Genomic DNA, 1,006,217 nt, shown 5'->3' on the forward strand with positions numbered 1-1,006,217 from the left:
AATTGTGTCTTGTTGAATTTAGAAGGTTTTTTTTTTTTTTGGAATAACTGCTAGGCACCTATGCACCACTGTTGTAATTTGATAGGCAAAGCTGACCTTCCATTGCCAATCAATAAAATATTTATTTTCTCAGCACAATGCTAGGCTCTCCCACAATTCCCTCACTTTCTTGGATAGTAGACTCCATTTATTTTTTTCATTTTAATTCCACTCTAGTTAACATAGTTTTTTTTATTAGTTTCAGATGTACAATATAGCAATTCAACAATTCCATATATTACTCAGTGCTCATCAAGATAACTACTTTTTATCTCTTTCACTTATTTCACCCATTTCCCACTCACCTCCCCTCAGGTAACCTCTGCTTTTTGTCTATAGTTAAGACTCTGTTTTTTCGTTTGTCTCTTTCTCCCCCTTTGTTTGTTTTGTTTCTTAAATTCCACATGAGTGAAATCATATGGTATTTGTCTTCCTCTGACTGACTTATTTCACTTAGCATTATATTATCTAGATCCATCCATGTTGTTGCAAATGGCAAGATTTCATTCTTTTTTGCTGAATAATATTTCTTTGCAAATATATACCAAATTTCCTTATCCTTTCATCTATTTTTAAAAGATATTTATTTATTTATTTATTTATTTATTTATTTATTTATTTATGTAGGATCCATGCCCAATGTAGGGCTTGAACTTACAATCTTGAGGTCAAGAGTCACATGCTCTACCATGAGCCAGCCAGGCACCCCACCCACTCATCTATTGATGGACATTTGGGTTGCTTCCATAATTTGGCTATTGTATATAATGCTACAATAAACATAGGATGCATACATCCCTTCAGATTGGGATTTTTGTATTCCTTGGGTAAATACCCAGTAGTGTGATTACTGGATTATAGGATAGTTTTATTTTTCACTTTTTGAGGAAACTTTATACTGTCTTCCACAGTACTGCACCAGCTTGCATTCCCAACAGTGCTTGAGGATTCCTTTTTCTCCACATCTTCACCAATACCTATTGTTTCTTGAGTTTTTTATTTTAGCCATTTTGAAAGGTGTGAGGTGATATCTCGTCATGGTTCTGATATGCATTTCCCTAATGATGAGTGACACCATGCATCTTTCCATGTGTCTATTGGCCATCTATGTTTTATTTGGAGAAATATCTGTTGATGTCTTCTGCCCATTTTTAAATTGGATTAATTATTTTTTGGATGTTGAGTTGTGGAAGTTTTTTATATATTTTTGATATTAACTCTTTATTGGATATGTCATTTGCAAATATCTTCTCCTATTCAGTTGGTTGCCTTCTACTTTTTTTGGGAGAGAGAGAGAGAGCACACATGGGAGCAGAGGAAGGGGGTGGCACAGAGGGAGAGGGAGAAAGAATCTTAAGCAGGCTCTGCACCCAGCATGGAGCCCCATGTGGGGCTCAATCTCATGACCCTGAGATAATGAACTGATCTGAAATCAAAAGTTGGACACTTAACCAACTGAGCCATCCAAGCACCCAATTGCCTTCTAGTTTTGTTCATTGTTTCCTTTGCTGTGGAGAAACTTTTTATTTTGATGTAACTCCAGTAGTTTTTTTTTACTTTTGTCTCCTTTACCTCACGAGACAAATTTAGAAAAATGTTATTGTCAATATCAGAGACATCACAGCCTGTGTTCTCTTCTAGGATTTTTGTGGTTTCAGATTTCATATTAAGGTCCTTAATCCATTTTGAGTTTATTTTTGTGTATGGTGTAAGAAAGTGGTCCAGTTTCTTTCTTTTGCATATAGCTGTCCAGTTTTCCCAACATCACTTGTCAAAGAGACTGTCTTTTTCCCACTGGATATTCTTTCCTGCTTTGTCAAAAATTAGTTGACCATATAATTGTGGATTTATTTCTGGGCCTTCTACTTTTTCTAGATGGGGAGAGAAAGAGAGAGGGAGGAGCAGAGAGAAAGGGAGAGAGAGAATTTGAAGTGGGTTCCATGCCTAGTGTGGAGCCTGACAGAGGTCGCAATCTCATGACACTAAGATCACGACCTGAGCTGAAATCAAGAGTTGAATATTTAAATGACTGAGCCACTCAGATGCCCCTGGACTTATTATTTTGTTCCTTTGATCTATATGTCCATTTTTAAAGATGGTACCATACTGTTTGGATTACTACAGCTTTATTATATAACTTGAAGTCCAGAATTGTGATGCCTCCAGCTTTGCTTTTCTTTTTCAAGATTGCTTTGGTTGTTCAAAGTCTTTTGTAGCTCCATACAAACTTCAGGTTTGTTTGTTCTAGTTCTATGAAAAATGCTGGCATTTTGATAGGGAATGTATTAAGTGTGTAGATTGCTTTGTGTAGTGTAGACATTTTAACAATATTTGTTCTCCCAATCCATGATCATCTTTCCATTTCTTTGTGTCCTCCGCAGTTTCTTTCATCAGTTCTTTTTTTTTAGTTTTTACTTTCTTGAGTCATTTATTCTTTTTTTTTAATTTTATTTATTTATTCATGAAAGACACGGAGAGAGAGGCAGAAACACAGGCAGAGGGAGAAGTAGGCTCCATGCAGGGAGCCCAGTGTGGGACTTGATCTGGGGTCTCCAGGATCAGGCCCTGGGCCAAAGGCAGGCACCAAACCCCTGAGCCACCCAGGGATCCCTCATCAGTTTTCTATAGTTTTCATAATACAGGTCTTTTGCCCCTTTCCTTATGTTTATTCCTAGCTATTTTATTATTTTTGGTGCAGTTGTAAATGGGATTGTTTTCTTAATTTCTATTTCTGCTGTTTCATTAGTAGTATATGGAAATGCAACAAATTTCTGTACATTGATTTTGTATCCTGTTACCTTATTCAATTAATTTCTCACTTCTAGTCGTTTTTTTGGTGGAGTCTTTAGGGTTTTCTATATATAGTATCATGTCTTCTGCAAGTAGTGAAAGTTTTACTCCTTCCTTGCCAATTTGGATGCCTTTTATTTCTTTTTGTTTGATTGCTGTGGCTAAGACTTCTAGTGCTATTTTGAATAAAAGTGGTGAGAGTGGGCATTGTTGTCTTGTTCTTAATCTTCGGGGAAATGCTCTCGGTTTTCCTCATTGATTATAATTTTCATGGTGGGTTTCATATGGGGTCTTTATTATATTGAAGTATGTTCCCTCTAAACCTATTTTGTTGAGGATATTTAATCATGAATGGATGTTATAGTTTTTCAAATGCTTATTCTGCATCTATTGAAATGTTCATATGATTTTTATCTTTTCTCTTATTGATGTGATGTATCATGCTGGATTTGTGACTATTGAACCATCCTTGTAACCCAGGAATAAATCCAACTTGATCATGGAGAATGATTTTTTTAATGTATAGTTTGTCCTGGTTTGCTAATATTTTGTTGAGGATTTTCGCATCTATGTTCACCAGAGATATTGACCTGCAGTTCTCTGTCTTTTTTAAAGATTTTATTTATTTATTCATGAGAGGCACAGAGAGGCCGAGACATAGGCAGAGAGAGAAGCAGGCTCCCTGCAGGGGGAGGGGCACCCAATGCGGAACTCGATTTCTGGACCCTGGGATTATGACCTGAGCCGAAGGCAGATGGTCAACCACTGAGCCACCCAGGTGCCCCAGTTCTCTTCTTTATTTGTGGTGTCTTTACTTGGTTTTCGAATCAGGGTAATACTGGGTTCATAGAAGGAATTTGGAAGTTTTTCTTCCTTTTCTGTTTTTTAATAGTTTGAGAAAAACAGGTATTAAAATTTCTTTAAATATTTGGTAGAATTCACTTGTGAAGCCATCTAGTCCTGGGCTTTTGTTTGTTGGGAATTTTTTTTTATTACAATTCAGTTTCATTGCTGATAATTGGTCTGTTCAAGTGGGCTCCATTTCTGCTCACTGGAGGGTGTTATCCTCCTATTACCAAAGTTTTCCTAACTTCAGTTATTCACATATAACTTCTCAATATTTGTCATGGTAGAATAATACCCATACTTAATTTATCAAACATATCTCTTATTATCAACTCATTTTTAAAAAGTCTTTCCTAAGGTATTATATATGTATATTTACTTATTTTAAAATTATGTATATATGTATATGTACACACAAGCAATTTGACTTGTGTAATTGTGTACCACTTAAAACCATCTCCCATAATACCAGCAATATATGGGGTATATATGTATCAAAATTTAGGAAACATTGCTTTAAGGAATAGCTGAAAGGATTTAATGAAATAAAATGGAGCAGTGCTTCTCTTAAGTCATCTTGAGATTTAGGAGAGCTGTGTTAAAGACTGCTCATTTGTCACTAAAATCCATTCTTCCCTTCAATAATGTACAGTTGTAAGTTGAAAGCAGTTGCTTATCCAGGACTTCTTGCATCTGAATGTGTGTGGATTTATGAATATTCATTGCCAATGAATGTGGGCAAAAATATGGCCACTTCCAAACCAAAGCTTGTAAGAAGTAGTTGTAACCTCTTTTATGTTCTCTTTCCTTTCCTCCAGCTGTATGCAGAGATAACGAGGAAGTCCTGGGGCATAGATTCTCTATACTGGCTATAGATTGGAATTACCAGAGGGACTTTTATAAATATATCAAGTTCCATCCGAAACTACAATAACCATCCCAAACCATCCTAAACTACCATAATCTCTAGAGGTAGATCCCACGTGACATACTAGGGCTGGATTCAATGTCTCAATATTGTTAAAATGTCAGTTATCCACAGATGGATCTTTACAGTCAATATGATATAAATTAAAATTCCAATAAGCTTTTCTTATAGAAACTGACAAGCTAATTCTAAAATATACATAGAAACGCAAGCAACACAGAATAGTCAAAACACTGTGGAAAAGAAGAATAAAATTGGGGAACTTCACCATATACCCCCTGATTTCAAAAGTTACGATATGCTACTTAATCAAGACAGTATGGCAGGCAGCCTGAGTGGCTCAGCGGTTTAGCGCTTGCCTTCTGCCCAGGTCATGATCCTGGAGACCCGGAATCGAGTCCCATGTCAAGCTCCCTGCATGGAGCCTGCTTCTCCCTCTGCCTGTCTCTTTGACTCTCTTTCTTGCTCTCTCTCTCTCTCTCTCTGTCTCTCATGAATAAATAAAATCTTTTTTTAAAAAAAGGACAGTATCGAGCTGACACGAAGATTGACAAGTTGATCACCCAAACAGAATAGAAAATATAGAAATAGCCCCGTACATTTATGGTAAATTGATGTTCTTCAAAAGGGAGAAGGGATTTCAATGGAGAAAGAAAATTGTTTTCAATAAATAGTGCTTGAAAAAAGTGGATATCCATATGGAAAGAATGAACCTTGACCCTTAGCTCACACTGCATACAAAAATTAACTCAAAGTGGAACATAGACCAAGCTAGATAAAACTATAAAATTATTAAAAGAAAATATGAGAGTATCTTTATAACCTGGGCACAGACATAGGCATGGACGGCAATAACCATAAACAAAATTATTTATTAGTTAGATTTTGTTAAAATTTAAAATGTCTGTTCATCCAAAGACACTATTAAGAAAAAGAAATTGATGACTATGCTAGTCACAGTATAGGTGAAAAAGTTCACAAGACATATCTCACAAAGGGCTTATATCCAGAATATATGAAGAACATTTAAGACTCAATGATAAGATAAACAACTTATTTTCAAGGGTAAATATTTGAACATTTTGTAAAGAATATATACAAATGGCATATATATATATACAAATAAATTATCAATAAACACATGAAAATATTCTTAGCATCATAAATCATTAGGGAAGTGGAAATTAAGAGCACAATGAAATTCCACTACACAGCCATTAAAATGCCTAAGATTATAAAGCTTGATAGTTCTAAGTGTTGGTGAGAATGCAGGGCAAGCAGAACTCTCCTACGTTGCTGCTGGGAATGTAAAATGGCACAAACACTTCAGGAAAAATCTGACAGTTTCTTTTAAATTAAACATATATCTTCTATATGACTAGCAAGTCCACTTCTAGATAATTACTCAAGAAGAAAGAAAACATATTTACTGGAACTGCTGTACATGAATATTCATAGAAGCTTTATTCACAATCACACAAAATGGGAAAGAAACCCCAAATGCCCATGGTTAGGTGAATAGATAAATTATAGTATAGTTCTTTAACAGACTACCTAATGATGAAAACAGAAAAATTAATCATACAATGACATGGACAAATCTGAAAAATATTATGCTAAGTGAATAAAGCCAGGAATGTATGATTTAATTAATGTAAAGTTCTGGAAAATTCAAAATAATCTATAATGATGGAAAGCACATCAGCTGTTACCTAGATATGGGCATGAACAACATTGACTGTAAAGGGGCACATGGACACTTTCTTTGGTGGTGAACATAATCTATATCTTGATTATGAAACTACATGGGTAAATATATTTTTCAAAATTCATAGAAATGTACACTTTAAATGGGTGCAGTTTATTTTTTACAAATTATCAGCAAACTTTGATATTTAAAAAGTTCACCAGTGGGCGCCTGGGTGGTGCAGTTGGTTAAGCAACCAACACTTGGTTTGGGTTTAGGTAGTGATCTTAGGTTAGTGAGATCTAGCCACCCACCAGGCTCCCTACTAATAGTGGTGTCTGCTTAAGGCTCTCTTTCTCCCTATCCCTTTGCCCCTCCCCCCCTGCTCTCTTTCTTTCTTTCTCTCAAATAAATAAATTTTTTTAAAGTTCACTAGGGCATTGTAATGTGCAGTCAGGTTTGACAACCATTGCTCTATGGCCTTGCTTCTCAAAGTACATTCCTTAGATCAGTAACATTTGATTCTTTGGGAGCTCATTAGAAATGCAGAATCTCAGCCCTCCTCCTCCCACCTAGAAATGCAGAATGACAATCTGTATTTTAACAGGATCGACAAGTAATTTGAATGCACATGAAAATTTGGAAAACATTAGCATAGGGGATAATAAAATCTTGAGCCAGAGGGAGGCAGCCTGGGCCCTGAATCTCTACATGGAGGAAAGCCACCTGCTGACCAGGAACACTTGCTTTATACTCTAATATGAATAAGGAATAAACATATCTTGTAGATGAGCCATTTTAATTTTGGGTCTGTTTGCTATGGCAGGTTAGCTTATAACAAGACTGATCATGATTCCTAGAGGGTCTAAGTGCACAGCATAAAGTGATCTCAGTGGACAATAACTTTGAAGTCTCATGTTCATGCTTCATCTTTATTTTTTTTTCATTTTATTTTCATACAATTATTTATTATCTTTATTTTATTTTATTTTTTATTGGTGTTCAATTTGCCAACATATAGAATAACACCCAGTGCTCATCCCGTCAAGTGCCCACCTCAGTGCCCGTCATCCAGTCACCCCTACCGCCTGCCCACCTCCCCTTCCACCACCCCTAGTTCGTTTCCCAGAGTTAGGAGTCTTTATGTTCTGTCTCCCTTTCTGATATTTCCCACTCATTTTTTCTCCTTTCCCCTTTATTCCCTTTCACTATTATTTATATTCCCCAAATGAATGAGACCATATAATGTTTGTCCTTCTCCGACTGACTTATTTCACTCAGCATAATACCCTCCAGGTCCATCCATGTCGAAGCAAATAGTGGGTATTTGTTGTTTATAAAGGCTGAGTAATATTCCATTGTATACATAAACCACATCTTCTTTATCCATTCTTCTTTCGATGGACACCGAGGCTCCTTCCACAGTTTGGCTATTGTGGACATTGCTGCTAGAAACATCGGGATGCAGGTGTCCCAGCGTTTCATTGCATCTGTATCTTTGGGGTAAATCCCCAGCAGTTCATGCTTAATCTTTAAAATTCATTCAAATTCCTTTCTATTTCATGATGTATTTGTGGTTGTTTGAATGTAATAATAATGTTTCCAATTATGTTTTGGTTAAATAACTTCACTGCTTTCCTCTAAAACTGGAAGTAAACTAAAACTCCAAGAAGATATATCATATCTATCCTGTTGCTTTCCTTTCTTCCAAGGGAGAAGTGTTCACTGTTTAAGAAGCATGAGGTTGGATAGAAAGTGTATGGCACAAAGAAGAAATTAAATGTTTTTCTTGTCACATGTAGAATGGTCAGATTTGAAAGATAGTTATCTGTAAACAGTACTTTAAACAATAGGAATGACTTTGCTCATCTGACTCTCTAGTCTCTAGTATGCAATTTCAGAGACTTTAACAGGCTCAGCATGGAGAGGAAATCATGCATATTCTATACAAATTAAGGACCATAAATGATTCTTTATATTTGTAAAAGTTGGTGTGAGAAAGTCCAGGGCCAGATGGCTTCCCTGGGGAATTCTATCAAAGTTTAAAGAAGAAACCATACGTATTCTACTAAAGCTGTTTGGAAAGATAGAAAGAGATGGAGTACTTCCAAACTCGTTCTATGAGACCAGCATCACCTTAATTCCCAAACCAGACAAACACCCCACCAAAAAGGAGAATTGTAGACCAATACCCCTGATGAACATGGATGCAAAAATTCTCAACAAGATACTAGCCAGGAGGATCCAACAATACATTAAGAAGATTATCCACCATGACCAAGTAGGATTTACCCCCAGGATGCAAGGCTGGTTCAATACTAGTAAAGCAATCAATGCGATCCATCATATCAGCAAGAGAAAGAACAAGAACCATATGATCCTTTCAATAGATGCAGAGAAAGCATTGGACAAAATACAGCATCCATTCCTGATCAAAACTCTTCAGAGTGTAGGGATAGAGGGAACATTCCTCGACATCTTAAAAGCCATCTACGAAAAGCCCACAGCAAATATCATTCTCAATGGAGAAGCACTGGGAGCCTTTCCCCTAAGATCAGGAACAAGACAGGGATGTCCACTCTCACCACTGCTATTCAACATAGTACTGGAAGTCCTAGCCTCAGCAATCAGACAACAAAAAGATATTAAAGGCCTTCAAATAGGCAAAGAAGAAGTCAAACTCTCCCTCTTCGCCGATGACATGATACTCTACATAGAAAACCCAAAAGCCTCCACCCCAAGATTGTTAGAACTCATACAGCAATTTGGCAGTATCGCAGGATACAAAATCAATGCCCAGAAGTCAGTGGCATTTCTATACACTAACAATGAGGCTGAAGAAAGAGAAATTAAGGAGTCAATCCCATTTACAATTGCACCCAAAAGCATAAGATACCTAGGAATAAACCTAACCAAAGAGGTCAAGGATCTATACCCTAAAAACTATAGAACACTTCTGAAAGAAATTGAGGAAGACACAAGGAGATGGAAAAATATTCCATGCTCATAGTGTTCAAATTGCCAACATACAGAATAACACCCAGTGCTCATCCCATCAAGTGCCCCCCTCAGTGCCCGTCACCCATTCACCCCCAGCCCCCGCCCTCCTCCCCTTCCACCACCCCTAGTTCGTTTCCCAGAGTTAGGAGTCTTTATGTTCTGTCTCCCTTTCTGATATTTCCCATACATTTCTTCTCCCTTCCCATATATTTCCTTTCACTATTACTTATATTCCCCAAATGAATGAGAAAATACAATATTTGTCCTTCTCCGATTGACTTACTTCACTCAGCATAATGCCCCCCAGGTCCATCCACTTCCAAGCAAATGGTGGATATTTGTCGTTTCTAATGGCTGAGGAATATTCCATGTATACATAGACCACAGCTTCTCTATCCATTCATCTTACAATGGACACCGAGGCTCCTTCCACACATTGGCTCTTGTGTACATTGCTGCTATAAACATCGGGGTGCAGGTGTCCCGGCGTTTCATTGCATCTGAATCTTTGGGGTAAATCCCCAGCAGTGCAATTGCTGGGTCGTAGGGCAGGTCTATTTTTAACTCTTTGAGGAACCTCCACACAGTTTTCCAGAGTGGCTGCACCAGTTGACATCCCCACCAACAGTGTAAGAGGGTTCCCTTTTCTCCCCATCCTCTCCAACATTTGTGGTTTCCTGCCTTGTTAATCTTCCCCATTCTCACTGGTGTGAGGTGGTATCTCATTGTGCTTTTGATTTGTATTTCCCTGATGGCAAGTGATGCAGAGCATTTTCTCATGTGCATGATGGCCATGTCTATGTCTTCCTCTGTGAGATTTCTCTTCAGCTCTTTTTGCCCATTTCATGATTGGATTGTTTGTTTCTTTGCTGTTGAGTTTAATAAGTTCTTTATAGATCTTGGAAACTAGCTCTTTATCTGATACGTCATTTGCAAATATCTTCTCCCATTCTGTAGGTTGTCTTTTAGTTTTGTTGACTGTATCCCTTGCTGTGCAAAAGCTTCTTATCTTGATGAAGTCCCAATAGTTCATTTTTGCTTTTGTTTCTTTTGCCTTCGTGGATGTATCTTGCAAGAAGTTACTGTGGCTGAGTTCAAAAAGGGTGTTGCCTGTGTTCTTCTCTAGGATTTTGATGGACTCCTGTCTCACATTTAGATCTTTCATCCATTTTGAGTTTATCTTTGTGTATGGTGAAAGAGAGTGGTCTAGTTTCATTCTTCTGCATGTGGATGTCCAATTTTCCCAGCACCATCTATTGAAGAGACTGTCTTTTTGCCAGTGGGTAGTCTTTCCTGCTTTGTCAAATATTAGTTGACCATAAAGTTCAGGGTCCACTTCTGGGTTCTCTATTCTGTTCCATTGATCTATATGTCTGTTTTTGTGCCAGTACCACACTGTCTTGATGACCACAGCTTTGTAGTACAACCTGAAATCTGGCAATGTGATGCCCCGAGCTATGGTTTTCTCTTTTAAAATTCCCCTGGCTATTCGGGGTCTTTTCTGATTCCACACAAATCTTAAAATAATTTGTTCTAACTCTCTGAAGAAAGTCCATTGTATTATGATAGGGATTGCATTAAACGTGTAAATTGCCCTGGGTAACATTGACATTTTCACAACATTAATTCTGCCAATCCATGAGCATGGAATATTTTTCCATCTCTTTGTGTCTTCCTTAATTTCTTTCAGAAGTGTTCTGTATTTTTTAGGGTATAGATCCTTGACCTCTTTGGTTAGGTTTATTCCTAGGTATCTTATGCTTTTGGGTGCAATTGTAAATGGGATTGACTCCTTAATTTCTCTTTCTTCAGCCTCATTGCTAGTGTATAGAAATGCCATTGATTTTGTATCCTGCCATGCTACCGAATTGCTGTATGAGTTCTAACAATCTTGGGGTGGAGGCTTTTGGGTTTTCTATGTAGAGTATCATGTCATCGGCGAAGAGGGAGAGTTTGACTTCTTCTTTGCCTATTTGAAGGCCTTTAATATCTTTTTGTTGTCTGATTGCTGAGGCTAGGACTTCCAGTACTATGTTGAATAGCAGTGGTGAGAGTGGACATCCCTGTCTTGTTCCTGATCTTAGGGGAAAGGCTCCCAGTGCTTCTCCATTGAGAATGATATTTGCTGTGGGCTTTTCGTAGATGGCTTTTAAGATGTCGAGGAATGTTCCCTCTATCCCTACACTCTGAAGAGTTTTGATCAGGAATGGATGCTGTATTTTGTCCAATGCTTTCTCTGCATCTAATGAGAGGATCATATGGTTCTTGGTTTTTCTCTTGCTGATATGATGAATCACATTGATTGTTTTACGAATGTTGAACCAGCCTTGTGTCCCGGGGATAAATCCTACTTGGTCATGGTGAATAATTTTCTTAATGTAGTGCTGGATCCTATTGGCTAGTATCTTGTTGAGATTTTTTGCATCCATGTTCATCAGGGATATTGGTCTTAATTCTCCTTTTTCGTGGGGTCTTTGGTTAGATAAGGTGATGCTGGCCTCATAGAACGAATTTGGAAGTACTCCATCTCTTTCTATCTTTCCAAACAGCTTTAGTAGAATAGGTATGATTTTTTCTTTAAACGTTTGATAGAATTCCCCTGGGAAGCCATCTGACCCTGGACTTTTGTGTCTTGGGAGGTTTCTGATGACTGCTTCAATTTCCTCCCTGGTTATTGGCCTGTTCAGTTTTTCTATTTCTTCCTGTTCCAGTTTTGGTAGTTAGTGGCTTTCCAGGAATGCGTCCATTTCTTCTAGATTGCCTAATTTATTGGCGTATAGCAGTTCATAATAAGTTTTTTAAATCTTTTGTATTTCCTTGGTGTGGGTAGTGATCTCTCCTTTCTCATTCATGATTTTATTAATTTGAGTCTTCTCTCTCTTCTTTTTAATAAGGCTGGCTAATGGTTTATCTATCTTATTAATTCTTTCAAAGAAGCAACTCCTGGTTTTGTCGGTCTGTTCCACAGTTCTTCTGGTCTCGATTTCGTTGAGTTCTGCTCGAATCTTTATTAACTCTCTTCTTCTCCTGGGTGTAGGATCTATCTGCTGTTTTTTCTCTAGCTCCTTTAGGTGTAAGGTTAGCTTTTGTATTTGAGTTCTTTCCAGTTTTTGAATGGATGCTTGTATTGCGATGTATTTCCCCCTTAGGACTGCTTTTGCTGCATCCCAAAGATTTTGAACGGTTGTATCTTCATTCTCATTAGTTTCCATGAATCTTTTTAATTCTTCCTTAATTTCCTGGTTGACCCTTTCATCTTTTAGCAGGAATGTTCTTGTTGTGATTTAGTTCTAATTTCAAGGCATTATGGTCTGAGAATATGCAGGGGACAATCCCAATCTTTTGGTATCGGTTCAGACCCAATTTGTGACCCAGTATGTGGTCTATTCTGGAGAAAGGTCCATGTGCACTTGAGAAGAATGTGTTTTCAGTTGAGTTTGGATGTAAAGTTCTATAGATATCTGTGAAATCCATCTGGTCCAGTGTATCATTTTTTTTTTAAACCTTTCCTTTTTTTTAACTTTTTTTAAATTTTTATTTATTTGTGATAGTCACAGAGATAGAGAGAGAATGAGGTAGAGACACAGGCAGAGGGAGAAGCAGGCTCCATGCACCGGGAGCCCGACGTGGGATTCGATCCCGGGTCTCCAGGATCGCGCCCTGGGCCAAAGGCAGGCGCCAAACCGCTGCGCCACCCAGGGATCCCTGGTCCAATGTATCATTTGAAGCTCTTGTTTCTTTGAAGATGTTGTGCTTAGAAGACCTATCGAGGGTAGAAAGAGCTAGATTGAAGTCACCAAGTATAAGTGTATTATTATCTAAGTATTTCTTCACTTTGGTTATTAATTGATTTAAATATTCGTGAGCTCCTACATTATGGGTATATATATTGAGGATTGTTAAGTCCTCTTGTTGGATAGATCCTTTATGATATAGTGTCCTTCTTCATCTCTTACTACAGTCTTCGGGTAAATTTTAGTTTATCTGATATATGGATGGCTACCCCTCCTTTCATTGGAGGACCATTTGAATGGTAAATGGTTCTCCAACCTTTTATTTTCAGGCTTTAGGTGTCCTTGTCTCTAAAATGAGTCTCTTGTAGACAGCAAATAGATGGGTCCTGCTTTTTTATCCAGTCTGAAACCCTGCGCCTTTTGATGGGGTCATTAAGCCCGTTCACATTCAGAGTTACTATTGACAGATATGAGTTTAGTGTCATCATGATATCTATTCAGCCCTTGTTTTTGTGGATTGTTCCACTGAACTTCTTCTTAAAGGGGAATTTTAAGAGTCCCCCTTAAAATTTCTTGCAGAGCTGGTTTGGAGGTCACATATTCTTTCAGTTGCTGCCTGTCTTGGAAGCTCTTTATCTCTCCTTCCATTTTGAATGAGAGCCTTGCTGGATAAAGTATTCTTGGTTGCATGTTCTTCTGATTTAAGACCCTGAATATATCCTGCCAGCCCTTTCTGGCCTGCCAGGTCTCTGTGGAGAGGTCTGCTGTTACCCCAATATTCCTCCCCATAAATTTGAGGGATTTCTTGTCTCTTGCTGCTTTAAGGATCTTCTGTTTATCTTTGGAATTTGCAAGCTTAACTATTGGATGTCGAGTTGTTGAATGGTTTGTATTGATTTTACGGGTGGATCTCTGTATTTCCTGGATCTGAATGCCTGTTTCCTTTCCCAGATTAGGAAAGTTTTCAGCTATGATTTGTTCAAATACATATTCTGGCCCTCTGGCCCTTTTGGCGCCCTCAGGAACCCCAATTAAACGTAGGTTTTTCTTCCTCAGGCTGTCATTTATTTCCCGTAATCTGTCTTCATGGTCTTTTAATTGTGTCTCTGTTTTCCTCAGTTTCCCTCTTTGCTATCAACTTGTCTTCTATGTCACTCACTCGTTCTTCCACCTCGTTAACCCTCGTCATTAGGACTTCTAGTTTGGATTGCATCTCATTCAATTGATTTTTAATTTCTGCCTGATTGGATCTAAATTCTGCAGTCATGAAGTCTCTTGAGTCCTTTATGCTTTTTTCTAGAGCCACCAGTAGCTGTATACTAGTGCTTCTGAATTGGCTTTCTGACATTGAATTGTAATCCAGATTTTGTAACTCTGTGGGAGAGAGGACTGTTTCTGATTCTTTCTTTGGAGGTGAGGTTTTCCTTCTAGTCATTTTGCTCAGTGCAGAGTGGCCAAAAACAAATTGTATTGGGAAAAGGAGAAAAAGAGAGAGAGATAAGGAAAGAAAAGAGAAAAAGAAAAAAGAAAAAAGGAAGAAAAAAGGAAAAGAGAAGAAAAAGAGAAAGAAAAAGGAAGAAAGGGGGATAAAAGGGTGGGGGAAGCAATCAGAAATCAAAAAAGAAATAAAGAAACACGGGGGAGTATCTTCTGATTCTGTATACTTTAAGTCCCTTGACTTCCCCTGGAACTTGTCCGTCCAGCTGGTTTTCTGGGGGAGGGGCCTGTTGTGCTGATTTTCAGGTGTTAGCACTTGGGGGAGCTGCTCTGCCCCTGCCTGGTTCAGGGCTCAGTGGGGGTTGTTTACCCTGTGAGGCCTCAGGAGGAACAACCACAGTGGCGGTGGCCAGCTCTGGAGCTCTGGATTCAGCTCCCGCAGTAGCTTCAGAGCTCTCAGTCTGCAGGGCCTGGATGCTCTGGGGCCATGGCTGTTGATCTGCTCAGCTCGGGGCAGGAACGTCCTTGCTGTCCTGGGCCCTCCCGGCCTCTGCAGGTCCCTGGGGGAGGTCGGATCCTGGGTTGTGTCCCGGCGCCCTGTGCTCCGGGGCCTGCGCTGTTGGATTCACGCTCCCGGCCGCACAGCCCCCTCCGCGGAGCCTCCGCCCGAGCCCCTCCAAGCTGCTCCCGGGTCCAGCTGTGGGTGCTGCAGCCCTTTAGGTAGCTCGGCGCACTCTCCCGGGGCGCAGGTGTCTGTTAGTGTCCCAGGGAGCCCGAGGACATCCCCGCCCTCCTGGGGTCCTGCTCTAACTCCCTGTGAGCCCCTTTCCGCCCGGGAAGGTCGGTGCAGCTCCTGCTTCTCCGGGACGGGGCTCTCCTGTCCTGGGGACACTCGCCCCGGCCTCAGCCCGGCTCCTCGCGGGGCCCCTCCCCCTTGGAGGCCTTTTGTTTCTTTATTTCTTTTTTTCTCCATCTTCCTACCTTGATAGAAACACGAACTCTTCTCACTGTAGCGTTTCAGCTGTTCTCTCTTTAAATCTCAGGCCGAATTCGTAGATTTTCAGGATGATTTGAAGGTTATCTAGGTAATTTGGTGGGGACAGGTGACTTGGGGACCCTACTCTTCCGCCATCTTGACCCTCCCTCTAGATCTACTTCCTTATATCGCAGGGTGTGTGGAATGAGTTGTTTGTTCTGCTAATTCTCCAAAAGGAGTACTGGTGAACAACAACAAACATATTCATTTCTCCGGTTGCCTTCTATGCAAGAGTTACTATCAATAAAAACAAACAAAAAACACCAACCCTGTTTGGTTCTTATTCTTTGTGGATGAGGATGAGGAAGTGTAGGGAAAGAACTGATTAGAGACAAACAGAGCCAAATCTCAAATGGTCTTAGTTTGGAATCTATTAATTCTGAATTAGTCAAAATTGAGGAAACAGCCTACTTCATTTTTATACTTTAAGAAGCCAATTTGCTAAGCTAATTGTAATAGTAAACAAGATTTTTCTGCAAAGATTTATAAAATTCCTTAAAACACCAATTTTCCATGCATTGTCTAATACTCTGAAAGTACCCTCTTGGTTTATGTGTAATTATTAAGCTAATTAGTTGAACTTTCTACCTATTTCTGGAAGCAGTTCCTTAGAGGAAGTCCTACAAGGAAGCCCTTCTTCAGCCTATTTTATTTTACGAAGTATGAAAGCAAACAACCATACTTATTTTCTTTTCAAAGCAAACAACCATACTGATTTTATTTTCAAACAGCTTGTAATTAAAGTTTCCTGGCAATTCGAACTAGCCTTTCTCCACCCTTCCTTTTTCATGGCTCAACAATATTTTTCCCCCCTGGGCAATAAGCAAGAATGGAAAGAGAAGGGGCCAAGTTCTTACCAAAGTCTCTCTGAACCATTAGGAGGCCAGGACCCATGAATTCCTATACATCCTTATCTTCTTTCTCTGGCAGGGTGGAGAAAATGTGGGTAACTGACAAAAACAAAACAAAACAAAATAAAACATTCCACCATAGTTTACCTTGCAGTCTTAGAAGGCTTCTCTGCTACTAAGAATGGAGATATGCCTTGGTATAGAAAGAAAATATGACATTTGTGGAGATTTTCTTCAGCTACTAGGAGAGTTGATTGATGTGAAACTACTACTTTTCTTAAAACCATAAACCAAGGACTACTACTTCCAATTGTAGGATTTTTCAGCTATAACAGAAGGATTCATGGAAGGGTTCCTTGAAGTTGTTCAGCAAGCCAAAGCTAGGGAGATAAGGGAGCAGCTTTTATTTACAAACCATTAGAAGTAAATTTGAAGGGATTAATTTTGTTTGAAAACCACAAAAATTGCTGACAAAGGTCATGAGGTTACTTCAAACTAGTGTGAATTTTGTGCTTTAGAGTTCATACAAACACACTGCTTGGAAAGGAGCAACAGGGATTATTCACTAGCAGAGTATACTGAATGAGATGAAGTTACTGGATTCAAAAATAGTGACCCATACCTGGCAACTTTCAAGGCAAGTTCAGAAGGAAAACCATTGCCTGGAAATTTCAAAGGGAAGTATTAAAAGTGAGAATATGATGGGTTCTGCTTGTAACTTTAAGAAGATAAGAAGGTAAGGGCCCTCCTCTATTTTCCCAAGCATGAAATTAACAGGATGTTTTAATGGTGGCATAATCAAATTTAATGTAATACAGACCTAAAACAATATTTTTCAGAAAAGTATTTGCTTTTATGTTTTATGGTTTAAGTGAAAACTGGGCTGCATTCTAAATGTGTTTTGGTCATAATAGAGTTCTGATTTTTTCTGTAGCACTTTTAACACTAGAACACAATCAAAGGGAAAATAGAATTTTGTTTACAAATTTCTGCGTATAGGTCTGCATGAATAGCTGTAACATGATTGAGGGTTAATTGAAAAAGTTTAAAAGTGTATCAAAAGTAGTCAAATAAGCAAATCAAAGAATTATCAACTAATAAAAATCATTTGGCATCCTTTTCAGCACATGTTTTCTTACATGAGATACCTAATATTTGGAGATAGTCCCATCCCTTTGGGCTTTATGGTTAGAATCACAGACATTCTGAGTAGAAAGGAAATTTATTTTTTTTTCTATTTTTAATTTTTTTTATTTATTTATGATAGTCACAGAGAGAGAGAGAGAGAGAGACAGAGAGAGAGAGACAGAGAGGCAGAGAGAGAAGCAGGCTCCATGCACCAGGAGCCCGACGTGGGATTTGATCCTGGGTCTCCAGGATCGCGCCCTGGGCCAAAGGCAAGCGCTAAACTGCTGCGCCACCCAGAGATCCCCAGAAAGGAAATTTAGATGTTATCTGGTGCAGTAAGTTTTTTCAAATTTCTTTTCTTTGAATTTCTTCAATCAAAATCTTATTTGAAAACTCAACATAGGAACCTGGTAAAAGAGGCAAGTCTCTAATTAAAGTAGAAGTCAAGAGTCCTGAAACCTAGTCTATTTCCATAGCACTCCTTCCCTCACATTTTCAGACTGAAAATCTGAGGTCTACAGAGAGTAAGTGACTTGGTCAATTTCACTTAACACATGTTAAGTGATCTCCTAATTTTCTTCCGTTTCACTTTCTACCCCCTTGCACCTCTAATAAAAGAAACACATTTGTGCATATGCACACAAATGTCCCATCCCAGGTGGCCAGTAGGAGCTCATATTGGCTGTCACAACTACTAAAATATCATTGTGATTATCTTCATTAAATTCTATCCCAGGTATATTTGCATTTCTGCAGAGAAAATTGGGAAGAAAGTAACGGCAAAGCTAGTGAAGTGTATGACTTAAGATGGCATGACAGCACTGTGGCAAATTTTCCTGTGTGTTGGCTTCCTCGAATCACACTTTATAGGCATTCTCATATTTACCCAATATTTAAGGCTAACCATACTGGTTTTAACCATTAGATTAAAAAAACCATACATATTTAAAAAGAGTAACTTCAGACAAAAGTTTACCAGGAATTTGCGTTTAGTCCATTTTGTTCTTGAGATTTGAACAAGCAGGATGATAGTAAAAGGCACTCCCATTCTTATTTAGTGGTTTCATTTTACTGGGCTTCTTTCTGAATAGGGGCAATATTCCAGAATACTTTGCTTCGTTTTCTCTATGGCTAGCAGATTGGCCTGTATATATGTATGTGAGTAAATGAATACATGTGGTATGAGGGAGAGATAGAGATACTCATGGAAAGAGGCACATACAAAGAAACCAATACATAGAGACACAGAGAGTGATACTTACACACAGAGATACAGGGAGAGAGAGAGACAGAGAGAGAGAGAGAGAAAAGAGAGAAAGAAATATAGTGAGTGACAGTGACAGAGAAATACTGCAAGACAGAGAGAAACAGTGACACATATTACAGAGTGAAACAGAGAGGGCAATATTGAGACTGACAAATCGAGAGAGGTACATACAAAGAAATAGAGTAACATCTATACAAGGTGAGACACACACACACAGAGAGACTAAAGAAAACAGCTGAGAGGGAGTGACAGAGAAAGTGATGGAGAAACACTGAGGAAAATAATGGTGATAGGGGAAGAGAAATCGCTCTCATTTGTTTTCTTCCCCATTTGAAGCTTTCAAAGTGTGTGTGTGTGTGTGTGTTCCATTTAAGTTGGACATCAAATTTCAGTATCTTCTTTTCAGAGACTACTCTGGGCAGTATCTGCTGCTCAGAGGCAAATACTTTAATCTGACTATAGAAAATATATTCCCTTTTCCCATTATGTTTACTAAATTTAATTGTTTGGGAATCATAATTATAGGAGCATGGAAGCCAAACCTGAATGAACCTGGGGCTGACAAGGAATCAACATGATGAATTGACCAGTGGTTTTCTAGGTCCCCTGACATTCATGTTCCCTTGACAATCCTGCTGTGCTATGTGCTTTCTGGGCTTAGTCTCCATGTAAGGCAGATGCAGGGGCTGGATGTACCCTATTTCTAATGTCTGTATGCCTGGCACTCATCACAGTCTTATGATCTTCCCTATGCTCTCAGCGAGGCGAGGAGGTGCTCACTTCAGCAGGAAATTCTCCATCTTACCTATTCTGGCAGGAGACTTCCCACTGTTGTCTAACACTATACACTGTAATAGTTCCCATGTAAAAATGACCAAAAAAAAAAAAAAAAGAGGCTCAGTCTCACAAGTCCACACACTGTAAGTGGTTCTGATGACCAATCAGATCTAATAGTCTGCAGCCACTATTCACATACACACCCACACTTACACACATGTCCACTCATGTATGCATACACACACAGAGAAGAAATGAATGTTTATATTTACCACAAAATGTGTGCAAGAATGTTCAGAGCAGCTTTATTCATAATAGCTCCAAACTGGAAACCATCCAAATATACATAGTAGAGCAAGTAAATAAATTATGGATAACTAATTACATATTCTTACAGAAGAATACAGTGCAACAATAGTAAATGAATTACTGATACAGAACATGGATGAATCCCATGGACAGGAACTATGAATAAAGAAGGCACACAAAAGAGTATGTATTGTATGCTTTCATTTATATGAAGTTCAAGAACAGGCAAATATAATGAATGGTAATGCAGGTCAGAATGATGGTTACCTCTGCAGAGAGGGTATTAACTAGGAAGAAGCTTGAGGGAGACTTCTTTGGTGCTGAAATGCTTTGTATCTTGATCTAAGACAGGGGTCAGCAAATTATAGCCTCAGGGCCAAATTGGACCACCAACCTATTTTTTGTACATCTGGGGAGCTAAGGATAATTTTGTATTTTAAATGTTGGGAAAGGATAAAAAATAGAATATTTTATGACGTGTGAAAATCATGAAGTTCATATTTCAGTGTTCCTAAATATTTATTGGCATATAGCCACACCCTTTGTTTACATATTGTCTAAGACTGCTTTTGTGTTACAAAGTTGAATAGTTGTGACAGAGACCATATGGCCTGCAAAGCCTAAAATATTTACTCTCTAGCCTTTACAAAAAAAGTTTCCTGATCCTTGATGTAGGTCATAGTAACAAGGATATAGACATATGGAAAAGCTCATTGAGCTGTGCATTTAAGATTAATGCATTTTATGCACTTTATTGCAAAGAATTTTTTCAATATCTAGAGAAAGATTAATAAAAGGCATTGCTCAGATGCTTGATGTACATTAGATTAAAAAAATAAATGCTGAATTCAGTTCCTTCTTTACTTTCTTTGTTATAGATGAGAATTGCTCCTTTATACACCTTGTTTATGACTAAAGTATTATGTGAAACAACAGGAGAAGCAACTTTATTTATTTATTTATTTATTTATTTATTTTATTTATTTATGATAATCACACACAGAGAGAGAGAAAGAGGGGCAGAGACACAGGCAGAGGGAGAAGCAGGCTCCATGCACCGGGAGCCCAACATGGGACTCGATCCTGGGTCTCCAGGATCGCGCCCTGGGCCAAAGGCAGGCGCTAAACCACTGCGCCACCCAGGGATCCCGAGAAGCAACTTTAATATAAATTAACCAATCAGGAAAGTTCCTTCAAATCATAAAACTCTGAGCAATGTCTTGCAAGTAGAAAAAATATAATTAATATGTCATTTCTTCTTATTTTTTAAAGATCAAAACACTAAAATGGAAAATTGTTTTGGCAATAACAGAACATCTGACTCTCATTGGTGGTCAACCTCTGAGTCATTTATTAAATCATTGTTAAAGGCCATCATGACTTGTCTGAACAGGCATTTGTGTTTTTTTTTTTTATTTTTTGGCATTTGTGTTATTAACTTAAAAACTACTTTAAAAAAAAACCCATGCTACTCTTTCACAGAAAAATATTGATTACTACGAAGAGCCCACTGTAATTCAAATGATAGTGACAAATGCACTATTATCATTTCTTGTTGGAAACTTGAAATGATGCAATTTACTTACATTGTCAAATTTGCTCCTAACTTTACTTTCATATTTTGGCTGTTTGCAATATTTATAAATTATACTGTATGTCAAAGTGTGAAAAAGAAAAGGAGAGCTGGAAAATATATTTACAATATGGCTTCAGGGTGGGAAATGCAATTGTTTCTAAAAGGCAGACTATAAGTTTAAAATCACAGGCTGGCAGTCCCATGAGCCAGTGACAGACTTTTCATTAAATCTTGGCTAAATTGTATAGTTGTGCTGTTGCAGTAGTTGATGATATTGTTACAATCAAAGTTGTCAACTAAACAATCTGAAACTGATCCAAATAGAGAGGCAAGACAAAGCTAGTTGATTTTGTGAGTCAGTTGATGTTTCTTTTCCTCCTATTAGTGGCATTTTATATTCCTCTTTATTTTTTAAAATTTTTTTTATTTATTTATGACAGCACACACACACAGAGAGAGAGAGAGAGGCAGAGAGATAGGCAGAGGGAGAAGCAGGCTCCATGCACCAGGAGCCTGATGTGGGATTCGATCCCGGGTCTCAAGGATCACGCCCTGGGCCAAAGGCAGGCACCGCTGCGCCACCCAGGGATCCCTACATTCCTCTTTAAATAGCATGCAGCCTCCAATATTCTGACCAAGCATGTATCACCTGTGTTGAAATACCTGAAAGCTTTTAAATTTGGATTGCAGGACTGCTCCAGTCTATCTCTGATTTCTTTCTTGTGAACCTTGTTCCCATTTCTTGAAGTGATGGATGGTTTTAGCTCCAATTTGAAGCCTGTCTAGCTTCAGACATTCATTTTTTCATGGGAAATAGCCCACTATGGGGTTGTTGGAAGATTAAACAAAATAATGCGTATGAAGTTACAAGAGCACAGTAACATTCTATAATTGATCTAATATCAACTTTGTAAGAAACCCATTTGGTCTTTATACCTAATTGGTGGTAATTGGATCTAAGCAGAGAAGGAAGCAACAGCAGTAATGTGCAACAGAACTTTCTGTGATGATGGAAATGTCCTGTATCTATGCTGTCCAATTCAGTAGCCAATAGTCATAAGTGGCTATTAAGCACTTGAAATGTGTTAGAATGACTAAGTGAATTTTTAATTTAATTTTATTTAAACTCAAATGTAAATAGCTGCATGTGATTAATGGCTACCATACTGAACCATATAGCTTTAGTGACTAAATTTTACTTGTTAAAGTAGCTTTGGATTAGGTGTTTTTTCTTCCTTCCTTCTTTCCTTCCTTCCTTCCTTCCTTCCTTCCTTCCTTCCTTCCTTCCTTCCTTCCTTCCTTCCTTTCTTTCTTTCTTTCTTTCTTTCTTTCTTTCTTTCTTTCTCTTTCTTTCTTTCTTCCTCTTTCTTCTTTCTTTCTTTCTTTCTTTCTTTCTTTCTTTCTTTCTTTCTTTCTTTTCTTTCTTCTTTCTCTTTCCTTCTTTTTTTTAAGTGCCAGGGCCCCTTGGGAAGTCTGGTGAAAGTACTGGGCAATTTCTTGCCTGGTAACCATCAGTTTGTTCTCTACCGTTAAGAGTCTGTTTCTTGGTTTGCATTTTTCTCTCTTTTTTGTTCCCCCACTATGCTCATTTGTTTTGTTTCTTAAATTCCACATATGAGTGAAGTCATATGGTATTTGTCTTTCTCTGACTCATTTGGCTTAAATAATACTCTCTAGCTCTATCCGTGTCATTACAAATGGCAAGATTTCATATTTTATTATTGTTGAGTAATATTCCATTGTGTGTATGTGTGTGAGTATACCCCTGTATGTATGTGTGTGAGTATACCCCATCTTCTTTATCCATTCATCAGTTGATGGACACTTGAGCTGTTTTCATAATTTGGCTATTGTAGATAATGCTGCTATAAACATTGGGAAGCACTGATTTGCATTTCTTTGCTTTTAAAGGTGAAGCCAGTAATGCACATTGGGGTCAACGTGTCCGCTGCTTTAGAAAACTGCTTCATGGGGCAGCTGGGTGGCACAGACAGTTAATTGGTGGACTCTTGGTTTCTGCTCAGGTCATGATCTCAATTTGGTGAAATGGACCCCTGTGTAGAGCGCCTTACTCAGCGGGGAATCTGCTTGAGATTCTCTCTCTCCCTCTCCTCTGCCCCTCTTCATGTTCTCTCTCTCTCTCTCTCTCTCGTAAATAAATAAATCTTTTTTTGAAAAAAGAAAACTGCTTCAAGAGCCCTCCACTTTTTTCTTGATTGCAAATGGGGACCTCATAAGTTCAGCTTCTTCCCTCCTCATCCCTAGAAAAGCCTTGAATAGGTGGAATCATGTACTTACAGATGGTTACAGAAAAAATAAATCTGAGGGGCGGAGCAGTCCACAGACTACTTTAGAGGGAAAACTGGTTGAGAATGGGGAGAGTTGGAGAATAAGCAGTTTTATGTGGACATTGGCAGAGATACGTTTAAGAAATTGCCTTACAGTGAATTACTTTTTGACAAGTCAAAAATGAGAGGGAGGGTCTTATGGTCAGAAATCTTCTCTATCTCCTATTGTAGGATCCAGAAAGTCTAAAGGGAGTGGAAATGATCATCAGTCCAAGTCAACATTGAATCCAGCGACAATGCATCCCCTCAGCCCCCAAAGAGGAAAAGGAAAAAAGAAGTGAATTTGGAAAAACCAAAAAAAAAAAAAAAAAAAAGGTAAAATTGAAGAATAAAATTGAAGAATTCACCAAAAATAATTCCAAACAGTGAACCACTTGTTTCTCTGGACCCAAAGAAGATACTCCATATTGTCATATAATGAGAGTTTTCAAAGACTTTTTGTATACAAAAGATTCTTCTGGGGATCCCTGGGTGGCGCAGCGGTTTGGCGCCTGCCTTTGGCCCAGGGCGCGATCCTGGAGACCCGGGATCGAATCCCACATCAGGCTCCCGGTGCATGGAGCCTGCTTCTCCCTCTGCCTATGTCTCTGTGCCCCTCTCTCTCTCTCTCTGTGACTATCATAAATAAATAAAAATTTAAAAAAAAAAAAAAAAAACAAAAGATTCTTCTGTTTTTCCTGCTAAATTTCTATTTGTAATTAGAGGTTGTACACAAGGACATGTGTTTTGAGGTAAAATATTTCTTGTGGTGGTCTTATAAACAAAAGGTAAATTTTGTCATCCTTTCCTTCTACTGAAAGGGCTTAACATTTTTACCAACATTTACTGATGTTGGCCTCTCTTCCTTATGTGTCTACAACTCTTGTCCACATTTATCACGTGTTACTAAGAGTCACAGATCTCTTCCCTCCAAATGAAATTTTACTAATTTTACTGATATCCAAGAGAATACTACACACAGAACTTCACTAATAACCAAAATGTACCCCCCCAAAAAAAAACCACCAAAAAACCCCCAAACACCCCACCAACTACTGGACAACTTCTTTAAAATCTTTTTTCCTTTCTTTTTAAAAAATGGCTTTCTTGAGGTTTAATCTACATACTATACAATTCACTCTTTTAAAAGTGCATAATTCTGTGGTTTTTAGTATATTTACAGATACATGCAACCATTGCCACTGTCAATTTTAGAACATTTGCAACACCTCAAGAACCCACATATCATTTAGCTGTTATCTCCTGTCCCCTCACCCATGTCCCTAGCCCTAAGCAATGAATAATCTATTTTCTTTTTTAAATATTTTATCTATCTATCTATCATCTATCATCTATCTATCTATCTATCTATCTATCTATCTATCTATCATCTATCTTATCTATCTATCTGTGACACAGAAATAAAGGTAGAGACATAGGCCAAGGGAGAAGCAGGCTCACTGCAGAGAACCCAATGTAGGACTCGATGTAGGACTTGATCCCAAGATTTGGGATCATGCCTTGTGCCAGAGGCAGACGCTCAACCACCAAGCCATACAGGTTCTTTACTTCCTACCTTTATAAATTTCCTATTCTGGATTTTCACACTGTTAAGTGTTGAATTGTGACTCCAAAAGAAAAAAGACCTAGCACCCAGTACCTAAAAATGTGACCTTATTCTGAAATCATTGCAGATATAATTAGTTAAAAAGAGGTCATCTGGAGTAGAGTGGGCTCTGATCTAATGTGGCTGGTGTTTTTATAAGAGGGAAATTTGGACACAGACACATGCAGAGGGAAAATGATGTGTAGAAACAGGGAAAAAAGAGCCATGTGAATAGAGGCAGAGGTTGAAATAGTGAAAGCCAAGGAATACCAAGGACTGCTTGCAAACACTGGAATCTATAGGAGGCAAGTAAAAAATTCAACCCTGCAGGTTTCAGAGGAAATATAACTCTGATAATTTTAGACTTCTAGCTTCCAGAACTGTGAGACAATAAATTTCTGTTGCTTTAAGCCACCCAGTTTGTGATACTTTGTTATGGTAAGCCTGGGAAATTAATATACATAGGAATGGAATCAAATAGCATGTGATCTTTTGTGACTGGTTTCTCTCACTTACCGTAATACTTTCGAAGTGCATACATAAGCATGTATCAATATTTCATTCCTTTTTATAGCCAAATAATATTCCATTGTATGGCTGTATCACCTTTATTTATTTATTTTTCACTTTTTGGCTACTATGAATAATGCTGCTGTAAGCATTTGTGTACAATTTTATGTGTGGACATATGCTTTAATTTCTCTCGGGTATATACCTAAGGGTGGAAATGCTGGGTCATATGGTATCTTTATGTTTAATCATTTGTGGAACTGACAGACTTTTTTCCAAGGTGGCTGGACCATTGTTACCATTAGAATATGAAGATTCTGTTTCTCCATATCACTGTCAACACTTGTTACCTGACTTTTGATTCTAGCCATCCTACAGGATGTGAAGTGGTATCTTATTGTGGTTTAATTTCCATTTCTTTAATGACTAACAATGTTGAGCATCTTTTCATGTGCTTCTTAGCCACTTGTATATATTCTTGGAAGAAATGTCTATTCAAGTCCTTTGCTCATTTTTAATGGGTATTTGTATTTTTATTATTGATTTAGTAGTTCTTTACATTTTCTAGATAAAAGCCCCTTAACAGCTATATGATTTGCAAATTTCTTTCCTGTTCTGTGGATTTTTTTTTTACTTACTTGATGGTATGCTTTGACATAAAAGTTTTTAATTTTGGTGAAATACACCAATTTTTTTCTTTTTGCACCCATGCTTTGGGTGTTATGTGTGAAAATCCTTTGCCAAATCCAAGGTCATGAAGATTTACCCTTATGTTTCCTTCTAAGTGATTTATAGTTTTTGCTCTTATATTTAGGTCTTTGATGCTTTTGAGTTAATTTCTGTATATGGTCTGAGGCTAGACATCTAAATTCATTGTTTTACATGTTGCTACCTACTTATATCAGCAATTTGCTGTAAAGACCATTTGTTGAATTTTTTGAATTTGAATTGAATGGTCTTGGCACCCTTGCTGAAAATCAGTTGACCATAGATGTATGGGTTTATTTTTGCACCTTCAATTTGTTTCCATTGACTTATATTTCTATCCTTTTGCCAGGATCACACTGTCTTGGTTACTGATTCTCTGGAGTCAGATTTGAAATTGGGAATTGTAAGTCTTTCTACTTTTTTCTTTTTCAAGATAGTTTTGGCTATTCTGGATCCCTTGCCAGCTTTTAGAATCAGTGTCAGTTTCTACAAAGAATTCAGCTAGGATTCTGACAGAGACTGCACTGAATCTGTATATCACTTTAGGAAGTGTTGCTGAATTAAAAATGGTAAATCTTACAATTCATGAGCATGGCATATTTTCCCATTTAGAGCTATAATTTCTTTCAATTACACTTTGTAGTTACCTAAGTTTTGCACTGCTTTATTTAAATTTGTTCTTAAGTATTTTTTTCTTTTTATGCTACTGTTAATGGAATTGTTTTTTAAATTTTCATTTCAGATTGTTCATTGCAAGTGGATAGAAATGCAATTGATTTTTCTATATTCATCTGTATCCTACAACCTTGCTCAACTCATTTATTAGTTTTAATAGTTTATTTATTTATTTATTTATTTATTTAAAAATTTTATTTACTTATTCATGAGAGACAGAAAGAAAAAGAGAGATGCAGAGACACAGGCAGAGGGAGAAGCAGGCTCCATGTAGGGATCCTGACATGGGACTTGATTCTGGGTCTCCAGGATCAGGTCCTGGGTTGAAGGCAGCACCAAACTGCTAAGCCACCAGGGCTGCCCAATTTTAATAGTATTTTTTAAAGTGGCTTCCTTAGGATTGTCTATATACAAAACCATGTAATCTGTGAATAAATAGTTTTACGTCTTCCTGTCCAATATTAATGCTTGTATTTATTTTTCTTGCCTAATTGCTCTGGATAGAACCTCCAGTATATAAATAATGGTGAAAGGGAATATAAGGGAATGGAGAAGAAATTTGTGGGAAATATCAGAAACAAACATATAAGCTGTATTCTAAAATGTCTGGTAAAACATTAATATAATATGCAGTTATCTATGGGGTGCCTGGGTGGCTCAGTCGGTTAAGCACCTGCCTTTGGCTCATGTTGTGATCCCATGGTCCTGGGATCAAGCCCTGTGTTGTGCTCCCTGCTCAATGGGGAGTCTTCTTCTCCCTCTCCCTTTGGCCCTCTCCCTGCTCATGCTCTCTCTCTCTCTTGCTCACTCTGTCTCTCAGATAAAGAAACAAATCTTTAAAAATATTCAAATATCTGTGATTATTATTACTGTAGAAAAATTACAGGGATGGTTAAAACTACTATAATTTTTTTGCTGGCATTCATAATAAAGAAACTGCTACATTTTAATTAGATATTAATGAAAACAAAGGTGTAAATTTTTTCTCTACAAACCAATGGGCTTCCTGAATTATGTTTATGGACTCTTTGTGGGGTCTGTTGGTCCCAGATTCAGAACTCCTGCTAAGTGCTCCCTGAGATAGGAAGAAAGTGATGAATTCTGAGAAAACTCATCCTGTTCTATAATCATTAAAGAACTTCTAAGGTGCCACTGAGATTTAGGCTATGGCAAAATCTAAGTGTCTTTTCTCAGTTTCTTTAATCTCCATTCCTTCTTCATCTAGACAGCTGAAACAATGATCTATATTTTTATCATTTCTTTCTCTGTTGTGTTTTCTCTCCTTCATATCCAACCCATCTTCACTCTCTGAAATGGTTCAAGGTGTTTTTGTTAAAATTCTCCTCTGTTCTTGTTACCATGGTCACCTTACACAAACCCTCTTCAAACCTCTTCACTGACTCCCAAATTGCTTGCTATCAAGAATGGAACCTTATTATCTTTATCTGAAAAGCTCACTGTCGAATCACTCTGCTTCCCTCTCTCATTTCTTCTCCCACAAGGGTTGGATCAGGATGTGACATGTGCTGTGGCTGTAGGCACTCATGATTTTGTAATAGTTTCAGTGGAAAGTCCTAGCACTAGGATCCAAGGGGAAGCTAGTTGTGTCATGTCTCAAAGAGATGTCACTCTGTACAAATTCACAGTGCCATTTTTGTTTGTTATTTTGGGATGTCATTGTTATTTGGAGGACTATTCTCCCAGTCCTCAGCCAAACCTTTGTTCATCTAACCTGCTTCTTTCCTCCTTTTTAAATCTTGGCTTAAGATGACTCTGATTTTGAAAGTATTTCCTCCATTTTCTTTCACTTCTGGAGAAAATCAGTGATTAATTTATAAATTTAGCTGTCAACACTAATCTCCAGAACATTTTTCTCTGCAACATTTCAACTTTTAAAAGCATATCCTAGTTTCTTTCATAAAATTGCAAACCAAACAGAAGTCTGCATATGTGGTCTGCTTATTAAGGCCATTTGATTACACATCAGTCTCTTAACCATACACTTTTACTCTTCAGCTAAGTTCTGTAGCAATAGTACTTGGAAAGGGCTGTCACTAAATAGAAAAGATAATATGCATAAGCAAGTGATAGGAGAAAAAACAGAACAATAAACAATTCTTTTTGGTTCTCAACAGGTAAGGTTATTCTTTTTTTTCCCATGAAACTTCTATAATGCAAAATATGGCTGTATGGCTGTTGGAAACAGTACAACAGAACCATTTCTGTGCCTGGGTAGATGACCCATTTTAATATCGTTTTGTTTGTCAACTGGTTATACAAATTCTCTACAATGATAATTTTGTATGAAAAGATTCCCCCCACCTGTATATGTGATAGCTTTTTTCCATAATAAAAATACCTGATCTGGGGATCCCTGGGTGGTGCAGCGGTTTGGTGCCTGCCTTTGGCCCAGGGCGCGATCCTGGAGACCCGGGATCGAATCCCACGTCAGGCTCCCGGTGCATGGAGCCTGCTTCTCCCTCTGCCTATGTCTCTGCCTCTCTCTCTCTGTGTGTGACTATCATAAATAAATAAAAATTTAAAAAAATTAAAAAAAATACCTGATCTTATGCTTTTTGCACTATGTTGAGAAGAGAGAGTTGAACTGAATTGTAGATGGGTTCTTCAATGCTCATTTGTTTTGTTATCAAGTAGAAATTTCTGCTCAACTACTCTTCTTGTTGCATTCTTAAAATCTTTCTGACTCATCCACTCCCCCAAGACCTAGCCTCCAAAATCACTGAAATAAGACAAAACAAATCCTGAGATGGATTTTGTTTGCATAACACTTCCCATATTTTTCTTCTGGTATTTGCAGACTAGAGTAGAAATAGAAGTCTTAGCAAAAGCACCAATAAAGCAAAATTCTTCTCTAATAAACTAGTTGGTGATCCACTGAACTGTATATAACAATGTAAAGTCAACAGGTGGAAAGGAGGAAGAGCCAGAACGGCAGGTTGCCAGTTTCTTTTTGCATATATTAAGTTTTAGAGTCTGGCAAAATATTGTGGAGATGTCCAGCAGGATGTTAGAAAGTCAATTATATTTTTATTTCCCAAGTTTTATGTTTTGCACCAAAACACCCAACTCACACTCTTAGATATTTAAGTATTGAATGGATTTGAAAGCTTTATCTAGACAACTGCTCTGGGGTAATAGAAACAGTATGTGAAAAAAATGAATTAATGAATTTACTATTATTTTCTTGGTTCAGTCTTTGGTCCTTAAAACATGTAAGTCTTGGAAATAATTGGCTCTACATAATATACTTTTAGTCCTCACACTGTATTACATAACAAAATGTTGACTTACATCCATATTATTATGACATCATGAGCACCCCATTTTGCATTTTATTTTCCAGAAGCAACAATTATTATCTCTGTTATTTTCTTCATCTAAACATTTCTTCTGAACTCTAGAGTTCAGCTACCTTTCCAGGAAGTTGAAATCTGAAGGCTGGCCTCTTATAGATAAAAGAGAAGGATGTTTAATTATCTTTGAGAATTAAGCACATTATATTTCTAATGACACTAATAAAGTCAATAAAACTGGATAATCTAATTGTCTCTCATACGAAAGAAATGTCCCTAGTAGCCTATTTATATATCTACCATTACCTAGGTAATTTACCCAAAAAGCTTCTGCTTTTATATGAATTACTTTAGATTGTTATATGGTTGTTTTCAGCCTGAATTGTCCAAAGAGATATAGTATACGTCCATGAAAGAAAAGCAGGCTGCCTTCAAATAGATGTGGGAGTGGGATTTATGCATTAGGTGCATGTTATTCATCACTGCTACCTTTGATGTTTGCAAAGAATACCTTTTGTGGAGTACACAGAAGACATGGTACATAGAAGCACTTAGAGATCTTTACACTCAAATATAAATGATAATAATGGAATACAGATTATTGTATAGGATTTGATGAAGATGTACACAGGCCAGACAAAGTATTTGAGTCGTGTTAGCTTTACTTCTATGCTGGTTACTTTTTGGAATCATATTGGATATCTTTGCAACAGATATTTTGCAAAATGTCAGTCAGGAATGGAAATTGAAAGCAAATCTGTTTTAATAAGTTGATTTACGATAAGATGATCAGATGACCCATACCTATCCAGTCTATACCATCTTAGTATGGGGGACCATTAAGTGAATTGTCAAGTAACTGTAAAAGTCCCACACTCAGGTCCAGTCAAGAGTCAAATTACCCTGAAACTAGTTAAAGACTTTGGAAGGTTTTGTAAATTATAATACTTAAGTTAGATCAATAAGAATACTATTATGAACAACATGTAAACAAAAAATTCACAGGTGTTCTTATGGGTTCTGAGCCCCTGATCCTGAACTTGTGAGGAAAATTGAGAGACTTAGACCAAGATTGGTGTTCCTTCTTTAGACGGGTTAGTGGGAAAGTATGAGCAGAATCTTCCTGGGTTGCCTTGTCCTGGCTGCAGCAATGCCCCTCTGACTCTGTAACATTTGCCAGACTCAGCCTGGAAACCATACAAAACATTAAGGAATTATCCTGTCCTGTAAATTTGGCCCATGATGATTGGTCTACAACATGATAGCTTAATTTCAGGAGCATTTGTATTTTCTGTGTGCTTCCAGATTACTAACAATTCCATACTTGACTCAGCATAATACCCTCCAGTTCCATCCACGTTGAAGCAAATGGTGGGTATTATGCTGAGTGAAATAAGTCAATCGGAGAAGGACAAACATTATATGGTCTCATTCATTTGGGGAATATAAATAATAGTGAAAGGGAATAGAAGGGAAGGGAGAAGAAATGGGTAGGAAATATCAGAAAGGGAGACAGAACATGAAGACTCCTAACTCTGGGAAACGAACTAAGGGTGGTGGAAGGGGAGGAGGGCAGGGGGTGGGGGTGAATGGGTGACAGGCATTGAGGGGGGCACTTGACGGGATGAGCACTGGGTGTTATTCTATATGTTGGCAAATTGAACACCAATAAAAAATAAATTTATTATTAAAAAACAATTCCATACTTGATAAACCAAAGCTTATGAAATATAATTCTCAAATGCGCACACAACTCCCAATAATATTATGCTAGAGAATGTTAGTTGTAGTCAACCAATAAAAAGGAATGAGCTCAGCAATATAGAGTGAGTTGACACCAGAAACCATGATCAATATTGAAAGCAGTAGTCAAATCTAGCCCCGGAGAAGGACTCCAATAAGTAGTTATTTGAAGAAGACTTTTCATGACATAAAGAATGGCATTTTTCTACATAAATAAGGTATATTACATATATATGTAATATAATATAAATAATATAGTAATATAATATATATTATCCTTAAACACTATGTTGAATATTTGTTGAAACAATTCTCTTTTTAAATATTTGATGGATTAATCATCTCAGCATTCCTTACTGCATATGGGATAAAATACATATACAAAGAATGGCATTTTCAAACCAAGGTAGAAGCTGAATTGAGTTGGAAATGTAAAAACATTCCATCTATCCAGATGCTCCTAGAGATGATAAGCAGTAGTTATAGCAATAAATAGGGACACAGCAACTGTGATTTTTAATTTTAAATTCAATTAATTAACATATAATGTATTATGGATTTCAGAGGTAGAGTTCAGTGATTCATCAGTCTTATATAAAACAGTGCTCATTACATCACTTGTCCTCCTTAATGTCCATCACCCAGTTGCCCCATTCTCCTACTCTCTCCTCTACAGCAACTGTCCATTTGTTTCCTATGATTGAGTCATTTAGGGCTTGTCTCCCTCTCCAATTATATCTCGTTTTATGTTTCTCTTCCTTACTCTATGCTCCTCTGTTTCTTAAATTCCACATGAGTGAAGTCATATGATAATTGTCTTTCTCTGACTTATTTCACTTAGCAAAATACCCTCTAGTTCCATCCATGTCATTGCAAATGTCAAGATTTCGTTTTTTTCATGGCCAAGTAATATTCCATTGTATAGGGATGCCTGGGTGGCTCAGCGGTTGAGCATCTGCCTTCAGCTCAGTGCGTAATCCCAGAGTCCTGGGATCGAGTTCCACGTTGAGCTCCCTGCTTCTCCCTCTGCCTATGTCTCTGCCCCTCTCTCTGTGTGTCTCTTATGAAAAATAAATTATATATATATATATATATATATATATATATATCATATATCACATCTTCTTTATCCATTCATCTGTCCATGGACATCTGAGCTCTTTCCATAGTTTGGCTATTGTGGACATTGCTACTATAAATATTGGGGTGGAGGTACCCTTTTGGATCTTTGGAGTAAATATCTAGTAGTGCAATTGCTGGATCATAGGGTAGCTCTATTTTCAACTTTTGGAGGAACCTCCATACTGTTTTCCAGAGTGGCTGCACCAGCTTTCATTTCCACCAATAGTGTAAGAGGGTTCTCCTTTCTTCACATCCTTGCCAGCATCTGTCATTTCCTGACTTGATAATTTTAACCATTCTGACTGGTATGAGGTGGCATCTCATTTTTTAAAATATTTTATTTATTTATTCATGAGAGACAGAGAGAGTGAGAAAGAGAGAGAGAGAGAGAGAGAGAGGCAGAGACACAGGCAGAGGGAGAAGCAGGCTCCATGCAGGGAGCCTGACGTGGGACTCGATCCCGGACCTCCAGGATCACGCCCTGGGCAGTAGGCGGCACTAAACCACTGAGCCACCAAGGCTGCCCTGGTATCTCATTGTGGTTTTTAGTTTTATTTCTCTGTTGCTGAGTGATGTTGAGCATTTTTCATGTGTCTGTTGGCCATTTGTATGTCTTCTTTTTTTTTTTTTTTTTTCATTTGTATGTCTTCTTTGGAGAAAAGTCTGTTTATATCTTCTGCTCATTTCTTGATTGGATTATTTGTTCTTTGGGTGTTGAGTTTGGTAAGTTCTTTGTAGATTTTGGATACTAGACCTTTAACTGGTAATACATTTGCAAATGTATTCTCCCATTTTGTCAGTGGGAGACAATCACTTTGTAACACCTTTTGTACAGAGTGAACAAATCGATGGTGCTTGGAGTATCTATCACTTTTCCTACAACTGATCTTCTTAGCCCTGTTAATCAGGAACAAGGGAATCCTAGATTCTGCTATAAGAATTGTGGGAGAACTTGAATACCAGTTGTGTTTGCCCATAGAAATAAGTTTCTAGGAGCACCTGGGGGGCTTAGTCGCTTAGGCATTTGCCTTTGGCTCAGGTCATGATCCCAGGGTCTTGGGATGGAGTCCCACATTGACTCCCTGTTCAACAGGAAGTCTGATTCTCTCTCTGCCTCACTCGTGCTCTCTCTCCCCCTCCTCTCTCTCTCAAATAAATAAATAAAATCTTTTAAAAAAATAGGCTCTAAATTTCAAGGAGGTGTGGTTAAAAGAGCATTATTACTTTCTTCAGCTCTACTATAGGTTTAAATAGGCTTTTATAATCTAGTCTGGAAATTGAACTACCTCTGTTTCTTTTTTTTTTAATTTTTATTTATTTACGATAGTCAGAGAGAGAGAGAGAGAGAGAGAGGCAGAGACACAGGCAGAGGGAGAAGCAGGCTCCATGCACTGGGAGCCCGACGTGGGATTTGATCCCTGATCTCCAGGATTGTGCCCTGGGCCAAAGGCAGGCGCTAAACCACTGAGCCACCCAGGGATCCCACTACCTCTGTTTCTATGGGGAAACTCTCTTTCTCTCTCTGGCTTCTCTAAAAGTCATAGTATGCATATTGGGACCTGCCTATTGATAGCTGGATGTCCACTTATTCCATTGACACTAACATTGGAAAAAGAACTTGGGAACTCATAGAGAAAATGCTTTCAAATTCATTTTCCAAACTACCCAGGAATACCAGCTTTATTGATTTGTGGGCACACCTTAATTTAACCCAAAAGTGCCATTACTCAGCTTGCTTTGCTTTTCTTATTTACCATCCTTAGCTTCAAACGTCTCTTAACTGTTCCCTGAAATTAATGTCACTCTCTCAGTGGAAATGTTTTTGACCCCTAAGGAAATTTCAAATAATGAATCACAGACTTTGAAGGTAATATCAAAGATGATTTTCAAAGATCATTTTTTAGGTTGTTAAAGTTTTTTAAACAATTTTTAAGTAAGTTAAGTTAAGTTCTAATTTCTTACATTTAAGTTGTGAGAAATCATTTTCTTAAGTTTTAAAGTTTTAAGTTTTTTAGGTTTTTAAAATTCATTTGTTTGAATTTTTTAAAAAGCATAGACTATATTTTGGAGGGTTTATTAGTTGTATTTTTCAGGGAGTCATTCCTTTTCTGCTCTGCTAGATCATAATTGTTATGAGCCAGGGGCTATAGTCTGTGGTAGCACTGTCTGTAGTTTTATTTCATGCATTGCAAAGAATTGATGTTTAATGAATGTTTTAGATTGATAATCAATATGATTCATATTTTCTTAAGCCTGGTATTTCTGTTATAGGCATGTAAATAGTAGTAAATCTCATCTTAAAAAAAAATCTCATCTTGCCTGTTTTGAATGGAACATAGTACATGTAATAGAAAAAACTTGCAAAAAATTGGAAGAACATATAGAATGGATCATGACACAGTTCCAAAATTAGCTTTTAATAAAAACCAAATGGAAGAGAATAGAGAAGACCCTAGAAGATGGAAATATAAATCTCATTTTTTGAGGACAAGAACAGAAATACATATTGAAGCTTAGAACACAATCTGACAGCTTGGGTGTAACTCTCATTCTACAAACTACTCTTCCTTTCTCCCTCAATTCTTGAGCCTTCCCAGGCCCCGTCCCCAAATCTTATCCTGTTGACTAGCTCACCTCTGAAATTTAATTCGTTAGCTCTTATTTCATTTCTTTGTTGGAAATGGCTCCACATATTTTTTTAAAAACCCTATTTTAAAAAAGATTTTATTTTTAAGTTATCTCTACACCAAATATGGGGCTTAAACCCACAACCCTGAGAATAAGATTTGCATGCTTCACTGACTGAGCCAGGCAGGCACCCTTCAAAAACAAACAAACTTATCTTATTGTCAATTTCTGCAGTTTGTTTCTAAATTGTCTTGAATATATCCTAAAGAGTGACGTTTTCCTCAATTTATAAATGCATACCAAAATGCAGTTTAACAAATCTAGCACCCTAATGAAAAAAATTCCACAAATTGATATTTTAATACCTATATTACATCCTTTAAAACATGCAAATGAAATCTGAATTGTTATTGAAGAGATGAAAAATGAAAAATGATGATGTTGGCAAGAACAAGAGTACGAATATTCATGAAGAAGGACAAGCATTTATTTCCGTAAAATGTAGTGCTCTTCTTCCCAGGAGAGGCCATCTGGCCTCTTTGATTGCTAGTTAAAACCAATTAGCACAAAATGGGACACTACCTTATTGGGTTTCACCACAAGCCTTCTGGTTTCATCCTTAATCTTATGGTTTCCTCTTCAATGTTTTCTGTTAATGGTACAAATTGAAAACAACAACAGCTACAACTTATGTTTAAGCTGAGTACAGTCTACCAGGGCTCAAGCAAACATTCCTCATTAATATCTATAATGATTGCCTTATCCCAGAGAGGCAGAGATGATCATAGTTCAAACCTGCTCACACACACAAACTGTTCTCTCGGCCATTGGAACCGCCAGGCAGCCAGCTTACTCTTTGCCTATGCTGCTGGCACCTGAGGTCCTGGGAGCCGCTCAAGTAGAGTGGCAGTAGTGTCAGAAACATTGATGACCCTGATTTCACACATATTTCCTCAAAGTGAGTCATGATAGAATTAGAGTGAAAGAAGCTGACATTGCTTTACACTGAAAACAAGAATAATAGTGGCCTGAGTTAGCTACACGTTATAATCACTGGTACATAACTCCAAGTCTTTCAATAGTGCCTATTTTCTCAGTGTTTTGTTCCAAGCTTCATCCCATTAACTATTTACTAGTGAATTCTGTTCTCTCAGTCTAAATTTTCTTCTTAATAAAACATTTTCCCCCTGGTTATTTTCTACCATCACTTTTCACTTTTTCTTGTATCTGGCCACTTCTTCAGATAGTCTTCATTACTTTCTAAATTAATTTATTCTTCTGGAGAAGGTAAAAAGAGATAGCACCTAGCCACCCAAGTTTTAATCAGATATATCCACTACCAAATTTTCATGCAATTGTGATAAATTAACTACGTAAATAGTATAGAGTAGATCAGTGTTTCCAAAGAATGACATGCATACTATTTGTGATATGTGAGATGATTTTAAGTAGTACGTTGACGAATATTTTTATTATAATACTTATATATTTATTTTATTTTATCAATATACATTAACACACATACATATATATGTCTAGCACTAGAAAACTGTGATTATTTAGATTCTCTTGCCTAGGATAAGAGTAAGGTTTCTGAAGAGGAGGTAAGCTAATTTTTTAAAACAAGTAAATGATATGTTAACAGATATGGCAAAATCACGAAAATGGTACCTCAAAGACAAAGTTTGGGAAACATCTATGTCATGATTAAGAACTCTCCCACTCTCTTATATTTGTTTGTTTGTTTTAAGAAGTCTCCCATGTTTTAATGCCCTGCTCTACAGCACTTGCCAGCTGTGTGACTTTGGGCAAGTCTTCCAAATTGAGTCTCAATTTTCTCATTCATGAAATTCATTGGTAAGAGCACATCTCACAGGGGTGAAAAACAAAAAAACACAACCTTCCTTCCTGAAATAAATAAATATATCCAAATTAGGGATTCAGCCTTAAAAATGGTCAATGAAGATAGTGTGAACTGAAGGAAAACTATAGTTAACAGATAAAACATACCAACATCTGATAGCATAGGCACGGGGGAATGATTTGAGGAAGGATATTTCAGGCTTTGGTTAAACAATCATTTGAGACATCAGAAGCTATTTTTTGGTAGATATTGGAAGAATAGGTTAGGTTGAATAACAGACTCCCATCTGGAATAAGAAACTGCTCTTCAAACAACCTTTGCATACCTCTACACTTACCATATTGGTTTAGAAGTTACATGTTTCTTTTTTCTTCCAATGTTTAATTTAAATCCTTATTAGTTAACATTTAGTGTAGTATTGGTTTTAGGAGTAGAATTTAATGATTCATGACTTACATATATGTTGCCATGCCTATTTCCCCCATCAGCTTATGAGCATCTTTAGGACAGCAACTATATCTATTTATGTTTGTATCTCAACATCTAGCAGTGTTTAGCTCAATAAAATGACTCAATAAATGGCTTTTGAACTGAAAATAGTAAGGCTGATTTTGTTTTTAAATTTAGAACCCTTAAAATCCTGGTAGCTTTATGACATAATATGCTATGTGTTGCTCATATATCAGTGCAAAGAGATTCACCTCTTAGCTTTTAAATGCCCCCCAGAATATGAGAGGAATGTCTGTGTTTGTGATTGAGCCCAGATATAATGAAAATTGAAGGACTCCTGGGTGAATATAAAGACTGAGATGGTAAATATAACGAAAAGGAAAACCACATTATTCCCCAAAGAAAATAGGCACTTTGAGAAATGCCAGTAATCCTTGAGGAGAGAAAAGAAAACTCTGCTACCCACAGATAATATACTCCATATCCCATTACCACAATTTAATTTATTGATAAGAATAAATTTCTATAATTTCCTTAATGAAATCTGGTAATTGAAGCATGATGCCCAAAAACATTGAGTCTCCCCACATAAACTGCTCTACTTTCCCTTATGATTTAAGTTAGTAAGTAAGAAGGGGAAGATAATCTTTATCATTGCTAACTAATAGGGAAATATATCTAAAGAATGAAGTACTATTTTCTTCTGTTTGGAGTTAGATAACAAATCAATTGCTCCATTTTTCCCCAAGAATTTTGGCACAATTTCAATAGGTTTTCTATCTGCTTATAAGTAGACAATTTGGAGGGATAAAAATAGCACCTAAGACCAAGATTCCTTTCAATATCAGGTTTCATAGAACCTTAGCCTACTAATTATTGAGAGCTTGCTAGTGTGAACATAAATTTATTAAAATTATATTGAGACATGGTGACTAACTTATTTCATATGAAAATTAACAACAAAAGATCTGTGATATGGTAAATAGGAAGACAAATATATTAGATACTATTTATTGAATTGTGGCCATATTAAGGATATAGAGATAAAAGGCTAGGCACTCTACCATCTATTTTATATTTTCTTTAATATGTGAGCATCAATATATTTATCTAGGAGAGATGTAATACATAAACAGATTTGGGAGGCACACCTGAGAAAGAGTTATAATAAGACTTTCTGGTCATCCCAGGTATAAAATGTCACAAATGCCTTGGATTTGGTTCTGAATTTTATGCTACAGTAGGTGCCAGACAGTCTAAAAACAAATAGGCAAACAAACAAAAGCCCAAACTTGAGGCATTCCAATGACAACCCTCTTCTTAACTAGCTGTAGTTGGAGGAACATCTTTTTTATCTAAGTTATCACCTCTGACATTTCAAAAAGCAATAAAAGGAACAGAGTGGGAGGCAGTAGCCCTGGATTCTAATCCTTAGCTGTATCTTTAACTTATTTCACCCTGTCTTTTGACCTTTTGAAAACTTGTTTTTCCATCAGTATACCAAAAACAACATCTGCTTCACAAGATGGGCTTGAAAATTAATGAGATGATGTCTGAGAAGTACTTGAATATCAGGTGTTCTGTGAATTCTAGGTACTGTTATTCGATATTAAAATTCATTGCCCTTCTCAGAACCACCTAACTAACCTGCTGTATCTGTGATCTGATCTCAGCACATAGGTGTAAACAAGAAAACGTCAAAACTGGATGCCATGTTCTCAGTTTAATCAATTATGGTCAAGTTTCATCAGTAATTAAAAGATTTTATTTCCTTGCATTTTTTTATTTAGAATGTTGAACAAGTAGAGTTCATTAATGTTGCATGGCCACCATAGATAAGTATTTTGCAAACTGGTTGTTCTCCAATGTGAGTTCTCAGCAATACTAAGGATGAAAGATTTACACATGTTGTTTTGGGAAAGTCTACCCTTGACCAATTTTTTTCTCTCTGCAGAGGAAATGTGTATTTCCAATATCCAAGAATAACCTCTTGCAGTAATTAAAATATCACGAAGGAATAAATATTACGGGTTTGAAGTTGTAATTAATAAAATAAAGACTACAATTTTATAATTAGATAATTTTCCTGGTAGTCATGACCTGTACTTGACAGTTCCCTGGAGAAATGTAATTTTTTGTTTTAATAAACTAAAAACTTGCACCCTGAAATAACAACAATAATGATAAATGATTTTAAGCAGGTACTTTATAATATATAATTTCATTTTCATTTGATACATGTCAAAAATACTTCTATGAGACAAATATTACTAGCCTGGTTTTCAAATGTGGAAACTGAGGTGCGGGAAGCTTTGTTACCGTCAGTGAGTGACAGATCTAATATTAAATCCAAAATACCTGAATAAAAACTTGATGTATTTTCCATTATACTGTGATAACTGAATATGTAGATCTTCCAAGCTCCCCCTCCAATCTCTTACAGTGTATCTGTAGCTCTTGTAATGAACCAGAATTCTATTCAAATGACTTTTCACTGAGGATTTATATAGGGTTACCTAGTTGGTCACTCAATCTGCTTTTTCTTTGTAAATCTGTCTGTGTTGACCTTCTTTAGAACTAGGATTGTAGAAATTTAAGGAATAGAGCTTTCAAGAATGTTTCCTGTTGCTATGCATAAATAGCCTTCCATCAACTCAATCACATTGCTTTCTTTGTGCTTCTTGCTCTTCTCTCTATATTTTTTTTTCTCCCTCTGTATTCACAAATTCTTTTGATTGTTTTTCCTCTAGGGCCCTGTCCCTAGCAAAGTTTCCACTTGAAGTGTAGCTATTTCCTATGAGAAATTCCAGGATATGAACAGTCACACCACCAAGTACCATATGCTGTGGCTCCAGCAAAAGGATCTCACAAAAAAACTGTTCTTTAACAATGGCCCTTCTGCTTCAGGAGCCTAACTCCTCCAATATTGCTTTTTTTCAACTTTAGTTTATATTTCCCTTGTCAATAGACTCTTGTTTCCTCTTTTTTTGGGGGGAAGAGTGTGAAGCAAGAACTTCTGATATAAAAAAAGGCAAAAAGTTAGCCAAGTCATTGAACTGGGGGAAAGTTGAAGGGGAAAGACTTTAAGAAAACATTCTTAGTATGGATGGTTAAGTAGCAACAGGGGATAAATGTAGGACACAGGTGGTCAGCATGTGTTTTGAGTAAAGGAAACATTATCCAACAGACAGCAGAATTCCTTTAGAATATTGCCATTTGCTATATAGGCTCAGAGAGTTAGAGGAGAGGTTTTCCTCAAGGCAATTGTTCCTATTGTGTCAGGTTGCATTACACCAAGCCAAGCCTGACTAAAAATCCTGTCTGATCTGTAACAAGTCTGTATTTTAATTCCACTGCCACACCAACCAATCCCTATAAGCCAGCAATCATAACTTATTCCAGGGAACAAAAGTACAGCCTGGCACAGGGCCTCCTGGCATACATCACCCACATTCTCCTTTATCTAAAATATCATCTTAAAGCTGACAAGGGAGATCTGTTATGGATATCAGCTTCTATATTATTCTAGAAAGTGTAGAAATTTCAGGTGACTCCATTTTATCCATCTCAGGAGCTAGAAAAGAATTTTGTTGTACTGATGTGTCCTTTAGGTATAGCTAAAAAATTAACAGATGACTCTAGAAAAGATGAGCCCAGTGGTTTGGCTGTTAACTAATATCCCCAGGAAGATCTTTAAAACTGATCATTATGTGGGGTGCCTGGGTTTCTCAGTCGGTTAAGCATCCAGTTCTTGATTTCAGCTAAGGTCATGACCTCAAGGTTGTGAGATCAAGCCCCACATCAGACTCCATGTTGGGCATGGAGGCTGCTTAAGATTCTCTCTCTCCCTGTGCCCCTCTTTCCCCCTCTAAAAAAGCATATTGATCATTATAGTAATGCCACACCTGCCCATGTGACTCTAGACTCCTATGACCCAGGGTCTGTTACTTAAATTAGCAGAAACACACCTTGGTTTGGCTCCTAACTTACTAGCAGAGACAAAGTCTTATGGTACAAATGAGTGCTGTGTAACCACATAGTCATTCATTTATTCATCATCTAACAATTATTTTTTAAATGCATACCATCTGTTAGTACATTGTTCTAGGTGCCAACAGAGTGGCATATGGAATTTGAACTTTTAAGTCCTCATCTAAGTTTGAATAGACACAGGGCAAGGCTGGAGATGTCAAAGCATTAGTAAATCAACAAGCTTGACTCATTTCATTGAACAAGAAATGACAAAAGAACCAATTAAAGACCTAGAGAGTATTGGCCAGTCTCCCTGAATAATCCACTTCAGTGCATTCTTAGTTGTCTTCGTGATTCTTTGATCATGACAATTTGCTTGAGGGTGTTGAGGTGTAATGGTAACAGTTTGGAAAATGCTTCTGACCACAAATTTCTGCAGAAGGTGTTCTGGCAAAAGACAGTGGACTGAGCACATGTATTTACTTCTCTTCCTTTCCATAGTCTCATTGAAATGATCGAAAACATATTTTCAAAATAATTAAACCAAAACAGGGCTAGAAAACAAGAAAGGCATGCAGCAAGAGCCGAGAAAGTTTTGAGGAAATCCCTTAAAGATAGAAAGCAGATGGGATCCAATTAATGGAGGAAATAGAAGAAGGAAAACTGCAACCCAAAACTAGGGTTGTAAGAGTACTACTTTCTTCCAAGAGAGATCCAAGAAGTGCCAAACTCAGACTCAAGAAATACAAGAGTATAAGTGAGCCATGGAAGCAATTTTCAGTGCAATTAAAGAACTGCATTCAGGACAGCTGGGCTAATACAGCCCTTCTTCCTTCACATGGCCCTCTCTCCCATTCAGGGCAAACTGACTGGAAACTTAGACTAGCCTCCAGGATTAAACAAAAAAAAACTGCAACTGCATTATAAAAAGTGTAAACTACCTGCTTTGAGTGGAGAGGGTCCAAGGGTGTTGGGGCTTGAAGAGAATTTGAGGTAATTTAAGATCTCCACAACAGATATTTATGAACCAATGATTCTTAGCCCTGCTTTCATATTAGAATCATTTAGGAAGCAGTCAAGTTGAAATAAATTGCTCTAAAGCAATCTTCCTAAACTTTAATGTGCATATGAACCACTGGGGAACTTGCTAAAATACAGATTTTCATTCTCCAAATCCGAGGTAGGGCTTGAGATTATGTATTTCTACCAAGCTCCCAGGCTCCCTAATTCTAAGGATGTTGGTGGAAGGACTACACTTTGAGTAGCAAGGACCTAAAAGAATCACAAAAGTCTTATAGTTTCAAAACAGAATGTAAATACTGATTAAATACTTGATCATATGATTAGATACTTGATCATATGAAAGTAAAGATATGAACACAAATTGGGAAGTGGGAATAGGAAGGCGGGTAGAGTGAAGTAAAAGGATCCTAATTTCATTATCTTTCATATCTCACCTTTAATGGTCAAGAGACACTATCTAAAGTTAAAAAAAAGAAATATAGATTTATTTTTTTATTGAAATCCATTTTTAAAACCCTAAAAATTATATCACAACTATGAGGGAATAAAATGGAAAAAAGAGGCCATGAAAGTGAGATAAAATTTTTCTCTCAGGATAATAAAAATAATAACATTTACTGAACTCTTAAAAAGTAGTAAGCACTATTCTAAACATCTTGCTTATATCAACTCACATAATCTTCACAATGATACTGTGAGATGGGTACTATTATTACCTCCATTTTTATAGATGAGAAAATGGAGGCCCAGAGAGAGTAAGGGATTTGCTCACCATCACAAAGCCAGGATGTAACGGCCAAGATTCAAACCCAGGCAGTCTTGGTTTCAGAATCTATGCTCCTGAAATGAAATGAATCCCCAGATGCTATTTAAAAGACCAAGAAATAGAAGCGTGAACGTATTATTTAATGCTAAATTTGAAACCATCTGAAGAATTACATACCTAAGGAGTATCTCTATCTGAGGGACTCAAAGGCACTGGGGGAATGGAGATGAAGATATGAGTTTTACTTTTTATTTTATTTTTAAAAAGATTTTATTTATTTATGAGAGAGAGAGAGAGAGAGAGGGAGGGAGGGAGAGGCAGAGACACAGGCAAAGGGAGAAGCAGGCTCCATGCAGGGAGCCCGACACAGGAACCGATCCCGGGACTCCAAGATCATGCCCTGGGCCAAAGGGCAGGCACTTAAACGCTGAGCCACCCAGGCTGCCCTACTTTTTATTTTAGACATTTCTGAGTTGTTTGGAAGTTTTTTGCTATGTGCAAAGTTATTTAATCTTTAAAAACTAGTTTAATGCTTTTTAATGCTTTGAGGAATAGGGAAGAAACACACCAAGATATTAATGGTAATTACTTTCTAAGGGTGGGTTAGGGCAGGGAATTTTTTTTCATTTTTTTCAGACTTTCTGTGTTTTTCAAAATTTCCAGTTACTTTTATCTTCTAAATAGTGGGGCAAATTTAAAATCTCCATGTGGAGGCCATATTGTCAGAGACAGTAGTACATATTAATCCATATATTAAAAACAATTGGCACAAAAGGAGTTGGAGGTGGTACCGGGACCCCTTTGGGACATTTTAAGAGGGAGCCCAGCTCAATGAAGAAATTATTATCTTAGAATGGATCTCCAAAATCAATATGCATTCTTATCTAAGTCATCTTGATCCCACTGCTTCTCTATCCTTCCCCCAACTAATGGGAAAGTAGGTATCTTTAATAGGTAATGCCAAGTAGCTTGTCACAGGCTACACTCTTTTCCAGTCTTTTAAATATCAGAATCAATTCCAGGACATCAGAAATAGCTTCTATCTAGGGCTTTCATGTAAACATATCCCGGATATGCTACATTTAGCATGGCCAAGATAACAAAAAAGCTGCCTTCTTGAAAAACGCTACAATTCCCCCATACAAGGCATTCTTTATAGACAGATAACTCATCTTGACAGGCTTGAAGGTCTTAAATTCCTTGGGTGGTTCCCTTATGGATACCCCCTTCTGGTTTAGTTCAAGACCCTGGCTAATCTGAGATCCCTTGCAGTTAATTGTGCAATTTGATCAGCCTAAAGAGCTGAATCTGGGAGATCTTTCAAAATCAAAATTTTCAGTGGAGGGAACTCAATATAACCTAGAATTCTCAGGGACAGACAGCTCAGGATATCAGAATTCAACCAGCATAACTAGAAATTAAGCTAGGCACTCCAAACTTGTCATCCAGTGACTTGATACAAAGCATATCTCCCCCTGGGTGGCGCAGCGGTTTGGCGCCTGCCTTTGGCCCAGGGCGCGATCCTGGAGACCCGGGATCGAATCCCACGTCGGGCTCCCGGTGCATGGAGCCTGCTTCTCCCTCTGCCTGTGTCTCTGCCTCTCTCTCTCTCTGTGACTATCATAAGTAAATAAATAAAAATTTAAAAAAAAAATAAAAAATAAAAAAACAAAGCATATCTCCTCCTGATTTGAAAAGCAATCCCCAGAGAGAGTTGAGATTAGTACAGATAGTAAAGAAATAGTCATGGAGCTACTTATGGTTCTTCTTAATTTCTGTTATAACAAGGTTGCTTAGTCAAATTGTGCAGAATTCTTATGTATAGATAATATCACTCTTAAGTTGCAACCAAGTGAAAATGTTGGTATAATCTGACTTTGGGGGCTAAGCAGAAGTAGGAGGATATGGGTGATGTCGACCCACCATTCTAGCCCACACATAGAAGCCAATAATTTCTTTTTTTTAAGAAGCCAATAATTTCTTGACTTAATTTGAAAAGTGTCCATATTCTGATAAACGAAACCACATACACTTTATTCTTCATTTTTAAGAGATTTTATTTATTTATTTATTTATTTATTTATTTATTTATTTAAGAGAGAGTGAGAGCATGTGAGAGATAGCATGAGGAGGTGGCACAGAGGGAGAAGGTGGAAGCAGATTTCCCACAGAGCAGGGAGCCTGACATGGGGCTCATTCCCAGGACCCCTGGATCATGACTTGACCCAAAGGTAGATACTTGGCCAACTGAGCCACCCTCGTGCCCCTCCACATACTTTCTTCTTGGTAGAAAATAAAGTGACTCAGAAATTCTTGACTTTTGTAAAAGAAAAACAGAGTAAGGACTGAGTTACCCCCAGGGAGGATTATAGATCTTGCTATTTTAAAAGGGAGGATTCCCTTGCATCTCCTTTTGCTACACATGGGTGGGATGGGATAGGGCTGATACCAATTGGCTAAGAAAATAACACTGAAACAATGGAAGCTTACTTTCTTGGTTCTTGTGTTTGATTGAATTAATCACATCTTGAAATAATACCCTCAGATATCATTGAAATACATTTTTACACCTGGAATCATGAGATGCAGTCTTTATGAAACACTGAAAAATTCCAAAGAAGATGGAAATTCAACTCATGACAGGTACTTGATTCAGGAGACTCTTTAATGAGAATGGTTTTATAGGTATCCTCAGTAGTATGATCTCTTGATGCTTGATTCACTTAGAAAAGGTCATTTTGCTGAGACTTTTCCAGTTTCAAGAATATCAAGGAGTTGCCTGACTCCTAGAGTTGGCTGTAGGGATGGGGTAAGTGCCTTGTTAACAGTGTACTAGTAGTCTCTGTACAGTCTTCAGGGCAAGCATTTGTAACTATTGCAAGGACTTGATGAAATATTCAATTTCTTTTGTAACAATTAGAGTAAAATTCATGGTGAATTGGTGTAATAGCTGAGTTACATTGAGTAACACTGGATACATCTTGAAAATTCCCAGGTCTTTGGAGAATATCTTGAGAAATCTGTTTCACTGCTTACTCTAGCTAAAATGTCCTATTTTTATAAATGTCTTTGACATTGATTTGTGTGGGTATGAACTAATTCCTTCTCAAGAGGACTCTGCATCATTCAGATGTTTCCCTAACAAAATAGATGAAACAACAGTTTTCAAGCATTTGATAGTGGATATGCAGGTCTGCTCTACTCAAGAGAAGAGGAATATTTAAGTTGAGGTCTACATACTCCATGGCTTTCTGCCTGTAGACAATTTCCAAACTGTAGTGAAAAAAAGTGGAGCCTGAACCAAAAGTAAATGCCCCTTAAGTGAGAAAAGAGATTAGAGTTGCTACACCAACTGAAATTTATGTGACAGTTACTTGACATGAGGAGGTTACAGGAATATTTGTAGTAGTACTCCCTCATTCCTTGGCCAAATCCTCAGCTGAACAAAGATTTCAGAACTCACACAGCACAGAGGATTTATTATTAGAGTTCTGACCCAGCCAAAGTGAAGAGACCTTGGTTAAGATACCAAGCATTCCCTTGAAACCTGAGGAAGACCACACTTTAGGAGTAAGAACCACATACTAGAAATAAAGACTATACCTTAGGACTAGAGGCAAAATAGAAATAACCCCCCTCACCTAAACAGGCCTCAAACCAGGCCTTGACAGAATCAAGATGATGCTCCAGTAATTTAAGTCCCTTTCAAAACAAAACCCAATAATCTTTGAGAGAAGATAACATAATCCAGTCTCTCTAACATATCATTTATAATATCCAGTATACCATAAAAAAATAATACACATATGAAGAACCAGGAAAATGTGAATAATAATACTAAAAACAAAATTCATTAGAAACCTAGAAATCATCTAGCTACTGGAATTAACAGGGAAAAAGAAGAATGAAATAGTTATTATGTTTTTAAAAGTACAGAAAATATGGGAAGTGTATAAACAGATGTGAGAATTCAGAAGAGAAAAGGTATCTCCAAAAAAAATCAGATAGAAAGCATAGAACTAGGGACATCTAGGGGGCTCAGTCAGTTAAGCCTCTGCCTTCGGCTTAGGATCCAGCCCCGCAATGGGCTCCATGCTCAGTGGGGAACTTGTTTCTTCCTTTCCCTCTGCCTGCCACTCCACCTCCTCGTGCTCTCAGTCTCTCTCAAATAAATAAATAAAATCTTAAGAAAAGAAATTCTAGAACTAAAGAATACAATATCTAAGATAGAGAATTAATTGAAATGAAAGAAGACCAAACATTACAAAGAGAGACTGGTGAACTCAAAGCAGATCAGAAATTACCTAAATCAAAGCAGAGACAACAAAAATTAAAAAAAAGAAAGGAGAAATAAACCAGAACAGAACATCTGAGACCTGTAAGGCAATATCGAATGATCTAGCATATATATAAAATTGGAGTCCCGGGAGGAAAGGCTTGAGAGAACGAAGCATAAAAATATTTCAAAAGATAATGAGTAAATATTTTTTGAAAACTGGTAAAAAATACCAACCCATAAATCTAAGAAGCTCAACAAACCTCAATCAGGATAAATATGCAGAACACACTTAGAAAAATCATAGTCAAATTCTGAAGACAAAAGGTAAATAGAAAATCTTGAAAGCGTCTAGAGAAAGAAGTAACATTTCATATAGGAGAACAATGATAAGAATGATAGCCACTTTCTTATAAAAATAATAAAGCCCAGAATATTGTAAAAATATCTTTGAAAAATGAAGGTGAAATAAAGATATTTTTGTACAAAGCTAAAAGATTTCATCTCCTAAAGACCTGCACTAAGACATACTTAAAGAAGTCAAATAAGCTGAAGGGAAATGTAATCAGATAGAAACCTAGTTGTGCAGGAAGAATTAAAAACCATCAGAAAGAGTAAATTGTTCAATAATATACATAGCCTTTATACATTTACTCTTATTTTAATAAATATATATTATTAAATCTATTTAAAGACTATCACATATTTAATGGGAACATAACAATGAAAGAATGCAGTTTACAGCATATGTGAAAACAAAATTATGACCAGAACACAAAGGGAGGGAAAATACTTGTCGGAAATATATTGTCACAAAATTATTAAATAGTTCATCAAATAATATTTTTGCATGTATGATGTATTAAGTTAAAGATCTATTCATAATTTCCACCATAATCATTAAAACAACACAAAGAAGAATAACTAAATAACAATGGGAAATACCCTGAAATACTTAACAAATTTGATTAATACAAGTAAGTTTAGGAAAGCAGAAACAAAAAAATAGAGAACAGGTAAGATAAATAGAAATGAAGCACCAAGATGGTAGAAATAGACTAAACACTCCAATTAAAAGACAAGATTGTTAGATTGGTAAAGACAAAAGAACAAAAGACAAAATGAACAGAAGAAAAAAGATATTTCATGAAAACCCTAAGCATAAAAATACATATGTAATACTTCATAAAATGAAATATTACTCAACCACAGAAAAGAGTGAGATCTTGCCATTTGCAATAATATGGACAGGCCTAGGGAGTATTATACTAAGTTAAATAAGTTAGAGAAAGACAAACACCATGTAGATTCCACTACATGTGGAATCTAAGAAACAAAACAAATGAACAAAGAAACAAAGCAACAAACAAACAAAAAGACTCTTAAATACAAAGAACAAACTGGTGGTTGCGAAAGAGGAGGTTGGATGGGAGGGATAGGTGCAAGAGATAAAGGGGAATAAGAAGTACAAACTTCCAGTTATAAAATAAATAAGTCACAGAGATGAAAAGCACAGCATAGGGGATATAGTTAATAGTATTGCAATAATGTTGTTTGGTGACAGATGATGACTACACTTACTGTAGTGAGCACTGAGTAATGTACAGAATTGTTAAATCATTATGTCATACACCTAAAACTAAGTTAAAACTGTATGTTAATTATACTTCAATAAAAAAGATGTTATGGATATATTAATATCAGGGAAAAAAGAATTCATAATGAAGAAAAATACTAGAAATAAAGTGGGACAGTTCATAATGATAAAATGATTGATTAGTCAAGAAGAGATACATTCCTAAATTTGTTGTACCTAATTAAAATCCTTAAATATATGAAGCAAAAATTGTTGGAAAATAAAGTATAGACAAATCTACAAATGTGAAGACTTTAAGACCATGTTCTCAGTAATTGATAGAACATGTAGGGAAGCAGTTAGAAGGAGTATGGAAGACTTAAACAATATCATCAACCATTTGACCTAATTGACATTTATGGAACATCACACCCATTAATAGCAAAGTACAAATTTGGCAAATAACATTCACCAGTGTAGACCACATATTGGACCACAAAACAAGTCCCAGTAAATTTCTAAGTATTGACATCATACAGAGTATATTCTCCAACCACCCAAGTATTGAAACAGAAATCAATAACAAGATCCATAGAGATTCTCCAGACATTTTGTATTTCTTGTAATAAAATCTGAATGATTATTTTTAAAAGATAATAAATCGGAGGATAAATCTAACAGGTTTGACAATAGACAACAAGAGTTCTGGAAACAATAGAGAAGTGGAGAGAAGGAAATTATTTAAGGAACCATGCAAGAAAACTTCCTGGAACTACAGGACACTAATTACTAGATTGAAAAAGCCCATCAAGTTTCCAGATTAAGAAAAAGAGAGTTAATAAAGATTCAAGCAGAACTCAATGAAATAGGGACCAGAAGAACTGTGGAACAGATCAACAAAACCAGGAGTTGGTTCTTTGAAATAATTAATAAGATAGATAAACCATTAGCCAGCCTTATTAAAAACAAACAAGGAAAGACTCAAATTAATAAAATCATGAATGAAAAAGGAGAGATCACCACCAATACCAAGGAAATACAAACGATTTTAAAAATATATTATGAGCTGCTATATGCAAAACTAGGCAATCTAGAAGAAATGGACGCATTTCTGGAAAACCACAAACTACCAAAACTGAAACAGAAAGAAATAGGAATCCTGAATAGGCCAATAACCGGAGAGGAAATTGAAGCAGTCATCAAAAACCTCCCAAGACACAAAAGTCCAGGGTCAGATGGCTTCCCAGGGGAATTCTATCAAACGTTTAAAGAAGAAACCATACCTATTCTACTAAAGCTGTTTGGAAAAATAGAAAGAGATGGAGTACTTCCAAACTCGTTCTATGAGACCAGCATCACCTGATTTCCAAAACCAGACAAAGACCCCACCAAAAAGGAGAATTGTAGACCAGTATCCCTGATGAACATGGATGCAAAAATTCTCAACAAGATACTAGCCAATAGGATCCAACAATACATTAAGAAGACCAAGTGGGATTTATCCCCGGGATGCAAGGCTGGTTCAACACTAGTAAAGCAATCAATGTGATAGATCATATCAACAAGAGAAAAATCAAGAACCATATGATCCTCTCAATAGATGGAGGGAAAGTATTTGACAAAATGCAGCATCCATTCCTGATCAAAACTCTTCAGAGTGTAGGGATAGAGGGAACATTCCTCGACATCTTAAAAGCCAACTACGAAAAGCCCACAGCAAATATCATTCTCAATGGGGAAACACTGGGAGCCTTTCCCTAAGATCAGGAACAAGACAGGGATGTCCACTCTCACCACTGCTATTCAACATAGTACTGGAAGTCCTAGCCTCAGAAATCAGGCAGCAAAAAGAAATAAAAGGCATTAAAATTGGCAAAGAAGAAGGTAAACTTTCCCTCTTCGCAGATGACACGATACCGTACATAGAAAACCAAAAAGACACACACACAAAAAAAGACTCCACCCCAAAATTGCTAGAACTCATACAGCAATTCGGCAGTGTGGCAGGATACAAAATCAATGCCCAGAAATCAGTGGCATTTCTATACACTAACAATGAGACTGAAGAAAGAGAAATTAAGGAGTCAATCCCATTTTACAATTGCACCCAAAAGCTAAGATACCTAGGAATAAACTTAACCAAAGACGTAAAGTATCTATATCCTAAAATCTACAGAACACTTCTGAAAGACACTGAGGAAGACACAAAGAGATGGAAAAATATTCCATGCTCATGGATTCGAAGAATTAATATTGTGAAAATCTCAATGTTATCCAGGGCAATGTACACATTGAATGCAATCCCTATCAAAATACCATGGACTTTCTTCAGAGAATTGGAACAAATCATTTTAAGATTTGTGTGGAATCAGAAAAGACCCCGAATAGCCAGGGGAATATTGAAAAAGAAAACCAAAGCTGGGGGCATCACAATGCCAGATTTCAGATTGTACTACAAAGCTGTGGTCATCAAGACAGTGTGGTACTGGCACAAAAACAGACACATAGAGGGATCCCTGGGTGGCGCAGCGGTTTGGCGCCTGCCTTTGGCCCAGGGCGCGATCCTGGAGACCCAGGATCGGGTCCCGCGTCGGGCTCCCGGTGCATGGAGCCTGCTTCTCCCTCTGCCTGTGTCTCTGCCTCTCTCTCTCACTGTGTGCCTATCATAAATAAATAATAAAAAAAAAAATAAAAAAAAAATAAATAAATAAATAAATAATAAAAAAATTAAAAAAAAAAAATTAAAAAAAAAAAAAAACAGACACATAGATCAATGGAACAGAATCCAGAATCCAGAAGTGGACCCTCAACTTTATGGTCAACTAATATTCGACAAAGCAGGAAAGACTACCCACTGGCAAAAAGACAGTCTCTTCAATAGTTGGTGCTGGGGAAATTGGACAGCCACATGCAGAAGGATGAAACTAGACCATTCTCTTTCACCATACACAAAGATAAACCCCAAATGGATGAAAGATCTAAATGTGAGACAGAATCCATCAAAATCCTAGAGGATAACACAAGCAACACCCTTTTTGAACTTGGCCACAGCAACTTCTTGCAAGATACATCTATGAAGGCAAGGGAAACAAAAGCAAAAATGAACTATGGAGACTTCATCAAGATAAAAAGCTTCTGCACAGCAAAGGAAACAGTCAAGAAAACTAAAAGACAGCCTACAGAATGGGAGAAGATATTTGCAAATGATCTGTCAGATAAAGGGCTAGTATCCAAGATCTCTAAAGAACTTATTAGGGACGCCTGGGGGGCTCAGTGGTTGAGCTTCTGCCTTTAGCCCAGAGCGTGATCCTGGAGACCCACATCAGGCTCCCTGCATGGAGCCTGCTTCTTCTCCCTCTGCCTATGTCTCTGTCTCTCTCTCTGTCTCTCACGAATAAAGTAAAAAAAAAAACTTATTAAACTCAACAGCAAAGAAACAAACAGTCCAATCATGAAATTGCAGAAATTTCTCCAAAGAAGACATACACATGGCCAACAAGCACATGAGAAAAAGCTCTGCATCACTTGCCATCAGGGAAGTACAAACCAAAACCACAATGAGATACCACCTCACTCCAGCGAGATTGGTGAAAACAAGACAGGAAACCACAAATGTTGGAGAGGATGTGGAGAAAGGGGAACCCTCTTGCACTGTTGGTGGGAATATGAGCTGGAATAGCCACTCTGGAATACTGTGTGGAGGCTCCTCAAAGAGTTAAAAATAGATCTGCCCTATGACCCAGCAATTGCACTGCTGGGGATTTACCCCAAAGATGCAGATGCAGTGAAACGCCGGAAGACCTGCACCCCAATGTTTATAGCAGTAATGTCCACAATAGCCAAACTGTGGAAGGAGCCTCAGTGTCCATCGAAAGATGAATGGATACAGAAGATGTGGTCTATGTATACAATGGAATATTACTCAGTCATTAGAAACGACAAATACCCACCATTTGCTTTGACGTGGATGGAATTGGAAGGTATTATGCTAAGTGAAATAAGTCAACTGGAGAAGGACAAACTTTATTTGGTCTCATTCATTTGGGGAATATAAAAATTAGTGAAAGGGAATAAAGGGAAAGGAGAGAAAATGAGTGAGAATCAGTGGGTGTGACAAAACATGAGAGACTCCTAATTCTGGGAAACGAACAAGGCGTAGTGGAAGGGGAGGTGAGCGGGGGGTTGGGGTGACTGGGTGATGGACACTGAGGGGAGCACTTGGTGGGATGAGCACTGGGTGTTATGCTGTATGTTGGCAAATTGAACTCTAATGGAAAAAATATTTTAAGTTTCCAGATTAGTAAATGAAAAAGAAACACACACACACACACACAAGCATACTAAATCTTATAATTGCAAAATTTTGGAATATCAGAAACAGAGAAGTTCCTAAAAATTTCAAATTAAAAAGAACAGTTTTTTAAAAAGATTTTATTTATTTATTTATCTTAGAGAGAGAGAGAGAGAGAGTACATTTGCAAGCTGAGGGGAAGGGAGGAGGAAGAGGAAGAGGGAAAGATTCTCAAGCAGAACCAGCACTCAGTGCAGAGCCCAACATGGGGCTCGATCCCACAACCCTGAGACCATGATCTGAGCTGAAACCAAGAGGCAGATGCTCAACTGACTGATTCACCAACTGCCCCACAAAAATGAACAGTTTAAAAATAAATGAATAATGCTAACCAAATAAGTCAGTCAGAGAAAGACAAATACCATATGATTTCACTCCTATCTGGAATTTAAGAAACAAACAAAAATAAGCAAAGGGGAAAAGAGAGAGAGAGAGAGAGAGAGAGAGAGAGAGAGAGAAAGAGAGAGAGACAGAGACAGAGAGAGAGAGAAGAGAGAAAAAAACAAGAAACAGACTCTTAGCTATTAGAGAACAACTTGATGGTCACCAGAGGGGAAGTGTGTGAGGGGGATAGGTGAAATAGGTGAAGGAGATTAAAGAGTGCACTTATCATGATGAGCACTGAGTAATATATAGAATTGTTGAATCATTATATTGTACAACTAAAACTAATATAATACTGTATGTTAGGTATGTTAGAATTTAAGATAAAATAAAAATGAGCAAAAATACTCAAATGAGAATAAGGAATGCTTTCATTTTCTCTAGAGTTCTGAATACTTCTAAGCTGATGGTGCATGATGGTATAATACTTTCAAAATTTGCAGGGAACATTATTTTCAAACACAATTTCTATATCCAGCCAAACTATTAATAAAATGAGATTTACCCTATTCCCCTTTTCTTTTTTAATTAATTAATAACTTTTGGCTTTCTTTTTTTCCAAATTTTTATTTAAATTCCAGTTTTCTATCATACAGTGTAGTATTAGTTTTAGGAATAGAATTTAGTGGTTCATCACTTATAAACAACACTCAATGCTCATCACAACAAGTGCTCTCCTTAATACCCATCACTCATTTAACCCCAACCCCCACCTCCCCTCCAGCAATGTTCAGTTCTCTATAGCTAAGAGGTTTTTTTTTTATGATTTGCCTCTCTCTTTTATTTTCCCCTATGTTCATCTGTTTTCCATGCACCTTTTCTTAGGAAGTTAGCTGAGAATAAGCATTAGCAAAAGAATAACAAAAAAAAATGAACAAAGAAACAATAGGTATGAGATTCAGGAAATAGTATATCCAATCTAAAGGAACAGTCAAGGGTGACAGCTATGGAGAGAGTAATTACACAGTTGAACGCAATTGGACAGAGGGTTTAGAAGGATTTTTCCTGGAAAGATGGAGGTCAGGGTAGAAGACCTGTTACGATGAACCTTTGGGGGATAAAACAGAAAGAAATTTTAAAGACATTGCAAAGTGAAAAAGGAGAAAAATTAGGAACTCTAGGAAAATAGCTACTCAGCACCTACTACATTGCCCAACTTGCCTCTGACGTGACAAATATTTGAGTAATCCAGAAGAATGTAAACATTGTGTCTTGATTAAACTAAAAAGAATGCTATAACTATAGTAGGATATCGGGGACCTGAAGTAGCAGTAGAGGAACAGAATGAAATCCTCATGTATCATATCTGGAAATAAATAGGTACTGTCTAAGACTGAAATATTAAAAATAGTGGTTTAAGCATATTATTTGAAGCTATGGAGTAAACAGCTAAAAATCAAAAGTGGGGCCTCCTGGGTGACTCAGTCGGTTGAGAGTCTGCCTTCGGCGTGAGTCATGAACCTGAAGTCCTGAGATCAAGCCCCACAGTGGGCTCCTTGCTCAGTGGGAAGCCCGCTTTTCCCTCTGCTCCTCACATCACTCATGCTCTCTCTCTTGAATAAATAAAACCTTAAATAATCAAAGTGGGTGAACATGGGGGAAAGGGAGAAGAAATAAATTGGGCAGAGAATGGTTGCTTTTCATTATAAGACTATAGTATTTGATTTTTAAAAGTCACATGTATATATGTACAGAAAAGAAAGAATTCTATCAAATAATCTCCATTTATATTCTGAAAAATATGAAATAAAGATATAGTAAAAAAGAATGTGACATAAAGAATCTTTTCCTTTAATTTCTGTAACACATATTGGAATGTAATAGACAACTGGAGTCTTTCCTTGGCCCTTTGTAAAACTCTATTATATGTAAGCAAATCAACACCTTTGGGTTCCTTGTTCAAGAAAGCTGATTAACTATACATATTTATCCCCCATTCCTTCCAATAACAATAACAACAACGATATTAGAAATAGTGAACACTTAAATAGCTCTATCTACCAACCACTGCTCTAAGTTCTTTATATACCTTAATTATGGTAATTCTCACAACTCCATCAGTTAGGTGTCATTATTATCTCTGTTTTACAGATGAGAAATTTGAGGCAGAAAGGCAAACTATCTTGCTTAAGGTCTCAAGGGTGGTTAGTGGCAGAGCCAGTAATCTGGTTCCAAAGTCCATTCTCTTAACAACTACATTATACTGCCTTTTATATTAAAATGCCACTAAAATGGGAGCACCTGGGTGGCTCAGTCAGTTAAGCATCTGCTTTCCACTCAGGTCATGATCCCAGGGCCCTGGGATGGAGCCCCACATGGGGCTTCCTGCTCAGCAGGGAGTTTGCTTCTCCTTCTCCCTCTGCCTACTGCTCCCCTGCTTGTGGTTCCTCTCTCTCTGTGTCAAATAAACAAAATCTTTCAAAAAAAGAAAAATAAAGTGCCACTAAAATGATCATTAAAGAATTTAAAAATCATATAAAACAAAGGACCAGGGACGCCTGAGTGGCTCAGTGGTTGAGCGTCTGCCTTTGGCTCAGGGCATGACCCTAGATTCCCAAGATTGGGTCCCACATCAGGGTCCCTGCATGGAACCTGCGTCTCCCTCTGCCTGTGTCTCTGCCTCTCTCTCTCTCTCTCTCTCTCTCTCTCTTTCTCTCTCTCTCTCTCTCTCTCTCTGTGTCTCATGAATAAATTAATAAAATCTTAAAAAAAAAAAGGACCAGGTTGTGTCATTTTCTGGGCAAAATCCCCTTCCAATGATCTTTCTTTACATTTACAATAAAATACAAACTTCTTACCATGCTTTTAAGACCACCTACTTTCATCTCCAACACCATTTCCTACTGTTCTTTTATTTCTTTTCTTTAAGATTTTTATTTATTTTTTTTAAATTTTTATTTATTTATGATAGTCACAGAGAGAGAGGCAGAGACACAGGCAGAGGGAGAAGCAGGCTCCATGCACCGGGAGCCTGATGTGGGATTCGATCCTGGGTCTCCAGGATCGCGCCCTGGGCCAAAGGCAGGCGCCAAACCGCTGCGCCACCCAGGGATCCCTCTTTTCTTTAAGATTTTTTTTTAAAGTAATGTCTACACCTAACTTGGGCCTCAAACTTACAACTCAGAGGTCAAGAGTCACATGCTCTATCAACAGCCAGCCAGGCCCATTGCCCCACCCCCCTTTTTAAAGTTTTATTGATTTATTTGAGAAAGAAAGAAAGGGACACACACACTCACACACACACACAGAATGGGGGGAGGTGAGGCAGAGAAAGAGAGAGAGAGTCTTAAGCAGACTCCATGCTGAGCACAGAGCCCTATGTGGGGCTCAGTCTCATGACCCTGAGATCACAGCCCCAGATGAAATCTAGAGTCAGATGCTTAACCAATTATATCATTCAGGCATCCCCCCAGCTTTTAAAAAAAAGATCTTTAAAAATCATATTTCTTCATTGATCTACAGCCATTTGAACTTTTTTTGGCCTGTTCGGGGCTTTCTTACCTGAAGGTGTTTCTACTTTAAGGCTGTTCCCTTTGCCCCAAGTGCCCTTCCCTAGGCCAATCCAGGTTGGCTCCTTCTCATCAATCTATTTGCTCAAATCAAAATGATCTTCCCTGATTTAGGATCCCATGATTTTGGGGTCAGATCAGACACCTTCCTTGACTAGTTTCTCTAAAGTATCTCACCAGATCTCTATATCATACTACTCTATTTTCTTTGAAGAACTTAATACTCTGAGATTGCCTTATTTATTTGTTGCCTTGTTTATTATTACTAGGCTGACTGTCCTTTTGCTTAATACCTGTCTCTTCCACTTATTCTTTTGTCTATCACATCCTTAGTGCCTAGAACAGCACCTGGTGCAGAACCCTCTGAGTGCTCAAAAACTCCTGGCCTGGGGAAAGGGAATGCAAAGAGAATGGAATGGATTGCAGTAGATAAGAGACTTCAACAGATTTCTGGAAGCAGAAAAAAGCAGACGAAAGAATGGTAATTAGTAACTGGTAGAAAAGAAAAAGGCATAGCTTAGCAAATATTTTGAGGGGAACTATAGTTGGGCAATTTTCTCCTGAAAACCTTAGAATGGGAGTGAGAAGTGAGCTGAAAATGGGAGAATTGATCCAGGTCTCTATATGGAAATGTTGATCTCTGACTCACACATTTTCCATTCCCCCACATAGAATGCTATGAAGCTGAGCATTTACCCTCAGGCAAAAACTGCCTGACAAGAACCTAAAGAGCTAGTGTGGGAGTTGGTGTCTTAGAATAACCCCTCCTCCATTTTGAGTTTATCTTTGTGTATGGTGAAAGAGAGTGGTCTAGTTTCATTCTTCTGCATGTGGATGTCCAAAGATACAAATGCAATGAAACGCCGGGACACCTGCACCCCGATGTTTATAGCAGCAATGGCCACGATAGCCAAACTGTGGAAGGAGCCTCGGTGTCCAACGAAAGATGAAGGGATAAAGAAGATGTGGTTTATGTATACAATGGAATATTACTCAGCTATTAGAAATGACAAATACCCACCATTTGCTTCAACGTGGATGGAACTGGAGGGTATTATGCTGAGTGAAGTAAGTCAGTCGGAGAAGGACAAACATTATATGTTCTCATTCATTTGGGGAATATAAATAATAGTGAAAGGGAATATAAGGGAAGGGAGAAGAAATGTGTGGGAAATATCAGAAAGGGAGACAGAACGTAAAGACTCCTAACTCTGGGAAACGAACTAGGGGTGGTAGAAGGGGAGAAGGGCGGGGGGTGGGAGTGAATGGGTGACGGGCACTGGGGGTTATTCTGTATGTTAGTAAATTGAACACCAATAAAAAATAAATTAAAAAAAAAACCTCCTCATTCTGGCTTCTAGGGTCCCCCAGCATACCAGCTAATTCACTGCCTGTTCACCCAAAGCAAAGCCTGACAGACCATAAGCCCTGCTCACATATACTGAGCTCTCAGTCAGCCTATTTTCTCATTCATGAATATTGATGGATAATCACTGATCACAGGACAACTAAGGACAACCTCTAACCTAAAAGGAAAAGGTCAAATTAATTTAAAAATCTGATCTTTGAGGAAATAGAATATGTAGACCTGAAGATAACCCCAAAATAATAACCACCATCATAAAATTCCAAAACGCCAGGAATAAAAAGAAGTTTCTAAGAATTTCTAGTGAAAAAAATTATCCCCAAATAAACAAGAATCAGAGGGTGATAGAACAAAACCTACAAAATTCTGAGGGATAATTATACTGAGCCTATAATTTTTTAAAAAAAGATTTTATTTATTTATTCATGAAAGACACACAGAGAGAGGTAGAGACATAGGCAGAGGGAGAAGCAGGCTACTTGCAGGGAGCCTGATGGGGGGCTCAATCCCAGGACCCCGGGATCATGTCCTGAGCCAAAGGCAGACGCTCAACCACTGACCCACCCAGGTGCTCAAGCCTAGAATGTTTAACCAAGCATATGTATCAACTAAGTAAGATGGAAGAATAAAAGCCATTTTCTGATGTGAAAAGACTGAGAAAGTTGGTCTCTCCAGCATTCACTCTAATCTGCTCTATAACCATAGTCGTTAAAAGGAAGTTCACCATTTCACTGGTGAGGGTTTTTTACTCAGAATATTTAAAACTCTGAACTTTTTTTTTTAGTATAGCACTTTTACTTCATATTTAAACCTCTCAGGCATAATTCATCATCCTGCTATTACAGAATTAGAATTGTTGCTGACTGTACCTCCCTTATGTATTTCTCTTCATCTTCCTTCTTTTTGATCTTTATTTTCAACTGCCTCATTTGTTTGCTTGTTACTCCTTCTCCTTTTCTTCTACCCACGTCTTAGGCCTACCACTGGCACCCAGTGGCACCCCATGGCATTGCTGATTGCACTCAACAATTCTAAGTGATTGCTGACCACTATTGTTCTTTCTTTAATAAGAAAAAGTCTTTTGCTCTTTATAGTCGCATATTAATTTTTTTCTTTAATTTTCAGATTTAATGTATCCTCTACTATAACATATGACTTTGTCCTGTAACACATGCCTTCATTTCTAGATGTCACCGCTCTCTTGTCTCTTTTACTAACACATTTCCCAGTACATAATTACCACCTGCCTTCATTCAAAATTTCTTTTTTTTTCAAGTGCCATACTTTTTTTTTATTGGTGTTCAACTTACCAACATACAGAATAACCCCCAGTGCCCGTCACCCAGTCACTCCCACCCCCCGCCCCTTCTACCACCCCTAGTTCATTTCCCAGAATTAGCAGTCTTTACGTTATGTCTCCCTTTCTGATATTTCCCACACATTTCTTCTCCCTTCCCTTATATTCCCTTTCACTATTATTTATATTCCCCACATGAATGAGAACATATAATGTTTGTCCTTAAGATGGTTAAAAACATCAGTCCAGGGACGCCTGGGTGGCTCAGTGGTTTAGTGCCTGCCTTTGGTCCAGGGCATGATCCTGGGGTCCCAGGATCAAGTCCCACATCAGGCTCCCTGCGTGGAGCCTGCTCCTCCCTCTGCCTATGTCTCTGCCTCTCTCTCTGTCTCTCTCTGTGTGTCTCTCATTAATAAATAAATAAAATCTTTAAAAACAAAACAAAACAAAACAAAAAACCCATCAGTCCCCTTACCCTTTCCCTTGAATCAGAGTCACAAATATCTTTGCCCTTTGAAATACTTATCATCACAAATTTATTTCTTAGGCATGAGATGTGAGAAATAATGCAGTAGTTTAAGGAAATAAACTTGAAAGTTTAGCCATGCTTTGGCAAACAAACTCTAAATGAGATGCTTATTAGAAAAGCCCAGTCCTTCAAAAGTGAGTTGTGAATGAGGCGAGAAAATGGGTCTGGGAGCTAAAGGAGCCCACTAATGGAAATCAGCACTAGTTTCTAGTTTCTGTTTGTAGAGGCAGGTCAGCAGGAAACCTTGAGAACTCCCATTCTGGTATCTATTTAGTGCACTTCTGAAAGGATACTGGGCATTTTTCAGCTACTTTTCCAAAAAGATAACTTGTAGACAACCCAACTACATCAGATTTCTGTGTGTAAAGTTACCCATGTCTACTTTCATATTATATCTGACAGAAAAATTGCCTATATGGATGTCACTCTAAGTGCATACTACCATTTATTTTATTTTCCAAAAACTCAATCACCGAAGACAATTTAAAAATAAGATTGGTCTTTCTACTACTCTATTAGTACTTATCTCCTATTATACTGAATGTTTTCCTCAGAGAAATGTTTTCCTGGCTGATAAATACAGAAAGGTAACATAATGCCCTCTCATGATAGACACCTCTGTCAGAAAAGAACATTGTATGGTGTAGTCAATTCTTAATTAACCAGGGTCATTGACAACAGCCAAAGTATGGATTAAGTGTAATTCTACAGGTAAGTCTTACAGTCCATTTTTATCCATTAATTTTAACCTCTTTCCTAGTCACAAGTTTTATCAGAGCTCTTGACAATTAAGTAAATGTAGAGATTTGTGTTTCACTTCCTTTTTTATCCCTGTCTAATGAGCAGGGGAATAGAGAGTAGGGAACAAAGGTAAGAGGTATTATCTACTAATATGATAATCAGTCACTGAATCTGAAAGAGTAGTCTGTTGGAAAAAAAAAAGAGTAGTCTGTTGGTTCATTATATAGCTTTAGTTTCTTCCTGATGTTTCTGGGGTTTTTTTTCACTAAGACTGGACCACAAATCAGGAATCAAAAGAACAAAGCAGAGGTCAATTTTATTTGAAAAATCCAGAATTGTATAAATGTGTGTTATATAGGCTCTAGATATAGATGGCATCTAGAACTACCCATGTGGGTAGTTTCAGTCCTAGTCCTACTGCTACTTTTGTCTTCCTACATGATCTTTTTATTCCCAGGCTCTGATTTCCCATCTATGAAACAGAGATTCCTCCAGACTACTCTAGGATTATTTGGAGAAAACTTGATCATTATTAAAAATCATATTTGGTTAAAAAAAAAGAAAAGAAATGCATAATCAATGTGATTGTCAGCGAGCTGAGTTCTGGAGAGACTGATTCCAGCATGCTACCTTGGGAGATTTTGGCTAGTTGAGGATCCATAGTCTCTAAGTCTTATCTATGTGAATATAAATGTGAGCACAGGTCACTGCAATCTTCTGTGGGGGGTGTGAGTGATCCCAGATCTGTGTGTTGATCACCCCTTCCTGGCACATACAAGCAATCAAAGCAATTGTATATGTGAACTGGGTGCTAATAAGATAGCTCAAAAGTGGGAGTACTGCATCCATTTCTACACACACACACACACACACACACACACACACACCTTTACTTAGTCCTGAATTTCCCTTTCTCTTGACCTAATTCACTCCCTATCTGTAAAATGAGGAGGTTGGACCAGATGATCTCTAAGGTGCTATCTAGTTCTATGAGTCCGTGCTGCTGCTTGTAAAAACTTGTAACTGCCCTTTTTCTTCTTTACTTTGAGCCTTGCCCTCAGCAGAAAATAAAAAACTTAGAAGTCAGTTCGAGCTGTACTGCTGCATAGAAAAAGAAGTATAGATTTTTCTCTCTTCTTTGGGTGCTTTCATTATACTTTGAAAACCAAAATAAGTATTGAAAGTAATGGTGTAAACTATAATTTCTATGCTCTAATTCAGTTTCTTTCTTTTTTTAAAGGATTTTATTTATTTATTCTTTTTTTTAAAGATTTTATTCATTTATTCATGAGAAACACACACACGGGGGGGGGGGCAGAGACACAGGCAGAGCTAGAAGCAGGCTCCATGTAGGGAGCCCAACGTGGGACTTGATCCTGAGTCTCCAGGATCACTCCCTGGGCTGAGGGCGGCACTAAACGGATGAGCCACCCAGGCTGCCCTATTTATTTATTCAGGAGAGACAGAGAGAGAGAGAGAGAGAGAGAGAGAGAGAGAGAGAGAGGCAGAGACATAGGCAGAGGGAGAAGCAGGCTCCCAGTTGGGAACTCAATGCAGGACTAGATCCCAGGACCCCAGGATTATGCCCTGAGCCGATGGCAGATGCTCAACCACTGAGCCACCCAGGTGCCCCTCTAGTTCAGTTTCTATGCTTGGCAGTTTAACAAATTTTACCAAGGTGAGCCCATATATTAAATGAAACTGAAAAGAATAAAATACTACTTTACAGTGATGACTCAGTCTAGTTTGGTAATAAATGAATAAAACTTTTTTTTTTTCAGTTAAAAAAAAGAAGATGTTATTCTGGTTTCAGAGGTTACATGCTTAGAAAGAATGGATCACTGTTATCTAGTATTCCAGAATAACATAGGCATATACATATAATGGACACCAATCAGGCATGATTTTCTTAAGCTAGTTTACTAGCAACAAAAAGACATGTAAATAAGTAAGTGCACAATATATATCTATATATGGCATAGAAGGTATCATGAAAGAGTAGGTCATCAATTTGAACTAGAGGCAGAGGAGGTAGCTAGGATAGAGGGGAAGATGGGAAAGTAAGGCTCAAAAACCAGATCATAAAAGACGGTATAAATATCAGTAAAATTTTTTTGCTTGATCTTTAGACCAGTGTGCCCCAAAGAGTGTTGTATATATGAGGAATGATATATGGATAAACATTATTTTTAATCATTTGCTATTTATTTTAAAGTATATTAGGAAAAAAATTAGACCTTCAAACCCAAGGTTTGATCAGGGCAAAGCTAAAACTTTTTTTCAGTGAATATACTTAGAGGAAAATGTTACCTAAAATAGTACAAATAGTACACAGATACAGCAAAAAATTATAAGGATGATCTACAAAATGACAGATAATTGGGAATTTCTATGTGAGGGTTCATGAAGGGTTTTAGGCAATGGAATAAAATTATTAGATTTATTGTTAAGGAGGATCAATCTGTGTGCAGCATGGAAGATAGATAAAACAGGAGCTAGTTAGGTGAGTACTGCAGTAAAACCTGATTGAGGGCAGTAGCACGGAGACTGGAAAGTACAGATAGATATGAAAGATGTTAAGGAGACAACATCTATAATGCTTGGTGAATGGGTGCTTTAATCCATGGTCCAAACAGGAAGATAGAGATCCTTTAAGTAACACAAAAGGAATTCTGCACAATAATAGGTTACATTAATAATAGAAGAGCTGGAACCCCTGCGTGGCTCAGCGGTTGAGTGTCTGCCTTTGGCCCAGGGCGTGATCAAGTCCTACGTCAGGCTCCCGGCATAGAGCCTGCTTCTCCCTCTGCCTGTGTCTCTGCCTCTCTCTCTGTGTCTCTCATGAATAAATAAATGAATAATCCTTAAAAAATAATATAAGAACTGAGATGATACATGGGGTATGTTGAGGATATATAGAGATTAGCAAGAGCAGGAAGCCCCTACCACTCCCAAGACTGAAAGGACAACAAGAAGGAACTTTTTCACCAGACACCAAGAGCAGAGGTCACCCCATGGAAACTGAGATCATAGGAAGCTTGTCTAGTGTTAGCTGAAGACATGGAGGAGATGCAGCTACTGCTAAGAAACACTGGATTCTCCTTTTCTCCCATTGTGCAATTTCCTAGTAGTGTTTCCTACTGGTTGAATCCAATCAAAGCTTCCTAACATGGAAACTTAGGGAATGCAGCCTGCAGGATCAATCCCTCTGCAAAAATAACAGAAGAATAGATACAAGAAAGGTGAAGAATGGATCCAAGGAAAAACAAGCTTATGATTGGTACAATGTGGATGGAAAGTGAGAAGAAACATCTAAGACAAAACTAGATTTGTGGTTTGGGTAGTGTTGTCATTCTCTGAGGTAAGAAATATAAGAGTAGAAATAGGCCTAAGGGTAAGATGAGTTCATTTCTTAACCTTTGAGTTACTTTTGAGGTATCTGTGGACCATCCAACTGCAGAAGAAAAAGAGGGGGTTGAAGCACAGTGGGAGAGCTGGCTGGTGATGGAGATTTAACCATTTTATGGGTGGTTACAAACATGAGGATAAGTTGCTCAGGTATATTGTATAGATTAAAAAGATAAGAAGGCAAGGGGGATACTTTTGAAGAAACTACCACTAAGGGCAGCCCAGGTGGCTCAAGCAGTTTAGCACTGCCTTTGGCTCAGGGCCTGATCCTGGAGACCCAGGATCGAGTCCCACGTCGGGCTCCTTGCATGGCGCCTGCTTCTTCCTCTGCCTGTGTCTCTGCTTCTCTCTCTCCTCTCTGTGTATTCTCAGAAATAAATAAATAAAATCTTTAAAAAAAAAAAAGAAACTACCACTAAGACAACAGACCAAAGAAGAGAAGCCAGCAAAGGAGCCTGAGAGGTGGGATTACAATTAGTTTCTCAGGAGTCAAAGAGGACAGAGTTCCAAGAAGGGAATCTTAAAATAGTGCCAAATTCACCCAGAGTGATCAAGTAATATGAGAATCAGAAAAGAGTCTATTGGCTCTGGCTATTAGGAGATCCCTAGCATCTTTTACAAGGGCAGTTTCAATGGAGATTTACGGGGTAAATAGCAGTTTATAATGGTCTGAAGAGAGAAATGGGAAATTAGGAAGGAATTGGAAAGAGTGGTGTGGATCACTTTCTAAGAAGCTTTTGAAAGAAGAACAGGGGAGATAGAGGGTAGAAACTGAGGGGGATTCAGAGTCCAGAGAGGGTTACTGAATTTTCAGCATTACAGCAATTTGGATTTGTTTCTATGTTAATGGGAAGGGATAAGATATATTAAAGATACAGAGAAGAGAGAGAATAGCTGATACAGTTAAGTTCTTGAAGAAATATTAAGAGATAGACAACAAGGCCAGGTGGAAATATTAAACTTGAATGGGAGAAGGAGAACTTCCTTTTGATACCAGAGGGAAGGAAATGAGAGTGGACACAGATAAAGATAATTTTTAGGTGTGGGAAATTTAAAGAGTGCATCCATAATAAGCTCGATTTTCTCTATGAAATAGAGAATAAGCTTCTAAAGAGACAGTGGGGAAGGAAGTTTTGGAATTGTCACTATGAGGTTTGAACAAGGGTAGTGAACAGAAGTCAAACTGGAGAACGCAAATTTGCTGCCACACCAATTTGCACAGCTGTATGGCTTCCTGTAGCAGACTCAGTATTATTGGTTGTAGACGTTGAGAAGCAGGTATTTGGAATGATCCAAAACTCGAGATTAGCAAAGTAGTTATGTCAGAAAAGCAAGAAGTGGAGAACATGGAAATTGTTGATCAAGACAGAGGTTTCAGTGAAGTCTAGGCTCAAGACGAAAGGGATTACTGCAATAAAAGAGGTCGGAGATCCTACTATTGGACAAATTATTCCCCTAAAATTTATAAATATCACACTGGTACACTGTTGGATTCTTCTTGGTTTATTCCATTTTAGTTTTGTGGCCTAAGAAGAGGAATAAAAAAAATGAATTAGAGAGTTAGCTGTGTGGCATGTCCTAGCTACATTAAATACATTATTTTAGTAACCTTTACAACTATTTTATGGAATAAATTGTGCAGAGGACACAAATGAAGCTCACAGAGGTTGAGAAAACTAGTTGAATTTAAGCACAGCTAGTTATTAGCACAGAAAGGGTTCAAGTTCAAATCTGTCTGATTGAACATTCAGTACTCTTTCCACACTATTTCCTGTTGTTTCTCTACCAAAAAACAAAGAGAAGAAGATTATAAGTGAATTTACTGTATGATCAAATGAGCATAAAGTACTCTTGGAAAGCAACACTTCCAAAAATGGAGTACCCAAATGGGCCTGCCTATGGTCTTCAAAGGTTATCCTGAGCAGGTCCATCGACTGATCTCTTGTAGTGTTGACATTTGCAGTATGATAAAGGTCTATACTTTGGTTTCTGGCATGAATACCTAATTCGCTTATGATATTTAATCTAGACATCTCATGGGTATCTCATTTAAAGTAATGCCAGGCTTCCCATTAGTTTTTTTTTTTTTCCCATTAGTTTTAAGGAGCTTCGGTTTTGCTTCTTGGGGCTTTGTTTTTTGTTTTTTGCCTGTGGCAAGGGAGAGTTGGAGGTGCAGGTGATCCACATAGTTTTTACCACTGGAAGAGGTCCACAGACTGAAAAAGATGGAAATCCACTACATGAGTGTCCGGGAAGCCGTGGCCTGCCCTCAGGGCTTACTTAAAGAGGTGACTGTGTATTTGAGTGAGGTAATGCTTGACACTCAGAATCTTGACTAAAGTCAGTAAAGGCCTAGAGTCAAAAGCATATTAAATTAGCATAGCATTCAAAGCTGGAGAACCAGAATCCAGCATCCTTTCCTCAGAAATACTCCTGGTCTGGAGTGAACATAAAACAGCCAATTCCTCTAGGCTCCAGTGATCAGTAGGGAAAGAAGGAAAGAGTATCATTTTATCTTCAGACTTAGAGACATCCTCACCCTGGAAAGAAAACACTTAAAATCAGAATATGATGAATTAGGCAGTGGACACTATGGAATGTGTCAGCAATTCCCCTCTTCCACTGAAATAAAAAGAAGCAAATATTTATCAAACACCTAATGCATGCCAGGCACTCATTTTATCCCACCATAAAACCCTTTGAAGTGAGCAAGCATTATTACCCTTATTTTACGGTTGAAAAAATGAGACACAGAGACACAGAGACACAAATTAAGTTTCTTTAGGTCATGTAACCAATAAACAATAGAAGCGGGACTTAGACTTACATCCACATGATTCCAAAACTCCTTATAACACAAAGCATTAAATAACAAGGAAAAGGTAGACATTTCTGATAATGATCTAAGCAAGAGACTGTACCTTGTCTATCCTGGAAGCTATTTATAAACAGGGATGCTACATATTTACCTGAAATCTCTTGCAAGAGTTCCTAACATTTTTTGTGTGAATGTGTCATGGACCCCTTTAGTATATGGTAAAGCCTATAAAAGCCCCTTTTATTTAAAAAAATTTTTTATAGGAGTTCAATTTGCCAACATTTAGCATAACACCCAGTGCTCATCCCACCAAGTGCCCCCCTCAGTGCCCATCACCCAGTCACCCTAACCCCACGCCCACCTCCCTTTCCACTACCCCTTGTTCATTTCCCAGAGTTAGGTGTCTCTCATATTTTGTCATCCTCACTGATATTTTCACTCATTTTCTCTTCTTTCCCTTTATTCTCTTTCACTAATTTTTATATTCCCCAAAAGAATGAGACCATATAATGTTTGTCCTTTTCCTTTTTTTTATTTTTATAAATTTATTTTTTATTGGTGTTCAATTTGCCAACATATAGAATAACACCCAGTGCTCGTCCCATCAAGTGCCCCTCTCAGTGCCCGTCACCCAGTCACCCCCACCCCCCGCCCACCTCCCCTTCCACCACCCCTAGTTCGTTTCCCAGAGTTAGGAGTCTTTCATGTTCTGTCTCCCTTTCTGATATTTCCCACTCATTTTTTCTCCTTTCCCCTTTATTCCCTTTCACTATTTTTTATATTCCCCAAATGAATGAGACCATATAATGTTTGTCCTTCTCCGATTGACTTATTTCACTCAGCATAATACCCTGCAGTTCCATCCACGTCAAAGCAAATGGTGGGTATTTGTTGTTTCTAATGGTTGAGTAATATTCCATTGTATACATAAACCACATCTTCTTTATCCATTCATCTTTCGATGGACACTGAGGCTCCTTCCACAGTTTGGCTATTGTGGACATTGCTGCTATAAAAATTGGGGTGCAGGTGTCCTGTAAAAGCCCTTTTAAAATACATGAAATAAAATACATAGGATTACAAATAAAGCCTGTTAAGTAATTTTAGTTATTAAATTTTTAAAAATACTCATATGACAATGTATGTGCTTCATATGAAGGTTTTAGTTTTTTAAAGATTTTATTTATTTATTTGAGAGAGGGAGAGTGTGCAAGAGCAAGAGAGAGAACACAAGCATTGGGAGGGGTGGAGGAAGAGGGAGAAGGGAGCCAGACCTCAGGACCCCAGGATCACGACCTGAGCTGAAAGCAAACGCTTAACCAACTGAGTCACCCAGGTGCCCCTATACGAAGTTTTTAAATACAAGATCTACCAGTGGGCCTAGCTATAGTTTCAAAGTACATTCACGATTAAAGGAAATGCAGAATTTCATGTAGAGCTTAATAAAAATAAAGATGTAATTTTCCTTAATAAAAGTTTTTTTTTTAAGCGTAAACTCTAACCATAGACTCCTTATGCACTCCACAAGAATGGCATAATGGCATGTTGGAACTAACATGAAGTGGCTTGCAAGAGATGATTGTTGAATTTTCAGTCAGTTTGGCTGTTTGCTAAATGCAACTATCGTTAATCAGTAAGTTATATAAATTTACAATTCAATATATCATATTAAAAAAAGTAAATACATACTCAAAACATCACTTCCTAATTATTTCACTGTATTCTATTATTGTCCATGTTCTTGAGGTTATTTATCTAAAACTATTTTATCTGTATGGCAAATTACTATATTATGGCATATTACCATTCCATCTCTTTCCAACTCTATATTGGGTGACATCAGACTAGAAACTAGAAATTAGACATGGAAACCAGCAAATGCTATAAACCAGAGCTTTTAACAAGCAGAGCCAACTGTTAGATATTTAATAGCACACTACTGTGTCTATGGGCTCCAGGTAAGAACATGTAGTAGAACAAGTAACACCCCTGAAGATCTCTAGGGAACTCTTTTAATCAAGGGTCCTAGGATAAGCATAACAAAGAATTTTTAGATACAACACCAAAAGCATAATCCACAGGGAAAAGAGAATACTGGTGTTCATCTGAATTAAGAACTTCTGCTCTTCAAAAATACTCTTAGAAGAATGGAAGGACAAGCTAAGGACCTAGAGAAAATATTTGCAAATCTCATATCTGATAAAGGACTTATATACAAAATATATAAAGAACTCCCAAAACTCAGTAAGAAAACAAACAACCAAATAAAAGAAATGGACAGAAGATTTAAACAGACACTTCACCAAAGGAGATATATGGATGACAAGTAAGCCCATGAAAGATGCCCAGTATCATTAGTCATCAGGGAGATAGAAATTAAAACAACAATTAAATGCCACTGCATCTACTAAACTGGCTAAAATTTAAAACACTGACTATACCAAGTGTTGGTAACCACATGAAGAACCAAAATTTTCATACATTGATGGTGGAAATGTAAAATGGGAAAATCACTTTGAAAATAGCTTCTTGGGATCCCTGGGTGACGCAGCGGTTTGGTGCCTGCCTTTGGCCCAGGGCGCGATCCTGGAGACCCGGGATCGAATCCCACATCGGGCTCCCTGCATGGAGCCTGCTTCTCCCTCTGCCTATGTCTCTCTCTCTCTCTCTCTCTCTGACTATCATAAATAAACAAAAATAGGGGATCCCTAGGTGGCGCAGCGGTTTGGCGCCTGTCTTTGGCCCAGGGCGCGATCCTGGAGACCCGGGATCGAATCCCACATCGGGCTCCCGGTGCATGGAGCCTGCTCCTCCCTCTGCCTGTATCTCTGCCTCTCTCTCTCTCTCTCTCTCTCTCTCTGTGACTATCATAAATAAATAAAAAGTTTTAAAAAAAAATAAATAAACAAAAATAAAAAAGTGTCCCTTTAAAAAAAAGAAAATAGCTTCTTATAAGGATAAATATAAATCTGCCATATGACCCAGCAAGTCTAGTCCTAGGTATCTACACAATAGAAATAAAATCATATGTCTATGTAAAACCTTGTACATGAATGTTTAGAGCAGCATTATTACTAATAGCTCCAAAGTGACACAACCCAAATGATAAGCAAATGATGGTATAATTATATATGACTGAATACTACTCAGTAATGAAAAGGAATATACTACTGACATACATACGTAACTGTCAGGTTTAATCCGATTGGTAGTGAAATGAAATAGAGAGGCCAGGCAAAATTTGGTCGAAACAGGCTTTTAATGGGACATGCTCTAGGGTGAGGTTGTGCGGCCCAGCAAGGGAGTGAAGCCGGGGAAGTCTCAGGGCCAGGGAAGTCGCGCGCAGGGGAGTATAAGTGGGCTTTTTTAAGGGGGAGGGGTAAGGCATTGTGTGTCTGTATGGGGTGATAGGTATTAGGGCCTGTTACTGGTGCAATCAGTATGGGGCGATAACTGCTTATGCCCTTACATGGGTTCTGGGTAAGGTATGGTTCAGGTTTCCTGCATAGGTCCCCTCTCCCCTGATGACGTGTCCTTGGGCGGTCTGCTGGTGGTGGGGAAGTTCTGAGGTGGGGGTAACAAGATGGAGGATCCGCTGCCAGTTTGTTGGTGCCTCCCTTGATCCTGCCGGCCCAATAATAACAACTTGGATGAATCTTAAAAAGAAATTATGGAGATCCCTGGGTGGCGCAGCGGTTTGGCACCTGCCTTTGGCCCAGGGCGCGATCCTGGAGACCCTGGATCGAATCCCACGTCGGGCTCCCGGTGCATGGAGCCTGCTTCTCCCTCTCCCTGTGTCTCTGCCTCTCTCTCTCTCTCTCTCTCTCTCTCTCTGTGACTATCATATTTAAAATAAAAAAAAAAGAAATTATGACAGGGGAAAGAGGCCAGCCCAAAAAAAAAAAAAAAAAAGTACGTACTCTATGATTTCATTTACAGAAAATTCTAGAAAATGCAAACTAATATGTCATGGCATACAGCAGGTCAGTGGTTGCCTGGGGTTAGAGAAAAATGGGGAAGGGCAGGAGGGAAGGATTACAAAGGGGCACAAGGAAACACATTCATCATCTTGATTGTTGACTGTTTCGTGGGTGTATACATATGTCAAAACTTATCAAATCAAACACTTAAAAGCTATGCAGTGTATTTCGTGTCAATTATCCTCCAAATTAAAGCTTATTTTTAAGAGTAGTATTGATTTTATTAGCAATGTATTTAAACAGACACTTCAACAGAGAAGATATATGGATGGCAAATAAATCTATTAAGCAGAGTTTTTTTTTCCTAATTAATGTTTTTGAGGCACCTTCATTATGTCAAGCCACTGGAGGCCAATTATTTGAGGAGATAATCATTTCAGATTTGCTGGATGGTATCCTTATAAAAGTCTAAGATATTCTGTCTAAAGTAAGTTACAGACTTTCACCCATATTCCCTACTTATTAAGTGAATGTATGTGGAAGGAGCAGAGTGTTTTTCTTTATAGGTGGAGAAGCTGAGACAGAGATACTAACCAACGTATCTTAGGTCCCTCCATAGGTCAATGGCAGAAACGAGACTGAAACCCAGATCTCCATCTTCTCAGTCAAATAATTAAGGGAAAGACCCTGTTGGAAGAAAGGTTTCTGTGTGGCTCCACAGGGTGATCCGAATTCATGACAGGTTACTGAAAGGTAAGCCCGCCTGTTGGAGGAATCCGTGTTCTGTTCAATTTTAACACACTCTTGGGAGAGATCGCAGTATAATCAAACTTTGGCACTCTGAAATGTTTAAAGCATGCTTTATGTTGGGTAGCAGTTTTGCTCCTTAATCAAAAGGTTTCTTATCAATATGCTATGGCTTGATATCACTAACCTGTCCATTTAGTACATTGAAGACTCACATTCATCCACAGATCCAAGAACAGTATCTGAGCCAACATTTCATTAACTTGTATATCTTTCCCAAACCAATGATTGGTTGTGTCCCCCCGCCACTCCCCGCACCATCCCCCTTTCCCCTTAGATGTTGCTGTGGAGATTTTGGCACAGCATAGGAAAGGGAGGAGGGAAATGAGTAGGAAAGGGGGGGAGGGGGTAGTTCAAGTGCGATTTACCAGGGGCCACTACTCTCAAAAAAGACAAAAAGGAAGAAACACAAGAGAGGGAAAAACCATTCTCTCAGAGTCAGGGCCTCCTTATATGGGAAGGCTGCCAGAAAATTTAAGGTAGCACTGAGAAGGAAGGCAACAAGGGATTAAGGATGTTCTTACACTCCTGTTTAAGGACCATTTACAGAGTACAGGCAGCCTATTACACCCCAACCCCTATTCACCAATGGAAGACACACACAGTCACTCACCCATGCATACACAAAGGTAAACAGAGACCTTAGCAACTATAAAGACGCGTGCATGCTCTTGGGCTGAAACAAAGGGACAAAGGGACCACATCCAGAAAAGCACACATTTTATAAGCCCTCAAAAAATCAGTTAGGTGCAGAGGATGGTTAGGGGAGAAAGAGTAGGGAAAGCCATAAGTGGTAGGTGAGGCAGGGCAGGGGTGGAGGTGAGAGACTGGATAAACAGTTAAGTGTGAAAGAGAGTATAAATGAGTTAGTCTGAGTCCATAGAATCTCCACCTAAGGGTGGGTTAGAACAGAATGAGACACAAATCTCCTCAAATACTAGTGTTTCAAAGCTAGAATTTTCTCTCAAGCCTTTGCAGTCCCCACACTAAAATAAATTCTAATCACTTTTTCCAGTGATTTTTCCAGTGATAACTACTTTCTCTAGTACATTCACTTCTCAGCACAATTATGTGAGTGCAAAATGATCATATTAGCTGATATATTTGTAGATTTATTTTACTTAAATAATCTACGCCTTTAAGAAATGTAGTTCTTTTTTTACAGGCAGAGGGAGAAACAGGCTCCATGCAGGAAGCCTGACGTGGGACAAATCCCATGTCTCTAGGATCACACCCTGGGCCTAAGGTGTCACTAAACCGCTGAGCCACCCGGGCTGCCCAAGAAATGTATTTCTAAGGAAATGAGCACACGCCTCAGGTGATAGGAGGCAAAAAAGGCAATGTTAAAATTAGACAAAGATAATAAAAAAACCTACCTTTTTTCTTTTTGAATTGTTTTCAATGTTGGCACACATTTGAAGGTGCACATACAGACTTCTAAATCAATGCCCAATATAATCTCAGTATTGTGAGTCACTGGAGGCAGGGCTAAGTTGAAGTAGTGGAAAATCTGAAATACACAATATTTTTAAAGACATACATTTTTATTACTTTCAAGTGCAAACAGTTACTCCAACTATGTTAGGATAATTTGGCCAGTATGAGATCCGCTTTCAACAAAGAGTTCAGAATGTATTGTTTAGTCCCATTGCAGTTGCCCTGAACCGAGCCAGGAGAGTTTTTCAATGGAGCGATTCTACCTTAACACTTCATCTTTTGGAGAAATTACAATAACTAATGTCTATTGAGCACTTCCTACGTAGTAGAAAAGCACTGATCTTAGCAGTTTACTTGGATGGTCACATTTATTTCTCACAATTACTTTATAAAGTAGTTTCAATGGCTATCCCCATTTTACTGATGAGGACACTGAGACATAGGGAGATTAAGTACCTTTCTTGAAATCATACAGTGAGTAGAGAGTTAGAGCCCAGATCTGAACCCAAATAAGCTGACTCCAGAGCCTGGGCTATTAACGAGAGTACTGTGCTACCTCAGATAAACAACTTTTTGCCTCAGGTAAAAAATTTGATATCAAGGATTTGTTTTCAACAGGAAAGAAACTTCCAGAGTATGTTTTAGCATCAGCACACACTGAACACTCTCTTCTACTTCCTCGGGTCTCTGCAGCTACATACAGGGTTCCAAACAAAGATCACTGACTTTCGGAAGGGTGAACCTCGGGGTCTGTAGGATCCTTTGGCATCAAAGAAAGAGCCAGTTATCTTCAGGAGACTGTATTGCTAAAGCAGGCAAGTAAACTAGCACCTTTCAGAGGAAATTTGTAGCACGGGTTGAAACACAAAGGTTTCCTGCTTAACTTTCGGTGTACCAGGAATATAAATCAATTACAACCTCCCATCCCTGAGCAGTCCAAGTAATCAAGACCTTGCTGCAAAGAGCTTGATGATCCTTTACAGGGACATGAATACAATTTAAGATTTGCACCTCAACTGTATCTGCATAACAAACTTTTCTCCTGTGGCTAGTACAGAGATGCGATTTGGTCCAGTCTTGCCTTATGACGATGCTCAAAGATTGTTAATTAGTGGAGTCAGGATTATGAAAATTCGCGTATTTACTTTTGATGAAAAATACTTAGTAACAATCTAATATAACTATTCAACACTTTTATTGTGTGGGGAGAAAAATAACACCAGGTAAATCAGGAATTATAACAACTACAGACCAAAAAAGGGGTGGAAGAAAATTGAAAGAAAACTAAAGAAATCATCTTTAGATAGGTTGAAAAGTTAAAAAGCTGCTGGGCAAGTTGCCATGGAGACCATGTCCTGAATGTAATACTGGGCTTCTCCTCACAGTTAAATACTAAAGGCCTGACTCTCCAGCTGCACACATCCTTTTTGTGCAGACAGTGGCAACTACTTGAAATGGAAATTCTCTGTTTTGATGAATGAGAATGCAATAGGAAATTTCCTGTGCAAGAATCCTAATCTGCTGAAAAGGTATTTGAATGAGATTAATTTCAAAAGCATTTTTATCCCATTTCTATGTCACCCAAGTCTTCTAAAGCACACTCACGGCATAATGACCTTTATAAATCTACAGTAAAGAATCAGAAATCAGAAATTGGTCATAACCACAATAGACCTACATGGCCCTTTTTCTTTTTTTTTTTTTTTTTTTAATTTTTTTTATTTATTTATGATAGTCACAGAGAGAGAGAGAGAGAGAGGCAGAGACACAGGCAGAGGGAGAAGCAGGCTCCATGCACTGGGAGCCCGATGTGGGATTCGATCCCGGGTCTCCAGGAAAGCGACCTAGGCCGAAGGCAGGCGCCAAACCGCTGCGCCACCTAGGGATCCCCATGGCCCTTTTTCATCACTGTCACTTGCCATCCAATGTCACGCATTCTTACTGCCCACTTATTGGAGCTGTGTGGAGCCTGAACAGAACAAATAATGTGGCAAATTGGGAATCCCCTCCATAGATCAGAGAGATACCATCCCAGAAACCTATACTCAAATAAGTTACTGTGTCAAGAGTTCACTGCTTTCTTCATAGTCTTTGGAATTTACAAAATGATTCAGACATTTCTGTCAAATTACAGAGTAAAAATTGAGCACATAAGAGGGATCATAGAAAAAAAGCAAAGAAGGAGCAGAAGCAGCCCTGTGGATAACACATAGCCTATAGGATAAAGCAGTCTAAGAGGTTTAAATCCCAGATCTGTCACTTTACTAGCTGATGACCTTGGGTAAATTACTTAATTTCCTTAAGACTCCATTTTACTAATTTATTTTCTTTTTTTTTTTTTAAGCAAGCTCTACACCCAACTTGGGGCTTGAACCCACAGCCCCAAGATCAAGAGCTGAATGCTCCACTAAGCCAGCCAGGCACCCCTCATTTTACTAATTTATAACATATGGACAATAATAGTACTTACACTATAAAGTTGCTATGAGGACAAAATGAGTCATATATGTAAAACCTTAGAACTGTGTTAATTCTTCCAAAAAAGTTACCAAAGGGTAACTTTTAATATTATTCTCCCACACCTCCAAAACATTGATTTCATTCTGGCTATAGAAAAAAAGCACAAGTTTATGGTGGTGCTAACTTCCACTTTTCATGTTCTGGGAGAGCACTGGCAAAATCCTCATTGCTTACCTCCTTTTGCATGCACCTTTTAAGTTCTCTCTCTCTCCAACACCCTGCCCTCCATCAACTTATCCATTAATTTACAAATCTTCAGGCTTTCTGCCTTCCTATCACCCAGTCCCTACTTCTCCTGGCAAGGCCTTTTATGTAGGTCATGTTCTTCACTGTCCCTTCATGTTCCCTGAGAAACCTGCCCCCTCTGTGTGGCCCTGTGACTTCTCTGCCATTAAGTTACATGAATCAGTGACTTTTCACAGTTTTTGAGAATTTGCCTTGTTTTCAAACTCTTGACTCACTGTTCCCTTATTTTTATTTTGCAAGCCCCCTGAGTAATCCTAAATGATCCCTTCTATCTCTGGTGGATATCCCGGTTTTTGCTTACCCATTCTATCCTTCCTCTCTATGAGCCTTGTGAGTTGCTTCTTTCAGAATCTTCATATACTGTAAGCAAGTCTTCTGTACACTTGAGAACACAGACGCATAAATCTTAAATGAAATGAATTAAATTTTAAGAAGTATGATCAAGAAAAACAAAAGAGAAGACACAAATAATGTAATTCACAAATCAAAAGAGAAAAACTACAAATAAAGATTATAAAATTATAAAATAATACTATATATTACTTTATATAAGTAAATCTGAAAGCCTAGATAAATTGGAAATATAAATAAGATGACCCAAATTGGCCCAAAAAGATAAAGAAAATGTGAATTGACCAATACTTACAGTAGAAATTTAAACAGTAGTCAAACATATACTCCCTAAAAAGCACATGAGGCCCAGGTGGTATTACGGGCAAACATTCAAGAAAGAGATAATTTCTATCTTATACAAACTGTTCCAGAGCACTGAAAAAGATGGACACTATCCAACTTATTTTTCACATTTTACCTTCCTAGAGAAAAAGCACAAGGAAAGAAACTATAAGGCTAATATTACTTATGAATTTAAATGGAAAAATCCCAAATAAAATATTAGCAAATAGGCACCAAAATTAAAAAGAATAGTATCTTCCCTACCCCCACCCCATTGCAAAATTGTAACTATATGGGATGATGGATGTGTTAACTAACCTTATTATGTAAATAAGGTAGTCATTTTACAATATATACATATATCAAATTATTCTGTTGTACATCTTTAAGTTACAAAATATTATGTCAAATATACCTTAATAAATTTGGGGAAAAAGGGTAGTATGTCATGATAAAAGGTAGATAAATTCTAGAAAAATCTAACAATGAAATTTACACATTAAAAATGGAAAATGCCATAAAATCATTAATAAATTGGAGGGGGAGCAATAAATAAAATTCAACATATATACATCATTTAAAAAATCGTAGAATATTAATTACATCTTCCTTAACTTCACAAAGGATATTTACTAGAAACCTACATCCAGCATCATACTTAACTGTGAATCATTAAAACTCTCCTCATTTTTTTGAAATCCAAACATTTATGTATATATTTATTTATTTGTTTATTTATTTATAAAAGGTTTTATTTATTTATTCGTGAGAGACACAGAGAGAGGCAGAGACCCAGCAGAGGGAGAAGCAGGCTCCCTTGAGGAGCCTGATGTGGGACTCGATCCCAGGACCCCGGGATCAGGCCCTTAGCCAAAGGCAGACGCTCATCCACTGAGCCACCCATGCATCCCAAAAATTCTCCCCATTAAAATAAAAATACAGACAAGGATGTGGGCCATTAGTACTATTATTCAACATATTACTAGAGTCTTAGCTAAGAAATGAGAATGAAATGAAATGGAATGAAATGAAATGTACTGTTTGGCAAGGAAGAGGAAAATGATTATGAAACACTCTTAGAGGGAAAATGTCATTATTTGCAGAACTATTGTCTACATAAAAGTCCTCAGAGATAAAAATTAACAAATGAATTCAGCTAAACAGACAGTGGAGAAAATAAGTCGCTATAATATTGACATATAGAAATCAATCTTTCATGCCAGCAATAATCTATGTAAAAGTGATGTAGACAGACTAATGGAATAGAATAAAAGTTCAGAAATAGACAAAATCATATGGAAATTTGTATGTGATAAAAGTGGCATTTCAAATCTCAGGGACAAAGATGAGCCTTTTATTACTGTTGGAAGAAATAGATAACCATTTCGAAAGGAAAAAAATTGGATCCATACCTCACACCATAGACAAGAATAAAATCCAGCAGATGAGAAATTCTATGTAAAAAAGTGAAATTATACAAATTGAGTATGGGAAACGACTTTCTACCATGATTCAAAATCCAGACTCAATAAATGAAAAGATTAATGAATTTAACCATAATTTTTTAATGCACAACATAAAACAACATAAGAATTATTAAAAGACAAATTACAAACTGAAAGAAAATATTTTCAGCATATAAAATTGTGTCTCTACTAACAAAGAACTCATAAATTAGAAGGAAAAAAATACCAAAATTCAATTAAAAAAAAACAGGCAAAAGATAGGAACACCATTTTAAGTGATAGGAATGGCCTTTGAAGATATGAAAAGATGTTTAATTTTACTCATGATAAAAGAAATGCAAATTAAATTAATCCAGAATATCATTTCCAATCTATCAGATTGGCAAAGGTCAAAGGCTTTGAAGAGGCTGTTCATAAATGTCATTCCCATACATTTCTGGGTTGAATAAAAGAATGGTACAACTTCCATGGTGTGGTTAGGGATTTCACATTATTTAACAAAATTACATTTGGTTTTTACTCAGCAATTCCACTTCCAGAAACTTAATCTGATGCAAAACAAAAATAGAAACAAACAGACAAAAAGCAAAAAGAAACAAACAAAAAAACCAACACAGTTCTTTATTGGGGCATTAATTATAAATGCAAAATAAATTGTTTTCTAGGATAAGTTAAGTTTAAAGAAAATTTTAAAGCAAAGTGGAAGCAAATGTGTATATTATCGTGTCTTTTGTGTGAGATATAAGAGGAAATAAGAATACATACACATTCGGGTTTTGCAAAAAGAAAAACATAAACAATGAAAATAGATACTATTGAAACTTGGCTACCTACAGAAATTGGGTGGGAACTGGGTAGAATGGATAGAGAAGAAAGTGACACTTCTCTGTAGATGACTTTTTGTATAGTTTTGACTTTTCAAATTGAGTTGTTTTACATATTCCAGAAATTAAATAAATCAGCAAGGACGACAAATAAACAAAAAGAAAATATAAGCAGAAATAACTTAACTGTTTATTAAATTGATACCAAATTCACACAAAAGAAAAACTGAACAGCTAATTCAGAAAACTTTTGAGCATAATATTTTGAGTATATATCTTCAGCCTAAAGACAAAAAAACTGCTATGAAATTTTGAGCTTCACTTGATGTGTTTATTTTGTCCACAATTCTGAAACCTTTGTGTGCATGCATATGCACTGTAGGGTTGAGTAAATAAGTAATTATACTAATATATTCATGAAATTTGCAACAAATCTTCTCAATGTGAGAGAGGGAGATATAAATATGTACATATATAAAAATGGGAAAGACAAGGACAGATCTTATGTTGTTAGGCTGAGGCTAGAGGTATTAGTTGAACTCAGATTATAAATATAACATTTTGGTACAGATCTGAGCCAGTGTGACACTGTAATATGGAAAAAAAAATAGAATGTTTAATGATTGTAAAGGAAGAAAGAAAGCATCATTATTTTCTCATGATATGATTCTGTACATAGAAAATTCAGGAGCTCCCTGGGTGGTTCAGTGGTTTGGCGCCTGCCTTTGGCCCAGGGCACGATTCTGGAGTCCCGGGATCCAGTTCCGCATCGGGCTCCTGGCATGGAGCCTGCTTCTCCCTCTGCCTGTGTCTCTGCTTCTCTCTCTCTCTCTCTCTCTCTCTATCATGAATAAATAAATAAAACCTTAAAAAAAGAAAATTCAAAGAACCTTCAAACTATTAAATTTAACAAATAAATTAAGCAATGTTGCTGGAATCAAGGTTAATATACAAAAATCTATTTCTATATACTTCCAAAAAAACTGGCAAAATTTTTTTAAAAAAATAACATTACAAAAAAAATAACATCATAATAGCGTCAACAATATAAAAGAGCTACTATGTTAAGTGTAACAAAAATGTGCAAGTTCTTTACACTAAAGCAAAACATTGCTGAGAGATAAGGAAGAAATATCAAAGATATAAGTGGCAAAGCGAGATACAACCCAAGTATTCTTCAATGAATGAATGGATAAACAAACTGCAGTAAATCCATACAATAAAATATTAGTTACCAATAAAAGGAATAAACTATTGACACACAGAATAATACGGGTAAATTTCACTGCTAAATGAGAGAAGTCAATCTTCTATTTATATGACAGTCTTGAAAAGGAAAAAAAATAGGGACAGAGAACAGACTAATAGCTGCCAGAGGTTAGATGGAGAGACTGAGTGAAAAGATGAAACATGAAAGAACTTTTTAGGGTGCTGTAAAGGTTCTATATTCTATTTGTGGTTGTGGTTATAAAATCAGTGAGGGTGACAGAACATGAGAGACACCTAACTCTGGGAAACGAACAAAGGGTGGTTGAAGGGAGGTGGGCGGGGTGTTGGGGTGACTGGGTGATGGGCACTGAGGGGGGCACTTGACGGGATGAGCACTGGGTGATATGCTATATGTTGGCAAATCAAACTCCAATAAAAATATACAAGAAGAAGAAAGAAGAAAGAAAAGAAAGAAAGAAAGAAAGAAAGAAAGAAAGAAAGAAAGAAGAAAGAAAGAAAGAAAGAAAGAAAGAAAGAAAGAAAGAAAAAGGAAGAAAGAAAGAAAGAAGAAAGAAAGAAAGAAAGAAAGAAAGAAAGAAAGAAAGAAAGAAAAAGGAAGAAAGAAAGAAAGAAGAAAGAAAGAAAGAAAGAAAGAAAGAAGAAAGAAAGAAGAAAGAAGAAAGAAAGAAAGAAAGAAAGAAAGAAAGAAAGAAAGAAAGAAAGAAAAAAGAAAGAAAGAAAAAAGAAAGAAAGAAAGAAAATAACAAAGAAAACCCAGGACTAGATGGCTTCATGAGTGAATTCTAGAAAACATTTAAAGAACAATTAATTAATGCAAATCTTTCTCAAAATCTTCCTTCCAAAAAATTAAAGAGGAGGGAACATTTCTTACCTCATTTTCTGAGGCCAGAATTACCCTTATGCCAAAGCCAGACAAAGACACCACAAGAAAACTACAAGCCAATATCCCTGATTAAGATAGATACATAAATCCTCAACAAAATACTAGCAAACAAAATTTAATAGTACATTAAAGGGGTCATACACCATGACCAAGTGGGATTTATCCCTGATATATAAAGATGTGTCACCATATGAAAATCAATTAATGTGATACATCACATAAACAAAATGAAGGGTAGAAATCATATATCAGTAGAAGCAGAAAAAGCATTTAACAAAATTTAACACCTTTTCATGATATTGACTCTCAACAAACTAGGAAGAGAAAGAAATTGCCTCAACGTAATAAAGGCCATATATGACAAACCCATAGCTAACATCAAACCCAATGGTAAAAAATTGAATGTGTTCCTCTAAGATCAGGAATAACACAAGAATGCCCATTCTCACCATTTCTATTTAACACAGTACTGGAAATCCTAGCCAGAGCCATCAGATTAGAAAAATAAACAAAAGGCATCTAAATCAGAAAGGAAGAAGTAAAATTATTCTTTGTTGTAGGTGACATGATGTCATATATAGAAGACCCTTTAAAAACTCCATTGATGAATAAAGTTGCAGAATTCAAAATCAACATACAAAAATCCATTACATTTCTATGTGCTAACAATGAGCTATATGAAAAGGAACTTAGGAAATCAATCCCATGTTCAACAGCAGTGAAAAAAGTGAAATACCTAGAAACAAACTTAACTAAGGAGATGAAAGACTTCTATACTGAAAAATATAAAATATTGATGAAAGAAATTAAAGAAGATACAAACAAATGGAAAGATATTTCATGTTCATGAATTGGAAGATTAATATTGTTAAAATGTCCACACAGTTTTTAACTTTTTGAGGAACTTCCATACCATTTTCAAGAGTGGCTGCACCAGTATGCATTCCCACCAACAATGTAAGAGGGTTCCCCTTTCTCCATATCCTCCATAGGGAAAGGGAAGAAAAAATAAAATAAGGTGAAAATTGAGAGAGAGGCAAACCATAAGATACACTGAACTCTGGGAAACAAAGTGAGGGTTGCTGGAGGGGAGGTGGGTTGGGGGAAGGGATAATTGAGTGATGAGCATTAGGAAGGGCACTTGATGTAATGACCACTGAGTATTATATCCAACTGATGAATCACTAAATTCTACCTCTGAAGCTAAAAAAAAATTACACTGCCTGAAGTCATATATAGATTCAATGCAATCTCTATCAAAATTCTAATGGTGTTTTTCACAGAAATAGAGAAAACAATCCAAAAATTCATATGGAACCAAAAAGACCACAGATAGCCACATCAATCTTGAGAAAGAAAAACAAAGCTGGAAATATCACAATTTTTATTTCAAATTCTATTACAAAGTTACAGTATTCAAGAGTATGGTATTGGCATAAAGACAGACACATAAACCAAAAGAATAGAATAGAAATTCTAAAATAAAGCCATGCATATATAGGCAACTGATCTTCAAAGGGCTACCAAGAATACATAGTGAGAAAAGAATAGTTTCTTGAACAAATGAAGCTGGGAAAACTGGATGTCCAGATGCAAAAGAATTAAATTCAACCCTTTCTTACACTATACACAAAAATCAACTCAAAATGGAAAAAGCCTTAAAATTAAGACCTAAAATTGTAAAACTCCTTGGGGAAAACTTTGTGACAACGGTCTTAGCAAGTTTGCTTATTGTCTTGTTGTTTCTTGGCTTTTTGGGGTCATATCCATGAAATCACTGCCATCATCCAGGCTACTATAACAAGATAATGGGTAGCTTATAAAAAATAGAACTGTATTTCTTTTTTAAAAAATATTTTATTTATTTATTTATTCATGAAAGACACACAGAAAGAGGCAGAGCCCTAGGCAGAGGGAGAAGCAGGCTCCCTGCAGGGAGCCCTATGCAGGACTCCATCCCAGATCCCAGGATTACACCCTGAGCTGAAGGCAGATGCTTAACCACTGAGCCACCCAGGCATCCCTAGAACTTTATTTCTCATAGTTCTGGGAACTAGGAAATCCAAGATAATGGCATGGGCAATTTTGGTGTCTGGTGAGAGATTCCTGGTAGAGAGACAGATTTTTTTTTTCTTTGTCCTCATTTAGTGGAAAGAGCAAGGGATGCTTCTGGAGCCTCTTTTATAAGAACACTAATCCCACTCATAGTGCTCTTCCCTAATGATCTATTCACCTCCCAAAGTCCCACCTCCTAATCCCATTTCCTTGGGGTTTAGGATTTTAATATATGAATGGGGGGGGGCTTAAACAGTCAGACCGTAGTAGGGACTACATCAAACTAAAAAGCTTCTGAACAGCTAAGGAAACAATCAATAGAGTGAAAAGGCAACCTATAGAATAGGAGATAATATTTGCAAACCATGTATCTGAAGCAGGTCAATCTCCAAAACTATGGACGTCCTATAACTCAATAGTAAAAAGCGCCTAGTAGCCTGATTTTAAAATGGGCTAAGGACTTAGAGATTTCTCCAAAGAAGATGAGATGAGTGAGCATTGGGTGTTACACTATGTGTTGGCAAATGGAATTTAAATTTTAAAAATCTGTAAATGATAAAAATAAAAAAAAAAGAATAAGGGGAATATGAAAAAACACACAAATGTTTAACAGGTATATAAAAAATGATCAACATCATTAATATTCAGGGAAATGCAAGTCAAAACCACAATGTGATATAGCTTTGCACCTATCAGGATGGCTATTATTAAAAAAAAAAGAACAATTGTTGAAGATATGGAGAAATTGGAACACTTTGTACACTGCTAGTGGGAATGTAAAAAGATGCAGCTGATATGGAAAACAATATGAATGTTCCTCAAAAATTTATAAAAATGCTGCAGAAACCAAACTATGGAAAGAGCCCAAATGTCCATTGACTGATGATTGGATAAAGAAGATGTGATGTATTTAGGTAATGGAATATTACTCAGCCATCAAAAAGAATGAAATTTTGCCATTTGCAACAACATCGCTGGAGCTACAGTGTATTATGCTAAGCAAAAAGTTAGAGAAAGACAAATACCATATGATCTCATTCTTATGTGGAATTTAAGAAAAAAAACAGGAATATATGGAGAGGCGGGAAAGAGAGAGGGAAACATAACAGACTCTTAACTATAGAGAACAAACTGAGGGTTGATGGAGGGAAGTGGGTGGGGGGATGGCCTAAATGAGTGATGGAAATTAAGGAGGGCACTTGTTGTGATGAGCACTGGGTGTTATATGTATGTGATAAATCCAAATTCTACTCCTGAAAGCAATATTGCACTATATGTTAACTAAATAGAATTTAAATAAAAATTTGAAAAGAGGGGGATCCCTGGGTGGCTCAGCGGTTTAGCGCCTGCCTTTGGCCCGGGCGCGATCCTGGAGTCCCAGGATCCAGTTCCGCGTCGGGCTCCCGGCATGGAGCCTGCTTCTCCCTCCTCCTGTGTCTCTGCCTCTTTCTCTCTCTCTCTCTCTCTCTCTCTGTCTATGATAAATAAATAAATAAATCTAAAAAAAATTGAAAAGAAAAAAGTTAAAAATAGAACTACCATATGAACCAGCAATTCCACTTCTGGGTATTTATCTAAAAGAATTTTAAAAGATCTTTATTTTTAAAAATATTTTATTTATTTATTCATGAGAGACATACAGAGAAGGAGGCAGAGACACAGGCAGAGGGAGAAGCAGGCTCCCTGTAGGGAGCTCAATGTGGGACTTGATCCTGGACACCAGGATCATGCCCTGAGTGAAAGGCAGATGCCCAACTGCTAAGCCACCCAGGCGTCTTATAAATAAAATCTCTCTTAAAAAAAAAAACTAAAAAAAAGATCTTGAAGAGATATTAGCATTTCGAAGTTCATAGCAGCATTATTTACAATAGCCAAAGTGTGGAAACAACCTTAAATGCTCATTGACAGATAAGTAGATAAAGAAAATGGGTATATACATAAAATGGAATACTACTCAGCCTTAAAAAAACAAGGAAATTCTGAAATATGTGACAACATAGATGGACCTGGAAGACATTATGCTAAGTAAAATAAGCCAGTCACAGAAAGATAAATACTGCATTATCCTACTTACATGAAGTATCTAAATTAGTCAAATTCATAGAATCAAAGAGTGGAATGGTGGTTGCCAGGGGTTGTAGAGAGGGTCAAATGAGAAATTACTAATAAATGGGCATAAAGTTTCAGTCATTCAAGATAAATAAGCTCTAGAAATCTGCTGTATGACATTGTATATGTATTCAAAAATAATATATTGTATACTTGAAATTTTGTTCAGAGGGTAGGTCTTGTGTGCTCTTTCCACAGTAAGATGAATTTTCTCTAAATATAGGGAACACCCTCTATCCCATAAATAAGCGGCTAGTTAAGAGATTGAGAGATTTGAAACTAATAACAGAAAATATTCTGATTCACTATGCTACAGAGTATAACTTTTCCAAATCTGCCTCTGATACAGTTTATTGAATGTATTAACAGGAAGTTGACTTTCTTACATCATTAACTTGTCTAGGTAATGCTAGTTTGATGTTTCTTGCTTTAAGATTCCTGAAATATCCACTAGTTTTAACTACAGCTAGGCATCTGTGCATACAAGGTCATAGCCAATAAGAATTTGAGTTGTCCTCTTGTGAGGAGTATGATGTCTCCAAGGAAACAACACAGGACAATTGTACCAGCTGCTGTTTGGGTTCTTGAAAAGCTCTTGGAAGCAAACTCTTTTAAAATTGAGACTATTGAACTTTACTGTACATTTTTTCTCCAAGGACATCAGCAGGAGCAGCACTTTATAAGCAAGATCATTATTATCTGAGAGTGGGTCAAAAGCACTGTACATTTATTTGGTTCAATTTAACTGTCCCCTCCACCCATCCATCTTCTTATTCTTTTTAAGAGTAGTTGTGGTGTTCTTGTTTATGTACAGCAGGGCATATTTACTAAATTTTAAGTTAAGAGTGATAACTTTGTACCGCTCTAGAACTTTTTGTGAAATGGATCAAAGTATTTTTTAGGGAAAACTTCCTGATGTTGCCATATTCAAAAGAAATTATACAGGTTGTTTTTCTTTTGCACACTTTGCATAGCTAGTGTAATCAATAAGTAATGCTAATGCAAAAATGGAAAATAATGAGAATAGTTGGAAAGGACTCTAGGCTACATGCCTAATTCCAATGGGGAAAGAAGGAACCATGAGATAAGAGATTGCTTCTTAAAACACTTCAGTAAATAATAATACCTTGTTTCAGAAAAGCTCCTTTTACTAGTTGCCTTTACAACAATTCATTAATTAATTGAACATCATAAATACCTACCAGGTAGAGTAGGTATTAACCCATTTTCAGATGGTTAAGCTAGAAACAAAGAGGTTAAATTATTTGGCTGCTAGTGCACATGCAAAAAATGCCAGAACCAACCAGGGGTCTCAGAGCCCTTATAAGACATATCAGTGATTCTTTTAAATATTTTATTAAAGTATGACATACATGCACAAACGTGACTAAAAACCTGTTTTTAGCTCAATGAATTTTCACAAATTGAATGCTCTCATATAACCAGCATCCAGATCGAAAAACAGAACAAAACTAGCATCCCAGAAACCTCTCTCAATTCTTCCAATCACTCCCACATACAGGGTAACTACTATCCTGACTCATAACATCATAAATTAGTTTTGCCTATGTAGGTACTTTACATAAAGGAATCTTGATATATATATGTATGTGTGTATATATACACATCACCCAATGTTTACCTGTTACAAATAGTGCTATATGCATCTGATAAATTATTGAATACTACATCTGAAACTAATGATGTACTATATGTTGCCTAATTGAATTTAAATAAAAGAGACAAATAGCGCTACTCTGAGCATTCTTGTATATGTCTGTGTTAATCAAATAAGAGCATTTATGTTGGTTTAGTACCTAGGAATGAACTTGCTGAGATTATATATATGTATATATATATTCAGCTTTAGAAGATAATTTGAGAATTTTCCAAGGATAGTTGTCTCAATCTATGCTCCCACTAAAGCGTATGAGTTCCAGCTGCTTTTGACATCTGCTGTCTTTCTCATTTTGGCCATTCTGACTTTTGCAGTAGTATGTCATTGCGGTCTTAATTTGCATTTCCCTGATTACTAATGAGATTGAACATCTTTGGATATTTATTGATTATTTACATATCCTCTTTGGAGAAGTACCTATTCAAATCTGTTATCCACTTTTCTATTGGGTATACTGTCTTTTAAAATTGATTTGTGGGTGTTCTTTATATATTCTGGATGTGTCCTCTGTCAATTAAATGAATTGCAAATAACTTTCTTTTTTTTTTTTTTGGAGGTAACTTTCTTACTCTGTGGTTTACATTTACAATGATAGCTAATTGTCAAGCATCAATAATGCCTATTTAAAAAGGCACTCCAGGGCAGCCCCGGTGGCCCAGCCGCCTTCAGCCCAGGGCATGATACTGGAGACTGGGGATTGAGTTCCATGTTGGGCTCCCTGCAAGGAGCCTGCTTCTCCCTTTGCCTGTGTCTCTGTCTCTCTCTCTCATTCTCTCTCTCTCTCTCTCTCTCTCTGCCTCTCATGAATAAATAAATAAAATCTTTTAAAAATAAAAAAATAAAATAAAAAGGCACTCCAAATATCTAATTTATCTTCAGCCAGCCCCTTCAGATAGGCAGGGGAAGTATATTCTGTCCATTTTCCAGATAGCGACACTAATGGCAAAGTTAAGACATTAAAGCTGAAACTGGAATCTTATTACCCTGATTCTGTTGGTGTTTCATTAATACCAGATTTTATTTTTAAATCCCTCTGTTTTTAGCAGCTCCTTCATCCCCTCCAATGACCACATGTCTACATACAATTTAACTGCACATTTAATTTCCTCTTGGAGAAAGGTTAATCTTGATGTCAACTGTAACCAAAATCAGTTTCTGGCTCTCTACTCCATTGTATGTTTACAGAAAGATTACATAATCATTAAACCCATCACCAACTAAACAAATGTATAATAATGCTAAACTGAAATACTGGGAGAAAAGTGCCTCACACATTAAAAGTACAGTAACTTTTATTTAATAACAGAACATTCATACTGGAATTTTAAGGTTAGCTGAGGCAAGAGACCAGGATACTCAGGGGAAAAAATGTGCTTTCAAATGCTTGCTCAATATTCATCAAATATTATAAACCCTGTAGGTGTTCAGTAGGACACATTTACCCTCACCATAATAAAGAATAATCATTTAGGGATCCCTGGGTGGCGCAGCGGTTTGGCGCCTGCCTTTGGCCCAGGACGCGATCCAGGAGACCCTGGATCGAGTCCCACGTCGGGCTCCCGGTGCATGGGGCCTGTTTCTCCCTCTGCCTGTGTCTCTGCCTCTCTCTGTCTCTGTGTCTCTCATGAATAAATAAATAAAAAACCTTTAAAAAAAAAAGAATAATCATTTAAACTTCGACTGGGCTTTTTGTCAGAGTGGGAGAAAACGTATGTATACCATCACAAGGAAGTGAACCCAATATCCCGATGTCCATGCCCTTCACCCAATGCAAGGCTGGTGAAAGTCATTTATTGCCTTCTAATCCAATGAGTAATTTCAAAGATCTAAGGAACATCCATTCCACCTCACCCAGGCATTTGGGCATCATTTGGTTGAAAATCCAACCAAAATTTTAATTTTCTACTTTAAGGTTTTATTGTTATTAAAATTAAATTTGGGTTTGTGGGGGATCCCTGGGTGGCGCAGCGGTTTGGAGCCTGCCTTTGGCCCAGGGCGCGATCCTGGAGACCCGGGATCGAATCCCACGTCAGGCTCCCGGTGCATGGAGCCTGCTTCTCCCTCTGCCTGTGTCTCTGCCTCTCTCTCTCTCTCTCTCTCTCTCTCTGTGACTATCATTAATAAAAAAAATCTTTAAAAAAAAAAAAAATTTGGGTTTGTGTGGCCATGGTATAAGGAACATTTTTTGAAATTCTTTCAATACTTTCACTCGAATGGATTTGGATGAGGAAAAAAATGTGAAAGGAAAAGTAACATATTTTTTGGAGGCCTCTAAGATACTGGGGCTTACATTGAAGATAGAGATTTCAGTAAATCTTTTGGTTTAAATGTAACTTGTTCTGTGTCTAGGCCCCTTCTAGTTGAGCTGTGGTCCAAGTTCGATTCTATACTGTTTTCCCAGTTTCAGTTCCTCCCACAGTAAGTGTCATTACCCTCAAGTACATATTGTAATTCAATGTAAGCCAACAAAATCTGTATCTGGAGAAGTCCTTAAGGAAATCTGCTTTAATGAAAATAGACAAGAATGATTGTTAATTAGGATATCAATTATTTTATATAAAACCCTTTAACATTTTTCTAGGGTCCTTGAATACAGTTACTATTATTTTGCAAAAATGAAGAGAGGAATTTCTAACCAAGGTAATCTTGAGGCTGGTTCATCTGGATTGTCTAAAATTCTGAATTAGTATAATTAGAATTCATGAGGTTTCAAATGTCTAGATTATGTAAGCACCTCATGTCTGATTAGTTCATAATCCATCCTGTACCATATCCAGTGCAATGGGCACTTAATAAAAATGATTTACATTGAGGAGGACATGTTTATTAATATATTCATGATTATTATTTGTGACTTAATGTATTCATGATTTATTTATTTATTTATTTATTTATTTATTTATTTATTTTTAAAGATTTTTGCCATTTACTTGCCAGAGAGAGAGCACAAACAGGGGGAGCAGCAAGCAGATGGAGATGGAGAAGCAAGCTCCTCTCTGAGCAAGGAGCCCAATGCGGGGCTCAATCCCAGAACACTAGGACCATGACCCCAGCTGAAGGCAAGTGCTCAACCAGCTGAGCCACCCAGGCGCCCTGTATTCATGTTTTAAATAACAAATTAAATACCGATGCCAGGCACTGTTCTAGGAGCTGAGGTTATAAAATACATCATTCTTGCATATGAAAGCTGACAGTCTACTGCGGGGGACATACAGGTAAATAAATCATTGGAATAAAAATTGAGAAATGCTATAGTTTTAGCAAAACATTATAAGATCCACTATTTTGTGTCCAGAATCAGAAAAGTCTTCTCAAGGAAAGCAACATATGGGGGTGGTTCTTAAAGGAAGAGTAGAAGTTGGTCAAACTGATGGGAGTGAGGACTACTTGTGTAAGCACAGAGACTAGTATTGTTAAAGGCAGTGACAAGTCTAGAAATTTTATATAGGGGAACTTGGGACCATAATCTAAATGGTAGAAAGGTCTAGGGAACTTATCTTAAAGTAATAGTCATTTTTTTCTGAGAAGACACATCACTTTGAAGGATTGCTGGAGGTTATGGAAGATCCAAAGCTCTCCAAAGCTCTTCATTAAAGCATATATTACATTAAAGCATATATTTAGGAAATAACAGAATTTTTTTAGTTTGGCAGAAACATTTAGGTGTGTTGGGGGCTAGGAAAGGCAATCTACCCTTCCCAGTAGAAAGGACAGGAGATGAAAATTTCAATGCAGCAAACCAAAGCTGAAGGACAAGGAACATATTAATAAATAAGCAACAGTTTCCCTTTTTACAACTAAGACCATTCTTTTTTGTTTGATTTTAGAAAGAGAATCTACCTTCATTTAACTCATTAAATCCTATGGTTAAACAACCGCATGTTTAAAATTTTTATCAATATTTGAAGTTCATGTGCTTATATTTCATAGAATACATAGCAGATTCCATCAATAATTTATATATTCATCATTATAATCAAGACATAACTACTAAATTTAGTTAACAAATGGTTATTTTCACATTACAAGTATAATCTTAACTTCAAATCATAGATTTACTCATTGTTCCTCCCTGTGGAGGACACGAACTCCTGTCCATGACTATCATCGGGTTATCTATAAATCAACATGCCTTAGTCTAGGCTGACCTACCAAACTCATGTAAGTACAAATTTTTCAACTGCAGTATTTTCTTCATTTTTCTATATGCTACATGGCATAACCAAAATTGAGAGTAGCAATTAGAGTCTTTGTTATTAGTTATCATTTTCTTCCATTAAAGCAGAACATGTTAACCACTTCAATTTTATTTTCTTCTCTTGAATGGGCCAGATTTATAGTGGGAGAGAATACAAAAAAATGCAAGAAGAGACCAGGGAAGGAACAGAAATAGCATAAGGTGTGATTAATATGCTTATCAAGATATACTATGGGGCAGATAGTTAGCTTACTTGCCCAATTGGGAGCAATGGATCAGTGGTAGATAGGCAAGTATCTAAATGGAAAGTAGGCAAGTATCCTAAACAGAAAATTTAGGAATAAAAACTTAAGAAGAGGTTTGGTTAATAGACAAAAAGACACATAAGCAGGGACACATTAGCATGCTAGGCAAGGTGGAGATACATTACAGATAGGAAAGCTAGTTCAAGAGGTAAGGGCATACTAGTTAGCTAGAGATTGTTACAGAAAACCAAACCCTGGAGATAAGAATTAGTGAGTTAGACATGAAGTTGGGTTATCAAAAACTCAAGAGCTATAAAAGATACAGGAGTGAGTGATGATGTTCAGGCTGGAAAGGGAGCCCAACAAGGCATAAAGAAAATCAATGATCTAAGTGAAGTGAATAGAGTCAGAACAACCGAGTATCAGTGAAATCAGAGAACTTGTTAAGAAGACTGTGGTTTGAAATAGAGCTAAGCTGAATGACGTATTATTGTTGGTGAATGGCAAATGCCTCATGAAGGCAAACATTAAAGTTTAGAAGAGCAATGACTCATCTTATCTGTGGCATCTGATAGGTCACCAACAATAAATATTGATTGCTAGACTGTTCAGCATAGATGTTGCTGACAAAATGGCAAAAGAAGAAATAGCAGGAAAAGGGATCTTCTAGGTGCTAGTTATCCACAAAAGAAAAGGTGATAAAGAGGTGACAGGAGTCCAGGCTACCATACTTGTGATTAGTATATGAATGAACCTTGACATATACACAGATTAAGTAAAAACCTCTGGCCCTCACATTTTTTCTCTGACAAATGTGGTGTGGGGGAGGTTGGACTAATAATCAGTAGGGTCCCCATTTAGCTTTAATACCTCATGGTATGTGTTCTATGATGAAGTTCTGAGTGTGCCACTGCACACTTCTGCAATCCCAGTGAGTTGAAAGGATCTTCATTGAGTTGAAAACGACCTCCTTGGTGAGTTAATAAAGAAATCTGTGTTTGCAGGAGAGAGTCAGAGTTCCACTCTGGTGAGATGTACTGGAGAAGTAAGAGGAAATGGGTTCAAAGATTTGGTAGAGATTTGGGGTTGTCCTACATAACCGATTGAAATAAAGAGAGAGATGATAAAGAACAAGCGGTGGTTTCAGGGATCCAGTATAAGAATGCTATGAAATTATTAGGAAGAGGGGACCTTTAATAAGATGTTTGAAATAGAAATGATAACATACAGAAGAGGGATGATGGAGGGATTTTATTGACTAATATATAGTAAAAATCAGAGGTAAGGAAGGCAGAAATTGTAAACTCAGGAACACAGGAGGGATATTAGTTTGAAATGAAACAAGAGATCTTTCATCTTCAGCTTTCTCTTCTGGTTCCTTTTCTTCCATCTATAAGCACAAACACTTGACTTCTTCATTTCTCTGAGGCAACATGCCACAGTGCAAACACAGGAGCTTTAGAACCAAACAAATCTGGTTTGAATACAGCTATGCACTAGCTAGGTGATCTTCAGTAAATGACTTCAGTGCTCTGTACTTCATTTTTCCTCAGCTGCAAAATGACCACAGCTCATACATCACAAAATTGTTGTTAAGCCTAAATAAGTTAATATTCACTAAGTTTAAGGCTTCTGTTCTGTCCTCCAACCTACAACCAACCAACTCCACACAACTGCTGCTTGATGTTACTCTTGTGCCCAAAGTAGGGACCTAAAAGATAAAAGGCCAGTGGATCTCAAAATCCTGTTAAATGTCATGTGGTCAGCCTCTTGTAGTGGAACGCAAACTACATTTGGAATAAGACAGAACTAGGTTTAACTCCAAGGTCTATCACTCATAAGCTGTTTTAAGTTTGCATTAGTGACTTAATTTCTCTGAGCCTTAGTTTCCACACCTTCATTGTGAGGGAGAAAGAAGATAACAAATATAAAGTGGCAAGCATATAGTAAGCATCAATAAACTTTAAACCTACACTTTTAATCACCAAATTTCTGGAGTGAGTTGTTAATACTGTGTATTAAAAGTCGCTAGATTTCCCTACCCTCGACTTGGCTTGTTAAGGTCACTGAAAACCTCAATGCCACATCAAAAGATAGTTTTCCTTTATCATATCTACTTCTTTGCTGCTGTGGATACCATGAATAACTACATAATCCTAAACACATTCCCCAATCTGAGCCCCAGGAATATTAGTCTTCATCTGGTTTGCATCTCACATCTTTGGCTTCTTCTATAGTATCTGTTTCCATACTTCCACATCAAAGCATTTCCAATTGGCCTTAAGACTTCCATTTGGGCTTTTTATTACTATACAAATGAGGCCCTGTCTGTTCTTGGAGGAACTATTCGAGGTCCCCAAATCACTTCACTATGGGAAGAGGAGAAAAATTATTCTAAAAGATGTCAACAAGAGAGATGAAGGTGCCTTTTCCTTGATTGAATTAATAAATCGGTCAAGCTAAAAGTACTATCAAGAGGGATTAGCAGCTACGTGCTGATTGCCCATAGCATTGGCTTCTGCTGAAATTATGAAACCAAGTTGTGCAGTTCTGAACATGGTGGGTTTACTGTACCAGGGTCAATACCATCTGTCTCCTGGATTCAATTATCGTCTCTGTGGATGACACACAAATCTACTTGTCTGCGCTGAGTTTAATCCCTGGGTTCAGTCCTGTATAACTAAGGCAACCATATTTTCTGCACCAAAAATCAGGAGACACTTGCATGGCCTGACAAAGGATTGTTTTTTTTTTTTTCCTGATCTGTGAATTATTCATATGAAGACTTTCAAAGATACAAAAATTCAATCACATTTAGTTGTGCTTTTAATGAATTTACTTTACCAAAAAGATATCTAGCAGATGTCTATCGGTGTCACAATCAGCATGAGCATACATTTATTCTTTGTGGCTTCCTCCAGGCTAAACTTCTGTATCATAAGTAGGAAATTTGATCATTTTTTTATATTCTGAGAAAGGTAACTTAGGGTAATGTTTAACTCCTCTAACCCCTTGCTGCACACACTTAATCGGTTTTCAAATGATCACTTTTTGGGGGAAGAAATGCTTTTTTCTCACTACCTTATTCTCCCTAATTTTCATACAGGCTGCTGGTTCCTCAGCTTATGTGTGCACCAGACCCTACTGGGAAGCTTATTAAAATGACAGAGTCCTTGGCTCCACCTCCACAGAGATTGATTTGATAATGCTGGGGTAGGGCCCAGAGATTTGAAGTTTTAAACAAGCTTCCAGTTGTTTCTGGTGCGGGTGGTCCAAGCACCACACTTTGTGTAACACTCTTCTGTGTGAACTATCTACTGTGTTATTAATGTTTGAATTCAACAGTTTTAGCAAAGGCTTATATTTTTTACCATAAAAGGATACTGAGGGGAAACTAATGTCTGTAATCCAACTTGATAACAAAACATATGCCTTACAGATATAATCATAAATGATATCTGTCACACCTTTAGAAATCCCCCTGTCTTGGGGCACTGGGATAGCTCAGTCAGTTAAGCGTCCAGCTCTTGATTTTGGCTCAGGTCATGATCTCAGGGTCCTGAGAGCGAGTCTCAAGTTGGGCTCTGTACTCAGCAGGGAGTCCACTTGAAAATCTCTCTTTCCCTTTCCCTCTGTGCCCTCCTCCCCAAACAAACGAATACATCATAAAAATTCCTCTGTCTTTGTGATTAGGAGAGAACCATCTTTTTTTTTGTCAGTGATACTGTAAAAACATGGAATGGCTTATATTTTGCACTTATCTTGATGGTATAGTATTCTTTAGTGATATAATCATTTGAATTTTTGAAGCAAAGATTAATTTGTCATGAGCTTGTCAAACAGGGCCATAATTTGAAGTGGAAAAAGTTATCCTTAGTTCATCGTCACGATTTCTGAATTCATGAAATTTCCCTGCTTTTATATTTATACTGTGTTCCCTAAATCTTAATAAAAGCTTTATTGTGCCCTTACACTATGAAAAATATTTATGTACTATTATAATCTAAAATTTCTGCCAGGGGCAGCTCCAGTGGCTCAGCGGTTAAGCACCTCCTTTAGCCCAGGGCCAGATCCTGAAGACCCGGGATCGAGTCCCATGTCAGGTTCCCTGCATGGAGCCTGCTTCTCCCTCTACCTGTGTCTCTGCCTCTCTCTCTCTCTGTGTCTCTCATGAATAAATAAATAAAATCTTAAAAAAAATTTCTGCCAATCTTTGCTACAAATAAAGAGTTATTCTCTATAGATAGGTAACCCAATAGTTTTTTGACATTTGTGGCTAGCTGTAATATTAAACAGAAATTAAATATACTGCACTTACTTAAATGCTATTTTAAACATAAAAGAAGTAAATTTAAAAAGGACAATTTAATGTTGTGAATAATCCAATATCAAAGTTAAGATTTCTAAACCTGAAACAGACACTATTATATAATTTATACAATGGGAGAGATGAAATAAACTTTATAGTTTTTCTTTTTCTTTTAAGATTTCATTCATTTATTCATGAGAGACACACAGAGAGAGGCAGAAACATAGGCAGAGGGAGAAGCAGGCTCCCCATGGGGAGCCTGATACAGGACTCCATCCCAGGACCCCAGGATCACGACTTGAGCCAAAGGCAGACGCTCAACCACTGAGCCACCTAGGTGCCCCAATATTTTTTTCTGTTGGCCTCTTTGTATGTACAGTGTGAACTAACTGAGGCTTTTAATATTCCTGAAAGCCAAAAGTCTAATATTCAATAATTATCGAATTTTCAAAATATTAAGAATTGGGGGGGGAGTTTTACTCATATTGATATTATCATTATCATCTTTAATGTGTAATAAAAATATCATTTTATTTATTTATTTATTTTTAATAATAAATTTATTTTTTATTGGTGTTCAATTTGCCAACATACAGAATAACACCCAGTTCTCATCCCATCAAGTGCCCCCGTCAGTGCCCGTCACCCATTCACCCCCACCCCCCCGCCTTCCTCCCCTTCCACCACCCCTAGTTCGTTTCCCAGAGTTAGGAGTCTTTATGTTCTGTCTCCCTTTCTGATATTTCCTACCCATTTCTTCTCCCTTTCCTTCTATTCCCTTTCACTATTATTTATATTCCCCAAATGAATGAGAACATATAATGTTTGTCCTTCTCCAATTGACTCATTTCACTCAGCAGTTCCATCCACGGAATTGGATCCAGTTCCATGGAGTTCACCCTCCAGTTCCATCCATGTTGAACCAAATGGTGGGTATTTGTCATTTCTAATGGCTGAGTAATATTCCATTGTATACATAAACCACATCTTCTTTATCCATTCCTCTTAAAAATATCATTTTAAGTAGACCTTAAACTGAAGTTCTAATTCTTTTGCCTTTATGATAAACCTTTCTTTTTCAGATCTTTTTGAATATGCATGTGTTTTCTTTTTAGTAGTGGGCCTAATTCTAACAAATTTCTGATCTCAGTTATGGCATTGAAACTTGAAGATAGAGTAGTTACAAAGAGTTTTGTCCTCTATGCAACCAAAGCCTAATCTATTGCCATTGGTACCTATAGCTACATATCTCAACTACTACCTTGATTGTTGTACTTCCCAGCTTAAACATCTTCATTGTTTCCTCAGTACTCAAAAGATAAGTTAAATTCCTTACATACATAAAAGACCCTTCAAAGTTAGTTCTTAGCAGCTCTTCAGCCTCCTTTCTTAACACTTCCTCTCTGTGTCTCTCTCATTCTGCCACGTTTTGTACACACCTTGCAGTTCCCGCATCTATTCCTTCTGCCTGGAATCTCTGTTCCCTTCATTGACACAAAGATAACTCATTAATTTTCCAAGGCTCAGTTCAAACCTTACTTTCTCTGTGAAGCTATACCTTACATCCCCAGGCTCCTTCTTTTTAGTCATGGTATACCAGATTGCAGTAACAAATAGATTCCCAAATTTTATCACATCAGCACTATATAAATATTTTCTTTCTCTTTTAACAGTTGTGAACAAATTTCAGGTTGGTGGGATAGCTCTCCTCTATGTCATCATTCAAGACTTAACTGAGAAAGCACACCAGTCTTCAGCACATGGCTTCCATGTTGCCCTGAATGTTGGCACCATTTTAGTATCATACACTTAAAATATAATTGTCTCTCATCAAGAGTATAAGAGGGTTCCCCCTTCTCTGCATCCTTGCAACATTTGTTGTTTCCTGATTCATTAATTTTAGCCATTCTGACTGGTGTAGGGTGGTATCTCATTGCGGTTTTGATTTGTATTTCCCTAATGCCAAGTGATGTTGAGCATTTTTTCATGTGTCTGTTGCCCATTCATATGTCTTTTTTGGAGAAATGGCTGTTCATGACTTCTGCCCATTTCTTGACTGGGTAATTTGGTTTTTGGGTGTTGAGTTTGATAAATTCTTTATAGATCTTGGATAATAGCCCTTGAGGATGGAGGTTCCTCAAGAAGTTAATTGCACTAGTAGATGTTTACCCAAAAGAATACAAACATTGTGATTCAAAGGGGCAACTGCACCCCAATGTTTATAGCAGCAAAGTCCACAATAGCCAAACTATGGAAGGGGCCCAGATGTCCATCAACAGATGTGTGGATAAGGAAGATGTGACATATATATATATTACTCAGCCATCAAAAAGGATGAAATCTTACCATTTACAATGATGTGAGTGGAACTGAAGGGTGTTAGGCTAAGCAAAATAAGTCAATCAGAGTAAGACAATTATCATAAGGTTTCACTCATATGGAATTTAAGAAACAAAACAGGATCATTGAGGGAGGGAAAAATAAAATAAGATGAAATCAGAGAGGGAGACAAACCATAAGGGACTCTTAAATCTAGGAAACAAACTGAGGATTACTGGAGGGGAAGTGGGTTGGGAGGATGGGGTGACTGGGTGATGGGCCTTAAGGAGGGTACATGATGAGATGAGCACTGGGTGTTATATGCAACCGATGAATAACTGAACTCTACATCTGAAAGTAATGATACATTATATGTTAACTAATTGAATTTAAATACGTTAAATAAGTTAATTAATTTAATTGTCTCGAGTATTTCCTCTTTGTACATTCTGGGCTATTTTGTTCATTGATCTATGTGTGTGTGTTTATGTCAGTACCATGCTGTTTTAATTACTATAGCTTTGTAATATAGTTTAAAATCAAGATATATGATGCTTCCAGCTTTGTTTTTTCTTAAGATTGTTTTGGCTATTCAGACTCTTTTGTGGTTCCATATGATTTTTAGGATGACTTTTTCTATTTCTGTGGAAAATGCCACTGGAATTTTGATAGTGATCATGTTAAATTTATAGATGGCTTTTGGTGGCATGGACATTTTAACAATATTAGCCCATCAAATCTATGAACACAGATGTCCTTCCACTTAATTTTGTCTTCTTCAATTTCTGTCTTCTCAAAATCACATTCTTTTAATTAGATAAATAGAAATCTCATTATATGAAGTGGTCATTTGTTTTATGCAAATATTAATTCTGTATTTCATCTTAATGAAGTGTTTTATGAATTTATTTGTAGATATCTAAAAATCTCCAAAATTACAGCATTGCCTAATTTCTACTTTGTGAGGAAATTTGTATTTTTCTGGCCAAGTCTTTTTTATTTATTTATTTTTTATTGGTGTTCAATTTGCCAACATATAGAATAACACCCAGTGCTCATCCCATCAAATACCCCCCTCAGTGCCCATCACCCGGTCACCCCCACCCCCCGCCCTCCTCTCTTTCTACCACCCCTTGTTCGTTTCCCAGAGGTAGCAGTCTCTCATGTTCTGTCTCCCTTTCTGATATTTCCCACTCATTTTTTCTCCTTTCCCCTTTATTCCTTTTCACTATTTTTTTATATTCCCCAAATGAATGAGACCATATAATGTTTGTCCTTCTCCGATTGACTTATTTCACTCAGCATAATACCCTCCAGTTCCATCCACGTTGAAGCAAATGGGAGGTATTTGTCGTTTCTAATGGCTGAGTAATATTCCATTGTATACATATACCACATCTTCTTTATCCATTCAACTTTTGTTGGACACCGAGGCTCCTTCCACAGTTTGGCTATTGTGGACATTGCTGCTATAAACATCGGGGTGCACGGCCAAGTCTTTTGTAAAATGGATGTGGGCTACTAACTTTATTAACACATTTTACATTTTTTTTTACCTTTTACATTTTTTTAAATGATATCTTTGCACTCACAAAAATTTTAGTGCTCTTTCCTTTTTCAAATATTCTGTTTATACTATGTATGTTGGCTCTTACACACATAGCAGCATTACTTACCTATGAGCCCAAGCTGGGCATTTCTGTAGTCTATGTGTAACTTGGCATTATAAATGATCAGTTTGCTTCTTCTACCAAATTGCTGAAAGGCAAGTTAAATATCCTCACATGCTGGCCCACATTCCAATTTAGCCATTTTCTTTATAAAGCTTCTAAAAAATGTGTAAAAATACATATATACATATATTATATTATGTTCTTGCTTATTTTAAACCACTTCCTATATATGTCAATTGCACTTTTAAGAGAGTAGCATCCTAAGTTTCCTACAGTTTTCTTTATACCACTGTCATAGCCCTGAACCATTTTCACATGTTTGTTTAATTTCTTTTATTCTAGTGAGGTCTACACTGGTCCAAATATGATGCTTTTCTTATAGTTTATATCGTGGTTTTTGCTTCTTAATACAAGATTCCTGATGATTTTTTTTAAGAAGAGCCTAGCCCTCCTGTGTAGCCTACAACAAGAGTTGTTCTGGGTTTTGGAGAAGTTCTAGTGTTCAGCTTTTTTAAAAAAAATCCAAAACTCTGCATGGAACTGATGCTTTTTAGAAAGCACCAACATAGAGATTTTGGCCTTGAATTTCTTGTCTAGGGCACTAAATTTGTCCTCCAAGACTGTATTTTCTTGTCTTCATATTTAAATGTGCAGTGATTACTGGCATTTAAATTAATGAATGCATTAAAGATGTTATATAATTTTTACTACATAATTATAGTATATTTTATATATACTATATAAAATATATATTAATATATATAGGTATTTACTAATATGTTAATGCTTTCCATAACATAGTGTATAGTGTATAATATACTATATAACACGAGTATCCTAATCTAGTCCTCTTTGCTTTTTTTGTTTCCTTCAGTCAGTCACCAGGCACTACAGATTCTGTCTTGAAAAAGTGTCTGAATAATACCTAGTATTTATTGACAATTACTATGTGCTGCACATTCTTCTCAGTATTTTACATGTATTTGCACATTTAGTCATGATAACTGCAAGATGTGGGTGTTATTTTTATCCCCATTTTGCAGATGAGAAATTTGAGGAGCATAAAGGACTAAGTAATTTACCCAAAGATATGTAATCTTCCTAAGATAGCCAAACTGTGGAAGGAGCCTCGGTGTCCAACGAAAGATGAATGGATAAAGAAGATGTGGTTTATGTATACAATGGAATATTACTCAGCTATTAGAAATGACAAATACCCACTATTTGCTTCAACGTGGATGGAACTGGAGGGTATTATGCTGAGTGAAGTAAGCCAGTCGGAGAAGGACAAACATTATATGTTCTCATTCATTTGGGGAATATAAATAATAGTGAAAGGGAATATAAGGGAAGGGGGAAGAAATATGTGGGAAATATCAGAAAGGGAGACAGAACGTAAAGACTGCTAACTCTGGGAAACGAACTAGGGGTGTTGGAAGGGGAGGAGGGCGGGGGGTGGGAGTGAATGGGTGACGGGCACTGGGGGTTATTCTGTATGTTAGTAAATTGAACACCAATAAAAAAAAAAAGAAAAAAAGAAGAAAAAAAATAAAGTCTAGAAGGAAGAGAAAAAAAAATAAAGTTTCAAACATAAAGAAATGCTGTTGAATAGAAATGTATGATTACTATCCAAAATAAGGTAATGTAGGTTTTACGTAGCAATAGCAGATTCCCAGTTTGAACTTAGGCAGTCTGTCTCTAGAATTCCTATTATTAACCAATATACGTTATTGCCTTTCCTCTATACTTTTCTCTATATTTCCATCATCACCACCATAGACCAGGTCCTCAATTCCTCCTAAAGGATTTCCCTGACTTCTTGTTCTTTTTCCTACAATCCATTCTTCCCACCTTGGTCTGATGAATATTCTTTGGTCACCATTTCACTCACATCATTATCTTTTTTAGGAACAAGTTATGATTCCTAATTGCCCATCAAGTCAAGTCCCAAATTCTTTCCCTGTTAACTCGTTTCTTTATAATATGGGCTCTATTCATGGTCCAATATGATTGTCTGCTATTCATCAATGTGAATCCTTTGCTCTAGTCAGGTGAATGGTTGGACAAAACCTGATCTCATTCAAATAAAGGGAATTTACTAGCTCATATAACTGAAAAAATCCAGAGATAATTCTGGCTTCAGGCAAGGATTAATCTAGCATTTTAGCAATGTTACCAAGGATCCAGATTTACTCTGAATCTCTTATACTCTGCTTTCAATGGTGTTCATACTAACCCTCAAGGTCCGGATAGTAGATTTTCGGTAACTCTGGCATCTGCCCACTACACACGTTATTTGGTTTTAAATGGCTAGAAACTTTGTATATCCAAGGTACACTAACCAATAGAAGGGAAAATTTGTGTTTAACATTCACAAAATATACACAGAACTTTAGTCTGACATAATCTTTTCAGTATCTACTTTAAATTAATTACTGGGCCCAGAGGAATAAGATGCAATAATTCATTTAGGCTTGGGTTACATGCCTGTACCAAGGCAATTATGATGTACACCTGGAGCTAGAGTCAACTCTGCCTAAAGCACATGGCTGAGAGTTGCAAATGGAATGGTTTCCCAAACAAGAATCCAGTGCTGTTGCCAGGAGAAAGGAGATAAAGATTTTTTTGAGACACTCAGCAAAAGTGTGCTACAGTTTCCCTCTCTTTCTCTTCCACAATTCAAATTTTATATTTTCTTTGATGTTTAACTTAATTTTGTTCACTCTGTCTCATACAATCGCTGAAGCCATATAGCATGCACCATATTGTGTACTGTAGTTGGGCTATACTGTTGTGGTACTTATATATATTTAGACCTTGTTACTCCAACAAGATTATAATTTCATTTAGGACATAGTCTATATCTTCTTGTTTTTCTTCAGACTATGTCTTCTAACTATAGCTCCCACAGCATCTAGAACATTTCTGGGCATACAGCCAATGTATACAAGTACTTGTTTATTTGACTTATTCACTTGTTGAGTTAGGTACAACCATTTTATTCATTCTGGTCATCCTCAAGATTGATGCTGATTTCTCTGGTTCACTCAATCATTTGGATCTCCACATCAGTCATGAGGATAACCAAAATAAATGGATTGTCTAGGCTTCAGTTCATTCATTGTGCACTTACAGATGGATACAGCCTTGCTGATAAATAGTACTTATCTGTACGTACCCAAATCATGTTTCATAGTTTTGTGTATGTTTTTGAAGATGTATCATTTTTATTTAGCTATAGCTACTATTAAAACCATTTCTATGGAAAACATTCTCTAATAATTGGTTACATCTGAGTTACTGGTAAGTGTTTTCCATTTTGCAGTGTTTACTTACATTAACTACTGTGCCCTATTTGGTGTACATCTGCTTTAATGTTTTTCTATTTCATTTTATTATATTTTTCATGTCTCATAATCAAACTTCTGGAAAACATCATTAGCCATATTGAGTGCAGTTCATCTTGTACAAACAATTTACTATTAGTCGGATTTCCCCTAAGTGGAACACTGAACTTTTTCCAAGTCCATGGGACTTTTATTTTCCTATTGAAAAATTAAGTGGATCTCAAAGAGTTGTCTTGTCCTATCTTTTTAAGATTAAATTTCCAAAAGCTAATGAAAAGATGATGTGGTTAATTAAATACTAGTGATATGATTAGTACTCAAAGTAGGGTAATAGAAGGTATAAGATTTTGAGTCAGAAGACCTGAACTACAGTCCCAATTGTGCCCTTCTACTACATGATCTTAGTGAGTTCACTTATCATTTTGTAAACTTAGGTTTCCTCCTAAGTAAAATGGAGAAAATGATCTCTACCAAATAGAATGTGGAAAGAAGATGTGTGTGGATAAGCCTTGAAGACTTTCAAGTACTCCCACAGGACTGCCTATAACTACAGCAAAGGAAGTTTTGGAAAGTGGCTTTTTAAAAAGATATGATTGATTATGTCATCCCTTCCAATGGCTCCTGATTGAGCTTAAGAGTATTATTATGCCAAAAATACCCTGTATGACCTGGCTGCAGTCTCTCCATCTGTATTTTCCTCCTCATTCCCTCCCTACACCCTAGCTATATTCTTCCTCACTCACTATTAGATCTGAAGTTTTCAAGCTTTTCTTACATCTAAAAAATTTGCAGAAGCTCTCCATTCTTCTTAAAGTAGTGTTTCCCTCCACTCTCCATCTATTATGATTCCTGCTCATTCTTCTAGTTGCAACTGAAATTTCACTTATTCATGAAAGCAAAGATTAAGTCTGTTTTGTTCACTGCTGTATTAGGTGTTTGGTAAATATTATTGACTGCCAGACTGAATGAATGACATATTATTTATGCCTCTACTAAACTTTAATTTGCAGTGAATTGATATAAGTATCATTTTTAAATCAATTCAATTGCTAATTTAGAAACTGCAAGGGTCATAAATATTTGTCTGTCAAAGAATTTTAAGATTTTGGAGATATTGATTTTAAACCAAGGTAAATGGAAGTGTAGTCAACAACAAAGATCTACACTAAAACTTTGCATCCTAAAAATTTTAGACTAAAGGAAATAAAACCCTAAGACTTAATTTGAAAGATTTATGTAGGTTAATAAAGAGCTTTTATTTATTTTTTAAAATATTTTATTTATTTATTCACCACACACACACACACACATACATACATACACACACAGAGGCAGAGACACAGGCAGAGGGAGAAACAGGCTCCATGCAGGGAGCCCGACGTGGGATTCGATTTCGGGTCTCCAGGATCACGCCCTGGGCTGAAGGCGGCGCTAAACCGCTGGGCCACCGGGGCTGCCCAATAAAGAACTTTGAACTACAGAGTAGAGAACCTACTTCTAAAAGCTAGTACAGAGGAATCTCTATTTGGGAAATGTAAGTTAACTAAGAATTATATTTGGTATTTATTTCTCACAAACATCTATAGATTTCTGCTAATTCTGTACTTTGACCCATCAGATATTTCTTATCAGTTTTGATTTTGAAAAAAATTGATATAAACATTACATATTCTGAGAAGAAGACTTGAATAGATGTTTTTCCAAAGAAGACATCCAGATGGCTATCAGACACATGAAAAGATGCTCAACATCGCTCATCATCAGGGAAATGCAAATCAAAACTACCATGATGTCCAACGAAAGATGAATGGATAAAGAAGATGTGGTTTATGTATACAATGGAATATTACTCAGCTATTAGAAATGACAAATACCCACCATTTGCTTCAACGTGGATGGAACTGGAGGGTATCATGCTGAGTGAAGTAAGCCAGTCGGAGAAGGACAAACATTATATGTTCTCATTCATTTGGGGAATATAAATAATAGTGAAAGGGAATATAAGGGAAGGGGGAAGAAATGTGTGGGAAATATCAGAAAGGGAGACAGAACGTAAGGACTGCTAACTCTGGGAAACGAACTAGGGGTGTTGGAAGGGGAGGAGGGCGGGGGGTGGGAGTGAATGGGTGACGGGCACTGGGGGTTATTCTGTATGTTAGTAAATTGAACACCAATAAAAAAAAAAAAAAAAAAAAAACTACCATGAGATACCACCTCACAGCTGCCAGAATAAAACAAGAAACACCAGGGGTTGGCGAGGATGTGGAGAAAGGGGAACCCTCTTAACACTGTGTGGGAATGAAAGTGGTACAGCTACTGTAGAAAACAGTATGGAAGTTCCTCAAAAAGTTAAAAATAAAACTACCCTATGATCCAGCAATTGCACTACTAGGTATTTACCCAAATAAAACAAAAATACTATTTTGAAGGGATAGATTCACCCCAATGTTTATAGCAGCATTATCTACAATAGCCAAATTATGGAAACAGCCCAAGTGTCCATCTACTGATGAATGGCTAAAGGAGAGGTAGTATATACACAGGGGAATATTACTCAACTATCAAAAATAATGAGATCTTGCCATTTGCAATGACATGGATAGAACTAGACAGTATTATGCTAAGCAAGATAAGTCAGTAGAGAAAGACAAGTATTATATGATTTCACTCATGTGGGATTTAAGAAACAAAACAAAGGGGAAAAAGAGAAGTTATGAAGCAGATTCTTAACTATAGAGATAAACTGATGGTTACCAGCGAGGAGGGGGTGGGGAGATGGGTTAAATACGTGATGGGGATTAAGGAGTACACTTGCTGTGATGAGCATCAGGGTGGTATGGAAATGTTGAAATCACTATATTGTGCACCTGAAACTAGCATTACACTGTATGTTAACTAACTAGAATTTATTTATTTTTTAAAGATTTTATTTATTTATTCATGAGAGGTAGAGAGAGAGAGAGAGAGAGAGAGGCAGAGACACAGGCAGAGGGAGAAGCAGGCTCCATGCAGGGAGCCGATGCGGGACTCAATCACGGGACTCCAGGATCACGCCCTGGGCTGAAGGCAGGCGCTAAACTGCTGAGCCACCCGGGCTGCCCTACTAACTAGAATTTAAATAAAAACTTTATTTTTTTTAAATAAAAACTTTAAAGAACTAGTTATTAAGCAAAACAAACAAAAAATAAAATCCACAAATATTGCACATTCGTGAAAGAAAAAAATTGGAGAAATGTAGATAGAAAAATAAAATAGGGGATCCCTGGGTGGTTCAGCGGTTGGGCGCTTGATATATAAACTTTCACAAACTTTCCCATATTAGCCATTTTTAAATATATAATCCAGTTGCATCAGGTACATTCACAGTGTTAGGCAAACATCACAGCTACTCATTTCCAGTACTTTGTCATCATCCCCAACAGAAACTCCATACCTGTTAAGCACTAGATCCTCAATCCGCGCTCTAAAGGAAATAAAAATGATGGCCTGTAAACATATGGAAATATATCAAACTCACTTTTTAAAAAAAATATTTTATTTATTTATTCATGAGAGACACAGAAGGAGAGAGAGGCAGAGACAGGCATAGGGAGAAGCAGGCTCTATGCAGGGAGCCCAACGTGGGACTCAATCCCGGGTCTCCAGGATCACGCCGGGGCTCAAGGCGGCGCTAAACCGCTGAGCCACCGGGGCTGCCCCAAACTCACTTATTATAAATGAAATGCAAACTAAACAACTGTGAGATACCATTTTTCCCCTATCAGATTGGTAAAGACCAGAAAGTTTGTAAATACTCTGTATCAGAAACTGTCAGAGGAATCAGGCAGTCTCATTCATTGCTGGTGTGAGTTTAAATGGTACTCCTTCAGTGAAATGAGTCAAACAGTGAAAGATAAATACTGTATGATTTCACTTATATGCGGAATCTAAAAAGAAAGAAAGAAAAAAGCAAGAAAGAAAATGAACTCATAGAAACAGAACAGTTTGGTGGTTGCCAGAAGTGGAAATTGAGATATGGGGGATATAGGTGACAGTGGTCAAAACGTACAAACTTCTAGTTATAAGAGAAACAAGTCAGGGATGTGATGTATGGCATGGTGACTGTAGTTAATAATACTGTAGTGTATATTTAAAAGTGGCCAAGATAGTAGATCCTAAAAGTTCTCATCAAAAGAAAAGCATGTAATATGTCAGATTATGGATGTTAATTAGAGTTATTGTGGTAACCATTTCGCAGTATATACATACATCAAATCATGTTATACACTTTAAACTTCTACAAGATTATATGTCAACAATATCCTAATAAAACTGGAAAAAACACTTTGGAATATCCTCAGTGGAGGGAATTTTGAAAATAACATATCAAAAATGAAAAGGAACAAACCATTTGACTTGGAAATTCCACTCCTAAGTATTTATCCTACAAATATAGTCACATTTGAGTAGAATAATTATTGCAGCCTTGTTTGTACTTGTAAAATTTTGGAAACAACCATCACAGAGAACTAATTAAATTATGGTACATCTATATAATGGAACACTATGCAGTTACTAAAAAGAATATGGCAGCTCAATATGTAGTTATACGGAAAGATATTTTTAAGTGAAAAAAGCAAGATGCAGAGCAGTGTGCTATGCTACCATTCGTGTGGTGAGAAAGGAATCAAGATACATGAGAAACTAGTATTACTCTAGGGAAGTTGCAGTGCACAGGAGAAAGGAAGACTTAGCAAGTTATCTCCACATTATTTATTGAACAATCTACCTTTCACTACTGGCCTTGGTTCATGCAAGATACTACCTTTGTCGTATATTGCATGTTTATATATCCTTGGCTCTGGTTATTCTATTCTATGGATTTACCATCCCAGTACCTCACCAACACAACATTGTTTCAATTATTCATTATTAAATTTTTAACGCTAAAAAAAAATACCTGCTATGGCAAATTTTCCTTCTTTCTCTTTTTTCCTAAAAATTTTCTTCTATATTCTATTATGCTTCTTCCCCCCCAAAAAAAGACTGAATAATCTCTTTGGCAAGAACCCCTCTCCCCAATACTACTGAGATTTCATTGAAATGATTTAAGGGACTCCTGGGTGGCTCAGTGGTTGAGTGCCTTCCTTCAGCCCAGGGCATGATCCTGGAGTCCCAGGATTGAGTCCCACATCGGGCTCCCTGCATGGAGGCTGCTTCTCTCTCTGCCTGTGTCTCTCTGTGTGTGTGTCTCTCATGAATAAATAAAAATCTTAAAAAAAGAAATGATTTAAAATTTATACATTATTTTCCTGTTATTCATTCTATAAATATTTGAGAACTTACTCTGTGCCAGACACTGTCATACATGCTAGGAATAAGTGAGAAAGTCAATGAATAAGTCAAAAACAAGATCATTGCTCTTGAGGTGCTTACATTTTAGTTAGTAGTGTTGGGAATATAGGTAATAAACAAGTAAATAAACAAATAGGATAAGTTCAGATAGGAATGAATGCCATGAAAACATTTTAATAACCAATATGAATTGTTGTTTCAGCAGATGGAGAAGGGAGGGGTCTTTAGATCAGGAGGCCTAGCGAGTTGACACTTATGTTGCTACCTGAATGATGAGAAGGAGCCTTATGAAGATCTGGAGGATAAATATCCCAAGCTGAAGTTAGAAATCAAGAGGCTAACTGCCCCATCTCTGAAATCAGCCATTTCTCCCTGGTTCCTTTTAGTATGATTTTCTTTTCAAAGGCTGGACTTATTCAACTCTATGAATATAGCATAATTTGTTTAAGCTTTTCCCTGTGATTGGACAGTCTACGTTGCCTCCAAGTGTCTCATTATTATAAAAGCAGCTGGGTGCTCTATTTGTACCTAAATTGGATTATATTTTGTAGAACCAATCCATGCTACAAAACCAGTGTTTTTAGATCCAAATACCTTTAAGGGGAGCTATTTGCATGACCTAATATACATGGGGGCTTGAAGTTTTCTTTTGTTGCCTGATGAAGGTTTTTTGTTGTTGTTGCTGACTAGGTTAGAGGGAGGCAGAAAATAAAGATAATGGACAGGTAAATACATTTGGAAAATGCTGGACATCATTGTAGGGCCAATTTGAAATTTCGTGACCCCACATTTTGACAATGTCAAAAAAGAAAAAGAGAAGAAATTATAAATCAAACATAGATTTTAGATTTGATTAGGGAAGGCCACTTCATATAGAGTGAGCAGGAAGGTGGAAGGATCATAAGGAGACTTTTGTTTGTAGTTTCCAAATGCAGGCATATTATCATCACATTTAAATTATGGCAAAATAACTCATAATTTGAAAGCCATGGAACCTGTTTATTGTGAAGTTGCATGCTTTGTTTTGAAATCACCTGATCCTTTGAGATTTGGAATCTTTATTGAGTTTAGTGACCTATTTTTCTCCTTGATCCCTTCTCCAATAAATGCTAGCACTATGAGCAGGAGCTGGAAGAGCTGATAACTTTAAAACCAGTTAACAAGGGGGAAGTACTCCATAAGCACGTGGATGGATGAAAATGAGTGAATGTGAACTTGATCACATGATTTATGAAGTTGTTGGCAATTTATGGTTATGTAGAGTGAATCGCATGTTTGTGAACAGGGCTGAGAGAAAACAAATTATCTCTTTTGTATATAATTTATGTAAGGAATTGTGGAAGGCCATGGAAATAGATGGGCTGTTGTGTGGACCATCTGATAATCCTCCTGATGGCCTTTAATGACTACCAATAAGGATTCCTGGAAATAAGGAGTGGTCTTCCCCAGTACCTGGAAGCCTTCAAGCAAAATGTCCTTCTGGTCCAGATGTTTGAAAAACTAATACAATTTCCTTTCCCCAGATCCTCACATGCAAGTATATCTTTTCTTATCCATTCAGAATTAATTATTCATGTACTGGGATCTTGTTGATAAAATGATCCAATCTTTCCCTTTTTTCATACAGAGTGCATGTTGAAGGAAAAAATGGTTCAATTAAATGTAAAGTCAATATTTCTTACCTCTATGCCTTCAAATTCTTCTTTTCTATGAACCATAGCCTTGGAAGGAACTGAAACAATCCCCTACATCATACTGTAGGATAAGCAATTTATATTCAGGGCTCACTCCCTCCATGTACAATAAAAGACATATTTTAGTCTCTATAACTTGGTTATTTGATTAGTTTCCCCAAATCTGAAGTGAGAAAATGGACTTTGGAGAAAACCTACCTGGATTTGAGTCTCACCTCTGCCATTCACTAGCTGTATGATCTTAGCCTTTCTGTGATATTGTCTCCTCATCTGTGAAATAAGAATGAGGAATTACAGTGTGGAAAAGATGGCATAGACTTGTCTTTCCCAGATCCTCCCCCACTAAGTACCATTTTAAATATAGGAAATAATGTAAAAAGATAATTCTAAATAAAGGTGACAGGAAGAGGATTTGGCTTGGGACCTAAGGACTAGAGAGACAGCACAGGGGCAGTGTGTAAAACCACCCAACAGAATAAGGTGACCCAAGTGCAGAATTTCCTGACTGCCACCCTAGCAACAAGAGGCAGTCCAGGTAGGCTTATTCCAGGTAGGCTTATTTGTTCTCTGATTAAACAGAAGTCCCACCAACAAGACCAGGCAAGCGAAGAAGCCAAAGCAATGAGGGTTAATTGACTGACAGTCCTGCTGACAATCGGCAGCCAGGTGAAATGTTCTCCTTCCTGAGATTGGGCCTGAGATTTTTCTCTACTACTAAGAAATACTGGAGTGGCAAGCACCTGCAAAGGGGCCCCACCACTGAACGTGGCCTGGCCTGGGAAGCCTTTTTGTCCTTACAGAGCAGACTTCCTTTTACTGCCCAGAGGCACCTGGGTGGATGGATGGCACCAGAAAGAAGAACCTTACTACAAAATGTGTTCAGGTTTGTACCCCTTTAATTTCCTGGGACTGAGACAACCCTCTCCCTCAGGGGGAGAAAACATACTGGATGCGCTCATTGGCAGAGTGGAAATGACAGAAAACAGAATTAGTGAACTTGCAGAGAGACCAAAAGAAATCACCTAACCTGAACAACAGAGAGAAAATAGAATGAAAACAACAACAAAATCAACAGAGCCCCAGGAAGGCTCTGTGGGGCAATAACAACATATCCAATACTCTTGTCATCAGAGTCCCAGAAGGAGAAGAGAAGAAAGTGAGGCTAAGAGTGCAGTTGAAAAACTAATGGCAAAAAACTTCCCCAGCTTGGCCAAAGACCCAGAACTACAGGCTCAAGAAGCTAAATGAACCCCAACCAGGATAAACTGAAATAAATCCATGTCAAAATACATGATAAGTAAACTTCTGAAAACTAAAAGAGAGATAATAAACATGGGGTCATTATGAAGATGAATTAGTGTAATTCATGGAAATTGCCTAAGGCATAGAAAGGGGTCAAATTATGTGAGCTATAATTTTTGTGTGCGTGAACTATCATTATAAGCCCTTTTCTTTTTTTTTTTTCTCTACTAATGTTGAGATAGGTTCCTTAATCTTTTAGAAGGGTATCCATATAAATAGGTCCAAAAGCAGAGGTTTCTTTCTACATCTTCTAGGTTTCATAACTTTCAGAATCTGGATGTCTAATTTCTGGTTTTTGGGGAGGAAGGGCAGGGCAGGAAGAAAGTAGGGTAAATGACCTGAAGACTTAGTGCCCTAGTAGGCAAAAGATGTGTGACTAAATGTGCCCGAGTAGGCAAAAGATGTGTGACTAAATGGCATAATTGGGGAAAGTTTACTAAAGGTACTGTTAGCAGAGGTGTGGGCAGGGGTGGGGAAATCCAACAAAGGATGGCACAAGATCCTAAAATTAGGAACAGTGGGGAGCCTATAGGCCCAGAGGGGCAAGAGGACTGCATTGTGACCAGAGTCCACAAAAAGCTGTGTGAAAAGGCTGCGGGACAGAAAGTATGGACTTTGTTTGATAGACAACTCTTGGTGATCTGGAAGAGAGGGAACATGGGAAATAAATATCCCAATCTCAGAATGCCTGGATTGCTCAGTGGTGAGTGTCTGCCTTTGGCTCAGGGCGTGATCCTGGGGTCCTGTTATCGAGTCCCACGTCTGGCTCCCATGGGGAGTCCAATTCTCCCTCTGCCTATGTCTCTGCCTCTCTGTGTCTCTCATGAAGAAATAAATAAAATCTTAGAAATAAATAAATAAAAATCCCAATTTCACTATGATTCCCTTCAAAAATCTGCTGGTATCTCCCATTGGCCAAACCGATTGGGAAGCCAGAGGACAAGATGACCTATTTATGCAGCCCAGAGATCCCAGTTTCCCAGGCCACAGAGCAGGACAGAGAAGGGTGGGAATGGATCTGGGGGAACAATAGAAAATAGCTAGCCTAGGACTTTTGAGTCTATCAATCATTCCTGCCCTAATTAACATTGATTATGTTATTCAATAACCAGAAGTATTTCCTTTTTGGCTAGTCGACTGAGAGAACAAGATTTTGAGGAGGGGAAAGAGTGAGAGGGAGATTATTTTTTAGTATAAATCACTCTCGAGGAGGACATCCTGGGTTGCTTTTAACTTAGAGACAATGGGATGACACAATGGCTGTGGAAAGTGGTGAAGAGAGGCTACCTGGAAGTGTGAGTGGGGATCAGAATAGATGAGAAGGGTCAAAACCAATTTGGCATAATCTGCAATTTTGCCATTAGCCCTAGTGGTCATCCAAACCTTCCTGCCTCATTTCCTCTGACACGTTCACTGATATGCCATACAAAATGAATAAGGATAGATGCCTGAATCTTGGCTTAAAGATTTCAAAGCTTAACAGTATCACAGGAATGCCTAATGTTGGAGCCTTTCAAATTTTGAAAAGATAGGTTTACCTCTGCCAAAGCAACTAAGGAGAATAGATTTACAGTCAGTGGTTTTAAAGCAGGAATTTCCTCTATTCACATATTATCAGAGCTCAGATTTCATTTAATATACCTAAATGCACTAGCTCAAACTCTTGATAGTTATCTTAAAACCAAGTGATTAGAACCTTATTGTGGCTATTCAAAAGACAATTTCTCTTATGGATGCAAATCATCATTACATGATTCTGAAGCTACATTTGTAAGCACCATTAACAAAAATGCACATTTTTTACTGCAATGTGTCCTATAGTGGTCTTGCAATCTAATATTTTAATAAAGAAACTGGAGGTCTCGAAGCATGTGAAAGAGGTACCTGCAATTCAAGGCAGATTATGAGGTTTTTGAGTATCTCTCTTATAAGAGCAAATAAAAAGGCACAAATTTCTAGCTACTGATTAAAAAAAAAAGTACATTCTCAAAATTTGGATTTTCCAGGTCTCCTGTTCCTGGGAATAATCCCTTTTGGCTCTATGTGGTTGTAAGAGCAATGAAAACTATAATTCCACTGTCTAAACATCGATTCTAACTGGCTTATTAATGTTTTACTGAAAATTATGGATTAGGCCACATCGTTAGGTTTATAATTTTAAATAACAAGTAACTCTCCTGTGTTCACTGTGTTTGGGAGGTGAAAGGGAATGTTTCCCCCCAGGTTTTTGTTTTATATTTTATGGTGGATGCCAGACAAAAAGGAGACATCAAATGTTTTATGGATAATCAAATGAAAACAACATATCTATAATGAACAACAGCTGAAAAACAGAATGATATATGGAAACTTTAACTCCATTTCTCAGAATAAATTTCAAGATGAGAAGCAAAAGGCATATATATGTCCCAATGTTTATCTTTTACTGTTTACAAATATAGCTTTCCAATAGGAGAAAGACTTTTTATTACTGAAATCTTAAAATCTTTATCAATGGCATACATGATGAAAAAGTCACTGTTATAGCCACTTTAGAGAGCAGTTTGAATATTTTTAGTAGGTATTTACCTAAGGGAGAGGTAAGCATGTTTATACTAAAACCTGTATACAACTATTTATAGCAGCTCTATTCATAACTGCCCCAAATGAAAGCAACCCAAATATCCATCAACTAGTGAACAGAGAAACAAACTCTGATTGATCCATGCATACAATGGAATACACATTCAATAATAATAGGAACAAACTATTGACATATGCAACAACAAGGATGAATCTCAAATTTGTGTTACTAAGTGAATGAAACCAGACTCAAAAGGCTATATACACAATAGCCAAACTGTGGAAGGGGCCTCAGTGTCCATCGAAAGATGAATAGATAAAGAAGATGTGGTTTATGTATACAATGGAATATTACTCAGCCATTAGAAACGACAAATACCCACCATTTGCTTCAACGTGGATGGAACTGGAGGGTATTATGCTGAGTGAAGTAAGTCAATCGGAGAAGGACAAACAGTGTATGTTCTCATTCATTTGGGGAATATAAATAATAGTGAAAGGGAATATAGGGGAAGGGAGAAGAAATGTGTGGGAAATATCAGAAAGGGAGACAGAACATAAAGACTCCTAACTCTGGGAAACGAACTAGGGGTGGTTGAAGGGGAGGAGGGCAGGGGGTGGGGGTGAATGGGTGACGGGCACTGAGGGGGACACTTGATGGGATGAGCACTGGGTGTTATTCTGTATGTTGGTAAATTGAACACCAATAAAAAATAAATTTATTAAAAAAAAGAAAAAAATAAAGTATGGATTTCAGTTAACAATGTAATAGTAAAAAAAAGGCTATATACTGTCTAATTCCATTGATATGACATTTTGGAAAAAAGAAAAACTGTAAGAACATAAGTTGAGGCAGTGGCTGAGGGAGGGAGGGAGGGTTGATGACAAATGGAACATTTTCTATGATTGTAGTTCCATGGTTGTATACATTTGTTAACATTCACAGAATAGTTCACCAAAAGGGTAAATTTCCCCTTATCTCAATAAATCTCCCTTTAATAAAACACACTTTAAGATATTAAATTAACCATTACAGTGAAGATGATTAACCACTTGGTGAAATTTTTAGGCCCTTTGCTTCTCTTCTTGTCCACATTTTGTGTTGGTTCCTGGTGAATTCACACTTCTACCGAAGAGTGATGGAGGCTAAAATGAGAATGGCATAAACCTTAGATCCGTTGATAGGTATTAATTATGGAAAGTATAGAAGTAAATATAGGAAAACCAAAGTCTAAAATTAGATTCTGGAGGCATGATATGGATTTCAATGATCTATATCCCCAGGGGTTCTGGGACAGGAGACCTCAAAGAGCTTTTGTTCATGTTAATTATATCCATTAATATCTACTGTATTGGAAATTAAAACTGAGAAATGTTAAAATCTTTATTTAATTCATTTAAAATCAACAATAATAAGCCCCATTATATGTTAACATGATAACATATGTTTGTAGGGGTGCCTGGGCACCTCAGCCCAGTAAAAATCTGACTCTTGAGTTTGGCTCAGGTTATGGACTCACATATCTGCTTCTGCATTCAAACTGTTGTGATAACCCACTACATGGTAAACTTCTTAGAGGATGAGTGTAAAGAAGACAAAAAAAATTTAGTATTAATGCGAAAATAGTTTTGATCTCATGAGCCCCCTGAAAAAGTATTGGAGACACACAAGAATCCCCAGACCACATTAAGAACAGTAGTTCTATATCATTGGAGGGAAAAAGATACAGAATTTGTGAAATATCTACGACCCAGGCACTGTGCTTTATATTTTGCATACATTATTTCTTATTATCCTCATTTCATAGGTGAGAAGATGGGGTTCAGGGCCATTGAGAGGTTCAGATCACATGGGAGGGTTAGGATCGAAACCCAGGCCTTTCTGCCTCCAAAGCAGGGGCTTTCATCATTGTATCCCAAACCCATTTTTTACTGATAATCTAAGTGTGGCCATAGAACCTGCTTCCATCCAGTGGTTGAAAGACATGGGATTTTGTATTACTGGGGCAACTGGAGATTTTATATAATTACAGTTTTATTTCATATGTTTAGATTTTATTCCTGATAAAGTTGAACGGGATCAATGACTCCAAGGAAAAGCCTGCATTAATGTTAATGGGAATTGCATTCCAAACTCTCCTTTCAAAATTCTCCCTTTCCCTGTCTTTTCAAATCCAGAACACTAGTACTCTCCAACTACCTTTTCATCCCCCAGTGTCTCTTGCAGGAAGGGATCGATAAAATTAATTCTCACTTAGGTGGTAAGGACTTAAAGATACTCCTCTGAGGAGTATTTTTACTACCTGAGGGTGGAGAATGGCTCTTATTCATCTTTGTAACCCCAGCAACCTGTACACTGTCTGGAACAGTCAGCATTCAATAAATATTTGTTGCCTTTATAGATTAATGGAAAATAAAAAGCCAAAAAGGGAGTTCTTACAACCAAGGAAGAGTGGAATTTTAGTCATCCGTGGAGAAAATACATTTATTGTACCCAATAAATCACAGCACTCAGAAAACTATATATCTAACTACATGGAAAACCATTTGCTTTCACATAAATGCCCTTTGTATTCAGTTTTGATTTGATTGTTCTAGAGACTCTGGAAGGTAATTAATGTTTTAAAATGTTAACATCAGGGATGCCTGGGTGGCTCAGCGGTTAAGCATCTGCCTTTGGCACAGGGAGTGATCCTGGGATCCGGGATCTAGTCCCACATCAGCCTCCCTGCGGGAGGCCTGCTTCTCCCTCTGCCTATGCCTCTGCCTCTCTCTCATGAATACATAAATAAAATATTTTTAAAAATAAATAAGTAAAATGTTAACATCAGCTGTTAATTACCAACATTAAAGCTAACCTTTTGTTGTTGTTACGTTATTATTATTTCCTCACAGAGTGTCGGAGTTTTGGAGGGAGAGTATAATTCCATTTCAACTAATAGTGATGTTGTTAATTGCTTCTCTCATCAATGGTTTGTCTTTATTAGAGTTTCTGTAGTAATCAAAAGAAAGCTCCTAGACTTTTCCATTTGTTCCGTTTGGGAGTTTGATCTAATCTAAGAAGGAAGAGCCTTAGTCATTGTGGAGAAGATCAGACTCAGGGCAAGGCACATAATATGTGTGTTCTACTATAAACTAGCCTTTGCTTGATATCAATATCAGTTTTATCTCTAGCTGAATTATGTTTACATTGCATACAGCATTTTAAACCTGCAGAGGAATAATGCAAATGATAATTGTGTGCAGTAATTGAGGAAATATGTTTTTAATTTAAAATTTGAAAATAACCATGTTAAAAGTAATAGCTTCCAGCCAGAACTCATCCTAAAAATGTTGATGGAGTTTGACTGACAATTCATGCACTATTATTAAACCTTTATTGTGTTGTTTGCAGTTCATTCCAACATCTTCTTTCACAATTCTTTTTTTTTAAACCATTTTTTTTAATTTGTGATAGTCACACAAAGAGAGAGAGAGGCAGAGACACAGGCAGAGGGAGAAGCAGGCTCCATGCACCGGGAGTCCGACGTGGGATTCGATCCCGGGTCTCCAAGATTGCGCCCTGGGCCAAAGGCAGGCGCTAAACCGCTGCGCCACCCAGGGATCCCTTCTTTCACAATTCTAAGCCCAAAACTGAGTTGTCCATCTATGAAAAGTGATTGATAGAGAAGATTATTGTTTTGTCTCGTTGATGAGGCTGCTCTCTTAGAGTAATGAAAAATATTTATTTCCTATCCACCTCTAGGATAGATGACTGTTGTTATAAAATTCAAAAGACAACTTGGCCCACCCATGTGCTTGTCAATAAAGGATCAGTCTCAGAGGAATTCAGCTATTAATTATACAAGTTTCTTAGATACTTGGAATCCATTATCACTGGCAGCCTCTTTCTATGCATACTGATGTCTTATTTCCACTCTGGGCCTTGGATCCCTTATTAAGATGGGCAAAAGTAGGGGGATCCCTGGGTGGCGCAGCGGTTTGGCGCCTGCCTTTGGCCCAGGGCGCGATCCTGGAGACCCGGGATCGAATCCCACGTCGGGCTCCCTGTGCATGGAGCCTGCTTCTCCCTCTGCCTGTGTCTCTGCCTCTCTCTCTCTCTCTCTCTCTCTCTCTCTGTATGACTATCATAAATAAATAAAAAAAATTAAAAAAAAAGATGGGCAAAAGTAGTCATCATGTATGTGCTAAAATTACCCTGGGCAAGGTAGATTCTACATCTTAAGGATTATTTAAATATGATCAGGCCTTTATTTTCCATCACTGTAGTATATAATTCTGAATTACTGAGCTAAGTGGATTCAGATAAGTAATTGTAGGTTGAAGTAACAGAACGTTGTGGATCTTGCTAAGAGTGTTTCTCAAACAGCACAAATAGCTAGTATTTTATGGTCACTTCTAATCACTAATTTTCTCCCTAAAAGCTCACCCTGGACTTAAGGGGTATGTGAAATGTTTGTTCTTTACTCCTTATGTTTCCTATCATGTAGAGAAATGGCCGTCACTGTGATGCACTTGGCCTCTCTCCGTCTTTTTTTTCCAAAAAAAAAAAAAAAAAAAAAAAAAATCACATTTATTTCAATAGTTCAAAGTGCAAATACAGCAAGTCAGTTCACAATGTTTCAAGATACAGTTTTTTTTTTTAATTTTATTTATTTGTGATAGTCACACACAGAGAGAGAGAGGCAGAGACATAGGCAGAGGGAGAAGCAGGCTCCATGCACCAGGAGCCTGATGTGGGATTCGATCCCGGGTCTCCAGGATCACGCCCTGGGCCAAAGGCAGGCACTAAACCGCTGCGCCACCCAGGGTTCCCTCAAGATACAGTTTTAAGTATAATGAAAACTTGATATACAAAAATGAAAGGGTAAATAGCAGAAATAAAGCTCATTTTTTAAAAAAAAAAATTCAAGTAACCTGAAATCCTTTAGACTAAAATATCCCATTTATGACAATTCGAAAACGCCTTAATTTATAGATACCAGTAGCACATTGCCATCCAAAAGGGCTTCTCAAAGAAGGAGAATCACCCCCAAACCAGTCAGCTCAGGACCAGAGTGGAAGTTCTTGGGGCGGGCTATTCCGGATTTGGCCGCCTCACTCTCACTGTCGATCAATACGGTTCGACCCATGATACTTGGATGTTTAGGCAAATTCTAGAAAATGTATAAAGTTCAATATGAGGCCAACACCCTGCTAAGAGATACTGAAATGGCCACTATATATTTACAAGATTTTAAAGACAATCTTAGCTTCAGGCCTTTGGTGTTACGGGGGAAAGACAGACTGATACTTTTTCCATTACTTAGAACCTTTCTGTAAGGTTAGCAACACGGCCTTTACAACCTCCTCATGAAAATCATACTTCGTTATAGATTTACTTATTTCTACACATACAGAACTTTTATGTAAAGTAGAAAAAGTTCCCGCTAGGAAGATAATTAAAGGTTGGTAATGTTCTTTGTATCACTTAGCAGCCAAGACACATGTTTATTTCTGCTCTGCAGAAGCAATGTTAACTATTCACTTCAATTCAGGAAGGTGTGTGCTTTCAGGATGATGGAGATGAGATATTTATTGCATCTTTTTCTCAATCCTCTTCATCTTTTCATTATAGGCAGTAAATTGAGAGTCTGTTCCAAAAATTCTATCCCACCATGTAAATGTGGAAGCATAGTTTCCGATGAAGTTCATGTGGTGGAAATCATGATGCCAAGAACCAGCATAGAAAGAGATCAGATTTAAAGTGTTCAGGGGAATGTCATAGCCACTATAGACATCAATAGTTTCTATCAAACAAATGGTCACCCATGCCCAAAGGAGAATGACATGATCACATAAAAGCATGATTCCAATGAAAAATCCAGTTCCAAGAATCAGAGTTTCCAAAGGATGTGCATATTCAGCTTCCATTCCAAATGCAGCCTGAAACTCATGATGAACTTTATGAATATATTTATATATTCTTTTGTGATGCAAGAGCCTATGCAGGAAATAGTGCCAGGTATCCTCAATCACTGCACAGCCAAAACATCTTGCTAAAAGCATATACCATCTTGGCATTCTTTCCCAATCATAAGGTATATTAAAATACTCTGTAAAATAATAAGTTCCACAGATCAAAGGAAGCTGGATACAAAAGTGATTAAAGAGAAGTACTTTAAAACTTTTCCATTGGTTTTCCCATGTTTCTGGTTTATCCTTTTGAATTTTGTACTTTTTCATGAAAGGTATAAATTGAAACAAAAATCCAGGTAAACAGAACAAGAAATAAAGAACTTCATGAACTATCAAGGATCCCCATGTTGCAATCTGGAACTTTGTATAATTATTCAACATATAGTTCCAATCATTTTTTAAAAGATTTTATCTATTTATTCATGAGAGACACAGAGAGAGAGGCAGAGACACAGGCAGAGGGAGAAGCAGGCTCCATGCAAGGAGCCTGACGTGGGACTCGATCCCGGGTCTCCAGGATCAGGCCCTGGGCTGAAGGCAGGTGCTAAACTGCTGAGCCACCTGGGCTGCCCAGTTCCAAGCATTTTAAAATGGTTCTTGTAGAGGGTTCTCAGTAAAAGTGAATCTACATACTCCACAGCCAAGGATGCTGAACTAAAGATGCTGATACTTTCATTTGTTGCCATTTTTCAAATCTCTGCAGAAAGCCTTAGAATTCTGGATGAGCGGCGGGAACGCCCTCTCTCCGTCTTTTACTACTCCTTTTCATGAGAGGTGGAGTGACACAGTTAATGGGTTTGCAAACAACTGGAGTTGATTAGACTCCTCTCTTCTTTTTTTTTTCTTTTTTTTAATGATAGTCACAGAGAGAGAGAGAGAGAGAGAGAGAGAGAGAGAGAGAGAGGCAGAGACATAGGCAGAGGGAGAAACAGGCTCCATGCACGGGGAGCCTGACGTGGGATTCGATCCCTGGTCTCCAGGATCGCGCCCTGGGCTAAAGGCAGGCGCTAAACCGCTGCGCCACCCAGAGATCCCAGACTCCTCTCTTCTTCCTGAAAATGAGCTACATCCTATTTTGTTCTTCTTTTGCTCCTATAAAAGGACTCTCCACACACCCTATGGGGAGCGGCCTGATCATATACAGCACTGCCTGCCTCTGGGAGGAGAGATCTCTGTTATTTCTGGAATTCAAAATCGGAAAATGCTCTTGACCAGTATCATTAGCCACATCTTCCAGCCTATCTCTTCTCAGTAACAAAAGCTCATTGTTTTGTCTTATTTGACAGTAGATACAGAATTCAGGCTGGGAAAGGGTGACCTTTCTAAGATGCCAACACTAATCTATCAGCATCATCTACCTAGTGAGCCATTCTCTCCAGTGCTAACTATTCTTCCATTTACTGGCCATTCATCTGTTTCATCCCTGTTCTACCTACCTTTCCACCAAACCATATTCTATCTGAAAAAACTCAAGTTATCACTATGTTTACTGGTAAGTGGTGTAACCTAGGAGCTTAGCTGGAAAGAACTCAATGTCCTAGCAACTGAATAAAAAATCAATAATGAATTTCAGACAGAGTTTTCTCTGTGGCATTGTGAATTTAAAATAGTCCGGGTCTCTTTGCACAAGGGAAAATAGATAGTGAGGGAGAAGTAATTAGCTTCATAAGCACTAAAACTATTGAGATTTTAAAACAAAAAAATAATCTCATAGCATCTACAGTTATCTCTAGTGTGAAATAATTGGACTACGCCTCCTTAATCCAACATATTTTTTTAATTTTATTTCCTAAATGGAATGTTATCTCCAATGTACATGGGAATCTTATTTTACTCTAAGTAGGTTTACAAATATGAAGAGAGGTTGAGTGGAAGCACATGATATGATTTCCTTCATGACTTCTTCCTCTGTATGATGCTGGGTTCATGCCACCCTAAAGAATGCCATGATAGAGGGGTAAGTTGCCCAGGCCAATGAATATGACCTGGCCAGAGAGTCATTACCATGCCATCATGAATTTCAGGGAAGGCAGAAAGTAGGTATTCTGGTACATTTTTAGATCTGAAAATTCAGATACAACCATCATCCATTCTATTCCTACTATGTGTGTGAGTATACTAAGGACAATGGGGAATATGAAGATGTAGCCTACCTAGGAATAGTGTATTTGCAGAGTCCTGAAATTCTTTTAACACTATCCCAGAGTTCAGAATGTGTACCAGGGATGCTGAGAATACCAGACATTTGAAACATATGCAGAGGTTCCCCAGAGCCTAAGATTTCAGCTCTGGTTCATATAACATGAGGTATACACCCTTTGAGGATTGGTTTTTGAACATTAAACCTTAGAGTTGGAAGAACCTTAGAGATTAGCTAGACTAGCTTCCAACTCCATGTGGAAATCTCAACTACAATGCCCCTTACAGATAGTCATGTAGTCTCAACTTCAAGATCCCCACTATCCTCAATAATTCCTAGCTCAACAAGACAACTTGCTATGTGCTTCTAAAACTTTTGTATAAAATTACATGTCACTTGTATATTTATGTAGGTAATTTAAATATTTGTTGTAAAAAACTTTTTTTTTTCTACAAAATACTGAACAGAAGCTCTTATTACTAGGGCAACAAAAAAATGTGGTACATTATGGTTGTTGAATAAGATGGCTCCCAATGGTGTCCCTAAAAGAAGAGGATCCATGTAGAGTCTCAGCCCGAAATGAAAGGAGATAATCCTTTGGATTTCTCTAGCAACTTGTAGGGAGTGTACTTCTCTCTAAAGTTAAGCACTGGCTGTACTACCAAAAGCCATCTAGCTGCCATGTTTGTGGAGTAGGCAAAAAGTCTACAGACCACCCCCCTGGAGTTCATATTATCAGGGAGGGTGAAAAGCATCCACAACAATTGAGGTAGTATTAATAAGAGAAAACAAAGGAGTTTTAGATTCTAGCAACATAGAACTCAAAGCTTAGGCAAGATTGCCAGCCTTTCTAATTTTAACAACTATCAATTTGTATCCACAGCCCCTAAAACCAATGGCCTGCTCATATTTGAATTTGAGTTGAATGTGTTACATATGGGGAAAAGAAGAAGAAATAACACCACCACCCCTGACCCATTGAAGTGTATAACATGTCTAATAGGTGTGAAGCCTTTTACCCAGAGCATGAGACTTGATTTTTTTAAATAAGCAGCAGCATCTGAGGATCCATAGGGCAGATGCCATGGCTAAAGATATCAAAGACAGGAATATAGGGGGCTCCAGGGGGGCAGTTCAGAGAAAAGGAAGAGGAGAGGAATCATCATTGTACCACTGTAAATAGATACAGACATAAATATGTATGAAACATAATAACACACATGTGACTCTAATTACAACGGAGTGAAGCAGACCCTCTTGAAAAGGATAAATTATAAGAAGAATTCCTGAGTACCATTAGAAGTAAGGGTATGTGCTACAAACTCCTTGGGTCTTAGTCATTAGGATTTTTCACTGAAGGCACAGAGGAAGTTGGAAATAACTCAAATATGACCAGCCTTAATCTAGGCTATGCCATAGAGCCTGCAGAGACTTATCAAAGCTGTTGATTATTACCCATTCCTATTGATACTTTGACACCATCAGAAAATCAGGGAGATATCTTTAATGATTGTGGAATTCAAGGTAGTGAATTGAAGGGCCTGGGAACCTAGGAACACAGGTTCATTTTTGTTTTTCTATTTCTTCTTTTCAAAGGTTGGGCCTTTGGAAGAAGTGTAAACGGATTCTGAAAGGCAGCTGCCTGGTGATGCAGATTATGTCAAATAACAGAAAAATGCCCAGATATGCTTCTGAGTCTAGTTATAATGAAGGATAACAAGACAAGAAAGGGAAAACAAAGTTTAGGAGCTATCTAGTAATTAAGACAAGAAAGCTAATGCCCAGACACGGTATGTGTAATAAACTGAAATTTTTATTAAAACGAATGACACTAAACAGAAGCTCATTAGTATCATTGAGATTTGAGGGAATAGAACTTCTGGCTAGAAATTGGAGGGGAGGGTAACAGGAAGGCCTCCTCCTTGGACCAGAGTTACATCAATACCATAACACACCTCTCTGAACATTTGCGAATCATGCTGTCAAAAGGGAGAGCTTGCTGGCACTCTCTGGTCAGTTCCACCAATTATTTTTCCCACTCATTCTGGGTTTTTTTTAAGTTTTTATTTTAATTCCAGTTAGTTAACATTCCACCAGTCTTTCTTAAAATACTTGTGTTTGAGGAGAGCCATCGAGATGAAGAGACTGTTGAATAGCAGTGGTGAGAGTGGACATCCCTGTCTTGTTCCTGATCTTAGGGGAAAGGTTCCCAGTGTTTCCCCATGGAGAATGATATTTGCTGTGGGTTTTTCGTAGATGGCTTTTAAGATTCTGAGGAATGTTCCCTCTATCCCTACACTTTGAAGAGTTTTGATCAGGAATGGATGCTGTATTTTGTCAAATGCTTTCTCTGCATCTGTTGAGAGGATCATACGGTTCTTGGTTTTTCTCTTGTTGATATGCTCTATCAAGTTGATTGCTTTATGAGCATTGAACCAGCCTTGCATCCTGAGGATAAATCCCACTTGGTCATGGTGAATAATCTTCTTAATGTACTATTGGATCCTATTGGCTAGTATCCTGTTGAGAAGTTTTGCATCTGCGTTCATCAGGGATATTGGTCTGTAATTCTCCTTTTTGGAGGGGTCCTTGTCTGGTTTTAGAATTAAGGTGATGCTGGCCTCATAGAATGAGTTTGGAAGTATTCCATCCCTTTCTATCTTTCTGAACAGCTTTAGGAGAATACGTATGGTTTCTTCTTTAAATGTTTGATAGAATTCCCCAGGGAAGCCATCTGGCCCTGGACTTTTGTGTCTTGGGAGGTTTTTGATGACTGCTTCAATTTCCTCCCGGGTTATGGCCTGTTCAGGTTTTCTATTTCTTCCTGTTCCAGTTTTGGTAGTTTGTGGTTTTCCAGAAATGCATCCATTTGTTCCAGATTGCCTAATTTATTGGCATATAGCTGCTCATAATATGTTTTTAAAACCATTTATATTTCTTTGGTGTTGGTAGTGATCTCTCCTTTTTCATTCATGATTTTATTAATTTGAGTCTTCTCTCTCTTCTTTTTAATAAGGCTGGCTAATGGTTTATCTATCTTATTAATTCTTTCAAAGAACCAACTCCTGGTTTTGTTGATCTGTTCCACAGTTTTTCTGGTCTCTATTTCTTTGAGTTCTGCTCAAATCTTTATTAACTCTCTTCTTCTGCTGCTATTCTTCTTATAGTACTATAAGTCCTAGCCTCAGCAATCAGGCAACAAAAAGAAATAAAAGGCATTCAAATTGGCAAAGAAGAATTCAAACTCTCCCTCTTTGCAGATGACATGATACTGTACTTAGAAAACCCAAAAGACTCCACCCCAAGATTGTTAGAACTCATACAGCAATTCGGCAGTATGGCAGGATACAAAATCAATGCCCAGAAATCAGTGGCATTTCAATACACTAACAATGAAAATGAAGAAAGAGAAATTAAGGAGTCAATCCCATTTACAATTGCACCCAAAAGCATAAGATACCTAGGAATAAACCTAACCAAAGAGGTCAAGGATCTATACCCTAAAAAATACAGAACACTTCTGAAAGAAATCGAGGAAGACACAAAGAGATGGAAAAATATTCCATGCTCAGGGATTGGAAGAATTAATATTGTGAAAATGTCAATGTTACCCAGGGCAATGTACACATTTAATGCAATCTCTGTCAAAATACCATGGAATTTCTTCAGAGAGTTGAAACAAATCATCTTAAGATTTGTGTGGAATCAGAAAAGACCCCTCAAAGCCAGGGGAGTATTAAAAAAGAAAACCATATCTGGGGGCATCACAATGCCAGATTTCAGGTTGTACTACAAAGTTGTTATCATCAAGACAGTGTGGCACTGGCACAAAAACAGACACATAGATCAATGGAACAGAATAGAGAACCCAGAAATGGGCCCTCAACTTTATGGTCAACTAATATTCGACAAAGCAGGAAAGACTATCCCCTGGACAAAAGACAGTCTCTTCAATAAATGGTGCTGGGAAAATTGGACATCCGCATGCAGAAGAATGAAACTAGACCATTCCCTTACACCATACACAACAATAAACTTAAAATGGATGAAAGATCTAAATGTGAGACAAGAATCCATCAAAATCCTAGAGAAGAACACAGGCAACACCCTTTTTGAACTTGGCCATAGCAACTGCTTGCAAGATACATCTATGAAGGCAAGGGAAATGAAAGCAAAAATGAATTATTGGGAATCTATCAAGATAAAAAGCTTCTGCACAGCAAAAGCAACAGTCAACAAAACTAAAAGACGACCTACAGAATGGGAGAAGATATTTGCAAATGACCTATCAGATAAAGGGTTAGTATCCAAGATCTATAAAGAACTTATTAAACTCAACAGCAAAGAAACAAACAATCCAGTCATGAAATGGGCAAAAGACATGAACAGAATTTCACCAAAGACATACACATGGCCAACAAGCACATGAGAAAATGCTCCGCATCACTTGCCATTCGGGAAATAAAAATCAAAACCACAATGAGATACCACCTCACACCAGTGAGAATGGGGAAATTTAACAAGACAGAAACAACAAATGTTGGAGAGGATGTGGAGAAAAGGGAACCCTCTTGCATTGTTGGTGGGAATGTGAACTGGTACAGCCACTCTGGAAAACTGTGTGGAGATTTCTCAAAAAGTTTAAAATAGAACTGCCCTACAACCCAGCAATTGCACTGCTGGAGATTTACCCCAAAGATACAGATGCAGTGAAAAACGGAGACACCTATACTCCAATATACATCAACTGTATACACGCTACACTCCATTATAGCAGCAATGTCCACCCTAGCCAAACTGTGGAAGGAGCTTCAGTGTCCATCGAAAGATGAATGGAGGGAGGGAGGAGCAAGATGGCGGAAGAGTAGGGTCTCCAAATCACCTGTCTCCACCAAACTACTTAGAAAACCTTCAAATTATCCTGAAAATCTATGAATTCGGCCTGAGATTTAAAGAGAGACCAGCTGGAATGCTACAGTGAGAAGAGTTCGCGCTTCTATCAAGGTAGGAAGACGGGGGAAAAAGAAGTAAAGAAACAAAGGCCTCCAAGGGGGAGGGGCCCCGCGAGGAGCCGGGCTGAGGCCGGGGCGAGTGTCCCCAGGACAGGAGAGCCCCGTCCCGGAGACACAGGAGCTGCACCGACCTTCCCGGGGGAAAGGGGTTCGCGGGGAGTTGGAGCAGGACCGCAGGACGGCGAGGATGCCCTCGGGCTCCCCGGGACAGTAACAGAGCAACTGCGCGCCCAGGAGAGTGCGCCGAGCTCCCTAAGGGCTGCAGCGCGCACGGCGGGACCCGGCGGGACCCAGAGCAGCTGAAGGGGCTCGGGTGGCGGCTCCGCGGAGGGGGCTGCTCGGCCCCGGGAGCAGCTCGGAGGGGCTCGGGCAGAGGAAGAGGCTCCGTGCGGAGGGGGCTGCGCGGTTCCAGGAGCAGCTCGGGGGGGCGCGGGCGGCAGCTCCGCGGAGGGGGTTGCGCGGCCCGGGAGCGCGAATCCAACAGCGCAGGCTCCGGAGCACAGGGCGCCGGGACACAGCCCAGGATCCCGCCTCCCCCGGGACAGGCAGAGGCCGGGAGAGCCCAGGACAGCAAGGACGCTCCTGCCCCGAGCTGAGCAGATCAGCGGCCCCGCCCGGAGCCGCCAGGCCCTGCAGACGGAGTTCCTGCCGGAGCTGAATCCAGGTTTCCAGAGCTGCCCCGCCACTGGGGCTGTTCCTCCTGCCGCCTCACGGGGTAAACAACCCCCACTGAGCCCTGCACCAGGCAGGGGCACAGCAGCTCCCCCAACTGCTAACACCTGAAAATCAGCACAACAGGCCCCTCCCCCAGAAGATCAGCTAGACTGACAACTTCCAGGAGAAGCCAAGGGACTTAACAAACACAGAATCAGAAGATACTCCCCTGTGGTTCTTTTTTTTTGTTTTGTTTTTGTTTTTGTTTTGTTTTGCTTTTTGATTTGTTTCCTTCCCCCACCCCCTTTTTTTCTCCTTTCTTTTTCTTTCTCTTTTTCTTCCTTTTTTTTTCGTTTTTTTTTCTTTTTCTTCCCTTTTTTTTCTCTTTCTCTTTTCTTTCCTTCTTTCTCTCCTCTCTTTTTCTCTTTTTCCCAATACAATTTGCTTTTGGCCACTCTGCACTGAGCAAAATAACTAGAAGGAAAACCTCACCTCAAAAGAAAGAATCAGAAACAGTCCTCTCTCCCACAGAGTTACAAAATCTGGATTACAATTCAATGTCAGAAAGCCAATTCAGAAGCACTAGTATACAGCTACTGGTGGCTCTAGAAAAAAGTATAAAGGACTCAAGAGACTTCATGACTGCAGAATTTAGAGCTAATCAGGCAGAAATTAAAAATCAATTGAATGAGATGCAATCCAAACTAGAAGTCCTAACGACGAGGGTTAACGAGGTGGAAGAACGAGTGAGTGACATAGAAGACAAGTTGATAGCAAAGAGGGAAACTGAGGAAAAAAGAGACAAACAATTAAAAGACCATGAGGATAGATTAAGGGAAATAAACGACAGCCTGAGAAAGAAAAACCTACGTTTAATTGGGGTTCCCGAGGGCGCCGAAAGGGACAGAGGGCCAGAATATGTATTTGAACAAATTCTAGCTGAAAACTTTCCTAACCTGGGAAGGGAAACAGGCATTCAGATCCAGGAAATAGAGAGATCCCCCCCTAAAATCAACAAAAACCGTTCAACACCTCGACATTTAATAGTGAAGCTTGCAAATTCCAAAGATAAGGAGAAGATCCTTAAAGCAGCAAGAGAAAATAAATCCCTGACTTTTATGGGGAGGAGTATTAGGGTAACAGCAGACCTCTCCACAGAGACCTGGCAGGCCAGAAAGGGCTGGCAGGATATATTCAGGGTCCTAAATGAGAAGAACATGCAACCAAGAATACTTTATCCAGCAAGGCTCTCATTCAAAATGGAAGGAGAGATAAAGAGCTTCCAAGACAGGCAGCAACTAAAAGAATATGTGACCTCCAAACCAGCTCTGCAAGAAATTTTAAGGGGGACTCTTAAAATTCCCCTTTAAGAAGAAGTTCAGTGGAACAGTCCACAAAAACAAAGACTGAATAGATATCATGATGACACTAAACTCATATCTCTCAATAGTAACTCTGAATGTGAACGGGCTTAATGACCCCATCAAAAGGCGCAGGGTTTCAGACTGGATAAAAAAGCAGGACCCATCTATTTGCTGTCTACAAGAGACTCATTTTAGACAGAAGGACACCTACAGCCTGAAAATAAAAGGTTGGAGAACCATTTACCATTCGAATGGTCCTCAAAAGAAAGCAGGGGTAGCCATCCTTATATCAGATAAACTAAAATTTACCCCAAAGACTGTAGTGAGAGATGAAGAGGGACACTATATCATACTTAAAGGATCTATTCAACAAGAGGACTTAACAATCCTCAATATATATGCTCCGAATGTGGGAGCTGCCAAATATATAAATCAATTATTAACCAAAGTGAAGAAATACTTAGATAATAATACACTTATACTTGGTGACTTCAATCTAGCTCTTTCTATACTCGATAGGTCTTCTAAGCAAAACATCTCCAAAGAAACGAGAGCTTTAAATGATACACTGGACCAGATGGATTTCACAGATATCTACAGAACTTTACATCCAAACTCAACTGAATACACATTCTTCTCAAGCGCACATGGAACTTTCTCCAGAATAGACCACATATTGGGTCACAAATCGGGTCTGAACCGATACCAAAAGATTGGGATTGTCCCCTGCATATTCTCGGACCATAATGCCTTGAAATTAGAACTAAATCACAACAAGAAGTTTGGAAGGACCTCAAACACATGGAGGTTAAGGACCATCCTGCTAAAAGATAAAAGGGTCAACCAGGAAATTAAGGAAGAATTAAAAAGATTCATGGAAACTAATGAGAATGAAGATACAACCATTCAAAATCTTTGGGATGCAGCAAAAGCAGTCCTAAGGGGGAAATACATCGCAATACAAGCATCCATTCAAAAACTGGAAAGAACTCAAATACAAAAGCTAACCTTACACATAAAGGAGCTAGAGGAAAAACAGCCAATATGGGATCCCTGGGTGGCGCAGCGGTTTGGCGCCTGCCTTTGGCCCAGGGCGTGATCCTGGAGACCCGGGATCGAATCCCACGTCGGACTCCCGGTGCATGGAGCCTGCTTCTCGCTCTGCTTCTCTCTCTGTCTCTCTCTCTCTCTGTGACTATCATGAATAAATAAATAAAAAAAAAATCTTTAAAAAAAAAAAAAACAGCAAATAGATCCTACACCCAAGAGAAGAAGGGAGTTAATAAAGATTCGAGCAGAACTCAACGAAATTGAGACCAGAAGAACTGTGGAACAGATCAACAGAACCAGGAGTTGGTTCTTTGAAAGAATTAATAAGATAGATAAACCATTAGCCAGCCTTATTAAAAAGAAGAGAGAGAAGACTCAAATTAATAAAATCATGAATGAGAAAGGAGAGATCACTACCAACACCAAGGAAATACAAACGATTTTAAAAACATATTATAAACAGCTATACGCCAATAAATTAGGCAATCTAGAAGAAATGGACGCATTCCTGGAAAGCCACAAACTACCAAAACTGGAACAGGAAGAAATTGAAAACCTGAACAGGCCAATAACCAGGGAGGAAATTGAAGCAGTCATCAAAAACCTCCCAAGACACAAGAGTCCAGGGCCAGATGGCTTCCCAGGGGAATTTTATCAAACGTTTAAAGAAGAAACCATACCTATTCTCCTAAAGCTGTTTGGAAAGATAGAAAGAGATGGAGTACTTCCAAATTCGTTCTATGAAGCCAGCATCACCTTAATTCCAAAGCCAGACAAGGACCCCGCCAAAAAGGAGAATTACAGACCAATATCCCTGATGAACATGGATGCAAAAATTCTCAACAAGATACTGGCCTATAGGATCCAAGAGTACATTAAGAAAATTATTCACCATGACCAAGTAGGATTTATCCCCAGGACACAAGGCTGGTTCAACACCCGTAAAACAATCAATGTGATTCATCATATCAGCAAGAGAAAAACCAAGAACCATATGATCCTCTCATTGGATGCAGAGAAAGCATTTGACAAAATACAGCATCCATTCCTGATCAAAACTCTTCAGAGTGTAGGGATAGAGGGAACATTCCTCGACATCTTAAAAGCCATCTATGAAAAGCCCACAGCAAATATCATTCTCAATGGGGAAGCACTAGGAGCCTTTCCCCTAAGATCAGGAACAAGACAGGGATGTCCACTCTCACCACTGCTGTTCAACATAGTACTGGAAGTCCTAGCCTCACCAATCAGACAACAAAAAGACATTAAAGGCATTCAAATTGGCAAAGAAGAAATCAAACTCTCCCTCTTCGCCGATGACATGATACTCTACTTAGAAAACCCAAAAGTCTCCACCCCAAGATTGCTAGAACTCATACAGCAATTCGGTAGCGTGGCAGGCTACAAAATCAATGCCCAGAAGTCAGTGGCATTTCTATCCACTAACAATGAAACTGAAGAAAGAGAAATTAAGGAGTCAATCCCATTTACAATTGCACCCAAAAGCATAAGATACCTAGAAATAAACCTCACCAAAGATGTAAAGGATCTATACCCTCAAAACTATAGAACACTTCTGAAAGAAATTGAGGAAGACACAAAGAGATGGAAAAATATTCCATGCTCATGGATTGGCAGAATTAATATTGTGAAAATGTCAATGTTACCCAGGGCAATATACACGTTTAATGCAATCCCTATCAAAATACCATGGACTTTCTTCAGAGAGTTAGAACAAATTGTTTTAAGATTTGTGTGGAATCAGAAAAGACCCCGAATAGCCAGGGGAATTTTAAAAAAGAAAACCATAGCTGGGGGCATCACAATGCCAGATTTCAGGTTGTACTACAAAGCTGTGGTCATCAAGACAGTGTGGTACTGGCACAAAAACAGACACATAGATCAGTGGAACAGAATAGAGAATCCAGAAGTGGACCCTGAACTTTATGGGCAACTAATATTCGATAAAGCAGGAAAGACTATCCCCTGGACAAAAGACAGTCTCTTCAATAAATGGTGCTGGGAAAATTGGACATCCACATGCAGAAGAATGAAACTAGACCACTCTCTTTCACCATACACAAAGATAAACTCAAAATGGATGAAAGATCTAAATGTGAGACAAGATTCCATCAAAATCCTAGAGAAGAACACAGGCAACACCCTTTTTGAACTCGGCCATAGTAACTTCTTGCAAGATACATCCACGAAGGCAAAAGAAACAAAAGCAAAAATGAACTATTGGGACTTCATCAAGATAAGAAGCTTTTGCACAGCAAAGGATACAGTCAACAAAACTCAAAGACAACCTACAGAATGGGAGAAGATATTTGCAAATGACATATCAGATAAAGGGCTAGTTTCCAAGATCTATAAAGAACTTATTAAACTCAACAGCAAAGAAACAAACAATCCAATCATGAAATGGGCAAAAGACATGAACAGAAATCTCACAGAGGAAGACATAGACATGGCCAACATGCACATGAGAAAATGCTCTGCATCACTTGCCATCAGGGAAATACAAATCAAAACTACAATGAGATACCACCTCACACCAGTGAAAATGGGGAAAATTAACAAGGCAGGAAACAACAAATGTTGGAGAGGATGCGGAGAAAAGGGAACCCTCTTACACTGTTGGTGGGAATGTGAACTGGTGCAGCCACTCTGGAAAACTGTGTGGAGGTTCCTCAAACAGTTAAAAATATACCTGCCCTACGACCCAGCAATTGCACTGTTGGGGATTTACCCCAAAGATACAAATGCAATGAAACGCCGGGACACCTGCACCCCGATGTTTCTAGCAGCAATGGCCACGATAGCCAAACTGTGGAAGGAGCCTCGGTGTCCAACGAAAGATGAATGGATAAAGAAGATGTGGTTTATGTATACAATGGAATATTACTCAGCTATTAGAAATGACAAATACCCACCATTTGCTTCAAAGTGGATGGAACTGGAGGGTATTATGCTGAGTGAAGTAAGTCAGTCGGAGAAGGACAAACATTATATGTTCTCATTCATTTGGGGAATATAAATAATAGTGAAAGGGAAAATAAGGGAAGGGGGAAGAAATGTGTGGGAAATATCAGAAAGGGAGACAGAACGTAAAGACTGCTAACTCTGGGAAACGAACTAGGGGTGGTAGAAGGGGAGGAGGGCGGGGGGTGGGAGTGAATGGGTGACGGGTACTGGGTGTTATTCTGTATGTTAGTAAATTGAACACCAATAAAAAAATAAATTAAAAAAATATAGTGTAAAGCCAAACCTGGAAAGCAGTAAACATTTTGCTATGTAAATGGCATATAATAGCACTTTATGTATATGTGGTTAATATGTAAGATAAAGGAATGATGAGTAAAATAAAATTTCTAGAAACTAATTCAAATCTTATCCTAAAAAAATATGTTAAGATTATGCCTATAGTTAGGTTTCTGTTTGGAAGTTAATATAATTATCTCACACCCATTGCTATTACGGCAAAACCAGATCTATTGCTGGCTTGACTAATGACAAACAATGATTGTCAGTTAAGGTACTGAACTAGATTCCCTTCCTGAGATATTTGTGTTTCATATAACATACTAAGTCATGAGGATACATCATGTTATTAATACTATATATCAGCTGAAGTTTGTATTATATCTGTAAGCCTGGTAATAGAGGTTTATTAAGATAATTTATTACAAAGAAAACCGACATTTTTGAAGTAGGAAAATGACTTCATAGTGGTTTCAAATTATCTACAAGATAGCCTTTGACTAATAAAGTTAAATAAATTAAAGAAGCAACAACTGACATATCAGTAATACTCCTTGTTCTCTGAGTTTCCACTACATATCCACACATGTATACTTTAAAAAAATCAGTTTGAGAGAATACTAGTACAGAAAGTTTAAGTGGTTTACCTGACTCACAAAGTGCATGTAATTTGTATTAGCACTTTCTGGCTTTAATACGACCTACTTCCATATACTCGACAGCTTCCTGAGTAATCTTAGCAGGTGGTTAAAAGGAAATGTGTAAATGCTTGCATCATCCACCCTCTTCTGTATTGCTATATTAACTGAATTTCAACAATTTTACTACTACAGAGACCATCTCTAAACCAGAGCCAGAAAACCTCTATCAGGTTTTTTTGGATGTGTTTTTTTTAATTAAACATTCTAAAATTATAAGTGAGGAATCAAATGCTAAAGCATTAAAACTTTTTGTCAATTGTTTTGAATACGCTTTCAGAAATCAAGTAGAACTTCCCAACCTTGACATGAATGTTTCATCCCAACTCTGATACAGGAGGTCTTTCTACCTGTATCAGCATTCCATTTTAATCCTTTCCATGTGTATAATGGAAGCATGACATATGTCAAATTGTAGAGCTATTCTAACAGTATCTGCTTGAATATGTTCTTTTGCTTCTATTTGGTGAATTTGTCTTTTGCTGGTCATTCCTCACATCATATGATGAGTTTTTCCACTTACCATACTAAAAGAGTGAAAAATACAAGGTTATATGTTTTCATCTCCAGGTTATGCATGAAATGCTACATTTTTTAAAAAAAAATGAAATCTGTAGCTTCTTTTAAATGTTATAATATCTGTTCACTTTTTCTTTTATAATAATAATGCTTAAAAAGAAAAAAAAAAGAAAAAAAAAGAAAGATGAATGGATAAAGAAGATGTGGTTTATGTATACAATGGAATATTACTCAGCCATTAGAAATGACAAATACCCACCATTTGCTTCAACATGGATGGAATTGGAAGGTATTATGCTGAGTAAAATAAGTCAGTCGGAGAAGGACAAATATTATATGGTTTCATTCTTTTGGGGAAAATAAAAAATAGTGAAAGGGAATAAAGGGGAAAGGAGAGAAAATGAGTGAAAATATCAGTGAGGGTGACAGAACATGAGAGACTCCTAACTCTGGGAAATGAACATGGGGTAATGGAAAGGGAGGTGAGTGGGGGTTTGGGGTGACTGGGTGATAGGCACTGAGAGGGGTACTTGATGGGATGAACACTGGGTGATATGCTATATGTTGGCAAATTGAACTCCAATAAAAAAAAGATGAATAGACTCAAGTTAATGTCTTATGAAGATCAGAGGAAGGAACTAGAAATGTGGGAATAACAAGAGGACAGCAGGCTTTGGACTTGGAAGTTGAATCCCAGCTCTACCATTACTGGCTCCGTGTCTTGGGCACTGGGCCTCACTCATTCAAATCAATAAATCCTTATTAAACTCCTGCCATGTGTCAAGCAGTGGGTTAAGCGTTAAGTCTGTGACAGTGACATTTTTCCCCCACAGGCGGAAAATGGGGGTTCCCATCTGCACCGATCTACACCGGGGATGCGGGGGCGCACATGCACCGCCAGACAGCAGCCCCGCAGCCGCCCCTCCCCAGGAGGCCGCGAGGATGGTGGGTTGGGGCAGCGGCCCCGTGACAGTGACATTAACAAGCCTAGCCCTGCCATATGGAGTTCTCGTTTCTTTACTGGTAAAATGGGTTAACAATAGCACCTACCTGATAAAATCACTTTGGGGATGAAATGGGATGGTGCATAGTGCACTTGGGGAGTGTGGCTCAGCATACAGCAGTGGGGTTTTGTAGGCATGCAACAAATGGCAACTCTGTGTACACATAAAGATGCTGGACTGTTTTACTTCTCTTTGAGTGTTCGGCTGAGTGTCCTGTAGAAGATGGAATGAGCTTTTCTGTATGTTAGAAGTAGGAGGTAATGGGTAGAAGCCTTGCAAAGGGGTGATTCACTGCTTGGCATTGGAAGATGTTTCTAATACAACTGACCAAAGATGGAATGATTTGCCACAGCAGCTTCAGAGCTCTCCAGGGTGGGAAGGAATAAAGCAGAGTAAATAACATCCCGACAAAATGTTCCCTGTCTTAATTCTTCAATTTGTGGTCCGAATGTTTTGTTCAAGTTCCTTTGCTTGTGCAAACTGTGTAGGGCAATCAGATGCAGACCAGGCAGTGGATTTCTTTGCTGGTTTTTCCACTCCAGATATCGAATTCTGAAATTGGCTTTTTAGCTGGAATACAGGGCCAGGGATAGGATGAGACAAGGGAGGCAGTCAGGGTGCAAAATTTAAGGAGGTGCTCATTCTCAGGGTCATGGGAGTGCATGGGTGGCAGTTGCATGACCCCAAGATTAAGCACCGTCTTAAATTTTGGCATTCCTTTTGTCTTGCCCTACTCCTGGCCCTGTCGAGATACTAACACAGTTAAGAGTGGGTTTGGGTTTGCTCTGAGAGATCTTTCAAACAGCAGTGACACCAACCTTCTCAAGTCTAGGCACCTTGCCTTTCCAGTTCCAGTCCTCCCAGAAGCTGCTTTTACCAGCGGATTGATGAGCTAGGGGCACCCCCTCATTCCTGGGTGATTCTGGCTTGCTCATCCACTGCTCAGGTGCCAGTGCTGACAGGACATGGAGTATTCTGCACCTGGTGAAAACTGCCGGTACTTTGAAAGTCTCTAGGGGAACACTCCCTGAAATAAATAACTTTTAAAAAGACATGTTTATGGCTTTTCTCTCACCCCATAAGTATGTGCCCATTTGTCTCTGTCACCAGAGATGCTGCTAATCTCGGATTTCACAGATTTCATGTCCTCATCCATCTGTAAGAATTTCTCCTTCCCCACCCCTTTCACTGAACCTGCAGCTGGAGATGCTCTATTGAATGAAGTCTTTGGCTCCCTTGCCTAGCTGTCGGGGATCTGGGATAAGGGCTCTCAGGCTCTGAAAGAGCCCAACCTAGGACACCTTTACTGGCATTCAAGGAAACTAGAGAGGAAGGTTTAGGGAACTCCCTAGGAAGATGGAGTCCTGAGGACAGAGGTATTGGGGCAAAGCAGCTGGAAACCTCTATTGCATGTAGTTTGGCAGACCCCTCTATCTCTGGTGCACAAAGGCCAGGGAAAGTTGTCACCCACGGAGTCCAGAGTGGTTGGCATGGGGCAGCCTGCTTCATCTTGGGAACCAAGTCTGGGAGTGATTCAGTTACCTGATTTATGCTACTCTGTACTTCCTTATTTTCCCTGCACCTGTTTGGAAGATTGCAGAGATTCCAGAAATGAATATAGTGAGGGCCTGTGTTGGCATGTGGGGAGGGAGGGAGGTACTCATCTCATACCCCTATCCCTACTTCCTTCCTGACCAACTGTTTGTTAGTGAGCCTAGTTGTATCAGGACTACTGGACCTTTTTTTTAAAAAGATTTTATTTATTTATTCATGAGAGACACAGAGAGAGGGAGAGGCAGAGACATAGGCAGAAGGAGAAGCAGACTCCTCGCAAGGAGCTTGATGTGGGACCCGATCCCAGGACCCCAGGATCACACCCTGAGCCAAAGGTAGATAGATGTTCAACCACTGAGCCGCCCAGGCGCCCCAACTACCAGACCTTTTTGGGGCAAATGGTGAAGAGGATTTGGGGCCCAGCAGTCAGGCTGTAAGACAATGAAATTAGTACAGTAGGTCAAAGAGAGAACAAAAAGATGTGCCTACCCTCCACCTTCTGGGGAAGGGTATCATGGTGTTGAGTGAGAAAATATTTTACCTGGAGGTGGACGAGTATTGAGAGCTCTGGAGTATATACTGGCTCACATTTTCATTTTCAGGAGGAGCACTTAGTAAATACAAGGCAGTCCGCCCCAGCTCTTGACAGCTTGTCCCAAGGCCTTAGGCAGAGGAGACTGTGAGCTTACAGAGCCAGATCTCCCTTTAGGAGCCTCCGGAAAAGAGGGAAATATTAGCGGGGTGAATAGGTGCCCCACTTCGGGCCAGGAAAGAGAAATTTCAGCTTGCTACCTTGTTCAGTCACCTCTACATGGACCCCAGGATATGGCACATTTTCTAGCAGCTCCATAGCTGGGCCCTGACACACCCACAAGCTGCCTATACAGCAGCTGCTTCTGTTGTGGGGCCGGGGCAGAGGATGGAGTGTCATCTGCCTACTTCAGAGGATCCAGTGCTTGGAAAGAATTTGGAGGGAAGGTTGCAGGGGGGTAGGGTTGTGTGAGAAAAGTGAAGAGAAAACAAATCAATTAGCGAGGTCGTGCCTTGGCAGTTGCGGTAATTTTGGGAGATGAAAGTGGAGTATATATGGTCACAGGCAACTATGCCACGGTTTGAAGTTGGCTCAAAGTAGTGTAGTGATCACAGACTGTCTCCAGCCCAAGAAGAGGTGGGACAGTGTTTGTATGCTGTATTTATGTGCACAGTTGATCTAGGACCAAATGGTGAGGGAGGCACAATTTCTCTTTCATCTACCTACATTTTAACCAAACCGAACCATTTGAGTAAAATTGTGTGTGTGTGTGTGTGTGTGTGTGTGTGTGTGTGTGTGTGTGTGAAATCCCTAGAGGCATGTAGGATCTAGCCAGCAGACGGGCTTTGAATGCTTTCATTCCTGCCTTCCCAAACCTCTCTTTTTTTTTTGTTTTTGCTTTTTTTTTTTTTAATTTATTTTTTATTGGTGTTCAATTTACTAACATACAGAATAACCCCCAGTGCCCGTCACCCATTCACTCCCACCCCCCGCCCTCCTCCCCTTCTACCACCCCTAGTTCGTTTCCCAGAGTTAGCAGTCTTTACGTTCTGTCTCCCTTTCTGATATTTCCCACACATTTCTTCTCCCTTCCCTTATATTCCCTTTCACTATTATTTATATTCCCCAAATGAATGAGAACATATAATGTTTGTCCTTTTTAAAATTTATTTATTCTTGAGAGACACAGAAAGCGAGGCAGAGACATAGGCAGAGGGAGAAACAGGCTCCCTGTGGGGATCCTGATGCAGGCCTGGATCCCAGGACCCTGGGATCATAACCTGAGCGGAAGGCAGATGCTAAACCTCTGAGTCACCCAGATGCCCCCAAACCTCTCCTTCTGCCACCCTTTTCCTCACCTCTCCTATAGGATTTTCCTGCTTTCCTCTCCCCTGCTCCCTTTTTGGTTGCCTGCTCCCCTGCTTCGCTCTGCTTTAGGTCCTCAACACTTTTCCAGCTCTCAGCTTGTTTCTCCCTGCAGCTCTCCATTCTAGTGTCCTGTTCTCCACCCTCCCCTTCTCTGTACCCCTCTCTCCCACTTGCCTCCCTTCTGTCTTAATTCCCCTCCTGTTTTTCTTCCTTCTGATCCATTTGCTTGGATCTCCCAGATTTCTCCCCTCCAGGACCTCAGGGTTGATGTTCTGCTCTCCTCCTGACTTCTTTCTAGGACAAGGCAGAAAAGGCTAAAAACCTTAAGTCTGTACATACACCGAGACTGCCCTAATTTCCTCCGATTGTCAAGAGGAGGTGAGGGGTGGGAGAAAGGGTGGAGCTAAGGGCAGTCTGAATTAATGAAAAATTGAAGTAATAGAACATTTTGAAAGAATAATTGTATTACTTTCGAGTACATCCAGTAATACTGCTAACTGGAACAGAATCTAAGAGAGTAATATAAGTGCTTTAACAAAGAGATAAGAATCATGTATAATTAGCATTATTATGCAGCTGTTAAGGTCCTCATTCTTAAATAGGCTAGTTCCCTTATTTGTACGCTAAATGTATTTGGAGACCTCTTTCCGTGGCTACAGGTAAAATCCTATTACAAAAGTTCTTTATAGCTCTGATTTCCATGTCACTGCAGATGGTCCATTATAACAGTGATTTGTGGGTCTGGTTACCCAAAATTGCTAACAATAATGTACAATAAATGCTTTCTCTGGTCCCTATCTACTTAATAGGCATTCCTTTACAAAGATTGTGAGCTCTTTCCATTGCAGATGCTAAACAGGAGAGGGAAGTGGAGATGAATTAATTTTGGAGCAGGGCCATGTAGATGTGTGTATTTGTGTGTTTGTGCACACATCCATGGCTGTCTATTATTGAGCACTTATACAAGGGAGAAGGACTTAAAAGGACTGTATGTATAGTAGCATGCATAAAGGAGTCTGGCTATGTGTCTGTGTGGATAAAGGCATGATAATGCCTGGATGTGTGTTTAGGTCAATAGGCATCACTCTTCCTTCTCTTTCCTTCCTCCTCCTCCTCCTCCTCCTCCTCCTCCTTTATTTTCTAATTTTATTTTATTTTTAAAAAGATTTTATTTTTTTATTCATAAGACGCACACACACACACACAGAGGCAGAGACATAGGCATTAAGAGAAGCAGGCTCCCCACAGGAAGCCCGATCCAGGACTTGATCCCAGGACCCTGGAATCTTGCCCTGAGTTGAAAGCAGACCCTCAACCACTGAGCCACCCACATGTCACTTTCTCTCTGATTTTAAAGCAAAATCTCTTCAATCTTCAGCCAGTTATTTCCATCTTAATCCTGTCTTTTCTTCTCCATCCATAGCCTTCTTTGTTTTCCCCCAGGGATGTCTACCCATGATTAAATCAAAACACCTTTTAGAGATGTGCCCAGCGCCCTATTAGGTGTCAAGGAAGAGTTGGAGAGAGAAACCAAGGAAAAAGCCTTGTAAGGGTGACAGTAAGGAAGATACTAGTCTTCTTTGGTGAGTTCGGCCATTTTAGGACATAAAATTCCACAGGTAATTCTCAGACTATTTCCCTGGTGCCCCTGTAAACACCCTGACACCACAGTGACCCTGGCTTCTTTACTCCCAGTGATCTTCCTCACTGCTCACTCAACCTCCTCACAAAAGGCCAAACCTTTAGGATTTCTTACCCCTCATAGCTCTTCGACTTCCATGATTTCCCCCAACTCTGAATTTTGGTCTCTCTCACTAACCTCAAAATCATTCAGTTATTCATTCATTCACACAACAAATATTTGGTGATGGATATTCACGTGTCAGATACTGTTTGTTCTTGGCATGAGGGATATATCAGTGAACTAAAGTCTAAAAAGTACTGCCCAGGAGCTCTTATTCTAATGGGGGGGGGGGACACACAGATAACCAGCAGGAAACAATGAATGCGTAAATGATATTTTATATTCTATCAAGGCGATGAAGTAAAACAAAGTAATAGAGATTGGGAGTGAATGTGGTCCAGTGTTGGGGTGGGTGTCAAAAATGACAATTTTAGGCAAGGTAGTCTGATTTGCCCTTTCTTTTCTTTTTTAAATATTTTATTTATTTCTTCATGAGAGACAGAGAGAGAGAGAGAGGCAGAGACATAGGCAGAGGAACAAGCAGGCTCCCCGCGGGAACCTGATGCGGGATTCCATTCCAGGACCCCAGGATCATGACCTGAGCCAAAGGCAAACGCTCAAACACTGAGCCACCTAGGTGCACTGATTTGCCCTTTCAAAGAAGGTGACATTTGAGCCCAACTTGAAGGATATGAGGGAGTAAATAATGCAGATTTCAGGGGGCAAGGGGAAGAGCTTTGTAGTGCACACAATAGATAGTGCCAAGGTCTTGTGGTGGGAACATGCCTGGCATTTTTTAAGGCCCCAGGGAAGATGCACGGGGGCCAGAACACAGTGAACCATTAACAGGAAATGTGATCCAGAAAGGGAATGGTGAGAGATGGAGAGATTTATCCATACACTTCTTGTCCTCTACTGCCTGCTGTTCACCTTCATTGTGATTACCTCCTATATAAAATGCTTAATAAATAAGGTTCTATGGATTTAAAGAGAAAGCATGTAGAAGGAGCTTGGAACATTATAGGCCCTTCTGGTATGCGTCCTCTGTTCCTTCCAACTTCCTTAAGTCCTGGCTGGACTTCTCACCAAGAGTGTAGAGAGATTCCGTGAGACTCCCATAGTTTCAATTTCAAAATCTTTTTTTTTTTTAAAGATTTGATGGATTTATTCATAAGAGACACAGAGTGAGAGGCAGAGACATAGGCAGAAAGAGAAGCAGGCTCCCTTCAGGGAACCTGTGGTGGGACTTGATTCCAGGACCCTGAGATCACAACCTGAGCCAAAGGCAGACACAACCACTGAGTCATTCAGGTGCCTCTCTGTTTCAAAACCTTTGACTTCCTCCTCTCTTTTGCTATATTCTATCCTTAAGAAAAACTTATTTCTCTCTTTTTGCTAAGGCTGAACTCTCTCTACCTGTGCTTTTTATTCCCATCTCTTCCCCTCCTGATCCCCTTTCTCACATGCATTTTAAAACCCTTCCTTTCATCTGGCTCTTGCTCTCCTGGAGACGAGTATGCACAGGCATCCCTTACCGTAAAATAGCTTCCTTTAACCCTACTACATACTCAAGCAATAGCTTCATCCCTCTCCCCTCTCAAATTTCATAAAAGAGTCCTGTTGCTTTTTCTGTTTTAACCCACATGCAATTTGGCTTCCAATTTTATTTCTGTGTTTAACTGAACTCAGGATGGTTACTAACATCCTCTTTCTCACCAAATACAGGAGCATATTTTTAGTCCTCCTCGTTCTTGGCTCTTTTGCGATGGGCTTTCTTGAGAGGGCAGAGATTTTGAATCAAAGCCAATGTGGATTTGGACCCTGACCCAGCCACTATGTAACTTTTTTTGAGTGGTGGAGCCACAGTTGTTGTTATTGTTGTTGTTGTTTTAATCTCTAAAAAGGGGTTGATAATATCTACTTTGCTAGGAGCTGGTACAACTTAGAGACAAAGGATATAAAGTATATAGTAGAGACTATTTGGGTCATTTCCCTCCACCTTTTGTGATTGATTTTGTTTTGTTTTGCTTTTTTGTTTTGAGAGAGAGAGAGAGAGAGTGTGTGTGTGTGTGTGTGTACACAAGCAGGTGGAGGAGGGGCAGAGAGAGAGAGAAAGAGAGAGAGAATCTTAAGCATACTCCATGCCCAGCGTGGAGCCCAATGCTGGGCTCAGTCTCATGACCCCTGAGATCATGACCTGAGCTGAAATCAAGAGTCAAATGCTTAACTGAGCCACCGAGGTGCCCCTGTGATTGAGTTTTAAAATCACTTTTGCTGGGTCTTCCTCCTCTTGCTTTCTTAAAAAGTTTTGCATGTCCAAGGTTTCACCTTTGGATCTCTTCTCTTATCATACTGTACTTCCTTAGTGTCTTATCTACTACGACCTATTCAACAAATAGAGATATTTGGATACCTTTGACACTAGTTCTAGGTCCCTAGAAACCTCTCTTAAATGCCGTACATCCATGATACCGTCCAGTATGTACTTTTGGCGATTCTCCTTTGGGGATAAATGAGAGCAGAGTTTGGAGGGACATGGACAGAGAGAGAGTTGAGGTAAGGTACTGAATTCTTAGCTGAGGAGTTTAATTTGATAAGGTCAGCAGACTAAAGGGATTCTGAGAAGAGGAGTAACATGATTTGAATTTAGCATCTTAGAGGAATACACTAGAACAGAGAGAAGCTGGAGCAGAGAACCCATATAAGAAGATAATTAAGATAATTTAGATATTATTTGATGTGATTCAGGAAAGAAAAATGAAGCTAAAATCCAAGGAATCTTACAGAGAAAGGATTAAGAATCCTTGCCATCATATTGGATAGAGTATAAAGGTTTGAGAGGAATCAAAAACATTCCACAGTTTCAAGAATGAGACACTGGAAAACAAGAGGTGCCATTGGTGGCAATGGTGAGGCTAGGAGGAATTCTTGTTTTGAAAAGGATCAGAAGAGTGAGGAGGGAGAGTAATTAAAATTTTGATATATTAAGTTTCAGAGGACAGAAGGAAACCCAAGGAAAAACTATCTTTTGGGTAACTGAAACTAGAATAGAAGAAAGAAAATAGGAAACTAGAGTTATTCAGTACTGGTGCTGGACATATTACATTCATTTGTGTACAAAGAGTAGCCAAAATTGGGAGAATAAATGAACTCCCCTAAAGGAGTGACTACAAAGGGGAATGGGTGGGGGGCAGTAATTGAATTTTGGGAGACAGCCAGAGGGAATAAGTGGGAGGAAAAAGGAAAGCTGGAGGAGCCAGAGACAGAGAATTCAAAAACATAAAAAGAGAAGCAGTGTGAGAGAAGCCTACTGACTTTTCACTAGTTCATAGATCCCTAACTGACTTTTTCGTTATGTACCCACTCTCTTTGACTCCCCCACCTGGTCCCAAGCTTTTCTTTCCATCCATTGTTTATCTGGGTCTCCTGGGCCTGAGTCTAATTATTATTCCCACTGTCTAAATCACTCTCAATTCATGCTTCCCTGCATCCATCAGCCATTAACCCTTCCTTCCTAGGTAGTTAATACAGTCAAGCACACTCATTTACAAAAAGCATACCTTTCTTTGCTAATTGGGTAAGTGATGTTGAAGAACTAGAATACAATAGTAGAGAATTTTAGAAACAATGAATGAAATATTACACCAGTACATTCTCATTAAGTCCCTATTGTGTGTCCAGCTGCCCCAAATCAGAAAATACTGTGAATAAATTACTATGTAATATGCAAAATAAGGAGAGTAATATCTTCTAGACTTATGTACATTCTCTTTCTACTTTTTTTTTTAAAGATTTTATTTATTTATTCATGATAGTTACACAGAGAGAGACAGAGAGGCAGAGACACAGGCAGAGGGAGAAGCAGGCTCCATGCAGGGAGCCCGACGTGGGATTCGATCCCGGGTCTCCAGGATCGCGCCCCAGGCCAAAGGCAGGCGCCAAACCGCTGCGCCACCCAGGGATCCCTCTCTTTCTACTTTTAAAGGCATTCTTTCCTCAACGTACATCTTGCCTCCATTTCCCCCTATTTTCTTTCGTTACATCAATCATATCTCTTTCCTTTCACACACTCACATTGTACATGCATCCATAAGTACTCTCAAATGCCCAAGAATTTTCTATGTTACACCAACTTTCATGCAAAAAATTTCATTCATATGTTTTTATACTTTTCTCCAACTATTTAGCCAATTTAATGGAGCAATGTTATCAACAATCTAACATAAGAATTAAATTATTTATATTTTCCATCTTTGTATCTCTAATAACATTTTGCTAATAGAGGGTGTAACATAGAGATCTAATATTACCTTTGATTTAGAAGTAAATACTTTCTCTGTGATTTACATTTTACTTTATTATGGTTTTAAAAAATGAATAATGCCCTTATTCTTTCTTCTGATTATTGAAACCATACATATTCATAATAAATTATTAAAAATTTAGAAAACTATAAATAATAACCAGATATCCTCTGCCATCATGACAGAGTAACTGGCAATGGACTTACCTCCTGTGGTGAACAGCAATAAAACTAGAAAAAATATTTGTGGACACTATTTTCAGGAATTAGACAACAAGCAGTATAGAAATATGATTTCTGAGAGAAAGGAGATAAATGAGGTAAGCCACACATTTTCCCATCTCTCTACCTAGAAACAATTTTCTAACAATGACATAGATCAGAGTTTGTGAAAGAGTTTCCTTCAGACATTTGACTGAGGTCTAAACTGCACAAGTGCAGAATAAGTTGCCATGAGATCTAGCAGAATGTGGCTGTTAGGAGTTGTGAGTAGAATGGAGATACTAGAGGTCACACAATTTGGGGAGATGTTAGAATTATGTTTCAGCCAGAGTTGAGAGACCTTGTAAAAACCAAGGCGTGCAGAACAGGCATCAGAAAAGGCATTCCTCAAGAATAAAGACCATCTCTTAGAGGTAGGGCTACTCTAGACATATCCTAACAAAACTTAACCTCTATAGATTAAAGGAGAACCACTACTAAACAAACTGCATATCAGAGCAAAAGCCATCACTCTAACAGAAGAAAACACATCCAGACTCCTTAAAAGGTATCATTCACTGTAACTGGTGGATGATAAAAAAGATCACTAGATATATGAAGAAGCAGGAAATATAATCAAAATCAAGAAAATATATGCTGTCAGTAGAAAAAAATAACCTCTGTAATGGTCCAGATATTGTAATGATCAGTTAAAGACTTTAATTCAATAATTTTAAATATGTTCAAAGACACAAAGAAAAATATGATCTTAATGGACATAAAGATGAGGAATCATAGCAGAATGGAAATTTTAGGAATGAAAAATATAAAAATAGAATATAAAAAAAGAAGCTAGATAAACCTAACAGCAGATAGAAAATGACAAAAGGAAGAGACAATGTACTTGAAGACAAAAACCATAGAAATGACCAAATCTGAAGATCAGAGAGAAAGAAAATTGAGAAAAAAAAATAAACAGAGTTGCAGTGACCGATTGGAACCCCAGATGGAGAGGAGAGAGAATGAAGTAGAAAAAATACTTGAATAAATAATGGTTGAAAATTCCTCAAAGGTGGTAACATTAAGCAACTTACAGATCCATAAAGCTAAGTGATTTCAAAGAAGAAAAAATACAAAGAAGTCCACACCTAGTTTCATCACAGTCAACCTGCCCAAAATAAAAATAAGGAAAAGCAGTAAAAGAGAAGTTACATACAAAGGAAAAACAATATAAATAGGGGCTGATGTATCACTAGAAACAATGAGAACCCAAAGTATATGAATGATATGAGAGAAATAAACAAGAAGGCAGTCAATCCAGAATTTGGCATCCATCAGAAAAGACTCTTCAGACACAATTTATTTTTATTTACTAATTTATATATTTTAAATATTTTGTTTATTTGACTCAGAGGGAGAGAACACAAGCAAACAGAATGGCAGGCAGAGGGAGAAGGAGAAGCAGGCTCCCTGATGAGCTGGGAGCTGAATGTGGGGATCGATTCCAGGGTCCTGGGAGCATGACCTAAGCAGAAGGCCAATGCTTAACCAACTGAGCCACCAAGGCACCCCTCAGATATGACAATTTTTAAAAAGATAAATTTTTAGTGAATAAAATCAGAGATAATTTATCTCCAATGGATCTTCTCTATGGGAATTATTAAAAAACTCTTCAGGCAGAAAGAAAATTATAATGTGATATTTAATTGAACATTTGTATTTCTTCTTACAAATTGTTCATGTCCTTGCTCATTTTTCTATTAAGGTGCTAATATTCTTATCTATCTTATTTATATAACAAATGTCATATGATCATCTGAATAGATGCAGAAAAAGCATTTGACAAAATTCAACATCCTTACATGATAAAAACTCTCAACAAATTAGGAATAGAAGGAAATTACCCCAATTTAATAAAAGCCATATATAACAAACACTCAGCTAACAGCATACTCAACAGTGAAAGGTTGAAATCTTTTCTTCTAAGATCAAGATCAAGACAAGGATGTCCACTCTCACCACTCCTATTCAACATAGTACTGGAAGTCCTAGCTAAAGCAGTCAGGCAAGGAAAGAAATAAAAGATATTCAAATCAGAAAAGAATTACAATTATCTCTATCTACTGATGACATAATCATATATAGGGAAAATCCTAAAGTTTCCATCAAAAACCTGTTAAAACTAACTAAAATTAAGTAACATTGTAGGACATAGATTAGGCACAAATTCAACATGCAAAACTTAATTGAGTTTTGATATACTAAAAATGAACTATCTGAAAAAGAAAGAAAGAAAGAATCCTATTTACAGTATCAAAAAATTAATAAAATACTTAAGAATAAATTTAATGAAGGAAGTGAAAGATCTGTATACCAATACATATAATACATATCTACTGTACATACTGTACAAATACATATACACTATTTTAAACCAAAAATCATAAGACATTGATGAAAGAAATTAAGGAAGAAAAAAATAAATGGGAAGTTATTCCATGATTATGTTATTGGAAGAATCACTGTTATTAATTCATATTGCTCAAAGCCATGTATAGATTCAGTGCAATCCTTATCAAAATTCCAATGGCATTTTTCACAGAAATAGAAAAAAATAACCCACAAATTTATATGGAACCACAAAAGACTATGAATAGCCAAATAAATATTGAAAAAAAGCAACATTGGAGTAATCATATGTCCTGATTTAAAACTCTATGAAAACGGCAGCCTAGGTGGCCCAGCAGTTTAGCGCTGCCTTCAGCCCAGGGCGTGATCCCGGAGATCCGGGATCAGTTCCACGTCAAGCTCCCTGCATGGAGCCTGCCTCTCCCTCTGCCTGTGTCTCTGCCTCTCTCTCTCTCTCTGTGCCTCTCATGAATAAATAAATAAAATCTTTAAAAAATAAACTCTATGAAAAGCTATAGTAATTAAAACAGTAGTACTGGCACAAAAACAAACACATAGACCAATGGAATGGAATTAAATAGCCAGAAATAAACCCATGAATATATGGCCAACTAATATTTGACAAGGGAGCCAAGAATTCTCAGTAGAAAGACTCTTAAATAAATAGTTCTGGGAAAACTGAGTATCCAAATGCAAAAGAATGAAATTAGATGCTTGTCTTATATCACTTAAAAAAATTAACTTGAAATGGATTAAAGACTTCAAGACCTGAAATCATAAAATTCATAGAAGAAAATATAAGGGAAAAGCTCCTTGACATCGATCTTGCATATGACACCAAAAGCACAAATTAACAAATGGAACTATAGCAAACTTAAAAAGATGAGCATGGAGTAATGTATGGAACTGTTGGATTACTGTACTGTACAATTGAAACTAATATAGCACAGCATGTTAACTATGCTGGAATTAAAATTCAGAAAAAGCAAAAGAAACAATTAACAAAATGAAAATGCCACCTACAGAATTGGATAAAATGTTTGCAAACCATATATTTGGTAAGGTGTTAATATCCAAAATATATAAGAAACTTATATGACCCAATAGCCAAACAAACATACAAGCAAGCAAGCAAAAAACTACTGCAATCTGATTTCAAAATGGACAAAGGACCTGAATAAACATTTCTTCCAAAGAAAACATAAAAATGGCCAATAGTACATGAAAAGGTGTTCAATATCACTAATCATTAAGCAAATGCAAATGCAAATCATGATGATGTAGTGCCTCATATGTGTTAGAATGGCTAGTATCAAAAAGACAAGATAATGACAAGTGTTAGCGAAGATGTGGAGAAAAGGGGACTTTGTGCACTATTGGTGGGAATGCAAATTGGCACAGTCCTTATGGAAAACACTAAAAAGGTTCCTCAAAAATTAAAAAATAGACCACCATATGATCCAGCAATCCCAATCCTGGGTATATAATTCAAAAGAAATAAAATCACTATCTCAAAGAGATATCTCCACTCCTGTGTTCATTGCAGCACTATTTATAATAGCCAAATCATAGAAACAACCTAAGTGTCCATTAATAAAGGAATGAACAAAATTGTGATATATACATTCCACACCTCTTTCTCTCTCCACTCTTCTTAAAAACTGAACTCCTAGAAACAGAACAGATTGGTGGCTACCAAAGGTGTGGGAAGTGTGGCTAGTAAAAGTGGTCAAAATTAAAAACAATAATAAAAAAGAGAGATCCATGGAGTCTGTATAGAAAATCATAAAATAATGCTGAAAAACTAAAGATATAATGTAAAGAGAGATTTAATGCATCCATATTTCTTATGTATAACACAAAAATCATAACTTAAAAATGGAAAAATTTTAATATCTCAAAGTTGAAAACTTCTGCTTTTCAAAAGATATTGTTAGAATCCAAATACAACACTGGTTTTATATGATATGTTGGAAAATTGAATTTAAATAAAAAAGAAAAAATAAAAACAAGCAAAAAGAAACAAACACATAAATAAGAGAGAAAACGAATACAGATACAAGCCACATACAGGGAGAAAATATTTTCAAAACATGTAGCTGATAAAGGACTTGTATGTAGAGTATATAAAGAACTTCAAAACTCAATAAGAAAACAAACAACCAGTTATATAAAATGGGCAAATAAAATTTTTAATGGCTTAGAACATTTTATTTTTTCCCAGCTTTATTGAACTATAATTGACATGTAACATTGTGTTAGTACAATGCATTGATTTGATACACAGATAAATTGCAAAATGATACCACCAGAATATTAGTTATCAACTCCATTCTGTCACATAATAAGCATTTCTTTTTGTGATGTGAATGTTTAAGATGTACACTCTTAGGAACATTCAAGTATATACTATTTTTAGCTATAATCAGCATGCTGTACATTATTCCTAGATTTCTTAATCTTATAACTAGGAATTTATATCTTTATCTCCCCATTTCCTCTGCCCCCAAACTCCTAGTAACCACCACTATGCTCTCTATCTCTGAGTTTGTCCTTTTTATATTTCCAAATCTAAGTGATATCATACAATATTTGTCTTTTTCTGTCGGACTTATATCCCTTAGCAAAATGCCCTCAAACTCTATCCTAGGTGGCACAAGTGGCAAGATTTCCTTTTTCCTCATGGTTGAAAAATATTCTTGTGTGTGTGCAATCAATCCATTTATCCATAGGTGGGCACTTAGTTTGTTTCCATATCTAGGCAATTGTGAATGATGCTGCAATAAACATGGGAATGGACATATCTCCTTAATATCCTGTTTTCACTTCCTGTGGATATATACACAGAATTGGGATTGCTGAATGATATGATAGTTCTATATTTAATCTTTTAGGGAACCTCCCTTCTGTTTTCCATAGTGGCTGTGCCAATTTACATACCCATCAATAGTGCACAAGGGTTCCCTTTCTCCCCTTGGCAACACTTGTTATCTTTTGTCCTTTGATGCTATCCATTCAGACAGATGTGAGGTGATATCTCACCATGGTTTTGATTTGTGTTTCCCTGATGATTAGTGATGTCAAGCATCTTTTCATGTACTTGTTGGCCATATGTATGTCTTCTTTAGAAAGCTGTTCAGTTCCTCAAAATGGGCAAAACATTTAAACAGACACTTCACCAAAAGAGATATATGGATGGTAAGTAAGCCAGTGAAAAATGCCCAATATAATGTGTCACTAGGAAGATAAGAATTAAAACCAGGGACACCTGGGTGGCTCAGCGGTTGAGCATCTACCTTTGGCCCAGGGCATGATCTCAGAGTCCCAGGATCCAGTCCCACTTCGCACTCCCTGCATGAACCTGCTTCTCCCTCTGCCTGTGTCTCTGCCGCTCTCTCTCTCTGTGTGTCTCTCATGAATAAATAAATAAAATCTAAAAAAATTTAAAACCACAATGAGATATTGCTACATATGCTGTAGAATGGCTAAATTAAACTGAATATATCAAATGTTAGTGAAGATAGAGGAAACTGGAACTCTCAGACATTGCTAGTGATATTATAAAACAGTACACCCACTTGAAAAACAGTTTGACAATTTCTTAAAAAGGTAAATATTTCACCTACCATATGGCCTCAGCTTTTCCTCTCCTAGAAGTTTATCCAAGAAAAAGGAAAGCATATGTCCTTATAAAGTCTTATACATAAATATTTATGGCAGCATTATTTATGATAGGTAAAAATTGGAAAAAGCCAAAATGTCCATCAACAGAGAAATGGATAAGCAAATGATAGTTTGTCTATAGAAGGAAATACAAGTCAGAAAAAAAAAGGGTGATGATAACGCAATAGCATAGATGAATCTCAAATAATTATTTTCAGGAAAGGAAAGTAGACAACAGTGCATTTCATTTATTTACAATTTTAGAAATTCTAATCCATAGTTACATAAAGCCAGGTCATAGTTGCTGGGATGGGGGTGGGATGATGGGAAAGGGTGGATGTGTTGATTACAGAGGCACGAGGAAACTTTTTGGGATAAGGAATGTGTTCATTATCTCATTTGTGGTGATAGTTTCGCGGGAGTATGTCAAAACTTATCAAGTTACATAATTTTAAAATATGCAGTTTATTGTATATTCAGTATACTCCAATAAAGTGGTTTTAAAAAGGAATTTAAGACCTTGAACTTTTTACTTAATACCCATATATTTTATCTTCAGAAAATTGTACTTTAAATCAAGTTGATTTAAAATGGAAAAAAGGATGGTAACCACAATTGGCATTTAGATGTATATCTTCTATGGTGTTTTCTATGCACATGGATAGAGATGGACATGTATTTTACAGACATATAATACATACTATTTAAAATTTGATTTTCACCTTATTCATTGAGAATATCTATTTCAATACATATAAATTGACAAAATATTTTAATGACTATATAATATTCTATTCTAATATACTATATAGTATTTAGTGGATCCCCATTTTAACCTTTGTTTATAATATTTCAGTATTACATACAAAACTGAGGTGAATATTCTTGAATATATAACCCTGCAAATTTTTATATTATTTTCTTACAATAAAATATTATAATTGATTTTTTTTGGTGCATATTGTCAAATAGTCATCCATAAAGGGTTATAACAACTTATGCTCCTGCCAGAAATATATGAGATTGCCTATTTCTCCATACTCAGTCATCACTGAATATATCCTTTTTTTCTTGGTGAACCTGATATGTGAGAAGTGATTTTCTCATAGCTATTTTAAATTACATCTCTTTGAATATTATTGGGAATGTATACACTATTAGTATTTTCTTAAGCATTTGTATTTCTTTTTTCGCAAATTAATCCATGTCATTGTCCATTTATCCATTAAGGTGTTTTCTTATTCATTTAAAATAACTATTTTTTAGTAAGGATATTAACCCTTTGACTGTCATGCATGTTTCAAATATTTCTCATTGGTTGTTTGCTTTGTCCTTTGTCTTTGCCATTTAGAATCTTTTATTTTTTTATTTTTATTTTTTTAGAATCTTTTAATTTTATATTCTATTTACAATTTATATTGTAGATGCTAAATTTTGTCTGGAAAAACAGGAGTTATCTTTAATCATCTCATGTATTTCACCATACCTTGAATTGTACTTATTTGACATTCATAAAATATAAGAATGCCTGACACTATATATGTAGAGCAGTAGGAACGATGCATAGCATATAGTAAATGCTCAATAAATTTTAATCACTACTATTATTGTTATAAATATTAAGTTAATAAGTGAGTCTGATGATCTGAGAAATGAGATAGTTATAACACATACAAAAATAAGGCTCCATTGTGTGGCTTCCATCCAGAAAGAGATACAAAGTTAACTTCATCCAAATATCAAACTATGACTTTCCTTTTGCTCACTTTACATGAAGATTGAATGGCTTGATCTTTGGAGCTGATTTAAATCACCCAGAAAATCTCTTTGTCCTTTCTCCATGCTTATAAATCTACCCTGAAGCTTCCTCTGCATGTAATTATTTCAATGGAATATTATAATAAAGCAAAGATTTCTTAAGAGGGAGTGTGAAGAGAAAACTTTTGAGCATCCTACCTTTCCAGCTCCTTTAGCTGCAGGCATCATTCAGAATGAGAGTAAACAAAGATGGTAATGATGCCTTGAACAAAGATCTGCAGCAGTTGCCAAGCAGCTGAAGAAATTTGAGACCAGAGTGATGCTGGTAGGAAGGAAGTTGTCTGATATAAGGAATTACCATGCAATTGGGGTAGATGAGAGATAGTTATAGTTGGCCATCTCTCTCCAGCAGGGCAAATGGTGGGTGGAAACAGGTCCTTATCATGGTTATATGTGTGTATTAACCAAATTATATACGGATGCTCAAAGCATCTAGAGTACATGAATTTGGAGAGTGGTATAATGAATATGACATATTCATAGTCAATTCATTCATTTTATGAATGAAATTTGGGTCAAAATAACGTTGAAGATGGAAGCCTGGACCTAATGTAGCACTGCGGCATTTAATTGTAATCAGAAACTATGATTCACCTGGACCAATAAGAAAAAAAATTAAAGCAAAGCATGAAAGACTAATGAAGTTTGCATGAAAATTGAGACATGTGCTTAATTGCACACAATCATGATGCTTTTTAGTGTATTGTACCACAGAAAAAAGAATCACATTTGAATCTCTCCTAAAGATATCATCTAGTGATCAGATACACCCTCTGGTTTATCACAAAATCCAACCTGGCTTACACTGAGTTACGATGTTCCCATGCCCTCATGCCTGAAATGCTAATGTCATGCCTTCTGGCTTTTGCCCCTCTTGATAGATATGGGGGACCTCTCAGCTTTCAGCACCAACTGTCCCTGCTGTTTTTGTTGTGAAGCATAATAGTGTATCATCATGACAAGCTTGGAGAAAGTTGGACTTAGACTAAATGAAAATGTCCTGCAAATGATCTTGAATTCATTTTTTATTTTCTCTGGATTTCTTTGCCTTCTGTAAAGACAAAACTGATGAAGTTTGAAGAGAACATATGATGCTTTAGGGGCCTTTTGGACTCCATTATCCTTGACTTCTAGTTGCCTGTAACCCTTCCTGTAGATCACCCTTCTCCTTTTTGAAATGTTGTTCTTTTGGTTTCTATGACACCGTATGCTCCTCTCTCACCAACACTCTCTTTTTCAATCTTCTTTACTGATCTTCATAATCTTGTTTCCCAAATATGTGTTTCAGTTGGTCTTTGGCTGCCTGCTTTCCTCTGAATATATACTGTCCCAGCCTGTCTCAAATGCCATCAAAATATTCATAACTCCCAAAACTTTATCCAGGCCCTGATATTTCTCCAAGCTCTTTTCATCTTCAAATCCCTGCTGTGTATTTCCTCTTGCTTCTTTCACCTAAACTCAATACACCTTGAAATAAGTTCACTACCTTTGTTATGGATGGGTTGCATCTGGATTCTTGACCCTGTTCCACTGATCTATGTGTCTATCTAAATCCAGTCAGTCTTGATTACTTCAGCTATGTAAGTCATCTAACTTTATTCTTCTTTTTCAAAATTGCTTTAGTTTCCTAGTCCTCTTGCTTTTCCATACAAGTTTTAGAATAATGTTGGCTATATCTTTTAAAAATTTACTTTAAAAATTTTTTGATGGGAATTTGATAGGAATTTATCCTGTTTATTAATTTGGAAAAGAAATACACATCTTTACTATGCTGGGTCTTTCAAACCATTAACATAGTATTCATCTCCATTTGTTTAAATCTTTAAAAAAAATTCTTTCGAGGGGGAGGGCAAGATGGCAGAGGAGTAGGGGTCCTCAACCCGCCTGGTCCCACCAACTTACCTAGATAACTTTCAAATCATCCTGAAAACCTACGAATTCGACCTGAGATTTAAAGAGAGAACAGGTGGAATGCTACAGAGAGAAGGGTTTTCACTTCTATCAAGGTAGGATGGCAGAAAAAAATAAAAAAGAATCAAGTGGGGTGGAGGGGCCCTGCGAGGAGCCAGGCTAAGGCTGGTGGCGAGTGCCTCCAGCCCAGCCACAGAGAAGCAGGGACTTTAAAAAATCGACACCGGATTCTTCCGGGACAGAAAGACACTCAGCAGGGAACTCGGGCTGAATCACAGGAGGGGCAGTGGAGCCTCCAGTTTCCCGGAGTCACTAACAGAGGAAGTGCACCTGGGAGGAGAGTGCACCACACACCATGGGCCGATCTCGGTAAAGGGCTGGAGCGCGCGCCCAGCAGGGCCTCGGGGACAATCCAATCATGAAATGGCAAAAGACATGAACAGAAATTTCACCAAAGAAGACATACACATGGCCAACAAGCACATGAGAAAATGCTCCGCATCACTTGCCATTCGGGAAATAAAAATCAAAACCACAATGAGATACCACCTCACACCAGTGAGAATGGGGAAAATTAACAAGACAGAAAACCACAAATGTTGGAGAGGATGTGGAGAAAAGGGAACTCTCTTACACTGTTGGTGGGAATGTGAACTGGTGCAGCCACTCTGGAAAACTGTGTGGAGGTTCCTCAAAGAGTTAAAAATAGACCTGCCCTACGACCCAGCAATTGCACTGTTGGGGATTTACCCCAAAGATACAGATGCAGTGAAACGCTGGAACACCTGCACCCCAATGTTTATAGCAGCAATGTCCACAATAGCCAAACTGTGGAAGGAGCCTCAATGTCTATCGAAAGATGAATGGATAAAGAAGATGTGGTTTATGTATACAATGGAATATTACTCAGCCATTAGAAATGACAAATACCCACCATTTGCTTCAACGTGGATGGAACTGGAGGGTATTATGCTGAGTAAAGTAAGTCAATCAGAGAAGGACATACATTACATGATCTCATTCATTCGGGGAATATACAAAATAGTGAATGAGAATAAAGGGGAATGGAGAAAAATGAGTGGGAAATATCAAAGAGGGTGACAGAATATGAGAGACTCCTAACTCTGGGAAATGAACAAGGGATTGTGGAAGGGTAGGTGGGAGGGGGGATAGGGTGACTGGGTGATGGGCACTGAGAGTGGCACTTGACGGGATAAGCACTGGGTGTTATACTATATATTGTCAAATTGAACTCCAATAAAAAATATACAAAAAAACTAAAATAAATAAAAAATAAAAAATTCTTCCATCCATGTTTTATAGTTTTTAGCACACAATTTTGTAAATTTTTTTATGTTTTTACACAAATAATTTCTTTTTGAGTAATTTAAATACTTTTTTGGTTTTTAAAAATGTAGATATAATTGATAAATAACTATGTTAGTTTTAGATATACAACATGATTTAATATTTCTATAGAGTAGGAAAAGATCACAATAAGTCCAATTACTATTCGTCACAATGGTACTCTATTTAAAATTTCAGTAGCCATGTATGTGTCCATTGTTAATACATAGAAATATTACTGATTTTTGTATGTTTATCTCGTACACTTTGACCTTGCTGATCCCACGTTTTAGATATAGAGTTTTTTAGTAGATTTCTTGGTTATTTCTACAACCAACATCATGTTATCTGCAAATAAGGACAGTTTTATTTTTTTTTCTATTCTGTATTCATTTCCTTTTCTAGTCTTATTATAAACTGGCTAGAATGCAAAGTGCTATGTTGAATAAGAGTGATGAGAGTGGGCATCCTATCTTTTTTCTTAGGAGGAAAGCATTTCACCATTAAATAAAATTTTAGAGGGGATCCCTGGGTGGCTCAGTGGTTTAGTGCCTACCTTTGGCCCAAGGTGTGATCCTGGAGTCCCGGGATCGAGTCCCGCGTCAGGCTCCCGACATGGAGCCTGCTTCTCCCTCTCCCTGTGTCTCTGCCTCTCTCTCTCTGTGTCTATCATGAATGAATAAATAAAAATCTTTTAAAAAATAAATAAATAAAATTTTAGCTCAGTTTTTATATAAATCTCTATTAAGTGGCACACATTGTCTTCTTTTTTTTCTGAGAGTGTTTATTTTAATCATAAATATATATATATATTGAATTTGGTCAAATTATTTTTCTGCATTGATTGATATAATCATGTAATTTTTCTTTTTTATCCTAGTAATAAGGCAGATTATACGATTGATTTTCAAATATTGAACCAGACTTGTATCTCTGGAATGAACTCCATATGGTCATGGTGGATAATCCTTTTATGTATTGCTGAATGTTATTGCTAATATTTTGTTGATATTTTGTGTTTACATTCATAAGGACTACTGGTTTGACATTTTCTTTTTTGTAGTGGCATTTTATTTTGATATCATGGTAATACTAGCTTCATATAATTATTCTCATCTTTCCTCCTATTCTAATTTGTGGAAAGTTGTATAGAATTGGCAAAAATTGTTCTTTAAGAGTTTGGTAGAATTCTCCAGTGAAACCATGTGGGCCTGGAAATTTTGAGAGGGTGATTTTAAAATCAGAATTTAATATTCTTAATAGATATCAGGCTGATTATCTATTTCATTTTGGATGAGTTGTGGTAGTTTTTATTTTTTGGTGAATTCATCCAATTTATGTAAGTAATCAAATTAATTTGTGTGGAGTGGTTTTTAGGATCCTTTTGATGTCTTCTTTCTTTCTTTTTTTCCTTTGTCAGTCGTGCTAGAAGTTTATCTATTTATGTTATTTTATTTTATTTTATTATTTTATTTTAAGATTTTATTTATTCATGAGAGAGAGAGACAGAGACAGAGACAGAGACAGAGACAGAGGCAGAGGCAGAGGCAGAGGGAGAAGCAGGCTCCATGAAGGGAGCCTGATGTGGAACTCGATTCCAGGACCCCAGAATCACACCCTGAGCCAAAGGCAGACGCTTAACCATTGAGCCACCCAGGCGTCCCTAAGTTTGTCAATTTTATCCATTTTTTTTAAAAATCATTTTTTTCATTGAATTTTTAGTCTCAATTTCATTGATTTATGCTCATATGTTTATTATGTTCCTTCTTCGGCTTGTTTTGCATTTGTTTTACACTTTTAGTTTCTTGAGGTGGGAGTTTAGATTATTGACTTGAGACTTTGCCTATTTTCAAATGTAAGCATTTAGTGCTATAAATATTCCTCTCATCATTGCTAAAGCTGTAGCTTACAAAACCTGATATGTCATTTTTATTCTTCAATGTATTTTTCTATTTCACTTGAGACTTATTCTTTGACCTGTGGATTATTTAGAAGTGTGTTGTTTAATTTCCAAGTGTCTGAAGATTTTCTTGTTATCATTCTGTTACTGATTTGTAATGTGGTCCCATTGTGTCAGAGAAAACACTTTGCATGACTTTAATTCTTTTAAATTTGTTGAAGTTTGTTTTATGATCCAGGTTATGGTCTATTTTGATACATGCTTTGTAGGCACTTGAAAAGTGTATGTATTCTACTATTGTCAGATAAAGTGTTCTACAGATGTCTCTAAGATCCTTTCAGCTTTGATGATATTGTTGAGTTCTTCTATATACTTATTTTCTGTCTAGTTGTTATATCAATTGCTGAAAGAATGATATTTAGGTTTCTTACTGTAATTATTAATTTTTATTAATAAATTTTATTTATTTCCCCTTGCAGTTCTATCAGTATCTGCCTCACATATTTTGCAGCTGTGTTATTTGGTGGCAATGCATTATGGATTGCTACATCTTCTTGGTGTATTGACCCATTAATTATATGATATCCTTCTACCTCTGGTAATATTCTGTGCTCTGAAGTCCACTTTATTTATCTACTCCTGCTTTAGTTTTATTAATATTCATATGATACATCATTTCTTGCTATTTTACTTTCTACCTGCTTATGTATTTATATTTGACATGATTTTATTTTATTTTTTTTTTGACATGATTTTATTTTAAACAGCAAATGATTTGGTCAGGTTTGAAAATCTAAATGGCCAATCCAAATAAATAAATAAATAATAAATAAATGGCCAATCCATATCTTTTAATTGGTGTCATTAGACCAATTTTACTTTTGATGCAAATATTATTATGGCTATCATTTGAATTATTTGTCCCATAGAGGCAAATTGTCATTTTTCTCTCGCTGTTATCCAATTTAATTTTGTCATTAACTTTCAGAAGTCTTACCATGAGGTTTTGGTGTAGATTCTGTGGGATTATCCTGTTTGAGACTTGAAACTCTTCTTGAATCTGCAGGTATGTCTTTTGCTAAATGTACAAGTTTTCAGCCACTATTAGTTGAAATATTTTTTCAGCACTGCTCTCTTTCTTGCTTCCTGGATTCCAGAGATATGAATCATAGAATTTTTCTTATTGTGTCCCCAGGACTCTGTTCAATTTCAAAATCTATTCTATTGTTCAAATTATGTAATTTTTTATTGTTCTAACTTCAATTTCACTATTTTTGTCACCCCGTTCTGTTCTTTAGCCTATCCATTGTGTATTTTATGTTGTCTATTGTAATTATTTTTAGCTCAAAAACTTTAATTTGGTTCTATCTCTGTCTATCTCTATCTATCTCTTTAATTATGATAAAATACACACAACAGAAATTTTACCATTAGTTATTTAGTTCATTAGCTATGTGCAACCATCACTGTCATGTAGTCCCAGAATATTTTCATGACCCCATGGAGGAATCCCTTACTCATTGAGCAGTCACTTAAAATTTTTCTCTCCACCAAGTCCCAGAAAACTACTAATACTCTTTCTATCTCTATGGATTTGCCTAAATAAATGGAATAATACAATATGCGATCTTTCGTGTCTGGCTTCTTTCACCTAGCATGTTTTTGAGGTTCATGTATGTTGTAGCATGAATCAGTACTTTGTTTTATTTTAATAGCTGAATAGTATTTCATTGTACGGATAGGTCAAATTTGGTTTATCCATTTTGATTATCCAAATTGATAATTTATAGACATGTGTGTTGTTTCTACGTTTTGGCTATTGTGAATAATACCGCTGTAAACATTTGTGTATATATATTTTTGAACAGCCATTTGTAATTCTTTTGGGAATATACTCAGGAGTGGAATGGCTAGATCATATAATAATTCCATGCTTAGTTTTTTTGAGGAATCACCAGTTTTCCACAGGAGCTTTACCTTTTTACATTGCTACCAGCAATGAATGAAGTTTTCAATATTCTCACATTGTCACAAACATTTATGTTCCTCTTTTTAAAATTGAAGTATAGTTGATGCACAATGTTACATTGGTTTCAAGTGTACAACAGAGGGATTCCACAACACTATATATTATGCTATGCTCACAACAAGCATATCTACCATTAGTCACCATACAACACTATTACAATATCATTGACTGTATTCCATTCCCTCTATAGTACCTTTCATCTCTGAATTATTCATTTCATAACTGTAATCCTATGCCTCCCACTGTCTTTGACACATTTTGCTCATTCCCCTTTCCTCCCACCCTGCCTTCTAGCAACCACGTTTGTTCTCTGTATTTATGGGTCTATTTCTGATTTGTTTGCTTGGTTGCTTTGTTTTTTTCAGATTCTACATATAAGTAAAATCATACAATATTTGCCGTTATCTGACTTATTTCACTTAGCATAATACCTTCTAGGTCCATCCATGTTGTTGCAAATGACAAGATCTAATTCTGTTTTAGAGTGAGTAATATTCCATTGTGTGGGTGTGTGTACATTTATCTGTTGATAGATCCCTTTGTTGCTCCCATATGTTGTCTATTGTAAATAATGCTGCAATTAATATAGGGCTGCATGTGTCTTTTTGAATGAGTGTTTTCATTTTCTTTGGGTAAATTCCAGTAGTGGAATTACTGGATTGTATGAAATTTTCATTTTAAATTTTTCAGGAAATTCTGGATGGCTTTCCACAGTAGCTGCACCAATTTGCACTCCCACCAACAGAGCACAAGAGTTCTTGCTCTCCACATCTTCAAAAACACTTCTTAGTACTTGATTACTTACATTTTGATACCAGCCATTCTGACAGATTTAAGTTGATATTTCATTGTGGTTTTGATTTTTTTATTTGTATTTCCTTGATGATTAGTGATGTGAGCATTTTTTCATGTGTCTGTTGGCCATGTGTATATCTTTTTGGGGAAAATATGTATTCTGGGCTTCTCATTTTTTAATAAGATTTTTTTTGGTGTTGAGTTATATAAATTCTTTATAAATTTTGGATATTAAACCTGTATCAGATATATCATTTGAAAATATCTTCTCCCATTCAGTAGGCTGATTTTCTCTTTTGTTGATGGTTTCTTTAACTGTACAAAAGCTTTTTATTTTGGTGTAGCCACAATACTTTATTTTTTGCTGTTGATTCCCTTGCCTGAGGAGACATATCTAGCAAAATGCTGCTAAAGCCAATGTCAACCAAGTTACTGCCTATATTTTCTTCTAGGAGTCTTATGATATCAAGTTTCATATTTAGGTCTTTAATACATTTCAAGTTTATCTTTGTGCATGGTGTAAGTGGTCTAGTTTTATTCTTTTGCATATAGATGTCCAGTTTTCTTAGAACCATTTATTGAAGAGATTGTCCATTCCTCATTGTATATTCTTGCCTCCTTTGTTGTATATTTTTTATTAAAATTTATTTATTTACAAGAGACAGAGAGAGAGAGACAGGCAGAGACATAGGCAGAAGGAGAAGCAGGCTCCTTGCAGGGAGTCCAATGTGGGACTCTATCCCGGATCCCAGGATCACACCCTGAGCCAAAGGCAGATGCTCAATCACTGAGCCACCTTAATTGAACATGTAAGAGTGGGTTAATTTCTGGGATCTCTATCCTGTTTCATTGATCTAAGTATCCATTTTTATGCTAGTACCATACACTTTTGATTATTATAGGTTTGTAGTAGATCTTGAAATCTGAGATTGGGATACCTCCAGCTTTGTTTTTCTTTCTCAAGAGGGCTTTGGCTATTTGTGGTCTTTTTTGGTTGCATATCAATTTTAGAATTATTTGATCTAGTTCTGTGAAAAATACCACTGGTGTTTTGTTTTGTTTTGTTTTACCACTGGTGTTTTGATAGAGATTGCATTGAATCTGTAGATTGTTTTGGGTACTATGTTCTTTTTAACAATGTTAATTCTTCAAATCCATGAGCATGGAATATCTTTCATTTGTGTCATCTTGAGTTTCTTTCATCAGTGCTTTATGGTTTTCAGAGTACAGGTCTTTAATCTCCTTGGTTAAGTTTATTCCTAGGTATTTTATTCTTTCAGGCATGATTGTAAATGGAACTGTTTTTTTTTTTCATTTCTCTTTCTGCTATGTCATTATTAGCATATAGAAATGCAACAGATTTCTGTATATTAATTTGTGTATCCTACAACTTTACTGAATTCATTTATTACTTAATAGTTTTTTGGTTGAGTCTTTAGAGTTTGCTATGTATAATATCATGCCATGTGCAAGTAGTGACAATTTTACTTCTTCCTTGACAATTCAGATACCTTTATTTCTTTTTCTTGTCTGATTGCTGTAGCTAGGTCTTCCAGTCCTATGTTGAATAAAACTAGTGAGAGTGGAAATCCTTGCCTTGTTCCTGATTTTAGACGGAAATCTCTGGTTTTTACTGTTGAGTATAATGTTAACTGTGGGTTTGTCATACCATAACAGTTAATATGGCCTTTATTATGTTGAGGTATATTCCCTTTAAATCCACTTTGTTGAGAGTTTTTATTATGAATGAATATTGAAGTTTGTCAAATACCTTTTCTTCATTATTGATATGATCATGTGATTTTTAAAATTTATTTATTCATGAGAGATACACACAGAGAGAGAAGCAGAGACACAGACAGGGAGAAGCAGGCTCCATGCAGGGATCCTGATGTGCGACTCAATCCTGAGACTCCGGAATTAATGCCCTGAGCCAAAGCCAGAGGCTCAATAGCTGAGCAACCCAAGCCTCCCTGACCATACGATTTTTATCTTTCATTTTGTTAATGTGGTTTATCATGTTGCTTTGTGAATATTGAACCATAGTTGTATCCTTGGAATAAATCCCACTTGGTTGTAGTGAATGATCCTTTTAATGCATTGTTGAATGTGGTTTGCTAATGTTCTGTTGAGAATTTTTGCATCTATTTTCGTCAAGGATATTGGCTTGTAGTTCTCTTTTTTGGTAGTGTCTTTGTTTGGTTTTGATATCAGGGTAGTGCTGGCCTTGTAAAATGTATATGAACACCTGTCTTCTACTTTTTGGAATATTTTGAGGAAAATGGGTATTGATGCTTTAAATATTTAATAAAATTCACCTGTGAATCCATTTGGTCCTGGAATTTTTTTTAATACTAATTTAATTATGTTACTAGTAATTGCCCTGTATAGATTTTCTGTTTCTTCCTGATTCAGTTTTTGAAGGTTATATGTTTCTAAGAATTTATCCATTTTTTCCAGGTTGTCCAATTTGTTGGCATATAATTCTTTTAGTAGTCTCAAAATCTTTTGTATTTCTGTGTTGCTAGTTGTCACTTCTACTCTTTTCTTCTATTTATTTGGGTCTTTTATACTTTTGTTGAGTCTGGTGAAAATATTAATTTTATCTTTTCAAAGAATCAGCTCTTGATTTCATTGATCCATGGATCTTTTCTTTTTTAAAAAAAATTATTTGTTTTAGAGAGAGAGAGTGAAGGTGGAGGGGCAGAAGGAGAGGGAGAGAGAGAGTCTTTTTTTTAAATTTTTATTTATTTATGATAGTCACACACACAGAGAGAGAGAGAGAGAGGCAGAGACATAGGCAGAGGGAGAAGCAGGCTCCATGCACCGAGAGCCCGACGTGGGACTCGATCCAGGGTCTCCAGAATGGCACCCTGGGCCAAAGGCGGGCGCTAAACCGCTGCGCCACCCAAGGATCCCCATACTTACCTGGCAGGGGAGATACCATGATCACGAGAGTCTTAAGAAGACTGTGTGCTGAGCATGAAGCCCAATGTGGGGCTTGATCTCATGACCCTGAGATCAATGACCTGAGGTGAAACCAAGAGTTGAGTACTTAACCGCCTGTGCCACCCAGGTCCCTCTCTTTGTTCTTTTCTATTGTTGTAAAATCTCTATTTCATTTATTTCCACTCTGATTGTTGTTCTTTCCTTCCTTCTCCTAACTTCAGGCTTTGTTCTTCTTTTCCTAGTTTTTTTAGGAGTAAGTTTGATTTTTTTTTTTTTTTTTTTAGATTTTTCTTGTTCCTAGAGTTAGGCCTATATTACTATAATTACTATAATCTTTTCCCTCCTAGAATTGCTTTCACTGTGTTTCAAAGATTTTGTAATGTTGTGTTTTCATTTTCTTTTGTCTCCATGTTTTTAATTTTTTCACTGACTTCTTTGTTGACCCATTGGTTGTTTAATAGTGTGTTATTTAACCTTCACATGTTTGCATTTTTTTTCAGTTTTTTTATTGTGATTGATTTCTAGTTTTAAACCATTCCAGTCAGAAAAGATGCCTTCTATGATTTCAGTCCTAAATTTATTGAGACTTGTTTTCTAGACTAACATGTCATCTATCCTGGAGAATGTTCCTTGTGTACTTGAAAAGAATGTGTATTCAGTTGTATTTGGATGGAATGTTGTGTATATATCTATTAAGTCCATCTGTTCTAATGTGTCATTCAAAGACATTATTTCCTAGATTTTCTGCCAATATGATATATTACATTGATCTAAGTGGGATGTTAATATCCCCTCTCTGACTATATTGCTATCAATTTCTCCCTATATGTATGCTAATATTTGATTTATATATTTAGGTGCTTCAATGTTGTATACATGGATATTTACAATTGTTATGTTATTTTCATTGGAATTATCCCTTTATCACATTATGTAGTGCCCCTCTTTGTCTCTTATATATATTCTTTGTTTTAAAGTCTATTTTGTCTAATATGGGTATTGCTATCTTGGATTTTCATTTTCACTTTATTTTTTAATAATAAATTTATTTTTTATTGGTGTTCAATTTGCCAACATACAGAATAACACCCAGTGCTCATCCTGTCAAGTGACCCTTCAGTGCCCGTCACCCATTCACCCCCACATCCCGCCCTCCTCCCCTTCCGCCACCCCTAGTTCGTTTCCCAGAGTTAGGAGTCTTTATGTTCGGCCTCCCTTTCTGATATTTCTCACACATTTCTTCTCCCTTCCCTTATATTCCCTTTCATTATTATTTATATTCCCCAAATGAATGAGAACATATAATGTTTGTCCTTCTCCGATTGACTTACTTCACTCAGCATAATACCCTCCAGTTCCATCCACGTTGAAGCAAATGGTGGGTATTTGTCGTTTCTAATGGCAGTAATATTCCATTGTATACATAAACCACATCTTCTTTATCCATTCATCTTTTGATGGACACCGAGGCTCTTTCCACAGTTTGGCTATTGTGGACATTGCTGCTATAAACATCGGGGTGCAGGTATCCTGGCATTTCATTGCATCTGAATCTTTGGGGTAAATCCCCAACAGTGCAATTGCTGGGTCGTAGGGCAGGTCTATTTTTAACTCTTTGAGGAACCTCCACACAGTTTTCCAGAGTGGCTGCACCAGTTCACATTCCCACCAACAGTGTAAGAGGGTTCCCTTTTCTCCGCATCCTCTCCAACATTTGTGGTTTCCTGCCTTGTTAATTTTCCCCATTCTCACTGGTGTGAGGTGGTATCTCATTGTGGTTTTGATTTGTATTTCTCTGATGGCAAGTGATGTAGAGCATTTTCTCATGTGCATGTTGGCCATGTCTATGTCTTCCTCTGTGAAGAGGCTTTAGAACAGATATCTGTAGACTCTTTCTTAAGAAATTTTCATTTTATTCTCACCATATACTCATAATTAGAGATAAGGAAAAGGAGACACGAAGTGTTAGACACTTGCCCATACCAAGTAGTGATTTATAATCAAATACAAGGAGTGAGCACAATTTTTCTAACCAATAACTTACAGTATTTCTATTAGATCACAACTGATAATCCAACCAAACTCTAGTCTTTTATGTACAGATAAATTATTTCATTGTAATAACAATGTCTGCATGCTATAACATACTATGGCAACATTGAGAATTCTTGAAGACCTAGAGAAACTTCAGCCATGGGCAACCTCAACCCATGTGTTATGATCAGATGGGATATAGCTTGGGTTCAGTAACATCTATTTCAGGGATGCATGTTACTAACATCAGGTAAATGACTTAAGGTAAATTTTCTGGTAAGAATTCCTAGTTAGTATATATTTTCCAAATATGATTCCTGGGGGCAAGTACATATCTTCAACCACAGGTAAATTTATAAATGTAAAGGTGAAAGTGGTCCCAGCTTTTTAAATGAATCCTGCTGCTTCTTAGAGCTAGAAAGCTGAAAGTTTTCCATCTGTGCTGGATGGAGAGAGCAAAATGAAACAGTAGCAATTAGATGTAGACAGATTGCATCTTGTTATATGACTTCTCAAACTGCCAAAGCTATCCATTATGATATGGGCTGTTTCTTTGGGTAGTGAGTCTTTATTACTGGATAACTTCAAGCCAAGGTATACTGTAGAATTAATTCTTGCACTCAGTGGGCACTTGGTCTAGATGAGTTTAGAAATCTTGACTTACTTTAAGTTTTTATCATGACTTCTTGGGTAAAATCAACTCGGCAATATCCTTTCTCTCCATGTTAGTCTGTTCAGATCGCCATCATAAAACACCATCAACTGGGTGACATAAACAACAGAAATTTATTTTCTCACAATTCTAGCAGTCTAAAATCAGGGTGCCAGCATGGTCAGATTCTGATGAGGGCTCTCTTCCTGGTTTGTAGACGGTCACCTTCTCACTGTCTGTGCATGGCCTTTTCTCCATGCATGTGCCAGGAGAGACAGGATTTCTTTTACTTACTCTTTTTTAAAAAAATATTTTATTTATTTGTTCATGAGAAACACACAGGGACAGAGAGAGGCAGAGACTTAGGCAAAGGGAGAAGCAGGCCCCATGCAGGGAGCCCGATGTGGGACTCTATCCCGGGACTCTGGGATCACGCCCTGAGCCAAAGGCAGACTCTCAACCGCTGAGCCACCCAGGTGTCCCATACTTCTTCTTTTTATAAGGACCACCCTTGTGACCTCTTCTAATCTCCTAAAAGCTCTATTTCCAAATATAGTCATGTTAGGGATTAGGACTTCAACATATGAATTTTGGGGCACATAACTGAGTCCATAGGTCTCTATCTGATTCCTGCTCAAATTGTGCATGTGTGTGTGTGTGTGTGGGGTGTCTGTGTGTCTGTGTGTATTCAAAACAATTCACTAGGATACAAGGTTACGGAGCTTATTACTTGACTGTCTGATTCATCTATGTAGTTCTCAAAGTAACTTGGTATAGTGCTTTTCACATAGTAGGTTCTCAATATATGTTGAATAAATGAATGAAGCACTTACACAGGTGGAATGAGATATTTTAGCCCTAACAGACAAACACTGTTTCCTTCAAAGGTTTAGTACTCACTAAAATGTCCTAACTCCAGAACATGGGTTCTAAAGTTCTTTATAGGGGATCCCTGAGTGGCTCAGTGGCTTAGCGCCTGCCTTCAGCTCAGGGAGTAATATTGGAGTCCCAGGATCGAGTCCCACATGGGGCTCCCTGCATGGGGCCTGTTTCTCCCTCTACCTGTCTCTGTCTGTCTCTCTCTCTCTGTGTGTTTCTCATAAATACATAAATAAAATCTTTAAAAAGTTCTTTATAATCTAGTTCCTCCCCACATTTTCTGCTTCATCTCCCACTTTCGATTCCTATCACCCAGAATCCAGCCACACCAAATTTCTTGCACTTCTCTGAACACATTAATTTCTTTCTTTCATACCTCCAAACTTCTGCCTGTTCACAAACCCCTTTTCTCAAAATTGTCTTTCTTATCTTTTCACCAGGCAACCCCTTCAGGACTCAATTCAAATGTCACAATCTTCATGAAGATTTTTCTGATTCCTCAAGAAAAAAATAACTTCATTATTTGGCGATTCCACAGAATTGTATTCATGCCTCTATAATAGCCCTTTTCACATAGCCTTGTTGTTACTTATATCTGTTGCCCCCAGCAGACAGCAAACTACTCAAGGACAGAAACCGTCATCTCTTTGTATGCCTAGCATGTACTAAATAGTACATAGTGGGTGTTCAGTAAATGTTGGAAACATATGTGCTTTTGAGCTGCACAATCTGATATTACCTTGGATACTCTTTTTATTTAGAAATGAAGTTTAGTTTTATTTAAGTTATCAATCGTATGAAAAGAAGATAAATGGCAGAATGAGGCATGTGATATTGCATTTATTTTAGATAGATAGATGATAGATAGATAGATAGATAGATAGATAGATAGATAGATGATAGATTATTTATAGGAAATTTTATGACATATGGAGATGGCTATGCCTGAAAAGCTAGTAAATTTGATGTGTCAAAAGTTGAATAGCCCGAAGAAATGCGTGTACATGCATACATAAATACTCATAGTTGTAATTTTCTTTTTCTGATTCAACATGATTTTGATTTTGGCATGTAGCCTTGTAAACTAATCAAATTAATACACACTACATCTAGAGAAAGGTAGTTAATTCAACTTTCCAGTTGAAATATTAAATCTGTGCATTTTTTCTAGACAGTCTCTATGTGGGCATATGTGAATAAGATCTGTTCCTACATTTCAGATGTGGTCATTTGGTAAAATTAGTTACTGAAGATGTTTTTCATCAAATTTTAAATTTCTAATATCAGTCCTGTAATCAAGATTGAGAGATATGGAACATTAAGGGAGCAGAGATTAAAGAGGATTTGGCATGGTTTTATACGCAGAAAAAAAGGAGATCCCCCCCAAAAAGATGAAAGAAATAGTTATCACTACATCTCTATCTACAGGAATTTGTCCGTGTGGGCTAAATGAAAATTGGAACAATATTTTGGCCGATATAGGCTGGAATAGGAGAATTATCTTTCTAGTCTCTATGCTCTAGATAAATGTTTCTCAGTATGGTCCCTGTACCAGCAGCATTGATATCACCTGATAGCTTAATAGACACTCAAATTCTTGGGTCCCACCAAAGATATGCTGAATCAGAAATTCTTGGGGTAGGGCTTAGCAGTCTGTGTTTCGAACAAACCCTGCAGGTGATTCTGATTGAATTCAAGTTTGAGAATGAAGTACTGCTGTACATTTCTGGACTTCGTAAATTTCCTGGATAATCACCTATCTTTCTTCCTCATTTTTTCCTTTATGGGGTTAATGATATATTGTTTTTTGGAGTTAACTATTATTTTTATATTATAAAGACTGTCCCAGCCCCCTTTGTCTATGTGCTTTATAATGCTTGTATTCCTCAGGTTGTCCAGAAGCCTCAGGTCATATTTCCATCCTTTGATCATTAACTTGGCTCTTCATTCTTAGAATATAAACTTTATCTTCCCAGCTTTAAAAACCTGGAAAATATACACTCAGATAATAGAAATCACATACACTGTTTTCAGGGAGTGTGGAATGGGTGTGAGAATTAAGTCTTCCTAACTAAAAGTCCTGTTATCCCACTTCTGGGACTCTGTATTAGATATAATAAAACAAAGGTGGCAGTAAATATCTACAGTTTTTCATTATAACCCTGGTTGTCATACTGAAAAATCGGATAGTTCTAATGTTTGTTTACAGGGATACAATCATATAAATTATATTAAATTCATTTTAGTGAATATATATCTGCTAAAAAATTTCTTAGCTCAGTACGTACTCATATGGAAAGATGTGTTGTAAAGTGATAAAAGTAAAATCAAGGTGCAAAACAGTATTGTGTATACATTCTCATCACTTGGGAGAAAAAGACCATTTGAGTTTACAGCATGAACATATTTTATATTTAAAATATAAAAGAAAACACAATCTGTATTTATTGACAACAAATGATAATCACAATATGGTTTTAACTACAAAAAGAGTACATTACAAAAGAACATGCAGCAAGAACTTTTGAAATAATGTGCCTGTCTCAATGGGGCATGCCTGTTGCATGGGTGTATGCATTTGTTAAAACTTATTAAGTGGTACCACTAAAATTTGTGTATTTCAGTGGATGTAAATTTTATCTGTGAATGAAACTGGACCTCTCAGTTCACCATATACAAAAACCAACTTGAGATAGCCTTGAATGTAATGCCTGAAACCATAAAACTCCTACAAGAAAACAGGGGATAAACTCCTCAACATTGGTTTTAGGAATGACTTTTTGGATTTGATACCAAAACCAAAGGAAATAAAAGCAAAACTGAACAAGTGGACTTACATCAAATTAAAAAGCTTCTGCTCATCAAAGGAAATCATGAATAAAATGAAAGGATAGCACAGAATGGATTAAAATATTTGCACACCATATGACTGATAAGGATTTAATATCTAAATTATATAAGAAACCTATACAACTCAATATAAAAAATGACCTAATTAAAATTGGTAAAAAGACATGGAAACAACCTAAATGTCCATTGATGGATGAGTGAAGTCGTGATATATACATATACATATACATATACATATACATATACATATACATATATATAGTATATATAGTATATGCATATATAATACATATGTATTACATATTAACTATGTTATATATAATATATGTAAATATTATACACATATATATTGTATATATATTTCAGCCCTAAAAAAATGAGGAAATTCTACCATTTAATGCAACAACATAGATGGGCCTCGAGAGTATTATGTAAGTGAAATAAGTCAGACAGAGAAAGACAAATATTGTATCATCTCACTTATATGTAAAATATAAAAACAAAAGAAACCCCACCAAACTCAGAGCAAAACAGATCAGATTTGTGATTACCAAAGGTGGAGGTATGGAATTGGAAAAAAATGGTCAAAAGGTACAAAATTCTAGTTATCAGACAAGTACTAGGAGTGAAATGTAGATTATGGTAGCTACAGTTAACACTACTTTATGATATATTAGGAAAGTTTTAAGAGAGTAGATCCTAGAGTTCACATCCCAAAGAGAAATTGTTACTCTTTTCTTTTTATTGTATCTATATGAGATGTTAGGTGTTAACTAAATCTATTGTGGTAACCATTTCACATTTCACCATCATATGTAAAATAAAACCATCATACTGCACACCTTAAACTCATACAGTGATATATGACAGTTATTTTTCAATTAAACTGGAAATAATCGGGATACCTGGGTGGCTCAGCGGTTTGGCACCTGCCTTAGGCCCAGGGTGTGATCCCGGGATCTGGGATCAAGTCCCACATCAGGCTCCCTGCATAGAGCTTGCTTCTCCCTCTGCCTGTGTCTGCCTCTCTCTCTGTGTCTCTCATGAATAAATAAATAAAATCTTTAAAAAAATAAAAAATAAAAATAAGTAAACTAGAAAAAAATGTCCTTTAAATAGACATTAAAAAAAAACTTACAAATGTTCAACAGGTACATGAAAAGATGCCCAACATCACTCATCATTAGGGAAATGCAAATCAAAACCATAATGAGCTCTCATCTCATGCCTGTTAGGATGGCTATTATCAAAAAGACAAGAGATAATAAATACTGGTGAGGCTATAGAGATAAAGGAACACTTGTGCACTGTTGATGGGAATGTAAATTAGTGCAGCAACTATGGAAAACAGTATGGAGGTTCCTCCAGAAATTAAAAATAGAATTACTATATGACCCAGCTGTTCCACTTCTGGGTATATATCCAAATTAAACCAAATCATTATCTTGAAAAGGTATCTGTACTCTGATCTTCACAGCAGCCTTATTCACAATAGCCAAGGCATGGAAACAACTTAGGTGTCTGCCCATCAGTAGATAAAAGGACAGATAGATAAATAAATAGATAATGATAATAAGCATAAAGATAATGTGATATATATGCATATATATATGCATCACAGAATATTATTCAACCTTAATGAAGTGTGAAACCCTGTCATTTCTAACAACATGGATGAACTTGGAGTGAATTAGGTTAAGTGAAATTAGCCAAAGACAAATACTACATGGTATCAGTTATATGTGGAATCTAAAAAAATAAAAGTTGAACTCACAGAAACAGAGAGAAGACAAGTGGTTGCCAAGGGCTGAGGGGTGGGGGAAATAGGGAGAAGTTGGTATCAGGGCACAAACTTTCAGTTATAAAATGTTTAAGGTCTTAGGATCTAATGTATAACATGGTGACTGTAGTTGGTGACACTGTGTTGTATAACTGTATAACTGAAATTTGCTAAATGGAACAGACAATGAGCAAGTCTCTTCCTACTTCAGCCTTGCAGTCTCCTTCTAACACTTGCTACTGGCAGAGCCTGATGTGAATCCAGTTGTCAAATGTAGAAATGTAGTTTTCTGACTCCCAGCCTCAGCATCACAAAGCATAGTATAGAAGAGTTGGTCCGAGTTAAGACACCATAACTCAATGACTGGCACATGTCATAAGTGCTTCTCCTGAATCACCTCTTACCTTGTCCAATAGGAGCTCTTCCCTGCACCAGAGTGATCTTTTCTGTACAATTTTAATGTTTTACAAGATTCATGTATATTCAGCAAAAATAGATAACTCCATTTAAAAATTTAATTAATTGATTTTAATGATGACAGATGGTATAATTTAGTGGGGGGATGAGAGCTTTCCAACTTTTGCTTGAATACCTCTGGGGTTCAGGTGCTACCTACTTTAAGAAACATCTGTTCACTCAGCATAATACCCTCCAGTTCCATCCACACAAACATTATATGTTCTCATTAATTTGGGGAATATAAATAATAGTGAAAGGGAATAGAAGGGAAGGGAGAAGAAGTGGGTAGGAAATATCAGAAAGGGAGACAGAACATAAAGACTCCTAACTCTGGGAAACGAACTAGGGGTGGTGGAAGGGGAGGAGCGTGGGGGGTGGGGGTGAATGGGTGGCAGGCACTGAGGGGGGCAGTTGATGGGATGAGCACTGGGTGTTATTCTGTATGTTGGCAAATTGAACACCAATAAAAAATAAATTTATTATTTAAAAAATAAATAGACACCATCCATTTACCTATAAAAAATAAAAGAAACAGTCTGTTCTATTGCTGGAAAGGCTCTGATTGTAAGAATGATTTTGCTTATAACAAACTGAAATCTGCCCATCTCAATTTTTATGTTACTGGGAAAACACTGAACAAGATGGCATTCTACTACATAGTGATCCCATAGTATAAAGGAAACTTAGGCAGCTAACTGTAGCACAAAGTGTTGATGATGACATAGACAGGGAGCACTGGTGATGGCTATAACAAGAGTTTTTGAAAAGAAGGCACAAAAACTTCGAAGGTATTTGACCCAGGCACTACCTGGAGTGAGAAATGACAAAGCCACAGAAACTCATCTGAGACCTTTCTGGGGTCCCCAGTTGTTCTCAGCTGGCCTGTGTGCATTATCTTGCAAGGGGCACTGTATTTCTGGTGATTCTGCATAGCAGGAACACCACTTGATGGTGCACACTAGGCCTGAAATAAACAGCCATGCCACTAGAAATGCTCAGCAATCAGAAAACAATGAAATTCTAATCAAACTATCAAGACGTTGATAGTTTAGGTATATAATTTTATTATGCCTGAGATATATATTTAAGGAAAAATTCCCAAGTTTGCAGATGATGCTAAATGATACAGGAGCTGCTAGTTCTTCTCAATAACAGAATTCAATTAAAAATGATTGTGACTAATTTGGGGGAAATGCCCCTTACAGAAACAGGATAAAACTTAAAACGGAAAAATACAAGTTGTTACTTCTGGGACGGACTGACAACTAGGTACCTGCGTAAAAAGGAAAATAGTGAGTAGAATGAAAAGGATCAGAATTTACCAGAATCTTTTTTTTTTAATTTATTTTTTATTGGTGTTCAATTTACTAACATACAGAATAACCCCCAGTGCCCGTCACCCATTCACTCCCACCCCCCGCCCTCCTCCCCTTCTACCACCCCTAGTTCGTTTCCCAGAGTTAGCAGTCTTTACGTTCTGTCTCCCTTTCTGATATTTCCCACACATTTCTTCCCCCTTCCCTTATATTCCTTTTCACTATTATTTATATTCCCCAAATGAATGAGAACATATAATGTTTGTCCTTCTCCGACTGGCTTACTTCACTCAGCATAATACCCTCCAGTTCCATCCACGTTGAAGCAAATGGTGGGTATTTGTCATTTCTAATAGCTGAGTAATATTCCATTGTATACATAAACCACATCTTCTTTATCCACTCATCTTTCGTTGGACACCGAGGCTCCTTCCACAGTTTGGCTATCGTGGCCATTGCTGCTAGAAACATCGGGGTGCAGGTGTCCCGGCGTTTCATTGCATTTGTATCTTTGGGGTAGATCCCCAACAGTGCAATTGCTGGGTCGTAGGGCAGGTATATTTTTAACTCTTTGAGGAACCTCCACACAGTTTTCCAGAGTGGCTGCACCAGTTCACATTCCCACCAACAGTGTAAGAGGGTTCCCTTTTCTCCGCATCCTCTCCAACATTTGTTGTTTCCTGCCTTGTTAATTTTCCCCATTCTCACTGGTGTGAGGTGGTATCTCATTGTGGTTTTGATTTGTATTTCCCTGATGGCAAGTGATGCAGAGCATTTTCTCATGTGCATGTTGGCCATGTCTATGTCTTCCTCTGTGAGATTTCTCTTCATGTCTTTTGCCCATTTCATGATTGGATTGTTTGTTTCTTTGGTGTTGAGTTTGATAAGTTCTTTATAGATCTTGGAAACTAGCCCTTTATCTGATATGTCATTTGCAAATATCTTCTCCCATTCTGTAGGTTGTCTTTGAGTTTTGTTGACTGTATCCTTTGCTGTGCAAAAGCTTCTTATCTTGATGAAGTCCCAATAGTTCATTTTTGCTTTTGTTTCTTTTGCCTTCGTGGATGTATCTTGCAAGAAGTTACTGTGGCCGAGTTCAAAAAGGGTGTTGCCTGTGTTCTTCTCTACGTTTAATTGGGGTTCCCGAGGGCGCCGAAAGGGACAGAGGGCCAGAATATGTATTTGAACAAATTCTAGCTGAAAACTTTCCTAATCTGGGAAGGGAAACAGGCATTCAGATCCAGGAAATAGAGAGATCCCCCCCTAAAATCAATAAAAACCGTTCAACACCTCGACATTTAATAGTGAAGCTTGCAAATTCCAAAGATAAGGAGAAGATCCTTAAAGCAGCAAGAGACAAGAAATCCCTGACTTTTATGGGGAGGAGTATTAGGGTAACAGCAGACCTCTCCACAGAGACCTGGCAGGCCAGAAAGGGCTGGCAGGATATATTCAGGGTCCTAAATGAAAAGAACATGCAACCAAGAATACTTTATCCAGCAAGGCTCTCATTCAAAATGGAAGGAGAGATAAAGAGCTTCCAAGACAGGCAGCAACTAAAAGAATATGTGACCTCCAAACCAGCTCTGCAAGAAATTTTAAGGGGGACTCTTAAAATTCCCCTTTAAGAAGAAGTTCAGTGGAACAGTCCACAAAAACAAGGACTGAATAGATATCATGATGACACTAAACTCATATCTCTCAATAGTAACTCTGAATGTGAACGGGCTTAATGACCCCATCAAAAGGCGCAGGGTTTCAGACTGGATAAAAAAGCAGGACCCATCTATTTGCTGTCTACAAGAGACTCATTTTAGACAGAAGGACACCTACAGCCTGAAAATAAAAGGTTGGAGAACCATTTACCATTCGAATGGTCCTCAAAAGAAAGCAGGGGTAGCCATCCTTATATCAGATAAACTAAAATTTACCCCAAAGACTGTAGTGAGAGATGAACAGGGACACTATATCATACTTAAAGGATCTATTCAACAAGAGGACTTAACAATCCTCAATATATATGCCCCGAATGTAGGAGCTGCCAAATATATCAATCAATTATTAACCAAAGTGAAGAAATACTTAGATAATAATACACTTATACTTGGTGACTTCAATCTAGCGCTTTCTATACTCGATAGGTCTTCTAAGCAAAACATCTCCAAAGAAACGAGAGCTTTAAATGATACACTGGACCAGATGGATTTCACAGATATCTACAGAACTTTACATCCAAACTCAACTGAATACACATTCTTCTCAAGCGCACATGGAACTTTCTCCAGAGTAGACCACATATTGGGTCACAAAGCGGGTCTGAACCGATACCAAAAGATTGGGATTGTCCCCTACATATTCTCGTACCATAATGCCTTGAAATTAGAACTAAATCACAACAAGAAGTTTGGAAGGACCTCAAACACGTGGAGGTTAAGGACCATCCTGCTAAAAGATAAAAGGGTCAACCAGGAAATTAAGGAAGAATTAAAAAGATTCATGGAAACTAATGAGAATGAAGATACAACTGTTCAAAATCTTTGGGATGCAGCAAAAGCACTCCTAAGGGGGAAATACATCGCAATACAAGCATCCATTCAAAAACTGGAAAGAACTCAAATACAAAAGCTAACCTTACACCTAAAGGAGCTAGAGAAAAAACAGCAAATAGATCCTACACCCAAGAGAAGAAGGGAGTTAATAAAGATTCGAGCAGAACTCAACGAAATCGAGACCAGAAGAACTGTGGAACAGATCAACAAAACCAGGAGTTGGTTCTTTGAAAGAATTAATAAGATAGATAAACCATTAGCCAGCCTTATTAAAAAGAAGAGAGAGAAGACTCAAATTAATAAAATCATGAATGAGAAAGGAGAGATCACTACCAACACCAAGGAAATACAAACGATTTTAAAAACATATTATGAACAGCTATACGCCAATAAATTAGGCAATCTAGAAGAAATGGACGCATTCCTGGAAAGCCACAAACTACCAAAACTGGAACAGGAAGAAATAGAAAACCTGAACAGGCCAATAACCAGGGAGGAAATTGAAGCAGTCATCAAAAACCTCCCAAGGCACAAGAGTCCCGGGCCAGATGGCTTCCCAGGGGAATTTTATCAAACGTTTAAAGAAGAAACCATACCTATTCTCCTAAAGCTGTTTGGAAAGATAGAAAGAGATGGAGTACTTCCAAATTCGTTCTATGAGGCCAGCATCACCTTAATTCCAAAACCAGACAAAGACCCCACCAAAAAGGAGAATTACAGACCAATATCCCTGATGAACATGGATGCAAAAATTCTCAACAAGATACTGGCCAATAGGATCCAACAATACATTAAGAAAATTATTCACCATGACCAAGTAGGATTTATCCCTGGGACACAAGGCTGGTTCAACACCCGTAAAACAATCAATGTGATTCATCATATCAGCAAGAGAAAAACCAAGAACCATATGATCCTCTCATTGGATGCAGAGAAAGCATTTGACAAAATACAGCATCCATTCCTGATCAAAACTCTTCAGAGTGTAGGGATAGAGGGAACATTCCTCGACATCTTAAAAGCCATCTATGAAAAGCCCACAGCAAATATCATTCTCAATGGGGAAGCACTGGGAGCCTTTCCCCTAAGATCAGGAACAAGACAGGGATGTCCACTCTCACCACTGCTGTTCAACATAGTACTGGAAGTCCTAGCCTCAGCAATCAGACAACAAAAAGACATTAAAGGCATTCAAATTGGCAAAGAAGGGATCCCTGGGTGGCGCAGCGGTTTAGCGCCTGCCTTTGGCCCAGGGCATGATCCTGGAGACCCGGGATCGAATCCCACGTCGGGCTCCCGGTGCATGGAGCCTGCTTCTCCCTCTGCCTGTGTCTCTGCCTCTCTCTCTCTCTCTCTGTGTGACTATCATAAATAAATAAAAATTAAAAAAAAAACAAAAAACAAATTGGCAAAGAAGAAGTCAAACTCTCCCTCTTCGCCGATGACATGATACTCTACATAGAAAACCCAAAAGTCTCCACCCCAAGATTGCTAGAACTCATACAGCAATTCGGTAGCGTGGCAGGATACAAAATCAATGCCCAGAAGTCAGTGGCATTTCTATACACTAACAATGAGAATGAAGAAAGAGAAATTAAGGAGTCAATCCCATTTACAATTGCACCCAAAAGCATAAGATACCTAGGAATAAACCTAACCAAAGATGTAAAGGATCTATACCCTCAAAACTATAGAACACTTCTGAAAGAAATTGAGGAAGACACAAAGAGATGGAAAAATATTCCATGCTCATGGATTGGCAGAATTAATATTGTGAAAATGTCAATGTTACCCAGTGCAATATACACGTTTAATGCAATCCCTATCAAAATACCATGGATTTTCTTCAGAGAGTTAGAACAAATTATTTTAAGATTTGTGTGGAATCAGAAAAGACCCTGAATAGCCAGGGGAATTTTAAAAAAGAAAACCATATCTGGGCGCATCACAATGCCAGATTTCAGGTTGTACTACAAAGCTGTGGTCATCAAGACAGTGTGGTACTGGCACAAAAACAGACACATAGATCAGTGGAACAGAATAGAGAATCCAGAAGTGGACCCTGAACTTTATGGGCAACTAATATTCGATAAAGGAGGAAAGACTATCCATTGGAAGAAAGACAGTCTCTTCAATAAATGGTGCTGGGAAAATTGGACATCCACATGCAGAAGAATGAAACTAGACCACTCTCTTTCACCATACACAAAGATAAACTCAAAATGGATGAAAGATCTAAATGTGAGACAAGATTCCATCAAAATCCTAGAGAAGAACACAGGCAACACCCTTTTTGAACTCGGCCACAGAATCTTTAAAAAAAAGAATTTACCAGAATCTATACCATAAAGTTCTTGTGGGGAAAGTATCCAACCAAAGCAGGCTAAAATTAAGATAAAATAGTTCTGGGAGATGAACTTTTACATTATAAATTTTCCAGAGCTCTCTCATTCACTTTCTCTCTCTGCCCTTTACCCATTTACTTATACCTCTCATTTTCCCAGAAAAATAGACATCTAATGACACATAAAATAAAATATAAGGTGAATTTAAAAATAGCAAAGGAGAGAGAAACAAGTATTGGGATATAAAAAGGCTGGAATGGGGCTCAAAATGCAAGTTGTAAAGAAATATGTTCTTCCTATTGGTGGAAAACAAATTTAGTTTTAAGCTTACTGGCTGCTAATTAAGAAGAGAAGAAAGAAAAAAAGCAGGCCAGCTACACAGATTAGAAGTGTATGGTGTGTCTAGTAGGCCACTATAGTACCAACATGTGTACAAAGTAGAAATGTGATTAAAGAAATTGAAATATCAGTCTTATGAGGAAGGGTTAAAGGAATTCAGACTATTTAGCTCAAAGAAGAGAAAGATAGTGAGTGACTTGGCTATTTTCAAATGTTTCAGTGGACTTTATGTGAGAGATTCAAAGCATTGGTTTCTGTGTCCATGGAGAATAATAAAAGGAAGTGGACTTTAAATAACAATCTGATAAAAAGTTTACAACACACATAACAATAAGGATCCATATCCATAATGTATAAAGCACTTCTACAAATTGGTTAGAATACTTAATAACAACTTAATAGAAAAATGGCCAATGACATGAACATGTAGGTTACAGAAGAAGAAGTACAAAAGACTGATACAAATGAAAAGATACTCAACCACACTAGCAATCAGAAAAAATACAAATTATATTAGCATCATTTTTTTTCCTTCATCAGACTGGAAAACTTAAAAAAAATGCTATTAACAATTGTTGAGAAAAATATGGGGAGATCACAGTCTGATAGTGGTATACTTTGGAGTATAATTTGGGAGTGTATATTAAAATGGGAAATGTGTATGTTCTGCAGCTCAGTTTTCTTGATTATTAGAGTAATTAGTGTTATTTGCTGTTAGTTTGCTTCACTTTCTGGACATACAGTAAGATTGCACTCAGTGGCTCTCTTATGGTTGCTTAGGACAGTATGTCTAATTTTGGCCAATGAGTTGTTCCTTCTGTGACACGTGGGAAAACCTGAAGAGCTTGCTTTCCTTATGCTATGAAAACTGTCTATGTTCAAAATAGTGACTGCTCCAGCAGCTTGGGTCCCTAAGTCCAATGAGCAGAGCTCTCTAACCCTCAATGGACATGCATCTTGAGCAAGAAATAATATCTTTTTTCAGTCATCAATCAATGTAGAGTGAAGTAAAAAAATTACTAGGTTAAAAACCATGCAAAATGATATACATAATATGATAACATTTATGTTAAAAGTTCAAACCACAAAGTAATGTATGTATCCTCTATAGTTACACTTAATGTATATTATTGCCAATGCACAGGAAAGAGTAAAAAAGAATACACATCGTAACATGCACACTCAAGATGGTGATTGCTTTGAGGACAGCACTGATTAGACCAGATTTGGGAATAGTGGGAAAAGAGGATTCAGCCTACTCTAATTTTTTTTAATTTTAAAAGAAGACTATATTAATTTTGAAAATAATTCAAAATGTTAAAATAATGTAGTGTAAGGAAGAGTTCTTTTGTGTGCAAGGGAAGAACTTGTTACCATTAGTTTTAAAATATCAATGGAGGGGGCACCTGAGTAGCTCAGTCGGTTAAGCATCTGCCTTTGGTTCAGGTCATGATCCCGGGGTCATGGGATCAAGCTTCGTATTAGGCACCCTGCTCAATAGGGAGCCTACTTTTCCCTTTCCTTCTGCCACTCCCCCTGATTGTTCTCTCTCTGTGTCAAATAAATAAATAAAATCATTAAAAATTTTAAAATTCAATAGAATGTAAACTCAGTGGAGAGTAAACTGGCCATATGTATCTATATAAAAATGCACACATCCTGTGATTCAGTATTCTAGAGGCACATGTGCATATAATGTATATACTAGGATGTTTGTTGCTGCACTGTTCGTAATAGGAAAAGACTGAAAAAAAAAAAACCCTTAACATCCTTCAGTAGGGGATTGGCTAAATTAGTTGTTTTACATTTATACAGTGGAGTACCTGGCAGTAGTTTAAAAGAAAGAAGCAGTTCTATATTATTGATATGGAAATATGTTCAAGATTGTTAAGTGAAATAAGCAATGTAGAGAATATTGTATATAGTATATAATCATTTATAGAAAGAAAAATTTAAAGATAACCTAGATGTAGCTCTTCTCTCCAAACCAACAAATACAGGAGCAGAATGATAACCTCACTGGACAAATTGTTCATCTTGTACAGAATAAGGAGGTGACAAAGGGCCTCAACATGCCTGTGAATTGGAAAGCATAGCCTATCCCAGCTAAAAAACATCAAAACAGTTTTTACTTTATCCTGAAACATTTAAAAGTATAATAATAGTAAAGAATGACTTTTGCAAGGATGCCTATACAGGACTAAACAAACCATGTCTGAGTAAGCAATGGCTACAGGGAGAAACAAAGTAAAAATGTAAGCATCAGAATCAACCAGGTAGTAGTAAAAAAAGGACCTGCATACAACTGGGAGATGCTGCAGGATCCCTGAGGGTGAGGAGGAAGATTTCAAGAGTATAGGTTCTACACTAGAGGAGACAATACAGGAGAATCTGGAACAGTGTTTTTAGAAGCCTTGTCCTGTGAAGGGGCAATTCATATGTAGGCAGCATCTAGGTAGTCTATAGAAAGTCTAGGAAGATATCTTGATGTGGAACAATAGGCTACTTCATGTTCCTCTATACCTGAGGCTCACAAACATCCAGTCATTCTCTGGCCTTAGACACCCCCACCATCGCAGGTGAGGAAATGAATGCACAGACTGTGTGCTGTATAGAGTCAGATTGTGGCCTCTAGGTACAATTGTACACTAGGGTGCTCATTCGCAGGGACCCAGAGTCGCTATTAGCTGAATGTAGGCAGTGTATTAAAAATATTAAAAAGGTCTCAAATAAGATTGAAATAAAAATGAAGACAAGCTGCCACCAGGCTCTCATGTCCATTTTTAAAGTTTTGCTTGTACTATTACCATTATTATGCAGTGATTCTTGATATACAGTCTTTGCCTTCAAGAGATTATTTTGTCTCCATCAGGGACTTTGCCCACAGTCTTATTCAATAATCACAGTACACCTTCACATTTTGAAAGACTGGGTCCTTGGGATGCCTCGGTGGCTCAGTGGTTGAGTATCTGCCTTTGGCTCAGGTCGTGACTCTGGGGTCCTGGGATGAGTCTCACCATCAGGCTCCCTGCAAGGATCCTGCTTCTCCCTCTGCCTCTGCCTCTCTCTCGGTGCCTCTCATGAATAAGTAAATAAAATCTTTTTTTAAAAAAAAGAAAGACTAGGTCCTTATGTAATCCAAAAAAAATGCCAAGATATTGTAATATGGCTTTCACTCAGATTTATCACAGCTATGAAGAAAGATAACACTAAAGATTTTGATAACCTATCTTCAAGCACAGTGGTAAGAGAAGATGCAATTTAAGGCTTTCTCTTAAAAAATGAAGCAATGAATAATGCCTAAAGATTTCAGTTATCGTTTGTAATCTGTTTTTCATACAGAAATGCAGTTGATAGTAATGATTATAAGATAATTTATCTGCTTTTAATTATTGATATGTTGTTTCTAGTCCTTCAAGATCAACTGCATTATCAATCATGACTACCCTAAAATAAAAATGTTTTTAGACAAAAAATAATAGAATTTATTTTGTTGTATACAAAACATGGGAAAACATAAAACTACTATCTTTTTATGTTTTCTCCAAAAGGTTCCATTTTCAGCAATATAAGAAACTGTGTGCCCAGAATGATCTTCCATCTGAAAAAAACAAAAATAATAGTCAAATACTTTTAGTGACTTTTGGGGTCTGAAAAAAAGGTGAAGAATAGTTTGGCTAAGTATTTAAAAATATGCCTTCCATATAGAATTGCTGAATAGCTGTACTGTACACCTGAAATTAATATAACACTGTATATTAACTATACTGGAATTAAAATTTTAAAACTTTAAAAAAATGGCTTCCCAGAAAGCTAAATAGAACACTGAAGCTTTCATCTTGATAATATTCACTAAATTGGGTAGAATTAAACATTACTTTTTACATATTTAAAGGATGCAGGGAACAGAATACAAAGCCCAGGGACTCGTCAGGTGTGGAATCCACCAAGAGGTCCTTATACAAATTTTGAACCTCCAATTTCTGAGGTCATTTAAGAGTAATCTAGAAAGAAATCTGCCTTTTCAATAACCAAAAGGAATATATTGCCTATCTTGAGCCTTGGAGCTGAACAATCATGGAAAAATAAAAGAGAATATAGAGAGGGAAACCACCTTACATAAAAAGAAGCAAGAATAAGAATTACATTGACTTCTTTACAGAAACTATATAGGAAGAAGAACGTGGATTAAAATATTAAAGTGTTAAAAAAAAAAACAAATCATTAACCCAGAATTCTGTGAACCCAGTGAAATGATTCTTCAAAAGTGAGAGTAATACTTTCTCAGACAAAACAAAATTGAGGGAATTTGTTACTACTAAATCTGTCTAGCAAGAAATGTTTCTAAAAGTTCTTCAGAAAGAAGAAAGATTATATGAATCAAAAATTCAGATTTATGCTATGAAAGGAAAAACATTAGAGGAGCATTAGGAATATATGAAGGTAAAATAAAATCTTTTATTTGTCTTATATTCAATCAAACAGGTAACATTTTGTTCAAAATAGTTGCAACAATGCATTCAGTAATATAACTCATGGATAGTGAAATGAATGACAACAATGCTATGAGGGATAAGAGGGAGGAAATAGGAATACTTTGTTATAAGCTACTTGTACTATCCATGTAGTAATGGACTATTATTTGAAAGTAGACTTGGATTAATTATAAATGTATATTGTAAATGAGTGGACAACCACTTAAAACAGAAATGCAATTGATATGCTAAGAAAGTAGAAAAAAATGAAATCCCGTAAAATACTCAAATCCAAAGAAGACAGAAAAAGAGTGGAAGACCAGAAAAAAATAATAAATAAAAAAGGCAATTAATAGAAAATAATAGGGACGCCTGGGTGGCTCAGTGGTTGGGTGTCTGCCTTTGGCTCGGGGCGTGATTCCAGGATCCAGGATTGAGTCCCACATCGGGCTCCCTGCATGGAGCCTGCTTCTCCCTCTGCCTATGTCTCTGCTTCTCTCTCTTCTCTCTCTGTGTCTCTCATGAATAAATAAATAAAATCTTTAAAAAAAATAGAAAATAACAAATGGTGGTTGATGTTACTACAACTATATCAACAATCACTTTAAATGTCAACAGATTAAATATACCAGTTAAAGACAGAGACTGTCAAAATGGATAAAAAAAAAACCAAGACCAACTGTATGTTGTCTACAAAAAAACAAAGACACTTTAAATGTAAAGACATATATAGATTAAAGGTAAAGGGACAGAGAAAGATATAACATGCCAACAGTAATCAAGAGAAAGCTAGAGTGGCTTTGTTAATATCAGACAAAGTAGACTTCGAACAAGGAAAATTATTAGGGATAGAGAAGGGCATTACATAATGATAAAAGTTCAATTCTCCAGGAAGACATAGCAATCCTTAATGTGTATGCATTAATGTGTCTGCATAATGCATATAGCAGTGTCTAAATATGTGAGGCAAAAACTGATAGAACTTCAAGGAGAAATAGATGAATCCACTATTATAGCTGGAGACTTCAACACTCCTCTACCAATAATTCATGATCCAGGGGCACCTGGCTGGCTGAGTCAGTAGAGCATGACTCTTGATCTTGGAGTTTTAAGTTTGAGCTCCACACTAGGGGTGGAGACTACTTAAAAATAAAAATAAAAATAAAATGAACAGACGCAACATGCTGAAAATTAATGACATTGTTGAATTGAACTGTACCAACAGTTAACTGGATCTAACTGATATCTATAGAATACATTATCTAACAACAGCAGAATGCACACTCTTCTCAAATTCATACAAAACATTCACCAATATGGACCATAGTCTTGGCCATAAAACACAGCTTAACAAAGTTAAAAGAAGAAAAGCCATACAGTATATGCTCTTAAACTACAATGGAATTAAACCAGAAATAAATAAGAAAGAGATAATTGAAAAAAAAATACAACATGCTTCTAAATAACATGTGGTTCAAAGAAGTCTCATGAGAAATTAAAACATATTTTGACTGATGAATGGATAAAGAAGTTGTGGTATATATATCTACAATGCAATATTGCCCAGCGATAAAAAGAATGAAATCTTACCATTTGCAATGACATAGAGTTAGAGTACATTATGCTAAGTGAAATAACTCAAAGAAAAACAAATACCATATGATTTCACTCATGTGGAATTGAAGAAACAGAACAGAAGGACATAGGGGGAAAAAGAGAGAGAGCGAGGCAAACCATAAAACAGACTCTTAACAATAGAGAACAAACTGAAGGTTGCTGAAGGGGAAGTGGGCAGGGAGATGAGCTAAGTGGATGATGGGTATTGGGAAGGGCACTTGTGATGAGCACTGGGTATTTTTTTTTAATTTTTATTTATTTATTTATGATAGTCACACAGAGAGAGAGAGAGGCAGAGACATAGGCAGAGGGAGAAGCAGGCTCCATGCACCGGGAGCCTGACGTGGGATTCGATCCCGGGTCTCCAGGATCACGCCCTGGGCCAAAGGCAGGCGCCAAACCACTGCGCCACCCAGGGATCCCGAGCACTGGGTATTATATGTAAGTGATGAATTACTGAATTCTACTTCTGAAACTAATATTACACTATTGGTTAACTAACTGGGTTTTAAGTAAAAACTAGATCCTACAAAAATATTTTAAACCAATTTAAAAATAAAATGATAAAAAAATAAAAAATAAAAAAAAATAAAAATAAAATGATAAAATATGTGGTATGCAGAAAAAGCAGTAATTAGAGGGAAATTTATTGCATTGGATATTAGAGAATAAAGACTTCAAATCGATAATTTAAGCTTCCACTTTAGGAAATGAGAAAAGGAGAACAAATGTTAAAATAAAAGAACAAGTTAAATACAAAATTAGCAGAAGAAATAATAAAAAGTAGAGCAGAAATCAATAAAATTGAAAACAAAAAATCAGTAGAGAAAAATCAACAAATCCAAAAGTTCGTTCTTTGAAGAGGTCAATAAAACAGATGAATTTGTAGTTAGGTTAAGTAAGTGAAAAAAGAGAACAGACACAAATTTGCTAAAACTAGAAATGAAATAAGGACCATCACTACTGATCCCATAGACATTAAAAGGATAATAAAAGAATAATAAGAACAACTCTCTGTTCCCAAATTAGATAACTTAGTTGAAATGGAACAATTCCTTGAAAGACTTAATTTACCAAAACTCACAAAAGAAGAAATAGACAATCTTAATAAGTCTGCATCTATTTAAAAAATTAAATCGATAATTAATGACATGACAAAACAGAAAGCAATAGGCTGAGATGGTGAATTCTACCAATGTAAAATCTACCAAACATTTAAGGAAATTATACTAAATCCATATAAGCTTATCTAGAAAATAGAAGTTGAGGTGATACTTCCTAACTCATTCTGAGGCTGGCATTACCCTAATACCAGAACCAAATATATTACAAGAGAGAGAAACTACAGACCAGTGTCTCTCATGAACATAGATGAAAAAATCCTTGAGAAAATATGAGCAAATTGAATACAAAAATGTATAAAGAGAATTATACATCATGACATTATGGGATTTATTCCAGATATGCAGGGCTGGTGTGACATCTGAAAGTCAATTAATGTAGTCCATCACAACAAGCTAAACAATACAAATCTTATGGTCATATGAAAAGATACAGAAAAAGCATTTGGCAGGCTTTCTGCTCTTCCCATTTAACAGATAGATGCATGTTCTTGTGCAATGCCAACCACATCCCTGAAACATGATAATGAAGGTCGAGTAAATGGATTTGCCTATATTGTGTGCTTGGCAAAGTGGATAATGCCTCTATCAATGACTCCATTGATTTCAATTACATGAGCTACATGTTCTAGTATGATTCCATCTATGGCAAATTCAGTGGTACAGGCAAGGCTGAGAATAGGAAACTTGTCATCAATGAAAAACCTATCTCCATCTCCTGAGAGTGAGCTCCTGCCGGCATCAGCACCCAAGTGATGTGGATGCTGAATGCATTGTGGAGCCCACTGGAGTCTTCACTACTATGGAGATGGCTGGGGAGTCACTTGAAGGTAGGGCCAAGAGGGTCATCATCTCTGTCCCTTCTGCTAATATCTGCATGTTTGTGATGAGCATGGACCATGAAAAGTATGACAACTCCCTAAGATTGTCAGCAATGACCCCTGCACAACCAATTGCTTGGCCTCTCTGGCCACAATCATCCATAACAACATTTGCATCATGGAGGGACTCATGACGACAGTCCATGCCATCACTTCCATGCAAAAGGTTATGGATGGCCCCTCTGAAAAGCTGTGGTGTGATGGCCAAGGGGCTGCCCTCAACATTATTCCTGCTTCTTTCTACTGGTGCTGCCAAGGCTGTGAGCGAGGTTATTCCTGAGCTGAATGGGAAGCTCACTGGCATGGCCTTACATGTACCCATCCCCAGTGTAAGAGTCATAGATATGACCTGCTGTGTGGAGAAAGCTTCCAAATACAATGCCATCAAGAATGTGGGCCACCTCAAGAACATCTTGGACTACACCGAGACTTTAACAGTGATGCTGGGGCTGCCATTGGTCTCAATAATCATTTCATCTATAGCTCATTTCTTAGTATGACAATGAATTTGGCTACAGGAACCAGGTGTTGGACTTTTTACGGTCCACATGGCCTCCAAGGAGTAAGAGACCCCTGGACTACCAGACCCAATGAAAGCACAAGAGGAAGAGAATTCTTCAGTTACTGGAGACTCCTAGCCCCAACCCATCCCTCAACACATTGAGACTCTCACAACCTCAATACAGTTTCAATCCCAGATCCCCTGTAGAAAAGGAGAAGCTTACAGAGCCCTACCTTGTCATGTATGATCAATAAAGTACACTGTACCCAGCCAGAAAAAAGGAAAAAGCATTTGATAAAATTCAACACCATTCATGATAGAAACTCATAGCAAAGTAGGAGTCAAGAGGAACTTCCTTAATTTGATAAAGAACCTCTACAAACAACCTATGTCTAACATATTCCATAATAGTAAGAAACTAGATGCTTTTTCCCTAGAATAAGAAACAAAGTCAGAATGTTCATCTCACCATTCAACATCATTATCTATTCAGCACCATACTGAAATCCTAGATAATGCAATATGGAAGAAAAGGTATACAGATTGGGAAGGAAGAAAATAAACTGTCTTTGTGCATAAATGATATGACTGTTTCTGCTGAAAAACCCAGAGAATCAGCCAAAAAACTCCTAAGAAGCAGCTATAGCACAGCACATTTACAGGATACTAGAATAATACACAAAAGTCAGTTGAAAAATTGGAATCTGGAAATGAAAACAATAATGAGGTGCCTGACTAGTCAGAAGAGCATGCAACTCCCGATCTCAGGGTCATGAGTTCAAGCCCCATGTTGCACATAGAACTTAATTAGAAGAAAACAGTATCATTACTGTACGTGGTATTATGCACTTTAAAATATGTTAAGATGATATATCCCATGTCAAATGTTCTGACCAAAAACAAAGCAAAACAGAAAAGAACACAATGAAAATTGGGGTGGGGGGTAATGGATATGTTTAATATCTTGGTTGTGATGCTAGTTATCACAAGTCTATTTATATGTCCAAATTCATCAAGATACACATATTTGATGTGTGTAATTTTTTGTATCAATAAACAAACTATAATGAGTGCTTAAAAAAGTATTATATTTTTTAAAGATTTTATTTATTTATTCATGATAGACACAGAAAGAGAGAGGCAGAGACACAAGCAGAGGGAGAAGCAGGCTCCATGCAGGGAGCCCAATATGGGATTCGATCCCCAGACCCCAGGATCACGCCCTGAGCCAAAAGCAGATGCCCAACTGCTGAGCCACCCAGCCATCCCTAAAAAAGTATTTTAACCACAATAACACTTATATTAGCACCAAGGAAATGAAATACTTCAGTATAAATCTGACAAAAGGGCAACCCTGGTGGCTCAGCGGTTTAGCGCCACCTTCAGCCCAGGGCCTGATCCTGGAGACCCAGGATCGAATCCCAGGTCAGGCTCCCTGCATGGAGCCTGCTTCTCCCTCTACCTGTGTCTCGGCCTCTCTGTGTGTGTGTGTGTGCGTGTCTCTCATCAATAAATAAATAAAATCTTTAAAAAAATAAATCTGACAAAATATGTACAAGATCTATATGAGGAAAGCTCTAAAACTCTGATGGAAAAAAAATCAAAGAATATTTAAATAAATGGGAAGATATTCCCTGTACACAGATAGGAAGAAACAATATTATCAAGATATTGGTTCTCTCCAACTTGATCTATATATTCAATGTAATCTCAATGAAAATCCCATCAGTTATTTCATGCATTTTGAAAAATTAACCCTAAAATTTATATGAAAATGTAAAAGTCACAGAATAGCCAAGACAGTATTGAAGGAGAACGAAGTCAGAGGACTGACACTACCTGGCTTCAAGACTTACTATAAAGCTGCTTTAATCAAGAAAGTGTTGTATTGGTGAAAGAAGAGACAAATAGATCAATGGAACATAATAGACCAGAAATTGACCTACACAAATATAATCAACTGGTCTTTGATAAAGGAGTGAAGGTAATTTTATGTAAAAATGATAATCTTGCCAACAAAGAGTACTGGAACAACTGGGATAGTCCAATGCAAAAACATTAATCTAGAAGCAAACTTTAAGCCTTTTTCAAAAATTAACCCCAAATGGATTATAAACCTAAATATAAAATGCAAAACTATAAAATTCCTAGAAGATAACAAGAGAAAACCTATATGGCTTTAGGTTTGGCAAATAACCTCTTAGACACAATACCAAAAGCACAATTCATAAAATAAAAAATTAATAAGTTAGACTTCATTAAAGTTAAAAACTTCTGCTCTACAATAGTCGCTGTTAAGATACAAGCCACAGACTGGGAGAAAATCTTTGTAAAACACATGTCAGATGAAGAACTGGTATCTAACATATATAAAGAACTCTTAAAATTCAACAACATGAAAACAACACAATTTTAATCAACTGACAAAATACGTACAAGAGATCTGAAGAGACAGATGGACAAAAGATCTGAAGAGACACCTCACCAAAGAAGATATACAGACAGCAATGAGTATAGGAAAAGATGCTCAACATCATACATCATTAGGAAAATGGAAATCAGAATGCTGAGATACCACTACACACCCATTAAAATGGCCAAAATTCACAACACTGACAACAGTAAATGCTACAGAAGATGTGGAGCATTAGGAATTCTCTTTCATTGCCAGTGGGAATGCAAAATGTTACAGCTATTTGGAAGACAGTTTCTTTCTTACAAAACTGAATATAATTTTACCATATTTTCCAGCAGTTGTACTCCTTTTTATTTTATCCAAATGTGTCGAAAACTTATATTTACACAAAAACCTGCACACAGGGGTCCCTAGCTGGCTCAGTTGGTAAAGCATGTGACTCTTGATCTCAGGGTTATAAGTTTGAGATCCACAATGGATGTAGAGATTATATTAAAAAAATTTAAAAACCTGCACACAAATGTTTATAGATTTATTAATAATTGTCAAAGTTGGAAACAACCAAGATATCCTTCAATAGATGAATGAGGGTAGCCCGGGTGGCTCAGCAGTTTAGCGCCACCTTCAGCCCCGGGCGTGATCCTGGAGACCCAGGATCGAGTCCCATGTCAGGCTCCCTGCATGCAGCCTGCTTCTCCCTCTGCCTGTGTCTCTGCCTCTCTCTTTCTCTCTCTGTGTCTTTCATGAATTAATAAATAAAATCTTAAAAAAATAGATGAATGAATAAACAAACTATAATGCATCCATACAATGGAATGTTATTCAGTAATAAAAAGAAATGAAATATCATGACATGAAAAGATCTGAAGGAACCTTAAATGCATATTGCTTATTGAGAGAAATCAACCTGAAAAGGCTGTATACTGTGTGATTCCACCATATGACATTCTGGAAAAGACAAAACTATTAAGGGAGCAAAAAGATCAGTGGTTGCCAGGAATTTGGAAGGGATGGGTGGATGAATAGTTTGAGCACAGGAGATTTTTAGGGCAGTGAATTTTCTGTATGACACTATAGTAATAGATACACATTAATATACATTTATCAGGGATCCCTGGGTGGCGCAGTGGTTTGGCGCCTGCCTTTGGCCCAGGGCGTGATCCTGGAGACCCGGGATCGAGTCCCACATCAGGCTCCCGGTGCATGGAGCCTGCTTCTCCCTCTGCCTGTGTCTCTGCCTCTCTCTCTCTCTCTGTGACTATCATAAATAAATAAAATTAAAAATATATATATATATACATTTATCAAAGCCTGCAGAATGTACAACAGAAAAAGGGAACCTTAATGTAAACTTTGGGCTTTGATAATAATGTATCAATATTGGCTCATCATTTGTAATAAATACATCACATGAATGCAAGATGTTAAAAATAAAGGAAATTGCCGGTAAGTGAGGAGCATATGGGAACTCTCTATACCTTTAGCTAGATTTTTTTTCTGTAAACCTATAACTTCTCAAAAAAGAGGTCTATTAATTATAATTTTTAAAAAAGTAATGAAGATCTCTGAACATTAGTTCTAGGATATACTGTTAAGTGGATAGAAGAAGTGAAATGTAAAAGTGTATTGTAAGTTTTTTTTTCGTGTAAGACAGAAGGATATATAAAAAAGATATATAAATTTTCATTTGTGCAAAAAGAAATATATGAAGTAAAAAGCAAAAATAATGAAATTTGTACCTATGGCAGGGTGAGGGTGCAGGGTAGAGAGGATGGTGTCGGGAAACGGGAATAGAGGATGAACGTAATTATACTTTTCTGAATATACTTTTGTCTATGGTTCTGACTTTGGAACCACGTCAATGTTTCACATACAAAAAAATTAAAATAAAAAGTATGGGTAAAAACACACAACAAAATGGAAACAGAGAGATCCCTGGGTGGCTCAGCAGTTTAGCGCTTGCCTTCGGCCCAGGGCGTGATCCTGGAGACCCGGGATCCAGTCCCATGTCAGGCTCCCTGCATGGAGCCTGCTTCTCCCTCTGCCTGTGTCTCTGCCTCTCTCTGTGTGTCTCTCATGAATAAGTAAATAAAATCTTTAAAATTTTTTCAAAATGGAACCAGAAACAAGTGAATCTAGCTCATAACAAAGCTGAAGGAGGGGATAGAATAAACCCAGATAATGTTTGAACATCGTGTTTTGACTGTATGTCCTCAGACCAAAGACAAAAAAAAAAAAGTAAGAAAATATCAAACTTGAGTTATAGGTTTGTGTTTCACAGTGAAATGGATTAGCAATCATAAAACTGCCTTGTGCATTCTGTGCATAGGATTGAGCAAATCAGTAAATATATTTTGGATATTGGAAGCCAGATTTCTCACTGTTGGAAAATGGGAAGGCTAGAGTCAACTCTGTGGTGTTAGACTAGAATTAGAAGTATCAGTGTGAATGCTCAGATTTTTACACATACATACTATTTCATACATAATAATATAATATGTAATTTAATACATATTTATTGTATGTATTAAATATGTATTTAATGTTATAAAATATAAAATAAAATAACAAATTTGCATTTTAGATCTTTCAATAACCATGGAAATACATAAATATAGCTTGGCCTATACACATACAGAGGGTCTAGAAGCAATGACACTGCAGTAGCAATGAACACATATATGACCCAGGACTCCTTGAAGAAATGGCTCATTCTAGAGCTGGAGTGAGGAAATTAAAAGATGAGTCTGGGGTATCTTTTAAAGTCAGAAAGTAAAAAAAAATAAATAAAAATAAATCAATAAATAAAAAAGTCAGAAAGTAAGGAAGTGCTCTAATAACAATAAGCACATGCCAAAAGGATATAAGTGTCTTAACAAAGGGCTTTAATTGGCCAACTCTTAGACTATTTGAGTATCAAAATAAATAATGATGGTAATAAATTATAACATCAAAATAGGAATACATGAATGCATACTACTACAAGTAAATAAATACATACATAAAAAATATCTTTTTATGTTGGAATTTAGACTAACAAATGTAGGATGAATTATGGAGTTAAAAAATCAAAGTCTGGGAACCAAACTATCATAATACTAATTGACTCAGGAAAGAATTTCCAGTGGATACTAAAAGAGACAGATAAAAGTTTGAGGAGTGGGATATTATATGTGCTGCCGAAGCGAATATCTCACAGGAGGAGTGAGATATTCACATAATTTCAAAGTTTCTCTCCTTAAGATACTTGTTACTTACAAATTGAAAAATTGGAAACTTACAGTAAAGAAACTTGGTAAATTCTACCTTAACCAGTAAATCAAAATTAATATCAACAGAAAGGGACAAATCAACATTGTTGACTCCTCATATAGTGTTCTGAGAAGGACACAATATTAATTCTGTGGTACTCCTACCAAAACGAGTAGTCTGAATCTAGTTATGGAAAAAACAAATAAACACAATTTGAGACTATTGTACAAAAATAACTGGGCTAAACTCTTTAAACGTATCGAGGTCATTAAAGACAAAGAAAGCATTAAGGAACTATTCTAGATTAAAGGAGACTAAAGAGACAACACAAGTAAATGTGATATGTGATCCTGATTTGGAATCTGGATCAGAAAACAAAGATCTTTTTCTATAAATGAGACTATTAACACAAATGGCAAAATTTGAATGGAGTTTGAAGATTAGATAATAGTAATGAGCCAATGTTAATTTCCTGATTTTTATAATTGCTCTGTGGTTATGTAAAAAAAAAAGTATTTAAGGATAATGAGTCATTATGTCTCCAATGTACTTCCAAACTGCTCCAACTATATATATCTTAAGAAGTTAGTAAAAGAACAGCAAAATAAACTCAGATAGGTTACACATAAGTGATAATGAGTAAAAGTATAGGTTAATGAAATAGACAAAAGCAAACAATAGAGAATGAATGAAGACAAAAGATAATTCTTTGAAAAGACCAATAAAACTAATGAAATTACTGTCAAGATTAAACAAAGAAAAATAAGATAGAAGACAGAAATAAACAATATTATGAATGAACTGGGGTACCTAATTATAGATACAGCAGACAACAAAACAAATATAAAGCCTATAATAAAATTATGCCAACAAATTGTATCAATCTGTATAAACCAAGGACAGATCAAAATTGAAGTGGAAAGAAATAGAAAAACTGAATAGTTTCATAACCTTTAAGTAAAAGAATGATTATTCAAAAATATGTCTACAGGGGCACCTGGGTGGCTCAGTCAATTAAGCGACTGACTCTTGGTTTCAGCTCAGGTTGTGACCTCAGGGTCATGAGATAGAGCCCTGTATCTGTCTCTGTGCTCAGCAGAGTCTGCTTGGGACTCTCTCTCCCTCTGCCCCTCCCCGCTGTGCTTTCTCTCTCTCAAATAAATAAATAAATCTTTTTAAAAAATATTTCTACAAAAAATTCTAGTTCCCACAAGATTTACCAGTGAATGATAACTCATATTCAGAGAATTCCAATCTCACATAAACTATGTTAAGCCAACCTCATTCATGAACCGAGACAAAAATAATTTTTAAAAATTAGCAAATCAAACATGGAAATATAGAAAAGATAGCAAATCATGCAAAAAAAGGTATTTATTCAAGGAGTAAAAATTTTGCCATTTTTATGTCTAATAATACTGTCTTATCTGCAATTTCACTTTCTGTACTTTCAGTTACCCATAGTCAACTACTGTCCAGAAGCAAATGCTCCTCCCTCTGATGTATCACAAGAAGGTCAATAGTAACCTAATGCCACATCACAATGCCTACACCATTCACCTCACTTCATCTCATCACACAGGTATTTTATCATCTCACATCATCACAAGAAGAAAGGTGAGTACAGTACAAGAAGATGTTGTAAGAAAGACATATTCACATAACTTTTATTACAGTATATTGTTAAAATTGTTCTATTTTATTATTAGTTATTATTGTTAATCTCTTACTGTGCCTGTTTTATACATTGAACTTTATCATAAGTGTATTAGTAGAGGAAAAACCTAGTATTTGCTACTAAATCTAGCATTTGGTGCTATCCACAATTTCAGGCATTAAGTGCTGGTCTTGGAATGTAACCCCCAAGGATAAGGGGGAACAGTTGTAACATAATTCACCACATCAAAGGTTTAAAAAGAAACACCAAATGATCATCTCAATAGATGTGGAAAGGATTTGATAAAATTCAACATCCACTTATAAGAAAAATTATTAGAAAACGAAAAGTAGAAGGAAGCCTCTTAACCTGATAAAGGGTATCTACAAAAATTCTTTGGAAATGAGTAGACCAATTCATAAAAAAATGAAGACATTCCCTATAAAATCATAAACAAGACAAAAACTACCCATTGTTACCAAATCTATCTGCCATTGTACTGAAAAACTTAGTCCAAATAAATAGACAAAAAATTTAAATAAAATAAAATGCATAAGGATTGAAAAGGAAGAGGCAAAGCTGTCATTATTCACAGATAATATAGTATATACCAAGAATATGCAAAAGAAACTATAAATAAATCCTTAGGATAAAGTAAATGGTTTAACAAGGTAGCTGAACATGAAATCTATAAAAATTAATTGTATTTATATAACTGGAAACAAACAATTGAATAATGTTTATTTTATTCTTATTTTGTAAGTAATCTGTACACCCAGTGTGGGGCTCAGACTCACAATCCCAAGATCAAGAGTCACGTGCTCTTCTAACTCAGTCAGCCAGGCACCCCTGTGTCCATCAACTGATGAAAAATGTTTTTAAATGCTGTTTCTAATGTATATAACAAAAGTTTCAAAAACTGGGATCATATTTTATAAAAGATGTGTAAAAGTTCTATGGTGAAAACTATAAAACATTGCTAATAGGCATAAATGAATTGAGTTGCATGATGTTCATGAACTGGAATTCTCAATGTTGTTAAGATATCAATTCTTCTCAAATTGAAATATGAATATATTTTAATCCAAATCAAATATCCAGGAAGACTTTTTGTGGAAATTGATAAGCTAATTTTAAAATTTATATAAAGATGCAAAGGATCTATATAACCAAGACAAACTTGAACAAAATCGGAAGATTTATAGTACTAGTTTTCAAGATTTACAATAAAGCTACAGTAATTAAGAGTGTTATTGGTAAGAAGACAAAGATCAATGGATGAGAATAGAATCCAAAAACAGACTACCTTGAAAACTATCTCACACCATAGAAAAATTAATTCAAAATGGATCATATTTCTAAATGTAAAATGAAACAAAAAAGCTCTAGAAGAACATACAAAATAATAAACTTCATGACAGTTAGAAAAATTCTTAAATAGGACACAAAACATACAAATAATTTAAAAATTACAAATTTGACTTTATTGACATCAAAAACCCCTATTCTGTTTGCCAAAGTATCATTATTAAAATCACCAAAAAATAAAAACCTTTGTGCATAAAAGAACACCATGAAGAAAGTGAAAAGACAATCCACGGAGTCAGAGAAATTAGTCACATATCACCTACCTGATGAGACACTTGTATTGAGAAGTCTAACTACTTACAACTCCATCAAAAAAAGAGAACCCAATTAAATATGGGCAAAGGATTTGAATACATATTTCTCCAAAGAATATATCCAAATGGTCAATAAGCATATGAAAAGATGCTCAACATCACTATTTGTATATCAGAGATATACAAATCAAATCCACAATAAGATGTCACTTCACACCCACTAGAATGGCTATAATAAAAAAAATACTGGACGATAACAAGTGTTAATGAAGATATAGAGAAACTGGAACACACATATATTGTTAGTGGAGATGTAAAAATGGTGCAGCCATTTTAGAAAATGCTCTGGCAGTTCCTTAGTAAAACACAGAGTTAAAATATGATCCAGCAACTTCACTCCTAGATATGTTCCCAAGAAAAATGAAAACATATGTCCATGCAAAATCATGTACTAGGAGTGTTCATAACAGTATTATTCATAATAGCCAAAGAATGGACACACCATAAATGTCCATCAGCAGATGAATGTATTACAAAAAGTGGTATATTCAAACAAGGGGTATTATTCAGCCATAATAAGGAATGAAGTACTGATACATACCATTTGGATCGACCTTCAAAACATTATCCTAAATGAAAGGAGCCAGTCACAAAAAACTACATGTTATATGATTGCATTTATATTAAAGTTCCAGAATAGGAAAACCTATAGAGACAGAAGCAGATTAGCATTTGCCAGAGGCTGAAGTTATTGAGGAACAGTGAGAAGTGTCTGCTAATGGGTAAGAGGTTTCTTTTCGGGGTAATAAAAATATTCTAAAATGTATTGTGTTAATGGTTGCACAACTCCAAAAGCTATTAAATTATACACTTTAAATGAGCAAACTGTGTGATCTGTGAATTATGTTTCAGTAAGGCTTTTAAAAATGCAACTTTAATAAAATGAAAAAGCAAGCTAGAAGATACCAAAAGGTTTTTGCAATGCGTAAATCTGACAAATGATTCACATCAAGTATGTATTTTTAAAAACCCTACAAATTAATAAGAGGAAACAATAAAAACATGGCAACAAACTTGAGACATTTTACAAAAAATGATATGCAAATGACAATTAGCATGTGAACAGGTGTTCATCAGTCCTCAGTGCAATACAAATTAATGCCACAGTGAAATACAACCCACCAGACTGGCTCTAATTAAAAATATTGATAATTCTAACTGTTGGAAAAGATGTGGAAGAACTGGAACTCTCATACACTCCTCCTGGAAATGCACAACTGTATAGCCACTATAGAAAACCAAGAGCATTTACCAGAGCTAACTATATGCCTACTCTGATCCATGATCTAGCCATTTCACTTGTGACCATATATCCCAAAATAATGTATGCATATATCCACAAAAAGACATGTACAAGATTTCTCCTAATAGCTTTATTTATAACAGCCTAAACTGAAATCAACCCAAATACTTATCATCGAAAAAATTGCCAAAAAATTGGCATATTCATGCAATGCAGTACTGTGGAAAAACAACAGAAAGACATACTAATGATATCAAAACAACATGAATGACTCTCAAAGATACAATTTTATGTTTTTAAGATTTTATTTATTTATTCATGAGAGACACAGAGAGAGGCAGAGACATAGGCAGAGGGAGAAGCAAGCTCCTTACAGGAAGTCCTATGCGGGACTCTATCCCAGGACCTTGGGATCACGCTCTGAGCTGAAGGCAGATGCTCAACTGCTGAGCAACCCAGGCGTCCTTCAAATATATAATTTTAAACAAAAGAAGCCAGACTCCAAGAGATTACATACTGTATGATGACTGCATTCATATGAACTTGAAAACACAGTCCAAACTAATCATTAATGGTAGAAATCAGTATAGTAGTTTCCTCTAAGGGAATTATAGACAGGGAAGGCTTTCCTGGAACGCATACAGAGTGCTGAAAAATACTTATTTTTAGCAGGATGATGGCTATCTGGGTGTATACATAAATTTCAAAAATCAGTGAGATGTGCAATAAATATGAGTGTACTTTATTTACTTTGTAGTATGTTATCTCTCAATATAAAACAATATCTTCAATGACATACAATAATTCAAGTGAAAGAAGACACAAAATACACACTTTTGAGTTCAGGTGTATGAAGTTCAAAAACAGGCAAAACTAAGCAATGTATTTTTAAGAATACATATTTTAAGTGCTAAAAACTTTAAAGAAAAGAAGGAGTTATTATCACAAAATTCAAATATTCATCTCTTGGGAAATGGGAGTGAAATATGTTAACAGAGGGTCGTGTATTGTGCTTTTGGGGTGTAGTAGTATCCTATTTCTTTTTTTTAGGATTTTTTATTTATTCATGAGAGACACAGAGAGAGGCAGTGACATAAGCAGAGGAAAAAACAGGGTCCCCGCAGGGAGCCCAATGGGGGACTCAATTCTGGACCCCAGGATCATGTCCTGAGCCGAAGGCAGACTCTCAACCACTGAGCCACCCAGGCGTCCCAGTAATATTCTATTTCTTAGACTTATTGGTACACACATGGATGTTGATTTTTACTTTTTCCATCAACTGTACACTTTTCCATACATTGTCTTGCATGAAAGCTAATTTTCAAAATTGAGAGAAATATTAAAAAGTAAAACTATTACCCAACAAAGGAAAATATATTAAAGTCTATCACATAAATTTGGTTTTCTGAGAATTTCACTCTTGTTCTAAGACTGGATAAAAACATTTTCTAAAAAGAAATACTCAGAATGTTATGTTTATAAAATATCTATCCAGGTATATCAAATATTTCCATAATTTAATAAAGAGTAATCAAATAAATTGTGTGTAGCACTGGAAAAGGAGTTTGAACTGATAATACACCAGAAAAGTGAACTATCTCAGTATTCTTTCAACATATTTCTTCTTTTTAAGTATTCATTGAAGTGTTGTTTATAATAGCAAAAACTGCAAGCAACTTATAACTACCAGTTAGGTATTGGCTAAATAAGTTACAGTGCATCCATTTGATTAAGTGTTCTATGAACTATTAAAATGAATGTGTAGGTATTATATACCTGTGTTGTCCAATATAGTAGCCACTAGGCATATGCAGCTGTGTAAATTTAAATTAAAGTTAAATAAAATTTAAGTCCAGTTCCTTAGTAAAACTACCACATGTGGTACATGACATAGCTACTGTACTGGGTAGAGCATAATAAAGCATTACCATCATTCCAAAAAAGTTCTACTGCATAGTGGTTTATTAGGCAAGGTGTATATGTTCTACAGTTAGGAAATAAGGGGCACCTGGGTGTTTCAGTGGTTGAGTGTCTGTCTTTGGCTCAGGTTGTGATCCTGCGGTCCTGGAATAGAGTCCCACATCAGGCTTCCCACAGGGAGCCTGCTTCTCCCTCTGCCTGTGTCTCTGCCTCTCTCTGTGTGTCTCTCATGAATAAATAAATAAAATCTTTTTAAAAAATAAGTTCTGGAGATCTAATGCACAGCATTGTGATTATAGCTAACAATACTGTATTATATACTTCAAAGTTACTGAGAGACTATACCTTAAATGTTCTCAACACACAAAAAAGGAAAGTGATAATTATATGACATGATGGAGGTGTTAGTATATTGCAAATATATAAATATATCAAATATATCAAATCAACACATTATCTTAAACTTGCATAATGTATGTCAATTACATCTCAACTTTTTAATAAAGAAGGGTAAGTATTAAGGATAGGTTCATTTTTAAATCTCTATTTGTATTTGGGGATCCCTGGGTGGCTCAGCGGTTTAACGCCTGCCTTTGGTCCAGGGCACGATCCTGGAGTCCCGGGATCGAGTCCCGCGTCCGGCTCCCAGCATGGAACCTACTTCTCCCTCCTCCTGTGTCTCTGACTCTCTCTCTCTCTCTCTCTCTCTCTCTCTGTCTATCATGAACAAATAAATAAATAAATCTTTTTAAAAATCTGTATTTGTATTTGTGAACATTTGTGGAAGGATATACCAAGATGTTAGCCTAGTGGTTATCTCTAGGACTAGGTTGTGGGATTGTGGGTGATTTTTACTTGCTTTCTCCTACTTTTTCACTACTTTCTGAAAATTTCTACAAGCATGTATTGCTTCTATAACCAGGAAAAACAATAGATTATTCCATTTTCTGGAAGAGAAATATACAAACTGTGCTCTTTGATATGTTTCTTGAAATGTATTCTAGGAGAATGATCACAGAGCTATCCGCTGCAACATTACTCATAATAAGGGAAAATTGGGGTGGGAATAACAGTATAAATCAAATAATAGTAACATAGTTACATAAATTTCTGGTTTGCTTCTATGATGAAATGTTATGTAGCTGTTAAAAATAAAATGATCTGATATTTTATCTTATTTTTTCCAGCTTTATTTAGGTATAATTGGGAAATAAAATTGTATATATTTAAAGTATACAATGTAATGATTTAATATATATTAATATTCACTTACATATACATTTAATAGGCAAATACATTATAAATATGTATAAATATATCATTGAAATATTACCACAACCAAGTTAATTAACACATCCATCACCTCACATAATTACATTTTTTGTGTCTCTGGTGAGAACACTTAGGATCTACTCAGAAAATTTTAAGCATACAATACAGTATTAGTAACTATAATCACTACGCTGTGCATTAGTTTACTCATTGTATAACTGAAAGTCTGTACCTTTTTTTTAAATATCTTAATTGAGAGAGAGGGAGAGATCACAAGCAGTGAGGAGGGGTAGAGGGAGATGCAGACTGCCCGCTGAGCAGGGAACCCAATGCGGGGCTGGATCCCAGGACCCTGAGATCATGACCTGAGCGGAAGGCAGACACTTAACCAATTGAGCCACCCAGGTTCCCGAAAGTTTGTACCCTTTGAGCAACATCTCTTCATTTCACACACCTCCCTACTGCTGCTCACCACCATTCTACTCTGGCTCTGAGTCTGATTTTTTTTTAAGATTTTATCTATTTATTCATGAGAGACACACAGAGAGAGAGAGAGGCAGAGACACAGGCAGAGGGAGAAGCAGGCTTCATGCAGGGAGCTCAAAGCAGGACTCGATCGCAGAACTCCAAGATCATGCCCTGAGCCAAAGGCAGACGCCCAACCACTGAGCCACCCAGGCATCCCATCTTGTCTTTCTTTTTAAAGATTTTATTTACTTACGAGAGAGAGAGAGAGAGAGAGAGAGAGAAAATGAGCAGGGGGAAGGTGCAGAGAGAGAGGGAGAAGCAGACTCCCCACTGAGCAGAGAGCCCAATGTGGGGCTCAAGCCCAAGACCCTAAGATCATGACCTGAGCCAAAGGCAGACACCCAGCTGACTGAGCCACACAGGTGCCCCTATTTCTTACCTTTTTAATAATAGTCATCCTAACATGCATGAGGTGACATCTCATTGTGGTTTTCCTGATGGATTTGCATTTCCCTGATGGTTAGTGTGGTTAAGCATATTTTCATATATCTGCTGGCCATTTGTATGTCTTATTTGGAAAAATGTCTATTCAGATTCTCTGCCCATTTTTAATCAGATTATTCGGGCTTTTTGCTATCAAGTTGTATGGGGTCCTTACATATTTTGGATATTGATCCCTTATCAGTGTATAGTCCGCAAATATTCTCTCATTTTTTAGGTTGACTTTTTGTTTTGTTTCCTTTGCTGTACAGAATGTGTCTTAGTCTGTTCAGGTTGCTGTAACAAAATACCGCAGACTGGGTAGCTTATACACAACAGAAATTTATTTCTCTCGGTTTTGGAGATCAAGATGTTAATATGGCAAGATCCTGGAGAAGGCTGGGCTGCATACAACTGACTTCTTGATGGGACTTCATATGCAGAAAGGGACCCAGTGGGTCTCTGGGTAGACAGGGATTCTCCTGGACTTCAGCTAAGTGAGGCTGGAGCCTGTTCATGGGTTGTTGCAAAATATGCATTCAGACTGAGATTGGTGGGCCTGCGTGTGGGAGCACTGAGAAGTATGTCTCCTGGTAGGTCCCTGAACAGGAAGAACCATGGCTAGGGAGGGAGGGCTGGAACTTGCCTACAGTAATGCTTCAAGTTCTGCAATTGGACTAGGAACTGTGGACCTACCTCTGGGAACACAGATAGGCATGTCTTCCAGTGGATCCCTGGAGTCAGGTCACTGGCCTCTTCAGGGTTTCAGCAGGACCAATGTTGGTATGCTTGTTACCTGAGATCTGGGCATGTATGACTCCTGCAAGGTCCCTTGGAAGATGGTAGCACATAGTGATAGGGCCAAGCTAAATGGGGGCTGTATCAGGGTCCATAGGGACACAGAGCTGTTGCCCGGTCTATAACCAGGGCCACGGTGGATAAGTCTGCTGTCTGGGCATGGGCCAGACTTCTCAGAATGGTCCTACTCAGTCTAGTCTCCACTAGGGTTTCACAGCCTACTACCTGGATTCCATATCTCCCACAAAGGAACTTTTGTCTGTGGATAGCTGCCTAATTATTGTTTCTAAGGGTGTACAAGAGTGGGTAACCTCCTATTGTGCCATTTTGGTAATGTCACTTTCTTAGAGTTAAAATAACGTGAGAAAATACTATATTTATACAAAGTTAAACAAAAAACAGAATTGTGGTTACAACATGTTCTTAAGAAAAATAGGAACATTTTTGAATTTATTATTTGTTGTTTACAATGGGGATGTATTACCCATATAATATGTTTAAGTTATGAACATAGACGATAAGTATTTCCCTATGAAGTCTTCCAGGATGCAAAATAAACTCCTAATGATAGAGGGCTTCCAAGCAAAGGTGAAAAATTAAATGCATACATTCATTTTTCTCCCTCCTGAAACCCCACTAAAGCAAGTAAGGGGAATTATGTGAAGCTATCAACTCAGAGAGGTCAAAAAAATAATGAAAGGGAAGATAAAATCAACAACATTTAGGTTAAGCAGGTGGACAAGTAGTAACTGCCAACTGTAAGGAAAGCCTTCTCTCCCAACTCAGTCATCAGGACATGGAAGCCAGGCCTAGGCCTCCTAGACAAGAAATTTAAAGATTCATTCAGATGAAGGAAACTTGCCACCTGCTCCAGAATACCCTTCAGAATCCCTTCCAATCTCTATCTGCTCCTTTATCACTTAGAAGTCAATACTACATTGATGTTTATGGTAAGTGTTGCCTTGACTTTCTTTCTAGTTTATTTTTTTAAGATTCTATTTATTTATTCATAAGAGACACAGAGAGAGAAGCAGAGACACAGGCAGAGGGAGAAGCAGGCTCCATGCAGGGAGCCTGACGTGGGACTCGATCCCAGGTCTCCAGGATCACGCCCTGGGCTGAAGGCGGCGCTAAACCGCTGAGCCACCCAGGCTACCCTCTTTCTAGTTTTACTACCTCAGTATGCATCCCTAAACATTACTGTTCAGTTTTGCCTGATTTTTTATATTTTATTTAAATAAAACCACATAGTATATGTTATATATAGCTTCTTACACTCAAAATTATATTTGTGAGATTCATCCAGGTTGTTGCATTTATTTTTGTTATCGTAGAACAGCAGTTCCCAAAAGTGAGAGTATATTGGAATCATCCAGTGGGCTTGTTAAAACACAGGTTTATAGGCCCATACACCTAGAGTTTCTGACTTGGTAGGTCTAAGATGAGGTTTAAGAATTTGAATTTTTCCCCAAAGATAGGTAGACAGATAGATTGGTTGATTGATTGATTGACTTGATAGAGAGCATGTGTAAAAGAACACAAACAGGGGAGTGGCAGAGGCAGAGGGAGAGGCAGAAGGAGGCTCCCCAAACTAAGCAGGCAGCCTGACTTAGGGCTTGATCCCAGGCCCCCAGGATCATGAATTGAGCTGAGGCAGACAGACACTTAACAGACTGGGCCACCCAGGCGCCCAAGAATTTGAATTTCTAACTGCATTTTCGATGATGCTGAGGCTGTGGCTCCAGAAACCACAATTTTAGACTCATTACTGTATAATATTCCATTGTATGAATCTGATTTCATTATCCATTCTACTATCAATAGACATTTGGGTTGTTTCCAATTTGGAACTATTTAGATTACACTGCTCTAAATACTCTTGTACATGCTTCTTCGTGCACATATGCACACATATCTACTAGGAATGTACTTTTGCTAGGTTGTAGGGTAAGGATATTTTTAAATTAGTGGATAGTGCCAAATAGTTTTTGCAAAGTGGTTGTACCACTATATACTTCCCTAAGCACTGTCGAGAGTTTTGGTTAACCTACATCCCTGCCAACACTTGGTATGAGCCATTTTACTGGATCGGTTATCTTATCACATGGTGGTTTTCATTTACTTTTTCCTTGAGACTAAGGAGGTTGAGCAAATTTTCATATGTTTATTGACCATTTGGATGTCCTCTTCTTGGAGGCTCATGGTTATGCTCATTTTTCTATAGATTTGTAGGTATTCTGGTTACAGGTTCTTTGTCAAACAGATATTTTGCAAATATGTTCCATAGCTTCACTTTCTCCTTTCTGAATACTTTGCTGAATAGATGTTCTGAATTTTATGTTATCAAATCTTTTCCTTTTAGTATTTTCTTAATCATATTTAAGAAATGATTCCTGGGAATCCTGGTTGGCTCAGTAGTTGGGCATCTGCCTTCTGTTAAGGTCTTGATCCCTGGGTCAAGTTCCGCATCGGGCTCCCTGCAGGGACCCTGCTTCTCCCTCTGCTTCTGCCTCTGCCATTCTCTGTGTGTCTCTCATGAATCAATAAATAAATCCTTTTTTAAAAAAGAAATGATTTCTTACTCTAAGATCACAAAAGTATTTTCTTATGTTACTTTCAAGAAGCTGTATTATTTTGCCTTTCACATGTAGACCTACACCCCTGGTGAAACCACTTTTTTTAATGTATGGTATAAAATAAGAATAAAATTTCATTTTTTCTTTCTAAATTGCTAATTGTCTCTGAACTATCTATTGAAATAAAAGCCCTTATCACTACAAATATTACCTCTGTCTCCTTCTCTCTCGTATTCTGAAATTGTAGTTACATAATATGTTAGACCTTCTCCATGCATTCTCTATGGTTCCATTCTCAGTGATTTTTACCTTTTGTTCATACTTCATTCTGGCTATTTTATTCTGACCTTTTAGCTCACCAAATTACTCTTCAGCTATGTTTAGCCTGATGTTAAAACACATCCACCAAATTCTTTTTTTAAAAAGATATTTATTTATTTATTTATTTATTTATTTATTTATTTATTTATGAGAGAGTGCCAAGTGGTGGCAGGGGCAGAGGGAGATAGAGAATCTTAAGCAGGCTCCCCACTGACAGTGAAGCCTGATGTGGGGCTCAATCCCAGGATTCTGAGATCATGAACTGAGCCAAAATCTAAAGTCAGACAATTAAATGCTGAAGCCACCCAGGCACCCCTCACCCATCAAATTCTTAATCTCAGTTATCATGGTTCTTCAATTCTAAAATGTTCATGTTATGATTTTTCAAATCTCTTATGTCTTTTTTAAAAAAGTTTTTAGTCTTCTACCAAAATACTCAGTCTTGTCTTATAGCCCCTTGACATGGTAAACATAGTTATTTTAAAATTCATGTGTGCATGCACCCCAACACTTATAGCGGCAATGTCCACAAGAGCCAAAATGTGGAAAGAGCCCAGATGTCCACTGACAGATGAATGGATATATATATATAGGAACATTACTCAGCCATCAAAAATAATGAAATCTTGCCTTTCACAATGATGTGGATAGAACTAGAGGTTATTATGCTAAGCGAAATAAGTCAGTCAGAGAAAGGCAAACACCATATGATTTCACTCATATGTGGAATTTAAGAAATTAAACAGATGAACATAGGATAAGGAAAAATAGACAAAAACAGAGAGGGAGATAAATCATAAGGAACTCAACTCTAGGAAACAAACTGAAGGATACTGAAGGGGTGGGGGATGGGGGATGGAGTAACTGGGTGATGGGCATTAAGGAGGGCACTTGATTGAATGAGCACTGGGTGTTATATGCAACTGATGAGTCACTAAATCCTACCCCTGAAACTAATAATACACCATATATTAATTAAATGAATTTAAATAAGAATTTGAAATATTAATTAATGTATGATTCTTCATATTTCTGAATCCCTTGTTGAAAGGTTGCTATTGCCTATTTTTTCCAGTAGTTCTTGTTTGTGTTAGATTTTTTATGATTTCAATTTTTTTTCTAATTTTTATTGTTGGGATGCCTGGGTGGCTCTGCCTTTGGCTCAGGGCATGATCCTGGGATCTGAGATCGAGTCCCACATCAGGCTCCTTGTGGGAAACCTGTTTCTCCCTCTGTCTATGTCTCTGCCTCTCTCTGTGTGTCTCTCATGAATAAATAAATAAAATATTTTTAAAAATAAATAAAATTTTTATTGTTGAAGTATAGTTATCATGCCATATTATATCAGTTTCAAGCACACAACATAATGATTTTACAATTCTATACATTATGCAGTATTCACCATAAAAATGTAGTCACTATAGAATATTATTACAATATTATTGACTGTATTCCTTATGCTGTACTTTCATCTCCATGACTTACTTATTTTATAACTGGAAGTTTGTACCTCTTAATTCCCTTTACCTATTTCACCATTTCTCCTCCCCTCTCCTCTATGGTAACCACCAATTTGTTCTATTTGAGTCTGTTTCTGTTTTTTCATTTGTTTATTCATTGGTTTTGGTTTTCAGATTCCACATATAAGTGAAATTATATGGTATTTATCCTTCTCTGTCTGACTGATTTCACTCAGCATAATACCCTCTTGGCCTGTCCATATTGTCGCAAATGGCAAGATCTCATTCTTTTTTATGGCTAAGATTCCATTGTATATATACCATACCTTCTTTATCCATTCATCTACTGATGGACACTTAAGCTGCTTGGATATCTTGGCTATTGTAAATAATGCTGCAATATTCACATTGTTTTGTCTTCTGCTGTGATTTTAGTGTATATTAAACATTTTAATTATAAGTGTTTATAAAAATAATTTGGAATTTAGAATGATATTATCTTCAGAGAAAACTTACACTAACTTTTGCCAAGCACCTATGGAAAACAACAATATGGAACCACTAGACTGTAATTTCAGGGACAGATATGATTGGAAGATGGGCTCTCATTTCTGCCAAAGTTAATCTAGTTTAAGGATATCCTTACTTCTATAGTGGAGCCTTAATCAAAAACATATGGGATTATTCATGCCTTCTGCCTCTTAGCATGTTTTGAATTCTTTTGCCCCTCTAGACGTATCTTTGCCATGTCTTGTGGAATTGACAACATCCAAGGGGAACAGCAACCCCAAAAGGGCAGTTCATGTTTCTTGATTTCTATCTTCCTCAATTCAATGCCAGAATTTCTTCACTATCTTTTTTATTCTCTAGTCCACTGATGATTTTAGGAAATACATCTTTTCTTGTGGTTGTCCTCAGTGGGAAGGTTAGTCCAATTTACCAAATCTGTAATTGCCAGAAGTAGAAGTCCTCAATCAACATTTTAGTTCCACAACCTTTAAAATGAGCCAACAACCAATAATAACCTGATAAGTTTCTTTTATGAAGTTAGCAACCAAAAGATATAGAAGAGATCAACTTAGAATAAACAGACTATGCAGTCTATTAAATAGCCTATAGATTCAACTTCATGTAAATAACATGTTACCTTCCTCTCCCTACCCCACCCTCAAAGCAACAAAACAGTGGAATAGATACAAGATAAAATACAATAGAAACTTCCATTCAAGCGAAGTAAGAATGAGAACATGAGGTAAACACTGCCCAGTAGCATTTGTCAAATCCTGCTAAGCATGATTGAGGTGATTCCTTCCCTACTTTAGAAGTGAAGGACTATACTTTGAAGGCTGTAGTTCAGATCTATGGTGACAATTCTCCTATCTATTTACTTCATATTCCCCTGGTTTATACGTTGATGGTTCTTTCTTGCCTATTTTCTTCAGTGGGTATATAGGAGGGTCTTAGATGAATAGTATGCTCTTCTTTGGGGGCTGGAGAATTTTATTTCCTGTGGGTGAAAATGTGGGTGTGCAGGAGAAAGATTAAAGAGTTAAATACAGGATATTTTTAGCTCCATTTCCTCCCTACTTTTTCTCTGCAGAATAGTTTAAAAAGAGTAATATTTACTCAGGTTTTTTTGAACACTTATAAATGGTTTTTAAAATGCATATAGCTGTGGAACCACCACCATAATCTAGCCTTTATGGTGCTCCTTTGTACTCAGCCCCTGAAAATTACTGATTTGTTATCTGACCCTAATGTTATCCTTTCCAGGATTCATATCAGTGAAATAATACAATACGTAGACTTCGAGTCTGGCTTTGTTCATTTAGCATAGTGAATTCATGCTTTCATTTACATCAATAGTTCATTCTCTCTTACTGCTGAGATGTATTCCATTGTATAGATAGGTGAAGGGTTTTTTTTTTCTTTACTCACCAATTTAAGGACATTTGGATTGTTTCCAGTAATCCTGAAAAACAAACTGCTATGAACATTCACATGCAAGTTTTTGAGTGAACGTAAGTTTCCATTCCCATGGTGAAATACCTATGAGTGGACAGCAATCTATGTATTTCTGTAAAACAATAATGAAGCAGCAGAAAGAGAAATCAAGTAATCAATGTCATTTACAATTGAACCAAAAACCATAAGACACCTTGGAATAAATCTAACCAAAGAGGTAAAAGAACTGTACTCTGAAAACTATAAAACACCGATTAAAGACATTAAAGATGACATAAGGAAATGGAAAAAATCCATGTTCATGGATTAGAACAAATATTGTTAAAATGTCTACATTACCCAAAGCAATCTACACATTTAATACAAATCCTACCAAAATACAACCAGCATTTTTCACAGAGCTAGAACAAACAACCCTAAAATATGTATGGAGCCTGAAAAGACCCCAAATAACCACAGCAATCTTGAAAAAGTAAAGCAAAGCTGAAGGCATCACAATATATATATATGATGATATATATATATATATTATATATATATATAATATATATATATATATAATGGAATATTACCCAGCCACAAAAAGTACAAAATCTTGCCATTTGCAATGACATGAGTGGGGCTAAAGAGTATTATGCTAAGTGAAATAAGCCAGCCAGAGAAAAGACAAATACTTTATGATTTCATTCATATATGGAAATTAAGAAACAAAACAAATGAAAAAGGGACAAAAAAAACCAGTGAGGCAACCATGAAACAGACTCTTAACTGTAAAGAACAACCTGATGGTCACCAGAGGGGAAGAGGGTGGGATCAGGGGGGAAATAGGTGATAGGGATGAAGGAGTGCACTTGCTATGATGAGCACTGGGTGATGTATGGAAGTTCTGAATCACTCTATTGTACATCTGAAACTAATATTACCCTGTATGTTAATTGGAATTTAATAATGCCATTTTGCATTTTCCCAGCAATGTATGAGTTTTCCAGTTTCTCTTCATCTTCTCCAGCACCTTGTGTGCCAATATTTTATTTTGGCCAATATTAAAAGCATGTAGTGGTATCTCATTGTGGTTTAAAATTGCATTTCACTAATGACTAAGATGCGAGCAGTTTTTTTTAAATATTTATTTATTTATTTATTCATGAGAGACACAGAGTGAGGCTCATGTGTTTCTTTGTCATTTGTTTATTTCCTTTGGTGAAGTATCCATCCAATGTTTTTATCCCTTTTATATTTGTATTTTTAAATTGAGTTTTAAGAATTCTTTGGATATTCTGGACACAGGTGCTTATTCAAGCATAAGCTCTGCAAATATTAACTCCCATTCTGTGTCTTGTCTTTTTATTAATGAAGTCAGATTTATCAGCATTTTCCTTTACCAATTGTGTACATGGCATCATATCTAAGAAAGTTTTGCCTAACTGAAGGTTAACAGAGATTTTCTTCTAGAAATATTACAGTTTTACATTTAGATCTATAGTCTATTTTGAATTAATTTTATATAGAATGTAAGGCATGGGTCAAGGGTCAAAACGGCTTTTTTTTCTTTTTTTATATTATTTTTAATTCAAATTCAATTTGCCAAGATATAGCATAACACCCAGTGCTCATTCCATCAAGTGACCTCCTCAGTGCCCATCACCCAGTTACCCCTCTTCCTACCTACTTCCCCTTCCGCAACTCTTTGTTTCCCAAAGTTAGGAGTCTCTCATGGTTTATCTCCCTAATTTTTCCCACTCAGTTCTCCTCCTTTCCCTTAAAATCCCTTTCACTATTTCTTATATTTTACATATGAGTGAAACCATATGATGATTGTCCTCCGATTGACTTATTTCACTCAGCATAATACCCCTTTTCTTCTCTTTTTGTGCATATAGATGTCCAGTATTTCCAGTACCATTTGTTGAAAAGGTTACCCTTTCTCCTTGCACTTTGTTTCTGGATCCCTTCTTTGGTCCCATTAATCCATAATCTGCCTTTCAGAAAAACCACACTGCCTTGATTTCTCTACCTTTAAAGAAAATTCTGAATTCAGGATGTGTGAGTACTCCTACTTTACTTTTTCCAACTTTTTTGGCTATTCTAATTATTTTGTTTACCATATAAATTCCAGATTTGGATTATTGATACTGACAAAAAAATCCGTTTGGATTTTGGCTGAGATTGCACTGAATCTAAGGATCAGTTTAGGGAGTATTGACATATTAAGAATATTGAGTCTTCCAATCCATGAATACAGATATTTCTTCATTTCTTTAGGTCTTTATCAATCTTTTATAGTTTTTAACATACAGATTCTGCACATATTTTGACTTTTAGCCAGTATTTCATGGATCTTCTTTGTATCACATGCTTTTGAAGCCTTGGTTTGTAGGGTTTTTTGGCAATTTGCTACTGTAAAAAATTTACAGGCTTTTACAGAAATAAACTTCCACATATACAGTTAACTGTGATTTTTAAGGGAGCCAAGAATACACAATGGGGAAAGGGTAGTCTCTTCAATAAATAGTGCTGGAAAAATTGGATAAACAAATGCAGGAAAATGAAATTGGATTCCTATCTTATACGATTCACAAAAATTAACTAGAAATTTCAGATTAAAGATTTAAACATAAGACCTGAAATCATAAAACTTTTAGAGAAAACAAAGGGAAAAATACTCTGTGACATAGGTATTGGGTGTGACACCAAAAGTACAAGCAACAAAAGCAAAAAAAAAAAAATCAGTAAATGAGACTACATCACACTAAAAGATTCTGAACAGAAAAAAAAAATCAACAAAACGAAAAGACAACTTCCAAAATCAGAGAAAATATGGGGTTTTGCAAACCACATATTTGCTAAAAGGTTAATGTACTATAATCATAAGAAACTCACAGAACTTAATCACAGAAAACCAAACAGTCTGATTTTTAAAATGGGCAGAAGTATTAAGGAGACTTTTTTTCCAAGAAAATATACAAATGGATACTAGTTACTTGAAAAATGCTTGACATCACTAATAATCAGGTTATTTTAAGGCCACAAGGACAAGATTGCACCCCTCTGAGGAGCAATATCAGAGGCTTAATACTGCACAGAGGAAAATAAAATAGACTTCACTAATATATTTCAACTAATAACTAAGCAAACAATCAAGCAAGAAACAAAAATAGGTCCAGAAAGGGTGGGGGACAAGGGGCAGGATAGTACTTAGAGCTGATTGTTATCTATGATGTCTAGTTTCTAGCAAAATGCTACAAGAAAAGTAAAACCAGACAGATGTGATCCACTCATGCTGGAAAAAAAAGAACAAAAACAGGCAAAATAAACTGGGAATAAAAGTAACCAGTATCATATTTGACAAAGATTTCAATGCAGATATTATAGCTACTTTTTAAAAATAGAAGAAATTATGATTAAATAAGCAAAGGGAAGATGACAATGTCACATCAAATAGAGAATATCAATACAAATATAGAACTTATTTTAAAAAGAACCAATAGGGGCAGCCCAGGTGGCTCAGCAGTTTAGCGCCGCCTTCAGCCCAGGGCGTGATCTTGGAGACCTGGGGTCGAGTCCCACATCAGGCTCCCTGAGTGGAGCCTGCTTCTTCCTCTGCCTGTGTCTCTGCCTCTCTCTCTCTCTCTCTCTCTCTCTCTCTCTCTGTTTCTCATGAATAAATAAATAAAATCTTTTTTAAAAAAAGAAAAGTTGTAGAGGATACTGAAAGTATATTACACTAGCCAGCTCACCTGTTAATTGCATTTACATGGTGAAAGCACTGTAAACACAGTATATTTATAATGGGAAAATGAAGGAGTGGAAAGAGTACATGTGTGGTATGGGTATGAGTGTGTGTGTGTGTGTATAAAAATTAAATACTGTATGATCTCACTTATACAAGAAATATACAACAACCAAACTCACAGAAACAGAGTAGAATGATGGTAACCAGGGACTGGGGGAGGGGGTGTTAGTCAAAGGGTACAAACTTCCAGTTAGAAAATGAAGTAAGTTCCAGGGTTTAATATACAGCATGGTGAATACAGTTTATAATACTGTATACTTAAAAGTTGGTAAGAGAGTAGATTTTAAGTGTTCTCACCTGAAAAAGAAATGCAATTATGAGACTGTAAAGGTGGCGTGATCTAATACCACCACAGTAATCCTATTGCAATACGTAAGTGTATCAAATCAACACATTTCACACCTTATAGGTACACAGTGTTATATGTCAACTATATCTCAATAAAGCTGGAAAACAAATAAACATCTACCAAAAAAAAAAAAAAACCTTCTAGGCTTCTTGTCTCATTACTTCTGATCAATCCCACAAGGGAATAAGCACATACAAAGATCTTTCCTAGACTTAGTTTTTAATCCTATTCTTGGTATTTTATTTATTGGCCTCTGTTTCCTGGCTTGACCCTTTCTATCTCAAGCTGATGGTGGATACCTGGAGGTTATTTAAAAATTGGTTTGAGTGGGAAGGAAATTCCCTTACTTTAATTTTTGTTGGATCCCACTGGCAGGAAGAAAAGTCTTAAACAGAGCCTCCTGAAAAATACTTGGAGGCAAAATTTTATCTCCTGCTAATGCCGTCTTATTGAGTACCACTACTTTCTCTTGGAATATTAATAGTTGTTGGTTTTCTTCAACACCGAAAGTTCTGTAAATTATAGGCATCTTAGAAAAATTAGATCATAAACCACAAGCACAGCATGCCTCCCTTTGGCTATCTCTGAACTGCACTCTCTCCCTTGTAAGGCAACTCAGTAGCTAAAAGCAGCACAAAGTGAAGGACATACCAACATTCTAAACTTTTTTTTTGTATTTTTTACTGGAGTTCAATTTGCCAACATATAGTTTAACACCCAGTGCTCATCCCGTCAAGTGCCATTCTGAACTTTTAAAACCATTTTCTGTAACATTGCAAGTTCAGTCAGCAATATGTTGCTTGCCTTCCAAGGTATCTTAAGTGACCGTTTCACCTTTAACAAAAGTCCGCCAGCTTTTCTGGTCTGAAAAATCTTCCCTTGTCACCTGCTGCCTAACCATTTCCACCTTTTGAAGATACTAGGAGGCAATGAATTTTCTCTGCCACATGCAGAGAGAATAATTATAACTATAATCAATATCCCCAGTAATATTAAAAAAGACATCACAACTATGAAATAATAGTATGTTATTTTAAATTTTTTTTAAATTTTATTTTTAATTGAGTATAGTTGACATATACTATATATAAATATTAGTATATTATATTATATTATATTATTATATTATATTATATATATTAGTGTCAACTATATGACTGCCTCTGGTGAGGAGCGAATGGGTGAAGAGGACTGCTGTGTTTATGACAAGCTTTGGAGGGAGATTTAATTTTTTTAGTTTCAGGTGTAGAACATCGTGTTTCAACAATTAAATTCATTATGAAATGCTGATCAGGATGGTATTTTAAGAAGAACATTTATTTATTTATTTATTTTAAAGATTTTATTTATTTATGAGAGAGAGAGAGAGAGAGAGAGAGAGAGAAGCAGGCTCCATACAGGGATACCAACGTGGGACTCGATCCTGGGTCTCCAGGATCAGGCCCTGGGCTGAAGGTGGCTCTAAACCGCTGAGCCACCCAGGCTACGCAAGAAGAACATTTAAAGAATGAAAAAAAAGAGCTCCTAGAAAAAATTGTAAATGAAAGGAGAATCAGAAAACTCAATAATAACAAAAAGTAAAAAATATGGAAAATGGAACAGCAAAGAAAATGCAAGGATTTCCTATATTGGAAAAAAATCAAAAGCATATTTAAAATCTAGTTGGGAAATATATGAGTGAGCTTTTTTTTTAGTTCGTTGAATTTATTCATAAACTCATCACTGGCACTATATTACATCCAGGAGATATTAGCACATTCACCAGAAATCAAATTTTTAAAAAAGGCAAGAGGAGAGAAGATTGGTCATAGAGAATTCAACAACAAGAAGAATAATTACTTAATTCCAAGGAAAATACAAAGTTGTAGAAGATAATGAAAGTATATTACACTAGCCAGCTCCCCTGTTAATTGCATTTACATAGTGAAAGCACTGTAAATACAGTATACTTATAACTGGAAAATGAAGAAGTGGAAAGAGTACATATGTGGTATGGGTACTAGTGTGTATGTGAAGAAAGCAAAATCTTCATATGCCATCGTGAGAAGAAGTCAACAGATGTCTAAAACTGAAAAAAAAAGACATAGCGAAAGACACACCTAGCTCAGAAACAAAGAGATAAGTATCAAAAGATAAAGATATAGGGGCACCTGGGTGGCTCAGTTGGTTTAGCATCTGACTCTTCATTTCGGCTCAAGTCATGATCTCAGGGTCATGAGATTGAGCCCCACCTCAGGCTCTGGGCTGAGCATGGAGCCTGCTTAAGATTCTCTCTCTCTCCTTCTGCCCCTCTTACCACCTCTACTTGCATGCATGCCGTCTCTCTCTCTCTCTCTCTCAAAAAAAAAAAAAAAGCTAAAGATACCAACGTTAAATATAACTGCCTCTGGTGAGGAGCGAATGGGTGAAGAGGACTGCTGTGTTTATAACAAGCTTTGTAGGGAGATTTAATTTTTTTAAAAGCATATTCCCAAATGCAATGATAGCAATAACATACATATAACCCTGCCAGGCTTCTACAACCTAAGAATAGTTCCAGATTACACAGAAGCGCTAGAATCTGGCACTCCATCTTTTTCCTGGCTATCAAACACAGACTGTTATGGAGACCCCAATAGCCTTTCAGACTTTTTCGTTAGTGTCTTCTCTATGAGTCTCATTTAACTTGAAATGGCAAGATAGAATCTTGGCAAAGTAAACAAGAAGGATGGATGAAAGCAGGCATACTGATCTTCAGAGAGGAAATAACAAACAAGGAGAACAGAAGCATTGCCAGGGCATTCTGAATTTAAAAGTAAAAAATAAACCTACGCAAAGAATGTAGCATTCTATGCTCAGCTGAGAAATCAAAGCAGCAGAAGGCACATCAGTTTGTTTTACGGGGCTATCAGAGATTGAATGACTGGTTCCAGGATAACACCGCTATAATCTGAAAAAAAATGATTATCATAAAGCTGTCAGCCATCTTCATATGTGTACTTGTTTTGTGTAACAGAGCCTTATAGTTCTAGACAAACATGAAGATGGCTACAGTTAATTCATATCAGGTATGACAGCATTAGTCATAAAGTGGCTTAATACTACATTTAAAACTAAATTGGCCAAAACTTTCTCAATGTTTTTGGGTGCTCAATGTCCCTAACCTCTTTCAACCTTGCCTCCAGAGTTGCACATTATTAAAAATAAAACATTTTAGAATGAAATGATGTGGCTGGTTACCTAGTAGGTAAACGTGCTTAATAACTATTTGTTAAAGGTGAAAAATAGGGGCAAGTAATGTAGTATTGGCCCCCAAATTAAAGTGGCGATGTTTCTAAAGAATACATTTTGAGATTTGAGTGATAATAGGAATAATAACAGGGGAATGAATATGAACAATACAGTCTTGCTGGAAATGACAAGGATTGCAGATTATGTTGATATACAGATTTATTTGTTTGAAATAATGTGAACTTAAAAATAACATCAAACAGGGGCGCCTGAGGGGCTCAGTGGGTTGAATGTCTGACCATTGACTTGGGCTTGGGTCATGATATCAGGGTCATGGGCTCAAGCCCCATGTCGAGCTCTGCATTGGGCTTGGAGTCTACTTACGATTCTCCCTCCCCCTCTGCCCCTTCTCCCTTCCCTCCCTCTCTAAAAAAAATAACATTGAAGAGTTCAAACATTCTGCTTCACTGATTATACTTATACAAAATCATATAAGCCTATACTAAAGGATGAGAAAAGAAACGAAGTCACATAGAGCTTCATGTTAAGTGGGTTCTATTTTCTGTAACAATGTTCGAATGTTTTTTAATTTTTATTTATTTATGATAGTCACACACAGAGAGAGAGAGAGAGGCGCAGAGATATAGGCAGAGGGAGAAGCAGGCTCCATGCACCAGGAGCCCGATTATGGGATTCGATCCCGGGTCTCCAGGATCGCGCCCTGGGCCAAAGGCAGGCGCCAAACCTCTGCGCCACCCAGGGATCCCACAATGTTCGAATTTATAATAACTCCACCTAGCCTCTTCATGCCAACCACTCAGGAGTTATCTTTGATTCAGTCCTGTTGCTCATGCCCTAAATTCAACCCTTCTGAAGCTTCAGTAGACTTTACCTCCATACCATAGCCCAACTTTGTCTTCGTATCTTTAATTCCACTACTATTACTGTTGTCTAAGCCACCTTTACCTGGAGCACTTCAAATATTCTCCTAGCTGGTCTCTCAGCTTCTACTTGTGGTCACCATCAATCCAACTGACCGCTGGAGTATCTGCTTTAAAATGCAAATCAGGGCAGCCCCGGTGGCTTATCGGTTTAGCGCCACCTTCAGCCCAGGGCGTGATCCTGGAGTCCCGGGATGTAGTCCCAGGTCGGGCTCCCTGCATGGAGCCTGCTTCTCCCTCTGCCTGTGTCTCTCATGAATAAATAAATAAAATCTTTTGGGATCCCTGAGTGGCTCAGTGGTTTAGCGCCTGCGTTCAGCCCAGGGCGTGATCCTGGAGTCCTCCGATCGAATCCCACATCAGGCTCCCTGCATAGAGCCTGCTTCTCTCTCTGCCTGTGTCTCTGCCTCTGTGTGTGTGTGTGTGTGTGTGTGTGTGTGTGTGTGTGTGTGTGTCTCTCATGAATAAATAAATAAAATATTAAAAAAATAAAATATTTAAAATAAATAAATAAGTAAATAAAAATAAAACATAGATCAAGGAGCAGTCCAGGTGGCTCAGCGATTTAGTGCCGCCTTCAGCTCAGGGCGTGATCCTGGAGTCCTGGGATGGAGTCCCAGGTCAGGCTCCCATATGGAGCCTGCTTCTCCCTCTGCCTGTGTCTCTGCCTCTATCTCTCTCTGTGTGTCTCTCATGAATAAATAAATAAATAAAACCTTTACAAAAATAAAATGTAAATCAAATCACATCACTCTCCAGCTTAAACCTCTCCGATGCTGCCCACTGCATCTAGAATAAACTCCACACTCCTTACCTTGACCTAAAAATCCCTCCCTGATGTGGCCCCTGACTCTCTGACCCCACTCTACTCCCATACATTGCCTTCTTGCTGTTCCTCCAATACTTCCAGCTCACGCCTGCTTATATGCCTTGTACTTTCCATTCCTCTACATGGCATTCCTTCCTTTGAGCTCCTCATGGCTACTACCTTCTTGGCATTGGCATCTCAGCACAAATGTCCTCTCCTTTGAGAGAGACCTTCTCAGACACTCAACACACTTACAGTCTCACTGGTTTCCATTTTTAAAATCGGACTTTCCACTCCCTGATATTTTCTTATGCCTTTATTTATTTGACTACCCCCTACTAGAATGTAAATGCCAAGAAAGTAAAAACACCATGTGTCTTATTCACTGTCGTATCTACAGTACCCAGATCATTATCTGGAAAAAAAACTGATTTGCAATAAACATTTTTTAAATATATGAATAAAAATAGGGATAAAGGTGCACCTGGCTGGCTCAGTCAGAAAAGCGTGGAACTCTTGATCTCAGGTTTGTGAGTTTGAGCCCCATGGTGAGGAGAGAGGTTACATATGTGCATGCATACTTTTTAAAAAAAAGGAGTTGAAAACAAATTTGTGTTTAATAATTTAAAAAGATGTTCACCTGCTAAGACATTTGTTCTTTTTTTTCTTAAGATTTTATTTATTTGACAGAAAGAGAGAGAGCACAAGCAGGGGGAGTGGCAGGCAGCAGGAGAAAGAGAAGCAGATTCCCTGCTGAGCAAGAGGCCAGATGGATGCAGAGCTATGTCTCAGGACCCCAGGATCATAACCTGAGTCACAAGTAGACACTTAACCCACTGAGCCACCCAGGAGCCCCAAGATGTTCGTTCTGAAGGCACAAGAGAGCTTTCCCTCTGTGTAAATATAAGGAGCAATCTGAATATACAAAAACTAGAAGGTATATGTTTGTCCTCTTTCTCCCTGTTTCAAAAACATTAGAAAACACTTATCTGTAACCTCTCATTTTTTAAAAGGATAAACAAAGATAAATAAGGGTAAATCATCAAACAGCTGGTATGTGGCAGAAATGGAACTAGAACCCACTGCTCTGGAGCTCCAGTACAGTATTCTTTCCACACTTCTCCTATGACTGAAAATCAATATTTTGTTCATTATCAAATACTGGTTCTATTCTATTATGGCATTACAAAAATTAAAAGGCAAAAATATTATTGAGAAGTGACAAATTAAAGTTTTATTTATGAATATGTGGTTTGCTATGGGTATTTGAAAGTGCAAAACAAAGATAAATCAAACAGGTACAATCCTTATGAACTCCTAACACCTAGCCAAAGCTGAATGATGACATCTAGAAGGTAAAGATGTATTGCAATACAGTTATTAAAGGTAATTTGTAGCATTGCAAAATGTCACAGATGATGATTAAATTTTAACATACTAGACTTTCAATTCACAGAAAGAATGTGTATAGTAAATCAGTTTCAATTTCAAGTATTAGAAATTTAAAGAAACATTTCTCAAATATTGGAGCATGTTTATGTTTCAGGCATAAACCTGTAGTTCTAGTAAATTGATAGAGCCTTTAAAAAATAACTTAGGGTTACAATGCCAAAAAATCAACTTAACCTGCTGTCAGAAAACTTTCAAAATTGATTTGTAGAATTAATAATACATTAAAAGATTTACACATCACACCATGCTTTCACATGTATATTTCCATCATTTTAATTGTGCAAACACCTTAAAACTCACAACTGATGGTTATAATCACCATTAGGCTGCCTCCAGATCATATGCATTATAATCGAGGAGACTGTGAGCCTTACATTCTCCAGCACTTTCTTTTGGGTATAAAACAGATGAGACAAAGGAGTCACAAGCTATCAGAATGTGACATGTATGCATTTGCAAATCAAGCGAAAGTATTAGGTGACTAACATAGAGTGAGGCCATGCAGGAAACACGAAAAACAATAGATTATCCCTGGCCTCAAGAAATTTACAATCCGGTTGATGAGAAACAAATTTACATTAAAAACCCCAACTATGTTGTACACACTGAAGGTGAAATAGTAGAAAACAGCCTTTTTAAGAAAAAAGTTAAGTCTTCCCTTTAAATCAGTTTGTACTATTAGGTGCTGTGAACAGCGTTCTCAGCTTACATGGCTCACTTTTTAGAGTGCTCTTAGTTTTGATTCTCTAACACCTCAAAGATTCCACAGAAGTACTGAACCATGTGCCAAAAGTCTTCAGGTGAACCTGGAAGCAATCTTTAAAGAATCTCTTTAGGTAGGCAAAAACGTTTTATTTTGCTTGAATTTTGTTTTTTTAATTCTGAAAGCAATTTTATTTTCCAAGGGACACCTCTTTTCAGATGCAAATGTAACTATTCCTTAAATGCTCTATTCAAATGTTAACATTATTCCTTTCTGAATGCTAATTAACAAAAGGAAGGGCTGATTTATATTTACTAGGGTCTGGATTTTGCATCAATGGGAAATATTGATATGTTTCCCTCTCGGACAATATGTTTCTTTAAGGTGGCTTTTATTTGATTAGAAAATATATCATATGTATAGACAAGTGTATAAAATACTTGTGTGCAGTTTAATAGTTACGTACTGAATGCCCATGTAACCATCACTCCGGTTAAGAAATAAGATCCCAGGTGTTTTCAATGCATTATCGCAGAAAGCAGGGAGCAGTTTCCTACCAGCCAGAGTCTAAATTTGCCTGTGGTTCCTTGATCAGAAATGAAAGTTTTCCCTCCTTATTTCTCATTTGACTTCTTAGCACCAAATTTGGAAAAGATCCTGAAGTAAAGAAGCACAAACAGCTTCCTTCCTAACCCCTAGACCCCAATTATTAACATAATAGTTCACAATACTCCCTCATGATGTATTTAAGGGGAAAATGGAATGTGTAATTAATGAAAATAAAGTATTTTAACCCTCTGCTGCTTCTTTGATAACTGTGATGTGCTCTCCCAGATTGTTGCTATTTTTAATAAAGCCCCATGTGAAAAAGTTTGGCAGGAAGGAGTAATAACGAAGCCTAAACAAAATGTGGTCTCTAACAAGACCCTCAAGTGCAGTGGCTCTAAATACGGAAGAGTGCAGTGACGGATGTCTCATCTTTTGCAAAATGTCATACATTATCTCTGGGGCTTATCACCTGATGTAGTATTTTGCATTTAGGTAAAATCCTTCTTTCAACAAGTAGTTCCTGAGTACAATGCGGTACTAGGCACCATGAAGGGATGAACAAAAGTGGAAAAAACATAATCCCTGCCTTGAGGGGGGCTTACAAAACACTGGGGAAGATAAAGCAGCCACTAATGAGACAACTGAAAAGTACTTACAATCCGTAAACAATTGTCTGACAGTAAAGCACAGACTGAATGCAGAAACTCACGAATCTAAAAATGGCTGTATTTCAAAAGCAGCTTGAGAGGCGGTTGTTTTGAACTTTGAACACATTTTACCCACAGAAATGCTGTTCGATAAGTGTTGACTGGATTTATAAGTTTGCCCAAAGAAACCCATTTAATTCACAATATATAGACAATCTGTATATTTGCTATGGAAATATCATAGAAAGCAAAAGTGCTGTCATACTAACCGTTAGATAAAAATTAGAAAACAAAAACAATTATGAAATGGGTTTATACAATATATCAGGACATATTTTGAATGCTGATGCTTAACAGCATTTTTTTATTTTTTTGAAGATTTTATTTATTTGGGAGAATGAGCAAGAGAGAGAGAGAGTACAAGCCAGGAGATGAGGCAGAGGGAGAGGGAGAAGCAGACACCCTGCTGAGCAGGGAGCCCATGCAGGAGTTCCACTAGATACTTAACCCACTGAGCCACCCAGTCACCACAGGAAAGAGCATGTTTAATTAAAGTAGGTAGATGAAGACAGAGATTCCGAAAAGGATCAAAATCAAGAGCACTCATGGACTATGGGGTATCTCTATTTTAACTTCAAAACACATATTTTTCATTTGCCTTCACTCGTTCTGGTTTTTATTGAGAATCTTTACTGTGTCAGGCACTGTCCTAGGCACAAGAAATACATGGAGCTGACATTCTAGTGTTTGTGGGGTGGGGGTGGAGAAACACAATGGAGTCAAGAAGTGGAAAGTGTGATCCTGGGATCACAGCCCAGTTCCACATCGGCCCCAGGGAGCCTGCTTCTCCCTCTCTTCCTCCTCTTTACTCTTTCTCTCCCTCCCTCTCTCTCTCAAGAATAAATAAATAAAATATCTTATAAAAAAAAGAAGTGGAAAAAAAAGAAGTGGAAAGTGCTTTTCTGCGATAGAGGTTTCGCAATCACCATGACTCTATGTTTAGGACCAGCATTAATTGTATATCCATCACCCTACATGATCAGAGTTGGAATTTCCCTTTGTTCCCAAATGGAACTAAAAAAATAGAGGGGCAAAAATAGGGTACAGACATTTTCTGAGGTTTCTGATAACAACAGTAAGATGGGAAAGATTACGTGTAGGGAAAAAGTTAGCTCAGCTATGATGAATGAGAGGACAAAATGGGCATGATTGCTTTGAGAAGGAAGACATGTTACATCAGGCAGAAGTCACCAAGCCTAGCTGGCACTCACTGAGAGCTTGGGCACTATTAAAAACAAAAACAGGGCAGCCCAGGGCAGCCCTGGTGGGTCAGTGGTTTAGCGCTGCCATCAGCCCAGGGCCTGATCCTGGGGACCTGGGATGGAGTCCCACGTCAGCCTCCCTGCATGGAGCCTGCTTCTCCCTCTGCCTATGTCTCTGCCTCTCTTTCTCTCTCTCTCTCTCTCTGCCTCTCACGAATAAATAAATAAAATATTAAAAAAAAAAACAAGAAATAACAAGCAGTGGCAAGGACAAGAACAACTGGTAACCCCCATGCACTGTGTGTGGGAAGGTAAACTGGTGCAGCCACCATGGAAGCAGTATGAAGGTTTCTCAAAAAATTAAAAATGGAGATACATGATCCAATAATTTACCCAAAGAAAGCTAAAACATCAATTTGAAAAGACATTTGCGGGATACCTGGGTGGCTCAGCGGTTGAGCCCCTGCCTTTGGCTCAGGGCGTGATCCTAGAGTCCTAGGATCAAGTCCTGGGATTGAGTCCCACGTCAGACTCCCTGCATGGAGCCTGCTTCTCCCTCTGCCTGTGTCTCTGCCTCTCTCTCTCTGTGTTTCTCATGAATAAATAAAATTTTTTTAAAAAGACATTTGCATCCTTATATTTATTGCAGCATTATTTACAATAGCCAAGATATGAAAGCAGCCCAAGGGTCCATTAACAGATGAATGGATTAATAAGATGCAATCCATGTAATAGAATATTATGCAGCCATAAGAAGGGATGAGAGCCCGCCATTTGTGAAAACACAGATGGACCTAAAGGATAGTACCCTAAAGGAAATAAGTCAGACAGAGAAAGACAAATGCCATGTAACTTCACTTTATGTGGAATCCAAAAAACCAATGAATAGACAAATAAGCTGAATCAGACTTATAAGTACAGAGAACAAACTGATGGTTGCTAGAGGGGAGGGGGTGTCGGATGGGCCAAATGGGGGAAAGGCAATGGGAGGTACAGGCTTCTAGTTGTGAAATGAAGTCATGGGAATCAAAGGTACAACACAGAGAATATAGTCAATGGCATTGTAATAGCATTGTGTGGTGATGGATGTTGGCCGCACTTGTGAGCACAGCATAATGTACAGAGCTTTGGAATCACTATGTTGTAGCCTGAAACGAATGTAACATTGTGTCAAATTTAAAAATTTTGAGGAGGAGGAAGCAGTCTGCACTGGCCATTTAAAGCTATATTAGACATTTCTCCTTTCCCCCCTTCCTCCTTTCCCCCTACCCCTCTTCTCTTCCTTTTCCTACCTTTATTCTTTCCGTGAGGCAAACAGGTATTGGCGATTTCCAGGCACCACACTAAGCATTAGGGATACAAAGCCATGGCCCGGTCCCTGTCCTAGCCTTGAAGGAGTTTATAGTCTCCAACAGTGTTCTAGCTCTGGGATTAGTGGTATCAGGGGTAGTCCTTTTAACTGCTTAAGAGCCTGAGTGTCACAAGCCTACCAATCAGAATGCACGTCAGTCAATGCTCTAGAATAGGGTCTTGGACATCTACTGCTGGGCCAGTAGCTAAGTTTGTAGTGGCTAGATATTGGAAATGTGGGAGGTCCTGAAAGAAGAGCTGAAGTAGCCAGGACAAATGGGTGAGTAAGAGCACTTGGGGAGGGGAGGTAGTTCTGGGGCAGAGGTGTGGTGAGGGGTAGCTACGTACCAAGCAGCAGAAAAGTATTAGTCATTGTAAGGGTGACTGTCACTTACCAATGATACGACTGTCTCAATACCAACTAAATCCTTAGCTCACCTCCATATCCAATGCTTAGGAAAATTAGGCACCAATTGTAGTGAGATAATGTGAGTGAGGGGAAGCTTTCCTGAATGACCCTTGAGCTTAGTCTTGAGGAAGGTGATGATTGGCATTCACAGGTAATTAGGAAGGGCAGGACATTTAGCCATGAGAGGTATCCTAACAGTGGAAATGGATAAATCATATACATAATGCCATAAAGAGAGCAACCTACCCGGTGGGGAGGGCAGTGAGAATGTACTATAACAGAATGGGGAGTAACTTAGGAAGAATGGGTTCTGTGCAGCCTGGGGATGAGAAAGAGGGTTGACTGTGATGTCAATCAGGAAGAGGAAATCTTTTAAGTTAGGAGTTCAGCTCCGATGGGCAGAGCAGAAAAGGGGAATGCTCTGTACATCCTTAAGCAAGGAACAGTGTGATGAAAGTGACATACAACAGAAAACACTCTGTTGACCATCTGGAGACTGAAAAAAAGGAGAAAGCCAGTTTAAGAGGCTGCTTCAGCAATGCTGGTAGAGTTGATTAGGGCCTGGACCAGGATGCTGACTATGGAAACAAAAGGAAGAGCTCCATCTGGCAGAGACTGCAGTCCCATGTGAGGAATGGAGAAAGAGGAATAAATGATGAGCATAATACAAATGACATCTTAAATAAGATAGAAGCAGGTGCACAAACATCCAAAAGAAAATGCATGGTCTCGAACACTAACCCTTTCCAAATGTCAGATTTCGCCATGTAACGGTGCTCTTTAATTTACAAAATCAAGAGTCCAACTTCGGAAACAAGGCAGTATGAGCCCATAATCTCATTGACACTCGTTACTGTAGGATGCCCATGAGGAATAGCATTAAGCAAAATGTTTTATTGTTCATTTATAGTTATGATTTTTAAAAGTACGGAGGGTAAAATCTTTGAAAGGGATGTGAAATCTACTAGATTTCATTGTTCTGATGTGTAGTTTACTTACTAAAAGTCATTTCCAAATGAGTTTTATCTTTCAAAGGCGGAGAGTAATGCTTGATTTTTAACTGAGTTAATTTTCAGTTGACTCCTAAGATAACAGGGAGGCTTTAGGAGCCTAATTAAACCATGCATTTGCTCTAATTACTTTAGCTGCCGAGTGCGAGGAAACAAAAGCAGCAAACAGACCTGTTCTGTGTGCAGCAGTCAGGCATTTGATGGTTGTTTGCTCCAGCAGAGTTTCTGAGTAGCACAGAAGTAACGAAGCTGAGGACTAAAGCCATCATCTGCAAGTGGTGGCCGCAGCCACAAATCAGGGGGCAGCCCTTACCCCTGCATAGTATAGAAAGGATCATTCATTGTGCATGGTTTCATTTATGTCCAAACACAGAGAAAACAATCATCCCTAGCACCCGTTTTTAATAGCAAGGGCAGCCCTATATTTTTATCAACATAATTGGACATTAGCTCACAAAGACTATGGAGTTAATACTTAGAGAAAAATTTATATATTAGGCAAGAATAACAGTGCTTTTCTACTGGTTACTTTTTCCTCTTAGGCTTTCTCCACTTGAACAATGCCCATATTTGATGCAACAGTTTAATTTTTAAGCTAAGTAAACCCACATTTCTATTATCCATTTTGATTTTAGCATAAGTGGAGTTTAGAATACTGATGATCATGTATGTGAGGGAAAAGGCTGATGAGTTTTTATTGTAGTGACTACTCAATTCACTCAAACAACTGCTTTCTGAAAACAGGATTCACAGGAAATTTCTTCTTAAGGCAAACCCCATTAAAGGCATATTTCTTCATTAGATAGAAAGTGTTTTAAAGGTACCTTGTCTGTGTTTCCCCATTTACCTTAGTATCTAGGTGTAAAATGCCAGCCAAAATGCTTGCATTTCTCCCTCCCTCAGCTAAACTGGAAAACAAGAAATATTAGCTGCTTTATTACATCTTACTCTGTTGTTTTAAAAATCTGTGTTTAAGAGTCTTGGTTCAGAATCCAGTCTTTACAGAAATTATACCTGGATATGAAAAACAATTTCTTTCTGGGGTAACATGTCATGAATATAAAAACAAAAACAACAGCAACAACAACAAAAAAGAGACAGGAATCTATAACCAAAAGGAGAGTAGAGCATTAAAGCAACCATCTGGTGAGTTCAAGCCAAATACAAAGTCTCTATTTTTTTCCTGAACCATCTAGATGTCTGTACCACCCCTCTGCTTTATTTTGCCTATGGAAACCTGACCTAAACTAAACAACTATCCTATATCATTAAGTTGTCCAGGAAGATGAAAGTTTAAATATATGTCAGACAAGCAGCAGCATCTGGTGCAATTCAGTAATGATGGTCTCTCCCAGAGAGCTTCAGTGTTGCAACAACTTTTAGAACTGAGGAGATCTGGTCGAGCTATGTAAAGAAAATAATGTTCTTCTAGCCACACATTCTCCCTGTTTACAAGTACTAATATTTGCTCCAAACTTCTCCCATTGTAGAAAACAAAGTAAAAATTCCTCCCCACACATCTCATTATATCTGTAACTCCATTTTGATGCAGCCAAGTAATATACTTTGGATACAAATCATCAGCATCGGTAACCTTTCACTGTTAATTGTTAAAGTTTTTTTTTTTTGTTCCATACTTCTTTTTTAGCGTGTTTATTATTAGTCCTAGGGATTTCCCCCAGAGTAGAGAAAATGCTTGGCAAAGTATTGTTTACAAGGACCACATAAAATTTAACAAGTTTAGACACTCTCTTATAGTCTATTGATAAGAGAACAAACTTAGTTGTCTCTTTAAAAGACCATATAAGCTTAGATATATGAGATCGTTCAGAAGAAGAAATGATCATGGTGATATTTGTGTGTCAATCGCTCTCTCCCGTGCTGCACTACAAACTTCACTGTACCAAATTTACACACCTCTCAAAACAGGATAGACTCAAGTTAAAGGCAATGTTTTTCATTAATAGACTGGGGGAAAAACTTGCAACAAATATGACAAAATTTTAATATCTTTATTATGTACACAAGTGGCACAAGATAAGGGAAAAAATGCTAAGAATCCAAGAGATAAAGCCAAGGGCACAAAAGACACTTTACAGAAAATAATCTATTGTCAGCAAATATATATAAAAGGTTTTTTTTATCTCGCCAGTAAACAAAAATGCAAATTAAAAGACCAGTCAAATACCAGTTCACCCATCTTATCTGTGATTTTTAAAAAAATAAGAATGTCCAATTCTTCCAATCAGTATGGTGACATGGTAAACTGATATAATATTTTTGAAAAATAAAGCATCGCACATTCATACCTTTCACCCAGTAATTCTACTCCTTGGTTTCCACCCCAAGGGACTAATTTTAACCATTAAAAAAAAGCTATAGGAATAAGATGTTTGTTGTAGCATTATATATAATATTACAAAATAAAGCAACTTAAATGGCTCGTAGCAAAAGGATTATTAAGTACATTAATATACAGCTGCCTAGAATACATTGCAGCATTTATACATGATGTTTAGGCAGATCCATAATAATACAGGAAAATGTTACTTTGCAACATCAAGTGAAAAGAACAAGATACGAAATGATATACATTGTAAGCCTACTACTCTATGATAAAACTCTGTAAGAACATGAGGATCAAAAAAAAAAAAAAAAAAAAAAAAAAAAAAAAAAAAAAAAAAAGAACATGAGGATCTAAAAATCGGTCATTTTCTGTATTTTTCAAATTTTACTCAGGATGCCATTTAATGTTTTTCAATACATTGTAAAATGTCATGTTTTTACTCACAGCACTTTCAAATGCATTGCCTTGTTTCCACATTTCTATCTAAAGTAAAACCCTATGCTTGCAAAGTCTTATGAAACATCATCATAATACTCATCATAAATTATACTAAAATTATTAGTATAAATATTCAAATTATTTAATTCATTATCATTTTGATTTTAAGTGTAGGAAATCTACATATGTGACCAGGCAGCTGAAACATGCAGGGAGCAGCTCCAGTTAGGGTTCTTTGAGCGTCCACACTCTCTGTCTCTGAGAGCCCCTTTCAGAAACCACCGCTGTTCCAAGCACCTGTGAATATGCTGTGCTTATAAGCCAGTGGCAGCAGAGGGGAATGTTCACGTTTCTAATATTTTGGAGACAACCAAAACCAATTTTTTTTCTCCCAAAGTGGGACCATCAAAACGGAGCCCTTCATCCACATATATTTACTCAGCTTGTAAGAGAGAACAAATTATTAAAAGGGCAGGGATAGGGTTTATTATTATGATGTATGCATTGTCTCCTTTACTATTAGGTTTTATAAATAATGCCTTTTGCAGCATCCACCGTCGGGGAAAGGTGAGCCAACATTCCATTCTTTAAGAGAGAAATATCATATGTCTCCCCCTATATTTGTCCCCAAATCCGTCTTCCCAATTGTGGTCACTCCTTTGACATTTTAATGTAATACCGACACATTTCCACAGTTAGCAAGCTGAAATCCTACTAAAAGACAGATAGACAAAGTCTGAGACGGAGGGGGGGTGGGGGAAGGGAAGGGGAGAGAGAGAGAAGGAAGAGACTTAAAGAGGTTGCACTTACACTCCAGCAGTTTTTCCAGAAACAAGGGAGGCAGTAGTTCTTATTTTTGTGATGTCAAACTGTAGACTGAAATTCAGCAAAAATCTTCTCTTGCCGCGAGGGATGTGAACTATATTCTAGGCTATGTATTCGGTGTGATCCTTTGTTCTAGGTACAAGCTTTTCTCTCTCTAAAGTTTTGCAGTCTCGCTCAAGGAAAGGGAAACAATATTATTTTGAAATTCCCTTAAAGGCGCCTTTCGGAGCATCCCTCACGGGAAGATACCACGACAGCCCATCTCTGGCGTAATTCAGTAAGAACCGAGTCCGAGTTTTCTCAACATGGCTGTGTACTTTTCAAGCCCCCAAATTCGTGCTTTTCGTAGACATCACTCAGCAAAGAGCCAGAAAATGCATCTCTAGCCACTCTGCGTTTGGTGGGGGACTTAGAAATGGGCTCTGATTAAAGGTCGTGTTCATTTTAAAGGCATGGCTGTCGTGCGGGTGCCTGAGAGTCGCGGGCTTTTGTCAGGGCTGAAGCGGGCTCGGGAGTGCATGCAGCATGGTGGGAGGCAGGTCTGAGGGCCCCGGTCGTTAACACGATTCCAGGGGGAGGGGGTGCCCACACTTTCTACCGAGACGTTCAGCTCCCGGCGCGCGGCGGGAGCTAGGGGACCCGCCTGTGACAGGAATAGAGAATTTCTGTGCGGGACAGGGAGGGAGGATATTAAAAAAAAAAAAAAAAAAAAGAGGGCGCCGGGCGCCGTCCCCAGGTCACCGCGGCTCAGGGACCCGCACGAGTTTAGCACTACCATTAACAGCTCCTTGCAGAGGGTGGTTTACCGCCCGTGAGCGCGACAACCACACAGCGGAGCCCACTCCGGGACCCAAGCCCCGCCCCCTCGCCCCTCTGTACCCCTCCTGCCCCCCGCACTAATTAATTCACGGCTGACTCCGTTGCCGGACACTCCCATTGGCTCCCATCCCGCCCAATGAGAACCTCGCAACAGTTTCACCTGGCTCCCACTTCCTAAATAAACAAACTGTCCCACGGCTGGGCCAGCTCTCCACCCTGGCGCCTACCAGGACGGGCCGCGCTCCGCCCTCGCCACCACCCCTCGACCCCTCCAGCCAATAGAGCCCCAGCCGTGGCGCCCCCGTCCGGCCCCGATCGCAGGCAGCTCTCTCCTCCGCCCCTCCCCGCCTCCTCCCTCCCCCTCGTGCCTTCGTGGACTCGCGGTTAGGACCAGCGTGGCCAGAGCGCCCCGCCTCCTCGTGTCGGTCCTCCCGAGGCCCACAGGCCCGGAGGTTCACCGAGCGCCTAGGCCAGGGCCAGGGGCAGCGGCCGGGCGGGGGATCGCGGCGGCGAGGAGGCGGGCCCGCCGCCCCTTCCCCTGCACACCTTTAGCTGGCGGCCGCTCGCGCCCCTCCACAGCTCCGGTAGCTGGAGCCACAGTGGCCGCCGCGTGAGGCAGCGGTCACGTGTTGTTTTGCCCGCAGCCGCGCGCTTTGAGTGGAGTGGGCGGGGGCGGGGCCGAGGCGGGAGGGGCTGGGGCGGGCGGACAGGGGTAGACGGCCTCTTCCCCCAACCCTCCCTTCCCCGAGGCCCCCCCCCCCCACCGCTCGCTCACCTTAAAACCATCGTGCATCACCATGGCGAGTTGCTCCTGCGCTCGCGACCAAGCGACCAGGAGGCTGAGCGCTGCAGCGGCGGCAACAGCGGCAGCTCTAGCTGTGGTGGCGACCACCCCACTTCTCCCCTTGGGCACCTCGACCGCACTCATTGGGACCGGGTCGTCTTGTCCGGGAGCCATGTGGCTCTCCACGGCCACTGGCTCCCGGTCAGACTCGGAGTCCGACGAGGAGGACCTCCCCGTCGGGGACGAAGTCTGCAAACGCGGCTACCTGCGGAAGCAGAAGCATGGGCACAGGCGCTACTTCGTGCTCAAACTCGAGACCGCCGACGCCCCGGCTCGGCTGGAATACTACGAAAATGCCAGGAAGTTCCGGCACAGTGTCCGCGCCGCGGCGGCTGCGGCTGCGGCGGCCGCCTCTGGCGCCGCGGTCCCCGCGCTCATCCCGCCGCGACGCGTGATCACCCTGTACCAGTGCTTCTCCGTGAGCCAGCGAGCCGATGCCAGGTACCGCCACCTCATCGCCCTCTTCACCCAGGACGAGTACTTCGCCATGGTGGCCGAGAACGAGTCGGAGCAGGAGAGCTGGTACTTGCTGCTCAGCCGCCTCATCCTCGAGAGCAAGCGCCGCCGCTGCGGCACGCCCGGCGCGCAGCCGGATGGAGAGCCGACCGCGCTGGCGGCTGCAGCGGCGGCGGAGCCACCCTTCTACAAAGATGTGTGGCAGGTAATAGTCAAGCCCAGGGGGCTGGGGCACCGAAAAGAGCTGAGCGGCGTGTTCCGGCTTTGTCTTACCGACGAGGAGGTGCTGTTCGTGAGGCTGAATACCGAGGTGGCCAGCGTGGTCGTCCAGCTCCTGAGCATCCGTCGCTGCGGGCACTCAGAGCAGTACTTCTTCTTGGAGGTCGGTAGGTCCACCGTCATTGGTCCCGGGGAGCTCTGGATGCAGGTCGATGACTGTGTAGTGGCCCAAAACATGCACGAGTTGTTTTTGGAGAAGATGAGAGCCCTGTGCGCAGACGAATACAGAGCCCGCTGCCGCAGCTACAGCATCAGCATCGGCGCCCACCTGTTAACCCTGCTGTCCACTAGGAGGCACCTGGACACGCTGCCGCGTGAGCCCGGTGGCTGGCTGAGAAGGTCCCGCTTTGAGCAGTTTTGCCACCTCAGGGCCATCGGGGACGGGGAAGACGAGATGCTCCTCGCCAGGCGCTACATGACACCCAGCGAACCTGTGCTCCCCTCCAGGCGAGGAAGACTGCACCTGCCCAGAGCGCGCCGCTCCAGGAGAGCGATTTCGGTTCCAGCCAGCCTTTGCCGCCGCCTCCCGCCCAGCCCGGTGCGTGTCCCGCATCCCGCCGAAGTCCCGAACGACAGAGCTTGCCTGTCTCCTGAAGCTTCTGGCTCTGGCAACTCTGGGGATGAAGGGAGTCCTCAGGGCCAAGAGGGACAGGAAGGAAACGGAGGTGACTACATGCCCATGAACAACTGGGGCTCGGGAAATGGCCGGGGCTCCGGAGGTGGCCAGGGCGCAAGTGGCCAAGGCTCCAGTAGCCAGAGTTCAGGGGGAAACCAGTGCTCAGGTGGGGGGCAGGGCTCTGGAGGTGGCCAGGACTCTAGCGGTGGCCAGGGCTCAGGGGGCCAGGGTATGGGAGGAAACCAACGTTCAGGAGCTGGCCAAGGCACTGCAGGTGGACACGGCTCTGGCGGCGGCCAGGGAGCCGGAGGTGGACACGGCTCAGGCGATGGGCAGGGACCGGGCGATGGCCATGGCTCCCGCCGTGGCAAGAACTCTGGAGGGGGCAAAGGCTCAGGAGGTGGGAAGACTTCCGATGGCAGTGGTGACCGTGGAAAATCTCTGAAGAAAAGATCCTACTTTGGCAAACTAACTCAAAGCAAGCAGCAGCAGATGCCACCACCTCCACCTACTCCACCCCCACCCCCACCAGCGGGAGCAACTGGTGGTAAAGGGAAGTCTGGGGGAAGGTTCCGACTTTATTTTTGTGCCGACAGAGGAGCCCAGAAAGATCGCAAGGAGGCCAAAGAGGTCAAGGACAAGGCAGACAGCCCAGAAGGTGCAGCTCGGGGCCCCCTCAGAGCCAGGGCTTTTGATGAAGATGAGGATGACCCCTATGTGCCAATGAGGCCAGGGGTGGCTGCCCCTCTTGCAAGCTCTAGCGATTATATGCCAATGGCTCCCCAAAACTTCTCTGCTTCAAAACACCACTCTCGATCACCTTTCGAAGATTCAAGGGGGTACATGATGATGTTTCCTAGGATGAGCCCACCACCAGCCCCAAGTGCCCAGAAAGAGCCAGATCCCGAGAAGGAGGATGAGTCAAAGGACAATGACAGTGAGAGTGACTATATGTTTATGGCTCCTGGAGCCGGTGCAATTCCAAAAAACCCCAGAAATCCTCAGGGCGGCTCTTCCTCTAAAAGCTGGAGCTCCTACTTCTCTCTGCCAAATCCTTTTCGGGGCTCCCCATTGGGACGGAGTGACCACAGTGAGTATGTACCAATGTTACCTGGAAAATTCTTGGGAAATAGCCTGGACAAGGCACCCACGTCTAACTGGGGCCCCAAACATGCAGTTTCAAAGCCTCCAGTCGAGGGGTCATTCTCAAAGCCTAGGGATGGGGGGACATGCTGGAAGCCTTCAGATAATGGGCCCCCCAAGAACAAGGCCAAAAGACCCAACCGTCTCTCTTTTATTACAAAAGGAAATAAAATCAAGCCCAAATCACAGAAGCCCACACGTGCGCAGAGAGAAGCTGACAGCTCTAGTGTCTACGTCAACATTGACTTCACTAAAAGCGGGAGCAATATGCCAGCCCCCTTTATTCAAGGACTGCCCGGTTCATGGGGGATCATGGCTGGCCCCAGACCGTCAGCCTTTTCTCACTATGTGAACGTTGAGTTCGAAGTGCTATTTCCACACCCGGCACAAAACTTCTCGCATCTTTTCAGAGCTATTCCAGGTGCCAACCCCCTTTTCCTGGAAGGTGCTAGGTGGCCACTCGTGCCTCTTCCTCCCAGCGCCACAGGTGGCAGTGCCAGTGAGGAAGAGGGTGACTACATCGAAGTGATTTTCAACCCAGCAATGACACCGGCCGTGCCTTTCGGTGACAGCGCCATCCGCTATGACGCGGAAACAGGTCGAATCTATGTGGTTGACCCCTTTTCCGAGTGCTGTATGGACATTTCTCTCTCCCCCAGCCGCTGCTCCGAACCGCCACCTGTAGCCAGGCTGCTGCAGGAAGAACAACAGCTGGAGCGGAGGCGCCCGCAAGACCGTTCGCAGAGTTTCTTTCCGTCCGCCCGGGCGGCGGTCTCGGCTTTCCCCACCGACAGTCTCGAGAGAGACCTCCCCGCCTCCCTTGCCTCGGCCGCCGCCGCCGCCGCCGCCGCCTCCGCCGCCGCGCCGGCCTTAGCTTTGGGCCGGGCGTTAGCCGCCGCCTCCGCCCTCGCCGCGGCCCCGGGCATCGGTGCAGCCGCCAGGGGCTTGGAGGCCGCTGCTGGGTTTGACTCCGCCTCCGTCCGCTGGTTCCAACCTGTTGCAGGCTCGGCAGCCGCCGCCGCCGCCGCGGTGCGGGGGACCCAAGCCGTGGCCGCTGGCTCGAACCCGAGAGCCCGGCACCCATCTGCAGACTTGGCTGGAGGTGAGAACTGGGCCACAGCGGCCGTCTCCCCGCCGCCGCCGCCACCGCCGCCTCGCCGCCCGGTGCCGAGTCCCCCTGAGCAACAGGTTTCTGACAACGACGACGACGACGACGACGATACCTACGTGAGAATGGACTTTGCCAGACCTGACAACAAGAAGTCTGACTCTCCCCGCAGAGGTGGGTGGTCTGAGAATTCACTTCCCCGCGTTAATGGTCATTGCTTAACGAGTCGAAGGCTAGGGCATTAGGAAGAAGTGGGTTAACATTTCATTAACCGGTGCCTGTTTAGCATGAAAAGCACATTTTCAATTTTCACGTTATACCTTGTGATCTTTGCAGGAATTTAAGTTTTGATCCAATCATCAGTTTTTCTGGGGGCAGGGCGGGGGGGGGTGGGAAGCCATGACTATCATTTAAACAACGGTGAGGCTTTTTAGGATATATATATATATAGAGAGAGAGAGAGAGAGCATGGGATGCTTTCAGACCTTCTCTAACACTTAATGACTTATGCAAACAAGACACCCTAGATTGGATCCCATCAACTCCTTTTCGAATCAACAGGTAAAAGCCACTTTGCTAGCAATGCCCATATTTTATTACAAGAATTTTGGTAAGAGCTCAGAATATTAAGCAGTGATAATCGACTGTAGCTTCTGGGGGAGGTAGACTTTCCTCTCAGCAAGTTACTTTTTAAAAAAGCAGTCATTGTTACTTTTTAAAAACTAGTCATGGTGATGCTAGTTTGCCCTGATTTCCCCCAGAAGATTCAATCTCTGTTGTTAGCCTGAAAGTCTGGAAGGGCACAGAACGTCAATAATCTGAAACAACAGGTGATTAAAAGAGACAGTGTTTGGCTCTGGAATGTGTTGTCCTGTTGATTTGTTTTGTTTTTACACAGGATACATTGCCAGAAACCTTGAGTGTCCGTTCCCTGTCACTAGTAGTGACAGGCAAGTCACCTTCACTGTGCCTCATTTTCTTCATGTATCTCGCCCCCCCCCAAAAAAAAAGGGAATGGTGACAACTTGATAATGGGCATGACTATTGCTTGAAAGGTTTAAAAAGCAATGAAAACTTCTAATTGGTGTGTCTTCTGGGAAATCCAGTAAAGCAAGATAATAAGGCTAGAGGACGACCTGACCCCAGGGGCAGCCTACCCTGGAACAGGGGAAGGTTCTTTTTTAAAGGGTTACTTGTCCAAAGGAAGCACTAAGGAAGAGTAGGAGCTGTCACACTTGAAAGGACAACTTTTGAGTAAATCTAACTGTGTACATTATGCAATGTTGATATCAACGCATCTGCACACATTCTCAAGAAATGATTTCTGAAGCTGATGTCTCCATAGTCTGTGCCTTCCCTTGTCAGTAGAATGAGCTGCTTTCCCACTGAAGGAAAGGGATGGACCCCAGCAGTTTTCATTCCAGTAGGTCAGTTTAGTGGAGATTTTTGCTTTGCTTGCTTTGTGGAATGCCTTTGTGATTGGATCTCTGCCCACTGTGCTTGATCAGGCAGAACAAGTCGGGGACTGATCACAACAGTCACCTAACAAGCTCCCTGTTTAGTGCAGGTGTAGCCACCCTCCCCCACTCCCCCTGCTTTAGAAAACTTGCCATACAAAAACACACATTTGCAGCAAGGACGCATTAGAGAGGGATCATTAAGAAGACACAGGGCTACTTTGGCTTGCCAGAGGATTCAGTTCAGATCTCCTTTAAATTTTGACCTCCCTAACACACACACACACGCACACACACACACACACACACACACACACACACAAATGAGATCACCACTACTGCCAGAGCCATGCACTCAAAATGTGTCATTCTGGTTTCAAGAATTTAATTCACAATCACCTTTTCAGGAACAGATCTGTTTTATTCTGTAAAAGGCATCTGAAAATTGGTCCCAAGCTATTGCTTGAACCCAATGGCTGAAGCTACAGCTTGTGATACTGATGGAAGTGTGCCAGAGCTGCCTATTTCCCTGTGGTTCTCTGGAAAGGACAAGTTTTCAGAGACATCTGCCTATACTTCTCCATACCCTTTGTTTAAACAGAGATTGCAATTAGCGAAATCTTGTTCCTGCAGCCAACCCTGACTTCCCAAGGATTATCTAGATCCAAGTATTATTTTAGCCTAGGTCACTGACTTAGAGATAACTTCAAATGCCTTTGTAGCTATGTTAGAGATTTCGTGTTTTCTAAATCTATTGCTCATTGAGGAAATTCCTGACTTTGTTGAGTAACTAGAGCAAGGAGGCTGTGTCTTACAGGAAGGTGCTTGGGTTAAAATAAGAGAATGGGCATGGAAGCATTGGGACCTGAGGGCACTTTACAAATATATTTTTATTTTGTGATTAGATTAACACTGGATCAAAGTTTCCACAGTTTAAACTGGTGATTTAGGTTCCTGCAAAAGTGATTGGTCCTGATGGTGACTCAGGCACATCATTTGTGGAGATCAGTATAAAAGGAAAGATATACAGAAAGAACATATTGCAGGAAATGACTTTGGTTTCCATTTTAATGGAAACTCATGTGGTAGAGTGTTGTCTGTGAAGTTCTGAGAATGGGTCAGATAATTCTGATAGGTTTGGGATTTTTGTTTCTTGTTGTTATTTTACTCTAAAGGTATAGAATAATTTTAACCCATTTCTGATCTCTCTTCATATTCATACCCATATTAAATATGAATGTATATATTTATCTCATATATATACATATATATGTCATGTTAGAGGAGAAAAAACTTTTCACAAAGGAACAAAGACATAGTCTTTATTGGGAGCTATGTATCTCAAAGGGTAGTTTTACTTGATGGCAAGCGCTTAGAACAGTGCCTGGCACCTAGTAAGTGTGGTACATGAATTATTAGATAAACATCATCGTTGTCACTGTTACTGTTTTTATTACTTGTAGAGGCACAAAATTCTATGTCTTTAAATCCCGCTTTTCCTGTTAGTGTTTACTTTCATTTAAAATGGTTTACGTGGTTGTTCAGGGTTGAGGTCTCTACAGTTGGGATCTGTTCATCACAAGTCACAGGAAGTGGGACAAGATAGCTTTATTCATGTAACACAAAATTAAGACACATTTTCATTTGCCTACAATTATATTGCACATGAGTAAGTACTTTGAAGCCATTTGTTCAAGACCATTAGAAATACCCAGAAATGTAACCTAGCCTTGACTTCTTAAATAAATTACATAATGTTCAAAGGGCAGAGTCCTCACATTTTAACAGCATGGGCTGTAAGCAGTTGCCTTTAGGAGGAGAATCTCCTTTTTTTTTTAACTTTTATTTTTTTAATTTATTTATTTATGAGACACACACACAGAGAGAGAGAGAGAGAAGCAGAGATACAGGCAGAGGGAGAAGCAGGCTCCATGTAGGGAGCCTGACGTGGGACTCGATCCCAGGACTCCAGGATCTGGCCCAGGGCTGAAAGTGGCGCTAAACCGCTGAGCCACCTGGGCTGCCCGAGAATCTCCTTTCTTATTTGGTTCTGACTCTTGACTCATGTTGCCTCTTTTACTGCTGCACCTGAGACAGAATTTGTAGTTTGAAGAATTCAGATTTTTCCACTCCAGAGATAGAAGGGTAAGAGCAACTCTAGAAGGGGTGAGAGAATCGATCAGGCAAATTAGTCATGTTAAGATAGCATTTGGTATTAGAAAGCAAAAATAAATTAATTAAATAAGTAAATAAATCCCTAGTAACTACCTTTGAAATGTTTGACACTGTTATTAACATGAAGGAGGTATAAGCATCTTTTCTTTTCAGTGTGCTACTGCCTAATCATCTTGCTATAAATTATAGGTGCTGAGAAGTAATTGCTTTTGTGGCATTGGACTTATTTACTATAAATTACTAGAATAAAATCTCCATACAGCAGAGATTTTTCAGTCACCATTGATGGGTCACTTATTTTAGGCAACATTTACCCCCACCCCCTGGAAAAAAAAATGGGACAGTCATTTGGAGTAGAGGTATGTGACCTATAACAATTAAAGGGGACTTTGCTCAATTAAAGTTAACTGAAGTCGTTGGCAGGGACTATGAGTTTACATTCATTCTAAGAGTGATGCTTCCAGGGTGAAAATTTCAGGCACTAGCAAACATCTTTAGACAAAGACTAGGACTTTAACACAGCAGAATATCACACGTGCATAAAGACATAAACAAGATCTCTTGCTTTCCTTTCCTCTCCCAGATTGCCAAAAATGAACCAGAATCCTCTACAGTCATCGGAAGGCAGCTGTTTGGGGGAACAAACTCAGGCTTCTTTAGAATGACACAAAAATCTTCATGTTAGGATAGATGAGAGTGACCAGTACATGGAGAAAACAATATTGTGTGTGATGTAAAAAAGAACGACTGTTGTTAACCTGTCAGCTTGTTGACTAAGGGAATGTTTAACAGTTGTATGCTGCCTTGTAATTTGCAAAACACATTCACATGGTGGGGAGGAGGATAGTAGGTACTGGAATTGAAGCTGCTGTTGAGAATTTTCCCATGGCCAAAGAGGTAAGTGACAGAGCTGAAAATCAAACCTTGTACATCTGATTTCGAGCCCAGTACTCCACCCAGCACATTACACTGTCCTTTCATCAGATGGTCAGTCTGTTTTTTCCTATTGATGAAAGATTATTATGTAGGCAAAGGTTGAAAAAATTACAAGTTTTCTTGAATTTAATAGTAGCATTTTTGGTGGTGGGGTGGTGGTGGGATGGTGGTGGGAGGTAGTAATTCATTCAGAGTGTTATAGCTGTGAACCATCTGCCAGAGCATGGGTAATTTTCATTGCATTGAACTGTTTGCCATAGCTCCTTGAATAAAAAAGAATTTGACCTGTACTGGAATTGAATGTTTTAAATCTGCTTTGGGGAGGAGTGTGCTAATCTTTACCTCCTCAACAGAAATAGCCTGTGTAGCTATTTGGATCCCACGGAAACCCTGAAAGGAAAGGAAAGAGAGGGGGGTGCATTCACTAAACTCCCACTAATAGTCATGTCCTTAACTGAAGTCAGATATCTTTGGTTTTCCTAACAATCCATTGGCATTTGCCAGTTACCACCAGAAATCTCTTAATTTCATTTTTCCATTTGTACCAAATCTGATTTTCTAATCTAAACCGTCACAGTGGGCAAAGGAGGATAAGGCGAGGCAGGTGGAAGCAAAAGGATGGTAGAAATAGGTACTCTTCATTTGTTTAAAAAGCAAATTTGCTTTTGGCAGTCAGGCAGATAGATTTTAGAAGCCCTGAAAATCAAATCCTCGGGACTTAAAAATCCCTGTTTAAAATTAAATTCATTTTCTTAGCACCTTTTTAAAAAAATGCTTTAAGACATGTAAAAATAGCCCAGACATTTTATTGGCAGTATTGGAAAATAGCTTTTGTAAAATGCTTAATTAAAGCCTGCAGTATGTTTTGTCTAAGAGGTGCTGCCAGGCTCTTAGATAGTTAGGATCATTCACTGAAAAACATTGCTTGGTCCTGAGTGAGAAATGAGAAATTAAAAAGGATATCTTTTATAATAGCGAAATGAATACATTGCAATACATTCAGCTTTTAACACGACTATCAGCTTGCTAATTTTAAAGCTATTGATAACATTACCAAGATACTGTGCTTGCCATATGAACTTAAAACATATTCTCCAGCAATTCTGCCTTGGTTATTGGTCATGTAGCTACAGGTCTATTTCCATCTTCTTCTGGAAATGGAGGCTGAACTCTGGAGAAATAGGAATTTTTAAAGAGTTTTTCAAAGGTAGACATCTATCCTATTGAAGGTAACATTCTTTTTGAGGATACCTTGTAATTTCTTTTTTTAAAGATTTTGAGAGAGAGAGAGAACAGGAGCAGGGGAGGGGCAGAGGGAGAGGGAGAAGCAGGGAGCCCTATGTGGGGGCTTGAGATCAAGACCAGAGCGAAATGCAGAAGCTTAACCAACTGAGCCTTATCCCCCATCCCACCCCACCCCACCCCACCCCCGGCCCAGGCACCCCAAGAGGGTACCTTACAATTTCTGGTTAAGAACTTAATTCCTTTTAGAATTACTGGAAAACATGTACTTAAATACTTAGTGAAATGAGAAAGTTACTATTTTTTCACTTGCTTCATGACACCCCTTTCTCATGGGCTACGGGTGCATCGGTTGTACTGTGTGGGTCTTGCCCTCACGTGCCTTTTGTGCCTTTTGCCATATCTGTATCCCTAATTTTAGGAGACCGTATCATTTCCTGATCTCTCTCTGGCTGAAAAGGTGAGGACCCCTCTGGGATTCTTGCAGGGCCCACAGAGGACTCACTCCTCCCCTGGATGTTGCTTGTTCGGGCTTACTTACAGGAACAGCCTTCCTTGAAGGGCTCCTTGTTTTGCAGGTCCAAGGCTGTGCTGCCCACTCTGCTCTCACTTGTTGGCACAGAGGCAGCTGGGCCAGCGTTTAAAGCTATTTTCATGGTTGGATTGACCACAATATGTCTGATGCTGGCCAGACCTTCTGGATTTACTGAATATCCAATTCCCCCTAAATTGTAGTCACTTTAGCTAGTTTTCACACTTTCTATAATTTGCCTTTCTGTCATTACTAATTTTCTACTTGTAGACCTGAACCTTAGAGAGAATATCAATGAGGTCTATCTCTAAACCCATCTGGAAAATTATTCACACATGCACCCCCGGGGCATTGGAAGTCTAACCAGTAAATATGATTTTTAACTCCTGATTTTTCAAAATTGCACCTCCAGCCTCAAAGGCATACCAGCACTGCCCTTACCTTCAGAGCCCACCTGCTTCCCAGTTATCCCAGCCACTTGGGCTTAGGGGGACACCCTTCCTATTGCCATGGTTTAGAAAGAGATTTTCCCCAGGGTCTTAAATGGAAGCTCCAAATATATCTGCCCATAGAAAAGAGGTTGTAAGTGATGGCTGGGTATAGGCAAAGCAGTTCTTCTGTTCCTTGAAGAACTGCATAGGTTAATATAGACATGTGCAGATGAACCTACAAACCTATCCACCATTTATTTATAATATGGCTTCTGTGGGATAATTTATTTTGAGTCTCAAACAATGAGCCTTGGAATATGTATGTCTCTTTTGTGAATTGGAGACCGCCTATATTAGAATTCTAGTAACTTGCATTCTTCAAGTCTGCAGTAACTAGGCAGCAAAGCGTGTGTTGGGAGGTAATAGAGAAGCTGACCTGAGATAAAAATCCCCAAATAGTTTGTATCCAGATAATCAAAACTAGAATGAACATGGATGCATGGTCCAGGGCCTGGAAGTGACTGGCAGGTGTGCAACGATCAAACTGTCCTTTGAGGAGATGAGAGGGTTACAAGTCTCATCACTTTCCCTTAGAGATTCTTTTGACTATTCTGTAACAAAACCATTGCCCCCATGGGGAGAAGCATTTGCTCTCCTAGTTTAGTAAGGAGACAATAGCCTGGTACGATTGGTGTTGCAAAGACTAGCAGCAGTTATTGCCAGTTTTTCACCCTTGAGGGATAACACTTAGCTTTTTTTTTTTTTAAATCAACTCCTAGAGAATCACCTTCCTGTATGCTCACAGCGCACAGAAAGGTGTGATGATCTGTTCTTATTGGGGAGGGAAAAAAAACTATATATAAGCCAGAGGCAACATTCAGCAAAAAAATATCATTGTATTATTGTACATTCATTTGGGGGGTATACGCCTCCATTTCTCTTAATTTCCTTTCATCTGTTTGCCTTGGACACTTTGCTTGGTGGCTCCTGTTTATGCAATCACCAGTTGATTGCAGGGATGGCATGTTGACTAATAAAGCAGAATGAGGAATTTCCTAAGAAGGTGGCAAATGGTTTTTTGAGTTCTAGGAAAAATTGGGGTTGAAAAGATAAGTGAAGCAATGAGATCGGGGAGAGTGGAAAGAGAAAGAGAGAATAACTGGATATATTGTTATAGTTTTGGCTTTCTCTGGACAGAGGAACCATTGGTGCTTTGGACTTCAAACCTTAATAGAGGCATGTTTATGATTCGTATAAAGAGGTCTGGAATGCCCTGGAGGAACTGCTTTCTTGGCTTGCCTGACAAATTTCCAGGGATATTGAAGTCATGTGTGCTTTATTAGTATATTAAAGATTAATGTTCAGGTTTATAGCATTATACAAATTGAAACAGAAAAGTTTACTTCATTTGTTTTCAAGAAGAAAAAATAACACTTGCCAGGTTTGGGAGGGGCAGGAGTTGGAAAATGTTTTGACCCATTGGAGTCCAATGAGCTTTTCTCCCTTTCAGAGAAAAAAAAATACTTGAAGGCCATACCTCCCATTAAAAGGGTGGAACTAACTCATCATCAAAAAAGATCGTTGATTAATGAGAAAGTAAGACGATCCAATAAGGTAATCATTTGTAACCTGTCAGTATCGAGTGGCAATAACATATCGAAAACATGCCACATTATTAAAAACTTCACCGGTTCCCTTTCTGGTGGTAAAATGACATCAAAATGAACAAGAGACCAAAGGGGAAAAAATGAACTAGAGACGGAATGAAGATTTTCAGCCCTTTGATACTCATTTCGCAGTGCTTCTGGTGGCGTTTTAATCCTGAATTGCTTTCCTTTGCCACCCAGCAAGATTCAGAGTTCCTTCCTTCTGCTGTTCTTTGGAATGTGCTCAGGGAATGTAAACTCATTTTAATATTGGCCTAAGTAAAACAGGATTATAAAGGTAAATCTGTGGCTCAAGTTCCCATAATGCATTTCAAAAGCAAATTTAAATTATTTTGGGATTATCTTGTTTTGGATAGCATTATTCATTTCTACTAGCATAGTTAATCAGGAGTTGACAAATACATTTATGATGTAAACTTGAAGTCCCACCATTATTTTCTAGGTTTTAGTATGTTATCAAGCATTCATTCAGTGCTGGTGTAGGTGTTACCAGAGCATATGAAATACGATTCAATTTTTTAGTCGAGTCTCGTTTAAACAAGAGCAAAGAAGAACATAGAACAACTTAAATAGTAACAAATGCCCCTAATTTCGGGCTTAGTATAATTGTTGATGTGGTAGTCATATGAGGCTTAATGTGGATGTTTCTAGAAAAGATATGAAATGTGGCGCATTATAATGGTTAGTAAGAAATCCCCTTTAAGTAATGCAGTGTGGAATATAGGAACATGTTTTTATATTAAAACAAAGTTGCAGACTAAATTAGGTGAGATCCTTTCGAGCCTTAAATTTCTGTTCAGAGTATCTAGCTGATATTTATGCAAAATGCACTGATGCCCATTTTGCAGCAGATAATTGCATGCTTATGTGCACTCTCATGGGTAACTTACATAGATGCCTTTCGTCTTGTGTAAACTTGATAGATCCATGGAGCCTAAAATTTCCTAAACTCAGTGCTGACTGGAAAACTTAATATCTTAGGGTATTTTTAAAACACCTTTCAATGTGGGTAAACAGCCCTATATAATGAGTTATGAGAAATAGCTACAAGTAGGTGGAAGGGGTGATGGAGACATTTGATGCTTCATCCACCTGCAAGTTTGTTACATTTTTAAAACCTCTGCTGGAAGAATAAATAGTTATATTGTATACTGCTGCTTTAATACCAGACCTTGTACTCCCAAGCCTACCCTGGGGGATGCTTTCCTCCAGATTCTTTGAGATTGGTTGTAATAAAACAATGTATAATCCTTTGATGTGGCCTGATCTTAAAGGAACACTAACATCCCGTCATCAGTTTCCTAATCATTTATCCCCATCCATCCCCTCTCCAGTCTAGTGCCTTCTTCAATGTACCAGACCCCCTTGCTCTTGCCTCAGTCCCATTAGGCACCCTCTCAATAAGCAGAAGGCCAAGAGAGTAATACCAGACCTGCTTTTTATTAGCCAGATGAGGATTTCCACCAGATCTCCTTTACAGATATGACTTTGCTCTTTTCGAAGAAATTCAGAGACCAAGCTTGGAGATTCTCACCAAGGCTACTCTTAAGTCCTTTGACTTGTGCCCCATAATCTGGTGAGGGCACAGTCAAGCATGCAGGCGAAGAAAAAAATTATCTTTGTCCGCCCAGTGCCCTTGGCTCACTTGCTGACCCCACGGGGAGGCAATAGAATAGGGCAGGCGCAAACAAAGTTGCCATCCACCAGAAATGTCATAGTGACAGCCTGAGGGCAAAAGGAGGACCGGTCCTTGCACTTTTGCGGGGGCTCGGAGCTAGTGTGCGTCAAAGGTGGCTGGCACAGTTGGGCATGTCCGCGCCAAGCCAGTCTCCTCCATGCAGCTCTCCAAAACCACCAGTTTGATTTTGTTTCATTTTAGAACGGGGCGGGGTGGGGGTGGGGGTGGGGGTGGGGGAAGCACTTTGCACTTTAATTCCGAAAGTAACTTTTTGTTTTGTCATCTTTTTTCCCCTCAGAGTGATTACATTGCCACAAAAAAACACATTTTAGAAGAAAAATGATGAGTTTCATCTTTGTCTACTCCAGATCTGCCGAAAAGAAAGAAAATTCACAGGCTTCTGAATAGAAAACAGCCTGAATTTCTAAAAGCCGACAAATGGATGCTGGCAGGTGAATGATCCTAACACTGATCATTCGTACTGCTGCCTTATGGATCAAGTAATTTTGAACCAAGAAATTCACACTATACTTTGTTTTTATTTTCTGCTTTCCTCTCCCCCAACCCGGCAAGTCTCTTTGAAAGGAAACAAACACTATAAAAGGAAGCCTCTCATAACTCTTTCCTTTCCCTTTTTTTAAAAAAAGTTACTTACATATGTGTAAATGTGGCCAACACCAGTTTTACCAACATATGATACTTAGATTTAGTTTCGAAGCTGAAAACCCTTTAAACAGGAGCAGAAAAAGAAAGAAGTTATGTTCATGAGAACATAGGTATGATCTGGAATCTTTCTTCTGAGTAGTACATACATAAAACATTTCTTGATCAAGGAGTTAAATGTTAACTGGACTGATACCTTGATGGGACATATTCAATATCTTAAAAAGACAGGACCAAAGGGCAGATTGTCTCAGTTTTTGCTCATTAACAAAACTATAACATTCTGTCCGCATTAAATGTCAACTGAACTTATATCTTGAATGAACATTTTCAACTCTTTAAAAAAGGCAGAACCAGGGAACAGATTATCTGCTCACACATAATACTGCAATGTTCTGCCTGCAAATCAATTGAGCATTTCCAAAACCATTTTTTTTTACTTTTGAAACCTACATTTTTCACCTTAAAGAAGCAAAGTTATTCCAAGCTTCCTCACAAAGCCTGTCTCTGCCTCTCTGGGCCTCCCCCTCCCCCTCTGCCCCGCCCCGAGTGACCTCCCCTCCCCCCCATTCTTCCCCTATCGCTGGCTCTCTGCTGGACCCATATTTTCCCTCCTATGCCCAGGGCTCCTATAAAGAAATCAGTTTCCCATATTCAAGAAATTAGTGTATATGCATCAATCAATATTCGGAGTAAAACAAGCCAAAAAGAACCTCTTATAAGGTCTTGTTTTCCTTTGGATAATGAGCCTCTATAAGATGTGTCAAAAATTTTTTTAAAAAATCAGAGCAAGCTTCCTCCTCCTGTTTTTGCTTGCCTCTGATGGAAACTGAATTAAGATTTTAGGAACCTGGACCTTTGAGAACATGACAATAACAGGTGGTGATCACAGAAGATAGGTACAAAGGTCTTGAAGCTTGCTTAGAGCTTTGTTACGTGGTGGCACACAACTCACCACTTGTGCCGTCACTGGCAAACCTCACCATATCACAGATGGGTGTGAGTGTCCATATAGTTGTGCAAGTGCTAGTGTGTGCGCGTGCACACATGCGTGTGGATGCACACCTTCGTGTACCTGTGTACATGTGATTGTAGGTGTACCTGTTGTCTGTAACTCTGTTAACAAAAAAAACAAATCGCTTCGCATTTAATGTGCCACTTTGCAGTAGTGTAATATTGACCTGAAGTTCTTTGCTACTCGATTTTGACATCTTTGAGTGTGTACTCCTATCTTCAAGCCGGCTTCTAGTACATGTGGCTACATTAACTTTTTTGCAGAACCGAGTTGACTTTTGTTGTTTTTCCTTGCCTACCAACCAGAGGGATGGAGGGGGCTCTTTTTTTCCCTTGAGAATGGCGCTGAGGAGAGGATGGAGCTGCAGTCCCCAGTCGATGAAGGAGTGCCTGGGGACTGCAAGAGCAGTGAGTTTCGTCAGTTCCTTTCAGACTCTTCTCTTTTCCCCACCTAACTGAATAATTCAGTGTGGCTTTTGTCCATTATGGTAACAGTGCACTCTCTACATAGGCAGCCTTTCTGCAAGCCTTCTGTCACCATTTTTATTTTCAAGTAAGTTTTAAGTCACAATCGTTCAGAATTGTGGGAAGAAAAGATGATTTGGGGGAAAATGCTATATTGCTTTTATTTGTATATTAGGTTCAGGGGCTGCCAGCAGACAGGGTACAGCACAGATGTTAACACTTGCTGAATAAATAAATGGGAAACCTCATACACAACAGTACACACAAGCAGTCACAGGTACAAATAGTCACAGGTACAGCATAACAAATATGCAGTTTCTTTGACACTACTTCTTAGTTTACAGACACAACTAATTTATTCAGTATTGTGCTGGAAGAATCCTTTTGGAATATGTGTACCAACATATCACGTACCTTCCAGCTGCCAGATTATGCTGCTGTTCAGGAAAAACAGTGATGGAACGATTTGTGTGTGTGTGTGTGAGAGAGAGAGAGAGTGACCTCTACATTTAATTTAGTATCAGACAAAGTCACTTGGTCAGTAAAAACTAAAACTTGACAGTTGCAGTGGCTCATTACATTTGCTGTTTCTGCTTTAAGATCTGCTTTTGAGTTGCTCTGGCTTTGTCTTCCGTTGTAAATACTCTTAGACTCTCATTTCCTTGTAAACATCTCATTTGCAGTTTTGGGAGACAAACTTGCAACTTTGTATAGTGTTTATATATATATATATACAGATATATCTGACTTGCCCTTCCATAGAGCTACTCGCAATAAATGTGTCCATGAAAGTTATGTGTGGAGACTCATTTTTCTTAATAGCGTCATCCCTACTCCATTTTAAGTGTATTTTTTTGTTCTGTGGCAGCACTGGCTGCATTTTTCAGGAAAAGTCATTGGAATAACTTTGGGTTTGGGCAAAAGTTATTAAGCTTAGAAAGTTTAGAAACAAAATGAGGCTTTCCAATGGTGTTAATACATTAACTCTTGATTCTCCAAATCTGGTGGTGGAATTAGTGTACAACTTATCAGAGTTTTCATGCTGACCATGATGTATGAATTATATACTGAATCGACTACTCAGTGAGGTGAGGTAATGATTTACAGTTTTCTTTTGTCCCCTTCCTTTGCCACTTACTCTTGCCCTTTCATCGACTCTTTTTATTTACAGTTGACCCTTGAACAACACAGGGCCCCAACACTCTGCACCGTCTAAAATCCACATATGACTTCTGACTTCCAGAAAGCTAACAGCTAATAGCCTACTGTTGACCGGAAGCCTCCCTGATGACATAAACAGTCCATTAACACATATTTTGTATGTTATATGTATTATATACTGTATCCTTAGAAAAGAAAATATTATTAAGAAACTCATAAAGAAGAGAAAACACATTTATGGTACTGTGGTGTACTTATTTTTAAAAAGAATCTGTGTAAAAAAAAAAGAATCTGTATAACTGGACCTGCCCAGTTCAGGCCTATTTTTCAAGGGTCAAATATACCTATTTTTAACCACGAGGAAGGCAAATGTGAGTATAAAGAAAATACACCAATGAACAGAAAACATTTTTGCACAAATGGAATAGACAAGTATGGGTGGATCGAATATCAAGAACATATTAGTAAATTGTTGGCCTTATCAGAAACCAAAGATTTAAAGGAACACTAGAAAAAAATAATTGCCTTCCTTGATTGTTTCCTTTACCAAATTGCCCTTGCCACACAGAAGGGTGGTGAAAGTTAGTAAGACTTTGGGACCAACACTTGACCAAGGATCAATGGGCATTGGAGGAGGGATCTGTGGAGTCAGATGGGGAACTGAGTAGGGAGTCAGTTCCCACATTATGTGCATAATCCACAAGCTATATTGTACATTTGCAGACAATTGAGTTCATTGTGCAACTTGACCGTACCGATATTCCAGAGTTGTGTTTAAGAATACCACAACAGGAGGGTGTAATTAGACTGCCTTTATCATAAGAAAGTGTCCACAACAGAGACCATCTTTTTTTATATAAAGATTTTTATTTATTTATTTATTTATTCATGAGAGACACACAGAGAGAGGCAGAGACATAGAGAGAGAAGCAGGCTCCATGCAGGGAGCCCCACATGGGACTCAATCCTGGGACTCCAGGACCACGCCCTGGGCCGAAGGCAGGCACTAAACCACTGAGCCATCCAGGGATCCCCAAGACCATCTTTAAAAACAATTTATAGGGGCGCCTGGGTGGCTCAGTGGGTTAACCACCTGCCTTTGGCTCAGGACGTGATCCCGGGCTCTCTGCTCAGTGGGGAGTCAGCTTCTCCCTCTCTCTCTGCACCTCCTGCTCCCCTCCCCTCCACTTATGCTTTCTCTCTCTCAAATAAATATATAAAATCTTTTAAAAATACATAAAAAACAATTTATATATTGGGGCATCTGGGTGGCTTAGTTTGTTGACCATCAGACTCTTGGTTTCAGCTCAGGTCATGATCTCATGCATGTGAGCTCAAGCCCCACCCCCATGACAATCATCAGGCTACTGCTCAATAGGGAGTCTGCTCTAAGATTCTCTCCCTCTGCCCCTCCCCCACTCACACATGTGCATGTGTGCACATTCTTTCTCTCAAATAAAGGATAAATCTAAAAACACCAATTTTATATATATTCATTTCCACATTTTAATGTCACAGATTATATATGAACTCTAACACTAGTTCTCACTTTAGGAGAGGCAATCTTTATTTGTCAGGACACAGCCAGAATGTATTTTATTAATCCCAAACAGTCCCTCAAAGACATGGACACATCTGTGCTTACCAAGAGTACATGATCTTTGTATACTTGTTTGGTGATTCACATCTTAATGAGACTTGAATTCCTCGAACAGTAGGCATAGTTAGTGTGGCTGCTTTAACAATAAGCAGAACTCATTATCTGGAAAGATCTACATTGTAAAGTGTCTGAACAGAACTTCAGCTGCTCCACTTCCCTGGTCTCATACATAGTACCCCCATGCTCACTATAGAATGTGAAGTGGTATGTTTCTTTAAAGCATAAAATCTATCCAGAAGACTTATCAGGTAAAACATGCCTAAGTATACACTAGTTAAGCACCTCCAGTGACTGCTTAGAAAAATATTACTAGGTGCTAATTGGAACCAAAAGGCATCTTGAAAACACACCTAAATGCTTTTTTTTAATGTTTTGAAAACAAAACTGCCCAAAGGCAGAACCTGGAAAATATGAGTACGAGAATTTGGTAAACCAGAGCAGAACCCCTAATTTATAAAATGTGCAAAATAGAAATTATGCCAAATCAGTGCACAAAATGAGGTTGAACTGTATTCTGTTTGAGAAAAACCAATTCATTTTTCTTCCAAGACATGCATGTTAATGGGCGCTGGTTTTCAGGCAGCTACCTTAAGTCCCATTTTGCTGCTTAAGTGTACTTCCGAGATAAGAAATGCAACTGAGCTGTACAAAATGAGACAACTTTCCTCCTGTCTCTTGTGCATGATAAATGCTAAAGCAATTAGGAACCACTGTTGCATGTTACATTGGAATTTGTCAGTAACATCAGTGGTGTGCTATATAAATGGAGGAAACTTATTTATAATAAAGTCCCAAGAACCTACAGAGGAGAACACTGGTTTAACTTACTATTAAAACATTTGGGTCCATAGAACTGAACTAGAAGCAATCCCCTCCTTGATTTTTCAATCTCAGAATATCCATTACAGTGTCTTCTATTTGGCAATAATCTGAATTAGCATTTTGATAACAAAAGGAGCAATGAAATATTGCAATGGAAAGCAGGTTCTTAAATGTCTACAGAAAAATGTGAGACTTACAGTTCATTCTGTAACTCCAAGAAGCTTTTCAACATCTTTGCACTTTTCTGCATCATTTTCAGGGAATTAAATACATGTAGGCCTATATTAGTGCTCATATTTTTGTTACTATTTCTTTTAACTTTCTCCAAAGCAGTTTAGGAATCATCTACCTGACCTTGCTTTTTTTATTCATTTTTTTCTTCTTTCTGTGAGTTAGGATTATGCTCATTCTAGGAAGATGGGCAATATTAGTGGTGGTGCTTAGATGGCGCTGGGAATTATAGTTAAATATATCACATGAGTTACACAGTAGTAATAACAACCCATGCAAGATGTAGATACTGCAAAAAACCTCTTTTGCAAGACTACCATGTCTTTTTATGAGGCTGTAAGAGTGCTACTTGGTGAATATTGGAGTTGTCAGGGTTTCTCATCTGGTTCCATAGCACCTTAGAAAACTATAGTTGACTCTTGGTTGGTATAGAGTTGACATTCTGGAATTGGGCTTAGAACTACAAGGGATCTTAGACATGGTGTAGATCAAGCCCTACCACGCTTCAAACTATTCATCTATTCACCCACTGCTCCTCTTGGAGAAATTATTTTAATCACCCTTCCTTGCTATTAAAGTGCTGATAAGGAGTCTGGTAGGAAGATAGGATAAAATGATTGGAAATATTTCTTCCTAGTCTAGAGTTTATGACCCATGATACTCCATGGAAAAATGAGAGTTTGCCACATGGGATTTGAAAAGAGGATCTTCTCTTCTCCCTCCATGTCCCACTCCACCAAGAAATTCTTATTAGGGGATCCCTGGGTGGCTCAGCAGTTTAGCACCTGCCTTCAGCCCAGAGCATGATCCTGGGGTCCCGATATCAAGTCCCACATAGGGCTCCCTGCATGGAGCCTACTTCTCCCTCTGCCTGTGTCTCTGTGTCTCTCTTTCATGAATCAATAAATAAAATATTTTTTTTAAAAAGAAATTCTCATTACACCAATGGTGCTCATGATATTTTGCTTTGTGGATCTAGAAATTTAAACCAATTTTCTACTTTCCCCACTTATGATAAAGTAATACTTTATCTTGCCAGAATTAATGAGAAAAAAATCTTATCCGAAAGTCCAATTTCTAAATCACAACTGAGACGAAAGACCAACTTATCCCAACACAAATGGCCATATTACAAAAGACATATCAGAAGACCCCACATTGAAAGCCTTATGTACCACATAGTAAACAAAATCCTCTAGAATGATTTTGATGTACTATTATAGTGAATATATACCTGGAGCTGGCACCAAATCATTATTACAAATGAGATATAAGACTTCCACTTTTGGCCAAGATAGACCAGATTTATTCTCCCATCTGAAAAAAAAAACCCCACAAAATAACGACCCTTCAAAATATGAAACAAGGGTTTTCAAGACACCAAACATTTACTACCCTGAGTACAATTTCAGGCCACGGTGCAGGCTGGGAAATCTAAGCCAATCCCCTGAATGAAAGAAATGGACCTCTAGGTACAAGGAGGCCGAGATAGCTAGAATTAATGAGCTGTAATCCCATAGAGGAAGGATCTTCACAGAGAACTCTAGAGATGTAGAGAGGGTCCTCCCTGAGCATTCAGCAGAATACTGATCACACCAAACCTAGGAGGGAATTATCAGAGGCCATTGAAAAAACCACCTGAAAGGATTAGAGGTAACAGTGCTTGGTACTTACAGGTGCAAAAGTAGGACATGTTCCTATCATCCAGAATGAAAAACCTCAAGATTTATGGGATACTGGATAGAATACTCAGAAGGATCTTGCCTCAGTATTGGGGAAAATAAGTCCTAAACTGAGCAATACTCAGACTTACCTAAGGAATCTTACAAACAAGATTTGAAAGGAACAGCTTTTGAATAATTCAACTGTGTTCTAGGATAAAAAAAACTAAAGAATGTTTATAAGATTACAAAATATCCAACATTCAACAAGCTATAATCACAATATCTGGAACCAAATAAAAAATTAGTAGGCATGCAAAAAAAAAAAAAAACAGAAATATGACCCATAATGAAGAGTAAAATTAATGGGAATCTATCCAGAAGTAACTCAGATGATACAATTAGTAGACATGGCCATTAAATAGTTTTTATAACTTATATTAAAAAGTTAATTAGAGAAAGGGAATATATATAAATGACACAAATGGAACTGCTAAACATTAAAATAATAATTTTGGAGATGAAAAAGCACACTGGATAGGATGAATGGCAAATAAGATATTGTAGAAGAAAAGATTGTTCAACTTGAAGTCATAGCAATAAAGCCAATTCAAAATAAGACAAGGAAGAGAAGTAACAAAAAAATTAACAGGGTATTAGTGAACTGTGGGACAATTTCAAATGTGTTACTATACGTGAGTTAAGTCCATGCAGGGATGGTGGTGGAAGGCGAAGATCAGAAAAATACTTTAAATAATAAGGGACAGGGCAGCCCGGATGGCTCAGTGGTTTAGCACTGCCTTTGGCCCAGGGTGCGATCCTGGAGCCCCGGGATCGAGTCCCACGTCGGGCTCCCTGCATGGAGCCTGCTTCTCCCTCTGCCTGTGTCTCTACCTCTCTCTCTGTTTCTCATGAATAAGTAAATAAAATATTTGAAAACAAAAAAAAGTAAATAATAAGGGACAAATTTTTTTTCAAATTTGGTGAAAACTATAAATCCACAGGTCCAAGAGCCTTAATAAATATAAAACCCAAGAAACACAAAGAAACTACACCAAAACACATCGTGATCACATTATATGTCAAGGAACAAAGATGACAGCAGCTTTCTCATTAGAAATCATGCAAGTGAGAAACATTTGAGCAACATCTTTACAGTTCTGATAGTATTTTTAAAAAGTCTATGCAGAATTCTAATCCCAGTGAAAACAGCTGTCAAAATCCATGGTGAGGGATTTCTGGGTGGCTCAGTGTTTGAGAGTCTGCCTTTGGCTCAGGTCATGATCCTGGGGTCCCAGGATCGAGTTCTGCATCAGGCTCCCTGCATGAAGCCTGCTTCTCCCTCTGTCTATGACTCTGCCTCTCATTCTGTGTCTCTCATGAATAAATACATAAAATCTTGTTTTTAAAAATCCCATGGTGAAATAAGACTTTTTCAGATATATAACAACTGAAGGAATTCGGTGCCAGTCGACTGCTCTTTAAAGAAAGGAAGTTTCTAAAAAAAATAAAATAAAATAAAGAAAGGAAGTTTCTAGTGCTTGGAAAATTAAAGATTGAAATAGAGATCTACACAGAAGAATGAAGGAATTAAAAAGGAAACTATATGAGTAAATGTATAAACTATTTTTCTTATTATTTATATGTCTTTAAAGGACACTTGAGGACATCAGTGGGAACATCAGGACCTCTGAAAATTCTTTCCCCTAAAAAAACCGAAGACAAGACTAACAAAAATGGTCAGAATCAACTTTTTAGAACTCTGGAAGTTAACCAAAGACTTGCAGCAATCTAGGAACTATTGACTCAAGAACAAAACAAAACAAAACCAACAAAAACCAATTGAATCTTGGTAAGAAAACTGACCTTTGTGGTGTTTTAGCTTGCCCTATTCCTACCTTTCCATGCCCAGTTCTGCGGTAGCCTGGAATACTAACAGCCCTCAATCACTGAAAACCAACCACTTGGTAGCCACTGGAGTGGGCAGAAAAGGGTAGGAGCTCCTTTAAAGCTTCCTTCGCAAATGACTGCTCTTATTGATCTGTTTGGTGGTTCCTGGGATTAACACGTTTTCAAAGCTTGTCTATATTTGACCTAACACAGAGGTGTACCAGTGCCAACAAACTTTTCCCTGGGGGCATTTGTTAAAACCAATCCGTATCAGTTGTTTAATATTGCAACTGCCTCAAGCTGTAGATAACAGTTGAGATAAACAATAAGCTTACTAAAAATCTTAAAATGAAAATCTGGAAGATGTGATGTCCATAGGCTTTAAAAAGCCCTTGGAATGTTTTTGTGGACCTAGAAGGAAACGAACAGGTATAGTGATGTGAGCATGCTCAAGGCTGTGCACATGCTCATGAAAGACCTAGAAGACTCAAAGTTCTCACTGCTGCCTGATTGGGAGGATTCTAGACAAGAAGCAAAAGAAGGCTAAGAGGTGGTTGTGAACTGCCTGGCTAAGAGTTGAAGCTGTACCCCAGTGAGCTCATAGAGCCACTCGGCGATGACTGGGAGATTACTGGCATTCAAGAAAATCTCTGTAAAGTAATTATCTGGACACTAAGTGAGGAGAGACTTTAGGGGCCACACATGATAAAAAATACAAATTTTTATAAATTTAGTACTGTAACATCATTAAACAAACAAATAAACAACAACAAAACCTTTAAAGGAGCATTTGATATGCAAAGCCCTCACATTATTAAATTTCCAATTTTCAAGAAAAAAATTATGAGACATACAAAGAAGCAAAAAAGTATGGCCTATATAAAGGAAAAGAAGTAGTCAACAGTAACAGTTCCTTGAGGAAGACTTGACTTTGGACTTAGGTAGACAGGTACTTTAAATCAGCAATTTCTGTTTTCTTAAAGGTAAAGGAAACCATGAGAATTATGCCTCATTAAAGAGTGAATGTTAATACAGAGATATAAAATATTTTAAAAAGAACCAATATGTGTGCTCCCTTTGGCAGTGCGTATACTAAAATTAGAATGATACAGAGAAGATTAGCATGGCCCCTGTGCAAGGATGACAAGCAAATTCATGAGGCATTCCATGTTTTTAACTGGAATTTAAATAAAAACTGGGTGTCATGCTATATGTTGGCAAATTGAACTCCAATAAAAAAAAAATTAGGAGGATCCCTGGGTGGCTCAGCAGTTTGGCGCCTGCCTTTGGCCCAGGGCGCGATCCTGGAGTCCTGGGATCGAGTCCTGCATCGGGCTCCAGGCATGGAGCCTGCTTCTCCCTCTGCCTGTGTCTCTGCCTCTCTCTCTCTCTCTCTCTCTATCTCTCTCTGTGTGTCTCTATGAATAAATAAAGTCTTTAAAAAAGAACTAGGAGAAAAAGAAGAAAAAGTACAGAAATACTTTCAAAAAAGGAAGAAGAGGGATCCCTGGGTGGCGCAGCGGTTTGGCGCCTGCCTTTGGCCCAGGGCGCGATCCTGGAGACCCGGGCGGGATCGAATCCCACATCAGGCTCCCGGTGCATGGAGCCTGCTTCTCCCTCTGCCTATGTCTCTGCCTCTCTCTCTTTCTCTCTCTGTGACTATCATAAATAAATAAAAAAAATTAAAAAAAAATAAATAAATAAAAATAAAAATTAAAAAAAAGAAGTCATTTTCAAAAAAGGAAGAAGAGCCAATAAGAATTACTGCAGTTAAAAAAGTAGAAAAACTGAAATGAAAAATTCACTAGTGGGGCTCAACAATTCATCTGAACTGGCAGAAGAAAGAAACAGCACACTCGAAGATTAGTCAAATCAGATTATCCAGTCTGCGGAATAGAAAGAAAAAAGAATGAAGAAAAATGAACAGAGCCATCTGAGAACTATGGAACATGGTCAAGTGAACCAATATACATAGTAACAGGAGTCTCACTGGGAAAAGTGAGAGACAAAAGGGCAGAAAGAATATTCAAAGAAATGGTAACAAAAGGTATCAAAATGTGATGAAATACATTTCTCTGCACATCTAACGAGTTCAATGAACTCCAAATAGAAATAGCTCAAAGAGAATCTCACCAAGATACATGAGAATCAAACTGTCCAAAGTCAAAGACAAAGAGTCTTCAAAGCAGCAAGGCAGAAGAAATTCATCCGGTACAAGGGATCCTTTATAATATTACTAGCCAATTTCCCATCAGAAAACAATGAAGCTAGAATTACTGGAACAATATATTCAAAGTGCTAAAAGAAAAAAAAAACTATCAACAAAGTATCCTATTCTCGTAGAGCTATCCTTCAAAAATGAATGAGAAAATATGACATCACCAGACCAACTGAGGTGATTCATCATATAGAAATATAAGAAATATATATATAATATAAGAAATATTAAAAGGAGTACTTTCAGCTGAAATGAAAGGACACTGGACAGTAACTTAAATCCACATGAAAAAATAAAGAATATTAGTATAGGTAACTGTATAGGTAAATACAAAAAAGAATACATAGGTATATTTTATTTCTAACTCTTTTTCCTCCTAATTTAAAGTTAGTTATAGTTACATAACGCAATAATTATAAATCCATGTTGATGGGCATGCAATACATAAAGATGTAATTTATATTGCAATAAAAGCACAAAGATGGACAGACAATGGAGCTATGTGGGAGCAAACTTTTTGTATACTATTGAAATTGAGTGGCCATTTATCTGAACTGGATTGTCATAAATTAAGATGTTTAATTGTAAACCACACAGCAAACAAGAAGAAAATAACTCCAAATAAATATAATTTTTAAAATGACGAGGGAATGGGGATCCCTGGGTGGCGCAGCGGTTTGGCGCCTGCCTTTGGCCCAGGGCGCGATCCTGGAGACCCGGGATCGAATCCCACAATGGACTCCTGGTGCATGGAGCCTGCTTCTCCCTCTGCCTGTGTCTCTGCCTCTCTCTCTCTCTCTCTCTCTCTGTGACTATCATAAATAAAAAAAACTAAAAAAAAAAACTTAAAAAAAATGACGAGGGAATGAAAATGCTATTTAACACAGGAGGGAAGTAATGGAGAAATGTAGGGAAAAAAAGACATAGGATATAAAAAACAAGGAGCAACTTAGCCGTCATAAGTCCTACATTATCAGTAGTTACATTAAATGTGAATGGATTCGGGGGTGCCTGGATGGCTCAAATGGTTAAACATCCAACTCTTGATTTCACCTCAGATCATGATCTCATGGTTGTGAAATTGAGCCCTGCATCGGACTCTGCACTGGGCCTGGAGCCTGCTCAGGATTCTGTTTCTCTCTCTGCCCTTCACTCCACTCTCTCCCTCTCAAAAAAAAAAAAAAAAAGTGTGAGTGGATTAAGCAATACCACCAAAAAAGAAGAGATTGGCAGAATGGATATAAAAATCATGGACTACCTATGTGCTGTACATAAGAGATACACTTTAGATTCAAAGACACAAATAGATTGAAAGTAAAGGGATAGAAAAAAAAAGGGATAGAAAAAATACACCATGCAATGAGTTACAGAAAGATTGACTGGCTATAGTGATATCAAACAAAATAAAATATATTTTTAAAAGATTTTATGTATTTATTCATGAGAGACACAGAGAGAGATAGAGGCAGAGACACAGGCAGAGGGAGAAGCAAGCTCCATGCAGAGAGCCCAATGTGGGACTCAGTTCCAGAACAGTGGGATCATGCCCTGAGCCAAAGGCACATGCTCAACTGCTGAGCCACCCAGGGGTCCCCAAACAAAATTAACTTAAGACAAAAGTTGCTAGTAGAGGGCAGCCTGGGTGGCTCAGCAGTTTAGCACTGCCTTTAGCCCAGGGCCTGATCCTGGGGACCCAGGATTGAGTCCCACGTCAGGCTCCCTGCATGGAGCCTGGTTTTCCCTCTGCCTGTGTCTCTGCCTCTCTCTCTGTGTGTGTGTTTCTCATGAATGAATGAATGAATAAATAAATAAATAAAATCTTTTAAAAATTTGCCAGTAGATATAAAGACATTTTATAAGAGCATATGAAAATATGTATGTATATATATATATATATATGTGTGTGTGTATATCACATCAGAGTCCCAAAATACATGAAGCAAAATCTGACAGAACTGATGAATAGACAATCCAACAATAATATTTAGATACTTAAATATGCGAATTTCAATAATGAATAGAACAACCAGGTATAAAATCAACAAGAAAATAGAAGACTTGAACAACACTATATAAATCAACTATATCTAATAAACTTCTATAGAATACTTCACCCAACACAGAATAGAGGTTGTTCTAAAGAGCACTTGAAACATTATTCAGGACAGACCATATGTTAACCCATAAAAAAGTCTTTATAAATTTTAAAGGACTGAAGTCCTACGAAGTCTGTTCTCTGACAACATCAGAATGAAATTAACAGCAGGAAATTTGGGAAATTCACAAATACGTGGAATTTGATAACACATCCTTAAATACCTAGTGGTTAACTGAAGACATAACAAAGTAAATTAGAACATACTTGAAAATAAATGAAAACCAAAACACTGCAAAACCCATGGGTTATGACTAAAGCAGTGTTTAGAGAAAAGTATATTGCTATAAAAGCTTATATTTTTAAAAAGCCTAAAAGATCCAAATAAATACCTAACCTAATACTTTAAAAAGATTACACAAAGGGGTGCCTGGCTTGGTCAATGGGCAGAGCATGTGACTCTTGGACTCCAGGTCATGAGCTCAACCCCACATTGGGTGCAGAGATTACTTTTAAAAAGTCTTCACGGGGTGAGGCAAGATGGCAGGGGAGTGGGTCTCCAAGTCACCTGTCCCCACCAACACACCTAGATAACTTTCAAATCATCCTGAAAGCCTACAAATTCAACCTGAGCTTTAAAGAGAGGACAGGTGGAACGCTACAGAGAAGAGTTTGCGCTTCTAACAAGTACAACCCATTTTTAGCCACTCTGCATTGACTAGAAAGGAGAACTCACCACAAAAGAAACAGAAACAGTACTTGCTGCCACAGAGTTACAGAATTTGGACTACAATTTGATATCAGAAAGCCAATTCAGAAGCACAATTATAAAGCTACTGGTGGCTCTGGAAAAAAGCATAAAGGATTAAAGAGACTTCATGACTGCAGAATTTAGATCTAATCAGGCCGAAATTAAAAATCAATTAAATGAGGGATCCCTGGGTGGCGCAGCGGTTTGGCGCCTGCCTTTGGCCCAGGGCGCGATCCTGGAGACCCGGGATCGAGTCCCACGTCGGGCTCCCGGTGCATAGAGCCTGCTTCTCGCTCTGCCTCTCTCTCTCTCTCTCTCTGTGACTATCATGAATAAATAAATAAAATCTTAAAAAAAATCAATTAAATGAGATGCAATCCAAACCGGAGGTCCTAACAATGAGGGTTAATGAGGTAGAAGAACGAGTGAGTGACATAGAAGACAAATTGAAGTCAAGGAAGGAAGCTGAGGGAAAAAGAGAAAAACAATTAAAACACCATGAGAAAAGGTTAAAGGAAATAAATAACAGCCTCAGAATGAAAAATCTATGTTTAATTGGGGTTCCAGAGGGTGCCAAGAGGAGAGAGGACCAGAAAGCATATTTGAACAAATAATGGCTGAGAACTTCCTTAATTTGGGGAGAGAAACAGGCATTCAGATCCAGGAGATACAGAGGTCCCCCCCTTAAATCAATAAAAACTGTTCAACACCTCAACGTTTAATAGTGAAACTTGCAAATTTGAAAGATAAAGAGGAAATCCTTAAAGCAGCAAGAGACAAGAGATCCCTAACATATCGGAGGAAATATTAGATTAACAGTAGAACTCTCCACAGAGACCTGGCAGGCCAGAAAGGGCTGGCAGGATATATTCAGGGTCCTAAATGAGAAGACAGATCATGCAGCCAAGAATACTCTAAACAGCAAGGCTCTCATTCAAAATAGGAGAGATAAAGAGCTTCCAAGATAGGCAGAAACTGAAAGAATATGTGACCACCAAACCAGCTCTGCAAGAAATATTAATGGGGACTCTGTAAAAGAAAGAGGATGCCCAAAGAAATAATCCACAAAAACAGGAACTGAATAGGTATTATGATGACACTAAATTCGTATCTTTCAATAGTAACTCTGAATGTGAATGGGCTTAATGACCCTATCAAAAGGCGCAGGGTTTCAGACAAGATAAAAAAGCAAGACCCATCTATTTGCTGTCTATAAGAGACTCATTTTAGACGTAAAGACACCTCCAGCCTGGAAATGAAAGGTTGGAGGACCATTTACCATTCAAATGGTCCTCAAAAAAAGCAGGGATAGCAATCTTCATATCAGATAAATTAAAGTTTATCCCAAAGACTGTAGTCAGAGATGAAGAGGGACACTATCATACTTAAAGGATCTATCCAACAAGAGGACCTAACAATAATGAATATTTAAGCCCCTAATGTGGGAGCTGCCAAGTATTTCAATCAATTAATAACCAAAGTAAAGACATAGATAATAATACACTAATACTGGGAGACTTCAACACATCACTTTCTGCAAATAACAGATATCCTGAGCACAACATCTCCAAAGAAACAAGAGCTTTAAATGATACACTGGACAAGATGGATTTCACAGATATTTACAGAATTTATATCCAAACGCAACTGAATACATTCTTTTCAAGTGCACCTGGAACTTTCTCTAGAATAGACTACATACTGGGTCACAAATCAGGTCTCAACCGATACCAAAAGATTGGGATTGTACCCTGCATATTTTCAGACCATAATGCTTTGAAACTTGAACTCAATCACAAGAAGAAATTGGGAAGAAACTCAAACATGTGGGTGTTAAAGACCATCCTGCTAAAAGATGAGTGGATTAACCAGGAAATTAGAGAAGAATTAAAAAGATTCATGGAAACTAATGAAAATGAAGATACAACCTTTCAAAATCTTTGGGATACAGCAAAAGCAGTCTTAAGAGGGAAATACATAGCAATAAATGCATCCCTCAAAAAATTTGGAAAAAACTCAAATGCATTAGCTAACCTTGCACCTAAAGGAACTGGAGAAAGAACAGCGAATAAAGCCTACATACAGCAGAAGAAGAGAGTTAATCAAGATTGGAGCAGAACTCAATGAAATAGAGACCAGAAGAATTGTAGAAGATCAACAAAACCAGGAGTTAGTTCTTTGAAAGAATTAATAAGATAGATAAACCATTAGCCAGCCTTATTAAAAACAAACGAGCAAAGACTCAAATTAATAAAATCATGAGTGAAAAAGGAGACATCACCACCAATACCAAGGAAATATAAACAATTTTAAAAACATATCATGAGCAGCTATATACCAATAAATTAGGCAATCTAGAAGAAATGGACGCATTTCTGGAAAATCACAAACTACCAAACCTATAACAGGAAGAAATAGAAAACCTGAACAGGCCATAACCAGGGAGGAAATTGGAGCAGTCATCAAAAAACTCCCAAGACAAAAAAGTCCAGGGCCAGATGGCTTCCCAGAATAATTCTATCAAACATTTAAAGAAGAAACCATACCTATTCTACTAAAGCCGTTCGGAAAGATAGAAAGGGATGGAATACTGCCAAACTCGTTCCATGAGGTCAGCATCACCTTAATTCCAAAACCAGACAAAGACCCCACCAAAAAGGAGAATTATAGACCAATATCCCTGATGAACACAGATGCAAAAATTCTCAACAAAATACTAGCCAATAGCATCTAACAGTACATTAAGAAGATTATTCACCATGAACAAGTGGAACTTATCCCTGGGATGCAAGGCTGGTTCAACACTCATAAAGCAATCAACGTGATAGATCATATCAACAAGAGAAAAACCAAGAACCATATGATCCTCTCAATAGATGCAGAGAAATCATTTCACAAAATACAGCATTCATTCCTGATCAAAACTCTTCAGAGGGGTTCCCTGGGTGGCACAGCTGTTTGGTGCCTGCCTTTTGCCTAGGGCGCGATCCTGGAGACTCGGGATCGAATCCCACATCGGGCTCCCGGTGCATGGAGCCTGCTTCTCCCTCTGCCTATGTCTCTGCCTCTCTCTCTCTCTCGTGACTATCATAAATAAATAAAAGTTAAAAAAAAACCTTCAGAGTGTAGGGATAGAGGGAACATTCCTCAGCATCTTAAAAGCCATCTACGAAAAGCTCACAGCAAATATCATTCTCAATGGGGAAACACTGGGAGCCTTTCCCCTAAGATCAGGAACACGACAGGGATGTCCACTCTCACCACTGCTATTCACCATAGTACTGGAAGTCCTAGCCTCACCAATCAGGCAAAAAAAAGAAATAAAAGGCATTCAAATTGGCAAAAAAGAAGGTAAACTCTCGCTTTTTGCAGATGAGACGATACTGTACTTAGAAAATCCAAAGACTCCACCCCAAGATTGTTAGAACTCATACAGCAATTAGGTAGCGTGGCAGGATACAAAAATCAATGCCCAGAAATCAGTGGCATTTCTATACACTCACAATGAAACTGAAGAAAGAGAAATTAAGGAGTCAATCCCATTTACAATTTCATCCCAAAGCATAAGATACCTAGGAATAAACCTAACCAAAGAGGTAAAGGATCTATACCCTAAGAGCTACAGAACACTTCTGAAAGAAATTGAGGAAGACACAAAGAGATGGAAAAATATTCCATGCTCAAGGTTTGGAAGAATTAATATTGTGAAAATGTCTATGCTACCCAGAGCAATTTACACATTTAATGCAATGCCTATCAAAATGCAATGGACTTTCTTCACAGAGTTGGAACAAATCATCTTAAGATTTGTGTGGCATCAGAAAAGACCCCAAATATCCAGGGGAATATTGAAAAAGAAAACCAATGGCGGAGGCATCACAATATCGGATTTCAAGTTGTACTACAAAGCTGTGGTCATCAAGACAGTGTGGTACTGGCACAAAAAGAGACACATAGATCGATGGAACAGAATAGAGAACCCAGAAATGGGCCCTCAACTCTATGGTCAACTCATTTTCAACAAAGCAGGAAAGAATATCCACTGGAAAAAAGGACAATCTCTTCAATAAATGGTGTTGGGAAAATTGGACAGCCACGTGCAGAAGATTGAAACTAGACCATTCTCTTACACCATACACGATGTCAAACTCAAAATGGGTGGAAGATCTAAATGTGAGACAAGAATCCATCAAAATCCTAGAGGAGAACACAGGCAATACCGTTTTTGAACTTGGCCACAGCAACTTCTTGCAAGATACATCTATGAAGGCAAGGAAAACAAAAGCAAAAATGAACTATTGGGACTTAATCAGGACAAAACACTTCTGCACAGCAAAAGAAACAGCCAACAAAACTAAAAGACAACCTACAGAATGGGAGAGGATATTTGCAAATGACATATGAGATACAGGGCTAGTATCCAAGATCTACAAAGAACTCAACATCCAAGAAACAAACAATCCAATCATGAAATGGGCAAAAGACATGAAGAGAAATTTCACAGAGGAAGACATAGACATGGCCAACAAGCACATGAAAAAATGCTCTTGTAGTGTCTTTATCTGCCTTTTGTATCTGCATATCACTGGTCTCATAGAATGACTTGGGAAATATTCCTTCCTCTTTAATTGTTTGGACATTTGAGCAGGATTGGTGTTCATTTTCCTTTAAATGTTTGGTCTAATTCACCAGTGAAGATATCTGGTCCTGTGCTTTTTATATGTTGCTTAATTAGATTTGCTAGTGGTTTCTTGTTGTTTTTTAAAAATCTTGCATCTATATTAATTGGAAATATTGATCTGTGGTTTTCTTTTCTTGTGATGCCTTTTTTATCTTTAAGATTTCATTTATTGATTCATAAGAGACACAGAGAGTGGCAGAGAAACAGGCAGAGGGAGGAGAAGCAGGCTCCCTGCAGAGCCTGATGCAGGACTCAATGCCAGGACCCTGGGATCAGGACCTGAGCCAAAGGTGCACCCTCAACCACTGAGCCACCCAGGTTCCCTCTCTTTTGATGCCTTTATCTGGTTTTGGTAACAAGATTTTGATATCCATGAAACATTGGCCTATTTGAATGAGTTGAGAAGTTTTGCCTCTTCCCATTTTTTGGAAAATTTTGTGCATGATTGATGTTCTTTAAACACTTGCTAGAATTCAACAGTTACCTGGTCCCAGGCTTTTATTTGTGGGGAAATTTTAATTATGTAATTTCTTTATTTGTTATATCTATTCAGTTTTTCCATTTCTTCTTGTCACTTTTGGTAGTTTGTGTCCTTCTGGAGATCTGTTCCATCTAGTGTGTCTAATTTGTCTATATACAGTTATTCATAGTATTCTTTTACAGCTATTTTTATTTCTGTAAAGTCAGTAGTAATGTTCCTCCTTTATACCTGATGTTAATAATTTAAGACTTCTCTCTCTCTCTTTTTGTCTTGGTCTGTCTAGCTAAAACTCTGTCAACTTTGTTAATTTTTTTCAAAGAAGCAACTTTTGATTTTGTTGATTTTTTAAAGATTTTATTTATTCGTGAGAGACAGAGAAAGAGATGCAGAGACACAGGCAGAGGGAGAACCAGGCTCCATGCAGGAAGCCCAACGCAGGGCTCAATTCCAGGATTCTAAGATCAGGACCTAAATGGAAAGTAGCACTCAACGCTGAGCCACCCAGGCTGCCCTGATTTTGTTGATTTTTTATATTGTTTTTCTACTCTCAACTTCATTGATTTCCACTCTAATCTTTAATAATAAAGATTATTATTTTATAATTTATCATTATAAATAATTGAATTTATATTTTAGAATTTATTTATAAAAAAGATCTTTCCTTCTGCTTGCGTTTGATTTAGTTTATTGTTTTTGAAGACTTTTTTATTTATTTTTTAAATTTATTTTTTAATGGAGTTCGATTTGCCAACATATAGCATAACACCCAGTGCTCATCCCATCAACTGCCCCCTCAGTGCCCATCACCCAGTCACTTCAACCCCACACCCACCTCCCTTTCCACCACCCCTTGTTCCTTTCCCAGAGTTAGGGATCTCTCGTGTTCTGTCACCCTCACTGATATTTCCCAATCATTTTCTCTCCTTTCCCCTATATTCCCTTTCACTATTTTTTTATATTCCCCAAATGAATGAAACCATATGATGTTTGTCCTTCTCCGATTGACTTACTTCACTCAGTATAATACCCTCCAGTTCCAACCACGTTGAAGCAAAGGGTGGGTATTTGTCGTTTCTAATGGCTGAGTAATATTCCATTGTATACATAGACCACATCTTCTTTATAAATTCATCTTTCGATGGACACTGAGGCTCCTTCCATAGTTTGGCTATTATGGACATTGCGGCTATAAACATTGGGGTGCAGATGTCCTACCATTTCACTGCATCTGTATCTTTGGGGTAAATCCCCAGCAGTGCAAGAGGGTTTTCCAGTTCACATTCCCACCAACAGTGCAAGAGGGTTCCCCTTTCTTTTTATTTATTTATTTATTTTTTAATTTTTATTTATTTACGATAGTCACAGAGAGAGAGAGGCAGAGACATAGGCAGAGGGAGAAGCAGGCTCCATGGAGAGCCCGACGTGGGATTCGATCCCGGGTCTCCAGGATCGCGCCCTGGGCCAAAGGCAGGCGCTAAACCGCTGCGCCACCCAGGGATCCCGAGGGTTCCCCTTTCTCCACATCCTCTCCAACATTTGTTGTTTCCTGTCTTGTTAAATTTCACCATTCTCACTGGTGTGAGGTGTTATCTCATTGTGGTTTTGATTTGTATTTCCCTGATGCAAGTGATGCAGAGCATTTTTTCATGTGCTTGTTGGCCATGTCTATGTCTTCCTCTGTGAAATTTCTCTTCATGTCTTTTGCCCATTTCATGATTGGATTGTTTGTTTCTTGGATGTTGAGTTCTTTGTAGATCTTGGATACTAGCCCTGTATCTCATATGTCATTTGCAAATATCCTCTCCCATTCTGTAGGTTGTCTTTTAGTTTTGTTGGCTGTTTCTTTTGCTGTGCAGAAGTGTTTTGTCCTGATTAAGTCCCAATAGTTCATTTTTGCTTTTGTTTTCCTTGCCTTCATAGATGTATCTTGCAAGAAGTTGCTGTGGCCAAGTTCAAAAACGGTATTGCCTGTGTTCTCCTCTAGGATTTTGATGGATTCTTGTCTCACATTTAGATCTTCCACCCATTTTGAGTTTGACATCATGTATGGTGTAAGAGAATGGTCTAGTTTCAATCTTCTGCACGTGGCTGTCCAATTTTCCCAACACCATTTATTGAAGAGATTGTCCTTTTTTCCAGTGGATATTCTTTCCTGCTTTGTTGAAAATGAGTTGACCATAGAGTTGAGGGCCCATTTCTGGGTTCTCTATTCTGTTCCATCGATCTATGTGTCTCTTTTTGTGCCAGTACCACACTGTCTTGATGACCACAGCTTTGTAGTACAACTTGAAATCCGATATTGTGATGCCTCCGCCATTGGTTTTCTTTTTCAATATTCCCCTGGATATTTGGGGTCTTTTCTGATGCCACACAAATCTTAAGATGATTTGTTCCAACTCTGTGAAGAAAGTCCATTGTATTTTGATAGGGATTGCATTAAATGTGTAAATTGCTCTGGGTAGCATAGACATTTTCACAATACTAATTCTTCCAAACCTTGAGCATGGAATATTTTTCCATCTCTTTGTGTCTTCCTCAATTTCTTTCAGAAGTGTTCTGTAGCTCTTAGGGTATAGATCCTTTACCTCTTTGGTTAGGTTTATTCCTAGGTATCTTATGCTTTGGGATGAAATTGTAAATGGGATTGACTCCTTAATTTCTCTTTCTTCATGGCCAGCAAGCACATGAGAAAATACTCTGCATCACTTGCCATAAGGGAAATGCAAATCAAAACCACATGTGATAATTCCTCACACCAGTGAGAATGGCAACATTTAACAAGACAGGTAACAACAAATGTTGGAGAGGATGCAGAGAAAGGGGAATACTCTTGCACTCTTTTTGGAAATGAAAACTGGTACAGACACTCTGGAAAATAGTGTGGAGGTTCCTCAAGAAGTTAAAAATAGAGCTACCCTACAACCCAGCAATTGCACTACTGGGTATTTACCCCAAATATACAGATGTAGTGAAATGCTGGGACACCTCCACCCCGATGTTCATAGCAGCAATGTCCACAATAGTCAAACTGTGGAAGGAGCCACGATGTCCTTCGACAGATGAATGGATAAAGAATATGTAATATATATATATATATATATATATATATATATATATATATATATAATATTACTCAGCAATCAGAAAAGACGAATACCCCCCATTTGCTTCAAGGTAGATGGAACTGGAGGGTATTATGTTGAGTGAAATAAGTCATTTGGAGAAGGACAATCATCATATGGTTTCACTCATAGGGAGAATATAAGAAATAGCGAAAGGGATTATAAGGGAAAGGAGGGGAACTGAGTGGGAAAAATTAGAGAAGGAGACAAACCATGAGAGACTCCTAACTCTGGGAAACAAAGAGTTGTGAAAGGGGAGGGCGGTGGGTGGATGGGGTAATTGGGTGATGGGCACTGAGGAGGGCACTTGCTGGGATGAGCACTGGGTGTTATACTATATGTTGGCAAATTGAATTTAAATTAAAAAATGTGAATAAAAAAAGACACTACAAGAAAACTCTGGATTCTTATCTTTTATAGTATTGATGGAAAAAATCCTCAACAAAATACTAGTGAAAGAAATTCAAAAAGTACATTAAAAAGATTATACACCTCAATTGAGATTTATACCAGAATATGACGTTCATTTAACATATTAAAAACAATCAATGTAATATACTTAATCAATAGAATGAAGAAAAAATACCCATGTGCTTATCTTTATGCATAAAAAGAATCTGACAATATCCAACAACCCTTCATGATTAAAACATTCAATGACTAGGAATAGAAGAACTAATACTGAACTTATGAGGTGAAAGCCTGAAACCTTCCCCCTTGTATTAGAAACAATTAAAAAATGTTTGCTCTCATCTTTTCTATTAAATATTGAGCTAGAGTTTCTGTCCTGATCAATTAGGCAAATAAAACGAAAGGCATGAAGATTGGAAAGAAAAAAGTATAACTATTTCTATTTGCAGATAACATGACTTTACATACAGAAAATCCCAATAAATCCACTAAAAATTATTAGAGCTAACAAATGCCTTCAGTATAGCTTTAAGCTATAAGATCAACATACAAAAAATATATTTGTACACAATAGCCATAAACAATATAAGAAAAGAATTAAGGTAAAAATTCCATTTATAGTAGCACTAGAAAGAATAGAATACCTAGGAATAAATGTTACGAAAGAAGTACAAGACTTGTAGACAGAAAACTATAATACATCATTGAAAAAAATTAAAGAAGACCTATATAACTGGAAAGACAACCAGTGTTTATGGCTTGGAAGGCTTTAATATTACTAAAATACAATATCCCCCAGTGATGCCAAGATTCAATGCAATCTATCAAAGTCCCAGCTGATTTTTTTTCTTGATGTGAGGAGCTGATCCTAAAATTCATATGGAATCACAAGGGACCCTGAATAGCCAATCATGAAAAAGAACAAAGCTGAAAGACTCACTCTTGACAATCTCAAAACTTACTGAAAAATTACAGTAATCAAGACTGTGTGGTACTGTCATAGAGACAGACAAATAGATCAGTGGAATAGAATTGAGAGTCCAGAAATAAGACCATATATCTATGGTCAATTGATTTTTCAAAGGATGCCAAAACAATTCAATGGGAGAAAAGAATAGTCTTTTCAACAAATGGTTCTGGAACAACTGGATAGTTACATGCAAAACAATAAAGTTGGATCCTCCCCTCAAACCATGTACAAACATTAATTTGAGTGAGTTAAAGAATTAAATGTAAGAGCTACAACTATAAAGATCCTAGAAGAAAACAGGGGCAAATCTTCATGACCTTGGTTTAGGCAATGGTTTCTTAGATATGACAACAACAGGAAGAACAATGAAAGGAAAAATAGATAAATGGAATTCCACCAAAATTACAATGTTTTAAAGGACAACATCAAGAAATTAATATGACAAGCCTCAGAATGGGAGAACATATTTGGAAATCATACATCTGATAAGGGACTAATATTCAGAATATATAAAGCACACTTACATTTCAATAATTAAGTGAAAAATAACAATTTAAAATTGGCAAAGTATCTGAATAGACATTTCTCTAAAGAAGATATACAAGTGGCCAGCAAGCACACAAAAAAATATTCAGTATCATTAATCATTAGGGAAATTAAAATCAAAACCACAATGAGACCACTTCACATACACTGGGTAGTTATAATTTAAAAATGGAAAAATAAGTTTCGGAAGGGATATGGAAAAATTAGAACATCTGTACTTCACTGGTGGGAATGTAAATGGTGAGTCTGCTGTTGGAATACAGTCTGACAAATTCTTCGATAAATTAAACATAGACTTACTATATGACCAAGCAAATGTACTCCTAGGTATATACTCAAAAGAACTGAAAACAGGAATTCAAATACTCATGCATGAATGTTCATAACAGCATGATTCACAATCACCAAAAGATGGAAATGGCCCAAATGTCAATAGATCAATAGGTAAACAAAACATGGTATATCCATGCAATAAATTATTATTAAACATAAAAAGGACTGAAGTACTCATATGTGGTATAATGTAGTTGAATCTTGAAAACACAATGCCAAATGAAAGTAGCCAGACTAATGATGTACTATATGTTGGCTAATTGAATTTAAATTAAAAAAGAACCCAGACCAAAAAAAAAAAAAAAAAGGCCAATACATATTGTATGATTCCATTTATATGAACATCCAGAATAAGTAAATCCATCAAGACAGAAAGTAGATTAGTGGCTGCCAGGGACTTTGGGGAGTGGGAAGTGATCGCTCAATGCATATGAAAATGTTTTGGAACTGGGATGCCTGGGTGGCTCAGCAGTTGAGTGCCTGCCTTTGGCTCAGGGCTGATCACAGGTCTGGGGATTGAGTCCTACATCCGGCTCCCTGCAGGGAGCCTGCTTCTCCCTCTGCCTAAGTCTCTGTGTCTCTCATGAATGAATAAATAAAATCTTTTTTAAAAAGAGAGAAAATGTTTTGGAACCAGATAGAGGTGGTGGCTGCACACATTGTGAATGTATTAAATGCCACTTAATTTGTTTGCTTTAAAATTGTTAGCTTTATGGTATGTGAATTTTGCCTCAACTTAAAAAAAATTAAGGAATGAAGTATTGACACATGCCACAGCATGAATGAGCCTTGAAAACATTATGGTAAGTGAAAAAATAGGCACAAAGGGCCATATACTATATGATTCCATTTCTATGAATTGTCCAGAGAAGGTAAATATTTATTTTATTTTATTTTCATTGAAGTATAGTTGACATGTAACTTTATATTAGTTTCAGGTGTACAACATAGTGGTTCAACAACTCTAAGTTATGCTGTGCTCACCACAAGTGTGGCTACCATTTGTCACCACATAATGCTGTTATAATACCATTGACTATATTCCCTATGCTGTACCTTTTATTCCCACGACTTATTCCATAACTGGAAGCCTGTACCTCCTACTCCCTTTCACCCATTTTCCCCATCCCCCCTAACTCTCCCACCCCTCTGGCAACCATCAATTTATTCAGAGTTTGCAAATCTTTAGGGACAGAAAGTAGATTACTGGTTTCCTGGGGCTGGAGAAGGAGGGAGAAGTAGAGGATGTGGGCGGGGAGGATAGGGAGTCACTGCTAAAGGGTATGGGTTTTTTTCTTGGGGGGATGATGATGTCCTGGAATGAGTGATGATTGCGCAGCTTTGTGGATATACTAAAAACCATTTAGTTCTATACTTTAAGAGAGTGAAGTTCATGGTATGTAAGTTATTCCAAATAAAAAAGAGAATGAACTGTTTAAACAAAAATAATAAGGAGGTAGTATGGGGTTTATAACATTAAAACTACAGTTATGAAAATAATAGCATAAAGCTCAGGAGAGGAGAATTGAAAGTGTACTATTGTAACATTCTTGAAGCATATGTGAGATGGTATATAACTTCAATGTAGATTGTGTTAAATTAAACTCTAAAGCAGTCCCTAAATTTATCAAAAAGAATATTAGTTAATATATCACAAAGAAGATATAATGAAATCAGAAAAAAGCACTCCATTAATACAAAACAAGGCATTGAAAAGTGAACAAAACACAAATGATACAAATAGAAAACAAATGAAAAAATTATAGATTTAAACTTAATCATTTCAATAACCACATTAAGTGTGGTCCACTAAAGGGCAAAGATTGTTAGATGTATAAAAAAAGCAAGATACAGCTATGTATTTGCTGCCTAAAAGAAATGTACTTCAAATAGAAAGAGAGAAAAAGATGAAAAATTAGGTGATTGGAAAAAATATACCACACTAACACTAACACAAAGAAAGCTGGGTGGCTATATTTCTACCAATGTAGATTTCAGAGCAGAGTATTAACATTTTCTCTACCATATTACTATTATCATAATGATAAAGGGATTATTTCATCAAAAGGACAGAACAATCGTAAATATCTATGCAGCTAATAACAAATCTTCAAAATCGATGAAGCAAACCCAATAGTTGCAAGGAAAAAAGCCGTAGCATATTGTCTACATTGTCTGCCTGTGGCTGTTACTGCTAGCTTGGAAAGGCTAGAAAAAACACATTGGTTCCTCAGACCAGGGGAAGGATGTTTTTTTTTGAGAATGGCTCTAGGCTGCTGTCTCTTTCCATTCCGTGGAGGGGGGAGTCTTCTGTGCTGCTGCTGGCCTTAAGGTGGGCAGCAGTTGCACATCTGAAAGTACCCTAACGTCAGTCCTGTCCTTCACTCTTGTATCCTGCTGGCGGCTTCCAACTGGTTGAACTCAACCAGAAGCCAGAGAGTACAAGAACCCTCGGGGGCAGAAAGTAGGGCAAAAATGCCATGCGAATCTGGAAGAGGAAAACAAAAGATAAAATGGTATAATGTCAGCAATTAGATCATGTATTGGGCATGCTATCCACTCATAGAGAGAAATAGAGTGTCAAGGTTACATATGTGCGATCTTAGCTTGTCTACATATTAGGGAATGGCTTGATGAGCCAGCTTCCTTTGGACAGGTACTGCTGGCAAAAAGCCTCATGATCTATTCTAGTCTTAACCTAGAATCAGCAAGATTTTGTAGCCAAGTTGGAAAAGCATACCTCTTCTTAGGAGTATAATATAGTGGCTACATTATCTTTCAGGTTGAAATGATTTTGGACTGTTGTTTGTCATCGGGTGCTACAGCTAATAAATATCTAATGAATGTTGTTGTGCAACTTGGAAGAACAGAGCTTTCCAGGTTTATTCCTTCAGTGTCCTAACTTATGAGTACTTCCACCATAGAAACCTTCCAAACATCCTGAATATATTCTAGAAACCACTGCTTTAAAAAAAAAAAAAAGAAACCACTGCTTTAAAATAAACGATGTATGATTTATAAATATTATTCAATTTATTTTGGAGCTGCCTAGGGATGAAGATATTTGTATAGTCCAACGTGAGAACAGAACTTCTCTGCTACAGAAGCCAACTGAAGTTTTGGCCAAACAAAAGTGATTGCTCTTTGCTTCTGTGTGGAGAGGCATGGGAAGTACGACCAGAGCCAATTCCTAATCAGGCTCTTAAGAAAATCTTTGATAGCAAAGCTGTCCCTCATTTTGGATGCAGGCTTTGGGAAACTGGGCCACCTCTTAAAATACTTGCTTTTGATCTTTATGAGGAAGAAAGAATACATGAACTTTATTGTTTTTGTTTTTTTTAATAAATTAAATTTTTATTGGTGTTCAATTTACCAACATACAGAATAATACCCAGTGCTCATCCTGTCAAGTGCCCCCCTCAGTGCCCGTCACCCATTCACCCCCACCCCCTGCCCTCCTCCCCTAGTTCATTTCCCCGAGTTTGGAGTACATGAAGCTTTAAAGAAGGAATCTGGAGGCAGAGCTTCAGACAACTTCACCATCAACGATCAACAATGAGTTCAACAAATCATGACACATGCTTATTTATTTTTATAGGCAATAGTGCCCTCTTGTGATTAACACATGAATAAACTTTATGATAGCTTGGTATAACCAGTGAGTTTTCAATTAACCATGCCAAATGAGGCAAAGAACTTCACGGACACCAGAAGAAATAGAAAGCATTCTTTAAATTTGGCCAAATAAGAAAATACACTGTAAAATAACAGAGTGTCCAGTAAAACCTCTTTGAAAGCTCAGAGTGTGACACCAAAAATATATGTATCACTTGGTTTGTTGATGCAGTAACTACTTGTGTCTGATTTAGTAAGAACAGCTCATTCATTGCCTGCTTCTGTGGGAAAACCATTAAGCATGTATGACTACAAAACTCTCTACAGGTAACTACGAGAGCAGTTACATCTAGTTACATCTAGAATAATCTTTGACCATTCAGTGGCAAGGGAGGGTCAACAACATTAAGGCCCTGGAATGGATTGAATTCGTGTACTTTAAACAACAAATCAGGACTGGTGATGGCTGGGAGTGGGGGGGCTGGCTAAGAAACACATGGACTAGCTGCATATGCAACTATTAAAATGTTAGGTTCTTTCTGAGGCAAGGTTTTCAACCAGATAAAAATGAGAAGGAAAGCTACAAACAGCAAAATCTCTGAAATTAGTGCTTGTGACTGTAACTCAAGGAACAACCTTCAAGTGTACACCATGTAGAAAAACCTATGTGATGTCATATAGTGATTTCATTTATGATTACCCATTAGTGTTTTCACTCATGTGGCTATATGGAAAAATAAAGCTAGAATTTGCACTTGGCTAGCTTTGAAATCAACAGTATTATTAAGAAATTATCATTGTTTAGAATCTAACTTCTACAACTAAAGACTCTAAGCTTTAGCTTTTGCATGGGTTCATATTATAGTCTAAAATGCTCAAAATTATTTTGGTTGTTTCATAGTTTAATTGAAATACAAATTTTATTATAGAGGCTTTTAATGCCTCTTATTTTTAGCAAGTTCTCAACTAGAGAGCTACATGTATTCAGTCTTAATCATTAGGAATATTAACTCACTAATCTGCTTTAAACATTATTAATGAATTTTTCCCTAAACAGAAAGTAGTTCTGCTTCCTTTCTCAGCCATCAACACAATAGTGTTAATAAATTTATTATCTCAAAAGTACTTTCCAATAGGTTGTTTTGTTTATTAGAAAAAGTTTACATTACTCTATATCTTCTATCAGCTATGAGAGTGATCAAAGTCTGCAGAAATCTCTTTGGAACTGCTCTAAATGATTCTCTGAGAAAGGACTACTTGTTGATGTGCAGATATATAGTCTACCTGTAAATGAGCAGATTTTTACACATAGTCGTAAGAGATACACAACAATCCATACTTACAACATAGGATATCTTTAATTAAATTGATATTGGTGAGTTAAACATTAAGTGAAAAGAGGACAACTAGGGAAATAAGGTATTCTATGACTATTTGTAATAAAATATTTAAAATAAAAAAAAAGGAAGAAACATCGATTGGCTTTGTAACTGAGGAGAGAAGACTAACCAAGAATTGTCTTCCCAGTCCTTGTACAAGCAGAGATCAAAGGAGAATAATTCTTACAGAAGAAGCACAGGGGATAAATCATCATTTTTTGCATATTTTTGTTTCTCAAAATTATTTGGGAGGACTTTGCCTAGGGATGAGCAAAAACAAGATGTAATAAACATTAAAAAGGGAGGGCATCTGGTATTAAGAATCTTGAAGAATACAGCAAAAGAGAAATTGTTCTATTAGATATTATAATTTGGTATGTTAACATGAACATTAAAATTCTCATTAAAGTGACTAAAATGACCTATTTTTTAAAAGTCAAATAAGAACTTAGGGGATGGAATGCAAAATAAATTTACTTTCAGTAGTAACTTGATGTAAGAATAGAAGTTCTTTCACTTTGATAAACATGGATACAAAATCTTGTCTGTATTCTAGGTTTGCCTACGTTGTCTGTAAAGGGTGATTCACGTCAGATCACATCTAAATGACAACATTTTGAGCTAAAAGTCTGTTTACACAATATACACATTCTTTACTTACAAAGAAAAATAAGCTTAACACTTTTATATTAAAATCCTGGGATACAGTGGGATTAGTAGCACCATGAAAAATAATTCTTCCCCCAAACTGCAGTCTTTTATTTTACTCAGTATGATTCTTCTCTTAATTGAATTTTTAATGTGCTGTTTTAGTCACTGGGCAAAATATGTCATCTTCATCTTATAATCCTTGGGGAAAGTCATTCTGGACCCAAAAAGTAAATTCGTTTTCTTATTTCACTCATAAAAAAATAATAGAGACCTTGCTCTGGCACATTGTTGAGGTACATCCGAATCTTCATGGTTACTAGTCAGCATGTTCTCTTGGTCATATATAGTAGCACCATTGGTGGCAGCAGTGGTAAAAGTTGGAAAGAGTGAGACGTTGCATCCTGGGAAATATATATATATATATATATATATATATATATATATATATCACATTTAAAAACACGCAAGGTTCTTCAAAATGTTATGTCCTCTTCATGCACACTTGACATCGGCTAATACGTGTCCTCAAGTCTCCTGCTTTCAGTGTTTCTGACTGAGGTTTGCTGGGAAATAAGAAACAAGATGATCAAATTAGCCTTTTCTGGTATTTCAATTCTATTATGGTTCAAATTCACAACCAAACATTCTTTTTGTGCTTAAGTAGCTCTCCTGTGACTTAATGATTAACTTTTGATCAATGTGATCTAGTGCAGTAACTGGTATGGCCAAAGAGCCATTACTGGTCATATTTATTTTTCTGACTCTTCCCTCTACCACTATTACCTTTATCTGCCTCTCCCTCTTTATTTCTTACACATTTTTATAACAGTCCTAGAATGAGGGACATCTGGGCAACTGATAATGAATAAATTATAAAACATATGCATACAAAGTGCAAACAAATAATTGTTAAGAAAAATATCGAGTAAGGGTAACTCAAAAGAAGCAATATATAAAAATTAATTTAAACCAGAAAAAATCCAATAGATTGAATTATCCTGAAGTACATATACTGTATGTGATCTTACTCACTCAAACACTTGGATGAAAGCATTGAAAACATCTTGGGAAAGGGATGCCTTGGTGGCTCAGTTGGTTAAGCATTCAACTCTTGATTTTGGCTCAAGTCATGATCTCAGGATCCTGAGACTGAGCCTCACAATGGGCTACATGCTGGGCATGGAACATACCTAAGATTCTCTCTCTCCCTCTCTTGCCTCTCCTGCTCCTCCTCTCCCCTCCCTGCTCACGCTGTCTCTCTCAAAAAAAGAAAGAAAGAAAGAAAGAAAGAAAGAAAGAAGAAAAGGAAAAATAAAAAAAAGGAAAGGAAAGGAAAAGAAAAGAAAAGAAAGAAGAAAGAAAAGAAAAGAAAGAAAAGAAAAGAAAAAAAAGAAAAGAAAAGAAAAGAAAAGAAAAGAAAAGAAAAGAAGAAAGCAAAGAAAAGAAAAGAAAAGAAAAGAAAAGGTCCTGGGAGAAGAGATCACTGGACTTGGTCAGGGATCACAGATCACAGCTTTGATCTTTACTTCCTGGCGTGGCCTCAGTCTAGTTGAACAGCTCACTTATTGTTGAGCAGATCACATAACCTTTTCTTGCTTTGTCTGTTTAGCTACTGAAGGATTACTACAACCAAACCATCTAAAAGCACACATACCTAACATTAGCCGGGTGTTTTTCTGTCTTGAGTCAGGTATATGAAAAGAACAAGCAAAAACAAAAAAACAAAAAACAAAACACAGTCAACTAAGTCTTTAACATTTGTTGGGTATAAATCATCCATGAATTGCTTCTCTCTTCCCTAGCACCTCTGAAGGAAGCTTAGGATCTAAACTGAACTAAAGCCATTAGTACCAAAAAAAAAAAAAGCCATAAGTACCTTACCTGAACATATCTGACACATCTACAGTTGCTAGCCAAAAGCTGTAGGAGTTGGCATAGTAGTTGCAGGTACCCCGCCCATGACATTCAATGAAAGGAGCTGAACGAAACTCTTCCAAGCAGGAACCAGGGGAGGCCAGGGCTTGACCTGAGCCCTCTGCTCCTGCGCTCGTGTGCTAGAAAAGATAAGAGAAAATGTGCCACTAGAACCTTCGTGAATACCCAACGATATGTCCTAAATTTGCCCAAAAATTCAAATCCAGTGAAGGAACTAGGGCAAGAGGTAAGAGAAAAGTCTCCACATCAAGGGTACTCAACAGAAGTAACAGACAGATTATGTAAATATATTCCAGAAAATATGTGAAGGGGAACTCAATATCTGGACAGAAGCTAATTGATGTTCAAGCTTCGTACTGGGCAAATGACAGGGATTCCTTGTCTTGGGTAAGATATACAATATGATGGACAGTCAGCTATGGTGACAAAGATAAGGAAGAGTATTTCATACCATCATGAAGGAATAGCCAATCCAGAGAGAATCCCATCCGTGAGGACAATGGGGAATCTGGATGGTCTGACTGTGAACTGCAATCACCACAGCTGGAGCTTCGCATACTGCACATCTGGTAAGGGAAAGGGAGGGGAACACAATCTACACAGTGAGTATGTGGGAACTAGCAGTTTCTCTTCTGTCAAAGCCTTCCTGGTATAGAAGCCCATTAAGGTGTCATCTATGCTCACAAAAGCAGAAGAAAAATGCACTTCAAGAATTGCTTTTTTATAAGCCCTGTCTCCCAATCTACTTAATAAAGTTATAAACAAAAACTGTAGGCTTTTTTCAAGAAACTATACTATAGTATATAGTATATCACTGCTATACCATTTTCATTTTCCATTCTTCCTTAAATTTGTATTCATACTTGCTATAGTCAATGCCATAATTGCTGTAAGAGTTTGGCTTCATGTATTGCACATACTACTTGCTGTCAAAGTGCCCAACTGTATGGTAGACATTTAGTAATGCTGAAAACTGTGGTAAGAACAGTGTCTGGTGAACTGGAAAAGATAAGAAACAGTATTTTCTCAATTCCCACCCATTATTTTTGGTCCAAAGGATATTTATTAACCATTTGGCCATATCTAGAGAAATACAGCATTTCCAGAATGCTGGGCAGCTACCCAGGCACGTAGAGATGTGGCTTAAATCTATAAAATCAAGTAAACCTTCAATAAAATAAACATAGCCAAGTCTACCATATCTTTAATAAATATTATGAAGGGACCTTCTGACTTATGACTGAATAAATTTGGTGAAGTTTATCTACAAAACAGGAAATAGGACCCTTTACTCCCAAGTGTTGGGACTGACAAAAATCACAAAAAATAAATTCCTCCCAAATCTGGGCAAATGTATTAAAAAAGGGCACCATGAATTTGTTACTGAGAGAAGTTGAACTAGGCTTAACCATTATATTCAATGTCAAAGAAACTAGACTAATGATTCATCCTTTGTGGTTAGTGGACTCTTAAATCAATTGGTCCATGATCAGAATGAAAATGGCAGTATCTAATAAGCCTAGGAGACTGAATTAAGCTAGGGTTCTAATGTGGCAAAACTCTAGGAAGTCTCTATTAATGGTACCACCCTCCTGCTAGTTACTCATGCTTTGAACGTCAGCTATCACTTCTTCCATCCCATAACTGATCCACTGCCAAATCCTATTCTATTAAAATGATACATGTTCCCCACTGACAGTTCCAATCCATTCCTACCAGGACTACAGCAAAACCTTCAGTTTAACTGGTCTCTCTATGTTAGGACTATCTCCTCTGTAATCCATGTTACATATGGATGGCTCTGTAATTTTTCCCTAAATGTAGCTCAAACACTCTTCATGGCTCCCCATTAATACCAGATTAATTCCAAAATAAAACCTGATGCTGAAAGCCTTCTACCATCTGAGTCCAAGTTAATTTTTTACTCTCTTCTTCCTATGGAACCTTTACAAACTACATTCTAGACACAGCAATCTTCTACCCATTCCCACGCCCTCCCCCCTTATAACTACCTGTGTCTCAAGTTCTTCCCATCCTTTAAGTACTAACCAGGTCAAAATACATTTCTTCCATATAGTCATCCCAGATTTATCCAGTTAAAATTAAACATTGTTTTCCTTATGCTTTCATAACGTTTTATTAGATCTATTGTAACACTTGGCCAAGCGTGCTAGATATTAGATTAATGTACATATATTTGCTTAATGATTAGTCTGATTTCTTTGTATACTATACTATACTATGTCTATCATAGGGTCTGGTCAAAAGCAAATCTCCAATTAATATGGCTTAAACTAAATACCTAATTGAATAGTATAAAGGCACCTCTGTTCGACCTAATGTGGGAAGAATATGATCGAATTATTAGCTTTAGACTCATTTCTGACTAGCTAAATTAATTGGGAATTGGTCAAAGTCAAAGCTACACCAATGTCTCACCGACTAATGAATGGCTGGATGCTCTGGCCCTTCAGGGGCTCCATGCTCATTGGCATGGGCTCTGGGGTAGACAGCCAGTAAGAATAATCATTTCTTGAAGCAAAGTTGCAAACATTGTTGATGTTGCAGAACATGAAAGGCATGGTACTGAAGCGACGAAGGCAACTGCCAGCCGTCCCTAGGAAGAATTGGGGAGAAAAAGATGAAGGACTGTACTATGATGATACTTTAATTTCTTTTGAAACCCTAACAACCTTTCAAGGAGAAACTTGTCTACATTTCTTAGACAATAAATATAATTCAGTTCTTTAACTATAAGATGCATGTTTACTTACATCTTTAACATTTCTAAAATCAGGATATAGCATATAATTTATGTAGACATTTATTGTTGTAGTTCATTATATATTTTTCTACAGTTTTTACACTGGTGATGCACTTATAAACAATGGTGTCTTATGGAGAATGTTTTGAGCAATTTATTGTGAACAAGTGAAGAACACACACAGAGTTCCTATAATATTTTTTAAAGGTCTTTTTTAATTTTTTAATTTTTATTTATTCATAGAGACACAGAGAGAGAGAGAGAGAGAGAGAGAGAGAGGCAGAGACACAGGCAGAGGGAGAAGCAGGCCCCATGCAGAGAGCCCAACGCAGGATTCGATTTAGGGTCCCCAGGATCACGTCCTAGGCTGCAGGCGGTGCTAAACCGCTGCACCATCAGGGCTGCCCCAGAGTTCCTATAATATCTTATTAGTACTTCTTCTCCAGGCAACTCTCTCTTCTTTGAAGACATCTCCAGTATGTATCTTATTTATTTTTGCAATCTCTTTAAGCCTAGGGACAACTGTAGTGCTGACCAATATGAACAGCAACCATGAACAGGTTTGGAGATGAATAATAAAAGTAAAAAGAGGGATCCCTGGGTGGCGCAGCGGTTCGGCGCCTGCCTTTGGCCCAGGGCGCGATCCTGGAGACCCGGGATCGAATCCCACGTCGGGCTCCCGGTGCATGGAGCCTGCTTCTCCCTCTGCCTATGTCTCTGCCTCTCTCTCTCTGTGTGTGACTATCATAAATAAATAAAAAATTTTTTAAAAATCTTAAAAAAAAGTAAAAAGAATAAGAGAGAAAGGAAAGATGCAAGGAGAATGAATTTCAGAACTGATAAGGGCAATAGGGGTTATCATTACCAGTGATCAGACCTTTTATTCTCATTTACTCACCAAAGAATAATGAAAAACGGTGCACCCTCTCACACTTTTTTCAGTTTAGATATATTTTTTAATCAGAATTTCAAATTGATACTATGCCAGTTATTAAGATATTTGTTATTGTCTCTTGGGTCCAAAGCTACCTTTCTATATATAATCCACCTTGTGATACTGGAGCTTGGGACTTTGCAAATCATGTTTCAAATGTTACCAGCTATCATGTCTAGTGTTTTGTGAATATTTATATTTAAAAACAAACTTTTTCTCTGTCTTTTAAATATATCTAACATAATGATTTGAAACCTAACAATAAACATTTTTAAAAGTACATAAATTCAGTCATTCAATGCTTCTTTTGCATCTGGAAATTATATGTCCATTCTACTTCTTTCACGCAGTTTGATCTTTTTTAAAAATTTTATTTATTTATTCATGAGAGACACACACACAGAGAGGCACAGACACAGGCAGAGGGAGAAGCAGGCTCCATTCCATGCAGGGAGCCTGACGTGGAACTCGATCCCGGGTCTCCAGGACCACACCCGGGACTGAAGGTGGCACTAAGCCACTGAGCCACCTGGGCTGCCCACACAGTTTGATCTTAATCGTGTTTTTATTTTTTGGTTTTTATTGATTGTCCTATCATATTTCTCTTAAACAAAAATGTAAAATAACTTTAAAAAACTATAAATAATAGTGAAAGGGAATATAAGGGAAGGGAGAAGAAATGAGTGGGAAATATCAGAAAGGGAGACAGAACGTAAAGACTGCTAACTCTGGGAAACGAACTAGGGGTGGTAGAAGGGGAGGAGGGCGGGGGGTGGGAGTGAATGGGTGACGGGCACTGGGGGTTATTCTGTATGTTAGTAAATTGAACACCAATAAAAAATAAATTAAAAAAAAACTTTCTATGATTATAAGACTTTATGTATTAAAGATTTTTGTGCATTGCCATCATTACATTGAGAATTTATAAAAATACAGATATGATAATTTTTGATAATTACTAAACAAAAAAGTAAACTTTTGTTGGAAATGCATTTTCTAATGAGATGGATCCAAAGTGAATTATAGAGCCTCAGTTAATGGAGGCTTTAACGAGACCATTATTTTGAGTTGTCCCTTTGATTTTGTCCTCCAGAGGTTTTCACACTTCAAGACAATATGTGATAGGATGATTCTTTCATAAAGTGGGAGATGGGTGATAGTGAAAGGGATGTGGGAAATGGGATTATTCAAAGCATATACACAGGCAGTTCAACTCCAGGAGAAAGTATATATGAAAGTTGAGTATTTGAAAATTGATTCCTTTGAAATTATGCCTGTGTAGTTCTTGGAAATTCCTCATGTATCCAAAGGGATACAGTTATCTCAGACTGAAGATGACTGAAAAAAGATCAACAATTCTTAAACCTAGTGGATCATCCTAATCATTGGAAATTTTTATAAAATAGGTTTGGGATGGGTCTAGGAATCTTTTCAGAAGATCCCCAGGTTGAAAATCACTGATTTAGCCTAATTAATTTTTTTCGGAGGAAAAAAATTGGATCAGAGAGAGGTTACTAACTCAAGGTCATGTGAGCATGAATGACAAATTGGCATAATTGAAAACAGATGGGTTTAGCATTGGTAGGTGTTGAATTCAGTTATCTCCATCATTGAGTGTGTGGGTTTGAATTAGTCATTTAAGCTCTTAGCCAGTTTTTTTTTTGTGTATGAAATATAAGAAAACAATACTTGTCCTATATTTTTCTTGATCGTAGTTGTGAAAATCAAATTAGAATGGAAATCAACGTGCTTTTTATTTATAAAGTAATTTAAAAATAAAACTCACATCAATGCTAATTGAGGACAAGGCTGGAAATAGCCCTGGTTTTGGAAAGAAAAGAAAAGGAAGACGTACATAAAAGGAAGGCCCACAATGATGAGGACAGAGGAGTTTGGTTGCATCTGTGCTTTAGGCTACCCACAATGATGCAGAATTCTGAATTTTCAGAGAAAATTTTGAAGAAAAATCTCATGAATTCTCAACGCTTCCTATATTCTAAAATTATAAGGCTTTAATAGACTAATGATTCTTAGTATTTTTTTTTGCTCCTATACAGAACGGTTTTAGTATTGCATCTGTGACCTCCACCTTCTTTTTTACACACCATAATCCTTTCACTAATCCAACACAGACTGTATTTATTGGATCATGTGATTGTTTCCTTAATAACATTAAAGCTATAGCTGTCTCCATTTTTTGCTTAGCCATCAAGCTCTCTTCAACTTGACCCCTGTGGGAGCCATAGAAGCGATTGCAATCTGGGATTACCCTTGGGATCTTAGGCCCTATATATATCATGGCTTTCCTATGTCTGAGGCTTATACTGTACCTTAGTCAGGGCCAGTTTGTAGCCTTCAAGTCTGAATACATAGTATGACAGCCCTTGTTTGATCAAAGACACGCATTTTGAAAGCTACGGTAATGTATTGGATAGCAGATTCCACTATCTCTTTTAATTGCATTTTTAAATTTCACGGTGCTCAAAAATTTCCAATGGTTCCCTGACTTCATAGGTCAGGGATTTAAAGTTTACAAGCTTGATTATAGGTATAAGTTAAGACTCTGATAGTGAAAAGAGAATGGCCTAAAAGGAGAACAATTTTATGGGAAGAAGACTAGAGAGATTTATGTAAAAGATAAGAATATTTTCACAGTGAAGATTTGTCAATTATAAAATTAGAAAAAGAAGATGTTACATAAAGAAAGTAAACAAAGTAAGGAAAAATAGTAGAGGAAAGATGAAAAGGAGACAAAGAAAAGTAGAAGTGGGAGAAGAAAGTTACTGGGCAAACTCCTACTTTATTTGGCTTCATAAAATGACCTGACCTGTGAGAAACTGGAAGCCCAGACTATCTTCTTAAATGTCTCTATAGAGACAAAGGGGATAATGATCCCCCAAATTGGCAGCCACAGATCAAATAAAAGGGTTTGAAATCCAAAGTCAAAATTCCACAAAAAGAAATGTTGAGGATTGAAAGAGGTCTTGAGAGTCATCCAGTCCAGCCTCATCCCATCAACCAATCTATCCACCACAGTACAGAAAAAATGAAAAAATGCCTGGGAACACAATTACATGAAGTGTATTTTATTTATTTATTTATTTATTTATTTATTTATTTATTTATTTATTTATTTATGATTTTATTTATTTATTCATGAGAGACACAGAGAGGCAGAGACACAACACAGCCAGAGGGAGAAGCATGCTCCACCAGGAAGCTGGATGTGGGACTTGATCCTGGGTCCCCAGGACCATGCCATGGGCCAAAGGTGGCGCTAAATCGCTGAGCCACCCACGCTGCCCTTGAAGTGTATTTTATATAGAAGTATGGTGTTTTTGTATGGCTTTAATCTACTCTGATAATACTTTACAAAGGTAAAACACTTAATTTAGGAACTATAAACTAGCATAATTAAGAAATGACTTTACTTTCATTAGTTTAGAAAAGCAAGATTGTCTTCAGAACTTTTAACTTGATGAAGACTAGTATCAGAGAAGAAAAAACTATGTCCAATGAATAAACACTGCCTATTTAAGCCACTGTTATACTGTAGAGGGACTCTATTTCCTTAATAATTAAGCTAAAAAAGTACATGTGGCCCTTCCCAAAATGTGCTGCTTTAGGCCAAGAATTGTACCTCATACTAGATAACTAAGGCATTTAAAGAAAAGTTATAATTTATGTAAAACTTACAGTGAATACATTTAGCTGCCCTTGACATGGTCTTCAATTTTCAAGCCCCAAAAGAATTAGAGAGATACACTTTGTCCAAGGCTACTCCAGAATCCAACAGGATTTTCAAAACAAAACAAAATGCACAGTAAAAAAAAATGCCAATTATCTCACCCAAGTCTTGACCGTGAGCTCTTTTATTTCCTTGGACATATAAGAGAGAAAAGCCTTCATAAATCTGGACAGTTCCATGTGGGCATTGTGGTGCATCTGTTGTCTGGCTGTGACGTGTGATGAGGAATCCATGGGCAATAGAGGAAGTTCCTGGAGGACCTGGAGGACCTTGCATTCCATCTGGTCCAGGGGGACCATCCAAACCACGGGTACCTATTTCCATGGAATCGTCAGTATATGAAATTTAAGTAAACTCTGATCCACTATTATGGCTACAGATAATACAGTATGACCTCATTTGATTCGTTAATATAGTCAATATTTATAGAGTGCCTATTAAGGTACTGTCAGATATGGATGTGGAGATAAATTAAATATGGTCCCTGCCCTCAAAGAGATTTAAATACATATTTTTCCTAATGGAATTGGTTGACAATATTAGGTACTAAATGAGTACTGGGCGATGGAACATTAGATGGGAAGAAGTGATTCTTATTTGGGAAGTCTGTGTGTTATCTAGTCTCTTGCTCTACTAAAGGAGTCCAAACCCCATGACAAAATTTCAGTCTGTTTTGTTCATCAGCAAAAAAGGAAGGGTGTGGTTGCCATCAGTCTGCCAGTTTCAGTGCTGAAAAACATTTCCTTTGAATCTGTCTGAGGAATTATTCTCAGGCATACCTTTTTGTTTAGAGAATAGGCAGGGCACTACTAAAGCAGCCTTTTCAAAATGTCTATTTTCAATTTACCACTTGTTCCCTTTCTCTGTTTAACTTACTGATTTGAACTTATTTTAAAATTCTCTTTATGTATGGGCCTTTTACCACTGTGTATATGCATTTTCATTTTGGGGAAACTCCACAGCAATGCCCATATGTGATGAAGATGACACTAACTTGTTTCTTCCCTGATATACAGTTAATAAAATGGCAATATTGGTTCCAGGAAGGCCATAGGTATTATCACTTTGCCTTACTGCCACTGATATTTTTTGCCAATAGATATTCTTTATGTTTATATTATTTAGTTATATTTATATTGTCTAGAGTTGCTAATACGTATTAAAAATCTACTAAGGTAATGATTTTTTGTTTTAGCAATCTTCAGTGTTTTTTTTATTTTAATTTTTTTATTGAAGTATAGTTAACAAAGTATTATATTTGTTTTAGGTATACAATATAGTGATTCAACAATCCTATACATTGCTTAGTACTCATTATGATAATGAGCACTGTTAATCCCCTTTTTCTATTTCACTCACCCACGGCCCACCTCCCCCCTCTGGCACCCACCAGTTTGTTCTCTGTATTTAAGAGGCTGGTTTTTTTGTTTGTCTCTTTTTTCCTTTGTTTGTTCATTTGTTTCTTAAATTTCACATATGAGTGAACTCATATGGTATTTATCTTTCTCTCTCTGACATTTCACTTAGTATTATACCCTTTAGGTCCCTCCATGTTGTTGTAAATGACAAGATCTCATTTATTTTTTATGGCTGAGTAATATTCCTGTGTGTGTGCATATGTGTGTGTATCTTCCATATCTTGGCTATTGTAAATGATGCTACAATAAACAAAGTGGTGGGTACATCTTTTTGAATTAGTGTTTTGTTTTCTTTGGGTAAATATCCACTAATGGAATTACTGGATCATACGGTAATTCTATTTTTAATGTTTTGAGGAATCTCTATACTGTTTTCCACAGTGGTTTGCATTATCATCAACAGTGCATAAGGGCTCCTTTTTCTCCACGTCCTTGCCAATACTTACTATTTCTTGTCTTTTTGATTCTAGTCATTCTGATGGGCATAAGGTGATATCTTGTTGTTTTGATTGCATTTCCCTGACAATTAGTGATTTTGAACATCTTTTCATGTGTCTGTTGCCATCTGTATGTCTTCTTTGGAAAAATGTCTATTAAGCTTCTCTGCCTGTATTTTTTATTGCAAGGTGATTCAGATTCTTTTTGTAAGTAGTTTGAGAACATATTGGAAATCTACTGGATATCAGATTCAATATTATCAGGAACACCTATTAATGAATGAACTAAAAACCTGAATATCAATTTGTCATCTCAGCATAAGATGCCACTCTGACTCTCAAGGTTCTAACGGGGAGCACTTTAAAAAGTGCTCTCTCAGACTTGAGACTACTATCAACAGCAGTGTTTCACTTGTCTTACCTGGCTGGCCTGGCAGACCTGGGTCTCCTTTGCGCCCTCCAGCGCCATCAAAGCCAGGGAGTCCGTTGCGTCCTGGATCTCCTGGAGGGCCAATTGGACCTACAGGAAAAAAAAAAGGGACTTCAAATATGGGTATGATAATTCCATATCTAGACAAATCTAGGAAATTTAAGGTCCTTGACTGTCACTAAATTCATAGTCTGGTCTTGTCTTTAATCCAGGCACACAAAGGAACAGCCTAAGCCTGGGACAAAAATTTACTTTTAGTTTTAGACAATCAGTTTGTCTCTGTGGAGATTCCCCTAATATAACAGTTGTGTTCTCTTTGCCTCAGAATTAAACAGGAGAGCAAAACCCAACTTTTGTTATCTTTCTCCCCATAGGTAAGGTTGTTACTGCCTGGTACACTTAGTTTATGGAAAGACTAACAACCAATCACTTAGTAAGCAAGAAAGACTGAAGTTAGTTTCTATCTTTCTTGTATCATCAAAATTGGCTACAAGCATAGAGTCAAATGGCCCACTAGACAAGAGTTAGTTTAAAAATCATGGGGTACTTGATGGGATGAGCACTGGGTGATATGCTATATGTTGGCAAATTGAACTCCAATTTAAAAAAAACCAATACTATATGATTCCACTTACATGAGATGCCTAGAGTAGTCAAACTCAGAGACATAGAATAGAATGGTGGCTAGCAGGAGCTGGGAGAACAGGAAGAGGGAAGTTACTGTTTGATGGGTACAGAGTGTCGGTTCACAAGATGATTTACATAAGTGGGTGGTGATGACGGTTGCATAACAATGTGGATGCAGCTAATGCCACTGAACTGTACATTTAAACATGTGTAAAATTAGAGTGGGGAAAATTAGAGAGGGTGACAAAACATGAGAGACTCCTAACTCTGGGAAATGAACAAAGGGTAGTGGAAGGGGAGGCGGGCGGGGGGATGGGGTGATTGGGTGATGGGCACTGAGGGGGGCATTTGACGGGATGAGCACTGGGTGTTATACTATATGTTGGCGAGTTGAACTTCAATAAATAAAATGGTTAAGATGGTAAAAAAAAAAATCATGGGGCATCATAGTGAGGAGTTGATGGCCCACCAAATTAGCTTTCTATCCTTCTGGTGGTTGGGATAGAGAAAGTACAAGATCTGAAATGCATGTTAATTTCATTATAAAGTTTTTAATAACATTAACCTAACCATTCAAATTAGAACAGCCAGAGGAACTAGCTAGAAGAAATTTGACTGGGCATAAAGGAAATTAGAGCATGAGAAAATTAACATTTTCAAGAAAAAAGGAAATGGGATCTGTGGTGGTCTGGTATTCTACTAGTTGTTGAGACTCCTCTTCTCAGAGAAAAACTATGACAAGTAAAAGGAGAACTAGGGAAATGTTCTCAGATAAGGCTTGGAAAGATGATCTGCAAATGTACCTGGTAAGCCCTGAGGTCCTGGTAGTCCTGGTAGACCTTTTAATCCAGGCTGGCCTGGGATCCCTGGTGGACCAACATCTCCTTTGATTATAATACTCTGTCCTGAAGGACCAGGTAGTCCAGGGGGACCTAAGATGCAAAACATACAAATTGGAAGGAAAGAAAGACAAAGGCCAGAAGGAATGGATGCCAAAGTGTCCTAAGGTCGAAATAAAAATTGGTGCAAAAGAAACAAATTACATGCATTGAAATGTTGGGAAATCTGTTAGGGAAAGCCATCATCTCACCCAGAAGACTAAAAGAAATAAAGAATTTCTTTACTGTCAATGGAAAAATTAGGCCTATTGTCCCTATTTTCTTTTTTTTTAATTTTTATTTATTTATGATAGGCACACAGTGAGAGAGAGAGAGAGAGAGAGAGAGAGAGAGAGAGAGAGGCAGAGACACAGGCAGAGGGAGAAGCAGGCCCAATGCAGGGAACCTGATGTGGGACTCGATCCAGGGACCCCAGAATCACACCCTGACCAAAAGCAGGCGCTAAACTGCTGAGCCACCCAGGGATCTCCTCCATTCTGATTCTAAAATCATTCTTAGTTACTGTTTGTTGTGCTTGTCAAGTGTCCCACTGAAGTGGTAAGGGAATTTAGTAGATGTCCTATTTCAGTTTATAGGACACTTCTATAAGTGTCCAGCAAAAAGAACTATTTTCATATTAAAAATATTTTCAATTAAAAACGACTTGCTCTTGTAATCTGTTCAACTGAATATGGGAAAGTTAGTATAAAAGCTAATAAAAATCTTAATGAAGCATTCTTGTTGGTCCTGCATCTATATTAAACTTAAAAGATCTGGACTCAAAATTTTCTTAACAAAAGCGAGAGGTTAAGACTTAAGTAAATAGAGGAAGAGTTTTGCCTACTTCCTTTCAGTTATTGGGGATTGAGACTCTAAAAGTTGAGTTCAGGCCTAATGCAAACTTTCAAGTTCTTCAATGTGCTTAAGTATCAGTTATAACTAACTCCTAGAATAAGTCTTACCTGGTGGGCCAACAAGTCCTGGATCCCCCTCAGGGCCAGCTGAACCTGGTACTCCACTGGGTCCCTTCATACCTGCAAAGAAGATGCATACAATGGCACAGCAAAGCAACAAAGTCATAGCATTTACCCAGTCAAATCAGAAAATGGGTATCTTATCCCAAAGGAGTTTAATATAAAAGGGGAACTTCAAAACATTCCTTCAAATACCTGGAAATCCTGGAACACCAGGGAGACCAGGATCTCCTTTCATTCCATTGAGACCTGGCCGGCCAGGATTACCCTGAGAAAACAAAATCATTAATTTTAGAAAAAAAAAATTGGAGGAGGGAGTGAGGTTATAAGTATTTATATTCATCTGTAGCACTTGCTCTAGGGTCATACTTCTAGGATTCAAATCCCAATTTTGCCCCTTACTAGCTTGTGTGACCTTGAGTTGATCATTTAACCTCTTTCATAGTTTTCTCACCTCTAACATAGAGAGATTAATAGTATCTACTTCATGGCTTTTTTGGTGAGGATTAAGTGAGATGGCTGCTATTAAGTACTTAGAAAACTGATTGGCTATATAGTATATACTTAATAAATGGCATCCATTACTTTACTATCATGAACAAAGACACTATTTTTAGTGTAGCACTGAGGTGATAAATGCTTCAGTTAAAATCACATGTGCAGAAATGATAAAGTCTGTAAGACTTAGCAAAAAATATAGCAGGGCCTATTACTTGGGTTTGAGGGCCAGGAAAACTATGGGAAGAAGAACAGTTGAGATTAAGTCTAGAATGTACCTAGAGGAAGAATAAGTATGGGACAATGAAACTTTATTAGTAGGAGTGTAAAAGGGGCAAACCCGGAACATATTATTACAACATGTAAGAAATGGCTAAAAAAATCAGGGCATGTTAGGATCCAGCTTGAAGAAGTTTCCAAATCCAGGATAATCTGAGCAGTGGAATAAACAATGATAGTTTACAAAATTATAAAAAAGAGAATTTATGAGTCCATACTAATAATAAACAGACAATACATGGAATAGAAGGGAGGCTTCGCCTATCAAAGGGCTGACTGGTAAATGTGGAATTAGGGTTAGAGGTAGAAAACTCATCATTTGCCACTATTCACTATATTCAACCACTACATTGTTTGGTTGAGGAAAATAAATAGATATTAAATATACAGGGAAATTTTGATGAGGAGCAGTATATTTGCATGATCTTAATGTATCTTTCCATAGTTTTGCTTATTAGTTACAAGGGGAAAGTAGTAACCACGCAGTGGAGAAACCAGATAACTTGCTGGAATGATCAAAATTAAGATCACCAATGAGGAAGAGATGAACATTGTGGGCCTAAATGTCTGATGGAGGACACAACATCACTCATGTAGTATTCCAGCTGGGGATGCATAACTAGAATGAAGAAATAGCAGACAAAAGAAGGAATATTCTGTTTTAAAAACTGGGGGGGGGGCCCTGTGAGACTCAGTCTTTTAAGCGCCCAACTCTTAATTTCGGGGTCAGTTCATAATGTCAGGGTTGTGAGATCGAGCCCTGCATCAGGCTTCATGCTCAGCACAGTCGGCTTGGGATTTTCGCTTTCCTTCTGCCCCTCCCCATTCAAATAAATAAATAAATGAATAAATAAATAAATAAATAAATAAATAAATAAATAAATCTATCTTTAAAAAACTAAAATAAAATAAAAAAATAGGAAGGGGATACAGTCCTTCAACAATGTAAAGATCATGAAATTTAGAAAAATAGTTTAGCAACTGTTTCAGATTGAGAGAGCATAGAGTGATATGACCGTTAGATGCAATGTATAATTTGGCCTATTTTAGAGGAAAACAATGCAATAAGGGACAATTACTAGGTCAACTGATATAATTATAGTATATAAAGTATAAATAAAAGTTTATATTGATGTTCAATTTCCTGAAGTTGATAACTGTGCTTTTATTGTATAAAAGAATATCTTTAATTTTAGGAAAATTTTTAAAAAGATTTTATTTATTTATTTATGAGAGACACACAGAGAGAGGCAGAGACACAGGCAGAAGGAGAAGCAGGCTCCCTGCAGGGAGCCTAATGCAGGACTTGATCTCAGGACCCTGGGATCATGACCTGAGCCAAAGGCAGACCCTCAACCACTGAGCCACCCAGGCATCCCTACTCTTAGGAAATCTCATGCACAGAAGTATTTAGTGCTAAAAAAGCATGATAGTTGCAACTTATTCTCAAATGTTTCTCTCTCCCTCCCCATATACAAATATATATATATATATATATATATATATATAAATTATATATGCATACATAACATATAGGGCAAAACATTAAAAACTAGTCCATCTGGGTAAATGATACATGAAAGTTTTTTTGTTTTTTTTTTACCATTCTTGAAATTTTTCTGTTTAGTATCATTTCCATTAAAAAATTAGAAAAGGTGCAAATATTAAGAACTTACACAAAATAAAATGAATAGAACTTTATAATATTAGATTTATAAAATTTTGGTATCAAGCATAGAGGCATATGAACTGGAAGCACCTGGGAAATGAATAAGGAGGGAGTAAATAGAGAATGAATAAAGAGAGGTCTCAAATTTTAAGAGTATGTGTCTAGAAGAATAGTAATGACATGAGGAAAAAAGGTTTGTTGTTGGAAAGTTTTAAGGACTACTATTTTAGATGTTTTTTTCTTTTTTTCTGCTATAAAGCAGTCATCAGAATTAAAAGATGAAGCCCAGGTTGTGCTGGTTGTGATATCTAACAACACTCCTCCTAAATGAATGCAAGCAGTGTTAATGATCCATAAAGAAGCATGTAACTTTCTGGGTCACTTAAGCCAATATGGAAAGTATATGAATGCAAATGTGGAGATATTATATTTCCTTTTTACAGGTGAAGACAGAAACCTAAAGTATCTATCTGCCTTCCTCATAGACACAAAGCAGAAGTGTTCAGTGGAGATGAAATTTGGCCCTAACTCTAATTTCAAAGTCTAAAATATCCCCACTCAGCTATAATTACTTCTGTATTAATGGTTTTATCCACATGCAATGCTCTAATATATTTGTCTTCTTTTATGAATTTGCTTTCACTGAAATGGAGGTTTCTCAAACTTAAGTAACATACATATCAATGACATCAAGTCAAATATCTTCTGAGGAACCCTTTAACTATAAAGTAGCAAAGTTCCTTTAGTTGGAAGAAGACAGAAAATCTGCCTTTTTCTTCCTTTGTAATTCACCGGTGAGGCATGCCTTAACCAGTAAATACTAATAAAAATAATGTAGCTTAGAATTCTCATTTTGTATGCAAATATCCACATCCCTTTCTCATCAAATTTTTACTCCCATTTTCTACCTGGATTCCTGGTGGTCCTTGATCTCCTTTCAAGCCAGGCAAACCAGGTTGCCCAGGTTGGCCTGGGTTTCCTCTCTCTCCTTTAATACCTCCATTTCCAGGGAGACCCCGGGGACCTTCTGGACCTGGTAGACCTTGACAATGCACAACAAATGGCCATATTTCAGTATAGCATAAGAGTAGTACAAAAGCCTGGCTTTTAAAATATCAGTAATCTAATCCTATTAGTTTGCAGAATAAGATACAGACTACATCAAAACATACAGACACGTGCTAACTCTCTAATATAAATTAGACTGTGTTCTTTTTGTTATTAACATTGGTTTGCAGTTCCTTTTAGCTTGCATTTTATTATATGTTAAATCTTTTTTTTATTATATGTTAAATCTAATAAGCTCATAATTAAAGATAGGACTACTCAGGACATTATAATAAAGACTGCTTCTGTAATGCTTAAGTGTTTCACTTAAATGAAAAGAAACAAATACCAGGGCAGCCCGGGTGGCTCAGTGGTCACTGTTCTCAAATTGGAGCATACATCAGAATCCCCAGGAGAGTTTGATAAAACAGATTCCTGGGCTCACCCCCAGAGTTTTGGATTCAGAAAGACTGGAACGGGGCCCGTGAATGAATATGCATTCTAACAAGTGCCCTGTAACTAAAGCTGCTGATTCCAGACCACACTTTAAGTAGTGTTTCTTAAAGGGATTCAATACATTTGTCTCATTGGGATTATCAGCAGATTGCTTTACTTATAAATAGTTATTTTATAAGTGGTATTTGTAAGTAGTTTTATTCAGCTTTTATTACTACACAAGTAAGATAATTACTTAGGCAAAGTAATTTTAATTTCATTTTAGTGACATGCTTATTAATATATGGTAATATTCTAGCATCAGAGATTTATTAATTCAACATAGTACCTTTGAATTTATTTTAAACATGTTTTCATATTATTTGCATTTCAAATATTTCTGAAGAAAAATTCTGCATATGTCTTGTGAATAAATACAATTATTTAAAATAGGATTTTGCTAAGCTATGTTTTTAACTTTTCATTCTAAAGATATCAGGTCCATTAAACAACCAAGATTTTATCAGTGGCCACATCTTTTGTCACTAGGTGGGAAGTAGCTGTTACTTGCTTGTTAAGCAGTGTCTGAAGCTAAAACCAACTAGTTCTGCCTTAAGAAACTAATTATGCATTAAATAATGAACAGGCAACAGACTTACACATTTTCTCCTTTGGTAATCTTAGTTTTTCATTGATTTCAACAAAAAACAAAGGTGTGTAGATTACTTTTGAAGGAAATATCGTAGGCAAATGAATTTAGAATACTTGAGTTCATGCTTACCAATGGACAAAGGGTCATCGTTTTGATCTGAGATAAAATTCAGACTTTAGTTCCCTTCCAATACTCTTAAAACCCAGAATCAGTGACTACATGCTAAAAAGGCAGCATGGCATATGGATTAAGAATGCTGGACTGGAGCTGGAAGGCTAGGTAATCCCAGCTCCAATAATCATTAGCTGTTAGACCTTAGGAAGTTTATTAATCTCTTTGGGCACAATTTCTTCCTCTTTAAAATGGAAATAAGAATAGTACCTACTTCATCAGGTTGATCCAGGGATTAAATATGTATAAATTACTTAACATAGTACCTGGTACATAGTAAGAATTATGTAAGAGGTTTTTAAAAAATTATTACTACTATTACCTTCATTATTAGTAAAACTGAAAGTAAGAACATACCTTTAAAATATGAGCCCATTTAAAAATTTTTAGCTATTTCTGTGTGATTATTCTATATGGCCATGAGAAAGAGGAAACAGGTCTACAACAGTACAATAATTGTTTTATCTTTAAATAGTTTAAATTATATAGTCTCCCAAGGCCAGCAACCAGGCAAGACACACTTAGAAATTCCTTTCCCAATCATAAAGAAAGGGTTGGAGTAGGTTGCACTAAAATTAACAAACAAAAGCAACTGCTGAGTTCACACCCCTGGATAGGGTTTTCTAAGCAAAATTATTAGTTTCATCCATAATGTATAATATGGACTAGAAAACAGGTAGCAAATCATCTTACTGGGGAAAAAATAAACTGTTAATCAGCCTAACAATGACAAAGTAAGAGTAAGATGGGGGAGAAAAGGGAATCTTTCATGATCCTCTTCCCAGTCTTAAAAGTTATCAGAATATTTGAAAAAAAAACTAGGCATATTATAGGAATTGTTCTTTCTGCTGTTAAAAGAAAATATTGGGAAATTTACATGTTATTAATTCAGACCTGCTGTTCTGGAGTCCCTCAAATTTAAATTAATGATTTGCTAATGATATAAGGGACATATACGTATTATTTTTAATAGTACTCAATAGTAACCCTCTTCCACTTTTGAAAATAGCCACATAAAGATATCAGAGCAATGTCAAGCAACAAAAATCAATATGCCAGATGCCTGTCTAAAAATCTTATTGCAGTCTTAAAGATAACAGTAAGTGTATATCCATTTAAAATTCAACATGTCTTCACATATGTATTACCTATTATAAATAACTGAAGCTACAAAGACCTAATGTCATTTCAAACTTGATTATAAACAAGTCACTTTACCTTCACCAATATGCTAAATACCAGAGCAGGTAGTATTTGAGGATAATAGCCCTCTTCAATGACTTCTGAGTTACAGCAAAAAAGTGCATTTCTCTTATCATACATACAAAACATAAAAAAAAAAAGAATTGACCAGTCTAACCTTGAAAACCTGGGAAGATCAGAGTTCACCAAAGCCCAAAGATCGATGTTAGCAGTATCAGACATCACACAGTACAAAATAAGATTATGAGTTAGAAGTGGTTCACATTATAGCACAAGTTAAACAATAAACCTCTTTGCCAGCATTTCTCATACCTACAGCATAATCAGTATGCAAACAGAACCATACAGAAGTATAGAGAGCCAAACATTTTCAAATAGAGCTTATTATAGGAAATAAGCTGCTAGTTTTCATTAATCCAAAAAATGGAAAACTCTACTAAAGATATCATGTTAACACTGCTACTATGGCTTTCCAAAAGTTAGCATCTCAAATATTAAAGTTGATAAGACAGTACCATTTCACTGGTTGCCTTCCATTCCTTTCACAAAGGGATAATATTGGATAAATGCTTACGTTTATCTTGGCCTCCACTTTCCTTTGGTAAAAACTCAAAAGTGCAAATTTCTGGATATGTTCAGACTACCTCAAAGAGGTACAGTTAAGTTTAAAGGCCTCATTAGACAAAAATACAAAGATCATAGGTAACTAAATGGAAAAATTAAAATACAAGTACACAATGGCCATTACCAACTATACTGCTATTTGCCTTCTTTGAAAATCATTATATAAAGCCACATTCTGATTTTTTTCATAACTCATCAAGAAGCTTTTTTCTGTGAATTATTACTTATAACAAGTTATTCAAAGAGAAAGAAACAATATGTATTTGTTCACCATTGAGTGTTAAAGAGCTCAATTTTCCAAAAATGTGAAGACCATCAGTGAAAGGGTACATTAAAATATTTTGACATGCGATATCCTACCCCAAACCACAGAAAATATCACATTTTCTTTATTATTATTCAATGCACATATTAAATCAGAGTATTAACTATTAAAAGAAGGATCATTAAAAAAGATAAAAAGACTATAAATAGGACAACTCTTGGTTAATGTTAATTAACTATAAACACAATTTCCTTTCCTTAGAAGTCTTGCTATGATTTATAAACTCTGAGGTTAGCAGAGAGAATAAATTGTGCTAGAGCCATGAATCCTAGGAATTAGAAGACCCGGGGTCCATTTTCAGTTCTACTGTTTACATCTATGGGACTATAGAGAATTCAATTTTCCTGAGCTTGTTTTCTCACCCACATAATGGCAACAATGTTATCTGCCCTAACCTCCCTCACAGAGTTGTATTAAAGATCAAATTTCATTTAAAAAATATAGACCTTGGGCAGCCCGTGTGGCTCAGTGGTTTAGCGCTGCCTTCGGTCAAGGGCATCCTGGATACCTGGGATCAAGTCCCACGTCGGGCTCCCTGCATGGACCCTGCTTCTCCCTCTGCCTATGTCTCTGCCTCTCTCTCTCTCTCTCTCTCTCTCTCTCTCTCATGAATAAATAAAATCTTTAAAAAACATATAGACCTCATATCTGCCATGTACAGGGTGCTACAGGGAACACAAAGATTAGCTAGACCCAAATTCTGCCTTCAAGGAGCTTTTAATAAAAGTACATTATATGATGTAAATGGTGGCATGTCACATAAATATAAAACATAACTGTTACAGCTAGGTAATAAAACTTTTAAAGAATTTGATAATTTGAAATTCAGAAGGCTAAAAATCAGCTTCTGTCTGTGTACATGGTTTCTAAACCACATAGAACAAACTGACTCAAGACAACAGTTTGAAAGAGTCTGGCCACGCAATTAGTTAAATAAAATAGAATTCCTACCTAAGGTAATTCCAAGTTTGAGTAAAGACATTTTATATATGTATTTGCTATAAAAGGATCAATAACTAGAATGCTTATAAAAGTATTAAAATATGTATTTTCATCTGAGAAAGTAACAAGGAAAAAACTTCAGATCATATCATAGCAAAACTTCTAAGATCATAACTTCTAAGAGTTAAAATTTTAATAAGTTATATGCCAAATCAATTTTGTACAGGAAGTTCTCAATCCATTATTTCTCAAATGTCCTAACAAAGTTTAACTGAAAAAATAAAATAAAAACCCTAAAGTATTGTACATAAGTGGTAATAACTAAAGGTAAGCTGATGAATTTATTGGCAAATTTTAAATACAGTTTCCACTGTATTTATTGGCAAATTTTAAATACAGTTTCCACTGTAGTTGTAGTTTCCAACAGTTTTCCAACTGTTGCGAAGAAAAGAACACCATAGACACCAGGTTCCAATAACTATGTAATTTAGAGTATATCTGGTAAATAAGATGTCAAATTGGTTTTAAAGTGGTATGAATACTAAAATCTGGAAGTGATCAAGGCCACAGACTTGTATGCAAGTCAGACAGGGGAGTACTCAAAATTACTTCAAAGAATGCCTGAAGTTTTCTCTTTATCATGGTGATAGTTAAATAGTATGCACTTGTCTTAATCTTTTTTATGACATCGATTTAGGAAAAACACAGGAAGCAGTTAATAGGGATTGATGGAACTTATAAGGTAACAGAAAACAAGAGAGTAGAGGTAAGGTCCAGTCTGCTATAACTAAGAGTCTCCTAAAATGGCAGAATAACTTTGCTTCATCACTTATTATAACTAGAATCAGAAGCCAGATCATAATCATTGATCCATACAACTGCCATTATCAAAGGATGATATATGTTACTAGTAAAACAGACACTTAACAGAGGACTGGAAAGCCCTAAGTCAGATTCCCAGCTAAAGAGTATGACCTTGAGTACGCTTCTTAACATCTTTGGGCCTTAGTTTTCTCATATGTGACAAAGATTCTCTCCTTGGATACACTTTAGACAGGCTCCTCTGAGCCTTCTCAACTAGGCCTCATTCTTGGGCCCTGTTTTTGGTAGGCTGAAGTCTAGTTCTAGCAAGAATTGTTTAGCAAGTCACTTTAGGGAGAGTCTTCCCACTGCTGATATCTGATCAAGTCCCTCATCCCCCAACCTAGATGTCTAAGTCTTTGGCCTGACTTTAGCAAGAATTCCATTGGGCCAGTTTAGCAAGAATATACCTGCCCTTGATGTTTCCTGCTAGTAATTTTTCATCCACTAACTCCCTCACTCCGCTGGTTGACTATAAATCCTCATTTACCCTTGAATTCAGAGTTGAGCTCAGTCTCTTTCCCCCATCACAACATCACAACTGTTTCTCCCCTACTGCAACAGTCTCAAATAAAACCTGTCTTGCCATCTTTAACAAGTGACTGGTGAGTAATATCTCTTTGAAAAGTGTAAAACTTAGGTCTCGGGATCCCTGGATGGCGCAGCAGTTTGGCGCCTGCCTTTGGCCCAGGGCGCGATCCTGGAGACCCAGGATCGAATCCCACATCGGGCTCCCGGTGCATGGAGCCTGCTTCTCCCTCTGCCTGTGTCTCTGCCTCTCTCTCTCTCTCTCTCTCTCTCTCTCTGTGACTATCATAAATAAATAAAAATAAGAATAAAATTTAAAAAAAAAATAAATAAATAAAACTTAGGTCTCTTCTAGATCAGATACTCTATGGCTCTATGAAATTATGGGTTTGTGGAAGGACTGAAGTAGGAGTAAGTAACTAGGGAATCCATTCAGATAGAAATAGATGGCTTCCAAGAAAGACTTTTGAGAAATTATGAATTTTAACTCATAAGAGAAAATTTCCTGCCATTCCCAATAGCCAGAACTCAGGAATATACTTTTAAATGAGATTAAGAGGCTTCTGATCTGTGTTGGTTGTATAGATTTTTTTATTCTGTACCTATTCATCCATTTTCATAGCAGGAGAATTTAGAACTTTGTGACAACCCAAAATAAGAAGATGGAATGGTTTAAAAATTATAAGAGTTGTGGCAAGTCAAGAATTGAATATTTGCAGGATCTGATAATACATATTATAGTTTTAAAAAGAGTATCTTTTCAAGGATGTGGGGAAAAGGGAACCCTCCTGCACTACTGGTGGGAATGCAAACTGATGCAGCCACTGTGGAAAACAGTATGGGGGTTCCTCAAAAAGTTAAAACTAGAACTACCCTATGATCCAACAGTTTCACCCTATTTACCCAAAGGATACAAAAATACTAATTTAAAGGGATACATGCACCCTGATGTTTAATAGCAGCATTATCTACAATAGCCAGATTATGGAAACAGCCCAAATGTTCATTGACTGATGAGTAAAGAAAATGTAGTATATACATGCAATGGAATATTACTGAGCCATAAAAAGAAAGAAATCTTGCTATTTGCAACAATGTGGATAGAGCTAGAGAGTATTATGGTAAGTGAAATATGTCAGAGAAAGACAAATACCATATGACTTCACTCATATGTGGAATTTAAGAAACAGAACAAATGAGCATAGGGGAAAAAAGACAGAGGCAAACCAAGAAACAGATTCTTAATTATAGAGAACTGATGGTTACTAGATGGGAGGTGGGAGGGGAGATGGATGAAACAGGTATCAGGGATTAAGGAGTACACTTTTTGTGATGAGCATCGGGTATTGTTTGCAAGTGTTGAATCACTAAATTGTAATTGAAACTAATATTAAACTGTATGTTAACTAACTGGAATTTAAATAAAAAGTTAAAAAAACAATGCCTTTTTGAAGGATAGTTTGATTTCATTTACATTAAGAGATATAAGACAAAAATAACTTTCAACACTGAAAGTAAAGGTAAAATATTATTCAAATACATTTTTGGGTACTATAAATTTTTTACTACAAATGACAAAGATACATGAATTTTAAAATGTTAAACTAGTTTTCCTAACTAGGTAATTTTGGGTTATTCTAATAGACAGAAACATTGGACTCTACAGTTCTTTCAACTTTCAGAGATAGACCAACATGTAAGAATTGAATTGGCATATATGCTCTTAAAATATATTCAAGCACTTGAAAATATTAGGTACAGGTATATATATGTATATATATGGAGAGATAGAATTATATATAAGATGATATATATACACATATATACATATATGTATGCATATATATGTATAACTATATATACACACAAACATATATATATATATATATAAATATAAGGAAAGTTTCAAGGTTCATGCAGTTACTACTTTGGAGTTAAGGAGCTAACCTGTAGGACCTGGATAGGGATCAAAGTTCACCAAGGCCCAATGTCATCATTAACAAAAAGGAAAAATATCAAAATTGTTAGCAATACCAAGAAACTAAAGCATTACACTAACTTCTTTCAAGTTAAACTTTAATTCAATAAAAGAATACTCTGGAAGTTCATATTCATGCACCTTTAGATAAACCAAATTATTACCACTTAGCATCAGCACTAAAATAAAGACAGCACATGTAATATTTTAAAAAGCAAAAAAACACATTTTTATAAAAATCATTACCACAAACTCAAAAACAACCAATTCTAAGACAATTGGGTTTCAAACTCCATTTTAATTTGTAGTTTATGAACAAACTGAGAAGTCACAAACTACTCTTCAGGGAGGTGTTCTTCCTACTGTTTAGAAACAGAAATTTTTTAAAGCATTTTTGTGACTAATGTCTTTACATTAACACATTAACACATTTCACAAAGATGTTCCACAGTGAGCTCCATTACTAGTAAAGAACAAATAACCAGAGTGCTGATTAAAATATAAAAAATGATAATAGTTTGGTTTATTTTATAACTATTGCATGCACAACCAAGCAAGACATTGGTGTCATTTCTTTACATGCAAGAGTTAATATGGCTGAGGAGGTTTTCACTGGTTTTTCAATAGTAAAAAGAGGTAAAATTCTAAATACCCTCTATAAACAGTCAAGTCAGATTAGATAAAATCTGGTTTTGAAAATGATCCTCTGAACAAAGTATGTGATCCCATTTGATTCATGTTTTCAGAGCATATCTTATTAAAATTAACTCAATTACTTCAGAGTCTATGGTAATTTAAATGGAACCTTTCATTTTTAAATACATTCAAAAAACAAGTCAGAGACTTTCAAAGGTTGAAAGGACAATTTTGTTTCTTTAACCTTAGATTTCTCTTATTATTTTAAATCAGTGAAGGCCAAATTTTAAGTTACTCAAAATATAAAAATTGAATATGAAGTCCCAAAAATCTCTTAATAATCTATCACCAGTGATTGTGCTCAGCAACATTAATCCTGGATGAAAACAAGCATTTCCAAACTTAGCAAAATGAAGTGACATAGCACATACACAAAATGAAAAGTGAACATTGGATGCAAAATTGAGACTACAAGAGCAGTTAACACGAGACAAATGAGGTATAGACATGAAGCTGGTATGAAGAAATCGCTATTCAATTTAATCATGCTGTGATGCTGAAGATAAATTTGATTGCCTAGTTCCTAGAGAAGATAAAATGTTTTTATTGTGCTTGGTGACATTTGCTGATCATGTCATGCTATGACAGAACCATAGCAACACTTTTGGTATGGACCACAAGCATCTATGGGGTGATCACTAAAATGATTTCTGTGATGACATGCTGAGAAGCTCACATTAAAAATGCAGATGGCATTTTGCTGCCAGGTTATCAGTATAGTTTTATGTTTAATAAAAAGACCAATAAATCCACTATTTCCTTTTTTCCTCCAAGTTGGTTTTAGTTCAATTTTAAGTGATGAAAGTCATTATTGAAAAGAATTATTAGGTGCCACAGAAATGGATGGAGCTAGGTATAAACCAAGCTATTTTACTTGTAAGAGCTTCTTAGATTATAGAGTCTAAAGTCCTAAAAACTGAATAACCTGCCAGCAAAATGAAATAAATTAATGAATAAATAGACCATTCCCCTACTGCTCATGTACATACCTGGTCTCCCAGGAGGACCCTGAGGCCCAGGGTTGCCTTTAGGGCCTTCCAGAGCTGGACCTGGAGAGCCAGGAGGGCCTGGGGGACCCTGGACACCAGGGAAACCCTGAAAGCCTGGTTCTCCTTTTGGACCAGGAAGGCCAGGGTTTCCTGGAATGCCAGGTAATCCTCCATCACCCTTTTGACCTATAAAATATAAAAGCAAAGTGACATTAGGGAACACATTAAATGATACTGCCTGTATTAGGCTTGCCTGTAAGGCTAAATCTATTCATTCTTGTTAGAACAAGTGATGGGATTCAATAGGATCATTTCTATCTCCCACCAAATCCCTAACCCATCCAAAAAAAATTCTTATTAAATATATTCATCTAAAAAAAATAAAAAATAAATAAATAAATATATTCATCTATTATCAGAAATATTTATTAGAGTACATATAGAAATAGAAAAAGAATAATAGCTTGGATCATGAAAGATACCCTTTGTATTAGGACACAGAGCAATGATCACATGATCAGTGGCTGCAAGAAAATAAAAAATAGAAAAATAGAAAAATTTAAAGTATTGGCATGAACAGGTTAGAGATGGCTGGAGGAAATTCCTTGAATATTTTGAGACGAATGAAGATAGGCATCTTCAGTGTTTGCTGGATATCCCTGAAGACCATTCTGTTCAAGATTTAGAACTCAATCCAGAGAAACTATTCTCAACATTTTTTCTATACCACCAATATGGCTGAAAGTGATATAACAGTGGCACATTAAAGTAATAATTTTCACATTAGGATCATTGGAAGGTTATCAATATGCCTGTGGTTTGAAAAAAGCTTCCATAGAATAGCTAACGGTCATTTCAGAACATAAACAGGCATATCTGTACACACATTCAGTCATTCAATTAACTATTTGGTGCTTACAATGAAAGTAAGAACAAGTGAGGGCAAGTTTATGTGTATGAGCACATATCCCCTCAAAATAATGCAAGCTGTATCTTTATACGGAGTTTTCCATTTTTATTATCAGTACATATTTCTGCAGTTTCCTCATATTACCTTGGTTTTGTTTCCATGTGGAGAAAAGAGTATTTTTCTGGCTGAAAGACTTTTTAAAAATTTAGTGAAATCTACCCATTTCTACATATTAGCTTTCTTTCCTCAGCAGTTATTTATGAAATTAGTGAAGAGATAGTTTTATGTAAATTTCTTTAAGAATGCATTTTTATATAGCACGACACTTTTTACTGAATTGTTAATTAAGAACTGCTTTAAGGGGTGCCTGGGTGGCTCAGTCGGTTAAGCATCCGACTCTTGATTTCGGCTCAGGTCATGATCTCAGGATCTTGTAATCAAGCCCAATGTCAGGCTCCATGCTCAGTGGGGAATCTGCTTCTCTTCCTCTCTTTCCCTCTGCCCCAACCCTCGCTCCCACTCTCTCTCTCTCTAAAATAAATAAATATATCTTTTTTAAAAAAGAACTGCTTTAAAAAAAAAAAAAGAACTGCTTTTAGATATAACTTTAGATTTGAGTTTTCTGGGGTTGCATGTGCATTTTATAACAGTAAATGGTAAATGGAAAAATAAATGTACTGGAGCACGTTCCTTTTATATTGACTGATCTGCATGTTTTATTACCAGAAAGTCCTGGGAGTCCAGGGGGTCCTGGGATTCCAAAGCCTGGTTGACCTGTCAGAGCATAAACCAAAACTCTCAAATAGATAAAATAAATATATCTTTATACACATATAGATATATAAGTGGAATGTAGATTACATGTAGAATGTGAAATAAGGTCATCTAGAGAAGATGAAAACAGCTGGGTAACTTCTTTACATGAAAAACTGGGAAAGAAAGAATATGGAGTTCTTTTATAAGAAGGAGGCAACCTAATTGATCAATATGAAGTAATATTCTCAGTACAAAGTGCAAGAAGGTACTTAGGAAGGGAAAAGTGTATAGTAGCTTAAAGGTTAAGAAAGAATACATAATTTAATTGTGGTAAAAAAGGGCAAAAGTTAAAAAAGACAAGGAATGAATTAGAAAATTAGGAACAATTAAAAAATATAGCACCTGGTTCACCCTTCTGTCCAGCTGGTCCAGGAATACCATCTTGACCTGGGTTTCCTTTTTCACCTGGAGGCCCTGGTGGCCCAGGATGCCCTCCACCACCTAAAGCACAGGGCACAGCAGGTTATACCTATCTTCCCAATTTCCTTTCCTTCCAAATTACCCATTCTTTCCATACTAGCTTCAAATAGTTCTATCCAAATGACACAAAGTACTTCTGAGACACCCCTTTAAATCACAAAATCTTGTAAAAAAGCATAAAAGGAACAAAGGCTAATGAGATTAAGGAAGAACCTTATCTTCCTCCACTCAGTATCCAAAATCTTTCAGTTTCTCATTTTAATCTAGCTTTAGAATATCAAGTAGAGTAAGGAATGTGGGTGGAATGGGGTGCATTATAGGCCTCATATATGGGGCCAAGAGCTTTCTAAAAAATACCAGAGCTTCCACTAATTGTAGGATACTTGAAATAACTGTCCTTGGAAAGAGCCCCCAAAATAAGGTTCCAAAGTAGTAATTTTAAGTAATTTTTATTAAGAGTTGTTCACTTTGAAAAAACGAGTTGGTCACTTGTACCTAACAAGTAGTACTAAGTGAATGATCACCATGTTTTCTCATCTTAAAAATGTTCACAGCTCCCAGAAATGATTTGACTTTCCCAAAATGAATATGAGCTGTAGTTTTACAGAACAACAAACCCTTAGGTTTCATGCTTACCTACGGGACCAGGTTCTCCTGGAAGGCCAGGGTTCCCAGGAGGACCATTAATACCTTTTGGTCCAGGAAGTCCTGGGGTTCCTAGAATTCGAAGAGCTCAATTTAATAATAAAAGAAAAACTGTATTGCTTTAAGAGTTACAACTCAAGCTTATAATTTATAGTGCTGACACAGAAACAGTGAAGAATAGAGAAAAAATCCAAGAAAGATGCTAATATTTGCTGAATATTTTAAAGAATAATTTTAAGTCTTTAAAGTTATTTACCCAAAGGCTGGCATTATTATAGATTCATAATAAAAATAATCACCACAATATTACACTGGAAGAATTGGTAGGATTCCATTGTATGTATATACCAATTTTTTAATACATTCATCTATTGTTGGACATTTGGGTCACTGTTGGGTTTTCAGTGCTATGAATATCTATTTTATTCATGGAAACCTGTTCTACTCCCAGTTTTTAGCTATTATGAATAATGTTGCTAAGGAATATTTCTGCACCAGTATTTTTGTGGACATATGTCTTACTTTATCTTGGATAAATACCTAGATAGGAATGGAACTGATGAGTCAGAAGAGGTGTATGGTGTATATTATTAAAAAAAAAAAAACCCTGCCAAACCATTTGACACTCACAACGTTTCAGAATTCCAGTTGCTCCATATTCTTGTACAACATATGGTGATTATCAGTTGTTTTAGTAATAACATTCTGGTAGGAATGTAATGCTACTTCACTGTGGTATTAATTTGCATTTCTCTGATGGCTAATAATATTGATCACCTTTTCATGTGCTTATCCATAAATCATCTTGGCCATCCATATATCATCTTTTGTGAAACATCTGTTCAAAGTTTTCCCCATTTAAAAAAGTGGATTGTATATCTTGTTATTATTGAATTGTAGAAGTTGCTTATATATCCCAGATATCAGTCATTTGTCAGATACTTGTTTTGCAAGTATTTTCTCCTAGTCTGCAGCTTCCCTATTCATTTCCTTAATGATGTCTTTTGATGAGAAGAACAGAAGATCTCAGGTTCTTTAAAAAAAAAAAAAAAGCGTGGAGCAACTGAATATCTGTATGAAAAAAAACGAACCTTGGCCCCTACTTCAAACCATAAAAATATTTTTATTCAAGACAAATCATAAACCTAAATATAAAAGCTTAACATTAAACATTGTAGGAAAATAGAAGAATATTTCCATAAACTTGAGTAGGCAAAGATTTTGTGAATGGGACACAAAAAGCACTAACTATGAAAGAAAATGAACTAGACTTTATCAAAATTAACTTTTGAAAAAAAACAACTTTTGTTCACACAATAGCATTAAGAAATGTCATCACACAACAGCATTAGGAATAAAAGGCGAATTTGAGACAGAAAGAACATATTTATAGTACATGTATCTGACAGACTCATATCCAGAATATATAAAGAAATGTTTTGAATTAATAAGAAAAAAAAGGGCAAACAACTCAATAAATGTGAGCAATAAAACATGGAGCAGGCATTTCAAAAAGATGCTATCCAAATGACCAGTAAGTATATGAGGGATGCCTGGGTGGCTCAGCGGTTGAGCGTCTGCCTTCGGCTCAGGGCGTGATCCTGGGGTCCTGAAATCAAGTCCTGCATTGGGCTCCCTGTGTGGAGCCTGCTTCTCCCTCTGCCTATGTCTCTGCCTCTCTCTCTCTCTCTCTGTGTGTGTCTCTCATGAATAAATAAAATCTTTTTTAAAAAGTATATGGAAAGGTGTTTAATATTGTCATTCATTTAAAAAAAGTAAATTCATTTAAAAAAAGTAAATTAAAATGTTAATGATACACTTCAATGTACCCACCAGAACACCTAAAATTAAAGATTGACAACACCAAATGAGGTAAGGACATAGGCAACTGGTCATTTCACAATACAAAGTACTGACCACAGTATAATTACGAGCTACCAGGAGCCACTTAAGAACATTTCATACATTGCATGTGAGATTGTAATTTATAAAGCCACTTTCAAAAATTGGCACCATGCACTAAAGTTAGATGTATATCTCTGCTATGATTCAATAATTCTATTACCAAGTTATTGTCTAAGAGAAAGGAGTATGTATGTCCACCAAAGGCATGTCAAAGAATGTTAATACCATCTTTTTTAATAGTCTTAAACTGGAAACAACCCACAAGTCCATCAAAAGGTGAATGGTAATTGATTATTATGTATTTCTTCAATGGAATATTACAATGCAATTATTAAAAAAACCAAACTATTGACACATGCAATAAGATAAATGAAGCTTACAGACATGAGTGAAAGAAGCCAGACAGGAGGATATAAAATGTATGATTCCATTTATATGAATTTCAAAAACAGGTGAAATTACTTGATGGTGATAGAAATCATAGTAGTGATTACTTTGGGGGGCAGATTCACTGTGAAGGGGCATGGTTAAAACTTTATGGGGCAAGGGAACTATTTTATATCTTGATATATGTGGTAAGTACACAGATATATACATGGGTGAAAACTCATCTCCTAGTCTTGTACATTTTACTCTACATCATACTTCAATAAAATGTTAAGGAAAAGATAATCAAAGGCCCACTCTATCCTTGCCACTGTGCAATTCAAAAGACATATGAACAAATTAAATACATGCATAACAGAGGAGGTAGTATAATAATCTAGTTCAGGCTACCTACTTGACTATAGTGCTAAGTCTCTTTGCTTGCATGACTCAGTCCTTGTCATATAAATGAACTGAACAACTGTCCTACCAACAGTCACCGAAATGTGTACCTGAGCACAACTTTCTAAAAGAATCAGCAGCAGGCTAAGGTTTGGTAGTGTATACTATCACCTACAAAAATAGTAAGGCCTCTTTTTTAAAAAAAGATTTTATTTATTTATTCATAGAGACACAGAGAAAGAGAGGCAGAGACACAGGGAGAGGGAGAAGCAGGCTCCATGCAGGGAGCCCGACGTGGGACTCGATCCCAGGTCTCCAGGATCACACCCTGGGCTGCAGGTGGCGCTAAACAGCTGCGCCACTGGGGCTGCCCTTTTTTTTTTTTTTTTTTTCATTAAACTTTTGTTTTAATGGGTCTCAAAATTCTGTGACAGATTTTTGGTCAAGTTGTTTCCATTAAAAAGTACTGATTTTAAAAACTAATAACTTAAAACTGCCACACACCCACAAAAAAAAAAGGTCCACAAAACATTCTCCTTTTCTTCTGAAGGTTTTACGATGCATTGTTATCATTAACCAGTCTTTTACTATTAAATGGCCAATTGACACAAACAGTTCTGAGACTGTTCTTCCACCACTGATTAAGACTGGGGTGGCAGGTATTGGGGATAATATTCATTTAGCCTTCTGAGCTTTCTGGGCAGACTTGGTGACTTTGCCAGCTCCAGCTGCCTTCTTGTCCACTGCTTTGATGACACCCACAGCAACCGTCTATCTCATGTCACGAACAGCAAAACGGCCCAGAGGAGGATAGTCAGAGAAGCTCTCAACACACATAGGTTTGCCAGGAACCATATCAACAATGGCAGCATCCCCAGATTTCAAGAACTTGGGACCATCTGCCAGCTTCTTTCCAGAACGACGATCTATCTTTTCCTTCAGCTCAGCAAACTTGTAAGCAATGTGAGCTGTGTGACAATCCAGCACAGGTGCATATCCAGCACTGATTTGGCCTGGATGGTTCAGGATAATCACCTGAGCTGTGAAGCCAGCTGCTTCCATTGGTGGGTCATTTTTGCTGTCACCAGCCACGTTGCCACGACGAACATCTTTGACAGAAACGTTCTTTTTTTTTAATTTTTTTAAAGATTTTATTTATTTGTTCATGAGAGACAGATAGAGAGAGAGAGAGGCAGAGACACAGGCAGAGGGAGAAACAGGCTCCATGCAGGGAGCCTGATATGGGACTTGATCCTGGGACTCCAGGATCACGCCCTGGGCCAAAGGCAGGCACCAGACCGCTGAGCCACACAGGCATCCCCGACAGATACGTTCTTGACATTGAAGCCCACATTGTCCCCAGGAAGAGCCTCACTCAAAGCTTCATGGTGCATTTCAACAGACTTTACTTCAGTTGTAACATTGACTGGAGCAAAGGTGACCACCATACCAGGCTTAAGAACACCAGTCTCCACTCGACCCACTGGTACAGTACAGTACAATAAGGCCTCTTAATTGACTTGTGGCTAGCAGTTAAAGATTGAAAAATGCTCTACCAAGCAGGTTTTGTGTTTTTTTTTCCCCCACAGGTTATTGTTCTGCTGAGCTGGTAATACTGATTCTCATTTTATACAGAAAGAAATTTGGGCAAATAAAAGCTAAAGAGCTGGATCAAGATTATGTTGCTAGTCAGTATCTGACTGGGAAGTAGAAGTCTACCAAATAAGAAGTTGCTCTATGGTATGGGTTAGAGTAGACAGGAAGGAAAGAAGGAAGCATTAAATAAAAAGAATTTTACCGGGGAATCCAGGAAGGCCTGGTTGTCCTTTTGCTCCAGGGGTCCCTGGTAATCCAGGCAAACCAGTATCTCCCATAGAACCTTTGATTCCAGGGTTTCCTGGGTATCCAGGAAGACCAGCTTCACCCTAAAATCATGAATAGAAAGATAAAACTAAGTCTCTATATGACTTTAGATTGTATAACAACATAGCATTATCTTCAGAGCATTTATTTTAGGTCAGGAATTCTGCTAAGTGCTTTACATAATATGCTTTGTTTAATCACTTGTAGAAATTTAACTTGAAAATGCTTTGTTTAATCATCACAACAGCTCTTTGAGTTAGGCTTTATCATCTCTATTTATAAATGAGAAAACTGAATCTTGAAGAATTCAAGTGCCTAATGGCTCTAGTAACTGGCAGAATCAGAATTTGAACCAAGGTCTGTCATACTCCAGAGTTCATGCTACTTCAACAATATGTAGGTGTATTATCTCATTAATCCTTAACAACTCGATAAGAAATGAGTATTGTTATCCCACTTTACAGTGTTGCAACTAATAAGTTGTAGAGTCTGCATTTGGATCCAGATAGTCTGAATTAAACTTGTGATTGTTATTCCTGGTGTGCAACAATGAAATTCACTGCTTATAATAATTATGTCAAACAATAGTTATAGTAGGTTCTACTGCAAAAAGTATATTTAATTTTAACATGAATAAGCTTATCAATTCTTCAGTGAACATCTCAAATCCCATATACTGCATGAAGCATTCCAGGACCAAGAAAGCTTATGCTAAGATGTAGGGTAGGTTCTTATTCTGTCAAGTCAATAATGGTTTCATATATGCATGTCTTGACTCTTTAACAACTTTGAACACTCCTTTGGGGTCAGAGACAATACATAAATAACATTTTTACTCAGAGAAATTTTGCATTATGTTTCCTTCTAATAGAGCCTTAGAATGCATACCCACTTGAACAATTAAAACAAGTTTTCCTCAATAACAATGAAAACACGCTCTAACTCTGAATCTACTGGTGTCCAACTGCTTTGCTCATGAGGATCATGACTTCTCCAACAGTGTCAGTATTCAACATCATCTAATGAATACCTCCTTTTCTATTTAGTGCTTATGCTTGTCTAGGTGAACAAGATCATCTATTTGTGACTCAAATGATTCTGCATTATGGTAAAAGTTTTTTCAGCTAAATCCTTTTCTCCCTCTATCCCATTGGGCTGGGAATATATATATTTTGGTCCAAAACCTTACAAATCAAAGATTTAGCACATTCTTACACACATAATAGGTATAGGATTATATTTTGGATTGAACTGGTTCCATCTTATATATTTACACAAAAAGCTTTGGATAGACTATCATAATTCTTGTTATTTATGAACCAATGCCATTTATATATCAAAATGAAAAACAAGAACAAAATGCCAATAGTCTGGCAAACCTGAAAGGCAATAAGCAAGCTTCTGATGATTTATGATAAAGTATGTTAAGTTCTATAAACTACACCAATCTGAATTTCAACCAGAACTTGGTTCCCCACTACACTTCTTACTACTCTATGGCCCTACTCTAAATTGTAAAAAGAAAGTATTTCACCAGGGCTTCAGAAAAGGACTAATGCTTGCTAGTTTAAATTTCATCTGAGATACAGATGTAGTGAAACACCGGGACACCTGCACCTCAATGTTTATAGCAGCAATGTCCACAATAGCCAAACGGTGGAAGGAGCCACGATGTCCTCTGACAGATGAATGGATAAAGAAGATGTGGTATATATATATATATACAATGGAATATTACTCAGTCATCAGAAAGGACGAATACCCACCAATTGCATTGACGTGGATGGAACTGGAGGGTATTATGCTGAGTATAAGTCAATCGGAGAAGGACAATCATCATATGGTTTCACTCATGCATGGAATATAAGAAATAGTGAAAGGGATTATAAGGGAAAGGAGGGGAACTGAGTGGGAAAAATTAGAGAGGGAGACAAACCATGAGAGACTCCTAACTCTGGGAAACAAACAAAGGGTTGTGGAAGGGGAGGTGGGCAGGGGGTTGGGGTAACTGGGTGATGGGCACAGAGGAAGGCACTTGATAGGATGAGCACTGGGTGTTATACTATATGTTGGCAAATTGAACTTCAATAAAAACAAAAATTCTAAGTTTTTATTATTTATACACTTGCAGAGAGAACAATGAGCTTCTGAAAAGGTAAATAAGAAGAAATAAAAAAAGAAGAGAGTACTCAGTACTTCAACACACTGGCCAGAAATCTTGTAAACCACTCTGAGAAAGGAAAATTCTATTTACAAAGGAAAAGCTTGACATGACTTCAATAGACTTAAGCCACAAATATCTACATTTGTTCAAATGTCAATCTTTGATATAATTCTTTTTTTAGTTATGTAAAATTGACATATACAATTAGTTTCAGGTGTACAATACAATTTTATATTTGTATATATTGTGAAATGATCACTACAATAAATCTAGTTAACATCGATCACCACACATAGTTACAGAATTTTTAATTTTGTGATAAAAACTTTTAAAATTTACTCTTTTAGCAACCTTCAATATATGACACAGTATTAACTAAAATCACCACACTGTACATTACATCCTGATGACCTATTTAACTGATGGCTGCACGTCTGTATTTTTAATCTTCTTCACTGATTTCACCCACCCTTCAATGTGTTCCACCCCCATCTCTGGCAACCACAACTTTGTTCTCTGTATCTATTAGCTCATTCTTTAAATTGTTTTGTCTATTTATTTATTTTTAGATTCCATATATAAGTTAGAACAAATGATATTTGTCTTTCCCTAACTTATTTCACTTAGCATAATGCCGTCAAGGTCCATCCATGTTGTCAGAATGGTAAGATTTTATTCTTTTGTATGGCTCAATAATATATATATATATATATATATATATATATATACACACACACACACACATATATATACACACACACATATATATATACACACACACATATATATATATAAATCTCACATTTTAAAAAATTTTATTTATTTATTCATTAGTGACACAGAGAGAAGGCAGAGACATAGGCAGAGGGAGAAGCAGGCTCCATGCAGAGAGCCCAATGTGGGACTTGATCCCGGAACTCATATCCATTCATATACCATGAACACATGGGTTACTCCCACATCTTAGCTATTGTGAAAATACTAAAATGTATATGGGAACATGTATATCTTTTCAAGTTAGTTTTTTCATTTTCTTTAGATAAATATTCAGGAGTAGAATTGATGGATCATACGATATTTCTATTTTAATTTTTTAAGGACTCTCCATGCTATTTTTCATAATAGCTGTATTAATTTACATTCTCACCAACAGTGCACAAGGGTTCCCATTTCTCACCATCTTTGCCAACACTTGCTAAAACTTGTCTTTTTGATAATAGCCATTTTAAGAGGTATGAAGTGATATCTCATTGTGGTTTGATTTGCATTTCCCCGATGATTAGTGATGTAAAGTACCTTTTCATGTATCTGTTGGCCATTAATATGCATTCTTTGAAAAATGTCTATTTATTTTCGCTGCCCATTTTTAATTGGATTCTTTGTTTCACTTTTTAAAAAGATTTTATTTATTTATTCATGAGAGACACACAGAGAGAGGCAGAGACACAGGCAGAGGGAGAAGCAGGCTCCACACAGGGAACCCGATGCAGGACTCAATCCCGGGTCTCCAGGATCACGCCCTGAGCCAAAGACAGACACTCAACCGCTGAGCCACCCAGGTGTCCCTTTTGCTTCACTTTTAATATTGATTGTATAAGTTCTTTGCGTATTTTGGATATTAACTCCTTATTGGTATATAATTTGCAAATATTTTCTCCCATTCAGTAGGTTGTCTTTTCACTTGATAACTTCTTTGGTTGTACAGATTAGTTTGATGTAGTTCCACTTGTTTATTATGCTTTTGTTGCCTTTGTTTCTGGAGACACATCCAGAAAAACATCGCCAAGATCAATGTCAAGGAGCTTACTACTTGTTTTCTTCTGGGATTTTTATGGTTTCAGGTCTTACATTTAAATCTTCTATCCAAAACAAAACAAAACAAAACAAAACAAAACAAAAAATAAATCTTCTATCCAATTTGAGTTAATTTTTGTGCATAAAATAGTAGTCTAGTTTCATTCTTTTGCCTGTGTCTGTAACTTTTCCCAACAGCATTTATTAAAGTGACTATCTTTCCCCATTGTATAGTCTTGCTTCCTTTGTCATAAATTGACTATATTTGTGTGAGTTTATTTCTGGGCTATCTATTCTATTACATTGATCTCTGTTTGTTTTAATGCCAATATTATATTATGTTGATTACTATAGTTGGCTGTGTAATATAGTTTGAAATTAGGGAGTAGGATACCTCCAGCCTTGTTCCTCTTTCTCAAGATTGCTTTTGGCTATTCAGAATCTTTTGTGGTTCCATAAAAATCTTAAGATTGTTTGTTATGTTTCTTTGAAAAATACCATTGGGATTTTGATGAGGATTGCAATGAATCAGTATATTGCTCTGGGTAATATTGACATTTTAACAATATTAATTCTTCCAATCCATGAGCATTGAGTATCTTCACTTTTTTTGTGTCTTCTTCAATCTCTTTCATCAATGTCATAGTTTTCATAGTATAAGTCTTTCATCTCCTCAGTTAAATTTATTCCTAAGTATTTTATTTATTTTGATGTAATTGTAAATGTGAGTGTTTCCTCAATTTCTCTTTCCGATAGTTCGTTGTTAGTATATAGAAGTGCAACAGATTTCTAAATGTTGATTATGTACCCAACGACTTTCCTGAATTTTTTTTATTCACTCTAACAGTTTTTGGTGGAGTATTTAGGGCTTTTTACAAATATAAGTATAAAGTATAAATATAGATACATATATACACATATATTTGTCTGAAAAGAGTGAGTTTTTACTCTTTCTTTTGCAGTTTGAATGCCTTTCATTTCTTTTTCTTGCCTAATTGCTCTGGCTAGCATTTCCAATGCTATGTTGAATAAAAGTGGAAAAAGTGGCCATCCTTGTTTTGTTTCTAATCTCAGAGGGAAAATCTTTCAGCTTTTCACCATTGCGTATGATATTAGCTGTGGGCTTCTCATATATGTCCTTTATGTTGTGATACATTCCTTCTATACCCACTTTGTTGAGATTTTTATCATAAATGGATGAATTATGTCAAATAAATTTTTTGCATCTATTGAAATTATCATATGATTTTCATCCTTTATATTGGTAATGGACAATATATCATATTGATTGATTTATAGATGTAAACCCTCTGTGCATCTCTGGAATAAATTTCACTTGATTGTGATATATAATCCTTTTAATTGTTATATTGTTTAATTTGGCTTGCTAATATTTTGTTGAGTATTTTTCATGTATTTTCATCAGGGAAACTGGCCTGTAATTTTCTTTTTTGTGTGGCATCTTGACTGTTTAGGTATCACTGCAATGCTGGGTCAATAAGGTGAGTTCAATGTGTACTCTCTTCTTCAATTTTCTGGAAAAGTTTGAGAAGCACACATATTCAGTCTTTAAATGTTTGGTAGAATTCACCAGTGAAGTTGTCTAGTTCTGGACTTTCGTTTATTGTGAGGTTTTTTTTGATTACTGATTCAATCTGTTTACTAGTAACTGGTCTTTTCAGATGTTCTATTCCTTCATAATCCAATCTTGGAAGAGTGTATGTTTCTAGGAATTTATTCATTGCTTCTAGGCTCTCCAATTTGTTGGCATATAATTATTTATAATAGCCTTTCATTATTGTTGTATTTCTGTGGTGTCAGTTTTAAATCCTTCTCTTTCATTTCTGATTTAATTTAATTTTTAATTTGAGCCCTCTCTTGATAAGTCTACCTAAAAGTCCGTCAATTTTACTTATCTTTTCAAAGAACCAGCTCTTAGTTTCACTGATATTTTCTATGCTTTTTTAGTCTCTATTTTATTTATTTCTATGTTGCCATTTTTTTATTTCCTTCCTTCTACTAACTTTGGGGTTCATTTGTTTTTCTTCTTCCTGTTCCTTTAGTTGTAAATTTAGTTTGAGACTTTACTTGTTCTTTGAGGAAGGCCTATATCATTACAAAGTTCCCTTTTAGAACAGCTTTTGCTTCATACCATAGATTTTGGCAAATTGTATTTCAATTTTCATTCTTCTCAAGCTAATTTTTATTTTCTCCTTTGATTTCTTCATTGGCCCACTGATTGTTCAGTAGCATGTTATTTAATCTCCCGTATTTGTGTTTTGTTTTGTTTTGTTTTTAGTTTCTCCTTGTAGTTGATTTTTAGTTTCATGCCACTGTGGTCAGAAAAAGATGCTTGATATGATTTTAATCTTCTTAAACTTACTGAGACTTGGTTTGTGGCCCAACATGTGAACTATCCTGGAGAATGTTCTATGTGGATTTAAGAAGACTGTATTCCACTGCTTTTGGATGGAAAGTTCTGTATACATTAAGTTCATCTAGTCTAATGTGTCATTTAAGGTAGATGTTTCTTTATTGATTTTCTGTCTGGATGACCTATCCATTGATGTAAGTGGGATATTAAAATCCCCTACCATTATTGTATTGCTGTCAATTTCTCCCTTTAGGTTTGTTAATATTTGCTTTATTTATTTAGGCGATTCTATGTTGGGTGCATTAATATTTACAAATGTTATCCTCTTGTTAGATCGATCCCTTTATCACTATGTAACACCCCTGTCTTTTATTTTTTTTATTTTTTATTTTTTTAAAGATTTTATTTATTTATTCATAGACACAGAGAGAGAGGCAGAGACACAGGGAGAGGGAGAAGCAGGTTCCATGCAGGGAGCCCGATGTGGGACTTGATCCCGGGTCTCCAGGATCACACCCCAGGCTGCAGGCGGCACCAAACCGCTGCGCCACCGGGGCTGCCCACACCCCTGTCTTTTAATACTGTCTTTATCTTGGGCAGCCCAGGTGGCTCGGTGGTTTAGCACCACCTTCAGCCCAGGGTGTGATCCTGGTGACCCTCCCTGCATGGAGCCTGCTTCTCCCTCTGCCTCTGTCTGTGCCTCTCTCTCTCTCTCTCTCTCTGTGTCTCTCATGAATAATTTTTTTTAAAAAAATACTGTATCTTAGAACGTAAAGACTGCTAACTCTGGGAAACGAACTAGGGGTGGTAGAAGGGGAGGAGGGCGGGGGGTGGGAGTGAATGGGTGACGGGCACTGGGGGTTATTCTGTATGTTAGTAAATTGAACACCAATAAAAAAAATACTGTATCTTAAAGACTATTTTGAGTGACACAAGTATTGCTACCCCAGCTTTCTTTTGGTTTTCATTTGTGTGGAATATCTTTTCCCAGCCCTTTACTTTCAGTCTGTGTGTGTCCTTATACCTGAAATGAGTTTCTTTTAGGTAGCTCACAGCCTATAACAAGCCTATAACTTGTCTTTCTAAAAATCTAGTCAGTCATGCAATGTCTTTTGACTGAAGAATTTAGTCCATTTACACTTAAAAAGTAATTATTGATAGGTATGTACCTATTGTCCTTTTGTTAATTGTTTTCTGGCTGTCTTGTGGTTCCTGTCTGTTCTTTCTTCTTTTCTTGCTCTCTTATGTTGTGGTTTAATAACTTTCTTTAGTGTTACTATATTCTTTTTTACTATCTTTTGTATCTATACTATAGGTTTTTGCTTTGTGGCTACCAAGAGGCTCGCAGATAACAGTCTAGATATATTAAAATGTATTTTAAGTTGATAGCAACTGACCTTTGAACACATTAGAAAATTCTACATTTTTTGCTCCCCTCTCATTTTATATTTTTGATGTCACATTTTACATCTCATTTTGTCCATCCCTTACCTGATAATTGTAGTTTGAGTTACTTTTAGTTCTATTGTCTTTTAACTTTCACACTAGATTTATAAATGATTAATCCACTACCTTTACTATATATTTACTTTTACCTTTAAGATTTAAACACTCATGTTTCTTTGTCACTAACTAATGCACTTTCTTTTCAGCTTAAAGAAGTCCCTTTATAATGTTTCCTGTTAGGCCAGTTTGGTGGTAATGAGCTCTTTTAGCTTTTGATTGTCTGTAAAAGTCTTTCTCCATCAACCCTGAATGATAACCTTGCTGGGGAGGGTATTCTTGCTTAGAAGTTTCTTTCTTTCAGAATTTTGAATATATTGCCCCACTGTGTCTGGCCTACAAAATTTCTGCTGAAAAATCTGCTTACAGTTTCATTAGAGTTCCCTTGTACAAAACAATGGGTTTTTCTCTTGCTGCTTTTAAGAGTCTATCTTTGGACAGTTTACTTATATCTTAGTGTTGATCTTTTTGGGTTCATCTTACTTGGGCTCTTATGGCCTTTCTTGATCTGAATGCTTCCTTCTTAGATTAGGGAGGTTTTCAGCCATTATTTCTTTAAATATGTTTCCTTCTCCTTTATCTCTCTCTTCTCCTTCTGGGACCCACTATAATTAAAGTATTATTGAGATTTATGTTATCTCATAGGTCCCTTAAGCTATCTTTATTTTTAAATTTTTCCTTTTTGATTTTCTGTTTGGGTGAGTTCCACTCTTGTCTTCTATATCACTTTCTTCTGCTTCATGTAGCCTCCTTTTCAACCTTTCCTGTTTATTTTTCCACTCAGTTATTGTATTCTTCAGCAAAACAGCTACTTCCCCCAGTCTTGAAGGAGTAGCCTTGTGTAAAAGATATAACTTATCCATCAACCTAAGACCTAGTTCCTTGTCTCTCAAACCTTTGTAATTATTTAAGCAGCCTAATTTATTATTATGTCCCAGCTGTTGAAGGTGTGCCAAGACCTGTCAGTGTTCTAAAGAGAGGAATCTCAGTCAGCACCTACTTTCAGGTTGATTGGAAGACACATCCTTAGGCAGCAGTTTAAAAGTATGCAAATTAATATAAACTCCTGTGGTACCACAATAGTAAACCCTACTGGCCTGTAGACTAAGTGGATCTGGGGGTGTTGCAAAAATTGGGGGTTCAAAAAATGTATCAGGTCCTTTTTGGGAGGTACCAGCAGGCTGTATCAAGGCTGAGGAGGAATACAAAGATGGCATCCTCCAGCCTGCATTCCCTGAGAGTACCCATGTAGCCTCTACATGTATGCCAGACTTTAAGTCTACCCCTCAGACTGAAGCTCCAAGACAAAAAACAGGCCTTTTTCGCAGACTGGGGATTTGTTTCAGTCCATTGTCTGCATAGTGCTCTGGAGGTTGGTAGCATGCCAAGAACTGTGTCTCTGATTGTTACAATCTTGTGGTATTTAGGAATATGAGTCCCCTGGCCACCAGAGCCAGATGGTTACAGAGTGACCCCAGTAAGGACTACGTGCATCTGCTGGCTTTTGCAGGGACCACTGGAGAGCACAGAACTGGTATATTCCACTTCTACATGGCTGCAGGAGAATCTAGGGCTGGTGCTTGCCTGCCATCTTTAGTGGGGCAATGGGAGAGTGCAGGGCTGGTCACACTTGCCAACACTATCAAGGGAGAGGGAGAGTACAAAAGTCATGCCTGTCAGCACTTCCAAACTTAAAGAGAATTCTAAAATACTCCTGCCCCTCTGGTAGATGCTTTAATATTAGCAAATGAATCTCTTTCACATATAATGCTGGCACTTTTTAAATTGCTGCTTTTGCACTGTTTTCTGAGGTGGATGAGTCTGCATGGAAACCCTTCAAGAAATGTATCTCAGTTCTTCAGTCCCTTGGATGTAAGCCCCTTTAGTTTTCAAAGCTAGATGTTTTGGAGGATTGTCTTTCTGTTGCAAGTCTCAGAGGTTAGGGTGCTTGAAATGGGGCATGAACCTCTAACTCCTCAGTGAGAAGGTCCAGATTCATAAGATCCCTTCTGATTGTAAGTCACTATAGCAGGGGTAGGATTTTGAATGAGACTATCTCTGCCTCTGCTACCTGTTGATGTGGCCCTTTTACTACCTGCTGTGAAGGAAGCTGTTCAGTTAGTTTTCCGGTGTTTTTCAGAGGGAAATAATTGCTCCCTATGTAGCTACAGATTTGCTGTGTCTACAGAAAGAGGTATGTTCAGGATCTTCCTATGCTATAATCTTGGACTGCCCCACCACTATTCTTAACAACTCACTAATTATAGAATTTTTTCTTATGCTTGACATCCCCCAATCATAGTATTATGTCTCCTGAATCTTTAATTCTACTCTCTTTTTAATATAGGAAGTCTCACTTTGCATAATCATACGGAACTATAATAATTAAGATGCAAACTAAACCACCTAAAAGGGATCTTTATTAATGAGAAAAGTACGATTGTTCCATGACGTTTAAGAGTTTTTCCCACAACTTTATCTCTCTTCATGTAGGTTATATATGTATAGAGAAAAGTCATATATTGCTAAATCTGCTTTCACTAACTTCCTTGTCTGCATCTCTCAAGTCTCTCAATGGTAGCAATATCAACATTCCTATGGCTCGCTATTTTCTCTGTAATCCTATTTGTATTAGATTTTAATGTCATTTCCGGTGTTATCACTTCCCATTTTTGCTGCACTTTTATCTCTATTGGTTAATTTTCTCTTTTAAGTACCCATATTTTTAAAATTTCATAGTGGTTTATCAGTGAGAGACAGATGCAATACAACCACATGCTTTGCTATTAGGGCATTAAGGGAATAATAAATTCACAGTGACTAATCACTGACAGAATTTGAAAGAAGTGAAATAACCATTCACTGATCATGACATTCAACTGTTATTTATATATTGATTTATGAATTGAAGTGCTAATATGCCATGGTAACTTTAGTTTGAACTATGTTGTTGTGGACTAATGTTATATAACTAAGTTGTGGTAACAAATTTGTGCATATCAGAACTGTGCAAAGTAAGGACTGCCTGTGCCTAGTAGAACTGAACTATAAAATCTTCTTTTTTCAATGTGTCACCATTATATGACAAAACAATACCATCTGAAAGAAACAACAGACTACTTCAAATACATGACTTCTTTGTTTTATTAGCTTTGGAAATATCTAAGTTTAGTGTAGAATTTGTTTACTGAAATATACTTGAAGGCTGCACAGAGAAAGAAACTAAGTCAGCTTCTTGCTTGAAGAGTTGAATATACTGTGAATATTTGCTAATCAAAACATGTTTTTTTCTGTAGACCTTCATTATAAATTCAGATACGACCTATGGTAATTTAGTTCCATTATATAAATGTTAACATTTGTTCAGTCCAGAAAAAATATATATGAAAAAATTTAGAAAAAAATTTTAAATGGAATTTCAAATCAATGAGTAAAGGATGGAATCTATAACAAATGGGGTTGGGTTACCTGGATATTTATTTTAAAAACATTAAGATATTCCCTCACCTCACATAATATAGAGAAAAAGCCAATGGATTAAATATGTAAATATACGGAACAAAATCATGAAAGTACTGGAAGAAAATATGCGTCTATTTTTATAATATTAGGATATAGAAATTTTTATAACAATCAGAAAATTATGCTCCTGATCTTTCCCACCAAATCTGCTTCCCCAAATCTCTCTTATCTCAGTATGTAGCAACTCTATTTTCCTACTTGCTCAGAATAAAAACTTGAGAGTCATCCATGATATCTTTCCTTTCATAGTCCATGATATCTCTCCTCTAATATTCCATAAGCAAATTTTTCTGGCTTGACCTGGAAAATATATTCAGATTCTGAATGTTTCTTATCACTTCCACTGCTACCACCCTGAACCACGCCAAAAAGATCTCTGGTCTGTATTATTTAAATAGTATCATAAGTGGTCTCACTCTTTTCATCCTTATTCCTTTATGATCTACTTCCAAAATAGGAGCTATGATATATATATTTTTATTTTTGATTATTAAAATTTTTTAAAGATATTATTTATTTATTCATGAGAGACACAGAGAGAGGTAGAGACATAGGCAGAGGGAGAAGCAGGCTCCATGCAGGAAGCTGGATATGGGACTTGATCTGGGGACTCCAGGATCATGCCCTAAGCCAAAGGCAGACACTCAACAGCTGAGTGACCCAGGCATCCTGAGCTATGATATATTTTTAAATTTCAGTACAATCATGTTACTCCATCCAGTCACTCCCCATTTCACTCAGGTATAAAATCCTTAACTATGATCTACAAGGCTCTAGATAATTTATCTTCCGTTACCAATCTGATCTCATCTTATTCTTAGTTTCACCTCACTCACTCTGTTTAATCCACACTAGCCACCTTCATGTTCTTCAGACATGTCTTTATGCTCTTATCTCAGAGTGTTTGAATGACTCATTCCCTCAATGCATGTGAGATCAACTGTTATCAGAACAGCTTTCACTTATTACTTTATTTCAAAATATAGCAATTCTCAGCAATTCCTATCCCCAAGCCTCACTTAACTTTTGCCATACCTTCTAACACACCATAAATGTATTTATTTTGTTTATTGACTAGATGCAAGATCCACACAAGCAATGAGTTTGTTTCATTCATTTTCTATCTCTAGCACTTAAAACAGTACCTGGCATCACACACGCTCATTAGGTATGTTTTAAATGAATGAATAAATAACATTTGCCTGTGTAAAAATTTTATACTTTACATGATAAATGCACAGTAAACAGGGTTCTACGACAAACAAATGACTGGGAGAAAATATTTGCAAGATATATAAATAGGCAATGGATGCATCTTTGTGAAGTACTTCCATAAATCAACAGGAAATACACAACCAAATCCCCTCCTGAAAATGAGGCAAGGGTGTGAATAGATAATTTGTAGAGGAGATATAAGTATAAGAAATCTCATTCATAATTAGGAAAATTCAAAATTAAACAATGATACTCTACTTTTCACCCACTAGACTGACAAAATTAAAATGACTAATAACACCCAACATTTGTAAAAAGAAAAAACTAGAAAATTTCTTACACTGATCAATATAGTATAAAATAGTAGAGATATTTAAGAGAAAAATTTGTGATCATCAATATTAAAAAGGCATATAATATGATGGGTTCCAGCAACTCTACTCAGAATTGATTCTATGGCAATATTTACCAAGTAATCTTAAGATATATATGTAAGATATGGGTAAGAATCTTCAGAGCAACATATATTTGTAATCATGAAAATATAGAAACAACTCAGTGTTCATAATTGGTTAAACTATTTATAGTTAACCCATATACAAAATACTATATAATTATGAAAATGAGTGAGGCATTTATTTATGGGCTGATAAAGAAAATTTGCTAAGACTTACTAAGTTATGATAGCTAGGTCCAGACCAGATATATAGTATGATTTTATGTATGTAAATAAAAACAAAAGATACCTATATTTGGAAGATGCAGCATCATTTCATGAATCAGGAACTGAGGAAAAATGCTTCCAATTATAGTTGTAAGATGCACCTCAATATGAGAGATTTTGAATGTAAAAAATTAAGTCTTAAAATTGATGAAATATCTATCATATATTCATGTTTATATACACATAAAATGTCTTTTGTGGATGACTACTAAAAATGGTTATCTTGGGGAAGAAATATGAATTTAAGGTATGTAAATATGTGGAAAGAAGAATTCTCATTTTACATTGTTTCATAATGGTTGTTTTTTAAAATCAAGTTTCTTGGTTACTATTAATATAAAAACTTTGAAAGACAAGAATCTAAATGTATTTATCTTTTGACCTGGATATTTAACGTTTAAGAATCTATACAATATAAATAATTAAACATGTGTCTAGATATGTGTCTAAGAATATTCATTATGAAATTATTTGCAGCAACACAATGTCATGCAACTATTAAAAATAATGTACAGTGACAAAGAAAATTGTCTAAGATATATTTAAAAAGAAAGATTTAAAGATATGTGATAAAGCAAATACAGAATAGTGTGTATTCTATGATTCTACACATATGTAGAAAACCCCAAATTTTGTATATGTACATAAAAATATGTAAGGCAAAGGATTCAAATTTACACACCATTATCAGTGGATCTCTATAGAGAAGGGAATGGAATAAAGAAGATATGTTATGAAGGAGATTTTCACTTTTACCCTTGATATGTCTATATTATCATTTTTTTAATGTAGCCATGTTATTACTGGTAAGATTTCAACAGAACAGAAAATATTCAACATCATGTCAATAGACTTTACACTGTTAATTTGAAGTTAATAAAGCAGAAATTTCTCTTGATTATCTCTTACAATAAGTTGATTGACTACACAAACAAAAGTTTTTTGTATATTATTAAAAAGAAATTACCTTTAAAACATTATTCAAATTTCACATGAGTGAAATCGTTGAACAAGAAAAAAGAGACAAAGCAAGAACGGACTCAATGATAGTGAACATCCTGATGATTACTAGAGGGAAGGTGGGTGGAGAGATGGGTTAAATAGATTATGGGGATTAAGGGGTGCAGTTGCTGTGAATACTGAGTATGGTATAAAAGTGTTGAATCACTATATTGTACACCTGAAACTAATATAACCTTGTATGTTAATTATACTAGAATTAAAATTAAAATAAAAATTTTTCAAAAGTTAAAAAGGGCAGCTTAAAAGGAAAAAAACACATTATTCAGTACATTCTTATCTCAGTGTGAATTTTCTTTTTTTAAAAAAGATTTATTTATTTATTTATGATAGACATAGAGAGAGAGAGAGGCAGAGACACAGGAGGAGGGAGATGCGGGCTCCATGCCGGGAGCCTGACGTGGGACTCGATCCCGGGACTCCAGGATTGCGCCCTGGGCCAAAGGCAGGCGCTAAACCGCTGAGCCACCCAGGGATCCCTCAGTGTGAATTTTCATTAATTCCATGGAAAGTTAGTAACACTATACTTTTTCTAATACTTCCTAGTTTTGTGGTCTGACTGAATGATTAAAAACAATATTATAAGACAAATGATTGACTAAGAGAAAATATTTGCAACATATATAATAGGCAATGGATGCATCTCTGCTAGTTAAAAATTACTTCCACAAATCAGTAGGACTTGTTACCTTTTTTTTTTAATTTTTATTTATTTATGATAGTCACACAGAGAGAGCGAGAGAGGCAGAGACACAGGCAGAGGGAGAAACAGGCTCCATGCACCGGGAGCCCGATGTGGGATTCGACCCCGGGTCTCCAGGATCGCGCCCTGGGCCAAAGGCAGGCGCTAAACCGCTGCGCCACCCAGGGATCCCGACTTGTTACCTTTTTACATGGAATTAAGCAGCTATCAAATATTTGTTGAGTTTAATGATTCTAAGATACAGTCTAAATTTAAAAATATTTTATTTATTCATGTATTTGAGAGAGAGAGAAAGAGAGAGAGAGCATAAGCAGAGGCAGTGGCAGAACGAGAGGGAGAAACATACAGGGAGTCTGCAGGGCTCTATCCAAGACCCCAGGATCATGACCTGAGCTGAAGGCAGACACTTAACCTACTGAGCCATCACTTAGGTACCCCAGATACGTTCTAAATCTGATTGATTGAGAAACACTACCAGAATTCTCACACTGACTAGGGGCATAGAGGGAGATGTAAAACTGTTTTAAGAGAATACCTCAGATATACAGTTAGGAATACTACTGAACTTTCATTAATTGCATGTTACTTTGTTTAGGAAATAGATCAACAATTCCACCACTAAGAAGGGAAAAGAAAACCAGAACCACACAGAAATATACCTCTGGTTTACTGAAATATACTCAAGAGATTAAGATAAAGGGAAAGCTAAGAAATCAGAATATTTCCCCCCTCATACCTTTTTGGATTGGCTACAAACCCTAAGACATATCTCCTTACAATATAAGAGAAAACGGGAGGAATGAATTTCCAGAATATATCATATCATTGTATAGTTCGTTTAATGAAGAATTAAGAATGAACACAGTATTTGAAAAAAAAAATCACACTTGCTAAGGTACATGCCTGGAGTAGAATTACCTTTGGGCCAGGAAGACCTGGAAGACCAATGCCTGAAACACCAGGATCACCTTTTTCACCTTTTTGTCCAGGTAATCCTGGGGAGCCAGGTTGTCCAGGAACTCCAGGAGGTCCAGGAGACCCTTTCACACCCTGAGGACCTGTTGAAAACATGTAACATGCATTTTTTCAAAATATTCTTTATTCATGGCATATCTATGATGCTTATGACTAAGGGAAAAGTTTTTTTAAAAAAAGAACTCAGCAAATTCTGAATTATATAATAATCTTTTACAATTAGGATTATTTAAAAGTCTATTTTTCAAGAAAGTTTAAGTGAAAGGGTACAGCTAGAGAAAAGATTTATGTTTGTGGATTCTTACTCTTAAGTTTTCTAAAACTCTGTCCCTTAATTCCCACTTTAAATATTTGTGAGATGAGAGAGCTCTATTCACTGTATACCTTAGTTATTGTCTCAGTTTGATTCTATCAACACCAGTCTCTATTTTGTTAACAAAGATAGTGAACCATCTGCCATTAATTGTATTAAATATTTGGGAGATGTTCATCACTTACCTGGAAAACCCATATCACCTATGCTTCCTTTAAGCCCAGGAGGTCCTGTAAGCCCTGGTTTCCCAGGGAGGCCGGGGTTACCTTTGGGACCTATAAAAGTTAAACTGGTTAAATTAAGACAAGTCCACAATATTGAAGTTGCCTGATTTCTTGGCGTAGGTTATAATTACAATGTAAAGCATGGGATTAGACGGATCAAATCTTAATATATGATTAAATTCCACAGATCTAACTCAGCATAAAACAGGCAAGAGGTACCTAAGAAATCTTAGGGACATATGACATTATAAACATATATGTAACAGAGGTACAGAGATAACAGAGGTAACAGAGGTCTCCTAATACAAATTAGTTTTTAAAATGCAAAAATTTTGCCAGGACACCTTGTTTCTTGCCCTAAAACAATTCCAATAACCTGAAGTCCTATTTGCTGTATGTGTATAACTACCCTTACTGTATTTGTCACAGATAAATGATACAATGAATCCGCTTTTAAAAATGGAGGAGTGGTTTTCCCATGTAAATCTGATTATATAAAAACAGTAAATGGAAAGTGGTATCCTGTTATGATATAGTCCCAGTAGATTAGGCCAGGGATAGATAAAGTTTGAAGGAGAAATACTGTACTGTCACCCCCAACTGTCACGGCTGCTGTGTTTATACATTCTTCCTAGAGCTGTGTGATATTACCTAGGGATTTCCTAAAGACCTCCATGTTGCCTTAAACATTTTTCTTTCACAATGACTTCCATCTTGGAGAAGAGAATGCAGAAGATGTGAAGGATAGGATGGAGCTATATCAATGCAATGTAGTACAGAGTCTAGAGCAGAATAACTGACCTGAAGGACTCCTATGAGGATGGAGACCAGCTCTTTATTCCTTTGGGGCCTAACTAAAAGAAAATGGCTTAAGAAGCAGCAAGAGTTTTATTAGAAATTAGAAAAAAAACCATGTTGACTCTAAGGGTGATTAATGCTGAAATAGACTACCAAGGTAGGTTGTGAAATTTTAGTCCTTAGAAACTTTAAAAAATAGAATCAGCAGCCATTTTTTACATGGTTTAATGACTGACTTGTCTGAAGGCAATAACTAAAAAAAGGTAAATTTTTCAGCATCTACCAGATAATTGTCTCATTTATATATGTTGAAATGTATGAAAATAACACACACCATCTTATTTGGATATACTTCTCATTCTGTATATATCCTCACTCCCACAAAAAAGAAGAAACTGAGCAAAGCAAAATATACTACAAATCTTGTCAGTTGACAGCTGGGCCAAATGGCAACATTTCTGCCAAAAAAAAGAGCTCCATATCTCAGTAGCTACCCAAGCATACTGGCATCATATGTCATGACCAGATCCAAAACATCATCACACATGGTAAGTACATAATTACTTTTTTAGGATTTAGGATCAGCCATTTAATTGCTACAGGTAGTCTGTATACCTACCTGATGGTCCTGGTAATCCAGGTTGTCCACTCAGTCCAGGTTGCCCTGGGTCTCCAGGCAAACCCTGGTAACCTTTTGGCCCTGAAACTCCAGGAATACCTTCCAAGGATGAGTATAAGGAAGACAAGTTAGGTTGATATCATTAATCCTTTAAAAATAAATTGGGAAAGCTAGCAACCCAAATTCTGAACTGTGAATGAAATATAGGAACCATGATATTCTCATGTAGTATGAACTAATAGCAGTGGACACATGTTAAACCCCTCCACTTTTTATTTAGCTACCATTAGGAAATTCAAAGCACTCAATAACTAAGTCATTTTCCTCTTTGGGCCTCAGTTTCTTACATTGTAAAACAAAGGAATTGGGGTAGATTATCTTTAATCTATCTCTTAGATTCTACAACTACCTTTAATAGTCCCATTATAATAGAGATTACTGCCTCTATTTTACAGAAGGCATAATTGAAAGAGAAGACTTGTAAGGAGTAATTCAAGAAAGATATGTCATTTTGACAATAATAAAAACATAGGTGGCCCTGCCTCTTTTATGATGATATATAAAACTACAATAATGTCTTTTTTGAAGAAAAATCCTACCAAGTCCTGATCATAGAGAAACATAATATCTGTACACACATATGCCCACACACACTCACATGCACACATAGACTGAAAATATTAATGGTTACGACACCAAAAAATCCACAAACTTCACTATAAGCTGCAAATAAATATAGTTGGTTTTAAAGTTCCATGTTGTTTTAGAGGCTATTCTATATAGATTGGATTATAAGCACTTTATTAATTTGTGCTTATCTGCATTTTCTGATGTCTTATTAGATGTTATACTTTTATAAAAAGAAAAATGAACTTTTTATTTAAAAAGTCAGTGTGATACTTCATATCTTATTTGTTTCTAATAAAGTAACTAGAGTAACACAGTTGTACACTAAACCTACTTTCAGCAACTTCTAGGGCTGAGCTCGGCTGTTCACAGTCCAATACTTGTTTATTCTGCTAAAGCGAAATAACAATGAACTGCATTTTTTTAAGAAAATCTTTTTTTTAAACTTTTATTTATTTATTTATGATAGTCACACACAGAGAGAGAAGAGAGAGAGGCAGAGACACAGGCAGAGGGAGAAGCAGGCAGAGGGAGAAGCATGCTCCATGCACCGGGAGCCCGACGTGGGATTCGATCCTGGGTCTCCAGGATCACGCCCTGGGCCAAAGGCAGGCGCCAAACCGCTGCGCCACCCAGGGATCCCTTAGTGAACTGCATTTAATAGCCAAGCATGATGTGTATATCCTAACACTGCAGGGCAACAATGTACTAGTTATCTCATTGGGTTTCAAGGGAAAAAAATTTAAAGGACCAGCAAATTTCCCAAACACTGAAATCTGTTTTCCAAGTGATTCTGGCTATATATCCATTTTTCTCAACCACATCCTATATTGCTTTCTAGAAAGCCTGAAGATGACTACCTTAAGTCTATTTTTTAAGAGTTCATAGTTCGTGACTGATTAAACTACAAAGAAAATAAATAAAAGTAGATCACTTGGGGCAGCCCAGGTGGCTCAGCAGTTTAGCGCTGCCTTCAGCCCAGGGCCTGATCCTGGAGACCCGGGATGGAGTCCCACGTCAGGCTCCCTGCATGGAGCCTGCTTCTCCCTCTGCCCGTGCCTCTGCCTCTCTCTCTCTCTCTCTCTCTCTCTCTCTCTCTGTCTCTCATGAATAAATAAATAAAATCTTTAAAAAAGAAGCTGATCACGCAAACAATACAAATCAGGTTAAAAATATTCATTACCAAAAATGTGATATATCTAAGTGCCTTTTGTTGGTGACTACTACACTACAAGTCACTTTTCATGCTATTAAAAATTAAACTTCAGATATACCAGTTAACACATTCACAAATAAATGCATTACTCACCTGGTAAGCCAGGGTCCCCCTTCTCTCCTTTTGAGCCCAACAGATCTGGATCCACTGGTCCAGGAGGGCCTGGAAGGCCAGGCTCTCCTTTACCACCTTTTTCTCCTTCAGGGCCAGGAGGTCCTGGCTGACCCTGCAAACCATTATCACCTAACACCAACATGAGTGTGGGGAGAACACAACAGATCAGACTCATCCTTCCAGGATTAATGCATGTAAAGATTATTCACATGTTCCATAATTTAGTAGGCCACTGACCATACAAAATGCTTATGCACTATGGTTATTGTTTATGAGTAACTTGAACTCACACAGATTTTTACACTCAACACTCCCTCTATTTTCTGGGGTTCTTTGACAATTATAGAAACTAAAAAAATCAAAATTTAATCCCTGTATTTTGTTATTTTGAGCTGAGCATTTAGCACATTTCATGGTATCCAAACTATGCATGCCACCAAATTGAAAATAGAACGTACTTAAATGCCATGTCATATAAGAGATGAATCACTGAATTCTACTCCTGAAAGCAATGTTACACTATATGCTAAATAACTAGAATTTAAATAAAAACTTGAAAAATGCCATGTCACATAGAAACAAAATATAAGTAAGCATTGCTCGTTTTAAAGCACTAAAAATATTCTGTATTAACATAAAACAATGTTAATTTTCTCCCTTACATGTATCTTCCAGCCAACTTTGAATATTACCTTTTAGACCAGGAATACCACTCCTGCCAGGAATTCCCAAAGGTCCTGGAGGGCCGGGAGGTCCCATCATACCCATTTCACCTTTGGCACCTTTGAAGAATACCAATAATTAACTTTTACCTTTCCTTGACCTTCGAAAGATAAAAGATAACTTTTAAGATGTCAACTGGAAGACTATTGAGTGTTGGGAAGAAGGCACTAAGTTTTATCCGTTTTCAACTTTTGCAACCTTAGTGAACACTTCTGCTGATTCTATGAAAAAAAGACTCTGGGGTGCCTGGGGTGCTCAATCAGTTAAGCATCTGACTCTTGATTTTGGCTCAGGTCAGGATCTCAGGGTCATGGGATCAAGCCATCCTGGAAGTATATCATTCATCCCAACCACTCCAGTTGGTGCCACGTGGATCAAAGATAAATGACCCAATCAAATCGTGCCTTAATTTCTGACCCACAAAATCCTGAACAAAATAAAAAGGTTGATTTAAACCATTAAATTGTGGGATCTTTTTTTATACAGCAATACCTGACCAGAAATCTCAGAGAAAAAGCGTAACGAAAATAGCAAAGTGAGTTTCCTGCAAAGACATTTAATACTTTTCCTTAAGGGATAGTGTCAATCCAGAAAAATACAACAAGAAAATAATATATCAGAATCATGTTAGTTTTAATTTCCTGAATCCAAAAGCAGAGAAAACTTTAAATAAATTACCTGGAAATCCAGAGGCTCCTGCTTTTCCTGGAAGCCCTGGTGTTCCTGGGGGTCCCATAGGACCAGGTGCTCCAGGAATCCCTGGACTGCCTCTCTCACCAGGGGGTCCTAGAACGTCAAACCCAGGAGGCCCTGGATCTCCCTTCTCTCCTGGTATTCCGTGTAGGCCTAGTTAATACAACATCAATATTAACAAGTTTTGAAGTAGTTTTAAGATATGTATCTGATTATTTTTCTAGCAAAAAAATGATAGATTCCTGTGTATAACAAATCTAACCGTGAGTCAGAGATACTTTTGGTATTATGGATATAAAATGACCTAACAATCAAACTTTAGATTTTCAAGCATATTCCTCTATGAAAGTGCTTCTAAAATTATTTCCAGTGAAAGACTAATGTTTTCTTAATTCCTGGTCCATCGTGGACTAATGTTTTCATAAAACAATAAAAATTACTAAAAAAACTAAAATAAACTAAAGATGTACAAAATACATGACTACATTTTGGTTATTATATTCAACAAATGCAATTACACTGTCAAATTACTATATAAGTTTCTAAATGTTTATTCTCAATTTCTTCTAATTCCAATGCAGACTGGTAATAAGCAGTTTGTGACTTGACATTGGTCCATTGACTGCATTTGGATTTGCACTGCTCTAAGGTACTATGGATTATTGGGATATTATTTCTATAATCTATAAAAATGATTAATTACTGAATAAGTCAATTATGTGGACCTTTTTTACTTTGTTTTACATGTTATTTTAATAATATATTACCATCAGTTTTTGTTGTTAAATTTTGTTTCTCAGTATTCCAACCAGGATTTTACAGAAAAAATATGACACTGCAGAAATATTTAACCTTAGTAAATTTTGTAAGACTGAACTATTCCAAAAGACAAAATGGTTAAGAAAGAATATATTTTGGGGAAAGAATTACTCTACAAACAAAGCAAGTTCCCACTCTAATCCCTAACAGGTATGTGACTTAGTGAGTTACTTAATATTGTTGATCTACAGCTGTTAAGTGGGGATACAACTGAATGGAAGCTGGAGGCTGAGCCGGGTGACTGTTCTCAGTGTCCCTTCAACAATAAGACCCAATTGTATTGTTGAAGATTCACAAGTAATTATTTTTATAATAGCAAGACGCCGGGATTTTAAGATCTGTTTGATGTCATATACCAACATGTCCTTAGACCAATAAAATTCACTTTGAAAATTAGAGAATTCCATTTAGTTGGCACAGTGGTAATGGTTCCAATGCTGTCATTTCACAGAAAATATTATAAAGAGGGGAAAGATATTTTACATTATTATATTTGTGACATATGATGAGATACCTAATGATGAGCACTATTACAGCTCCCTGTACAGATTACTGCCTACTGTTACAGTATAGTTCAACTAGTTTTTGATAGCTAAGTTTTTAAGATAACCAATTTGTCCTTTGAAAGACGCTCTACAAAATAACAAAAAAAAAACCCTCAAAGTATTATTAAACCTGGACAAATCTTGTTTGTTTTTCATGTTTAAAGCTTTAAGATTCAGCTTTTGAGAAAGAACTACAGTACTTGGCAGACCTGAAGTTCAAAAGGCAGGAGTTACAGTTCAGCAGCAAGATGAACCACCCAAGCAGAAGCAAAGTTGCAAAAAGATTAATTAGGTTAGGAAACAAAGCTAAGCATGTAAAGATGAGAACAAAAAAGTCAACAAATAGAAGTTATTAGATACAGATTCACAACTATCATATATTAGTAATGAGTAAAGAAACTTATCTTAGGCATTCATTCAGATGTTCATATAGTATATTGTATAAGTGAAATGTATTTGCCAATAGAGATACAATAAAATATTTACATTCACAAAAATAATGCTCTTTGATAAAGATCAGCTTCATATTCTTATCTCTGATCCTTAGATTGCTTTGAATAATCCTCTTGGAACTTAAGTTCCTAAAGATAAGTTAGAATTTAAAACTAAATTTGATTTATACTGTAATAGCTTAGGTACAGAGAACTCAATAATCATTAGCAGATGAGTATGACTAAACAACCTGCATGTACTAGCAAAGATTCTTTTCATTGTTATTTGTTATAGTAACAGATATTATGCTGTACTTTTCACAGTATAGATCTTTTCCATGAATACTGTCAAAAATAGGCATCCTGGTAAGGTCAAGAATGAAGGCAGTCAACATAAATTCAAAAGCTCTGCCGAATTTCCTCATATAATAACAGGAATTATATGGCTATATCTATAGAGGATAAGTACATTAAGGGTATAGAGATGCTTTAAATTTATTGGCAGCCAAATGGAACCAGTGAAAAAAAAAAGGAAAATTTCAAAAACACATATTATCTGTGAGAACTTTACACAAACACACACACACACTCCAATGATTTGATAGCTGAAAAAAAAAGTTAGAAAACTTCATAAATAAAGTGGGCTATGAAACTTCATCTATGAAATGGCAGGACTAATTCCTTGTTTCTTTGTTTCACGTAAGTAGAGATGAGGTTGAACTGATTCAGCTACACACTTTTTCCTGAGACTCAGCAAGGATTACAATACATTTGGCTCAGGTTAGGGTATGATTTATGGACATGGAATTGAGTATATTTAACTGACCTCTTAAAAATTCACTAAAGCAGCAATCTTCTAGCTAATAGCCAGATCAAATAATAAGAATCAACATTTCCATTTCTGCCTGGATTAGTAGGGCATGGAATGAAAAGCATTTTGCTTCTTATCCTTTGGCATTTTTTTTCTTTTATTTCCCTGCCGTCAAATGAGGACTTGATATTCAACAGTTCCTTAATTTATAAACATGCATTAAACTGTGTATCCTGTCTTGGAAAAGAGAATGACAAATAGTAAAGCTTAATTAAATTACAGCAGAAAACTGGAGTCTAAAAAGCTTAAAAAGCATAATGCAAACATTTTATGCTGGGGAAATGACAATATAGAATACTTTGCATTAAGTTTTCTATTGCAAAATGAAACATAGCAAGTATATTAAATAAGCTTATTTAAAAAAATTGGTAGTTAGAATTTCAGCCATGCAGTGCAAGTCAGATGTATCAAGATATTAGAAACCGTCTTGCTAATCACCCTTTCATTGAGATGTATGAACAGAAATTATAATGTTTTGAAATGGGCTAATATAATATTCTGCTTTGGTGATATAAATAAATTTATATAAAAAGTGAGTACATGTAGCTAGTATTAAATATAAAGTGTGGTCTATCTCGTAGTAAAAAAATTGTAATTTGATAATGTATCTTTATTAATAAGCATGCATTCGATACATTTTCATGCCAACTGCTATTAACTTCATTTGTTGAACCATATTAGTTGAGATCTTGAATTTTATGGCAAAGTATATATTTATGGAAGAATGAGATGAGATTAAATTCAGCACAATTATTTTTCCGTCTATCCTAACTAGACTTTATAAATTAATATACCTATATATCTATCAGTTAAAAAGAAGGTTAGATGAATGTAACATTGAGAGTACTAGCTAAATTTGAAAAACCAGAAAGCACAAATAAATGTATTGGTGTTGTTTTTGTTCAGATTGGTATTAACAGTAGTCTTTTCATTCTTGCTTAGCTATGACTTAAGAATTTAAAATCCTTTCAAAATCTCATGCAATTTTGGGAAATAAAAGAAATGACAAAACATAACAGAAATGATAAATTCATTTTAGCCATTTTGTGAAACAGTAGGCCAAGATTATAATGACCAAACCGAAAAACTGTTTTTTCTCAAGAACCCTGTGCTATGCTAGTTGAACAGAATGGTTTCTTCATGAGTGTTGATGCAGCTACTTTTTAACAACCCAGTTCAAAGCAACACAGCAAGTTTTCTCAGTTTTAAATCAGTAGTGACATGTTAGGGGCCATTTAAAAAAGGAACAATGGGCCATAAACATAAAATGTTTAAAAAGAACATAAGCAAAAATTACCTTTACTTTCTAGGCTTTTTTATTATTAACTGGTGTTTCCAGATTTTTGGCATAATAACTAACAAAACATTTATTGCCATTTAAGGTCAGAAAATATATTTCTACTGTTTCAAAGTACATCTGTGTATTTAAGCCCTCTGACATATTCATGTAAATTAAGGAATGATTAAGTTTTCCATATTTTTTGAACTTTATGAATTATTACACTGCTTTGCAATGACATGCCAGCCCAAGGGTGGCCCTTAATGTGCCTTACCAGATGGCTCAGAATCCACAAAACTCAAATAAGTTCTCACACAAATATAGAGAAACTATATGATTCTCTATTAGGTTACAAGCAGACAAAACTTGTTTTGCATATCTTGCTTGTTTTCATTTTGCATGTATGTATAAAAAAGTTTGCGGTGCTTATAAGTTGCAAAATGATTGCTGACTTAGGGGTGAGAGAGGAAATTCACCTCACTTGTTTTATTAAAAAAAGAAATGAGAATGCCTAAAATATATTTTTGACATGTTTTTAAGTCTAGTTCTTGTTTGCTAAGAAATGTTAATAGATTCCTCGATGGTCTATTAATTCTATACAGCTACTCAGGTCTGAAATAATCAGCACTAGAAGTTTTTAGCTCTGTGATTCCAAGTCTGTGACTGGTTCAATGATTATATGCTGAGGCAACATACTGCAATTGTGAAACTGCATTATTGTTAATAGATCGATTTTAAATGAACAGGGAGGGAAAGTATCACAGATTAAAGTAGCTCTTATGCTGTGACCTGTACTTTTTCAGTTTTACAAAATTATACAAGTAGACATGTAACCTCTCAAATCTGTATTCTGGAAAACTATTACATAGTTTGCAGTTTACTGATGAACTAGCCAAGCTCTATATAATGAGTGCTACAAAATGCACATTTATTTACTCCAATCTTACCAGGTTCACCTACTGGTCCAGGAATCCCTGGTGGCCCTGGTGGTCCCTGAACACCTATTCCTGGAAGCCCAGGAGGTCCCATTGTCCCAGGTTGTCCTTTTGGCCCAACATCACCTTTAAGAAATAAATATAGTTTAGATATTAAAAACAATAGCTGAGTCACTAGTCGTTAAGAACCACAATACCCATGTGAAAAGACACATCAAGTTGGGATCTTGAAAAGCTATCCAATCACTGAGCAAGAAAAGTATACACAAGTACCCAGAGCAGATGACAGGAAATGCATTAAAAGTTACAGACAGGGCAGCCCGGGTGGCTCAGCGGTTTAGCGCCACCTTCGGCCCAGGTCCTGGTCCTGGAGACCTAGGATAGAGTCCCACATCAGGCACCCTGCATGGAGCCTGCTTCTCCCTCTGCCTGTGTCTCTACCTCTGTGTGTGTGTGTGTGTCTCTCATGAATAAATAAATGAAATTTTTTAAAAATGCTTTAAAAAAAGTTACAGACATATAACTTATGCTGAACACTCAACTTTACTACTTAGATCAAACTCACAAAATAGTACATAATATTATGAACCACACATTTCCTTTACTTGTAACTCATCTTGGGCAAATATCTCTATGTTTAAAATATATTTTCAAAAAAATAGATAACCTTTAACATCTTCCTATTTACTAGCTTCCTATAAAAATGCTAAAGCCTCTCCTATCATCAGTAAAATGCCTTTTTGACCATAGGCACTTCACTCTCCATCTTCTCTCTTTTACTTAAAAAAACATTACATACACTAAAATTCTTTTTCTAGTGTACTTTGATGAGTTTTGACAAATTTATAGTCATATAATCACCACCAAAATCAAGATAAGTGAGATACATATATAGTCCAACAAACCAAAAGGCTTCCTGTACCTAGTTGTAGTCAACCCCTCTCCACACTCTAATGCTCGGGCAACTACTTGATCTGTTTTGCCTTAGAGTTTTTCCTTTTCTAGAATGGCATGTAAATACATTTATATAATATGTAGCCTTTTGAGTATATACTATATAAAAGACATATACTATATATGTCTCCTTTCTTCTAACATAATGCATTCAGATTAATCCACATTGATGTACCTATTAGCAGTTGACTTTTTATTGCTGAATAGTATTCCATTATGCAAACATGCCATAATTTGTTCATCTATTCACCAGCTGAATATATATATATATAATATATATATATATATATTTTATTGAGGTTTGATTTGCCAACATATAGTATAGTACCCAGTGCTCACCCTGTCAAGTGCCCTCCTCAGTGCCTGTCACCCAGTCACCCCATCCCCCCACCTGCCTCCCCTCCCCTCTGGTATTCATTTACCAGAGTTAGGAGTCTTTCATGTTTTGTCACCCTAATTTTCCCTCCCTTCCCCTATATAATCCCTTTCACTATTTCTTATATTCCCCGTATGAGTGAAACCATATAATGATTGTCCTCCGACTGACTTACTTCGCTCAGCATAATACCCTCCAGTTCCATCCATGTTGAGGCAAATGGTGGGTATTCATCCCTTCTAATGGCTGAGTAGTATTCCATTGTATATGTATACCACATATTCTTTATCCATTGACAGATGAATGGATAATGGCTATTTCTAATTCTTGGTGATTATGAACAAAGCTGCTTTAAACATTGATCTACAGGTTTTTGGTAAAGTTTCTCATTTTTCTTGGATAAATAAGAGTGGGATTGCTGGGTCATGTGGTAAAGGTATGGTTATATGAAGCTTTCCATTTTTCTTTTTTTTAAGGTTTTATTTTTTTTTAAATTTTTATTTATTTATGATAGTCACACAGAGAGAGAGAGAGAGAGAGAGAGAGAGAGAGAGAGGCAGAGGGAGAAGCAGGCTCCATGCACCAGGAGCCTGACGTGGGATTCGATCCCGGGTCTCCAGGATCGCGCCCTGGGCCAAAGGCAGGCGCCAAACCGCTGCGCCACCCAGGGTTCCCTTTTTTAAGGTTTTAATTTAAATTCCAGTTGGTTAACATACAGTGTGATATTAGTTTCAGGTGAGAATATAGTGATTCAACACTTCCATACAATACCTGGCACTCATCACAACAAGGGTACTCCTTTAATCCCCATCAGCTGATTCACCTATCCCCTCAACCACCTCCTCTTGTAATCCTCTTGTAATCGTTAGTTCTCTATAGGTAAGAGTTTGTTTCTTGGTTTGCCTCTCTTTTTAATCCCCACTATGTTCCTTTATTTTGTTTCTTAAATTCCACATATGAATGAAATCATATGGTATTTTTCTCTACTGACTTATTTTGCTTAACATAATACTCTCTAGTTCTATCCATGTCATTGCAAATGGCAAGATTTCATTCTTTTTATGGCTAATATTCCATTGTGTGTGTGTATATATATATATATACATATATGTATATTTGTGAAATTATAAATTATGGAAACACCCCAAGTGTCCATTGACTGATGAATAAAGAATATTCATGTTCAGAATTATGGGTGTTTCCATAATTTCACAATTATAGATGATGCTGCTATAAACACTGGGGTGCATGTATCCCTTGAATTAGTATTTTTGTATTCTTTGAGTAAATACCTAGTAGTGCAATTGCTGGATCATGGGGTAGTCCTATTTTTAACTTTCTGAGGAACCTCCATACTGTTTTCCACAGCAGCTGCACCAGTTTGCATTCCCACCAATAGTGCAAGAGGGTTCCCCCTTCTCCACATCCTCACCAACCCGTTTTGTCTTGTGTTGTTAATTTTAACCATTCTGACAGGTGTAAGGTGATAGGTCATTGTAATTTTGATTTGTATTTCCCTAACGATCAGTGAGGTTGAGCATCTTTTTATGTGTCTGTTGGCCATTTATATGTCTTCTTTGGAAAAATGTCTATTCATGTCTTCTGCCCATTTCTTAATTAGAAAATTTATTTTGAGGTGTTGAATTGTATAAGTTCTTTATATATTCTGGATAATAATCCCTTATCAGATATATCACTTGCAAGTATTTTCTCCCAAATTGTTTTCCAAGTGGGTCTACCATTTTGAATTCTAACTAGTAATGTATGAGAGTTCTTAGTTATGATGCATCTTTGGCATCACTTGGTATTGTCAATTTTCCTTCTTTTTTGAAGCCTATTCTGACAGGATATGTTATCTCATTGTAGTTTTGATTTGCATTTCCTAGATGACTGATTGTATTGAGAATCTTTATATGTGCGTACTAGCTAATCAGATATCTTCTTTGGTAAAGTATCTGTTCAAATGTTTTGCCCATGTTTCCAAATTTAAATTTGGTTGTTTCCTTGTTATTGATTTTTGAGAATTCTGTATGTATTCTGGCTAGAAGTCCTTTTGTCAGATAAATGATATGAAAGTACATGTCATCTTATGAAGTCCAATTTATCCATTTTTATATTTTTAAGATTTTATTTATTTATTCATGAGAGACACAAACAGAGAGAGACAGAGACAGAGACATAGGCAGAGGGAGAAGCAGGCCCCCTACAGGGAGCCTGATGTGGGACTCGATCCTAGGATCACACCCTGAGCCAAAGGCAGACATTCAACTGCTGAACCACCCAGGCGTCCCTCAATTTATCCATTTTTAAATATATTTTTGTTTTGGTGTTTTATCTAACAACTTTGCCGAACCTACAATCACAAAGATTTTCTTCTGTGCTTTCATCTAAAACAAGGGATAATGAAAGTACTGTCTATGGGCTAAATTTGGCTTACAGGCTAAATTTTTGAACTGCCTGTGAGCTAAGAATAATTTCTACATTATTGAAGGCCGTTAAAAAAGAAAAAATATTATATGAAAGAAACCATAAGTGGCCCATAAAATAAAATAAAAAAAATATTGGGATGCCTAGATGGCTCAGTTTATTAAGTGTCTGCCTTTGGCTCAGGTCATAACGGGATCAAGCCCCAGGTCAGGTTCCCTGCTCAGTGTAGAGCCTGCTTATCCCTCTCCCCCTGCTCATGCTCTCTCTTGCTATCTTTCTCTCTCAAATAAATAAATAAAATCTTAAAAAAAAAGAAAATATTTACTATTGGGCCCTTCATAGAAAATGTTTGCCTGCCTCTGTTCCAATTTTTTTTATCATTTTATGTTATACATTTAGATCTATGATCCATTCTGAGTTAATTTCTGTACAATGTGTGAAGCATGGTTTGGGGTTCATCTTTTGTTTTGTTTTACACACAGATGATGAATTGATTTACCACTATTTATTGAAAAGACTGATTCTTCTATTGAAATTGCCTTTGCAACTTTGTCAAAAATCAAATTGTATATTTCTATTCTTGGGTCTCTATTACATTCCATTGTTCTATATGTGTCTATCTTCTCACATATACTACACTATCTTAATCACTGTGGCTTTATATTAAGTTTAGAAGTTAAGTACTATGAATCCTCCAACTCTGTACTCTTTCTCAAATTATTTTGGCTTTTCTAGGTCCTTTCCTTTTCCAAATAAATTTTTTGAATAAAAAACTACTGCAGGGATGCCTGGGTGGCTCAGCGGTTGAGCATCTGCCTTTGACCCAGGCCGTGATCCTGGAGTCCTGGGATCGAGTCCCACATCAGGCTTTCTGCATGGAGCCTGCTTCTCCCTCTGCCTTTGTCTCTCCCTCTCTATCTGTGTCACTCATGAATAAATAAATAAATAAATAATCTTAAAAAAAAAAGAAACTACTGCAGAGTTTTGCTAGGGAACATGTTCAATCTATGAATAAAGCTGGAAAAAACTGTTTATGTTAACAATATTGAGCCCTCCAACTCATGAAGACAAAATATCTTCCCATTTGACTGGATGTGTGATTTCTGTCGTAAGTGGTTTTACGGTTTTCCACATACAGATCTTGCACATATTTTGTTAGAACTATACCTAAGTATTTCATGTTATTTGATGTCATTTCAATTAATACTGTTTTTGTTTTAATTTTTATTTCTAGTTGTTTGTTACTAACATATAGAAACACAATTTATTTTTGTATATTTGCCTTGTATTCTATGACCCTACTAAATTTAAATTCAATTCTTCATTTTAGGAGTATTTTGTAGATTTTCAATTTTCTATGTAGAAAAATCAGGTCACCTAAATGACAGCTTTATTTCTGCCTTTCCAATGTGTGTGCCTTTTACTTCTATTTGGGGAGAGGGGTGTTATTTTGTCAGGAGTTTTTTTTTTATTTGAACATAGTTGACACATAATGTTACGTTAGTTTCAGGTGTACAACATAGTGATTCAACTTCTCTATATGTTACGCTATGTTCACCACAAGTGTAGTTGCCATCTGTCATCATATTATTTCTATTTCTTGCTTTATAGCATTTCATTGCTTTACAGGACTCACAGTATAATAATGAAAAGGAGTGGTAAGAAAGCATATATTTGCACTGTTCCATATATTTAGGAAAAAGCAGTCAGTTTTTCACCACTAAATATAATGGATCAAGTTTTTTGGTAAATATTCTTTATCATGCAAAAGAGTTCCCTTTTATCCCTAATTTTGTGAGAGTAGTTTTTCAGAATAAATGTTAAATTATGACAAATAATTTTCATCATCTATTAAGATGTTAATATAGTTGAATTTTTCTTCAGACTGTTGATAAGGCAAATCACCCTGATCTTCAAATCAGCCTTGTAGGGGACGGAGTGGCCAACAGCCTGCAGAGCAATATGCTTAAGTTTTATTGTGACTACTGTGACACATACCTCACCCATGACTCTCCATCTGTGAGAAAGACACACTGCAGTGGTAGGAAACACAAAGAGAATATGAAAGACTACTATCAGAAATGGATGGAAGAGCAGGCTCAGAGACTGATCGACAAAACAACTGCTGCATTTCAACAAGGAAAGATACCTCCTACTCCATTCTCTGCTCCTCCTCCTGCAGAGGCAATGATCCCACCTCCCCCCAGTCTCCCGGGTCCTCCTCGCCCTGGTATGATGCCAGCCCCCCATAAGGGGGGCCCTCCAATGATGCCAATGATGGGCCCTCCTCCTCCTGGGATGATGCCAGTGGGACCTGCTCCTGGAATGAGGCCACCTATGGGAGGCCACATGCCAATGATGCCTGGGCCCCCAATGATGAGACCTCCTGCTCGTCCCATGATGGTGCCCACTCGGCCAGGAATGACTCAACCAGACAGATAAGGAGAGATAGGAACCTCTTTATATTCAGTTTATATTACTTGTTCTTACTTCACCAGGAGATCATGGTGCTGTGACTTTGGGTGTTTTCTAAAAGCACGACAAGGAAGACTTGCTTCCCCTTCCTATCAAAGAGAGAATAGTTTTTGCAGGGGAGTAGTGGGACAAAGGCAATTTTCACTTGTATTGTGAAACGTGAAAATAAAATTGTCAACTGTTTTAGTTAAAAAAAAAAAACAAAGAAAACAAATCAGCCTTGTATTCGGAGGACAAGCCTTGCTTGGTTGTAGCATATAACCTTATATTGTTGGATTTGATTTGCTAATTTTTTCTTTTAATGGTTTTTATTTATTTGAGAGAGAGAACTATCGAGAGAGAGAGAGAGCACAAGTCAGGGGAGAGGCAGAGGGAGAATCAGACTCCCCACTAAGTGGAGTTTATTTATTGATTTTATTTATTTATTTATTCATGAGAGACAGAGAGAGAGAGAGAGAGGCAGAGACGTAGACAGAGGGAGAAGCAGACTCCACACAGGGAGCCCGATGTGGGACTCGATCCTGGGACCCCAGGATCACACCCTGGGCCGAAGGCAGGCTCCAAACCACTGAGCCACCCAGGGATCCCCAATAAAATCTTTTATTAAAAAAAGCTTTCATACATGAATTTTCTTTTAATCACTTCTTTATCTGCATCCTACAAATTTGATATGTTTTATTTTCATTTTTATTAAATTCAAAGCACTTTCTAGTTTTCCTGGCGATTTCCCTTTTGATTCATAGGTTATTTAAAGGGTTTTGGTTATTTTCTGAATATGTCAGGATTTTCCCAGATAGCTTTCTATTACTGATTTCTTCTTAAATCTAGTATGGTGAAATAATCTACTGTATGATTTCAATATTTTTAATTTGCCAAAGTTTGTTTTAGGGCCTAGAATAATGGTCTATTATGATAAATGTTCCATGTGCCCTTTACAAGAATGTGTTTTCTTCTTTTATAAGGTGGAATATTCTGTAGATGTCAATATTGAGGAGTTATATTGATGAGAAACTCCTAACACTACCCTACTAGAATACTGTACATCCTATCTTTGTAACCTTCTACATGAAACCAATGCAAAGTATGGCCCATGGTAGTTGAAGAAGTATGATAAGTCTAGCTGGTCTGAAGACAACCTGACGTTGGGCCTTACAGTATCCCAATTTTCTATTTGTAATTTTGTATTCTCTTTATTAAAGAGTCTTGCCAAAATTGTATATTAAGATGATACAAAAATCTTTCTGTCTTCCACATTTCTTATATTTTAAAAATTTTACTTTTATATTTATGATTTTAATTCATTTTTAACATAACATGCATCAGAAATTTATTTATTTGAGACCATTTACTCAATACCAACTTTTAAGAATCTATTTTCTCCCTACTAATTGATGACATTTCTGTGAAATATCAAGTTACTACAGAGACATGAGTGTGTGTGCATGTGTGTGTATTTGTATTCCATATATACGTTTCTTTTTTTTTAACTTTTTTTATGATAGTCACACACAGAGAGAGAGAGAGGCAGAGACATAGGCAGAGGGAGAAGCAGGCTCCATGCACCAGGAACCCGACGTGGGACTCGATCCCGGTCTCCAGGATCGCGCCCTGGGCCAAAGGCAGGCGCTAAACCACTGCGCCACCCAGGGATCCCTTTATATACATGTTTCTTAACTCTGTTATATTGGTCCCCTTGTCTATTCCAGCACTGGTTCACAATACTGTAATTACAAGGATTTTGAAATACATTTTAGTATATGTTTGATAAATGTTAAGTTTCAGAATTAGTTATGACAAGTGCTTACAAAAAACACCAACTTGAATTCTCATTGAAAATGCATTATATTTGGGAGCCTGATATGGGACTCATATCACAGAGCCTGCTTCTCCCTTTGCCCGTGTCTCTGCCCCTCTCTGTCTCTCATGAATAAATAAATAAAATATTTAAAAATAGATTTTTTTTGCAATTTATATTTTATTTCTTTCAATATTTCCATTTCTGTGCCATTCTATTTGTCACAATACTTTTGCATGTTATTCCTGCTACCCAGAACATCCTTCCATCAGGATACAGATCAAGTGTCACCTCCTATATGAAGCCTACCAAGGCACCTTAGATGAGGCCTTGAACCAAAGTAATATGAGGCAAACTGAATGTTTCCAAAGTCATCTTCTTTTTATCTTTTTTGTTTAATGTGATTCTAATGTTGAGTCTTCATCCTCATATCATTCTTTCCTGATAGATGATAGATGTTACCCTAACTAATTTATTATTGGTCACTATTTTGCTTTGAAAGTGCTGTATCAATCTCTCCTATTAGGAGAGATCACCAAGTTCTAATGCCCAGCCACTGGTATATGTGTGTCTGGTAGGTGAACTTTTATTGTGATCTGCTTACTGAATTCTGACTGTGGTTTAGTGACCCAAAACATTAGTGATACATTTTCATAAAAGTTCCAGATGAAATAACCATTATCATAGTGATACTACCTAGATTTTCTTACAGTAGTTAGAGAACAGACTCTATGCCTTTGTGTTCCTAGTGACTCAAGCAGTACCTGGCACAGAAGAAGAACATAATGTTTGAAGAATGAAGGAATTACATGGTAGAATATCCAAAATTCTTTTTCTTCTACCACCTTAGGAACTGTACTGGGGCTTTTATATTTCAGAATGAGTCTTATTAGGATATTAGAATTCCTATACTTCCTTTCAAAGATTAGGAAAATAAATGCCTGTTAAGACACTAATGTTTAAAATAGGCTTCAACTCATTTCTTCCTAACCCTTCTCAAAGACATTTTAATAAACAAAGTATCATGAGTGAGTAATTTCCATATGGAGACTGCTTGCCACATAGCTTATCATTTGGAATGTGTCTATCTCCAATTTTGGGGGTCACATGTCTAAGCTGCGGTAGATAATTGGTGGGAAACACAATGTGTAACTTTGAGTGTTAGTGTTTACAGCTGGCCAGAACTGTTTAGTTGAAGACAAATAGGTATTTTTAAAAGGGCTTATCTAAGAAGAATTTGTATTGGGCTAGTTTGGGGGCTTTTGCTCACAGAATCTATGCTGGCTAAATTAGTCTATGCTGTCATATTGCTTTAATGAGAATCAATCCAACATGTTTAGAAGTACAAAGCTGTTTAGATTATTCTCTGGGGGCCAAAATATTGACCAGGAGAGTCCTGTTCCTTGAAAACCAGTAAGGAAAACACAATTGCCAAATCTATTCCTATTTATAATAAGGGGAATCAGAATCAAGAGGGTAGAAGAAACCAATGGTGAAATAAGCAAAGGCCATAAGCAGTTCACAGGAAAAATATGTCCTTTAAGCATATGAAAAGATGTTCAATTTTATTCATAATAATGGAAATACAAATTTAAAGACCCTGAGAATAAAGGCAAAGGATACTGTATATCCAAAGAATTTTTAAAAAAAGAATAAAGTTGATAAAGTTGGAGGACTTACATTACCTGATATCAAGTCTTATTATAAAGCTACAGTAATATAAACAGTTGGTATTGACTTAAGGCTAGTAAAATAGATAAGTAGGAATGATAGCACAAAATAGACCTACACATTATATTGCCATCTAATTTTTGACACAGATGCCAAAGTAATCCAATGGGGAGAGATCATTTTGAACAAATGGTGTTTAATAAAATTATTTGAGATGGATGATAATCTTAAACATAAATGCTAAAATTATAAAATTTATAAAATAAAAGTTATATTTGCAACCTTGGGAAAGGTTTCTTAGATATAACACAGACAATAATTACATAAAAAATAGATAAATGAAACATCAATAAAACCAAAACTTTTATCATTAAAATACGCTGATTAAAAACAGGCAAACCAGATGGGGATAAAATACTCATAGATCTCTATTTCACAAAAGACCAGTATGTAGAATATATAAACATCACTTCCCACTTAACAATAAAAACATAAATTTTAAAATGCGAAAAATATCTGAATGTGAAAAATAATCCACCAGGACACAAAAGAGTTCAACATCATTAGTCATCATCAGGGAAATGAAAACTCAGACCAAAATATGTCACCAACGCACCTACTAAAACTCAAAAATGAAAAGACTGATGACACCAAATGTTGGAGAGAATGTGGAACAATTGAAACTTTCATACCATATTGGTTTGAGTTTAAAATGGTAAAACAATTTTGGAAAAAGGTCTAGTAGCTTCTCATACAACTAACATATACCTACTATTTGACCCAACAATTCTACTTGTAGGTATTTAACCAAGCAAAATGAAAGCACATATCCACAAAAAGATTTGTAAAAGAATGTTCTTACCAGCTTCACTCATAATAGCCAAAAACTTAACACAGTACAGGTGTCCATCAACAGAGAATGGACTAAAAAACTTTGGTATATTTATACAATGAAATACTCAATAATAAAAAATAAAACTCTTGATAAATACACATGAATGGATCTCAAAAATAGTATTCTGAGTGAAAGAAGCCTTACAAAGAATGTACCCACTGTGTGACTCCATACGGAGTTCTAGAACAGGTAGAATTAATTTACAAGGAAAAATCATAACTATACAGATGCCACTGTGGATGTTGGTGTACGGACTGAGAAGGGGGAAAAGGGAAATTTCCGGAATTATATCTTGATAGGGGATTAGTTACACAGGTATATGTATTTGTCGAAATCCAGCAAATGTCTCTGTGTATGTCATTTAATGTGAATTTTGTCAAAAGAAAAAAAAAACAACCACAGAATTGTAGTTATAATATACATGCTAAAGTACTTAGTGAGAAGTGTACTGTTGTTATAGTTTACTTCGAAATGCATCAAAAAATAAGTCAATGGATAAAGAAAGGGATGAACTGATATGTGACAAATCATGTAGAGTAAAATGTTGATAATAGAATATCAATAATGGGTATATAGTAGTCACTGAAAAATTCTACTTTGCTGATTATATGAAATTTTAAAAAAGAAAATGTTGGCAGAGATAAAATGTTAATTGTAGAATCTTGATGGTAGATATAGAAGTTTTCACTGTACCATTCTCTTAATTTTGTGTTTGAAAATTTTCACAATAAAATGTTTATAAAACTCTACCAATACCTACTTCTATCAGATTGGTGAAAATTAAAGAATTTGTCAACATACTCAATTACCAAAGCTATGGAGAAACAAGTACACTCATTCATTGCTGATAGGAATGTGTGTATGGTAAAAGAGAGAGGAAACTGACAATATCTAGAGATGCATTTAGCCTTTAATTTAGAAAATGTATTTTTATTACTCTATTCTACTGTTACAACTATACATATATGAAATAGCATAAATGCAAGACAATTCACTGTGACATTATTTCTAATTAAGAACAGATTGTCAAAAACCCAACCTAGGGCAGCCCGGGTGGCTCAGCGGTTTAGTGCCGTCTTCAGCCCAGGGCGTGATCCTTGGGATCGAGTCCCATGTCAGGCTCCCTGCATGGAGCCTGTTTCTCCCTCTGCCTGTGTCTCTGCCTCTCTCCCTCCCCTCTGTCTCTCAAGAATAAATAAATAAAATAAATAAAATCTTAAAAAAACAACCCAATCTAGAAACTAGCAACTGGCAGAACAAGCTACAATAAACTCAAGCAGTTTATTACTAGGTAGCTATTTTTTAAAAAATCAGGATTTTGAAGTACTGACATAAGGTGATCTCTAGGATATAAAATTAAGCAAAATAATTAACAGCAAAAAGTCAAAAGGTAGTATTCTAGCTTTTAAGAAAGTTAGGAAATACAAATATATATGTTATTGGCTTGAATTTGTATGAAGAAATATTGGAACAATAAATTACTCAAAAATTGGCTACATATGGGATGGGGAAAACAGAGTGGATGGAGATGGGGTAAAAGGAAGACTTCTCAGTTCGACTTTCATACGTATATGATTGTATCATCTATTCAATAAAATAAAATGTAAAAAACATCAATGAAAGATGAAAAAAAGCAGTGACAGAGTGGGAGCATAGACTTTCATTTAATTGGACTTATAACCCATAAACTTTCCTAACAGTTTCAATTTCTATAAAAGTTAAAAGCAAACTGAAAAATAGCTATAACTTCTTTACCTTTTGGTCCAGGGAGCCCATCCAAGCCAGTACGTCCGGGAAGACCTGGAGGTCCTGGGAAACCACGATCTCCTTTTGGACCAAGTGTTCCTTTGAAACCTGGGAGTCCTGGGGGTCCAGGTGGCCCAGGCAGCCCAAGTCCTGGTTCTCCCTTAGGCATACACATGAGAAAACATACAAAAACTCCAATGATTTTCTTGGTGTTTATTGTTTACCATGAAGAATGTAAAGCAGAAAATACAAAGTAGTAATTTTTTTTCCCTATGGGAGAAGGAATAGGATAACTAAATGAAAAATAATTGGCAAATTGGAGAGAACATCTGGAAGGATGAGAAACAAATTAAAGAATTTGGGGGCAGCCCTGGTGGCTCAGCAGTTTAGCACTGCCTTTGGCCCAGGGTGCGATCCTGGAGACCTGGGATCGAGTCCCACGTCAGGCTCCCGGGATGGAGCCTGCTTCTCCCTCTGCCTGTGTCTCTGCCTTTCTCTCTCTGTGTCTCTCTTGAATAAATAAATAAAATCTTTAAAAATTTTGGTTATAAGATAAGAAAGAGATAACTGAGAGCATGAGATTAAAGGACCCAACTGAGGAACTGTGATTACAGACTTTGTATTAGATAATTATTTTAAATTTGATTAAGTATGATAATGACATTGTGGTTTTTGTATGAAAAGCCCACTTACTTAGAGATGAATATTGAAGTATTTATAGGTAAAATAATACGATTTTGAGATTTGTGTTAAAATACTTTAGCAAAGAAAAAGGGAATAGATGAAATAAATGTGATGAAATCTTGATCATTTGGAATCTGAGTAATGGATATATGAAACTTCATTGTATTACTCTTTTTACTTTTGTGTTCATTTTAAAGGTTCATAATAAAATAAGAACAATTAGACAATAGAGAAGTGGTTTCTCATGAGACCTGTGGTCATGGTCAATTGTTCTTCCCATGGAAGAAATAGCAATGATGAAAACACAAAAGTTTAAATTAATTAAATACAGTGAAAATTCAAGAACATTCAGGAAAATTATAAACTACAGCAGTTTGCTGAAGGTTGACTAAGGGCAATTGTAAATTAGCTAAGATATAATAAAAAGAATAGAAAGAAACTCAAACACAGTACTTTATTATTATTATTATTATATTACTATTATTATTAAGCTAATAATAGTGGCTTGCATTGTGTAAGTGGGATGGAATTGGGACTGGGAAACAATATGGGAAGTTCTAAACATGATATTCAACCAGTCATCACATAGTCATGGACAGAGATTAAATGGTATGTTGATACTATAGAGAAGTATAAGGGGAGCTGATTGTATTCTCTCACCTAATCTCATCTCATCAGGTAACCTTTCACTCCAAAACAATTTCAGAAACTTTGTTGCTTCAAATATGACCTCTTGAACAATGAAAGACTGTTTTGGGTTAAACATGGGGCTCAAACTCACGACCTATGATCAAGACCTGAGCTGAGGGGATTCCTGAGTGGCTCAGCAGTTTAGCACCTCCCTCGGCTCAGGTTGTGATCCTGGCGTCCTGGGATCGAGTCCACGTCGGGCTCCTTTTTTTTTTTTATGATAGTCATACAGAGAGAGAGCGAGAGAGGCAGAGACATAGGCAGAGGGAGAAGCAGGCTCCATCCACCGGGAGCCCGACGTGGGATTCTATCCGGGTCTCCAAGATCGCACCCTGGGCCAAAGGCAGGCGCCAAACCGCTGCGCCACCCAGGGATCCCTCACGTCGGGCTCCTGCATGGAGTCTGCTTCTCCCTCTGCCTGTGTCTCTGTGTTTCTCATGAATAAAAAAATAAAATCTTAAAAAAAAAGACATGAGCTGAGATCAAGAGTTGGATGCCTAACCGACTCAGCCACCCAGGTGCTCCAGGTAAAATATTTTTAAGTGAAAATATAATCAGATAACTGTATTTATATAGTGAAGATTTGGGATAAGACTTTGTCTACATCAAAATAGAAACCTAGGGCTAATAAGAGAAATAGGAAAAGGGGAAAGAATAAAGTAAAATGTCTCAGACCTTTGGTCCTGGAAAGCCTGGTGGCCCAGAAGGGCCTTCTAGACCAATTCTTCCAGGTGTCCCAGGTGCTCCTGGAGGTCCTTGAATTCCAGGAAAACCTGTGGGACATGATCAGTTATTTTTTAATCTCCAAAGAGAAGATACCTTAAAAAAGATACCCAAACTCCCAAACCCATATTTTTACCCTGTCCAATCATGCTTAATTAGTGACTAGAGTGAGATGTTAAAAGTACACTGATGTTCTAGATGACTTCTCAGGATCAAGCCTTATAAATACCTGATATTCCCTCTCAATCACCTTATGGTCCTGTCATTTTCATATAGGGCTAATATGTGTGGAAGATATACTCTTCTAAAGGAAAATAAGAGTTATTGCTAATGAGATAGAACGAAACATAAGGAATGACTCCCACACAAACATGCAGAAAAGCTTTGTTCTGCTTATATCTGAATATAGTATGATAAAAGGCCTACTATATATTTCTGGAAATAAGCTAAAAAGAATTATAAATATTATACACAAATATAAATATATAGTCAAATCTGACTCTTTAGAAGTCATTTAGTATAAATGAGCAAGGCCATGTTTAAGCACTGTTCTCAGACCAATGCATGCTTGACATTCATGAGAATAAATTCTAAGAGGAAAAAAACAGAACTGAAGCAATAGCCTTACAAAATTTCAGTAAATCAAGAGAATATGATTTAGGATAAAATGTTACTTGGATACATGTGTGAAATAAGTATGTTTTCTACTTAACACAATCCATTCATTCAACAAGTATCTATTGAGTGCTTACTATGTGCCAGGAACTTTTCTAAACCCTAGAAATACAATGGTGAACATAAAAGACAATAATTCTGTAATTTTAAAAGCTTATATATCATTTTTGCATATCTATGATTTAGTTATTTTTTTTGCCTGGACTGTTTTAGATAAAAACAATAAAATAATATTGCATATACACTGTGACTTTTTACTTACATTATTTATGGTACCTAGAAAAGAGGCACAATTAATATATTTTATTTGTTGAGGGAATTATATCAAAGAATAATGTCATATTAACTAGTTAACTAGCCTGCATGCTGCCCAGTCCCACATACCTTTGGGACCAGGTGGTCCAGGAAGCCCAATTCCAGGGATACCTGGTTCTCCTTTATTACCGGGTATTCCTGGCAAGCCCGGCGGGCCGGGAAGTCCAGGGTCACCTATGGAGAAACAGTTTTTTTTTAAAGGGATACTTTAAAAGAAAGAAGCTAATAAGTAATAAAGACATGGCCAAATAAATTCCTCACATACCCGGAAGCCCTACTTCACCATGTCTGCCTGGATTACCAGGCAGGCCAGGCTTCCCTGGCTGGGTTATGGTCTGACCTGGATCACCTTTAGGACCTACGAATAAGAGGGAATCAAAAGTGGGTGAGAAGTGTTCAGTTGACTAAAGATCTCTTTAATTAAAAACAGAACAAGAAAGTATCGATAATCTTTTGAAAATGCACACTAACAAGAACCCACAAGAAACATAACCCCGTATTATATATTCAAGGAATATACCAAACAGAAGGATAAACTTTCAAAAAGAAAAAGTAGATGACAGTTTTAAGAGCTTCCAGGATTGAAGACAGCATCTACAAAAATACTTTAAAATATAGGTCAAAGGAGCCTAACAAAACTCAAACTGCAGTAAAAAAGAAATATTCTTTTTGGTTAACTAATGGTAACTTAAGGTGGTATTGTGCAAAGTCCAAGTGCACCTACTTGCCATTAACTAAAATAAGAACTGGAAGTATGCTCAGGATAAAGATGGATCTCTAAAATCTGACATAAAAAGCACTAACCATGAGAGAAAAGATTGATACATTTGACTACATTCAAATTAGGTTTTGTTGATTAAAGACACCATATAGAGAGTGAAAATAGCAAGCTGTAAAGAGTGAAAATTTTGCAGAACAGATAACAACTAATACACAGAATATATATATATATATATATTTAAAAAAAAACTAAATCAGTAAGAAAAATAAACAATCCAGTAGAAAAATGGTAAAAAAAAAAAACACTTGAATGGGAATTTCACAAATGGAAATTGAAACAGTCAAACATATGAAAAGGTGCTAAATTTTAATGTTATCAGGGGAATGCAAAATAAAACTGTTATGAGATAAATCACACTCAGCAAACTGACAAAAATGTAAAATGTCTGACAATACAAAATACACATACAATAAGATACTATACAGCAATGAAAATGAATGTATTATAGCTATACACAAAGTTAATATAAAGAATACTTACCCTATGATTCCATTATTATGAAGTTCAAAAAGAAGTATAATTAAGGTACTTTATTTAGAGATCCATATCTAGGTGATAAAACTAAGGGGTAAATGGAAGGAAATTAGGCAAAAGTCAGGACAGTGGTTACCTCTAGAGAATGGAAGGGGATTATGATCACAAAAGGACAGAGAGGAAGATGGGGGTTTCTAGGATGATGGCAGTGTTCTGTTTTTTGACATATGTGGTAGGTACATGTGTGTTCCTATTATAATTACTTGTTAAACCTTATGTACAATGTACTTAAAGACAAAAAACAGTAACAAAGAAGACAGAAGAAATTTAAAGAAGGAACCTCCCCCTTTAGAGGAAACACAGACACTGTGCTCCCTTGGTATGAAGCTCTTAAAAGCCCAAATATAAACAGCAAGGGAAACACATCTCTTATGCAAGGAAGCCAAGAATAGCCAAAAGATACTATATTTCTGCTTTTAAGTGCCAAATTAAAACCAAAACAACTGTAGTAAACTCACCTGGTATTCCCGGCTGGCCTGGATTTCCTGCCACACCTTGTATGCCTTTTTCACCTACTGGGCCTGGAGGGCCAAAACCCACAGGGCCCATAGGCCCCCTATTCCCTGGGAGACCTGGCAAGCCTGGATTCCCAGGGGGACCTCTTTCACCCTTAAAAGCAATTCCACCCTAAAAAGGGAAACATTTAATATAGAAACATACAGATATAGGTTGGTATGTTGGTATTACTGAATACAACTAAAGAAATGATACAGCCATAAAAAGTTCTTCTTAGAACTGTATAAGTGTGTGTTATTATGGGATATGATGTGTGATCATTCCCCTTATTCATTAATTCCTTCAACAAATGTTTTTTAGTTCCTAATATGTATCAGGAGCTGGTGATACAGCAAAGAGCAAAAATAGACAAAAATCTCTGCCTTCACAAAGCTTACATTCTAGCAATAAGTCAAGAAGTTTGTAGTCCAGCTAACACATGGCCATCTACTCACACTAATCTCTAAGCTTACTATATATAAAATCAAGTTAGACTTTTGTTCTCAGATCAAAAAAAAAAATGAGACAACGATACGTAGTACAAGAGAAGGGGAGCCTCGTACTAATCCATAAGCATCTTAACCTCCTGCTCATCTGTTCACAGCCAGTATTACTCAATATATTAATAGGTTAAGAAGAAGGAATTTATAAAACTGAGAGAAAAGAGTGGTAAAGAAACCCCATATAGTCAATAACAATATACCATTACTACAGTCACATTCTTTTAAGCACTAATTGGGTATTCATCTTAGCACAAAGCCCATCCTAGGAAACATCCCTAAGTAACAATTTGATATCACAGAACCAAGAATATCAAACCAACTCACAGGTTCTCCTTTGGGGCCAGGAAGCCCTGGCAGTCCATCCTGTCCAGGGGTTCCAGGTAAACCAGGAAGCCCAGGGGCTCCAGGGTAACCCAACTCTCCTTTGTCACCCTTCATTCCTGGAAAAGTGAGGACGTCACCAGGTTCACCTTTAGATCCAGGAAAGCCTGGAGGACCTGGAGCTCCCGGTATGCCCTTAGGGAAGGAAAAGAAAGAAAGGGAAAAAGAAGAAGAGAAAAAGTCAGATTCTTTCTTTCCAACACATTTCTTTTTCCAGTTTGTCCTATCAACCCACCCAATAAGATTTAGTGTACAAAGCTATGAACAAAGTGAGGCATGTGAGCCAGGGAGAGTCAAGGTATAAAAAACAACACAAATTAATAAAAAACTAAATTTCTTTTATTATGTATATCCACAAGAGAAAACCAAAGTGTAAATGGATTTCTTCCAGGTTTTTTTTTTTTTTTTTTTTTGTTCTATAATATACTCAAAACTTACTGTTAATCCTTTGGGACCTGTTAGACCAGCATGTCCTTTTTCTCCCTTCTGTCCAGGGAAACCAAGAGATCCTAATACATGCACATACACACACACAAAATAATGTGAACTTTGACCCTGAGTCCCTAACAAAGCTCATATAAAAAGCATCAAGTCAGGAAGTCAAGTTTTAAAATAAGAACCCCATTCAATCGCATTTAACAAATCATATTTTAATGTTCCTGTCTTATGCTCTCAAAATGAGCAAATCATCCTTTCTCTTAGATTAATCTTTCATATTACATACAATATTGTATCCTTAGGTGCTTCCAACTACAAAGCCTGTCAGAGCTCACAGCTACCAATTGCTAGGCACAGAGGTGCTAAGGTCCCTACAACCATCCTCTTGCCAAAGGGAGAAAGAGATAAGGATACAGTCTGATATCTTTCTTTGCAACAGTTTTCACAGATCCTTATCAGTCCTTTCTTTGGTTTATCACTTTGTAAAATTTGGTTTATGAGGAACATTTGGTACTCAAAGACTAGAGGAAATATTACTAAAGAAGTAGTTCCCAAAATTGGTCACTCAATAAACTGTATAACATCACCTTGGTACTGGTTAGATATCCTAATTCGTGGGCCCTCACCCCATATCTACTGAATCAGAAACTTTTGGGGTAGAACCCAGCAATATGGGTTTTTAACAAGTCCTCCAGATAACTCTGACCTACTCCCAAATTTGAAAACCAACAGACTGGAGGTTCAAAGCTAAATTATTAATTTCCAGTGGCAGCTATAAGACCTGCTAAAAATCTATTTCCAAGCGCTAAATGAATTAGTTTCTTTGGAAGACATACCAGACAGAAAGGTAAGAGATCTGTCTGCTCTCAGTCCTGACACAAACAAAGTGTCATTTTAAGAGTCTATAATACTGGAATATCCCAAGAGGCAGTTGGGAGACAGTTGTCGGTCTGATGGATATCAAATATAATTTTGATTGGAAACAGGGAAGGAGGAGTTATATTAGAAAGAGGAATATGGGTAGTTGGTTGCCAAACTACAGTGGAAGCTCTGTCCCTTAATGACAACATGTGATACATCTTCAAAGACTCAAAGCTCTGCCACTGGAAACTATACTCAAGGGCCAGGCATTATGAACTTTTTCCCCAGCTTTTTGGAAGGAAGAAGTTTGACTCTGTAAGAGTTATTTTCTCCACCATATGGAAAACAGGGAAGATATATTTCCTAGAATAATATTGTCAAAATGCTTTAATAGAAAATATTGGTAGCTTTCAGGTATTAGAAACAAGAGCATAATTTATTTCATAGCAGATACAGGCATTTCATATTTAATTATTTATGGATATGAGAGACTTGCTATAAAGTGAGAAGCTGGCATCACTATAAAACTATGAGCTCACTAAAATATAGCCAAGAAATACTTTACAAAGATTGCCTGGAGGCAGAATGTTTTACCTGGAGGACCTGGAAGACCTGGGAGACCAGGTTGACCTCGAGGCCCTGAAACGCCAGTTCCAATACAGTTGAAGCAGGTATCACCTTTGTCACCTAGAGAAAACCATAATGAGAAATAAATTTTACTTAAAGGGGTATGTCTATCTCCTTTAGATAGGTTCTAAAGAAGTTAGGACCAAGGGGCAACATTCCTACCCAACAGTATAGTTTAGAAAAGCCTATATTAGTATCAATTCATTTGATAAATATTTGCTATTATTTGCCAAGTAATTTTCCAGGTGTCTATGATATACTGGTACACAAACAGACAAAACAAAACAGGCAAAACAAAACAGGCAAAAATCTATGCCTTCATGGTGTTTACATTCTGTCAGTGGAAAGGGATAATAAACACTGAAGGTAGCACATTATTAACATATATATGTCACATATATATATATATAAATATATAAAAGTGTTATATTTATATATGTCAGATATATATAAAGGTGTTATAATATTTCCAGGGGGCAAGATGGTGGAGGAGTAGGGGTCCTCAACTCACCTGGTCCCACCAACTTACCTAGATAACTTTCAAATCATCCTGAACACCTACGAATTCAACCTGAGATTTAAAGAGAGAACAGCCGGAACACTACAGAGAGAAGGGTTTTCGCATCTAGCAAGGTAGGAAGGCGGAAAAAAATAAAAGAATCAAGTGGGGAAGGGGCACCATGAGGAGCTGGGCTAATGCCGGGCAGAAGCCTCCAGGATAGGAAAGCCCAGCCTCTGAGAAACAGGAATTTTAAAAATACGCACCGGATTCTTCCCAGATGGAAAAGTTCTTAGGGAAATTGGGCAGAAACGCAGGAGGGGCAGCGAAGGCTCCAGTTTCCCGGAGTCACTAATAGAGGAAGTGCGCCCGAAGGAGAGCACGCCACAAACTGTGGACGGATCTCGGTAAAGGGCTGAAGCATGAACCAGGCGGGCCTCGGGGAGAAGCCAGTCAGTTAGACGGGTGACTCGGGACAGAGGGGTCTGCACCCTGCTGCCTTCGGGAGCTGCGCCCCGCCCCCCGACAGTGAGATTCCAGAGCGGACACAGCCCATGATCCTGCACTGCCCCCAGGGACAGGCAGAAGTGGGGAGGACACAGGACGGCAAGGACTCTCCTACCGCTGGGCGCCCACAAGCGGCGCAGATCAGCGCAACAGCGCTGCCAGGGAGCATCTAGGTCAGTGCGGACTGGAAGACCGTGGTAGTTATTGTGGGGAGCTGACTCCAGGGATGGAGACCTAGCTGCCACCAGTGTGGTTGTTCCTCCTTATTTCACCCTGTGCCTGGGAGGGGTGGGGACTCCAGGGAACTGAGGCCTCATGGGGTAAACAGCTCCCACTGAGCTCGGTACCCGCAGGGGGCGGGGCAGCTCCCTCAGGTGCACACACCTGAGAATCAGCACAGTAGGCCCGCCACCAGAAGATCAGCTGGAAGAACCAGGGAAGATAAAGTTCTTCACCAAGCAGCACTGGAAAGCTCCAGGGGAATTCAAGGACTTTATAGTATATAGACCTAGAGGGTACCCCCCTTTTCTCCCCCTTTTCCAGTACAACTATTTTTATATCAGACTAAAAATTTCTTTTTTTTAAAATTTTATTTATTTATTCATAGAGATGCAGAGAGAGAGAGAGAGAGAGAGAGAGAGAGAGAGGCAGAGACACAGGCAGAGGGAGAAGCAGGCTCCATGCAGGGATCCTGACGTGGGACTCGATCCAGGGTCTCCAGGATCTCGCCCTGGGCTGCAGGCGGCGCCAAACCGCTGCGCCACCGGGGCTGCCCCAGACTAAAAATTTCTAATATTTTTCTCATTTCCCGCCTCAACACAATGTTTTACCACCTCTACATTTTTAAGTTTCTCCTTTTTTGACTTTCATATTACTACAATTACATGTCTTAGGCATATTTTCCACTTCTAGATTCCCTTCAACATACTCAATTTAATTTTGGGAGATACACGAGATATGTTTTTTTTTATTTGTGTTTTTTGTTTTCTCTGCCTCATTTTGCTCTACAATGGTGGAAGTTAATACCTTCTAAAACATGACCAGCATGAACCCAAAACCAAGTGGAATACTGTGCTGGTTAATTCTGTGAGATTATATTCTCTCTTCATTCCCATTCTGCCTCCCTCTTTTATCCCGTTTGTGTTTTGGTGGTCAATGGTGGGGCTTTCTACAAGTATTGCTGCTTTATATAGATTTGGGACTGAGCATCTTCTAACATACAGAACTTAATACACTCAGAACCAAGAAGATAACCCTCTACATTCTCTCTCCAACTTCTTCACCATCATCTTCTTCTTCACCATCATTATGTCCTAGTCCCACCCCTTGTCTTCTCTTTTCTTTTTCTTTTTCCTCCTCTTTACTTTTGCTTTTTTCACTTCTTTTTCTTTTTTTTTCTTCTCTTTTGGGATTCTTGGCCTTTTATTTTTTACTACTCTTTTTTAAATTTATTTTTCACTTTGGTAGTCCTTTTATTTTGTTCTGATCTTTATTTTCATTTTCTGGTCTCTGGCATCCTCAGAATCATCTAGGGTGAAGTTTACTTAGGTTGTGGTTGATATTCTTAACTCATCCCTCTCATACAGCCACTCTGCACTGAGCAAAAATGACCAGAAGGAAGAAATCACCACAAAAGAAAGAATCAGAAACAGTACACTCTGCCACAGAGTTACAGAACATGGATTACAATTCGATATCAGAAAGCCAATACAGAGGCACAATTATAAAGCTACTGGTGGCTCTGGAAAAAAGCATACAGGATTCAAGAGATTTCATGACTGCAGAATTTAGATCTAATCAGGACAAAATTAAAAATCAATTAAATGAGATGCAATCCAAACTGGAGGTCCTAATGATGAGGGATAAAGAGGTGGAAGAAAGAGTGAGTAACATAGAAGACAAGTTGATGGCAAGGAAGAAAGCTGAGGAAAAAAGAGAAAACCACTTAAAAGACCATGAAGAAATGTTAAGGGAAATAAATGATAGCCTCAGAAGGAAAAATCTATATATAATTGGGGTTCCAGAAAACGCTGAGAGGGACAGAGGGCCAGAATGCATATTTGAATATTATAGCTGAATACTTCCCTAATTTGGGGATGGAAAGAGGCATTCAGATCCAGGAGGTAGAGAGGTACCTCCCCAAAAATCAATAGAAACCATTCAACACCTCAGAATTTAATAGTTAAACTTGCAAATTCCAAAGATAAAATCCTTAAAGCAGCAAGAGACAAGAGAGTCTTAACTTCTATGGGGAGAAATACTAGATTAACAGAAGACCTCTCCATAGAGACCTGGCAGGCCAGAAAGGGCTGACAGGATATACTCAGGGTATTAAATGATAAAAACATTCAGCCAAGAATACTTTATCCAGCAAGGCTCTCATTCAGAATAGAAGGAGAGATAGAAAGCTTCCAAGATAGGCAGAAACTGAAAGAATATGTGACCACCAAACCAGCTCTGCAAGAAATATTAAGAGGGACCTGTAAAAGAAAGAGGAAGCCTGGGCAGCCTGGGTGACTCAGCGGTTTAGTGGCACCTTCCGCCCAGGGCATGATCCTGGAGTCCCGGGATCGAGTCCCATGTCGGGCTCCCTGCATGGAGCCTGTTTCTCCCTCTGCCTGTGTCTCTGCCTCTCTGTCTCTGTGTGTCTCTCATGAATAAATAAATAAAATCTTTAAAAAGGGAAAGAAAGAGGAAGCCCAAAGAAATAATCTAAATAACAATCAGGGACTGAATAGGTATTAAGATGACACTAAATTCATATCTTTCAATAGTAACTCTGAATGTGTTGGGCTAAATGATCCCATCAAAAGACACACGGTTTCAGACTGGATAAAAAAGCAAGACCCATCTATTTACTGTCTAAAAGAGACTCATTTTAGATCAAAGACACCTCCAACCTGGAAATGAAAGGATCGAGAGCCATTTACCATTCAAATGGTCCTCAAGAGAAGCCTGGGGTAGCAATCCTGGTATCAGATAAATTAAAGTTTATCCCAAGGACTATAGTAAGAGATGAAGAAGGACACTATATCATACTTAAAGGGTCTATCTAACAAGAAGACCTAACAATCATGACTATTCATGCCCCTAACGTGGGAGCTACAAAGTATATCAATCAATTAATAACCAAAGTAAAGACATACTTAGATAATAATACACTAATAGTAGGAGACTTCAACCTGGCACGTGCTGCAAATGACAGATATTCCAAGCATAAAATCACCAAAGAAACAAGGGCTTTAAATGATACACTGGACCAGATGGATTTCATAGATATTTACAGAACTTTACATCCAAAGGCAACTGAATACACATTCAAGTGCACAAGGAACTTTCTCCAGAATAGTCCACATACTGGATCACAAATCAGGTCTCAACCAATAGCAAAAGATTGGGATTGTCCCCTGCATATTTTCAGACCACAATGCTTTGAAACTGGAACTCAATCACAAGAAGAAATTTGGAAGAAACTCAAACACGGGAGGTAAAAGAGCATCCTACTAAAAGATGAATGGGTCAACCATGAAATTAGAGAAGAATTAAAAAGATCCATGGAAACTAATGAGAATGAAGATACAACGGTTCAAAATCTTTGGGATGCAGCAAAAGCAGTCCTAAGAGGGAAATATACTGCAATAAAACATCCCTCAAAATACTAGAAAAAAACTCAAATACACACGATAACCTCGCACCTAAAGGAAATGGACAAAAAAACAGCAAATAAAACCAACACCAAGCAGAAGAGGGAAAAAAATAAAGATTCGAGCAGAACTCAATGAAATAGAGACCAGAAGAACTATAGAACAGATCAACAAAACCAGGATTTGGTTCTTTGAAAGAATTTATAAGATAGATAAACCATTACCAGCCTTATTGAAAAAAGACTCAAATTAATAAAGTTATGATTGAAAGAGGAGAGATTATAACCGATACCAAGGAAATACAAACAATTTTAAAAACGTATTACAGCAGCTATATGCCAATAAATTAGGCAATCTAGAAGAAATGGATGCATTTCTGGAAAACCACAAACTACCACAACTGGAACAGGAAGAAATAGAAAACCTGAACAGGCCTATAACCAGGGAGGAAATTGAGGCAGTCATCAAAAACCTCCCAATACACAATAGTCCAGGGCCAGATGTCTTCCCAGGGGAATTCTATCAAATGTTTGAGGAAGAAATAATACCTATTCTACTAAAGCTGTTCCAAAGAATAGAAAGGGACAGAATACTTCCAAACTCTTTTTATGAGGCGGCCAGCATCACCTTAATTCCAAAACCAAAGACTCCACCAAAAAGGAGAATTATAGACCAATATCCTTGATGAATATGGATGCAAAAATTCTCAGCAAGATACTAGCCAATAGGATTCAATAGTACATTAAGATTATTGACCATGCCCAAGTGGGATTTAACCCCAGGATGCAAGAGTGGTTCAACATTCATAAAACAATTAACGTGATAGATCACATCAACAAGAGAAAAAAACAAGAACCATATGATCCTCTCAATAGATGCAGAGAAAGCATTTGACAAAATACGTCATCCATTCCTGATCAAAACTCTCCAGAGTGTAGGGGTAGAGGCAACATTCCTCAGCATCTTAAAGGTCATCTATTGGAAGCCCACAGCAAATATCATTCTCAATGGGGAAAAACTGAGAGCCTTTCCCCTAAGATCAGGAACACAACAGGGATGTCCACTCTCACCAGTGCTATTCAACATAGTATTAGAAGTCCTAGCCTCAGCAATCAGACAACAAAAAGAAATAAAAGGCATTCAAATAGGTAAACAAGAAGTCAAACTCCTCCCTCTTCACAGATGACATGATACTGTACATAGAAAACCAAAAAGACTCCACTCCAAGATTACTAGAACTCATACAACAATTCGGCAGTGTGGCAGAATACAAAATCAATGCCCAGAAATCAGTGGCATTTTTCTACACTAACAATGACACTGAAAAAAGAGAAATTAAGGAGTCAATCCCATTTACAATTATACCCCAAACCATAAGATACCTAGGAATAAACCTAACCAAAGAGGTAATGGATCTACACCCTAAAAACTACAGAACACTTCTGAAAGAAACTGAGGAAGACACAAAGAGATCAAAAATATTCCATGCTCATGGATTGGAAGGATTAATATTGTGAAAATGTCTCTGCTACCTAGGGAAATTTACACATTCAATGCAATCCCTATCAAAATACCATGGACTTGGGACGCCCGGGTGGCTCAGTGGTTAAGTGTCTGCCTTCGGCCTAGGGCATGACCCTGGAGTCCCGGGATCGAGTCCCACATCTGGCTCCCTGCCTGGAGCCCGCTTCTCCCTCTGCCTGTGTCTCTGCCTCTCTGTGTGTCTTTCATGAATAAATAAATAAAATATTTTAAAAAAATACCATGGACTTTCTTCAGAGAGTTGAAACAAATAATCTTAAAATTTGTGTGGAATCAGAAAGACCCTGAATAGCCAGGGGAATATTGAAAAAGAAAACCAGAGCCAGGGGCATCATAATGTCAGATTTCAAGTTGTACTACAAAGCTGTGATCATTAAGACATTGTGGTACTAACACAAAAACAGACACATATCAATGGAGCAGAATAGAGAACCCAGAAATGGGCCCTCAACTCTTTGGTCAACTAACATTTGACAAAGCTTGAAAGACTATCCACTGGAAAAAGTCTCTTCAATAAATGGTGTTGGGAAAACTGGACAGCCACATGCAGAAGAATTAAGCTAGACCATTCTCTTACACCATACACAAAGATAAATTCAAAATGGATGAAAAACCTAAATGTGTGTCAAGAATCCATCAAAATCCTAGAGGAGAACACAGGGAACACCATTTTTTACCTTGGCCACATCAACTTCTTGCAAGATACATCTATGAAGGCAAGGGAAAAAAGCAAAAATGAACTATTGGGACTTCACCGAGATAAAAAGCTTCTGCACAGCAAAAGAAACAGTCAACAAAACTAAAAGACAATCTACAGAATGGGAGAAGATATTTACAAATGACATATCTGATAAAGGGCTAGTGTCCAAGATCTATAAAGAACTTACCAAACTCAACACCCAAGAAACCAACAATCCAATAATGAAATGGGCAGAAGACACGAACAAAAATCTCACCAAAGAAGACATAGACATGGCCAACAAGCATAGGAGAAAATGCTTTGCATCACTTGCCATAAGGAAAATACAAACCAAAGCCTCAATGTGATACCACTTCACACCAGTGAGAATGGTGAAAATTAACAAGACAGGAAATAACAAATGTTGGAGAAGATGTGGAGAAAGGGGAACCCTCTTGCACTGTTAATGGGAATGTGAACAGGTGAAGCCACTCTGGAAAACTGTGTGGAGGTTCCTCAAAGAGTTAAAAATAGAGCTACCCTATGACCCAGCAATTGTGCTACTGGGGATCTACCCCAAAGATACAGATGCAGTGAAAAGCTGAGACACTTGCACTCCAATGTTTATAGCAGCCATGTCCAAAATAGCCAAAATGTGGAAGGAGCCTTGCTGTCCATTTTTAGATGACTGAATAAAGAAGAAGTGGTCTATATATACGATGGAATATTACTCAGCCATTAGAAATGATCAATACCCACCATTTGTTTCAACTTGGATGGAACTGGAGGGTATTATGCTGAGTGAAGTAAGTCAATCGGAGAGGGACAATCATATGGTTTCACTCATATGGGGAATATAAAAAATAGTGAAAAGGATCATAGGGGAAAGCAGAAAAAATGAGTGGGAAAAATCAGAGAGCGTAACAAAACATGAGAGATTCCTAACTCTTGGAAGCGAACAAGGGGTTAGTGGAAGGGGAGGTGGGTGAGGGGATGGGGTCACTGGGTGATAGGCACTGAGAGGGGCACTTGACGGGATGAGCACTGGGTGACATACTATATGTTGGAAATTTTGAACTCCAAAAATGTATACAAAAAAAAATAAAGAGACAGTGTGGTTCTGTCACAAAAACAGACACATAGATCAGTGGAACAGAATAGAGAATCCAGAAGTGGACCCTCAACTTTATGGTCAACTAATATTTGACAAAGGAGGAAAGACTATCCACTGGAAAAGACAGTCTCTTCAATAAATGGTGTTGGGAAAATTGGACATCCACATGCAGAAGAATTAAGCTAGACCATTCTCTTACGCCATACACAGAGATAAACTCAAAATGGATGAAAGATCTAAAAGTTAGACAAGATTCCATCAAAATCCTAGAGGAAAACACAGGCAACACCCTTTTTGAACTTGGCACAGCAGTTCCTTGCAAGATACATCCATGAAGGCAAGAGAAACAAAAGCAAAAATGAATTATTGGGACTTCATCAAGATAAAAAGCTTCTGCACAGCAAAAGAAACAGTCAACAAAACTAAAAGACAACCTACAGAATGGGAGAAGATATTTGCAAATGACCTATCAGATAAAGGGCTAGTATCAAGATCTATAAAGAACTTATTAAACTCAGCAAATAAACAAACAATCCAATCATGATATGGACAAAAGACATAAACAGAAATTTCACAGAGGATGACATAGACATGGCCAACAAGCACATGAGAAAATGCTCCGCATCACTGGCCATCAGGTAAAACCACAATGAGATACCACCTCACACCAGTGAAAATGGTGAACATTAACAAGACAGGAAACAACAAATGTTGGAGAGGATGTGGAGAAAGGGGAACCCTCTTGCACTGTTGGTGGGAATGTGAACTGGTATAGCCACTCTGGAAAACTGTGTGGAGGTTCCTCAAAGAGTTAATAGATCTGCCCTATGACCCAGCAATTGCACTGCTGGGGATTTACCCCAAAGGTACAGACACAGTGAAACGCCGGGACACCTGCACCCCGATGTTTATAGCAGCAATGTCCACAATAGCCAAACTGTGGAAGGAGCCTTGGTGTCCATCAAAAGATGAATGGATAAAGAAGCTGTGGTCTATGTATACAATGGAATATTACTCAGCCATTAGAAATGACAAATACCCACCATTTGCTTCGATGTGGATGGACCTGGAGGGTATTATGCTGAGTGAAATAAGTCAATTGGAAAAGGACAAACATTATATGGTCTCATTCATTTGGGGAATATAAAAATTAGTGAAAGGGAATAAAGGGAAAGGAGAGAAAATAAGTGAAAATAACAGTGAGGGTGACAGAACATGAAAGACAGCTAACTCTGGGAAATGAACAAGAGGTAGTGGAAGGGGAGGAGGGTGGGGGGTTGGTGTGACTGGGTGATGGGCACTGAGGGGGGCACTTGGCGGGGTGAGCACTGGGTGTTATGCTATATGTTGGTAAATTGAACTCCAATAAAATAATTTTAAAAAAAGAAAAAAATAAAGATTGTTATATTTATAGAAAACTACACCTGGTTAAATGCAAATGGACATACTAAGGATGGGTAGCAGTTTGCGATTTTAACAGTGTGGTCAAATGAGATGATGATATATGATTAAAAAAAAAAAAACTTAACGCAAGGGCATGTACCTAATGAGTATAGAGTATCCTAAGAAGAAAGAATGGTCATGTGTGGCATATTTAAGAAACATCAAGGATACCACATTGTTTAAGTAGAGAGAGGAAGGGGAAGCAGGTCAGAGAGTTCACAGGTTAGTGATTGGAAGTATAATAAAATGTCACATAGGCCACCATAAATCCTGGTTTTTACTATGAGTGAAATGAGAATCCAATAGAATAGGTAAACAGAAAAGCAAGATGATATGACTTAAGTTTAAAAGGATGTCTCTGGCTGCTATATTGAGAATAGAATGGAAATGCAATGATTGAAATAGGGTAACCATTTAAGTGGCTATTGCTGTAGTAATCTTGGAAAGATGATGGCTAATCCCAGAGTGATGGAAATGAAGAAGACGGGAACTGGTTAGATTCTGGATATATCTGAAAATAGAGCTAATGGGATTTTCTCATGGATCATACATGGAATGCAAAAGAAGAGAATCAAAGATGACTCCAATGTATTTTTAGCCCAAGCAACCAAAAGGCTAGGGAGGCCTGCATTTAAAAAAGGGAAGACATAAGTGGTAAAATTATGGGGGAGAGGTAGCAGAGATCAGGACTTTAGCTTGATCAAGATGTCAAGTTTAAAATGTTAGGTAGATAGTTGGATATACTAATATAGAGGAAAAGAGTTATATTTTGACAGGAGACATAAATTTGAAAGTCATTGGCAAATAGGTGGTATTTAAAGTCATGTGACTGAGTGAGTTCGAATACAGAGGAGGAACAAGGACTAAAATGCTCAGGGCTTCCAAAATTAAAAGTTGGATAGATAAATTTAAAATACATATGGAAATGGAAAGTAAGCCAAGACTTAGTATAAAGCTACAAAATTCATATAGTCTAGCACTGGTGCAAGGAGAAACAAATAGAACAATGAACAAAATAGGTCAGAAATAGACACATATATAGTCTCGTAAGATTTATAACAGTGCTAATGTAATTCATTGGAGAAATGATGGTCTTTTGTACTACAATACTGAGTCAATTGGATATATGGGAATATGGATCAAATAGATATACGGTACTGGGTCATATGGATATATGGGGAAAAAACTGATGCCTGCTTCAAACTATACACGAAAATTACTTGACACTTCGAAGATCAAACTGTAAAAGTCAAAATGATAAAGCTTCTAGAAGAAAATACACAGAAATATCATCAGGTTCTTGGGATAAGCAAAGATTTCTAAAACAGAATATAAACAACACTAGCCATGAAAGAAGACATTAATGACTGGATTTCTTTTAATTAATAACTTATGCAAAAAAAAGAGTAAAAAACCAGGTCACAGAATGGGAGAAGATAGCTGTGATACATATATCCAACAACGCAATTAAAAATAGGAAAAAAGCATTTTACAAAGAAAATATATGAACTATAAGAAAAGATGTTCAATATCAGTAAGTCATAAGGTAACAGGAAACTAAAACCACTTTGGAAAATGGTTGGTGATATCTATGGAAACAAAACCTGCACCTACCCCTAGAACCCAGCAATTCCATTCCCAGGTATATACACAACAGAAATGAATGCTTATATCCTACAAAAAATATATATAAGAACGTTCAGGTTTACTTATAATAGCCTTAGACCAAATATCCATTGACATTAGAATGAATATTTAGACATATAAATACAATAAATACCAAAGAGCATTGAAAAAGATTGCTACAAACAAAAATATAGGTATATCCTACAGACATAATATTCAGTAAAAGAACCAGACACAAAAGAGCCTATACGGTATGATTCCATTTATACAAAGTTCAAGATTAGGCAAATTACTGTATGACAGAGGATAAAATGATGGTTACCTTTATGAGTGCTGACTAGGGAACATAAGAGTCTTCTAAAGTCTTGGAAAAGTTATATATTTTGTTTTAGATGGCAATTGCATGGGAGATTATATAGATAAATTGATATACATATAAAGAGAATGAAATATATAGAGAGACAAATATATAACGGGCTATCGATATCTATATATCCGTATCTATATCAATCTAGATAGATAGATGATTAGATAGATAGATAGATAGATAGATAGATAGATAGATAGATAGATGATAGATAATGTAGACATGTCAATCTCTATCACTACCTCTATATCTAATAGATGTAATATTCCAAGGAGGTATAAAAAAAATCAGAACAAGTGAAGAAGGTGTCAAAAAATGGAAAAATATAGTAAAAAACTGGATACTCTGGATTAGCAGAGTATAGGCTGCTGGTCACTTGGAAAAAATAGCATCTATGGAGTGGTGGATTAGGGCAGTAAAGTCTTGATTGAAGTGAATAGTATCCAGAGACAAAGAGTAGAAAATTCTGGAGTTTTGCTGCAATGGGAGCAGAGAAATAGAGCAGGATTTGGCAGGGGAAGTAGGATTATGATAAGGTATTTTTTATATAGCTGAAAAAAGGTATATTTGTATGCTCCTGGAAGTGACCCAGTAAAAGGGAAAAACTGATGATGTGGGAGAGGCAGGAATTTCTGGAATGAAATCCTTGGGAAAACAAGAGGGAATGGAATTTATTGTACAAATAGAAGAATTGGTTTTAGATTGGAATAGTAACAGTAATAGGCAGGAAGGTAGAATATATGTGCATAGATACATGTAGGTAGGTGAATGTGGTAGTGGCAATCTGTGAAAATTCTGTTATTTTTTCAGTTGGTCAATGAAAGAGGAAGCAGGTCACAATCTTAAAATGAGAATGGAAGAGGAGGTATTAAAAATTTGAGGAGGAAAGAGCAGGTGTAGGGTTAGAAGATGTGGTAATCTAGAAGTACCAAAACCAGGCTTTTGTTCCAAGTGTGTATAATGAAGTGAGAAGAGAGCAAAGGAGGCAAGGTTTTATGTTTGGGATTGTTTACAATGATTGATCATGCATTTATAGGTTAAGAGGGAAGAAAGGACATCAAAAGGTTGAAGGAGAGTCAAAGTTGGCAGGTATCAGTGAGGTTGAAGTAATATTGGAGTCAGGTTATAGGTAGTGAGCTAGAAAGGATAAAGTGGTCAGAAAATGGTATTCATGAAATCAAGATTATGGAAGTATGCACTACTGGTAATGAGATGGTCTTATGAGTAAGACCATGAGAGTGAGTGGATGAGGTAGAGTGGAAGATATGTGGCATTTGGCTGAAGATCTGAAGGAATGAAGGAATGACTGCGGGGGAGCAGGGAGAGCCAAACCTTTCACTCCTTGTTCTCCTTGGAGTCCTCTATCACCTGGAGATCCGGGAGGGCCTGGAGGGCCTGTTTCACATATCTCATCACCTAAGATAAAGGATAGCAAGCTAATTGTTGCGAAATATCCAGAAGACTAAGCAAAAAGAAAGTTGACAGGCTAGAAAAAAGATCTATTTTCAGTTACTTCTCTGCAGTAATACAACTACCTATAAGCAAAAAGAAGATATAATATTGGTGATAATATGAAGAGAAAATCTAAGCATCAAAGAATTACCAAAAATCAAAAGTAGAAGAAGCAGTGGAATAATGCCAATCTTCAGCTGGATCTATTTACAAATGAAAACAAAACAAAAACCACAGAATTTAGGGAAAAAGTATAGCTTACTAGGAGAGATGTGAGGGCCAGGAGGGCCAGGAGGCCCTCGAAGTCCAGGAGCCCCAGGCTGCCCATCAAGTCCGGGAAATCCAGGAATAGATATTCCAGGTGGGCCTTCATCACCTTTCTGGCCCCTTTCTCCAGGAAAGCCAGGGGGGCCAGGAGGACCCATAACTGCAGTCCCTAAGATTAAAAAAAATTAAGGTGATCAAAATGATCTTATTTTAGAGATACTACTTTAGTTCTCAATGAGACATAAATAATAGGATCTTCCTTTAATGTATAATTCCAGTTATGTTTCTATATTTTCTATGAGAATCAACATCTGGAAAAGCATGAAAAGTTTTAAATAATGTAAGTACCAGTTTGAGTGTAAGAAAGAATAATTTAAGGTAGCTTTACTACTTTTGGAAGTGTACTAATAACCCTCTACCTGCTCTTATTTGATCGTATGATTTTTTTTTGAGGCTATGATCTTTTTTAATCTAAGAAATACTAGAAAGGCATTAGCAAGAGAAAAATAGGCACCTCAAAGTTCTCATGTAAACATGGCTCTATTTCTGGACATTCTTCTGTTCCACTATCTATTCTTATACCATGAACATATCTTTTTATAATAATAAAAATAACTATATAATTATATATAATTTGAGTAACATTTTCTTTTTTTTTTAATTTATTTTTTATTGGTGTTCAATTTACTAACATACAGAATAACCCCCAGTGCCCATCACCCATTCACTCCCACCCCCCGCCCTCCTCCCCTTCTACCACCCCTATTTGAGTAACATTTTCAAAACTGTTAAGGAAAATATACCCATCTTTGTTCTTTTTAAAAACCATATTTACTAGACTCAGAAATTTATCTTCTAAATGCATTTTAGAATCAGTTTGTCACTTTCACTTTAAAGCAACACTGGAGGGCAGCCCCGGTGGCTCAGCCATTTAGCGCCACATTCGGCACAGGGTGTGATCCTGGAGACAAGGGATCGAGTCCTATGTCAGGCTCCCTGCATGAAGCCTGCTTCTTTCTCTGCCTGTGTCTCTGCCTCTCTCTCTCTCTCTCTCTCTCTCGTCTCTCATGAATAAATAAATAAAAATCTTAAAAAATAAAACAACACTGGAATTTTGAATGAGACAATTTTGAATTTAAAGATTAAATTTTGGGGCACCTGGATGGCTCAGTGGTTGAGCGTCTGCCTTTGGCTCAGATCATGATCCTTGTGTCCTGGGATCAAGTCCCGCATCAGGCTCCCCATAGGGAGCCTGCTTCTACCTCTGCCTGTGTCTCTGACTCTGTGTCTCTCATGAGCAAATAAATAACATCTTTTAAAGAAAATAGATTCAATTTTGGAAGAATCACCTGTTTATAATATTGAGTTCTCATATCAAGAAATTAAACATATCATTCCATTTATTTATTAATTTTATATTATTTAATGATATTTTACAGAATTCTGAAAAAAGGTCTTATACATCTTTGGTTTATTCATGGGTTTATTTGATTACCCCAATGAATTTTACTGCTATTACTATTGTTAACTGGATTTTTTTCTCTTATTTTTTATTGCTGGTGAAGAGAAAGGCAAATTATTTAAGTATTCAACTATCATATCTGGCCACTTTGCAAACGTTTGAAATTCTGGTAATTTGTCATTTGATTCTTTTAGATTTTCTAGCTAGATTATAATAAAGTTTGTGAATAACTAAAGCTTGTGGTTTTGTTCCATCCTTACACCTCTTTTTTCTTCCAGACCTAGTGTACTGGCTGGTCTCTCCAGTTCAAGGACAAACACTATAGGCAACTCTGAGTACATGTATCTTATTTTTGACTTGAATGGGAATGTTCCTGATGTTTCACCACAAAATTATGACAAAGTATGACATTCCCTGTACAGTCCTGTACTTCCTGTATGAAGCAGACAGCTTCATCAAGTTCCCTTTTAAACTTAGTTTGATAACTTCTTTACCTTTTAAAAATGAATGCGTATTGAATTTTATTGACTGTTTTCTTTGCAAATATTGGCCTATTCTCTTTTAATCTGTCAATGTAGGCAGTTATAGTAATGTTGAACCATCCTTGAAATCTTAGGGTAAAATCTACTTGGTCATATCATCATATTATTTAATATACTTCTGAATTGATTTGCTAATATTTTATTTAGGATACTTGTTTCTACACTTATAAATGAGATTGAACTATAGTTATTTCTAGTGTTATCTCCTTGGTGGTTTGGTATCAATGCTATTAAATTAAATGTTCTTCTAAAAAAAAAGTTCTGAAAAAGTCTGTAAAAAATCAGAATTATTCACCCAATAACTTAGTAGAATTCACGGGCAGCCCTGGTGGCTCAGCGGTTTAGTGCTGCATGCAGCCCAGGGTGGGATCCTGGCGTCCCGGGATCGAGTCCCACGTTGAGCTCCCTGCATGGAGCCTGCTTCTCCCTCTGCCTGTGTCTCTGCCTATCTCTCTCTCTGTGTCTCTCATGAATAAATAAATAAAATCTTTTTTTTTAAATTTTTATTTATTTATGATAGTCACAGAGAGAGAGAGAGGCGCAGAGACACAGGCAGAGGGAGAAGCAGGCTCCATGCACCGGGAGCCCGATGTGGGATTCGATCCCGGGTCTCCAGGATCACGCCCTGGGCCAAAGGCAGGCGCCAAACCGCTGCGCCACCCAGGGATCCCTAAATAAAATCTTTTAAAAAAAACTTAGTAGAATTCACCCACAAATTATATAACCATTCATTTAATTCTTTTTCATGGAATTCTTTAACATTTCCAAGTCTTCCATGGTAAGTAATCTACTTTTTCCTTTTTTTAAAAAAAAGATTTTATTTATTTATTCATAAGAGACAGAGAGAGAGAAAGAGAGAGAGAGAGGCAGAGACACAGGCAGAGGGAGAAGCAGGCTCCATGCAGGGAGCCCGACGTGGGACTCGATCCCAGGATGCCAGGATCACGCCCTGGGCTGAAGGCAGGCGCTAAACCATTGAGCCACCCAGGCATTCCCGTTTTTTACTTTCTCAGGAAAATTTTAGTAATGTGTGTTTTCTGTTTCATGAGGAATGCATATTTCATTTAGAATTTCCAATATATTGATAGGGTTTTATAGTTTTCTTGTAATTTAAAAAAATTAATTGTAGCTATGATTAAAATATTTTGTTGGTATTATTTATGCCTTCTCTTGCTTTCCTCTTGATCATATTTTATTCTTATTTTTACCTTTATCAAGTTTCTCCTTCTATTTTGTTTATGCTTATTTCAGTTATTATTTTTTCAAATTAGCTCATTTATTTTAGTATCTTTAATTTTGTGATAAATTAAGGGTACCTTGGGGAATATAAATAATAGTGAAAGGGAATATAAGGGAAGGGAGAAGAAATGTGTGGGAAATATCAGAAAGGGAGACAGAACGTAAAGACTGCTAACTCTGGGAAACGAACTAGGGGTGGTGGAAGGGGAGAAGGGCGGGGGGTGGGAGTGAATGGGTGACGGGCACTGGGGGTTAGTCTGTATGTTAGTAAATTGAACACCAATAAAAAATAAATTAAAAAAATTAAGGGTACCACTTTCGCTATGTTTAATAAGTTTTGATATAAGGTTGCTTAGCATTCAGTCATTTCCATTTCTGTTCTTCCTTACCTCTAGAGTTGTTTACACATGTCTATGTTAATATACAAATGTAAAGATATTTGGGGCCTTCTGTTGTTAATTTCTAACTTCATATCACTATGGTCACAGAGCATGGCCTGCATATAATTTAAAAAAAAAATTTTAAGAGAGGGGGCATTTCAGTGGCTCAGTTGTTTAAGCATCCAACACTTGGTTTCAACTCAGGTTGTGATCTAATGGGTCATAGGATCCAGCTACACACCAGGCTCATGATCAGTGGTAAGTCAGTTGGAATCTGCTCAAAGATTTTCCTTATGCCCCTCCCCAACTTGCACGTGCTCTCTCTTAACAATAAATAAATCTTTTTTAAAAAAATAAAATATGCTGAGTGAAATAAGTCAATCAGAGAAGGACAAACATTATATGGTCTCATTCATTTGGGGAATATAAAAAATAGTGAAAGGGAATAAAGGGGAAAGGAGAAAAAATGAGTGGGAAATATCAGAAAGGGAGACAGAACATGAGAGACTCCTAACTCTGGGAAACGAACTAGGGGTGATGGAAGGGGAGGTGGGTGGAGGGTGGGGTGACTGAGTGACGGGCACTGAGGTGGGCACTTGACGGGATGAGCACTGGGTGTTATTCTATATGTTGGCAAATTGAACACCAATAAAAAATAAATTAAAAAATAAAAAGAAAAAATATATATTTTTTCTGATCTAATAGAGTCAATTTTTGTAAATGTTTCATTTAAGTTTGAAAAGAACGCATATTCTCTGCTGCACAAAGCTTTTCTTTCTCCCACATACACAGCTTGATTGTGCTGCTCAAATCATTTATATCCTGATTTGTTTTTTATTTCCTTAATATGTTAAGGATTTACCAATTTGTCACTTGCAGTTTATCAGTTTTCACTCTATTCATTCAAAGCTGTATTTTTAGATGTATGAAGTCTCATGACTTTTACACCATTGTGGCATAATTTATCTATATCTGTCCAAATGAAATGTCTTTATGAAATGTCTCCTTTTTAATATATTTCTTGAATTGAATTCTATTTCATATTAGAAGTGTTAAATCAGCTATCTCTTAGATAGCATTTGCCTAATATCTTTCAACTGCTTTATTAAAAAATTTTTTATGTTCTTTTACTTTTTAAAAATTTTTTACTTATTTATTTGACAGAGAGAACACAAGCAGGAGGTGCAGGATAGGAAGAAGTAGGCTCCCCACTGAGCAGAGAGCCCAATGCTGGGCTCAATTCTAATTCCAGGGTCCTGGAATCATGACCTGAGCCTAAGGCAGATGCTTAACCAACTAAGGTGCCCCGTCCTTTTACTTTAAATAGGCCTATTACGCACAGTATATATTTTTATTTCAATTTTATTTTAGTTTTTATCTTTTAATCAGTACTTAGTCCTTTCACATTTTTGGGGAGTTACTGATTTGTTTTTGACTTTTTCTTGTCATCTTATATTTTATTTTTCTATTTACCAAAGTTTATCTGTGTCTGTTTTGTCCCAATTCTAACTCATATGATGGAGATCAAGATTTTTGGTCATTTTCTTTCTTTCAAAGGATGTGTAAGTCATGTATTTTATTTATATTCTTCTCTAGTGGTTATTACCTAAATTCTAACCTATGTACTTAAACTTCTATTTTTCTAAAAACATAAGGTTAATAGTATTAGTATTCTCTCTAATAAGACAAAAAAACTTACATTGACTCCCCTCTCTTCTCTCTGCATTCCTACATCCTATAGCAATAATGCATATAATTATAGTTCCACGAAATACCTTTCCCAACTGTTGGTTCTTGCAGTTTACCAATTCCCACCCCCAGGTTCATCCTGAATTCATTCCCTTCTTAGCCTAAACCCTCCAGTAACTATTTCAGAGAAGTCCTGGAGGTAGTCAACTTTCTAAGCATTACATCTTCATACTAGGATGACAGTTTGATGTAATACAGAATCCCAAATTCATAGTTACTTTGCTTTATCACTTTGAAAATTCTCCATTATATTCTTCTGACTCTCGCTGCTTTGTAGGTAATCTGCCTTTTCCCTCAGAGAGTTTTTAAAACTTTCTTTTTATCCTTAAATTCTAAAATGTCCCTACAATATGTCATTATGTATTTGTGTATTATCATTATTTTATTCTTGCTTGGTAATTCATATACCATTTCATAGGGACTCATGTTTTCTTTCAATAAACAGACGTTCTCAGTCATTAATTTCACAAATATTGCCTGTTGTCCCATTCTTTCCTTCTTGAAATCTTCCACGGTAAATTTTGGAACTTCTAGGTTTATCCTTTATGTCTCTTAATTTTTCTTTCATATGATCTAATTCTATAACTTTTTTGCTGCATCTTGGGAGAATTTCTTATCTGAATTTTCTAAACATAGTAGGTGTTTAGTGTACTATCTTGAAATTAGAAATTCAAAGTGTATACTTAGAATGAAATGAAACCCACATTTATTATTTCCCCTTGGGGGGATCACTGAGTGTCACTCATCATGTTAATAATTCATAAGTCACATTTTTGAAGGGTAAGGAACAATAATTTATTAAACATGTATGTTTGCCAGGTGCTATGCTAGATGCCTTTTCATATTTTACATAAATCCATACCATCACTTCTTTTTAGAAAACATTCAAATAAACATGCTAGACAAGAGTAGTACTTAGTCCATGGCCAAAACAGAAATGCTCTACTATGTTGTGTATCTTCAACAAGGGAATGATATAATGCTCACTCCTGAGCCCTCAAATTTTATTACAAAGCAAAATCACTATGGGGATTTTTAAGTAGATATTTCTGGATTTTTAAGTGAATAGCGCCATTTACTATTTTAATACAGTAAATCTTATAAAAATAGGCATTAGAATAGCATCCCTTTCCATAGCAGCATGAAAAACTTAATGATTAATTTTTGAATCACAGAAACATTGCACTTTATTAGTAACAAAAGGTAGAAATGACTAGGCTTTTTTTAAAAAGTAGAAATGAGAAGTTTGGTGAGAAAATCTATATAAGATTTGAGAAGTTTCTGTCAACTAAAAAATACTCATGTCCTCTACTGCCATGCTCATCCTGGAACTAGTATGATAATACTGGACATGTGGATTAGTAAAGATGCCATAAACACAAGAACATTAAGTACAGTCTCCTTTACCTGGAGGTCCAGGAAGGCCAGGTGGACCCTGTATTCCAGGAAATCCTCGCTCTCCTTTTTCTCCAGGCAAGCCAGGTAACCCCATGTTTCCTTTCTCTCCTACAGTTACACCGGTCCCAGGCCTAGGAATTACCTTTATTATGAAAGAAAAAAATAAATGAACTCAAAGAGGAAAAGCCCTGTTCTCCTAAAAATAACCTAGCGGCTACATACAATTACAGTGCCATCATTTTCACAAAGCTCTCAAATGCAAAATCATTAAGACTGCTTCACAGATTATGAGTCACATTCTGTATCACTCCTATCCTTCAACTGATTATAAACTATTTAATACTAGTAATAATATTACCACCCTCCTGAGCCCCAGGCTTACAGAGCTAGAATTATTTTTGATGTCTCTTACCACATTCAATTCATTCCAAATACATAAGCCTGATAATTCTTTACTGAAAATGTCTCTCTAATTTGCTTCCTTCTTTCCTGTTGCCACAGCTACTATCTCCATCTCACACTTGGACTAGCAGAAGCACCTCTGAGCTTCTCCCCTTAAATCCAAATCTACTGCTAGGATATACTTCCCCAAAAATCAATTTCTTTGTGTTAGCTATCCTATTTAAGGACTCAAAATTGCTCACTACTTCTTACTATGTCTGATGCTACTTTTCACCCTGGACTTTGTCAAATCTCGTCTCACTTCCAATACCTCTCTCACCTATTTCACCTCCTGTTATTTCTAGCAGTGAATTTTTAGGAGAGTGAGGTCTGTCTGATTCTAACCGCTTCATGTATCTTGCACATGTATCTTCTGCTCTGAATATGCCATTTCAGATATCTATAATGCCTTCTTCCAATCTTTCCCTTTATCAACCCATACTTCTTTCTTCCTCGAAAACAAAATGAAACAAACTCATCACTTTCAGGAGGGCTTTATTGATTAGAATCAACTAACTTATTCCTTTTCTCTTGGTCTTCTTAGAATCTTAGTGCCTAAAGACGTTCATATTAAATAATTGAAATATAAAGAAATTAATCTCATAGAGCTATAATGATAATTAAGCTTTAGATTTAAAAGCCTGTTGGACTGAAGTACAAAGCAACACCTACTGGAAAAGTGCAATGTTTCATCCAGGCTCTATTGGATATAAGAAATATTCAGACAAAAGGAGACTGGAAGTTGTGGGACCTAGAATGGAGATATAGTTCAAAAGGGATAGTGAGGCTGCTGGATAGGACTGCACTCTCAAAATTTCCACTTCTGATAGTTATCAAAATGTTATTATCTCATTTTATAAAGAAACTATTTCTTAGAGATCTAGTATTTGATTTTAAAATGAAAGTGAGTAAAAATTAAATAAGGTCTCTAAGTATATCCTCATTAGATCTGTTAATTACTAAGTATCAATACCTGAGACTATGGACAGAAAGAATTAATGTTACTCAAATGTCTGAACATACAGACTTTATGACATTTGCATCTTTGTAGATTCAATGCAGTATAGAACCAAGAGTCTTACCAAATTTCAACCAAAAATATGACAAAATGTAGCAATAATATTTTATTCTTATTAACACTGGAAATATATTTGACCTAAATTTCATGGTGAATGCAAACATGACAAAATCTGCAAACCTCCTAATTATTCTTTCATAGAACAGTTTCCAACATTTGATTAAGAGCCCCTAAAAGCACATACCCAGGGAAGAAAGAGGTATGAATCAGACAATTACAATTGGAAAAATCTATTGAGACCAAATCCATCTTTCCAGAGCTCTGCAGGGCCAATCCTTAGCTCCCAAAATTTCTTTTATTGAAACTTTATAAGCAACACTTGCACCACCTGCTGGTTACTTGAGAAATAATTTGGCATTCATGATGCAAAACAACCCAATGCCACAATTTTGGATCTTTACTATGGAGAAGTAATAGGAAGAACAATAAAAAGACTTTGAAGTCAACATTACTGAAGTTTTTAGATGTAGGCTTTTAAGCCAGTAAAAGTTACTAATTAATGACTTGGAATTTTGTATTCTATGAGGAAAAGGAACAGAGTATATCAAGGCACAAAAATAAAAATACATCCATACATTTGATAAATGAAGACTAAAATAAAAACTTACAAGTCCAGGAGGCCCAGTTGAGCCAATGTCACCTTTTTGGCCCTGTTTAATAAAAGTGTAAAGTAGATTAGTAAAAACTACACCAAAATATCCATTTCCTTAAAACATAACATAACTTTCGTGAAGACCAAGGAATCGATAATAAAATATCTCAAAGAGAAATTCAACTCAAGGTAATGAGACAGTACTGAAATAAGTCTAGGAAACCCGTGATGTTGTCTTAGATTTACTAGCTATATGATTTTGATCAAATCAATTAACTTATCTGCCTTCTATATAGACCAGACTTCTAAGGTATTTCTAGATGCAACATCCTTTGATTTAAAGATTCCTATTTTCTAGTAAATTATGAATACTCTATAAAGAAGATACTGAATAAAAAAATTGGCACCACTAGAATCAGTGAAAACCATTATATTTTTAACTTGTAGCCATATTTTTTTTTCATAAAACTTGTCGAGGGCATAAATTTAGTGTTATTTACGTTAGTGGCAGATATTTTAGAGCTGATGGACTTAACTATAATCAGGAACAGCTAATTAATTATAATTGCTTTTGAGAGCTCTCAGAAACCAATGAAAGACAAATTCAGAGACAAAAACTGTTACTCTTAACCAGTAACTACAACAGCATGAAAAACACAGTATGCAACTGTTATTCTACTGGCCAAGACCTAAGGATAGATGTTTCTCTCAGCCCTCAGTTCTTGTTCTAGACTTGTTCATAGGAACTTTTCATCTATCTAAAAGCTTCTTTTACTTTAAAGAGTTATTCAGTCCTATCACTTTATTTACTACTTGAAAAAAAGTCCTACTCTTTGAGTATTTATTATCTTCCTTAATTCTAGCTGTGTCACTTAGTCCAAGCTTGAAGTTGGATCTAATTTAGAAATAAGCCATCATTAAAATATACACCCTCTGGGTACATTCAGGTTTGCAACACCTTTTCCTCCCTGCCTGCAAAACAAAGCTTTTCAGTATTGGTTTTCATATAAAGCAATTAAAGACCACAGAGATTGGAAAACCGGATATTTTGTGCTCTGCTATAAATAAGGGAAATGTGTGCTTCATACATTCTTTCAAAGTCACTTTTAAAATAGATAACTAAATAAGTGACTTCCAGTCAGGCTGTATAGCCAAATGAAAAAAAAATTGACAAAAAATTAGCCACAGCCTTTCAGACAATAATTGCACAGAGAATGGAAATTTTTAGTGGAGACATCCTAAATTCACAGGTACAAGCCTTTTTAGTATGAGGACCTCACTAAAATAGTGCTGAAACCACTTTCTGGAGAATAAAAGTCTTGCCGATACATGCTCAAAATAAAAGCACCAACTTTTCACAATTGAAATGCTAAAGTTAAACAATTCTTCATGTATTTCCACCACATGGATTGTGATTTAGGACAATGAATGAAAATTTAGAGGAACCGGTACAAAAGAAAAAGGAGCAACACCAAAAGATGAATAAAGAATGTATGCTTTGAATACAAAAGCTAGTTATTTAGAATTTTTTAATTTAGAGCTCAACCTTGGGAGAGAAAAGGATTATGTTTAGAATAAAACCAGTCACTTCAAAGTATTAAAATTCTTACCTTTTCTCCATCCCTTCCTGGTTCACCAGGGTAACCAGGATCACCAGGTAAACCCTTTAAAACATAGAGATTAGGGTGACATCAGCAAAAATGGTGGAGTAAGGAAGTCCAAACATCCTCACCTCCATAAAAGCGACAAAGAACATTGGCAAAAATGGTCAGAGTCAACTTTTTTAGAACACTAGAAATTAATCAAAGAGTTGTAGCAATCCAGGAAGTATTTGTTGGGGAAAAGAAAATGACTGAATCTTGATAAGAACACAGAACTTAGTAGCATTTTAACTTGCTTTAGTCCTATCACCCTTCCTCAGCTCTATGGTATCCTTGAAAACCCAACAGCTCACAATCAAGGTGAAAATCAGCAGACTCACAGCAAATGGAAGGGATAGAACTGGGCTGGAGCTTTCTCAAAGACCCATTCCCAAACAGTTGTCATTATTTGACCTGTCTGGTGACTATCTTTATTTGACCTGACTTGAGTTCTCCCAGTGAAAACAAAGAACAGTCTTTCCACTGAAGATACCTGTCAAAAACACTCAGAGGAAATTATTGACCATCACAGCTGCCTAAATCATGAAACAAAGACCAACTGTTCCCCCAAAAGCCAGGAACTAATGCCCTGAATTTACCTCCCCTTAAACTATTTAATGTTAAATTAATTTGTGATTCTAGAGTTTACAAATTGAGGACTGCCTATTTAGCAAAATCACCTGGAAACCAATTTATCTGATTTTATTACTTCCAAATTCCAGTTTTGTTAAGAATTATCCCTTCAAAATGGTCTCCAAAATTTCATCAAATTTTCTGGCCTTGAAAACCTCTTTTAACATCTCTGTGCATACTCTTGTTACTGAGTCTGCCTGGAATAATATTCCTAGCCTTGCAGGTTTTTATTTTCCTCTTTATTTTGTAGTAATTAGAATGATCTGTCATAACTTTTATTTAAAAATGTATGTTCAGGGATCCCTGGGTGGCTCAGCGGTTTGGCGCCTGCCTTTGGCCCAAGGTGCAATCCTGGAGTCCCGGGATCAAGTCCCACATCAGGCTCCCAGCATGGAGCCTGCTTCTCCCTCCTCCTGTGTCTCTGCCTCTCTCTCTCTTTCTCTCTATCATCAATCAATCAATCTTAAAAATGTATGTTCACACAAAATATTGTATGTGAATGTTTTAAGCAGTTTTATTCATAATGGCCCAAATCAGAAACAACCAAAATATCCTCCAGTGGATAAATGTATAAACAAATCTTGGTACATCTCTATAATCAAATACTACTCAGCAATAAAGGAAATGAACTATCAATTTATTATAGTAGCATAATATTATTATGCTATGTGAAAGAATCCTGAATCAAAAAACTATATACAATATTACTCCATTTAAATGACATTCTAGAATAGGGAATATCATAGGGATGGAGAACAGATCAATTGTTGCCAAGGGCTTTGGATGGTAGGGAGGGAAGAAAATAAATACAAAAGAACACTGGGGGAACTTTTGAGGGTGATGGAACTTTTTATTTTAAAGCTGTTTTTTTTAAAGATTTATTTATTCATGAGAGACAGGAGAGAGAGAGAGAGAGAGAGAGAGGGAGAGAGAAACAGAGACACAGGCTCCCTGCATGGAGCCTGACCTGGGACTTGATCCGGGGTCTCCAGGATCACACCCTGGGCTGTAGGCAGCACTAAACTGCTGAGCCACCCGGGCTGCCCTTAAAGCTGGTTTTACAACTGTAAGTGTTTGTCAAAACATAGAACTTTACATTGAAAATGGTCCATTTTACTGTATACAAGTTGTATCTCAATAAATCGGACTTAAGGTCTGAACTTCATTTTTTTAACAAAGAAATTTTAAATTCATATTCAAAAGAGATAGTATCACTTCCATTTATAGTAACTATTTCCAACCCCGAGCCTGTTTGCCATCCTGCTTCTCTCCACCACATAAAAGTGTTGCTATTTGGGGGGGTTAGGTGAGGGGATGAGCTTTATCTACTCACTGGAATTCCTGGTTGGCCATTCTCTCCATCTTTGCCCGGTTTACCCTGTAAGATTCAAATAATTGCAAGAATATAAATTTGTTATTTAGGATGTATGAGATTAAAGAATATAACAAGCTTTATTCCTGCCTTGGATTATTAAGTATACATTTCAGACTTCAATATTATAATAAATAAATGATATTACATTTTGAGACAAAGAAAGTAGGATTTAAGAGGAAAGAATAAAGTACACGAGCACGCTCACAAACGTTTAAAATCTTTTCCAAAGAAAATTAGTAGTCATAACACTTACTCTTTTGCCAGGCTCTCCTTGTTCACCCTTCTCACCTTTCATACCACCTGGAGGACCCTGTACACACACAAAAGTAGTTTTACACTGGTTCATGGAGTGCTATGTATCAATACCAATTTACATTAAATGATACTAAAGAATTTTAGGTTACTTACTGGAGGACCACGTATCCCTGGAGGTCCAGGAGGCCCTCGGTCACCAGGAAGTCCCTATGCAGTAGTAGGGGAAAGGAAAGCAACATTAATACTAGAGCTAGCTAAAGACGCTGTTAACAAGCTGAACTATAGACTCATGCAGGATAACCAAAGATAATAGGATGTGATGTTTCTAATTCAAAGTTGAAATCTTCTGGGCTAAAGAATTTGGAGCTATCTTTTCTTCAGTTATTTTCTAATGTATGCACAAGCTGAGTTTTAAGATAAGTAAAAAGACAACATTTAAAAGGAAATTATTATTTTTTATAATAAATTTATTTTTTATTGGTGTTCAATTTGCCAACATACAGAATAACACCCAGTGCTCATCCCATCAAGTGCCCCCTCAGTGCCCGTCATGCAGTCACCCCCACCCCCCGCCCTCCTCCCCTTTCACCACCCCTAGTTCGTTTCTGAGTTAGGAGTCTTTAATGATATGTTGTTAAAAAAAGCAAGAATACCTAAAACTAGGAGATATAGGGGTTACATAACACACATACATTTTGGCAGAGAATTAAATGACCCAATCCATATTGATGGTAGAATTTCAGTACAATGTGTTCTTTATTCTTAAGTTTCTAGTTAGCATTTCAGTGAAACAACAATGTACACACTTTGTTCAAGGTGGTCTCCTATGCTATAAAAGATATGTATGATCTCATCTACCCTAGGTATCAGATAATTATTTCTAAACACGACAAGGGTTTATAGAATAATACCATCTTTCGCTTTGTATATCAGTGAAATATAGAGAAGACGGTCATCAGGACAATGACAATAGACCTTACCATGACCTAATTTCATACATGAATGCATTATTCATAACAGCCAAAAATGCAAACAATCCAAATATCCATCAACTGATAAATGGATAAATAATACGTGGTATATTCATACAAGGGAACATTATTTAGCCACAAAATGAAATGAAGTACTGATACATGCTATAATATAGATAAACCTGAAAACAAACTAAGTACAAGAAGTCAGACACAGAAGACCATATATCATATGATTCTACTTATGTGAATTGATCAGAGTAGACAAATCTACAGAGCCAAATTAGATTAGTGGTTGCCTAAGGCTAAGAGTTTGGAGAGAAATGAAGAGTGACAACAAATAGGTATGGGGTTTTGGAGGGTGGCTGATGACAATGTTTTAAATTAGATTATAGTCATGGTTTCACTACCCTGTGAATATACCAAAAAAAATGGAATTGTATACTTTAAATGGGTGAATTGTATGGCATGTAAATTATATCTCAATAAGGCTCTTTGAAAAATTTAATTACCTCAAATCTTTGTTATTTTTTTTAAGATTATTTATTTATTCATGAGAGACATAGAGAGAGAGAGGCAGAGATACAGGCAGAGGGAGAAGCAGGCTCCATGCAGGGAGCCTGATATGGGACTCGATTCCGGGTCTCCGGAATCCGGCCCTGGGCTGAAGGTGGCACTAAACTGCTGAGCCACCAGGGCTGCCCAAATCTTTGTTATTTTTAAAAATACCTTCACATATAATTATATTCCAGCTTGTAGTGCATGTTAATGGAATGCCACTTTTTAGCAAAATGTTCATTGATTTCCTCTCTATATACTCACCTGATCTCCTTTCTGAAACTCTACATCAATTGGTCTTTTCTGTTCACTGATCTGCCCAGGAGGACCAGGGGGACCCTGAAGACCTTGCTCACCCTGTTTGCAAGATTTAACAAGTAAGTAATATTTCATAGTTTACACAGACAATAATATAAAATATAAGCTAAGTCAGTTGCAAGGACCAAAAATATGAGTTCAAATGATGAGGAAAGGAAAAAACTGAGGGCTGAATAATCAATTTCTTTCTTTACTCACCTTTTCACCTTTGGGTCCCTGGAAATTTAAGCCCATATTCCCCTGAAGAGAGAGGTTTTAGTTTAAAATCTCATTGACACTAACAAAAAGAAGTCACACCAAATAAAAAATATAAAGAAAAAGAAAATTACCTTTGGTCCTGGAAGTCCTGGTGGACCAGGAGGGCCCTAAGAATAGAAGACACAGAAAAGGAAACAGGGATACACTAATAAGTTTATTTAAAAATTATTCGGTTTCCAAAAAAATATTTGGTTTCACAAAAAGCAAGGACTGAAAAATCCCCTCAAAATAATATTTTCCTGGTTTTTTCTCACATCTGAATTGATTTTAACAAACTAGATGAATGTGGAGACTTCTGTGACAGCGTACAAGTGGACAGGGGAAGAAATGCAAGGGTGAATAGAGGCAGAGGGGTGACACCAGTACCAAAAATCAATACAAGAGTTAATCCCAACAAACATCAAATTTCTCATATCAGAATTATAGGTAAATAATTTAGGTATCATAAAGCAATTAACACTCTAGCTCTAAAAAACATGTGTTTACTTTTTTAGTTCAGTTTTATTTTTATGTGACCTGACTCTGTATGAGAGTGTTTCAAGGCTTGAAAAGTTATATAGGCATTTGTTTGCACAAGTATATCAAGTCTTTGATCTCAATGGATGTATTTATTTACACATTGTACCCTGGTGGCATTTCTAAGACTTTGCTTCACATTTTGAATCAGGGTTAATTGAAGGAACATTCCAAAGTGCTGAGTGAATCAGTTATACAGCCACACGAGTTGAGGACATTTAAGATGTAACAACACACCTAGGGTAGTCTGATATAACAACAAAATTAGGAAAAAGTGCGATAGTCCAGAATCTCATGCTTTGCAGGACATCTACAACTAAAATAGACTAAACAAAAGGGTTTTCTATTTCTAATCCTCTTGTAGATATTTCCAGGAAAGCAGAAATCATGATCTTTTCTGGTATATTCTTTTAGTATTTACCAAATGTTATTTCCTTCATTCAAGAATAGAGGACCAATCGTCACAAGCAAAATTGTACAATCTCTAAAGGTATAATGAAAACTGTCACTTAAATATATGGTAGATGAGAGATAGAGTGGCACATGAGAAATTACTTTGACTGAAGTACAATTTTCTGCTTTTTAAAGAGGGCAATAGCAAAGCTCTAAGTCCAAAACATGACTTGAATGAAATCTAAGTATTTCAGGGGCAAAAATACTCAGAATTTAATTACAGTAGAAAATATGAGTGACTATAAAAGTAGTAAAGTAAGAGAACTGGCTACACAGTCAAAGTCTTTAGAAGTTTTTGCTTCTTCCCTGAAGTACAAAAATCCTTATCCCATTGCAGATTGATTCACTACCCTCACCAACCCTACGGTTTTGTCACATGGTGGCCCCTTAGAAATGAGAGACAATATATTGTTGTGAATACCTGCTTTTGTTCTTCTTAAACAGAAAACTGCAGTTTGAAGAAACATGTTTCATAAAGTGACTAGAGAACTGCCTTAAAAGACTTTATGCAACGGCCAGGATCAACTTCAACACTGACACATCAAGAGATAACCAACACAATATTTTGTTTTAAATCTTTCCTTTTGTGTACCTCATTCTCCTCCATCTATAAAATGAAGCCATTATTTAGCACATATTTTGTTCACCATAGCATTGTAAAATATACTGTAAATAAAAAAATAGATATAGGGGTGCCTGGGTGGCTCATTCCATTAAGTATCTGCCTTGGGCTCAGGTCAGGATACTGGACTCCTGGGAGTCAGGCTCCCTGCTCAGCAGGGAGTCTGCTTCTCCCTCTACCTCTGCCCCTCACCCCACTTGTGCACATGTGCTCCCCCGTCAAATAAATAAATAATCTTTAAAAAATAAAAATAAAAAATATAGGGGGTATCCCTGGGTGGCTGAGCGGTTTGGCGCCTGCCTTTGGCCTAGGGCGTAATCCTGAGGTTCCAGGATGGAGTCCCGCGTCGGGCTCCCGACATGGGGCCTGCTTCTCCCTCCTCCTGTGTCTCTGCCCCCCATCTCTCTATCATAAAAATAAATAAATAAATCTTAAAAAAATAAAAAATAAAAAATATATAGATTGTAAACATTGAAAATGTATTATACTTTCAAGTAGTAGAAATAATATTACTATTCCTGAATTTTTTTCAAGTAAGAAAAATACAATTATAGAAGCAAGCTTACCATCAAACCAGGTGGTCCTGGGGGACCAATTGGCCCTGGTAAACCAGTGGGACCAGCTGGGCCCTGTTATAAAGGAAGAGAAAGATAAAAAAAAAAAACCTCTCACTATATCACACAAAGAACTAAATGAATGAAATTTTAACTTAAGCAATTGCCAAATTTGGTTACACAATTCTACAATTCTGCAGTATTATAAACAGAATTTTAAAATGTATAAGAATAAAAGGATTAAGTAACTATAAAGAAATTTAACTAAAAAGAATGGCTACAGCTTTTAGAAAACTTATGTTTTACAGTGGTAGGTAACAAATGTAGGACAAATACATAGTACGGAAGTTTTACAAAATAAAATTATAAAGATGGGCATTTAGTGGGGCTTTTATGGTAGAAGTGAAAAGTGGCTTCTCTAAAGTAAAAACTACGTATTTATCCAAAGAAAATGAAAACACTAATTTGAAAAGGTATATGCACCCCTGTGTTTATTGTAGCATTATTTATAATAGCCAAGACATGGAAGTAACTCACATGTCCATCCATAGACGAATGGATAAAGAAGATGTGGTGTGTACACACACACACACCACAATGGAATATCAGCCATAAAAAAGAATGAAATCTTGCCATTTGCAACTCAGATCGATCTAGAGGGAATAGTGCTAAGTGAAATAAGTCAAGTCAAAGATAAATACCACAGGATTTCAGTCATATGTGGAATTTAAGAATCAAAACAAACAAATTAAGGAAACAAACAAACAAAAAGAACAGATTCTTACATAAAGCGAACAAACTGGTGGTGCCAGAGGGGAGAGAGATGAAATGGGTGAAATAAGTGAAGGGGATCAAGAGTGCACTTATTGTGATGAACACTGAATAATGTACAGAATTGTGAAATCATTATATTGTACACCTGGAACTAATATAATGTACGTTAATTATACCAAAATAAAAACTTTAATTTTAAAAGATACAAAAAATAATTAAATTAAATTAAAATAAATAAGAGTATAGACAAAGAAGAAAGTGAGAATAACTGGGACAACAGACAAGGAAATGATGCAACTATTTTGGCACCCAATTTGGCATCTTAAAAAGCTGAAAATTTGACATCAATGAAATCCAGCAATTCTCTATCTAGGTATAAATCCTGCATTATTTTGTAATTAAAAGATTAAAAACAACCAAATATTCAATAATAGGAGATCAGAGAAACAAACTGTAGTATGTAGTATGTTCACACAACGGAATGTTACATAGAAGTGAAACTGAATGAACTACAGCCACATGCAAGAATATGGATGTATCTTAATATATTAAGTAGAAAACTACATAAATGTTATGTTATTTTAAAAGCAAAATTAAAAACTCTGGTTTAGAGATACATGTATATATAACAAAAGTATAAGAAGCAATAGAAAACTCAAAATGGTACTTATTATCTTGGTAGAATGCAGAAGGATGTGACTGCCAAGGAAACCCCAAGTTGATTCAAAATTATTTGAAATGTTCTACTTCTTAAATGGTATTTTGGATCCATAAGTGTTCAATTGATGGTTATGCTTCAAAACATACATATATTTTGCATGTATTCTGCTGCATTTTCAAATATTACATAACAACAAATTATAAGGGATAAAGGGCAAGATTAAGAGTACTTAAGGGGACACCTGGGTGGCTCAGCGGTTTAGCACCTGCCTTTGGCCCAGGGGGTGATCCTGGAGTCCTGGGATCAAGTCCCATCTTGGGCTCCTTGCATGGAGCCTGCTTCTCCCTCTGCCTGTGTCTGTGTCTCTGCCTCTCTCTCTCTCTCTCTCTCTCTGCATCTCTCATGAATAAAAAAATAAAATACTTTTTAAAAAGAGTACTTAAGAACAAATGGATGGGTGTTATCAAGCATGGAATGAGTTGGTAGTTAATAAAAAATTCCCCAACATTGCACCTTAGTCGTCAAATACTAGAAAGTACTGATTTTTTTTTTTTTTTGGTAAAGGGATCAATCTTTGTGAAATATAAACTTCAAGAAATTGACAAAAAAAAAAAAAAAAGAAATTGACTACCTGATCAACAGATAATGCTGTCTCTAGGGATGTTATCTACAGACTAACATAACTTTTTTTTCTTAAGATTATACCTGATGTTCACCATGCATAAATTTTATTCCCTCAGCCTTCAAAATATATCCATATGTTATACATAACTAACAGTGTTACAAATGATGTCTTCTAATATCTTAAATGGGAGACCTTCAATTTTTATTTTTAATCAGACTATTTACAATTATCATGACTACTCCTACCACCTACTAATCCTCATAGCACAAGAATAAGAATATAGAAGCATATTTCTGCTGCCAAACCCCAAAACAAAAATTTCCATGGAAACTAGATAGAAAGATAAAAGAACAAAGAAGTCCTTTGTAAATTCTTCCTGGTCCAGACTGCTTTTATTTTCAGGTATGAGGTACCTGCAATGTCTATCAAACTTCAAATAATAATTTCTGTAACTAAAATAGAGTGTATTAAAAAACTGAAGGGAAAAAGGTGATGCTGTGATCTGATTTAATCAATATAGTAAAGAAGAAAATCACTGGATGCTTACTTGTATTCCAGGAGGACCTGGATATCCTGGATTACCCTTTGGTCCTGGCAGTGATGACATAATTATACTACCTGGTTCTCCCTGAAAGAAATCATCAGTGGAAGTTTTAAGTTACAGTTATGACACACAAAATAGTCAAGCGCATAAAAAATGATCTCAGAATTAAATCTGTCATATAAATGTCCTAAAGATTAGGAGAGCTCAGTAATTACCATGAATAAATTTACCTTTTAAAGGGAAATGGGGAAATGGCCACAATACACTGAATTACAATCAATTTATTAAGAGACTGTGGTACCTTCCATTACTCATTCATTAAAAACCAGTTATTAAATATTACTATTTGCCAAGAACTGTGTTAGGCTCTGGTTACTCAGCAGTGAAGGAGATAAACAAGGCCTCTGTCCTCATTGTGCTAACAATGTACTGGATTTGAAATGCAGATTATAACATGTAAACAAGTAAGACAACAAAAGTTCTGTTAAAAGCTATGGAGAAAAGCAACACGGTACATGATAAAGAAATAGTGGAAGACTAAAAAGAAGTGATAATTATATGACATGATAGAGGTGCTAATTATTGTTACAATGGCAATCATAATATATAAATATATCAAAGTAACATGTTAAATACCTTAAATTTATACAATGCTTTACATCAAATATATTTCAGTTAAAAAAAGAAATAGTGGAGGAATTAGTTTGGGTAGTCAAAAAAGGCAATCCTTGAAGGCAACATTCAGGCTGAGATTTAAAAGATAATGAGTCAGCCAGGTAAAAATGGGTTAAGAGTAGTCAGTAGTTAGAGACACCTGGGTAGCTCAGTGGTTTAGCATCTGCCTTTAGCTCAGGGCATGATCCCAGGTCCCGGGATGGAGTCCCACATTAGGCTCCTTGCAGGGATACTGCTTCTCCCTCTGACTATGTCTCTGCCTCTCTCTCTCTGTGTTTCTCATGAATAAATAAATAAAATCTTTAAAAAAAGAGTAGTAGGTAGTTGAAGTAACATATACAAAGGATCCAAAAAATGAAGAGTTTGGTACATTCAAATAACTTAATTCAGACCAGTGTGATCAGCAAGCCAAAGGAAAAGTGGTTTAAAGATAAGTCTGGACCAACACAATGTGGAATATCCATGCAATAGAGTATTCTTTAGCCACAGAAAGGAATGAAGTGGATGAACCTTAAACAGTAAAGAATGAAGTCGATCCATGGATGAACCTTAAAACAATATGCTCAATGAAAGAAGCCAAACACAAAAGGTCACATATTGTATGGTTCTACTTCTATGAAATATCAAAGTAGGCCAATCCATAGAGGCAGAAAGTAGATCCACGGCTCCAGGGGCTGGAGGAAGGAGGAGACAGGGAGTGACTACTAATGGGTATGGGTTTTCTATATGGGGTGATGGGAAAGTTCTGAGGCAGTGATGGGTCCACAACCTTGTGACTCTATCTTTATTAAATGGTTAAAATGGTCAAAAAAAAAGATAAGTCTGGAAATGTAGGCATGGACCAAAATATGCAGGTCTTACAGGCCTTGAAAGAGAATGTGGACTTTATCTTAGATGAAGTGGGAAGCCCTTGAAAGTTTATAAATAGTGATATTAAATTAGAATTATGTTTTTAAAAGATCATTCTTGGCTACCTAATCTAGAATAAGTCAGGCTGGGAGGTGAGGAGATAGTAGTGAAGAGAAAAAGACTTATTTAGAAGAAGCTATTACAATAGTCCAGATGAGACATTATGGTTAGTGTGGTGGCAGTGGATATGGAGAAAGTGGATGATTTTAAGATAATTTTATAAGCAAAACTCACAGTATTAGTGACAGAATGGAGTGAGGAGGTGTGAAGGGGTAGAAAATATAAATGCTAACTCTAAGTTTTTAGGGGTCTGGGTAAACTTTGAACATGTTAATCTGAATGCCTCAGAGATATCTGAGTAGAGCTGTCAAGGGAGGCAGTTTAATACATGCATTTAACTCAGAAGAAAAGTCTATTTTAGAGATATAAATACAGGTATTCAGTAGCTGGACAGTAAGCAATACCATGAGCTATAACAATTCTGCTAGGCATAGAAGAGAAAAAAGGGTCAGAACTGTGTCCTCATACCTGCTTGTATGGGAGACTGGGTGATCAGATAGAATAAAAATCATGAAAGGGTAGTGTCACAGAAGTCAGGGAAAAAAAGCATTTCTAGAGGTATCAGATGGCCAACTATATCAAAATATAATGGGAACTGAAAGTATTAGAAAAGAAACTTGAGAAGCATCTTGATGGCTTAGTAGGTTGAGCATCTGATTTTGGCTCAGGTCATGATCTCAGGGTCCTGGGATTGAGCATCGCCCAGTCAAGTTACGCTCTCTACTCAGCAGGGAATCTGCTTCTCCTTCTACCTCACTCCCTGCTCATTCTCTCTCTCTCTCTCTCTCTAATAAAATCTTTAAAGAAAAAAGAAACTTGAATCTTATATGCATATTTACAAACATATCAGCACACAGAAGATACTTAAAGCCATGGGCATAAAGGAGATTACTTAAGGAAGACTTGTGGGTACCTGCATAACTTCTGGAAGTATCTATTTTAAGGCAGAATTCAGAGACATTATCTGATCAAAGTTGCAAGTTTTCCAAATATCTTATTCAAAATGTTTACTTTCCTAGCATGAGATGCTTACCTTCATACCTGGGATCCCAGGAGGTCCCTATTATTAAAAAGAAAAAGATTATTTTATATATATGAGAGGGGTGAGAGCAAAACAACACACTGCTTTCTAAATGGAGTCAATTATATAGACTACTGTAAGGTCATTCTAAGTAAAAAGTATCTTAGGATACTTAGAGATGACATTTATATTAAATACAATAGAATCCTTGCTTTTACCCAGCACAGAGCCATACTACCGACTTCTTTTTTAAAAAAAAAATATTTTTATACTTTACTAGTTTAAAATGTACTACTTTGCTCCACATGAATGCACTGAGTTCACTTTCTACACTTCTGCTTCTTCTGTCAATTCCTGTATTCATTATAATCCCAACTGTATAACTTACCGGAGGACCCTCTAGACCAGGAAAACCAGGACTGCCTGGAAATCCACGTTCTCCCTAGAAGGAGTTAAAAATAAGAGTTTGGAAGAACAAGAAAGAAAGCATAGGTATACCAACAAACAATAACTTATTGAAAAGATTTCTGTAAAAGCCATTCTGAAACTTGCCAGGTTGCCAAAAATTCATTAGCCTTCACTTTCCAATTATTTCAATATCAACTGCCCATACCAATTCAGCCTTCTAAGATACCTTTATCCCTAGTCATCAATCCTAATCAGAAATAAAGAAAAAAATCTTCTATCCCAGTCATTTTCTTCTGACAAATTCATTTTGAGGCAATCACACCATAGATTCCTGGTCATCATCATAATTAATGATTTGTCTCAATTTCCGGCCCATGCATTATATAGATTCTTATTTTAACTGCCCTATTGCGTTTTTCTTTTATTGTAAACTATTGCAAATTATTTTTGTAAAGAGGAAAAGATGGTAAGAAAGAATGCCATTAATATCACCAAGAGGACAATAATAGCAATAGTTCTAGCAACTGCAGGTCATTATGTTTTTCTAGGTACCCAATTTTTCTCACTCACTATTGTAAAATACCAATATGGACATTTGGTCTAGAAAACAAAGGCTAAAATTGCTGCAGAAGAACCCCAATGCAACCTCCTTTCTAATACCTACATGCCATAGTAATCCTAGAGATATCCATGTCAGAAGCTTGAAAGAGTATGATTATTGCAGCTGTGTGTCTTTGAGTTGTTTTGTCCAGTACTCCTGTCTCCATCACTTTTTACATATGGAAAAAATAGGCCCAGAGAGAAAGGATATAGTCTTGTACATCAGGTTTAGAAGACAGAAAACAAAAGAACACATATATTCTGATTCCATTTCTAGGGCTCATTCTATTAGTTACATAGTAAGAAATATTTTTTAAAAAATATTTAATCTGAAAGTATACATAATAAATCCCATTCAAAAAGTTGATGCTCACATAATTGGGGGCTTCAAACATAAACTAATCATGAGATCTGCTAAGGTGCTGCTTTACAAAAAGAAAGAAAAAGATCCCTTCCATCATATGGCATACTATACACATTGTGGATACGTTAGTCTTCAAATTTAAAACTTTGGCTAGTGGTCTTTTTGTTGCTTAAGGCATGCTGGCAAATAAATAAACAAATAACCAGAATAGGCACAAGAATGTTGCCCACATTAAAACGCAATGTTCCAGGCAAACTACTCCACATTGGTCCTATCACTAGAAGTCTGCCCCAGCTGAAATGAAGAACTCAAGTAAGCCTCACAAATCGAAGGTAAAAAACTTGTTGTTGGCAAGGGTCACACTGACCTGGAGAAATAATGGAGGTTAAAATAATTTTATTGTCATAAAGTATATAGTACAATAATTAACACGAAATATATAGCCTTCATAATACAAAATAGTTTGTTCAAGTTATTTTAAATATATATACTAATATAAAATCTGACACATGCCATTAGTTAGATGGATTGTAGATATTTCGTGAACAGTTTCACAGAATATCATGTGTTTTTTTTTTTTTTTTTAATTTTTTTTTTAAATTTTTATTTATTTATGATAGTCACAGAGAGAGAGAGAGAGAGGCAGAGACACAGGCAGAGGGAGAAGCAGGCTCCATGCACCGGGAGCCTGATGTGGGATTCGATCCTGGGTCTCCAGGATCGCGCCCTGGGCCAAAGGCAGGCGCCAAACCGCTGCGCCACCCAGGGATCCCAGAATATCATGTGTTGAATGGAAAACACCAAAAGGATATACAGAAAATAATAACATATTGCATTAATAGAAAGGAAAAGGAGAAAAGTGAAGGAATAAGAACAGAGGCTAGGAAAAACAGTCAAAAAAGTAAATTTTCCTCATCTTTTTTTCCTTGCTATCACTTTATAATAAATCCAAAGGGTTGATGAAAGACAAGAAAAGTGGTCTGGGAAAAAATTTTTCATGTGTAAAGTTTTATTTTTTTTAAACTGTTAAATTAATCATTTTTGCTGATGAAGAAAAGTTTCCATTTTCATACTAAAGTATATAGTAAAAATTAATGTCCTGTATTACAAGTAGATTTTTAAGATTTTTCTTAAGAAGCTATTAGGCAAGGTAAAAAAATTTCAAAAACATAACTTTTTGAAAACTTACATTGAACCTAGTTTTAGAAAGGGCAAAGCTAATGAATGACATTCATAAGTATTACTCTTAACAACTGATGTAATATTTGAAACATATACATCCTAATTCCTTTTAACTTTCATCCTACTTTACACTAAAATCAAAATAGGATTTAATAAATATCCTTCAATCCAATGCATATCCCAGCTGATTACATGTTTAAAGAATCATTGATCTTTTAAATATATTGAAAGTGTTAACTCAGAACATATTCTATGTATCTCTTAGACACGAAGCTACTATATCTCTAATGTTCTTCATATTGATTTGTTTAAATTTTAAAATCTATTATTATCAAGCATATTGCCTAAGATTAAGTTGAAAAAAATCTCACCTTGGTTCCATTGCATCCAGGGATACCTTGAGGTCCTGGGGCCCCATCATGGCCTGGCATTCCCTTTGAAAAAGGATATAACACATGTATAATATTTCTTTGATTACTTTTTTTTAATGATAGTCACACACAGAGAGAGAGAGAGAGAGAGAGAGAGAGAGAGAGGCAGAGACATAGGCAGAGAGAGAGGCAGGCTCCATGCGCCGGGAGCCCGACGTGGGATTCGATCCCGGGTCTCCAGGATCGCGCCCTGGGCCAAAGGCAGGCGCCAAACCGCTGCGCCACCCAGGGATCCCTTAAAGCCAAATTCTACTTACAGGAAGACCCGGTGTCCCTGGAAATCCAGGAAGTCCAGGAGGACCCTATAATGAGAAATAAACTCCTTGAATCAAACAATAATCAGTGAGAATAAAATTATATCCTATGTAAGAGAATTATGAAAATTACATTTAGAATATCAATGGACAAATGTGTCTCATTGATTATTACCAAACATTCTCTCTATAGAAAAAAACCTCCCACAACAGTGTTTAAATCTCTTTTATAGGAAACTATAGAAGAAACTCCTATTGGAGGGAGCACTATCTTCATTGCACTTAGCAGAAGCAGGCAAATTAGTGGAAGTGGCCCTTCCTAAAAGATAAAGTGGTTCTCCCAGGTCTGTAATGAATACTGAATTTAGCAGGGGATGGGTAAGTGGCAAATATATCTGCTCCTGAGAACATAAATGTGATCACTCCAAAAATTCTTCAATCAAATTTTCCTGTCAGAATTGGCAAAATACAAGTTTGACAATATTCTCTATAGGTGAGGCTCTAGGAAAAATGTACTCTTGTACACAGCTAATGAGATTCAAACACCATAGAGAGAAATTTGAAATATCTAGCAAAATTACATATTTTTACCCTTTGAAGCAACTCGTTTCTAAGAACCTATTCCAAAGGTACACTAGAAATTATGAAACGAAATCTGAATTTCAAGGTTATTGACTGCAGCATTTTATAACTAAAGACCATATAACCACAATTACAGCTAAACACTAGAAACAATAGGGACATGTCTAAATAAATTATGGTACATCCACATAATGTAAACCTATACAGCCCTTTAAAAGAATGAGAAAAATATCTGTGTACTGAAATATGTAGTAATCTGTAGGACATAAAGTTAAGTAAAAGGAACAAAATGTAAGCAGTGAATATATTATATTACACTTTTATAAGAAGGGGAGTGATACAAAACAAAAATAGGGGGAAAGCAAGAATGGATGGGAAGCATCTCTGACCATACTGCTGTTAGAGAACAATGTAAATATTTTAAATAATTAAAAATTAAGAAGAGGTAAAAAAAGATAATAATGGCATTTAAGAATTTTATTATTACTATTAAAATTGAAATTGTTATTTTGTTCACTTGCAAATTGCTATTTTGAAGCTATCACGGGTATACTGTAGGATAAAGAACATAAATTATATTAATGTCATTAGGAATTAAGATTTTCAGTGTAGGGAGGGATAGGAGGCAGGGAAGAGAGAGAGTAAACATACAAACCTCTTTTGATTTTAAATTTCAATTGGAAGTAATATAAACTCATGATATTTTTTCTCTTAAAAAGATCTGTATTTTCTAATTCTGTCAACTGAAAGACATCAAAACAATTGACTACCAGTAGCTATGAAAACCCCTAACATTAGACTATGGTACTTCAATCACAAAAAAAAGAACCTAGAATCAGATATATGGCCAATTTCAGATCTGGAGAGGGAATGTACAAGACAAGCCTGATGAGTCTTTTGTGAGAAAGCAAGTTTTCAAAGATCGATATAGTTTTGTCAAAAGAACACAGGATGGGGGCCAATTTACAAGGCCTCCCATAAGCCAATAACAGGTTAATTTTGGCTTCAAAAAGAATAATGAGTACAACTGATTGCATCACATAAATTCTATGTGTTTATAATGATAACAAATTCTAAAAATCTTCCTATCACTCAAAGTTGCTGGTGTACTAACTCATTACCCTATTAGAATTCCAGCTGATAAATCAGAATTCTACCTGATAAATGAAGGATTTATAAAATTTTAAAAATCACCACTCTGCAACTCTGAACAAAAAATGGACCTAGGCAATGATCATCAATGAATATTAAACCATTAGGTGAAAGTTCATGGGGAAATTCTGATGGCAAAATTAAGATCATATACCTGAGACCAATGATAAAGCCCAAAATAAAAAAAAGTGGGGTAACAGATATTTGTGCCGTAAGATGTAATTCAATAGTTAAGTACGTAGCACTATGTATATTCTTTTTAATTTTAATTTTTTGCAGTATAATTTATATACAGTATAATACACAAATCTTAAGTATAGAGCGCTTCCTACATCCCCAGAAAGTTCTCTAGTGCCTCTTGTAAGGCAACCTCCAGTCTGTAGGAAATATGGAGGACAGAGGAACAATTTAAATGACATTATGAAGAAACAGTCAGATACAGAATGTAGAATGCAGTACAATACAAATGACCCAGTTTCTCCTATAGCATAATAGAAGAGGCTTGAGAAACATAGCAACCAAATGTAAATAATATGTGGAATTTGCTTGGATTCTGGTTTGAACAAACCAATTGTAAAAAGACACCATTGTGGAAATCTGAATAAGGACTGTTTTAAGGTATATCTGAAAGATTGCTAATTTTTTGAGGTGTTATAATGGTAGAGTGGCTATCAGTTAGAGAGACATATTGAAGTATTCATTGGTGAAATGAATGATATGAAGGATTTACCTAAAAATATTCCCCCCAAATAGTGGTGGGGTATAGATGAAACAAACTTGTCAAAATGTTGCTAACTTTGAAGCTGAATGATGTATACATGGGGGTTCATTGTACTATATTCTCTGTAAATTTAGGAATGTTTAAAATCTTCCATAATAATAAGTCTTTTAAAATTTGCATGTCAAGAGTTTCCTCTGGGCTGAGACATAAAGATGCTGGAACTATCAGGCTACCTATTCCTAGGTACTTCTGAAGTTCTAGTTGAGGCACTCCCAGACACTTGCAAATAGGAATTGAGAGAATGGACATTTTTTTAGTCTCAGCAGTCCTTGCAACCTAGTTAATGGTAGTTATAGCTATTATGAGATACATTATGATTCTTATGAAAGCTTTAACAATATATTGATATCCATTTATTACAAAATAACATAAAGACGTGCTAATAAAAACCAAGGGTTTTGAGTTTCTTTCCTGCATCTCCAGGTCCCTACAAATACCAGGTGTGAGTAGTACATGTAAGCTACATGTTGTTAAGAAGTATATAGCAAACAGAGTGTTTTTAATGTTTATGTAAAATTTTTACATCTACTAAATTTCTGGAGATCAAGGGATTACAATGTTTAACTCTGTCACACAAATAAACATAATTTGTCATCACTTGTATATTTTATACTTGTATTATGGAGTCTCATCAATCTATGAACACAGAATTTTAGAGCTAAAAGGCACCCGGGAGATTGTATTGCTTGACTCTTTAATTTAACAAATGAAGAAACTGAGGCTCAGAAAAGTTAAATATGATTTTTCAAAAGCCAGGATTATTTTTAAACTCTAGTTCCCTCAAAAACAAAAATCAAAAAACAAAAAAACTCTAGTTCCCTCCCAATTATAAAACACATTGAAAGATATAGATCAACCTAAAAGCTTTTCAGAAAAATTACGCTAAATGTGCACTTCCATTTTGAGACAAATCCTGGTTTTCAGAACATTAAAATGAAAATATTATACATCTTAGAAATGAGAAGATGTTGTATACTTCCAAAGTAGCTACATTTTACTATCGTGGTTTAAATTAGTGCTTCCCAAACTGGCTCTCTTCAAAATACACAAAGAAAATTATAATATTTGTGTGTGGTATACTGGGAAGGGTATATAATGTGAGGTAATTGGCCCTCTGAACCCAGAGGACTGAGATGGTCACATGGTTGGGAAGTTCTGATTGAAAATAATTTGTATGATACCTATTTGTAATATACTAACAAATTGTTAGAATTTAGCACTTTTGTACTTCTTATCCATAAACTAATTTAAAACCTTCTTAAATTAGTTTAAATAGATATCTGGATATATAAAGATAACTACCAAAGTACTAAAGAAAGGCTAATTGTAGACATATATCTACTCTTACACTTAACTTTTTAAAGATTGTATTTTTCTTTTTGTATTTTAATATGAGTCTTTTTCAGTTATCTCATAATACTTCATTTGCTTTTTCTCTGTTTTGACCAACAAAAAACATTTGATATACAGCAAATATCACTTACTCTGATCCCTTTTGGTCCTGGTGGCCCTCGAATTCCATCATCACCCTGAAAAATAAAACACATTTAGCTCTTGTTCCTCCAAAAATCACCTTCAAATAACTAATTTTATTTTACATTTGTTTTTATTTAAGTTCGATTTGCCCAACATATAGTTTAACACCCAGTGTTCATCCCATCAAGTGCCCTCCTCAGTGCCCATCACCCAGTTACCCCATCCCCCCCGCACACCTCCTTACTAATTTTACATTATAACAATAAGAGACTTAAATTTTTGTGAATCTCTGTGAGAGTGAGAAACTTCCAAACCCAAGGCAGAAGTATTTGTCATTGAGACTGAAAGCACTGAGGAAAGTTATATGATAAAAAAATAAGAAAGGTCTTTATTTACTGAGAAGAAAACTGCTAACATGCAGCAAAAACTTTGTACCTAAAAAGTGAACTATGAAAATCATACAAAACAAAGATGAAATAGTAGTACTGATACTCTTCAAGTCATTTATAGATAAGCCAAATATAAGCTGAAATTCTGGGCAGTTTCTATATTGTGTCAATCTGCTTGCCACGCTGGTAATAAATAGCATCATTTCTGAGCCCAAATATGTGCTGCTCTTGATTCTGCTGTTTTAAACCTTTGCTTTGCTTTATAAGGCACTCTCTACTGGCAGAGCTCAGGAAAGAAAAGAAAGAACCACAGACTTTCCTTTCTAAGTTTCTTCTGTAGACTCCATGCAAAAGAGGCTGCCCACATGTGTGTTAATCTATGTGCCATGTCTAAGTTACAGTCACATTGTTGAGAATTTTTTAAGTTTTGCCTCACTGTTTTTATAAACTAGTTTTTAAAAAATGGAGTAAAGAAAACCTAATTCTGCTCCAAAAGATGGGAATTTCAGTGGACCATACAGCTAGTAGACTACCACCTGAGGCTTTATTTGTTTTAAGATTTTATTTATTTATCCATGAGAGACACACAGAAAGAGGCAGAGACACAGGCAGACGAAGAAGCAGGCTTCTCACGGGGAGCCCGATGTATGTGGGACTCAATCCCAGGACTGGGATCATACCCTGAGCCAAAGATAGATGCTCAACCGCTGAGCCACCTAGGCATCCCAACCACCTGAGGCTTTAGATAGGTTTTATTAAGCTGGGACATCTTGCTTTATACAGGTGATTTCTAAATTACACAATTCATAACCTTAGAAGTTCCACTGGACTTTCCTTGAAACCTATGTCACAGCCCTCCTTCCATCAATGCAGCTCTATTTTTATGTTTTATGTGGGGCTTCCGTGAAAATTTTCATTTGGTACAAGGGTTACCTGATATATTAGTTTTTATGCTGCTGTTATAAATTACTACAAATTTAGTGGCTTAAAACAACACAATCTTACAGTTCTGGAAGTCAGAAGTATGACAGTGGTCTCAGCTGAAAAACCCTGATGTTTTTTGGAGGTTCTAGGAGGAGAATCCATTTCCTTTTTTCCAGCTTCTAAAGCAGCCAGCATTCCTCATCTCATGGCCTTCAACCTTCAAAGCTAGCAATAGTTGAAGAAATCTAACATTGCATCACTCTGATATTGACTCTTCTGCCTCCGTCTTCCACACTTAAAAGACTCTTGTGATTACATCAGGTCCACCCAGATAATTCAGAATAATCTCCTTACTTTAAGACCAGCTGATTAGCAAATTTAATTCATCTTAGTTTTGCTTGTCTCTATAATCTAACATATTCACAAGTCCTGAGGATTACATCATAAACATCATTGGGGGTGGGCCTACTACACCTTAGTTTTTATAAAAAGTTTAATAATCTACTCTTTCCACACAGATGCATTAGAAAACATAATGGAAGAAAATATGTAATTTACAGCAGCAAAAAAGGTAAAATATTTAGGAATAAACTTAATAAGAAATGTACAAGATTCATAAGAAAAGTTAACATTTCTGAAGTTCAAAAAGGAAGAACAACAAATGGAAAGGCATTTCATGTTCTTGGATAATAGGAGTCAACATAAAAAATAGGGCAGCCCGGGTGGCTCAGCGGTTTAGCACCGCCGTTAGCCCAGGGCATAATCTTGGAGAGGCTGGACCAAATCCCATGTCGGGCTCCCTGTGTGGAGCCTGCTTCTCCCTCTGCCTGTGTCTCTGCCTCTCTGCCTCTGCCTCTCTCTCTCTCTCTCTCCCTCTCTGTCTCTGTCTCTCTCTCTCTCCCTCTGTGTGTCTCATGAATAAATAAATAAAATCTTTCTTAAAAAAGAAGTCAACATAAAAAATAGTCAATTCTCAACAAATTTAGTTAAAATTTGACATAATAAAAATATAAATAACATGAGTTACTTTTTTAACTAAGTAACGTGACTCTAAAATTCGTATGGAAAAATAAACAAGCAAGAACATTGAGGAAAATTCTGGAAAAAAAGAACAGTAAGGGGAACACTAGCTCTGTCAGATACAAAAATACAGAATACATCATCGAAAGAGTATGGAAGGTCTAAAAACAAGTCCATATAGTCACATGAATTTGGTTTATACTGGAAGTAGCACTGTAAATCAATGGGTAAATTTACATTGGGATACATTTGTGAGGACATCTGGGAAAAAATTAAGGTGGAACTTATATAACAAACTACACAGCAGGATGAATTAGAAATAGATAAAATATTACATAAAGAAATGAAACTATTAAAATAGTAGAAGAAAAAAATAGGACAATTACTTTATAATCTTATAGTGGCATTTCCTACTCAAAATTCAAATGCTATAAAGGACCTCTTGAAAAACACACAGACACACAAATACACAAACACACACACATACACACATACACATATTCAGCAAGGACACTACAAGTAGGGGAAATAATTGCAACTCACAACACAAAGAGTAATCACCCTAATATATAAATAGCTCATTAACACATAAAACCACCTATAATACTATAGAAAAATGGGCAAATTAAATGTCATATATGACAGCTCATAGAAAACACAACTGATTCTTGGGCCTGTGAAAAGATCCTTAATCTCACTCTTGAGAAATGCAAACTAAAGGCATTGAGAGACCATTTTTCACGTATTAGCTTGATAAAAAGCCAAGTTTCATAATAGGGCTGGTAAAGCTACAGGGAAATTGATCTTCTTGTATATTGCTGAACCAAGGATAAATTATACAACTTCTTAAGGGGCAATTTGGCAATATCCATAAAAATATATAAATACATGTACCCTCTGAGCTAGTAATATCACTTCTAGTAACTTTACAGAGATAATTTCTTATTGAGGAACGAAAGTCTATTAAAATTGTACAGCTTTAGTGGGAAATATCAGAAAGGAAGACAGAACATGAAAGACTCCTAACTTTGGGAAAAGAACTAGGGGTGGTGGAAGGGGAGGTGGGTGGGGGGTGGGGGTGACTGGGTGATGGGCACTGAGGTGGGCACTTGATGGGATGAGCACTGGGTGTTATTCTGTATGTTGGCAAATTGAACACCAATAAAAAATAAATTTATAAAAAAAAGAAAAAAATTGTACATCTTTACAGCATTGTTTATAGAAGAAAAAAATTGAAAATTATCTAAATGATCCTCAACAGGGGACTGGCTTTAAACATTGTGATTTATATGCACAATGGAATACAATGCAGTTATAAAAGATAATGAAGAAGTTCTGTGTATACTGATATGAGATATCTACAATGTGTATTAAGTGAAAAACAAAGGTCAAACATGTTGAATATGCTACCACTTTATAAACAAAGGGAGGCAAAAGTGTGTCTGTGTGTATATAAGCATGTATGTGCAAGTGTATATTTGTATCTGTGTGCATATACAAAAAAATCATTGAACATATTCACAAGGAAGTATTAGAAATTGGTACCTATCAGGGATATGCAGAACTCAGTGGCTAACGGATACAGGTAGAAAGGAAATATTTCTCACTATACATCTTCTTATGTTAATTTATTTTCAATAAAGTGAATATATTATCTATCAAAAATTAAATTTTATTTTTAAGAATAAATAAATCTTTTGGAAAATTTTAGATACACATTCCTATTATGTACTTGTTTTATATAGCTTTACTTTCTTTTTTTAAGATTTATTTATTTATTCATGAGAGACACAGAGAGAGAGAGGGAGAGACACAGGCGGAGGGAGAAGCAGGCTCCGCACAGGGAGCCTGATGCAGGATTCGATCCCGGATCCCGGGAACATGACCTGAGCCAAAGGCAGACGCCCAACCGCTGAGCCACCCAGGTGTCCTAGCTTTACTTTCGTATATAAGAATATACAAATTAAAGAACAATCCTACAAAATTTTTGACTGAGCATATATATTAACATATATATGCATGTATTAGAATACCCAATCACATAAAAAGTATAAATTCAGCTATTCTGGAAAGCATGAAGTCATACTTGAGATAGAGGCACAAAGTGTTTCAAATTTAGAATCCCAAAAGTTTAGAAAGCAGTGTAGCCTTCTCATTATACAGAGATTGACATGGAATCACAGCAAAAGATGGGACTACTTTCTAAATTTAAAATTCATACCATCACACTTTTAAAAACTAGTGCACAATAATTTTTGTACAATACTCTAGTACAATAGTCCTAGTTAATGCTAAATCATTTCAAAGAGATTCATATGTATTTAACTTTTTAAAAATCTGCCACAAATCTGGGGTATCTGGGTGGCTCAGCAGTTGAGCATCTGCCTTCGGCTCAGGGCATGATCCTGGAGTTCTGGTATCGAGTCCCACATTGGGCTCCTTGCATGGAGCCCACTTCTCCCTACGCCTATGTCTGCCTCTCTCTTTCTGTGTCTATCAGGAATAAATAAAATCTTAAAACAAATAATCTGTCACAAAGCTTTATTAAAAGTGCTACCCCTCAGCAAGCATGGTGCACAAGAAAGTTGGTCCCAATCCTGGGTAAACTCAGGTGCAAGAAATGTAACTTTACTTTCCTATGGTTCAGCTTAATTTCTGTTTCAAAATACCTACTTCACTAACATGACTGAAATTTAATTTCAGTCAACAGGAGTCCCCATCTCATTTTCATAAGACTGTGTCTAAATTACGGAGAGCTTAAGAATTCCAAGTTGTTGAGGGGTGGGATAGTCCCGTCCACACTAGAATTAACTGAGATGTCCCGCACCAGTAGTTTACATGGATTACTGCTGACTTAGTGCTCAATTCCATCACACACAAAGAGTCACAAATATTGACTCTTTCAGATCTCTCTGCTACTCTGTGCCACTCCTGGGTGCACAAGAAACATTCTGCTATTTTACACCTCATTAGACATAAGAAATTCTGTTAAATGTCCCATCTACTTAACTTCTATGCAGTCATTTAGAGTCTTGCTTTCTCCTTAGCATACAAGTTCTGCTCAGGAAATTTAGCACAGGTCCCTTCTGCCCCTGAATCTAACAAAACTACCATGATGTACTGTCACCTCCTCAGAGATCATGCCCAAGCACACCCCCCACAATCTATGCTCTGATATAGTTAAGTGTTTAAAAGTACTTATGTATTTAAATTAATTTCCTCCTTTATTGGAAAAACTACCTGATGAGTATCCATTTGATCTCCTTAATAATCTAATGGCATAATGTACCACTATTACATGAAATAAAATTAGGGAAAAAAAAGGTTTTAAACTACTTTTTTCTTTCTAGGCAAATGAACAGAACTGGCCCTTTCATTATCAGCTCATCAGTCTACCTAATACAGATGGCAAAGGGCAACCAATCAAAAGAAATATTTTTAGAAAACCAAGAAAGTTCTCTGAATCTTCACATTCACTATTATCTACTCCCATTCCCTATCTTAACATACACCTAAGATGTTGTTCTTGTTTATAGTCTAGGAGAGACTGTGTGCACTGCAGTCAATGGGGAAAAGTCTTCCCAACTGATAGGACCACAGCACCTTTGGATCTATGAACCTGGGTATAGAAAAGAAAGGCTGTATGGATCTATCATCTCATCTTTCTCTCCCAGAGAACAGCCTATGTGACTGCTACCTCACCCAATTCACTGATAGACCTGTCCCAGCAAATTGCCACCACTCTGAATTTGACAAACTGCTCAATATGTCATCCACCATCCAATCCCATAGATAAATACCTGACTGCTATACCACTGAATACAACGAATGGACATTTCTCTAAACACAGAACTTTTTAGTACTTCAGATACCTCAACTTTATTACACTGGGCCTGATGTGTTCCCACTGTTGGACTCTGACACTACAGAAAGAAAATGCCTCCTCACAGGTCAAACTGCTCCTGTCTGAGATGGGATTAAGAGAAGCATCTGGCAAAAGGGAAATGGGATCTGCCACTGGGCCTATTTTGACCTCAATAGTGCTGGCCTCCTGCCTCCAATACCAGTGCACACCTTACACAAACTTTCCAATTCTACTCAAGTACTCTACCCACCAGAAGGGACTCCTGGCTAGTTGACCCCATGGTAATCACTAGCTTTTATACTACCAGCACTGTGTGTGTGTCTCCCTAGGGTTATTATTTATTTTCTATAAGCCAGGCCTTCAACATTCTTACCAATGTAACATATACATATGGGGCATTGATAAGAGACTGTCAAATATTCAAGATAGCCCTTCCTATTGAGCACATCAAGCTAAACAGAGTAAGAATTCCAAAACCATGGGACGTGTGGGTGGCTCAGCAGTTAAGCATCTGCTTTCCGCTCGGGGAGTGATCCTGGAGTTCTGGGATCGAGTCCCACATCGGGCTCCCTGCATGGAGCCTGCTTCTCCCTCTGCCTATGTCTCTGCCTCTCTCTGTGTCTCTCATGAATAAATAAATAAAATCTTTAAAAACAAAAAACAAAACAAAAAAAAAACCAGGTACTCTAGTTACTGAGGCAAACTGTCATGTGGTATTACTGATTCTACTCATGTGCATGCTCCAGCCAACTTTTCTCACTCAGGGTCATCCAATTCCAAAAAGTTGTTTGCAATATGTCTTTGACTTTTACTTAACTCATTAATGACACTACTTCAGTTTTGGAAGCTGAAGAGACTAGCCTCAAATTCCTTGGCCCAAATACTGTTGGATAACAGCACAGCCCTTACCTTCTTGCTGGCCAACCAAGGCAAGGTCCTCACTGGTACTGTTCCATAGGGAAAATGGAACAGTGGGGAAGTTGGTGCTTTTTCTGGTTAAACATTTTGCTTATTATACTGCCACAGTAAATGGCTTGACCATTCTTTCATTTTGGCTTGTTCTCTTAATCAGCTACTCTGACACCTGGCAGTTTAGCTCTCTCCAGCTCAGCTGAGCTCCTCACAAAACTTAATTTTTGTTAAGGATCCCAATAACCATATCCAACTAACAGCATCTTCCAAAAACATCTGAATATGGCAGCAATATTCAGGTTTTTTTTAGCCAACAATAAAATACAGACTCTTAGCTATTCTATTGTTTTTTTTCTATATTAATTTCTGGCTATAACTCAGTAACCTCTTAGTTGATTTGACACCTAGTCCCACATTTAGCATGGCCTAATGCTTCTAGTATTACTGGCTGACAACCTGGAACATACCTTTTGTCCCCGAGGCCCTGGAGGCCCTTCTGGACCTGGAAATCCAGGCAAACCTGGATGGCCTTCCAAACCCGGAAATCCTCTCTCCCCCTGCAATTGAACAAGAGTTAATGTCATTTTTGATGAAGTTATTTGTGAATTTTCAAGCACGGACATGGTTGAGATTCAAAAAGACCAAAAGCCTATCTAAAGAGCATTAATTTAATGATACTAAATTCATAGTATCTGCTAACATGAGAAAACCTACATGATCTAAGTGGGAAAACTGCAAAACATTCTGAATTTATACCATATACAGTAATATAGTTTCTTGCTTTCTTGTAAAAGTAAAAGGCATATCAGAGATAGAGTGAGGTTTTAAACATATTGACATCAAGAGTTTAACAAGGAAGATGGCAATAAGTCCAGGAAACCAGGTCTGTAAGGGTTACATTAAGTAAGTTTGGTGCAGGGATGAAGTGTAAAAGAAAACCATCTGAGAAGTTTTCAGATTTGTTGCAGAATAGGAAGTTGCGGGATTATCCAGAATGGAAATTCATTAGCTGACTGCAGATAAATTAGTCAGAAAAGGGCTCTAGAACATCAAAAAATTTTATATTTCTTCTGATTGTAAAAATACTACAAAAAGGAATACATGGTTATTGTAGAAGACTAAAAAACATACAAAGAAAAAAACTACCAGTAATTCCTCTATTCATAATTACTAATTGAACTATAATGTCACTCAAGTCCTAGTTCTGACCACAGCACTTATCAACACTAGCACAGGAGGACTGCCAACCTACCAGTAAGGTTTCACCAAATTTTATCAGCATCTATGCAATAAGGTTGCCTGATGTGCACATCTGTACAGACAGATATATGGGAGTAGTAGACCTGCCATCTATACTAATATATCATTATATAACATGTTAGGCTTAGTTAACTTGCACATAGCCAATTATAGAAAGAGTGTGAACCCCAACACCCCTAGGAGATACAATCACAGAAAGCAAATTCACCACTATTAAGTTTAAGAACCCTGAGGGCTCACAGCTCCATGGCATGTGCTCCCAATTGCAGGGTTGTAAGAAATTCTTCGATTTTTCTAAGGCTTGAGGGCTGAGTCTCTGGCCAGAGGCTCTGGACCTCATTGTAGGAATGCTTGCTTTCACTAGATCCTAACCACAGTGACAGCCTAAGTAGCACCTGCAAAAGAGAAAGCATCCATATCTATAAAGCAACTAACTAATGGGCCATTGGAAGTGCATATCCCTAGAGGTTAAGGTAGGCTTTTATTATACCCCCAGTGTGTGTGTGTGTGTGGGGGGGGATGAGTGTGTGGTACTAAGTTTAGTCTAGACAATTTAGATAATTTTGTATTAAATAATTCCTTGTTGTGTTAAGTCATAACAACTATAAGTACTTTGAAAAGACTACTTATGGTCAGTTTCCACTCATTACTTCAAAGCAAATGAAGCAAATGTTAGATAATTAATAGTAGGTTGAAACATTCCCATAGTCTTGGCAACAATTATTATTGATATATTAACATGCTTCCTATTTGTTATAAATATTTCTTTGTTGTTTTAATTAGTCATATAATTATGATAACTTAGTATTAATGTCATCAATTACTTTGAAGGGAATAGAGCAAGAGCGGAAAAATAAAAAGTTCAAAATTTCTAGATCTGGATTGTCTCATATTACTACACAGCTCACTTCTGGCAGAGTTGGTAGTAGAAATCTGATTGCAAGCACAAGTCAGAAAGGAAGCTAAAAGGAAAAAAAAAAATCTATTTCAAGTAGATTTCCGTAAGTGGAAAACAGAGCTACATTCTGGGATCTCCACTGGTATTTAAAGCGTTTCTCTGCCAAAACTTGAGTATAATGTTTGAAGAGAGCTATATTTTCTCAGAAGCAAAATTGCTGTTTGGGCAATAGATAAGAGAGGAATAAACCAGAAATTCCAAGTAGAGAGTGCTAGAAAGCTTAATGTGTTTTTATTAATATAACCGTAGACCTATAAATTATATATCCTTAAATCTCCTCATAATATAGTCAAATAATGTTGTGGGCCTATCTAGCTGACTGACTGACATTATACCAAGGAAGAGAGAAGGGTACCTACTGGACAGTAGCAAAATAATTGCAAGCACAATCCCCAGCCTTTAAAGGGTAGAAAGTTTCCTGCAGTAGAAACTATAGAAACCTGCCATGAGGTAGGGTGAGGGAGTCTTCTACCTAATTCCCGCAGATGGTATGAAGGTTGACATTTGTTGTTTGCCTACTGTTTGCTACTGGTGGCAAGGCAATCATCCACTCCTTAAAACTCATCTGCAGGGATCCCCTGTATTGAGCTATTCTAAACTATTTCCATGTTTTATTTATTTAATTCTCCCAATGACAATATAAGGTAAATATTACTATTATTTCCATTCTACAGATGAAGAGTTGGGACACAGACGAATTGTGTAATTTTCCTAAGGCGAATTTAACATAAGAAACGCTGAGTTCACTACCTTTATACCATCTTCCCTATTTCAGGAAATAGCACAACCTAGACCAGAAATTTGAAATAATCTTGCCTCTACTCTTTCCATTACTCTTTCATCTAGTCAATCATGCTATCTCCATCATTTCATTCTTAGTACCCAGTAAAACAAATACAAAATATCCATTCAATGAATGAACTTCCTTAATGGATTATATAACACTTATGGCATATATTTTTGCCCCAAATACAGAAAAAATATAAGTTAGGGTTAGGAGAAATTATACAAAGGATAACTTTTTATGATAAAGGTTTCTTGGGCAGCCCTCGTGGCCCAGCGGTTTGGTGCTGCCTTCGGCCTGGGGCCTGACAGGGTCGAGTCCCACGTCGGGCTCCCTGCATGGAGCCTGCTTCTCCCTCTGCCTGTGTCTCTGCCTCTCTCTCTCTCTCTCTGTGTGTGTGTGTGTGTGTGTGTGTCTCATGAATAAATAAATAAAATCTTTAAAAAGGTCTCTTAGGGATCCCTGGGTGGCGCAGCGGTTTAGCACCTCCCTTTGGCCCGGGGCGCGATCCTGGAGACCCGAGATCGAATCCCACGTCGGGCTCCCGGTGCATGGAGCCTGCTTCTCCCTCTGCCTATGTCTCTGCCTCTGCCTATGTCTCTGCCTCTCTCTCTCTCTCTCCCTCTCTCTCTGTGTGACTATCATAAATAAATAAATATTTTTTTAAAAAAAGAAAAAAAAAGGTCTCTTATATACCACAAGCTAGTATTAAAAAGAATAACAGACTGACTTACTTAGAAGGAAAATCTACATTATGAGCCAAAGGTACCCATAATAATGTTACAATTTTACATGAAGGGCACTTTATAATCACAGTAAGAAAATTACATGATTATGGGATTGAAAAAAGATTTTAAGAATAGTTTCTTAAGAAAGATACAAAATTAACAGGAAAAACACTGGATTTCTTTTTTTTAAGATTTTATTTATTTGAGAAAAAGAGTGAGCAAAGTGGAGCACAAGTAGAGGCAGAGGGAGTAGTAGATTCCCCCCTGAGCAGGGAGCCCGATGTGTGGCTCGATCCCAGGACCCTGGGATCATGACCTGAGCTGAAGGCAGATGCTTAACTAACTGAGCCACCCAGGCACCAAACACTGGATTTCTGCAGTCAGAAAAAAATTAAAAGTGGTACAAACTGCTATAATGACCATTGAGATTAAAATTATTTTGGGATTATAGTATCGCAAAAATGTAAAAATTATATAAACATTTGGGCAAGACAATACCATAATGGACTAATGAAAATAATGAACTGAAAAAATGCAATTATGGGCAATTTTGTCTTCTTTTTGAATAATTTCTATGTTGTTTTTGTAATTATATAGTACAAAGATATATTTGATGTAATATAGTTAGGAGAACAAGAATATGGATCTTTGACAACTGCCAAATGGAGATAATGTAGGTCAGATGATCTCAAACCTTAGCTTCCATCAAAACTGCTTGGACAACTTGTTAAAACACAGATTACCTGGTTAGAGTTAGATTGAGTAGGTCTGCTAGGAGCCTCAGAACCTGCATTTCTAATAAGCTCCCAGAAAATGTTGATGCCACTGGTAGGAACACCTTGTTTAGGTAATGTTTGAGTGTGACATTGATTTTATTTTACTTTATAATTTTTACTGAAGTATAGTTGACATACAATGTTATACTAGTTTCAGATGTACAACATAGTGAATTGACAATTCTATACATGTTCACCATGATAAGCAGTTACTATCTATGTGACATGAATTTTTGTTGTCAGATGGTTAATTTCTTGTCATCAGGAGTCTAGCAAGTTTTGTTTTTGGCAATGTGCACTTGGACACATTTCTTTGGCAGAATTGACATATTTTATTATTTGTGTGTTAAACTTACTTTTTAGAAGCAGTTTTATTGAGGTACAATTAATATACAATAAATTGCACATATTTAAAGCATACGATTTGAATTTTTTTACATCTGTAACAACCAAAATAATGAACATAGCCACCACTCACAAGAATCTCCTTTTTTTTTCAACAAATGTCGCTCCAACAAGTAGACATCCATATGCAAAAAAAGAATATAGACAGAAACCTCACACTCTTCATAAAAATCAACTCAAAATGGATCATACACCTAAATACAAAACTATAAAACTCCTAGAAGACAGTATAGGAGAAAATCTAGATGACTTTGGGTATGGTGATAATTTTTCAGATACAGCAAAGGCACAATCCTTGAAAAAAATAACTAATAAGCTGGACTTTATTAATGACTTCTACTCTGTAAAAGACAGCATTAATGAGAATGAGAAGACAAGCCACAGACAGGGAGAAAATATTTGCAAAGGAAACATCTTGATAAAGAACTAGTATCTGAAATATACAAAGAACTCTTAAAGCTCAATAATAAGAAAACAAACACCCTGATTTAAAAATGGGCCAAGACTTCTTTAACAGATACTCACCAAAGAAGATATACAGGGTGATGGGCATTAAGGAGGGCACGTGATGTAATGAGCACTGAGCATAATATACAATTAGGCGTTATATACAACTGAAGTTTACCTCTGAAACTAATAATGCACTACGTATTAATTGAATTTAAATTAAAAAAGAAGATATACAGATGGTAAATAAGCATATGAAAATATGTTCCATGTAATACATCATCAGGGAAATGTAAACTTAAATAACAATTATATACTGCTACATACCCATTAGAATGGCCAAAACAAAAAACCCACCAAATGAGGGCAAAGATATGGAGCAACAGGAACCCTCATTCACTGTTGGTGGGAAGGCAAAATGATACAGCCACTTTGAAAGACAGTTTGGCAGTTTCCTGCAAAACTAAATATACTCATATGATCCAGCAACGATGTTGCTTGATATTTATCCAAAAGAGTTTAAAATTTATATCGCCACACACACAAAACAGCATGTGGATGCTTATAGCAGATTTATTCATCATTGCTAAAACTTGGAAGCAACCAACATGCCCTTCAGTAGAAGAAGAGATAAAGAAACTGGTACATCCAGACAATGGAATATCATTCAGCACTAAAAAGAAATGAACTATTAAGTAATGAAAAGGCATGGAGGAACTTTAAACGTGTATTACTAAGAGAAAAAAGCCAATCTGGAAAGGCTACATACTGTATGATTTTAACTATATGATATTCTAGAACAGACAAAATTATGGAGGCAGTAAAAAGATCACTGGTTGCCAGGGATGGGAATGGTAGATGAACAGATGGAACACAAAAGAGTTTTAGGGCAGTGAAAATACTCAAATGATAATGATGGATACATGTCATTATACATTTGCCCAAATCCACAGAATGTACAACACCAAGAGTGAGCTCTAAGTTAAACTACAAACTTTGGGTGATAATGATGTATTAATGTAGGTTCATCAATTGCAACAAATGTAACACTCTGGTGGAGGAATTGATAGTTAGGGAAGCTATGCCTGTATGCATGTGTGGGGCCAGGGGTATATGCAAAATTTCTGTATCTTTCTTGCAATTTTGCTGGGTGCCTAAAACAGCTCTAAAGAATAAGTATCTAATTAATAACAATATTGAAGTGAACATTATAAATATAAAAATTTTTTTGGGATCCCTGGGTGGCGCAGCGGTTTGGTGCCTGCCTTTGGCCCAGGGCACGATCCTGGAGACCCGGGATCGAATCCCACATCAGGCTCCCGGTGCATGGAGCCTGCTTCTCCCTCTGCCTATGTCTCTGCCTCTCTCTCTCTGTGACTATCATAAATAAATAAAAATTTAAAAAATTTTTTCTGTGTTCCCTTTTATATAATATTTTCCTCATGCTTCTATTCATCCTCCCCCAAGGTGATGACTGACTTACTGTCATTATAAATTAATTTTATTTTTCTAGAACTTATATACATGGAATTATACAGAATGAACTCTTTTGTCTAACTTTTCATTCAGCATAATTATTTGAGATTTAGACATGTTATGGTACATGTTAATAGTTCTTTCCTTCTTATTGCTGAGTAGTATTCCACTGTATAAATTATATTACACTTTGTTGATTCATCCACCTGTGAACAGCAATTGAGTTGTTTCCTGTTTCTGGTTATTACAAATAAAGCTACCATGAACTTATGTACTAGTTTTGTACAGACATATGCTTTCACTTCTCCTAGGTAAATGCCTAGGAAAAGACAATCATCTGATAGGTTTATGCTTATCTTTTAAAGAAACTGTCAAATTTATTAATATGGGTTTTCATTTTATATTTGTATCAGCAATCTATAATAGTTCCAGTTGATCCACATCCTCATCTATATTAATATGGATATATTTTAATATTTAGATATTCTAGGAAGTTTATGGTAGTATCTTATTATGGTTTTTTATGCATTTCCCTATTTAATGATGTTGAGTAACTTTTCATGTGTTTATTTTCCATCTACATATCTTATTTTGTGAAGTGCTTTAAAATATTTTGCCACTTTGTTTCTAGTTTAATTTTATTTTGGGATGTTTGTTTTATTATTGAGTTTTGAAATTTCTTTACATATTCTGTATATAAGTCTTTTTATGATTATGTAATTTGCAAATGTTTTTTCCCAGACTGCATTTTTTCATTCTCTGAATAAGGTCTTCAGAAAAGAATAAGTTCTGGGCAGCCCCAGTGGCACAGCGGTTTAGCGCTGCCTGCAGCCCAGGACGTGATCCTGGAGACCTGGGATCGAGTCCCACGTCGGGGTCCCTGCATGGAGCCTGCTTCTCCCTCTGCCTGTGTCTCTGCCTCTCTCTCTCGCTCTGTATCTCTCATGAGTAAATAAAATAAAATCCTTAAAAAAAGAGAAAAGAATAAGTTCTTATTACTGATGAAAAATAATTTATCAATCTTTGTTTTATAGATTATGATTTTGGTATTCTAAGAAATATCTGCCTAACCCAAGATCATAAGGAATTCCTCCTATGTTTTCTTCTAAAATATTTATAGATTTAGGTTTTATATTTAAGCCTATAATCTATTATGAGTTAATTTTTGTGTACAGTGCAAGCAATGAGTCAAAGTCCATTTTTGTGTGTATGCATATATAATTGTTCCAGTACTATTTGTTGAAAGACTGCCTTTTCTCCACCTAACTGCCTCTGCATTTTTGTAAAAAAAACATCAATTCATTTTACATCTGTGAGTCTATTTATGGACTCTTCTGTTCCATTAATCTATATGTCTATTCTTTTGCTATTAATATACTATCATATTTATTATATAGTTTTATACTGTCTTGGAATTGTATATTTTATATTTCCTTCTTTTTTTATTTTAAATTTGATTTACTTGTCCTTTTCTAGCTTCTTAAATGGAAAATGTGGGTCACTGATTTTAAATCTTTCTTCTTTTCTAACATAGGTATTTAAAGCAATTTTCCACTAAGCCCTGCTCTACCTCCATCCCACAATCCTCAGGATACTGCAGTTTAATCATTATGCAATTTAGTGTATTTTCTAATTTTCTTAGTGATTTCTTCTTTGGTATATCAGTTATTTAGAATAGTGTTTTCTAATTTCAAAATAGTTGGGAATTTTCTACATATATTATTATTGTTGATTTCATATGTGGTCAAAGAATATACACTGATGTTTCCAATCTTTGGGTATTTATAGGGTATCTTTTATGGCACATCATGTGGTCTACCTTGGAGAAAATTCCATCTGCCTTTGAAGAAAAACACATTCTGTAATTGGATGTAGGACTTCATATATGTCAATTAGGTCTAAGTTGTTAATGAAATTCATATCATCTCTGCCTTTACTGATTTTTTTCTAGTTGTTCTGTCAATGACTAAGACAGGTGTGTTAGGGTCTATCAAATATGATTGTGGATTTGTCTATGTATCCCTTTAATTCTGTCACTGTTGCTTCATGCATTTTGAAGTTCCATTGTTATGCTTTAAACAGTCTTCTGTCCATCACACGAGATCCCAAATAGCCAAAGTAATCTTGAAAAAGAAAAACAAAGCTGGAGGCATCACAATTCCAGACTTCAAGTTATTATTTTTCAGGCTTCAAGTTATATTACAAAGCCATAGTAGCCAAAACAGTATGGTACTAGCACAAAAATAGACATGTAGATCAAGAGAAAAAACAGAAAACTCAGAAATAAATCCAAAACTATATGGCCAAGTAATCTTTGACAAAACAGGAAAGAATATCCAATGGAAAAGGACAGTCTCTTCAGCAAACAGTGATGGGAAAACTGGACAGTGATATGCAGAAGAATGAAACTGGACCACTTTCTTACACTATACAAAAAATAAATTCAAAATGGATGAAAGACCTAAATGTGAGACAGGAAACCATCAAAATCCTAGAGGAGAATACAGGCAGCAACCTCTTTGACCTCAGCCACAGTAACATCTTGCTAGACACATCTCCAGAGGCAAAGGAAACAAAAGCAAAAATGAACTATTGGAACTTCATCAATATAAAAAGCTTCTGTACACTGATGGAAACAATCAACAAAATAAAAGATAACTGATAGATGGGAGACGATATTTGCAAATGATATAAAGGGCTAGTATCTAGAACCTATAAAGAACTCATCAAAATCAACACCCAAAAAATAAATAATCCAGTTAAGAAATGGTCAGAAAACATGAACAGACATTTCTCCAAAGAAGTCATAGAGGGATCCTGGGAGGCTCAGTTGGTTAAGCATCTGCTTCCCAGGGTTCTGGGATCAAGTCCCATGTCCAGCTCCGTGCTCCGCAGGGAGTCGGCCTCAATCTGTGCTATTCCTCCCTGCTCATGCTCTCTCTTTCAAATAAATAAATAAAAGCTTAAAAAAAAAACAAAGAAGATATACAAATGGCTAACAGACACATGAAAAAATGTTCAACATCACTCATCTCCGGGGAAAAAGAAATCAAGACCACAATAAGAGGAGGGGCAAGACGGCGGAAGAGTAGGGTCCCCAAATCACCTGTCCCCAACAAATTACCTAGATAACCTTCAAATCATCCTGAAAATCTACGAATTCGGCCTGAGATTTAAAGAGAGAACAGCTGGAACGCTACAGTGAGAAGAGTTCGCGCTTCTCTCAAGGTAGGAAGACGGGGGGGGGGGGGGGAATAAAGAAACAAAAGGCATCCAAGGGGGAGGGGCTCCGCAAGGAGCCGGGCTAAGGCCGAGGCAAGTGCCCCCAGGACAGGAGAGCCCCACCCCGGAGAAGCAGGAGCTGCACCAATCTTCCCGGGTGGAAAGGCGCCCGCAGGGAGTTAGAGCAGGACCCCAGGAGGGCGGGGATGCCCTCGGGCTCCCTGGGACACTAACAGACACCTGCGCCCCAGGGAGAGTGCGCCGAGCTCCCTAAGAGCTGAGGCGCACACGCATTGACCCGGGAGCAGCTCGGAGGGGCTCGGGCAGAGGAAGAAGCTCCGTGCTGAGGGGGCTGCGCGGGTCCCGGGAGCAACTCGGTGGCGGCTCCGGCAGAGGAAGAGGCTCCGTGCGGAGGAGGCTGAGCGGCATCGGGAGCAGCTTGGAGGGGCTCGGGGGCGGCTCCGCGGAGGGGACTGCGCGGCAGGGAGCACGAATCCAACAGTGCCGGCCGGGAGCACAGGGCGCCGGGACACAGCCCAGGATTCGACATCCCCCCGGAAAGGCAGAGGCCGGGAGGGCCCAGGACAGCAAGGACACTCCCGCCCCGAGCTGAGCAGATCAGCGGCCCCGCTCCCGGAGCCTCCAGGCCCTGCAGGCTGAGAGCTCCTAAGTTACTGTGGGAGCTGAATCCAGGGCTCCAGAGCTGGCCCGGGCACTGTGGTTGTTCCTCCTAGGGCCTCACCGGGTAAACAACTCCCACTGAGCCCTGCACCAGGCAGGGGGCAGAGGAGCTCCCCCAAGTGCTAACACCTGAAAATCAGCAGAACAGGCCCCTCCCCCAGAAGACCAGCTAGACGGACAACTTCCAGGGGAAGTCAAAGGACTTAAAAGTATGCAGACACAGAAGATACTCCCCCGTGTTTTTTTTTTTTTTGCTTTTTGATTTGTTTCCTTCCCCCACCCCTTTTTTCCTTTCTTTCTCTTTTTCTTTTTTCTTTTTTTCTTCCTTTTTTCTTTTTCTCTTTTCCTTCCTTCTTTCTCTCCTCTCCTTTGCTCCTTTTTCCAATAAAACTTGTTTTTGGCCACCCTGCACTGAGCAAAATGACTAGAAGGAAAACCTCACCTCAAAAGAAAGAATCAGAAACAGTCCTCACTCCCACAGAGTTACAAAATCTGGATTACAATTCAATGTCAGAAAGCCAATTCAGAAGCACTATTATACAGCTACTGGTGGCTCTAGAAAAAAGCATAAAGGACTCAAGAGACTTCATGACTGCAGGATTTAGATCCAATCAGGCAGAAATTAAAAATCAATTGAATGAGATGCAATCCAAACTAGAAGTCCTAATGACGAGGGTTAACGAGGTGGAAGACGAGTGAGTGACATAGAAGACAAGTGGATGGCAAAGAGGGAAACAGGGAAAAAGAGACAAACAATTAAAAGACCATGAAGATAGATTACGGGAAATAAACGACGGCCTGAGGAAGAAAAACCTACATTTAATAGGGGTTCCCGAGGGCGCCAAGAGGGATAGAGGGCCAGAATATGTATTTGAACAAATCATAGCTGAAAACTTTCCTAATCTGGGAAGGGAAACAGGCATTCAGATCCAGGAAATAGAGACACCCCCCTAAAATCAATAAAAACCATCCAACACCTCGACATTTAATAGTGAAGCTTGCAAATTCCAAAGATAAAGAGAAGATCCTTAAAGCAGCAAGAGACAAGAAATCCCTGACTTTTATGGGGAGGAGTATTAGGGTAACAGCAGACCTCTCCACAGAGACCTGACAGGCCAGAAAGGGCTGGCAGGATATATTCAGACTCCTAAATGAGAACAACATGCAACCAAGAATACTTTATCCAGCAAGGCTCTCATTCAAAATGGAAGGAGAGAAAAAGAGGTTCCAAGACAGGCAGAAACTGAAAGAATATGTGACCTCCATACCAGCTGTGCAAGAAATTTTAAGCGGGACTCTTAAAATTCCCCTTTAAGAAGAAATCCAGTGGAACAATCCACAAAAACAAGGACTGAATAGATATCATGATGACACTAAATTCATATCTTTCAATAGTAACTCTGAACGTGAATGGGCTTAATGACCCCATCAAAAGGCACAGGGTGTCAGACTGGATAAAAAAAGCAGGACCCATCTATTTGCTGTCTACTAGAGACTCATTTTAGACAGAAGGACACCTACAGCCTGAAAATAAAAGGTTGGAGAACCATTTACCATTCAAATGGTCCTCAAAAGAAAGCAGGAGTAGCAATCCTTATATCAGATAAACTAACATTTACCCCGAAGACTGTAGTGAGAGATGAAGAAGGACACTATCTCATACTTAAAGGATCTATCCAACAAGAGGACTAAACAATCCTCAATATATATGCCCCGAATGTGGGAGCTGCCAAATATTTAAATCAATTAATAACCAAAGTGAAGAAATACTTAGATAATAATACACTTATACTTGGTGACTTCAATCTAGCTCTTTCTATTCTAGATAAGTCTTTTATGCACAACATCTCCAAAGAAACGAGAGCTTTAAACGATACACAGGACCACGTGGATTTCACAGACATTTACAGAACTTTACATCCAAACTCAACTGAATACACATTCTTCTCAAGTGCACATGGAACTTTCTCCAGAACAGACCACATACTGGGTCACAAATCCGGTCTGAACCGATATCAAAAGATTGGGATCATCCCCTGCATATTCTCAGACCATAATGCCTTGAAATTAGAACTAAATCACAAGAAGAAGTTTGGAAGGACCTCAAACACGTGGAGGTTAAGGACCATCATGCTAAAAGATGAAAGGGTCCACCACGAAATTAAGGAAGAATTAAAAAGATTCATGGAAACTAATGAGAATAAAGATACAACTGTTCGAAATCTTTGTGATGCAGCAAAAGCAGTCCTAAGGGGGAAATACATCGCAATACAAGCATCCATTCAAAAACTGGAAAGAACTCAAATACAAAAGCTAACCTTACACATAAAGCAGCTAGAGAAAAAACAGCAAATAGATCCTACACCCAACAGAAGAAGAGAGTTAATTAAGATTTGAGCAGAAATAAACGAAATTGAGACCAGAACTGTGGAACAGATCAACAAAACCAGGAGTTGGTTCTTTGAAAGAATTAATAAGATAGATAAACCATTAGCCGGCCTTATTAAAAAGAAGAGAGAGAAGACTCCAATTAATAAAATCATGAATGAGAAAGGAGAGATCACTACCAACACCAAGGAAATACAAACGATTTTAAAAACATATTATGAACAGCTATATGCCAATAAATTAGGCAATCTAGGAGAAATGGACGCATTCCTGGAAAGCCACAAACTACCAAAACTGGAACAGGACGAAATAGAAAACCTGAACAGGCCAATAACCTGGGAGGAAATTGAAGTAGTCATCAAAAACCTCCCAAGACACAAAAGTCCAGGGCCAGATGGCTTCCCTGGGGAATTCTATCAAACGTTTATTTTTTTTTTTTATTTTTTTATTTTTTTTTTTTTTCTATCAAACGTTTAAAGAAGAAACCATACCTATTCTCCTAAAGCTGTTTGGAAAGATAGAAAGAGATGGAGTACTTCCAACTTCATTCTATGAGGCCAGCATCACCTTAATTCCAAAACCAGACAAAGACCCCACCAAAAAGGAGAATTCCGGACCAATATCCCTGATGAACATGGATGCAAAAATTCTGAACAAGATACTAGCCAATAGGATCCAACAATACATTAAGAAAATTATTCACCATGACCAAGTATATTTATCCCCGGGACACAAGGCTGGTTCAACACTCGTAAAACAATCAATGTGATTCATCATATCAGTAAGAGAAAAACCAAGAATCATATGATCCTCTCATTAGATACAAAGAAAGCATTTGACAAAATACAGCATCCATTCCTGATCAAAACTCTTCAGAGTGTAGGGATAGAGGGAACTTTCCTCGACATCTTAAAAGTCATCTACGAAAAGCCCACAGCAAATATCATTCTCAATGGGGAAGCACTGGGAGCCTTTCCCCTAAGATCAGGAACAAGACAGGGATGTCCACTCTCACCACTGCTGTTCAACATAGTACTGGAAGCCCTTGCCTCAGCAGTCAGACAACAAAAAGACATTAAAGGCATTCAAATTGGCAAATAAGAAGTCAAACTCTCCCTCTTCGCCGATGACATGATACTGTACATAGAAAACCCAAAAGCCTCCACCCCAAGATTGCTAGAACTCATACAGCAATTCGGTAGCGTGGCAGGATACAAAATCAATGCCTAGAAATCAGTGGCATTTCTATACACTAACAATGAGACTGAAGAAAGAGAAATTAAGGAGTCAATCCCATTAACAATTGCACCCCAAAGCATAAGATACCTAGGAATAAACCTAACCAAAGAGGTAAAGGATCTATACCCTCAAAACTATAGAACACTTCTGAAAGAAATTGAGGAAGACACAAAGAGATGGAAAAATATTCCATGCTCATGGATTGGCAGAATTAATGTTGTGAAAATGTCAATGTTACCCAGGGCAATTTACACGTTTAACACAATCCCTATGAAAATACCATGGACTTTCTTCAGAGAGTTAGAACAAATTATTTTAAGATTTGTGTGGAATCAGAAAAGACCCCAAATAGCCAGGGGAATTTTAAAAAAGAAAACCATATCTGGGGGCATCACAATGCCAGATTTCAGATTGTACTACAAAGCTGTGGTCATCAAGACAGTGTGGTACTGGCACAAAAACAGACACATAGATCAATGGAACAGAAATAGAGAACCGAGAAGTTGACCCTGAGCTTCATGGTCAACTAATATTCGATAAAGGAGGAAAGACTATCCATTGGAAGAAAGACAGTCTCTTCAATAAATGGTGCTGGGAAAATTGGACATCCACATGCAGAAGAATGAAACTAGACCACTCTCTTTCACTATACACAAAGATAAACTCAAAATGGATGAAAGATCTAAATGTGAGACAAGATTCCATCAAAATCCTAGAGGAGAACACAGGCAACACCCTTTTTGAACTCGGCCACAGTAACTTCTTGCAAGATACATCCACGAAGGCAAAAGAAACAAAAGCAAAAATGAACTATTGGGACTTCATCAAGATAAGAAGCTTTTGCACAGCAAAGGATATAGTCAACAAAGCTAAAAGACAACCTACAGAATGGGAGAAGATATTTGCAAATGACATATCAGATAAAGGGTTAGTTTCCAAGATCTATAAAGAACTTTTTAAACTCTACACCAAAGAAACAAACAATCCAATCATGAAATGGGCAAAAGACATGAACAGAAATCTCACAGAGGAAGACATAGACATGGCCACATGCACATGAGAAAATGCTCTGCATCACTTGCCATCAGGGAAATACAAATCAAAACCACAATGAGATACCACCTCACACCAGTGAGAATGGGGAAAATTAACAAGGCAGGAAACCACAAATGTTGGAGAGGATGTGGAGAAAGGGGAACCCTCTTACACTGTTGGTAGGAATGTGAACTGGTGCAGCCACTCTGGAAAACTGTGTGGAGGTTGCTCAAAGAGTTAAAAATAGATGTGCCCTACGACCCAGCGATTGCACTGTTGGGGATTTACCCCAAAGATTCAGATGCAATGAAATGCCGGGACACTTGCACCCCGATGTTTATAGCAGCAATGTCCACAATAGCCAAACTGTGGAAGGAGCCTCGGTGTCCATCAAAAGATGAATGGATAAAGAAGATGTGGTTTATGTATACAATGGAATATTACTCAGCCATTAGAAATGACAAATACCCACCATTTGCTTCAACGTGGATGGAACTGGAGGGTATTATGCTGAGTGAAGTACGTCAATTGGAGAAGGACAGTGTATGTTCTCATTCATTTGGGGAATATAAATAATAGTGAAAGGGAATATAAGGGAAGGGAGAAGAAATGTGTGGGAAATATCAGAAAGGGAGACAGAACATAAAGACTGCTAACTCTGGGAAACGAAGTAGGGGTGGTGGAAGGGGAGGAGGGTGGGCGGTGGGGGTGAATGGGTGATGGGTACTGAGGGGGGCACTTGACGGGATGAGCACTGGGTGTTATTCTGTATGTTGGTAAATTGAACTCCAATAAAAAATAAATTTATTTAAAAAAAGACCACAATAAGATACCACCTCACATCTGTCAGAATGGCTAAAATTAACAACTCAGGAAAAAACAGATATTGGAAAGAATGCAGAGAAAGGAGAACCCTCTTACAATGTTGGGGAGAATGCAAGCTGGTGCAGCTACTCTGGAAAACAATATGGAGGTTCCTCAAAAACTTACATATAGAACTATCCTATGACCCAGCAATTTCACTACTAGGTAATTACCAAAAGGATACAAAAATGCTGATTTAAAGGAGGCACGTGTCAAAGTATGATCCCAGTAGGGAATCCTGAACAATTCTGATTGTCCCATGATCTATTCTAAATAACCACTTAATGTTTCATTTATTTTCTTTTATCTGGTGATCTCTTTGAGGCATGCTTCAGAGTTAGACATGCAACATGAAAATAATAGGAAAAGCATTGATGAAGTGTGGGTGGAAACCTTGTTAAATATCTGAGAGTGAAGTTTGAGTTAAAAGACATTTGAACTTGGGATTGACTGGGAGGCCAAAGAATTAAAGAAGAGAAGATTCTCTCAAGACATGAGTAAGTTGTGTGTTAATGGTGTGTGCTTTGTGTGTATGAATGGGAATTATAAATGATGTTGAATTCTAGGTGAATTCATGGCTCCAACCATCAATGTCGACAGAAGATCAAGCTGCAAATATTTATGTTTTAAAACTTAAATTATAACGCTAGTTAAATCTAACAACTAGTTTTAATGTTCATGAGTAAATTTTATGTAAGTTACCTTTTACATTCCGTATGAAAAGACTAATGTTAAGTACAGACTGGAGATTGGGAATCAATTTGGGGAAGATATTTTGTGGTTTCTTTCATCATACAAAAGAAAAAAATTAGACATCTGGGGAATTGGACTAATTTTCTTATCTAGTTTTTAATACTAGAATGCTAAAAAACAAAAATATGAAAGAAATTAAAAACCCTTATTATTAAATTGATCTGTGAAAACACTGCTACTGGAAATTGAGTGGGACTGGAGGCCTTTCTTCCAGAAAACAAGGACTTGATTGTCAGGCCTATATTAGGTTCTGAACCTTAATGCCATGTATTTGTACTTGTTAAAAATTGTTTCAATGAAAAATAGATTAGAAATATGAAGTTCTGGTTTAGTTGGGAGTTCTTCCATTTGCTTTTTTTATTGGAGTTCAATTTGCCAACATTTAGCATTACACCCAATGCTCATCCCATCAAGTGCCCCCCCTCAGTGCCCATCACCCAGTCACCCCAACCCCCTGCCAACCTCCCTTTCCACTACCCTTGTTCATTTCCCAGAGTTAGGTGTCTCTCATGTTTTGTCACCCTCACTGATATTTTCACTCAATTTCCCTCATTTCCCTTTATTCCCTTTCACTAATTTTTATATTCCCCAAATGAATGAGACCATATAATGTTTGTCTTTTTCCAATGGACTTATTTCACTAAGCATAATACCCTCCAGGTCCATCCACGTCAAAGCAAATGGTGGGTATTTGTCGTTTCTAACGGATGAGTAATCCATTGTACACATATACCACATCTTTATCCATTCATCTTTTGATGGACACCGTTTCCACAGTTTGGCTATTGTGGACATTGCTGCTATAAACATCGGGGTGCAGGTGTCCTGGCGTTTCACTGCCTCTGTACCTTTGAGGTAAATCCCCAGCAGGGCAATTGCTGGGTCGTAGGGCAGTTCTATTTTTAACTCTTTAAGGAACCTCCACACAATTTCCAGAGTGGCTATACCAGTTCACATTCCCACCAACAGTGCAAGAGGGTTCCCCTTTCTCCACATCCTCTCCAACATTTGTTGTTTCCTGTCTTGGTAATGTTCACCATTCTCACTGGTGTGAGGTGGTATCTCATTGTGGTTTTGATTTGTATTTCACTGATGGCCAGTGATGCGGAGCATTTTCTCATGTGCTTCTTGGCCATGTCTATGTCTTCCTTTATGAAATTTCTGTTCATGTCTTTTACCCAATTCATGATTCAATTGTTTGTTTCTTTGCTGTTGAGTTTAGTAAGTTCTTTATAGATCTTGGATACTAGCCCTTTTTCTGATACATCATTTGCAAATATCTTCTCCCATTCTCTAGGTTGTCTTTAGTTTTGTTGACTGTTTCTTTTGCTGTGCAGAAGCTTTTTATCTTGATAAAGTCCCAATAATTCATTTTTGATTTTGTTTCTCTTGCCTTCATGGATGTATCTTGCAAGAAACTGCTGTGGCAAAGTTCAAAAAGGGTGTTGCCTGTGTTCTCCTCTAGGGTTTTGATGGAATCTTGTCTCACATTAAGATCTTTCATCCATTTGAGTTTATCTTTGTGTATGGTGAAAGAGAGTGGTCTAATTTCATTCTTCTGCATGTGGATGTCCAATTTTCCCAGCACCATTTATTGAAGAGACTGTCTTTTTTCCAGTGGATAGTCTTTCCTCCTTTATCGAATATTAGTTGACCATAAAGTTCAGGGTCCACTTCTGGGTTCTCTATTCTGTTCCATTGATCTATGTGTCTGTTTCTGTGACAGTACCACACTGTCTTGATGGCCACAGCTTTGTAGTACAACCTGAAATCTGGCATTGTGATGCCCCCGGCTATGGTTTTCTTTTTTAATATTCCCCTGGCTATTCTGGGTCTTTTCTGATTCCACACAAATCTTAACATGATTTGTTCCAACTCTCTGAAGAACGTCCATGGTATTTTTTTTTAAGATTTTATTTATTTATTCATGATAGTAAGAGAGAGAGAGAGAGAGAGAGAGGCAGAGACACAGGCAGAGAGAGAAGCAGGCTCCATGCAGGGAGCGTCCATGGTATTTTGATACGGATTGCATTAAACACGTACTTTGCCCTGGGTAACACTGACATTTTCACAATATTAATTCTTTCAATCCATGAGCATGGAATATTTTTCCATCTCTTTGTGTCTCCCTCAATGTCTTTCAGAAGTGTTCTGTAGTTTTTAGGTTATAGATCCTTTACCTCTTTGGTTAGGTTTATTCCTAGGTATCTTATGCTTTTGGGTGCCATTGTAAATGGGATTGGCTCCTTAATTTCTCTTTCTTCATTCTCGTTGTTAGTGTATAGAAATGCCACTGATTTCTGGGCATTGATTTTGTATCCTGCTACATTGCCAAATTGCTGTATGAACTCTAGCAATCTTGGGGTAGAGTCTTTTGGGTTTCCTATGTAGAGTATCATGTCATCAGCGAAGAGGGAGAGTTTGACTTCTTCTTTTCCAATTTGAATGCCTTTTATTTCTTTTTGTTGCCTGATTGCTAAGGCTAGAACTTCTAGTACTATGTTGAATAGCAGTGGTGAGAGTGGACATCCCTGTCTTGTTCCTGATCTTAGGGGAAAGGCTCCCAGTGTTTCCCCATTGAGAATGATATTTGCTGTGGGCTCTTCGTAGATGGCTTTTTTTTGTTTTTTTGTTTTTTTTTTTTCGTAGATGGCTTTTAAGATGCTGAGGAATGTTCCCTCTATCCTTATACTCTGAAGAGTTTTGATCAGGAATGGATGCTGTATTTTGTCAAATGCTTTCTCTGTATCTACTGAGAGGATCATATGGTTCTTGTTTTTTTCTCTTGTTGATATGATCTACCACATTGATTGCTTTAGGAGCGTTGAACCAGCCTTGCATCCTGGGGATAAATCCCACTTGGTCATGGTGAATAATTTTCTTAATATACTGTTGCATCCTATTGGCTAGTATCTTGTTGAGAATTTTTCATCTGTGTTCATCAGGGATATTGGTCTATAATTCTCCTTTTTGGTGGGGTCTTTGGTTTTGGAATTAAGGTGATGCTGGCCTCATAGAATGATTTTCGAAGTACTCCATCTCTTTATATCATTCTGAACAGGTTTAGCAGAATAGGCATGTATTCTTCTTTAAACGTTTGATAGAATTCCCTTTAAACATTTGATAGAATTCACCTGGGAAGCTATCTGGCCCTGGACTTTTGTGTCTTGGGAGATTTTTGATGACTGTTTCAATTTCCTCCTTGGTTATAGGCCTGTTCAGGTTTTCTATTTCTTCCTGTTCCAGTTTTCATATTTTGTGGTTTTCCAGAAATGCATCCATTTCTTTTAGATTGCCTAATTTATTAGCGTATAGCTGCTCATAATAAGTTTTCAAAATCGTTTGTATTTCCTTGGTATTGGGAGTGATCTCTCCTTTCTCACTCATGATTTTATTAATTAGAGTCTTTTCTATCTTCTTTTTAATAAGCTGGCTAATGGTTTATCCTTCTTATTAATTCTTTCAAAGTACGAACTCCTGGTTTTGTTAATCTGTTCCACAATTCTTCTGGCCTCTATTTCATTGAGTTCTGCTGAAATCTTTATTAATTGTCTTCTTCTGCATGGTGAAGGTTTAATTTGCTGTTCCTTCTCCAGCTCCTTTAGGTGCAAGGTTAGCTTTTGCATTTGAGTTCTTTCCAGTTTTTGGATGCATACTTGTTTTGAGATATATTTTCCCCTCAGGATTGCTTTTGCTGTATCCCAAAGTTTTTGAATGGTTGTATCTTCATTCTCATTAGTTTCCATGAATCTTTTGAATTCTTCTCTGATTTCCTGGTTGACCTTTTCATCTTTTAACAGGATGGTCCTTAACCTCCATGTATTTGAAATCTTTCTAAACTTCTCCTTGTGGTTTAGTTCTAGTTTCAAAGCATTATGGTCCGAAAATATGCAGGGTACGGTCCCAATCTTTTGGTATTGATTAAGACCTGATTTGTGACCCAGTATGTGGTCTATTCTGGAGAAAGTTCCATGTGCACTTGAGAAGTATGTGTATTCAGTTGTGTCTGGATATAAAGTCGTCTAAATATCTGTGAAATCCATCTGGTCTAGTGTATCATTTAAAGCTCTTGTTTCTTTGGAGATTTGTGCTTAGAAGATCTATTGATTGTAGAAAGCGCTGTGTTCAAGTCTCCAAGTATAAGTGTATTATTATCTAAGTATATCTTAACTTTGGTTCTTAATTGGTTGATATACTTTGCAACTACCACATTCAGTGCATAGTCATGATTGTTAGGTCCTCTTGTTGGATAGACTCTTTAAGTATGATATAGTGTCCCTCTTCATCTCTGACTACAGTCTTTGGGATAAACTTTAATTTATTTGATATGAAGATTGCTGCCCCTGCTTTCCTTTGAGGACTATTTGAATGGTAAATGGTTCTCCAACCTTTTATTTTCAGGCTGGAGGTGTCCTTCTGTCTAAAATGAGTCTCTTATAGAGAGCAAATAGGAGGGACTTGCTTTTTTATCCAGTAGAAACTCTGCGCCTTTGATGGGATCATTAAGCCCATTCACGTTCAGAGTTACTATTGAAAGATATGAATTTAGTGTCATCATGATATCTATTCAGTCCCTGTTTTTGTGGATTGTTTCCTTGGACTTCTTCTTTCTTTAACAGAGTCCCCCTTTAATATTTCTTGCAGAGCCGGTTTGGTGGTCACATATTCTTTCAGTTTCTGCCTATCTTGGAAGCTCTTTATCTCTCTTTCTATTCTGAATGAGAGCCTTGCTAGATAAAGTATTCTTGGCTGCAGGTTCTTCTCATTTAGGACCCTGAATATATCCTGCCAGCCCTCTCTGGCCTGCCAGGTCTGTGTAGAAGTCTGCTGTTAACCTAATACTTCTCCCCATAAAGGTTAGGGATCTCTTGCTGCTTTAAGGATCTTCTATCTTTGGAATTTGCAAGTTTCACTATTAAATGTCGAGGTGTTGAATGGTTTTTATTAATTTTAGGGGGGGAATCTCTCTATCTCCTGAATCTGAATGCCTGTTTCCCTCCCCAAATTAGGGGAGTTCTCAGCTATGATTTGTTCAAATACATATTCTGAACCTCTGTACCTTTTGGCGCCCTCTGAAACCCCAATTAAATGTAGATTTTTTCCTTCTGAGGCTTTTATTTCCCTTAATCTATCCTCATGATATTTTAATTGTTTTTCTCTTTTTTCATCAGCTTCCTTCCTTGCCATCAACTTGTCTTCTATGTCACTCATTTGTTCTTCTACCTTGTTAACCCTCGTCGTTAGGACCTCCAGTTTGGATTGGATCTCATTTAATTGATTTTTAATTTTGGCCTGATTAGATATAAATTCTGTAGTCATGAAATCTCTTGAATCCTTTATGCTTTTTTCTAGAGCTACCAGTAGCTTTATAATTGTGCTACTGAGTTGGCTTTCTGACATTGAATTGTAATCCAAATTTTGTAACTCTGTGGCAGAGAGTACTGTTTCTGATTCTTTCTTTTGTGGTGAGTTTTTCCTTCTAGTCATTTTGCTCAATGCAGAGGGTCTAAAAACAAGTTGTACTGGAAAAAGGAGAAAAAGAGAGAGAAAAAAAGGTGGGTGGGAACAAACAGAAAACAAAAAACAAGGGGAGGTATCCTCTGATTCTATATACTGTAAATCTCTCTACTTCCCCTGGAACTTTCCAGTGCTGCTTGTTCAATAACTTGCTTTTCCCCTGTCCTTCCAGCTGGTCTTCTGGGGGAGCAGCCTGCTGTGCTGATTCTCGGGTGTGTGCACCTGGGGGAGCTGCCCAACCCCCTGCCAGGTCTATGGCTCAGTGGGAGCTGTTTATCCTGTGAGGCTCCTGCTCCCTGGTGGCCCTGCTCAGTCCCAGGCACAAGGTGACACCAGGAGGAACAACACTGGTGGTGGCCAGCTCTCCAGCCCTGGAGTCAGCTCCTGCAGTAGCTACCGCAGCTCCCAATCTGCAGGGGCCTGGATGCTTTGGGGGGTGGGGGCGCTGATCTGCATAGCTCAGGGCCGCCCGGTGGCAGGAGCTTCCTTGCTGTCCTGTGTCCTCCTGGCCTCCGGGGTAGTGCCGGATCTTGGTCTGTGTCCCCCAGCGCCCTGGGCTCTGGGGCCTGCACTGCTGGAATTGCCGCTCCCAGGGCCACGCATCCCCCTCCGCGCAGTGCTGCTGCCTGAGCAGCCACCTGAGCTGCTCCCAGGCCCTGCCTGGCATGAATTCCAGCCCTTTAGGGAGCTTTGCCCTCGGTGTGTGGCACGCTCTTCCCTGGGGTGTAGTTCCTCTGTTAGTGCCCCTGGGAGCCTGGGGGCATCACTGCCCCTCCTGGAATCCTGCCTTTCCGTCTGGGAAGATTGGTGAAGCTCCTGCTTCTCCAGGGCTGGGCTTTCTTGTCCTGGGGGCACTCGCCAACCGGCATTAGCCTGGCTCCTCGTGGGGGCCCCTCCCCCTTAGATGCTTTATTATTTCTTTTTTTTTTCCCATCTTCCCACCTTGATAGAAGCACGAACTCTTCTCACTGTAGCATTCCATCTGTTCTCTCTTTAAATCTCAGGCCGAATTCTTAGGTTTTCAGGGTGCTTTGAAAGTTACCTAGGTAAGTTGGTGGGGACAGGTGACTTGGGGATCCTACTCTTCTGTCATCTTGCCCCGTCTCTCAAATTCTTCCATTTGAAAAATGTGATATTTGCATGGAACTGTTTGAATCTTTGTTTTCTCAGTTTCCCCTCCACTGGATAGAATTGAAACTAGAATTTTTCCTTTTGTTAAAGGAATAAAAAGTGAATATGTTATTTGTAAATTGATGTTTAGTAACTAGAGATGAACTTGAAATACTAGAATACATTATAAGCCTAATCCTAGGTAGTCTTATGAAAATGTATCTGTTTTTATCTTTTGAACCTATCTATATTCACATTACTCTTCAAGATATCTTAAGTTGTATTTTTTCCTCTTTTCAGAGCTGCTTCTTTGGGGGCTTTTTATTGAGGTGCAATTCATAAGGGGCTATTTTTCTGATAAGGCTTCTTATAACTATGGCTGGGTGTTTTGTTCTAGCCTTCAAAGTAGGGCCATTTTATCTTTTAGAGTCACTTCTAAAGTCATGTGGTCTTTAACTTTGGGGACTATTTTGCATATAAGTGCTAATGCAAATAAATTTAAACCCAAGTAGACCTCATCACATATCACCCCATGAATGTTGACAATGGAAGGAATACCTTGCTTGTAGTATAGTATCAGTTCTGGACTGAAAAGCTGGGGAAGAAAATTTTCTTTTTTGCATAAACCAGAAAAACCGCTAGTGTGCAGTTTCCTTATTGACCTCAGCAGATAAACTGAGCTGATAGTGTTATTTCAGATTTGCGAAATTATCTGAATCTTGGTTTGTGTAGACTTGCAATCTACATGCAATTTTAACTAAATCAGATAGCTTTTACATTTTCAATTTGTACATAGGCTCTCCCCACCCTTTCCAACATCCATTAGGTAATTGATCTTTGTAAACTGGCATTGAAACATTACAGCAATGTTTTTTTGCACCAATTTTATAAACTTTTACAGTGGAATACATGTTATTTTTCCGAGACAAATGAAAGGTTAACTTCTCAAGTTTCTTGCTGCCTGCTTTACCAGAATTTGAAGGGACGATCTTTTATATACATTTGTAATAGATGAAAAATAAACTAGACTGCAAATCCTTTTTATAAAAAAACCTTAAACCATGTACCAAGTTTTTGGTCCAAATTGTGTAGGATAGGTTAAACTTAAATTGCATTCTATTAAACAATATAAGTGTACTTCTGTAAGCATAGTTATGTTGAAATAAACTTTTAAAAATCAAAATAATAATAATAATAATAATAATAATAATAAATAAAGGAGGCACATGCACCTCAATGTTTATAGCAGCATTATAAATAATAGCCAGATTATGGAAAAGGCCTAAATGTCCACCAGCTGATGAATGGATTATATTATTATATTATATATACTTATGTATTATGCATAGTATATATACACATATACATATGTATACATATAATGGAATATTACTCAGCCATCAAAAAGAATGAAATCTTGCCACTTGCACCAACAGGGATGGGATTAGAGGGTATTATTCTAAGTGAAATAAGTCAGTCAGAGAAAGACAAATGATTTCACTCATGTGGAATTTAAGAAACAAAACAGATGACTAGGGGAAGGGAAGGAAAAATAAAATGAGATAAAAACATAGAGAGAGGCAAAACATAAAGGACTGTATAGTTAAGAGAACAAACTGAGAGTTGATGAAGGGGACATAGATGGGAGGATGAAATGAATAGGTGGGCAGCCTGGGTGGCTCAGCAGTTTAGCACTGCCTTCAGCCCAGGGCCTGATGTTGGAGACCCAGGATCGAGTCCCATGTCAGGCTCACTGCATGGAGCCTGTTTCTCCCTCTGCCTGTGTCTCTGCCTCTCTCTCTTTCTGTGAATAAATAAAATCTTTAAAAAAATAAAAGCATGATTGGCATTAAAGAGGACACCTGTTGGGTTGAAAAATAAATAAATAAAATTAGCTGATACTTTAAAAAATGGGCAGAAGACATGAACAGACATTTCTCCAACAACATCCAGATGGCCAAAAGACACATGAAAAGATGTTCATAATTACTTACCATCAGAGAAATGCAAATCAAAACTACAATGAGCTATTACCTCACACCTGTCAGAATTGTTAAAATCAACAGCACAAGAAACAAAGGTGTTGGCAAAGATGTGGAAAAAAATGGATCCCTCTTGGACTGTTCATGGGAATGCAAACTGGTACAGCCACTCTGGAAAACAGTATGGATATTCCTCAAAAAGTTAAATATAGAACTATCCTAAATCTACCCTAGCAACCACACTACTGAGTATTTACCCAAAGAATACAAAAGCACCAATTCAAAGGGATACATGTACTCCTATGTTTATAGCAGCATAATTTACAACAGCCAAAATATGGAAGCAACACACATGCCCATTGGTTGATGAATGGATAAAGAGGTTGGTGTGTGTGTGTGTGTGTGTGTGTGTGTATTAGAGTATTATTCAGCCATAAAAATGAATGAAATCTTGCCATTTGCAATGATACAGATGATACAGATAAAGCTAGAGACTATCAAGCTAAGCAAAATAAGTCAGGAAAAGACAAATACCATATGATTTCACTCACATGTGGAATTTAAGCAACAAGACAAATGAACAAGGGAAGAAAGAGAGAGACATCAAGATACAGACTCATTATATTAGGTAACAAACTAATGGTTACCAGAGGGGAGGAGTGTGTGGGGCATGGGTGAAATGGGTGATAGGGATTAAGGAGTGCAATTGTCATAATGAGCAATGGGTGATGTATGAAATTGCTGAATCATTATATTGTACACTTCAAACTAATATAACACTGTATGTTAACTAACTGGAACTAAAACTTAAAAAAAAAATAAAATAGTACGATTCCTAAAAAATTAAAGTTTTATGTCTTTTAAATGAGAGGTAAAAAGATACTAGCTTTTATATGTACCCACATATATCAGTTTTTTGACATATATACCATTTCTAGTGCTTTTAATTCCTTCCTGGAAATTCACATTTCTGCCTAGTAACATTTCCTTTAGCCTGAAGAAATTTCTATTTTTTTACAAGATTTTATCTATTTATTCATGAGAGACACACACAGAGAGAGAGAAAGGCAGAGACATAGCCAAAGGGAGAAGCAGGCTCCATGCAGGGAGCCCAATGTGGGACTCGATCCTGGGACTCTAGGATCACTCCCTGGGCGAAAGGCAGGTGCTAAACCGCTGAGCCACCCAAGGATCCCCAAAAAATTTCTTTATATTTCTTTTAGTGCAAATATGCTGATGAAGAATTATCTCATTTTATTAATGTCATAAATTTGACTTTATTTTTAAATTTTTAATTTTTAATTTTTAATTAATTTTTAATTAAAAATTTTAATTTTTAAAATTTGAAGTATAATTGACATACAATGTTATAGTAGTTTCAAGTGTACAGTATACTGGTTCAACTATTCTATACACTACTCAATGTTTACCCTAAGTGAAGTCACCATCTGTGAGCAATACATTATCACATTATTGTTGACTATATTCCCTAGTCTGTACTTTTCATTTCTACAATTTGTTTATTTTATAACTGGAAATTTGAACATCTTAATCCCCTTCAATTATTTAAACACTTCCCTGTCTCCCCATCCTCCCTTCTGGCAGACACCAGTTTCTCCTCTGTAATTAAAAGTCTGGTTTTTGAGGGCGGGGCAAGATGGCAGAAGACTAGGGGTCCTCAACTCACCTGGACTCACCAACTTACCTAGATAACTTTGAAATCATCCTGAACACCTATGAATTCAACCAGAGATTTAAAGAGAAAACAACCAGAATGCTACAGAGAGAAGGGTTTTCGCTTCTAGCAAGTTTCTTCCTTTTTGACTTTCATATTTCTACAATTACATGTCTTACATATATGTTCCACTTCTAGATTCCCTTCAACATGCTCAATTTAATTGGGAGATATATGAGATTTGTTTTGTTTTGTTTTGTTTTGTTTTGTGTTTTTTCTGCCTCATTTTGTTCTACAATGGCGGAATTTTTTTTTTCCCTCCTGAACCAGTTTTATTTTTATTTTTTTTATAAAAAATTTATTTTTTATTGGTGTTCAATTTACCAACATACAGAATAACACCCAGTGCTCATCCCGTCAAGTGCCCCCCTCAGTGCCCGTCACCCATTCACCCCCACCCCCCCTGCCCTCCTCCCCTTCCACCACCCCTAGTTCGTTTCAATGGTGGAAGTTAATACCTTCTAAAACATGACCAGCATGCACCCAGAACCAAGTGGTATACTGTGCTCGTTCATTCTGTGAGATTATATTCTCTCTTCATTCCCATTCTACCCCCCTCTTTGATCTCGTTTATGTTTTGGTGGCCAATGTTGGGGCTTTCTAACTATTACTGTTTTATAAAAATTTGGGACCAAGCACCTTCTAACATACAGAACTTAGTACACTCAGAACCAAGAGGATCATCCTCTAGAACCCCTCAGAATCATCTAGGGTGAAATTTCTGTAAGTTGTGCTTGATATTCTTGACTCAGCCCACTCATACAGCCACTCTGCACTGAGTAAAATGACCAGAAGGAAGAAATCACCACAATAGAAAGAATCAGAAACAGTACTCTCTGCCACAGAGTTACAGAATATGGATTACAATTCAATATCAGAAAGCCAATTCATAAGCACAATTATAAAGCTACTTGTGGCTCTGGAAAAAGCATAAAGGATTCAAGAGATTTCATTACTGCAGAATTTAGATCTGATCAGGCCAAAATTAAAAATCAATTAAGTGAGATGCAATCCAAACTGGAGGTCCTAATGACGAGGGATAAAGAAGTGGAAGAAGGAGTGAGCGACATAGAAGACAAGTTGATGGCAAGGAAGGAAGCTGAGGAAAAAAGAGAAAACCAATTAAAAGACCATGAAGAAAGGTTAAAGGAAATAAATAATAGCCTCAGAAGGGAGAATCTATATATAATTGGGGTTCCAGAAAGCACCAAGAGGGACAGAGGGACAGGAAGCATATTTGAAAAATCATAGCTGAATACTTCCCTAATTTGGGGAGTGAAACAGGCATTCAGATCCAGGATATAGAGAGCTGCCCCCCAAAAAATCAATAAAACCCTTGACATTTAATAGTGAAACTTGCAAATTCCAAAGATAAAATCTTTAAAGCAGCAAGAGACAAGAGATTCTTAACTTATATGGGGAGAAATATTAGATTCACAGGAGACCTCTCCACAGAGACCTGGCAGGCCAGAAAGGGTGGACAGGATATATTCAGAGTACTAAATGAGAAGAACATGCAGCCAAGAATACTTTATGCATCAAGGCTCTCATTCAGAATAGAAGGAAAGATAAAGAGCTTCCAAGATAGGCAGAAACTGAAAGAATATGTGACCACCAAACCAGCTCTGCAAGAAATATTAAGGGGACCCTGTAAAAGAAAGAGGAACCCCAAAGAAATAATCAACAAAACAGGGACTGAATAGGTATCACGATGACACTAAATTAATATCTTTCAATAGTTACTCTGAATGTGTTGCTAAATGATCCCATCAACACGGTTTCAGACTGGATAAAAAAGCAAGACCCATCTATTTACTGTCTAAACGAGACTCATTTTAGACCTAAGGACACCTCCAGCCTGAAAATGAAAGGTTGGAGAACCATTTACCATTCCAATGGTCCTCAAAAGAAAGTTGGGGTAGCAATCCTGGAATCAGATAAATTAAAGTTTATCCCAAGGACTATAGTAAGAGATGAAGAGGGATACTATATCATCCATAAAGTGTCTATACAACAAGAAGACCTAACAATCATGAATATTTATGCTTCTAATGTGGGAGGTGAGAAGTATATCAATCAATTAATAACCAAAGTAAAGACATACCTAGATAATAATACACTAATAGTAGGAGACTTCAACTTGGCACTTTCTGCAAATGAGAGATCTTCTAAGCATAAAATCACCAAAGAAACAAGGGCTTTAAATGATACACTGGACCAGATGGATTTCATAGATATTTATACAGAATTTTACATCCAAAGACAGCTGAATACACATTCAAATGCACAAGGAACTTTCTCCAGAATAGTCCACATACTGGGTCACAAATCAGGTCTCAACCAATAGCAAAAGATTGGGATTGTCTCCTGCATATTTTCAGACCACAATGCTTTGAAACTAGAACTCAATCACAAGAAGAAATTTGGAAGAAACTCAAACACGTGGAGGTTAAAGAGCATCCTACTAAAAGATGAATGGGTCAACCATGAAATTAGAGAAGAATTAAAAAGATCCAAGGAAACTAATGAGAATGAAGATGCAACAGTTCAAAATCTTTGGGATACAGCAAAAGCGGTCCTAAGAGGGAAATGCATCACAATACAAGCATCCCTCAAAATATTGGAAAATGCTCCGTTCCTCAAATACACACGCTAACCTTGCCTAAAGGAAATGGAGAAAGAACAGCAAATAAAACGTACACCAAGCAGAATAAGAGAGAAAATAAAGATTTGAGCAGAACTCAATGAAATAGAGAGCAGAAGAATTGTAGAACAGATTAACAAAACCAGGAGTTTGTTCTTCGAAAGAAATAATAAGATAGATAAACCATTAGCCAGCCGTATTAAAAAGAAAACAGACTCAAATAAAATCATGAATGAAAGAGGAGAGATCACAACCAATACCAAGGAAATGCAAACAATTTAAAAAATATATTATGAGCAGCTGTCACATGGCCAACAAGCACATGAGAAAATGCTCCGCATCACTGGCCATCAGGGAAATACAAATCAAAACCACAATGAGATACCACCTCACACCAGTGAGAATGCTGAAAATTAACAAGACAGGAAACAACAAATGTTGGAGAGGATGTGGAGAAAGGGGAACCCTCTTGCACTGTTGGTGGGAATGTGAACTGGTATAGCCACTCTGGAAAACTGTGTGGAGGTTCCTCAAAGAGTTAATAATAGAGCTACCCTAAGACCCAGCAGTTGCACTACTGAGGATTTACCTCAAAGATACAGATGCAGTGAAAAGCTGAGACTCCTGCACCCCAATGTTTATAGCAGCAATGTCCAGAATAGCCAAACTATGGAAACACTTGGTGTCCATCGAAAGATGAATGGATAAAGAAGATGTGGTATATGTATATAATGGAATATTACTCAGCCACTAGAAATGATGAATAGCCACCATTTGCTTCGATGTGGATGGAACTGGAGGGTATTATGCTGAGTGTAGTAAGTCAATCAGAAAAGGACAATCATTATATGGTTTCACTCATATGAGGAATATAAAAAATAGAGAAAGGGATCATAGGGGAAAGGAGAAAAAATAGTGGGAAAAATCAGAGAGGGTGTCGAAACATGAGAGACTCCTAACTCTTGGAAATGAGCAAGGGTAGTGGAAGGGGAGGTGGGTGGAGAGATGGGGTGACTGGGTGATGGGCACTGAGGGGGACACTTGACGGGATGAGCACTGGGTGTTATACTATATGTTGGCAGGTCAATCTCCAATAAAAAATATACAAAAAAGTGCGGTTTTTTTATTGTCTTTATTTTTATGTACATTTTCATTATATGTAATGATTATGTTTGCAGAGTTTTCAACTCTCTAATGATGTGTTTACAGTATTGTATAATATCCATTCTCTTGGATTGGAAGCCCATCATCATTCATATCATTGAGCTCCTGTATGTAATAGGTATTTTTTCTCTGGCTTCTTTCAAGATTTTATTTTAATCTCTGTTTTTCAGTGGATTCATTATGATGTGCCTCGGTATAGTCTTATTTTTATTCTGCTTGTGGTGTGCTGAGTTTCTTATATCTGTAAATTTATACTTTTTATCAAGTGTGAGAAATTCTTGTCATTACTACTGTCCCGTTAATTATCATTCATTTTTCTTTCCTGTTTTCTTCTCTCCTGTAAATGGAGCTCCATTTACATTTGCATTAAACCATTTGAGAATATCCCCACCCCCTCAGTGAGGCCCTATCTTTTTGTTTCCTTTTTTTCTCTTTTCTTTCTTCAGACTGGATCTTTCTTCTGATTCATCTTTACATTCATTGACCCTTTCTTACATTGTGATGATTCTGCTGTTAAAAGTCCAAGTGGTTAAATGTTCTTTCTTATAAATCTAGATTTTCTTCGTTTTAGTTTCTAGTGCTCTATTGTGATTCTATATTTTTTCATTCATAGAAGTACATTTCCCTTTAAATCATTCATAGAAGTACATTTCCTTTTAAATCAACATATATATTTATCCTATCTCCTTTAAATCTTTGTGTATAAATTCTTATATCTCTGTTATTTCAGAGTTAGTTTGCATTCATGAGTCGTCTTCTTAACTATGGATCACTTTTACCTGTTACTTTTTATGCCTAGTAAGTTCTAATAGCGTATTAGACATTGTATATTATAGTCATCCTAGATTCTTTTATCTTTATCAAAGAGTATTGAACTTTGTTTTCAAAAATAGTTAACTCAAGTGAACTAAAACTTAAAGCTTTGTTTTCCCTTCAATGGACAGCAGTTAAATCTATATTCAGTTATTGCAGCCTTCCAGCTGTTCCTTCTGGTGGGAGGTATGAATCTTTCCCTATACATACAAAGTTCAGACAATGGAGAATAGAGTATGAACCTGTTTTTCCTAGCATAATTTTCTTTAGGCCACAATTCAGTATCCCTTTTTAATCTTCTAATTTCACTATCAGTCACTGACTCAGAGTGGCTCGGTTTATGCTATTTAATCCTCACCAATACTTACTTTGTAATTATCACATATATACAATAGGGGTTCTGCTATGGGAAAAGTGAGATAAAAATAAGGATTCACCAAACATTAACTTACATGGACTAGATAAAAATATATGAAATTGCTTAGCATGCTACCCAACACAGATTAGTAGCCTGATGTTAGGTTCCTTCTTAAGTGTTTTTCCCTTCTTTTGCCTCTTAAGTCAGTGAGTTCAACAAGATTGATCATAGGTTGACAGACTATAGCTCTCAGACCAAATGCAATAAGAAATCTGTTTTGTATAGTCTAAGAGCCAAGAAATTTTTTTATACTCTTAAAGAGCTATTTTAAACAATGAGAGAAAAATGTATGACACAAACCTTATGTGGTCCACAAAGCCTAAAATATTTATTCTATAGTCTTTTACAGAATATGTTTGCTAATCCCTGAGATATAGTCTAATCCTTACAGCTATCTAAAATAAGCAGTATGCTGGAATTCATTTTATTTACTTAGTCGCTGAGGTAGAAGCTCTATTTTGTTTAAAAAAATATTAAAACACTATTTTACTAGTTTTACTAAATTTTCAAAAGCTTGTCTAAAGTCTTACTTTAAAAAAAAATAAATAAAGTCTTACCTTTTCTCCTTTTACACCACTACAGTCACATTTTGATCCTGGAGAACACCCATAGCAAGCCTATAAGGACGAATAAAAGGGAGGAAAATTATTTAATAATGATAATAATATTTTGAGCCTGAAAACTAATCTGACTTACTTCTCAACTAAACAATCCAGACTTAAAAACCAAATAGCACAAAAATACCTGAAAGAATATATACCAAAAGGCAAACAATGGTTACCTCTGGGGAAGCTTTCACCTTTTATGGTACACACTTCCATTTGATCTTCTTACAATAAGCAGATGTAATTTTTATAATTTTAAAGTGAAAAAATATCTTTTTAAAAAGATATGAAAAATTAAAAAGTAATTCAAACAACTTCCCAGTAATATGATTTGCCACTTGTCCAAGCTCTTAGGAACTCCTCTTTTTGTCCTAACATCACATGCAAGAAATGATCTTTCAATCTATATTAGGAATGACCTTGGACTAACCAAAGATGTCTACTGGCTGAAGTTGCTTGTATCTTGACATTTATGAGCAATCACAGGCATAAAATACATAGTACTATCTTTTACCAACTTTTTAAAATTTGCTTCCACTCTCTCATCACTAGTAGCTCAGTCTATAATGACTCCCAACAGTTTTGCCACAAATTTTCCCACAGCCTAGATATTCTAAGGAACCACTACTAATAAGTTAATTAACTCATATTAAGAATTGAGATCTTGAAGCCAAAAAAATATCCTGCTCTCAAATAATATCCCACAAGAGGGGCACCTTGGTGGCTCAGTCAGGGGAGCATGCGACTCCTGGTTTTGAGGTTGTGAGTCTGAGCCTCATGCTGGGTGTAGAGATTACTAAAAAATTAAAATCTTTAAAATAAAATAAAATAAAATAAAATAAAATAAAATAAAATAATAACATAAAATAAGAACCCATAAGAGAAGAAGACAATAGATGACTTCTGCCATCCAGATCTACCTCATACTCTGGCATAAAGCTGAAATGCTTAGAAAAACAAAAAGTAATTATTTTAACATATGTAGATAGCTCACCATTTATGTGCAATATAGTATAATGCTTCTCATTAAATAAGAGAAACTTTTATGTGATGTAAATACCAAATAATGTGTATCAATGCTTGGCCTTGGAAGACTGTGACTTAAAAAGTACTTTAGCCTCCTTCCCAACATTCCATGTGTTCCTGTACTCCAACCACTACTAGAATACTTTCCCACTCTGGAAAACTGTGTGGAGGTTCCTCAAAGAGTTAATAATAGAGCTACCCTAAGACCCAGCAGTTGCACTACTGAGGATTTACCTCAAAGATACAGATGCAGTGAAAAGCTGAGACTCCTGCACCCCAATGTTTATAGCAGCAATGTCCATGTGTTCCTGTACTCCAACCACTACCAGAATACTTTCCCCAATACTTATCAAGCTATTGACCTCATCCTTCTACTCATAACTCCTAACCCACTCAGCTGCAACTAGAAGCCAGCCACATGCTCGCATTCCTTTTCCTGATAAAAGCAAACAAAGTAGCTTGATGTTGGGAGTCAACCTCTTACACTGCAATATGTTGTTCCAACAAAAAAATGCTCCTGATGTCTCTAATCGAAAGTCTATTATGCAGCTATTATTTGTCATACATACGTGATAATACACTGGTTTTAATATTATACAGCAACTACATTACAAGTTAAATGGATTTATACAGACTCCCTCATCAAACATGAATTGAGCATTGTTAGAGGCCAGAAAACTCGTTAGCTGCTACAGATGAATAAGACTCAGCTCCTTCCAACATATAAAACTAATTCAACAAATACTTACTGATCACCAGTTATGTGCCAGCCACTGTTAATGTTAGGTGCAGGTAGAAGATACAAAGACAGTACATTTTTGCTCTCTAATGGTAGGGATAACTCCATACAGAAAAACTACATTAAACTGTGTCAGGAACAAAGGTTAATTTAAGAGATGCAATATTGTTTTTGCGTAAACATGAATTCTAGACTTCAAAGTACAAATTTACAAATTTTAGAGGATACTGATTCACAAGTTAAGAATTGTCAATGGTCATACTCACTGAATCAGATTGTATATATTATCAATAATCAGTTACAAGTATTAATGGAGGAGTAAAGGATAATGATGCTCCAAAATGGTTGTTTATCTAAAAATAACATTTGACTTTGGAATGTATGTTTATACTTTAAATGTAAATATATGAGCATCGTTTTCTGGTGTTACAAGTAAAAGATGGTATAACTCTCCATTTTCATCTTTCACTAAGAAATCTTTCTTTTTAAAATATAAATTAAGTTCCTGAGAATAATGCAAAGTAATAGAAAGAGAGGATTTGGTTAATATAAAGACGACACTATGTGAATTTTCTTTATAATTACATTTCTGGTTTCTTAGTATCCAACAAAATCCTCCAACTCCTAATATAATTTGTAAACAAACAACATAACTTTAAATATGTGTGCATGTCATTTTGGAAGTAATTTTATACAGTATTTTTCTTTAAAATTAGTAATGTCTTTTTGCACTTCTTTATTACTTAACATGTAGCTATACTTTAAAGAGGTCGCTACTTAAAACAAATGATATATGGTTTGAATTCAATTTTAAAATTTAATTTGTATTCTATTTAGTCCTCCTACATAATGATAATGACACTGGTTGAGGGAAGGTAGAGGGTGTTTAAAGACATTGTAATACACAAACTGACCACTAGATGCCACTTTCCATACAGTTATAACAGTGATGCCCACAAGGAAAGAGTCCCAATTTGACATTTGGATAATGAAGCAACTTGTTTTTTACCAACAGCCACTTTTAATTAGGTGCCCAATAAGCACAAAGCACAGTATTAGGGCTATTAGTCATACTAAAAAATGTGTAGACATGAGTGCTACCTTTAAGAAACTTCCATTCTAGTTTTTTTTTTTTTTAAATCAAGGCTTTTAAAAAAAAACCCTATGCCTAAGTAAATACAATGAAATAATGATGTAGGAGACAATGGTAATAGAATGAATGCTAAAATATAAGAAATACATTCTGAGTTTACCTCAATAATTGAATCATTAGGAGACTATAATTGAATCGTTCACATACCCTAGGTCTTAGTTTTTTCTCTTTGGTAAAATGACAAAGATGGACAATATAATCTCTTTAGGATGCATCCAGGTTTTAGTCTGTGATTCAGTAGGATTTACCAAGTAAAAAGCAGTAGTATAGTCAATAATTGCTGTCAAAATTGAGAAAGAGAGTTCCCTTGAGCCTGGGAGTGTTCATAATAGATCTGTAGAGAAAGAAGGTAAAAAACTTGACTTCAACTCTGAAGGATGGAGAGAAAGATATCTAGAGGAAAAATGGCCACGACAAGTACTAAGATTAAAACACAAAATTTTTGTAGGCAGAGAGCCAGGTAAAGTAAACATTAAGTACTTCAGTCTAAGGGCTTCTTAAGTCCATATGAAAAAAGTATAGTAGGAGATAAGGCCAAAAAAAAGTCTTTTTAAAAACTGGAAAAACTATTTAATTCTGCAAAGTCACTGAACACTGTTAAAGAAAATGATGTAACCATAGTAATTTTTAGGGTGAAAATAGTAAAAAGTATAGAAGATTTTTTATTATGACATAGTAAAACACATCATGAAACTACAGTAATTAAAACAGTATGGTATCATTCAAAGAACAGACAGCTTGATGAACCATAATAGAAAGGCCAGAAACATACACACACACACACACATTTACTATATGATAAAAGTTGGCATATCAAATAAATATGAAAATAATGGATTGTTCAACATACGGTGCTAGGGAAAGTATAGAAAACAGTAACTTCAGATCTTAGGCTCCTACAATAAAAAAAACAGCTATGAGAATTAAAAGTAAAAATAAGAACAAACTTCTATATGCATTGTGATCACTCAAAGAACCTCACAAAAATTCAGGTACTTGGACTCCATCTCGGAGATGCTGTTTCAGTAAGCTTGAAATTGGCTAAAGGATTCTGAAAATTTGGCAAACATCTCTAGGTAATTCTGATTCAGTGATTGAAAATATATACACTACAAAATAATGACATAGAAAATGCTAAAAAAAATGCCAAAAAAAAAGAAATATTCCAATGTGTGGCTAGTTAAGTATCCCAACTGATATGACTGGGGCTTTTTTAAAGATTTTATTTATTTATTCATGAGAGACAAAGAGAGAGGGGCAGAGACACAGGCAGAGGGAGACGCCTACTCCATGCAGGAAGCTCAACGTGGGACTTGATCCTGGAACTCCAGGATCATACCCTGAGCCGAAGGCATACACTCAACCACTGAGCCACTCAGGCACCCCTATTAGGACTGTTTTATTTTTTATTTATTTATTTTATTAGGACTGCTTTAAAAAAAAACTAAAAATGCTTTAAAAATGTGAAATTATCTTAAAGCATCAGAGAGAAGCACAATAGGATTTATCAGGCCAAACCCTAGAGAAAAAAACAAACAAACAGTAAACCGACTAATGAAACTACTTTTGTCCTAAGGGCATTTACCAAACTGAGATTTTGAGATTCTTGTTTCACAACTTCTTCAGTGTAAAGGTGTTTCATACATTAAAAAGTACCCCAAGATTGCATCCCCAGGAACCTTTAATAAAGATTATCTTGGCACTCAGCAGAGAAATACATAGGAAAAACATCTCTGAGAGCGAATAACCACAAACTGGCCTTCATACAAATTTGCAATCCAAATTATCATTTAGCTGGGTGGCCCAGGAACCTCAAAATGCAAATTTGCTTAGAGTAGACTCAATTTGCTTTAACCTCCCAGAGGCTGGGTAGAAATACACACAAATCCTATGTAGAAGAATACCTTCATAGTAAACTTCAAAGAATTCTAAAAAAAATTTTTTGGAGGCCCCATGGGTAGTTCAGTGGTTGAGCATCTGCTTTTGGGCTCCCTGCAGGGAACCTCCTTCTCCCTCTGCCTATGTCTCTGCCTTTGCTCTGTGTCTCTCATGAATAAATAAATTAAAACTTTAAAAAAAATTTTTGACAGGAAAATAAGATATGCTACTCAAAAATCACTAAGCATACAAGGAAGCAAAATATCATAAGCAAAAAACAAGAGGAACACCTGACAGCAGAAACTGCTTGACAAAAATTTCAGATATCAAAATTACTAGACACAAAATATATAACTATTTTTACAATTATGAAAGACATTTTTAAAATCTAAAAACAAATGAACCAAGAAATTGTAAAAAAAAAAAAGTACTGTGGCTGAACTGAAATAAAATATAAATTTTAGAAGTAAAACTTATGAAATTTAAAACTCAGTGGATGAGCTTCACAGTAGACTAAATACAGCTAAAGAGAGACAGTGAAGTTTAAAACATGACAAAGTTAATAGAAATTGTCTATAATAGGGATGCCTGGTGGCTCAAGTGGTTGAGCATCTGCCTTTGGCTCAGGTCGTGATCCCAGGGTCCTGGGATCGAGTCCCACATCAGGCTCCCTGCAGGGAGGCTGCTTCTCCCTCTGCTTGTGTCTGCCTCTGTCTCTGTGTCTTTCATGAATAAATAAATAAAATCTTAAAAAAGAAATTGTCTATAATATACTATAGATATAAAACTCTATACAAAATGTGAAAATGTGAAATAATAGTTAAGAAGCATAGAAGAAAAAGTGAGGAAGTGTATAGCATACAGGTAATTAGATTTACAGAAGAGGTAAAAGAGGGAATGGGATAGGGACAAGAGTTAGAAATGATGGCAAAGAGTTTTCAAGAAATAAAGATATCTGTAATTCGGGCAGCCCATGTGGCTCAGCAGGTTAGCGCTGCCTTCGGCCCAGGGCGTGATCCTGGAGACCCAGGATTGAGTCCCAGGTCGGGCTCCCAGCATGGAGTCTGCTTCTCCCTCTGCCTTTGTCTCTGCCTCTCTCTGTGTCTCTCATGAATAGATAAATAAAATCTTTAAAAAAAAGATATCTGTAATTCAAGAAGTCTAACAGATCCAATGGAAGAAAAATCAAACCTCAAACTAGACACAAAATAGTATAACCTCAGAACCTAAAACAAAGACAAGACTTTAAAAGTATCAAGAAAGACAAGAAGGATTGTGTTTAAGGGAATGACAATTAATTTATAGATTAGTTCTCAGAAGTACAATGGAAGCTAGAAGACTAGAATGACATCCTTTAATATACTGAGAGAAAACTGTCAAATTTTATTTCTTACACAGTAAAAATACCTTTCAAAAACAAGGTAAAAATATAGACATTTTTTAGACAAATAAAAACTGAGAAAGTATGCCTCCAGCAAGACTACACAAAAGGAAATCCAAATCTTTTGAGTATCTTCTTTTTTATGAAAGAAATGAAATTGAAATGTAAGGTATAAAATATCAAAAGTAATGGGGAAAAAAGTGGTAAATTTGTGGATGAATTTGAACAAATAGCAACTATAAAACACAATTATAAAAAGAGATGCAGTGTTCAAAAAAATAGAACTAAAAGAAAAACAATGATAATACAATGTAAGTTAGGGGAGGATGAGTGAATGTATTGTAAGATCACTGTAATTGTGTAGAAATTGGGTATGAGTATTGATTACTTTAGACTTTGATAAAGTATACAGCTTAGATATTCTAATTCCTAGAGTAAACCTTAGAGGAAGATAAGTGAGGTGTTAATTCCAAAGGAGTGGAGGGGACAATATTCAATAAATCCAAAAATGGCAAAAGAAAGAAAGAAAGTGGTATCTTAGATAAGGCAGGATAAGTAAAAGAAGTATGTCAGTAATTATGTCAAGTATAGGGTACCTGGGTGACTCAACAGTTGAGTGTCTGCCTTTGGCTCAGGTCACAGATCCTGGGGTCCTGGGATTGAGTCCCACATTGGGCTCCCCACAGGGAGCCTGCTTCTCCCTCTGCCTCTCTCTGTGTATCTCTCATGAATAGATGAATACAATCTTTAAAAAATTATCTCAAGTATAATTAACTGTGAAATGACATGGTATAAGGAAATAATCAGACAAATGTGGAATGTGGGCCATAGGAAGCACAACTACCTTGGACTCTTCAAAAAATCAATGCCATGCTGAGGCTTTGTGAATGACAGCTTGAAGACCTCTGTGGATGGTCTCACTAGCAAAACAACAATAGCTGGTAACACTTAGAAAAAATAAAATTTATGTCTCTGGGTATTGGCCTAAGAACCTACAGCTAAATCTCAGTATGAACAGCAAGAATCTATGGCATTGTAGCCATGACCCACTCCCTTCTTTCTCCCTTCCCCGTTTAGCTTGACAAAAGCTCCACACAAGGTAGAAGCAGACATGAACCCAGAGCTCTTTCTCCCTCCAGTTCCTAGCTGAGCACTATAGCATCTCACTGGAAAAGGTCACCAGCATTTCTCACTCTCCCTCTTTCCGAGTTCCAAGTTGTAGAAGCTCTATTCAAACCTAAAACAGCTGAGAATTCTAAGGCTTTTGTTTTCCACACAACCTCAATTCATAGGAAAAAGGCTCTACCTCAGGCATGGCGATGGAGTACCTTAACCACAGCCTAACCACAGCTCATCCACAGAGCATAGGGTTGATGATAGCAGAAACAAGCTGAGGAGACCAAATGTTGCTGTCCTTCCCTGTGACCCTGCTCATAAAGGAGAGTGTCACTTCAAAAGAAGCAGGCCACTGTTCCTGCCCCTGCACTTGACTCTGGAACACTGTCACAGAGGTTTAATCAGGGTAGTGGTGGGGGAGAACCATAAAACCAGAGAGCTTTGAAGCTCTCCCTAAGGGATCTGAGTTTATTGGGGACATTCTAATTGTAACAACGTATTTCTGAGTTTGTAACATATATAGATGTAATATGTATAAAAATAATAGCATTAAAAGGAGAATAGGTGAATAGAGCTTCAGAGGAGTAGTATTTCTATATCTTACTGGAATTAAGTTGCTATAAATCTTAGGTAGATTCTGACAGGTTATGATATCCATGGTAAGCACTAGTGCAACTAAAAATATACAGTGGAGAAAATCATTAAAGGAATTATAACATTTAACTAGAAAATATTCACTTAATAATAAAGAAGACCATAAAGAAGGAATAGAAGAACCAAAAATGCATGAGAAATATAGAAAACAGAAAAAGGCAGACAAAAATTCAATTATATCAATGATAACACTGAATGTGACTGCATTAAACAAGCCAGTCGAAATGCAGATTTTCAGACTATCTGTAAGATCAAATGATGTCTATAGAACATATTAGGTTAAAATATACAAAAAGTTTGAAAATAAAAGAATGGAAATAATAGTCATGTAAATAGCAACAGTAATAGACTAAATAAATGTTCATCCCCAGCAACCCAACTCCTGCAAAATTCATATGATGAAATCTTTTTTTTAAGATTTTATTATTTATTTATTCAAGAGACAGAGAGAGAGAGAGAGGCAGAGACACAGGCAGAGAGAGAAGCAGACTCTTCGCAGGGAGCCCGATGTGGGACTTGATCCCGGATCTCAGGATCATGCCTTGAGCTGAAGGCAGATGCTCAACTGCTGAGCCACCCAGATGTCCCCATATGCTGAAATCTTAATCCCAATTTTATGGTATTTGGAGGCGGAGTCTTTGGGAGGTAACTTGATCATGATGGTATGGCCCTCAGAGCTGGATTAGTGTCCTTATGAGAAAAGGTCAAAAAGTTACTTATCTCTCTTTCTGGCATGTAAAGAGATACAAGAAATCAGTAGTATGCAAGCCAGAAGAGGGTTCCCACCAGAACCTGACCATTCTGGCAGCCTGATATTAGAGTTCTGGTCTCCAGAATTGTGAGGAATACATTTCTGTTTTATATAAACCACCAGATTTGTGGTACTTTGTGATAGCACAATGAAGTGACTAAGATAGCACCACAGGAAAGCTGGAGTAGATATACTAGTAACAGACAAAATACATGCAAAACAAAAGCATTACTAGACATAAAGAAGAACACTTTATAATGATAACAGAGTCAAATCATCAGGAAGACATAACAAGTATAAACACAGACATACCTAACAAGACAGCCCCAAATATATGAAGGAAAAACTGAATTAAAGTGAGAAATAGACAACTCAACAACAATACTTGGTGACTTCAATACCCAACTTTCAATAATGAGTAGAACAGCAAGTCAGAAGAACAACAAGGAAATAGAGAATTTGAACCATAGTATAAAACAACTACACCTAACAGGCATCTATTCAACACTCTACCCAAAAATCGCATAATATACATTTTTCTCAAGATTTTATAGAACATTATATATGATGGATCATAAAGTAAATCTTAATAAACTTAGAAAGGATTAAAATCATACAAAGTATATTTTCCTATGACTGTGGAATGAAATTAGAAATAACAAATAGGAAGAAATTTGGGATATTCACAAGTATGTAAAAAATAAACAATTTAGTCCTAATTAACCTTTGGGTCAAACGAGAAATCACAAGGTATATTAGAAATTTTTTGAGAAAAAATGAAACTAAACCCACAAAATACCAAAAGCTATGGGAACCATTTAAAGTATTGCTTAAATTTATAGTAGTAAACGCCTGTTTTAAAAAAATGTCAAGTCAATAAACTAACCTTTTACCTTTAGACATTAGAAATGAGAACAAGCTAACCTAAAGCAAACAGAAGAAAATAATAAATACGTGAGTTGCAATTAAGTGGAAAATAGAAAAATAGACAAAATAAAAAAAAAAAACAGAAGTTGCTTCTTAGAAAAGATTGACAAAATTGACAAGCCACTAAGAAAAAGAGACACTCAAGTTAATGAGTTTTGATGATAAGACTCAAATTGTTAAAATCAGGAATGAAAGAGGGGACATTACTATCAAAATAAGTAGGATAGCAGGGAACTTCCTCAGGCTGATAAAAAGCATCTACAGGGATCCCTGGGTGGCGCAGCGGTTTGGCGCCTGCCTTTGGCCCAGGGCGCGATCCTGGAGACCCGGGATCGAATCCCACGTCGGGCTCCCGGTGCATGGAGCCTGCTCCTCCCTCTGCCTGTGTCTCTGCCTCTCTCTCTCTCTCTCTCTGTGTGACTATCATAAATAAATAAAAATTCAAAAAAAAAATTCTGTACTTTAAAAAAAAAAAAAAAAGCATCTACAAAAAACCCTTGACTAACATTGGTGAAATAATTAATGGTGAAAGACTGAATCATTTCCCTACATATCAGGAACAAAACAAGGCAAGGATGTTTCATCTGTTACTTCCTTTGAACACCATCCTAGAGGTTCTAACCAGGGTAATTAGACAGGAAGATGAGCCATTCATATTAAAAAGGAAGAAGTAAAGCTATCTCTATTCACATATAACATAGTCTTTTACATAGAAAATCATTAAAGCTAATAAGTTCATAAGGTTATAAGGCACATCAATATACAAAAAAATCAATTGTATTTCTATACACTAGCATGAAATTAAGTAAAAAATCCTCTACAACAGTGTGAAGAATAATAAAATACTCATGAATAAAGATAACTAATGATATACAAAACTTTTACTCTAAAAACTATAAAATATTATTGAAAGAATTTAGAGAAGACCTAAATAAATGGAAAATAACTTATGTTCACAGATCAGAAGACATAATATTGCAAAGATAGTAATACTTCTGATTTTTTTCAGATTCAAAGCAATCTTTATTAATATTCAGCTGCCTTTTTTGCAGAAATGAACAAGCTGACTCTAAAATTGATAGGGGATTTATATGAAATTGCAAGGTACATCAAAAGTCAAAACAGTTTTGACAAAGAACCAAGTTGGAGAATTCAGATTTCTCATTTTCTAAACTTACTACAAATCTACAGTAATCAAACCGGTGTGGTACCAGCATAGGGACAGACATTTAAATCAACAGAATAGACATGAAACTCCAAAACTAAATCCATGCATCTATGATGAATTTGTTTTTATAAGGGGGTCAAAAACAGTTACTAAAGGAAAAGAACAGGTTTTTCAGCAAATGGTGCTGAGACAACTGGATATTCACATGCAAATGAATGAATTTGGACTTCCTCCTCATATGATACATAAAAATTAAACCAAAATAGAGGATAGATTAAGTGCAAAAGCTAAAATCATAAAACCCTTAAAAGAAAATGTAAGTAAATCTTCCTGACCTTTGATTAGTCAAAGCCTTGTAGATATGTTATCAAGCAAAAATGACAAAAGAAAAAAATAGGTATGTTTTAAATCTCATAAAAATTTATTTATTTATGATTTTATTTATTTGAGAAAGATCACAAGCAGGGGGGAGGAGGACAGGGAGAAGCAGACTCCCCACCGAGCAGGGAGCCTAATGTGGGACTCCATTCCAGGACCCTGGGATCATGACCTGAGCCGAAGGCAGATGCTTAACCAACTGAGCCACCCAGGCACCTCCAAAATTCATTTTTTAAAATTTTCATCAAGTTAAAAAAATTATGCTTCAAAAAACACTATCAATATAGTGAAAGACAACCTATAAAGTGGGAAAACATTTGTAAATCATGTGCATAATAAGGGGCCTATATCCAGAATATATAAAGAACTCTTATTAACTTACTGACAAATAACCCAATTTAAAAATGGGCAAAGGAAGCAACCAGTGTCCATCAATAGATGAATAGAAAAAAGTGTAATATATACACATAATGGAGTATGTGTATATATAAAGCCATTAAAAAGAATCAGAAGATCTTGCCATTTGCAATGACATGAATGGACCTAGAGGTTATAATGCTAAGTGAAATAAGTCAAACAGAGAAAGAGAAATACTATATGATTTCCCTCATACGTGCAATTTAAGAAACAAAACAAATGCACAAAGAAAATAGAATAAAACATACCCAAAAAAATCCCAGACTTTTTTAAAAAATATTTTATTTATTTATTTGAGAGAAAGAGAGAGAAAGAGCAGGAGTTGGGGGGCGGGGGGTGGGGAGAGGCAGGAACCTTGATGCAAGGCTTAATCCTTGGATCCTGGGATCATGACTTGAGCCAACTGCAGACACTTAACAGACTGAGCCACTCAGGCCACCCCCCCCCCAGACTCTTAAATACAGAAAACAAACAGGTGGTTGCTAGAGGGGAGGTGGGTTGGGGGCTGGGTGTCATAGATAAAGGGGATTAAAAGATACAAACTTTTAGTTACAAAATAAGTAAGTCACGGAGATGAAAATATTTGTACAGCATAGGGAATATGGTCAATAATATTGTACAAATGTTGTTTGGTGACAGATGATGACTATACTTAATATGGAGGCACAGTATAATGTACAGAATTGTTGAATCATTATGTTGTACACCTGAAATTAATACAACCCTGTATGTTAATTATACTTCTACATAAACAGGTAAATAAATGAGAAGAGAAAAAAATTAAAAAGTTTAGAATTATTGGTAATTAAATCAATTCAATTTTGAAACAGTTCTTAAATATATAAAGAATGGCAAAGATGAAAAAAAAACCTAGTGGTAGGGTAAGAAAGAAAATGCAATGTCATATGCTGGTCTTAGGAAAATGAATTTGTGTATCTTTATATGTGAGTTTGGAAGTATTTTAATACTTATATCCAATGAGGAGGATAATTAAGAAACTGAGTTAAAAATTAGTGATGTGATGAAGAAGGTTTTCTTAATGATAAAAAGAAAAATAAAGACAAAATCTTCAGGAAAAAAATCTATGAAAGAAAGTCATGGTCCAAATAGGAAAAAAACCAAATGAATCTATAAGACTACATTTGACTATAATTCAGGATTCTTCTTTGAGCTCCAAAGGCTTTGTGGCTTATAATTATAAAATTTTTGTCTGAGTCCAATCATAATATGAAGTTCTAAGTGTGACTGATACATACATAATTATATTGCTATCCATTTTTTTTTGCTATCCATTTTTTATCAAATTTTAGATTAACTCTGAAGGCAAATTCTAGGAGAATTAATTATCATGATAGAACAGCATGTAAGAGTTATGATCTCTGATAACAAAATAATGACATAGCTGAGAGAAACTGGTAGGAGGAGAATGTAGGAAAGTAATATAGGAACCTTTTTACCATAAGAAAATAAAATTAAAATAAAAATGGGCAAAGGAATATGAATTGACATTTCTCCAAAAAGATAGACAAATGTCCAGTTAGCACATAAAAAGATGCTCAAGATCATTAGCAGTCAGAAAAAATGCCGATCAAAACTACAATGAAATATAACTTCACACACAGAATAGCTATAATAAAAAAATGACAATAGCAAGTATTAATAAGGATTCCAAAGCAATTAGATCCCTCATATATTTCTGATGGGAATGCAAAATGGTACAACTGCTTTAGAAAAAAATCTGGTAGTTTTTCAAATAAAAATATGACCCAGTAAATCTGTAATTCCACACCTCAGTATATACATAAGTAAAATAGAAACATATATCCACACAAAAACATATACATGAATGTTCATAGTATCATTATCCAGAGCCGCCTAAAAAAGGATAAAACAACCAAAATGTCCATCAACTGGTAGACTGACAAGCAAAATGTAGTATATGCATGCAAAGGAATATTATTCACCAATAAAGAGGAATGAAGTACTGATTCACACTATAACATGGATGAACCTTGAAAACATTACACTAAGTGCAAAAAAACAGACACAAAATAACTACTTTTTTTTAAAAAAAAGATTTTATTTATTTATTCATGAGAGATGCAGAGAGAGAGGCAGAGACATAGGCAGAGGGAGAAGCAGGCTCCATGCAGGGAGACCAATGTGGGACTCGACCCCAAGACTCCGGGATCACGCCCTGAGCTGAAGGTAGATGCTCAACCGCTGAGCCACCCAAAGCATCCCAAAATACTACATGTTGAATGATTCAATTTACATGAAATGTTCAGAATAGTCAAACTTATAGAGACAACAACTAGATTGGTGGTTGCCTAGGGCTGGGGAGTTGGGGAGAAATAAGAAATAAGAAAGCTAAGGGTTTCTTTTGGGAGTTGATTAAAATGTTCAAAAATTAGTATTGGTGATGGTTGTACAAGTCTGTAAATATCCTAAAAAGTATTAAATTTTGAACTTTAGGTGGGTGAGTTGTATGTAAATTACATCTCAATGAAGCTGTTAAAAAAATCAGTGTCATGAAAAAGTTGTAGGATGACCATTCTGTCAAGAATAGTCAAGTTTCTGAGATTTTTCCCTAGTTGGAAGCTAACAAGTTAGCCTGCCGTAGATTCCTGGATACTGGCAGAAAATACAAGACATTTTGACCAGACAATAATTTATTATTCATAGCAATAGCCCTGGTTTCCCTGATCCACAGTTCCCACGGGGTGACATGAAGAAGACAAAGTAATGCCTTCTGATACACATTACTGTTAGAGTAGATAAACTAAATGTTTAGAAAACCCACATATTTTATAATGGGCATTAAGCTTGCTTGACCTTTGCTCTGAGATATTATCTTTATTATACTGGACAGTAAACAAACCTCGTTTTTCCTCCAAAAAGAATTACTATTTCTATTTTCCAAGTTGTTCACTACACAAACACCCTTAAAAAATAGTACAGATCAAACATTATTTTCTCATTCATTTGGGGAATATAAATAATAGTGAAAGGGAATATAAGGGAAAGGAGAAGAAATGTGTGGGAAATATCAGAAAGGGAGACAGAACATAAAGACTGCTAAGTCTGGGAAACGAACTAGGGGTGGTAGAAGGGGAGGAGGGCGGGGGGTGGGAGTGAATGGGCACTGGGGGTTATTCTGTATGTTGGTAAATTGAACACCAATAAAAAATAAATTAAAAAAAATATTACAGATCAAAGAGCCAACACAACTCCTCTCAAGACATACAGAGATATGAGAGATCTATTGTAAATTTTCTTCCAACATACTCTAGATTTTTAAAAATTTAAGAAAGCAAAAAAAAAATGTAGTACATGAACTACTATAAAAGACTTTTAAGGACCATCAGGGACATCTAAATATGACTTGAATATTAAATTATACTTTAAAATCATTGTTGGGGCACCTGGGTGGCTTAGTCAGTTAAGCGTCTGCTTTTGGCTCAGATCATGGTCCTGGGATTAAGCCTAGTGTCAGGCTACCTGCTCAATGGGAAGCCTGCTTCTTCCTCTCACTCTGCCCCTCCCCACACTTGTGATTTTTCTCTCAAAGAAATAAAATCTTAAAAATAAAATAAAATCACTTAATTTTTTCAAGTGCGATAACAATAGGTTTACATAGTATAATATCCTTTTCTTTTGGTGAGGCATCATGTTGGGGTATTCAGGTATAAAACATATGTGATGTCTGCAAATTACTTTTAAATGGCTTAGGAAAAACAAAATGTATATATACACACAAGTACTTAATCATTAAACTTGCACACAAAGACACTGGAGAGCAAGAGACATAAAAATATAAAGCAAATGGGATCCCTGGGTGGCGCAGTGGTTTAGCGCCTGCCTTTGGCCCAGGGCGCGATCCTGGAGACTCGGGATCGAATCCCACGTCAGGCTCCCGGTGCATGGAGCCTGCTTCTCCCTCTGCCTGTGTCTCTGCCTCTCTCTCTCTCTCTGTGACTATCATAAATAAATAAAAATTAAAAAAAAATTAAAAAAAAATATAAAGCAAATATGGCAAAATGCTAATAAGTATTGAATTTAGCGGGAAAATATAGTGGTGTTCATATCTTCTTTCAATTTTTGAAAATATTGTCACTAAAAAATTAGGTAGGTAATTACATTGATAAAAGTGTTTAAGAGGCAAGTATCCTCAGACTGCAAAAATGGGTCAAATTGCAACATGTATGTTATTTACCAGAGAGAACAAAAGCGTAAGGTTACATGAAAAGGTTTAAATAAAAGATGAAAAAGCATTATAAATGATAAAATAGCATCACCTCAAAATGAAAAAAGGTTTGGTTCACAAGAAATACACTTTAAAAACACCTAAAGTTGTATCCACTAGTAATATCTTCAAATGTGCACAGTTTAAAGTACCAGATCTACAAGGAGAAACAGATAAATCCACAGTCTTAGCTGCAAATTTTAAGCAGATCTCTGATTACTGATACAATATGGAGACAAAATGATCTGTAAAGATGTATAAGATTTAAACATGATTAGAAATTTGTCTTAGTGAACATACATAAAACAATGTACTCATCAAATGAAGAACAGACATTTAGATCAGGCACACCTTGGATATTTATAAAAACTGACCATACATACACTGGGCTTCATGGTTAGTCTAAGCAAACCTCAAAGGATAGAATTCACGCAGAACATGATCTCTGACCATAATGCAATTAAGTTAGAACAAACAATTTAAATATAATCAAACTCTTCCAGAAAGCAGAAGAGGAGGAATAAAATTAACATAACCATGATACCAAATCTAAATAGGACTGAGTACAAATGGAAAATCAGAGATCAATCTTAACAATGAATGTAAGTGCAAAAACTCTAAATAAAATGTGACAGAGTTGGATTTAACCTAGGCCCTAGCCATCATTGAAAGGAAAGAAAAGGTTTGAAAAAGAAACAAAAATGTCATTCACAGATGATATGATTGCATAAAAAGATAATTTAAAAGAATATATATATATAGAAATAATGAAATTGGGGTGCCTAGGTGGCTCAGTCAGTTAAGCCTCTGCCTTCAGACTCAGGTCATGACCCCAGGGTCCTGGGATAGAGCCCGCATCAGGCTACCTGCTCAGTGGAGTCTGCTTCTCCCTCTGCCTCTGCTGCTCCCTCTCTCACTGTCCCTCTCCCCCAGCTTATGCTCTTTTTCTTTCTCTCAAATAAATAAAGTATTTTAAAAAAAAGAAATAACAAAGTTTAGCAAAGTTGTTGGATATTAAAGTGAAGTACATTTTTATATACCATCAGAGAATCAAAAATTAAAATTAAAAAAAAGACAATGGTGTCCCTAGTACAGTCTCCCAGGAAAAAAAAAAGAAACTAAATATGATGGGCATTTCAAGAAAACAAAGTGTATGAGAAATGCATGTTAAGAATAGGTGAAATGTAGGGCATCTGGGTGGCTCAGTGGTTGAGTGTCTGCCTTCGGCTCAGATTGTGATCTCAGGGTCCTAGGATGATTCCCACATTGGGCTCCCTACAGGGAGCCTGCTTCTCCCTCTGCCTGTGTCTCTGCCTCCCTCCCTCTCTCTCTCTCTCTCTCTCTCTCTGTGTGTGTCTCTCATGAACAAAGAAATAAAATCTTTTTTAAAAGAGAACAGATGAAAAAAATAAAAATAAAAATAAAAAAAGAACAGATGAAATGTAATTAGAGACTCTGGGGAAAAGATCAACACCAAAAAAAAAAAAAAAAAAAAACAAACGAAAGAAAGAAAGAAAGAAAGAAAGAAAGGTAATCATAGAGTTTTTATCTGGTTCTACAATAAGCAACATATTCATAATATTCATATTTGCCAAATTTTGAAACATTGCTTAGTGATTTAACTGAAGACAGCATGACATACAATGAGGAGGTAGAAGATATAAGGGTGGTAGCAGAAAGAGCTCTTCATCTGTCCTAACACAAAGTAGATAATGTGTTGATAAAAAAAAAAAACTTATTGCAAGTTTTTATACTTAAGGAACTGATCTAGGAAGTCAAAGGGGATGAGGAAAGCAACATGTTTTTTACTATAAGTTGTATTTTTTAAGCCATATACATACAATATAATACTATGTCATATTATTACACAATGGCTACTCTTGTGAGTCTCACAAATTCTTGGAAGATACTAATTTAAATTAACATTTCAAAACAGAAGTCATCTTTAACCTGCCAACTCTTAACACAGAACCTCTGATTTGGACGGCATGAATTTACCATCCTTTAACAGTCCAAGGCTAAAACATATCTTTTGTTACATCCTTTATTTCATATCCTATCACAATCCATAAATAGATCATGCTATTTTTCCTAATAAATGTTATCAATAAAAGAATACTCGCAGAGTCTTTTCCAAAGATTTTATTTATTTATTCATGAGAGGCACAGAGAAAGAGGCAGAGACAAAAGCAGAGAGAAAAACAGGCCCCCTGTGGGGAGCCCTATGGGGGGGACTCAATCCCAGAATCCTGGGATTATGCCCCCAGTCAAAGTCAGACATTCAACCACTGAGCCTCCCTTCTCCATGCTCTTCTGATCCCATCCTGTTGCTTTGTCATGAGTGCAATCAGTGTGTTGTTTCTGACTCCCCTGAGGGTGTTCAAGGGGCTCCTTACTAGCCGAGTTTAAAGAAATCTTAGAAATCACCTAATCTATTCCCCTCATTTTATTTATTTTTAAATGTTTTATTTATTTATTCATGAGAGACACACACAGAGAGAGAGAGAGAGAGAGAGAGAGAGGCAGAGACACAGGCAGAGGGAGAAGCAGGCTCCATGCAGGGAGCCTGATGTGGGACTCAATCCTGGGACTCCAGGATCACACCCTGGGCCGAAGGCGGCACTGAACTGCTGAGCCACCTGGGCTGCCCCTATTCCCCTCATTTTAAAAAAGAAATAGAGGACCAGTCAATGACAGCCAGAGCTAGAATGAGATTTTTTTTGAATTTCCAATATTTTAAACTGATTCCTATTCACTTCCCAAATCTGAACAAAAGCCAAGATATTTTGCCAGATTTTCTACAAAGAGGAAACATTTTCTTCTATCATAAAAGCATTTCTTAAAAATCAAATTATAGATGAACACATTAATCAGTTTGAAAGCCTTGTAACCAAAGCAGCAGCTACCACTTTCTACAGAACTTAAAATATGAGGAGGCTCAATAAATTATGACTACAACATGTTGTTATTCACCAATACTAACATGTTAATGATTTTTTCCTTGATTAAAAACATAACGGTTTTCAAGATAACTAAAGAATAAAGATACATTCATTTCGTTTTCAAGAACCTATCTTTTTTCAGTTGGGATAGAAGAAGGTTGGGGAAAGGAGGTAACAGGTCTAAATAAAAACAAAGAGATGTATGCTGGACTTTAAGTTTATACTTATAAACTAACACTGTTCAAAATGAGTACAAAGATTTAAAGTCATCAGTTATCAGACACTGGTATCTAATCTGGACAAATTACCAAACATGTCATTATCATTAAGTACTGCAACATTAAAAATCCATACATGAGTAACTCAGATTAGCTCTAGTGATTTTACATTTAGGATGAGGAAGCAATGCTTATTTTGGGTAAATTCTTTATTTCCAAGTACTTCTGGATACCATTTGAAAATATGTGAAATGGAGAGCTTTTGAAAATTTGTTTTAAAGATTTTATTTATTTATCCATGAGAGACACAGAGAGATGCAGAGAGAGAGGCAGAGACACAAACAGAGGGAGTAGCAGCCTCCATGCAGAGCTTTTTAAATAATTGAGTTACTAGATGTTTTTAATGCCATTTGTGTAAATGGGGTTTTTACATTAGAAAGTTATCCTAAACCAGAATGGCATTTGTTAAGAGTACTTTCTATGACTGCCAGATAAGAAAGAAATAAAGTATAAGCTACACTAAACAGGAGCAATTTTACCCCAATTTTAGGTGCAAGTAACCAAAACTTAATTGAGTTTTTATTGAGTCTGGCTCTGTACAAATTAAATGGGATATACGGAGATTATTAAATATCTTATCTCCCTGGAAAATTTTATAACCTAAAATGAGTAATTAGAGAAATAAGCAAATAGTATTTATTAGACAGAATGAAATAAATGACATAAGATGAACATAAAGCATTCATTTTTTTTAACATAAAGCATTCAAAAGAGAAAAAGTGTTTAGAAAGCTGGTAACAAACACAAAATGTATTATTTTTCACATGCTACTCTAGTAGATTTTCCCTAGTAAGAATTTCCAAAGCTTTTAAGTGGGATAAGCAATATTTGAAGGAAATAAGCATATAGACACATTAATTACCTAAATTTGAGAATAAACACAAATAAAGATCACAACATAGCCCAATTAGAAGCTTTCAGTCCTCAGCTCTATATGATCTATGATATCCACCAAAAACATTTCTAGCCATCCAGTCTCACCTAGGTTATACCTCTAGCGATGATGAACTCAAAAGGTAGCCTATGATACTAAGGTTTAAGATACTTTTGCATTAAGATTTAACCTGTTTAAATCCCTTACAAAGAAAATTCAGCAATGAGAACTCAAGCAAATAACAGATTAAAATCATCTTAAAATGATATCAACCCAACCCCAATCACTTTATATTGTTTCTTTAAAAATATAACCAGCAAAAGAAACATTTAATTTCTGTATTTAAATTGAAGGCAGTTATTTTACTTTAGGGGTATAGGGAGATGGGCAGGGCTTTATACGTAAATGGTTTCTGTTGTAATGGTTATTATTCATTTTTAATACGAAGCTTTGTTAAGAAAATCTAGTGATACACACGTTTTCATCAATAAAATGAAACATACATTCTCAAGTGACACCATCATATCTAACCTGCAACTAAGGGATTATATACATGCCATAGATATATTAAAGATTTAGAGATAAAAGGGCTGCAAAACAATAAAAATGATGCACAGCATTTGTGTAGCTCTTTACAATTTACAAACAGTATAACATATATTATATTTGGTCCTCTCAGTAATAATGCTGTGATATATGCAGGTATATTTATGCTTTCAGATGTAGATATTGAGGTTTAGAGAGCTTAAATGACTTGAATTAGGACCATTTAGTAAGCTAACACTTGAACTCAGATTTTTGTCTTTTGCCTCTAAATGCCATTCTTTCCACTACTAACTCTAGAAGTAAAGTATCCAAAACTTCCAACTAAAAATTAGTGGTTCAGAATGATGAGATGATAAACATGAATAACACAATAAAATCACTGGGTTTAAAGTTATAACTTACTTCTGTGTATTGTGAAAACTTCCAACACCACTTAAAATGGTTTATTTTCTGTTAAATAAGTTAATCACAGCTATGGGTTCAATGAGAAAAGAATACTTGATTTTGTGGCAAGAAGGTTTTATGGACTGGCTACTAACAGCACTGTGACTTTCCATTCTACCAGGCCTGTACAGACATATCCTGAGTTTCAACATCTTTCTTTGGATGGCAGTAATGCAGTTCCATAAATGTAAAGATAATAGCACAGGTTGAACTTATCTGTAGTTATTTGTTTTAACTTGGCCTTGGAAAAGTACTAACATCACAGATAAAAGAAACAAACAAAAAGACCACAGCACCATGATAATAAGAATAAAAATTTCAGAGTTGTGCTGAGCATAAATATGTCTGGAATGTCTCCTATAAAGCAGTCAATCTGTGTTCTAAGTGCATTTAAGATTCAGTGAGTACAACTCCAGGGCTCTATGCCAGTGCAAAAATGCACTAACATGCCCTAGGCCTCCCTGTTGTCTGCTGGCAGGGAGGTAAGAAGAAGAAATTGTTTTTTTGTTCTTCACTGAGTAGACCGACATTTCCTGTGCATTTCTAACAGAATTACTGGCTGATCATCTCAGCAGCTGGTATTCATGGTAGGAGAAGCTAATATGATCTTTATTTCACAGGCAGCAAAGCAGGAAACCCTACTACCACTTTCAGTAAAGCAAGTGTTCTGTATGAAAGCGTCCATGGTATTTTCCAGCATGGGCAGAAATCAGGAAAATCCTAGTTTAGTATAATCACAAAAAGCAGGAATGCTTCAGTTATGGCTGTGTTTCACCTATAATCAACAGGAAAAAAAGACCCACAATGCTCTCTTAATAATGTTTTTGATTATGGGACACTGATTACATAAAATCCCTTACCAAAGGTGGGAAATAGTAAACCATAACCACCACAGCCCCTTACAAATCATAAGAGCTCTAAATCATTGCAGCTCTGTGCAATAGTCTGGTAATTGTGCAGTCAATATTTAGAAAACTTCCAACTTCCTCTAATATTAAAGCTGGCAGTACTTTTTCAATATTTGTCACTCAAATACAGCAGTTATGTCCAAAGCAGCTTCAATTTATATACTACTCAAAATACATTGTTACTTTATGCTCCTGTCATGACAAAAATCTGTCCTTAACTTAGCCTCATTTTAGGGAGATTATAGGTGAGAAAGGAAGATTTAACAAACATCTGGGAGATGAAGACAGAAAACCTTCTACAAGCATAAAGTGTCCACAATATACCTTTCATACATAGTTAATCAATTAGCATTTTAATAAAAATAGCAACAACCTGGCAATGTGCTATTTAATCAAATTTGTTAACAAGGGATTATACCTGAGTTCTATCACCAGCCCATTTCTAGTGAGTGAAGAGTAGAGTGCTGGATGAAAAGCTTTAAGAAGCATACATAAACTAGCAAAAATAATTTTAAAAACCAAAGTCTATCAGGCTAGTCTTCTACACACATAATTCAAGGCAACACTGAATTTGAAACAAAAAGAATAAAATAAATATTGCATACCAGAAAATCATAAAAGGACATTCAAGTGGTACATCTAGTAGAACAAGAGCTACACATATGTGAGTAGACCAAATCAAAACAGAATGTACGCTATCTAGATTTGTGGCTAGAGTTTTGAAAATAGAACCTCTCTTTATTATTGAGGGAATACCAACCACATTCCTGGTTACTAACCCTCTGCAGTATGTGGGTACATCAAGAGATGCAGCTCAATTCCATAAACATTTATTGCATGCTTTACTATACAAAGAGAACTGCTGGGGATGAGGAAAGATGGTACAAGGATGAATACTGGTACACAGGATCTGCTTTCAGAGACCTGGCAATTTAGTTGGAGAAACACACAAAGCAAATCAATTATTACAATATAATAAAAACAATAGGAAATAAAAATACTATGATGGAAGTATAAATAAAGTACTATAAAAAGATAAAGGATTAATTCTAATCAGATATCAAAGGAAAATAATATGAACAATTATTTACTTGGACCTGCTCTGTCCAATACAGTCACCACTAGCCACATGTGCCTACTGAACACTTAAAATGTGGCCAGTCCAAATTGAGATGTTCTATAAATGTAAAATACATATCGGCTTTCAAAGACTATAAATACCTCATTAGTAAATTATATATTTATTATATATAACATGTTAAAATGACATTATTTTGGATACAATGGATTAAAGAACACATTACTAAAGTTCATTTCACCTGTTTTTTATGCTTTCTTAATCTCACTTCTAGAAAATCTAAAATGATACACATGACATGCTGTGACTTTTCTATTGAATAAAGTTGATCTAGAAAGCAAAAATAATGACAACTGTGGTGGTTACTTGAAAGATATATTTGGGCTGTAAGCGCAAAGAGTTATTCTTCTAGAGAATAAAATATTCTTAGGCAAGACAGAGGACCAAGGAAAAAAGAATAATTTGAAGAGTGGGTGGAAAAAACTATCTCATGGTTAAGTGGAGATATTAAGAAGATGGTAATGAATAAACAAAAATAAATCTTCTCATCACCTGGGCAACAGAAAAAGTTCTGCACAGCTTCTTTTTCCACTATAATAGTAGTCCTAAATCTGACTGCCTTGTCCACAATCCAGACCAATGAAGTCTAATGTGCATCCAGGGCTGAGAACCAATGTGTTTAAAAAATTTGGGAAGACTCATAGCCTTGAGAAGATGGTTGAAATCAGATTATTTCCAACAAAAGCATTTTGGACTTTAAGCCTGAGGAACAGAGTTGAATTGATTGACATCTGGCAGTAAAAGGAACCTAAGGATGAAAAACTATAATGTCAGATTGGAGTGGTTAATAATAAGGGAAGAGAAAGCTGAGTACACTTAACTTCATACCCTGTACACTAAAAAATCAATTTCTGAAAGTTCAAAACTATAACTATGATTTCATGAGCAAAGACTCTAATAGGAAAGTGATTATGTGCAATTCTAAAAAAGTAAAATTCATCAAACAAGTATGAGAACTCAAGGAGAAAGAAAATAGAGATGTGGGAATAAACCAGGGGTACAACACAGCAGACTCTCCAACCAAATCAGACTTTTAAAACATGTGAAAGATGAATAAAGGGGAAAACAAAATGAAGACAGGCACAAATGAGTAATGTAAACAGGTAAGAACAATCACAAGAAAACTAAAACCTGAAAGGAACCAAAGCTCAGGGGGGAAAAATGCTTAGAAAAGAACAAAAGTAGCAGAGGAGTGGTTCCTCTGCTATTTGGGAAACATTTGGTTTTCTTCATCTCCAACAAGAAAGGTGGTCTCAAACTAGAAGGAATAGAAGTTGAGACTCTACTTAAGGGCAGGCAACATCATAATTGCTGAATATATTCATGTTTCCAGGGGTAAAATAAATGATGCACTGAGCTAATGCAAACTTTCTCATAACCACTGTTAGGAAAAATTTTAAATGTACAGAAAGTAGTTAAGATGACTCAAATGGGAAAATTTTCAGTATTGTTAAAAAAGAATTACAGGAAATACAGAAAAGTTAATAGGACAAACTAAGAGAATAGTTTTTAGATAAGGGAAATGGAATACCATAGTGATTTGAATTTCAGCAAGATGTTTAACACAATATACTTACAGCTAAAATGGCAAAATATGCTTAGATGAAATCTGAATTTAGTCACATGGATTCCATGAAGTCCTGTCCACAGACCACAATATCTGACTCCCCTCCTACCTTTCTGACCTTATTTCTTGCACTGTCCTATTGCCTAACTTCACGTTCTGCCTCAAATGTGTCAAAGAGTGTTCATGTTCAAGCTTTGGGGCTTTTGCTTTTGCTGTTGCCTCTGGCTGGAATGCCCCAAATTCCATATATGCATATGCCTGGCTCACTCACTGACTCCAATCAGGTTTCAGGTCAAATATTATCTCTTCAGAGAATTCTGCTCTGATAATTCTACCTAAAAAGGCAAAACCATCATTTTCTATTTCATATTTTTCTTTGTATTTATAACCATGTGATGTGTGTGTGTGTGTATGTGTGTGTGTGTGTGGTGAAGAGAGACCACGGCTCATCCAACCAACCTCTGTCTTCTAAGTTGCCCCTCAGGAATACAGGGCCATAGGCACCAGGCACTGACAAATTGCTCCCAAATCATGAAGTGGATGTGCACAACACATGAAAATATAGGGTCATGGTTGATATACAGCCCAACAACATGCTCAGAACAAGGCTATGCTTTACCCAGGCTGCTCCCAATGATTGAACATACAGGAATTCTAGTACAGACCCATTCCTATAGAACAGGGGCCTCCACTAAGAGGTGACTGGCTCAAGGACTCTCCATTGGCCTGGCTAAAATTTGTTAGAACTGCACTGCAGTCTGACATGCTTCCTACTCAGCTTTCTCTTCCTCCTGTTCTTTCACAGATGTCAGACCTTCAATGCAATCTGAAGTTGCTCCCTGCTTTTTTTTTTTGCTTCTCTGTAGTTTATGATACCTCTATGACTAGACAAGTATTAAAACTGAGCTGCCTACTAAAGGCTCTAACATTCTCAGAAAAAAACAATGACAATTCTAAAACAAAATTAATAAAGATTGCCAGGTAAAATCTGTAATGAAAACATAAAAAATGTGAATTACCATTTCAAAGAGACTTTCATGATTTAGAGAAAATAAATAAACCAAAGTATATGTGAGTCAACTATTTTTTCACTAAAGTGCTATTAATCTACTTAATTCAGTCTAATTTCTTGAACACACACATAATAAGATGGCTAGTTCCTTTAAATTGTGTTTATATTTACTCTAATACCAGATCTGTTATTTATATCATCAAGATAATTACTATCAAAGAGTGTGAACTCTTTATTTTCATTGCTCTTCACTTTAAGCAGCCAAATCATTACTGTTGTACTGAAAACCAGCATGACGCTATTACCTGCAATGCTATCACTGAATACATTTGCAATAAACCTCCATAGTTTCAGATGACCTGCCAAAACATCTAATGAAGAGAAAAATAGGTAACAACAGTAACAAAAGTAAGCAAATTGCTCTACCTTCTCCCACTTACATAATAGGAACAAATGACAAGTTTTAAATTTTGAACCATTAGGAGAAAGCCATAGTTTCTGATTGAGGTTATTAGGCAGATATCAACCTTTACAGCACACCTTTTAGTTATTGGAATATGGAAAGGAATTGGAAGAAATGGAGAAATAAAGGAAATATTTGTAAATGTATATGCAGAACTGTACTTTATTCACTACATTAAGTTTAACTAGATAGATGTTAGCAACCTCAAATATATATGGTTATAAATAAATCTATCTTGGGACACTTGAGTAGCTTAGCGGTTGGGCGTTGCCTTTAGCTCAGGGTGTGATCCTGAGGTATCGGGATTGAGTCCCACATTGGGCTCCCTGAGTGGAGCCTGCTTCTCCCTCTGCTTCTGTCTCTGCCTCTCTCTGTGTCTCTCATGAATAAATAAATAAAATCTTTTAATTAATTAATTATTTAATTAATCCTATATACAGGATCCCCAATGGTCAAATCAGAGACACAATAATCGGGAGACAATTAAGACAACTATTAATTGCTTTAGAGGCAAAAAAAAGTTCAAAGGATTATAAACATAGAGTTTCCACTTTGATGTGTAGCACAATACTCTTTTTTAACCACCATAACTTCTCAAAGTCCCAATTTTAAAAAGCAACATAACAGCATTATATGCTAGATTTCACCTTTAGGGACTGTGGGTAGAAGAAGCAGAGATGTGAATGGAATGAACTCTGGTCATCTTATTTACATACCCTGTAGCCAGAGAAAGTCTACTTTTATCGGCTTTATTTCTTTTTCAATTAAAGATTTTACTTATTTGAGAGAAAGAAAGAAAGCACAAGCAGCAGGAGGAGGAGGGGCAGAGGGAGAAGCAGGTTCCCCACTGGGGAGGGAGCTCCACATGAGGCTAAATCAGGAGCTGCATCACAAGCTGAACTGAAGGAAGACTCCAAGGACTGAGCTACTCAGGTGCCCCTATTTGTTCTATTTCTTTGAGACTTTTAAAATAAAATGATTGAACCTGTCACTTCTAGTATATCTAAAGGATACCAGACGTGTGAGGACCTGCCATTTACACCACATTTATTTCTCTTATCTCTTTTCTGTATCTTTCCTCTCTGTTCTAATTAATCTCTTTCTTGCTTTTACTATTGTACCAATAATGCCACTGTAAATGGCGTCCCCAGGAGGTGAACAATGCAAAAGTAGTGCAGCGGCCCTAGATGTCTGAGTCCGACTAAGATTTCCAGGAAAGGTTAATAATGCTGGGTTCAAATATTCCCAAATATCATGCCCCAAATTACACATATCATTAGTTTCCCTAATAAACAGTAGTGAGTTTTTTTAAGATTTTATTTATTTATTAGAGAGAGAGAGAGAGAGAGAGAAGCAGAGGCAGAAGCAGGCTCCATGCAGGGAGCTGGATGTGGGACTCAATCCCGGGTCTCCAGGATCAAGAGAGAGAGAGAGACAGAGAGACAGAGAGACAGAGAGAGAGAGAGAGAGAGGGAGAGAGAGGGAGAAGCAGAGGCAGAAGCAGGCTCCATGCAGGGAGCTTGATGTGGGACTCAATCCCGGGTCTCCAGGATCACACCCTGGGCTGAAGGCAGCGCTAAACCGCTAAGCCACTGGGGCTGTCCATAGTAGTGACTTTCTGAAAATTATAATGGTTTATTTAACCAAGTTGAAAATACTCAAAGTGAATCATTATTTATATCAGGAAAGGACATTCATCCTTAGTTAAAATCTTGCTTTTCTTTATTTAGATCTTTTGCTTAGTCTTTGTAGGGGCAGAGACGCCTGGATGGCTTGGCGGTTTGGCGCCTGCCTTCAGCCCAGGGAATGATCCTGGAGTCCCAGGATTGAGTCCCACGTCAGGCTCCCTGTGTGGAGCCTGCTTCTCCCTCTGTCTCTGTCTCTGTCTCTGTCTCTGTGTCTCTCATGAATAAATAAATAAAATCTTGAAAAAATCTTTGTAGGGGTGTTCACAAACGTGACTTTAAGACCTAGTATACATGTACAATAATTAAGACAGTGTGGTAAAAAAAAAAGTGTGGTATCATCATCATAATTAACAAATAAATCAATAAAACAGAATGTAGTATATTTGATTTTCAATAAAGGTGTCAAAGCAATTTAATAGGGAAAATATCTGCAAAAATGGTACTAAGATAACTGAATATCACTATGGGAAAAAAATTAGCATCAATCCCTACCCCATACCAAACATAAAAATTAGTTGAAATGGATCATGGACAAAAACACAAAATGCTAAAAACCACAAATTGTTATGGGGTGAAGTTAGGCAAAGATTTTTTTTTAGACGGGACCAAGAAAAGAACAACCACAAAGAGAAAAAACTGACAAGAGTTCATCAAAACTCAGAGTGCGCCGAGCTCCCTAAAGGGCTGCAGCGTGCGCAAGGCTGGACCCGGGAGCAGCTCGGAGGAGCTCGGGCGGCGGCTCCGGCGGAGGGGGGTGCGGGGTGGGAGCAGCTCGGGGGGGCTCGGGCGGCTACACGGAGAGAGGGCTGCACGGCAGGATGCGGGAATCCAACAGCGCAGGCCCGGGAGCACAGGGAGCCAGGACACAGCCCAGGATCCGACCTCCCCCGGGACAGACAGAGGCCAGGAGTGCCCGGGACAGCAAGGACGCTCCTGCCCCGAGCTGAGCATATCAGCGGCCCCGCCCCGGAGCCTCCAGGCCCTGCAGACGGAGTAGTTCCTGCAGGTGCTGAATCCAGGTTTCCAGAGCTGCCGCAGCCACTGGGGTTGTTCCTCCTGGGGCCTCACGGGGTAAACAACCCCCACTGAGCCCTGCACCAGGCAGGGGGCAGAGCAGCTCTCCCAAGTGCTAACACCTGAAAATCAGCACAACAGGCCCCTCCCCCAGAAGACCAGCTAGACGGGCAAGTTCCAGGGGAAATCAAGGGACTTAAAGTATACAGAATCAGAAGATACTCCCCCCTGTTTTTTTTTTTTGGCTTTTGATTTCTGTTTGCTTCCCCCACCCTTTTTTCCCTTTCTTTCTTTTTCTTTCTTTTTTCTTTTTCTCTTTTCTTTCCTTCTTTCTCTCCTCTCTTTTTCTCCTTTTCCCAATGCAACTTGTTTTTGGCCACTCTGCACTGAGCAAAATGACTAGAAGGAAAACCTCACCTCCAAAGAAAGAATCAGAAACAGTCCTCTGTCCCACAGAGTTACAAAATCTGGATTACAATTCAATGTCAGAAAGCCAATTCAGAAGCACTATTATACAGCTACTGGTAGCTCTAGAAAAAAGCATAAAGGACTCAAGAGACTTCATGACTGCAGGATTTAGATCCAATCAGGCAGAAATTAAAAATTAATTGAATGAGATGCAATCCAAACTAGAAGTCCTAACGGCGAGGGTTCATGAAGTGGAAAAACGAGTCAGTGACATAGAAGACAAGTTGATGGCAAAGAGGGAAACTGAGGAAAAAAGAGACAAACAATTAAAAGATCATGAAGATAGATTACGGGAAATAAACGACAGCCTGAGGAAGAAAAACTTACATTTAATTGGGGTTCCCGAGGGCGCCGAAAGGGACAGAGGGCCAGAATATGTATTTGAACAAATCACAGCTGAAAACTTCCCTAATCTGGGAAGGGAAACAGGCATTCAGATCCAGGAAATAGAGAGAACCCCCCCCCAAATCAATAAAAACGGTTCAACACCTTGACATTTAATAGTGAAGCTTGCAAATTCCAAAGATAAAGAGAAGATCCTTAAAGCAGCAAGAGACAAGAAATCCCTGACTTTTATGGGGAGGAGTATTAGGGTAACAGCAGACCTCTCCACAGAGACCTGACAGGCCAGAAAGGGCTGGCAGGATATATTCAGGGTCCTAAATGAGAACAACATGCAACCAAGAATACTTTATCCAGCAAGGCTCTCATTCAAAATGGAAGGAGAGATAAAGAGGTTCCAAGACAGGCAGAAACTGAAAGAATATGTGACCTCCAAACCAGCTCTGCAAGAAATTTTAAGGGGGACTCTTAAAATTCCCCTTTAAGAAGAAGTTCAGTGGAACAGTCCACAAAAACAAGGACTGAATAGATATCATGATGACACTAAATTCATATCTTTCAATAGTAACTCTGAACGTGAACGGGCTTAATGACCCCATCAAAAGGCACAGGGTGTCAGATTGGATAAAAAAAAGCAGAAACCATCTATTTGCTGTCTACAAGAGACTCATTTTAGACAGAAGGTCACCTATAGCCTGAAAATAAAAGGTTGGAGAACCATTTACCATTCAAATGGTCCTCAAAAGAAAGCAGGGTAGCCATCCTTATATCAGATAAACTAACATTTACCCCGAAGACTGTAGTGAGAGATGAAGAGGGACACTATCTCATACTTAAAGGATCTATCCAACAAGAGGACTTAACAATCCTCAATATATATGCCCCGAATGTGGGAGCGGCCAACCATATCAATCAATAACCAAAGTTAAGACATACTTAGATAATAATACACTTATACTTGGTGACTTCAATCTAGCGCTTTCTACACTCGATAGGTCTTCTAAACACAACATATCCAAAGAAACGAGAGCTTTAAATGATACACTGGACCAGATGGATTTCAGATATTTAGAGAACTTTACATCCAAACTCAACTGAATACACATTCCTCTCTAGTGCACGTGAAACTTTCTCCAGAATAGACCACATACTGGGTCACAAATCGGGTCTGAACCGATACCAAACATTGGGATCGTCCCCTGCATATTCTCAGACCATAATGCCTTGAAATTAGAACTAAATCACAACAAGAAGTTTGGAAGGACTTCAAACACGTGGAGGATAAGGACCATCCTGCTAAAAGATGAAAGGGTCAACCAGGAAATTAAGGAAGAATTAAAAAGATTCATGGAAATTAATGAGAATGAAGATACAACTGTTCAAAATCTTTGGGATGCAGCAAAAGCAGTCCTGAGGGGGAAATACATCGCAATACAAGCATCCATTCAAAAACCGGAAAGAACTCAAATACAAAAGCTAACCTTACACCTCAAGGAGCTAGAGAAAAAACAGAAAATAGATTCTACACCCAGCGGAAGAAGAGAGTTAATAAAGATTCGAGCAGAACTCAAAGAAATTGAGAGCAGAAGAACTATGGAACAGATCAACAGAACCAGGAGTTGGTTCTTTGAAAGAATTATTAAGAGAGATAAACCATTAGCCAGACTTATTGAAAAGAAGAGAGAGAAGACTCAAATTAATAAAATCATGAATGAGAAAGGAGAGATCACTACCAACACCAAGGAAATACAAACGATTTTAAAAACATATTATGAGGGGATCCCTGGGTGGCGCAGCGGTTTGGCGCCTGCCTTTGGCCCAGGGCGCGATCCTGGAGACCCGGGATCGAATCCCACATCAGGCTCCCGGTGCATGGAGCCTGCTTCTCCCTCTGCCTATGTCTCTGCCTCTCTCTCTCTCTCTCTCTCTCTCTCTGTGACTATCATAAATAAAAAAAAAATTAAAAACATATTATGAACAGCTATACGCCAATAAATTAGGCAATCTAGAAGAAATGGACGCATTCCTGGAAAGCCAAAACCTACCAAAACTGGGACAGAAAGAAATAGAAAACCTGAACAGGCCAATAACCAGGGAGGAAATTGAAGCAGTCATCAAAAACCTCCCAAGACACAAGAGTCCAGGGCCAGATGGCTTCCCTGGGGAATTCTATCAAACGTTTAAAGAAGAAACCATACCTATTCTACTAAGCTGTTCGGAAAGATAGAAAGAGATGGAGTACTTTCAAATTCATTCTATGAGGCCAGCATCACCTTAATTCCAAAACCAGACAAAGACCCCACCAAAAAGGAGAATTATAGACCAATATCCCTGATGAACTAGGATGCAAAAATTCTCAACAAGATACTAGCCAATAGGATCCAACAGTACATTAAGAAAATTATTCACCATGACCAAGTAGGATTTATCCCCAGGACACAAAGCTGGTTCAACACTCGTAAAACAATCAATGTGATTCATCATATCAGCAAGAGAAAAACCAAGAACCATATGATCCTCTCATTAGATGCAAAGAAAGCATTTGACAAAATACAGCATCCATTCCTGATCAAAACTCTTCAGAGTGTAGGGATAGAGGGAACTTTCCTCGACATCTTAAAAGCCATCTACGAAAAGCCCACAGCAAATATCATTCTCAATGGGGAAGCACTGGGAGCCTTTCCCTAAGATCAGGAACAAGACAGGGATGTCCACTCTCACCACTGCTATTCAACATAGTACTGGAAGTCCTAGCCTCAGCAATCAGACAACAAAAAGACATTAAAGGCATTCATATTGGCAAAATAGAAGTCAAACTCTCCCTCTTCGCACATGACATGATACTCTACTTAGAAAACCCAAAAGCCTCCATCCCAAGATTGCTAGAACTCATACAGCAATTTGGCAGTGTGGCAGAATACAAAATCAATGCCCAGAAGTCAGTGGCATTTCTTTTTTTTTTTTTTGTCAGTGGCATTTCTATACACTAACAATGAGACTGAAGAAAGAGAAATTAAGGAGTCAATCCCATTTACAATTGCACCCAAAAGCATAAGATACCTAGGAATAAACCTAACCAAAGAGGTAAAGGATCTATACCCTAAAAACTATAGAACACTTCTGAAAGAAACTGAGGAAGACACAAAGAGATGGAAAAATATTCCATGCTCATGGATTGGGAGAATTAATATTGTGAAAATGTCAATGTTACCCAGGGCAATTTACACGTTTAATGCAATCCCTATCAAAATACCATGGACTTTCTTCAGAGAGTTAGAACAAATTATTTTAAGATTTGTGTGGAATCAGAAAAGACCCCAAATAGCCAGGGGAATTTTAAAAAAGAAAACCATATCTGGGGGCATCACAATGCCAGATTTCAGGTTGTACTACAAAGCTGTGGTCATCAAGACAGTGTGGTACTGGCACAAAAACAGATACCTAGATCAATGGAACAGAATAGAGAACTGAGAAATGGGCCCTCAACTCTATGGTCAACTAATATTTGACAAAGGAGGAGAGACTATCCACTGGAAGAAAGACAGTCTCTTCAATAAATGGTGCTGGGAAAATTGGACATCCACATGCAGAAGAATGAAACTAGACCACTCTCTTTCACCATACACAAAGATAAACTCAAAATGGATGAAAGATCGAAATGTGAGACAAGAGTCCATCAAAATCCTAGAGGAGAACACAGGCAACACCCTTTTTGAACTCGGCCACAGTAACTTCTTGCAAGATACATCCACGAAGGCAAAAGAAACAAAAGCAAAAATGAACTATTGGGTCTTCATCAAGATAAGAAGCTTTTGCACAGCAAAGGATACAGTCAACAAAACTAAAAGACAACCTACAGAATGGGAGAAGATATTTGCAAATGACCTATCAGATAAAGGGCTAGTTTCCAAGATCTATAAAGAACTTCTTAAACTCAACACCCAGGAAACAAACAAACCAATCATGAAATGGGCAAAAGACATGAACAGAAATCTCACAGAGGAAGACATAGACATGGCCAACACACACATGACAAAATGCTCCGTATCACTTGCCATCAGGGAATTACAAATCAAAACCACAATGAGATACCACCTCACACCAGTGAGAATGGGGAAAATTAACAAGGCAGGAAACCACAAATGTTGGAGAGGATGGGGAGAAAAGGGAACCCTCTTACACTGTTGGTGGGAATGTGAACTGGTGCAGTCACTCTGGAAATCTGTGTGGAGGTTCCTCAAAGAGTTAAAAATAGACCTGCCCTACGACCCAGCAATTGCACTGCTGGGAATTTACCCCAAAGATACAGATGCAATGAAACGCCTGGACACCTGCACCCTGATGCTTATAGCAGCAATGTCCACAATAGCCAAACTGTGGAAGGAGCCTCGGTGTGCATCAAAAGATGAATGGATAAAGATGATGTGGTTTATGTATACAATGGAATATTACTCAGCCATTAGAAATGGCAAATACCCACCATTTGCTTCAACATGGATGGAACTGGAGGGTATTAAGCTGAGTGAAATAAATGAATCAGAGAAGGACAAACATTATATGTTCTCATTTATTTGGGGAATACAAATAATAGTGAAAGGGAATAGAAGGGAACGGAGAAGAAATGGGTAGGAAATATCAGAAAGGGAGACAGAACGTAAAGACTCCTAACTCTGGGAAATGAATTAGAGGTGGTGGAAGGGGAGGAGGGCGAGGGGTGGGGGTGAATGGGTGACAGGCACTGAGGGGGGCAGTTGATGGGATGAGCACTGGGTGTTATTCTGTATGTTTCAAATTGAACACCAAGTAAAAATAAATTTATTATTTAAAAAAAGAGTTCATGAAAACTCAAAATGTAAAACAAAAACAAAAGAAAACTCAAAATGTCTATTCTTTGAAAGACATCATTATCAGTATGAATAAGCAAGCCAGGGAATGGAAGAAGATATACTATATTTGACAAAGAGCTGATATCTTGAATATAAAAAGATACCTACAACTCAATAAAAATATTAAATAAGTAAGTAAATAAATAAATAAATAAATAAATAAATAAAAACAACCTAATGGAAACAGAGGCACAAGATTTGAACAGACATTTTACAAAATAAGACATACAAATGGCCAATAAGGACATGAAAAAGTGACCAACATCATTCATTATCATTGAAATGCAAATTAAAAGCACAATGAGGTACCACTGTACAATCAGCAGAATGACTAAAAAGACTGACAACATGAAATACTGGAGGCGTTGCGAAAGAACTGAAACTCTTTTTTTTTTAAGATTTTATTTATTGATTCATGAGACACACACAGAGAGAGGCAGAGACACAGGCAGAGGGAGAAGCAGGCTCCATGCAGGGAGCTCGACGAGGGACTGGATCCCGGGCCTCCAGGATCAGGGCCTGAGCCGAAGGGGGCGCTAAACCGCTGAGCCACCCAGGCTGCCCTGAAACTCTCATATACTATTGATAGTAATGTAAAATGGCATAAGCATTTTGGAAAAACTGGTAGCTTTTTATGAAGGTAATCGTGCATCTTCCCTATGACCCCAAAATTCCCTTCCTAGGCATTTATCCAAGAGAAATAATAAAAACATAGGTTCACAAAAAGGCTTGTGATATGTTTGTGGCAGCTTCATTCATAATATCAAGACACTGGAAAGAGGTTAGGTATGTATCATGATAATGAATAAACAACCTTTGATTAATTCATATAATGTAGTACAAGTCAGCCATAAAAAGAATACAACATGGATTATTCTCAAAAAAGGCATACTGAGTGAAAATCTTACACCAAACAGTACCTATGTGATGCCATTTATATATAAAAATAGTAAAAGAGGCAAAATGATTCTGTGGTAGAAAAAATCTGAACAAAGTATGCCTCTCATAGGGTGTAAGAGAAAAGGGAACTTTCTAGGGGTGATGTTAATATTCTATTACATGATAGGAGAATGGGTTACACAGGTGTATGCATCTGTCAAAATTCAGTGAATGCACACTTAAGATTTATGCATTTCACTTTATATACTTTTATACAAAATATGTAAATACTGACTTCTGAATATATATTAATAATATATGTTGAAATGTTTAGAAGGAAATGTACTTATTTCCGCAATTTACTTGTTTTTCTCCAACAGCTTATTGAGCCATAGTTTCTGTACAGCTCAATGATTTTTAGTATATTCATAGAGTTTTACAACCATCAGCACAATAAATTTTAGAATATTTTTATCATCCCAAAAAGAAATCCTGTACTCATTAGTCACTCTCTATTTTCTTCCAACCCCCTCCCAGCCCTAGACAACCACTAATTTACTTTGTCTATTCGAATTTGTCTATTCTTTGCATTTCATATACAAAACCCATTTTTGAATTAAATTTTCTACATAGTGGTGGTAGGGCTCCAACCTTATTCTTTTGCATGCAGACCCAAGACCATTAGTTGAAAAGCCTATTCTTTCCTCCATCTAATTGTCTTGGCACCCCTGTCAAAAATCAACTGACTATAAAAATGAGGGTTTATTTCTGGACTCTGAATTCTATTCCACTAATCTATATGTCTCTCCTTATGTCAATACCATAGTCTTGATTACCACAACTTGGTAAGTTTTGAAATTGGGAAGTCTGAATCCTCCAAATTTGTTCTTCTTTTTCAAGATTATTCTGGCTATTCTGGGTCTCTTGTATTTTCATATGAATTTTATGTCAGCTTCTCAATTTCTGCAAAGAAGTCAGCAGCAATTTTTATGGAGACAACACTGGATTTTTAGATCAATTTGTGCAGTACTGCCATCTTAACAATATTAATTTTTCTGATGCACAATCATAAGATGTAAATCCACAATTTACAATTAAATACATCGAATAATTAGTATGAATTAACGGACAGGTAATGAAATGAATAAAATGACAGAGATAAAACAATTATAGCAAAATTTAATGGTAAAATCTAGGTAGTGGCTACATGAGTGGTCACTGTAAAACCCTTTCAACTTTACTCCAATCCCACTGTCAGACCTATCACGTTGACTTGGATTTTTGCACATTGCCTCCTACCAGCTACCTTGGTTCTTGTACTCAACTCATCTGTAAGCATTACCTACCACACTCAACCATGCTGTCTATACAGGTAACTGAACTAACAAACTGCCTACTGCTAAAACCTGCTTCCTCTCCTGGTTCTGGTCTATATTCTCTAAGTCCTATCCATGTTCATCACACATCTTACTACAAACACACTTACACACACACACACACACACACACACGTGATACTTCAATTTGTCCCACCATAGGAGCTCCAGTTCCTTCTCCTTTGGTCTCCTACCTTTCAAATAATCAAATATGGAAACACAAATAACCCAACAAGACTTTGATCACTGGGGATCCTTGGATGGCTCAGCGGTTTAGCGCCTGCCTTTGGCCCAGGGCGTGATCCTGGAATACTGGGATCGAGTCCTGCGTCGGGCTCCCGGCATGGAGCCTGCTTCTCCCTCTGCCCGTGTCTCTGCCCTCTATCTCTCTCTCTCTATGTCTATAATAAATAAATAAATAAATAAATAAATAAATAAATAAATACATACATACATACATACATACATACATCTTTAAAAAAAAAGACTTTGATCACTGCCTAAATGGGGAAAAAAGAGAAGACAGGTAGAATGCTTTCATAAATTTTCAAATGCTTTCCATAAATCTTCAAACTACCAAATCCTCAAATTACAAAAAGCACTACGATATGTAATGTTCCAAACAAATTGCAGTATTATGTAACTGGAAGTTCATTTACACAACTATGTCATGATCAAAGGTAACTTTTTCACACTACTTCACTTCTATCACAATCATTCACAGATAGCTTTCTGGGTAGGTTCATTCTGACTAAAAATGCATACATATATACATATATACATACATTCATACCATTTATAACTTGACCACAAAGTGTACCTCATAATGAGCAGAAGAAATAAGCCAGAATATAGCTGTCCAGCAGGCAGTTGCCTAGGCTCATTTACAAACTAAGTGACCTGCTCTGTACTGGCTAAAGGTGCATTACTCAATTTGGCACCTCAACAAAACAGTGAACAGCTATAAATAGTGTACTTTTAGTTCAGTACTGAAAAAAGGAGTGATAAGACAAAACAAATTTGAAATTAGTGACATCTATTCCAGATGAAGGAAATGATCCACATATGTGTTTAAGGGGACAGGGTGATGGGGTAGAAGAGGAAGGGGGTTATGGATTAGGACAAAATGAGAACAAATCAGCCTTTTACACTAGATAGCAGTGGTTCTCAAACCTTCCTGTTCTTCATCATTTTAATAGCCTGATTATTTGTTCCTAGCATCATTTAAATCTAGGTTGATGCAAAAATAACATACTTCAGACATTCTGGAATCATACAAATTTGGGAATGTAAAAAAACAAACACCTTCCTCACCCTATGCCCAGTACCCTTCCAGATTTTTCTCTACTTCATTTCTAGTATTTCTCTTGAACTCCCAACCAACTCTCATTCTTCTTTGGTCCCATTCCTCCTGCTATACTCATCCCTCAAGGTTGCTCTGAACAACCTAAATAATCTTAGACTTCTAATGATTTTATCTTTCTTTCCCCAATTTTGTTGAAAGGGAAGGGTTAGTACTGGATCTCTGCTTCTATACATGCACCTTTTAAAACACCCTCTAGTTTTCATTCTCTCAATATTTCTTCTAAAACTTATAAGCTGTCACTTCCCAAATAATCAGTCAAGGAGTTTAGGTAACACCTTTAAACTGTCACCCCCTAATCATTCTACCTGCACCTGATGAAGTAACCATATGTTTTTTCTCCAATATTTCTTGAGAGAGAGCAATAAAGTTTATTTCTTAATTATCCTGAAACACTACATCAGTCGCAATGAATTACATGTTCTAAAACTTTTACTTTATCCTATCATTGGTCACATTAAACCAATTGCCTGGATAATTCTTCAAAATGATTCCTAATCTCTCTGTTCCCCTTCTCAAACAACTTTAAAACTTCAAGTCAATTCTCTGGTGTCTCCTAACATTGTGTAGCCTTCAACACTATAAACCAAATGGAACAACAACAATAAGAAAACACCTTTGCTTTGAATATTTTCTTTTTTTTTTTTTTTTTTTGCTTTGAATATTTTCATCTCTTTAAGACTTTGAAGAAGAAGAAAAAATAAAAGCTGGACCTATTCCCAAAGAGCAAAAGTACCCTCTTAATCATTTGGCAATTCCCATGGGAGCCTGAAATACTATACCAACTTAGATATCATTTAACATTCGAATGTTGGGGGGAAAAAATCTCAAATGTGAACATTGCCAGAATTTGATTTACTATATAGTATGTTAGTAATTTCTCAACCTGTAATAGCTTAAGAAATCCCTTATTTTTTAATTCCCAAGAATAAGAACAGTCTAGGTTTTTTTCCTTCCTAATAAAAAACTGACTTTGACAGTCTGGAAAAAAATATTGAAATACTGAAAACTATGAAAAGAGCACAAGAAGTTCCTGAACTCTCAACATCTAACGTTGGACTGTGTTAACATTCCAATGTATCTAATACCAGAGTCTGTCAATCGTCCTATCTCTCTCAGCATGTGTGTGTGCATACACATGCATGCATATACACATATATTTATTATGTACATACACAATGTGTACAATATACTCTACTATATAGTTTTATATAGTATATAATGTAATATAAATATTCATACACATAGATGTATGTTTTAGAGAAATAAGCATCATAATTTGTTTTACTGTTTCATAATAAGAGATCAATAAGGGAATATATTTAACAACCAAAATATTCAAATGCAGGGGACTAATTACATCCATTACAGTATATTTAGTCAAATAATTATACAACTGAAAAAATTTTGATTCTTGAAAAATATTTAATGAAAAAGGAAAGTTCTCATGACATAATGTTCATTAAATAAGCACAATTTAAAACTGTATGATAACACAAAGAAAAATATAGGCCCAGATGGCTTCATTAGTGAATCTGATCAAATATTTAAGTAAAAAAATAATATCAATGCTACAAACACTTCCAGAAAATGCAGTAAGAGAAAATATTCATTTAGAAGACCTCTATTACATCCTGATACAAAGCTAGACAAATGAATTATAAGAAATTATAATTGAAGACAAATATCCTTCAAGAACATATGAACAATAGAATATCCTTCATTTCACACATGTGAAAATATTTAATAAAATATTACCAAATCAAATACAGTAACATATAAAAAGGATACTGCATCTTGTTCAAATAGGGTTTGATTCCCAAAATGCAAGATTGGCTTTGCAATAAAAAAAATCAGTAAATACAACCCTATTCATTAACAGATTAAAGGAATAAAATTATATGGTTATTGAACAAAATTCAACACCATTCCTAATAAAAATTGTCTCCTGGGACAATTGGGAACTTCCTCAACCTGATGATTTGCATGTAAAAAAATACATATCTAACAGTATAGTTAATGAAATATCAGGGATGCCTGGGTGGCTTAGCAGTTGTGCGTCTGCCTTCTGCTCAGTGCATAATCCCAGGTCTGGGGATCGAGTTCCACATCGGGCTCCCTGTGAGGAGCATGCTTCTTACTCTGTCTGTGTCTCTGCCTCTCATTCCATGTCTCTCATGAATAAATAAGTAAAATCTTTTAAAAAAATAATGAAATATCAAAGACGTTTCTTCTTATGATTAGGAACAGATACAAATGCCATCTCTTATCACTTCTACTCAACATTCTGCCATTGTGTCTAGACATTGTAATAAGAAAATAAATTAAGAAGCAAAGTAATAGAAAGGGGAAAAATAGCATGGTCTTTATTTGAAGATAACATAATTGTTAAAATGTTAGAAAATTCCAAGTCATCTGTAAAACAACTATGAAAACTAAGTGAATTTTGTAACATCACAGTATAAAAAGTAATTATATACATACATCAAATTAGCACTAAATGCTAATCATTTAGTGATCACTTAATTATTATAAAATGAAAAAATTTTAAATAATATCATTTGCAATGGCTTCTAAAATCATAATTAATTAGAGACAAAGTTAATGAAAGATGTACAAGACCTGTACAGCGAAAATAATAAAACATTGCTGAGAACAATTAAAGGGTCCTTAAACAAAGGGAAATATGTGCTAGCTTCCTATATTGGAATCTAAATACTGTTATCAATCTTCCCAAAATTAATCTATAGATTCAACTGAACCCCCATCAAAATCCTAGGAGTCTTTGTTGTAGAAATGGACAAACTAATTCTAAAACTTATATGGATAAATAAATAAAATATTTTTTAAAAAATTTAAAAATAAAATAAAACTTATATGGAAATAGAAAGGACATAAACTATCTAAAAATATTGAAAAGAGGAAGAAAGTTGTCAAAATTATCCTACTAATTTTAGACTCATTCACTATAATGCTACAGTATGGTGTTAGTGAGTGGATAGATCAGTCGAACAAAATGGAGAACCCAAAATTAGACACACACACACAAAGTAAAATGATTTACAAAAATTGTACCAGAAAAGTTCAAGATCAAAAATGCCCTTAAATATATATTATTTTAAGGCTTCTAGAAAGATACTGTAAATATCTTTGTGACCTAGGCATAGGAAAATATTTGTTAGGTTACAGAAAGTATAAACAATAAAAGAAAAAACAGTAAGCTAGATTTCACTAAAACTGAAAAATTCTGGGGGATCCCTGGGTGGCTCAGTGGTTTGGTGCCTGCCTTCGGCCCGGGGCATTGTCTGGAGTCCTGGGATCGAGTCCCACATCAGGCTTACTGCATGGAGCCTGCTTCTCCCTCTGCCTGTGTCTCTGCCTCTCTCTCATGAATAAATAAATAAAATCTTTAAAACAACCTTGAAAACGTCTGTTCGTCAAAAAACACCATTAAGAAAATGAACAGGCAAGCAACAGACTAAAAGAAAATTTTTGCAAAACATTTATAATAAAGGACTGGTATCCACAATATATAAAGAACAGCTAAAGCTCAACACTAAATGGCATTTTAAGCTTGAAGATATAGAAAACTAGAAAGACATTAGTCCTAAACTTGCAACAAGTAAAAAGCTAAGCAACCTGTAGATTAAGAACTTTTCTTGGAACTATCACAGATAATAGAGATCACAGGACAAACAGCAAGCCCAAATCTCTACAAAGAAACAAGTTTAAGGCATTTGCTTTACCTGGGGAAGACAATACTGAATGCCACATAAGGCAGGAAGAGGATTAAATTAGAAATTTTAACTAAATGCTGAAGGCCAAGCATACTAGTAGCATAAGTATGAAAACTCTGGGAGCTAGCAACATAGAGGAGCTCACATTCTCTAACAGCCTTCTCCAGGAATCCTGCCAGATACTGGTGGGAATGTAAAATGATGCAATCACTTTAGAAAACAGAATGTTAGTCCTCCAAATAATTAAACATAGAGTACCACGTCACTTGGAAATTCAACTTCTAGTTTATGTCAAAGATAAACAAAAACGGGCACCTGGGCGATGCAGTTGGTTAAGCATCTGACTCTGGGTTTCGGCTCAGGTCATGATCTCAGAATCCTGAGACTGAGCCCCACACTGGGCTCCCCACTTAGAGTGGAGTCAGCTTGAGATTCTCTCCCTCTCCTTCTCCTGTCATGCTGCATGTTCTCTCTCTCAGTAAACCAATCTTCTTTAAAAAGATAAATGAAAATACACATCTACACGAAAAGTTTTAGACAAATGTTCATATTAACATTATCTATAATAACCAAAATGAGAAAACCACCAAGATGTGCATCAACTGATGAAGTGATAAGCAAAATGAGTTGTATCCATATAATGGAAAATGATTCAATGATGGAAAGGAATGAGGTACTGATTTATGCTACAACATGGCTGAGCCTTGTAAACATTGTTAACAAATTCAGTCACAAAAGACCACATACAGGGATGCCTGGGTGTCTCAGTGATTGAGCACCTGCCTTTGTTTCAGGGCGTGATCTCAGGGTCCTGGGATGGAGCCCCACATCAGGCTCCCCACAGGGAGCCTGCTTCTCCCTCTGTCTATGTCTCTGCCTCTCTCTGTGTGTTTCTAATGAATAAGTAAATAAAAATCTTAAAAAAATAAAAAACCCAAAAGACCACATATTGTATGATTTCATTTATATGAAACATCCAGAATAGGGAAATCTATGGAGACAGAAGTAGCTTAATGGTTGCTAGGTCTAGGGGACTAGGGGAGAACAGAGTTAACTTCCAACTCATATGGGGTTTCTTTAGGAGGCAATGAAAAATTTCCCAAAGTAGATTGTGGATATAAATGTATGACAATCTGTGAATACACTAAAAAGCATTGATTTGCATGTTCTAAGTCAGTCAATTACAGCAGCTCAATAAAGTTTTTTATTTTAATAAAGTAATGACTCATCAAAAAATAAAGTTCCAGCAGCAATATTAAATTTTGACATCAAAGTCTCCAGGATAAGAAATATTATCAGAGATAAAGAGGAGCACTACATAATAATAAATAATCAATTATCCAAGAGAACATAACATTTCAGCATGTATACAAATAACAACAGTGGTTCAAAACACATGAGGCAAAACTTGATATAACTGAGAGGAAAAATGAGCAAATCCACAATTTTATTTTGAGACTTCATCAGTCCTCTCCTCAGTAATTGATAGAACAAACATGAAGAAATCAAGTAAGGATATTTATAAACTATATATTTATAAAATATTTCATCTAACAACAGCAAGATACATGCTCTCAAGTGTACATGGTACACTGACCAAGACAGAACAAATTTTGGGCAATGAAAAAGTATATATTTAAAAGAATAACAATCACACAAAGTTATCTGGCCACAACACAATGAAATCGAAATCAGAAACAGGGCAGCCCGGGTGGCTCAGGGTAGTTTAGCGGGGCCTTCAGCCCAGGGCCTGATCCTGGAAACTCAAGATCAGATCCCACATCGGGCTCCGTGCATGGAGCCTGCTTCTCTCTCTACCTGTCTCTCTCTGTGACTCTCATGAATAAATAAATAAAATCTTTAAAAAAAAGAAATCAGAAACAAAGATACTAGAAAACTCTCCAAATGTTTGGAATGAAACAAAACACTACTAAGTAACCTATGGATCAAAGTAGAATTCTTGAAAAAATAAAAAAAATATCTTGAGTAAATGAAAATAAAAACACAACATGTCAAAAATGGGTGGAGTATAGCTAAAACACTTCTTAGAGGGAAAATTACAGCATTAAATGCAGGCATTAGAAATAAAGGTCTTCAGGTGCCTGGCACGCAACTCTTGATCTAGGGGTCATGAGTTTGAGCCCCACGTTGGTTGTAGTGATTACTTATAAAAATAAAATTCTAAAAAGAGAAAAAACCCTCAAATCAATACAAATGTAACATTTATCTTAAGAAGTTAAAAATAGAAAATGCAAAATAAAGCCAAAGCAAGCAAAAAGAAAAGACTAGAACAGAAATCATTGAAACTGAAAATACAAACATCGAGAAAAACAATGAAAACAAAAGCTGGTTCATTGAAAACACCAATATAATTGATAAACCTCTACCCAGGATGACTACAAAAAAAAAAAAAAAAACCACACACCTAAATGATCAGTATCAGAAATGAAAGAGGAGAAATCATTATGAATCCAAGAGACCTTAACATGAGAAAAAGGGAACACTATGAATAACTCTATGTTCATAAACTTGACAATGTAGATGAAATGGAACCAATTCCTAAAAGTCTACATACTATAAAATTCTCCGCAAATGAAACACATAACTTGAATTGTCCTTAAAGAAATTCAATTCACTATTTAAACCTCCTGAAAAAAATCACTAAGCCCAGATACTTTCATTGGCAAATTCTATAAATATTTGAAGAAGTAATAATACCAATTCTATATAATCTCTTCTGAGAAATAGAATATGGAACACTTCCCAACCTATTTTAAGAGGCCAACATTAGGCTAAGACCAAAACCACACTAAGTACAAAAAGAGAAAACTACAGTCCAATATATCCCTCATGAAAATAAATGCAATAATCCTCAATAAAAATATTAGTAGACTGAAGCCAGAAATAAAGGATAATATATCAGAACTAAATGGGGTATGTCTCAGGAATGCATGACTGATTCAGTATTTGAAAATCGATCAATATAATCCTACAAACTAATAGTCTGAAGAATAAAAACATCAGGTACTAAAAGCATTTAACAAAATTCAATACTCATTCATAATAAAAACAATGAGTTAGAAATGTAAAACTAATTCTTCAACCTAATAAAAAGCACCCATGAAAAGTGCATATGTAGTGGCAAAAGTTTGAATGTTTTTGGAAAGAAGAATATCTCTCACTCAAGTCGTAGCCAGAGTAGAGAAGAAAGAAAAATATAAACCCTACGATAGATGAGTGGATAAAGAAGATGTGGTTTATGTATACAATGGAATATTACTCAGCTATTAGAAATGACAAATACCCACCATTTGCTTCAATGTAGATGGAACTGGAGGGTATTATGCTGAGTGAAGTAAGTCAGTCGGAGAAGGGCAAACATTATATGCTCGCATTCATTTGGAGAATATAAATAGTAGTGAAAGGGAATATAAGGGAAGGGAGAAGAAATGTGTGGGAAATATCAGAAAGGGAGACAGAACGTAAAGACTGCTAACTCTGGGAAACGAACTAGGGGTGGTGGAAGGGGAGGAGGGCGGGGGGTGGGGGTGAGTGGGTGACGGGCACTGGGGGTTATTCTGTATGTTGGTAAATTGAACACCAATAAAAAATAAATTAAAAAAATAAATAAACCCTACGATATTGGAAAAGGAGAAATAAGAATGTCTCGATTCACAGATTAGGATTTTCTACATAAAAAATTCCAGAGAATCTACAAAACATCTAGAATTAGTAAGTGAATGTATCAAGTTGTAGCACAAAAGAATAACATGCAAAAATCAATTTAAATCAAATGTATTCCTTTATGCTAGCAAGGTGCAACTGAAAACTGAAACTAAAAAAAAGAGACATCATTAACAACTAACAGATAAAATAGCTTAATATAAATTAACAAAATGAGATGTTTTATATGATTTTTATCATTTTTACAATAAAATGCTCATACTGGAAATTAAAGACAATATAAATGGAAATGCAAACTGTAGACTGAAAGACGCAATAAAGATGTCAATTCTACTCAAAATGATATTACACTTGGTATAATTCCAATCACAATCATAGCAGGAACTTTTGTAGACATAGAAAGGTTAGCATTAAAATTTATATGGAAAAACAATATAAGTAGAATAGCTAAAACATTGTAATGCAATAATGTGTAAGAAACCCATTAAAGGATTTCAAGACTTAATGGTAAAGCTACAGTAATCAACACAGAGTGGTACTGATGAAGGGATATACACATAGATTAATATAAAAGAAAGGAAATAAAACCTTGCAAATATGGTCAAGAAATTTTTACCAAAGGTACAAAAGCAATTCAATGGAGAAAGAATCATCTTTTAAACAAATGGTATTCAAACTGGAAGTCCTTAGAAATATGAACCTTAAATGAAATTCCAAATCTTATGCAAAAATTAACACAAAATGGAAAATACAGGAAAAAATCTTCCTTAGACAAAAAATTCTTAGAAAATAAAATTTATCTAACACACACAAATCCTTAGAGACATGACAAAGAAATCACATTCTATAGAAGAGAAAAATGATTAACTGAACTTCATCAACTTTTTATCTTGAAAAACACCATGAAGTGAATGAAAAGAAAAACTATAAACTGGGAGAAAACATTGAAAATCACACATTAAACAAAGTACTTGTATTCCAAGCATACAGAGAAATCTGAAGAGTTAGCAGTAAATAAATGTCCCCATTTAAAAATGGGCAAAGAACTTGAATAGATACTTCACAAAACAACAATAGAAGTTATACATATAAGCATATGAAAAGACATTCAATGTCATGAACTATAAGAAAATAAAAATTAAAACCATGATGAAATAGCACTACAAAGGAGAAATAATATATGAATAATTCAGTTTCTCTACATACTTGTCATTTGGTAGTGTCACTATTTTTTATTTTAACTATTCTTAGAGGTATGTAGTATCTTACTGTGGTTTTAATTTGCATTTCCCTAATGGCTCATGATGCTAAACATAATTTTATAACATCTGTGTATCCTTTTACATGAAATGTATGTTCATATCTTTTACTCCTTTTCTAATGGGATTTTTCTCCTAATGATGAGTTTTGGGTTTTTATATATTTTAGATATGAACCCTTTGTGGGATATGTGTTTTGCAAAAACATAAATATTGTATAAATAAAAAATTAATAAAACTTTTAGAAAAAAAATAAGAAAATCCCCAGTACCTAGTGCTAGGTGGAGTTCTTGCACTTGATACCAAATACTAATTATGAGAGGAAATACAAATAATTTGAACTTCTTCCAAATTAAAAATATTTGTTTTGTGAAAGTCTCTGTAAAGAGGTTGAAAATACAAGCACAAATATTTTTAATTTGGATGAAGTTCAAATTATTTGTATTTCCTCTCATAATTAGTATTTGGTATCAAGTGCAAGAACTCCACCTAGCACTAGGTACTGGGGATTTTCTTATTTTTTTTCTAAAAGTTTTATTAATTTTTTATTTTTACAATTATGTCCATGATCCATTTGAGTTGTTTTAAAAGTGTAAAGTTTGGGTCTAAGGTTCAACTTTTTGGCTATGGATATCCAACTGCTCCAACATCATTTGTTGAAAAAGTTACCCTTCCCTCATCGAACTGCTTTTGTTTCTGTTACAAATTAACTGCGTATATTTATGCAGGTTTATCTTCTGATTCTCTATTCTGTTTCATTAATCCATGTGTCTACCATTCTACCAATACCACAGCTAGGCTAACTAACTGTAGCTATATAGCAGGACTTAATATCAGGTAGTGTGATTACCCCACCCTTATTCTTTTTAAAGACTCACAACTGGGATGCCTGGGTGGCTCAGCGATTGAGAGTCTGCCTTTGGCTCAGGGCTTGATCCTGGAATCCCGGGATCAAGTCCTGCATCGGGCTCTCTACATGGAGCCTGCTTCTCTTCCCTTTGCCTCTCTCATGAATAAATTAATAAAATCTTTTTTTAAAAAAAGACTCACAACTGAGTTTCTAAGCATCTTCCTCTAACCCAGAATCTGAACACATCAACTGTATGTCTACGTACTCAACGTCTAAGTAAGTACTCATCGCCAAAGATGTGAAATTCAATCATGAGGATAGAGAGGATGAGAGAATGGAAAAGCTTAATTTTATGTTAATTATTACAAAATCAACATTATTTCTGCAGTATAGAATCTGTCATGCATGTATCTTAATACATATAAGTCATTTTGAGAACATGTTGGTGACTCATTGGATGAATATAAAAACAATCATTTCCGGGACACCTGGGTGGCTCAGCGATTGAGCATCTGCCTTTGGCCCAGGGCGTGATCCCAGGATGCTGGAATCGAGTCCCACATCGGGCTTCCTGCACGGAGCCTGCTTCTCCATCTGCCTATGTCTCTGCCTCTCTCTCTCTGTGTCTCTCATGAATAAATAAATAAAATCTTTAAAAAAAAACAATCATTTCCACATCAACCTCTCTCTATATTATCTATGCTATAAAATGCACTGAAAAACACATCTGAAAAGACATGTGTTTAATTTATAACGACAGACCAAAGTCCTTCTGGAAGTACATGCTTATTGAATGCTGAAATACAAATTAAGAAAATAGCATAAATATATTGAAACTAGAATATTTTCTTGTGTATAAAAGATTTAGCATGTGTCAAAATAAAAGAACCAGATATCCTCTTACATCCTGCCCATTGTACTTACTAACTGAAGCTGATTGCATCTTTACTTATGGATCTTTCCTCCTATTTTGCCCTTCCTATCACCCATCTGCCATAAGGATCCCTTATATAAAATGTTGTCTTATAAGAAAATCCATGTGTAAAAGTGAAATATTTTTCTAGAGTAATAATTTCCAGCAATTCAATAATGGGTCCTGCTATACCTTGAAGCAGTTTCTTTTATGCAGTCTCCATAGTGCTGTATCTGTTTGGATTTGCAGAGAAATTCTGCAAAACTACACAGAGATCTCAGTATTATCATTGTTTCAGTCAAAAACAGCCTTAAATATAAGCCTTCTGCTTAAAAATTAATTTACAAAAACAAGAAAGAAGTATTGTAGACTTAAAGAGCTGCAATCTATTTTCTTATTGAGATTTTTTTTATTATTTTCTGAGCACCAGGCAATTATCAAAATAAATTACAATGTAAACAAAGCATAGTCATAATTTAACATTGTATTTTAAGGTGCTTCAGTTACATCTTTATCCTATTCCTGGAAAAATAATAATTTACAAAACAATTAAAGTGAAAGTTGATTACAATATCAAAGAACACTTACATGATACAATTCATTGCATCAGTTCTTTTATGTTGGAGATATAAGGTAAAATCTATAAATGCTGGTTAATCCTCCCCTGCACTCCGGAAACTCCCTCTAGTGAAATATGGTACTTTATTTGATGGATATGTAGACTCAAGTATTAGGTCCCTCTAATCCCCGGATAACAGAGAAATCATACTGTACACACATTTAGTTTTTAAGAAAATCAGAACTAGAGTTATACAACAGTATATATATAATATCTATTGCCATACGATTTCTACTGATGATGTCACTCACCAACATGGAGTATATAAACAAAAACCAACATAAAAAAACAATACATAAAAAGCAGCCTACTCACTAATTTCAACTCTTCCAAAGATGGCTTACTTAATAAAAAACTTTAACTCATCTATAGGTTATACCAGTACATTTCCTAAATGCTCACTATTTGAGTTAGCAATTTATGAAGTAAAATTGTTACTCTCCTCTTTGACATCATTTTCCCTCTGAATTCATTCTACTCAAATTGATTCATATGCACTAAATACATTAAGTTAATAAATCAAGAGTCTTTTTCCCTTGTGTTCTATATGTAGAAACATATCATAATAAATAGAATAAAATTTATTTATAGGGTATAATGTTATAAAAATGGCCATTTTTAGAATAGTTTTCAATCTCTATAAAAGTGTATTTTACTAATACACAGGAATCCCTCTAGTTGTGTTAAATATTTTACTTGTCCTTTTAACTTGTCCAATTAGCTATGTATAACAGGTTAAACCTCTCCCACTCTACCATTTCCATACTTCCTTTTCATCTTTAATGATGAATGTTACATTTAAAAAAATTAAAAATAAAATAAAATAAAAAAATTAAAACAAACTCAAAATGGAAAAAAAAACTCAAAATGGGCCAAAGACCTGAACATAAGAACTAAAACCCTAAAAACTCTTAGAAAAAAACATAAAATAAAATCTTCATGAATTACATTGGATTTAGCAATGATTTCTTGGATAAGACACCAAAAGCACAGGCAGCAAAAGTAAAAATATATAAATTGGACTATATCAAATGTAATAGCTTGTGTGCATTAAAGGACACAATCAACAAAGTGAAAATGCAACCAAAATATGTGCAAATTTAATCTGATATAAGATTAAAATCCAAAATATATTTTAAAGCACTTCTACAGCTCAACAACAAACAATGTGATTAAAAATAAGACAAAAGATTTGAATAGATATTTCTCCAAAGGAGATATAGAAATGGCCAAGAAGTACATGAAAAAATTCTCAACATCACTGATCATTATGGAATTACAAATTAAAAACCACAATGAGGGATCCCTGGGTGGCGCAGCGGTTTGGCGCCTGCCTTTGGCCCAGGGCGCGATCCTGGAGACCCGGGATCGAATCCCACATCAGGCTCCCGGTGCATGGAGCCTGCTTCTCCCTCTGCCTGTGTCTCTGCCTCTCTCGCTCTCTCTCTCTCTCTCTCTCTCTCTCTGTGACTGTCATGAATAAATTTAAAAAAAAATTTAAAAAAAAATTAAAAATAAAAACCACAATGAGACAGCATCTCTCACACCAATTAGGATGAGTACTAGGAAAAAATAATATGTTTTGGTGAGGATGTGGAAAAATTGGAGCCCTTGAACACTGTTGGTGGAAATGTGAAATGGTGTAGCTTCTATGGGAAACAATATGGTAGTTCCTCAAAAAATTAAAAATAGAATCACTATATGATCCAACAATTTCACTTCTGAGTACTCAAAAGAATTAAAAGCAGAGCCTCAAAGAGATACCTATACACTCAAATATTATTTTCAGTTGATCTTATTGTTTGTATGTTATTCCTTGCCCTGGGAGGCAGTGGTTAATATATTTGTCTTTAAGTGTTTTCCACAAGTGCCCCCCAAGTAGCTGCCTCGGTCTTCGGAGAGTTATGAGTCAGGCAAAATAAGGGCAAATCTTTTGAGCTAGTCCTTCAGGGACCCACCATACTGGTCAAAATAAACCACCACAGTTCTTTAAGAATGAGGCCACTGCAAAGCTTCTGCCAAACTAGAGAGCAAGGGAATGGAAACTAAGTTAAAATGCCACAAAGCTCTTTCACTGAGTTTCAACTGCCTTTTCCCTAATTAAGCATTTGCCTGGTTGCTTTTTATTTTTTATTAGTTTCCAAAATGCCAATAAGTTGATTCTGAGAATATTTGCTAGTTTACTTGCTGCTTTTGTGGAAAGATGAATTTTTGGCATTATCTACTCTGCCATGTTCATTGGAATCAAGCCTGATTACATCTAAACACATTTTCAAGCCAAAGAAATCAGCATAGCATCTATTAGTTAAAAACATGAAAAACAATGAATGAAGTGCCACACTTTGATATGGACAAGGGGGCCCCATAATTTAGCAGACTCCGCTCTAGCCATTATTCAGCTGCTCCCAGTTCGCTCTAGCCGTTATTCAGCTGCTCCCAGTTCTAGGACAGAAGAGTCTGTGGGGCCAAAAGGAAAAAGCCATCAGAAGCCTGTGCCTCCCCCTTTCTAGATCATAATTTGAGTACCCAAGATCTGAAAATTCCCGTCCAAATATCCCCAAGCCAATTTCATGAGCCCACGCAAAAATTCTCCTTCAGGTCTACTCTCCACCAGCCTTTTTCAGCCCACTAGCCTTTCTTAAACCCTAAAGAAAATTATTCATGTAACCATTTTCCCCATTCTCTCAAATATGGTACAAGACTAGTAACACTTTATTATTTTTATCCAATGAATGCCTTAGGGTTTGATGGTTTAATTCTCTTTTGGAACTCACTTTGAAGTGTTGTTTTGGAGGGAGGATCTTGCTATCTATGTGCCCACTGTTAGGTCCAAAGGGTTGTCAAAGCAAACTGGGGGTACGGACCATGGACAGAGCTTGAATGCATAAACTGGAGGGAAACATACATTTTTAGAGTGAGGCCCCCCATGCAAGACAGAGTCGAATATCAAAAGAGGAGGCCAGTCAAGCACTAGAAGTCATATTTTCCAGGGCAATCATATTCCTGTGTTAAACTATGTGGAGTTGGAGGATTCTAAACTGGAATTTAACTTTCCAGTTTATTATAAAGGCATATGTCAAAATATGAGGATACAACATTATTTGATAGTTTGTTAACTTGGTTTAAATTAAAGTTTTACACATATGGTATGTACAGTTGCATTTGTATTCTTGGCTCAGTCTACACAAATGTTGACACAGGCCTGAATAGATAAGCCAAAACAATCAGTTATCTCTGCAAAGTCAATGAGGTTCAAACTAGATAATGAACAAATGGTAGATTTATACTTTATTATATTTACACAATATACGTAAATATTGTAAGATGGAGATCTGAAATTTTTCCGTTTCTCCAAGAGTAATAGGTGCAATGTAAATGTTAGGGTATTAGCAAATTTATAAAAACAAGACCTAAGACAACTCCAAATCAACATTACACCACAGATAACTCTAACACAGTATAGATATTCTTTCTAAAAAAATGGCTTTTAGGCCTACATAAACCAACTTAAAGGTAGCATATTTTCATAAATTACTCTTTATTATTAATCATAGTGACAACTAAAGTCCTTGCTAAGTAAAATGGCCTGCCCACAGTCCCTACACAAGGACAGCCGCAAGCAGTCATGTTTTATACTACATGATCCAGAATACTCATACATGATTATAGGTAATCATAAAACATGAAGGAGCAAGGTAATTCAAAATTTGGTTGGCCAGTAGACAAGGAGGCGGCCAGCATGAAAAAAATAAACATACCAAACAGATTGATTAAATTTTCTCCCATTTATTTGAACTAGAAAACAAAAAAAAAAAAAAAAGAACTAGAAAACAGCAAGAGATTAACCTAGGTAGCAATGGGAATGAAACCAAGAGGTCATGATACAGAATGGCCTCAAAGGCTATGTTGGCCACGTGCAAGCCAATATTAAGAGGAAACTAAAAGTATGAGGACAAGAAGAAAGAACAAAATAAATACATATAGATAAATGAAATCTTGAAGCTCAAAAACAAGTTATCTTCTCTCTGCTGGCTCACTATTTGAATGTTCTATAGTTCCATTCTTCAATAACCAACCCATTCATATCCTGGGATAGACTGGATATCTAGATCTCATAATCCAGAGTATCCCTACTATTTCCTAAAATAAACAGACTGTTTCTCTAATCAATATTCAAACATATCAGGGCACCTGGGTGACTCAGTCTGTTAAGTTTCTGACTTCAGCTTAGGTCATGATCTGAGGGTCCTGGGATAAGGTCCTGCATTGGGCTCCCAGGTCAGTGGGAAGTCTGCCTGTCCCTCTCCCCTTTCCCCCACTTGTGCTCTCTCTCTCAAATAAATAAAATCTTTATATATATATATATAAAAGATCCATGGGGCTCCTGGGTAGCTCAGTCAGTTAAGCATCTGTTTTTGGCTCAGGTAATGATCCAGGGGTCCTAGGATGGAGCCCCTTGTTGAGCTCCCTGCTCGGCAGGGAGTCAGCTTCTCCCTCTGCCTCTGCACCTCCTCCTGCTTGTGCTTTCTCTCTTGCTCACTCTCTTTCAAATAAATAAAATCTTTTTAAAAAAAGATTCAAACAAATCACATGGCATTCATTATTTTGTTTGAAAGAGATTATAAATGTTTTGGGGCACCTGGGTGGCTCAGTCAGAAGCATCTGACTCTTGGTTTCAGTTAAGATCACAATGTCAGGGTCTTGAGATCAAGCCCAACAGTGGCTCTGCCACTCAGCACAGAGTCTGCTTGAGATTCTCTCCCTCTCCTTCTGCCCCTCCTCCCACTCCTATGCTCTCATGCTCTCTTTAAAATAAAACAAATAAATATTTTTTAAAACTAAAAAATAAAACTGAAAAATGTTTGTGCTCTAACAAATGAATTATACAAAGAAATCAATGGTTTGAAATATATAGTTTCAAATATTCCTATTAACATGTCAGTCTACAACATATCTTAAAATGGGTTTCAACTGTAACGTGTCAGGAAGCATGCTTATTTTGCTTGCCAGGATACCTATTTTTAAAAGATTTTATTTATTCAGAAGAGACAGAGAGAGAGAGGCAGAGACATAGGCAGAGGGAGAAGTATGATTCCTGCAGGGACCCCGATGCAGGACTCAATCCCTGAACCAGGGATCACTACCTGAGCCTAAAGCAGAGCTCAACTGCTGAGCCACCCAGGCATCCGTCCCATCCAGGATGTCTATTTTAATATGAACTTTACACAGGCTTCTATAGACTCTTTGGTCTCTTATGAATCTGAAGGAAAATACAATGCAACTCATATTTTTAATATTATCAGCCATTTATTTATATCAAATTTCTCATACCAAAGGTTGTACATGCCTTTCTTTTTTTTATTAAAAGATTTATTTACTTATTTACTTTTACAGAGACAGAGCATGCACGCACAGATGTACAGGTCGGAGTAGACCTAGAGGGAAAGAAATCTCAAGCAGACCCCTGCTGAGCAGGGAACCTGATGTGGGGCTTGATCTCAGGATCCTGAGAACATGACCTGAGCTGAAATCAAGAGTCGGATGCTTAAAATACTGAGCCATGCAGGCACCCCATGCCTTTCTATTTGACGTATATTTTCAATTCACCAAATATATTTAAAATGCTGGGTATTAAAGGCTCAGAAAACACCTATTTAAGTCATAATTAATTCATTTGCCAATCAAATCAGTAACTTCAGATATGTAGATTCCAAAACCTTAAAATATAGTAAAATCAGAAATATCCCCGAATCTTATCTATCCCCTGTGATATACAAGGTTGGTATTCCTTTTTGTACTGGCCACTAATATCTGTAAATAGGCCCATTCAAATAATAAATATATCATGCCATTTACCTGTTGGAAAAACATCTATAGATGCTGTTATTGCTATATTATATATCATATTACATTATAAATTCCATGAACTCAAGGATCCTATATTTTTTAGCTTTTTTAAAGATTTTATTTATTTATTCATGAGAGACACAGAGAGAGAGAGAGAGAGGCAGAGACACAGGTAGAGGGAGAAGCAGGCTCCACGCAGGGAGCCGGATGCAGGACTTGATCCCGGGTCCCCAGGATTAGGCCCTGGGCCAAAGGCAGGCGCCAAACTGCTGAGCCACCCAGGCTGCCCCTATTTTTTAGCTTTTTAAACTGCTTTATTGATTTCATGTTATGAAAAAAATAGTTTTTCCTAAAACTGGGTGAAATTGCCCTACTGGACAGAAAGTTTTACATAACTGAGACAAAACAGTGTTTGATTACAAACTTCTAAGTGGAAATATCAAAAAGGTTACAGAAAAAGTAACTTACAAAACTACATGCTTGTAGAGTAGAGGCCACATTATTAACCTCAGGGAAAACCTTAGGATTCAAGGTATAAGGCAAAAGTCATAATGATTATCAGGTTCAGGAGTTTAGAAGCACTTATGATGCCTCATTTGCTGCTCTTTAGTCTTTCTCCTGATTCCCATCATCTGCCCTATGAACTTTTCCACATCATCTCCCACTTCATTGTGGTCAATATGTCTGTTAGGTATGGCTCATTGAAAATTAGAGACAAGCCGCCTCATTCACCTCAGCCTGACATTTCCTCCAGGCTTCTGGCGTTCACCCCTCTCTCCAATCTCATGATTTCTTTGCATTCTGCACGAGGCCCTGTTCTTCTCTTTCATTTTCCTGCTGAGCATTTTCCACATTGAGATTTTTCACTGCTTGTTTCTCTTTGGACATCATCACTTCTGGGCCTATCCATGCATTCTCCTCCTCCCAAATATCTCCAAGAATGCACTGCCAAGACACTTAGACCTATACACCTGATCCCTCTCTGCCTCCTATTCTTTAGGGCCACCCCTGGCTCACATGCCCTCAGGGCTACAGGGAGCAGGTACTGAGAAGAGAGCCAGTGAATGCTGGGTCTTTAGATACTGACTTTTTAACAGCTATATATTGACAGGCCCCAGGAAAATGCAGGGAAAGTAGTCGGGGCTCCAAAAATACTTGTTGAATGAATAATTAAGAAAACTCAAGCAAAATAAATATTCCTATTTCAAGGAAGAGTTATAAGCTTACCTAAATGTTTCCATTTCTCCATAAAGAGATCTCTCTAGTACAGCTCTTAAATTTCTACTCTCTCCTAAATCATCACTTACTTGTACCTCCTGAGTTGACTCACTCCATACCCTCAATTTCTTTTGAATATGGGGTTAAAATAGCCAAATAAGAAATTTTTCAGAGTACACCCTCCCTCTAATAAGTCCTATTCTGTTAGTAATCCCTCCCTCTGCCCATCATATTTACTTAGTGCCAGAGATAAAAATCTTTACAGTAAATGTCATTACAAAAATTCCTTAGTTTATAGTAATGTCCTTCCTTTACTACACAGCGAATTTCTCACATATTTACAGGGTTATTTAAAATCAATATTAATACTGCAAACAAAATATTATCTGTTAATTGCAATGGAGCAAGATAAATATACCTGCATTATGAATGAGTGAATGAATAAGTAAACAAATAATAAATGAATATTAATGAGTTTTATCATTCTCAGCAAGCCTAAAAATTGGAAATCCAGATTAATGCATGCAATCTCATCTGACATCAAAGCAAGAAAAACACAAAAGAGACTATTCTAGGTAGAAAAATTTCTAAATAATAAATGTCATACCAAAAAAAAAAAAAAAGTCATACCATGCTCATGGATTGGAAGACTCTACATACTAAATATGCCAGTTCTCCCAAATGGATCTATAGGTTTATTTTCGTTCTTTCTTTTGTTAAAGATTTTATTTATTCATTCATGAGAGACAGAGAGAGAGAGAGAGAGAGAGAGAGAGGCAGAGACACAGGCAGAGGGAGAAGCAGGCTCCATGTAGGAAGCCCGATATGGTGCTCGATCCCAGGACTCCAGGATCACGCCCTGAGCCGAAGGCAGACGCTTAACTGCTGAGCCACCCAGGTGTCCCTCTAAGTTTCTTTTCATTTTTTTTTTTTAAGTTTATTTTCAATTAAAATTCCAGCAAGGATCTATAGACACAAATAAATTATAAAATTTATATAACATGGGCTCTAGAATACCTAAAACTACATTGAGAAAAATGAATAAAGTAGGAGGAATCAGCCTCCTTAATATTAAGGCTTACTATAAGCTATAGTAATCAAGACAGTATTTTATTGGTGAAAAAACAGACACCTAGATCAATGGGACAGAGTAAAGAACTCAGAAATAGATCCACACAAATAAATTCAGGTGATTTTTTTTTTTTTAGAAAAGTATAAAGAGCACTTCAATAGAGAAAAGACAGCCTTTTCAATAAACAGTGCTAGAGAAATTAAAAATGGATCATGGACTTAAAATGGTAGAGATGAAACTATAAAGCTTTCAAAAAATCTTTAGTATCTAGGGCTAGGTGAAGAATTCTTAGATGACAACAAAAGCACAACTCATAAAAAGAAAATATTGAATAACTGGACTTCATCAAATTTTAAATCTTTTGCTCTGCAAAAGATCTTGTTTACAGGATGAGAAAACAAGCTACGGATTGGGAAAAAATTATTTACAAACCACATATTCAACAAAGGACTAGAATCTAAAATATATAAAAAACTCAAAAACTCAATAGTAAAAAGAAACAAACAGTCCAAATAGAAAATGGGCAAGAGACAATGAAGAGCCATTTCACTGAAGAGGATACAAAGATGGCAAACAAGCACATCAAAAGATGTTCAACATCATTAGCCCTTAGAGAATCACAAACTGAAACCAAATTGAGCTCTCTACACATCTATAAGAACAGCTAAAATAAAAAAAAATAGTGACAACTGTATATGCCAATTGAGGGTGAGGAGAAACTGGATCATTCATTTAGGATAAGAAAACTACTATGTAACAGTTTGATAATATCTTAGAAAAGTAAACATGCAACTACAATATGACCCAGCAATTATACACTTGGTCATTTAGCCCAAGAAATGAAAATTTCTACTTACACAAAAACCTGTACAGTAATATTCAAAGCAGCTTTATTTGTAATAGCCCCAAACTAGAATCAGCCCAGATTTCCTTCAATATGTGAATGATTCAACAAACTGTGATACATACATAACATGGAATATTCCTCATCAATAAAAAGGAATAAACTATTGATAATCAGAAAAACTTGGATATATTTCCAGGGAATTATGCTGATCAAAATGCTAATCACATAAAGTTATGTACCATATTATTCCATTTACAACATTTTTGAAAGGACAAAATTTTAGAAATAAAATTTTTAAAATTTTTAAAAACTCATGGATTGCCATGAGTTAAGTTAGTGGGGGTGGGGCATGGGGCTGTCTGTGGTTATAAAAGCATAATACAGATATCCTTGTGGTATTGGAACTGTTCAGCAATTTAACTGTGGTAGAGGATACATGAATCTATATATGTAATAAAATTGTATAGAACTAAAACACACAAATGAACACAAGTAAACATGGAATATGAATAGACTAGTATTTTGTTTTAATATTAATATCCTGGTTGTGATATTATACAATAGTTTTGCAAGATATCACTACTGAGAGAAAATAGGTATCCTGTACAAAGGATCTCACCATATTATTTCTTAGTATTGCATGTGAATCCACAATTATTTTAATAAATATTAAAATTTTAAAAAGCCATTTGAAAAGCTGCTTACTCTGTTATAGAATCTTCTTAAATTACTTAATATCAGCAATGACTATAACTTTTATTGCACATTTCAAATTGCCTACATAAATTGGGAATCTTAGTGAGATGAATCTATGAATATACCTTAACACAGTGTCCAATCTACCCACCACTGCACAGTAATATTTATTTATTTTTTAAAAAAGATTTTTTATTTACTTGTTCATGAAAGACACACACACACACACACACACACACAGAGAGGCAGAGACACAGGCAGAGGGAGAAGCAGGCTCCATGCATAAGGAGCCCGATGTGGGACTCGATCCCAGGACTCCAGGATCACGCCCTGGGCTGAAGGCAGGCACTCAACTGCTGAGCCACCTAGGCATCTCTGCCCAGTAATATTTAGAAGTGACTGGGGTTAGAACTAAAACAGGACTTTGAAGGAAGAAAATGAAGAACAGTAAGGAAATAGGTACAATTAAAAAAAAACTACCTCTTCAATGCTATTATTAGAGAAGCACTTTGCATAATTCTTTTCAATACAAAGTCAATAATATTAGCAGAAAGCAAACTCCAGCAGCATTAGAATAAGACATTACATAAAAATGAAATAAAAAATATGTGGAAAAGTATTTTTAAAAATGCAAACTCAGAATCTCAATGTAAATATGATTCAATACAATTCAACAAACATTTTATGAGTATGGAGTTTATGCAAAGCTCTAAGCTAGTGATAAAGGGGAATGCAAATTATATTCTCTAGAAGTTCACAATCTAGTGAGAAAAGCAGACACATAAATAACTAATGATGATACACGGCAGACATTGATAAGTGCTATAACAGAAGTCATATACAATGCCATAGACAAAGCTCTGTGAACAATTTGTTGTATGATGCAAAAGTCCAGAGCTATTTATGAATCAGCCAACACATTTAACTATACACTAAACTTCTAACCTTCCTATAATGTGTCTTAGGCATTGAGAAAGGAAACTGCAAATACATATTTCAAATGAGAAATATCATAATTTTAAGTAATTCCATGTAAATCCTAACAGTGATGTTTCTAAGAAAAGAATAATTTTATTTTTCTTAAGATATAAAAAAATTAAAGTACAATATACACTAAGAAGTAACAAAATATTGACTTAAATTTCTTATGAGTGATTTAAGTCATTTAAAATTGGGCAGCCCCGGTGGCGCAGCGGTTTAGCGCCGCCTGCAGCCCAGGGTGTGATCTGGAGACCATGGATCGAGTCCCACGTCAGGCTCTCTGCATGGAGCCTGCTTCTCTCCCTCTGCCTGTGTCTCTGCCTCTCTCTCTCTCTCTCTCTCTGCATCTCTATGAATTAATAAATAAAATCTTTTAAAAAATAAAAAATAAAATAAAATTACTAGGGCAGGGGGATCCCTGGGTGGCTCAATGGTTTAATGCCTGCCTTCTGCCCAGGGCATGATCCTGGGGTCCTGGGATCGAGTCCTACAGTGGGCTCCCTGCATGGAACCTGCTTCTCCTTCTGCCTGTGTTTCTGCCTCTCTCTGTGTCTCTCATGAATAAATTAAAAAATAAATAAATAAAATAAAATAAATAAAATTACTAGGGGATGTTGGTTCAGTTGTTTGTCAACTATGTTAGCTGTATAATGAGTTAACTGTAAAAAGCTAGTGATTTTTAAAAACACATAAAATGTTCTGGCTTAGGGTTTATTTGACCTAAGGGTGCTCTTTGGAATTACCCTAGTTCTCTTATGTAAAAAAAACATGCCCATATGTATAAGCTAAGGAGAAAAGATATTATGCCATCTATCCAGTAGCATCCCAAACATCATAAAAAGGGAATTATATTTTATAAATATCACAGGGTTTTAAATATATGAAAAGATGCTCAACCTTATTCAGAACATAAATGAAAATTAAAACCACAATGAGATACCATTTTTCACCTATCATATTAGCAGAGATACAATGTTTGATAGCACAATGTGTTGGTGAGGGTTGGGGAAACAAGCACTTTTATCTATTGCCTGTGTGAGTATAAATTGGTACAACCTCTATGGAGGACAATTTGGCAATTTCCATCACAATGACAAAGGCACATACCATCCAACCCAGCAATTCCCTTCTAGAAATTTATCCTACAGATAGTACACATCTGAAATGACCTATCACAAGGCTATTCGTTGCAGAAATGTAATAGCAAAAGTCAGGAAACAAGCTACATATTTTTCAATAGAGGATTGGTTAAATAATCATGCCATATCCATACAACTGAATAATACTGCAGAGCCATAGCTCTTTATGTACTAATATGGAATGATCTTAAGCAAAGTACAGAAATTGTGTAAATATAAGGAAACATAAGTAAGTGTGTGTATGTTTGCAAATGCCCATTCTTAAATATGCATGAAATAGCTCTAAAAGTAAAAACAATGAAAGTTAACACAGGGTGCCTCTGTGAAGGAGAACTATGAGGCTGACCACAAAGAGTGGGAAACTTTTAATTGTATAGACTTTTATGACTATCAAAATTTGAACCTGAATGTATTACCTAATCAAAAATAAATGTAAGCAGAGGTGAGGGGGCAGGGGAAGAAAAACAATCCAAAGCAGCACAGCACATCTTCCAAAGCAAATTACTACAGCTAATTTCTACTGTCTAAAAAACACCTTGGGGTAGGGTAAGAACCAAGGGAACCAATTTATTTCAGTTACAAAATCAGCAGTTAATCAGGCTGATGTTTATTTCATGGTATTATAATTTTTCAAGTTATTATAATTATTGTTAAGTACTGTAAGTATTTCTCCACTGAAGTTTCCCAATTAGCTATATGAGCACCTTACCTTCAGCAGATTCTCCAGATCCTAAAGAGAATACCTGGTCAGAGAATTGACATTTTGGAATAAATAAATCAATACTGTGGACATACAGTGGAACTGTATTACAACACTGTGAGGGTGATTAGTTTCGAATTAGTGTATATGGAATAAACAACTTTGATTTACTTATTTTTCCTTTGAAGACTATCAGTTAACTCTCTTTTCTCTCTCTCTCATTCACACCCTCCCTTAGTCCCTCCCTCTTTCTCTGCCACTGTCTTACACACACACACACACACACACACACACACACAGTTTTAGAACTCAATAAAAATAAATATTTTGTTCTGTATCCTATGTACAATTCCATTATTGCACTCATCATCTATACTGTAATTTGTCTCTCAACAGAACCGTGGGCTCTTTCAGGGTGAGGAGACTATGTACTAGTCAATCTTGCATACATAGTGGAAGGCAAATGCTTGATGAGTGTCTCACAAGCCATCTCTCCAAACACTTTCTAATGTAATGATCATTTGCTTATTCCAATTAAATCAGAAAAAATAACAGTGGTATCATATCCTTCCAAACTTTCTTGTTTTCAAAACTTTGGGAAATCCTAGTCTATCTGAACATTTGCATATTGGACTATTTAGATTTGGCATTTAAACCAATGGACATTAAAATGAAAATATTTTCAAGGTATCCTTTTTGAAAGCATAAATAAAAAATTTTCTTGGTCCAGTCACTCTGGAGATTCCCCAAAAAAATTAAAAATAGAATAACCCTATGATCTAGCAATTGCACTACTAGGTATTTACCCAAAGGGTACAAAAATACTGGTTTGAAGGGAATGTATCCCAATATTTACAGCAGCATCATCAACAATAGTCAAACTGTGGAGGGAGCCCAAATGTCCATCAACAGAAGAATGGATAAAGATGTGGTATGTATATATAATGGAATATTACTCAGCCACCAAAAAGAATGGATTCTGGCCATTTGCAGTGGTGTAGATGGTGCTTGAGTGTATTATACTAAGTGAAATAAGTCAGTCAGCAAAAGACAAATACCATATATCACTCATATGTGGAATATAGGAAAGAAAACAGATGAGCATATGGGAAGGGGATAAAGGAGAGAGAGAAACAAACCATAAGAGACTCAATGATAGAGAACAAACTGAGGGTTGCTGGAGAGAGGTGGGTGGGGGCTTGGCTATATGGGTGATGGGTATTAAAGAGGGCACTTGTTGTGGGGCACCTGGGTTGCTCAGTCTGTTAAACATCTGACTCTTGATTTCAGCTCAGGTCATGACCTCAGGGTTGTGAGATTGAGCCCTGCATTGGACTCTGCACTGAGTGTGGAGCCTGCTTAAGAGTTTCCTTCTCTAACCCCCACCTCAAAAAAAAGAGGGAGGGCACTTGTTGTGACGAGCACTGGGTATTGTATGTGATGAATCACTGAATACTACTACTCAGAAACAAATATTGCACTGTATGTTAACTAAGTAAAATTTAAATTAAAATAAATTTCTTATGCATAGTGTACTGGTTTGAATAGTCATCCCAAAATTCATGTCCATGCAGACCCTCAAAATGTGACCTTATTTGGAAGTAGGGTCTTTGCAGATGTAATCAAGTTAAAACCAAGTCATATTACATAGTATTTTCCAGCCCAATTGTAATGAGATAATCAACAAAGGCATAAAAATTATTTTCAACATTTCCCAATGTGACACTCTGAGCCAGTTTACTCACATAGATTCCAAATAAATCAAGTGCATTTCCATGACCCAGATTTTGAGGCAAGATCCAAATCCAGTTTTCTGTGAACCATAGAGGGGCCTTCACCAGGCACTGGCTCTGTGAGTACATTGATCTTGGATTTTCCAGCCTCTAGAACTGAGAAATAAATTTCTCCCCCAGTCTATATTTTGTTACAGCAACCTGAATGGACTAAGATAGTAATTCACTCTATAAATACAATAAAGGAGAAAATACTATATAATTATCCCTGTAGATGCAGAATTTTAGTAGCCATTTTTGATTAAAGCTCACCAAGCTAAGAATAAAAGGTAACTTCTTTAATCTGATAAAAGGCAGCCCATAAAACCCACAACTAATACAGGGTTTCTCAGCAGTGACATTATTGACATCTTTGCCTGGATAATTCTTTGTCATGCAGACTACACGGGTTGGGGGTACTGTGCATTATAGGATGCTTAGCAACATCTCTGTCTGATCATTACCCACTAGATGCCAATATCAGCCCCCAATTATGACAACCAAGAGTGTCTCCAGACATTGCCAATTGTCTTCTGTGGGCAATTTCCCCACCTTTTCGGAACCATTGAATCACCATCACATTTAATGGTAACAGACTGAATGCTTTCCCCCTAATAAGTGGAACAAAGCAGAGATGACTAATGTTAACACTTTGATCTCTCTGCTTCTATTGAATATTGTACTGGAGGTCCTATCCAGAACAGACAAAGTTAAACAATTAATAGGCAGAGAGAATGAAAAAAGTAAAACTGTCTGTTTTCAAAAATGGCATATAAAAAATCCTAAAGAATATATAGAAAGTAACTACTAAAATAATAAAACTGGTACACTTAAATATATGTCATTGCCAAAAAAATTAAATACCTAAAATACAATTAATTATACCATTGAAACGTAAAGAAAGATCCAAAAACATTAATGTCAATTAGTCTATAGTTGAAATACAATCCAAACTTGCACTGCCTGATTGCAAGCCTTATCACAGAGCTACAATTATCAAGACAGTGTGTTATTACTGTAAGGACTGGCAAAAAGACTAGCCAAACAGACTAGTGGGTCCAGAAAGTGAAAAGTAATTCACAATAGGGAAAGGATTATTTCCCAAAAAACAGTGAAAGAATAACTGGATTTTCATATTAAACAAATTTTTTGACATTAATGAAATGGTGTAGGAAACTCTAAGCACCTGTCCCTCTGCAGAAACATCAAGAAGGAACTGTCAAAACCAAATCTGTCAGAACTCCGGAAACTGATCCAAAGTTGCAAACAACCAAACAAATGTTGAATCAAGAAAAATACAAACTAAAAGTGGTTGAAAAGGTGCTCTTGCTTGTCCTTACCCAACTGCCTCCCTGGCTCAGTGGCACTTTTCAAGAAATTAACCACATTCACACTGTGGGACCCTTGTCCCTGGTACCAGAGGCAACAGAGTTGATTTCGTTCACAAAGAATTGTTTGTCTGGGCTAACCTATCTGGGGACCACCTGAAGGACCAATGCAAGGCATTTATCTTTGTCTCACCTAACTTGGAAAAGACTCAGGACAGTAGAGCTGTAGGCACTGTGAATAAACACTGTAGGCTGAACAAACAGCCCACAATTGCCTGGGGCAAAAGATCGAAGGTGAGGCATATGGATAAGGTGCCAAAAGCCTGGGAGGAAAAGCAGTGGAGCTTTTTGGGAAAAAATGGACATTGAAAAATGTCCATATATACTGAGGAATTTAAAAAGACAGGTATATGCCCAGGGGAGGACCCGTTCTCAGGAAAGACCTAAGAAAAACTGAAGCTTTCACTCTAGCTTGTCTCCAAGCACAATATAACCAGGAAGTGAAAGCTAAGGCAGAGTTGCAAATGTCCTGGCAAATTTTTGAAGGAATGTCATACCACAGAACCAATGCACAGAGACAGGAGATTTTTTTTTTCTTCCCTCCTTTTTTTTTTTGTTTTCCCTTTCTCTCTCTCTTTCATGGTTCCTGTCATTCAGAGATATATCTATCCAAATACTATCTGAACACAAGTTAAAGGAACACAGATTTCAGTACCACATATGACAAGGGATAGAGTTTCTACATAAATAGGTTGTAAAAGTCATTAAACAAGAAAAAGAGGAAACTGGTAAATGGCAAAGTCTGATTTTTTAGTTACTACACTTAATCAAATTTTGTTTTCAACCAAATATTACAAATTAAAAGGAAAGTGTAGTCTTTTTAAGTAAAAAAAAATAAATAATTGACAGAAATGATCACTGAGGAAGTCCAGATGCTGGTTATCAGACAAAAACTTTATTTTTTTTCTCATTAAACTTTTATTTTAATAGGTCTCAAAATTCTGTGACAGATTTTTGATCAAGTTGTTTCCATTACAAAGTACTGGTTGTAAAAACTAATAATTTAAAACTGCCAATCACACATACACACACAAAACAAATGGCCCACAAAAAAATCCTCCTTTCCTTCTAAGGTTTTCCTATGCATTGTTATCATTAACCAGTCTTTTACTATTAAACATAAATGGCCACTTGACACCAACAGTTCTGAGACCGTTCTTCCACCACTGATTAAGACTGGGGTGGCAACTGGAAAAAAGACAGTCTCTTCAATAAATGGTGCTGGGAAAATTGGACATCCACATGCAGAAGAATGAAACTAGACCATTCTCTTACACCATACACAAAGATAAACTCAAAATGGATGAAAGATCTAAATGTGAGACAAGGCTCCATCAAAATCCTAGAGAAGAACACAGGCAACACCCTTTTTGAACTTAGCCACAGTAACTTCTTGCAAGATACATCCATGAAGGCAAGAGAAACAAAAGCAAAAATGAACTATTGGGACTTCATCAAGATAAGAAGCTTTTGCACAGCAAAAGATACCTTCAACAAAACTCAAAGACAACCTATAGAATGGGAGAAGATATTTGCAAATGACCTATCAGATAAAGGGCTAGTTTCCAAGATCTATAAAGAACTTATTAAACTCAACACCCAAGAAACAAACAATCCAATCATGAAATGGGCAAAAGACATGAACAGAAATCTCACAGAGGAAGACATAGACATGGCCAACAAGCCCATGAGAAAATGCTCTGCATCACTTGCCATCAGGGAAATACAAATCAAAACTACAATGAGATACCACCTCACACCAGTGAGAATGGTAAAAATTAACAAGGCAGGAAACCACAAATGTTGGAGAGGATGCAGAGAAAAAGGAACCCTCTTACACTGTTGGTGGGAATGTGAACTGGTGCAGCCACTCTGGAAAACTGTGTGGAGGTTCCTCAAAGAGTTAAAAATAAATCTGCCCTACCACCCAGCAATTGCACTGCTGGGGATTTACCCCAAAGATACAGATGCAGTGAAACGCCAGGACACCTGCACCCCGATGTTTATAGCAGCAATGTCCACAATAGCCAAACTGTGGAAGGAGCCTCGCTGTCCATACAAAGATGAATGAATACAGAAGATGTGGTCTATGTATACAATGTAATATTACTCAGCCATTAAAAACGACAAATACCGACCATTTGCTTCAATGTGGATGGAACTGGTGGGTATTATGCTGAGTGAAATAAGTCCATCGGAGAAGGACAAACATATGGTCTCATTCATTTGGGGAATATAAAAAATAGTGAAAGGAAAAAAAATAGTGAAAGGGAATAAAGGGGAAAGGAGAAAAAATGAGTGGGAAATATCAGAAATGGAGACAGAACATGAAAGACTCCTAACTCTGGGAAACGAACAAGGTGTGGTAGAAAGGGAGGTGGGCGGGGGGTGGTGGGGGTGACTGGGTGACAGGCACTGAGGGGGGCACTTGATGGGATGAGCACTGGGTGTTATGCTATATGTTGGCAAATGGAACTCCAATAAAAATTTTTTTAAAAATGTTTAAATCTTAAAGAACTAAAAAAAGAAAAAAAAAGAATGGGGTGGCAGGTATTGGGGATAACATCCATTTAGCCTTCTGAGCTTTCTAGGCAGACTTGATGACCTTGCCCGCTCCAGCTGCCTTCCTCCTGTCCACTGCTTTCATGACACCCATAGCCACCATCTGTCTCATGTTACCTATAGCAAAATGGCCCACAGGAGGATAGTCAGAGAAGCTCTCAACACACATAAGATTGCCAGGAGTCATATTAACAATGGCAGCATGACCAGATTTCAAGAATTTGAGATGACCATCTTCCAGCTTCTTTCCAGAATAACTAATCTATCTTCCCCTACAGCTCAGCAAACTTGCAAGCAATGTGAGCTGTGTGACAATCTCACACAGGTGCATATCCAGCATTGATTTCGCCTCCATGATTCGGGATGATTACCTAAGCCATGAAGCCAGCTGCTTACATTGGTGGGTCATTTTTGCTGTCACAAGCCACATTGCCACAACGGACATCTCTGACAGATACATTCTTGACACTGAAACCCACAATGTCCCCAGGAAGACCCTCTCTGAAGACTTTATGGTGTATTTCATCAGACTTTACTTCTGTTGCAATGCTGACTGGAGCAAAGGTGACTACCATGCCAGGTTTATGAACACCAGTCTCCACTCAGCTCACAGTACCAATACCACCAATTTTGTAGACATCCTGCAGGGGCAGACACAAAGGCTTGTGAGTTAGATGAGTTGGTCGCAGAATGCAATCCAGAGATTCAAGCAGTGTGGTTCCACTGGCATTGCCATCTGAATGAGGGACTTTACTTTTTTTTAAGATTTTATTTATTTATTCATGAGAGACACAAAGAGAGGCAGAGACATAGGCAGAGAGAGAAGCAGGTTCCCTGCAGGAAACCCGATGTAGGACCCAATCCCGGGACCCCAGGATCATGCCCTGAGCTGAAGGCAGATACTCAACCACTAAACCATGCAAGTGTTCCAATGGGTAACTTTCCATCCCTTGAAACAAGGCTTGTTAGCACTTGGCTGCGGCATGTTGTCACCATTCCAGTCAGAAATTGACACAAATGGTACCTGTGTCAGGTGTATAGCCAATTTTCCTCATATAGGTGTTGACTTCTTTAACAATTTATTCATATTGCTTCTGGCTACAGGGTGGCTCAGCAAAATCCATTTAACACCAATTAAAATTGCTGTACACCCAGTGAGTAAGCCAGAGGGGCATGTTCATGGGTCTGCCCATTCTTAGAGATCCCTGCTTCAAATTCACCAACACCAGTAGCAAAAATCAGGACAGCACAATCAGCCTGATATGTGCCTGTAATCATGTTTTCATTAAAATCTTTGTATCCTCAAATATTTTGATAGTTCTTTTGTCAATCCCACCACATTTGTAGATCAGATGACCAGTAGTGGTAGACACCCAAATCTATGTGTCCAATGATGACAATGTTGATATGAGTCTTTTCCTTTCCCATTTTGGTTTAGGTTTAGTGGGGGTTTTCATGACACCTGTGTTCTGGTGGCAAACTCATTGTGAAAAAGCTAGGCAAAGACTTCAAAACAACTATTTTAAACATACTCAAAAAGCTAAAGAAAACTCTGGGCCAAGAACTAAAGGGAACCAGAAAAACAACATGTGAACAAAAGGAAAATATCAACAAAGACATAGATGTACAAAATGGAACCAGGTAGAATTTCTAGAACTAAAAAGCACAATATTGGGAGGAGCAAGATGGCGAAGGAGTAGGGTCCCCAAATCACCTGTCTCCACCAAATTACCTAGAAAACCTTCCAATCATCCTGAAAATCTATGAATTCGGCCTGAGAATTAAAGAGAGACCAGCTGGAATGCAACAGTGAGAAGAGTTCGCGCTTCTATCAAGGTAGGAAGACGGGGAAAAAGAAATAAAGAAACAAAAGGCATCCAAGGGGGAGGGGCCCCGCGAGGAGCCGGGCTGAGGCCGGGGCGAGTGTCCCCAGGACAGGAGAGCCCCGTCCCGGAGACACAGGAGCTGCACCGACCTTCCCAGGCGGAGAGGGGCTCGCGGGGAGTTGGAGCAGGACCCAGGGGGGCGGGGATGCCCTCGGGCTCCCCGGGACAGTAACAGACACCTGCGCCCCGGGAGAGTGCGCCGAGCTCCCTAAGGGCTGCAGCGCGCACGGCGGGACCGGCGGGACCCGGAGCAGCTCGGAGGGGCTCGGGCAGAGGAAGAGGCTCCGTGCGGAGGGGGCTGCGCGGTTCCAGGAGCAGCTCGGAGGGGCTCGGGCGGCGGCTCCGCGGAGGGGGCTGCATGGCCCCGGGAGCAGCTCGGAGGGGCTCGGGCAGAGGAGGAGGCTCCGTGCGGAGGGGGCTGCGCGGTTCCAGGAGCAGCTCGGAGGGGCTCGGGCGGCAGCTCCGCGGAGGGGGTTGCGCGGCCCGGGAGCGCGAATCCAACAGCGCAGGCCCCAGAGCACAGGGCGCCGGGACACAGCCCAGGATCCCGCCTCCCCCGGGACAGGCAGAGGCCGGGAGGGCCCAGGACAGCAAGGACGCTCCTGCCCTGAGCTGAGCAGATCAGCGGCCCCGCCCGGAGCCTCCAGGCCCTGCAGACGGAGTTCCTGCCGGAGCTGAATCCAGGTTTCCAGAGCTGCCCCGCCACTGGGGCTGTTCCTCCTGCGGCCTCACGGGGTAAACAACCCCCACTGAGCCCTGCACCAGGCAGGGGCACAGCAGCTCCCCCAACTGCTAACACCTGAAAATCAGCACAACAGGCCCCTCCCCCAGAAGACCAGCTACACGGACCAGTTCCAGGGGAAGTCAAGGGACTTAAAGTACACAGAATCAGAAGATACTCCCCCGTGGTTCTTTTTTTGTTTTGTTTTGTTTTGTTTTGCTTTTTGATTTGTTTCCTTCCCCCACCCCCTTTTTTTTCTCCTTTCTTTTTCTTCTCTTTTTTTTTTCGTTTTTTTTCTTCCCTTTTTTTTCTCTTTCTCTTTTCTTTCCTTCTTTCTCTCCTCTCTTTTTCTCTTTTTCCCAATACAACTTGATTTTGGCCACTCTGCACTGAGCAAAATGACTAGAAGGAAAACCTCACCTCAAAAGAAAGAATCAGAAACAGTCCTCTCTCCCACAGAGTTACAAAATCTGGATTACAATTCAATGTCAGAAAGCCAATTCAGAAGCACTATTATACAGCTACTGGTGGCTCTAGAAAAAAGCATAAAGGACTCAAGAGACTTCATGACTGCAGAATTTAGAGCTAATCAGGCAGAAATTAAAAATCAATTGAATGAGATGCAATCCAAACTAGAAGTCCTAACGACGAGGGTTAACGAGGTGGAAGAACGAGTGAGTGACCTAGAAGACAAGTTGATAGCAAAGAGGGAAACTGAGGAAAAAAGAGACAAACAATTAAAAGACCATGAGGATAGATTAAGGGAAATAAACGACAGCCTGAGAAAGAAAAACCTACGTTTAATTGGGGTTCCCGAGGGCGCCGAAAGGGACAGAGGGCCAGAATATGTATTTGAACAAATTCTAGCTGAAAACTTTCCTAATCTGGGAAGGGAAACAGGCATTCAGATCCAGGAAATAGAGAGATCCCCCCCTAAAATCAATAAAAACCGTTCAACACCTCGACATTTAATAGTGAAGCTTGCAAATTCCAAAGATAAAGAGAAGATCCTTAAAGCAGCAAGAGACAAGAAATCCCTGACTTTTATGGGGAGGAGTATTAGGGTAACAGCAGACCTCTCCACAGAGACCTGGCAGGCCAGAAAGGGCTGGCAGGATATATTCAGGGTCCTAAATGAGAAGAACATGCAACCAAGAATCCTTTATCCAGCAAGGCTCTCATTCAAAATGGAAGGAGAGATAAAGAGCTTCCAAGACAGGCAGCAACTAAAAGAATATGTGACCTCCAAACCAGCTCTGCAAGAAATTTTAAGGGGGACTCTTAAAATTCCCCTTTAAGAAGAAGTTCAGTGGAACAATCCACAAAAACAAGGACTGAATAGATATCATGGTGACACTAAACTCATATCTCTCAATAGTAACTCTGAATGTGAACGGGCTTAATGACCCCATCAAAAGGCGCAGGGTTTCAGACTGGATGAAAAAGCAGGACCCATCTATTTGCTGTCTACAAGAGACTCATTTTACACAGAAGGACACCTACAGCCTGAAAATAAAAGGTTGGAGAACCATTTACCATTCGAATGGTCCTCAAAAGAAAGCAGGGGTAGCCATCCTTATATCAGATAAACTAAAATTTACCCCAAAGACTGTAGTGAGAGATGAAGAGGGACACTATATCATACTTAAAGGATCTATTCAACAAGAGGACTTAACAATCCTCAATATATATGCTCCGAATGTGGGAGCTGCCAAATATATCAATCAATTAATAACCAAAGTGAAGAAATACTTAGATAATAATACACTTATACTTGGTGACTTCAATCTAGCTCTTTCTATACTCGATAGGTCTTCTAAGCACAACATCTCCAAAGAAACGAGAGCTTTAAATGATACACTGGACCAGATGGATTTCACAGATATCTACAGAACTTTACATCCAAACTCAACTGAATACACATTCTTCTCAAGCGCACATGGAACTTTCTCCAGAATAGACCACATATTGGGTCACAAATTGGGTCTGAACCGATACCAAAAGATTGGGATCGTCCCCTGCATATTCTCAGACCATAATGCCTTGAAATTAGAACTAAATCACAACAAGAAGTTTGGAAGGACCTCAAACACGTGGAGGTTAAGGACCATCCTGCTAAAAGATGAAAGGGTCAACCAGGAAATTAAGGAAGAATTAAAAAGATTCATGGAAACTAATGAGAATGAAGATACAACCGTTCAAAATCTTTGGGATGCAGCAAAAGCAGTCCTAAGGGGGAAATACATCGCAACACAAGCATCCATTCAAAAACTGGAAAGAACTCAAATACAAAAGCTAACCTTACACATAAAGGAGCTAGAGAAAAAACAGCAAATAGATCCTACACCCAAGAGAAGAAGGGAGTTAATAAAGATTCGAGCAGAACTCAACGAAATCGAGACCAGAAGAACTGTGGAACAGATCAACAGAACCAGGAGTTGGTTCTTTGAAAGAATTAATAAGATAGATAAACCATTAGCCAGCCTTATTAAAAAGAAGAGAGAGAAGACTCAAATTAATAAAATCATGAATGAGAAAGGAGAGATCACTACCAACACCAAGGAAATACAAACGATTTTAAAAACATATTATGAACAGCTATACGCCAATAAATTAGGCAATCTAGAAGAAATGGACGCATTCCTGGAAAGCCACAAACTACCAAAACTGGAACAGGAAGAAATAGAAAACCTGAACAGGCCAATAACCAGGGAGGAAATTGAAGCAGTCATCAAAAACCTCCCAAGACACAAGAGTCCAGGGCCAGATGGCTACCCAGGGGAATTTTATCAAACGTTTAAAGAAGAAACCATACCTATTCTCCTAAAGCTGTTTGGAAAGATAGAAAGAGATGGAGTACTTCCAAATTCGTTCTATGAGGCCAGCATCACCTTAATTCCAAAACCAGACAAAGACCCCACCAAAAAGGAGAATTACAGACCAATATCCCTGATGAACATGCATGCAAAAATTCTCAACAAGATACTGGCCAATAGGATCCAACAGTACATTAAGAAAATTATTCACCATGACCAAGTAGGATTTATCCCTGGGACACAAGGCTGGTTCAACACCCGTAAAACAATCAATGTGATTCATCATATCAGCAAGAGAAAAACCAAGAACCATATGATCCTCTCATTGGATGCAGAGAAAGCATTTGACAAAATACAGCATCCATTCCTGATCAAAACTCTTCAGAGTGTAGGGATAGAGGGAACATTCCTCGACATCTTAAAAGCCATCTATGAAAAGCCCACAGCAAATATCATTCTCAATGGGGAAGCACTGGGAGCCTTTCCCCTAAGATCAGGAACAAGACAGGGATGTCCACTCTCACCACTGCTGTTCAACATAGTACTGGAAGTCCTAGCCTCAGCAATCAGACAACAAAAAGACATTAAAGGCATTCAAATTGGCAAAGAAGAAGTCAAACTCTCCCTCTTCGCTGATGACATGATACTCTACATAGAAAACCCAAAAGTCTCCACCCCAAGATTGCTAGAACTCATACAGCAATTCGGTAGCGTGGCAGGATACAAAATCAATGCCCAGAAGTCAGTGGCATTTATATACACTAACAATGAGACTGAAGAAAGAGAAATTAAGGAGTCAATCCCATTTACAATTGCACCCAAAAGCATATGATACCTAGGAATAAACCTAACCAAAGATGTAAAGGATCTATACCCTCAAAACTATAGAACACTTCTGAAAGAAATTGAGGAAGACACAAAGAGATGGAAAAATATTCCATGCTCATGGATTGGCAGAATTAATATTGTGAAAATGTCAATGTTACCCAGGGCAATATACACGTTTAATGCAATCCCTATTAAACTACCATGGACTTTCTTCAGAGAGTTAGAACAAATTATTTTAAGATTTGTGTGGAATCAGAAAAGACCCCGAATAGCCAGGGGAATTTTAAAAAAGAAAACCATATCTGGGGGCATCACAATGCCAGATTTCAGGTTGTAATACAAAGCTGTGGTCATCAAGACAGTGTGGTACTGGCACAAAAACAGACACATAGATCACTGGAACAGAATAGAGAATCCAGAAGTGGACCCTGAACTTTATGGGCAACTAATATTCGATAAAGGAGGAAAGACTATCCATTGGAAGAAGGACAGTCTCTTCAATAAATGGTGCTGGGAAAATTGGACATCCACATGCAGAAGAATGAAACTAGACCACTCTCTTTCACCATACACAAAGATAAACTCAAAATGGATGAAAGATCTAAATGTGAGACAAGATTCCATCAAAATCCTAGAGAATAACACAGGCAACACCCTTTTTGAACTCGGCCATAGTAACTTCTTGCAAGATACATCCACGAAGGCAAAAGAAACAAAAGCAAAAATGAACTATTGGGACTTAATCAAGATAAGAAGCTTTTGCACAGCAAAGGATACAGTCAACAAAACTCAAAGACAACCTACAGAATGGGAGAAGAGATTTGCAAATGACATATCAGATAAAGGGCTAGTTTCCAAGATCTATAAAGAACTTCTTAAACTCAACACCAAAGAAACAAACAATCCAATCATGAAATGGGCAAAAGACATGAACAGAAATCTCACAGAGGAAGACATAGACATGGCCAACATGCACATGAGAAAATGCTCTGCATCACTTGCCATCAGGGAAATACAAATCAAAACCACAATGAGATACCACCTCACACCAGTGAGAATGGGGAAAATTCACAAGGCAGGAAACAACAAATGTTGGAGAGGATGTGGAGAAAAGGGAACCCTCATACACTGTTGGTGGGAATGTGAACTGGTGCAGCCACTCTGGAAAACTGTGTGGAGGTTCCTCAAACAGTTAAAAATAGACCTGCCCTACGACCCAGCAATTGCACTGTTGGGGATTTACCCCAAAGATACAGATGCAGTGAAACGCCGGGACACCTGCACCCCGATGTTTATAGCAGCAATGGCCACGATAGCCAAACTGTGGAAGGAGCCTCGGTGTCAACGAAAGATGAATGGATAAAGAAGATGTGGTTTATGTATACAATGGAATATTACTCAGCTATTAGAAATGACAAATACCCACCATTTGCTTCAACGTGGATGGAACTGGAGGGTATTATGCTGAGTGAAGTAAGCCAGTCGGAGAAGGACAAACATTATATGTTCTCATTCATTTGGGGAATATAAATAATAGTGAAAGGGAATATAAGGGAAGGGGGAAGAAATGTGTGGGAAATATCAGAAAGGGAGACAGAACGTAAAGACTGCTAACTCTGGGAAACGAACTAGGGCTGTTGGAAGGGGAGGAGGGCGGGGGGTGGGAGTGAATGGGTGACGGGCACTGGGGGTTATTCTGTATGTTAGTAAATTGAACACCAATAAAAAATAAATAAATAAATAAATAAAATAAAATAAAAAAATAAAAAGCACAATATTTGAAATGAAAACCTCAGCAGAGGTGTTTAACATCAGATATCAGCAGGCAGAAGAAAAAAATCAATAAACTTAAAGATACAACAATTGAAATTATCCAGTCTAAGTGGCAGAAAAAAAAGAAGAGAGACAAACAAGCAGAGCCAGGAGACCTGTGGAACACCACCAATTTGAACAAAATACTACATTTTAGAAGTACCAAAGAAAACAGAAAAGAATATTTAAATATTTTTTAAAAAATGTTTTTACTTACTAAATTTGAGATAGAGAAAGGGTGCACGTCAAGAGGGTACAGAGGGAAAATGGGAGAGAGGGAGGGAGAATCTCAAGCAGGTTCCACGCTCAGTCCAGAGCCTGATGTGGGGCTGAATCTCACGACACTGAGATCATGACCTGAGCCAAAATCAAGAGTTGGACATTAAGCAACCGATCTACCCAGGTGCCCCTAACTATTCTTTCTAAGAATATTTTTTAAACAGTAGCTGAAAACTTCCCAAGTTTGATTATACATGAATCTAAACATTCAAGAAGTTCAATGGACTCCAGGTAGGATAACTCAAAGAGATCCAAGACACATTCTAATCAAACTGCCAAATACAAATACAAAGAATGTGTAAAGCAGTAAGAGAGAAGCAACTCAACACTAAGAAAAGATTTTCAATAAGTTAACAGTTGACTTCTCATCAAAAACCATGGAGGCCAAAAGGCAATGTAATGACATATTAAAGTACTAAAAGTAAAGTAATGCTGAAAGTCAAGAATTCCCTATCTAGCAAAAACCATCCTTCAAAAATGGAGGTAAAATTAAGACATGCTTAAGTAAATAAAATCTGAGGCTATTCATTGCCAACAGAACTGCCTTACAAGAAATGCTAAAGAAATTTCTTCAAGCTGAAATGAAAGGATACAAGACAGCAACCCAGAGCCTGATGAAGAAATAAAGATCTCTGGTAAAGGTAGTTATGCAGGTAAATATAAAAGCCAGTATATAGGGGCAACCCAGGTGGCTCAGTGGTTTAGTGCTGCCTTCAGCCCAGGGCATGATCCTGGAGACCCAGGATGGAGTCCCACGTCAGGCTCCCTGCATGGGGCCTGCTTCTCCCCCTGTCTGTGTCTCTGCCTCTCTCTCTTTCTGTGTCTCTCATGAATAAATCAAGTCTTTGGAAAAAAAAAGCCAGTACATAATATTATCAGTTTGTAACTCCTCTTTTTATTTCCTATATAATTCAAAAATCAAATGCATAAAAAGATAATTATAAATATATGTTAAAGGATACACAATGTACAAAGATACAACTTATGAGAAGAACAATATAATGTCCACTCAAATCAGATTTTGTAAATTTAGTACATTGATTTTATTCCCCAGGGTAACTACTAAGAAAATATGTAAAATGAATAAATAAAAGGAAATGATAAGAGAATAAAATAGTACAATACAAAAAAATCTATCAAACACAAAAGAAGAAATGAATGGAGAAAAAGAAAGGCAAAAGGGGTGTAAGACATACAGAAAATAAACAGCAAAACAGCAACAGTAAATCCTTTTTTTAAAAAGATTTTATTTATTTATTCATGAAAGACACAGAGAGAGAACAGCAGAGACGTAGGCAGAGGGAGAAGCAAGCTCCTGGCAGGGAGCCTGATGTGGGACTAGTTTATGAGACCGCGGATCACGCCCTGAGCGAGGGGAAGGTGCTCAACCACTGAGCCACCCAGGCATCCTTAAAAGTAATTATTTTAAATGTAAATGGATTAAACTCTCTATCAAAAGGCAGAGGTTGGCAAAAGGAACTGAAAGTTATAGAAAGAAAAAGGATATTTCCTCCAAATAACGACCAAAAAAAAGCTAGAGTATCTAGCTATAACATTAGACAAACTAGAATTTAATCCAAAACCTGCTACAAGAAAGAAACAATGGCATTACATACACATATTTCTTACATTAATGCATAAATAATTTATAAATTATAAACATACACACAAAACAATAGAGCCCCATATATACGAAGCAAACATTGACAGGCTAAAAGACAGAATTAGACAGTTGTACAATAATAGCTGAAGAGTTTAATAACCAAGTTTCAAAAATGTACAAAACATCTAGAAAAAAGATTAATAAGAAAATAGAGGTCTTGAACAATATCTTAAACCTAGACCTAAAAGACAAATATAGGACACTTCACTCTAGAGCAATTACACATTCTTCTCAAGTGCACATGGAACATTCTTCAAGACAGAACCTATACAGACCACAAAACCAGCCTCAATAAATTAAAAAATATTGAAATCCTATGAAGTACATTCTCTAAGTACAATGGAATGAAGCTAGATTTCAATAAAAGAAGAAAAACTGGACATGAAAATTAAACAATGCACTCTTAAACAACCAAAGTTCAAAGAAAAAAATCACAAAGGAAATTAGAAAACAGAGAATGAATATGAAAACACAACAGGAACACATGGGAGGCTCAGTGGTTGAGCATCTGCCTTAGGCTCAGAGCATGATCCTGGGGTCCCAGGATCCGGGATCTGGCCCCACTTCGGGCTCCTACAAAGAGCCTGCTTTTCCCTCTGCCTATGTCTTTGCCTTTCTCTGTGTGTCTCACATGAATAAATGAACAAAATCTTTAAAAAAAGGAGGAAAGGTCTCAAACAGTAACCTACCTTTATACCTTAGAAATATCAGAAAAGAAGAGCAAACTAAATGCAAAGCTAGCAGAAGGAAGTAAGTTCTAAAAATTAGAGTGGAGATATGTTATATAGAAAATAGAAAAAACGATGGAGCGTAACAGCGAAACCAAAATTGACTCCTTAGAAACATCAACAAAATCAAACAAACTTTATTTAGACTGAAAAATTAGAGAAGATGTAAATAACTGAAATTAATGGAAGATGAAACATTATTACCAACTTTACAGAAATAAAAAAGGTCATAAAAGAATATTATAAATACTTGTACACCCAAAAAATTAGCCAACTTAGATCAAATGAACAAATTCTTAACACAGACTACCAAAACTAACTCAAAAAGAAATTGAGATGGAGCTAGAAAGTATTATGCTAAGTGAAATATGTCAGAGAAAGACAAATACCATATGATTTCACTCATATGTGGAATCTAAGAAACAAAAGAAATGAAGAGAGTGGGGAATAAGAGAGAGAGGCAAACCAAGAAACAGGCTCTTAACTCTAGAGAACAAACTAATGATTATCAGACGGGAGGTGGATGGGGAAGTGGGTGAAATAGGTGATGGGAATTAAGGAATACACTTGTGATGAGCACTGGGTATTGTACAGAAGTGTTGGATCACTATATTGTATAACTGAAACTAGTATTACACTGAATGCTAAATAACTATAATTTAAATAAAAACTTAAAAAATAGTTGAACAGATAAAGAAGATGTGGTATAGAGAATTAAAAATTAGCCATTCCCACCAACAGTTCAAGAAGGTTCTCCTTTCTCCACATCCTCTCCAACACTTGTTGTTTCCTATCCTATTAATTTTCACCATTCTCACTGGTGTGAGGTGGTATCTCATTGTGGTTTTGATTTGTATTTCCCTGATGGCAAGTGATGCAGAGCATTTTCTCATGGGCTTGTTGGCCATGTGTAGGTGTTCTTTGGTGAATTTTCTGTTCATGTCTTCTGCCCATTTCGTGATTGGATTGTTTGTTTCTTGGGTGTTGAGTTTAAGAAGTTCTTTACAGATCTTGGATACTAGCCCTTTATCTGACATGTCATTTGCAAATATCTTCTCCCATCCTGTAGGTTGTCTTTTAGTTTTGTTGACTATTTCTTCTGCTATGCAAAAGCTTTTTATCCTGATTAAGTCCCAATAGTTCATTTTTGCTTTTGTTTCCTTTGCCTTCACAGATGTATCATGCAAGAAGTTACTATGGCCAAGTTCAAAAAGGGTGTTGCCTGTGTTCTCCTCTAGGATTTTGATGGATTCTTGTCTCACATTTAGATCTTTTATCCATTTTGAGTTTATCTCTGTGTATGGTGTAAGAGAATGGTCTAGTTTTATTCTTCTGCATGTGGCTGTCCAATTTTCCCAGCACCATTTATCGAAGAGGCTGTCCTTTTTCCAGGGGATATTCTCTCCTCCTTTGTCAAATATTAGTTGACCATAGAGTTGAGGGCCCATTTCTCAGTTCTCTATTCTGTTCCATTGCTCTAGGTGTCTGTTTTTGTGCCAGTACCACACTGTCTTGATGACCACAGCTTTATAGTACAACTTGAAATCCAGCATTGTGATGCCCCCAGCTCTGGTTTTCTTTTTCAATATTCCCCTGGCTATTTGGGGTCTTTTCTGATTCCACACAAATCTTAGATTATTTGTTCCAACTCTCTGAAGAAAGTCCATGGTATTTTGACAGGGATTGCAGTGAATATGTAAATTGCCGTAGGTAGCAGAGACATTTTCACAATATTAATTCTTCCAATCCATGAGCATGGAATATTTTTTCATCTCTTTGTGTCTTCCTCAATTTCTTTCAAAAGTGTTCTGTAGTTTTTAGGCTATAGATCTTTTACCTCTTTGGTTGGGTTTATTCCTAGGTACCCTATGTTTTTGGGTGCAATTGTAAATAGGACTGATTCCTTAATTTCTCTTTCTTCAGTATCATTGTTAGTGTAAAGAAATGCCACTGATTTCTGGGCATTGATTTTGTACTCTGCCACATTGCTGAATTGCTGTATGAGTACTAGGAATCTTGTGGTGGAGTCTTTTGGGTTTTCTATGTACAGTGTCATGTCATCTGCAAAGAGGGAGAGTTTGACTTCTTCTTTGCCAATTTGAATCCTTTTTATTTCTTTTTGTTGTCTAATGCTGAGGCTATGACTTCTAGTACTATGTTGAATGTCAGTGATGAGAGTGGACATCCCTGTTGTGTTCCTAATCTTAGGGGAAAGGCTCTCAGGTTTTCCCCACTGAGAATAGTATTTGCTGTGGGCTTTTCATAGATGGCTTTTAGGATACTAAGAAATGTTCCCTCTATCCCTATACTCTGAAGAGTTTTGATCAGGAATGCAAACTGGTACAGCCAGTCTGGAAAGCTGTGTGGAGGTTCTTCAAAGAGTTAAAAATAGAGCTACCCTGTGACCCAGCAATTGCACTACTGGGGACTTACCCCAAATATACAGATGTAGGGAAACATCAGGACACTTGCACCCCAATGTTTATATAGCAGCAATGTCCACAATAGCCAAACTGTGGAAGGAGCCTCAATGTCCTTCAACAGATGAATAGATAAAGAAGATATATATATATATACACACACACAATGGAATATTATTCAGCCATTAGAAAGGACGAATACCTACCATTTGTTTCGACTTGAATGGAACTGGAGGGTATAATGCTGAGTGAAGTAAGTCAATTGGAGGACAATGATCATATGGTTTCATTCATACAGGGAATATAAGAAATAGTGAAAGGGGTTTTAAGGTAAAGGAGGGGAAATGAGTGGGAAAAATTAGAGAGGTAGTGGAAGGGGAAGTGGGCGGGAGGATGGGGTAACTGGGTGATGGGCACTGAGAAGGGCACTTGATGAGATGAGCACCGGGTGTTATAATATATGTTGGCAAACGGAACTTGAATTTTAAAAAAATAATAAATAAATAAATAAATAAATAAATAAATAAATAAATAAATAACTAGGGCAGCCCGGGTGGCTCAGTGGTTTAGCGCCGCCTTCAGCCCAGGGCCTGATCCTGGAGATCCGGGATCGAGTCCCATGTCGGGCTCCCTGCATGGAGCCTGCTTCTCCCTCTGCCTGTGTCTCTGCCTCTCTCTCTCTCTCTCTCTGTGTGTGTGTGTCTCATGAATAAATAGATGAAATCTTTAAATAAATAAATAAATAGATAACAGCCATAAAAAAGAATGAGATCTTGCCATTTGCACCAATGTGTATGGACCTAGGAGTAATTATGCTAAGTGAAATAAGTCAAAGAAAGATAAATACCATATGATTTTACTTATACATGGAATCTAAAAAACAGAGAAGAAACTAGCGGTTGCCAAAGGGGAGGTGGAAGATGAGCAAAATAGATAAAGGAGATTTAAACATACAAACTTAAGAGTTATAACATACATAAATCTCAGAGATGAAAATAAGCATAAGGAATATAGTCAATAATACTATAATAATGTATGGTAACAGATGGTGACTACACTTATTCTGGTGAACACTGAATATATATAACATTGTGGAATCACTATGTTGTACACCTGAAACTAAGATAACTTCATATGTGAATTATATTTCAATACTTAAAGAAAAAGAAAAAAGAAATAGAGAATCTGAACAAGATTTTAACAAGAAACTGAATTAGTCATAAAAAATAACTCACAAAAAAGTAAAATCTATAATCAGATAGCTTCATTGGCAAATTCTACCAAATATTTAAAGAAAACTTTAACACCAATTCTTCTCAAACTCTTCCAAAAGTAGAAGATGAGGTCACACAACCTAATTCATTCTATGAAGCCAATATTATCCTGATACCAAAACCAGACAAAGACAAACAAGAAAACTACAGACCAATACTCCCTATAAAAAACAGATGCAAAAAAATCTCAACAAAATACTGGCAAACTAAATCCAATAGTATACTAAAAGGATTATACACCATGACGTGGTGAAATTTATCCCAGGAATGCAAGAATGGTTCAACATAAGAAAATTAATTGATATAACAGGCCACATTAACAGAACAAGAAGCAAAAGCCATGTGATCATCTTAATTGTTATACAAAATACATATGACAAAGTCCAACACCCTTTCATGATAAATGCATTCAGAAATTAGGAATAGAAAGAAAACTTTCTTAACATGATAAAAATTATTTATGAAAAACTCACACCTAACTCAATACTCAATGGTGAAAGATTAAAAGCTCTTCCTCCAAGATCAGGTAGAAGATAAGAATGTTTGCTTTCATCACTTCTATTCAACTTGGTACCAGAAGCCAATGCCAGAGTAATCAGGTAAGGAAAAGAAATAAAATGCATCCAAATTTGAAAGGAAGAAAAAAAATTATGTCTGTTTCAGATGATGTGATCCTCTATATAAAGTCTTGAAGAATCTACAAATAAAATATTAGAGCTAATAAATGAGGTCAGCAAAGTCTTAGGGTACAAGATGAACAAAAAAAATTGTTTCTATATAATCATAATGAACAATCTGAAAAGGAAATTAGTAAAACAATTTATAATACCATCCAAAATAATAAAATGTCTAGGAATAAATTTAACCAAGTAAATGAAAGACATGTACGTAGACAACATTGATGAAGGAAATTTAAAAAGACCTAAATAGGGATGCTTGGCTTTGTTGGTAAAGCATGTAACTCTTGATCTCAGGGTCATGAGTTCAAGCCCCACATTGAGGGTAGAGTTTATTTTTAAAAATAAAAGGGAAAAAAGATCTAAATAAATGGAAAGACAACTTGTGTTCCCGAATTGGAAGACTCAACAATATCGTGATGGCATTGCCACGTAAAGCAATCTACAGACTCAGTAAAATCCTTAACAAAATTTCAACAGCCTTTTGAGCAAAAATGGAAAAGTTGATCCTCAAATTCATATGAAATTACAAGGGGCCCCAAATAGCCAAAATATTCTAGAAAAGGTAAAGAAAGTTGAAGGACTCACACATCCCAGTTTCAAAACTTACTATAAAGCTATGGTTGGTACTGGCATAAGGACAAACTAATAGCTAGTGGAATAGAATTGAGAATCCAGAAGTAAACCCATACATCTATGATGAATTTATTTTTGACAATGGTGCCTAGACCATCTAATGGGAAAATAACAGTTTCTTCGACAAATAGTACTGGGACAACTGTATATCTACATGCAAAGGAATAAAGTTGTATCTCTACCTCATGACATTTACAAAAACTAATTCAAAATGGATCAATGACCTAAATACAAAATCTAAAACTATAAAAATCTTGTAAAAAATCATGGGAGTAAATCTTCATGATGTTGGATTTAACAATGGAATCTTAGATATGACACCAAAAGTATGAGCAACAACACCAAAAAGTAGACAAATTGGACTTCATGAAAATTAAAAACTTTTGTGCATAATAGGATATTATTAAGAAAGTGAAAAGATGACCTACAGAACGGGAGAAAATATTTGCAAATCATGTATTTGTTTAGTATCCAGAATATATACAGAAGTCTTATAACTCAGCAAGGAAAAGACTAACAATCCAATCAAAAAATAGGCAAAGGCCTTGAATAGATAATTTCCCAAAGAAGATATGCAAACAGGGAACAATCACATGAAAAGATGTTCAACATCACTGGTGATTAAAGAAAATGTAAATCAAAAAAAAAAAACTACAATGAAGAATTTCTTCATGAACAAAATAAGATGGCCATAGTAATAATAATAGATGGCAATAAAACAAAATTTAAAAAAGATGGAGGAATTGGGATGCTCATGCATTGCTGATAAGAATGTAAAATGGTTCAGCCCTGTAAAAAACAGCTTGGTGGCCTCTCAAAAAGACAGGATTACCATATGGCCCAGTAATTCTACTCTTAGGTATATAACCCAAAGTATTGGAAACAAGTATTCTCTCTCTCTCTACACACACACACACACACACACACACACACACACAATGTTCATAGCAGTATTATTCACAATTGCTTAAGGGAAAACAGCCCAAATGTCCATCAGTAGATGTATGGATAAATAAAATGTAGTATATTCATAAATGCAATATTATTCAAATATAAAAATGAAGTGGTGGTAGATGATATGATGGGGATGAACCTCAAAAACATCATTCTAAATGAAAGAAATCTGTGAAAGAAGAAATGAAAACACCTTTTTAAGTGAAAGAAGCTAGACACAAAAGGTCACGTAATGTAGGATTCCATTTATATGAAATATCTGGAATAGGTTAATAGGCTCTGTCTCCACAGAGAAAAAATGCAGATTGGCGGTTTCTAGAGGCTGGAGGGGAGGGGTGGAAATAGGGAGAAACTGCTCAAGTATGAGGTTCTATTTTGGAACATTAAAAATGTCTGGATCCAGATAAAGGTGGTGGTTGCATAGCATGGTGAATGTACTACATGTCACTGAATTATTCATGTTAAATGGTTAATTTTATATTATGTGAATTGTATAGTTATGTGAATTTTACATTATGTGAATGTAACAATAAATTCACGTAATACATGAAATTTGTGAATGAAATTCACAACAAATTTTTTAAAGAATTGAACCAGAATCCTATGTGCTGTACACAAAATAACTCTAAATGGTTCAAAAGCTAAACGTATCAAATATATAGAAGAAAATAAGTGAAACTGAGAACTTGCATGTAGTTAAAGGCTTCTTATACATGACCAAAAAGCAATAATAATAAAAGACAAAATTGTTAAACTCAACTTCATCAAAAATTTTAAATACCTGAATTGAAACATACTGTTAAGGAAAATAAAATACAACCCACAGAATTATAAAACTACTGTGTGTGTGTGTGTGTGTGTGTGTGTGTGTGTGTGTGTACACATTTGACAAAGAATATGTATCCAGAATACAAAATTTTTTAATTTATGAAGATAATACACTTTTTTAAATAGGAGAAGATTACAGAAGACACTTCACAAAAGAAGATATCTGAACGGCCAACAACTACATGAACATATGTTCAGCATCAGGAAAATCAAAATAAAACAAGGTACTCCAACATATCCACTAGGATGGCTATGATTAAAAAGATCCAATACACTGCTGGTGGGAATGTAAAATAGTATAATTACTTTGACAAATATTTCAGCAGTTTCTTGTGAAGTTAAACACATTATACACTCCATTCCTCTATATCTACCCAAAAGAAATGAAAATTATGGGTATAAAATGACTTGTACACAAATGTTCATAGTGAAAGATAGCAGATCAGTGGCTTCCAGGGTACCAAGACAGGGCAAGATTTTACTGGAAAGGGACAGAGGTGAACTTTTGGGGGGTAATGAAACTATTCAATACCTTACCTATTGTCGGTGTATACATTTGTCAAAATTCAGGAACTGTACACTTAAAATGGATGCAGTTTATTGTATGTAAAGTATTTTACATACAATAAATATATTGAAATATAAATTGAAATTTTGAAATAAAAATTTTGAAATAAAAATATTTCAAAAAAATTTGATTTAAAAAAAAAATAGAAGGGAGGGCAGCCTGATTTGGGACTTGGACCTCTTCAGTAAGATTTCCACAGGCAACTCCCATGAGGGACGCTTCACTGAGGTCCCTGTTTGCGCCAAGGAATGCGGAGGCAAAACATTGTTGGAATAGCTAAGTTATTCACTTGTTCCCTTAAATTTACTAAATGGCATGCTGTATTTCCTGAAATATTCAAAGTATTTATTTAAATTTCCTTTGGGTAGAAATTAGTTTAGAAATAATAAACTTACATATATGTAACATATGCATACCAATATACATACACATACTGTAATTATCAAAATATTTAGTTTTAACCCAATAAATAATTTAATATTTAAAAACCTTAAGAAGCTTCCTAGGAAATCAAAGTGCTCAAAGCAGTTTTAACAGTTCTCCCCTATGACTACAGATAAACTTGCTTTCTTGTTTATGCATTACTTTTAATTTTTCCTTTATAACTACTTCCATTTCCCCATTTTCCCGTCTCTTTTGGTCCATTTCATCTCTAGTCAGATCACACTATTTAAGGAATTGTATCTGTTTTTTAAATATACCAAATATTGGTGTATGCATATTTAACTGACATAGGTCTAGCCAATACCTTTAGAAATAGACTAAAAAAGTTCTTTTATCTTTCTACTTTGTGGTAAAGACCAAAGATGAAGAAAAATAATCAAAAAGGAAAAACAAATTACTATGCTTAAGGAAAAGCAATTAGATTTCACTGAATTGTATTAAAAGAGACTACAGATCCTGTGGAAAATTAGAGTTATCAATTATTTAACACTTACTATGTGGTACATATTAAGACACTTTAGGTTAGCATTATTAGCCTAATTAGTAGGTGGAAAAGTTATGACTTAAACCAAGCCTGATGTCAATGGCCATGCTCTAAAACAAATCATTACACTCTTCTACTAGAGTAACTTTAGAACCAACTATTGAAGGGGCTCTGTACTGCCATTAAAAGAGAAGAATTTGTCCTGCTTACTGCAAACACTAAAATGCTAAAGTAGTCTATCATTCCAACTCCAGGCCCCTTGGTGTCCAGGCTAAACTATTGCAGCATTCTCTCTTTACCCCAATTCTGAAATGTAACCTAACTTCCAAATTCTGCTCCTTCCACTAATTTGCTGTGATAAAGTGCTACATTAAAGCAACAATGAGAAGGAGCTAAACGTACCTCCCACACTACTCTTTGACTACCTGACAAAGGAATGGCTTTAAAGGGATCCCTGGGTGGCGCAGCGGTTTGGCGCCTGCCTTTGGCCCAGGGCGCGATCCTGGAGACCCGGGATCGAATCCCACGTCGGGCTCCCGGTGCATGGAGCCTGCTTCTCCCTCTGCCTGTGTCTCTGCGCCTCTCTCTCTCTCTCTCTGTGACTATCATAAATAAATAAAAAAATTAAAAAAAAAAAGAGGATGCAGAATCTTTAAAGAGGATGGATGTAACATGTCTAATGGCATGCCACCCTCACTGTACCTAACTGCAATCACCTATACCATCTTCTAAACAAAATCAGAAAAATCTCCATCCTCTCAGTAATACAAACCCTAAGAGTGTACCTCCCTTCTACAACTCCGTCTCTTTCAGCTAGGTTGGAGTCAACTCTCAACCACTGAGGCTGACACAATTTTCTTCTTTTTCAAATTATAACTTGGGGGTAGGTATCGGGACAGCAACAGGAAATATGATTCAATATTTCCAATCAATATTGGGATAAAAAGCATAAACTACTTAAAATGATTTTATTAAGTCTTTGGAATAAATTATAAAACTCACAAGTAATTAAAAACTAAGACACATTTTTGAAGCGTTTAGTAAAGAGTAACTACATGTTTTACAAATCCTGAATATCCTAATTCAACTACAAAACACTCAATTAAAACATAAAGATTTAAAATTCTTTTTTTTAAGTAGGCTCCACACCCAATGTGGAGCCCAATGTGGGGCTGAGATACAACCCTGAGATAAAGACCTGAGCTGACATCAAGAGTCAGACACTCAACCAACGGAGCCACTCAGGCACCCCTGAAATTCCTTTTTTTCTTAACCAGGAAGGAATTTGTATTTTATAGCAACTTTGGTGTCAATTTATCTAAAGATTTTGGATACATTCACAAGAACCTAAAATAAAATCATAGGTTTCATACATATATTACATATTTTGCTCCAAATATAAGTGAAAAAGTTGGATCCAGTATTCAAAATATCACTTTTTTTAGCATTGACAAAGTAAAAATGGAAAGGTGTTTGTTACTCAGTGGAGGGAAAAGATAAGGAGAATACATGTTACACTTTACATGAAAGAGTACAAAGTAAAGATGACTCCTCTTCATTGTGTTCAATGACAGAATTATTACTGGTTTTAGGTTATTCTGTCAGCCTCTGGAATTTTCTACTTAAAAACCCACTGAAGTTCTATTCTAGAAAAGCAGGTAAAGGAAAACTCTAAAATTAATATGAAATGTTTATTAAAATAATAAAATCTTGTTTTAGTTTCATTAATTCACCTAGCCTTTTTTCCTTTAATAATGATGGTATAAAAATAGTTAACTCTAAAATATGTTAACCTGTTTAAATCCAAAAATGTTAAAATATACAGTAGTAAACTAATATTCAATATTTTTAAAACATTTTTATTGCAAAAGTAATAAACATTTACTATAGATAGCTGAGGAAATACAGGTAAAAAAAATCCTGTAATTTCACTGTCATACTCTAAGTCTTTTTTTCTCTATTAATTTGGAATAAACATTTATCATGGAGATGAAATGTTAGGCCCTCAAGTATCCTACCCAAAATGAACCAAGTTAATGTTCCTAGTAGTACACATTTCTATTAATTGTGATGTAAACAGAACCTATTTCTAGACTCTTGTTTTCCAAAATAATTTACATTTCTATTAATGTTTAAACCCAATAAAAATCTTTATAGAATTTTTAAGTACTATGAGGTAAGAATACAGATGGAAAAGTAGACAGGTTAAGAAAAATTAAGAAAAGGTTATAATCTGAAATGATTTAATCCCTTCCACCTCTTGAATATTTTCAGTTTTATTCAGATTAAATCAGGACCTGATTTTAAAACTTTCAGTTTTATTCAGATTAAATCAGGACCTGATTTTAAAACAAAGCCAGGAAAAAATAAAATATAAAATAAAATAAAATAAAGCCCGGGAACGCTAAGTGAAATAAATTGGACAAAGATAAATACTACGTGATTTCACTTATATCTGTTACCTATAAAACAAAACATGAATAAACAAACAAAAAGCAGAATCAGACCTATAAATACAAAGATGAAACTGATGGATGCTAGAGGAGAAGAGGGTAGGGGAATGGGCAAAATGGGTGAAGGGGGGTAGGAGATGCAGGCTTCCAGTTATAGAATGAATAAGTCATTGGAAGAAAAGGTACAGCATATGGAATATAGTCAATGGTGTTGCAGTAGTGTTGTATGGTAACAGATGGCAGCTACACTTGTGAGCAGAGCATAACCATAAGAGTTATTGAATCCCTATGTTGTATACCTGAAACAAATGTAACATTATATGTCAACTCTACTCAAATAAAAACAAACAAAACCTGGGTAAATAATGTTTACAATGTCTCTTGAAAATCAGAAAGACCTGATTTTGAACTCACCATTGTTTTTTAGCATACTGACAAATTCAAATTGTAATGATTTAACCATTTGGAGAAAAAAATATTTCCCTTTTCTTACGTGTGTATCATGAAGTAGAGGGGAAAAATGAGAATATCGGTGCGAAAATCTATTAAGAAACAGGTAAGTTTATAAGACAATGTTTTTTACATAAATGTTGTCAGTCTATAAATTAAAATATGTCAGTCAAATTAGTCAGGAAAACAAATCCAAGCCCCTGAAGATGAAACTCTTTTCCAATCTCTAAGAAAGGTGACCTTTTTCAGTTTAGTCTCATTTGTTATTTTTAAAACATTAGTTTGTGGTTTTTTCCATTATACAGTATACACAAATGAAGGCATGAAGGCAGTGATAAGGTCTAATAAGCTTGTGACATTACAAAAAGAAGTCTACTGCAACTGTGGAGAAAAATGAAATGCCCAAACAGGCTGTAAAAGATAAGCAAGCAAATAGAATTGAGAGAGCAAGAAATGAATTTATCCACTATTAACCAAATTACTATAAATTGAGTATACTCATTCTGAAATAAAATCATCTTTAAAAATTAAAAACCCGGGAATTCAACTGACCATAAGAACTAGGGGAAAAAAGCTGTTATTTTCCTTCTTCCAAAATGTATCCAGTATATCTTCAGGGAGTGAGGGGAATGGAAGATGGGGAAATCCACAACCTATGGAGATAGATTTTACCAGATAGTGGAAACTTTCAACATACCCACATGTGAAGAAAGTATACAGCTTATTTTACAAATCACAACATAATAAGAATTGACTCTTTCACTTTGAAAAAAAAAAAAACAATGAAAATTAACATGACCTCAAAGCCAGGGCAAATTGGCTCATTAACAGCCAGCTAGGAAAACTACTCAGAAGGGATACCAAAGCTTAATAAATGCTTCACATTTCAAAAGACTTCCTGAAACTAAATTAACTCAGAATGGGTAAGGCCATTTTAAATAGGGTCATTGTTCAAGCATTTCTCCTACAAAGTCAAAATGAAAGAAGGTAGAAAAAGAGTCTTCCTCATTTCAAAATAATTGTATTTTTAAAATATTTTTATCAATGGCCAAATCTGGGACCTCTTATAGCTGAATTCTTTGTTTCCTACAATATTATCAAATAAGACAGTTAAATAAACAGAAAATAAAAACTATCATAATTATCCTAATTTCTCATCCCTTAAACTTCACAGGAAAGATAAGAAATAGCTCTATATTATTATTAAAGGGATAGTATGAGTATGACAAAATTAATTAATCCTAAAGACTTTACTTTCCATTAATTATATGAAAGGCTTTCTGCTAGATGATGTGAAGTATAGAAGTAGAAAATGATCACTGCTCTGAGATAACTCTTATATTGTAGATTTAGATAGATAAATGGATGGATAGATACATAGGTAGAGACATAGGTAAATAGATGACAAAATCTAGTTTTAGAAGTCTTTGCAAAGGAAATAATCTGAAATTCAAATATTTTTGTTCAAAAATTTTGACAGCTGTGTTAAAAAATAAAAGCAGGCTATGGGTAGCCCTGGTGGCGCAGCGGTTTAGCGCCGCCTGCAGCCCAGGGTGTGATCCTGGAGACCCGGGATGGAGTCCCACATTGGGCTTCCTGCATGGAGCCTGCTTCTCCCTCTGCCTGTGTCTCTGCCTCTCTCTCGCTCTCTCTGAATGAATAAATAAATAAATCTTTAAAAAAAATAAAAAAATAAAAGCAGGCTATGTTGGATCGTTATTGGACTTACCCTCTTGCCATAAACTACCAGAAAACTGCAAAATATGTGGAACAAATATTTTCAGACATTGGGAAAAGTTAGCAAAGACTGTGGTCTCAATATTTATTTTAAACTTTCTCCTGAAGGCCCTAACAATAAGATAGAGGAGAAAAAAGAGTGCAGAGTAGAATAAAAGAAGTAAATACATCCTAATTCACAAAATACATAAGGACATTTTCAGATAATTCTAAGTAATCCATAAAAGAGCTACCAGAAATAGTAAAATAATTTAGCAAGGTCACAGCATACAAGTCAATAAAAACATCAATTGTATTTCTATATACTATCAATAAACAACTGAAAAAAGAAAAAAAATGCCATGAATAATACTATTCAAACACTTGAATTCTAGGGATGAATTTAACAAAGTATATATAAGACCTACACACTGAAAAATACAAAACATTAGAGAGAGAAATTAAAGAAGACCTTAATGAACAAACATATATAATGTTCATTCATTAGAATGCTGAATACTATTAAGACATCAATTTTCCCCCCAAATGATCTGCAGATTAAACACGATAACATTCAAAATTCCAGTTTTATTTGTATGAATTGAAAAGCTAATTATAAAAGTTATATAGAAATGCAAAAGAAGATTAGGAAGAAAAGGAGGAAGAGGAAGAGAAGATGGAGGAGAAGGAAATGAACCAAAAATTTGAAAAAGAGCGAATCTGGAGAATTTGCACTGCTAATCCTTATTATAAAACTATAGTAATGAAGATAGTGTGGTATTAAGAATATAGACATAAGTTGATAGAACAGATTAGAGTCCAAAAATAGTCTCATACATATATGGTTTGTTAATTTTCAACAAAGGTACCAAGGTAATTCAATGTGGGAAGGGATCATCTTTTCAATAAATGGTGCTGGAACTAGCTAAACAAATGGGAAAAAAGGGATCCCTGGGTGGCGCAGCGGTTTGGTACCTGCCTTTGGCCCAGGGCGCGATCCTGGAGACCCGGGATCGAATCCCACGTCAGGCTCCCGGTGCATGGAGCCTGCTTCTCCCTCTGCCTGTGTCTCTGCCTCTGTCTCTCACTCTGTGATTATCATGAATAAATAAAAAATTTAAAAAAAACAAATGGGAAAAAAATAACTGAACTAGTTTTCTTATCAAATTCCATACAGAAAATTACTAAATGTGTCAAAAGTTAAAATTATAAAAGCAACTTTTAGAAGCAAACATGGGAGAAAATCTTGATTACTCTGAGGGCAGCCAAAGATTTCTTAAAGGACCCAGAAAGCCATAACCATAAAAAGGTGATAAACTGGACTGTGCCAAAATTAAACATTTACTCTCTGAAAATACCAGTTACAAAATTGAAAAGGCAGCCACTAAGTAGAACATATCCACAAAATGTGTATGTATTAGTTTAGACAAGATGTTGTATCCAGAATACATAAAGAGCTCTTACTATGCACCTATAAGAAAAAAAAAGAAATGGCCTACAGAACACAACATGGATGAAACACAAATGTATAATGTTAATGAGAAAAAATCTAGACTCAAAAGGTTACATACTGGATGATTCAATCTATATGACATAATGAAAAAAAAGGTACAATCATAGGAAGAGAAAATAGATGAGTGATTGCCAGGAACTGAGAGTAGATTGGAGGAAGGGGCTTATTATAAAGGGGCCACATAAGGACATATTTTGAGGTGATGAAACCTCTCTGAATCTTGATTATGATGGTAGTTACATGATTGTATGCTTTTATCAAAATTCACAGAATAGTACACCAAATATAGTAAATTTTATAAATATAAATAAGATAACTACAATAAAACTACCAGGTGATTGCAATACTCAGATATCAAAATGGTTAAAAATACAAAGTAACTATAATAATAGCAAATGCAGGCAAGGATGAGGAAAAACTAGAACTTTCATACACTGGTGGAATGTACAATGGTACATTGTAGACTTATGTAGACTTATGATACAACCCAGCAACTACATTACTTGATTATTTATCCAAGAAAATAAAAGCACATGTCCACACAAACACTTGTTGCCACATTCATAAGCAGAGAAGTGGGGAAACTTTGAAGATGCTTTTCTCCATTCTGACTCAATATTCAGTACTTTTCCACTCCTAGTCTTTCTTCTGCCCCGGCCCCTAGGTCCATAAAACTGTGGGAGCTTTTGTTTGAGGCTTCTTCATCAGTGAGATGACCTGACCCTCAAGTTCATGCTTATCCACAGGATCTGGAGCCATCTCGTTGAGAAAAATGTAAATGGGAGGGAAGCGGAGTAGGTACTGTTCCTGGTTTAGTCTCTTGCTTATACAAATAATAGTAAGCAATTAAAGACTTGACTGTAACTTTCATTTTGACTTGTTTTAGTTGGTTACTCAAACTTAAAAGCTCAGCTGAGCTCCTAATTTGATCATTTGAATAGGTGCAAATTATTTCTTGTTAAAATTCAACATTTTTTTAAATCTCAGGATATAGGAATGGAAAAGGACCTCCTCAATCTGTAAGTATGAAAAATTTAAAGCAAACATAAGGGCAAAATACTGAATATCTTCCCCAAAAGACGGAGTATAAAACTACATGCCTTCTTAGCATTTCTATTAAAGTTGTACTGGAAGTCCTAGCCAGTTCAATAAGGCAGTCAGCCCAAAATGGCATAGGAATTGAAAAGGAAAAATTATACCTCTCTTTATTTGCCTATAATATAATTATGTACATGGAAGATACAAAGTAACTACTAGAACTAATGAATAAATTCAACAACACTGTTTTATAACTTGATTATATATTACACTTACACTATTGTATTGATTATCGAAACTCACAGAACTGTGTGTAAAATGGGTGAATTTCACAATATGTAAATCAAATCCTAGAAAAAAGAAAAAATTAGTAGTATCTTAGGATAATAAGATCAATATAAAAGTGAATTATATGTATCTTAGCAACAAGCAACTTAAAATACAATTTTTAAGCAACAGCACTTACTCTAAAAACAATCAAATGCATGGGAAGAAACTGAGCAAATACTGTGCATGATTCTATGATGACCCAGTTAAAGAATATCTAAATTAATCTAGAGATGTACTGTGTTTATTGGAAAATTCACAGATTTTAAGATTTCAATGAGCACTGGGTGCTATGCTATATGTTGGCAAATTGAACTCCAATTTAAAAGAATATGTAAAAAAATAAATAAAATATTTAAAAAAAGAATAAAAAAGATTTCAATTCTTCCTATATTGATCCACAGATTTGTTCCTATCAAAATCTTAAAAAAAATTTTTTAGTAGGAATTGGTAAGATGAATCTAAAATTTATATGGAATTAAGAAACAAATGAGATGAATGGGGAGGGGGTAGAAAAAGACAAACCATAAAACAGACTCTTAACTTGAAAACAAACTGAGGGTTGCTGGAGGGGAGATGGGTGGTAGGGTGAGTTAGGTGATGGGTATTAAGGAGCACACTTGTGATGAGTGCTGGGTGAGGAATCTCTAAACTCTAATCCTGAAACTAATATTACACTATATGCTACATAACTGGAATTTAAGAACTTGAAACAAAAAAAATACTAAAAAATAATAGTAATAAAAATTTAATATTAAAGATCAAAAAATAAAAATAAATAAAATTTATATGGTATCAATAACCAAGACACTAGTCAAGATAATCATGAAGAACAAATTCAAAGGAGTCACACTACAAGGGTTAAAAAGTTGTTAAAATGCCAAAATAATTAAGACAATAGGATATTGGCATAAGGATATACAAAAAGATCAACAGAACAGACTAATGAGTTCCAACCAAGACATGTACATACATATTCAACTGATTTTCAATAAAGTCATCAAAGTAAATAAAAAAAAATGAGGTCTTTTTCAATATATGGTACTGGAATAAATGGTTATCTATATAGAAAAAAATGGGCCTAAAGACAAAATCTGAAACTATAAAGATTGTAGAAGAAAACATATGATAATATTACTATAATCTTGGAGTTTAAGATTTCTTAGAGAAGACACAAACACCAAAAGGCAAGGGGTATGAGGAAGGTAGGGGTAATGGAAAAGTTCTATATCTTGCCCTGGTTGGTGGTTACCGCATACGCAATTGTTAAAAAAAAAAAAAAAATCAAGCTGTTCACCTTAGATCAGTGCATATAACTTTTTGTAAATTACACTTCAATAAAACAAGGGTTAAAATGCAAACATTAAAATGTTCGCTGCAGCTTCACCTGTAAAAGCCAACAACCCAAATGTCCATTAATAGGAAACAGAAAAACAAAGTATGGCATATGCATAGGATGGAACACTACATAGCAAGAAAATAATGATCTATGGATACATACCACAACATGGACAACTCTCAAATGCTGAGAGAAAAAAGACAGAACAAAGAATGTGTACATACTATATGATTCCATTTATATAAACTCTAGAAAATGAAACAAATGTAAAAAAGCAGATCAGTGGTTACTTAGGGGTGAAGAATGGAAGTAGGAAGTGAGTGAGGATCTACAAAGAGGTATGGAAATCTTATATATGTTTATATATCAGTGATATAAACATATATACTATTTATAATGTATATAAATATACATTATATTTAATGTGTGAATGGTTTCACAGGCATTTACATAGCTCACAACTACTCAAATTGTACACTTTAAATATGTGCACTTTATTGTATGTCAGTTATACCTCAAAGTTGCTTAAAAACTATAGAGGTGCAGATTTGAGCTTAATAAGAAAGAACTTTCCTTCTAACAATCAGAACAATAGAATTTTAGAGTTAAAAGACACTTAACGGGTATTGCTGACAGGGTAGCATACATTCCCTATTTGAGCACTTTTAGTAATGGGGCATTTCCATTATTAAATAGTTTAATTGCTAGAAAATTATTAATACGAAGAGCTCCTGTAACTCAATCCATTGATTCTAGGTATTGTCTCTGGTGCTAAATCTACCTACCCCCAAATTCAAAATGCATTCAACAACTAGCTACAGAGAACCAACTATATATAAGCAACCACTCTATATGCTGTGGTGGGTGAATACAAAGATATGTGAGACAAGGACCCTGATTTCATGGATTTTCCAATTTTGTACCTAAAAATAAATAACTCTAATTCATTGTACTTCATCATTGTCTCCTTTGCTGTGGTTTATATAGTGAGAATGCTTCTGACTTGGCAATTAGACTGTAGATAGTAGAAAAGATATGAGTACAATCTAGTATCACCATTTTCTATTTGGTAGTTTAACTGTGTCTACTTTTGAATAAAATAACAAAATCATATTAACAGTGCACAAATCCTTAAACCAAAGTGGTATACTGGAAAGAGGACTAGAATAAAATTCCTGTTATGCATCTGCAATTAACTAGATGCATCCTTCATCAAGCATTTCACTTTCCTATAAAATGATGGGAGTTGGTTTCTGTAGAGTAGTGGCTTTCAAACTTTTTGGTCTCCAGATACTTTTACTGCCTTAAAAATCATTGAGGACCCCAAGAACTTTTGTTTAGGTGGGTTATATCTATCAATGTGTACCATATAAAATAAAACTGAGTGATATTTAAAATATTTATTTATTCATTCATTTAAAAGTAACAATACTATGCACTGTAAGTAAATTTTAAATTAAAAAAAATTTAAATGACAATAATGAACCCATTACATGTTAACATATGTTATATATTTTCATGAAAACTAATTACATTTCTCAAAAGTACAAGAAAAGTGTAAAGAGGGATTATTTGGATTTTTTTTTATTTTTGGCAAATCTCTTTAATGTCTGCCTTGATAGAAGAGCTTCTTCATATCTGCTTCTACATTCACTCTGTTGCAATATGTTGTTTTGGTTGAAATAGTTGGATCTCCATATCTGCTTCTGCATTCATTATGTTGCAGTATGTTGTTTTGGTTGAAATATATGAAGACAATCTGGCTTCATCAAGTTATATATTTGGAAAATTGAATACTTTAATAGCCTTTTAAGATAATTGTGGATATTTTTATATTATGCCAAAGCTCTATAAATGGTAGACTCTAAAGTTAATTGCAACACAAAATCTGAAACCTTATCAATTAACTATTTGTACTCAATTACATTAAAACTCATTGATCTATCTTGCCTCTGAATGTATCTTTTATCCATGCATGATTTTGTAACACCATGTATTAGTCATTTGGAAAATATTAGTTCACTGAGATTTGTACAACTTCCGAATGTTAACACATTTCACTATACAGTATCAAAAAATCATATACATTAAATGATTACCTAACTCATTTGAAAACACTAAGATTTGGGGAACTATCAAGCTCATAGTAGTTGATTCAAATTCTAATTCTAATTCTTACTTGAAAAGTTCAATTGTGTTTATTGGCAACAAATACTGCCAGTAGCTTTCCTTTAAGTGATAGAGGCGCTTTGCTTATTTTCGAGAAAATGCCCGCCAAGTACCCAAGTCTGAATAACCAGTTTGTCTCAGTTATTCTTTCGATAAAAATGTATTACATGCAAAAATCAGTTAGTTCAATTTACAACTCAATTAGCCACACACTTGCTTTTTCTTAAAATAAGATTTTTACTTCAACATATGAAGTGTTTTGTGTATACTTCCCATTTTTTCATATAGAACATTAAAAAGATGTGCCCTCAAGGGTCAAGAATTAATAAAATTAATACTACATTGAGACCATTCGTAAGTAAAATTGGCTTTTTATCCCCTGAGCATATGAAGAATACAACTACTAGGACAATTTGATAGACTGCACTAGCAGTTTTACACATCAGTGGAAGTGCCAACACAGTGAAAGGGGCAAAAAAGTCATCATACACTTGTTAAAATAGTCCTCACGTTCCTCCTGATAGGATCTTAGGAATCTCAGGGGTCCAGAGACCACACTTTTAAAACCACTGACCTAAAAGATCTTTAATGTCCCTCTAGCTCTAAAATGTCCATAATTATGTAAATACTCAACATCTTTTATTTGTACAACTCTATAAAACATTAGTTTCCCTATGAAGTAATATATCTTACATTTAACAAATACATCGATTTCTTACAAATCTATTACTCAAGTAATCCCGAGGACAAAATCACAAAGTCATGAAACAGGAAGTATTTCTTCCTTCCTAAAAGAACCTTGCTTTTATTCAGTTTCCCATCCTCCAACTTTTCCAGGCACCAATGTACTTTGGAAGCAGGGGTGTTAAGTCACTGGTCTAACTCTGCTTTTATGGTCCTATTTCACTTGCCAATGTACTAGCATAAATATATACATACATTAGTTATAACCAATGTGGCATAAGGAATGTTTTCAGGGTGGAGGTATGGGACTTGAGAGGAAATAAATGAACAAACAGTTCATATTCTTCTTTTACTGGTCATTATGGTGTCTGCATGTGATCTCTGGAACTGCAGTAGCCATCCTGCTGGTATGAACGGCACTAATCTGAGTAAGCTGCTAGGCAGAGTACGACAGAACAGAAGGTGGAAAGAACCTAGGTCATTATTTCGCTGAACTGATAACCTTGGAGATACTCTACTTTAAACTTCTTGTTAAGTGAACTAAAATTTTTCTTTATTGTTAAGACAGCTGAATTAGGGCAGCCTGGGTGGCTGAGTGGTTTAGCGCTGCCTTCAGCCCAGGGCGTGATCCTGGAGACCCGGGATCGAGTCCACGTTGGGCTCCCTGCATGGAGCCTGCTTATCCCTCTGCCTGTGTCTCTGCCTCTCTCTCTGTGTGTCTCTCATGAATAAATAAATAAAATCTTAAAAAAGACAGATGAATTAGTGTTTTCTACCACCTTCAACAGAAAAAAAAACTTATCTAATATAAACAGGCACTATTATGACTATCTTTCATACATAAAATGTTTTACTAAACCAATTAGATTGTGCAATTATGGACAGAGAAGGACCTATCCCTCATTAGCAAAGTCCTAGAGCTCAAAATGCAGAATACACTAAACGATATTTCTCTAGGGTCCCACTCTTTGTATCATTTCCCTCCCCAAGTTCCAAGATCTCCTTCAGTATTCCATTCATATCATATATACATGTCATATATAAGAAATTTTTATAAGAAATTTTTGAAGCAAATCAGCCAGTTCTCATAACATATAGGAAGAGTGCTATTTGACTGAATTATAAGATGATGCAAATGCCAACAGGATTTCTTATAGTCTTATTTTTGTACTCACTGTCATAAAACCAATTCCATTAACCCGACTAGCATTTGTTCATAAGTGGTGCTTAAGTCTCCGGTTAATAAATAAATGTAATGTTTATATCAGATTCAGTAAAATTTTTAGAAAATGAATCAAGAAACGAATTTAGGGAAAGCCTGTTTCCTCATAACATTTGCCTTTGGTTAGCACATAGCAACTGATTTAAGGTTCCCACTTCAACAGTGTAACAAGTACCATCACAGACAACACTTTTGGTTAAAGACCAGCAGGAGCAGGGGATCCCTGGGTGGCGCAGTGGTTTAGCGCCTGCCTTTGGCCCAGGGCGTGATCCTGGAGACCCGGGATCGAATCCCATGTCGGGCTCCCGGTGCATGGAGCCTGCTTCTCCCTCTGCCTATGTCTCTGCCTCTCTCTCTCTCTCTGTGTGACTATCATAAATAAATTTAAAAAAAAATTAAAAAAAAAAAAGACCAGCAGGAGCTGCTAAAGGAACAAAGGGCAGTTGGACCTGGATAGATTATGAAGGTAAATAAACTCAAGCATTGAGGTATAAAATGAGAATCTGGTTTGTTAAAATTAAAGGAGCCTATGTATCAGAGATCAAACTAAAGATGCCTCTCCCAAAAACTTCAAGAATTACTGCTATTAAAAACAAATCTTTGTAATGAAGATTTAGTTAAGTGGCTGGGTGGTTCATTTATAATGTTAATTAGAGAGAATATATTTTCAAAAATTACTTCTGTTCCACGGTTGCTACTGTCAAAAGGGGATACAATAATGGAATCATTAAATTTTAAGAAGAAAATCATTAGAGGATAGAACCAAATCAACCAACCAACTGGCAATCAACTGAGCATCAATTCCATAGTCACTGTACTAGATAAAAAAAATTATTAAGGTTGTCTCATAAGCACTCATACACTACTGATAGGAGTATAATTGGTAAAACCATTCTGGAAAGTAATTCGGCAAGAGCAGATCCCTATCATTCAGAAAGCTTAAAGTTCAGCTATTCAGATGCCACCTGGAAAAGCCATAATGTGTAACAGTTTGTGATTTTACAGGGAATACATTTGAATCACACAAGCTACAGGCTGGCATAAAGGCAATGATGTCTCTTAGCTAGTGAGGAAACGCAAGAAGGTAAAGTGGGAGTGGTACAAAATGGATGGGGGACCTCTGATCCCATATATACTTACAAGTTTGTTTCTCAAAAGAGGAGATGGGGGCTGGAATAGCATCACCTCAAAATGAGAAAAATAGATTAGCAGTTAATGGAGGAAAGGTCCTGGAGCAACACTAAGGGAAAGATGAAAGCAAGGAACAGGACTAGACAAAGACACAGCCATTTAAGTCTAAGCATGATAGGCAGCTATGGGGTAAGGGCTGGTGAAGAGGGTGAGAAGGGAGAGCAGAAGGGGCTCCCATTTCGGATGCATTCCAAAACTCTCCTAGGGAAAGAGAAATATCAATGGGTTTGGAGTGTATTATATCCTTGCTATTGCTAGGAAGAGGTGTTGGGGGGGGGGCAGTATTCATGAAGGGCAGGCTCCACCTTCTGTCCAGGGAAGAAAAGCAGAGGAATGCATAGTTTACAAAATTAAAATTTATGCCCTTGAGGATGGATAGCCTAGGCAATTACAGTAAAAAGTTATTAAAGAATGGGCCAGTGGTGAGTGTAACTAAAATCAAGTCAAGTGACCAGTCACAGGAAGGGGTTATAGACAGGGCAGTGGAAATTATTCAACTTTTTCAACATGACTTTATTTTTCTATATTATCCATCATGTATGAAATAGGGACTGAGGAAAAATCTCATGAGCAGGTTCTAAAGCTAGACCATTCTGATTCAAATCTTAGCCCAATTAACTTACTAATTGCATGACTTTGGATGAGTTATTTAACTACCTTGTAGACTTCAGATTCCTGAAATGAATAGTATTATCTACCTAACAGGTATAACATAGTAACCAGTAAAAAAGTTAGTTATCATAATTAATCTGTTGATATCACCTTTCTAGATGTCAGGGTCTACTGCATATACCAAAGACTTTGAAAATACTAATGGCCTTTAACCCATTAATTCCCCAGAAAGGAGGCAGTACTAATAGAAGAATACAAAATATGGAATAAAACTTGTTCATGGCAGTTCTTCTTACAATGGCTTTAAAAATCTGAAATTTCAAAATGCATTCTATAGGGACACCTGGCTGGCTCAGTCAGTAAGGCATGCCATTCTTGATATCGGGGTTGTGAGTTCAAGCTCCATACTAGGTACAGAGATTACTTAAAAAAAATCTTTAAAAATACTCGATAAAAGTAAATAAGGGAATGAAAACTAAAATAAGATAAAGACAGAGAGGGGGGCAAACCATAAGAGACTCTTAAATATAGGGGACAAACTGAGGGTTGCTGGAGGGGAGGTAGGTAGAAAGATGGGGTAATTGGGTGATGGGAGTTAAGGAGAGCACTTGATGGCATGAGCACTGGCTATTATATGTAACTCATGAATCACTAAATTCTACCCCTGAAACTAATACTACACTATATATGAACTAATTTGAATTTAAATAAAATTTTGAAAAAAGAAAAGTGAATAGGTAATTTAATTGTGGTGTGTACAAATATAAATTGTATACAGTTATGTAAAACTAGTATCTTTATTTTTTTAACATTTATTTATTTGAGAAACAGAGAGAGAGAGCAGGAGGGGCAGACGGAGAGAGAAATCCAAGCAGACATTCCACTGAGCATGGAGCCTTATGCACGGCTTGATCCCAGGACCCCAAGATCATGACCTGAGCCAAAACCAAGAGTCAGATGTTTAGCCAGCTGCACCAACAAGGTGGCCTTAAAACTAGTATCCTTAAACAGAGAATTTTAATAACATGGGAAAATGCATAAGTGAAAAAAGCATTAAGATATAAAACTGTATATAAAGTAATCCCAACTTTTAAAATTTTTAACCAATTTACCTTAAAAAAAGAGATACATGAGAAGGAAATTCATCAAAACAATAATCAAGGTTATTTCCATTCTGTTGATAGAACTGTAGACACATTTTTATTTTCTTCTTTATAATTTTCCGCATTTTTCAAGTTTCCAATAATGATTGTGTATTCCTTTTGCTATTGCACAAAATCAACATGTAAATTGGTTGAATGATTGAACAAATACACAATTCTTGTGTATAATCTAATAGGGAGAACAGATAAAATTTCATGAAAAAAAATGCTTATAAGACCAAATACAGGGACGCCTGGGTAGATCAGCAGTTTAGAGCCTGCCTTCAGCCCAGGGCCCAGGGCATGATCCTGGAGTCCTGGGATCAAGTCCCACATCGCGCTCCCTGCATGGAGCCTGCTTCTCCCTCTGCCTGTCTCTCTCTCTCTCTCTGTCTCTCTCTCTCATGAATAAATAAATAAATAAAAATCTTTTTTTAAAAAAGACCAAGTACATTTAGGTACTAGACAGGAAGAGGCTAAATATTACAAATGTTCAAAGAAGGGTAAAATCAACCACTGACATGTAACAGGAAGGCAAAGTTTCAAGAAAGACTATTCTCACTAGCATGTAAACTTCATGAAGGCAAGAAACTAGTCTTATTTGGTTTTATCCATAGTTTCTACCACAAAATGATTTTGTGAAAAGCACATATCCAAGATGGTAGAAATAAAACAACACATACAATCCTTAATAACTTACAAGTGCTGAGTAACTATCTGCTGGATAAATATAAATATCACACTAAAACTGAGCAAAGATTTGGATCCACAGGATTCCAATCAAAATGAAAACATAAAATAATGGAGAGGTAAAATATGTATGTAGTGCTCACGGGATTACAGGAAAGCTCACCTAGGCTAGCATGGAGAACATATATTGAAAAATGTAAAAAAAAATAAGGTTGGATGGAGGGAAAGATCATGCTAGACATTGAAAATCAGAAAATTTGAGAATTAAAGCATTAAGAAAAGGCAAGTCAATAGTTTGTAATAACAGAAATGAAATCCTAAATTAATTCACTATTTGTCAAGTACTATTCTAAATGATTATAGAAGTCCTCTCATTTTATCCTCAAAGCAACCTTGACATAGGTACCACCCACTCCCTTTTGCCAATAAGGGAATTAAGCTTAGAGGTTACCACTTAGTTGAAGGTGACACATCTACCAGTTAGATTCCACATCTGACTCCAGTGGCCAAGCTTTTAAAAACTCCACATAAGACCTCTCTAAAGCCCACAAAACATGTCTGAGGAGGGATACCAGAAAGCAGTGATCTTCCACAGCATCAAAGATGTATTTTTATTCTGTGGTCTTAGATTTATATCAGTGATGTCAGTACGAATTCATGGTTTTTAATACAAATATATATAAAAAGAGATTGCAAAAAATAGATATAGATGTGGGTATGCATCTGCGTATACATATGTTTCTTAATTTTGTCTGCTGAGAAGGCATAGAAACAATGACATCTCAATAGCAATGAGCACACCAAGCAACCAGACCTTTACCTCTAAATACCATTATCCAATAAAAAGAATCAGAGCTCCCTGGAGAAATGGCTCATTCCAGAGTTGGGGCAGGGAAAGTAGAAAACTGAGGCTAGAACATCTTGTGGTACCAGAATGTAAGAGAATGCTAAAAAAATGAGAGACACACTGAAAAGACACAGGATCCAACTGGAAGAGGCTCCTATGGGCCAAATCTGGGTTAATTTCAGCAAAAATTAAAAATAGCAAAATTCATTGTAACTCATAGAATAAAACAAATATCCATAACTCCATACCACTTTAAATAACTGAATAGATAAGTAAATAGTAGAAAAGATAAAGTACTTTGTGACATAAAAGCAGAAAATGTTAAAAACTGAAAACCAACATTTAGAAATGTCACAGTAATAATTATTCAGGCCAGAATCTTCAATAAATGCTAATTTTAAGCAGGCAAAAGTGTGATGAGAAACAGGATATTTACATTGTCTCACAGTATTGCCTCACACAGTATTACAAGATCAGCTCACTTTGTAATTACAAAAAGAAAAAATAGTGACTTTATGGTGTATAAACCTGGCAGACATAACCTGAATCAATTATCAAGGTTAACTCAAGGTGAAGAATTTCATGTGTTTCATATACAGACATCAAAAGCCAAATAAAAACAGAAAAAAGCATACACACTCTTACACAGTCAAAGGACATATATGTATATAAATATATGCATGAGACTAAAGTTATATAGATAGTTGACTAAATAGAATTGGATATGATGGGTAGGTAAATTGGTAAAAACAACAAAAGTAAACTGGGCATCTTAAGCACAGTGCCACCATTTACACATATCCTGTTTTATCATAATAGACATGCTAATGAAAAGATCAGTATATTTAAAATTATTATGGAAACTGACTAATTAAAAGAAGAATAAAGCCATCTTTATTCAAAATATTCATCCACCACAATTTATAGTTGTTTTATAATTCTAACTTTTTATATGTGACTGTATAAATCATACAATCTACAACAATTGTTTCTAGACTGCCTTTAAATTATTTCTGTATATGTAGACATATGCACAGAAATCAAATGGATCTCTATTATGATCCCTTATTCTAAATCTATTTCCATTATAGATGCTATATATTTCCAAAAAGATGCTACTTTTCTTAACATCAGCAGGAAGAGATGTAATCCATTATCATTTTCATTTCACTTCCTGTATCTCCTCCACCAAAAAAAAAAAAAAAAAGTAGCAGAGATCCAAACATTCTGAAGATCAAATAAATCTCTATAGACCACATGCAAAGGAGGCAGTATAATACTGGCATTGAGGGTAAAGAATTTGAAGTCAAACTGTCTCAATTTCCAGCTCTACAACTTAGTAACTATGTGATTTTTTGAAAGTCACTTAACCTCTATAGCTTTCTTGATCTGTAAAGCGGGGATAACAATGATATGTATCTCATAGGTCTCTTGTGAAGATTAAATATGATAATGTACATTGCCATATTACCACAGCCCTTAGCACTTAGTAAACACTCAACAATGTATGTTATGCTCACAGTGTCAACAAAAAAACTTCTTATAGAGCAGTTAATTCATAGTAGACTTCAGAGGAAAAACTGTTCCTGGTAACAAAGGACACTACTACACTCAATGAGTTGTTGCCACTCGTCACAAAAAAAGATAGTACATTTAGAGAAACCTATCCACTGCACAAAAAATCATTTGTATTTGTATGGCAGGAGTAATACAATTTTACAGACCATACCTATAAATCTAAGCACATATCCTATTGACAGTAAGTGCGGGTATAATTACCTTTACATAAAAGTATGTTATTTCCACCATTAGAAATGACTTTTACAACGTAAACCTGCCTTTTTCTCTTACAGCTAACCTTTTCAGCTTAAAGGTTACTCTATCCCACCTACTAAACACTCTACCTAAAGAAAAAAAAATCTTCCAAATATTTGTGATATCCCAATTTGGCATGACTTCAGAGATAAATCATTTAACTATGAAAAATTAAAGCAATTTAAGTATCAATGTTCTTCCTGATATAAAAGTACCAGTACCAGACTACTTCAGTCAACCATCAGTCAACCCCACCACCATCCATTTTACTCTTCAGAAGTTCACCAATATCCCCAGCACTAATATGGAGGAAGATACCATCCATATCTTTGAGATGATTAAAACATTTCATCTAACTAGGATATTGATATGTTAAGCAGAAAAAAAACTGGCTTTCTTAGAGGTACAATGTCCTAATGATAGAGAAATGGGATATAAAATGTTCTTTTAAAATTATATAGAAAGAAAAAGGTAAAAAACTGCATGGTATGTTCTGTAACTACTTCATGAATACTCAATCATTAGAGTCCAAGAAAACAAGCTTGATCCTACAGTTTGTCAACCATAAAAAAGAAATCTCACTTTTAATATAAATTGATCTAATACAAGTGGATGTATGGTATTGTTATACATACCTGTATGACTGGTATCGGGTACACATTTACTAATAGCAACATCAGAGGAAAAAAATCAGAAATATTTAATCAAACATCCACAAAACCTTTGGCCCTGTGCCAAATATAAGCAGTAAGCACCAAAAAGATGTTTTTAAAAGTATTTTCAACAACACAATTGTAGTTTTATAGGGGACAGGGAGGGGATTCTATAAGCACTATTGAGTAGCAAAACCCTATTAAGATGCTCTGCATCAAAAAAAAACAATTATAAAAAAAGCGATTCTAAGTTATCTCTAATTTTTCAGAGGAAAAATTACAAGTGTAGTTGAAATTCATGGTTTTCCAGCAGATTTGCTATTATAATTATGTTGTGCTTAGAGTAATATGAAAGTTGGTTTTCATGCCTTGAGTACACATTTTCTAGAGGATAAAAGGACAATGTAATCTGAGGTATGCTGAGTGTATAGAGAAACCCAACAGCTAAATTAAAAGTGAACCCAGATAATCCATAACATAGCAGCTGCATGTATAAAAAATTGGTAAGTCACTCAACCACAGAAGGCCTAAGCCATGATCTCACATTAAAATGTTTTTTTAAAGATTTTATTTATTTATTCATGAGAGACACACACACACAGAGACAGAGACAGAAACACAGGCAGAGGGAGAAGCAGGCTCCATGCAGGGAGCCCGATGTGGGACTCGACCCCAGGATTCCAGGATCATGCCCTGGGCCTAAGGCAGGTGCCAAACTGCTGAGCCACCCAGGGATCCCCACATTAAAATGTTTTTAAAATCAACCATTATGATCACTCAAATATAACTTTTTAATCGTTTGTCCCAAACTTCACTCTTTGGAGGTTAAGTGAAATGAAGGATGATGGGCTTCAGGCTGGAGAATATTTTAACAAGGCCATTTTCCTTTACATCTGCCTCATTCCCAGAAAGATAGTGAGTGGGACTACCCAGAGATCCTTTGGCGTTTTACTGTACATTCCTAAAACTGAGTGGAACTTTTTGCTCTGTCATGTCACAGGTGCATCCTCCTTCCACTGTCCTTTAAATCAGTACACTCAATCTCCTTTCAAAACAGAGAATTCTTTTCTTTTCAATAGGTAATGGGCATATTCTCAATTTGTTTAGGTGCCTTAACAAGTTTCTTAAAAAAAAAAAAAAAGTAAACAACAAACACCCAGAAATTTCAAAGGAAGAAATAAAGAAGGAAAGCTGCAGAAAACCTGAACCTGAGGCCATCAGTCTTTACCTGCTTCTTTGTTGTTACCTGATCATTTGCCATTAAGGATGTCAAAAGGGGGACACAGTGTCTACACAGGTTTTAGTGTCAAGAGGTGGGCTCCTGTGGCTTGATGAAGGGGCAAAAGGGAAGCACTTCACGGGCGCGCCCCACTTTGATGTAAGCTGGATTTCGAAAAAGACAAAATAGTAAACTACAGGCCAGCTTTAAAGAGTGCGTGGGTTGGGTACAGCTAGTGTAAAGGTTAGCCGGCAGGCAAGGGAAACCATACGAGGGCGGAGGCTGGGAAGGAAAAGTTTCAGCCACCCTCCGGAGCCTAGCGATTTACCAGCGTGCGGACCCCCACCCAGGCTCTGCTCTGGCCCCCAGAGCAGGAAGTTGCTGGAAAGCAAGCAGCCCTATTTTTAAACGTACACCTCTCCCTTGGGCTGGAGAAGGCTTGAGTTACCAGAGTTGTAAATAATGTTTCTTCCTAAGCAAGTGAGGGCAGATTGGAATTCTCTAGCCAAGGCCGAGGAGAGAGGAAGGTAAAGGGACAAAAAAAAAAAAAAAAAAAAATTAAATTTAAATCTAAAAAAAATTTTAAGAAGTAATTTCTGCCCTGAGAGTGAGGTGACTGGTGGGGGGCGGGGAGGAGCGGGAGGGAGGTGGGAAGAAGGAAGGACTTACCGCAGCCTCTGCGGGCTGCCCCCAAAGACTCAGGGCCAGTAAGAACCAGCCGGCAGCCAGGCTGACTCCACGCAGTTTCATTCTTCTCCGGCTCCCGCAGCTCCTTCAGCACCCGCACGAGATCTCTGGCTAGCTCTGACCAACTGACATAATCTTGAGTTCGTGGGGAGAGAGCTAGAGGCAGAGAGGAGCAGCGAGGGTGTCCCAATTGTGCCCGTCGGCTTAGGTGAGGAGAAAGCTTTTTAAGAGTGGAGGGGGTGGGGAATAAAAAAGGAGACGCTCTCCTTCCCTCCCTCCTCCCCTCCCCAAAGCCAGTCTCTCGGGAACACTTTTCCCTTCTGTCTGAACGTGGAAACTTTTTCCTCACTCCAAGTCGCACAGCTCAACTCTCCGCCCTCTCTCCTCCCGCACCGCCCCCTCCCCACCAGCACTTTTGAGGATCACTCCGCCACCGCTTCAGACTGCACCAGCAACCTGCGAGGGAGTGACGCTCAGTTATTTGGGGGAGGGAAACTTCCAGATCAGTTGGCTGAGCACTCTGACTCCAATCGGGAAGCTTTTCTATTCGTTCACTTTCACCTTCCGTTGGCATACTCTTCCCTGCCCAGTCCCACTCTCATTGGTGAGAGCACCAAAGCCAATTACAAATAGACCTGAGCTGGGACTATTTTTTTAGCGGATGGGTCTTAGAAGAACTGAGAGTTTTTATTGTTAATGGTTAGAAACAAATTTTGGTCGCCACTTCCTGGGCTGCTGGTGTGCTTTCCACCCACCTGGTCGCAGGACAGTTTCTACATACGGTAGAATGTGTGAATATGTTAGAACTGTAGAAATATATTTATGTAATCAAATGTATTCTTGCAACCGAAGAATTAAGAAAATGAACCTAATTGTGTGTATATGAAAACTTGATGCGTGTTATAAACGTCTAAAATCGAGAAACATTCAGTAGATACTGCAATTATTATGTGGTTGCATGTTATTGTAATACAGTCACATCTTTTTATTTAACTACATTGCTAAATGCTATAATTTTTACTTTTTATATTGAACTAATGTAAAAGATACTGACTCTCTTTGCAGTTGCGTTTCAGAAGGATTTAAATAACTTTCGCGCAGTTTTCTTTAAAACTGACACACACACCGAATTGGAAACATATATAGAGAGTTAAGAGCAGTTGAATTGATGTTTCCGAAATAAAGTAGACTTGAGCATTACTTTGGTAATCCGGATTCAAAGATCTGTTAAAGTACTAACAGGCCAGAAAATACTTTGTGTGGACTCCTTGGAGGGTCTGCCAGGAATTTGCTCAATATTTCTTCACAACATTTCTCTTATTTCAGACTCGAATCTGCCGCTTGAGAGGCTTTCAAGGCTTTGGACCTATTCATGGGGGCCTACTTATCCATAGATTCTAATCAATTTTGGGTAGATTTAAAACTCCAGAAGCTACCACCACCAGCAGCACCCCCAAGAGCTGAATATACATACAATCAATTGGAATAAGTGTTGTATGCATTTGGGCTAGCGTGCATGGGCACTTTGGGGCCCATTGGCAGGAGTCCTATGCCCTAAATCTATTTATGTGTAATAGTTAACAGTGGTTCATGGAAGCTGCATAGTTGCTTAGAACTTAGTGTATAGGTCTCTATGGGCCTGCGCTTGAAGCTATGGAGATGCGTGGGAACGTTAAGTGCAGAGGTGCCTGAAAGTGAGAAAGACGCCTGGCAGCCCAAGGTAGGGGGGATGATTGACGGCAGACAGCCCCGCCCCTTTCCCCTCCATTCCTTCCTCTCCTGGTGTAGGGAACTATCTTTTGAGTGCGGCAAGTTGTAGCGGGCACCGCTGTTTTCCTTTGGGCACTTCTATCTAGAAGCTGAGTTAGTTTCTTCCAAAATGAGCCACTTCGTCCCCCTGGCCCGTCCTCCTGAATAAGGAAGCAACCGCCAAGCATCAGCGGAGCCCTGATGAGCCTGGGCTGTGAAGTCGCTTAGCTGTCTCTCGGGACCCAGCTCCGGAGGAGCCGCAAGCATGCACCCTGGGTGAGCTGTTGCTGCGCTGAGTTCCCCTCCCTCTTTCCTACTTTGAGCTACTTTGCCTACCGGGACTATACTTGTACTTATGTCTTTGCAGAGAAAGTGGGGGCGGGGCAGGCAGCAAAAAGGGGTCGGGGACTATGGACATAGGAGGACCCCGGAACCTAGAGAGTCCATGTTACTCACCCTTCCTCCTGTTTCAGGTTGTGGCTGCTCCTGGTTACGTTGTGCCTGACTGAGGAACTGGCAGGAGCCGTGAGTCTCTTTTCCGATCCCTCTCCCCCCTCCTCCTTTGAACCCCCTCTTCATTCCAGCTCCTGTGTTTGTGTTAGGGGGTTGCCGAAGGTTGCACTGTGAAACAGAGCTCCCATCACTCTCCTTTATAGTGGGAGTTAATGGGGTTCTTAGAGAGGGATAGCACAGTGTCACGCTTATGCCTTGGTGACTCAGGCATCTTCTGCCACAAAACTTCCTAATGCGTGGGGAAAATAAAAGTAGAAGACACAAGAGGCAGGCACACATATTTGAGCCTCTTCCCAGATGACTTAAGATAACTGACATATGATGCCTTTCTCAGCATCTATCTCCAAGGCAGAAGAAATGTGAGTTTGCCTGGTCTACATGAACATGAATTGGCACACAAGTTTGAGAGTGGGAGGAGAGCACAAGGAGTGGGACTTGAAAGTGCCAGGAAAGATATGGAAGTTAAACTTAAGTATTTGCTTGGGAGTCCTTTGATAGTACCAGATGACAACATCTAGACTCTAACTACCTGAACAGAATAATACCACATGATGATGTTCAATTTCTATCTGCTGTTACCTCTCACGGGTTTTCTGCGTCATCAGAAAGTTAAAAGGTAGGGATCCCTGGGTGGCGCAGCGGTTTGGCGCCTGCCTTTGGCCCAGGGCGCGATCCTGGAGACCCGGGATCGAATCCCACGTCGGGCTCCCCGCGCATGGAGCCTGCTTCTCCCTCTGCCTGTGTCTTTGCCTCTCTCTCTCTCTCTCTCTCTCTCTCTCTGTGACTATCATACATAAATAAAAATTAAAAAAAAGAAAGTTAAAAGGTAATGTTTAGAATAGAAAAAAAATATTTGAAAGTTAACGTTTCATAGGCTGCTTAGACATCATCCATCAAATCAGCTAGGGACTGCAGGCAAAGGAATTTCTGTAGACATTTGGTCAAGAAAAGTTAATGGACCCCAGAGAGTAAAGACATCTCCAGTGCAATTACGAGGATACTTTACCAAAGGTGGGGTGACCCGAATAATCAGAGATAGTGCAGTTTTCCAGTCTCACTAGCTACTTATGCTGGCAGAAATAAAGTTAACCGCTGAATTCATACATGAAGTTGTTTGACTATTGAGTCCTATTTCACTGCTGTATTTAATAAACTGATAATAGCCAGGGTCACGCTCCCTATAGATGACAGATTAATATATATTCCAAATATTTACCTTGTGGGTTTGACAATTTATAATGATTGGCTGTATTTCAAATACTTAAATATTTTAAATACTATTTATAGAGCCATACTTAATTCAACCCAATAAAATCAGCTAATATGTTTATTGGGGGAGGGGGGCGGATTACTTTGTCCTGGCAGATATCTTTAAGAACATGTCAGAATGAAGTGAAATGATTTATCTTGTGAAAAGAAAATGATGCCGGAATACTTGACTTTTAACATATTGTGACACCCTCTACCAGCCCCCCAACTCAGGACATCAGCTCTTATGTAAGTAAATTCTAGACTTTGTCAACAGGATTATTGATCTAGGGTTCTGTGTACTTCTCTGATTCCCCCAGTACACGAGTTTAGTTATGTGTTACCTGGAGGCTTAATACTGCATTTATTGGAAATGCCAGGTTTTGATTAGTTAACAATTTGTCTGGGAATCTTGCCACTTGTAAAAATGTTATGCTTGGGCAGCATACCTTCCAGCAAAGACTATTTTCAGACTCTAGATGATTGTATTCAGTGTACTTTTGGGGAAAAGCATTAACAAATCATTCTAGATGGCTAGAGACTTCCCAAACACTGCATCTTATCAGTTGATATCCTTAAAAGTCACTGGAGGATTGTGCTTTAATTCTTAGAAGTATTGAAGTGTGTCTCCAAAATCAAGCACTGCTTTGGTCTGTGGATTTCAGATTCTGTCTCATTGTTTTACGATTTCACCTGCTATGTCAGTGTGAGTGACCCTGGTAAGACTAAAATAAACCTTGAACTACACTGACAATATTTTTTACCTTATTTACATCCAGAGCTGCTTCATTCACTGTTACTTCTGAATATTTGGCAGTGTAAAGCTTTTTTTTTTTTTTTTCATTTTGGGGAAAATGGCAAAGAAAAAGAGGAGTACCGCAGGATAAGATCTCAAAAGGTGACTTTCTTTTAAGAATTTTATTTTTATTTATCCATGAAAGACAGAGAGAGAGAGAGAGAGAGAGGCAGAGACACAGGCAGAGGGAGAAGCAGTTTCCATGCAGGGAGCCCAACATGGGACTCCATCCTGGGCCTCCAGGATCAGGCCCTGGGCTGAAAGGCGGGGCTAAACCGCTGAGCCACCTGGGCTGCCCCAAAAGGTGACTTTTTTTTTTTTTTTTTTAAAGATTTTATTTATTTATTCATGAGAGACACAGAGAGAGAGAGAGACAGAGACACAGGCAGAGGGAGAAGCAGGCTCCATGCAAGGAGCCCGATGTGGGACTCGATCCCGGGACTCCAGGATCACGCCCTGGGTCAAAGGCAGGCGCTAAACCACTGAGCCACCCAGGGATCCCCAAAAGGTGACTTTTTTGAAGGGAAGTTTTTTTGTTCCCATTTACTCTTTGTAGTGGATTCTCATATATATTAGATGGTTCTCATCTCCTCTCAGTTCCAGTTTATCCTCTGGTTTGTAATGTTTTTTCACCTTTCAAATGGTTTTAGTTCTTTTAATTCTCTGTACCTTGTTTAACTAATATTAATGAAAAATAACTTACAAATAGATTTACACGGAGCTAGGTTGTGCTTCTCTATAAGAAAGTTTGTTTGCGGGCAGCCCGGGTGGCTCAGCAGTTTAGCGCCACCTTCAGCCCAGGTCGTGATCCTGGAGACCCGGATCCAGTCCCACATCGGGCTCCCTGCAGGGAGCCTGCTTCTCCCTCTGCCTGTGTCTCTGTGTCTTCCATGAATAAATAAATAAAATCTTAAAAAAAAGAAAATTTGTTTGCTGTGAGAGTTTGGATGCCAATAATAGAATATTGGTGAGCATTTGAGATGGGGTCTTTTAGGTGCTTTTGATTGTTCTTTGTCAGAGTTTATAAAGCAGTGTTATTCAAGGGGATGGGAAGCTAAATGTCAAAATCTGGGATTAAAGAATGAGTTTCCATTAAATTTCTTTTAAAAGAGTGATGATCTTCTTTGAGGTAAACTACTTGCACAATTTATCTGAATGAGATAGAGCCTAGGATTTCAGAATATCCATAATCGTTTTTGGTTATTAAGTGCCTGAGACACAGCACACAAAGATTTATTCAAACATAGTCTCTAACTCTCTAGGATGTTACTTTCTCAGACAATGATGGTCATTATGTTCCTTAAAAGATAAGATACCTAATGATAAATTACTATCTGTATGTGTCTGCATTGTGTTAATGTAAAAACTAGAAAGATTTGTATATCACCATGGGCCAACATGTCTAGCAGTTAAAATATGTGACCAAAGTAGTCAGGGTCCTTATTTTTTCTTCCCACTTTGCCCCTAATCTACTTTCATGAAACTTCTAATACAACCAAGCATCATTAAAGCCAAAGCCTAGCAAGAGTTATTTGGGTGGAGAAGAGGCAAAAGGGAGAAAATATATGTCTGGTTATCCCGTTCTGTAAAGAGCATACATAAAATGCCTTAGCCGTATTCATATCAAAGTCTGATTGAAATACAAACTTCTTTCCTTAAAGTTGTAATTTGCCCAAGTTGGTCCTTTCCACTGTGATATTCAGTCCTAATTACAGCCATTGAAGTATGAATAGAGTGCTCGAGTTTATCAGAGATGGAAAAAGTTTCTTCCTACTCTAAGGATCAAGAGGAGTATTTGCCTTGTTTAGGGCTGTGTCTCTAATAATTCTTTCTTTTTTTTGAAAAACAACTTATTGAGATACAATTTAAATACCATAAATTCACTCATTTTATGTATACAAGTCTATGATTTTTAATAAATTTACCAAGTTGTGCAACTGTCACCATATCCAGCTTTAGAACATTTTCATCACCCCAGTAAGATCCTTCATATCCAGTCACAGTTAATCCTCATTCCCACCCCTAACCCCAAACAAACATAAATCTACTTTTATACCTCTATAGATTTGTCTTTTCTGGGCATTACATATAAATAGAATATAATTCTATTTATATAGAATCCTATATAAATAGAATTATATATAGGATTATATAATATGTGATCTTTTGTGTTTGGCATCTTTTACTTAGTATAATGTTTTTGAAGTTCATTCATGTTGTAGCATGCATCAGTATTTTACTCTATTGGTATTGGCTTTTAATATAGGTATTCCATTATGTATATACCCCATTTTTTGTACATTTACCAGTTAATGGACATTGGGTTCTTTCCACTTTTTGGCTATTATGAATAATGCTATTTTGAACATTAACATGCAGATCTTTGTGTGGACATACAATTTATTTTTCTTGAGGAGATATATACAAATGGAATTGCTAGGTCATATGAAAAATTTATATTTATGTTTATTTAAATCTTTTGCCCATTTTAAGATTGGCTTGTCTCCTTATTGAGTTGTAAGAGTTCTTTTTTTTTTTGTAAGAGTTCTTTGTACATACTGTATACAAGTCCTTTGCCATACATTACAACTTGCAAATATTTTCTCCCAAGCTGTAGCTGATGCCTGGTCTTTTCATTTTCTTAATATGAAATTTTAAAGTAGTCTTCTGCTTTGCATGCTAGCAAATGTCCTATATCAGTTAGCTATGAATAATCACAATATATAACATATGTGTGTGTGTATACAGACTATATTATCTTGGGATGACTAAGAATACTGATCCATATGTATGAGTACATCATCAAATGAATCTTCAAATGACTACATAAGTGGATAACACTTAGATGATAATGTAGCTACATTATTGACAGGTCAAATACAAACATATTTTGAAACAGGAGAGGAGGGGAAGTAGATATTATTTAATATGCTACTAAAGAAGGAGATATATAATTCCATATCACAAATTTGTTTTATTATATGTTTTGATGATTATATTTCAATATAATTCATTTCCACTGTAATCCTATGTATTCTATTGGATACATTAAAAAATATTATTCTGAAAAGGAGTCCATAGGCTTCACTAGACTGCCAAAGTAATCTGTGACATTAAAAAAAACCCTAGTTATAGTGTTGGATATTATTTTATTTTTTATTTTTATTTTTTTAAAGATTTTATTTATTTATTCATAGAGATGCAGAGAGAGAGAGGCCGAGACACAGGCAGAGGGAGAAGCAGGCTCCATGAAGAGAGCCTGACATGTGACTCGATCCAGGGTCTCCAGGATCATGCCCTGGGCTGCAGGCGGCGCTAAACCACTGCACCACCAGGGCTGCCCAGTGTTAGATTTTAGAATAAACAAGTTGTCACTTTCTAAGGCTTGTTCAGGGATGAGGGCATTTGTATTGACTATGAATACCAATAGTCTGTTAGATTTTAGGTACATTATGGAGTCTCCAGCAAATATTCCCTTAGGTACTATAATCTTATAATCAAGCCAGATCACAGGAGCTAAGTATGCTATTTCCCTAATGACTTCATTAATATAAGAATGAAACAATTCAACATCATCTTGTAAGTCCTTGCCAGAGTAATTAGGCAAAAAAAGAAATAAAGGCATCCAAAATGGAGAGGAAGAAGTAAAACTGTCACTATTTGTAGATGACATGATGATATATGTAGACCCTAAAGACTCAATCAAAAAACTGTTAGAACTAATGAATTCAGTAAAGTTGCAGGATACAAAATTAATACACAAAAGTATGTTGCATTCCTTTACACTATTAAAGAACTATCAGAAAGAGAAATTAAGAAAACAATCCCATTTACAAATACATCAAACAGAGTCAAATACCATGAAGTAAGTTTAACCAAGGTGAAAGACCTGTCCATTGAAAACAAGACATTAGGGATCCCTGGGTGACTCAGGGGTTTAGTGCCTGCCTTCACGCCCAGGGTGTGATACTGGAGTCCTGGAATGGGGTCCCACATCGGGCTCCCTGCATGGAGCCTGCTTCTCCCTCTGCCTGTGTCTCTGCCTCTCTGCCTCTCTGTGTCTCTCATGAATAAACAAATAAAATCTTAAAAAAAAAGAAAACAAGACATTAAAGAAATTAAATAAGACACAAATAAATGGAAACATATTCAGTGCTCATGGATTGAAAATAATTATTATTGTTAGAATTTCCATACTATCCAAACAATATGCAGATTCCATGCAATCTCTATCAATATTCAGTGGTATTTTTCACAGAAATAGTACAAACAATTCTAAAATTTGTATAGAGGGATCCCTGGGTGGCGCTGCGGTTTAGCGCCTGCCTTTGGCCCAGGGCGCGATCCTGGAGACCCGGGATCGAATCCCACGTCTGGCTCCCGGTGCATGGAGCCTGCTTCTCCCTCTGCCTGTGTCTCTGCCTCTCTCTCTCTCTCTCTCTCTCTCTCTCTCTGTGACTATCATAAATAAATAAAAATTTTTAAAAAATGTGTATAGAACCACAAATGACCTCAAATAGTCAAAGCAATCTCAAGAAAGAAGACCAAAGCTGAAGGCATCACATGCCCTGATTTCAAATTATATTATAGAACTCTAGTAATTAAAACAGTATGATATTGTCATAAAAACACATAGATCAATGGAGAGCCCAGAAATAAACTCACACATATATGGCCAATTAATCTCTGACAGAGGAGGCAAGAATATACAATGGGGAAAGGACAGTCTCTTCAATAAATGGTATTAGAAAAATTGGACAGCCACATGCAAAAGAATGGAACTAGATCAATATCTTAGAGCATTCACAAAGATTAGTTCAAAATGAATTAAACACTTAAATATAAGATTTGAAACCATTAAACTCCTAGAAGAAAACACAGGCAGTAAGTTCCTTGGCATAACTCTTAGAGATGATTGTTTGAATCTGACATTAAAAATAAACAAGTGGGACTACATCAAACAAAAAAAGCTTCTGCACAACAAAAGAAACCGTCAATGAAATGAAGATGTACCTTACTGAATGGGAGAAAATAATTTCAAGTCATACATACATACTAATATCCAAAAAAATACAAAGAACTCATACAACTCAATAGCAAAAAAAAAACAAAAAAACAAAAAAACAAGCAATCCTATTTAAAAACTGGACAGAGGATCCAAATAGACATTTTTCAAAAGAAGACAAGACAGATGGCCAACAAGTACATACAAAGGTGCCCAGTATCATTAAACATCAGAGAAATGCAAATTCAAACCACAAAGAAATATCACTGCACACCTGTTAGAATAGCTAGTATCAAAAAGACAAGAGATAACAAGTGCTGACAAAGGTGTGGAAAAAAGAAAATCCATGTGCAACATTAGTAAGAATGTAAATTGGTGTGACTACTATGGAAAACAGTATGGAAGTTCCTCAAAAAATTAAAAATAGAACCACCATGTGATCCAGGAATTCTACTTCTGGGTATTTACCTGAAGGAAATGAAAACACAAATTTGAAAAAACATATATACCCTCATAGTCACTGCAGCATTATTTACCATGGCCAAGATGTGCAAACTACTTAATTATCCATTGATTCTGAGTGGATAAAGAATTTGTAGTGTGTATATATATCTACAATGGAATATCATTCAGCCAAAAAGAATGAAATTTTGCCATTTGCAACAACATGGATGGAACTCAAGGACATTATGTTAAATGAAATAAGTCAGACAGAGAGAGACAGATATAATATGATCTATCTTATTATATGTGGAACCTAAAAAAAGAAAAACCAAGCTCATAGATACAGAGATCAGATCAGTGATTGCAAGAGGCATGGAGTAGGGGGTGGGAGGAATGGGTGAACTGTTTTTTTTTTTTAGTTTAAATAAATTGAATAAAAATTTTTAAAAGAATGAAGCAAATAGATTGACACCAGTTATCAATACGTGTTGGTTTTCACTTGCCTCGATTATGGAGATATTTCCATAATTTCACCCACCATGCTTGGAGTACAGACTTGTCCTATCCTCTATAGATGACAGGACATGCGTATGTAGAAAGAATGTATTAGGAAAGGGCCATACTGTATTAAACTATCCAGTCCTTTTAAGCTAAGTGTCCCAGTGAGGTAGATCATAGGGCTCTAACTTGTTTTAAGATCTAATTAAGGGCAGCCCAGGTGGCTCAGCCCTTTAGCACCGCCTTCAGCCCAGGGTGTGATCCTGGGGATCCGGGATTGAGCCCCACGTTGGGCTCCCTGCATGGAGCCTGCTTCTTGCTCTGCCTGTGTCTCTGACTCTCTCTCTCTCTCTGCCTCTCGTGAATAAATAAATAAAATCTTTAAAAAATAAATAAATAAAATAAAATCTAATTAAATGTACATGAAAGGAAAAGCGTGCTCAAAGGAAAATAGTGATGGGAAAATTAGCTAAGAGCAATTATCCACTCTCTTACCATCCATCTTTAATTGATCCCTCTCCTTGACTTCTTTTCTGCTCTACAAACAATAGTAAAGTCTCCTCCATTATAAAAACAAGTAATAATAAAAAACCATAGCTTTTTTCTCCATAACTCTAACCGCCTCCATCCAATTACCATCAAATTCCTGCTCATTGTCTACTTTTCTTCAACAACCATTTACCCTTAGGGGTAAAGCCTATTACAGTCTAGACTGAGACTACTCTCCAAAATTGCCCTCCTTCAAGTTACTAATGGCTTCCTAACTACCAAGCAGAATGGATTCCTTTCATTTTATCTGACTTACTTATTGGGGTTATCCCCCATTTTATTGAGAAATAACTGACCTATATCATTGTATAACTTTAAGACATACAGCATGATGGCTTGATTTATATATGTTGCAAAATGATTACCACAATACATTTAGCATCTTCTCATATAGATACAATTGAAAAAAAATTAAAAAGGTGAAAAAGAAAAATTTCTCCTGATGATAACTCTTAGGATTTATTCTATTAACACTATTCAGCAGTGTTAGCTGGAGTCATCATGTTGTACATTACATCCGTAGTACCGATTCACCTTATAAGTGAAATTTTGTGCCTTTGAAACACCTTCCTCCGATTCTCCCTCCTTCCATCCTCCACCTCTGGTAGCCACAATTCTGATCTCTCTACTGCAATGTTTTGCATTTTCCAATCATTCTGAAACTACCTTTCCTTCTTTGACTTTCAAGACATTGTGTCTCATTGTTGCTCCTAATACTTCTCTGAAATTTTTATTTTATTCATCCAATATTTATTTATTGAGCAAACACTGTATTCTAAATAGTATGCCAGACTCTGTTGACACAGTGGTGAACAAGGCAAGTATGATCTTTGATGTCATGGAGCTTATAAACTTCATTACTCCCTGGTCCTAAAATGGTGCTTTATTTCTCAGCATTTTATACTTTGCCTTCTTCTTGCCTCAACAGTTTTTAACTATAACTCCTATACATTGATGTAGAGTACAATTTATATTTCTAGCCCAGACATGTCTTTTGAATTCCAAACCTATATTTCCAATTACCTAGTCAGCGGGGATCTCAAGTAGTTGATACATACAATGATACATACAAAGCATTTAAAACAATGCCTGCGGGTGCCTGGGTGGCTCTGCTGGTTTAAGCATGGACTCTTGATTTTGCCTTGGGTCATGATCTCAGGGTAATGCGATGGAGCCCCACGTCTGGCACTGTGCTGCTGATGGAGCCTACTTAGGATTCTCTCTCTCTCTCTCCCTCTGCCCCTCCCCTAGCACTCGCTCACTCTATAGGTCTTTCTCTCTCTCTTAAGTTAATTTATTTAAAAATATATATAAAACAATACCTGGAGCACTCAATCAATGCCAGCTATTATTATTTTGTATTGCCCCAAATACAATGTGTCTAAAAATGAAACTGATTTCTAATCCTTTCCATGACACTCCAACTTCCTGCTCTCATTTTTTAATCTTTGTTAAATATCACCATCTACCAAGTTTCAAGCAAGAAACTATAAAATCAGCCACTAATTCTCACTATTTCCATCCTTCTCACCAAGCTCCATTAGTTTTACCAAAAATCTGTGGAATCTAGATTGGTTCCAAACCTCATAATCATATATCAATAGCCTCTTAACTAGTTTGTCTACCTCCTGACTCCATTCTAATCTCTACTCTGCCACCAGAGTTATTTTACTAGCAGTAAATCCAATTATATTATCTCCTGATTTCAAACCTTTGTTGGTTTCTTGTTTCTTCCAGTATGAAAGTACATACTCCTTAGCTTGGCACGTTTAAGGGCCTTAATTATCTTGCCCCAACTACCTTTCCAGCCTCATGTCCATGTGTTTTTTCCTGTCAACCTTCCTTCTCAAGCTCATAGTGTACAGTACACTTCATTCAGATTGGACATCTCTCCATTTCCAAACTACCTTATATTCTTTCTTATCTCTTTGCATTTGCTTATGTGTCCTCCTTATCTGGAATGTCTATCTCCAGTATTTACACTCCTCTACCTAGTGAATTCCTACTCAATCTTTAATACCCAGATAAAATGTTATTTCTTCAGGAAACCATCCCAGACCTCCTCAGAAAGAATTCATTCTTCCTTAACCTGTGATTCCAAGTTTCTTTGGGCCTCTTTGGTAGCACCTGCAATGTCTATGTAGTCATGAACATTTTGTGCTTATATGTCTGTGTTGCCCTCTTCAGCCTTGTACATACAATGTCCAGGATATGGCCATGCACATAGTAGGTGATCAACAGACGACTTCCAAACAAATAAGCAGATTTATTCCTAGTGGCCTGCAACAAATGCCTTTTTCTTGTATATCTTAACAATTACTAATATCAATTCTAATAACAACTGCTTTGATGGCAAAATAACAAACTTCTTCCATGGTATAATGTTTGAGAGAATGGACTCCAGAATCAGACTTTTGCTTGAATGCTGCCTCTGCTCTCTGACACTTCCTAGCTGTGTGACTTAAGGCAACTCATTTTACCTTTTATTTTTAATTTTTTTATTGGAGTTCAATTTCCCAACATATAGCATATCACCCAGTGCTCATTCTGCCAAGTACCCCCCTCAGTGCCCATCACCCAGTCACCCCAACACCCCAACCACCTCCCTTTCCACTACCCCTTGTTCATTTCCCAGAGTTAGGGGTCTCTCATATTTTGTCACGCTCACTGATATTTTCACTCATTTTCTCTCCTTTATTCCCTTTCACTAAGTTTTATATTCCCCAAATGAATGAGACCATATAATGTTTGTCCTTCTCCAATTGACTTATTTCACTCAGCATAATACCCTCCAGTTCCATCCACGTTGAAGCAGATGGTGGGCATTTGTCGTTTCTAATGGCTGAGTAATATTCCATTGTGTACAAGACCACATCTTCTTTATCCATTCATCTTTTGATGGACACCGAGGCTCCTTCCAGTTTGGCTATTGTGGACATTGCTGCTATAAACATTGAGGTGCAGGTGTTCTGGCGTTTCACTGCATCTGTATCTTTGGGGTAAAGTCCCAGCAGTGCAATTGCTGGGTTGTAGGGCAGTTCTATTTTTAACTCTTTGAGGAACTTCCACACAATCTTCCAGAGTGGCTGCACCAGTTCACATTCCCACCAACAGTGCAAGAGGGTTCCCCTTTCTCCACATCCTCTCCAACATTTGTTGTTTCCTGCCTTGTTAATTTTCACCATTCTCACTGGTGTGAGGTGGTATCTCATTGTGGTTTTGATTTGTATTTCCCTGATGGCAAGTGATGCAGAGCATTTTCCCATGTGCTTATTGGCCATGTCTATGTCTTCCTCTGTGAGATTTCTGTTCATGTCTTTTGCCCATTTCATGATTGGATTGTTTGTTTCTTGGGTGTTGAGTTTAAGAAGTTCTTTATAGATCTTGGATACTAGCTCTTTATCTGATATGTCATTTGCAAATATCTTCTCCCATTCTGTAGGTTGTCTTTGAGTTTTGTTGAAGGTATCTTTTGCTGTGCAAAAGCTTCTTATCTTGATGAAGTCCCAATAGTTCATTTTTGCTTTTGTTTCCCTTGCCTTCATGGATGTATCATGCAAGAAGTTACTGTGGCTGAGTTCAAAAAGGGTGTTGCCTGTGTTCTCCTCTAGGATTTTGATGGAATCTTGTCTCACATTTAGATCTTTCATCCATTTTGAGTTTATCTCTGTGTATGGTGTAAGAGAATGGTCTAGTTTCATTCTTCTGCATGTGGTTGTCCAATTTTCCCAGCACCATTTATTGAAGAGGCTGTCCTTTTTCCAGTGGATAGTCTCTCCTCCTTTGTCAAATACTAGTTGACCATAAAGTTGAGGTTCCACTTCTGAATTCTCTCTTGTGTTCCATTGATCTATGTGTCTGTTTTTGTGCCAGTACCACACTGTCTTGATGACCACAGCTTTGTAGTACAACCTGAAATCTGGCATTGTGATGCCCCCAGCTCTGGTTTTCTTTCTCAATATTCCCCTGGCTATTCAGGGTCTTTTCCAATTTCACACAAATCTTAAGATGATTTGTTCCACCTCTCTGAAGAAAGTCCATGGTATATGGATAGAGATTGTATTAAATGTGTAAATTGCCCTGGGTAACATTGACATTTTCACAATATTAATTCTTCCAATCCATGAGCATGGAATATTTTTCCATTTCTTTGTGTCTTCCTCAATTTCTTTCAGAAGTGTTCTGTAGTTTTTAGGGTTCATTTTACCTTTTGGAGACTGTTTTCTCATCAGTAAAAATAGGATAATAATACCTTCCTCTAGAGAGTATTGTGCAATTAGAAGAAATAGCATATGCAAGATTACCATTCACAACGTAGGTGTGAAATTCCTACTCTGTCACCCCTACAGGTATTCTTTATTTCTTTTATTGCTGAGGGAAAATTTTTAAAAATCCCCAATTTTGTCAACTGATATATGACAAAATGAGAAAAAGGGAGATGTCAAAGAAGACTCTCTCATCCATAGAATGTACGTCTGGGAAGATCGCTGTTTCTCAGTTGTCCTCTTCATCTCTTTTTCTCTCTTCCACCTCTTTAGTAATGACATATGATTTCTAGCGCTTTAAGTTTCCAGAGTATTTTCTCAATTATATTATTAGCTGCTCAAAGCGACCCTGCGAAATATATAGGGCAAATATTCTCAGCCTAGAGAGGCAAACTGATTTATTCAAGATCACAAATCCAGTCAATGGCAGAATTGGGGTTAAAACCCACTATAGTGTGCTGTCTCTCAAATTCAGGCATTTTATCATCACTTATCTGGACTCCTACAACAGACCTGATTGTTCTTCTTGTTTCAGTCTTCCACTGCCTCTTATCTTTCGTTCCTGATAGCCATCCTTTGTGCAGCAAGGGACCTATTCTAAAACACAAATATGATAGTGCCACTACACCGTTTGTGAAAGCTCCCTGTACCCATCATCATCTGGCCCTGCTCACCCATCCCACTCCATCTGCTGTTACTGTTCTCGTACTGATGTTTAGATTACAGTTATGCTTTTGGTGTTGGCTCAACATGCCATGCATAGTCACTCTTCCTGCTATTCCTTCTGTTTGAAACACCCTTATTTTCTCATCTTGTTTTCCTCCTGTCTTTGCAGATGGACATATTATTATTTCCTTAAGGCCCACTTTAGGGAATATTTTTCTGAATTGTCTCCTTTCTATTCTTCTGTCTCTCCCTCTGTTTTTCCTTTACTCCTTCCTTCAGAAAAATCTTTAGTGCCTACTAGGTGCCAAACACTGTGGTCATCCCTGTTGTTTGAAGAACCATGGCATGTACTAAACCAGTGTGGGTGGAATATGGGGAAGGGGAAGTAGAGGGAGGCTGGCAGAGCATGGTGTCAGATGACACTAGAGGAATAGGAATAGGAAATAGGAACAGGAAAGAGCTAGACTTACCCTGTACTCTGATTTACTCCCTGACTCTCCAGAGCATTTACCTAATGCCTATGGTAAGGTATATTTCTCTAAGTGGGGGATGATAGGCATTATAGTTATTGCTGCCACCTACTCGGTATCCAGCACTGGCAAACTTTTTATGCATGGAGGGCTCACTTCTGTGGCACACATCTGCTCATTCCAGGTTCATAAAATTTAGGAAGGCCACAAGGTATGTGTCTTTTCTCAAGCTCTTTTTGAATTCCATGTTTACGTCTGGAGGTCTATTTCCTGATTTTTTTCCTTTATGGATTATAGTGCAGTTAAAAAAATTTTTTAAAAGGGACACCTGTGTGGCTCAGCGGTTGAGTGTCTGCCTTTGGCTCAGGGCATGATCCTGGGGTCCAGGGATTGAGTCCCACATCAGGCTCCCTATGGGGAGCCTGCTTTTCCCTCTGCCTATGTCTCTCTGCCTCTCTCTGTTTGTCTCTTATGAATAAATAAATAAAGTCTTTAAAAAAATTTTTTTAAACCTCCAAACCTGGAGCCAAATGTTTCTAGGTTCAAATGTAGACTACAACACCAACTATGGCCTTAGGACAAATCACTAAATATATTATTAGCTGTAAAATTATTACTATTGTTATTCTTCTCTAATCACTCACTGTGACTGCCTGTGTACGAAAAATGAGTGGTGAGCCCATTTGGGGGACATCTGAGAGCACATTGCTTAATTATTTGTTGAGTTTGTTTTTCAAGCTTCCTAGGGGAGAAGAGTTAGAATTGTTACACTTGTGCCATTTTCCTTAAAGCTACCTCTACCTCTGCTGCCCTACCTTTGTGACCCTCTGTGGAGAACAGGGTCTCAACTGGAGATTATGTCTGAAGGGAGCTACCTAGGCATCCTTGAAGTCCCAGTTCCCCTTTGTCTAGCAACAGTAGGCCAGTATCTTTCAACCTGATTCACTCGTACCGAGGGGGAGTTGGTGCTCATCAATGGAAATTTCCCTGGCCATAAAGCTCTATGAGATCAGGCTTTCCCAGAAATGTCTGGGACTGCTGGCCAAGAGGCTGAAATGGTCCTTTGGGAGACAGATTTTCTGTTGAGGAGGGAATGAAAGTTAAGTAGTATTTCTCTTGCTCTCTAAAGCCTTGAGTGACTACTTTTCCTGACCCAGAGAGAAGAGGGTTAGCAGAGAAAAATCTAAAATGCCTAGAATCTCTAAATTCTGTTTGTGAATGTAGCAGATCCCTTAAAGATGAGAATTAACTTTAGACTTATAAGATTTATGTGACCCTGCCTTGGAGAAAAGATTAAGTTGCATAAATACGTACCAGCATCTAGCATGCAAGTAGATATCCAGAGCATGCTCAGATATAATAATGTTCATGTTGATGTTGATAATGATGAACAAAAATAATTACTAGAGCATTTTTCAAGATTTACAGCAGTTGACCCTTTTCTCCCCAAACAAAAATTCATTTGACTCCCAATATAAAATCCCAACCAAAATAGCTGTTTTTCCAGTAAGTCAAAGGTTGGTTTTTATTTTTTAAATGTTTATTTATTTGTAAAGTCAGTAAAAAGGAAGAAACTGAGGGATCCCTGGGTGGCGCAGCGGTTTGGCGCCTGCCTTTGGCCCAGGGCGCGATCCTGGAGACCTGGGATCGAATCCCACATCGGGCTCCCAGTGCATGGAGCCTGCTTCTCCCTCTGCCTATGTCTCTGCCTCTCTCTCTCTCTCTCTCTCTCTCTCTCTGTGACTATCATAAATAAATAAAATTTTTTTAAAAAAGGAAGAAACTGAGAGAAAAACATAAAAATCTGAAATTAAGAGCTATTAGTAGTCTTAGTCTCCAGTTACTGTTTTGTTTTGTTTTTTTTTTTTTGGTTATATAGTATGGAGAACATACTGATGCACCCAAATAAATAGTGGAGGGATCCCTGGGTGGCGCAGCGGTTTGGCGCCTGCCTTTGGCCCAGGGCGCGATCCTGGCGACCCGGGATCGAATCCCACGTCGGGCTCCCAGTGAATGGAGCCTGCTTCTCCCTCTGCCTGTGTCTCTGCCTCTCTCTCTCTGTGTGTGACTATCATAAATAAATAAAAATTAAAAAAAAAATAAAATAAAAAAAATAAATAGTGGACATTGTAGGGTGAGGAATTTTTTGTTTAACGCTTAGTCTGCTGTCAGGATACACCCCAGTTAAACAGATGTAGCAAGAAAATCTGTGTTTCCTCGTCAACAGACACTGCTTTCTCTTTTTTTCTCTCTCACACATGCGTATAAGTACACATTGTTAACTTGGCAACATGCATTAACACAATCAGTGGTGATTTCCGATGAGTTAATGTTTGCTATGCAACCCATTTGAATGCTGCATGCTTTGTTTTATTATAGTTTTTAAATAGTTTAAAATATATTTTTCAAATGAAATTAAAATCAAATGTTGCAGAACTATTAAAACACCCCCCACGATTTTATTATTTTTTATTTTTAAGAAGATTTTATTAATTTATTTGACAGAGAGAGAACTCAAGCAGAGGGAGCAGCAGACAAAGGGAGAGGGAGAATTCGACTCCCCACCAAGCAGGAAGCCCAATGTAGTAGCTCCATCCCAGGACCCCAAGATCATGACCCAAGCCGAAGGCAGACGCTTAGCCAGCTGAGCCACCCAGGCGCCTCACCTTCATGATTTAAAAACACCAAATTACATAATAATTGGGCATTAAAGTTCATAGGACAGAATGAGGTGAAAGATGAAAGAGGTCCATACAGGTTGTAGTTGGGGAAGGCTTCACAGAAGTAGGATTTGTGCCAGGCCTTAAGGGACTACCAGAAAATGAGTGTTAAGGGTGGATACTGTTTGTTCTCCATGTTCCAGGACATCCCTGATTGCAAATTTTCTTCTCTAAGTCTTTATAAATATGTTTGTCGGAAAAAATGATTCATCTTTGATTTAAAAAGGTAGCCTTGTTGAATCATCAGGTAGACAAGCTGATCAGAGCATGAGCAAGAAGACAGAGGCGGTAACAGGGTGCAGCATCTTTCAGGCAATTAGGAAAAGGCCCTTTTGTTAAGCAGTCACAGCTCCCTGCCATGTCTCACTGCTTGCTGAGTGGTGAGCAGTCTAGATTCCAATTCCCACTTGTGCCCTCAATCAAGCTTCCTTTTGCAGTGGACCCTATGAGCAATCATACACTGTGGCCCTAGCAAGAATGAATATGTTTAAGTGGGGGACAGTGAGAAGAGCTACCTGGCTACAAAGTACTGTTCTGAATGCTATAATCAGTGGATCTTTTGCTCGTTCTTCTTATGTCAGACAATTTGCCTGTACATATAATCCCCTATGTCCTATACATCAAACATAAACATACATAATAAGAATCTTCTTTATTTACATTGTTTATTATAAAGACAAATACTAGCTCTAAATGGTGGTTGAGTTTTGTTTTTTGTTTTGTTTTGGTTTGTTTTTTTGTCTTTAGTTTTCTTCCTCTCTATACTGTGCTCCTAAATCACCACTTTTAACCTTCCTGTGCTTAAAAAGTTGAAACATTACCTAGATGCCTACTCAATTAAAAAACTCTGCTTCTCCTCCTTCCCCCCCCCCAATTTCTCCCTACTGGACTACCAGAATTGAAGGCACAGTGGTCAAGTTGGAAAAAATCCATAGCTTTTTCTGGTTTGATGCCCAGCATCTGTTTGGAAGCCTTCAGCTTGAGCTCTCCAGTCTTGAAGCCATGAGAGAAGCTTGAGGCTGAGAGAGATTGCTGCTTCTTTGACCACTGACTCCATTTATACTCTCCAAGTCAGAGTTTAAGTCAGTGGGGAAAGAAAGTTTTGACATAAAGCATTATTCTGTAGAGCCAAACTGAAAACAGTTCCTTTCTCTGTTTTGAAGGATCACTCCATGCATTTTTATGTGGATATTTCTCTGTAAGTTTGGTTATGCCCTCCTGTATACCTGTGAGAATATGTCTTTATTTGAAAGTTTTTTTGTTTTTCTTTTTAGGGTTAAGCATCATTTACTGTTTTTTTTTAATTTTGAAACAATCTCAGTATTACAGAAAAGTTTCAAGTATGGTGCAAGAAAAAAATTTTTTTTAACATTTTGAAAGTAATTTGCCAATGCAATGCCACATCACTCCCTAATACTTCAGTGTACATTTCCTACAAAGATATTCTTCTATATAATCATTTTTTCCATTTAAAAAAATGAGGCACCTGGGTGGCTCAGTGGTTGTGTGTCTGCCTTTGGCTCAGGTTGTGATGCCAGAGACCTGGGATAAAGTCCCACATTAGGCTCCCCACAGAGAAGCCTGATTCTCCCTCTGCCTATGTCTCTGCCTCTCTCTGTGTGTCTCTCATGAATAAATAAATAAAATCTTTTAAAAAATAAAAAGTGAATAACAAGACAAAATGTTTTATGTAAAATATTACATAAAATGATAAAATGAACATGCATAATAATGTAATGGACAGGGCAACTGGCTGGCTCTGTTGGTTAAGCGTCTGCTTTAGGTTCAGGTCATAATCTCAGGGTTCTGGAATCGAGCCCCATCTGGGGTGGGGGGGGGGTGTCCCTGCTCAGCAGGGAGTCTGCTTCTCCCTCTCCTTCTGCTGCCTCCCTGTTCATGCTTTCCCTCTCAAGTAAATACATGAAATTTTTTTTAAAAATAATGTAATGGACATAACATAATAAATTAAGTGAGCATCTCCAAGCTTAAGAAATAATATATTACTGGGGCACCTGGTTGGCTCAGTTGATGGAGCATGCAACACTTGATCTTGGAGTTGTGAGTTCAGGACCCACGTTGGGTGTGGAGATTACTTAAAAATAAAATCTTAAAAGAAAAAAGAAATAATATTACCAATGCAGTTGAAACCACCTGTGAATCACTCCCATAGGTTCACCTCCACCATCTTAAATTTTAATATATATCATTCATTCCTAACCTGGAGTTTCTATGTGGGTTTCAGGCGGATGTATGAGTGCCCTAAAACTGTATGTAAAATTTTCTGGTGGAAAGATCCATAGCTTTGATGAGATTTACATGGATATAGGTAAAGTGTGTGCAAAGTACCAAATTTCATGAAAAAATAGTTTACAGTTAGTGCACATCCTTTTCCACCACTCATTTATTATTTCACTCTCTGTATTGTGGCTTTCTTCCCAACCAACTCACTGAAATGAATTTATTTAAAGTCACTTCTTAATCACCAAAATTGAACTGCTACTCTTGAGTCCTCTATGTAACTACCAGTAGCCTCTTAACTCTTGACCCATTTGTCCTTCTAGACTCTCTCCTTCTGCACTTTCTCTTTTTTTTAAGTTTTTTTTTAAGATTTTATTTATCCATTCATAGAGACACAGAGAGAGAGGCAGAGACACAGGCAGAGGGAGAAGCAGGCTCCATGCAGGGAGCCCAACGTGGGACTAGATCCCAGGTCTCCAGGATCACACCCCGGGCTGCAGGCGGCGCTAAACCACTGCGCAACCAGGGCTGCCCTCCTGCACTTTCTTAACATTCTTCTGTCTCCTCTTTTGAAAAATATCATGCCTACCTCATATGGTTGTGAGGATTTGCTATAATGGTCATAAAGCACCTGGTTGTATGGGCTTCAGTGGATTGTAGCTATTACTGGAAGTTCATTCTCATAGTGCTGTGGTGCAGCTCATCATCTCAGTCCCCCATTTAAAATGTTGCTAATGGGATCCCTGGGTGGCACAGCGGTTTGGCACCTGCCTTTGGCCCAGGGTGCGATCTTGGAGACCTGGGATCGAATCCCACGTCGGGCTCCCTGCATGGAGCCTGCTTCTCCCTCTGTGACTATCATAAATAAATAAAATCTTTAAAATAAAATAAAATAAAATGTTGCTAATGGACAGAGGTCATGCCAAGAAGACAGCTTCTAATTACCCCCAGTTTCTGCAGTGCTATTTGCTAGCCTCCTCGTAGCCCTATACCTATTATTAATAGTTCTGGGTAGGGTAGGATCAGTGATCCTTAGAATCTTCAGGAGAAAATAATTTATTTTTTATCCTTTTTTAGATTTTTTATTATTATTTTTATTGGAATTCAATTTGCTAACATATAGCATAACACCCAGTGCTCATCCTGCCAAGTGCCCCCATCAGTGCCCATCACCCAGTCACCCCAACCCCCCGCCCACCTCCCCTACCACTACCCCTTGTTCATTTCCCAGAGTTAGGTGTCTCTCATGTTTTGTCCCCCTCACTGATATTTTCACTCAAGGATAAAATAATTTATATGGAGATGAGTTAGCCTTACATTAATATAGGGACACACTTTTAATTTCATCCCCCAAAGTTTGTAATATTCCTCTCAGCCTGGTCACCTTTGAAGGCCTCAAATGGTGAAAAGGTAGTTTTTCCTTCCTTGTTCATTCAGCTTTTTGCCTACTCTGCTACTAAATAGATGGACTAGTGAAGGTGCCAACTCTATTATGGAGGACACCTGCTGGCTTCAAACTGGCCTAGAGCCTGCTATTCTGAACAGGCCATTGAAGAGCCGTATGATTTTTAGTAACTATTTACTTGGAACAGAATGAGAGGAAGGATTTATATCAAGTTACCAGTCCCTTGAACCTGCCCTGTCCTGAGTTGTCCTCTTTATTTTTCACGTACTATTAGCTGCCAGTAACAGTGACATACTTCTGTTTAGATCCATAATAGAACCTTCCAATATTTCAGGATGCAAGTCTCTCAGAAGCACCAAGGCCCTTAACTGAGGTTCATCTGCCAAGCAAAAAGCCGTGAAGCTATTTTTCCCCTCTGTTGGGTAGAGTGTTTGACCTCATAACTGCCATCCCTTCAGTCAGGATAGGATGGGTTATGTTGCTATAGCAAACGACTCCCAACATCACAGTGGCTTAAAATAACAAAGGATTATTTTTTTGTTTACACTGCGTGTCCATGATGGGTCACATAGGGGATATTATGTAGCCCTCAACCTCAGACCCAGATGGAGCAGCCACCATCTGTAACACTGCTGATTGCTGTGGCAGAGGGAAAGAGAGCTCTGAGGGTCTCATCATGCACCACCGATTAAATCTTATTTCTGCCGCTGATGCATGTCACTTTTTTCATTTATCATTGGTCAGCTTTGATCAGAGATCAGTTGAAGGCCAGAAAGTACAATCCTACCACATCCCCTGAAGGTGGAGAACTGGAAATATTCAGATCAGAATGTGCCCTGTGGCCCTATCCCTTTTCCTGGGATCATGTTGCTCAATCGATGCCTTTCAATTGCGCTCATTCCTGTTTTCTCGCTTTTGCAGAAGTCAAGCTACTTATTATGAATTAGATAATTACTGTCCTAAGTGTAGGCAGTGTTGTTTAATGCAAGGTGTTTTAATGCCCCCACCCTTGATTTGAATCCCTTCTGCCTCTTTGGTGTCCTGTAGCTGTGTGTTGCAGTGATATACACAGGTGTTAATCTAGAATAGTTTTGTTTCAATGAAATGCTCTCTTTTGGACTCTTCCTCACCTCCTGCTGTTTACTGTTAGAATAACAGAATAGCTATAAGTCTGTGATTTCTGACCATAAGGATGGGGTTAAATGACTTGCCCAAGGGTAGGTAGGTAGTTGGTATTAGAGGAACCTGAACTAGAACTCAGGTTTTCTGACTCAGAGTCTGTTTTCTTTTTATTACACCTATTACTCCTATTATAAAGAAAGCTGTAAAACTGATGGCTGTGTAATTTACTCCCAGAGATGACTAGTAACAACAGAATTTGGTCTTTAATCTTGAACAGAAGGAATTTTCCACTTAACTGTCTCCTTTTGAATATTTTGATGAATTCTATGTCATAAAATCAGATTCCTGGGATTCCTCTGCCAGTACATTTGTATTCTTTCTTGAAGCAAACAAACAACTAGCCGTAAATGAATCAATGACATGATCCTGACTATCTGTGAAACTCAAAAAAATCAGGAATTTCACCACCCCTGCTGCATTTCAATCTAAAATAAGGCATTGCATGCATTGTGTTATTGCAGGTTTGTTTCTTACTAGTGTTTAGGATGTGAGACAATGTGCAAAAATTAAAAACTACAAATAGCATCAAAACCATAGTGACAGGGGCAGGCGCCTGGATGGCTCAGTGGTTGAGGGCTTACCTTCCACCCAGGGCATCATCCTGGAGTCCCGGGATTGAGTCCCACATTGGGCTCCCTGCATGGAGCCTACTTCTCTCTCTGCCTGTGTCCCTGACTCTGTGTGTGTGTGTGTGTCTCCTGAATAAATAAATAAAACCTTTAATAAAAAATGTAGTGACAGCACTAGTGTGTATGCTGTGTCAGCCCGCCTCAATTTGGAGGCCCTTTTTGTGTGAACTGCTGTGGACTTTTCTCATGTATAGTTTGCCATAAAGCTCTACAATGATACTTCTTGTCTTTTTTAAAATTTTATTTATTTATTCATGAGAGACACAGAGAGAGGCAGAAACATAGGCAGAGAGAGAAGCAGGCTCCCTGCAGGGAGCCTGGTACGACACTCCATCCCAGGACCCAGGGATCACAACCTGAACCAAAGGCAGATGCTCAACCACTGAGCCACCCAGGAATCCCTGATGCTTCTTGTCTTAACCAAATTTACTATTGCGAATGACTTAAGAAAAAGCCCTAGCCAATGAGACTGTCACTAAAAATCATGATGATAAAGGAAACATCTCTAATATAAAAGCAAATCTTAACACACATGCACAGAGCTCTTGTTAAGATATCAACCAAATAACATATGAGTGGTCTGGAGTATCTGAAGGTGCCACAAACCTCTGCCTGGGCTTAGTAGAGAAATAGACCATTGAGTTTTTACATTCAATAATATAAATTGTACATAGGAAGAAAGAACCTATGTAAAGAATGCCACACAGAACCCATTAGAATGATGTTCTGAATTGTTCTAATACTTTGTTTTCTGGCATCAGGTGATCTTGATTACTCTTCTGACAGTAAAACCTGAGATTATTGTCATATATAGAAGCACAAGACTAGATATCTGAGGACAGTAGGCAGTAGTGAAAAGTCAAAGTCAATTTCACTCATTGTATATCTATGATGATAGAATATCTTCCATAATATTTCTTCACAGTCTTTTGCTATAGTCATTTAACTAACAAGTCCATTTTTTTCCTTATGGAAAATTTCATACACAAAGCAGAGAGAACAGTATACTATGACTCTGTGTTCCTATCACCCAACTTCAACAGTTACCAACTCATGGCCAATCTACTATGAGACTGTTAGGAGGATTATAACCATTTGCATTTCATGGCTGTGAATTGTATCTTAATGCCTTTTCACTTTATATAACAACTGTATGTATAAATTTTAGGTTTCTACATAAAGAAAGATTTATTCACACCATTAGAAAATAATATTCAAAATATTTATGTCACTATAATACCCCAACCACAGATATTATCAACCAATTTCCTAAGTAAATTTTAGATTTCTTTTTCTGCAACATCATTAAGTGTATAGAAATACAACAGATTCTTTTGTGTTAATTTTATGTCCTGCAACTTTACTGAATTCATTTATCAGTTCTAGTAGTTTTTTGGAGTCTTTAGCATTTTCTCTATATAGTATCATGTCATCTGAAAGTAGTGAAAGTTTTTTTTCTATTTCTTTTTCCTATCTGATTGCTGTGGCTAAGACTTCCAGTACTATGTTGAATAAATAGATAGGGCTGCCTGGGTGGCTCAGTGGTTGAGCGTCTGCCTTTAACTCAGAGCATGATCCTGGGGTCCTGGGATCGAGTCCCACATGGGACGCTCTGAGGGGAGCCCGCTTCTCCCTCTGCCTATGTCTCTGCCTCTCTCTGTGTGTCTCTCATGAATGAATAAATAAATAAATAAATAAATAAATAAATAAATAAATAAATAAATAAAATCTTTTTAAAAAGTGAGTAAATGGGAGATCCCTGGGTGGCTCAGCAGTTTAGCACCTGTCTTCGGCTCAGGGCATGATCCTGGAGTCCTGGGATCGAGTCCCACGTCCGGCTCCTTGCATGGAGCCTGGTTCACCCTCTGCCTCTGTCTCTGCCTCTCTCTCTCTCTCTCTCTCTCTCTCTGTCTCTCATGAATAAATAAATACAATCTTTAAAAAAAATTAAAAAGTGAGTAAATGGATAAGGAAGATGTGATATATATATACACACACATATGATGTGATATATATGTATATGCATATATACATATGTCTATACACACACACACACACACACACACACACACACTATGGAATATCACTTAGCCACAAAAAAGAATGAAATCTTGCCATTTGCAACAACATGGATGGATCTGCAGGATATAATGCTGAATGAAATAAGTCAGTCAGAGGAAGACAAATACCATATGATTTCACTCATATATGGAATTAAAGAAATAATAAAAACACACAGATTTAAAAAGACACACACACACACACACAAAAAAATCAAATACAGAGAACAGGCTTATGTTGCCAGAGGGTGAATTGGAGGATGGGTGAAATATAGAAAAGGGATTAAGTGTATACTTATCTTTTTAAAAAAGATTTTGTTTATTCATGAGAGACACACACAGAGAGGCAGTGACATAGGCAGAGGAAGAAGCAGGCTCCCTGCAAGGAGCGTGATAGAAGACTTGATCCCAAGACCCAGGGATCATGCTCTGAGCCAAAGGCAGATACTCAACCACTGAGCCACCCAGGCATCCCAAGAGTACACTTATCTTGATGAGCACTGAGAAATGTATAGGATTGTTGAATCATTATATTGTACACCTGAAACTAGTATAAAACTCTATGTTAATTACACTTGAATTAAAGAAAAGAAAGAAATTCTTAGACCCAACATCTTTCTGTTAGGGTCTATCCATTATATCAAATTGCTTGAAAGCTGGAAAAGTACTGTTGCTTCTCATATTGTGGTCTGTCAACCTTTGGGTGTCAGCAAATGTATTATTCTTGGGGATCTACAAGTTCTTAAGTTTAAGAAACATTCTTCTAATGTCAAAATGGTAATAATCCTTCTGAGTGTTTGCTTTTGCACTCATGTTGGATTCATTTTACCAGTACTTGTCTTTTTTTATATTTTTTTACAGATTTATTTATTTATTTGAGAGAGAGGGAGAGAGCAAGCATGAGCAGGGGGAGGGGCAGAGGGAAAGAATCTCAAGCAGACTCCCCACCAATGAGGGGCTCAATCTCACAACCCTGAGATCATGACTTGAGCAGAAATAAGAGCTGTACGCTTAACTGGCTGAGCCACCGAGGTGCCCCACCAGTACTTGTCTTTTAAAATGTCAATACATAATCAGAAGGCTTTTTTTTAATTTATTTTTTATTGGTGTTCAATTTACTAACATACAGAATAACCCCCAGTGCCCGTCACCCATTCACTCCCACCCCCCGCCCTTCTCCCCTTCCACCACCCCTAGTAAAATTTGACTTTCTTATGTCATTGTTTCTCAAATAGATCCATGAATCCATTCTAGAGTTCCTTGGCATTCTGAAGGATGAGAAATACCACTCTAAGGGAAGAACATAGAGTTTTATCAAACACGTTGCTATGGAAACAAATACATAGGCCCCGAAGTTTATACTAGTGCGTCCTCAGTAAACAGAATGTGGACATTCTGGTGAAGCAAAAAGCTTTCTGAAGAATATGAGGTTGAAAGAGGTGGAAAATAAGATTAGAAAGGTATATTGGGACTGTATTATTTAAATCAAAACATGACATTTTACTGTAAGATTACTGTACTTTTGTATTTTCTATCAGTGAGATATTGTTTTATATGAGATGAATAAGGGATGTTGTAAATGTGGGTTCTATAAACTTGGTAAGTTTAGTAGGAGAATATTTTGGAAGTCATTTGCTGCTCTGCATGTACAGTGTAGAGGCCTGATTCAAAAATTTAGGTAGGATTCTGTACCAGGTTTTAATAATGTATAAGTAAAATAACATTCACTTTATTTTTGTTTCCATTAACAAAGCATTGAAATTGACAACAGTGAAGGCTTTAGTCCCTTTTAGTCATCCAGAACTGAACATTATCTTAATTTTATACCTATGTTACAGGGAACAATAATCAGCTAGGGGGAGGACTCCCCTCTGCAGACACATAGGTTACTTAGTGGCAGTCAGAGGATTCCAAGCAGGCTTTGGAATGGAAACTTACTAGTGCTTTCATTTCGGACTACAGAGCTCTTAAAAACAAGACCATAGCTTAAACTATTGTATGGGAATGCCTGCTACTACTACCAATATGATAACAATAGCAAAACAAAGATGATGCATCTGCCAGTCATTGTACTAAGAACCTTATTTACAATTTTATTGCATCCTTACAACAACCCAAGGGCAGTAGGGTGGTAGGATTTTCCTTCTTTGTTTGCTTGAGGTGCTGTTGATATCAGATAATGTACATTAGTGGAAGCTCCTAGAGCTCATCTGTTTGCATTTCATTCTGGCAGTTTCTCCTTTCTCATCTTCTGGTGTGGGTTGCTACTTCCATAATACTCACTCCCATATCACAGTATGAGCATTTCGTCAACATCTAATATTCATATGCAGTTAACCAAATCTTTTCTATGTGTGCTATCTCATTTGATCCCGGCCAAGAACACTATGAAATAGGAAAGGAAAATTTTATGGAGTGCTACACTCATTTCGGAAGGAAAAATAGAGGCTCCGGTACCTTATATTTGCTCAAGGTAGAAGTCTTCGTCACATTACCTTCTGCTACTGTTATACTCAATCTTGACCCTTGAGTTCTTTTGAACTGTTGAAAGTATATTTTCTTTCTTCTTTCTTTCTTTCTTTCTTTCTTTCTTTCTTTCTTTCTTTCTTTCTTCTTTCTTTCTTTCTTTCTTTCTTTCATCACTTAAGAGGGAGAAAGAAACTAATCTTTATTTACTATATCCTTCAGCCAGCATGATGTCAGGCATACAACAGGCATGTACTAAATGCTTGTTGACTTGACATGTTAGATTTTATATTTAAATGGAGGAAGGGCTAGGAGCATAAAATAAAATTTAGGTAAGGCGTGATGTTAGCATGTGGCTATTTATTAAGCTGAATAATCTTTAAATATTCCTAGGAACTCCTTGCTACACAAAGGTCCCAAATATTTTACCTGCCATTTAATTACACTCTGTCTAAAATTAGACTATTATAAATTCAGTCCTTTGGCCACTGGTGCCCCTAAACATTATCTTAATATATATCTGGAAAGTATAGGTCATTTACACATTAGTACAAAATAGCTTTTAAATTTTTGCTGAGGATCTGGCCAGACTAGTTTGGAAAGAGGTAAAGGACCGTTTGGGGGCATGGATCACTACTGGGCAGAGTTGTGAAAAGTATATTAAGAGATTGTTTATTATCTACTATAACAACAATAACTAATACTTGTTAAGAACAAATGTGTGCCACATTCTGCCTTATTTACTATTATTTCCCCATTTTACAAATGAGATACTGAGATTGAGAAAAGTTGTACAGTTTGCTGAGGGTCATAAAGCTAGCAAGCAGCAGAACTGAGATTTAAACCTAGGTCTGGCTAACCCAAATCTGCCATTCTTAATCATTACTCCGCACTACCTAATCAGTGGGAGTAAAGAGAGGCAAGGAAGAAGAATGGAAAAGAATACATAAGTGGTTGCTAGGAAGATACCATAGCCATTTACTAAAGTCACAATGGAGACTGCAAATTTGTGAACTTAAGTCCTATGGCAGGTATTTTGGCCTGAATACTTGTAAGTAATCACCTCCCTCTCTTCCAGCATTACTGGCTACTTTGCCTTTATTTGTGCTTATTTGGTTACTCTCTTTGGTCTTCACTGTTGTTGCTTCTCAAGTGGAGCCTGAACAATATAGTCAGATCTCCTTTGTATAAGTCTTATCTCCAAGGTGCTGCTCAAAATGTGTTACTTACAAGTTTTCATGCAAGGCAACCAGGAGCATTGAATAATAATACATAATGAGAGTTGCTTTTTGCAACTAGTAAATTGAAAGGTTGTTCTCTCAGAGTGAACTTTAAACAACTCATTCTTACACACTGGAATGATTAATAATAATAATAATAATAATAATAATGGCATCACCTTTACACTTATGTTAAGAGCTTTCATATGTTATCTGATTTGAGCTGCTCACCAGTTATATGAGATAGGTAGGGATTATTATGCCCATTTTATAGATGGAAGGGACTGAGGCTTATTGATTTTAAGTGGTCATCTGGCTGATAGGTAGCCCGAATCCTGTGGTCTTCCAACAACCCCACATTTGCACAAAAAGATCTGCTATGTTATTGCAAGCCTCTCTGTGAACCAAATAAATGGTACAGGCAACTGAGTCCTAGAGTAGTCAGTTAGGGTGACTGAGGGAAGAGCTCATTTAGGAAGAAGTTAATCAGGAAAGTTTCCTTGGAGGAAATAAAATTTGAGTTGTGGGATGGTTTATCAAGTTCCATCCTTCTCTGATAAATCCTGTAGGTGGAAAAGGGATCCGTTTTCCTGATTCTAAATTGATGGGTTATAGGTATGTGCTGATAGGGAATGTTGAGTGTGTGTGTGTGGGGGGGGATGTTTGTAGATCTTTCAAAAGTAGGTTTACATGAAATGAAGTAGTTGGGGAGAAGAGAAATCCTACTCAGATGCCAATATCCATTCGAATTGCATTACCTTGGCAAAGCATGCTATAACCATTCTTTTCTCTGAAATTCTCTAATAACTGCAATCTAGACTAGAGGTTACATACTAGTGACCCATGGTTCAAAGACAGGTTTTGTTTTCCCTGGCAGTGATGTGTGCTAGTGTAGGACTTTATTGGCTTTCTTGGAGAGGAGGGCAGACCTTTGAGACCACAAGGCCCTCCAAATGCTCTGGTGTGATGAAACACAACTCTACCAGGGTATTCAGATTTCAGCAGTTCATAGCTAAGGACACAAGTGGTTTGCTGAGCAAGATGACCCTCTACTTCCTCAGCATCCATGTAGAATATCCTTGGGAATTGTCTCAGTATCAGTGTCTTTCCAATTGGAGAGAAAACAGAAAATGGTATCAAGCTTTCTGAGAGATTAGATCACTGTCCTGTTATATTTATTTCTTTCTGCCTCAGAGCATTTTCCACTGAAATTGATTAAAGTCTTGTAGTTAACAGGCAGATTGAATATAATCTTTTCCTCCTCAACCTATTAGTCACTGACTACTGAGCATAACTCTGAGAGGTTTGATTAGAGAGTTCTATTAAAAATCATCATACACTGCATTTTCCATGTCTTTATGAATTTCCCTTTGCTCAGTGCAGTGGCCATAAACTTAACCCTCCACCCATATACTTTGTAGCAAATGAGATGGGGAAAGAATGAAACCTTTCATTAGTGTCTCTTGAGAACCTGATGGCTCTGAACAGCTTTGCATAGGTGAGACCCACTAGATACTATCCACACTTCCTGAAAACCAGTAGTCACAGATGTTCAACTCCTACATTGGATTTAGTCTTTGTGAGTCTCCAGAGTGCCCATGGACCTAGGCTGGAAATCCAGTTCTGCCTTGAGTACACAGGAACCAGGCAAAGCCAGTACATCGTATTGCTAGCAAAACAGGGGAAACTGCCTAAATGCTGTTAGAAGCATGGCAGATCAGGTTATTTCTTCACTTTGGGATCCTGCAGAGCATGCTGAATCAGCTCAGATGGACTGGATTGACCCTAGATCCCAGTGTTATGATTAATTTTGTAAACCAGGCAATCCTCATTTCCCACAAATAGATAATTTTCTTTCTTTAAAAATATGTTAAAATTATATCTACTGGGGCACCTGGGTGGCTCAGCTAGTTAAGGGTCTGCCTTTGGCTCAGGTCTGATCCTGTAGTCCTGAGATGGAGACTCAAGCCTTGCATTGCATTGGGCTCTGTGCTCAACAGGGAGCCTGCTTCTCTCTTTCCCTGTGCCTGCCGCTTCACCTACTTTCTCTCTCTCTCTCTCTCTCTCTCTCTCTCTCTCTCTCAAATAAATAACTAAATCTTTAAAAAATTAAATGTCTTTTTACATCTGAATTTTAACATTCATACTTTCATTTGGAGATTCACGTTTTTACACAATAATTGTGTGTGGGATTGTGGTGATTTTCTAACATGACAATCCCCAAATAAATCCTTTTACCTTGTGTTACCTTAATGGATGTAGTAATCCTCCTGTGTGCCTTTAAGGCTACTAAATATTCCAAGTATATATTCTACTCTTCCAATTCCATAATAAGGTATTACCAACTTCAGCTTTCCCCCAAATAAGAGCTAATGGGTCAAATAATAGACTGCCCAGCAGTGACTAACAAGATCTTTCAAAAGAAAAGTCACTTTCTTAGCTTTGATTATTTGGCATGCACACCTCAAATCAATTTCACAGGACTCCAGGCTGTGCTGATGTTTTGGCTGTGCCAGAATTTTGTTGAATCAGCTGTAACATGAAATTCACTGCGTTCTTTCCTAGATCAGGGAACTGCCTCTGTTATGTGTGATTGTTTGGTTAACAGGTGTGTACCCACTTGAATCATTATATCCTGGCTGTCAGAATCCCAGAAACTTTTCTATGTCAACTGGGCTGCCTTTTCATTCAGGGAAGTTGGTCTCTGAGGTGGTTGGGCGCCAGAAAGTCACAGGAAAGGCAAAGTTAAATTAGTGGGGGAAGGGGTGGAGTGGAGTGATCCCCACAAATCTACAAACCCAAAATGGCCCTCAAATGGCACATTATGATGATGATGCTCCCTGACCTCTTACCTGTGCTTCCTCATTCCTTCTGAATTTATGGCAGTCCTGGATTTGGTAGAGTGCTGCTTCACATAATAGGCTTAAGACATGTTAAGCAGTGAGAAACTCTCTCTGCTTTCAGATTTCCAGTGAGAGAGACAGAGAAACTCTGGCCAGTATGTTAATACTGGATCTGATATTTCTGAGAGAATATAAATATTTGTTTGTCCTGTGTTGTTCCAGATCCTCTAACTAATATAATTAGAGTCAGTAGTAATAAACCAGTATTTACATACAATAGTTGTTTGGGGACAGCTAGATAAGCCTACAAATCTACTGACACCATCTCTCACTCCTTTTCCTGGGCAAGCATTTTGGATGGGCCCCAAAACACATTTCCTGCTTTTCTATTAAAACAAACACTAATGTTATTCCTGTGAGTATTTTCTTTTTCCCTGATAAGGCTTATCTCTTGCTCCTCTTCGTTAAGATCTAGGTATGCCTTTGTCAAAATGCCTATTTTAGCATGTGAAATGCAGTCCCCCCAGCACGGCAGGCACTCCTATTGTCTCCTTTGCATGGGTTCCAGATTCTCTCTTCCTTCCCTCCCTTCCTACCACTATGGTCAACATTGAGCATCCCCTCCTTCTGAAAAGCAGTGGAGGGGAAAAAATGAAATTAAGGAGATGCACTTGAAATGCCTACAGCTTTTAAAAGAAAAAATGCTCTAAGCCATCAGCTTTGGCATGCACAGATGCCCTGGATATACAGGTCTCCAATACTTACAGTTTGAAAGCTGTTCAAGTGCATCTCACTCTTATTTCTGCTGTTAATATAGAATATCTTGGATAAATTAAATCCATAAATGACAAAAAATGACCTAGTACCATTATCTAACCCTTTGTTTTGAGGAAACAGAGGTAATAGAAACTCATTGGGTACCAATTGAAGGACTTCTGGCCCAACCATGGTGGCCTTAGTCAATTCACTTCAACTCTTTGAGTTGCTTCATTTGCAAAACGGCAATAACAGTATCTGCCCTGAGCACCTCCCAAAGTTGTAGGCAAGTTCTCACGTAATAACAGACATGTACTCAAGGTTCCACAGAACTTTCAAAAATTACATTATTTCAGACAACTCCCTTCCCTATCACAGAGTAGACAAAATTGCATACCATTTCCTATCAACTGGCAACTAGAAGAAATTAAAGGGTACACTTATGATAATCATCAGTCTCTCCTGTAGCTTTATTATATTTTTAAGGCCCTATCCACTTGCCAAGTGAAAGATACCTCCTCAGAAAGACTTTATGATCCTGGTATGTAATTATGATTTACTGGCAAGATTTTTAAGAGAAGATATTTACTAGTGCCTGCATTGGCCCACGCCTGGGCTTATCTTTCTTGTGCATTAATCATCATATTGAAGTGCAATTTATTTATTTTTTATCCACCTTTGCTGTGCCCAAATCTTTGCAGATGTTGATTGTTTTACCCTCCGACAGATTCCCCCCTCCCTTTAGTATGAGTTGATGTCTAGACAGATAGCAGTTATTAAAAATTGGGGAAATGATTGTTGTCCTAGGCGGGCTGGTGTATGGTTTGTTTAGGAGAAAACACTCTCTGTTTAAGCCTTAAAGAAGCACATCTCAGTTTTCATTCATACAAGATGGAAATTAAGTTCTTGGTGCAAATGTCACTTGAGAAATGGAAATACAGGGTAGTGAAGTGACATAAATGGCTGGCGTCTTGCTGGAGAGGGCCCAAAGCAAGCTTTTGTTCACCCTAAAATGGTGATAACCAGTTGTTGAAGAGGTATTTATTGATCAATTATTTTAATTATGCATGTATTCAGAACCCTCGGAGAACATATTGATCACTGCTGAAACACCCTCAGACATGCTGCTTGACAGCCACTTGAGAAACTCTTTCCTTATTTTCAACTTCTCACTTTCCCCAAGGAGCACTCTCCTGGATGATAAAAGGAGGATCCTGGAGAAGACTTTAAGGGACAGGCCTGGAATAAGCTGCTTGAGATACACAGAAAAGTTGATCATGCCCAACTCATGAGAAACCTTGTTGGGGGCAATGTCATTAGCCTTTCAATGGAAAAACGAAGATCATTCTCCACCCTTAATCATATATATTGCCACTATTATCTTTGAGAAGAGCATAGCTTTCCACTAGAAATTTGGTCTTCAACCCATTTTCTGCCTGATGCCATCTTTTCCTACTACTTTTGAGGGGCTTAAATTAAAGAGAGCTGCATAGTGGAATTTTTATATAGCTGACTGGGGGCAACAGGCTGTTTGCCATAGTGGTTAAAGGCAGAGGAGGAAGTGCTGGACAGACCTGGGATCCATTCCCACATATGGGATTGTTTTGAAGAATAAATGAGATAATAGATTTAAATCACTTAGCATAGTAATCACTTGATTACTGCTGATAGTTGTTCCCAATGTCATAGTTTCATTATAATTATTATAATATATAATAACTTCCTCTCTTTGTGGCCATTATGGAGGGTCTCCAGGAAGCTCTGTTAGCCATGGCTTATGAAGAACAGCTTGCTAGATTCCTCTCCTCACATACTCTGGCCAAGTTGCTTCTACCCAAGGTAATTACGCCTTCTGTGCATACAGATTATTTAAATGTTAGGCATTGCAACCACAGAGTTCCCAGCTATGGAGACCAAACATCCTACACTTTTCAGTTAGGCTGCATCCCTTCTTAATTCCCAAAGTCCAGTCCTTAAATGGTGCAGACCAATGTTTTTCTTTCTTTTTTTTTAAAGATTTTATTTATTTATTCATGAGAGACACAGAGAGAAAGAGGTAGAGGGAGAAGCAGGCTCCATGCACAGAGCCCAATGTGGGACTCGAACCTGGGTCTCCAGGATCATACCCTGGGCTGAAGGCAGCGCTAAACCACTAAGACACTGGGGCTGCCTGGACCAGTGTTTTTCAAAGCTTTGGAACAAAAACTTCCATCTTTCCCCAAGTGAAACCATACAAAGAATCACAATACATAAAGTGTGTAAATGTAGTATTCTATTTGTGTGAAATTTTTCATAGGTTCATATATATATATATATATATATATATATATATATATATATATAGGTGTTTGTACAGTTAACCTTTGAACAATGTGGAGGTTAGAGGTACAGATCCCCTGCATCATGAGAAATCCATGTATAATTTTGACTCCCCCAAAACTTAACTGCTAATAGCCTACAGTTTGACTGGAAGCCTTACTGATAACATAAACAGTTGATTAAAACATATTTTGTAGGTTGTATGTGCTGTGTAGTGTATTCTTACAATACAGGAACCTAGAAGAAAAGAAAATATTATTAAGAAAGTCATAAGAGGGATCCCTGGGTGGCGCAGCGGTTTGGCGCCTGCCTTTGGCCCAGGGTGTGATCCTGGAGACCCGGGATCGAATCCCACATCAGGCTCCCGGTGCATGGAGCCTGCTTCTCCCTCTGCCTATGTCTCTGCCTCTCTCTCTCTCTCTCTCTCTCTCTCTCTGTGACTATCATAAATAAATAAAAATTAAAAAAAAAGAAAGTCATAAGAAAAAAGAAAATCATAAAGAAGAGAAAATACGTTTATAGTATTGTACTGTATTTATCAGAAAAAAAATCTGTGTATAAGTAGACCCATGCCGTTCAAAACTGTATTGTTCAAGGATCAACTGTATGATTTTCGGTGCACAAAATTAAACTAGTGCTATGGATAACAGTTGTAGTCTTTTATCAGTGTCTCCAATACAATTTGTTTTTGCATTTTGTTTTCTGTCCAGTAGTATTTAAAACGTGCAATTCATACAGATGTAGTAATTGCAAATGGCTTCAGGGTTTGTTTCAACAATTGATCCAGAAGCTTAAAAGAATATTACTAGAAAATATTTGTGTGGCCTTGTATAAGCTACTTAACTTCCCTGAGCCTTGATTTCCTTATTCGTCTAATAGTACCTATCTCAAAGGGTGGTGTAAGTAAGATATTGTATACCAAGTCTTTGAGGATTTTGCAGACTTTTCAGAATGCCTGGCACATGATAAGCAATCAGTAAATACTACCTGGCAGTCTCATGATCATTACCATCACCACCACCAGCAGCAGCAACATTGGCTTGGATTCCTTAAATCATACAGCAATAAAATTTAGTCAATAAATTCCTTAGCTCTTCACTGTTGGGCAGGAAACACTTTTTCAAATGAATCATACAGCATTGAAAATGCTTAACCTTAAATGCTCAGCTAGGTCAGATACTAACTTTAGCTTCTGTGGTATACAATTTGGAAACCACTGATAGAGATGACTGCTACAGTTTCTGCAAAGTCCTTGCCTGGCAGGTTATAAGCTCTTTAAGGGCAGGGTCTCATTTATTTATTTATTTGTATATTCTCTGTGATGCCTGGGACAACAGATGTTCAAAAACTACTTCATGGATTACATTCAAGTTCTCTGGGTTTTATTTTTATTTTATATTTTATATGTACTGCTTTATTTTTTTATAAATTTATTTTTTATTGGTGTTCAATTTGCCAACATATAGAATAACACCCAGTGCTCATCCTGTCAAGGGCCCACCTCAGTGCCCATCACCCAGTCACCCCCACCCCACGCCCACCTCCCCTTCCACCACCCCTAGTTTATTTCCCAGAGTTAGGAGTCTTTCATGTTCTGTCTCCCTTTCTGATATTTCCCACTCATTTTTTCTCCTTTCCCCTTTATTCCCTTTCACTATTTTTTATATTCCCCAAATGAATGAGACCATATAATGTTTGCCCTTCTCCGATTGACTTATTTCACTCAGCACAATACCCTCCAGTTCCATCCACGTCGAAGCAAATGGTGGATATTTGTCATTTCTAATGGCTGAGTAATATTCCATTGCATACATAAACCACATCTTCTTTATCCATTCATCTTTCGATGGACACTGAGGCTCCATCCACAGTTTGGCTATTGTGAACATTGCTGCTATAAACATTGAAGTGCAGTTGTCTCAGCGTTTCACTGCATCTGCATCTTTGGGGTAAATCCCCAGCAGTGCAATTGCTGGCTCATAGGGCAGATCTATTTTTAACTCTTTGAGGAACCTCCACACAGTTTTCCAGAGTCGCTGCACCAGTTCACATTCCCACCAACAGTGCAGGAGGGTTCCCCTTTCTCCACATCCTCTCCGACGTTTGTGGTTTCCTGCTTTGTTATTTTTCCCCATTCTCACTGGTGTGAGGTGGTATCTCATTGTGGTTTTGATTTGCATTTCCCTGATGGCCAGTGATGCGGAGCATTTTCTCATGTGCTTGTTGGCCATGTCTATGTCTTCCTCTGTGGGATTTCTCTTCATGTCTTTTGCCCATTTCATGATTGGATTGTTTGTTTCTTGGGTGTTGAGTTTAATAAGTTCTTTATAGATCTTGGAAACTAGCCCTTTATCTGATAGGTCATTTGCAAATATCTTCTCCCATTCTGTAGGTTGTCTTTGAGTTTTGTTGACGGTATCTTTTGCTGTGCAAAAGCTTCTTATCTTGATGATAAGAACTTGATGAAGTTCATTTTTGCTTTTGTTTCTCTTGCCTTCATGGATGTATCTTGCAAGAAGTTACTGTGGCCAAGTTCAAAAAGGGTGTTGCCTGTGTTCTCCTCTAGGATTTTGATGGAATCTTGTCTCACATTAAGATCTTTCATCCAGGGATCCCTGGGTGGCGCAGCGGTTTGGCGCTTGCCTTTGGCCCAGGGCGCGATCCTGGAGACCCGGGATCGAATCCCACTTCAGGCTCCTGGTGCATGGAGCCTGCTTCTCCCTCTGCCTATGTCTCTGCCTCTCTCTCTCTGTGACTATCATAAATAAATAAATAAAAAAAAAAAGATCTTTCATCCATTTTGAGTTTATCTTTGTGTATGGTGAAAGAGAGTGGTCTAATTTCATTCTTTTCCAATTTTCCCAGCACCATTTATTGAAGAGGCTGTCCTTTTTACAGTGGATAGTCTTTCCTACTTTGTCGAATATTAGTTGACCATAAAGTTTAGGGTCCACTTCTGGATTCTCTATTCTGTTCCATTGATCTATGTGTCTGTTTTTGTGCCAGTACCACACTGTCTTGATGACCACAGCTTTGTAGTACAACCTGATATCTGGCATTGTGATGCCCCCAGCTACGGTTTTCTTTTTTAAAATTCCCCTGGCTATTTGGGGTCTTTTCTGATTCCACACATCTCTTAAGTTATTTTGTTGCAACTCTCTGAAGAAAGTCCATGATATTTTGATAAGGATTGTATTAAATGTGTAAATTGCCCTGGGTAACGTTGACATTTTCACAATATTAATTCTGCCAATCCATGAGCATGGAATATTTTTCCATCTCTTTGTGTCTTCCTCAATTTCTTTCAGAAGTGTTCTATAGTTTTTAGAGTATAGATCCTTTACCTCTTTGGTTAGGTTTATTCCTAGGTGTCTTATGCTTTTGGGTGCAATTGTAAATGGGATTGACTCCTTAAATTCTCTTTCTTCAGTCTCATTGTTAGTGTATAGAAATGCCACTGACTTCTGGGCATTGATTTTGTATCCTGCCACGCTGCCAAATTGCTGTATGAGTTCAAGCAATCTTGGGGTGGAGTCTTTTGGGTTTTCTACGTACAGTATCATGTCATCGGCAAAGAAGGAGAGTTTGGCTTCTTCTTTTCCAATTTGAATGCCTTTTATTTCTTTTTGTGGCCTGATTGCTGAGGCTCGGACTTCTAGTACCATTTGAATAGCAGTGGTGAGAGTAGACATCCCTGTCTTGTTCCTGATCTTAGGGGAAAGGCCCCCCAGTGCTTTCCCATTGAGAATGATATTTGCTGTGGGCTTTTCATAAATGGCTTTTAAGTTGTCAAGGAATGTTCCCTCTATCCCTACACTCTGAAGAATTTTGATCAGGAATGGATGCTGTATTTTGTCAAATGCTTTTCTGCATCTATTGAGAAGATCATATGGTTCTTGTTTTTTGTCTTGCTGATATGATGAATCACATCGATTGTTTTACGAGTATTGAACCAGCCTTGCATCCCAGGGATAAATCCTACTTGGTCATGGTGAATAATTTTCTTAATGTATTGTTGGAGACTATGGCTAGTATCTTGTTCAGAATTTTTGCATCCCTGTTCATCAGGGATATTGGTCTATAATTCTCCTTTTTGGTGGGGTCTTTGTCTGGTTTTGGAATTCAGGTGATGCTGGCCTCATAGAACGAGTTTGGAAGTACTCCATCTCTTTCTATCTTTCGGAACAGCTTAGTAGAATAGGTATGGTTTCTTCTTTAAACGTTTGATAGAATTCCCCAGGGAAGCCATCTGGCCCTGGACTTTTGTGTCTTGGGAGGTTTTTGATGACTGCTTCAATTTCCTCCCTGGTTATTGGCCTGTTCAGGTTTTCTATTTCTTCCTGTTCCAGTTTTGGTAGTTTGTGGCTTTCCAGGAATGCGTCCATTTCTTCTAGATTGCCTAATTTATTGGCGTATAGCTGTTCATAATATGTTTTTAAAATCGTTTGTATTTCCTTGGTGTTGGTAGTGATCTCTCCTTTCTCATTCATGATTTTATTAATTGGAGTCTTCTCTCTCTTATTTTTAATAAGGCTGGCTAATGGTTTAACTATCTTATCAATTCTTTCAAAGAACCAACTCCTGGTTTTGTTGATCTGTTCCACAGTTCTTCTGTCCTCTATTTCATTGAGTTCTGCCCGAATCTTTATTAACTCTCTTCTTCTGCTGGGTGTAGGATCTATTTGCTGGTTTTTCTCTAGATCCTTTAGGTGTAAGGTTAGCTTTTGTATTTGAGTTCTTTCCAGTTTTGGGATGGATGCTTGTATTGCATTGTATTCCCCCCTCAGGACTGCTTTTTCTGTATCCCAAAGATTTTGAATGGTTGTATCTTCGTTCTCATTAGTTTCCGTGAAACTTTTTAATTCTTCCTTAATTTCCTGGTTGACCCTTTCATCTTTTAGCAGGATGGTCCTTAACCTCTACGTGTTTGAAATCCTTCCAAACTTCTTGTTGTGATTTAGTTCTAATTTCAAGGCATTATGGTCTCAGAATATGCAGGGGACGATCCCAATCTTTTGGTATCGGTTAGGACCTGATTTGTGACCCAGTATGTGGTCTATTCTGGAGAAAGTTCCATGTGCACTTGAGAAGAATGTGTATTCAGTTGAGTTTGGATATAAAGTTCTGTAGATATCTGTGAAATCCATCTGGTCCAGTGTATCATTTAAAGCTCTTGTTTCTTTGGAGATGTTGTGCTTAGAATACCTATCGAGTGTAAAAAGTGCTAGATTGAAGTCCCTAAGTTTAAGTGTACTATTATCTAAATATGTCTTAACTTTGGTTATTAATTGATTGATATATTTGGCAGCTCCCACATTCGGGGCATATATATTGATGATTGTTAAGTCCTCTTTATTGATGATTGTTAAGTCCTCTTTCTCTGGGTTTTTTTTTTAAGAATTTTATTTATTTATTCATGAGAGACACACCCAGAGAGAGAGGCAGAGACACAGGCAGAGGGAGAAGCAGGCTCCATGCAGGTAGCCTGACGTGGGACTCGATCCTGGGTCTCCAGGATCACACCCCGGGCTTCAGGCGGCGCTAAACCGCTGAGCCACCGGGGCTGCCCTCTTTCTCTGGGTTTTAAATAAACTTATCATCCCTAGCCATATTCTCACTTAAAAGTAAATTTTCTTCTTGGGGCCCCCCCCTCACTATTTTTTTCTAACATTGCTATACATTTTTTGGCTGTCTTCTGAATTAAGGGTTTCAGCCCTTTAGTAGGTAAAGATTTCCTCAGTTTCTCAGCTGGAACCTCCAGATTGTGAAGTCCTAAATATCTTCTAAATAAGTGAAGCGAAGTATCAGTGCTTAACAGTCACTGAAAGGTCACTGGCCCACCTTCTCACATCACAATTTGGTGTCCATCTGAGAGTTTGTCATTTAATGTTAATCTCTCACGGGAGAGGCAAAAACATTGTATTTTTTACTTGACCATTTCTAGTTATAAAAGATTCTTTTAGCAGTCATAGCAAAGCCATTTGATTACGTATATGATTTATTTCCAGAATTGAAGTTTCCCATAGTAAAATCACAGATGCCATATAATCTTGAGTGCTGTGTATTAATACAACCTGCCCTTACGATCCAAGAGGCAAATTTAGATTGCCATTGCTCAGAGTTAGAGAAGTCCTGCCTCGTTTTCTGCCTTCCTTCCACAGATGTTGTGTAACCACAACCACTACCACCACCATTCAGTCCTTGCTCGAGGAGTAAAGATCTAGCAGGAGAGACAGAAACCACAGATTTCCTTTTCATTCATTGCATGGCATTCTAATTGAGATATGCAAAGGATGTTGTGAAAGCACATGGGAGGGAGGTATCTAAAGCAGCCTTGATAAGACATCTGGAAAGATAAAGAGGAGTTTCCCAAGAAAAGAGGTGAAGATGTAAAGAAAGACTATTTAAGGCAAGAGGTTGTTGCACTAAGTATAAAACCAGAGCAAGAACCAGCATGGTGTGTTTGGAAAACCACAAGCAGTTTGATGTTAGAGAAGTATGATGTACCATGTAGAAATCAATGCAAAACAAAGCTGGAATAAGTATGCAGAAGATCAAGAAGGACCTTGGATAACATAAGCCTGGAATTTATCAGGTAAATGATAGTGATCTACTAGAAGATTCTAGTATAAGGATGGACACTGGAAGGTGCATGGAATGGTTTGGTGACTATTTTTGCAAATGGTCCAGTGAGTAAGAGGTGATAAGAGCAAGAAGTGGGCAAGGATTGTAGAAGTGGAGGGGAAAAAATAGACTCAAGAAATACTTAGGAGATATAATTAGCAGGATTCTGTGATTTAGTGCACAAGGGGCCAGAAAAGAGGGAATTACTAAGGGAAACTCCTGTCCTAGGTATCAAGCTTAGTTGTGATAATGACTGACATGGACAACATGGTAAGACGAAGAGATGTAGAAGGAATTGAACCTGACATCATTTTAGAAGTCAGAGATGCCCAACCTCCCTCCCTTGCTCCATGCAAGCAGAGATAGCCATAGGCAGTTGGAAATACTAGTTCTTGGTAGAGGTTTGGGCTAAATATGGATATAGGAATGGTGGATATTTTGATGGTAATTGAAACTATGGTAACAGATGAGCTTACCCAAGGAGAACATGTGGAAGATAAAGGACAGAAATCTAAGACTAGAATCCTGGTGCAACACCAGTATTGAACAAATATTTCCTGAGTGTCTATGCTAACTATAGTAGGGATGTCGGGATTCCTGGGTGGTACAGCGGTATAGCGCCTGCCTTTGGCCCAGGGCGCGATCTTGGAGACCCGGGATCGAGTCCCACGTTGGGCTCCCGGTGCATGGAGCCTGCTTCTCCCTCTGCCTGTGTCTCTGCCTCTCTCTCTCTCTCTCTCTCTCTCTCTCTGTGACTATCATAAATCAATAAAAATTAAAAAAAAAGAAGGGATGTCTATGATGAACATAAAGTGCCCTGACTTCAAGCACAACCTAGTTAAAGATGATACTGAATTTCAGACTGCTCCTCAAAGTGCCAAGATTCCGTGCAGCTACCATCCAGGCGACTACATGGGACAAGGAAAGACAGAGCAGCCCTCTCACTCGTACTAGAACATGTTTCCATAAAGCATGCTTAACTTCTGTGTGTATGTGTGTATGCACACATGTGCGTGTATTTTTTTTTTCATTGTAAGCTTGGCTTGTGTGGGATTGGGTAGGAAGAACCCTACTGTTAAAAAAAGAGAAATGTGAAAAAAAATTTTTTTAAATTAAAGAAAAAGAGAAATGTGGCCACCAACTCTCTAAAGGACTGATTTAAAAGTAATCAAAACCCGAGGGCAGCCCGGGTGGCTCAGCAGTTTAGCACCGCCTTCAGCCCAGGGCCTGATCCTGGAGAGCCGGGATCAAGTTCCACGTCAGTCTCCCTGCATGGAGCCTGCTCCCTCTGCCTGTCTCTCTCCCACTCTCTCTCTCTTTCTCTCTCTTTCTCACTCTCTCTCTCTGTGTCTCTCATGAATAAATAAATAAAATCTTTGAAAAAATAATAATCAAAACCCAAAATATGTGAAATGGATACATGTTTCACACTCTACTTTTGATGAAAAAGAGGGATGATATCAATGTTAAAAATTGGTAATGATACATGTCTGGCATTCCATTCTATTTTATTCACTTCAGCATCATTAAATCATCCCATATTGGGGCACCTGGGTAGCTCAGTGGTTGAGCATCTGCCTTTGGCTCAGGTCGTGATCCCCAGGCCTGGGATTGAGTCCCACATCAGGCTCCCTGCAGGGAGCCTGCTTCTCTCCTCTGCCTATGTCTCTGCCTCTCTGTGTGTCTCTCATGAATAGATAAATAAAATCTTTAAAAAAATAATCACATATCGCTAACTATGAAATAATGTATGAGAGGTGAAATACATATTTGTTAGAAGGCACCTGCTAGATGAAGTATTGGGTACATGAGACAGGCCAAGCAATGTAGATTCTTAAATATTACACTATTGAATTTGGGTGTGATTAGATGAATAATTAGAAGCGTTTGTTTTCTAGTGGGCTTCTGCCTTATGTGTCTTTTAGAATGATCAGTTTAACTTTTTCACTCACCACATGTGACGCATAAGGTCGATTGACATTTACCATTCCTTTTTAAAAAAATTTTATTTATTTATTCATGAGAGAGAGAGAGAGAGAGAGAGAGGCAGAGACACAGGCAGCGGGAGAAGCAGGCTCCATGCAGGGAGCCCCACATGGGACTCGATCCTGGGCCCCCAGGATCACACCCTGGGCCAAAGGCAGGTGCCAAACTGTTGAACCACCTGGACGTCCCAACAATTACCATTCCTAAATGCTGAAATTTCCAGAAACTAAAACTTCTGCTGGAATGTTAGTGTTTCTATTGAAAACCAAGGATAAGCTGTATATGCAGGCAATAGTTTCTGTCTCCTCTCCATCCCACTCCAGTAATTAAGCATCAAGATGTATATCAGGCTTATATTTTATCAGCAGAGGAACTAAATCTCTTAAAATTAAACATTTAATCAGTGTTTTTTATTTTAGCCATTCTGACAGGTGTGAGGTGATATCTCATTGCAGTTTTGATTTGTATTTCCATGATGACGAGTGATGTTGAACATCTTTTCATGTGTCTATTAGCCATCTGTATATCTTCTTTGGAGAGATGTCTGTTCATGTATTCTGCCCATTTTTATTTTCTTATTTTTTTAATATTTTATTTATTTACTCATGACAGACACACAGAGAGAGGCAGAGACATAGGCAGAGGGAGAAGCAGGCTCCCTGCGAGGAACTTGATGCGTGACTTGATCCCAGGACTCCAGGATCTTGACCTGAGCCAAGGCAGATGCTCAACCACTGAGCCACCCAGGCACCCTTTCTGCCCATTTATGAATTGGATTATTTGTTTTTTGGTGTTGCATTTTGTAAGTTCTTTATAGATTTTTGATACTAGTCCTTCATTGGATATGTCATCTTCTCCCATTCTGCAGGTTGTCTTCTAGTTTTATAGTTCTTTGATAAGAATAGATTAATAGAGTTTACATACATAAAAAGTGAAAAATAAAGAAGTTATTGCCAAGCCTTTATTTATTATAATAAGGTATAATTGATCCATTGAAAAATAAGTGTGCTTATTTATTATATTATTATCATGAAAGCTTCTAAGTTTCCCTCCATTTGTGGAAAACCTGTATTCTAGTCAGTTTGGTTGTGAAATGAAATTTCATAGATCAAATATTGTAGCAGGAGCAGAGGGAGAACTTGAAGGGGGCCATGAGGAGTAGGGTGGGGAAAAGATCCACTCTCAGCAGGCAGCTGAAAAGGGAGTCAACTTTTACTTGCTTGGGTTTGATAAGCTCAGAGCAAATAACTTTTATATGACTCTCTGCCAAGTCAAATATCCAGGTAAGGCAGATGACATTTGTTGCTGAATTGTCAATTCTTTAAATTTAGTAATTTACATAAGATTAAGGGAAAACAAATTATGAATTTTAGATTATTAGTGGTCAGAACATAATAGTTTGTAGTAATCTATCTGAGCCTAAGAATAAAGGCATTTAATATAGTTATTGGGCATAAAAATCTACATTGCCTACACTTCTTCTCCTAGTCATATGATGTAATACACAGACTGGGAGTACTCTCTAACCCCAAAAATAATAAGGTCCTGGATAAAATATAGTTTTATGCATTTCTGGGATTCCAAGAACCACCTCAGTTCCCCAAATTGAAAAGAATAAACCATGAACTAAAACAACAGCTGAGAGTAAGAGCAATAAGAAAGCCAGACATATAGAAATTGCCTTATGTGAAAATACCTATTGTAGTTCTGCTTTGGTTTCACTAAGACCTGGAATAGCAGCAATGTTGGGGGCACAGAGAAGGGGACTCTGAAATTGAGACTCCCTTATTAAAGCAGAACCGCCAGCATGGTCCCAGGTTAGTAGAGTCCTTCCTCCCCAGGAGAAGCAGACAAGAACACCCTTTGAAAAAATCCCCAATTTAGGCCTGCAGTTCTATAACACATTATAGACAAGCATCTGTGAGTTCTCAATAATCAAAGATCACCAAGCACCCGATGAAACAAGATGCCATAAGCAAGAGTCAGTAGAAACAATAATGAGCAAATTTGTATTCCTAAAGACTGAAGATATTCAGAATACCTATGCATGAAATGTTTTTAAAAATTAAGGATATATCACAAAGATGAACAAGCAATAAGAGACTAAGAAATTACCAAGAAATTTTGAAAAATAATTAAATGGAACTTTTAAAAATGAACAATATATTGATCGAAATAAGAAATACAGTGAATTGTTAAAATAACATTTCAGACCATAGGTTAAGAGACAATTGCTGAACTAGAAGAAAAATCTAGAAGATTTATCAACAATGGACACTAAATTCAAGGAGTTGGAGTATGAAAAAAAATGAGAGGGATCCCTGGGTGGCGCAGCGGTTTGGCGCCTGCCTTTGGCCCAGGGCGCGATCCTGGAGACCCGGGATCGAATCCCACATCGGGCTCCTGGTGCATGGAGCCTGCTTCTCCCTCTGCCTGTGTCTCTGCCTCTCTCTCTTTCTCTCTCTCTCTCTCTGTGACTATCATAAATAAATAAAAAAATTAAAAAAAGAGAGATACGGAGTATAGAATGAGAACTCTTACATCTGATTAGAGCCCCAGAAGAAGAGAATAGAGGGAATTGAGGAGAGGTACTATTTGTAGACATAATCACTAAGAATTTTCCAGAACTGATGAAATACATGAATTCTCAAATTCAGGAAGCACAGCATATACCAAACAGGATGAGGGAGGTAGACAGATACAGAAATAGACTGAAAGAGAGAGAGTGAGAACCCTAGCCTACATGTAGTGATGAGATACATGTAGTGAATCTTCAGGGCACTACCAACAACAACAAAAAAAAACTTAAAAGCAGAAAGGCAGATCATTTACAAAGAAGCTATAGTTAGGGTGATAGCAGATCACTTACCAACCAAATGGAATACAAACTTTAATGGTGATGTAGGAAGAAATTCACAAATTTAACATTTTAGAGGTAGATTACAAAATACTTCCCTAAATTATCGAACTTAAAGCACCTAAGAACTTAGCAAAACTAGAGAACATTTGAATAACCTGCCTGATTACAGTGAATTAACAAGCTAAATACAATGAATGTTGTAGAATACTGTACCCAGCAATTAGAGAATACATATTCTTTTCAGGCACACATAGAACATATGTAAAAATGGACCTCATATTGTGCCCTAAAGCAAATAATGACATAATTCAAAGAAATTTTTATCCACAGAACATGTTCTCTAGATGCACTGAAATTTAGCTAGAAGCCAATAACAAAAAAATAATTTTGTCATCTTCATACATTTAAGCATTGAAAACACACATTAAAAAGGAGATCATTAGTAAAGTAAACATGAGAATTAAATGATAATGAGAATTCTACACATCAAAACTGTGAGATGTAGTGAAAGGTATACATAGAAGGAAATCTATAGTATTCAATGCTTATAATACAAAAAATAAGAGATTGAACATTAATCATATAGGCATTCATCTTAAGAAGTCAAAAAAAGAAGTACAGAATACATCTAAAAGTTTGAAGAAAATAAAAGTAGGAACAGAAATTAATGAAATATAAAATAAACAGGCAGTGGAGAACATCATTAAAATCAAAAGTTGGTTCTTTGAAAGGAATAATAAAACTAAAAAGCCTCTGGCAAGGAAAAAAGGTCCACAAATATGAGTAAAAAGAGCATGTAACTACAGATGCACTAGATATGAAAAATATAATAATAGGATGTTATAAACAACTTTATGCCAATAAATTTTGATCCCAATGAAATGGATAAATTCCTAGAAGACTAATTATTTTAAAAATGAGTTCTGTAGTAAAAGTTTTACCAAATTGTCATGAAACAGATTGTCCCAATCTTTATACAAATCCTTCCAGAGAATAATAGTATGCCCCCCATACCCAACTCACTCGATGAGATCAGGATAACCTTTAAGGGAAAAAAGAGATAATGGCAATGAGAGAGAAAAATTACTGGATAGTTTCTTTCATGAACACAGATGTAAAGGTCCTAAACAAAACATCAGGAAATTAAATCCATCAGGATATAACAAAGAAAAATCTCATGACATGTTCAGTTGATTCCAGGAATGCAATAGTATTCTTAACATCAGGACATGTATAAATGTAACTTACCATATTAATAGATTAAAGAAGAAAAAATTTTCTGCTCTTCGCAGTAGAGAGATTTTCATACAATAATACATGGATAACTTCTTGACAATTGATTTGACCTTCTTAGAAGTTGAAACATTTTTAAAGCAACAAGCAATAAACTTCATGTCTCAAATTTCACTTTGGTTACTTTCTGTCAACATGTATATACTGTGAATTTTTATTTTATTTAAAAATAAAACATAATTTCCTGATTGCAAAATATATATCTTTGCTATAGAAAATAGGAAAATACCAAAAAGCACAAACAAGAAAACTGAGATCACCCAAAATTCCATAATCCCCACCATTTTAGTACATATTCTTCCAATAGTTTTTGTGTATGTGTGTATGCTTGTAATTTACATCAATGTAATCTTAACTGTTACATACTACTTTGTTATAACCTCTTATCTTCATTTACCAAAATTATAAATATTTTTCAGATTATACCCTTCATGGCTTTATACATAGTATTGTAATGACTACATTGTATCATATAAAATAGCTATACCATAATGTGCTCAGGTACTCTCCTTTTTTAGACATTTTAGGATGTCTTAAATATAAGTTCTTATGGTTAATGCTCTGATTAACATCTCTATACCTGAGGCTTTACACTTATTTATGATTTTTCTTAGGATACATAACTGCAAGTAAAATTGCTAAGTTAAAAGGATGTGCGGATATGCACATTTCTAAAGATTCAAGAACTTGAGCAGATTGCTAATCTGCAATTGCTAATTGCTAATTGCTAAGCAATTTCAGACACATATCCAAGTAGAGATATGAAGATAACATCTCAAATCAGTTTTTTATTTTTTTATTTTTATTTTTTTCAAATCAGTTTTTTAGATAGTTTACTAATAATTTTGAAAAATTCAAATCTGTATTGTGTACAATGCACGAAGATATATGCCAGGTATAGTAAAGTTTTAAATGTAAGAGATAGGGCAGCCCTGGTGGCGCAGCGGTTTAGCGCCGCCTATAGCCCAGGGCATGATCCTGGAGACCCCGGATCGAGTCCCGCATGGAGCCCGCTTCTCCCTCTGCCTGTGTCTCTGCCTCTCTCTCTCTCTCTCTCTCTCTCTGAATAAATAAATAAATCTTCTAAAAAAAATGTAAGAGATAAAAACTGCAAAACTCCCAGAAGAGAATGTAGAGAAATATTCTCATAAGCGTAAAGTAGGAGATAATTATTGTCATAAAGATCTGAAAGCATAAGGGAAAATATTGATATATTTGATCACTTTCTAAACTTTTTGTTTTAAAAATATGTCATGAAAAAAATTAGACAAATGCCATGTACCAGAAAACATTCACGTTGCAAAAGAAAAGCATAATTAATTTATCACTGTGTAACAAGCTGAAGGCTACCTATTATTTATATGTTCATGTGTGTTTGTAAATATAAACATACATGCACACATACTTGCTTGGGTCTTTTCCAAGGAAGAGAAGTCAGCTTTCTCTTTTGGCCTTTTTCAGGCTCGTAGCTGGAGAAGAGATATTTCTGAGACTAAAATGTATATTACAAAAGGTTTCTTACTCTGACGTTCTGGTGAGGTGAGGCATAGCAGTTTCACCCTGCTATACTCGAAGCCCATAAAGAAGGCATATTTCTTTCATCATTGCTGTGAGTTACAGCTCCAGTCTTGAGCTAAGGGCAAAAATAAGTGGGCTATGAAAATCTGGGAGTCACTATTTATTTATTTTTTAAAAATTTTTTAAAGATTTAATTCATATCCATTTGACAGACAGCACAAGCAGGGGGAGCAGCAGGCAGAGGGAGAGGAGGAAGCAGGCCCTTCACAGAACAGGGAGACTGATGCGGGGCTCGATCCCAGGACCCTACGATCATGACCTTAGCTGAAGGCAGATGCCCAATTTACTGAGCCACCCAGGCGCCCCTGGGAGTGATTATTTAAATGCTGATAATCTATTCCAAGCTAAAATGAGCAATGAGACAGTACCACCTCTATGTGATTTGCATGGCCAAAGTCTTTATACACTCACTGTAAACGAGAAGTCTTATATTTTAAGGCACTCTAAGGAGAGAGGGGAAAGAAGAGGATAGGAGAGGAGAGTCAATCTACAAACCTAGAGACTTTTCCTAGGGGTAGTAACCACAAAATATTAGCCAGGCAGTAAACGTGACAGAGAAAGCATTTCTTACAAAATTGTCTTAAACACATTTGCCTAGCAAATTCTAACTTTTACTAACCTTCATCTCATAATAAAGGAGGCTTAGTGTTGGTCTTCAGAAAAGAAATGTTTTATTGGCAGCCATGTAGTCTGGATAGAATGTCTTATAGAAACCATAAAGCATGCCTTGACTGGTAGTAATGATGACAATGATAGAATAGCTTTCAGGCACTGAAAGGAGCACAGAAAACTCCCTGAAATTTGCCATCTCCACTATCTTCCTCTGTGTGATACTGACTATCCCTAACTTACAAATCAGTATGACCTCTATATTAAAGAAGTAGGAAAACAGAGTAGGCTTGGGTAGTTTGGAAGTGTCTCCATTATCTGGGTTTATATACTTGCATGGACTTTTCCATGATCCTTTTTCATTATCAAGCTTTCAAAATGATTAATAATGAAAGATGCTGGGGTGAATCATTGGGCTATTCAATAGTTATTAAAATCTGCTGCATTCCCTGGGTGTCTCATCTTCTATCCAGCCATAGCATTTTGTGTGTTGAAAAGAACATTGCCTGAAGGGGAAACACTTGGACAAACAGTATGCTTGGAAATAATCCAACTAAAAACTTTGAGGCATGTTCCTGACCCAAATAGGAACATATCCTATTGTCTTTTTGCCCTAGTTTTGCTTGATTTATAATATCTAAAGAGTTGGAATTTTGAATAAATTGCAGTCTAACTTATACCAACCTAGAATGTAAATGTAATTTGGCAATTTGCAAATTAGACAGGTCTAGTACTTATGAAAGGCACAAAACAGAATCTTAGAGACTATTGAAAACAATCAACTGGGGCAGACTCTAGCATAGTACATTGAAACTAATAGGCCTTTAGTAAACGTTTGCTATATCAAACTGAATGAAACCATAAAACAGCATTTTCTCTTAGTGTCTTGCTAAACAATCTTTAGTGGTTTCCTATTAATAAGAAATGCAAGTTCAAAATCCTCTTCCCATTCCATACCTAGCAGTAGTTACTGGCTTTATTTTATACTGCCTACTGGCATGCTTCCTTCACCATGGCCAAACAGATAAAAAGTCTTTCAAGCCCTTTACTAGCCATACTATAAGAGGAACACTCTCCCTTCAACTTATCCAAACACTTCACATCTTCTATGTACAGCATGGATTCCACATCCTCTACTTATTCTGCCCTGATACTCTAGCTCCAAAGTATTTTATTCCCACTTTTCTTTTAGCTTTCCCAATTGTTTGACTCTTATCATGTGTCCTTCTTGGTTTCTTCAATTTTCAGGCTTTCCAGGGTTTTTTTTCCCCTCAGCCAGATTATTAACTCTTAGAAATGAGGAACTCTATCTCATATCTTTTTAGATTCTCCACCTCTTTTTTTCTGGCTTCTTAGCCTAGAGAGGGGAATCCCTTAATGGTCTGTGGATAGAACTGTATTTCTTTTCTTTTTTAAGATTTTATTTATTTATTCATGAGAGAGGTGTAGACATAGGCAGAGGGAGAAGCAGACTCCTGTGGGAAGCCCAATGCGGGACTTGATCTCAGGACCCCAGGATCACCACCTGAGCCAAAGGCAGACACTCAACCACTGAGCCACCCAAGCATCCCAGAACTGTATTTCAATGTGACAGATATTTTTGTAATGCTACATATTATTTATTTCTGAATTTTTTCATTAAAATAGAACATGTATCCATAAAAAATGCACAAACCATAAATGTACAGCTCAGTGAATTTTTTACAAGGTGAACATAACTATATATAATTAGCATCCAGAACAAGAAACAAAAGTCTTTGCTGCACTCCAGAAGGGCCTCTCATGCCTCGTTCCAAAAAGAACCCCCAAGAGTAATACTTATCCAGACTTTGACACCATAGATTACTTTTGCCTGTTCTTGAACTTTAAATGATAAGAACCACTTTTTTGTGTTTTAGTTATGCACTAAAAAACATTATCCTGAAAAGGTGTCCAAAGCCTTTGCCAGATAGTCAAAAGGGCCATAGTGCATGCATATGTGTGCGTGCACTTGCACACACACATGAAAGTGCAGAACCCCTGGACAATCTTTTGACAATCAATCTTCCTAGTTCTAGATTTCTAAAAGTCTGATCTTTACATAAAATGAGGGGAAAATTGCAGAACTAATTGCAAAAGTACGGTGACTCAGAATCTGATAATGCCTAAAATAGATGGGCAGTGCCCTAAGGTTTGCAAAGATTGATTCATCATTAAGTTAGTTCTTGCTGTAAGGGCAGGGTGGAGAGAGTACTTTTTGACTGAGGAAAATGAGCTTTATTTAACTATTTTATCGTATATTGCTCATGGCTTTGTGTGTTTTTTCTTTCAAAATAATTTTCAGTATTGTCACCTGTTTTGTGGCTATTCCATCTAGCCCAGGGTCTTCCATGTAAAAGGAGCTCAATAAATATCTGATTATTTATTTTGTGCTTCAGTTGGCCATCCTGAAACAAAATGTCAGCCAATTAAACCTTTCAAAAAGGTAAACTTGTCTAATTGGCAGTGTGTGTATGTGTATGTGTATTTGTGTTTAAACAAACCAGTGGAATTTGTTGGCTTGGTGTCTGTTGTAGGGAAATATGTTTGCACTGAGGATAGATCTCCAAGTATAAGCAGAGACTAATTTACCTGATCAAGAAAAGCTACAAATGAGCATCAGTTCCTTGCAATGTTTTCATGACATGAATACATCACTATACTTATCCATGTGTTTTGCTTTGGGAGTTAGATGGCTCCTATCTGCATGTTCTTTTTGCCTAGCAGTTTTATTGTCTTGAACATCTTACACATATTCAATGCTATTTTTAGAGTATTTACTATGCACATAGCACTGCGTTCAGGGGCTGTGATAGATGAAACAGAGAAGATGCTGACCCTATCATCCAGTAATTTAATACCTAGTTTGAGAAACAAAATAAAATAATAAAAAAGAGCTTAAAGAATGTGTAAGGCTGACTACATTTAAGCAACAATAATAAGTGACAATAAAATCATTGAATGTTAAGTGAATAATCTCTTTTGTGGGAGGTTGGAGAAAAACCTCAACGAAGAGATAGATCATCACCATTGTGGCTGATCCAGGACTTCCATATGGGAGAGGCTCAGGGGGTAATAGTCTGATAAGAAAACAGTGGGATGAAGGACTTGGCTTCAAGATGCATTTACATTAGCAAATGCAATATTCTTATGTGGATGATATGTTTATTTTTTTTCGATATGTTTATTTGTAGTAGACCTTGGAGAATAGATGGCGTCTGGCTTAGTGAAGGGATGAGGTTCTTCTTGGTTGAGGATTCGGAATCTGCTTGGGTGCATAACCACCTTTGCAGAAAATATAATGCGGAACACAAGGTTTCTGTAGTCTCAAGAGAGTTGTAACATGTATGAAAAGGTATGACATATCTACATGGAAAATCATTGCAAATAGAAAGAATTTTAAAATAAATGCTAAGTTCAGGTGATGAGTGATCAAAGGAGAAAGCACTCAGCATTTGCCTTGGTGGTCAGGGGAAGACTTCCTGGATCAGATGGAACTTTAGCTAGGCCTTAAAATAGACATGGAAATTGAATAGACAGAAGAGGGAGCCCAGGTCGATTTACCTTGATTGTCTTTTCTGACTTCTCAGTCACCACTGAACTCTAATCCTGTGACTCACCTTCTTTTTTTAAAAAAAGATTTATTTATTTATTTATTTATTTATTTATTTATTTATTTATTTATTTATGATAGACATAGAGAGAGAGAGGCAGAGACACAGGAGGAGGGAGAAGCAGGCTCCCTGCCGGGAGCCCGACGTGAGACTCGATCCCAGGACTCCAGGATCGTGCCCTGGGCTAAAGGCAGGTGCTAAACCGCTGAGCCACCCAAGGATCCCCCTGTGACTCACCTTCTGAATGACATCATTTTCTAAACCTTAAGTGAACAGTGCCTTGAATTGTTTTTGAGCCATGAGCCTTATGTACCAACCCCAAATCCAGCCTGGTGAATGATGATTTAGCATTGGGAGCTGAAGCTGGACCATCCCTTTCTGTCCTGAAAGAGTTAACAGGGCTCCTATAGGTATCTCATTGCCAGGAGTTCAGGCAGTGGGCCACAGACTTTCCATAAAAGAAATGCCTTTGTGCTGGAGTGCACTTACTAAGAGAGAGCACCTCCATCCCAACACATTTGATGAATTCCCCCAATATGGGAAAACCCAAGCCAGGGCACAGCAGAGACGTTAAGATGAGTAAAGAAAAAGCTCCGTTCACTTTCTTCATTCCAATGATATGAACTCATTCTTGGGAGGCCTTGAGAAGGGAGGGTAGAAGGAGTAGTAGGAGGAGGAGACCTGGGGGATACAGAGTTTCTGACCTGAATTCCACAACAGAAGAATGTGTGAACAGTGAGAGCACAGGTACAGGCTAGTGTTCTCACATACCTAGGGAAAGCAGCTTTTTATCCAACTCCCATTTACTCCACAGACAGTTGACGATTTGCTAGAGTGTATACTCTTTTCTTCTTTTTCCCCAGAGTTTTGGGGACTGGGAGAGGGTGCTATGAAAAGGGAGGAGAGAGAAATAACATTTAAAACAGTTCTAGGGATCCCTGGGTGGCGCAGCGGTTTGGCGCCTGCCTTTGGCCCAGGGCGCGATCCTGGAGACCCGGGATCGAATCCCACGTTGGGCTCCTGGTGCATGGAGCCTGCTTCTCCCTCTGCCTGTGTCTCTGCCTCTCTCTCTCTCTCTCTCTCTGTGACTATCATAAATAAATAAAAAAAAATTAAAAAAAATAAAAATAAAACAGTTCTAAATATCTCTAGAATGACGATGTGAATGGTTCAATGCTAGTTAAAGCTGTCCTGGATCAGCCATGTTTAAATGAGGAAGACAAAGAACATGACTCATGTTCATTCTGATTCATCACAAAACTACAAGATAGGCAACTGGGAGAGAAACTGAGGTCAGCCCCCCTTATTAAAAATCCTTTGGAAAAGCTAGATTAATGTATTTTGAACTGTCTTAGTGAGAGACTCTTGGGTCAGGAGTTAGGTTTAGGAACTTCAAAGTGTCTGCTGGCACAAGCATAGTTCATGTGGCCAGGCAAACTGTAAGGGTAAATGTAAAATATCATTCAGGGCACATAAAAAAGTAAGGGAAATGCACAAAGTCCTTAATCAGAACAACAGGATAAACCGAAGTCAAGTTGCTTCTATTTTATCAGACATAATGCTTTCTAGATATGAGGTTAAAGAAAAATGTGAGATACCTATAGTTACACTATCTGCTGATTGTGTTTTTGTTCCCTTCCATAGTATTTTTCTTTGTGAATGAATACTGTCGGGGGGCTTTCGCTCCTCACATAAAGACTGATTCTTTTTTTTTAAAGATTTTATTTATTCATGACAGATACATACAAAGAGAGGCAGAGACATAGGCAGAGAGAGAAGCAGGCTCCCTACAGGGAGCCTGATGCAGGACTCGATCCCAAGACCTCGGGATCATGACCTGAGCCAAAGGCAGACACTCAACCACTGAGCCACCCAGGCATCCCAAGATTGATTCTTTTAGCTGAGGGAGCACATTTCATAGTTCATGCAGGATCTGCCATCATAGAGAATAGTCTCCCCCAACCCTCAAATGTATATTCTTTCCTCTTTAGACCGTAAGTCAGAATCTGATGCTCCAGAGGTAGCATGTGGAAGGTTAGTAACACGTTGTTAGCCTTTGATGGAAGAGCTGTTTATAAACTTTGCTAGTAAAGGGTAACCTTGTCCTTACTTTTTTCTGTAACACATTAAGAGACAAAGACAAGCAGTAGTAAATTGGATGATGTTCAGGTGGGAATGGTGATAATATTAATATAAAAAGCAAGCTTTGGGCCATCTGACTGGTGCAGTCACTTAAGTGTTCAACTCTTCGTTTCAGCTCAGGTCATGATCTCGGGGCCGTGAGATCGAGCCCTGCATTAGGCGCTATACACTCAGCACAGAGCCTGCTTGAAATTCTCTCTCCTTCTCCCTCTGCCTCTCCTGCTCATGTTCTGTCTCTAAAATAAATAAATCTTTGGGGAAAAAAAGCCTTCCTCAATAATCTGCATAAATATACTTCTCTAAAGAAAGTGGTGTTTAGGACAGCCCAGGTGGCTCAGTGGTTTAGCACTGCCTTCAGCCCAGGGCCTGATCCTGGAGACCCGGGATCAAGTCCCACGTCGGGCTCCCTGCATGGAGCCTGCTTCTCCCTCTGCCTGTCTCTCTATCTCTCTCTCCCTCTCTGTGTCTCATGAATAAATAAATAAAATCTTTAAGAAAAAAACAAGAAAAGAAAGTGGCGTTTAGCAACACGGAACCTCAGAACCTGAATTCGTATATGGATCATTTTTAGTGTCAATTTTTTTAATATTTTTACATTTATTTATTTATGATAGTCACAGAGAGAGAGAGAGGCAGAGACACAGGCAGAGGGAGAAGCAGGCTCCATGCACCGGGAGCCTGATGTGGGACTCAATCCCAGGTCTCCAGGATCGCACCCTGGGCCAAAGGCAGGCGCCAAACCGCTGCGCCACCCAGGGATCCCTAGTGTCAAATTTTTATTGAGGAATAATACACATTTAATAAAATATAAAAACTTTAACTGTTCAGTTTAACATATAAAACAAACACTTAGGTGAAGATATAGAACATTTCTAGAGCTGCACAAGATTAGTTTCTATTGGGACGCCTGGGTGGCTCAGCAGTTTTGCGTCTGCCTTCGACTCAGGACGTGATCCTGGGGTCCTGAGATGGAGTCCCATATCGGGCTCCCTGCATGGAGCCTGTTTCTCCCTCTGCATGTGTCTCTGCCTCTCTCTCTTTGTGTCTTTCGTGAATAAATAAGTAAAAAGAAATTTTTTTAAAAGACTTGTTTCCATTTAACTTCTATCACCATAAATAAATTTTGACTGTTCTTAAACTTCATAAAAATGGAATCAGAGTGTGTACTCATATATGTCTCACTTTTGATCTCATCAGGTCTGTGAGATTCATTCATATTATTTTAAGTAGCATTTAGTGCTAAATTGTGCTAGGTACTAGAAATCCATAGCCCAGACATATATGGCCCCTGCCTTCAAGGAACTCACAGTTTTAATGAGTAAGATAGGTTAAAAATGATACTATAGCCACATCAGCTTTCTTGGGATTTGTATTTGCAAGGGGGACCTTTCCCATCCTTTTATTTTCAAGTGACCTATGTCTTTATAGTTACTAGGTAACAGCTTTATTGAGGTATATTTCGTGTAAGAGCATTCTACTCATTTAAAGTGTGCAATTCCATAGCATTTAGTATATTCACAAATACATGCAACAATCACCACAGTCAAGTCTGAAACACTTTCACCATCTCAGAAGTAGTCTGGTATCCATTAGGAAGCACCTTCCCATGATCTCATCTGCCCAAATTCTAAGCAAATACTAATCAATATTCTGACTCTAGCAATTTGCCTATTCTGGACATTTGATATAAATGGAATCATACAGACTGTGACATTTTTAACTAGGTTCTTTCACTTAGCATAAATATTTTCAAGGTTCATTAATTTGTAGCATGAATTAGTACTTCATTCTTTTTTTGTGGTTGAATAATGTAACATCATGCAGATATGCCACATTTTGTTGATCCATTCATCAGTTTAAAGACATTTGGATTTTTCCCACTTTTTGACTATTATGAACAGAGTTGCTATGGACATTCATATATAAGTTTTTGTGTGGACATGTCTATGTCTTGAGCATATATATACAGGAGTAAAATTTGGGGGATCAAATGATAACTCAATGTAAACTTTTTAAGGAAATGTTAAACTATTTTCCAAAGTGGTTACACCATTTTACATTACCAGAATGTAAAGGTTTCAACTCTTACGTCCTTGTCAGTACTTGTTATTATTTGACTTTTGGATTACAGCTATTCCAGTGGGTATGAGGTATCTCATTGCGGTTTTGATTTACATTTCCCTAAAAGCAAATGATGTTAAGCATCTTTCCATGTGCTTATTGGCCATTTATATATTTCCTCTGAAGAAACGTCTATTCAGATCATTTGTCCATTTTTAATTGTGTTATTTGTTTTCTTATTGAGTTGTAAGTGTTCTTTACATATTCTAAATGCAAAAACCTTATTAGATATATAATTTGCAAATATTTTCTCCCATTATCTGGGTTGTCTTTTCAATTTCTTGATAATGTCCTTCGAGGTGCTAGAGTTTTTAATTTTGACAAAGTCCAATCTATTTTTTTTCTTTTGTTGCTCATTCTTTTGGAGTCATATATAAGGATCCATTGCCAAATCTGAAGATTTATTTCTGTTATCTTCTAAGAGTTTTATAGTGTTAGCTTTTACATTTAGGACCTTGATCCATATACAGGTAAATTTTGTATTTGGTGTGAGGTAAGGATCCAACTTCATTCTTTTGCATGTGGATACCCAGTTGTCACAGCATCATTTGTTGAAAAGACTTCTTCCCCATTGGATGATCCTGACACTGTCAAAAACAAATTGACTCAGATGAATGGGTTTATTTCTGTAGTCTCAATTCTATTCCATTGATCTATATACCTATCTTTACACCAAAACTACACTGTCTTAATTACTATTGTTTTGTGGTAAGTTTTGAAATCAGAAAGTGTGAAACCTTCAACTTTGATCTTATGTTACAAAACTATTCTGTCTATTCTGAGATCCTTGCAATTCCATATGGATTTTATTTATTTATTTTTAAAGATTTTATTTATTTATTTATGATAGTCACAGAGAGAGAGAGAGGCAGAGACACAGGCAGAGGGAGAAGCAGGCTCCATGCAGGGAGCCTGATGTGGTATTCGATCCCAGGTCTCCAGGATCACACCCCAGGCCAAAGGCGGCACTAAACCGCAAGGCCACCAGGTCTTCCCCCATATCGATTTTAGAATCAGCTTGAAGTTTTCTACAAAGACACCAGCTGGGATTCTGATGAGATATGAATTGACTCTGTAGATCAATTTGGGGAATATTACCATCTTAAAATACTGCCTTCTGATCGTTGAACATGGATGTTTTTCTACTTATTTAGATTAAATTTTTTTCAAATATGTTTTATTGATTTTAGAGTATAATTTTTTATAAAATTAATTCCTATGTATTTTATTCTTTGGATGCTATTACAAATGGAATTGCTTTCTTAATTGCTCACTTTACAATTATTCATTGCCAATGTATAGAAATATAATTGGTTTTTATGTATTGATCTTGTATCCTGCAATTTTGCTGGGCTCTTTATTAGTTTTAATAGTTTCTCTTTTACTAGGTTTTTTCTTTGAAGTAGCCTCCACACCCAGCGTGGAGCCCAACATAGAGCTTCAACTCACTACCCTTGAGCTGAGATCAAGAGTCAGACACAACCAACTGAGCCACCCAGGCACCCTTATTTTTTTTACTAGTACTAATGGCTTAATTAGGACTTTTATGTACAAGATTATGTCATTTGTGATTAGAGATAATTTTGCTTCTTCTTTTATGTGTATGACCTTGATTTCTTTTTCTTACCTAAGTGCTCTGGCTAGAATTTTCAATACAGTGTTGAAAGAAGTGATAAGAACAGACAGCCTTTAAAAAAAAAAAAGAACAGATATCCTTATCTTGCTCTTGATCATAGTAGGAAAACCTTTAGTCTTTTCCAATTAAGTTTCATGTTAACTGTGGATTTTTTGTACATATCCGTTATTAGATTTAGGAAATTTTCTTTATTCCCAGTTTGTTGAGTGTTTTTTTTTTAATTTTTTTTCTTTTTTTTTAATTTATTTTTTATTGGTGTTCAATTTACTAACATACAGAATAACCCCCAGTGCCCGTCACCCATTCACTCCCACCCCCCGCCCTTCTCCCCTTCCACCACCCCTAGTTCGTTTCCCAGAGTTAGCAGTCTTTACGTTCTGTCTCCCTTTCTGATATTTCCCACACATTTCTTCTCCCTTCCCTTATATTCCCTTTCACTATTATTTATATTGCCCAAATGAATGAGAACATATAATGTTTGTCCTTCACCGACTGACTTACTTCACTCAGCATAATACCCTCCAGTTCCATCCACGTTGAAGCAAATGGTGGGTATTTGTCATTTCTAATAGCTGAGTAATATTCCATTGTATACATAAACCACATCTTCTTTATCCATTCACCTTTCGTTGGACACCGAGGCTCCTTCCACAGTTTGGCTATCGTGGCCATTGCTGCTATAAACATCGGGGTGCAGGTGTCCCGGCGTTTCATTGCATTTGTATTTTTGGGGTAAATCCCCAACAGTGCAATTGCTGGGTCGTAGGGCAGGTATATTTTTAACTCTTTGAGGAACCTCCACACAGTTTTCCAGAGTGGCTGCACCAGTTCACATTCCCACCAACAGTGTAAGAGGGTTCCCTTTTCTCCGCATCCTCTCCAACATTTGTTGTTTCCTGCCTTGTTAATATTCCCCATTCTCACTGGTGTGAGGTGGTATCTCATTGTAGTTTTGATTTGTATTTCCCTGATGGCAAGTGATGCAGAGCATTTTCTCATATGCATGTTGGCCATGTCTATGTCTTCCTCTGTGAGATTTCTGTTCATGTCTTTTGCCCATTTCATGATTGGATTCTTTGTTTCTTAGGTGTTGAGTTTAATAAGTTCTTTATAGATCTTGGAAACTAGCCCTTTATCTGTTATGTCATTTGTAAATATCTTCTCCCATTCTGTAGGTTGTCTTTGAGTTTTGTTGACCGTATCCTTGGCTGTGCAAAAGCTTCTTATCTTGATGAAGTCCCAATAGTTCATTTTTGCTTTTGTTTCTTTTGCCTTCGTGGATGTATCTTGCAAGAAGTTACTATGGCCGAGTTCAAAAAGGGTGTTGCCTGTGTTCTTCTCTAGGATTTTGATGGAATCTTGTCTCACATTTAGATCTTTCATCCATTTTGAGTTTATCTTTGTGTATGGTGAAAGAGAGTGGTCTAGTTTCATTCTTCTGCATGTGGTTGTCCAATTTTCCCAGCACCATTTATTGAAGAGACTGTCTTTCTTCCAATGGATAGTCTTTCCTCCTTTATCGAATATTAGTTGCCCATAAAGTTCAGGGTCCACTTCTGGATTCTCTATTCTGTTCCACTGATCTATGCGTCTGTTTTTGTGCCAGTACCACACTGTCTTGATGACCACAGCTTTGTAGTACAACCTGAAATCTGGCATTGTGATGCCCCCAGATATGGTTTTCTTTTTAAAAATTCCCCTGGCTATTCGGGGTCTTTTCTGATTCCACACAAATCTTAAAATAATTTGTTCTAACTCTCTGAAGAAAGTCCATGGTATTTTGATAGGGATTGCATTAAACGTGTATATTGCCCTGGGTAACATTGACATTTTCACAATATTAATTCTGCCAATCCATGAGCATGGAATATTTTTCCATCTCTTTGTGTCTTCCTCAATTTCTTTCAGAAGTGTTCTATAGTTTTTAGGGTATAGATCCTTTACCTCTTTGGTGAGGTTTATTCCTAGGTATCTTATGCTTTTGGGTGCAATTGTAAATGGGATTGACTCCTTAATTTCTCTTTCTTCAGTCTCATTGTTAGTGTATAGAAATGCCATTGATTTCTGGGCATTGATTTGGTATCCTGCCACGCTACCGAATTGCTGTATGAGTTTAGCAATCTTGGGGTGGAGACTTTTGGGTTTTCTATGTAGAGTATCATGTCATCGGCGAAGTTTGACTTCTTCTTTGCCAATTTGAATGCCTTTAATGTCTTTTTGTTGTCTGATTGCTGAGGCTAGGACTTCCAGTACTATGTTGAACAGCAGTGGTGAGAGTGGACATCCCTGTCTTGTTCCTGATCTTAGGGGAAAGGCTCCCAGTGCTTCCCCATTGAGAATGATATTTGCTGTGGGCTTTTCATAGATGGCTTTTAAGATGTTGAGGAATGTTCCCTCTATCCCTACACTCTGAAGAATTTTGATCAGGAATGGATGCTGTATTTTGTCAAATGCTTTCTCTGCATCTGATGAGAGGATCACATGGTTCTTGGTTTTTCTCTTGCTGATATGATGAATCACATTGATTGTTTTACTGGTGTTGAACCAGCCTTGTGTCCCAGGGATAAATCCTACTTGGTCATGGTGAATAATTTTCTTAATGTACTGTTGGATCCTATTGGCCAGTATCTTGTTGAGAATTTTTGCATGCATGTTCATCAGGGATATTGGTCTGTAATTCTCCTTTTTGGTGGGGTCTTTGTCTGGTTTTGGAATTAAGGTGATGCTGGCCTCATAGAACGAATTTGGAAGTACTCCATCTCTTTCTATCTTTCCAAACAGCTTTAGGAGAATAGGTATGGTTTCTTCTTTAAACGTTTGATAAAATTCCCCTGGGAAGCCATCTGGCCCTGGACTCTTGTGTCTTGGGAGGTTTTTGATGACTGCTTCAATTTCCTCCCTGGCTATTGGCCTGTTCAGGTTTTCTATTTCTTCCTGTTACAGTTTTGGTAGTTTGTGGCTTTCCAGGAATGCGTCCATTTCTCCTAGATTGCCTAATTTATTGGCGTATAGCTGTTCATAATATGTTTTTAAAATCGTTTGTATTTCCTTGGTGTTGGTAGTGATCTCTCCTTTCTCATTCATGATTTTATTAATTGGAGTCTTCTCTCTCTTCTTTTTAATAAGGCTGGCTAATGGTTTATCTATCTTATTAATTCTTTCAAAGAACCAACTCCTGGTTCTGTTGATCTGTTCCACAGTTCTTCTGGTCTCGATTTCGTTGAGTTCTGCTCGAATCTTTATTAACTCCCTTCTTCTCTTGGGTGTAGGATCTATCTGCTGTTTTTTCTCTAGCTCCTTTATGTGTAAGGTTAGCTTTTGTATTTGAGTTCTTTCCAGTTTTTGAATGGATGCTTGTATTGCGATGTATTTCCCCCTCAGGACTGCTTTTGCTGCATCCCAAAGATTTTGGATGGTTGTATCTTCATTCTCATTAGTATCCATGAATGTTTTTAATTCTTCCTTAATTTCCTGGTTGACCCTTTCATCTTTTAGCAGGATGGTCCTTAACCTCCACGTGTTTGAGGTCCTTCCAAACTTCTTGTTGTGATTTAGTTCTAATTTCAAGGCATTATGGTCTCAGAATATGCAGGGGACAATCCCAATCTTTTGGTATCGGTTCAGACCTGATTTGTGACCCAATATGTGGTCTATTCTGGAGAAAGTTCCATGTGCACTTGAGAAGAATGTGTATTCAGTTGAGTTTGGATGTAAAGTTCTGTAGATGTCTGTGAAATCCATCTGGTCCAGTGTATCATTTAAAGCACTCGTTTCTTTGGAGATGTTGTCCTTAGAAGACCTATCGAGTATAGAAAGAGCTAGATTGAGGTCACCAAGTATAAGTGTATTATTATCTAAGTATTTCTTCACTTTGGTTAATAATTGATTTATATATTTGGCAGCTCCCACATTCGGGGCATATATATTGAGGATTGTTAAGTCCTCTTGTTGAATAGATCCTTTAAGTATGATATAGTGTCCCTCATCATCTCTCACTACAGTCTTTGGGGTAAATTTTAGTTTATCTGATATAAGGATGGCTACTCCTGCTTTCTTTTGAGGACCATTCGAATGGTAAATGGTTCTCCAACCTTTTATTTTCAGGCTGTAGGTGTCCTTCTGTCTAAAATGAGTCTCTTGTAGACAGCAAATAGATGGGTCCTGCTTTTTTATCCAGTTTGAAACCCTGCGCCTTTTGATGGGGTCATTAAGCCCTTTCACATTCAGAGTTACTATTGAGAGATATGAATTTAGTGTCATCATGATAACTATTCAGTCCTTGTTTTTGTGGACTGTTCCACTGAACTTCTTCTTAAAGGGGAATTTTAAGAGTCCCCCTTAAAATTTCTTGCAGAGCTGGTTTGGAGGTCACATATTCTTTTAGTTGCTGCCTGTCTTGGAAGCTCTTTATCTCTCCTTCCATTTTGAATGAGAGCCTTGCTGGATAAAGTATTCTTGGTTGCATGTTGTTCTCATTTAGGAGCCTGAATATATCCTGCCAGCCCTTTCTGGCCTGTCAGGTCTCTGTGGAGAGGTCTGCTGTTACCCTAATACTCCCCCCCATAAAAGTCAGGGATTTCTTGTCTCTTGCTGCTTTAAGGATCTTCTCTTTATCTTTGGAATTTGCAAGCTTCACTATTAAATGTCGAGGTGTTGAACGGATTTTATTGATTTTAGGGGGGGATCTCTCTATTTCCTGGATCTGAATGCCTGTTTCCCTTCCCAGATTAGGAAAGTTTTCAGCTAGAATTTGTTCAAATACATATTCTGGCCCTCTGTCCCTTTTGGCGCCCTCGGGAACACCAATTCAACGTAGGTTTTTCTTCCTCAGGCTGTCGTTTATTTCCCTTATTCTATCTTCATGGTCTTTTAATTGTTTGTCTCTTTTTTCCTCAGTTTCCCTCTTTGCTATCATCCTGTCTTCTATGTCACTCACTCGTTCTTCCACCTCGTTAACCCTCGTCGTTAGGACTTCTAGTTTGGATTGCATCTCATTCAATTGATTTTTAATTTCTGCCTGATTAACTCTAAATTCTGCAGTCATGAAGTCTCTTGAGTCCTTTATGCTTTTTTCTAGAGCCACCAGTAGCTGTATACTAGTGCTTCTGAATTGGCTTTCTGACATTGAATTGTAATCCAGATTTTGTAACTCTGTGGGAGAGAGGACTGTTTCTGATTCTTTCTTTTTAGGTGAGGTTTTCCTTCTAGTCATTTTGCTCAGTGCAGAGTGGCCAAAAGCAAGTTGTACTTGATAGAAGCGCGAACTCTTCTCACTGTAGCGTTCCAGGTGTTCTCTCTTTAATTCTCAGGCCGAATTCATAGATTTTCAGGATAATTTGAAGGTTTTCTAGGTAATTTGGTGGAGACAGGTGATTTGGAGACCCTACTCTTCCGCCATCTTCAGTGAGTTGACCTGTTGAGTGTTTTTAACATAAAAGGGTGTTGGGTTTTATCAAGTGTTTTTTCTGGGTCTACTGAGATAATCGTGTGATATAGTATATTACACTGATTTATTTTAATTTTGTTTACACTTCCTTTTTCTCATTCCTTAAAAATGTAAATTTAGATTATTGATTTGATATCTTTCTTAATACAATTTATATTTATATATTTATAAATTATATTTCATATTTTATATAATATAAATTATATTTATATTTTATAAATTTATAAATTTATATTTATAAATTAAAACTATAAATTTATAGTTATAAATTCCTCTTTAAGCACTGTTTAAGCTGCATCCCATAAGTTTGGTAAGTTTGTCTTTATTTTCATTTATCTCAGAGTATTTTATGATCTCTTTTCTTATGTCTTCTTTCATCAGTTGGTTATTTAGGAGTATATGGTTCAATTTCCACACATTTGTGATTTTCCCAAATACTTTCCAGCTATTGTTTTCTAATTTCATTACATTATAGTTGGAGAACATACTTTTTTTTTTTAATGATAGTCACACGCAGAGAGAGAGAGAGAGAGAGAGAGAGAGAGAGAGGCAGAGACACAGGCAGAGGGAGAAGCAGGCCCCATGCACCGGGAGCCCGATGTGGGATTCGATCCCGGATCTCCAGGATCGTGCCCTGGGCCAAAGGCAGGCGTCAAACTGCTGCGCCACCCAGGGATCCCTGGAGAACATACTTTGTATTACTTCTATCCTTTAAAATTTACTGAGTTTTGTTTCATGGACTAGCATATGGTATGTCCTGAAAAATGTTCCATGTGCACTAAAAAAGAATATACATTTTGCTGTTGTTCAAAAGAGTATTCTATAGATGTCTATTAGGTCTATTTGTCTTACAGTGTTCTTCAAGTCCTCTATTTTCTTACTGATCTTCTGCCTACTTGTATCCATTAATTTTTTAATATTTTAAAATATGTATTTATTTACTTATTTGAGAGAAAGAGAGCACTAGTGGGAGGAGCAGAAAGAGGGAGAGAGAATCCCAAACAGATGCCCCACTAAGCATGGAACCTGACATTGGGCTCGATCTCAAAACTCTGAGATCACAGCCTGAGTCAAAACCAAGAGTCAGATGCTTAGCCATCTGTGCCACACAGGCACCATTGTATCCATTATTGAAAGTGAGGAATTGAAGTCTTCAGCTATTATTGTCAAATTGTTTAATTCTCCATTTCTGTCAGGTTTTGCTTCGTGTATTTTAGTGCTCTGTCAAAATGCATATACGTTTATAATTGTTATAGCTTCCTGAAGGATTGACCCTTTTATCATCATAAAATGCCCTCTCTTTACCTCTAGTAACACTGTTTTAGAGTCAATTTTACCTGATTTTCTCTTTATTTAAAGTGTGGCTCTTTATACTAAAATTGTGACTCTGTAATTGAGTCAGATGGGTCTTGCTTTTTATCCATTGTGGCAACCTTTGCCTTTAAATTGCAGTGTTTAGGGATCCCTGGGTGGCGCAGCGGTTTGGCGCCTGCCTTTGGCCTAGGGCGCGATCCTGGAGACCCGGGATCGAGTCCCACGTCGGGCTCCCGGTGCATGGAGCCTGCTTCTCCCTCTGCCTGTGTCTCTGCCTCTCTCTCTCTCTCTGTAACTATCATAAATAAATAAAAAAAATAAAAAAAAATTTTAAAAAATAAATTGCAGTGTTTAGTACATTTACTTTGAATACGATAATTGTTATGGTTGGGTTTAAGTCTACTTACTTGCTATTTGTTTTCTATTTGCTACCCACCCCCATTCATTGTTCCTTTGTTTTTCTACTCCTGTCTTCTTTTGAATTAATCAAGGGTGTTTTTAAATTTTGTTTTGTTTGTGCTTTTTTTAAGATTTTATTTATTTATTCATGAGAGAGAGAGAGAGTGAGAGAGAGGCAGAGACATAGGCAGAGGGAGAAGCAGGCTCCATGCAGGGAGCCTGATGTGGGACTGGATCCCTGGACTCCAGGATCATGCCCTGGGCTGAAGGCAAGCGCCAAACAGCTGAGCCACTCAGGCATCCCTAAATTTTGTTTTGACCCATTTTATCTCCTCACAATATTCACTTCTTAGTTATGGCTCTTGGTTATTGTGGGGTTTTTTTGTTGTTGTTGTTGTTATTGTGGTTTTTAAGAGGGAGGTTGTGTGCAATGCTTGCTTTAGCAATTACAGTTCATCACAATATATATTTTCATGAGTAGAGAGGTGAGGAATAATCTGGCATGTTTGGAAACTAAGATGTTCTTTGTAACAGGATCTCAGAGATTAACGTAGAGGTTAATATAACCATTAATCAGACTGGACTGATGATAATATAGCTATCAAGTATTGTTATGTGCCAGGCACTATGCTAACTGCTTTATACACATTAAACCAAATCATTTAATACTGACAACCACCTAATGGAGTATATATGAGAAAACTGAGGCTTGGTAATCTTCTAACGTTCACAGAACAAGAAGAGGTTCCAGGATTAAAACACTGGTGGACTAGTGGAGATAAAAGAGAAGTTATATATTATTGCTGGGGTGTGTTTGAAGGATTTCTGAGGAGAGGCAAGATGTGAGTAGAATTATATTTTTTAAAGATTTTATTTATTTGAGAGAAAGAGAGAGCACCAATGGGAGGGAGCCTGACATGGGGCTCGATCTCACAACCCTGAGATTGTGACCTGAGCCAAAATCAAGATTCGGACAATAACCAACTGAGCCACCCAGCTGCCCCTAGAATTGTATTTTAAATCACTCTGGCTGCTGATTGGAAATGGATTGAAGGATACCATACCTAGGGCTGAGAAACCAGTGAAGACACCACTGCTATCACCTAGGTGAAAAATGATGAAGGCCTAAAATCAGACAGGAAGAATGGAGATGAAAAGGAAAATTCGCATTCAAGAGAAAAAGAGAAAGTAAGAAAGTATGCACTAGAATCAATATAACCTGGAATTGCATTAGTTATAAGGAGAGAGAGAAAAGAGTAAATTCGAGAATGAGAAGTCCTTACTTTGTGCCTAGTACTGTGCTAAACTGAAGAAGAATAAGTAATAATATCAATTATTAACTGCAATATGATTAATTCCATACAATGACATAGATATGCTAGACATTGTACCAATGCTGTTGACATTAATAACATTATTGTTGCATTGTTAGTGACACTCTTGTTACCAATAACTTTTTAAATGTATATGGTTATGATTAACGTTTACTAAGTGCTACCAGTGTGCTAGGTACTGTTCTAATGGTATTCTTTACATACATTGCCTCATTCAATCCCCCATAACAGCCTAAGAGTTAGTTATGTTTTTCTCATTTTGCAGTTGTGGAAGCTGGGGCACAAGGAGGTTAAGTAACTGCCTAAAATCACCCAAGCAAGTAAATAGCAGAGCTGAATCTAGCCTAAAGTTGTAGCTATCTTTTATTTGATCTGTACACGTTTTTACATTAATTTGCTTTTTACATGTAGACAGAAAGGCAATTCACATTTTTAAAGGTACAGATTGTTCAGCTTCTTTTAAAAAATATGCTAGAATCTAGCTACCCTTGGCTTGCTTTCCCACATGGCAATATTCAGCTGGGCTTAATGAGCTTCCCCTTCATAGACCTCTACACCTACACGCAACCTGCTTAACTCCTTTATGTTATTTGACTATTCCTCTGGAGATACGAGTCATGAACCTGAAGATATAAGAACTAACCCACAAAAAAAAAAAAAAAAAAAAAGAACTAACCTACAGTTCTCAGGGAATTTTGGAGGTAGACAAACATGGATCAAAAAATAATTAATTATACAACTGAAAATTGAAGAATACACTCATGATTGAAGGTAACAACGTTTTAAAGGGATAGTGATGAAGTGTAGCATTTTAATAGCAGATGGCTTACACTGAAGAGTGGATGAAAATAAAATCATAGGTGGAGTTGATATACTTTATGGAAAGTAACAGTCTAATAATAATGCTGCTCACCATGTCCCAGTCATTGGACGTAATTGCTTTATATGCCTATATCTCTTTGAATCCTTTCAACAGCTCTAAGAAGTAGATGATTATTATCCTCTTTCTATGGATGAGTAAACTGGAGCCCATACCAGTTTGGCGATTTAAGGACACACAGCTACTCAGTGACTCAAGAACCTTGAACTCCTGACTTCAGTGTCCTTCATAATACAGTTTCAAAAAGAGTTGAGAATCTAGACAGTTTTCCCATTCTCATAGACAGTTTGTAAACTGAGGTGGTAACAGTGTTGCTGAGACTTTGCAAGTAGGATTTGTCTCAGGTGTACCAGAATTGTCTCTAAATTTCTTTCAGGGAACTGTTGAATAAAAGATGAGACAGATCAGGAGTGGTGAAAGAGATCCCCAAAATTAATCAATACCACAGATTGTTCTGGATTGAAATTGATGTTATTGCCTTGTGGAAAAGCTCCTGGCCCAATATGTATCCAATGTTCTGTCCATTATGAAGCTCAGTAAATAACCTTTAGGCCAATGGAGACCTCACTATTCACTCTGGTTAGTACATAATCAATGTGTCTAGCTCTGAAGAAATCCAGTTTCCAAAAAGTGATTTAGTTAAGCTTTTTTTCTTAAATGACAATTCAGCTATTTATGTACTAGTTTACTCAGATAATCTCCTTAAACTGGAGCAAGCAATTTTTATAGAAAGAATATCAAGGGATCCCTGGGTGGCGCAGCGGTTTAGCGCCTGCCTTTGGCCCGGGGCGTGATTCTGGAGACCCGGGATCGAATCCCACGTCGGGCTCCCGGTGCATGGAGCCTGCTTCTCCTTCTGCCTATGTCTCTGTTTCTCTCTCTCTCTCTGTGACTATCATAAATAAATAAAAATTAAAAAAAAAGAAAGAATATCAACAATGGTCTTGATTCACAGAAGTAAAAAATAGCATTCTTAAATTTAATCTATGTTAACTAAATATATTAAGATATCCATTAGCTTCTGTTCTGGAAATAGATTGATGCCATTGCCTGGTTAGCTGAGTGTAAAGTAGAAATTTGTCTACTGAAAAATCTCAATAATACATAAACCCAGGAGATTCCATACTGAATCTTTAGTGTGTTGAGTCAGTTAGCAGATTCTTGAGATCATTATCAAATACTGGTGGCAAAGGGATTTGTAGGACAGACCACCAGGTCAAGCCTTTTGAAGAGCTCTGAAGAGCTGTCTCTGGTCATTGGCAATAATGAAGAGAGGTCAAAAAGAAAGCAAATATTTAATTAAAGGTTATTGAGTGCCAACAGGAGACAAAATAGACTAAGTTCCTTATTTCATGGAGTTTATATTCTAGTGGGAGCAGAGGGAATCAGCAGGTAAAATAATCAGCAAATAAATATATAATGTGTCAGTTGGTATTAAGTCCTGTGAAGACAAATAATAGAGTAATGTGGTATAGAATGGCAAGAATGCATATAATATTTTAAGTCGAGTGGTCAATGGTGGGTGCTGGTTGCTTTCTGATATTCACCCTTCTTTGTTTTGTTCTGTGCCTATGGAATAGACAGTCTCCCAAGATGACATACAGTGAATCTCAGCTCCTGCTATTCACAACCTTGTATGGTTATCTCTCACATTGACTCAGAATCTCTGTGACCGACAGAATATGGCAGAAGTGACAATATGTGATTTTCAAGGCTAGGTTATAAAAGATATTGCAGCTTCCACTTTGACCTCTTGGATCACTCACTCTATGGGAATCCAGGTACCATGTCACAAGGACAGTCAAGCAGTCCTGCAGAGAGGCCAACTTAGGAAAGAACTGAGGTCTCTTGCCAACAACCATCATCAGCAGATCAATCCTGTGGGTGAGCCACTTTGAAAGTGAATCTTCCAGCCTTCAAATGACTGCAGCCCCAGCCGACATCTTAACTACAGTCTAGTGTGAGACCCAGGGCCTATACCACCAAGATAAGCTGACCCACAGAAACTATAAGAGAAAATAAATTTTCATTGCTTGAAAAGAAACTCAAGTGACTGTGATTCTTATTTGGGTTTAGAAACCCCAGGATTTAAGCTTTCTTCTCAATCATGTTTCTTTATAAGCCATGACATCCAGTGAAAATTCACATGCATGACACATAGAAATTTTTAACAGTGGCTCATTCTGAGGAAGGAGCCTAGAATGTACCTGTGGGAAGGGTAGGAGATTTTATATATTTTTTATTTTTTATTATTTTTAAAGTAATTCCTACCCCCAATGCAGGGCTTGAACTCAACTACCCCAAGATCAAGAGTCCTGTACTCTGAATACTGAGCCAGTCAGGCACCCCTGTGTATTTTATATATGTGTATAAAAATATGTATGCATTTTATATATGTAGATATATACCCCAAGATGCATTATTTCAACCCTATATACATGAGGATATCAAGTTAAGGATACTAGGAAACTTAGGCAACATGATGGAAAGGCTACAAAGTGGTGACGGGTTCTCTTCTGGACTTACATAGCACCTTAGGCAAAAGTCTAGCTTTGAACACATGCTGATATTAGATGATATGTCAGAAGCCTGACTAAGTTGAGCTGTCTCCAAGGCCTAACTAAACTACCTAGCACATAATAGATGCTAATTAAAGCTTGCTGAAGTTAACTGAATAGAAGAGCCATTGAATTATGAGGACCAGAATACAGTTAGGGCCAAACCAGCAATGATGGGGATGTTGCATTGAGTGTTAGGTTAGAGTTGAATTAGACCTCTTTAATACTCCCTGTCTCAGCTATTATTTAGATTTATCCTAGGGGTTGGAACATAGTTGAGGCTGCAGATGAAAAGAAAATGGCCTCAAAAGTGAGGACTGAGAGGGCTAGAAGCCAGGTAGGGGCCTGACTGGATAAGAAAAGGTAGTACGGAGTAGGTAAGGTTATCTATTCTATACCAGCATATGAAGAAGGGTATTAAAAGCAAATCGTTGGGGTCCCTGGGTCACTAAATCATTTGAGCATCAGACTCTTGATTTCAGCTCAGGTCCTGATCTTGGGGTCATGGGATCGAACCCCACATCAGGCTCTGTGCTCAGTGTAGAGTTGGCTTGAGATTCTCTCTCTCTCTCTCCTACCTCTCCTGCTCCTCAAATAAATAAAACCTTTGAAAATAATTTTAAAAAGCAGGGCGTTGATACCATTTTCTAAGAATCCCAGATAATCATGTTAAGTTTATTTTTTTTTTTCATGTTAAGTTTAACTCTCACTGTTCCTGCTTATAAAATGTCTCCTCCCCAGGTAGCTCAGGAAAAAAAAAAGTATTTTAGGATAATACTATTTTTCTTTCATCTTCCAGGAAGGTTAGTCCAGATTCTTGAGATCAGCAATTTGTAGTCCTTTAAATGTTAAGGAGAAGTATACCAAGCATGTCAGATTAATGCTGTTCACCAAAGAGGTAGATTGTAACACCTACCCACAGAGTTGAGCATCTTTCATTAAATATCACATTTGAAAAAAAAAAAAAAAAAAGCTTAATTCCTGAGACAAGCATCATTGAAATGAGTGAAAAAACTACAGTCCAAATCATTCAATTCTTAATCCCTAGAGATGCTCTTCCCCTACAACCTAGCTGAGTAGAAAAGGCACTTCCCTGGAGATGGCAATTAGATTAGAAAGCCTGGAGCCTTCCCCTTGATTACTTAGAATGATACTAAGTACTTGAGCTAACTTAGATTGATGGTAATGGTTTCCAGGGGACAGACAACTCAGAAAAGACAACTTCATTGCACTTCCTTTCCAGTTTACTTACTAAATGCTTTGGAAACACTTCTGTAAATTTTATTAAAGAGGCTGCAAGCCTTCTTAAAATGGATCAGAGAGCTCTCTTCTGATTTCAAATAGCTGAATGAAATTCTGCCAAGTACTGATAATAACAATCCTTCTGTGTCAGGGATGGTCAACCCTTACTCTCACCCTTATAGTGAGTGTGAAGTTCTAATCAGTATAATGAATGAAGTAGTTATTAACGTCTCAAAAAATACCCGAAATTGCTGCTCTTTTGTGAATTATATTGGTAGATTCTAGCTCTTTTTCTTGGGTCAGACTGCTCGTCCAGGGACTCAGTGATTAAAAAGGCAGGAAGTTATTTACCAAATGGATAAATGAGGGGAGTTGTTTACTAAAGAAGTCACTTAACACTGGGAACATTCTCTCTGTATTGAAAATAGGATTTGATTTATACTCCTTTTAAAATTACCTTTGAAGACTAAAATTTGAGGCACACCTGTGTTTTAGAGACAATCCTACAAATGTGTAGAATATCCATTTCAGGTATGTATACCATGGACATCTTTAGGCCCCTACAAATCACTTTAGCCTGGCTGTCTCAGTTTCCCCGTTGGTTAAGTGTGATAGTAACACTTTGCTTCCTCAGAGAGGTCTTTTGATAAGTAATCAGTTAGTGGGCTGCTTTAAAGATGAACTACCATTCTTTTGTCATCTCTTTGCTTCTAGTCTAGCTCGGTTGCTACAACGGCTAAGTGTATAATGTTGCAAATAAGCGATGCTTGGTTTCCCTATAACCCTACTGTCTTAAAAACAAAATTTGCTCAAAATATTTTCCTCCTTCTCTGCCTTGGGTCTGTGTGGGGTTTGGGGTTAATTAGTATCCACAGGCTCTTAGCTAAGCCTTTTCGAAGGGCTAATTAACTAGTGTATACTTTGTCAAATTCTAATGAGAACTGATAAGGAGTCTTCTTACTTGGTTTTCTCTTCTCTTAGGGGAGGATATATTATTTTAGAAAACATTTGTTTTTTAAGAGACAATATTTGTTAATTTAACTGATGTTTGCTAAGCACCTTTAAGGCCTCTGGGGGATACAAAAGATGATGAAAGAGAAATTTTTAAAGGAGATGATGGATCTGAGAAGGTTAAGCTGGCTACAAAAAACTGTAAGCCACAAACATTATGCATATGTGTGAAGGGACTCTCCAGTAAATGAGCACTGAAGTGGGCTTTAAGTAGACAGGCTTAAAAAAAAAAAAGGAGACAGGCTTGACAGATGTAGAGGCCTTGCTTTGGATAGTAATGAACAAGATGAAGTACATAGGATGGACTTGGTGGGGGAGATATAATGGCCTTAATCAGGGAAAGAGAGCTTAATCAAGGAAAAGGTTGGGAAAGCAGGGAGAGGCAGGCTATAGGGGAAAAAAAGTGCCGGACTGGGATTCAGGAGAACACCCAAAAGGATATATAGGTTTGCCTTCGGGTACCATATTGTGCTTGATTTCAGAGTCTGATCTTGAAACAGCCACCTAAACAAATTCAGAAGACATTCTATGAGGAAGATCTAAAAGCATCAAAACCTGAAGAGGGGCTCACTTTGCCTTCTCCCTTCTTTGTTCTCTACTCAGTAAAGCTGGGCAGTGTCAGCCCTCAAACTGACTCGAAAGAGAAGCTTAAGCTAGGTGGAGCTGCTCTCTCCTTTCCCCATTCTCTTCCCCCTCTCATTTCAACAGGTATAGAACATGATTGGCGCTGAGTCTAGCATATAGGAGGTGCTCAGTCACTGATAGCTAAACCCTTCTTGATCCCCTTCCCTGCTTTATTTTTCTTTATAACACTAGTTGCCATCTGCCATGCCGTATATTTTAGTTTCTTGATTGTACACACACACACAATGTAGGCCAAGCAGAGGCAGGAGTTTTGGATGGTCACTGCTGTATCAGTGCTATTAGCCCTTTGGATAGTACCTGACGCTAGGTAGTTGCTCAGTACATACTTTTTGAATAAATTAAGTAGCTTTTGTCTGTTTGCTCTTCTCTGGGACATTTGATTAAGTGGATACTCTGTTGATGACCTTAGTGAGCTCACTTCTTCCAAGTGAGGAACTGCCCCCAAGCCATCTCGCTATTGGTGGCAACTGGACCTGCAGGAAGGTGAGGAATCACCCACCTCAACACCAACAATGACAGTAACAATTCAAAGCTGTTTAGTCACCTAAAAGTGCATTGCTCTCAAATGCAGGTTTTTGTTATTGAGATGTCAAGATCATTTGATAAGATGAGGGGCACCTGGATGGCTCTGCCATTTAAGTGTTCAACTCTTGATTTCTTTCGGCTCGGTCATGATCTCAGGACCATGAGATGGGCCCCATGTTGGGCTCCATGCTTGGCCTGGAGCCTGCTTAAGATTCTCTCTCTTAAAAAAAAAAAAAAAAAAAAAAGATTCTCTCTCTTCCTCGCCCTCTGCCCCTCTCCCCACTCGCATATATGTACATGCCCCTCACCCCCCAAAAATTGATAGGATGAGGCTGCATTTCCCTAGAGAAGATAGATCTTTTCCCAGAAGATACATGATTCAGGACAGATTTGGAGGCTGGCTGAAACAATGGTCCAGAAACCTAAGAAGGCAATCGGCTAAGCAAGGTCAGGAGAAGCTTAGAGAAAGCTGAACTCTTACTTCAAATCTGAGTGACTTCAGCTGCTCCTGTGAAAGAATGGAGTGTTTTTCTTGTATAAAATCTCTAATTCTGCATCTGGCTTTACTACTGTCTTGCTTTGCTTTGGCTCAGAGATGCTGCTTTGAATGGGAAACTTTCTCTTTGAATGGACTTTCACCTGAAAACTTCCAATTTATTGGGGCCAATTTTTGAAATTTCACAGGATATCAGTATCTCAAGGTTGAAAGTTTAAGAGGGTGTTTAGTTAAGTGGTTTTCAAATTGTACTTCATGAATGTAAGTTAGGTATAATCTCTTTCTTTGGCAATTAAAATGTTGGCTTTGGCCAAGTGTTGTTGAGTGTGGGAAATGGTCACTTTCATACCTTGCTGGTGGAAGTGGAAATTGATGTAACTTTTTTGTGGGGGTGATGTGGCAACACATGTCAAAAATTTAAATTCAGGGGGAACCCGGTTGTACAGTCAGTTCAGTGTCTGACTCTTGGTTTCAGCTCAGGTAATGATCCCAGAGTCCTGAGACTGAGCAACTGCGTTGGGCTCCGCGATCAGCAGAGTCTGCTGGAGATTCTCACTCCCTCTGCCCCTCTCACTTGTTCTCTCTCTCTCTCTCAAATAAATAAATCTTTAAAAAAATTTAAATTTACATACTCTCTGACCCATCAATTCCACTCAGATTACTTCACAAATATACCATATTTCATCAATTTCAAAATGCACGTTTATTTTATAGATGTGTATTGTTTTTTAAAGATTTTATTTATTTATTCATGAGAGACACAGAGAGAGAGAGAGGCAGAGACACAGGCAGAGGGAGAAGCAGGCTCCATGCAGGGAGCCAGACGTGGGACTCATTCTGGGTCTCCAGGATCACGCCCTGGGCCGAAGGTGGTGCTAAATCGCTGAGCCACCCAGGCTTCCCTATAGATGTGTATTTTGTGCACATTTAAATATCTCTGAAATTTGGGTGCATTTTATTCAATATGGTACTTTCACATATTCACAAAAAGTTACTATATGGATTTTTATTGCAGCGTCACTTGTAATAGTAATATTGAGAAAAGTATAAATGCTTATGGATAGGAGACTGGTTAAGTAACTTGCCTTCATCCCAAATAATACCCTATGAAGCTACATAAGAGAATGAAATTGATCTATCTGTAATAATTTGAAAAAATGTGTGACATATAATTAAGTACAAAAATTAAGGTACATAATACTGTGTTGAGAAAAAACTCTTGTGCAAAAAAACCTATTTTAATAAGATCCGGTGTATATATATAAAAGTTCTGACATATATGTACGGATGTTTTTCTGGTAAGAATCAACTGTTATCAAAAATTTCTTCTTGGGTGAGGGTTGGCTAGTGGGAGACTTTTACTTTTCATTTTGTACTTTTTTGTACAGTTGAATTTTCTCACCATGTTCATATATTGCTTCACTTTCTTAAGGACTAAATGAGGTTTCTGGGAGATGAATTATAGTCTTTTTTTCCCTTTTTATACTTTTCTGTGTTAAAAACACACAATAGATGCTATTTTACAAAGGAAACCAATAAGACAACTCCTGTCTCAGTAGAGTTCATAGTGTGAAAAATCAGAGAACAGATGCTTTACTAGGTCCAATAATAGAGATTTAACAAAGTGCTGGATGGGGAGAAGCATGGAGGGAAAACTATGACTGTTTCAATATCTGGATTCAGTGTCTCCAGAGGCATCAGGGAAGTGTCATAAAAGAGGTGACATTTGAGCCAAAACTTAGTAGAGCAGAGGACACATGGTGGGAATCAGTCCAGGAAGAATGGGCAGCACATGTAAAGGCAAAGTGGTGTGTGTGGAAGGGCATGGCTTGACCTGGAAGTGTTGAAAGGTTCTGTATGGTCGGTGTCTCTCTGTGCATGAGCATATGCAGGAAATTGGTGAGTAACAAAAACAGATGAAGGCATAATTTATTCCATTAATGCAGTGTTTAGGTGCTAGGCACTGGGCTAAGTGCTTTCAGCTTTTCACCTCCCATCCTTAGAAGAGTGTTCAAGAATCTGTGGCTTTAGGGCACCTGGGTGGCTCAGTGGTTGAGCATCTGCCTTTGGCTCAGGTAGTGATCCTCTGGGGTGCTTGGATCGAGTCCCATACCAGGCTCTCCCTCTGCCTATGTCTCTGCCTCTCTGTGTGTGTGTCTCTCATGAATAAATAAAATCTTAAAAAAAACTATCTGTGGCTTTGAGAACAGTAGTAGTAAAAACAGCCCAGGGTTGCAACATGGACCAAACTGGGTTCCAATCCAAGCAATTTAGTCTATCTGATTTTTTTTTGAGAGAGAGAGAGAGAGAGAGAATGTACGTTTGAGCTAGGGTAGGGAGGGGCAGAGGGAGAGAGAGATCTTAAGCACGCTCAATCCCCAGCACAGAGCCCAATCCCAAGACCCTGAGATCATGACCTGAGCTGAAATTGGTTAAAAGTCAGATGCTTAACCCACTGAGCTACCCAGGTGCCCCTGATTCTTCCTTAAAGTGTTGTGATGAAGTTTTAGGGAAGTTGTATATAATATGCTTGGTGTATACTCAGAACACACAAATTAACTGCTATTAATATTCTCGTCCTTATCATTCATTCCTTCCTACATCTAGCTTAGTGATGCATATATACAGTGGGAACTTGGTGAACCCCTGCTACAGAATGATTTGTGAGAGAGCTGTGTAAGGTAGGGCACAATATGACAGAACTGTCACTTCCTATTCCCCCCACTCCATCTAGCCCTCAGTGCCACAGAAGTTAGAACATTTTGCCAAACAGAACCTAGTATATGCTCTCTCTGAATATATAAGGAAGCAGAACTCTAGGAACCTGAACAAAATTGAGGGATTTGTATATTCTCTCTGTGAAGCTGATGACCCCAAGGCTTTTAAACTACATGGATGACAGAATAAAAAGTAAAAGTTAAAAAACACCAACACGAATCAAATCTAAGTCCCTTAGCATCAATAAACAAGGCAGTGTAGTACCAACACCAGGACTTAAAGTACACAGACCATAAAAAATGGCTGCCATGGTGTTATGGGAATTGAAGTGGGAGGTTGAAAGTCTCCACTTGGTCACTTATTAGCACTGTGACCTCGCACATGCCATTTCCCCTCTAGGGAAACAGTCCTTCTCTGTTCTCACCTATTAAATATGTGGGAGTTGAGTTAGGGTTGGATTAGTTGGATAAGGTCAGCAAACTGCAGCCAAATCTAGTCTGCTACCTAGTTTTGTGAATAAAGTTTTATTGGAAAACAGTTATACCTATTTGTATGTAAGTATTGTCTATGGTAGTTTTGCACTACAACAACAGAATTGCATAGTTATGACAGAGACTATATGACATACAAAGCCGAAAACGTTTGCTATTTGGCCCTTTGCAGAAAAAGTTTGCTTACTGCTGATTAGTATGTAAGGTCTTTTCCACCTTTGACCTTCTGTGATTATCTGTGCTACTAAAGGCTTGATACATGAGATCATCCATAATCATTAGGTTCACCTTGGAAACCTTTATGAAATTCGGAAATGTTTCAGAGGTTCCATCTATACATTTATTATTAATGCTGCAAAACTTTTTAAGACATTTGCTGTTTCCCATGGACCATGCTGGTCTCTCCGTGTCTCTCAAAAATAAATAAATAAAATCTTAAAAAAAGAATACAGTATATAATCATATAACATACAAAGTATGTGTTGACCCTTCGTGTTATTGGTAAGGCTTCCTGTTACCAGTAGGCTGTTAAGAGTTAAGTTTTAAGGGAATCAAAGTTATATGCAGATTTTCGACTACAGAGGGGTTGGCACCCTGAACCTCCCATATTGTTCAGCAGTCAACTGTATAATTACAATTTATCAGATAACACTGTTGTTCTCCAGTTTCCAGTCTTTAAAGATGGTGGGATATGTTCTTTGGATCTTTTTAAGTTTCCTTTCATTTATGTTCTTTTCAGAGAAAGCGTGAGTAAGTGGGAGAATACCAGCCACCATTTCCGGAGTACTTACTCTGGTGCCAGACATTGCACAAAGTGCCTTGTGTGTATTATACCATTTAATCTTCATGGCAATCCTACAATAGGTACAATTCATCTTCCCCTTTTGAGATGATAATATATTTGAGGCTCAGAGGGGTTAAAAGACTAGCCCAAAGTCACACAGCCAGTAGGAGTTTTGGAGTTTTTTTCATTAATAATTAGTAACAAGACAAACACAAATAACCTCAATTTGATAGTCTGAACATTCAAGAGACATGATAGAAATTCATCGAATTTGAAACACTGATTGAGAACCTGCTAGGTTTCTAGCACCTGTTTGATAATACAAGTTCTGTACATCTTTCAGTTGAGTTCGTCTCTCTTATCTCCTTTCGAGAAAAAGCATTTTCTAATTCCCCGAGCAGCTTAGTTGGAATTGGACCCGCTTAATTCCAATGTGACAAAACTCCGTTCTCTACAAGTGAAAAGAAAGCATTGGAAAGTATGACAGTGGTGTTACACTATCAGTCCCCTGGCCCTGAAAATCTCCAAAACAGAATCTCTAAAGAAAGGAAATTTGGGAAACAGTAGATTCCCATAGGATCATAACAGGCAACAACAGAGTGATCACATCACCAGGTTGGGAAAACAAACAAAATATGCATGGCAAGTGAAACCACAGTAGCAAGACCTCTAGGAGGAGATCCTGATCTTATTAAGAGACTCAAAGTGGTTTCTTTTAAATTTCTCAAAATAGAGTAGCAGGTGTCTCCCAATATTTTTACGTGGATAATGTCATTCTTCTTCAACATACAATAAGAATAGGCAGAGATAAATTCCTCAACGACTTAATAGAAGGAAATTAATAGCCTTTTGGGTCGGAGAATTAGAATTCTGAAGGCAGATTTCCACTCGCCAGATAATGAGCTGCAGTTAAAGAGAAGATTGGAGTAATGTGAAGATAATTTCGTAAGTGCCCCCTTTTAGGCCCCTCTGTTTTAGAATAGCAATCTGCTGCAGTATTTGATGAACAATTACTTTGCACTGGGAGTCCTACAAACTTGGTGTGGCTGCTGTCTCTAATCCCAGGTTTGAGTAACCATGGGAAAGTAACTTCACCTCCACAAGCCACAGTTTCCTTGTCCTGTAAAGTGGGAATGAAAACAAGACACCTGACCTAACACTGTTGGATGAGGATGTTGTAAGGATCAGATGATAATAATCCTTAGGAAAATGTCTGTTATAAAATGAACATTTCGACAACAATATACAGTGGGAAGATGATATATCGAGTTCTTGCTCAAGAATTTACAATGAGGGATCCCTGGGTGGCTCAGCAGTTTAACGCCTGCCTTTGGCCCAGGGCGCGATCCTGGAGTTCCAGGATCGAGTCCCACGTCGGGCTCCCGGCATGGAGCCTGCTTCTCCCTCCTCCTGTGTCTCTGCCTCTCTCTCTCTCTCTCATAAATAAATAAATAAATCTTAAAAAAAAGAATTTACAATGAGGGCAGCCCAGGTGACTCAGCGGTTTAGTGTCGCCTTCAGACCGGGGTGTGATCCTGGAGACCCGGGATCAAGTCCCACATCAGGCTCCCTGCATGGAGCCTGCTTCTCCCTCTGCCTGTGTCTCTGCCTCTCTCTCTCTCTCTCTTTCTGTGTGTGTGTGTGTCTCATGAATAAATAAATAAAATCTTTTTAAAAAAGAATTTACAATGAGGGGCACCTGGGTGGCTCCCATCAGTTAAGCATCTGACTCTTGATTTCAGCTCAGGTCATGAACTCAGGGTAGTGAAATCGAGCCCCAGGTCGGGCTCCACACTGGGTGCAGAGCACACTTAAGAGTCTCTTTCTGTCCACCTCTCCCACTGCCCCTCCCCCGGCCTCGAAAATTAAGAATTTATAATGGAAAGTCCAAACTCCCCACTCAGAGTCTTTGGTATGGTTAATAATGTGGCCCTACCTAATCTTTCCAGCCTCATCACTAATTATGCTCTTATAAGACCTCTCTGCTCAGTTTATATGGTTCCATTTACTCTCCTGCAAACAAAACATTCTCTTACTTCAGTCACTTTATTTGTGCTGTTCTTGCTTCACCTCCATTATTTGTAACCTAACTAAAACAGGTAGGAAATGCACCTAGCTTAAGAAGTGCCTCCTCCAAGAAAGCTTTCTATATCCTTGCTACTCCTCAGAGTATGGTACTCACATCAGCAGGATCTGCATCACCTAGAAGCCTGTAAGAAATGCAGATTTTCAGGCCCCTCCCAGACCTGCTGAATCAGCTTCTGCACTGTTACAAATTTCCCACTGCACATTATAGTTTGAGAAGTGCTATCCTACACAGCTCCAGTCCTCACTCACTTCTTTCCCTGAATCTCTAGAATACTTGGGCTTGTCTGCCTTGTTACTGAATTGCTTTCCAGTTAAACTATTCAACTGTGAAACTGTAAGTACTTGGGGACAGTTATGTATTTAATAATTTCATATTTAGAAATCATTTTCTTTACTGCTTCCAATTCCACAGAGGTTTATTATGTGTTTGCTTCATGTGTATTTGTGGGTACAAAAATGAGTCAGATGTACTACCTACCCTGAAGAAGTTCAAGGTCTACTAAAAGAAGGGATTCCTTCCTTCCTTTCTTCTCTCCTTCCTTCCCTCTTTCCTTACTCTCTCCTTTTCTTCCTTCTTTCCTTCCTTATTTCCTTTGTTCAAGTGCTCAACACTTCCCAACCATGATGCTGTTCCAGACACTGCACTAGTTGTTGGGAATATGAGGATAGCCAGGACAAAACCTCTGCTTTTGAGCCTAGTGTAAATAAATACATATACATAAGCAACTTTAACAAATGTTTGTTAATGCTCTAACAGTGTTGTCTGAAGCATGCGATTGAGTGATTAATCTGGGAATTGAGGAGGTAGGAAAGGCTACAGAAAGAAATTATGGTTAAATTTGGAAGTTGAGTTTGAGCCTCTAGGGAAACGGGTCTCCCACACAAGGAACAGCATGAGTGGGTGCACCTCACACACACACACACACACACACACACACACACAAACATGTGGTATGTTTAAGGAATAGCAAGTAGTCAATTGTGGCTACATCATGTGGAAAATGTGTGTGTGCTGGGGTAGGGGGCAGAGAAGCCTGGATGGCTGGACAGAAGGCTCAAAATTAGGCCGAAAGTCACAATACAAAAAAAGCCTATATAACATGTATCACACTAAGTAACTTAAGGCTTTTTTCCTCCATTCATTATACAATGGGGATTTCTTAGTGATTTTTCAGATATTATCTTGTAGCAAGTGCTCAATAAACTTCCTTGAATTGATTGTAGAAAGAGAGAAGAGTCTCTTCAGGGGTATAGGCAAAATGTCCCTTAATTTGCTCTGGATTTTGCAATCTTGATTAGGATTGTCAAGAGGCTGCCCTAATGGGGGAAGAAAATGTGCCTGACTGAAGAGACCTCCCTTTCGGAATAGCAAAGTCAAAGCACAGCTTTGTAGGTTCAGAACAAATTAATCTGAATAAAATATGGGTTATTATGTCATTGAAACCCAGACAGAATGTCTGATGTGACAAAGAACTCTTCAAGGCCTCCGTTACAGGTAGCAGGCATTTAGGTATCTGTAAAGTGAAGGTGCAAGTACATGTGCTTGGTGTTGAGATAAGCTCACAGCTGCGAAGATAAAGACTGGTAGTTTGGAGTCTGTACACCAACTTTCAAGCCTTGCTTTTCTACTTACTGGTGCTATGTGATGTTGCAGCAAGTTATGCCTGTGCTTGGGGGCTAAAAGTAGGCCCACACTTTCTATTTTTATCACCTTCTTCCCTATTTGGGAAAGATCTTCCTGTATAGAACCCTCAGGGCAGCTGTGGTGTTATACTACTAGCGCCTGCACTAGTTTCCGTGCAGGAACTTGCTTTATTGACTCGACTTTTGAGGACCCTCTGAAGGGGTTCTGATCATCCCGGGTACAGAGATTTATGGGAGATTGCAGGATGTCAGTTGATTCACAGAATCTGGATTTCTTTTTTAAAAAAATATTTTTTTAATTTATTCATGAGAGACACACAGAGAAAGACAGAGACATAGGCAGAGGGAATAGCAAGCTCCCCACAGGGAGCCTGATGTGAACTCGATCCCAGGACCCCAGGATTATGCCCTGAACTGAAGGCAGACACTCAACAACTGAGCCACCAGGCATCCCAGAATCTGAATTTCAAGGCTCATAGGGAATGGGGAAAATATTGCTGAGCCCACCCAACTCCCTCTACCATATGTGCCTACCAAGTAATAATCTCATTTTGTGTTTACGCTCTTCCAATGGACCCACATCACCTCCAGCTATACAGTTCTCTCCTATGCTACAGTAATTCTCTTCAGCTGCCCTGAGTTTGAGGAGGTTCACCCTTGTTTGGAGCTACTGTAATATTACATTGCATAAGTAGGAATAAAGATAGAAGACTCTCTAAACCAAGAGACTCGATTGCCCTGCATTGTCCTGCAAAGGTTTTTTTTTTTTTTTTTTTTTTTTTTTTTGGTATATTTTTTACTGGAGTTCGATTTGCCAGCATATAGCATAACACCCAGTGCTCATCCCGTCAAGTGCCCCCCCTCTCAGTTTGAGGGGAGATCTGGGCTGTGAGGTTGAACACATATGTAAGGCAACTGACTTGAGACATAAAGGTACAAGTGAAGGAACTGGAGCCTGTTGACGCTGGAGAAGAGGAGACTTCTAGGACAGGTTAGCTGCCTTTAAAGACTGGGAAGGCTGTGGTGGGGACGAGGATTCACCTTTTGCTGTGTTGCCACAAGGACTAGAGCTAGGGTCAATTGGTTGAAGCTCCAGGGAATAAGTCTCAGCTCAAAATGGAGAAAAGCGATCTAACCATCTGAGCTCTCTAAAGGTATGATAGGCCACCTTTGGGAGGAAAGGACTTGCCAGTAATGGCAGTTATTCCAACATTAGCTGAATTTCAAAAATAGAAGGGATGTTGTAGAGGACATTCCGTCATTGAATCAGGTCCGTTTGGTAGACCCTGACATGCCCTCAAGGAACCTTGATAATTCATGGAGTCATTTGAAAACCAACAGTTCAGGTGACCTTTACAACTAGCTTATCCTATGATCATGCCTCAATATACTTGGTGATTTTACCCATTTGTCCAAGTTCTACCCTCTTCACAACCCGCACCTTTTTTTTAAAATTTTTATTATTATTTTTTAAGTGAAAAACAAATTTTATTTTTTTATAAATTTATTTTTTATTGGTGTTCAATTTACCAACATATATTTGACAAAGGAGGAAAAACTATCTACTGGAAAAAAGTCTCTTCAATAAACGGTGCTGGGAAAATTGGACATCCACATGCAGAAGAATGAAACTAGACCACTCTCTTGCACCATACACAAACATAAACTCAAAATGGATGAAAGATCTTAATGTGAGACAAGATTACATCAAAATCCTACAGGAGAACACAGGCAACACCCTTTTTGAATTTGGCCACAGTAACTTCTTGCAAGATACATCCACGAAGGCAAAAGTAACAAAAGCAAAAATGAACTATTGGGACTGCTCCTTTTTTTAAATGTTTTCTTAAACTTGTTCTACGTAGGGAGCTCGGTGCTGTCTAGTAGATTGTATTTCTCAGGTTTCCAAATGGGGACTTGAGCCAAATGACCTGTGACCACTCCACACAGTTACTAAAGTTATTATAGTTATGTGTTACATTCTTTCTCCCTCAACCTGTGTCCTACCTCCTCCCCCACCTTCACACACACACACACACACACACACACACACACACACACACCTAGTTAGATGAAATTGAGATCCACAAATGCCAAATGACTTGTCCAAGATCATACAGCTACTGAATGTTAATTAAAATCCAGAAATGAAACCAGAACAACATGCTCTTAATTATTAACAGTGTGGCTGGAATTTCTGAAAAGATTTAAAACCCTTCTCCCTCAGTGTACTCCTGCTAAATATTTATTGAATTAATTTACTTGGAAGTATATGGTAGTAAGGTAAATCTATGGTTTCAAGATATAAAACAGTATCTGATGGTATTTTAGACTTCTTTTCTCTCAAATCAGTGAGGCTTCACTAGCCTCTAAAGCTACTGTGATCTGAATGCATGAGACTTAAGATGACTCTGAACACTCCTGTTGCTCCCAGGCTCTCTCCTGTGACAATATTCTGGGATGTTCTTTATGCATGCTGTCCAGGTTTTATGACTTGGAAGTTCCATCCAGCTTCCTTTAAAATCCCTTGGCTAAAATGAAATGCTATCCCAGGAATGACTTAGTGTCCTGAGCCTGGGAGAGAGGGATTCCTCTCTTGGATTGCTGAGTAGCTCCTTTAATCTATTTACCGCAAGTGTTCATTGCTCTGGGGCTCTGGGATTCTTCAGGATGAAAGCTCTCTATAAATATTTGTTATTGTTATGATAACCAGTGTGGCTTCTTGAGTGAGATAAATTTGTCTTCTGCTTCTCATAGCTTCCTTCCCTCTCCTTTTATTTCTCTCTCCAGATAATTTTTATATTAGAGAAACAATCTATTTGTGCAGTTAATTAAGCTGAGTGCAGTGGGATAGGCATTAGTGACTTTTCAGGTTGTGAGTGCTAAGGGCCCAAGAAAGGCTTTGAAGCTGGGGAGTTCATATCATAAATATATTATTTTAATCAACCAGCAAAAAAGATTTTTGAAAACAGAATTTAAAGTGATAGCAGAAAAATAATTAAATATTGCACAGAGAGGTCATGGGGACTGGTTTCTACAAAATTAAAAATGGTAAATCAATGTTTGCAATATCCTGTAGACTATCATCATGATAGCTCTGGCTTTCAGGTTCCTATAGGATGACAGTCAGACTGCTTACTGGGAACATAAAACCTCCCTGATCTGTCCTCAGACTAGTTTTCCAGGCTCATCCATTCCTTCTCTCTCCAATGAGTCATTCTCATCCCTCATTGCTTATCAAGCCCTCCCCCATTTCTTAAATCACAACCATGGTGGTCCTTCAAGAATTCAGGTGACAACTTCTTCATGAAACAATCTTGACTCGTCTTACCCAAAAACATCCATCTCTCTGCCCTCTCTTCTGAAATCCTGAACACCTGCCTGCATTCTCATCTGTTACATCAGTTTGGGGTAGCAAATTCTAATAATCTCATATGTTATTCTTGTCTCCCAAATGTTAGTGGTTTGTAAGGTCCTGAGAGATGGAGCCTATTGCTGCCTTTTATGATATATTCTTGTGTTCCCAACAGCACTATGTGTGTAGTAGACACTAGATAGGTTAATAACTTCATGTTGAGGAGAGTCGTAGTTGAACAGAATAGAAAAGTGAGACTCGCAGTTGGATATTGGCATGAATGAAAGGATATGGGTACCCTAGCAATTGAAATGAAAGAAAATGATAGATCTCTAGGGTTTGGGATTATTTAGTGGTGGGGTAAGGGCATTTTCTGGAGCCACAACATAGGCTAAAACATCTGGTTGCCTCCAAATATGATTGACACAGCTGTTGGTGTGCTTAGAAATACTTCATTCCTGAAGTTAATGACTTTTGTCCAGCTGTGTCCAGTCTTCTAACAGCTGCTCTGAATATAGCAGTTCTGGATTTCATCTGTTGACTCTACACAAGTAAGATATGTATATGGAGCTTCTTTTTTTTAAATTTCCGTAACTACAAATATGTTTGCAAGTGGTAATTTCCTGAAACCTGCACTTCCCAAAGGCAAATGGCGACAGCCTCTGTCACCAGTCCTTTAAATTTCCTGAACATGTGAACATTTAAAATAAATCCCATACATTTGCTCACTCACACCTACTCCGCACTGTCTTGCATTCCATATTTGTACATTTCTCCTGCTCTGAGCCAAGAACTTGTATTGGGTTCTGAAACACAGAATGGGTACCTACTAGGCACTTAATACATTTTTCCAGGTTTGGCTGATTTAATTAAAGATCTGCTAAATAGAGCCTAAAGGCTAAACCATGTGTGTTTAATTCTAAGAAGAAATGCTCAGAGATAGACATGATCATGAATCTCCTGGTACAAGGTAGAGTATAACACGGGTAGTGTAGGCAGTTGTCCTCCATTATTTTGGAAGAAAGGCAAATAGGAACAAACCTGCAGTTGCAACTTGCCTGAGTTAGATAAGAAGGGAAACATTAGCAGAGTGGTTAAAAACTAGGACCTTGGAATCAGGCAACTCTGGATTAAAGACCCGGATCTGGTCACTTACTAGCTGTATAGCCTTGGGTATTTTATATCATTCCCTGGCCCTTGATTTTCTCATTTCTAAATTGAGGATAGTGATACTGCCTACCTCATGGGGTTGGTTTGAGAATCAAATGAAATGATGCAGGAGATGTGTACATTTTGTAGGAGGTGGGGAAAGAGCCAGTAGAGAATGAGAGGCTGATGATATAGGAAAGGGAGGGAATCGCTGCTGAAAGAAAACTTGGAGATAATATCCTTTGATTGTAGTGGATAGATCTGCTTCCAAAATGGTTTAGGGTTCTGTTTTGTCTTAAACCATGTCAAACTGGATATCTCTACTATGGATCCAATCCCTATGATTCTGAAGCTCTTTCCACTTTACACGGTCTCCACATGCCTGATCTAGAAACACTGCCCTCTAGAAAGGATCTGGAGTCCCAACTTTCCATTTCAGCTACTTTATTCCACCCATATTTAACCTTATGCTGTGTTGCCAGCTCATAGAATTAAAAAGAAAGGGTTACTAAGGCAAGCCTCTGCCCGTATTATGTATGTAGCTCCCATATCAAAAAAAGTATTAAGTTCTATGATAACCAATGGAATTAAAAGATGAGACAGTTTCTTGAGAGCAAGCATCTATCGAACTTAGGTCTGCTTAGATGTGTTAGGTAAAATAAGGTGGAGCCATCTTGGTCCTCAAAGGAATTGTTCCTGTTTTCTTAGTTACTTTACCTATCAGTGCTTGTGCTCCCATTCAGCAAATGCCTACTCTGTACCATGTGCTGTGCCTGACACTGGAAATATAGAAATGAATGATATGTTGATTTGCTCTTGAGGAACTCATGGTCTATCAAGGGAGACAGGTAAGAAAACTGATAGTCTTAGTGCAGAGTATGAAGTGCTAGGTATAGGGGTGTGGTGGGAGTCTCAGGCACCCTAAATTGTGTGGGAGGTGTCTGGCAAGACTTTTTGGGGAACCTGAATACTAGTGATATTATATGGGAATGACCTTGAATATGCTTTCAATCATTTGCAAACTTGGGGACTTTAATAATTCTTTGTAACAGATTATTTGGATATAGCCTACGACTGATTTTTTTAAAGATTTTATTTATTTATTCATGAGAGACACACAGAGAGAGGCAGAGACACAGGCAGAGGGAGAAGCAGGTTCCATGCAAGGAGCCTGATGTGGGACTTGATCCTGGGACTCCAGGATCATGCCCTTAGTTGAAGGCCAACGCTCAACTGCTGAGCCACCCAGGCGTCCCCCTGCGACTGATTTTAACAGACTGATGTATTATGAAGATTAAAAATATATAAGATAGGGCAGCCCCGGTGGCTCAGCGGTTTGGCGCCGCCTACAGCCTGGGGCGTGATCCTGGAGACCCGGGATCGAGTCCCACGTCAGGCTCCCTGCATGGAGCCTGCTTCTCCCTCTGCCTGTGTCTCTGCCTCTCTCTCTCTCTCTCTCTCTCTCTGTGTATTCTCATGAATAAATAAATAAAATTTTTAAATATATATATATTATATAAAATACCTTTCAAACTAGGAACCTTTCCAGTTCCTAGCTAGCCCTGTTCTGGACCATCTATACTTCATCGCCAGAGTTATTCTCCCCAAAGTCCCCAAAGTGTAGTTGGAAAGTTGGAGTTATCAAGAAAAGGTGGAGAGGGAGAAGTAAGGAGAGAGAGAAGGATCACATTGCAGGGAGAAGTAACAGTGTATGTAAAAGGACTGGGATGAAAGGGGCAATTTTTAGTATAAAACAAGGTTGGTGGACATGATAAGAGAAGGTGGTAGAAGCAGACATAGAGGGCTTTGTATACCATAGAAGGAAGTTGGACTTCACCCTGTAATGAGAAACCACAGAAAAACAGTTTACATAAGAGGGACCATCTATGTGTTGCCAGTGTCCTATCTCAATGGTTATTGAATAAGAAAACTGAGGCAAGGAGTATAAGTGGAATTTTTACCAAATTCCAGGTTGGAATGACATTTTAGGGCCAAAGCTTCTACAGAGTCAAGTCATTTTCTAATGTCTCTCCTGAGAAGTCACCCAGCTCTGGGCTATTGACTATGAAACAGCAAGTAGAGGAGGCCTTGCTTATTTGTTGCAGTGTTTGGAATCTTGTATAATCCCATTTCCAACATGTATAATAAAACTCTGCCATATGTCTTCTAGTTCTAACATTCCTTTTTCTCTTGTCCCAGTCCTATATATTGCAAGCTCTCTGCCCATCATTGTTAAGCATTCACTGAATGAAGTATCTATACTTGTCTGTTTGTACGTATGTATGTCAAGAAGATAATACTAAAAACCGTGTGACAGCCAAAAAAGAATAAAGGACAATCTAGAATGAGTGGTGTGGACAAAAAGTATTTACAGTTCAAAATCCTTCTTTTTTTTTCCCTCCTTACAAGGAATTGAAAAGACTTTTCGGCACTCTGTGGCTATATCTTGAGAACAATGAGTCAATGCTTGCAGGCATTTTTTTTTTTTCAGATTAAAGGTGTCACTTCTGCTTTTATTATTTCAATAGATAAAGTATTGCAGATGAAAAATTCCAGGGAAATGAAGAATGATGATTACACCCATGAACCAACTGTCTGTATTGATGACATGTTGCCAGCTTCTTCACAGTTATCTCATTTAATCAGGCTGTTTTTCTTGGAGAGCTCTTTAGGTAGGTGACGGAAACTTGGATTTATGGTAGTTGTTTATGAAGAGGGTTAATATTCCTACACTGTGGTATTTCCTGCCTTTTTTTTCTGATGCTTCTGAACATTTTGGAAAAGTTTAAGTCTGGATGCTCAGGCATAATTCCATAGACCAAAATTCCATGTTTCAAATCTGATTCAACATGGAATGCATTTGGTCACTGCTCTGACCCTACCCATTTCCTCGCACCCTGTTATGAGGTGAGCTCCAAAGCCATCTAGGTTACTTTGTAAGACTTTTCAGTGTGTGCTATACAAATTACTACCTTAAGGATAGATTCTGGTATTGCTTAAACACCTCTCTGCTATATGGTTGAGATATGGAGTTTGCAGCAGGAATGTTGAGATTTCAGTCCTAGACCTGCCATTCACTAGCTATTAACTTTGGGTTGGTCTTGCAACCTCTCTTTGTCTCAGTTTCTCCCTCTGAAAACTGGGGTTATTAATAGTATGGACTTCTTGTGGTTGCAGCGACAATGAAGAGATTTCGGTAAGCAAATCATTCCGACAGTGCCTATCACATGGTTAATATTATTTACCATTGAAACTCCATATTTGCATTCCCTCTATTTGTAACTTTCTTCCCTAAGGATATGTATGGCTGACTCTTCACCATCATGCCAGCATCCACCCCAATGTCATCTCATCAGGATGTCATTCTCTGGCCACCTAAAGTACATCCCTCCCTGCCATGCTCTATCATATCACCCTGTGGTTTCCTTCATTGTCTGTATCCAGTCTCTGAAATTATTTGGCTTCCTTATTTATGTATTGTCTGAGTACCCTTACCAGAACATAAGCTCTATGAGGACAAGGACCTTGTCTGCCCTGTTCACCAATGTATCCATATAGTAGTGCATACCACATGGCAGTGTTCAATTAATGTGTGTTGAATGAATAAAAATTACAGTGATTCTATTTTCTGAACCAAAACTGTGACACCTCTTTTATCTGAGAACCTTTATATGTCTGAAGGTATAAGAAACAGTTGGAAGATGTACTTTGAATCTTAAAATATTGAAATTTCATGCACATTTTTGATGGTTTAGGTGGGGCTAGGACAGAAAATATCATTAGCGTTGGTGTAGAAAATCCAAGTGTATGATCTCTAGCAATGGTAGTGTCTTCCACAGTGATCATTGCAAAATGGGTACCTAATGATGTTGGTCGCTTCCTTTTTTGTTTCCATGGGTCTGCCTGGATAGATCTGACATCTCAATGGGTAAGACTTTGACATTTTTATGATAGTATCCCTAAAGTATTTAGCACGTGATTTGCACACAGTAGGAGCTCAATAATTGACCACTCCATTTACATTTACGAATGTTCACTTTTTCTTCAGCATCATAGCTTTACCTGTTAATGCGACGTGGGAAGAAAAGAGACCACTTGCATAGGAATTTCAAGAGTCAGGGCTTATAGTTGTGGTTTAAGAAGTGGATACACTAACCACTGCCAACCTCTTTTTTAAAGTATTTTTTAAATTTTATTTTATTTACTCATGAGAGATAAACAGTGAGAGAGAGGCAGAGACACAGGCAGAGGGAGAAGAAGGTTCCATGCAAGGAGCCCGACGTGGGCCGAAGGCAGGCGCTAAACCGCTGCACCACCGGGGCTGCCCCACAGCCAACCTCTTAATAAAAGATTGTCTAAACCAGGCCTTAGAGACTAATCAAAGAGACCATTGTTTGGTGATTTAAAGGTGGGCTCCCTCTCATACTTTCAGGTTGCCATAGAGATGGCATGTTTTTCTTCCTCAATGATATTTGCTTGTAATCTCAGAAGTCTGTTCAGCAAATTAGCACAGGTGATTTGGGAGTGGGGAGAGGGTGACTATGGACGCTTTGAGACCTTGCTACCCTATAAAGGCCTCATTTGTTAAATGAAGTGAAGAAAGAGAATCTAAAGACCATCCTATAAGAAAAGCTATTGTTGGAAAGCCCTTCTTTTCCCTTTTAGTGAGTGAGAAGTATGAACATGAGAAAGAAGGAAGGGTTCTGGTCACTGGGTTCAAAATTCAGGGCTGCAGTGTGCCCTCGGTAGTTGTTGCCCCAGAAAATAATATTTGTGTGTTGGGGGGAGTGGAAATGCATGTTCAGAAGTTGTTACAGTCAGTGTCCTATAATAAAGCACTTGTAGTACTGTGCTAAGCAGTATAGAATCACTTTATGGTGTTTCTTGGTTTTAGTTTATCTGAGTATATGCTTTTTGAGGAAAAATAATATATTAACACTCCTTTTGCATCCTGCATAGCACCTTATTTTGTTTCATTTGCAAGGTTTTCTCTCTTTTTCCACTCCCTGGTATAATTTTTCTAAATCACTTCTCCAATAGCTTCACTTTCTATCAAAACATTTAATGGCCTGCCCCGCTGGTTGAATAAAGCCAAACCCTTGAGTCTGACACTAAAATCCTTTCAAGATCTATCTTTCTAGCTTACTTTCTCACCACTTCCATAATATATTCTAATCTCAGACATCCTGGAGTACTTATCTTGCATTTCCTGGATATGCCCTTTGGCTCAATGTTTCCCACCACCCCTCCCCCACCAAATGTTTGCTTATACTGTTCCTTCCCCCTGGAATGCCTCTCTCTCACCCTATAATCTCTAGCTAATGAAATTCTTCCCGTCCTTTAAAGCTCATTTAAATGCCACCTCAGTGGGAAGTGATCTTTTGGTGTCCTGCATTCTTCTAGCCTTTTCTCCTAATCTTCTTTTCATCCTCCTGAGGCTTAACACAAAGCCTCCATACAGGTATTCAGATATTTGTGGAATCATAAATGAACTGTAAGCTGATTCACATATATCCCAAAGCCAGAGCAGCAGAAATGATGGCTGTCTAGCAAGGCTTGCCAAGACGTATGCTATGGAGTGAAGCCTATTTTCACATTGTCTCCCATGATAAAAAGAGAAGATGAACTTGGAGATTGAGAAGTGATAATCAGGCAAAAAGAAGGCTCACTTGTCTACAATTGGGAAGGACTTTCTGAGATGGGGCTTGTCACTGCACCCAGGAGTAGAACACAGGCCTTATGGGGAAGAGTATCAGAACCAAGAAACACTGAGAACTGGGGCCTTGTTTAGTGTTTCTTATTTCTTGCCACCATTACCCTGTGTAGCTCAGCCATATTATCAGAAAATTCCATGCCTTTACCATTACCTCTTCAACCAGTGGCTTATCACCCCTGATGCCAAAGAGACTGTGTAATGGGATTCCACAAGGAGGGGATTGATAAGAATCAAGAAAATCACTATTTATCCCCTTAATAAAGACATTCTCACAAGGAAGCCCAAGTTCTAGAAAATCTCATAAGATGGTAGATAAGAATTGCCTTGTTTAGAAGTAGTATAGCATAAGGTAATGCCAATGATGGAAGACCTAAGCACAGACCACTTAGAGACCTTGCCATGGTGCTCCAAACCACGTACCAGAAATTTGACTCTCATGTTTTATCTTAAAAATCAAGACCTATTTTGTGGCCTCCTCCATAATATAATTGTGGGGTTTTTTTTAGTATTTTAAAAAAGATTTTATTTATTTGAGAGAGAGAGCGAGCCAGAGAGTACAAGCAGGGGGATCAGCAGAGGGAGACCGAGAAGCAGGCTCCCTGCTCAGCAGGGAGCCGCAATGTGGGTCTTGATCCAAGGACCCTGAGATCACGACCTGAGCTAAGGCTGTGGGTCTTGATCCAAGGACCCTGAGATCATGACTGAGCCACCCAGGTGCCCCTTTTTTTGAGTATTTAAAATAATTTTTTTAAATAATATTTTAAGTTGAAGTTGATGCTCCAAAGATGTGTCCTAGGTTTATGCTGCGGCTCTCCCAGAATTACCTGGCACACTGCTGAATGTTACAAGAGTATCGTTAACTCTGCTGTAGTGAGGATTAAATGAGATAATGTATGGAAAGATAGCCCAATGCCAGACACATAGTAAGTGCTCCATGCATGAACCCTGTCTGTAGTTAATTCCTCTCAGGGTACAGTGTTTTACCCATTAAGCAATTGATATCTTCCTCAAAGGTTTGTTACAGGGATTCTATGGAGCATGTATGCAAAACACATTGGCTCCTTGCTTCCTGACAAAGCAAAATCCCACTTTTGAGGGGAGTGCTTTGCTGTTCACACCTTCCAGAGTAAAATGTTGGGTTGTACTCACATTAAACACACTTTTAGCATTTGCTTCTGATGGGCCAGGTGTGTCCCTTATTTTCTATCTGGAGATAGAGGAAGGGAAACAGAGGCAACAGCCAGGTGAGGAGCATGCATTCATGTGTGTGCATGTGCACAAAGATATATACACACACTTGATAATAGCCTCACCAAAACCCCTCCTAATACCTATGTTTACCAAACTCTAAAGCAAGGACTGTAGGCCAGAGCGTTCTGACCAAGATTCTTATGTACCTTGCCACATTGATGGGGAAGAAGAGGTTTTATAATAGCGTGGCAATTATCCAGGCAATTTGCAGAGGACATTTTATCTGCCAGTATGCTCTCTGGCAGAAATGATCTCTGATTACAAGCCTTGTGCAGTGAATATATAGATAGCTTGTTTCACTATCTTGCCTCTGTGTGTGTGTGTGTGTGTGTGTGTGTGTGTGTGTGTCTAATTTATGTGTTTCCTGCTACCTGAAAAAATACAGCTTTAGTGGTTTCTCTTTGCACTATTTATCCCAGTCGGAAATGACTTTATTTTGTTGTTCTTGCTTTTCTCCCCTTCTTTCTGCTCCTCTACAAGCAAAGCATCCTTGTGCATCCTGTAAACATCTGCCTTTAAGATCAACCTACAGTCTTATAAGAGTATTACCATCTGGGATCTGGCACAGAGGCAATGCAGCCAGATGCCTTTAGCAGTAGATCATTACTACAGGTATTATTTGCTCAAAGTGTGGCTCTGAGAGTCTTCCCAGCCACCCTTCCAACACACACACACAACCATCAACTTTTTTTAAAAATCCTGCTTTGTTTTTATGTTTAAAATGTAAATTTTAAAAATCAAATCATACTCACTGCAAAGCAATTTATTTTTAAATTAAAAAACTGCAGGTAAATAAAGAAGAAAAGACACCTCCCCACAAAAAAAATAGCCATCATTAACATTTAGAATAGTGGCTATTATCTTTCCAGAACACGAACTCATTTAATTTCATTTTAGTAAAGAAAAGTAAGCTGTCAGTAGGGCATAGTGCTTTTGGGGATGACAGTAATGTAACTTGCAATTGAACAAAGTCAGGGTGTTTAGATGTGCACCTGAGAGCTGGATGGAACCCCTGAGGCTAATCTTGGCTCCAGCAAAATTTATGGTGGATAAAACAGAATTAAGTGCCAGAACAGAAGCCATTTCTGAGGGATTGACTGTCCTTGCGGAGGCTCTGTAGTATAAGCAAAACTTTCCCTGCACATTGTTCGCTAAAACCTTGAGTTCTGGCTCTTGAGAAGCAAAGAGGTAGATTTTGAGTCACCTGCCCCCAAACCAGAAACAAAGTCAACACTAAGTACCAAGGTCCTTTGAACATCATTTATTTTTCAGTAACCACTCTCAAAACACTCAATTACTGGGGCTTTTGGGGGAGAGTTAGGATGTGTGGCAAAAAGACGTAAAACTCCATGTTCTGCAAGACTTAGTTGTTACTTCTAGAAATATGAATTATTTAAATCTTTCTTAAAGCTGTAGCACTTTAAGTATTCACTTATATTGTCACCACCTATAACCATTCAGGACAACATATTTATATGTAAAGATTTCCATAGACACCTAAATCAAATTCATTTTTTCCCCATTTTTTTTTCCCAACTACCCAGACAACTCTGGTTGTCAAACCTTGGAAGCACCTGAAAGGCTTGGGAGAAGCAGGGGGTTGCTCCCAAGTTTCTAACTTAGTAGGTTTGGAGTGGGAGCCTGAAAATTTGTGTTTCCCACAAGTTCCTAGGTGATGCTGATTTGGCTGGTTTCAGGACCAGATTTTAAGAACTGGTCAAAAATGTATAGCATTGCCACACAAAAATGTATAGCAATGGTCCTATCCCAAAATATTTCAGAAAGATGAAACTGTGGCAAATTCCCAAAATATTATTCTCAGTGCAGGCTAATTTTATTTTAAAAATTATTGGATTTAGCCACCACTACTCCACCACTCCATGCCTATTGCAGATTTTATTTTTTAGGTCTGTGATAGCATTTTTGTTCCAGAGTTCCTTTTTATCTACCCCTACCTTGTAATCAACAAAACTGTTTCTATGTTTTGTGTTTCTGAAAAAAAAATAGAGTCTTCCTGTACCTTCAGGTAATAACGTGGGCTAGTCTCTTTTGAGGAGGATTTCTGGCTCAGGGGGATTATTAGCTGTAGATCCTTGAGCAAATTACCTACCATCTCAGAACTTCAATGTCCACGTCTGTAAAAAGGACAAAACCCAAAACAAACAGAAGGACACCTGACTCACATAGGAAGTATGAGCATTAGACAAGACAAAGAAGATATAAAAAGTCTAGCATGGGGGCAATGAGTGTTAGAGCCACATACCCCTTTTATTATCGATATTTATGTTGCAAGTGATTCTCTACTGCAATCTCCAGTGCTGATTAATCTGTAATAGGTCATAAATATCTACCAAAGCCTGGGCAACATTCAAAGACAATCATAGCAAAGGAAGTTTTCTCTATAGTTTAAAGGCATTTTCGTGTCAGGAACAAGCAAGAACAAGTTCAATGATAATAGCGTTTATTGGTGCCTACTACTGTGATTTCTGAGAATGATCTCATCTAAACCTAGAAACTACTATATAATGAAGGTATGATTATTATTATCATTATCTTGCAGAGGAGAAAATGGGGCCCAGAGAAATTAGAGTAACTCACCTGAGCTACCTGAGCCAAGATTTAAACCAAGAGCTGTCTTCTCTCCAGTCTGAACTTCTAACTGCTGCCTCTTCAGCTCAGGATCATAAGTTAGTCACTGTCTGGAAGGGACATTAGTCCTCTCATTGTAGAGATGAAGGAACTAAGGCCCCCAATCCGGGATCAGGAGGTGGCAAGATGCCCCCGCTGACTTAATAGCAGAGTGAAGAGCTAAACTGGGGCTGAATCCAACCTCTGCAGTTTTTATAGCAATATACTTTTGCTTTGGTGCAAATAAAAGTTTCATTTCCCAACTCAAGCATTGAATAAACAATGGCTCTGCTGAATTAGGAGGGGAAGTTAGATATTCCCATGTTTAACAGCCAGCTCCCTGTGGGAGGAAGAGAACGCTCTGATTTGTTGCATTTGCCAATTTACTCCCACCAAGGCCGATTTCAAGCTATCAATGTGATGTCACCGAATGCAGAGTTTGGGAAGAGACGCACACAATTTCAAAGTCTTAAACTGATGTGAGCTGGCTCTAGTGTACCTCTGCCTCCCTCTTTATAGAGAATGACAAACCAAACCCTGAGTGTTGTTCCAAGGTAAGATTCCAACAGTCAAGGGCGAAAAAAAAAAAAAAAGAGTGTTTCTTATATATGCCAGGATTCTGCAATTCAGTAGAATTGGTATTCTGGCCAGTTCTTCTTTTAGAGTTTAGGACTGGCTCTCTTACTGATATTGAGGCCCTTCTAAGGGCCTCTTGTGACTTATTTATAGAATCTTTATTTTCCCAAAGGATACATGAATATATCGTGTCATGCTCTATCTTTAGAAATGCAAATCCCTTTTCTCAAATGGTATCTTTGAGATTAAGGATAGCTAAAACACTCATAAAACGTTGTTTGCTTGTTTTTACTTAAAATAACTCTACAACAACCAAAAGCCTTTTTAAAACTTATAACCTCAGGAATACATGTTTATTTTAGGAAATTTAGAAAATTTAGAAAATGCAAGCATACAAAAGAAGGCAGGTAAAAAAAATCATCTGTTATTCTAAGATCCAGAGATAAAAGTTAACATTTAAGCGTGGATAATTCTAATATTTTTCTCTTCTTATATGCAGATAAAATTTTTTTAACGGTTCTACTGTAAAGGAAATCCATTTACAAATGAAAAGATATCACAGCTTATTATCCTCCTCGTACAGGTCCTGCCACTCTTTGTATTCACGGAAATGATGTGTTAGCTATATTTATGCTGATGTTCTACATGCATTTGAAGATAACACTACTAATGGGGATTGTTATCTGTCAGGACAGATGGGGCTAAAACAGACCAGGGTGACAGTCTCAGCCTTTTCCAGTCCGTAGCCCACTGTTCACACAAGGACTGTTTTTGAGTTACAATTGCAGCTGTGCCGATATGGCTCTTGATTGGGACTCTGCCTCAGAGGCCTGAGGTCATCCTGGAGCTCAGAAAACAACCCCCTCCTGCACTCTCTTATTGCTGTATCCAGCCTGGCCTGCCTGCTGCTTGTTTCCTGCTGCCTGCAGCTCGGCCCCATTGTTTGAAGTGGGGCCTCAGAGCCACTTTAATGGGTTTTCTTCTGCCCTCCCATTGGGGTTGCCTCACTACAGCTCACCATACAACAGTCTGATCTGGTGTCCTGGGGCCATCCATCCTTCACACATGTCCAGCCCAGTGGGGCACTGTTAGGAATGGAATTTGTTCATTCCCTCCACTTAGTCTTGATTTTAGGGAAACAATACCCTAGAAAAATGTAACCATCATGATAACAATGCTAGATCCCTGACTCTGGGAAACGCACATTTCTTTATGGAATAGATGCTCATTATTAAGTTAGGGAACAGCAGCCAACAGGAGTGGCCAAAAGGTAAGGTAAAGTAGCTGACCTCTCTGGAATCTTTGCCTTTGGTTCCTTTGGCTCGCAGTCTCAAAGGTGGATTTTCTTGACAGATCCTCTTCTGTCATGTTTCCTGAGTTTGATTGCCTACTGGGAGGCCCAAGGTGATAGATGGATGACTGCAAAGTGCTTTGGGAAATGTAACTCTTAATTAGGAGCTTCTTCAAGTTGCAGTAAATTGCATAAATATAAATGGGTGCTCTTTGGTGGATTTAGGCTGACGTTTTTGTTACAATGCATCGTGATTGGTGAGGGTAGACTTCCAGGCTCTCTCCAGAGAGAAGAAAGCTTTTTCACTCAGAAAACATGACAGAAAGAGAACTCAGGCCTGTGGACACTTCGTAAAAGAGAAAGTATGTTTTTAATTTCAGAGTTGTTAAGGAGTAGCTGTGTAACCTTAGGAAAGTCACTTTACCTGTCTGGGCCTTACTTTCCTCCTTAGTAAAAAGGCAATAAAAATAACATAGCCCTCAGAAAGATGTTATGAGGATTGAGTGAGATGGAGTGCCTGAAGTACCTCACACACAGTGCCTGGTACAGAGTAAATGCCCGTTAAAGGCTGGCTGTTCTCTACAAGAGGTAGGCTGCGTCCTCAACCCCTCTAAGGTAGCAGTCCCAAGGCAGGGAGTTCAATGTCGATGCCATGGGGGGGGGGGTGTCGTTAGCTTTCCCCACTGTGTTGCTTTGATTCCTTGTGAACCACATTTATACCTGTGGTTCTCAACCTTAGCTGTGCCTTGGAATGACCCGAGGAGCTTTAAAAAAATGCAGGTGCCTGGGCCCTACCTCCAGAATAGAGCTCTACCTCCTTAGTTCATTTATGGTGGGGCCTGGATCATAGGGTTTTTCAGAACTCCCCAGGTGATTCTAATGCACATCAAAAAAGTTGAGAACTACGTGATTTTCAGCAGATGCTACACATCTGTGATAAAGATGATGAAAATTAACATCATGCTATTGAAGGCAGCAGCATGCCCACCACTGCATCTACAGCCTTGATCATGAGTTTTTCCCAAATCTCTTGACCCAGGGCAATAATCACCAATCCACAAAATTTTCATTGTAGTTACCAGATGTCACCTCTGGCCACACTGTACCCCTCTCTATTTAATCTAACCAATTTGATAAGGGGGGAAAGAAAGTTCACACCTGGACTCATAATTAAGCTGAATAAACATATGACAGTCATCTAAGAGTTAATCTCATTAATGCCGAGCTCTTATGCTTGGGCTGTTAGCTATTGCTCAGCTTTTATTAATTTAGGCTTCAACATGTATCTGCCTTGTCCACAATTCCAGATGGTGCTATAACTCATACCCTTCTGCCGGTTCCAGAAGATGACTACATGTGTTTTATTTTTTTAAGATTTTATTTATTTATTCATGAGAGACACACAGAGAGAGGCAGAGACACAGGCAGAGGAAGAAGCAGGCTCCATGCAGGGAGCCCCGATGTGGGACTCGATCCTGGGTCTCCAGGATCATGCCCTGAGCTGAAGGTGGCGCTAAACCGCTGAGCCACCAGAGCTGCCCCATGTGTTTTATTTAGATAAACTGTAATTATGCCGACTTTCAACTGTTTTGGTAATTTTGGCGCATTCGTGGATGATAAGTGGTAAAATCCACTCTTCATTATTACATACTAAAACTCACCTGAAAACAGATTTTTCTGTTTAATGAAGTCTTATGGGATGGGGGATATAGGAGAGGGAGCAGCACTTGAGGAGGTTTTAGTTAAGTATGGATTAAAAACAAGTAGGACAACTTTTGTTTGCTTGGAGGGTAACAAAGCAACAAAAACCTACCTTGGGAGGGCAGCAGTTAGGAACAGGTCCCCACCCTATATGTCTATGATGTATTCTACCTTAGTGTAGACACTTAATCCAGGGTGGGGCCTATTAGTATCATAGGTACAATAATTTCCCCACTTACCCTCCATGGTTAGTATTCATCTGGGTAACAAGCTCAGTTTACAGTTAATTTCTATGTAAGATGGAAATATAAATCATAACCTCTCAAATACTTACATTTACACCTGGATTCTTCCTGTAAAAGTCTCATTGCCCTTGATGGGGGGGAATGTATATGGTTTTCACACAGGGGCAAGATTTATGAAGCCACTATCTGAACTCCAAAAAGCCTAGTTGCAGATGACTTAATCAGTTTGCAATCAAAGGATCTTGGACCAGAAACAAATGACAGCTGATCATACAATACTGTATTAATTCAAAGAATTCTTTCCTCATAAACATTCACTGGAAGTGAATTATTAATAATATGGTTTTTATTTTTGTATTTTTTGATCATATGTTTTTAACGTGTGACTTCAATTGCTGAAGGGAAGTTAAAAGTATCTTTTTGAAATGTTAAAAAAAATGCCTTCTGGAAGGGCTTTAAGCCTCAGCAAAAATTCAAGTTTTATCTTAAGCACAGATCTTTTGTATTCCAAAATCTTCCCCCAAACCCTGAGATTCTGCCAAGTAGGATGAAGAAAGCAGGGAGGATAGTTGGGTTTGTTTTGTTTGTAAAGCTGTTCCCTTTTTCTTGTTTATTCTTGGTGGCCAGGAGAGAGGTTCTGGGCTGCTTTGTTCTTTGGCTGGGATGACTGTTCTTCCAAAGGAAGGGTTTTGACATCTTTAGTCTGCTCCCTTGGAGTGAAAGGCAGAGGGAGCTTTGCCTCTAAGTAGGTTCTAAGTGGAAATTCATGTTTTCGGTGTTTGGAGGGGCTGACTTTAGACACGGAGTCTCGCCTTGGAACTTTTCATGTAGATCTGAGTCTTTAAGAAACATTCCTTTCCGGAATGGAGTTGATTTTATTCTTGGAGTATAATAAAAATGTGTACAGTACTTACTAGCATAATTGGTAAAGTGGATCTTTATAGACAGAACATTCATGAAAGCGAAAACAAAAATCAAGCTATTGTATTTTATCCCTACAACTTGGTAAGAGGAAGTTAGGGTTGTCTAATCAATTTCACTGTTGCTGCCCTTCCACACTGCCTGATAGGGCCATCTTTGGTTAATGGCTAGATATGTTTAAATGGCAGGCAACTTAACTCTCCCCAGTCCTTCCTTCAACTCTCCCCCTCCACCTTTTTTGGCTTTTTGCCTTTGCAGCTAAAAATAACTGGTGAATTATGTTCATTTCATCCTAATTTGAAATGGAAGGATAAAACCAGTCACTCTGAACATTTATTGAGTGTCTGGATAAGGAACCCTCTGTTTTCTATTTCAACTAAGAGTTAATCAGTGAAATCAAATCTCAAATTTGAGATCCCTTCCAATCTCCAAATCCTGTTCATCTCTGATCCCAAACCTATATGCCACTATAGCTAGGAATGCTTATTCTTCTTAGGTAATGTGTTTTTTTGTTGTTTTTCTTTTTCTTGAAAGAAAGGAGCTGTTTGAAAAGCAGTGACTTCCAGTGTGTAATTAGTCCATACAACCAAAAATAAACCTAGAGAACTTAAGCCAATTTTTTGCTACCCTAGATTGTCTTCCCAAATATCCTGCCACTCTGCTTTCCTGTCCCCCGTGTTTATATGGCATGAAGACAGGAGCTATATTTTGGTGGCTTCCACATAGCAGATGTCTGTTCAGTTGAATTTAGTCTACCTTGTATTCTATGGGTATATGGTCAATCCCCACCTTGCACATATATAGCAGGTGCTCAATAAATCTTGGTGAATTGAGGTAATACTGTGTGTTCAAACTGGAATAGGGTAGGAATTGGAGAATTACTTTGGTTAGAATATAACTTGCAAATAAGCTTATGTATTTATGATGTATCCTTTGAGCCATATACACTCTGCCAGAAAACCAGATTACTGCTAAAGTATTCATATTCCTCAATTTAAAAGTATAGTGCAATTTAGATAAAAAATCCAATAAGTTAAAATTTTTTTATCATCATTTTTTGATATTTACATCAAAAAATTTTACATTTTTTCATGTAAATATTTCAGTATGTATCTCTAAAAAACTTTTTAATATTACTGCAGTATTATCACAACTATAAAAATTAGCCATATATTTTAAAAGTTAGATGTTCTTAACTATTTTTCAAAATTACCTTCTACCTTTATTTTGCTTCTTCTACTCTGTTCTTTTGCTTCCCCAGAAAAGAGAGTCTCATGCAGTTTTTGAAGGAGCATGACCAATGCTTCTCAATCACCCATTGTGGGGTCCTGAGCTTGGGTATGTTTTTCAGGCAGATTTCTTGGGCTCGGGGAATATGAGCTTTCTTATGTGTGGATATTGGACCAGGCACATGAGTTGTCTCCTTTAATCCTCACATTATCCCTGCCAAATAGATTTTATCAACAAATACCTGATAGTTGAGTTCTGTGAGTCACTTTTGGACACTGGATAGGAGTTTATGCAGGTGACCTGGACAAGGCAGAAAGAGGAGTAAAAGAGGCCAAGAAGCATTTATTAATCACTTGCTATCAGCTGGGCACTATGCTATGGACTTTTTATGTATTTCACTTGACTCTCTAATAACCGTAGGGCTTAATTATTCTAATCCCCAGTTTATAAATAAAGAAACTGAGATTCAGAGATATTAAATATTTTGCTTTTTTTAGACCTTTAGTTAAAAGAAAAATCTAAAAAAAAAAGGAAAAAAAAGAAAAATCTGAAGACCCTAAAGGCATGAGATATGGGTAGAGTTGTTTAGAATAAGAAAAGGACTAAATGTTCTAGGCACACCTGTGCATGATTCATCACATATTCTCACCAAAACCCTCTATGATCTGTATCATTTATCCTCAATTTAAAGATTAGGCTCAGCAAAGTTAAATCACTTATTCAAGGCATAGCAGGTGATACAATAGTGTAAGGGGAACTTGGATCCAGGCCAACCCCAAAACTTGTGCTTGTCCCTTGCATTGCTGTGCTATTTCTCCAGCTACTGCTAACTGAACACAGAACTGTTTTTGCATCTTACTTATTAGTGTGCGTTATTAACATGTATTACTTCATATTCTCATGTGTGTATTATAGCTAACTGTATTCTCAGCTGAACTTAAACTCCATGAGGGCAGGGACCTGGGTCTATTTTGTTCATTGATAATATCCCCCAGGCCTAGAACAATGCTCGATATACAGTAGGTGTTAAATAAATAATTATTGAATGAACATGTGTAATTTTTCCTCCCCTAACATATACACTTTTCTGGGGTAAGTGAATCTTATGGCCATCTAAGACAGCAACTAGCACAGTGCCATGCACCTAATAAGCAACTAGTAATAATGCCTTCAATTTGGGCTTTATACTTACCAAAGTGTTATCATGTATGTTAACATAAATGAAAATCCAAGGCCAATTATTTATAGGAGATGGCAGGAGTTCGAAAACGGTGATCCCCAGAAGAGGCTGTGAGACTCTGAATGAGGGAAGGAAGAAGGAACAAGTGCCAGGGAAAGAGAATGAGCTTTTCTCCTTCTGGGGAAACCAGTAAGGGTTAGCAACTTTAAGTCTTACACAGACTTGCCTTGCATGTGCAAGGCTAGGGGGAGCCACCAATCCTTTTGTGACCTAGGGAAGCAGAGAGGGCCTGATCTCAGCCAGAGTACCCATAACCTCACCCTGTCTAGACCCTCATTCCCACTCCACCGCCAACCTGCCCTACAACTTTGCCAGTGACTACGGAAAGAAGATAAATATTTCCCACCTGCTTCCAAGATTTGGTGGGTGCTAGAAGGGGAGCTGGGGAGGAAACAAACTTCAGTCCCATTTGGGGGGTCATAGAGGGAACCAGTCAGCTCTTTCAAGTCAGTTCTAACTAGGTAGGCTCAGAAGCTGCTAGCAGAGAAGTTGTCACCTCCTCACAGTCTTGCAAGCCAGTGCAGGGGAGAAACATGGTAGTCAGTACACGGTAAAGGGACAGCAGGAATGGCGTGCTGTAAAGGAGAACACTGCATGGGAAGTCCCACGGTCCTGATGCAGATCCCTCACCTAACTTTTGTGTGCGTGTGTGATATTGTGTTAATTATGCCTCTTAGTGCAACTTGGTGGAAAAAACAAGTTTTTGTATTTCAGACATCCCCCGGGATGCTGAGAAAGGAAGGCCAGCCCAGACTGTATTCCATGAAAGTAATGTCAAATTGCATGGATGCAAGACCCAGACACATTCACCATTTAATTTGATCTCCGTGCTAATCCTGTGAATCAGAGCAGCTATTCTTATCCCCATTTTCTAGATGGATAAGCTGGATAACAAGGAAGGTAATTGGCTTACCCAGGAACATACTGTTATGCATTGGTAGTCTTCTGATTATAATTATTTTGTTCCTTCCCCATCTTTTCTCCGTAAATATTGAATAATTTTTTGTAGGAGCATTAATCTGGTTTTGGTATAATGGATATAAGGGAAAAATGAAGAGTCAGAGGACAAGGTGTTATTGCCAGGCAGCTGCAAACATCTCTGTAAAAGATAAGGAGCCTGTACTGTTACCAAATAAATTGTACCCAAGTCCCATGGTAACTTCTGTCCCTCTTATTTTTTTAAAGATTTTATTTCTTTTAACCTTTTTATGTAATCTCTACTCCCAATGTGGGGCTCGAACTCACAACCCTGATATCAAGAGACCACATGCTCTATGAACTGAGCCAGCCAGGTGCCCCTGTCCCTCATATTATTGGACCCCCTTTTAGTACTCAACAAAGTTGCCTATTCTTTCTTCTCTGGAAGTTCTTTCCTATTCTACTTTAGTGGCTTAGTTCCCTCTGACCTCTAAATGTTGTAATCTCCCAGGACTCGGCCCCAAGCCTTCTCTTTTCTTTGTATCCTACTCAATCTTAAGCATTTCCATGGCTGGCATTAGTGATGTCATACATGCTGATGACTTCCAAAATTATACCTCTAGTCCAGAGCTTTGTTCTGAATTCCAGATCCACTTTTGCATTCATTCATTCAGCAAATATTTATCAAGTGCCTGCTATATGTAAGGCACTGTTCTAGGCACTGTGGTTTCATCATTGAATAGAACTGACAACAGCTTTTATTTCATTTACACTGAGAAAGGAAACAGACAACACATATAAGAAGTTATTTGTATAGTATGCCAGAAGGTCATAGGTGCTATGATAAAAAGGAAAGATAGAGCAGGGTAAAGGGGGTTGAAAAAGCTGTGAAGGAAGTAGCAATTTTAATAAGGTGGTGAGGATTGGCTTCATTGAGAAAGTGAGATGTGAGCCAGCCCTTGAAGGAAATGAGAAAATTAGCCATTGGTTATCTAGAGGAAAAGTGTCCCAAGCAGAAGGAAGAGCCAGTCAGTGCAAAGCCCCCCCTCCCCCACTGGGAATCTGGCAAGGAGGCCAGTGTGAGTAGAACAAAGTGAATGGGAGGTAGAGTTGTAGATGAGGTTAGAGGGTTTTTAAAAAATATTTTATTTATTTTTATTCATTCATGAGAGACACACAGAGAGAGGCAGAGACATAGGCAGAGGGAGAAGTAGGCTCCATGCACAAAGCCCAATGCGGGACTCGATCCGGGGACTCCAGGATCACGTCCCGAGCCAAAGGCAGACGCTTAACCACTGAGCCGCCCAGGCATCCCAAGTTAGGGGGTTTAAAAATAGAGTGTGTCAATCATGCACAGTCTTGTAGGCCATTGTAAGGATTTCAGCTTTTAGTCTGAGTAAAATGGAGGCCTTTGGAGAACTGGGGGCAGAAGGCAGATATGCAGTTATGTTTTCAAAGGATGAGTGGTATAGAGGGGCAAGAACAGATGGAGGAAGACCAGCTAGGAAATTATTGCAATCGAATTGTCTACTTGATAGCTTTTCTTGGATGTCTCAAAGGTATCTCAAACCCAACAAAAGACACCTGGCTTCCCCATTCCTACAAACACCCAACCTGGCCCTCCTCCATTGGTTTTTATCTTAGTGAATGTTCTACCACCCACCTAGGTGCTCAAGGAGAAATCAACTTATCCTTGATTCCTTCCTGTCTCCCACATCTACAAACCTGTTCTTCACTAAATCCTGCTGATTTTTATCTCATATTAAATTTCTCTAATCTGTCTTCCTCTCTTTTTACTCATTGTTCAGGCCACCATCCTCTTTAGCTTGGATTACTGCAATTGCCTCTGAGTGGTCTTCCTTAGCCAGGACAGCCACTGTTGTCTTCTTGTGTATTCTCTGCAGGGCAGTTAGAATGATCTTTTTTAAATGCAGATCGGCTCAACTCAGTGTCATTGCTTAAAACTCTTCACTTGCTTCCCACAAGTTTCAGGATGGCCCTCAAGATTCTGCGTGGTCTGGCTCTGCTTCCATCTCTGGGCTCAACTCAGCTCATCCTTTTCCCTCACTTACTACATTATAACTCTACTTTCTTTTTTTAAAAGATTTTATTTGTTTATTTGAGAGACAGAGAGAGAGAGAGAGAGCACAAGCATGGGAAGGGCAGAGAGAGAAGCAGACTCCCTGCTGAGCAGGGAGCCAGATGCAGGACTTGATCCCAGGATTCTGGGATCATGACCTGGGCTTAACTGACTGAGCCACCCAGGTGCCCCTCTAACTCTACTTTCATTTCCTCCACAGTACCAAATAATTTCCCAACTGGGACCTGCACATGGTTTATTCCATTGTCTGCAATGCTCTTTCTCTCATTTGTTTCTTCCACTAACTACTACCTCGAGGCTCAGCTTAACTGACTTTACTCAGGAAGGCTGATCATCCCTGAAGTACTCATCTAATTTAAACTCTTTCATTAATCCTCGTAGCCCTCCTCTTTTTTCTCCACGGTGTTTATTACAATTTCTAAATGTATAGATTGATAGAAACTGCACATATACATACATACACTGCTGCTCAGTACTTTTCTATATGTTTGGAACAACCCTATGAGTTATGTAAGTTCCGTTAGGGTGAAAGCCACATCTGTCTTGTTTTCACTATATCCTCAGCATATAATACAGTGTCTAACATATATCAGGCACTCTTAAATATTTTTGTGAATTAATGACCAAAGTCCTTTTTTTTTCTTCTTAAACCAACTCCATACAGCTCTCTCACTATTACCATTTAGAGGGCATGTAGAGTCAAAGTTTCATTCCTTGATTATCTATTGGGTGCTTACCTAGTCCAAGTCCAAAGAATTTGCAAGCCCAAAGAATTTAGCAAAACATGCCTGCCCCCTTTTTTTTATGCCTGCCTTTTTTAAAGAAATATTTTATTTATTTATTCATGAGAGACACACACAGAGAGAGGCAGAGACATAGGCAGAGGGAGAAGCAAGCTCCATGCAGGGAGCCTGATGTGGGACTCGATCCTGGACCCTGGGATCACACCCTGAGCCAAAGGCAGATGCTTAACCACTGAAACACCAGGCATCCCAAAACATGCCTGCCCTTGAAAAGCTTATGCTTAAATAGAGATGCAAGGCACGCCTATCTAGCAAGACTTCTGCCTAAAATTATCCATAAAATGTGTCATTTCTTTTCCCATTCAATGAACACTATGTATTTTTTTCTCAGAAGGGGTAAAAGCATAGGAGGGCTCTTGGGGGAAGGTTAAATGGCCCTTTGGGTGGCACCTTACTTATTTCCTCACATTTCAGAATCTAGCTCTAAGCTTTGCCTACTTGGGAAATGAATTTTGTCCCAGAGGGACACCCAGAGGGAGTGTATCATCTTCTTAGGACACACCCACAAGAGCCAAGTTCCCAAGAAGTGGAAGTGGAAACTAGAATACCAATTTATTGATTTAGCATAAGAAGAAATAACTCCTAAGAACAACCAACTAATCACATGATTAAGTCTTCAGCCTGCAGGAAAATCCATGTGGGAACCCAAAACGTAAAAGGAAGGCTGCTTGGTGTGTAGGCACCACAGCAAGGCGAGTTGGTTGTATAATCCCAATATTTGCTGGGCGCCAATGCTAATGGGCTGATCCATCCATTTTCAGGATGAGGATGTGCTGACCTCAGTAAATGGAAAGTAGCTTTCTTGAGCCAAAGGTTCTTCCTAGCCTTGGCAGTGCTGCCTTGCCAAGGATTTCCTTTTGAAAAATCCCCATTTTCAATATTTCCAACTGACCTTCTCCCTCCCAATGGACTCTCTTTCTTTAGATATGATAATAATATTGATTGGGTTACTGTCTGGACTGGCTCTCAGCCAGGAACCTCTGCAATTTCTTTTAAGATGGCTTTGCATCTCACTGGTCTTATCGAACATGCTTTAATTTTGCTCATCAAATTTTTAGAGTTTGGTGGGTGCTCTGTGGATTCCTAATATAATTTAGTACAACTCTCAGTTGGGAAAGTGAAATGCATTTCTGACCCACTGCCATTTTTTTCAGGTAGAAGAAAGATTATTAAGTAGTAGGAGTAACTAATTTTGTCTTGTGCAATTAAGAAATGCTTTTCCAGAAGAGGTGACGTTAGAACTGAATCTCGAATTAGAATCTTTTGAGAGTAGGGTGGAGAATATGGTAAGTTCAAAGTAAGCTCAAAGTATCAATGTTGTATGTTATATATAATATATATATAAGAGTACAAATGTTCTCGCATACCTATAAGGTATTAGGGTAAATAAAACACAGCCTACTGGGAGTTGGAGAAGTCTAATGGCAGAGAACTCAGAGGATCTTCTGTCCCACGGCCCTCAGTCAGCCTTACAAAGTCAGCCTCTGTGACATAGCAACTATTGACTCTTCTGCCTGAAACACTGCACACCAGCCAAGCCTGGAGTGTTGAACTGTCAAAATCTCTTCTAAATATGCAATGACAAATATGAGAGTCCTTTCCCTACAAGCTTCTCAAAGTTTTTTTCTCTTCTCATGGCCTTTACAAAGTATAGTTATTTATGTAAATATACATATTTGACTTGCCCTCCTGTCCATCCCCCCTACTGGTAGGGGGAGTAAGTCCCAGAAAGAGAAAGAACTTGATTTTTTAAATGGACTGTCTCAGATATTTGTCATTCCTATGCACGTCTTTCTATTTTTACTACATTCCTCAAAAACATAGAGTATTGCTGGGCATGTTATAAACTACATGTAAATGATATAAGACACAGCGTTCTCCAGCTTGCTGTTTTCATTCAACATAGGTTTTTTTTCTTTTTTTTTTTTAGATTTTATTTATCTATTCATGAGAGAGAGAGAGAAAGAGAGAGAGAGGCAGAGACACAGGCAGAGGGAGAAGCAGGCTCCATGCAGGGAGCCTGATGTGGGACTCGATCCTGGGTCTCCAGGATCATGACCTGGGCTAAAGGTGGGGATAAACTGCTAAGCTACCTGGGCTGCCCCTCAACATAGGTTTTAAGGTTCATCTATGTTAGAGTTCTCTTTCATTTTAACTGTTACATAGTATCCCATGTATGCATATAATCACAGTTTAATTTTTTTGTCTCTTGTTGGATATTTAAATTATTTCCCCCCCTTTTTTTTGGATAACACAGATAACCATTTTGAAAACCATTGGGCAATATCTAGTAAAGTTGAAAATGTACATGCTCTTCTACCCAAGCAAGTCCATTCCTAGATCTGTACACTAGATCTACGCTATTCAACATGTTAGCCTTTAACCACATGTGGTTGTTTAAACTTTAATTAACTAAAATGAAGGAAAATTTAAATATTAGTTACTTGGTTGAACTAGCCACATTTCAGGTGGTTACTAGCCACATGTGGCTGGTGGCAACTGAATTGAACTGCACAGATACAGAGCAATTCCATCATTCTATTGAACTCTCTAGTGTTGCCTCAGAGAATAACTTCATTTGCATATTTTCAGGATACCATGAATGCAAAAAAGTACTTGTTGTTTGTGCAATGAATGGATGTAAAAATATTACACAATGAGGCTGTATATGGTAAGCGTTAGCTGAGTTCCAGAAATAACAGCTAACCCACGTTTCAAGGGGATGGGGTTTGAACAGAGTTTCAGGGCCCTGTGCATGAGGTTGGAGAACTGAGTAAGGCGTTCTTACTTACTTACTGTACTTACAGGGCAGTCTAGGGCAACGTAGCAAGAAAAGGAGTTGGAATCATTATTGCGGAGGAAATCAGATAGCCCCGAAACAGAGAAACTGTAGCAAGAATCGGATCCAAGGCAAGACTGTGAGTGGGGAAAATGAGTCATGACGTCAGAAGCCAAAAAGATTCAAATGAGGCCAAGAGGTAGAGTCAAGGCAGGTCGGAGAGAGCAGTTCAGGACAGAGGCTGTGAAAAATGCAAAGCTCTGAAGCCTGTGCTCCTGGCTTTGAGATCAAAATCTGTTCATTTCCTAAGCAGATTGCCATCACTCACAAGAGGGGGAGGCCTGTCTACTTTAAGTGGAAGCTATGGTGAGGAGAGGGTTATCTGTAAGAATGTGGAGGAAGATTAGGATTTGGCTCCCACAACAAGTAGCTGTGAACATTTGGAAGGGTGAGGGTGGGGACTGCACCTGGCTGCTAAGAACTGCATTTCTGAGAGTGTAATTACTCTAAGAAGAGTGAGAGACAAGGGAGAGAGGACACAAGTGTAGTAAAAGAACAGATCAAAAAGGAGAAGGAGTTAAAGGGGGCAAGGGCCAGACGAAGACAGAATGCAGTGAGAGAGGATATTAGATATGTTTTAATATTGGTTTTCAGTTAACTGTAGAGGTCTTTCAATAAATTTAAAAAAAAAAGAACCAGCAGGAATGTGGTATGAGATTCAGAAGCCATGGGCCTGACTTAGTCAGAAAGTACAGTTCTAGCCTTAGGCTTTTGTCCAGCTCTGGAGCCGCTCTGTAGTCCATCCCTGGCTTTTTCTGAAAGTTTCTCCAGCCACCCACTCCCACCCCCACCTCTGTACCTCCCCTACCCCGTTCACTTCCACAAGTTAGAGGTAGTGATTTTTAAATTCTGGTTCATTTTTGGCGGGGAGGGGACAGGTGTGTGGCCACAGGGAACTCTGAGGATGAGTGGAAAATTAGAGATAGCCATTGTAAAGTGCACGAGTCAAGAAGGATATCTTGTGTCATTCTCTGATATCTTGTGAAGCTTAGCTTGACAATAAAAAGCCTCTCTCTCCTGGCCACCTCATACTATAGATAGTCCAAATGCAGTTAAGATTCCAGTTACCACTTTCAAAACTCAATAACCAGATCTGTGCCTACCTTCAAAAGAAGTAAAACCTATTGGAGGGCCAGACCAAATACAGTGTTTATTTGCTTGGTTACAGAAGTACAGACCTGTTTTTAAATAATGGAGAACCAAGGACTAGAGGTGCTAGAGATAGTTCACCCAAAGGGGCAAACAACCCTATCTGACCTTAGGAAAATAATTGTTCAAGTGGAGATTGTGCATTATGAGAGTAGCCAACTGTCCACCAACAGTGGGTTTGTAATCCCAGAAATCTTTCCCAATGGCTTTCTATACCCTCTAGCAATACTGACAGGGGTTTGGATTCCCCAGCAAGGCCAGTCTGAAAGAGCTGTGTGTGTGTGTATTGCTAATTCTTTACAAAGATTACAGTCCTTTAATTCCCAAGGCCATTTCTTGTTCTGACTCCTCCATTTCTTTCCAGCTCATGTCACTCACTCTTCAGCCTCAAATTCCTATGCCCAGGCATGAGCCAGTCTACTGAAATGTGGGCAACTGTCTTGGCATGCATGGGCAATCATATGTTTGAAGAAAATTGATGAATAACCATGTGTCCAAGAGATCCATAGGGCTTAGGGAATTAAAAGGCTTATTCTTGTGGTTAAACACTGGGAATGCCATCTCATTCTCATCCACTGATTTCTCTATTATCAGCTGGTAAGCCACAAACAGATCCCTTGTTCATCTGCCATCATGAAAACTAGCCCTTCTTTCAAGTCCCACTTTTGTTCTCAGGCTTAGGAATGCTGCAGTTAGTTATTCCAAAAGGAATCTGGCTGGCACACTTAATTGGACTTATTAGGTCATAATCACAGTATCACAGCATCAGCCTGCATTTTCCCAGATTTGATTACTGAACCTTCCAAATATATATCTTTGAGTCCTGATGGTATCAGGACTGTATGGCTGAATTTACCATACTATAAACTACTAGGCTCAATGCTTCCCTGAGCCCTAGGTTGATGAATAAACTGTTTCCTTAGGAAGGAGGTTTAGGAAAGCAATTGATCATCACAAACACTAACATATGTTGAGTGCTTGCCACGTGTCTGGCACTATATATTATCTCATTTAATATTCACACAACCAAACAAAGGCAGATACCATTATTAATGTCTCATGTTTACAGATGAGGAAACAGGGGTAAGGTACCTTGCCCAAGATTATGCAGACAGTAAACACATAACTGGAGTTTACTCCCATATCTGTTTTGGTTCAGAACAAATGCTCTTAAATACTACATTATTTTGCCTCTTGGGAAGTGTCTGTCTGCTCCTTGCTTCAATAGTAAGAGCTCATCTGATTCTAATTTGTTGGAAACTGGAAGAAAGTAGAATAAACAGATGTTTCTTTTCTGATGGAGTGATGGGTTCCACTGTCCTATTGTGCATGTCAGCAGTGGATTTGAGGCAGATGTAGAAACAGGTATTGCCATCAAGAAGTGAGTATCTTACCAGGGAAATAGTGCTAACCCCCAGCAAACCCTCCCAAACATATTTACACGTACATAAAATAGTATGCCAACTCATGTGAAAACTCTAAGTGCTCTGGGAGACAGTGAGGTGTTCATAGAAGGGACACTGGCCTGAGAACCAAAACGTGTTATTTTCAGAAACAGTTACATAATGGTAACCTTTAATGTGAATTCAAAAATAAAATATGCCTACCTAGGTTATTTTGGGTTTCTTGATCAGAAGCAGAAGTGAAGAAATGATCAAGGAAGTTCTCATGGATGAGCTGGACTATGAAGGATGGTTAAAATTTGAAGTGATAGGGAGGAAGGAGGAGACTCCAGGTTCAAGGAGGAATAAGGAAGGAATAGCCAGAGTATGGCAGAGAGGGGTAAATGAGCCTAGAGTGTTTATAGGCCAGCAGAAAGGAGATACTTGTAAATGCTTTAAGGAGCAAACCCCACAAAGTTAGGCATAAGGGAAATCAGAGACCAGTGGGCTGATTGTTGATTGACTGATTTTTATTGTGGTAAAATACACATAACATAAAATTTATCATTTTAACCAGTGACATTCAGTGACATTAAGTACACTCACAATGCTGGGCATCCATCACTACTATCCAGTTTCAGAATTTTTCACCACACCAGGGGGATCCCCATACCCATTAAGCAGTCACTCTTCATTTCCACTTCTCCCTAGCCCCTGGCAATCACTTGACTCTTTTTATCTCTTTGGATTTGCCTGTTCTGAATATTTTATATAAATGTAATCACACAATATGTGGCTTACTGTGTCTGGCACTTAGCATATATTTTAAAAATTCATCCATGTTGTAGTAGGTATCAGAATTTCATTTCTTTTTATGACTGAATCATATTTTGTGGTATGAGTATACCACATTTTGTTTATTCATCTGTTCATAGATATTTGGGTTGTTACCACCTTTTGGCTATTGTGACTAGAACCTCTATGAAGATTGGTGTGTACATTTTGGTTTGAACACTTATTTTCATTTATTTTGAGTACATAACTAGCTGTGGAATTGTTAGATCATATGGTAGTTCTATGTTTAATTTACTGAAGATGGGACGCCTGGGTGGTTCGGTGGTTTAATGTCTGCCTTCAGCTCAGGGCATGATCCCGGGTTCCAGGATCAAGTCCCACATTGGGCTCCCTGCATGGAGCCTGCTTCTTCCTCTGCCTGTGTCTCTGCCTCTCTCTGTGTGTCTCTCATGAATAACTAAATAGAATCTTTAAAAAATAATAATAATTTATTGAAGAAAAACAATGCTTTTCATGAAAATCTAGTATAGTGGTTAAAAACAAGGGCTTTGTTGTCTGAGTTGAATTATGGCTGTGCTACTTACTACTTCTATGACTTTGAGCAAGTGATGTAATCTCTGAGCCTCAGTTTTCTCATTGGCTGAATAAGGTTGTTTTGGGGATTACCTGGCATAGGGCATAAAGCTCTTAGCACAATGCCTGGCACATATGTGCCTGGCACATATCTAGTATCCTACTAGATACATGGTAGCTACTAAAGAATTCCCTAAATTGGTCTCATGCTAAATGTAATATATAGCCAACATCACAGATTAAATAGAGGCCTAGCCCTCTTTTTGGCTTTGCTAACTGCCCCTGCCCCACCTTGCAGAACTCAGGAAGTGATCTGAATTTCTAGAAAAATGAGCAACTTTGGTTCCTTAACTCCCCAATATACACACTACATATTCTAGGGAAAAGGTTTCTTCAAAATGTCAAAAGTGTGTGTGTGTGTGTGTGTGTGTGTGTGTGTGTGTTTTATAAGATACTTGCTAAAAAGAGGCAATTCAATGTAGTAAAGAGCCTATGTTCTTGTCAAAACAGACGTGAGAGTAAATTCCAATTCTGTGTTTACTAGATGTGTAATCTTCAGCAAGTTACCTCATCCTGCTGAGCCTCATTCTCCTCATCTGTAAATGTGGGATATTAATAATAGTTCCTATCCTTGTTGACTTATTGTGAGTATTAAATGAGATAATGTAAGCATAGTATAAGGCACACAGCAAGCACACAACCTTCTGTTGTTGCAGGGATACCCAAAGCCTTGACCTTCCTTGCTTTCCAGCACCCCCACAAAGCCATCAAAGTAGCCCATGGGAGTCAGAGCCATGGGAGTCAAAGACCCAAGCCAAAGAGCCAGACCTGAAAGAATACCACATGAATATTCTTTACAAATGACATGAAATTCCATTATAACAAAAGCAGCTCAAGCCTCTGTAATCTCAAATGTATCTTTTGAGTTTCCTGGTTATGATTAGTCTCTCTGTTGGAAGTTGTGTTTTCCAAGACAGAATAGCTTTCCACCTACACAGAACAGAATCATATAGTATTTGAGCTGAAAGGGGAAGGGGCAGTGGAAAGAATTAACATCTATTGTACCCTGTGCACCCAATTTGTCTTGTCTGATCTTCAGAACAACCCTGTTAGTGAGATAAGTAGTATCCGTATTCCCGTCTTACAGGTGCAAAAATGGGCTCAAAAGTCATTCATGCAGAACTACTAGCTGTCAGAACCAAGGTTTGAATCCAGAGTTTTCTAAAGCATTCAACTTATTATACCACATTTGCTTTAAGGAATTTCTGAGATCTTGCTTTGCTGTTGGCAAAGCAAAAGCAGCAAAGCAAGAGCCAGGAAAGGTAAAATGAGTTGCCCAAGGTGACTTAGCCAGTTAATGATAAAGCAGGGGCTAGGAACAAGTTCCAAGAATGCCAGATCATGTTGCTTTATTGCCTCTTAATGGATGAATAATGTGGTGATTCATCAGTTAAAAAAATGATTAAAATATTGGAGCAAATCTGGAAATAAATTCCATCTGTACCTTAATTACTTCCATTTCATGTTTCACAGGCTTAATTGAAAACCTTTTTTTCTAGTCAGAAATGAACCAGTGCCCTGGTATTCCTGATGTTTATGTGTCCACTGTATTTGCTACTCAGTGTTCAGAAGTAGTATGTAAATGCAGGCAGTCCACAACTGATTGCAATTCTTTTTTCTAATCAGATGTTGAAGACTTGTGGTGGTTTATTTTATGTGTTAACTTGGCTAGGCTCTGGTGCCCAGATGTTTGGTCAAATACCAATTTAGATGTTGCTGTGAAGGTATTTTTACACATGACTAATATCTAAATCAGTAGACTTTGAGTAAAGCAGACTACTTTCTATAATATGGATAGGCCTCATCCAATCAGTTGAAGACCTTAAGAGAAAAAGACTGAGGTCCTCGGAGGAAGAAGAAATTCTGCCTCCAGACTGCCTTTGGACTTGAGACTGCAGTGTCAGCTCTTCTCTGGGTCTCCAACCTCCAGCCTGCCCTGCAGATTTTGGACTTACAAGCCCCTACATTGTGTGAGCCAGTTCCAATCAATCAATCAATCATATAAGCGTACATGTGCACTGCATACACATGCACACACACACACACACACACACACACTTTTAGTTTTATTTCTCTGGAGAACCTGACTAGTACAACTACTTAATAATATACAGGCTCTGAGGATATAGAAAGAGGTCTCTGTTCAGAGATTTGTACAATATGGCAAAAAATGAGAAAACACACTGACTAAAGTAGGGCAAGGTGGGAAACAAAGCCACGAGGAAAACATCGAGGTGTATTTCTTGATGCTCTTTACACTTGCTGATAATACTAATGATACTCAGGCTTTATCTGTAAGGGGACAGTTAATTCTGAAGGAGAGAACTTGACACTGGGCAAAAATAGATTCTCCTCCTCTTAGACTCTTCTGAGAGTTTACATCTATTGATTGAATTTATTAATTCAGTAAACAGGCACCTGGGTAGCTCAGTGATTGTCTGCCTTCGGCTCAGGTCATGATCCCAGGGTAATTGAGTCCCACATCAGGCTCCCCGCAATGAGCCTGCTTCTCCCTCTGCCTCTCTTTGTGTGTCTCTCATGAATAAATAAATAAAATCTTTTTTTAAAAAAGAATGTATTAATTCAGTAAAGATTATTGAATCATGGATTCATGCGTGGTGTGTAACAACAAAGTGATGATGGTCTGAGGAGCCTCAAAGTTACTAGGGCCCCTTCCTAATCTTGGCCTAATCTCTAGTACCGAGGCTAAGGACGGAGAAGTTGCTTGATTAGTTGCCAGAGAGACAAGTGGAGTGAAAAACAGGCACATGGAAGCTCCTGATCAGCCTTCTTGTCTCTCTGGCAACTTGATTTGGGCCAGATTAGACAATGCACCTATGAGCCAGACAGTAACCTGTCCCCAACCTTCTACCTCCTGGTTTCCAGGATAGCCTCCTCAGTTTTGAGGCTTTATCAGTGCTGACTCTGCATGAACCACCCATCAAAAAGGCTGACCCCCTGGGTATTTTAGGGAAGGCTTATGCCTTTAAAATGTGAATTCCATGTTTAAAGTCAAGTCCTATAAGTCTTAAAGCTTTGTTTTTCCATTTCAAAATTGTTTTGGGGGGTGTCTGGGTGGCTCAGTCGGTTAATAATCTGCCTTCAGCTCAGGTCATGATCCCAGGGTCAGGTTCAATGCTCAGCAGGGAGCGCGCTTCTCCCGCTATTTCTGCCTGCTTTTCTTCCTACTTGGTCTCTCTCTCTCTCTCTCTGTCAAATGAATAAATAAAATCTGAGACATACAGAGAAAGAGAGAGGCAGAGACATAGGCAGAGGGAGAAGCAGACTTCATGCAGGGAGCCTGATGTGGGACTAGATCCCAGGACTCCAGGATCACGCCCTGGGCCAAAGGCAGGTGCCAAACTGCTGAGCCACCCAGGGATCCCCTAAAATCTTTTTTTAAGTGGTTTTGGCTATTCTAGGTCTTCTAAATTTCCATATACATTTTAAAACTGCATTAAAGCAAATGGTGGGTATTTGTCGTTTCTAATGGCTGAGTAATATTCCATATATATACCACATCTTCTTTATGCATTCATCTTTTGATGGACACTGGAGGGTATTATGCGGAGTGAAATAAGTCAATCGGAAAAGGACAAACATTATATGGCCTCATTCATTTGGGGAATATAAAAATTAGTGAAAGGGAATAAAGGGAAAGGAGAGAAAATGAGTGAAAATATCAGTGAGGTGACAAAACATGAGAGACACCTAACTCTGGGAAATGAACAAGGGGTAATGGAAAGGGAGGTGGGCGGGGGGTTGGGGTGACTGGGTGATGGGCACTGAGGGGAGCACTTGGCAGGATGAGCACTGGGTGTTATGCTAAATGTTGGCAAATTGAACTCCAATAAAAAAATTTTAAAAATACATAAATAATAAAAAAATAAAAAATAAAATAAATAAAACTGCATTGAATGTATTATGATCAGTGGGGGGGAGAAACTGGTTTTAACAAAAGCTTTCCATTTTTTTTAGGTCTTCTTTAATTTTCTCAGTAATTAAGTTTTCAGTGTACAGGTTTTGCATATGTTTTGTTAGATTTATCCCTAAGCGTTTCATACATTTGATGCCATCATAATCATATTTTTTATTTCAATTTCCAATTGTTATAATTTTTTTAAAGATTTTATTTATTTGTGAGACACACACAGAGAGAAGGAGAGAGAGAGAGAGAGAGAGAGAGAGGCAGAGACATAGGTAGAGGAGAAGCAGGCTCCATGCAGGGAGCCTGATGTGGGACTCGATCCTGGGACTCCAGGACCACACCCTGGGCTGAAGGCAGGCACTAAACCGCTAAGCTACCCAGGGATCTCCTCCAATTGTTATTAATATCTAGAAATACAGTTTATTTTGTATATTGATCTTGTATCATCAAATATTACTATACTTAATTACTTCTAGTAGCTTTTTTGTAGATGTCATATGTTTTATACATTAGCATGTGTGGATAATGATAGTTTTACTTTTTCCTTTCAAATTTGGACATCTTTCCCTACCATGCTTTATCAGACTGGCTAGAACCCATAGTACAATGTTGAATAGATGTTTAAATGTGGGTATTTTTGTCCTGCTTCCAATCTTAGTGGAGAAAGCATTTGGACTTTTACCATAAGGTATAATGTTACCTGTAGGATTTTTCAAAGATACTCTTTAGCAGATTGAAGAAGTTCCCTTCTTTTCTAGTTGGCTTTGAATTTTTATCAGGAATGGATGTTGAATTTTGTCAAATCATTTTTCTGCATCTATTGAGATAATCATGTTTCTTTTTTCCTTTTTGGTCTGCTGACATGGTGAATTATACTGATTGATTTTTGAATGTTAAACCAACCTAACATTGCTGAGATAAATTGCACGTGGTCATAATGTACCATAATTTTTAATATATTGTTGGATTCAATTTTCCTAAATTTTTATAAGAATTTTTGTATTATACTCCTGAAAGATATTCTGTAATGGTAATGCTTGACCCATAAAATGAGTTAGAGGGTAATCCCTCACTTTCAATTTTCTGAAAGAGTTTGTATAGGATTGGTATTACTTATTCCTTAAATATTTGGTAGATATCACCAGGGAGACTAGCCTAGGAGTTTTCTTTGTGAGGAGATTTTAACTACAAATTCAATTTTATGAATCAAGTTAGGACTAGTCAGATTATCTATTTCTTCTTCAGTGAGCTTTGATAGTTTGTATATTTCAAAGGAATTACCAAAAATGCAGTTGAGGCTTTGCCGCAGATGAGCTTTCTGAAATCAGTTTTTATTTCAATTTGCCTAGAAACAAAAAGAAAAGTAGATGAGTTTCAATGCTTTGAAACAGAATCAGAGACAGAAACACTGGACCACTCCTTTGCTTATGTGTTTTGGCTAAGGCCAGAAAGTTTGAACTAGAGTTTGAACTTTGCTTGTGACATATAGTGCTGTACTTTTTTTAAGTATGATTCTTTTTAAAGTCTGTTCCCACCAACCAAGTAGACTACTTGACTAGTTTCTATTTTCTGCATATGAGAAGGGATTAGGTCTGTTTTTCCTAATTTTAGAAATGCAGGCATACGTGACAAGTTGGTTTGTCTTGTTCACCCTGCAAGCAAAATTAAAATTAACTTCTGAAAGGATTTACAGCTTAAAACTGCAGCCATAAAATTAGGTAAAAGTAACATGCTGTTCTTGGCAAATGAAGACAGAGACCCTGGTCTACTCTTTACTGGATTTTGGGGGAGGGGGTTTCCCTCTCATTTTCCTTCTAGTCATGAGGGATGGATTTGCTACAAGTCATACTATTTTCCTGGTTCAAATCCTACTCCCCATTCATCTTTCCTCTTCTCTGAGCATAGCAAAACATTAGCCTCATCTACATCAGTGGGCCTTAGAGACATAAGCTAAATATCTAGCTATATATTATCTTTATGGAAACAGCCTGTATTTGTCTCCCATTCTGTCTCCTTTTCATAGTTGCTACTGCTGGTAAACTCCACATGGACTTACCATCCATCTTACCTGGGCATTTGTTAGACTCCCTTCCTCTAGTACAAAATAAAGAAATGGCAGTGTACTTGATCATTTGGACTTGATAACAGATGAGTCTGTCTGTCAGAGTATTTCCAACAAGATGCAGCCTCTGTCCTAGAAGTCCCAATCCTTCCTATTTCTGTAGGTTTGAATCTTAGAGAGCTTATCAACTCTTCCATCCTAACTTAGGCTCCCAACCAGAAACCCTAAAGTATTTTGTTTTCAAATCCTTGGAAAAATTTTCCTAAAGACATTCTATAAATGAATAATAAGGCTCTGGGTTAAACCACTAAAGCCCATGACACTGTATACCTAAGGTCTAATAACAAGAGTAGGCTCACAAAAAGTAGGAGGATATGAAGCCTTACCATGCATTGCACAGCTGAGGAAAATCTGAGGATCAGCCTAACCACTCAAAATAATCTTGTGTATTATTATTTTAAAAACTATCATCACAATTTATATGAAGTAATCAAAAGGGAAAGCTATTAGAGTGGACAATGAATACCATAATGCAACAAAAATAGTGCTATTATTGGAAAAGAGATGACATTTAAGAAAGCATGTGTAAATGTATCATATATGAATTATATCTCACTGAAATTGTTTCAGAAAAGGAAAAGAAAGGATGTGACTGGAATTTTCAAAGAAATTGATGGGATATGGGAAGCATTTCATTAAAATGGATCCTCTGATAAATAGACCTCAGGAAATGGAATAATCGAAGTGATAGGTGGGTCTGCAATGGTCAGTTGAGCCTGATCTAGAAGGGCCTTTAAATGTTCTACTTGGATTTTGAGCTTTGCAACTTTGCAGGTAAGAAGGAATTATCAAAGGTTTTTGAGAGAAGACAGAACATAGCGTAGCATCTAAGTTCTAGAAAGGTATCTCTTTACCTTTTCCAATGATACTTTTCACTTTGGTCTTTTGATTATAGTTACTCTTACATTAGGTTTTAAGTTCCTCGAGTACAATAAATGTTTTCTAAATATTTGTCTTTTTCATTTTTTTAAGATTTTATTTATTTATTCATGAGAGACACAGAGAGGCAGAAACACAGGCAGAGGGAGAAGCAGGCTTCTGGCGGAGAGCCCAACATGGGACTCGATCCTGGATCCCAGGATCACGACCTGAGCCAAAGACAGAGGCTCAACCACTGAGCCACCCAGGCATCCCTATTTGTCTTTTTCGATAGTGTCCAACAGAGTGCCTTGATACACAGCTGATGTGCATTGAAGGTTGTCCTCAAGTCAGTGAAGTGGGTTTGGTGTAAGAAAGCCTTGGTTCTAGTCTTGTCCCTTTCCAGCCATGCTCCCTCTATTTAATTATGTCTTAGAGCCACTCACTTCTCCCCATCCAACCTCCATAACTCTGGTTCAGGCCACCACCACTTCAACGATCTCTTAATTGGTCTCCCTGCCCCTCCTGTCCATGATCCTTACTGCCATTAGAACATTTTTTTCTCAAATATCAATCTGATCAAGTTATTTCCTTCTTTAAAATTATTCAGTGACTTCTTGTTGCTCTGAGGATAAAAACTGACCTCCCTAACATGGTCTTCAAGACTCTATATGAGCAGGCATTTCTCTGCCTGTATAGAATCATCTTATGTCACTCTCACCTCTACTTTCTTCTTTCAGTCACTCTGGCTTTCTTTATGTTCCCATACATGCCATGCTCTCTTTCACCACAGGGCATATGCCCATATTGTCTCCTCTGCCTGGAAGATCCTCTGCCTCACTCCCATTCCTTGACTTAATTCATGCCATCTCATTCTTCGGACCTTAGTTAAACTATACTTTCTTAGATAAATCTTTACTGATCCCACCATGGAGGCCAAGTGCCCTATTATATGCCCTCATGTCCTTCTGTTGGTGTCCTTTGTATCATATAACACAGTTTTGATGAAAAGATTATTGTTTACTCTCCCAATGCCTGTCTCTTCTACAGGAATATACAGCAAAGAAGGAAGTCTGTTTTATTTAACAGTATACTCTCAGGGTATAATCCAGTGCCTAGCACAGGGTAGGTGCTCAGTAAGTCTTCAGTGAATGAAAGCATAATGTTTATGTCTTAATGACTTAAACATTGCAGATTTTCCTAACACCTTGTTTTTCTCTGTCACACTTTTCACAATTATTATTCTTTGAGTATTTGTATAAGTATTCATCTGTATTCCATATGAGAATATAGCTCCATGATAGTGGGGGACTATATTTTTTTAAACTGAGTTATTGTTTACAAACAATGAAAAGTACAGATTATAAACATATACTTTCAGGTACCTGGGTAGCTCAGTTGGTTAAACGTTCAACTCTTCATTTTGGCTCAGATCGTGATCTCAGGGCTGTGAGATTGATCGAGCCCCACATCAGGATTTATGCTCAGTAGGGAGTCTGCTTGAGATTTTTTTCCTCTCCCTCTGCCGCACCACCCCCCTTGCTTGTGTGCATGTGTACGCACACTCTTTCTCTATTTCTAAAAATAAACAAAACTTTAAAAATGTTTTTTAAAAACCATATGCTTTCATGAGTTTTGACAAATGTGTACACTCATAAACATCACTCTAAACAAAATATAGAACATGTCTGCCTTCCCAGAAAGCACCCTTTTACCCCTGAGTCAACTTCACCCTCCCACCCCTGCAGAGATAACCACTATAATGATTTCTTTTCTCTCAAACTTGCTTTGCCTACTCTAGAGCTTTGTGTAAATAGATTTATGCTAAATGTGCTCTTAAAAGTCTGGCTTATATAATATCTGTGAGACTCATCCATGCAGTTACATGTCAATAGTTTGTTCGTTTTTTTTATTTTTGAATAATGTCCTATTATACAAATATACTACAATTTGTTTACCCATTCACCCACTGGTGGAACTTTGAGCTCTTTCCACTTTAGGGTTATTATTAATAAAACCCTATGAACATTCCTGTACAAGTCATATTCAATGTTTTTATCATCATATTCCCACTACCTAGCACAATGCCTGGCACTCAATAAATATTCTTTGAGCAAATGAATAAATCTAATCCTCGCATTATCAGTTATAACTCTACCTTTACTTCTTGCTTTGGATATTAGAATGCAAATGAGGAAGAGTAACCCAATCACAGAAACTTGAGTACCCTCTTAATTTTCTAAAAAGTACATTGCAGAGTTTGTACCTTAAATATTGGTACTAGCAATTCCTTTAACACACCTTATAACCGACCATGTCACACAAGTTTGTGATATCATGTGCCACTTGTAGGATTTCCAAATTTAAAAAAAATAGGACATACAGTTAAACTTAATTTTAAGATAAATAACAAATAGGTTTTTCATTTAAGTGTATCCCAAATACTGCATGGAACATATTTATGCTAACTGGGGACATGCTTATAAAAAGTGTTTCCTTTATCTGAAATTCAAATTTAACTTAGCTTTTGGTATTTTGTTTGCTAAATATGGTCACCATACGTGTGATCTGTGGGACCTCTCATCCATAGGCACTTTCCAGCCTTAAAGCTTAAAGATTCCTCACCTGCTTCTAGTGACTGGCCCTAGGAAATGCTGTTCTTTCAACAGCTGCTTGGTAAGTACTTACTGGCAAGGGAAAGGGAGGCATCTATTTTAAGAACATTATGGACAACATTTAGTTTGTCTATTTGTGTGTTAAGCATTTGCTTGGCAAATTCATTTCAAGGTCTAACTGAACAGTACATCCCCGCAGGCCTTGGTTCATTCTGGCTGGCTAGGGTTTTTCCAAGTGAAATCCAGCATGGCTGTTTTCCTGCCTACCCGCTACCCCCATTAGTTGTGTTTGTGTATGTTTGTGAACACAGACAGATGTTGGAGGGAAATGCCTTCCTGAACTACTCAGTAATGTCTGGTATCAGCTTCTTCCTTAAAATAAAGTGTGGGTGATAAGTTCCACCTGGTAGGGAGCCAACTCCCACAGATCACTTCCTTCTTTCCTCAGAGCCTTTCATTCATAAAATCAGAGGGAGCTGTTTTTTTAATATTTTATTTATTTATTCATGAGAGACACACAGAGAGAGGCAGAGACACAGGCAGAGGGAGAAGTAGGCTCCATGCAGGGAGCCCAATGTGGGACTTGATTCCCGGACTCCAAGATCACTCCCGGGGCCAAAGGCAGGCGCTAAACCACTGAGCCACCCAGGGATCCCCGGGAGCTGTTCTTAAAAGGCAAAAGCACGCTAAATACGGGACAAGACTCAGCTTGGTTTAATGTGTGTATATATGTAAATTTCAACGAACAGGTTTTGTTTTAAAATTTCTCAAAGTAAAGACAGGCTCTCTGTATTATTAGCATAAAGTTCAGAAACCTAGACTGATGCTAAAGGCCCATGGCTTGGTAGAAAAGCACTAGTCATTGTCATGAATGTGGCCCCCAAAATTTGGGGATTTGATCCATCCAAAGAGGCCTCTCTGGGTTTCTGGGCCCTGAGACCACCCACAACTGGAAAAATGGCACTTCAGTGTGTCTTGTATCACTTTTCCCTTTTAGAAGTTTAGCTCTGCACTAAAAAGAGAAGCCCTGGCTTTGAGTCTTTGCTTTGTAACTTAACTAGCAAGTAACACCAGCTCTCTGAGATTCAGATTTATTTTAATCTGAAAAAAGGACATATAAAACTTCTTTTGTATGTTCCAAAAATATTTGAGAAACATATATGAAGGTTGTTTATAAAGTATAGAAATGGTACAACTAATATTGTAAAGTAAATAAAACAATGTTAAAAAATGCAAAAGAAGGAAAAGGACACCTCTTTCTTGACCCTTTTTTTTTTTCATTTCCTGACTCCTCAATTTCAGACTAATTCCTGAAACTAGTAGCAGTGAGTCTGATGGGGGAAAAAACAAAAAACAAAATAGACAGTGAGGACACCAGAGTACTTATCCCAACTCTGACACTGAACTTCCTATATCAAGGAAGTCACTAACAGTTGAGCCTCCATTTCCTAATTTTGAAAATGCAAATCAGGGATGCCTAGGTGCCTCAGTGGTTGAGCGTCTGCCTTTGGCTCAGGGCGTGATCCTGGGGTCCCAGGATCGAGTCCCAGATCAGGCTCCCTGCATGGAGCCTGCTTCTCCCTCTGCTTGTGTCTCTGCCTCTCTCTGTCTCTCATGAATAAATAAGTAAAATCTTTAAAAAAATAAAAAAAATAAATGAAAATGCAAATCAATCATTGAGTAGGCACCCGTGGGGTATGGCAGGCACAGTACTGGATACCATAACTATAAATACCAGCTAACATATGTTGAGCATACTAGATGTGCCAGGCATTTTGCTAGGGGAATCATCTCTAACCTCACAAAGCCCTGTGAAGTAAAATACTATCCCTATTTTATAGATGACAACATTGAGGCTTAGAGGGTTGGTTTTAAATTGATTTGCCTTATGGTGAATAAACCAAAGTCTTCAATGTCAGAAGAACTTACTGTCTAGGAGGGTAGTTGAAGATATGAAGAAATCAATGTAATACTGTATGTGGATGTATGTTCCTACACATACCTGTATATCTGACATACCCATTTCAGACTTGTGGTAGGAAATCAAATGAGAGTTGGTGTGAAAGGTGTTTTGAAGAAACCTCGTGTTATGAAAACAAATAGTTCTGTTATGTTGTATGAAATCAGGATTGAGCAACCATTTCAACCATTTACTGGGTTACCTCAAAGAGTAATTTATTATATTCGAAGGGGAATCTCATTTTCCACTATGGAGAGAATTAACAGGGCTGAGGCACCTGTTAACAGGGCTCTCTGTAGAACCACCTCTTCTTTCTTCCAAGATCGAGTCACAATTCTAAAACCCACACATTTCTTCAACTTCACCGGGATCAATCATCCATTGATTCTACTACCTTTTTCACTGCCCCTTACCCACTCCCTGCCTGCACTCACTTCCCTTCTTAGGAAGTCTAGATTCCATGGTCCACCATTAATAATTCCTTTTTTCCGCATGCCTTTGAATCCCCTGCCTTTCTTGTCCTTTATCATTCTCACCTAGCAGAACCCAACTTTGATTAAATCAAATTCTTCCAGTAATCTGCATCTGCACCCACATGGCTGAACAAGGCTAAAGAAAACTTCACAATATTGATAACTGCTGTTCCTTTAAGTTCATGACCACTAACCTCAAGTGGGTCCTTAGAGCTGCCTTGCAGTCCTACCACATTTCCCTTGTTCTCCTTCCTGAAATTGCTGTGGTCCAGATTATCACATTGCTAAATTCATTGGTATGTTCTCATCCCTCATTTTATTTGACTTATCAACAATTTAGCACAGTCTGTCACTCTTTCCCTACATTTACTCCCTTAGGAGTATCACTAGTCTTGTGTCTTTATATACATACCAATTGTGGCTAGATGGTGCTCACCAAATAATCCCTGTTCTCTCCTACTTTCCATGCTCTTGGGTCATGCACTGTGTCTAGTTCTTGCAAAGGGGAATATGAGCACAGTAGGGGGAAATTCAGAGAAAGTATAAGCATCTGAGATAGTGAAGTTGCTACACAGAAGCAGCTTGAAAATCCAAGTCACCTTGGAAAAAAGGCCACTAAGGAGACCTGCCTACCCCTCATTGGATCGTGACAGGAAAAAAAAATCTTAGCTGTCTTAAACCACTGAGATTTGTAGTTTGTTACCAAAGCATAGTTGATTCTGTACTGACTAAAGCACCACATGTATATATCCAAGGTAGCCATTCTTCCTGGGACTCCAGATTCCATAGGTAGCTAGACTATGGAATCTACTAGCTATCTGATTTCTCCACTTAGATGTCTAATAGACATCTCAAAACCAGAATTCTTAAATGTATTAAGATTTTATTTAATTGAGAGAGAGAAAGAGAGAGGAGAGAGAGAGAGAGAACACAGGTGAGGGAGGGGAGGAGAAGAAGGAGGGAGAAAAGAAAAATCCTTGCTGAGCAGGGAGCCTTATGTGGGGATCGATCCCAGGACCCCAAGATCATGACCTGACCCAAAGGCAGATGCTTAACAGATTGAGCCACCCAGGTGCCCTCAAAATCAGAATTCTTGACCTTCCACTCAGAGCCAGCTCCTCCAACAGGAGATGTCATTCCTGGGCTCAAAACCATTTTTTAAAGTTTTTATTTATATTCCAGTTAGTTAACATACGGTGTAATATTGGTTTCAGGTGTACAATATAGCGATTCAACACTTCATACAACACCTGCTGCTCATCACAACAACTTCACTCCTTCAGCCCCTCACCTGTTTCCCCCATCCCCCCACCCACCTCCTCTCTGGTGACCATCAGCATTAAGAATCTGTATTTTGATTCGTCTCTCTGCCTCTCTTTTCCCTTTGCTCATTTGTTTCCAAAGGCAAAGTTCTTACAGTGTTCTCTAAAATCTTTCATGATCTGGCTTCTACTACATCTCTGACCTCATCATCATTTCTATTCCCTTTACTCCATTCCAGCACTCTGACCTCCTTGCTGCTCAGCCAAAACATCAAGTATATTCTCTCATCTACCGCCTTTGCTCTTGCTCTTCCCTTTGCCTGGAAAGCTCTTACCCCAGATTAACTACCTAGCTCACTTCCTCATTTTCTATAGCAGGGTTCTTAAAATTTTCTGTGCAGCAGAATCACCTGAAGTGCTTGTTAAAACACAGATTGCTGGGCCCCACTCTGAATTTTATGATTGATTAGCTCTAGGAGGGGGCAGTGATTTACGTTTGCAACATTTTTGGATTTACAGTACCCAAATCCAAATCAGTGATTTACATTTCTAGGGCTAATGACACTGGCCCAAGGACCATGTTTAAAAGAAACACTATTCTCTGCTCAGAAGTTCCCATATGAAGAAAACCTTCCCTGAACTTTCCTATATAAAATAACCTGACTACAACACTTCATGTCCTTCTTACCCTGCTTTATTTTCCTCCATAACACGTACCATCTGAAAAATATGGATGCAGTGTTTCTTTGTTTACTGTTTGTCTCCCCCTCTGGATTGCAGACACCATAACAGCAGGGATTTAGTTTCACCTGTGGTTGTATGATACAGCCTCTAGCTCCCATGTCTAGCACAATACCTAACACAGAGTGATGATTAATACATATTTGTGGACTGAATAGTCAAAATGTTGCACAGCCAGTTTTCTGTGATTGAAGCTTCTGGAGGAATCGCTCACAAGAATAACTCACTTTTGCTGACCATTCAGTCCAACTAAGCTGTTCTTTCATTCTTACATTACATCTCTTGCTTCCTGGGTTACCTTTTGTGTCATTGTCATCCCTGCCACCACTCCTGACAGAAAGCACTGGTGATGCCTGGAGAAACATACTGGCTTCTGGAAGGAAAACTGTGATGTAAATCTATATTTCAGAAAACCAGAGGGAGAAGGAAGATCCTAAGTGGAGCCAGTCTAACACTTCTAAGTCCATTGTCCTGAGAGCAATTATTTCACAGTTCTTTACTTGAGTACCTGCTTGTGTAAGGGCTACAGAGAAGAATAAAACAGAGTTCCATTAGCAGTCTGATGGCAGAACCAAATGAACTGAATCAAATATGGCAAATCACCATTAGCAAAGAGGAGGGAGTAAAAACTTCAGCCTGAAATTGCTGAGAGGGGAAAATTGGTGTTGGGGCAGCAGGGGTGGGGGGTTTCTTCACCAAGACGTTGGTGTTTGAGCTGGGTTTTGAAGAATGCATAGAAGTTTGGTTTGTGATAAATGGGAAAACAGGGTAGGGAAGGCATTTTGAACAAAGAACCAGCATCAGCAAATGGATAGATGTGATACTGGTGCTATTAAAAATATTAAACAACCAATTATATACAGACATCAACAAATCCAAATGGATGTCCCAACCAAACTGACTGGATAGACAAACTGGCATGGATATATTCATTGCATAGCACTTGACTCAGCTCCAGAGAGAGGCCAGGGTATTACAGGAATGCCGAAGAGTGTGACATAGCTAATATTAGTGTAATAATAATAATAATAGCTGACACCGAGTGCTTACAGTGAGCCAGGCACTGTACTTTGAATGCTTTATCTTATTGAATCATTCAGTCAACTCTTAGACAGTAGATATTGTCACCATTTCCATTTGCCATTTTAAGTAACTTGTCTAAGATCAATCCCAACTAGGCTGGGATATAAACCTGTACACATTGACTCCAGAACTTATAAACTTATCTAAGGTATACTGCCTCAGGTAATGGCTAGAACATAGGTTGCCCCTCTAACACTGTGGGAATATATAAAGAAGTAAAATAGGTTGGCCTTTCCCTTATCAATGTTATTGTTTGGTTGAGGAAACAAGACTCTCAACCATGCAACCTAGGAAACATTGCAAGGATGGTCCCACAGCAACAGGTGACACTTGCCCAATGGGTGGGGGCATGTAGTGCCTGCTGTGTCTTTTTACTGAGCTGGAGTGCTCATGGAAGAAATGGAACTTGAACTTGGCCTTGAGAGGTATGGAACAGTGGGACATATATGGAATTAGGATCAGAAGTGTGATGGTTCACTCACTAACAGTGTGACCTGGACCAAAGTTATTTCTTTCAGTGTTATTAGCTGGAAAATGAGTGATGTGGATTAGATTTCTAGTTCTTACCAGAAGTGCCTTACCCTGTGGAGGTATTTTGGAAATTGTGAGGGCGGTTTGTGTTGTTAAAATGATTGGTGGATGGCTCTTTGGTAGGAGCCAGGAATGATAGGCGTCCTGCACAGTATGAAAAATTGTCTTGTATTTTGCCCTACATTTAGAGGACCTCTGGACATTCGTGGAAGTGAAAACCCTGTTTATAAATGCCTGAGCCCAAAACATAACCACATTTTACATATTGAGATGAATTTTTTCATGGTTTTATTTTTATTGATTAAAACTACACCATAAACAAAAGAAATATTGAATTTTTTTCAGAACTTTACCATGAGTTATTACTGTGTTCATGGTACTTGAGTCACCAATACCACACCCTAATGTCACTCTGCTTCAGAAGGTCCCATTCATAGTGATCCTGTACCAAGCTGCTATCCTCTGATAACTTTGTCACATCTTCTAACATAGCAATGTATGACCATTTGCATATTGGCATACATATTGTTTCATTATAAATGACTTTAATTTTTTGCTTTGCTGTAGAATTATGGCATATCTGTGCTTTTTTAAATACTGTTTACATCTTTATTATAACTCATTCCGATGAATTTTCTTTAAGGATAGCAAGAAAGAACAATAAATACTTAGAATAAAAAATGGCGTGACGATCTGATAGATTTAAGAATGACTGTATTGGATGATCTCTCAGGGCCTTTCCAGTTCTGATTTTCTGTGGCTGTAGGGAGGGATTGGGTTTTGAGAGGAAGCAGAGACCATTCCAGGATGGGAATGACACCAGTGATGTGGCCTGGTTGAGCAGGGGTTGGAGTATCCCCAGACAAGCCAAGATAGGAAATAAACTTCCTCAGAGCCTGGTCTTGTCATGTTCCCTGGAAGCCACTCCTTTCATTCCTCCTCCATCCCCTCACCTCCCTGTAACTGAAGACTCCTGGGGAAACTGCCAGGGCCAGAATTACAGGAAATTGCCTTGTGGCCAGTGGGGCTTCTCTGGTTACTTTCCTCAGTGACAGAGGGCAATGATGGCTTCCTGTCTGTTAGCTGGGTGTCTTTGCCTCCTTGTTCTGCCAAGTTCACAAGAAACCTTAGCTTCTTTTCCTTACAGTTTTGTTCAGCTCCTGTGAATGGGATTTCATCCCCTATCTTATCCAGCTGCCTTGCTCCATACTAGTGATCTGGAAACTTTTGGTCCATGATAGACAAATTTTATGGGACACCCAACAGGCATTGTTTGGAAGTAGGCCATAGCTCCAGACGGATACCACTTCAGCTCTGGCAATGCCTGTTGTGACTTTTATCATTTAGTAACATAACTGTTTTTCTTCTTACTAATTATATATGATCACTGAAGACTACTTGAAAAATACAGAAATATATGTGGAAGCAAATACAGATTATCTGTTACCCACAAGAAATATAGTACTCAGCATTAGACAGAGGTGACAGCATAGGTGAAGGTGAAGTTCAGTGCTGGTCTGTCTCTGTTCTTTACACTATGCCAGCCCACCTCCCCTCCCCCCCGCCCTGCTTCCTTCTCCCACAGAACCTCTTGATCTCACCCTAATGAATACTTGCCTGTCCTATATACCATAAAATGGAGGGCAAACTGGAAAGTGTACAATAGCACTTACCACGTCAAAGGCATATAAGAGAGATAAAGTATCTCATATCAAGAAGGTGTTTGGAATCTAAAATAGCAATATTTTGTCATAGCTCTGCCATCACTACCTTATTACTGAGGTGTTGTGGTGATAAAGTGTTGTGGGAATGTCTAAAGAGATAAGAGACCATCTGAGAAATTCACAGTGCTCCCTGGAAACTGGGGAAAGACTCACAGTACAAAGAGGCAAGAATGATTAAGTACGAGGCAGGCTCATAAATATGCCTTTCTCTTTTGAAAAAAAAAACAGCCAATATTAAACAAAAAAAGTTGGATGATACTAAATCCATCCCAGAGATAAAGTTCTTGTTACAGATAATAGTTAGAATTAATGTTTTACGTTTTTTCCTCCAAGGTGGATAGGGTTAGAATGGCAGTTTCCTTATTTTTTGAGCCCTTGCATTGAGGCTCTGGTAGACAGAGGACTTGGAAAACTCTAAGACATAAGGGTTAAGGTCAGGGCTTTGGCACTAGTAAGACCTGGGTTCAAATCCCAGCTCCATTCAGATGGTACTCAAAAATTTCTATGTGCCATCTGCTCTTTTAGACATTGGAGATAAAACATTGGGCAATATAGATAAGGTAACTACTTATATGGAGCTTACATTCTAGTGGGGGGAGAAAGAATGTTTAATGTTGAAAGGATAGCACAGTGATATGATTGGAAGTAACTGCAGGCTGCCTTAGGTTGAGTAGTCAGGAAAGGTCTCTCTGAGAGTAGACAATTGAACAAAGACCTGGATGATGAAAAGAGGCCAGCAATAAAAAACATCTAGGGGAAGAGCATTCCAGGCAGAAGTAACAGCAAGGGCAAAGGCCCTGAGGCAGGAACAGGCTTAAGTTTTCATAGAATGAATACCAGTGAGATTGAAGCAGAGGGAGCCAGGAAGACAGTGAAAGGATGAGGTTACAGAGGGTCAGTACATGTCAGGTCATGCAGGGGCTTTGTAGAAATTCTGCTAGTAATCATCATCATCATCGTCATCGTTGTCATCATCATCATCATAAAGCAGATAAGAAAAAAAAGGAAATTGAACAGTTTAGGGTATACTGTATGATACCAACTGAGGAATTTGGATATGACTAACTAGAGCACAGAGATGTTACTGTAAGGTTTGAATGATGTGTTGAAAGTAGAGCCTGAGGAGAACAATTCTGAGAGCAGAGTACAGGGTAGCCATTTTCATCTATCATTACATTTCTAGCACTTGACTTTCTAGATCTCTGCTACAGCTCCTGCTTTCTCAGTGAATGCCAAATACACAAGTCCAAAGTGACACATGACACCATCAAATGAGATGATTAATATACTCTAAATGTACTTAGTTAGGAGGAGTGTGGCAAAAGGTTAGATTCCCTGGGGCTACATAGCTTCTTGGTTCACATGGTTTACTAACTTTCTCTCTCTCCCTCTCTCTCTCTCTTTTAATAGGGAGAGAAGAAGTCCTATGGAAAGCCATGTGGTGGCCAAGACTGCAGTGGAGGCTGTAAATGCTTTCCTGAGAAAGGAGCGAGAGTAAGTTGCTTCTTCCATTGCTGAAAGACACATAGTCAAAGGAGTTACGATCTGGAGCATGTGTGTTTTCTTTAGAATTCAACTGATTAGAATTTACTCTTGTGACTTCATGGTACAAGCAAAGTGATGAGGAGCAGCTGGAAGGAGCTTTGCTAACCAGATGAGAGGCAGAACTAGATTGGTCAAGGTCTCTGAGGGACCAGGAAGAGGTTTCCTTTGTTGACTTCATGTCAGTGTTCCCTCAAGGTTTCATCTGGAGTATTTCCAAAAGCCAATTAGGTTGTGAAGAACCAGAAAATGTCTGTATATACATGTAAATTTTCATGGCTCATTTTTAGCTACTTGGTTCTTCCCTCTGGGGAGCAAGCAGTCCATTTGTTATCTACAGACCAGGGGTGTGACTTGTCAAAAAGCAAGTTATCAGGGTACCCTTAAAGTTCGAAGATACAAGAGATTGCACATAAAGGAAGATTTATAGATATTATATTAAAATTTAGGATTTGTTTAAAAACATTATGGGATATATTCAATATCTTGTTCCATCTTTGCAAGGCACAGCTCAAGTTGTGCAAAGTGCAATGAACACTGTGCATTGGCAGAGCATCTCCATCAACCCTTGTATATGTATATGGGAAACATTGGACCAGGTGATTTGTACCTCTGATTCTCACAGAATAAACCTACATCTTTAGTGTCACTCAGAAAAAAAGTATTCAAGAGGGTTCAATCTTTGAAAAATAAAATATGATTTATGTTCCCGGAATTTATGGCCACTCTGTAGAATTCAGGTCTTCTGACTTTCAGCATTGCGTCTGCACTCTGATCATACTCAAACAAGCCTAAGCGCTTACACTGTCAAAGAGAGAGAGAGCATAAATGAATCAACCAAACCCTCAAAAACATAGCCAAACAGAGAATGGAGTGGCCACTCCACCTTCTCTTTCTTTATCTTCCATTTGGGGTAAAGTGACATATCAAACTATGCCAGAATTTGAAGGAAGAGAAAAAGCCATCTCCTCATCAAAAGGGACCAGACCCATTATACATTAAAGGCATAGACTTATAGAATCCTAAAATATCAGAAAGTATATTAGTGAGCTTCTCATCTTATCCACTGATTGTACAGAGAAAACAGACTCTGAGAAGGAAAATGACTTCCCAGGGTCACACAGCAAATTGATGACAGATTATTACCTATTACCTGGGTCCTTTGATTTTATGTCAATTTACTTTTACCTACTGTTGCCTCCCAGAGAAGTCATGTTCACTGTAGCCACCAAGGCCCATGCCTTTGCCTCTGATCTTCAACCAGGAAACACTTTAGAAAAAAAGATAGTGCTATCATAAATATATGAATACATTCTTTTTTTTTCTCTTTCATTGTCCTTTATTTATTTTTTTTTAATTTTTATTTATTTATGATAGAGAGAGAGAGAGGCAGAGACATAGGCAGAGGGAGAAGCAGGCTCCATGCACCGAGAGCCCGATGTGGGATTCAATCCCGGGTCTCCAGGATCACGCCCTGGGCCAAAGGCAGGCGCTAAACCTCTGCGCCAGGGATCCCTCATTGTCCTTTATTTATTTATTTTTAATTTATTTTTTATTGGTGTTCAATTTACTAACATACAGAATAACCCCCAGTGCCCGTCACCCATTCACTCCCACCCCCCGCCCTCCTCCCCTTCCACCACCCCTAGTTCGTTTCCCAGAGTTAGCAGTCTTTACGTTCTGTCTCCCTTTCTGATATTTCCCACACATTCTTAAACAATATGCAAGCAATAGAGGTGAAGCAGAAGTCTCCTCTGAGACTCCAGTCCCTCTGTTGTCTTTCTAGTCTTTTCCTGTGTACAATACTCAGAGATATGTAGAAACATGAATAAACATAGTTTCATTTTCTGGTCTTTCTTCCCTAAAATACAATCATAAGTATATATTCTGTGCCTTGTTTTGTTTGGTTTTTTTAAATAGCCATTTAATATGTCCTTAAGATCTTTTTCTCTACCCCATAGTTTAATCTAGACATTCGCTTCCCTTTTGATGAACACTTAGGTTGTTTCCAAATGTTTGCTATTTTAAAAAGTGGCAGTGCTACAGTGAAAATCCTTGAACTAACCTTCTTGGACTTATCTCTAGCATAGGTACTAAGGATCAAATTTCCAGATACAAGGTAATCAACATTTTTAATTTTCAAACCTATTGTTTAATTACCTCATAAAATATTCCAATTCACACTCCCATCAGCATTGTACAGGAGTGCCCATGCTTCTACACCCTTGCCAACACTTGATATTTTTCCTAATATGGGTGAAAATCATCCCACTTCCCAGACTACATGTGAGTTTAAGTGTCTTTCCACATATTCATTCAACATGTATGTTTTTTCTGTCAATTTCCTGGACATGTCCTCTATCCACTTTCATGAGTGATTCTTATTGACTTACCTTTCCTCTGCAGAGAAAAAAAAGTGGCCCAAGCGGAAGCAGATGAGATTTGCAGTTTGACACAAAAAGTCATTTCCTGGCAGGTTGTAGGGGATATGCGTGGTGGGTTAGACCCCACAACCAGGGAACTGAGAATCAGCAGATCCAAGTTGCTGGTTGGGGTGCAGAGCCTTTATTTACTTTTTTTTTTAAAGCTAATAGTTTTTATTGTGTTTTAACATGTATATAATCAAACAACTTCAAGATCCAATTTCTACAATAATGACCTTATTATATATTGGAACAGAAGGTAGTCCCACACCAGGCAAACATGCAGAAGATGACCTCATCATTTAACCTCTGGCTGAGATTTTGATCTTTGAAGATGGAAGGCAGTGGAACCCTCTCATTTGGGTTCCAAACATCTGGAGCCCTAGGCCATCTTCTCCTTTGAAAACTTGAGTGGCTGAAGTGCTGTGGGACTGGGGGAAACAATATCGCCACACTGATTTTTTTTCAATATTAAATAGATTCAGAGTCCACATGGTTAAATGTGGTCTAAAGTTTACCAGTGAAGTCTGCAGTTGCTGGGAATGTTTGTCCAGGTTATTGAAGCAGACCAAGCTCTGTTTCATGAGTCATGACCTGGGATGCCCTATTTTCCAGGCAGATCAGGAGGCCAGCATGCTCGGGGCAGACCTGTGAATGAGGATGCTTGAGGCCGCCTGGGCCACCAGATCCATGTTAGTCCTTCTCCCTACCCTCCTGCGTTCCCAGGGCAAAGTGAGATTGTTTAAACTGGCCCCAGCACTGTTGACCCTGCAGGGCAGCCCCTCGGTACCCCCTTTGTGCAGATGTCAGAAAGATTTGAGACTGTTTTCCTTAGCTGAGCAGCGGGCCCCATTTGGATTTCAAACTGTTCCCCCTCAGCTCTGAGAGCTGGGAGGGGAATGGAACGTCGGGTCACCCCTGAGATATGCTGCAGCCCTTGGCAGGTCTGCCTCTTGCCTTGAGGAAAACATCAAGTACATAGTTTGCTGGGCAGTGTGTACTTTTTGTTTGCCAGAGGCCTCTTGAACTAAGACGTTTACACAACACCTAACACTCCTGCACAACAGCAGTCCAACCCCTTGCTGGCTCCTGCACTCTCAAACTGCTTTCTTGAATGCCTGCCCTGCATGGTAAAAGCCTTTGCCTAGCCTTAGGGTACTGCTTTTGTATTTTTCAAAGCATCTTTTCACAGGGTCTGTATTATCTGTATGCCACAAGTAAAGACACTGCTAAGTGTCTTGGCCATGCTCACGAGCCTGTTATTGGCTAAACTTACTTAGCATACTTTAGGAGAATGTCAACTTTGAAAGACAGCATACCTGCTAATGTTAAAGAAAGGGTTTCTTTTTTATTCCCCCCTGACATTGAATTATTGACTTATTATTTGACTTTTAGTTTTCTCTCTTGGGGTGGGGTGGGGGGTAGTATGTTTTATTACCTGGGAAGACCATTCTCTTTTTTAAAAAATTTCATTTATTTATTAATGAGAGACACAGAGAGAGAGGCAGAGACACAGGCAGAGGGAGAAGCAGACTCCCTGCAAGGAGCCCAATGCGGGACTCGATTCTGGACCCTGGGATCATGGCCTAAGCCAAAGGCAGACGTTCAACCGCTGAGCCACCCAGGTGTCCTTGGGAGGACCATTCTTTAAAGTTTTTCCTCTCCCCGTATATTTTTTGAGGGGGAGGGGGCATTAGATTGAACAAAATATATCAGTTTTCCATCTCTGTCTCTTCTCATTTTTTCCCCTACTTGGATTTTCAAGTTGTCTCTGCATTGTACTGCATCAGTGTGTGTCTGTCTGAGTGGGGAGCAGGAGGGATTGTGTGTTTTGTTCAGAGCCTGCTATATTCCTTAATACTGTTTCAGACTTTTCCCCATTTTAAGAGTGTTCTGGCTGGTGTTTGTATATGGCATGGTGAGTTCCTCATTGTTCATGCCACCTAAAGGAGCATTATCATAGATAATCCCAAGCCATGGGGAATATTGGGATCCCTCCCCGCTACTCCGAGATCAGGGCTGTTTGCCCATTTTACAGCTGTGTCCTAGCTAGAAAGTTTTATGTGAAACACCCCAGGTCTCTTATCTCCTCATCTGCTGCCTGCTTCCTGCCACTTTTCTGTCAAAAACTGTGTGTATACCATGAATTCCAGGCCCAGTTGCATTAACCACGAATTTTGTTTTTTGGGGGTTTGGTTTGGTTTTTTGACTCTCCTCCTGCAAACAGCTGGTGCTCCCCGTGTCAGCTGACTGGAGCCAGAGCCACCAAGAGGCCTTCCCATTGGCTCCTGATTTGGGCAATTATTGTGTACATCTTTCCCTTCTCCCACACCCCATGCCCCTACCCTGACCTGCCACTACCACACATATCAATGTCTTCATCCTCTCCTGCCCCCAAGTCAAAGCTCATGTTGCACATGAGCTCCTTGGGTGGCCGGGCCTTACTCCAGCTGCCTGTATACAAGCTGCTTGGCTCCATTGCCCACCCACTCCTCAGCCCTCTGCAGGCTAGCCTCACTGCAAACACTGGTCACCAGTAACCTGCTAATTGCCAAATCCAGTGGACATTTTTCATTCTTTATCGGCCTTTGTTTCTCTTCTACATCAGACACCTCCTTTCCTGAAACCCTCTGTTCCCTTGGATTTCATGATGTTCTTCCTACTCTGATTGGGATTCCCCAGGGTTTTGTCCTCATCCCACTTCCCTGCTCATTGGAGGCCTCTCCTAGTTTATATACCACCCACACAATGATACATATATCTCTACCCTTAGCTCAGACCTTTCTCCTTAGCTTCAGGTCAGCAGTGTCAATTCCTCATTGGCTATCTCTGGTTGGACTTTTACTGGCACCATAACTCCATTTCATACAGAATTCCACCATCACTGCCCCCCTCCCAACAGATGTATCCCTTCCTGAGTCTTAGCTATGTCTTTTCTATCTCTGCAAATGGCACCAACTAGCACTTTATTGCTCAAGCCAGAAACCTTTCTCCACTACCACCTCCAATTCATCGTCACATCCTGTCCATTAATCTTCCACAACAAAGCCCGAATCCATCCACTCCTCTCCATACCTATTTGTCCAGTCCAGGTCTGTACGCTGTCTTGCCTGAATTACCATACTAGCCCCCACACTGGTCCTCCATCCACCAGTCTCACTCTTCCCTGGCTCTTTGCCACTCTACTGTCATAATCTTTCCAGAACATGAATATGATCCTGAGACTCTTGCTTAAAATCTTTTGATGGCTCCCAATCCATCTCACAGTAAAACCTTAGCTCTAGGGACACCTGGGTGACTCAGTGGCTGAGCATCTGCCTTCCACTCAGGGCATGATCCCCGGGTCCTGCACCGGGCTCCCTGTGGAGAGCCTGCTATTCTTTCTGCCTATGTCTCTATCTCTCTGTGTCTCCCATGAATAAATAAATAAAATCTTTAAAAAAAAAACCTTTAGCTCTAGTTGGCTTATAAAATCCTCCGTGGTCTGGTGCTTGACTACCTCACCAACATTAGCTCTCACCACCAGGAGCCTCCTCCTTCAGAAACAGAACCAAACCATACACATGAACTGAACTCTTTATAGTTCACGGAATCTGCTCTGTTATTTATTTAGTAGGCTCCAGGTTTTATACTTGCTACTCCATTTCCATGTACTCTCCTTCCACCAGCTCTTCCCTCTCTGCTGACTTGCTTCTATTTACCCATCCTTTAAAACTGAACAAAGGCTTCACCTCCTTGTGGAGCTTTCCATGATCCACAAGGCAGAGGGTCTCTCTACTTTCTCATCATTGCTCTGGTGCTGAATTATAGCAAGCTATTGATTTGTCTGCTCTCCACTAGCTTATGAACTCCTAAAGGTCAGTGACTGGGTCTTCTTAGATTCTGTAGGGGCAGTAGGCACTACAAGCTGTTTCGTGAAGGACTAACTGACCAACCAATTTGGATAGGTATGGGTCCAGCCCTACTCTCCACATCCTGGATTAGCTGTGAGGCTGCTGTGAAGCAGGTGAGAGTCCACTGTCTCAGGAGAAATCCCTTCTGCTAAAAGAAGGCAACGAGCCAGGGCAGTCATTTCCTATTGTTTTTAGATCCTGTTAGCTGTAAGGTCTCCTGGTCTATCCCACACTCTGGTTCATATAGCTTGCTTTAGAATTCTGTTCTACCTAACTCTTCTGAGTTTTTGATGCTCATCTCTTCTTTTGCCTGATTGCTTCTTACGCTGTGCCTGCCAAGGCAAGGGACTTGCCAGAATGCTTATATTTTGCTACCAGCCATTGGTTCTTCCTCCAAGGTGAGGATATTCTTGAATAATTGCAAGTCAAAGGTGATCACAGTCTTTCTTTTGACATTGATTGCACTCTCTTCTCCACCAATTTTTTTGCTTAATGCCTCTTAGCTTTGTGCAAAGTCGATGGTCTTGAGTCTCTTGTTCCTCTCCCTCATGGGAAGAGAGTAAGAGCCTTTGTGCAGCACAATAGCCATTGGGTGGTAGTAGGGGGGGGGAGGTAAAAAAAAGTCTCTGTGTATTTATACTGTACTTATTTAGATGGAGGATAATTGATGATAAGGTTAAAATTTAGTGTCTCTGCACCAAATCAAGATGCAATCATAACCTAGCAGATGTTTGTGGTTATCCTAATCCCTTCTTTGATCATTTTGGGGCAGTGTGGGGTTTATGGAACATATTATCCATACTAGTGACGGAGGCTTCTGTTAGAAAGGAGCCAAGGAGCCAGAGGAGGAGATAATACACAGCTGTGAAGTCAAGAGTACTGCTTTAGATATCCAGAGACCCAAGTGCCATGCCTGAGTTTTGCTCACTGGATGATTTTGGACTGATGCTTTATCCTCTCAGGGTCTCAGTTTACCTACACATAAAATGAGGAGTTCATGCTGGGTAATCTCCAAGAACCCACCAGCTCTGATCATCTAAGTCAGACACTGTTACTGTACTGCCTTGTGACAGTTTCTTGCCCTCAGAGCATCTTATCATGCTTTCTAATGTTGCAGTGAGATATGGGAGGCAGTGTTTGACAGTGTTCTACCCTTTGGAGTGGTGTCTTGGCAGCTGCCTTGGATGTAAATCACTTGCCATAGCTTTTTGCTGCTGATGCTGGAAGCTCCTCATAGCTGAAGTTACACGGCTGCAAGATGTGCAGTCCTCCCGCCCCCTTAGTCATCTGGCTGGTGTGATTTGAAGAGAATCACAGGGATATCTCCACACCACCCATACCCCCAAAATATCTTCCCTTCCTTGCCTGGGAACCATTCTTCCTACAATTCTGGCTTCATAGTCCTACTCTTTAGGTTAGGTGTTGCTCTATCCTTGCACTGCTTGAATAAATTACATATGCCATTCTGATGAAACAAAGCAGGTCCACCCTGCATGCCTGGGGAAGAGTTGTGTGCACATCTTTAGAGACCACTTAGTTTTCCTTGGACTGGCCTGCTAACCCATATATCAGAGACCTTGGGTATCAAGACAGGGGTGAGCATCTGGCACGCGAGTGTGACATATGTTCTTCCTTGTAGAGTCTGCCATCATCTTCCCTTGCCAGCTGTTTACCCCTTTCCTGACTTCCTCCTGTGCCCACCCATGCTTCCCTCCCTCTCGCTCCAGCATTTCTAGCTCTCTCACCCTCCTTCTCATTGTCCTTACCGTGGCCTCCTCACCCACCTCCTCCCCTCTGCTTTCAGTTGCCTAGGATCACTTCCTGTGTCACCAGCCCATGTCTTGTCATCTGTCAAAAGGCAAGCAAGATATCAGAAAGAGTTACTGTGATGTACTTTATAGAAGCATACTTACTTATTCAAAGATTCTCACCCTCAAAACCTGGATCAGTGGTCTCCAAAATTGGGGGGATTGTGCACACAAGTCAGTCCATTGGGGTATAATAGAAATTATTAGAACTTCCCATTTAAATTGAGAAAGCCTAGAAACCAGGGCAGCCCGGGTGGCTCAGTGGCTTAGCGCTACCTTCAGTCCAGGGTGTGGTCCTGGTGACCCGGGATGGAGTCCCGCGTCAGGCTCCCTACATGGAATGGAGCCTGCTTCTCTCTCTGCCTGTGTCTGTGCCCTTCTGTGTGTGTGTGTGTGTGTGTGTGTGTGTGTGTGTGTGTATCTCATGAATAAATAAATAAAATTTAAAAAATAAATTAAGAAAGCCTAGAAACCAATTAAAATTTGGATTAAATTATTTGATTTATATAAAGTGCTTACAACAGTGTGTGGTACACTACGCACTATGAGAGCGTTAGCCATTATCACTCCTATTATTAAGCCTGTTAAATACGTAATATGCACACTGTCATGGACACCCTCACCAGGTGGATCTGTCTTTGGCTTTCCCATTGCATATGCTCCATAAGGTATTCTGAGGGAAGAGTGAGGGCCCACAAGATAGAAGGGGTGACCCTGGGGCCCTCACATTTCTCCCTGTATCTCTACCAGAGATATTGGTATTTCCTTGGGCCCAGTTAAGTGGATTTATGGATTATATTATCTAACTACATTAACCCTCACAAAATGGATAAATGGCTTAAGAAGATTCCTGCGAATAAACCATATATTGAAGATAAAATTAATAATATGAGCATGTAAAAATGGCAGCGCTCACACTTCTCCTACTCCTAGACTGTTTTTCTTTTTTTTTAAGATTTTATTTATTTATTCATGAGAGACACACACAGAGAGGCAGAGACACAGGCAGAGGGAGAAGCAGGCTCCATGCAGGGAGCCCGACGTGGGACTTGATCCCAGGTCTCCAGGATCAGGCCCTGGGCTGAAGGTGGCACTAAACCACTGAGCCACCAGGGCTGCCCTAGACTGAGTTTTTCCATCAGCTGCATTATAAGGTAAAAACCATGACAATCAGGATGCCTGGGTGGCTCAGTAGTTGAGTGTCTGCCTTCAGCTCAGGTCGTGATCCCAGGTTCCTGGGATCAAGTCCCGCGTCAGGCTCCCTGCAGGGATCCTACTTCTCCCTCTGCCTATGTCTCTGCCTCTATCTGTGTCTCTCATGAATAAATAAATAAAATCTTAAAAAATACACAACAAAATACACAACAATCTAATCATACCCGACAAGAAGTTGGCAAAAAAGTAAAGCAAGAATAATCCAGAAGACTATATTAAATATGGATTTACACCCATTCTCAATAATGAAAAATCTTGTCCTAAGTATATATCGTGCCTTGAAATGTTAGCTAATAATATAATGAAGCCATCATGACAAGGCATTTGACATGCTATTTATTTTACCTTTTTACATTTTCTATATGTTTTGTTTCATAATATATATGTAGAGGAGGGCATGTAGATAACTTTAATAATAATGTATTGATGTATTGGAGAGAGATAGAGAGGAAGCATGCTCAATTTTTTTTTAAACTGAAAAAGGCATGCAATCAGAAAGATTTGTAGGCCACTGTCCCAGACCATACTTATAATAGATGGGGACCCACAAGCAGAAGGAAAAGAACTTTGAATAAGAGAAAAGTAATGGTCAAAATCTTTTGCTCTTTCCCTATAGAATGGCCATGCCATCAACTTTAGAGCTTCATCTTGGCAACTTTACACAACATAAAGCAATGGGAATCTCAGGAGTTGGGAGAAGTGAGACAGTAAAGAAATTTAAAATAATACAATTTCAAGCTTAGAAGGTCAGATCCAAGCCCCAAGTGGCATATCATAGTTTATAAAAGGCCTTTCCCAGCATGCCTGTGAAGGCTCTTACCCTCACTTTAAATATGAAGACTCACAGAAGAAACAGTCTCAGAGAGGTTAAGAGACTTTCCCAAGGTCCCTTGAAGTGACATAGCTGAGATTTGAAACAACTATTCCATCCCCCTGCCCAGTGTTCTTTCTGCCATGCCAAATGGCCTCTTAATCCCATGACCATAACCAGATGAACTCATTTTGGTTGGCTTGTTGTGGTTGGAGGAACCCTTCTAATGGAGAAAATCTAAGACATAGACGAGATATCGGAAATTCATAGTCCTTCCCCTGCCTGAGTGAGAAGTAACTCCTGACTGCATATCTAGCATCTCTTTACATCCTTATCTGCGTTTTACAATGTTTTTCTAATACTCCGGTCTTTTAAAAGTTAAGAAATAAAATGCACATGTTAGGAAAGGCTGGGTTTCATCTGTGACTACAAGTTATGTGAGGAGTCATATCAGTTTTTATAGTTGTGCTGCAGGTTTCTCCCTCTGTATAGGCCACTCATTGTATGGAAGTTAGAAATATGTGTAGATGAAATTCCTGAGTATATGTCATAGAAGTAATTTGGTGTCTATTCTGAGAAGACTTGCATTAATGGAAGTCTTCCAAGAATGTTTAAGGAAATTAATTGCATGGCATCTTTCTTAAGCTATAGTAGAAGTCAATGGGGAAAAAATGTGCATTGCTTTGCAGAAATTTGCTTCACTGTCATCTCTTCAAAAGAGCTTTTATTTTAACAAATGTAGCACATGGCCATTTATTTAATGGCCATCTTTATTTATAGAGGTAGAGGTCCTAGACTATGTTCTGTATTTGTTTTTGGTTTTTTTTTTTTTTCATTGTGCTGTGTGAGGTTCAAGCCCATTAGACAAGATTTAAGAAAGCACTCAGGGGGCTAAATATTGGTGGGGAATGCGAACTTATTACAAGGGCCAGGCCTCTATTTAGGAAGACTACACACACATACACACACACACACACACACACAAAGCAGTGCTTCACAACATGCATTGCATCTGATTGAAAGTCTGAAAGGCAGAGCACAAATCCTCAAAAGGAGATATTGGTATGGACTAGAGTGATTTAACAAACTATTTTTTTTAATATGACAAGGTTTTTTTTAAGATTTTATTTATTTACTCATGAGACACACACACAGAGAGAGGGGGGCGGGGCAGATACACAGGCAGAGGGAGAAGTAGGCTCCATACAGGAAGCCTGATGGGACTCCAGGATCACACCCTGAGCCAAAGGCAGACACTCAACTGCTGAGCCACCCAGGCATCCCAACAAGACAAATTTCTTTAGGAAGATTAGTTTGGCAAGGGTTGTGCGGGATGGATTGGAGTGGAGAGACATGATAGACAGGTAGAATGCTCCCTATTGTTAGAGGGCAAGTGGCATATCCAAGATCTCCTAGCACAACAGAATGGAAAGTTTACATTAGGGGATCCCTGAGTGGCTCAGCGGTTTGGCCCCTGCCTTCGGCCCAGGGCATGATCCTGGAGTCCTGGGATTGAGTCCCACATCAGGCTCCCTGCATGGAGCCTGCTTCTCCCTCTGCCTGTGTCTCTGCCTCTCTCTGTGTGTGTCTTTCATGAATAAATAAATAAAATCTTTTAAAAAAAGAAAGTTTGCATCATTTTCTGATGCTCAGATCCTGTTTCTTTAAATGATTCTCTCCAACCTTGGACACACAAACACATTCACCTAAAACAGTGATTGGATAATGAGGGCTTCATTTTAGATTAACGTATCACCTTTTCATTTTTTTTAATGAGCTGAAAGATAGAGCTAGCTTCTTTTTCCTCATATTCCTCTAAATCCTTGAAAATGCGTGTCTTTATTGCTTAGTCCCTGCTGATATCAAATGAGGAAAATTCATCCCCAAACCCAGTGGAGTCAGTAGCACTGAGGTGACCCTTGTCTTGATTACAGAGGAGACTGTGTGATGCTTTTCTCCACAGGATGCGAAAAGCTCCTGCAGTCACCGGAGTGCCCAGTGAGAGAGGCCAGCTCAGCAGGTTCTGAAAGAGCTTCTGTTTCCTATTCAACACATTTTGTTACAGGAGTTATGAGTGAAAGGTAGGGCTTGGGAATCATGAAAGAAGGAAGCCATTGTTTCCTTGAAGACAAATTTTGAAGCTTGATCGGTGGAGAGATCTATGGTGTACCTCAGAATTGTGTCCTTACCAGCTGTGACCATAGCAGGCTCATTCCATGGACTTAACTGAGCACTTGGCATTGCTAGAACGGCTTTCACACTTTTGAATTCTGTTTTACAAGCTTAGTTTTTGTCTTTAATTTTTGAAAACCTGAAGGGGGAAAATGCTCATTCCTTTGGACCCCGGGGAAATTAATGTATATGTTTAGTTACTGTCCATATCAAAGAAACAATGGTCTCTGTCCCTGTGCATGTCTTTGCTAGTTCAAGTAATTGTCGTGACTTGGCATGCCATTGTTTTAGTTGGGCTCCCTCTTGGAGCTGACACCAGTGATGCTGCCCCCTTCATACATTGCTGGGAGAATGCCAGGAAAGCTATGAGCAAAGGAGGGAGCTTGGGAGAAACATGTTGTGGGGCCCAGTATGGAATGAGAGTTCAGGAGCCAGGTTTCCCAGAGAGAGACAAAAAGAAAGCAAACAAAAGGAAAATACAGGTCTAAACAGGCTCCTCAGGCAGGGCCCCTTTGCTGTAAGAATAGAGCCTTAAACTTCACAAAGCTCAGGGAGGGAAGGGAGCCCGGGGTTAGACATAGCCTTTGCAATTCAGTTGAAGAATTATTAACTGGGCATACCTGGAGAGAAAAGCCACACATGCTCATATAGAGCAACATTTATTTTTCTTTCAAGATTTTATTTTTTCATGATTGACACACAGAGAGAGGCAGAGACATAGGCAGAGGGAGAAGCGGGCTCCCTGCAGGGAGCCCAATGCGGGACTTGATCCCAGGATGCAGGGATCACCACCTGAGCCAAAGACAGATGCTCAACTACTGAGCCACCCAAGTGCCCAACATTTATTTTTCTTAAAACCCTTTCAGACACTCCATGAACTCAGAAATGTGCCTGAACCTGTATATCCATGTAGATATTGATCCCCACAAAGCTGAAAGGTACCCACCCTTTGAAAGAAACAGAGACTCAGAGAGGCTCAGGAGGGCAGAGACACCAGGAGCCCCATGGTGCCCAACATGGGCTAGTTTTTGAGATGTGTGATGGGGAGTTTAGTGACCTCATAAAATCTATTATTGGAAACATGAGCCCATGGCTCCAGTGACTGACACCAGAGTAAGGCAAACTAACTTCTGAGCTTTACCTTCTGTATCAGATCAAAACCTTACTAGAGTTCTGAGAGCAGGATGGAAGCCTGTCTCCTTCCTCCCTGGTGAAGTGAGGAGCCGGGTTTGAAGGCCTCCAGGGGGGGCAGCCCCGGTGGCGCAGTGGTTTGGGGCCGCCTGCAGCCCAGGGTGTGATCCTGGAGACAATGGATCAAATCCCACGTCGGGCTCTCTGCGTGGAGCCTGCTTCTCCCTCTGCCTGTGTCTCTGCCTCTCATTCTCTCTCTGTGTCTCTATGAATAAGTAAATAAAATCTTTAAAAAAAAAAAATGAAGGCCTCCAGGGTTCCTTGGAGGAACCGGAGCATGGAGTGTCACTGAGCCCCTGCCAGGCTCATTTACAGCCTAATGACAAATTGTCCCCATTCTTGCCATCCCCCACAGAGCCTCTACCAGGCTCCCCAGTTTCCCAGATCCAGCCAAGGGCCTGCACGGGTTCTTCACATGGTCTCCAGAAGTCTCCGCTCCCTGAGAGCCCCGAGCATGGAACCCACTCCCACACCCAGCCAGCCCCACAGGGCCCCAGAGGTCAGGTCTTTGAGGGAACCTCGGGCTCAGTTGCAAGGCTGCCACCCAAGGGAGGGGGCCCTGCCCAACCCAGCCCAGCAGGAGCCACAGCACCTCCTCTATAGCCCCGGGGGGAGGTGGCCACCCGGCCAGGAAGCAGCAGAGGGTGACCCTGAACCACCGTGCCTGTGGCCCAAACCAGAGTGGCTCTCGACCCTCTGCAATGGGAGAAATGGAAACCAGCACAGCCTGGGAACTTTGGAGCAGCTTCCACGCTGAAGGTCCTCAAGCATCCTTTGGCCCTCACTCACCCCCTTATAAAAAGCATTTACCTCCTGAAAAAAAAAGGGAGGACATTTAGACTCACAGGACATTGGAGCCAGAAGGTACTTTAGGAATCATCTGGTCCCACCACTTCATCTTACACTTAGGAGTCCAGAGTGAGGAAAAATTCTAAAGAGTTTTTTTAAAAAAATAAACTCCTTCCCTTGATTGTGAAGGCCAGGTGTGTGTGTGTGTGTGTGTGTGTGGTCTGTTTGGGAACAAGAGAGAGAGTCAGATTCAGAGACTTTATGCAAGCCCAAAGCACAGAACTTGTGATCAGAATGCACTTACTTGGCCCAGTGGTCAGATACTCATCATACTTCCCAAAAAACTGCAGGTACTTGGAAGAGGGTGGGGGAAATTTATCATCTTCATAGTACAGATAAGTCTACTGGTTGAGAGCACAGGTTTTGGAGCTAAATAAACCAATCTTTTAAGACCTGGCTCTATCATTTACTAGATGTGTGATCTTTACCCATAGTTCACAACCAAGGGCACTCTAGGGAATATGTGGCCAGGTCTAGAAACATTTTTGATTGCTATAGTTGGTGGTGCTACTGGCATCTAGCGGGTAGAGGACAAGCATGCTGTTAAACATCATACAATGCACAGGACCTGTCCCCCACAACATGGAATTATCTGGCCCAACATGTCAAGATGTCAAGGTTGGGAAACCCTACATCAAACAAATGGCTTAACCATTCTGAGCTTCAGTTTCTTCAACTGTGAACTGGAGTAGTAGTAAGTATCTCACAGGGTTGTTATGACCGCTGCATAGGCTAATTAATACACATAAAGCAATTAGTGTAATGCAACACCTAGTAAGTGCTCAATTATTAGCTGTTATAATTGTTACTATTATTAGCTATTACCCTCCTTTAACTTCATGTTTTCCTATAGTTACCATCCCATTTCTCTGCCTCCCTTATAGCATTCCCCCTTGAAATATCTGTTTGTACTGAAAATCTTCACTTTTCCGTTCTCTCTTAAGTCTACTCTAATCAGGCTTTCATTGCCACCACTCCTTTCTCTTAAAGGTCACCAGTGACATCCACATTGTTAATTCCAATGATCATCTCTCCATCTTCTTACTTGGCCTACCACCAGCATTTAAAATGGCTTTTCATTCTCTCTTGAAAAACTTTCTTTGCTTGACTTCCAGGATACCACTCCTTTGATTCTCCTCCTACCTCAGTGGAGAAAGCTTCTCAGCTTCCTTTGCTCTAAGTGGAGAGAGACTTGGCCTGATTTGTTTTGTTCTGTTGAATGAAGGAGCAAATAATACTTATTGTAAGGATAAAATAATATATGGGAAGAGCTTAGACACCTTAATAATTGGTCATCATCATCACCACTACAGCTGTTATCACTGATGCTATGGTTATTATTATTATTATTATTATTCTCACCTACTGGGCTTTGAGGCCCTTAAGCAGAGGATCAATGTTCAGTTTGTTTTTTATCTGTTTGCATTGAACTTTATTCAGTGGAAGAGTATATTTTCAAGCCTGGATATATATTCAGAAAACTTTTACCAGGGACAGTAATTGCTGATGAGGGCATGAAACTGGAGCAGGACCTTAAAGGAGAAACAGATTTGTAAGAGCTTGACCCAGGTGGTGGTGCATGCCTAGAGGCTCATGGGAATCCTGAGCATCCAGAAGGGAGTCACATCCTAGCCACTTTTACTCTCCTCTTCATAAATGATGGGACCATAAAATGTAGGGAGTAGCATTTCTCACCCATTAATCATCCCAAATCCTCCTCTCCCAGGTATGGGGGAGAAGTGGGACTGTGGCCAAATGTTAGCATGATAAGAGCTTATCTGTTGGGTTTGACAGAGTAAGCAACATAAATCCACTTTACTCATGGGACTGGTTAAAACTTCATTTTTAGTCATCTTGAACTTTGAACAATTTTGTACACTAATCAGCTCCTACCACTATCTTTAAGAACTAGCAAGTGGCATTTATATTAGATTGAGAATTTGGTCCCTTAGGGATAGATAGCCATTAGAAAAAGCATACAACCCAAATCTTATTAGGAAACTTGTGAACATTCAAAACATCCATTAGATATTGCTGATCATTTTAATAACATAATTTGGCAGCATTTGTTTCTTTAAAAAAAACTTTTTTTTTTATTCATGAGAAACACAGAGAGAGAAGCAGAGACATAGGCAGAAAGAGAAGCAGGCTCCATGCAGGGAGCCTGACGTGGGACTCGATTCCGGGACTCCAGGATCGTGCCCTGGGTTGAAGGCAGGTGTTCAACCACTGAGCCACCCAGGCATCCCAATTTGGCAGCATTTGGAGTGAAAAAGAGGTAATAATCAAATAGGCTATTTGCATCAAGTTTCTTTTTTCCTTTGAAAAGAGAATGTCTAGTTTTTATAATACTCATGCCATTGACTACTGCCAACCATGGCATTATATGATAGCTTGCCTTTTCTTTTCTCTTTTACCACCTACTTCAAGCAAAATGTCCACAGCTTAGAACCTAAGAAATGCTATTAAATAACACCCATCGGTTTCCAGTCCCTGATCACCCAGAACCTACACTCTTGCTTACTTGCATTATAGCTCATATGTGGTAACCAACCTCCTTTGCACATGGGTAAGCCTATCTAGCTTACATAAAACTCCAAAGACTTTTTGTAACTTACAGCACCCAAATCATTAACTTGAAAGGGAATTATGTTAATACAACTTTATTTTCCAATCAGCATTCATTTTCTTTGAGTTTGAACTTGCCATCAACTCAAAGTTCTTCCAAAAATTAAATTAGTTTCTACATTTAAAATTTTTTAATTTTTTTTAGTAAATTAGTTTTATATTGGTGTCAATTTACCAACATACAGAATAACACCCTGTGCTCATCCCGTCAAGTGCCCCCCTCAGTGCCCGTCACCCATTCACACCCACCCCCCGCCCTCCTCCCCTTCCACCACCCCTAGTTCGTTTCCCAGAGTTAGGAGTCTTTACGTTCTGTCTCCCTTTCTGATATTTCCCACACATTTCTTCTCCCTTTCCCTTGGGAAAGGGGAACCCTCCTGCACTGTTGGTGGGAATGTGAACTGGTGCAGCCACTCTGGAAAACTGTGTGGAGGTTCCTCAAAGAGTTAAAAATAGACCTGCCCTACGACCCAGCAACTGCACTGTTGGGGATTTACCCCAAAGATTCAGATGCAATGAAACGCCGGGACACCTGCACCCTGATGTTTCTAGCAGCAACGTCCACAATAGCCAAACTGTGGAAGGAGCCTCGGTGTCCATCGAAAGATGAATGGATAAAGAAGATGTGGTTTATGTATACAATGGAATATTACTCAGCCATTAGAAATGACAAATACCCACTATTTGCTTCAACGTGGATGGAAAAATTTTTTTCTTGATAACAGTCTTATTTTTAAGCCTTTCAGTAGGTGCTTAATAAATACACAATTCACATAAAGGTCGCCATGATTTTCCAACTGGCTGGGCTGTCGGTGGCTTTTGGCAGTTCTATTATTATTTGTCAAAGATCCTCCAATATCCATATGGGTCCACAGATAGCCAAGGGTCCTGAAAAAAGTGTTGATAGAGCCCAAGGGGGAAGTTGTAATTCATTCTGTAAAGTTGATCCAGCTGCTCGAGTCTCTTAGACCTCCTATAGATGCCAAATGAGCTTCTAGCCTTATAATCCCATCTGTGATCTAAATGTATCCAGAAACTACCCACCCATCTCCTCCTCTTGACTAATGTGTTCATAGAGATGCATTCTTCCTGCTAAGATATAGGGGTTGTCTTCAGAGCTATCAGAGATAGTGGTTGTCATATTTTTTGCTATCATCATCATCATCATCATCATCATCATCATAAAAGTGATAAGGATAGTACATAATTAGGAGATAATAGTTTTTACCATTTATAAAATATTTACTCAGTACCAGGCTTTGTCCTAGGTATCTTATATATGTTGTATCCTTTAACATTTTTAATGAGATATAAATGCCATACCACAAAGTTCACCATTTTACAGATGAGGAAACAAAGATTTAGAGAGGTTAAGTGATTTGCCAATTTTCCACACCATGAAAGTGGTAGAGCTGAGAGTCAGAGGCACATCTCAGTGGTCCCCAAACCCATGCATCCCTTTCTACCACCCTGATGGTTCTTTATGTGTGCCAGGATCCACTAACATTTTTACTCGTAGGAAAACCAAAAGAAAAACTGTAACTTTCTTATTGTCTCTTCTACCTCCTGCTCCTTTGTCCCTCAAGGGATTGATGGCTTTGGTCCCTAGCAACCACCAGCTTCCTGCCAACACCTCCTCCATACACACACTAATATACCACATGCAGTTCCCCTGTCAAAATCTGCTCTCAGCTACTGAATTAATTTGCACTGAAGGTCTAAAAGACTTTTAATTCCTTAATTTGTTATACCATTTTAGGACTACTTTTGTTTAAAAATAAGCCATTACTTAGCATAGCTATGTGAAAAAAAACTTTGGCAGTAAGCTTGGATTTTAAGTTCTCATCTGGGTTCCCCATGCTACATGTGTTACTCTGGGCAGCAAACCTCTATAAGCCTCAGTTTTCTCAGCTGTAAAATGGAAATTATAGTAGTCCATACATCATAGGTCACTCATGAGGCTAAACTGTACATACTAATACATGTTCAATAAATGGCAATAGTTATTTTGGTGGCATCAGTGAATGAGTAGAATGGGGAATTATAGAGAACTCATCAAGCCATATGGCCTCGAATCTCCCTAGGCTGCCTGCCCATCAGGAAAACTTTAGTAAAAATTATTTGTACATGAAGAAGTGAATGATGGAATGCCAAGTAGTATACCAATCCCGTTCAATAGCTCTTGCAAATTCTTGCCAGTTTAATCAACTAAAAGCATAAAGATCACTTTTGGCATTAAATCTCTGACTGCTTTCCTTATAGGAATCACAGAATTTCCCTCTTTGAGAAACTACAGTGATTCCCTGTAGTCATTGAAAAGCAAAACTTCACTTGCCCTGTAGGATATTAAGCATATCTAGGAGTTGCCCAGTATCAGGTTGGGTCTGACCTTCCTGAGATCAAGTAGCCCTGCCAGACCTGTGTGATGGGAGAAAGGCAAAAGGCCCAAATAGAGTTAGTAGATTGAGATGAGAGTTTGAAAAATAGACTTCAAGCCAGGTTATCAGTTTAGGGATTAAGTTGCCTCCAACATCCTATCCAAACATGATCAGGGTGAGCAATCAGCAGAGTTCCAAACAGCAGGATGCCTCTACAAAATCTAAGAGCAAATACCAGAGCCCTGAACTTGACTAATAATAATAGTAGCCATGAATTACTTACCATATACCAGACACTTTGCTGAGGGCTTTACTCTGTATTAATTATCACACTTAATTCCTATCATCTTATAAAGGTAGGTAGTATCATCCACCCCATTTTAAAAATTCAGAAAACCAAGGATTGCAGAGCTGGAGAGTGGTGAGGCTAGGATTAGATGTCAGATCCATCTGGTTCCAAAATACACGCCCTCAACCATTATACTATACTAATGCCTCCTACAGCACTAGAGTGCTGCTGGTAACCATGGGCCACACACTTGGGAGACTTAGACACAAGGATAAAATGATCCCAGCAATAAAACTGATTTGCTGCTTAGCCAGAAAATTCTTGAAGTGAGTCTTATGGTATTTTTCTACTGTGTGATGTCAGGAGTTGGCCAAGAGTCTGAGGTGTGGCTGAGACCATCAGGGAGGGGCTGAGAGAGATTCTGGGTTGGATTGAGGCAGGTTAATGCAGGCATTTGGAGGGGTGGGTATTTCTCTTGCTGCTGCACACAAGTTCACTTTGTCCTATAGATGGGCCCTGGAAATTTTATCTTGAGTGCCTCATATGTTCTCATTTTCAGTGGTCCCAAATAGAATAATAGCTCCTATCACTCTACCTTTACATTTATTATCTACTTCCCTGGATCTATAAAGAAAATGCAACAAATAAGAGGAGATTGCTTTCTTCCTTAAAGAGCTCTGTAAACTTCGGGTAAATGAAACGACAGCTCTTCTAAGAGGTGGCCCCAAATTGCAAGTATGGAGTCTGGATGCAACAGAAATAGCCTCAGCAGGAAATAGCTGAAGAGTGTGACAGCGTTAAGTAGGTGGCTTCTGTTGGAAACCACTCTGGTCTTTTTGGAGGATGGAGATAACACTGTGAGCTACCTCTGAATGTTTTCTTCCCTCTAGTGGTCGGTGGGAGGAGAAAAGAATGATGGTATATGCAGTCCCTACTGTTTACTGTAAATGCAGTCCTCGAAGTAACATCCAAAGAAGACTGCTTCCATAGGAACAATATTATAATTGGAGCTATATATCAGACCAAGGACACTGTATTGAATAAATTAAAAAATATGACCAAAATTTGTCATATTAGCAAAGATACAATTACAGTAGGACTGCAATAATTCTAAAGAATCAAATTAAGGCAGATATGTTATAAGGGGCATAAATATACTGTACATAACAATTATAAAAGGGGCCTCTGCTGTATCATCTTTTTCACCTAAATATAAAATGCCACCTAAAATAAACAAGACAATATACATTGACTAAACATTTTATATAGTTTTTTCCCCACCTTCTTAGATTTTAACTTTAAAGTGCTTTCCAAAGTAAGTTCTCCCCACAGAGCCATGTAGAAAATGAAGCTCCATAATCACTTAGATATTGTTCAAACCATTTCCAAATGTATCTCTAAAATTAATACTGGCAATTTCCCTTCCCAATTGAATTTTCTCTCCATTTTGGCAATATGTATCAATAATCTTAAAATTTTTCACAGCATTTGACCCAGTAATTCCACTCTTATAAAGTTAATTGAAGGAAATAATCAAAGCAGTACGAAAGATTTATGAATGAAGATATTCATCACAGATGAATAAACAGGTGGGGAAAAAAACTAAATGTCATACAATAGGGGAATGGTTAACTAACAAAATAAGGTATATCCCGTGCAGTGGAATATCATACACTCATTAATATGATGCTTCCTTGAAGAATGACTTGGAAAAATGCTTATGATAAATGTTAGGTGAGAATTATGGGAAACAAGTATTTGTACAGTGTGATCATGAGTTTGTAATAATTATAATTCATACTCGACTTTTTAAAAAGACTAAAAGAATGTGAAAATTATAGGGGAAATGTTCAACAGGCAGTGGAGGGGAGCCCTTGAAAAAGACCAAGAAAGTATACAGAAATAAAGTGTTAATGGGAGCTGAAGGAATGAGGTGGCAGCTGAGTAGTGTTTCTTGGCAAGAGGTCTGGGTCTGTTCTGTGAATGAGAGGGAAGACTCAAGTAGGGGGACCAATCATTCTGGATTACCCAGGACTAAGGAGTTTTCTAAGACATGGAAATTGCTCATCCCAGACTCCAGAAAACAGGCTGGAAGATGGGTAGAGTCATGACGAAAATCACACAGGTAGCACCAGACTGGGAGTTCAAAGGGCTTAATTTTACTCCCTGCTCTGTTGCGTATTAGCAAGAAACTTACATTGAGGCTTAGCTAAAGCTATAAACACTTACCTTGCTTCTTCACCATGTTGTTATACAGACTAAATTCAATTATTCACAAATACAAGAGATTATTAGTAACAACAAACATGTACTAGGTACATACTTACATTGCTTTGGGCACAGTTCGAAGATCAGGATAGAATTAATGATTCCCAATTTGTAGAATCGTGGTAGAGTAAATCTAAATGAGATTATATGTCTAAATACATGAGCATAATGTCTGTCTTCTAGTAAACAGTTATTAAACATTAGTTTTGATGGTTATATGTGATTGGCTATATGTCTTGGTTTGAAAATACAGATTATGGGACTCCCATACCACCTAATAGCAACTCTGTGAGATAGGAAATGCTCCCATTTTACAGATGACAAAATTTTGGCTTGGAGAGATTAATAACCTTACCTAAATTTATAAAGCCAGTTAACAGGGCCTTTTGTCTCATGGTCCAGAACTCTTTTCCACTTCACTAAATTGCCAACCAGTAAAAAGCCATTTTGGATGATGGCATAGCCAACATTCTTTCCTTTTTACTATAGACTACCTTCTTTCTATCTACATCTTCAGTTTAGTCAAAGCTTACTCTTGGACTACATAGAGGCCACTGTTCTATGGGATATTTTGTTATCAATCCTCAGAGAACTTCAGAATCCTTTAGAAAGGCTGTAAAACAATTATAAGGTCTGCAGGACACTTCTCACAGAGTAAGGATTAAAGTCAGTAGTGTCCTGGTGAATGCTTAACTCCTGGCTCTGGAAGAGGAGGCAGAGGGCATGTGCAAATATCCATGTGGTAAATATTTCCACCATGGCTGATCTCAAGCTCAAGCTGCCAATGTGATTGTCTTCTGTGAACCAGCACTAACCAGTTTAAACCAGTGCCGGCTAATTTCAGCACACCATTAGAAGCAGAATACTAGCTTTGAGTCCACTGCTTTCCTGAGTTTACATAAACTCAGTGAGAATTAAAGCATGGGCATTATACAAGGAGCTTGGTTTTCATATGTGAAAAAGGGAGGTGAAGAGAGTACAAGGTGATGGTTAGGATACTCTAGACAATGGGACAATTTAAGGGAAGGCCCAGAAGAACAGAGAAGCTTCTGGTTACTGTCCAGGTCTGGGGACAAGTCCAAGTCTGGCCTGTCATGAAACCTCTCAGCAAAGCCAAAGCAAACACCTATAATAGGGATTAGAGAAACTTGTTTCCTTCTCTTTACTTGTCATGAGCTTTTTAATTTCCCACCAACTTTCTATTTTGAACATTTTCAAATCTTCAGAAAAGTTACAATATAACAATGAGCCCCTGTGTATATACCCTTCACCTAGATTTACCAATTCTTCATATTTTTTCCACATCTGCTTTTTCACTGTTTATTTTTATGAACCATTTGAGAATGAATTGCAGAAGTCTTGACTTTTCACCCCAAAATACTTGAGTAAGAGTCTCATAAGAACAAGGGCACTATAGCTCCATATAGCCCAGTATAGTTATCACAATCCGGAAGTATAATACTGATGCAATATAGTTATAACATCTGTATTCAAACTTCCCCAACTGTCTCAATAATTTCCTTATAGCTTTTTATTTTTGATATAGAATCTAATAAGACACTATTCATTACTTTTAGTTGCCAGTTTCTTTGGCCTCCTTTAATCTAGAACCCCAGACTCCCTCTTTTTCTTTTGTTTTTAATGACATCAACATTTTTGAAGAGTCCAGGCCAGTTGCTTTGCAGAATGTCTCTTAGTTGTATTTGTCTGATTATTTCTCTTGAATACATTGAGGTTAAACCTTTTGTTTTCTATGATATTATATCCTCCTCAGTGCCTCACAACCAGAGAAACATGATGTCATTTTCCCCATTATTGGTAATGGTGAGCTTAATCATTTGGTTAGGCTGGTGTCCAACATATTTCTCCACTGCAATAGTAGTAAAGCTTGGACTTTGTGTGAATATCCTGTTCCAGGAGAAGCTTCTTTATGCTGAAAGTACTAATTACTTTATAACTGGAAGTATAAATTACATGGCTCATTGCAGAACCATGGGTTGAAAAGGCATTTTCCCTAATTATAAGAAAAAATAGAAGACGAGATTTATTTTTAAAAAAATGGCACTAAGCCTCTTAGCCAAATTCATGAGCTGTTCACATGACAAAGGATCTTATCTAAATAAGGGGTTTCTTATCTAAATTGTGAACTGCTGGTGGAGGCTTATGCCCGGTCTGTACATATATTCCTAGAATTTAGCCTAGTGCCTAGGCTATAGTAGATGTTCAGGAAACTTTTATTGAATAAATTCCTCTCCAATTGTACTGTCTCCATGACTGAGAAATTAATCACACTAAGCAAAAAAATGTATTTTGTCAACTTGCACCAGCTGGAATTGATTTGGCTGCTTAAGCACCACTCTTCTCATGGGAAATGACAGAGATTTCAGTTTTCATCCAGGTATTTGACCTTACTTAGGCATTATTCAAGTCTCTGGTTATTCCAAAAATCTTAGCTTCTCTATATTAAAGTCAGATACTGTTCTAAATAAATCTAGGATCAACCCTGTATTTGTTAGGATTAGACTTGGCTGCAAATGACAGAAAACCAAAAATAACAGTGGGTTAAACAATACAGCCACTTATTTCTTTCTGATGTAAAAGTCCCTGGTTCTGGCCAAGATGGAGTAACAAGGACCAGATTTACCCTCTTGCCTGAAACAAGTGGAAAACCAGACAAAATGAAAACAATAGTCTTCAGACATTGGACACCAGGCAACAAAGAGCAGTGATCTCTGAGAGACAGGAAACAAACAAGGTGAGCCCTATTATTGCCCCAGCTTACTGCCTGAAGAGAGTCTCCAGGCAGTGAGGCAGGAAGAGGGAACCAAGGCAGGGCCACGTGGATGAAGAGACAAAGCCAAGAATCAGAAAAACCAAGGCAGCTAGAATTTTACAGGACAGAGTACTGGAGAAGAGAGAGCTGTATAGAAAGAGAATTTGGACATCTGAGAAGAGTTCCCCCTTAAATCTTTGGCTACATACTGATCAATGCACACATGTAAGACCAGGAAAAGAACCACCTAAAAGGAGCAGGAAGAATAATCCTCAGAGATCACCAGAATCAGGAATAGTGCTTGTCCCCACCAGCCAGAATGGAAAATCTCATAATTCATAGAACATCAGAGAACTCAAAATGATCTTGCCTCAGTCATGGTGCCAAATTAGCCCTAGACTCAAGGCTGCCCTAGACCCGCTTACGAAGTTTAAAAACAAGCCTTGAAAGGATCAAACTGTTTCCAAGTTACTTAACTGTGTTCCAGAACAAAGCTCAAGACTATTTATAGAAATATAAAGTATCCAACATCCAACAAGATAAAATTTACATGACAGCCAATGGAAAACTACCAGGCTTTCAAAATAAAAGGGAAGAGAGTGGTCTAGTTTCATTCTTCTGCATGTGGATGTCCAATTTTCCCAGCACCATTTATTGAAGAGACTGTCTTTCTTCCAATGGATAGTCTTTCCTCTTTTATCGAATATTAGTTGCCCATAAAGTTCAGGGTCCACTTCTGGATTCTCTATTCTGTTCCACTGATCTATGTGTCTGTTTTTGTGCCAGTACCACACTGTCTTGATGACCATAGCTTTGTAGTACAACCTGAAATCTGGCATTGTGATGCCCCCAGATATGGTTTTCTTTTTTAAAATTCCCCTGGCTATTCGGGGTCTTTTCTGATTCCACACAAATCTTAAAATAATTTGTTCTAACTCTCTGAAGAAAGTCCATGGTATTTTGATAGGGATTGCATTAAACGTGTATATTGCCCTGGGTAACATTGACATTTTCACAATATTAATTCTGCCAATCCATGAGCATGGAATATTTTTCCATCTCTTTGTGTCTTCCTCAATTTCTTTCAGAAGTGTTCTATAGTTTTGAGGATATAGAATGGGGAAAATTAACAAGGCAGGAAACAACAAATGTTGGAGAGGATGCGGAGAAAAGGGAACCCTCATACACTGTTGGTGGGAATGTGAACTGGTGCAGCCACTCTGGAAAACTGTGTGGAGGTTCCTCAAACAGTTAAAAATATACCTGCCCTACGACCCAGCAATTGCACTGTTGGGGATTTACCCCAAAGATACAAATGCAATGAAACGCCGGGACACCTGCACCCCGATGTTTCTAGCAGCAATGGCCACGATAGCCAAACTGTGGAAGGAGCCTCTGTGTCCATCGAAAGATGAATGGATAAAGAAGATGTGGTTTATGTATACAATGGAATATTACTCAGCTATTAGAAATGACAAATACCCACCATTTGCTTCAACGTGGATGGAACTGGAGGGTATTATGCTGAGTGAAGTAAGTCAGTCGGAGAAGGACAAACATTATATGTTCTCATTCATTTGGGGAATATAAATAATAGTGAAAGGGAATATAAGGGAAGAGAGAAGAAATGTGTGGGAAATATCAGAAAGGGAGACAGAACGTAAAGACTGCTAACTCTGGGAAACGAACTAGGGGTGGTAGAAGGGGAGGAGGGCGGGGGGTGGGAGTGAATGGGTGACGGGCACTGGGGGTTATTCTGTATGTTAGTAAATTGAACACCAATAAAAAATAAATTAAAAAAAAACAAAAAAACAAAATAAAAGGGAAAATACAACCCATAATAAGGAGACAAATCAATCAAAACTGACCCAGAAATAACACAGATGATAGGAATTAATAGACAAAGACTTTAACAGTTATTATAACTCTTCTCCATATGTTCAAGAGGCTAGAGGAAAGTTTGAGCTTGTTAAGTTAAAAAAAATGGAAGATAGTTAAAAGACCCAAATAAAACTTCTAGAGTCGAAAAACATAATGAAAAACTTAATGTCTGAGATGATATAAAATCTCTATAGGTATTGAGGGCTTGTATGGCAGCTCCATGATCACCAGAGACTCTGGCTCCTGTCTTATTGCTCCACCATTCTCAATATATAGTTTCCATTTTATGATCCAAAATGGCTGCTCTAGGGACACCTGGGTGGCTCAGTGATTGAGCATCTGCCTTTGGCTCAGGGCATGATCTCCAGTCCCGGGATCGAGTCCTATGTCAGGCTCCCTGCAAGAAGCCTGCTTGTCCCTCTATGTCTCTGCCTCTCTCTGTGTGTCTCTCATGAATAAATAAATAAAATCTTTTTTAAAAAATGGCTGCACTACCTCTAACCATAACAATCTGCATTCCAACCAGCAGGATGGGAGACTAGTTGGAATAGGGCATGCATCCCCACCCATTTAAAGACACTTAGAAATCACATGATTTCATTTTCCTTTACATCCCATTGACCAGAACTTAGTCCCAGGGTCATACTCATCTGAAAGTGAGATCAAGAATTGTAATCTTTATTCTGGGTGGTTTTGTGCCCAACCGCACGGTCAGAGTTCTACCACTTAGTGAAGAATGGGAAAACCAAAATAGGAGAACAGCTAACCATCACTTTTCAAGCTGAGAGCCTTATCAGGGCAAGAGAGGTCCAGATGCAGTTTGAATAAACTCAGGACTCCTGGCTTAAAAATAATCTGAATGAGACTGCACCTAAGTGTTTTTAATACTCAAAAATTTTAAATCTGATTAATTTGTTGTGGAATTGTTTGGCTTCCAGCTCTGTACCTCCATATACTTTTGTACTTATCTCAAACAAACTGCCAGAGTTGCTCCATTTCCCCAATCAGTGACACCAATCTAGAGGTGGAGTTTAACATTTTGTTTGACTTATGCTTATGTTTATCCTGGCCAAGAAACCAGGATCATTCAGTCTGTTTTTGCCCTAGTCCTAAAACAGTTCAGTTTCTTTCTTTCCTAGTAAAGTCACTAATACCTGCAGCTGAAACCAACTTTCACAGGGGCATCCATCCATATTGCATGTCCTTGAACCCCAGTGCCTTCTTCCTAATGGAGAAAAATTTGGTACATGATACAATCTTTTCTATGAACCATATAACCCTACCCAGACTTTCTTTTGGTTGGCCATATATATTCCCAAATCTCAAATAGCTTGGTCATTACAAGTCATTTATCATTTTGAACAGCCTTTCACTATTTCTGGGGTTATTATTACTCTCATAATGCCAAAATGGGTACCATTCTTTTTAAGAGATGGTAGGTAGGCATGCAATTGATCTGTTTTTGTTAGGAAAGAAAGCCTTGCTGGAAAAATGGCAGTTCTTCCAAGGTGCCATACAAACCAAGTATATGACCAGCTCACTGAGTGATCCTACAAAGCATTTTGCACCAGCTCTGTGTGCTATGTTGAGCAGTCAGATCAGAAAATCTGCAGGAAGTCAGGCCTGGGCACTTTCCAGTCGCTAATGGTTTTGATTGCATTAACAACCTTCTGCTCACACATTGCAGTGTGACATATTTTACTTTCTCTCCATATAAGCTCTTTTCTCCTGTAATCACACTGCTTTTCTATTATTAGCATCACTACAGCCATTATTCTTTACACTAAATAATAGTGATTTTTGAGGTAGAATATTGATAGAAGTTTCATATAGCAAACTAACAACCGAGAGAAATGGTTCGGTGGAAGAGGTTGGGATGGAACTTCCAGTGCTGACATGCACCCCAGACTGTGACCTCAGGGGAAGACTCTTTTCCCCTGGGCTCTCCTATTGTGAACCTGTACCCTGAGATCACAATGGAGTAGATTCAGTAAACACATTCACTGACGTTCTGTGCCCTATCCAATTTGATTTCTGATTTAGCATCCAGTAGACCCAGAATATACGATCCGGGCCACTTGGGAAAAGAGCAGATGGTTTTTGACTTGACAAAAATGCTATTTGCCAAGTATGGTTTTGTTTTCAGTAAGACCTTGCTGTTTGGATAAAATGAATAATGAGGGTGGAGAGTTGACATAAAGGAAAATAACTCATGGGATCGGGTGGGGGTTTTCACCCAATAAAAAATGGATACAAAGAGGTTAAGTTGTTTTCCAGGTGAAGGTGAGAAATAAACCTTTGTTAGGCATGGAAGCATGATTGAAGCTAGATGCTTTATGAGCTCTGAAAAGTGGAACTTTGTTCCATTTATCTAACTAACCCCTCATTGACCAAGATTGTCAAAAGATTGGGATGAATGCTTGAACTGTCAATGACTATTAACACTGTAAATTGCAAACACTTGCTAGTTGAGCATCTGTCTTACTGACCCCTCTTTTTTATTGATTTGGAAAACATAACATCCTTTGAACTGGTTGGCTCCAGATCTGTGAAGTGTTTGAATCCAAATACTGAATTTCCCCAAATGAGACCAATCAGAGTTGTGTGAGTGTGTACACTGTGGTCTTTAAGAAAAAAAAAAAAAAAAAAAACTGGGATCCCTGGGTGGCGCAGCAGTTTGGAGCCTGCCTTTGACCCAGGGCGCGATCCTGGAGACCCGGGGTCGAGTCCCACATCGGGCTCCCGGTGCATGGAGCCTGCTTCTCCCTCTGCCTGTGTCTCTGCCTCTCTCTCTCTCACTGTGTGCCTATCATAAATAAATTAAAAAAATAAAAAAAAAATGTTTTAAGAAAAAAAAAAAACTTGTTGAGTTTCACCCAATAATACAAAAGGACAATTCAGCTGTAGGTCTTTGTATCTTTCTTTTCAGTGGATCAACCCTCAAGCACAAGAGCTGTCTGTCCTCTATTAGGCAGAACTATAGTATAATGTTAACAATCAATAAATAGGACACTAAACCTATCAAAGGTGTTATAATTCTTTCTGCCTCTGTATTTGGGATTTCTTCATCTGGCTCCCATTTCTCAAGTGTGGCCCCTCTTCAGATGTTGTCTTGTATCTCTGGAACATCTTTTCAAACAGCAAATTAGTATCTAACAATCTTCCTTCCCCCAGTACCCTCTATTAAAGTGGCCCTACCTTCCTCCCAGGCCATCTTTTTTCTTGAGAGCCCATGTCTAATACATTCTTGTCACTTTGTATTCCATTGTCATGGTAGACTTTAAAGGTTTTTTTAAAGTATCTCCCACTATTCCCTGTAATCAGGGATATCAGATCCCAAAATAGCCAGCTTTAAGTACTGAAGAGAATAGAATGATAGTCTTTGAGACTGGCTTCCCTCTGAAAAATTTAAAGGGCCACCCTATGGCCAAAAGAGGATATTCATCTTTAGGTAGAGACAACCCAGGGCAAACATTCTTTGAACCAACAGGTCCTCAGCAAGTATTTACTGAACACCCGTTAAACATACAGTATTGAGCTAGGTACTGGAGTAGAAATGTAAGACAGTCATGGGATGGATGGTCCTCATCTTGGATGATATTCTACTTTCAGCTCAGGGAAGGGGAAAATACACTGCAAAATCTAAAAGTAAAAGTTGACTGTCCAGCTTATGAACCATCAAATGTCAGACCTTTAGTTTTCACCTAGTAAAACAGTGTTTGAAACCATGGACCCTCAAGCCCTAAGATTCAGCAGAGTGCTTTCAACCTTCTCTCTGCCCTTCTTTCCTCCACCGCCTTTCAACCAGTCACACTGCTTTGAATTTCTATAAGATTTTGGATAACAAAGGATTCATAGCTTTTGAAATTTTTCAAACCATAAATCTAGTCCACCCCTGTCATGTTACAGATGAGGAAATAGAGCCCCAGAAAGGGAAAAGAATTTGGTTGAGGGTCCATAGCCTGTTAGAAGCTGAAACCCTCAGTTTTCAGATTTCAGTGATCCACTTCTCTGTGCCATCTATCACCCTAGCAACAGATATTTCTAAATATCAGAGTGGCCTTCTATGTTAGGAAGAGCCACTTGACACAGGAATTGGAAGAAGTTGCTTTGGGGTATTCTGAGCCAAGTGCTTAGATCCTGAGTTACTCCAGGAGGACAGAAAAAAAGAGAGATCAGTGAAGGATATTATTCAAGCTCCCATTTTGTTATACCCAAATGGCTTCTTATCCTTTGCAAGGGACTAGAAGGATCCATTCAGGTCATGGATGCAAAGTGTCTGACACATGGTAGGTACTAAACAAATGGTAAATCTTGATGATATAGCTATTTCTTTGTAACATAAAGTGGTATCTTTCATTGATGTGTCTCTCAATTATTATATAGGCAAAATAAGGATTTGTGAATCAGAATCCAGGTCCACAGTAAGTTAACCTGGTATACCAGATGAATGCCAATTTTATACATAATTTGGTGGAGTCAAGGTACAGGCTTCACTTCCCAGGGAGCCTAGCAGATCTTGGCAATCCTAGTGTGCCTCACTGTGCCAGCTCAGACAGCTAAACAGATGATGTGGCACTCAGTTTCTTTTAAGCACAGGTCCGAAAAATACTATTCTTTGCTTTGCCTCTTATAACCTGGCATAAATGGAGGAGAAAATTGTTGGGACAGTTGTTTCTCTTGGATGAATTCAATTTCCAAAAAAAAAAAAAATCACAAATGAAATTTCCTCAGTTGGAATTAACATACTCATACATCGCTGCAAACAGGAAGAATTCTGTTTTGGAGAAGTGGCCTGGGAGGCATCATTGATGACATTACCTGGTTTCATGGAGCATTTGCTTCCTATTTAATGTCTGTGACTTTGGCTGGAGAATTTTCCAAAGCAAAGGTTATGCTTTGGGCTTGAACTTCAAATTTCTATTCATTTGCACACCCGTTGCAGTCTCAGTCCTACACAGTTGACTTTATTCTAAAGACATAGTGGTTTCCTGTGGGTTTCTGACTTAGATATTTCAATTCCAGTGTACCCACTCTGTTAGTTCCCCTTGGATTATGAATTAGAGCCTCTCCTCTCAATTACTTTATCTTGTCTGCAATGGTCCTGACTTATTAAAAGTTAAGCAATTTACCTCGGATTGCTTAGCAAGAAAGTAGGAAGAGCCAGGAGTAGAACCTAGGCAATATAACCTTAGAGTTTCAGACCTTCACAAATATTCTCTGTTGCTCAGAGATTCCAAAAGCAAGAGGAAACACTCATGACCAGTGGGATCAAGTGTTAGTTTGCAGAGAAGATAGCAGTTGGCCTTGAGGTTAGATAGAATTTTGACAGAAATAAAGCCATGGAGTAATTGGAGTGTGCCATACAGGTAGAAAAGCATAGGGTAAAGTGTAAGCCAGGATACTTAGTTTGGCTTAAATATGGGATCATTTGAAGGGAGTATTGGAAGGTGACTCCTTGAACAGAGTTGGGATTAGGTTATGGAGAACCTGTTTGGACAGAATTGATTTATACTTAGTTTAGTAAGCAAATAAAGGTTCTTCCTTCTTCCCTTTTTCCCTTCCTTCCTATTTTCCTTCCTTGACTCCTAAATAATATATGTACTTTACAGAATAAAAGTTAACTTAAAATAAGAATACCACCAGAAAGTCCCTCAACAGAGATGATTCACATGAACATCTTCCAGACTTTTCTCCCATGCAAATATATACATATAAGTAATTACATAACTTGGAAGGCATAATCCTAAGATTCCTGCCACTTGCCTATATGCCCTGTATAATCTCTTCCCCTAGAGAGTGGGCAGAGATGTGAATATGATGTGATGTCACTCCCTTAAGTTATGTTATATGGCAAGGGTGATGAGATAGTCACACCTGTATCTACATTCCTTATATAAGAATTTTCATCTGGCTTTAAAAAAGAATTTTCATGTTGTGAGAGAGCCATTTGGCTAGGATGTGAGAGCAGCCTAAGGATGTGAGGGGCTGAGAGTGACTTCCAACAATCAGCCAGCAAGATATCAGTGACCTCAGTCCTAAAACCACAAGGAACTTAATTCTGCCAATAACCTGTGAGCTTGGATCCACAGCCCTGGCTTGATACTGTGATTTCAACTTGATGAGTGTCCTAAATATATTTTCTTAATTTCTGCATTCTTGATGCTCTGGCATCTGCAGTCTACTATCTGGAGAGAGGCTGCCCCCTCAGGTCTAGCCAATTTTTAGAGATAGCAAATGACTTTCCCAGGAGGGTACTTTTCATATGAAAACCAGACAATCCAGACCCTGTATCTGAACCAGATTGCTTCTCTATCTGGCTTTTACAGAGGCAATATTCCTCTGCCCTAACCATCTCGGAGCCAGGTTCCAGCCTCCTGTATCCAGAGCCCTCCTAAATTATTCAAACTAGCAATCTTAAACCTGATTACCCTGCCTTGCATTTTCCATGGAAACTGCAGTAAAGGCTCTTGCCCCTGTTGTCCCCTTACTCCTTCTGGTGCTTCCCCTTATGGCCCTGTGTAGCATACTGTGCCCTCCTCTTGGGACCTGCAGTTACAAACTATCTTTTCAATGGCTATCATTCTCTAATATGTTAGCTCCATCATACCTGATTGGTAATAAAACCTACTTTTTAAAAAAGATTTTATTTATTTATTCATGAGAGATACAGAGAGAGAGAGACAGAGATGGGGGGGTGGGCAGAGACACAGGCATAGGGAGAAACAGGCTCCATGCAGGGAGCCCAATGCAGGACTCAATCCCAGGTCTCCAGGATCACACCCTGAGCTGAAGGTGGCACTAAACTGCTGAGCCACCTGGGCTGCCCCAAAGCCTACATTTTAAAACAGTGAGAGACCCTTAGCAGATGACCCAGTGAGACCATGCCCAGACTCCTGGTTCATCGAATATGTGACTTAATGAATTTGTGTTGTTTTACACTGTTAAGTTTAAACTGCTAAATTTGTGGAAATTTGTTATGCAGCAATAGAAAACTAGTGCACATGTAAAAATGATATTTTAACATCCTATAGGTAAAAACACTAGAGAAGAATACAGAAATGAAAAAAAAACCTATACTAGACAAGAATACAGAATGTTTAAATTTCATTCCTATATATTTATATGTAAATATATATTATATATCTGCCATTAAAAGTTTTTGAGTAAGAGAATGAAACACTTGGAGCTGAGAATTTATTTATTTATTTTTTTAAAGATTTTTTATTTATTTATTCATGAGAGACACACACAGGGAGAGGCAGAGACGGAGGCAGAGGGAGAAGCAGGCTCCATGCAGGGAGCCTGCTGTGGGACTCGATCCCGGGACCCCAGGATCATGCCCTGGGCCAAAGGCAGATGCTCAACCACTGAGCCACCCAGGCATCCCATGAGCCACCCAGGCATCCCTGGAGCTGAGAATTTAAACAGCAGAGAAGGGATCCCTGGGTGGCGCAGCGGTTTGGCGCCTGCCTTTGGCCCAGGGCGCGATTCTGGAGACCCGGGATCGAATCCCACATCGGGCTCCCGGTGCATGGAGCCTGCTTCTCCCTCTGCCTGTGTCTCTGCCTCTTTCTCTCTCTGTAACTATCATAAATAAATAAAAATTAAAAAAAAAAAATAAACAGCAGAGAAATGTGGGACAGTTGAGATAAGCAAAGGGTGGAGAGAACCTGTCAGATTATAGTGGTCATCTGGATTGGTGGTTCTCAACCTTGGTCTCCCCTAGAGTCATTTTAAAAATATTGATACCTAAAAAAATAATAATAAAATAAAATACTGATACCTGGGACTCCACCCCCAGAGATTTTGATTTGATGGTCTGGGGTACAACCTGGGTATCCAGTGTTTTAAAAGCTCCCCCAGGCAATTCTAGTACATAATGAAAGTAGGGAACGACCAACAGATCGGGTAGAGAGTGCCATCTTGAATTTAAATGGTCCTCCTGAAATAGAAAAGGAAGGATGGATAAAAAAAAAGGCATTGCTGGGCAGCCCGGGTGGCTCAGCAGTTTAGCGCCGCCTTCAGCTCAGGGCCTGATCCTGGAGACCTGGGATCAAGTCCCATGTCAGGCTCCCTGCATGTAACCTGCTTCTCTCTCTCTCTCTCTCTCTCTCTCTCTCTCTCTCTCTCTCTCTCTCTCTGTCTCTCATGAGTAAATAAATAAAATTTAAAAAAAAAAAAAGGCATTGCTGAAGAAGCCACCAATAACCCAGCAGCAAGAACACTGGAAATCCTCCTACTCATCTTGCTTTTGTTGTTGTTTGATATGTTTCTTTTAAATTAGATTTCCATTCATCTCATTAGTGATATTAAGAGAATTTTCATGGGGAGATAGACACTTGAGACTGGCTCTGCATACATGGAGTGGTAGGACCATTGGGGAGGTTTCAAGGAGCATCCCAGGCAATGGAAATGGTTTGAGCAAAGTCTCAAAGGTGGGAACTAGTTTTCCAGATACTAGCCTGAAGTTGGTGGTTGAGAGTAAAGTTTGAGTGATGTGATACCAAAAGAACTAAGAGTCATTCTTGCTCTTGAAAAGGGGAATGGGGGATCCCTGGGTGGCGCAGCGGTTTGGCGCCTGCCTTTGGCCCAGGGCGTGATCCTGGAGACCCGGGATCGAATCCCACATCAGGCTCCCGGTGCATGGAGCCTGCTTCTCCCTCTGCCTATCTCTCTGCTTCTCTCTCTCTCTCTCTGTGACTATCATAAATAAATAAAAAATTAAAAAAAAAGAAAAGGGGAATGGACTGATTTTTCAAAATGGTAGGTGAGGAAGATGAAGGTGTGGAACATGAAGAAAATTTAGAGGAAACCTAGAAACCAGGGAACTTACAGGCTCTTAGAATAACGAAATCATTAGAGAACAAACCTTATTTTAAGGCAAAGCAATGGAAGAAGAGAAGAAGAGAATAAATCAGGAGATGCACCTGAAGAAAAGACAAATTGAAGGCCCTACTAGTTGTGGGAGTAAAGGGCAAGAAAGAGTTGCAAGCTTTTGGCCTCGGTAGGCTGGTAGGAATGCATATGATCAAAAGGTCTCTAGTTTGGCATTGTGGTTAAAGAAAGGGTAAATGGCTTAATTAGGCTTCTGGTGTTATTGTATGTACCTGGATAACAAGGGAATTCATCCACTGTAGACTCACCCTCGCTCAGGGTGGGTGCATGAGGGATGGATTTCACAAGAGAAACATTGTAGGAATAAAGTGTTTTAAAGTAGTCTGCCTTCTTTTGACTCTGTATAAAGGAGAGAACTCCCTTCGGACAGTTGCATAAATTGAGAACTAGCAATCCCAGCTGCCAATAAAGAGAGTGCACAGTTCTTTTTTCCCCTCTAAAGACCCCCCCCCCCAAGGTGGAACTTGCTGGGGCTGTATCTGGTTGTGATTCATATCCTTGGCTATCGTTCAACCCTTGGCATGGGGCATGTAAGCTGGTCACTTACTGCAGGGAGCAGCAGATGGTCCACTCATCCCTCCCTTAAATGGCTGAGTCTGCCCTGAATCCTTAGGAGTATAAATAATTTACTCTCTATTCCTCTGAGCCCAGTTAATATTACTTCTCCAAATACTCCTGACATGTTCTTATATTTACTTGTGCTTTTCTTGCCAAGGCCTTCTAACTATCCCTTCTGATATTTTATTGGTAGAAATACTGGTCTGACCCAAGCTCTGAAATAAATTGTGAAGGATAGGAACATCTTAATCAGTCCAGTGGGACTTTTAAGTACAACTCTCCCCCTCCTTTGGGGGAGTTTTGTACCAGAAATAACCGTGTGAGATCCTGCTTTTCATCAAGGGTTTATTGGTTAATGAGGCCTGTGGCTGGTGTGGTTTTCCTGTGTTTAGCTTTTGGAACTCTCAGAGACAGTTGCTTGGAATAGAGAGCTGACAGAATTATTGTCCAGCCAGCCTGCCGGCTACAGCCTACAAGACTCTACCAACACCAGTGAATTTTATGGCAGATTCAGTGAACAGGGCAAGTATTTGATGAGGCAGAGTGAAGAGCTGTTGGCATACTATTCTGCTGTCTAAAGAAGTCTGGGAGGCTTCTCATTAAGCCATCTTTTTCTCTATCTCGTTTTACTCTAGGCTTTGTTATCCTTGCTCAAGTGCTTAAACAGGAATTCATGGGCAACCGTGGTTTCAGGAGGAAGTCACTGGAGTGGAACCTTGGGACTTACCTCCCCTAGTTTTCTTGTGGCAAAGGGGACCTTTTCCATTAAAACTTGTAATAACAGAACATGACCAAATTCCACTTTGCCCTACCATTACAGCCCTTTAAGCTACTTAGCCTCTCTTAGAACAGTCCCTTACATTTTATAAACCTTGGATACTTTGAAAAAGTGCTCTAATATATTATCACAGTTGAGACCCATATCACCTCTATAAGTTCCCATGTCAATTAGCTGTCACTCTGTAACAAACCATCCCAAAACTCAGCAGCTTAAAACAACACTTATAATTTCTCATCAGTCTGTAGGTTTGCTGAGCATTGGCCAATCTAAGTTGGGCTCAGTCATGAGTCTGGGACAAGCTGGGGGTTACCTGAGGTAGGCTGGTTGTGGCTATGCTTCACATGTTCCTTATCTTCCTTCTAGAACCATGGGATAAGCTGAGCCTGTTATTCTCATGGTTAAGGAAGAGATGCAAGAGTGAGAAGAAACAATAATGCCTCCAAAGGCCTGGGCTCAAAACTGGATCATTGTTACTTCCACATCATCCAGTTTGCTATAGCTAATTACATGATTGAACTTAGAATCAATTAACAGGAAGTATACTCCACATGTTTTACAGAAGAAATGAGTCAAGTGGCACAGGCAGAGGAAGGGCAAAGAATTGGGGTCGGTAATGGAATCTTCCGTAGGTAGGCAGGGCAGATGTGATTGTTCTCACTTTACAGGTAAGAAATCTGAGACCCAGAAGGCTAAAATGATTTGCCCAAGGTCACACAGAAAATTTGGACACTGGGGTACCTGAGTGGCTCAGTGGTTGAGCATCTGCCTTTGGCTCAGGTAGTGATCCCAGGGTCCTGGGATTCCCCTGCAGGAAGCCTGCTTATCCCTCTGCCTCTCTGTCTCTCATGAATTAAAAAAAAGAAAGAAAGAAAATTTGGATACTGCTGGAATGCAAACTCAACTCTCATGGTTTCTAATTCTCTCAGCTTTTTGCCATACTGAATTCCATGATTCCATAACATATGCCCTGTCAGTTAGTTAAAAGTCCATGGCTCCTTTCTTGCTGGGAATGAATTCTTAGGCCTGGTCCTTTCTTTCTTTTTTTTAAATTTATGATAGTCACAGAGAGAGACAGAGAGGCAGAGACACAGGCAGAGGGAGAAGCAGGCTCCATGCACCGGGAGCCTGATGTGGGATTCGATCCTGGGTCTCCAGGATCGCGCCCTGGGCCAAAGGCAGGCGCCAAACCGCTGCGCCACCCAGGGATCCCGGCCTGGTCCTTTCTTGTTCTCCCTTATGCCCCTGGGATTTGGCCCATGGGCCTCCTTCATAGTCATCACCATCTACTCTTCCATTTGGACCTGCTTGGAGTTGCAGGATAGATGAAATCCATCCCCCAACACACACACACACACACACACACACACACACACACACTGAAACACAGAGATAAATTTTCCTGTCCCTGAAACAGACATATGAACCCCTCCATTTTTAATAAAAATAGATCTTTAAAACAAGAATCCAAACATCACATGATAGATGGACCAGAGTGAGGTCAAACCCTACCATATTATGGTTCTTTGAAAAATGGGAATATTATAATCACCTGCATTCTGTCAACATGTTTATTATGGACTCTGAGCTTTGTTTAGATGTTAATAGGTACAAGCTAGTTTTCTCTTGGCCCTTCCTTGACTGCCTTTGTACAGAGTTCTTTTAGTGGCACTCAGATCAAGAATCTGTGCATTCCTGCCCAGTCTGGGCTGGGTAGAATTTTAGTTCAAGCTGCTCAAACCTAGCCTGAAGAAATTTGAACTAGTACCTCTGATACAGCCTGTGAGACTTTTTTTCAGGTGTGAGTCTCCACGGCAACCCTGTGTTTCTGTCTTTCAATACACTCATGCTCCTAAATCTGGCTTCTAGCATCCTAAGGTACAAAGGTACCATCTAATCTTAAATTCTCCTCCTCTGGGTTTCTGGTCAACATGCACCGACAGCATGTTAGCCTCGTGAATCTTCTAGACAGAGGTCTCCATGGCCCTAGTCTCTGAAAGCCCCTCCCTTTTCCTTGAGATAGTTTTCTTTCCTGATCTTTTTTTTTTCTTCTGTAGCATAACTTCCAGCAGCTGCTTGATCTGGCTGTCTGGCTTTATTATTCAGGGTAGCTCTGCCTAATCTCTTGATTCTAAGGGCTAATGTGGCTTAGCCATAGCAAGGAAGGTTGAGTTCTGATCTTTCTCCATAGTTCCATAGAAGCCTGGAAGACAGATTACTTGCAATCATTTCTGAAGGCAGAAGGTAAGTGAGTGACCTTCATAGTGGTAGAGCCAAGAGAAAATTATGGTTGTCCTTGAGCTTTCAGAGACGATAGCTAAACTCAGAAGGAAAGTGAGGACAAATGAAAGAAAGAAAAGAGAGAAAAGAAAAGAAAGATGCTGCTAGAAAGAAATAGCTTCTGCTGATAAAGAACCTCAATATATTCAAGCAGTGTCCATCATGGGTTCTTGATTATCTTTTTGGCTCATTGTAGGGAGAGAGCTATACAGCTACCATGTCAGAGGAGATAAGGAAACAAAGAAATCTGGATAGGGGCATTGCCATAGATATTTTGCCTTCTGCTTTGTAATGATCCATCATTGGACTGTGAAGAGGAAGGAAGCAAGGAGGCAGCTGGCAGTGTGGTACCGCATATTAGGATTCTTGCTGGTCTGGTAGTTGACATAGTACAGTGGCAATAAGTGTTGGCTCTACAGACAGAGCCTGGGCTTGCATATATTTTGATAAGGGACATTTGAAAAGTTCCTTAACTCTAAGTTTTAATTATCTCATCTAAAAAAAAAATGGGCTTAATGCACCCTACCTTATATGGTTGTTGTGAGGATGAAATAAAATAATATTTATAAAGTATTTGGCATAATGCTGGGCACATAATAAGCACTAAATAAATATTAACCATTGTTAATATTAGCTGACACACCTTTGTGAGGACTTTCAAGAAGAGTATATTGAGATTCTAAGGAATCTGATTGTTCCTTTTTAAGTAAACTCTTAAATATAGTAAAAGCTCCTCTCACTGACCTCCATTAAGCGGACTTGGTGGACAAAGTTGATACTTTTCCTTCCTACTAAAATATATACTGACTGATGCTCAGGGCACAAGGAAACCTCATGGACAGTAACTTATGCTATGGTTGACCCTTACACTTCTGCTACTATGTGTTAACACTTACCAAGAGCTAGTTGTTTGCTTGCCAAACCCATTTATGCCAGTTGTACTTGCTAATATAATTAGGTAACTTAATGTAAATTTATGAAATGTGAGTATAAAAGAGTAGCTATTGTTTCTGTGAAAACCAATGTCAATGCTTTGGAAATATTTGATAAAGAAAAGTTACTTTTAAAAGCAGCCCTATTGCTCTCGTCACCTGGGTGGCCCAGTCAATTGAATGTCCAACTCTTGGTTTGGGCTCAGGTTGTGATCTCAGGGTCGTGAGATTGAGCCCTGCATCCACTTTGTGCTCAGTGCAGAGTCTGCTTCAGTTTTTCCCTCTCCCTCTGCCCCTCTACTCATGCTAAATAAATAAATAAATAAATAAATGTAAAAGCTGCTTTATTGTTAGAAAAAAAATCACAGCCTGAACTGGAACTCAAAGGAGATGCATTAGGGATGTAACCTATGCAAAAAAGAGTCTGTGAAGTTCCAGAGGGTACACACTCCAGTAAAGGCCTTGGTCTTACATCACATCACCAGATTAGTAAATGAATGTACAAATGTATGTGGTTTTTTTAAAGATTTTATTTATTTATTCATGAGAGGCAGAGAGAGAGAGAGAGAGAGAGAGAGAGCCAGAGACACAGGCAGAGGGAGAAACAGGCTCCATGCAGGGAGCCTGATGTGGGACTTGATCCTGGGTCTCCAAGATCAGGCCCTGGGCCGAAGGCAGCGCTAAACTGCTAAGCCACCCAGGCTGCCCAACAAATGTATGTTTTAAGTTGAGATAAAATGCTTAAGGATTGTATGTATTCTTTAATATGATTCTTTACTTTAATCAATTACTTATTCTGATAGTGTTATACAAGAGAGCTTCTACAGTACAATGAACCATGTTATACATTGTGAGATCCCATGGCATCTACTGTGTATATTGTGAGATTCCGTGGTATCTAGTGATTGTTCCTTTTTTAGTAAAACCAAATATAGTAAAAGCTCCTTTCATTGACCTCTACTTGGCTGACTTGGTGGACTAAGTTGACACTTTTCCTTCCTACTGAAATATATACTGACCAAAGCTCATATACAAAGTGCTGTGTATGCTGTGGGCTTACAAAAAGGGAGCATTGTCCAATAGTGTGTATTTATGAGTTTTATGGATAGAAGATTTCAATAGGCAGAGTAATGCCTCCTCATCCCAAAGATATCCACATTCTAATTTCTGGAACATGTGAACATGCTACATTATAGGCCAGGGAGGAGTTAAGGTTGCAGATATGAGTAAAGTTGCTAATCAATTGACCTTGAGATGGAAAGATTCTTCTGGATTTTTCAGGGTGCCTCTGTTTAGTCACACAGATCCTTACAAGAGGAAGAGGAAGGCAATAGAGTGTCAAAGTGAATTGAGGTGGGAAAGACTTGGCCAATGTCGCTGGTTTTGAAGATAGAGGAAGGAGCTATCAACCAAGGAATGTGGACAGTCTTTTGAAAGTAGAAAGGCAACGAAATGGATTATCTCCTGGAGCCTTCAGAAAGGAATGCCATTCTGCCAATATTTTTATTTTAGCCCAGTAAGACCAATTTCAGACTTTAGACCTGCAGAAGAGTAAGATGATAAATTTGTGTTGTTAAGCTAGTAGATCAGTGTTAATTTGTTACAGCAAAAATAGTAAACTAATGTAGAGGTTGAGCCAACTTGATAGCAAACAACAAAGCCTACCGCTTAACCACCCCCCACCCCCACAACTGTGCTTATAGGAAACCTACTCAGGAACCCTAGACACAAGATTCACACATTTAATATCTGGGTCTGGCCTTAAAAGTACCATATTTACTCACCTTTTACTATTTGCCAGGCAGTATGCTAAATGCTAAGGCCACATTGGCAAAAAGCATAGATAGAGTCTTTCTTCATGGAGCTCTCAAGCTATTTTTATGATCTCCCATTTCAAAGCCTATACTTTGTGGGAAAGGGATTCTCAACATCTTCCCATTCCAGAATTGAGATACACCTAGGTTTTTTGCTCATTTGTAAAACAGAATTTTTAAGCCATTAGAAACTATTTTTCCTCTAACCATTTTCCTAAGATTGCCTTTGATTTGTGACTCTAGCATCTCCATTTTCATCCATTCACCCATCTAACAAAGTGATTTTCTAAAATTCTATCATTATAGTCTTCCAACATCAAACTACCAAAAACTAAACAGATATTTCCACCAAGAAAAAAGAATGGTGGTTCTCTCATGCTTCATCTTCACACATGGATGTGTTTACATCAAGATTTTCACTCCACTCAGGTGTTTTCCTTTATCCAAAAGAGCCACCTCATCAAACGCAAGTCTCTCTCATTTATCAGGTCCAGGTCATGTCTGCTTTCAACAATGCCCTCTCTAAACATACTGACTCACCTTTGCCTCTATAGTACCTATAGGTATTTCTGAGTCATGCTTTTGTACCCTTTATTATTTATGTCATTTTGTTCTCTATTACTTGTGTCATCTGTGTTTTATTCCCTGATTAGAAGCCCCTTTCGTGGTTTCCCACTGCACACTGAATAAAGTCTCAACTCTTCATCATAGCAGTGTGGGCCATTATGACCTGGTGGTTCTGTCTTCCTTTCCACATTGGAGTGTCATTCTCCCCACCCTTCCATCTGTTGTAGTTCATTTGGGCTGCTATAACCAAAATACCATAAACTGGAACACTTATAAGCAATAGAAAACTATCACTCAAAAAAATAATAAAATAAAACTATCACTCACGAGCACCTGGGTGGCTCAGTGGTTGAGCGTCTGCCTTTAGCTCAGGTCGTGATTCTGGGTTTCTGGGATTGAGTCCCACATCAGGCTCCCCGTGGGAAGCCTGTTTCTCCTCCTGCCTATGCCCCTGCCTCTCCCTGTGTGCCTCTCATGAATAAATAAATAAAATCTTTAAAAAACAGAAATATATCACTCACAGTTCTTGGAGCTGGGAATTCCAAGATTGAGGTGCTGACAGGCATGGTGTCTGATGAGAGCCCACTCCCTGGCTCATAGGTGGCCATCTTCTTGCTGTGTCCTCACATGGTGGAAGGGGCAAGGTTGTTCTCTTGGGTTTCTTTTATAAGGGCACTAATCCCATTTATGAAGGCTCCACCCTCCTGAGCTAATCACCTCCCAAAGGCTCTACCTTCAAATACCAGCACATTGGGGGAGTAGGTTTCAACATATGAATTTAGTGGGGACATAGACAAGTTATTCTATAGCACTATCCTCAGCAGCCATTCCAGAATCCTCAAATGCACCATGTTCTCTTCAGTTTCTAGGCCTTCAACATGCTGCATCTTTCTGAAATGCTTATCATCAGCTGTTTTTTCTTTCACTCCTACCCCCACCCTCTTCACCTGGTTTACTCATCCTCTAGTTGAGAACTCACATATCATTTTCTTTTTTCTTTAAGATTCAATTTATTTATTTGAGAGAGAGAGAGAGAGAGAGAGTGCACAAATGGGGGTGTAGAGGGAGAAGCAACTCCCCACTAAGCAGGGAGCCCACTGTAGGACTTTATCCCAGGACCCTGAGATTATGACCTGGGCCAAAGGCAGATGCTCAATCGATCTAGCCACCCAGGCACCCCTCAAATATCATTTTCTACAAAAATCACTCCTGTATTGGACCTACCTTGTTACTATTCTCCCTTAGACATGTAAGCCCTTAGCACCATACATTTCTTTGTAGTCCCATGCATTTCTTTGTAGCATTTATTGAATTATAATTACTTGCATTTTTTTTTGGTCTTCCTCTAGATATAAGCATCATGTTTGTTGAAAAAGAGAGTGCCTGGGTGAATGAACTAAAGAACAAACGGTTCTTTAGTCTCGACTTTTAGAATTGTTTACTATCTGTCTCTTCCAAGTAGAATGTAAGCTTAGCAAAGGCAAGAACTTTGTCTATCTTATTGACTACTGCTGTGGCTTATAGTGTATAAAAAAATGCTAGTTAAAAATGATTTTGGCATCTTTGTAGAATTTGGTCAAAACATACCTTTGTTCATTTTTATGCCATTTACACATAAAGAGAAAACCAATGAAGGTAGGGAAAGTTTCCTGTGTTTTCAGGATTCCCTCTGAATGTGGAATCCTGAAGTTCTCTCAATTTCGTTTCCTTCCATCTAAATAATATTACTTGATACCACCTAGAAAATGTGTAATGATGTTTGCCTCAAGTACCTGTACAGTTTTCTCCATATGAATTAATTGTATTTTTTGCGGGACAAACAAGCTAAATATAATAAGCCCTATTATATAGATCAGTTGTTCTTTATTTTTTATTTCTTAATTTAAAAAAATACTCTGAATAAGGTTCTCTACTTGTGGCAAATTGCTTCCTCTTCTGTTTTATTTTTATTTTTAATTCAATTTAGTTAATGTATAGCATATTATTAGTTTCAAGGGCAGAATTTAGTGATTCTTCAGTTGCATATAATGCCCAGTGCTCACTAAATCAGGTGCCCTCCTTAATGCCCATCATCCAATTACCCCATCCCCACCTCCACCCCTCCAGCAATGCTCAGTTTGTTTCCTATAGTTAAGAGTCTCTTATGGTTTGCCTCCCTCTCTGTTTTCCTCTTATTTTTCCTTCCCTTCCCCTATTTTCATCTGTTTTGTTCTTTAAATTCCACGTATGAGTGAAATTGTATTTGTCTTTTTCTGACTGACTTATTTTCCTTAGCATAATACCCTCTAGTTCCACCTAGATCAGTGGTTCTTAAACTGAAACATGAAGCAGAATCACCAGAGTATTTGCTAAAATGGCTTATTCCTAAACCCAAGCTCAATTCTGATTCTTTAGATCCAGAATGTTGCTGAGGAATCTACATTTTAACAAGCCCTCCCAGATCATTCTGATGCTGATCATCTAGGAATAATCCCTTGAGAAAGGCTAATATGGATTTTGAATTGGGTATCCAAGCGGTGTAGTGACCTGATCAAATAATAATATTAGCTACCCTTCATTGAGTGTTAGTGTTTGCCGGGCACTGATCTATTCCAAGAGGCTTTATAGAAAGCCATTACTGTCTAATTTAATCTTTTCCACTAGTCTAAGAGAAGGTATTATTATAATCCTCCATTTTATAGGTAAGATAACTGAGGCCAAGAGAGGTTAAGTAATTTGCCCAGAGTCACACAGCTAATAAGTGGTAGAGACATTCTGCATATTCTGACTCCAAATTGCTTCCTCTTTCCCTTAAATCCAGGCTGCCTACCTCCCACAGAGCTTTCTTCGTTGTCAGACTTCTGGATCCTTGGCGTGCTAAACATGTACTTAATTCTACTTCTCCAGTCCTAATCAGAATCATGATCTGTTGCTCTTAAAGGTGCTTTATTGCAGATTACCAAGGGAAAAAGCCCTGTCTTCCTGAAGTTCTTTGTTTGCATTTGTTGAAACAACTGGCCCCAGGGAAAGAGGCCCTTCTTTAGAAGAAATAAATATGTTCTTTCTGCCCTCCTCACATACCATATTAATTATCAGGTACAGAAGAAACCGCAGAAACTCCTGGCCCACTTGGCCCTTCTTCTCCAAAGCAGGAAGCAGCACAGCAAGAGAAGAGTTTCTTTGTGAAGCTCAAGTGTTCTCCCACATACAGTAATCTAGGAAAAACGTTCAGCATGCTGGGTCTGAGTCCAGTGATAAGACAACTACCCATAAATTGGTGGAATGTTCATGGAAAATAGATTGGGATGTACAAACAAGAACTCTAAACAGAGATTTGAGGAACATAATTGAGTTAATTCCCTTTAAACTTGGCCTTTCCTGTACACTTGGTATTAGATATTGATACAGAGACTCTTCATTAACCCAGTAGGAATAGAAAAGTTACTCTGCATAAGGTTCTCTACTTGCAGCAGAATATGGAGTTGAAAGAGCTTCACTGGGTAGTAGAGGTAGCCAAATGATGGATCTCTCTATTGCAGCCACCCGTGGCTTCTGCCTTCTCCTGCTTCAAAACAACAACATGGACACTTACATACTATATCTAGAAACAAAAGCCAGGAAGGGATCTTCAAAGGTGATTAGATTTCTGCGAGGCAAAACCTAAAATAAAGATGGCAAACAGTGGTTCTATCCCCACCTTATGAACAATGTAGTGAGAATTATGAAGCCACATGTGGGCAGGAAAGAGGGCCAGAATTGATTAGTGATGTCTGCCATGGACATGAAAATACAGAGGGCCAGCAAATAGGCTACTTTTTTTGCCCTCTGGCTCCAAGGTTTCTTAACCTGATTGCACACAAATTACTGGGAGCTTTAAAAAAATACTGGTACTTGGTGTCCACACCAGACCAATTAAATAGATTCTATGGAAGTGAGATTCAGGTATCCAAGCATCCAGAGTTGAGAGCTGAGTGGTTCTCAAATGTATTTCTTTCAACAAGGAACTGCCAGGTCAGCTGCATGAGAACTTTCTGGGGAGCTTATAAAATTATTGTTTCATGGGGCCAACTCTTAAAATTTCTAATTTGGAAATATGAGGATGGGTCCCAAGAGTTTATTTTTTAGAAGTTCAGGGAGGATGCTGACGTGTAGTCAGGTTTGAGAAACACTGCTATAAGCTATTCTTAATGCCTCAGATGAATAAGAACTTTGAACAGAACCTTTTGCTCTAGAACAGTGTTTATCAACCTTGAGTGCACACCAGAATCTCCTGGCAAACTTTTTAAAAACACCAGTATGTGGGTCCAACTCCAGATCAATTATATTAGACTCTCTAGGGTGGGACTTGGATGATTCTAATGTGAAGCTACAACAGAAAGTCACTGCTCTAAGAAGTGGGATGCAGGCATCTTATTTGAGAACTTAATCAAGTGGATTTCATTTCTCTTTTTTTTATGGATTTAGTCACTGACTTAGTCTAGTGCTTTGGCATGATGTTAGGTGATAGAACCACTTCTGTTTCCTAAACCTTGTTTACCCACTAGAATCTATCATTTATGATGGTTGTGGTGGTCTTATGGGTCTTCCTGGACTTAATAAACATTGAAATGCAGCCACTCATTTTTTTTTAAACAAATAGCTACTGAATGTATCAGTGTTTATAAAATGTAGATTCCAATATCTTCTACCTCTGTAAACAAGTTTTTGATGATGGTTGATTTAAATTTTTTTAGATAGTCATATAAAATAGAGAGCAACTGATGCTTTTAAGAGACAGTACTTGTAAAGACAAAGTTGTATTTAAATATTAAATCTAGAGGCATGCAAATAGGCAGCTTAACTACTAATCTCTGACTGGCTCCTGTAGGGGAGGAAAAATTTTTCCTCAACCTTCTTAGGGTCCCTGTTGGGGTCTGAAAATTAAACTGACAGAAACAGAGTAACAGGGGAAAAGCACACAAATGTATTTTTTTCACACAAATGTATTTAATGTAAGTTTTACATGGCAGGGGAGCCTTCATAAGGAAATGACCCAAAGAAATGGTTAGACTTGTGTATTTTTATGCTAGGTTTGATGAAGAGTGGGCAGTTATGCAGAAATACGATGAGTATGAGGTGGGTGTAGTAAACTGGTGGGAACTTAGCAAGGCCTGTTTATTCATTCTTCCCAGTGCCCCTTTGTCTTTGGATATAAGGATGCTCCTTTCCTCAGGTATGGGGAGGGCACCTCTCACACGAGCATTTTATGACCTGTTTCAGGGGAGAAGGGTGTGGGGAAGGTCAGAGTTATCTTCCTGCCTCTGCTGTTTTCTTGGATTCCTTCAGCTTAAAATAGTCAGTATGCCAAGGTGCCATATTTGGGGGTAGCATGTTCTGAACCCTATCACCCTGCTGGTGCCTTTAGAAGCAAATGAAAGAGATGTGATTCTTCCCCTTTAGAAGCTTTGCCTTTATGTTTACCTGCCTCACATGAGTTGTGTAAGACAGCCAGGCAACCACAGGCAGTCAGCTTTGCAGTGATGGTGACACCAGAGATGGTGAGATTTGCAGGGTAGAGCCCGATTCCCCTTCTTCTTCAAAATGCATGTTAAAAATCACATTTCCTCGCTTATGCTTGAATTTCCATCATTAGTGAGTAATGTATTTGATTTAAACATTCCCTCTTTGGATCCTTGTTTTTAAATATAAACAAAACCAACACATTAAATCCTTAATACCTCCAAAATTCTCAGGAGGGGAGAACTGTGACTGTCTTGATGGAGAAATGGCACCAAAGGAGAGAGTTATAAAGGTCATCGTAAAGAGGGCCTAAGGCTTAGAGAACTAACTCCTCCTGTTAATGCAGATTAGTTGTTCCTTGCACTTACTTCCCATTTCAGGACTTCTTTGCAATGGTAACCTGCTTTGAAAAGCAATGTGAGTCCTTTAAGAAGTATTGGCCTGGGGCCTACCCATCTCTATAGCCCCAGAACCAGTTGAGAGTAGTCGAGGGAAGGGCAGCCAGTGAAAATGTACCATCCTAGACCTGCCGTGGGAGGTTTGGGATCCAGTCTTGGACCCAACCGGTTGAGTACCAACAGCCAAAGTTCTGGATGACAGCCTAATTGTCCTTGTAAACAAGACCACTTCCTCTCCCTCAACCCATGTAAAACAGGACCCAACAAACCCCTCACTGATGCAATGTCCCCATGCATGTGCTCTGAGAATAGACCATTGTGTTTTTGCCAAGAGCTGGTATCAAGTGAATAATCTGTTCCTATACATTTACACTCAGTGCAGAGTATCCTAGGACATGTTTATACTCAAGAAAGGTTAGTATTAACATTGTGTCAGGGAATTAATCCATTTTAATTATAAATGCCAAGAGCAAACTCCCATTTTTGGGGCCCAGATATAAGACTTTGGTTAAATATTTATAGATCAGTTGGAATGTTTACTCTTAATTCTGGAGCTAGGTATTTACTTGCATAATTGCATACTCCTCCCAACCTCCAACCCCATTTAGTGTTCTCCTGATGTTTTCTCTCTAAAATATAAGTGGATGGGACAGAAAGAAATGATGGGAACATCTGGCTACTGGAGTAGAGCTGGCGATATTGATGGGAGCTGACCCTGAGCTAGTAGAATAATCAGGAAAATACTCTAGGTATATTAACAGGTGATGGAATGAGCAGGGGCTTCAGAATCAGAAAGCCTGAACTCTTGTCTCAACTCTACTATACATTATCTGTGTGACCTCTGCCTCACAGTTTGCTAATCTATAAAATAAAGGAGATTAATTTGAATTCTAAAAACTCCTTCCAGTTCTGAATGTTCCTGGAAGCTTTCTCTAACCCATTTTGAAACTCCTACCACCCCTAGGTGTAATATACCTAGGCCCTCTGGAGCAGTACCATTCAATAGAACTTTCTATAGTGTTGGAAATGTTCTGTATCTGTGATGTACAATAAAATGGCCTCTGGCCACATATAGCTATTGAGCACTTGAAATGTGACTAATGTGGCCAAAGAACTGGATTTAAAATTTTATTTTATTAATTTAAATGTAACAGCCACTTGTGGTTAGTAGCTATCATATAGGGCAGCATAATGCTAGATGATTAGCAATAGTATTGGCTAGCTCCTTACAGAAGGCCATTATCTGTGCTAGTGATGGCTTCTAATCTGGGGAAGATTAAAGAAGTGGTTGGTAAACACTGTTTGGTAGGAATACTCTTTCTCCGATGTGGAGGGTGGGATACAATCAAATGTTCTAGGTGTGTTGAGGTTCCAAAATGCACAACTCCTGAGTTCTTTTTAGTTCCACTAAAAAGTGAAAGAGGGTAGCAAGCCATTGAACTAATTTCCTGGTTTTTTTTTCTGTCTGAAATGTTAATATGCTTTTAGTTGTACTATGTTAAACTGGGAAAACAGTATTACTCTAGGGCATTCTAAGATATACACAGCAGATTGCCCAGAATCAACTTTCATCATTCCACATTAATTAAACATTTTTCATACAAAAAAGAGCTTGTTTACTTAATTTGCAAAATTTTTCTTTGCTATTTAATAGTTTATTGATCTATATCCCATAGCATTGGCTGCAGAGTTATTAATCTGTCTGAATTAAAAACAGCAGCAGGTCTTCATTATACAACTCATTGAGTTGAAAATCAGCTATCACTGTTCCTGTACTTGCCTTTCCTGCTTCCAGATTTATATTTGTCTCTATATACCAAATAATATTAAGGATTATTATTAGTTATTACTACTAGTAGTCATATGCTTAAATAATAATAAGCATTTATTAGTCAAGGCTTTCTATTATAGTTCTTAGCATATAACACTCATGATTAAGAGTATTGGAAAGCATACCTAACTCCAGTTCCATTAATTGGTTAGAATGGAGGCTTCTAAGTAGTATGATCCAGTTGCTCAAGTGATATTGTGTGTCTGGGATGGTAAATCCATGGCATGAAAGCTGTCATTTCCCACCCATTCTTTTGTCCTTGTCTTTCTTTCCTGATGAGCTTGGACCTAGCTTCAGAATCCTTCTCCACACAGTTTCTACACAGCCAGGATCAAAACAGTTAAGTCAGGGCACATGAGTGGCTCAGTTGGTTAAGCAGCTGACTCTTGATTTTGATTCACGTCATGATCTCAGGGTTGTGGGATTGGGTCCCACAATGGGCTCCACACTCAGCAGGGAGTCTGCTTGAGGATTGTTGTTTTTCCTCTTCCTCTGCCCCTCCCCCCACTCTCTCAAACAAATCTTAAAAAACATTTAAGGCAATCATCTGACAACATTTAAGATGAAACTTTTTTTTGCCTAATTTTTGCCATGGGGACATAATCAATTTGTAAGGAATAAAAATGAGGGCACGTTTATCTCTAGAACTGTAAGGAACCCTAAAGAGCACCCAATCTACTCCCCTTACAGAAAGAAGAGAGGAGAGAGGTAATGCAAGGTCACAAAATCAGTTGGTGGCAAAAAAGAGACCACATCCCAGCCTCCTGACTCACAATTGGCAACACACCACCTCCAACTCACCATGTAGTAATCATACCCTGGATGTTTGATGCAGATTATAATTGCCATTGAGTTTACCAGAAATGATGTTTACTTGCTTGGACAATTGAGGCTGGATAGCTCTGGCTATTCAACAGGGTAAATCCATTGGTTTGCAGGATGGCTACATCCAAACAGGTTATTTGGTATAGTTTCCCATGAGATGTCCTTACACATTTTCCAGACATCTGTGTCCAGTGACACCTGACTAGAAGGAAGAAATAGCATCCTATTAACTGAGATGACCAAACCTAGCTTAGCAGGACCTGCTGGAATGTGTGGTACTGATTAACAAATATGATCTTTGCTGCTATCATTAGCAAATTCCTGGATGTTTGCCTTTTTTAATGTTTTGCTCTTTACCTAATAATTTGCTCCTCTTACTTATGGCCTGTGCCCTCCAAGGGGTTGCTCCTATGCAAAAATTGTTTATTAAGTCAAACAACATTGATATAATTGTCAGGCAATATCTAAGAGTTGAGCCCTCACAGTTTCAATAGAGCGAAGCCTACAATAAGAAGCAACAGCAGGAACCTGGAAGTCTTGGTTTTCAGTTCTTTAGATTGTCTTTATGATCCTTTAGGTTGGAAATGTTAAATGATTTGCAAAGTGGGAATCATGATTATTTATTTATCTACTTATTTATTCAATAGTATAATTACTATAAATGTATAAATGAACAATCAGGAGAAAGATATAATTCTGATTACTGGCATTATCATTTGACTGCCAGGAGCATCTGTTTCTGACCATTCAGTGCCTCTGTTTATAAAATACGTTTATGTCCTAAAGTTTCCCTTGCAGTTGAACATCTTTACTACACAGCAAGTTGTATTAATTTACCTTCCTTTCTTTTTAAAAAACTCTTTGTTGTGTCTTTTTTTTAATTTTTTATTTATTTATGATAGTCACACACACAGAGAGAGAAGGGCAGAGACATAGGCAGAGGGAAAGCAGGCTCCATGCACCGGGAGCCCGATGTGGGACTCGATCTGGGGTCTCCAGGATCGCACCCTGGGCCAAAGGCAGGCGCCAAACCGCTGCGTCACCCAGGGATCCCCTCTTTGTTGTGTCTTAAAGATCCCATTCTTGGTTTTACAATTGGTTCCTTATAATCCTCTAAATTTCAGTGTGCCTGAAGCTGCTCAGCTGTTCTCAAGGCATGAGTAAGACAGGCTTGATCCTCCAGTTTCCACAGGAGAACTCATCCTTCAGCTAATGACTTCTACTCGTAATTTCATCTACAAGACTCACTTGGTTCTTGCCATACTCTGGAATCTTGAAGTGCTCCAGTTACCTGGGGTTTTATTTTTAAAGATTATTTATTTATTCATGAGAGAGAGGTAGAGACATAGGCAGAGAGAGAAGCAGGCTCCTCACAGGGAGCCTGATGTGGGACTCAATCCCCAGACCCAGGATCACGCCCTGAGCCAAAGCCAAAGGCAGATGCTTAACTGCTAAGCCATCCAGGTGTCCCTACCCAGGTTTGTTTGTTTTCCTTTTTTTTTTTTTTTTTTTTTTTTTTTTTTTTACAGAAAAGAGCGTGTGAGTGTTCTCCCCACCAGGGCAAAAGTGGAAAAGGTAGAGTTGTGAATGTTTCAGAACTTTTTCCACATAATATATCAACTCCTCTTTCAAGGAGACACCACAGTTCATCCCTAATGAGTCTATTGCAATTGTTTCACAGATTGTGTCCTCTAAGGTGTTGGATTCTAGATTGTTATTTCTCCCAGGGATGTTTATCCCAGAAGAAGTCCCTCCCAAAGAGTGTATGTAGTAGAAATATACACTTTTAAAAAAGGAAAGTCTGACTGCCAACATCAGCTTCTTCAACTTCTGAAAAATCATTCTTCTTTTTTTAAAGATTTTATTTATTTATTCATGAGAGACACACAGAGATTGAGAGGCAGAGACACAGGCAGAGGAAGAAGCAGGCTCCATGCAGGGAGCCTGATGTGGAACTCCATCTGCAGACTCCAGGATCACACCCTGAGCAAAAGCAGACGCTCAACCACTGAGCCACCCAGGTGTCCTTCATTCTTCTTTCTCAATTGTGCTATCAACATCATTCTCATTTTCACATGGAATCAGATATCTTCCCGTCATTTAAAGGTAAACGTAACTCACCCCACGCTGTGATCCCCCTGGATCATTGATTCCTTCCAAACTACTCGGCTTATGGCCTTGTGTCAAAGCTTTTCCTAGAAATCCAAGAATAAAGAATAAAACCAGTATAAAAATGAGCTTTACAAATACTAACTTGTAAATGCCTGCCATTTGTCTCTATATTGCTGAGGGAATCTGAATGAAGCAGGTCCTCTGTTACAAAGGTCCAGGGTTAAGGCTATCAGAATCTTTACTTCTACTCTTTACATCCCTGCATGTATGTTACTCGTAACCTCAAATCATCCAACCTCAAGATACTTCCAGAGTCCACATTGTCACTCATCCACCAAATCATGGCTAAGAAAGAAGCCTTTACTCATTAAGGACCTCTATAAAGCAGAATCTAAGATGGCATTTAGCCATACAAGAGATTTATTGAGTTTGGTGCCTGTGAGGCAAAAAGTGAAGGGATCTGAAGGAAGTAGGGGCTGTCAGATGACAGCGCAGGTCCAACTCTTGTGAAGGAGAGGGAAGGAAAAAGTATTGGATAAGTAAAATCTTAGATCACAACATCATTCTAAGAAAGTTTCAGCCTAGCCATTAAGGAGTTCTCAAGCCAAAGTCGCTCATCAGAGGAGTCCCTATCTCACAGAAATGGGCCCTACCTTATTCTTTCCACGTTCAGTCATTGGCTGGGTACTGCCTATTGGAAGCTTATCCTCAGCTCCAGTATAGTGATGGAGACAGAGGGCCAGCAGTAAGGCCATCTGTAAATTATGGCAAGAAACCTGAATGGCACATTTTCCTGGCTGCCACAAAACCCTAATAATCACTGGGCTTGGTTTATTGAAAAATCATCTCCAGCTGCTACAATGACCTAAGCACTGTATTACTTCACCCATGTCAGTGTAGTGGCTCACAGCACTTTGTTTGAATCAGTCACTTTTTTCCTTGATCAGTTCCCCTCCATCACCACTAAAAGCTATTCATTAGTTGTTGTTGTTGTTGTTTGTCAGACAGGCAAGAAATCCAAAGGATCAGCTTCTTCATCTTCCCGGGGTCAATCTCTGTCTTTTCCAGTCCTCTGAAAGATAGGCATCCTCAGTGTCCTTTGTGACTCTTTGATACTGATTCTTCCTCTTCTCAGTTTCCATAATCTGCTTCTTGCCCTTCTGCTATCAGTCATGTCCAAGTTTCTCCAATCCTGCATTAATCTTCACTCTATCTCAATTTGCCATCCAAATCACTCTCCCATCATTCCACACTTGCTGCTGTTGGTTCATTACAGCATCATACATGCTTGAATGTAAGTGTATGTCAGAATCACCTGTAGGGTTTATTAAAACACATGTTATTGGACTCTCCTCTGAGTTTCTGATTCAGCAGGCTGGGGGTGGGGACCTGGTAATTTGAGTTTCTAACAAGTTCTCAAGTGATATTGATGCTGCTAGTTCTGGAACCACTTTGAGAAGCACTGATAAAGTGGTTAAAGAGTGCAGCTTCTGGACCCATTCCTCCTGAGTTCAAATCCTGGCTCAGACTCTGAAATTGTGTCACATTAAACAAGTTCTTCATCCCTCTATACCTGTTTCCTAATCTGTAACATAGAGATAATATAGTGCCTACCTCATAAAGTTCTTGTAAACACATGATTTAATACATATAATTCTTAGAACACTGGGACATGTCTGGCACATAATAAATGCTGTAAAGTGTTCATTATTATTGTTTAACTGACCCAGAATTCTAGAGCCAGAAGGAATCATTTAGCCCATCCTTCACCAAAACCAAGCCAAAATTTGCATAATGTGGGGCACCTGGGTGTCTCAGTGGTTGAGGGTCTGCCTTTGTCTCAGGGCTTGATCCCGAGGTCCTGAGATCGAGCCCCACAACAGGCTCCCTGCAGGGAAGCCTGCTTCTCCCTCTGCCTATGTCTCTGCCTTTCTCTGTATCTCTCATGAATAAACAAATAAAATCTTTTTAAAATTTTGCATAATGCCTTTACTCTTGCTATGTGTAGTTTTTATTATTCTACTAAATGTTTTTCTTTAGGTTGGTTCTTGCTTTTAGCTGGATACATTTATCTTAAAATGAAACTGTAGGTGTAAAACCAGTGTCTTCCAAATGTAAGATAGACTATATATGAAACTACTAGAATAAAAAAAAATGTTTCTCTCTGTAACACCTCAAACCACCAGTGGTTTGGGTATCCCTTTTCAAAAGAGGATTGATTCCACTTATAAGCCGCCTTTTTTAAGTAAGAAAACTAAGATCTAAAGAAAAGGAGGTACTCCCTTAAGAGCACAGGGAGTTGATGGTAGAGCTGAGACCAAGTCTCCTACTTCCTGGCTAGGATACTTTCTTTACTACCTATTGAAATAAATGCCCCACTACTCACTCCTCTTGCCTTCTGATGACCTTATAGCAACTATATCTCTAATACCGAAGATACTTCGTTTTCTATTAAGGCTTTGCCATTCAACCTAATTTTAAAGGTTTTGTGATGGCATCTGTTGTTATGTCATAGGCGTTTGGGGCAATGATTGAGTGTTGTCCTAACAGCTTAGAGTTGGAAGAGAAGCTGAATGTGCTGACTGCCAGATAATTAAGAGGACGTGAGAACGTGAGAATGAACGTGGGTGAGAAAAAGAGTCAGGGATTGCTAACAGGATAAGGTCGGCAGATCAGTGTGATGAGAGAGAACTGAAAACCATATTTAGAGTACACACAGAATTTTTATTTAGCAAAGTTAGGGGAAAGAGAAGAGCAATGAAAACAGCCTCTGAATGTGCTATTGTTTGTGGTAGGCCTTGGGCAGGCAAAGAAGAAGTTGATTCTGCTACCTAGTCTCTTTATTGAACCATCAGCCCACCCTCAAGTTCCTTCAGCTCCCAAGTGTTTAAACCCTCAGGACTTTGAGAAGTGCTGCTCTACATTTTAGACTTACTAACGTGTGGAGCACTAACACAGATTCTCCTAAGTAACATAGACCCTCTCCTTGGTCCAATTCAAACAGCAAGCCATCAGAGCAGAACTTTGCAGATACAGGTCTCTTCAGGAAGTAGCCCCCCACCCTCCATTCTGGGGGGGGGGGGCTTTTCTTTTTCTCTGTGAGGCTTAGAGTGGCTTGAGCCATCAGCAAAACCAACACTGGGGGTTCTTGGTGAGTGTACTTTCAAGAGCAATAGAGGCTTCTTAAGGCTTCCAACTTTTGTAAGGCTTCCCTGACAAATCTAAGTAAGAATTTATACAAAACTTGGTCAGGGTTTGCTTTTTCTCAGAGGGACCATTTTCCACTGTTGCTTTTATGTTGCTGTAATTAAGAAGTTGAGGATTTGCCTGGATAAGGTGAAGTAAACAAAATGCTTTGCTCTGGCTGGTGGTTTCCTCAAGCTTAACTTACCATCTCTCCAACTACTCCAATGCTTCCACCATAGCCCCTTGACCGTGGCCTATACGCCCAGCAGTGACTCCTTTTCCATTATGCACAATCCTCCATAATAAGCAATAATATTTAGAGTGTCCATTGGCATGACCACATCTATTGACACAAAATTTAGAGAAGTGTGGGAGCTATATAAAATGGACATTTCAGCCTCAAATTAGTGTGTATTTAACGTGCACAATTGGTGAACAGTTTCCCCCCTTTTTCTTCCTTAGGGGGGAACTAATTATCCCCCTTGTGTCACATTCTTTGGCGCTTGGAGTGTTTATCCAAACCAAACTACAATAATCCCATGATACCAACTTTAACTATCCAGGAGTGCTTTTGTTGAAACCCTATTTTGGCCATCTTAGGGAAGAAGATTATAGAGTGAAAGTCATTTCCCTTAAAATAAGTGTGCTCATGGGATTACAGCTATCCCATGAAATGCTCAGCAAAATCTTGATAAGCTAGAACCCTTGCTATCTGGGATATTTGTGGCATTCTTCTTTAGGAATAATCATATATGATAGGAAAGTGATCTGAGAATAAGTCAGGGATATAGCTCAGTAAAATGAAGGAGCCTCCAAGTAACATCCTGGGTTCCCTACTTAATAAGATACAGTGTCTTATATCTCTAACAACAACAGTCTCAGACAAGGGAAAATGATTGATCCACTGGAAAATAACTCAGAGTCCACCTAATCCTCAAACAGCAGAGAAGGATTTTCCACCATTCTCCCTGTGATTCTATCTTGTGAGGCCAGAATATTGCCTCTTATAATTCAGACAGATTTACATCAATAAAGGTTTTCCCTTTAGGCCTCAATGAACCAAACAATTCTGTAAACTTTCATAGTCCGTACTCCAAGAATCCATGTTCCATAAAAGATTGACTTTTAATCTCTACCACGTGACTTCATAAATTAATGAGTTCTCTGAAAGATAGGACCCACAAGAACCCATCAATCCTAGAATAAATTCTCAAGGGCTGAGGTAAAGGCTTGTGAATCAGATAGTGCCTTCCCAGCGTGGGAAAAAAGTGAGGATTCTAGTTCTGCTCTGGCCTGACCTGGGCTCCATGGGGCTGGAGGCAGCCTCTCAGTCTTACTTGGTTCCCGGGCTTTTACACAAATCATTCCATGGTCTCAGTACTTATGACTGGGTCCAGGATTCTCATTTCAACAAAACCTTTTAACCACCTGGTTGAGTTCTAGGAATACAAATATGAGTGAGACATAGTCTCTGTCCTCGAGTGCCTCATTAACCAGGGATAGAAGGAGACCAAGAGATTAACAATCACAAGTCAGAGAGATAAATATTATTATAGAAGTATAAACATAATGCAAAGTGAGTACTTTTTGTTATTTAAAAAGATAGTGGAAATAGCTATAAGTGTAGATGCTTTCCTTTGCTGAAAACCACTTTGTTATTATGGGTTAAGATCGGATTCATCTGAACTAGAAAATGAAACGAAACATAATCAGTTCATGACTGTACATTACAGGGATAGACACTGACCAGGGTAAGACTTCTTGCAAATATTTCTTGGTTTGGACCTTTATTTAGTATGTAGCATAATATTACTTTTATATATTTATCTCCTTAACCATAATGTAAGCTACATAAAGGCAAGGGATTTTTGTCTGTTTCATTCACTGTTCCATCTGCAGAGCCTAGAACTGAGCCAGTAAACATGTAACAAATATTTGTCAAACCAATGAGTAAAGTAAATATAGATCATTAAAAAAATATGATACATGCCGTGACAGAAAATGAACCTGTGTGGATACTCTAACAAGGGGATGGTATGTAGATCTGTGCATCCAGATAGGTCTCTCTGAGGAAGACACACTTGAGTAGAGACCTGAGGAGCTATAGCCAAGACAGAACTCTTACCCTCCAGACTATAGACAGCCCACATTGGGCATACAAAAGCCCCTGGAAATCTGAAGATGCCTGGTTTTTAAGTGACTCACATTTGCAGGCTGCTCACTTGAATGTTAAGGAATAGGTTTGAAGTGGCAATTTGGGGGCTTTCTGATTTAAAAGATTCTGAGAGTCCTGGCTCTCCCTAAATCCTTCCCTCTAAAGCCAAGGAAGCTAAAGTTCAGACCCAAGTGTCTCCTCCCTGCCTCAGTCCCTATGTGGGATTTTGGATAGACATAGTTTTGTGCATTTGGCCTCTTGAAATTCCTGTGACCCCTTTGTAGCTGGCACAGCAGCTCAGGACACTCTTCTTCCTTGGCTTGCCTGGAAAGAGATGGGTCTGCCATCTGGAGTCAGAAAAACAGCCTGCCAGCCACCAAACAGTTCAGCCTGGGCCCTGGACAATGAGAATCGGGCAATAGCCAATTCCTTGTCTGCAATTTGCTGATTATCACACCCCAGGGTGTGGGATTGTACAGCCAGAACCGCTTTGCTCTGCCTCTCATCAAGGCAAAATGAACACAGATCCTGACAGGTCAAATCTTCCCCCAGACCTCAGAGGTTGCTATACAAAGGACCAGGCTTAATCTCTGGCCAAGTGTATAATTCATTTATCTGCACGGTCATGAATTCTGGGCTCTCAGGGCAGGAAGTGTGGGGCATTGTGAGTGGTTCTACAGGCCCAGGGAGTCACTTAAGCCCTGATTGTATTGTGGAGGGAGGGATTTTGGAGACAAAGGCCTCTGTCCTCCAGAGATTGAGCAGACTGGAAGGGGAGCCTATGCACACAAAGGAATGGCGCTTTAGGGAGAGGTTGACAGCCTTGTCATCAATGCCCATGAACTTCTCTGGATCATGCAAGCGATGACAAGGGGGCTGGAATTAATTATTTCATAGACTTTAGCCAGGAGGAATTGAAATAGGTAAAGAGTTCATCTCAGGATGTTTGCCCAATGCACATCTGCCACTTTGTAGTGGAGGGAAGTTTTAAATACCAAGAGCCAGTTTTTCACATGTCCCCTTCTCAGGGAATTGTCAGGGGTTAATTTTTTGCCTCCAGCTGTCAGAGCTCTTTTACTACCACCCAAAAGACTTGAAGTAAAAGGCAGTGCTCTATCGAGAACTGGTGCTTTACAGCTAATTGGAAATTTTTGGAAATTTATGGTTTCTTAGTTTGGTCAGCTGGTTCCCTCTCTGATCCTCTGGACTTCCTGTTGAACATATGGGAATGGGATGCCATTCTGTGTTCCTGGAGTTTCATTTGCACAGTTCCACAGCCTGATGGAGATTGACCCATTGCAATACATGTAGCTTCAAATTTAGAGTTACTTGGATTCTGAAGTGTTTCAAGCTCCATGTCTTCTATGTAACTGCAACCTACATTGTACTGTGCAGTGGAGGGCATTGTAATCACAAATTGTATGAAAAAAAAAAAAAATATATATATATATATATATATATATATATATATATATATATATATATATATATAAACAGCCTCCAGAGAGGGAGGAGGCAGATTGTCATGGAAGGCAGATAGCACTGCAGAGGAATGCAGAGAGCAGGGCTCCAAGTGTTTACTTTGACCTCAGACAGGCACTTTACCTCTTTGTGTGGTGAAAAATCCTGATATCCCATTCCTCCTCCCCACTCCTCTACTTATTTTGGGGGTGTGATGTGAAGGACAAGAGGAAATCTTAAGCCCATATCTCCCCAGCCAATCCTGTTAGTACCTACGACTGAATCATTCATTACTCCACTGAAGGTCTCTCCGTGCAACCATTATCTAAGATGAGGTCAGGCATTAACTACATTATCAGTCATTAATACTTTGCCCCTCAAATACATTTATCAAATCAGTTCAACAGAAAATTGAGACTCCTGGAGGAAATGGACTGGAAGTGTAAAGCTTTCTGGGGGAACTAGAGAAGATTTTGTTTGCTTAGGCTTTTTACCCTTTGACACCTGGTTTCAAGATCATCTGCGGGTACTTCATGTGAGTTCACTTATCTGTCCACCAAATAGCCTTATCATTGATAAGACCACCAGAGGACTCAATGTCTCAGTGTATCCCAAGCAGCTTGTCGCTTTGGTTCCATTCAGCAAGTCTCTCTTAATCATTGGTTCTAGTACTGTGCTAGGTCCTATTGAGGATATGGAAAACATTTCCATAATCTGCTTTTAATGAGCTTGCTTTCTGGTTGTTGGAGATAAGTCAATAAAATCTACACATTGAGGACCCATCTGCTGAAGTGACATAATGAGCACTCCAGATAGTTGTGTAGTGATGTAGCAGATGGATCAGTCAGGATAGGCTTCTTGATGGAAGCGGGACTTTTCCTGGAGCCTGGAAAAATGGATCTAATTTTAATATGGAGAGGAGGATGAGGGCAGTCTGTGCAAAGAGAAGCACACGAACTAAGGTCCAAAGGTGGGAATGAGCCTATAACATGTGGAGAGGGGTCACATAAAAGACACAAGCTCAGTAAAAACAGCTTTGGACCAGAGAGCAAAGAGCTCTCTGAATTTTGATTTGATTTTAAAGCAGGATCTTCAAAACTGTCTTAATCATACATGCCTATCAGAAAAATACATTAGCGGGGATCTCTGGGTGGCGCAGCGGTTTGGCGCCTGCCTTTGGCCCAGGGCGCGATCCTGGAGACCCGGGATCGAATCCCACGTCGGGCTCCCTGTGCATGGAGCCTGCTTCTCCCTCTGCCTGTGTCTCTGCGCCTCTCTCTCTCTCTCTGTATGACTATCATAAATAAATAAAAAAAAATTTAAAAAAAAGAAAAATACATTAGCTATTTTCTGGTTAGAGTGCCCGGGTGGCTCAGTCCGTTAAGCCTCTGCCTTCGGCTCAGGTCATGATCCCGGGGTCCTGGGATAAAGCCCCATCTCAGGCTCCCTACCTGCTTCTTCTCCCACTCCCCCTGCTTATGATCTCTGTCTCTCTCTCTCTCAAATAGATAAGTAAAATCTTAAAAAAAGAAAAATACATTAGCATAACCCAATATATGTATTTTTATAAACTGTATACTTGTACTAATGCACTCATACATAATAAAGCATATACAAAAATCATAAAAGATGATGTAATGAAAATGTTGGAGTTCTAATATTTCCTTCTCACATGCCAAAGAATCATCTTGTGCTCCCCCTGGGGTGCCTGTGCCCCCACCCTGTATACCACTATCCTAGAACATCAGCTAAATATTTTGGGACAGCAGAGCCCTTAAAGAATCTGATAAGAGCTACCTATCCTCTCCCCTCCCCAGGAATCCATGCACAGATGCTTTTTTTTTTTTAACTGTTTCATACATTTAATTTCAAGAATGGTGGGGCAGGCAATGAACCTTCCTAAGCTCATTTGTGGACCCCAGCTCAAGAACCCCTTTTCTGGATAAAGAAAAGCCTGAAGACTTTTGAGTAGCTTCGTGGTCTCTAGATTTTAATCTTTTAGGATGCTGAATCTGCTCATTGTGCATAACATGAATTAGCTATGGCCAGAGTGGGCTTGGGCAGGTGGTAGAAGCACAGAGGCAAGTTGATAGGCCATTTTAAAACCCCAGGCCTGAAATGCAAATGTAATGACAATAGAAGAGAATAGAGGCAGGCCACATTTCAAAGGGAGCCTGGACAGGTCTCAGTGATCAATAGAAGATGAAGGGGGGAGGGGCATCCGTGACAGCTCTGAGGCCTCAAGTTTGGGGTGGTCAAGGGAAGCCAATGGCTACTGGAAATCATAAACTGGCTCAGATGACAGCTCAGCATCTCAACAGAAATGGTCTGAGGACAGTGAGAAATGTGGGGCCGGGGGATGGGGTGGGCAGTGAAGATGGGGGAAACAATCAGATGGAAGACACAGACTGGGGAGTTGAAATTTGGGAGGAGAGAAGCTATGAGAAGAGACTGAATAACAATAGTAAATCTTTCTATACCAGGCAGGGTGGTGAGCAGTTTACCTAAGTTGATTTGATTAATCCTTGTGACAACCCCTGCGAAGCGAGTGCTGTCTTTGTCATCATTTCATAAATGGAAAACTGAAATATTTTTATGGATGGGGAAACTGCCCCCCCCCAGGCCACACAGCTAGAAGGTATCAGTATGGATACCAACCCAAGCAGAGTCCAGAGTCTGTGCCGCTGAGCACTGTGTCACGCTGCCCCTCAGGAGTGGAGAGTGGGAAGTGAGTTAGAGGAATGTCCACAAGGCAGCAGGGCAGGGGACGAGCAGAGAAAAGATCTGGCACCAACGGAGTACCCGCCTCATATCAAGCATGATGCCCGCACCTGATGATAATAATAAGCAGCAGCAGCATTAAAACCAGTAAGAGCTTTCAACGTGCAAGGCACTGTGCCAAGCACTTTATGGGGCAAAGTGAATATATGTCATTTCTAAATCACTCAGCACCCAAATTCATTTTCCAGTTGGAAAGAACCTTTCATTGTAGGAGTCTGGGTTGTGGGCTGGGGCCCTGCCTCTCACTGCTGCAAGACAAAGGAGGCCAGATATTTTCGTTACCTGCTCCTGGATGGCTAGGGTGGAGGCATAGGACCTATGCTGAACCAGTAGGACACTTCTCCAGGAACTTGCAATCTGCACCAACTGAAGGCTAAAATGCTGAGACCAAATTCAAGCATGGTGGTAGTCAATGGCTGTGGCCATGGCTTCCTGACCACATTGCTCCTGCTTACATACACTCCAAAGTCTCCTCTCCCCACCCCTTCCGTCTATTCTGGAACTATGTCACAGCTGGGACAAATACAAATGAAGCAAAATAGGGGTTTTCTGGAAGGAGAGCAAGCAGGAGTGGGCAGTTTTTGTAAAGGGCCAGGTAGTAAATATTTTAGGCTTTGTGGGCAGCCAGAGACAACCTAAAATATGCTTTAATATATGCAGGGTTGATTTTTGTCATTTGCGGCCAAGTTTAACCATTTTTACTGATACAAATGAGTTATCTCACCTAATCCTCACCACAACCCAGATGAGTCAGGGATATTGCTAACCTTACATGGAAGCGAGGAAAACGGAGACCCAGAGAAGTTAAGTCGTTAGCCTGGGATCACACAGATAGTAAGTGCTGGTGAATGACACAGCTAAAATGCCACCCCAGAGCTCTCTGACTCTCACACATGAAAGAGACAAAGTAAACAGAGATGAAGCACTTAGTGGTCTCTGAACCTCTTGTGAGATAACAAAAGAAAGAAAATTATTGCTCCCAGTTGTTCAGAGGCACCAAAGTGATCAGTGCCATGGAAACAGGAAAAAAGGAATAGAGATGTGCAGCAGCTTGAGTTTGATGTGTTTATCTCCCTCTTGGCTGCTTCTATGTAGTCGATTAGAATACTGGTTGGAGTCTCTGTCGGAAGGTTACCCTGACCTCTCAATTCTTGGAGCCTCTGTGGGCCTTGTGCTTGCTGAGAAATCTAGAATGTATTTGAGTTGCAGCCCCAAACTATACTAGGCTGTGGGGTTTGAATTCCCTCTTCAGGTCACTGGGACCTACACAGGACCAGTAACAGTAGCCAAAGTACCGCATTGTTTCTTCTGCTAAGATTTATACCTTTTGAGGACAGGGTGTAAAGCTTATTCACTAATTTCACATATTGAAATATGTGGTCCATGCACCCTTTTTTTATTTTCAATTTAGAGAGAGAGGCAGAGACCCAGGCAGACGGAGAAGCAGCCTCCCAGGGGGACTCAATTCTAGGACCCCAGGATCACCCTGAACCGAAGGCAGGTGCTCAACCACTGAGCTGCCCAGGTGCCCCAGGCCACACCCCTTTTTGCGGTGGCTCATGTGCAGATGACCACAAAGCCTGGTTCCAATGGCAACCCCTGTCCTCTCAGTGTGGTGAGGGCAGATGATTGCTCTCACATTGAGCTCAGCCGTCTGGAGTTCTTGCTTTGCTATATGCAAAGACTATGGCCAAAATGCTGCAGGTTTTCAGGGGTTGGTGGAAGCAGTTTCGGGCATATACAACTTTTCAGACTTACCCACTGGGCCTGGAATGCCTTCCTTGGGGCTGCTGCGAATGCTTACAATAACACGGTGCTCTCTCTGCTCAGTGCACCATTTAATTGAACTAATTAATAACAAGTAAACATCTCACAACAGTAGGCCTTCTGTTGGAAGAGTCAGAGGTAGGATCAAAATACAGACTGGTGAAAGAGGCTTCTTGGACCGGGCCATTTGGAGTGTTATTGGCCTGACCTGTTCCTGTGGGTGCATGCACGTGTGCACCCTTCTGCTAAAATAGTCTTTTTAAAAGAGCTAGTTGGGAAAGTTTTCAAGAGCGTTGCTTTGTCTTGTCACATGTACTGATGGCGTATTTTCCCTCTGTGATTTTATCCCCAAACTTCTGTGACAATTAAAGAAGAAAACCTTATTTCTGCCAAGCTGTGGGCTGAGAATTTGTGAGGGCCCTGAGTTTTGTAGCACATGACTGATTTCCCCCCCGCATCTTCTTTTTACTCTCAGCTCATGTGGCCAGGGAACACCTAAATGGTGTCAGAAAACAGGTATCTCTGCTGTGAATCAAACCAAGCTCTGTGGCTGTCCAAGATGTCTCCTTTTCTTTTCTTTCTTTTTTTTTATGAGTGCCTGGAGCTAACTAGCAAGAGCGAACTCAGAGAAGCTATTAGGATTTCCATTATTTCTTGATTATCTGCATGTGGGAAAGGAGTGGTGGTTACAATACTTGAACCAGCCTGCTTACAGTTTGCTCATCCCAACTATTTCAGCACGATCAAACATTCTAATGACCTAATCACCATGCTGTGATCATATTCACTTAGTATTGAATCCTTTTCCAAAGCACTTTCCTGGGACGCCTGAGTGGCTCAGCAGTTGGGCGCCTGCTTTCAGCCTAGGTCATGATCCCAGGATCTGGAATCGAGTCCCACATCAGGCTCCCTGCGAGGAGTCTGCTTCTCCCCCTGCCTAAGTCTCTGCCTCTCTCTCTAATAAATAAATTTTAAAAAACAACAACAACAACAAAGAACTTTACCATTGAAGATTTGTGTTTGACCCTCACAACAATCCAGATGAAGTTCCAGGATTAGGAGCTGCCCCATAGATCAGTTGGTCAACAGCCATGCCATTTGGCAGGTCAAGGGCTTAGGTATGTATTCCCAGGTGCTCTGGGCCTGGCACTTGGGAAACTGTGGTATCCCTGGTCAGCCAAAATAGAAGCAGAGCCTAAGCAAACCGAGCTCACAGTTGCATGGTTTTTTGATTGGTGACCCCCTTTGCCCAGTAGATGACCGATAAAAGACTTTCATTCATCTCCCTCGGTCCTTTGATTTTGCCAAAAGGTCTTTCAAATTAAATCTATTATTTTATGGCCAAACTTGATGTTGATTCTGAGCATTCTAACTCAGAATATGTTGCTTAAAGTGAGCACTAAATAACACATCACAGCAGTGCAGCCTTGATTGGTGTAATCAGAAAAGAGTGATAGCTCTCCTTTCATTCTCCTGTGAAGGAATCAATGTTGATGAACATATCTGAGAGTTCATTCTTCACAGGACTTTCCAGATGCCCACTCAGGTTAGAAGAGCATATGTCTTGGTTAAGGCCACGAACAGAAAATACAAATCATAACATTGTCTACAGCTTTTCTCCTGAACAGAACTAAGAACATGCGACAGTTATCATTTTTTTAAATGTCACATAAGCTGTCCCAACTGTTAAGCAGAACTCTCATGTCTTTGATGGATATTACTAAGCTGTTTGAGCAGGACAAGGACTTGTGTCTGTCCTCTAATGAATCAGTGACATGGGCTGACAGTTCTCCAAGTATATGCAGGAGAACTTGTGTTCACACAGGTGCTAGGATGATGCAACTCTGATATGCATTCACTTCAACTACGATTTAGAGCAGAGGTTTTCAGCCTCAGCTGCACATTAGTATCACCTGGGGAGCTTCTTAAAATCCTGATGCCCAGCCCATGCCCTGTCTCAGGATGGGCTGTCATAACAAAATATCATCGACTCAGTGGCTTGAACAACAGACATTTATTTTCTTATAGTTCTGGAGGCTGGAAGTCCCAGATCAGGGTGCCAGCATGGTTGGGTTCTGGTGAGAGCTCTCTTCCTGGCTTGCAGATGGCCACTTTTTTGCTGTGTACCCACATGGTGAAGAGAACTCTGATGGCTAGTGCTCTTGTTATAAGGGCACCAATTCTTTCCATTCAGAACTCCACCCTTCTGATGACCTCCTTTAACCTTTATGACCTCCTTAAAGACCCTTTCTCCAATACAATTGCATGGTAGAGGGGTGAGGACTTCAACATATGGACTTTAGGCAAACATAATCCAGTCCAGTGGATACCCTAACCTAATTAATTAAATCAGACTCCCTGGGAATGGGACCTAGACATCAGAGGTTTTTGGAGCTCCTCAAGTGATTCCAATATTCGGCCAACTTGAGAACTACTAATTCAGAGCCTTGCTATTTGAACTGCAACCCACAGATTAACAGCATCAACATCACCTGGAAGCTCGCGAGAACTGCAGAATCTTGGGCCTCACTTCTGACCTAAATCAGAGCCTGTATTCTGATAAGATCCCCAGGTGATTGAGAGCATCTAACATGTGTCTACCCAGAGAATCTTTATCCTGTAGTCAAACACTTGAAACAGTAACGATGTGAGCTCTTTAAACTATTTTCTCCAATTCCAGGTGCTTGACTATGCAGCCTTCTGGCAATTACTTGATGATACAGAGTCCATGAGGTGGTGCGCTGGGGTTCGATCACTTACGTGCCACGCACATTGTTGGGTAACTTCCAGGCAATGAATAAAGTGACTGGTTTTAGTTTCTCTATAGGGAACAGGGCTACAGTCCCCTTTTTCTTCCTGGTAATTGATTTGCTTAGGGATTGGTTGCACAGTTACTTTCTCTCAAAACCATTTGTAGCTGCTTGTTCAGGCTATGAGTTTCACTCAGAGGGGTTGCTTAGCTTTTTATTGTTAAAGTTTTGTGTATTAAGAGGGTTTACCACCAACCCCATCTAGTTGTTTCCTATATGTACTGCTTATACTTAGCTATTTCCATGGTTTCCTTCTAAATCAACCTCTTTGTCCGATCTTGTTACAATGTAGTTGCTAATTGCATGGTTGCATGTGTCTCTCTCTGACTCCTGCTACCCTGAACTATAGGTTTTCTTGGCGGTAGAAATGCATTTTACAAGTTTCAGTTAAGGAAGATGACAAAGTTCTAGGGATGGATGGTCATGATAGTTGCAAGATAATGTAAATGTACTTAATGCCACAGAAATATATACTTGAAATCAGGTAAAATGGTAAATTTAAGGTGTGCATTTTTACTGCAATTTAAAAAATGTAATGCATTTTAGTAAATGTGTTGATATATCCCCTTTGGGCTCTTGGAACAGAAAAGAGGGATTGGTATAAAAACTGATGAACTCTGAATAAAGTATGGAATTTTGCTGATACTATCATACCTATGTTAATGTTTTAGTTTTGATACATGTACAGTAGTTATGTTAGATGTTAACATCAGGGGAAACTAGGTGATGGGGGTGTGGAGTATATGGGAACTCTGTTAATTTTTGCAAGTTTTCTGTAAATCTAAGATTGTTCCAAAGTAAAAAGCTTATTAAAAAAGAAAAATTGGGGAAAAAAAAGAAAAGAAAAATTTGGGACACCAGAGTGGCTCAGCGGTTGAGTGTCTGCCTTTGGCCCAGGGCGTGATCCTGGGGTCCCTGGATCGAGTCACACATCGGGCTCCCTACATGGATCCTGCTTCTCCCTCTGCCTGTGTCTCTGCCTCTCTCTCTCTCTCTCTGTGTGTGTCTCTCATGAATAAATAAATAATCTTTAAAAAAAAGAAAAATTGATTCTATTAGGACTCATCATTTTGAAAAGGAGGTAGGAATGAACAGTAGAAACAGTCTGATGGAAAGCAGTAAGAGTGAGAACCCTTTTCTTCTCCAGCAGGTGCTTTTCTTTCAGGGTTCTAAGCTGTAATATATATATAAGCTGTAATATATATACACACACATGCATATATATACACACAGACTTGCATATATTTATATATAATATATATTATATGTTTATTATATATATTTTATAAGTTTATTATAATTATAAAATGTAAGTATATACAATTCTGTTTATTATATATAATATATTTTGATATATTTATTTTATATATATTATATTATATTTTTTTATTGACGTTCGATTTGCCAACATATAGTATAACACCCAGTGCTCATCCCATCGAGTGCCCTCCTCAGTGGCCATCACCCAGTTACCCCATCCCCCCACCTGCCTCCCCTTCCACTACCCTTTGTTCGTTTCCTAGAGTTTGGAGACTCTCATGTTTTGTCACTCTCTCTGATTTTTCCCACTCATTTTCCCTCCTTTCCCTTACAATCCCTTTTACTATTTCTTATATCCCCCATATGAGTGAAACCATATATTTGTCCTTCAACTGACTTACTAGTCAGCATAATACCCTCCAGTTCCATCCACATCAAAGCAAATGGTGGATATTCATCCTTTCTAATGGCTGAGTAATATTCCATTGTATATATATATTTGGTTGAATTTTATTTGGTTTATATTTTTTAAATATATAAAATATACTAGCACTATTTACTTACTGTCACTTCAGCATAGGGATTAAGAGTGCAGAAACCTGGCTTTGCATAGGGCTTCTCTCACTTTCCAACTGTATGACTGTAAGTAGTAGTTTAACCTCTCTTTGCCTCATTTTCCTTATATATAAAGTGTGAATGATAATGATATGTCCTTCATAAGACTTTTCCTGACATTAAATGAGACCATCCTTATAAGGTGCTTAGCACAAACATGACATAGGGTAAATACTAGATGTTATTATTCTGTGCAAGCACTATATTAAGTGTTTTGTATACATTTATATTACTCATAGCCTCCCTAGAAGTCTCATTTTTTAACCTTTTTACTTTTAAATTATATATTATATATACAATGTGCCCAAATCGTAAGTGTACAGCACGAGGAATTTTTACAAAGTCAACACACCCATGTAAGCAACAACCAGATCAAAATATAGAACATTATCATCAACCCAAAAGCCTCCCACACATCCCCTCTTGGTTACTGCCTACCACAATTAACTTCCATTTGTTTTGGTTTCTTTTTTATTTTATTTTTTTTGTATATTTTTTTTATTGGAGTTCGATTTGCCAACATATAGTACAACACCCAGTGCTCATCCCATCAAGTGCCCCTCTCAGTGCCCGTCACTTGGTTTCTTTTTTAAAAAAAAAAAGATTTTATTTATTTATTCATGAGAGACACAGAGAAAGAGGCAGAGACATAGGCAGAGGGAAAAGCAGGCTCCCTCTGCTGAGCCCGATGCAAGACTTGATCCCCGAACCCTGGGATCATGACCTGAGCCAAAGCCAGATGCTCAACCACTGAGCCACCCAGGTGCCCCTGTTTTGGTTTCTATTCAGTTTCAAAGATCCTTCCCCCTCCATCTTTCATAGTTTAATTTCATTTGGAGGGAGGGATATATAAAACATTAACATGGTTCAAGTCAAAACTATATATTAGTAATAATCTGTTTTTCCTCCTTCCCTCTGCTTCCTCCAACATCTAATTTGAAGTAACATGGCATTTAGTTTTAAATGAGAATCGTGGAATTTTTGTCAGAAAAATTACATGGATGGGAATGTCCAGAGCATCCTGAAGTACTTTGCAGTCCCCTCTATTCAGTTTAACTAGTAATGTTAAGTGATAACCTACTATGGCAAAGCATAGTATTGGAAAGAAAGGTGAACCAAAGGCCTGTCTTTAGATGCTCCATGCCCAATTAGGGAAACAAGACTTTGGACAAAGACTTCTAGTTCACTGCATACTCTGAATACTATGACAGACAAACAAAATTCTACATGTAAAACCACCATTCACAGTATCAACAAAGGGGATCCCTGGGTGGCTCAGTGGTTTAGCGCCTGCCTTTGGCCCAGGACGCGATCCTGGAGTCCTGGGATCAAGTCCCCACATCGGGCTCCTGGCATGGAGCCTGCTTCTCCCTCTGCCTGTGTCTCTGCCTCTCCCTCTCTCTGTCTATCATAAATAAAATCTTAAAAAAAAGACCACAATATCAACAAAAAAGAAAACCTGCAGGACGAGTACTGGGTGTTGTACTATATGTTGGCAAATTGAATTTAAATTTATTTTTTTTAATTTTTTTAATAAATTTTTAATTATTTATGATAGTCACACACACAGAGAGAGAGAGAGAGAGAGAGAGGCAGAGACACAGGCAGAGGGAGAAGCAGGCTCCATGCACCGGGAGCCCGACGTGGGATTCGATCCTCGGTCTTCAGGATCGCGCCCTGGGCCAAAGGCAGGCGCCAAACCGCTGCGCCACCCAGGGATCCCTGAATTTAAATTTAAAAAAAGAAAACCTGTAACATATCTTTTTTGTTAGTAATTCATCTAACAAAAAGGATATTAGACATTTTATAGATAAAATTTTTAAATTCTAAGAGGTATAAAATATCTGAATAAATGGTGATAGACACCATGCCGATGAATGGGATGACTTAGCATAGTCCAGATGTCAGTTTTTCCCCCAAATCTACCACTTCAGTAACATTCCAACAAAAATTCCAAAGGGATATTTTAAGGAACTTGAAAAAACTTATTCTAGAATGCATACAGAAGAATAAATGTCTATAAATTTCTAAATCTGCTTTGAAAAAGAAGACTTGCCCTTCTATAGCTTTAGACATGCTGCAAAGATATAATAATAATAATTAATAATAATAACTATAGAATTGGCGCAGTAAAAGTCAAATAAAACAAAAGAAGAGAATATAGAGCTGAGAAACATGATAATATCAATGCAATTTCACAGCAAGGTAAGGATGGATTGTTTGATATTGGAAAGGGTAGATCATCACGTGTCAGAGCTTCTCAGCCAGTGTGTCACATGGAAAGCCACACATGGATTACAAGTGTGTAAAGCTATTGTTGATCTCCTTGACCCTTTGGATAGCCAGGCGGACCTAAAGTGGCCAGAGCTCCCAAGCTGATAGCCTCAACCCCTGGCCATGAGCAGCCCCATTAGTTTCCCACATTATGCCAAGAATATACCATCATATTCTCTCTGTGCCATGACATGAATAGGATTGGGAATCACTGCTATAATGGAGAAAAATAAAGTGAGATTTCTACCCCCATATAACATACAAAGGTGATTTTCAGGTAGATTAAAAGCCTAAGTGTGAAAAGTAGAACTATAAATGAAGGAGAATTTCTCTATAATTTGAAATAGTATAGGACTTCAGAAATAAGACCCTGAAGTTCAGAACGCAAGGTAAAGAAGTCATGAATTTTCCTACATCAAACATGAGACTTTTTGATTCAATCACAGACATCATAGACAAAGTTAACAGACTGATACTAGGCTAGAAAAGATACTTGTAATGTCTAAACCGCAAGACATTGATATCCAGAATGACCAAGGAACTCTGGTAATTAAAAAGAAAAAAAGTTCTGGTAAGAAAAAGGCAGAACACACAACAGGAGAAAAGGGAGGGGGGGCAAAGCATATTCACAGAATGGACAACTCCCCGTACAGGGGAAACTGGATTGGCTAATAAGCATAAGAAGAGCTAATAGGTCTAGCTGGTATTCAGAGAAATACAATTTTTTTTTAGGAATACAAATTTTTAAAAAAGATTTTATTTATTCATTCATGAGATACACACACACAGAGAGAGAGGCAAAGAGGCAAAGACACAGGCAGAGAGAGAAGCAGGTTCCATTCAGGGAGCTCGATGTGGGACTGGATCCAGGATCCCAGGATCATGCCGAAGACAGAGGCTCAACCACTGAGCCACCCAGGCATCCCAAGAAATACAAATTAAAATAGCAGCAAGGAGCACCTGGGTGGCTCAGTGGTTTAGTGTCTGCCTTTGGCTCAGGTCGTGATCTCAGGGCCCTGGGATTGAGTCCTGCATCAGGCTCCCAATGGGGAGCCTGCTTCTCCTTCTGTCTATGTCTCTGTGTATCTCATGAATAAATAAATAAAATATTTTTTAAAATAGCAGCAAGATACCAAGTTATATTCATCCAACTGACAAAAATTAAAAAGATAACACCAAGTGTTTATGAGCACATGGGGGAAAAGGAATCCTCAGCATGGCTCATGGGAGTGTGAGCTGGTATAAATTTTGAAGAGCAATGGGATGGTGCTTATTGCTAGTAACAGTGTATACGTTCCTAGAACCCAGCAGCCTCACTCCTGAGTATGTATCCTGGGGAATCTCTCCGTGGTTCTAAAATGGGGTGCTTACAAGGATATTTATCACATAATCCTTTGTTTATCACAGAATCATTTGTGTAAGAGATTGGAGACACAATAGGTGTCCATCAATAGGGAAATACACATGTAAAGTGTGCTGAATGCATACTAACAAGGATTAAAAGCCATAAAGTAGTTGTGCAAATACCAAAGAGATCTTGAAAGTTCTCTTGTGAAAAAAATAAGAAATAGAAGATCTATGGTCCAGTGATATTTATATCAACTTAAACACACATACACACACCACTACCACCACCAACTATCATCTATCTATCTATCTATCTATCTATCTATCTATCTATCTCCTGGATTTACATCAGATACATTATAGGAGGTCCCTGTGAGGGGACAAGAATGAGAATGGAGATTTGGGTGAAGGAAAGTAATAAAATCAAAGGAGGGACCTTATATGGACTAATGATAATGTTTTGTCATGAACTGAGGTGTGTGATTAGCTCAACTCTCCAGCTGAGTCCCAAAAAGCACACACAAAAAATTTAAGGGCTATGAGAAAGGAGACAATAACCCCACCCAGGGAAATCCGAGATGTCTTTCTAAAAGAGATCCGATTTGAGCTGATCTTTGAACGATAGAGCCTTGGTAGAAAGTTGTGGAAAAGAGGGGCATGCTTGGCAAGGGAACCACTTGGTTGAAGCCAAATGGTGAGTGAGTACAGGATGGATTTCAGTAGCAGCAAGGAGACTTATGCCTGGAGTCTGGGGCAGACAGGGGTGTTTAGTGGAAAATAAGCCTGCAAAGACAGGTGGGAACTGAATGGTAAAAGGCTTTCAGTGCCTGGCTAAGGAGTATGGATTTTATTTGGAAAGTAACAGGGAGTGATTTACAGGTTTTAAGCAGAAGAGCAATAGGATCAGATCTAGGAAGATTAGAGTCCTGCATGTTAGATTGGCAACAATGTTTGGATGGAGACATAACTCTAGAGGCTGTAATCATCCAGGTGAGATCTAATGAGGGACTGAGCTAGGTTTTTGTTATTGGTCCCTAAGGGGATCAGTAAGAGGACTATAGACATGGACTTGAGAAATTGACAGGACCTGAGAAATAAACTAGAGTGGTGTCTCATCTTTATAGAGGAGATAGTAGACGCTTTAGGATGTGGATAGAGTCACTGAGAGAGGAGCAAGAGCCTTGAAGCAGAAGGGAAGGGGCCAGTGGAGAGGACTGAGATGATAAAAGACCGGAGGACCCATAGTACTGTGTAGTGAAAGCCAAGGAGATGGTTGCAGAAGAGAAAAGAGTGTTCAGCAACGACAAGAACTGCAAAGAAGTTCTACAGGATTAGAATTTACTTTCCAGTTTTCCCGTGACTTTCCCAAGAATGCTTTCAAGAGGGAAGAGCTGCTAGGCCCAAATTGCCAGGAGTCAGGAAGAGTGGTAAGAGAGGAAATGGAGGCAGTGAGTGTTGTCTGGTCTTTTTTTTTTTTAATTTATTTTTATTGGTGTTCAATTTACTAACATACAGAATAACTCCCAGTGCTCATCCCATCAAGTGCCCCCCTCAGTGCCCGTCACCCATTCACTCCCACCCCGCGCCCTCCTCCCCTTCTACCACCCCTAGTTCGTTTCCCAGAGTTAGCAGTCTTTACGTTCTGTCTCCCTTTCTGATATTTCCCACACATTTCTTCTCCCTTCCCTTATATTCCCTTTCACTATTATTTATATTCCCCAAATGAATGAGAACATATAATGTTTGTCCTTCTCCGACTGACTTACTTCACTCAGCATAATGTCTGGTCTTTTGAGAAGTTTGTTTTGGAAAGACAGTGGTGGAGAGATGGTGTGGTCAAGCGGTGGGAGGAAAGATTTTTGTTTTACTTTTGAGCATCAGGCAGACCAGAGTATGTTTTGAAGACAGAAGGAAAGCAACTAGTCTAGCAGATAGAAGGGGGAGTAAGGATAGTTACTGGAATAGGGTCATGAGGGATAGGAGGGCTCCCCTGAACCTTGGTGCAGTCTATGGCGATGCTCATCAAAAGCAAGCCTTGCTCTACACCTTGATTTACATCTCTCCCCTAACCATGCCTCTTTGCTTTGCCTTTAGGAAATCTTCCCTCTCTCCTGTGGCCTTACTAGAGCTCCCCCGCATTTTGCCCCCTCACTTTCTTTTCTTCCCCTGGGTTCCAGGAAATGGTTGAAAACTGGTCTAAACAAACCTCTCTTTGTCAGTCAGCAAGTCAAGAGAAGCAATTAGCTACTGGGTTCTCAGGCCAAAGGACCTGAAGCACTCAAAGCCTTGAAGGGGAAATAAAGCACTTGAAGGTTTGTTTACCACTCAGCTTCATGGGACAATAGTTGCTACTCTTGGCTATGACAGGCTTCACTGGGGACCTTATCTCTACTGAATTCTCTATTAGATTTTTCTGAAATGTTGCCAGCATCAGACCTAGAAGCTTTTTAAAACCCACACAAAACCAGAGAATGAAAAAGAAGTCGTGATGGATGGACAGGTAAGGGGCGGGGGGTCTGGAGCCTCTTGCCCAGTTAACCTCCCCAGGCCAGGCCCCTGGACTGGCTGGCAGCTTTTTTATCTCTTTTTCTACCCCAGGTCCTAAGGTTTAGCTAGTTCTTCTTCCTCTTCCAGCTGCTGCTTCCTACTTCCCCAATTTCTCACCTGGATTCCTCTCAGAATAGTTTCCTGATTTATCCCTAGCTCTGCTTTCTCTGGGAAGCAGACCATTGCTTTAAGTCATTTAAAGTGCTTTCATTGCTACTAACACTAAGGGAATCGTTGGCCAGAGCATGATGTAACAAAAACGTAAATGACACTATTGGAAGTGGGGAAGGTACAGTGAGCTTGGAACGTGAGCTATCTGCTTGCCTCCTCACATGTGGCGTTGACTCTGCATCAGTGAAAGCTATCTCGCTTCGAGGTGGTTACTAGACCAGACTACAAGGTCTTCAGTCTGTGGTATGTGTGCCATTGGCATTGCTAACAGTGGGTTTTCCCCATGTGTGAATCTGCAGGTTGTGCTCTCTAGCTCCAGATTTATCCTGACAGCACTGCCTCCAGTACTAAATGCTATACATGATTCCCAACTATAGCTAGTTGAGACTTCTCACTTGGAGCAAAGCCAACTTTTCTAGTAAATCATTTGTTTATCAGGAATTACTAGCTCCCTTCTGGATCACTCTCTAGCCTGGACCTCAAGATCAGCTATGTCAACAAGGCTCTCGTGTCCTCCTCTTGTATTTATCCTCTTCATCACCTCCATCTTCACCCCCAATACTACTAATGTATGTTCCAGAGTCCAACCCTGGAAAACCCCACCACCCACTTTGCCTGCTCCTGCTCCTGGGCTGCCAAATATTGTTTGAGGAAAGCATCCTCCACAAAAACATGTTCTCTAGTGTCAGCAGAGCTCCTAGGGCTGCTTGGCAGCCCTTCACACTTTTCTAACAATTGACTTCCTGCCATGTCCCCCATAGCATCTCCTCCCAGCTCTTTCCAGCCATCCCAAACCTCAACTACCCTCACTCTTATGTAACCTTGCCTCCTACATTTATTGAGAAAATTGAGGTCAATTTGAAACGGACTTCCTCCACTTCCCTCTTACTTACCAAAACTTGTCCCGGGCTTTTTTTTTTAATGCATCCTCCTCCACTCTCTACTTGGGAGGAATGAAAGGCCCTCCTCTATTTCTAAGACCAACTTATCAACGTTCGTTGGTTGGGTTCAGAATCCCATCCCTCCTGCTTTCCTCTGCCTTATGATATACTCGTGTGTACATAAGTCATCTTTCTGACTCAGACTGACATCTCCAGGCAAGGTCAATATTACATTTCTTTCTATGTTCCCAACGTGTAGTACCATGGCTGACACACAGTAAGCACTCAACAAATTATTATTAAATTGGTGAGCTACGAGGGGACCAAGGAGATTGACTCGAGTTCTTTATCCTTGGTATATCTACTTCATGGGGTTACCAAGGGTGCCAACTGGGCAGCAAGAAAGATGAAGGGAAGAATCCAGAAGACTCAATAGGGATCCCTGGGTGGCGCAGCGGTTTGGCGCCTGCCTTTGGCCCAGGGCGCGATCCTGGAGACCCGGGATCGAATCCCACGTCAGGCTCCCGGTGCATGGAGCCTGCTTCTCCCTCTGCCTGTGTCTCTGCCTCTCTCTCTCTGTGACTATCATAAATAAATAAATAAAAGAAAAAAATTAAAAAAATAAATAAATAAATTCTGTTCCTCATTTCATTCAATTTTGTTCCTACTGAAACTTCCTCCTCATAAGCCCTTTATTCATCTCAGGGCTTCCTGCCTAATAAAGCTAGCAAATGGGGATTTCTGAAAATTGGGAGTTTGGTTATTAGAGTTTTTCCCCAAAAAAGCAAAGCTTTGTTGCTAGAATGAGCCCTCAGCCCCTCTCACATACATTGTCTCAACTGATGGTCAAGGCAGCCCAGGAAATTAGGTGGGGTGTATAAGGTCCTCATTTTGCTGCTGAGAAAAGTAAGACCTAGAGGTGAATTGGCTTTCTCAGGACCATAGAACTAGAAGTGAGAACAAGGAATAGAACCTAAGTCTTAAGATTCTCCTTTAAACAAGAGGCTTTGACAGGCAATGACAACATCAATCGAAGTATGCTGGAAGGCTTTCTTAAGAAAGCCATCAATCATACACAAGATGCCTTCAAAATTTGAAAAAGGGAAACAAAATTATGGCAAAGTAAGTATTGCAAGTGTGTCCAACTCGTCTATCAGTTTTAGGTGAAATTCATCCCAAGAAGAGCCATATTTATTTTCTCATGAAGTACAGAAACTCAGTACATGCTTTATAGCACACTGGGGCTCTTTGTGTAGTCTCCATGACCATCCAAAGGGGTGCAGAGGCTCATTCAACTGTCGGTAATGGCTACAGAAGTGGTGGTCCTGTTTTTATTTTTATGGCCTATTATTGGTCATATTTATAGGTTTGTTTTATTTTTGGTTCTTGTACTTCCCAATTACAATATTGGCACAAAAGGAAAGTCTGGTCTGGTTTCTGATGTGGTTTTATGAGACCTGAAAATTCTTCATCAACTTACTTGCTTCTATCTAGCAGACATCTCTGCCTCATCCTATTTTAACAATTATTGGCATTCCCCAGGGGCAAGGGAAATTATAACACATTTAAAGACAAAATTCTCCAATTTCTGCTCAGCACAATGATCATCAAATTAGTATCCTATGCCTATATTCCCTTTTCTGCTCCTAATTTAATATGCTGGCATTAGGGACTCATAGCACATCAGAATTCATCTGCAAGAGCCTAGTATATTTTAACTGTGGAACAATTAAAGGAGGAGGAGGAAGTAGAGGAGGGGGAGAGGAAGGAGGAGAGGATAGGAGAGGAGGAGGGGGAAGGGAGGAGGGGAGGGAGAGGAGGAGAGCAGAAGGGAAGAGGGGAGGAAGGGGAGGAGGGGGGAAGAGGAGAGAAGAAATTAAACAAAAAGAAATCTTCCTTTTTCTTTAAGTTCTGGGAGTGCCATTCCTTTAAGTGCCTTCTATGACTTTATTAATTCCATTAAGTGAATTTCTATTAAATATTACCTATTCCCATGAAAAGATTGGGCAAATTGAGATCAGTTGTTTTGCTATCAATGAAAATTCCTGTATCTGCCACCCAGAGTAGCTTTCACTGCCCCTTTTCAAGTGGGTTTGGGATTCTACATTCAGAGCATTGTCCAAGACAGAGAAACAATGCAGCTTGGTAGAAGAAGCAGAGACTTTTGTATCACCAAGATGAGCTTCACCAGTTGCTGGATGTGTGACCTCAAGCAGGTTTTTTATCCTCTCTGTATTTGGATTTCAATTTCCTCACCTATAAAATGAGTCCAAAACCTACCTGTTAGGGATGTTAGAGGATTTAAAGAGATGGATTAGAGGAGATGGGATTTTGTAAGTGCTTGGTAGAAAGAAGGCCATTATTATGTTAGAAGGGACATATTAGGGGTGTCTGGCTTGCTCAGTTGGTAGAGCTTGTGACTCTTGATAGCAGAGTCATGAGTTCAAGGCCCACATTGGGTATGGAGTCTACTTAAAATTTTTTAATTAAAAAAAATAGAAGAGAAACGTGAATGAACAAGTGGAAGGGAAGGATGCAGAGTTGCCTAGCAAGAGTTAACTTTATCACTCTGGGAGGTGTCTTTCCAAAAATTTCAACATGCTCACAATAGCCACTGGAATGGGTGTGTGTGTCTTTGCAAACAAAACGTGTAGATGCATGTCTTCATGCCTGGGCTGGCTGCTTCAAACACTGTTTATAGCTTAAGAACTGGAAAATAAATGTGTTTTCATTTGGCTGTTGAGGGCAAGCCTCGGATGCTGCTTCTTAGCTGTGGCAGACGTTAACAATTTGGGGAGGTTTCATACTTTGCTAGACACTGATCACCATTTATGTATGTATGTATGTATGTATGTATGTATGTATGTATTTAGATGGGGAGGGTCACTGCCCATACTGGCAAACTGTAGATGATGCTCTCATTATCAAGCTGAATCAGGGCTTCCTTGGCCACAAAATTGGTCTATCTGTATGATATGAGTCTTTGACATACCCTAGACCTATTTTTCCCCTACTGGTGTTCTTTCTCTTTTAATTTACTTATACAGCCAGTGCTAGCCCATTAGTGCTATTACTAGCAGAGTGGAATGTAGGGCTCTATAGATGGCTGTCTTCATATGTTCCAACAGAAGGAGCACAGAGTTGATTTGGAGGCCCTGATACCAGCTCTACGACTGACCAACTAACTGTATGACATTAGCAAGCCCAGTTAGCTAACTGCTTTGCAGCATGATGCCCTTAGCCTACTACCCAGATGTATTGTGATCTTCCAAAGGAAGGGCGAGAGGAAAAGTATCCTGATGTGTCTTAAGTATTTTGCCCTTCTGGGTGTTATCATTAGTGTCTCTCTTACCACACATTTCATGGCTAGGAGACAGACTCCAGCTACTTAGGCCAGAGTCTCAAAAGTTCTTGCATTTCCTCTGCCCCTGCACTATGGGTAAGATGGGAATTCGAGTTGGAATAAGGACAAAGTGTAGAATTCAAGCCACCTAGTTCCTAGGCTGGAGGTCAGGGAACTCTGCTTCATTTTCCCCAAAGGCCACACCGGGCTTTTTCAGGATAGCAAATAAGTCTTTTAGTATAATTGTTCTCCTAGCTAATGAGACTTGGAGGTGGCCTTCTCAAAGATTCCCAAGTGCACATTTAATTCTGTGTTTTCATTCATTCCACGGTTACTCCTTTTCCCCACAATTCTATTTTGAGTGTCTACTGCATACCAGACATGCCATATCTGGAGATATCATGGTAAAAGTGTCAACTGAACTCCCTGCCCTCTCAGACCTTGGTCTGGTGTGAGTAACAGGTATAGAATATCTCTCTAAATGGTCCCTAGGTATCTTAATCCCCACTTCTGCAAAGGTGGACTCCTCCTCTTCCACCCTAGACTCTTCTTCCCCCAGGCTTCCTTATGTCAGTGATGAGATCCATTCAGTTGCCCAATCAAGAAACCTAGGGGTCATCCTTCACACCTCCCTCTGTCAAACCCACCAATTCCAACCTAGTATTATGTTTCATTGTTCTTACCCTCTGAAATCTCTCTGAAATCTCTCTTCTCCCTGTCTTCACTACCATGAACCTAGTCCAAGTCACTGTTATTTCTCTCCAGGAGGTCACAGATTCCTCACTGGTTTCTGTGTCTCTGGTCTTCCTGCCCCATCCATTCCCTTCATGTGTAGAGTTGATACTGTATGGACTTTGGTTAAATTCCGTTCCCTTTCTGGGCATCAGCTTCTCCATTCTGAACTGGATGAGTTCCTAAGTCTTGTGCAGCTCTCTTTTCTGTGGTTTTGTGATGAGATGGTTCTTAATTGCACTCTGGTGCGGCTATCTGGACTTCCGACAAAGCTATTGCTGGCTTCTCAGGGTGCATATTCATTCATTCACTTACTCATTCATTCATCTCTCCATTCATTCAGCATTTACTGAGCTCCCACTGTGTACTAGGCACTGTACTTAGCACAGGTGATTCAGTGGGGAATAAGACACAGGACTCGTCCTTAAGGAACTAATCTGCTGTGGGGTATAGACACAAATAAGCAATCTAGCCCATTCTGTGGGGGTTGGAGCAATTATGGAGGGCTCCCTAGAGGATCTGTTATCTTTTACATTTTTTATTTTTTATTTTTTATTTTTTTAGACAGAGAGAGCATGTGCAAGTGGTGAGCAAGAGGAGGTGAGGGGTAGAGGGAGAGAGAGAATCTTAAGCAGGCTCCATAACCAGCATGAGACCTGATGCAGGGCTCAATGAAGGGATCAATCTCATGACCCTTAGATCATAACCTGAGCTGACATCAAGAGTCAGACACTTAACCAAATAAGCCACTCAGGTGCCCCTGGAGGAGCTAGTATCTTTATTAGAGCCTGAATGATAAATAGGAGCTAACCAGGAGAGCAGAAACATATACAAAGGCCCTGTGGCAGGATGCTAAGAGAAAGTAAAGAAAGATTGGAGGATGGAAGACCAGTTGGGAGACCAGATAACAGATCCTCTAGGGAGCCCTCCATAATTGCTCCAACCCCCACAGAATGGGCTAGATTGCTTATTTGTGACAATACTATAGGGGAGACATGAGGAAGACCTGGATGAAAACCATGGGAATAGAGAGAAATGGACAAGTTTAAGTTGTATTTTTGGAGGTGGAATTGACAGTCCTTGCTGGCGGATTGGATGTGAAAGATGATGAAAGAGAAGTCATGGAGAACTCTTCGGTTTCTGCTTTGGTCAACTTTGTGGATTGACTGTCATTTGTGGAGTTAGTTCCATTGACTCCAGAGGAAGGAGCTGGTTTAGGGAATGGGGTTGAGAAGAAGATGATGAGTTCAGCTTTGGTCATGTTGAGTTTGGGATGGAATATCCAGGTGGAGAGTCCCAGTAAGCCATTAGTTATAAGGATCTGGCACACTGAGAAGAGAAAGCAGGGCTGGAGTTTCAGATTGGGGAGTCATTAGCGTGTAGAGAAAATTCCTTTAGGACGATGAGCAGACACTAAAGAGCTGAGTGCCCAGAAGAGCCAGGACACAAACTCTAAATAAGGGGGCGGGGGAGAATGCTCTCATAGATGTGGGGTGCTAGCATATATGCTCATTCATTCCTGGGCACACACCACTGCCCCAAAGAGAGTTTCTCAATGCTATGTGTGCATCTCCCACTCTAACTTAAGAGAAGGAACATTAAAAGCACTCAATCATAACTTCTCCATTTTACCGTAAATGATACCTAATGAGGAAAGGGAACTGCTGCTTTCAAGCTACCTGCCAGGGTGTTTACATTCATTAACCCACTTAAATGCTTACAATAACTCTACACAGGAGCGACTATCTCTCAGAGCTCTGGAAACTTAGTGGTGAAGTCACTTGTCCAAGATCACCTAGTTCTTAAATGGCAGTAAGGAGATTTGACTCCAGATCTGATTCCAGACCCAGCACCATGATACCAGGTAACAGCACCACATCACCTCCTGCTCTATGGTTGGATCCTTAGGGAAGCCTGTACACACTCCCTTTTTCCCTTCTGCTTCATAGACATCATTTGCATCCCCTAGCTTAATGCTTTGCTCTCCATTAAAATACAAATTCCCTTGGGGAGAAGTAAACCTCTGAGTTGTTGTCAGTCATTTATGCCTCAGTGAGAATGAGTTTCAGATTCTTCCATACCCATAAATTTTAATTTTATGGGAGAAGGACATTGGAAATTTCAAGGAGGGCTATGAAGATGGAAAGGGACCTAATATGGAAAAGCTAGTCCCCTCTCCATCTCACAATTGTACCTAGTCTGAGGTGGGTGCTTTTAAGAGTCTTAGATGCTATTTCTGTGCAGGTGTACTACACGAGTTTCCCCATCCATGGTTTTGCTTTCCATGGTTTCAGTTACCTGTGGTCAACCATGGCCCTGAAGCATACAGTCCTCCTTCTGACCTGTGGTCATAAGGTCACTAGTAGCCCTAATGCCACATCACAGAGCCTACATTGATCCCCTCACTTCATCTCAACATATAGGCATTTTACCATCTTATATCATCACAAGAAGGGTGAGTATAGGACAGTAAGGTATTTTGAGAGAGAGAGAGAAAGAGAGACCACCTTCACAGAACTTCTATGACAATAAATTGCTACTGATTATTCTATTTTATTATTGTAAATCTTGTTTGTGCCTAGTTTACAAACTAAATTTGATCCTGGGTATGTATGTATATACGTACAGGGAAAAAGAAAAAAAAGATATGCACACACACACACACACACACACACATAGGGGTTTGGTGTATCTGCAGTTTCAGGAAACCACCGGAGGTCACGGTGAAACATATAGCCATGAATAAGGAAGGACTGCTGTCTTTTATATTGGACCCATTTCTGGGCCTGATACCCCAGTTATGTGGCTGGAGCTGTGGTTTGATCTGATTTGAGGTGACCTGAAACTGCATACTAAACCTCCATGCACTGTGGTCAGCGGGAGGCAGCCAGCCCAGGCTTCAGGCAGGCACTGCAGTTCCAGGCCTCAGACACAAGTCCCAGATCAGTCTCTTGACGATTAGACCCTGCTGTGCGTATTTAAAATCTCTAGCAGATGGAGGCAGGAGAGCTTGTTGGAAAGACTTGGAGGAGTCCCTTCTGCCCTGTCTGGGTCTATTTGCCAAAATAAATGACATGTATCAGGGCAGGGCATTGGTCCAAGCCCATTGAAATTCTGCAAGCAGTCCAAACAGTGATGGTGTCTCAGATTGGTTCTATGAAATTATCAGAGTTAGGAAGAGCGAAATGATGTGTGAGCATCTGGCCGCCATAGCCTACTGATGCGGACAGTCCCAGGGGCGGGTCCGGGGTAAGGGGGGCAGCCTCAAGGACCCCCTAGGACATCTGCTGCTGGCAAACAGGGAAAGAGCCACATGCTGGCAGCAGGCAGTCTGGTTTGAGTCCCATGCTGTTTTCCTCACTAGCTATGTGACCCGAACAAGTCCTACCCCTTCTCTCGGCCTCTTTTCTCCCCCATGTATAAAACAGAACCTAGATGAAATGGTCTCCAAGGGCCTTTTCTGCTCGAACATTCTGTGACTTCTCTGACACCGGTTTGATTTCTTTTTATTTGGAGTGAGCGAGGCCCACCCACCCACAGGCTTATCTGCAGCCACTGTGTTCTCACACTGACCTCTGCTGGCCAGTATGAAAAGTGCCACCTATAGCTTCTTTGGAGGACAAAAAAAAAAGGGGGGCAGCTCATCATTGATTTATTTTTATTTTTTTAAAGATTTTATTTATTTATTCATGAGAGACATAGAGAGAGATGTATAGACATAGGCAGAGGGAGAAGCAGACTCCCCACGGGGAGCAGATGTGAGACTCGATCCCAGTACCCCAGGATCATGACCTGAGCCAAAGGCAGATGCTCAACCACTGAGCCACTCAGGAGTCCCTTATCATTGATTTAGTCTTAAGCTTCAGTAGTAGAGTGGACATAGCGAAAGAAACCCTGTGCTCCGAAGATGAGCCAAAAAAGGACATACAGGGATCCCTGGGTGGCGCAGCGGTTTAGCGCCTGCCTTTGGCCCAGGGCGCGATCCTGGAGACCCATGATCGAATCCCACGTCGGGCTCCCGCTGCATGGAGCCTGCTTCTCCCTCTGCCTGTGTCTCTGCCTCTCTCTCTCTCTGTGACTATCATAAGTAAAAAAAAAAAAAAAAAAAAAAAAAAAAAAGGACATACAGCTGGAAGCACAGAGTAAGCATATTGAGAGATGGCTGACAAAGCAACCCACAGAAAAATGCATCTCTTGTTTCTTTTCTTTGCCATCCTCATCCGTTTCTTGTGCTCTGCGCCACCGTTCGGCAGGACCAGGGTGGGTAGGAAGATTCCTTGTCTCGTATCCCATGGCTGCTGGCCCCAGAAGGGCCTGGCACCACAGTGAGGAGGCGATTCTAGGCCAGTAGTACCTCAGAGGCCTCGAGACATCCTCCAGGACTCCCCTTCTGGCCCTTGGGTGGGGTCTGAGAGGTTTCTAGCTGGGGCCAGCCCAGAGGCTGTACCTCAGAGGTATGGATTCCCCCAAGGGCTGCTATTTCAGAAGCCCCTTTGGAAAAAAATTTGAATCCAAAGAATCCATGTGTTCTTGACAAGACTCACTTTAAGCTCCTCATGGCAAATTCAGCATGGCTAGCCAGCCAAGAGGAAGGGAGTGGGCCAGGGAATCCTGCCTTTTCTGGATGTAATCAGATTTCCTGTTAAATCCAGCCCTAGAATCACTGCACTCCTACCTCTCCTGGGTTACTCTGGCTGAGCATGTGCTCACAGAGGCAAGAGACCAGTGTTAGAGTGTGCCAGCCCATGTGCCCATGCCAGGCACTGCTCCGGCTCTAGTGATGTGAGCAAGATGGGAATTGGGCCATACCAAAATCTCTCTCAGTTCAGTGCTTTATCATGCTCTCTACCTCCCATCCCTTGATGTGGGAAAGCTTTGGGTAGGGCTCAGATTTGGGTCAAGCATTCAGTGCCCTGCCTGCATCCTCTCTGCTAGTAATAACATGGCCTTAGTAAGCCCAGCTTGCCCCCTTATCCTCCCACTAACCAGTCTCCTCCTCCCGCAACAGCCGGTTCTTATCTATCTCCCTTGTTTCAGCCTCAGGCAGGCTGCCCTGGCCTCATGCTGACACACACATGTTCTCCTGAATGCTCATTGATGAGTTTCAGCCCTGCAAGGCTGCTTTCCTCCCATCAGTCCCCTGTCCCCAAACCTCTGAGGGTTTGCTATGTGCTACTCTACCAAGTCTTCGAATTTCCTTCCTTGCTTTCCAGGCCTGCCTCAGTTGGAGCCCACTCAGCCTTTCCAGTGGGGGGCCATGACCCTCCCCACCCCAGCCGTGGGCAGAATGTAAGCATTTCCCAATGCTCCATGGCCAACCCTTTCTTTGTGTTCTTGTATCACTTAGGCTCTATTCTGGACTTATGCTGTTTGCTCTAGTTTTGTGTACATTAGTCTTGAAAGCTAGGCCCATTGGAGACTGCTTCATTAATCCTCAACACCCTGGCATTTTTAAAAAATCTTTTTCTAAAAAAAAAAAAAAAAAAAAAAAAAAAAAATCTTTTTCTTTTTCATTTTCATTTTATTTTGTTTCGTTTTGTACAGTAAAAACCTACAAGAGTAATAAATAACAGAATCATTATAAACAAAATTCCAATGGGAGCTAAGAGCATAAAAAGTAAAAGTTCATGGTCTCACCCTGTCATGCCAGAAATAAGCCCATTAAGTAGCCTGCAGCCCAGCACCCTTTATAGGCCATATGCTGGGTGCTGGAGAAGGTTGAGTGGTAGATGGTGCCCCCAAAAAATTGCATCTCCTTGGGAAGAGCATCTCTGTACTTCTTTGCATAATGAGTCCTTGTCTTCGTGGGCCTAATTGACGCTGGAACTTTTACTCCCGCCCCCCCGCACAGCAGGTGACCATTTACATCTCCCCTACTTGACTCTACCCACTATGTAAAGCATCTGTCCTGTTTGCAGCTTTTAAAAAGTAACCCTTGAAGGTGAATATTAAAGGGCATATCTAATGGGCTTTTCAGAGTTTTTCCCAGATCTGTAGGAAATTGCAGACAGTTAGTAAAAGGGCCGTGAGGTGGAAACAGAAAGTGTTTATGAAAACAGGCTTTCTACCTGGTATTGACGTTGTGTTCTCTGAGAGGTAATGCACATTAAAAATGCTTTTCATTTTTCTGCCAAGAATATTCAGTACCTACTGGGATTTGTTCTAAATGATAGACTAGCCCGCCTGTGTTGCACCCACTGGGGTTAATTCTCTGTCTCGGTCAGCTTTGAAATGTCAGCCTGAACTCTCAGACTTAATTGTTACAGACACTTTATAACTAGCACATTCAAAATCCCCAAGCTGCTCCCTCTTGCTATCATAATTGATACTTAATGGATATTCTCAGGCTTCTTGAATTTTACACATTCAACACTCTACAGATGGTGGGTTGAAGGGAGAGGGAGAGAAATAGAGAAGGAACAAATAAACCATGTGTGTGTGTATGTGTGCCCACATGTCTTGTCCCTGTAAGCATCTGTTTCCAGTTATAGCGATGGGGCCCTGGTATCTGCCAGCAAAGATGAGCTTTCACAGGTTGGTCAGCCCATGGGTTTCTGGGTTCTCCCCTCTTTGGACCCCTGAGGTAGTGTTCTTTAGGCATAGCCATTTCTGGACTTCACTGCAAGTATGGGGTTGGCCATTTGAATGTGAATTATAAAATGTCACGATGCTCTCCAGCATCGTGTTCTGTTCTGTTCCTACACTATTTTGACAATCTGATGGATGGCCTGGCATTAACTAGGAAGAGGACAATATTATCCTGCCTGAATAACTAATCTCCTAAGAAGTACAAAGTTGAAGGATCTTGGTGCACGTGAATCTTATTAAATGTGCTTATAAAATATGTTCTATCCAAATAAGCTTAGCAGCCCCGAAAATAGCCTTTTCTGATCTGTGCCTGGAACTTTGGCATGCTTTACAAGTCTCTAAGCTAAAATTATTTAGTGACGTGATGACAGTGTTCTCTGTGCATGGGAAAATAGGAAGTGTTGACTGTTAATCCCCCTTTTGGCTAATTGCACCCCTTCTCTCCATCTTAGGGGCAACCAGGGCCAATCGGAATTCAAGGTCCAACGGGTCCTCAAGGATTTGCCGGCCCTAGTGGTTTAGCAGGGTTGAAAGGAGAAAGGGGCTCCCCAGGCCCCCTGGGACCATATGGACCAAAAGGAGATAAGGTAAACAAAACAAAAACAAAAACAAAAACACCAGAGCTTGATTTTTCTTTGGGTAATGGACCACAGGTATGAAGGTGAAAGGTTCTAAATCCCAGTTCTATTATGGAACTAATGGAAATAATACTAATCCTGAGTACCTTGGTACCAGCCTACAAACCTTAATATGAGACAGGCTTGGTGATATGGGGCTAATGGATTGACTCATTTCTAGAGAGACTCCATGGCCAGCCAGCCATCAAGTGCAGGCGTTGGCTATTTGCTAGATAAGTGGGCTTGCTGGGGTGGGATTTCAGGTGGGTTTGAGGTGGACATGGGTCAGAAGGTCAATCAGATGGGCAAGTGAAATCAGGAATCCAAGGAAGGAGACTGGGAAGCAAGGTTTCAGAATGCTTGGGAGCAATCTGGGCCACAAAGATAGGGAAAGAGATGCAAAAAAGGAGATTGATCATGTCATGGTAGCTGGCTGGGTTTAGCAGCTTAGTTTAGGTTCCCTGCAGATTTTAATCACCTCCTATTCATCTATTGTTAAGGGAGGGATTCCCACCCTAAGGTTCTGGGGATGGCAGAAGACATGACACCTGATACTGGATGGAAGAGATTAACAGCAGGTTTATTAGTCACATATACTCACACCCCAGGGGAGAAGGATACCACACATCATGCAGGGCCACATGAGGGGTTGCACTCTGGAACAGAATAAACCAGAAGGGGCTGTGGGAGGCAGACTTTGTAGTATCAAAAAGGCAAGGTGCCTGTTGGTTCCTGAGGGAGGATGTGGTTGGCTTGTTTGAATAATTCAGTGGGCCATCAGGGAACTGGAAACCACAATTCAGGGATAAGCAGGAACTGCACCTGCTGTTTGATAAGGATGGCCACTTGCCTAGGAGACCTTATTTATGGGGGCAGAGTGGACAGGGGAACTTGTGGCTAGGCCTTTAGAGGCCCTCCCAGTTTCCCCAGATGTCAAAGTAGTGTGTAATATCAAGCCATTGTTTTAGGTCTTGCACTACATTGCTTAAGATTAAAACTGATTTCAGAACACAGACACATTTAAGACCTTGGTTAGAGGTAAGTCAGTCATCTGGACCTGGAGTAGGAAGCAGGGTGACACAATGTGGCAAGGGAGGTACACAACACTTAGCAACTTAGGTCATGGATCATATGAATGAACCCACTGAATCTAGAGGAGATCAATTCAATTGTCTCTTATGTTCCTCTTCTTACTTCTTTTTTCTAGGGCCCCATGGGAGTGCCTGGCTTTCTCGGCATCAATGGGATTCCGGTGAGTATTTTTCAATACTTCTTCTAGGTTGTGTTTTTTACAGCATAAGCATCTTGGCCTTCACCACATCTTGTTTCATGCCAGTGTGTTTCCGGGTCAAATGTTGAGATGCACATGATGAGGTGTGAAGAGAAGTGGCCACACATACTTTCCCAGGAATTTAGTTACAGGTGGCACTAAATTAGCTGGCTGGGCCATGTGCAGGCTTGACCATCAACATCTTAGGCACAATAAGTACAGTCTTGTGGGCTGAAAGGAGCTTTCATTGGGGATGATGTGTGGAGATACATATCACAGTGCATGCATACTCATATTAAGAAAATTAAGGGAAAAAAAGAATATTAAGAGGATACATGAAATTAGAAAAATACTTAGTGGTATCTTGATACATTTCATTCCCATAATTTGTTCTCTTCAGCCTTATCTCATTTCACAGTGAATGTCCCTTTAGTTTTTACAGAGCGACTGACTATTCCAAAGATCATGCGGAGACAGCCCCTTCCCTTTATCCTGAGGACCTGGTTTTGCTGGAGATAAGTGAGGAATTGGAGCTTACAGACATCTCCTTTTCCCATTTCATCTAGGCTGACCCCTGGGTTTCTCCAGTTTTACCCTGTATCCCCACTCATCTGGCCACTGGAGAGTCCGTGATTAACATTTTAAATGCCAGCCTTTAAAATACAGTATTTGCAACTTGCTGCTACCAGTGTTGAGCTCTGCCTTTTGGCACGTGTCTATATATTTAATCTTTAGCCTGGGCTGTGTTCATTTGTAGCAGTGGTTTTTAGTCTTGTTTAAGAGAAGACACAATGTGCGGAAGCTCAGCATACGGATCAGGAGAGAGTAGAGTTTCTTTGTCTGAGGGAAGTCTTAGAGACTGCTTTTATCCTTCCAACAACCTCTAAGGGCTTCTTCTGAACCATATCTAAGCACAGTTTGGCGAACCCTCGACTTAACAACTTCTTACGTGATACCGAATTATCATCCAGAATCAAGGAAGGGGGCTTCAATCTCTTTGCTGATCTGTAGGTGTTTCTCATGCCCCTGCTAGGTACTGTCGCTCTACTCCAGGGATAGAGGAAAAGCACATGGATCTACCCTCAAAAAATTATCATCTGACCCATTTTCTTTCCAGATCTAATATACATTTTTAGAGTTGGAGGACAGAAGTCTCATTTCCTTGTATCTGTTATATGTATCGACAAATGGGCCATCAGAATTCTGCATTTTATTCAAGTGCAGAGTCTGCAAAATGTCCCAAAATGGGCCAGCAGGGAAATGAATGGATGGGGCTGGGGGTCCTTTTATGACATTCTCTGGCATTTTCCCCTTACTCTGTTCCTATCTGCACTCCATCTTGAGTCTCCACTCAGATTGTATGTCTTCCGGGAGCCAGCAGGTAGGAAAACTAGAAAGCCGGAGAGCACCTCTTCCATTCCTCCTGTGGAGCTGAGTGGGGGATTTGGAGCTTGCAGCAGTAATATGCCCTTCCTCCTGTAGTCTCTTTTTAATGGGGGCTGGAAGGAGGAAGCACATCCCATGATACAGAGGCTGATTCCCATCCTGAACTGGAACATGCCCCAGCATCCAGGTGGATGCTTCTGCCTCCAGCTTGTGGCCAGGAGAGCCCTAGGGCTTGTAGGAATTGATCATTTCTCTCCTTGGCTTCATTGCTTGGGAGGATGAGGCACAGGTGTCCAGATTCCTCCAAATGAATGTGCTGCTCCCAATGGAAGTCCCCACCCTGTTGGCCCCTCTCTTGACCAAAGGTTGTATCTGTTTTCTTCTATTGATTGCTTCAGCTCCAGGCTCCAAGCCTCTCTTACTCCATGAAATTTTTCTCCCTTATTCCTTCCCTCTCTTCCTGTTGTTCAAGATATATTTATTGGGCACCTACTGTTTACTGCTTACATCTCCCTTCCATCCCTAATCTCCTAAGAGTCCTTGGTGTCCATTCCATGCACTCTAGCTCCTTATTACATATGGCCCATGGTATTTATTAGTGGTCTTGTAGTGATGGTCTTATCTAGCTTTCTTGAAATCACAGAATACATCTTCTGCTCCACTCAGAGGCCTCAGAAACGCCAGGGCTGAATTCGCCATATACTAGGAACACTAGAAATATTTGAGGGATTGACTCCAACCCTTAGTGCCCTCAAAAGCAACAGTCGTCAGACTGGCAGGACTCTTTCAGACACGGGAAAACATAGAGACCTTTGGCCCAGCCAGACTCATTATTTTGCTCAACATCTGACAGCTAAAACCAACAGCTTCCTCAGCCCATCTTTACTAAACTGGATGGCTGCACAAATCTGATGCCCTACTTAATATCGGCTGATCGCCAACATAGGCATCACTGATTTTTGTCCCCAAACTCCATTTTTGCTGTCATGTGGGTAGTTTCTGTGCACCAAGGGGCATAGCAACCAGTTGGGAGAATGGACAGACAAGCATTCAAGATATTCAACATGAGAATAATGTAGATTCGGGGTGGCAGGATTGCGGTTTTTAATGAAATCACAGCGGTTTTTAATGAAATCACAGCTTGGGGCTGTTGGCACCCACAAGAAATGTATGTTTATCAAATATTTCCAGTTCACCCAAGTTGGGAGCAGAAGTTTGCAAGTTGTCCTTTGCAACGTATGTTTAGCTTTTCTCATGGAGTTCATCTCAAAAATTTCCCTTCCTAGCGACTTGTAAATGAACACACCAGATTTATATATCTTTCAAAGTGAACACATACATACCACTCGCCAAATGGAAATTCTTCCTTTGAAATCTGGTTTCTGAGAAACACTGTTTTTACAGATTACAGCGCATCTTCTTTTTCTGTATGTTCGGTGCCTTGCAGTTGTACAGAATCCTGGTTTCCTCCCTCAAAGAGTTATGTTCTCTTTGAAAGCTAGCACACACATAGGTAAAATCACTAGCTAAAACCAGAAGGGGCAAGGTGCCAGAAATACTGTGGTACTACTGAGAATTAAAAGGAGATAGAGGGACACCTGGATGGCTCAGTGGCTGAGCATATGCCTTTGGCTCAGATCGTGATCCCAGTGTCCTGGGATGGAGTCCTACATCAGGCTCACTGCAGGGAGCCTGCTTCTCTCTCTGCCTATGTCTCTGCCTCTCTCTGTCTCTCATGAATAAATAAAAACTTTTAAAAAATAAATAGATAGATAGATAGATAGATAGATAGATAGATAAATAGATAGAATATTAGAGTTCAGCCCAATTGCCAGTTGCTTATCCTTGCTGACTTGCCTGGGAGAAGAAGACTGCCTGTTTATTGAGCTCCTACATAGAAAGCTTAACCTTGTTTAATTTTAATCATAAACTTGTTTTTAAAGATTTTATTTATTTTATTTTATTTATTTAAAAAAAGGAATTCAGGCAAGAAAACTACAGGATTGGGATCCAAGTAAAAAAATGTGGGTACCCATTTGCTTCGACGTGGATGGAACTGGAGGGTATTATGCTGAGTGAAATAAGTCAATCAGAGGATAAACATTATATGGTCTCATTCATTTGGGGAATATAAAAAATAGTGAAAGGGAATAAAGGGGAAAGGAGAAAAAATGAGTGGGAAATATCAGAAAGGGAGACAGAACATGAAAGACTCCTAACTCTGGGAAACGAACTAGGGTGTCCAGATTCCTCCAAATGAATGTGCTTTTATAAAAAATAAATTTATAAAAATAAAAAAATGTGGGTACCAAGAGGGTAAGAAGCCAGGCAGAGGTTTGGGTTTCAAACAGAACCAAGGCCTCAGGAGTAAGGAGGTCCCTAGTACTGAGTCAGCCTGTTGTCTTGCCTTAACTCATCTCTGTTACCCAGTTGAACAAGATAACCCCTAGCACATTTGGCTGGGATATTTTATTTTATTTTATTTATTTTATTTTTTTCCAAGTTGAATCTTTTTTTTTTGTATATTTTTTATTGGAGTTCTATTTGCCAACATATAGCATAACACCCAGTGCTCATCCCATCAAGTGCCCCCCTCAGTGCCCGTCACCCAGTCACCCCATCCCCCCACCCACTTCCCCTTCCACTACTCCTTGTTCATTTCCCAGAGTTAAGAGTCTCTCATGTTCTGTCACCCTCTCTGATATTTCCCACTCATTTTCTCTCCTTTCCCCTTTAATCCCTTTCACTATTTTTTATATTCCCCGAATTAATGAAACCATATAATGTTTGTCCTTCTCCGTTTGACTTACTTCACTCAGCATAATACCCTCCAGTTCTATCCATGTTGAAGCGAATGATGGCTGGGATATTTTAAAGTGGCGATCAGGATCCCAGGAATAGACACTCTACCTGAAAGGGTTAACTGAACAGGATGGCATGAATGGTATATGTCAAGGATGTAGGCATGATTCAGGGGAACTAAAATGGATTGCAAAGCAGCTGACACAAAGCTTTGCCCTCCCCTAGGCCCAAAGAGGAAAGAAAGAATGGTAACACTGGACCCCTGTTAGACCTGGAGTAGTTGCTGCTCAAGGAGAGCTAAGACTTGTAGACCAATGTGGCCATTGTCAGCAATATGGCCAAGGAGGGAGGGCATGTGGGAAATAAACAGTCTGCGCTCTTTCTCCTCCCCCCATTCTTTCATCTTCTGCCTATGTCTCCCAGTGACCAAATACAACTGGGAGACAGAGGGAAAGGGAGCCTCGGCGGCACTGTTCATAAAAGTCAGCCACCCAAGGCAACAGGATCTGGGGAAGGTAGATCGTAGATCTTTAGGGCAAACAAGAATGGCCATCTCATTTGGGAATAACATGTTGGGACACCTGGGGGGCTCAGTGGTTGAGCATCTGTCTTTGGCTCAGGGCATGATCCTGGAATCCCAGGATTGAGTCCCACATTGGATTTCCTGCATGGAGCCTTCTTCTCCCTCTGCCTATGTCTCTGCCTCACTCTCTCCCTCTTTGAACAAGTAAAATCTTTAAAAAAAAAAAAAGGAATAACATGTTAATGGCTTAGTAAGCTGTCTTGGTTTCCCCCATGCAGCTAAAATTCATCACCTGAGTCTGGGCAGGCACAGATTGCAGCAAGTGTATTGTGAAAATAAGTTTATTGACCATTCTTCCATTCTTAGTATTCCATGAGTCCAGCAGTCTAAATTCATACTCTTGCATCAATAGACTATCTCCTACCACTATAGTGACAATGAAAATGAATCAAAGGGCACCTGGTTGGTTCAGTGGTTGAGCGTCTGCCTTTGGCTCAGGTCATGATCCTGGGGTCCTGGGGTCCTGGGATGGAGCCCCGCATCAGGCTCCCCACAGGGAGCCTGCTTCTCCCTCTGCCTATGTCTCTGCCTCTCTCTGTGTCTCTCATGAATAAATAAATAAAATCTTTTTTTTTAAAAAAAGGAATCAAAATCCTATGGAGCATTTCCTCAATAAGAATCTAACCAAAGCTTATTTCCCCTAATAATTTGAAAAGTTGAGTTTTGAATGCATGGCTTGTTTTCCTCAAATTATTAAATATCCATGATTGGCTTTGAAAAGTGTAAATGGGAGGGTAGGAGTCTACCTTTAATTGACCCGTCCAGACTGCTGGTCTTTCAGGTCATCTCTTTAATCCCCACCCACCACATAACCCACTTTTGATAGATTTAGAAAGATCTATTCCCTACAAAAAGGTGGACTCTATGCACCATGGGCACTCAACTCTGGAAAAGTATTGAATTCTGATCAATTATGTGAATGATTGCTAATTCCCTGGAAAAACAAGTGCCTCAGTAGCAAGTATGGAGAAGAGGAAAAAGTATAGTTCCCTAACTGGAGCCATAGTCAGACATGATAGTGACTCAATAAGACTGGAAGTATGATTTTTCCAAGACTTGCTTATTTTTGGCCAAGCAGCTTTTAAGAGAGGTGGTGCTGTGGAAACTGATTCTGTTCTGTGGACCAAAAGCCAGCAGCATTTCCTGGGCAGAGCCATAAAAAGGCCCCAGGCTTTTCTAATACCAAAAGCCACGCCAGGCTGCCTAGGCTCCAGTCTATTCTACCATCCCAAGGCCTGATGTGATTCCCTGGTGGTAACACTTCAGCTATCAGCAAGCAAAGCCCTATCTTAGTACATCTTTGTACCCAGGGAAGATGAATTTCCCCACTCTGTGTCTCCCATCTCATCAGGCTTGATCCCTCTGGTTTTAGCACAGGTCCTATCAAAGCATTGATCCTTTGTGGGGAAGGGTAACACTAAGCTGTCATCAACTCCATACACCTGACTATGAAGGAAAGCTTACAAAAGCATAGTCCTCATATGGCTAAGGGAATGGACAAGGAACCAAAGTTGGGCAGCATACTTGGTTTCTCTTATTGTGGAGCTTGTTAGAATAGTTATGAGTTCTGTGGCTGACTTGATCTTTTCTTTTCTCTCTGAACAGGGCCACCCTGGACAGCCAGGGCCCAGAGGCCCACCTGGCCTGGATGGTTGTAATGGAACTCAAGGAGCTGTTGGATATCCAGGCCCTAATGGCTATCCTGGGCTTCTCGGACCACCTGTACGTTGCCAGATCTTTGTACATTTTTCCAAATGGCTTTCTTTGCCTCCCAGTGTGCTCTTTTCCTGCTTTTATGGACATCTCATTCAGCATCAGTGTAGGGCAACCACTGTAGCCCCTTGTCCAATGCAGGAGCCTATGCTGACGGCATAACAACATTAAAAAGTCTAAAGAAGAATACCAGTTGCAGGAAGTGTACACATGCTCCGCTACTTAGAGGGTCATTTTTTTTTCCAAATGGTGCTTTCAAAGTTGGCAAAATTGTTAAAGGACTAGTAAAGTTCAGAGCAAAGTACACACTTGGGCTATTTGATGTGTTCCCACATCAGATGACTTTGGAAGATGCAGTACTTGGAAGGATCACATGGGATCATAGGACTGATAGTGACCCAAAGGACTTGGCAAGCTTGGTCTAAACCAGTGATTCCTAACCAAGATTGATTCCCCACCCCAAAGGACATTTGGCAGTTACTAGTGACATTTTTGGCTGCCACACCTTGGGGTATGCTACTAGCACAGTACACCTTCCCCCCAACATCAAGGAATCATCTGTCCTAAAGCATCCATAGTGAGAAATAATTGAGAATCCTTACTCTACATTGACATAGTTTGCCACCCTCCCCCCCACCTCACCCCATAACCCTTGGTTCTGGGATTGATAAAACATTTATTAGATCCTGGTGTCACCACATTAATTCTATTCATCCAGGTAGGGCTCAAATATTTTGATCTAAAGGATATGTAATAGATACCATGCTTTTGCAAGGCTTCTTTTACAAGAGACTGGAAAGAGAAAAATAATACCTTCAAGCCCATTACCAACCTTACTTGAAATAATCTAAGTTACTAAGGGTACTGAGGTGATATATTTAGCTAGAAATCATACTATTAGATTCCATAGCTACATTAATTAATTGGCTTTTTTCAATACGTCTGATTCCAGTGCTGTACCATGTTCTTTTTTTGTTATTATTAAAATATTACATCTAACCTTATATTAGTTTCAGGTGTACAACATAATGATCTGATGTTTGTATACATTGCAAGATGATCACCACACTAAGTCTAGTTACCACCTGTCACCATACAGAGTGACAAATCTTTTTTCTTATGATGAGAACCTTCAAGGTCTCCTCCTTCATAACTCTCTGGTACACAATAAAATATTATTTACTCTAGGGGCACCTGGCTAGCTCAATCAGTGGAGTGCACAACTCTTGATCTCAGGATTGTAATTTCGAGCCCCACGTTAAGGTGTAGGGACTACTTAAAAATAAAATATTTTAAAAGTATATTATTTACTGTAGTCACCACACTGTACATGATATCCCCATGACTTCCTTATTTTGTAACTGGAAGTTTGTACCTGTCTATCCCCTTTGGCCATTTCACCCATCCCCTTACCAGTCTCCCCTCTGGCAACCACTAATCTGTTCTCTGTATCTGAGATTTCTTTTGTCTGATTTTTTCATTTGTTTTGGTTTTGCTTTTGATTCCACACATAAGTGACATCATATAGTATTTGTCTCTGTCTGTCTGACTTACTTCATTTAGCATAATGCCCTTAAGTTCCATCTACATTGTTGCAAATGGCAAGATTTAATTCTTTTTTACAGCTGAGTAGTATTCCAGTGTGTGTGTGTGTGTGTGTGTGTGTGTGTGTGTGTGTGTGACATCTTCTTCATCCATTCATCCATTGATGAACACTTAGGTTATTTCCATATCTGGGTATTTATACCAAGAAAACAAAAACAATAATTCAAAAAGATATATGCACCCAATATTCATTGAAGTGTTATTTAATTAACATTTTATTGGGAGAGCAGCACCACTGCCTTCGGTGACTGAGTTGTGGGTATGGGTATATGTGTAGGAAAGTGAGACAGACAAAGCACAAGCCTCAGATTCTCAGATGGGCATAAAGGACCTTGACATCTAAAGACCAAACCAATATGCGGTGGGGGTGGGGGTGGAAGAAACGTCTTACCAACATAGTAAGAGCTGTTTGAGTCACAAAGGCCTCCAAATGGTGCCATGGCAACAGAAGAGGAGAGCAAATCACATCTGTGTTAAGAGAATGGAAATCCAGCAAAGTAAGGAAATGCTGCCCCCAAGAGGGAGAAAAGAAATCTTGAGATAATAAACATCCCCTGACAGCCAAGGAGACAAGGGTAAAACCTAGTCCTGTCCCTACACCTCCCCTTAAGCCTAAATAGGAACTTGGGCATTTATTTTACTAAGCTGAACCCTTACTAACCTTGCTGAATCTCAAGTGGATATTCTGTCAAGCTTCTTTGATGAAAGGAGTGGCCATGAGAATGGCCTTTCCTAACAGGAAAGAAGGAGCTTCTGGAACCACCTTGTTCTTCAGTCCCCAAAGCTTAGTCCTACCTCCAGTACTAATCCTGACTTCCCCTTAGGCATAGGGACACTGATTTTCCCCAGGAGGATCACATTTAGCAGACATTAGTCAGCATCTGCTACAGAGTTATTTAACAGTCTGGTTGATAGTCAGGTTTGGTGTACTTTTAACATGTTCTCCACGTTAGCCTCTTAGACAGGCATTGAAGCTGAGGTAGGTTTTGTGGCAGAAACCGAGGATGGAGATGGTTTTGTAGATATCTCTAAAACCGGAGGGCCGCAAACTGGCCCGTGTAACTCTTGACGTGTGGCTTGGTTTTATATTTTTAAAAGTTTGTGTGGAGGAAGAGAAGAAGGACATAAGACAGAGCCCAGATATGGCCCACAAAGTCCAATTTACTATCTGGCTCTTTACAATAAAGTTCTCTAACCTCTGTCTTAGGCAGAGCCTAGGCATAAGATGTCAGCAGCATACCTGTGAGGGGTGGAGCAGGTGAGCAATATATAGGCTTATGAATGACATGTGTTAAATGCAGTTGTTCAGATCAGTATTCTGAATAGAGTCCAAGTCTTCTACTTTCTAATCCCTTTACAGACTTCTGACTTGGGGGCTGGGGCAGCAGGCTTTGAGACACAGCACCTGTTTGGGGGATATACTTTGCCCCTTAGCACAGCCAATCCTGCCATAGAATAAACCACATAATTCCAGACTCTCGCAGTTGTTTCCTTTATGTGATCAGATCATACTGTTAACAAAACTCTGTGTGTGTGTGTGTGTGTGTGTGTGTGTGTGTGTGTGTGTGCATGTCTTCACAAACATTTCTTCTTTTATTCAGGGGCTTCCTGGTCAGAAAGGCTCTAAAGGTGAACCTGTCCTTGCCCAAGGTACTTTCAAAGGAATGAAGGTAAGAGCCTCTAAGGCAGACAGCTAAGTAGACTGGCTGTAAGTTGAGTTCCCCGGGATTGGGCTCCAATAAAAACATTTCCAGAACTAGCATCTGTGTCTCTATTTAAGAAGCAGACCAAGCTAGATTTAAAAGGGATCCAGAGCTTTTTGTAGTGGCAACACTGACAGAAATGTTTGCAACCATACTGTCAAAGAGATTTGTTTTGTAGGATCTAGACCAAAAATAGGAGACAGATTAGCAAACAAACAGTTTGCATGGGTATAATTTCCTTTGACAAGCCAAGACATTTCCTGGAGGCAGATACCTTTGGTCTATTCTGTAGTCCTTGATGTCTGCATACCTTGGTATGAAGCCATGTAATGACTCTGCCCATCTGGACATGGCCACCAGTCCAGGATCCTGGCCCTGCCCTTTTCTGTACCTGCACACCAGCCCATTACCCTAGCAGGACCCCTGGATGTCTGCAAAAATTGCCCATCAACTCTACAGCTGGCTGGAAACTTTCATCTCTTCCTAGAATTGATAAGAACCTTCTATATTCTTGTGACTGTACTCTTGGTATATGCTACCTGGTATCCTGTGGGTGCCTCAGTAAACTCTGGTGCCACATGATTGACCCCATTCCCTTGCAGAGTGGGAAGTGAGCTCATCATTTCCCTGGAGCAGATGGGAATCTGTGTGCCCAACATCTGAAGGAAAGATGCACCCATGTTCGCTCAGAACCAGGAACCCTGGGAATCAATTTGGAAGGCAGTGATGAGGGCGGGTGGCTGAGAACCGGAGAAGGTACAGGGTTTGAGCTCTTGGCTTAGATTCCACGGCAGAAGATAGAATGGTAGATTTGGAAAGGACCTCATGATTGTCAGCTTCATGTTGCTCATTTTACAGATAGAAAAACTGAGGTACACTGAGTCTATGCAACTTGCTGAGGCTCACATAGCCAGTTTACTGAAGAGCTAAAACCTGGGCAGTGCTCCTTCCATGCTGCAGAGAGCTGGTTTTTGACCATAAGCCAATGGGGGTAAGACTAGCAGGTGTCAAAATATAGCCATTGTCATAACAAATGCTGATTGAGTGGCTTTGCCAAAAATCACAGAGACCCTGGACCCAGTGGAACACAGCAATTTCCACAAGATGGTTACATTACAGATTCACAACAGTGGCTTAAGATGCTGCAAAGTAATTAAAATGTAATCAGAGACTATATGCTCTGTTGATTCTCCCTTGAAATGTCTGATTTGCATTGTATACATATGGGCACAGATTCTCTGGGGATGAAGGCACACGGGAAGGTAGCTTTGCTTTCTTCCAAAAAGAGCAGGAGAATCACCAGCCCACAGAAGCAGTTTCTAATTGATAAGTTCCTAGCAAAGGTGAAAATTAATTACTCCAAGTAAAATATGAAATCCTGTTCAACCAAGGCTATAATATGTGTCTTCTGGAGTCCGGATTTTTCTAAGGGGGAAAAAAGTAAGTGGTTGAATATGCCCAATTCATGCATTATGTAAAACACAAGACCTTGACAGAGGAGGCCCAAGCATCAGCAATGCATTTTTCTGCCCATGAAGCGTAGGTCCGTTATCTATGAAATAATACCACAGGCTTAATTAATCTCTTCAGTGTCCCGCCTTTGTCTGTTTCTCAGGGGGAGCCTGGGCTTCCTGGACTGGATGGAATAATTGTAAGTTGTTACTTATGTGTGGAGGTCTCAATGTTCTGTAGACCATCACTGCGGGTCCCTTTGCATTTTTCTTTATGGCAGCTTGAAGGCCTTTGTAAGCATTCTCAAGGAAAATCCAGACAGTTGAGGTAGAATGGGTCACACTGTTGACATTTTTCCAGGTGAGAAAGTTCTGAGAGAGTCCACTGTCCCCCTCAAGTGACATAGGAGGCAGCCTTTCAAACCTTTAGCCTGAGGACCTGCATACTCCCAGCAATGCATTAGAAAAGAATTTTGCCTTTCATCCAGCAAGCATCTGCTAACTGTTCTCTGTGTGTTCAGAATACTGTGGGTAAAACAGAAAAGGCAGGACGCTCTTCTGTGAAAGCCATCCTATCTAGAAATTCCTTTTTGGGGACTCTTAATAATAGGGAGTCCATGAGAGGCCGTGAATTGTATTCTTAAGGGCTTTCTATTTCTTTGTGTTGCCACATCGCTTTCCTTTGAAGGGGCTTCAGAGAAGCTCCTTCTTTCTTCCTTCTTTCCTAAGTTAGGGTTCCTTCCTTTCTTCTTTCATTCCGATATTGTGCTCCTACTGGATATAAAGTACTCTGAGCGATCCCGGAGAGTGCAGACATGGTCTCTGAATTCCCCCCCCCCGGAAAGACTACACACACACACACACACACACACACACACACACACACACCAAGATGTGAAAAACTAGTAGGACCATGGCATGAGAATCCCACACCAGCTTGGAGGAAGAGATACCGTCCACCTAAAGATATATCTCATGGGAGACTTTGTATCTAAGATGGAGAAAGGTAGCCTCTGAGAAGTGTGGGTGATGTTTGGGCTGGCCAGCAGTGGAAGCATTCTAAACAGAGAGAGCAATGTCAGAAGAGGGGAGGCAAGAGACAGGATGCACACAAGCACACAAGCACAATCAGAGGAGGGTGAGGACCAAGGGCATATGGGTCCCCAGCACTGGACAGCACCAGCTGAGATTGCTTGTTAACTACATATGTAAAATCACATCCATGCTGTTGGCACTGCATAGCTTCTAGGAATTCATTTCTCAGCTTACAAAGGTACAGTGTTGGTCTATAGTGTTCACAGGCATGATAAATCATTTAGGTAAAGGGAGGATCATTTAGATCACAAAGAGATTTGTGATCACAGATCAGATTTGTGACCCCAGGTTATTTTGTCGAAGCAATGTTCTGTTTCCTGGGGACCTTGTGAACCCCTGCTTTCACTGGACTTCACTTAGCCTCTCTATTCCTTACGTAACACCTCACTACCATCGCCCACCCCCCCCAGTTTTCATCAGGCCATATATTTCCCCATAACGTCTTTCTCTTCAGATTTTATTGTCTTGCTTGTACTATTGTTCTTATCAATCCAGTTTCAGATAGTTTCTTGTTTCTCTTCTGGTTTTCTCTTTGACCCATGGAAATGTGTCATTTGATTTCCCAATATTTGGCAGCCTCCCAGCTATCTTTACAGAGTTGATTTCTAGTTGGATCTCCGTGCAGTTAGAATGAACACTCTGTATGGTTTCAATCCTTTTAAATCTGTTGAGGTTTGTTTCATGGCTCAGCATATGACACTGTCTTGGTGAATGTGTTTTGGGGCATAGTGATCTAAAAAATGTCCATTGGGTCAAGGTAGTTGACAGTGTTGTTTAGATCTTCTATGTCCTTACTGATTTTTTTAAAATTTAGTTGTTCTATTAATTACTGAGGGAGGGATGTTAAAATTCTCCAACTGTATTTGCAGATTTATTTCTCCTTGCGCTTCTGTCAGATTTTGCTTCATGTATTTTGAAGCCATGCTCTTAGATTCATATGTATCTAAGACTGTCGTGTGTTCTTGATGAACTGACTTGATTTATCGCAACAAAATTCCCCCTCTTTATCTCTGGTAATATTCTTTGTCCCAAAGCCTACTTTATTTGATGTTAATACAAATGTCTTGCTTTCTTTTTGTTTTTTACATCACTTTAATATAAAAATATCCAAATATAGAGCAAAGGGGAATGAATTTTGCCATGAACACCCATACCATTAATATTTTACTATACTTGGGTAGCCCTGGTGACTCAGCGGTTTAGCGCCACCTTCAGCCCTGGGCGTGATCCTGGAGACCCAGGATTGAGTCCCACGTTGGGCTCCCTGCATGGAGCCTGCTTCTCCCTCTGCCTGTGTCTCTGCCTCTGTGTGTGTGTGTGTCCCTCATGAATGAATAAATAAAATCTTTTAAAAAATATTTTACTGTACTTGCTTTATCCCACTTCTAGCCATCTATCCATCTCTATCCATCTTACCATTGATGATTTTTGAAGTAAATTATAGGCAATAGTACTCTTACCTCTAAATTCTACAGCATGACTACCATTAGCTAGACTTTAATATGTATTTGCAGCTCTTCTTTTTATGTAAAAGTTACATACAATGAAATAAACAAATTTTAAATGGTACATTTGTCGAGTTTTGACAAATACATACTCCTATATAACCCAAACCCATCTTAAGGTATAGAACATTGTCATCACCCCAGAAAGTTCCCTTCTGCCCCTTCCCAGCCAATCCTTGCCTCCACCCAAAGAAAACCACTGTTCTGATTTCTCTCCACCATTAGTTCAGTTTGTCCCATTCTGGAACTTTGTATAAAGGAAATAATATAATATGTAGCTTTGGGGGGTCTGGCTTTTTTTCACTTAGCACAATGCTTCTGAGATTCATCCACATTGTCACGTGTATCAGTAGGTTGTGACTTTTTATTGCTGAGTATTTATTCTACTGTGTAGATGTATCACAGTTATTTGTCAGTCCTTGTGGCAGCAGGCCCCTGGGATGTTTCCAGTTTTTTACTACCATGAATAAAGTTGCTATGAACATTCTCATGCATTCTTATGAACATACATTTCCGATTTTCTTGATAAACTCTTCTTTTCTGATATTAGTAAAACCTTGCCTCTCTAGGGCCCTCCAGGAGCACCTGGGTCCCCAGGAGCCGTAGGACCTATGGGACCACCAGGATTGCAAGTAAGACCAACCTAAATCTACCATGTGATCACAGTATTCACATGAATGCTTTCCCCACCAGGCCAGGGATTAGATATAAGCCTATGTAGGCTCTCCTAGTGGAAAAAGGCAACTTCCATTCTTAGAGGATTAAAGTGAAGCATGCTCTTATAAGGAGCTGTTTGTTGTCTTTATCGGAGTTTTTCTGACCATCCACTCTGCATTTCCAAAGCCTCCAGCTCTAGCTCAACCTAAAGTACAGCCCAGGAATGGCAGATGCCTGGCGCACCTATTGCCACCTTCCACTCCTCTTGTCCATGACAGACCCTGCTAATTAATCATACCATCACCACCACACCCACCTTGAACACAGGAGAAGCTTCAAAATCCTTGCCCACACCGCACCTTGGACAGTGCTGCCTACCTACCTGTCTTGCGGATACCAAACCTATTTGCCCTCACTAGCATAGAAACAGCATAGCCAGTTATCCATGTGGTTCCATTCCCAGACTGTTTACTCTCCAGTGCATGAAATCTCACCCACTGATGACTTTGGCTTAGCTTTACCAAAAGCCATTATTTCTTAACTTTATAGCCTCTTGGGCAGGATGATTCATGAGGTCTGTACCACCTTAGCATGAATATGGTTATCAGGTCAATTTGCGAGATTTCAAAGGAAATGTGTTTTTAAAGGGGTATCACAGGAGAGGGAGCTTGAATATGCTATACTAAAGCCAAGATATACTGAGAGGGTGGGGACTCATCTCTGGTGACTCTCAACACTGCCCATGTTCTGTTTGAAACTAACAAGCGGGCATTCTTTTCATTTTTAATACAGGGTCCTCCAGGCCCTCCTGGCTTCCCTGGTCCTGATGTAAGTATACTTTGTCTTGGGGCATTTGGGCCTCCTACCACTCAGTCTCCTAGTTTCCCCAAAGATAATCTGGTGTGGTGAAACACACTTTCTGGTAAAAGACTGCATGCCAATTGAAGTTCCTGGCGCTTGTTTAGTAATTGATTTTGTTTTTCCTCCCTGTAACCCTGTACCCCAGGGGAATATGGGGTTAGGTTTCCAAGGAGAGAAAGGAGTCAAGGTAAATAGATTTTGGAAAATACAATCTGCATTCCATATGCTCCGAGCAACATCTCTGGCTGCACACGTGCCTGCTCATTTTAAGGGGAGCTGGATCTTTGCCTCAGGAGATGAACAGTTCCTCCTCCACATGGGTCCTCTGGTGGGGGTCCTGAGAGGGCTGCCACACATAGGCTCCTGGGGTCTTTTTCCTTCCAAATACCTGCTTCCTACCTGTGAGGTGTGCATGTCTTACAAACATACTCTCTTGAAATCGATTCCCTCCTCCTTCCACCTGGGTATTTTCCTGGTGTTCTGCATATTGTACTACCTTCTCTTTCCTCTTCTTTGCTTCTCCTCTTCCTTCCACCCTTCCTCTTCCTCCTCTTCCTTCTCCTCCTGTCTCTCTCTCTATCCCCTGTCTCTCTCCTCCTCAATCTCTCACCATTCTCTTCCACTTTCTTCCCCTTGTTTCCGTTTCCATCTGCACAAACCATATGGGTGATTTGGGAGCCTCGAGGGAGCCTGGAAGCTTGCCCTCTCCACCCTTCACAGCTGCCTCTTGTAGATCACACTGCCTCCAAGGAGCAAATCCAACCTCCAGTGTTCACACGCAGATTTCACTGTTGCTGCTTGTACTCTTGCCAAAGACTGGACCAATTATTAGTCTGATCGCTATTGCCAAGAAGTGGCCATTTTCCTTGCTCAAAAGCCTTTTTTTTTTGATGTCTTCTCAACACCCTTTGATGCATGACACTGGCAACCACAAACCTTTTCATCCATCTTGCTTCTTCCCTCTGCAGTGCTAGTACAGAATGCATTTGGCCAGACTTATAATTCTTCCCACTCCTTGGTACTGATAGTTTTGCTTCCTCACTGAGGCAATGGCGAGGGTAAGGAGGCCAAAGTGATGGGCAGTTTATTTGTGAATTACATCCAGAGGACAAGCTCAGCCTCTGGAGAAGTGGCCAGTGTGGTTTCTGTTTTGCTTAACATTCCCTTTGATCTTACAGGGGGATGTTGGCCTCCCAGGCCCTGCAGGACCCCCACCATCCACTGGGGAACTGGAATTTATGGGATTTCCCAAAGGGAAGAAAGGATCCAAGGTAGTGAAATGCTAACAACCCTTTTCCTATTAAGACCAAAGTTCAACTCTAACAACCAGACTATACTGGAAGGATCAATGGTTCTGGGTCATGCTTTTGTTTTGTTTTGTTTTGTTTTCAAGAATTTTTTTTATAATAATAAATTTATTTTTTATTGGTGTTCAATTTGCCAACATACAGAATAACACCCAGTGCTCATCCCGTCAAGTGCCCCCCTCAGTGCCCGTCACCCATTCACCCCCACTCCCCCGCCCTCCTCCCCTTCCACCACCCCTAGTTTGTTTCCCAGAGTTAGGAGTCTTCATGTTCTGTCTCCCTTTCTGATATTTCCCACCCATTTCTTCTCCCTTCCCTTCTATTCCCTTTCACTATTATTTATATTCCCCAAATGAATGAGACCATATAATGTTTGTCCTTCTCCGACTGACTTATTTCACTCAGCATAATACCCTCCAGTTCCATCCACGTTGAAGCAAATGGTGGGTATTTGTCGTTTCTAATGGCTGAGTAATATTCCATTGTATACATAAACCACATCTGCTTTTTTTGGTTTGAAGTAAAGGTAAAGCCACCTTTGTTTTGTCCCTTATGAAAAGCTTTCTAAAAAGTCTGTGTTTGGGTGTGTGACTTCTGAGTATTTGTTTAAGTCCCATTTTCTGTGCTTTGGGTTTTTTTTTTTCAGATTCAATTATCAAAATACCAAGTAACTTAAAACAAACATTAAGTAGTTGGGGTTTTTCCCTCCTGACTCCCACCCCTCTCAATACTTACATCGTCCCCAAAACACTGTGACAAAACACATAGGAAATAAATAGTTACTTTCAAGTTATCTTTATAAAGAAGTTATTTGCCCTCAAAACGTGACCCTACAAATAAGGTACACTGTCACCAAGTGACAGTAGATGCTCTAATTCACCTGATATGAACTACTGCAGCTGGAGCTGTAGACCTGTTCAACTGCAATACGTCATGATTTCTATTTCGATGTGAGTGAATGTATACATGGTAATTTTCAAACTGTATGCTGTTAAGGTGAGTAGATATCTTTTAGTAACCTGCATTCCCTTCTTTTCCTAGGGTTCCCTTCAGTTTTGTGATTCTGTGCCTATGGCCAAGGGATCTGGGCAGGGAGAGGTGTTTACTCCCATTTCTTGAATTTTGTCTTTGTGAAAGCAACAGCTCCAAGGCCCTCTTTTGGTTTACAGAAAGCAATCATTAGTTTGGAACAGCTTGGGAACATATGAAAGATTGCCTGCCTCCCTGATCATTCTCAAACCTTAGGGAGGCCTTCTATGGCACAGATAGTTAAATTAGCATATTGAGGAAGGACAGATTACAGTGTTATGGATCCCCATCCAAACTGTAATTGTTACTCCTTTCCCCAAACTGTTGATTTCTTTGCAGCCCGTAATTTTCAACAGGAAATCACACTGAATGGCTCCTTCCCCTAGAAAGACAGCAAATGATCATCTTTTGTGTCTCCCAATTAGCTTCAACATTTGAGATTCTGTTTTAGACAGTTTTTGTTCCTTGCCATAGACCCTTGGCCCTTCCCATACCACAAGGGCTCCCTAAACTGATATCCTGGTGCAGGTATTAGCACCTGGGGATCCTGGGGAGTTTATACCACCTGATACCCCCCTGGTTGCCTGCTGCCCAGCCCAAGCAGCTCAAGGGAGCCATATCCTTTATGTTCACTGTTTCCTGCTGCTACTCACTAATCTTTGATTGGTCTTCCAGGGTGAACCAGGGCTTCCGGGTTTCCCAGGAATAAGTGGCCCTCCAGGTCTCCCGGTAAGTCTCCCCATTTGGTCAAAATGTATTCAAGGACCTGATTGGACAAAAGCTATAGCAATAGAAGGCTACCAAGAAGACCTCTTCCTATGGTTATTGTAGAGCATTCTATCATCTTCATTACTAGAAGGCATTCCAGGAAATGTTATTGTTTCTTGAACCCATGAGGACATTACCAGGGTACTCTATGAGGCTATATATCTTAGCGGTTTTTAGCTCAAGCTCTGGAATTAAAACAGACCTAGGCTTGACTTCTGATTTCACTGATTTCTAACTATATGACCTTGGACAAGTTTCTTAACTTTCCTGAGTTCCAATTTCCCTCCCCGCCCCCCCAAAAATGAGGGTAGGATGATAATGGCATGGTTATGAGGACTACATGAGATAATATGCATGGAAAGGACTTAGTATGTGCCTGGCGCATATTCATTGTTCATTAATCTTAGTAATGCTATCTTCACTCTCCTATATGCCCTTGTATCTTAGTGTCTTTCACTTAAACCTTTTTTTTTAAGTATTTTATTTATTCCTGAGAGAGGGAGAGGCAGAGACACAAGCAGAGAGAGAAGCAGGCTCTATGCAGGGAGCCTGATGTGGGCCTGGATCCTGGGTATCCAGGATCAGCCCCTGGGCTGAAGGCGGCGCTAAACTGCTGAGCCACCAGGGCTGCCCAACTTAAACCTTTTGAGGGTGATTAGGTGCCAGGCATTCTGCTGGACAACACTAAATAACGGTCAAGGAAGTAAAAGTTCTTGTCTTGGGAAGCCCGGGTGGCTCAGCAGTTTAGCGCCACCTTCAGCCCACGGCCTGATCCTGGAGACCCGGGATCGAGTCCCGCGTCGGGCTCCCTGCATGGAGCCTGCTTCTCCCTCTGCCTGTGTCTCTGTCCCTCTCTCTCTCTGTGTGTTTCTCATGAATAAATAAATAAAATCTTTAAAAAAAAAAAGCTCATTGTATTAAAAAAAAAAGTTCTTGTCCTGAGGAGAATACATTCTAATGGGGGAGCGAGGGAGGAGACACAATAAACAAGGAAACAGATGAATTGAGAAGTTTGTATCATAATAAGTAGTACATAGAAGATTAAAGAAAGGGTAAAGTGATGGAGTGTGGATCAAGAGTACGGTGGGCTACTTTGGGCAGAGCGGTCACACAGAGCCTCTCCGAGGAAGTGCACATTATAAGGAAGGAAGTCACGTGAAGATCAGGAAGAGAGTTTTATGCAAAAGGAACCACAAGTTCCCAGACCCTGGGGTTGGAAAGAGCTCACTGCTTTTGAGCAACAGTGAGAAAGTGAGTGGATGGAGTAGAGGGAGCAAGGGCAAGAACCAGGGAGATAGGCAAGAGCCACCAAATCATGAAGCCCTTTGTAGATCGAATGTGGCATCTGTGTTAAATGGAATGAGAACCCATTGGAAAGCTCTAACATGTGTTTTTGTTAGAGATTTATTTACTTATTTTAGAGAGAGAGTGACAGAGAGTGGGGGAGGAGCAGAGGGCGAGGGAGAGAGAGAATCCCAAGCAGACCTCCACTGAGTGTAGAGCCCAATGTGGGGCCCAATCTCACACCTCCAAGATCATGACCTGAGCCAAAACCAAGAGTTGGGTGCTCAACCAACTTAGCCACCCAGGCAGCCCTCTAACTTGCATTTTTAAGAAGAACACTCTTGCAGAGTTTGGGGGACAGGGGTGTGAAGGATGAGGGAAGGCTGGGGCAGCAGAGGCTACTGTACCAGTCTGGGGGAGAGATGGTAGCAGTTTGCACTAGGGTGCTAGCAAGGAAAATGGAAAGAAGTGCATAGATTGAAAATGTAAAAAATGTAAACTTGTTATTATGGAACATTTTAAACATATGCCAGGAGGAGAGATGGCATAATGCTCCTGCTGTGTCCTCATCGCTCGGCTTTTACATTAAGCTACTCCGCCAACTGGAAGCAAATAACAAACATGTAATTTATTTTTCATTTTTTAAAAGATTTATTTATTTATTTATTTATTTATTTATTTATTTATGAGAAACACAGAGAGACAGTGACATAGGCAGAGGTAGAAGCAGACTCCATGCAGGGAGCCCGATGCAGAACTTGATCCTAGAACTCCGGGATCACGCCCTGTGCCAAAGGCAGACGGTCAACTGCTGAGCCACCCAGGCATCCTCAGACATATCATTTCAACATAAAATACTTCAGAACTTCTAAGAGATAGGAACACTTTAAAGGCATAGTTACAAATCATCTGAGTGGCTCAGTCAGTTAAACATCCAGCTCTTGGTTTCAGGGTCCTGCTCTCAGGGTCGCAGTCTCAGGGTTGTGAGATCGAGCCCCACCCTGGCTCCATGTTCAACAGGGAATCTGCTCGAGATTCTCTTTCCCTCTCCCTGTCTCTAAAATAAACAAATAAACATCTAAAAATAAATAAATAAAAGCATAGTTGCAATATCATCATCACTCATCAATCAAAAGTAATATGCTTAATATCAGTTAACTCAGAATTCAGACTTAATGATTTTCTCATAAATATATTTTTTGCAATTTCTGTGTTTGAACCAGAATCCAAATGAGGCCCACACATTATATTTGGTTGATAGGTCTCTGAAACTGCACGATGTGTTTTGAGGAAGGAGTTGACAAGATGTTCATGGAGCAGGAGGGAAATGGACGAGTTAAAGATGACTAGGCCTGCCTCTGCTTGCTAAGTGGGGATAGATGGGCTCCAGGCTTTCCCTACAGTTCTTTGAAATACTCTGGGTCTCTCTGGGTGGCCAGGAAATGGAGCCAGTAGAGCCAGAAGCACAAATTGCTTCCATGATAGCCTGTAGAAACACAGGGCCACAGGGAATCATCTGTTCGACGTCATTGATCTTAATTAGCCCAGTGTCTAATGAGTCAGAAAGGAAGAGAACTCCAAAGTTAGAGACAGGACACCTAGACTTCAGACTCAGGTCCATCTCTGGGACCTTTTCAAGTGTCGAGGCATCTCTGTCTATCTGTAGTATGGCGATGGTCATATCTACCGTCTCAAGGGCCAATTCACAATGTACATGAAGTTTCTTTATAAAGTATAAAGCTGTGCATCCAATATGATGACCACTAACCACATGCAGCCACCAAGCCTTGAAATATGACTAGTCTGAAATAAGGTATACTGTAAGTGTTAAGGACACACAGATTCCAAACTCTAGGTATGAGAAAAATAATCTAAAATATCTCAATGATTTTTACTTCAATGTTGAAATGACACTATTTTAAGATATATTTGGTCAAACAAAATGTTACTGAAATTAATTCCACCTATTTCTTTTATGTTTCTGATGTAGCTACTAGAAAATTTAAAACAACATAGTGGTTCCCATATTTCTATCAGGCACCACCGGTACAAAGCACTTTGCGAGTGGGTTGGGGAAAGGGTTTGCATTTTCCTTTGTGACCATTTCATAGAGACTCTAGTCACCTCACATCATCCTCAGGAGGTAAGCAAGTTGGGACGGGTTTATCTCCCTGTACTGAAGAGGAAATCATGGCTTGAACAGATGAAGTTCTTGTCCAGAGACACGCAGACAGTTATTAGCAGAGCTGAGGCTGAAATCCAGCTTTTTTGAAAGCTAGGCAGCTCAGGGCTCCCCCCCACACACACTCATTTCCCCATATCATACTGCCCCCTACAGTCCAGTTCCTTCTTGGTATGGTGGTGGTAGACTATGATACTGGAGGCTTTTCACCTAAAGCATGCTTCTCAAATCCAAAGCCTTCATCACATCAGCTGTCAATTATCCACACTCACTGAGAAATGAGGCTGCACCGAGGATGCAAATCTCTAGGGAGTCCAAACTATCCCCCTTTAACCATTTGTTTCTTCTCCATCCCAACCATAATCTTTGAAGGAGCTGCTGACAACTGGCCAACCTGACCAATGTTATGTCTCACCTGTTTTGTCTGGCCCTGTCTGGCATAACTAAACATCCCTGATTTTCTGGCTCAGCCCCAGTATCCCTCATTTTGCCCTAGTATCCCCAGCAGTCCACACGCACATCTGGCACAGGGTCTCTCGTGGAGACTGTCAGAGAGAATCATATACCTGTGTGCATTCTATCCAAGGGCCAGTGAACACAGGGTGAGGCGAGATGAGGGAAGGGAGAAGAGACTGGCAAATCCTGAGGGACCTATTGAGTAGATGTGAGGCAACTATTGGGCATGTGGGGTGCTCCTTCAACTGGGCTCCAGGCTTTCCGTGCCCTTTAGGTGGGTCCTTTGGAGGAGGAGCCCCAACCTCACAGACTTGAGGGCAAAGAGGAGGCAGGTGGTGGGGATGCCCTTGGCCCTGCTCTCCTAAGGGGCAGAGGCTAGAAGGACACTTGATTTGCCCAATCTCTCACGTTTCTAATCTCAGGGACCCTTGCAGTGCCAAGCAGAAGACATCTCTGCAGTTTAGCTTCCAAGACAGTAGCACCCCTTACCCCCCTTCTCTCCCCGCTAGCCTCGCTCCCCCTTTCCATACTCCAGCACCTCCTCCTGCTTTTCCCAGTTAGAGAAGCCACCCTAGGTGTGCAGGTGGCTCTAGCCATCTCCACCGCCTCAGCTGGGGCCACAGGGAGCCTGCTTGGGGTTGGGGGGAGAGGCTTGAGCAGAGGGGGACTGCACGGTGGCTCACCTCTTGAGCGAGCATGCCTCTGAGGACCTGTGGCCAAAGCAGCTTTTTTCACTGGGCAGCAGGGCCCACACCCCCTGGCCCCAGCCTAGCATTGGCAGCTCGCCTTTTCCTGGTACCACCTGCCTCACCCTACCTCATAGACTACATCACCCCTATGCCCTCATTCCTAGCCACGTGATTCAAGTTGAGTTTTTACAGAGCCACTAATATCCTTGAACCAAAATACTAGGAGACAGGGCCCTAGTGAGTAGGCCTATGAACAGCTAAGCTAGTGCTCTAATGAGGCTTTCTTGGACATGGATGAGAAGGGGTATGGGAGCAGTGGGTGCAGGACAGCTCCTGGCAAGGACTGCCTGTGACCTGGCAGGGTCCCAGGACATCTTGCTAGAATGGCTTGCTCAGCAGGGCCCTGTATGGTGCCTCCCTGCCCTGGGAGACAGACTGAGCCTATGACCCAGTATCTTGCCAAGTCATGTATGTTCTATGGCTTTAACCACCCCCCTACACACACACACATACACACACACAAATCAGTTTCTTTTATTTTTTTCATTTTTAAACTTTTCGGTAAAGATTCTATTTATTCATGAGAGACACAGAGAGAAGGCAGAGACATAGGCAGAGGGAGAAGCAAGTTCCCTGCTGGGAGCCCGATGCGGGACCCCATCCCAGAACTCCAGGATCATGCCCTGAGCCAAAGGCAGATGGTCAACCACTGAGCCACCAGGTGGCCCTTGTTTTTGAACTATTTATTTTTGTACACATGATAGCACAAGCTCTCTGAGAAAGCATGAGTCTAGAGAGCCTTTCTGCTTTCTGAAGAAAGAGGACAAAGTTCCCTTGTCTTTGCAACTGTGGGCAAAACAGGTGGACAGCATGAGAGTTCCTGGATATGCTTCACGTTTGGCAACAGTTTTGTTTTCTGAGTCATTCTTTTTAACTCAACAAGTATGTATGGAACTATCTTGTATGTGTTTAGCTTGCAGTAACGTGTCCTGGAGGAGATGGAAGTGAGTGTGGTATAGACCTCCTGCTGACAAACTTTCATATACAACCCCTGTTAGTGCTGCAAGTGTCTGGGGCAGTGGGAGTTGCTATAGCTTCCATGGACAGCTCAGGGAAGGCTGCATGGCATTTGGCTTCAGAGGCCCAGAGATGTGTGCCACCAGGTGGCAGCATTCCTGGGTTTCCAATTTGAGATGCAGAACTAAGATTTCACAAAAGTTTGTGTTCAATTTGAGCCCCAGGTTTTTCAAATAGAAATCCCATTCAGCATGAGGTCTGAGCCCTTTGACACACAACTATAGATGCATAAAAAAAGAAAGACAAGCAGGAACCAAAGTCTGCTTTGAACTAGACCCTTCACAGACACACACTCCACCCTCCACCCCACAACAAAAAGACCAAAAAAAGCCCACATTAAAAACAATGACAAAATAACAATGACAAAAACCCACTTGGGCCTAGAAAGAGAAGGGCTATTCAGCCAGCTTTCAGGACCCAAGGGAATGCTCAGAGTATATAAGAGAAAGAAAAAACTGTAAGTGGGATTAGAGCATTGGCTGCAGAACCAACTGAGCCAGGTCACATTGAGAAGGGACTAGGGGAGACGTGCCACAACATTTACCGCCTTTCACAGGCTTACATTCAAGAAAGCTTCACTGCCTCCTTCACTCTCACAATAGGCCTAAATGTTGTTTGCCAGAACCTATGCTCCAGAAAGTCCCACATTTAAACCATAACAACAAAATGGCCTTGATTCAGCTTGCCATGAAAGACTCCATCCACTTTGGTAGTGAACTCTTCTGGTTCTCGGGGCCCAGAATATGCTTGCTTTAGACCCAGAGGGAAAGAAGCTTCCTTACTCATTCTGCTTTTTGGATTTCTGCTTGTCCCTAGAGAGTCCCAAGTCATGTCCATGGCTGCAAATCCTCACCTTCTGTGAGCAGGGCAAGAGGGGTTGAAGACCATCTCCTAGTACCCTTCGGAGTACTGCTAGGGCCTACAGGATTCTAGACCACTTCTAGATAGATATAATCCTTTCAAAAAAAAAAAGAAATAATCCTTCCCACCAAAGAGAATGATGCAGCCATCACGCCCCCAGAGGGCAAAAGCTCTTCCCTCCAGTCTTGACCCCCAAGGACTAATACAATTTTCCATTTGCGGGTCAAAGAAACAAGCTCCTAGGTGGTAGAAGGCAGCCTATTCTCATGGAAAGGGCCCTGGAATGGAAGTTTGAAGACATGGCAGTCTCATCGATTCTGTAATGCACACAAGATGCTTACCTGTTCTGAGTGTCTGCCTCCCCACATGTCAAACCAATGAGGTTAGATAGTTAATCATTTCTATGCTATTAATCCAAGGAGCTGTGAATATAGGTAATCATGTTTAAGGGGACAAGACATTACTTCTAAAACCAAGAGGGAACCTTAGATGAATGGTCCAACCTTTGTTCAGGCCCTGTGTGCTTCTTAGACAGTGACAAGAGGCTCAACATGGTGAGCCTCCCCAACTCGCAATGGCATTGATTCGAAGTCACCTCCCTACTTTGGATAAAGCCAGGAGACCTATGAGGAAATGGATGTTATAACTTGTGGTTTCTTTTTTTCCTTTAGGGACTTGGAACTGCTGGAGAAAAGGGAGAAAAGGGAATCCCTGGTTTGCCAGGACCAAGGGTATGAGCCTGGACTGTTGCTTGCCCGGGTCTGGCAAGTTACCCGGTCCATCGGGTCCATGTTTTGTCCTGTTCACATCTCTATGTTATATAACTTGATGGCCACCAAAGCTTCTCTTCTTTCTCTTCCTCAACGCTCTGCCAGGCCCTTGAGACCTCCTCCTCTTCACTTTGCCCCACTTCCTTGACTTAGTGACTCCCTTAAATAAGAAATGGCTCCTCAGCCTACTGACTTTCCTTGTCCTCATATATAGTTTTCTTCGGGGCCAAAAGTGGGGTAAGCGTGGTCCTGCTTTCACTACATTCTATCCTGAGGGAATGTGGGCTAGGGTGCAAATGTTGCTGTAATGAAAGAGGACCGAATATCATCTTTATAGAACAGGAACAAGCCTGGGATGGTCTAAAACATAGTGAGTGACATTTGCAGTCTACAATTTGCAGTAATAACCCCTCTTCAAGTGAAGAAATAATTGTTAGCCTGTGTGATTCTAAGTGCTTCAGGCACTTAGGTGTTAGGCTATAAGCAACTGGCCATCCTTAGCCTTAAAGAAGTAACATTTTAGAGAACTACGATTTTGGCTTAGTCATAAAGCTCATTAAGAATCTTTTGAGTGTTCAGCAATGTTCACCTTTTACCCTGCCATTTCTGTCTCTACTTTTCTCTACTCTCTTGTCTTGAAAAGACATAATCACCAACAAAGAATGCAGCTGGGGTGAGAGACAAGAGACCCTCCCACAATCTATTTAAAAATGTCATGGGCAGCCCCGGTGGCACAGCGGTTTGGCGCTGCCTGCAGCCTGGGGTGTGATCCTGGAGACCCAGGATCGAGTCCCACATCGGGCTCCCTGCATGGAGCCTGCTTCTCCCTCTGCCTGTGTCTCTGCCTCTCTCTCTCTCTCTCTGTCTATGAATAAATAAATAAAATCTTTAAAAAAATGTCATGACTTGGAACTAATGCAGACTAAGTATAATACCACCCAGCCCTTCTACCAAATTCTGCCCAATTCTTATAATGTTTTCATTTATTTTGCTCTTTTAAAATGCTCCATGTGGCTATTCAGCTTGATGGATTAGTACTTAGAAAGGAGTCATTAAGCCAAGTCTAGGGACATTCTCTTACCTAATTTTAGGAGCGGCTAAGTCCTGAACTCAGTTGGGAAACTTTGTTTTGTAAGTCTATTGGCTTTCTCTAGTGTGGGCTATTAATCTTTCTAAGGTGGCTTCATTCTCTTTACAGGGTCCCATGGGTTTAGAAAGACTCCAAGGCCCTCCAGGGATTCAGGTATTTTGGTTAATGTCATTAAAAGCCCACATGTAGGGATCCCTGGGTGGCACAGCGGTTTGGCGCCTGCCTTTGGCCTAGGGCGCGATCCTGGAGACCCGGGATCGAATCCCACATCAGGCTCCCGGTGCATGGAGCCTGCTTCTCCCTCTGCCTGTGTCTCTGCCTCTCTCTCTCTCTCTGTGTGTGACTATCATGAATAAATAAATTTTTAAAAAAAAGCCCACATGTAAAGTCCTAATCGAAAAGCCCCCTTGCTTTACTTAACATGGGCATCTGTACAAAGGGAGCCACTGCTTATAATACAAATTACCTACCTCTTTTTGATGGGTATAATCCCAGCCACTATCTTCTTTCGTCCTCATCCAATAAGCTGAGTATCTAGTGTTACCAATCCAGTGCCATGCAGTGGTCCTACTTCTTTATTAAGTTATCAGGGTCTAGAAGTCCAGCCTGCCTTTATTCATCTCTAGCCTTGTGGCCCTTATACCTCCTAACAGGCAAGTTGGCTACCTTGTGCCATATTGCCTTCTGGAACATTTTATACCCTCCAGAGTCGGGTAGAATCCATGCATACCCTGGAATGCCAGCCAAGATCCCTGCACCATGTGCCCTGGTCTCATCCAAAGACCAGTCCCTCTTATGTTCTTAGACATTTGATTTAGCTGTAACTCTGTTTCTGTCACAGGGCAAGAAGGGGTCCTCAGGTTTTCCTGGGCTTAATGGACTCCCAGGAATTAAGGTAATGTTGGGAAGTGAAAATCCAGGACTGGGGAGGTAGAAGGGTGAAGAATTCCCCTAAATGCTGTTTAGTCCATTTGGCTGCTTTAAGAAACTATCACAGTCTGGGCAGCTTATAAAAAACAGAAAATTATTTCTCACAGTTCTGGAGGCTGGAAGCCCCATATTGGGGCACCAGAATGGTTGAGTTAGGGTCCTCTTCCAGGTCACTGACTTCTCACTATGCCCTCACATGGTGGAAGGGGCGAGCTAGCCTTCTTGGCCTTCTCTTATAAGGGCACGAGTCCCAATCCTGAGGGCTCCATGCTCGTGACCTGATCACCTCCCAAAGGCCCCACCTCCTAATACCATCACTTTGGGTATGAAGTTTTCAAAATGAATTGGGGGCAAAAAGGACACAAACACCTGAACCATAATAAACACCTACATATGAGATGAAGTGTTTTTTTCCAGTATCTTAACATTTTAAATGTAACCCTTTTCACATGAAGTGTGTGAACCCTACTTTGAGCACTAAAAAACCAATAGGCCTGCCTTAGATACTACTTGATCGGAGGTAGACTAAAAGCCAGGGGCGGGGGGGGGGGTGGAGTACGGGAGCAAATCCATCTCTACAAAGAGGAATATTCTACTATTTACATTGTTTAGAATTGCTAAATTTTTGTCTTTATTATTGTTTTTCAATTCTTTACAGACAAAGTGTCCCCTTATTGTCTGTACCAGGGGCAGGCAGCTCCCACCACCCCACTTGGATATGCCACTGTATCTGATTCTGATACCTGAGCCCCCCTTCGGGGGGACTTAGAACTCCTTTGACTTCCTCTGCCTGAAATCATCCACTAAACAAGGCCAGTGACAGTAGCAGAGTCCTGGGCCTGCTAGAGCGGAAAAAAAAAAAAAGTTAAAATTGCTCCTTCCTTTGCACCTTTTGGTGCAGCAACATGGTCTATTCTTTGATCTGTGTCCCAGGCCCAGAAGCAGATTATCCTGGAGTCAGGTTGTAAAATGTAATCGGGATCCCTTATTTTTGACAGGTTTACCATTGAGTATTAGGTCTCTGGCCTGCTTTGCATTGCCTTCATCTGAAATTTATTAGACTTCAGAATTAACCTGTGGACTAGCTGGCCCATAGAATCAAGGGTTGTAGAAGGAGAAAACTTTTATTTTCCCGAGGAATGGCTTTGAGGGCACATAGAGCTTGAAGTCACGGGAATGTTTGCATTTAACCAATTGAATCTTTACAGGGTGAAAAGGGTGGCATTGGCCTGCCAGGCCCAGATGTGTTCATCGATACAGATGGTGCTGTGATCTCAGGTGCAACTTTTCATTGATTGCAGTGAAAAAGAAAGGACCATGGGTTACATTCTATATTCCCTATAATCATAATGAGGATATTTTGTCAATCATTGGATTGCTGCTAGAGCCAACACCCTCAAGGGCCCCTCATGGGTCCTGTATTTGGGGGAAGGAAGCTAATTCCAATGTCTTTGGGCAAAGAAGCCAAGCCCTACACTCCATGTTGGCTCCACCAAGACTAGGGTTGTGGTTGGACTGGGCCTTGACTTGATGAAAATTGTTCTCCTAATGAAGCTTGGGGAAAGACCGATATCCTCCCTGTCTAGGTTGACTTGACCCTGATACTATGGGACATTTGGGGTTTTATCTACATGATCCCATGCACGCTTGGGTTTGACAATGTCACAGGAGGTGGAAGAGTATCCAACTGTTCTCATTGCCTTCTACAAGCACCTGTATGCCCAGTGTCTCCAGCTACTCCTTGCTTCAGCAAAGGCTTCTACTACTATACCTCTTCTGCCCCAGTCTCCGAAATGATCTCTCCCCTGTCATCCTCTCTAGCCCATGCCCTGTCCAGTACACTTAATGAAGCCATGGTATTAATGATTGACAGTGGATTCCTGTGTTCCACTTCTAGGGAATCTATGTGCATAACGTGAATAGTAGACTTTAACACCTTAGTCCAAATGGTAGACATTTGAGGCATGACAGCAGGTTGGTAATAGTAGAAGGACGTTCCTAGTACTTACCAGATCTTCCCATCGAAGGTTAGCCCTGGCCAGACTGGTTCTGAAAACTAATGAAGCCTTAGCTCAAGTAGGCCCATTATCACATGAGGCCATTAGATTCAGGGAGGCCTGTGAAGGGCGAGAAAGAGAAATCTATCCTGAGGACATCTCCTTGCAACTCTCCTTAGGCATTTTGTGACATTTATGGGCCTCTTCTGGTTTGCTTACTGATTTTTTTTCCCTCAAAATGCCAGGTTATCCTGGAGATCCCGGTATGCCAGGTCTCCCAGGACTTAAAGGAGATGAAGGCATCCAGGGCCTGCCTGGCCCTTCTGGCATCCCTGGCTTACCAGCTTTACCAGGTGAAACAAAGTACCCCACCCCCTGCACAGATCTGTCCTCTAACCACGCTGGTGCCCAGCATCCCCTTCTGTACCTCTGGTTTAGATACATATCAAGCCAAAGTTAAAGGAAAGGTAGACTATAGTCATTATATTCCCTACTACCAGCCCAAGGCTAATGTACATGAGGATAGGACCTGGGTGAGAAGCTTTCCTTTGGCCTGGATAATGTAACATTGCTAGACAGGCAATCCTTTTGAGGTTTCCAGCAACCAGATGGCGGCCTGCTTTGGACTCTTCTATGGATTTTCCATCCCAGCTAATGTTTGCTAGTAGGAGCTAACAAAAGCCCAGAGGAGAATTTGTCCCCAGACCCTCACTCTGTGCTTCGCTCAGGCACTGAATGGCCCAGGATCCTATGAATGAAGGAAGCATTGGAGAAGCACACTCATATTTCATTCTGTAGTAGCAAATAGAGAAAGGCCATGCCAGATTCAGAGAGGGCCATGATGGGCCAAATATAAAGCTTCAGACATTACTCTGAAAGACATTAGTTTCTAAATTCCTTGGAGATGGGCATCCGTAAGGATACCTGTGCTTTTAAAGCAACTGCCTGAAGGAGGGACAGCTGATCTGACCCCTAAGGTTGAAAAATCCAAATGTAGGAGACCAGAGACCAGGTTTCCCTCTCAGGTTTGCCACCAAACATTGCCTTCACCATGTTCTCCCTGCCCTTTAGGCCTCAACTTCCCAAGAGGTTGGGCTAGACAATTCCTAAGGACCCTTCTAACTCTAATGTAAGAGAAGGGCAATTGGTCTTCCAAATTCTTTCCTTGGAGTGGGTTCCCAGCATATGCTGCGAATTGAAGAACCCCAAAGAACAGGGTAATGTGGTCAGCATTATTGTGTGGGCTTGTCCTTCCAGGTGTCCCAGGTGCTCTAGGCCCCCAGGGAGTTCCAGGTTTAAAGGGGGACCAAGGAAGCCCAGGCCGTACCACAGTTGGGACAGCTGGCCCCCCAGGCAGAGATGGTTTGCCAGGCCTACCAGGCCTACGAGGCCCACCCGGTAAGTTGTTCATTTCGCTCTTTGGTGTTGAGATTCAAGTGCCATCCAGACTGCAGAACAGTCATGATTTTTGAGGGAGAGAGCATTTCACAGGAGAAATAGCTGGGCTGCATCATGGCCCCAGAGGGGCAGTGCCAAAGGCCCTGTCCTCCTGATTCAGGGCCCTCCTTCTACAGAGTAGTGACCAGAGGAGTCAGAGGGTTCATCAAGGAACAACAAGGCAGGCTAAAGCCACCTCTATGGCCACACCTACCCAATGCATTCCAATCTGTGTACTCATTTCATCCCACCCTCTGTTGTCCTCAGCCCCCCCAGCCTCTGGTCTTGTGGCCTATGAAGAATCAACATTGGCTCTCTCAAGCTCCACCTAGTCCTCAGGGCCCCAGCAGGGTGGGCTGAGAGCCTGAGAAATGGGAATACAAGCCTGGCCCCTCAAGATGGTTGCTAAAAGCCTCAATGGGGCTTATTCTCCTTAGGTCCTCTCTAGAATCTAGATTCTAGATTCTAAGAGAAGGGCTGGAAATAGGCCCACCTGTTTCTTGGTCATCTAAACCCTGAGACTACTGCATTTCCTCTTTTGTCCCCAGGGGACTTTCTGGGATAGGCACTGGGACTGCTGACTCCCTTCAGTTGTTGTGGTCATTCTGATCCTCTCTGTGTCTAGTCTGGTGCCTGAAACATAATAGCCCTTCTGTAAAACATAGCAGAGTGAAGAGCACCAATAGGGGATAAGACTTGCCACAGCCTCTGGGTCTCTGGCTCTGGTTTGGTTGCTGAGCCTCAAGGACACAGGCCTTAGTGACAGAGCCACTGTGCAGCATCACCTGCAATGTGTCAATGGCTTATGTTCCCTTTTTCCTGAAGGTCCAGCATTTGAGACTGAAACCCTACAGAACACAGAGCCAGGGTTCCCTGGTCTCCGAGGAGAAAGAGGTCCAAAAGGAAACCCAGGCCTCAAAGGCATAAAAGGTGATTTTCGCCCTCTTGAGTGTTCTTTGCTCCCCAAACTCCTTCTTGCAGAAGGCTCTCTGGGAGAAGAGCAGACCAACGGCTTTGGGAACCTGAACAGCAGCTGTCTGGGGTCTTGATGGGGGGGGTGATTATAGGGTTGTTGGAAGTGCTCTATATTTAGGGCTCAGAGAACGAGACTGGTAGTTGAGGTCACACAGGACCAGGTGGCTCTGGGGCCCTGTTCCTACCCCATACACCCACAGAAGTGGCTACCAGCAGCCCCAGCTGTTAGAGCCAGCATACACGGCAGCCCTTCTCGGTGTGTGAGGCCAAGGCCAGAAGTCACTCATCATTACCTTCAGCCTGAATGAAAGGACTCTGAACAGGTCAAGACTTGGCAATCTGTAAAAGTCAACTGGCTCTAGGAAAACAGCCATGGTCCCCACTGATGTTGAAGGGTTGATCAATTACCCCAGCCCGCAGTGGAGGCAGCAGTGGCACCTGCTCTGTCCATCTTCCTGCTGCCTCTGGGTTGTTCCTCTGTTTCATGCTCTTGAAGAGCAGATGTTAAAGCTCAAATAATCAATTCATTTTAGTTGCAGCCCAAGCCAGGGTGGAGGAAGAGGTAAGATGGCTAGCCAGCAGAGGAGAGGTTTGGGGATGGCCTAGAGGCATCAAGTGCCAGAGATCTTTCCTCTTCTCCTGCTGAATTACCAGCTCTCCTCAACCTTGGGCAGAGAGGTCCTAACTTCCTCTTCCCCTTTCTCAGTGCTGTATCAGAAACTGCTGCTAGTTAAGTAGAGGAGCTAGTTCAGAATATTTTACAAGTTCCATCTCTGCTGTTGAGCTCCAGGAAGGGCTATTTGGAGGGAAAAGAGATTGAATTGCAAGTTTTGACTTAGGCTTTTAGCCTTGGCCCATCCCTGACTCACTACAGAGCTAGTGTACTTCTTGATACCATTTGCACTCCTAAAACAGGGACAACTCTAATGCTCCCCTTCCTGTATTGTGCAGCCAGAAGGTTTTTTATTTTTTAAAGATTTCATTTATTTATTCATGAGAGACACAGAGAGAGGCAGAGACATAGGCAGAGGGAGAAGCAGGCCCCCCACGGGGAGCCCGATGCTGTACTCCATCCCAAGACCCCAGGATCATGCCCTGAGCTGAAGGCAGATGCCTAATCCCTGAGCCACCCAGGCATTCCCAGAAGGTTTTCTTTATGTCTGGAATAGTGATTGTGATCCTCAAGCTCCTTGTTCATGAGAATCACCTAAGGGAGATCACTAAAAATTAGTGATGGTTCTGGCCTCCTGAAAGTCTGCTTTATTAGACCTCTGGTGATGCCCAGCAAGCTGCCTTATAAACAAGCAATGTACCTAACTTATGCAAAAGGTCCATGGCTCATTTGGAGAACATACTGTTGTTTCCAGATTTCAGAGATTCTCAATTATCTGAAAGTAAAAAGAGGCCCCCCAGGATCTTAGGGGACCTCAGATCATGTACATTCGTCTAAATTTTCATTTTCTGGCTATAGTGTTAGTGGCTCCTTGACACCTCTTCAAAGGTGCTTTGCTGAAATCCCTGTCATAAATTTATTTGGCCTTTGTTTCTGTGTACAAAAGGCAAGGGAAAAGGCATTTTGGTGAACAGAACCTTTGAGGTGCTTGCATTCCAGACTCACCTGGTTAGCATGGGTCAGTGGTTTCCAATGCCAACTGTCTGCAACCAGTCTTAATTAGACTCACCAATCACTGGGCCCTCTCTCCCCAGACTGATGAAATCCACATCATTGGTACAGATAAATGTATTTTGGTGGAGAGTAAACAGGATTTGTAAACCTAGTTCATTTATTTGAGTCTGCTCTCCGCAGGCCTTCTGATTCCTCCATGGAGTTGTTCAAATCACAAATTACCACGGTCACATCATCTTTTTTCTGGGAAAGATAGTCCACTTTGTTTAACATTGTCTTTTTTTTCCCACCCCCAGGAGATTTGGGCTTTTGTGCTTGTGACGGTGGGGTCCCTAACACTGGACCACCTGGGGAGCCAGGCATGCCTGGGCCACCAGGTCTCATAGGTCTTCCGGGCCTTAAAGGAACCAGAGGAGATCCAGGCTCTGGGGGTGCACAGGGCCCATCAGGGGCTCCAGTAAGTCTTACCAAACTTTGGCCCTGGGGGAGCAGTGGGAGCTCTCAAGTGCCCCTTTCTGCCTCCTCAAGCACTTTCCTAAAACATAGGAAAGAAAGATGGGGGTAAAACAAAGTTTCAGGCTTTTGGCGTAGTATGAAAGAATCACATCATCTCCTTTTGGCTTTGACCTGCCTATGTTCCCTCCATTCCTTCATTCCTTCCACAAAATTATTTCTATTTTCCCAGCCCTGCACTGGACCCTGAAGTTAAAAATCAAATTAAGACAAGGTTACCATCCTCAAGGACTTCAACATTTGGAAAGGATAAGCAAATAAATGGGCAGTTGTCATCCAAGATAATGACATATTCAAGTGCCTAGAGCAGTGCCCAAACGTACCCCCAGATCTGCTTTAGGTTAGACCTAGGCTAGGTGTCAGTCCTCTGATGTCTACATCTCCTAATTATTCCCTTTTGTCTCTTTGTCAGGGCTTATTTGGGCCTCCAGGTCCTGCGGGCTCCAAAGGAGATAAAGGGGAGCCAACTTTCAGTTCCGCATCAGGGGTGCCAGGGGAGCAGGGTGATCCTGGCCCCCAGGGGCTCCCTGGGGAGATGGGAGCTCCAGGCAAGGATGGAATACCAGGTCTACCAGGTCTGCCAGGTCTTCCGGTAAGTTGATCGTTCCTGGGTGATTAGCTCTATAAATCCTTACATCTGACATCATGGGGGCTTCTTATGGCCACTAGCCCATGAGACAGGGCAGAAGGGAGTCTCCATTACTCTTCTGGCCTCCACCCCTGACACTCTTCACTCAGTGCTATTCCTTTCTGTAAAATGGGAATCTTTTCCTGGGAATGGATCATTGTCTCAGTTGGTAGAACCACTGACCTGATCACTTAAAATGCTTTGACTTCTCAGTAGCTTTTCCTCGCAAGTAATACAACTGCTTTCTGGGACCCCCAGGACTGTTTCCTGCCCCCTCCCCACCACTGATCTAGAAGTTTTTGTGTTATCAGATCTCCGAGGGTTACAAGCTTCATTCCCATTACCTTAATCAGAAGACATGATTGATAAACCAGAGGGAAAGAGAATCTTAGCAAAAACCAAAGCACTGGTCACACTGGTTATCTCTTTCCTCTGGTCAGAAGGGTCTCTTGATCAGTCTTTAAGTTGGGCTTTCATTCTTTCTTATGTGTTGTCTAGGGTGACGGTGGACAGGGCTTCCCAGGTGAAAAGGGGTTACCAGGACTGCCTGGTGAAAGGGGCCACAGTGGCCCAACTGGCCCCCCAGGAATTGGGCTGCCAGGATCTCCTGGACCTCGTGGGCTTCCTGGAGATCAAGGAATAGATGGATTACCAGGGCAACAAGGCCTCCCTGGGCTTCCAGGTGAGTCATGGAATCAGATGGCCTTGGACTTAAAAGACTGACCCCTTGTAGAGTGTGGCTGTGACCCAAGTGCATGAAATGTGTCATAAGAAGAGGCTTGGCTGATTGTAGTCACCACTTGCAATTTCTAAGGGTTTTTGTGTGGGAAAAGGATTACAATTATACTGTGGTACACTTAGAGCAATCTAGATTTCAGTTCTACTTAGAAAAAAAAAACAACTTCCTAACAGACCAGGTAACAGAGCTGCCTTGGGAGCTTATGAGCTCACAATCCCTAGGAAATTTCAAGCAGATGCTGGATGGCCATTTTATTACAAGTACCATTGAAGTAATGAGTGGAAGATGGGATAAGTGTCCTCTAAGTTATATCGTAATATCATCAGCAGAAAAGAACCTTTCCTTCATTCCTGAGATATCTCATATTGACAAGAGACCCTACTTGTATCTGGTCTCACCTCTATTTCCTACCTTAAATCCCTCCCACTTATAGAGCTGCTTTTCCTCCCTGAATTTCAGGAATTACAACGAGTGACAGCCTTGCTTGTAGATTCTTATAGATTTGTGAAGGTGCTATGCCAATAACTTGCCTTCTTCCAGACAGCCAGAACAGCTAGCTCTTCATCCCAACTTCTATTTCCATTAGTGGCACCACCCTTCTTACGGTGATCTGGTCTGAAAACTTGAAACTCATCTCTTATTCTTCATTTGCAGTGCTTCTTATATTCTTTCCTTCCTCTTCTTGCTATTAGGCTCTCATTATCTCATGCCTAACTTATCAAATACTCCCATGCCTGTTGGAATAAAGGGATGGCTAGAAGGAAGAATGGGTGGACAGATGGATGGGTGAGGGGTGAATGGCAACAACCTCCTAAGTGGTTTCTCACCTCCTGCCTCCAGACTTCTCCCACTGAGTTCTGCTATGAACCCTGCTGCTGATTCACTATTTGTGAAGTACTCCTGCTATCATGTTATGCCCCTAGTCTGAAGCCACAAGTGGTGGCATTTTTCTGGAATGTTCTTCCTATTTTTTTCTATGCAGTCGGGTTTTATCCATCTCTCAGGGTCCAGGCCCCAACTTCCCCACTAAGCCTTTTTCTGACCTCTATAGGATGTCACTGCCACTTCAATGATATATTTTCTTCCATTAATACTTTTACTTTTCCCAACTGCTTTGTAAGCATCTGAATACCGAGGCAGGCAATTCTTTTTTAGCATTTCTCAATTTGCCTCGTACAGTGCAATGTTCCATAAGAGACTAATATACACTCACAGAAGAAAGGGGCTTCTCAATAACCAAGGGGCTTTCTTAGACCTCTTTTTTCTCTTTCTACTTTGTCACCTGGAAGAATTACCCAAAAAAGAAGACAGAAACCAGATCTTGTAAATTTTCATTTACCTGAAAATCTACTTGGATGCATTGGTATAGTGAGGAAGACAGTTCAGGTTAAGAATTGATGATTCAAGATTCTTTTTTTTTTTTTATGATAGGCACACAGTGAGAGAGAGAGAGAGGCAGAGACACAGGCAGAGGGAGAAGCAGGCTCCATGCACCGGGAGCCTGACGTGGGATTTGATCCTGGGTCTCCAGGATCACGCCCTGGGCCAAAGGCAGGCGCCAAACCGCTGCGCCACCCAGGGATCCCTGATTCAAGATTCTTAAAACCAAGTCAGTATTTCAGTTTACAAACTCCTATGTAGGCTATGAGGAATTTTATCAGACAAGATCATCCTGCCTTTTGCAACTCCTGGTGTCACCTATAGCTTTGCTTATATGTCTCTGTTCCCAGAGACATTATTCATGGTCATTCCACTGCCCCTCTGCCAACTGGGTCTTAATTTTAGGCCCCCCATTTGTGTAGGCAACTAAGTTTTAAACTGAGTTATAGTGACATGGTACGTACATATTTATACATACTCAAATCTGAATATTATAAACATTCTAATTGCTTTAAAACAGGCTGAGTGAACAGAAGGAGGCCCATGGGGCCATTTCTATCCTAAATGTCACTATGCCCCAGACACAGAAAGTTCTTACAAATATAGTCATATAGTAATCTCTAACCTGGAAGATGCCTTATGAAGAAAATTGTCTTGTTACAGTACCAAGATCTTCCAAAAAATTACTTCAACTAGTAGCATCAGCTTTCTTTTTCTCTCCATGGCAACCAAGCATAATTCCTCAAACCTAGGAATTTTTTTCTACACAATTTCAAAAACACATAATCTCTGAGCCCCAGACATTTGCATTGTGGCCATTACTATTGCCATGAAAACCAAAGATGCTAATTTTTTTTGTCTGAGAGAGAGAGCGCATGCGCACACACATGTAGGATTGTTGGGATGGGTGGGCGGGGGCAGAGGGAGAGAATCTTAAGCAGACTCCATGCCCAGCATGGAGCTCAATGCAGGGCTCAATCTCACGACCCTGAGATTAAGACCTGAGCCAAAATCAAGAGTTGGATGCTTAACCAACTGAGCCACCTAGGTCCCCCCTGAAGATGATATTCTTAATGTACTCACTCCAACCAGTGGTGGCCCAGACTAGGACAGCTGCGTTGCCAGTAAGGAAATGCAGTTGTTAGAAGCCTTTCAACCAAGTGGTATGAATTATTACAAACCTTGGATAAGCAGACAACTGGCTGTTTCCAAAAAGGCTCTGATCCAGATGCTCATAGTAATCAATTACCCTGGTTATTACTGAAACAGCTACTGTGTCCTTGATCCTGTGTGCATGCCAGCCTGCTCTCTTCAATCCAGATAGGGAATGTGATCAATGGACATACCCAGGCTGCAGACAAGACTTCCCATGGGCCTCAAGAAACTCCTGTCCTGGTTTAATTTTCTTATTCTCTTGATTGGTCTAGGTGACTGTTGCTGCAGGGAGAGCATTGGTACAGGAAACTTAGTTACAGAGGGAGGTGAGAGCTAGCTCAGTCTCCAGGTTCTCACACACCAATGTTGGCAACAGCTCCATTCCTTTCTATTCACCTCAATCTCGGACATTCATGATAGCCTAAGCACAATGCTGGAGCCTCTAGTTGGGGGAAGGGGGTGATCCTAAGGCAGGGGCACAAAGGCTGACACTGTCACTCCTGATTCCTGGGAGAGCATATGGGAGTAGGTGGGCATGTGGTCTCTGAGAGGGGTTGATATCATTCACCATGCATGTTGATGGCTTGGCTGATGTCTAGCTGGAGCACCTTCATTTTGTGAACTTAACTGAGGCCATAACTCACCTTGGGAGGTACCCGGAAGGATGCACACATGTCTGGTGTTCACTCATTCGATGCAGAGTAAAGTGAGATGTTAGGATCTTGGGAAGCACAGGCACTTTTTATTCTGAAGAAGAATTTGGGCAGGAGCAGGGAAAATTCTGACTTGTTAAATCGTGTGTTGTACTTATGAAACAGAATGCCAATAGAGCTGATTTCTGCTGTGTGGGGGAGAAGGCTCTGAATTCAGGGTTGGAAAGTAGAAGAGGTATACTGTAATACCAGGGTAACTTGAACTTCTCACCTCCTCGGCATTTTGCCCCCCTGCTCCCAATACACAAGTGTGCTGTCTGTGGTGTGCAGGCCTGGTCTGAGGTCAAAGGGAAATATGCCCTTGATTCCCATCTTCCCGTTTATTATTAGTTTCCCTATCTGGAACCTTTCCAGATGCCTGTTCTTGGCCATCCTCTAAAGGTGTGTTTTTATCTGGCTGTCAAGTGAAAAGAATTTATGAAACTTATCTGATGAATGGAGTGAGGATGGATGGTTCATGTTTGCAGCCAATGCAGAGATATTTGTATTCTACCCTTTGTTTCATAAGACTGAAAGCAATGGAACTGCAGTGTTTGATACATTGGAGTCAACAGACTATTGAAGTAACAAGGATATGAGAATCTTCTGCAGGGCCCCTCGCATGATACCATCTGGGGAGGCCACTCTTCAGCCTTGTCCAAAGAATGGAGGACCAAGCTGAGCACAAGATTGGCAGCCCTTACCCAGCCAGGCATCTTATCATGAAGTGCTTGCCCATAGGGTATAGTTCCCTAGTAGGAAGATAGCCCTCAGGAATAGCACCATTATCTCAGTGTCTGGCAGGATGAACATGAGTATGACCACCTATGGGCGAAGATCAGGCCTAATGCCCTCTCTCCAGCTGTAGAAGTGACTCCCAGAACCTGAGTCTAGAAGGCAGGAAATTGCTGCAGGCTACAGAGTAGTTTCCTAACTTGACTAAGGTAGAAACCAGGGGATGGCCTTGGAGGAGCTCTTTGAATACTCCTCCTTAAATAAGAGGATAAAAAAACAAAACAAAACAAAACAAACAAACAAAAAACACACCAAACCTGCCGTTCATTGAGCAACCATTAGAGTGCCAGGCACTGTGCAAAATGCTACTGGTATCATCATGTCCCGTCATCCTCACAAACACTGTATGAGAAAAGTAGCTCCCGTTTTATGCATGGGACTCAGAGAGGGTAAGTATCTGACCCAAACAACTAATTAGTAGCAGAACTAGGATTGTAGCCTAGCCCAGGTCTCTCTGGCTTCGGAGCCCAACCTCTCAACCAATATATGATGCTGTTCAATCTCCCATCTTGCTTTAGGAATAGAACAAGTGGAAGAGAAATGCCAGCCAGTTGAGAATGCAATCTGAATCATAGCTTGTACACATATTTTTAAGAAACGCAATTTGTGATTTAAGTACAGGCGAAAGCTATAGCAGTTCACTTAAACTGTTGGCTCTGGCTTAAAGCAGGCCTTGGGGAATTGTTTTAATGAATAGGCAAGACTAATTTTAATTAACATGGCAATTGTTTGTAAATGGCACTTGAGAGAGACAACACACAATTTGTTCATCAGTGTTTTATTAAACCTCCCCTCTGTGATCTTATGTAGACTCTTTTTATTTGCTTTATGGACAGACAAGTAGGAATTTGCTAGGGGAAGGGCTCTGCCTGCCAATTTCAATATCTGGAATGCTGAAATTTACTACCGATTCTTCCTGAGTAGCAGAGTTGACATTGTCAAATGAGGAGCTGAGGGAAGGGTTATCATTTGTCTGTCATGGCCAGGAGAGCAGCCTTCAGTGTTAGCCTAGTACAGAAATACAGCTACCTGTATGCTACCTGATGTGACCCAGGGTCAACCACAATAGATCCCAATCTGTAGATCCCAAACAGGGTGAGTCAGAAGAACCCAATGGGTTGTGCTCATTTCAGGAAAAGGGCAGACATGTGAGCTTGAGGAGTCTTGGCTTCAAGCCCTCTAGTCTAGTCACATGGCCGTAATGGATCCTCAGGGCTAACCCCAAGTACCCGTCCTAGAGAGGCTCCTACTCACAGGGCAAGTAGGCAGTTGCCCTTTGCTGCTGCTCCTGCATAGGCTACCTCTCAGAAATCTTGTTAGGTGACAACTTAATGCATAGGTGACTGCCTGCTCACTGGACATTGATGGTTTAGGAGGTGGCTTTCTGGCACTTGGCCCCTAGGGGTACTCTTATCTGTAAGCAATTGCACTAGGGGTAACTCCAGAGAACTTCTGATGCCAGGATCCTTCTGCATGGACTCCCAGCTGCTGGGTGGGAAGAACTTGGTTGTCCCATCTGAGGGAATGGGAATAGAGGATCATGCTAGAGGGAAATCATTCCTGACTTGGTGGGCTTACCAGATGCTTATGTGTTACCACTTATAGGAATCACCTTGCCGTGTATAATTCCTGAGACATATGGTCTGTCTGGCTTACCAGGAGCTCCCGGATTCCCAGGTATGGAATGAGGCCAGAGAAAGCCACTGAGCACATTTGGAAGGGCCATGAGCCCACAAAAGTGGGGGACAGCCTTGCAGCATTTGGGGAGCCATGTTCCTCCCGAGAGGGCAGCCTTGAGCATTGAGGAAACAGAATGTGTCCTGGGGAGGTCTGTGTGGGGAGGTAAGGGTAAGAGGCCCTCCAAGAGACTAGGATTCTTTAAAAAAAAGATTTTATTTATTTATTCATGAGAGACACAGAGAGGCAGAGACATAGGCAGAGGGAGAAGCAGGCTCCCCACCAGGAGCCCAATGTGGGACTTGATCCTAGGACCCTGGGATCACGCTCTGAGCCAAAGGCAAATGCTCAACCACTGAGCCACTCAGGTGCCCCCAAGAGATTAGGATTCTTGAGTGAACATTACAAATGTGGCCAGCCACACTGACTTCCTTTTCTCCTCACTGCTCACGTGTGGGTTTGTAGGCCCTAAAGGGGCCCGTGGCCTCCCTGGGACCCCCGGTCAGCCTGGATTGCGTGGGAATAAAGGAGAGCCCGGAAGTCCAGGATTAGTTCACCTTCCTGAATTGCCAGGTAAGGAATGAAGCTTTTCCTCATTTGCTTCTCCTTTGCTGTGACTGTGTCTGAATTGCAGTAGCCATCCACCGATCATAGGAAGTGAGGTTTGCACTCTCGTGTGGGTGGGATGGTTTTGATTTCATACTCACGCAAGACAGAACTTAAAGCTAAAGAGCAACAGTGAATCAGAGCAGTAAGGGCCATTGGCTGGGACAAGCCTTCTTCACTTTCGGATGAGGTGATCGAAGCTCAGATGAAAGTGCCTTGCCTGAGCTCACGAAGCCACTAGTGACAGAGCTAAGACTCTACCAGGTTATCTGGCTGCCAGGACAATGGCAAGTTCCCAGTTGACTCCTGCTAGGTTAGACAAAGAGATTCAGATGAGTCAGAGGGAAGTGATTCATTCCTATCCCTTTGTTCACACCCTGTTGTAACCTTGTTCTACACTGCACAGGGGTTCTTAAACTGTGTTCCCTGGACTTGCAGCACCAGCATCACCTGGAAACTCATTAATAATGCAGACTCTTTGCCTCTCAGCAGAGCTACTAATCAGAAGCTCTGGGCAGGGCAGGGGGAGGGTGGAGTGGCAGTAGTGTCCAGCCACGTGGGTTTTACCAAGCACGCCCCACTACATATACCCAGGTAGTTCTGACCCACACTCAATTTGAGAACCACCCTGCTCTGCCAGACAGGGCTCATCTTGGATCATACTCTCCATGGTTTATTTATCCAGCTTCATTTCCTTCCAATCACCCAGGAAGAAGGAGGAATGACAGCAGGAGATGGATGACTCCAGAAAAAATTGGGCCTTTGACAGGGAGTCCTGGGTATAAGCTGTGCTCTTCGGCCCATGGAACAGCCCTAGGAGTAGGTTGCTGGGCTTCGCCCAAGGCCTGGCCTCACTGAGCTAGAACCTTCTACAGTTCACATGATGCAGTTCCTGCCTCTGGGCAAGTCCTCCCAGGACCGGGGGCTCCTGACTTCCAAAAGAAGTGACATACATCATTGATATGTTAGCTTTTGTAATAGGGGAAAAAATCTGTCTCAGAGATCTCTACCCAGACCTATCTTTTTTAAACATCCATGGCCTTTTATTTTTTTGCCTCTTTACATTTAGGATTTCCTGGACCTCGTGGGGAGAAGGGCTTGCCTGGGTTTCCTGGACTCCCTGGAAAAGATGGCTTGCCTGGGAAACTTGGCAGTCCGGGTTTACCTGGTCCCAAGGGAGCCCCTGGTGACATCTTTGGTGCTGAGAATGGTTCTCCGGGGGAGCAAGGCCTACAGGGATTACCAGGGGACAGAGGACTTCCTGGAGACTCTGGCCTTCCAGGACCCAAGGGTAACCCTTTTTAATTCGCTTATATAACCATCTCCAGAAAGTCTTTCAGTGACTGCTATACTTTCATGAATACATGCATGAGACTGGGGTGATGGATTCCTTTGGGGATCACGATGAAAAGTTATTTTGTTCTGTCTCTCTCTTCTTGGAAGTTTTTCTTACATCACCTGAGTCTGTCCTCCTTTCATAGTAAATCCAGAAGTAACCATAATGGATAATCAAGTTCCTTATAAAGCCTCTGATTTGCTGCTAGGATACTAACAGCTAGGGCTGGAGCAGAGAAGATAGTGGTACCTGGGATGTACCTGGGGCCAGGCCTTTGCGCTGGAAATTGGTTTGGTGACCAGTCCCTGCTGTCGATCCAGGCTGTAATCGATTATCTGTCCTTCCTTTCATTAGGTTTGCTTGGAAAGTCGGGCCTGCTAGGCCCCAAAGGTGAACGGGGCAGCCCTGGAACACCGGGCCACATGGGAGAGCCAGGGCCCCCAGGGCCTGATGGTCTATACGGCAGCATCAAGGGCAAGCCAGGGCTCCCTGGAGTGCCAGGCTTTCCAGGCCCTTCAGGTAGGTCCTTTGGAGGAGGAGCCCCAGCCTCACAGACAAGCCAGTGCCCTGGGCCCTGGTGCCCTGAGGGGCAGGGGCTAGAAGGACACTCGACTTGCCCAATCTCTCATGTTTCTGATCTCAGGGAGCCCTTGCAATGCCAAGCAGAAGACATCTCTGCAGTTTAGCTGCTAAGCCAGTAGCACGCTTCACCCCACCCTCGCCCCTCCCTGCTGGCCTCGCTCCCCCTTTCCATGCTCCAGCACCCTCTTCCTGTTTTTCCCAGTTAGAGAAGCCACCCTAGGTATGCAGGTGGCTCTAGCCATCTCCACCACCTCAGCTGGGGCCACAGGGAGCCTGCTTGGGGTTGGGGAGAAAGGCTTGAGCAGAGGGCGGCTGCACAGTGGCCCACCTTTCGGGCGAGCATGGCTCTGAGGACCCGTGGCCAAAGTGGCTTTTTTCACTGGGCAGCAGGGCCCACACCCCCTGAACCCAGCCTAGCATTGGCATCTCGCCTTTTCCTGGTACTACCCTCCTCGCCCTGCCTCAGAGACTATGTCACCCCCCACCCCTTCTGGCCATGTGACTCAAGTTGAGTTTCTGCCAAGCCACTAAAATCCTCTTTAACATTCATGTTTCTGGGGTCTTCACATAAGGCCATCCAGGTGAGAAACCAGTACGTGAGCTCACAGACTCACCACTCCCATCAGCTTTGCTGCTCCAGGAATTATCTGACTATACACTAGAACCTGGCAAGGCCAGGGGTCCCCGAGGTCCTGCTGGGGGTTCGCCCCCCCCCTTGAATTTCCTTTCCTTGTTGTGGAATCCCCTTGAGGGGGAGCCCATTAGAATCCTGGGGCTTGCAGCTACTTGATGCTTTTCAATTCATGGAAAGCCAAGTCAGCCATTCATTTAGGCCCTTGGGGGCCCAAATACCCCTGTTGTCACTGATTTAATCCTTTGGTTTTTAATTTCCTTGCTTTGTACCTGAACATTCCACTTTGGCAGCAGCTCAGGAGGTTAATCCCATTGACCAATTTAAAGCCTAGTGAAAGAAGTCTCAGAATACCTAGGAGACCAAACGGGCCTTGGGGATTTCTACAGAACTTGGCACTAGGGGGTCTTTCAAGCTTAATGCCAAGGAACTGGCTGACTTAACTGCTTGCATGGGAGATTAAAAGCCCTGTATCCATGGCTCCCCGGGGGGCTGAAACAATGGCTCAGCTTTAACCTCTACTTCACCGATTGACTCAGGAAACACCCACTGTGGCACAATTCAGACTGGAAGTACCAGGATACTGGAGGCCAGTTACCACCCTGGCTCCCCAGAGCTCCATTCACAGGCTAAGATGTGAACCACATTCATAAAGGGAGGTGGAGTTCTAATTGGTAGGGGTTTGCGTGCCCTGCCCACTACCCTGCCATGCTGAGAGTTATAGCCACTGGCCTGGTGCTCTGGATGGTAAGTGCTAATGCTTCAGCCAGCTACGGAATCCTGCCAGTTAGCTGCCTGCCTAAGGCCATTGTTAAAGGACCATTTCCAACAGCCAGCCAGCCAACCAGAAGCCATGGGAATGGGCAGTGACCCAGATCTGGACACAGCCTCACTTGATGGCTGTCCCATGTTCTCTCCTGTGCTAATTCAGGACATCCTGGAAAGAAAGGTTTAAGAGGCGAGACAGGTTCCCCTGCATCAGCTGGAAAGAGAGGCCTGCCAGGGCTGAAAGGCCTTCCGGGATCTCCAGGGCTGATTGGCTTCTTGGGGAGCTCAGGCTTGCCAGGGAACACTGGGTTGCCAGGCCTGCCAGGTCCAAAGGGTAAGTGAACTGGGTGGGACTTTTTGTGGTAAAATGGTTGAACAAAGCTAGTGCTAAGGGAAGACTGTCACATAAGTTGAGTCACCCTTGCCTCAGGCTGGGTAGAACACTGGGCCCAATGACGCTGTCAGTAAAGCCCAGCACAGTCACAGCCATGCTGGGTGTACTCATTTGCACCACCCCTACCATGGAGCCCTGTGGCTCTGTTTCTGTGATTGTCCTGCTAGACCACCAGAGATTGGATGGGAGGCAACTCCATTTTAAACATGGGGAAATGACTGGCCCAAGGTCACACAGATGATTAGCAACAGCACCCAGCTAGGATTCATCTCCCTGTCTTCTGGTCCTAGCTTGTTTTTTTCTTTTTCTGTACCACACATGAGCTCTAACTTGGCCCATCATAAGAGAGGCACCCACCTCTTCTTTCCTTCCTGTTTGTTGCTTAGTGCCATGTCCCTGTTCAGGGAAATAGTATATGTAAGGACTATTAGATTGGGCTTCAGAGTTAGAGAAACCTGGGTTTGAATCCTTTCTCTGCAACCTCCAAGCTATGTGATTTGGGGTAAGTTATTTAACCTCCAAGCTTCCATTTCCTTGTATGTCAAACAGGGATAATGATAGAAGTTCTGGTTTCTCAACAGGTGAAAAGGGGTCTGTTGGGCTGGTAGGTTTTCCAGGGATGCCAGGTCTCCCTGGTATTCCTGGCACGAGTGGAATAAAGGGAATTTCTGGGTCAGCCGGAAGAGTGGGACCATCTGGAAAGGCTGGCCATGCTGGTGAAAAAGGTGAGCCGGAGGACTGAATTCCGAAATCACTGGCCATGCTGCCCAAGGCACATTCTGTTCGTCGACATTGTGACTGGTGTGGCTTATACCAATTCTGTGTTCGATAATAAGATTCGGGGTTTTGGAACCCCAAAGCTTGGCTTTTAAACCAAAAGACCTAATTTCTTCTGAGTTTTCACCACGTGTTGAAAGGCCTCGTCGTGCATTCCCTGACGCTCAGTGGTGGGCTGTTTGGAGTAAGGTCCAAAGTTGCTGGCCGACTTTGGGGCTGTCATAGGAGAGGGAATGCACATAGGTGGGAATTTGGGGAAACGGGTGGGAAGGGCCTGGAAAGGAGGCCCGGGGGTAGTGTGGGAGGAGGAGAAATGAGAGGTCAGCTAGTGCCTGACCCCGTGTCTAAGCTTCTTCTCACAAGGTTCTCACGATCTTCCCCCACCCCCCATCCCATCCTCCACCTACCGCTGCAGGAGACAGAGGCGATCCAGGGCCAGCTGGAGTACCCAGTCCAAGACCTCCCATGCTGAACCTCCAGTTCAAAGGAGACAAAGGCTCTAGAGGCTCAGCTGGATTGGATGGATTTCCCGGGCCCAGAGGTGCTGGGGGCAGGCAATGGGCAGGAGAAATGCTCGTGCTCAACTTCCTTCCTGAGAAAAGGGCCAGTAGTATAAGACTCCCCCAGAGCAGTAGTGTGGGTGGCAAGCAGGGCATCCACGAGGCTGACTTCTCGGGGGCCCGAGAGGCACCCGGACTGTGAGGCTGTCAGTCTTCACTGCCACTCTGAAATTGAAGTTTTGAACCACAGGTGGTTGTCACCCTAGAGGAGCCTGGCAGATGATGGGGCATAGGTACTAGCAGTGCTAGAGCCAGGGTGGCCCTAACAGATGCCCCCTAAGGCTGAAACCACCTCATCCACCCACACTTTAAGGTAGCCATCCCCAAGTCCCCAAGGCTGCACTTGGCCTGCCTGTGATCCCAGGTACCTGCACCCTGGGGAGTCTGTTTTCTAAACCCTTTTCTTCTTTCCCAGGTGACAAAGGAGAGGCCGGTCCCCTGGGGCCACCAGGCTTGCCTGGAGCTCCTGGCTTCCCCAGTACCATCAAGGGGCTTATTGGGAGGGCAGGCCTCCCTGGCTCCATAGGACTCCGGGGCTTACCTGGCCTGAAGGGGTCCCCTGGAATCACAGGCTTCCCGGGAATAGCAGGAGAAAGCGTAAGTGTGCCCAGCTCTTGGTCTCTCCACCAGGGAAGGGTCTCCATAGCAGGGGGCATGCCCTGTTCCCCAATTTTCTGGCCCCTTCCCCTCGCTCACCGCAGACAAAACCCTCTCCCTGAGTCTGACAAGTCTTCCTCTCCCATCCACCCCAATCCCCTTTCCTGAATGTTCCTTCCTCTGGGCCTTTGTTCATGCTCTCTCCCTCACAGGGTAGAGCCTCCTTCTCAGCAACTAACTGGCTAATGTCCACCTGTGCTTCAGGCCCCATCCCAGGCACCTCCCCTGCCCCAGGAGCCTCTGAGCTCCTGCTCTGCTGGCATGCTGCACTTCTCACTGCTTATACGAATCCCACTTGGTTCTGTGCAGCCCCAGTTTCCTCAATGACATTGTCAGGACTCGAGAAAAAAATCCTTCCCATGATCTCTGGTCTGCACGCCGCTGTCGGCATCCCCCACTGTACTTGGCACATCGTCAGAATTCGGTGCAGGCCTCTTGATGTTTGCATTTCAGAAAGGTCACCATTGCCTCCACCAGAGGCAAGAGGTGGCAAATTACCAAATAAGCCTGTCTGGGCTCTCCAAAGGAAGAGCGATAGAGCAGGAATAGCCAGGAGATGGAGTTGGGTTTGAATATCTGCCCCACTGCCACTTGTTAGCTCTGTGATTCTGTGCATATTGCTTACCTTGCCCAAGCCTCACTTTTCTCATCTACGTGAAACAGGAACAATATTCACACCTCCTTCAGCAGACAGCAGTGAGAATTCAACGAGATGATCTGGGTAAAGAACTTAGCCCGGTATAGGGCAAAGGGGGGGCTCTAAATAAGTAGTCAACATCATAGTAGCAGTATTGAAGTTGCTGAATGAACTGGATCCCAGAAAAGCTGTGCTCCCTGCAGGCAAAGTCCCTGATGCTTTAAAAGCGTCAGACCGTCTGATGGAGAGAACACACACACACACACACACACACACACACACACACCAGAAGCGACTGCAAAAGAAATCATTCTTAGCCGGGAGCTCCTGACTCCTCATACACTAGGAAGGATGGAGTCAAAGTGGGAAAGCATTCTGGGAGGGTTCCTGGCATGAGCAAAGGCTCAGAATCAGCAGATATCCCAATGCCCAGGAAAGACCAGGCAAATGTGTGGAGGGGGTGATCCTGGGTAGGGGGTCAGCAAGGACAGAGACCACGCCCAGAACTCTGACTCCCACCCAAGGCACTAGGTAGTGTATGCCATTATGAGGGACAGCTCCACAACTCAAACCCATACCAGCTATCAGGGAAATAACTACCAATGGCAGCTGACATGCCCACTTCCCAGAATCAGTGTATTGGGCATGAGTCAGTAAAGGCAATTTGTCCTGTGAAAATGGTAACATCAGCCCAAACTCAGACTCCAGGACCTGCACATGTACATCCAGCGGCTAAGGGGTAGAGAGCCCTACATGGGGAAGCAATACATTTTTTTGTGCAGAATTGCTCCAGAGCTTTGGCACAGGTGGTGGTTCCAGCTGTCTGCAGAGCACACCACGTGCCCGGCCTGATGGCCATGTCCCATCTTTTAAAAGAGACTTGCCACAACAGCCACACCTCGATTTCCCAAGAATCTAATTTTGATAGCCATTGAGAAGGTATGCAGATAGAATCCCTTCCCTATGGGACGCTTGGGTGGCTCAGTGGTTGGGCATCTGACTTTGGCTCAGGGTGTGATCCCAGGGTCCTGGGATTGAGTCCCGCATCAGGATCCCCTCAGGGACCCTGCTTCTCCCTCTGCCTATGTCTCTGCCTCTCTCTGTATCTCTCATGAATAAATAAATAAAATCTTAAAATAAAAAAATAATCCCTACCCTAAAAACCATGACTATGCATTTCCATCCTTTGCTGGTTACCTTCCCTTCTGCAGGATGCCCCCCCACGCACCCACTCCACCCCTGCCACAGCATCCACAAGTAGACTTCTCTCAGGCAGTGGTTTGGGTAGGGCAGGGGGGTAACAGCATGGGAGGCTCCAAGCTCTGGGTAGAAATAATGATTTCCATATTGCTTCAAAGGGTTCACAGGGTCTCAATGGAGCTCCTGGACTCCCAGGAGCATCTGGTCTCCCAGGTTCAAAAGGTGAGGAAAGTTTTATTTCTTAATGTGTGTTTCTGGAGCAAGGTGGATTTCTAGCAGGCTCAGGGCTTTTTGGGAAGGAAACTCTGTGTTCAAGGGGAAGTGAATCGATTTACATTTCCTCTTTGGCCAAGCCCCCTTTGAAGGCGGGCATTGCTCCTCAAAGATGTGTGACAAACAGTGGTTTGACCCATTTGCCTTCCAAGATCAGTGGCAGAGGAGAGCCTTAGCTCTAGACAGTCATTTTCCTTGCTGAGTCCATGCTTGCTGTCATCATTGTTCCATTCTGGTGATGTTATAGTGCCCCTCCTGTCATCTTCTCTGCCCATACTGAGCATAGTGATGTCTTCCAAGCGGAGATATGCTTCATGTAGCAGCACTTCTTGCCAGTTGCCTGATAGCATCCCAGCCTTTTTTGGGTGATTGATCATGTCTTACCCAATGCATACTTTTGTCAAGGATCTCTGGCTACACTGAATCTGAAAAAGTTTTGCCACTAAAAGACCTCTTTGCTGCAAAAGGAGGTGTAACTTCTCCTGACCACTTAACCAGTATCTTCATATCCCCAGGAGATCAAGGTCAAACACTTGGAATTTCTGGTAGCCCAGGACTCAAGGGGCAACCTGGGGAGTCTGGTTTTAAAGGTGAGTTGACTGTACTCCTCCAAACTGAGGATCAGGAGAAATTGGGGAGGGAGGTCAACACCAAGTTCTGTAACTTCTCTCCAGTTTAGAGAAATGCCTACCCTGATATGTATCCACTTACAGGTAGCCCCATGGTTTCCCTGAGCAAACCAGCCTGCTCTTCCTTTGAGACTCAGGGGAAAAGTCTAATAAGATCTTTGGGATGATGGTGCCTACCCTCTTGGTTTATAGTTAACTGTTTCTCAAACATCTCCACCCATTGCTTCTACTTACAGGGACAGTCAGAACAAGTTTATTTACCTTAGCAGGCAGCACCTTTCAAATGCAAAGACAGCCGCTATACTCTCCTTTGCTCAGTCTTTTCATTGGACCTAGCTCTCTTGACAGTTCAAGGAGCTTTATCTTCCTGTTCCCTGTCTCCGAAGTGTGGTCCAATCACTCAGCACATTTTCTTGATTTTTGTAGGCATGCAAGGAACCAATGGACTGGTTGGTGATGTGGGTCTCCCAGGAAGCAAAGGGGAAGATGGGAAAGTTGGTATTTCTGGAGACCTCGGCCTTCCTGGCTCCCCAGGTACCGTGCCACCCGACAACTGGATTCTGAAAAAGTGAAGGTTAGCTTCGAGCCATGATCTATTCTGAATTCCTGCCTTGGTTTCACCTTCAGGACTCCCCGGGATTGCAGGCATGAGAGGAAATCCAGGGCTTCCGGGTTCTCCAGGCCATCCAGGGGCAACTGGGACCCTTGGACCCCCTGGCCTAATAGGAACCAAAGGTATGTGTATTTGAGAGGAGACTGTGAGGAAGGGTTTCTTACCTTAGAAAAAGGACAGCAATTCCTTTATATGAGGAGACCCTATCTGGTGGCAAGCCATATCTGGGGGAGTCATCCACTGGGCCATGTGACAGATGATGGGAAGAGGAGAACATGGACTCCATGGAGAGAAGGGTCAGTGAGGAAGGTTGTTGTCCTGGCCTGCGTGGCCTACCCCTAGGAGCTGGCAATTCTAGGTCTTGGCATTGACACTCTGCCTTCTTGAAGATACCTAATTATCTACCACCTGCTCTTTTTTTTAAAGATTTTATTTATTATAAGATTTTATTTGAGACAGAGAGAGAGAGAGAGAGGCAGAGACACAGGCAGAGGGAGAAGCAGGCTCCATGCAGGGAGACCAACGTGGGACTTGATCCCGGGTCTCCAGGATCACGCCCTGGGCCGAAGACAGCGCTAAATTGCTGAGCCACCTGGGCTGCCCCAACTACCACCTGCTCTTAAAGCTGTATTGGTTTCTAATAAGAGTCAGGAAGAGCTAGGGTGGAGGGTAGAGGTTAGGGAATGGTCCAGTCTCCCTTAGGGCATGAAGTCGTGCCTCGTGCCTCAAAAAAGACCATGACTTCACAAAGCCCTTGGGGGTGGAATCTTTTGCTGGCCCCCTCATGAATCAGAGTTGCTGGAGCCATTTCTGAAATACTGTCCCTTCAGGTTTCCCTGGACTTCCTGGTTTACATGGACTCAATGGGCTTCCAGGAACCAAGGGAACACATGGAACTCCAGGTAAAGAAGAGGCTTGAGGCCCACGAGGAGAGCATGGGCTTTTCCAGAAGGCTAGTGGGGCCTGGCCATGAGTTCTCAACTGTGGTGGACCTCGTATCCTTTAGCTCATAGAGCTCCTTGCCAGCCCCCCTTGATTTGTGGAGGGAAGGAGGAAAGAGGTTGTCTTTCTATCTGGGACCAGCTCCCCTTCCCTGCCCAGTTATTTCAGGACTCAGCTTCCAGTGCGGGTCACGCAGACCTGCAACACATGAACTAGGCATCAGGGCCTCACCGGCACTGAGTTCTGTCCCCCCCACCCAACTTTTCTGCATCTCCTCCTAGGACCTAGTATAAGTGGTGTGCCGGGGCCAGCGGGCCTGCCTGGCCCCAAAGGAGAGAAAGGATCTCCAGGAACTGGTATCGGAGCCCCAGGGAGGCCAGGCTCAAGAGGGCAAAAAGGTGGCCGAGGTAAGTGAGCCCATTAGTCCTCAGATAGGCTGAGAGAGGCCTGGCTGAGGAGCCATGGGTGGGGCTCACAGGGTCAAGTTGTGCAAGTCTGCCCATCTCTGGGGACCTCAGAACCCTGTGGAGCTGACTGCTGAGAGGGTAGGCCACACCTAGGGCTTTCCTGGAAGGCATGCCAGGGAGCAGTCCAGTGAGTTCCATATTCCTAGCATCCATATTCCTTCCCACTCTCACTTATTAACCCCAGGGTCTCATACCCTTGGCCGGGGCCTGCCTTTGAAAGTCCTGAAGGACAGGGCTTGTCCGCTTAGCAAGAGATTTGCCAGAAGTTCCTCAAGTCCAGGGTGGATGGCACTCCACTTCCAGGGCCCCAAGAAGACAGCATGGCTGCTAGAAGGAGCCCAAAACTGAGAGGATAAATGTGTTACTAGGACAGGCATACACACAAGCCCTAAATTAGGATCTGTGGGGTTTACTAGAAAGCAGGCGTTGCCCTAATCTCAGCCCCTGGCTCGTGGTATCATCTGACATCTCTCTATGGGCCTCCCCTTCCCCACCTCACAAATGGTGAGAAATGAATTCTAATTCTCTTCTCCCCCTCCTTGGAAATGTCCTGAAGACCCATATACATCACACTCCATGTAAAACAGGATATGAATTTAGTATAGCATCATGGCGAGGAATATGGGCTCTGAAGTCAGACCACTGGATTCAAATCCCCACTCTACCCCTCATTAGCTATAGGACCCTGAAGAAGGTAGTACTTGCTCCTCAATCCCCACCAAACCCTTAATTTTCCTTTCTGGCAAAAAAGGACACCATAAGAGAATCTACCACATTGGTTTGGTGAGGAATCAATCAGGAGTGAGGTAATATGTATAAAAGCATCTAGCGTGGCACCTGGCACACAGTAGTTGCTTAAGAAATGTTGTCCATGATATTGTTCTATGCTCCCCCGGGGGCAATCATCTTTGCAAAATGTTCTGCTCCTCCATTATAACTCTGGAGCTTGGAGTCCCACCACATTTTATTTGTTTGTATGCCTGTTTGTATAATGTCTGTCTTGTTTTCCAGGAATTCATTCCTACATTAATTCACTTTCTGCTAAATGTTATATTGGTGCATCTGCTCTCTCTGTGTTTACTCTTTCCTCTGGTCTGGACCAACCTGTTCTTTTCTAAAAGCCAGCAGCTTCTCCAGAGGGTGGGGTTCCAACAAGGTCCTCTTTCACAGGAGGCAGAAAGGAGAGGCCTTGAATAGAAGCGAACCCCAGTTGTTTTCCAACCTTGACTATGGATGTTTTGTCATTAAATTATCCATTTCAAAAAAAAAATTATCCATTTCCTTTTACTATCTGAGCTAATAAAAAAATCACAATTACGAATGTAGTAAACAGCACACTGTGAAGATGGATACATCTCAAGAACATGACGTTGATTTAAACACACACACACACACACACACACACACACACACACACACCCCGCAGTCGCAGAGAAAGACTTTGGGTATGATTCCGCTGATCAAAGTTTATAAATAAATGAGAACAAGCAATATATTGTTTAGGGACACAGATACACATGGTCAAACTGTGGGGATGCTGAATGCAAAATTCAGGAGTGCTTGCCCCTGAACGGGAGGGAAGGTGGTAGGATCTGTGAAGGGCATGCAAAGAAATTCAAAGGTTAATGCCATCTTCTTTTCCTTAAATTGGGTGGTTGGAACACAGATATTCATTGAATCTGCGTTGTTTTTAACTTGTGATTTATAAATAGTCTGCTCTTCTCAATATCTAATTAAAACCTTGTTTTAGAAGTATAGAGCAAATATCACATCTCCCGCCATAGGAACCTGTGTCTGATATGATGGTAGAAATCAGTGTAAAATGAGGATTTATCCCTAAGCCAACTTCCTAAAGAATTCCCTGTCCCTTTATCCAGAGAACTTTGAATTATACCATTCATTTTTGCATTCACACTAGATATTTAGAGTCTGCATTTGTGGGTCTAGGGTTTTCTTAAGTCTCTGATACTGAAATGAGTTGGAAAAATATTCCATTGTCCATTTTCACGGGCTCGTTTAAAGTGTCTCATTCTTAAAGAAATACGTGAGCTTTTTTTTTTACTACTTGAGATTGGTAGTACCTTTATGTCAGTTTTAATGATAGATTGGTATAATTGTAAAATCGAGAAACAGGTAAAAAGAGAAAGTAGCTCCAAAAACTGCTATGGGAGCTCTTTATAATCTGTGTGCTGCCCATAGTACTATGGTGTCTTATTTATTGGTTTTTGCGTAATTTCAGCATTTATCTATAAATATATCTATATCTATGCTAGGCAGATATATATTTTATGTAAAAAATATATATGTATGTGTATATATAAAGCTATATTTTCAGGAAAAAAATGCAAAATATCTTTCTTTTCAGATGTTTACCTTTGTGACAAAGAAAAGTACTTTAAAGGTTCATCAAGACATAACTGACCATACTGAAAGTAGCACCACGTAGCTTTCCAACTTGGTTTTTTTCCTTTTGTTTTTTGTCCAGACCTATAATGGAGCCTTTCTTGAAATTTATTTTTTTTATTCTTTATATTTCCTTTGCATTCAGTTCACTAATGAGCTGGAAGAAAATCCACAATTAATAGATCCACCATCTTTCTTTATGTGTCTTTACGGATTTACTATTTAACTAAGTATAAGAAATTGCACATTAATATTTTTGGCTCACCTTGTCAGAAAAACAAAAATTCAACATTAATATTTTTGGATTTTATTGTTACAAAAAAAAAAAAAAACATCTTGACCACCAGAATAGTTTATCAACCAGTGAGAATCCACATCTCTTCATTTGAACGTATTCTAAAATATGCCAAAATAATAAGTACACTACTTTCATGCTACAAGTATAAGATGGACTTCTACATGTGTACATATGGCTTCAATGTGTTTTCCCATCAAGACTCCCATGTATGTATTCCACGTGCGCCTATTAAATAAATCTTCCGTAATCAGTTGAAAGTTTTTGGTTTGGAACATTATAGTAGAAATCATTACACAAACAGAAAATACGTAAAGCGATACTAAAATCTGAGCAAACACGTATTATACATCTACTCTAATAAGCGGCTTTTCTCTTTGACTAAAAGAGGGGAAGAGACTTGATATAGAGAAATTTGTGGGGCTTTTTGTTGTTTGGTTTTTTTTGTTTGTTTGTTTAAATTATTTATTGATTCATGAGAGACAGAGAGAGAGAGAGGCAGAGACATAGGCAGAGAGAGAAGCAGGCTCCCCATGGGGAGCCCTATAGAGGACTTGATCCCAGGACCCAGGATCATGACCTGAGCCAAAAGATGCTCAACCACTGAGCCACCCAGGTGCTCCCAAGAAATTTGTTCTATAGGCAATTAAGCAAGCATTCAGCTGATATGTACTACTGGAAAAAGCATTTTCCAGTTTGCCTAGCAGACCCAGAAACTAGCCCTAGAAGACACTGGGAGCCCCAGTGCCCTTGGGACCTGTTTTTTTTTTTTAAAGATTTTATTTATTGATTCATGAGAGACATGGAGAGAAAGGCAGAGACACAGGCAGAGGGAGAAGCAGGATTCCTGCAGGGAGCCCAATGTGGGACTTGACTCCGGGACCCTGGGATCATGCCCTGAGCCAAAGGCAGATGCTCAACTACTGAGCCAACAAGGTGCCCCCTGGGACCTGCATTCTGACCCAGCAGGCGTCTCTCCTGGCTCTTGGAGCCGGTGCCCCCACCTCAGCCTGTAACCTCCTCTGGACATCCCCAGGCAGAACTGGCTAATAACTTCATGAAAACATGCCACAGGGACAGTAGGTTTAAAAATGCAGGTACTGTAGTCATTATGCCTACCTTTTTTCCCGGTTTGGGGGAAATCAGCCTAAAATATTTCCATTCCAGTGATGCCAGGAACTAGAAATTTCCAAAGCTCCATCCCAAGCAGGTGGACCTGCGGCGCCTGCTGTGGGGTGCAGGCAAGGGGTGCTCGGGGATGGGGAGTCTCTGGGCCCCAGTGTGGGCCCTGTTCCCCTGCTGACTGCAAAGGGAGACAGAGGGGAGGAGAGCCCTCTGCTGGCGGTTTGTGGGTCTGGCTCCTACCTAACCGCTTCCGTTTCTCTGGGAGAGCCTGACCACACCAAGCCCACGCGGCCTCTTTGATTTATTCTTTGCAGGTTTCCCGGGTCTCCAGGGCCCTGCTGGTCTGCCTGGTGCCCCAGGCCTCTCCTTGCCTTCGATCATAGTAGGACAGCCTGGCGACCCTGGGCGACCAGGGCTAGATGGAGAGCAAGGTAAAGACAGGAAGCCCCAAAGCCCCAAAGAGGTTTGGCCTTCACCTTTTGTCCGCATTTTGGGGGAGGTCCGAATTCAGTCCGGCCCCATTCCTATTGCTGGACATGCATCGGCCTGCTCGGCCTCACATTCTTCCCCCAACAGGAACACAGGGGACTGGATCAGTCTGTGTTAGCTCAAAGAGTTCAGGAAAGTCCAGGCACTGGGACCCCACTCACAGCCAGGGAATATTCTCGGCCCTGGGAACAGGCTTTGGCTTCCTAGCAGCCCTCTGAAGTCTTCAGCGAAGGCCACTTCCTGCTCACCTGCACTCATTCCTCTTCTGATCTTATCCCTAGGCCGCCCGGGCCCCCCGGGGCCCCCGGGGCCCCCTGGGCCATCCTCCAATCAAGGTGACCCTGGAGACCCTGGCTTCCCTGGAGTTCCTGGCCCTCAAGGGCCCAAAGGAGTCCAAGGAATTCCAGGTTTCTCCGGCCTCCCTGGAGAGCTAGGGCTAAAAGGTATGGCTGTGTGGCTGGCTGTTGGCCCCTTTCCCACTCCACAGTTAGAGATGGCCCCTTCCTGTAGCCCTATGAAGAGGGGCCAGCCGATCGTGCTCTTCTCACCCTCAAATCTGCCCAGCCTCAACCCCTCAGTTCCCCCACCAGCACCACTGTGCCAAGCCCTGACTTGCTTTCCTTTGGACTTTGCCAGGCATGAGAGGTGAGCCTGGCTTCATGGGGATTCCAGGCAAGGTTGGGCCACCTGGAGACCCAGGACTTCCCGGGATGAAGGGGAAGGCAGGGCCCCAAGGTGAGTTGAGAGCACATGCCCGGCTGATTCTGAGCTCGAGGGACAGGTCTGGGGGTAAGGTGCTGACAGGAGCCACTGCTCACCACACCAAGAAAGCCTGGATGCCTGAGGCGTCTATGAAGCTCCTCCAGGAAGGTGAATTCCCCACCTTGGGGACCTCTCAGCCTCCAGCAGGTCCAGGAACTAAAGGTCACCGCCACCACCGGTCCAGCCGCTGAGCTCCCCTCTGTGCTCTTCCTGAATCAGCAGGCACACTTGGTTTGTGCTCATCACCACTCACCCACGTGCTCCATCCAGAAATGAAGGACACTTTCCATCCTTTCCCGTCATCCCCTCATGCACACGCAACCTATCAGCAAGCCCTGTGGGCTGCTTCTCAATGCACCTCACATCTGCTTACCTCTCAGCATCTCCCTTGCTGCCACCAGGGTCCCAGGCACAGAAGGTTCTTAAGGAAATCACTGCAGTGACCTGCTAACTGGCCTCCTGGCTCCTCCCCATGGGGCATCTCCCCCAACAATCATTTCTCTCTACCAGGTGGTCAGAGAGATCTAAGACATAAATCACCCACTGGCTTCCCATAGCAGAAGAATAAACTCTGGCTCCCAGAGTCCCATATGACACCTCCCCTTCATCCTCATCATCAGTCCTTCCTCTTTTCTGTTCCCTCCTCTTTGCCACACCAGCCTGGTTAGCGAAACTGGTTGACCGCAGGGCCTTTGCACAGGCTAGTTCTGCTTCCTAGAATCCTCTAGCCCCACCCCACCCCCAGCTCCCTCTAATCCTTTAATAGTCTCAGCTTTAAATGTCACTACTTATAGGAGGCCACTTAGCACTCTTTCTCAAGCAGGTTCTCTACCCCAGAGCCCCCTCACTATCCCTGTCACTGCATTGTTCATTTCCATTGTAGCACTTCTCACAACTCACAGGACCAATGGTATTTGTCAGGTTATCCATGTTTCATCTTTATCACCAGACCGTAATCTCCATGATGGTCTGGCTTCTTCATTGCTCCAACCCTCAGTCTGCCAGGGCTGTGGCACATAGTAGACACTTCAGAAATGTTTTTTCAATAAATTGGTAAGCACATGGGCTTATTTGGCTTCTATTAGCAAATCGACAGGCCAGGCTCAGGATCCTAGGCCATGATGCCCACTGTACTTCCAAGATCGGATGCATCCCCTTGGCCTCCTTGGCACTGTACTCTGACCAGTGAGGGAGTGAACCAGCCATCCCCAGCCCCAAAACAAAGGCTCAGCCCCACCGCATTTGCTCACAAACATGTCTTGACTTGCCTACCATGCGCCAGGCCCTACGCCAGGCCTGGAGGAAACACAGCCTGTCATCTTCTGCCTTCAAGAAGCTACCAATTCCCTGGGGAGGCAGGTGGGTAAAGAGGATATCGGGTAAAGCATGCAGAGAGAGTCATCCTGGAGCTTTGCGGTGGAGACTGTGGGGACAAACAGCAAAGGTAGAAAGCTGATGATTGCTCGGTAGAAAGGAAGTCTTCTGAGGACCCATGCCATCTGTCTCCTCTGCCTCCATGTGATATTTCCATCTCTCCTACTTGCCCCCAGGCTTTTCCGGACCCCAAGGTGCTCCTGGACAGACAACAATTGCAGAAGCTGTCCAGGTTCCTCCTGGACCCATGGGTCTACCGGGCATCGATGGCATCCCTGGCCTCACGGGAGATCCTGGGGTTCAAGGTCCTGTAGGCCTCCAAGGTAAGGAGAGCACCACCCACAGGAGACTTCTGGGGTGGGGGTGGTGAGCTAAGCTGACCTTGGATGGGAGGCTGAAGCCCCCCCGGCTGGGATCTCCAGGTCTCAAGGAACACCTCCAGCAAGCACTTCCTCCCTTCCTTCGCAAAGCTGCCAAGCTCCTCGCCAGGAAGGAGGGTCAGCAAGGGCCATCGTACTTGGCTTTAGAGAATGTGTGGGCAGACCAGAGCAACTACTCCCGCCCCCTGGCCCCTCTGTGCTGGGCCGCTGAAGGCAGGAGGGAGTGCAGTGGGGATGAAAAAGCCGGGGCTGGGGGAGCAGGGAACTCCAGCTTCTAATCTCAGCTGATGCACCTGCTCTGATAAGTTATCAGCTTCTCCCCAAGGGCCTGAGTGTTCTCATTTCGGACGTGGGGCTCTGACAGTTTCTGTGCATTGCTGTGAGGATGAGAGGAAGGGAGGGAGAAATAGGTGTGAGGGGGCTCAGAGTGGCTAAGTTCAGAGTGATGGTCCCACTACTGAGAAGCCCGGATGCCAATTAAGGGCTAACCTTAAAAAAAAAAAAAAAAAAAAAAAAAAAAAAAAAAAAAAAAAAAGACTAACCTAGCAGCCTCAGGCCCAGTGTTCTAAAATGATGGCTAGTGCACCCTCTCTTGGTAAGTCCTGGTCATGACATGCGAGTCCTCTAGGGAATGGTTCTCTTGGCGGACCTCCCACGTTGAGTGGGTGCTCCCGGCCTTCTCTGCTTGCAGGCTCCAAAGGTTTACCTGGCGTCCCTGGCAAAGATGGTCTCAATGGAATCCCCGGTCCGCCTGGGGCTCTTGGCGACCCTGGTCTCCCTGGACTGCAAGGCCCTCCAGGATTTGAAGGTCTGGTGATGTCGGCACCAGGGGAGCAGAGTGTCTCTGTGAGGGTCTGGGGCTTTGGAGTGAGCCAAAATCTCAAATCTGAGGAACAGGAAGCAAAGTTTGACACCACTAGGAACCAGGGAAACCCGACAGCACTCCATTCGCTCCCACCCGCCTCTGAGCCTCTGAAGGATGAGAGCCCCGTATTCTGGAAGGCAAAGGACTCCTTCCAGGCCCCTTTCTGGGTTCTCTTCCAGCTCTCGAGAGCTATGACTGTCCTTTCGCATGGCCCCCTTCCCTGCACCTCCCGTTTCCTACTCTGGGATTCTGACGTGGATGGGAAGGGTGTGGTTCAAGGCCTAAGAAAATCTGAGATGAGGAATGGCTGCTACTTAACTCCCTTTTTAAAAACTGTTTTTTTTTTTGTTTGTTTATTCATGAGAGACACAGAGAGAGGCAGAGACATAGGCAGAGGGAGAAGCAGGCTCCCCATAGGGAGCCCAATGCGGGACTCGATCCCAGGACCCTGGGATCACAACCTGAGCTGAAGGTAGACGCTCAACCACTGAGCCACCCAAGTGCCCCTTAAGTCCCATTTCATATCAGAGATGGCAAATCAGTTGCCCTGAGTGGGGGACAGGTCTGAGGCTCAATAGAAAAGTGCTGTGATTAACAAGCCATGTCTGCTGTGGGCAGGAGAGAGGGTATGATTTTGCCCTGCTACTCCCAATTCTGCTTTTGCTGCCTCTGACCCAGCAGGTACTCACTCACGTCCTGTGAGAGCCTGCAAGGTCCAAGAAGTTGCCCCCTCTGCCCCCCCTCACCCCCTCTTAGAGGACTCGAGGCCCGGTGGCTGTGGGAGGGGAGCTGGATAGCATGCTTTTTCAAATAGAGACTCCGCTGCTGGATACATCTGAGTTGGCATTCCAGCGAATCCAGGTAATAAGGTTGCCGTGCAGATCCAGTGAGCTGACGTGTGTGTATACGATGTGCCCTGCTCAGTGCTCGGCGCCAAGTCAGTAGGCTGCTGTTATGAGCAGCTCACGCCTTTTCTGCTCTCTCCCTCTCAGGAGCTCCAGGGAAGAAGGGTCCCTTCGGGAGGGCTGGAGTGCCTGGGCAGAGTGTGAGAGTGGGCTACACCTTGGTGAAGCACAGCCAGTCAGAACAGCTGCCCCTGTGCCCTGCCGGGATGAGCCAGCTGTGGGTGGGTTACAGCTTGCTGTTCGTGGAGGGCCAGGAGAAAGCCCACAACCAGGACCTGGGTGAGTACTGACTCTGACACCAGCCCTGGCCCTCCACCCTCACGAAGATCAGGAGCTCCTCTCCTTGGTCCTCCCAGCCCTGGGTGGGCCCACTGGTGGGTAGTGGGTTGTGAGCACTAGCTATTGCATCAGGCCGATCTGAGTCTAAACCCTGGCTTGACCATGGACTGGCTGGGTACTCTGGACAAGTTTTTCCACCTCTCTGAGCTTCCACTTCCACCTTAAATGGAAACACAGCTAATTCCGGTACCTATCTCACAGGGCGGTGGAAGAATGACATGAATCACTCAACATAAAATGCTTTGGACACCGTTTGGCATGTTAAGCATCCATTACACTTTAGCGATTAGCAGCAGTAATAACACTAATATGACTTGTGGGGCAACAGCAATTACCCAAGAATTAATTGTATTGTCTACAGGTGTGCTGACTCTGAACCACAGACTATTAAATGCTGGTTTTACATAGTAGATTAATTAGGGAGTCATTCTGCGGCTTATAAAAAGATTCCACTCATTATCAAACTTCCCTGGCGTGTTGAAAATAGGATTTGACCAACAGACACCAGTGTTTGTACAGTGTGCCAGGATTGAAGGGAGAGCCGTCCCAGTTCGGGCACAAGCGGTGGGATGTCAGTCAACCTGACTAGTCCAGTCCCAGTGGCGCTGGGGACCATCTCAGCCCCACCAGTCCGCTGGACCTTACTGGCTCTTGCCCACTTGCTTTCCTTCCAGGTTTTGCTGGCTCCTGCCTGCCCCGCTTTAGCACCATGCCCTTCATCTACTGCAACATCAACGAAGTGTGCCACTACGCCAGACGCAATGATAAATCCTACTGGCTCTCCACCACCGCCCCCATTCCCATGATGCCCGTCGGCCAGGCCCAGATCCCCCAGTACATCAGCCGTTGTTCGGTGTGCGAGGCACCCTCACAGGCCATTGCCGTGCACAGCCAGGACATCACCATCCCGCAGTGCCCCCTGGGCTGGCACAGCCTCTGGATTGGGTACTCCTTCCTCATGGTGAGACCCTGCCCTGTCCCCTTCCCCAGCATAGAGGCGCCCTGGGAGGGTCCCTTGGGCTGGTTCATGGGCCCCAGTGACATGAGGTAGGTAGCACAGAATGCGGAAAGAAGGAAAATGCTTGTCTTGACCTTGGCTAAAGAGCAGAGGGCAGTTCTGTTTGAATGATGGGTGATCTTGAGGGTGAGTACAAAGGAGCAGTTTGTACCCAGTGGTCCAGGGGTGAGAATATCTATGAATCACTGGCAAAGGCCCTAACATTTAATGCCTGCTTCAGTTATGCTGCAAGTGAGGGAAAGAGGAGACACCTGATCCCCGGTGGACAGGCTGTCCCCACTCAAGGCCGGGACACACTCTCATTGCGCAGGCTGGGCATGGGGACTCTTCCTCTTCTTCCTGCTGGCCCAGCACCCTGCCCCCACCTGGCCACCATCATGTCCTCCTGAAAGGCTCAGATGAGGGCCTGCTGTGTTTCTGCATCCTTTCTGGGATCTTTCTGCTTCTCCATTTTGGTGGGAAGGCTGTATGTCTTGCGAAGAAAGAGCTGAGAACATCTGTAAGCCCAAGGAGGAATCAGGTCCCTCATACGACATCCCGTGAATATCAGGAGACATTGAATGAGGAAAAGGTTAAGTTTAGGGCCAGAGTAGCTCCCAGGGAAAACCAGTGTGGCATCCATTGAAGGACCCCGCCTCGCCAGCACTTCCTTGCTAAGTCATCAGAGGTGAGTTGATGAGAAAGTGTCTGAAGAATTACCAAAGCCTGAGGCTTCCTCACATTGGTTTACCACCTGCAATGAGGTACTTCCTTATTTTGCTCCGTCTACATGAATTGGGCAGTTTATCCAACGTAAAACAGGATCGCTGTACCTATCCTTCTATCCCATACACCACCCAGACCAGGAAATAAGTCGAAAGGCTCCTGAGCTTCCACAAGGAGTGGTACAAAAGCTCTACAAAATCGCATGTGTTTTGCTCACAAGAGCACTCTTAAGTCCTTATTCAGGCTTTCTTTACTCTTACTTTACACATAATGCTAACATTCTAGAATATCTATTTCTTTTTTTTTTTTTTTTTGGAATATCTATTTCTTACTGAAAACCTGTAGCTTTGGTAATTTGGACTGCCTAGTACGGCGTCTTGAAGCTATAAGGCATGCCTACTAAAAAGGAGAAAAGAGGGATAAAATGATTAAAAGGTGGCCTAAGAACCTACGAGCTGTGTCCGTTGGTATGGGGCTCCTCCACACCTGCCCAACACAAAAAGCAACATTCACAACAACAAGCCTGAGTCATGTGCAAAGCGCAAAATACACAGCATCTGCCATTAGTAAGGCAGGGCAAGCGTGTCTCGTTTGTTCCAGAAAGTTCTCCAGGTGAGGATCAAAACAAGGGAAGCTTTGATACTTCATGTATCAGGGTACAGGAAAGGTCACTTATATGGAGATGAACCCTCTCAAACTTTTGTTAGGCAAGCCATCCCTGAGCGTCCAGCTCGGGCAGGTGCCCCATTGGCCATTTGCTGACCTGGGTGTGTATGAAGCCTCTTCCTCGCTGGCTGTGGTCCAGAGAATAACCCAGCTGACGTGAAGGGAGAAGGGATAGAGAGCAGAGAGACAGGGACTGCTGGCTTGTGGGTACAGTGACTGGCGACTATGGGTTAATGAATGACGTTGACATTGTATGCTGAAGGGCCCCAGAAGTGAGGGTCAGGAGGTTGGGCCAAATATGAGGCCCACTTGGGCCAAATATGAGGCCCACTTGTACACAGCAAGCAACAAACACTACATGTTGCCCTAAAGGGTGTGGAACAAATCAACAACATAAGAAGTTCTAACGAAGGTCACTTCAGAGTAAGCACTATTCCTAGATATGCTGGGAGAAGGGCCCACAGTTTAGCCACTTGGAGGCGTACTGCGCGCTTTCTCTTCTTGGAGTACACAAAGGCTCTGAGAAGATCTGCATTCTAAAACCTACTGAATCTTCCTTAATCCAGCCTTTCTCAGACCCACCTGCCTGTGGGGATTTTCTGGGAGGCACTGAACATACCTCAGAATACAGTGGGATGCCAGCAATTAGGGGGGCACTGGCGAAGATGTACCCACTTGCCCAAACGCAGTGGGGTAGGAGGGCACCAGGGGGCTTGGAGGGGATGCTCTTGGCCCCAAAGGGCAACGAGGGAGGTGGAGCAGTCCCTAGTGCTATGATACAGTTCTGGGTATTCTGCGTAGATGCTGGAGCTGAGCTGATCCCCCGGTGGCTGTGGCAGGTGCGGCTCACACGCTGACTCTGTCGTTTCAGCACACTGCCGCTGGTGCCGAGGGCGGCGGCCAGTCCCTGGTCTCACCGGGCTCCTGCCTGGAGGATTTCCGTGCTACTCCTTTCATTGAGTGCAGTGGGGCCCGGGGCACCTGCCACTACTTCGCCAACAAGTACAGTTTCTGGCTGACAACCGTGGAAGAGAGGCAGCAGTTCCGGGAGGAACCAGTCTCTGAAACGCTCAAGGCTGGGCAGCTCCACACCCGAGTCAGCCGCTGCCAGGTGTGTATGAGAAGCCTATAGGAGGGGGCACCTGCCACCCTGTCCCCTGCTCTGCCCTCCATCACACAATAGGTCACCTCACAAACCCAAACAAGCTGAAGAAAGAAGGCCTAAAGGCCCTTTTGCTCATCCGTCAAGTTGTACATTGGAGTCTTCCGGGGGCTGGAATACTGGCCACCGACCACCCTGACCCTCAGGCCCGGCCGGTAAGCTCCCCCTACTGAGTTCTGGTGTCCCACTTCAGTCAACCTGGTGCTACCATTTGATTCGGATGTTTGCGTGGTTATTCATGGCTACCTCAGAAAGACCTGCGGGGCTACTGCTTTCTTAGACTGCTAGCTCTCCCATCGCCTTGATCAGAAAGCCCTTCGTGACAGCTGACAAGTCATTTCTTATGTCCAGAGATCACCACACATTTATTTGGCTTAAACCAGAACCTGGTGTTTCCACATTCAGAAGGAAAATTCTCTAAGCATTCGTGGATGGCTCCAGCCTGCATGAGACAAGCTCTCTCTCTTTAAGGGGATCCACCGTGTCTAGGCAGGTGGCAGAAGACCTGGAACAGGGTGCCAGTAGCCCAGGGGGAATTATGATTCCTTTGAGAGTGAGCAATGCTGGGCCCCAGAATGCTTAAGGAGGGGCTTGTTAACTTCATATAGCCCCAGACAAATCACTTCCTCCACGCTGGCTCCCTCCCCAGCCAGAGACCTAGGACTTGGCCTCGTCCAGAGTAGAGCAGAGGATGCACCAGATGCAGCCAGGCCAGTCCATAAAGGGAAATGAGAACCACAACCTTTTCTCCCAGGCTGGGAGCAGTAGAGAGGTGGATGGATAAGGAGGTGTGATTTTTGCTTTTGACTCGAGGAACAAAAAAGGCAAAGCCCTTGTCTCAGTTGCTCAGAAGTCCCTGCTTTATTCCAAATGCCATCCAGATGTGTGCAGTGTGTCAAATTGAAGCTGCAGTGTGTTGGGTCCTTTGTGTTCTGAGGCTGTTGTTAGAGACTTCCCATTAAAATGTCCATCCAACTGCCCTTTCACAGGTAGCCTGTTAAACTATTTTAAGACGTTTGTAAACCTCATAAAAATCTAGCATACTCCTCTCTTTAGCAGTTGGCAGACCTAAAGCAAGTGTGAGTTGACTATAAAGGGTATTGTATTCTGTTCAGGGGGATGTGTTTTAACCATTTCCTCCGATTATCAATTTTCCAGAATACTTAGCTATGTTAACATGAAACGATTCCTTCCAGGTGATTCTGTTTCCTTAAATATTATGTAAACCGTACCAACACAAAGTATAATTAGTATAATCTGAATTATTGTTGCCTTCACCTCCTGAGTAATAAGCATGATGTCAGGTTTGTACATTGCAAATAAAAGGAATCAAACATCAACATTTGACTCTTTTTACATTCTCTGATGAATACCTCTCTAAAGCCCATTTTGCTCCAATTTGTGAGTGCCCCTCAGAGCCAGTTACTGCAAGCTGAGCTTTATAACAAACATTGAGGTAGGAAAAATACAATTAACGTCAAAGGGCAGAAGGCAACAAATCCACAACCAGTTTCAAAATAGGCTGACATCTGTTTTTAGCTCTGTCCATGCTAGAGTTCAAGAAACAGGTTTCCATACTTCTGGGGCTTCAGGATCCTTTATAGATAAAAGTAGGGAAATGTTGGGGGCACTGGGGACATGAAGTCAGTTAAGCATCCAGCTCTTGGTTTCAGCTCACATCGTGATCTCAGGGTCATGAGGCTGAGCCCCCGTGGGGCTTGCATCCAGCGCGGAGACTGCTTGAGACTCTCTCTCCCTCTCCCTCTACCCCTCCACCCCCCCCACATGTGCGTGCTCTTTCTCTCTCAAAAATAATCTTTTTTAAAAAGTAGAGAAATGTTGAGGTTGTTAAAATCAAACCCAAGACATATATGCATAATTTGTATATGCATAAAATATATCTTCTGGATGGATAAACAAGAAAGCAATGACACCGGGAGCATTCAGGGAATAGAACTGAACTGTGGGGGGAGAGACATTGTCACTTCATACCATTTTGCACCTTTTGATTTTTGAACCACTGGAATAGATTAGCAACTGGAAAAAAAAAGAATAAAATGGAACTTAAGGAAACAAGTGTTCTAATATTCCTGTATATACAAGCAAAACAAAACACAAACTTTGGTTGGGTGCTAGCTTTCAAGCTAGTGGTTGCTGGCCTCCTTGGGAGTTGATGAGGATGGGGGTGAAATGCACACAAATTAAGAGGAAAGGAGAGGAATATGGGAAGATACAGCTTGGGCTTGAGGTGCATCCTCACAAAAGAGGGTTTAGCAAAGCCAATTTGATGAAAATGTGCTCTAAGATTTGTTATGTTGCTCATCCTGAAATGGTTCAGAATTGCATTTGCTGCACGGATTAAAAGTTCCCACATGAATAATTTTTTCTAATTATGGCTGTCAACCAAAATGGAGTCTAAGTCAAACACAATTTTTTTTATTTCCCCCAATCAACTATTTGTTTTTTTAAAGATTTTATTTATTTATTTTACAGAGAGAGAGAGAGAGCACAAGGGTGGGGGGAGTGGCAGGCAAAGGGAGAAGGAGAAGCAGACTTACCATGGAGCAGGGAGCTTGATGCAGGACTTGATCCCAGGAACCTGGGATCATGACCTGAGCCAAAGGTAGATGATTAACCAACTGAGCCACCTAGGGGCTCCCAAATCAACAATTTAAGTCAGAGAGTGGCAAACGACAGCCTTCAAGCCAAATCCAGCTCTCCAACTGATTTTACAAATAAAGTTTTATTGGCTTACAGCCAGGCCCATTTGTGTACATGCGGGCTACGGATGTTTTTGCACTTTGAGAGCAGAGCTGAGTAGCTATGACAGAGCTGAGTAGCTGCAACACTGAAAATGTTTACTATTTGGCCCTTCACAAGAAAAGTTTGCCCACTGCTGATTTAAAGTGATCATGACTTGGGCTGCTTGGGTGGCTCAGTTGGTTAAGCATCTGCCTTTGGCTTGGGCCCGGTATCAGGCTCCTCAAGGGGGTAACCTGCTTCTCCCTCTCCTTCTGCCCCTCCCCCCTCGCTCATGCTCTCTCCGTGTCTCTCTCAAATAAATAGATACAATCTACTTTTTAGAAAAAGAATTTTAAAAAATAAATAAAAATAAAGTGATCATGACTTAAAGACAGGGTGACATCCAACAAAAATATCAGTAAAGGACGGTGACAGTGACCCATCAGATAGTAAGGTTCCCTCAGGTAAGGAAGAGATCAACCAAGGCACATCTGAGGTCATCTCTTTGACAAACTGCCATTTAAAATAACACCGTGAACACCATGAAATAACAAGACTTCTTTGTCCCTGATGCAATCACTTTATTATTAGAGCAAGAGAACAGATTGCTTCTTAGTATTCAGCCCAAAAGAGGTCACGCCTGAAAGGTGAAGAAGCATGGGGTAACCATCTCTCCTCTGCTGGTGCTTGAAGCAAGGTGTGAGTTGCTGTCTCTCTCCCAGCTACCACCTCCTCATTTCAGTAGCTGAAGTCTCGCCATGGCCAGGGAAGACAAGCTGGGAAGCAAGAGATGACTCCTAACCTTTCTGCTCCTACACTCCATGATTGTTCTAGTTCGTTCTGGGGAAGGGTTGTTATTGTTTGTTTTCTGAAAAATGGTGATTGGCTCACTCATGATTGCTATCAAGTTTGTATGCTCTTGGCATATCAGGCACTTGCTGACTATAGAGAAGTTTTGTGTACTGGGTTCGTGTTCCTCTGGTGCCAGATGGAAGACAGACCTCCACATCAAGGTTCTACTCTTTTAGACGCTCAGGATCTCAAAATCTTCCTCTAGGTCGAAGTCCTCTAGTTGTTCGGTGGAGTCAATGAATTCTATGGGAATATGGAAATGAGAAAGAGGAAAGCTTGACACTCAGGTTGAAGTCGTCAGTACAGTTACTCAGCTAGTTAAGGCTATGCATTTTTTTAAGTTGTTCTGCTGCAGACAAGCTTGTCGGGAGGAGACTTGCAGGTGAGACCGCTGACAAGTACTAAAGATTCTTTATGAAGAAGCAAAATAGGGGCACTTTGGTGGCTCACTGGTGTCTGAATGTCTGTCTTTGGCTTGGATTGTGATCCTGGGGTCCTGGGATCGAGTCCCACATTGGGCTACACGCAGAGAGCCTGCTTCTCCCTCTGCCTCTGTGTCTCTCATGAATAAATAAATAAAATTTTTAAAAAGAAGCAAAATAATTGAGCTCATTAAACACTCTTACTCACAGGGACCAGGATGGGGCTCTGGGATCTTGGAGGTATCTTTCCAATCACCCATGGCCTCTGATTTGTTTTTTGAACCAGACCATGGGAAACAAGTTCTAGTCATTCTGATTTTGTGTGGCACTTTTGTATCGAGCTCATTTTCTTCTATCCATCTGTGAAATTGGTAAAGATCAATTCATCAGAAGATTAAAATCATCAGGGACCCCATTTCTTGATCAGCCCTGCTGAATAGCAATTGTACATTCCATGGAAAGCATGAGCTACTGCTGTTTCAGTCTTGTAAAACAACTGTTACCCAAGGGTCTGCTGGCCCAGGAACCCCTGAACAATGGCTTACCTGCCCCAGTGGTTGTCACTTCTGGCTTGGCTGGTGGAACAAAGGGAGGCCAGTGCGATGGATGTTTCTGAACCAGTTCAAACATCCTTAAATTTTCCTTTAGAATTTCCTAAGGACACACAGAAACAGCTGTAAACATTTCAGAGCTACTCCACATTGCTGTTCTGTTGTCTGTCCATCCATGGGCCCAAGCCCTAAGAGAGTGGCCTGGCTGTTGAAAGGTGAAAACAGGGGCAGCCCGGGTGGCTCAGTGGTTTAGTGTGGCCTTCAGCCCAGGGCCTGATCCTGGAGCTGGAGACCCGGGATCAAGTCCCATGTTGGGCTCCCTGAATGGAGCCTGCTTCTCCCTCTGCCTGTGTCTCTGCCTCTCTCTCTCTTTCTCTCTCTCTCTCTCTCTCTGTCTCTCATGAATAAATAAATAACATCTTTAAAAAAAAAAAAGGTGAAAACAAAGCCCTAGCCAACATGCCCACCCACTACTCGACCTATCCGAAGACCCAGCCCTCTTCAGTTCTAGATCTGGTCAACCGGGAAGGAGGGACGCTGGAAAGAGTATCTGATGGAAGTCCACACTCACTAACTCATTGCCTATGATCCGTCATGCGGTTCAGGTCACATGCCAGTTTCCCGGGCCTATCTCAATTCAGGGCCGACATGTTTCTGAATCATTGGCTCATGCCAATGTGTGTTAATTACGTTAAATCGGCCCCAAGAGAATACTAGTATGAGTTGGCATGGTTCTGGCTTTCGTCCAACACTTTGTAGTAGTATATGTCCTAATTTAGATGGCATATAGTCTTACCAGTGAATTACCATTCAGACTTTAAATGTGATGTGAATACAGTTTTGCTGCATCCTGAATTGTTAAGTATTGCCTTTAGAAAATAATTCTTCACTATGTCTCAGCCACTTATTAACTGGGGTTTCACATTCAGCGAGGGATATTAATGTCAATTATTTGTTCACTTGTGAAGAAAAATCTGCCCTCCTTACATTTGCAAGAGGATCTGGGATCCCATAACCCCAACTTCTTTTTATTTTCTCCAGGTAGGAGAACAGCATGTCTCATGCCACCCCATCCAGGGTGCTTTTCAACTACTCCCTATGATCGCCATTCTTTCGATAAACATTTTTATCAATGTCTCCCACATGTGTGGCATATGTTAGAAGCAAGGATTGGCGGGGGGGGAAGGCAGATACAAAGACTAGTGAGCCAGGAAAACAGTAAATACCCTTCTACACAAAATACTGAGAGGGGAGAATATCTGGCTTTAAGTCTTTACACAGACTCCTGCAAACTGTGTTTCCTTTGATGGCAGCATGCCTGTATTTTAGAGAAATGAGACAGTTAAGAGGGAGACAAGCTCCCTAAACCCTTCTGGACTATATGAAACTGTAAATGGACCATGAAATAAACAGAAAAGCAGCTTAGTTCCTTCGACTATCTTAGCACTACCAATGGAATGAGGAAGACCTGAGATGAAATATGAAATGAGCATTTTTAAGGTAAAATGGTGGAATATTCATTGACTAGTTCATGTGACTCATAGGCATAATTAGTTGAAATATTACGAAGCTAAAAATATCACTCACTTGATGTACTAAGCATATTTCAAACAAAGGTTTTGCTCTGGTTCCCCAGAATTATGCATAATCCCCCATATCTCAGTTTTTTTCTTGCAGTAAAATCCTATCAGGCTCAATCTATGTCACTATGTGAAGCAGTCTTGGAAAGGGACCCTACCAAATAACTTCTGTTAAGACTAAGGAAAACATGCATCTTTACCTTCTGCACGAGGCTACACCAGCTATCAAAGTCCTTTTCTTCTTTGCAGAAAAATCCCTTGGGGGGAAAGCAAGAGAACATAACTTAGAACTGGTCAAGGGCACCACCTCAGGCCCTTTGGACTGCAAGATGGGGCCACTGGCCCAAAGACAGGATGTGGGCCACTCTCTTCAGATGTGTCTTACAGCAATAACAAAGCACTGCTCTGTCTCCCGGGTCATCACCTTACCTGGACACACACATTGATGAGTTCATTCCATTTCTCTCTCTCTCCTTCTTTTTCCCTCTCCCTCTTTCCCTGTCCCTGTCCCCCTCCCTGTCCCTCTCCCTCGTGCTGTGAAGTATAGTAGCTTGAAGCCAAATCTCCAAAGCATGAGGTTAATTCCATTACGCTTAAGCACACACAGAGGCACATTCATCCAGAACAGGCAATGAAACCAAGTGACAAAAGCCAAATAGTACTTTTATACTTTTAGCTAAAGGCAATACATAATACAAGGGCTTTGACCTGAAGGAAATGATCTATTAGAATAAAGAGAATCATCTCCCTCCTTCCCCATCCTCAGGACCACCCTACAGTAGCAACAGAATGGTCCCAAACAAGAGGAGGCTCTGTCAGTGACCAGGCTCTCGTGCTCTGACAATCGAGTTAAACTGGGAGAGAGGGTGTAGACAGAACTCAGGACCACTGGCAGCTTCACTGGTGGCGTGTGTAGGTGGTAGTGTAGACAGTCCCAGTTCTAGGGGGAAAAGCCCTGCAACCTCCTGGAGGGCACACCCCAGAAGAATGAGCACTTTCCGCCTGGAAGATCCTCACTCCATGATGTATCCTTGACTGTGTCCCACCTTATTCCCTGTGCCTGGCTGGCAATAATTTGGGGGCAAGAAGTAAAAGGGGAAGGACTAACAGTAATAGTGACTAATGTGTACGGAAACCTCGCCATGTGCCCGGCACTGTGCTGAGCGCCTCATGCATGGTATATCTCACACAACCCTGAAGGAATGATTGTTTAGCTCCTTTCTAGGGATGAGAAGAGTGAGGCTCAGAAAAAGTTAAAAGGACTCCCCCTAAGTCCACAGCCAGTAAGTGGCAAGGCCTGGATTCCAACTCTAGTCCTGCGCCTTTGGGGTCCATCCCTTCCCCCACAACACTATGGTACCTCTGAGTGTGGGGGGGGCATGGCCAGTGAACACCTTCTTGCCCCCCTACCTAGCAACCTAGGTGACTCCCAGGGAACCAATCTGTAACAGGGTGGTGTTGGATCTCTTGGCCCACCCAACCAGTAGATACATACCAGGGCGACGGAAGGATCCAAGTTCAAGATGTTCATTCGCTGTGGGGACTGCAGGCAATGGAAAGTCTGGTCATCAACCGTTCCATTCTCTTCGGTGTCAACAAAAGTCTGGGTTGTATGAGGGTCCAAGAAAATGAGCTCATCGCCTGTTTGGAATGAGACATACTTCACCTGGAAAGAACCACTGGCCCCAGTTCCACCCCTGTCCCTCAGGAGGAGGCACTCTGTTCTTCTTAATACCACCCTTGGTGACAATGGGAATGAGATGACAGAAAGCCTGAACCTGGGTGACCATGCTTGAAGGAAGCCAAATCTAATCATTCACTGAGAAGACTTGCCCTAGCACGTGCACCCCCTCAAAATCCAAGACCAAAAAATGGAGAGTGACAGGTTTGAGAAAAGGTGGGAATGAGAAACCACAGATGACATGGCAGGCTCTGTGAGCAGCAGTTTAGCAAAGAAGCAGTGGGTACAATCACCAGGGCATGAGCCCAGGTGCCATAAGGGAGCTTCCTGCCTCTCTCCACATTGGGAAGCATCTCTGCTCCATACCACTGGTTCTCAGACCTATGGTCAGAGAGCACATCTGGTAAGAAAAAAGCCTTGGCCTCTGAAAGAAATGGGAATGCTGACTCTGCTATGGATGGGCTCTGACTGTTGATCTTTATTAGCTGGCAAGCTAATCGTCATTAGCAAGTTAGTGACTTCTATTGTAAACACTGCCCCGGTCACTTTGACACCAGTACAGATATACCTCACTACGAAAATTCTTACTGCACAAATGAGAGAGATGCCATACTTCATCCAATTGAAAAAGCCTAGCCCAATAATGACCTGGGAGGAGTTTGAAATAGTAAAATCTCTCCTTCAATATTCAAAGGGTCAAGAGTCCCTCCAAAGCTCATCAGTGGCATGCTGAGTTGGCAAAAGTGGCACCTCAACCTCGCTTTCCAGGCCTCGGGACCATCTGGGTCTCTGTGCTCTAGACTGTGTTCGACAGCTAAAGAGAGATTCCCTGAGGCAGGAGGATGCAGTAGAGAGAGATGCCCCACTGAGACTCTCCCTGGAATGGCATCCAAGACTGTGCTGGGCCACATCTAAGTGCTTCTGCTAGCAAAGCATGTGTTTCTGATGTCTGGCAAATAGTTTAACTTGTGTCTATCACAGACCTGGGACAAACCACTCATTTCATTCTGTACTTATTTTCTTGTTTTTAAACCGGGGTCACACGAGGCCTGTTCCAGTTACCTCACAGGGTATTCTAAGAACTGGGAGGTTTCTTCTCTGTGAAATGATTAAAACACAATACAGATATAAGGTGGTCATAGCAGTACCGTGCTTCAACTCAAAAGTACTTCCCTACAAATAGATGTTTCAGAGTATGTGAAAATCAATTCCCTCATGTGACTTCTTGCCTTACGAAAGTCAATATATATATATATATATATCCATTCCCGCTGGACCACAGGTGGGTGAGATCAGTTACACCCCAAAAGTCTCAAGTCACAAAGAAAAGCAACAACCAGAATGTTTAGAATGAAGTCTACTTACGACCATTAAAAAAGTAAGAAGAAAAGGAAGCTTTGTACAAGAAAATAGAAATCCAGAGTGGGGTTCGGATCGAGCATTCTGCCAGAGTGTTTCAAGTTAAGGTGCTAGGGATAATTGGATAGTGAGAGCATCCTCTCTGATTCTGGCCCTTTCTGTGAAAGTGTGTGTGTGTGTGTGTGTGTGTGTGTCTGGAGTGGACCATTGCAGGACATGCTGTTTCTGAGAGTACTTAAAAGAGATACAGTGGAATCCCTAAAAAGTCTTAGAAGTGATGTGGGAACCAACCCAAGGTTTCTTATTGGGTCTGAAGACAAGAGGCAGCCTGCTCAACCATCTGTGGACATAGGGCTCATGCTATGGATCTCAGGATCACTTCACTCAAGTGCAGGGGACAAAATCTCCTGTGCAAGCAGGCAACTTTGAACAGACAGACTCTCATCCTGGCACTCGTGTCACACACCGAGAGCTTTGCCCAGCTTCCCACCAGGAAATGGGGCCCTCAGGAAGCAACGTGGCATGGTAGGCAGAGATGGCCAAATTGGGATTGAACCCTGGATTTGCTACTTTCTGGCTGGGTGATCTTGAGACCACAACATCTAGCTCTTAGTTTCACTAGAGTAAGCTTTGACTCACAGGGGTATCATGCTAACTCTATCGCTACATCTCAATATAGGACTATCTATCTATCCCTCTATGTGTATATATGTTCTCTGTCTGTCTGTATGCCTGCCTATCTAGCTGTCATTAAATGTCATCTAAAAATGTCATTAAATGACTATCTGTCTGGGGGTGGGACTTTGCAGGGAATTTGGCACAAGATAGCTCTTCAGCAAATGGTAGTTCTTATCTATTCCCTCCCTTCAGACATTTGACCAATCCGGAACCCCCAACCTAATACAGCAAAGGGGGTAAGTCAGAAAAGGGGATTCAGGAGGACTTTAACCAACTCTCTCTGGGTAACATGGGGGTAAGGGAGGCCAGGTCCCCCAGCGGGTGTCCCATATATTATTCTTTGAGGTCCCTCCAAAATCATTTTCCAGTATGTTTCAGCCTTGCCCTTGAGTACAGAAAAAGAGAACACTGATTTTTGCCACCTTTTCTCTGACAGGAACCCAAAAGCTTAGAATCAGAAGATATCTGTGTTTATGTAACTCCCAATACTGGATTTTGTACTTAGAAAAATAAACGCCTCCCTGGTTTGCCAATTTCCCATCAAGCTGTAGTTCTCGGGTTTAGCCAATAGATGGCAGCAAGGGAGAGCGCTGAGGCCACTGTGTAGAAACCCTGCCTCAAAGAGAAGGGGGCAAAGGCAAGATGTGCAGGGGGTCAGGAAGGGTGGGGCCACCTTTCACTGGCTGAGTACTACAGGCTTGACTCTTCACTGAGTGCTCTACTGTGAGGTGACAGCACCGCGAGGCAGGTATGAGCCCTGTTTTCTTTTTCTGTTCTTTAACATAAGCTCTATGCCCAACGTGGGCCTCGAACTCACCATCCCGACAGCAAGAGTCTTATGCTCTACCAACTGAGCCAACCAGGCGCCCCAGCCCTATTTTCTACAAGAGAAACTGAAACAAAAGAGTGGATGTTTCTTTTCCTGCTATCACACAGCTGGCAAGTGGAAGACTGTGTACAGGGCCAACGACTTCTGTTCCTAGGCCACCTCACCTCTCTGAATCTCCAAGGAGTAGGGCAGGAGGGGGGCCAAGCCCATTTCACCCTCTCCTCTGAACAACCTCCCTGCCATGCCCCATGCCTGCTCTGGCTCACCCTGGCCTACCCAAGGCTCTCCAAGCTCATATTCCTTGATGCCCAGTTTCAGGCCATGTCACTCCCTTCCCTGTGCTCTACCAGCACTAACCAGGTATCTGGGCCCCTAGCACTCAACATGTGGTGTGTACACCAGCAGCATCAGGACCCCCCAGCCAGAAATGCAGGGTCTCAGGGCCCAGCCCAGGCCTGCTGACCCCGCATTTTAATCAGTTCACAGGGTGATCTGTGTGCACATCACAGTTTGAAAAGCGCTGGGCTAGCTCACCTTGCGTGCCAAGGGCATTAAATGACTATGACTGTCATCACAGCTAGTGTATATGGTGGCTAGGTTTCCAGAGGCATCAATTGAGGCAGGGAATGCTGGGCTGCTGGTTAGGATCCGCATTAGGACATCAGTGGTTTTAAGGCTTAGCCCCCATTACTAGAGAAAGGATAGCTCTGTCTTGGCCTCCTCTCACCTCTACCTGGTCATGGCTCCAAATAATGAGGCAGCAGGCCCACACAGCTGGGCCTGGGTCAAAGGATGGTTCCCAGGCTGAATGCCCAAGCCCCAAGAAGATGGAGACCCACAACGCCAGGGCAGTGAAACCCTGCCACCCTGGGCCCCACATAAAGGAGAGAGAGATGCTAAGATGATGCTGTGCCCCTGGGGTGGTCCAGTGGGAAAGCAGCTGTGAAACCATCTCATCAAGAGGCAAGGAAGTGGACGTACTGAAGAGGGATCTGCTCTCCATGGTGCAGAGAGAAGTGTTATTCTCCACTGATCAGGCCAGAGGCAGAATGAGCTCACCAGAAGCCATGGAATCTCTGGGCTGGATGAGGGCCCCCTGACCAGAATTGCCTGGGCTCCCAGGCAAACCTTCTGCCCCCCACCCCTAGCCCATGACGACTTACTTGTGAGTCCTCTTTTCTTACCTAAGAATCCTATGAAATAATAGGCGTTATTTGGTTTTCCTCCTAATGCCCCTAAAGACTGTGGCATCTTAAAACACTCCTAGAGGGAAAGAGAATGCAACATTCTCAACTCACTTGTGGACTGCTGCTCACGGATCTCTGTGCTCACATGGCGGTGTGATGGGCAGGCAGCAATGGGCCCGGGAAAAGGAGTGACTTACTTTGAATGCATCAACATAGACAGGGTTGATTTGGTTTATGCCCAGGCGAAGGGGCACGATGAGCAGCAGGGGTTTCCAGGCTGGGCAGGAGGCAGGGGCACTCTTACTCTGGTTTGAAGCATTCAGAGTGTTGAGGGGGCTCTCACCAATTGTGTCTGCACTCAAGGGGAGGACACAGCACATTTTTTCTAGAAACGGAAGACAAGAGAGCTGGGTTAAGAGGGGTACCTGGTCATCCGAGATATGCCCTGGGCCAAGCTAAGGGCAACCTCCTGTGACATCTCCTGCCTGGAAGGCCTTCCCCTCTGCCCCCAGGGTGTAGTTTGTGCCACCTTGCACAGGACGCCCAGGCCCACACCTCCATCCCCTTACCTCTCTTCCTTCTGGTAACTGAGCACTCACCTCCTGCCAGATAGTATGGGCTCATTGAGAAAATTTTATTTCTCAACTAGTCTGCAAGGGCCTTTGAGACAGGGACTGTATATTTTGGTTTCTCTAACCCTGTGGTGGAGAGCATAGGGCTGGGTAAGTGGGGGCCCTGTTTATGGCTTCACTGGTTATCCATACTCTGAGTATCCTGCAGGGAAAGGGTCTGATAGTTCATTGAGGGCCAGAGAAGACCCTGTCATTGTTTTCTTCCTTTCAGAAAACTGAAAGGGTAGACAAGAAAAGGCCCAGGGGATAATTAACCAGACTCCTGTGCTCTTCTAAGTCTCCCTGCTTTGGTGGAGCAGGCCAGAGTCAGTGTCTGTTTGTCTACCTGCCTGTCTCTCTGCCTGTTTCCCCCTCCTTCCCCCTTCTCTCTCTCTCTCTCTCTCTCTCTCTCTCTCTCTCACACACACACACACACACAAACACATATACAATTTCTGAATGTTGAGGAAGGGGCCTCAATCACCCACCACCCAGCAAGGTAAACAGGCTAGGGACTCACTGATATCTTCAATGACCACAGTGTTATCCATCGAAACATAAATAGCCAAGGAATTCCACTCGTCAAACAAAGCAAGTTTTCTGCAAGGCAACACACAGGGAGGTCAAAATTGGGAGAGATGGGTAACATCAGCAGGAAAGCAGTACCGTCTACGCCCAGTGGCCCTAAAGTCACCAAACACTGGGCCACAGAGAAGTTAGGGATTGGGTCAAGCTCTGGCTCCCTTGACCAAGAGCACTGGAACATCCCATGTCCAGGGACCTTGGGAAAGCCAGAGTCACTGTTTTCAAACCCTGAAAAAGAGAAGCCCTGCTTTACAAGATGGAAAAATCTACCTCACAAGATGATGTTACTCCTGCTGGGTGAAAGAGAAAAGGTACCAGCATTTCTGCTCCCAAGACATTGTATTTTCTCTTTTCAAAAGGCATTTTGACTGCTTTTTTCCCAAAACAGGAAACTTCCATAAAAATATAAATTATATATATACATACATATATATACACATATATACATACATACATATATATGCATATATATGTAAATACATACACGCATGTTTGGGAGCACATAATATGGAGAATATGCCCAGGAAGATGGAGAGAGAGAGAGAGAGAGAGAGAGAGATCTCTTACACCCCTCCCACAATGCAGTACGAAAGCTGTTCAAGAGATTTGGGCTGCAGATGGCCTTGATATGGTGCCTCATTGGCCAGCAGCTGAAGAGAAAGAGTATGCTGAACTGAGAGAGTACGCTGAACTGTGTGACTTCGGAGAAGGTTAGAAAGAAAACCCCTTTGACAGAGGGATCATCCAGGATCTGAGTAAAGCACCATGACCATATCTCCCTTACATTTCCCTCTTGCCTGTCTGAAAGAAGGCATGTTCATTCAACCTGGGTACTTCTGGGACTCTTGGGTAAAGTCCAGTCTCACTGGACAAAAGAAAAAAAATATATATATATTCTTTTCCTAACCAAAGTAGCTCCCAGGAAGAGACTAATTACCATTGTACTTTAATTTCATTCCTTTTGAGATATCACCTTTCCCTGATGTACTTATATTCTGTTGTTAATGGTCACAATCACAATGAATCAAAACTCACCTAAATTCTTTAAAAAATGTATGTTTTGGGCAGCCCGCATGGCTCAGCGGTTTAGCACTGCCTTCAGTCCAGGGCCTGATCCTGGAGACCCAGGATCGAATCCCACATTGGGCTCTCTGCTTCTCCCTCTGCCTCTCTCTCTCTCTCTCTCTCTCTCTCTCTCTCTGTGTGTGTGTGTGTGTGTCTCATGAATAAATAAATAAAATCTTTTAAAAATGTATGTTTCCATTTGTCTGCTGTTAAGAACTTCAGAATTTAGAAGAAAAAAGCAAATTCTGAGGGACATCATGTAAAAATCTCTGGGCCTCCAGCCATTTCCAGCTGAGTTTGGGGTGCAGCACAGCCCTTCTGATTCACCTTCCAGGCTTTTTTTAAAAAAAGATTTTATTAATTGATTCATGAGAGACACAGAGAGGCAGAGACACAGGCAGAGGAAGAAGCAGGCTCCCTCCGGGGAGCCCAATGCAGGACTTGATCCCAGGACCCTGGGATCATGCCCTGAGCCAAAGGCAGACGGTCAACCACTGAGCCACACAGGCGTCCCACCTTCTACAGTTTCTACCTGGGGCTCCTATGCTGGTTCCTGAAATACTGCCGGATCTTCACTCGGCAGAATCAACCATCCCCCAAAAGGAACTATGGACTAAGGCAAGAAAGTGGTCTCAGGGGGGTTGGTATCTTAGCAAGGAATAAAGCCAAGATACAGATTTCCCCCTTGAGTCCCCAGGAAATCCAGCCTACTCCCCACATGAGCACATTTCCAGAGCCTTCTAGATCATTGAAGAGTGGTTAATAACTGAAACAGTGCTCCCTCAGTACTTTTTATGGAGCGGATCCCACTGTCATCCTCCGGAGAGCCCAGGAATTGAAGAAGCAAGCTACACCCAAGGAGTCCAGATGGTTTCAACCTTCTGATGCCTAAATCCAGCCCCAGACTCTGGATGCCATCTTCATTCATCCTGCAAGTATTTATTGAACTCTTGTATGCTCCAGGCAGTTTTATGTGCTAGTGTTATGGTAGTGAATGAGACAAATACCATCTCTGCCCTCATGGAGTTTTCATTCAGTGGCAGGCTGTCAGGAAGGAAAGTGACAACAGGTGAGGTGGCCTGCAGATGTAAATGCTGATGCCACTCACGCCATTCCCTTCTAAAATGTCAGGCTTATGGGGCATCTCGGTGGCTCAGTGGGTCAAGCGGCTGCCTTTGGCTCACAGGGCATGATCCCAGGGGTCCTGGGATTGAGCCCTGTGTCAGGCTCCCTGCTCAGCAGGGGGTCTGCGTCTCCCTCTAGCCTCTGCTCCTCCCCCTGCTCATGCTCTCGCTTTCTCTCAAATAAATAAATCTTTTTAAAATTACTTAAAAATTAAAATTAAAATGTCGGTCTCCAATTCTCCACCTTGCCTCTTGCCATGGGAGGTGAATTCTGCAACTTGACAGAGCAACTGCCAAAGCGGACCTGGAGTCTGCTAAGAGATGACAAACTGACGCCCTTGAGGTTTGTCTATTCGTGAGTTCCCTGAGGCAAGGGCTGCATCTAATTTATTTCTAGATACCCAGCAGGTAGCACAGGAGGGCCACTCAGTAAATATTGAAGGAACAAATGAATGAGTGAGGTCTTTTACACTCTACGGGGTGGGAGGGAGTCCATTGTCTTGCCTAGGCTGTCTCAGCCTCCACCACTTAGTGTTAGCCCTCTGGCTTCAAAGTGACCCTCAGGCTGATGGTCCCCTGGAAGGCGAGCACCAACCTGGAGAGGGAATGGATATTGAGGGAGTCTTGGGGTGCCCCCCTCACCCTGATATACTGGTACAGATGGATATAACTCTGATAATACTAGAACAGATGTCCACACATGCACATTTCAAAGAACTGTCCAAGCAAAATGATACAGATGTTTGGTGGCTTAGTGATGGCAAGAACAGTTAGCTTGATGGGACACTGAGCTGGCAGAAGAGGGAGGCACAGGAGACAGTTCTGTAAGGCGGATGCCAGGCTCTTTTACTTACTTTAATACCTGTGCAACTGTATTTGGTCCAAACCATTCGCCAATTGATTTCCCTTCTCCTACACCCATCTGTGCTGTTTTTATGTGGGGAGGGGGGAAAAAAAGAGACGTTAGCAAAAGTTCTTCCAGCATGCCACAAACTCCTAATTTTTTGCATGAATAATTAAGCAGATGGACAAGTTTGCAGAGCCCATATAAGGCAGGGGATGAAAGCAGAAGGTACAGAACACTGCCTCAAGACCACTGATGTGACCTTACCCATTTGATGGATAGAGTAGCAACAGTCCTTTCTATCTAAGAAGCACTGGAGGATCCGTTGGTATTCTCTGGGTTGTTCTTTCTGTTTCTCCCAGCTCCAGTCTTTTGAGGGAAAAAAAATGTATGAAAGTCATGTTTGTAACTGCTTATTACCTCACTGCCCTCTTACTGCCACTACGATGTTACAAAGAAAACAAAGGAGTTCCAGCTAAAAGGCAGGGGCTATCGGGTTAGCACATTCCTAATTAACTTCGATTTTGATGACAAAGGCATCTAGAGACATTACTTTCAAAGTCTCTGTGGGTGTAAAGTATAAGCAAAATAACAAGCTGACTGAGGAACTGACTTAGCCCGGAGGCTGGAGCTAGATAAGTATTACATGAAAACAATGTCAGAAAAGGCTTTTCTGGTCTGTTCAGCTACTGAGGTCACTACAAAGCCCAGAGGTATATCCTTAGGCCGCCCTGACGCCATACTCTCTCATCTCTACACAGACAGCAACGGCTTTGGTTCATGTATTTTGGCAACATTGCGAAAGAGTCTCACTAGGGAAGTGCTATTCAGACACACAACAGTGCACTGGGGAAATACACACAATTCACAACTGAGGAAGCTCAAAAGAAATTGCATGCTGTCATTTTTACACAACCTTCAAAGAGTCCACACTGACCTTTAGAAAAACGAATAACCTCTGTGTTTAAGGTTTCTTTGTGACCAAAACTAAAATAATCATACCTATAGGAAGCCCCTCTGTGCCTCAGGCATGCCAATCTCCCCACGCCCCCGCAAATGCTGCAGAGTCTATTTATCCCAGGATGCAGGACAACTGCAAAGATTCTCCATGATCACCGCTGTAGACAGGATGTGCCTCTCCCATTCCCTCAGCTCTAGGAACTCTGTCTCATGGGACAGCTCTCTGGGACTTAGTTGGCTTCCAAGACACAAATTTCTCTCTCAAGGTTTTAGACACTATTTAACTTCACAACTGAAGTATTCTTGAAGCCAGAGGCCACTGTCTCCAGAATCTTCTGTTTTCTTTGCTTCTAATAGTTCTGAAATCAAAGTTTTAAACTTTGTAGCCAGCACAGTCTTCAGAGGGTGAACTGCATCCAACTTTTTTTTTTCCATTTGCTACTGAATTGTCCAAGTCTGGGGAAATCCTAATTAGCTGGCTGCTAGGTACCACTAAATGTGGACTGAAGACAGTGATAAGTGAGCACTCCACCTTAGCTATGAAGTAAGTGAATAGGAAGCACTCCAAAATACTTCTTCACAGAATGGCGTCTTTGAATTTACCTCAGCTGCAAGATCGATTTCCAAATTCTTCTTGCTGTTTGCTTTTCTGTTAGAAACAACTGAGACTGCTGCTGACTGTGGGGTTTAATCTCTTCCTCATTTGCTTCCCACAAAATTCACTTCCAGGAGAATCGTCTTGCTGTGTTTTATAAATGGGGAGGAGGGTTAAAGAGAACAGATCTCCTCTGAGCAGGATGCATATCACAGAGACATCACTGGACAAGGATTCAGGAGACCTGCCTTCTTCTGTTCCCAAATCCATGCTTTCTTGCTGTTTGACCCTAAGCAAGTCACCTTACTTCTTGAGCCTTAATTTCTTCCTCTGTGAAACCAGAATTATGATGCTACCCAGAGGAAATGGGTTCAGATTATTCTAAGCCCTGAAAAGAAGGCCTTAAAGCCTTAAAACCTCCCTGGACCTTTCCCCAATTTGCTCTGGTAACTGCAGGTGGATGTGTGAGGCTGCACTGTGGAAGGATGTTTCCATAACTCAGAATCTCAAGGAGTAACAGCCAATGAGCTCAGCAGGCCAATCTTGTCCAAGGGGTCCTCTTCCTCCCTCATCCCCAGGTCAAGCCCAGCTTTCACCCCCAAGTGCGCGCACTGGCATCCAGCCAAGGTCATCCTCCAGATGCCCACGGGGAGGACGCACATGTCTTAAGAAAGACTCAAGGGTTTCAACGAAGATGACCGGAAAGTTCTTAATGAAGCAGCCTCCTGAGAGGGCTAATTTAAGGATTCCCTCATCATCGAATGGATATTGGCAGCGAACCCAAACCAAATAGCGCTAGCTCCCTCATTAGGCACTTCCTTTAGGTCACTTCCATCCTTCACCAGGCAGACATTTTAAACGAGGTCAAGAAACAGATATACCGCCACACCCTTCTTCCTGTTCCCTTTGTTATCTGACCTGTTTGGACTCACTCGAACAATAGTGAAGTTGGAAACTCTAAATGACACACCTGCCTCAACGTTCAATTCCATCCCAGGAAAGTAATTCTGGCTTGGTGAGTCACAAGGAAATGCTGGCTGTTTCCTTCTCATGGGAGGCTTTATTGACTTGTCAGCCCTGCCACTTAGGCTTGCAGAGAGCCCATTAGGACCTTCAGCTCTGTTACCTAGTATTCCTGAAGCTCAGCCCCAATGCTAAACTGCCAGCAGTTGGTGCTCCCGCAGAGCGTCTGAGGGAGGACAAATTTAACTCACCCCTTCCCAAGTGTCTGCAGATAAGCGCCTGGGCCAGCATCATTTGTCCACAGCGTAGCATACATCCCCAGCCAGCATCTGATGAAGGGCCTGTTCCTCCTGTTGGCAAAACGGATGGGAATGAATATGAGTTCCTTAAATTGCCCTTTCCCGAAACACCAGCATAAATGGGAATCATACGAGACAGACAGACAGACACATGGACTCTGAAAAGAGAGGAGAGAGAGAGAGAGAGAGAGAGAGAGCGTGCCAGATAGCAAACAGGGTTGGTTACAGGGTGGAATTTGCAAAGATAATGCAGAGTTAACGGAAACAGTTTCTATGGCCAAAGATGAAACCAACAAATGCACAAAACCTGTCCCCTATGTATTGTGCTTGGAGACTTCTAGGTGTGCATCCAGTTGTGGCAGATGACTGCCAGGTAAGGCTACCAACATTAACCCCCACCACATCATTATCTGCCTGAGCCAACCTAGCTTTGCATGGCTCACTTCTCAGGGAAGCCAGTCTTAATCTTAGTTAAGGAAAAGTGCGGCCAAAGGTAATCATGAGCACATGAGCATGGTCAAAGAAATCCGGAAGGTTCCTGACTGTGCTCCAGCAGAAAGGTCTGAACAGCAGGAAGGACTGAACAGCAGGAAGGACAATGAGGAAAGGTTCTGAAGTTAGGCATCAGAAGGACCATCTCTAGGTACCTGATCCAAGTTTCAACTATAGATTGGGAATGACAGCACATATCCTGCCGGTTACTGGGGGATATTATAAAAACTAAAGGAGAAAATATCTGTGAAAGGGTTCTACAACCCACTCAGGATGATGGAGATATCTAGTGTTATGAGCAAAATGGACGGGAATGACTAAAACCAGTTAAGAAATGAAGAAAGACAACAGGTTCCCCTCCCTCTAAGAACACTTGATATAAGAACAAAAGTTCCATGTATGTGGCCAGCCAGAGCTCAATATCCTTTTTCAAGGTACCAGTGAAATCAGGTAATGTGGAGGGCAGAGGAGACCTGCTTTCATTTGCTTTCCATCCCCAACATGGAAGTGGGAAACAATGCTATGAGCACAATCTTACCAGACTAGCTTTAAGGAGGGTCATCAGCCTCGTAAGACAAGTGGGCCATAGTGGCCACCCTTCTCCTTTTGTTGTGGGTACCAAAGGAGAGCTGCTACAGTAAGATGGGGAGGATTGAGCCTCCCCCTTAACTGGATGGGGAACCCTCTGGCTCTCCCTAATGGCAGAATTACAGGCCAGATTAGTACAGGAAAGATGCAATGAAGCCCACATAAAGAAGAGATCATCCATTGCCAAAACACTGTCAGAGGTAAGCTGCAAATGTTCTCAAGCCTTCTAGAGATCTCTTCACCTACAGAAAGTTAACAGTTTAAACCCAGGGGTAACTTGATGGGATGAGCACTGGGTGTTATACCAGTGTTGGCAAATCAAACTCCAAAAAAATATATACAAAAATAAAATAAACCCAGGGGTACTAAAGATCATTCTTTGGGCTGTTTCCAGCTTGGGTACTTCCTGTGGAGAGTGAAAACTGTCTGTGTGGCCTTGGCTTGGGACACTTATCAGAAAGGAGGATTTCACCCAGTTACTAGGTCCAGTCCTGCCTCAAAACCAGTCTGACAGATTTTCTTCTCTTAGGAAAATAGCTTCTACCATTTGGATTTGATACTCTTCCTACAGGGCCATGATGCTAGGAAGAGGCCACTATACTTACAAACATTTTACAGATTCTTCTCTAAATAGAGCCTAGTCTCTTAACTTATAGATCTGTCCTTTTTTCCTAGATAGCAGCTGGTACTCTAACAGCCTATCATTAGCTCCAAGGAAATCTATAATAATTCACCTTCCAGTAGCAAGGTGCTTTCATTCCATAGGGGAAGAAAACGAAGGATTTCTCTTCTTTCTTTCAAGGTCTAATTGTCTTTAATAATCATGTAGCTCCACAAAGAAGTGGATTGGAAGTTAGTAAATATTAGCCAAATTAGAAGCTTGACTTTCTCCTTGCTCCCAGAAGTAAAAGAAGGAATGCAATCTGGTGCCCGAACCCTCGGAGGTAGACTCAAAAGCATACTACTGTTACACATGAACACCAAGGAACCATATGTGATGAGGTACTTTGGCAATGAAACTTTCAAATAAAATTTAAGACTTAACATATTTCCCTAAAGCAAAATCTTCGCCATAGTGAGCTGTTAATTCTGAGGATTCTGTGAAATCACTGATAACCTCAGCCAAGCTATCTACAAGGAAGAAAGCACAGTATAACAGATGATATACCTACCAATTGGTGAAAATTTCCTTCTGTATGTAAACCATAGACGAGCTCTTATATCAGACAACAGCTTAGATTTTTCTGTAATTAAATGTGAAATTACAATTAAATCACCACATCTCATATAAAGATCTCAGCCTTTGATTTCTGAGTCAGCAGCAAACTCACTTTCAAATAACCAGTCAATTCTATTGTGATGGGGCTAGGGAAGCTCAGAGGAAACCCAATCTCATCTTTGCCAAGTGATTTCAGCATTCCTTTTCTTTCTTTTCTTTTTAACATTTTATTTATTTATTCATGAAAGACAGAGAGAGAGAGAAGCAGAGACATAGGCAGAGGGAGAAGCAGGCTCCATGCAGGAAGCCCGATGTGGGACTCGATCCCCGGACTCCAGGATCATGCCCTGAGCCAAAGGCAGTCACTCAACCACTGAGCCACCCAGGCGTCCCTCAGCATTCCTTTTCGCCTAAGTTTTGACAAGAGCTACTGGCCAGGGTGGTTCCTGTCTCCTCACTGAGCAACATACCCTGGCAGGCACTAACACTGGGGGCATGGCCAAAAGACAAGGAATAGAAAAATCAAAGATAACCCACTAACAAGGCAACCAGCCCCTACCTGAATGATGATTGTTGGTTGGATCTCTCATTGGTACCTGCTGTCCATTATCTAAACTAGGTGTGTGTGTGTGTGTGTGTGTGTGTGTGTGTGTGTGTGTGTGTGTGTTGGGGGGTTCATGTGTGTGCATGCATGTATGTTTAACCAAAAAGGAGAGATCCCTGCTAAGCAAATTGAATGTGTAAAAGTACTACCTACTGCAACTGGCATTTGAAACCTAAATGGATATATAACATCACAAATGCTTTTGCATCTTTCTTCAAAGCATTTCTTGCATTGTGATCAGCTGCTTCCTATCTCTTCTGCTATGCTAGGACCTTCAGAGACGATCTCTCCTCAGATAAACAGAAAAAGTAGAGCTGACTCTCTCCAAGTTCAGGCTTTTCACCCAGAAAAACTGGGTGCTGGGTTGTTAACAGTTTCAGGTGAAAAAGATCTTCCCCAATCCAGAAGTATATAAGGGTAGGGAAAAATATTCCAGCCTCTTTTCCACCTAGCTGCAGTGGCTAAATGTTCTATACAAAGTCAGAATACACTGAGATGGTGCTAACAATCAGCAAAAGAGCTACAAGACTAGGTGGCAGTATTTTTAATCTAGACAGAAAAGGACACAAGGGGAATGAGAAGTATGTAGCCCAGGCATTACAGACTAAGTACTGATTAGTGATACTAGGAGTTTGGGGCATGGTTTTTGAAAGCCAAGGCTTACAGAAGTCAGGGGTTCTTCTTTAAAGAAACGAATTCAAATACATCTGACTTTTTCATATCATATCAACACCTATGACCATGTGAACTCCCTGCTATGGATTTTCAGGGCCTTGGAAGGGACTTGTACAAGGAAGGGGTCTAAGGCTTGAATTCCTCTGGCCGTGAGTAATATATCCACCCATGGGTGGCATTAATGGTGACCAAGGTAACACTCCACCAACCCGACAAGGAAAAATGGATAGGACCTTAACCTCGGGCACCCACCTTACTTGGGTTCCTACAGACAAATACTAACAAACCTTACCCGTTTTGAGGAGATGCTGTTTCCCCAAGATCCATACCAGCTCATCTGAATCTGGAAATTCTTCTAGGTAGTCAGCAAAAATAGTAATCTGGTTTTCATACTTGGATAAAACTGAAAGAAAAGGAGATAAACTTAAAGCAAAATGTAATAGAGAGGGTTTGCTTCTGTGGCTTACTGATTATTACCTCTGTCCTGGAGGTGAAAGGTCATTGGCTGGAGTCTCATAGAAGAAATACTTTTCTTCAAGGATCAAAGATACTCACAAGACCCCAAGATCCTTTAGTAGAGGGATTTCCTTCCGACCACCCATCTTCACCTTCCATTTCTCACAATCCCTTTTTGTAACATCTCTGAATATTTAGTCACAGTCATTTCAGAATCTTTTCATCATGGTTGTTTTTTTTTGTTTTGTTTTGTTTTGTTTTGTTTTTTGTGAATAGCCACTTACGTAGCTTCTCCTAGCAAGAGTGTGTTGTCAAGGTAATGCAATAATACCTAATGCTTGTATACCCAACTCCTGCCCATATCACAAGGAACACTGTGAGGTTTCTAGCAGCCAGTGGCTCTGGAAGGGACTGTGACAAACCTGAAAGATTACTCAACTGTGAAAATGAAAGATTTCACCCAGAAGCCCAGATGTTCTCACAATACTTTTGCCACTTTATTCACATATGACTTCTGCAAAGAAGGATCTTGAAGCTAAAGATAAAAAGAACTTGTGATTGGGATTCACAGCTGCCTGCAGTTCTCTTAAGATAAAATAACCGAATAAAACATAATTACACGTTGCGAGTTCACAGGCCAGACTCTCAAAACTTAGGACCACGTAATGTGGGATGAGGTAAGACTCACTTTTGTACCACTTGTGGTAAAAGAGTCTGCTAGAAGAGTAAGGACTGGCTTATGAAAAGGCCCTATCTCAAAAATTCTCTTTAAGTAATGTTCTGAGAGAAATAATATTGTAGGTGGTAAATAAGTTTCCAAGCCAGCCAACAAAAACCTATTTTAACTTGTAACTGGAGAAATCAGATTAATAGTCCTATTTCAACACACTGCAAGTTCAAAGCTAAGACATCCAACACACATGCCTTCTCTGAACTCTGGGAGGTTTCCCAGCCCCCTATGGGGGAAAGAGCTCAGAGAGAGTAGGGGTCCTTTTTTGCAGCTCTGAGCAGCTGCAGAGACTCTCCCAAAGCAAGCCCTGAGAGCCCTATGGGAATATTTTTCCTGTAAAAATGGCATTGTGAGATATGTTTAACCCACTTAAAAGGACAAATTGTTTTCTTTTGGCTTTGTTTTCTAAGGTAGGGGCATGCTGTTTTCATAGAAATAAATGTTCCTAAATATAAATGAGTCCTATCTGATCATGAAAACAATTTCACCTGCTCAAAATACTTGGTTGGAGGCTGAAGTTATACTTTGTATAATTTGTGCAGATTGAAGTTCTAAGTGTTTGAAGGTATAATTTTAGAAACACAACTACTCAGGCATACCCGCTTGTCTTGAAACTTATTACAGAAGTCCAATCTTCCAGGGATTTAAGTATCTTTTTTCCTCGGGATGCTTTAATCATCAAGGTTATAGTCTCTGGCAGTATTTCAAACCTAAAGAGGTTAGAAAGGAGGCAGCCATTTTGTTCTCCAGTGAAAGCTCATCACTGCCGAATCTGCCAGAGAACCTGTGCCATCTTAGCCTTTCTGCCACTAGCCTCAGCCCCTGGCCCAGGCCCAGGAAATACCAGGCTAAAAATGACCACCGATGTCAGGCCATCCCCAGGAGGTGATGGGACTGAGGTGGCGTAAGTCACACTGTGTACCTTCCCACCCTACCCTCTGCCCCTCACAGGCAGGAGCAATCAGGTTAAAAGGAACATCCAGTGTAGCCTAGAAACAGAGTCAGAAAATAAGTAGCTAGAGAGGGGTGTGAGAAAGGGGCAACCTGTCTGGCATTCCCCTGGTAGGGGTGAGGAAGGGCAACACTGGATGAATGTACAGCATGTATGCATAGAAGCCTTGGGTCTTTTTTTAGTATTGGCCCAAAACAAACAAAACACCATTTCTCTATCACCAACCCTGACCCAGTGAGTCATGGCCCAGCCATCTGGTCAAATTAGTACAGCCCCTTAAAGCCTGTGAGAACTGTGCTGCTTCATTTGGGATGGCCCTGACCAAAATGGTAGCCAAAGGATTGTCCTCTTGCTCTTCAGCCCTCCCCAGGCCAGCAAGAAGGTCATTACCGTCTCTATTCTTCCTGATTCTTTCTGTAGAACATGGACTCCCAGAATGCAGTGTGTCACGCTATCACCAGCCCCAGGTGAAGCTACATGGATGAAGCCAATGAAAGCCGGAACAAAAGATGAGATTAACAGAAGCAAAGAGCAGTAACATGGGGAGGGTATATATGAGACAGTCTGACAAGGAAAGGGGACTAGGTCTTCCACAAGGAAAGATGAAGAAGGAAACTGAGGAGCAGAAGTGAAGTTGCATTTCCAACAGAATCACTTCTGACGAACACAGCCCTTCTTATTGTTTTAAAGATTTTATTTGGGATCCCTGGGTGGCGCAGCGGTTTGGCGCCTGCCTTTGGCCCAGGGCACGATCCTGGAGACCTGGGATCGAATCCCACGTCGGGCTCCCAGTGCATGGAGCCTGCTTCTCCCTCTGCCTGTGTCTCTGCGTCTCTCTCTCTCTGTGTGTGACTATCATAAATAAATAAAAATTTAAAAAAAGATTTTATTTATTTATTCTTGAGAGACACACAGAGAGGCAGAGACACAGGCAGAGGGTGAAGCAGGCTCCCTCCGGAGAGCCTGATGCAGGACTTGATCCCAGGACCCAAGGATCACTCCCTGAGCTGAAGGCAGATGCTCAACTGAGCCACCCAGGTGTCCCAACACAGTCCTTTAAAAAAAAATTCTCATAAACTACCTTTGTCTTGCCTTGAAAGCAATAAACAAGACATCAGCCCCATACGAGTTTCCTGCCCTTTCTGCCTATTTAAAGAGATAGGAACTATACAGGCAGAGCTACAAAGACCACAGCTGGAAGGACCTAGAATTTGTTCTTACAAGGTCTGATGAACAACAGCCTTCACTCTCTTGCATTTTACTTTACTAAATGATTATTGCACTGAAGTCTATGATCTCCGCTGGGTTGGCTCAGTGGTCAGCTAATAACTGAACAAAGACTTCCTTAAACTCCTGGAAGCCAGCAAGTCTCCCAGTCTTGGCCAAGAGGCTCTGTGTACATTTTGGGACATGCCTTCAACACAGCCAGGCAGCTGATAACTCTGCCTTAGCCTTCCCTTGTGCAGAGCTCGGAATCAGCCAGAGTGAAAGCCTAGAGCCCCCTCAGGCTTTCCTGACCATGCACACAACCCTGAGCATGCAAGATAGTCTTCTAGATTCCTGGGGATATACCCAAATTTTTCAAGCTCCCATGGACATGTTATTCCTTAGCTTTTTCTTTTGAGCTTCTTGGTTATCTACAGCCTCAAGCAGCTATGAAGTTAATCAATTGCCTCTGTAATAGTTTTCTTATCATTTTATTTTACTTTTAATTGAAGTTTAGCGGACATACAATATTATATTAGCTCTAGGTGTACAACATAGTGATTTGACAATCTATACATCACTTGATGGTCACCACAATAAGTGGAGTCACCATCTGTCACCATATAAAATTATTACAGTATTACAATATTCCAGACTATATTCCCTATGCTGTACTATTGGTCCCCACGATTTATTTATTTTATAACTGGAATTTTGTACCTCTTAATCCCCTTCACCTATTTTAGCCATCTCTCACCTCTTTCCCCTCTGGCAACCAACAGTTGTTCTTTGTAAATTATTAATTTGTTCCCGGTTTGTTTGTTCGCTTGTTTTTTAGATTAAACACACAAGTGAAATCATATGGTATCTGTCTTTCTCTGTCTGACTTATTCCATTTAACGTAATACCCTCTAGGTCCATCCATGTTGTCATAATTACCAAGATTTCATTTCTTTTTATGGCTGAGTAATATTCTATTATTATATAATGTAAAGATATATATAATCCCATTATTGAAATTATATAATTATATAATATATATACATATATATTATATATATATATAATGTAGATACACACACATCTTCTTTATCCTTTCATCTATTGATGGATAGTTGGGATGCTTCCATATCTTGTAAATAATGCTATAACAAACATAGAGGTGCATATATCTTCTCTAATTAGTGTTTTGTTTTTCTTCAGGTAAATATCCAGAAATGGAATTACTGGTCATATGATATTTCTATTTTTAAGTTTTTGAGGAACCTCCACATTGTTTTCTATAGTGGCTGCACTTATAATAGTTTTCCAAAAAAGCCCCTGTCACTCTAAGTCAGAGCAAATAAAGTCAGCCTTGCAAGTGGGGTCCTCCAAGGAATCACCAGAAAGATCAAATAATGACAATTCTCTAAAAATGAGGCTCAGGGTGCCTAGGTGGCTCAGTTGGTGAAGTATCAGCCTTGGGCTCATGTCATGATCTTGGGGTCCTGGGATTGAGTCCCATGTCAGGCTCCCTGCTCATCAGGGAGTCTGCTTCTCTCTCTCTCTCTCCTCTGCCCCTCCCCCTTCTCATGCTCACACTCTCAAATAAATAAATAAAATATTTAAAAAGCTAAGGTAAAAATGAGGCTTTACAGGAGCTCCAACCGCATTCTATGTCCTACAATGGCTGTCAGGCTACTGGCTTCCCCTGTGATTGGAGGCTGTAAATTCTCAAGGCTTCTGTAGGGCTGGAGAACAAGGGATAGGCATAGAATGAGTGAAAACACCACAAAGCTTGATATTCTTATCAAACTGCAGCTGTTTTTCTTGAATAAATACTCCCCCAGATTGTTGCAAGCCTTTGGTGGATTTCCACAGTTTTGAAAAAGTTAATTCTGACCATTTTTGCTAGTTTTTTTTATTGCTATTATAGATGGAATTTTCAGAGGTCCATACACTGCCATTTCTGCTATGTCTTAATGTTTTCCAGTCATTGACTTTATTTCTAAGGGTTATTTCATAAAATTGCAAGCAAATGAAAAAATAGCTTTGAACAACACATATTCTGATAGCGCTTAACAGAGACACTTGTACATGAAGGCTCCTAGGTTCTGTGGGGTTTGTGTCCCACAAACAATACAAATCCCTCAAGTGAAATCTCATGGTCACAGCATCTCAGGGCCAGAAGGGGCCTGAGATACCATAGCATATCTCCCTTGAAGGCCACCTGATTCTAAAGGCCTGCCAGGATATTGCTGATGCCAGAACAGCCTTCTCAGCAGAGCATATGTATTTAACATACTATCAAGTAAGAGCTTCAAAAACATAAGTGTCCATGGATGACAGGCATGGTAAGGGTTGAATATTCATCCATATGTTCATTTCATAAACTTTCACTGAGTACCTGCGATGTGCACAGAAATTAAAATATCACTGAGCTCTGGCATCCATCCTCCAAAAGCTTTTAATCTAGTGGAAAGGACAGGTCTGGAAACAACTAATAACAATAAGTACTATAATTAAAGGAAAATGATGTAACATGCAGCATAGGGAATAGAGTCAATAATATTATAATAATTTTGTGCAATGACAGATGGTAATTAGCCCTACCAAGTGATCATTTCATAATCTATCAAAATAGCCAAAAAAAATCAAAACACTATGTTGTACACCTGAAACTAATATATTATTGTGTGTCAATTACAATTCCATAAAGAAAGAAGGAGATGTGGAAGACAGCAAATGATAATTTCAACTGGGAGTGAGGGGGATCCCTGGGTGGCGCCGCGGTTTGGCGCCTGCCTTTGGCCCAGGGCGCGATCCTGGAGACCCGGGATCGAATCCCACGTCGGGCTCCCGGTGCATGGAGCCTGCTTCTCCCTCTGCCTGTGTCTCTGCCTCTCTCTCTCTCTGTGACTATCATAAATAAAAAAAAAAAAAAAAAAAATTCAACTGGGAGTGAATGGGCCTTCCACAACCTAGAAAAGGTTACGGTACCTGAGCTGGGCCTTAATGAAAATGAGATATAAGGGGGAAGGGGGAAGGGAAGAAATTCGTAGTTGGGGGAGCATCCAAAGGATTTGGCAAGCAACTGAATGTGGGGTGGGGCTGGGGAGAGTGAAAGAGTGATACAGAGAGGGGGGAGGCAAGGAGGGAGAGGAGAGAGACAAAATTAACGCAGTTTGCAAGTGGGGTTGATGAAATAGGAGCAGAAATACATGATGTGGGGTATGGAGATAAAGTGTGGTCTAGCCAGAACATGTAGGTCTCATGGGTTTGGTTGCTAAAAGAAGGAGGGGGTTAAAGAAAAAAGTGGAAGAAGTCTACCTGTACAGAGATTGTGAAGAGGAACATGGTAGATGGCAGGTAAATTAGCAGAACCTTGGAAGGCAGGTGGAGTTCAAAACAACAAAGCTGGGGCACCTGGTTGGTGCAGTCGGTCAAGTGTCTGCCTTTGGCTCAGGTGGTGATCCTGGGGTCCTGGAATTGAGCCCAGTGGGGAGTCTGTTTCTCCCTCTCTCACTGCTCCTCTCCCTGCTCATGCTCTCTCCCTCTCTCAAATAACATCTTTTAAAATTAATTTTAAAAAAAGTTCAGGGATCCCTGGGTGGCGCAGCGGTTTGGCGCCTGCCTTTGGCCCAGGGCGCGATCCTGGAGACCCGGGATCGAATCCCACATCGGGCTCCCGGTGCATGGAGCCTGCTTCTCCCTCTGCCTGTGTCTCTGCCTCTCTCTCTCTCTGTGTGACTATCATAAATAAAAATAAAAAAAAATAAAAAATAAAAAAATAAAAAAAGTTCAGCCTAAAATGTGCCTTCCCGTCCTTCCTCCTGGGTCTACTTAGTATTCTGGTCTTCCCAGCCTCTGCCCACCTATGCATATGCCCTGCCCCATCTGTATTACTTTTTCTCCCAATGCCCTGCTTTTCTGACAACCGAGAACTTAGAACTAGGGAAATAGGCGACGATTCTCATCATTTTAAGGAGGACTGTCATGTCCCAAACTGCAAGTTTTCCTGAATTTATTCTGCAAGTCAAATCCTAGTGATGCTGGGTTGTCAAATAACACAAAAGACACGAAGTGATTTCTCTACAGACCAGTATAAACCTTGGAGTCTTGAGAAAACATTTTTAAAAAAGATTTTATTTATTTATTCACATGAGACACACAGAGAGAGGCAGAGACATAGGCAGAGGGAGAAGCAGGCTCCCTGCAGGGAGCCCGATGTGGGATTTGATACCAGGACCCTGGGATCATGACCTGAGCCAAACACAGACATTCAACCACTGAGCCACCCAGGTTCCCCGAAAACATTTATCATTTTAGACTGACAATATAGAATCTTAACCAAAGGGTCATCATTCAGCTGAACTTTATGACTTTATGAGATTCCACTGACTGATACTGGTGGTGGTGGAGCTCAGGAGGCCATGCCTGACAGATTTCAGGGCAAGTCAGCCAAGGGATAACCAGTCCAGTTGTCAAGGGACCATTGTTAAGTGATTGATAAACGATAGTACCCTTTACTTTTCTGCTAGGAAATTCAACTGGGCCATAGGTAACTTGTCTCCATAAAATATAACATTCCTTAAAGATTTCAGTCAACTCATCCTATTGACAATGGTGGTAAGAATCAAATGAAATGCAAAATTGGACTCTTTGGTTTTCCTCTGAAGTGATTCTTTTGGGGGCACCTGAGTAGCTCAGTCCATGAAGCATCCAACTCTGCATTTCGGCTCAGGTCATGATCTCAGGGTCTTCGGATCCAGCCCCACGTCTGGTTCTGCACTCACTGGGGAATCCACTTGGGATTCTCTCCCTCTCCCTCTCCCTCTCCCTCTATCCCTTCCCTGCCTCTCTCAAATAAAAATAAATAAATCTTTAAAGTGGTTCTTTTGGAAAAACTTGTTGCCTTTTTTTTTTTTAAGTTCAGTTCAGTTGCACTAACCACATTTCAAGCACTTAGAAGCCACATGTGACTAGTGGTTATCATATTGGACAGCACGGCTATAAGAGTTCCATCACTACATTTATTTATGACACACACACACACACACACACACACACAGAGGCAGAGACACAGGCAGAGGGAGAAGCAGGCTCCATGTTTAGAAACATCCATGAGGAAACGGGATTCCATGCACAAACTGGTGAGGAATGCACCTAACACATGGCACACGGCACCTCTAAATTGCTGCCTCTTTTTGCTTTTGATGAGGTAACTCTGCTCTTTTTGGAGAGATGCATTTTTCAGAAGAAAAAGATGCCACTTCTGTAAGACTTACTTTCATTAATAAGACATACAAAGAAGGTAGGATACAGGATGGATGGATGGATGGATGGATGGATGGATGGATGGATGGATAAAAAATATGATTGGCTTTATAATTCAAGACTTGAGGCAACTATCCCACAAACTGAGGTGAGAATCACCTTGATTGTTTAGCAACAGGTTTTGTTGTTAAGAATCAATCTGCTAAGGGGAAAGAATGGTTGTATTCCCAAGCAGTACAAATTGCTAAGTCACCCAGTGGGTCCCAAAAAAGCCCCTGTGGTATTGTATCTTTGATTTTGGACAGTGTCCAAACCAAAAGAGGAGGGATGCTCAAATATAAAGCTCATGATTCACGTAGGAAGCAAGATATCATGAAAATACTTAGCCAAAATGAAGAGTGTATCAAATAATTTTTCTCTAACATAAAAAAAATGAGGGCCATGTGGGTGGCTCAGTCGGTTAAACATCCGACTCTGGATTTCAGCTCAGGTCATGATATTAGGGTTGTGAGATTGAGCCCTGGGTCATGCTCTGTGCTGGGTGTAGAGGCTGCTTAAGATTTCTCTCCCTCTCTCTCTGTTCCTTCCCTCCTGCATGTATGCACACAAACGTGCATACTCTCTCTTAAAATAAATGTTCTTTCTGCAGGTGAAAAGGAGGAATCATTCCTCACTCTTAAAAATAGCTCTAGCCTAGGAAACCTGAAATTTAGGTTCTAGTGCTACCCTGCCACTAACTAGCTATGCGACCTTGGAGAATTTACTGCACTTCTTAGGCCTTAGATTCTCTATCTATAAAATGAGCAGTGTGTCTTTCTTTCTTTTCTTAAAGATTTTATTCATTCATTCATTTGAGAGCGGGAGAGAGATAAAGAGAGAGCAAGAGCAAGGGGAAGGGGCAGAGGGAGAGGGGAGAAGCAGAGGGAGAGACTGAGCAAGGAGCCTAACATGGGGCTTGATCCCAGGACCCTGAGGTTATTACCTGAGCTGAAGGCAGATGCTTGGCTGACTGAAACACCCAGGTGCCCCTAGTGTGTTTTTCAAACAGCACATTGTAACTCCTCAGTGGGCTATGAAATCTACACAGTGGCTTGCAACCAGCATTTTTTAAATGAAATTAAACAGAAGAGAAAAATATTAGACTATATGACACATAATAACGATTACATAATACCATTTCATGAAACTTGTTTGTGGGTATATAAACTGGGTTGCAGTATATAATGTATTTTCCACTGTATTTTTGGATCAAAAATATTGGAAAGCCAGAGGTCTAGACCTATACTATCCACACAGCTACATGCAGCTGCTCACATTTAAATTAATTAAAATCAAATACAACTAAAATTTAAGTTTCTCAGTTCAGTTGCACTAACCACATTTCAAGCACTCAAGAGCCACATGTGACTAGTGGTTATCATATTGGACAGCACGGCTGTAAGATAGTTCCATCACCACAGCAAGTTCTATTGGGCAGGTCTACCCAAACAACCTACCTATGGTTCTGTAGGAAGTAGAGGTAGGGAGGGTTGTTAGGAGGGCTATTCAAGTTCTGGGAAAGGAAAATGGGTTCACTTGTCTCTCTCTTAAGGGAGTCTGCATGTGAATGTCTAAATAAATGAGACTAAATAAATAAGTAAATAAATGAGCCAACAATTATTTACTAAGTTCTATACTTGGTACAGAGGAAATAGTCTCATAAATATTCACTAAATGTTAAATGAGCAATCCAAGGCATTATAAAGCATAGTATCTAAAGATCTGAGCCTTACGTCCATTAAAAATCTAATAATAAAAGGCAATGCATAAGCAAGTGTTGATAATAACTGAATGTTATCAAAATTCAGAAAAGGGGAAAATCAGTGAGCATTAGAATCATCAGGAGAGATTTCAAAGGGGATATAGGATTTTAACCGGTCCTTAAATTATTGCTTCAATTAGGATAAACAGAAATAAGATTGGAGAAAAGTCCAGATAGGGGAATACTATTAAGTATATATGAATCCAAGAGTAGGGGGTAAATTCTGGAGAATACCAAGCAATGAGATTAGAGAGGTGGCTCAGGATTGGATTGTAGAGGGCAGAAAGCAAGCCAGTAGAGCCCAAGTCTTAGTCAAGACACTGACAGTTTTCAGAGCATTTTCATATGATCCTTGAGACAGCCTCCTGAGATAGCCAGGGCAAAGATCATTACTTCCAGTTTAGAGTTCAAGGATCTGAGACTTAGAGAGGTGATAAGACTTGCCCAGAGTCATATAGCTAGTGAGCAGTATAACCAGGATTCAAACCAAGTTCACCTTACTCTCCAACCAATATTCTTCCCACTACACCCTGCTGTTATAATAAAAACTAGATCCCAGGCATTGGAGTCAAGGGACAGCAATGAGAAAGTTGTTGTAATAATCCAGGCATGAAGTGCTGAAGACCTAGCCTAAGGTGACAAGAAATCAGATGCTCTGGTTATATAACATACTATAAAACAAACTGACAATGCAGTACTTGCTGTTTATAGGGGAGAGTAAGTGTAGATAGTCTGAAGTTAGAAGAGTATAATTATTTTTAACTGGAAGCTATATGAATTACCCCAAAGGAATAAATATTAACAATATAATATATATTGTGTCTGGATTTTTCCAGACGGCTGAAGGCAATGTTTTGGACACGGTTCCTAAGCAAACAACTCTATATACGTCTTTGCATTTTTATGAGCCATTTCTGTCTTGCTGGTGGTTCCTTCCTCTGTCAATTTCAATGTTCATTTCTCATAACTAATTGGCCATATGATCTCTTGCCTCATCTAGATTTACAGTGAGAAAGGACTAGTGCAAAAAGGTCAAGGAGCTACAGGCCTTGGAGTTTTTCCACACTATTTAGTAAAAGTAATTATCAGTAATTAATTAGTTAATAATAATTTACTAAGAAAATACTAAAATACACAATTACCAGACTTATCTTAAAGGATCTCTTCACTTTTGTCCCCGAGCAGCTCAAAAACTTCCCAGGCTTCCAAGTTTACTCCAAATGATAGGAATCCCATATAAACTCACCAGCTTGGAATTTCAGGCTCTCTCCAATATGACCACCTCGTACATTTATATTTGTTCCTGGTTGCTCATTACTCCTTCAGATCTACTCTTTTCAGCCAAAAGAAACCATATGATACATCAGAGGCGTTTTGCTCATTCATGTCCAACTTATATTTAAGTCCTACCTCAAATGCCACTTTCTCTATGAATACTTCCTCAATTTTCCCAACAAGAAGTACTTTTTTATTCTTCTAAGCTTCTAAAATCCCTTATTTTTTTATTTCTTTTGTGGCACTGGGCACCTTGTTCCCTAGATTATTATTATTTGCAGGCATGTCATCTCTCTGCTATTGGAACGAACTCCAATCTCAGTCCAGGTTAGGGCTTTTCTCCATATCCCCTAAAGTTCTAATCATAGTGCCTTGAGATACATTGTCCCCTTAAGCCCATCAAATGGTTATGGAATGAATGGGCATGCTGACAAAAGTCTAAAGGCTGGTTTATGTGTTTATGTAAATATCAATTTAACAATCCTTTGTGGGGTACCTACCATATGACCAACATTGTACTCGGCCTTGGGGGCAGTAACACATGTTAAGCAATTTCAAGTCTAATGGGAAGAGAGAAAAAAGGAGAGTTCATTTTTATATGGTAAGGTTAGTGTTTGCATGGTCGGGGGGGGGGCGGGTAGTGGGTGGCTAAGGAAGCACAGCAGAGGACCATCTAAGCCAGTCTAGGGTCCAGAGAAGGCTTGGAGAAGAGGCGATGACAGGCCTTAGCCTTAAATGATCAGAGTTAAGCACATACGGTAGGAGAAGGATGTTCCAGGCAGAGAAGCTTAGACCAGAATGCCAAGGGCTGAGAGACTGTGGAACAGAGATGCTACAGGGAGACTGTCAGGGGTTAAGGCTGGAGAGACAAAGAAGCCTAGGCAATGTTGGCTTTGGAAGCCTCAGTAAGGGTTCTGGACTTAACACAGATTTCATGGAGCCCCTGAACACTTTCAAATCCACTCAGGAGGAAGTCTGGGTATCTCATCATTATCAGAATAGAAACAGTGCAAAAAGTATTTGCCTGTAAGTCCAATCTTAGTTGATGGGTTGGTTAGTTTTTTTTTTTTTAAGATTTCATTTATTTATTCATGAGAGACACTGAGAGAGAGACAGAGAGACAGAGACACAGGCAGATGGAGAAGCAGGCTCCCTGCAGGGAGCCCAATGTGGGATCACAACCTGAGCCAAAGGTAGATGCTCAAGCACTGAACCACCCAGGTGCCCCTTAGCTGTTGGTTTTTAAACATTCAGTATCAAATTAACTTCTGTTAAAAAAAAAAAAAACACCCAAACCTGAAGCAACCTTCTTTGGCAAGGAAGAGGTTAAGGTGGGTCTCTGTCTTGTGGCGAGCTCACTGCTACAGCACAATGAGAGAAACTCTTGAGTGCTTTCCAGGAACAGTTAACTCTTCATTCAGAGCACTTTCCCACTTATCTCCTCTGTTTACAATCACCTCAACCACTTCACAGACCACTGTAATTTCCCCATACCGTTTCAACATCACACTTTATTAGTAAATGTTGCCAGCAGACATAAAATGTTTAAAAATTCTTTACCTTTGATGTCATGTAAAGTTATACTGCCAGAGTCAAGTTTTTGGATTGCGTAAAATTATACCTGTACCTTCACTTTTCAAACAAAAGATGTATTCCAAGTTAATCCTAGGGCAGACTTCTGTGAAGTGAGCTTGATTTTCCAACATGATTTTATCATTATTTGAGCCACATTGCCCAAGAAAAGACAACTTTATTCCATCTAAAAAAAGATGCAACTTGCAATAAAATGGCTCCTTATCCCTGATGGGCACTCTGTGTACCAGGCACTGGGAAAATAAATATCTATCTACCCCAAAACATGAAAGACCCAACCCACCTACCACAGCAAAAATACCCTAGAATATCTGACAGGCAGAGAATCTTGATCTGCTAATCAAAACACAGATCCATTTATAACTCCAGAAGTGGCTCTTCATAAATTGGGGTTTCTTACAAGATGCTCAGCCACCAGTTCTTTCAGTAATACTAAGTTAACTTATTCTAAGTTAAAAATGTCTTTTATTGTACCTACCCTAGCGATTTCACTCCTAGGTTTTTGTCCAAGAAAAATGAGTGCTTGTGTCCACCAAAAGATATGGTCAAAAATGTTCGTGGCAGCTTTATTCATAATATTCAAAACCCAGAAACAATCCAAGTGTCCATCAGTGGGGTGCTATCAACACATGAAGCCCTAATCCCCAATACAGTTGTATTTGGAGGTGGGTCCTTTGGGAGGTAATAAGGTCATGAAGATAGAATCTCCATGAGTGGGATCAGTTCCCTTAAAAGAAGAGACACCAGAGAGGTGAGCTCTCTCCATCATGTGAGGACACAACAAGAAGGCAGCCATTCACAAGCCAGAAAGAGAAACCTCACCAGATATCGAACCTGCTGCTGCCACAACCTTGGGGTTCCCAGCCTCCAGAACTGTGAGAAATAAATTTTGGTTGTTTAAGCCACCTGATCTATGAAATTTTGTTACAGCAGCCTGAACGGACTAAGACAAGGGGAATGGATAAATTGTGGTGAATCATTCATGGCAGTGGCATAGAACCACAAAAATAACTAATATTATGTACAAAACAGAGATGAGTCTCACAGTCATGCTAAATAAAGAAAGCCAGGCACAAAATAGTACACACAATATGATTCTGTTTATATGAACTCAGAAATCAGCCAAAACTAATCTATGATAATAGTGGTTAGAATAGTTGTCACCTTTGGGAGGTGGTGTCGACTGGTGGGAGGAGGCAAAAGGCAAACTTTGGGGCAGCAGAGGTGGGGGAAGAAATGTTTTTTATCTTTTTTTAAAAAATATTTTATTTATTTATTCATGTGAGATAGAGAGAGAGAGAGGCAGAGACACAGGCAGAGGGAGAAGCAGGCTCCATGCAGGGAGCCTGACGTGGGACTCAATCCAGGGTCTCCAGGATCATGCCCTGGGCCAAAGGCAGGCACTAAACCACTGAGCCACCCAGGGATCCTGAAATGTTTTTTATCTTGATCTGGGTGGAGGGTGCACATATATAAAATTTCATTGAGCTGTACACTTAAGATTCATGCACTTAATTGGATGTAAAGAATGCCTCAATTCAAGAAAAGATAAAAGGTAAATCTCTATACTGGATTTATTTCTGGTACAGATTTGTGATATAGATAAAAATTATGCTAACAAGAGAATATTCTTCTGTTATCATGTAAGTTTTCTGTTATCGGGAAAAGAGATATAGTTCTAAATTTCTCCCCTCCCCCAACACACACACATCAAATCCAAGTGAAAGTATTTGGGGCTTCAGATATTATTTAGATGTCAGGCTAATTTATTGGATTTCTCAACTTACAGCATTCCAAAATGCTATCTCTTTTTCAGGCTCACTTTGATTACGAATTCACAAATGTATTAATTCTTCTTTTCCACTATAGTATTAGCTGGCCTTCATCAGAGAAATACATTGAATTTTCCCCAAAAATCCTAATGGAAGAAAGTAGACTGAAGAGAACACTGGGTTACATATTAGAAAAGCCAGGTTCTATTTCTGCTCTGTTTTTTTTTTTTTTTTTTTTACTATGCAAGTCACCTTGGGCTACTCTTTGAAACTAAGATTCCCTTTCCTTATCCATAAAATGTGGATAATACCTTTCCCCACAGGGGAATGGTGAGGATCAAATGAGAGAATGGATGTCAAAGGACTTTGTAAGTTTCACATGCGTGTTAATATCTCCAAAGCTACGTGTTTAATTAGAATTGGCACAACATACTTAAATTTCAAAGCCTGTACATCAGTTTCATGTATCTTACTTTACACCAGTGAATTAGGATCAGCACTCAGAGTGTACTCAAATTCTAACATCTCTGAAATATTGAAGCAATTCCATGATAATAAATATGAAAATAGATGTGTACTGGGAAGTACAACAAATAATTGTTTCCTTCATTTTCCCAATTATAACTTTTATGTATATCCCCAGCTTTGTTATGTCCAGTATATTCAGCTCACACTTCTAGAACTTCGAACTGCTTCTGCAACACCCATGACATAGTTCCCCATCTCTGCTATGAATTTCTCAGTAACTGTCCCTAAAGGCGTTCCCATTTCTCCTTTCTGCCCATCCATCATTACCATGATAGTAAAATTAAAAAATACTCCCCACTCTGAACTCTTTGTCAGAGACCTGAGTAAATAGAAAGTGCCTTTTCTTAAGTGTCACTTTTTGATTTTTTTTTTCTGATGACAGGAAGTGATACAGGCCAGAGTTGCCTCAAAATGCTTCCTGTCACCAACTATTCTTTCCAGCAGATCCAGCAGAAAGTGTCAGATTGGAGAGTCATGAAGTGTGAGCAGAGTTTGACCGAGGGAAAAATCAGGGTGATCTAGTTTCAAGGGCCCCAGTGGTTCCTGTTCCTAGAGATTTTGTTCTTAGTCCCACAATTAGGTTCTCCAAACTAGAGCAAGCTTACAAATAAACAAAAAAGACTAGAGAAGATAAACCCTGAATCTTTCAAGACCCTTGAGAAGCATTCCCTTCAGGCACTGAGTCCCAGTTAAGAGACCTTTTGTGAGTCTTCTGAGCTAGGGGATAAAATAGATTTTTTAGAAAAGTAGATTGACGCCAGCAAGAAGGACAGGCTGACAAGGAAATAGAATATCATTAAAAACTAATGCAAATTTACATATACCCACATTCTCTCTCTCTCTCTCTCTCTCTCTCTCTCATACACACACACACACACACACACACACACAGACTAAATGGTCTGGAACTGGGATCCCTGGGTGGCGCAGTGGTTTGGCGCCTGCCTTTGGCCCAGGGCACGATCCTGGAGACCCGGGATCGAATCCCACATCGGGCTCCCGGTACATGGAGCCTGCTTCTCCCTCTGCCTGCGTCTCTGCCTCTCTCTCTGTGTGTGTGTGACTATCATAAATAAATAAAATTTTTTTAAAAAAATAAAAAAATAAATGGTCTGGAACCATTCAATGCAGATGCAACTATTCAACAGGCCTTAGATTACTACTGTATTATAGCATGTAAGAACTGATAGTCATAACAATGATCCTTACTCAAAAATTTAGATTGTGTCCATAAATGCTGTGTAAGAAACCAAAGGAGTAAATTCCTTTTTGGTTGGGTTTTTTTCACTTTGGAGAATTCCATTTATGATAGTTAAAATGCTAAAAGCTTCTGGGGAAATCATGAGCCATTTAGAAAACTGGTTACTCAAAATGCCTTTTCCCCCAGAAAAAGTAAGGCAACTGGGGCTCCACTTTAGTTGGTAAGATGAGATGAATGCTGGTTATATAATACACACAAGTGTTATCAGGAGGTCAGAAAAAGCAGATGAACATGTGATAGCATAATCAGAGAAGGCTTCATGAAACAGGCAGGGCTCAGGGTTGGGTTTACTTTGAAGTCTCTCCATCCAAAGCCGGGTTCTGCCTTTCTTTATTGCCACCCTTAAAAGTAGTCCTGCCAGGGTCTCAAGTTTAGAGTCACTAAATGAGACTAGTTTTAAGGGAAATGTAATAATAGTGAATAAAGAGAAAAATGGGATGCAGATCCTTGCCCCCCATTCTATTGTACCATAAAGGAGCTAGCTACGGTTTCAATGACAGAATAATTGCTGGTAGTGGCAGCAATTGTGCCAAGCAGCAAATAATTTCTGGGAACAATGGATGGTATGCCATCCATACTTCTGTACTCTGAAATTACTGGAAAAGCAAGGTTTAACAAAGAATTTTTACTTAATAATCTACTTTTACTTAGTATATAGAAGTATACCTGTGGGAAACTACAAAACATTACTGAAAGAAAATAAAAATGACACATAGAAATACAAAGACATCTGTATTCATGGATTGAAAGACTTAATATTGTTAAGATACCCACGTTACCCAAAACAATCTACAGATTGAACAAAATTCTTCAAAATCCCAATGGCATTTTTTACAGAAATAGATAAATTCATAAGGAATCTCAAGGAACTCCAAATATCCAAAACGATTTTTAAAGAGAAGAACAAAGTTGCAGGATTCACACTTCCTACATTCAAAAGATATTTCAAAGACATAGTAGCCAAAACAGTATGATACTGGCATAAAGGCAAACAAATAGGGATCCCTGGGTGGCGCAGCGGTTTGGCGCCTGCCTTTGGCCCAGGGCGTGATCCTGGAGATCCGGGATCGAATCCCACGTTGGGCTCCCTGCAGGGGAGCCTGCTTCTCCCTCTCCCTGTGTCTCTGCCTCTCTCTCTGCCTCTCTCTCTCTCTCTCTCTCTCTCTCTCTCTCTGTGACTATCATGAATAAATAAATAAAACCTTTAAAAAAAAAAGGCAAACAAATAGACCAAGGGAACAGGCTAGCAAGCTCAGAAATAAGCCCTTGTATATATGGTCAAATAGTCTTTGACAGGGGTGCCAAGACAACTCAAGGGGAAAAGGACAGTCCCTTCAAGAAATGGTACTGGGGAAACTGGATATCCACATGCAAAAGAACGAAGTTGGACCCCTGTCATACACCATATACAAAAATCAACTCAAAATGAAGACCTAAACATAAGATCTAAAAGCATAAAATGCCTAGAAGAAAACAGAGGAAAAACTTCCTGACATTGGACATGGCAATCATATCTTGGATATGACACCAAAAGGACAAGTAACAAAAGCAAAATAGACAAACAAACAAGACTACAAAAACTTCAAAGCTTCTGTGCATCCAAATACACAATCATCGCATTGAAAAGGGAATCTATGGAATGTGAGAAAAGACTTTCAAATAATATATCCATTAAGGGATTAATATCTAGAACACATAATAAACTCATTTACAACTCAAAGACCAAAAATCAAATAATCTGATTTTTGAAATGGACAAAGGACTTGAATAGACACTTCTCCAAAGATTATCTGAATAACCAACAAGTATATAAAAAATGCCCAACATCACTAATCATCAGAAGAATGTACATCAAAATTTCAATGGGCTATCACCTCATACACATTGGGGTGGCTACAGAAAATAACAAGTGTTACCAAGGATACAGAAAAACTGGAAGACTTGGACACTGTTGGTAGGATTATAAAATGGTACGACCACAATGGAAAGCAATACTGGAGGTTCCTCAAAAAATTAAAAATAGAATTGCCTCATGATCTAGCAATTCCATTTCTGGGTGTATGTTCAAAAGAATTGAAATCAGGGTCTTGAAGAGATATTTGAACATCTGTGTCCACAGCAGCATTATTCTAAGTAGGCAAGAGGTAGAAACAATCCAAATGTCCATCAGTGGATGAGTGAATAAACAAAATGAGGTATATATGTATATATTGTACAATAAAATATTATTCAGCCATACAAAGAAGGAAATCCTGTCATCTGCTACAACATGGATGAGTCTTGAGGACACTACACTCAGTGAAAAAAAGCCAGTCAAAAAGGACACATACTGTATCATTCTATTTTATATGAGATAACTAAACTAGTCAAATTCATAGACAGAAAGTAGAATGGTGGCTGCCAGGGACTAGAAAAAAGGTAAATTGTTGTTTAATGGGTATTGAGTTTCAGATTTTTAAGATGAAAAAGTTCTGGCGATCTATTTCATGATAACGTAAATATATTTCACAGTACTAAACTTTACATTAAAAATTAGAGAGTAATTTATCTTATCACAGTGTGAAAATATCCACACACACAAAAGTACACCAATGGGGGTAGGAGTCCGAGTGATTTTATCCATTCTTAACTACATTTTTACAGGGAGAAAGACTATAACTAACACAGAATTCATGTTTCTTTAACCCCTTATACATCTTCTGGTTCCAAGAAAAGACAGAATAAACACACTTTCTTTATTCTTCCCAATAAATATGGCTAAAAACACTGAATATTATATATATATAATATAATATATATAACATATACCAAACACTGGATGTTATTTCATATATGTATAAAAATACATATAATATACATATATAAAATATATTTTATATTTATATTTATAAATACATATATTTATATTTATAATTTTATATTTATAATTAAATATAAAAATATTTATATTTATAAATATATATTATTTTTATACATATATAAAGTATATAAAATAACACAAACATATATTAATATACAACATTTGTATATTATATAGTTTTGAAAGGTAGAGAGAAGATAGTCTGGCTAGGGACCTCAAGACTCAAGTAAGTTCCCTGGGTCTTGCTTTTGAGTAATGCATCCTGGACCCAGTGATGGAGAAGCCAGCCACTCAGAAATACCAATGGGTTCAGATGAAAATAGACCCTTAAAAAAGCTCTAGCCAAAGGAATGGAAAGTGGTAGCCTAGCAAGACAGAAACCTTTTCATTTTATTTTTTAAAGATGTATCTACTTGAGAGAAAGAGAGAGAGAAAGAGAGAGAGAACACGAGCAGGGGGAGGGGCAGGGGGAGAAGTAGAGAGAGAATCCTTAAGCAGACTCCCCAATGAGCTCAGAGCCCAACGTAGGGCTCAATCTCCAGATCCTGAGATCATGACCTGAGCCAAAATCAAGAGTTCGACACTTAACCAACTGAGCCGCCCTGGTGACCCAAGACAGTAACCTTTTAGACAATAATTGCTCTAGACAAGCACCAAAGAAAAAAACTGTGGCCCCTACTCCACACCCATCAGTGAAGACCAAGTGCAGAGCCTAGACCTCCACCTTCATCTGGCAGTAAACAGTCACACACCCACCTTCCCTCTCTCTGAGGCAGGTTCAGAAGAGGCTTAGCAGGTATCTTGTACTTTTATCCCTGCCTGGCAGCAATGAAGCCCCCAGAACATGATAGAAAAGGAGGCCATGAGCAGTAGCAAGATGCTCCTCTCTCTCCAAGCCAGGGTTCTGTCAGCAGAGGTCTAGTGGGGAGCCTGAAATTCTACCCCTACCCAGTTATAATAATATGCCCCATTCCTACCCTAGTATCAATGAATGGTGAGTGGGAAACCTTGAATGCTGCCTCCATCTGGCAATAATGAAGCCATGCCCCCATTCTTTCATCAGAGCAGTCTCAGAGCAGTCTCAGATCAGATACGCTAAAATAGAATATCCAGAGTCTCATAACGTAATGCTCAAAATGTCCAGGATACAATGGAAAATCACTCAACATACAAAAATTCTCAACATCTCAGGTTGAGTAAGAAAAGACAACAGAAACCAAAGTGAGGTGATACATATATTGGAATCACACAAGAAAAAAATTTTAATAAATTTTTTATTTTAATTCCAGTATAGTTAACATACAGTGTAATATTAGTTTCAGGTGTACAATATAGTGATTCAACAATTCCATACAACACCTGGTGCTCATCATGACAGGTGCACTCCTTGATTCCCATCACCTATTTCACCCATCCCTCCACCCACCTCCCCTCTGGTAATCATCAGTTCTCTAGAGTTAAGTGTCTGTTTCTTGGTGTTTCTCTCTCTCTCTCTCTCTCTTTTTCCTTTGCTTATTTGTTTTGTTTCTTAAATTCCACATATGAGTGGAATCATATGGTATTTGTCTTTCTCTTATTTTGCTTAGCATTATACTAGCATTATACTATAATCTAGCTCCATCTATGATGTTGCAAATGGCAAGATTTCATTCTTTTAATGGTTGAATAATATTCCATTTATATAATATACAAATATATATATGATAATTTCTTTATCCATTCATCTATTGGTGGACACTTGGGCTGCTTCAGTATCTTGGCTGTTACAAATAATGTTACTATAAACATAAGGGTGCATGCATCCCTTTGAATTAGTGTTTTTGTGGGTTTTTTGGATAAATACACAGAAGTGCAATAACTGCATCATAGGATAGTTCTATATTTAACTTTTAATATTTCTTTTTCTTTAGATTTTTTTATTTAAGAGAGACACAGAGAGAGAGGCAAAGATATAGGCAGAGGAAGAAGAAGCAGGCTCACTGTGGGGAGTCTGATGTGAGACTCAGTTCCAGGACCCCAGGATCACGACTTGAGCCGAAGGCAGATGCTCAACCACTAAGCCACCCAGACACCCCTCTATTTTTAACTTTTATTTTATTATTTTTTTTTACTTTTTTTTAGCTTTTAAAAGATTGATTGATTGAATGATGAATTGATTTGAAAGAGTGGGAAAGCAGGGGAAAGGGCAGGGGGGGAAGGGAGAGGGAAGAAGAAGGAGAGTGGAGCCCAACTCAGGGCTCACTCTCACAACCCTGAGATCATGACCTGAACTGAAGCCAAGAGTCAGACATTTAACCAACTGAGCCACCCAGGTAACGCTCTATTTTTTAACTTTTTGAGGAAACTAAATACTGTTTTCCTCAGTGGCTGCACCAGTTTGCATTTCTACCAACAGTGCGTGAGTGTTCTTTTTCTCCACATCTTTACCAACACTTGTTGTTTCTTGTTGTTTTTTATTTTAACCATTCTGACAGACATCTCATTGTAGTTTTGATTTGCATTTCTTTGATGACGAGTGATGCTGAACATCTTTTCATGTGTCAGTTGATTATCTGGATGTCTTCTTTGAAGAAACGTCTGTTCATGTCTTCTGCCCATTTTTAAATTGGATTATTCATTTTTGGGGCATTGAGTTGTATAACTTCTTCATATATTTTGGATACTAACCCTTTATTAGATATGTTATTTGCAAATATCTTCTCCCATTAAGTAGGTTGCCTATTAGTTTTATTGATTGTTTCCTCCACTGGGTAAGAGCTTTTTATTTTGATATAGTCCCAATAGTTTCTTTTTGTTTTGTTTTTGTTTTTCCCTTGCCGCAGTAGATATATCTAGAAAAATGTTGCTATGGCCGATGTCAGAGACATTGCTGCCTGTGCTCTCTTCTAGGACTTTTATGGTTTTGGGCCTCACATTTAGGTCTTTAATCCATTTTGAGTTTATTTTTGTGTATGGTGTAAAAAGTGATCTAGTTTCATTCTTTTGCATGTGGCAGACCAGTTTTCCCAATACCATTTATTTAAGAGACTGTCTTTTTCTCATTGGATATTCTTTTCTGCTTTGTGGAAGATTAATTGATCATTTAATTGTGTGTTTATTTCTGGGTTTTCTTTTTTCTTTTTTTTTTTATTTCTGGGTTTTCTATTCTGTTCCATCGTTGAGGAGCTTTGCATCTATGTTCATCAGAGACATTGGCCTGTAGTTCTCCCTCTCTCTGTCTCTCTCTCTCTCCCTCTCTCCCTCTTTGTGTTGTCTTTATCTGGTTTTGGTATCAGGGTGATACTGACTTCATAGAATAAATTTGGAAGTTTACCTTACTCTTCTATTTTTTAGACTAGTTTGAGAAGTATAGATATTAAACCTTTAAATGAAAAAAAAAAATAAACCTTTAAATGTTTGGTAGAATTGGTCTGGGAAGACTTTTGGTCCTTGAATTTTGTTTGTTGCGAGTTTTTTGATTACTGATTCAATTTCCTTGCTGGTAATTGGTCTGTTCAAATTTTCTATTTCTTCCTGCTTCACTTTGGTAGGTTATATGTTTCTAGGAATTTATTTGTTTCTTCTAGGTTGTCTAATTTGTTGGCATATAGTTTTTCATAATATTCTCTTACAATCGTGTTTCTGTGGTATCGGTTGTTATTTCATCTCTTTTGTCTGTGATTTTATTTGTCCTTTCTCTCTCTTTCTCTCTCTCTCTCTCTCAAAAGATTTTATGTATTTATTCATAAGAGAAAAAGAGAGAGAGAGAGAGGCAGAGACATAGGCAGAGGGAGAAGCAGGCTGCACACAGGGAGCCTGATGTGGGACTTGATCCTGTGACTCCAGAATCACGCCCTGGGCCGAAGGCAGGTGTTCAACCGCTGAACCATGCAGGTCTCTCTCTCTCTCTTTTTTTTGAGGAGCTAAATATGAAAATGTAGCTTCAGAAATAGAGGCTTATCAATTGCTAATAGGTGTTTTTTTGAAAAGATCAGCAAAATTGACAATCTTTAGCTACATAAGCTAAGAAAATAGAATGCCCAGATAAATAAAATCAGATATGAAAGAGGAAATATCATAACCAATGACACAGAAATTAAAAGGATTATGAGAGACTACTATGAACAACTATATGCCAACAAATTAGACAAGCTAAAAGAAATGATTACGTTCCTAAATATATGCAACTTATCAATACGAAATTGTGAAAAAAAATAAAAAATAAAAAAAGAATAAATTGTGAAGAAACAGAAAATCTGAACAGAAGTATAACTAGTAAGGAGATTGAATCAGTCATCAAAAAACTGAACAAAGAAAAGCTTAGGCCCAGATGGACTTACTGGTGAATTCTATCAAACATTTAAAGAAGTAACTTCCTTTAAAGTATTACTTATTTTTATTTATTTATATATATGTATTTATTTGTTTATGTATTTATTTAGAGAGAGAGTACACAAGCAGGGAGTGAGGGGCAGAGGGAGAGAGGGATAAACTCTTACACAGACTCTCCATTCAGCACAGAGCCTGATGAGGGGCTCTATCTCACAACCCTAAGATCATAACCTGAGCTGAAATCAAGAGTCAGATGCTTAAATGAGTAAGCCACCCAGGTGCCCTGAAATTTATTCTTTAATTCTTAAAGAATTAGGATTATTCTTTTTAAAAAATAATTTCTGGGGCAGCCTGGGTGGCTCAGCAGTTTAGCGCTGCCTTCGGCCCAGGGCCTTATCCTGGAGACCGGGTCCCACGTCAGGCTCCCTGCACGGAGCCTGCTTCTCCCATTGCCTGTGTCTCTGCCTCTCTCTCTCTTTCTCCCTCTCTCTCTCTCTCATTCTCATGAATAAATAAAATCTTTAAAAAAATAATTTCTGAAGACAATTTTTCTTAAACTCTTCCAAAACATTGAAAACGAGGGAACACTTCCAAACTATTTTTGTGAGGCGGGCCCTACCCTGATACCAAAACAAGAAAAAGACATTAGGGAAAATGAAAATTGCAGGCCAATTTCCCTGATGGTTATAGATGTAAAAATCTTCAAAAATATGAGGAATCCAAATTTAATAACATATTTTTAAAAATCATACACCACGACCAAGTAGAATTTCTCCCTGGGATGCAAGGATGACCCAACGTATATACAAATCAATTAATGTGATACACCACATTAACAGAATGAATCAGGAGGGAAACCACATGATCATCTCAATAGATTCAGATTAGGCATTTGAAAAAATTCTCAACGCCTTTTTATGTTGAAAAGTTGAGTATTCTAACAAACTAAGAATAAAAGGAAACTACCTCAAAATAATAAAGGTCATATATAAAAATTCCACAGATAATATACTCAATGGTGAAAAAGTGAAAGCTTTCCTCTAAGATCAGGGATGAGAAAGGATACCCAGTGTCACCATTTCTGTTCAATCTAGTACTAGAAGTCATAGCCAGAGCAATTAGGCTAAATAAATTTTAAAAAGACTTAAATCAGAAAGCAATAAAATTAGCTTTGTTTGTACATCATATAACTTTATATGTAAAAACCCTAAAGACTACAAAATTGTTAAAATAAGTGAATTTAGTATGTACTATAAAGTTTTTATAGTATACAAAATCAACATACAAAAAATCAGTCATATTTCCATATAATAGCAATGAGATAGATATCTGAAAAAATATTTAGAAAATTATTTCATTAAAACAGAAGGAAAAATAATTTTTAAAAAGTTATGAAAAAACTTAACCAAGGAGGTGATAGACTGGTACATTGTAAATTATACAAAACATTACTGAAAGGAATTCAAAGACACAAATAAATTGTAAGACCCCCATGTTCATGGATTGGAAGACAATATTGTACAAAAACCCACACCATCCAAATCAATCTATATACTGAATATGATCCCTATCAAAATTCTGGTGGCATTTTTACAGAAATAGAAAAAACAATCTTAAAATTGATATGAAACTGAAAATGACCTCATATAGCTAAAAGAATCTTAAGAAAGAAAAACAAAGCTAGAGGCCACACATTTCCTAATTTGAAAATATATTACAAGGTTATAGAAATCAAAACAGTATGGCACTGGCATAAAGACAGACATATAGACCAGTGGAATAGAACACACTGCCCAGAAATAAACTCACACATTTATGGTCAAATGATTTTTGACCAGGGCGCCTAGAGTACACAATGAAGAAAAGATAGTCTCTTCAACAAACAGTGTTGGGAAAACAACATCTACATGCAAAAGAAAAATTGGACCCTTATACTATACACAAAAATCAGCTCAAAATTATAGATTTCAACATAAGCTCGAAAACTGTAAAATACCTCGAAGAAAACAGGACAAAAGCTTCATGATATTGGTCTTGGCAATAGCTTCTTGAATATGACACTAAAAGCACAGGCAATCAAAGCATAAACAGACAGGTGAAACTACATCAAACTAAAAAGTTTTTGTTGAGCAAGGAAACAATCAACAGAACAAAAAGACAACCTATGGGATAGGAGAAAAATATTTTTAAACCATGTATTTGATAAGGGGTTAATATCCAAAATATGTAAGGAACCCCTACAACTCAATAGCAAAAAAAAAAAACAAAAAAAAATAACTTCATTTAAAACTGAGCCAAGGATTTGGATAGATATTCTTCCAAAGAAGACATATAAATGGCCAAAAGGTATATGAAAAGATGCTCAACATCACTAATTGGTAGGGAAATGTGAATCAAAACCACAATCAGGTATCACTTCACACTTATTTGGATGGCCATTATTTAAAAAAAAGAAAAAATTACAAGTGTTGGTGAGCATGTGGAAAAACTGGAAGCCTTGGCACTGTTGGTGGCAATGAATAAATAGAATAGCTGCTATGTAAAACACTATGGCAATTCCTCAAAAAATTAACAGTGTAACTACCATATGATCCAGCAATCCCATTTCTGGGTATTTATCCAAAAGAATTAAGATCAGGATCTTAGAAAGATATTTACACTGCCATGTTCATTGCAGCATTACCCACAGCAGCCAAGAGGTAGAAATAACCTAAATGTCCATCAATAGATGAATGGATAAAGAAAATGTAGCATATACATGCAATAGACTATTAGTCTGACATATAAGTAGAAATCCTGTCATATGCTACAACATGGATGAACCTTGAGGACATTATCCTAAGTGAAATAACCTAGTCACAGAATGTCAAATACTGCCTCATTCCACTTACATGAGGTATCTAAAGTATTCAAACTCAAAGAAACAGAAATAAGAACAACAGAGGTTTCCAGAGGTTGGGTGGAGGGGGAAATGGGGGAATTGCTGTTCAATGGGTATAGAGTTTCAGTCATGCCAGATGAAAAAGTTCTGGAGATCCGCTGTACAACACCAAACCTATAGTTAACTGTCATGTATACTTAAAAATTTGTTGAGAGTGGATCTCATATTATGTATTTTTTACCAAAGTAAAAAAAAAATATGACATGCAGCTAAACCACTGCTGAGTGGGAAATTTATAGCACTAAATACATACCTTAGAAAGAAGGAAAAATCTCAAATTTAAAAATATAATTTCTCACCTTAAAAACTACAAAAAGAAGAGCAAAATAAACCCAAAGAAAGCAAAAGTTAGGAAATAATAGATGAAGCAGAAAATCAATGATACTGAAAAATAAAAATCAATGAAATAAAGAGCCAATTCTTTGAAAAAATCAATAAAAACAAGAATCCTCTAGCAATAGTGACAAATTGAAAAAAAGAGAGAAGACACAAATTAATGTCAGAACAAGACAAGATATCACTAGAGATTCTGCAAACTTCAAAAAGATAATAAGGCACTACTACAAACAAATTTACACATAAATTTTACAATTTAGATAGATTGGACCACTTCCTTGAAAACTGTAAATACATACTCACCCAATATGAAATAGATAATGTGAGTAGTCCTATGACTATCACAGAAATTGAATCTGCACTTTTAAAACTCCAAAAAAAGAAATCCCTGGGCCCAGATGATCACACTGGAGAATTCTTCCAACTACTTGAAGGAGAATTAATACTGATATTACATAATCTCTTCCAGAAAATAGAAGAGTGAATACTTCCCAGCTCTTACAAGGCCAATACTTCAGGGTTCAACTCTCACCATTGCTATTCAACATACTAGAAGTTCTAGACAGAATAATAAGAAAAGAAAAAAATAAAAAGCATATCGAGTAAAAAGGAAGAAATATCATTGTCCCTATTTGCTGATGACAAGATAGTCTACAAAGATGGCATGCCTGGGTGGCTCAGCAGTTAAGCGCATCTGCTTTCAGCTCAGGGCATGGTCCTGGAGTACTGGAATCTAGTCCCACATCGGGTTCCCTGCATGGAGCCTGCTTCTCTCTCTGCCTATATCTCTGCCTCTCTCTTTCTGTGTCTCTCATGAATAAACAAATAAAATCTTATTTAAAAAAGTCTACAGGGATCCCTGGGTGGCGCAGCGGTTTGGCGCCTGCCTTTGGCCCAGGGCGCGATCCTGGAGACCCGGGATCGAATCCCACATCAGGCTCCCGGTGCATGGAGCCTGCTTCTCCCTCTGCCTGTGTCTCTGCCTCTCTCTCTCTGTCTCTCTGTGACTATCACAAATAAATAAAAATTAAAAAAAAAATTAAAAAAAAAATAAAAAAGTCTACAAAGAAAATCCCAAGAAATCAACCAAAACAAACAAAAAACAACCTCCAAAACTTAGCAAATTCAGAATCATTGCAAGGTGCAAGATGATCATCTGCATTACTATATACTAGCAACGAACATATTGAAACCAAAAATAAAAATACAACACCATTAAGAGTCACTCAAATAAATGAAATAGTTATAATTTTCAAAAAATATGTACAGGACTTGTACCCTGAAAATGACACAATGCCAAGAAAATGAATAAAATACAATCTATTTGGAGAGACATTCCCCATTCACAGATCGGAAAACTCAACATAGTAAAGACATCCATTCTCCCTAAATTGATATACAAGTCTAATATAATTCCTATCAACATCCCAGGAAAAATTTGTTTTAGATATAGGCAAAGATTATTCTAAAACATATAGGAAAAGGAAAAGAAACAAACACTATTGAAAAAATAATAAAGTATGAGGAATCATTCTATCCAATTTTTAAATTTATTAGAGCTACAGTAATGAAAACTCTAGGGCATAGCAGAGTGACAGACACATAGAGAGACATATGAGTCAGAACAGAAAACCCAGAAATAGGCCTATACAAATTAAGCATACTCATTTTTTTAAACCACAGTGCAAAAGCAATTCAATGAAGCTGAAGCAACTGGGTACTCATAGTTTAAAAAATTAATCTCAACTCAAACCTCACACAATATACAGAAATTACCTGGAAATGGATTGTGAACTTAAATGTAAAATGTAAAAAAAAATAATAATAATAAAAATAAATTTTAAAAAAGTAAAATGTAACTAGAAAATTTTTAGAAAAAAGCTAGGAGAAAGTCTTTGGGCTCCAGGGCTTGATGAAGAGTTAGACAGAACAACAAAAGCACAATACTGAAAAGAAAGAAATGAATCGATGAATAGGATATCATCGCAAATAAGTTCTTACTCTGTGAAAAAAATCCTATTAATAAGATGAAAAGACAAGCCATAGGCTGCTAGAGAATACTTGCAAATTACATATATGACAAAGAACTTGTATCTAAACTATTTAAAGAACTCTAAAAACTCGACAATTAAAACACACAAGTACAGACACACACACACACACACACACAACCAAACCCAAACAATGCAATGAGAAAATGGGCAAAGTACATGAAGGAATATTTCATTGAAGAAGAAATGGGGATGGCAAATAAAGACATAAAACAATGTCGACTATGATAGCCATGAAATAAATGGAGATAAAATCACAATAAGGCATCAATCACTGTGCACCTATCAGAATGGCTCAAATAAAAACAATGACACTACTGGTACCAGCAAGGATGCAGAGAAGCTAGATCTCTCATACATTGCCGGTAGGAATGTAAAATAGTATAGCTACTCTGGAAAAATCATTTGTCAGTTTCTTTAAAAATTAAACATACACTTACCATATGACCCAGCAACTGCCCTGCTGGGCATTTATATCAGAGAAATAAAAATTTAGGTACACAAAATCCTATACTCAAACGTTCATAACACTTTTATTTGTAATAGCCCCAGACTAGAAATAACTAAAATGTCCCTCAATAGGAGAAGGGTTGAACCTGACTCTACTTTTATTATATCCAAGGCATGGAATACTTCTCAGCAATAAAAAAAGAAGAAACTGTTGATGCACATATCAATTTGGATGGATCTTAAAGTCATTATGAAGTAAAAAAAAATGAAAAAGTCACATATTTTATGACTCCACTTATATAAAATTCTCACAATGACAAAATTATAGAGAAGGAGAACACAGTGTTTGTCAGGAGTATGGATGATGGAGTAAGTGGTGGATGTGATTGTAAAAGGGTAGCTTTCCAGTGATGGAATATTTCAGTATCTTGGTTGCAAAGATAGTTACACAAATCCATTCATGTGATAAAGTAACATGGAAGTGTACACACATATCACTCCAAAAACAATTTCCTGCTTTTCATATGGTATTATTATCATATAAAATGTAATGATTGGGACCAACTGGATGAAGAATATAAGGAGTCTTTCTGTACTATTTCTACAACATGTGAGACTTTTTTATTAAAGAGTTTAAAAAAGAAACCACTTATAAAGCAAATAACTGAGAAACAAGAACATGGAGGCTAAAACCCAAGGAATAAGTAAATAAAATGTTTTATTATAATAGCCGGTTGTATGAAGGGACAGATTTTAAATGGGGAAGGTGTAAATAGGCCAGTGAGATGTAATACCAAAGACATTCATCCTTAACACCAAAACATGTGCTTAAAAAATATCATAGCCACAGATTAAAACATCTCCTCTTAAACTAGGCAACTGACAGTTGTGAAGTGTTTGCAATAAGCCACATAAACGAATTATATCTTTGAATAATGAATTGCAAAGTGTCTTCAGGCCCGTTGTTCAAACTTTATCCAGTAAGTGGTAGGGATGGAGGAGTTTTTTTCTGGATAACCCAGAACATATTTCTGAGCCTGTTATACAGTTCATTGATTTGCATTCACCCTGTGTAAGGTGTCCTCAAGTTTGTTTTACTATAGAATATATTTGCTTCCAGTTATGCTATGAAAAGAATATTTGCATTGAGTAAAATAGTTAGTGATAATTAGAAGGGGGCACATGGGGTAAAATTGTCTCTCTCTCCACTGCCCAAAATGATAACCACTAGCCACATTTAGCTGTTCAAATCTAAAGTAATTAAAATTAAATGAAATCTAAAATTTAGTTCTTAGACACATTTCAAGTGCTCAATGTGACTAGTGGCTACTGTGAAAGTTAATAAAGGGTAACATCCCTAAAATGGAGTCAAGAGGCCAGAAGGGAGGCTCTCACACCCTACCACTTGTCAATTGCAGACCTCCCAACAAGAAGAGACATATCTCCTATTCCCAACAGGAAGTCTATTCTTTTCTATGCCAGCAGGAAGAAGAAAGATTTTCTCCTTGGGTGGAAATGGTCCAGCCAATGAGACTGTCACAACTCAATCAGTAAAAAGCCACTACCCTTCAAGTTCCCAGTTTACTTCAATGGGCTTTTTGCTTAAAACAGCTCCCAAATCCTCCCCTTCTTTCCTCTACAAAACCACATTCCTCACCTTTTTTCTCCAGACATGTCTATGGTTTTGCTGTAGCCTGCATGTCCTGAATTGTGATTCTCTGCTATTCCTGAATAAATCCATTTTTTTTGCTGCTAAAATAACTGACAGTTTTATTTTTAAAGTTAACACTGCCATACTAGAACAACATAGATATAGAACCTTTCCATCATCACAAATAGTTCTAGACAACAACATTGCTCTAAAGCACAAAAAAACATGTCACTTTCATACCATCAGAAGTAGAGTTACAGCCCAAAGAGCTACAGAACTTAGTATTGTATTATCTGAGGCTTTAATTTATACATAATTTCATATTCAGCAATACTGAGCAGTATTTTGTAGTAGTTAAGTGCTAGGGCTTTAGGCCTGGATTTCAATTTTAGCTTCAACTTTTACTAAATTGTGTGGCCTTAGGCACGTTAGACTACTTTGATTCTCTGAACCTGCATTCTCATTTTTAAATAGGTGGGGACTGGAGGGATAATAGTACCTACCTCGTAGGGTTGTTGTGAAGGATTAAATGAGATAAGATCAGTATCTGACACATGTAATAGATAAATGTTATTCTTCACCTTATTAGGTCCAGAAGATGAACTTGGCTTGTTCTAGGACCTAAAATCTAGGTGATGAGTAGAAATGGCAAACAGGAAACACTTAATCATATGAGCAACAAGGGACTCAGTCTCTAATAGGGGCCTCCTTTGACTCTTGATAGAGAAACAGTAACCACCTTGTTCCTCCATAACTTGGGGCCAGAGACAAAAGCAACTTTCTCCCCTATAGATCTGTTTGTCTTTCAGCCTTCAAAAAGTCAAGGGTTACCTTAGCCTTTAGCCTCAAAGGACTCAGAATTAAAAGTTAACTTCCACGTTGTGTCAAAAGAAAAAGTAAAATGAAATTTTAAAATAATTAAAAAAAATAAATAAAAGTACAAGACACCATCTATAAAAGAAGAAAACCCAAACAAGTCACTCAGTAGGAGAGGTACTGAGTTGTTCTTCCAACTGTTCTTGGCAAGCAAATCCAATTCCTTGGTGTATTAAGGTAAAATGTTACTATATTCAATCCTGGGTGAATATTACACAACTAGCCTGCTCTATCTCTGTAATCAACAAGATAAATATTTATTGAACACCTACTACATACAAGACACTTTCACTCTACACCAGCCATCAGCAAACTGCATCTGGTAGGCCAAATTAAGTCTAGTTGTAGTGTTTTTATCTGGGAAACAAGGTAGAATGATTTTTACATTTTTAAACTGTTGGACAACCTGCCCTCAACCACTATTATCAGACACTGAATGGCTCTAGAAACAAGCTTTCACGGCAGACTTGATAATGTTTCTTAATTAATTCAACCTAAAATAACAAGGCAAAACAGCACTTCTTTGTGAAACTCACATTGTAGAAAAGTCATTTCAACAACTAGCACTGCTTGAACCAAAATTAATGTCAACAAGCTTTATATACTTCCCATGCTGTCACAAGTCAAAACAACAAAATCACAAAGAGATACCACTTCACACACACTAGAATGGCTATAATAAAAAAGATAGACATTAACAAGAGTTGGTAAAGAGATGGAGAAATTGAAACCCTCATACATTGCTGGTAGGAATGTAAAATGGTGCAGCTGTTGTAGAAAAAGTTTGGCAGTTCCTCACAAAGTTAAACAGAGCTGCCATATGGCCTGGCAATTCTACTCCTAGGTATGTACCAAGAGAAATGAAAACATATGTCTGCATAGAAACTTGCACACGAATGTTTAGAGAAGCGTTATTCATAACCAAAAGGCAGAAACCACCCAAATTCCCATCAACCGATGAACAGATAAATAAAATATTGTATAACCATACAATGGAATACTATTCAGTTATAAAGAGGAACAAACAACTGATAGATAGTAAAATTTGGATAAAGGTCAAAAACATGCTAAGTGAAAGAAGGCAGACACAAAAAACCACGTTGTATCTTTCTGTTTGCATGAAAACACAGAAATTGAAAATCTATATAAACAGAAAATATATAATTGGTTGTCTGAGGCTGGGAGTAGCAATGAAGAGTGACTGCAAATGAGCACGAGGTTTCTTTCCAGGGTGATGGAAATCTTTAAAATGAAAGTGTGGTGATGGTAACATGACTCTAAAATACATTGCTAATAGGGGCACCTGGGTGGCTCAGTGGTTGAGCATCTGCCTTTGGCTCAGGGTGTGATCTTGGGGTCCTGGGATCGAGTCCCACATTGGGCTCCCCGCAGGGAGCCTACTTCTCCCTCTGCCTATGTCTCTGCCTTTCTGTTTGTCTCATGAATAAATAAAATATTTAAAATGAAATTATAAAATAAAATACATTGCTAATAATTAAACTGTACACTTTTAAAAATGTACAACACCAAAAGCATGGTTCACAAAAGAGAAAAATTATAAATCGGACCTCATCAAAATTCATAACCTTTGCACTTCCAAAGACACCGTTAAGAAAATGAAAAAGCAAGCCACAGACGAGTAGAAAATATCCACAGATCATATAGCTGGCAAGGATTTGTGGCTAAAACGTATAAACAATGCATTCAACTCAACAATAAAAAAACAATAACGATAATAACTCAGCTCAAAAATGGAAAAAATATATGAGCAGACACTTCACCAAAGAAGATACACAATTGGCTGATAAGCACACAAGTCGATGCTCATCATCATTAGTCGTTAAGGAAATGCAAATTATAATCACAACGGGTTATCATTTCACACCCATTTAGAATAGCTATAATAAAAAGACAATAACAAATGTTGGCAAGGATTTGGAGAAACAGAAATCCTCCTACATTGCTGGAGGAAAGGCAAGATAGTGCTGCCACTTTGGGAAACAGTTTTGCAGTTTCTTAAAAACTTAAACAGAAATTTGCTACATGTTCCAGTAATTCTGCTCTTAGGTATCTACCAGTAAGAAATGAAAACATATGTCCGCAGGGAGACTTGTACACAAATGTTCTTAGCATTAGTAGTGAGAGCCAACAACTGGAAACAACCTAAGAGCTAGTGAGCAGACAGAACAAGTGTGTTCTATCCGTAAAATAGAATACCATCCAGCAAGAAAAATTAATGAGGTACGGATACATGCTAAGTAGGAATGGACCTTAAAAATATCATGCTAAGTGAAAGAAGCCAGGCACAAAGGACCACATACTGTAAGATTTTATTTAGATGAAATGTCAAGAATAGGCAAATTTATAGAGGTGGAAAATAGATTAGTCATTACCTGGGGACTGGGAGTGGGAACAAGGATGAACTATAAATGAGCATGAAGGATCTTATTGGAGGGAGCGCAAATGTTCTAAAACTGATTATGGTGATGGCTGCACCACCCAGTAAAGTTACAAAAAAATTATTTATACATTCAAAGGCAGTGAATTCTATGGTATGTAAAATACATTTCAATAAAGCTGTTAAAAATAGGAAAAGGGAAAAATTAATTAATTTTTTAAAATAGGAAAAGAACAGTAGGGGAAAGTGGATGAAGGGTACACAGTAATTATGTGCTACCCTTTCAACTTTTCCTTAAGGCTAAAGCTATTGTGAAATTTTAAAAAATAAATAAAAATTAACAAGAATATGTTTGTGGGTCAATGGCAGTATTTGGCAGCACCTATCATTGTGAAAAGACATTTACAAAGATGAAATAAATGAATCTCATTACAGATCAGCACTAACAGGCGAACATTTGACATGGTTTTTATGATGGGGAACTCTGATGGTGAGCCCCAATTAAACAAAATGTTATCCCCCTAAAACAAGAATTACATTTCTATTAGTAGTCCTGTATAACAAAAAAAGGTGCTCAACTATTGTTTTATTTTGGATTTAATCAATTAACATTTGTTGAAATTTGTTTTCTCTCTTGTTATATAAGTGCCTAAAAATTATCCACAATTTAACCTTATGGCCTGCAACGCCTAAAATAATTACTGTCTGGCTCTTCACAGAAAGTTTGCCAAGCCCTGTTCGACACCATAACAGGATATATATAAACATAATCAGTCTCTTCCTTGAGTATATTCTTATCATTACCCAGTTTTGGCATAAGGCCCTCCTCAATATGCTCTATAAAGGATAGGGTTTGCATCCCTTCTGCTATGACACTATTTGGGATTTCTACAAATGGAAACACTATTAGCTTAATATTTCTATTAAGCCTCGATGTGATCGTTATTGTCATGACATTAAAGGGCCAACACCATTCCACAGTATCAAGATGACTCTCATCAAGTTGTGATGTCACCAGACCATGGACTCACCGAGGTCAATTAGATATCAAGTGGCTCCTGTGGCCTCACACCCTGCCTTTGGCATCACCCTGGCACATCACCTTACTATGGAGTCATATGCTATCACTGCTGTGACAGAATTCTGCCCTGATGCCACTCTGCCGAGATGTCAGAATAATTAGCCCCTACTTCTTTCCACTCCTTAGGCAACGGCAGGGAGGGGGAAGGTGGCCACAGACACCGCATGAACCCAGGAGGTAGTCCCCAGCTCCTACTGCTGTTCCTTCCGCCTGCCACTGCAGGTCAGGGCCCCCGTGGGACAGGACCTTCAGACTCATGTAACTCTCTTGCCAGGACCCCACACCCGTTTCTCGTGGCCGACTCAATGGCCCAACAGCGACCACCCGCCCCGGTTCCATACGAAGCCGATCCCCGTACCTGACTCCATTCTCCAGCTGTCATCCTGGGCCAATTCCACCCGGCACTTGACTACGGCGGCCGCAAGGGACCCTGGGACCTGTAGTTCCGCGCTGCTAGGGGCAGAGTCTGTGAGAACGGTAAAGGCGCCTCTCCGCCCGGAACTACGCTCAAACTGCAACTCCCAGAGGCGCCCTGCGATGGGAAAGAAGCAAAGGAACAAGGAAGATCAGTGATTGGTGGAACTCTGCCGCTCTTTTGATTGGCAGTCATAGCTGGAGACGTGAGGCCATCGCTGGTCGAGTTTCACCGAGGTTCTGGGAAAGCGAAATGGAGGGTTGTGTGTCTAACCTAATGGTCTGTAACCTGGCCTATGGCGGGAAGCTGGAGGAGTTGAAAGAGAGGATCCTGGAAGATAAATCCCTGGCTACTAGAACTGACCAGGTAAAGCGACTCTGGGGCCTCCGGGCAGGCGATGGCGTCAACGAGGCCCAACGTGGCTGCCTAGCCCGGCCCAAGGGAGGCCGGTTACTTAAGGGCCAGATTCCCACCCCCGCCTCCCCATCCTTTCCCGGGGTCACCTCAGGACTCGGAATCAGGGTGGCAGGAGCTAGTCCCGCAAACCACAAATATTTTGGGGAGGGGGAGCGATAGTTAGCTCGCTGAATTTTGAATAGTTCTAGAACGTTCACCGCGTTTCTCAGAAATGCTCAATCTTTGCGCTACCCTTAAGGGGGAAAGGTGTTGTTGTTGTTTTTAGTGGATTTATTTTTTTACTGGTAGTTTTATTCCATGAAACATGTGTAACTGAACGCCAGTTCTGTGCCAGGCAGTTTGCTAGGAGTTGGGGATACAATCAAGGGGAAGAAGCAGACTTTAATAAAGTAACCCCAAATAATATGTCCGGTAACAAATTGTGGTGACTACTCTGGAGAGAAGTTCACGTAGTACTTTCAGAACGTAGAATGGCAGGCCCTGATTTAATCTCCCTTAGAAGGGCGAATGTTGTGGTCATTGAAAAAGTTTTGCAAAGGAGGGAAGGTTGGTTACATCTTGATGGAGGAGTGAGATTTTCCTGGCGGAGTGAATGGGCATTCCTGGGCAGAGGCAGAACAAAAGTGAATGGACTCTGGGAAGTGTTTCTACTCAAAGGACCCTCATGCTTTCATCCCGAGTGTTCTAGAAAGATTCACAGTGACCTCACCAATCCAACAAATATTTATAGATTGCATTCTATGTGACAAGTACCATGCTAAGCACTAGTGAGACATTGTCAGGGACTTACAAAAATCCATTTTGTGTCTTTGGGAAGAGTAGAAGTCAGAAGACCTTTTTTTTCTGGAACTTTCCTTTATTGCTCAACTTGAAAATGGCTTTACCTCTACCTAATTTACCTTCATTATGATCTGATAATGTTTAATACTTTAAATTTAATTAAATAATGTCAAAATAAGATTTAATGTATTCTTCAAGTCAATGGCATAAAACAGGGAAACTATTCAAGGTAAAGAGAGTTAAGAAAAAAAAAGAGAGTTAAGAACCAACAATCATATGCAAATTATGGGTCTTGTAGGGATTGAAACAAGACAACTATTAAAAAACATTTGGGGGATAACTGGGGAAATCTCAATACAGACTGAGTTTTAGATGTCATAAAGGAGTTAATGTTAGTTTTGATAGGTGTAATAATGGCTTAGTGCTATGGAGGACAACATCCTTATTTAGGTACTGAAATATTTACGGATGAAAAATCATGATATTTAGAATTTGTTTTTAAAAACCTTATCGAGGAAGTGAGGTGAGACAACTACGGCAAAATGGTAAATCTAGGTGAAAGGCATATGGGTTTCTATTACAGTCCATCTGTGTTTGAAATTCTTTTGTAATAAAGTTGAAAGTACCACTTTCTTTTCCATAGAACTAAGAAGTACAGCTGTCACTGCAAAAAAGAAATTCTCTTTGAGAAACATGACTACTACAAGCTATTTATTTATTTATTTATTTATTTATTTATTTATTTATTTATTTTTAGACTTTTTTTATGATAGTCACACAGAGAGAGAAAGAGAGGCAGAGACATAGGCAGAGGGAGAAGCAGGCTCCATGTACCGGGAGCCCGACGTGGGATTCGATCCCGGGTTTCCAGGATCGCGCCCTGGGCCAAAGGCAGGCACTAAACCGCTGTGCCACCCAGGGATCCCTTATTATTTTTTTTAAAGTAGTGTTGCTGTTTAATTTTGCGTGTGGTAGGGATCCCTGGGTGGCGCAGCGGGTTTGGCGCCTACCTTTGGCCCAGGGCGCAATCTTGGAGCCCCGGGATCGAATCCCACGTCGAGCTCCCGGTGCATGGAGCCTGCTTCTCCCTCTCCCTGTGTCTCTGCCTCTCTCTCTCTCTCTCTCTCTCTCTCTCTGTGACTATCATAAATAAATAAAAAAATTTTTAAAAAAATTTTGCGTGTGGTATATATTTTAAACAATTATGTAGATAATCTCAAAGAGTTTTATGAACATATCTTTCCCATAAGATTCATTCATTCTTTCCAGAGCATCTAGAAATGTCAGTGGCAGACAGGTATTTGTAGCTCAGCTTCACCATTTACTGGTTGTGTGACCTTGGACAAGTTGTTTACCCTGAGGAGTCTTAATTTACTCACCTGTAATGGGCATAATGTCCACTATGTGGGATCACTGAGATTAAATGAGATGATGACTGCAAAATTTCTAGCACAGTGCCTCCCATAAAAGAACAGCAATAATGTAACAGTAAATACCCAAAGCTCTGTTTCTGTCAAAACAGTGAATTCAGTTTCGTGCTTCACTGCTTTCAAGGCTGTATTCTGCCCAGAATTGTATTTATCAATAGATTATCCCCCATGTTAGTAAAACCTTGGTCTCTCTTAACAGTAAGTAATAGTTTAAGATTTCCTACCTGAGGATCCAGTGCTCTCCATTTCTTATTTCCAAACTATAGCTTTGCTGGCCCCAATATTAACTTTTTCTGCGTTCTTGCCTTCTATTTCTCTTCAAGAATATTGATAGTCTGTCTTCTCTGTTTCCTCTGCAGGACAGCAGAACCGCATTGCATTGGGCATGCTCAGCCGGACATACAGAAATTGTTGAATTCCTGCTGCAACTTGGAGTGCCAGTGAATGATAAAGATGATGTGAGTCCTAGGCGGATTTGATAAGTGCCCAGTTATCTTTAGACTCCAGAGTGGTGTTTACCGAGGACTGAGTATTAAGCCACAAAAAAAAAAACTGTAAACTTTATGACTGGGCAGTTACAGTAGGGCCTTGGTGACCTCGCACAGGTCTAGTGGGTGCATTACTTTAGAATGTTAGTTTCTGCCACTCATATCTCATAATTTATTAACATGCAGATTAAGGCTGCAAGACTACAAATTCTTTATATTATGTTGGAAAGCTTTTTATTTTATATATATATAATATTTTATACATATACACACACACACACACACACACACACACACACACACTCTCTCTCACTCAGGGCCTGGATATCCTTTTGTTGTTGTCATATAGAGATTTATTATAACGGCATTGGTTATATTAAGATAAAACTTGGTGGAAGAGGGGCACCTGGGTGGCTCAGTGGTTGAGCATCTGCCTCCAGCTCAGGTTGTGATCCCGGGGTCCTGGGATCGAGTCCCGCATCAGCTTCACCACAGGGAGCCCACTTCTCCCTCTGCCTATCTATGCCTGTGTCTCTCCTAAATAAATAAATAAAATTTAAAAAAACTTGATGAAAGAATAAGAATAGAAACGTTTTTATAAGCAACAATTCCTTTGCTCACCAAAGTACTATTTATAATAGCAAAGCAATAAAAACAATTCAGTGTAGGAATGGTTGAATACAGTAGGTATACCCATATAATAAAATAAAATAATATGCAACCAAGAATCCAAAGAAGGAGATAGAAAATTCTCACAATAAAAGAAGTGGACATTGTGAGAAAGGCAACTCACAAAACTTTATGTCATATAATCCCAACTTGAAAACACATTAGAATTACTCTCATAGATCATTATCTCTGTGTTACGGCCTTATGGGTGGTTCCTTGTGTCTACATCTGCTTTCCCAATTTTCTGCAGTGTTTAATGAGGGGGAAAAGGAGGTTATTTTTTTTAAACCATTCACGCCCCGCTTTTTGTAAACCCTACCTAGATGTCAGCATTAATCCCTATGCCTTTCACCCCTGGCTCTTATACTGCCTACCTCTTTCATAGGCAGGTTGGTCTCCTCTTCATATTGCTGCGTCTGCTGGCCGAGATGAGATTGTAAAAGCACTTCTGGGTAAAGGTGCCCAAGTGAATGCCGTCAACCAAAATGGCTGTACTCCCCTGCATTATGCAGCTTCTAAAAACAGGCACGAGGTAGGATTCTGTTCTCTGGCAGCTACTCTTGAGTTCTGATCCTGTACACGAACACAACTAGACGTCTGCATTGTTCTCCATGGTTCCAGATTGCTGTCATGTTACTGGAAGGTGGAGCTAATCCAGATGCTAAGGACCATTATGAGGCCACGGCAATGCACCGCGCAGCAGCCAAGGGTAACTTGAAGATGATTCATATCCTTCTGTACTACAAAGCATCCACAAATATCCAAGACACTGAGGGTAACACTCCTCTGTAAGTGACAAGTAGCAATCATTTGTACTCTCCTTGACAGCCCACTTGCACTAATACTTATACATCATTTCTTTTTTTATTCTGCTTATAAACATACTCCATGCTTATAACAAAAAATGTGAAAGTACAGACATATAAAAATGAAAATTGCCCATGTAATTTTAATCTATTTCCTCTCCATTCTTCTGTATGCAAATGTGCGTATTAAAAAATTTTGCAAAATTGGGATCGGACAACGTATGTAATTCCATCCTGTTCCTTTAACCTCATAGTATATTGTGAGCACTTTCCAATGTTATTAAATATTTTTAAAACTTTTTTGAATGGCTGTATACAGTTCCACTTTGTGGATGTGCCAGAATTTAATTATTCCTCTTACTGTATGCTTAAGCTCTTTTGAGTTTTCCATGTGTATAAATGATGTTACATTGACAAAGTTTATACAAAAATCTTTGGCCATGTTGCTGATTATTACCTTAGTATAGACTCCTAGAAGTAGGACTGCTGAGTCAACACACACACACACACACACACACACACACACACATTTTAAGACTATTGCTATATATTGCCAGATTGCTTCCAGAGGAGTTATACTATTTACCCTCCCGACAGCAGTTTGAGAGTGCCTATTAACCCTTCACCAACACTGAAAATATCCTTTTGTTCTATCAGACATGGTATTTCAAACTTGTACTTTGCATTTTTATTAACAGCAATGTGAAATGTCTTTTAATGACTACAACTAATTAGATTTCTTCTCTAAATTATAACCTTTTGTGTCCTTTTCTCTGCTTTCAGGGAACTAATTTATTTTCCGTGTTTTTTTCTTCGGTGTTCTCAACTTCACATACTAAAAATATTAACTTGCTGTGTTAGTCAAAACTATTTTTCTTGGTTTGTCTTTTCGCGTTCATTTTTTTTTTTTTAAGAACAAGTTTTTTCAGCTTCTAAGTAGTCAAAACTATTAATCTTCCCTATGACTGGAAAGTCCTATCTCAACCTGAAATTAGTTAAATATTTACTTGTATTTTATTGCAGGCTTTTTTTAAAATATTACATTGGTTTTCGTTGAGAGTTACTGTTCTTCATTTAACTCAGATCCATCTGGAATTGATTTATGCCTATGACCTGAGGCTATCCTCTGCCTTGGTATTTTTTTTCCTGCAAGACATGGCTACTTTTTTTTCTCCTTAGTGAGTGGTGACTTTTTTGAACCAGAAACTTTGAGTCTCCTTTTTTGTCTAAAGAGAGATTCAGTCTTTTTTCAAGCATTGTTTTCTTAACTCTTTTTTTTTTTAAAGATCTTTTCTTTAGGCCCAAGTGGCTCTGTTTAGAAAGACTTATGCATTCTAGCTCTTTTCTCTGCAGCAAGGAAGAAACCTAGGAGTGAAGCAGGTCGGGGTCCCAGGAAGAGCCTGGGATTTAGGGATAGCTAGTTGCTGTTTACTCAATTCCAACTCAGCCATTTATCCAACTATATTAAATACTTACACTGATTTGGAAAGGTAACTTAACTTCCCGAACCTCAATTTCCTCATCTGTAATATGAAGGGAATAATTCCTTCCTCACTAGATTGTTGTGAGGCTTAAATAAAATGATGTAAAGTACCTAGTGCCTTGCCTGATAAACCCTAAGTGCCTGGCAAGGTTTCCCCCTTCGATTACTGCTCAGCCTTGTTGGCATAGGTAAAGACATCAACCTCTGTCACAATTTCAACTGTAAAGTGTCGATAATACCTCCATGTTCTCTTTCAAGGTAGATATAAGGAGCAAATGAGATGAAACCTTTTAAACGGCTTTTCTAAAATTTCAACCACACAAATTGCAATCAGCAAATTATGAATTGGGGCTTTTCTAAACTGTAGCCCTGAAGTACTGTGTATCTGGTACAAACTACTCTCCAGAAAACATGGAAGTTGTTCTTAGGCTGACATGTAGATCCCTTCTTCGACTGTGGTGTGTCCAGAACTCTGATTTATGATCTGGTACCGTAAGGCCATTCCACTGAATTTTAGCTTATGAACAGCCTTCCCCATGCACATTCCTGATTAAATATTCTGATATTATACTCCCTAATAATACGCAGTTCAGACCACTTCTCAGGAAGTCCTCATCACATCAAATTGGCCAGGAGTAATCAGTCTCTGTGGTCCTTCAATTTCAGACACTTAGCCTGTGATGAGGAGAGAGTGGAAGAAGCCAAACTGCTGGTGTCACAAGGAGCAAGCATTTACATTGAGAATAAAGAAGAAAAGACACCCCTGCAAGTGGCCAAAGGTGGTCTGGGTTTAATACTCAAGAGAATGGTGGAAGGTTAAGCAGCTTGGATTTATTCTTACTATATATGTTTTGTGGTTTTTCCCCAATGTTCTGGAAACTAATGTAATTGTGCACAAGCCATCATCTGTGAATGATAAAGTTTTTGCATCTTCAAAGTCTCATATAAGTGTGTTGAATATGGTTCCTGCTGAGGTATTTGTTCTGAGCTTACAACTAGCTTTCCAGGCATTGAATGACTCTAGAGATTGTCCTACTATTGTGTATTATTCCATGCCGAATTTTGGTTCATTTTGCGTTAGTGGTTCTGTGGCTGCTGTGAATTGTTGGCACCCTCCCCCCTGAGGCAGAACACCCCAGTAGCCCCAGGCCATTTGTTCTGTCCCATGTTTCTAGGTAGTTCTTGAATGTCCAGTTGAAACACATTCTAACTTGTTTCTCAAGCCCACTCAGGGGCCTATACCAAAAATTTGTGTTTCTTTCAACAGTTCGCTTGTTTTATTTTTGTTATGGGAGGAATACATACATATTTTAAAGGACCAAATTTTCAGTTGGGGGGGCATGCAAGTTTGGAATTCATAAACACTAAAATAATGAAAAATAAGAGCCTGTGTATCCATGTATCTTTTTAATGAGCTCTTTCCCTCCAAAATAAAAATGTATTGTTTTTAAAATGAAAGTTTTATCTGTATTAAGTCATCCTGTACTGGAAAAAAATACCAAACTTGTTAACATGGTATGTAACAAAAATGTATTTTGATTTGTATTTCAGAAACAAAAAATAAAATGTTGAGAGAATCTCCCAGTTTCTCTTTCAAATCAGTTAGACACCCATGTGAGCCTTGAAATCCTTCATAAATACATTTCTCAGTTTTTGCTAGCTCTGAAGTCAATAAAACTAGTGAAGCTTGAACTGCAGCTAAAATCTTTAAAAACAGTAATCTTCTGAATTGCTAATTAAATGTGGAGCAAAAGAAAATAAGTGTAACCTTGATCTCAATTTAGGGAAACAATGTAAATGATTACTAATCATAAAATCTAATGAACTCCAAGTGACTCTTCAAATTATTTGTTTAATTTGAATCTCATGCTGCAAATATTGCTTGAAATAAGTGATCCTAGTGAGCCCACAAACTTGCTTCAATTGTGGGTCAGCGACTTAACGACCAGTAGCTGAAATGAGTTTTGTGAATACGAACAGTGTCATTGATAATGTAAAACCTTTACATAAATAGTTGAGTGTTGAGCTTTATAAATATTAATCAGGGAAGTGTCTTCTTATGGAACTAAGTGTTTGTTTATTGAATGCCAAGGATAGAATTGACAATGGGAAATAATTTCTTTCCAGTGGTTTTTAGCAGTGAATAAAGTTGTATCTAATCTAATCGGGCCTGTTAGGTCTGAAGGCATTTACTCTTCATAAACACTGATTTTATTGTCTGAGATAATTGGCTTCATGGGTGTGAAAGAAAACTGATCTCAGTTCTTAAATAAAAAACAGGTGGAACCAAGCCTCAGTTAATTTGTGGGCTATTGGCATTTTATAAATATAAAGTATATTATGAGGATACGAATGGCCCTGGATGTTGATCAGATTGTTATCGGTTCATATAGGAAACCCAGTAAAGATGAAGCTGATTAAAGGTCAGCAGGTTTTACAATTGCTTCCAAATGAACTCCAGAAAGATGAGAATTTCAGTTGTAAAGCTTACCTGAATATAAGATGAAAGATGTAGGTAAATAGGAAGAGTGGGGGAAAAAAGTGTAAGTATTGGAGGGAATCTACAAATTGAGTGAATTTCTGTGATATTCAGGGTAAATCAGCATTTTACTTCATAATCTTTGACTTAGCAATTTGTATGATCCCTGTGTTTTGATTCCCCAGTTTCTTAACTATACTGACTATAATGAAGTCATGACATGGCTGTGTTTGCTTTCTGTTTCCATATCCAATTATACTCTCAAACCCCCAGATCCATCTGGGTGCAAGTCTGATACGATCTGGGTGCCCTTTACTTTGGGTTCTGTGGCTCCAGCTTCACAGTTCTGGCTGCCTGAAAATGCAGAAATTTGTATGTACGTTTTTCTGGGAAAAGGGTTCTGTAGCTGTCACCAGATTCTTAGAGGGATCTGTGACTCCCCCAAAATGTTAAGAATCTCTCATCAAGAGAAGAATATTGAACTCATCATCAGGGGATGTGGGTTCTACCACACTATAGTTTATAAATATTTATCATTTATCATTCTCCACTGCAAACTTTAAGAAGCCAAAAATCATCTCCATTTTATAGTTGAGAAACCCAGAGCTAGAGGAATCTAGCTTTCCTGGATCCTGCTCCATTTTCTGTCTGCCTCTAGTCAAAAACTGGACCAAATGGAAAGTACTGTGGCATTTTGATAGGAACCTGTTAGTTTTAAGCCCTTTCCTTTCCCCTTCCCCTTCCCCTTCTGCCAGGCCTTCTCAGCTCTGGGTGGATTGTTTTTGGTTTCCTGGAACCTTCATTAACATCTCTAAATCTTTGTTTTGTCTTGTCCCTTTGAAACCAAAGCTTCAGATACAGCTATTGACTTTTTATTGATTGGTTTGAACCTTTCATAAGACCCTCTAACCTGTTTTCCAGCACAGAGATGTCATATAATACTAAAACTTTGGGTTTGTTTCATTGAAATTAATGTGTTGCAGTTGAAAGAGCATTATACTGGGAATCAGAGAACTTGAGATCTAGTCAATTTTGTATAATTTCAGGTAGATAATTTTCTCTCTTCACTCAGGGAGTCTCCTCTGGGGATTGGGTGGGGATAAATAGGAATGATCCAACTTTTTAAAACTTCACTTAACCTCTTCCTTGGTCCCCTACTAAGCAGATAATTCTCTGTTACCCCTACCCCCCATGCCATCATGGTCAGGAGTGAGCCATTGAGTGTGTTACTACCAGTGTACTGCAGTTGACAAAGGTCGAATGCTATTCTCTCAAAGCTCCCTTCTAGCTCTTCTAGCTTCTCTTTATTTTTTAAAAAATATTTACTTATTTGAGAGAATACAAGCGGAGGGAGGGGGGATAAGAAGAAGCCGACTCCCCACTGAGTCAGGGAGCCTGATGCAGGCCTTATCCCAGGACCCTGAGATCATGACCTGAGCCAAAGGCAGACGTTTCACCAACTGAGCCACCCAAGTGCCCTTATTCTAGCTTTTCTTACTGAAAATTCATCAAACCTGAGTTTCACAGCTGCAAATACTAACTTCCCAGCATACAGTATTGGTGGTAAAGGTCGACTGGTACTCTGAAGGACATTGGAGCTATCAATATTTCTAGCTATTGGTCAAGAATTACTATGTTTTCATCGTTTTTCCTCATAAACTGCTATAATTTGGAGGCCCTCCCCGATGCAGTACAAATTCCAGCCTTCCTCGCCTGCCATCAACACACTACTGTTGATGTGCAAGAACATGTCACAGTGGGGCACCTGGGTGGCTCAGTGGTTGAGTGTCTGCTTTTGGCTCAGGTTTTGATCCCAGAGTCCTGGGATCGAGTCCCTCATCGGGCTCTCCACAGGGAGCCTGCTTCTCCGCCTATGTCTCTGCCTCTTTCTCTGTGTCTCTCATGAATAAATAAAAAAATTTTTTAAAAGAACTTGTCACACAGCAAGGCTTCAAACTCCTCAGGGACAGGAGCTAGCTCTGATTCTGCTCACCATTGTAACACCAGCCACAGTACCTGGTTTACAGTTGCCACTCAATATCTAGTGGATGACTGAATAAACAGATGAATTTGAGGAGAATAAGGACCTACAGTCAAAACAGCTGTTCTGTTGACTTTAGCATATCCTCGTTGCTAAGTACATAAAGAGATGAGAGAAGTTCCTGAAAATCGTTTTGGGTAGTGAGAAGTGAATTCTTAAGAAACCCATGGGATTTGATTGGGACCACCTACTTAAATTTTAACTCTCCGCGGCAAAATAAATCAGGTAGTACCCTCTCTGAATGAGAATTAATGCTGAAATAATTTGAAGTTTAATCAGAATGTTTGGGTAATGACCTATTCCAATACTTATTTTCTGATCCACCTTTGCTTTGTTCCCTTGATGGAAAGCTCTTTAACACGAGCCCATTGTCCTGCCCAAGTAAAATTTAGTGAAAATTTTGCTGTGATTTCATATTTTACAGAGTCTTGGATTTATCACAAATACATGGTGTATTATGGATATGCTAGTAGGACACTAAGGAGATGGAGATGAAAGTTGAACTCACCCAGAGTGCCCTTACGAGTAGGTAAAGTAGATGGTAACCCACATGGTTTGATGTGAAAAGGCTCCTTTTTCCAGAAATAGTTCCCCTTGGGATTGTTCCAGTGCCTGAAATTCCACCATTTAGACTCTTTGGGTTAAGGGCCTGTGTTCAAGGGCCTCCTTTTAAAAGGTAAATACTCAAAAGAGAGCTAACCCATTATCAATCCAAATGACATCACTGGATGATAAAAGATCCAGACAGACAAGAACAGGTTACAGAAAAGCTGCTTTTTAAAATGGGGTCAATGGGGGTGTCTGGCAGCTCAGGCGATTGAGTATCCAACTCTTGATTTCAGCTCAGGGTCCTGAGATGGAGGCCCATCTGCACTTGAAGATTCTCTCCCTTTGCCCTTCCCCCACTCATGCTCGCATTCACTCTCTCACTTTCTCTCTGTCAAATAAAAGCTGTAAAAAATTAAAAAATAAAGTGGAGCCAAGGGTAGAGGTAGGTCCTGAGCCATGAATTCTGCCTGAAGGATGCAGAGCTGAGTGGGCCACTGAGCTACCAGATGCATGAGAATCCTGGGTGTTTGGAAAATAAGACACCAGATGGCCAGGAAGAGCACTCAAAGGAGAGATCCAAAGATAACTACTTCAGGTTGACCTCACCTACTCCCCTTGCCCAGCTAAGGTTTCTGCACGGGCAACATGTACACTATATTTTTAAATCTGGATTTTTCTCTCCATTCCTGTTGATTTTAGCTCAGCTTCAGGCTATTGAGATCATTTTTGAGTTGTACAACATAGTAATCATTCTCCCCAGGAGGAGGGCATCCACAGATTTATTAAGTGTTTTTATCTAAGTCACTAGTTCTTAATCTTGGATTCAGGGAGTCTGTAATTTACCTAAAACTGTACATGACACTTTGTGTACATAAGCGTTTTTCTGTGGAGAGGGGTCCAGAGTTTTCAGCAGATTTTCTTTTTTTTTTTCAGCAGATTTTCGAGGTGATCCATGTCCTTTAATCCAACTAACTATATTCATCAGTTTTTTGAACAGTGTTACTAAGGACAGAGCTCTGTAAGATCACCAAGAGTGACCTCCTTCCTGCTCAGCAATGATCCATCAGTTTCTTTTCTTGCGATTTGCCTCATTATAAAAGTGAAAGAGAAAAGTGAATTCCAGCTACTTTGATGGTCTGGTACCATCTGGTGTTTAGTTTTTAATCTTTAAATATTAGATCATTCTCAAAACCTTCATCATTTTGCCTACTGGACCCATCAGACACTATGTATCATTATATTTAATGTGAATGGCATTATAGATGCTTCAAAAATCCCTATGATTGGCTGAAAATTGACACATTGAAGTAAGTATCCAAGTAAAAGCTTGTTATTTCTCTCCATGGCTCTGGACGAATGTAAATGTTAAGTTGCAATCTACCTTAAAACCAACAAAGACTCTACTTCAATTAGTGTATAGGTACATTTTCTATATAAAGGGCTTCACAGCTTAAGAAAATCCTCTACATGAAAATCTGGATGTGATAAATTAGAGATTCATTACTTCATTTAAAAAGGATTCACGTTGGAAAGAAGTCAGACACAAAACAAGTCCAGACTATATGATCACATTTATACAAAGGTCAAGAAAAGGCAAAGCTAATCTCTAAAGATGGAAAGCAAATCAGTGGTTGCCTAGGTCCAAGGTGATGGTGGGATTACACGAAGGCATAGGAAACACTTTGGATTGACAGAAATGCTCTCTTTAAATTGTGGTGGTTTCATGGGTGTATACATCTGTCAAAACTCATCAAATGGTACACCTGAAATGGGTATGCTTTATTGTACATAAAGTATATGTCAATAACATTAATGAAAGATTTACCTTAGGATCATTAAAATGAGATTTTATTGAGTGTTATTTATGGAACTTCAAAATAAGATTTAAAATCTGATTACACAAATGAAAAAATCTACCTTTAAATTTCTTCAAGGTGGTATATGGGTAAAATATCAATGGAGAACACATTTTGGCAGGTAAAAAAGAGGTAATATCAATGCATGTTAGGTTAATATTTAGCACTTATATGGTTATCTACTACTGTGGAATATCCCAACAGTGAAACAGATTAAATAATTTGTTCAGATTATCTAAAATAGATCTTAAGTATTCACTTAGAACAGTTTCATATTCTGGCCCTTCTTAAGTAAGGTAGCATCAGATATAGTGATAACATAGTATCTCATTAAAAGGTAAATTGTACATCACCTATGGTATCAACATTTTTTAGTCACCGAAGGAAAATGTTATCTGGAACTGTTTGCCTGTAGATTATCTTGCATTTGAAAACTAGGTTATTTAAATTTTTTGCTATGCTTAAGATACTGTATAGCAGAGTGGTTCCTTGGGAGATCTAATATGATAAATGAAGCACTGATTTTAAGACCTAGATTTAAATGCTATCTACCAATTAATATGTACCCTTTACATATTCTCCTCTGCAATTTTTGAGGATTCCCCCTGCCCCCAATCTACAAGAGAATGCTAGCAAATTCTTGTCTTCATGGCCAGTGTCAAAATGAATAGGGAAGCCCTGACAGCTCATCCTAGGAATAATATCGAATCCAATTAATGCCACCTTGTCATGTGTGCATGTGGAACATAATAAAGATGAGCTGAAAATAGAGATTTTCTGAAGTACAGTGTAGATGTTGCTGCAAAACAAAACACTTTCATCTGAACGAGAAATCACTCACTTTGTCATCGGTTAGGCTTACATGTTAGTAAAAGTGTAAGTCATGCAGGAACCCTTGTATTTATCTTGACCTATTTGTTTGGGATTGATGGTAGGGGCGCCTTGTTAGAAAAGGGTTAGTCAGAACAGAGGAAGGGGGTGGGAGACTAGTTAGGGCAGCTGAATTCCAAATACCAGTAATAAGTTCCTTAGCGATGAACACTGTACTTAGGCTACAGCCTATGGCTTACTCACTCCCTATCCTTCTCACACAAGGGCTCCACTATAATCCCAGGCTCAGACTCAGACTCAGGCTCCAGCTCCGGCTCCGGATCTGGGTCTGGCTTCAGCTCTGGCTCCAGCTTTATCTCAAGCTCCAGCCCTGGGACAGGCTGCGGGGCAGGCTCCTGGACAGCCTCTGGCTCCGGGATAGGCTGATGATCTGGCCCTAGGATGGCATCGGGGTCATCCTCATGGCCAGAAGGTGGCAAGGTAGCTTCTAGCTGGATCACGTGTTCATCTGGCATTGCCTCAAACTCTGTACTTTGGTTTACCTTTGTCATTGGTCTGCAGGAAGAAGGCCCAGGAAAGAACGAGTTAGGGTTCGGCATTTCATGCAACCACGTGTTCCAGTCTGTTCAAGGCTTATGGGATTTCTGATATTCTGACTCACTGTCAGACCACACATTCATCTTGTCTCCTAACCAGACGGGTTAGGTCTCAACAAGAGAATGAGAGTCCCAAGAGAGAAAAACTAGTATACCCACGGTGGTTAAATGAGTTGATAGACATAAGGTGCTTAGAGCAGAGTCTGGCACACAGCCATCAGGAACTGGTAGCTGCTGCCACCTGCTTTTATATAAGCAGTGAGTGGGAACAGAAAGACGACCTCTGATAGGTTAGGCTAAAAGGGGTGCTGAGGAAGGGCTGCCTGATAGAGATAACACCCTGACAAATGTCAACATTCAAACAAAGAAGATCTTACTCGAGTTCTGTGGTGGTCTTTGAATTTCGCTTCCTTTCTTTCCCCTTTGCCTTTGCTTTTTTCCTTGCAAAGCACATGACAGAGACGATGATGGCAGCACCTACGAGGGTCCCCACCAGCGCCCCAACGATGATTCCAACTTCTGGATCTTGAAGAAAGAAGCAGCTGGTTGGTAAAGTGGACTGTACTGGCTGCCTCACATGTGTGCTTTCATGACCAGGGTGGAATATCTGGAGCCTCCATATAGTGGGAATATGACCCGTGTAGGCTGGAAACCCCCAGAACTCTGCCAGTTGGACTCACCCTGGCTCAGCAGTGTAGCTTACCCATTCACATGGATAAACATAGAGAAGACCTATGCCATCTTGGGGGGGGCTTCCTTTCAAAATGGGGTGGAAGGAAGGGAGTATTTGGTGGGCATCTGCCGATCAAATGAAAGAGACACCATAAAGCTACAACCTGGTAAGCAGAGAAAGGACCACTGTTACAGGCAGGGAGGTTTCACCAGGCTTATCCAGAGCACAGGTGAAGTAGATCCCTAAAAACCTCTCCCACACATGCCATGCTCACCAAAAAGCCTCATGCATTCTGGCCACCGGAAAAGGCCATGCCCATTTCTATAAACAGGCATCTGGTTTACTAGATCAGTCTATGGAAAAATTCAACAAATGTGCGATGATCCAGCTGAACACCAGACTTCCCACCATCCCCAAGAGACCTTGTCTGAGTTCCAGTGGGCCCATCTCCATCCGCCTCCCTTCAAATAAGGCTGGACATCTTACATTCTGCGAGGAGAGACTAGCAGAGTTGCCCCATCGTTCTTTCAACTTTTATGGTTAAAGGAATCCATGTACACGATTCGGAAAGTCATACAGCTCTACTAGACTTATAGCAAAGAAGCAGCAGTCCCTGTGCCCGCTCCCACCAACCCCTACCCCCATCACTGTGTCCCATTCACTAGAGGCAACCACTCTTAACTCTTTTTCATGAATCATCTGGTATCTGCCTCCATGTTTCTATTGTGCTTATTTTAGTTTTCCAGTTTTTGTCATTTTTTTACAACTTCCTACCCCAGAAGATGGGGATTGTATTCTTAACTCCACCCCACTCACACATTCTCCTGATATCGCCATAGTGCAAATTGTCATGACATCAAAGTTTACAGGATTATGGTTATGTAAATATAGTTCACAGCTGCAAGAACCTAATACATCCTATGATTCTTTTTTTAATTTTATTTTTTTTTTTAATTTTAATTTTTTTAAGTAAGCTCTACGCCCAGTGTGGAGCCCAATATGGGGTTTGAACTCACAACCCTGAGATCAAGACCTGAGCCAAGATCAAGAGTTGGACACCTAACCGACTGAGCTACCCAGGTGCTCTCACATCACGATTCTTGTACATTTAAATTTTTCTCTTTGGGGCTAATAATTGCCTCATTTAGAGATGTTTTAAAATGGATTACCACTAACTTCCCAAATTTCCAACCAAAACTGTTAAAACTCCTTTCAGTAGATTTAAACACATCAGATAATCTATTGATTTCTTATGATTTTTTTCCCCCTGAGGAAACAGCCCTCCTGGGGCCCTCCATCCTCCTTCCCCCAGCAAGACTGGTTGCCCTCCTAAGCCTGCCACCATAGTGTCACCCATCAGCTGCCTTTCGCCTTCATCCCTATTTTATAGATAAAGAAACAGGCTTTGCAAGTTCTTTCAAGATCCAGCTCAAATAGCACTTTGTTGGGGCAGCTGGCCCTGGTTCTATAAGCATAATTACTTGTTTCTTCTTCAATGTCTTAGAGCCCCTGTCCAGACTGCTATTGGAGCATGTAACACATTTTACTGTTTGTCCCTCTGGCTAAACTGTGAGTTCCACAGATCCTTGGGTGGCTCAGTTGTTTGGTGCCTGCCTTCAGTCCAGGGCGTGATCCTGGAGTCCCGGGATCGAGTCCCGCATCAGGCTCCCTACGTGGAGACTGCTTCTCCCTCTGCCTGTGTCTCTGCCTCTCTCTCACTCTCTCTCTCTCTCTCTTTGTGTGTGTGTGTGTGTGTCTCATGAATAAATAAATAAATGATCTTTTAAAAAATAAATAAATAAATAAACTGTGAGTTCCTTGAGTGTAAGACCTAGATCTTATTAATCTCTGTATCTGCATCACCTATGAGAGTTTCTGGCATAGAGTAGATATCCAATTAATGTTTGAAGGAGGGAGACAGGGAGGAAAGAAGGAAGGAAAAGAGGAGGAAGGAAGGAAGGAAGGAAGGAAGGAAGGAAGGAAGGAAGGAAGGAAGCCAAATGCCACCATCATTTAAAAGGAATATTTGAGTGGAAGCAGGGCTCGAGTACAACTCCTGAGTCTCTACAGGTTATACCACTTAACCACTTCTGGAAAGGCAAAACAGGATTGGGGAAGATATAGAGATATAAAGCAGGAATGATCAAGGGACTAGGGGTAGAATGAAACCATAGACAAAGACCAAAAAGATGTCTCTTCACCTTTGACTCAAAATTAGGCGAACGAAGAAGCAACCTGGAATTGGAAAATGCTTGATTCAGGACCACCAAAAGGACAAAAGCTTAGCTTCCTAGGAGAGGAATGGTCCAAGGGAACTGGCTACCTGGATATAGTATATATTAGTCACAGATTCAAAGTGAGTTAGAAATAATGATTAGATGACATAGATGATCCTAAGTGTTATTAAGGCATCATTCAAAGGTGTGGCAAGGGGCCCCTGGGTGACTCAGTCGGTGAAGCATCTGCCTTTGGCTCAGGTCATGATCCTGGGGTCCTGGGATCAAGTCCCATGTCAGGCTCTCTGCTTAGCGGGTGTCTGCTTCTCCCTTTTCTTCTTCTTTTTTAAATTTCATTTATTTATTCATGAGAGACAGAGAGAGAGAGAGACAGAGAGAGAGGCAGAGACATAAGGCAGAGGGAAAAGCAGGCTCTGTGCAGGGAGCCCAACGTGGGACTCGATCCTGGGTCTCCAGGACCACAACCTGGGCCAAAGGCAGTGCTAAACCGCTGAGCCACCCAGGCTGCCCTCTCTCTCTTCTTCTGACCAACCCCCTCTGCTCATGCTCTCTCTCAAATAAAATCTTTTTTTATTTTTTATTTTTATTTTTTTTAAATCTTTTTTTAAAATAAAGATTTTATTTATTTATTCATGAGACACACAATGAGAGAGAGAGAGGCAGAGGGAGAAGCAGGCTCCATGCAGGGAGCCTGATGCAGAATTCAATACTGAGACTCCAGGATCATGCCCTGTGCGGAAGACAGGCGCTAAACCACTGAGCCACCCAGGGATCCCTCAATAAAATATTTTTTAAAAAGTGTGGCAAGATATCCCTTGTGAGAGCTTGCCCCCACCTGGCCCAATTTGACAATTCCAGGCCCTCAAGTCTATATGCTTGGTGACAAAGCACCTTTGAACTAGAACGTTGTGTTTTAAGACTCTGCCAGTCGGGATCCCTGGGTGGCACAGCAGTTTAGCGCCTGCCTTTGGCCAGGGGCGTGATCCTGGAGACCCGGGATCGAATCCCACGTCGGGCTCCCAGTGCATGGAGTCTGCTTCTCCCTCTGCCTATGTCTCTGCCTATCTCTCTCTCTCTCTCTCTCTCTCTCTCTCTCATAAATAAAAAAAAATAAAAATTAAAAAAAAATAAGACTCTGCCAGTCACTCACTGGATGACCTTGGGTAAGTCACTTACCTCGCTGAGTTTCAGTTTCCTTTGCAGTAAAATGAAGCTAACAATCTGCCGTGCCTCCTAGGCAGGGTGGTTGGAGGATTGAGTGAGAGAAACTCATAGCACCTGGCCATGTGCCTGGTACATAATTTGTGCTCCACAGATACTAGCTACTGTGATTGAAGGTACAAGTGTTATTATGACCACTATTATTAGAGGCAGATCTTAACAAATTACTGAGGAACTGGAAAGTCTATGAGCTCCATGTTCAACATAGACTGCTAGTTTCCCCTGGATTCACAAAGAAAATCCAGTCTGGTACTATCAATGGGGCTGTTATTCTGCTTATTAAATAGTAAGATCTACTTTCTAGAAATGTTGTGAGTGTGGAACAAAATTTTTGTAAATGATTTGTGGTAGTGTATGGCACATAGTAAGTATCATGTAAGCTTTAGACATTAGGATGGTAATAATTCAGGGTATCAATCTATAAATAATCCACCAAAATCTCCAGAGAGGCCAAAGGATGAAGCAGGGGATCCTAGTTAATTTACTTGGTTGGCAGGCCCAGGACACTTGACTTAAGGAGAAAATGTGTTAAAGATGGATGATCAAGGGACACTTGGGTGGCTCATGGTTGAGTGTCTGCCTTCGGTCAGGTTGTGATCCTGTGTTCCTGGGATCGAGTCCTGCATTGGACTCCCCACAGGGAGGCTGCTTCTCCCTCTACCTATGTCTCTGCCTCTCTCTCTCTCTCTCTCTCTCTCTGTGTGTGTCTCATGAGTAAATAAAAAAATATTTTTTTAAAAAGATGGATGATCAACTCACGAGAAGAAGTCAGATCAATTTCACAGGAACTATTGCCAAGGTTGTTGATAGCTGTGCACTGGTAATAACCTTGTTCAAAACTGGTCAGATTTCCAATAACCAAAGTCCCAGTGGCTGGGTCTGTAAAAACAAAACAAAACAAAACAAAACAAAAAAACAGGAAATAGACTTTTGAAACCTCTTAGGGGGGTATGGATCATGTCATCACAGCAGAATCACTCAATGCCTGTCTGCCCGCTCCCTCACATTTGCCCCCCCTTTCCTGAGTTGCCAGGGTCCAATGAGACACCACCACCCCCTGGCCCCAAGATTCTTCCAAAGGTAGCCCATCTGGGACCATGCCTCTCCCCTCCATACCCACTACCCTCTGAGCCAAAAACAGGCTTGACCTCTAGAGGTTGGGGGTAAGACCAGACCGCAGTCATCTTGTTAGGATATCTTTGTACATCTTCTTCCCAGAGAAAGAAGAATAAGGAGAAGGAGAAGGAGAAGAAGAAAGAAAAGAAAGAAAGGAAAGAAAGAAAGAAAGAAAGAAAGAAAGAAAAGAAAAGAAAGAAAAAGAAGAAGAAGAAGAAGAAGAAGAAGAAGAAGAAGAAGAAGAAGAAGAAGAAGAAGACAACGACTGAGCTCCAAAGACAAGCAACCAGCCAACCACACATGCCAGACCTTGCCAGGGGCTGCAGGAGGGCTGGACTTACTGAAGTTTTCTTTCACTGGGATGATGTCTCCGCCTTCAAGTTTATACCAGTAGTATACAGGGGAAGGTGTCCCAAGCAGCGAGAGGCAAGAAAGAGATATAGGATGGCCAGTTTCTGGTACTCCTTGGATGCTGCAAAAGGGCTTAGAAGGTTTCACTGTAAGGCAATGAGACAGAGTCAAAATCCTGCAGGCAGTGTTGCAACCTGTCACAATTGGCAGGTCACTTCCTACTGTCATTTTGTAGAATTCTGGGCCCTGCACTCCGTTTTGAAAGCTTTGCAAACTGCGTTTGATCATTTTTTCTGCTTGTACCACCAGATGGGAGTAGAGCACTTCAGGTTCAAGGACCTGCCAGGCACCAGGCCATTAAGATTCCATCAGCATCTCTTCTGTCTGCCTTCCTCCCCAGATTCATGACCATGAATTTCCGCATTGTGTCTTAAAATATGCCTTTATTAAAACAGCCCATATGTAAGCAAACACTAAATGACTAAAGTCAGTTTATACATTTGAAGCACAGCTTTAAGGGAAAAAATGGGACCCTTAGATCCCTTAGATACTTTGAGATAAGTTGTTACTTACTCTTTTTACATTTGTTTCATTAATGCTATATTTTCCCTTTCCTTTATGAATCATGTTTGGGCATTAACTTCTCTGGGGGTGAGTGACCTAAAATTGTTGGAGGGTCTGAAATGGTCTGTGTCCCTTGTTGGTCAGGGAAGCCCACTTTGGCAGGTGGGGGACAGGTGAGTGCTACACGAAGCTGAAATCTTTATCCATTTTTTGCCCCACAAGCATTTACTTCTGTGCCTTCTGTGTACCTGGCACTGGATTAGGCACCAGAAATGCCCAAGTAACTCTGAAACAGTTCTGAAGTGGGGTGGGGGAGTATTGGGAGATGAGGCCAGAGAACAGCAGAGATAATAGCTGGGAGGGCATTGTATTTCATGTATTTTACACAGACAGCAGGAGGACCACGGAAGGAATTTAAGTAGGGGAAGGATGGTGTTCATTTTTTTAAACTTTTTTTAATTAATGAATTAATTAATTTATTTATTTATGAGAGAGAGAGAGAGAGAGAGAGAGAGAGGCAGAGACACAGGAGGAGGGAGAAGCAGGATCCATGCCAGGAGCCTGACGTGGGACTCGATCCCAGGACTCCAGGATCGCGCCCTGGGCCAAAGGCAGGCGCTAAACCACTGAGCCACCCAGGGATCCCCTGGTGTCCATTTTTAATGCTTTAGATGGTTTTCTTGCACAGTGGGGGTGCCTGAACCAAAGGAGTGGAGGGGACATGGTCAAGAGGTATCAAGGAAGTATAATCAATTGGACTTGGTGACCAAATGAATAGGGGGCATGAGGAAGAGGGTGCAGGCAGTGATGGCTCCCAAGTAACTGATGTGGACAGCTGGATACATGCCATCCAGAAATAAACACAGGAGGAGCATGTTTTCAGGGATGGGGGGGCGATGATATGGTCATTTGGGGATATACTGAGTTTTAGCTGTTTATGAAACATCTCCATGGAGCAGTCCTGTGGGAAACTGAGAATCTGAATTTCCTCATTCATCTTACAGCTCACAGCTTATTCTCAGTGTTACATATAGATAACCATCTGAATTTCAGTACTTACCAACTCACCTCCCTTAACTTAGGTATAAAATCCTCTGAAGACACAGGTACTCTAGCTTAGGCTAGTTATACCTTAAATGCTCTGGACTCTTCAGCCCTCCAGCTCTTACTTTAGAAACAGCAGTTAAGAGCACAGTCTTGGATCCATCCAGACTGCTGGCTCTGCAGCTTTACTTTAGATATGTTTAGGCAAGTAACCTCACATCACCAAACCTCAGTTGACTCATTTGTATAAATGTGAAAAAAGAAACTATCTGACCTCTGATGAAACCAAACACATCGACTTTATGTAAATAAAATGATGTCTATAGTGCCTTGCACATGGAATTGCTGTTGGCTGTGGGCAGGACTAATTTCTACTGCCACATTTTATAGCCTGGTACTGAAGTTAATCTTTCAGTCTTAGACTCTAACCCCCTGTACACATGAGCGAGAAGACAAATGGAGACAGCTGTAGCTCTTTGAAACACTTTACCATCCCTATCTTTTAAACGGGTGGGTTTTTTTTTTTTAATGAAAATAAGTATTTTCCTCTTTAGCTCTTTTCCTTACCATTGATTTTCTCAGATGGGGACATCTCATTGATTTGCCTACCCTAAGCTAAGCTATTCAACCAGAAGTCCATTGCAACCATCACTAGATTTAGATACTGCCTGTCTAAAACCATGATGATTTGACAGCCTTTACAGAATAGTGTTTTGAACAGAAAATTAAATGGGGGTCAGAATCAGCCCCAGATAGGCTTTCTCCCCCCTGAACACAGCTTTCTCCTTTTATTTTATTGTTTTATTAACAAAACACTTAGTAAATCACTTCGAACCATGTCCCAAACCTATATATTTTCTAAAACTACCGAATCAGGATTGAATTGACATTTCATCCAGCTTACGTCCCCAGCAGAACTTGGATGTCTTACTGGCAAAGCCATTGATCTACCATTTAGCATTATTGCTTTCAACAGAATTGGGGTGGGAGAAAAGAGGCTCGCCTCAGAAAAATCCATGAAAATGCTTCATTGCATCCACAGCCTTCTCTAAATTCATCATTTCCTTGTTATGTGCCAAATCGCAGAAGGAATATGATGCTTATCCCAAATTCATACAAAATAATTATTCAAACCTCTATCTGGTTTTTTTCAGAGATGCATTTGCCAAGGCTCTCATACCTAATGGAAGTCTCTCAAATGAATGGTCATCCAAACCACCTGGGCCTTGGCTCATTGCTGTTTCCTTTAACTAAATTGTGCCTGGCCACCTCAGCCCCTATTCTCTAAAGTTTTGGAGGGCTGAAACCCTATCTTTTATATATTTCCATCTCCACAATGTGGCACTGTAATCAGACGTGTGTTCAGGATTCATTGAATGAATTTCTGCATGAATGAGTGAATGCATGGGCTCTCCATCCATCACTGCATAATGGAATGTCTCTGGGAAATGCATTGCTAGGAAGAGTGATTGCTAAGGAAATGCCAACACCTCTCCCCACAGTTGGCCTCCCTGACCCCCTTGCCTCCCTCCCCATGCCCCGCCCTCTGTCAGTGCAAGCAGGATGGGCCCTCATAGGCAATGGAACTTCAGAACTGCAAACAGCCTCTGAGATTTTTTTTTTTTTTTTTTTTTTTGCCTCTGAGATTTTTAGAGAACATTATCAGTCTCAAAATTTCCAGAATGGTCTTTGGAGAAGACCTTTGTTCTTACCCCAATGAACAGAAAGTGGATTTTTGAGAGTTCCTAAACAAGATAATCCACAGACTCTCCTGCCTTTTACCTTGCCTGGATCCTGGATGCTTAAGGAAAAGTCGTGACACAGCCATTGAGGAAACAAGTGACCCCAAAGCCTTGAAGAGGAAATGACTCTCAACTTCTTATAGAAGTTGACTAAGGATTCTCCGAACTTGAAATTTAAGAATATGAACCTTCCTGTCCAACTTTATCTCAGAGTTTTTTGCAAGCTCAGAGGTAAATGGGCTCAGTTTCTTTAGGTTGTTTCTGGTCAGAAGGACAATCCAGAGCCAGGGAGCAGCAGGAAACCAATAGAGTACTAATCCCTCAAATGCTCTAGGTATTGAATCTCCAGTCTATCGTTTGATCCTCATAACAAACCTGTGAATGTAGGGCAGAAATTACAACTCCACCTGAAAATGGTCAGAGAAAAGTGGACTGACTTTCCTGAGGCCACTGAGTAGCAGAGTACAAGCTAGAACCTAAGCCTTCTGATTCCCAGCGTATGTATTGCACTGTTTAGTTCCCATGTAAATGACTAGTCTTCCAACCTGGAGCATCAACTCTCCCAAGAAAGGGCTTGTGTGTGTAATTCTCTTGTCTTCCCCCTGCGCCCTGTTGCCTAGCATGGGGCTCACCAAAATATAAGCACAATTGAGCTACCCCATTCTTAAACTTCGCTCCCAATCATCTTTCCCTCTTTTCCAGGTGGGTAGATGCAGTAGCAAACCTCATTTGGGGCGTCACCTGGGAGGCAAGCTCAGACAACTTTGGACGGTTCTCCTAGGTGTGCACCTTTTACCAGTTGCTGCTTTTTTTGCAAGCCAGTCAATGATCAAGTCACTGGTTTGATCTAGTTCACCCTTTCCTTTGATGGATGTACATAGCTTGAAAGGAACAATGGCTCAATCAGCTCCATTTGGGATTACTTAGAAATGGAAGCATCCTTTGCTCAATTGGTTAATCGGTAAGCGTTGACAGCCTTCACTTTTACCCCTTCAATACTTCCGAAGGTCTGCAGACAGGACCTGCTAGGCCCTTAGATGGGGGCAAAACCCCCATTGTCCTCTCAGAGGTTGGAACGGTGCTAGAAATCACCAAAAACTGTGAACTCTCTAAGAGTGGAAACCATGCCTCCATCATTGTAAACCTCATGGCTCCTGGCACAAAACAGGCACTCAGTAAATGCCATATAAATGAACCACTCCAAGCACATTCGAAAAGCAAGAAGGACTTGCCGAATGTCACACGATGAGCAGCTGTATATAAATAAATTCTCAACTCTGGCTTACCTTATGGTCCTTTTTCTAGAGAGTGCTAACATTTTTTAAAGGGCCTCTCCTGCCTTTACTCCAAAGAATGATTTAACAGTGGGAATTGCAGCTGGCTTAGGAGAGATAATAGATTGGCAGTTATCTCCCCCAGGTAGGACTGGATTTAATTGGAGGTTTCCTCTGAAGGAGTCACTAGTGATCATTTAGTGGGGACCATGTGTTGCCCATCTGTACTCATTCCACCCTTCAGAGACACGGATCCCCAGAAGTTGGGTCAAACTCCTGCTCTCTGTCATTTTGGCAGCACTTTCGGTTTGGCAATTGTTTCAGCATGTTTTGTGAGTGATTTCTCAGTATTACTCTAAGGGTTGGATTGTTGGTGTGTCTCTATTTCCCCGACAAGAAAAGGAGCAGACAGGTTACTTACTCCCTGGGACTTAATTAGCACCATAACTCATTGTCCTGGCTCATGGAAGGTCCTAAGTTGTCCCAAGAAGAGAAAACAAACAAACAAACAAACAAACAAAAACAGAAAAAAATTGCCCATACCTAACACATTGACTTTGAGGATGCCTTGATTTTTTCCAACAAAATCAGGAGGGTTGTTAACATCGCAGATGTAGACACCACTATCTGCTGGTTGCATATGTGAAATGGTGATAGATGCATTATCTGGACTGCTGGACCCTACAATTCGATCTTTAAATTGCCCGATGGCTACAGCTTGTCCACCTTCGGAATAGTAAATCTAGGACAGAAAAATGACAGAAATGAGAACTGGAGCATGTCCAGGGCTAAGATAAGCTACCCAGAAGCACCCACATCCCCACCCACCCCCTCCTGCACAGAACAGATCCCACGGTGAAGGGGGTGTGTCTCAACTCAGTCGGGTGCTTTAGCTTTCTCATACCTGTGCACAACCACCTCCTCATTTGTGTGCACAGCAGTTTTGTGATGTCATCAGAGCAGGGATGCATGCCTATCTTACAGATGATAAACAGCTGGAGTTGACAGGGTTCAACTGGTAAGCTTAGGCTAGATCAAGATGCTCACCTGATGAGTCTACCTGGAGGAAACTCACTGTATAAAACACAAATGCCTGATGGGAAAGCCAAAATCATCATTTTTCCTCACTTTATATAAGCTTTTAAAATTTGACTTTACTCAATGGGACTACGGGACTTTCTGATTTCCCTAAGAGAATATTCATACTCCTTTCATACACATGTACTCCTCTGGATAAGCAAACTTGGGTTTATCCTGTTTGTTAGAAGAGTAACATTTCAGAGCAGAGAGGCCCCTGAGAAATCATCTGGTCCCATCCTCTCATAGTGGCCTAGAAAATGCTTTGTCAATGACAGCTACTACCTTTCTGCCCATGTGGCAGGAGGTAGAACTGGAATTATTATTTCATTTAGACAAATAAGGGCACTCAAATCCAGAAAGATTAAATGATTCATCCAAAGTCACAGGATTAATTTATTATTATTATTATTATTATTAATTATTATTATTATTATTACTATTTGCCACACTCAAGGAAGATCTGGATTCTAGTCCCATCTCTATTAAGGATCATGAATAGTTAGATCAAAATGGCAACCATGGAGCAGCATGATGAGGTGAAAAGAGGTCTGGTCTTGGAGTCAGATGACCTGGGTTTTAGCCACAGCTCTGCCTCTGACTATGACAGAGTCAGGGAGTGTGGCCTCTGGTCATGCCTCCATGGCAACCTGCTTTGTGATAAGAAACAATGTGATTAACTCTCTCCAACCTTTCGTTTTCACATTACATCTGAACGAGGAGCCAAAGCAATGTCCTCCAAATTATGAGATGTATTCCCCAAGTATAGGTACATAAGCTGATTTTAAGTGGCACATAAATGAAAACTTATTAGAAAGACACATATCTAGTACATTGTGTCTGTGACTTCATGGATATTATTGTTTACAGTGACACTAAGGTAGATATTTTTAAATTTGTAAGAAACCAAGTCAGTATAGAAAACATTAAATAATGCTGCTGGTGAGGCACAATTATGACAAACATCATAAAGATGAGACATAAAGGCCTGAAGCTTGGGAGTCACCAAACTAGGTGATCCCCAAGGTTCCTTCATCATACACACACATCATACACACTTTGTTAGTTTCATATAAATGTGTGTAATTCAAATGATGGTTTATTATTCAATAAACTGATATTGCCCTAGTCTAGTGGAATTAATTAATGTTTTCATAGAATCTACTAAAAGGGCCTTATTCATTGAATTCACTCTCCTCCCTTTCTAGAGGAAACTGAAGCCCAAAGAGGTTAACACACACACACACACACACACACACACACACACACAAAGTTAACAATGGGGAAAGGTCTAGAACTCAGTTCTAATTCCTTGTCCGGTGTTCTTTATCTTTATAGGATAATGAGAGAGGAAAGCCAATTAGCAAACCAAAAGATATTGTCAAGATAAAATCAGATATATTCTCCATCAAATAGCAGGCCAATAAATCTTAAACTAAAGCAGAAAGGTAGATTTGGAGGGAAAATTCAAAGGCCATATTAAGGCGAAAAAAAAACTTGTCTCCCTCCTCCACTTCTGTAACATCAACTAACTTTCTTTCCTGCCCCAAATGAGGCATTTATAATTCATTTTGTCCATTCATGCCTGCTGAAGTCACAAACTTTTGCCCCAAAGGAGTCTTGTGGACCGATATGCTGGAAAGCCAATGTTAAGGAAAGGTAAGCAAATGGTCCAGGAGGAGGTTCAGCTCATCAAAGGTCTCTTGCCTTCATCTGAGTTGAAACTCAAGCTACCCAGGTTTCCATTTCACTAGCCAGCATGGGGCCTATTTACTTTCTTTTTTGGTAAGATTTTATTTATTTGAGAGAGATAAAGAGAAAGAGCAGGAGGAGGGGCAGATGGAGAGGGAGATGCAGGCTCCCTGTGGAGCAGGGAACCCCTGTGGGGCTCCATCCTGGAGGGGGGGGGGCAGGATCATGACCTGAACTGAAGGCAGATGCCTAAATCCTGAGCCACCCAGGTGCCCCCAGGCCTATTTACTTTCTAATCAACAATCTAAGATCCTATGGACTCTTAACTAGAACATAGCCTGCAGCCCATCAAGGAAGCCCTTTTACAACTTAAAGATCTGCCTGTTTCCACTGCTCCCAGGAAGATTGGAGGTAAGTCAGTTTGTTTTATACTGAGGCTTGGTGACATCACAGTAAGATCCAACACATCAGTCCTGTTTATGGTGTATAGTAAGTGCCAGGAGGTCTGGGAGAAAAGACCTTGCTTCTGCCGAGAGCAGGGAGCCAAGAGAATATGTTTTAGGCCAGGACTAGAACACGCCAAGAAGCCACTGTAAAAAAAAAGTCTCACAGTTGGTCATGAATCTAGAGGACATTAGCAGGTTAGTTATGAGGCCCTGGACTTGTAACTTCCCTATCAAAAGGATTTTCACCAACCCTTCTACCTCATTCCTCATACCATAGTACCCCCATGCATTTCGCCCTCTCACAAATAACACTAAAAGGTGCCAGGGATAAGAATGGAGGTAAAGCAGGTTAACAATGGACACCTAAAAGGGAAATGCCTTGGCCTGAGAAAGAAAGTCCCCAAGGCTAGCCAGCAGCCAGACACAGAGATGGAGGGACTTTCTGTTACGGGAAGTCCATGCTGTCACACTGTCCTTGTAAATAAGAAAAAGAGGGAGAGAGAGATAGAGAGAGAGAAATGTTTTCCTGAAACTGCTTATCTAATCACAGAGGAAGTACTGAAACATGGTTCCATTTTCCACAGAAGAATAACTCTTTGAAAAATCAAAATTGAACAATGGCCAAGGCTCAGCCCATGTCCTGTGAGGCTTGTACCTTTTCAAAGGAAGTATATTGTCAATTTAGAAATCAAAGCGATTGAGGTCCGCGAAAAGCTGTGGATGTTTGACAGGCCACATCCTTTGGGGGAGACAGGGTGGCAAATCTGCTTAAAGAATATCCATCCATGTGTCCCATTAAGGGGTACTTGTTAACTGTTTGCTTGGTAGTCTCCCTACTTCCCCTTGACCCCCCACTAAGGTCCTCTCTGCTCATCGAAGACGTCAGAGGCTGATATGTAGACTCATAATGACCCATTCATCATAAGACCCCCTTAGAAATCACTTGGTTTAGGGTTTCTAAGGCTGATGACACTTCAGGAGCCAGATGGGTATTAAAAATATGGGAAATAATGGCACCTGGGTGGCTCAGTGGTTGAGCATCTGCCTGGGGCTCAGGTCATGATCCCGGGGGTCCTGGAATCGAGTCCTGCATTGGGATCCCCACAGGGAGATGTCTCTGCCTCTCTCTGTTTGCTCCTCATGAATAAATAAATAAAATCTTAAAAGAAATATGGGAAATAGCTGAGAGGGGATGTTGGATGGTGGTAAGATCACAGAGGACAATGGGGCCTGTGGTGAACTGGAGGACCAGTACAAACGAGGCTTTCAAACTGTGGAAACAGACAACTAAAATACTGGGCTGGTCAACCAACATGAATCCACTGGCCAAATCGGACTTGGGGGGCCTTGAGTTTGCAACCTCTGATTCAACCTTCTATAACAGAACCCCAATAGAGGAAGTGATTTTTCCCCCAGGTCACACAATTGATAACCAGACCTCCTGATTCTCCCCAAACACCCGAAAATGGCACTCATCATCCTGCCTCCAGCAAGGAAGATGATTCCTAGGTAATGCTTCCCTGTTGGGGCCATTCGATCTCTCCCTCTGGCCTGACCCTTCTCCTGCCAACTGCTGCTACTCATTGGCATGATGTGCCCATGCCAAGTGTGTTTGCCACCTGAAGCCTTTGACATTTGCCAGCTGCAATAACAGCCTTTCTCCCTCCCACTGTGCCAAGTTCCTATTCACATGAGGCCGTGCAGCTGGGAGCCAGATTTGGTCAAAAAGATTTTTTTATTCCCCCTCAGCTTTGTGATACAGTTCTCTGACTTGAGGCTGGAACATAAACAAGAAGCGTTGAAAGAATTCAGTCTGCTTTCTGTTTGCATCTGAGTTGGAAATAGTAAACACATTTAGCCTCCAGATCTTTTGTGGGTTCCTTTTGGAAACGTGGAGGGTGTAGAAATCCACGACAGAGCACCCACCCATCCCTTCCCCTTTTCACTTTCATGCACTACCCAGAAAGGGGTGAGCCATGGGAGAGAAGGAGTGTGGAGTGGCAATGGTCTCAAGCCCTGCATTTTTCCTGGATCATCCTCGGGGATGGGGGGTTGCTGAGATTGCCCATGGAAGGGAAAGCACACCAAAAGAAAGATAACCCTGCCTTTAAACCACTCCCTTCCCAGCCTGCCACTTGCCTGAGATCCCTGCCAGTTGAACTGCTTCTTTTGAACAAAGGCATGGAAAAAGTCTATGTTTAATTTTTTTTTCCTTTGGAAGAGAGCAAAATCAACTATTACCAGTCCCTAGCACCTTAGCATTAGATTGATTTAACTGGTTTAGCAAGAATAGACACCTGAGGCCATGGGATATAGAATAGATGAACTTTGATAGGAGGGGTGGTGGGAAGGGAAGAACTTAGGAGTGTTTCTCAATACCAGTGACACTGCTATTTTGGGCAGGCCATGCTTTCTCCTGTGGGCTCATCCTACGTATTGAAAGATGTCTAGCATCTCTAGTCACCACCTACTAACTGCCAGTAGTGACTCTCATTTGTAACCATTACACCAACACCCCCCTAATTTTCAAATGCATGTGAGGAGATAATACCCCCCACCCTGCCAACATTTGGAAAGCATTTGATATAATGCTATCTGAAGAGGATGGGCTAGGTGTGGAGAATCTGAACAGCCAGAGAATATGAAGACACTAGGTTCTGGAAGAAAGTTGTCCACATTAAGAGTATGCTGGGGTGTTGAAAATAGCAAAGGGTTTCATCCACTATGGATGTCCTAGAAGAGTAAGTATTGTCTGCAAGACCCATGCTAAGTAGGATCAATGCCTATTCTGCTCATGGGGAGGTGAGGTCTCTTTAGTTCTACCAGTTATTGGCTGGGTGGAAAAGTAGAAAATTGGTGTCATCAGAGGGGCACCAAACCACCCAAAACTTCCATGCTAGTGTGCCTGTTCCAGAGCCTAGAGTCTTCAGCTGAGAGTCCCAGTTAAGGGACTGATCATCTGAAGCTGTCCTTGTCTTCCAAAAGGAGGGCTTCAGTAAGAGGAGGACCACACTAATAACTATATTGGCCCTCCTGGGCAGAAGACTTATGAGGTACTTATGCAGTCCCCATTCACCAAAGTAACCCCTTGGAGGAGATAGTCAATAAGCGATAACACCCCCTCCCCCGCCCCGGGGATTGAGAAACACTATGCCTTGGAGTCAACTGCTCCTTTTGGGGTAGGAAGAGAATATGAGCTTATAGCAAGAGTAGGCCTCTGCCCTGCTGAAGGCGGCAATAAGCCCCTGAGCCTTTTGAAGGAAGCTGAAAAGAATTCCAGACATGGGCATGAGAAGGCAAACTCAAGACTGTCTCAGTTTTGCCGGGAGCCTGTACTGATCTGGACTGTTACCAAACATGGACCATCCCATCCCACTCCTAAAGGTTGGTGCCTTTGCCCTAGATATTCCAAACAGTGAAGGGGTCCAGTAGTACACCAATAGGTGTTCTTACCTGAGAGGTCCAGCTACATCTTCCCCGAGCGTCTCTTGCATGCGCCATATTTAGACACTGACTGACTGCCTTTTCCTCCATACCCTCAGTATTGAGGCACGGGCTGTGCTGTGTTTGAGCAGAAATGGGTGGATCTGAGAGCTGATTACTACATGATATACTGCCACATCAACCCAGGAGCTGAATTGAATCATTCAGTGATCAGTCTGGCAACATCTTACTCCCATAAATCATAGAATCGTCTAACAGCACAGCAGTCTCTTTTTATCATCTCCAAAATATTCACCAGCCATCCCTAGATTAGCATACAACATGCTCTACAAAATCATGAATGCATGGAAGCACTCAAAGAAGAAACAAATTTGAAATAGAGGCCAAATCCCATTTTGAAAAATACCATTTCAACTGAAGATGTCTCCAAACTTCTTTGTTGAGCAGGCTCTCTGTTCAAGGATAGGAGCAGGCAGAGAAGTCTGACCCCTCCCTTCAGCCACAGGAACCTGGCAGGCAGTGAAGCAGGAAACTAATCCTGGGCCAGGATTCCCCCCACCCAAGCTCTGTCCCAGCTATTCAGCTATACTAAATGTCTTTTGTTGGGCTGGATTCCCTAGCACTCATGATGCAAGGGGTATGGATGCGATAGGGATTTTGCAAAATCCCCATTCTGTAAGTTATGATACTACTAATAATAGCTCACATTCATTGAGTGGTTACTATGTGGAAGGCTTTCCAGTGCTTTACAAGCATCATCTCATTTAATCTTCACAGTAAACCTCTGAGGTACGTAAGCAGCCCCATTACACAGATGAGAAAGGTCAACTGATTTTTTTTCTAAGGTCATCCAGTCAGCAAGTAAGTAGCTGAACAAAGAGTAGAACCAAAATCCATCAGGAGCTTCCCGCTGGTTCTCCAAAACTACTCATCTGGAAAAGCAGAGAGAGGCACATGACTGCAGCATACAGGGGAAAAGGAGAGGGACTCCAGTTCTCTAGAGGTAGGTTGGACCTAAGGATGGTTGAAATAGGGATCTTGATGGGGTAAGCTGAAGCAAGATGGAAACAGAGAAAGAAGAGAAACTGTGACTTTTTGGAGGTAGCTTTCACTGTCTCTAAGCCAAGAGCTAGACCCCCTCTACACTATCTTCTACACAGCTGAGGCACAGGCATAACAAAAATCTCAAGCACTTGGAGAAGCATCTAAAATGTTCTAAGATCAAGAAGCATGTTCTCACTGAATCAGTGGCTCAGTGCAAAGGAGCACCTTTGATCTGGACATCCCAAAAGCCTAGATACCTTAAATTACTTGCCCTGCCTGTACCTGACATTATGAAGAATGAGGCAAGTGGCAAGTAAATAAGCTACTCAATGAATACACATTTGTTAATAAAGCTCATTTCTGAAATGCCTCTAACAGACGTTCTGAGCTCAAGCCATATTCCATTCAATCACCTACACCTTCTGTGTATCTCCAGGTCTAGAAAAACCTCATTGCTGGTCATGAGATCCTTCTGCCCTGCATCCTTCAATTCATACCTACATGGTTCAACCAAGGGATGGGCTTGTAAATTCCAGTGTCAGAGGAGGCATAAAGAGCAGTTCGTATTTTTGAACTCAGATTGTTCTGGCCTCACTTCTTGGCAGTTGAAGACATCTGGATTTGAGTACCATGCATAAAAAAATAGCTCAAAATATATTGGCAAGGCCTCTCTAATTTCAGCCTCTAATTTCTAATGGCAAAATGGGAAGGACTTCAAGCCTACAGACCAAGAATACACTGAGAAGACTATTAGGGAAACTGAATTTTAAAAAGGAAGAAAGTTCATGTGATTACTGCCATCCACAATCTAAGAGAGCAACCTGCAAAGGGATGATTTCTTGGTTGATTGCAATCTACAATCTGGGTCAGGGCATCTAGGTGACAAACAGTGGTATAATCACTGTTGCTGCTGCTGCTGATGATGATTAAGATGATAATGGTATTTACAAGGGAGAAAACTTATAGGTCTTTATATTTTTCCCAAGTGTTTTCACATGCAGTGTGTCAGGTGATTCCCCATGAGATATGTAGAAGAGTGTCAGTGTTCCACCATGTGTTGAAGAGAAGGACAGTGATTCAGACACCTGTCTGAGGTAACCAATGCTGAGCAAAAATGTCAAACACTGACGAGAGGGTGGCCCTAATGAAATCACCCCTTGAACGGTGTTTCCTGCTACAAAAGTGTTCAGGATCTCTAGTAAAGAGAGGACCTAGCACCTCCAAAGGACCAGACATGCCTGAAATGACACTGGCCAAGGTGTGGCTCCTCCAAGCTAGCACCTTCCTTCATCTCTACCCTCTGTCTGTCCTTAAACCTCCTCTAGCCCACTCAACTCGCTCTCCATTTTTCTACTAATCAAAACCCCAATTCAACAACATTCCAAATATTCTAAACCATACTGACTTGTTTCTTCTCTGAACTTCTTGTTTTGTTTTTTTTTATAATAAATTTATTTTTTATTGGTGTTCAATTTGCCAACATACAGAATAACACCCTGTGCTCAACCTGTCAAGTGCCCCCCTCAGTGCCCATCATCCATTCACCCCCACCCCCCGCCCTCCTCCCCTTCCACCACCCCTAGTTTGTTTCCCAGAGTTAGGAGTCTTTATGTTCGGTCTCCCTTTCTGATATTTCCTACCCATTTCTTCTCCCTTCCCTTCTATTCCCTTTCACTATTATTTATATTCCCCAAATGTATGAGAACATATAATGTTTGTCCTTCTCCGACTGACTCATTTCACTCAGCATAATACCCTTCAGTTCCATCCATGTTGAAGCAAATGGTGGGTTTTTGTTATTTTTAATGGCTGAGTAATATTCCATTGTATACATAGACTACGTCTTCTTTATCCATTCATCTTTCGATGGACACCGAGGCTCCTTCCACAGTTTGGCTATTGTGGACATTGCTGCTAGAAACATCGGGGTGCAGGTGTCTCGGCGTTTCATTGCATCTGTATCTGGGGTAAATCCCCAACAGTGCAGTTGCTGAGTCGTAGGGCAGGTCTATTTTTTAACACTTTGAGGAACCTCCACACGGTTTTCCAGAGTGGCTGTACCAGTTCACATTCCCACCAACAGTGTAAGAGGGTTCCCGTTTCTCCACATCCTCTCCAACATTTGTGGTTTCCTGTCTTGTTAATTTTCCCCATTCTCACTGGTGTGAGGTGGTATCTCATTGTGGTTTTGATTTGTATTTCCCTGATGGCAAGTGATGCAGAGCATTTTCTCATGTGTGTGTTGGCCATGTCTATGTCTTCCTCTGTGAGATTTCTGTTCATGTCTTTTGCCCATTTCATGATTGGATTCTTTGTTTCTTAGGTGTTGAGTTTAATAAGTTCTTTATAGATCTTGGAAACTAGCCCTTTATCTGTTATGTCATTTGTAAATATCTTCTCCCATTCTGTAGGTTGTCTTTGAGTTTTGTTGACTGTATCCTTTGCTGTGCAAAAGCTTCTTATCTTGATGAAGTCCCAATAGTTCATTTTTGCTTTTGTTTCTTTTGCCTTCATGGATGTATCTTGCAAGAAGTTAGTGTGGCCGAGTTCAAAAAGGGTGTTGCCTGTATTCTCCTCTAGGATTTTGATGGAGTCTTATCTCACATTTAGATCTTTCATCCATTTTGAGTTTATCTTTGTGTATGGTGAAAGAGAGTGGTCTAGTTTCATTCTTCTGCATGTGGATGTCCAATTTTCCCAGCACCATTTATTGAAGAGACTGTCTTTCTTCCAGTGGAGAGTCGTTCCTCCTTTACCGAATATTAGTTGACCATAAAGTTGAGGGTCCACTTCTGGATTCTCTATTCTGTTCCACTGATCTATGTGTCTGTTTTTGTGCCAGTACCACACTGTCCTGATGACCACAGCTTTGTAGTACAACCTGAAATCTGGCATTGTGATGCCCCCAGCTATGGTTTTCTTTTTTAAAATTCCCCTAGCTATTCGGGGTCTTTTCTGATTCCACACAAATCTTAAAATAATTTGTTCTAACTCTCTAAAGAAAGTCCATGGTATTTTGACAGGGATTGCATTAAACGTGTAAATTGCCCTGGGTAACATTGACATTTTCACAATATTAATTCTTCCAATCCATGAGCATGGAATATTTTTCCATCTCTTTGTGTCTTCCTCAATTTCTTTCAGAAGCGTTCTATAGTTTTTAGGGTATAGATCCTTGACCTCTTTGGTTAGGTTTATTCCTAGGTATCTTATGATTTTGGGTGCAATTGTAAATGGGATTGACTCCTTAATTTCTCTTTCTTCAGTATTACTGTTAGTGTATAGAAATGCCACTGACTTCTGGGCATTGATTTTGTATCCTGCCACACTGCCAAATTGCTGTGTGAGTTCTAGCAATCTTGGGGTGGAGTCTTTTGGGTTTTCTATGTAGAGTATCATGTCATCGGTGAAGAGGGAGAGTTTGACTTCTTTGCCAATTTGAATGCCTTTAATGTCTTTGTTGTCTGATTACTGAGGCTAGGACTTCCAGTACTATGTTGAATAGCACTGGTGAGAGTGGACATCCCTGTCTTGCTCCTGATCTTAGGGGAAAGGCTCCCAGTGCTTCCCCATTGAGAATGATATTTGCTGTGGGCTTTTGGTAGATGGCTTTTAAGATGTTGAGGAATGTTCCCTCTATCCCTACACTCTGAAGAGTTTTGATCAGGAATGGATGCTGTATTTTGTCAAATGCTTTCTCTGCATCTAATGAGAGGATCATATGGTTCTTGGTTTTTCTCTTGATGATATGTTGAATCACATTGATTGTTTTACGAGTGTTGAACCAGCCTTGTGTCCGGGGAAAAATCCTACTTGGTCATGGTGAATAATTTTCTTAATGTACTGTTGGATCCTATTGGCTAGTATCTTGTTGAGAATTTTTGCATCCATGTTCATCAGGGATATTGGTCTCTAATTCTCCTTTTTGGTGGGGTCTTTGTCTGCTTTTGGAATTAAGGTGATGCTGGCCTCATAGAACGAATTTGGAAGTACTCCATCTCTTTCTATCTTTCCAAACAGCTTTAGGAGAATAGGTATGGTTTCTTCTTTAAACGTTTGATAGAATTCCCCTGGGAGGCCATCTGGCCCTGGACTTTTGTGTCTTGGGAGGTTTTTGATGACTGCTTCAATTTCCTCCCTGGTTATTGGCCTGTTCAGGTTTTCTATTTCTTCCTGTTCCAGTTTTGGTAGTTTGTGGCTTTCCAGAACTGCGTCCATTTCTTCTAGATTGCCTAATTTATTGGCGTATAGCTGTTCATAATATGTTTTTAAAATCGTTTGTATTTCCTTGGTGTTGGTAGTGATCTCTCCTTTCTCATTCATGATTTTATTAATTTGAGTCTTCTCTCTCTTCTTTTTAATAAGGCTGGCTAATGGTTTATCTATCTTATTAATTCTTTCAAAGAACCAACTCCTGGTTTTGTTGATCTGTTCCACAGTTCTTCTGGTCTCAATTTCATTGAGTTTTGCTCGAATCGTTATTAACTCTCTTCTGCTGGATGTAGGATCTATTTGTTGTTTGTTCTCTAGCTCCTTTAGGTGTAATGTTAGTTTTGGTATGAGTCCTTTCCAGTTTTTGAATAGATGCTTGTATTGAGATGTATTTCCCCCTCAGGACTGCTTTTGCTGCATCCCAAAGATTTTGAACAGTTGTGTCTTCATTCTCATTAGTTTCCATGAATTTTTGAAATTCTTCCTTAATTTCCTGGTTGACCCTTTCATCTTTTAGCAGGATGGTCCTTAACCTCCACGTGTTTGAAGTCCTTCCAAACTTCTTGTTGTGATTTTGTTCTAATTTCAAGGCATTATGGTCTGAGAATATGCAGGGGATGATCCCAATCTTTTGGTATCGGTTCAGACCTGATTTGTGACCCAGTATTTGGTCTATTCTGGAGAAAGTTCCATGTGCACTTGAGAATAATGTGTATTCAGTTGAGTTTGGATGTAAAGTTCTGTAGATATCTGTGAAATCCATCTGGTCCAGTGTATCATTTAAAGCTCTCGTTTCTTTGGAGATGTTGTGTTTAGAAGACCTATCGAGTGTAGAAAGCGCTAGATTGAAGTCACCAAGTTTAAGTGTATTATTATCTAAGGATGTCTTAACTTTGGTTATTAATTGATTGATATATTTGGCAGCTCCCACATTCGGGGCATATATATTGAGGATTGTTAAGTCTTCTTGTTGGATAGATCCTTTAAGTATGATATAGTGTCCCTCTTCATCTGTCACTACAGTCTTCGGGGTAAATTTTAGTTTATCTGATATAAGGATGGCTACCCCTGCTTTCTTTTGAGGACCATTTGAAAGGTAAATGGTTCTCCAACCTTGTATTTTCAGGCTGTAGGTGTCATTCTCTCTAAAATGAGTCTCTTGTAGACAGCAAATAGATGGGTCCTGCTTTTTTATCCAGTCTGAAACCCTGCGCCTTTTGATGGGGTCATTAAGCCCATTCACGTTCAGAGTCACTATTGGAAGATATGAGTTTAGTGTCATTATGATATCTATTCAGTCCTTGTTTTTGTAGATTGTTCCACTGGACTTCTTCTTAAAGGGGAATTTTAAGAGTTCCCCCTTAAAATTTCTTGCAGAGCTGGTTTGGAGGTCATATATTCTTTCAGTTCCTGCCTGTCTTGGGAGCTCTTTATCTCTCCTTCCATTCTGAATGAGAGCCTTGCTGGATAAGGTATTCCTGGTTGCATGTTTTTCTCATTTAGGACCCTGAATATATCCTGCCAGCCCTTTCTGGCCTGCCAGGTCTCTGTGGAGAGGTTTGCTGTTACCCTAATACTCCTCCCCATAAAAGTCAGGAATTTCTTGTCTCTTGCTGCTTTAAGGCTCTTCTCTTTATCTTTGGAATTTGCAAGCTTCACTATTAAATGTCGAGGTGTTGAACGGTTTTTCTTGATTTTAGGGAGGGATCTCTCTATTTCCTGGATCTGAATGCCTGTTTCCCTTCCCAGATTAGGAAAGTTTTCAGCTAGGATTTGTTCAAATACATATTCTGGCCCTCTGTCCCTTTCAGCGCCCTCGGGAACCCCAATTAAACGTACGTTTTTCTTCCTCAGGCTGTCATTTATTTCCCTTAATCAATCCTCATGGTCTTTTAATTGTTTGTCTCTTTTTTCCTCAGTTTCCCTCTTTGCCATCAACTTGTCTTCTATGTCACTCACTCGTTCTTCTACCTCGTTAACCCTCGTCGTTAGGACTTCTAGTTTGGATTGCATCTCATTCAATTGATTTTTAATTTCTGCCTGATTAGATCTAAATTCTGCAGTCATGAAGTCTCTTGAGTCCTTTATGCTTTTTTCTAGAGCCACTAGTAGCTTTATAATAGTGCTTCTGAATTGGCTTCCTGACATTGAATTATAATCCAGATTTTGTAACTCTGTGGGAGAGAGGACTGTTTCTGATTCTTTCTTTTGAGGTGAGGTTTTCCTTCTAGTCATTTTGCTCAGTGCAGAGTGCCCAAAAATAAGTTGTATTGGGAAAAGGAGAAAAAGAGAGGAGAGAAAGAAGGAAAGAAAAGAGAAAAAGAAAAAAGTAAAAAGGAAGAAAAAAAAGAAAAAAAAAGAGAAGAAAAAGAGAAAGAAAAAGAAAGAAAGAGGGGGAAAAGTGTGGGGGAAGCAATCAGAAATCAAAAAGAAAAAAAAACACGGGGGAGTATCTTCTGATTCTGTATACTTTAAGTCCCTTGATTTCCCCTGGAACTTGTCCGTCTAGTTGGTCTTCTGGGGGAGGGGCCTGTTGTGCTGATTTTCAGGTGTTAGCACTTGGGGGAGCTGCTCAGCCCCCTGCCTGGTGCAGGGCTCAGTGGGGGTTGTTTACCCCGTGAGGCCCCAGGAGGAACAACCACAGTGGGGGCGGCCAGCTCTGGAGCCCTGGATTCATCTCCCGCAGTAACTACGGAGCTCTCAGCCTGTAGGGGCCTGGATGCTCAGCTTGGGGCAGGAGCGTCCTTGCTGTCCTGTGCCCTCCCGGCCTCTGCCTGTCCCGGGGGGAGGCCGGATCCTGGGCTGTGTCCCCCGCGCCCTGTGCTCCTGGTCTGCGCTGTTGGATTCGCGCTCCCAGCTGGGCAGCCCTCTCCGCGGAGCCTCCCCCCGAGCCCCTCTGATCTGCTCCTGGGTCCAGCCGTGTGCGCTGCAGCTCTTTAAGGAGCTCGGCACACTCTCCCTGGGGCGCAGGTGTCTGTTAGTGTCCCTGGGAGCCTGAGGGCATCCCCGCCCCTCCTGGGGTCCTGCTCTAACTCCCTGCGAGTGCCTTTCTGCCCGGGAAGATTGGTGAAGCTCCTGCTTCTCCAGGACGGAGCTTTCCTTTCCTGGGGGCACTCGCCCTGGCCTTAGCCCGGCTCCTCGTGGGGCCCCTCCCCCTTGGAGGCCTTTTGTTTCTTTATTTCTTTTTTCCCTGTCTTCCTACCTTCATAGAAGCGTGAACTCTTCTCACTGTAGCATTCCAGCTGTTCTCTCTTTAAATCTTAGGCCGAATTTGTAGATTTTCAGGATAATTTGTAGGTTATCTAGGTAATTTGGTGGGGACAGGTGATTTGGGAACCCTACTCTTCCGCCATCTTGCCGAATTCCCCTGAACTCTTGTTTTGGATCAATACATCCTTTTGAAAAATTGATGAAAGCTATAGGCCTTTCTTTTCCCTCAAGGGGGGGATATATATTGGCAGACGTGTTGCACCCATGCAGACTCTTGCACCCAAGTGTGTTCCCTCTCTCTCATACAAACACACTTTTGAGTATACAATAAATTAGATCTTGGGCTAATTTAAAAAGGGATCATCTTTAAGGCCAGATGAAGAAAACCTGAGAATAGATGGCTTACAGGTAGAATCATTCTCCTTTGGCTTTTACCATCCCTCTTCTAGCAATCTTTTACCCCTCACCCCAGCCTACTTGTCCCATCCTCTACTCTCTAGCTTCTTGTTGTCCTTCATTACCCAGGGTTCATCACCACCTTGCCCCTTCTCCACCCATCTGGGAGTCTCATTCCATCAGGACTCAGGCACAATGAGCTAGCTCACTTGCCAATCACTTGGCAGATCCCAGATAATACATTTGACAGGGATCTGCAGATCAAATGGGACGTGTATTTGAACTGGAGTCTTCTGGAAATAATAGGGGGGTTTGGAGGAAGGGAGGGAGAGTCCTTTCAGAACTCCTGTCCGTTTCACCTAGGAGAAGGACTATGGCTATCTACTCTAGAAAACATGATATACTTGATGTTGACCTACTCACATTTGAGATAATAGGCTATCACTGAATATGAAGAGAAGACAAAGGCCATGTCACATACATGACGGTCTTCTCTAAACAACTATCTTCAAACTCTTTGTACCTGAGGTTCTGCCATTGTCACTGGCTTACCACTCCTGCACACACTGTCCGCAACAGTTTATGTCAGAACTACCATAGGGGAATAGTTGAAGAAAAAAGTCCTTACGGAAGTTGGTGGTAAGTCCTTCTTGTGAAAGAATGACCACTGGATGGAGAGCTTGTCTCGGGAGGCCACAGTGCTGGTGTAGGTGCAGACAAGTGTGACATCAGATCCAATAGTCACGTTCACAATGCTGTTTGGGATGGTCACCTGCACCATACTAACTTGACCTGAAAAAGTAATCATCAGAACAAAAATGGTACACTCTCACATTCTGACAACAATCTTTCATTACAAAGCATTTTCAAGGACATCTTATTTGAGGAATCCAAGGTGAGGAGGAGGAGGAAGAATGCTGAGCAAGCAATTGGCGTGGGGATAGGGAGTTTCTCACAAATGACAATGTAATGAAACTCAAATCCTATGTGATGGTGAGATAATAACACCGAACTGGGAATTATTCTGTATAAGCATGGCCTTAAACAGAGGTTCTTGAGCAGCCCGGGTGGCTCAGCGGTTTAGTGCCGCCTTCAGGCCAGGGCGTGATCCTAGAGACATGGGATCAAGTCTCCCGTCCGGCTCCCTGCATGGAGCCTGCTTCTCCCTCTGCCTGTGTCTCTGCCTCTCTCTCTCTCTCTCCTCTCTGTGTTTCTCATGAATAAATAAATAAAATCTTTTTAAAACCCCCCAAAAAACAGAGGTTCTTAAAATGTTGTCCAGGGACCCAAACAGGTCCATGAGCATGGAAAACAATCCAGTTTGCCCAGGACTAACAGATTTCTCATATATGGAACTTTCAGTTTTATTTTTTTCCTTCCAAGTTTTTGTTTAAATTCCAGTTAGTTAACATGTAGTGTAATATTGGTTTAAGGAGTAGAATTTAGTGATTCATCACTTACATACAACACCTAGTTCTTATTAATTTTTAAAAAAAAATTTTTTTTATGATAGTCACAGAGAGAGAGAGGCAGAGACATAGGCAGAGGGAGAAGCAGGCTCCATGCACCGGGAGCCTGACGTGGGATTCGATCCCGGGTCTCCAGGATCGCGCCCTGGGCCAAAGGCAGGCGCCAAACCGCTGCACCACCCAGGGATCCCAACACCTAGTTCTTATTACAACAAGAGCCCTCCTTAATGCCCATCACCCATCCAGCCCTTGCCTCCACCAACCTCCCCTCCAGCAGCCCTCAGTTTGTTTCCTAGAATTAAGAGTCTCTTATGGTTTGCCTCCCTCTCTGTTTTTATCTTATGACAGCATTGCTTTGGCAGCTATGTAATGTGTGCTTATGTATTTTTGTTTAAATAATTTTTAGTTTTAATTTCTAATTCAGTAAATATAGATAGAAATAACTGACATAGCAAAGATTCTTTGGGGTTCCTCAGTAATTTTAATTAAAATTTTTTTTTTAATTTTTATTTATTTATGATAGTCACAGAGAGAGAGAGAGAGGCAGAGACATAGGCAGAGGGAGAAGCAGGCTCCATGCACCGGGAACCCGACGTGGGATTCGATCCCGGGTCTCCAGGATCGCGCCCTGGGCCAAAGGCAGGCGCCAAACCGCTGCGCCACCCAGGGATCCCAAAATTTTACTGAGATAATAGTAGATTTGCATACAGTTCTTAGAAGTAATCACAGATATCCCATGTACACTTTACCCAGCCCCTCATTACAGTAACATTTTATAAAACTGTACTATAATATATCACAATTAGGACATTCATATTGATACAATCCACCCATCTTATTTTTATTTCTCCAGTTCTATTTGTACTCAAGTGTGCATATGCATTTAGTTTTATACACTTTTATCACATGTAAGTGTGTGTATCTGCCATTGCAATCAAAATACTGGACGGTGTCATCACCACAAAGATCCCTAATGTTGCCCTTTTATAATCACTTACCTTCCTTCTGCAACCCCATCCCTGATTCTAAGCATGGGTAGCCACTAATCTGTCCTTCATTGTTAAAATTTTGTCTTTTGTAACCTTTTGGGATGGGCTTTTTTTCACTCATAATTACCTAGCAGCATACCCAAATTGTTGTATCTGTAACTCATTGCCATTTGTTGATTAGTAGCATTCAATCTGCGTAACAATTGACCCATTTAGGAACATTTGGGTCATTTCCAGGACTTGGCAATTGAATAAAACTCCAAGGTACAGATTTTTCAGTGAATATAAATTTCTATTTCACTGGGATAAATTTCCAAGAGTGCAATTGTTGGGTCAGATGGTAGTTCCATGTTTAGTTTTATTAAAGAACAAAAACAGGGACGCCTGGGTGGCTCAGTCGGTTGAGTGTCTGACTCTTGATATCAGCTCAGGTCTTGATCTCAGGCTGGTAGGTTCAAGCCCTGCTTTGGACTCCATGCTGGGCACAGAGCCTATCTAAAAAAAGACAAATAAACAAGCCAAAAACCAGCCACATTGTTTTCCAGAGTGGTTATATCAATATACATTCCCACCCATAAGATATGAGTGGTCTAGTCTCTCCACATCCTCCTCAGTCTTTGGTATTGTCACTAATTCTCTACTTTAGCCATAATAAGTATATAGTAATATATCATTGTGATTTTAATTTGTCTTTCTCTGGTGCAATTTTATGACGCTAAACAACTTTTTATGTGAAAATTTGTCACTTGTATGTGTTCCTTGGTGAAAGGTCTGTTCATATCTTTAGACCATTTTCTAACTGGATTATTTAATTTTCAACTGTTAAATTTTGAGAGTTCTCTATGTAATCTAGATTCCAGTCTCTTCTTGGACAGAGATAGTTTTATTTCTTCCTTTCCAATTTATATGCTTTTTGTTTCTTTTATTACCTTATTGCAATGGCTATAACTTCCAGAACTTTACATGTACAACATGTACATGACATAATACAGGATATGTTGTTAACTGTAGGTTATTTGTAGATGCTTCTTATCACGTTGAGGTAATTCTCCTTTGTCATGGGTTGAATTGTGTCCCACCAAAAGGTATGTAAAAGTTCTAATTCCTGGTATCTGTTAATGTGACCTTATTTGGAAATTGGTTCTTTGCAATGTAATTAAGCTAAGGATCTTGAGATGAGATGATTCTGGATTTAGAGTGGGCTTTAAATCCAATGACTGTTGTCCCCATAAGAGAAAGGAGAGGGAAATTTGACAAAGATACACAAGGAGAAAGGCCATATGAAGGTAAAATCAAACACTGGAGCAATGTACATACAAGCAAAGGAACACCAAACATTTCTAGCAGCCAAGTAGCAGAAAGCCATGGCACAGATTCTACTTCAGAGCTTCTAAAGAAAATCAATATTGCCAAAGCTTTACCTTCAGGCTTTGAGCCTCCAGAACTGCGAGAGAATAAACTTCTCTTGTTTTAAGCCATGTGGTTTCTGGCAATTTCTGACAGCAGCTCTTGGAAAGGAACACATCTATTGCTTAATTTGCTGAGAGTCTTTATCATGAATGAGTACTGGATTTTGTCAGATGCCCTTTCTCCATCAATTGATATAATCATTTGCTTTTTTTCCTTAAGCTTGTTGATATGATAGATTACACTGAATGACTTTGAATGTTGAACCAGCCTTGCATACCTGAAATAAATCCCATTTAGTCATTGTGTAGAATTCCTTTAAAACATAGTAGAATTCAATTTCCTAGTGTTTTGTTGAGAGTTTTTGAATCTAGGTTCATGAAAGTATTTGGTCTATAGTTGTCTATTTCTGTACTGTCTTTAGTTTTAGTATCAAGGTAATACTAGCCTCATAAAATGAGTTGAAAGCCTTCACTCCTCTTCTGTGTTTTGGAAGAGACTGTGTAAAATTATTGTTAATTATTTTTTTCTAATGTTTGGTAGAATTATCCAGTGCAAGCATCTAGGCCTGGGTATTTCTTTTTCAGGAGCTTTTTAAATTGTGAATTCAATTTCTTTAAGGGTTATGGTATCTTCAGATTATCTATTTTATATCAGGTGAGCTTTAGTAGTTTGTTGTTTTGGGGGAATTGGTCCATTTCTTCTAAGTTGTCAAATAGATGAATGTAAAATGTGCACATTTCTTTATTATATTTTTAATGACTGCAGGATCTGTGCTGATACCACATATTTCATTTCTGATATTGGTGATCTGTGTCTTATCTCTTTTTATTTTTACCAATCTTGCTAGAGATTTGTCAAAATTATATATCCGTTTTTTCAAGGAACCAGATTTTTATTTCATGTAATGATTTTCCTATTTCAATTTCATTGATTTAAGTTCTTATTATTTCCTTTCTTTTCTTTGTTTTGGGTTTATTTTACTCTTCTTCCAGTTCCTTGATGTAGAAACTTCAATTATTGACTTGATGCTTTTCTTAATTGCAAATGGAAGCATTTAGTGTTATAATTTTCTGTTTTAGCACTGTTTTAGTTGCATGTTACATATTTCCATATGTTGTATTTTCATTTTAATTCAGTTCTATGTATATTCTTTAAACTTCCTTTGAGATTTCCTTTTTGGTCCAGAGATTATTTAGAAATGTGTTGTATAATTCCCAAGTGTTTAGAGATTTTCTTGTTGCCTTTCTGTTCTTGATTTCTAAAAGTTTGATTCCATTGTGCTCAGAGAACAGATTCTGCATGATTTTAATTCTTTTACATTTGTGGAGGGTTTTTTTTATGGCCAAGCATATACTCTATCTTGGTATATTCTGCAGGTGCTTGGGGAAATAAATGCATTCTGCTATTGCTGGGTGGAATACTTTATACAAAAGATGTATTTTAAAATTATGGGAATGCCTGCGTTGTACAGCCAGTTAAGCATCTGATTCTTGGTTTTGTCTCAGGTCATGATCTCAGGGTCATGGGATTGAGCCCCATGTCAGGGCCCTTGCTCAGCGTGGAGTCTGCTGAAAGATTCTGTCTATCTCTTTCTCCCTCTGCCCCACCTCCCATCTCTTAAATTATCAAATAAATCTTTAAAAACACTATGAATACTCACCAAGATAGACCACATTATGGCCTTAAACAAATCTTAACACATTTAAAAGAAGAGAAATCACACAATGTCTACTCCCAGACCACAATGGAATTAAAACAGAAATAAATTAACAATAAGACTACTGGGAAGTCCCAAAATACATGGAGACTAAACAACACACTTCTAAATAACACATGAATCAAAGAAATCTCAAGAGGAAATTTAAAATACTTTTAACCAATGAAAATGAAAATACAACTTATAAAAATTTGTGATATGCAACAAAAGCAGCACTTAGAGGGAAATTTCAGCACGAGTGCATATATTACAAAACAAGAAAGATCTAAAATCAATCATGTAAGTTCTCACCTTAGGAAACTAGGAAAAAAGAATAAATTCAAAGCAAAAGAAAAGAAATAATGAAAATTAGAGCAAAAATCATTGAAATTGAAAACAAGAAATCAATACAGAAAACCAATGAAACCAAAACTGGTTGTTGAAAAAGATAGGTAAAATTGATAAGACTCTAAGTTAGCTAACTAAGAAAAAAATAAAGTGAACACAAATTGCTAGTATCAGAAATGAAAGAGCGCCATAACTTTAGATACCATGGATATTAAAAGGATAATAAGGGTAGCCCTGGTGGCGCAGCGGTTTACCGCCGCCTGCAGCCCGGGGTGTGATCCTGGAGACCCGGGATCGAGTCCCACATCGGGCTTCCTGCATGGAGCCTGCTTCTCCCTCTGCCTGTGTCTCTGCCTCTCTCTCGCTCTCTCTGAATGAATAAATAAATAAATCTTAAAAAAAATAAAAGGATAATAAAAGAATACTAGGCATAATACCCTCCAGTTCCATCCACATTGAAGCAAATGATGGGTATTCGTCCTTTCTGATGGCTGAGTAACATTCCATTGTATATATAAACCACATCTTCTCTATCCATTCATTTGTCAATGGACATCAAGGCTCCTTCCACAGTTTGGCTATGTAGGGGAGGTGGGCAGGGGGATGGGGTGACTGGGTGACGGGCACTGAGGAAGGCACTTGACAGGATGAGCACTGGGTGTCATACTATATGTTGGCAAATCGAACTTCAATAAAAAAATATATTTAAAAGAAAAAGAATACTAGGAACAACTCTCAGCCTACAAATTTGTTAACCTCAATAAAATGGACCAATTCCTTGAAAAACACAACCTGTTAAAACTCACACAAGAAGTAGACAATTTTGACAGGCTTATATATACTCTATATGTACTAAAGAAATTGAATCAATAATTAATAGCCTTCAAAAAAAGAGGTTCCAAGCCTGGGGCCCCTGGTGAATTCTACCATACATTCAAGGAAGAAACTTAACCAAGTATCTACAATCTCTTTCAGAAGATAGAATAAAGGGAGTATTTCCTAATTCATCCTATGATGTCAATATCACCCTAATACTAAAACCAAAGACATTACAGGAAAAGAAAACTATAGACCAATATCTCTAATGAACACACAAAAACCCTTGATAAAATATTAGTAAATCAAATCCAACAATGCATAAAAAGAATTCCATACCATGGCCAAGTAGGATTTATCTAGGCAAGGCTGACTCAAAATTTGAAAATGAATTAATGCAATCTATCACATGAACATGTTTTTAAAAATCACATGATCATATCAGTATATTCAGAAAAAGAATTTTCCAAAGCCCAATGTCCATTTGTTATAAAAACCTTCAACTAGGAATACAGAGGACTTACAACTCAATCAAGAACACTTACAAAAAACCTGCAGCTAACACCATCCTTAATGGTGAGAAACTAGAAGCGTTCTTACTAAGATCAGGAGTCAGACAAGGATATTCCCTCTCATCACTCCTTTTCAATCTCATTCTGAAGTTCTAGCTAATGCAATAAGATACAAAAAGTATACAGATTGTGAAGGAAATGACAGATTACATGATTGTCTATGTAGAAAATCCAAAAATAAACCTTATGGAACTAATAGTGATTAAAGAAAGTTTTCAGGATACAAGGTTAATGCACAAAAGTTAGTTGCTTTCCTATATACTGGCCATGAACAAGTGGAATTTGAAATTAAAAATACAAAACCATTTACATTAGCAACACCACCCCCCTCCCCCCGCCAAATGAAATGCTTGAGTATAAATCTGGAAAAATCTGTACAAGGGCTATATGAAGAAAACCAGAAAACTCTGATGAAAGAAATAAAAATAAATAAATGGAGACATAAGACATAGTCTGTGTCTCAATAGAATAGGAAGACTCAATATTTTCAAGATGTCAGCTCTTCCCAACTTGCTCTATGGAGTCAATGTTACAGTCAAAATCTCAGGAAGTTATTTTGTGGATATTGACAAAGAAATTCTAAAGTTTGTATGGAGAAGAAAGAGACCCAGAATAGCCAACACAATATTGAAGAACAAATTTGGAGGACTGACACTACTTCAAGACTTCCTATAAAGCTATAGTAATCAAGACTGTATAGTATTGGTGAAAAAAATAGACAAATAGATCCATGAAACACAATAAAGAGCCCTAAAACAGACCCACAAAAAATAGTCAACTGATCTTTGACAACAGAGCAAAAGCAATACAATGGAGCAAAGATAATCTCTTCAACAAATGGTGCTGAAACAACTGGACGCTTATGTAGAAAAAAAAGAATCTTGCCACAGAACTTACACCCTTCACAAAAATTACCTCAAAATGTATCTAACAGATCTAAATGAAAAAAGCAAACTATAAAACTTCTAGAATATAACATAGGAGAAAATCTAGATGACCTTAAGTATAATAATGATTTTTAAAGATACAACACTAAAGGCACAATCTATAAAAGAAATAATTGATAAGCTGGGCTTTATTAAAACTAAAATATTTTGCTCTGCAAGGACGCTGTCAAGAGAATGAGAAGACTAAAGCCACAGACTAAAAAAACTATATGCAGAAGACATATCTGATAATGGTTTCCTATCCAAAATACACAAATAACTCATAAAACTCATGAATAAGTAAACAAACAACCACATTAAAAATGGATTAAATGGACACCTGCTCAGCAGTTGGGCGCCTGCCTTTGGCTCAGGTCGTGATCCCAGGATCCAGGATTGAGTCCCGCATTGGGCTCCCTGCGAGGAGCCTGCTTCTCCCTCTGCCTATGTCTCTGCCTCTCTCTGTGTCTCTCATGGATAAATAAATAAAACCTTTAAAAAAATGGATTAAAGACCTTAAAAGACCTCTCACCAAAGATGATATACAGATGGCAAATAAGCATATGAAAAGATGCTTCACATCATTTATCATTAAGGTGATACAAATTAAAACAATGAGATACTACTACACATCTATTAGAATGGCCAAAATCCAGAACACTGACAATACCAAATGCTAGTGAGGATGTGGAGCAACAGAAACTCTCCTTCATTAATGGTGGGAATGCAAAATGGTACAGGCACTTTGGAAGACAGTTTGATGTTTATTTACAAAGTAAACACACTCTTAACCGTAGTGCCCAGCAGTTATGCTCCTTGATGTTTACCAAAAAAAATTGAAAATTTATATCCACACATAAATCTGTGCATGAATGTTTACAACAGCCTTATTTATAATTGCCCAAACTTGGAAGAAACCAAGATGTCCTTCAGTAGATGAATGGATTAATAACCTGTGGTATATATGGGTTCCTGGAGGCTCAGTCAGTTGAGTGTCCTGATTTCAGCTCAGGTCATAATCTCAGGATCCTGGGACGGAGTCCCATGGCACGTTGGACTCCCCACTCAATGGGGAGTCTGTTCGAGGATTTTCTCTCTCTCCCTCTCCCCCCCCCGTCTCCGTCTCTCTCTCTGTCTCTGTCTCTCTCTCTCCCTCTCCCCCTCCCCACCCTCACACTCTCTTGCTCTTTCTCTCTCCCCTTTAAAATAAATAAATCTTTTAAAAAATACTTTAAAAATAAATAAAAACACAAACTGTGGTAGACACAAACAATGCTAAAAAGAAGAGCTGTTAAGCTATGAAAAGATATAGAAGGACATTAAATACATATCACTAAGTGAAAAAAGCCAATCTGGAAAGTCTATATACTATATGATTTCAATTCTGATATTCTGGAAAAGGCAAAGCTATGGAGACCATGTAAATATCATTGGATTCAAAGGGTTGGTGGAGGGGAAGGCATGAATAGGTGGAACACTGAGCAGTGAATATATTCTACATGATAATATAATGGCAGATGCATGTCATTATGCATTTGTCCAAACCCACAGGCATTTTGTCTATCATGTTAGGAATCCCCTCTATTTAAATCTGTCATTTTAGGGATGTCTGGGTGGCTCAGTGGTTGAGTGTCTGCCTTTGGCTCAGGGCATGATTCTGGAGTCCTGGGACTGAGTCCTGCATCATTCTCCCCACAGGGACTCTGCTTCTCCCTCTGCCTATGTTTCTGCCTCTCTTTGTGTCTCTCATGAATAAATAAATAAAATCTTTTTTAAAAATCTCATTTTAGCAGACAGTCTCTTTTATTTTGTTTCATGTTTTACACACAGCCTACTTTTGTGGACTGGGTTTCTAATGCTAATTTAATGTCCAGAGTTTCTACAGTGTTGTTTTGGTCTGTCTGGTTTAACCACTGTCACTGGGGCTTCTGTGTTTGTCTTTGATTCTATTGCCTGAGCGATTGGAAGTGTTTCTCCAGGCCAGGTTGCTGGGTGCTTCTCAGTGGGGGAATCGCTATGGTGGGACACTCCACTGTAGCCCTGTGTCTGGGGAGTAGTGGGCGGGTTGGAGGAAGAGTCTCAGACTCACACAAAGAGTCTTCCAGAACTGAGCATTTGCTGTGACTTCATTCCTTTTGTCTGTTGTATCCTCTGGCCTCCTCAGTATCTCTAGATGAAAGTGAGGAGTCTCAGGCTCAGTGAGAAAAAGAATGCTTCCTTTGTCTACTCTTCTTGGTGTGGCTTCTTATGACTCATCCAGTGGTGTTGGGCTCACTTGATGTAAGAGGGACTCTCATTAGATCTGGTGGAAGAATAAGCCTCCCAAGGCTGCCCTCTGTTACTAGGTTGAGATCTGGAAATCCCAGAACTGTTTACCCTTCTTCACTTGGATGGAAAGAAATAAGACCCCTTGCCACTGTGTTATTCCCAGCACCCAAACCACTGCTTTCTTCTTATAGTCTTTCAGAACTCTCCCTGGATTGTCTTTTACGTTATTTCCAGGGAGAGTTTAATACTTGTTTCTAGCAGAAAGAAGCAAGGACAAGCAGCTCTATGCCCTTTTATTCAGACCAGAAATATCCCTCAAGTTTTAAGAGTGTAAAAGGGAAAAAAAGAGTGTAAAAGGGTCCTGAAACCACCAAGCCTGAGAATTGTTGACCTTCTGAAATGATGAGCTGCCCCTATGATTTGGGGGAATGCCAAAGAGTCTCCCACTCCAAAACCCAGCCTACCACTGTACTTGAAATTCTCAGTACTATACAAGCATCTTTCAAAGGGCTGTTATAGGGAACAATACTTTGGGTAACACTCTAGAGACACTGGCTCATCTTATTAACTGGTTATTACCCATTGCAAAGTCAGAGAGTATAGAAGTTCTCCAGGATGGAACGTAAGACCATCAGATAGGTATTAGAAAAAAAAGATCAAGTTTAATAGATGCTCTCTATGCTGCAGGGGAATCTGAGTGAGAGTTCTGGCTTCTTTCAGGGTTACAGACAAGTAGTAGAATGAAAGTACAGAGATCATGAAAAGATCAGAGGAAATGTACAGGAAGACGAATCCTTGCCCCCTTCCCAATTCTGCACACCCAAAGACTTTAATTTTATTTTCCTTACTTAACTACAGGCAAACATAAGTCATGAAATTGACAAACATTTTGAAAAATTAGAAGAAAAAGCAAACCATTGTACTGAGACCCCTGGTTTTCCATATTCAATAGCCAAGTAGTCTGTCACAGCCAGGCCACCTGGTCCAGCTGTTTCTCTGCCAGAGGTTGGCTGCTTATATGGCAACTGATGCGGTGATAAATTGAGATTAGTGATTTAGGATAGGCATCAAAGCAGCACCTTCTAACTCCATGCAGTTTCCCTCTTCTCAATGTTGTCTCCAGGCTTTCCTGGTTCCCATTATTTATGCCTTTCCAAAAAACAAAACTGACCCTATGGAAAATAGCTACTCTTTCCAATGGAAACTTTATTGGGGAAGGCTAAGTGGCTCTCTCCTGACCTCACAGAGCCCATCTTGTTTTTCCTAAGTTAGTCACACCTTTGACTATGCTTAAATGATGATTTCCAAATGCCTTTAAAGTGTACAAGATAAAAAGGACAGAATAGTGATTTGGTGGCCATTGAAGTCCCCGAAACTTTCCCCTAAAAACAGAGATTTTAGAGGTATTATTCGGCTATCATTTTTGTCTTCTAGTTTGGGTCCCAGCGTCTGTTATGGGATTAGTGTAATGGTGGGAACTTATGACAAAGTAAGCACCCTGCCCACCCCCTACAAAATGCCCCTCAAAGGCTGCTCTCTGCAAAAACATTAGAAGGCAAAGTAAGCACAGCTCTACAAGGCAAGCCATGGAAGAGGCTGTGGTGTCTATCAACAAATACCCGTTGAACACCTGTTTTGTGCCACCTACAGTGCTAAACATGGAGGAAGCAATAATGAACAAATCAGACACAATCTCTGCTCACCCTGTCCACATGGCAGGAAGCCATTTGGAGCACAGAATGAGGACAAATGAAAATCAAGGATTGGGGAATATAAATGTGATATCAGCAATTTGAACAGTTTTTTTTTTAAATAGAAGACATACAAATACATAAATAATTTGAGGTCTGTAGAAGCTCAACAACATCACCTCAGAATAAGGATGGTCACCTCCAAATCTACTGTGAGATTTTTTTTTTTTTGAGAAGACTACATATTGTCCTATAATAGGTAACAATTGGCAAGGCAATATCTCCAGATAATTTTATTGCCCAGATTCCCAGTACTCATCACCACAATCAATCCTCAAATTCTGAAGAAAAGATGGTTCTCAGAAATTGCTCTTCCCTCATATAGCAACAGTATTCTTCAGAGCCCAAAGTTACATATTTTCAGATGAACTTACAAAAAATATTACATGCTGGGCATTGAGGGGGGCACTTGACAGGATGAGCACTGGGTGTTATTCTGTATGTTGGTAAATTGAACACCAATAAAAAATTAATTTATTAAAAAAATGTCACATGCTTCCATTAGTACGCATTACTTAAACCATTGAGATCATCCTCTAGCCCATTCAATAGGATTCCCTGTAATTGTGGAAATGTTTTATCTCTGAACTACCGTTCAATTTAGTAGTCATTACTCACATGTGGTTGAACACCTGGAATGGGGCTGGTGTGACTGAGGAACTGTATTTCTAAGTTCATTTCATTAGAATTAATTTAAATTTAAGTAGTCACATGCAGATAGTGAACAGCACAAATGTAACCTTAAACTGAAAGTGATTCTGTAAGTGGCAGGTAAAAAAAAAATCCCTTCCTTTGGATTAATTTACTCTAAACTGGGAAAGTATTTTAAAATTGAGAAGGTCAGAAAAACCTCTGTATTATTAACAAGACAGTGAATGAATAGCAACATATAGATTAGTGCCTGATGTAAACAAAACTCAGAACTGCAATCTCCCTCACTGCCTTGGCTGAATTAAAAAACAAAACAAACAATACATATGTGGTCGAATATGCATAATTGTTTTTAAAAACCAGTGCTTGTTATTAAAAGAAACTAACCCAAAGTATATACACATATTTATCAATGTTTTCAAAAGATTTTTTTCATGTTTTGGTAATGATTGTTTACTCGTGTACTTAATGTCTACAATATGGCAGGCACTGTGCTTATAGGAGAATCATTCTCTTAATATACCACAGCAAAAATATTCCTCAAATAACCATATTTAATATGATGCATTTGAAGTGATTTAATTTCCAGCAACTTCACACATAATTGCTTCATTTTTGACCTATAATATAACTAAAGGATCACTTATGTTTTGGATTTGACCATGAGACCAAAATTCAAGTATATTACTGCTTTAAAATGCATAGCATGTATCTCCAGAAAATGAAAAAAATTAAAATATCTTTTTAAGAGGTGACTAATATATAGTACAAGTATCTAAACAATATATGTGAACTTTTTGCACAGACATTTTTGATGAAAATGATGTTCCTGAAATGGAATGTAACTGACTTCCGAAGAAGTCATCAGAAAGATTTTTTTGATCAAATCAACTTTTATTGCAGTATAATTGTCATATGCCATTGTACAGAAAGATTTTGATTAAAATCTGTCTTGCCTAGTTGTACAGAAAATTGGTTTTAAATACACATATGAAAATTGTTTCTGAATGCTTGTGGTTTGGGAAGGTAATTCATTTATTTTTCCAGGTTTATGGACATATCATTGACATACAACAAAGCACGATTGTAAAGTGTACAACGTGTTGATTAGATGCACTTACATATTTCAAAATGATTACTACCATAGTGTTAGCTAACACCTCCATCACATCACATAATTACTATTTCTTTTTTTGTGATGAGAACATTTAAGACCTGCTTTCTTAGCAACTTTCAAGTATATATACAGCATTATTAACTAGGGTCACCATACTATACATTAGATCCTTAGAATTTGTTCATCTTCTAACTGGAAATTTGTACCCTTTGTCTAACACCGTCCAGCCCCTGGTAACCATCATTCTACTCTGTTTCTATGAGTTCGACTTTTGCAGATTCCACTTATAAGTGATATCCTACAGTATCTGTCTGATTTGCTTCACTTCGCATAACACCCTGAAGGTTCATCCATGTTGTTGCAAATGGCAGCATTTCCAAAGGTAATCCATTCTTTCAACACTTACTATGAGCCCACTGTGTGCCAGGCACCGTGCTTGACACCAAAATATGACATTCTTCCTGAATGAAGAAACAAGACCAGGTAACACATCAAATTGCACATTGATAAAAACATGATCAGCTGTTTCACAGCCATATCTGGATCAACTGAGGGACACCACCAATGCCAGGTATAGATTACTGAAATCCCCCTTTCTCCAACTTCCATACGTATGTAAGCACAGCAAACAATAATAAATTATACCGTATTTCCATTCCACCTGCTAGAGTGACACTACCATATTTTGCTATGGGCCAGCTAGACTGTATATGTATAGATACATAGTACACACTACAGGCCAACAAAACCAGTTACATAGTCACCAAAGAACAAAGGCTCTGTAGTATTTATTGGTCTTGCTCTAAAACCCACAATCAAATAAGATCCTGACATCATGTAAGTAATTTTTTAAACCATAGAAAATTGTATACAAGGTATAAATCCAATTTTGTAATGTGATATATATACCTGTGAAGGAAAAAATATATAGGTAAGACATTCACTCAAATCTCTGAGTGGTAAGATTGCTGGTGATTTTTATTTCATTTATATGTTTTCGTGTTTTGAAACCTGTCTACCATGCCTATACACTACCTTTGTAATCAGTAAAAATTAGTTATAGTAAAAACCATTCTTGCAACTATTCCAAAATTCATGTCTAGCATAGGCCTAAGGCCTCATGTAAGGAAATAGGTATTGACCACATGTGTGATTTTAGGGGACTGGTGTAGAAGGCCTGGGAGCAATCCAATTAGCTAATGACTGGAAGCTCTTTAAGAAAGAACAAAGACTTTCACTGTCTAAAGTTTAAAATGAATATTACTGGGGGTGATGGAGGGAATAGTGACATGTTCCCCCGAAGATAGAAGCTGAGAAAGGTGGCTTGTTCCAGCTCTAAATCCTAGTTAGATCACGTGATAAATGCAGTATTGCCTTCTGGTGACTCCACAGAACATGTAGGTTGAAACATTTAGAAATGAATATTTCTAGAACTATTACTGAATACCATATGGTTTTAAAATGTCACACTTTTAAACTATAAAACTGGCCTAATATTCTTTGTAGAAACTCCAGAAAATATGGAAAAGCTTGGGAATGAAACAAAAATCATCTGTAATCCCATCACCCAGAGGTAATGACCATGAACACTTTGGTATATAACCTTCTAGCAATTTATTCTAGTCAAATGTGTGTATCTGCCTTTTCACCTAATATTTATCTTGGGTATTTTCTTATGCCATTAAATATGCTCAGTGAACCTCATTCTAATGACTGCCTAATATTACCAATGGCTTAAGAATATCAGAATGACTGTAAACAATATTATTGTACCTACTATGAAGCTAACATCATAAAGATAGATTCAAATGGATCTGGTCTTTGAAAAAGTGAGCGAAGGGATTTTCTGAACTGGTGAGCTCTCCTGGGTCTTACCAACATCAGGATTTTGACTCTAAGAATGATTTTGTTTTTCTCAAATGCCTAAAAACACCCATATCGTGCACAATGACAAATCACTCACGTAGTTTCCAAAATAGAGTCTTAGGTTTGGAAAACTGCAACTCTTAAAGAAACATTAGAGAGTAAAGCATAGCAGGCCCTCCAAGTCAGGCTCTGTTTGTTGTAACAAAGCAAGTGGATCACAGTGGGAAACCCTAAAATAAAAGAGGAAAGAAAAACTATCCTTGGTGTAAACTTCAGCTTCTGAGCAAATTAATCTGTTCACCTTCCAACTTAAGAGAGAGAGGGAGACAGAGGCGGTGGGAGGAGGGAGAGAAACACTGTGATTTTTCTGAGAAAATTTTAATTCAGGAGCTACATAAAATTCCATTTACAACATGGCCTACATTTGCTAGGCTAGAGTTCTGAAAATTACCTTATGCAGCAAACTAATCATGATTCCTTTGAAGTGAAAGAGGAGAACATTCATGTAAAAATTTGCGATTTCGGTTTAAAAGAAAATTCCAGTTCCCAATCACCTTTGATGGTTTGGAGACCCTTTCCTTACCTGCAAGGCAGCTTAGGATCAGAAAGACCTTCCAAAACGCGAACACCATTGTGTCAGGGTTTGTCGAGCGTAGCCGAGGACCGGTAGCTTGCCTGAGCTAGGCTGAGTCTCCAACTGGCTTCTTCAATCACACTGAGGTTTGCCAGGCTTATCTGCCGGCATCACGAAGCAAATAGCCTTTTCAGGCTTATTGGGTACAGTCCTTTCTCTGAGCGGATTTGTGTTTCTTTGAAACACTTTTTACGGGCGTGTTTCCTTGATATATTTGCTACTGTGTTAATAATAAACCCGTGCATTTAAATTCTTCAGGCTCTTTGTACACAGATTCTCTGAGTTTTATTGTTTAAAATCAATCCTATTAAAAAGTTAAACTTGGGGGGGTGTATGGTTGGAAGTGAACCTATACAAATAAAAGCTGACAAGGCTAATTAATTTCAAATATTTCCATCGAAGTCTTCCAGCATGGATTCACTAACCTCGTTCACAAATTGGGTTAATAAATTGGTGCTCTAAGGTTTTCTCAGGAGCCAGGGTTCACAGGAAGGACAGGGGGGTTATGAAGCAAAAAGCATTCATTTATTGTGTGAACAAACTCTGGACACGTCACACTTTTTTGAAGCCCTGGCAGTTCTCACTACCTTGGCAGTAGAACGCATAGCATGCTATGGTCTTCCTGGTTAGAGACCCTATAGCATTTATTCACTCACCAAACGCTATATCATCAGGGAAGTGAATAAATGCTTTAAGACTTCCACTGGATGAGTCTGAATTTTTGCAGAATTAGGTTACTGAGTAGGTACAATAGGATTTCTTTGGAGGAGAGTTTCCCTAGGAGCGAGTGATGGTAGGCTGCCTCCATGAGAAGCCTTCACTAACAGATTTCCTCTCATGTTTGAGATACATAAAGGCCTCTTCCAGCTTTTCCTATGCGATCTCCAAGTCCTGTTGTGTTCACCTGTGCAGTGGCTCTCAGATCTGTCCTTTCACCAATCCACTGCCTCCACCCCGATCCTGGTACTTTGGTCCTTATCCCTGGCCTACTGAGGCAGCTTCCTATGTGATCTCCCTGACTTCTCCCTCCCTCATCCTCCATACCAGCCGCATCCTGATGGTTCAACCCTGACCAAGCATCTTCAGTTAACACCACTATGGACTCCTGACAAGACCAAAGTCCTCAATCTGGATTCCCAGCCTTCCAAAGACCTGACCCTCACCTCCTCTGAACTTCAATCACATTAAATCACCCATCTGAAAAATGCTGTCACAATTTATTGCCTCAGAGTATTCAGTCGCATGAAACAAGGGCAAACTGCAGTGATAGGTTTTATGAACTTTTTCTTTTTTTTTTAAGTTTTCATTGATTTAAGTAATCTCTACACCCACCGGTGGGGCTCATATCCATGACCCCGAGATCAAGAGTTGCATGCTCTTCCGACTGAGGCACCCCAGTCCCCCTCTATTTTAGGAACTTTAATTTACAGGAAATGTTTGAGCCCTGCTCACCTTAGCCAGGCAAATATCCCACTGTTTCCATCAGGCCTGATTCCTTCCCAAAGCCTTTCCTGGCCATGCTTAGGTCTGGTGCCAAACCTTGGCTCCAAGTGAATTCCAACACTGCTTATGATTTTTCTCCTCAATCCTCTTGCTGTCTAAGCGTATTCTTAGGGCAGATCGGTCATGCTATCGTATGTGAAAAGTTTGATAAACCTGTGTACCATCCCTCTCTGGGATCCACCTTGGAGAGATTTGCATTATACTTAGAGCCAATACCTTACAGTTGGCACATGATTGCTCTCCAGTTGTTTCCCATTTATTAACTGGGTCTCTCTTAAATCCAATAGCTGTGAGCCCCTCCAGGGCAGAGACAAAGCCTCATAAGGCAGCCCCCAACTTAAGAAAGGGTATATACCAGAATGTATTGGTAAGCCCACTGATTGGATCCAAAGCAGGATGTTTTGAATAGAAATCTCGCTCCTGGACTTGTGAGGCACATAGTCTACCATCAGTGTGAATTCTGGGTGCTGGGCCATACAGAGCAGAAGAAGAGCAGCAGGTGGCCGAAAAAAGAACAGTCCTTTCCCTTCCTAAGACATGGGTTGAGCACACAGCAACACCCCCCACACCAAAAACTATTGCATGTTTTTGACACCCATCTTCCTTTCTGCCCCCAACTCTTATGGCCCCCAGGCTCCTTGAGTTCCTAGGTTGCCCTAAGGGAGGGTCTTACTCACCAGAATAACTCACACTCCAAGACTACCTTTGCTTTTTTAACCTTATGCCTCCCAGAAATACTCCTCCTCCACTGTACGAGCATCAATCAACTCCATGTTAGGAGGGGAAAATGATCAATTGCTATGAACATTCCCCCACTGGTTTGTACTCCTGAAGATAGAATGCTTATTTCCCCCCACCCCAAATGAATCTCCAACCAGGAGCATCAGGCAATGCAATAAAGAGAAATGGTCTGATGGAGGAGGTTTTGCAAGGAGGACAATTTGGAGGGCAGGCCTCTGGAGGTGCACATCAGCTCCTCTCAACCTTGACCCTGCATTTACCTCCGAATCCATTAAGTCTCCGAAAGATCCATGAAAGCCAGAGACTTCCTGTGTCTCTTCCCATGCCCAATAGGTGAGCATAAAATTCATCATTAAAAGTGGGACATTTTTGAGATTGACTAGGCTGCTATTAGCAACTACATGGGACAGACAGTATAAATCATAAACATTCCCAGGCGAACTTGGATGTCTGGCCACCTGCTCACAGTGGAATGCTAAGCACAAGGCAGGAGCTAAATAAAAGCTTTCTAATTAAGATACTACCATCCAAGCTAGCTGGACCTGAAATGGGTGGGGTGGAGAGTATGACTTAAGGCTATTGCCAAAACCCATCTGCACCAGAACATCTCAGACAAACACAGAACTCTCTAGAACATTTCAGTAAAATGCCTATATCACTGTTACGTGGGGCCTGATCAGGACAGGAAGAATTCTGTTAAAACAAACCCAAAGAGATCATCTAAATTCTCTTCTTGATATTCAATTTTGATGTTACTGACAAAAAAGTGGGTCATTAGCACGCAAAATATTATTAAATATCCTTCATATTTTTCTAATCGGGCTTTATAGTTTTTAAGCTGCTTTTCCATTTTATCTTTGTAGCTGACTAAAATAAACAGGGGAGTTATTATCTACATTCTCTTTATTTAAAAAAAACGGAGGCTCAGAAACGTTGTGTCTTTCTCAAGGCCACAGAGCACACATTCAATGCGGTCTCTCCCGGTCACAGTGGCATAGTGTGAACATAACGTATCAAACATGCTACTTCTTCCAGGATTCTTCTATGGGAACTTTCAGAAATCTGCAGCCTCTGCCTTATTTCTCACTTTTGTTCACTGAAAAAAATACAAAACCAACACATTTTGATTGTAAAGGGATTTCAAAGAACAAAGGATTGTGCAGAGAACAAAAAGAAAGCCTCCATTCTCTCACCCACGAGTAATTATCCCACGCTGTGCTCACAAGAAATAGAAGTTTCACATTTTTCTCAGAGCTTCTGTGAGTTTACACACACACCTATGGCAGTGTTTTGTTTTGTTTTTAATCCTAAAGGTAATCATGCTACACCTATTGTTCTATAGTTTGTTTTCCCCCTTGAAAGCAACCATTTTTATTGTTTCCTTAGGTCAGCATGTGGGATTCTACTAGACGGCTACCTTACCTGTTTGCAGGCTGCATGGTATTTCACCTTCAGTTTTTCACTATTATTAACAATGGTGAAATGGCCATTCCTTTGCCTATATCTCTGCCCGCTTGTGTGATTATTTCTGTAGATTAGATACTTAGAAATGGAACTGCTGGATTAAAGCATAGAAACACTTTAAATTTTGGTAGAGTCTGTAATACTGTCCACCAGAAATCCTTTACAAATCTACACCTCCATTAAGAGTGTACGAGAGTGCCTGTTTCCCTACAGCCTTGTCAACAATGAAAAGTATGTCATTTACTTTTACTAGTACCATGGGTGAGAACTGGTGTTGCATTGCTGTTTTAATTTGCAGTTCTCTAATGAGGCTGAGCCTTTTTTCCATAGGTGTACTGGCCTAATTGTTGTTCCTTTCCCTGCCATTTGCCTATTTATGGCCTTAGAACACTCTCCATGGAGTTATCTGTCTTTCAATATAGTAGAAGTGCTCTTTTTACCTTAGGAATCTTAATTCATAACCCATAAGTAAGGAATAGTTAATTGACTGATGATTAAGAACTAATTAAAAAGGAATAAAGTTTGGTGTATATATTATAAATATTTTCTCCCAGTCTGTCACTTTTCAGAAAAAGTTTACATCTTCCACCATGAAGAAAATTTGCATTTTGTTGTAGTTAATCCAGCAATTTTTTTCTTCGTAGCTTCTGAATTTCATATCTTCCTTAAGAAAGTTTTCCCCAGTCCAAGACTATAGAAATGTTATGATAGGGATTCCTGGGAGGCTTACTGGTTGAGTGTCTGCCCTTGGCTCAGGGCATGATCCCAGGGTCCTAGGATGGAGTCCCGCATTGGGCTCCTTGCAGGGAGCCTGCTTCTCCCTCTGCCTATGTTTCTGCCTCTCTCTGTCTCTCATGAATAAATAAATAAAATCTTTTTTAAAAAAGAAATATAATTATACATTATATTTATTAATATGTAATATGATAATTTCTCTTAATACTTCTATAACTCTGTTCTGCCTTTCAATTATGGCAATTCTGTCCTTCCATTTGCTCAGGCCAAAAGCCTTGGTATCATCCCTGATTCCTCTCCTTCCTTCGTGTACCACCTCAAATCGTCAGCAAATCCCTTTGGGTCCATGTTCAAAATATACCCAGACTCTGATGACTTTCCTCACCTTCGCTGCTATCACCCTGGCCTGAGCCGCCAGCATCAATTGCCTGGCTCACACAATGGCCTCCTAACTGGTCTCCCTGCTTCTTCCTTGTCTCCTTACAGACTATTCACATCACAGCAGCCAGAATGATCCTTTGATGTGTAAGTCAGATCACATTTCACTTTTGCTCAAGATCCTCCAACAGTTCCCAGTGTCTCTCACAGTAAAAGCCAAAGTCTTTAAAATAGCCTATGGGGCAGCTGGGTGACTCAGTCATTTGATCATTAGACTCTTGGTTTCTGCTCAAGTCATGATGTCAGGGTGATGGGAACCAGCTCCCCATTGGGTTCTGAGCTCAGTACAGAGTGTGCTACAGAGTCTCTCTCTCCCTCTCTGTCTGTCCCCCCCACCACACACACACATCCCCTTCTCCCTTCTCTCAAATCTTTAAAAAAATTTTTTTAAGTAGCCTGGAAGAGCTCATAAAATGAACCAGCTCTTCAACCTACCTCATCTCCTACCATTCTTCCCCTCTTACTCTGCTCCAGCCACACTGTTATTCTTGCTGACCCTTGAACCAGCCAGGCACATTCCCACTTTCTTGGGCATTTGCACTGGGGGTTTCCTCTATCTGTGATCCTTCAAACCCAAGTATCAGCAGGGCCAACTCCTATCTTCTTCAAGTCTTTGTTTAAATGTCAGTTGTCAGCAATGCCTTCCCGATCACACAATTTAAAACTGCAGATTTCTCCACTCCAGCCCTCTCAAACTCCCACTGCCTTTTCCTTTTTACATAGCACTCATTACTTTCTAACATAACATACTACACAGTTTACTTATGGTTAACTTTTCCATCCAGCTAGTAATGTGAGTTTCAAGAGGGCAGGGATTTCTGTCTGTTTCATTTACTATTTATTCCAAGGGCCTAGAACAGTGCCTTGCACATAGTAGGTCCTCAATATTTGTTAAATGAATGCATTTGGGAATCTGAATTTAATCCATTCAGAATTGATTTTTGTGTATTGTATGAGATAGGCAGAAATGGTTTTTAAGGAGTGCCTGGGTGGCTCAGTCGATTAAAGCATCTGCTTTCAGCTCAGGTCATCATCCCAGCATCCTGGGATGGATGTGGGGAAGATTCAGCCCCACATCCAGCTCCCTGCTCCACAGGGAGCCTGCTTCTTCTTTTCCCTCTGCTCCTCCTGCTTGTGCACATGCTCGCTCTCTCTCTGTCAAAAAAATAAAATCTTTTTCAAAAGGAAGAAACGGGGCATAATTATAAAATAATGAGCCTGCTGTCCTTGTGTAGCCTGGGAACAGGCTCAGAAGGCAGTCTTGGGTTTTCAAAAGACAGACTAAGGCCATTCTTACTTATCGCACTAGTATGAGATAGAGACAGAGAGACAGATCAGGGAGTAAAGTTTCTCATGTATATTTTTGATCCCTGAGGTCGTCATCATGGGAAAATCAAAATTTATTGGACTTCCTTCTACATATATTATGCTTTTGTAGGACTTTTAAAATTCCAAATTACATATAGAAAGGCATAATCTAATCAGTGCTTAGAATCTAAAGACTTTAATACATTTCTGTTGGAATGTGTTTCAAAAATTGTTTTGTGCAATCTAGCACTATCGACTCTTCATTGCTTTTTCTGACTCCCTGCCAGGCAACTCCACTTCTGTGCCCCACTAGCGCCTCAAAGGTAACTTCACACATTGTCTCCATGTGGTCTCCTCTGGTCTCCAAACCTGTGCCACTTCCCAACCACTTGTTACTGCATCCCAATTAATTCTTCATTGGGGTGGGCATCTGGGTGGCTCAGTGGTTGAGCATCTGCCTTTGGCTCAGGTCATGATCCTGGGGTCGTGGGATCGAATCCTGCATCAGGCTCTTCACAGGGATCCTGCCTCTCCCTCTGCCTATGTCTTTGCCTCTCTTTCTGTGTATTTCATGAATAAATAAATAAAATATTTAGAAAGACTTCTTTATTGGGGTATACTTTGACTCCTGCTTTACTCACTCTGCCATTCCAGGAGTACCAGATCCTACTGAGAACTTCTCTTCAGCTCATCTTTTCTTTTCCATCTCCTGAGGCTTTGACCAACAATAGCCTTATCAGCGAGGAAAATGACTGGCAGCCATTTCCCAATAGGGAACTGGGAAAGCAAGATTTCAATGGATGCTCTCTAGGGGTGCCTGGGTGGAGCAGTTGGTTGTCTGACTCTTGGTTTTGGCTCTGGTGGTGATATCAGGGTCATGAGATCTTGTCCTGCATCAGGCTTTGCACTCAGCGCAGAGTATGCTTGAGACTCTCTTCCTCTCTCTGCTCTTCCCACTTGTGCTCTCTCTCCCTCTGTCTCTCAAATGAATAAATAAATAAATATTTTTTAAAAAATGGCTGCTCACTAGGTGTGTGCAATAAAGGATAGGGAGGGGGAGCAGGAGCCAATAAGTATCACCCCATGAAGAGAACAGAAAACTATCCAACTACATGTGAAATAGGGTGTGGGTTATATAACAGGAATAGTTGAGGCCAATTGAGAGACCTAAGAATGAGTCCTGTCATCATCTAGTTTGGACCCTGTTAGGTCTCACGTAATTGATTGTGGTAGCCTCCTAGCCTACCTCCTGGCCTCCAATTTTCCTCTCTCTCAAATCCATCCTAAGCAGTGCTGCCAGCTAAATTTTCCTAAAGTACAATCTAATCCAGTCATTCTCATGCTCAAATATCTTCCATGACTCCCTATCACCTTTCTCCCTAGACATAAAAATTTTTTATCTGGGCTCAGCAGTTTGGCACTGCCTTCAGCCCAGGGCATGATCCTGGAGATCTGGGATCCAGTCCCACATCTGGCTCCCTGCATGGAGCCTGCTTCTCCCTCTGCCTGTGTCTCTGCCTCTCTGTCTCTCTGTGTCTCTCATAAATAAATAAATAAATACATACATACATAAATACATAAAAATCTTTAAAATATTTTTATCTAGCATTTAATAGGTGCCCAGGTTCTACCTTTGCTGCCTGTTTTCTGCGATTTGTGACACCAAAGAATGTCACCGCTGGCCAAAGTCTTACAAGCAGTCTCCAAACAAAACTGAATATTCCCTGTTCCTTGAACATATGCCTCCCTTTTCCACCCCTGTGCCTCTACAAGGCTATTCTCTCCTCCCAGATCTACCACCCTGCCAAGCTGAATTGTCAAAAATTTACTCATCCTGTGAGCCTCATCACAAATGCTATCGCTTCCACAGATTGACTCTTGATTCCCACATGATGTGATCTCACTTTAACAGCATTAGTTAATACCTTTTGCACAGCACTGAGGGGATAGCACAACTCTTCATGTACTGGTCCTCTTCTTTTTAAAATATTTTATTTATTTATTTATTCATTCATGAGAGACATAGGCAGAGGGAGAAGCAAGCTCTCTGCAGAGAGCCCGGTGCAGGACTCAGTCCCAGGACCCTGGGATCATGACCTGAGCCAAAGGCAGATGCTCAAAAGCTGAGCCACCCAGGCATCCCTGTCCTGGTCCTCTTCATACCTCTAAAGAAGGCAAGGACTGTGTTTAGCTAATTTTATACACACACACACACACACACACACACACACACACACACACACACACCACATGAGCTAGTTATTGGCCAGGCATTGTGTTAAGTGCTTTATATGCAATATCTCACTTAATCTTCTCTATAGCCTTAATGAGGCAAGTAGTATTATTATCCCCATTTTATAGGGGAAGAAACAGAAGCACAGGGAAATGAAGCAACTTACACAAATCTCATCTATAGTAACCGGTAGACTCAGGACTCATTCTCATCTCTCTCAACTGATCTCAACTATTCTTGTTATATAACCTGCATCCTATTTCACACATAGTTGGATGGTTTTCTGTTCTCTTCACTGGGCGCTACCTATTGGCTCCTGCTCCCCGTCTCCATCCTTTATTATGCACATCTAGGGAGCAATCATTTTAATCTTGCTTTCCCAGTTCCCTGTCGGGAAATGGCCACCAGTCATTCTCCTCACAGATTGGTCAAAGCCTCAGTCCCTGGTAACCCCCTTCTTGCAAAAAATGAGGCTCAGAATTTTTTTGAAGACCACATAAATGCCAGAGTCAGGACCTAAGCTCAGGTCAGCTGGCTCCAGAATAAGTGCTCATAACTTATGATATACTGTGACTTCAGGGACCCAGAGTAGTTATGTTGGGTGAGTTCACTTTTTCAAGTTTATGATATGCCAAAGGGACTATTTTTTTGAGTCATTGCACTTTATTTTCAGCAAGCAAGAAGATCACAAGGAATAACTTCTAATGCTGTGACTCCCTGAACAAGGGTGAATGGGTTTCTTTTATTTAGAGTTAGGATGAACATTTATTTTTTTTATATTTTTTATTGGAGCTCAATTTGCCAACATATAGCATAACACTCAGTGCTCATCCAATCAAGTGCCCCCCTCAGTGCCCATCATCCATTCACCCCCACCCCTCGCCCACCTCCCCTTACACCACCCCTAGTTCGTTTCCGAGAGTTAGGAGTTTCTCATGTTATGTCTCCCTTTCTGATATTTCCCACTCATTTTTTCTCCTTTCCCCCTTTATTCCCTTTCACTATTTTTTATATTCCCCAAAAGAATGAGACCATATGACGCTTGTCCTTCTCCGATTGACTTACTTCACTCACCATAATACCCTCCAGTTCCATCCACATTGAAGCAAATGGTGGGTATTCATAGTTTCTAATGGCTAAGTGATATTCCATTGTATACATAGATCACATCTTCTTTATCCATTCAGCTGTCAATGGACACCAAGGCTCCTTCCACAGTTTGGCTATTGTGGACATTGCTGCTATAAACATTGGGGTGCAGGTGTCTTGCCGTTTCACTGCATCTGTATCTTTGGGGTAAATCCCCAGCAGTGCAATTGCTGGGTCATAGGGGTCATAGGGTAGTTCTATTTTTAACTCTTTGATAGGGTCGCACTAATTTGGATGCACATGATCTGGTATATTTGTTGAAAAACAAACCTAGAAATCATCATCATGATCAACCATGACACATTTCCTTATTCCAGGTTAGCATCTATTTGCCTCAAAAACAGCCAAAAGAAGAAGTGGCACATAATTTCACAATTCTCCAAACCAAGAGACTGGGAGTCCCAGATTATGGACCCTCAAGTGAATCCTATGATGGTGTGATTCAGTGAAAGAGTTTCCTTTCTCTCTTCCATCTCTGTGTGTAAGGAATGGAATTTCTCTTGACGATTAACCTGGTGTGAACACCATCCTTAAATGTGTTCTTTGGACACCTTACTGGGAGTCCTCCAGAGATGACCCTTTTTTTAAAGATTTTATTTATTCATCACACACACACACACACACACACACACACACACACACACACACAGGCAGAGACCAAGGCAGAGGGAGAAGCAGGCTCCATGCAGGAAGCCCAACACAGGACTCAATCCCGGGTCTCCAGGATCAGGCCCTGGGCTGAAGGCAGGCGCTAAACCGCTGAGCCACCCAGGCTGCCACAAGATGACCCTTAATAAGACTGTGAAACAGTAGTATACACAGGTAGGGCCATGGAGTTTCTCTCCTCTTAAATTGGGGAAATAGTTGTTTCTTGTTCTGGAGGGAAGAATCCTGTAGAAAGTTCTTTGGCAAGCCATGTTTTAACAATAAATATGAGTCAGCTTGTGTTGAGTAGCCTAGGATTGCTTACCTAGCGATAGTAGGGAGTCTGGAAAGGGTTAGTACCAGGAACTCTATGTTAACTGATAGTGTGACTCAACCTGCAGTGTACATTAAAGTATTTGGGGAAGCCTACTCCTAGGCAATTTGTGTTGACGCACTATACAAACACATGTCATAGGCCCTGGTTTGAAAAAAATCACATGTATGTGTAGGCACAAGCATGCTCACGTGCGCACACATGCACCCACTGATTCAACCCAAAGAGGTCCTAGATCTTCCAATTCCTTCCAACTGGGAGAGATCAAGCTTAACTTAAACCAAAAAAAAAAATTACATTCTAATTGTACAATTGTTGGGTCTTGGGTTTCTTTTAGCCAATCCTTTTCAACACTTCCTAAAAATGCCAGAGTGAAATTAACCCTAAAAACCAGAGACCTTTTTGAAGACTTTCAAAGCTGCCTGAGCTGGTTAATGGTACCTGTTACATGGTAATAAGAGTGGTCAAATGTTAAGGCTTACTAGATGATAGTCCCTGAGTTAAGCATTTTATTTGCATTATGTCTCACAATCTTACAGAGGAGTTTCAGAGAGGTCAAAAGAGTTGTCATAGGTCACATGGTTTGCAATTGGCAAAACCAAGGCTTGAGCCTAAACACGAATGCTCCAAAGCCCATACCTTTGCCAATTATGTGATGTGACTTCTTGGCACTGAAAGGGATGGTAGAATACAGAGTCAACACGGTCCATGCTTGTCTGGTTTACACTCTTGCTGGAAAGACAAGAAAAAATACACATAAACCAGGGATTAAACTAAGTATTAAACTTAGAAGTACGTGACTGTAAAAGACTGCATTGTGCAACACAGAAAATAAATGACTACAAATACAGAAAGACAAATTTCAGCCGTTGCAAGGAATGGTTGTGAACCTCCAAATCTTCATTGCAAAATAAGTTCCATGGGATCCACCTCTACCTGGCAAGAGACAGGGATGCTGGGAGGGATTTGAGTAGTATTTTTGAAGGCAAAGATCGAGAATGAACAATGAAAAGTGAGAGGTAGCATTTCAGAGAGCAAAAATGACAAAGCAACGAGGCCAGGTTGTTTTAGAAAAGGACTGAAAAGAAATTAATGTTGGGAATATCTAAAAACGAGAGTTGTTAAGATGGGGGTCGGGCATGAAGAAGCCTACAAAGAAGGCAGACAACAAAAGCAGAAGAAAATGGCAAAGTTGTCAAATTCTGTTGGATTTGGTTTAAAGTGGAGGAAGCAAATGAAGGGCTTGTTTTTTGTTCTGCATGGTGGTGTTTTTGTTTTTGTTTTTTGCTGTTTTTTGTTTGCTCATTTGCTAGTTTTAATGAGGCAGCATAACATAGCGACAAAGAGTAGGGACTACAGAGTCAAGCATCTTGGCTTTACATCCAGCTCTGCCTCTTACCAGCTGAGGGACTGTGAGCAAGTTACTTAATTTCTTTGTGCCTCATTTTTCTCATCAATAAACGAGGTAAAGGAAGAACTACTTCATGAGAGCATTATTTTTATAAGCATTGAAAAGTTATTGTTTGTAAAGTGCTTGAAACAGTGCCAATATGTAGTAAGCAGTATTGGATGTGATTGCTGCATAAATACAAATATAATTCTCTTTTTAAAAAAAGGTGTATTCATTTATTTTAGAGAGAGTGCAAGCAGGAGAAGGGAAAGAGGGAGAGAATCCCCAAGCAGAATCCATACTGAGCATGGAGCCCGACCCAGGGTTCCATTCCATGACCCATGAGATCATGACCCATGAGATGAAGACCTGAGCCCAAACCAAGAGTCAGACACCGAACTGACTGAGCCATCCAGGTGCCCCATACAAATGTAATTCCTTATTAACACTGAAACACGTGGGAAATTCCTAAAATCATTGTGTAAAGATCTTTCTCTTAAAAACAACTGGTAGGTATGCCATCCAGGCAGATTCCAGCATGGCAACTGAGGACAGCTGAGGAGTGGCTGCTGCCATCAGATGGGGCTCTCCCAGTCCCCACCTTCAACTGCTTATATTTGGCTCCCTTCATGTGATCTTGTGACTCCTGGTTTAAAGTGGAAGGACATCCGAATTCCTAATATGCCCCTATATTTACAAAGAGAGCTCATAAAAAAAAAAAAAACAAAACAAAGAGAGCTCATAAAGGAAGTAATTTGGGCCAGGGACCCAGACCTGACTGAGCTCTTAGCATACTCTAACCTTTAGAGTCTAGGAGAAGTATCTGTTCTCCCCCAACTAGGGTCTCTCCCTGGCCTCAGATGTTGGGCTACTGGGCTGCAACAGCATCTCCATCCTCATAGCGTCCTCTACTACTGCCTAGTTTGACGCTTCTTTTTTTAAAAATTGTGTTTATTTATTTGAGAGAGAAAGAGAGAGCATCCACAAGTGGAGAGGAGGATAGGCAGAGGGAGAGGGAGAAGCAGACTCCCCACCGAGCAGGGAGCCTGACGTGGGGCTCAATCCCAGGACCCTGAGATCATGGCCTGAGCCCAAAGGCAGATGGTTAACTGACTGAGCCACCCAGGTGCCCCATAGTTTGGTACTTCTGATGAGAAGGAGGACTTAGGGCCCCCACAATCCTTTTTAACAGCAACTCTGGGGAAAGCACAGAGCTGAAATCAGTAAAGCAGGAATGTGCAAGCTTCCTCTGAGTAACCAGTCCTTGACAAATTGTGTCCTCCTCCTTATGCTCATTTAGGGAGTTAAACTGTGCCTCAAGGTCATGAAGAATTTACACAGCAGCTATCCCCAAACCAAGCTACAAGGGCGATCGAGTTTTTCTTCAGAGCCACCATCCATTACAGCGTTCCCAGGCAGTGAGATTCTTGTGGGCCCTTTTTCATCTTGTTCTGGAGCTGCTCAGAGTCACTTGGCAGGGAGCCTGGACTGAGCCTTTCTCAGTGGTTTTATGACAGTCCTGGAACCTTGTGTCTCTCCCTCACAGATGTCCTTTCTTTCTGCATCCCAGGAAGATGATTGAGTCCTGCTTTGGGAGGTTGGGTGTATGGGCCTGCAGGCTTCCGGGTGTCCCCTCTGGAGATGGCCTTCCACCTTTGCTTGTGAAGAATGATTAATGGTGGGAATGTCAGGGCATGCAGGAGAGTAGAAGGTTTAGGAAAAGAGACCTTGGGACTTCAGTCAAACCTTACCATTCCCACTGCTTTTGAATAGGTGGCACAGCTATTCTCATACCTGGTTGCAGCTATGAGAAGAGGGCTATATATAGAAGGCCCACCTCCAAGGTAATAAATCAGGTGGCCCATCATGCAGAAAGAGTCAAGGCACTAGACTCATACAGCACTAGAACATTAAGTCTCAATCCTTTATTTTGAAGAACACCAAACCTACCCTGGCTCTCACAACCCATTGTGGAGGTCAAGCAGGAAGTAGAACATATGTCTCCTGACTCTTTGGCTATGACTTTCTGGGAGAGGAAAAGGTGTGGAATTGGGAAACTAAGGACTTGTTCTAAACAGAAGCATATCTGATGAATAACAACTCAGGAGCCTTTTCCAACTGGGCGGAGGTGTGCAGCCTGGTCCCAGCCCCAACTAGCAGGAAATAACTTTGGCCAATCTCCACAGCTTCATGACCCTCCCAAGGCAAACAGTGCCTGGTCTCAGGTGGGACCTGCATCTGAGAGCCCTGTGGTAAAGACTCTGGGTAGTGAGGGCATTATGAGAAGCATATATCTGTGAGGAAAGCTGTTTTGACCTATGCATATCTCCCTGGCACTGCTACCACACATCCCAGCAAGACTGACATTCCTTACACCATTATTCACCAAGGTTTGTGTTCAGTGGGTGGTTGAGAGGGGTGATGATAAGATGGTCTAGCCCTTCATTGCCTCTATGACCTCATATCCCACCACTCTCCCTCTTGCTCACTCCTCTGTAGCCACTCTGGCCTCCTTGCTATTCCTTAAATATACCTATCATGCTCCCACCCCAGAGCCTTTGCATTTGATTTGCTGTTCCTTCTGCCTGGATGGTCTTTTCCATCTATCTATATGGTTTGCTTCCACCCTTCCCACAAACCTTTTCTCAAATGTCACCTTCCCAGAGATCCCTTCCCCAGTTACTCTATTGGAAAGTATATTAATCACCCTCTAAGTCCTTACTCTGCTTTTATTTTCTTCTAGCATTATCACCATCTTACATTATATTACATATCTTGTTTAGTGTCTTCCCACACTAAAATATGAGATATGTGAAAGCAAGGACTCTGTCTGGCATGTCCATTCCTGTATCTCCATAACCTAGAACAGTCCCTGGGATATAATAAGAGCTCAATAAATATTTGCTGGATAAATGGATGGATGGATAGAGAAGGGGACTTCTATATATTTCTTGGTGCATGTTTACCTATTGCAAGTGATACTGCAGAAATAGTCATTCCACTTATTCATTTACCCAACACAGATTTACTGTATGCCCTTATATCCCATGCATAATATACTCAGACTTGTGGAAAATATAAACAAGTAGACAAGGAATGGCAATAGAGTGTAGCTAATAGTATCCAAGTTTTGGGGAAGCACAGGTAAGGAGTTAGTGAAGGCTTCTCAAAGGACAGATGGCTCTTGAAGAATAGGGGGTGTTAGGAGAAGAAAATCGAAGTGGGAATGTAGACAAAGGCACTTCAACAACCTATGCATGAACACAGAGGTTCATCTGAGCAACAGTTTTACGGTGTTGGGCCACATAGTGGCAGGGAAGGAGAGATGTAGGGAAAAACAAGGCTGGAGATGAAGTAGAGGTGCTAGCTGGAGGGCCTTACTTGCTCTACTAAGTGCAGAGTTAAGCTTTTAAGTGCAAGCTTGTCAACCATGAAGAGAACCAACCTACAGATGCATATAGTTGGACCTATAAATTCATTTTTTAATTTAATGGCCAGTATTTTAAATACATATATTTTACATAAAAATTCAAAATCTCAGTTTTCTTGAAATATCAGAATATTACACCCAACCAGCCCACATGGTTATGACTACCAGCATCTGAGCAGGAGTTGTCCTTGTTAAACAGGGCTTTTGCTCTCCAATTTATCAATCTTCACCAGCCAGCTTCACTGATTATGTTATGGCTGATCCCAACCCCTGGGATGTCCAGGAAGTGGCGAAGCTTGAGATTTGAGTCTTTGTCCTCAAAACCCACACTCTTACTCAGAACACGATTAATGCCTGGCACAAAGAAAGCCCTCCATAACACTCTTTTTGAAGAATGAACAAACACATCATTATCTTCTACTGGAAGGTCTTTCCGTCTGTCTCTACCCAAACAGATTTTGTCCTATCTCTCAAGGCTTAGCTTGTACAGCCTTCTCCATGAAGTGTACCATGATTTCAGACTCCCCACTCAACAGATGTGACCTTTCCTTTGGCTATGGGGTGGAGGACATGAAGGCAACAAAACTGGCTTTCAAGGGAGTTTGGGGGGCACTAGGATGATTAGCACTAAGCTGTAGGGAGAGGGAAAAATCAGAAGTTTGAACTTGAAGATTTGTGTACCTGAATGAAGAGTATATATAAATAGTGGAAGCTGAGAGTACTGTAAAAAAAATTAAAACAAACTCCAGTTTTTCCTTGCTTGGAATGTTGTCTCCTTTCTTTTTATTTCCTCTTATGATTTCCTTTCTTTTCTAGACCTCTGTTCTCTGTATCTCAATTGGCATTAGACAGTTAACAGACAACTCACAGGCCAACAAAGATCACTTTCGGAACTGTTCTCAAAGTAGCCAAAATGAGATTGTACCAACAATCCTGAGAAAGTTGTAATAAACGAGGACAATCTCCAACCACTTTAACTACAAGTTGTGTGGCACTTATAGATAAAGAAAATTGCATCCTAGGGCAAGACTATAGTCCTATACACCTCTCTTCTCACCCTATGAAAACTCCAACCTACTTCAGTTCAGGGAATTACTGATGTCAACGCCATAACTGAATAAAGCCTGTAAGCGCTATTTGAATCGCTTTAACTATTTTTATCTGTAACAGTCTGATGATATGACTCTAATTTGGCCTGGATAAGCCCTACTGAGATTTCAGAGAAAAACATAGCAAGTCAAGGAATCTCTTCCTCCCCTCTCAGAGTCCCCTGTTGGGTCTGAGGGTAGGTTGTCTTCCCACTCACATCCTCCAGTTCTTTGTTGTAGCAGTAAAATTGCAGGCTTTAATTCTTTGAAAGGGTTAACCTATTGTCTGATGGAAGACACTGCCTCTATTTCTTTTTATCTTTGAGAATTCTCTGGCCCTCTATTTTCTCTGGGAGCACAGAACAAGATCCTAAGGTAGAATGCCTTTCTCTCTTCTTTAATGGTGGATCTTTTATTATGACCTAAGTGGAATAACTTTGAGGAAGGCAATTTTGAATTGCAGTGATCCATTTGGGATTCTTGGGACACATCAAGACTTGTGCCTTAAAACAAAAAAGAAATAAAATGGCTAACTAACTAATGAGCAGCTTTCTTTAACTGGTAAGGTGATGCTGAGAAAAGAAAAAGATCAGAAAGATTCCAATCTATTGAGTCTTTTTTTAAAGCAACTTCAGCCTTCTCCCTCCCTAAAGAACTCCTTCTTTCTAACTCTGTGTCTGCCCCTGATAACCCAACTCCCTCCTGGATTTCTGCCTCTCCTGTTTTCTGTCCTTTGCTCTGCCCTCCTTCTCTTCCTCTTTCCATTTTTCAGCTCCCTCTACCTTTTAAATCACTACCTTCAGAATTCTCCAGGCATGCAAAAGCCATAGAGATAGAGGCTGCATGGAGGAGGGGTATCTGAGCTGGGCTTTGAAAAATGAGACAGGATTTGCCTGAGCAGAGACAGAGGGAAAGACCTTCTAGGCAACCCCTGAAGCTCTTCTCTCTTTCCTTTACTGAGGAATAATCCAAACCTGTCAATAAGGGTGTGGTGAATCTGTCTCTAATTTTAGAGACCCATTACAAACCACATTTAAGGAATACTCAGAGTTGAACACCAATACTAACACCCAAACAGCAATTTGCACATTTTTTGATAATGGCCTTAAGCCTGAAATATCAGAGGCTATTCAGAAGCATAAAATAGGCTGGTAGACCACACCCAATCATGAGTTACATTTTGAGTACATCACTTTTTACTTTAGCATTTTGTGGGGAGCATAATAAGCAAAGAAAAAAGCCACACACCGCAAATTTGTCATTATAACTTAAACAGTTTAAGGGAAATAAAAGGCCCTCCACAAATACAACACAGGGAGGCATGAGTACTTGCAGATATTGCAGAGAAAATGACAGGGGCTTGCAAATGTCCTGCTTTGGCCAGGAAACAAGACACAACCTGGGTTGTCAGATTAAAAAAACAAAAATACAGGAAATTTTGAATTTCAGATAAATGACGAGTAATGTATTAGCATGAGTATGTCTCATGAAATATCTGGGACACACACTAAAAAAATGATTCATTACATCTGATATCTAAATTTAATTAGACATCCTGTGTTTTATCTGGCAACCCTACAAACGTGGCTCAGTCATAAATATAGTGATTCTGAAGAGAGATGCTGGGAGGATGGCCGAGTAGGAGGACCCTAAACTCACCTCATCCAATGGGTACAATGAGATAACATTCACACCAATGTAAGTAACCCAGAAAACAACCTGAAGACTGGCAGAACAACCTCCAAAACTAAATCTAGAGAAGAGGCCATATTGAAGAGGGTAGGAAGGCTTGAGACTCAGTGGGGAAGGTAAACAGACCCACGGGACTGTCTCTGGAAGGAAGAGAGCCATGGGCACTGAGAGGGGAGAAAAACAGCTTATCACACCACAGAGCCTGTATGGGGAAGACAAATAATTATGACATTTGGTTTTGAAAATCAGAGGGACTGAGTGCATGAGTTCTTACAACTAGTAGGACTTAAAACCTAGGATTTAAAAAATAAGTGGGCTTAGCTCTGGAAGAACTGGGAGTAGGAGGGTAAACTGAGTGCCCACCCTTAAGGAGATAGTACAACAAACAGCCCATGGAGATATAGCAAAGAAGCACTGGTTTGAAAAACAACTGGATCATACGAGAGAGAGAGTTACTAATTTGTGTGTATCCAAGAGGGACAGAGATCATTGGGAGACTCCTCCCGGAACAAAAGAACTGGAAGGCTCCATTTCCCTCTCCTGCAGCCCAGCATAAACACATAACCATCTGCAGGAACCAGTGCAATGGCAGCACTTGCTACCTAACTTGCTAACAACACGTACCCAGCACCTCCATGCTTTGTGGATCCATTCTCTCCAATCACAACTGTTGTAGTCCTGGCACTTACAGGTTTCCTCCTCCAGAGAATTGGCACAAACCTTGCTAACACCATATCTCCCATCCCCACACCCACAAACTTTGCAGATCTCTCCCCTACAACCTGGCTGGCCTCAGTCCAGGTGGTGGTGACAGGTGCCCTCTTGCAGAGGTCCAGCATGCAAACCTTGCTAATGTAGTACTTACCCCCACTCACATTTTGCAGATCTGCCCCTCCAATATGCTCTTAGCCAGAGCCCACCCAATGTGGTGCCACAAGCCTGGCAGTGTGCAAGCAAGCCTCAACAGTGACAAGTACCACCTCAAAGTGGCTCCTGTCCTGGGAAGAGGAAAAGATAAACATACACATCAATCAGACTGTAGCCCCAGCAGTGGGGCTGGGGGCAGAGAGCCAGTCTAATTGCAGATCCCATCTACCAATGAAAGTTTCTCAGGGAACAAAACAGGGGAAGCACTCTGTAGTGTGGTGCTACTGCATCTCTGGAAAATGCCTGGTCTGACTCAACTCAAGCCCAAGGAGGCCCCAGACTGGCCCACTAAAACCATAGGAACCAAACACTGCCCACAACCGAAAAAGAAAGGCACTGCAGACAACTGAATCGAAGGAAAAGCCTCCTCAGCCACAACAGCAAGGGTTACACAACACACACAGGAGACACACTTGAAGCTCCAGGTTCTGATGAACAGGGGACATTACACAGCAAGGCACTACAGAAACTCATCTTCAAAAGACCACTACTTGCAAGAACAAGAGATGTAGCTGACTTTCCTAACACAAAGAAACAGACACAGAGAGGTAGACAAAATGAGGAGATGGAGGAATATGTCCCAAAAGAAAGAATAGGGCAAAATCACAGCAAGAGACCTAGACAAAATGGAGATAAATAATATGCCTGATAGAGAATTTAAAGTAATGATCATAAAGATACTCACTGTACTTGAGAAAAGGGTGGAGGAGATCAGTGAGACTCTAAAGAGACAAAAAGAACCAATCAGAGATGAAGAACACAATACATGAAATTGAAAATATAATAGATGAAATAAATAGCAGACTAAAGGGAGCAGAAGAATGAATCAGTGATCTAGAGGACAAAGTAATGGAAAGTAATCAAGCTGAGTAGTCATGAGAAAAAAATAATGCAAGATTAGAAAGGACTTAGAGAACTTACCAACACCATTAAGCATAATAAAATTCACATTACATCAAAGCAAATGGTGGGTATTCGTCCTTTCTAATGGCTGAGTAATATTCCATTGTATATGTATGCCACATCTTCTAAGGAGGGCACTTGATGGGATGAGCACTGGGTGTTATACTATATGTTGGCAAATTGAACTTCAATAAAAATATATATATATAAAAATAAAAATAAATGAAATTCACATTATAGGGATCCCAGAATGAGAAGAGAGATAAAAGGGGGCAGAAGAGTTATTTGAAGAAATCATAGCTGAAAACATCCCTAATCTGGAAAAGGAAACAAAAATCCAGGTCCAGGAGGCACAGAGACACCCCAACAAAATCAACCCAAGGAGGTCCACACCAAGACACAGTAATTAAAATGGCAGAAAATAGTAATAAAGAGAAAAATTGTAAAGCAGCAAAGTAAAAGAAAACATACAAAGGGAAATCCTATTAGGCCTAATTTTTTTAGCAGACACTTTGCAGGCCAGAAGAGATTGGCACGATATATGTTCAAAGTACTGAAATGAAAAACTCTGCAGCCAAGAAGACTCTATCCAGCAAGGCTATCATTTAGATTAGAAGAAGAGATAAAGCATTTCCCAGACAAACAAAAATTAAAGGAGTTGATGACCACTATACTAGCCCTAAAAGATATGTTAAAGGGGAGTCTGAGTATAAAGGAAAGACCATAAGTAAAAGTAACAAAAGTAGGAAGCACAAAAGCAATAAAAATATCTGTAAATGACTCACAAAATAAAAAATATATAAAGGATGACACCATATACCTAAAGAAAGCCTAGTCCTAAGAGAAGAGAGCAAAGGAAGAAAAGAATAGGGAAGAAATACAAAAACCATAGAACAAGTAACAAAATGGCAATAGATACATACCTATCAATAATTGCTTTGACTGTAAATGGACAAATACTCAAATCAAAAGACATAGGGTGGGGTACCTGGGTGGCTCAGTCAGTTAAGTATCCGACTCTTGATTTTGGCTTAGGTCATTATCTCAAGGGTGTGAGATCAAGCCCCATGTTGGGCTCCACACTGGGCATGGAGCCTGCTTAAGATTCTCTCTCTCCCTCTGCCCACTCCCTCTTTCTTTACCTCTCAAAGTAAAAATTTAAAAAAATTTTCAAAAGACATAGGGTGATGTAATGGATTTAAAAAAAGACTTATCTATATGCTACCTACAAGGGACTTATTTCATAGCTAAAGAAATATGCAGTTTGAAAGTTAAAGGATGAAGAAGCATTTATCATACAAATGGTTGTGAAAAAAAGGTAGGGTAGTAATACTTGTATCAGACAAAAATAGACTATTTTTTAAAAATATTTTTTAAATTTATTCATTAGAGACACACAGAGAGAGGCAGAGACACATGCAGAGGGAGAAGCAGGCTCCATGCAGGGAGCCCGACGCGGGACTCGATCCTGGGTCTCCAGGATCACACCCTGGGCCAAAGGCGGGGCTAAACCGCTGGGCCACCTGGGCTGCCCACAAAAATTAACTTTAAAACAAAGACCATAACAAGACACAAAGAAAGACATTACGTAACCAGAAAGGGAATAATCCAACAAGAAGATATGACAATTATAAATATTTATGCCCCCAACATGGGAGCATCAAAATACATAAGGCAGTTAATAACAAACATAACGGAACTAGTCAATAGCAATACCATAATGGTAGGGAACTTTTAACACCCCACTCATATCAATGGACAGATTATCCAAACTGAACATTAACAAGGAAACGGGCTGTGAATGACACCTTGGACCATATGGATTTAACAGATGTATTCAGAAGATTCCATCCTAGAACAGCAGAATACATAGTCTTTTCAAGTACACATGAACCATTCTCCAGAATAGATCACATACTGTATCACAAATCAGGTCTTAACAAATTCAAAAAGATTGAAGTCATAACATGCATCTTTTCTGAACTCAATGCTATGAAGCTAGATATGAACCAAAAAAAAATAAATCTGGAAATCACAAATAACTGGAGGTTAAATAACATGCTAGTAAATAATGAATGTGTCAATCAAAAAATAAAAGAGGAAATCAAAATATACGTGGACACAGATAAAAATGAAAACACAATGGTCCAAAATCTTTGAGATGCACCAAAAGCTGTTCTAAGCAAGAAGGTTAGAGCAATACATGCCTACCTCAAGAAGCAAGAAAAATTTCAAACAACCTAACCTTACACTTAAAGGATCTAGAAAAAGAACAAAGTCCAAAACCAGTAGAAGGAAGGAAATAATGAAGATTAGAGCAAAAATAAATGAAATAGAAACTAAAAATGATAGAACAGATCAATGAAACCAGGAGTTAGTTCTATGAAAGGATCAGAAAAGTTGATGAACCTTTAGACAAACTCATCAAAAAAGAGAGAATAAGAAAGAGGGAGAAAGAAGATTCAAACAAACAAAATCAGAAGTGAAAGAGGAAAATAACAACAACAACACAGAAATACAAAGGATTACAAGAGAATATTATGAAAAATTATATGCCAACAAGTTGGAAAATCTAGAAGAAGTGGATAAATTCCTAGAAACATATAACCTCCTAAAACTGAATCAGGAAGAAATAGAAAATTTGAACAGATCTATTAGCAGGAATGAAATAGAATCCATAAACAAAAAGTTTCCAACAAACAAAAGTCCAGGATCAGATGGCTTCACAGGTGATTTCTACTAAACATTTAAAGAAGAGTTAATACCTATTTTTCTCAAACTATTCAAAAAAATTGAAGAGCAAGGAAATTTTTCTAAATTCATTCTATGAGGATAGCATTACCCTGATACCAAAACCAGATAAAGACACTACAAAAAAGAGAGCTACAGGCCAATATCTCTGATGGACATAGATGCAAAAATTCTCAACAAAATATTACCAAACTGAATCCCACAATAAATTTTAGAAAATCATTCACAACAAGTGGGATTTATTCCTGGGATGCAATTCCTGGTTCAATGTTTGCAAATCAATGTAATATATCACATCAATAAGAGAAAGGATAAAAACCATATGATCATTTCAGTAGATGCAGAAAAAGGACTTGACAAAGCAAATATTGTTTCATGATAAAAACTCTCGACAAAGTAAGTTTAGGGATGCCTGGGTGGCTCAGTGGTTGAGCACCTGCCTTCGGCCCAGGGCATGATCCTGGGGTCCCAGAATCGAGTCCCACATCAGGCTCCCTGTGTGGATCCTGCTTCTCTCTCTGCCTCTCTCTCTCTCTCTCTCTCTCTCTCTGTCTCATAAATAAATGAAATATTTGTAAAAAGTAAGTTTAGAGGGAAATATTTCAACATAATAAAGGCCAAATATGAAAACTCAAAGCTAACATTATACACAATGGGGAAGTATGAGAGCTTTTTCCCCTAAAAACAGGAACAAGACAAGGATGTCTAGTTCAACATAGTATTGGAAGTCCTAGCCATAGCAATCAGACAATTAAAAGGAATAAAGACATTCAAATTGGTAAGGAAGATGTAAAAATTTCACTATTTGCAGGTGACATTATATAGAGAAAACCCTAAAGACTCCACCAAAAAAATTTACTAGAAGTGATCAATTCAGTAAGGTTGTGGGATACAAAAATCAATGTACATAAATCGGTTGCATTTCTCAACACTAATAATGAAGCATCAGAAAGAAAAATTAAGAAAATAATCCTATTTACAATTGTACCAAAAATAATAAAATATCTAGAAATAAATTTAACCAAAGAAGTGAAAGACCTGTACTCCAAAAAGTATAAAGCACTGATGAAAAATATTAACACAAACAATTGGAAATATATTTCATTTCATAGATTGGAAGGAAAAATATTATTAAAATGTCCATATGGAACAAAGCAATCTACAACTTTAATACAATCCCCATCAAAATACCAACAGCATTTTCACAAAACTAGAACAAACAATCCTAAAATTTGTATGGAACCACACCCTGAGTAGCCAAAGCAATCCTGAAAAAGAAAAACAAAGCTGGACATATTACAATTGCAGATTTATATTACAGAACTCTAGTAATCAAAACAATATGGTGCCAGCACAGAAATAGACACATAGATCAATGTAACATAATAGAAATCCCAAAAACAAATTGACAATTATATGGTCAATTAATCTTTGACAAAGGAGGAAATAATATGCGATGTGAAAAAGATAGTCTATTCAACAAATGGTGTTGAGAAAACTGGACAGTTAAGTGCAAAAGAATGACACTGGACTTTTTCTTATACCATACACAAAAATAAACTCAAAATGGATTAAGGAATCTTCTCATGGTGTACACTGGGTGATGTATGGAATTGAATCACTATATTGTACACTTGAAACTAACACTGCAATATATATATATATATAATTAGAATATATATACTAGAATTAAAATTTTTTAAATGGATTAAGGACTTAAATGTGAGATCTGAAACCATAAACATCCTAGAAGAGAGCAAGGCAGTATTTTCTCTGACATCAGCTGTAATAACATTTTTCTTAATATGTCTCCTAAGGCAAGAGAAACAAAAGCAAAAATAAACTATTGGGAGTACATCAAAATAAAAAGCTCCTGCAGAGCAAAGGAAACAATCATCAAAACTAAAAGGCAGCCTACTGAATGGGAGAAGATATTCACAAATGACATATCTGATAAAAGGTTAATATCCAAAATATATACAGAACTTATACAATTCAACACCAAAAATATATAATAGTCCAAATAAAAAATGGGCAGAAAACATGAATAGACATTTCCCAAAAGACACACGGATGACCAATAGACATATGAAAAGATGTTCAACATCACCATCACTAGGGAAATGCAAATCAAAACCACAATGAGATATTAGCTCACACCTGTCAGAATGGCTAACCTCAAAAACTCAAACAAGTATTGGGAAGGATGTAGAAAAAAGGAACCCTTGGAGTAGTAATGCAAACTGATGAAACCACTGTGGAAAACAGTATGGACGTTCCTCAAAAAATTAAAAATAGAATTATCATATGATCCAGTAATCACACTACTCAGTCTACACCCAAAGAATATGTAAACACTAATTTGAAAGGATATATTCACTCCACTTATTGTACCATTATTTACAATAGATGAATTATGGAAGCAGCTCAAGTGTCCACTGACAGATGTATAAACAGGAAGTGATTTCCCTCCTCAAAGAAAGGCATCCTCTACTTTCGCCAATTGCCTTTGGATCAGCAAACAGGAATAACTTTCTGTATTAATAAATGATCGTTAAATCTCATTTTTAGTAGACACTGGAGCTATACTTGATACCTTTAATTGCTTCTAATTTCCCACCATCCTTTGCCAGGATAATTAAAAAATCTCAGGTGGGACTTACCCATTGAACACATTTTCTCCCTCTCTTCTAACCATTTGCTTTCTCTTAGGGACTCTTAACTTCTCAATATGCCTTTTGCTGCAGGACTTCCACCCTCCTCAACCTATTGAGAATAGACCTTTGGGCACAGTGGGTAACTACTATTAGGTGTGTACCCCAAAGGCCTTTTTCTTGATCTCTTAGAGTCTGATAGCTCAGTATGCCATCTTATGGTGGCTTCCCTCAACTAACTAAGTACAACCTAAAGACTACTCCTGAATTCCCTTAAAATTACTTCAGTTTTCAGTTTAATTTCTTCAGTATCCAATATCCTCTGGGCTCCGTCATCTACAGACATGGGAAAAAATAAAGTACATAGATAGAACCTTTACAAGTCTATATTGACCCCACTCTGCCTCTGGCTGAACTGGCCAGTATTCCCTAAAACCCGAAGCACCAGAGGGAGTATGACCATTGTGGCAGATTTCATAGTTAAAGGCTTAATCATTCTTTGAACTAGTGCCTTCAAACTCCTAACTATCCAGTAAAAACAGACTAATGGGCATAGGTACCACTTTATACAAGACATAAAGGCTATAAATCATATGGTATTGCCCACATTTCCTTACAGTCCCCAACCCAAACACTATCCTGGTTTCTATACTTCCAAATTCAACACACTTCAGAGTAGTAGATGTCTGTTTAGCCTTCTTTAGTGTTCCCCTACATCTTGATTTCCAATCCCTTTTCACCTTAACATGGGAAAAACAGCAACTTTGTTGTGTTAACTCTAATGCCACAAGACCTCACTGAAACCCCTTCACACTTATCTCAGGTTCTCAATCATAATCTCTAAGATTTACAATTTATCTGTTCCTCTATCTTAATCCAACATGTAGGTGAGTTGCTCTTATATCCACCTGATCTAATCCCTTCTCAAGAGGGCTCTCTATCTCTTGGAAACTTGGACTATGAAAGAACATGCAGTTTGTAAAGATAAATTACAACTTTGTTGGACTCAGATACACTCTCTAAAACCTGATATAAACTAGGAAGACAAATCCCTCTGAGTAGATAGAAGTAAAGCCATTCAAAACTGTCCTCATCCTATTACCAAAAGACAACTTAGTAGATATAGAGGATTGAGAGTATATTGCAGGTGGTTGATTCCCAACTTTTCAGAATTAACTGCCATCTACCATGACATGACTAAAATTGGCATCCCTAATCTTCTGCCTTCAGAGGTCACTACAGAGTTAGCTTTATGAGGAACTCAAAGTTACTATCCACAGCCCTACCATTCTGAGGCACCCCCAAATTATACTAAGTATTTCTTTTCTGTTTATACGTAAAAGGAATGGTTAAGTTCTTAGGGTTTTATCTCAGAAATACAATGAAAATCAGAGATTCATTGGGTATTACAACCTTTTTCTCTACCCAGCAGTTAAAAGTATCTCTCTTCTCTAAGGGCAGTAGCTGCAACTATACTTAATCTTGGGGTCATCTTTCTACCTAATGGTATCTATGCAATTCAAACTCTTCACCAAAGCACTTGACATTTCTCTGTTTTCAGAGTCACTTCCTATTAATTTCTGTTTCCCTCCTCAGCATATATTATCATCTATAGGAATCATACTCATTTTAAAAATTGAAATACAATTGGGGTGACTGGGTGGCTCAGTCGGTTAAGTGTCTGACTCTTGGTTTTAACTCAGGTCATGATCTCACAGTCGTGAGATCAAGCTCTGTGACTGTCTCTGTGCTCAGTGCAGAGTCTGCTTCAGCATCTCTCCCTCTCTTTACTTGCTCTCACTCTCTCAAAGAAATAAATAAAATATTTTTTTAAAATGAGGCATAAGGGATCCCTGGGTGGCGCAGTGGTTTGACGCCTGCCTTTGGCCCAGGGCGTGATCCTGGAGACCCGGGATCGAATCCCACGTCGGGCTCCCGGTGCATGGAGCCTGCTTCTCCCTCTGCCTGTGTCTCTGCCTCTCTCTCTCTGTGTGACTATCATAAATAAATAAAATTTAAAAAAAAATAAATAAAATGAGGCATAATTCACATGTCATAAAATTTATCCTTTTGTAGTGTATAATTAAGGGGTTTTTGGTATATTCACAATGTTGTGCAACCATAACCACTATCTAATTTGCAAAGATTTTCATCATCCCCAAAAGCAAAGCCATACTTATTAGTAGTCACTTCTTGGTCCCTCTTTCCCCCAACCATGGCCAACCATTATTATACCTTCTATTTCTATAGATTTGTATATTCTGGACTTTTCATGTCAATAGAATCAAACCATATGTGGGCTTTTGTGTCTGGCTTTTTTCACCTATTATTCTTTAAGGTTCATTAATGTTGTATTATGAAGTATCAGTACTTCATTAGTTTTTCTTGCTAAATAATATTCCATTGTATGCATATACTGTGTTTTGTTTAACCATTCATCAGTTGGTAGACATTTAGGTTCTTTCCACTTTTTGGCTAATATGAATGTTACTATGAACATTCATGCACAAGTTTTTGTGTGGACGTACATTTTTAATTCTCCTAGGTGTATGCCTAGTAATGAAATTGCTAGATCATTTAATTCTATATTTAACCTTTTGAGAAATTATCAAACTCTTCTATAGTGACTATGCCACTCCTACCAGCAATGTATAGTATTTCCACTTCCACATCTTCACAACACTTGTCTTTTTTGATTATAGCCATCCACGTGGATACAAAGCAGCTATCACAATGTGGTTTTGATTTAAATTTTCCTGATGACTAATGTTGCAGAGTGTCTTCACTGTTTATTGGCCAATTATATATTTTGGTGTCATCATATTTTGTCTTCCAGAGAAGGGAGAACTTCATGATTGTTTAAATTTCACTTAAGAAAAAAAAAATTCACTTAAGAACTTTACCTGCAAAAGAAAAAAAAAAGAACTTTACCTGCCTCCCTCTCTTCTTTATTTATTTACTTACTTATTTACTTATTTATTTATTTATGAGAGAGAGAGAGAAAGCATGAGTGGGGGTATGATGGCAGAGATAGAGGGAGAAGCAGACTCCCTGCAGAGTAGGGAGCCCAACTCAGAGTTCAATCCCAGGACCCAGGGACCATGACCTAAGCCAAAGGCACTTAACCAGCTGAGCTACCCAGGTGCCCCTACTTTTCTCTCTCTTATTTCCTTGAAACATGTCTATAAAACCCCGACTAAGGATTCCTTGTAGACAAGTCATATCTTGAGATTAATCAAATATATTCTGAAGTTGAATATGCTGTCACTATTTCCCAACAGCTTTTTGAATAAAATATCCTTCCTGAAGCCAACTTAGCATAACTGGCTGAACTTACAGGATTGACTCTAGCCTACCAGGTAGCAAGGAATCAACAGACTAACATATATACAGAAAACAGTATGCCTTTCATTTGTTTTTTGTTTGTTTGTTTGTTTGTTATTTTGGCATGCTACACTAACAACAGGGTTTCTAACAGCTGCTAGTACTTCCAAAAAGCAGTGTGAGGACTTAATACTCTTAAGATGGCAATACTCAATGGATTAATCTACAGACTCAAAGTAGTCCTTATCAAAATTCCAAATGACTTTTCTGGAGAAATTGACGATCTGATGCTAAAATTCATATGGAAATGAAAGGAACACAGAATAACAAATTCAATCTTGAAAAGCAAGAACAAAGCTGGAGAACTAACACTTTACAACTTCAAAACTTACTACAAACCTAGAGGAATCAAAACAGTGGGATACTGTCATAAGGACAGACCTGTAGATCGGTGGACAAAGTTGAGAGTCCAGAAATAAATTCATACATCTATGGGCAATTGATTTTTAACAAGTATGAGAAGATCATTCAATGGGGAAAAAAACAGCATTTTTTTCAACAAATGGTACTGGAACAATGAATATCCACATTAAGGGATCCCTGGGTGGCACAGCGGTTTGGCGCCTGCCTTTGACCCAGGGCGCGATCCTGGAGACCCGGGATCGAATCCCACGTCGGGCTCCCGGTGCATGGAGCCTGCTTCTCCCTCTGCCTGTGTCTCTGCCTCTCTCTCTCTCACTGTGTGCCTATCATAAATAAATTAAAAAAAAAATTTAAAAAAAAAAAATATCCACATTAAAAAAATAATCACAATTTGACCCCTAATTCAAATAATATACAAAAATTAATTCAAAGTTAATTGAAGACCTAAATGTAAGTAACACTCAAAAAACACTTAGAAGAAAACATAGTCTAAGTATACTTTGGATTAGGCAGTCATTTTTTAAATAAGATACCAAGAGGGCAATCAACCAAACAAAAAATAAACTGGACTCCATCAGTGAAATGAACCCACAACTATATGGTCAATTAATCTTTGACAAATCAGGAAAGAATATCCAATGGGAAAGAGTCTCTTCAACAACTGGTGTTGGGAAAACTGGACAGCAACATGCAAAAGAATGAAACGGACCACTTTCTTTTTTAAAAAGACTTATTTTTATTGATTTTAAAGAAAGAGAGAGTATGCAAGTGCAAGCATGGGGAGGACAAAGGGAGAAAGAAGATCACAAGCAGACTCTGCACTGCATTCAGGGACGTTAGATTGAGCACATGTTGGACTCCACGCTGAGTGCAGAGTCTGCTTAAGTCTCTTTCTCCCTCTCCCTCTGCCTCTCCCCCCGAACTCTCTCTCTCTAAAATAAATAAATCTTGGGGGACCTGGGTGCTCAGTGGTTGAGCATCTGCCTTTGGCTCAGGTCGTGATCCCAGGGTCCTGGGATTGAGTCCCACATCGGGCTCCCCGCAGAGAGACTGCTTCTCCCTCTGCCTATGACGCTGATTCTCTCTCTGCGTCTGTCATGAATAAATAAATAAAATCTTTAAAAAATGAAAACTTCTAAACATTCCAAATACTTGCAACTACCTTGGCCTAAGGCAGTCTCATTGGCCCAAAGGAGCCCTTCCTGGTGAACATCAACTGTCACCTTTTGAATACATCACAGGCAGACCAGGGAGATTGGGGCTAACAATCTGATTTTCGACTCTACTTTGCTGCAAGCAAATTAGGACCTAGTACTGGAGAACACTAATGCAATATATCTAGACTTATCACCAATAGGTTCAAACTGCCTTTCTGGGCCAGATCCCCTGCTTTCATAAGGAGATTTTCAACATTTATTTCATACCCTGGAGTTGAGACTCCCATAAGGGTATAAATAAAATGACATACTGTGACTTTACTTTCCTGTTGAGCAGATCTCAATACATGGTCACTCTTGTCACAGTGCAATGAAATGATTAATACTGCCACTCTTACAGCCTACCTTGAGGCAACAAACTGTAGGGTTATCACAACTACAAACCTTTTCACACTAATACTGATGGGTTAGAGTAGAAAATCTCACAAGCATATGCAGCCCCTGGTAACCACATGACCACAGGCACCCCATCAGCAAAAGGAAACAACATGGCTCATAGACCACTGCACATGTGCACAGAGGCTGGGGGGTGGGAGGGGTAGCAACATGTGCAAATAGGCCCTTAGGGACTTTTCCTGACCAGAGACTGGCGATGAGAGACTAAGTTTTGTGGGTTTTTTTTCTGTTTTTTTTTTTGTTTGTTTCTTCTTTGTTTTTGTATATTTTTTTATTGGAGTTCAATTTGCCAACATATAGCATAACACCCAGTGCTCATCCCATCAAGTGCCCCCTTCAGTGCCCATCACCCAGTCACCCCATCCCCCCGCCCAACTCCCTTTCCACTACCCCTCGTTTGTTTCCCAGAGTTAGGGGTCTCTCATGTTCTGTCACCCTCTCTGATATTTTCCACTCATTTTCTTTCTTTTCCCCTTTATTCCCTTTCACTATTTTTTATATTCCTCAAATGAATGGACCATATAATGTTTGTCCTTCTTCTCCGATTGACTTACTTCACTCAGCATAATACCCTCCAGTTCCATCCACATTGAAGCAAATGGTGGGTATTTGTTGTTTCTAATGGCTGAGTAATATTCCATTGTATACATAGACCACACCTCCTTTATCAATTCATCTTTCAATGGACACTGAGGCTCCTTCCACAGTTTGGCTATTGTGGACATTGCTGCTATAAACATCGGGGTGCAGGTGTTCCGGCGTTTCACTGCATCTGTATCTTTGGGGTAAATCCCCAGCAGTGCAGTTGCTGGGTTGTAGGGCAGGTCTATTTTTAACTCTTTGAGGAACCTCCACACGGTTTTCCACAGTGGCTGTACCAGTTCACATTCCCACCAACAGTGCAAGAGGGTTCCCCTTTCTCCACATCCTCTCCAACATTTGTTGTTTCCTGTTTTGTTAATTTTCACCATTCTCACTGGTGTGAGGTGGTATCTCATTGTGGTTTTGATTTGTATTTACCTGATGGCAAGTGATGCGGAGCATATTCTCATGTGCTTGTTGGCCATGTCTATGTCATCCTCTGTGAAATTTCTGTTCATGTCTTTTGCCCATTTCATGATTGGATTGTTTGTTTCTTTGCTGTTGAGTTTAATAAGATCTTTATAGATCTTGGATACTAGCCCTTTATCTGAGAGGTCATTTGCAAATATCTTCTCCCATTCTGTAGGTTGTCTTTTAGTTTTGTTGACTATTTCTTTTGCTGTGCAGAAGCTTTTTATCTTGAAGAAGTCCCAATAGTTCATTTTTTATTTTGTTTCCCTTGCCTTCATAGATGTATCTTACAAGAAGTTACTATGGCCAAGTTCAAAAAGAGTGTTGCCTGTGTTCTCCTCTACTACGGCCATACCACCCTGAACGCGCCTGTTCTCGTCTGTGTTCTCCTCTAGGATTTTGATGGATTCTTGTCTCACATTTAGATCTTTCAACCATTTTGAGTTTATCTTTGTATATGGTGAAAGAGAGTGGTCTTTTTCATTCTTCTGCACGTGGCTGTCCAATTTTCCCAGCACCATTTATTGAAGAGACTGTCTTTTTTCCAGGGGATAGTCTTTCCAACTTTGTCAAATATTAGTTGACCATAGAGTTGAGGGCCCATTTCTGGGTTCTCTATTCTGTTCCATTGATCTAGGTGTCTGTTTTTGTGCCAGTACCACCCTGTCTTGATAATCACAGCTTTGTAGTACAACTTGAAATCCGGCATTGTGATGCCCCAGACTCTGGTTTTCTTTTTCAATATTCCCCTAGCTATTCGGGGTCTTTTCTGATTCCACACAAATCTTAAGATGATTTGTTCCAACTCTCTGAAGAAAGTCCATGGTATTTTGAAAGGGATTGCAATAAATGTGTAAATTGCCCTGGGTAGCATTGGCATTTTCACAATATTAATTCTTCCAATTCATGAGCTGGAATATTTTTCCATCTCTTTGTGTCTTCCTCAATTTATTTCAGAAGGGTTCTGTAGTTTTTAGGGTATAGATCCTTTACCTCTTTTGTTAGGTTTATTCCTAGGTATCTTATGATTTTGGGTGCAATTGTAAGTGGGATTGACTCCTTAATTTCTCTTTCTTCATTTTTCTGTTAGTGTATAGAAATGCCACTGATTTCTGGGCATTGATTTTGTATCCTGCCACACTGCCGAATTGCTGTATGAGTTCAAGCAATCTTGGGGTGGAGTCTTTTGGGTTTTCCATGTATAATATCATGTCATCTGCAAAGAGGGAGAGTTTGACTTCTTCTTTGCCAATTTGAATGCCTTTTATTTCTTTTTGTTGCCTGATTGCTGAGGCTAGGACTTCTAGTACTATTTTGTTTTTGTTTTTTTTTTTTCTAGTACTATTTTGAATGGCATTGGTGAGAATGGACATCAGTCAATTGAGCGTCTGAGTCTTGGTTATTGGCTTGCTTCAGTATTCTATTTCTTCCTGCTGCAGTTTGGAAGTTTGTGGTTTTCCAAAAATACATCCATTTCTTCTAGATTGCCTAATTTATTGGTGTACAGTTGCTCATAACATGTTTTTAAAATTGTTTGTGTTTCCTTGATATTGGTGGTGATCTCTCCTTTTTCATTCGTGATTTTAGTAATTTGAGTCTTTTCTCTTTTGTTTTTAATAAGGCTGGCTCCTGGTTTACCTATCTTCTTAATTATTTCAAAGAACAAACTAATGGTTTTGTTTATCTGTTCTACAGTTTTTCTGGTGTCTATTTCATTGAGTTCTGCTTGAATCTTTATTAATTCTCTTCTTCTGTGGGGTGTAGGTTTTATTTGCTGTGTCTTCTCCAGTTCCTTTAGGTGCAAGGTTAGCTTGTGTATTTGAGTTTTTTCCAGTTTTTTTTTAGGGATGCTTTTATTGTGATGTATTTCCTTCTCAGGACTGCTTTGGCTGTATCCCAAAGATTTTGAATGGCTGTATCTTCATTCTCATTAGTTTCCATGAACTTCTTTGATTCTTCTCTAATTTCCTGGTTGACCCTTTCATCTTTTAGCAGGATGGTCTTTAACCTCCACGTGTTTGAATTTCTTCCGAATTTCTTCTTGTGATTGAGTTCTAGTTTCAAAGCATTATGGTGTGAAAATATGCAGGGGACAATCCCAATCTTTTCCTATCGGTTAAGACCTGATTTGTGGTCTATTCTGGAGAAAATTCCATGTGCCCTTGAGAAGAATATGTATTCAGTTGCATTTGGATGTAAAGTTCTGTAAATATCTGTGAAGTCCATATGGTCCAGTGTGTCATTTAAAGCTCTTGTTTCTTTGGAGATGTTATTCTTAGGAGATCTGTCATTTGCAGAAGGCGCCAAATTGAAGTCTCCCAGTAGAATGTATTATTATCTAAATATGTCTTAACTTTGGTTATTAGTTGATTGATATACTTGGCAGCTCCCACATTACGGGCATAAATATTCATGATTGTTAGGTCCTCTTGTTGCATAGTCTCTTTAAGTATGATATTGTGTCCCTCTTCATCTCTTACTACAGTCTTTGGGATAAACTTTAATTTATCTGATAGGAGGATTGCCACCCCTGCTTTCTTTTGAGGACCATTGGAATGGTAAATGGTTCTTCACCCTTTCATTTTCAGGCTGGAGGTGTCCTTAGGTCTAAAATGAGTCTCTTGTACACAGCAAATAGATGGGTCTCTCTTTTATATCCAGTCTGAAACCCTGCATCTTTTGATGGGATCATTAAGCCCATTCATGTTCAGAGTTACTATTGAAACATATGAATTTAGTGTCATCATAATACCTATTCAGTCCCTGTTTTTGTGGATTATTTCTTTGGGTGTCCTCTTTCTTTTACAGAGTCCCCCTTAATATTTCTTGCAGAGCTGGTTTGGTGGTCACATATTCTTTCAGTTTCTGCCTATCTTGGAAGCTCTTTATCTCTCCTTCTATTCTGAATGAAAGCCTTGCTGGATAAAGTATTCTTGGCTGCATGGTCTTCTCATTTAGGACCCTGAGTATATCCTTCCAGCCCTTTCTGGCCTGCCAGGTCTCTGTGGGGAGGTTTGCAGTTAATCTAATAGTTCTCCCCATATAAGTTAGGGATCTCTTGTCTCTTGCTGCTTTAAGGATTTTCTCTTTATCTTTGGAATTTGCAAGTTTCACTATTAAATGTGGAGATGTTGAACGGTTTTTATTGATTTTAGGTGGGGGGCCTCTGTATCTTCTGGATCTGAATGCCTGTTTCCCTCCCCAAATGAGGGAGGTTCTCAGCTATGAATTGTTCAAATATGCTTTCTGGCCTTCTGTCCCTCTCGGCGCCCTCTGGAACCCAAATTAAACAAATATTTTTCCTTCTGAGGCTGTCATTTTTTTCCCTTAACCTTTCCTCATGGTCTTTTAATTGTTTTTCTCTTTTTCCCTCAACTTCCTTCCTTGCCATCAACTTGTCTTCTATGTCACTCACTCTTTCTTCTACCTCATTAGCTCTCCTCGTTAGGGCCTCCAGTTTGGATTGCATCTCATTTAATTGGTTTTTAACTTCAGCCTGATTAGATATAAATTCTGCAGTCATGAAGCCTCTTGAATCCTTTGCTTTTTTCCAGAGCCACCAGTGGCTTTATAATTGCGTTTCTGAATTGGCTTTCTGACATTGAATTGTAATCCATATTCTGTAACTCTGTGGCAGAGAGTACTGTTTCTGATTCTTTCTTTGGTGGTGAGTTCTTCTTTCTAATCATTTTGCTCAGTGCAGAGTGGCTATATGTGCGGGTTGCATCAAGAATATCAACCACGACCTACGTAAATTTCACCCTAGATGATTCTGCGGAGGTCAGAGACCAGGAATTGAAAACAAAGATCAGAATGAAATAAAACAAAAGGACCACTAAAGGAAAAACAAAGTTTAAATATAGTAGTAAAAAATAAAAGACCAGAAATCCTAAAGAAGTGGAGAAAAAAAAAGATAAAAAGCGGGGACTGGAAGATGGTGTTGCTGACAAAGTTGTAGTGGAAGGAGAATGTAGTCTACCTGAGGGGTCCTAGAGGGTGATCCTCTTGGTTCTGAGTATATTAAGTTCTGTATGTTAGAAGATGCTCAGTCCCAAATTTATATAAATCAGAAATACTTATAGATGGCCCCAACATTGATCACCAAAATATAAATGAGATAAAATAAGGGAAGCAGAATGGGAATGAGCAATCTCACAGAAAGAACCGGCATGGTATACTACTTGGTTCTGGGTGCATACTGGTCATGTTTTAGAAGGTATTAACTTCCGCCATTGTAGAACAAAATGAGGCAGAGAAAACAAAAAATACAGAACAACAACAACAACAACAAAAAACACATCTTGTATATCTCCCAAAATTAAGTTGGTTATGTTGAAGGGAATCTAGAAGTAGAAAATATATCTAGGACCTGTAATTGTAGAAATATGAAAGTCAAAAAGGAAGAATCTTAAAAATGAAGAGGTGGTAAAATACTGTAATTAAGGTGCGAAAAGAGAAATTTACAGTCTGATATAAAAATGAGATGTACTGGAAAAAGGAAGAAAAAAGGGGGGCACCCTGTGGTTCTATATACTGTAAATCCCTCGACTTCCCCTGGAGCTTTCCAGCACTGCTTGGTTAAAACTTGCTCTTCCCCTGTCCTTCCAGCTGGTCTTCTGCGGGAGGTGCCTGCTGTGCTGATTCTCAGGTGTGTGCACCTGAGGAAGCTGCCCTGCTCTCAGCTGAGTGCCAGGCTCAGTGGGAGCTGTTTATCTTGTGAGGCCCCTGCCCCGTCCCAGGCACATGGTGACACCAGGAGGAACAACACTGGCGGCGGCCAGGTCTCCAGCTCTAGAGTCCGCTCCCGCAGTAACTACTGCAGTCTCCCAGTCCACACTGGCCTAGATGCCCCTGGGGGCGGGGGTGCTGATCTGCATAGCTGGGGGGCGCCCAGCGGCAGGATAGTCCTCCCTGTCCTATGCCCTCCCCGCCTCCGCCTGTCCCTGGAGGGAGCGCAGGATCCTGGGCTGTGTCCCCTGGTGCCCTGGGACCGGGGCCTGTGCTGCTGGAATCGCGCTCCCGGGGCCGCAGCTCCTGAAGGCAGGAGGGCACAGCCCCCTCCGCCCGGAGCCGCTGCCTGAGCTTCTCCCGAGGCCCCGCCGGGCGCGCGCTCCAGCCCTTTACTGAGATGGGCCCACAGTCTGTGGCACGCTCTCCCCTGGAGGCACACTTCCTCTGTTAGTGACCCCGGGAGACTGGAGGCTCCACTGCCCCTCCTGCAATTCTGAGCAAGTTCCATGCTAAGCGCCTTTCTGTCCGGGAAGAATCCGGTGAGGATTTTTAAAGTTCCTGCTTCTCCGGGCTGGGCTTTTCTGTCCCGGGGGGTTCTCTCTGCCCATTCTTAGCTCAGCTTCTTGCGGGGCACCTCCCCCACTTTTTAATTTTTTTTTCTACCTTCTTCCCTGTGGGAGTGAAAACCCTTCTCTCTGTAGCATTCCAGCTATTCTCTCTTTAAATCTCAAGTTGAATTCGTAGGTTTTCAGGATGATTTGAAGATTATCTAGGTAAATTGGTAGGGACAGATGACTTGGGGGACCCTACTCCTCCGCCATCTTGCCCTGCCCCCCAGACTCTAAGTTTTGCACCTGAGTTTGCATATTTTAGTTGAAGCTGCTATAGACAATTTCCAATGTCACCAATAGAGGCAGGCCTCTGATATTGGGGAGCAGGAATTGTACAGGCTGTAAAGCAACATTCCTGCCCGTTACACAATTACTTTTGAGCAGGAGTGGGAGCTGCCTCTTTGGCTTGAAAACAGGAGGCTGCTGTAGGCAGTGAGGGAGGTGGGGTGAATGGGAGTACAACAAACAGGTATTTGGAGCCCAGGTCCCTCTGATTCCAAAGCCCATGTCCTTCTAACCTAAACCTTGCTCTTGGAGCCCAGCACATAATAGTTATCAGTAAACATCACTTGAATAAATAAATTTGCACAATGGCTTTTTTCTGCAAATCTCTTGCCCTTCACCTCTAGTGAAATCCTGCACCATCTGTCAAGGCCTAGCTTCAGCAGCCTCTTCCATGAAGCTTTCCCTGATTTTATGCCCCTCTTAACCACAACAGATGTGACCTCCTCTGCAGGTATGGAGTGGTGGGGGGATATGGGTAGACATTATTGCTGGGAGTGCAGAAGTATGTTGGGTCCTCTGGGATAGGACAGAATTGGACTGAAGGGAGAATCCTGAGTTTTGCAGATGGATTTTTGCACTTGAGTTTGTCTATTGCAGATAAAGTTGACACAGAGGAATTTACTTGGTTAAATCCATGACATAACAACCTATACTGAATCCTACTTTAGAGAAGTGCCTGGAAATTTTTATTTTTAACAAGTAGATCTGGTAATTGTTATAATCAGGCATATTCTGGAAACTGTACTCATCTAACCCTCTCAATCTGCAGATAAGAAAACTGAGGCCCAGATAATGAAACTAAATTATGCAATGTCACATAGCCAGTTAATGATAGAACCAGGATAAAGTTTAATCAGTTATGTCTTCTAAAATAGCCTTATATTAATTCCTCAGAAACAGTGCTGTGTCTTAAATGTACTAAGTCATTTGGTAACTACATGTATGAATGAATATATAAGACTAGCACTTGCCACCTACCAGGATTCCAGGGAATGGAATGCCAGATGGGTAAACTTTGATATAAAAAAAGTGAAGAATTGGTCAGGAACATGAGAGAGTACACAGCTATGTGAATAAAGCAGGGGGACAAGGAATAACATAGAATGTATTATAGGGTTTTTTTTTTTTGAAAATCATAATAATGTATTCTTTCATTAATTCCACTATTTTTTAAAAGATTTTATTTATTTATTCATGAGAGACACACACACAGAGAGAAGCAGGCCCCATGCAGGGAGCCTGATGTGGGACTTGATCCCGGGTCTCCAGGATCGGGCCCTGGGCTGAAGGCGGTGCTAAACCGCTGAGCCACCAGGGCTTCCCTAATTCCACTAATTTGTACTGAATGCCTACTACTCGTCAGGGATTGTTCTCGAGTAAGGCTATTGGAGGAAACCAAACAGACATTCCACAAGCCTTGGATATGGAAAGAGAAATTATGTTCAGAAGATATTCTGAATAATAGGAGGTAGATAGTTATGTGCCTCTATGAATCCGGACCTTGAGGGATCAAAGTATGGCCTGGAAACATAGACCTGGTAGTCATCAGCACATACATTGAAGTTGAAGCCATGGAACTAGGGAGAGATGTTGAGAGGAGCAGAGATGAGGACAGAAGACTGAAGGAACAGCTGTTTAAGGAAAAGATACAGGAATAAGAGTGTACAAAGGAAGAAGCAAGAGGAATGGAAGGCAAATAAGCAGTGAGGGGGATGGGATCACTGGTTGCTCTGTCACTGAAACCCCCTGAGATCTTAATCATGCCACCTTCTTCTCTAGTTGCTATTCATCATCACTTGAATGTTCCCTACAAAATGCCAGAGTGAGCCTTTAGAGATTATTTATGCCAGGGAATCTCAACCTTGACACTACTGACATTTGGGGCCAGAAAATTCTTTGTTGTGAGGAGCTTTCCTGTGTATTGTAGGATGTTTAGCTGCATCCCTGGCCTCTACCCACTTGATTCAATAAGACACACACCCTCCACAGGGCCACAGGCCATTACCACTAAAAATGACTCCAGACGAAATGGATCTCAGTTGATAACCACTGATCTACACAATCCTCTCATCTCTGAAATTCTGGTAGGAGACATTCAAGTGGCGAACCTCAGGCAGATTGTAGGAGAGTCTGGGAACTCAGGAGAAAGGTATGGATGAGGGTACAGATTTGGCAGTTTATCAACATATTGTGGTAGTTGAAGCCATGAGCATGGATGAAATCACCCAAGGACAGATACAGCATCAAAAGAGAACAAGATACAGTACAGAACCCTGGAGAGCACTGACATTTAAAGGGGAACCTAAGAAGAAAATTCAAAGAAGGAAGAATAGTTCTATGAATGCTACTACTATCACTTACTACCACTTGCCATGTGCCAGTGGCTGCTAAGTGTTTCATCAGCATCAGCTCATTTAATCCTGAACAAAACTTTATGAATAGGCATTATCATCCCCTGAGACGGAAACTGAGCCCCCAGAGACATTATGTCCAAGTTTATTATGTGGCTAGTTGGTGGCAGAGCCAGGATTTAAACCCAGATTTGGCTGCCTTTTCAGTTCATACCCTTGCTGCCAGGAAACCTGGAAACAGTGATCCTGGGACCCAAGAGATAAAGGAGTATAAGGAGCAACTGAGTAATCCATAATATAGTATCAACCAGGGCAACAACTTGGGTAGGTCAGATAAGTACAGAAAAAATCTAGTAGATTAGCAACAAAGATGTCATGGGTGACCTTGGTGAGGATGGTTTCAGTTGGTGGTGGGAATTCAGTCTATATTGCAAACAAGTGAGAGACCAGAGAGAAAATAAATGGAAACAGTGAATGCAGACTATTCAAAAAGTTTAGATTTGAGGAAAAGAAGATAGATAAGGTGTAGCTACAGGGAGAGAATGGTCTAGTGTCTAGGGAGGTTTTTTTCCTTATTACAAAATTTACATGTTTAATGTAGAAAGTTTAGAAAATATTGGTGAATCAAAGGTATTCCACAAACCACAAACAACCCTGGATAACATTTTAGCATCTACCTCTCTGGCCCATCACTGCCTTATACAACATACACATACATTTTTACAAAAATGCTATCAAACCATTCATATTGTTCTGTAATTTGTTTTTCAATTAAAATACATTGCAAACACTGCTGTGATAATAAATGTTCTGTGCAAGCATCATTCCAATAGATACTTGATATTCTTATAGGCTGTATTGAAACATACAATATCTTATACTGTCAAACATATCTTATATTGTCAGCATCCTTCTCTCTTCTTCTCCCCTCTTCTTTCTCTTGTGTTTTCTTGTCTTCTCTTCTGTTCTCATCCTTTCCCTTCCCTTCCACTCCTTTTCCTTCTATTTTCCTCGTTCTCTTCCCTCCTACCCCACCCCCTACATACATAAGATTTTGTGCAGTGAAAATGTAGTTAATTCAGTGAAAATAGATTTAATTTTGAGTAAAATATCAGAGAAATACTTTTTTTGACAAGAAAATTTGTTTTTTCAAGATGAATCATACTTGAGCTATTTATACCCAGCAGTGTATGTGTGTACAGTGTATGTATGTGACAAAAAGAAGCTGGTAGAGAAGGAGAGGTTGAAGATACAGCTGAGTAACAGGAAGGGGGGTGTTCAAACAATGGATCAAAGTTCCTAAGAAGAAAGGAGCATACAGAACATAGATGTCATGCTTAACCCTAGGCAGATGCCTATAAGCCTGTGAGTTGAATCAGATTTGGTGGCAGGAAGTTGATGTTATTTCTGGCCTCTGTATTTATGGTAAAGTGAGAGTCCAGGTTATCTGTTGAGAGACAGGAGGAAAGGAACTTAGGAAAACTGATGAGCTGAACTGGCTTTTTGGGTGAATGGGAGGAAATGCTGATGAAAGGCATAGAAAGGATCCATGGCAATGTGGAAATCCCAGCTGAGACTGAAGTTAATCCCCATGCATAGGAGACAGACATTTTGGGTTGACCTAGGTTCACGATTCTGCTATTATAAAAGTACAGTGGGTGGACTAGTGGTAAGGAAGTTTGAAAATATTAGTAAGATAGTTAACTGGGGTTGAAATGAAGAAGACAGGGTTGATAGATTGCTCTGGAAATAATGGAAGGGCCAAAGGACTAGAGAGTTAAATGAGTTAGAAGAGTAACTTTAGTGACAATAAAACAAAGACTAGAGGGATAGAAGGTGTTGGTCAGAAAAGTGGAACTCTAGCCATCAGGGATGCCACAACTCCAGGACACAAGGATTGAGACCTGATGCCTGAGACCGGTGCCACTCCAGGCCATGCCAATACAGAAACTACAACTTCTGGATTTGCTACCATAATTAGTCCAAATGGGCAGAAGCTATAGATGCTAGGTTGAGGGATCTCTAGCCATTAGGCTTGATTTCCATTCTCCTACAAGATCTGCTCAGACTAAATCCACTAGCCCTTCACCCTAGTTATCACTACTACTCCTCCCCCAGCACCTATTCCACCACCATCCCCATAATGCCATGTATTTCCTTGCCCCTGATTCAGCACTCCACTCTTCCTCCACCCCCAGAAATTTTCCTCTGTACCCACACACTGCCTCACCATATCCAGTAAACCATCATATATACTCAAACGCTTCATCAAATCTGTTATGTAAGACCTCGTGGCCACCTCTGCAGCCCTCTAGAGTAGGGCTAATCTTTTCTGTTCTCAAAGCAAGGTGAACAGTGAAATTCATATTCTGCTTGCTCCCCATTTCTGCTTTCAGACCATTACTTCCCTATGCTCCTGAAACACACCCCAAAAGTATAAAAACTAAATCCAATCCTTTGAGGTCATGTAATTATATGCCTTCTTTCCCTCTTTACCACTCATCAAATTCCCTTTGGGCCACTCCTTTTTTTTATTGGAGTTCGATTTGCCAACATATAGCATAACACCCAGTGCTCATCCCATCAAGTGCCCTCCTCAGTGCCCGTCACCCAGTCACCCCCACCCCCCGCCCACCTCCCTTTCCACCACCCCTTGTTCATTTCCCAAAGTTAGGAGTCTCTCATGTTTTGTCTCCCTTTGAGCCACTCCTTTTTATTTACTATTGGCTTTGGCTCCTGATCCACAGCTTTTCTTCCCACTTTAAGGTCGCCCTATCTTGAGTGATTTCAATATCTCCACAACTAACCTGACATCTCAGTTCCTTGACCCCTTCATCTCAAAATACCTTCTCTTTCTCTGTAATCACACACACCCATAGCTAAGCCCCAGATCTTGCTATTACCTGAAACGGCTTCATCCCCAAAGTCATGAGTTCAAGCATCCTTATCCCTAGCCATAACCTCCTCTTCCCAGGTTTTTTCAATTAGCACTGTGATCACTCCTCAGCAACTAAAGTCCATGGAACTATCTATTTTCTCCCAATCTATCAGGGCTCTATTTTTACTTCCTTCATTACTTAGCCAAGATGCCATGGTTCATTATTTCAGTAACATTTTTTGGCCGTATTAAGCTTCCTTGCCTTAAACTTGTTTTGTAAAACCCCTACCCCGCTAAATCCAACTCTGTATTCTCTGTATCTTCACCTGAGCACTGTTAGAGAAGTTCACACAACAGATCGCACTGATTTACAAGAAATTCAAGATCATTGATCCTAAATACATCTACATCACTGCCAGATAATCCTAGTAAATTTCTTTGGTCAGCTCATTCTCCAGAACAAATATTTCTATCATTTTCCATCTCCTCAAGCCCTGAGTTCTCCTTCATATATCTGTATCCTCTCTTCACATCCACCCCTGCTCTCAGCAGTTCTTCCAGCATCACAGAGAAAATTATCTGCTTCCATCCTCATCTTATTCTCATTTGTTTCAAGAGAAAAAGTGGTACCACTTCTCTCCAATAGTAATCTCTTTATGCATACTTTTGATCCCATTGTCTGCTATCTTTCAGGAGCCTTGTGTTGCTATTAATGATCCCTTCTCTTGTTTGTTCAATTTTTCCCTCCCCATTGGATCCTTTCACAACAAATTTGAACATGTTCAAGCACCTCCATTTTTTAAGTGCCTCCATTTTAAAAAATGAACAAAAAAGGCTTAACTCCACACTTCACTCAAGCTACCACCATTCCTTTCACAGCCAAACTTCTTGAAAGAGTTGTCTCCTCTTAATGTCATTGTTTCCTTGCCTCCTATTTATACTGCATCCCATTTCCATCTGGCTTCCAGCCCCTTACTTATGGCAAAACAGCTCTGAGTAGGTCACAGTAACCTCTATATTGTCAAAACTGACAGGCATTTTTCATTTCTTATCTTGCTAGACTTGGCAACATTTGACCAGTTAATCACTTCCTCCTTGAAATGTTCACATTCCTTGGCTTTTAAAAAATTGAACATATTATGATTGTAGATTCATATGCAGTTGTAAGAAATAATACACAGATCTCACTTAGGCTTCACCCACTTTTTTCTAGCTGTAACATCCTGCAAAACTACATTGTAATATCCTAACCAGAATATTGACAATGATAGTCAAAATACAGAATAATTCCATTACTACAAGGATGTCTTATGATGCTTTTTATAGCCACAGCCACTTCTAAGTGCTCCCAGATCCTTGCTCTCCCCTATTTCTGCCCTTAATCACTAATATGTCCTCCATCTCTAAATTTTGTCATTTCAATAATTTTATATAAATGGAATCATAAAGCATGTTGTCTTTTGAGATTTGCTTTGTTTTACTCAGCATAATTCTCTGAAGATTCATCCAGGTCATCACATGTATCAATTGATATTTCTTTTTATTGCTGAGTAGCATTCCAAGGTATGGATGTACCACATTTTTAAAACCTATTTACCTATTCTCTATTCATCTGTTGAAGAACATTTGTGTTGTTCTCAGTTTGGAGTTATGAGGAATAAAATTCCAATGAACATTTATATATAGGTTTTTATGGGAATGTAAATTCCCATTTCTCTGGGATAAATGTCCAGGAGTACAATGACTGAGTCATATAGTAGTAGTTGTATGTTTACTTTTATACGAAACTGACAATCTGTTTTCCACAGTGGCTATACCATTTTATATTTCCACTAGCAATGTATGACTGATTGTTTCTCTGCATATTTTAAGTATTTAGTATTATTACTGTTTTTATTTTTGCCATTCAGGTAGGTGTGTGGTGGTATTTTATAATGGTTCTATTTTCATTTCTATAATGGCTAATAATGTGTAACACTGTTTTATGTACTTATTTGACATCTGTATATATTCTTCAGTAAAATTTCTGTTCATGTCTTTTGCTCATTATCTAACTAAATTGGTTTTACTGTTGAGTTTTGAGAATTCTATATTTTAGACACAAGTCCTTTGTTGGATATATGGTTTGTAAACATTTTCTCTTGGCTTGTGGCTTGTCTTTTCATCCACTTAACAGACTCTTTTGCAGAGCAAAATTTTAAATTAATTTTTAAGTTTCACGTATCCCTAGATCCAGAAGATTTTCTCTTATACATTTTCTAAAGTTTTATCATTTTATACGTTATATTTACATATGCAATTCATCTTATTTTTTGTATAAGATGTGAAATTTAGGCTGAGGTTCACTTTTTCTTTTTTGTGTGTGCCTGTGAATATTGAATTGCTTATCAAATTTGCTATTTGTTGGAAAGGCTACCCTTTCCTCCATTGAACTGCTTTGTAAAAACAAAAAAAGTTGAGCATATTTATGTGGGTTTATTTCTAAGTTCTCTATTCTGTTTTAATGATCTAGTTGTCTATCCCTCTTCCAATGCCACACTGTCTTCATTACTATAGCTGTATAGTAAATCTTAATAAATAATGCTTGTTTTGCTCACCATTGCATCCTCAGCTCCTTGAATAGTACCTAGCAAATTGCAGATACACAACACATTTTAAAATATTTTTGAGGTGGAGCAGTTTGGGGTGAGAATGATGTCATGAGTTATGCTAATAGAACTTTCTCTAATAAAAAAATTTTCTCTATCTGCATTATCTAATATGGTAGCCACTAACCATGTGTAACTATTGAACACTTGAAATCTGGCTAGTGCAACTGAGGAGGTGATTTGAAATTTTTACTCATTAAAATTTAAACAGGCATCTGTGGGTAGTAGTTACTGTTTGGGCTACACAGGTCTGGAGGGTAGCCATGAAAGAGGGTAACTAAAATGGAGGCATTAATAAATCATTAGGTTTTAAGAAACCTAGAATTGCTAGGCCAAAGTTTTGGATACATAAACCAGGTGAACAGTGAAGCCTCCAGGACGGTGACATGAATGTTGGCAAGAAAGGCTATGTGTTAGAGGCTAAAAGGCCAGGATTACTTTGAGGGCATGACCAGTGTCTATGCAACAGAAACAAGGTATGGTTAAGTGATTGATTTGGCTGGCAGGTGCCTTAACATTGTGTTTCCAGCAGAGCAGAGAAACAATGGCCTAGAAGCTTCCTCAGAAAAGCAGGAAGATGCAGGTCCCTCTTTCAGTCCCTATAAATGAATGTCCTTGGCAAAATGTCAGAGTTAGCTAAGATAAGGAGGAACAAGTAGCATTTGCTGAGGAGGAGTAACATGTAGAACTTATCACATAACAAAGGTTCTGGTGGACACAGTGGGCCTATTTGTGAGGGAAGGGTGTTATGGAAAGAAGAGCTGGGGAGAAGTAGCACAAAATAAAATGAGAACATGAGAGATGGCTGCAGCAAAGCTGCTCTCCAAACTGCTGAGGTGGTGGCAGAGCTGGTGTCTTGGGAAAAGGCCCTGTTGTGCTGATTATGAACTCTATAATACAGTATTGAGCATTTGAAACTTTTTTTAAGGAAAATGACTTCCCGTAACCATGCAATATATATTAAACTTTGCATAAAAGTCAATATTTTGTGTAATAGATGCTTTTTATTGTGGTAAAATAAACATAACATAAAATGTACCATTTTAACCACTTGAAAGTGTATAGTTTAGTGGTACTCAGTACAATCAAAATGAGTAAATGATTTTTTTAAATATTTTATTTTTTTATTCATGAGACACAGAGAGAAGGCAGAGGAAGACATAGGCAGAGGGAGAAGCAGGCTCCCCGTAGGGAGCCCAATGTGGGACTTGATCCTTGAACTCTGGGATCACAACCTGAGCCAAAGGCAGATGCTCAACTGCTGAGCCACCCAGGTGTCCCTGAGTAAATGATTTTAAACAAAAAAGGGGGGTGCATCTATGGTGGCAGCCATTAATGGGAATCTGGTGGCCTTCACTGTTCTCACAGTTCCAAATGAATGAAAATATAGTGTCAGGTTTCAGACTAGGTGCTGGCTGAGGTACTTCTGATCTTGAAGCAGCTGGTGGCTCTTGTTTGTAGGCTCTGTATTGGGTACACTTGAAAAGAAGGCATAAGTGAATGTTCAGTCTAGTTCCCTCCTTCTGCCTCTGAATAGGCCAGTAACACACTATTTTCAGCCACAAAAGTTAATGAAGCTTCTATTAGCCTTGTTTCCCAAACTATAAAATGTAGCAATAGTCTCAGAGTTGTAATGAGGAATATATACGTGAAGAACATAATCACATAGTGCCTGACACACAGTATACTCTCAATAATTGGTGGCTATTATCATTATTAGGTTATAGTCCTGATCCAACTATGTCTTCTATTAGATCTGTTAGAATGGAGAATGTATCCTCTGTGTTCAATTGTAATCATGTTAGTGCAAGGACTGTGCATTATCATTTTTTATACCCTATAAGTTCAGCACATAATAGGAAGTGCATACATATTTGTTGAATGAAATAATTATTCTTTTATGTTTACTCCCTTCTTTCTCCAACCCTAGACAGAGTCTACATGGAGAAGTACGGTTGTTAACAATGCAAGTTTTGGGGTCAGACAGGTTTGAAGTTTGGCTCTGCCATTTACTACCTATGAGACCTTTGGCAAATTACTTGACAACTCTGCAACTCATATATAACATGAAAAAAAAAATCTACTTCATAGAATTAAACAAGAAAATATAATACCTAAATAGGAAACCCTAAATATTCCACCAGAAAATATTAGAAGTAATAAATTCAGCAAAGTTGCAGGATACAAAATTAATATACAGAAATCCGTTGCATTTCTATACTAATAACAAAGTAGCAGAAAAAGAAATTAAGAAAATAATTCAAATATAAAATTGCACCAAAAATAATAAAATACCCAGGAATAAACTTAACCAAGGAGGTTAAAGATATGTGCTCTGAGGGATCCCTGGGTGGCTCAGCGGTTTAGCGTCTGCCTTTGGCCCAGGGCGTGATCCTGGAGACCCGGGATCAAGTCCCACATCGGGCTCCCTGCATGGAGCCTGCTTCTCCCTCTGCCTGTGTCTCTGCCTTTCTCTCTCTGTATCTCTCATGAATAAATAAATAAAATTTTTTTAAAAAGATATGTGCTCTGAAATCTATAAACATTGATGAAAGAATTTGGAGACAACACAGACAAATGGAAAAACACACCATGCTCATATATTAAAAGAATTAGTATTGTTAAAATGTCCACAGTACCCAGAGTAATCTACAGATTCAAGGCAATCTCTATTAAAATACCAACAGTATATTTCACAGAACTAAAACAAATAATATTAAAATTTCTATGAAACCACAAAAGACACTAAATATGCAGAGTAATCTTGAGGAAGAAAAACAAAGCTGTAAGTATCACAATCCCAGGTATCAAACTATACTACAAAGCTGTAGTAATCAAAACAGTAGGTACTGGCACAAAAATAGACATGTAGATCAATGGAACAAAATAGAGAGCCCAGAAATAAACTCATGCCTATATGGTCAATTAATCTATGACAAAGGAAGTAAGAATATACAATGGAAATATGGTTTTGGGAAAACTGGGCAGCTAGATGCAAAAGAATGAAACGGGACCACTTTCTCACACTATACACAAAGATAAACTCAAAATGGATCAAGGGACTTAAATGTTGAGACATGAAACCATAAAAATCATAGAAGAATACATAGACAGTAATCTGTTTGACATCAGCCTTAGCAACATTTTCTAGATATATCTCCTCAAGCAAGGGAAACAAAAACAAAAACAAACTATTGGGACTACACCAAAATAAAAAGCTTTGCACAGTGAAGGAAAGCATCAACAAAATGAAAAGGCAACCTACTTAATAAGAAAAGATAAGAGAAGATACTGGTAAGAGAAGATATTTGCAAATGATATGTCTGATAAGGAGTTAATATCCAAAATATATAAAGAACTTATACAACTGAACACACAAAAAACAATCTGATTAACAAATGGGCAGAGAGAAGCTGAACAGACATTTTTCCAAAGAAGATATACAGATGGCCAACAGACACATAAATATATGATCAACATCACTATCGTTAGGGAAATGCAAATCAAAACCACAATAAGAGGGGGCACCTGGGTGGCTCAGTCTGTTAAACATCTGACTTCGGCTCAGGTCATGATCTCAGAGTCCTGGGATCTGGCCTATATTAGGCTCTATGCTCAACAGGGAGTCTGCTTGTACTTCTCCTTCTGTCTCTCCTTCCACTTGTGCACACTGGTTCTCTCTCTCTCAAAGAAATAAATAAAATCTTTTTTTTTTTAAATCACAATGTGGTGCCACCTTACACCTGTCAGGTGATTAAAATAAAAAAGATAAGAAATAACAAGTGTTGCCTAGGATGTGGAGAAAAAGAAACCCTTGTGCTCTATTGGGAGAATGTAAATTGGTGCACCCACTTTGGAAAAGAGTATCATGGTTCCTCAAAATATTCGAACTAAATATGTTCTCATTCATTTGGGGAATATAAATAATAGTGAAAGGGAATATAAGGGAAGGGAGAAGAAATGTGTGGGAAATATCAGAAAGGGAGACAGAACGTAAAGACTGCTAACTCTGGGAAACGAACTAGGGGTGGTGGAAGGGGAGGAGGGCGGGGGGTGGGAGTGAATGGGTGACGGGCACTGGGGGTTATTCTGTATGTTAGTAAATTGAACACCAATAAAAAATAAATTTAAAAAAAATATTCGAACTAGAAATACCACACAATCAAGTAATGCTACTACTGGATATTTATCCAAAGAAAACAAAAACACTAATTTGAAATGATATATGCAGCCCTATGTTTATTTCAGCATTATTTACAATAGCCAAGATATGGAAGCAACCTAAATATCTATCAATAGATGTGTGGATCCTATTGATAGACATTTAGGTTGCTTCCATATCTTGGCTATTTCTCTCTCTCTCCCTCTCTCTCTCTCTCTCTCTCTCTCTCTCTCTCTGTGTATATATATATATGTGTGTGTATGTGTGTGTGTATGTATGTATGTGTATATATATACACACATAGATCTTCTTTACTCATCTATTATATAATATATATGATATTATATGGGAAGTGTGTGACATTTGTTTGTGCTATTGCCCTTCCTTGCCTGGGTCATTACCTCTTTTTCCAATTTAGGCTCTTACTGATATGCCCAGGCCAGGCCTGGCATATCATCTGCCCTCTCCTTTTCTTACCACCAAAGCTCACTTGCTCTGTATGTTCTAGACTCTTGGGAACCATTGAGAAACTAATTTACTAATCTGAGATCAAATGTTATCTGGCTGCTACTAGCTTCCTGTTTCCTCAGAGAGACTGCCTTTGGTGGAAATTTCAGGTCTGGGTGAGGGGAAGGATGGGACAGATTTTGGTCAGAGAAAACTTTCCCATGCTGCATAGGCCAACTGCCTACTCAGCCCTTGGATGGAGTCAGCCTTAAACGGAAGAAAAGGAAAACCAAATGGAATGTCCTCAAAGTGCTAACAACCACAACAAAAAAACAACCAGGAAAAAAAAAACAATCAGGAGAGACTCCTAACTCTAGGAAACAAAGGGTTGCAGAAGGGGAGGTGGGAGGGGGGTCGGGGTAACTGGGTGACAGGCACTAAGGAGGGCACTTGATGGGATGAGCACTGGGCGTTATACAATATGTTGGCAAATTGAATTTAAATTTTAAAAAAAGGAAAAAAAAGAAACCACAACAGAACACTTCAAAGCTGCAATCACACCCTTTAGCATTCACACCCATTGTCACATAGTCTTTTTTGATCCTCTTTTGAGGCTTCCCCAGCCCCTGCCTGCTTCAGATCCAAAGTCTGTTACCATCAGCAATTGCCACCAGCAGACCAGACTCTATAGCTTCCACCATCTTTGGGCCTCCATTCCAATTGTAGGCCTCTCTCTCCAGTCACCTACCACCAATGGGCATTTCTTGATCATCTACCATATGTAAGACCCTCTCATTCCTCCTGGCTAGTATTGAGATTGTGTAATGTGTGGGGCTTTACACATTGTGCTGCTAGTTATCTCACAGGAGGAGATCTATTTGGGCTATTTCCCAAAGAAACGAGTAGTTTTCAATTGATTTACATACCTGGCTCCTGGTTTTTTAAAAAAATGTGCAAACACTAGAACGATCAACCATCCTGGCTTGCCCAGGACTGAGGTTTCCCAGGATGTTCAGGAATCAAGAGTATGGATAAACCGGATGGCTGCTTACCCTTAAACATTTATTGCCTGCCCATAGTTTACCTAGCATGACTTTAGACACTGATGGATTGCCTTCCAGGTCAGCCTCAAATGAATCCCAGGGCAAGTAATGGTTCAAGGCAGATATGTGCTAGTAAATGTTTAACAACCAGATCTCTGGTGGGAGGGGGTATCTCTGATATGTAGCATTTGCTGATTTTTGTGGTGTAAACATTCCCACCATAGCCAATTTCAAGCTATCAATATGATGTCATTGAACATGGAACAGAGAAGAGATGTGCAGGGTAAAACACCATCATTTAACATTTCTGCCACAAGGTACAATAGATGTGAATAACCTCAAGAGCACAGATGATAGTAAAATATAGTAAAATAATTAGGAAGTGGTGAGTTTAGATTATTTATGATCTTTATTTTAACAAAAATTTATTTAATTGCACATTTATATTATTTAATTTCTAATAATAGCTTTAACAACTGACTTGCAAAATTCCTGAAAATGTAACCACTAATATTCATGAGACAGTATGAGCCAGTTCCAGCATGTCAATGAAAGAATCCTGGGAAAGTCACTCCGTTTCACCATGCCCATGTCTCTTTCCCACTGGTATGCCACAAAAAATTGAAAATCCATCATTTAATTTATTCCTTTAATCTGAGCTCTGCCTTTGATATACTAAGAAGAGCAAGACTAGGAATATGGACACTTAAATTCTTTTTTTTAATTTAAATTCAATTTGCCAACATATAGTATAACACCCAGTGCTCATCACATCACATGACCTCCTTAATGCCCATCACCTCATTACCCTATCCCCCACCCACCTCCTCACCTGCAACCCTTTGCTTCCCAGAGCTAGGAGTCTCTCATGGTTTGTCTTCCTCTCTAATTTCCATCCCCCCTTCCCTTATGATCTCTTTCACTATTTCTTATATTCTGCATATGAGTGAAACCATATGATAATTGTCTTTCTCCAATTGATTTATTTCACTCAGCATAATACCCTCCCATTCCCAGCCTTACGAATTGGCTGTGCCCTCTTTGGACCCAGGTTCCTTATCTATAGAATAAGGGGATTAGACAAGTGGTCTTCGTAAATGAATCTCTCAGACACGTTTGTGTGTGTGCATGCACAATACGTGTGTGTTTTCAGCTCTATTAGGGTATAATTCACATACAATAAGCTAGACATATTTAAAAAGTACAAATTGATGGATTTTGACTGAAATCACCAGCACAAACAAGATAATGAGCATATCCATCACTTCCAAATATTTTTGTGCCCCTTTAGAAGCACCCCTTCCTCTACCAAACTCTGTTAATAGGTAACCACTAATCTATTATTACTATAGAATACTTGGAATTTTCTAGAATTTTATAAAAATGAAATCATACAGTATATATGTATTCTGTTCTTTTTTTTTTTTTTTCTTCTATTTGTGAGAATCTGTGTTTTATTTTCTTCTTGGGTTATGGAGCAAAGGGGACATATTTCTCTTTCTTGTGTTTGGATAAACCTCACTACATATGGTGAGCAACAGCCCCTTGTATGGAAGGAACAAATGCAGTATTTTCCCAACAAAGAGTCACATTGTATTCCCAGAGATAGTTGGAGCTGAAGTACATGGATTTGTCAGGGAAAAAATATTGTTGAGCTTCCTACTAACTCAGGAAGATCTTCAGGTTAACTTTGAAGGTCCAGTGACAAGGATGAGAAAAATACACCAAGCAGAATTTCAAACTTACTGAAAGATTGTTTCTTGATGCCAAAGATGTATAAAGCCATGATTGTATTTGTCGTGACTGTGGGATCCAAGAGTGAATTTTAACTGCATGGTTCTTTATCTGGCAACCTCCCAAGAGATCCTGGAGCTCACATCTTTCTTTATTAAATCAAAACCAACTAACAAACAAGCAGCTCACCTAGCTGTCTTTTTGGAATTTGAGGAGCATTATAGTTCTTCAAGCCTGGGTAAAGAAAAGCTAAGGGGAGGAAACTCAAGATATCAAATACTCTTTTCTTTGCCATTCCCCTCGAAGTTTTGGGGTCCCAGAGCATCAGTGTTTGTCATCTTTTTAGAATCTTTTGTGATTTCCTAGATTCTTCAGATGTGCTTGTTGACCACTATGTATAAAGGATAGATCTGTACCTCTTCTTCTGGTGAATCATTCCTTCCCGCTTTCATTTTTTTTTATTGGTGTTCAATTTACTAACATACAGAATAATACCCAGTGCCCGTCACCCATTCACTCCCACCCCCCGCCCTCCTCCCCTTCTACCACCCCTAGTTCGTTTCCCAGAGTTAGCAGTCTTTACGTTCTGTCTCCCTTTCTGATATTTCCCACACATTTCTTCTCCCTTCCCTTATTTTCCCTTTCACTATTATTTATATTCCCCAAATGAATGAGAACATATAATGTTTGTCCTTCTCTGACTGACTTACTTCACTCAGCATAATACCCTCCAGTTCCATCCACGTTGAAGCAAATGGTGGGTATTTGTCATTTCTAATAGCTGAGTAATATTCCATTGTATACATAAACCACATCTTCTTTATCCATTCATCTTTTGTTGGACACCGAGGCTCCTTCCACAGTTTGGCTATAGTGGCCATTGCTGCTAGAAACATCGGGGTGCAGGTGTCCCGGCGTTTCATTGCATTTGTATCTTTGGGGTAAATCCCCAACAGTGCAATTGCTGGGTCGTAGGGCAGGTATATTTTTAACTGTTTGAGGAACCTCCACACAGTTTTCCAGAG

General features: G+C 39.0%; 7 protein-coding genes, 1 long non-coding RNA gene, 1 other non-coding gene and 3 pseudogenes across 19 annotated transcripts; 6 read left to right on the forward strand and 6 right to left on the reverse strand.

Annotated features, from left to right (window-relative positions):
• Positions 1–69,057: 69,057 nt before the first annotated feature.
• LOC140628337 (uncharacterized) lies at positions 69,058–74,594 on the reverse strand. Its single transcript, XR_012026617.1, has 3 exons — positions 74,472–74,594; positions 72,883–72,975; positions 69,058–69,413 (listed from the first exon to the last, which is right to left on the reverse strand). It is a non-coding gene; the product is annotated as an uncharacterized lncRNA (long non-coding RNA).
• Positions 74,595–120,710: 46,116 nt separating this feature from the next.
• LOC140627759 (methylsterol monooxygenase 1-like) lies at positions 120,711–121,873 on the reverse strand (annotated as a pseudogene).
• A 14,827-nt stretch (positions 121,874–136,700) lies between these two features.
• LOC140628449 (glyceraldehyde-3-phosphate dehydrogenase-like) lies at positions 136,701–189,190 on the forward strand (annotated as a pseudogene).
• A 43,135-nt stretch (positions 189,191–232,325) lies between these two features.
• Positions 232,326–249,045, forward strand: IRS4 (insulin receptor substrate 4). 2 transcript variants are annotated; one of them, XR_012026055.1, is made up of 3 exons: positions 232,326–236,168; positions 240,210–240,523; positions 246,411–249,045. XR_012026055.1 is itself a non-coding variant. In XM_072815189.1 (2 exons), exons 1-2 carry the CDS (start codon positions 232,346–232,348, stop codon positions 246,413–246,415), a joined length of 3,828 nt encoding a protein of 1,275 aa, XP_072671290.1. In that variant the 5' UTR covers positions 232,326–232,345; the 3' UTR covers positions 246,416–249,045. The 2 variants fall into 2 exon arrangements, 1 of the variants encoding a protein (XP_072671290.1); XM_072815189.1 differs by lacking the exon at positions 240,210–240,523.
• Positions 249,046–256,747: 7,702 nt separating this feature from the next.
• Positions 256,748–256,854, forward strand: LOC140628852 (U6 spliceosomal RNA). Its single transcript, XR_012026787.1, has one exon. It is a non-coding gene; the product is annotated as a U6 spliceosomal RNA (small nuclear RNA).
• A 19,387-nt stretch (positions 256,855–276,241) lies between these two features.
• COL4A5 (collagen type IV alpha 5 chain) lies at positions 276,242–548,831 on the reverse strand. Of its 2 annotated transcripts, none has more exons than XM_072816545.1 (51): positions 548,408–548,831; positions 440,288–440,347; positions 407,799–407,888; positions 400,230–400,274; positions 396,234–396,278; positions 395,917–395,979; positions 393,380–393,433; positions 393,004–393,030; positions 390,330–390,410; positions 387,735–387,797; positions 385,649–385,684; positions 385,518–385,559; positions 385,266–385,358; positions 383,626–383,679; positions 383,471–383,527; positions 383,176–383,220; positions 381,180–381,233; positions 379,586–379,627; positions 377,468–377,600; positions 370,684–370,857; positions 370,302–370,385; positions 357,516–357,608; positions 356,061–356,131; positions 355,566–355,757; positions 354,702–354,870; positions 353,194–353,286; positions 352,998–353,102; positions 351,891–351,988; positions 349,851–350,001; positions 337,515–337,628; positions 332,608–332,775; positions 331,899–331,988; positions 331,186–331,335; positions 329,250–329,348; positions 327,794–327,883; positions 327,239–327,378; positions 311,237–311,363; positions 306,757–306,837; positions 306,043–306,141; positions 305,608–305,658; positions 303,975–304,160; positions 294,432–294,565; positions 291,273–291,345; positions 291,066–291,137; positions 290,029–290,157; positions 288,590–288,688; positions 286,415–286,627; positions 281,307–281,484; positions 279,319–279,433; positions 278,814–278,986; positions 276,242–277,495 (listed from the first exon to the last, which is right to left on the reverse strand). In XM_072816545.1, exons 1-51 carry the CDS (start codon positions 548,486–548,488, stop codon positions 277,414–277,416), a joined length of 5,058 nt encoding a protein of 1,685 aa, XP_072672646.1. In that variant the 5' UTR covers positions 548,489–548,831; the 3' UTR covers positions 276,242–277,413. The 2 variants fall into 2 exon arrangements, with proteins under 2 accessions (XP_072672646.1, XP_072672645.1); XM_072816544.1 differs by lacking the exon at positions 276,242–277,495 and adding an exon at positions 278,495–278,612.
• LOC140627943 (U1 small nuclear ribonucleoprotein C) lies at positions 343,214–343,763 on the forward strand. The gene has a single exon (XM_072816553.1). The coding sequence runs from the start codon at positions 343,222–343,224 to the stop codon at positions 343,699–343,701; it is 480 nt and encodes a 159-aa protein (XP_072672654.1). The 5' UTR covers positions 343,214–343,221; the 3' UTR covers positions 343,702–343,763.
• LOC140627944 (protein BEX4-like) lies at positions 495,793–496,156 on the reverse strand (annotated as a pseudogene).
• Positions 548,832–549,863: 1,032 nt separating the features above from the next.
• COL4A6 (collagen type IV alpha 6 chain) lies at positions 549,864–838,458 on the forward strand. 6 transcript variants are annotated; one of them, XM_072816549.1, is made up of 45 exons: positions 549,864–550,450; positions 550,648–550,699; positions 683,153–683,236; positions 770,705–770,839; positions 772,077–772,121; positions 778,516–778,632; positions 781,830–781,898; positions 783,547–783,582; positions 786,552–786,614; positions 787,432–787,467; positions 787,646–787,687; positions 788,679–788,771; positions 790,512–790,565; positions 797,825–797,884; positions 799,122–799,166; positions 799,855–799,908; positions 801,152–801,221; positions 802,186–802,293; positions 803,198–803,338; positions 804,203–804,307; positions 806,276–806,436; positions 806,905–807,084; positions 807,619–807,802; positions 813,487–813,558; positions 814,024–814,131; positions 815,234–815,455; positions 815,855–816,019; positions 817,645–817,815; positions 818,457–818,600; positions 819,068–819,193; positions 819,628–819,809; positions 821,865–821,928; positions 822,495–822,569; positions 823,035–823,142; positions 823,236–823,343; positions 824,052–824,123; positions 824,445–824,570; positions 828,768–828,884; positions 829,278–829,385; positions 829,579–829,677; positions 831,255–831,401; positions 832,150–832,266; positions 833,316–833,507; positions 834,242–834,528; positions 836,828–838,458. In XM_072816549.1, the coding sequence occupies exons 1-45, from the start codon at positions 550,440–550,442 to the stop codon at positions 837,086–837,088; spliced, it is 5,016 nt and encodes a 1,671-aa protein (XP_072672650.1). In that variant the 5' UTR covers positions 549,864–550,439; the 3' UTR covers positions 837,089–838,458. The 6 variants fall into 6 exon arrangements, with proteins under 6 accessions (XP_072672650.1, XP_072672647.1, XP_072672649.1 ...); XM_072816546.1 differs by having other exon boundaries at positions 549,865–550,450; positions 829,224–829,385; XM_072816548.1 differs by lacking the exon at positions 787,646–787,687 and having other exon boundaries at positions 549,865–550,450; positions 829,224–829,385.
• A 1,959-nt stretch (positions 838,459–840,417) lies between these two features.
• On the reverse strand, positions 840,418–895,940 carry ATG4A (autophagy related 4A cysteine peptidase). The gene is made up of 13 exons (XM_072816863.1): positions 895,767–895,940; positions 859,916–860,026; positions 858,298–858,369; positions 855,998–856,096; positions 853,496–853,597; positions 853,239–853,311; positions 850,131–850,210; positions 849,197–849,384; positions 848,997–849,075; positions 844,761–844,906; positions 843,466–843,522; positions 841,680–841,788; positions 840,418–840,955 (listed from the first exon to the last, which is right to left on the reverse strand). Exons 1-13 carry the CDS (start codon positions 895,774–895,776, stop codon positions 840,885–840,887), a joined length of 1,197 nt encoding a protein of 398 aa, XP_072672964.1. The 5' UTR covers positions 895,777–895,940; the 3' UTR covers positions 840,418–840,884.
• A 48-nt stretch (positions 895,941–895,988) lies between these two features.
• Positions 895,989–903,473, forward strand: PSMD10 (proteasome 26S subunit, non-ATPase 10). 2 transcript variants are annotated; one of them, XM_072816865.1, is made up of 5 exons: positions 895,989–896,189; positions 898,810–898,908; positions 899,993–900,139; positions 900,229–900,395; positions 902,563–903,473. In XM_072816865.1, the coding sequence occupies exons 1-5, from the start codon at positions 896,076–896,078 to the stop codon at positions 902,714–902,716; spliced, it is 681 nt and encodes a 226-aa protein (XP_072672966.1). In that variant the 5' UTR covers positions 895,989–896,075; the 3' UTR covers positions 902,717–903,473. The 2 variants fall into 2 exon arrangements, with proteins under 2 accessions (XP_072672966.1, XP_072672965.1); XM_072816864.1 differs by having other exon boundaries at positions 895,993–896,189; positions 900,229–900,316.
• Positions 903,474–908,723: 5,250 nt separating this feature from the next.
• Positions 908,724–952,676, reverse strand: VSIG1 (V-set and immunoglobulin domain containing 1). Of its 3 annotated transcripts, XM_072816867.1 has the most exons (9): positions 952,454–952,676; positions 939,871–940,136; positions 936,620–936,783; positions 927,139–927,246; positions 921,014–921,212; positions 915,837–915,992; positions 915,139–915,258; positions 910,626–910,773; positions 908,724–910,207 (listed from the first exon to the last, which is right to left on the reverse strand). In XM_072816867.1, exons 3-9 carry the CDS (start codon positions 936,770–936,772, stop codon positions 909,892–909,894), a joined length of 1,200 nt encoding a protein of 399 aa, XP_072672968.1. In that variant the 5' UTR covers positions 936,773–936,783; positions 939,871–940,136; positions 952,454–952,676; the 3' UTR covers positions 908,724–909,891. The 3 variants fall into 3 exon arrangements, with proteins under 3 accessions (XP_072672968.1, XP_072672967.1, XP_072672969.1); XM_072816866.1 differs by lacking the exon at positions 939,871–940,136; XM_072816868.1 differs by lacking the exons at positions 927,139–927,246; positions 939,871–940,136 and having other exon boundaries at positions 952,454–952,673.
• Between the last annotated feature and the right edge of the window lie 53,541 nt (positions 952,677–1,006,217).

This window comes from Canis lupus, chromosome X (genome assembly GCF_048164855.1).
Source record: "Canis lupus baileyi chromosome X, mCanLup2.hap1, whole genome shotgun sequence".
In the NCBI taxonomy this organism is placed as follows: Eukaryota; Metazoa; Chordata; class Mammalia; order Carnivora; family Canidae; genus Canis; species Canis lupus.

What these genes read in the sequence shown, in the direction of transcription:
- IRS4 (XM_072815189.1), top strand. Translation starts at nt 232,346, where the DNA reads ATGGCGAGTTGCTCCTGCGCTCGCGACCAAGCGACCAGGAGGCTGAGC.
- LOC140627943 (XM_072816553.1), top strand. Translation starts at nt 343,222, where the DNA reads ATGCTTAAGTTTTATTGTGACTACTGTGACACATACCTCACCCATGAC.
- COL4A5 (XM_072816544.1), bottom strand. Translation starts at nt 548,488, where the DNA reads ATGAAACTGCGTGGAGTCAGCCTGGCTGCCGGCTGGTTCTTACTGGCC. An exon ending in CAGGGACACCGGGTCTTCCT is followed by an intron (nt 395,980 to 396,233) that starts GTAAGTAGAATT and finishes CCTTTTTCAAAG; the next exon opens with GGAATGCCAGGCCATGATGG. An exon ending in TGGACTCCCAGGACTTTCTG is followed by an intron (nt 304,161 to 305,607) that starts GTAATAAAACAT and finishes TATATTTTATAG; the next exon opens with GTCAAAAGGGTGATGGAGGA.
- COL4A6 (XM_072816546.1), top strand. An exon ending in CGGCCTTCCTGGCTCCCCAG is followed by an intron (nt 823,143 to 823,235) that starts GTACCGTGCCAC and finishes TTTCACCTTCAG; the next exon opens with GACTCCCCGGGATTGCAGGC. An exon ending in TTGGGTACTCCTTCCTCATG is followed by an intron (nt 834,529 to 836,827) that starts GTGAGACCCTGC and finishes CTGTCGTTTCAG; the next exon opens with CACACTGCCGCTGGTGCCGA.
- ATG4A (XM_072816863.1), bottom strand. An exon ending in CTACTCTATCCATCAAATGG is followed by an intron (nt 853,312 to 853,495) that starts GTAAGGTCACAT and finishes ACATAAAAACAG; the next exon opens with CACAGATGGGTGTAGGAGAA. An exon ending in ACAGTTGCACAGGTATTAAA is followed by an intron (nt 850,211 to 853,238) that starts GTAAGTAAAAGA and finishes GTTGCCTTGCAG; the next exon opens with AAAACTTGCTTTGTTTGACG.
- PSMD10 (XM_072816865.1), top strand. Translation starts at nt 896,076, where the DNA reads ATGGAGGGTTGTGTGTCTAACCTAATGGTCTGTAACCTGGCCTATGGC. An exon ending in TGGCTACTAGAACTGACCAG is followed by an intron (nt 896,190 to 898,809) that starts GTAAAGCGACTC and finishes TTTCCTCTGCAG; the next exon opens with GACAGCAGAACCGCATTGCA. An exon ending in CTTCTAAAAACAGGCACGAG is followed by an intron (nt 900,140 to 900,228) that starts GTAGGATTCTGT and finishes CCATGGTTCCAG; the next exon opens with ATTGCTGTCATGTTACTGGA.
- VSIG1 (XM_072816866.1), bottom strand. Translation starts at nt 952,502, where the DNA reads ATGGTGTTCGCGTTTTGGAAGGTCTTTCTGATCCTAAGCTGCCTTGCA. An exon ending in AATTGATCTGACTTCTTCTC is followed by an intron (nt 910,774 to 915,138) that starts GTGAGTTGATCA and finishes TCTTTCTTCAAG; the next exon opens with ATCCAGAAGTTGGAATCATC. An exon ending in AAGACCACCACAGAACTCGA is followed by an intron (nt 910,208 to 910,625) that starts GTAAGATCTTCT and finishes TTCTTCCTGCAG; the next exon opens with ACCAATGACAAAGGTAAACC.